At 45.0% G+C, this 1,153,433-nt stretch overlaps 1 protein-coding gene, 1 long non-coding RNA gene and 1 other non-coding gene across 4 annotated transcripts; all 3 read right to left on the reverse strand.

Annotated features, from left to right (window-relative positions):
- Window positions 1-208,636: 208,636 nt before the first annotated feature.
- ZFAT (zinc finger and AT-hook domain containing) lies at window positions 208,637-853,882 on the reverse strand. Of its 2 annotated transcripts, none has more exons than XM_069220790.1 (16): window positions 853,748-853,882; window positions 739,574-739,744; window positions 726,251-726,517; window positions 704,539-704,718; window positions 681,591-681,741; window positions 608,042-609,486; window positions 589,938-590,170; window positions 548,419-548,503; window positions 498,620-498,769; window positions 487,905-488,078; window positions 485,706-485,794; window positions 388,339-388,477; window positions 315,100-315,218; window positions 307,238-307,364; window positions 281,366-281,496; window positions 208,637-210,258 (listed from the first exon to the last, which is right to left on the reverse strand). In XM_069220790.1, the coding sequence occupies exons 1-16, from the start codon at window positions 853,767-853,769 to the stop codon at window positions 210,019-210,021; spliced, it is 3,723 nt and encodes a 1,240-aa protein (XP_069076891.1). In that variant the 5' UTR covers window positions 853,770-853,882; the 3' UTR covers window positions 208,637-210,018. The 2 variants fall into 2 exon arrangements, with proteins under 2 accessions (XP_069076891.1, XP_069076892.1); XM_069220791.1 differs by lacking the exon at window positions 853,748-853,882 and adding an exon at window positions 817,251-817,276 and having other exon boundaries at window positions 209,889-210,258.
- A 72,757-nt stretch (window positions 853,883-926,639) lies between these two features.
- Window positions 926,640-971,631, reverse strand: LOC138274527 (uncharacterized). The gene is made up of 3 exons (XR_011200385.1): window positions 971,536-971,631; window positions 944,298-944,401; window positions 926,640-927,298 (listed from the first exon to the last, which is right to left on the reverse strand). It is a non-coding gene; the product is annotated as an uncharacterized lncRNA (long non-coding RNA).
- On the reverse strand, window positions 931,482-931,683 carry LOC138283111 (small nucleolar RNA SNORA74). Its single transcript, XR_011201075.1, has one exon. It is a non-coding gene; the product is annotated as a small nucleolar RNA SNORA74 (small nucleolar RNA).
- Window positions 971,632-1,153,433: the final 181,802 nt, after the last annotated feature.

Below are 1,153,433 nucleotides of genomic sequence, written 5' to 3' on the forward strand. Positions count from 1 at the left end.
AAAATGTGCCTTATTAACAAGAAATGATTGCATGCCATCACTGGTATGGTGGCCGCCTTGGGTCAACAGACCACCATGTCTGTGACTGTACTTTAAACAAAGGTGCCATTTTTTAAAATGCAGTCCTGGTTTCCTTGAAGAAAACAGCTGGATGCAAAAAAAAAGAGGGTGAGGGGTTGTTTGTTTTCTGTTTGTTTTGGAGTTGGTAGTGAACTTCCGCTTTATTCCCAATAAACCTTTGAACATTCACAAAGGGCAATGGGTCTCAGGGGGACCCCTTCACATTTGCCAATGAGTGAACACCTCCTCAAGGAGCAGATAAAATTTCAATATTTTGCAACCAGATTTCTGTTACAAAACATTGATTCATACCTTAACAAATCATTATTGGGAAGGGATTCAGTAAACACACCTGTTTCAAATAGCGATTCATTATGGTTTTCTAAATCCATTTTGCGATTCTGTAATATGTTACCAGTTCAGAAAATGGGCTTAGAACATAGCAAAAAGTCATTTTGCTGTCGTAGACCCTGTTATTTTGTAAATTGCAGGCTTCACAACTGCCAAATGGCTTTGTAACTCAGGCCCTGGGTTCCTTTTAGAGCCGTTGAGCACCAGCTAAGCTTCCGTTTCACTCTTTTCAGTGTCATGATGTGCTTTTTGGACATCCTTGTTACCTTGGAGAGGTATGACCCTTCTTCATGTCATGTGTTTTCCTTCCTAAGTTTCTCAGTGGTCACTTATTGTTCCAAGGGCTTCAGCTTTTCCTTCTTGTTGCTCTCTTTGCTGCTCTTCATGTCTTTCCTATGCCATTTTGCATCTTCACCAGGAGCCTTGTCAAACAATATCATTTGAGGTGGAGCTTGGCCACTGATAAACATGACCACCTTACACAGAGACTCCAGAGTGATGTGGACCATTGGAGGGAATCTACTCTGTTAAGGCAGCATCTATCTTTTCCATGACCTGCATCATCACTGGGTCACCACTGGACGCTTTCTGCTGCAGGCCTTTGTTGAGGTCCAGAAGGGCCCTAGGATCTTGGTGGCCCTTTCTCACCCCCAGCCAATGGGTCTTTGCTGGCAGCAGTCACGAGTGCACCTCTATTTGACACACTTTCCAATTGTATACACTCTTTCACACACCTGTTGAATCTTTCTACTGTCCCATTCCCTTCAGGGTGATAAAGGGAACACCTCTTGTGCCTTATACCAAATTTTCCAAGGAATTCTCTCATTTCTCTCTAAATAAACTGTGGACCATTATCCGTAACAATCGTATTGGGAAACCCTTCACGCCCAAAAATGTCTTTGAAAAACTCAATTATTTTCTTAGTCTCCATGGTGCCACAAATACCAATTTCTGCCCATCTGGAAAACTGATCAATCAATACTATCAAATAGTTGGCACCACCCCTACCATGCACCGGTCCCACAATGTCAACTGCAACCACTTCCCATGGTTTATGTGGCATTTCTCTCATACACATTGGAGGAACTCTCGTCTTGTACACCTTATCGCTGTTGCAACAATCAACACATTCCCTCACTACTCTCTCCACCATCAAATCCATACCCGGCCACCAATAATCCAGACGAACTCTAGCCTTTGTCCTGCTCATACCTTGGTGACCATCATGTCCCAGACTAATAGTTTTATCTCTCAAAACTACAGGAACTACCAGTCTCAAACCCTTTAACAGAAAACCATCTTCAACCGATAATTCATCTTTCACTTTCCAATAGCCACACAAATCCTTGTCCTGCTTAGCATTATGACTCCATCCACACCTGATCTTCTCACACACCTGCTGTAAAACTTTGTCCTCTGCCACAGCCTTCTTCCATTCATCTTGTTCTACTATCCCACCAGTTACACTGCACACGGAAGCATCCTTCAAACCATTCATATTAGTAGTTTCCTCAACTTCTGAGCTTAATCTGGAAAGACAATCAGCAACTCTATTATAGGAACCTGGAACATAATGTACCGTATAGTCATAATCCTGTAAACTAATTACCCACTTACTCACTCTTCCAGAAATTGAGTCTAGTCCTTTTTTCATAAATACCTCCACCAATGGTTTGTGATCTGTAAAAACCTCAAATTTCCTACCCCACAAAAAGTTTCTGAGTTTATTTACTGCCCAATGTACACTTAAGGCTTCTTTTTCAATAGTGGAGTAATTGAATTCTGGCCCACGTAACGTTCTAGAACAAAACACTATTGGCTTACCATCTAAATTGTCAATTTCTTGCAATAATACAGCTCCCAAACCCTTCTCGCATCTGTCATAATCACGCATTTTTTCCTAGGATCAAATGACTCCAAACACCCAACGGAAGATAATTCAGATTTGATATTCTCAAACTCTTCCAGACAATCCTCATCCCATATGAATTCAACATTTTTTCTTAAAAGCTGACGCATGCATACTGTTTTAGAAGCTAGATCAGGTAAATATTTTGCATTAAAATTCAACCATTCCTAGAAAAGACAACAACTCATCTTTTTTTCCTGGAGCACGTAAATGCAAAATGTTTTCTACTAACTCCTTCTTTGGATGCAACCCTGCTGCAGTGATTTTATGACCTAGATATTCCACCTCGGTTTTCCTAAAATTACATTTTTTCAGTTTGAGAGTCAAACCATGGTCTCTGAGAATAGTTAGAACTCTTCTGACTCTCGAGTCATGCTCCACCATAGTGCTTCCATGTATTAAAATATCATCCTGGAAACACTTGACACCAGACATAGAACCAAACAATTTGTACATAAGCCTTTGAAACACTGCAGCTGCAGAAACTAACCCAAAAGGCATCCTAAGGAATCTGTAAGTGCCAAATGGAGTGATGAAGGTGGTATAATCACGTGAATCCGGATGTAGTTCAATCTGGTGATATGCTGAGATCAAATCAAATTTTGTGTAGTATTTGGAACCTGATAACATAGTAACCATTTCAGTGATGTTAGGTAGAGGAAACTGGTCACTGACAACACATTTATTGAGGTTCCTCAAGTCCACACACAACCTCAATTCTCCAGATTGTTTTCTTGCTACTACAATAGGTGAAATCCATTCCGATGACTCCACCGACTCGATGATGCCTTCATCACACAGACTTTTAATCTCTCTCTCCACATCTTCTTTCAGAGAGATAGGAATTGGACGCACTTTAGCTGTAATGGGTATAGATCCTTTCCTTAATCTTATCTGATGAGTGTATTTCTTCAAACAGCCTAATTTTGTACTGAAAACTTCTTTAAACTCATCAACAAATTCAGGTAAAGACTCCTGTCTCGTCATGTCTATCTCACATATCTGATTCAAAGTCTTTACATAGTCTTCTTTGATCATAACTGGAGAGGGAGAGTTAAGATCAAGAATGACCCTCAAACCTTCCTGATGAGGCCAACGTAAAACACTATCTCCTTTAACAGGAACGTAAACTTTTCCATAAATAGTGTTGGACTTGTACGTAATCTCTTCTTCAAAATATCCCCTAAGATCAATGACTTGACCTCCATATCCACCAGGAATAAGATCAGGATCTTTCAGCTTTACTTTATGACTTAAGTTTTGATCGAAGAGCTCGTTTGAAATTAATGTCAACCACGCTCCAGAGTCAAACAACATCTCACTCGATACCCCAAGGATAGTTACAGTATCTTTAGGATGTTTCTTTTTCCCTGTAGTCAATGAAACTGACAAAATGCAATCTTCAATTGTTTTTACTGGTGTTTGATTTTTCTGAGACTTGCAACATTTAGCGAAATGTCCTTTCTTATTGCACCACCTACAAGTAGAGTTCACAGCAGGACATTTTTTGTATGTTGCAAAATGTCCTAAGTTCCCACAACAGAAACACCTAGCATTTTTACAACGGTTCTCTGCACTTTGGTCAAATTTGTCTTCTTCACGCTCAGGGTTATTGTACTTGGTAGCATGAGATTCTCCTTTCGTGACAATTTTGTTCAATTCTATTTTCTTTTGTTTCTCTAGCTCCTCCACACAAGCCATGGTATGTTCCACACTTTTGGCTAGAATGATTACTTCTTGCAACATAGGATCATCTTTACTCCACAATTCTTGCCTGATCTTGTCACTCGCACAGCTCAACATGAACTGATGTCAAATTCTTTCCTCAATTGTAATACCAAATGTTCATGTGGAGGCAAGTTTCCTAAGAGCAGTGATGTACTCTTCAATGCTTTCTCCTGCTCTCTGCTCCCTCATCCCAAAATTATAACGTTCTAAGATTGTACTGACTTTGGGTAAGTAGTGTAGATCGAGTTTCTTCAGACAGAGTTCAAATTCATTGAGATCCGTAGCTTCTTCACCTGGATCAGGAAGACTTTCAAATATTTCCTGACCCTCACAACCAAGACAGTGCATAAGCAGTGCTGTTTTCCTTTCATTTGTTAAATTTGTTCCACAAACTCTGGCATAATGTAGAAATGTTTTCTTCCACTTGGACCATTTTATCAACGGTTCACCAGGCATTGTTAAAAAAAAAGGAGGTGGAGTAACACTCTGCATAATGTAGGTTACAGATGTTTTTACAAGTAAAAATAGATTAATAGTTCTGTTACAACATATGTAAAAAAAAACAAATAGTAGGTTAACTAAACCAACAAAACTTGTAGACCAATCAGTGTTGTTTTATACATTGTCCAATAGATATAATTCCGTAGGAAACAGACCTTGTTTTGTTAACTACCATTCCTTTGAACTTGAAAACCACAGGAGAGTAGCATTATCAAATGGAGGAGAAAATGTCCTGGTAAGTATTGTTTATTCACTTAGATGTAGAGTAAATACGATGTGGCTGTGAGACGTATAAAATGCTCAGCTGTGAATCACACTTATGCTGAGTGCGCATTGGAAACACTTAACAAAACGCTTAGACAACAGCTGTAGCGCTGCACTGCCTCGCGCTAGAAAACACGGGCACAAAAAAAACGCTCTGGTTTAAATCAATCCTCGCGCTCTCCTGAGCGCGAGTGCAAGTTATCCATGTGCCTGGAAAGCTCTCAGTTTGATAAACACTCACGCCCTCCTGAGCGAGTGCAGAATGTTGACGCGCTCGGAAAGAGCATTCAATTCTGAGCCGTCCGCGCTCTCCTGCTCGCGCTGGGAAGAATGTACACGCGCTCTCCTGAGCGCAATGGAAGAGTAGCCATCGCGGGGCAGGGAATCGAAGAGACGGTTGGCCAGGGAGCTGGGCCTTTGAGTTTATAGGTAATAAAGAAAATAAAAACTTTTTTTTTACCTTAGCAAGTATAGTGTCCAATGTCCAAGAGCAGCAGATAGGTCCAACCAAAAAGAGTTGAAATAATATCCAACCAGTACAACACAACACCTTGAGTATAAAGAATGATCGGACGAAGTAGCCTCAAAATAGTGTTAAGATGCTCCAAAGCTCCCTCGTCGCCAGTGTTAAACAGATGGAAGCAGATCCAAGTGAGTGTGTAGGTCCTTTATTGGAGCATCTCATCCACAGCACGACAAACAGCTGCCCTTCTCTCAGCTCTGCTCAAATCTCTCTCAACATTCCACATTCTATATGATGTAATACATGACATCAGGCAAGTGCAGAGCAAAGAGAACATTCCACTCTTGTCCTGAACAACCACAGGTCATATACCACAGTGTTCAATGGCATAAAGTGGGGATCCATCAAACGGCTTTCAAGGGCTTCATCTGGGGCACCAGAAGACCACACCTGGCGATGTCCAAACTGATCGCCCATAGGAAGTATGGTGACTTAGGGCTTCTCTCAATTGAACTCTATTCCTTAGCTCTCACCTCACACAAGTCGTCTTTATGCAACAAGAGAGAAGTGACCCCCTCGCGTGTAACAGACATCTCCACAGCCCCTGCAGTGCAGGGGAGCCCCAGCCTTCCATACATACGGAGGGGGCCTCAGCTTTGCCAGCTCAGGGGTAAGGGTTTTGTGAGGGGTCCTCTCACCATTCCCTACAGGGGGCCCACTATGGTTTCCTTACACCACTGCCCCCCCCCCCCTTTGGGTCCTGATGGAAAGAAACATATCACAGAGCCCACCTGGCCTTCACCTGCTTTACGTGCATGGTGCGCTTCTGGTTGGCTCCACAAGCCCCATGATCCAGGCTATGGCTTAGGCCTGGAAACATGCCCACACCCTCCTCTTGATTGTTCCCTTTCTGCACAAGGGGGCCCTCTCTGGTGGAATGTTAGCATCCACATTGGGGGAGTTTTGGCTGACTGGCCTTTTTGGCAGTAGGTGGGAATTTACACTCTCTCCCAGAGCCTTGGTCATTGATCCTTCAAATCCTTTGCACCACTGGGTGAGGAATTACAGTACTCACTTCTCCAATCACTGCAATTGTAAACTGTGTAGCAGGTGACACTACGCCTTGATTATTATGATGAGGACTGGCCTGAAGTTCTTGAAAATTTGGATTGTGGTGTGTGAGATTCTAGGATAAAAGTCTGCTTTTTAAGATAGTGCTGGAACCCCTCCAGATTAGACCCGGCAAGCCTCCTACACCACTCAAAATACCGATACCTCTCGCGCTGCGACCCGATGCATATCTTGTATAAGTGCCCGAAACTTCAAGGTCTTTGGACTGCAGTGAAAATACGCTTCCCAGAACCTGGCCTCTCCCCTTCCCATTATCACATCAAGTGGTACTACTACATGACACGACAGCCATCGCACCAAAAACATACCATGACCACTGTTTTCTTGCCACAGCATTGACCTTCACCAAGTTCCATATCCTGCGGCATTGGCCCTCTTCTCACGCATGCAGAATGGTTAACTTAAATGTTCAAAACTGCCTCCTATGAGAAGTTCATGTACATGCTGGCTGATAAACTGAATACCTATCAGCAGGTGTGAGCCCCGTTCCTGACAACCAACAATATTGTCCTCGATAGATGGGCCTCCTTTGACCCCTGACTCACACTAGGGACTGCCTCTTGCTCAAACTGGACATCTTGGGTCTTGAGATCTCCATCCCTTACTCCACCAAAGGGGTACATATATACAGCCTGTTGCATGCCTCTCGCTTCATCTCTCTTCACATATCTGATACCCAGAAGGGACTACCCACCCTTCACCACCACCCCTCCTAGCTTGTCATTAGCCTCTCCTTCCTGTCTCCTCCCTTTCTTTCTATGGTTGTATTCAGGACTGAATGCTAGTCCCCTCAGTCACTTCTTTGATGTTATTGCTGTTGTATTTTGTATTGTTCTACTGTACTTGTGCTTTGTACCTTGTATCTTGCACTTTGATAATCAAAATAAAGAATTTTAAAAAAATAAGACAATATCAGGCAGTAGTCTAATGAGGCTGGCATCGACAAACGCAGAAATGAAGGTGATGACAGCAGTTAGAGTTGATATTAAGATGGGTGCCCAAATGGACGTTGGGGGCACCAAGGTCAGTATCTGAGTTGTACATAATAGCCGAGAGGTCCATGACAGTGCGCGACGTTAAAGGGTGTGGCCATCAGCTGAAGCAGAAAAAAGCTCCCAGGAGTTACTGGAGTACAATGGGGAGCAGCCATCTGATTTCTGTAGCAGCCCTCGACCCCAGGAGTACTTCTACCCGAATGTCACATAATTCCCTTCCAGTAGTGCTTTCCATGTCAAGCTGTAGAAGAGGGGACAGTGTTTAAAACCGCTTATAGTTTCTTTGTCCTTTTTTTCAAAAGTGCATCTTCCTCATGGGTCTTTCCTTTCTTTACCTTGCATAAAATCCTTGCATATGTCACAGTTGGCAATATCATAGCCAGGTTACAGACAGTGCACACACTCCAGGAGTTGGCCACCTTCAGCGATGTTTCTCTGGCCATAAGCCTTGTTTATGGCCTTTGATTTCAACCCGGCAAACAGAGGTTTTTAACCCAAGTATTGTGCTGGATGGAGAGCTGACATTTAATCATCAAATGACCACAGCCACCAAAATATTTTTTTTTCTAAAGACCCTTTGCTTTTATCAATTGTATCAGAAGATTTTAACTATTAATACCTTTACCATGGATGTGCATTCACAAAAATGTTTGGGGACGCGGAAGTGACATCAACCACCCTTTGACTTCACTGGAAGTGGCATTACTTGCCCTTCTGCCATCTAATGACATTGAGCAATGTAGAAACATCTGAGGTTATATTCAGGCACTCATTATGAGTGGCCGCATAAATGGGCTGGATTTCCTCCACCTATGGAGTTATCAACACAAGGAGTGGAGTTATCATAGGAATCTGGTTTGATTCCCCTAGTGAATTTTCATTTTCCATATTACTTTCAATCTCTGTGGGAAAGTAAAGAGATCTGTGGTATTCCTGTAGAACTCATAAATTTGGATGGAGCCCGTAACTTCTGTTACTGGCCCCACTGGAATTAAGAGTACGTGAGGGGCATGATAGGAATTTGCATTGATATTACATGTCCTACTAGAGAGAACAAGCTTGGAGTCTTACATAACTGCACACTCTTGATTAATATAATTAATAATGTTTGTGTGGCAGTTTGGGTATGCACACTGAATAGGAGTCCTTCAGCCTGTATCCACCTCATGTCTTCTGGTACACACTAACATGCCCACCATTGTGTTTTAGTCCAGTAACTGTTATGTTAGGCATCCTGTTACAATAAAGTACAGTCCTTGATTCATGAGCCAATCACTCTTCTTAATTGTTTTCCAGTCAGTGCGATTTCACGACAAAACGTTTGAAAATGTGTCACTGTGCCCAGTATCCTACAACATGGTCATCATTAAAGAGGGAGTGCGCAATTTGGAAAAGGACGCAGGGCTCGCTATGGTAGGTACATCTCTTTTAGATGCTTCCAATATGTGAACTTCCAACATGCATCAGTACAGCCGTCTTAAAACCAGGGATGCCACCTCGGTATGTTGCTACTGTTGAAACCATCAATCTTCGCAGAAAGAGCTAACAAGTACAAGCCATATATTATATGTCTTCAGTATTAAATGCCCAAGCACCTCCGCATATGCATAAGGACATCCCCACAAGGCAGTGCTTCAAACGCCTAAGCACAGTCCCAAGTGCAACTGCAGCTCTGAGGGCAAGGGGCAAACACAACACTACGTCCCAGTTAAAGCCTTCAGCGCCTCCAAACAGACTCAAATGCAGACGCTACGAATACTGAAAGTTGCAATGACACATCAAATAGGTGCAGTCTAGGGAACTGCAGTGGAACTTTCCCTCACATGTGCGGACATCAATCAATCAATCAGAAATTTGTAAAGCGCACAACTCGCCCGTGAGGGTCTGAAGGCGCTGAGGTGGGGGGGAGGTGCTGCTACTGCTCAGCCAGGTCTTCAGAAGTTTCCTGAAGGTAAGGAAGTCTTTAGTCTGATGCAGGTGGGTGGGAAGAGTGTTCCACGTCTTGGTGGCGAGGTGCGAGAATGATTTGCCGCCGGTTTTAGTTCTACGGACGTGTGGGATAATTGCAAGGCCGAGGTCAGCAGATCGGACATGCCAGGTCAGGGTGTAGAAGTAGAGCCGTCTGTTGAGGTATTCTGGTCCGGTGTTGTACAGTGCTTTGTTAGCGTGGGTGAGGAGTTTGAAGGTGATTCTCTTGTTGACTGGAAGCCAGTGCAGGTCTCTCAGATGGCCTGTGATGTGGCAGTGGCGGGGGATGTCCAGGATGGCCTCTTCTGGATTTCGCCCCTGGTGCCTGCGTAGGGGCGGGACTTGACACAGCAAGGGCAGCATTAGTTGAAGCACTCACTCTGTGCCTAGGAATAAGCTAACCCACTGTGCATGGCTGGCCAGGTCTCCACTCCCATAGAAAACATTCTGTATCGCAAGTACAAGTTGCCTTACTCCTGGGCCAGAAGATGTGTCAGCGTACACTTTACATCTGATCGTTTGTGTCCAGCTCCCATTTTTGCCTTGCTCTAAAACTAAAATTTCACACTATTCTTGATGTTATGCTATGTGATTGGTGGTAAAAACATAGGCCCTCATTATGACCCTTGCGGTAAATCCCACTTACCGCCGCACTGATGGCTGCCAACTTACCACCGCGGCGGCGGATATCTGTTCACCATATTATGACACACACCCCCTACACGAGAAACTAGACATACAAACACATGGGATTGCAACCCTGGGAAAGTGTCCTAGAGCAGGCAACAAAACTCTGCTTTTGAGACAACTTGAGAGCAGATGGATTGTTAAATTACGTGCAGTAGAAGCAGGTCTCAACTCTGATAAAGACCTTCATGTTTTTCTTTAAATGAATCAATTTGTTAAAGTGGATGTACTATGTCTCTCAATGTTGCCTGTATCTGATAGTACCCTATTGTAATCTTTACATGTCTCAATAATTACCTTATTTGTTTATGAATAAGATTTAGTGTATTAGATGTCTTTATGCATTCAGATGTACTTTCTTTTATTTTTTCCGTGTTGATATATGTTCAGGTTATCCTGTGTTCTTTCCTATGTCTCTTGAATATACATTTGTATTATTGCTGACTTTTCACTTGGTTTTATTTACTTTGTTCACTTTTATGGTGTGGGTCTTTTTTCTTCATCACTTTGTTCAAATTTCCTTTCCAAGATGGTGGTTCTTGTGTCCTCTGGTTGTTTAGTCCGTTCTCTATTTCTAATCTTGTAACTTCCGGTTTCCGATTTGGATTTAAGTGCTAACCTCGGTCGGACGCACGCCTTTGATGCGACGCCGTTCGTTTACATATCAGCCGGGAGGACAATAAGAGGTAATTGTGCTTCCTGCCTATTCTCGATATAACATGTGATTTAGGGAAACACGCTGTTTTCCTACACAACGGGTGGCGGTAGATCGAATTTGCTTTTTCCCGCCATGGCAAGAGCCCTGGTATTGGCGTATGACCTGTTCCTCCTCGGGTTAGTGTTCATGTTTTTTGTATCTAGGGTCAACGCGATAGTCGCGATGATATTTCCCCGTGCATTTAGACGTACATTATGCCAAAACTTATTATCATTTTGTCATTTCAATAACAAAATACCTCATTAAAGTCTGTTTGCATTAGGGCAGGTTTATAAAAGATAGAAGTGCCTTGCCCTGAATCAAGTAGCATGAGTTTATATTACACTAGGAACAATACATCACCTTATGACCCAACTGTTTTGCTATTAGGTTTTTGATAACTTAGTAAGGAGCTGCCCTGTTTGTACGTTACCGCGTGTGTGTGTTTTTTGGCCTTTTTTACAATGGGCTTTGTTTTTTCCAATTTTTGCAGACTTACTATGGTCTCTGGTTCTCCACATGACCTATGCCTTAACCTCGTTGTTTATTGATCGTACATCTTTGAAACTATTTGAAGTTTTTCAATATAAACTTCACTCCCACATTGTTTAAGGTATGTTTTACCTTTGTCTTCCCCCCAATGTTGCTTTCTTTATCTTTCCTGCATGTTGTTCAGATATACACAATGAGCTTTTTTCACACAATGTACTCTCATTCACTTTCTGATTTTCACACGGTTTTCTACTTCTTGGATCTCCTTGGTCGTAACTCACATGGACTTTTTCTGTTCCTTTTGGTGACATTTAAGACTGGTTGTATATTTACCTCTTATACACATATGGTGTATGAAAGGAGGTTTTCCTCCTTTTATGTTATATACTTTTTCCATCACACCATGTACTGATAGCACGTGGCCTCTCTTTTTATTCGTTTTTATTCTCAATTTTAATTCTGATTTTCACCAATACGTTTCGGCATGTCTTATCAGCCTTTTATCAGCAACTTGTGAGCTTTACACATTTCGTTTTCATATGTTTACAGCCTTGAAAAAGTCAAGGGTGACGAAACACGTGTCGGCTGTTTCTCTCAACTATGGAAATTGTTATTGGCTTCCAATTCAGTTGTCGAATGTATTCATAAAATTAAGGAATAAAGGACTTTCATCACAAAAATCAGAGAAGTGCCGTGGTTTTCTTCTTTCTGTACATGGACTGTGACCTTTCGTAGGAAACTATCCTCACACCCTGTGGCTGGGTGTTTTACCACTGGAGCACTCTTCTTTTCCAAAAAAAGACTTGCTATGTTATGAACTTTGATCATCCAGGACAGCTCATGGTCGGAAGTGCGCACCTCGTATACACAGCCACACTTGTTGATGTTCTTATAGTTTAGACACACACACACCAATCGAACAGAATTCAGCCACGGACACAAATCTGCCAGGCCAGAGGTCAGTGATAAACTGGCGGTATCAAAACCCACACCGATATGCCAACAGAACAACGCCACCACATTATGACCCGCGAATCACCACGGCAGACATACAAAGACGGTAAACCATTGGTGTACATACCGCCGCACTCACAATGGACACCCACATACAAAAAAACACTTAATTGGACAATTCAAACAACACACCTGACATCCATACACACACACACCACACCCACAACACTATAAAACAAACACCCACTTTACCCACAACCCTTTATGAATACAATTCATTGGCACAAGACTGACACCAAGACCACTGACACAACTACATACACGCACTACATAGACCCATACACCGCAACACATTACCCAACACACCCTCACCAACACACATCACAGAACACACATGGCACCAAATAGGCACCCCGTTTCACTGAGGAGGATTTAAGGGTTATGGTGGAGGAAATCGTCAGGGTAGAGCCACAGCTGTTTGGAGCACAGGTGCAGCAAAAATCCATTGCTAGGAAGATGGAGCTATGGTGGAGAATCATGGACAGGGTCAATGCCGTGGGACAGTACCCAGGAACAAGGGACGACATCAGGAAGAGGTTGAACGACCTACGGGGGAAGGTACGTTCCATAGCAGCAAGACACCAGCTCACTATCCAGAGGACTGGCGGTGGACCCCCACCCCCTCCCCCACAACTCACAGCATGGGAGGAGCAAGTCTTGTCAATACTGAATCCTGAGGGCCTGGCCAGAGTCGGAGGAGGACTGGACTCTAGTAAGTCAACTTTCAACAATTAACACCCCCAATACCTGCACGCCATCACACCCCCTCAACCTCACTCCCATCACTCCACTACATCCCACACACCCCACCATCACATCTCACTAATCCCAATGCCAAGCCCTGCATGCTGTACCAATGAATGGACACCCCTCACAGCCCTGCATGGCCACTCATCACTAAAGCATGCACAGCATAGAGAACTAACAATCCCAACTTACACCAACATACACAAGTAAAAGCTGGCAGAGCAACACCAACCATGGAGGGGAAGCCAGGGCGTACAATATGTCATACACATTAACCATAACACATCATTTAGATCCCCACAGGTACCCCAGCCAATGCCACCGGAGAGGAGGTGCCGGCACTATCCAGTCCTCCAACAGAAGAGGCCTACAGTGATGACAGTAAGTCAATGGCTCATCAGGGACCACTGGACAGCTGGCTACCCAAACCCAGTCACACACTACCACAGAGCCTCCCCCATCAGGAAACAACACCGCTGCACCCACCCAGTGTCCCCAAACCTCTGTCCCCGGGACACTTCAGTCAGCGGTGTGCCCACTTGTACAGGGACCCCAGGCTACACCTCACACCCAAGACAATCAGGGACCTAGGGTCGGTGGCAGTGGGCACACGGTTAAGGGGACGGGGCACAGACCACCAGGGACACTAGGAGGACTGCTGTGCGCCAGGGGGAGGGCATGTCCAGGGAACAAACTCTCCAGGAGGCACTCTCTGAGATCCTGGGAGCCTATCAACATTCCCAGGACACGATGGGCCAGATCCTAGACAACGTGCAGGAGAACAGGCAGCTGCAAGAGGGACAGTATCAGGGCAACAGGGAGGACTTGCAGGCCATCAACAACACCCTGATCTTCATAGCAGGGGTGCTGGCAGACATGTCCAACGTTATGAGGGAGGCAGTCTGACACCAGCAGGCCCCTGCCACTAGCAGTCATCTGAACTGCCTTCCACTTCCGCTGCTGCAAGTGGCCAGGAGAACCTGCCACAAGACTCACAGGCCACCAGCTCCCCCCCCCCCCTGTAGAAAGTGAACCACCCAGCAAACATTCCCTACGAGCCAGCCAGAAGCCAGAGACACTTGCCAAGACCCCCGCCAGGAAATAAGACTCTCTTGATTGTCCCCCTTGTGTCCCACTCAGTCACCCTGTCCACCTTGAACTGCCATTGCTCCCCTTCCCATGTCCCCTTGGACAATGCACCTGTGCTACATACAGACTGGAACAATACCCTGGAATTTCCTCCATCATCACCCCATCCCATTGCACTTTCCCCAATATATATTAACACTTCAATAAATACCCTTTGAAAAAAAACGTTTTAGAGTATGTCATGTATTTCAAATATGTTGTGATCACACCAAGAGTATTTGTCATATCACCAACATCTGCAAAATGAATAGCCAGAGGTAACAGTAAGTGGGCATAGAAGTGGGAAATAACAGCATGCCAATGCCACACAGAATACAACCAAAGTCAAAGAAATGTAAAGTTACTGTGTCTCATCTGTGTGTCATTGGAAGTACTGACGGATTACAGATGTTCTGTTGTCCTCATCCTCATCCTCTGCCTCCTCATCCTCACTGTCCACAGGGTCCACTGCTGCCACAGGGGCATCTCCAGTCTTCTCTTCCTGCAGAAAAGGGACATGCTGTCTGACGGCCAGGTTGTACAACATGCAGCATGCCTCTACTAACTGGCAGACCTTTTTGAGTGAGTAGCACAGGGATCCACATGTTAGATGGAGGCACCGGAACCTGGCCTTCAGGAGGCCAAAGGTTCTCTCAATTATCCTTCTGGTTCCCCCATGTGCCTCATTATAATGTTTTTCTGCCTTTATCCTGGAATTCTTCACAGGGGTTAACAGCCATGATAGGTTTGGGTAACCAGTCACCTGCAAATATTGAGGGACAACATTTAGCCACACCCTATCCTATTTGGCCAACACCATAGCCATACACCAATATATACTGGGTGGGAAGCAGGGCTCGCCTATTAGCCACACCCTCTGCCTCTGTAGTTGGGACATCAAATTTGGGATGCTGCTATTCCTCAGGACAAAGGCATCATGCACTCACCCAGTATACTTAGGATTGGTGTGGGCGAGAAATACTGATTCGCCAAGTACACCATCTGCACAATCATAGATTTGAAACTCTTACGATGTCTGAACACCTGTTCATTCTGGCAGGGCGGGGGACAAATACAATATGTGTTCCGTCAATCGCCCCAATTTTATCCGGCATATGTCCCACTGCATAAAACTCTGCCTTCACAGTGGCCAAATCCTTAACCTGGGAAATGCAGTGTAGCTGCACATGTGTTTTATCAGGGCAGACAAGACTTGTGTCAGCACTATTGAGAACATTGGGTGGGACATTCCTGCTGCCAAGCCCACTGTCACTTGGAAAGCACCAGTTGCCAGGAACTGATAGCACTTGCACAAGATGGGGGATCCCAGTGGGATGACAGATAGCAGATATCAGGTCAGGCTCCAATTGGGCACACAGCTCTGTGATTGTGGCCCTGTCCAGTCTATAGGTGAGTATTATGTGCCTGTCCTCCAGTGTAGCTAAGTCCACCAATGGTCTTTACACGGGGTATGTCTCCATCGCCTATTCATCTTTAGCGGTAAGACTCTAAGGGACAAAAGAGTGAGAAGGCTGTCACAAACTGAACAATGGAGCCACAACAGTAGTCTGCAATCTGTAAACATGTACTGGGTCAGTGTGATTTGTCCAATATGTGCCTACTTCTCCTGTGATGCAGCATTATTCCATAGGCCTGCACCTCCCTGAAATGGTCGCCTGTCCTTTGTGGAGGGACAGATGAAAGTGAGGTAATGCCGCTGACGTTTTGCGCCGTGGCAGGAGGCGGTCGGGAACTGCCGTGCAATTCATCGTTGGTTAAAATTGGGCTCTATAGGGTACAGTGGCCAATGGTGATCTATGCCGGCAGTGTTGGTATGCACCGCCATTTTCTGTTTGATTCCTCACTTGTTTCATGACCTTTTATAGAAGAGGACCTACACTGCATGTGCTGCTGTGACCTGTGTCTGCAACCTACCATGGCCCGTGTGACTGGGGAAAGGGCCCCAGCCTTCACTTTTGAGGAGTTGGAGAGACTGGTGGATGGAGTCCTACCACAATACGGACTGCTGTATGGGCCTCCAGAGCAACAGGTCAGTACATTGTGGGCACGATGCATGTGGCATGAATGTATGGAGGTGGGTGTGAAGGCATCATGTAAGGGGGGCGGGATGTCCTCCTGGCTGGGTATACATTGAGTGCTGGGCCATGTGGGTACCAATAGTGATGGAAACGGATATGGTGGGCCATTTGTGTTACTGGCTGGACTGTTTGTCTAATGGTGTTCTCCTGTCTGTAGTTCCCCTGCAGGTCAGTGCCCATCAAAAGAAGGGTATATGGTGTGCCATCACCAAGGAGGTGCGACCCTGGGGGTCTTTGGCAGGCGGAGCACCCACTGTCACATAGGGTGGGAGGACCTGAGATGCTGGGCACAGAAGACCACGGAGGCCCAGCTGGGGATGGCCTCCCAATGAGGAAGGGGTGCCCATCGAACCCTGACCCCCCTGATGGCCCTCATACTGACGGTGGCCTATCAAGAGCTGGATGGGTGCTTGAGGGCATCACAGCAGCCACAAGGGGGTGTGTACAGTACCCATCACTCGAGTAAGTGGCTGGAGGGGTGGTATCCGGATGGTGAGTGTGTGTCACTGGGTGCCTCTAGGCCAGCCAGACATAGCAGCATAGGTCCTCTGGTGGCTAAGGGTCTGAAGGGAAAATATCTGAAGGGAAAATACTGCCTACCTAGTATGTAAGCATCCACTACTGGTCAAGGCTGCATGGGTCCCAGGTGTGCTGCAGTTGGCGGTGTGTGCTCCTACGCATGCCTTGGTGGCTAACAATATCACTGGTAGTGCAATGTATTGTGCGTAGGCCTGTACCCCCTGTGTGAGGGAGCTGTGTGGTGTTGGTGCAGTCATTGATCCAGTGTATCCTTTATCTCTCTTCCCTCCCTTTCTTGTTTTGTCATCCTGTCCTTATGTGCATTAGCATCATCTGGCAGAGGAGCAGAGGCACCGGCGACGGAGGGAGCTACATCCCCCAGGACCCAGGAGACAGAGTCCACTGACGCTGAGGGCACCAGTGGGACTGAGGACGAGGGGAGCTCCACGGCGGAGACAAGAGGGGACAATCCAGACTCAGATACGTCCTCCGATGGGAGCTCCCTGGTGGTGGCGGACACCTCTGTGACCACCTCAGCTACAGCCGCCACCCCTGTACCAGCATTGCCCTCCCAGCAGCCCCTCAGCGAGTTGCCCGTGCCCGCTCACCAAGGAGGGTGGGCATCTCCTTCTCCCCAGGCACGTCAGGCCCTGCCCCAGTGAGCCCTGCTGCCCTGAGTGAGGAGGCTATAGACCTCCTGAGAGCCATCTGTATAGGGCAATCAACCATTGTGAATGTCATCCAGGGGCTGGCAGCCCAGATGCAACAATCTAATTCATTCCTGGAAGGCATTCACACTGGATTGACGGCCCAACAGAGATTGATCCAGGCTCTGGCCTCCTCTTTGATGGCAGCCATTGCCCCTGTTTCAACTGTGCCCCCTCCAACTTCCACTTCCCAGTCCCATTCTCCCCAACCCCAACCCATCCCAAGCACACAGCTAGATGAGCATGCACACAAGACAACACCAAAGAGTGTCAAACGCAAACACAAGCACCACACTTCATCCCACAGGCACTCACACAAACACCATTAAGTTGCAGACACAACAACATCCACTATTTCCTCTGTCTCCCCCTCTTTCTCCTCCTCCACCACCCACCCACTTACGTCCACACTCACACCTGCATACACTACATCATCATCCACTACTTGCATCATCACCACACCAAGCAGAACACACACCTCACTGGCAGACAACTCCACAACATCCATGCACACGTCCCCTGTTTCCTCTCCCACATGTCTGATTCCCCCCCTAAGGTACACAAACGCAAGTACTCAGACACCCAACAGCCATCCACCTCACAACAGCATACAGCCCATGCACCTGTACCCAAATCCAGCAGACAAACACCTCCAACAACCACTCCCTCATCCTCCACTCCCATTTCTTCTCCCTCTTCCTGTCCCAATGTCCCTAAAAAGCTTTTCCTTTCCACCATTGACCTCTTCCCTACCTCTCCCCCCGTCTTGAACGTATGGCCAGGGTATCAAGAACCCAGCCAAGTACCTCAGCCAACCAGTCCACAGGCCCAGTTCCATCAGCATATACTCGTGGTGGAAAGTATTCCAGGCCACAAATACTGAGGGGAAGGAGCCTGCACCAGCCAGCAGAAAGTAGAAGGATCCTGTGCCAGCCATCAAAAAGGGGAAGGAGCCTGTACCAGCCAGCAGAAAGGGACAGGAGCCTGCACCAGCCAGGAAAAAGGGGAAGGAGCCTGCATCAGCAGCTGTCACAGAGCCCCACCACCAGCCGTGGTTGTGCAGCCATCTGAGAGTGCAGGGGCTGAGCAGGAGCCTCCCACTACCACCACCCCCACAATGCAGCCATAGGAGGGTGCAGGGGCTGAGCAGGAGCCTCCCACTACCACCACCACCACCACCGTGCAGCCATCGAAGGGTGCAGGGGCTGACCAGCAGCCTCCCACTACCACCACCACCACAGTGCAGACATCAGAGGGTGCAGGGGCTAAGCAGGAGCCTCCCACTACCACCACCGCAGTGTAGCCATCACTGCTGGCGGACACCATATGATCAAGCCTCCATGGGCTGCTGTGCGGCCTGCCCCCACCAGAGCCAGTGGGCAAGTCACCCACCTAAGAGACTGTGGCCTTGCACTCCCCAGGACTGAGCACAGGGCATGTTGCCCCCTCCAGAACGAGTGGGCAAGTCACCCACCAGAGAGACTATGGCCTTGCACTCCCCAGGACCAGGAACAGGGCATGTTGCCCCCTCCAGAACCAGTGGGCAAGTCACCTACCCGAGAGACTGTGGCCTTGCACTCCCCAGGACCAAGCACAGGACATGTTGCCCCTTCCAGAACCAGTGTGCAAGTCACCCACCTGAGAGACTGTCCCCTTGCACTCCCCAGGACCAAGCACAGGGCATGTTGCCCCGTCCAGAGTCAGTGGTCTTGTTTACGCATCTGGCTGAGGTGCCCCCTGTCTCCCTGAGGTGCCTGTCTACTTGCCAACTGATGCCCCTGCAGTGTTCTCTCCGTATTGGTGCATGTGGCCCTGGTGAACTGAGGACTGGGCAGTGTCCCTTTTTTGTACATTTGTACATATCGGTTGCATTGCAAAATCAAATTATTACTTTTGATGTTGATCTTATAACAATCACTTTAGTCAATTCCTGCTGTCCTTGCACTATTCAGCCGATTTACAGATTTTTTTTTTTTTGTGCAGCTGGTTGTATGTATGGTGTGTGTGTATGAGATGTGTGTTGTGCGTGTGTGCGTCACTGTCATTTTCCTCCCCCTCCCTTGTGTGCTAGGCAGCTGTACTCACCGTTGTCGTCTTCGCCGGCGTTGGTGTTCGTGGTGGAGCGTAATGTAGAAGATCATCGGGAAGACTTGCAGTTCTGGTTCTATGGCAGTACGGTTCTTCCCTGTGTCTTCAATGGTGAGTCCTTTCACTTCTGTGCTCCGTTTCCATAAGGCTTTTCATGGCGTTGGTACCGCCCTAGAAAAGGTGGTGGTTTGGCATGTCATAATATGGTGGGCGGTACTTCCTCCTGGCTGTAGGCAGCTACCGCTGTGGTGACTGTTGTTTCCGCCCTGGCGGTCGGTGTGGTACATTGGCTGTCCTTCAGAGATATCACCGCCATGGTCATAATTTGACTGTACTTACCGTCAGCCTGTTGGTGGTATTACCGCCACTTTATCACCGACCGCCAGGGCTGTAATGTTAGGCCAAATGCAACTTCGCAGAACTTGGAAAATGTTCTCCCTGCTTTACTAAAATTACAACAATATTATCAAATAGTCCTACAGAGATAAGCAATTTTTGCAGCTGATCCTGCAAGGGGATTGAAAGGTTGTAGGCTCATCATAAAAAGCAAAATACCTAAAGGAAAAGTCATGCCTGGACCAACCTGTACAATTTGTTATATCTATTAGTTTACATTTACAGTTCTATTAGGTTGGTACCGCTCGGATTTCCTTCCTTGGCAGACATTTGCAATGGGCAAGTGCTATGAAATTCCAGCGTTCTTTGAAAGTGGAGTAAAGAAAGTAAAGACCAAAGTACTCCCAAAGGGATAGATTGAAAATTACTTAGGTTAACTTCCAAGGGGAAAGAAAGACGGATCAGCCCTTCAATTGCCAATCCCCTTATAACAGTTTGTCATTCCCCTTATTAGGTATCAGTTATTTTCTTTATGTACCCATTCCTCACACCCGTATGAATTAGATTTTTTTTTGCATGGAGCTTAATTTTTTACATCAGATATATGTTTTTATATATATATATATATCAACAACATTCATGAAATACTTCACAAACAACCGCACTCCGGGATCTCTTGTTTCACAAATTTCATTTATTCAGGCTCAGTTAACTTCGTCTACAGCTCAACAATCACCTGCCCTAGCAGTTATTATACTTAACAAGCAGAGAGAAGTATTTTCTAAGTGCATTTAGAAATATGTTGAGTCTTAATGAATTGGTATCTGTAGATATAAATGTGGAAACAGAAACCCCCTACCGGAAATGCCTGTGATCAAGGTCTCTCAGACCGAAACGCGTAGGGCAGGTGATTGTTGAGCTGTAGACGAAGTTAACTGAGCCTGAATAAATGAAATTTGTGAAACAAGAGATCCCGGAGTGCGGTTGTTCGTGAAGTATTTCATGAATGTTGTTGATAAATTACGGAGTGTCCTGCCGTCACCAGCACCACCGCTGAATTAAGCGCGCTAGTACATGCCAAAACAGGGACAATCATATATATATATATATATATATATATATATATATATATAAAATGTATGTATGATGTAAAATATCATATATTTGATGTAAAATATATATATATAGTTACATAGTGGCGGTCGCCACTAGGTATAGTGAGGAGCAAATAATGTTTTGTTTTTTTGCTAATTACTTTGGCGCCGGTTGACGAACGTTGATGAAACTTTTCATGAAAAAATGATGTTCACTTGAGATGCTGTCTGGAAAGGTTCGGAATGATCCATCCGGGGGGGCCAAGAAAAAAGGTGGGAGTCCCAAAACACTTTTTCTCCATTCATTTTTCCATAGGAATTTAGAACAGTGATAGCGCCAAAACTACTGGACGGAATCACACCAAATTTTGCAGAAAGGTAGGCCCTGATCCAGAAAGCAAACGTTTGTGTTTTGGTGTAAATCTGTTCAGTAGTTTTAGAGAAATTAAAGAAAATCCATATTTGTATATCTAGGGACGCGAAGGACCACCACTTTCCTGGGGCTTTTACCAATGAATATTCAGAGGGGCTCCTGGCCCCCTCCCGCAGCCCCAGGATCACCACCTGCCCTGGGTTTATAACAGTACGCGGGGCACCCGGCCCCCACCACCCCGGGGACCACTACCTCCCTGGGTCTATGTTTAAATAATGTGCTGGGGCCACGCGCCCCCCACATCCCTCGGGACCACCACCTCCCCTGTGGTTTCTTCGATGATGGAGGGGGGCCCTGTGCTACCCCCCCTCGTGGAGCCACTGATGGCCCTGGGGACCGCCACCCCCCAAGTCAAGTCTAGTTGCTGCTATTTCCCAGGGTGCCTACCACGGGGACGTAGCTGTTTGCTGTGGCTTGGCTGCGGCTTTGACAGCTGCAGCCAGGTCACAGCAAATACTTTGCTTTTTGACAGCAGGACCTGCGAAACAGGTCCCACTGCCAAAAAGCAGAGTTTTAATCTGTTTCCTGCCCACAGATAAGCATGCAGGGAACATAGATTAAAGCATTGCTCCAGCAACCAGGCAGCTGATGTTAAAAGCAGCTTCGTATTTGCTGGAGCAGTGGGACCACGGAGAAAGCCTTGAGGTTTCCCCAACTGTCCCAGACAGCGCGTAAAGGGCACAGCATAAAATAAATATAAAAATAGTCAGGGACCATGGGGAAGCTCTTGAGGCTCTCCCCACAGTCCCAGATAACCCATAAAGGGTTTAAAAAAAAACAAAGCTCAAGTGTGAAGCTCACAGACCTTCAGACTGACCATTGAGGGTTTGAATACAGGTGTGTCCATGGTCGTTTGCTTTCTTTCTTTTTTTTAATTCAAATGTTTAAGGCTCATAGTGAAAGGTGAATTTGGACAAATGTTTCTTTTCACATTGTGAAGAAATATCTCATTCTAACTATATCATACTTCAAAGCCTAAAAAAACTATATCGCTCTCCCTCTCACTCTTTCTCTTTCTCTCTCTCTCTCTCTCTCTCTCTCTCTTTCAATCTCTTCCTCCCACTCACACAGCCACTCATACATTCACACACTCACTCATAGACCCACTCAGACCCTTGTGCACCCACTCACAGACCCTGTCAGACCTTCACTCACCCACTCACAGACCCACTCAGACTCTCACACACCCACTCACAGACCCACTGGCACCATTATACACCCACCTACGGACCAGCACAAACAGGGACACACCCACTAAAACACTGATGTACGCACTCTCACACCCAGACAAACCCTCTCACAGCCTCTCTCACCCCAGATAACTCTCTCTCTCCTATTCTCACACCCAGGGAGGCTGCAGCCAACTCCCGACGTGCACGGCTAAACGGCTGTGTGCAGCATGGGGTTGAGTGCTTATGTCGACCTCAGGGCCTGGCTGTGGTAGTTGGGTTAAGGTATAGTAATGTAAATTACTATACGTTAAAAAAAAACATAGAAATTCACTGAAAAATCAAAGGTTACAGGGACGTTATAGTTAGGCTTACATTTTAAACATACAAACTATAGAAATTCAACAGTTACAGTTAGAGGTACCTCAAGTAACTATCACCCATGTCCTTGTCATGCACCGCTAATTACCCCACAAATTACAGCACTCATTACATCTTTGATAACACCACTGATAATATCAATGTAATATTTGCAGTAAAACCTTTGATGAAAAACCTGAGCAGTGAATGTATATGTTTTTTTACCATATAATAATGTTCTTCATATATATATATATATATATATATACATATAGTTATAGTTAGGACCACATTTCCATAGAAAAAGCATTTTTGACTTGCCTACATATTTGTCGCCGTTTGACCAATCTTCACGAAATGTTTCAAAAAAGTGTTCCGGTGAACCTTGTTGTACATGGGAAGTTTTGGGATGATCTGTCAAGCGGCTGTCCAATTAAAAGGGGAGGGTCAAAAAACATGCGTTTCCCATGTTAATTCCCATGGGTGTTTTGAACATGACTATAGCCCAAACTGCTGAACGGAATTACACCAAATTTGACAGAAAGTTAGCTTTTGGTCCAGAAAGAAGCCTTTTTCTTGTTTGGTGTAAATCGGTTCAGTAGTTTTTGAGATATTAAAAGAAAAATAAATATTGATTTCTAGAGGCACAATGGATTTGTGCATAATAACTGAACTTGTGCAGAGAATGCACAGCTCTTATTGGCTGCCAGAGCTTCAATCAGAAAGTATTAGCAGCCTTCTTGGGACTCGGCTTCATTCGATTCCCCCAAAATAAGTTAAAACATGAGCCAAGGGGCCAAGGTAGTGACACCTGACCCCTTACCTCTAGTGTGGGGTCCCACAGGGGCCACCCGGGGCAAAAAAAATCACTTTTTTTTTCATATTTGCAGCACATTAAAAAAAATTAAAAAAACAAGTGCAGTCTACTGCGATTGTTAAATCTGAAGCCCCCGGGTGAGGCAAGTCCCGGGGCATTGTCATCTTCAATGGAGGGGGCCACCTGCCCCCCTCCACAGCCCATGGGACTGTGACGTCCCTGGGACTAAAATGATTGTGTGTGGGGGAGCTGTGCAGACCCCCGCCTGCAGCCCTGGTGACCACCACCTCTCTGGGGCTAAATTCCCATTAAATTCAAGGGGGCCATGCTGCCCCCCTGCAGCTCTCAGGACTACCACCTCCCCCGGGCACATCTCTCAATGTAATGGGGGGTGCCCACCCACCCCCGTAGCCCTGGGACTGCCACCTTCCTAGAGCAGAAATTACAATTTAATGTGGGGGCTGTGTGGCCCCAGGAACCACCATTTCCCCAGGACATATCTCTCAATCCAATGCAGAGGGCCACCCGGGACCCCGGCAGCCCTGGGGACCGCCTCCTCCCCAGGGCTAAAAACTAAAATAGAATGCCAGGGGCCATGTGGTCCCACTGCAGCCCCGGGGGCCACCACCTCTCCGGGCCTAAAATGATTGTGTGCTGGGCACCAGTCTCCCACCCAGCCCTAGGGACCACCACCTCTCTGGGGCTTTACACAAAATAGATGCAGGGTGCCACTCAGCCCCCTGCAGCCCTGGGCACTATCACCTCCTCGGGGTACATCTCTTAAACTGATGTGGAGGGACCACCACCTCCCTGGGGCAGAAATTGAAAATGAATGTGGGTGGGGACATGGCCTCCTTGGAGCCCCGGAGACCACCACCTCCCCGGGGCACAAATATTAAAGTAGGTGGGCGGGTCCATTGATATTGATGTAGGGGGCGGCCATGCAGCCTCCAGAAGGAGCCATTAATGCCTTGGGGACTGCCACCCCCCAAGGCCGGCTCCTTCTATGTCCTAGGGTGCCCACCCCCAGGATATAGCTGTTTGCTGTGACTTGCTGAGAGCTTTGACATCCCTGAGGCTGAGATTGGTCGTGAGGAGGGGGTTCAGTGGCCCCTCCCCCCCAAAAAAGTTACATAATTGGGCCAGGCCCTGAGGGATGGAGGCCCAAGGGCCAAGATCGGCCAGGGGAGGGAGGGCGCATGGCACCCATCCCCAAAAACAAAAAAATATTTAGATCTAATCTCTGGTGATGTTGACCCCTGGGCCAAGACTGGCCTGGGGATGGGGGGCTATGTGACCCTCCTTCCCAAAAAAACAAATATTTAGGCTTGGCCCTAGGAGATGGGTTCCCCAGGGATAAGCTCGGCCTAGCAAAGGGGGATGGCCCCCCTCCCCAAGTGAAAATTGGGGGGATAGGGTCCCTGGAGCCAAGATCAGCCTGGGGAAGGGGGATGTGCGGCCTCCTCCCCCCAAAAAATAATATTTAGGCCTTACCCAGGTATATGGGGTCAGAGATCAGCCTGGGGAGGGAGGCTGGGTGGCCCCCTCCCCTCCGAAAAAAAATAATATTTAGGCCGGGCTCTGGGGGATGGAATCCCTGGGGCCAATATTGACCTAGGGAGGGGGGCCACAGGGCCCCCTTCCACCCAAAAAAATAAATTTAGAGGGCTGGGCCCTGTGGGATGTGGTATCCGGAACAGAAATCGGCCAGGGGAGGGGGACATGCAGACCAGTGGCCAGTTACCACTTTGCATGGCCAAAGTCTGTGTGCAGCATAAGGTTGGGTGGCTAGGGTTGTTGGCTGTCGGGTCATAGGGGTTGGCTGCAGGGCCTGGCCTCAGGTCAGGCCCTGCGGCCAACCTCTGCTGTGCACAGCCAAAGACTGCCAAAGGCCGCATATAGCATAGGGCTGGATCGTCATAGGGGTTGGCTACAGGGCCTGGCCCCAGGCCAGGCACTGTGACCAAACTGCGGCCATGCCCAACATGGGTTTGAGTGGTTATAGGGCGGGTTGCAGGGCCTGGCCGCAGGCCCTGAATCCAACCACTGCAGTGCATGGCTGTGGTGCTTGGATTAATGTATAGCAATGAAAATTGCTTTATGTTAAAAAAGCATAGACATGCACTGAAAAAAACAAAGGTTACAGGAACATTATAGTTAGGAAATAGAAATTAAAAAAACATAGAAATTCAATTAAAAAAACAAAGGTTACAGGGACGTTATAGTTAGGCACACTTTTTAAACGTACAAAACCATTGAAATTCACCTGTTATAGTTAGAGGTATTTCAAGTAACTACAAATTGTACCCTAAAGTAACTATAACTCACACCCTCACCATGCACTGGTAATTACATCACATATTACAGCACTCATGACATCTTTGCTAATATCAGTAATAATGTTACTGTAACATTTGCACTAAAAGTATTGAGGAGAAAACTGCATGGCAGGTGTAGGAAAGTGCCTCTTTTGACATGGTTTGCCGCCACATTTTGCCTGGTGTTTGATGTGGTTTCAAAGTTGTGAGTGCCCAGGGCCCCTGCTAACCAGATTCCATGGGCCAGATCTCATTCCCCAAACTGTTGTAATGCATTGGCACAATTGGAAACACCTTTAAGTGCCATTATAAGTCTATATTAAATGGTACAAAGGTACCCAGGGCATGTGGTACTAAGGGTAGCCCTCTGAGGGCAGCACCTCAATGATCATGCATCCAAGTGCACCGAGTACTGCCATTGCAGGGCGAGTGCCCTGGTGCAATCCTAAGTTGCAAAACTGACATGGCACACAGCCTGTGTGCCCTGTTCACTGTACACTGCATGCAATACAGGTAAGTCACCCCTCTGGCAGGCCTTCCAGTCCTAATGCCTGGTGTACTATACTGCATGTGTTGGCATAGATGCATGAGAAATATGCCCTTGCTGTGTCCCTGCCAAACCTGGGGCATAATAAGTGAACAGAGCAGTCATTTTACATGCATGTTCCGGATATTGGTCAGTATGAGTTTTTACAGCTACATGATGGCCACTCTGCACCCTGAGTTGTTTGGTGTTAAACAACTCAGAATGAGAAGTCCAAACTGGTACCACAATTGGATTTATTACAAAATGTTCCCAGGAGACACCCTAGAGCTAACTAACATGGCATGGTTGCTGGCCAGTCAGAACCATCCTGCCACCACCAGACAGCATTCCGGAACCTTGGGGTGAAAGCCTGTGCTCTCTGGGTCCAGAGAACAAAGCCCTTCCTCTGCAGAGGTGTTACACCTCCTTCCCAGGACTGTGCACTGCCCTGCAGGTGAGCTTCAAAGGGCTTACTGCCCTTGAAACTCAACCCCTCCAGCTCTGCTACCAGCAGCAGATGGCTGTTCCTTTGCAAATCCCCACTTTTGGCAGGAGCAACAGCTGGAAAACACACAAAGAACAGAAGGAGTGGCCTCCACCAACTTGTACCACCCGTAAGGTCTTGCATGGGAGGTGACCCCTCCATTTAATTTTCCTCCACCTCACATGGTAGGAAAATAGCCTATCAGGAAGTGGTCATATAGTGAGTGTTACCATTGGTCACTACTAGGTACTCTCCTAAACACCCACTAAATGCAGTATTTAGTGGGCACCCCCAGAAAACCCAAGGCTTGAGAACTGCCCAAAGAGAAATGCACCAAACCCCGCCCTGCTGCACCCATGACTCCACAATCACCACTGATGTCTGTTCAGACATCAGACATCAGACAGACTCTAAAAGTCCACAGAGGAATGCCACTCTTCTAAAAATCACCAAAGATCTCCCTCCATAGAGAAGGCATCACTCTGCTCCAATAAAGACCAAAAGACCAGTGAAGTCAGTTCACCAACCAGCTGCTGACCAAGGAACCAAATGCCACAGCTGGACCAAATTTCACCTGATGTACCATGAGGACAAAGTTTGCAAGTGTGTCAAGTTTAGTGGCACTGTGATTGCCAGTGGATAAACCATGAAATAGTCCCAGCTACCAGTCACTCAGTGTCAGACACAAGAAAGGAAAGTCTACTCTGGACTCCAAAAGGACCAGGAGGAAGCCCTAGTCTAGGGACTTCAGAAACCACCAGAATCGCCCACCAGAGTGGCCCTGCTGACCTGCAAGCGGCCCTCAAAGTGACCTATCTCCTGCATCCAAGGGCACTTCGGTGCAGCCCTTGGTTCATCTATCTGCTCTACACCTGCCCTCCCTGGACCCTACATCAATGAACCAACCGTATTCTAAGGGTCCACCACCCCTTGGGACCTCTACAGTGCAAGGTGACCCACCGGACTCACCTTGAAGTCCACCTGTGCAATGCTTTTCCAAGTGGTCCTGCACCTGCTCCAAGGACTTTTCAGCAGCTCTTCCTGCCAAAACTGGGAACTACTCAAACTCAGCGGTATTGGTAAACACATTGCCGGATTGTATATGTATTTATAAAATTTTCTCCCATTGATTCCTATGGTGCCTAATAACACACAAAAATACTATTTTTGATAAACGTTGGAAAATCATAACTTAAAAGTAAAACTTGAAGTATTATTGTAAATTGGTCTCAAGTTATTCGTTTGAGTGTGTGTCTTTATTTATTGATAGTGTTAGTACAACAAATGCTTTGCACTTCTCCATGATTGGCCTAACTGCTTGACCAAGCTACCATAAAAATTATATGATTAGATAGTCTAGTTTTGACCTCTGTAAACCAACAGGTGGTTTCCCGGACTCTCTGCACAGTGTGACCAGCTTTTTACACTACATAGAGAGCAAGCCTCTTACAGTGGGGTGCGAGTTACATAGAAACACCATTAAAACCAAAGGTTACAGGGATGTAAAAGGGATGTAAATCCGGGCAGGGAAATAGGTGAAACTATTCTTCTTACACACAAGGAGCTGCATGTTGAGCAACTCCCTGTGTGCAATAGCAATGCAGTCTCCCACAGGAGACGGGGAGCCGACTGGGACCATGGGGGCCTTTTGCTTTCCCCGCAGTTCCAGGAGCCATGGCTGGGCCTTGGGGGATAGGAGACACGCAGCCCCACTCCTCTATTACTCCTGGCAAAAACTAGGTGGTATTCTGAAAGAAGGAGTACACATCCTAAATTTGATTAAACAACAACAGGAGATGACATGAAATTGGAAATGGAAAGATTCAATGTCCAAATTTGATCTACAATGTGGCTTTTGACATTAGTGGCTGTGGAAATCTGCTGGACAAAAATCAAACTAGTCAATTGCGCAGTCAGATTGGAAGAAATTAGGCCACCGTTTGGGTAATTAAACCATAAGGTAAAATCACCAAGAAGTAAGATATTTTCATATTCAATGGCCAACGCCGACACTGAATTGGTCAGTGATAACGGAAACTGTGGCATGTGGCCAGGGGATCTATATAAGATAATACATATCAGGTGGGAAGGTTGGCGAATCTAATTTATTCACCATGTTTTCTGCCGATGAAACGCGCAAAGATGTGAGTTTGGTGAATTTTAACTGGTGTTTAATGATTGCTGCAATTCCTCCACCTTTTTTTCATGTTGTCTATTCAGTTGTAAAATCTAAAACTTTTCTGTGAGAGATGCTAAAACTTTAGGCATTGAATGGTCAGTTAGCCAAGTTTCTGTTGGGAACAGTATATCAGGGGATGTCTGACTCAAGATAATCATATATCTCGGGTTGTGTCTAACCAGAGAACATCTGTTAAGGTAAACAATGTTTAAGTCTCTGTTAATAGCTTTTAGTGCCTGGCAGAGGGCAGTGTCCACCAGGATATTTTGACTCACCCGTCTTTCCATAGGTAAGGGGAGTGGCATATTGCAATTTAAATTGCCTAAGTCATCCAATTTTGTATCACAGATTCCTTCAAATAGAGATTGTTTGCTCCTAGAGCTCTTAGATCGCTGGATGAAATTTGGGGATGGTGGCTGACCGCAGGCCCCAACCAGCCACAGATAGGTGCAGACCGGCCTGCCTTTTGCCGATTTTGGCACGCAGGTGGGGTTCCCGTGCTTTCAGCATCAAGATAAGGGCCCTGAGCTCCAACTGTCTCTGCCTGCACCGGCCCTGATTGGCTAAGCCCCCCCACCCAATAAAAAAAGTGTCTTCGCACGTCTAACAGTGCATGAAAGCCAAGTAATTTAAAACCAACATAAAAACAATGGAAAAGCTGTGCAAAAATGCAAAGGCATGCAAAGCAGGCAAAGCGCACTACTGCTTCTAAGTGCTGTGATGCAACATGGCCAGTATCAAGATAAGGGCCCGGACCTCTAACTAACTCCGCCTACACCTGCCCGGATTGGCTAAGCCCCCCAGTCAATTAAAATATGTCTCAGACTGCTAAGTGCTTAGTACCAGCAGGTAGTTATAGTTAGGACCTGGTTTTCATTGAAAAAGCGTTTTTTTGACTTGGCTATACCTTTGGCACTGTTTGAAATTTCCCCCCAAAAAAGTGTGCCTAAGGGTCTTGTTGTGCATGGAATGTTTTGGGGTGATCCGTCAAGTGTGGGCCGAGAAAAAGAGGAGTGAAAAAAAAAAGTGTGTTTCCCATGTTAATTCCCATAGACTCGCATAGGCCTGCAGCCCAAATCGTTGGACAGAATTACACCAAATTTGGCAAAAAGGTAGTTTTTGTTCTGCAGATCACCCTTTTTTATGGGCGAGCGCAAAGCGCTCCGTCCCATGTTGTAATATCTCTTTGGGCTTCTAACCACGCCCAAGTCATGTCAGTCACTTTCATTGGTTCATGGGCTTACCTTTTGAAATCCGCTTGCTTTCATTTGTGAAAGGCATGCATACGTCATGCCTTTTCCAGTGTTTAGCCCACCTACACAGCACCGGTAAACTACTGAAACCATTCGAGGCTCGATGTTTTCAGCATGGTTTCCCAACTACTTTATCTTTTTCTTTTCCCCGCAGTACGATCGTGCTGGGGTTTACATAGCGCAATAGCACTTGTTTTTTTGGTTTTCAATTTCCATAGCGCAATCGCGCTGTGTTTTTTTTCTTGTAATTTGTGTGGCAAGAAAAGTCCAGTTAGGAGTTTACAACGCTAATAGTTCTAACTCGAGCAAATGCAAGACCCGTTGCATTGCAAATTCTTGGTTAACCTTGTATTGCTTACCATACCAAGTGGGGTTAGAGCACGCCGACGGAGTAGTATGCTTGCTGGACTTCCCTTCTATACAGGAACATTCCAAGTAGCAGTGGGCAAAAAGCTATTTCTTCTCAAACCTGTGGTGACCCACTGAGAAATCGATTTGATGGATTGCACTATATCGTGGCATACATTGGATGAAGAACCACTTGATGTGGTTTAACCATCCGTCACGCATTTGCTGGGGGTGATATGTACCCGTTTTCTGACATGCACGATGAAAGACCGTCTTGTGTCAGCCGGCACCCATGGTGACTCAACGCCAATGAACAGAGGCAGCAGTCCATTGTATCCAGAACTGATTGTTCTAATATTGCAGATGTTGACTAGGTAGGTGCACACTGAACGTTTTTCATGTGGCTTCACATACATGTTGTATAGGGGTGCTGGAAATAACAGACCCCTTCTTACCCTTTCTCGCCTTTGCTTTGCCTGGCAACAGATCTCGAAAGAACCTGAGATTGTAATCTTCCCTGGTACTGACAAGGCTCCTCCAGAAGTAGAGGCCCAACATCGTAAACTGTTGAGTTGAAAACAAGCTTCGGCAAAGCTGGTAGGTCTCTTCTTTAATATGCAGGCACACACTTACTGGCTTTGCTAGTGCTTGTTTTCTTTTGACTTACTGTATGGCCAAAGCATTAAAAAAATGGACATCCTCTCACATGCGTTTTTGCAGACCTTCAAGTGATCATCTTGAAGTAATTTTCGTAAAACCACACTTTCAAGATGGCATATGCGCAGAAGCGACCACTTTCCAGTGGTTTTTGTTATAGTATGACATAGACTGTTCTAAGATGCCCCCCTGTGCCTCTGAGGTAATGAGCATAGTGTTATGCAGCAGTACAGCGGCTTAGGGTATTGTGCTACGTTTTAGCTTTGGGTAGGGCAGTGCTCCTTATCTGTATATGAGACCGTGCACAGCATTTGTAAATAGGAGCTAGTTGTTCGCAGGTGTATATAAAATATGATAGTGTGCTTTTATGTGTGATGGAGAGGGACTATTCGCTTCATATGCAATTGAAAAATAGTGTACTGCATTTGTGATTATAACAGAAACGTGTGCTACTGGTGCATACGAAAAGGAGACCCGAGCTCCATATGTTACAGTACAGGGTACATGCTACTTTACGCGTGTATAGATGGAAGGAAACTGATCGATGAATGTGTGTGTAGAAGGAGTGGTTTACTGACAGGGAACTATGTGCTTGTGCGTGTTGGAAAAAATACTGTTCTATGTGTGCATGGAGGTGGAGCATGCTTCTTGTGTGCGTGAAAGCAGATTGTTTATTGTGTGTGTGCATAAAACTATTTGCTGCACGTCTATATAGGAGGTGGTAGTGTTGTGTAAGGGTTTATTGCACTGCACCATGTGTTTGCCTATGTGCCATGGTAATGTGCTGCATAAGGGAGTAGTGTGGCATGTGTTTGACTGAGACAGTGCAATATATGTGTAGAATGGTACCCCACCGCATTTGAGTAAGAATTAAACAGTGTAACGTATATGTACACTACATGAGGTCCTGCACTGCATGTAAACATTTTGGAGATTGAAGGACGCTCTTTATACGGAAACCTGAAGAGAATGTCTATGTATTCTGTGTAATTTCTCTCCTAATGCCTCCATGTCTTCTTGTGTCTTTTTCTTGGGGAATTGTGTTAGCCAGCCAGCAACTCTGATGGTGGCGTGGTGAAAGTGGTAGTCTGTTGAAATTAGAATGGGCGATTTAAATTAGGATGTTAACTTTCAACATTTTAATTTTTTGCTGCACCTAGAGAAAGAAGGTAAATGGAAGTGCTTTAGTTATATGCAGGGCCACTGGAATTATATGGCAGGAAAGGACAAAATTATGATGCAGGGCTGACCAACCTTTTTAGCAAGAAAAGTTCAGTTACAAATTTACAATCCCAATAGTTCCAACTCAAGCAAATGTGAGACCTATTGCATTACAAATGATTGTTTTATTTGGTGTAAATCTGTACTGTAGTTGAAGAGAAATTAAAGGAAATCCAAGTTTGTATATGTATATAGGGTTGCAGCAACTTCGCAAATTCAGCCGAGTCTCAAAAACAAATGAAAAAAAAAAAGAAAAGGGGCCAGGGTATGTTAACCCTAACCCCCTAGCCTTGGTGCAGGGGTACCTATGATATCCCCCCATACAAAAAAGCATTTTTGTTAAATTCACGGTGAAATTTGTGAATTTCGCTGTGAATAAAAAAAAAAAAAAAAGTAAGCCTGGTCTCTGGTGCTTGCTTTTAATTTTGCCCCCAGGTGTGCCAGGTCCCAAGGGCATACCTATTATAAACATTAACCCACCCAGTGCCAGACCTGGGTGGTTTATCTCATGCTGGAACTGAAAGCGCTCAGGCCGATGTGATTGGCCCTAAACTCCTCCTTCCAGTAGTATGAGATCTGTCTCTTCTGTACTCATTCTGAACTACTGTCATGCCTCTACCAAGCTGCAAAACCCCTTCCTAGGTACATTTTATAAGACTAATCTCAAATATCAGTTTTAGGGGAAAAAAGAAAGGTGTTTTAAATGACATGTTCTGTGTGGCGCGCTGCTCACGTTCAACAGGCTGATAATGTATGTGTGTACGGTAACAGCCTGGAGGAGTTAGAGACTGACCGTCCGATGTGTATACAATACAAAGCATAATGACAGGCGGCAAAATAGAGGCACAGACAGGCAAGGATACAGCATAACAAATGAAAAATATGTCCTCACTGTACCTCCCTACAACTCTGCAAGCTGTTCCCACACATGGGTTGCAGAGGCTGAGTCGCCCACTGCTAGGTTACAATAATTTGCCCAAAACCATGTATTTGAGCTGTGGCTGTGATAACTGGCTGTGTAGGAGGCGCCCAAACAACAGGGGTGGGAGTTCACAGTCAGCTCTGTTTTTCAACAACCATTGAAAGTGCAGCATTGGCTTTGAACAGAGATGTTTGTTTATACTTTTCCAAAGTCCGTTACTGCTACGCCTTCATAAAAGTACAACAGCATGACTTTTTGCAGTGAATTCAGTTTACAAAAGGCCATGTGAGATCAAGAAGGGGTTTAGGTACAGAGGATGTAAGCTGAGGAAGAAGCTGGATTCGGAGACTGGTTGAACATGGCAGAGAAGTTATGCGGGGGCTGCAGCATGGAAAGGTGGGAGGTTCAGAGCTGTCAGAATACTGTGAGAAAAAGTGTGGAGAGAGTTCTCATCCTCGGACAACTTTTGAAAAACAATGAAAGTCTGTTCTGCACTGCTGTGAGCCCCAGAGACCCTGCAGCATGTGCCCTGACCTGATCATGAACTTGTCTCGGGTTCTCCGCACACTCTTACCACTCTGCTCAGCAGCTCCAGGTTTTGTAATGAGTTGGTGTATAATGGTACATGGTGACAATAAGATCAGTCTGTAGTGCATGGTGAAAGACAATTGCCTGTGTCCTATGACGTACGTTACCGGGCAAAGATAATACAAACCTCCAAAGGAGAGACAAGCGAGGTGCCCAACTTTTATAATAGAAAGCAGGCTGGGAGGCAAAGCCCGACAGTAGAAGGCCCGTGACGAATGCCTCCCGGTGACGGAAATTGGGAGGTGGGGCTAAGGAGCCCGCGAGAAAGCCCACAAAGGGCTTAGCAGGGATTGGTGGCAGGTTTCAAACCTACCAATGGAAGGCTGGCACGGGCTGGAATCTTAAAGGTTAAGAGGGATCCAGCCCAGATCAGAGCAGTAGAGGATCAGGTGACTCCCCACCCACCCGCACTTAAGAGCGGGTGTCACAGTCGCTTTAAAAGAAAGGCAGAAGGGTGCAGTCAGCAGGGAAATAAAGGGGGTTATTCTAACTTTGGAGGAGTGTTAATCCGTCCCAAAAGTGACGGTAAAGTGACGGATATACCACCAGCCGTATTACGAGTTCCATAGGATATAATGGACTCGTAATACGGCTGGTGGTAAATCCGTCACTTTTCCGTCACTTTTGGGACGGATTAACACCTCTTCCAAAGTTAGAATAACCCCCAAAGTGTTCAAAAGTAAAGAAAATACCCCATTGCGCCTCTGGGATGCCTGACGGCAGGGGTGGCGAGGGGCAAACAAGACCTGGTAGAAAAGAGGTAGAAAAGAGGGGCAGCAGCAAGCGAGCATGGCACTTGCGACCTGGGCACAGATCAGGACTGCCGACAAGGACTTTGCAGCAAGCAAAGCCTAGCCACCGGCACATGCTGGGACCCCGTTTAGCAGAACATATAATAGTTGGAAAAGGAGAGATTGCATGGGTCTTATGATAGACTACCATTTCATGTGTTGTTGATTTTTTAACTTTACGATTTATGAATAAAGTACTGCAGCAGTGTGCAGCCAACAATGCCTTCATAGTTTGTTTGGAGGGAGGGAAGTTGGAGGGGGGGAAGTTGGTAAAGAGGTTTGGCCATAGCCAGAAGATTTTTTGCTTGTCTGGAAGGAACTACATTTTCTTGCGCCTTATTCCAACTCTGCAGGAAGGCCGACTAACATAACCATAACTGCTGAATTTCTATGGTTTTGTGTGGGTAAATTCAGAACCTAACTATAATGTCCCTGTGACCTTTGTTTAGTGAATGAATATATACATATATATATATATATATATATATATATATATATATATATATATATATATATATATATATATATATATATATATATATATATATATATATACAAAAAACAAAGGAGAACTCTGGGAAGTTCCCAATTTTAGGTGGAGAGCTGCTCTAGTAAGGAGCACCCTGCAACACCAGCAACACTAAATCTGCTCACCTCAAATGTCTGCTTATCTAGCAAAGTTTTTAAGCATAGGATCAGCACAGTGCTATCCTCGCCGAGCTAGATAGTGACATATCATGTGTCACTCTAACCCTGTAAGGGCCTTGGTTTGACTTATACTGGGTGCTCCCTTGTGTCTGGCCAAAGCTATACCCCTCTGAAGAGCTCTAATGAGAGTGAAACACGTGTCAGGGGTTGCTTTACTCATTCCAGGTTGGCTTGGACGGTATTTGACCAGTCCAAAGCTGTAATACTGTGCCTGGAGTGGTAAATGGCTTTTGTCATTTTACAGCTCGGCGAGGATGACACTATGTCAATCCTATGCTTAAAGATTTTGCTGTACAAATGGCAAAAGACTTTGTCACTATCTAGCTCGGCGAGGATAGCACTGTGCTGATCCTATGCTTAAAGTCTTTGCTAGATAAGCAGACATTTGAGGTGAGCAAATTTAGAGTGTCGCTGGTGTTGCAGGGTGCTCCTTACTAGAGCAGCTCTCCACCTAAAATTGGGAACTTCCAAGAGTTCTCCTTTGTTTTTTGCATAATTTATGCGTCACTCTAACCCTGTAAGGGCCTTGGTTTGATATATATATATATATATATATATATATATATATGTAATTTTATATATTTATATATTTTTTCTTCAAATGTTAACTCATCAAAGTTGTACATTAATGTGAATAATTCTATTTATGTAAACAATTTCTTGCACCTTTAATCTAATAGCATCTTTATATCAGTGATTAATCAAAATCATCCCCATATTTAAAACTTAATTCAGATCAGTGTTTCTATTTGATCCGAGTTCAAAATATGGAAGCTGATGAGTTACTATGTTGGACCCATGTTTATTTAGTCCTTCATATGATACAAACTGTAGCCAAAGTCTTTTGTTCTTAGCTATACAATGGATGGGGCTTCCTTGGGCAAATGTTGACGCATTTCATCGTCATATATTTCTTAAATCAGGCCTCTTCATTACTAGTACAAGGACAACACGTTCTTATACTATTGTACTGATGTAGAGCGGCACCTGTCATGGAACCCATCCTGGCAAATGCAAATGTGAAGGTTATCAGTGGCTTCACTCACCAGTGAATATCCATTTGTTAACCAGAATGCAGTGAGCACTTTCCCATGCTTCTGACACCTGAATGGAATCATCGTCTACCTAGTGTCTGTCTGCTGAAAGTCATGGGAAAGAAACGAGTCAATGGCAGTGAGTTCCTCTCTGAAGTGAAAAAACGCTTTCAAAGTTGGTCATTTCTTTTTGCTTCATATTGTTTTGTGTTTAGGCTGTTGACTTTGGATAAAAGGTCCGTTGATTTGCAAAATGCTTAAATAAAAGAAATATGATTTTTTTTTCAAATTCTGAATGCCAACCCCCTAACACACCAGTCGACCTTCCTTTACTTATTTTAATTAATTTCAGATGACCCACAATAGGTGGGAGACACCTCAGCAAACTGGCACATTTTTCTGTCTAAAAGAGATCGCCTTCAAATGCCCCTCTGCATGAAGGGTCATACAAAAATAATTTAAGGATTGAGAGTTCCTAATTGAGATTCTTTGTGAATCACAATTAGGACATTGCAATTCCTAATGTACAAAAATGTACAAGTTAGTCATAGCAATTTCTACTGGGGTCATAACAGACCTACCTCATGAATATTAATGATATAGGCTGCAATTTGGAATCCATTGAATGCCGTATTGACAAAATTGTGGCAGCCCTTAATGAGGCCCGATGGTTTTCTAAAATTGATCTCAGTTCCGGATACCACCAGTTGATCCTGGAAGAGTCCAGTCGGTATATAGCAACATTTTCCACTCATGTAGTGGTGCTAATTTTCTCCAGTACCCTCGAGGAACATCATGTATGACTGTAAGCAGAGGTTAGTAGAGAGAGGGTTAACCTTTCATCGACAAAAGTGGACATTTTGTACCAATGTGGTGTAATTTTTGGGATACAGGTTCTCTAAGGAGGGGCTCCAAGTGAATACACAAAAGGTTAAAGCCATCAGGTCAGCAGCTGGTCTTTGCCATGGCAAACTAGTGTGGCCGGTTTATACTCATGCTATCTACACTGCCAGAACTTCTGATGGCACTAACCCGCAAGGATGCAATGTGGGAATGAAACAGACACGCAGTGCAGGTGTTCAGAGATCTAAAAAATGCACTTCTCCAGGATGCCATGATGGCATATTTCAGCCCACGGTGGCCAACAGAACTCTAGATGCTAGCTCCATTGGGCTAGGAGTTGTCCTGCTACATATGAAAGAAAAAGGGGGGTGGATTCCCATAGCATACATGAGTAGAGCCCTAACTGCAGTGGAGAGGCTTTGGCAAATTCTGTGGGCTTGTGAATACTTTCATCTCTATCTGTGTGGTCAAAAATTTCAAGTAATTATTGATCACAAACCACTGGTACCACTTTTTGCGGGCACTGCCAGGAATGGTCCTCCGAGGATTGAAAGATGGGCAGTCCAGCTCCAGCAATACTTCTTTGAAGTGATGTACAGGCTGATAGTAAATAATCCAGCTGACTACGTATTGCATCACCCGCTGGCATTGGATCCCAATGCACAGCAAGAAAATTACCTGGGGGTTTAAGGATTTGTTAGGACAGTTGCAGAGTTGGCATGCCCCCGTGCGGTGTCTTTGGAGGAAATTGCAGAGGCGACCAAGGCTGATGTGTGCCTCCACAGAGTTAAGAAAGTGATACAAGGACACCAATGGTGAAACTTTCTGGATGGCATTTATGGTCTGACAGAGGAGGAGAAAGAGGCCAAGACACAGCTGTGGCGGTACTGTGGTGAATTGAGTGAGAATGCAGAAGATTTATACTGTACTGAGAGGACACCAAATAGTTGTACCTCGTGCCCAATGAATCCAAACAGTAGATCTTGCCCACCAAGGACATCAGGGCATTTCCAAGATGAAGGGCATCATCAGGAGAAAAGTGTGTTTCCCGGGGATGGGTCGGCTCATGGAGGAGAAAAGAAAGAAGTGGCATCCTGCATTCTCATGAATCGTGAACCGCTGGTGGCTGCTGTGGTCACTGAAGATGCCAGTACCGTGCCGTGGTAGTCTTTAAGCATGGATTTTAGAAGTTTTCCAGATCAACGATTCACATTAGTAATTATGGACAGTCACACCAAGTTTCCTGTGGTGGAACTTGTTAGACTGTTGTAATTTGAATGGGTAAAGCCTGCTCTCGGCCAGATCCCTGCATTGCTGGGGCTAGCAGAGGACATCAAAAAGGACAATGATCCCCTGTTTCAAGTCCAAGAACTCAAGGATTACCTACATGGCCTCAGCATCCGACACAGGAGGATAACTCCCCAGTGGCACCAGGCAAATGGTGAATTGGAGAGGTTTACGAGAACGCTCAACCGGGCACTCAGAATTGGAGTGGAAAAAGGTCATGATCTGGAATGTTGTTTGCAGTAGTTCTTACGAGTGTATTGCCAAACTCCGCATAGCACAACTGGGTGTTCGCCAAGTGACCTCTTGATGAAGCAGCTGGTGAGAGATGTTCTGCCTGTGAGTCTCAAATGGGAACCTAGAGTGATGGACGTATCTGGCACACAAGAGAAGAGAGAGCCAATAATGGAAGGGAGAGTCAAAGCAGGAGGGCTTTGGAACCATGCATTTAATTCAGAGACTGAGTTATCATTAGAGTTTGCCACCCCAGGTGGAAATGCCATGCACCTTTGGAGAAACAAACCTGGGTGGTTGTAAAGAGTAAAAGCCACAACAATAAAGGCGGAGACAGGGACCATGCAAGTTTCAAGAAATGTGTTGTGGTTTCAAGAAATTATGAAGGTGGAGTCTGGTTTTGCAGAAGAGGATGATGTGGATGACCTTGATCTTGAGAGATCACCTATGAATGAGGAGGAAGAAACCCCCACTGAATCTGCCAGGAATGAGTCCAGGGCAACACAACTGCAACCATTTCAGAAGGGCTGTCAGATGACCATGCCTCGAGAAGACAACTGTGCCCATCAGTATCACTTGAGAGCTAACCTCTGGCCTAGTCATAGATCAAGAGGCTTTGGCCCTCATTATGACCTTGGTGGTAAATCCCACTTACCGCTATGCTGACTGCCACCAACATACTGCCGCCACAGCGGATTACTGCCACCCACATTATGACCCACACATAGCAATCCGTCACTATACAGCCACACACACAAGTCCGCCAGCCCAAACGTCAGTGATAAACTGACAGAAGCAAAACCCACACCGTTACGCCAACAGAACTACGCCCACAGCATTATGACCCACGAATCACTACGGCTGACATTCAATCACGGTAAACCATTGGTGGTACACACACACACACATACAAAACAACACCACATTGGACAGTTTAAATAACACACACCTGACACAAATACACACACCACACCCACACCACTATAAAACACACACCCACATTACAAACAACCCTTTACCATTACAAACAACTGCCACAAGAGAGATAACAAGACCACAGACACACACCACCATCACCTATACACCATCCACGCACCCCACATCACACACCCCAACACAGCAACACACACACCCTCACCCACACTACTCACAATACACCCATCGCACTGCAACAACACCCCAGGTTCTCTGAGGATGAGCTAAGGGTCATGGTGGAGGAAATCATCCGGGTAGAGCCATAGCTATTTGGATCACAGTTGCAGCAGACATCCATTGTAAGGAAGATGGAGCTATGGCGGGGAATTGTGGACAGGGTCAAAACCATGGGCCAGCACCCCAGAACAAGGGATGACATCAGGAAGAGGTGGAATGACCTATAGGGGAAGGTACGTTCCACAGCAGCAAGACACCAAATAGCTGTACAGAGGACTGGCGGTGGACCCCTACCTCCTCCCCCACAACTAACAACATCGGAGGAGCAAGTCTTGGTGATCATGCATCCTGAGGGCCTGGCAGGAATAGGAGGAGGACGGGACTCTGGTAAGTCAAATCTCTATTACTATCAACCCCCTACCTGCATGCTATCACAAACCCTCACCCCTACCCTCACTCCCATCACTTCAACACCTTCCACATACCCCACCATCACAACCCACTCATCCCAATACCAAGCCCTGCATGTAACACCAATGCATGGACACCTATCACCACTGCATGCACACTGGCGAGAATCACCTAGCCCACCAAATAGCTACTCACTTAAAGGCAAATCTGCCAGGGCAATAACAACCATACAGAGCAACACAGCCATGCTCAAGATGACATACACAGAAACAATAACACTACATTTACATCCCCACAGGTCCCCCACCCAACGTTACCGGAGAGGAGGTGCCAGCAACTTCCAGTTTATCCCCAGAAGAGGCCCAAAGTGATGACAGCAGCTCTGGATGCCTGGATCTGGATGACCAACCTGGCCCATGTGAGATCTCCGGACAGTCGGTTACCCAGGCACAGTCCCATACCCCCACTGAGCCTCCCCCTTCAGTAAACACCACCACAGTACCCACCTAGCAGGCCCATACCTCCATCCCCAGGACACGTCAATCAGCAGTGTGTCCACCACTATAGGGACCCAGGCCACACCACAAGCACAGGACGATCAGGGACCTGGGGTCAGTGGCAGTGGAAACACCGTTCAGGGGGCAGAGGCACAGGACAACAGGGAAGCTGGGAGGACTGCTGTGCGACAGGGGGAGGACAGGCCCAGGGAACCGACTCTTCAGGGGGCACTTACCAACATTCTGGGAGCATACCACCATTCCCAGGAGACAATGAGCCAGATACTGAACAAGCTGCAGGAGACCCAGCGGCTGCAGGAGTGACAGTACCTGGGGATCAGGGAGGACTTGAAGGACATAAACACCACCCTGGTCACCATCGCAGGGGTGCTGGTTGACATGGCCAATACCATGAGGGAGGCAGTGGCACACCACCGGGCCCCTGACACTAGCCAAACCGATGAATAGCCTTCCACCTCCACTGCCGCTAGTGAACAGGAGGCCCCGCCACAAGACAAACAAGCCACCAGCACCCCACCCCCTGCAGAAGGAGAACCACCCCGCAAACGGTCCCTGTGATCCAGGCAGAAGCCAAAGAACATTGCCAAGACCCCTGCCAGGAAATAAGACTCTCCTGAATGTCACCCTTGTGTCCAACTCTGTCACCCTGTCCACCTTGAACTGCCATTGCTCCCCTTCCTATGCCCCCTTAGACAATGCAACTGTGATACAAATAGACTGGACTACAACCTGTACTTTCCTCCATCATCACCCCAGCCCATTGCACATCCCCTCTAATCATTAGCACTTAAATACACACCATTTGAAAAAATACATGTATGGAGTCTGTCAAATCATTTAACCATGTATTCGTTTAACAAGCTTTAAACACTGCAATATAACTGTACAGTATTGTATACATAGGAATGATCTGTAGTTTGCTGCAGTCAACACACCAAGAGCAATAGTGGGACACAAATATCTGAAAATAGAGATGCTAAAGAGTACATTAAGTGGGCATAGAATTTTGAAAGTTAGCCTGCCAGTGACAATGTCAAATACAAAACTGTCAATGTAAAGTGTGATTATAGTGTCTTACCTGTGTATCATGGAAGTACTGTCTTATGATAGCACTTCTGTTGTCCTCATCCTCATCCTCTGCCTCCTCATCTTCACTGTTCACAGGGTCCACTGCTGCCACACGCCAATCTCCAGCCTCTTCCTCCTACAGAAAAGGCACCTGGCGACATAAGGCAAGGTTGTGCAACATACAGCATGCCACGATGATCTGGCACACCTTCTTGGGTGAGTAGTACAGGGATCCACATGTTAAATGGAGGCAATGAAACCTGGCCTTCAGGAGGCCGAATGTCCTTTCTATTATTCTTCAGGTTTGCCTATGTTCCGCATTGTAGCATTCCTCTGCCCTTGTCCTGGGATTCTTCACAGGGGTCAGTAGCCATGAGAGGTTGGGGTAACCAAAGTCACCTTCAAATATCGAGGGACATCTGTTAGACACACACTAACCCTTAGGGCCCACACTATACCCATACACCAACATCCACTGGGTGGGAACCAGGGCTCACCTATTAGCAACACCTGGTGCCTCTGGAGTTGAGCCATCACATATGGGATGCTGCTATTCCTCAGGTTAAAGGCATCATGTACAGACCCAGGATACTTTGCATTGACATGGGAGATGTACCGGTCCGCCAGGCATACTATCTGCACATTCTTGGAGTGAAAGCTCTTTCCATTTCTGAAAACCTGTTCATTTCCCTGGGGGGGACAAATGCAATATGTGTACCATCAATAGCCTCAATAATGTTGGGGATATGTCCCATTGTATAGAAATCAGCTTTCAATGTGGCCAAATCCTCCACCTGGGGGAATACGATGTAGCTGCGCATGTGTTTAATCAGGACAGACAACACTCTGGTCATCACTATTGAGAACATTGGCTGAGACATTCCTGCTGTCAAGCCCACTGTCACTTGGAAGGAGCCACTTGCCAGGAAATGGAGCACAGATAGGACTTGCACAAGAGGGGGGATCCTGGTGGGCTGACGGATAGCAGATATCAGGTCAGGTTCCAGTTGGGCAAACAGCACTGTGATTGTGGCCCTGTCCAGTCTATAGTGAGGATAATGTGCCTTTCCTCCAATGTTGTCAAGTCCACCAGGGGCCTGCCTGTACACAGGAGGATGTCTCCATCTCCGATTCATCAGCAACGGCTGCAATCTAGGGGGCAAACGGTGAGAAGCTGGTCAGTATCCCATATTTCAAAACACTACACTGCATTGCATATTGTGACTGTAACACAAGATTGTTGTATAGGCCCAAATGGTGCATATGTATACTGTGACGCAGTTAGGTGCCATGGCCTGCCCCCCCCCCCCGAAATGACATCCGCCTGTGCTGTATGGAGTGACATGTGGAAATGAGGTAATTCCGCTGACGTTCTGCACCGTTGCGGGAGGCAGTCAAAAACCGCTGTGCAACTCCCAATTGGATCCCATTGGGCCCTATGGGTTACGGTGGCCAATGGTGATGTACGCCGGCGGTGACGGTACGCACCGCCGCAGATGTGACTGCCATTTTCTATCTGTTCACCCACATGCTACCTGATCTTCAAAAGGAGAGGACCTACACTGCAAGCGCTGCTGTGACCTGTGTCTGGCACGGACCATGGCTCATGTGACTGGGGAAAGGGCCCCTGCCTTCACCGCTGCAGAGTTGGAGAGACTAGTGGATGGGGTTCTACCTCAGTAACGAATGCTATAAGGGCCTCCAGACCAACAGGTGAGTACACTGTGAGCACAATGCATGGGTCATGAATGCATGGAGTGCTGTGTGTGAGGGCCTTGTGTAAGGGAGGTTGATGGAAGGGTACTGAGCAGCATGCTGCATGTATGGTGGGCAATGTGCGTAAGGAGATGGGAGGGCTATGGTGGGACATGAGTGTAACAGGCTGGACGGTCTGACTGATACCTTTTTTCTATGTGTATTTGTCTGCTGGTCAGCACCCATCAGAAAATGGGTATCTGGCGTACCATCGCCAAGGACGTGCGGAACCTGGGTGTTTATGGCATGCGGAGCACCCACTGTTGGAAACGGTGGGAGGAATTGAGACGCTGGGCAAGTAAGATGGTGGAGGCCCAGCTGGGGATGGCCTCCCAAAGAGGAAGGGGTGCCTGTCGAACCCTGACCCCCCTGATGGCCTGCATACTAGTGGTGGCCTATCCGGAGCTGGATGGGCGCTTGAGGACATCACAGTAGCCACAAGGGGGTGAGTACAGTTTCCAAATATACTACTTGCGCGTGGTGGGGTGGTCTCTGGATGGGGGATGGGGGATGTGGGCCTGTGGGCACCCCTAGGCCAGGCCGGAAATTGCAGGGTAGGGCCCATGTTGGGCAGAGTATGATGTGAACCACCTCCAACCAAGCTAGTAGGCATCCACTACTGGGCAGGGGTCTGTGGGTCTCTGGTATGCTGTTAGTGGCGTTAGGTATTACTGTCCATGGGCTGGTGACTAGCATTGTGACTGGTAGTGCATTGCCTAATGCGTAGGGCTGTTCCCTGTGTGTGTGTTGTGTACGCCAACGGTGGTGTTGGAGTGGCCATTGACACAGTGTATCCTTTGTTACCCCCCCTTTTTGTTTTGTCACCCTGTCCTTCTGTGCATTAGCATCATCTGATGGAGGAGCTGAGGCACCGGCGACGGAGGGTGCTGCATCCCACAGGGCCCAGGAGGCCGAATCCACTGACGGGGAGGGCAACAGTGGGACGGAGGGTGAGGGGAGCACCACGGCGGAGACAGGAGGGGACAGTTTGGACAGTGATAGCTCCTCTGATGGAAGCTCCCTGGTGGTGGCAGACACCTCTGTGGCCACCCCAAGTACAGGTACAACCGCCACCTCTATACCAGCACCGCCCTTCCAGCAGCCCCTCATTGATTTTCCCGTTCCTGCTCACCCAGGAGGGAGGGCATCTCCTTTGCCCCAGGCACCTCAGGCCCTGCCCCAGTTAGCCCTGCTGCCCTGAGTGTGGAGGCTATTGACCGCCTGCGATCCATCTCTGTTGGGCAGTCAACCATTGTGAATGCCATCCAGGGGCTGGGAGCCCATTTGCAACAAACAAATGCATTCCTGGAGGGCATTCACTCTGGCATGGCAGCCCAACAGAGATCAGTCCAGGCTCTGGCCTCCTCTCTGATGGCAGCCATTGTCACTGTTTCTAGGCTCCCCCCTCAAACTTCCTCTACTCAGACCCATTCCCCTCGGCCCCAACCTATCGCACAGGCAGGCCAGCATGCTCCCAGGACAACACACAGGGGTGGCTCAGGCAAACACAAGCACCACACATCATCCCACAGGCACTCACACAAACACCATCCAGATGCAGACATATCAACATCCACTGCCTCCATTGTCCCCCTCCTCCTCCTCATCCACTTCCCTCCCAGTAGCGTCTAAACACACACCTGCATGCACTACATCCTCATCCACTACCTCCATCACCATCACAGCTATCACTACATACCCCTCACTGGCAGTCACCACCTACACATCCATGCACACGTCCCCTGTGTCCTCTCCCACTGTGCCTGTGCCCCCTCCTCCCAAAGTACACAAACACAAGCACTCAGACACCCAACAGCCATCCACCTCACAATAGCATCCAGCCCATGCACCTGCACCCAAACACAGCAGACAGACACCTCCTACAACCACTTACTCTTCCTCCACTCCCAAACCTTCACCCTCTTCCTGCCCCAATGTCCCTAAGAAGCTTTTCCTCTCCACCGTTGACCACTTCCCTACCCCTCCTCCCCGGTCCTTCACGTCAGGCTAGCGTGGTCAGAACCCAGGGAAGCACCTCAGCCACCCAATCCGCAGCCACAGTAGTGTCAACAGCTACTGCGGGTGGGAGAGGATCCCGGGAAACAGCCAGCAGTACTGAAAGTGTGCATGCACTAGGTGCATCAAGGAAGGGCAAGAAGGCACCACACGCTGCAAACGGAAAAGGCAAGGAGGCACCACCAGCTGCAAAAGTGAAGGGCAAGGAGGTACCACCAACTGCGAAAGGGAGGGGCAGGGAGGCACCACCAGCTGCAAAAGTGATTGGCAAGGGTCTAGCACCAGCAGGCAGGAAGGACAGGAGACCTGGTGCTGGGACTCATTCGGAGCCCCCACCACCAACCATAGTGGTTCATCCATCCGAGGTTGCAGGGGAAGGGCTGCATCCTCCCCCCCACCACTGCCAGCACTGCCACCAGCACCACTGCCAGCAGCAGCAGCCCCAGGAGGCAGCCGTCTGATGATGCAGGGGATGGGCTGGATCCTCCCCCCACCACTGCCAGCCCAGACACCAGGCACGCCACAACTGAGCAGCTGTCACCGCTGGCGGGTATTGTGTAGTCCTGCTTCCATGGGCTGCAGTGCGTCCTGGACACTGCAAATCCTGTAGGTGTGACACCCAGGTGAGAGACTGTGACCTTGTACTCCCCAAGATCTGCATCACAGGGCACAAAGCCCCCTCCAGAACTAGTGGAGGAAGCCATCCACTCACCCCATCCTTCCCACGATGAAGCACACTGGGCACAAGGCCCCCTCCAGAACCTGTGGAAGAAGCTATCCACTCACCCCATCCTTCCCAGGATGAAGTACACTGGGGGCAAGGCCCCCTCCAGCACCAGTGGAAGAAGCCATCCACTCACCCCATCCTTCCCAGGATGAAGCACACTTGGCACAAGGCCCCCTCCAGATCCAGTGGAAGAAGCCATCCACTTACCGCATCCTTCCCAGGATGAAGCACACTAGGCATGAGGCCCCCTCCAGAACCAGTGGAAGAAGCCATAAACTCAAAGCATCCTTCCCAGGATAGAGCACACTGGGCACAAGGCCCTCTCCAGCACAAGTGGAGAAGCCATCCACTAGAGAGACTGTGGCCTTGCACTCCCCAGGACCAAGCAGTGGGCAATCCACTCACTTGTGAGACTGTGGCCTTGCACTCCCCAGGACCAAGCACAGGGCATGTTGCCCCCTCCAGAGCTTGTTGGCAAACCACCCACTTGAGAGACTGTGGCCTTGCACTCCCCAGGACCAAGCAGTGGGCAGACCACCCACTTGAGAGACTGTGGCCTTGCACTCCCCAGGACCAAGCAGTGGGGAAACCACCCACTTGAGAGACTGTGGCCTTGCACTCGCCAGGACCAAGCAGTGGCCAATCCACCCACTTGTGAGACTGTGGCTTTAGACTCCCCAGGACCAAGCAGTGGGCAAACTACCCACTTGAGAGACTGTGGCTTTGCACTCACCAGGACCAAGCAGTGGGCAAACCACCCACTTGAGAGACTGTGGCCTTGCACTCCCCAAGACCAAGCAGTGGGCAAACCACCCACTTGAGAGACTGTGGCCTTGCACTCTCCAGGACATCGCACAGGGCATGTAGCCCCCTCCAGGACCAGTGGTGTTGTACCATCTTCCGGCTGAGATGCCCCCCCATTCCCTGTCCCCCTGTGGTGCCTGTGTGTTTTCAACCTGATGCCCCTGCAGTGTTCTCTCTGTGTTGTTGCAGGAGTCAGGTGGGTCCTTGGCCTATGTGTTGTGGCCCTGTGGCCCACCGACATTGAGGACTGGGCAGTGTTGCGACATTTGTAAATATGTATATATGTTTGTATTTTGATGCACTTATTCATGTTATTTTATCGTAGTACGCTCACTTTCTTCCAATCTTTTTGTCCTTGCATTATTCCTGAGGGGTAGGGTGTGAATATGTAATGTTACTGCTTCTGGTTGTGTGTATGGTGTTAGGAGTGCGGGTGGGGTTTTGCGTTTGTGTGTCACTCTCTTTTTCCTCCCCCCTCCCTTGTGTGCTAGGCGGCAGTACTCACTGTGGTCGTCTTCGCTGGCTTTGCTGCTCATAATGCAGGAAGAGGTAGACGAGCATTGCGAAAATGTGCAACTCGGGCTCCATGGCATCGTGGTTGTTCGTTGAGTGTCCAGAGGTGAGTCCTTTGACTTCTGTGTTCTGTGTTCCTCCCCCAGTACACGCTACTCTACGGTCCTCCAGACAAACAGGTAAATACACTGGGAGCATGCTGTATGGGCTATGCCTGTGTGGAGTGGGGTGGATGAAACATGGGGGGGGGAGATTGAGGCGTGCATGAAACGACGGTGAGTGCATGTGCATCATGGCAAGGTTAGAGATGGGGGCCAATGACTGTGACGGTGCATTTGGTAATAACTTTTCTTTTTCCCCGGTACAATTCATGTAGGTCAGCGCCCACCAGAAAAAAGATATTTGGCGTACCATCGCCAAGGACGTCCGAACCCTGGGGGTCTACCACAGACAGAGCACCCACTGCCGTAAGAGATGGGAGGACATTCGCCGCTGGAGCAAGAAGACGGTGGAGGCCCAGCTGGGGATGGTCTCACAACGTGGGAGAGGTGCCCGTCGCACCATGACCCCCCTGATGTTCAGGATCCTGGCAGTGGCGTACCCGGAGTTGGATGGGCACTTGGGGGCATCACAGCAGCCACAAGGGGGTGAGTACACTCTCATTCTGCTGATTTTGCGTGCAGTGGAGGTTTCTGGGTGGGTGAGGTGGGTTGTGGGTTTCCCTAGGTCAGGGCGAGTTTAGGAGGCAAGGTCCCCTTGTTCTGGCAGACCCTGTGGCACCTCACCCCACCTGTGTACAGTGCCAAGTACACCTAGTCAGGCTCCTGTGTCATCCATTCGTACAGATGTCATCCATAGCCTTTTAGGCCATTTCCCAATGATTGAACAGTGGAGGCCAAGTGTGCGGCGTAGTGCAGTGGGCTTCTGTGTCTGTCGTGTCCGCCAGCGGTAGCGGTAATGCATGCACTCAACATGTCTTTCTTCTGTCGTCCCCCCCTTTTTGTGGTCTCCCTGTTCTTGTGTGCATTAGCATCATCAGGCGGAGGAGCAGTGGCACCGGAGCAGGAGGGAGCTGCATCCCACATGGCCCTGGAGAGCAAGACAACGGACTCAGAGTTCACCAGTGGGACGGAGGGTGAGGGGAGCTCCATGGCGGGGACAGGAGCTGACACTAGTGACACAGACTCGTCCTCTGATGGGAGCTCCCTTGTGGTGGCCGCAACATCTGTGCCCCCGCATCTACAGGTACAGCCGCCACCCCCCCTACCAGCACCGCCCTCCCAGCAGCCCCTCAGCCTCTGCCCCGTGCCCCTTCACCCAGGAGGGTGGGCATCACCTTCGCCCCAGGCACCTCAGGCCCTGCCCCAGTCAGCCCTGCTGCCCTCAGTGAGGAGGCCATTGACCTCCTCAGTTCCCTCACTGTTGCGCAGTCTACCATTTTGAATGCCATCCAGGGTGTAGAAAGGCAGTTGCAACAAACAAATGCATTCCTGGAGGGCATTCATTCTGGTCAGGCAGCCCTTCAGCGAGCTTTTCAGACTCTGGCCTCAGCACTGATGGCAGCCATTGTCCCTGTCTCTAGCCTCCTCCCTCCAACTTCCTCCACCCAGACCCAATCCCCTCTACCTCAGCCTATCCCAAGCTCACCTTCAGACCAGCATGCACACACGTCAACACACAAGGGAAGCTCTGGCAAACATAAGCACCACACATCCCACAGGCACTCACGCAAGCATCACACACATGCAGACACACCAACATCCACTGCCTCCACTGTGTCCCCTCCTCCCCGTCTCCCTCCTCCCTCCCAGTCTCGTCTACACTCACACCTGCATGCACTACATCTACAGCCACTACTGCCATCACCAGCACACACACCACCACACCCCGCTCACGTGCAGTCACCACCCCCACTGCCATTCACACGTCCCCGTGTCCTCTCCCAGTGTGTCTGTGACGCCACCTCAAAAGATACACAAACGCAGGCACACACCCACCCAACAGCCATCCACCTCACGACAGCCTCCAGCGCATGCACCTTCACCCAAAGTCACCAAACGAACACCTCCTACAACCACAACCTCTTCCTCCACTCCCAAACCCCCTCCAGCTACCCGTCCCAGTGTTTCCCAAAAACGTTTCCTGTCCAACCTTGACCTCTTTCCCACACCTCCCCCACCCCGTCCGTCTCCTAGGGCCCGACTCTCCAGGTCCCAACCTAGCACCTCAGCTACAACATCTCCGGGACCAGTGGTGCCTGTAGCCACTGGAATCTGGAGTGCACCGGCCACCAGGGCAGCCACTGTGGCACGGAGCCACAGCATGGACAGTCCCCCACCTGTGAAGCATCAAACGTTGGCCAGTGCCCGGCGGGAGAGGGGGAAGACTCCAGCCACCAAAGCCGCTCCCAGTGGTACAGATGGGAGTGTGGAGTCAGCTGCAACACCTTCCAAGGTGGGGAAGGGCCACAAGAAAGTCAGCAGGTCTGGGAAGAGCAGCACGGCAGAGAAGACCCCCATCATCCCCACTGCCCAGGAGGCCACCGCCATCATCCCCGCTGCCCAGGAGGCCACCGCCATCATCCCCGCTGCCCAGGAGGCCACCGCCAGCACCTGCCCTGCTGCCCAAGAGGCCACCGCCACCAGCCCCGCTGGGCCAGACAGGACCACCAGCACCAACCCCGCTGAGCAGAGAGGACCGCCAGCACCAGCACCACTGTGCCAGACAGGACTGCCAGCACCAGCCCCGCTGGGCCAGACAGGACTGCCAGCACCAGCCCCGCTGGGCCAGACACGACAACCAGCACCAGCCCCGCTGGGCCATGAAGGACCGCCAGCAGCTGAGTCACTGCAAAGGACCCCGCCGCCACAAGCACCGCTGAACAGGGCACCGCCGCCACAAGCACCGCTGAACAGGGAACTGCCGCCACAAGCATCGCTGAACAGGGCAGCGCCGCCACATGCACCGCTGGCCCATGCATAGGGCACTGACGCTACTGAGTCCGTCACGAGCAGGATGAAGCACCCTGAGCACCAAGCCCCCTCCAGAACCAGTGGAGAGATCCATCCACTACCTCAGTCCTTGGCAGGATGAAGCACTCTGGGCACCAAGCCTCCTCCAGAACCAGTGGAAAGATGCATCCACTACCTAGGTCCTTGGCAGGATGAAGCACTCTGGGCACCAAGCTCCCTCCAGAACCAGTGGAGACAGTCATCCACTACCTCAGTCCTTGGCAGGATGAAGCACTCTGGGCACCAAGCCCCCTCCAGAACCAGTAGAGAGATACATCCACTACCTCTGTCCTTGGCAGGATGAAGCACTCTGGGCACCAAGCCCCCTCCAGAACCAGTGGAGACTGTCATCCACTTGTGAGACTGTGGCTTTGCACTCCCCAGGAGTGAACAGTGGGCAAACTACCCACTGTAGAGACTTGAGAGACTGTGGCTTTGCACTCCCCAGGATTGAACAGTGGGCAACCCACCCACTGTAGAGACTTGAGAGACTGTGCCTTTGCACTCCCCAGGATTGAACAGTGGGCAAACCACCCACTGTAGAGACTTGAGAGACTGTGGCTTTGCACTCCCCAGGATAAAGCAGTGGGCAACCCACCCACTGTAGAGACTTGAGAGACTGTGGCTTTGCACTCCCCAGGATTGAACAGTGGGCATGTGGCCCCCTCGTGCATTTGGCGTTGCGCACTCAACCGGCTGAGGTGCCCCCCCTTTCCCTCCTCCTAAGGTGCCTGTTTTATAGCTATCTGATGCCCCTGCAGTGTTCTCTCTGTCATGGTCGGGGATCTTGTGTGGCCCTCGCACATACCATGTGGGCACAGTGTTCCACAGACTTCAATGGAGCACTACCTGGACTACTATTCTTGGTGTATATTTTGTTTATAGTGTATATATGTATATTTTTGTGTACTGCATTTTAATATATTACAATGGTTACACTCATTTTCTTTGGTCTTTGCATTCTTCCAGCGGGTTGGGGGGTGTAACTATAATGTATCATGATGTATTAGTGTGTGTGTTGTCCTGGGTGGGGGTGGGGGTGTTGCGTGTTGTGTGTGTGTGTCCCTGTTTTTTCCCTCCCCCCTCCCCTGTGTTGTAGGTGCAGTACTCACCGTGGTCTTCGCCGCCGGCGTTTGTGCTCCTGGTAGACGAGCAAGAAGATAAGGGCTGGCAGGATCTGCAGCTCTGGTTCCTGGTTCCTTGTGGGGTGTGTAGAGGTGAGTGTTTTCCCTTCAAAGTCCTGTTTCCACCGTGTTTTTGTCCGCGGTGAATCTGCCCCGGAAATGGTGGCAGAGTGGTAGGTTGTGATACTGTGGGTGGTACTTTGTCCTCCGCCTGTCTGTTGGCGGTGACCGCCAAGCTGTTTGTTTGTACTGCTGTGGCGGTCGGAGTGTTAAAGTGGCTGTCTTTGTTGGCGGTTTACGCCACGGTCGTAATTCAAATTTGTTTACCGCCGGCCTGTTGGCGGTCTTACTGCCGCTTTAGCACCGTCCGCCAGGGGTGTAATGACCACCATAGTTTACACTTCTTGTAAAGGGCTGAATGTTTTTTAAGCCACATTTGAAAGTCTATTTGCTCACTTGATTTCCAATAGTTAGTAATCAGTGACTTGGCTATCAAAATTGCTATACTCCACCACACTCGTAAATTCCTCATCTTTAAACATAAATGCCTAGAACTGCCCAAGAACACAGATTTTGGGCCCGATTCACAAAGGTAAATGTAGACGTTTCATCTAAGTTTAGACCAAGTCTAAGTTTACCATTTTTTGGTATTCACAAAGGTAAGTTACGAGTAGTATCTTTACGTCCACACTCAGGCGTAATCTCCGCACTAGGGGCGGAATCTCCACCCCAAATGCAGAGATTCCAATCTGTTCCCTGAGTGTAATCTCTGCACCCGGTGTGCACTCTACTCACCAGACTACTGACCACCAGACTTGTGGTGGCAGCCCCACCGCCAATGGGCCGGCAGTCAAGACCGCCAGATTATGAGTGTGGCAGTTTGGCCTGTGCCAAACCGTCACTTACCCGTTCCTACCGCCAGGGCGGTTGAACCCGCCAGGCCGGTGATTAGCATCTCTGACCCGGCGGTCCAATGAAGACTGCCGGCGGTATTAGGAGTCGGCTTTCCACCAGGGTTTCTGTGGTGGTAGCGCCACCACTAAAACCCTGACAGAAAGGCTACCGATGTCAGGAAATTTCTTTCCTATCACCAGCAGACGACTCCCCCATCCCCTGTAAGCCCAATACCCCTCCAGCCCCCACTTCAGTGCCGGAAGCACTGGTGGTCTTCCGGCGCCTGCGGCTTCAGCGGTCTGTGCAAAAGACCGCTGAAGTTGAAATAAGGACCTCAGACTTTTGGTCTAAACGTAGACCAAACATTTAAGTTTACCTTTGTGAATCAGGCCCTTTGTGTCCGAGAATATTGAGGATCCTGAAGTGTCCTGAATAAACATGAGGACTTTCTTCCAAAATTGCCTTAGCTTCTGGCATCCCCAGACCATATGCTTACTACTTACTACACCTGAGACAGTTATTGGAGATCTTCACTTTCAATTGTGCAATCTTTTAGGTGTATACTAGTCTCCTGGCATACATCTGCATCTGTTGAAAGTTAGCCCCACTCAGCATCCTAGAGTTAAAAGAAGATATTTCTAATCACTCCTCTAGGATAATGTTTATACCAACTTCTTTGATCCACCAATTTTGAGAGAGATTAAATAGTTCATGGGGATTGTTGCACCCACTTAGCCATCTAACCCAGTGACTGATTTTTCTTGTGGCATGCAATGAGGAGGAGAGTAAACATCTGGGGGCATATTTATACTCTGTTTGCGCCGGATTTGCGTCGTTTTTTTTACGCTAATCCGACACAAAACGAACTCCATATTTATACTTTGGCGTCTAGCGCCAAAGATCTAGGAGTTTGCGTCATTTTTTAGCGTGGACACCTTCCTTGCGTTAATGATATGCAAGGTAGGCGTTCCCATCTAAAAAATGACTCCGAGGCATGTGCGCCGTATTTACACTCCCGGGCAAAAATGACGCCCGGGAGTGGGCGGGTCAAAAAAAATGACATCCAGCCGCTTTAGCGTCATTTTTTAACGCCTGGTCAGGGCAGGCGTTAAGGGACCTGTGGGCTCGGAAGGAGCCCAGAGGTGCCCTCCTATGCCCCCAGGGACACCCCCTGCCACCCTTGCCCACCCCAGGAGGACGCCCAAGGATGGAGGGACCCATCCCAGGGAACTTAAGGTAAGTTCAGGTAAGTATTTTTTTTTAAAAAAAATTTGTGGCATAGGGGGGCCTGATTTGTGCCCCCCTACATGCCACTATGCCCAATGGCCATGCCCAGGGGACATAAGTCCCCTGGGCATGGCCATTGGGCAAGGGGGCATGACTCCTGTCTTTGCTAAGACAGGAGTCATTTCAATGGGGGTTGGAGTAAAAACAAATGGCGCAAATCGGGTTGAGGCCAATATTTTGCCTCAGCCTGACTTGCCCCATTTTTGACGCCCAAGCTCCATTTTCCCCTACGCCGGCGCTGCCTGGTGTAAGTCATTTTTTTTGACGCACACCAGTCAGCTCCGCCGGCTAACGTCATTCCATAAATAAGGCGCCCGCATGGTGCTTTGGAATGGCGTTAGCCGGCGGTAAATTTTTTGACGCCAGGGCCACCGACCACGGGAGCACCGTCAACAGGCTGGCGGTGCTCCCACGAGCATTCTGACCGCGGCGGTTCAGCCGCGGTCAGAAGCGGAAAGTCGGCGGTCTCCCGCCGACTTTCCGCTGCTCGGGGGAATCCTCCATGGCGGCGGAGCGCGCTCCGCCGCCATGAGGATTCAGACACCCCCTACCGCCATCCTGTTCATGGCGGGAAACCCGCCATGAACAGGATGGCGGTAGGGGGTGCCGTGGGGCCCCTGGGGGCCCCTGCAGTGCCCATGCCAATGGCATGGGCACTGCAGGGGCCCCCGTAAGAGGGCCCCAAAAAGTATTTCAGTGTCTACTTTGCAGACACTGAAATACGCGACGGGTGCAACTGCACCCGTCGCACCCCTGCAACTACGCCGGCTCAATTCTGAGCCGGCGTCCTCGTTGCAGGGGCATTTCCTCTGGGCCGGCGGGCGCTCTTTTGGAGAGCGCCCGCCGGCCCAGAGGAAATGTGTGAATGGACGCCGCGGTCTTTTGACCGCGGTGCGGTCATTTGGTGGCGGGACTGTGGCGGACGGCCTCCGCCGTCCGCCATAGTCAGAATCAGGCCCTTAGACTCGACCTTAGGGTCGAAACTGAATGCAAGACTGGCTGCGAGATGGTCAATATAGGCGATGGAGACCTGCCAACTGCAGTTTGGTTTCAGCTGCTTTGGAGGCCTTTTAGAACTAGAAGGAGCAGGCCGAGCCATGTGTGCACAGGCTCTCGGCAGCAGAATTCAGTGGCTTTTGGTTGAAGAAGCTACAGAAGGAATGCAAACCACTCGAGGAGCTGATTGAATGGGAGGCTGACATAGCTGTGGTTTTGGTAGCAGAGGGGCTGGCTCGTGGTTTGGATATAAGCAATCCAGGGAGTCGAGTGCTGCTAAACAGTATCCAAGGAGCTGATTGTACACATTCTACACACCCAAGCCTTTTCTAAACAGCGGGTAATTGGTCACTCTCCTGCATGCCGATTTACCAGCTACGGCTCAATTGTCCTCCTCCTGTGGGACCAGTGCAGTGGAGACTGGGCCAGAAAATTGAAAACTGGAGATTAGACTGGGAAAGACCCACATCCGAGGAGGTGAGGGGGACAAGCACTAGGCCCGTGGGGTGTTGTTTGGCTTGTAATCGGACTGTGAGTTGTGATAAGTCCTAAAGGATGTAAGGAAAGTGGCTACATTTGTCACCAGTTTGTAGTGGGCAGTGGTCATATTTTTCCGGTAACAGCCTTCAACTGACACAGACTGCATCAGGCCTTGATAGACATTAACTGATGCTGAAGGCTAAGGCCAAATCTAGGCCAGCTGCAGTTAAGAAAGTACCTGGCTATCCAATAATAAAAGTCAAAATGGCTAATTCACTACTCTCCTTTAAGAAGGTAGTGTCTACTGAGGCTCGGGCTGATCCAGGTACAAATGTTATGGAGAAAGAAATGCTCCCTCCAGATGCTACAGAATCCCTTATATATTCTTGGGTGCAAAATTAAGTGAGTGGGCAACAGCACCAATACTTTGAGCTCTCAATTACAATCAACACGAAAGTACCAGACAATATGGAGTAGTTGTCTCCGGTGTCTAAATGGGGTCTAAGAAACTTAGCAACAATAAGCTTGATAAGCTCATCCAACAAATAGTATGAGCTAGAAAGCAATTTGTGGCTGAACGAATAACCCAAGCACGAGAGCAAGGCGTGGGCCCTGGGGAAATTGTACAGCAACTGAGGACAAAGCAGGGTCAAAAAATGTGCAGTCTGATGAGGAGCTGATTGGAGAAGCTCTAGCAGGGGGAATACAATCAAGTTTTTGGGATGACAATTTAGAAAGCTCAGTTACCAGGAGCTATTCTTCGTTGCCAAAGTGGGGCTCTATTTCTGATACAAGACTGAAGTGCAACAATGACCAGGCTTACAGAGTTAAAATGTGGGGCAATACCAAAAGTTTGGTAAGCCTGAAAGGACAACAGTAGCAACCTGGCAGGTAGGTGCTTTTTCAGTCAAACGTGGATGGGGCTAATTCATTCAGATTAGTGTCGAACAGACAAGCGTTGCAAAATAACCGAGTACTATATTAATTCAAGAAGCTAATTAAGGTAAGGGAGATTTAAGGTAATGGGAGGTATTGTATACTGCAATGCAGGAAGCTATAACTGGAACTACCAACATGTGTAGGGCAATTATGATGGAACTCAAAGATCTTAAAGCTAGCCAAGCAGTATTTGCAACAGCCCTAGGTTTACAGACGTCTGGATCAGAACAAGGATAGCCTGGCAAACCAAGTGCTTGATCTTCAAAGGAGGATTTCTGACCGTGAACGCACACCAAGCCCACTTTCAAAGCAAACCTCTTGCTTCAGAGAAGAAATTATATTGCTTAAAACTGGAGGGGCAGGAAAAATAGATAATGGCGGTATAATCTGACGTTTGTTTGTGTTCCTGAGCTGGAAGGTGATAATTCCTCAGACAAATATGCCATTAAACCCGTGATCCATTCCTTGGTGCTTCCAGAGCTGCAGGGAGACTTAACTCTATTGAAAACCCACAAAGTTCCAATCACAGCCGCGCCAGACAATACACGTCCCGGAGTATCAGGCACCAAATGGGCATAACCGTCAGATCTTCTCAGTCATGTTGTACAAGGCAGCGAGGAAAAGAAGAACATTTAAACAGATGATTTCCGCTTCTCAGTCTGTGGGTGTCCAGGCGAACCTGCTTCGGACGGCTAAATTAAAAATACTCACAAAAAGAACATTTAGGGGGTTATTACAATTTTGGAGGAGGTGTTAATCCGTCCCAAAAAGTGACGGTAAAGTGACGGATATACCACCAGCCGTATTACGAGTTCCATAGGATATAATGGACTCGTAATACGGCTGGTGGTATATCCGCCACTTTACCGTCACTTTTGGGACGGATTAACACCTCCTCCAAAGTTGTAATAACCCCCTTAAAGTCTACACAAACATTGATACAGCTTGTCTTTTTCTAAATGAATTTCAGAAAGGGTTCAGCTGGAAGAGAGGAGCAAAATGTTTTTTAGATAATTAATAGGCTGTTTTGATTTTTTAGGAATGCCAATGACGTTAATTTTGCAGTTGCCTGTCCAATTGAGCTCGAACAGAGCTGAGTCTGAATGGGAATTCGTTTTAAATTTAGTAATAATCAAATAACTCTGTGAGGAGTACCAGAAATGAACCTAATTGAGTGAGAATGGAGCTTATTTGCACAGCAACCACAGGTGTGTTATGTAAGGGTGTTTTGACGGCTAGAATGGGGTACGCCAAAGAGAGAAGGTAAAGGGACAAAGCTGGGACTCTCCACACTTTGCTAACCACAAGGTACACACCAGTGCACAGTATAGAGGAAAGGGTGGTGGGGGTCCCCGAAGAGGGCAGTTCGGGGCCTCACTAAGGGGATGTGGGCAGAGAAGGGGGTGATAAAGCGGAAGATGCTGAGAGATTTGGCAGGGCACTTGGGGTGTGACTTGGGGAGAAGGTAGGGAGGAAAAGTGGTGGGGTGTTGGGAGCATGAGGGAGCACCTGGCTGCCAGGTGGGAAGGTAGTCTGGGGCAGAAAAATCAGTTTTCCGTAAAGATATAACACACTTTTTTAAAGGAAAGGTTAATGTATAGGAAGGCTGAGAAAGATATGGCACAGGAAAGGGAAGGAATGTCCCTGTTAGAAAATAATTTTCATGGGCGTGTTTAAATTAAATGTTACATCTACAAATGTCGATGGTTTAAATAATTAAAGGAAGCCGAAGACCATGTTGTGCTCGTAGGAAGAAAATTAAGTATAGTGATTTTTCTAGGAGGCTCATATTAGCAAAAGCAAGGGAACCCTGAACAAATGGATCTCCTTTCAATGGTTGCAACTCTACTGTGCTTCAGCGTCCCTTGGGGGCATTGCAGTATTGCCCAGCGCATCATTTATGGTTTGGACCGGTAAACCATTGTTGAGTGAAGCTAGGTTGTGGGTCATCAAGGAAATTGAAATATACCAGTTATTGATTGTGCTTATTTAATTTTATGGTTCAATCCTGGGTGAGACAAGCTTCATAGATTAAGGCCCTCATTCTGACCCTGGCGGTCGGTGATAAAGCGGCGGCCAAGCCGCCAACAGGCCGGCGGTCTAAAATATGCAATTCTGACCCTGGCGGGAACCGCCAACACAGCCCGCCAACTTAACACTCCGCCCGCCACAGCGGTACAAACAAACAGCGCGGCGGTTCCCGCCAACAGCCCGGCGGCAGACAAAGTACCGCCCACCCTATTACGACCCACCAATCTGCCACCTTTTCCGGGGCGGGAGCACCGCCGATAAGAACACGGCGGAAACAGACTACGAACGGGAAAACGCTCACCTCTACGCACTCCACGCGAGATTCCGGCAGTATGGAGCCAGAGTTACAGGTCATCCCCGCACTCCTATTCCTCCTCATATACCAGGAGCACGCCCGGCGGCGCGGAAGACATCGGTGAGTACTGCACCTACGACACAGGGGAGGGAAAAGATTACCGGCACACACCCACCCACCCACACCCACTACAACACACACATCAATGCATTCCCACAGATCACTGTCACAACCCACAAACCACCCCCCTCCGAAATAATGCAAAGACCAAAAGAAGAGATCATAAACGGGCAGATATATTGAAATATGTACGCCATTAATCCCAAAAAATAAATAAACTATGTACAAAATATATACAGCTACTAAATGTAGTCCAACCACTGTCCGTGGATCACAGGGGTCCTGTGCAAAGGGGCAAGGCCCAGTCCCACGACAAGAACTCCACGGAGAGAACACTGCAGGGGCATCAGAAAGAAAATAGGACAGGCACCTCAGGGGGAAGGGAAGGGGGGGCACCTCAGCCACTTGAGTACACGACGCCAGATCCACGAGGGGACTCCATGACCACTGGGCCATCCTGGGGAGAGCAAAGCCACAGTCCATACAGTCCATACAGTGGGTGGCCTGCCCACTGGGCCATCCTGGGGAGAGCAAAGCCACAGTCCATACAGTCCATACAGTGGGTGGCCTGCCCACTGGGCCATCCTGGGGAGAGCAAAGCCACAGTCCATACAGTCCATACAGTGGGTGGCCTGCCCACTGGGCCATCCTGGGGAGAGCAAAGCCACAGTCCAAACAGTCCATACAGTGGGTGGCCTGCCCACTGGGCCATCCTGGGGAGAGCAAAGCCACAGTCCATACAGTCCATACAGTGGGTGGCCTGCCCACTGGGCCATCCTGGGGAGAGCAAAGCCACAGTCCATACAGTGGGTGGCCTGCCCACTGGGCCATCCTGGGGAGAGCAAAGCCACAGTCCAAACAGTCCATACAGTGGGTGGCCTGCCCACTGGGCCATCCTGGGGAGAGCAAAGCCACAGTCCATACAGTCCATAACAGACCCCACTGCCACTGGAGGAGGCAAGTTGGCCAGAGGACATCCTGCAGCCATGCCCGAGATAGATCCTGCCCTGCCACGTCTGCCAAAGGGCCAGCGGTTCTTGCCCTGAAGGGCCCAGTTCAGCGGTTCTTGAGACGGCGGGGCCCAGTTCAGCGGTTCTTGAGACGGCGGGGCCCAGTTCAGCGGTTCTTGCCTTGAAGGGCCCAGTTCAGCGGTTCTTGAGACGGCGGGGCCCAGTTCAGCGGTTCTTGCCTTGAAGGGCCCAGTTCAGCGGTTCTTGCCCTGAAGGGCCCAGTTCACCGGTTCTTGAGACGGCGGGGCCCAGTTCAGCGGTTCTTGAGACGGCGGGGCCCAGTTCAGCGGTTCTTGAGACGGCGGGGCCCAGTTCAGCGGTTCTTGCCTTGAAGGGCCCAGTTCAGCGGTTCTTGCCCTGAAGGGCCCAGTTCAGCGGTTCTTGAGACGGCGGGGCCCAGTTCAGCGGTTCTTGAGACGGCGGGGCCCAGTTCAGCGGTTCTTGCCTTGAAGGGCCCAGTTCAGCGGTTCTTGCCCTGAAGGGCCCAGTTCAGCGGTTCTTGAGACGGCGGGGCCCAGTTCAGCGGTTCTTGCCTTGAAGGGCCCAGTTCAGCGGTTCTTGAGACGGCGGGGCCCAGTTCAGCGGTTCTTGAGACGGCGGGGCCCAGTTCAGCGGTTCTTGCCTTGAAGGGCCAAGTTCAGCGGTTCTTGAGACGGCGGGGCCCAGTTCAGCGGTTCTTGAGACGGCGGGGCCCAGTTCAGCGGTTCTTGCCTTGAAGGGCCCAGTTCAGCGGTTCTTGCCTTGAAGGGCCCAGTTCAGCGGTTCTTGAGACGGCGGACGGTCTATGGCCAACTGCTAAATGCCTGGTGGTGCCCTCCTGGGCAGCGGGGATGGTGCTCCTTCACTGCCCACCTGGGCTGTGGGTGGTGGGGCCCTCCTGGCCAGCTGGGCTGGGTCCTCCCTGGGCAGCGGCTATGGGGCTGGTGGGCTCTCCCGGGGCAGCTGTGCCGGTTCCTCCCGGGGCAGCGGCTATGGGGGTTGTGGGCTCCTCCTGGGCAGCAGGCCTGCTGCCTGACCTCTCCAACTTGCTGCCCTTGCCCTCCTTAGTCGTCGGCCTGTGGCCCTTTCCTCCCTTTGGAGCTGTGGCTGGTGACTGTCTCTGGGTGGTGTCCGGGGGGGATGTAGAAGGCGGGCTCCTGCGGCGCCCCTTCCGCCTTCTGCTCCTCTTCCCAGGGGGTGGGCTGGCTGTCCCCTTGCTGCTGGGCGAAGATCCAGACATGCGGGCTGGCGGGCTCCAATACCCCTGCACCCTTGTCAAGGGGGCTGCAGGGCTGGTGGTGGCTGAGGTGCTCTTCTTACCCCGACGAGAAGGAGGGGGGGGCTCAGGGTCAGGAAAGAAGTTAGTAGTGGCGAGGAAGAGCTTCTTGGGACAATGGAGAGTGGTAGGTACAGTGGGAATGGGAGTGGAGGGAGAGGATGTGGTTGTAGGTGAGTCACGTTTGCTGTCTTTGGGTGCAGGTGCAGGAGGGATAGGCTGTCGTGAGGTGGATGGCTGTTGGGTGGGTGGGTGGCTGCGTTTGTGTGGTGTGGAAGAGGGGGTGACAGACACAGTGGGAGAGGACACAGGGGACGTGTAAATGGCAGTGGGGGTGGTGACTGCACGTGTGCGGACTGGAGTGGAGGGTGTGCTGGTGATGGAAACACTGGCTGATGGTGAGGTGAATGGAGGTGTGAGTGTAGACGTCACAGGGAGGGAGGAGGGAGACGAGGAGGTGGGGGTCACAGAGGTGGTAGTGACTGTTGGCATGTCTGCATCGGAATGTTGCGTGTGTGAATGTCTGCGTGATCTGTGGTGCTTATGTTTGGATGAGCTTCTCTTGGGTGTTGAGGTGTGTGCAGGCTGGTCTGATGGTGTGGGTGGGACAGGCAGAGGAACAGGAGACTGGGAGGAGGGAGTTAGTAGAGGCAGGCAGGAGACAGGGACAATGGCTGCCGTCAGTGCTGAGGCCAGAGCCTGGAACGATCGCTGATGGGCAGCCTGACCCGAATGAATGCCCTCCAGGTACGCATTGCTGCGATGAACCTCCCTCTCCACCCCCTGGATGGCATTCAAAAGGGTAGTCTGCCCAACAATGAGTGTTCGGAGGAGGTCAATGACCTCCTCACTGAGGGCAGCGGGGGTAACAGGGGCAGGGCCTGAGGTGCCTGGGGCGAAGGAGATGCCCGGCTTCCTGGCAGAGCGGGCACGGGGCGAACGCGGAGGGGCTGCTGGGAGGGCGGAGATGGTGCGCTGGGTGGCGGCTGTACCTGTAATGGCGGGGGGCACGGATGGTGCCACCCCCGCAAGGGAGCCCCCTTCCGAGGACGTGTCCGTGTCGCTGCAGGCTCCAGTCGTCCCCGTCGTGGAGCTCCCCTCGCCCTCCGTCTCACTGGTCCAGTCTGACTCTGTGGCATGGCCCTCCTGGGCCATGTGAGATGCAGCTCCCTCCTGCCCCGATGCCACTTCTCCTCCGCCTGATGATGCTGATGCACACAAGCACAGAAAGACAAACAAAAAGGGGGGGGGAGAGAGAAATAAAGGCATATTGAGTACATGGATCTCCGGTACAGTTAGCGGACATGACAGACACAGATGCCCCCTGCACTAAGTTGCGCACTTGGGGTACGCTACGCATTCCGTGGAACATGGCCTACACGCCTAGAGTTGACAACTGCACCCATGGATGACACGGCCCAGGGATGGCTGTACTGACAAACTACTGAGGGTGGTGGCTGGGGACACAGGGGCTTACGGGGGTGCCCAGCCTACAGATATCGCCCTGGCCTAGGGGGACCCCCAGCCCTCCTCCCCCACCCAGACACCTCCACTGCGCGACAACAGAGTAGATAATGCTTGTACTCACCCCCTTGTGTCTGCTGTGCTGCCCTCACGCGCCCATCCAAATCAGGGTAGGCCACCGCCAGGATCCGGAACATCAGGGGGCTCAGTTGACGGCAGGCACCCCGCCTACGTTGGGAGGCCATCCCCAGCAGAGACTCGGCGGTCTTCTTGGTCCCGCGGCGGATGTCCTCCCACCTCTTGCGGCAGTGGGTGCCCCGTCGATGGTGGACCCCCAGGGCCCGGACTTCCTTGGCGATGGCACGCCAAATCCCGATCTTCTCATGGGCGCGGACCTATGTGACACGTACAGGGAGGGAGAAATACCACGTTCAAGTTACTCAGCATTTTCCTTTCCAGTGGCCCAACGCCCCCCATCCCCGCCAGGCCCCCCGCCATGCCCCCCGCCAGGCCCAACATGCCCCCCATCCCCGCCAGGCCCCCCGCCAGGCCCAACATGCCCCCCATCCCCGCCAGGCCCCCCGCCATGCCCCCCGCCAGGCCCAACATGCCCCCCATCCCCGCCAGGCCCCCCGCCAGGCCCAACATGCCCCCCATCCCCGCCAGGCCCCCCGCCAGACCCAACATGCCTCCCATCCCCGCCAGGCCCCCCGCCATGCCCAACATGCCCCCCATCCCCGCCAGGCCCCCCGCCAGGCCCAACATGCCCCCCATCCCCGCCAGGCCCCCCGCCAGGCCCCCCGCCATGCCCAACATGCCCCCCATCCCCGCCAGGCCCCCCGCCATGCCAAACATGCCCCCCATCCCCGCCAGGCCCCCCGCCATGCCCAACATGCCCCCATCCCCGCCAGGCCCCCCGCCAGGCCCCCCGCCATGCCCAACATGCCCCCCATCCCCGCCAGGCCCCCCGCCATGCCCCCCATCCCCGCCAGGCCCCCAAGCCAGCCAGTGGGCCCAAATCCAGATTGAATTAAACTCACTTGTTGGTCTGGAGGACCGTAGAGTAGCGCATACTGGGGGAGGACCCCATCCACAAGTTTCTCCAACTCCTCTCCAGTGAAGGCAGGGGCCCTTTCCCCAGTCGCAGCAGCCATTGTCCCTTCCAGACCGAGGTCACAGCAACACTTGCAGTATAGGTCCTCTCCTGTGAAAGTTCAAGTCGCAAGTGGATAAGTAGATAGAAAATGGCGGTCACGTCCGCGGCGGTGCGTACCGCGGCGGTGCGTCCCGCCACCGCCGGCGCCCTTCGCCATTGGCTCCTGAAACCCATAGGCTTCAATGTTAACCAATGCGGCTTCGCGCCGCGGTCTTCGCCCGCCGCCCGCCGCGGTGTGCCACGCCAGCGCATTGACCTCACATCCCATTGTCACACTTCACAGGTCAGGCAGCCGCCATTTCCAGGGCCCACATGGCTCAATTTCAACTGCGTCACACAGGCCTAGGCCTTGCATAGCCACTCAGACACGCCATTCACTGCATAGAGAATCGTATACTGTGCTAGCTGTGAGTACGTACCTGTGGGTTGCCTGACTGTGTGCTCCATGTTGTCCTTCCTAGGCACCGTCCGCTGGGTTGGGCGAGGAGACGGATGAATCCTCCCGTGTACCGACCGCTGGTGGACCTGTCGACAATGGAAGAACGCCACATTATCCTGACCTACCGTCTTAACCGTGCCACTATCCATGAACTGTGTGCCCAGCTGGAGCCCGACCTGATGTCCCCCATCCGCCAACCCACAGGGATTCCCCCTCTGGTGCAGGTCATGTCAGTACTACATTTCTTGGCAAGTGGGTCATTTCAGACAACCGTGGGAATTGCTTCCGGGATGTCTCAGCCCATGTTTTCAAAGGTGTTATCCAGAGTGTTGTCTGCCCTGATGAAATCCGTGAGGAACTACATCATTTTCCCTGAGGTGGGCGAATTGGCTACAGTGAAGGGTGATTTCTACGCCCTTGGACATATTCCCAACGTAATTGGTGCCATTGATGGGACCCATGTGGCTTTGGTTCCCCCAAGAGACAGGGAGCAGGTGTACAGGAACAGAAAAAGTTACCATTCAATGAACATCCAGGTGGTGTGTTTGGCTGACCAGTTCATCTCGCATGTAAATGCCAAATTCCCAGGGTCAGTGCATGACGCCTACATCCTCAGGAATAGCAGCATCCCTTACGTGATGGAACAGCTACAGAGACACCGTGTATGGCTAGTGGGGGACTCTGGGTACCCCAACCTGTCGTGGCTACTGACCCCAGTAAGGAATCCCCGGACCAGGGCAGAGGAACGGTACAATGAGACCCATGGGCGTACTAGGAGGGTGATCGAACGCACCTTTGGCCTCCTAAAGGCCAGGTTTCGCTGCCTGCATATGACCGGTGGATCCCTAATGTACTCACCTAAGAAGGTGTGTCACATCATCGTGGCCTGCTGCATGCTTCACAACCTGGCTTTGCGCCGCCAGGTGCCTTTCCTGCAGGAGGATGGTCGAGACGGTGGTGTTGTGGCAGCGGTGGAACCTGAGGAGAGTGACGAGGAGGAAGACGACGGGGCTGAAACAGACAACAGGGACAGAATCATTGAACAGTACTTCCAATAGGACACAGGTAACATTTCAAAGATAATTTAGTAAATGTTAACTACTCTGCAGCATCTCTGCTGCCTGTCTATTTGCCCCAGTGTATGATGACTGAGTTTTGGCTTTTCCCTCCATATTTCAGATCTGGGGTCCCCACTACGAGTCCTGTGCTTCGTTTCCCCATGGACTACAGCTTTGTGGCAGCTGTTTGTTGACTTCACCATGTACAAGGACATATTTGCACTGTCATGTCAATTACAATCTATTGAAATCACAGCCAGACTCCTGATATTTTGGTGCAAAATAGGTGTTTATTGAAGTGCTCAAAATGGGATGGGTGGTTTCAAGTGGGTGGGGGCTATGGTGAAGGAATGTCCATGGCAGAGTCCAGAGTAACAGTCACACAGGTGCATTGTCCAGAGGCCTGTGGAGAGATGGAGCATGGGCAGTTCGAGGATGGACAGGGTGACAATGTGGGACAGTGGGATGACATCAGGTGGTATCCATTGCTGGCGGGGTCTTGACATCCTACTCTGTCTTGCGAGATCTCAGGGCCCTCTTGCGGGGTGGTTCTTCTCCTGCAGGAGGTGGGGGTCTGGTGGGCTGCTGCTGTGCGGGGGCCTCCTGTCCACTAGCGCCGGCGGAGGTGGATGGCTGTTCTTGGTCCAGGCTAGTGGCAGGGGCCCTTGGGTGTTGTTCAGTGTCCGCCCTGCTGTTTACGAGGTCCTGCAGCAGCCCTACCATGGTAACCAGGGTGGTGTTGATGGCTCTGATGTCCTCCCTGTACCCCCGATAGTGTTCCTCCTGCAGCACCTGGATCTCCTGGAACCGGGCCAGTACCGTCGCCATCGTCTCCTGGGAGCGGTTGTATGCTCCCATGATGGTGGTGAGGACCTCGTGGAGAGTGGGTTCCCTGGGCCTCTCCTCCCCCCCCTGTCGCACAGCTGCCCGCCGAGTTGCCCTGTTTCCCTGGGCCTCTGCCCCCTGGCCGGTGTGCCCACTACCACTGCCCCCAGGTCCCTGTTGTTGTTGGGGTGGTGGGTTATCCTGGGTGCCCTGTAGTGGTAGACACACCGCAGATTGACGCGCCCTGGAGACAGAGGCATGGGCCCGCTGGGTGGGAGCTGTGCTGGTGTTCCCAGAGGGGTTAGGGTCTATAGTGGCCTGTGCCTGTGTGAGGGGAACCGACTGTCCAGAGGTCCCCGATGGTCCGGGCTGGTCATCGGTGTCCAGATCGACAGAGCTGCTGTCATCGCTGACGGCCTCTTGGGTGGGGGGTGTGGATAATTCTGGCCCCTCCGCCGCGGTGTGTTGACGGTCGGGTCCTGCAGGGGTATAGAGGTATGGTTATAGTTTCAATGTGTGGCATATGGGTGTATCTGTGGGTTCCCGTGTCCCCAAGTGCTGGCATTCGTGTGTGGGGGCTTTGGTGAGGGTGGCTTGTGGGGGGGATGTGTATATGCATTGGGCATGCTTTGGTGATGGGTGTCCATGCTTAGTGGACGCATGCAGGCCTAGGTTTTGGGATGTGTGGGTTGTGATGGTGAGACATTGGCGGGGAATAGGTGTGCTGGGGGTGGGGGTGAGGATGGTGGTGGGGGTGAGGATGGTGGTGGGGGTGAGGATGGTGGTGGGGGTGAGGGTGGGGGTGAGGATGGGGGTGGGGGTGAGGGTGGGGTTCGAGGATGGGGGTGAGGGTTGGGGTATGATTTGGCATGCAGGTGGGGGGGAAGCAGTATTGAAGCTTCAACTTACCAGTATCCATTCCTCCGCCGACTCCTGCGAGGCCGTCAGGATGCAGGATGTTCAAGACTTCCTCCTCCCATGATGTGAATTGTGGGGGTTGAGGTGGGGGTCCTCCGCCAGTCTTCTGCACGGCGATGTTGTGCCTGGATACCATGGAACGCACCTTCCCCCGTAGGTCGTTCCATCGCTTCCTGATGTCTTCCCGATTTCTGGGGTGCTGTCCCACTGCGTTCACCCTGTCGACAATCCTCTGCCATAGCTCCGTCCTCCGGGCAATGCTGGTGTATTGTATCTGTGTGCCGAACAGCTGGGGCTCTACACGAACGATTTCCTCCACCATAACCCTGAGTTCTTCGTCTGTGAAGCGGGGTTGTCTTTGGGGTGCCATGGGGTGGTGTGTATGATGTGTGGGGTGGAGTATGTGTATTTAAGTGAGTTGAGTGTGGTGGTGTGTGTTGTTTTGTGTGTGGATAGTGTGTGGGTGATGGTGTTGAGTGGCTGTGGCTGTTATGTTTTGGATGCTGGTGTCTCGCTCTTGTCTTCTTTACGAATTTTTAAGCGTAGGGGTTTGTGGGTGATGTGGGTGGGTGTTTTATATTGTATTGTGTGTGTGGGAGTGGTGTGTGTATGTGTATCAGGTGTGTGGGATTCAAATCGTCCAATGTGGGTGAGTTTTGTTCGTTTGTGTGTATTCTGACCGCGCCGGTGTGTCCCGCCAATGGAATACCGCGTTTGAATGACCGCCGCGTGGATTCGTGGGTCGTAATGGCATGGGCGTATTTCTGTTGGCGTGGCGGTGGAGGTTTGGTCACCTCCACCTTTCCGCCGACCGCTGGTCTGGCGGTCTGTTGTGGCGGTCGGATTTTCGGAGGTTTGCCTTCTGCGGGTCAGAATGACCATGGCGGGTTTCCGCGACCGCGGCGGGATTATGGAGGATTTCTGACCGGCGGTAGGCGCCTTTTACCGCCGAGGTCAGAATGACCACCTAAATGTCCTTTCAGCTAGTCAATTTCCAATAGCATTTATAATTGGACGTGATTTCAACTTTATCCAGTCTTTGGAGCTGGCATTAAGTCACCCAAGGAGCACTAAATGAAAACCTAGGGCCTCATTTACAAGAACTGATGCATTGCTGCATTGCTGCAGTGAAGTGTCAAAATAACTTGTGCGTTGGTACAACTAATCCTATGCCATGGATGTGTCATATTTACAAAATGGTGCACCGTGGCACAAGGATTCGGGCTGCATCAATAACAATGATGCATCCCTGTGCGCCATATCAGAAAGAAATCTGACGCTCCTGCTGCAAAAGTAGCAATGGGTTGACTTGCTGCACATAAAGTAACGCTATCAGCTCTGCATCACTTTTGAGTTCGGAATGGGTCAAAAAATGTTTAAAAAATGACAAATCGGTGGAAAAACAATAGCACACTTCACAGAAGGCAGCCATGGAGCAGGGAGACAATAGCAGAAGCAAGGACAATAACCCCAGCACAATCCAGGATATCCAGATAGGCTCCTAGGGGAAAAGGAAGAGGAAGTGCAATTTCAGTGAGGAGGAGAATGACATCTTGATCACTGAGGTGATACAGCCTCAACATCAGCTATTTGTCACCTCTAAATTGCCACTAGGAAGGAAAGAGGCCATTTGGCAGTCCATCGTGGAGAAGATCAACACTGCGGGATAAGCAAAGAGGACTGTCACTGACTGTAAGAAACACTAGCATGATTATCAGCGCTAGACAAAGGCGAAACCGGCGAACAACCCAAGGGCAGTGTTGCAGACCAGAGGAGGGAGCCCAGCGCCCCAGGGGGAGCTAGATCCCTTAGAGGAGTGGGTGGCAGCTGGTGTCCCAGACAAGTTGGTAGCTGGAGTACAAGGTCACGACAGTGCAGCACATGAGTAACAGCCACAGAGTAATTATCAACAAGGGGCAATGTGGGCAAAATGGTCACATTGTGCAGTGCAGTTAGCTATATCCCAGTGCTCTGCTGCACTATGTGCATGGCAAAGGGCATGAATCTGGATCATGTCCAGTTAAATGGCACAGAAATGTCAGAGACACTGCCCAGTCACATGTAGCACAGCTCAGTCATGCTCCGTCACCAATCCATGTGTGGGGTGCTGCACCAGTCCAGGTCCATCTTTGCATACTGGCATGTGTAGTGGAATGCACAACATGAGTCACCAGAATGACAAGTCCCACAATTCAAAGTACAAAACATGGGAGCCTAATCGCAAGGTAAGTGGCGCAGGGCAACACTGCAAGTCACCTTGCTGTGCTGCCCTGTACCACATAGAAAGGGGAGGAATGGGCTGTAACTACACGATACCGTGCTTTCCTGTTCTTTCACCCTACTCTGGAGCACACTGAGCTGTGTAGTGCTGATGCAAGCAACCTTGCACTATGTTGCAAGGATGCCTGCGTCACAGACAGGACTGTCTCTGTGCAGGAAGGGATACCTTCCTGCACAAAAGCAATCCTGTCAGGCTTTTTCCTCTTTCTATGTGTGCTGAACTAATATTTCTCCTTGCTACTCCTCCCCTCGGGAAGCGTAAGATTTTGACGCGTTCCCAGCTTTACAGATCCTTGTAAATCTTGGACTGCATCAAAACCCATAGATTTTGCATTGGAAAATTCACTGCAACACCCACTGTATGCCCTGTTGATGCAGAGTAAAGCCACACAGCGACTTGCACTGCTTTACCTTACTCTAGCCATGCAAAGTGGCTTTGCATGGCCTTGTAGAAATGGGCCTTCAGCCTGCTCTGTTGGGGTGTCACAAAAAGTGATGCTCCGGTGTTGGAAGATGCATGTATATATGCCCCATGGACTGGAACAAAACACATCATGCATGGACACCTGAACCCTATTCAACCTGACAGTAACAATGCTGGCCACCTTGCACCATGAGCCCACTGTGTCTTACTTGGGTCCATGCACACAAATCTGAACTGCAAAGCAAACAAATGGCATGGACTTGTAGGAGTAGCTCACCTGGGGAGTGGGGGCAGGTGTGGGGCATTTGAAGTGTCAACACATAGGAACATGCCAAAAGCCACATGTATATTAACTGGCATGACAACACAGCACACAGCTGTCCTGACGTGCGGGTGAGACCACACAGATATCAGTTGCTATGGTAGGGACCACCAGAACTCAAGCCATGTGTGTTTAAACCAAAGATGATGTGTGACCCTGGTGGGCCCCTGGTTGTGCAGTGCATTGTAAGTGCTGGCTGAGTGTTCTGCATGGTATCCTAACTAATACGCAAGCACTGCTGTGTCTGACAGTGTCCCACTTATGTTGCAGCTGGGAAGGAATGACAGAGAAGAGCCCATTGGGGTACAACATCCTACATGTGATTTGGTCCTGGGTGAAGAAGTAGCATGTGGCGTGTGGAGTCTGAAGGGAAATTGTCTTACCATGCCACATGTCTCAGTAGAGGACTGAAATAGAGATGTATCAAGGGACATGAAAAACTAGTCTGCCACCACAAAGGCAGCAGTCAGCAATGGTTGGTGACTGAGGTGGATGTTCCCATTCATGTTGCAAACCTGGGTAAATACATGTCACCTATTCCAGCACTACTACCATGTGGGGTACAGCTTGACCCATAGCCCTCAGTAACCGCAGCCATGTCAGTCCACTGTACATTGCCACACACATTTTTTAGTGTTGGAGGCACATGAGAGTCAATGTATGATTTGGGTTACATCACTGTGTACAGTGTGAAAGCCAGATGGCAGGATCATAACAAATTCATGATCAGACCCACATCACCTGCACAGGAGCAGTGGGCTGGATACTGGTCACAGGGGATGCAGGCACCCTGGGGACTAGGGGCAACAAGAACATTAGTGGTGTCAATTTGTTAAACATAATCAGTATAGGCATAATGAAAAAGACTGCAAATCACCTTGGTAAAGTGGCCCTGACCTCTTATCATATGTCCAGGAACGGCAGGCCCAGTGACCTGTGTAACTGTTTTGCAATATGTGTCATGAGACAAAAAGTGAGCCTTGTCACACAGTGGTTGTATGAAGAATGCAGAGATTATGCTATCTGAAAGAAAACTACAGTGCAACTTGGACTATGTACCTCCGTGTAACAGACATCCTATGCATCAATGTTGCATTGAAAGTCAAATATCAGATTACTCATATTAACATCTAACATAGGACGTCATTATCATTACTTTCTCTCATTGCAGAGGATGTACCCACACCTCCTGAGCAGCTGCCTGTCTAAGATGATGATCTGGCTGAGGATGACAGTGTGACAGCCGTTAACCAAGACACCCTCTGGCAAATCCTGGCGTCCTTTTACATACCATCTTCGGTTGCAGGAAGTCTAACAGCATTGTGGGGTCTCCAGAGGATCCACACATCACTCGACAAACACCACTGCCAGCCCACCCCAGCTATGGAGTTTGAGGACCCCCAAGTAAAATTCCAGCTTTCTAAGGTAGTAGTCCAGCGGGAGATCATAAAAGTGGTGCGGGTGTGGATACATACAGTGGTGGGAACCATTGAGGCAGTGCGTATGTGCCTCAGTCTCAATAAAGTATCAAACAACAATGTCTTGATAGGTTCCATGAACAAAAGATAAGATCAACAAATAAATCAATTATACTAGAAACATAGAAAGCACATAGTCCCAATTTCGTAATTAAATGCACATATATTATCAGAAAATCCATGCTTCCAAGGTTTAAAATACACCAACAATCATACCTATTAGGTGTGTCCTAAGTGCAAGGTGTATACGTTGTGAAAAATATATTAAAATGGCGCAAGTGAAGCACGTGAACAGGTAGTGACCTAGTATATTGGAAAGAAATTTCCAAAGATATTATGCATGAGTCATTTGGGTACAATAACAATAATAGCATCAATTCCAGATCCAAAAATAGCTGGTACATGTTGATGTTGTTACCAACTTCATGACTAGATGTCATCATCAGGACAAGGGAGACACACAAGAAAAAACATATTGGCATGCATCTGCTGATAATAAATGTGCATTTAATTTCAACATTGGGGCTATATGTTTTGTTAATGTTACCTATTGAGATATTGTTTTTTCATACTATATTACCCAGGTCTCAACATGGTCTGCGGGTCTATCCTGTCGTTTGTAATATAATTCCCAATAAAGACGCATCAGCTGCTTTACGAGACACCTACCCTCCGCTCTGTGAACTCGAACATTCCCTGGTTGACATCGCTGGTGTTATGAGGCAGAGGCATGAACAAATGCCCTGCCAAAGTGGCACCAACCAAACAGTTGGGGCAATCCACAACGTCCTGGAGTCCATTGAGTGGAAGCAGGACACGTACATCGCCACAATGGGTGCCTACCACTGCAACGTTGGTGCTGTGCTGGAAAACCAGCAGGCCCTTCTCAGTGCAGTGCTGCCTCACTTGTTAGCACATAGAAATGCCAACATATACTTGATTACTCACAATTGCATCACTAATTTATCCAAACAGAACATGTAGCATCACTTACACAGGTAGCACAACACTAGGTGAATACCTGTTTCGAGCTATGTCTCTATTCACATCAAGATTGCCACTTTCAGGGCACAATGATGTTGGAAGATCCCTTAAGTGACTCAATTGTAAACTTGCAGTATTTACTCCTTAGGTGCTTCACCAAGTTACACATGTATGCAAACACTGCCAGGGAAACATACATCATGTGCTTAATCCAGCAAAAGGATAAATTACACCTGCCACACAGTTAATAAGGGAGCAGTTGTGAAAGTGCATATATAATTTTTATTATAAACACTATTTAATACTTAAATCCTAACCTAAAACTAACCCACAGCAACTATGTAATCCTAAACAAACTGTGCCTAAAACTAAACCAATGCTAACTAACCTACACTACCTTAACTTATAATTAGCCTAACCTATGCTACCTTAACTTATCCAACTCTACACATATACCACAACAGACATATTAAACATCAAGCCCCACCACCCTTAATACACATTAGAACACAAGACAAACATAGACTACACCTATACATAAACTAACAAAACATTAAAACCTACACAAATATATATTTTTTGGGGTCTTTTGAATTTTTGGGTTTTTATTTTTTATACATAAACTAAACATTGATCCCCCACCCACTAAATGACCTACTCATCCGTATCCCCAACAACTATCAAACATTAAAATGTAACAAAGCATAAAGGTAGCCTAACCTACCCCTGTTCTAAAACCTATCCTAAACTATGCTAAAATAGTATACATAAATCAAATCAAACAGGAACTGGCGAGGGGCAGCAAATCGGAGGCAGTCCTAAATTTGGACATCAATTCTGTCCACAGTGTGCTGCAAATTCCTGACCCTGTCCATCAATGTGGCCGTCTGCTGTTCCAGAGCAGCCAGGCTCAACTTCACCTCTGCATTGTCCTTCAGGGGCTGCTGTTCAAAATCAGTCCTGGTGTTGTGCGGACAGCCTGTGGTGGAACTGCTGGCTGTGTTGTATAGGTTCCAGCAACTGCCTCCAGAGCGGCTGCTTGGGATCCCTCAACCTCAGCACTGGTGCTTGGCCTGTCCTGCAGTGTCTAGCCTGAGGTGGAGATATCCAGGTCCCTGCTGCCTTCCACTCATCATGCTTCCTTCTTATGCACCTGTAGCCCATGGCAACCGTTTGAAAATGCTGGTACCCTTCAAGTATGCTTTCTCCTGTTCTTGGGTCATGTCTGTTGGAGAGGAAGGACATATGTTTCAGGCCAGGAAGGTGTTAAATTTGTAATCAGTTAGATGCATGAACAAGTGTTAGAAGCACAAGTGGCATATCAAGCCAATAAATTGGACAGCCATGGAACTAAGCATGACCAACTGTCATAAGAGCCTTCTTTCTTTCCCACAGTTAGAATGCTAAAGTGCTAATGTATTTTCATTGTAGGTACATGAAATGGCTGTGTATGGCATCATAAATGTAAACACATGTGAACATTAAGACAAATTTGATACAATGATGTAGTGTACACATGGAATGGTACACATTGTCCTTCTAGGTACTCCCTGGGGATTGTCAGGCAGCACGCAATTAGGGTATGAAATATGGCCAATACCTTTTGTGAAATGAGGTATGTGTAGCAGGTACAAGTATAGTGCCTCAGCAACGCTTCACTGATATGGCAAAAACACAAGGCCACACACATTGCATCATAGAATGACTCAGTGCCAGGTAGCTATAACATAGATGGAATATGGCTAGCTAGATCCAAATCAACAGAACTGTTTGACACCTCTCCAATATTGGCTTATGGACGTACCTGGAACACTTTTACTCAGATCACGTAATGAAATTGAAAATATTGCATGGGATTCTTTACATGGCCAAGTGTCTGTCAATTCATTTCTCTACAGATTAAAACCCAGATGCACATCAACTCATACTTAATCCATGTAGTGGGTGTGTGCATGAATGCTCTGGATCTCACATCTATGAATATGTTGTATTGTACATTGCAGGTGATTGCCTGAACAGGTTCAATGCTGACAAGTCATGGGGGAGACAGTATGGGCAATGACAGATGTAGCTTGAATGTGAAATGGCCTGTATGCAGACAACAAGGCACATTCATGTCTCTGACGCTTAACACATTGCCCTTATTCCTCACAAAACACTAGAAAGGTATGAACATGTGTCTGTCATAGGGAATTGGGTATATGAGGACAGGAGTCTGTCATGTGTGGAATGGTAACATCACAAAATAATATGATGGATGGAGTGTTAAAACCTTTCACACATTCACCCCGTCACAGTTCTGGGTTTAATCCATTGTTATTTTCCTTGCTACGTCACCCTAGTTTGGACCCAACCATGTACAAATCAATCTTGACCCTGCTCCACTTGGAAACAGTCCAGCCTGAACTGCCAAGCCAGGTCCTCCCTGGACAGGAAACAAGCATCCTGAGACCTGTTTCAGAATGTCACCCCTCATCAGACAGGCTAGCTTGAATCCAGTGTTGCAGTGAGCAAGGGACCCACATCTGGAAATACCCAAGCCACTTAGGGCGCACAGCAACATCACCAAATAAAATGATAGATGGCATGTTGAACCCTTTCAAACACTTCTGGGTTTAATCCATTGTTATTTTGTTGCCACGTCACCCCAGTTTGGACCCAGTCATATGCAAATCAGTCTTGACCCTGCTTCCCACAGGGAACAGTTCAGGTCGAATCACTAAGCCAGGTCCTCCCTGGACTGGAAACAAACATCCTGGGACTGGTTTCAGGGTATAACACTTCATCAGCTAGGCTAGCTTGAATCCAGTGTCACAGAGAGCAAGGGAGCCACCTCCGGCATACCCTTGCCACTTAGGTTGCACAGCAACATCACAAAATAAAATGATGGACAGAGTGTTCAAACCTTTAAAACACTCACTCCCATTCACAGATCTGGGTTTAAACCATTGGTATTTTGCTCACCACGTTACCCCAGTGTGGACCCAGCCATTTGCAAATCATCTTGAACCCGCTCCCAATGGAAACTGTGAAGCTGGAACTGCCAGGTCACATCTGGGGTCCCTTTCTGTACAAAACAAAAAAATAACACAATGCAGACACCCTTGCACCATGGTGCAAGGAGGCCTGTTATGGCACATGGCAGCCCACTGTGCACCAGCACAGAGGAAAATGACAGGAATGAACCATATCTTTTGGATATGGCACATTCCAGACCTTTTCTTTTGAGACAGAGCTTGCGGCTCTGCCCTATGCCAAAAACCTGTAAATATGCCCCTATATACGCTTACACACACTCTCCTTACAGAGCACAGAAACCATCAGGTGACAATCACTAGAAGCATTTGGATCACTGAAGCTGTCCACCTCGCCACAGGTGTAAAGATTGGATCAACCTACAAGACAAGAACATGGCACATTTCTCTGTTAAAGCTGAACATGTACACTGTGTACATATGAAGCAAAGTAAATTGACTTCACAGATGTCTGGTATTTTCTTCACATTGGACATGTAGCATGAGGCATAGTTAGAATGTCTTAATTCCATGTTGCAGTGTAGTCAGATGATACCAGGCACATCATGTATCAGTTACACACAGTGCAGACAAAGTACAAGACCAAAATATGTTTCTACAGGATACAAGGGTGCCTTGATGGCTATGTGAACAGTCCTTGATTTGATGGCTACACACATCTGACAGGATCCATACTTACTTACCTTCTTCACTTAGCGCCTTACGTGTAACCAGTGCACTGTAAATGAACAATGAGTATTAAATACCTGTACAGGATCATAAAGGAATCATGACCATTTCTCCCAGTAGACACGAATGTGTGATACTATGGGTAGTAAAGCAAACACCTTGTCTAACCTGTGGCCTGATGATGTGACTGCGTTCCCCTGCAATATACATGCCAGCTGGCCCACACAGTTTGATATCAGTAATGACCTAACATGCTGGGTGACATTACTCCCCACACAATGGTGGATGGGTGACAAAGCACCTATGGGCATCGCCAGCACAACATGGTCTGTATTTGCAATGGCCATGCCACTGTGAACAGGCCCCTGTGGCCTTTACTGTTCATTTTAGAGAGTTGGCCCATCTTAGGCCATACTGTCACAAATGCACATATGAGCCTATATTAAAAAAGAAAACATTAAACGTGTGCAAATGACACAGCAAAAAGCTCATGGTGTATAGGGACTTACCGGTCAAGTCACCAACTTCAAACCCCAGGTAATCAAGGAGATCAGCCTCCTGGCTGACAACATCAGCCCAATGGTGCTTCTGTTGGCCAACCACATCAGCCCAATGATGCTTCTGTTGGTGGATGCTCTGCTGGACATTGAATACATGCTCCATTTGGTACCACACCTTCTCCCAATGCTTTTGCATCACTTATATATGGTAGCCGTACTTCACCCTACCTAAACTCCCAATCATGTTGGGCAGGTAGCAGGCAACCAAAATCATCATCCGACATGTTTATTGCCCTGCCCCTGCCTGACATCCCAACATCCAAACTAGCCACTCTAAACACAAAAAAAAAAAAAAAACTAACCCTAAACTACAGAGCCCGACAATACAGTGGACATAACTGTACAATGTACAACACACAAAGGGCAGTTTACAAACACAACAGGGACAGCAGAGACATCAACAAGACCACAAAACTGGTCACTTGTCCACAGCACACACCAAACACCTACAACACCCAACACTGACATCAAGACTGTAAGTGAAAGTGAAAGAACTTCACACTTCCTGGTTTGCAGCATTGTTAAGCCATAGCTTCATTTCCTGTGTGGATGTGTCATGTTTCTGACTAAAGCATCACTTTTTCTACAAAAGCATCACTTTGTTGTTGCATCGCTAGTGATTTAGCCATGGCATGAGTTACACATTACAATGGACAAGTCATTGTTTTTGACGCTTTGTAGTTGATGCATTGATTCCATGCAACGTTCTTCCTACTAAAACATCACATTTCTGACTAAAGCTTCACTTCACTTTTTTTGGTTATTTTTTACAAAAGTGTCATTTTTTTACGGCACATCGGTCATGGCATAGGCAAGACGTGGGTTACATACAACTCATGTCAATGTACAATCAGTGCATTGTAAATTCTCTCTGCTAATGTGCATGTAGAATTGGGATGTGTTGCATTTGTATGTTAACAGTGCACATGTGTGACTCCTTACATTCATGTTGCAGACACCATGACAGGCAACATATTGCTGTGAGTAACACATACTGATTCTGAATTGTGCACATCTTGACATTATCAATATGAATAACAGTTTGTAGTATGCTTGCATTGATGTAGTTATCAGCATAGAGGTAATTATTTGTCCCTGATGCTGCACCAGTATGCAAATGATATTCACGTTGTCAGACATGATTGTGGACATACTTGTAGTTCAAACTATCTTTTTGAATTATTTACCATGGTTGTGCTTGTGGGCGTAAAACACTCAGGAATTTACATGCACTGGCTACCTCAGCCTGTCAACGCTGTATGTGGAATCCAGCTCACAGATTGACTGTTTAGATGTGTACAGTAGTTTGCTATGGCGATAGGTCAGCTGTGCATGACATCATTTAGCAGACTATATTGTCAAATGATCACCATATGATATACTGGTCCACACTTATCTACTGCCTCTGCTTCGTATCTGGTACCAAATGTGTGGTAATTGCAAATTACACTGGCAGAAATGGGTCATCACTAGACTATTACCCATTATTTTGTTCTTCATGAGGCTTTCTTGACAAGTGTTATGTCTTCCAAGAAGGGATATGTTTAGCATTTCCATGCATCACAGTTTATGCAACAGAGATAGCTAATGTGATCTTAAAATATGGGTAGGCTTTCACACCAGATGGTAACTTGTGCAGTGATTGCCATGTTATGCCACTACGACCTGAGATGCGTCAGTGTATGCTACTTTGCCAGGAGTCACATCACATGTACTATGTCTATAAGATTTGCTTTGTGTTGTGGACAAGTTGGACCACATGTATGAAGCTGTAGGAGTCACAGCATTGTTAATTTCAAGGTAAGACAGAGCTTCACACTCACATCCATTCCTGCATGTGACAGTTGCATCCTTGCATATTGGGTCAACTGTGGCTGCATTGTGGCTGCATTGTGGCTAGGTGACCAATCCAGCTCTGGCACAGCATGGGAATAAACATTTGTATGTGTTATGTGAGATGTGACACTGATGTAGCTATGTGCTGGCAAATATTTGGGTAGCATATGTGGACTTACTGTGTGGTACTGTGTGCACATGGCCATCCTATGGGCCTATGTTCCCAGTCATGGGACAATCAGGTCACTAAGCTGCCTTATTTGAGTGTGGCGCAGTAAAGATATGTAAACACGGACAACATACACAGTCATTGCACACTTTTGACATTTACACTCCCTTTGTATTGTGATGTCAGACAGTCAGTAACCAGTTGCACCTCACATACTCAGAACATGTGCACAATATTCCACATTGCTACCCTTGTTTGTTGTAATTCTTCCACACACATGCATTTGGCACACGCTGCTATGTGCATGTTTTTAACAACATAACGGTGTTCTGTGGTGTGAATGACACCTAGCTACAGCACTTTGTGATGACCCAAATTCAAAGAGGTGAGATGTCAATGTACAGATGTTTACAATGAATGTAAAATTGAAGTCCATACACATAGGAAGTCTACATTAATTTTTTACATTTGTACATGGGCCTGACTTAGATCTTGGCGGTAATGTTCCCACTGTTGATTTTCCATCTGAACATCTGTCTGTCGCCATGACAGTCTGCCCCCCCACTATTTAAATGTTAATGGGAACATAGGCAAAATTCCGCTAATGGACCTCCGCCACCACCAAGAATCACAACCCAAATCAACGTAGTCTAAAGCGGCTGGTGACAGGACTCCAGCCCCTTTTTCAGGCGAGCCAGTAACAATGTATGTTCATGCCGACGCAACTTTGGCTGCTAAACCTCCACACCTGAGTTGGCAGATTGGAATGGATAAAAGGACCAACCTCATCTTTATTCCACTTTTCCCATTTCCTGTAGCCCTGAACCCAGTCATACATGTTCAGCCATTGCTGCTGCTCATGAACGAAGAAGAAAATCAACCTTGTCCTCGCTGGAACAGAAGGGAAGTCACTGTTATACATGACATCCTCTGAATTGTTTCTGTACAGTAGCACTGGACACGTGCATGTGTAAAAAAAAACAACACCCTAATGCTGTGCAATGCATATGTGTGTAATGTTGTACTTAGAAAACTGTATCATAACACTCCTCGAGATATTAGTAGCACCCAGCAATCTAGTACTAACTGCCTTCATGCAATGAACACCTACACAAAAAGCAATCACAAATAGAAATGTGTCCATACAGGTTTGTGCAAAATTTTCCCAATGAATTCTACAATCACAATAATAGAAGCACATATAATTTTGGTGTATTTGTCCAGTAACATGATGAATGCTCACACCAAAATTAATATGCCCATCACAAATGTACAATATTAACGTATGCACTTAAAAAAACAACTAAAATATGCAACCTGTGCTTGTCACTGTCACAAATGAGAGTAAGTGCATTGCACACACATGAGCAGAAATACCATCATCAGCAGACATATAGTGACAATAAAAGATAAGGCCAGGACAAAGGTATGCCAAAATAAAAATATTTTATATAAATGAGATAACGCTCATCAGGATAATAAATATTATTGCAAATAAAAAAACAAAGGCACTAGGCCATTCGCCAATGGCATGGGTGTCATGCCCATAACTTTCCTTCTAATGTCACTGCCAAAATAAACCTCCTCTGGAAGGGGCATCTATGGGGTAGAGAGCAGGCATCTCAATGATGTTAGGGGCCTTGGGTTTGGGAGGGATTAATACGATGGACTAAACCCAGATCTTTGTGACTGGGGGTGAATGTTTGATTTGCTCTGCATTCCGTCCATGATCTGTTCTTTTTGCATTTGTCACCCCAAGTGGGAAGGGTATGCCCAGACGTGGGTCCCGTGCTCCCCATGACACTGGAATCAAGCTAGCCTGGCTGATGAAGGGTGATACCCTGAAACCGGTCCTAGGATGCTTGTTTCCAGTCCATGGAGGACCTGGCTTGGCAGTTTGGGCTAAACTGTTCCCATGGGGAACAGGGTCAAGACTGATTTGCATATAGCTGGGTCCAAACCGGAACGGCATGGGTGGCAAAACAACAATGGATTTAGGCACAGATCTCTGTACTGGGGGTGAATGTTTGACATTGTTCAGCATTCCGTCCATCACTTGTTCTTTTTCCAATCCTCAAACGGGGCATGTTTGGTACAAATGTCCATCATGACATTGAGAAAATGAAGGTCCCCCTCTTTTTGCATGCTACTCTATGTCTGCTGAAGATAATACTTGACTTATGATGAGGAATCCTGTGACAAACGCTGGCACAAAAATACATTCCAAGCACAGCATCAGACAACGTCTGATAAACTTACACTACCAGAAATCCTAGTCTGCATTGGATGTGTGTCAATTGTCATGTTGATGCCAAACTGCAATGCTGTAAATTAAAAAGGTTAAGAACAAGGATAGCTACATACAATAACTCACCTTCTTAATGCAGCTGTTGGGCTCTCAACTGCCCATTAAGCTCCGGGTATCCCACCGCAAGGATGCAGACCATTAGCAGGGTTAGGCTGCAGCACGTGCACTTGCTGAGCTGGGAGGCCTGGCCGAGTTGGACTTGCACTGACTTCCTGGTCCAGCATTGAGGTCGTCCTGCCTCTTCCTGCATTGCAGGCTGCACCACTTAAAGACCCAGGGATCTGCACCTTCTTTGCGATGGCCTTCCAAATGTCCCACTTCTGATGGGCATTGACCTATATGGATGAGAACAAATGACAACAAAGGAGGTTTTGAGTGATTTTGATTGTCTGTCGTGCAGTCACACAATTTAGTAGCAGCTCTCACAAGCATTCACAGAACAGAAAGTACAGATTATCTACAAACATTTCAAAGTGCCTTGGAAACACTAATTTGCAGCGATCTGTAGAGTAACCTCAACATTGTTGACCTTATCTTATGACACAAATACCATCCATAGCAGTAATAGGGAACTTGTCATGTAGTGAGACCCAGTCCAGATTAGTCCAACTCATTGTGAGCTACCAAAGGCTAAACAACCTGTACATTATGTGCACATAACCACACACACATCTACATTGGCTTCATGCCTAACCTTCTAAGAGTCAGATACTGTCTTTTGCATCTCATACAGTGACTAAGGGCAGTATGAGAGGACTGCCATGTGTCAGTGAGAGCATGGATTTGGGTGATGTATGAACAAGTGTGTGTATTAATGGGATATACATTTATGGTTGACTGTGAACCTATGTCATTTAGACTAGCAGCACATAAGATACCTTTCCCCATATATAGCACCATGGCATGTTTAAAACAAAAAGTTATTCCACTTCCCAATTATGGTCTGTACATTCACTTGACAGAACAGCATCAGACAACTCCAGAACTCTACAAAATCTACTTGGATTTCAGATTCTACCATTGTGAACTGGGCTATATGTTTCCATTCAAATTAGTGGTACAGTTCCTACTAGCCACTGGAAGTAAGGGCCCTGCATTTTGTCTCAGTAAACCTGGAATGGTGAGCAACATGCACTGAAAATAGCTAATTCTCACAGGTGACTTTTCATTTCAATGTACAGACATGTCTAATATCCTCAAACATCACACTGTACCTAGCTAAATCATTCAGTTTACTGCCCTCGAATTACAGAACATCAGTCATGAACAAAAAGGGACCAAAAAGGCAGCGGACAAAAAGGAAACAAGTTACTTTGGCAAACATTTCTCACTCAAACATGTACCTGTTTCACTGGGGTCCCATGCAACTGGCTGTACAGGAATAGGACCACTCAGGGGAGAAGGCAGGGGTTCTGTCACCTCCTTTTCCTGGCATCCTGGCTCACAGAGGTTGGTAACGGCAGCAAAAAAAACTGAAGCTCCTGTTGGCTGCAGCTTTAGGGGGCAAGTGAGTTGTTTTCAATACGCCTTCACGAACGGAGACTGACACAGCAATAACACCAATAGTGAAACTTATGGCAGTACTTCATTTTGTGGCCACTTGCTCTTTTCAGTACACTGTGGCAATATCTGGGGGTATGTCCCAACCAACTTTTAGTGGTGTGCTACAAGAAGTCCTTTCTTCAATGCTGAGACAAATCAACAGCTACATCCAGTTCTCAAAACAATAGGATTTGGCCACTATGAAGGGATAATTTTATGCTTTGGGTGGCCTACCACATTTGGTTGGAGCAATAGATGGCAGGCATATTGCCTTGGTGCCACCACACACAAGGGAATAGTTCTACTGCAATCAGAAGAAGTTCCATTCCATCAGTGTGCAAGTTGTCTGCTTACTGGATATGTACATCTCCAGTGTGTGTGCTCACTTTCTTTTGTGTCAACAAATTATTTATTTGTACTTCAGAACAGCACAATACCCCTGCAAATGCCACAACTTGGACCTGAAAGGCCCCTGGCTTGCTGGTAAGTAAAATATGACCTGAGGATCATTTGTTTGTATCCTAGTTTAGGAAGATACAGTGGCTTCTTATGACATTAATCTATTGATATGTTGCTTCCATGTACAAGACTCATCTTATCCTAACAGACCATGGTTGTTAGCATGGTTAGCCTATTTAATTTCATCCCATGCAATATTCCCTTTCTTCCATGGTATCAAGGTTGTGAAGTGTTCACCTCTAAATGGCACAGACTATTGGGGTTATGCATGGTTTGTGAAACTGCTCTGAGTTCATTTAAGGCTTGTTACCTACATATGTACCTACCAATACATTGGGATTCGCATTTGTTTTGTTTGAATGAAATAGGGAACACATTACCTCTTTGTCATTACTAAATTGCCTTTTCAAATAAACGATTTGCCAAAATGATAGTGGAAGACAGACATGAAAAATGAATTGCCTCAATAAATGCAACAATAGTCTTGTAGTTTGTGTCCATATCATTTATTTGCATGACACAAAGGAACAGAAAGGTGTTTCAAACAATAAGAAAAAGAACAAAAAAAAGTCTACCATGGTGGATGAAAGTATAGTACTAGAGACAAAAACAGTTTGGTGTACAACGTGCAAAATGCAACTGTCCTCAAAAAAGGTAAATATGTCCCCGAAATAGTCCACGAAGTGAATGGTAGACACACACTGGAGGAAATTAGGATCTGCCTTTCTTGCAGATGATGGTGGAGGTCGTGCCATCCTCCTCTCCTCTCCGGTCCGGTTGACCGTCCTCCAGGGTGGAGGAGGGGCACAACTGCTGGGATTGGGTAAGTTTGATTAAACACTTCACATGATAGTGATTACTTGTAAAATACAAAAACCAACAAAGATAGCTGAAAGCAGCTCTAATTATCACCACTAGCCATAATGTCTGAGTAGAAATGTTTGAGAACAAATACGCGAGCTAGGATTTAATGTAAATTACTTTAGGTTATACAATCTTTCTTTCTTAAGTGTTAAATAGTTTGCTCCAGAATATTTTCTTTAAATATTTTTATAGAGTCTGAATTTATAAATTTAATATATTTAAAATAGATTTGGTTTGATGTGACATAGAAATGTAAAATATAGTTATATCATCATTTGTCTTAAAAAAAAACTTTTATTATAACCTGTTTTTTGTTTAGACCGAGAAATATGAAATTACAATTATGAAATTATATGATGTAACATAGATTTATAGAATAGAATATTGAGTCTTGATCAACAACTTGAATAACCCAATAAGATGTACTAGTTTGGCACTGTTAGTGACCAATACAAATTAATATGTTTCAGAGGGTCCCAACTATTAGGCCGTGTGTAAATATTGGATCTTTAATAAGGTTATTGCCGGAAGATAAGATTCCATGTGAACATAACAAATAGAATGGCCAATTTTATATTTGTAAAAATAATTTTTATGTATATTTTTACGTGTATGTATATATTTATGGTTTGTGTTTTGTATGATTGTAGCCCTAAAGAAGTCCTTGCTGACATTAGCTACTATGGTCACTATGAATTGGGATTTATATTCTTTATGGACATTATGAACCATAAAAGAAAAGGATCATCATGAATAAATTTCCTTGAATAAAGATTTGTTTAATCAAAATAAGAAATGTTGGAAATTTGTGCCATCTATTACTGTGGAAATAAACTTTGTTGAAGCATTTACATTAACAAGGGAAATATATATGAGTGCTGACTTAAGAAAAACATGTTTGAGATGTGTGCACATATGGAAGTAAAGGAAGGTAGAGCAACTTTATATTGCACTGTTGCTTTGCAGATACAGAAACAGGGCATCATGGTAGTTGTAGTCATCTGTTGGCACCATAGACAATAGTTGTTAAAAAGTGAGTTACACATATTTATTTAAAAAATTTGTGGAGATGAACACACATTTACAAAATGTACACACACAAATGGGTATGGTGTGATTAGGTGAAAATATCACTTACAAGCAGCATACTTTCATGTGCAAATGAATGGCAAAAAAAGAAAGCAAGGGACTAAGCAAATGCAAGGGATGATCAATGGGGAACAACACACAATCTTACTAAACATATTGCACGTTGTTGAGAGCTACAACCATGATGTAGGTAATTGGTAAGAAACAAGATATTTAGTGAAGTCAAGGTTAGGTATATCTATTTAGATAAGTGTGTAAGACCATTCTAAACATCTAACTTAAGGGCAGAACTCCATTTGTAATTGTTGAGTCATTGCTAAATGCAATTTGACACTCTCCACCCCAGGAGGGATTCCAGTCAAGCCTTTAGGATGTAGGATCTGCAAGACCTTCTCCTCACAGGGAAAGAATTGTAAAGGGCGGCTGGGAGAGCCACCACCAGTCCTCGGGGCCTCTAGGTGATGCTTGGAGACCAGGGAATGCACTCTCCCCTACAGGTCATTCCACCTCTTCCTAATCTCTTCCTGTGTGCACAAGTTTTTTGATACAGCATTCGCTCTGTCAACTATTCTGGACCACATTTGCCTTTTCTGAGATATTGTTATATTTGTATTTGTGCTCCTAACAATTGTGGCTATACTCTAATGATTTCATCCACATGACAGACAACTCTCCCTCTGTGAAACGTGGATTTTCCTCTCTGCCCTTGTGATTATTTGTTAAAACAAATAGTGGCCAAACACATATGTGATACTCCAAAAAAATATTATAATAAAAAAACACAGAGGGAGAGAAACACAAAAAACTGTCTCCTGTGTGGCAATTTCTGCTGGGAAAATGGTCTGCTGCAGAGTGATGGCAAAGCATCATGCTCTGAAATGGAGTGTGTTTAATAGAGTGGCTTGCAGGTATTCTTAGTTGTCCAATATACAACGGGTGTGGGCTGTTAGCATCCAACGGACTCCTGCCGTCATTGGACCGGCACTGATACACTGCCAGCTAGGATGTATTATCTAAATAGGCTCTGCAGGATCCCGCTGTCAAGACAGCGATTGTGGGCTACTCATCAGTATTGGAGTCCTCTATGTGGGCTGCGGGATACAGCTGGCACAACAGAGTATACTCAGTTGTGGCAGTCTTCGGCTCAGCTGCAATATATTTAAATACAGTGGGTGGAACACCATCGACTTAACAGTCTTTTTGGGTCCACCCCGATGCAGCTTGGTAGTAACATCATCAAGATTGAAATCAGGCCCTATATTAACAAAATATTTGCGACTGGCCTTTTTGGCTATCCTACGTAATCAGTCTACTATAAAGAAATTCTGCACTATAGTGTCCCTTTGATGAGTCCCAGCAGCTGTGCCAATGTTTCCCATCTGTCCAAATCTTCATCACCAACATCCTCCACTGGTTCCTGTTCCTTATGCCACTGGTCTCATGGAACATTTGTCCCTACACAGATATTGGGCACAATAAAGCACATAAGCATGATTTTGCAGACTGTTGGTGGGGAGTATAGCAACCAGGTACCCAATATATCCAGGGAGTGGAAACATGACTTTAGTTGGCCAAAAGTCTGTTCAACAATGCCCCTGGTCTTGGACCATGCTTTGTTGAAATTGCACTGGGACTCGGTCTGGGGATGTGCATACGGGGTCATTACCCAGGCCTGAAGACCATATCCTTGTTCAGCTGAAAAGACAAAGGGAGAAAAGTCAGTCAATGCACTATTGACAAATAAACACCGTTGCTTAGCATGTCTCACAACGTGTGACTTTGAGGTTTGCATTGCAGATGTGCTCAAATGAATGATGCAAGTTTGAGGTATACCGCTCCTACATATGCACTGTCTGAGGTACCACACACGGATATGTCATTGGGTCATTCTTCATTTGCTGTTATTGGGTCTGTCCTGTACATTAAGATGTACTTACCAACCAGTAGGCCATCCCATATAGACCATTCTGGAATCTCTCATTTACAATGGAGTGGCAGAAGATGTATAGGTTATGCACATTCCCAGGATATTTGGCTTGGACGTTGGTGAACATGCTATGATTACCCAAGATGGCCTGGACATTTATGGAGTGCGTGTGTTTCCAGTTCCTGTATATACGTGATGTAATTGCTGGGGGGACCAGTGTGCAGTCCATGACACCCAGCACACGTGGAAATCCAGCAATGGCATAGAAACTTTGCTGGATTGCCAGCTGCAGTTGTTGTGTGTTGGAGAAGAGGAGGTACTGTGATGTTGGGCATCTGATGGCATCCAGAACAGTGTTGAAGAGCCGAGCCACTCTGGCTGTTGTGAACTGGAATGACCCTGACACCAACATGTGGAGTACAGCCATGAGCTTCACCTGTGGGGAGATGTTGGTTGACCTCCCAGTTGGTGGTTGTGCCCCGGTGCTATCTGGTGTAGCAATTGGACAATTGATTGCTTCTGGAGTTGGTAGTGGGTGATGACCTCATCCTCCCTTAGGTCAAAGAGGCTAAACCACTGCTGATAAAAGTGGTCCCTTCTCCTGCGCTACCTTTGTGGTGGTGAGTGGGGGGAGGTGTGTATGGTTGGGGAGGTGATGGTTATGGTCTTGTCCTTGCCACTCCCAACAGCAAAATGAGGAGCTTCCTGTTGTAGTTGAGCTTCCCAGACTGTTCTGTCTGACCTCTTTTTATATGCTAAAGCCAATGCATCATTTCCTACGTGTGGATTTGGACACTTGCCGCACACTTCCATCCAATGCATAACTTTTCCAGGAAACATGCAAATATCCATGCATTGATTTTGCAGGGGAAATTACACAAGAACGCCTACCATGCATATATATTTTACTTACGTGATGCAGCAGGTTCAAGTTAAAGTACATTTCGAAGTAGGGCTCCTATAAGTGACACATCGCCCTAGAAGTGTCACCTTGTAAATGTGGCATTCTGACTGCACCACCAGTGCATCAAATTTCTTGATGCATTGGTGATGCAAGCTCCTTGTAAATAGGCCCCCTAAAGTGGTAAAACCATTAATAGGCTAAGAAGGAAGAGCTAGGTCTAATTGACCCTTGATGAGCACTAAATCGAAATAATGTCTATATACTTTCTTCTCTGCTCATTTTCAAACCTCTTCAAGGATTGTTTTTATTTATTTATTGATATTTCAAAAACAGATGCAAAAAGCAAATGTATCCTAGGTTTTTTATCCAAATTTCCAATTGCCATCATTAACACCGGAGGTGGACAACAATTTTATTCATGCAACAGAACAGGAGGAAATAGCAGAAGTCATGAAAGTGTTTCCCAGATCTGAGGTTCCAGTGGAAGAATCTTATCCATCTGAGTGGTATTATTCCATTCTTAAACCCATAAAGGGTCCACTCATGGAGCTTTTTAATTATGTTCTTAAAGGTGGGAATCCTCACCCTCATTAAAGAGAAGGGTAGTGCCATGTTTTCCCAAGGCCGATAAAAATCCAGAGGGCATAAATTCATTCAGACTTATTACTCTGTTAAATGTGGATTATAACATCTTTATAAAAATCAACTACTTTGTTGTAATTAGGATATCCGCACTAGTGCTGTTCATAGATGCTGAGAAAGCATTTGACTTGGAAATTCTTGTTTAAGGTTCTGGAGTCAATTAAATTTCCTGACAAACTCACTGAGTCAATCATACAAATACATCCTGGATCTGTGGCACACATTTTGTTAAATGGGAGAATTTCTGCTCTGATTAAGATCTTCTGAGGCACTAAGCAAGGGTGACCTCTCGCCTTTATTAACTGCAGTCTTTATCGAGCCCCATCCCTGTGCCTTCAGGAGATCAGAGGCAGTAAAAGGAGCTATTCCAGAGTCTCCCAGGCTCAAATTATTTGCCAACTATTTATATCTCCATCGAGATTCAAAGGTTATCAATAAAGTCTTTGAGCTTTTGGATTTTTTTAGCTCTTTCTGGATACAGAGCCAAAGTTGCTAAAATGGAAATGTTACGTTTAAACACAGAAGTGGAGTCATTGCATCCATCTTTGTAATAGAATTATCATAAAGACCCAATTAGATATCTGGGGATTAGAGTTACAGGGAACTTGGAGGATTCATATAATCTAAACAATACCCCTTTCATCTACAGGATTGAGTCTATGCTGGATAGATGGCACAATCTAACAATCTTGGTTATAGGCAGGGTGGCAATTGTAAAGAATCATTGGCGTAGAGAGTGGGTCTCACCTGTGGGACCTTATACGTGTTTAGCCATGCAGCACATTATCCAACTGTCCATATATCAGACTATTCAATGCATCACAAAACCTAAAATAATTAAATGAAAATGGTCTGATAATCATTTACTAAGTTCTGAAGAAAGCCTGGAGCACGTAATGAGCTTGTGGCACACTCGAAAATGCAGTGGTAGTTTTAGTCTCCTGTAAAATCAAAGAATATCCACCAAGCACGGAAAGGATGCAGTACCACAGGCTGTTACACCGATGTCCTTTTGGAGTTCTAAAGGGACCTCTGTTAGCCACATAAGGTACTGCACCCTTAATGCAGCCTTCTAAAGGATGCTTTTGTCCACTGTTGAACACAGTATCAAAGGCGTAGCAAGAAATAAACTCACCTGTTATTTGCAGCTCTTACTCACATTGACAGGCACACACATGCAAATTTGGCTGAACTCTTCAATGTAATCAGAAGCACATACATCTTTATTGCATAGTGGAAGGGGAGAGGAACCAATGTGCTGAGGCTGCACTGCAGAGGCAGCGCCGCATTTAAAAAAACACTAGAAAAGTTCATTACACTCAGGGAAGTGCATAATCATGTTCTTCAGCAAATCATGAAATATCACTTGTTCTCGGGGAAGTGCATTATTGTCACTGTGCTTGGGAAGTGCCTAATCACGTTCTTCACAGGAGACAAAGAACACACAGCTTAAAGGCACAAATCATGAAAAGTCAATTGTACTCCAGGAAGTGCGTTGTTCTCGTGGCATGAACAGACACCCAAAGAAAAAACATAGTGCAAACAAAGCATCATAAATAACATGAAGAGTAAGAGCACATGTAACAGGGGCAATCCTCATAGGAGGTTACAAAAACTGAAAAGGAGTGACTACTAAGCATATTAACCAAAGAAGAGCAAGCATTAATGGACGACAAAAAAACAAAACAAAAACGCCCAATGAAAAAGATGGGCGGTTCTTGAAGCACATATATAGATTACAGCATGTCTTGCAGAGACAGTGCGCAGGCGCTACCTAGGCAAGTCCTAAAAAGCATATTTTACCCTTATTGATTTTTTTTTATTACTGCATTTCAGTGCACTTAACAAATCAATGTGATCCCAGCCTTAATACAAAGATTATTAGTTTTATTTAGAATGAATAAACACCACAGACAAGCTTGAAGAAGTTAAATAACTGTTGAGAAAAGGGAGGGATAACTCTCCCAGACTGGAAAGCTTATTATTTAGTGGCATTTTTGATTACATATGCTAGAATTTACACCACATCAAAGCTAAAACCTCCAATAATTTCTTCTTAGCTAAAAAGCTTAAGGGGAGGTTTCCTTATCTGAACTGTCCAAAACCCCACTACTGAAACCCTGAATTGGTCACATATAGGGCTATGGTGTTTTTAAAGAAAACGAACTGCAGCTTTTGCGCTATTATGATGTTCTTTTAATATTTGATTAAACCCCTTTTAAACTCATATGCCCAAAAAACCCTCAACCTACAGCTAGGAGATGACTAAAATGGGGAAATAGGAAATTGCGAATAACAAAGCAGTATCTGTAGGACAAAGGTAGAACCAGTTGGCATGAGTGAGCTAGCTGCACAGATGGAGGATCTTTCATTCTTACAAATCATGTCGCTGGAAGCAATTGTGCACCACAATTCCAATTATTTTGATAGCAGATAGCAGATGCAGATAGCAGATGAAGGTATTAAATGATTTTTTCAAATATGAAACATCCAGTGATATTTATAAAGAGCCCGTGAACTTAAATGGATGGTCAACAGGGAAAGTTGTTTAACAGGACATTCAGTGGATTTGGTACCCATATTTCTAATGGCACTAGGCTCAAAAGTGTTTCTATAGTAGGTCTGTAGATTTGGACCTTTTGTGCATACAGATAATTCCAGCCTGGGAGACACTGCAGCGGAATTGGAAATATGGGACATGAGGGTCCACTAAAGGTGTTTCTGAAAACATGCATTTTGGAATCACAATGGTGTGTGCCACTGGCCTGTACTTCTGGGAATTTGCATGCATCCAAAAACACCAATGTGGTCCCCACGGAGCCTGTGGCTGCATCATAAAGTTACTTGCAGCTGTCAAATACTCTCACTAGAACATTTTTATTCCTTTCTGTTTTTAAATCTTTCTTGACAGAGTATCTCCTAAAATACTTATTATTTACAACATACTTAGTAGGTTTGGATCAATTCCTTTCGAATAATGGCTTGCTTTGAGACAGTGTCGGTCATATCTTGCATTATGCCTGAAAAGTCTATAGTTCTCACCTCATGCTGTTGACTGGAGTATCATTCTTCATGCTGTTGACTGGAGTATCATTCTGCCTTGCAGGAAGTGGTTCCACTACAGAGCATGATCGGCTATTCTACATGATTATCTCATATGTGAAGTATATACAAAAAAAACAATCCTTTTTAGGTCCTGGCTACAAACAGCTTCAGCTGGTTGTAGGTGGACCTATCATTTAGAGCATACTTAGAGTGGGCTTTGGAAATAATCAACTTGCTAATGACAGAAAATTTTTGTTGTCTATCTCAGCTGTGTGCTTTTCATTTGATTGCTTTCTCCCTATCTTTCCCCCTATCTTGTGTTTGTCCCACATAGGAGCATTTGTGTCTCAGAGTTGTAAGACCAGGTGAGTTCTTTAGTTCTACTACACTTATTTTTCTTTTTTTACATTTTAATTTATTGTTTTAGCAGTGCATGTCCTCCATGTTAGAATGGTAAATTAAAAATGATCACATCACGATCCATGCACACAAAACGCATAACAACACATGTTCATATGTGTGATGATGCATGCTTCTGCACAGGTGGGCAACTTGGAAGGATTTGGTTTAATACAAAATGCATTTCAAGATTGGAAGGTATAAATTTATGAATGTTCCTGTGAGCAAAGCTGAGCTGAGACCAGTTGACTTTGCCAATGCTGATTTATTATAGTATTCACTTCACAGCAGAATGATTCACTTTACAGAAAAACAAATTTAAAGAGACACCAATGTGTCACTGGCTACCGTACTGAGTCCCTAGTCTGCTCTTCTGCTCCTACTCCTGCTCCTACAGCCAGGCCGCTGATGAAATAAAAACTCAGCATGCTTGGTGGATTTAGCAAAGCCATGAGGTTTGACTTCTAACTGAAAATCCATGCATGACCTACTGACTTTGTATGTTTGTTATAAAAGTTACTGTTTAGCCAGGAATGTAGGATATGCTCCTGACTCAAACACTGTATTTACAGACAGTTTCCATGTCACACAATTACCTCTCATTATTAAGAGCAACTGTAGGAATACTGCTTACCTATTTGGTGCATTTATACTCAGGTAACTGAAGGGGCGTCAGTTTTATCCTATCAGATTATCATTGGTATTTCAGATTTTCAAATTTGACACCAAGGTTCTTCTTCAACCACGGTACTTGTTTTGATCTCAAAAATGACTTCTGCAATGGAGGCTGAGGCACACATATAAGTTGGACAAAGGGTAGAGACACTGACCCATCCATAAAAAACTAAGAAGCAGATTGAGGTTGGCACAAGGCTAACAGTCCTGGGAAATAGGGAAGGAATGGACCTTGCAGGTAAACAGAAAGGCCCTTTCCAACAAAGGAAGCTGTGACCTAGAACATAGGGTCAGGTAGGTCTTACTGGGACTTTGTCAGAAGAGTGACACACCCATGATGTACAAATTGAATCCAAATATGGAAAATATGGGTTGTTGCCATCTGGTGTAAACTGCTACCTTATTCTTTATGCATCGATGATAATCAGTGTAATGCTTGATCAGGTGGTGAACGGTGTCTCTTACATTAGAGTTATAGTAATGCTTGCATTGTAAAGTAGCATTGATGTCACTCATTGGCTGTGTAAAGGTCAGATTTTTTCTATTGAGAGTGTGTAAAAATGTAATCACTTATGCAATGAAGTAGAACTGTTGGAATATTGTTACCGAAAAGTTCTCCAATGATCACTGCTGCCTTTGATTAAACTTTTCATGCTGATGCCAGCAGTCTCCTGAAATAAGCTCGGAAGAACAAACTGGGATTTCTTTCACACAAGAGAGTTATTCCCCATGTGAGAGAAACACTCTTTGGTCCAACAGTGAGCAGCCGAGATCTCTCTTGAGAAGAAAACAACCAAGCAGAACAATGAGCCTGGCAGGGAAAGTGAGTGCCCCTAGTGTCTTCATAAGCAAGCATCAATTTGTAGATATCAAGGACCCACTGAAGTCAATTACACAACTGCATGTAGAAGTTAGGTCTGGCAGCTGCTTCTGATTTAATTTGAGGAAATCCAGTTTGTTCCTCTGTGTGAGGATTGAGGAAGCTCAAAAATTAAACTGAAGAGGAAGGTAAGGGTTATTTGTTACCTGCATTAGCTGAGGAACCAGATTGGCCACAGTGAAGATAAATATATCAATTTAATGTGGAAAACACAGAATAATATCTCAAACATCGAATGTACTTCAGATGTTTCTCCCCGTGTTGGTGATGTGTAAAGTAGCACTCAACATGAGGGAATGGCCCCAGACATTTAATAAATTAAATGTATTTGAAGACTCAGGCTCATATTTACAAGTGCCCTGCACCAACAGTGTGTCACTTTTTTTGACGCAGGCTGAAGATCCATATCTACAAGGCAACTCAAAGCCACTTTGTAGATATTGAGTAAAACAACACAGCACATGTCACTGCGTTGCCTTACTCTGCATCAAAGAGTCATTCCTTGGGTTTGCAGTTGGTGTTCCCACACAACATCCATGGATTTTTATGCATTCCCAGATTTACAAGGATTTGAAAACCTGTGAATGTTTCAAACGCCTATGCCTCAGGAGTGGCAACAAGGAGAAATACATTTATTTCTCCCTTGTTTTTCCTTTTTCTTTGTGTGCTGCATTCTGCAGCACATGTAGAAAGCAGAAAATGTCTCTCATGATTGTTTTTGTGCAGGAAGGTGTCCCATCCTGCACAAAAACAATCATCCACATGGTGCAAGGGTCTCTACATTAGCTCATGAGAACCCATTGTGCAGCAGCGCAGGGGAAAAGGACAAGAATACTTATGTAGAAAGTGGAGTGAGTTTGTCAGAGAGTCCCATCATCATGCTTTTGAGACTTTTGTTGTATCTCTCAACTAACCCATTGGTTTGGGGGGTGATAAGGATGGTAAACTTGTAACACACCCTACACTCATCCCACATGGCCTTCAGATAAGCAGACATAAAGTTATTCTCCCTGTCTCAGAACACCTCTTTAGAGAACCCCACTCTGGTGACGATACGCATGAGGGCCTTTGCTACTGCAGGGGCAGTTGCAGTCCTAAGATGGAATGTCTCTGGATATCTAGTGGCATGGTTTGGTTCAATACTGCTAAAATAAAACAATTTCCAAATGCAGTTTGAGGGACCATGGGGGCATCAAATTTAAATCCCCAATCTATCAAAAGGAGTCCCAACCACAGGTAGTAGAAATAAGGGAGCCTTAGGATGTGTGCCTGTCTTGCCTCTGGCTTGACAGGTCACATAGGAGTGGTAAAACTTCTTTCCCTTTTCAGACATTGGGGCCTATAAAAATGGGCAACCAACCTATCCCAGGTTTTGGTTCGTCCCAGATGTCCAGCTGAGGGGATGTCATGGGCCAATATGAGGATAAGCTTTCTGTACGTTTGGGGGACCTCCATTCTCCTGGATGCCCCTGGTTTGGGTAGAGAAGCCCATCCTCCCAGTAGACCCTGTGGGTACCACAGACATCACCCTCCTCTTGTCTGGCTGCCTGCTGCCTCAGGTCCTCAAGAGTAGGGCACTCTCACTGCCCTTGGCATAGGTCTTATCTGGAGGGCCCCCTGCACTGGGAAACTCTGGCAAGTCAGGCCAGGCTCCCTCAGCTGTAGTTCCCTCCTTGGGCACCAGGGCATCTCCCTCTGGAGAAGTCTCCCTCTGGTCCTCTGACCTCTTTGAAGCTGCCTCAGCAGACTTCTTGCCCTTTCGCTTGTTGTGGGGGGTGTAGTTCACTGTTTCAGGATCCAAGCTCCCCCTCTTTCCCTGACATGCTATCTGTGCTCATGTGGAGACACAACATTCACTCAGGTAGGTTGGCATTTCTGCATGGGCCCTCCTTTCATCCTCTGCCCAAGCAGAAGTCTCCAGATCATTTCCCAACAGACACTCTAATGGGATGGCAGGTGACACAACCACTTCTTTGGGCCATTCTAAACTCACCATAGCCATGGGATGAAGTTTAGTTTCATTGTCAGCAGTGGTACGCTGGTGACTGACACCAGGCAACCTTTGGACTGGGGATCCCAGTTTGGCAGCCGCCATAGTGACACTCTCACCTGTATCCCTCAAAGCCTCTACCTCAGTCCTATTGATCTTCAGGCATTGTCTGTAATTCTCCAAGCTTAGAGGTGAGACAGTCTGGGTCTCAACAGTCACCCCACCCGAGGGGACACTAAGACAGCTTCAGTTTAGACTCTGGCCTCTCCAGAGTACACTTCCATCCCCACTCCTATGCTAACCCACCCTTGGGATTGTCCTCCACTGGGGGACTAATTGGAGCATGCTGCATCTCCCTTTGTATGACTTGCCTGATGGCAGTCATGACACAACCCAGAAGCCTTCTTTGGGGCCCTGTTCTTGCCCTGAAACCTCTTTCCTTTGGATTGTGAGAAGTCTCAGGCCCACCCTTCTGAGAAGTCCTTTGGGGCCCTTTAAAGATCAAACTCCTTGTTTTTATCTGTGTATTTGCTTACCTGTTTCTCTTGCTGGGAAGCATGTAAACCCTTTTTCTGGTCACCTCCACCCTGGGTCTTCTTAAACACCCTGGACCTGACCCATTTGTCAGTTATCTTTTCCAGCTCTCTGGGAGAAGACAAATCAGAATCCACCAGATGCTGATGCAATTTCTCTGTGGTGCAGTTACGATGTGCTCTTTCATAATCAAATTGTACAACCCGTTATAAGTGTCCATCTTATTGCCTTTAACCCAGCCCTCTAGTGCTTTGACTGAACAGTTCAACTAAGTCCAGTGAGGTCTGGTTCTGACCTTTTGGGGTGTCCCTACACTTCAGTCTGTAGTCTTCAGTGGTGATTCCAAACCTTTCTATAAGAGTATCCTTTATATGTGTGTGTAGGACTCAGGAAGGGTCAGGATTCTATCCATGCCCTTAACTGGGAATAGCTCCCAAAGTAAAGAGTCCCAGTGATGAGAGGGTACCCTCCTCATTCTGCAGGTCCTCTCAAAGGCTGCAACCCATTTGTCAGTATCATCACCAGCACTAAGGTGGTCATTATGAACATGGCAGGAAACACTGCCGACTGCTGTGGCAACGGTGAACAGAAGACCACCAGTGGAGGTGAACAGCACACCACCATATAATGATGGCAAAAACAGAAACCGCCCAAAACACCTGCTACCTCCAGCCACCGCCAGGACCCTTGATGGCGGAAAGGCTGCACACCCCACCCTGCCACCGCCAAGCAGACAAATCCCCCGCCCTCCAAATAATGATGCACAAATCACTGTGGCAGTTAGTGGCTGGCGAACGGCCATTGCCGGTACGGACCGCCATGGCCAGCAAGTGGACCCAACAGCAATAAATGCACACATTGGCAAGTTTGAAACCCACACACCTGACACACATCCACAACACTATAAAACAGATACATACACACCCCACAATCCTTTGCATCACCAATAGGACAACTGAGATTGACAACACAACACGCATACACTGAATGCAACATCACACAAGTCACACATCCAACCACACAACAGCACCCTCACCAGTAATCCTACAACACACCACCCACAACACACACCATGGCACCCCCTAAGCACCCCTGCTTCACAGATAGGGAGCTAAGAACAATGGTGGATGAAATACTGAAGGTCGAGCCACAAATCTTCGGGGCACAGGTCCAGCACACACCCATCGCCAGGAAGATGGAGTTATGGCAGACTATAGTAAATAAGGTCAACGCAGTGAGAAACCATCCACGCACAAGGGACGACATCCGCAAGAGAGGGAACGATCTGCATGGGAAGGTGAGGTCTATGTCATCCAGGCACAACATTGCGATCCAGAAGACTGGTGGAGGACCCCCACCTACACCCCCCAAATACACCGACTGAGAGGAGAAGGTACTGGCTATCCTGCACCCTGAGAGCCTCACTGGACTCACTGGAGGACTGGACTCAGGTAAGCCATCTATAATTACTTCATATCCACCATACCTGTAATACATGTACCACCCCACCCCTCCAACTACCACCAGGACCACTACCCCACCCAGGCCACAATCACTACATCCAGTCACCCTGCATGCCCACAAATCCACTAACAGACCCACATCCCTCCCCCTGTGCACAGCCACCTACCCCTGCAAGGAATCACAATGGCACTACTGCACCCACAATGCACCCCCACATCCCATGCAAAATGTTAGGACAACCCCACAATAGGTCCCTGCATGGCCCGATAGGGGAATAAAAAGTACAAAATAGGGCAGAGCTGTGCATCCTAATTCAAATTAGTACATGTAACATACATGTCCATCTCCCCCCACAGGCACCACCAGCCATGCCACCCTGACGGAAAGGCCAAGGAGTGCCAGCGTCCCACATGGAGACAGAGGCCCCACTCCGGAGACTGGAGAGGGAAGTATGGACAGTGAGGATTACCCTGTCCTGTCACACAGTCCTGGACTGTCACCCTCCTGCAGCCTCCCCCAGGATACCACTGACATCCCCACCACCCAGCCACCAACATCAGCTCTGGCCAAACGACCCCATACCAGTGTCTCCAGGTGTCAGAGTCACCAGATCCTCGGGGTCCGTGCACGTTCCCAACACTTCCACCACAAGACAGCTCCAATACTCTGATTAGATTTATCACAGAGTCTAAGAGAGTCCAAGTGGGGAAAAGGGGATTAGGACGGGAATAGCTGGGAAGGAGACCTGTAGAAAGCAAAAGGTTAAAACACAACATCAAAATTACATCTCATGAAATCAGTACCATGCTACAACTCTAAGATTCGTCTTTTCCGAAAAACATGAACAACCCTAGAATAATCCTAAAACTGACTAGGCTTTAGATGACCGAATACCTGAAGAGGAAACAGGAAAAGTTAAATAGGACTTTCAGATTCAAGTACTTTCTTTAGCATGAGAATCAGGAAACACTCTGAGCAATTTCTAAACAACCATATGAATCTCCTTTTAGGAATACATATCAGGAACACACAGAATTACATCTAGAACTCTGGTATTGTGTTGTGTTCATCTCAGAAAAAACATTGGGAATTAAATTGCGCACACTGCAGATTTTTATATGAGTATTAAACACCATAAAGGTTTGTGCACCATGAAATCACACAACGTAGATTCAAGGAATAAATCATGCAACGTGTCAACTTGAAATGCTACCAAGAAAATGTCTTAGAATGGTAGCGCACAGTAACTTACATTATTTATACACGAGGAAAGAATTGCGCGTCTTGCCGATTCAAATGCCACCATACAAAAGCCAAGAAATGGTAGCGCACAATGAATAACATGAAAAAACACTCAAGGAAAGAATCGCGCGTGTTGCCGATTCGAATGCCACCATGTAAATGCCAGAAAATGGTAGCGCACAATGAACAGCATGAATTACACACGAGAAGTGAATCGCGCGTTTCGCCGATTCGAATGCCACCATGGAAATGTCAAGAAAAGGTAGTGCGCAATGAACAACAAAGTGAAATGCTCATGAAACGAGTTGCACGTCTTGCCAACCTATAAAACATCATGTAAATGTCAAGAAATATCAGCACGCAATGAACAATAATGTAATAACGAAGTCAAATCTTTATGGAATAAATTGCGCGTCCTCCCTATTTGCAAACCGCCATACAAATGTAAAAAAATGGCAGCGCACAAGTAATCTGTTATTCATTTAAGAATTAAAATCGAGAATATGAAGATTCTCAATTACGGTGTTGGGAAATGTCCAAACACCGTCTTACCGCCTGGAAACAGTGATCACCAATGAGAGATGAGTGCAGAAGACTGGAAAATCCAAATAGGCCGCCTTGACAGGAGCTCAGGAAGAAGCTGCTGCTCTGCACCGGGACCTCTGAATAGTGAGCACTGGAAGTTGGGCTGACTCTCTTTTATAGAGTCTTGGCCCAGCCTAGAACCACGCCCAGGCATGTTGCAGGGAAAGTCTCCAGAAGGCCCTGGAAAGGGACCACACCCTAACACACTCTGAATGTCTGCAGCAACACATTGTAAATGTACAGTATTTATAAGCACCTTAAAAATGAATCTTTTGGATGGAATTCTGCAATGCAAAAGGTTAAACAATAACATATCATCACAATGCATAAATTACTTTATCTTGCAAGTGTTGGGTTTTTGCATTCTAGATGCCCGTAGAGAGCGCACTGTCCTGGTGTTGACACCAGACCACAGACTGGCGGACCACAAGTACAGAGACCAGAGTCACCACCTACTAACAGGCAGGGTGATGATGGCCCCAGTGCAAGTGGGACTGCTAGATCTGTGCAGGGGGCTTAGCACAGGGGGATAGGCCCAGTGGGAGGGCATCAGTGGCCCATGGGGGAGGCCAAAGGATGGATGCTGCAGCCCAGGAAGTGATCTCTGAGGTCCTGGGAGCATACTACCATACACAAGACAGGATGGACCAGATCCTGGCCACTATGGAACAGAGTCAAAGGCTGCAGATAACCCAACATCAAGAGACCATGGATCAGTGGAAACAACTCAATGCCACCATGGCCACTATTGCAGGGGTGCTGCAGCACCACTCCCCAACCCAGCCTGAGACCCCCACAAACCTGGAAGCCCCAACCACTGCTCAGGACACAGACCTGCCCTCTACATCAGCAACTGTACTGGTGGCACTGGCAGAGGATACAGAGGAGACCAGCACCCCTACCCGTGCAGCCCAGCACCAGACACTCAAACGGTCCCTCAGACCCAGATATAGCACTGGAACACCTGCCAAGACCAAGGCCCCCAGACAAAAAGTGACTTTGACCTGAACTGTCTCCCAAGTGTGCCACTGTGCCACCATCCTCACCCACCAATAGCAACTTAACAACTTGCAAGGGACATATGGACCAATACCCACTGCCACCAATCGCTGAGCCCATGTACCCAGTATGGACATCCACTGTGAGCCCCCTCCCTATCACTGTACAGCGCACCAATGCATTTGTGACACCAAATAAAACACATTTACCCCAATTCGTATGTCCCCTGCCATTATGAAGATTCAATTGTAATTGTGAATGTATTTGCAGTCAATTCCATATTCATAGCTTTATTGCAGGACAACATCGTCTGGAGTAAACCAAAATGCACACCATGTTTGTTTCCATGGCACATGCCACCTTATTCTTCAGGTAACAGTGTCAATGACTACAGACACCACATCCCCACACAAATGAGTCAGACAAACATTATGCAGTGCAGACAACATCATCAGTGAACAGTACCTCATACTCACTGGAAGTAAAGTTGGATCAGCTGGTTCCTGGAGTGGACATCTTCCCCCTCTTCATCCTCACCATCACTCTCATCCCCTCTCAGAGGTAGCAGGTCCGGATGTACAGTACCCTCCTCCTCTAGTAGGGGGATAGCTCTCCTTATAGCCACGTTGTGCAGCATGCAGCAGGCCACCACTATTCTACACACCTTCTCAGGGCCATAACACAGGGATCCCCCAGAGAGATGGAGGCAACGAAATCTAGCCTTTAGGATACCTATGGTGTGCTCAATCACCCTCCTAGTAAGTCCATGGGCCTCATTTTAATTCCTCTCTGCATCTGTCCTGGGATTTCTCACAGGTGTCAGGAGCCATTGCAAGTTGGGGTAGCCAGAATCACCTGCAAAAGTGGGCGAAACAGGACTGTAGCAAACTGCCATAACTTGCATACAGCCTGACTGTCAGCTATGTACTGATCCAGTGTCATACACACTCACATATGAGCCATCCTCTGTCCCCTTGTAGTTGTTCCATCATGTGTGGCACACTGCTGTTCCTCAGGGCAAAGGAATCATGAACTGATCCTGGAAACATGGCATTTACATGTGAAATGTACTGGTCAGCAGTACACACGAATTGTATATTCATCGATTGGAAGTTCTTTCTGTTCCTGTACACCTGTTCATTCACTTTTAGGGGGATGAGAGCTATGTGGGTGCCATCGATGGCACCTATCACATTGGGAATGTTAGCAAGGGCATAGAATTCAGGCTTAATGGCAGGGAGTTCAGCCCTTTGGGGCAACAACTTGACATATGTCTGCAGGTGTACATATGCATCCAGGAATTTGGACAGGACGAGGCTAAACATTGGCTGTGAGAACACTGCACCCATGCAAACTGTCACCTGAAATGAGCCCGTAGCCAAGAAATGAAGTACAGAGAGCACTTGCACTTCAGTAGGGATGGCATGCTGATTCGGATTACCCGGTCTCAGTACAGGATCCAGTAAAACACATAGGTCATGGATTGTTGCATGATTGAGTCTGTAGGTGACGATGATGTGACGTTCCACCATGTTTTCCAAATCAACAAGAGGTCTGTACACAGATGGGGCCCTCCCTCGCCACATGGTTCTGTACCTATGGGGAGGAAGAACACATATGAGGGACACACATACACATGCAAAACATGTTGTGTATGAATAACTGCTGTACAATACGTTGGTTACACACACAAGCGATGTATGATGTACAACTTTTGGGACATGTATGCAGTGATACCTCTGGACTGATGTGAGGAACAGACACTCATGTGTGCAGGCAACAAAGGGCTGTGACCTGAAGGCCCTGAATGGGGCCCCTGACCAGGAAATATGTATGTGGTGCTAGCAAAATGACAGCCTCCTGCCATCCAGATATGAGGGAGTGGAAGTGACCTCATTCTGCTAGCGGTAGTTGTCATGGCGGAAGGAGGTGTTCACCGCCGTGCACCCACTCATTGGTTTACATGGTTGTCAATGGGGAACTTGGGCCTATCATGATCGCCGCCGGCGGTGACGGTGAACACTGTCGTGGAGCGTACACCATGTCGTCACCCAAATTTCACTTGACTCCCGGATCCAGTCCATGAAAGTACTCCACTGAGTGTGCTGTGTCCTGACTCTGGTTACTCCAATGGCACGAGTCACAGGGGACTGGCCCCCGGCCTTCACCATGGAGGAGCTGGAAAAGCTGGTGGATGGGGTCCTACCCCTGTATGCCAAGTTATATGGGCTACCAGAGGAGCAGGTGAGTTGGCGGTTGCCTTGCATGGATGTGTGTGATGGTGGCGGATGCCTGTATGCATGTGTGGTCGATATGTAACTGCACAGGTATAGATTGTGTAGCAAGTACTGTGAGTGAGGTGGTAAAATGATCCTGTGAAGTGTCCGTCCCATAGGGGACGATATGTCAGCTGTATCAAATGGGCATATCCTGACGTCTGTTATTCTTCTCTGTGTGTCCCATATAGGTCATTGCCCATCAGAAGAGGGGATTCTGGCAGGCCATCGCCAGGGAGGTGCGGACCCTGGGGGTCTACAACCGGCAGAGCACCCACTGCAGGAAGCAGTGGGAGGACCTGCAGCGCTGGGCTAGGAAGACCAGCGAGGCCCAGCTGGGGAAGGCCTCCCAACAAGGAAGGGGTGCCCGTCGAACCCTGACCCCACTAATGTGCTGCATTCTGGTGGTGGCATATTTGGATTTGGATGGGCGCTTGAAGGCAGCACAGCAGCCACAAGGGGGTGAGTACCCACACCGTTTCATACCACTTTGATGGATGTGTTTGGGTGCTGTAGTATGTATACTGTCTAGTGCCAGGCACTCTGACAGGTGACTTCCAGCAATCCTCCCCCCCATGAGCACGGAAATGATTGGGGGCAGTTCTAACAGTTCATCAGGTCCTTGTGTCATGTGTGAAATGTGTTATATTCTGGGGTAGTGGCCACTAGTCGGGGCATAGTCATGACTATTGTTGTAGGTGCTGCATGTAGGTGTGTAGGCTGGATGGGAGTGTGTGTGCACCAAGTATGTACATCCATTCAGGTATTTACAGATTTCTCTCATGTTTTGTCTCCCCACCCATGTGCTCTTGTGTTCTTTGTGTACATCAGCATCATCAGGCGAGGGAGCAGTGGCACCGGCGAGTGGGGATGCAGCGGCCCTCGGTTCCAAGGAGTCGACCAACGCCAAGGGGATCAGTGGGTTGGAGGGCGAGGGATGTACCACAGGGGAGGCAACTAGGCTGGGCTACAACTCCATAGGACAGTGGATTACTTGGTTTTTGAAAATCCTACGGTGGGCCAGATGGCCATGCGACTTCGGATTCTGCGGTTGGTCTTGCCTGCAATAAGCTGGGGGCTAGTGCCAATAGTCCAAGGGAAACTTACAGGGCATCTGGCTTCCACAGGTGTCCCTCTGGTTGGGACTGACAAATTTCAGCCAAGGATGAAGGTTGATCATGGAGAGCCCAGGCTGCCTGGCAGGAGGTCAGAACTGTCTTGGTGGCAGCAAGTGTTAGAAAAAGCACAGGCTGCTCGGCCAGGTCAGAAATAAGGGTGGCAAATAGGTGACCAAGCACCAGCGTGCCACCTGGGTGCATGCAAGCCATCCCTCGACACAAGAATCATGTTAGGGGAGAGAAGCCACGTTGTTTGACACCAAACTCAACATATCTAGGGGGCACCACAATGGAGCTAGCAGCCCTGTTCAACTGGGGCTTAAGTCCCATGTTATCCTATGGATCGGCCTGCACTTACAGTGTACCTTAATAGAAAGGACAATGTAGAGACATAGAAGCTCCTGCTTATATGTCTGCAACTTGAATATAATGCACCCTGCCTCCTGGGCTGCAGGGATCTACCTTAGGGGTGTCTGACATGTATGTAAAGCAGTGCATGGGACTGTGACACTCTTGGTGAGGGGACAGTTGAACCCTAGTAGTTTGCACCGCTCTGGCAGTCTGCAATAGCAAGTCTGCCAACAGTACATTGTGAGGGTCACTCAGGGTGGCCCAAGCTCGTGCTGCAGCCCTGGGGACCCCTTTACGACCTCTGACCTGGGTACTATTTACTAGGGCCTTATAACAGAGTAAAGTCTTGCCAATTAGGTAATCACCAAGTCAACAAAACAATTTAGGGAGACAGCACAGGCACTGGGACCTGGATTGCAGGCTTCCAGTGCACTAACAGAGTCATACACATCAGCACTCGGGGCAAAAAGTGGGGGGAGACCGTACAGAAAGAGACAATTTCCTAAAAATGTGCCAGATTATGTAGAGATGGCACATTCCTGCCCTTTTCTTTTGATGCAGGGCTGTGCTGCAAGGCTTGTGGCACTACCCTGCGTCAAAAGATTGTAAATATTCCCTTCAATGTCTTCTGAGAGCTGGATAAATTGCTCGGATATATTAGTATAGGGACATGCCAAGCACAGAGTAGCTTTACTAGTATTCAAGCTACAATAAGAAAAGTAAGGTATCTCTTCCTCAGATTTTGAGAGGCATTATTTTGCAATGCAGTCAGCGTTTTCTGTACTGTGACTAATACAAGCATAGTTTGTTTTAAGCAGTGATTGTACCACTCAGCTTGATTCATCTGCTGATAGCAGAAAAGTGAGCGACTGTCATTTTACACCAGAATTTAAGCAAATAGGAAGGTGTGGGGTTTTCTTTGACCACAAAACACCACTGTGAGGACTAAAGCTCTTCACTATGTTTGCAAAATCAATAAACTATGAAATCCTGGGAAAGAAAAAGGAACACCCTCCCTCTTGCTCACTGTGCTGAATTATCCTAAATTTCAGTAAATTCATATAGTCCCAGGGGCATATTTCTGAGAGGATTGCATCATATTTGCACCACGCAACGTGGTAAATGCATGACACAAACTTCTAAGGCAATTTTTTGAAGTCACGCAAAGCCTCTTTGCGTGGCTTTAAAAATCTGGAGTAATGTAACACGTCGCAAATCCTTGCATTGCCTTACTCTGCCCTGGGACGATGTTCCATTGGCATTGCGTGGATATTCCCATGCAGCTTCCATGGTTTTTGACGCTTTCCCAGATTTAGGAGACCCTGTAAACCTGAGAATGCGCAAAATGATACGCCTCCCCAGGAGAGACACAACGACGAGAAATATCTGTATTTCTCCTCTTTGCTTCTTCTTTCTATGTGTGTTGCATTTTGAAGCACACATAGAAAGAGGAATATCCCTCTCAGGATTCTTTTTTTGTGCTTGAGGGTGTCCCTTCTTACCCAAAAACAATTCTGGTGCAAGGGTGTCCGCTTTGGTGCTAGGCAGACCATTGTGCGCCAGTGCAGGGGGAAAAGTCAGTAATTCATTGTAGGCCTTAAATGTGGCGCATTCCTGCCCTTTCCCTGTCACGCAGTGCAGCTCAGCAAGGAGACTTGCTGAGCTGCTCTGCATGACCTGGCCATAAATATGGCCCCCAGTCTTTAAGTAGTACTTGTACCATTATTAGGTGTGGCTAGTTGGAACGCTTTGTTGTATTCTGCATTACTGTTATGTGTTAGCTGAGCTCTAAGACGTTACTGCATACACTTGCTTCATAACAGAGAATAAACGCTGTGAGATCATTAGGGACTCGTTAAACAATGGAAAGGGCAGCCACACTGCAAGGACTGAAGTCTAGCTGTATTAAATATCTAGTGGGCTATTATTATTCAAAATACAGCTTTGTCGAAAGCAATTTGAAAGTTGCTAGCCCAGCTAGTTTGGGCAGTGGTGCTGGAACAATTTTTCAGAGTGAGGGTGATGCCATCAACCTTAAGTCACCAAAGTCAGAGGGACTGTGAAAAATTCAAGAAATTCACTAATAACAAGCCTAGCAGATGAGCCATTCGCATTCAGTAGAAGAGTGGTAAATGAGTGGATGGCCCACAAGAGCATAAGGCGTTAAAATGCTGTTTGATTTAGCTAACGTGAAATGACCAGGGAGTACCTTTTACTTTCAAGCACTATGAAATTCTGCTGACATGCTTTGCTACATAATGTTTTTATTTACTGCGCTTGTCACGTAAGGCACCATCATCTGCATAATATACAGCTTTTTAAAAAAAAATGTTATAGTTAGTTGAATTAAAGGCTACAAAAAAGTACCAAACATGGTGCCTCACAGCGTGACACCCTTTAGAATAGTGAATTGATCACCTTTCCAGTTGCGGATTGCTGAATTCAGGTGTTAAACTGCTATGAATGTGGTCAAACATTAACTCAAACTGTATTAAGGTGTTTTGAAATTTCAAAATAGAGAAATAATACTGCCACAGTTAGTCAGTTCCATGCTGCATAATTTGTCAATCCTTGCCGCATAATTCAGTCAACAATGACTAATTATTTATTCCTCACTGTAACTTAATTCTAGCTGCCCTTCTTATATTTAGCAAGAGTGGATTTAAAATCAGATGCGTATAGAGAAATGGAACAATGTTCTGACAAAATGCATGATAATCTCTAAATGATCAAAGCTTGCGTGCAATTAAAACCGTCAGTGCGAGATTATCTCAATTTTGCCACAGAAATATCAAGGGGCAAGAGTAAAGATTTTGACAGTTATCCCTGTGCCAAGTCCTAAAACACAAAAGTTTTCACCCGAAATACGTTGAATTGTGTGTGTTTTTCTCCTATTCCCGTGAGAAAACCGGAGGCATGTTCTGCCTGCTCTGTGCAATTGGAAAACGTCTGGAATAGAGGTAGGGGTTTTGGGATGGTGGGCTTGTGGGCAGTGGTGCTGGAACAATTTTCAGAGTGGGGTTGCTGCCATCGTTACGTCACTAAAGTCAAAGTGAAGCCTGGCTGGCTTTGTTTTAATGCTGCACCGATTGGACATTCATAGGTAATTATTTGAATAGTTGGATGGTGCATCCCTATTTGAATTTCTGGATTTACTATATGACATCCTTGGGCAGCGGGTGTACATAGTGGATGCATATCGGAAGTTGGCCATGTAGGAGGCTGGCTCTCGATATAGTGTATGAAAATGACGTGCACTGTGCAGATAGTCCAAGCAACCCCACTTTGGTTTCCTGAGGTAAAAAGCAGACAACCTAATTGTTAGAAATGGGTTCTTTGGTTGGCAGTCAGGTTACCCCCTGTCCAAGCAAGGACCCTCACTCTAGTCAGGGTAAGTCACACACAATCCAAATTATCCTGTGCCCACCCTCTGGTAGCTTGGCACTGAGCAGTCAGGCTTAACTTAGAAGGCAATGTGTAACGTATTTGTGCAATAAATCATACAATACCACAATATAGCACCACAAAAATACATCACACAGTGTTTAGAAAAATATATTATATTTATCTGGGTATTTGCAGGTCAAAACGATAAAAGATGCAATAAGAAATTGTGGAGATATCACTGAAAAGCGATATGAAGTGTCTTAAGTCTTTAAAAAGCAAACAAAGTCTCTTTGAAGCACAAAGTACCTGGTTTGGAGTGAAAAATCTCCGCAAAGGGCCGCAGAGGAGGAGATGCATGGAAAAATGGTGTGTGTGTTGGTTTCGCCCCTGCACACACGGACTTGCGTTGTTATTTTTCACGCGGGGAAGACGTGTGTCGATTTCCGGTGCGCGGACAGGTCTCCTCTGTGGGTCACGGGGTTTACAGACACCCCGGGGTCTGTGCGTGGAGTCCTGGGCTTGTTGTCTGGCTGCGCGTCGTTCCGATGGGCTGTGCGTGGAATTTTCTTCCTCACGGCAGGCGCTGCGTCGTTTTCCTCTCTGGAAGTCGGGCGGCGTTGTCCAGGCGGGCCGTGCGTCGAAGTTCCGGTCGCACCGCAAGCGTCGTGTCGATCTTTCCCTTGCGGGGTCGAGCGGCGTCTTTCCGGATCGGCGTGCAGTGAATTTTTCACCGCGGAGCAAGCTGTGCGTAAAATTTTTCGCCGCACAAGGAGTCCAGTTAAAAGATAGAAGTCTTTTTGGTCCTGAGACTTCAGGGAACAGGAGGAAAGCTCTATCCAGGCCCTTGGAGAGCACTTCTGCAGCAAGGCAAGAGTTCAGCAAGGCAGCAGTGCAACAGCAAGGCAGCAGTCCTCTGTAGAAAGCAGTCAGGTGAGTCCTTTGAGCAGCCAGGCAGTTCTTCTTGGCAGGATGCAGGTTCTGGTTCAGGTTTCTTCTCCAGCAGGTGTCTGAGGTGGTAGGACAGAGGCCCTGATTTATACCCAAATGTGCCTTTGAAATGGGGACGACTTCAAAGAGTGGCTTAGAAGTGCACCAGGTCCCCTTTCAGTTCAATCCTGTCTGCCAGGGTCCCAGTAGGGGGTGTGGCAGTCCTTTGTGTCAGAGCAGGCCCTCCACCCTCCCAGCCCAGGAAGACCCATTCAAAATGCAGATGTATGCAAGTGAGGCTGAGTACCCTGTGTTTGGGGTGTGTCTGAGTAAATGCACAAGGAGCTGTCAACTAAATCTAGTCAGACGTGGATTGTAAGGCACAGAAAGATTTAAGTGCAGAGAAATGCTCACATTCTAAAAGTGGCATTTCTAAAATAGTAATATTAAATCCAACTTCACCAGTCAGCAGGATTTTGTATTACCATTCTGGCCATACTAAATATGACCTTCCTACTCCCTTCAGATCAGCAGCTACCACTTCAACAATGTATGAGGGCAGCCCAGTGTTAGCCTATGAAGGGAGCAGGCCTCACAGTAGTGTAAAAACGTATTTAGGGGTTTTACACTACCAGGACATGTAAACTACACAGGTACATGTCCTGCCTTTTACCCACACAGCACCCTGCCCTAGGGGTTACCTAGGGCACACATTAGGGGTGACTTATATGTAGAGAAAGGGGAGGTTTAGGCTTGGCAAGTACTTTTAAATGCCAAGTCACAGTGACAGTGAAACTGCACACACAGGCCTTGCAATGGCAGGCCTGAGACAAGGTAAAAGGGGCTACTTGAGTTGGTGGCACAACCAGTGCTGTAGGCCCACTAGTAGCATTTAATCTACAGGCCCTAGGCACATACAGTGCACATTACTAGGGACTTATAAGTAAATTAAATAGTCCAATTGGGTATGATCCAAGGTTACCATGTTTAAGGGGAGAGAGCATATGCACTTTAGCACTGGTTAGCAGTGGTAAAGTGCGCAGAGTCTAAAAGCCAGCAAAAACAGAGTCCAAAAAGTGGAGGGAGGCAGGCAAAAAGTTAGGGGTGACCACCCTAAGGCTGTCAGGTCTAACATTAATGCTCTGTTTTTGTGGTAGTGTGGACAGGCAGATAGGCTTATCTTGGAGATGTGCTAAGCTGTTTTTGTACTCACAGTATTAATACATATGGACACACACTCAGAAGAATAAGTCAAGACTAATTTACAAAAATACTTCAGATTTTTATACAATTTTTAAGACCAAGATTATTAATTTATGGTAAATACTTTTATAGTTACAAAAATGTTTATTTTCTGTGCATTATTAGGCACCATAATAATCAGTGGAATCAACTTTAAAAAAAGCATATAGAAATCAGGCGGTGCTTTCACAAATGTCACCATCTATTTTTAGGTTAAGATCGTCTAACTGTCCAGTGGGCCAACTGGAGAACGTCAGACAGTTCCCAGTTCAAGCAACAGCTGGAGGTCTTGAAGCTGTTGCCCAAAGGAGAAGGGGACCACTTGGAAACATACTGCAAAGTTGGACTTAAAGGTAGGTCCACTGGGTCACCTTGAGGGGTGGAGTTCGCATGGGGTTAGGGACCCCTAGAGCACAGCTGGTTTGTCGATACAGGGGCCAGGGAGGCCAGCTGCAGTGCAGATAGGTCAGCCAGGAGTCGTGCATCTTGGAGTCCTTGGAGTCGGATGGATTGCAGGGTGACTCTGGGGGGTGGTTCTTGGGTTCCTGAAGTCTCTTGACTTGTGCCTGCTTCTGGGTTTTTGAGAGTCTGGAGTGGACTTTCCTTCTGAGTGTCTGACTTTGGGGGTCCTGTACCCCAGGAAGTAGTATGCCACAGCCCTGGAGAGTCGCAGTGCCACCAAACTTGACACTGGCAGATCTTGTCCTTAAGGGCTGTTGTAGGAAATTTGGTTGGGCTGCTCGGTCCATGTCATTGGTCAGTAGCTGGTCAGTTTGCTGGACTTGTGGGTTCCTTGCCTGCTGGGTGCAGATAGTGATGTCTTCACTCAAAAGGAGGTTCTTGTTGATTTTTAGAAGGCTAGAGGTGCTCTGGGGTTTTGAAGAGTCCTTCAGGTTTCCAAGTGACACCTCAGTGGCAATTGTCGAGTCCTTGGAGCAGCAGGTAGGGTTTGGCACCTTTTTCGTTCTACATCAGGGCTTCAGGTCTTGTGCATTGGGTCTTCTTTGTTCGAGTCTTCTTTGTGTCTGTCAAATCTAGGCCTGTATTTATACTTTTTTTGCGCCACATTTGCGTCGTTTTTTGATGCAAAAACGGCGCAAACTTGCAAAATGCCATTGTATTTTGTAGGTTTGCGCCGTTTTGCGTCAAAAAGCGGCGCAAATGCGGCGCTAAAAAAAGTATAAATACGGGCCCTAATCTCTTGGTCTAGGGATGCCCTCTAAATACTGCATTTCGGGGGCATTAGAGGGAGTACCTGGTAGTGGCCAATGGGCCACCTAACTAAGGGTGGCTATACCCATTAAGTGACCACTTGCTTTGGGAAGGGGTCACATCCCTAACCCTGATTGGCTATTTTCCTACCATCCAAGATGGAGGAAAATGAAATGGAGTGGTCACCTCGCCTTCCACACCTGAGGGGTGGTGCAGGCTGGGGCTGGCCACTCATCCGATCCTATCCTTGTTAGGTTTCCCACTGGTTTTCCCACCTAAAGTGGGGGCAAAACTATTGAGCAGCCATCTGCTACTAGCAGCAGAGGCAGAGGTGGTGGGGCCTTTGAAGCTGACCACAGGTGTAAGGTGTCTGCCTGGGGGAGTAGGTATAACACCTCCACCCAAGAAAGGCTTTGTTTTCTGGTTCCTGAGAGCAAAAGACTCTCACCCTAGGAGTCCAGTATCATTGCTGGTGATGGCAGACTGGTCAGGACCAGTCAGCTACCATGCAAGGGCTGTTAGGTGATACAGGGGCACCTCTAAGGTGCCCTCTGAGTACATTTTATAATAAATCCAACACTGGCATCAGTGTGGGTTTATTATTCAGAGTTGTTTGTTACCACACAACCCAGGGTTCAGAGAGGCCATCATGTAGCTGGGGAACTCGTAATGACCAGTGTCCAGCACATGAATATGCTATGGCTTCCCTGTACACCTACTATGTCTAAGAACTAGCAAAGACACAGTAGGGGCATATTTGCTCATGCACACATATGCTCTCACATGCATAATAGTGCACCCTGCCTTAGGGCTGTAAGGCTGCCAGAGGGGTGACTTACCTAAATTGCAGTAGTGTTAGTGGACATGGCACTCTTGGTTGAGTTCCATGTTGAGTTTGCAACTTTGGATACACCTTGTCATGCACTTGAAATGGCAGTCTCCAGGAGGCTGGTGTGGGCCTCTCAGAGTGGCACAATTGGTTCTGGAGCTCTGAGGTCCCCTCTTCAGTACCCATGCCCCAGGTACCAGGGGTACCATTTACTAGGGACTTACAAAAGTGGCTGAAGTGCCAAACATAGTACAGGTTTGGGGAATGAGCTCTGGCCCTGGGAATCTGTTTAGCAGGGGCCCAGGGCACTTACAGTTTGAAACCACATCATTTTCCAGGCATAAAGTGGGGGACACCATATCAAAATGGGCCCTTTCTCACAGGCCTTTGAAAAACTGCTGGGATAAAGTGGGGCTGCTATTATAGGCTTGCTGCTTTTTTCTCTTTTTTGATTGCCTAGTCTGAATTGATGTCCTCTCCCCTTATATGTTCATAAGAAAACATCTGGGATGAACACGTGGATGCACATAATTTATGTCAGACATTACTAAAGCTATGTCAGAAATTCCAGTTTGATAAGATTCAGGGGCATATTTTTGAGAAACACACACATTGCAGCGCAGCAAGTCACCTTGCTGCGCTGAACTGGGTGACAGAGATAGGGCAGCAAGGCGCTGTATTTAAGTGAATATGGTGCATTCCTGTCCATTCCCAGCGCTTGTGCACTTTTGACTGCCCAGCGTGAGCAAGGGTGCCTCTGTTGCATGCAGGATTGTTTTGAGCAGAATAGGCACCTTCCTGCTCAAAAACAATCCCCTGAGGCATATTCCTCTCTATACGTGTGCTGCAGCAAGGAAGTATCAAGGAAAAACAAAGATATTTCTCCTTGTTATGACTCCCCTAGAAAGGCTTAGCATTTTGGCGTATTCCCAGGTTTACTAGTTCGGGTAAATCTGGAAATGCGTCAATATCCACTGCAATTGTGTTGGAACACCCACGCAGTACCCATAGAACGCCTTCCTACTGCAGAGTAAGGCAATGCAGTGATTTGACCTTGTGTGGTTTCATAAATTGCATGTGGCATTTGCGGCGCACATGTACCACGTTGGGTGGTGCAAACACGATACAAACCCCCCCCCTCATAAAAATGGCCCTCTGTACATAAGGGTTGCCATTTGACTACACATCAACAGAAGTCCTCCGTACAGATTATAGCACAAGATTCTGCCAGAAGATGGTCTCACCTATTCCCAGTCCACCTTGAAGATGCTTCATCTCACCCAGGGCTGAAAAAGCCAAGTCCTGAAAAAAGCCCACTTCCGCAGTGTGTTTTCCCTTCTCAGTGCCTTCATGCTTTCACTGATAATAATAGCTCTCACTGTAAACAAGGTATGCAATGCTTCACTTCTCTATAAGAAACTCTAGACTGTAAATTGCTCTGCTTTCCATGCTCTTTCAGTGTAGTGCATAGAAGTAGGTTTTAGGTTAAATTTTAATCATGTTAGAAATGTTTATTTAATTCTTGTTCACAACGTCGCTTCTTGCTGGTTTTATGACATGCTGTGTAGTTGTTTTAAGTGTACTGACAAGCAGGTTATTCCTGTCATTATAAATGCTTTTATTTAAAAGTATATATTCTTCATAGTGCAGTGTGTGTGTGTGTGTGTGTGTGTGTGTGTTTGTTTGTGCGTGTGATATTGTGCATAACAGTGCCCCTGATCCCTTTATTGGGATTTTTTGCAACACAAAAGCAATAACTCTTCATCAGTTATATATGTGGTAGGGGCCTGTGGGGCTACAATAAACTCTTTCACATTCAGTGCTGGTGCATTGATCCAGGTTTACTTTTGTCTCCCATGGATGACAAAGCAAACCTTGTAGAACTACGCCAAAGTCGAATTTCACACCACATCATTCGTCGATATCCCTTCACTCATACTGAAAGACTAAGGGGCATATTTATACTCTGTTTGCGCCGAATGTGCATCAAAACATTTGACGCACAATCGGCACAAACTGGGCACCATATGTAAACTTTGACGCCCGAGCCCACGAATGCCAAAATTCCACTGTGTGCGTCATTTTCTGGATGTGGGAAACAGCCTTGCGTTAATGACATGCAAGGTAGGCGTTCCCGTCCCAAAAATGTCTTAAACATCCCTGCGCCTTATTTATGCTACCGCGCAAAATTCCCGCACGGCCGGGAGGCGGAGTCGGAAAATGACACATAGCCCGATTTGCATCAAAAAATAACACCTGGGTCAGGGCAGGTGTTAAAATGGGGCAAACACACCTGTACTTAATGAAAACACACAGAAGCAACAGCAGAGCTCCAAAAGGAAGACATGGAGGTGCTTTTCATCCAGTATGCACGCAGGCGCAGAGCACAGACCAACAACAGCAGCTTCCACAACACCAGCAGGGACCCCAAAGGCAATGCAGAAGGCAGGAGAGGATATTCTACACCAGGACAACCCTTCTGGGACTCCGCCAACAAGACATCATTCAGAGGTACAGGCTAAACTGGCAAGCCATTCAGCACACAGTTGGCACCCAGCTTGCAGACACCCCGCACCATTCCACCAGAAACCAAGCTGCTAGCTGTACTCCACATGTTGGCAAGTGGCTCCTTTCAAACCACTGGTGCCCTGGTTGCTGGGATCTCACAGCCATCATTATCTGCCTTCCTACCCAAGGTACTGGGTGCTATCATCTCCCTCACATCAGCTTCCCCAACACACAGCAGAAGCAGCAGGAGACAAAACAGGGGTTTTACCAAATTAATGGCTTCCCACACGTTCTTGGTGCCATTGACTGCACATATGTACGCCTTGTGCCACCTGCTGCAACCGAACATCTATACCGCAACAGGAAGCACACACACTCTATCAATGTGCAGGCCATTGTCGATCACCGGGGTTTGATCACCAACATTGTGGCAAAGTATCCTGGGAGTGCACATGATTCATCCATCTTCCGTCACTGCACCATCAATCAACACTTCCAGGATGGACGATATGGAAATGGCCTACTTGTTGGTAAGTACAGAAACCCGGTTATATACACACAGCACAGCAACCCTGTAGGACACACAACACATACACCACGACATTGACATGTGGACAGGAAGACAATGAGGTTGTGACACCGCTAGGCATGTTTGATATCTTCACTCAATGGGATACACACCTATGGACAAATGACAGTACGAAATAACAACAGATGCCACTCCACAGACACAAGGGGACAATTTAAAACAACACAATGACAATGACATGGCCCCAACTGGCAGTACAATTTGGAAGATTAATCTTTCAATATCAACACCACTCAATCAAACACCCTTCCAACCAATACGTACTGTGTGAGGGGTGTGTAATGTGTTTCGCTGCAAGTCAAACACCATGACACACATAGCATGATGATGACTACAATGAAGGTCACATGCAATCATTGAGGCTGTACCAATATCTCACATCACTCCTGCTTTCACATTGCCCACTCCCAATAAGCAAGTGGACTGTGAAAAGAACACATATTGATGGGACAATATTGAAAGTGCACTTTCCTACACATACGCATTGCGACAAACGAACACACACACAACAGATGTACAGGCATACGGACGTTCTGAAACTCAAAATGACAACCTCACAACCAAGTTAGCCATCTGAACTAGAACATGTTCAGTAGTATAGGTACACGTTACAACCTATGTCGACTTGGCAAGGGCAGAGAAATAGGTCTGCAGTGAACTTGTCACACATGTGAAATTAGTGCATAGTGAAATGTCAACACATCAGTGCTGACAACGTACGGAGATGTGTTGTACATTGCCAAATCTAAGGGTCTCCCTGATGTTTAAATAATTGTATTGCATATGTGAAATTGGATGGGATGTCCAGGGTATATAGATGCAACCATGTTACCACCACTGTGGAATTGAATCTGTGTATGGAAGTATCATCTCACTCCCAGTTAAGACACAGGGACACCTCTTTCACATGATACAATGCAAGGGAGTACACACTGTACTGCAACTCTACAAAAATACTGCTGACATCCGGTCAACAGCCAAACGCCCTTTCAGATAAGGAACCAACCCAATGCTGATGGTACATCCTAGAAGCCTAGGATTCCAAACAATAACACAAACACAGATGAGTCACAGACAACACAAGAGAACAACTGCCATGCAAAGTGATAATTATGGTGCAAGCTACATCAACATGTTCTCACTCATTTTCTCTTTCAGATGATCAGGGGTATGGGATCCAGCCATGGATCATGACCCCATTTGCAAACCCAAGCACTGCAGCAGAGCGTGCCTATGATGAGGCACATAGGAGGAAACGCACCATAGTCAAGAGGACCTTTGGCATCCTGAAGTCAAGATTCAGGTGCCTCAACATCACCGGAGGCAGCCTCCTATACTCACCAGAAATGGTGTGCAAAATAATTTTGACCTGTGCCATCCTGCACAACATATGTGTAAGAAGGAACATTCCCCTATATGAACCTGACCCACAAATGCCTGAAGAGGAGGAAGAGGAGGATGCTGTCCATCAACATGAGGGGGACCATCCAAACACAGTTGCCGAATTGCGTTGGAGACAACATATTGTCCAAAATTTCTTTTAACTCTACTCATCCATCATTACTGTCTTACCATATGTCAATAAACACCTATACTAATCACTATCTCATGGCCTGGATAATCATTTTTGTATAACATTTTCTCTAACTATCAGAATCAGAGTGTAGCCTCATGGAGCATTGCAGAAATACAGATTAGGACACAGAAAAATCCACATCAAATTTGATGCGTATGAATGTACAGCCAAATTCACACACACTGTATGTGACGTATATGCTGTACATTTCACATTTGAAGGGCAATAGCAGAGGACCACAGCTATTTCACACATACATGTTAGCAGCATGGTTCATCGCAGCATATGGCAAACAACTAAGACACCATCAGTCAATAAGGGAAAAAAATGCCTCATACATAAGGCAGTGGAAGTGGTATTGCATTGGTGACAAGAAGGTATGGCCAGACCCTTGACAGCAGTAAGTGTTACATCACCTAATCTTCCAAGGACTATGTGTGACAAGATTTCCTTATAAACAGCAAATGGATAGCAGAAGTGCCCCAGGTATGACTAGCATTGCTCACAATACATCTCCTGCACATGGCAGCCCATGTCCTAAATCCAGCCACACCCATGTTCCCTGTCTCACCCCACCCTTCTTCAGAGGTCCCTGGAATGGGAATATGTGTACCCAGATAATACCTCCTCTACACACACCCAGACTCACAATGTGAATCCAGTGTGCTTCCCTCTTTAGTATGGTATGCCATAGTCATTGTACTTCTGTCTGCATGGACGTCAGGTTAAATAATACACTACCTTGTAGTCTGTAGGACCTGTAATCACCTGTACATTGCTTCCCATGTGAAAGGTACTGTTGGCCCTTGAAACTTGAATCTCACCTACAGGACTTGAGAGACTGAAGGTGCACACACCTGTGAGCACCTCCATGGAGACCAGTCATTTGAACATGCACTGCCCTTGCAGCTGCCTGTAACAGCATAGAAGCTGCCATTTTATCTATAACACTGTTATGCATTGCCGTAAAAATCAGTTGTGTAACACAGCCCTTGGGTTATTGTGTTATGTTCCAACACACAGGAAAATCACAGTTTTTATTTTCACACAGTGTTGTTCCACCTTTGAACAGTCTCAGTCTGACCACTGTGTATTTGCCTTGTTAAATTTTTGGATCCTGATTGACCCTGCATCCTGTTAGCCTGACTGGTTCCTGTCTTTGCGTTACCATAAAGGTTTCCTGTGGCTACATTTGTATCATAGTTGCTTTCCCAGCCCTCACTTTCCTCCTGGGGTATTGTGTCAGGTGGGTCTACAATGCATACTCAAATACATTGTATAGCAAAATCAGTTTACTTATCGTACCATGGGGGGGGGGGACTTGTCTCCAAATAGCCGAATCATGGCCTATCCCTTGTCTGGGTTTCATGTATGCATGAGTGACAAATAGTGACAGTGTACCATGGCTGTATGCATGGATTGGGTATGGTGCCTCCAGCACAACAAAGAACATAAGATAATGTGCATGAAATGTCAATACATGTTAGGACCCTAATAGTCCACACGCTGATTCACATTGCCCCCACCAGATTGATGGGGCTTGCGTGGTGAATAGCTGTGAGATTAATCAGCACAGAGGCACTGAGGTTCCCGGATGCAGTAGGAATTTTAGAGGCCAACCTGTGTACAAATGTTGTGAGGACACCTGCCGGTATAAGAATCCTGAGACATTAACTTTGTCAGCACGCATGTTTGCCCTGTTGTCAGTCTCATGACACATCTGCAGTGACAGAGCTGGACTATCCCCATATGTGTTCTCAATTCCTCATTGGCTTTCCTTCAATTGATCTGCAAAGGATACTTTGGAAATGCAGGAAATGGCTCCACAGACTCATGACTAGACCTGCACGTAACTGTGACAACATAGACCCCAATAATGATAACTGCTAAACATTGGCCCACACACATGAACCGGACACTTCTGTGTATTTTACCACTGGAAATATGTGAACACGTGCTGCTTGGTCTGCTGGTCCTCCACTGCCACAGGAGAGACATGGCTCATTTATATGACTCCAACTGTGGCATGACATTACATTTGTGTATTATATTTGGGACTCAGTGTCACAAACACCGTACCCACATAGCATTATCCAATGCCTGACTCATGGTGAGTAAACAAACAAGTTCCTAGGAAGTAGTATCCAACATTCCAGGACATGTGATGGCTACGTTTAGGAACATTGCAATGAACAACCGTCTGCTATCTATCCTGTGCATGCTTTGTCATTGGTGGTGCTTATGTTCCAAAAAAAGTGCACAAAGCAGTTGTTGCTACGTGTATGACTAACACATGTCCTCTCCCATTTTCACACTGAATAGCATCTGAGGGTTGGACACATTGACTCCACATGCATACAAGCAGATTTTCAAAAATGCATCTTGTTGTTGTGGGACAACAACAATAGTAGTAGCAAAATCACACATATTGACCCATAGGCATTGAGTTACTGTATTGAGTTGCGTCGCCGTGCTTTCCTCTCTTGATGCAAAACATGCCCAAACTGGGTAATACCTAATTGTATTCACACGTTTGGCCATCTATTGCGTCAGTGAAGAGTGCAAATCCGGTACAACAAGTAGAGGCTCATGGTCCGCAGTAGTATGATCTGTCACATGTGATACACCTGAATGCCCAATGTTCTGTATTGTCACAATTGGCATGTACTATTACAAATGAGAAATTACCCAAACCCAGTTAAAGACAGAAATGTTGGTGCATACGCGTAAAAAAAGATGCACATGCGTCAAATAATGACACATATGCGTCGAAATATGACGCACATTGCCATGAAACATCCATTGGCCCTGAGCGGTAATTCCCACACTGTACCCCCTGAAATTGGTTAAGTATGAAACATATTTCAAAATATGGATGCAGGGTTATTTCCAAGCATGTGCGTAAAAAAGAATGACGCACAGGCTGTAAGCGTCATAACATTTTGATGCATAACAATAAAAATGCACCACATTTGAGGCAGGAAGTGATGTAATAGGATACCCTGTTTACAGAATTGGTACAGTGGGTGTACTTTCACTTTCACTTTGCAGTCTGTGATATTTCCTGACTGTGTGGCTGTGTTTTAACTTGTCTCTCTGTGCATTTTGTGAATTTTTCTCCAGTGTGGTCTTTAAATTATCTTTTTGTGTTTCATAACTGTCTGTGGTATCCTGTGTTAGTGTTTTTTTGGTCATTTCTGTTGTCAACATTTGTCTTTGTCGTGTTGACAATCTGTTGGGTGTAGTGTTAGTTTGGGGATAGTTGGGCTGTGTTCTGTTAGTTATTTTGCATTTCCCTGTCCTACTTTCCCTCTATTCTCCTCTGTACCCCTTTATTCCCTTTTTTTGGTGCAAGCATGTTGGGTAGGCCTCGTCTTGGCAGGATACAAGAGAAGGAGCTGGGTGGCTTTATTTGGCTGGTGTGCCACTTCCTGCCGTTAATGATTGAAGCAGGTGGTCGTGTGATACAGGGCTATCACACAGAGGCAAGGAGGCTCCGGTGGGCAAAGGTGTTGTACCATCTACAGCAAATCTGCAACACACCGCGCAATGACCACCAGCTGAAACACCGTTGGGCTGACCTGGTTGCCCGGGAGCAAGACCTGCTGGACCACCTGGGGATTGTGATTGGTGGCCCTGTTGGTGAGTACAAATCAGAGTATTGTGCACATTTAAATGCTCTGTAGTGACAGTAGCTGATTTGTTCATAGGCTGCAGGCAATGTTTTTGAACATGTGGAATGCTAGTTAAACATACAGGGCCATATTTCTACTTTATTAGCACCGCATTTGCGTCATTTTTTGCAGCAAGGGCGGCGCAAACGTACAAAATAAAACAGTATTTTGTACGTTTGCACCACTTTTGTGTCAAAAAGCAGCACAAATGCGGTGCAAAAAATGTATAAATATGGACCACAGTTGCCTGTGAGATATACAATAATTCCCACACATTACCGTCATTTGTTGATGCAACAGCTAGACTAACTTTCAAAACACAACAGGAGCCTGTAAATTAGTGCTGCCTTCACGTCAATTGATGGTGCTTATGTGGCTCTAACATATGTTTCATGCATGGTCTGTGAGTGTATCAGGAAACACATGTTTTAAATCCAGATTTTTACAGGAAATATAGTGTTCCTCAATGTTTTGTGATATGTGTCTGTACTGGATTCTGACATACACGTAACAAGTTATAGCTGACCTCAGGTAACATCTTAGACTGATATTTGGAGTTTGTAGTGCCACATTTAAATTAGGGATTGATGGCAAAAGGTATGCACACAGGTTCATATCTCTATGGTTGGTGCAACTTACCATAGCTGTGGCATATCAAATGAAGAAAATGATACAAATTGAGGGCTGACAACTGTCCCTGGCCCTCTGTACATTGTACCTGTGTGTCTTAAATTGGTCTTAGTCACAATGTCTGGGTGACTGGTATTGCAGTCCTCCCGGAAAGTGGCTTGGCATGTCTCTCATGGATACACATGATTAGAGGAATGCACTCCATGAATTAGCCTGCTAACTAATGAAGGAGCATGTTTGCCACCACATGATAGTTAGGGCCACTGCTCGTGTGCAGATATGTATGTCTCACTCACTGGAGTCCCAGGGTCTGTACATGTTTGCAGTGGTATGTAGGATGCAGTATCATCATGTCTGAGAGGCTTGACTTTCTGAGTTAATATTAAATATATTATTTGTATTTGGAAGTGTTGTACAGTGCACAGACATTGAGCACATTTCTCCCTTCCATGCCTTACAGGTGGACCTGCACCCTACACTATCGGAGAGGTGGCTCGATTTGCAGACCCTGACATCTCCAGTAAGTGTTGATATTTCTGTTCTGTGTTGTGTTTGCTGATGATGTGTGATTGACTCCTGTGTGTTGGACACATAGCAGGTCTGATGCGCTGGTCTTTGATCGGATATGTTCCTTCAGTGAAGTATCATTTTTTTCCCCATCTTTGAGTTGGCCAATCATTAGCGTATTGTCATAATTTGGGATTTTAGGTCAGTCCTGTAGGCACGGCAATGTGAATAGGGATGAGTTATGTGGATAAAACTTAAAAACAGAAAATGTAGAAGTGGACCACATTAGTGATTCAGTCAGCAAGTCAGACCCTGATTCTTACAGAGTAGGGATGCTAAAGTCTTACCCAGCGTCAGCTTCCCTATTCACTAATTAACATGTTTGACTGTATGTTTAACTTGCTAGCAGCATGTAGCTCCACATGTTGTGCTACGAGTATGAGGCACTTGAGTACAATGGCCTAGGTGTGCATGCAGCTCATGGCCAGATGTGTGCTTGCATCTATCTGCTTGTTGTAAGTCATGGGTTACTGGTAGGAAATGATGTTGACAATGGTCTGCATTTCCAAAGATAAGTGTTGATGGGATTCTCCAAGGTTTGGGTGTATCCTAGTTGGATTTCCTCCTTACCTGTGGTGTGCTGGCCAAACCCATGTACAGCTGTCCAAAGCTTCCTGGGTGTCCTTGTTGTTTGAAATTATTTGTTGCTTGTCTACTCCCCCCCCCCCACTCAGGCACAGGCGTAGGGTTGTGAATAGTGTACCTAGGACTGATGATCCAAGTTTAGTACACAGACATGTAAATCTGTAAATCACTTGTCCAAACCTAGGATACCCACTCATGAATAGCAACTGCATTCTATCCTGGCAATTCCATTTACAACTTGCAGACCTTGTGGCCCTAGATTGTCATCAAGAACATAGTAATTTGTTGGCCTGTCAATGGTGGAGGATTTGCAGCATTATTTTTACCTGACAAATGGCTGAACAATGATGCCAAACTCAATCCAGTTGTTACCCATCTTTTAGAGTTTTGCTGTGCTGTTTGATGATAGGACGTGTGTAGGCTGGCTTGGCATGTTCTGCCTCAGGGACAATCAGTGATCTGTATGATGATATGGTCTGTTTCTGGTACATAAGATGTATTGTCTGATTTACTTCTGGAGCCATTTCACACAATGAAATACCTAGGGGCATATTTATACTCCGTTTGCGCCGAATTTGCGTCGTTTTTTTCTACGCAAATTCGAAGCAAAACGAACTCCATATTTATACTTTGGCGTTAGACGCGTCTAGCGCCAAAGTTCATGGAGTTAGTGTCATTTTTTGGCGTGAACACCTTCTTTGCGTTAATGAGATGCAAGGTAGGCGTTCCCGTCTTAAAAAATGACTCCCAGGCATGTGCGTGGTATTTATACTCCCGGGCAAAAATGACGCCCGGGAGTGGGCGGGGCAAAAAACCCTGCATTTGCGCCTCTTTTTAACGCCTGGGTCAGGGCAGGCGTTAAGGGACCTGTGGGCTCAGAATGAGCCCAGAGGTGCCCTCCCCTGCCCCCAGGGACACCCCCTGCCACCCTTGCTCACCCCAGGAGGACACCCAAGGATGGAGGGACCCATCCCAGGGAAGAAAAGGTAAGTTGTGGTAAGTATTTTTTGTATTTTTTTTTTGTGGCATAGGGGGGGCTGATTTGTGCCCCCCTACATGCCACTATGCCAAATGACCATGCCCAGGGGACAGAAGTCCCCTGGGCATGGCCATTGGGCAAGGGGGCATGACTCCTGTCTTTGCTAAGACAGGAGTCATGTTAATGGCGTCTGGGCGCCAAAAAAAAATGGCGCAAATCGGGTTAAGACAATTTTTTTGCCTCAGCCTGACTTGCCCCATTTTTGGACGCCCAAACGCCATTTTTCCCTACGCCGGCGCTGCCTGGTGTACGTGGTTTTTTTTCACACACACCAGGCAGCGCCGGTCGGCTAACGCCGGCTAACGCCATTCAATAAATACGGCGCCCGCATGGCGCTTCAGAATGGCGTTAGCCGGCGCTAATTTTTTTGGCGCAAAACTGCGTTAGCGCAGTTTTGCGTCAAAAAGTATAAATATGGCCCCTAATGTTTGGTTTTCTATTTGTCTTAACAACTGCCAATATGACTCCCATCCAGATTCGAGAGTTTCAGCGCAGGGCAATGCGTTACCGCCACATTCTGGATGTAGAGTAGGGGTTCCGCAACATGGCTAGGCGTTATCGCCATGAAAGAGCCTCCGGAGTGTGGAGGGCATTTGCCCAAGGGGGACCTTCTGTTTACACCACAGCCACCACCACCAGCACCACCACTACCACCCAGGTGGCACCAACATTAGCAGGCACCTTTGCTGGACCGTCAACATCCACAGCTCCAGGACCTGTCACAGCACCACCTGCACCTCCTCCTACAGACATGGCACCGACAAGGGCCCATTCTTCCTCCACTGGCACCCAGACCACCCCTACTGCAGTCATAGACCCTGCAGCTTTTCTACAGATGAAGCGGAACTTGGACCGTGTGTTGCGGAAAATGACCAGGCTGCAGCAGGAGGTGGCACAAGACAATCGGAGGGTGTGTGCCATAAAAAAGACCCTGCGGAGGGCCAACTTGTAGACATTATACTCAGCCATGATTCCTTCCCCTCCCTCCTCTTTCCTGGTTCTTTAAATTAGTGGGTTTAGGGGGCTTAGTGTTAGGTTAGTATAGGCTGTTAGTTTAGTTAGTAGTAGTGGGTGGGGGGTGGCGGTATCATACTTTTTATAACTGTTTTTTATTATGTGTGTGTTGACGATGGGGTTTTGGTGTTTTAAACAATATATATATATATAATATAAAATATATATATATATATATATTTGTTTATTATAAGATAATATGTGTTTAGGTTAGTATATGTTGTCCTCCATGTGTCCCGTCTTATAAAGGTGGTGGGGGGTTGACGTTTAGATCGTTTTGTTAAATGTGATAAGTAAGTTTAGCTTAGGTTAGTTAGGGCCATTTGTGGGTAATGTGTAGTTAGATTAGTTTAGGTTAGGTAAGGTGTTTCCCCTGGTTTTAGCTTCTGTTTTTACTGTTTAATAAATATATAGGTAACCCTTTACAGTATGTGTTGAATGGTTGTAGGTCAGGGCCTTGGCATGAGTGAACAGTGTCTCTTTTGTATTAGCTTTTGTGTCCCATGCTGCTAAACTGAGCTGTTACATTGGCAGCTACACCAAAGCTACTTAGTTAAGGTTCGGCCATCCATTGCATCCACCGCTCACAGTTACTATGGATCTCAAAGTGTGGTTAATTTGTGATGTATGTTTTCAATGTCACATACCTTGCTACCAGATGTGGTATTGAGGACACTGTGGTAAGTCTGCCTGCAGCCTGATATCCAAGCGAATCCTTATAAGGTGAGTGGTAGTATGCTCTCATGTAGTATGGTATACATAACTCACACCTATCATTTGTTACAATGTTCAGCCCGGTGACTTATCTGTATGGAAACTCATACATATCCATTCATGCTGTATGGTGTGTGTTAGGTAAAAATTGGGTTAAATGTCATATACGCAAGTTTTGGCTTGAAGAAAACACTGAAGGCACTATTTTCTGTCTTAGACATCCATTGAGGAAGCGCTATTCTGTCCAACACAACATTATGGTGTATAGTTTCTATTTTCCTCAGAACTAACCCTCAGGAAGGGCAGATGATGGTACAATCCAGACCACGGTACATAGTTATCAGCCAAGATTTGTTCAGGTCAGGTGTATTGACAATCAATAATCATTGACCTGAGGTAAACATCACTGATGGCCATCACAGTTGATGTGTCACATTACACAGAGACAAAGTTGTTTAGTCAGTGCTATTTATTTGAAAGTGCCGTAGTGCTATATGTATATTGTCCATGATTGTGAGTCCATTAGTGTGACATCTTCCATTGTGATCCTACACAAGTGCAAAAGGACATGTCATTGGAAATGCTGGGGTGAAGTGTCAAACAGTGCAGAGGGACAGGATTTGCCAATGAGTTAGTGAGAGACAATAACAGGGCAGGGTGACAAGATAAACAGTGGGCTGGAGAAAAGTGCTTGTGAGCAGCTGTTGCAAGACTGGCATATTACAAAGCACAGGACCTTGGTTATAAGTGGCCAGGTGGCAGGGACTAGTGCTACCAGGTACTCTTATGGGTGAAGGTGATTTTTTCCACATTTTCCACATCTTCATCTTCTGATGTGTGTGTTGTCTCCTCTGCCTTTGGTGGTGGTGGTTGTGAAGGGGCAACACACACCTCAGTGCTTGAAGAAGAGGAGTCAGACATCCCGGTAGCTGCCAACTGTGGGTCTATTAAGGGCAGTACTGCAGCAAGGAGGAGCTGCTGGTTCTTAAGAATAGCAGCCACATCACTGTGGTAGGCAGCCAGGTCGGCCCAGAGGGGTTCAATATTGCATTCGTGCACGCGTTGCCAGGATTGTTGTTGTAGGTGTTGGGTCAACTCTATTACAGCTGTGCTGATTTCCTTCAACCTTTTTTCAAGTTACTGCAAAATTGTTGTTTGACCTTGCATAGCTGCTGCCTGTTCTTCAGTTGATATCATGCACGAACGCACCCCCTCGAGGCTGGCTACCAGAGTTTGCATCCCCACTCGCACCTCCTTGGCCAGCTCCCACTGTACTCCAACTACAGTTCTCTCAAAGCTGGTGCCAGGGTTTTCAGAGTCCTCAGCTGTACTGGAGCTGGCAGGTCGTACAATTGGGGTGGTGGGTGGGTACTCTGTGATGGCTGCTAGTTCTGTGCTCCTCCTTGTGACTGAAGGTGGGGTGCGAAGGGTTCCAAGGACATCTCGGAGGGTCTCCTGGCTGATGTTTGTCAGCCCGTCATCCATGTAATCAGGGTAGTCCTGGGCAGGCCTATCGGCAGGAGAGCCATCATCCTCTGCAATGAGATATGGTACAATTAGTGTGTCTGTGTTGTGGCATTTGTAATGTGACATGCCTGCCTTCCGATTATTTTAACATTGTGATCTTGGTTCCTGTTCATTGTTCCTGTCTTTCATATTAGCATTCTCCCAGGCCTATGCCCCACCTGCATGCCACATGTATTGTGGTCAGTTTGTGGACTTGTCAGCATCACATCCTCTAGTTGTTGGTTCAGGCCAAATTGTGAATTGTCACCTTCTTGTCCTACTCAACCCTCCGTCTACTTCCATTCTCATGGTGAGGCCTTTCACTGGCTGTGGGTGTTCTGATGGCACTAGCAACGCACTTAACAATCTGGAATTGGCCCAGTCTCTGATCTTTCAGATCCACCTATATGTTGCTGAGATCTAGCATATACTATGTATAGCATTGGTATGGCACAATACGGATGTCAGCATTGGTAATGTGTACTGCTGATGTTGGGGAATGTGTGCTACATTGGATTGCACTGATTGTCCTAGCAGTGTTCCATTTCCTCCTTTGACTGTGCGGGTGTATCTCTGTAACCAGTTGCAGGTGTTCTCCCCTATATGCTGTTGTCTGAGCTGTATGACATTTGGAATGTTGCATTGTGACCCAGGCACAGGGTGGACCATGACATATGCAGCATGGGTATGACATTAGTGCTGTGTACTGATGTTTGTAGCAACTATGGACAATCACATTTGACACGATTGGGACATTTGTATTGTTTCAGGGGATTGATAAAGTTGTCATCATGAACCCTCTAATTTGGGTGTGTTTGATCCATGGGGACGTCACTGCCATTAGCTACTTGACCTGCACACACAGCCGAGGTGGTAGTGGTAACTGTTGTCAATGTTAAATTACACTTGCAGATATGGCCAGAGGTTGTTAATTGGGCCCTAGTTAATGTAGGGAGAATACTGGCTGATGTGTGACGGGCTGCAGGTTTTACGCTGTGCCCTACCCTCCTGGCCTGGTTTTACCTTTCCAACATCCTTGGCATGGCAGCATACCCCCGTGCAAAGGTTGTTGGTGTAGTGTAGTATTGTGCCCCAGGTTTCCTCTGTACAACCCATGGCCCGTGCCGTCCCCCTTTAGCCATGCCACTCCCTGAATATCATGACTTCCATGCATTGTGTAGTAGGTATGTTCCCCACCCGGTTGCATTTAACAATTCGGCATTTAATTTCCCCATGCGACTTACCCTGCATCTGTGTTGTCTCCTTGTTGTCTGCGCTGTCCTGTCCTTGGATCCACCATCTCCTCCATGTGGTCCAGGTGGTCCAGGGCCTCCTGCGGTGCTGGACTCCCACCTCCAGTCTGCAGTGCTGCCTTCCTGTTCCTGGCCATCTTTTCCTTGGTCCTGCACTTGCAGTCATGCCAGCGTTTCTTGCACTCGATGACAGTTCTCCGTACTTCTGCCACACTGTTGATCTTGTCAACAATTTGTTGCCATATTGCCTCTCTCCTACTAATTGGCAACTTTGAGGTGACAAACAGTTGGTGCTGGTGTTCCGTCACCTCTTTGACCAGAATTTCCTGCTCCTCTGCACTGAAGCGACACTTTCTTTTCTTCTTCTCCCTGTCCTGGGCCTTGTGTGGGTCCTCCGCTTGGTTCCTGGTCTGTTGTCATCTTCGTGGGGTCTGTGCAGGCATCTGGGATCCATTTTGGCTCTCCTTAGCACATTTTGCTGTGTTTGCGCTACTTTTTGATGCAATTGCGTAAAAAAATGGCGCGTATCCGGTTTGTGATGTCGTAAACCGGCTCACAGTCATTTTCGCCGCGTTAACGTCGTTTTCCTTTACGACGTGACGCATTGGTTTGAGTAAAAAAATGACTCACATCTGTGGTTTGCGCCGCCGTGCGTCAAAGTATAAATTTGACGCCTGCACGGCGCAAAGAAATGGCGTTAGCCAGCAGTAACATTTTTGACGTAAAACTTCGTTGGTGCAGTTTTGCGTCAAAAAGTATAAATATAGCCCGAAGAATTTGAGACCAAATGTTGGTGTTACATCACAAGATAGCCTCACCTATTTCAGTAGAATGCTCTGTATGTCAGGGGCACTAGTCTAACTTCTAGCCTTTGGTACAGGAAAACCATACAATAAAGAGATTTTATGAAAGTTATAGAATGTGTGAAAAGGTAGCAGGGACATATGTGCTGGTATGTTGCAACAATGCCTTGACTTGGATTCGCAAATAATGAGTTAGTTCAGATTGTAAAGAGACAAATCTTCGGGTGTATTAAAATGGAGAGCATTTTTTTAATGCAGTCCTACGTCTACCTGAAAATAGACTGCCGCTAAAAGGTGTCTGTTGCGTTAATGATGAACTGTCTCAGAAATAAAGGAATTTACATTTTGAAGTAAAATCATGTATGATGCTCCTTCATTTCATCTTTACACAGCTGCCGCCATTTTAAAACTTGAGTGCCATTTGAAAGAAAGACACTAGAGAAAATACATTCATTGATAAGCTAACCCAAAAGATGGAACACTTCAAAATTCACATGCATACCACCCTTTGTAGTGGATCAAAGTGCACCTTGGCAAACAAAAAAATTCGAGCATACAGGATCAAGAGAAAATGTTGAATACATGACATTTAATTTGACAGCAGCAAAAACATGCTTCCTAGGGGGGTTTCTCTTTATGAGTAGAAACCTAAAAGTACTCAATGTTGGCGCCACAGGCACAATTCAAAACAAAGGTATTGTACTTTAGGTTGTAGGACACTTTTTACTTTTTGTTCAGTGACAGTTTGACATATAGTTGGACATTTGTGACAGAAACTCTTGCTGTTTAGGCACAAACTGAAATAAAATGTTTTGATACATTAAATGCAAAAGGAACTGATGCACAGAGAAGTATGGAAACGGAATCTCCTTCCTGATCTAACTGCTGTATTGTTTTGCAAAATGTTACTATGTTGCAGTTGTAGGCACGTCGTGGAAGAAGGCCACTACACCGACATGATAATGTAACATAGAAGTATGTCAGTGGGCAACAGATCATCAAAGCAAATGGAGCAGCAAAAGTAGAGGTGCTACTCATGACAACCAGCAAAAAGTTGATGTAAAAAAGGGAAACATGCATCACCTGTGAGAATGACAAGATCAGTAGACTGATGGACAATAGCTAGAATTGGACAGACAAGGGAGGCATGCTGCTGTTGGCATTTACCACATATAAAGGGAAGACATTGGTATATTCTGATGTGGTATGTAACTCTTACAATGGAGCATTGCCACAGAAGATGTTTATAATGTGGCCAATACCACACAGGTAAGTACTGCACATGATTTTTGCCAATTTACAATGCAGGACTTTACTACACATGTAAGTGTTTTTGAATTATATCAAATAAGGGAATTAAAGTAAGTGACAGATTTAAGGGATGGGTTTGTTGAGGTTTGATCGGGTCCTTGCGCAGATACCAGCATGGGGAGGGTTGCAGGAGGCCATGGACAGTCTTATAATCAATGATGTAATTTCAGATGTTTCAGTGATGTTATAAATGATTTCATAGAACATGGAATGAGTAAAGCAATATGTGAGGTTATTAGCTGTGCATGGCGAGGGTGCCAGTTAAAGTTACTTTAAGCCAAAAATCAAAGTTACTAGAGATAACTACAACTGGTTAATTTCAGTGTTTTTTGTTTGTATAAAACGTTACATTGTTACTGAAATTTTCACCTATTACGTATTTTTTAAACTTTGCTTTTTCAGTGAATTTCAAGGGATTTCAAGGCAAAGTAATATCTTATTACCAAATGTAAAGCCAAATCCCTGCTGAGCACAGCCTGTGGTCAGACCCAGCAGTCAAAACCCTCACAGCAAGCAACCCCCAACCACAGGATGTGCTACATGGGACACTGTAAAGTATCTTTCCCCGGGGATTGGGTCCCCGGGCAGATACCAGAATTTGTGGGGTGCATGAGTCCTTCTTTCCTTCCTTTTCGATATTTGGCCCCAAGGGAATGAAATCCCTGAGTTCCAACAGTGAGGGGAGCATATGCCCCTCCCCTATTTTTGACAAATCAGCCCTGGGTGATGGGTCCCTAGGGACCGTTATTGACTCAGGGCAGAGGACCACATGGCCCGACCCTCTGAAGTTTTGAGCCTTGAGTCAAGACTTTCTTGAAGAGGTGGGCCCCACTCACACCCCACTCCTGGAATATTTCAAATAAAGACCCCCTGGCTCTGTCCCACCCTTGCTGCCCAATTACTTAAATATAAAACTCCAATGGGTGTTATTTTTTTTTTTTTTAAAGCTACAATCCCTCATGAGTTCCGTGTGGCTCCTGTAGGATAGCAGCTTGCTTAATATAACATTTATTTATTTTGGCCCTGGGGTGTCAGGGGTGAAGAGTATCCCTACCCTGCCACCTGACACAATTTCAGGACCAGGGACTATGTTCCAAAGAATTGTAATCACTGTCTGCAATGTTTTTCCTCCTGTTGCAGGCAGCCAACCAGAGCAATCGCCCCCTGGGTAGCATGTCTCCCAAGGGAGTGAATTAGCCATAGTAGAAAAAAGACCCTATGGGCCAATCAGAATGCTTTTTTTTCAAACTGGGATTGGGGGACTCTTGGGAAGTCTCTCAAACCCAACCAGGTATACAAATATTTTTGATCCTAATAGCCCAAAGGCTACTAAACATACGTACGCCAAATCACAAAACACACTCTTTTGGGCCAAGATCTAGCTCCCTGTGTAAATCTGTAGTTTTTGGATATTGCTTTCCAAAACAGTCTATGGACAAAGCACAGTATTTGCACTTTGGGTTCCCTTGTTTTTTCAGGCCCCCACTTGACAGATCACCCCTTGTCCAAACTAGGCAAAAAAGAGCACTTTTTGTGAAAATTTTGTGGAGATTCATCAAACGGCACTAAAGTTATTAGGAAACCAAAGACGGCATTTCCTATGGAAACTGTGACCTAACTATAACTACGAGGAGGCTGGGTGTATATATATATATATATATATAGATATATATATATACACACACACACAAACAAAGGGAAGTTTGAAGTTTAGGGAGTTAATATGTTTAGATGGAGAGATGCTCCTTTATATGGAGCACCCTACAACACCACTGACACTACCCAGAGTTCCTGGCTTTCATTTTTGCATAATGTTTGTCACACTCTAAGCCTGGAAGGGTATTTGAGTCTTTAGCATTCTTTTAAACATTTTTCAGTCCACGAAATACAGCACTACAAACAACTACATAGGGCCCTGCACACCAGCAGAAGAGCAGAGAGCTCCAGCTAGAAGTGCTTTAAAAATATGGTAAACTGTACTGGGGTGATGGATTTAGTGACTGAGGAGACTCAGGGCCTTATTAAGACCTTGACAGAGAGGTTTGCTCTATCACAAATGTGGCGGATATCTCGTCCGCCATATTATGATCTCATTCTATTCAATGGAGATCGTAATATGGCAGACGGGATATCCGTCACATTTGTGATGGAGGACACTCCTCTGTCAAGGTGTTAATAAGGCCCTCACAGTTTAGTTTTGAATGTTGCTGGGGTCTGCTGCACTCCCTGCAGCTCCCTTCAACATTACAAAAATGCTTGGTGGTTCCCCTGCCCCTTTTAGGGGCACCACCAGGCTCTAAAGAATCAATAAAAAGCCTTGCAGAGCATTTGGGGGTGTTCTCTGCTTGGAGCAGTGAAAAATAAATGAATGGCTCCTGTCATCATTTATTATTCTTGAATTCTTTTTGTTTTCCATTTTTGTCTGTCTTAATGCCCACCGAAGGGGAACCTTTGAGCCCCTGCAGGCCTGTCGGCTCCATGCAAGGGCCCAATGGCCAACAACCCATTTTAATACAATTTATATGTTTAATACTGGGGTGCCCCGCAGCACACCACAACATATTATTACTTGTTTTTTTTCCCATACCCTAGAGCCCCCGCAACCCTGCTGGCTCCCTGCAAGCGCAGGAGCCGGCATCTTTTGTCATTTTTTTTTTTTTTTTTAACTGCACACTGTTTGTCAAATGTCACCAGAGTTGTAAGCAAACCAAAAAATGCTTCTTTTATGGAAATGTGGTACTACTTATAATTATTCAGTCATCATATATATATATATATATATATTTATATATATATATATATATATATAAATTATTTATTACACAGTGGCAGTCACCACTGTTAAGTTATATGTGAGTCAGAGATTCCATAAAAACAACATTTATTTGTTTTGCTAATGCATCGTTTGATAACTTTTCAAAAAAAGTTTCAAAATAATTGTTCATCCACCTAAGCTCCTTTCTAGAAAGTTTCTGGGTGATCTGTGAAGCTGGAGTACCAAAACACTTTTCTCCTCTTGCATTTTCCATAGGAAAAATTAGACAACGATACAGAAAAAAAGACTGAACAGAATTACGCCAAATGTGGCAGAAAGATAGATATTTATCCAGAAAGCGTGTTTTATGTTTTTGGTGTAATTCTTCTCAGCCATTTCAGAGGAAGTAATTTTTAAATTTTAGGGATATCTATTGCTGCAGGACTTCGTGGGAAAAATGTCAAAACACACAATCTGATTGGTTGGTCCAATGAGATACCCACACATTCTGAATGAAGTCCTTGACTCCTCAAAACCAACAAAAAAATAGATAAAGGGCCAGTGTAGGAATATCCTGACCCCTGGGTCAAAAGTCATCCCAAAAGAGATTTTGGCTTTGAGTGGCTCAGTGGGACCAAAAAAAAACCAAATTTTTAGTAAAATGAGGGTCTGTGGCCGAAGGCTGCGTGTGATGAGGCACCAACTCCTCTTTAGGCATGTGCAGTGGAGAGTTGGGTGCAAATTATGTTACGTTAAAAAAATTGAAATTCACTGAAAAAAAAAGGTCATAGTGGAGTTATTTGTGAGAAAGGTAGTAGGATTTTAACGTATGGTAAAAAAAAGCTTGAGAGATTCACTGAAAACACTCTACTGTTTAAAACCCCTAAAACCAGGGAAAATTGACAGTTGTATTATGTTGACAGTTGTATTATGCCATGGGTCGCACAACCTGTGGCTCACTCTACTGTCTTTCTGGCTTCCTGTGTTATACAGCAGGATGCTCTAAGCACTTACAGGCAGCCTGGGGAGTCCTGCAAGGGGCCGCAGATGGCCATAGTTCGCCTTGCTTGTCAGGTGGGCTGGAGACATTCCTCTCCTTTGGGGCCATAGTCTTGCTTTCTGTAGTTTTTTAATTACCCATTCCATCATAGAGGCTCCATCATGTAGTCCCGCCAACATTTCCCAATCTAACATGGCGGCCTTACTTCTTTCTCAGTGTCACTTTCTGTTTTGGGGTATATAAGGAGCAGAACTGTCTTTCTCCTTTGCATTTCAACACTCCTCGCTCCTGCTGGTGTGTCTTCACTCCTTCTGCTGTACCTGAGCTTCTGCTAGTGTTTATTCACTTCTGCTGGTGTTTCATTGCTCCTGCTGATGTCTCCTTCCTCCTGCTGGTGATTCCTGCTCCTGTTGCTTCCTTTCTGAACCTTTCTATTCTCCTGTTTTTGGCATTTACACTAGTCTTATCTGTGCCTTCCGAGCCTTGCTGCAGTCCTGGTCTTCTTCCATCAATACCAGTCCTCATCAGCCTCCCAAGGGCCTCCGGTCACCATCATAGGTTTTTACCATTTGGGGTTTTTCCTCTTGGGGGCTCCTTCAGGAATGACAGTATCTGCTTAGATGTTCCACTGTCTGCAGCATTGTGGTTATCAAAAGGTTTGCCCCTACCTTTGGCAGACAAGGGCAGTCAAAACTTGGACTCACAGATTTTTTCAGCGCTCCAAGACTGCGAATAGAAGTCTGTCAACTGAGGAGCCTGACAGATTGCAATGCCCAATTTCCAGCTCGGACCACGGAAGCATGGAAGCTTCACAAGGATTACCTCAGGCTGGGCCGGTGGATGCTGCACAAGCCTTAGTTCAGACAGTTCAACAACAAGCTCAGGAAATGCAACAACTGGAAAATGAAAACAGGCCCTACGTCAAGCGCTTACTGCCAGAGCATCCAACATGCCATCCATTTCTCCAATAACCCTTCATTTTTCTGGAGAGCCAAACAAGTTAAAATAATTTCTAGACTTCCTGACAGTATTCCTTGCATTCCTCCTGGGCCAGTTCACTCTGGATAGAGCCAAAGTGAGATATCTGATCAGTGCCCCACCAGACCCGGCATTAGTATAGACAATGGTTTTCATAGCAGCGGAAGACCCGAGCCCTTTCTGACTATGCAACCTTTTTTGCAGCCTTTAAATGGATGTTTGAAAGACCTGGTTTAGAGACTTCCGCTGAAGAAGCTCTGTGCAACATTTTAGCAGTGTAATCAACATGTTTTGCAATACATCACTCGTTTCCGGCAGTTATCAGCTCAGACCACATGGTCGGAATGGACTCTGGTTACTTACTTTTGCTGGGGCCTTCATCAGGAAATGAAAGATTACCTGGTACATACACTCCACTCACAAACCATGGCAGTGTTAATGGATCAGCCCTGTTCTTGAATGGCCTTATCCTTCCTCTATCAAGGAGACTCCATGCCTCCTTGGTTTGGTGAATTTCTATCACCTATCAGTTTATTGAGAATTTTGCCTCTCATACTAAGCTGATGTCTCAAATGCACAAGAAAGAGAACCTGAAACACAGATTTGAGAGGACAGAACAAGCTGAACCAGCCTTTCAAAACTTGAAAAAACCCTTTACCTAGGCTCCAATTCTGTGTCATCCCAATACCTCCAAAAAGTTTATAGTCGAAACGGAAGCCTTTGATGGAGAAGTTGGGGCAGTCTTGCTTCAACAGCAAGAGGGTGCTAGAACACCGAATGTTTTACCTGTCACATATCTGATTCTGAGAAGAACTACTCAGTTCTTCAACTGAAACTTTTGGCCATTAAATTAGCCTGTTGTGAGAGAAGACATTTCCTTTTGGGAAACAAAGAAAGTTTTTACATGAGGACTGATCATCAGAATCCACAGTGCCTTTGCAACATGCAATGTCAATCAATCAATCAATCTGGATTTGTATTACACAGCTATTCTTCATTGAGTGCATACAGGCATTGGTATCCTGCTGCGATCAGTCAAAGAGCCAAGTCTTGAGTCCCTTTCTGAATTCTGTGAGAGAGGATGATGTTCAGAGGTGGTGGAAAGGTTGTTTCAAGAGTTGGGGGCACAGTAGGAGAAGAGCGTCCTCCACTGTGGCTTGAACAGATGCAGAGAGTGTGGGTGAGGGAGGTGAAGCACAAGTGTCTGGAGGGTTGGTAATAGTTCAGGTGGTGATTGATGCATGCTTGTTTGTAGAGTGTCTGGTAGGTGTGTATCAGCATCTTGAATTGGTATATTTTCTAGACAGATAGCCAATGTACGAGCAATTGCAAAGCAAGATTGGTCCATTTTTCAATCAATATGACTTGATTATAACCTATAATCTAGGATCCCAGAACATGATTGCTGATGTTCTATCCCGACGATGTCCTGAAAGTCCAGCTAATTTTCAGCAGAATATCCTGGACCCACAGCACAAAATCGGAATAACTCAGTCTTTTTTAGATGGAGTCCAGGCAGGATATACATCTCTAACAAGGGAAGACTGGAATTCCTTACCAAGCCAGATCTATAAACAAGGTAAACTTTAAGATAGGGATAAGGCCCTACTTCTTCCAACCCAAGAATTATAGCTCAAAGCCTTTCAGATGTGCCATGATTCACCTATCACTGTTCATCAAGGTGTCATGTCCACCATAGAGTTAATCCTTCGATCTTTCTGATGGCCATCTGTACATGAACATACCGAGGTATTTGTCACTTCTTGACCAATCTGTGCCCAAGCTAAGCCGTCTCAGTCCCAGACTTTAGGACTGTTGCATCTTCTACCGTTTCCTCCTGCACCTTGGCATACAGTGTCCACTTATTTCATTTCAGCCTTACCCCCTTCTGCAGGTAATCAAGTCATAATGGTGAGTGTAGACTCTTTTTCTAAGATGGCACATTTTAGCCCTCTAAGAAAATTGCCTTACACTAAAGAATTGGGGAAGAATTTATGCATGAAATATTCCTTCTCCACGGTCTTCCTCAAACTATTATCTCAGACGAGGTCCTTGGTGTATATCCCACTTCTGTAAATTCTTACACATCAAGGTAGCTCTCTGATCTGACTTCCACCTGTAAACCAATGGTCAGACTGAACACCTAAACCAAAGTTTAGAACAAATTTTAACCATAAATTTATGGGCCCTTCAAGATAGTGCATAGCATAAACCCAGTGGCCTTCCTACATTCCGGATCCCTACCATCATGTTTTCTGTAAACCTCCACCAGTTTTCCTCGGGATCTGCACGTTGCTGAACAAAAGGCCCACCTCCCGGCGTCACCAACTCAGAAAGCTATTATAGCACAGAGTTATGATGAAGCCAGTCGGGGGAAGGGAATTAGGGTAGGGAACAGCAGGGAGAGAGATCTGAAAAGAAAAAGATTAGAACAAATATGCACTTATTCATAGCAGTATAACTCATCAATAGACTCGACTAAAGGCGTCTCTGTGATATCAGATTGAGACCTCTTTTGAAGTAAGGGCAAAGCCCCTTTTTGAATTATGGAACAAGAACAAACTACAACCTTATAACCAAGAGATGGCAAGAACTTTGGACTATGATCATACTCTGAATATCAATCCTGTAACATCTATGCACTCATAACATAAACCTGTGCTCATGGCCTAGAAAATCTCAAAGAATTAAATGTGCTTTTCACGTATTATGTTTTCCAAAAAACCAAAAAACAATGAAAACTATAATTTGCTTATCTCCAAAAATGCTTTCACATTCACAACTATAAGGCCGGAAAGTTTGTACTCATTGAACTTGAAGCGCTTTGTTCATTATGCCAGATAGCGCTTTCATTTGTTTCATCTGAAGCACTACGCTCGTTATGCTAAGGGGCGCCTTACTCATGTGGCCTGAATCACTTTGATTGTTGTGCCAAGGGCCTTTTATGCATGTGGACTGAAGCGCTTTGATTGCCGCGCCAAGGGCACTTTACTCATGTGGACTAAAGCGCTATGATTGCCGTACCAAGGGCGTTTTACTCATGTGGACTGATCGCTTTGATTGGTGTGCCAAGGGCACTTTACTCATGTGAACTTAAGCGCTTTGATTGCTGTGCCAAGGGCGCTTTACTCGTGGACTGAAGCGCTTTGATTGCTGTGCCAAGGGCACTTTACTCATGTGGACTGAAGTGCTTTGATTGCTGTGCCAAGGGCGCTTTACTCATGTGGACTGAAGCGATTTAATTGCTGTGCCAAGAGCACTTTACTCATGTGGACTCAAGCGATTTAATTGCTGTGCAAAGGGCGCTTTCCTCATGTGGACTGAAGTGCTTTGATTGCTGTGCCAAGGGCGCTTTACTCAGGTGGACTGAAGTGCTTTAATTACTGTGCCAAGGACGCTTTCCTCATGTGTCCTGAATCGCTTTGCTCGTTGTACTAAGGGGCGCTTTACTTCTGTGCTCTGAAGCGCTTTAATCGTCGTGCCAAGGCTGCTTTCCTCTGAAAACTGAAAACGCTTTGCTCGTTGTGCTAAGGGGCACTTATCTTTTGAAAGTAACAACTCCCTTCAAGATTTGGCTCATCAAGACCTTACCAATACGAGTACGACCTACTCGTATCTGAATTCACCATGGAAACAAGGATACTCTGATTTCCGTCCATCTCCCATGCAGGAAATCTGCTCTTCTTCAGAGGAACCCCCACGAGGTCTGACTGCATCGAAGTCTTCAAAATAGTGAGCAACATGCTTGGGTGTGGCTGGGCTTTATAGGCCTGCCACACCTCAAGATGGCTGCTGCCTCTAAAAACATGGGAATTGTAGTCCCTTCATGGAATAGCACTGACAAGTGCATCTTGTCCACCAATGTCCTGAACCTGCAGCTCTATGAGCTTTGCCACAGGGCAGACAACACTGATGGCCACCTTTGGAACAAGAGGGGATGACAAGTGGTGCGCATAAAGCGCTGCAAAGCCGCGCAGTGGAGTTTCAGGCGGGACCTGGACCGCGCATGGCCTTATTCCTGACATGAATATGAGGTTCAGGACATTTGTGATTCTCAGTTCTTTTGAAACTGTTTACAATTTTTGATTCATTGGAAAGGGTATCCTCCTAGTGAGAGATTTTGGGAAGATGCTGCCTCTTTTCATGCTCCTATCCTGTTATGCTAATTTTTTCAGCAACTCCCTGATAAGCCTGGGGTCTCAGGAGGTGGACATACTTTCACGCCTGAGTCACAGCACAACTCACAGCTCACTCCACGGCCTTTCTGGCAGCTAGCATTATACAGTGGGATGCACTAAACACTTACCGGCAGCATGGGGAGTCCTGCAAGGGGCATCAGAGGACCATTCTTAGCCTTGCTTGTCGGGTGGGCTGTAGGCATTCCTCTCCTTCTGAGCCAAATTCATGCTATCTTTAGTTTCGTAAAAGACATTCTTAGATTTTCTGATTCCTGGTGCAATAGTAATCTTTCCCAAATCCAACGACGCCAGATCTCTAGGATGTTCTAAACATGGCAGGGGACGTGGCTGCCCAATCCTCTATCCTGCTCTTAAGGACTTGAGACTCACCACCTTAAAACATTTCATTGACTAACATCCCCTGTGGATGGCAGTTTAATTCTTACCCTTCATACATTCCAAAGGCAACCTTTTATCTCCGTTTTCAACAACAGAAAGATTATGTTTCAATCAAACAATGCAAATGTGGCATTGTTTGACCGACTTTTCAGTCGCTGAAGCCTAACTTTTCTAACCTTCAACAGTCACCCTCCTTCCTCCAAATCTACTCAATCTTGGTGATTCCTCAATTGTTTCCCTCTTACACTTCTCCAATGTACTCCCAGTCTCACAAGTACTACCGCCATGCCATCCTCTGGCTTATTCCGTATTCTCATCATTGTCACACCCCAGCAATTCGCTCAACCATGATTCACCCCACTTCTGCTACCACTTGCCTCAATAGCTCTGTTGCAACTGTCCTCTTGTTTCACCACATTGTATATGACACCCATTTAGTCCCATTCCTTCTACGACCAAAATAATTACTCACCATACTTGATATCCTCTCCAGCAGGACATAACACACCTTCCCAAGTCCTACCTGCGAATTTCTCTGTCCTCCCCAGGAGCATGGGCGCAACCCCTACTTCAACCAGCGCCCCCTGTTCTCCACTCCTCTTGGCACACATCCTAATCTCTCCCTGTCTTACACTCATCCAGGTGTTGTACTGGATCTCCTCTCAACACCTACCTATCTCCTCAAATATTAAACTCCTTGAGACCAAATATGGAAGCCAGATCGCTAGACCTCTTCTCCAATATGACTCTTCTAAGAAAATTGTCATCCTGTCACATGCAGTTTCACAACTAGCAGGCTTGAAGTCCAGTCGCTGCCTGCATCGTAATCCTTACAACAGTTGGCACTCACAGAAGTATAAACCCGCAGGTGAAAATCTAGTTGAGGAGCAAGAGAACAAAACACACACTCATTGATCTTGCTGAATTTTTCAAAAGTAATGCATTCTCTGTCTCTTGAAATCTCAGCTCTAAAGGCCCAGAATCTCAAACTGAATGTTATACACCACATGTCAGGTGAAAAATAGCACATTTGTTGAGGAGTGCATGGAAAATATCTTATCATAACTAATAAGTCTGAGTCCCTTGTCTTGGTTGGTGTCTTGCACCTAAGTTGCATGAAGAAAATAACAAATGTATTCATCTGTTCCGCACCTTTCTCAAAGGCAACGACCTACAACACTGCCAGAAAGCCACACACTGCAAATGTTCCATTCTGCACCTGATCATCTCCAAGAACTCACTTCTGACAGCTGAGAACCCCACTCTGGTGCGCTGGTCCATCCACGAGAACATTTTAGGATGATTTAAAAGAGAAAGACATTCCATTATGTTAAGTACATTGACATCCGAACCCATGCCACAAACGCTCATTATTACCTTTTCAGCCCTAGCGCCCAGTGAGACATTAAAATCACAAGATTAGGATACATTTAGTGCATGGAAAACATGATTAATGACTATTTTGCAGTGAAAAACAAGAGGAAAAGACCTAGATCTACTCTGTCACTTGGTTCTCGAAGTATCTGTATGCATATGAAAATGACCAAGACATCTTGAGAAATACTGGAGACCAGCACCCTCTCTGTCTAATCTGGCAAAACTCAGGTCTTCCAGAAGAAACTATAAAGCAAACATCTTTAGAGCTAAATCTAGTCACATTAAAACTTTGCTAGACAACTCTAAAAATCATCCAAAACCTTTATTTAACATCATTAAACGTTCTAACAGCCAGTTGTCCACTAGCACGCCGTACAGACCAGCACAAAGATATTCAAAATGAACTCTAATAAACCCTCACTTCAATCAAGGTCTAACAATCCTGATGACTGTATACTGAACTGCAAGTCCCAATGGTCCTGGTCTCACTTTGACTTAGCCTCAGTTAGTTACTTAACCTATGGTCAAGGTTTAAATGTTCTAATCATCTCTTCAAAGCATTGCCTGTGTCCAGGAGCATAAAATGGCAAAGCTGTGTCTATCATACTGGACCTCCCCGGTGAACTCTTCACTGAAGCTAGGTATTTTTTCTGATAGCTTGAAAAGTGGTAAGGTCTCCCCCATCCTGCAAAAAATCCACTGCTGACAACGAGGATTTGAAAAACCTCCACCAAGTCTCAACACTTCCCTTCATAGGGAAGTTGTTACAAAGATGTATATTCACAATTATCCTTTCATATGCAAGTAAATAACCTTCTTGATGTTTCCCAATCTGGATCTAGACAAGGCTGCAGCTCAGGAACAGTCCTTCTGCAAATTGTGGATGACTCTCAACTTCCTGGATATGGGTAACTCCAGTTTATTTGTGCTTTTGGACCTCTTTCCTGACCGATACTTGCAACTACCACGCTGGTCCATCAATGGTCTTTGATGGTGCAGTCCTAAAGTTTAGCAATGCCTATTTATTCAAGTGACTGCAAATAGTTAAAGTAGAGCGCTCGGCCTCTAGCAAAACCAACGTACAACATTGGGTTCTATAAAGCCCAGTCTTTTCCCCTAACATTGTGTAATTTATACCTTGAAGCACTTGGAGAGATTCTGAGTATACTAGAATTCTTTACCTTCAATATACATATGACATCCAGATGTATCTGAACTTTCTTTCCCCTAACAAAATCCTCCTACTCTCCAGCACCATGGACATGATTAAAAAATGGATGGCTAACCACCATTTCAAACTCAAACCAAATAAAACTGAATTTCTACTAATTTCCCTGAAAAGTCCAGCCTCCTTGTACATCTTCACCACAAAAGACAGCATCAAATACAACTCCATCACACCACTCACATGGACCGACCACTCCATTATCCCTCTCCAATCAACACACCTCAAGTCAGATCCAGATTGAGCATTCCAAGGTGCAGTTGGGGCAAAATCACAAAAGCAGACTGGCTCAGCGCCCTCAGAATGGATCATCCGGAACATTAACAGATCTGTGTCCAAAGAAGGTAAGAGCTGCACAGCAAGACACACCTCCAGTGCACATTCAAAGAAGCACCACAAGCAGCGGAAAATTGGCTGCAAACAGGTGAGAACTGGTTTGAATGACAGCGACCAATTCAAGTTCCTCCAGCAGTTATGCTCAGAAATACTGCATCATGAGTTCACAACACAGTTAGGCTGGTGGAAGCTCCATAACTCCACTTTGTTGAGATGGGGCAGTCATTGAGAATCAAAAATAGCAACAGCAGGATACCGGCAATTAGTGCCAAAGTTATTGGGAATCCACCAAAAACACTCAAGAAGAGGGAGTGGATGTCTAAAGGTATAACTCCAAACACAGTCTAGAATGTGCTCACAAACCCAGAACTGACAGTCTTAAAAAATTGTACAATCCCAGCAGTGTTAGATGCATTACAAATCATGTTCACCAATTCAACAAAATGTTTGGTGAAGTTGGTATTTATTAGGGACTGTATCTCTGCAGACAACCTTGCTACTTGGAGGTTACAGGGTCTCTTGGGCTTATGTAAGAGCCATCGGTTTTTTGAAACAAAAGAGCCTTCAGTCTGCTCAGCTTGTCAACATTTACATTTGAAGTATCAATGTGGGCCCACAATTCTGCTACTTTTATCTCATACCTGGGAGTTACAATTTGAGAAACTGAAATCACATTGTCGATTCCAGGTTTCATATCACAACAGCCTTCATCATTCAGCATTAAATAACTTCCATTCCAAAAACTTGAAAAACTGGGTGAATCAAAGGATCAGGAATGTCATTCAGATAACAAGCCAAGTTTGCCACAGCCTCACTACATATGCCGTGCAAGGACACCAGTTTAAAAATCATAGAATGACTGACAGAGTCTTGCTTTTGCTTCCCCTGAGAAAGACTTCTGTCGCCATTCAGACATTTGTAATTGAAAGGTAACTCCGACACCACATGGATGTAACTGTCTCCTAACTTTTCAAATCTGCTTACAGGAAAATGTTTTAAACACAAGGTGAATTGGAATGTTGAAAAGGGCAGATTAATCACTCCATGTATTATTCACACTGACGATGGATTATCTGCCACAACAATAGGCAATTTATTTAACTTTTTGATGCTAAGCATGATGTAACTAGCCTCATTCTTAGTCATTATCTATTGTTGTTGTGTCAACTTAAATGCAGCAAATAACTCTTGCGAGTTAGCGTGCTGCCAGTGCACTTGGCCACTTTTGAGAACTTGTAACGTCCAACCCAACTGCAAATGGACCTAAACTGACTCTGTCCAGGGTGTAAAAATGACATGTCATTTTGAATGATGTCAATTGCAAATAACACAATGTTATTTAGTGTGTTGATGATGTTGGACAATGTGTTCATACGATTATCGACAGCTGCTACAGCCTTCTCCATGTTTTCCTTGTCAATTTGCCGTAACCGGGGTGCAGCTCCCATTTGTGAAAGATTACTTATTTCATTATATATTGCATATAAGTAATGTTTTGAGCGTGGCTTTCTATGACCTCGCAAGAATTCTTGTAAGTCTATGTGTTCTAAAAGGAGACTAAGATGTTCTTTTTTCAGCTGTTAATGTGAAAGACAGTAACCATTGTTGGAAGTTTGCCCATGCTGTATGTTGTGACAGTATCTGAGTGTTGTGTGGTGACGCAACGAGGATCCGATCGGCTTGCTCTATAACCCTGTGTGGAGTTTACAAATCGTGCATAACAACCCTTTGTGTCTACTGGCCACAATAACTACCCATTGGGACTTGAAAATGACAAATTAAAGGCATTGTTCTAAACCCAACTATTGAGCTGTTCTTCAGTGACATTTACAAACCTTTGCCAATTGTCACATTTTGCAAAGGTGGGCGTGTTCAGTTCTTTTATTTTTGCTAACCTAAGGTAAGTTGTTTGCTGGATTGTGTAATTTAAAATATAATTTGAAAAGGAACAAAGCATGCTCTAAATAAAGCTTCCCTACCATGTAGTTGCAAATCTCCTGTTCCCCAGAGGCTGTTTAAATCAATAGATTCCTTCCAAAACTTTACGGCCAGCTGGGAAACAAAGGAATCCGAATAAATCAATTTGGAGTCAGTTAGCAATATTTTTCTCACTTTAGAGGAAGGTAATTTGAAATAATATGATAGAATCGTGCCTAGAAAAGTATTCAAACTTATATACATATGTTTTAGAACTCCTCACTGGGGAGTCGGACAATGTTCCAACTGTGTGTAATTATAAACTACTCTTGGGGTAGCAGCTCGGTGCAGAAAATGATGTCTGTAATGGTGAAAACTAAATATTTCCCTATAATTCGCAGTTGTCATATAAAAGTCTTTACTTTCAAATACAGTATAATATTGAAGCTCAGAAAGCATATCATCAACCGTTTTAACATCCCAGTCATTAGAAACAACCCCCGGTGCAATAATATCATTCATAGATACTTTAAAGGCATATGAAATTTGAATCATTTCAGTAGGACCAAAGATATCATATGGTACTTTATTTCAAACAATCCCATTAGGAACTGGATCAGTTAAAATGTTCACAGGGGGCAACTCTCTTTGGGCCTTATGTGAGGATAGGTAAGGCTTCAAAACCTCATCCACCAGCTCAACAGCAAGCCATTCAGGAAGACAGTAACCATGTATCAGTAAAAAGAAAACAATGACAAAACCAATCCAAAGCAGAAAGGCAAGTAAAGTCAGTATTATCCACAGATAATACCATGGACGAACCAAGTAGTTATTTTTAAGCCAGTTGAAAAGCTGATACAGGTGAGGTAGCTGATGCTGAAGAGTTTGAAGAAAAGTCCTAAATTTTAGCAAAGTAACCAAAAGCAGTTTGTGCAAAACTGGAGCAGAACTGGCAGATGTACCCAATGGTGATTCATAATAAATTATTTAATCCATTTGTGTTGTATTGGAATAGTAGAGATCTACATCCTGGACATTTCTTGTCAATGATGTGGTGATAGGAATCAACAATGATGTGTTGACAGGAATCAACAAAAGTTAATTTTCGCCCTCCCGAGGTTGGGGAGCCAATTGTAACATTGTTAAAAGGTATATCCCATGGGGTAGTGAGATAGGCAAGGGAAGTACCCAGGAATCCTATTGGTCTACTATGCAGGATCGACCACATAGAGCAATTTGACATTGTCAATTGAAACAAACTGTTTTTCTTTAGGATCAGTAGTGGAGGTAGAATAACAGTTCTGGTGAAGTGTATTCCCAAAACTGGAACTGGTGCTCCATATGATGGGCCAAATTCCTTATTCACAGGTATCTTTTCACAAACTAGATCCCCAAGTCTAATAATCCAGCCTGTGGATGGTGGAAAATCCATCATTCCCAAGGTGGTGGCATGTGCGGATGAATTTTCATCACAGAAGTTTGGTGTTTCCTGTAAAATAGTGAAACGTTCATTCATGGCAAAGGGTGTTTCCGCCCTCTCATGCCAGGGCCATCAAGATCTGGGACATACATAGGTATCCCAAACAAGACCTCATAAGGGGTACGTCCGCCCAAAGACCTTCTGGGAAGATCATTAAGTGCTCTCTTGACACCCATATAGGTGATCAAGCCAACTACTTCCAGAACTTAAATCTTGCTGCTAAGGAGTGCTTTAAGTCTCATTTTTTCCGCTCCACAATCAAATTTGCCTCGGGATGATATGGAAAACTGTAATGCACAAAACATCCATTGTTGCTATGGTGTCCCCAAATGCCATAGAGGCAAAGGCAACACCCTGGTCCGAGTGGAGTGCTATTACTTCATATGTCTAATAAAGACTTGCAAATCTTCTATAACAGTTCAAGCATCAGCCCCTCATTGTGGCCACTTCCAATCTACAGCATCTACAATACATTTGTATGCACCATCTGGTTGTAATGGAGCGCAGTGGTCCAGGTACACACACTGTAGTGGTTTGTTGGAAATTAAGAGGGGTGTCTGTGGTGGGTGTTTGATGGTGGATCCTTTTATTTGTTGGCAAATGTCACAGCTAAGTACATATTGCTTTGTATGTTTGTAAATATCGGGCCACCAGTTGCATTTCTGTAATAGTGAGATGGTAGCTGCCACACCGCATGGGCAGAAGCAACACCCTCATGCGCTGCTTTCATGAGATCTAATCTCTGGTCCTGCTTGGGGTTCACACAATCACCCCCCCCAGGAATTGTTGCAAAAGCAATGCTCTGGACACCTAAGTGGTAGGATTATTTTTCAGGGTATGCTTTTGGTAAGGGCTTGCTATCAGCATAAACTTTCACAGCAGCCAATGTTTATCATCCATTCTCATCTGAGAATGGGTAATCACAGCAACAGAAGCTGTAGCTACTGCAGATTTGGCAGCTTCATCAGCCAATGCATGGACTGCCTGTAGCAGCTTCTCTTTTAGATAAGCTACCTTCCCCTTCAAGAGTTTGTGTTTAATGGTGTTACCCTTGGTATCGCTGAACCAATTAAGGCACCAGTAGTGCAAGTATTCATTGAAGGACTGGACACAATAATACGTATTACACACAATCAAAGTTGAAAGCTCAGGATCTGTGTTCCAGGGTCCTGATTAGAGCCTTAAGCTTTGCAAGCTGTGCTGTGCAGTCCCCTAGGGTCTACATGTAGGTATGTAGAGGGTAGAATTCACCATCCCTCATTACTCCACTGACAGCTGTGCAAGCCGCAGAGTATGGTGTTTGGTACTTGCAGCTGGTTGTGCTGAAACATCAGTGTAAATGATGATTCTGTACTAGTCTAGAGGCAAGATGTTAGTGGGCATGGGGTACTCTAGTTCATATTGCAGGAATTATTGGCTCTGTAGTTTTGAATCAAAGACATCATTGACATCAGTTGTAGTCAGGGAGGTTGCCCATTGAATCCAACGCAGACGTTGCACTTTTACGTTCAGAATGCTTACTTTTGCAACAGCTTCAAGGGCCTCTCATTGATGACCACCATCTGAACTGCAGTCTGTATTTTTTCTGTTGGTTCAAAACGTTGTTCTGCATTGGGAGTACAAATATGATTTGTATGCTATGGGTACCATGTCACCCTCATTGAATGTGACATAGGTGAACCAGATGGCACCAGGAATTACCTGGATTACCAAGTTAGTTTTGTTGTCACGTGTGTAAATAAGTGTTTTGCTTCAAGCATGTCTAGTTGAAATGCTCTGAGAATTTGAGTGTGTGTTGTGTCCAATTCTTGCTTGAGAAGCCTGGACATTTTAAGGCATATAGAGGTTTTATGCATTGTACATATCCTGGAATGTAGGTTCTGCCAAAATTGAAGAAACCCACAAATGACTGGAGTTTCTTGTTGGCGTTGGGAGATAGTAGTTGTGTGCATTTCTCTAGAAATTGTGGGACTAAGCTCTTACCCTCATCAGATACTTTTTATCCTAGAAAGTGGACACTAATAAAGACAATTTTGATTTTCTTAAAATTTGATTTGTAGCCCTGGGTGGCAAATCTCAGTACAATGTGATGCCCCCCCTGGCTAAGTGTACTTTGAAGTCGGCATCTGTGAGATAGATGTCATCCACATAAGACAACGCCTCAGAATCAATAACATCTAATATTGATATCACACGGGCAGAGAACAATCCTGGACTGCTCTCATACCACCCAGGGCAAATAGCAAACTTTTCTTTGAGAGCTGCGCGCTGTAAAGGCACTTAAGTCCCATCTTTCAGGTGCTAGAATTTGGCAGAAAAACATTATCCAAAGCTGTTTTGTATTTTGTGCACGCAATATTGTTTATAAGTGCTGTGCTATGTTAATTTTGTATTGCAAATGTGTGTGTGTGACTTCTTAAGAGTCTGTAATCTAACACTAATCTATATGAATGGTAAGGTTTTGCTACCGGAAATAAAGGGGTTATTCACTGCAGAGATGCAGGGGGTCAATTAATCCTTTGCACTTTAGTTGTGAGAGAAATTCTCTCACCCGGCTTTAGCTACATGTTTAATAGGGTACTGAGGTTGGATCTGTGGTGTGGATCTAATTGAAATAACGTGGTAGGGGGAATTTCTATCCCACCCCACATGGTTGTGGTACCATGCTAGCTCTATTGCCAATGCCCAATCTGCAGCGTAAGCTTCTTTTACTGTGTCTGGAACTAGGCCTGAGAAAGAAGGTAAAATGACATCTTCCCTCTGTGGGACTGTGCAGACAAATTCAGGTGGCCAATCTTTTTCTGCCAATACGATATCATTGTTTAGTGTTCATCTCCTCCACATGACTACCTTAATAATGCAATCTATGTCTCTCTCAATTTGTATATGTAATTTGTAAACCCTGTCGGGCAGGGAGATGCACCTTTCTGCTGTTTCAATTTCAAGGAAATCGTAAGTTGGTGTCACATCCAGAAGTTTTTGGCTACATAGCGATACTTCTGCTGAGCTGTCTAGCAGAGCCACTGTCCCCATCCTGTTCTTCAGAAAGGTTCTCAAAATTTTTGGCAAAATTAGCCGAAAATGCTGCAACCTTTTTTTTTTGTAAATTGGGGCTTTTGTTGTGGAAGTTTCTCTTCTTTTTTCATGAAAGTTTCTGAAAAATGTTGTGAGTCATTGTTTCGCTTCACGTAGTCACTTCAGTGTTTTGACTGCACTCCTCTCTCACTCAGTTTGTCTGGTGAGTCCTGGAAGGAATAGGAGGGGTGAGTGTCAGTATTTTGGTATCTGTCTGGAGTTTTTACAGTTTCCCTATTTCTAAGGTTGTATCTTTTTTCTGAGGTCTCCAAATGCGGAGATTCTCCTCTTTGGCTTCTTCTATCTTTAGTAGGGTTTTGTTTATCCCAGTGCTTTTTAGAGCTCTATTCTCCTTACTTAGTACCTTCCTTACTAGAAGTACTTTGTAAGTGTGGTTTAGTTGGCCTGGCGCCCATACTACTCTGACCTCTACTTGTATTCGTTTCGGAAATAATCTTTGGCAGCTCATATTCCTGATCCCATTGAGGAAAATCCCAGAGCCACTGGTGTACTGCCAAGGCTGCCTCTTTCCCTTTAATGTTACTTAAAATAATTGAGGAGACTGTGTCAACATTGTGCATCAGTTTCATCCTCAAGTCCAGGGCAGGGGTTCCCCATATTCAATTTTGAATGTGTTTAAACACTTCTAGAAGATTCGCAAATGTCGGTGTACCATGCGTTGCGGTATATATTGCAGCAAAGACTGTGCCCCAAGTGGTACCATTCCAAAAGGTAAGCACATTGTGAGAACTCTATTTTCATCTTGGGGTCCCACATGGGGAAACACTGCTTGCAGCTGGTTTGTTTTTTGTGCAACTCAGAATGGAATCTTCTTCCACTCAGTGGGTGCTTTTCCCATTATTGAATAGACAGTTTGGGGATTTATTCCTGTAACAGCCAATTTATTTATAGCTGGAGCAACCCTCGCTGGGACGGTGTTTAAGGTCTGCAGTACAAATTGTATTAAGCGTCTATATATATTAACCAGATTGTTGTATAAAGTACACACTTCAGCTACTGACACAGCTGGTGCATTAAGATGTGGTTTACATGTAGCCAGTGTTGGCAGGTAGGTTCTATCATTGTTTAAGGGACCTAATCTAACTGGTTGTATTACATGTGGGAGGGTGCCATTAAACCAATTTTGTTTTCCTTGATAAGTTAGAGGTATCTCTAAGTATTGGAATGCTCTGTAATGTTGAAGTAGATTCACTATTCTGTATGTGTGAAATATGTTTGAGTCTTTGTTGACTTCAGGAAAGGGGACCCATGAGTAGAACATTTCTGTTCTGTATGCGTTGTGTGCCTCCACCATGAATGTAACATCCCCACCCTCATTTGTTAGTCATTTAGCTAATAGAAACTGTGCAACTGGTTGTCTACATTTTTCTAGGATATTTACTGGTAGTGCATTAGCCATATATAATAGATATCAGAGTTGGGAACACCAATGAGAGAATCCTTTTAAGGTTCAAACTTCAACAACCTACAGCCTACAATAAGTACTACCTTCATGGGTCATTTAGCTGAGGAAGCTTTTTCCCTAATACCACAGACGTCTCTGTATAAGGTAGGTAGCATGTGAGAGAGAAATATTCAGGAGACGTGTAAAATTAGTGCCTTGCCAACGTTGGTGGCACCATGTCATAGGACTCTTACCATGGGGGTAAGTCTGCTGGTTTCTGCCGCCAGCACCACCAGGTGTAGGTGACTGAGTCATTCCCTAACTAGTTGGAAACTGTTGGCCTGACCATTTCGGCCAGCTAGCACTACCTCACCCAAACCTAGAAAGTAATTGTGATCTGTGGCAACTTAGACAGCATGACACTCTGACTCCTCAGTGAAGTCGCGGTTGGAAGAGATCCTTTCTCTCATTTGCACCAGTCTCACACAGGCAAAAATAGATGAAGAGATGCAGGGCAGTTTTCATTGTATTTATTGAAAGGACTGCATTCTATGATAAAAACACATGAGCTGCGATGATTAGGAAGACAAATCATATCAGAATGCTGATTCTGACCATTACTGAGAAACAAATAAATAGTCCCAGCATTCTGCCAAAAACATGTACATAAGAATTCCTACCTACACTTCTTAGCATCTACATGAGACCATAGCAGTGATAGCCCTTTCTGCCTATACTAGTCCATGTAAGGAACTCCTGCCCTCATACCTGAAAACAGGGGTCTCCCCAGCATTTCTTGCATGGCTGTAGAGACAGGGCTGGTGTCAGCAAGGCTGTGATGAAATGGCACACAGCATGTGATGGTTCCTCTGGCTGAAATTACTTCTCTAGCATCATTTGGCCTGTGTGATGTTTGTATAACAAAAATGCATTGTTTTCTGAGAACAGGCCTGACGTGATAATGCAGCTAAGTATTGAAGGCTTGCTCCGCACTCTTGTGACAGCAATACTAGATAAAAGATCAGATACGGCCTTGAGCAGTGGCACAGCATTAAGGGCCAGATGTAGGAACCGTTTTTAATGTCGCAAACTGCGAAAACCGCAGTTTGCGACATGCAAAACGGCCATCGCGATGCTGATTCACATTTTGCGAGTCAGTTCCGACTCGCAAATAGGAAGGGGTGTTCCCTTCCTATTTGCAACTCGCACCGCAATGCAGAATTGCTTTGTGACCGCGAAAGCGGTCGCAAAGCAATTTGCAGTTAACACCCACTTGAAGTGGGTGGTAACTCATTCGCAAACGGGAAGGGGTCCCCAGGGAACCCCTTCCCCTTTGTGAATGTCGCTGAAAATATTTTTTCCAATGGACCACTGCCTACTGCAATTAAAAAAAAAAAACTGCTTTATTAAAAAAAGCAGTCACAGACATGGAGGTCTGCTGTCTCCAGCAGCAGGCCACCATCCCTGTGAGTGCAAGGACTCGCTATGGGGTCGCAATTTGCGACCCACCTCATTAATATTCATGAGGTGGGTCTTTGCGACCCCATAGCGAGTCGCAGAAGGTGTCTGAGACACCTTTCTGCTTACAATTTTGCGAGTTGCAAATTGCGAGTCGGTATGACTCGCAATTTGCAACTCGCAAAATTTTCTTTTGCTACATCTGGCCCTAAATGTTGTGCAATGGAACTAACAACAATGCTTTCACAGAATAGCAGTTGATTAGAAAAATAAAACATCCCAGCTAAAAGCAAGTCATGCTAAAATGAATTAAAAAGAATAAATGAAATAAAAACTTAAAACTAGGTAAAAGGGCACCGACCACAGGCCTAAGCTAAAATAAGTCTCCCCAAGCAAGGTGCGAAAATGAACTAGCAATAAACACCTCTGCAAGACCCTTACTTGACCTTCAATGCTGCACCCACATCACAAGGCACTTCAAGAAGCTTTCCTGGCTCCCCATTCACAAGCACAGCCAATTCAAACTTTCCATAAGCACATACAAAGCCCTACACAATACAGGAACAAAATACCTGAACAGTGGTATTCACTTTCATCAACCCACCTGTCATGGGTTCGCTTTGGCACCTAGGTTGGTCATCCACATTTTAGTATTTAGGCCCATAGCCTGGCCTGTGCCTTCAAAAGGTACGCACATGTATTATTCACTTTTATTCATTTTACAATATTTTACCACAGCTAGGTTTTCAGCTTGTTGCTTTTATGTTTTATCAGCTGCCATTCTTAGAAAATACATTCTGTTTGTGTTCCACAGTTATCTGCACTTTGAAAGCATTTTGTGTTGTGCTCTGCTCAAGGCTGTTATATTTATCCACAATAGTTTATTAAGTATTGCCTCTATAAGAGTACGGGGTCACAGACACACAATCATGCCAGGCCTATTCTCAGAGCACAACATGTTTTGCTATAAAAAAAACACCACACAGGCCAAAGGAGAGGACATTCCAGGCAGAGATGCTATCTTATGCTGTGTGTCACTTGGTCGCAGCTTTGTGATCTTGACCTTGTCTTCCAGCCAACCGGGAGGACTGCCAAGCAGACCAACAGGCAATACTCTGGCCTATTTCTCAGGTATATGGTCCGGGCTCACACTGCTATGCTCTCATGTTAGGGAATAGGGTGTAGGTAGGAGTTCTTATACACATGTTTATTCCAGGATGATTTTCTCCATTGGTCACAATCATCTATGTGATATGTTTCATTCTCCTAATAATCGCAACTCATATTATTTATCGTAGAATGTAGTCTGTAGGAAGCTTGCTCTGTATATACTATATCAAAATGAGATATAGTGTGCACAGAGACCAGGGGTTCCCCAAGAGGCTTGACAGAGGCAATAATAGATAATACTAATGCTCTATATGTGGTAGTGTGGTCGAGCAGTTAGGCTTATCAGAGGGAAGTGTTAAGCATTTGTTGTACACACACAAGCAATAAGTGAGAACACACACTCAATGACTTAACTCCAGGCCAATAGGTTTTTATATAGAAAAATGTTATTTTGTTAAATTATTTTTAGAATCATAAGATTCAGATTGCAGGTAAGTACATTAAATGTATGGTACTTGCATAGTTTTAGTTAGAACTTTGAATCAATACAGTAATGTATACAGTTTTTCATGAAATGGCAATAAGCTATTTTAAAAGTGGACACTGCAATTTTCAACAGTTCCTGGGGGAGGTAAGTACAGTTTAGTTAATACGGGAAGTAAGCACTTACAAGTTCAGTCTCTGGGGCATAGGTAGCCCACCGTTGGGGGTTCAAGTCAACCCCAGACACCCAGCACCAGCAACACAGGGCCAGTCAGGTGCAGAGGTCAAAGAGGAGCCAAAATAACATGGGGGCCTATGGAGACAGAGGGTGCTTCGGTTCCGGTCTGCTTGCAGGTAAGTACCCGTGTCCTCGGAGAGCAGACCAGGGGGTTTAGTAGAGCATGGGGGTCCCAAATAGGCAAACAAAACACAACCTTAACGGCCAGGTGCAGTGGGCAAACAGGGCACTGGGTTTGCAAAAGGATTAAATGGAGGGACCCGGGGGTCACTCAGACGCTTCAGGCAGGGCACAGGGGGGGCTTCTCGGGCAAGGGTCCGGGCCGCCTGCTGGTCACTGCTGCACCAGTGTTCGGTTTCTCATGGGCCTGGGGGCTGCGGGTGCAGTGCTTCTCCAGGCATCGGATATCTTTGTCCCGGGCAGTCACGGACGGGGGGTCCTCTGGATTCCCTCTGCAGGTGTCGTCGTGGGGGTGCAGAGAGGTCAGCCCAGGGTGGACACGTCGTTGGAGTCTCCTGGGGATCCTCTCTGGGTCATTGGTTTCTCTGGGCACGGGCCAGGGGCGTCGGGTGCAAAGTGGTGGGGACTCACACTTCTGGAGTGAGGTGAGAGTCCCTTTGAAGATAGTTTCTTCTTTCTTTGGCTGGACAGGTCGGCTGTCCACTGGAGTTCTTGATCCTTTGTAGTTGCAGGGCAGTCCTCTGAGTCGGCAGAGGTCGCTGGGCCCTCTGGATGCGTCGCTGGTGCAGGTCCTTTGAAGTTGGAGACAGGCCGGTAGGGCTGGGGTCGAAGTAGTTGTCATCTCCCTTCTTCTCTGCAGGGATTTTCAGCTAGGCAGTCCTTCTTCTTTGTAGATCGTCAGGAATCTGAAGTCCTGGGTTCAGGGTCACCCCTAAATATGTAATTTAGGAGTGTGTTAGGATCACAGGGCAGTAGCCAATGACTACTGTCCTTGAGGGTGGCTACACCCTCCTTGTGCTCCCTCCCTTTGGGGAGAGGTGCACATCCCTATCCCTATTGGGCCAAATCCTCCCAAAAAAGATGGAGAATTTTCCAAGGAGGGGGTCACTTCATCTCTGGTCACCTTAGGGGTGGATCTGGCTGAGGGGGTGACTCCTCCTTGTTTTTCTCATTATCCCTCTGGACTTGCCGCCCAAAGTGGGGGCTCGTATAGGAGGCGGGCATCTCCATTGGCTGGAGTGCCCTGGGGCATTGTAACACCAGGCCTGAGCCTTTGAGGCTCACCGCCAGGTGTTACAGTTCCTGCAGGGGGGAGGTGTGAAGCGCCTCCACCCAGTGCAGGCTTTGTTTCTGGTCCCGGACAGCACAAAGGCTCTCACCCCAGGGGATCAGAAACTCGCCTCTCAGTGGCAGGCTGGCACAGACCAGTCAGTCCTGCACTGAAGGATTGGGTAAAATACAGGGCGCATCTCTAAGATGCCCTCTGTGTGCTTTTTTTAGTAAATTCAACACTGGCATCAGTGTGGGTTTATTATTCTAAGAAGTTTGGTTCCAAACTTCCCAGTATTCAGTGTAGCCATCATGGAACTGTGGAGTTTGTTTTGACAAACATCCATACCATATACTTAATATGGCCACACTGTACTTATAATGTCTAAGAATGGACTTAGACACTGTAGGGGCATATTGCTCATGCAGCTATGCCCTCACCTGTGGTATAGTGCACCCTGCCTTAGGGCTTTAAGGCCTGCTAGAGGGGTGACTTACCTATGCCACAGGCAGTGTTTTGTGGGCATGGCACCCTGAGGGGGATGCAATGTCGACTTTGCTTTTTTCTCCCCACCAACACACACAATCTGTAATGGCAGAGTGCACATGTTAGGTGAGGGGTTCCCTAGGGTGGCACAACACATGCTGCAGCTCTTAGGGACCTTCCCTGGTCACAGGGTCCTCGGTACCACTGATACCTTTTACAAGGGACCTATCTGTCTGCAGAGGGTGTGCCAATTGTGGAAAAAATGGTACATTTTTAGTGAAAGAACACTAGTGCTGGGGCCTGGTTAGCAGTGTCCCAGCACACTTCTCAGTTAAATCAGCATCAATATCAGTCAAAATGTAGGAGGGGTAACTGCAAAAAGGAGCCATTTTCCTACACAGTCATTTCAATAAATACATTAAAACTTGTCCTTCGTGTATCTATCTACACGTGTGTGAGAACATTGTGTGACACTGTCAACCGCGACTTCCCTGGGGAGTCAGAGTGTCATGCGTTTAGGCTGCCACAAATCACCTTTACTTTCCAGGTTTTGGTGAGGTGCTGCTCTGTAGCCAAGATGGTTAGGCCAACAGCTTCCAGCCAGTGTGAGACCAACTAAGTCTTGCCCTCAAGGTAAAAGTCCTACAACACACCAGACACCTACGCTCCACCTCACTCTCACTCACACACATTCCCCACGTCTGCAAAACTGGAGGTCACTCATTTTCCTACATCGCACCCAAGGCATGGAACAACCTCCCACAACAGATCAGAGCCTCCTTCACACTTCTCAAGTTCTGCAAGAAGCTGAAGACCTGGCTCTTCCAGTAGGCACCTTGGGCACCTCACACCTATACACTTCCCCAAGCACCTGAATACCCTCTTGGGTGATTAGTGCATTATACAAGTCAATATAACATAACGTAACAAGAGTAGCTTGAATCCTTCTCATTCCTGAACTGCAAACTAGCCTTTGATGAGAATGTTAAAACACTAGGGCCCAGATTTACTAAGGGCTTGCAACACATTTGCATCATGCAAGGTAATGCAAGTCCTTAAATCAGATTTACTATGCCACAAAGAGCCACTTTGTGTGGCTCTGCATGACATGGGAAACCTGGAGTAACAAAAGGTAGGGCAGAGTGTGTTTTTGTGTTACTCTGCACTAGGAAGGCATTCCATTGGTGGAGTGTGGGCCTTCCCATGTATCCACTCCTGGTTTATGGTGCATTCTCAGATTTACTAACACTAGTAAACCTGGAAATGCATCAAAATGCTATGCCTTCGCAGGTGAGGCATAATGAGGCAAAATATGTTTATTCCTCCTCATTTGTTCATCTTCCTACATGTGTTGCAGAATGCAGAAGACATAGAAAGACGAAATGCCTCAGAGTATTTTGTTTGTGCACATAGGTTACCAGTCATGAAGAAAGAAAATCCTACCTGTAACGCAGAGGGTGCCTGCATTGGCACTTCGCAGCTACAAGTGCACCAGCGCACAGACAAAGCAAGAATGTGCCATATGTAAGATAATATGGCACACTCCTGCCCTATCGATTTGACACAGCGCAGCAAGTTGTCTTGATGCATTGCACCGAATATTTGTAAATCTGGCCCTAGGTGTCATCCTTATGACCATTTTAATCCTCTAGAAGCAAATCTGGGACAACACCAGAAGCACCTGCCTCCAGTTTAAACTTAAAAACTGTAGTCCAGGCACTCCAGACTGGACTAAGAGAGCATACTCCTCTCTGGTCTCCCCTAAACCACATCAAGCACCCATGAGCACAGTGCTTGTCATAGATGCCAGCCTATTGACATGTCTCAATAAGTTCAACCACATCCCTCTGTATCCTACAGTGTCTCTCCATCAAAGCAAGAGCCCAGTTTAAGAATACATACATTACCCACAAGCCCTTCACAACACCATGTCATTCTGTTTGGTTGGAAAAGTCAAAGTCTCTGGTGTCCAACAGCAATGGAAAAATGCAGAAGCCCTCCTGCTGGATCCTTCGATATTCAGGCAAGAACGCTAAATGAAATAAGCATTATCTGGCAGTAAAATAAGGATCTGGAACGTTCCACCAGCTCTTCGTACAACCTCTAGCCTGGCTATGTTTTAAAACGTACTCAAAATCCTATTATTTGGGAGACTCTTTGGATGAAGCTACGGCCACATCTCAGGGTCCCCTTAGCGGATATATCCAGTCCATTCTGACACAAACTGACCTGTCTCCCTGCTATGAGCCACTTATTCTGTTCTCTTTCTTTTCTACTGATTTATAATGCTTTTTATCAATGCATTTTTTTCTTGTTCTCTTGTGACGCTCTCAGATCTCATTAGGCCACGTTCACTCTTAAGAAATCCACAAAAATAAATAAAGCAATTAATAGGAAAACAATGCCACACCCAGAATGTACATGTGTTAAGTGAAAGCCCAGGACTAGAATTTCGGCCTCTAGTGACTTGGAAGTCTTTAGTTGGCTAAGAAGGGTAAATATGTCTATGAAATCACTACATTTGTCTTAGATATCTCGATAACGGACAGCAGCGTTCTCTAATGTGTGCATCTAAACATTAGTGTTGCCTCTTTAGCCAAACATGCTTTAATTGTTGCTTCAGAGCAGTGCTGGTGGTTTACTCTTATATTTTTAAATATCATTATAAAATATGACAGATTGAAAATGTGACCACCTGCACTGGTTACCTGCAACAAAGCCTTTCAGTTAGATTTTAATACTTGATTTCTTTTTAGAAAATGTATTAATTGTTTTTAGGGTAAAAATTTAACAAATAAATACATATTGCGCTATACAGTGTAAATAATGTAGCTTACATTTATTAACTCAATTTTGTGATTTTATCTTAGGTAGTACCAGAAGAGAAATAATGATTTATTTTTCCATCTGCCTACTCAGTCTATTCAAGAGTTTCTGTCCCAACTTTAGTCTTAACTTGTGAAGTGAAGCGCTCAAAATGTCCTATACTGCTTCCTCCGTAATGCTGTTTTCGGGTCAAGCGCGCAAGTGCTCTGACATGTTATAATCTATCTGTGGGCTTTTAACCACGCCAACCACTCGCCCATCACTTTCATTGAAACGCAAGCCCACTCGTTCATGGGCTTGCCTTTCAATAAACCTTTATCATCATTAGTAACTGCTTTACGTTTTTCCCTCCTTGGGGCGATTTAGTTAACACCTTGGCCATCGACCCGGTTACATGGATAATTGCACGTTAGCCGATATGTTTGACTGCGAGCAAACTTCTTTTTCCTTTTGTGTCTTTCCTTCCCAACCACCCTCATGGCAGCCGTGGTGCTTTGAATTGGCTTGCTTATGTCAACTGTTTTACTTTTCATTTTCATTTTATGTGGCAAGAAAAGTCCAGTTAGGATTTAACAACGCTAATAGCTCTAATAGCTCTAACTCGAGCAAAGGAAAGACCCATTGCATTGCAAATGCTTGTTCTTCATTTTTTTTTAGCACCCCTACTCTATGTTACCATATTTGAAGAAGTGCACCAATCCATATCTTTGCACCATGTGCTACACTCTTGACCTATGAACCTGTGTGCAATGATTATGTCCAGAGCAAATTTAATTATGCGATTTGATGCAGGGAAAAGGCAAATGCGGATGTTGGGGCTATGCAAGTACATTTTGAAGAAAATGTTTCACTAACCGTTACAGCTTTTTAATTATTTTGCAAACATTTAGTTTTGTAAAGAACAAAATGATAAATAAAAATAAATATAAAATGGAAACCAAACATATAATCCATGTTAAATCATGGAAAGTACTTCTGTTGAAGTGACATTTCTTGGCTATAATATTTCTGCTCAATGCAGCATTTTAATTATTAATTTTGTTTACTTTTGTAATTGTAATTTTGCAATAAGTGCAGACATTTTCTCCTCTAATGATTATCATTTGAGATTCTGATTCTTTCTTCAGTTACCTTCTTCTCCCAGATCGAATCAGTATGTACGCTGGCTGCACTCCGCAACTTCACATTTTAATCTATAACACAATTCTAATAGTAATTGCTTCTTTTATGGGTATTGATCATGCAGAAAATATCCAGGCAGTAGAGACCAAATTCATTTTTACGGAATGAAGAGGGGGGTGTAGAGGTGATTGTGGAGAATTAAGTGAGGGAGGCCCTTTTACTGATCTCTAGCCTCGGCTCCAAAAAAGCAAATTCGGCAGAAGCTTAATTTGTCTGACTGATTTACAGCCTCAAGGAAGAAACATATTTACAGTAGCGTCATCCTAACACCATTATTACTGTCATGATATTTCGGGGGGCCATTTGCTAAAATGAGCATACTTTGTGCTTTCTAATGTTCCTATTTAGACAGTTTCACATGATTGCACAATGGTGAAAAAGAGTGGCCGGTTTAGAAGATCACAGTGGAAGTGCAAGATCAAACGACTTTATGGGACATTGAACCAGGTCCCCATATATTTTTTACTGATTGTACTACATGTCCTTAGTAGTAAATTAAGGCAGTGCTTGGTGCAAAGACCTTTCACCACTGTATTATGAAAGCAGAAATGTGGAGATACTAATGTGTGAACAGGATGTTTTTTCATGTGTGTGGTGTTGCACTTTATTGTTTTGATGATGCGTTTGTGCTGTATTTTTGTCCTGCATTATTGCAGTGTATTCTTATTGTGCTGTAATGTGATGTTTGTGTTGCATTTTGTTTTACTGCTGCCGTTCTGTTATGTTTCTGTTGTATTATTTTGCTTTTTATGTTGTGAGCGCAGAATTTTTGCTAATAAATATTAATGTATTTTGAGTTAAGAGTTTGCATAGAATTAACCAAACATAGAAAATAATGTGCGATTTGGAAAATGTGCCCACTTAAGTGGCAGTCATTAATCATGAAGTGCCATTGTTAAATGCATATTAATGTTAATTGAAGTGCTCGTATTAAGAAAAACTAGGTAATGTGTTATACTAATGTTTATATGTTATGTACTTGCTTTATTAATTGTAGGCCTTAAGTTATCAAGGTTTGGGACTACTTGCACAGCCTCTTGTTTAGCTGCACTGTTTAATAAAATCATGGGAATGTACGTCTGAAGAAATTAATACATGTATTGTTCACACTGAGTTGACCAAATGTTAGCAGATGTCTTTAACTTTCTCATGAGAACTGAATGCAAGAAAATCTTGTACTAGTAGTTGATACAATGTACAGTTTCAAGCGTGAGACAACGATGTTCGCAGGAGCTGACAATGGATGCATGGACTAGAGTACTTATGGATACAAATTTTTTTACCTGATGATCCTGACAAAGGGAACAGGAGAAGAGGAGCCAATCACCGACATGTGAATGACAGTTTAGTTATATCTTAGATTGGAAGTTCTATGTTTATTGGACTATTGGTAAGATTCTTTGACCAATGGAAACGTGAGAAATCTTTTAGACGATTCTAACTTAGCCCATCTGCACCAAGAGAAGAGAGGCTATTCCTACTTTGATTTCATCCTGAGAGGTGTTCCTATTCTATTCTGTCTGAGGAGCTGAACAAGTTCCTGATGATATTCTGTCTTTAACTTTGTTGCTTAACTTTAATGTTAAATGGTTCGGATAGTTTAGAGTACCTGATTCTGAACCATTCCCCTTTTCACTGCCTGTTGTTGATGCTGACCGAGCTGATGTCCAACTGGCGAAGATAATTAAAGCTTGCTGATCCATATTGAGGAGAGGTATTACAAAATGCTACTGTATTTGTTGTAGGTTATGTTCTTTGTTTCTAGGTACCAACCGCTCTTTTGATAGAGCTCTAGTTAGATGATTTTCAAATTAACGTGACTAAATTGCTTTTGCATGAAGCCCAAACATGCTATTCTAATCAGAAGGTTAGTTAGGGAGACACTGAGAATGTTCGCTGATTATTAATAACAATTGATGTTGCTCATTTGCAGAACCTATATGTATGTAATTTCTGTTGCGCAGTTGCTCTTGCTTTTAATTTGTACTATGACTATTCAATGTTTAATAGGAAACACACTAGCTAAATTGAGATTCTTTAGAAGATTTGGTCAACCAGTGGTGTTCTTATATGTTTATCAGTTGGTTTTGAGATTAATTTATGTGACATTAGCATTGTTAATATAGGGAAATAATAATTCTAACTTTTACATAAAGGTGTGGTTATTCGTGGCCAAATGGGTCATGGTGCGTAAAGATTACTGATTCTCAAGATATTTGATGTTGTTCATTGAGGTTATTAATGAAATTGTGCTGAATTTGGGGTTCATGGTGGAAACCACTCTAATCACAGTCAAAAGGTCCATCAAACTTCTAACGTGTCCCCTTATAAGTTAACAATAAGAGACCAAGTAAGGACTGACGCACTAACAATGTCATTGTGCTGCGTTCTCTTGTTTGTGTTAGAGATATCAACAAATGCTGCTACAGTTTCAGTAAAATGCACTACATTCTTTAAAAGTTCAAGGGACAAAAAAAACATTGACCACTGTTTAAGATGGTAAAATCCCGCTTCTCCAGATCTCAACTACGTAAAGCACTAATCAGTCCAAACGATATTAATTTAGCACTTTCACTGCTCACGTTGGGGCATATTTATACTCAGTTTGCATGGAATTTGAGTATTTTTTTTTAAGCAGATTCAGCACAAATTTAACTCCATATTTATATTTTGACGCTAGACATGTCTAGCTTCAAAATATTGGAGTCTGCACCATTGTTTGGATGCGTGAACCTACCTTGCGTCAATGAGATGCAAGGTACGAGTTCCCATCCAAAAATGGTCCTATCCCCAAAGCACCATATTTATCCCCCATGCAAAAATGACGCATGGGTGGGATGCGACCCCAAATAATGGTGCTAAGCTTGCTTAGCGCCATTATTTAATGCCTGAGTTAGACCAGGTGTTAGGGGACCTGTGGACCTATTCAATGGTCAACCACCATGGAATGGGCCCACAGGTGCCCACCCCAAGCCACAGGAACACCCACACCCACACCAGAGGATGGTGGACCCCATCCCAGATAAGTAGGGTAAGTATTAGTTTTTTTTTTTTGTGCCATTGGGGGCCCTAACAAGGGCCCCCCTGCATGGCACTGGGGGCAATGGCCATCACCAGGTGACAGTGGTCCCCTGTGCTGGCCATTTGGGTGGTGGGCATGACTCCTGTCTTTGCTAAGATAGCAGTCATGTTTTTGGATGGTTGTGCATCTGGAAATGACGCAAGGCTGGTTAGCAGCATGTTTTTTTGCCTCTAACCAGCCTTGCGTCATTTTTAGGTGCAAAACTCCCTTCACCCCTACCGCCACCCCGACCCGGCTAGCGTAATTTCTTTAGCCGTTAGTCCAAGCTTAGCACCGGCTTGCGCCATTCTATAATTACGGCGCCCAGCGGGCATTGTAAAATGACGCAAGCCGGCGCTAAACGTTTTGCGGCAAAAAGTATAAATCTGGGCCTTTATGTTATACTTCCAACATGTGTCCACTCCTCCTTTGAAGGCAGTGCAACTGCTGCTCCTTAACTCTTCTAATAAAGTGGGTGGAAGGGCCTGCATTGCTGCTTCTTTTGTCTCAGGTTCCAATTGGTGTTCAACGTGCATAAGATTTCACATTTTATTTGCACAGTTGCATGAAATCACTAGTATTTAAGGGACTAAGGGCCAGATGTATCAAAGGGTTTTACCCATTCTGTGTCTATGGGAAAATGCGTTGGTACATATGGCCCCAAGAAACAGCAACTCCTTTACTTGGTCCTCCCAGAATTCTGCTTCAAGAAGTGCCTGGTAGAAATTCAGGAGTCAATGGGCAGGCAAAGGCTGAAACTAAACAACAAAATGTAGTTGACGATAATTTGTTGCTGTCACAAGCTTTGGGACTCATCTTTCTCACCAGAAGTAATACGTTTCTGCTCCTGTCCTACTGATACTGTCAAATACCTGGACAGTGTTACCGCCTTACAATACTACTAAAAACAGCTTTTTTTCTCAATTGGTACGTTTCCATAATGAGGAGCGTAATTTCTTCTAAGGAGTCCCAGTTATTTATTTAGCAGCTATAACATTTTGAATGCAAACAGCATGAATAAGCAGGTGCTTAGTCCTACCCACCCCCTAGGACTTACCTGTGCCAGAACCTCCGACCAGGCAAGGCCCTTTTGGATCCGGATTCTGCACCTGAGGCTTCCACTTCAACTCATCGCTGTCCGCTATCTCTCTCTCTCTTGTCTCTTGCTATATTTCTGCCCATTGCTTTCTGTCTCATTTTGCTCTCTTTAGCGCCCCTTATTTGTGACTTTTTTCTCACACTTTTTGCCCACTGCTTTCTGTGTTGTCTTGCTTTCTTTTGTGCAACTTATTTGTGATGTTCTCCAGTTTTGCCCATTGTGTTCTTTCTCTTTTGCTCTCTTTTATGCCCTTATTTGTGACTTTTGTCTGGTTTGGCCAGGTTTTGCTTCCTTTGTTATATTTCTTTGTGCCGTTGTTTCCCACTCTCTTCTCTCCCCAATGCTTCTTTTTTCCCGCCCCTCCACACATTCTGCCTCCCACTTTACCACCTCCAGTGCCCATCTATTCCCTGCCCCCTACACTTCTCCTTCCTCCCAGGACCTACTTAATGGCGGCTGAAAGCAGACCAGCCATTAAGCAGGCAATTCCAGATTACCAAATAAGGAAAGTAGGCACTGGCCTATGTGCCCCAAACCTTTTAGGGGCCCTGTGACAACGGAGCAAAATAATATTGATTTGATCTTGAAAGAAAATTAGGGCCATATGTACGAAAGCTTTTTCCCATAGACACAGAATGGGTAAAATCCTTTCGTACATCTGGCCCTTACAATCAAGCTTTCTTAAATTGTTTCCAAAAGATAGAAAAAAATTAATCAACTCAAAGAAACGAAAACTTTACATTAAAGACTCCATAGAGAAAATACTATATTAATGCAATGTATCCATTAACAATTTAAGGTACATAAACTATCAACATCAGATTCACAAAACCGTTTGTCTCTTTAAAAGCTCATGTTCTGTCAGCTGTCAGTTTGTAAAAATATTTGGTGCAAGCTATGTACATGTAATGGACAGCAGTGATGGTCATTTCCATTTAGCGGCTGACGTGCACTCTACTTAGTTCAATGTTATACCACTAGAGTGCGCACACGAGAAACCTCCAGTAGAGTCAGTACATTTTACAGAGTACCGCAAACGACCACCATTTTGTGTCAGTTTTAAAATGGGAAATTTGCATGTGTAGGTTGTAATGCAACCACTGTTGATTTTGACATATTGAATAATAGTGCCTCAAGTGTTAAAGTACATTATCAACAAGTGTCAAAATAGTAAAAATAACCTAATAATATTAATAATAAAGAATTTGTAAATACATTAATTTGTAGTTTACCATTTTACATAAATGTAATGACAAAAATTAGTAAACTTGAATTAACATTTATTGTTAAACCATACATTTTTAATTGGTATCATAATTAGATATTTTCAAAACTGACATTTTGGGTCAGAAATCATTCCCTTTCTGTCTTACAGATTAGGACATTGTTTGCGGTACTCTGTAAATTGTAGTGACCCTTACCTTCAGAAACAGAGCTTTCTGTGAGTTAATGTGTCCCAAATTCCTGCCAGCTCCAGACCCTAGTAAAATATTTGTGAGTAGAAGCTTCAGGAACACCGACGGTTATATATACCCTACGTCTGGTCTGCATTAGTAAATTAGCTTTTCTTAATGATAATGGAGTTTGATTAACTTTACCATCTAATTTCTACCATAACAGAACAAATCTATCTTGTTCAGGTACTTTTACTCATTTTTGGCTGTCTTACGAATTCTTTACTTTTCTTGAACAGAGCATACATATTGTTAGTCGTTGCTCTTTTGTAGACCCAGAATGTCAGCACCCGAAATTGTTGGTTGGTAAAATTGAAAATGCATTAGGAGATAATTTGGGAGCGGGGGCCAAGACCCAAAACTTTGACTGCCTAGGAGTCTCCACTGGGTTTAATCCGTCACTGTAAGCAGGTGCTTAGCGTTAGCCACTCTGCCTCCCCATCCAAACATATCAGTGCCTGGTCCTGTGAGCAGGCAAGGCCCTTTTGAACATGTTCCTGCACCTGAGCCTGCCGCCTCGAAAAGCTCCTGAATCAACTCAAAGAAACGAAAACTTTACATTAAAGACTCCATAGAGAAAATACTATATTAATGCAGTGTATCCATTAACAACTTAAGGTACATAAACTATCAACATCAGATTCACATAACCATTTGTCTCTTAAAAGCTTAAAAGCCTGAAGATGCTGAGGAAGGTCTTCAAATGGTTCCCATGTAACACAAGAAAAACTGTCAATCATGTCCCTGTCACCCTATGTCAGCAGTATGTTGGTATACGAGGACACCCTAAATGCTGGTATCATCAAGCAACCCAGCAAAAGACTTCCAGAATTCAGTAGCCAGGCTGACCTTCAACCTCCCACACAAACCTCACATCACACCACTCCCCAGGGAGCTGGACTGGCTCTCCATACACAAGTGTGGGCAGTTCAAACTCCACACTCATACATTAAAAGCACTACACAATTAAGGGCCCACTTACCTGAACAACCACATATCCTTCCAACAACCACCTACACATCTCCGCTCTGCAGGATTCCTACTCACACATATTCCAAAGACCCGGAGGGCGGGCCTTCTTTTATATCACTCCTAAAGCATGGAATGACTTTTCACATTACATAAGTGCCTCCTCCTCTCTTCTCTTCTTGAATTCCAGAAAAAGTTAAAGACATGGCTATTCAATTAATCACTTTGTCACAGGAAAGGCTAGGCAAACACTCTTGCTCAGCACCCTTGCGGGTGATAGCGCACTTTGGAAATACACATAACATAACATAAGAATACATGGTGGAACAGAGAGCAATGGGATGGGAAGCTGACTTTAAATCAATGTTATCTAGCATTGTGCATATTATTTGTAGCAACTGTGTGGTATTTGCAGCACATATGTATCTCATGAGACATATAAATATATGTATTCACAGTGGTTTAGTGCAGGCGGGAGGAATAGTGAAGGGAACTGATTGTGCACAAGAGGGATTAGCTGATGCGAGTGAGTTAATTTCACCAGGTTGTTCTAAAGTGCAAATGTATGGCTGACTGGAGCCCTACAAGGTAAGTGAATGTCAACTAACCTGACAGAGAATAATAAAAAAATAATAATCTAGCTGCATTGGAAAGGAATGCATCTTGAAACATGAATGATGAGTGCACTGAAAAAAAAGTGAATGTGTAAGACGAATTTCAAAGAGGTAAACCACATAAAAATACACAGTTATATAAGGTGCCATCATAGCTTGTGTTGTATGACTTCTTGTGTTAGTTTAAGTGAAAAGGTGTCATTTTAAGTTTGGAGATTAGCCAAGATCTTTTGATGTTACTAAGATTATATAATTAAGATGTTTACTTATAGGGGATTTCAACCAGTCCTCTTAATCTATTGGTCTGTTGTTGTGTCATTCTCTTTTTTTATTACACTAACTACAACAGAGGGAATGGGGCAGTGCATAAACCCACTTCAGCCATTGGCTATCCTTACTGTTAGTTTGGCTACACATCTCCACACAAAGTTGTTCCCTGTAGTACAGTGTACTACTGTGGCAATGGTTGATTTTTGAAACCAGAAAAATTCTCTACTTTTAGCTAATGTTTGAAATTTATGTTGGCTCCCTCAAAAATACACTTTACAATAAAATAACAAGTAAAACAAGGATTAACAAATCCAAAAGGCTGTCAGCCAACACCAGACATATCCACATTGCCAATGCTTGCTAGTTCTTCAATCCAGTTAGTATTAATTTTGGCTTGAAATTCATGTATTAAAGAACAGGTCGCTTACTTTCTGTAACAAATTATCTGGTGGAGACATATTCTAGTTGCAGATTCCTTACCTTAGAATTTCCCCCCGGTGTCAGTCTGGGATCCGGAGATTTTTCCTTCTAGCAGTACCCCTGCACACTTTCTGGTGGCATCAGTCAACTCGCCGGATATGACGTTGTGGATTGTATATAGGCGCCAATCTAGCGCACTGACTTCAGTTTCTTTCCACGACTTTCCACCCCATAAGTACAGAGCCGTAAAGAACACTGACCTTGGTACACCAGAACTAGGGCCCGGAAAGAGAGGTCTTTGTCCCTAGAAATCAGGTCGCAGAGGGGGAGGATGAGTGGGTCAGTGAGGAATCTGCAAGTAGAATAGGTCTCTATCAGATAATTAGTTACCAAAGGTAACTTGTTCATCTGATAGAGACTTGTAGTTGCAGATTCTTTACCTTAGAATAGATACCCAAGCAATAACACCCCTGGAGGAGAGACTGCCAACCAAGGTCATAGTAGGAAGTCCTGCAGGACCGAACAGGCAAAGTACCCGTGCCTTCGGACCTGACTGTCCAGGAAGTGTTTGGTAAATGTGTGCAAGGATGCCCACATTGCTGCCTGGCAGATGTCCTGGACTGGAACTCCACATGCTAATGCAGTGGTTGCAGCTGTTGCTCTAGTAGAGTGAGCGGACAAACCCTTGGGGGTTGCTTTTTGGCCAATGCATAGCACATTTTAATGCAGGAAATAACCCATCTGGCGATGGTTCTCTTCTACACTGCCAAACATTTCTTCACACCCACATAGCCCACAAAGAGTTGATCATCCACCCAGAACTCTTTGGTACTATCTAGATAGAAAGTCAACACTCTTTTGGGGCCCAGACGGTAGAGTCTCTCCTCTTCCTCAGAAGGATGTGGGGGTGCATAAAAAGTGGGCAAAGTGATGAATTGGCCTACATGAAAGTGTCGCGTGGGCTCTCATTATCCTAAATGAGACTACTGGATTTCTAGGCAACAGGATCGATAACGGTGTGGGGGACTGAGTCTGACCAACTTGTAAAGAACTCTGTCACCCTAAATCCGGTTTTTGCTCCAGCTAACTAGCAGCGCCTCATTTCTCCCACGGGGAAGAAATGATTAGGCAGCCGAGCGCATGACATCTTTGGAACTTCTCAGGGAAGTCGTGGTCACTCAGATCCAAACCAACTCTCTCATTTACAATATGATCTCATATACAAATGACAAAGACAGTATAAGTTTTATATAATGTTTTAATAAAACGACTGTATTTTAGATAATAAGGCGTGAGCCGCAATAACCAGAACAATACAACATAGTAGGATTGAAATAGTCACCAGGAGAGTAAAACATAAGAACAAAGCAATCACAGTGCCTAACAGTTTCTACTCTCCCTCTGCTTGTTCTATTTAGAGCACAGCATGTTAAGCTTCTAGCTTGCCTTTCTGAATCACTGGGGAGACATCAGCCCTCATACCTGAGCAAAGGCCTGTGATCTGGTTCAGCATCTGCAACGAGGCAGTCAGCGTCTAGTTGTGGTTCCCTGGTCGGAATCTCCCTCTTGCGTGTATTGGGACAAGGAAGTGATTTTATAACTAACATGTCATCGTGATCACAAAATGTCCCTACACAGGAATGCCAAATCTAAACTCCTACCACGTCTATCGGCAATGTACCAGACTGTATCCTTGACTGAAGCACAGAGTGAATATGTTATGGAGAACTCCAGTGCTGAAGTAGGCAAAACAGTGTGATATGAATAAAAAACAACACCGTAGAACAGGCTATTTGAAAAATAACAGTACAAAGCCTAATAAAAAGCATTTAGAGCAAAGTGCACAGAGGCTCTAAGCTGTCAGCAAATTAATAAAATACATTGAGGGCAAAGTGCACAAAGGCCTAAAGCCTGAAGCTAATGCGCAAAGGATACGTAAAACTAACCACACTACACCTTCCCCTTGTCGGTAGCAAGTGGTTCCAATAATATAAAAGCATGCCCCAAATATTAACAATATATTTCGACAAGGTAAGAAGACAACAAAGTCATAAATTTAGGAAACATGTGACGATAAAGCCAAATTCAATATAGTGTCAATTTTGCCGGAGGAAAAAAAAAATCCAATTGTCAGACAGAAGCAATAGAACGTAGGAGCTCCTCCACTTCGATATATGTTAATATCGGAAGATCCACGCCACAAAGTACCATGGAGCAGGTGTGTTCCAAAGCCCCAAAACCATTCAGGGCGGCACCCCGTGCAGGGCCTATGAAAGAGAAAATACCATCTTCCTCCAGGAAGGGAATCTCATAAACCACCTCACGAAGCAAACGCAACCGTAGTGCACAAGTCTGGGAATGAGCTCTAATCGGGAACATCAACAGATCAGGATCGACCACTGGAGGGCGCTGCAGTGAGAGACAGAAAGCCAGTGCATGTTCAAATGAGCACCAAAGGCACCGAAACACGGGTTGCACACAATCCAAAACCGGTCTGAATGACAGAGACCAGTCACACTCCAAATGGCCCAGGAGTGTAGCTCCAAAATGCTGCATCATGCGTTCACGACACAGCTGTGCTGACGGGAGCAGCAATATAGGATCTCGTCGTGGCGGGACAGCCATTGCGAAAAAATAGCAACAATAGCAAGACTCCAGCCAACAAAGCCAAAGTAATCGGGAAACCCCCAAAAATGCTTCCGAAAATAAAGTGTATAGCCGAAGGTATCAAACCGAATATGGAAGAGAAGGTGTGAGTGAAACCAACACCAACGGCTTTGAAAAAATTAGCAATACCAGCAGTGCTGGATGCATTAAATATACGTCCCACAAGTTCACCGAAGTGACTTGGAAAGTTAGTATTCAAAAGGGACTGTATCTCCGCCGATGACCTTGCCACCTGAAGTGCGTAGGTCTCGCTAGCAGATGTAAGGGCCACATGCTTTTGAAACAATAAAGCTTTCAGCCGACTCAACTTGTCGAAATCAACCTTGGAAGTAGCAATATGAGGCCAGATGCCCGCTACCTCCCTAATTTGAGTGGGGGGAAACAACACATTCCCGCAGCACGTAACGGCCTTGTTGACAACGACAACGTAAACTATTCCGGCACGCATGCCACAGCAGCGTTCGCTGTTAAGAACAATGTAACTGCCGTTAGAAAGCACCTGGAAAGTGTTTTTAATAACCGGGACTGGAACACCCTTCAAATAACAAGCTAAGTTAGCAATCGAAGCGTTACATGCTCCGTGCAAGGACAGCTGTTTACAAACCATGGAATGGCTGACAGAAGCTTCGCATTCGCTACCGCTAAGAAAAACCTCCCTCAAACCATTAACACATCTGTATCGAAAGGGAAGCTCCCACACCTCGTGTATGTAACTGTCTCCCAATAGTTCATATCTACCCACCGGAATGTGCTTCAAACAAGAAGTAAATTGCAGAGTGGAGATAGGCAAATTAATAACCCCATGAATCAACCACTCAGCTGACGGACTCTCAGCCACCGTGAAAGGCAGTTTCTCCAATTTCTCAATATTCAACATAACATATGTCGCTTCCTTTTTAGCCATCAACTGTTGTTGACGAGTCAAATTAAAGGAGATAAAGATCTCTCTGGCACGAATGTGCTGCCATGGAACGCGACCCGCCTTCAAGGTTTGAAGAGTCCAACCCAGCTGCATGATGGACCGCGTCTGACTCTGCCCATGATATAAAGAAGACATGTCCGATTTAATAATGTCAATAGCAGAGGAAACAATGCTGTCAATCGTGTAAACACGGTCAGAAAGGGTATGCATGCCATTATCAACAACAGACAAAGTCTGCAGCAGATTTTCCTGATCAATCTGCCTCAACCGGGCTGCAGCCTCCTGTTGTGAAAGTTTCCAAATCTCATTATAAACTTTGTATAAAAACCTTTTCTTCCGTGGTACCTTGGGACCTGACAAAAAATCTTGTAAATCAGTACCATTAGACAGTAACTTGAGATGTGACTTAACTGCATCCAGCGTGGATGAATTCAACCATTGTTGACAAAGCTTCCCCACGCTGTACGTAGTTATAATATCAGCATGTTCTGGTGAAATGTAACGAGGGTCTGCCCTACTAGTCCTGAACCCCCCTGAAGAGGTGACAAAACGTTGATGAGACTTATTAGCGTCTACAGGCCATAATAACCACCCGCCCGGATGTAACGATGAAGTGTTAAGCGTACCATTCTGGACCCAATGTGTAAATTCACTAAAAGTAGCATTCACATAGTGCTGCCAGTTGTTTAATTTGGAAGGGACAGGTATACTAGGCAAATTCAACTCTCTAATTGTCGCCAAGCCCAAACAGCTAGTCTGTTGTACTGTGTCATTGAGGAAAATCATCTGCACAGGGATAATACATGCTCTAAATAATGTATCCCTGCCTTGCATCTGCCAATTTTTCGTACCCCAAACACTTTTCAAGTCAACAGTCTTTAACCAGTATTCATATCCCTCGACCGAAAGTTTAGATACTAACAAATTTGAATACAGTAATTTAGAATCGGTCAATAAAATTTGCTTATTAGAATACGGTGCAACTTTAAAATAGTAAGACTTAGCATTCCGCTGATCATGCCCAGAAAAATATGCAAATTTATCATAATACATTTTCGAACTCCCTTGTGGAGGAGTCGAGCAATGTTCCCATTGCACATAATTAAATATGGACTTAGGGCTACTAGCTTTATGAATAAAGTGGTGTCCATAATAGTTGTAGCAAAACATGTCACCATGATTATCTCTAAATTGGTAAGCATCTTCATCGTCATTGACAGTATAATATTGCAAATCTGTTAGCATAGAATCTACTGTCTTCACATCCCAATCATCAGAAACAATGCCTGGTATAACAATATCATTCATTGATAACTTGAGGACATACGGTATTTGAATCAATTCAGTGGGACCATATATATCAAACATTACTTTATCCCACACAATCCCATCCGGAATCGGTATTGCAGAAATGTTCACATTGGACAAGTCTCTTCGAACCATATGAGACGAAAAATGTGGTCTCAACAAAGTCTCCACGTGCTCAATGTCAGATCGATCAGGAAGAAAATGACCATGTATTACTAGAAAAAAAGTAACCACAAATCCCAACCATAAAAAAAGAGTCATTACAGCCATAAAAAGCCACAAATAGTTCCAAGGAAAAACAAAATATATGCGTTTAAGCCAACCCAGCAGCTTACGTGGACCTCGGACAGAAGACATCGAGGACGAGGAGCTGGACACTGCTTCATCAGCGTCGTTGAAGCAGCCAGAGGCAGTTCTTGCAAAAGGTGCAATTGTGAACAAAGAAGCAGATGGAGGCTCTCTCCTAGGCACGCTATAAACCACATGTTCAGAAACATCAGTAGAACGTACAGCAACTTGATCAAAAGATTCCATATTAATCGTTGTCTGTGGAACAATCGCAAGATCATCTTCCACCCTCCCCAAGCTCGGAGAGGAAACAGCGTCGGTGTAAATCACCTGCAGCGGGACTTCTTCCCCAGTAGTGAGAGGGATGCCGGAACTACTGGGTGTCCCTCTTGGTCTGCTGTGCAGAATCGGCCACATGTTGTAACTTGACATTATCAATGGAAACAAAGCGATTTCCTTTGGCCCCTTGAAGCGGCGGTAAAATCACAGTTCTCGTGCCGCTCACCCCTAACACAAGGACAGGTGCTCGATAAGAAGGACCAAATTCTTTCTTTACTGCAACCTTTTCACGCACTAGATCCCCAATCCTGGGTATCCAACCAGTAGGTGTTACTGGCTCATCCTTAATTCCTGAGGAGGCAGCACTTGCAGAAGAGTTATCTTCACGGAATTGTTGTAAATCCTGCAAAACAGTGACACGATCATTTATGTCAAAGGGCGTAACTGCCGCCTCCACACCAGGACCATCTAGATCAGGAACATACATTTGTGTTCCAAACAGGCACTCATATGAAGTACGACCCCCCAGTGACCGTCTAGGCAAGTTATTAAGTGCTCTCTGTACTCCATATAGGTGGGCTAGCCAACTACGACCCGTACCTATAACCCTGGCCGTTAAGGATTGCTTTAAATCACGATTTAAACGCTCCACGACAGAATTTCCCTCGGGATGAAATGGAGACGAGAATTGGAGTTGGACCCCCAACGAAGCCATGGTGTCCCTGAATGCCTTAGAGGCGAAAGCAGGGCCCTGGTCCGAATGAAAAGCCGCAACTGCAAATGTATCGACAAAGATGCACAAATCTTTAATAACAGTCCGAGCGTCAGCCGAGCGTTGTGGCCATACCCACACAAATCTGGAGCACGAATCTACAGCAACCAATATATATTTGTATGCACTATCTGGTGTCAGCGGACCACAATGATCCAAGTACACACACTGTAAAGGTTTGTTTGAAATCAGAAGGGGCGTCTGCTGCGGGCGTCTAGCCGACAAAGCTTTAATCTGTTGACAAACATCACAACAAAGGACATATTGCTTTGTCTCTTTATAGAGACCAGGCCACCAGTAACGAGCCTGTAAAAGTGAAATTGTGCAGCCACACCAGCATGTGCAGACGCCACCCCCTCATGTGCTGCAGAAATTAATCGAGGTCTCTCAATTTTATTGGGTAGTTCGCGTACACCAATGCCTGGAACAGCATTTAGCGCACTACTCAAGCAGTAACCATATTTAGAAGGAAATCCTTTAGGAAACGGCGTGCCATCAGCCATAGCTTTTATGGCAGCCGAAATCTCTGTGTCTGGTTTGGAACTCGAACGAGTCACTGCGGCCACAGTGGCGACAGCCACTGCCGACTTTGCGGCTTCATCAGCCAAAGTATTCCCAGCAACATGTATTCCAACGCGCTGGTGTCCAAGTGTATGCACAACATGGACCTTAGGAAGCTTTTCTTTCAGATCCGCAACCTTACCCCACAACAATTTATGTTTAATGGTGTTGCCTTTAGAATCTCTGAACCCATTCAACTTCCAATAGTGCAGATATTCATTGAAAGACTGAACACAGTAGTAGGAGTCACAGACCAGCAAGGTCAAAATCGCCGGATCCGCGTGCTCCAACGCTAACAATAGAGCTTTGAGCTCAGCCAGCTGTGCCGTGCAATCTCCCAAGGTTTTAGTATAAGTATGTCGGGGGCAGAACACTTCCCCCTCCATAGTGCCGCTCACCACCGCACATGCAGCAGAATACTGTTGTTTAGTCCCAACCGCTGGTTGCGCAGAGCCATCGGTATACATGACCACCTGATATTGGTCAATAGGCAATGTGCCAGCAGGAACTGGGTACTCTATTTCATATTGAAGAAATTCTTGAGTCTGCAGTTTAGGGTCAAATATGTAATCTACATCAGTGGCTGTCAAAGACGTAGCTCATTGTATCCATCGCGGGTGTAAAGCTTTCGAATTAGGAACACTCGCTTTTGTAACAGCCTCTAAGGCCGGAATCGGGGAAACGACAATGATGCGTTGGCCCTGGGCAAGCGGTCTTTCTTTAATCACAGCCATCTGTACTGCAGTGAGTATTTTCTCAGTCTGTGCAAATCGTTGTTCTGCAGCAGAATACAAGTGGGACTTGTATGCAATCTGGACTGTCTCACCCTCATTAAAGGTGACATACGTAAACTCAACAGCCCCAGGTATCACCCTGATGACTAAATGTGTCTTATTGTCCCGTGTGTGTAAGTGTTTAACTGCTAAGAGATCAGTCTGTAACTCTCACAGTATGTGTGTATGCTCAATCGACCAAAATCTACTCGAAAAATTCGGGCGAATCAGTTCGTATAAGGGTTTTATACGCGTAGCATAATCAGGAATGTAAGTTCTGCCAAAATTCAGAAACCCCAACAATGACTGGAGCTTCCGAACCGTATTAGGAGGCTGCAATAAAGCACATTTCTCCAAAAAATGTGGCGCTAGGCTCTTGCCCTCACTCGACAACTCATATCCCAGGAAAATGACGCTGAGGAAGGGAATCTTTGATTTCTTAAAATTAAACTTATAGCCAATATCAGCAAACCCCACAACAATGCGCGATACGCGCCTTAGATGTTGCAGAATCTCATCGTCTGTCAAATATATGTCATCAACATATGATAACGCTTCAGGGTCCAACTCGTGCAGCATTTCAGTCACACAAGCCGAAAAAAGTCCTGGGCTATTCTTATACCCCTGAGGCAAACGACAAAAAAATTTCTGAGAGCCAAACGCATAGAAACTGGTATAGTCCCGACTTTCGGGCGCTATATTTTGGCAGAAAAATCCTTTCGAGATATCCATCGTTGTTTTGTATTTCTTACGCACTATATTGTTCATAAGCGCTGCGCTATGTGAATTCTGTATTGCATATGTGCGTGTGTGACTATTCAAATGTCTGTAATCCACCACTATCCTATATGAATGGTCCGGTTTAGCAACCGGAAATAAGGGATTATTCATCGGCGAGACACAGGGCTCAATTACACCCTGGTACTCCAATTGTGTAAGAATTTTCCTAACCAATGCCCTTACCTCAAATTTAATAGGATACTGCGGCTGTGGCTGAGGTGTGCCCTTTATTGGAATTACATGATAAGGTGATTGTCTATCCCACCCCACGATATTTCTATATAGGGCGGGAGCCTGTGCTAGAGCCCATGAGTTACCATAGGACTCCGCTAGCTCTCTCGGAACAAGTGGTGAGAAGGAAGGTACTATAACATCCTCCCCAACCGGACAGTCGCGAACAAAGTCAGGTGGCCAATCCTGTTCGGCCAACAGAACATCATATGATTTTACCACATGGTCCCAAAAGATGGCGTGTACAATGCGGTCAATGTCCCCTTCTAATCGTAGAGTCACTTGATATACTCTATCAGGATCAGAGACTCGCATGTCCGCCGTTTCGACTTGTATGAAGTCATCAGTTGCTTTCACCTCCAGATGCTCTAGAAGACTCCGGCGAACTATTGTGACCTCTGCCGCGCTGTCTAACAGTGCTAACGCCCATGTCTTGTTCGTCAAGAGAACTCTCTTCTTGAGCGGCATGTCTAACTGAGACTGCTGCCACTTTCTTCTTTTTAAATTGCTGTTTTTGTTGCAGCGGTTTCTCTTCTTGTTTAACAGAAACCACCGCTGAGCGTTGTGAATCCTGTCTCGGTTTCACGTACTCCGTCCTCCGCTCTGACCGCCCACCTCTCTCACTTCTCTTCTCTGAGGAGTCCTGAAAGGAACGAGATTGGCGTGTATCAGCATATTGATATCTATCAGGCATCTTCAAATTATCCCTATTCCTGAGATTATACCTATTCTGCGGGGTCTCCGGTTGCGGAGACTGTCCCCCATCTTTTTTAGGTGTTTGCTGTTTCCTTTCCCAGCGCTTTTTTGTACCCTCAGGTTGCTGTTGCTTAGCATTATCTTTATTATTTTTACCCTGCAATTGGGGTTTCTGCGGTCTAGCCCCTAGGCTATCGCGACCAATACTGGAATATGTCTCTGCTATTATTCTCGGAAGTTCCCGCTCTTGATCAATCTGCGGAACATCCCGAAAACGCATTCGCACTGCTAGTGCTACTGCCTCTCCCTTGAGATTACTCAAAATAATAGAAGAAACCGTGGCAAAATTGCCCATTAACTGCATGTCCAAATCTAAGGCAGGGGCAGCCCCATAGTCATCTTGAATTTGTTTAAGCACTTCCGGTAAATTAGCGAAAGTCGGTGTACTGTGTGCTGTAGTGTAGAGCGCGGCAAACACCGTGCCCCAGGTATTACAAAGGTCCACCGGAGGAACCATCCCATACGGCAAACACATCGTCAAAATTCTATGTTTATCCTGAGGTCCCGTATGGGAAAATACTGCTTCCAGCGTATTAATTTTTTGCGCCAGCCAAAATGGAGTCTCCTCACGTTTAGCCGGTACCTTACCCATAACTGAGTGTACAGTGGCCGGATTGATTCCCGGAACCACTGCTTGTGGGTGCGCCGGAGCAGCACGCGCTGCATTAGGATTTAATGTCTGCATTACAAACTGAACCAGTCTTCTGTATGTTGTTGCTAAGTCTATATATAAACGACGCACATCAGCCACCGCCAAATTTGAAACCGCAGGATATGGTGTGTAAGCAGCCAATAAAGGCCAGGTCGGACCATCATTACTCAAAGGACCTAACCTCACTTGTGCTACTGTATGTGGGAGGGCGCCATCAAGCCAATTATGGTGTTCTTGATAAGATAGAGGTATCTCTAAGTAAGTGTAAGCCCTGTATTGTCCAGGGACATTCGCAACAGTGTATTCGTGAAAAGTATTTGTACCCCCATCAACTGCTGGAAATACGACCCAAGAATAAAAAAGTTCTGTCCTATAGGCTGCATGGGCGTCCACCACAAAAGTGACTGGACCCTCCTGGACTATCAGTCCATGTGCTATCAGATGTCCTGTGAGCGGGTGACGCATATTGATTGCTATATTCACTACATTAGGATTCGCCATTTGTTAGAAAAAAAAAATAGCTCTAGGTCAGAGAAGGCACACCAATATTGGGGTTTTTCCTTTCAAAGTTCAAGCTTGAACAACCAACCACTAAGCAATAGGACGTACCTATCCCGTGGTGGCGGAAACCCTCAGCCCCACGGACGTCTCCGCGTACGGAACCGAGGAGTCAAAATATATATGAGACCGAGAGAGTCAGTCGGACCTAAACATTAGAGCCAGACCAATCGTTGGCGGCGCCATGTCGCGTGGGCTCTCATTATCCTAAATGAGACTACTGGATTTCTAGGCAGCAGGATCGATAACTGTGTGGGGGACTGAGTCTGACCCACTTGTAAAGTTTTTGCTCCGGCTAACTAGCAGTGCCTCATTTCTCCCACGGGGAAGAAATGATTAGGCAGCCGAGCGCATGACATCTTTCGAACTTCTCAGGGAAGTCGTGGTCACTCAGATCCAAACCAACTCTCTCATTTACAATATGATCTCATATACAAATGACAAAGACAGTATAAGTTTTATATAATGTTTTCATAAAATGACTGTATTTTAGATAATAAGGCGTGAGCCGCAATAACCAGAACAATACAACATAGTAGGATTGAAATAGTCATCAGGAGAGTAAAACATAAGAACAAAGCTATAATAGTGCCTAACAGTTTCTACTCTCCCTCTGCTTGTTCTATTTAGAGCACAGCATGTTAAGCTTCTAGCTTGCCTTTCCGAATCACTGGGGAGACATCAGCCCTCATACCTGAGCAAAGGCCTGTGATCTGGTTCAGCATCTGCAACGAGGCAGTCAGCGTCTAGTTGTGGTTCCCTGGTCGGAATCTCCCTCTTGCGTGTATTGGGACAAGGAAGTGATTTTATAACTAACATGTCATCGTGATCACAAAATGTCCCTACGCAGGAATGCCAAATCTAAACTCCTACCACGTCTATCGGCAATGTACCAGACTGTATCCTTGACTGAAGCACAGAGTGAATATGTTATGGAGAACTCCAGTGCTGAAGTAGGCAAAACAGTGTGATATGAATAAAAAACAACACCGTAGAACTGGCTATTTGAAAAATAACAGTACGAAGCCTAATAAAAAGCATTTAGAGCAAAGTGCACAGAGGCTCTAAGCTGTCAGCAAATGAATAAAATACATTCAGGGCAAAGTGCACAAAGGCCTAAAGCCTGAAGCTAATGCGCAAAGGATACGTAAAACTAACCACACTACAAAAGGGAGTAACCACCTTAAGTAGAAAGGAAGCTCTGGTTTCAAGCACCACCTTGATGAAAGTTGGCTTCAAGAAAAGAGTCTGCAGCTCACTCACTGCGGACAGAGGTGACAGCTACAAGGAAGGCTGTCTTCAGAATAAGAAGTCACCACCATCACTTTGGTGAACACCCAATGGGTGCTGGGGAGGCCAAAGGGAAGCACAGTAATTTGAAAATGCTCGTGACCTACCATGAACCACAAGTAGCTTCTGTGGGCAGGTAGGGCGGGAATAGAGAAATATGCATCCTGCAAGTCCAAAGCTACCATCTAGTCCACTGGATCCAAGGTAGAGAGGACCTGAGCAAGAGTGAGTATTGTGAACTTCTCCTTTTTGAGGAAGAGTTTGAGAGACCAGAGGTCTATGATAGAACAAAGACCCTTGTCCTTCTTGGGAACCAGAAAGTAGTGGGAATAACAACCACAACCTAATTTTGGCACAGGGACCCTCTCTATGGCGTTCTTGGCAAAGAAAGCCATAACCTCTTCGCAGATAAATGCCAGATGAACCTCTGTCATCTGATCATAGAATGGTGGCATTGGTGGAGGGGTAGTCTTGAAGGGGAGGAAGTAACCCCTTCGGACTATTTGCAAAACCCACCTGTCTGACGTGATGGTATGCTAGCAGGGCAGGTGATGGCGAATCCTGCCTCTGACTGGACCCCTGTGGGGAAGCATCAGACTAGTAAGGCTTGGAGGCTGCGGCTGGCGGGATGGTGGTCTGCCTTGACTGCTGGCTCCCTGATCCATGCGGTTACTGGATCCCATGTCCTTGGCCACGCAGAGGCTGGGCAGCATGCATGGCATGGTGGCTGGTGGGGAATACATTTGGCTGGTGCCCCTTCCATAGCCATGAAAGGGGTGAAAAGCAGATTGAGCGAGGTGAGGGGGCAGCTGCAAGGCCAAGGGACCGGGCTGTAGCCCGGGACTTCGTAAAGCACTCAAGTGCCGAGTCTGCTTTGTCTCCAAAGAGGTGAGTGCCGTCAAAGGGCAGGTCCAGCTGAGAGGATTGGACATCCCCTGAAAAAACAGATGTCCTCTGGCCACAGTCGAAGCAGCCGATCTGCCCTGAGAGTCAGTTATATCCAGTCCATATCGGAGTGTGAACTTAGCTGTGTCTCTCCCATCAGCAACAGCTTGGGAGAGAATGGGCAGGGTCTCCACGAGGATCTGTGGCAGTACTGTGCAACCATGTCCCATAAAGTATGGGTATAACGGCCCAAAAGGCATTCGGTGCTCACAGACTGCAATGCCGGTTGGAGAACTAAAACAGCTTCTTCCCAAGGTGATCCAGGCTCTTGGATACCCTATTCAGGGGTGCGGAAGGGAACGCGCCATAAAATGTTGAGGCTTGGATAACCAAGCTCTCAGGGTAGGGTGTTGGGTCAGGAATGCTGGGTTGTTAGATGCAGGCCTATGGATGCGATCTATTGTCCTGTTCACAGTGGTGGGTTTGGACCAGGTTCCCTTCAGGACATCATTGAAGGCTTCATTGAAGGACAAGAGTGGTTTTGACGTGGAAGCCCCCGGCTGAAGCACCTCAGTCAGGAGGTTGGTCCTGACAGCCACTGAAGGCAGATCGAGGCCCAAGACCTCAGCCGCTCTTCGCACCACCATGGAATAAGATGCCCCCTCCATTTCCACAGTAGGGGGAGAAAGCATACCAGCATCAGGGGAGGTGTCCAGACCACTGGCTCACCCAGTTCCTGAACCCAGTACATATGGTCTTCGTGGTGGTATTCTAAAGGGTCCAGCGCCCTCCATACTCTCACTAAACTCATACTCATAAGAATAGGGATCAGGCTCTGAATTTGGAAGGGATGTCCCCGCTACAGTCGGAATCCGCGTCAAGCGACGCCACTTAGGCTCGGTGTCAGAGTCTGCAATAAGTATGGGGTCAACGCCGTCCACAGGCCTGGGCAGCATCAGGAGCGTCAACCCTAGAACTGTCATTGGGGAAGGTCGGTTTGGATCTGGAAGTGGATCCCTGAGTGCCCCCCCCCCCCCCCCCAGAGCCAAAGCTGCTGTCGTGGAACCTGAGGGGGCCCCTGCCAACCTTGTGGGGCCTTAGGGCACTCCAACAGTGGCAGACTCCCCAAAGATGAGACGCTTGGCCTCATAAAGTTCCTTCAATTGGGCAGGGGTAGCTCCGGCCCCTGGAAACTCAGGGGGTGCAGAGGACCCAGAAGTAGGCTCCAAGGGAGTAGGCCCAGAGAGATGATGCTCCTTCTCCCATGTCGCATTGACTGCCGGACAGGGTGAAGTCAAAGAACGCTTGTGCTTCTTCTACTTCTTTTTATACTAACCTGAATGTCCCAAAGAGTTTTAATGGGACGATGGCGAATGGTGAGGGCTCCGTGAGTGGTTTCAGGACCTTCCTCTCGCCCGAGACCGGGAGCGATACAGTGCCAGGCCGTGAGAAGCTTTAGGGACCGCTCCCTCAAAGCCTTTGGGTTCATGGCCTGGCACACAGAGCACGACTTCAGGTCATGGTTGCGTTCCAAACACCATAGACACATGAGATGCAGAACATCACATGACAGGAGTTGAAGGGCTTGAAGCCGATCTTCCTTGACAACATCCTCGATGCACAAAGAAGTCAAAAGGTTTGACAAAAAGTCGAAAGGCCAGTCAAAAAGTGAAAGAATTGACATCAGTGCACCGGGGTGGTACCTATATATGACCCACAATGTTATATCCGATGACCACGACCTCAACGATGGGTGCAGAGTCGACTGGTGCTACCTGACAGCACATGAGGTACTGCTCAAAGAAAAATCTCCCAATCCAGACTGACGCCCGGGGGAAATTCAAAGGCAAGGAATCTGCAACTAGAAGTTTCTATCAGATAGATAAATATAGTCTTTTCAGGATTCAATTTTAGGAAATGTTCAGACATGTACCTGTGATATGTGACAGTAGACAGCAATGACACTGTGTACTATGTGGCAATGGGTAGCAAGAGTGACTGTAGGGGCCTCATGACTTGGGGAGTAAAATTCTTCCTTGGAGAATGGGCCAACACCGATGTCTGAGCAGCCTAACAGGAAAACATTCACTGTGCTGTACATCACACCACATTGTGCTGCAAATGTATTATACTTGCAAAACCCCAAGCCAGTACATCCTGTAAAGTCTGGAGAACATGGGGAAGGTTGCTACAGTGTTTTGCCAGATCTTTGTTTCTTTAGGTTTGAATGCAGTGTGTTTTGTCTGGGTAAGGGGCACATGCTCACCTCTCGCAACTGGCTCTAAAGAAGGAGTACTGCATTGCATTGCACTGAACTGTACTCCTCTTTGTTTATGCATCAGGCCAGGAAACCCATTGGTGAGACTTTCTGCAGCACAGAGCCTCTATGGATAGGCTTCCTCATGTGGTAAAGGTAGCTGAGGTATTTGGCCTGACCTCTGTATTGTAGGGGATGTGTGCGGTAAATGCTCAAGTCTTTGAATCCACAGTGGTAAAACAGAGACTATTTCTATGCAGCACAATGCTCTTTATTTATTCTCTGGGTGGGATATGCCTGTGCTACAGTTTCCAAAGTTCAAAGATAGCCGGGTTGGCTTTCTGTTCTGGTGATGTCTGCTGTAGTGTTTAGTGCCTGATCTTTGTAATTTAAGTGTGGGGAAATGGCGAGTTTTGTTTTTGGGGAGACACATTCTCCACCCCTAATTGATGCCCTTCCTGTGCTTGGTTGTAAAAAAGAGGCTGCTGCTTTACTTGGGGGGAGCAGGAGTAGGCTCCTACACATGGACATGGTTTAGGAGCCATGTATGCTCCAGAAGCTCTCAGGATCTCATTCTGTTCAAAAACTCATGTCAACATTGCAGTCATTGCTTTGATTTAAATGTACACATTAAGTTAGTTTGTGTGGGTACAAATTAGTTGTTAACTCAAAGTTACTAGTCTTTCATTAATGTAGGTCTGACCTGGTACCTGTTGGTTGGGACATCAATGACATGTTCAAAATATTGGGACTGTAAGTTACTTGCAGCATGACCGCAATATCAGAAGTGAAAGTTACTTCCAAGAATCCTATACCAGGAGTGATGGAAGAGGTACAACGCATCATCGTAAGTAGTTAGTACAGGATTATAAAATTCATCTTTGAAGACAGACAAGTGCTGGAAAAGTTGGAGCAGAAGCAAAGACATGGTGCAGTGGGGGGGGATTGTAAAATAGAGTGAAGGACCAGAGGAACAAATAATGGGGAGGAGAAAGGCAAAACGTCTGAATGGATCCGAATGGAGAACAATAGAGGATACGCAAGGCACAGCAGAGCAGAAGACAACCCTGTCACGTTTCCCTGATCCATGCATAATGTGTTGCTCTATTCCAGGTTTTTCTTCGAATTCTGGGACTTGTAGTCTTGTTTTTTCCATTATAAAACAGGACTACAACTCCCAGAATTCAAAGGAAAAAAAACTGGAGTGGAGCAGCACATCATGCATGGAATTAGGAAGCTTGGCAGCTATGAGACGAGTGTGGGAAACCAGCAAGGAAGAATGAAACAGAGACACTCCACAGTGGAGCAGAGCTGAGCCACAAGAAGGGATGTGACAGAAGAAAAGAATAGCATTGTGTCGCTCTAGATCCCAACAGTAACGCCGAGACCCTGCATCTCTTCAGAACCAGGCTTTGAGTCCCGGTTGCTGCACATTCATTTAGGCGATTTAGCTGAAGGAGATAGGGAACTGGAATGGGAAAGTGGGAGGACCACCGAAGCAGCCAACAAAATAAAAGAACCACAACATTGAAACCCTTATATAGCATTGGTAGCACTAAAGGACACGGGGGAACACTTGGTTAAGAAAGCACTAGGGACAGCAGGCAGTGATGGGTTACTTTCTGACATGTTGCAAGACTGTATATCCAAAAGGTGTGGAACAGAATAAAAGTGCTAAACCGTGAAATAAATTACCAATACTAGACTATTCTGTTTTTTTGTTTTTAGCAATGAAGGTCCCAAAATGAGGGTTTATACAGAGGTCCAGACTCATTCCATTATCCTCACATACATATGGGCCTATTTATGAGCCAGTGTATGTCACTCTTGCACCATACAATGTGGTACAGGAGCAACTCAAAACTGAAATTTGATTTATGAAACCACCCAAAGTCCACTTTGAGTGCTCCTTAGTGGCTCCATAGATCTGAAGAGAGGCAAAGCAGCACAAATCACTGCATTGTCTTACTCTGCCTTGGGAAGGCGTTCCATGGGCATTACATGGGTGCTCCCACGCAACTCCAATGGTTTTTGACGCATTCCCAGATTTACCAGAACTGGTAAACGTGGGAAACACGCCAAAAAGATATGTCTCCTAGGGTGTTCTCAGGCATTCTGCAGCACACATAGAAAGAGGAATATGCCTCTCAGGATTGTTTTGTGCAGGAAGGTGTCCCTGCCTGCACAAAAACAATCTTGCATGCAACACAGGCATGCATTGGTGCTAGGCTGTCAAAAGGGTGCTAGCACAGGGGAAAAGGCAGGCCTATTGCATTAAATAGGGCACATTCCTGCCCTTTCCCTGCCACGCAGTGCAGCGCAGCACAGTGGCTTGTTGCGCTGCACTCCGTAACATCCCATAAATATGCCCCTTAGTACCTCACTGAAACTGCATTCAAGTTACCAGGAATACACTTTATATTTACATTTCTTCCACCACTTTGGACGCATCCCTTCACACTCGATCACCATGTGCTTGTGCAGAGTGTTGACCTATTTTACTTGTTTGTATTGAGAACCAAATAAGTGCAGTTTGCACCTGGAATGCACTTTACTTCCTTTTACTTACTACGAACAGTTGAAAAGGATTGTGCTGACGCAGATATGTGAATTAAAATTATTAATGAGTATTTATGGATTTTGAATAATAATAATAATATTGTAGAGAAAAATAATGTAGAAAAATAATGTGCACGTTTGAAAATGTACCCACGGAGAGTGACTACCAGAATTCACGAATTATACTAAAATGACCAAAAATATGTGAAAATGTGGAAAAGGCGTAATAATAATATAGTAGTATGTCATATTGAGTTATATAACGTATGTTTTGCACTATATTGTAGAGCTAACTTAGCCGAAGTTGTGGCCTAGTTTTGCCAGACCTCACGCAGAGGCTGAATAATCATGCAATGTAGAAGAGCTGATGCGTTGAACTGACCCTGAACCACTTGTGTTAATAAAATTTGCTTAGCTAGAATATTCTGCAATAAACCGACTGACAGATGAGGGACTAAAGCATGTAACCAATTCAGTGTAAAGCAGACAAGATGTACTGTCCCAGGAATCGAACAATAGAGACACTGACTGGAGAAGAAGATGCAACATTTTCGATACCTGATGAGCCGGATGATGAGGAAATCGTACAGTGAACCAATGGACACCCTGAGAACGGCAAAATATTAGAATTCATATATTTGTAAAATAAAAGTCATTGGCTAGCATCATATAGGGTGATTAATTTACCAATTAGGAATTAGGGGATGGACTGGGTAACTTTAATATAATGTCGTGACAAAAGGAGAAAACTTCAAATGCTAGAGAGAGAACTGATCGGGGAGAGAACCTATTCCAAAATTGATGCAATATTGGGGGAGAAGAGATTCTGTCATTAGGTTCAAGCTCTCGAAACCCTGATGCATTGCTGATCGATTGATGACCTGAAGACGAAGACTGACTTTGTTGCTGATCCATACCGTGGATAGGCAGCAATGAAAATGTGACTGATTGACTTTTTGTGCCTTTCCTTTCTAGGTACCAACTGCATTGTTTTTATAGTTTTCCTCTTAGATAGATGTTTTTCAAATTTCATGTTCCAAATTGTTTTCGCATGAAGCCCCACATGCCAAAGTTAATCTGTATTAGGTAGGGTTCTGATTCTGAGACGTCGACATATACTGTGACAAATGATTGATGGACTGATTTGCTGAACTCTATTAATCATGTTAACACATTCTTCCTTATTGGCTTATATTGAGGCATTAGAACGCATGTTTTCTGAAATTCTGATTAGATTATGTTGTGGTCACTAATGAATTAATATTGAGTAAATTGAATAAAGTTTGAATTAACCTTATGACTTAGCATTGTAACAAATAGGGAAATAAAACTGATAAAACGTATAATTTAGTTGTTGTTCTTCATGAGATTTTGACACTATTCACTGATGTTTAATGTTTCGCTTATTGGTTATTGATTTATGTATTGATTTTTGATGGTCATAGATTACTACATAGCTAGGATACTCCATGCGAATGAAAAGGTTTATAGACCTATAAGCATTCCCTTGTAAGTTTACTTACTAAGGACCAGGTGCGCTAGCAAATGCAACAGCCAAAAGATGTTACAAAGTAGAGGCCAAAACCACACCAGTGGTTTCATAAAAAGGAAGGAAAACAACTTTATTTTTGAGTGGGGTTGATTCTTCGACTGTATAAGTAATGTTGTGTAATAGGCTTGGATGTGTTATCACTCGAGAGGACTAGCAACAGTAACTTGGGAAATTTCAGTGGGTTTTAGAGTACAAGGAGATAAAGTAGTGTAAGTAGAGTTAACACGTATGGCTTGTCGGTGCCTTTCTGGTGCTTTTTAATTATATTTGATTTTTCAAAACTTTTTCCCTGCTCATGTATAGCACTTATGATCACTATATTGTTGAAAATAACATGAAGTCTACGGTACTTGTTCACTGGCCTCAAATGAATCGCGTAGACCATGTCTGATCGTGATGATCACCCGCATCCGAGATGACAATCTCCCCAGTACTCTTATGTGTCTGCCTTTGATTCATGGAGTCGCAAGCAGAAATCTCCTCCTCCTCTTACAAGGCCAACCCCCTATAAACATCCAAGCTTGCACCATGCACGGCCTTCACTCATGCGCAACAGGAATTGCCTGCAAGGTCTGGCCTGCAGCCAGTCCCTGCTGCCAACACCCATAACCACCCAACCCTACTCTGCACACAGCCATTTGGCCGTGTGTGGCAGGAGTTGGCTGTAGCCTATCTCTCAGGGTGTGAGAATAGGTGTACCAGGGCATATCTGGGGGTGAGAGTGGCTGTTAGAGTCTATCTTGGGGTGTGGGAGTGTGTGCATCAGTATCTTAGAGGGTGCATCAGTGTCCTCGCAGGTCTGTGAGTTGGTGCATGAGGGTGTCAGTGGGTCTGTGAGTGGGTGTGAGAGTCTGAGTGGGTCTGTGAGTGGGTGAGTGAATGTCGAGTGAGTCTGTGAGTAGGTGCATAAGGGTCTGAGTGGGACTGTGAGTGGGTGCGTAAGGGTCTAAGTAGGTGTGTGAGTGCGAGAAAGAGATTAAAAGAGAAAGAGAGACAGAAAGAGTAAGAGGGAGACAGGGTTTTTTTAGGCTTTGATGGATGATATACTTAGAATGAGATATTTGTGCACAAATTGAAACTAAAAACGTATTGGTCAATTAAAAACAGTAAGATCACCTTTCAGTATGAGCCTTAAAGATTTCCAGTTGAAAAGAAAAAAAAAAAGGAAGGAAATGACCAGGGATACAACTGGACTCGAACACTCGGTGTGAAGGTTTGTGACCTTCACACTTAAGCTATTCTTTTTTTTAAATATTTTTTTTAGCCCTTTATGGGCTATCTGGGACTGAGGAGGGGGGGAACATCAAGGGCTACCCAGCAATGCCTGACCATTTTTTTCATTTATTTTATTATATGCTGTTTACGGGTTATGTGGGACCGCAGGGGAGTCTCAAGGCCTCCCCTGCAGTCCCATCGCTCCAGCAAGCTGCTATTAACAGCAGCTCCCTGGTTGTTGGAGCAATGCTTTCCTACCTGTCTGACAGGTCCCGCTGTCAGAAAGCAGAGTGATTGCTGTGTTTTGGCTGCATTTGTGAAAGCTGCAGCCAAGCCACAGCAAAGAGATCTGTCCCGGGGTGGGCACTGCAGGACATAGAAGGAGCTGGCCCTGGCAGTTGGTGGTCCCCAGGGCCAACAGGGGCTCCTCTGGGGGGGCCACGTGGCCTCCATCCAACATGCATAGTCTTGGGGATGTGGTGGTCCGTGGGGGAGGCCAACGGGCCTCCTCCAGACAATTAAACCATTTTGTCCCGGGAAGGTGGTGGTCCCCAGGGCACGAGGTGGGCAGGAGGCCCTCACATTCACAATTATGAATGCCCCCAATACCTGGCCTACCTGGGGGCTTATTAATAAACAAGGCCAGGCCATGTGGGCAACCCCGTTGCACATGGCTATAGGCCATGTGCAGAGTGGGGTTAGGTGGTTACAGGGGTTGGGTGCAGGCCTTGCGGCCAAAGACTGTGTATGATGATGGTTGGATTAACATATAGTATTGAAAATTACTTTTCAATTCATTGAAAATCCAAAGGCCACAGGGACGTTAGGAAACAGGATTTCTAGTTAGGCTCACATTTTAATGTCCAATGTCCACATTTTAACAGTCCAGTGTACACCTGTCCATAGAAGCCTGTCTGGGCTCCAGCATGTAAACTAGACTCACCTGGGGGAACTACATCTCTGTATAGAGGGTGTAGTAGAGGGATTGACAGCACTAAAAATCCCAGCAGGCACTGTTCCAACATTACTAAAACCAGAACAGTGTACCAACTCACATACAAAACAAGAGAAATTCACCTGTTATAGTTAGTTTTTTCAAATAATTTGTGGCCTATGGTAACGATAACACGCGCCCTCACCATACACTGCTAATTACCCCACAAATTTCAGAACTCATGACATCTTTGATAAAATCATTGATAATGTCATTGTAACATCTGCAGTAAAACTATTGATCAGATAACTGTGCATGGTGGGGCGCGAGTTATAGTTACCTTAGGGAGGGAGTTATAGCTACTTGAAATAACTATAACAGGTGAATTTCTCTGGTTTTGTATGATTAAAATGTGAGCTTAACTATAATGCCCCTCTACCCTTTGTTTTTTTAGGTGAATATATATATATAATACCTAGTGGTGGTTGCCACTAGATAGTTATAGTTAGGACCTAGTTTCAATAGAAAAAGCATTTTTTTACTTGTCTGTATCTTTGATGCCGGTTGACGAATCTTCACAAAAGTTTCCCAAAAAATAAAATGCTCATGTCAGCTGCTGTCTGGAAAGATTTTGTGTGATCTGTCGAGTGGGGGCCGAGAAAAAGGGCGGAAAGGGGGTCCAAAACATGTTTTCTCCATGTTAATTTCCATAAGGATTTTCAACAGGATTAGAGGCTGAACCGCTGGATGGAATTACACTAAGTTTGGCAGAAAGGTAGCTCTTGGTCCAGAAAGTGCCTTTTTGTGATTTGGTGTAAATCTGTTCAGTAGTTTTAGAGTAATTAAAGGAAAATGTGTATATTTAGGAACGTGGAGGCTCCGCAGATCCCAGAGTTCTCATGCTCCAATCTGATTGTCTGCCAACACTTAAATCAGGAAGTGATGAAAGCCATTTCGGGACTCAGACTCCACCGAGTCCCAAACAAAATGACAGGGGCAGGGTAGGAATACCCTCCCCCAAGGCTTCCGATAAAAATGGTACCTCACTTGTGTGGGTAGGCCTAGCACCCGCAACAGGAAATGCCCCAAAACACAATGTGGACACATCACATTTTCCCAAAGAAAACAGAGCAGTTTTTTTGGAAAGTGCCTAGCTGTGGATTTTGGCTTCTAGCTCAGCCAGCACCTAAGGAAACCTACCAAACCTGTGCATTTTTTGTTAAAACTAGACACTTAGGGGAATCCAAGATGGGGTGACTTGTGGGGCTCTCACCAGGTTCTGTTACCCAGAATCCTTTGCAAACCTCAAAATCTGGCCAAAAAAACACTTTCCTCACATTTTGGTGACAGAAAGTTCTGGAATCTGAGAGGAGCCACAAATTTCCTTCCACCCAGTGTTTCCCCAAGTCTCCCGATAAAAATGGTACCTCACTTGTGTGGTTAGGCCTAGCGCCCGCGACAGGAAATGCCCCAAAAACACAAGGTGGACACATCACATTTTCCCAAAGAAAACAGAGCTGTTTTTTGGAAAGTGCCTAGCTGTGGATTTTGGCCTCTAGCTCAGCCGGCATCTGAGGAAACCTACCAAACCTGTGCATTTTTTAAAACTAGACACCTAGGGTAATCCAAGATGGGGTGACTTGTGGGGCTCTCACGAAGTTCCGTTACCCAGAATCCTTTGCAAACATCAAAATTTGGCCAAAAAAACACTTTTTCCTCACATTTTGGTGACAGAAAGTTCTAGAATCTGAGGGGGGGCACAAATCTCCTTCCACCCAGTGTTCCCCCAAGTCACCTGTTAAAAATGGTACCTCACTTGTGTGGGTAGGCCTAGTGCCCGCGAAAGGAAATGCCCCAAAACACTATGGGGATACATCACAATTATCAAATACAAAACTACCTGTTTTTGCAGAGAGGGGACACCTGCGTTTTTGGACCTGGGCTCAGCAGCTATACAGGGAAATCTACCAAACCCAGACATTTCTGAAAACTAGACATCCCCGGGAGTCCAGGCAGGTGTGACTTGCGTGGATCCCACACTATTTTCTTACCCAGAATCCTCAGCAAACCTCAAATTTAGCTGACAAATCACATTTTGCCCACATTTCTGTGTGGGATCACCTCACCGGACAAATTTCCTACCACCAAACGTTACCCTCAGTCTCCTGGTAAAAATGATACCTCACTTGTGTAGGTGTGCCAAGTGCCTGTGACAGGGAAGAGACAAAAACATGTCGAAATTGAGGGGGAACCAAAGCGGGTCCAAAAGGACAGTTTGAAAAAAAAACTGTTTTAGGCTGACAAGTGGGGCAGAATTTGTATCGGTATAGATGAGACAATGCTGGGTGGTAGGAATTGTGTGGATTCCGGAATGTTTCATCACAAAAATGTGGAAAAAATGTGTGATTTCCAGCAAAGTTGGAGGTTTGTAGGGCATTGTGGGTAAGAAAATGGTGCGGGGTGTATGTGAAGCACACCACCCTGGGCACACACAGATGTTTAGTTTTCAGATGTATCTATGTCTTGTGGATTTTTCTACATGGCAGCGTCTCAAAGTACAAAAAGTGCTGCCTTCACCATTCCAAGTGGGATGATATTGAGAGTTACCAAGCTCTCATGGTCCAAATGTAAAACCAAAACCCAAAATAATCAAATGTCCTCTTGCTTGCTATGGGATAAGATGTTTTAGTGTGCGGGGGAGAGCTGAAAAACTGTTAAGAGGGGAACCTCTGCAAGACCCAGCCTGCTAGTCTTCCTACTGGGTGAGGAGACATCACCCAGGGAAGCCAAGATCACCTGCCGGAACCTAGAGCACCAGTGCCTGCCTGCTCATCAAGACCGGTATCCCCGCGAGGAAGAGGAGAGCTTTGGAAGGAGTGAGGCCCAGAAGGGAGTCCTGGCGTGAGGACTTACTGTGTGAGGTGTGAACTCCAGCTTGCACAAATCAGGCCGTAGTCCGTGTGCTGGACTTCATCAGCGACCCCATATGTCAGGCGAACCACCGTGAACAGTTTTGCAGGAGCAAGGTGGCAGAAATCCTCTTTCCACACTGATCAGGCCGCTGCCCATGTTCTTATTGAACCCCGTATGCCAGGAGGGGCCACCACTAAGTGTCGAATGTCTGTGGCAGAAAAAATCCATCTTTGCACAGGTTGCGTCTTTGCCCTTGTACCTACTTTGACTTGGCAGCTCTGTATGCCAGGAGGGGCTGCTGTTGCGTGGAGTGGAAGCCTGATGCAGGAGAAAACCGTTCCTTCATCGATCGGGCTGTTGTCCATGTGCTGAAGTAGCTTTGCGGCCCTGTATGCCAGGAAGGGCTGCTGGGACCATCCGTGTAAGGCTAGTGTGACCGGAGTGGCGACCCCGTATGCCATGAGAGGCCACCAGAATCTAAATTGGACTGGAAGACACTTGTAGGTACAGTAAAATCCAGGGCTTTACCTAGTATAGCAGGGTTCCGAAAGTTCAGCAGGGGTTATGCAGGGATCTCTCTATTACCAGTGCTTGAAGCATTCAAAGCAATTGTGCAACCAAATTATTTATACAGTATGGAGTGGTTTTCAAACTTGGAATACACTGGAGGGCTTGTATCAGAATCCCGTTCAGAGGACCATGGGGTAAACAGGAGTTATTGGGCTAAATAGTGGTGGGGCTGAGGCATTTTACCCCAGAAGTCTGACCTACTATGGATACTGAGCAACTGGGCCAAGTACCCCTTCAGCACTTGACTCTCAGTGGAAACGCGGGTCAAGCAGTCCAAAGCATCTCACAGGGGGGTGAACAGAGGCTCACAAATCAAAATACATTTAGCAGCAGTAAAAAATAACTGTTCAGTTGAATACCTGCAATATGAAAAAGGGACAAACAGAAAGTAAAATATGGCATTCATAAACAATACACACAGGCCCCTGAGGTCAGGGCTCTAATGTTTTATAGGCAGGTTCCTGAATCCCATTCCCCTCTCGCTAGTGGTAGTGGTTATTCCCCATTCACTACAGGCAACATTCAGGCAAAGCCTCATTAGTAGTATGACTCTCATGAGTACCAGACTCCTAATTAAAGTAATAAGTGTTCCAGTGCAGAATCGCTATATGGCAAGCAAGTTCCCCTGGGGTCGTCTGACTTATAAATTAGTCTTATCCGCACCAGAAGCATCTGAACAACAGGAGTCTCTGAGTGCACTCCTTTAACAGACACTGAGCTGCAGCAGCTGTCTCCAGTAAGTTCTTCACATGTGGCCCAGAAGGGACATCATACAGTGTTCTTGAGTTCTTCAAATGCTGCCCTGCAGAGGCAGTGGCTGGATTGTCATTGATGCTCATCCAATGTTGGTAGGTTTCCTCTCAAGACAACAGTCTCAGCCAGACCATTCTCATTGCCTGTTGGCCCCCTGGCATACAGGGTCACTGTCCTCACTCTGTACATGGGCTATGGCTCGATCCGCATAGCAGCCATATCTGCGGTGGCCCCACCTGGCAGACGGTGCTGTTGAAAATTATTAAAGATGGTATGAAGGAAACAGATCAATTTTCAATTACATTTTATATTTTTTTTAAAGTAAGACTAACTATTGATAGGTAGAAATGTTTTGTTTTAGGTTTTAAAAATGTCATGTTTTGGATGAATTGTATAAGATTTAGTGATTATTTTATTGAAATGTAACTAATAATGGTAAATTGTTTATGTTTGCTATAGTTTAATGGACTATGGTCCCAATAAACTAGAGTTTTGACTGACTGACATTCAGAACATGTCAATTACATTTGGCAATGGAATATTGTGACACTTATGCAGAGAGAACATTACTTATGCATTTGATTTTTGATCTGCTTGAACACTTAGCAGTCTTTGGTATCCGTCTGCTGTGTGTGGTCAATCCTCATATTGTGCGTTAGTTAGAGCAGATTATGTGATGGTAGCTGGCGCATGGGCAGACAACATAGCTCCTTCAATGTAAAAGATGAGATGATATGTATGAGCAAGTTAGAGTGTGGTAATGACATTTATGAGCGTGGAATATCTATGTAGGTGACAGGGATATATAAGTGAGCCTGTCTTTGGATAGGGGAGGGTGTAATAAGTGTGGAGTATGGGGTTACGCCATCACAAAAGTGACAGATATCCTGTCCATTGTATTCTGATTCCCATAGGACATACTGGGATCGTATTAAGGCGGACGAGATATCCGTCATGTTTGTTGCAGAGTAACCCCATCCGCTAAACTCAAAATCAGGCCTTAAGTCTATGAAATGGAAGTCAAAAATCCTCAGCAGGCTGCAGCAAGCTGAAGCCATAGAGGGTTCCAAGTTGTCAGATAGCCACTGGGTGAGATCTCTGTGAAGTCATTGACTTTTAGACGAAAAGCTCAGAGTGGGAGAAATCTAAACTTCACACACAGAGATGGTCCCTCACCAGACAGATAATTGTGGTGCCTTGCCTGGTGAAGATTTCTACCTTTGAACTCAGTCACATTTTTGGAGCTCGGACTCTTCCATTGGGACGGTAGCCAAAGAGGGCTACACAAGAACGGACACATTCTCTAGAAAGTTCTACTAAATTGATTTGCTGCTGTGGAAAAACTCCAAACGGGTGGAACCTGCATCATTGGCCCAGAGGCAACACATGTACGCTGGATCGGCTTGGTAGGTTGATCCCGTTCCTCTGAGGGTCTTTAGTGTGAAAACATGTTTAAGGTTGAGGTTTCAGAAAAAGTTAGGAGTACACTTTGCGCTCAGGACCATGGGGACTCACTTAGGGGAACAAAACTCTCTCCAGCAGAGACTAGCAACAGGATCCAGGGCAGGTACAGTTGGAACTAGTCAGCTGAAAGATTACAAAAAAGGCCTCTTGTAGCTTGCTGTGTCCCTGTAGATTTAACGCAAGGTCAGCCTATCATCCTACTGTGCACAACAGGGAGAGTGGATCACAGATAGCAGACCCAGTTCTTTTCTGTTCTTCTACAGGTCCAGCAAGTGTTCTGAGAAGTGTACTGTGGGTGCCACATTTATCCTGGCCTGTGGGTGGGGGAAACTCCTGACCACTTCCTAACCAATGGGGTAAAGGTTTCCAAGGGTGACCGTACACACACTTACAGCACTTCCTGTGTCTTCTACTATAAAATCCCACAGTGCCTTTAGACCCTGTCTTAAAACCAAGATGGGAGAAACTTTCTTCCCCTGTGCAGACTTTCTATGCCCATCTTAGTGGTGTAGGAACATTAGCAACCCCCCTCTTTTGTGGTCACTCAACCGATTCTAGGGTAGCTCCTCTCACACTGGGATCAATGCCTTGCTCACTATAGGAACAAAGGAAGTAGTAGACCCAGGTGTTAGTCTGTCTGTGATAGGGTACCTTTTTGAAGCTAATTAAGTTCCTGAGCACAGCCTGGATGGTGATCCTGCCAGAGGAACAGGACACTTCACGACACTCTAAAAAGTTAGGCCTATCATTCTTAGGGTTGTATTTCCCCAAAGCTTTTGCCTCCACCACTCCAATATTTGTTGATCTCATTTTTGTTGGCCTTATGACTTTGTGCCTGAGTGTTTTCAAGGTGGTAATGCACGTGCATGGGGGCAACAGACTTGTCTTGCTAATTATGACTTTTGCTCATGTTAATAACTACTCAGGGAAGTTTGTTTTTTTGTGAGCCTCCTGGAGCATTATGATTTGCAATAGGCACACCCGTGGAACTATGAACATAAGTATGTAACAGTTTGCCTATGTCACTGTTCAGTCTGTATATTGAGAAGGCATGCTGTTGTTAATGTCATATTTGTATTATTATTGCATTGAGTAGAATTGTGGTTAGGTTTTTCTCACTACATTTATAATTACCGTTGTGACTAAATAAAAGTTTATTCTGAATTTGGAGTCATGCTCTTAAACTGCTCACAGTCATAGAATCTCTTGCTCATAGGTTTATATCATTATTCCATATCATTGTGGTATTTATTCTATTCCTAGTTCAAATAAGTAGTGTAAATATTAGCATACCTGTGTTAATGTTCAATACCCACTTGTGTTTATGGTCATCAAGGATTGACACTTCAAGAGTTTCTGTCGCTACTTATGCCTGCTCCCCAACAGAACAATTACTGAAATATCAAGTGCAAGTGGAGAAGAGGGATTACAAAGGTGCCATACATTACTAGGGGTTTAGTAGAGGCGAACATCATTTATATGTACAAGACAAACCCGAGTATCTCTGTCGCGAAGGGCATAGCAGCAGGATGCAAATTCCTAAACACAATGTTAAACGGAATACAGAGACCTAGAGGCAGAGACAGTTATGTTTCTATTCCCATTTCCATCTTCCGCCATGAGGCAAGAGTTGCTTTGACTGTTTCTAGGTCAGACGGCTTGTGCCCGGTGGTGGAGTGGGGACTTAGCCTCACACTCCAGGTCACTCCTACAGGAATATCAAGGGAGCGCCTGACACGCCTTTTTTTGTATCCTGCCCAAATGAGATGGAGGCACGTGATATTACATTGGTGGATTTAGCCAATATGATTGGAAACATTCAGAAAGAAACACTGGCTTTAGCTCAGAGAGTAGATGCATTACAAGAACAAGGCGCTACAGAGCCCCTTTCAAGGGGTAAAGGTCAAGGCTTTATACCAACCAGTTTCACCTTTTTACAAACCTCTACCTCATGAGGTATTACTGCTTCTGGGCCTTCTGTTATATATGTTACTGCTTCCCCAGCTATACATTTAGCACCTTCCGAAAGATATACTGGAGAGCCTGCTAAAATTGCAGCATTCTTGAATCAATGTCAATTACACTTTATGTGTAAACCTAAGTTCTTTCAAAATAAGCAATCTTAAGTGGCATTTGTATTACTCTCTGACTAGAACCACAGCCTCTTGGTCCATTCCCCTAGTTTAACTCAATGGCCCTATATTGTGCAACTATTCTTACAAAACTGAAATTAAAAAACTATTTGATAGATATGCATTTATGCAATCTGTGGACACAGAACTCAAACTTAAAGCAAGGCAGCAGGTCAGCGCCCATCAAAGGAAGGGTATATGGTGTGCCATCGCCAAGGAGGTGTGGACCCAGGGGGTCTACGGCAGATGGAGCACCCACTGTCGGAAACGGTGGGAGGACCTGAGACGCTGGGCACGGAAGATGGCAGATGCCCAGCTGGGGATGGCCTCCCAACAAGGAAGGGGTGCCCGTCTAACCCTGACCCCCGTGATGGCCCGCATACTTGCAGTGGCCTATCCGGAGCTGGATGGACGCATGAGGGCATCACAGCAGCCACAAGGGGGTGAGTACAGTTCCCATCATTACAACTTACGCATGGTAGGGTGGTACCCTGGTGGGGGATGTATGTCAGTGGGTGCCCCTAGGCCAGGCATGTCATTGCAGCATAGGTCCCCTGGTGGCTAGGGTTCTGAAGGGATAATCCTGCTACCTAGCTTGTAGGTATCCACTACTGGTCAGAGCTGTGTGGGTCCCAGGTGTGCTGCAGTTGGCAGTATGTGCCCCTCCCCATGCCCTGTGGCTAGCATTATCACTGGCAGTGCATTGGCTGTTCCCTGTGTGTGACTGTGGTGTGTACGCCAATGGTGGTGTTTGAGCAGCCACTGACCAAGTGTATCCTTTGTCTCTCTCCCCCCCCTTTTTTGTTTTGTCACCCTGTCCTTATGTGCATTAACATCATCTGGCGGAGGAGCAGAGGCATTGGCGATGGAGGAAGCTGCATCACACAGGTCCCAGGAGGCAGAGTCCACCGACGGTGAGGGCACCAGTGGGACAGAGGGCGAGGGGAGCACCACGGCGGAGACAGAAGGGGACAGTTCAGACACAGATACCTCCTCCGATGGAAGCTCCCTGGCTGTGGCGGACTCTTCTGTGCCCACCCTAGCTACAGGTACAGCCGCCACCCCCGTACCAGCACTGCCCTCCCAGCAGCCCCTCATCGAGTTGCCTGTGCCCGCTCACCGAGGAGGGTGGGCATCTCTTTTGTCCCAGACACCTCAGGTCCTGCCCCAGTTAGCCCTACTGCCCTGAGTGAGCAGGCTATTGACCTCCTGAGATCCATCTCTGTAGGGCAGTCCACCATTGGGACTGCCATCCTGGGGCTGGGAGCCCAAATGCAACAGACTAGTGCATTTCTGGAGGGCATTCACACTGGCTTGGCAGCCCAAGAGAGATCAATCCAGGTTCTCCTGGCCTCCTCTCTGATGGCAGCCATTGTCCCTGTTTCTACCGTCCCCCTCCAACTTCCTCTTCCCAAACCCATTCCCCTCAACCCCAACTGATCCCATGCACACAGGCAGACGAGCATGCACACAAGACAACACACAAGAGTAGCACAGGCAATCACAAGCACCACACTTCATCCCACAGGCACTCACACAAACACCATCCAGATGCAGACATACCAACATCCACTGCCTCCACTGTGTCACCCTCCTCCTCCTCTTCCACCTCCCTCCCAGTTCGGTCTACACTCACACCTGCATGCACTGCACCATCATCCACTACTAGCATCACCACCACGCCTAGCAGAACACACACCTCACTTGCAGACACCACTACAACAGACATGCACACTTCCTCTGTGTCCTCTCCCACTGTGTCTGTCACCCCCCCTCCATAGGTACACAAACCCAAGCACTCAGACACCCAACAGCCATCCACCTCACAACAGCATCCAGCCCATGCACCTGCACCCAAATACAGCAGACAACCACTCCTCCTTCCTCCACTCCCAAACCTTCACCCTCTTCCCCCACCCCTCGTCCTTCACATCTGGCCAGGGTGCCAAAAACCCAGGAAAGCACCTCAGCCATCCAGTCCACAGGACCACTAGTCTCAACACCCACTTGTGGTAGGAAAGGATCCAGGGCACCAGCCAGCCTCAAAGTAAGTGTGCCTGCCCCAGCTGTTGCCCAGAAGGGCAAGGATCCATCCCCAGCTGCTGCCTGGAAGGACAAGGAGCCATCCCCAGCTGCTGGCCGTAAGGGCAAGGAGCCTGCCCCAAGTGCTTCCCGGAAGGGCAAAGAGCCATCCCCAGCTGCTGCCCGGAACTGCAAGGAGCCATCCCCAGCTGCTGCCCACAAGGGCAAGGAGCCTGCCCCAAGTGCTGCCAGGAAGGGCAAGGAGCCATCCCCAGCTGCTGCCAGGAAGGGCAAGGGGCCTGGTCCAGGGACTCAGTCAGAGCCCCCACCAGCAACTATGGTTGTGCAGCGGTCCAAGGCTGCAGGGGATGGGCTGGAGCCTCCCCCCACCACCATCAGCAGCAGCACTGCCACCACCAGCAGTGGGCAGCCGTCTGAGGCTGCAGGGGATGGGCTGGAGCCTCCCCCCACCACCATCAGCAGCAGCAGCACCACCACCACTGAGCAGCCGTCACCACTAGCGGACGTTCTGTAATGCTGCCTCCATGGGCTGCTGTGTGGCCTGCCCCCTGCAAATCCTGTGGGAATGACATCCAGCTGAGAGACTGTGACTTTGCACTCCCCAGGATCAGAAGCGCAGGGCACAATGCCACCTCCAGAACCAGTGGGTAAGCCACCCACTCACCCAATCCTCCCCAGGATCAGAAGCACAGGGCACAATGCCCCCCTCCAGAACCAGTGGGTAAGCCACCCACTCACCCAGTCATCTCCAGGATCAGAAGCACAGGGCACAATGCCCCCTCCAGAACCAGTTGGGAAGACACCCACTTGAGACACTGTGGCCTTGCACTTTCCAGGACTAAGAGCAATGGGCATGTTGGCCCCTCCAGAGCATGTGGGCAAGTCACCCACTTGAGAGACTGTGGCCGTGCACTCCCCAGGACCAAGCAAAGGCCATGTTGCCCCCTCCAGAGCATGTGGGCAAGTCACCCACTTGAGAGACTGTGGCTGTGAATTCCCCAGGACAAACAGCAATGGGCATGTTGCACCCTCCAGAACCAGTGGGGAAGACACCCACTTGAGAGACTGTGACCTTGCACTCCCCAGGACCAAGCCCAGGGCATGTTGCCCCCTCCAGAGCATGTGGGCAAGTCACCCATTTGAGAGACTGTGGCCTTGCACTCCCCAGCACCAAGCACAGGGCATGTTGCCCCCCTCCAGAGCCAGTGGGCAAGTCACCCACTTGAGAGACTGTGGCTGTGCACTCCCCAGGACCAAGCACAGGGCATGTTGCTCCCTCCAGAGCCAGTGGGCAAGTCACCCACTGGAGAGACTGTGTCCTTGCACTCCCCAGGACCAAGCACAGGGCATGTTGCCCCCTCCAGGACTAGTGGTGTTGTTCTATCTCCCACCTGAGGTGCCCCCGTCCCCCTGAGGTGCCTGCCTATTTTCCAACTGATGCCCCTCCAGTGTTCTCTCTGTGTTGTTGCAGGTGACAAGTGAGGCCTTGGACTTTGGCCTGTGGCCCACAGACAATATGGACTGGGCAGTGTCCCTTGAATTGTACATATGTATATACCATTAGATTGTTTTTTTTTGTATTTCTACTGTATTTATATTATTACACTCACTTTTCATCAATTCCTGTAGCCCTTGCATTATTCCTGAGGGGTACGGGGTAATTATGTTTTATTATTGCATCTGATTGTGTGTATGGTGTTGGGGGTGGGGGGGTGTATTGCGTGTGTGTGTCACTCTTTTTCCTCCCCCCCACCCTGTGTGCTAGGTAGATGTACTCACTGTGGTCGTGTTCGCCGTTGTTGGTGTTCGTGGTGGAGCAGGACGTAGAAGAGCATGGGGAAGATCTGCAGTTCAGGCTCCATGGCGGCATGGTTGTTCCCTGTGTCTCCAATGGTGAGTCCTTTCACTTCTGTGCAGTGTTTCCGCCAGGCTTTTAATGTCGTTGGTACCGCCCCGGAAAAGGTGGCGGATTGGGTTGTCATAATGTGGTGGGTGGAACATTGACTTCTGCCTGGCTGAAGGCGGCTACCGCCATGGTGGCTGATGTTTACGCCCTGACGGTCGGTGTGGTAAAGTGTCTGTCTATGAGAGTTCTCATTGACATGGTCATAATTTGGCGGTAGTTACCACCAGCATTTTGGCGGTATTACCGCCACTTTAGCACCGATCGCCAGGGTTGTAATAAGGGCCCAAAAGTATTGATGAACAAGTTTCTAACCTCCTGTAATACTCTTTCTGGTGGATACTCAATCTAACTACAGATTCCACGCCATTACACTATAGGAGCAAGACAGGATCTGAAAGTTTGAAACATCATTGCTCCTTTGTGCCTGTACATGGTGGTGTACAGCTCCATGTTGTCTTCATTCTGCCCAGGAAGTGATGATGGAGCCAAATATAAGCAGCACCCCTGCATGTCAACACCAGTTTCTTTCTTGACTCTGTCTATACCCATGAGCGCGAACCCCAGCAGTAATCAGAAGGACCATTATGTGGAGTTCTAACTTGGGACCTTTTTAGATGGAAAAAGGGACAAAGGAGGCCAGTGCATAATCTGTGTAACAACGGAGGATCCACGAGAAAAGTCATTACTGAAGGTAAGTAACTTTTTTTATTTTATGGATACTTCTAACCACAGACTACTCACCTTTAGAACAGATGTACAAGATGTACCTTCCAAGGTGGTGGGTTTGTGGAATGGTTCCAATCAAAAAGTCCTTTGGGACCAAACGGGCAAAGTGCTTTTCCCATCAGACCTATTTGGCAAAGTAGTAACGCTGTGTGAAATAAACATTGATGCCCATGCCACAGCCTGAAAGATACCAATAACAGGCACACCATGCGTCAAAAGAGTGGTAGCAACCATAGTCCAAATGAAATGGCTCCTCAGTCCTTCTGGAGGCTGCTTCTAGGCCAATCCGTAGCTGATTTTAAAGCAGCAACCTACCCACCTTGACAGAGTCCTTACCTACTTTCCCCTGCCTTTCTTTGCCCCAGAGAACCCCACGAAAAGCTGATCACCCACCCAATGATCTTTAGTGTGATCAATGTAAAAGATAAATGCTCTCTTGGGATCCAGATGACTGAGCACCTTTTGAGGGGCGAGGTGGAGCAAATAACTTTTGTAAAGTGAAAAACTGCACAATGTGAAAAAAAATCACAACGTTGGGCAAAATGGCCACCGTGGTCCTCAACAGATTTTTTGCTGGAAGGCAGGTGGTGTAATGTAGCTGAACAGAGAGAGCTTAGTGTTTACCTGTGTGATGAGCTCGAGTTATCACCACCAGGAATACAGTCTTCAGATTCAGGAGTCTTAGCAAGCAGCTATGCATTGATTCTAATGGAATGTACATAAGAAAATGAGGACCCAAGTGGCATCTACTTTGGCATTATAAATGATTTTGGAGGAAACATATGTGTCAAACCTTTAATGAAGCAAAGCAAAACACAAACTCTGTGCTGTGGGATAGCGTAACTAGCCTGGCTGATGATGGGTGAAACCCCGAAACTGGTCCCACGATGCTTGTTTTTAGTCTGGGGAAGACCTGGCCTGGCAGTTCGGGCTGGACTGTTCCCATGGGGAACAGGGTCAAGACTGATTTGCATATGGCTGGGTCCAACCTGGAATGGCATGGGCAGCAAAAAAACAATGGATTTAGGCCCAGATCTCTGTACTGGGGGTGAATGTTTGACATTGTTTAGCATTCCGTCCATCACTTGTTCTTTTTGCATTTGTTGCCCTAACTGGGAAGGGTATGCCCAGACGTGGGTCCCGTGCTTCCCATGCCACTGGATTCAAGCTAGCCTGGCTGATGAGGGGTGAAACCCCGAAACCGGTCCCAGGATGCTTGTTTTCAGTCCGGGGAAGACCTGGCCTGGCAGTTCGGGCTGGACTGTTCCCATGGGGAACAGGGTCAAGACTGATTTGCATATGGCTGGGTCCAACCTGGAATGGCATGGGCAGCAAAAAAACGATGGATTTAGGCCCAGATCTCTGTACTGGGGGTGAATGTTTGACATTGTTCAGCATTCCGTCCATCACTTGTTCTTTTTGCATTTGTCAAACCTTTAATGAACCATATCATAACAAGTAATATAAACAAGGACAGTTGGTCTGGCAATCTCAAAAAGCTGAAAGAGCACACAAACCTTTAATGGATCCCACTGCAGATCCTTGCTTGGCCAGACATAAAACAAACAAGCCATTCAACAATTTAACCTGTAAAAGGTCTGTATTGTAGGTACTGCACCAGGCCACAAATGTTTCCCAGTGCCTGGCATAGACAGACTTTGCAAAGGGATGTATGGGGGCATGAATTACATCCATAATTTTAGGGGGAAGACTGAACGCAGTCTACTGCTGCAGCATAATCTCCATACATAGAGGTGCAGATTGCACAGGCTCAGGTGCATGGCCATGCACTGCTGCTGCGACAGGAGATCCCCCTGAAACATTAGCCTGATTGGAGGACAGATGCTTATCTCCAGAAGCGTCAGATACCACACTCCCCTAACCTCTACTCATAATGTATTTCCGAGATACAGCATTCATGGAAACTCCAGAATACAAAGGTTTTGACACTGTGCATTCCCGCCAGGTGTCTCTAAGATAGAGTCTTAATGGAAACTCCAAAATTCAAACGTTTTGACACTGCCTGTTCCATACATATACCAAACACAACAATGTAGTTGGGTCTAGCAAACACAATTTACATATAATGTGGGAAAGCCTGCTAAAAATCAATGTTACTAGCAGAGGGAGAAGAGAACTTTCTTTAGGACAAAAACCCTCACCCACCCTAAGGTGGATGCTTCATCATCGGGTTTCTACTTACATCACAACAACTTGTTGTGGTGTGGGCTACCACTCCTAAAACAGGAGGAGCTCTTGGATGTTCAAATGCACCCTATGAGAGACGAAGGTGTAGGTGAGCAGAGCAGCATGTAAAGGATACTGTGTGAGAAAATCTAAAACTATTGCTTGGTCAGACCTACCAACTTTTATTAGGTCTGCCAGGAACAGGATTATAAAAAATAAAATGAAGCAGGGAGCAGGAACTCAATGCTAACTATTTCAAATAGATCAATATGTTCCTGCCTCAAAATTACCCTGAGAGAGGTGTAAGGGACATTCGTCAGGACATAGCAAACACACTCTGCTGTAAAGAGTAATATCAAAATATTAACACAAATGCACAAATGGTGGTCACCAAAGGGCAAGGGGGATTCTATACCTATAAAAGATCAAAAAAGGAATAATGCAAAGTCAGCACATTGTACATTTAGCAATAACCATATAGATACACCCATAGTGCGCATAAAAAGTATACTCATATCATGTACTCACAACACAGTGAGAGACATACTTCCCAACTGTGTCTTCAAAATTCAGTGAATGGTGCCATCAATACATGTGAAGTCTCTGTTTGTTTGTGAAATCTTGAGTATTGAGATGACATCCTTCCATGCATTTAGGTTTTCAAAATTAATTCAGAATTTTATAAAATTCTTTAGCTGCAGATTTAGGTTTTTGAATTCTGTCTGAGTAGTACCTTTTTTTTTTTTAGATTTTTTGATTGATGATTTGTACATTCTGTTAACTTTGTGTAGCTGATGTTTGTCTTGAATGTTGTTTGTTTTGTACCAGGTCCATTCTGATTTGTTGCTTTATCTTTTGTAGTTCTGTGTTTCTCCAAGGTGTTGGTTTTAATTTTTCCTGTTTAGTTTTTCTGAGTGGTATTAGGATATTGAAAGCTTCCTGTAGCCACTCAAAGTTTTGGAACAGAATTTATTGTGTTGAGATTTGTTTTGGCTGTTAGTTGTGTTTCTAAGTCTTCGAAGCTGAGTTTGTTCCATGGCTGATATTTATATGTATGTAAGGTGCTATGTGGTGTGCTGATTTGTGGTGTTTTATGTCGGAAAGTTACCAAACGGTGGTCTGATCATGTGATTGGTGTGATGTTTTGAACGGTAACTAGTTCAGGGTTTGCAAAAATGACATCTAGAATGTGTCCAGCTATGTGTGTGGGATTGTGTACAATCTGACATAGGTTCAATGTGACTAGGCCAGCCAGCTTTTGAATGGGCATATTGGGTTTGTCAAACCAACTGTTTACGTCCCCAAGAATGCATAGGTTGGAGAATAATGTTATAAGGTTTGAGACTGTGTATAGAAAAGTGTTTGGAAATGTTTAATTGTTAGGAGTTCTGTAAAGGAGGAGAAAGTGACAGGAGGAAGTTGGTATAGGGCTGCATCTGGTGAGGAGGGCCTCACAACCTTGTATGGAAATGTCTGTTTTACTGTGATGTATTGCTTGTTTGAATATAATAGCTAGTCCACCTCCTCTTTTGCCTGTACGGTTTTGTGTGACGGTTTGATAGCCTGGAGGAACGGCTTCATGCAACACTGGGGCCATGTCATCTCCCAACCATGATGATTCCGTTATGAATAGTAAGTCAGGCGGTGTGTCAGTGAGCAGGTCGTAGGTGTGGTGCTTGTATGTTTTAGAGTAATCGAGCATTTCTGAGCAGGCAGTTTAGAAAATGTGTTTGTGGCGGTGTCATTTTGTTTTGGAGAAGTGTGAGCAGTATATTTTGAGCTTGTAGCAGGTGTGCTGTTAGTTGTGATAACTGTATGAGTATCACAATTGTTTTGGTTTTCTATATAGTATTCCTTGTCAAGAAGACTTAGGAAGCATTTTGTTGGGTCTGTGTGTGTTGGTGGTAGACTTGGTGGCTGAGAGTGACATGATGAGTTAAGTTATTTTTGTAGAGTAGCTTTACTGTGTAATAGACAAAGGGATGCAAGGTTGTTCAGAGTGGCCTGTTTATTTTGTTTGCATCTGTTTAGTGTCAAAGGAGTATGGGTTAGGGGTGGTGGAGGAGCATGTGGATCATACTGTAAGGATCTAAATTGTGCAATGGATGACAGACAGATGAATGGATGTTGCTGTGTTGGGGTGCTTGTGGTAATTGTTTGTGAAGAGTGAGAATTTAGGAGTGAAGATTAGTCAGGATTTGATGTATTTGTGTAGTCGTGAGGGTGGGAGTGGGTGTGACAGAAAGTATTATGAAAGTTTGTGTTATTTTGATGTGCTAATGTGTGTGGTTTGTTTTGTTTTTGTAGAGTAGTGAGAGGAGTTATTGATGTAGTGGTTTTCTGTGAAAGGTTTGTATGTGAGTTAGTGCTGGTGAGTGGTATTAGAATATTACAGGGAGTGTTGATGTGTTTTGGAGAAGAGTGTATGATGTGTGTAAAAGGGGATGGGGAAGAGTTAGGGGTGTGTGTGTTAGATTTGATCACTGGAAGAGGTAATATGTGTAGTGGAGTGTAAGGATTGTATGGTTGTGTGTAATTGGTGAAAAGAGGGGGAGGGTGTTTGTGGATGGTTTGATGGAAGGCTGAGTTTAGGTTTTGTCATGATAAAAACAGATCTGGCATGAGCAAATTGAGGATAGTGCTGTTGGTTTGTATGGACAGGGGAGTGTGTGTCTGGATGGCTGAAAGTAATGTACAATGTGGTTTTATGTTGTGTGGGTGATGGCTGGATGTGTTAGTGGTAATGGACAGAGTTGTGTTTGGTGTGAGAATGAAGGTGTCTTAATGTTGTAGTTGTGGTGGATATGTGTATAGGTGTGGTATGTGGGGTTTTGCGCTGGTTGATGAGACATTGCAATCTGTATGCGGTCTGTTTGTGGTGCATGAGTTGGATGCCTTTGCCGATATTGTGTTGGAGGATGTGTAGGGAATAATGTCCTTTCTGGTAAATTGAAAAATGGGCAGCATTTCTGGCCCTAGGCCCGACCAGGCCCAAACAGAAAACTGCCCTTGTCCTTTCTGCCCTTAGCCCCGACGCCCGGGCTGAGACGCTCTGAGCCCTAGGCTTAAATAGCCCTATTGGCCAATGGAGCCCTAGCCCTAACCAATCAGAATCCTAACCCTAAACCCAAGAGCCAATAGGAGACCTGGCCATATTAACCAATCACACCCCTAGTCCTGACTACCAATCACAATAGAAACCCTAAAACCACAAATTATTAGGAACTCTAGCCTTAGCCCCAATCACAATAGAAACCCTAAAAGCACAGACTAATAGGAACCCTAGCCCTAGTACCAATCACAATGGAAATCGTAAAACCACGGTCCAATAGGAATCCTATCCCTAGTACTAATCACAATGGAAACCCTAAAACCATGGTCCAATAGGAACCCTACCCCCAGTACCAATCAGAACACAAACCCTAATCCTTAAGCCAATAGAAATACTAGTCCCAGCAACCAATCACAACAACATACACAACAACCAATAGAAACTTATATAAGGGCCAAGTTAACTTAAGCCCAAGCCCCTCTGGAAGGGAGGAGGGAGGAGCTCCTCTATTCAGAATCTACTTGGATACAGATAGGCAGAATCCACACTTCCAAGCTAACAGAGTCTACTTTCCAGGTAAGGGACAGATCGAAAACCACTGAAATAGTGCTTGTCGCGCACTCAGATATTTGGCTTTTTCAAAGCAAAAAGAAGTTGAGCAGGCACTTTCTAAACACAGTTTAAATCACAGGGCAGACTAAGCAGTCTTCTAAACACACTGGTGTATGTAGCTTTTTTTTTAATTGGGGGTGGTTTTATGTAGTCTTTTGTCACAAGCTAGTAGGGAGATTTCAAATAGTCATGAGTAAAACATATCAGTTTAAAAACACCAAGCTGGTTGAAACACAGGGAGCCTACTGTAAACAGGCATGGGTAGCAGTGCAGACAATTTTTAACAAATAGCAAGAATTACCAGAAAGTCTGGGGCTCTTACCAGTCTCCTAGGCTTTCTTGATCACTGGGCTGTATTAGGGTGCATGGAAAGCTGGGCTCACAAAATGGAGGTGGCTGTCTTGGGGTTCCCTCCACAAACTTAAAGGTGTGAGAGGAGGGCTTACGTTGCATGGGAGCTAGAGAGCCAAACACTAAGCCCAGGTCTCTGAGGAAGGAAGGAGGGAGGTGCTCCTCTATTCAGATGCAACTGCCATTAATGATCATCCAGGCATCGTTGGCTGACTTTGTCCACCCTAGTGTTTAAAGATTCCGCCAAATGGACACGACCAGGGAAATACCATAAAGATCCACCCTGTGCCAGAGATGCAGGGCCTTTTGGAGCAGGACCCAGGACCACACCCCACTTTGCTTGGAGCAGTGCCACTTTGCGGGGGTGTTCTCCATGAGAATCTGTACCAGCCTCCCTTTGATAGATGGTAGAAAGGCTCTCAGTGCCCGGTGAATGGTGCACAACTTCAACACATTAATGTGGAGAAGTGTCTCTGCCAGAGACTACAGTCCTCAGATCTCCACTCCTCCTAGATGATCACTTAATTTCAGCAAAGATGCATCCATACCCACCATCAGATGTAGGTGGCACAGGGGTGTGCCACTGGTCTAACTGTGGTTGAGAAGCTGCTACTGCAGGCCTTTTGCAGTCTTCCCTGAAACCTGGACACAATGCAACTAGTTTCACTGAAGTTGGGCCCACTGAGACTTCAGGTTTTCTGCAAAGCTCATATGTGCAACCTGGCATGGCCAACAAGCAGGATGCATGAGTCCAATACGAATGACAAGAAGCCTTAGTCACTCCCACTGAGACCAAGCACCAACCCTAAAAAACCCGGATCATAGCTCAAATGTCCTTGGTTTGGTGTGGCACAGGGAAGGCCCAAACCAGCACTATATCTAGAATGGCCCCAAAGAAATTAAGCATTTGTGAAGGAGTCCGGTGTAACTTTGGCACATTGAAGGTGAACAATAATTAAGTCTGGAGGTGCGATGTCATCTGGAGGTGGTTCACGGCTGACTCTGGTGATCCTGCCTTCAACATACCCAACTTCCAAAGGTGTGCTGTTATGCCAAACCTTTGAGTAGACATAAACTGGGCACAATTGCTGACAGTACTGTTTAGCTAGAGCAAAAAGGCCTGAGGAATATGGCTCTGCTCCCTTTAAAGAGTTCCAGCGCAGGAGCAGCATTTTTTCCTAACAGGTGAGATCCACTGAATGGCTTCAACGAAGACTGCACGTCCCCACAGCAGTATCTGTGTTCCAAGCTAGATGTCAAAGCATCACGCTAGTGCAAACTGCTCTCCTGAAGCAGTCATTGGTATCCAGTCCAGAACAGGTAATGTATTTGCAAAAAATACATTGTTTCAGAAAAACGTGTCAACTGACAAGGAAAAGGAAGGAGTGAGCTCCGGATTTGTGTACAAAGGCACGGAAAGAAAGGAACTGATGTTAGGACAAGGGGTGATTCTTATATGCAGCTCCATTGTCACTTCTGGGGCAGAAAGACATCAACGCGGAGTCACATGTCGCCACCTACCGGTGCAAGGGAGCAATGCTGTTTAAACCTTCTGGATCCAGTCTGGCACCTGGCGATATGGTAAAGGTGAGGAATCTGTGGTTGGAAGTATCCAGCAGAAAAATGCATACTTGCGCCAATGTACTCAAAATGTGTCATTTTCTCACAATATAAAACAGTGGAAAACTAATGTAAAATAAAAGATAGCCAATTTGTGGTTAAAAGTGTCCATCAGAAAAATGCATACTTGCGTCGATGTACTCAAAATGCGACATATTCTCACAATATAAAGCACTGGAATACTGATGTAAAATAAAAGATAGCCAAACGTTTGTGATTAGTGCACTTTAATACTGCAAATGTTTCTGTACAGGTAGGTAAAACATGTAATTGCGTAAATAATTGTGAGGTTAAGGCTTTCCTATTTAGGCACTATATAAAAAATGGAAAAACATGATTTGTGCAATATTACAAAGCACCTCTGTGCCAAGGTGTAATCTGAATGATGCTTCATAAATAGGACAGTTGCGTGTTTCTCAGCCAGCAAGGGTAACTGCCACCAGCTCAGTTGTGCAGCGAGGATGCAATAGGCCTTAATGCATACAAGGGAAACGTCCCTAACTGTGACTGGATATGGAATACTGACATTATTGGAGGCGCAGTGCCTCCTGTCTCTGCACCGATGGAACGAAAAGGAAACTAGGTAATTTAAGAAAACGTAAACATGGAAATAATGGTAATGCAAGAAACATTCAGATGGTTTAGTAGATTCAGCACTGTGTATTCCATGCATTGTCCTCACGATTCGAAATGTTTCTTGAGGATTCATCTGACTGTGTAGGAAATGGAGAAACAAACGCAACTACATACTTAACGAAGCGAGCGCGCTGCAAACATACCAGTAATAACGGAAGAAATATGAACTCGCAATGTGCGTACAGAGAACAGAGTTTTATCACTCACAAGCGTTCTATATCAAAATACAAAGGTCGAAACGCATCTTAATTCTGCTCATTCGAGTTTGTTTTTTGTTACGTCTCAGAAGCAATAAAACATACAACGGGGGCATAAGATGGATCCATGTGGGTCCCAACATGCAATGAACCAACCAAGAAGCATTTTCTCTTCCCAACCCAAGGGGTTTGTGTATATGTGAGCTTCATTGTTAATAGATAAAAGATATGCAACTCCAGGGCTGGTGGCGGGTATCTCACGGCCCCACCTCACCCAGAGCCATAACAAAGGCGGAGCAGTCCGGGCTCTTTCTCCAGGCTCAGGGATCTTTTCCAAGGACACAGGGCAGGAATTTCTAGAATAAACAGCAGGCCTGGCCAGTTCCATCGTGACGGGGCAGCGTGGCGTGCGCGCCAACAGGTAGCAACAACGACTAAAGCTGCTTTGTAAAGTTACATTGTTTCCCCAGAAAACATTTTTTTCATGAAATAGGGGGTCCTTTAAGGAAAAACAGAGTGGGTGCCACATAATATTTCTTCCTGGGCCCCACAAAGCTTCAGGACTGTTGTCGTCATATCGTGCAGGAAATGGACGTCATTTTGAGTAACATCACAGCTTTTCAGTAAGGATTACTTCTACTAATTACAAAGCTATGTACCCGCCGTCTGTTGAGCACCATAGGCCATGAATAGGTTTCGCGCATTTCCTGGCAGCATTTGTAAACCATTGTTTTGATGTGCATTTAAAAGGATCTCTGTACTTCAGGTCTCCTCAACAGCTTGTTCTACAGTCTGTACATCCAGGGATGGCATGGCTTCCTGTACGTAGACTATGAACTCAGAGGTCTCTTCCCCCTGTGTGAAGACAGTCACTGTTTCAATGCCCTCCACCTCCTCTGATGACACCACCAAGTGATGCGGATCGCCAAACCCCATGGATGCTTGCTGCAAAGCTTCCTGGATCATCATTCTATGGCTGTCAGCCTGGTCGTCTTCTGTTGCCTAGGATGGAGTTCAAAACAGAGGTTAAAGGAGGTCCCAGAAATATCTGCAGCACAAGCACCTAATATTGGACATAAGCTGTCGAAAGCAATAAACTTTAATAAGATAACCCATTGGATACCCAGCACGACAGTACTGGAGATTTATCTAAAAACTTTTCTTTATTAACCCAAAATGTCTAAGTGTCAACACAATCAACAAAGATAATCAACGAGAAAACATGGGTCGGCATCTGAATAATTAGCCTCTTGCGTCATCTGCAGTTCCAGTCTAATTTCACACACTCAAAGCTCTGCATTTTGCTGAAGTTACTCAGAAGTCCAGCTTACATAGGGCCCCTTACTTTTGAGGTCACTGGCTGTTTCAGCATTACAGACGTTGCAACAATTGCTTGTGCAGCCCCTTGTGTAATTCAAAGGTCACATGCACATGTGCAAGTACAAAGTGCAAGGGTCATGCCCTCCTTTGCAGTGGAACTAGCCTCCAGTGCAAATAGAACAACACCTTTGTCAGCTGACACCACAGGTATGAAGGTCAACCAGAATGTGCTGTGCTATGATGAGCTCTGGTGGACAGTTAGTCTAACACCTAAGGATATCATTCAGCAGGAAGAGAGGAAGTGGGCATCACAAGTGGATGATATGTATTGTCTACGTTGAGACTCTTTATGTCATCTTTGATATCAAGTATGATGAGGTTATGAGCACTACCACATTTAAGTGGTTTCCAGGTCTGGCTACAGACAACCTAAGCTCCTATAAAGACATCATGTCATAATTTCTTCAACAAATTACAATAAGAAGTACACATAGAGTGTACTCCGAGCTACCCCTCCCCCTTCAGCCATTGGCTTTCATATGTTTTTCAGTTTGGCACTGCTGGGATACACCGTCCCCCACGGTCAGAGCATTGCATGGTAGTAACAAACACTCATGAATCAAATGATTTGGGCTGTTGTATAGTAAAGCGATGTCTACAGTTTCATAAAAGCACAGCATAGGGAAAGCGTAAGCAAGAGCTGTGCAAATATCTGTAAACAAAGAACGTTTTAGTGGCAATGAAGGTCCTTATATGAATACAAACACACACAGACACACACAATTGCGAACAACTGAGGCAGTAGGGGTGCACACTTTACATACAAAAAATCCTTACAAGTGCAACAACAGTGCAATCTTTCATCAAGGTGTATGTGTGAATAGAATGGTATGCATGTGGGTTGAAGTTCTGACGGCATGTCATGGAAGTGCATAATGGCAAGTGTGTGATGATGGGAAATCAAATTACATGAGAGTACTGGAAAGTCAAGTACAATTACAGCAGTTATTCTCAAAGTAAAATAATTTCATAGACATTTTATGAGACAAAAAAAACAGCATAGGAAAGCCAAAGGATTTGATGTTTGTACAGAGTACTACTGTATTTGTCGTTGCTTATTTGTGCATTAGGGAGCAAATACAGAAAAAATTGTTCAAATGGTTTTAGCCATACTTGCCCCTTAGTGGTGTTGTGCCAGCCACAGAATAGTTATACACACAGCAGCCATCTTAAAATGGTAAAACAATAACTGACTACACAGAATACTGTTTCAAGATGGCTAGTCGCCATGATAATAAGTGGTTGGCAGTACTGAGGACTGAGCATTGACAAACGCATCTGAAAAATAGATGCTACCGAAAATAAACAACTCTTTTTTTTCTGTAGCATCCATATTACAGAAATGTCAGAGCTTTATGCAGTTCTACTGGGCCACTCACAGACTGTAAAACATTCCCCTATACATTGCAATGGAGAGTAAAGGATACGCCCACACAGCAAATAGAAATATGGTGAGAGTGAAATATTCCTGTGTTTTGATGTGATTGAAAGTGTTTCCACCTAATGGCTCAAAGTTCCAGAGAGAAAGATGCCAGTGGCAGTAGCATACTTACCCAAAGCCCCCTTAAATAAGAACAAAATATGTTTGCTGTGCAGCGCCATTCGTGGTAAACCAGAAAAGACTTCCTCAAATTCAAAATAAACCATTTTACCATTTTTACTTGTTTTCAGCCTATCTGGCCATAACAATTACACACTATAAATACCAATCCATCGTAACGCTATCAAAATTACATTAGATAAAACATCTCAATAAAATAAAAAAAAAAAAAAAACTACATTTGGCATCTTTGGTTTGGCGGGTGCCAAAGTGCACCCAATTTACCCTACATTATCATAGACATGATTTATAACAATAATTTACATAGCACACTTAGTATATTCTTAAAAGACATTATATATCTAGAATTTAGATAACGTATACTGGCACTAATCATTTGGGGCCTTACGGTGCCAACCACCAGTTTGATTGCGGCCCAGGACCTATCCCCATTTTACAGCAGCCTGCACCCGCTTCCCAAGCTGATAGCAGCTGTGGGACAATGCAAGCAATTATACTTGTGCCAACTGCAGGTGCATTGATAAACGTAACTTCCAAGCCTCCAGTATATAAGTTGAGACCTTCGTCACAATATATTTTTCATCTGAATGCATGCATAACACTTCCGCTTCTTTGCACTTCCTGACTCTGTATGATCTAAAGAGTTGACGTAAGTACAATTTGCGGAGTTTAAGCGTGAAGTGACATAATAAAAGGAAGTGGGATAATGTTTCTTGGCCACCGTGAAGACATGGACAGCAATCTAATCTACCTGGGGGGACAGGTTGCCATCTATTGGTCACCGCTATCAGCGGTAGTGTACCCATGTGAAATTTAAAATAGAGAGCCCTTTTTTCTTCCGGATAAATACTATCTATAAAAACAGCTGTTTTAAGCTCTTGATTAAACAAAATATAACGCTTAAATAAAGGACTAAGGGGCTCATTCTAAGTCTGGCGGGCAGCGGAGGCCGCCCGCCAGACTTCCCCCACCAAAATACCGCTCCGCGGTCGAAAGACCGCTGAGGGTATTTTGGGATTTGCCCTGGGCTGGCGGGCGACCGCCAAAAGGCCGCCCGCCAGCCCAGGGCAAATCATCCTTCCCACGAGGACGCCGGCTCAGAATTGAGCCGGCGGAGTGGGAAGGTGCGACGGGTGCAGTGGCACCCGTCGCGTATTTCAGTGTCTGCATAGCAGACACTGAAATACAAAGTGGGGCCCTCTTACGGGGGCCCCTGCAGTGCCCATGCCATTGGCATGGGCACTGCAGGGGCCCCCAGGGGCCCCGCGGCACCCCCTACCGCCATCCTGTTCCTGGCGGGAGACCCGCCAGGAACAGGATGGCGGTAGGGGGTGTCAGAATCCCCATGGCGGCGGAGCGCGCTCCGCCGCCATGGAGGATTCACATGGGCAGCGGAAAACCGGTGGGAGACCGCCGGTTTTCCGCATCTGACCGCGGCCGAACCGCCGCGGTCAGAATGCCCTGCGGGGCACCGCCGGCCTGTCGGCGGTGCTCCCGCCGACCCTGGTCCCGGCGGTCTCTGACCGCCGGGGTCAGAATCACCCCCTAAGTGTCTCACACATGCTCTGTGTCTTTTGGTCCCAGTATGCCTTTTTTTATATTGAATGCGGCGCACCCCTGGTTTGTCCCCTACCTGGGCGCTAAATTAAGCTGCCTGCGCCAATGCAGGCATCCTTGCATCATCGTGCAAGGATGTCTGCGTTGAGGGGTTTGATTGTTTATGTGCGGGAAGGTGTCCCTTCCTGCACATAAACAATCACTAATGCCGATTTGACACTTTGTGCCAAAGCCTCATTTTGAAATGATGGTTTATGTGCAGGAAGAGACACCTTCCTGCACATAAACAATCATGTCTGGCATTTTGCTCTTTATATGCGTGCTGCAGAATGCAGCACACATAGAAAAAGCAAAAAATGAGGACAAATAAAACTATTCCTCCTGTGGGTTTTTAACCTGCTACCTGTAATTTACAAGCAGATATCTGGCACAGGCTACTTAATTCACCACCGTCTACAAGAAAACCCTATATGCTGCCAAAGAACAAAGCTAATACGTGGGGGCTTGTTTAAGAGCGGTCAGACACAATAGTATAAGGCATATTTTCAACTCACTGGGGAAAGAAAACGGCTTAAAGTGGTCATTAGGAAAAACAAACAGAACCCGATAGATCAACAAGCTTTATTGGCAAGGAACTGGGGATTAAACATAACACCATACAGTTGCAGAAATATGCAATGTAGCTGGCCAGGCCCAAGATATGGAGCCTTTCATGTGCACACACAATGAGACTGGTCCTGCTTAAAGCTCCAGAGCAGCCTGTTTTTCCTGCAACATAGTCTGCCTCTGTTTAGTGTAGAGGAGCGAAACCGTGTAGCCAAAATTGTTAGAGATCAACGTGGTGACGCTAGGGAGGCAAACTGAGGACCCCTGCCTGTTGCACAACTGTGCAAGCAGACCTACAGAAGCAAAAATACAGGAAAGGTCTGGCCACCTGGCGGTAGAGAGCCAACAATCAGTCTCCGGTTCATATGTGCGCTGGTTATTTTTAACTCTATCACCCTTGTAAATTCTGCACCCCTCATTTTCTGATCCCTATGTTGCCCCACTTTGATACATTTCTTCCTTATCCAGTCTGTGTGGCTCAACTGTTCTCAATGAATAATCACATTGGTGTTGTTAGCACTTTACCTTACACCTTAACCCAAAGAAGCTACATAAGCCAGTGAGGCATCCCCCTCTTCCAACACTTGCTGTGATGCATGGATCCAGTATCCAGTGTGCTATGGTTGATGCTGAAAAGGCTACAAGGGGCACTATAGTAACTAAAGCCCTGCCTGCCTTCTTTCCTTTGAGGATCTGGAGTAGGGAGGGGTCTGTGTTTGATAGCTAGAGTTCCTTGGTGATATGTGTTGGCAACCAAGATAAACATAGCAAGGATTGGGAGCCTAAGGAACTGCCAGATGTTTTCAGCTCTGTGATAGGATTAGGATGGCATATTGGTGATACTGAAGCCCAAAAGGAAAACAATTACCATTTCCGTCTCTGCAACTTCTGCAGTAGGCTTTTGTACCACTTAGTATTCCATGACAATTTGGGTACAGATTTATATTCCAGAGTGGCTTCTGGGGCTTGGCACATTACTCCCGTTAACAAACAATAAGGTAAATCTGTGGCAACCCTACTTAAGTCCATCCAAAATTCCTCATCCCCATTTAAAGTTATGGGGATAAGAAAGGAGCAGTGCATGTGAAATCAAAGTCTAAAAGTCACATGACATTCTCCTCATCTGTGCATTTAGAGAGTTCTCATCCATCATATAGGAGTGCACAGTAACAATTTATCACAGCAGCCTTAAGAGTGCGCCTGCAAGCTATTTCTTCATCTGTTGATCGATGGTTCCACATTCAGGAAATATTAGAAAAAAGAGGCACAAGAAATAGGGGGCTAGAGAGTGGCAGGGACGAGATAAGGAAGATCTCCTGGAAGCAGAGTCCAGGTCAACAAGGTAATCCTCAGTTTATTATGATACCACAAGTCCTTCCAATTTGTCTAATGATGGAATGGAAAAGGAATACCAGAGAATGGTGGGGGGCGGGAACCATGGAAATCACCAACGTCCAACATTGTATATCGCAGTAAGGGACTATTGTGGTGTTAAAGCAGTGTACGGCAGCCAAGAATGTCAGCAGAAAGCTCCAGAAGCAGATGGGCATCTGGACAAACATCAACTGTAAATACAACAGATTAACTATCCAAATGACAAGGGTACAATCACAGAGCCCGTCTGGTGCCCCAGATGGCCCAGTGTCTCACTGTAACCTATCATTAGTCGAGTCTCAAAAAGCCAAGATTGTTGTCTTTGTGAAGGATATCATGTAGCATCAGCAAGCAGCTGTTCCCCCTTTGCACTCACAGCCTCCCACAGTGCAGGGTGTGGAGTTGGCCATAGGATCTGGCTGTATCCAACCTCCTATGGGCGGCTAACCCTCCGACGTACTTGGGCTTTGGCTGTGCACATTGTGGGGCTGTCTGTAAGGCCTTGTGTGTGGCCAGGCCCTGCATCCAAACCCGTGGGCGCTCAACCCTCCTCCATGCATGGCATTTGGCATGAAGTTGGCCATAGGGCCTACCATGTCCCAAGGGAAACCACCCAACTTCTTTTTTTTTATTTTTTATTGTTTCTCAATCCTGTGGGACACTTGTGGAAGTAAGGGGAAGTTGCACTGGCTCCAGTGAAATCCCCCATGGGATCATAGCAAACAATTTATTTATTTTTGGCCCGGGGTGGTCCCTCTGCCCCCACCCTCCAAGGTCCAGGACATCATGATATCCCTACCCTCCCTCTTTACCCTTTCCTTGTGTCCTGTAATGTGGAGGCAACATTTCTCTTTATGTTACAGCCAGCCAATCAGAGAGTGTACTCCAGCAGGACTCGTGGGAACAAAGCGGCTGACAGGAAAAAAGTGCCTTAGGGCAATCAGATAGCTCTATTATTTGAAGTGGCATGTTGCAAGGCTAACGCGGGACTACTGCGGACCCAGAAATTCACATTACTAAACATTTTGAACCCTGGTTTCTCAAAAATCACTGAATGGATTACAAAAAACCACCAAAAGCACGCTGTCTGGTTAATGATCTGTTTTCCTGCCAAATCTAGTTTAATTCCGTTCAGCTTTTTGGCTGTACAGCTGTGGAAAACTCCCTATGGGAATTGCACAGGGAAGCTGAGATTTGGGATGCCCCTTTTTCTTGGACCCTGCATGACGGACAACACTGAAACTTTCCAGGAAGTAGCAGAGGTGGATGAATTTTATTTTGGGGAAGTTCAGTGAATATTAATCAAACATCACCAAAGGTTATTAGCAAAACAAAAAAACAATTTCCTATGGTAATTAGTTCCTAATTATAACTACACAGTGGCGACCATCAGTTTGTAATATATACATATACACATATATATATATATATATATATATATATATATATAGGAAAACTAAAAGAGAAATAAAAGCTGCCTAAAACTGAAATCCCGTTCTTATTGTATGTATGCTAGTTATATTTAGTATTTCCCTTAGAAAATATATTTTTCGCTTATTTAGAAATAATTTCCTTGGACATGTATGTTTGCTACTAACACTCACAACGACTCCTCTTGTTAACGAAATGAGACACTTACAAATAAAATACTGGTTCTGTGCCGAATAGTATTGGGATATTTTGAGAAATAAAATTCACGTTCTTAAAAATGTAGTCGAGAATACAAGCAGAAAAACAGTGGAGACGATACTTTTGGAAAGAAAGTCGACACCAAACTAAATTATTTTGTTGGCGAAGTGTTTGTTGCTGGCAAGGTGCAACTCATCAAACACCAACACATTTAATAAAGGAAAATAGGTAAAGAAAGTAACTTCTAAGAAACACCACATTACTCTACTCAATGAAAACACCTTTTACTCTCGCATAACCACTGTACTTCCTTAGGTCTTGCCAATCAATACAAAGTAATTTCTTAATTTCCTGCTCTGTCTGCCCTCTTAAAGAGGCAGACTGTAAAACCTTAAAATAATTATGTAAGTACCCTTCCACAAAATAGGCGTGGAATTGCTTGCTAACTTAACTTCCTACACTTTTCACAGGATTTCATATTTCTTAGCTTCTCAGAATTATATGGAGGTGGATACCTTTGGCACCATATTTTCCACAGTTTTTCACTTCATGAAGATTCTCCCACTCATGAAAAAGACATGGAGTTAGGTTTACAGCAACACTGCTAAAGGTCTCTAAATGATAAATGCAACCACCGGCTGACTCTTAAAAGCACCAGGAGCTGTATCATGATGGACTGCACTGTCTCAGGATACTGAGCCCCTTTTTTGGGTGTGAGGTGTCAGATAACTTGAATTTGTCAAACTGCACCAAAATAAACATGCAATATAAAAAATACATACTAGGAACAATGTACAATGACATTCTTTCTGAGTTGGCACGCCCTAGTCAGGGCAGCTGTCACTCTCTAAAACGTTTAATTCATTCATGTATAATATGGCCCTATATTGCTATTTCAGAGTTCTGGTGACATTTATAAACCACTTGGTCTTCAGCCCCTTGAGAACCTCTCAATGGCAATACTGAACAAGTTACTCAACCCTCGGTAATGCCTTATCTGGAAGAGACCATCTAACCACAAATTCCTTACCTTTGAATAACCCCTGGCGTCAGACTTGATCTGGAAGATCTTCGAGTAGGACCCCTGTGTGCCAGTATGTGGTATCATTAGGCTCCGCACTGTCTGCGCTGGAATTTAAATGTGTGATACTTATATAGGCGTCACCTCAGTGTGCTGACAACAGTTACTTTAGCGACTTTCCATGCCAGGGGCGCGGAGCCACGATTAGTACTGAACACTGGAATGGAAAAGACTCAGCCCTGAAAAGGCTGTCCTTTACACCTGAATCAGTTTGCAGAGCAGGGAGGATCAGTTAGGAATCTGCAGCTAGATAGGTAAGTAATTTGTTCATTTGATAGAGACTTCTAGCCGCAGATTCCTTACCTAAGAATACATACTCAAGCAATTCCTCCCTGGAGGTTGGTCTGCAAACTCAATTACACCAAAAAGTCCTGCAGGACCAAACGATGAACTTGGCTGTCCAGACAGTAATGTTTTGTAAATGTGTGAAGTGATGCCCACGTTGCTGCTTGTCAGATGTCCAGGAAAGGAATACCACAGGCTAACGGAGTGGTCGCAGACTTGGCTATGGTAGAGTGAGCCCGCAAGTCCTCAGAGGGCTGTTTCTTGGCTAATGCATAGCAGATCTTAATGCACAGGACAATCCATCGTGAGATGGTTCTCTTCAGTACAATTTTTAATTTCTTTGCTCTAACACAACCCATGAAACGTTGATCATCCACCCAGAAATCTTGTGTGGTCAAGGTGGAACAACAACACTTTTTAGGTCCAGGCGGTGAAGTCTCTCCTCTTCTTCAGTGGGATGAGGTGAAGCAAAGAAAGTAGGCAGAGTGATGTTCTGGCTTACCTGGACTGAGGTCACAACCTTTGGAAGAAAGGAGGTGTTTCCTGAGAAGCAGCTTATCGGATAAAATGTGGTGTAAGGAGGGTGTGCAGAGAGAGCTTGTGGCTCATGGACCATCCAGGCCAATGTCATGGCCACTAAAGAGGCAGTTTCGATGGTTAAGAGCCTAAGAGGGCAATTGTACAGAGGGTCAAATTGTGCACACATTAAAAAGGTGAGGACCAGGTTGAGGTCCCTCTGAGGCATGATTAAAGGCATAGGTGGAAACATATGTGGCAGGCCTTAAATGAACCCAGCCACAACAAATGATTTAAAAAGAGAAGGTTGGTCTGGCAGCCACAAGAATGCCGAGATCACAGAAAGGTAACCCTCAACTGTGCCCAAAGCAGAGCCATAGTGGGCTCAAGACAACACAAACAAGAGAACTTATGAGAGCGTTACAGACATGGGTTCAATGCTGTGGGAAGCACCCCAAGACACAAATTTCTTCCAACAGCAGGTATATACTGATTGTGTGGATGGGTGCCTGGTTGCCAGAATAACATCACATACTTCAGGAGGAAAGTCAAAAGCTGTCAACTGTAGCTGTTCAAACTCCACGCATGCAGGTGAAGAGTATGCAGTTTTGGGTGCAGAACCCTGCTGTGACAGAAGATCCTCCTGAAGAGGCAGCCTAACTGGAGGACCTATGGTCATGCTCAACAGCTCAGGATACCAGACACTCAGACCACCCCAATGCAGAGCCACAAGAATGTCTTGGGCCCGGTCATTCCTGATCTTCTTGAGAACTCTAGGCAGAAATGGTATTGGAGGAAAGGAACACAGGAGGCCAGAGCTCTACTTGAGATGAAAAGTATCGCTGAGCGAGAGCCACCTTCAAAACTCCAACGCACAAAAGTGCTGACATTCAGCGTTCTGGGTGGTGGTGAACAGATCTAACCAAGGCTCTCCTCACTGCTGCTGAGACCTTTCACCTCTTCGGATGGAGATATCACTCGTGATCCACTAGGCATCTTCGGTGGAGTTTGTCTGCTCTGGCATTCAGAAAGCCCATCAAATGCTGCATCACCAGGTAAATGCCCTGATGCTCCAGCCATATCCAAAGCACATAGCCTCTTGACAAAAGGTCCACAACACCACCCTGCCCTGTTTGTTGCAGTACTGCATGGCGGTGGTGTTGTCTGTGAACACCTGCACCAGACTTCCCTTGATTGGAGAAAGAAAGGGTTTTAATGCCACAGGAATAGGTCGAAGTGCCAATAGATTTATGTGAAGCTTGGACTCCTCTGGAGACCAGAATCCTCTGATCTCCACCTGTCCCAGATGGCCGCCCCAGCCTAGGAGTGATGCATCTGTACCTAAAGTTAACTCTTGGTGGGAAAGTGAGAGGTGTCTGCCACTGCCAAATCGAGGTTCATTTGCAACCACTGTGGGTCTTTTACAGGTTCCTCTGAAATCTGGACAATGTCGGAGAGGTTTCCCTGATGCTGCTGGGCCTTTAGGTTTCACTGCAGAGCCCGCATATGCCAGTGGGCACGTATCACCATGAGACCCAACAGCCTCAGAGTAAGTCTCACTGAAATCGAGGAAAGAGGCTGAAACATTGGTATTATAGCCCGAATATCCTGGGCTTGCTGCTTGGGATGATAGACCTGTAACTCACTGTGTCCAGAACAGCTCTGATGAAAGGGAGTGTCGGAGAGGGAGTCAGGTGTGACTTCGGCCTGTGCAGGAGGTTTGTTGTACTCTGAATATGGGTAACAACTGCCTGGGCTGAGCCCGCATTGAACAACACTCATTGAGTTAGGGGAATACTGAGATCCCTGACCTCCGCAGATGAGCTGTGACCACCGCCATCACCTTGGTGAATACCCGAGGGGCACTGCTAAGGCCAAAATTTAGCACAACATACTGACAGCCTTTGTGGCCCACAGTAAACCGTAGATAGTGTCTGTGGGCTGGTAGTAAAGGGATGTGGAAATTGGCATCCTTCAAGTACAATGCTACCATCCAGTCTCCCGGATCTATGCCAGACAAAACTTAAGCGAGCGTAAGCATTTTGAATTTCTCCTTCCTCAAGAAGATGTTGAGAAGGTGCAGCTCTAGCATAGGACACGGACCTCTGTCCTTTTTTTGCACCAGAAAGTAGTGAGAATAGCAAGCGTGACCTACTCCTGATGCAGGCCCCCTTTCTGTAGCCCTTTTGGCCAAGAGAGCTTGCACATCTTGATAGAGCAAGGAAAGAGGGTCCTTCATCAGCCGATTCTGAGTGGGTGGCATAGGTGGAGGGGGTGTTACAAAAGGGAGGGAGAGGCCTGTTTGAACCATCTGTAGTACCCAGCATTCTGATGGTAATGACTACCAGTGCGGGAGATGATGGCATATCCTGCCTCCCACTGGGTGCCCATGATGGTCTGAGGGCAGAGTAAAGAGGTTGGGGGTGGACTGACATAACCAATGGCTGCCTTTCACGTGTAGTTGCTGAGACCCGTGGCCTTGGCCACAAAAAGGCTGGGAAACTTGTTGGTCGTAGTGGCTGAGAAAGTATGGCTGTAGTAGGAGGGGAAACATCCTGAACAACTAGGTCTAAACCACTACTTGCCTGAACCACTACTGCTAAACAACTAAAAAGTCTCTACAACTAAGTACTGAACAACTACTGTCTGAACAACTACTGTGTCTGAATAACAATTGCCTGAACAACTAATTTTAAGGTAAGGTTTTCCTTTTGGTTTTTATGGTTTATTAGTTGTTTAGAGTATATATATATATTAGTTGTTCAGGCAATTGTTATTCAGACACAGTAGTTGTTCAGACAGTAGTTGTTCAGTACTTAGTTGTAGAGACTTTTTAGTTGTTTAGCAGTAGTGGTTTAGGCTATAGTTGTTTAGTTTGTTCTGTCACATATTCTAGTAGGAGACCACTTTCGTAGCTACAAAAGGGGCGGAAGATGGCATGGGGTTGGCAAGGGGCCATAGACTAGCCCAAGGACCCGGCTGAAGCCCTGCTGTCCTTGAAACATTTCAGGGCTGAATCAATAAGTCTCCAAAGAGGAGAAAGCCATCCATGGGCATGTCCACAGGGGAAACCTGAAAATCCCCTGAAAAGCCAAGTGTTCTCAGCCAGGGGTTGTGCCACAAGGCCACCATCGATGAAATTGCTCTACCTATAGAGTCAGTCATGTCAAGTCCACATGTGATGGAGAACTTTGCAGCATATTTTCCATTTGCAACAGTCTGAGATAGCATGGCCCTGGCCTCCTACGGGGCCATTGGCAGCACGTGCGCAGCTGACTCCCATAGTATCTGAGAATAACAGCCCAACAGGTACGCAGAGTCTACTGACTGTAGTGCAAGGCTGATAGAAGAGAAAATTCTCTTACCAAAGGTGTCCACCCTTTTGGATTTCATAACCAGTGGGGTGTTAGGGAACGCACCAGAGAGAATGCGGGATGAGGAGGCTTGGACCACCAAGCTCTCTGGGTTGAGGTGCTGGGTAAGGAAACTGGGATCCCCAGGTGCAGGGTGATGACAACGGGCTATCGTTCTATTCAAAGGAGACCTTGTGCAGGGCTTAGACAGGCCCCAAATAGGAAGTCCGTAAGAGGTTTGTTGAGTGAGAGTAAAGGTTCAGAGGGTGTGACTACTGCCTGAACCCCTACTAAAGGGTGAGATTATTAAACCACTCGCATTTGCACAGACTCACTTAGCGGCCCACTAGGGGCAGAAGATGTCACTATTGTAATGCAACAATTCCAACTTGCAAATATATAAAACAAATAGCTAATATAACTAACAGAAATAAAGTTGTCACAGTTGTCTCCGTTTTTGGAGTACAACTTGATGTCTCCACCAGTCTAGTATAAGAACAGGTAGATGCTGGATCACTCTGTTTCCCAAAGCAGCATGGCAGCCAAATAGATAGTACCTCATTTCTATTTCAGAAACTTGAAATGTTAGTCCCCTTTCTGTCTTCTCTGTCCTCAACTTCCTCCTAGCTCCATGGCATGAACTTTACACTTTACCAGGGATCGGACAATCAGATAAGTGATCCCCGTAATATTTTCTTGATTCCCCTTCCATTTTTCAGCACGAGTCCATGCAACAGTGCTTAACACCACTGCACTCTCTTCCTTCACTGCAGTAGCTATGCAATGAGGAAGCGCTGCCTCACGCTGTCTCCTGAGCAGCTCGCTCCCAGTCTCACGGCTAAGGGCAGTCAGCCTCATAATTAGTTTGAGGTTGTGCTGCCTCGTGCTGTTACCTTTCAGAGTCTCTCAAACTCACCTGGCTTGAGGTCGAGCTCACTCGCGCTGTCCTCCTTTTAATGCCCAAGCTCAACTATTGGATAATTAAATAATTATCACCCTTACTGTAGTTACCTGCCTCATAGGGTAGTGTGCACATACCCTTTTCCATAAGACTTCTCACTACACGTCCAGTGCAGATTTTCTTGCTTGAACAACGTGGGCATACAAATAGGTCTCTCACTGATAACAATCTTTTGAATTACTGAATCGAGCTGCTGGTCCTGTCCTTAAACACATCCCATCCTCGTTGCCAATAAAATGGTGTTCTCTTCCATAATAAATCCACTGTAGTTGGGGGATTATTCAAGTATTTATTTAGGTATTAAGAAATTGACAAGTCTGTTGTGATCTAGGCATGCATACTTCAGAGCCTGAGCTTAAGCTGCGTTCCACATTCCATTCTCTTCTATATTACATCATTATCATGACAACATACATCTATAGCTATCTATCTCTAAGGCTATATATATATATATATATATATATATATATATATATATATATATATACACATATACATATTATATACATATATATATATATAAATTCCTGCAAGCTAGCAGCGGCACACTCCACAGAAAACAGGCAGCTCTCCATCCAATCCCAATTTTTTTGTGTGCAATACAGTGGTGCATACAAAAACAACCCAACGCGCTTTGGTGTAACAACGCCTTGATCATGGGTTGAGAAACTCCATTTTTGTGCAGATCAAAATCATGCGCAAAATAGAATTGACTTGTTTCAGCTTACTGGGATACTCAAGTTGCACAAGTGAATCTCCTTAAAGGGGAACAGACCTCACGAAATACCAACGGAGAAGTCAAGACCATGTGACTTGAACATTAGTGACATGGATACGTTGTATGTTTTGTCAGAGTTGGAATCAGTCAATTATGAGAATGTTGATGAAATGGATAAGTATGATGCTTTCGGGGTTGATCTGGGATGGAATGAACCTAGTTTGTCTAAACCAGAATCAGTTTTTAATCCCAGTTTACCACATTGTGCTATTGACATTTTTGAGGAGCTGGTGACCCCTGATTTTAAAGCTCTGGACAAACGTTGGACCTGGAGACAGGATAACCTGACTAAGGGAGAAAGGTTAGCAATTAGGGATTTGAGTGAGGATGACAACATTGTCATACACCAGTCTGACAAAGGTGGCAATGTTGTGGTACAATGCACACGTTCTTCCCTTAATGAAGGGTTGAGACAGTTGAAGAACAAAGAATCGTATGTAAAAGTACTACGTGATGAGGGGACTTAATCTAACCTCAGATATTTTGGTATGTTGAGTGATTGGAGAGACAGGGGCCTGATCGAGTGGGAGGAATATCTTTTTCCGGTTGGACAAATTTCCCAAGATACTGGTCAGGTACCTATTTCCTAAGATCCATAAGGACCCAGTGTATCCACTGGAGACCTACTGTGTCGCCTAAAGTCTCTTTATTAGAGAATTCATCATGGTATATTGTCAATTTTTATGCCATTTTGTGAGTACTCCTACATCATAAGTGCAAGACAGTAAAGATTTTCACAGGAGAATTTATGATATTCCCTGGGAGGAGGATTATATTTTGATCACAGTGGATGTCAATAGCTTGTACACCAGCATTAAGAATGAAGATGGCCTTAGGCCCTATAAACATTTATTAAGAGCCAGGTCTATGTCATTTTTTTACCATATGGAAAATATTTTGACTATGATTTTGTTTTGTTTGGAGTATAATTACTTTTGGCTTAACAACAAGCTATACAGGCAGGTGCAGGGGACAGCAATGGGCATCTGTTTTGCCCTTAGTTATACCAATTTCTTCTTGAGGTGGTGGGAGCAACAGGTGTCATCCATTTTGGAAGAATTCAATACACAGGTTGTCTTCTGGACACGATATATTGATGACCTGTTCTTGATTTGGAAGGGCAGTGTTGAACAAGCAGCAGTTTTAATTTCTAAATTGAATGACAGTGAAGTGAATCTGAAGCTGGAGGGTCTCCTAAGTAGGACAACAGTTGATTTCCCTGATCTGAGAACTGAGGTAGAGGGTGGTGAACTGGTATCCAGTCTCTTTAGGAAATCTACAGCAGGCAATACTGCCCGGAGAAATCATCCGAGGAATTTGATTAACAGCATACCCTACTGGGAATTCCTCAGGGCACATAGAAATTGTACAACAGATGAGATCTTCATGTCCGAGTGTACCTCCATGTCTATCAGGTTCAGAGAGAGTGAAGCTATTCTTGGAAAACAATAAAATCTGCCCTTAACAAGGCTCAAGGAGTCTTCAGAGACAGCCTACTGATGGACAGTAAAAGTGTAAGGGGTTACCCTTCTAATTTGGAGGCAAATCAGCTAAGATTTATAACCACGTATAGCAGCAAGGCTGGGGCTGTCAAGAATATTAAAAGAAAACATTGGGATGTTTTGTCCATTGAAGGTACTCTGTTAAATATTTTTAGTGATCACCCCAAAATAACATTCAGGAGAGTGGTCACGAGTAGGAATGAGGTAGTTAATGTGAGCAACAATAGGAAAGAGATGTGCAAGGGGTTTTGCACCTGCTCTAACTGTAACACATGTAAATACAGTCAGAATCTTAAAAAAATAGTTTTCCCCATTCTAGGGACAGAAATATCTGTCAAAACGTTTTTGACTTGTCATTCTGATTATTGTATATATGCCTTTATTTGTCCGTGTGAGAAAGCGTATGTTGGCTGAACGATTCACCCGGTGAAGAAACGGGTACTGGAACATTTGCGGGCTATCAAAAATGTAGATAAACAGTGTCCAGTGGCATGTCATTTTGCCAGTTTTCACAAAAGTAATGCAGCTTTGTTGAGGTTTTTTGCCCTTGATAGAGTTACGTTATTTGGAATCCAGGTACATTGTGGAGCTGGATACCAAAAGCCTGAATGGGTTTAACATGGAGGAAGGTCTCTCCATATTTTTGGGAGACTAAGCTCCCGATTTTTGTTGGTAAAAGCTAAGAGGTGGACCCCTGAGGGGAGGGTACCCTGGCATGAAGATGGGATACATTATGATATATAAGACTGCTTGATGTTTATATTGGTTTCTCCACCTTTAGGATTGTTTTTAATTTAAATTTTTTAATGATGTGTTATTTTCACTTTCACATTTTCAGGTTCAGGACTGGGGCAAGGATATTAAGCAGCAGGCGTGGATCCCTGGCTGTGGAGCTGAGGAGATAAGATTTCATTTCATTGTGTTTGAATTGGTCACATATGTTTTTTTTTGTTTAATGTGAAGGGGTTTACCATAAGTGGGGTGTGATTTTTAAGTCACAGGATTTTGCCCACTTGGGCTAGATTGTTGGAGGTTTTGTGGGTTACTGGAGATGCAGGATTTGTATTTCCCTAATTTACATAGTATGCACAACTCTTTTGCATATAACAATAAATCCTTTGCATTTTATAATCTGGTTGCAGACAGAGTAGCATATGTGGCACGCTGAGTTGGGAGATTAAATAAATTAGGTTATATGATATAACACATTACACAAGTCATGTAATTTGAAAATTCTAAATATGTAATTGTTTGTCTGTGGATATAATGTGAATTATTATGTTTTGGTTTATGTATTACATGTATCGTAATGAACTTTTGGAAGTTCAAAATGGTTGACATGATTCTTGTGATTGTACTCTTTTGCTTCCATTAGTCTGTTGTTTATATCGATGTTCCTCTGTGAGAGCCTTTTTAATCGGCAAAGTAATGGAGATTCTCAACCCGTGATCAAGAAGTTGTAATGCCGAAATGCGCTGGTTTTTTTTTGTATGCACCACTGTATTGCACAAATAAAATTAGGATTGGATGGAGAGCTGCCCGTTTTCTTCATAGTGCGCGGTGCTGGCTGGCAGGAATTCTGGTGTAATTACTGCATCCGCGCTTGGGTCTCATCTGCGAGGACTGGTGAATTTGTGTATATATATATGTCCTACTGGCTGTCACCGGTAGGTAGTTCTAGTTAGGACCAATTTTCCATAGGAAAAGCTTTTTTTGCTTTGCCAATAACTTTTTTTGCTTTACCAATATGAATCTTCTCGAAATTTTCTAAACTAATATGACTAATGTCTTGAAAGTTTCGGGGTGATCCGTCAAGCGGGGGTGATGAAAAGAGGGTCCCAAAATGCATTTTTCCCGTGTGTTTACCCGTTGGGATTTTGAACATGACTACAACCGAAACCCCTGGATGGAATTACAAGACAATTGGCAGAAAGCTAGCCTTTGGACCAGAAAGTGTCCTTTTTGTGGTTTGGTAATAATCTGATCAGTAGTTTTAGAGAAAAAGAAATATAAATATCTAGGAACACCAAGGCTCCATGGGTCCCAGAGATCTTGTTCTGAGATCTGATTGGCTACCAACACTTCAACTAGGAAGTGTCGGCAGCCATTTTGGGACTCAGCTTCAGTCTCCCTTCCAGGACTACAAAGCATTTTCTTTAAAATTTTCAACAAAATTTACAGAGGATCTGCAAATCTGCTGAAAATTAGAATTTAGAAAAAATCAAGCATAGTCTCCAGCACTTGTTCTTAATTTAGCTCCTAGGTGAGCCAGGTCCCAGGAGCATGTGCGAGTGAAAAATAAAGGTGAGGGCCCCCCTCCTGTAGGCTCTTTGAGCTCCAGGGACAATTACTTCCTGTTGGCTTTTTTTTATGGGGGGGGCGCGTGTCGCCCCTTCCTGGGGCTTTGACATTACCCAGGGACCACCACCTCCCCAGGGCTAAATAACAAAATTTACAGGGGCAAAGTGGACCCCACGATCCCAGGAACCACCACCTCCCCGGGGACAAATACCATTTTTAAATGAGGGAGGGGTCCGCGTGGCTCCCTCCCTTCTAAGTCCAGTGCCCATTATGTACATTTTGTTTTGTCACTTTTCCCTGGTTACTTACAAACCACTATTTCCCTCATCTACTTTTATTTGTGACTATTTCCTGCACCTGTAGGTCATTGGCACTCACTGTAAGGCTTGTAGCTATTATTTTCAGACCACTACCTTTCAAACTGCTATTTACAAACACTTATTTTTAATGTATTCATACAGTGGTCGAAGTGCATAAAGAAAAGTATGGGAACTGTGATCCTGAGCATTTTTGTGGTAGCACAATGGGTTGTTTAATGTGATCACTTCAGTATACTCCACAGTCACCTATTTGAATCCTGGTTGGTGCCTGAGGACAGAGCTAAGCAGTCCCAGCTTGTGACAGAGAAGACAGTAAGTAAGCAAGTCATTGGTTATGTTTCCTGTAATACACTGACTGTACCTAGAGCAAAACGTTTTTAGGACTGATGTTAGCCAAGTCCATTTGATTTTACTGAAATTTATAATATACTTACATATGTTTTTTTGCAATCTTTCTTCATCCATTGGTCTGTTATTGTCTCATTCACATTTTGCTTCCGCCCACTACAGCATATAGCATGGGGCTGTGGGTCAGCCTTATTCAGCCACTGGTCAACTTCACTTTGAGTGACTGCATTTTTCCCTCTCACAAGGAGCACATACACACACAAATCAGTGCTAATGTTTTTGTGTTTACCGAATAATTAATTTAGTGCTACCTTTGTGTTTAGAGCTTCATGTAATACCAGGACACTTCTGATGCGCACTCCATCTTTATTAGATCCCATCTCAGGCAAATGCTGTTGGAAATTCCTTTTGGAGTGTTTTGCTTTTCTGACTGCTATTTCACAGTGTACCAGCTTGTGTCGATTTGAAACTGTTCTGTATTAAGTTATCCTCTTTTAAAAACATTTTTTAATCTCTCTCCTTTCTTTATTCCTTCTTTCTTGCCTTCTTTATTTTTTACCTACTTTCAATCTTGTCTTCTTTCTTGCATACTTTCATTGTTGCCTTCTTTCATGCTTTGTTTCTTTCCTTCTTTTGTGCTACTTTCTTTCCTTCTTTAGGTCTTTCTTTCTTGTTGTCTTTTAAACTTCTTTCTTTGTTTCTTTCCTTCCTTCTTCCTTCCTCTTTCCTTCTCTTTGTCTTTTCGTGCCTTCTTTGTTGCCTCCTGTCTTTCTTTTCTTTCTTACTTTATTTCTCAAAGGCAAGAGGCTTGCAACCAATGCCAGACTGACTGACTTTTGATTTTACTAAAATTATGTGTACAACATAGTTCATTATTGGGGTTTCCGCTAGACTTCATCCATCAGTCTGTAATTGGAGTCATTCACATTTTTCTTCTACTCACTCTAGCATGCACTGAGGCAAGAGGTTAGCCCACTTCAGCCAATAAATGACTTCACTACGAGCTACAGCCTGCAGCCCTTTCATAAGGAACATATTGACACACACAGTAGTTCCCTTCAGTGCCAGGGAGAACTATGGTATTGTGTGCTTTTTGGGACCGAATGGGTGCAAAGAAAGGTTGGGCGGTGCAGAAGCGAACCATCTCTGGTTGGGTCATGCTCTGCATCAAGATCTGCTACGCATTGACCAAAAAGCAACCCCATTAGGGGTTGCAAGCTCATTCTACCAGAGCTAAAGCTGGGGCCACGCAGAGTTCTGTGTCCTGGACATGTGCAGGACTTTCTTGTTTGAAACTGGTTTGCAGACCTTCCTCCTGGGATGTATCGCTTGGGTATCTATTCAAAGGTAAGAAATCTGCAGCTAGAAATCTCTATCAGATGACAAGTTACTTACCTTTGGTAACGTCTTATCTGGTAGAGATTATATCTAGCTGCAGATTCCTTACCAATCCACCCATCCTCCCCACTCTGTGAATGGATTTCAAGAGTTAGGGACTTCCTTTTCAGGGCCCTAGTTTTGACACATCAGTGGTCAGTGTTCTTCATAGCTCTGCGCTTCTGGAGTGGAAAGTCGTAAAAAGAAACTGACCTAGGCGCGCCTGGTTTGCGCCCATATAAGAACCGTGATGTCATTTTTGGCATGGACGATGACAGATGCGAAGCTGATCAATGCTACCTAGTGGCGTGCAGGGGTACTGCTCACACTCAATCTTCCAAATCCAGTCTGAAGCCTGGGGAGAATTCCTAGGTAAGGAATCTGCAGCTAGAAGTCTATCAGTTTTTTTTGCTTTGCCAATGCTTCTTTTATAGTCTTCTTTTATAAGGAAAAATTCCAGATTCTATCAGTTAAAGCCTGTACTTGCTCCCAAGCAGCCTTTAGATTTTCCAATTAACCAAGTGAACACACAGGTGCTCAGGCTCCCGCTCCCACTTACCTGGACTGGTCTTCCAACCAGTCTACGGCTCTTTTGGACCCGACGTCGTGCCTTCAAGGCCTTGCCTCATTCTTGCGCTCCTTCTTCTTGCTTCTCTCTTGCTCTCCTCTCAATCCTTTTCTCTCTCTTTGTACCCATTTCACTCTCCTCTTTCTCTCTTGAGCCTCTCTATGCCTGTTTTTCTACTTTTCTCTCACTCTCGTAGGCCACTGTGACTGTTTTTCACTCCCCACTCTCTCTCTCTCTTTGGCCTCCTTGGGCCCATTTTCCACTCTCTCTCATGGGCCTCTTTGTGCCAACTTTCCTTCTTTGTGTCTATTTGTGCTCTGCTTGTTCCTTCTTTGTGTCTCTTTTGTGCACCGCTTTTCGCTTCTTTGTGCCTTTTTTTGTGCCCACCTCTTCCTTCTTTGTGCCTCTTTTGTGCCCTGATTTTTCTTTCTTCAAGCCTTTTTTGTTACCCTTTTTTTCTTCTTTGCGCCTTTTCTGAGCCCAGCTTTTCATTTGTGTCTGCCTCACCCCAGTACTTTACCACCTCTCCCCATTTCTTATCTGTGTGCGTACTCCTGCCCTCATCCATCCCGGCCTCTGCCCCCGGCCTCCCTACCCACCAGGTTCTACTTACTGGCATTCCTCTGCACAGATGCACTCCACTAGGTGCCAAAGGCAATCCCGTCTACACCCATCTGGAACCCAGTGCCCTGGACCCTGGTCTGACCGAACGCCGCCACTACACAGCCTCAAGCCTACTTGCACTCAACACCAGACGCTCTCACACCAGCTGTTTCCGTACCTCTCCTCGCTCCACAGTAGGATCTTTCTCATGCACTCATTGCCATTTTACCAGCACCAATATGCATTCCCCACAACACCACATCCCATCTCACATGCATGCTCCTCAACACCAGATCTCTCAACAAACATGCTACCAAGATTTGGGACATCATTGAGATGCACTCCTTGGACATCTTTTTCCTCAAAGAGATCTGGCTAAACCCCACATTGGCACTCACCATTGCCACAGCCATTCCACCGGGCTACAAGACCTCCCGCCAGGACAGACCAAACAAACCAAGAGGAGGACTTGCCATTATCCATAAGGACTCCCTCACCTGCACCACCTCCACTGATGAGAACACAACCTTCATGCAACACATGCACTTCTGACTTCAGACAGGCAACCACATCTCCAACAAAGGCACCCTAGCCTACCAACCAGTTGAACAGCGCGTCACCTTCAGGATGCTCCTCAAAGACTTAATTGCTCCCACCGCCAAAAGTTTTAATAATTTCATCCTACTTGGTGACCTCAACTTTCAACTTGACGATCAAAAGGATTCCCACTCCACAGATCTACTCAAGTACCCACAACACTGGACATACCCTCAACCCCATCTTCATGGCCAGCAACAAAGTCAAATCCAGTCATCTCACTCCGCTCACCTGGGCAAACCACTCCACTCCTTCATCGAAGCACCCTTACCCTCCTCCAACAAGGCAACCTACAACCTCAAACGTAGTTGGAAAAGATAAAGGACGCTGACTGGACCAACTCCTTCACTACATACCAACCTTACCTCATTGGCAACTTGCATGCTAACATCAAAGCCTTCAACATCCGGGTCAATACTGGCGCAGACACCCTAACCTCCGAAGAACGTCAGTCGCTCAAGAACCAACGCATGAGTCAGTTGGTACACCAAAGATCTTAGAAACTCCGAGCAACTCTGTAAACAGATTAAGAGAAATACCACATCCAACTCAACGAGGCAAGGAAAACAGCCCTAGTTATCAGACTGGAAAACAGCTCCAACTACAAACTGTTGTTCAACATCGTAAAGGAATTCTTCAACCCCTCAGCCATCACATACTCCATTACCCCCATTTAAAAGAACTCTGCAACAACCTCTCCAATTTCTTCAACCACAAAATTCTCAACATCTACATCAATTTTGATCCCCAATGCAAGACACAAGAGCTCATCAACAAGCTGCCCACTACCACTATATCTTCAACAGTGGAGAAATCCTGATCAGCTCCCACTTCACCACCATCAACAATACAAAGTATGGATTCCCCAACAACCACAGCACGGAAACATTTCTCATCAACGCAACTCATGACATCTGGACCATCATGGACAAGGTGAAGACACTGCACTCATGTAACTCGACCTCTCTGCTGTCTCCAACACCATCTCACACAACATCCTTATCACAGGAACCCACAACCGAGGAATTAATTGTCCCACCCTGAGTTGGCTAGCCTCCTTCCACTCTGTCCAGACCCTGGCAAATCAAGCTCCCACCCTACAGCTCGGAAGCCAAGAACCTCATCTGCAGATTACCTAAAAGGTCATTACTAAGCCCTACCCTCTTCAAAATCTACATGACACCACTTGCTCACGTCATAAGATCACAAGAAATCAACAATGTATTCTAAGCAAACGACCCCCAGGTCATCCTCTCCTTCACAGACAAACACTCCACCAAGACCATCCTCAACAAGGCATGTCAAACGTAGCTAACTGAATGAGACAGAAATGCCTAAACTACAATGCTGGTAAAACTGAAGTCCTGAACATCGGCAACAAGAGCTTTCCATGGTACTCCTTCTGGTGGCCAACAAACTCTGAGACCCATATTCAAGCCCCAACGACCACACCAAAAACCTTGGTATCATCAAGGATGAATGTTAGAAATTGGGTCTCTTGTTGGCAGAGGTTTGAATCCTGTCCAAATAGGGGCCACAATCCCTAAATTAACCTGTGATCACCATCTGGCAGCTAGGCACAGAGCAGTTATGCTTAACTTAAGAGGCAATGTGTAAAGTATTTGTGCAACACTTTAAATACAGTAAGACAGTAACATCACCACAGAAAGACACAAGTTTAGAATAATAGAGGACATTTATCTAAGTAAAACAAGACCAAAATGACAAATATCCAATCAGTAGAAGCAGAGATATGAATTTTTAAAGATTAAATTTGAAAACAGTGCTTAGAAGTCTATAGCAGTAGAAAGGTTACTTGAGGTTGCGAGGGACTAGTGCAAAGTAAAAATCCAGGCCAAACACGATGGAGGGGAGGTCAGCTACAGAACCCACGTAGGTACTGCTGAACAGTATCTTTGTTTGGAGCAATGTGTCAACAGCAGGAAGATAATGCGCCAATATGTGAGTAACACTCGGGTGATGTGTCAACGCCAGGCTCCTATGGAAGTGGATGTGATGCATCGTTGGAAAGCTGCACAGAACATTGTTGTCTGATTCCACAGTGGTGAAGCCCCTGTCGCAGCTTCATCGATGGAGATGCAATGCCTCGATTTTCCTGTCATGCTTGGGGCGATGCATCAATTCTTGTATTTGTAGATGCTATGCGTCGATTCTGTGAAGCGGCGTGTCGATTTTTCTGCTGCTCTCAGGGCGATGCATCACTTTTTGGCATTTTCAGCTGCAAAAACCACTTCTGAGGCCCAGGACTGGAAGGGGTACCTCGAGCAAGAGTAGGATCACAGATGGCAGATTCCAGCACTACTGGTAGAGTTGCAAGCAGTCTTTGATGTCCCTGAGATTGCAGAAGAAAAGGGGGCAAGCCAGCTAGCCCTTGGAGATCCTCTGGTCAGAAAGATGGGTCCAGTCCTTGTCCTCAGCAGGGCAGAGATCCGCAGGCAGCAGGGCAGCTAAGCAATGCAGAGAAGCAGTTCCTTCGAATAGGTAGTAGAGGCAGAGTGGCAATTCTTACAGCACAGCAGTCTTTACTCCAGCAGAGTTCTTCCCAAGTCCAGTAGTGATCTGATTTCAGGAAGTCAAATACCCAGTTATTATACCACAAAACGCCTTTGATGTGGGTAATGACTTCTAAGAATCTTTCTGAAGCGAACAGGTCCCCCTTTCAGCCCAGTCCTGGATTCAGACTATCAGTGGAGGGGGTAATCAGCCCCTTTGTGTGGGCTCAGGCCACTACTCTTTGAAGTGTAAGTGTGAGCCCTTCCCAGCCTCCTCCACAGTATGCAGATGAATGCACAAATGTATCTGTCACACAGCCCAGGCCAGATGTGTATTGGAGACAGGCTGTCAGGCACACAGGACAGTGAGGTCAGAGAAATGCCCACTTTCTAAAAGGGGTATTTCTAAAATAGTAATAATAAATCCAACTTTACCACTAAAAAGGATTTCTCTGATTTATTATTACCATTCCAATGATACCAAACAGGATGCAGCTACTCCTCTTTGATCAGGAATTACAGCTTAAACGTATTTTAAGGAATTCCCAATGCTGGCCTTTAAGAGAAGCAGGCCTCTCAGTAATGAAAAACGACTTTGGGAGTTTTTCATTATCAGGACATGTAAAACTTATAAGTCCATATCCTGCCTTTTATTTACATGGCTCCCTGTCCTATGGGCCACCTAGGGCCTAATTTGGGTGTGAAATATGCAAGAAAAGGGGAGTTTAAGGCTTGGCAAGAGGTTTTAAAGGCAAAGTCGAAGTGGCAGTGAAACTGCAAACACAGACTCTGCCGTAGCAGCCCTGATACATGTTTACAGGGCTACCTAAGTGGGTGGCACAATTAGTGCTGAAGGGCCACTATTAGCATTTAATTCACAGGCCATGGGTATATGGTATACCAGTTTACAAGGGACGTACAGGTAAATTAAATATGGGAACTGTAGATACACCAATATTACCATGTTTAGGCAAAAAGCACTTGAACTTCAGCACTGGTTAGCAGTGGTAAAGTGCTCCGAGTCCTACAACCAATATAAAGATACAGCAGCAAAACAGGAGGTAAAAGGCAAAAACTCTGTGGTAAGACCACCCTAAGGATGCCAGGTCTAACAATGATAAACTCACAATGGCCAAACAAGTGAATGCTGTCACCTCATCCTGTCTCTTCATCCTACGCATGCACTAAAATATTCCACTGGCTCCCCAGACCTATTTCTTGCATTCTGCTGCCGCATTCAGGCCCCGGAAGCAAGCTACATTAACAGTTCGGTCCTGCAGCCTGCCTCTCCGCGCCAAGTTCAACTTGAAATTTTTTGCAGTTCAAGGCAAGAGTCCCAAGGCTGCGCCATACAGTCTGCTACAACCATCACTGAAGTCGTTTTTCCTCAAACAAGCGCTAATCCACACACTATAAATTTATAAGATGAGCTTTTTCGACGACATTTGAAACTCTTAATAAAAATGGTACATGTTACATCCTATGCATTTCTGGTTCACATCGTAAGGAAAATACCCACCACGTTTGCTCACTTTCATCGCGTCAATGTAACTAAGAAATGGCAGCTCGTAAATCCCTACAAGGACCGAACTGTTCAGGGTGAAGAATCTGGCACCCGCATATTTACTTCTCCTTAGAAATATGGGTGTTTACGCTGGACTTCTTCACTGTACTGACACTCAAAGGAGCTGGCAAATTAAAGCTGTGCTTGTTCACTGCGTATTTATTGCCCACAGTAAATCCAGGGGTCTCGGTCTGAAATGCGTGAATACATACTGACCTTTTCTAATATACGACTTTGAGCACCCGTCTGTCATGCTGAACGGCTCCATCGACGTTAAACAACTTTAAGTGGTCTGCTTCCCGCTCTCATTTATATAGGTGAGGTTCGGTCAATGCTAAACGCGCGCGTTCTATTGCAGCCGTGAGTAACAGCTCAATCAGGGTCGGACTGGCCTACAGGGCAATCAGGCAGTGCCCGACGGGCTGGTCTGTCAGATCTGTGAGGGGGGCGGCTTTTTAGGGGCAAGTGGGCCTGTTTTATGGCCAGGTGGGCCAACTTTTACTGTTGATTTTTCTCATTTCACCACAAATAGTGCCTGCAGTAAACAAAAATCGATGCAGTCCCCCATACAGTGCAAAATACACAGCCAGCGTGTCTTTACCATTTCAAGACTGGCCTGATTTCCAAATGTGGAACACTTTTGTTTAGCTATCTGGTTTGCTAATGGGGCAACTTATTTTAGTGCCTTGGCCGATTTTTTTTTTTTATCCCAGTCACTTAAAAGGGTCTAGTGGTGATGTGTGATTGTACACCATTGCATTGTGTTTGTGCTGAGGGACAGGGTAAAGTAAGGGTGATTGGGCATGGGAGTAGACATACTAGTGCCCAGAGTCAATCAATCAATCAGGGATTTGTAAAGTGCACTACTCACCCATGAAGGTCTCAAGGCGCTGAGGAGGGGAAGGGGGCAAAGGTGAAGGGGGGGATAGACGCTGCTACTGTTCGAACAGCCAGGTCTGAGAAGTTTCCTGAAGGTAAGTAGGTCTTTGGTCTGGCACAGGTGGGTGGGAAGAGTGTTCCACGTTTTGGCGGCGAGGTGCGTAATGATCTACTGCCAGTTGTAGTTCTGCGGATGGTGGGACGGTTGCGAGGTTGAGGTTGGCGGTGCGGGGATGCCGGGTCGGGGTGTAGAAGGAGAGCCGTCTGTTGAGGTGTTCTGGTCTGGTGTTGTGCAGTGCTTTGTGAGCGTGGGTGAAGAGTTTCAAGGTGATTCTCTTGTTGACTGGGAGCCAGTGCAGGTTTCTCAGGTGGTCTGTGATGTGGCAGTGGCGGGGGATGTCCAGGATGAGGCATGTGGAGGTGTTCTGGATGAGTTGCAGCCTCTTCTGGAGTTTGGCTGTGGTTCCTACGTAGAGGGTATTGCCGTAGTCCAGCTTGCTGCTTAGGAGGGTTTGGGCGACTGTTCTTCTGGTTTCGGTGGGTACCCATTTGTAGATCTTTCGGAGCATGCGGAGGGTGTTGAAGTAGGAGCAGGAGATGGCGCTGACTTGCTGGGTCATGGATAGAGAGGGGTCCAAGATGAATCCTAGGTTGCGTGCGTGGCCGGTGGGAGTCAGAGCGGTTCCGAGAGTGGAAGGCCACCAGAAGTCATCCCATGCGGAAGGGGTGGAGCCGAAGATGAGGACTTCCGTCTTGTTGGAATTGAGTTTGAGACAGCTGCTCTTCATCCATTCAGTGATGGCCTTGATTCCTTGTGGAGGCAGGTCTTGGCGGAGTCCTTGGTGAGGGAGAGGATCAGCTGGGTGTCTTCGGCATATAAGATGATGTTGAGGTTGTGGGATCGGGCGATGTTAGCAAGCAGGGCCTTGTAGATGTTGAAGAGGGTCGGGCTGAGGGACAAACCCTGGGGTATGCCGCAGATGATTTTGGTGTCCTCCCAGCGGAATGGGGGGAGGCGGACTCGCTGGGTTCTGCCGGTGAGAAAGGAGGTGACCCAGTTCAGGGCTCTGTCGCGGATTCCGGCATTGCTGAGACGTGAGCGTAAGGTGTGGTGGTAGACGATGTCAAAAGCGGCCGAGAGGTCCAGGAGGATGAGGGCCGCGGTTTCGCCACTGTCCAGTATGGTTCCGATGTCGTCGGTGGTGGCGGTGAGGGCGGTTTCAGTGCTGTGGTTGCTGCAGAATCCGGACTGCTTTATGTGTAAAAGAATAAAGTCCTGGAGCCCCAAAGTTTCTCTCAGAAGCATGCTACTGGTCCTGCTGCATGCGGGGTTGCCGAATACCATGGCAGCTTAGTCTGGATTTCAACTTTTGCCTGGTTCATTCACAGTCCTACTCTTTTGCCCCTTTATCTCACTGTTGCAGGTTCTTTTTCACCCCTGCTTTCGCCCTTTCTTTCACATCTTTCTCTTCCCTCTTATTACCCCTCTTTTCTGCCTTTGTCTCTCTTATTCTGGGTCAATGACTGATGATAAAAAAAGAGTACAGTGCCTGAAAATGAGTGCTGGGGCCCCACCTACAAACACTAGCTCAAATTAAGCACTGCTCTACGTGATGGTTTAGTAAGACAAATACAATCTGTGTGAGGATTCAATGCTTTAACTGGACCGGTCCTCCTCATTTTTCAATTTATAAAATTAAGTCACAGGTACAGCAAACATCTACTTCCTCAGTAGGCATAGTGAAGATGAACATGTTTGTACCTACAGCCCTGTCAACATCTTACAGTGACCTTACTTTTTTAGGTGTCACCTCAGAGACCACATGTGCTGTCTGTTGCAAGTCATTTTGTTGCAATACAGTGGGCGTAGAGCCTGCCTATAATTTACCACTGGCTGGCTTCATTGTGACTCTCATTTGCTTGCTTCTAATCCATTAGTCAGTGAGCGCTTCTCTTACTTCTTTGGGGTTTGTCACGCCCATGAACTGTGGAGTCATTACTTATGTCCTCCCACTGCTCCATTTTCATGTGCTACTCTTTCAATTTGTTTAAGCACACTACAAGAATATATGTGTTTTCCTGCTGTCTCCCTCGTGCACGTCTCTCCCTCTGCAGCGCTTGCTGCCTGTGTGCTCCCCCTGCCCTTGTGTGTCTATCCCACGGCATGCATGCTTTGCCCCTGTGTGCTTCTTCCACCACCTCAGATCTGGTGTCTCATTAGTTTTGACCCCTGAAGTTTCGCTCTCTTTCTATTTGGTCCTCCTTTCTTTGTTTCCTCCCAGCTGTGTTCTTCTTCTGTTGCTTCCCCCCTCCCCCCGGGTGTTGCGCCTCTTCGTTTCTTCCCTCTTTCTCTATGCTGCTTTTCCCACCCACTTCTGCTACTTCCCTCCCCCCTGTGTTGCTTTCCCTCATCCTTGATGTTGCCTCTACCCTCTTGTTCCTTCCCCCTTCATTGCGCTGAGCTTCTCCATTGGTAACTTTTTTTCCAATTGTTTTTGTTCACCAATTCAGCTCTGATCGCCAAATAAAAACAAGCATTTGCAATGCAATGGTTCTCACATTTTCTCCAGTTAGAGCTATTGGTGTTGCAAATTCCTAACTGGACTTTTTTTTACACATAAATTGAAAATGAAAAGTAAAACAGTTGACATAAGCGAGCAGATTCAAAGCGCGATGGCCGCCATGGGCATGAACGCGAAGGATAGGCACAAAAGGAAAAAGAAGATTTCTCACAGTCAAAGATATCGGCAATCATGCAATTATTCATGTAACAGGGTCCGTCTGCAAGGCGGTAACAAAACCTCCCCAAGGAGGGACAAACGTAAAGCATATACCAATGATAAAGGATTTTTGAAAGGCAAGCCCACAAATGAGTGAAAGTGATGGACATGAGGTGGGCTTGGTTAAAAGCCCACAATATTTACAACAGGTCAAAGCGCTTGCGCGCTTAACCTAAAAAGGAACACTGTACACAATTTAGCAGAGGGCAGTTAATCTGGCACTTAAAGAAGCAGTACCCTTGGTATGCTATGTGACGGCCTTCTCTGAAGCAGCAAATTGCCCCTTGGTCCTGAGTGTATCTGGATGGTGAGTGTGCCACAGTGCCTTTAAGGGGGATTGTATGGTGTTCAGGTTGTACTCAATCACAGAGAAATCTTTCAGTGTGCCCCCACTGAGTACTCTCTTCTGAGAACTATGGTCACAGTACTTTTCTTTGTTACAAAGATGAACTTAATTAAGCCCTTTCAAATGTGCAACTTGTGTAGGCTGCTATCAGCAAAGATTGCTCCGCTCTGATGTTGTGCACTCAGCACAGCCCACCAAGCCAAGAAACTTCAGTCTTGGCTTTGCTGCCAACTGGCAGAGTACACGCTTTATGTTGCACACCGCTTGTAAAGACAGATCGCGGCAGCACTAGCACGTCTGGTGGAGGTGTGTGTGTGAACTGCAGCAGAGCTTGCAACCATGAACATCATGCTACTTGGTTCTTTTTCAGACCAAATTTCAAACGCTGCGCCCAAACAACCACACCCCCAGGTCAATGCAGTGACACTCATCCTGAAGTTGTTGGGTTGCTCTGACTGACCTAAAATTCAACTGCTTTGACGGTCACAGTTGCCTCCGAAAGTCTGTCTTTCTAAATGTTGTTTCAGAGTCGAATCCTGTTTAGGATGAATTGCAAGACACCCTTAGTGAAAGGTGTCACTGCCCTTGTCAAAAGGTAAACATGCCATGGCGCCTGATGTAGGTTGTGTTCTTTGCCACTGTATCTCCTCACAGCCTCTGCTTCATCTGAAAAGTGTCTTCAAGCAAGGACACCTAATGTCCCTTCGGAGCAGTCAGCCAGCCAGATTTCCCTCTTTAAGAACAAAGCAAGTAGTCCTTCTGGCATGTTATTCGTCCAGTACTCAGAAAGAAGAGATGGAGGTCAGCAATCCAGAGCATAAACAAATCTCCTGGTCGCCATTGATTTGGGACTCCAGATTTCGGGTGAGGAAATCTTGGCACAGTGACTGGAAATGTGTGTCTCATTTTTGTATTCAAGTTACAGATAGTCCTTGTGTGTTGTAGTAGTTCAGTGACCGGTTCTGGGTAGTACTGGACTTTTGTGACTTCTACGGCTCCAGCCATGGAAATTGTGACAGGTGTGATCAGAAAAGCAGGGAGAGATTGCACTTTCCTCTCAAGTTCAACCCCAAACAAGACCACAAAGGCAAGGGAGGCTGCCCCCACTTAACTAACCACCTGTTACTCTGCGATGATTTCCAGGAAACAATGGTCCATGAATGGAAAAGGGAATTCCCCAACTTCAAAGAGACCCTCTGTTTCCCTTCTTAATTTCACCCAACATTCCTGTCTTACTAACTGAAAGAGATCCCTGGAATGTGCTGGAGGGAAGTCCTGCAGTATTCAGATTGTATGTGGGGATCCACCTCCAAGAATCCATATTAAGTCCCATAGAGTACACAAATCAGAACCCACTTTCACCCTCTCAGCATGTAGTCTTCACATGTGAGCAACATCTACAAATCCATAGAGCACACAGCATTCATTCATCTTATGGATAAGCGAAGGACCAATGTCAACAACAGGAGAGGCCAGAAGGGTGCTGTCACAAAGGAGGCAATAGAGTTAAAATGCCAGCCCTGCATAATAATGAATTCACTGTTACCACAGTCAGTTTCCTACAGCCTGGTAAAGGTAACCGTATTCTCCATGGGAGGCGCATTTGGTGTCCTAACCACAAACCCCAGTTCTCATCCTCACTCTTTATCATGGAAAGGCCTCAGGGGACATACAAGATCATTGGATGTGCTTAAGTGCAGGTCCAATGCAATACAGCGTGCTATGGGGACTTCAAAACATGAACGGCATGCTCTCCATAGACATGTAGGAGACATTCTCTGTCAAAATAGCTCCCCAGTTAAGGAGGTGGCACGTCCAGAGCCTCTGCATGGTCTGTGACCCAGTAGCTCACGTTAGTAGCTGAGCAGTCAGACAGCATTGTCTGAGTTTGACACTCAATCACATCTGGTGCTCTGAACAACCCTGGGATTCATCTCCAAAATTAGTATTGACGTTAGCAGCCAGCATATCGGCTTTGCAAATGCTTTTTCTTGATTTTTGCAAAACATTGTTGGTGACGTTGCTGCGCACCTGACAATGTGGAAAATGGCTAAAAATAAAAATATGTTTGGTCTCAGCACACATTTCCATAGTAGAATCTGGCACTTAAGAGAGCGACTGAATGTGTAGATTTATTTCTTAATAAAGAGTAGAATGTTGTCACTCACAGTAAACTTAACTAGTGGCTGAAAGGAACCCAGCATTTGCCCCATGCTGTATACTGTAGTGGGATGGAGAAAAATGTGATTGACATTGGATGAAGAGGGATAGGTGAAAGCCACTAGAAGTATATTATATATGGAATTTTATGCCATTTACAGTGTAAGCAAAGCCATTCTGCAGCAATCCGAACCCCACATCTTTTGGAAAGTATCCTCTGAAGTCCCATACAATTTGTTTCACAGAACAATGCCATTTCCTCTACAAATAAGGGGACAGCATACATGTACAGCAATCACCTGTGCCATGCACTCAAGAAGCCAATACTCTTGTTGTAGCTAGTGCCACATGAGAGGGCTAGCCGTGGATGAAGTCCTGGTGTCAGTTGTGGGCACTCTCTCAAGCCATATACTGTCATTCTCACAGGGCTGCTTTAAGACTGCTTGCTTCACTTGACAGGCTGAAACATCCTCCCATGGGAAAACCTTTCACTTTGTATCTGTGTATCCGCATTTGCACTAGGTCAGTGGTTCCCAACCTTTTGACTTCTGTGGACCCCTACTTTATCATTACTGGAACCTGGGGACCCCCACTGAATCATTATTGCAATCCAGGGACCCCACACTAGGTCATTACTGAAAGCTGGGGACCTAATCTTTTAATAATATTTAATTTTCTAAGCAGTCGCGGACCCCCTGAGGAGGCTTCACGGACCCCCAGGGGTCCCTGGACCTCAGGCTGGGAACCACTGCGCTAGGTGATATAGGAAACTGCCCTCTTGTCTAACACCAGACCCTGAGACACATGTAACATAAAACATCACACATGTGTTTGTAGGTCATCTCCAACCAGAACAGGTGTTTATTGTTACCCAACTCAATGGTACTCCTTATGTTGACCCTCAAAGGAAGAAACGCTGTCTAGACTCACCGGGATTTGAACTTGAGACCATGAAGACAAACACACTTTCCTTAAATGGATGCATTAGTTTACTGAGTCACCAGGCCCAACGTGTGCAATAAATTGAAAACACGCTCAGCTAAGGCATCATTTGGCAACAACCTAAAACGAAAACTGCACTAGGAACAGGGTGGCCCCTTTCTCTCATGCATGTGTGTTCCAAGAACAATGCCGCATTTCATGATTTGATGGCATTTAGGAGTGCTGAAGTAACACCCCATGGATAAGGTATATGCCAGAAGTGAATGATTATGTGATGGCAACTTCCAGAGCTCTCCGTCATCGTCTTCATACCCCTCCATCTCCGTCATGGTGCTTCAGGAAATGAAACACATCTTCAATGGGTGCACCAAGGCCTGAGCGCACTCAATGCGAACACTCAAGTATGGCTGTCAGCGCAAGTACACGGAAGGAGGCGTCACGCAGCTTCTGGTGAGATCCGACACCATCACAGTTGTGATAAACACTCTCCACTCTTGTTGCAACACGTCTGGTGATATAGAAAGAGCCCAGCTGCGCTTGCAGACTCCAAATAGAGTACAAAGCTGTCAATACTACTATTCGTGCGGCACAACGTCCGGATAAAATTAAATGATTTAATAAAGTGTTACGTATAACTGAATGGAGCGGATATTGCGTAACAGCCAGAGCTGCAGACTTTGAAACTGGACCACCACGTTCAAGTCTCCGGCGACGGCTCAACATCCTGTGATTATGGGCAAATTACTTAATCTCTCCATTCCTAAAAAGTGAATGTGTCCTTCTGCAATGTAACTGGCATGTAAAGTGCCCCAATACCCCCGGTTCGAATTAAAGCAATATAAAAATGCAAAAAAACGAGAAACGGAACCACGTTTACACAACATAAACAGACAGTGAGGGGAGATCAAGCTGGCCCTGGAAAAGCCCCCTCTGTTTTATTATGTTTGCAAAGGGAGCTGGTGAGGAGGAGGGACTGAACAAACACCCACTGTGTTGAAGTGAAACAGGCAAATGCTAAAAAAAAGTCCCTTACAGAAGAGATAAACAGAACATAGCGTAATTACACAGTACCTTGTGCTGCTCCCAAAGTGAACAAAGTCAGGACAAAGAGGCAGAACTGACCACTAGCAAGCAAGGATTTTTGAAGGACACTGCAACTAACAAATGAAAACGCTGGAACTCACTCTATAGTATACTTAAAAGTATACAACAGGCCGAACGCTAACGCTCGACCTAAAAAAGAAAACGTTTGTGTCCTTTTGTAGCTGGACGTGGTGTGCGGGCCAACAATATGAGTGTCTGCTGCATATGGATTTTTTTTTCCTTTCTTAAAAGCAATGCTGCTCATCACTGGGGATGCTGTTCAGCGTGGCTAGAACCACCAGCAAAGCCAACTGGCCAAAAAGACGAGATCTATTGGCTTAGCACTGATAACGATAACATATTCATAGGTAGGCACCCATACACACATAAAGAGGGACAAATACAAAAAAAACTACACTTGCAGGCAGACCCATAGTCACAGTCTACATGCATGCAAGCAATGATTTGGCAAGTGATTCATGCATGTTCATGAACAAAGGATGCATGAGAATGAGTGGAAGTATGGACGGCTAGATGGATGCTTGCGTTTAAATTGAAGATTGGATGGTATGGCAGCATACATGGGTGGAGGGGGAGAGGGACAAGTTTGACTGTTACCAGCTGCTGCTCTGTTCGAACATTTCAAATGATTTCTTCTTCTAATTTTCAGGAAATGTTTCAAGCTTAAAGTTTCTCAGATTGATTGTCAATCTGACAAAACCTGTTACATCAGGAGAAGTTTTGCAACACCAGGAAGATCTTTCAAACCCTCATAAAACCAGGAAATGTCTTAGAAAATCAGGATAAATAAAACAAATATCATACTGCAGTAGCACTTTTTCATTAAAAGGTAGCCTTCCTATATCAGTTTCAGTCCAGCACCATCAATCTCTTGCCAAAAATATTTCTGTTTTAGTATGCCATTTTATAATGTACATATCACTGAAAACAGCCACCCATAATGGGAACAGAGCAAACAAGCTGGTGTAATGCTAGTTCTGATGTGAAACATCTCAAGGTGCTTAGATCGGTGCAATATATGGGCATCCCCAGAGCAGTGCCTAACAGCAGCCTGTGCCACTGAGTCAGCACTGATCTCAGGATGCAGCTACTAGCACCGCGGGATGCTAGGAGCACCCGAAGCTCTATCATGTTACAGCTGAGAAAGGATGTGTGTGGCAGCTCAGTGCAGTCATTTATTTGAGTTAGTAATTTAATGTAATTTATTTTTTCAGTTTTATATAGCACAAACTTGGCCTGAGGGCTTTGGAGTGATGACAGAAATCTAGAAAAATAAGACCAAATTGTGGCACAACAAAATCAGCTAAGTGGCTTACGTTAATATTCCCCTTTCACCAAAACTTTCTTGTCATGAGCTAAAGCCTATACCTCATGAGCACAATGACTTAGCCTTGCTGACCCACCTCCTGATTCACACCCGTCCTGGGTCTTACTTCTCATGCTAGAGCAACTCGAGTTTGCATAAAGCACTTTATATGCATGGCCACTGCAATTATGCATTTGTTGGCCGCTGTGTTTTTAGCATAATTATACATTTGCCACATAATCTGTCATCTGGTACGTAATGTGCAGATCTTAACAACAAAAAGGTTTCTAATTCAAAAGATATTAAAAACGCATCGACGTGTTGCCGTGCAGTGGAAGGCCATTCACAAAGGTTGACTGTTCACCTTTCGGTTGCTTACTGCAATATTGCGGGTAATAAGCTGGTGCTGATGAGATGCAACCAATGCTCAGACAGTGTTAATAGGTTTATATATGACAAAATAACTAAGTAGTTATCACAAAATGTGCAGCATTACCCCGCATAATTTGCCTTTTCTTGAAGCAGATTTTACTCAACTCCACCGCATAATTTGGCCCTAAATGACGCATAATTCCAGTGGTACTGTTTATATGCAACCAAAAGCACAGACGGTAACGATGTGTTGAAATATTCTTTGTGTCCATAACAACATATAACGTAGACACAAAAATATCCCAGCTCCAAAGTATCAGTTACCAAGGAGATCACAGCAGGGAACTAAGAACCATATAATAGGTGCAAAGGTTGTGAAAATTCTGGCCCGAACAACAACCACCCACCACGACTGAATTATCGTACTGACTGACAAAGTTTATCTTAAAAACTGAAGCACCAGTACGCCTGAGAGCAGAGTACACTTGTTTTAAACACTATAGAGCCACTCTGGCTCTTGGCTGGCCCATGCACAACCTCGCAGTCCCTTAAACTGAAACCTAATAGTAATGTTATGTTGTTTGGAAAGGACACACACGTGGAGAGTTTATCGGGTTTACCAATTAGTTCTCTCGAGCTAACCAAGATGCCTGATGGAACCACAGGTTACAATAGTGCAGTCAGAGTGTCATGGGCCTTGGTGTAAGGAAGGAAATGTACTCTTAGCTTCTGATTGATTCGAACAAGATAACATATGGAGGGTTGAATGAGCCCTTCAGGCCAATGGGCCCTGGTGCCACTGCACCTGCTGCACCACTTGAAGCTATGCACGTTGGAGGTGATGCCTACTGTGTGACCGGCCCACAGTGTGACTGTGACGTCCAAGAAATTCCAAGAATTGCGAGATCTTTACCACAAGACTGTATGTTGTCAGGTGACAAATTGTTACAAAAATACATAGTTACAAAATTTTGACCAAATTTTCTTTTTAAATTATTTCTATTAATGACATATGCATTCTTTTACATTTAATTATATATTTTTTTACAAGACGTGTTATGATGTCTTTTTTTTTTACAACAGGCTGCAATCTCAAGCACGGGAAGTGGCAGGGGCATAGCACAGAACAGTCAGTCTGCAGATATGATTCTCAGAGCAAATTAGGATTGTGCTAAATGAATGGCAGAGCCCCATAACACACACTCTTGTCTGTGGGACCACCTTCGATAAACTCCGATACCCTGAGGTTGAGAGATATCTCAGAGTTCCCCAATACTGTAGTTGATGGTATTTGATTACAAAAACTGTAAATGGGTAACTTGGCCTCAGTATGTTTGTAAACCTCCATCCCACTAGCAGCACCCCTTTTATACCTGACAATGGCCCAGGGGCGGGTTATGTTTCAATCTCTTATCTTGGAAACAGACATGGTTAACCCTTCCATTGCTTAACAGACTGCAACTGTGACGCACATTTGTGCTTTGAAGCTGGATAAATAACACCGACGACAAATAAAACGTATTAACAGCAAGTTTATTATTTAAAAAATACACCCAGCGCGTTTTACCTACTTAATAAAAGTCGTTTAAAATGTATTTACCAAATGTTTGTTTAAAACATTGTCACTATTAGCCATTCTGGAACTTGGGGCCAGATGTAGGTAAGTCACAAATTGCGACTTGCAAGTTGCGAGTCATAGCGACTCGCAAATTGCAACTCGCGATGCAGAAAGGTGTCTCAGACACCTTCTGCGACTCGCTATGGGGTCGCAAAGACCCACCTCATAAGTATTTATGAGGTGGGTCGCAGTTTGTGACCCCATAGCGAGCCCAGGCACTCACGGGGATGGTGGCCTGCTGGAGACAGCAGACCACCATGTCCGTGACTGCTTTCAAATAAAGCAGTTTTTTTTTCTCTTTGCAGCCCATTTTCCTTAAAGGAAAAAGAGCTGCAAATAGAAAAAATACCGAAACCTTTTTGTTTTGGTTTTTTTCAGAGCAGGCAGTGGTCCATAGGACCACTGCCTGCTCTGAAAAAATAATTTTGTGAGCATTCACAAAGGGGAAGGGGTCCCATGGGGACCCCTTCATGGTTGCGAATGAGTTACCATCCACTTCAAGTGGATGGTAACTGCGAGTTGATTTGCGACCGCTTTCGCGGTCACAAATCAACTCTACATCGGGTGCGAATCGCAAATAGGAAGGGAACACCCCTTCCTATTTGTGAGTCGGAAACACATTTTGCGAGTCGGTACCGACTCGCAAAATGTGTTTCTGCATCGCGTGAGGCCTTTTGCGCCTCGCAAACGGCGTTTTTTCGCTGTTTGCGAGGCAAAAAAGGCTACCTACATCTGGCCCTTAGTTACACATTCATATGTGGAAAAATACATCCGATTTACTAAAAAGTAAAATAAAAAATGGCCTTCGTGATTATGTTAATTTGTTGTTTTTACAAAAGAGACGATTGACCTTTGAAGTGCGGATGAACATTACACCCTGTGGTATCACTGCTTATAATAATTAGTCCCCTCTATTTTTCGTAGGACTTTTCCCTGGATAGCAGGAAGTTCTAACCTCCTAGCATATGAACGGCTGCCTCAGCTCCTGTGAGCCATGTCGGGTGAGGACGGGACACCGAAACACAAGGAAAGGAGTGCACCCCCGAGCATGTCAAACCAGCCCCTCTGTTCCTTCCACACGCAAGAACTGTCTACCAGCTTTGCTATCCACCACGGTCGATTCAGTTGGAATAGTAGATTTGCCATTGCTTAATTTGAGTGGTTGGTTGCTGGTGGGGGTCACTGGCACTCATTTTTTTGCAGACTGCCACTTATGTTTTTTCTCATCAGACATTTCCTGAGAGCACGAAATGAAAAAACACATAAATGGAACAGTGGGACGGGACAAGAGAAAGACGGAAAAACCATCACCAAGAGAGTAAGCAGGGATCCACAAGAGTAAAATAAACAGGTTAGTATGTGGTAGTGGATTAAATAGGCACTGACATTTAAAAGCGCTGCCCAGGCTTCAGAGCAGCACTCATTTTTAACAAGTTAAGCACTGGATTGGACTGAAGAGCAGAAAGCCACTGAACCGCAGGTGATAGCTTTACGTAAACGTAATAACGTTTGTTATTTTGATCCTTTGTTTTAGTCAAGCCTGTCTGTGACAAAGCATTTTGCTTGTCTCAATAAGAACTGTTTACCTGCCTTGTCTTACTTTCTTGCCTTTCTCATTCTTTCATTCCTTTTTCTCTTTCCTTCCTCTCTCGACCTTTTCTTTTTCCTGATTTCGTCCCTTCCTCCTATATTTCTTAATTTCTCCTCCTTTCCTTTCCTTCCTTCATTTCTTTATTTCTTTTCTTTCTTGCACTCCTTTTCCTTTCTTCTCGCCTTTCTTTCCTTTGCTCTTTTATGTTGCTCTCCTCTTTCTTTTCTACTTTCTTCTTTCTTGCTTCCCTTCTTTCCCTTTTCTTTCTTACCTTCCTCCCTCTATTTTCCTTTCTCATTTCTTTACTTCCTCCTATGTTTCTCCTTTCTATTTTCCTTCATTCTTGTTGCTCCCCTTCCTTCCTTTCTTCACTCTCTTTCTTTGTCTTCTTTCCTTCCTTCCTGTCTCCCTTCTTACCTCTATTTCATCCTCTCTTCATTTCTGTGTTGTTTTCGTCTTTCTTTCTTTACTTGTTTTCCCTTTTTTTCCTTGTTTCTTTATTTCCCCTTTCTTTTCTTCCTTTTCTTTTTTCGTGTTTCCTTCTTTCCTTACTTGCTTTCCTTTTTCTTTTTTACCTGCCTCTTTCGTTTCTGTCCTTCCTTCTATCAGCCTTCCTCCTATTATCCTTCCTTTGTCCTTCCTTTCTCCCTTGTCTCCCTCCCTTCCCCTTCTTTAATTTCTGTCTTTCTTGCTGTTCTCTTTCTTTCTTTCCTCTTTTTCTCTTTCACACCTTATTCCCAAAGGCAAGTAGCTGGCAGCCAATGCCAGACTCAGTAGCCTTTTAAAGTTAGTTTTAGACTTTTTTTTTTATTTCACTAATATTATGAGTATAACACAGTTACTTTTTGGAGTTTTCATGTAGACTTTGTCCATTATTATGTGGTTCTGTCATTCATCCTCTTCGCTATGCATCAAGGGGCAGTTTGCCAGCCCACTTCAGCCACTGGCTGACATCACTAGGAATTACAGCTTGCTGCCTTTTAATACGGAGCACATCACCAAACAAAGTAGTTATCTTAAGTGCCAGGGAGTGCTACGGCATGTGTGCTTTTTTATTTTTAGACCAAAACAATATTTGTGCCTTTAACTAATGCTTTTGAGATTGAAGGATTAGCAGCTTCCTTAACTATAACGTTTTGTAAAAACAATAATTGAACAAATCAAGAATTACCATACGCTCAGGCAGAAAAAAGAATGATCATGTTTAATTTGCAGCACTTGTAACACTTTGTTATTTCCTTCTTTCTTTTTTCTTTCCTTCTTCCATCTTTCTTCCTTCTTTCTTTGTTTAGAGTTGAATTAGAAACCAATCTTAATCTAAATATCTAGATCCCTACCTTTAAACAGGTCTGCTTTCTTCACATCAAAGCTCTTTGCCACAATTATGCTTTTCGTAACATATAGGCACAAAATCACTATCGCCAACTGTAGTAGCAGAGTCTATTAATATGCTATTGGCGAGTGTTGGAAATTGCCCTTTCTGTCTGGTCATTCCCAGACCTTTCGCCTTCATCATTCCAATATTCAAACCTTGTTTTTGTTGACTTTAGGACTCTGGGCACTTTACCACTGCTGACCAGTGCTAAAGTGCATGTGCTCTCCGCTTAAAACATGTTAATATTGTTTTGTCCACAACTGGCATATTTAATTTACTTGTAAGTCTCTTGTAAAGTGCACAATATGTGGCAAGGGCCTGTAAATTGAATGCTACTAATAGGCCTGCAGCACTGAATGTGCCACCAGTTTCAATAGCCTTTCAAGCATGTCCTAGGGCTGCCACTGCAGAGGCAGTGGGTGCAGTTTTAAACTGCCATTTCCACCACACCTTCCTTTTTTAGTACATATAAATCACCCCAAAGGGAGACCCTAGGTGGCCCCAAGGGCAGACAATTGGCATTGTTGTTTAGATTTTTAGGAGAAGCCGCTCTGTAAATAGTTGATAATCTTTAACCTATTCTGGCACTGAAGGCGGATGATATTCCATGGGATATTTTCAAGGAAGCATTGAGCAGATTAGAAAGACAGTTTAAAGAATAATCAAATGTTATAATTCAACAAAATCGATTTTGTAAACAAAAACAGTACGGTGACGAGTCTGTAGCAGTATGGAGGGTTCTAGTAGCTAACTGTGGGATGGTGAAAACGTAGACATGTACACTAGAGACCAGTTTGTTTTTACTTATGAAACTAGGAAAATACGGAAACGATTATCAGCCTGTTGCAAACTGAAATGTCCTGAAATGTTAGGTTTTGCAAAAAGCATTAAAAGAGCCATGTAATCAGTGAAGGTTTTAACGAAAGATGACCTTAATTCTAGTGCATCAGTGTATGAAATTGAGGGAAAAGAGAAACCAGCTAAAGGTGTAATGAAGAGATATTTTTTTTAATTTAGGAATGGATGAAAACCACAAATGAGTAACAACCGAAATTATCCTGCTATTAGTAGGAAATGTAAGAAATGCATCATAATTGGACACTTTCAGAGCAAAATCTGTAAGCAAACTAGCACTATTACAGTTAATGGTGGAGAAAATGTGGAGGAATGTTTTCATAATATGGTGCTCACCCTAGTGGATTCTGTTATAGATTTCAAGGTGTATGGAATTCAAACTGGTTTTAAAACACCCTTAGGATTAGGTGATATTAGTAACGTTTCTATTGACATCTAGGCAGATTCTGGTTCACTATCACTATTTTGTCAGAAACAAGTTTCAGAGATAATAGAAAGGAAATGTGTTGAAGACAACTGATGAAAATCCCAAAGCTTTTGGTAATTTTTTATATTAAAGTGGTGAGGATCTTTGATAACAGCGTTGCATGTAAGGGGCATGTAAAATATATACTAAGACATATGTTGCTATAAATGGTAGAAATATCGCTGGTCAAAAGGTTTGAATGATGGTGCCAAAACAATCAAAGTCTTAATCTTTTCAAACGAATCATTCTGCTTCTTTTGGAAATTAAAATGTTCACCATTCCTTAAAAGCTTGTGTAATGGTTCTGCAAAAATTGCATAACCCTGCACAAACCTTGCATACCAATCTCCCAGCCCTAAAAAAGATCTGACACAATTCTTATCACAAGGTCTAGCAGCCTTTGAAATGGCATCTGAGAAATGTGTCTTGGGTTCAATGTCATTTGGTGAGATTTTGTGTTCCTAATAGTCAAATTACATTTTGAAGAAATTTGCATTTTTTAATACTTACAGGCATGCTCTTGTTTTCCAAGATACGTAACACTATATCTAACAATTTATTATGTTCCTCCAGATTTTTTGCGAACATTAACATATTATTTTGGAACGTCTGCACTATGGTCAGACCTTTAAAAGGCTCATTTATAAGCTCCCCAGGACTGCTCAGTTGTGATATCACCTAATATTTTTGCTTCCAGCACCTCATACTTTTTGTCTCTATCTCAGTTTTTATGATTCTTTTTCTTCCTTGCTTTCTTCAATTGTTATGGTTTCCTTATCTTTCTCATCCTCCTTTCTCTCTTGCTCTGGGTCTAAGTCTGGTGAGGGAAAATAAGTCCAGAACCTACAAATGAGTAACAGTGTCCAACATCTCCAATTAAAGGCAAAATGTACAAACTGGAAGAAGGAAAAGTAACACTGTGATGCCTTTTTCCCAAAGACCAATAAAGCACATTTGTAGATGTTACAAAATGTTTCTCTTACATAACTGTTCTGTCATCTTAAGACATTCTGATCTTTCTGTATCCAGTCACAAACCACAGAAATAGTATTTGTAACAGATGCAGAACAGGTATCAGGGTGTGAGAACAAGACCAAGAACACAATCTTAATAATGGTATACAAGAAACAAAAAGCCCTGCATGATTACATCACTAAACAAAGCTGCTTTGTTTAGGTGTGATACATTTTAATCTTTGTATAAACAATGACTATATGAAATCTGATTCTCAGACAATAGAGAGCCCGAATAGCTAGCAATGTCCATATCTACAGTTGAATGTTTTATGGTACATAAGGGAAACTGCGGTAAGTTAAAGGTATGCAAATCCAAAAAAGAATTAAAGCAATCCTGAGCAATTTACTTTGGCTATTAGGAGCCCTTCACTGCCAAATCCTGGAATAACTGAGGATTGTTTTGGTGGCATTGAGCTGTCTACTGATCTAAAGATTTATAATCAGTGTCTATCATCAATCACACACATTGGTACAGTCTGCCCTTGAATTATGGACAATGAGCCATTCAATTTTCCAACAAAATAAAGTTAAATTGTTTAGGAACACAGTAAAACTCAATTCTATGTTCAAAGCAGCAGCTAAGGTCCGTCGTCAGGCTTTTTATAAAGTGTTTTAGGAACCCAAAAACTGGCATCGGAACACCAAGGACCAAAAGGAAATGAAGATATTCAAAGAACAATGTTGGGACATGAATGTCCCCTCCATGGTGAACTGGCAAGTGCCCTTGCCCAAATTGTCCGGCTACATACAAAACTGCTAGTCTAACTTTTAGTTTGGCTTGGTATCCTACTAATCTAGTGTGTACACAAAGGTCCAGGCCTGTCCCTGGCATTGCAAGATCTAGGACCTGCCATGTGACTGAAGGGATGCTCCAAGTGTGCTCTCATAGTGGACACATGATTACTTTCCCTGTCCTGGTATTAGCACATAAAGTAGAGGTGGCAGCATATCGTGATTTGCAAGCTTATTGTTTACCAGACCTTTATAGCTGTGTCAGTGAAAGTATATTTCCCTACTGACCGCTATTGTGTGAAGGTCTGCTCTTAAGTGAAAACCAGAACTTTATTCTGATATCCTGTGTTAATGTTGAGTGTGTGTGTGTACATGTGTGGTATAATACTCTGTGGGTGTATAACTCTGGTTGATTGATGATTTTGGATGCCACTGATTTGACATGGCACATGATGGAGGATGAGGACAGCTTCTCCAGACAGCGGAAGTGTATTGACTACATTGCTGGGGCTGGAGGGTGGATATCCAGAGACTGAAGTGAGGAGGATGAAGATGTGGCTACTTTTAGAAACCCCAAGAAGACTTTGTTAGCAATACGCTGCTGAAGAGTTCTTCCTAGGCAGTACAATTTAGTTGACAGCATGGGTTGGGGTCGGACTATAGCTTCCGTTGTTTAATGATAGGATGTTTTCATTACTACTTCAGAAAAGCTGATGACAGCCAGGTGCAGAAAACTCAGGGTTCTCCTGCTTGGAGAAAGTCCCAGAGCTACCTGCTGTGAAAGGCATTACTTTACAGAAAGGCTGTCTGGAAAGCAGCCTAAGACACTTTGAAAGAGAACCAACCCAAAGCAGTTCTTAAGGTTGAGACAGTGGATCCACATCCAATGTACAGAAAATGTGTATAAAAGTGGGATGCAAATAACCCCACATTGTTCCAGTCCCATGTTCTTCATGACCAAGGAAGGGACAGCTCCGCAGAGTGCTCAAAGAAATGGGCTGGTGTCTGCCTGGCCACTGGTCCCAAGAGATATGAGGACATCACCTGAAGTCTGCACTTTCTGCTGGATGAACTGAAGGTCTACCTCCTGCCTACAAGCCTGCCTGCAGAGAGAAGGAAGGGGTCTGCCTTGCCTTCAGGAGGAAAGACTGCCAAGGAGTGGAAGATCAGGGTGTTCCTGGCACGAGGACCGCCAAGAGAAGCTGGATTGCCTTAGAGAGGGAAGCCAGAAGCAACCTGTGCTGTAGGTTAAACTCACAGTTTCTCTTCACAGTTCCCATTGAGAAATGCACCCAAAAACTGCTTAAAGCCTACTATCCATGTGCTCCCCTGGCATCTGCCATGGGAAGTGATTTGGTGCTGCCACAGCCAATGTTATGATAAGCTGTGATGCTGCTGAGAGACAGTTGATTGGCCTAGGGAAGACAGGACTGCCAGAAACACAAAACTACTGACACATCGCCTCGGTGGGGGCCATAACTACACTGCTGTAGGAGCTCTTCTGCAATCAGCCATTGGAGAGGTGTATCGGCACAAAATGCCATGATAGCTACAACAAAGTTGGTTGAGCTACACATGCCCTCTAACCCCTGTTCACAAAGGAAGTCGTACATGCTGCTGATACAACCACCTGACCGCTACAGAACCAATAAGCAAGAGCTGGGATCCTCTGCCTGCGTTTGGAACTGAGAAACTGCAACACACTGACTGGAGCACAAAAACTTGACTCTGTTTCTGCCCACAAAACCAGCAAGGGTGAAAAAAAGTAATCCTGATTATGTATCACAATCTGTGGAAAACGCAACTTGCGTCTGTGCCTGATTCATGTCTATGCCAAAGACTACTGGGGAGTTTAACTAATAGGGTCCGACAACAGAGAGAACAATGAAAGGGGGAGGGGTGTAGTGCCCACTGGGGGAATCATACGCCGGGATATCACCCTGCATTCTCAAAATGAATTGTATAGCATTTAGTTCTGCTGTGTATTTTATTTTTAAAAAGACAGAAACTGAGTTGGAGATTAAGTTATTATGTCTTCTGGTTCACTGTTGAGTTCTGAGCTCTTGCTCCCCACGCTAACTTCCTGGAAAGCCTGTGACTGTTCGCCTTCGCTATACTGAGAGGCAACTGTGATGAGAGTTGTACTTGGCAATACGATGAACCAAGGACGCGAGTGGCAAATTACCTCAACTACTACGGTTGGGGCTCAGTAGACATTGTTTGGCCTGTGGCCTTCCTGAACAAACAACATCCTGATCTGATTCTTGATCGGGAAGATGGCATTAGTTCTGGACATTGTACTGCTGAGTAAACCAAAAGTTTTGGTTTGATTCCACCTGTCACAAAGCTAAGGAGAAACATCTGGTAACATTTATGTCATTCAAGGGCAGAGTTTAACTATGTGGTCACAGGTGTGACTCTCGGCCTGTTCGCTCAGCCATCAAGTCTCTCTGGGTGGATTAAAATCATCTTAATTAAATTTAGCGACAGTAGCTCAGCTGTTTTCAATAAGGTATTAAAACGACCTTAACAAAGAATAAGTATGGATCACAATCAAGATACAATGGGACAGCCACACCTCCAACAGGGACTGAGTTACCTCTTCACACATAAGATTCTGCTGGTTTTTCCACCAGATGGTATCCATCGAAAAGACAACGAGAACACTAAACTCATGTGGTGCTATTGAGTGGATTATGCATAAAAGCCAGTGTTATATAAGTAGCATAAACTAAATAAATAAACAACTGGTATTAGCAGCAAAATGCTGCTTTAGTGGTAAAAGAGCACTTAGCAAATTGTCTTGTGTATTATGTTTATGGCTTTTATTTCTAGTTGGCCGCTATCGGATGCAATAATTATTGTACTTGATACTAATACACTGTGGTGTTCGTGTATCTGGTGCTATAATTATGAAATCCCCTTTTTTTCGGGAATACCGTGATACCATGCAGATGTTGGTGTTTACAGTACCAAAATCCGCATGCTCCAATATTTACTGAGAATTTCCCCTGGTTACAATCAGCTGATCTGACCTGCAGATATTTATCACAAAACATAAATAAAACAATTTATCGTGTTCTCATTTTTCAGCAATGTGTCAAAATACTAATCAATGACTCTAGCCACTTCACATAAAATGCCACATGAAGCTAGCCAAAAGCTTAATAGTTATTGAATGTAGCGCAAGATTTAAGCTCACTGTGGTATTCTATTGGAATCTTGGAGAGATTCCATGAAGGAATGTGAGGTGTGAAAGACTGGGAGTTGAGAGGCGAGAGCGACGTTGCTGTGAGCGCCGGTGGCTGGGGTCTTGGGTCGATTTTATCTTGAATAAACACATCGCCTGTCAACTGGATTACAGTCTTCTTGAAGTTTTATTAACCTTCAATTACTACATTTTGGTGACGAGTGATGGTGTGGTGTGAGAAGAGCAAGCACGAAGATGGAATGAAAGGATTTTGGCAAGTCAGAGATTAATTATCAGTGATAGACGGAGTACTCATGAGAGGCACGAAATTGGTTCCTCCTGTTGGTGTAAGGGACACTATGATGAAGCATGCTCATGCTAGTCAAATGGGCATAGCTAAAACTAAGGAGAGAGTGAGAGATGGTTATTGGTGGCCTGCTATGGACATAGAAATTGAAAGGTTGGTCAGGAACTGTTTCAAATGCTCACAGAGTGATAAGTCTTTGAAGTGTAGAACTCAACCGATGGTCTTAAGAGAGCAAGCTATTGGTCCGTGGTCTGATGTAGCAGTTGACATCTTGGGACCCATAAAAATTAATTCCCTTGACAAATATGTGTTAGTTTGTGTAGACATGTACTCAAGGTGGCCAGAAGTAAAAATAGTTAATTCAGTGGAATCAAGAGTAGTCATTAAATTTTTGGAAGGTCTGTTTGAGAAGGAAGGCTTTCCCACCTCAATTTTATCAGACAATGGAGTGCAATTCGTTTCAAGGGAAATGGAAACATTTCTTCAAGACAGGGGGATTAGACATAAAAGAGCTGCTTTATACCATCCTGAGAGTAATGGTGTTGTGGAGAGATTCATTAAGGTCCTGAAGGAAAGTATACAGTTGGCAGTGTCTTCAGGTGCTGATTGGGAAATTAGCATAACTAGAAAGGTGAGAGAATATCGCTTCACTCCACATTCGTCTACTGGAGTTTCTCCATTTCAATTGTTTAGGGGTAGGAGACCCAATACCCATGTTATGCCCTCATGGGTTATTGAGAAAAGATTGGTAGTCGACAAACGGGCTGATGATACTGGGGAATGGAAAGAGAGAGAAAAAGAGAGGATGACACACAGGAAGATGTTGTTTGATAAGAGAAATGCTGTCAAAGAGACAATAGTGAGGGTGGGAGACTGGGTGAAGATAAAATCACCTGAGAAGCTTGGTCCGTCCAAATTTAGTCAACCATTTAAGGTAGTCAAGGTTTTTAAGAATGCTGTGAAATTGTACAATCACAAGGTGTGGAACCTGAATAGAGTGGCAAAACTTATTTCAATGGATGAGAGTAATTTGGAAAGAAGAATGCCAAGCAGTAAGCGTTCGGAAGACAACTCTATTCTGGTGTGCAGACCTCAACGTGTTCGCAAAAGACCTTCTTACATGAAGGATTATGTTTTGTCAGGTTTAAGGTTTAATGTATAATGTGAAACTGTCTCCCTTTCTGTGTTTCCTTCCTTTTCCGAGTTTTGTTATTTTACAAGTTTTACAGGTTTGATTGGAAGTGTAAAAACCTTTGGAAAAAAAAAAGTAAATTCAAGTTATGTTATTGTGAAGGTAGGGAAGTGGTGTGGTATTCTATTGGAATCTTGGAGAGATTCCATGAAGGAATGTGAGGTGTGAAAGACTGGGAGTTAAGAGGCGAGAGTGACGTTGCTGTGAGCGCTGGTGGCTGGGGTCTTGTATCGATTTTATCTTGAATAAACACATCACCTGTCAACTGGATCACAGTCTTCTTGAAGTTTTATTAACCTTCAATTACTACACTCACCTAAGTATAAATACAAATAACAATATATTATTGCTCCCAAATGATCATACGGTGCGCAAGAAAAATGGTGGACAGATGTGTACACACAATTAAAGAGTCGACCTGGGACTATAAAAAAACAGTAGGATTTATCGTTGCAGGATAATTCCCTTTCGTAGGTACATGCACTGATGGACATTATGAAGTCAAAGGTGTTTTGATACTTGTAACACATGTAGGAGGTCATCATCAGGGCTGTGGGGATGGCTCCACATTGAGGTGTTGTCCAATGGGCCCAGTTGAACTCACTGAAATGAGAGGCGGAAGTGTAATTTACGTAACACAATAAAATGGAGTGCAACATCTGTAAATCAGCCGGGAGTGCATCTGGCAGCACCACAGGCAATGACTGCATGAGTAGAGGTTTTCAATAAAATCAAGTTATAATGTGCACATATCACATCTTTGTTGCTGTATCCCAACTAACGTACAACGGAACGGGAGCCACTGAGCACTAAACGCAAATAATATATGTATCATATAGAAATATGTGCTTTCAGAATGCTTTGAAATACCATAAAAACAAACTTTAGCATGCAGGAGCGGTGAATTGCTTACATCAGAGAGTAAACAGAATACATTGAAGTTGTCATTTACGACAAATTAAAATGGTACCCGTATGCTTTTTGGAAAGATATCGGAGTGGAAACATGAGTGATATGACACGTTGAGGGCACTGGTTGAGAGAGGGAAGCAGGGTGTTCATTAAGTCTTATATCTCCATTGGATGAGTGTGCGAAGGTTCACTGCTCTCAGGTAGCTGGTAAAGAGCAACTACTTGGGCTGTGTTCTAAGGGGTGTGTGGTAGAGTCCAGAGACCGAGGATATGCTGCCTCTAGGGCTGACTTCTGAGGAAAAGAATAGCCATCCACCTTTGGCACAACTGAAAGAAGGCAGCAATACTGTTTTACTCAGAAGACGTAACCACTATCTGTGGCGACCATCTTCAAGTTTGTTACTTTTGTCCCCAGGAGGAAATTAATTCATAAATCTGCTTGCTCCAGTACCATTTGCTTTAACTCGCCCTCGGAACCTGCGGTCAAACGCAAAAGGATTGGCAATAGCATCACTCGCACTGAGGCTCAAACCAATCAAGCAGGTGCCAGGAAGGGACGAGATACCCCACTTTTAGGCGACATTCAAGTTGAGTGCGTGTTCCCTTTTCTTACATGTAAGACACCCCTAAAGTAGGCCATAGGTAGCCCCAAGGGCAGGTTGCAGTATATGGTTAAGGTAGGACATATAGTAATGAGTTTTATAAGTCTTGACAGTAAAATACTGCTAAATTAGTTTTTCACTGTTGCAAAGGCCTGTCCCTCTCATAGGTTAACATGGGGGCTACCTTTAAATATGATTAAAGTGTAGATTCCCTTTGGGAGCGGATAGATATGTGGAGTTTGGGGTCTCTGAGCTCACAATTTAAAAATACATCTTTTAGTAAAGTTGATTTTAAGATTGTGTGTTTGAAAATGCCACTTTTAGAAAGTGAGCATTTTCTTGCCTATACCATTTCTGTGACTCTGCCTGTTTGTCGATTCCCTGTCTGGGTCAGTTTGACAGTTGGGCTGGTTACACCTCTCACTAGACAGTGACACAAAGGGAGCTGGTGTGTAGTCTGCATTTCCTGATGGGCCATCTGTGCTAGGAGGGAGGGGAGGAGTGGTCACTCACACCTGAAAGGGCTGTTCCTGCCGTCACACAATGCAGTGTCCAACCCCCTGGTGTGTGTCTGAGGCCTGGCCTAGGCGAGGCAGGATTTCACAATCAAGAGAGACTTTCCTTTGAAGTAAGCCTACTTCAAAGGGCAAAATGGGTATAAGAAGGGCACCCAAAACCACAGACTTTAGAACACTTCTGGAAACCAAGAGGAACCTCTGCCTGGAGAAGAGCTGAGGAAGAAGAGCTGCCCTGCCTGTGACTGTGCTTTGTGGAGCTATCCTGCAGTTGCTGCTTCTGCCTGTGCTAGAGGACAAAGACTGGACTTTGTGTTACCTTCCTTCTTGTGAAGAACTCTCCAAGGGCTTGATTTGGAGCTTGCCTCCTGTTGTTTGAAGTCTCAGGGATAGCAAAGACTTATCTCTGCCAGCACCTGGAGTGACTCCTATTCTGCAAGTGGTGCCCATCCAGTTCCTGGGACCCTGAAAGGAGAAGCTGGCAGTCCAAGTGTGAGAAATCAACGCACAGACCGCCGTGAGGGGGAAAAGATCGATGCAACTCTGATCTGCGACTGAAAATCGACACTTGCCTGCAACGTGACCGGAAGATCGATGCTCGCGGCTGGAGAAACGACACGCAGCATCGCTGACGGAGGCTGGTGAGATCGCAACCCGCACTGCGTGGTTTTCAGACCATTGTGCGACTGGATTTCTGACGCAAGCACCTCTGGTTGTGTAAAAACAACCCAAGGCCTGCCTGGACCTGAGAGTGCTGACCTGATCGATGCATCGCTCTCCTGCAGAGAGAAGGGACGACGCACGCCGACCCGACTAAAGGAGAAACGACGCAAGGTCTCACTCGTGAGTGAAATCGACGTATCGCAAGCTCTTTTTTTTTCACGCTAACAGTGTTAGTGTGTGTTTAAAATTACATGAAGACTCTTTTTGGTTTTTAATTGATAACTTGACTTGTGTATTGTGGATTTTTGTCGTTTTGGTCTTGCTTTGTTTAGATAAATATTTTCTATTTTTCTAAACCTGTGTTGTGTCATTTTGTAGTGTTTTCATTGAGTTACTGTGTGTGTTGGTACAAATACTTTTCACCTAGGACTCTGAAGTTAGGCCTGCCTGCTAGTGCCAAGCTACCAAGGGGGAGAGCGGGGTTAGCGGAGGGTGATTCTCTTTTAGCCTGACTAGAGTGAGGGTCCTTGCTTGGAACAGGGGGTAACCTGACTGCCAACCAAAGACCCCATTTCTAGCCTTGGTGATCAGTGGATGGGAATGGTCTTGTATTTGTACTTGACATACAGTGATTAAGTGTACACTACTCTTTTGAGTGCAGACCACTACGTGACCACATACTAATTGTCTTGTGACTTTTGCTTTTTATCTTTTGCTTGGATTTTTCCGTACATCCATTTTTGTGGTATACTTTGATTGACTTCTGAACTTCATTTGGTAACTTGTTTTCTGCCCTTTAGAACTTTGCAATTTTATTGACTTTTCATTATGTCCCAATCTGGAGATGCATCAGTTGGAGCTGCTTTTGATCTAGAGAAATTAGAGAGCTATACAAAGGCTCAGTTGCAGCAGTTCTGTAAAGGTTTTGACTGTCCCATTAAGAGCTCATCCAAGAAGGAGGAGCTGCAAAGGGCGCTGAGGGCGTGGGTGCCAGCCAAGAGCATTGAAGGGCACACAGAGGAGAAGGAGGATGAGGAGGAGGAAGAGCATTCAATGAACAATGTTATTATGGGTGGGCCTGTTATACCCAGGGAGCGGGTTTCCAGGGCAGGTAGCAGTGTCTCATCTAAGGGTCTGACCCCTGAAGAATTGCAGGACAGGCAGAGAGGGAGCACCAGAGGGAGATGGAGACAATGAGGATGGCCATAGAGGATAAAAGGTTGTTGTTGGCTCATGAGCTCAGCTTGAGGGAGCTGGATCAGGGGGGCCAGTCTAGTAGGGATGGTGGCAGCCACATCACAGTGCAGCCTGAGAGGAGGGTGCACATTCCTAGAGATCTTGTGAAGGATTACAAAAGGGAGGGCGACATATACTTGTGGTTTAAGGGGTATGAGTCTGCTCTCCTTATGAATCTGGTCCCTGAAGCTCATTGGGGGGGCAGGTTTGTGGAAGCACTTTAAGGTAGAGGGGAGGGAAACACTGACAGCCTTAGGGAATGCTCAGACTCTCACCTACACTATCATGAAGGATGCCCTACTCACAAGGTATGGTCTCATCCCTGAGTAGTATAAGGATACGTTTAGGTCCTATAAGAAGAGGGAATCCAAAACATGGTTGGAATGTGTTGATTCTTATTGCAGGTCACTGGATGGTTGGGTGAAGGGCAGTAAGGTAACTACATATGAGGGGCTTTACAATCTGATTGCTTGGGAGAACTTGTACAGTTTATGTTTTCCAGAGCTGCGCCTGCACCTGATTGACAGCAAGCTGACTGATCCCAGGAAGCTTGCGCAGGAAGCAGACCACTGGGAGAGCACCAGAGTCCAAAAGAGGTATGGGGGAGACCACGCCACGGGTGGGCAGGGTCCCTCTCAGAAGAAAGGGGGGGTAAGAGTAAACAGGGGGAGTTCTCTAAAGGGCCCCAAACTGATTCCCAGGGTAAGGATTCCCAACCCCCCAGTGAGAAGAAGCCATGGTTCTCCAAAGGGAAGCCAGTGGCAGGTGGTCCCCCACGTAAGTGCTATGCATGTGACCCGGTGGGTCATGTGAGGGGGGACCACCAAATGTCCCAAAAGTACACCAGCACCCACTGGTGCGCCGTCCCAGGGTTTGGCCAGTGTAGCGCTTGGGGAGGAGTTGGTTCCAGGTGGGTGGGAGCCAGCTGAGATGACCCTTGTCTCACTAGGGGACAGTGAGATGGTCCAGAGAACCCTCGTGCCTGAGAACACTAAGAAGTACAGGCAATTGATGACCATCATTGGTCAGAGGGTGGAGGCTTTGAGAGACATATGAGCCAGTGTGACTACAGCGAGGAGTCAGCTGGTATCTGAAGAGCAGATTGATCCCCGGGTTCTTCACCAAGTAGCTGCAGTGGACAACTCAGAGCGCCTGTGCAGAGTGGCGCTGGTTCCCTTTGTATTGGGGGGGGGCTCAGGTTCCTTGAAGGTAGCTGCGAGTCCAACCATGCCTGCTGATTGTTTGCTAGGCAATGACCTGGAGGATTCCCCTTGGAAGGGGGTGGAACACAGGTCTCACTTGAAGATGTTGGGTCTGCCTGGGTGGGTATGCGTATCCACCCGGTCAATGGCAGCCCATCAGGGTGGTCAAGAGACCCTGGAGCCTGAAACAGTGGCCCAGTGGACCGCCAAATAGAGGAAGGGCAATGGGCGTGGGAAACCGGCCCCAGAAGTTCCCACGGTTTGGGAGGGGGCGGAGCCTGAGGGTGACGCCCCAGAGCCTACAGGGGAACAGGTGGCTGACCTGGATGAGATCCCTGAGCTGTTGCAGTGGCAGCAGGAAGGGGGGCCCACCAGGGAAGCGTTCTTTGCAGCTCAGAGGACATGCCCTACTCTGGAGGGTTTGCGGCAGCATGCTGTAGACCAGGCGACTGGCAAGAAGCCAGGATCGCACCTGATCTATTGGGAGGATGACCTCCTGTATAGTGAACGTAAGGTTCCTGAGCCTGGGTCAGCCATGTGCTGGTGGTACCCCAGTGCTTCAGGGCCTTCCTACTGGGGTTGGCTCATGATGTGCCTTTAGCTAGACATTTGGGGCAGGACAAGACCTCTGAGAGGCTTGTCACCAACTTTTACTGGCCCCTAATGCACAGGCACTCAGATGCACATTGCAGGTCTTGCCAGACTTGTCAGGCAAGTGGCAAGAGTGGGGGAAATGTAAGGCTCCCTTCTAACCTCTACCTGTTGTTAGTACTCCCTTTGAGAGGGTAGGTATTGACATTGTGGGGCCTCTGGATCCCAAGACAGCCATGGGCAACAGGTTTATCCTGGCCTTGGTGGACCATGCCACCCGGTACCCAGAAGCTACTCCTTTGAGATCAATCACTTCCCCTGTGGCGGGTCCTGCTCTGCTGGGGGTTTTTACCCCCATGGGTTTCCCCAAGGAAGTGGTATCTGATAGGGGTATCAACTTCATATCCACATATATGAAGTCTCTGTGGAAGGAGTGTGGGGTAACCTACAAGTTCACCACCCCTTATTAACCCTAAAGTAATGGTCTGGTTGAGAGATTCAACCGCACCTTGAAAGGCATGATAATGGGCCTGTCAGAGCCTTTGAGGCGGAAGTAGGACGTCCTCTTGCCATGCCTTCTGTTCGCTTACAGGAAGGTGCCTCAAAAGGGACTTGGGTTTAGTCCCTTTGAGCTCATCTATGGCCACCCTGTGAGGGGACCTTTAAGACTGGTCAAGGAGGTTTTGGAAAAAGCTCCTAGGAAACCCCCCCAGGATATATTAAGTTACATGCTGGCTCTGAGAAACTAGACTGCCCGCTTCAGGAGTCTCGCACAGGAGAAACTGGAAGTGAGCCAGGAGGACATGAAACGCTGGTATGACCAGAATGCCACTCTGGTCGAGTTTCGAATTGGACAAAAAGTGTGGGTGATGGTACCAGTGGAGCCTAGGGTGCTCCAGGACAAGTGGACTGGGCCACTTGAGGAGGTGGAGCACAAGAGTGAAGTCACCTACCTGGTGGACTTACAGTCTCCAGGTAACCCTTTATAGGTCCTGCATGTCAACCTCCTCAAGCCACACTTTGAGCGGACTGAACTGTCCATGCTCCTTGTGACAGTTGATGGGGTGGAGGAGGATAGTGAGCCTCTTCCTGACCTCCTGTCTGCAGGAGAGAAAGATGGGTCTTGGAGGGAGTGATCCTCTCCGCCTTCCTGACTCAAGAGCAGCAGGGTGACTGTTGCCATGTGTTGGGACAGTTCGCCTCACTGTTTTCCCTGATCCCAAGGGTCACACACTTGTGCACACATGATGTGGACACTGGGGACAGTCTACCCATTAAACAGAAGGTTTACAGGGTGACTGACAGGGTAAGGGCTTGCATTAAGGATGAAGTGTCCAAAATGTTGAAGTATCCAAAATGTTAACCCTAGGGGTTATTGAGCACTCCAGCAGTCCTTGGGCAAGCCCAGTGGTATTGGTCCCAAAGGCTGCTGCAACTGGTGCCACTCCAGAACTAAGGTTCTGTGTGGACTACCGGGGACTCAATGCGGTCAGCAAGACTGGTGCACACCCCATCCCCTGAGCTGATAAGCTCATTGACCGGTTGGCAGCTGCCAAATACCTCAGTACGTTTGACTTAACATCTGGGTACTGGCAGATTGCCTTAAGTGAGGGGGCCAAGGAGAAGTCAGCATTCTCTACCCCAGATGGAAACTTTAAATTTAAAGTTATGCCATTTGGGATGAAGAATGCCCCTGCCAACTTTCAGAGGTTGGTCAACCAGGTGCTGGCTGCGCTGGATGAGTTCAGTGCCACCTACCTGGATGACATTGCTGTGTTTAGTTGCACATGGGAGGAACACATGCAACACCTCTGGAGAGTGCTATAGGCCCTGCAGAAGGCGGGCCTCACTATTAAGGAGAGCAAGTGCCAAATATGGCAGGGCTCTGTGGTGTACTTGGGACAACAGGTGGGGAGTGGCCAGGTGGCACCCCTACAGCCAAAGATTGATACCATTCTGGCTTGGGAGCCTCCCAAGACCCAGACTGAAGTGAGAGCCTTCTTAGGTCTCACAGGATACTACAGGAGGTTTGTCAAGGGGTATGGTACCATTGTTACCCCCTTGACTGAGTTGACTTCTAGGAAGCAACCCAGACGAGTGATCTGGACAGAGGCTTGCCAGAACGCTTTTTATGCCCTGAAGGCTGCCATGTGCACAGCACCTGTGCTGAAGGCACCTGACTTCTCCAAGACGTTTGTTGTGGAAACAAGATGCCCCAGAGCATGGTATTGGAGCAGTACTCTCACAGCTTAATGATGAGGGCCTAAATCAACCCGTAGCCTTCATTAGCAGGAGGTTACTTCCCAGGGACCGTAGGTGAAGTGCCATAGAATGTGAAGCGTTTGCTGTGGCTTGGGCGCTGAAGACACTGAGGGCCTCATTCCGACCCGGACGGGCGGCGGACGCCGCCCGCCGGGCGGAAACCGCCCAAACACCGCCCCGCGGTCAGAAGACCGCGGGGGCATTTCAACTTTCCCGCTGGGCCGGCGGGCGATCTGCAAAAGATCGCCCGCCGGCCCAGCGGGAAAGCGCCTTCCCAGAGGATGCCGGCTCCGAATGGAGCCGGCGGAGTGGAAGGTGTGCGACGGGTGCTGTGGCACCCGTCGCGCTTGAAAAGCAATGTGGGGCCCTGTTAGGGGGCCCCTGCAGTGCCCATGCCATTGGCATGGGCACTGCAGGGGCCCTGTTAGGGGGCCCCTGCAGTGCCCATGCCATTGGCATGGGCACTGCAGGGGCCCCCAGGGGCCCCACGACACCCGTTCCCGCCAGCCAGGTTCTGGCGGTGTAAACCGCCAGAACCAGGCTGGCGGGAAGGGGGTCGGAATCCCCATGGCGGCGCAGCTTGCTGCGCCGCCATGGAGGATTCCCATGGGCAGCGGGAAACCGGCGGGAGACCGCTGGTTTCCCGTTTCTGACCGCGGCGTTACCGCCGCGGTCAGAATGCCCATGAATGCACCGCCAGCCTGTTGGCGGTGCATTCGCTGCCCTCGGCCCTGGCGGATTCAATCCGCCAGGGTCAGAATGAGGGCCTAAGACCCTACTTGTTTAGGACTCACTCCAGATTCCGACCAACCACAGGCCCCTCAGATGGTTAATGCAGATGAGGGGTGAGAATCCAAAACTGTTGAGGTGGTCCATTTCCGTACAGGGGATGGACTTTACGGTGGAATACCGGCCTGGTACAGAACACGCCAATGCTGATGGTCTGTCCAGGTTCTTCCGCCTTAGTGATGAGAACTCACATGAGGTTGGGTAGTTGCTCCTCACTTTCAGCTGGAGGGGACACGTTTTAGACTTTTCATCCTTGGTGTGGTCTCCCTCAACTTTTTGCCTCTGTTTCCCAGGTTGTTGATGTGTGCTGGACTCTGTTTTTGCTGTTTTTGTTACTCTGGGCACTTTACCACTGCTAACCAGTGCTAAAGTACAAGTGCTCTTTTACAAAATGTGTATGTAATTTGCTTGTCCATGAATGGCATATTTGATTTACTAGTAAGTCCCTAGTAAATTGCACTAGAGGTGCCCAGGGCCTGTAAATCAAATGCTACTAGTGGGCCTTCAGCACTGGTTTTGCCACCCACCTAAATAGCTCTGTAATCACGTCTCAGACCTGCCACTGCAGTGTCTGTGTGTGCAGTTTTAACTGTAAATTCTACTTGGCGAGTGTACCCACTTGCTAGGCCTAAATCTTCCCCTTTCTTAAATGTAAGACACCCCTAAAGTAGGCCCTAGGTAGCCCCAAGGGCAGGGTGCAGTATATGGTTAAGGTAGGACATATAGTAATGTGTTGTATATGTCCTGACAGTGAAATACTGCTAAATTTGTTTTTCACTATTGTAAGGCCTGTCCCTCTCATAGGTTAACAACATGGGGGCTACTTTTAAATATGATTAAAGTGTAGATTCCCTTTGGGAGCGGATAGACATTTGGAGTTTGGGGTCTCTGAGCTCAATTTAAAAATACATATTTTAGTAAAGTTGATTTAAAGATTATGGTGGTCATTATGACCCTGGCGGTATTACAACCACAGGGCCAAAACGACGGGAGCACCGCCAACAGGCTGGCAGTGCCTCCCGGTGTATTTTGACCGCGGCGGTATCGCCGCGGTCGCACCGCCGGGTCCGGCGGTTTCCCGCTGTTTTAGCCCCGGCGGTGATAATCCGCCAGGGCAGCGCTGCAAGCAGTGCTGCCCTGGGAATTATTACTCCCCTACCGCCAGCCTGTTTCTGGCGGTTTGCACCGCCAGGAAGAGGCTGGCGGTAAGGGGAGTCCTGGGGGCCCCTAACAGGGCCCCGTGCAGCTTTTCACTGTCTGCATAACAGACAGTGAAAACCGCGACGGGTGCTACTGCACCCGTCGCACGGCCGCAACACCGCCGGCTCCATTAGGAGCCGGCTCCTATGTTGCGGCCGCATCCCCGCTTGGCCGGCGGGCGTAAACTAGGTTTGCGCCCGCCGGCCCAGCGGGGATGTTGTAATGGGGACCGCGGGAGTGCGGCCACACGGCGGATACAGCTTGGCGGGCAGCGGTAGCCGCCCGCCAATGTTGTAATGACCCCCTATGTGTTTGAAAATGCCACTTTTAGAAAGTGAGCATTTTCTTGCTTATACCATTTCAGTGACTCTGCCTGTTTGTGGATTCCATGTCTGGGACAGTTCGGCTGATTGCACCTCTCACTAGACAGTGACACAAAGGGATCTGGGGTGTAGTCTGCATTTCCTGATGAGCAATCTGTGCTAGTTGGGAGGGGAAGAGTGGTCACCACATCTGAAAGAGCTGTGCCTGCCCTCACACAATGCAGTCTCCAACCCCCTGGTGTGTGTCTGGGGTCTGGCCTGGGAAGGCAGGATTTCACAATCAAGACAGACTTTCCTTTGAAGTAAGCCCACTTCAAAGGGCAAAATGGGTATAAGAATGGCACCCAAAATCACAGACTTTAGAACACTTCTGGAAATCAAGAGGAAACTCTGCCTGGAGAAGAGCTGAAGAGCTGAGGAAGAAGAGATGTCCTGCCTGTGACTGTGCTTTCTGGAGCTATCCTGCAGTTGCTGCTTCTGCCTGTGCTAGAGGACAAAGTCTTTGTGTTGCCTGCCTTCTTGTGAAGAACTCTCCAAGAGCTTGATTTAGAACTTGCTTACTGTTGTTTGAAGTCTCAAGGACAGCAAAGACTTCTCCCTGCCAGCACCTGGAGTTTCGGGAGAGACCAAGTGGTGCCCATCCAGTTCCTGGGACACTGAAAGCAGAAGCTGGCAGCCCAAGAGTGAGACATCCACGCTCAGACCGCCTTGCGGGGAAAAGATCGGCACGACTCTGATCTGTGGCTGGAAAATAAACACGCCACCAGCTTCGCAGCTGAAAATCGACACTCGCCTGCAACGCAACCGGAAGATCGACGCCCACGGCTGGAGAAACAACGTGCAGCATCGCTGACAGAGGCTGGTGAGATCGCAACCCGCGCTGCGTTGTTTTTCGGACCATCGTGAGGCTGAATTTCTGACGCAAACACCGCTGGGCGTGCAAAAATGACACAGGGCCTGCCCGGACCCGAGAGTGCTGACCGGGTCGACGCATCGCTCTCCTGTGGAGAGAAGAAACAACGCACGCCGACTAAAGGAGAAACAACGCATGGTCTCGCTCGTGAGTGAAATCGACGCATCGCAAGCCCTTTTTGATGCACACTTGCCCGTGCGGTATTATTTTTGATGCGCCCAAGGTACTTTGTCACGCTAACAGCATTAGTGTGTGTTTAAATTACATGAAGACTCTTCTTGGTTTTTAATTAATAACTTGACTTGTGTATTGTGGATTTTTGTCGTTTTGGTCTTGTTTTGTTTAGATAAATATTTTCTATTTTTCTAAACCTGTGTTGTATCATTTTGTAGGGTTTTCATTAAGTTACTATGGCCCTCATCCTGACCTTGGCGGGTGGCGGAGGCCGCCCGCCAAAGTCCCGCCGTCAGGTTACCGTTCCGCGGTCGAAAGACCGCGGCGGTAATTCTGACATTCCCGCTGGGCTGGCGGGCGGCCGCCTTCAGGCCGCCCGCCAGCCCAGCGGGAAAGAGGCTTCCACGATGAAGCCGGCTCGGAATCGAGCCGGCGGAGTGGAAGCTGTGCGACGGGTGCAGTTGCACCCGTCGCGTATTTCACTGTCTGCGCAGCAGACAGTGAAATACATTTAGGGGCCCTCTTACGGGGGCCCCTGCAGTGCCCATGCCAGTGGCATGGGCACTGCAGGGGCCCCCAGGGGCCCCGCAACCCCCCCTACCGCCATCCGGTTCCCGGCGGGCGGACCGCCGGGAACTGGATGGCGGTAGGGGGGGTCGGAATCCCCTCGGCGGCGCAGCAAGCTGCGCCGCCTTGGAGGATTCCAAGGGGCAGCGGAAAACCGGCGGGAGACCGCCGGTTTTCCTGCACTGACCGCGGCCGAAGCGCCGCGGTCAGAATGCCCTGCGGGGCACCGCCGGTCTGTCGGCGGTGCTCCCGCCGACCCTGGCCCCGGCGGTCTAAGACCGCCGGGGTTAGAATCACCCCCTATGTGTGTTGGTACAAATACTTTACACCTAGCACTCTGAAGTTAAGCCTGCCTGCTCATGCCAAGCTACCAAGGGGGTGAGTGGGGGCTAGCTGAGGGTGATTCTCTTTTACCCTGACTAGAGTGAGGGTCCTTGCTTGGACAGGGGGTAACCTGACTGCCAACCAAAGACCCCATTTCTAACAGCCCCCCGCACCTTTAAGGAATTCAATCAATAGTACCCTCTCCCATAAGCCTACAACCGGGGGACTGGGTCCTCCACATCCGGACAACTCCTTATCCCGGAATGCGTTATCCCAGATGCGTTACAGCTTGAACTTGGAGGTAGTGCTGTGGCTGCCGTAACAAAGACCAGAGGCAAAGGGGGGGGGGAGGGAATTGATACTGTTCACCTCTTAATCATCCGTACTTTGTATCAGTTGAGTAGGATGAATTGCCCACTTGTCAGGGGAAGGTCCGGTCTAAAATTTGGGAGCCCAGTACTACTGTCCTAAATTTACCACTAGAATCTTGTCCATATGTCTTAGTAATGGCAGGTGTGCCCCCTATGAACTGCAACCAAACTGAGTCATGGTAACAGGCTCAAAATAAGGTTGTGGATTGGTTGGGGGCAAACAGAAACTTTAACATCGCAGCAAGGAAAGAGATCATTATGTTTAGGTGGGTAGGCTGGCTTCATTCCACTCCTAAGGATATTCCGGGTGACTGTGCTGTTGGGAATTCTAGGCGTCCCAGCATCATGAGGAGTTACTGAGCCCAAAGCAGCAAGGCCATTCACAAGTTTTAATATTGTTACACTTCCTCCAGGCGATTTTTGTAAGCCCCCGAACTAATCCAAACGACCTGTGTTACCAGTTTACCAGCCTCATTCCTTTCAAGGCCTGATCTGCACCAACAAGTACGCTTCCTTATTAGACTGTAATGAGATCGATTGACATGATGTGCTATGTTAGAGGATGATCTTTTAACCAGTCCATGGTTTAAGCAAATATTTCTCTCCTAAGGTCTATCAGCTCAGAACCAGACTTTCTCCGGCTTGCCAAATATAGCTGTTTTGGAAGATCCGGAGAACACTCCCATTTTTGATAAATGTGAACTTTCTAAACTTCCAGTCTTAATGAATCCCTCAGCAGCTTATGAGCATCCCTTACAAATAATGAGCTGGAACATTGCAGGGCTTGCTAATAAGTTGGCATCACCTGACTGGCAATTGCTCATCGGATCTTACGATATATTGTTAATGCAAGAGACATGGGAAGTGATTCCTGTAGCATTTCAAGGCTTTCTCTGTTTTAGCTCACCAGCCATTCCTTCCCGTGCAGGGTGAGCATCAGGAAGTCTAAATAAATTGATCAATTTGCAGCTCAATGGTCATGCAGAAGCTTTAAACGTACCAGGCAAGGACTTGCAGGTGGTTCTATTTAAGAGGACTCTGTCTCTTCATCTTAAAAACTTTTATAACAATGACTTTTTCTAACACACCTAATCAAATATTTTTAGGCCTCTTTGAATATATTTCCACTCTTGTGGACCAAGCAACCAATAAGGGACAGCAAATTTATGTATGTCTGGGTGAAGATTTTAATGCTAAATTGACAAAGGCTCATCACCATAATGTCTATAATGGGGGACGGATGGGGACTCGAAAGGCAAGGAACTAGCAGGGTTTATTGCTTCTTCAGATTTGTATAACAAGATGGAATTGGCAGGGGACAATGATCTGGATATACCAACTCAATAACATCTAGATACGAGGTTTGGTCCACAATTGCTATGGTCTCTTTACAGGAAGTTACCCTGGCCATCCAGCAAAGTCCAGGAGAAAAGCCTCAGGCCCCAGTGATGTTCCAATAGACTTATTCAAATGTAATATGGATCTATGGGTCCCCTTTTAACTAATGTTTTCAATAGTGTAATTTACACTACTGTCCTCGTTCAAAACCCCATTACTATCACCCTATCTTGCTGATTGACATCCCTGCAAAGACCTTAAGGAGGGTCTTTTATAATAGGATTCAAGAGTCGGCCATTGACATTAATATTCCACATGCCTGCCAGTACGGTTTTCGCACTTCTATCAGTAGAACAATATTTGAACCTAAATTTAATAATTGGAAAATACACCATGGCAAAACAGCATCACTATTTGGCGTTCATGGTTTTGTTCATGGCGTTCGACTGTGTTAACAGGTCAAAACTGTGGCAAACCCTAATAGAATTGGTTTTAGAAAAGACCCTTGTACATATGCTGTTTTCACTGCACACAAACAGGAAAGCCATGGTCAGGTGGGGTCAGAGTGATCAAGTGACGGATGAGTTTACCATTGGGAGCAGAGTTTGCCAAGCTTGAGTACTCACCCCATTGCTTTTTATTTTATATATTACAACCTCAACTCACATTTAGTTATGACCTTGCCAGATACCCCTAACATCAAGGACATCCCCTGTTCCTGCATTACTTTATGTGGATGATGCTGTGTTAATGGCCTGCACGCCAAATGCTCCATGCGATCTAGTACGTTCGTTTTGTTCATTTTATGGCCAATTTAGATTTGCAGACAAATTTTGCCAAATCATTTGTTTTGACATGTGGACCCAAGTGCTTTAAAATCTACAGCATTATAGTCAGCTTTAACTCTTTAGTAAGCGCCAATACCTTTTCCTACCTGGGCATTATTTTCAGCTCAGGAGGTTCTTGGATGTCTCACATCTCCCAATGTAGGGCAAAGCTAGCAACTTGTTGCCTGTTAAGTGTTCCATGTCCTAAAGGTGAGAGGGCACTGGCCCCTACGCTACAAATATACACTGACAAATGTGCTCCGAAAGCCTAATATGGGGCGGGCACATTTGGGGCATTTCTGACTGTCTGATCCTGCAAAGGGACGAAAATCGATTTTGTAGGAAAATTCTGGCTGCTCCAATATCGACTCCACACTATATCTGCCATAAAGAGTTGGGCCTCACCCACTTGAGCAGTTATATTTGTACCACCCTGCCCCCCCTGTTGTGGCTATCTATTTGGCGGGCAGAGGAAGCATCATTAATAAGGGATAATATTACTGATTGCTTAGCCTGCGACAAGGGCTCATTAATCCAGTGGATAGCACATGTGATAAAATCATTGTCAGGGATTGGGATTGGCCATGCCTTTTCTGGAATGATGTGCTGCCTTAGATAACAATTATGTGCTAAAAATATTATTAGTCCAGTTACTAGAAGAGAGGCTAAAGATTGAATCCTCGAAGCCGACAGTAGCAACCTATTTGAGCCTTAGCATTGGGGCCGCTTCCACTAGCAGGAGCTGGGAGCGTTCTTTGCTATTTCGTTTTAGAACAGTCACAAAGAAATTTTTATTGTGTGTTCCCTTTGGGTTCCAGCATAATCTTGAAGAGAGAGTCTGCCCCTGAAATGGCACCCCCAATCAATCCATGTTGCACTTGTTATTGTTTTGCAACTTTTATAAATTATACACGAACATTGTTTTAGTTCATCTCTTGAAAACAAGAAATTGAAGGCGCTTCACTTTAGCCTATCTCTTTCATCAACAGCTGCCGGAGGAGGAGATGCGTATATGAGTAGATATATTTCTTCATGCAGCTCAACGCTCACGGGGCAAAATGCCTTTTTAACAAACTGATTTCATGACTTTGTTGGGGATGCGTGCCATGCGGGCTGTTCAGTTTCTGTAATTGGAGTAGTAGCTGATTTTGTATTTGGAAGGGTAACTGATGTTGTATTGTTATCTCTTTCTTGATCTTAACTTATTTTATGCACTTTGCTGTGTCTGGAATCTTAGTATGTTAAACGAGCCTTTGTGCAGATTTTATTGTATTTACTTTATGTATGCTTTTATGGTTCTTCAGCAACCGAATAAAGTTATTGATTGAATACAAAGGTTTGTAAAGGTCTTTAGAATCACTTTCATATCACGGCGGGTGAGGAAAAATAAGGAACGAAACGGAATCAAGCATTGTAAAGGGTGTTGTGGGGTGAAGAGGGAAGGGTAAGCATTGTAAAGGGTGTGGTGGGATGAAGAGGGAAGGGTAAGCATTGTAAAGGGTGTGGTGGGGTGAAGAGGGAAGGGTAAGCATTGTAAAGGGTGTGGTGGGGTGAAGCGGGAAGAGTGAAACTGCACTTCACTCCAGATATGGGCAGGCTGAGGGCGTCACGCCAAAGGCTGTTTTTGTCGGGACTTTTGGAGAGCCATTTATCTTCTAGAAGTGAATCTCTCTCTTCAATACTTCCTGGCCTTCAGCTCCCACTTTCTTTGGTTTGTACTGAACGCCTCTTTCAAGGGGCCACTCTAGGGCTTAAATATCAGTCTGGCTGACCATAATATGGAATCAATCTACACTATTAAAAGCATTTTACTCCAATTTAATCTTCCATTATTTCATGATATCCCCGCTCTCCAAGAGAAGATCTAAATAACCACTGGCAGTGGCTAATTCTAGGGATCTAGAATGACGTATTTTTGTCATTTAACGATATTCTTTGTTTGTAGTTTCTGTTCTTTTTATTAGTAAAAGACCATTTGGGCTCCTTCCGAATGAGTGTGATAGAGTTTGCACTTGTCATCTGGTTCCAGGTGTGATCTTAAATAGACAGTGGCTTGCTTCAGCATAGCCTTGAATCATGAAGAAGATCTTAATATGCTCTGTGTTTTTGTAATTGTTTTTCACTGTAGAGACACAACACCAGCTCAGAGGCAACTGTGGCTGCTTGGGAAGATTTATAAAGCTCAACCTGATTTGTGCACTATTTAGAATTTTCCATAAACGTGGCCTTAATATCACTGGATTTGGTACTGAATAGAGAAGAATAAGAAAATGAGGTGCGCAGACACAATTAGTACCAGGAAGTGGAGTCTATACACACATCGATCCTGGTGCTAGAAGTTAGTCTATAGAATTAGCCACTGCCAGTGGTTATTTAGATATTCTCTTGGAGAGCGGGAATATCATGAAATAATGAAAGATTAAATTAGAGTAAAATGATTTTAATAGTGTAGATTGATTCCGTATTATGGACAGCCAGACTGATATTTAAGCCCTAGAGTGGTCCCTTGAAAGAGGCATTCAGTACAAACCAAAGAAAGTGGGAGCTGAAGACCAGGAAGTATTGAAGAGAGAGATTCACTTCTAGAAGATAAATGGCTCTCCAAAAGTCCCGACAAAAACAGCCTTTGGCGTGACGCCCTCAGGCCGCCCATATCTGGAGCGAGGTGCGGTTTCACTCTTCCCGCTTCACCCCACTACACCCTTTACAATGCTTACCCTTCCCTCTTCACCCCACCACACCCTTTACAATGCTTACCCTTCCCTCTTCATCCCACCACACCCTTTACAATGCTTACCCTTCCCTCTTCACCCCACCACACCCTTTACAATGCTTACCCTTCCCTCTTCACCCCACCACACCCTTTACAATGCTTACCCTTCCCTCTTCACCCCACCACAGCCTTTACAATGCTTGATTCCGTTTCGTTCCTTATTTCTCCTCACCCGCCGTAATAGGAAAGTGATTCTAAAGACCTTTACAAACCTTTGTATTCAATCAATAACTTTATTCGGTTGCAGAAAAACCATAAAAGCATACATAAAGTAAAAACAATAAAATCTGCACAAAGGCTCGTTTAACATACTAAGATTCGAGACACAGCAAAGTGCATAAAATAAGTTAAGATCAAGAAAGAGATAACAATACAACATCAGTTACCCTTCCAAATACAAAATCAGCTACCACTCCAATTACAGAAACTGAACAGCCCGCATGGCACGCATCCCCAACAAAGTCATGAAATCAGTTTGTTAAAAAGGCATTTTGCCCCGTGAGCGTTCGAGAGAAAACTTTTATTCCACTTTAAAATAGAATGGCGTCAATAGTCTATAGTCAAAGCGTACTCTAATGAATGAATGAAACAATCCATTGGATGTAAAACAGCCTTAAAGAGAGGTGGGTCTTGTCTCACGGGAATTAGAATGTGTTGTTTTGGGAAACAATTTTTCAGACTGGCCTGATGAGACAGCATGTTTAGGAAAATATGAGCAACATATGGACACTTATTATTTTAGTAATGAGAGGAAAGTGACCCGAGAACAGTACATTTCGGATTGCACGTCTTACATAGGTAAATTAAAAGTACATCAGTAATAGAGAAGAATGTGATTTTCATTCCTTAACTTATTAAAATACTGTTAATAACAGATTTGCCTACATTTTAGCTGAACAATTGCCTGTGGCAATAGAGATGCTGGGACATAGGGAATACGCAGACTTATCTGAAGGGTCAGCATCAAGGCGCACTGGAGGACTGAGGAGGACAGGATTCAGGGGGGTAAGTTGTTATGTTGTTATGTTGAAATGTTGATATGAAAACGTTAGTGCCCTTAGCAGATGGTGGTCCAGGTAACGGACCACCCTCTGCTAAAGGTGCTAACATTTTTCGTCGTTTGTAATGGTACACATGGTGGCCAGCTTGACGTGATAAAGCCCCAATGTAAAGTAAGAAAAACATAACCTTCTGAATCAGAAGATAGTGTGATTGCGGCCAGCCCAAAACAAACAGCACTGCATTTGCTTCAAGTGTGAACATTTAGCTGTGAGATTGTAAAACTGCACTTACTAAACATGATAAATGTGTTTAAAATGGATTGTGTGCCCTCGCCTTTTTACAATAAATTATATGCAGTGTATAACTGTAGCAAAAGGCGTGTTTCTTTTCTGTGAATTTATTTTAACGGTTCTGCATATATATATATATATATATATATACATATATATATATATATATATATATAAATATATATATATATGTGAATTTATTTTAACGGTTCTGCATACATTTACTTTGTAACAGTGCACACAGCAATCACCCAAACTATTAGAGATATGTTAGCCTAGCATTTTATTGTACTATAAGATGGACTTCCTAAAGATATAGACGTCTATAGAAATATTATGGGACCCTCTTCAATTATTTAAGAAAATATACAGAGCTGGCTGTTTATCAGTTTTATCTCCCCCTAGTATCCACTACAATTACTTTAACTCTCAGGCTACAGTGAACACTGCTGAGAGGATTAGTTGTCAATGGAGACACATTTCCTATGACTTCTCCAGCTCACAGTGTGACTTCCAATTTGTTGCCTGATGCATGGTATGGGTAATATTTAAGCACTTGCCCTCTGCTGTAAGACAATACATAACTGGAACCGCACATATCTGCTCCCAAGAAGCCCATGTAGTGCGTATAATCAGCGCGTACATGAATTAGGAGTTGCAGGGCATGGCGGCTGCTACCATATCCTGCCCTTTGGTACCCCGGGCACTAATGCCCCTGAAAGTGCCCTTGCTAGCATTGAAAACGGGGTCCTAAGGGCAGTAGAATAAGCAAAGAATAAGCCAGTCTACTTTCTATAGCGGATTCTAATGGGCTTTTCACTAGTGAATTGGCTTTCCCATAGCACTTCCTTGGTAGGTAAGAGGCTGTTGAGGGGCTATGAATGAGTAAGATATCAACCGCGTTATGTCATCGGGGGGGGCTGCATGTTTGCCATGTTCGCTTCAGATGTTGGTAAATCAAATCCAGTTGACTACGCTTTCTTCAACCAAGTTCCTCTGAAGTGTGCAGTAATCTGTCTGCATAGCGGTGTTTGTCCCAAAGAAAATGAATGGCGACCTTCGTTAGGCTAGCAGCTACAATATAAGCAAAGGGAGATTTCAGGGTCTCTTAAAATCTCCATCGCTTTCAAGCAAAGGTCTGTCATCAACATGCGTGAGTGATTGAAAATGTACATCTGGCCAACATGTAAATAACCATCTTTGTAAGATTGCAGGAAATTTAAAAATATGTGTTTTTGACATTTTTTTAAAAACACAAATATAATTATCTCTCTGAATAAGCACAGGACACTTGTTTGGACACTAGGATGAAGATGACAAAAAAAATATTCAACAATGCTGAAAGAATACAAACTGTAGACTATCAATAGGAAGTGTACAATTGTGCAGATATTAAAGGCGGTCATTGGATATGAGCAAACAAGTGGATGAGCTGCTCCAATTGAAGAACAAACAGTTTTAATGACAGTCGACAACTGGGAAACTATGGATTTTTCAGAATCATGTAAAACTCCAGTTTTCATAATATTGGCAGAACATATTCAGCCGCGTGGTGGCGAAGACTGCACTACCGCCTAAGCCATATCCACAATTGGCCTTCCTGGGTTATGTTAAAGAACTCTCTAGACCCACACAACGCTACAAAGCCATCACCCTGCTGTTAGCCAAATGCGAAATAGCTAGGCGCTGGGTTGGTAGGGTCCACATGTGGTGGAGGCCTGGCTCCAGTGTCTCATTTACTGTGACAGCACAAGTGAAATATATGTGATGCTTCAGCCCCCCCACGTCGAGGGCCAGGGACATATGGCAGCCCCTGAGGACTTATACGTTAACGACAGATACCCCCACGCAGGGGTAGTGATATGTGGGACTCGATAATTCTGCGATACTCTGCCCGAAACCTGTATGTGCTGCTGTACTGCACTTGCTGGCCTCTGAGAGCCCTCTGTTCTTTCTATCAACAGGGTGGTTCCCTTTCATGTTTTTCCTTTTTTAGGGTCGAGCCTGCGTTGCATGCGCTCGCGCATGCGTATCGCAGCGAGACTTTTTCGTATTTAAAAAAGGGCTCAGAGCCCTGTCAACTTCACGTCAGTGTTTTTTATTGGTTTGTGGGCTTCCCTAATAAAATCTGCTTGCTTTCATTAGTCGAAGGCACGCATATGTCATGCCTTTTCCGGTGGCTAGCCCTCCTCGAGCGCAGCGACCAAGTACAGAAAACATGCGAGGCTCGCTGTTTTCCATCGGGCTCGTGGACTTTTTTTTCTCTAATTTACGAGCGCGATCTCGCTTGGCAGAAGTCAAGCGCTTTACATACTTGATTTCACTTTTTCGGGTTATGTACATAAATGCACTTTTGCCCAATAGGTGAAAAGTCGTGTTAAGAGTTTACAACGCGATCAGCTCTAACATGAGCAAACGCGAGACCCGTTACATTGTAAATGATTGTTATTAACTGTTGTCATATTGTATGTTCCATTTGACGACACCGCAACACTTATTCGCCAGTGCCTTGATGTATCTTCCAAGATCGGGAGACTGTTTGGCATCCTTTGTATGGTACAGCAATAAAATAATAAATACAGTGTTAAAAAAAAAGAAATAAAACTGGCAGCATCCCTAGGAGAAAAGAAAAGGCTTCAAAATCCCCCATTAAATCAAGGTGTCTTAATAGTCTATTCTTACATTGAAAATAGTATTTGCACAATCACTGTGGTGTGAGTAAAAATGTAGCATTTTCTGTTAGCAAATCAAAAGAGAGAGAAAATAAACGTCAATGCCTTAAAAAAAAGAAAATTAAACTACAGTTTTCGTAAGAAGGAAGAGTGACAATCTGAGGCAGCCCAATAAGATTATTTTAGTCTGGGAATCAACTCTCATTTCATGGCCAATGCCTACTGCGGAAGTGAGGTTTGCTCTGGTACATGGTGTTATGTTTTTATTGGAGAGATAAGCACAGGGGGGTTCTGCGAAGTGGTGTGACTCGGGTGCACCAACTCCAGGGGCATCTCCCTGATTTTGGAAGGGACAATTTGACCTGCAAGAATACTTTGTCTCATGAACACCAACTGTATACTAACTTAGGAGTTCATTTAGAGCTCAGTGGCCTTGCTGGCAAGCCAATGAGCAGCTAAGGTACAACCTTGTCTGCTTCTCTAGTTGCAGCCTGCCAATTTAGAGGTCCCAGCTGTGCGGTGACAAAGTTTGTCTGAAAAAGCTCCTGCCAATATAGAAACAAAAAAGACATGTCCCTGTGGGCTCTGGATATTTTCTCTGTGTGCTGAAGACATTTTTGCTCCATTATTGCTGTTTTTCCCTGCACAGAATGCCAAGGCGTGATCAGGAAAGCATAGGAAGGTATGCTATAAATAGGGTGGGTCTTCCGACGCTCTTTAGGCATAGACCTGTGGTGCGGGCGTGATGGCATAATGTTGACATCGTGGAAATGGCGGATGTTCTGCCATTGAAAACAGGGATTACCCCACACATAAATCAGTTGTGGGAACCAAAAGCCTAGTCAACAAGACATCCACTAGATTTTAGCAGCTGTCCTGTTACCAGTGAATTTCTACGTGACCCCTTCAGTATGGCAACTGAGGCCATTTTGTTGTCAGTTGAACCCCTATGCCTTCCATGCTGTGTCAAGGTTAAATGTCATCAACCAAATGTGTCCACACCTGTAGAGATGCCTGAAGCCAGGCGTCGTTTTGTTTATGTAGAGAGACAATTTGGTAGAGCACTGCTCATCACATCATTGTTGATTTTAATTCTAAGTGAATATTTTGTGTATCTACAAGCTGCTAGCTAAAGATAAAGCTCCACCGCCTCTCTGATTTTGCAGAAACCACTGTTGTGAGAATCGCCTACCATCATACAACCTATAAATCTAAAAAACGAATGTATACACTGTCAAAGAACTATTTCAGTACTTCTGACACACCTGGCACAGAAAAAAAAGAAATTGAAGCAGAAGATATGTCACATATGACAAGTATTCTGCCGTTGTAACGCAGGAACAGAGAATATCTGAAACGATAATAACCTGGAAAGCTAACATTTTACAACAAAACTAGATAATATGTGTCAAGGGTTTAGATAGGGAGATGGAAACTGTATGTCTATGGACAACCACTTAAGGGGAAAACTAACGTCATTGGCTTCAGCACCTTCGCAACAGGATGCCAAGAAGAACACAAACTGACAGGGAAGGAAGAAAACAAAAAATGCTGCTCACCTGCCCCACCAATGTGACTGTTCCAGGTGCCATGGACACCACTGAGGCAACAGCTGCCGCGTCCTGTGGCTCGGTGCCCAAGTCGATGATCTGCTGGAGGATGTTTACAGTAGTAGGGTCAGGTCTATCACCTTGCAAAGAAAAAGGCAAATGGTTACACAAGTGATACAGCAGAAGTAGAGCAATCTTGTGCCGCTTGGCGCATTAAATAGCGCCACCAATAGAGGGACTCTTGCCTGTAATCCTTATGCTCTTCAATGCCTTAATCAAAAGGTATTACTTCTCAGCTACTTTTATTCTTACCCCAAAACTGTTCTGAAGGCTTTGCTAGCATATCTTAGTTGTCCATTTTCCTAGGCATTTTTTTGATAAAACAGTGGACAAGTATGTATTAAATGATGGATAGTTATTTAACCCTTCATGGTGGTTGGGCATCACACGCACAAGTACTTACGGCTTGCAAACAATGTATTAGGAGGACTGCAGCAAGGGTTAGTTTTATTGGAGATTTTCAGTAATAGACTCTGGACTTGTTATTGAGAACCTCTGTTTGGTACACTGCTTATTTGCAAATGCCATCTGTTTCACCATCTGCAACTCTGTTATGGCATTAAGCAACTACTCTATCCCGTACTCTCCAGATGGACAAAGGGAATTTGTTAATATAATAGGGTGATAAATGACTCCTATTTTTGCTTTTTGGCAACTAAAGACTACCAAGGTATTTTTTTTGTTTCTTCATGAACTATGCCGTTTTGCCTGAAACATAGTGAGTTTATCCTGATGAGCAAATGATTGTTTGGCTCGGAATGCCACTAAAATGTATAGATATTTGCATATCTTTCATCGGACTAGCACATACAATCAATATATGCGGCTTTAACAAACAATAACAGCTAGGAGATTTCGTTAGCGGAATATTCGCTGTCAAAGAAAGCACCGAGATCTGTATGTACTTTTGCACAAGTGCCCACAGCATGTAAAATAATTTGCAACTCTTTTGCACGGTGTTCAAATGCCATTTGATACTGTCCATTCGGTTTCACAGTCGCAGTTCGGCAAAGAACTCACAATTTTATCTCAAAATGTCAGTACTACAAAGAGGCTCACTTGGACATTCAATGTACAGTTTGCATGCAGAAATGTAACTTTTTTTACGATATTGCTCACTGAACCGGTTTAATTTCAATTGTAAGTAGGAAGAGCTACACGGTGTACAAAAGATTCCTGCGCTTCTTAGCACAGTAAAAGTGCAAATTAAATTTTATACTCTGCCCAACATTTGCACAAAGCATGTACTCCGCCCGCGAAAATGAAGCTCATAATGGAACTGCTTAGCAGGGTAATTTGTGCTTAGGATATTTGTCCTTGAAATTCAGCCATGTACCTTGAAAAAGCAATGGATGCATAGTACCTGGTATGAAAATATGTTTTGACATTTTAATTTTTGACTGGGCCTGAATTGTCTATGCTCACCTTTTTTAGTGCATGCACTAGACGACACACACATAGACACACACGCACACAAGCACACACATACATACACACAGACCCTTATTAAACATTTTAGTCCGCGCCTCACAAGGGGGAGAGTTGGGCAGGGTGAAGAATCTGTGATTAAACGGAGTATCCACCACAAAGAGAGATACTAAAGTTAGGTAACTTGTTCTTCTGATGGACATTTCTAACTGCAGGTTCCTCACCTTTTGAATACATATCAAAGCACTACCTTTAAAAAGGTAGAAGGTCTGAGTGGATTTCACAACAGGAAATCCTGCAGGACTAAGCGGGCAAAATGTCTCTCTCTACAAACCTGCGATTCAAGGCAGCAATGCCTGGGGAAGATGTGGATGGACACCCTTGTACCTGCCTGGCAGATGTCCAATACTGAAACACTCCTGGCAAAGGCCGTTGTTGTCGACTTAGCTCATGTAAAATTAGCCCAAGGCATGCAGGAGGCTCCCTCTTGGCCAAGGCATTGCACATTTTTATGCAGAGGGCAATCCATCTGGATAGGGTCCGTTTCTGGACCACATTTCGCTTCTTCATACCAGACAAACACACCAAATGTTGGTCCACTCAGTGCTACTTGGTTCGGTCAGTGTAAAAGTTAACAACTCTCTTGATGTCCAACCAAAACACTCTTTCCTCTTTACAGGGATGTGTTGGAGAGAAAAAAAGCAGTGAGTGTGATGGAGGGCCCCACATAGACAGGTGACACCACCTTACTTAAAAAGGATGCCTAGGTGTTAAGCACAAGCTCGAACCAAAAAATGGTGGCGTATCGTAGTTGTACTGGCAGCGCCTGCAGCTCAATAATGCAGCAATGAGGACATAGTCTTAGGGGTAATAAGTCTCAATGAACAGCTGTGCCTGGGTTCAAAAGGAGTGCACATCAAGATGTTTAGGAACAAGATAAGATCCCAAGCCAGAAAAATGAAAGCCTCAGAATGTAACATGTATATAATCCCATCTACAATACACATCACAACTGGTGACTTAAACGGGGGGCTGATGAGGCAGACTTAGGAAAGCAGCGAGGGCTGACAAATAACCTTTAACAATGCCCATGGCAAAGCCTTGCTGGGCCAAAGACAAGACACTTGCCTGCAAAAGAAGGAAATAAACTGACAGTCCTCGCACCAGGCCACACACTTCAACAAATGTCCAGAGTAAACAGATTTCATGGATGGATGGTGTTCTGCTGGGATGATGTTCACAACCTCCATGGAAAGCTCAAAGTGACTCAACAATTCTGCTCAATCTCGATGTATTAAGGTGCAGATTGTGAAGGATAAATAATTTTGCACTGTTTCTGGGACAGCAGACCCTCCTGCATAGGACAGAAGTGAGCCCAAACGGAAGAGCAGCAAACTGAAAGTGTGTCCCCCTACACATAACAAATTGGAGGAGACACCTGTCAGACTCAAGGATGGGCACATGAAGTACGGGTCTTGAAAGTCCAAGGTCACCAACCAGCCACCCAGCATTAGAGCGAATAGAACCTGAGCCAAGGTATGCATTTTGTTATCCAAAAGTAAAGTGTTCAGGAATTGAAGGTCCAAAATTGGCCTGAGGCTGCCATTCTTTTTAGGCATCAGGAAATAGCAGAAGTAGGCCACACTGTTTTTCTACTCCTTGGCCGCATTCTCTATTACCCTTTTGTCCAGTAACAACTGAAATTCTTTGGTAAGTAGCAAGGCATGTTTTTCCAAGGTTTGTGAGAAAACAAGAGGAACTGGGAGGGGGGTGGCAAGGCAGGGTTGACAGAAAGGGAAGAGCGTCACTTCGGCTGACAACCTGCATGAACCACTGGTTCAAAGTGACTGCACATTAGTTGGCAAATAAAACATATTTTACACCCTACAGGCAACAAGGAACTCTCTGAAGAAGAATCAGTGAGATTTGCCTGGGGTGGACTGTCTTGGTAATACCAAGGGACCGGGAGCAACACTGAACTTCAGGAGTAGCCAAGGGAAATGGCATGATTAGCTAGCATGACCAAGGAACCAGCCATAGCAAGGTTATCACTGAACCACTCCAGAATTGACTCAACCATGTGTCCAAACAGTCTGAACATACCTGCATTTCCCAGAAGAAACTGTAGCCATATCCCAGAGGTTGTATCTGCTAAGTTTATTCAAGGAGAGTAAGGCCAGGCTAGAGGAAGAGAATACCCTCTTACCAAGTGCATTGATGTGCTTTCAGGTTTGCCTTGAAGGTCAAAGCTTGCACCACAAGACTTACAGGTGAAAGAAGATGAGTCACCCGGAACAAGTCTATGGTGCAATTTACCTACAGTGCCAAGAGGGCTTTTCCCATGGCCCAGCCAGATATTCATTGAAAGGAAATACAAGCTCCAAAGATGAAGGACCAACTTGCAAAAATAGGAAATACATGCTTCAAAGATGAAGGACCAGCTTGCAAAATTTCAGTCAGTGTGTAAGCCTTAGTTTCTACAGTAGACAACTGAAGCTTTAGGATCTCTGTTGCTGTCTGTAAAAACATAGCAAAAAAAGGATTTCTTTGGGCTATGTCCTCAATGAACAGTCAACTTCCATTTAAGACTGCATCTTAGATATTTAGGTTAAGTCCACTGTTAAGTTGTCAGCCTCTTCCTCACCATCCCCATGTGCCTAAGAAATTTCTTGCATATCTTAGTCAAGGATGAAAAATGCCTTGATGCACTGAATATACTGGCAACGAAAGTGAGGCACAGCACTGGTAGAAGAACCTCAAGCACCACTGTCTAAGTGTTTGTAAACTCACAGAGAGACATTGGTTTGGTTTAGCTGAACATGGCTCTGGATCCAAGATCGGTGCCAATCTTAGATTCATTCAGGACGTCTCTAAAACATGTAATGAAGCTGTTGGGACACAAGTAGTCTTCAGCAAAGACATGGAAACATGACCTAGTGCAAGTGTGAGACTGAGCAGGGGAGCAAACTGGTTCGGTCAGTTCCGGGGAAAGTGTCTTCCGGCAGAAGTTTGACAGGGGGCCCAGTGGGTATGTGGACCTGAAGACAATACAGGGGGCCCCAGCATTGCCCAGATGTGTAGCAACAGCTCTTTGAAGGCATCTTCTTGCTATTGGTTTGCAGATGATCTAGGAAGCTGGACACACAACTGCTCTAACTGTAGAGCAGGGCTGGAATCAGATGATCTACATGGAGCCTGGACCTTAGAATGCTGACCGCATAATCCCCTACATGGAGTGGGAGCAACAGGAAAGTTCTCTCATCTGGACTTCTTGTGCTTCTATTGGAATTTGTTCCTGGACTTTTCCCTTCACTAAATCAAGGACAGGGACCTAGATTAGAACTTTGAGGGGGAAAACAGCTGTGACTTTAAGTGGGAAATGGGTCTGCAACATGGAGCGTGAACGGTATAGCTTCTTCTGCTCAGCAATATAATTCTTTGCCATTCACTGCCTTGTGGCCTTCAGATGCATCAGGGAGCAATTATGGCACAACTTCAAGTTGTGCTTGGATCCAAGATACCAAAGACAGACACCATGTGGATCCTTGACTGACATCTGCTTCCTGCAGGTCCAGTAAGCCTGCTGCTTTCAGGGGAAACACCCCATCACACTGTCTTTCTGAGAAAAGTTTTTTTTTTTTAGGTTGGTAAGGTGGTACAAACTAACAGACATCAGCGCACTGGTGTGGTGCCTAAATATGGCTCCACGACATCAACTACAGCAAGGAAAACAGATGCCACAAAGAAGGACCAGCAGCAGTGACAACACCTGGCACCATAGCAGCAACAACAGCCTCAATCAGAGTTGGGACTTCAGCAATATGATAGGCAGCAATATTAGCCATAACTGTTGCAATCAAAGATGCTACCACAGAAGTGAAAGTAGCTACAATAATAATTAAAAGCAGAACAGAGACAAAAACAGTGACAACAACTTCCACCCCAGAAACAATAACAGCTAAGATCACAGCTTCTACTATGGTAGAGATAACAACAGCTGTCATCATAACAAAGACTAAACAAGCAAGCAAAGGACCACAGCAGTAACCACTGTTGTAAGCACAGCATGGATCACAAGAGTGACAGGAGATTACTAAGTAGTGTACATGGAATATTTTGAATTTATTGCCTTTAAAATAAAGAGTGCCAACGAGAAATATTTCCAAACTTTGTTTTCCAGCAATATACACAGTTCTTAATTTGGATTGCCTACTGGTACTTATGAAAATGGAGCTTTCACGTGGTAATGACCAGAGGAAAGAAAAAGGAAACATAAAACTGCAGAAGAATTTCCAATTATTTACAGTGATTTCAAATGAGACAGGACAATATACAGAATAAGCACAGTGGGGTTTTTCATTCCCCATAAGGCTCTTTTACTTTTTTGTGCAGTGCAAGGTATGGGCATTAGACAAATTATTTAAAAAGCTAGCGCTATGTTTATGGTGACTCTGTTACTCATATTCCATGTCTCTGTCTCATTTTTAAAAATTGGGGACACTCTTCCATCTTGTGGCAAGTCCACGACCAGCTCTGACAGCAGCCATATTAACCAGGACCATTAAGGCATTGATGATGATTGTATCCAGTGGTGACAGTAGAAGTACAGGGCAACAAGAAGGTAATTCAAGCTTCATAGCCTTTACTGAGGCCTAGGGGATAGACGTGGCTTTTACCCTGCAAATGTTGAAATGTTGGGTGGTGACGGAGTGACTCAAAGGAGGCCCTGGCCTTGAAATCCTGACAGGCCCTCACCACTGGAAAGATGGCGTTGGTCTGACCATGGTCTCTTGAGAGACAAAGTCCCAGGGGACAGATCAACTGCAGCTTCTGCCAGCCCTGGTCCTACTGCACAGGTTTGTGTGAGGCATCTACACAGGCAAAAGCAAAGTGTCAGAGGGCAAGTCCCAGATGGCTCTGTATCCACCAAGAATAATTTGCCCTTCGTTGTTGAGATTTGAAAGCAAGAGGGGAGATAGAAGAGCCAGAGTAGTCTCCATAGTTTTCACATTATTACTTTAGTCCCAAAGGCATCATTCTCAACTGAGAAAGAAGCCTGGATATTAGCAGGCCTTGACCTGAGCCCTGAAGTGGAGCAGGCTGAGCCAACTCTAGATCAAGTTGTTCATGGCTGGAAGGGACGGATGCATCAGACCTTTTTGACATATAGTCTACTTTCAAGAGAGGAACAGTCATACAGCTACCCTGAACTTATGGAATCCTGAGGAGAGGGACTGACTATTCTACTTGAGCTTTTAAGGGACTCAAAGTCTGGGACAGTATAACAGGTTTTGGTTCAAACCCTTATGCCTGTAGGAGGAAAAGGTTATGTTTCGTAGGGTACTGTAGACAACCTGAATCAATACTTCTCAAAGTACAAAGTCCAGGAAGGCCTTAATGTACATTTAAAAGAACCTTAGAAACGCAATTGTTAAACTGCAGTTATGGTTATAAAACAAAACCTAAAAACCACTGAAATTATTCAGTTATTTCAGTAAACTAACCATAACCCATTCCTCCACCATGCACTACTTATGATCTTACAAATGACTTTCTTACCATTTCCCATATGGATGTGCACCCTTGCCAGTTTAATTTCTCTCCCCATAGGTGTTGATGAGAACCTGTGTCTCTAATGCTTTGTAGCTTTCTACATAGCTCTTCAGACCTTTTTTTTTTAGGTCTGGCGAGACAGTACAGCTGTTTGAATATATATTTTTACCAATTCTACAACATATACATAGTGTGTACTTTTGCTCCACCCAAAGGGATATCGCTCCCACCTCATATTATTGACTGTTTGCTGTATCATTCTGCCTTCTATAAAGTGTTCCCATCGGCATGCATATGGTATTATTTGACATTTGTAAAGTACACTCAATCATCGTGCTGTTTGTCACATTCAGATCTTTATCTCCTATATGCATTCTGTAAAGAAAGCAACCTTTCCCAGCCCCGGCAAAGCCAATAAACGTATTGTAATAATCAGCATTTGTGCATGCAGCACATGTGAACAGCCTTTGTGAACGCCTGGGCTTGTTTACATGTATTGGGACATTAAAAGGCAGAAGCTATTAGCTTTGGCAATGCTTGTTTCTCCTAGAATCATTACTTACCCTTGGATCACTTATATATCCTTCGGAAGATTATACCACAAAGCTGAAGTAATGTCACTGGCTGTTTGCAACAGGTTTCTGCATTACCTATGACTGCGGAACAGTATTTAGTACACATCTTTGCTCTGTGTACTTCCATCAAAGTGGCTCATAACATCTAAAAGCTGAATTGATCTGGGATCAAGCCTTTAACTGTTCTAGAAACTGCTGTTGGGCCTAGTTCCATTCCATACCTGAGTGCTGAGAACTCATCCTTCCTTTGCTCTATGGAATCAATCCACTCTCTTTTTCTGAGTATGTAGCTTGCCTTGTGTTGAGCGATGAGTTTGAGCAAGCATCCCTTTTAGGTCACATGTTGGATGACAGTGTCAGTCTGCTCTGGCAATTACAGGTTGTTTTAGCACGGATTAGATCCTAATGCGTGTTCTCTTATGAAGGCCATTTCTAGCCTAATTTCTATTTAGTGTGCATTTTATTGTAGTCATAGCAAAGTAAAACCGGTCTGGGTCCTGACCCCTCCACTAGAGCAAAGCCAGACTCATTTTAATGAGCAGATTGCTCTATTGGAGAAAGGTGCCAAGTCAGCATGAACTCTTTGTGTATAGGAGACTTACTTCAAGCAGTAGTTGAATTAAATTTCAGTTTCCCAAGATACACAAGTTTCATGAACTGAGAGACCCTAGCCCTTTTCCTATTGGCAGATAGTAGAAGTATTGATTGAAAGTGTTGAATAATGACAGATGCAACATAAATTCTTCTGTAATGGAAAGCCAATAAGTGCACAGTGAATCAGCAAATCCGCTGCAGGCTCACAAATCCGCCATGCAAGATGGGAGAAAAACTGTACCCACCCAACGATGCACTTTTATTTTTTGCACTGGATTCGTGAATCCTGCATTAATTCATAAATCAGCTTAGGATCCTCAAATTAACAGCTAAGATATCCCTCTGACCAAAGCATAAGAGAGTGTCCTCACGAGAAAGAGGATGATTTATGCCATGCCAGTGAAAATAAATCTGGACTAATAAAACATGTTATTTGGAGCAAGTGAAGAAATAAACCTAGAGTGACGTTTATTACTACAGACTAAGGGTCAAATCCTGTGGTATTACCACAGCAGAGCTTCACATTCAGCACCTTCCAGATCACCATACTAGAGGCTCTTCATAGCTCAAACAATGGTCGTATCCAAGGGAAGTGTGCTCTGAGCCTGCTACATATCTCTGCCTGGAGCTAGTCCACATGAAAGGACAGCATGGCAAAAACCATGAACGAAGACTCAAAAAGTAATAGCCAATTTATTCATTTATTATTTATTTAACAGCTTTATATGGGGCAGAACACTGAGTAGTATGATACATTCTACATGGAACCGCAGTAACGTCATTGTCTTACAGAGAATTACTCCGACAAATCAAAAGTTGGACGAGATACATCATAGGGAGATAAAGGTGGAGGATCAGGGAAGACAGCAAGATAACTAGGGGAACAACAGAATGGGAGAGGACGAGTAAGGCAGAGAAGGAGTGAAACAGACAAGGATGAGAGGGAGTGAGAAATGAGGACCAGAGAGGAGAAGCAAGGGACATAATTAATTTGGAGCAGGAGCTACAGGGTGTGAAAGTGAGCATCAGATAGAGGACAGAACAAGCGTGAGAGGGGAAGAGGGCGTAAGGTTGGAAAGAGAGGGGAGAACGTGAGTTGAGAAACAAAACAGAGATGGAGTGATCAGCTGGGGATGGAGAAGAGGGCGTTGAGGTCAAAGTGAGAAAGAGAGGGCAGCCCAGGGAAGGAAGAATTGGAATGGAGTATATATGAGGAAAGCGGATGAGCAAGGTATAGTGGATTGGAAAAAAAGGGTGAAGGATTGTGAGGGTGATTGTGAACATGTGAAGTGCTGAAAGAACAACAGAAGAAGAGAGCAGAGGGAGAGAAAAGAGATGAGTGAGCAGGCAGTTGATAACATTTGTTACCTACTGTTGCTACTTCATACAGCCCTTCCAGGCTAGTCGGACAGGATTACCTGAGGCCTTGTCAGTGCTGCTCAGCGTACTTGTCTGCTATTGAAAGCAGAAGATCGGTTGCAGGAAGGGGAGAGAAGGCAAGGAAGGTGGTGAGGGTTGGCTAAGGATGGTAGGTAAGGTATTATTTTCCACTTTTGGGCCAAGGCGTGGCCATATTATGTTTGGTTTTCCCATTACTCCTCTCCCCTGCGTAGCACTTTGAAAGCAGGGGCAGGTGATTTTGGGGTCGATATATAACCCAAAAATTATAGATGAGTAAAAAGCGAATAGATGTTTTTGACATCGGGGTTCAGAGTGACATCATCAATGACTCAAGCTTTGTTCTCTTTGTCTATTTAATGTCTTTCAGAACCCCTCAGTGAAAAACATCCCAGTAATTCACTGTTATAGCTATATGTTATGTACAGCATCCACTGGAAACATCTGTCATGAATATCATATTCTAAATGTGGTTATTGACTGCATGGCAACAGTGTCAATCCAAGTTTATTTCCCACTGTAGCTATGCCATAAGGGAATTCCAGGCTGCTCTAACAGGGCTGTCTCAGAGCCTGTCAGAGCACACTGGCCATAGCATAGCTTCGGCAGAAGGTTGGGACGGCAGACAGGGAAGTGGGAGGCAGCAAAGTTCTTTTTAACATTTGGAAGAGAAGCCGTTTTATGTATGGCTCCCACATTACTTCTTTGTCCCTGCTTAGTACTTTAAAGCAGGCGCAAATGATTTTGGGGGCCATACATACCATACATTTATAGATGGGTACAAATTAAATGTCGGGGATCTTTTTCTTTTTAAGATGCTTCGCTCTTGTGTCCTACTTGATGTCACTCCGAATCCCGAGGTGAAAACCATCCCTGTTATTCACTGTTGCTCATCTATAATTCTATATCAAAAGTCTTCAGTGGGCTAATCACTCATGGCTGGCCATTATACAGATATTTTACTCTAGGGACGAGATTTTGTTCCAGCCCTGCCCCTTGAAGTATCCCAAAATATAGCTACACTCTTCCTGCACTGAGAAAAAGTACAAAGGCTACCTCTGGTGAATTGCTATACTGCCAAAGTAAGTGCTACAGAGTTCTGTGCTGGTCTCTTGAAGGTTTTCTAAAACAAAATGTAAAAAAAATAAAACAAAATGAACCCCTTCATCCTTCATGGATAGATGATGGGACCACCATGTACAGTCTATATGTCAGTATCTTTGCCAGGAAACTGACATCCACATTGACCAGTGAGATGGGGTGATAACTTGATCAGTGTGGTGAATCTATCCACAGATTGGGGATCAGGGAAATCAAGGGTTTATTGTCCACGTAGTGCAGAAAGCACTTCTAAAAAATCCATGCCTATTAGCTTTGCAACTGAGAGTTAATAAAGGTGAGATCTATTTGAAAATGCAATTAAAAAAAACTTTGTACTGTATTGCTTTAATTGTGGGACAACACAAAAAGAAATAAAAAGACCATACATATGTCAAACAAAAGTACACCCCCCCAGATGTGGTGCAGTTTCTGTGGTACCAGAATTCTCCCCATCCCCTCAACTGAAACAAGAAAAATAAAGGAAGAACAACATGGTGATGACAACTGCACACCAAAGAGATCAATACTATACTTTAAATCACTAAATAAAGTATTTCATATTACACGAGGTAACCCTGACTTAATTTAAGGTCATCAAGCCTCCTTTGTAGGGGTTCCAATAAGTTATCAATGTCTGAAACATTCTGGCATGTCAGGCATTGTGATCCACATTGTATCTAGTCAGTAAAGGGGTTTCTATAGTTCACAAAACTTTTCGCTCTTGCTATCATTTTTCAGGACACTACCTCCCTGACCAATCAACCTCCATTAAGGGAGCAGTTATTTTCCAACTGGCGGCAATGACCTGCTTAGCTGGTATAAATATATCTTTCTAATAAATTTGCAACTTAGGACAAAGCCATCATATATGTATTTTACACCTTCTCATTCCTAATCGTCTTCAAAACGTACCCTCTGTGTTAGCATACATCCATTTTAGTTTAATTGAGTTTGTATACAATTGTACATTAACTTACGTTGTGTTAAACGGTTTTGTACACTGCCGGTATCTATCTATGTCAATGATACTACGACATCAGCCTCAGCAGCAGTTTTCCAACTTACTTAAAAAAAAAAAAGGCAAAAAAATGTTGGACTGTAGAAAATAAATGTTAGTACATTTTAGTAATAATGCTTTAAAAGATTAGGTTGTGGATATTTCCAAAGTTGGTATGGCTTATATATCTAATAATGCCATGAATAATCTTTCACTTGGTGTGATGTCTTTTATACCTGTTTCCTTTATAATTAGAGATAACACCCATTATCAGAGTGGCAGGTAATTGGGTCTCTGATTTATCCAGCTTGTTTTTTTTACAGGTATTGAAGTTTTAAATGTTACCATGATGAAAGCTGTCCCTGAAGGTTTGACAGCCTTCCCCTGAAAATGTCAGGCCAAAGTCCAGGTTATGCTGTACCAGGGTGAAGAGGGATGGAAAAGTAGTCAGTCTGACTTTTATTTGGACCATTTGCCACACACATCCATGAGCGGGTGCACAATCTCAGATTCCTCACCTCCATCCTGTGCTGCTTAGGGTTTCCCACACTGACCTGTCCAGTAAGGCCGTTTTCATGTTGGACCAGTAGTTCTCGATTTCTTTCAATGAGCATTTGAAAGCTAGTCTCATTTGTGTAACAATATACGAATCACCTATGGTAGGTGCTCTATATTAACTAATGCCAGCATCCTTCCATTTTAGTGGCACTCGTTAGCGTTGTAGATATTGTAAGTCTTCCCACTGCTCAATATAATTGATGTGTGTTTAAATGTTATATGTTTCGATTTGGGTTCTAACTGGGAGTGCCAGGAAAAATAATAATAATGTGGGTAAGATATTCATTTTTAATGCGTCCACCCTACCCATCCAAGATATAAATAACGGTTGCCATCTGGTTAGATTTGTTTCTAATATTACTCAGTCATGGTGGACAGTTTGCTCTATGCAGTTCTTCAATTGTTGGGGTGATTAAGACTCGTAGATGTTACATTGTCCCATCACAACAGGTAAGTTTGTTTCTAAGTATTCCTAAGAGTCAGAGTTTAACAAGATATCTATGATTTTTGCTTTTTCTAAATTTACTTTGAAAGCTGAGCTAACACCATGTTCTTCAATGCCTATAGGATTTCTGAAATAGACTTCTATGGTTTGTAAGAGTTAACATGATAACTGGCAAACAAGTGTATGTTTTGGGAAGTACCCTCAGAAGACATCCCCCAATTCACTGTATGTGCCTAATTGTTTGAGCCATGAACAGTGAAGGGGTCAGACATGTTTTATGTCCCTAGGAAAAGAAAAACAACTCTGTTTCCTCTTTTATCAACACTCTTGCTACCAAACTAGCACAACTAGCCACATATATGTTTTCATTATGTCACTCAGTCCCGCTTTTTCCAGATCATATCATAATAAGAAGTCAAGCTGGCTGAATGCCTTCGCGACATGTACTGCTGAAAGAATCATGGTAGCACCCTTTAAATACTGTCAAAGATCTGTCTCTCGCGTATAAATACTGACAGACAAGTTATATTGCTACGTTTTCTGTAGCTATAATATACAATACAGCCTGGGAATAGGTTTTCAAGACCTCAGGTGAAAGTGCAAGCTCAATGCCAATTTACCAACTTGAAAAACTAAATCTGGTCTACTGTAACCCATTAAACACCTGTGCATTACATGAGAATGGTGCATTACCTCCTCAACCCCATTTTTACTCCTATGAGGTGTTCCACCTCTGCCCAGGCCCACGTGCCTTAGCCAGAACCAATCAAAAAGGCTCTGCGCAACCCCCCCCCAATCTCCTATCACCTTGCACCAATCTGGTGATAAAAAGTATGGAGCCCAGAAAATGTCCTGTTTTCTTTGTCTGCTCCTAGTCAATGTATGGCATTAGAGCCGTTCCATGCGGTAAGCTCTTGGGGATGGATTGCTGGCACCCCATTTTTCGTGTCTCCCTGGTAAGACTGGTGCTGTGCACTGTGCCTGGACTTGGGGTTTTGATTCTGTGGCGGTTTCCTTGGGGGTTGGAAGGTTTGGCCTTCCTTTATTTATTGTCTACCCTCTGTATATCGGGACTGCACTGGTGTGCTTACCGCCTGCTCTTTGAAGACCTCTGGGTAACCCACATCTCCCAAATCTCCTTCCGTTTTCTTGCTGCCGTGCCTCCCTCCGTGGTTGCTGGGCAGCCTGTGGATACGGCACTGTTGGTAACACTTGTTCACGGTGTTTTGCACCATGTGCTACAGAGTGACTGGCGCGCGGTGCCTGGAGGCTCTGGTCGGTGCCTCTTCTAATTCTGGTGCCCAGTGTGATCTGCTGCGGTAGCCGATAGTTACAGTTGATGGCTCCTCACCGTGAGGTTCCCTATAATGTGCCGTGCCTGGGGGTCTGTTTTCTTCTGCTGGCCTCACTTCTGGGCCTGGCGTGCTTTCTGTTGTGAGCACAGGGCCTAGGGCACAGGACAAAGCTTTTCCCTGTAGTGCAGCACTTCCTCTTAGCCTGCTTGCTCTTTTTCCAAGCCTCAGCCTCCACCTGCGCCCAAGGCAGGGAAACGTTACTGACTATTCCACCCTCCCGGTGGGAGGTCACCTTGCCTTTTCTCTTCCGACTTGGCAAAAACATGCAGGGGAAAGGTTTTAAATTTAAGTTCTTCCTGGTTCCGTAACCTGCAGGGAAGGTCAGACTAATTTTCAGTCTCAATCATCTGAACCGTTTCCTGAAGAAGCCTCGTTACAAAATAGACACTATGCAACACATTATCTCTCTTATTCGCCCAGGCAAATGGCTGGCCTCCTTGAACTTGAGGGATGAATATCCACCGATTCCCACTGCCCAGTCCCATCAATGGTTTCTTCATTTCTGTGTGGGCGACGCACAATGGCAGTTCAGGGTCATTCCCTTCAGCCTTGCAACCTCCCCCAGAGTGCTCACCAAGGTGTGGCCGATCTGGTGGCTTATCTTCATGGACTTGGGGTGATGGTTCATCCCTACCTGGACGATGGGCTACACCATCATCATGTGCTATCCGTGCTTTAATCTCAGATTGTACTGGTGTGCAAGACTCTGGAGGACTTTGGCCTGCTTGTGAATTACCCCTACACAGGATCTGCAGTTCATCGGGCCAGTTTCCAGGTGGCTGTGGGCTTGGTCTGGACCCGGCGCAGGTAACAGGGATGTTGTGACTGCTCGAGACTAGCTGCATCTTGAGGGTCACAAGTTATATAAGTTTTGATGCCACACATGTTCGACTCTTGCTGCTTTCTAGATTGATTTGTAAATTGTCTTTACTTTTTCTTCCAGGTATCCAGAATCTTTGTCGTCCCTTGTACTCGGCTGCACTTGGGTCCTCTGATACGCCATCTGCTCTCTCATTGGAATCTGGGCCTTCATCCTTTGGATTTTCTGGTACCCATCTCCCCATGTATTTGGCACTTGCTACAGTGGTGGCTCGACCCTGTGAATTTGGCCAGAGGACTCCCTCCTGCCCTTCCAGTTATTACTACCGATGCCAGCAGACTGGGGTGGGGAGATACTTTAGGCAGCCTCACGGTTCAGGGGCAGTTGTCTCCTCAGGAGAGCATCTTCAAATTGGAGAGAGTTGAAGGCGATTTTTCTGGCTCTACTGCATTTTTCCCCTTGATCCACAATCAGGTGGTTTTGGTGAGGACGGACAACACTGTTGCCAAGTCTTATGTCAACAGACGGAGTCTTTGTCTCTGGCCTCTCTTGCATTTCAGGTGGGGAGTTGGGCAGAATCTCACCTCCTGTCCATCTCTGGAGGTATATTCGAGGGAAGGACAATGTGCAGACAGATAGGCTCTGCAATTTTTTTCCCTTCTGCCCTCGACTTCTGTCTGGCACCTTGTATTTTCACTCAACTGTGTCAACAGTTCGGCACTCCTCAAGCCAACCTGCTTGCCTCTGCAAAGAATTCCCTCCTTCCCAGGTTTTTTTCTAGATCCCCAGAGCCGGGGTGTTAGGAGTGGATGCTGTGTCCCAGCCCTGGCCACAGATACCTCTGTATGGTTTTCCTCTGTTCCCTCTTCTTCCCACGCTTTTGGCCAGACTTTGGAAAGAATCAGTGTGTCTCATTCTGTTCATCCCCTTTTGGCCATGGATGGGTTGGTTTCCTCTGTTGCGGCTGATAGTAGTAGCATCAGAAGAGATCCTCTGGTTCCACCCATATACCCCTTTGCATGCCCCTTCTTTCCCCAGCCACTTGTCGATGGTTGTTTCTGATTGTATGGCTCTTGAAGGGTGGGATTTAATGTTACATGGTCTTTCCTCACTGGCGGCAGCCTCCATTCAGCAGTCTTGGAAAGAGTAAACTAGGAAGGCTTAGCTCATTATTGGTCTTCGTTTCAGTGGTGCAAGGAAAAGATCTTTAGATCCTGCTACTTGTTCTGCCTCCTGGGTCTTTCAGATTCTACAGGAGGGCTTCCAGAACGGTTTGGCAGTTTCTACTTTGAGGGTAAAATGGGCTGCTATTAGGGCGATTTGCTCGTCTTTTGGTGTACATGAACTGCTTCCTTTGGGTTCCTGCCTTCTTAATGGGTTTTCTTTATTAAAACCTCATGTTCATACTGAGGCCTCTGCTTGGGATTTGCCGTTAGTCCTTCGGGCCCTTCAGTCTACTCCTTCTGAGCCCCTGGACAGTGTGTGTTTAAAGTTTCTTTCTTTGAAACTTTTCTTCTTGGTCGCCATCACTTCTGCTTGGAGGTTGGGAGAGCTGGAGTCTCTGTCTCTCAGACCTCTCTACTTGCGGATTCTGTCTTACAGGCTGGTCCTGTGCTTCGGTTCTGGCTTTCTCCCTAAAGGTTGTTTCCTCTTTTCACGGGCACCAGGAGATAACTTTACTGTCTTTTTTCTTCACAGAGCCTGCTAATACTGGAGACAAAGCCTTACAGATATTGGATGTGTTATGGGCTGTGATGATTTGTCTGCCTTGCACCAAGGATTTTCATCAGTGTGAGAGTCTCTTTGTGAACATATGTGTTTTAGTCATGGCCTGAAAGCCTCTACCCCCACTCTGAGTTCCTGGATTTGCTCTTTGATTTCTCCGCGTTTTGGTTCTCAAGGTTCTCAACATGCTGAGTGATGTCCAGGGACAGTCCATGAGGGGCATGGCAGCTTCAAGTGAGGATGCTCAAGGTGTTTACATTTTGGACATTTGTCAGATGGCCACTTGGGTTTCTCCCTCTCACCTTGTCACGCATTACAGATTGGATGTGAATGATTTCTTGACCATCGGGTCTCAAGTTTTGTTTCAGTAGTACCCAGGGCAGTGGCGGCCGGCAGCTTTAGAAGGGAGGGGGCAGACGGGAAGCACACACACTCTCATTCTTACACACACGTACGCACATACATTAACAACACTTATAACATTCAAACATGCAAACATTTGTTTTAAAAGATCACACACACACACACACACACACTTACCTTCAGCCTCGGAGGTCCCAGGAGGGTTGGGACAGCTGCCTTCAACAGAAGGCAGCAGTTCCAGCCTCATCACGGAGTGGGATGGGGTCAGTGAGACTGCTGACCCCACCCCACTCTGTGACGAAGTGTCTCTGATTGACACTCGCCCTGGGCGCTTCAGGGCTTGAACCTGAAGCGCCCAGGTCGAAGTCAATGGGTGACGCTTTCCTCGTCACCCGGGGGAGGGCCTCGAGGCACCTTTGCTGAGCCAAGGAGGTCACACCCATAGGAGCTGTGACCTTCTCAGCCCAGCAAAGTTCAGCTCGCACATGTCTGCTCCTGGCTGCATGACATGAACATGAAGAGTGCCTGTCAGGCTGACCTATGTCCAACCTGCCAGACACTCTTCAGGAGGGGGAAAAGGTGGGGGGGGCGTGGCATCTCTGCCCTAAAGGACGGGCAGCGCTTGACCCAGGGTCTTGTGGCATTATTCTTCAAGGGATTCGGGTTGTTCTGGATATGCTTTGGTATATCCTCACATGAGTAAGTATTGGAACAAGAAATGGATTCTTTACTTACCTGTAATTCTTATTACTCCAAACACCCTATTTCTTGTACCAATACTTACGTCACACCCTCCCTGTTCCTTCATGGATCACAACCTTCCCCCTTGGTTTTGAGCATGGGAATGTACAGGACTTTTTCTGGGCTCCATACCTTTTTATCACCAGATGGGTGGAAGATGATGGGAGATTAGGAAGTAGGGAGAGGGTTGGCCAGAGCCTTTTTTATTGGTTCTGGCTAAGGTACATGGGCCTCGATAGAGGTGAAACTTCTTGTGCGAGTAAGTATTGGTATGAGAAATAGTGTATTCGGAGTCATAAGAATTACGGGTAAGTACTTAATTCATTCTGGACAACGATCGGGCCTGCAAGACTCACTAGAATATTTGTTAACAGGGTCTAAACATTTTTTGCATCATTAATATTTAAAAAAAACACTATGAATATATTTTATAACTGTATTAAATCCAACATCCTGGTATTGTACAAATAATATATATTGTTTGTAACTATAAACAAAATAGTGGCAATAAAAGGGATTAATAAACAAAATATTAAAAGCATCTGCCACATTATAACAGTGTTTCAGAATTTCCTTGCATGAAAAGGTGGAACCAGCCTGTGTTCTCCAATTCTCCACTTACTGTGTTTAGCTAAGCTGTCTTAGTACCAAGAGAGTAGTTTCTCGTGTGGCCTCTCATTAGAATAACTCAGCAGAACAAAGTGCTTGTCCTGGTTTAAGAAGATCATTCTCTACCTCCGCACACAGAAAGTTATGGCATCTCTGGCAAGCCGATAAAGACAAGCTAACTCCAAGATGCCCTTGCGGACATTCACAAAGGATGTATACATCTATGCTTTCTTGAACCAAGTCTTCCAGTAAGTCGAAGATTTTCTCTCTGCTTTACGCTGTCTTTGCCCAGCTTAAGTACAGTTTTCTGCTTATTCTGAAAAGGGCAGGCCTCACATTGATGGATATCAAATGGAAAAATTAACATATCAACTTTTTGCACCTTCAAAATTTGGGTTATATTTGCTTCTTTCATAGATGGCATGATTGAGCCCAAGCCGTAAAGGGATTTAAAGGCCTCTGAAAATAGAGGGCCACAAGGGAATAGAAGCATACATAAAATGTATCATTAATGCCACAAGTGCCTGGAGACATATTAGATGGTACATTTGTTATTATTTTCTCCACTTAGGTTGGAAATCTGAGCTTTCTGCAGGATCACCCCGATTTCTTTTTGCCTTTTTGCTGATCGCCATTTTTGCTGGCTATAGAACTCTGTGCGCTTTACCCCTGCTAACCAGTGGCAAAGTACATGTGCTCTTTCTTTCAACAGGGTAAAATTAGTATACACCTGATTGGCACATTTAATCTACTCATAGGTTTCTACTATACTGTACAAAGTGTACTTAGGACCTGTGAATTAAAGGCTATTAGTGGGCAGCCACACTCATTGTGCCACCCACAGTAGTAGCACTGTAATTCCTGCCCCTAGGGCTACCGTTATTGCCTTGCTGTGCAGTTTTGAAACTGCAAATTTGACCTGTCAAAATAAGCCCCTTTGACACACCTAAATCTTCACTACTAAGTAGGCCTTACTGCTCATAAGGAAGGGTGCCTGGTATTTTAAAGTAGGATATGTGAAAGTTCAAAGCTAAAAATGCCCTTATAGTGAAAAAAAACTCTAAAAGCTATTTTCACTGTAGATGAGTTGGCTTTTCTCATAGGAAAGCAGTGGGATACAATGTTAAGTGCAATGAATGCATCTCCTGCTAGGAAACAGATACAAATTTAACTTGTGGACTTTTTGAAATATTTGATAGAAGCCCTGGTGAAGTCAGATTTATAATAAATATTTTGGAAAGGGGACTATTAGAAAGGTACCTTTACCCATCCCTGAATCCTGGAAGCTAATTCTGCATTTTGCTCTCCCACTTCTTGCAGTCAGTAATTAGCATTTGAATAGGCATGAATGAGGTTTGACCTTGCTCTAGGCTGACCTAAATTGGCAGAGGTGACCTATCTGACCTGGACAGACTATGCAGTGTAGGGCTGTGAGGATCCTTTTTGACATTAAACTGTCAAATCCTGCCTGAATACCAAATCTTCCTTGACAGATCTGCTGGGGTTTTTCATATGACACTTTGGGCACACATCAAAGAGGCCTCTCCTGTTGCAAGCAAATGTTAGGTGGCACTCGGCGGGACCTTTCTTTTGTCTCGCCAGCCAGAGAGGTCCCAATAATAGTGTAATAACATTACAGCATCAAAGCATGTTTGACAAGTCTGCTGTGTGTACATACAACGTTTAGAGCACAATTCAAGGGAGGAAGACAGGATGCCAAATCAAGTCATGTGTATCCCCTGTCTGGTTGCTGTAAACTCAACTTTGTTCTACCAGACTCCTCTCTCTCTCTCAAGTTGTTGTAGTTACAGGGACTGTCTCAAACTGGATTTTAGTGTTAGATGTGGAGGAACACTAGGATTATCATAGTACACTCCCCACACACACTCTCTCTAGTCCTCAGAGTCCAGGTTTAGTATTGCCAAAGACTTCAGACCGCCTGAAAATGTTCAAAGTGGGTAGGGGTAGCCTTAGGAACATTTGCCCCATTGGTTAAGGCATGCCCAGAGGTCATTCCCACCAACAAGTTTGTAACAGGCATGAATGTAGCATCTCAAGGCACCCACAAGAGCACTCCTAGACCTCTGGAAGATCAGAGAAGGACTGAACCTGCTGTTTTATACCTGAAAAGAACCTAGAAGACTGGACCCGTTCTCCCTCTTTTACCCAGGACAAAGAATTGCACTTTAAGACTCATAAGGTTGATCTCCTGCTCAAGCTACAGGGATACAACAAGCTCCGAGAGACCTTTCTTGCAATTGGTCAGCTAATAGGTAGATGGACTTGAATCTACCTGACACCCTGTGAGTCTCTAAGTCCCTCCCCTGAGGGGCTCTAGAACTGTACTCCTGTGGTGGGTTGGGACTTGACGGTCTAAAGTCAGAACGTAATTTTTTTGACCAGGACAAACCTACTTTGTGTATTAGACACAAGCTCCATTGCGGTCAGCATCAAATTGAGCCTATGTCCTGTTCTGCCGCACCATGGCCTATCATTGGAACTTTGTGCTTCTTGGTGCTATCCCCTCTTAAAACTTAAAAAATTCACATCTCTGGTTCCACTTATAGAATTTCTGTTATTTTGGTGTCATTTTATGTACTACATTTTACTGTCGTTTTCAAATTCATTTTCAGATTTTTATTGTTTTGCATTTCGACTTTAGTATTGAATAAATAATTTACACATTGCCTGTATGATCTGTGCTATAGTTTACCTGGAAGTTGAGGTCGGGTTCATTTACCACCTTTAAGGGTTTACCCTGAGAACAACTGTGTTTATTACCTGAAGTGGGTATTGTAGTGTTGGGTGAGTGTGAAAGATGGAACCCTTTTGGCTCCTGAAAGACTCCGTAGAGTGATGACGTGGGTGATAGAATGTGGTGAAGTGAATGCAGGTTTAGAATGTTGAGTTTATGGTTACACACAGATGAAAAAAGGTGTGTAGTACATAGGTCTGTGCATGACATATTTATTGGCGGGTACCCAAATTGGGGAAGACACTACAACTGGTGACATGATAGGGAGTTAGTAACCTGAAGAGTAGCAACAGTCTCCCAGAGAGTTTGCGATTGACCTCGCAAACTGCTCGTGCATGCCACATGTGCCTTCACTGAAGTGCAGAATCAACATTTGGCGTGTGTGGAGACATACTGTAGGGTATGCAAGCAAAAGTTTGTCCCAGACTGAACGTGATTATTCCCAACCTGAAAAAGAATGTTTAGCAGTGGTGTGGGCTTGTGAACATTTCCACGTGTTCCTATATGGAAAATCTCTCAAGTTTGTGACCAATCATCAAGCATTGCTGACCATCTTTGGCAATCCAAAGACAAAGATACCTCCATGCATTGAACGTGGGGGTCAACGATTACAAGAGTACAATTACACAATTGTGTATCGTCCAAGGAAAGATCAAAACCCTGTCGACTGTCTCTCCAAGCGTGCCTATACATTGTCAAGGTACTCCATGTAAGACAACTGAGGCCTACATCAACTTCATCTTGAAATCAAACACATCACTTGCCATTTCGTTGGAGCAAATTGTCACTGGCATGAGTCAAGATAGAGACACGTTAAAACTGAAAAACATCAGTCATGGAACAAGCATACTCAACCTCTTACTAGTGACAGCGAATACCAGAAATTGAAAAATGTCAAAGATGAGCTGTACATAACCCAATAATGTATTACCATTAGATGTTTGAGAACTGTCATTCTGGAGAGTCTGCCACAACAGATAATTGAAGTAGCCCTTGGAGGATTTCATGGAATCATGGCAACAAAACAAGCTCTCCGAGATTGAGTCTGGATTCCTCATCTTGATGAGAGAGTTGAAAGAGAGTTGAAGGCCTGTCATTTATGCAACTGCCTGTCACTGAAAACTTCTCAACGCCCCTTAAATATGGCTGTTGACATTTTCAATCCACTTGACAATGGACATCATTTGATGGTGACTGTGGATGAATATTCACGTTTTCCATTAACAGAAGATCTCTCTTCTACCACTCAGGAAAGAGTCATGGAGAGATTAGGTGACATCTTTGTGGCATTCCTGCAATTTTAAAATCTGACAATGGCCTACTTTTAATAGTCGAGAATTCAGAAAATTTCACAATCTGCTTAATGTGAAGCATCAGAAGAGCACCCTTCTTTGGCTACAGACTAATGGCATTGTTGAAGATTTCATGAGTACATTAAAGAAATCTGTTAAGCGTGCTGCATTTGAAAAGCTCGGCCTCAAGACTATTTTGAATGCTACCCTACGAGCTTACCATTCAACTCCTCACTCAACCACAGGTAAAAGCCCTGCAATGTTGATGTTCAGGAGAGCAATGACGACCATGTTACCTCAATGGACCAACATAAGATCAAGAACTGATGAAGAGACATGTACAAAAGACTTCGGTCAGAAAAAGAAAATGAAGGCCTATGCTGACAAAAGGCGACATGCAAAAGACATTGTTTTTTTAAGAGGAGCTCGAGTGCTCATCCATCAGCCAAGCAAATGTAAAGCTGATGCTCCATTTGATACTGAGCCATTCAATGTTGTAACCAGCAAAGGACACATGGTGACTACCCAACATCCTGGAAAACCCATGTGAGATTCCTCGCATTTCAGACAAATGGCTCATCACTCGTCAGATAATGATATCAACGCAGAGACTGTTTCAGAAAAGACTATTGGAAAATCTTAGGCCGCTGTTGCTCCTGCATTGCCAAGGCAGACATTCTTGTTGCTGATTTCCCGTTTCCGCAATGGGGGCGAGTAATCAAAGCACCAAGCCGGCTTATTAAAGAGTTATGATTGTGCATATAATTGTAATTATTTATTTAACAGACGGGGAGATGTGGTGTTGTGCGAGTGTGATTGACAGAACATTTTTGGCTCTTGAAAGACTCCATAAAGTGATGACGTGGGAGTTAGAACGTGCTGAAGTGAATGCAGGTTTAGAATGTTGAGTCTGTGGTTACACGCAGAGGAATCAAGACGTGTAATACATAGCTTCGTGTTTGGCATATTTATTAGGCCCCTTAAGTAATAACCCGATTTCTTACAACATCTGTCACAGATATTGCTTGTTCTAGCATGGTTTGAGTATGCTGAATTAGCGTACATACCTACAAAAGATTTAAATGCTTTAGACGTTAGAAATTTTCTCTGTACAAGTTGATAAAAAAGTTATAAAATCAAGTTGTTTTGTTTAGGTCACTTGCCATCTCCCAATGTGAAAGTGGATACTTTCTCGGTTTTATTGGATTTCTCAGTGAAACATTCTTTGTGTCTGAGAACGCTCCCTTGGACTGTGATTTGAGCCACTTATCTATCTAACCCTCAAACACCACAGTTTCTCCTAATGCCTTAAGTAAACCCCTATCCTTGTGGCATTCCTCTGTCACCTTGGGATCATTTTCCAGTGTAAGTCTTCTCAACGGCCAGTTTCACCTCTGATCAGCTGAAGCTGCTATACATTTTTCACTCAGGACGGTTTTGCAGGCATCCCTGAGTATACCCATGTCGACCCCCTGCGTCTTTCAATCTAAAATGTTCCTCAATTTGTTTATTCAGTTCCAATACACAGATACTGTGGTTTAGATGTCAAAATGCCCAGGGACACCTTTTTAAAATCCATCAGATAAACAACAACCTTACACTACTGGGGCATGATCGGAGACTGAAAAGAATCCTAGATCTTCTAGATGCATGGGTCTGATCCTACTGTGGGCACCCAATACCAATCTTTGAATATATTCTGTGCACATGTAAAAAAAAAAAAAAAGTACATTCTTTCTCAGCTGGGTGAACAGGGTGTAAGGATTATCTCAGAGGCAATGTGTTAAGAATTTGTACCCACACACAGTAACATAGTAAAAACACTACAAATGGACACCACACCAGTTTAGGAAAATAGCCAATATTTATCTATTTACAACAAGACCAAAACAACAAAAATCCAACATGCACAAGTGAAGATACAAATTTTAAAAGATTAAATCCCAATAAAAGCACTTAGAAACACAGTGTCTCCAACTGGTGCTATCACGTTGGAGTCATTCCCAACAGTCTGACACCACTCGCGAGGGAGTGCGGCGCCGGAGTCACATGGACCCCAGGTACAGTACCTTAGAAACGAGGCAGAGTCAAAGATGTAGCATGGAGTCAGGGAGGTGAGGTGTCGCTGGAGCCGGTGCGGTGTCTGCTTTGTACTACTAAGCAAGAGGTGAAGTATCAGTTCCTTACTGCTACGCAGGGGAGGTGAGGCGCTGGTTCCTTACGGAGGCATTGGTGACCTGGCATCGGTTCATTGCGATCCGGCAATGATCCGGCAGGGTTGATGAGTCCAGCCAGTCATGATGTGATGAGGTGACTTTGCAGCATCGGGGTCACACCAGAGGGCCACAGGCACATCAGCAGAGTCGGGTGTCACGGATGTTGGTGACACAGCACTCAGTACTCATGATGTTGCAGGACTTCAGAGGCACAGCAGCAGGGTCGGGCCTGTGGTGTCGGTCGCACTTCAGCAGGGACCACGGCTTCAGGTGCAGGCAGTGGTGTAGAGTCCGACAGCAGTGCCAGTTCTGGAGTGTCCAGCGCTGGTGTGCCTAGTTCTTCTTGCATTATGCCAGACTTCATTCCCAAGGGCCCGGGAACTGGAGTGGGCACCTTTTTGAAAGTCAGGGTCCTCAGCAAGAAAACCCAGGGGCTGGCAGGTAAAGTCTTTGATGTCCCTGACACTTCTTCACAGGCGGCAAGATCAGTCCAAGCTCTTGGAGAAACTTCACAAGCAGGATACACTGCAAAGTCCAGTCTTTGTCCCTCCAAAGCACCAGCAACAAATGCAGGCCAAGACAGCAAAGCACACATAGCAAAGGGGCAGAACTCCTCCTCAAAGATCTTCAGGTGTTCTCCTTGGCAGAGTCTCCTCTTCATCCAAACGGTTCTAAAAGTGTGGGGTTTTGTGTCCAATACTTAACTCATTTCTGCCTTTGAAGTAGGGAAACTTTAAAGGAAAGTCTTTGTAGTGCACTAGACCCTGCCTTTCCTGCCCGGTCCCAGACACACTCTTGGGGGTTTGAGACTGTATTTTGTAAGGACAGGCGCAGCCCTATTCAGGTGCAAGTCTCAGCTCCTCCCACCACTGTAGCCCCGGAAGACCTATCAGGATATGCATGGCACACACCTCCGATCCCTTGCTGTGACTGCCTAGAGTGAATTCACAACCAGCCCAACTGTCATCCTGACCCAGACATGTATTCGACAGCCAGGCAGAGCCACTGAATGGTTAAGCAAGAAAAGGCCCACTTTCAAAAAGTGGCATTTTCAAACACACAAGATAAAAACCACCCCAAACGTCATATCCCTATCTGCTCCAAATGAGAAATTACACTTGAGAGATATTTCAAGGTAATTCCCATGCTACCCTATGGGAGGGATATGCCTTTAAATAGTGGAAACCGAATTTGGCAGCATTTCACTATTAGGACATGTAAGAGTGCCACAATTGTAACAACAGCTATTATGCACTTTCCAATTATAAATTGAAAAAATCAGTAAACAATTCTTACCATTATCTGAGGTATATCTTAGGTCCTGTAAGGCGGCTACTGCGGCTCGTGTTCCACGAACATCTTCCTCAGTGTCTGTGATATGTAGGTACTGGGTAGATGATCCTTCTGTTGTTTCAAGTGACTGCTGAATAGTAAGACAATAAATAATTATAAACATGAAATTTAGATAAAGTGCAGTCATTTTCACAATAAAATAAAGACAACTGTACTATATTTGGGGAGTGATCATGCACCTTCTACCCTTGTTCCAAAGCAAATGACTCCCCTCTGGGACTAAGGAAGTACCTAATGAAAGCTTTGGTTCTCAGTGTGGAACTACACATTACATGTTACCCTCATTCATTTCCAAGGATCGCTCAGCCAACCAGACTAAATGTTTCCTCGTTTCAAATTATTCTGCAGCCCCACTGCTTCATTTGAGCTGTGGTTTTAGGTGCTGGGCACTTAACTGTCAAAACAGGCACTTATAACATTCTGCCACATGGTGACACTATTTGTCTAATTTAGAGATGAGCATAACAACAGTTGTTTAATAATTCAATATACATTTAAAATGACTAATACCTGCCATTCAAGCAATTGTTATTGCTTTGGGGCCTAAAATAGTTAATATTGTCACACTTGTAGGAGTATGATGGATAACAGTTGTGTTGGTGCTGTCCCTGACAGCGTTAGCAGGGGGCATTGGTGGAGCAAGCTGCAGTGACCTCCTGACATAGGCTCTAGCAGTTATGTGTTTTTTTTTTTTTTTTTTTACAGATTAAAAAAATTAAGCATTGTGCAGCCTCATATTTTCTGATAGGGCTCTTGGACAAAGCCAATAATGGTCTGTAGGAAAGATGTCTGCCAGGCTATGGAAGACAGAGAACTTAGCCTTAACCTGAACGCATTTCGGCTCCCACAAGGCTCAAGCAGGAAAATGTTCAGGGACAAACAGCCTTCAGTGAGTTCAGGCTTGGTTCACCTTTTAGTTGTTTGAGCTGAGCAGCAGTAGATCCCTCAAGAAAAGAGTCTTTAAAAGACGTGTTCTGCAACCAATCACACAATAATGTGAGAAAAAAACAATGTTCAATGTACTTGCCAAGTAAAAAAGGAGTATGTAATAAGAAAGGTGACATAAAAATTGAAAACAAACAGATAAAAGGATCAACAAAGACGGTAAAATGAAAACTAATCAAATAGAAAAACCTGGGCCAAAAATCTTCTGAAGGGTCCTCCACAGGTCTTCCTAGGTCTATGCATCCATTATGGCTGAATCCTGACTGCACATTGTTGGCTATAAGCTGACGGGTTTCTCTGAAGATGAATTTTATTGTCAGACATAATAATATGTTACTCGAAAAATCCAGTGGCAGCTCGTTTATTGTGGGAGCTCTCTGTCGGATGTAAATATCTGGTTCTATAAGGTCCAAAATGTATAAGGTGCCCAATAAAGGCAACCAACCTGTGCATATGGTCAGCTAAATGATTCAAGTTTCCCTAGATTGCTTCTTCCATGAGTCTTCAAGCACTATATGGCCAGGTTTACTTTGCAGGAGACTGCACTTAAAAAATTTTGCAGGCTTTCTAAAACTTACAGTTGGCAATGCATTTCCAGTCATCGCTCAAGGAAAATTCAAAAGCATTGAGGATAAATGTTACCCACCTGGAGCAAAGCCTTAGTAGTAGGATAATTATAGTGGAAGACTCAGGCAACATCCCAGTAATTTCCAGCCCAAGTGCAATGGGGAAATCTTGTGCTTCTGTTTAAGTGTCAATTCAAGGATGAGTAGGATTTCTAAAGGAAACAATAGACTGCTACCTTCCACCTCATCTACAAGCCTCCCAGTCAGAACAAGAACTACTCAGATGAATTCTTGGATCTCCTCCACACCTCATCTATCCAACACACACCACACTACCATACATTAACATCCCAGACAACTCAAACTAAAAAAAAAACACACACAACAATCTACAGTATGGTACCCAGCCAACATACTCTAAAGGCCACATTCTCAATATAATCTTTTCAACACTGCCACCAATCCAATCCAAACCACCAATATTTTTGGAATCGACTGATCACTTCACCATCCCTATCTCCCTGCTTGGTATCTTACAACCAAATAATGGTCAACCTAAGAGAAGACGAAACCTTCAAACCCTTTAAAGGCTTCTCCATTGACAACCTAATGCATGAACTTACATCTCTCCCTGCCATCTCCACATCTGATGACAACACTCTTCTGTTTGACTTCAAGCCTTTTTTGGAAAACTATGCAAACTTCCACACTCCAAGAAAACATGCAAATGCCAGTCAAAATCTTCAGCATCCTGATACTCTAAGGACCACACTGACAATAAATGCTTCATCCAATGACAGAAAAGAAAACAGAAGAAAATCAGAAATCCCAGTGATTTCATGATACTGAAGTCCTTCAGCACAACAAACTGACAGCTCATCGCATTAGCCAAAGCAAAGTAAAAATGAAGGATGAATACTAAGCCTAAGCAATGAATACTAACCCTGTTTATATTAGGTTTATAGGTGATGCCATTGAACAGATCTACCCAGCCATGGCTGTTCTAGTTAATTACATAGGGCCAGACATATGGGAGACTGTATAGGGGCTGCATCCTGCCGAGGCACTGCAGACTCTTGACTTAAGATTTTTTTAAGAGCCTGGTTAAGCATATAAGCAAGATTACAATGGTATATTGGTGACTGACGCAATAAAATAATTAACAGTCAGGAATTCAAAGGACGGGTTATATATTTTTTCTGAGTGATCATTTTTTAAACATATTTTAGTAGCATTTAAAACATAAAATTAAATCATATAAAAACATAGTTTACCTGCCTGTAACTTGAAATTAAATGAAAATCACTTATAATGTATGAATATCCCCTAAAGAGTCTTGGTGCTATCGGCCACAAAACCAGAAGAAGAGTCAAGAGTGAAGAAGAGCATCCTGACCATAATCTTGAAGGGTGCTAAAATGTAAAGAACCAGGTTTGTAGGATATTTCTGAATGGATTGTGGTACTCTATAGATTTGCTATGAAGGGACATTGAAATCCCTAGTTTGGCTTTGGCATGGTACAGAGATCTACCTCCCCATCCCGCCCATGCCCTTCTGAATAACACAACATTCTTATTTACTGCTTAGCAAAGAAGGCATTTTGGCTTATACCAATAAAATTTAAATCTTAAAAATTTAGAGGCGCTGTTGTATAGTGCTATGTGAGCTAGACATAGCTCCTTGAACATAATCCGTTTTTCATAGGGAGCCAGCAAATCTTAGTGAGTTCCTGCTAAATCAGCTGATATTTGGAAAATTCTGCACTGCCTGTAGCTTATCAAGAGACAACTGATGTTCAAGTATAAAGAAATAGAGTAATCAAGCCGAAAGGAGACAAGAACTAAACCAACCAATTTACAAGATGAAAGGGGGATGAAAGGAAAACTTTTCTTTAGACTCCTATCTGCCTGTCAAATAGCAGCATATACTCAAACAGCATTCCTGGCAAACTTGACTGGGTTAGGTAGTGTGCCATACGACTGCTCACCAGGTATTAGAATAAACAGAGAGTTCCTGCAAACGATGAGATCCCCAATCTTTTCAGCATTTAATTTAAGAGAGATCTTTTCATGCTGGTATCCACTTGATGCACACAATTGTGAAGTACGCAGCTGCTGTCTGAACGTTAGCAGTAATTGTAACAATTATCTGGGTGTCATCTACATATGAAAAAACTGAGAGGCCACATGATTTGCTTAAGCTAGCAGAGGCTGAGACATAAAAATTAACAACAAGCCATGCACAACCGAAAAAGGCAAAGATAAAGGACTGAATGCAAACTTTCCACAAGCCACAGTGTGTGTCCTGTCCGTCAAGAAGGAACGCAGTTGTTCCAGAGCCTTATCCTTAATGCAAAGCTGGTCTAGGTGGGTCATCAGCACAAAGGAGGAGACGGTATCAAATGCAACAGACAGATCAACATGATGAGAGTGGTGGCACATGTCAAAAAAAGAGCCCAAATGGTAAACAGTTTTGTGGATCTTTCCATCGGATATCTTGTAACCATATGATGATATAGCAATAGTTCCATTCTCCACCACCTATCAAGACTGAACTTGAATGAATGTTTTCATTTGTATATGTACCCTGAACAATAAAGGTAATTTCACTGCTGCATCCTCATCTGGTTTTACATAATTGAATCACTAATACATTTAAAGTATTGACATTCTTATTAGCTAATTTCAGAAGAAACTCGTCCCATTCCGTTAATTTTACGCCATGGTGTATCCAATTTTGCTTCTGCATTTTAGTAAATGCTTCCAGTCCAGGTTCTGCCCTTCTAGAAAACTCTCTAATCAATTGCTTTACTTGCAATGCATTTTTAATTCTCCAAGACATTGTCAATTGACACTCAGACAGCAAAAGGAAAAGGTCATCAATTTTACATTCCGTTTTATTACATTTCGATATTTTAGCAGTCTCAGTATATTTGTGTTGGGATTACATCATTCACGGTATCTGCAAACCATTGGATATCATATCAGTCCAATATTTATAAACATAGTGGGAAATAACCAAAACATTGATGGGAATATTTAATTTAGACAGTTAGGTGTCTTGTATGCTTCATAAACTTAAATCAAGTGTTTCCGTCGATCAGCATTGGGTATTTCAACACCCTCCACCATTCTATACCCTTCTGTTTGCCTCCTGTGTTCTCCATCCACCTTACCCTCAAATCTGTCAGATTTACTGTGGCCATGTCCAACAATGCTAAGAACACTTGAGTCACAGCCTTTCTGCCATTCCCCAATATCACCATCATTCACCGTGCTGTATGCAGCTAAGGCACACCTTGCTCAGTGTCCCATGTCTGTTAAAACACATCTATCAGCAGATTAAACATCAACAACTGTCTAGTTGAAAATTATAAGTCTGGCTGAGAATCTGTAATTAATGCAACCTGTCTCCATCTACCAGGCCCTCCATGGTCCACACAATCCCTTGTGTCCATTCCTCTACATCAGCTCACCAAGCTAACTTCACAGAGGTTGGAAAGGTCTACAGTTGTAAATGTGGGGAGTATGCTTACCTGTTTTCATACACAGGAGAGTTCTGTGTCATTATCATGCAACTTACGTCAGTGGGGGTAATATGTCATGCTTGCTAGGTAGAGCAAACAACCATTTCAGCAATGATGTGGCATGGCATATATAGCTCATGTGGGGAGCTTCTATGGTGTCTGCCCCCACCAGCCATCTATCTATTTACTAGAGGTGGACAGCCAAGTAATAAAGTTCCAAGTCGGGATCCCTATGCGCCCCTTTAGGGAGATGGCAGTTGTATCTTGTGCGTAGTAATCCATTGTCTATGTCCCTCCGTGGTAAGATCTGAAATCCAACTATTTATTTACACAAAAAGGTTTACTAGGCAAATGTAGCATAAGAACAGTAAAAATATAATGCAGTTTTGGAAAGAAAATCGTTTTAGTCAAGGCAATTGTTCAAAGTGCTGCCAGAAGTGAAAGCTTGAACGTTGACGACTTGTGGATGTTCACTATGATTTTTGTTATATTACCTGATGTGAGATCAGATTCTGATTGATGCACTTGAACACCAAAGTATAAGAATGTATCTGTATTCCAGGAAAAGAGTGACTCTGGTAGAGCTATGTCTGCCTGTTCTGTGATGGGTTTCATGGGAAACAGAGAAGACCTGGCTCTATTTACACTCAACCCCAAGAAAGCCCCAGATTTACACCTGTAAAGTCTTTCTTAGGTCACCCCCTGCATCCCTGAGGTACAGCAAGACATCATCATCATAAAATGAAATTATGGGTGTATGATTCCCAACTTGGATTCCCCCATTGCCTATTCATCATCCTTAACTTTGCTGCTAATGGTTCCTCCCACATGCTGAACAGAAGGGGAGAGAGGGGACAGATCTGGCACATGCCTCATATATAGGCCACAAATATAAACATTCCTTCCATCTTCCATCTTGACTCTTTCCGTGTGATTTGTGAACAACAACCTTGCCTATTATAGATTATCACTAGAGAAAGTCATAACTTAAAATAGGATAAAAAGATACTCCCAGCCCAGTGTGTCAAATGCTTTCTTCATGTTGATGGAGCTCACCGTCAGCTGCCTTGTGACTGGTAGGCATTCTGTGAGAGCATACAAAAGGCATCTGATATTTGTTGCCATGTTTCCAGACAGAAAAAAGCACAACTGATCTGCTTGGACTAACTTTGGCAGTGGGGAGATTCTGTTAGTCAGTACATTGCCCACAACTTTAGAGCCTGGAGTCACCATGGACAGGGGAGATATAACAACAGATCTAGATGGTCCAGTTATGGTTTTTGTAATGTCCCTCTTGGAAGTCAGTAAAATGCCTAAATCGTGGTCTCATAGGTAGTTTGCTAAAAGTTGGAGAAACTCAGTGACAAGTCCATCACTCCCAGGAGTCTTGCCTGTCACCAAATCACTCATCACTTGCAGAATTTCATCAAGTTTGATAGGAGGCTGTAACTCCTCTGACTGGTGTGGAAGGAATTTACTCAAACTTAATGAATGCACATATGTAGTGTGCAGCTCTTGAGGGAAGCAGAGGAGCAGTGTAAAATGTATCATAATAGGATGATATCTCAGCATTAGTTGATATCTTTGTTGACAAGTGACCTTGCTTTTTTTGGAAAGGGGCATCATTACTGTGTCCTAATCAGGCCAAACTATATCACGACTTCCCCCCTTCATAGTGCTGTCTAGTAAGTGCTCTCTGTAGCTGGATAGCCTATGGTGGATGAGGCACTCCCTTTATTCAGCCCTAATGCAACTCATATTCCTGAACAACTGGGTTTTCTCAGCTATTTTATTTCCAGGTCTCATGATCTATGTTCCAGTGAAATATTTGCTTCTAAGTGCTGATTATAGATGATTTATCAGAGTTATATGACCAGATTTGGTAATATGATCAAGAGGGTATAGTTGGGAGACAGAGATAAACAAAATAAACAGACAGTGACGGGAATCATCCTCCCACATCAAACATTCATGACAGTTTCAAAACTCGTCATGCTAGTATTAAAATGCCCAAGGGGTCTAACGTGGTGACCAGTGGCCAAAAACCACAGACTACAGTTATTTCTATTATGACAGCAGTAATCAAACAGCACACTATGGAGCAAATGTCTCTATTGCTTTGTTAATCCGAAACTCCCTGGAGTGTACTAGCATCAAGTCTCAGTATGTAACACTAGTTTTTGATGCCATTTTTAAGCTCATACACTATCTGAACAATAAATGGTCTATAAACTTTACATCCCATTTCAAGATGTGTTGTGTCAATTAAATGCACTAGTATATTGTTCAATATAAAGGCTTGCTTCCAAAACTAATTTTTTTATATTTACGCCTTATTTATAGGTTTAAAAGGTAGACATGGTTTTGAAACAAAGATGAAAGTACATTTTTCGATTCTCTAATAGCTTTGGCATTCAACCAATTACTTCTAAACGAAAGTCATCAACTTGTTTATCTTATCATGCTCAGTGGGAGTGGGCTGATTTAAAAAAGAGAGGAATGGATCTGGACTTGTATATTTTCTTAGATTTGAGGAATCTGTATTTGTGACTTAGAAATACTTATGAACAATGCACCGTAATAATGTATGAGTTCTGTTATTGTACACCCTTTGTTTTACTCCCCACTCTTTCTTTCCCCTATCATTAATGACATTAGCTCTAGTTTTATTGTGAATTACTCAGATTTTTACTTCAATTTCTTTGGATGTGATGTTTTTACTTGAAATTATCAGCACAATATTTTGAACTGATAAAAGAAGTTCTTACCTCCCAGTTTTTGAAGGTTTCATTTTCTAGTAACTTTAACCCGTGCTTGTTCTTCAGGTGTCTGCTGAATTCCCATTTTGTGCCATAAACGAAACTGCAAATTAGACACTTTAACCCACCTTAAAAGAAAAAAGAAAACAAAATAAGAAGTGAGTACTCTATCTGCCTGAAAAGGAAGCTAGAAAGGTCCTTCCAGGTAGCCTACGTTTTTTCCAGAAATGCAGCTCTCCAATTGTTATTCACTCACAAAGAAAACAGTCAACAATGGGCCCATATATGAATTTGTAACAGCCTATTGACGGTCGCAGTTAATGGCTGATGCCTGGATACTTGTTAACCACGTAGAATGAGTTGTAATTCCAAGGTTAGTTTGCTTTCATTAATTCATTTGAGTTATGTTAGAGTACGAAAAAATATAGGAGCAGGCATTCTTCAATACACCAAGTATTCAAAGCCCACTCCAGTGTGATAAAAAAGCTCACAAATAAGTAATTCTTACTACGCATTAGAGCGACATTCATACCTGGGCTTCTGTTAGTCCAAGTCTATGAAAATGAAAATTCATGAAACAACATTCTGGAGGGCTTCCAACTTTAGACGTCTGGCCAAAATGGTTAGTCGCAGGTGATGACAAAACCTGCAGAATAGTATGAACAGGAAACTATTGTGCTCGCCATCTGCATATGCCCGGCACTCCTTCCTGAACGTCGATTCTTACTACGCCAACACTCTTTGGCTCGTCAAACCGTCATTTAATACTCCAATGGGGACAATATAAGACTTATGGCCATATTTATATGTTGGCACTATGTATACTGTGCCGCAAGAGTGACAGAGTCTACGTACCACCAATGTGAAGGTCCGCCTGTCTGATTTAAATGTGGGTGGACCTTTGGTCTAGATATAGCGGTGAATAATCCATCACTGCCACAGCCAAACATCTCCGACAGTCTGACAGAGAATAGCTACATGTCCACCCACCCAATCAGAATAGGTGGACATATAGGTATTTTTTTCTTTCCATCACCGCCAGGCAAACCCTGGCAGTGAGGGAGATAAAATGTAAATAATGCTCCCCACTCCATGGGAGATGACTCCAATGAAGAGGAGCATTTTCTTTTTTTTTATTTTGAAAAAAGAAAATCCTGTTTGTGGATTTTATTTTTCAAAATAAAAACAAAATACTGCTTGCTACACGGTTGCATCATGCTGACGCAGCCCTCAACCAAACAGCATACTGCACCGACAGAACTGCTGTGATGACTGTTCATGCCAGTGCTTTATAAATGACCACCAACTTGGCAGTCTTTAATAAATGTGGCGATCGGGACCTCCACCAGGTTGACAGAGGTGCCTACTTTGTCGTCCGGATGGAACAACCGCCAATATATAAGTGAGGACCTTAATGCATAAATTAACAGATTTTTTTTAACTGTGTGGGAAGCAAGAACATTCTTAAAGCACACAAGAAACGTTATACTTTTAATTCCCTACGACTTGTGATGAAATAAAACGAAATCTAGCATTGCATTTATAATCTTTAAAGCTTCATCAATTTAATACGTATGACCGATTTTTTAAATTGGTATCTACAATATGCTTTTAACAAACTGTGCATTAATACATTTGATTTGATTTGTGAGCGTATACACTTTGGAAGATATACAAAACAATAGATAAACAGAGAGCTGGAGAGACAGATATATAGGGAGAAAAAGAGAGAGAGTAAGCGAGCATTGTCTTCTTATTAAGTCTTCAGTAAATAACACAATAAAGGGGGATCATTTACTAGAGCTCTGAAGATACAATTAGGCATATACCACTTACAGCGATCACACTGCTTTTTTGTGTCACCTTACAGACACCTCATTCCCCCTTTTATTTCCTCATTTATTTGCCACGGTGCATGAGGGGTGCCTGGACCTTGCTGGACCCCTTTATGATTTTATCTCTTCTTTCATTGGATTAGATCTTCTTTCGTTGTATCCTTATTGTGAAAGTACTTGGCCTCACTTTTACTTATTGTTTTTTGTTTGTTTTAGGTTACGTCTCTTGTCTGTATGGCCATTTTTTTACCTGACCTTCCATCAATTTCATGTAGGTTGATACCAATTCCATGCCAGAGGCCTTTTAATAGCAGCCGTGGTGCAAGCACACAGTAGGCACACCACTGGGCCATTCTACGTTGTCCAGGGAAAGTCCATCAGTGAACGTGTGTACCTGGACACAGTCCATGGCCAGACACTTTGCCCGGCTGCCTCTAACCATTAGTGATATCACACATTCTGGTGAGTTTTTATTATCAGAGCTTTCGCCTTTTTATGAATGAGAATGTAAGGTTGAAGACATACTCTGTGCTGAGTATTTATTCCATCCTGTCCTTCCAACAAGTACATTCCGGTCCTCTAAACAAGTCAATTCCAGTTTCTATTGTAAGGATATAACTAGATCTCTTATTGAAAATCATAGATTCTGTTTTTAAGGAAACATGACTGTCAAAAGAGTGCAGGTCTATAATTAAAGACCTACTTCCTAAATATTATCTTTTGCTGTGACCATCTACTGAAAAGAGAATCAGCCTGCGTTAACCCATGACAAAACCCTTATTGTTAGCAGTTAGCTATCTACTCAGCCTGCTCTTTCAGAAACTCTTATTAGAAATAGGAAAGAATATAAGCAATCAGAGAGGAAATCTACTATTCTATTAGTTTCCATAACTGGGCCCTATACACTTTGCATGAACGAGCTAACCATAAATTCCAAGTCTTTGATTAACAAACTTATATCATGGTTGATTTTGGAACAAACAAAGCCATAACACTCAAACCCAAAATGCACTAATGTGATGAGTTTGCTAAATCTTGATCAACAATTAGCCAGCCCCAACAATTAGGCTAGTCATCCCCGGGACCGAAACTTAAAAACACTGAACAGTGTACAATTTAAATAAAATCTGTAAATACCTTGGTCAGGCCGCTTTTCTATTATTTTTAAATTCTAACTGGCCTTATAACAGGCCAGAGAAATCTCAAAATTAGAGCACCTGCTGTATACATAGTTGGAAAAATGTCTTCTCCAAAAGACTAAGTGGAAAACTAGAAGAGATGAACTCTAATAGAGGAGATGTGGGTGAAAAAGACCAATTAAACATTAAAGTAAGAAACTTAAAATGGTCTCTGCTTTGGGTGAAAGTGTTCCCTTGAACATGACTTCACTAATGAACATTCAGTTATGCTCTTTTTGGCGGATACTCTATCTAAAAGCAGATTCCTCACGTTTAGAATATTTCCCAAACACTAGACTGGGTCTGGAAAATTTCATAGCAGTGCTCCTGTACGACTCTAAGTGGCTCCGTGGGTCTGCACTGACGTTGTTTGATGCTAGAAGTGATGGTGAGGAGCTGTGTATAAGCGCCACACCTATGCAGCTAAATCAGAGCAGAAAGTCGTGCACAAGCGAACAGTCAAAATACCCTTCCTTTCAGACATGGCTGTCAAGGCAGTAGTGCTTGGTGAACGTGTACACTGATGCCCAAAACATGGCTTGACTGCTGTGTGTGATTTCAAAGAAAACAATTTAGTGAAAAGTCATTACTGAGAAACCATTTCATCTAAACAGTTTAATGGAAATTTCCAGGATGAATGGTTTTAGAAATGGGGTTTCTGTTTGTCTAGGGTATACACCTCAGCCAGGCAGAACCTACCCACTCTAGTCAGGGCAAGGGAGTTGCACGTCCAAGATAACCCCTGCTCACCCCCTTGGTAGCTTGGCACGAGCAGTCAGGCTTAACCCAGAGGCAATGTGTAAAGCGTTTGCACAACACACACAACACATGTGACGCAATATCCCCACCACAAAGGAAACACAACACCAGATTAATGAAAATATACTGTATTGTACACAACGCAATTATCAGACCAAACATCACATATCAGTACTATCCTGCTACCTTAGCAGTTGTCAGAACGTTACACATAACACATAGGTTACTCAGTATTCTGCAACATAAGCAGTAGTCAGGAAACACGTTATCACATTAGAACACTTGTCATAAGAATATCATAAAACACCCATAGTAGGAACATTAGAAAACATATGGCAAGTTAGGGAAACATATTAGCAAGTCATGCCCATAAAAGGAACATTTGCATACATATGTATAAAAAACACCATCAAAAGCAGGTAGGCAATATATAAATCAGGAGAAGCCACTAATAAGAACTTATGTTCTATATATTGTTCCTTTAACAGTACCTGGTTTGATGAAGGCACCTCCAGTGCCTAGAAGACGAACAATGGGACCCCGGCACTCCTATGCGCAAAACGGGGGCCTCTGAGGTCTCTTGGGAGAGAGGGGTGGTCTGCACCCCCTCTACAACGAAAAGAACGGGCCCCTCTGGGGACCCGTGATCCTTGTGGGCCCCCCCCCTGGCCTCTAATGGCTCTCTCTGAAGGGGGTGCCCAAAGCGCCACAAAGATTTAAGGGGGGGGGGGGGGCGATTGCGCCCCTAGGGCAGTGACAGGGGAAAGGGAACTCCCGTTTCTCCCCGTGTCCTGCAGAGAGAGGGGGCAACCGCCCTTGTCCGCGGTACAGCTGCCCAAAGGAGGTAAAGGGAGCAGGGGCCTCCGTTGAGGCTCCTCACCTGCTTCCTTCTGCGGCCGCACCCGGTCCGGGGCGCGAGCCGCTCTGCTGCCGTCCCTCGTCCACGAGTGAGGCAGCTCAGGGAGTTGGTGCCGTCGAGTGCCCCGGGGGCGCTCCGTAAAGCACGCGTCACCTGGGGGCACAATAGAAGCGGCCCAGCTCCTTTCCTGGCTTCAGTAAGTGCCCCGGGGGCACTACGGACAGAGCGATCCTCGCGCCAGACATAGATGCGGAGCCCGGGTCGCGGCAGTGATTTCCACAGCAACGAAGCGCTTATGTAGGCGCGAAGGCTCGCTTCCAAGCCCGGGTTGCGGTGGTGATCCTGGGAACAGAAATAAAGCGCTTTTCAAAGCGCTGAGGCAAATCTGCAGCCCGGGCTGCGGCGGTGATCTTCTGCAGCAATTCCAGAGAGAGCGCTTTCCCCAAGCGCTAAGGAAAAGATGTAGAGATCGGTGCAGGGGTCAGGGGCCACAGCACCCTGCCCCTGGGAACAGTAAAACAAGAAGAAGCACAGGGCTGGTGGGCCCAGCTACAGGCCAGCACAAGGGGTGCAGATGGTGGCAGTTCATCCTAGTGACCAGGCAGGTCACAGGTCAGCACAGCAGCAGCAGTCCATGGTGGTTTCCTGGTGAGTCCATTCATCAGCGTTCTGTGTCCAGTTTCAAGTTCCAAGAATGTTCAAATTGTGGGGAAAATTCCCCTGTACTTATAGTCAGTTCTTACAGTGTTTTACCATGGTAGGGAGAGGAGGTTCCAGCCAGTTACAACTGGTTCTGGGAGTGCCCCCTCTCTCCTTTCAGCACAGGCTCCAAACATCAGTGGGGGGTTAATGACCCTATTGTGTGAGGCCAGGGCACAGCCTTTACAAATGTAGGTGTGCCCGCCTCTCCCTTCTCTCAGCCCAGGAAGACTGTTCAGAATGTAGATGCACCTCTGTGACACCTCCACCCTCCCTGTGTACAGGCTGTCTGAAAAGTATGCACAAAGCCCCAACTGTCACTCTGCCCAGACGTGGATTGGAGTCAAGCTGCAAAACACCAGAGTCATAAGTACAGGTAATTGCGCACTTTCTAGAAGTGGCATTTCTGTGATAGTAAAAAAAAATACACCCACACCAGTAAGCAGTATTTATTATCACCATCACAACCATACCAAACACACCTACGCTACCCCTCATAAATCAGAAAATACCCTTTACACATAAGGCAGGGAATTTCTAATGCAATCCTATGAGAAGGCAGCACTCACAGCAGTGAGACACCAAGTAAGGCTGTTTGTCACTACCAGGACAGGCCATGCAATATGGCACATGTCCTGCCTTTCTACATACATGGCACCCTGCCCATAGGGCTAGCTAGGGCGTACCTTAGGGGTGACTTACATGTAGTAAAAGGGGAGTTCTGGGCCTGGCAAGTAAGTTTAGATGCCAGGTCCCTGTGGCAGAAAACTGTGCACACAGGCCCTGCGCTAGCAGGCCTGAGACAGGTTTTGAAAGTCTACTTCAGTGGGTGGCGCAAGCAGCGCTGCAGGCCCACTAGTAGTATTTCATTTACAGGTCCTGGGTATAGAGATACCACTGTACAAGGGACTTATAGGTAAATTAGATATGCCAATTAGGTATAAGCCAATTATACCAACTTCAGATGGAAGAGCACCTGCACTTTAGCACTGGTCAGCAGTGATAAAGTGCTCAGAGTCCTAGAGCCAACAGCGAGAGGTCAGAAAAACCATGATGGAGGCAAAAAGACTGGGGATGACCCTGCGTAAGGCCAAAAGTCCAACAAATGGCATTTACCATTTCATAGAATCCAATTCATAGAAAGTCTTTTTTTCCCAAAATTGGCTTCCGCATTCTTATTTTTCAATGTGTAAAAGAAATGCTTGCAGATTTTCCTTTCAGATATATTTTTGTTGAACGTATTTATTTCCATCCTTTACATAAGTTGACATTATTTTGGATTAATATATTTTACATTGACTCACCACCCCTAAACACAATCTGTCTCTGCCCTCTAAAAACACCTCCCCATGCACAAACTACATCCATCTTTCTGACCCTTAAACTTGAAACATCCCTGCACACTTAAATCCCTTTCTATTCCTAAACTCACCCATCTCATAACCTAAAACTCCCTCAGTACCACTAAACTCCAGCCATTCCTGTACCCTAAATAAACCCTTTTTATGCCTACGCCACTTCTATTCCAGATCCCATAAAGTCCAAAAACACCCCCTAAACTCCACTCATTTGTGAATCCTTAAAAAACCTCACCTTCCTGAAAACCCATTCAGGACACCTGATACACCTCACCTCCCTAAACTCCACCATTCCTGAACCCTAAAAACACTTTCTCCATATAAACGCCACCTATCCCTGAGCCATCAAAATCCCACACCACCCTAAACTCCAACCATTCCCGAAGACTAAAAAACGTTCACCAACCTCAAACTCTACCCATCATTGAACCTTTAAAACAATCCTCTGCCCTAAGCTCCACCCAGTCGTAAAATCTAAAAATATCTCAATACTCTCTGAACCCTGAAAAACATTCATCTCCTCTAAACTCCACTCACCTGTGAACCCTAAACATGCCTCACAACCCTAAACTCCCATTCCCACAGTGACAGCCTGATGCGGGGACAAATGCTCATGTCCAGAAGTTCCCTAGTATCAGACTCTCTTGGCCCAATCAGGGAGATGCCCTGACGCTCAAGGTAACTAAAGGCATAGCACCTCCTAGCCCAGGGATCAGGACCTCACTTGCTGCATTATCATAACACCTGGTAGTGGTTTCGTCTGTGAGAACCTGCACTAGCCTTCCCTTGATGGAAGGCTGCAAGGCCAAGTGGATGGCTTGTAGCTCCAACAGAGTGATGTGAAGCCAGGGTTCCACTTGAGACCAGAGATCAGAGACCACTGATCTCCTCCTCTCCCAGGCAAGTACTCCAACTCAGTAAGGGGGCACCGATCACTACCATGAACAGTGGTAGAGGAGGGGGTCTGTCGCTGGTCAAACTAGGGTCAAGCAGCCACTTTTACAGATCTTATGCAGTCTCCTCTAAAACATGGATGACGTCTAACAGCTTTCCTTGGTGGTAGGCCAACTGAGACTTCAGTTCCCAGTGCAAAGCCCACAAATGCCAGCGGGTGAATCGGCAGCCAGGACAATTAAGGCCAATAGATCCGGAAGTCTAAGAGATGCTCTCCACGATAAAAGACCGAGGCTTTATTTCAGGAGCTTAGCCCAAAGGTCCCGGACTCATTGCAGGGGATGAAATGACTGTATGCAGAATGTCCCGAATATAGGGAAGCCTCTGTGAAGGAGTCAGGTGTGATTTCGGCTCATTGTAAGTACCCCCAGTGATGTTAGGAGGTTCACCGTTGTCTGGAGGTGGCCCATGAGTGATTGTGGTGAGCCCGCCTTCAACAGCCAATGTAGGGTACAACTGATACCCACAACCTCCAAAGCTGTGCAGCAACCACTGCCATTTCATTTGTGAACACAGAGGAATGCTGGTGAGGCCGAAGGGGAGTACAGGAAACTAAAATTGATCCTGTCCTACCTTGAACAGTATGTATCATCTGTGGGACTGTAGGAATGCCCCAAAAATATGCATCTGCAGGTCTAAGGCAACCATCCAGTCACCTAGATCCAGAGTAGACAGAACTTGGAATAAAGTGAGCAATTTGTTAAAGATCGAAAGTAGGATGAGGAAGTTGCAGAAGGAGCGGCCTTTCCCTATTGCTGAAGCCGGAACCCTCTTGATAGCACGTTTGGCCAAGAGAGCCTGCACCTCTTGCAGAAAGATGGAAGGGTGCTCCTCCAAAATCTGCTCTGATGTAGTAGGAACTAGAGGTGGTTCATAAAGGAATGCAGAGCATATCCCTGTAGGAGGATCTGGAGGACCCATCTGTCACTTGTAATTATCCACCACTGGTAGAAAATAGCTGATCCTACCTCCCAAAGGGTGGGTTTGTACAGCTAAGGGCCAGCTAACGAGGCTTGGAGGCTGATGCAGCAGTGGCGAAGGACTGAATCAACAGCTGTATCTGCTAGCCAGTGGGAAGTCTGCTGGATCCCCAGAAACAGTCACAAAGGGGTTATGATGACTGCTGAGGAAGTAGTGGAGCCTGGATCCATGGTTCAATGGGACCAGTTGAGAATTAGCTCTGTGTCCAAGGATGATGAGCAAAGTCAGTTGGACCCTGACCTCTCCTGACTTCCCTTTGGATACAGAGTGGTGGGGTGGAACTGGGGCCTGCTTAGGCGTCTTGCATTTCTTCTTAAATGTTGACTTAACGGACAACCTCGACCATGGAGAGGACCTGTTGGGGAAAAGGCCCAGAAAGCAAGAGCGAGTCTGCATCCTAAACGTGGAGCAAGAGGAGGGCATATGCAAGGCTCAAGACTTTGTTCAGTATTTGGAAACATACAGCTACAATGCATGGCCCCAGAACGCCTTTGGGAGTCTAAGAGCATATTTTGGAGCCATGCTCTGAGCCATCTGTTTTTCAAAATCATTACACTGTTTGAACCCTGGAGTGGTCGGTGGGGACACTGTTTCCTTGCACACTGGATAGAAAATGTATAAAGAATAGGTCAACTGACAAAGGGGATCAGAGCTCTTGATCCAGATACAAAGGCACGGAAAGAAAGGAACTGATGTCGCTGTGGAAGGGTGGAGCTTATATGCGCCTCCACTCAGTCACTTACAGGGTAGAATGTAGTCAAAAAGGAGCTACATGGCACCAAGTGTAGTGCGCGGAAGCACTGCTATGAACATTTTCAGATTGCGACAAGGGAATTTTCAATAGGTGAGGAATCTATCCAGCACAAGGAAATAGGTGTTGACTTATAAATGGTATATTCCAGAACTAAAGTCTGAAAAGTGATAAAAAAATATTTTTAAAAACTTGAATTAGGAGGGTGTAGGTCATTTAATAAATAGTTAAAATCAAAGGAGAATAACTAGTGTGATTAACTAAAGGTCAAGTTATTTACCTCTGGTAAAGCCTTTGGTAACACCTTATCTGGTAGACTGCTCTAACCACAGATTCCTTATCTTAGAATATTCCCCTGAATCTGGAAAATCTTGAGCAGTAACTCTGTGGGCAGTAGGTGGTGTGAATCAGCTCTGCGACAGTGTCATCATCCATGCCGGCGGTAACGTGTGTGGTGCCTATTTAGGGACCACCCAAGCACACTGATATCAGATTTTTATTACACCATTATCACACCAGAAGCAAAGAGCTACGTCAAAAGGCTGATCGACCAGTCTGCAGATACTAAGTACCTTCAGAGACCTTCGAGACAGAAAAAATGGCAGAAGAAAACGGTTAGAAGCAGTGGGGAGGTTAGGCAGGTTGGTAAAAAATCTGTGACTACATACAGTCTCTACCAGATAATACACTTTTCAACTGGTAGAGACTTCTAGCTGCAGAATTCTTACCTTAGATAAGATGCCAAAGCAATACCTTCCCTGAGGTGGGTATGCAAACTTGTTCATACCAAAAAGTGCCTGTCACGATGGACTTATCTGTCAAGGCAATAGTGTTTGGTAAAAGCATGCAGAGAAGCCCACAAAAGAGTCTGACAGATTTCCAGGACAAGGATTCAGTTTGCTAACCCAGTGGTCGCAGTCTTGGCTCCGATGGAATGAGCCCACAAGCCATTGAGGCGTTGCTTCTTGGCCATTGTGTAGCAGATCTTAATACAGAGCACAATCCATCTGGAGATGGTCTGTATCTGCACTGCACTGTAGGGACCCTGCCCTGATGTTATGACAGGATTTCCTCCTGAAGGGGCAGCCTGTTCGGTAGACTGATGCACATGCTCAGGAGTTTGGAATACCATACTCTTCATGCCCAATCCAGAGCCACAAGGATGATTTGGGCACAGTCCATTCTGATCTTCTTCATAGCTTGAGACAGGAGTGGCAACGGTGGGAAAGCAACAGCAGTCCCAAGCTCCACTTGAGACGGAATGCTTCTCTGAGTGAGAGCCAACTTGGAAACACCAACGCACAGAAATGCTAAAATTCAATGGTGTTGGTAGTGGTGAATAGATCTGACCATGTTTCTCCCCAGTCGTGGAAGAGACCTTGCACCACATCCGGATGAAGATGCCATTCGTGATCGGCTAGACATCAACAGCAGGATTCTTCTACCCTGGCTTTTAGAGAGCCCGCCAGGTGTTGTAAGAGCAGGAAAATGTCCTGACCTTCCAGCAATGTTTAGATATGCAGACCTTCTAGATACAGTGTCCACAACCCAACCCAACCCAGCCCTGCTTGTTGCAGTACCACATTGCAGTGGTGTTATCCATGAACACCTGAAACATGGATGGAATAAGAAAGGCTTTCAATGCCAGGCAGATCACTCTCAACAAAGTGATATGGAGCTGATATTCTGCCAGAGGCCAGAGTTCACTAATCTCCACATCTCCCAGATGGCTACCCGAACCACAACAGATACGCATCTGTCACCACTGTGAGGTCTGGGTGAGGAAGGGAGGGATCTGCCACTGACCCAACTGTGGTTTATCAGTCACCACTGCAGGCCTTTTGCAGGTCTCTCCAGTATCTGGACCAGGTTGGAGAGATTCTTATGATGCTGCACCCACTGTGATTTCAGGTCCCACTGCAGGTCCCACATATGCCAACAGGCCTGCTTTACTATCAGGATGCAGGAAGCTATGAGACTCAGCAGCCTCAGAGTCACGTCTCACCAAAATCCAGCACAGAGGCTGAAACACTGTAATTATAGCCTTTTTATCCTGGAGCCACGGCTCTAGATGGTAGGTACAGAAATACACTGTGTCCAAAATGGGTCTGATGAAAGGGAGCATTTCAGAGGGAGTTAGGTGTGACTTAGGCGCATTTGTAGTGAACCACAGCGAAAGGAAGAGGTCCTCTGTAGTCTAGAGGTGAGCAACAACTGCCTGGGGCCAGCCTGCTTTAAACAGCCTATCATTGTGACAGGGGAAGACTAGAACCCCTGACATCCGGAGATGGGTTGCAACCACCATCATCCCTTTTGAGAACAAAAACCTAAAGGGGAGCGCAGTGAACTGAAAGTGCTGTCGTCCAATCATTCATAGCAGGTAACTAATATGGGTTGGCAGTACAGCTATACAGAAAGATTCAGAGGGCTCAACTGACGTTGACGGCAAACAAGGGGGGAACCTCAGGGCTCATTCCCAGGCCTCCTTGGGGTTCATAACCTTTCTGGTCAACATTTGTCGATCCCTCCTGCGTGGCCACCCCTGCTGCTGAAGCTGCTTCTGAGACTCTGAAGAGCCTGACTGCTCTGAGATCGAGGCCAGCCTCCACCTGCAGGCACCCGCCTGCGCCTCATCTCCCCGTGTGTCTGTCAGTGTGTTTTCTGCTTTCTGCCTTTCTTCTTTTTAATATTTCCTGTTTTTCTTTCTGGCTTTTTGTATTCTTTTTGTATTTTGCTTTCTTGTATTCTTTGTATCTTTGGCGTTTTGTGCCTTTTCCACTTCCCACGCTTTCACTCCCACCGCTGCTGACCTCCCACCGCTGCTGACCTCCATCCCTGCTCCCCTCCCTGCGAAGCGCTCTCCCACCCTCTCACCTAACCAATCCCTCCCATCTCTCTCCCCTTCTTAAGGGTGAACACTGCATGGCACCGCTGCACCAAAGGGGCGCCCGTCCGCACCTGGATCGAGCCCAGCACCAGGGACCCTGGTTCCCGCACCACTCTTCACCATAGCGCAGAGACCCTCCATGCACTGAACACAGAACGCTCCACTGCATGCCATCTCACGACCCCCAGAGATACCCATGGACCTTTTTCCTACCTCAACTGCCACCAAACCCTCACATCACACCATACCTTCATGCCACAGGACCTTCGGACACCCACCCTGAGCACCTCAACTGCATCTTCCTCAACATATGCTCCCTCTACAAACACGCCATAGAAATCTGGGACCTGCTAGACTCTGCCCGGACATCGCCTTTCTCACCAAAAACCTGGACAAAACCAGCATCATAACCGGATATCGCCATCTCCAATGACTACAAACTGCTCCGCAAAGATCGTCCCTACCTACCTGGTGCTGGACTGGCCATCCATCGCACACAAGCCCACCCTCCCCCTGGCAACAATCACAGAGGAACACTCCTTCCTCATGGAGTGCCTCCACTTTCAGGTATACACCTCCCCGAAGTCCACCTTCCGCAGCACCCTGATCTACAGGCCACCTGGACCCCGCCCAGCCTTCAGCGACTCAATTGTCGACATCATAGCTCCGCACGCACTCGCATCCACAAACTACCTTCTCCTCGGCAACCTTAACTACCACATCAACAACCACAACTCTGCTTCTTTGCTTGAGAACATCACCATAATCGGACACAAGCAACTGGTCACCTCACCAATGCACATCACTGGACCCATACCCGATCCCATACTTTCCACCAGCAGCAACATCACCGTTGACTCCAACCACCACTGCATTCACTTCGTCATCATCACACCCACAGCCTACTTCAGCACTGCCCGCTCCAATCACAGGAAATGGAACCAGACCACAGAGGAACAGCTCACCAACATCCCCAGCAAGTCCCCAACACCACAGACGCAAACATCTCAGCACGGAACTTCCACCAATGGATCTCCGAATGCGCCAACACACTAGCTCCACTCCGAACAACCTCAGGTAAACACAACACCAAGAATGCCAGCTGGTTTTGCCCTGTACTCCAGGACTGCAAGCACACTTGCAGATGGCTAGAAAAAAGATGGAGAAATAGCAAATCCCCCAAATCAACCACAAAATCATACCATCACCTCATCCGATCCTCCTGAAAAGCGGCCATGCAAAACTGTATCAACTGCACTGCACACGACACCAAAGAACACTTTGCCGTGGACCAAGAATTCACATAACCCAAGGTAGAAGCAGCGAACATCCCTTCATCTCGGGACCTCTTTGACAGAATAGCCTCCTTCTTTCACCACAAAATCAAGAACATCTATGATAGCTTTGGACCCCAAGACTCTCCAAACCCACTAACAATCCTCCAGCTCAGATCCACCAAACCCTCACAGATCCTGCATCGCTGGATCCCACTCAACACGGATGAGAACCACTCGATCATGAGCAGCATCCACTCCAGAGCCACAACTGATCTCTGCCCCCACTACATCTTCAACAAAGTCAGCGCCTCAATCGGACCCGAGTTTTGCAAAACCCTCAACTGCTCCTTGAAGAGGGCCACCTTCGCTGAGGACTGAAAGCATGCTGCGATACTCCCGCTCCTGAAGAAACCTATGGCTGACCCCATGGAGCTCAAAAACTGCTGTCCCATCTCACTGCTGCCTTTCCCAGCCAAGATCGTCACGAAAGCCATCAACGCTCAGCTCCGCAAACACATCGAGGAGAACAACATACTGGACATCTCACAGTCACGATTCAGAACCAACCACAGCACAGAGACATCCAGCCTCCCTGCCACAGTTGACATCCGCTTGCTCCTTAACCACAGCCAAACAGCAGCCCTCATCCTACTGGACCTATCGGCTGTCTTCAACACAGTCTCCTATCACACCCTCTGCTCCAGACTCCAAACAGCAGGCATCTGCAACAAGGCCCTACATTGGATACGATCCTTCCTGACCGGCAGAACACAGAAAGTCAGACTCCCATACTACCTGTCAGAGCCTAAGGAGATCAGCTGCTGAGTGCCTCAAGGCTCCTCCTTGAGCTCCATACTCTTCAACATCTACATGGCCCATCTCGCATCCATACTCAGAAGCCAAGGACTGAACATCATCTCCTATGCCAATGACACTCAGCTGATCATCTCACTAACCAAAAACTCTACAATAGCCAAGAAGAACTTCCACAATTGGGTGGAGGCCGTCGCCACCTGGATGAAGGAAAGCTGACTCAAGCTCAACTCTGACAAGTCAAAGATCCTCAACCTCGGACCCTCCACATCAGCATGGGACAATTACTGGTGGCCCACCACACTAGGCAGCCCCCCCACCCCTACACAGCATGCACGCAACCTCTGCTTCATCCTGGACTCATCGCTCACTATGACTTGGCAAGTCAACTCCGTCGCCTCTGCCTGCTTCCACAACCTCCGACTCCTCTGGAAGATCTTCAGGTGAATCCCAAACGACTGCCGAAAGATGGTAACTCATGCCCTGGGCACCAGCAGTCTCAACTAGGGCAAATCCCTCTATGCCGGAACCACCAAGAAGAACTTGAAAAAACTACAATACATCCAGAACGCCTCTGACAGACTCATCCTGAACGTCCCCACCGCAAACACATCACTGGACACCTGAGACATCTCCAATGTGAGAAGATGATCAATTTCAAACTCCTCCATGCCTACAAGGCCATCCATGATCTGGGACCCATCTACCTAAACCACCACGTCACTTTCTACTCTCCCGCCAGACCTCTCCACTCCTCTCAACAGGCACTTGCCACCGTACCCTGCATACGGAAGACCTCGGCTTGAGGAAGATCCTTCACCTACCTCGTGGCAAAGAGAGAGAACACCCTGCCTATCCACCTCAGGCAGTCACCATCCCTACCTCAATTCAGGAAGGACATTAAGTCCTGGTTCTTCGTCTGAAGCTCAGAGGACTGATCCCACAGCACCTTGAGACCCTCACAGGTGAGTAGTGCGCTTCCAAACACTGATTGATTGACTGAGTCTTGGCCTGGCTCCAGGCACCACAAGCAAACCAGATGGTGTGTGTTGGGGACCTATATATGCATGGCACACACCACTTCTGGTGCATAGAACACAGATAATGCCAACGCGGAGCCGACCAATGCTACCTATGGGCGCAGAAGCACTGCTCAAGATTTTCCGCATTCAGTCTGATACCTGGGGTATATACTAGAGTAAAGAATCTGAGGCTAGATGTCTCTATCAGACATAAGCTTATTACTCCTGGGCGAAATTGTCAGCAGATAACATACCATGCAAACATTTTAGGACCCTTGACACTCTGGCTACACCAGAGGCATTAACCAGTAGCAGGATTCCATGATATTGGTGGGCAGCTTTCCCAACTTTTCTCATGAGAAAGCTGGACAGACCAGGGAGAATTTCCAACACACCTAAAAACATTCCATCTACAGCTTGTGGTAACTGGCAACATCTGGTAGTTACCTGGGTGGATTTCTCCAACTTTAAGCTCCTCTCAATGAATGAATGCATCCAACGTATGCCAAAGATATGTATCTTTATGTACTCTGATTGACATCTACCATGTAAGATCAATATATCTTTATAGAATAACATGGTGCCAGCTTTGGCACCAATAATTAATGCCTCTTTAAGAACTGGATGAGTCTCTAAAGAATTTAGGACAGCTCGTATCCACCCACCAAAAAATACAACACTTTATGCTGGTGATCGGACTCGTTTTACACCTCATTCATTGTACGTCTAAACTACTAGAGACTATTATACTGTAAGACCTCTCTGCTGCTTTCCACAGCTACTCTTAAAATTGCTTTGTGAATTGCAAAAAATCGTAATCTTACACAAAAGTGTAACTTTACATATGTGAGTCAGGCCCCGAGTTCTCATCCATGGCTTGGCACTAGCAGCAAGTCCAAGGCTGCCTGCGTCATTCAGGTCATTCAGAGGATCGTTTGTGGACATAGGATGCTTGTTAAGATTCAGTTCCCATCGACTGCTTGAGTTTCCAAGAGCCAAATATTAAACAAATGGGGTAGCTTTGCCTTTTGAGTTTAGAATGCCGCCCTTGGAACACCGACATGATGATTCTGAAAGCATACAGTAACCCACATAGGGCTCTCCTACTGCGTGAAATATGTGCTTGTATTGTCTCATTTTATTGGGCAACTGCACAGCACCTATTCTATCTCCTCAAATGATCTCTACCCCTAAAATCACAGTTTTTTACATTGAGAGAAAGTGGTGGTAGAGCTAAAAACACTAAACAGACTCATGTACCTAGAATCAATTAACTCTGACACACCTAAAAACCAAGCCTACTATTAGTTGAAGACGTCATCCCTTGTTCTGAGCCTCGGATGCAAGTGGGCAGATCTTCCCTTCTCTCCATGTCCAGTCCCCCCGTGCTGCACACTACAAATTAAACCAAAGACGTGCCTAATTGATCTGCTTCCCTACGTGCTACAGCCCCTCTTATTTCCTTTACAATGCACTCCCCAGTTAAGTTAGACGATTTAGTCACAATGAAACCAGTCCAGGTCAAATTAAGCCTATATGGCCAGTAGTCAGCCAAGGCTTACACTGAAGCTTAGCCATCAGGCAGCAAACGAGGATGGATGACCAGAACTGCCCTCACACTGCATGAGCAGAAGAGACTACAATGGCTGGTTGGTATTATGATTTCTCTCAGTCTCAGGAAGACTCAGTCATGCTGAGCTGAAGCTTGTACTGTTTTTACTTGTGTTATATAGGAATGGCTTTCGCTTGCCCTAAGCAGTAGGATAACAGAATAACCAATGTGTGCCAATGCCATAGGAAACGCTGTAGTGTATTGGTAGGATCTGGTATGCTTGGCAGGGAGGTGGTCTGAAAAACAATGCATTTATTAACTAACATAAGCCTTATGTGCATAACTCCACTTCTAAATCAATCTGCATACTAAAAAGCACAGGCTCGCCCTTCGAATAAGTATAGCATTATTCAGCAAGGTGCGAATAGTTTGGCGCATCAGCTTCATCTAGAAATGACAGCTTTGAAAAACACAGCATAGCAGCACAGGGAATAGCAACACTATTCCAATACAACCACCAAGAAAGCACAGTAAGCACGTTGCTGTTCAACTATCTACTTTTTGGAAATATTCCCTGCTTGTACAAAGTCACTCTAGTGTTATTGTGAAACTTTTATTGGATAGAATATAAGATGTTTAATAAAAATCAATTTGTAGGATATAAAGTAAACGAGAGGGCCTATAACAGGATAACAGAGGGGAGGAGAGATGTATTAGCAAGTTTAGAAAGCCTCATATTGTAATCAAAATTCTTTCAGCATGCTTTTGAATTGTTGTTTGGTTACATCACTCATCATGCAGTGATCTTGAATTAAAGGTGTTCCTTGTGAACTGATACTAGCATAATCTTCTCATTTTACTGCTTATGTGCATCCATTTGCATTTCATACATTCATGTTCTTAACTGCACATTTCTCATTTATAAGCACATGTTGCATTCAATAATATTTGCACATGTATTCCATACAACAATTGCCTTATTACAGATTAAGAGTTCAGCAATAATGCATATATACGTTCCACATTATTTATAATGTTTTTCAGGTTTAAGCGAGGGTGCAACACGGTTAATATTATTTATTGCATTTTACATCATTTGATGTGAGGCATTCCCTTTTCAAAATAATCTGAAAAGTATATTTAAGCTATTTTAAAACAAAATTTGTTAGATAGGAAGAGCTTTGTTTCCTGGGAGATCCGATGCATACACAGTAGAGCAGCAAACATCTTTTATGAAGGCCACAGACAGGCTCCACTGAGTCATCCTTGCCCTATGTACTGGCTGGGGACTCAACAACTTGCAGAGCGCAGAGAAACTCAGAGAATGACTTTCTCAATTTGAAATAATAGTCCATTGTTCAAGGTAAATGGGTGAAAGGTCACCTTAGAAACTCATGCATGCTCCTCTAGGTGCTAGGACAGCTTAGCTATGGGCAACAAGGGAGGAGTTAAAGAACAAAGACTTGGGGGGCTGATTTAGAAACAAAAGTGAGGTATATCCATTCATTGTATTACAATTGCTATAGTCTATAATGGAATTGTAGAACAGCGGACGGGATATCCGCACGCTTGTGACAGAGTAATCTGCTCTGCCAAGCTCTAAAGCAGGCTCTTGATTCTGAAACATCAATACCTTTTCAGAGTTGCAATCCTTTTTCATTTTCTGTCTATTGGTTTTATTACCACTATTTTGTCTATTTTTATAATTACAACTATACACATCATATTAACTAGAATTGGTAAATAGAAACTTTTAGACATATTTCTAGTGTTAGACCTGACAGCCATAGGGTGGTCACCCCTACATTTTTGCTGCCTCCCTCCACTTTTTGGGTACTGTTTTTGGTGGTTTTAAGACTCTGTGCACTTTATCACTGCTAACCAGTGCTAAAGTGCATATGCTCACTCCCTTTAAACATGATAACATTGGATCATACCCAATTGGATTATTTAATTTACCTATAAGTACCTAGTAAAGTGCACTATATTCTATGCACTCTGCACTTCTGTGCACTATTAATCTACAGTGCCTGTAGATTAAATGCTAATAGTGGGCCTGCAGCACTGATTGTGCCACCCACTTAAGTAGCTCCTTAACCATGTCTCAGGCCTGCCATTGTAAGGCCTGTGTGTGCAGTTTCACTGCTAATTTGACTTGGTATTTAAAAGTACTTACCAAGCCTTAAACTCCCCTTTTTCTACATATAAGTCACCCCTAAGGTAGGCCCTAGGTAACCCATAGGGAAGGGTGCTGTGTAGGCAAAAGGCAGGACATGTACCTGTTTAGTTTACATGTACTGGTAGTGTAAGACTCCTAAATTCGTTTTACACTGATGTGAGGCCTGCTCCTTTCGTAGGCTAACATTAGGGCTACCCTCATATAGTGTTTGAGTGGTAGCTGCTGATCTGAAAGGAGTAGGGAGGTCATATTTAGTATAGCCAGAATGGTAATACAAAATCCTGCTGACTGGCGGAGTTGGATTTAATATTACTATTTTTGAAATGCCACTTTTAGAAAGTGGGCATTTCTCTGCACTTAAATCCTTCTGTGCCTTACAATCCATGTCTGGCTAGGTTCAGTTGATAGCTCCCTTGTGCATTCACTCAGATAAACCCCAAACACAGGATGCTGAGCCTCACTTGCACATTTCTGCATTTTGAATGGGTCTTCCTGGGCTGGGAGGGTGGAGGGCCTGACACTTACTTGTCAAAGGACAGTAGCCTGCTCTCACACAAAGGACTGCCACTCCCCCTACTGGGAACCTGGCAGACAGGATTGAACTGAAATGGGACCTTGTGCACTTCTAAGCCACTCTTTGAAGTCTCCCCCACTTCAAAGGCACATTTTGGTATTTAAACAGGGCCTCTGCCCCTACCAACTCAGACACTTCCTGGAGAAGAGAACCTGAACCAGAACCTCCAACCTGCCAAGAAGAACTGCCTAGCTGCCCAAAGGACTCACATGACTTCTTTCTGTGAAGGACTGCTGCCTTTCTGTTGCCCTGCTGCCTTGCTGCTCTCTGGCTGTGCTGAGAAGTGCTCTCCAAGGGCTTGGATAGAGCTTGCCTCCTGTTCCCTGAAGTCTCAGGACCAAAAAGACTTAATTCCTGCAACAATAACTCCCGGTGTGGCAAAAAGCGATGCACCGCCTACCAGAAACGACGCACAGCCTGCCTCGCTGTGAAAAATTAACTGCACGTCGAGCCGGATCAACGCAGCCCAACTTTGCAAGAAGATCGATGCAGCGCCAGCGTAGCAACCGGGAATTTGACGTACGGCCCACTGGATCGACGCACGGTCGAGCCGGAACAACGCAGCCCGACTTCCTGAGAGGAATCGACGCAGTGCTTGCAGCACAGTAGAAATTTCCACGCAACGCCCACCAGATCAAGGCAGCCCCTGTGACTTTGTCCTGTGAGTGACAGATTTCAACGCCTCGTCCCCGGGGCGTCCGAAAACCCCACGACCCAAAGAGGATCCAAGACCGAGAGACGGAAATCGACGCAAAGCCTTCCCTGTGTGGAAAATAAACAATGCATCTCCATGTGTGGCCTGAGAAATCGACGCATACTTCCCTGTTTTCCACGCATCTCCTCCTCTGAGGTTCCTTGCAGAGATTTTGAAAGCAAACCAGATACATTGTGCTTGCAAGAGACATTTGTTTTTAAGAGACTAAAGACACTTTATATAATTTCTACAGTGATATTCCAAAATATACTTATTGCATTTTAATCTTTTTGACCTGCATCTTATCAGATAAACATTATATATTTTAATAAACACTGTGTGGTGTATTTTTTAGGTGTTCTACTGTGGTATTGCATGAGTTATTGCACAAATACTTTACAAATTGCCTTCTAAGTTAAGCCTGATTGATCAGTTCCAAGCTACCAGGGGGTGGGCACAGGATAATTTGGATTGTGTATGACTTGCCCTGACTAGAGTGAGGGTCCTTGCTTGGACAGGGGATGACCTGACTGCCAACCAAAGACCCCATTTCTAACATCTAGCATGAGTTCTGTTCATGATAAAAAGAGGTTGGGAACTCAATAACAAATGTTCTTATGAGTCTCATAAGAATGATGGCCCAACGCACAATTCTCATGTAATTCGTAGGTGGTCCATAGGCTTGCAGTCTAACAGGTTTCCTTTTTTATGTTGGCAAGTTGGCACTTAAAGCCTGTGATTGTTTCAGAGTTTAGAAAACACCAATTCTGGGTCGCATTTTGCTTAGCACAAAAACTTATCAGTATACATTTTTTTGTAAACGGTTCATTACTTCATAAAAAGTGAGGAATTCAGGTCTGTTTAGCGTAATATTCATTTATCCTTCACTTTTAGTTTATGCAAAAAATCTGTGGATTTCCCATTTGTCCTATTTTGGAGTGCATAGGCTGTCTATGCACTGTAAAGAGGGTGACAGGATATCCCTGGCTTTTTGATGGATGTCCTGCATCCACTAAGCTCTAAATAAGGCAGTTCTCCTTCTGTTCAAGACAATGGCGATATAAACTACAATAGCATCACTGACTGCAAAAATTGATGGCTTCACAAGCTACAACTTATTTAAAAAAAAAATTAAACCCTACATTCCAACTGCTTCCTTACTGCCACATTTGATGTTGACATTGATGTCTACAGCTTCACTTAGGGCACAATCATACCTGGTGAATATCAATCTGCGAATAGCAACTGGGTCAATGGGCATTTACCAGGTGCATAATTTACTCCCAGGGTAACATCCTAGACCACTTTAAAATATAACAACACTAAACAATTGCTGGAAAGAAACGCCACTAGCAGGAGAATGTCATAATTAGTGAAGCAGCAGCCTAGACGGGGAGGCTTGTTGGACATAAAGAAGAAGATCTGTTTTAAAACAGCAGAAAAAGACACTAACCTCTGGTCCCTCAGAAGCCATTACATATTTCCCAAATCTTCCAGGATCTCATCTCCATTTCACAGAGCGCTACATGGGAACAGTTCTTTGACGTAAAGTACATCCCTTCAAGTGGAACATGTGCCTAACAAAACATGCCTTTCCTATGGAAAGTCAGACCTAACTAAGACTACATTGGTGCTAGCGCAGCCAATGTAATATCGAGGTACCTCACTCTCATTTGAGCACCAATGCACGCCGTTTATATTTTTAGATTTCATTTATTTAATATCCTAATATGACCATCCATCATGTTAGAACAGTAAACAAAAATGGGTGCCGGGCATTAAGTCGCAGGTGCACAAATGTCCTGATGCCTATGTGTGCATGCGTCATGACGCATGCCTGATTCACTAGTAGCCATCTCGGAATGGGTTTTGATTAACAGAAAACTCATTGCAAGATTGCCAGCCATGCATGATCAAGCATCTTGATGCCTGCCTTTGCATGTGAATGGCCTAAAGCATTGGCAGAGCCAATAGCTTGGCCTTTTGGAACAGAGACCAATAGGTTTTGCAAAAAAGTGTTGGATATTTAGCTGTATTTTCAGGAGTCTGGAGCTGTTCCTCCTGTGCAATTTATGGGTAGACTCCAACTAACTAGAATTTAACTCTTTAATCAATCTATTATATCTGCCACTGCTTTTCTCAGCTGCTGCGGCCACTATTGTGCTTGCTAGGCCAGGGTGGGTTGTGCTGTGGAGACCCACATGCTGGAATTGATCATGCTTTCTCTGGGCTCTGATCATGGAAAAGGTACTAATTTGGACAATCCTGCCTTAATGTCACTGTCATAGCAGATCTGGGTTGGATGGTCTGCTGGGTTTCACGGCTATCTGGGTTTCTTGGCGGACCACCACTGACGTTTCTGTCGTAGAGAGACTGTCAGTTCTAGAAAGCCGACATTTCTGTTGTTGAGCGCTTCATAGTACTTTCATAGTCCTTGCCTTAGAAGGACTGGGATAGGGCGGGAACTGTAGCATGTTTCTAGCCAACAGCAGGGCTGCTTTCAGAGGCTTGCCCCTTTATCTAAACCTCCACTTAGTGGCCTTGTCTGCGCAGTGGAGTATATAGGAGACACAGTTAACAATCATACTTATTTACTGAAGTATGATTGATAGCTAAAGCCCTAATTCTGGACAGCAAATGGATGCAGGTGTCTAGGCTCTTCTTCAGGTTTGACTGCACTGTGTGTGTGTTCAAGGGACCTTCACTTCTTTTTCATGTACCTATTTTTATCATGGCATGTCTATGTTGCCTGCGTACAGTAGGCCTGTGTAACAGACATGAATAAAGTTGGTTGGATTCTGGTGGTATTCTGCTTCATTTACAAGATCTCATTGCACCCTTCTCTGATGAACAATTGTCTGTCTTGAAAGGAAGTGGGTCTATATTACCTAGTAGACTGAGAATGGCATTCTGGTAGAGCTATCTTGGTCTGCTTTGGATCTGATTCACAAAAGTAAAAGTACACTTTTGTGTAAGCTTACTGTTCTTTTACTATTCACAAACGGAGTCAATAGTAAGTTTCTAGCTGCGGAGTTCTCAGTCGGGGTAGAGAACTCCACACACAAAAAGATAGGCCTGTCCATTCCTATGATAAATATAGTAAAGAAAAGGCTCTGTGATGACACCTTAACAGGCCCCTTTCCTTTTTCCTTCCAGTCAAACAAGCACCGAACCCAGTGGGCGGAAAAGCTGACCTTAGAACTGGTTTAGAGTGACCCCACAGGAGGGGGCTACTCATTACCCATATCACACCTCTGGGCCGGCACACATGCTTTGCACAAGGTCAGAAGAGTTTCTCCATCTTGGATTAAGTGAGTGAGGGCCACTGTAGCATTGTTTGCAGTAGGGCACACAGGAACTGTTGTGGAGGTGGGTAGGGCTACCCCTGGGAACGTTTACTCAATTGGTTTGGGAAAGACCAGGAGTCACACCTAGCCATAAGGTAGAGCTAGGCATAAATGTGGCACTAAAGCCACCTTCTTTAGTACTCTCTGGGCCTGTTGAAGAACAGAAGAGGGGCAGCAACTGCTGCTGTTTGAGATGTATGAGGGGCAGTGAAGGACTGAATCTGCTCCCATTCATACCTATGACAAAGAAGCAGACTCCAAGGGGTAGCTGGCTGACCTACTACATGGCTACAGGAACACAAGAGGCTGCAAGATGCCTTTTCCTAATGTGTCCAAGGTGACCAGCACTAATTAGACCGGACATTGACCAGCTGGTGGCCTCTATTGGAGTGAGTCTTGACCCTCCAAGTTCTATTTCTGGGGTCCTTGGACCTGTGGCTGTGTCTAAATAGACTTTTCCTAACAGCCCTGAAAACATGGTGCTTAGAAAGTTTTTGAACTACAAGCCATTCGGAGGACTTAGACAAACCTGCCAAGTCGGTCTGCCCAAGGAGCAACCATGCTTGGCTGAAGAAACAGTCAGGTTTTCCCCACATGAAGCTTCTTTGCGGCAGCAAATCCATTTAATCTGGTCCTCGGTGACAAGGTATTCAATATCGTGGCACCACTGTCAAACATAGCCTGCAGCCTTGCCTGCTGGAGGATTTCAAGCTCTAAAAAAAGAGAATATGTCTAAAGGTAAAAATTCTTGACTGGGCGAACATGTGAGAGGACTTTCATTGGGCACAAAATTAGAATTTTCCCTCTCAGAGCTTTTCCTGCCAAATCAACTGCTTCACTGGGACCTCACCCAATGCTTATCCAACAAAGTGGAGCCCTTCTCGGATACAGTTTTCTGCCTTGCTCCACTGAAGAGTTTTGACTTCCAGAAAAAAGACTAAATCCCAAGGTAAAACATCCAAGAAGGTTGAACCTGGTTGGTGTACTGAACCATGCTCCATTGAAATCAGTCTAAAATCCAGCTTAGGCCCTGGTCTACTGCGACCACTGACTACCATCAGTGTTTTGTTCTTTCTGGTGCTGTTTTTATTTAAAACTTAAGAAATTCATATCTCAGGATTCCTTTATTGGGCTTTTGTCATTTTAGTGTAATTTTGTTCACCAAACTAATCTCTACTCGTATACATTGGTGTGGAAGTTTTATTGTGTGGCATTTTTTTTTTTTTTTTTTACTGTTTTGGTACTACTAAGTGCTTTACTTATAACTTTTTAAGTTAAGCCTTTCTGCTCTGTGCCAGAACTGCCAATGGTTGAGTTTAGGTTTAAATTAATGAAACCTTTTACTGGACCTAACAGCATGTCTTTATTACTTGTGGTTGTCCTTAATCCACCCCAACTAACAAAACACTTTTTCACCAATTATTTACCTTATCCACTACTGGTCTTTTCTGAATCTCACACCGCGGGCATCTGGATCGGTTCTTCAGATCACGGGTCAGGGTGGCCATAGAGATGTGAGTATGGATGGGCCTGATTTTCTTTCTCCAGAAGATGTGTTTGGCCCTGAGTCTGCATGAGGGTTTTATTGACTATGAGGTCTTCAGAAGTGTGCCTTTTTTTGCGTACTTGGACTTATGTCTGTCACAGGTGGCTGTTAAATTTGTTGATGCCATGCCACCTCTAATCAGGACCATTTTCTACATGGGCAAACTTCTGTTGTCATTTCCCTCACTTGTTCTGTCTGCTCTCTTGTTAGTGGTGGTCACTTCAATTTTTCTTGTTTGCCTGTTTTTGCCATTGTGTGCGTGGCTGCTTTTCTATAGCAGAGTTCTTCTCCAGCTCCCTTTTTTGGATATCCTGCCTGTGCTTTTGCTACACGAGTTCTAAATGTGACTTCCATTCTCTTTTGGATAGCTCTGCTCTTCCTCTGGTGTGACATGTGACACGTGACATCAGTTTCCTGAGGATCAGCAGTCACCTGGTGATCAGAAAGTGCCTCATTTGTAATGCGTTGGACTTAGCGCCCTCAGCATGGTCCTCTCCAAACATTTTGCCCTAACCCCTCGTATTTTTGCTGAATTTGTTATTGTTGTCCTTTACCACTGCTAACCAGTGCAAAAGTGCTTGTGCTCAATACCTACAACGTGATAAAATTGTCTCGCACCTAATTGGCATATTTATTTACTAACAGGTCCCTAGTAAAGTAGTATACCATGTACCCAGGGATGGTAAATTAAATGCTGCTACTGGGCCTGCAGCACTAAAATAGACCCTTAAAACAGTGCCATTGCAGACTGTTAGCGGTTTTAATCTTCCAATTTGAACTGGCCAAATAATCTCCTTTCTAAATCTTAAACTCCCCTTTTATTACATATGTCACCCTTAGGGTAGGCCCTAGGAAGCCCATAGGACAGCGTTCATTGTATTTAAAAGGTTGGACATGTACTTTTAAGTTTACATGTCCTGGTAGTGAAAAACTCACAAATCCATTTTTCACTACTGTGAGGCCTACGGCTCCCATAGGACAACACTGGGTAGCCTTATTACATTTAATAAGTGCTAACCTTTGACTGGGAACAGGTGGGAAAGCTGTGTTCGGTGTCTGGGAAATTGTAATTAAAAATCCTATTGCATGGTAAAGTCAGATTTTAAGTTAGGAAGTAAGTTTTAGTCACAATTTTGAAAATGCCACTTTTAGAAATTTGGCATTTTACGTCTTAACTATTTGGTACCTGGTGCCTGCTCCTGGCTCACATGACTACGTGTGAGTGGAAGTTGGCCTTTGTATATTCCTTCCAGAGAGCCACACAATAGAGGGACTAGGTGTGCATGAATGGGCCATCACTAGCAAGATGTGGGGGGCAGCCCCACTTATACATCAATAGGCAGGGTCCTGCTCACAAACAAAGAACTTCATACTAGCCTATTGTGCCTGTAGCCAGGCTGAAGCTACGGCAGGGGGGTGGGAAATTTCAAGCACTTTTCAAAGGGGAATCTATAGAAACTTCTCCTACTTCAAAGGAGGCACCAGGAAAAACAGAAAGACCATCATACCCCCTCTTCAGATCACTTCTAGCCTTGTAGAAGACTTTGAAGAAGGACTACTCTGTTGCTTTGCTGCCCTGCTGCCTGAGTAAGAGGACTGGGCTTGCACCTTGAACCCAGGACCACCAGCGTGACTCCAAGGGCTATTTGGCTTGTCTCATAGCCTCAGGGACAGAAAGGGCTCCAACCATCTTGAACCCTGCACCTGGACTCTGCCAGCTGTGAATGCTAACCCCCAAAATGGTGCCCCTCCATGCCTGGACCCTTGGAAGTAGGGGTAAAGATGCTATGCCAGCCCGGCTGTGGTCCCCATATGAACTGACTTAATGCAAGCCAACGCAGCTCCTCTTCAGAACCGACTCGGAAGCGATGCAGCATGACAACTCAGCACGAATCTCACCTCCCAGCCATCCCTGTTCCTCACCAGAAATGGCACAGCGTGATGTAACTCAACCCAGGACCCTGCATCGCTCCACAGAACTGCTCCTGTGTGGCAACAGCCCGCATCTAGGACATAAGGTATAAATTCTCACAAAGATATTCATTTTTTCATTTGTTCTTTCCCCTGCTTATTGGATAGTTTGTGGTGTCTTGTACATCCCTGTTGCTTCCCCTGGCTGAATTGTTTTGCTGCCTTGCCAGAGTGGTGCTCAGAGTTCATAAGGGAAGGCAACTTGGTGGTTACTTCCCTCACTGTTTGGTTTTGATATGCAGCATTCACATCACTGGACATTTCCTGCAACTAGAACATACTCAGTTCTGGCCTGTTTTGGCTTTCATTTGATGCTCATTTTAGCTTTGTAATCGCTGAGCTGTTTTGCAGACTGTAACCTAACACAAGGTCTGCATTGCTGGCTCCCTCTTTTGACCTCGTAAAATATCTCTACACCCTCTTGGTTTGTGGTGTCTGGAGGTTGTATCAGATTTTGTATATCCTGACATAAATATGTGTGTGTATGTGTGTGTGTGTGTGTGTGTGTGTGTGTGTATATATATATATATATATATACATATACATATATATACTCATACACACTGGCACAAGACAGACGGGCCAAGGTGTAATGTCCCGATAATTCATTGGTATCTGGTTATCTGTAATACTACGATAATTGGTCTTCCTCGTCCCGGTCCTCACTGCCACCCTCCCTCTCTTCCCTTCCCTCCCTCTCTACCATAGAAGAAAAGCTACATCTGCTAGGAAACTGGTTCTAAGTAGTAGATTTACAGAAACTGGAAAATGTTCCCAAAAACAAGTATATCTACGAAACTCATAGGCGTGAGATCATCTTTTGTTCAATACTACCTAGTTAAATACTCTCTAGATTACTGTATCATTAAGTCCTTGTTTCACACAGTTGGTAAATGTGTTAACAAGACGTTCCAAATTAGATTTCCTTGCAGAAAGAAGAGCTAATAAAAAGGTGTTCACAGGGTAAGGTAAAAAAAAAAAAAGAGACCATATTTTAACCACATTCTGTTTTTATTTATTTTTGTTGATCCTGCAGGAAACAAAAACTAGTTTTGCGTGTGTCTTGTCACTTAATCCTCAGTGATTAATTTGCCTGTACAGCACTAACTTGAGTTCTCCTCCCTCAAAAGAGTCGAGCTAACACTTAAACAAAAAACAAATCCTGCAAAGGAGGAAATGTTTCTGTTCATAATGACATAGCTTGCAAGAGCGCGGCCGACACCAATCCAGTGTCTCAGGTTTGAGTAAAGATATAATCCATTTCAAGCTTTTTTTAATTAAATGTTCGCTTGCAGTCACCCTTCAATAAAACCTAATTTAGCTAAAGCTCTTTTATATCACATTTAAATTAAAATTACTATAACAATCCACTACATTAATTAAAGACTGAACCTTTGTCACCATGACTTTAATTAAGAACAACAAATGGTGATACGCATTTTGACATTAATATATGACTATGTACCAGTTAATTGACATCATTGCGGCGGACAATTAATTTCTTTACAACTAAGTAAATACTTGGGTAACACAAAAAAGCTCAATGAGTGATATTTCCTGTCTGTTTCTGACACATATTAGCAGTCACAGAATTGTTAATAAAACTCAGATCCAACATATGCCTTGTTTCTTGGTTAAAAACGTAAAGAATAAGTGTAAGGAACAGACAAAGGGGATACAGTCTCAGGAACAGGGCTAGCACATCAGTGAAGGTTCTGATTATTAGCCACTTAGAAAATTAGCACTTCATCGGGTACTGAAGGAACATATATGCACAAGAGTACAATGTCCTTTGTTAAAATTAAAAGTTATGGGATCCATTCAGTAGAAGGTATAGAGCTATGAAAAAGGTTTTCAGAAGCAACAAAACAAAACAAACAAACAAGCATTGGTAAAACATGTATGTGTTACAAAAATTGCAAGCATATTTTAAAAAAATGGAGTGGCCCAGCAGCCCAGGAACACCAGCCCTGCCACTGAAGTTTCACTTGTCAGGCAGCTGGGCATTTATGATCAGGCAAAGTCCTATCACTTACAGTGCAAGACAGCCAATGGATGAAGTGGGCTGATCCACTACCTCCTGCTGTATGCTGTGGTGGGGGAAGCAAACTGTGAATATCACTTAAAGAGACCACAAAGGAAGAGGATAAAGCCGTCTCAAAGCCAGACATACAATGTAATGCAAATACATCACAAGTTAATCCTCACACTTCGCTGTATTCCTTGCTTCATGACCTTCAGCTAATCGATGTGAAAGATGCAATCCCTGCTTGCCCCACATTTTAGTCCATTTCTTTGTTCTCATTACATTTGTCCCTGCCTCTCTGGGCATGGATGGAGACACAGATGCAGCAAGCCACAATGTGGTTTGTGCTCCTCTAGGTCTTCTGCTACTGCAGGGAACTTGAAACAAGAGTTAGAAAGGGCAGCCTGCTATAGTCAGTTTTGCAGCAGCTCTCAGTTGCTGTACTGAACTCACTGCAGTTACAGAAGGCCACACAAGGAAAAGAGCCTTATGGAGGGGTAGGAGAGGTTCTGGTAGAGATGCCAATATGAAATTTCTGAGACAGTGTCCTCCCACTGTTATGCAATGCTCTCCATTGAGTGGAAATACTAATTGGCTCGGCATTTTCAAAGTGCCTTTTGAGTGCTTTTGATAATGGCTGCATCTTTCCAGTGATACTCTGACTCACAGATTAGCAAACACAACTCATGCCATTTATTCCATGTTTAAGAATATCTCCCTTTTCAAGAGAATACATAGTTAATGATCTCTGGCAGTTTGTGACCTTCTTACCTATCAGTACAAGTTACTTACTTTCAGTAACAAAATAAATATCTGGTAGAGACATATTCTAGTTGCAGATTCCTTACCTTAGAATTTTCCCCCAGGCGTCAGACTGGATCTGAAGATTTTTTTCTTCTAGCAATACCCTTGCGCGTCAGTAGGTGGTGTTGGTCGACTCCGTGGGCGGCGTCGGAGTCATAGTCACCGTGATGACGTCGGGAATAGCACATAGACGCCACCTCAGAGCAGTGATGTTTGTTTCTTTTAACGACTTTCCACGCCAAAGCACAGAGCAGCTAAGAACATTGAGATTGGTCAGCCAGAGCTAAGGACCTGAATGGGGAATCCTTGTCCATAGAAATCCGTTCACAAGTGGGGAGGATGGGTGGGCCGGTAAGGAATCTGCAACTAGAATATGTCTCTACCAGATATTTTGTTACCAAAGGTAAGTAACTTGTACATCTGAAAGAGACTTCTAGTTGCAGATTCATGACCTTAGAATAAATACCCAAGCAATGCCATCCTTAGAGGTGGGCTGCGAACCAAGATCATACTAAAAAGTCCTGCAGGACCAAATGACCAAAGTAGCCATCCCGACGGACCTGTCTGTCCAGGTAGTAATGTGTAGAAAACATGTGCAAGGATGCCCACGTAGCTGCCTGGCAGATATCCAGGACAAGAACTCCACGTGCTAACACTGTGGAAGCAGTAGTTGCTCTTGTGGAATGAGCACGCAAGCCCTCAGGGGATTGCTTCTTGGCCAAAGCATAGCATATCTTGATGCAAAGAAGTACCCATCGAGAGATGGTACGTTTTTGCACCAACGTCCCTTTTTTTGCACCCACAAAACCCAACAATGAGTTGATCGTCCACCCAGAAATCTTTAGTACAATTGAGATAGAATGCCAATGCTCTTTGTGGGTCCAGACGGTGGAGTATCTCTTCCTCATCAGATGGATGGAGGGGTGCGTAAAAAGTAGGCAAGGTGATGGACTGGCTTACATGAAAAGGCGTAACAACCTTGGGCAGGAAGGAAACACCACTTTGTCAAGGTGCACAGACAAGTATGGGGGCTTTGAAGAAAGAGCTTGAAGCTCACTTACTCTGCAAGCAGAAATGATGGCAAGAAGAAAGACAGTCTTGAAAGTGAGGAGCCATAGAGGGCAACTGTGCATTGGCTCAAAGGGAGTACACATTAAGTAAGTGAGGACAAGATTGAGGTCCACTGAGGCATGACAAATGGAGTGGGAGAAAATAAATGGGTGAGGCTTTTAAGGAATAGATTGACAATAGGAGACTTAAAGAGTGAGGGCTGATCAGGTAACCTAACAAAGGACAAAATAGCAGAAAAATACCCTTTAAGGGTGCCCAAAGCAAAGCCCTGCTGGGCTAAAAAAAGAATGAACAAAAGAACCTCAGAAAGAGGAGCAGAGAGGGGATCAACAGATTTGTTGGTACACCATGCCGCAAATTTATGCCAATGACAGGCGTATACTGTTTTGGTGGAGGGACGTTTGGCTACCAAGATAACGGCACAGACTTCAGGCAGAAGGTCAAAAGCCGTCAACTGCCACCGATCAATCTCCACACATGAAGGCAGAGATTGGACAGATTTGAGTGGAGAACCGTCCGCTCCTGCTGTGCAAGAAGATCTTCCCGAAGAGGCAGTCTGAGTGGAGGATCAGTGGCCATGCTCAAAAGCTCTGGATACCATACTATCCGTGCTCAGTCTGGAGCCACAAAGATAACTTGGGCCCAGTCATTCCTGATCTTCTTGAGAACCCTGGGCAGAAGTGGTATAGGCGGAAAGGCAGAAAGGAGGCCGGAGTTCCACTCGAGACGAAAAGCGTCTCAGAGTGAGTGCTGCCTTGGAAATTCCAACGCGTAAAACAGCTGACAGTGTGCGTTCTCTGCGGAAGCAAAGAGATCTAACCAAGGCTCTCCCCATTGCTGAAAGAGACCTTGCAGCACCTCTGGATGGAGACGCCATTCGTGCTCGGCTATGCATTGACGGCTGACTTCGTCTGCTCTGGCATTCAGATAGCCCACCAGATGTTGAACTACCAGGGTAATGTCCTGATGTTCCAGCCATGTCCAGAGGCGCAGTGCCCCATGACAGAGTCCATGACCCTACTCCGCCCTGTTTGTTGCAGTACGACATGGCGGTAGTGTTGTCCGTGAACACTGCACTACTTTCCCTTTGAGGGAGGGGAGAAGTGCTTTCAATGCAAGCCTGATCATCTGGAGCTCCAGAAGATTGATATGGAGCCCAGACTCCGCTGGAGACCAGAGGCCTCTGATCTCCACCTCTCCCATGTGGCCGCGCCAACCCAGAAGTGACACATCTGTCAAAATGGATAAATCTGGCTGGGGAAGGGAGAGGGATCTGCCATGGACCCAATGCGGATTCGAAAGCCACCACTGCAGGTCATTCACAGTCCCCTCTGAGATCTGGATCATGTTGTAGAGATTTCCCTGATGCTACGCCCAACTGGAACTTCCAGTCTCACTGCAGAGCCCACATATGCCATCTGGCATGTGTTACTAGCAGGATGCAGGAGGCTATGATGCCCAGCAGCCTCAGAGTCAGTCTCACTGAAACCCAAGACAGAGGCTGAAAGATCAGAATCATAGCTGAATATCTTGGACTGGCTCTTTGGGAGGATAAGCCCAAAACTGCACTGTGTCAGAACAGCTTCGATGAAAGAGAGCATCTGAGAGGGAGTCAGGTGTGACTTCGGCACATTTATAGTGAACCCCAACGTGTGCAGGAGGCTCGCTGTAGTCTGAAAGTGGGAGACGACTTTCTGGGGCGAGTTCCCCAACAACAGCCAGTCATCAAAGCAGGAGAAGACTGAAACCCCTAAAGTGCACAGATTAGCTGCAACCACCGCCATCACTTTCTTGAACACCTGAGGGGCGCTGCTAAGGCCGAAGGGGAGCAATGTAAACTGATAGTGCTCTTGACCTATCAAGAATCGCAGGTAACGTCTGTGGCAGGCAGGATGGGAATGTGGAAATAAGCATCCTGCAAGTCCAACACTACCATCCAGTCTCCTGGGTCTAAGGCAGGCAGGACCTGAGCCAGGGTGAGCCTTTTGAATTTCTCCTTCTTGAGGAAGTAATTGACATCCAGGACGTCTAGGATAGGAAGTAAGCCCTTGTCCTTTTTCAGCACCAGAAAGTAGTGGGAATAACAACCATGACCTACTTCTGGCACAGAGACCTTCTCTATAGCTCCCTTGGTTAACAGAGCATCGACTTCTGCGGAGAAGTGCCAAATGATCCTCCGGAAGATGGCTGACTGATGGATGCATGGCTGGCGGGGCAGATTTGAAGGGGAGGGAATAGCCCTTTCAACTATCTGCAAAACCCACCTGTCCATAGTGATTGATTCCTGTGTAGGCCAGGTGATGGCGAATCCTGCCTCTAACTGGATCGATCTGAGGGGACGGACTAGGAGGGTTTGGAGGCTGCAGTGGGGGCAGGGGTGGACTGGGCAGACCTCTGGTTCTCTGACCCACGCCCATGTGGGATTCCACATCCCCGGCCACACAGCAGCTGAACAGCATGGGTGGCACGGTGGCTGGGTTGGGGACACGACAGGGAGCCCCTTCCGTGGCCATGAAAGGGGCAAAAGGCAGACTGTTAGGGACGAGGGGCAGTGGAAAGGCCAAGGAACCAAGCCGTAGCCCGGTAGTCCTTGAACCTCTCCAAGGCTGAGTCCGCCTTGTCTCCAATGAGACAGGAGCCATCAAAGGGCATATCCATAAGAGGCTGTTGGACATCCCCCAAAAAACCAGAAGTATGCAACCAGGCGTGGCTCCACAAGGCCACTGTTGTCGCAACTGAGCTGCCCAGAGAGTCAGTCGTGTCCAGCCCGCATTGGATCATGAACTTTGCTGCATCTCTTCCATCGATGACAGCTTGGGAGATAACAGCATGGGCCTCCTCCGGTGTCTGTGGCAGAACTTGAGCAACCATGTCCCACAGAGAGTGGGTATAGCGGCCCAAAAGGCATGCAGTGTTCACAGACCGCAGCGCGAGACTGGAAGAAGACAACATCTTCTTCCCAAATTGTTCTAACCTTTTGATTCCCTATCCTGGGGTGTGGAAGGGAATGCGCCCGAGGAAGAGGAAGCCTGGATGACAAAACTCTCAGGCATGGGGTATTGGCACAGGAATTTAGGGTCGTTCAGGGTGGGCCAATGGCGGTGTGCAATAGTCCTGTTCAGAGGAGCTCCTGTGTTGGGTTTGGACCAAGTACCCAAGAGGACATCGGTGAGGGCTTCATTGAATGGCAGAAGGGGCTCAGATGTGGAAGCCCCTGGTTGAAGCATCTCCGTCAGGCGATTTGACCTGACCTGTACATAGGAAGCTCAAGGCCAAGGGCCTTAGCCACCCTACTGGCCATCACAGAATAAGTCACTCCCTCCGCCGTAGTCACGGTAGGAGGAGATGTAGTGAATCCTAGTTTGTTTTAATGGGATAACAGGAGTTAGCTTAGCCTCTGGCTTGCAGACTCATGCCCCCGTCACCTAGTGACTTTTAACCTACTTAGCTTGCTCTGTCTTAGCCCATTTAATTATTTAATTCATCTAAGATGGCTGCCCTGTTTATAGTTAGGCCACTTGTTATGCTTTGCATTATCAGTGCCACTGCACTAAGGCGTCAAGATCAAGCAATAAAGACAAACAAACAGTAGGTGTTCACACTTAGGGATTTTCCCTCTCTATACTTTCGAGGGATTGTTTTTAATAATTGCCGTCCCAAGCATGTCTGTTATCTATTGTTTGGGAACACACCTACGTCAGGGGTCCTGGTAGATCTGTATAAATACATTGCACTTTAGACAGATAATAGGAGGGATTCCGACCAGAGGGCATTGCCACCATCGCAGATATCGATGCTGCACGTCTTCTTGACGCTGACCCAGTCTTCGTTTCCCAGCGGAGTCTGAGATAGAGACCTCATTCCAAGGTAACAAGGGTTGGGGTCTCCACTCATGGACATGGCATTGGCAGATTAGGTTTAACAAACCCAGCTCTAGGAGGTTAGTCCTATCACATTAGGGTATAAGGGCATATTACATCTCATATGTCTTTTACATGCATTGCAAGATGGTGGGGGTGTTTGTAATAATGACTCTCGTCTTCACAATTCTGTTTCTTGCACTATTCATTATCCTAATCATTGCAGCCCATGCAACTAATCGCAAATTGCAGTTGTGTTAAATAAAAACTATTGAAACTTTAGTGCATATTTGTCATTGCCGTGTTTGTATGATACATGATATATCTGTGAGAAAGGGGTAATCTTCATTTAACCACAACACTCCCTGAGATGTCTTATTCTCGAGTCCATGCGTAAAGGCTGCCACAAATCACTTTTACTATTGTGTTTCTGGTGAGGTGCTGCTAGTGAGCCGGTAAGGTTGGGACAACAGTTGCGACTCGGTGTAGGATAGGCATAGTCGCCTACAAACAAAAGTACTGTCATCCTTAAACCAGCAGTCTTGCCCAGAGCAGAGTCCAAACTACGACAGAGACAGCATTCCAGCATCTGGAGAAGTGTCCAGGCCACTGGCCTCGCCCAACTCCTGTGCCCAGTCCAAATTAGGGTCATCCTGGTATTCATAAGGGTCCAGGGACCCCTCCAATCCTTCCCCGAATATGTACCCACAAGAAAAAGAGTCCAAATCCGGCCTGGGGTGAGTAGGCCCCATTGAAAACCGAGGCAGCGGCAGCCGACGCAGTACCGACTCTGAGTTGTCAGGGATGAGGATCGGGTCGAAGTCGGTCGTGGTTACCACTGATGTCGGGAGCGTCGACAATCAAACCTGTGCCGGTGCAGATCCGAGAGCGGGTCCGGAGGGGACCTCGGTGGCTGGCCCCGAAGCCACCGGCGTAGAACCCGAAGGCCCCCTGACCAAACCCCTTGGGCCAGCAAGCGCCGTATCAGGGTCAGTCTACCCAAAAATGACATGCATGGCGTCATAAAACTCTTTCAATTGGGCAGGGGTTGGCCCGACTCCTGGAAATTCGGGGAAGTGCGGAGCTGACCCAGAAGCAGGTTCCAAAGATGGAGGCCTTGAACGTCGACGCTTCTCCCTCGTCGCATCAGCCTAACGACGGGGTGAAGTCGAAGGGTGACGGGACCGCTTCAACAACTTCTTCTTCTTACCTGGGCCCAAAGACTTGGAGGAAGAAGAATGGTGGTGGCTCCATGACCAGTCTTGAGACCTTCCCCTCAAGCGAGACTGCGGCCTCTGCTGAGTTGAGCACTGGGCCGCATGAGGTTGAGGGACTGCTCCCTCAAGGCCTTTGGGTGCATGGCCCGGCACTCGGAGCACGACTTCGGGTCATGGTCGCGCTCCTAGCACCACAAACAGACCAAATGCGAATCCGTCACTGACATCATGCGGTGACAGTCCTCACATGGCTTGAAACTGGTCTTCGGGACATCTCGATGCACCAAAAACTCACCCAAAAACTCGACAAAAGGGTTGAAATCAGTCAAAAAGAGACCAGGGTAGCTCTCTCCGGATCAGCGTGTGGCGCGGAATGAAAAGAACTGACGTCACTGTGCTGTACTACTCCCAACGTCATCAAGGCGACTACGACGCCAGCGGAGTCGAACAGCGCCACCTACACACGTGCAAGAGTATTGCTCAAAGAAAAAATCTCCGGATTCAGTCTGACGCCTGGGGAAATATTTTAAGGTAAGGAATCTGCAACTAGAAGTCTCTATCAGATAGCAATAACAGCCAAAGAGCATGGCTACAGCATTCCTGCACCAGAACTAGCCTTAAGAAGAAAAATGTGTTGGTGGCACAAAGGAGCATGTGAGTACCTATGCAGCCAATTTGACTGGGAGGGTTGGGAGTGCTCTCTATCTTTTCATTCTTTTTGTCTCAGTCTCTCTCTCTCTCTCTCTCTCTCTCTCTCTCTCTACCCCTCTACATATATATATATATATATAAAATCCTTCTCACTATCTAGTTCTGCCCTCTTTTGGTCACTTGGTTATAGAGTTCAGTGGGCACAAAAGTATTATTCGATATAGTAAATGAAGCACACAGTAGCCTGGTTGAATATTAAGCAAGCACATGCAAGCAATCTCCAAAGTCTTGCTTATCTGAAATTCACCACATGATAACACAAGATACCTGATGAAATCCAAGGAAAAATGAGAGAGAAACAAAGAAAAAAGAGCAAAGAAACTTTCCTAAGCCCTTTCGATTGAGTCTCCATTGCGTTAAAGCTTATCCCTTGCAAGGTTTCTGTTGTGGTCCACTAGTTAGTATGTTTTTTGTTCCTACCTCCCCTGAAGCCTAATGAGAGTGCTGCTAATGACAATGCACACGGACATTATAGCTCCATTCACAGTTTTACTGTTTTAATTTAAGCTGCAATTTCACTCACAAATAGATCCAACACTTCCCAATACTGTGCATATGTTACCACCTTTTTCTAAGTGGAACTTACTCCTCAACATTCACTCCAGTCCAGTCTTCTCTTTAACTCTGTGCTAGAAACTTCAGTTACTGCGTCAAGCCCCTTCCAAAAACTGTGACAGCAGGATCAAGCTGGACCATGTCGTCAAGTATTTGGGAAAACAGCCTAGAGACCTGATATTTTCTAAAAGAAGAAGAGTATAGCAGGAAAATGACAGCAAAAATAGTTTCTGTTAAAGGACTATTGCTGAGTACAGAGGAAATAGGTTTCGCCCAACAACACTGAGTGAAAACAGGGAACAGGCTGGCGAGAACACATGTGGGTATGAGAAAGTGCTGGGTATGTGACTCCCAGGAGTATGAGCTTAAGCATACAGAGTTCTATATTAAGAGAGCTACAGGAGCGTCAAATAGTTCTGCCATTAGATAATGTGGTACCCAGAGGTTGAGTATAGAAAGAGTCAGGATATTAAAGGAAGGAATACTTCAGTGTAATACAAAATTCCTTTGAAAAGAACTAGCAAAATGAGCAGTGATGTACCCAGGAATTATGAAATATTCAAAGAGTGTGCTTTGACTGCTCCCAGAGGAGTATTTTTCTCACCTAATTCTAATACCTGTTTGGCGTACCTTTTCATCTTGGAAACAGTGCTTGCATTGCAATGTACAAGGGACTATTTTAGATCTGAAAAATACCCAGAATCAACACGTCAAATTCATTCTCTTAAAGATGCACTGTATACAGAAACCAACAGTTCTGGTTTAGTTTTTTTCCACAGCAGCAGGCTTTTGAATGTTTTATGCAAGATTCAAAATGCAAGGGGGTTGTGCATACCACTATCATAGAACCATGTGGTGTAACTATAGTGCATGTGCATCTTCTGCCATGGGTGGGATAAGAGCAGATCAATGTCTATTCTCTAGTACAACCACCTTGTGTATGCTGAGAAGGTGGTACATCGTCTGAAGAGGGAAAGTCCATAGGAGATCTTACAGCACATGTTGGGCAGCGAGTGTGAAAGCCATGCTGACAGAAAATGATATTAAATGTACACAGTGAATTAAAAAGTACGATAAAATGATAGCCAGATATGAATAAGATACACAGAAGAATATGCGTAAAAGAAAAACAGGACTTCATTTGCAATCCTGGACAGCTTCTGCCTGACTTAAAAAATAAAGACCCTGAGAAAGCATCGGAATACATAGCTGAGAATGCAGTAACGTAAAAACATCACATGGAAATAATGAGATGTAATCTCTGCTTTTTCCTTTCGTTGGAGTGAAGCAGCGTAGGAGAGAAATAAACAGTGGAATCATTGTGCCTGCTGTCTAAATATATCTTGGACCTCTCAGGCTGCTCGCGGAACTGTTGTTAAAAAACGAAAAGCTTGGCACTGCTTGATTCAAAAATCAAATGATAACAATTCTGGTTCACATCGGGATATAAATCCGGCAAACATATTATGATTAAACTAAAAAGAAAATACAAATTCACAAAACTTTTTGTGCTTAAGCACTTTCAAGTGCAAATAAAAGATTTTTCAGATAGAAATTTAAAGATCCAAGCAAAAATGCGGCGGTAGCAAATCGCACGCATCTTTATACGTAATATGTAGGTATGTAGATGTGCTTCACTTGAAAGTTTGGCTACCAGTAGGATAATATCCGTTTCGGGGACGAGGGCACTTATAAACCTCGGACTTTCATCAGTTTCGCGCGTGCGTTCCAGGTGGTTTCCACAGACGTGCACCTGTAAAGTGTCATTACCCCTTTCTTTAATTACTGTGGAAAAGAAACAAAATTTCACTCCGCATTAGCACAATTTTGCATGATTAAACGTGTAAGTAGTGTGCATTGGAGAATTGCTGGAAATCTGCCACTGCTGTGGATGTCAGGAATACTCCTGGGATTCCTTCTTCCTCCCACGTAAATTTAAACTATACTCCCAAAGTAAGAGCGATGCAGGATGACTAGATGCCTGACCTCTCAAAGCTGCCCTTAAGGTATAAAAGGCTTAGCTGCCCGTTGTATATAAGGCAAGCACATTGTATTTTAATACATCCAGTGATTCATAGAGACGAGAAATAAAACCAACACTTTTGATGGTCGCACTCCCAGTGCAAAACCCCAGTCAGGCTCAAACTAAAAAGCAACTTAAAGATGCAGGAAGAGAAAATTACCACAGGCTGCCCACACCGTAGCAATGTCTTAATTAAATTGTCACTTAGGGCCATATGTATGACCCAATTTGTGTCGCGTTTCCACCATGCAACGTGGTACATGCATGCCGCAAACCTCAAGTCAGATTTATGAAGCCACGTAAGGACACTGAGTGGCTCCATAAGTTTCACGTAATGCAATGCAGAGCAAATCAATGTGTTACATTACTCTGCGCCAGGGAGGCATTTACATGGGCGATGCGTGGATGTCCCCACGCAATGCCCATGTATTTTGACGCATTCCCAGATTTACTCAAACTAGTAACCTGGGAATGCACCAAAATGCTACGTCTTCCCAGGGACGGGGTAATGAGGAGCAATATCTTTATTTCTTCTAGTTACTTTCTCTTTATATGAGAGGAATATGTCTCAGGGGATTGCTTTTGTGCAGGAGGGTGCCCCTTCCTGCACAAAAACAATCCTGCATGCAACAGAGAGACCCGTGCACCATTGGGTAAGAGTGGCTGCATTGGCGCTAGGCAGCCAAAAGGGTATTAGCAGAGGGTAAAAGGCAGGAATGTGCCATATTGCCTTAAATGCTGCACATTCCTGCCCTTTCCCTGTCACGCAGTAGAGCACAGCTAGGTGGCTTGCTGCACTGAACTGTGCGACTGGCCATAAATATGGCCCTTAGTTTACTGCTTTTCGTTTACATGTTCAGTTAAGTAACCAGTGCTTATTTTTTGGTGGATAGTTGCAGGTGGTGAGCACCACCGCTTATTGTTTTGGAAACTGCATCTTACTTGCTCAAGAGAGAGAAAAACAGGAAGAGGGGATAGAAAGAGGAAATCATATATAAGAATCCAGTGACAAATGGCGAAAGTAAGGACGAAAAAGAAACTGAAAGTAAAATATGGAGACAGGAAGAATATGACTGAGGAAGAAAGAGGGCATGATGTGGAATTAAGTTGTAGCAGTTTAGTACTCCTCAGCTGATGCATTTGGCAGTAAGAGGCGAGGGGCTCTTAAGAAAAACCTTCCTTGGGCCTCAACACCTTTAACAAATGAAGAATTGGGACTACTGTAATGCAGAAGAGCACATGCTACATTACATGTGTGTCCTGTGGTTCAGACGGTCGCACTAGCCCGCACTGGAGTTAGCCCACTGATGCTTTAAACCTGAGACCAAAACACCAAGAAAATAGTAAGGCTTAAGCGTCCAATCATTAAGCCTAGAATTAAGTGGTTGTCAAACTGAAGATTCAAGATACACAGAGAAACCAAAATTGTAATAAAAAGAAGACGACCTTCAAGATTGCTACGGTGTTTAAGAATTTCACACCTCTTTATTGTCAAATTCAATAAAATCTGATAACAGATTAAAGACACTAGCTCAACAAATAGTCTGAAATCAAGAAAGCTACTTCATCTGTCAAAAGTGGCTTAGAAGACAAACACCTTGAAAAATAAGTCCTCCGAAACCAGAGTGGTCACTCGCTCTCTAAAGGGACTTGGATCAGCGCTATACGGAACAAGCTGCCTTATACAAGTGCTCAAGCTTTACCTCTGATAAATGTCCTTACAACAGAACTTGTATCCAAGCTTTACTAATGTTAAAAGTCCTTACAAGAGAAACAACACTCTATATCAGTTAGGATGCTTTTTGGAAAACTTTCAATTCTCATTATCTCCGCTTTAGTGTCTGATCAACACGTGGAAAAAAAATTGCCAGAGTGATAAATGCAGGCAATCTGACATTGTTCATGAACCAGTAAATATTTGTTTTGTAGCAAAGCATGGGCTATTAACGGCACTTAACACCCTAGTCATGAATTCCTTCTTTAAAGTCTCACTTAGATTTCCCAGCAAACAGCGGATTCTTTGAGAAGGTTCGCTTGATTCCTCGTTTCTAACTTTTTCAAGGATCACTAAGGATGTTTTTTCTCAAACTTTCTTTATTTCGTTTTCAAGTCAGAACTTTGGCAGTGTTATCAATTTTCATGGACCCACATCAGCATTATGTTTTCGAGTGCTAATAAATTACAGTTTCAATACGACGTTGCTTCTAACAAACAAGTAGATAATTCAAGCAAGGCAATAACATCACATGTGAGTCCCCCCCCTCTAATAAATCCCAGTAAACAAAGTGACCAAAAAACCATGAGTGATGCATATACAGTTAGGTACTATTTAGAGTGTGAGGGTAATCTGGGCAGACCCGCTCCCCTCCCTCTCTGAGGATGGTTTTATCACCCAGTGTGATACTTAAAATCACAAATCTGATTTGATTTCTGAAAGCTTTTGCTGAGCTATGGATGTAAAGCCATTAAACACCAGCACATAAAGAATAATACAAGAGCATGTCGATGTGACTTAATATGATACGCCAAGAATCCGAAAGATCTGTCAGAATCATGAACAACGCGATGTCATAGTGCATATATTAAAGCGTGGAAAACGTATTTCAAAGGTTTAATGGTGGGGAGGAATGAGAAGAGTCGGCAGGTGTAAGCAGATGGAAAGTTTCACAAGGTAGAATGTGTCAATCTTAATTCATAGTTCGTCCCTGCAGCATGTATACACAGTAGTACTGTGTGGCCACTGAGCAAGCTTTGGCACATAAAGATAGAAAGTAATTATTTGTGAGGTTTTCTCAAAAATGTAAGTTTCTTTCTGAACAAAAAACTACCTGGCTTCTGTACCCAGTACGTTTATGAGGCCGGTACTTTGACGAGTATTCAATCTAAAACATTATTATTCAATGTAATGAGAAAGCACATCAGGCGCAGTTAGCGCTCGACGAAATGGCCCCTTGATTCAGGCGCTTTGCCGAAAGCAAGCTTCACCATTGAACTTACGCTGTACAATAAGTGCTTTTGACTTGGAAAAGTCACCAATGAGGTCCGGACTTTTGACTGCTTAACATTTTATGTCTGAGATCTGAGAAAAGCGGCATACCCATCAATACCGAGCCAACGGCAAGGTGCTAACCCCACGATGCTGCCCTCTGTCTCCTAGGCGGATTCACTCGCCCGGTGGAGTCCTCCCGAGTGCCCCAGGTGAAAGGGCATTGCATCGCTGAGACTGGCTGCTCTGAACAGGATTCGGATGGGCACCGCCGCCTCGGGGTCAGAACACACCCGCGGGGGCCTCCTTCCATGCACAACCCTGGCCGTGTTGGATACAAAATGGCAGAGATATGTTTTGAGCATGGCACAGCAGAGTGGTTCTGAGTAGCCCGAATCAACACCCTGGGGCGTACATGTCCTGGGTCATGATATCCTCCCAACACCTTTGAGGATACAGCAGACTCAAAGTCCACCCCAGTGGGTTACTCTGGTGAATTCTCGTGTCGGGGGATTTGCACCTTTCAGCTCTAGACTGGGTTCTCTCTATTACCCTCAAACGCACTCCAGATTTACTCAGTTTAGGTTGAAAGCTACAATTCTTAACAGGATACTTAGCAAACATACATTTATGGCTCTCATTAAACCCCAACAGAGGGTCTGATCGCTCCGGTTTTACTTGAGACTTAAGCATTTGAAACAGGTACCATCTCATAAGCTCAGCACCTGTTGCTGTTGTGTAGCCATTTTAGCTATATGTCCATGCACGTTATTTTAACACACTAGGCCAAGCCGCTGTGCACTCTAACCAAGATATATTTTATTCAGCTTTATTTTATTGTTGTTACAATAGCCACTTTTACAGTCTTGTTTTATTTTCTGTTTATCTAACTGTTTTTGCCTAGGCCAGCTCTCTGTTCTCAAACAAGACATTCTTGCTCACTCTGTGCTTCTTCCAAGGCTACAGCATGGTACATTGCCGGTGAACGTGGTATAAATTTAATCTCTGACATTCGTAGAAAACACACATCCTTACGTAGGGACATTTTCTCAGAACATCAGCTGTGTTTTTATAGAAACACTTCCCTGTCCCTTACACGTTAGAGGGAGATTCCAGCCAGAGAACCACGACTGTATGCTGATTGCCGAATGCTTCGCTACAGATGCTAATGCAGACTACAGGCCTTTGCTCAGGTATGGAGGATGATGTCTTCCTAGGGGAACCTGAAGAGCAGAATTAGAGCTTAACACGCTGTGCTCTATCATAGCCTAGGTAGGGGTTAGTCTATTGACCGTAGTGACAATATGATAGCGTTATTTTTATGCTTCACTCTCCTCGTCACAATTTTAATACTGTCATGCTGTATCATCCTGATTATTGCAGCTCATGCTTTGCTATCTAAGATGCAGTCGTTTTACTAAAATCATTATTGAAACATACTGCCTATGTTTGTCATTTTATATATGAGACTAAGGTAACTGAGAGAAACGGATGAGACCTGAGTGACCACGGCTTCCCTGAGAAAACAATTATGTCATGCGCTCGGCTGCCCAGTTATGGGTAGAGATGAGGCACGACTAGTTAGCTGGAGCAAAACCCGGATTGGAGGGACAGGTGTCACCTGCAGTGGGTCAGACTCAGTCTCCCACGCCGCAGGCGATCCTGCCGCTCAATATCCAGTAGTCTCATTAGAATAACTGGCTTTCATTATAAACTGCATGCTACACATATCACTGCCAGTCCACTGGCCTATAAAACTGCATTACCCGCTACTTATCTGGCTCCGTAATCATATATACCTCTGCTGTCATTGCACCACCATTATTACTATAGTCGAAAAGCAAATAAATGTCAGGTCCGAGCACTAACGTCTGCATCTAAAGGGGATAGTGTGGAATGTCAAAGCAGGAAAACTGGAAACCTAACTCAATCACCTTAGCGAATACAATCATTGCACTGGTCTGTTCTTTATCCCCTAACGGCATACTGCTTGTACACAACAAATATCAGGCATCCCATATTAATATCATGGACAAGCAAACTGGCTCAATTTAGGTACTGCACTAAATATTTATGCTGAATTAAAGACGACAGTCCCTCAAAACAAGGAGCCCAAGGTAGGTTGACCAGATTTTTAAAAGAAAAATCCGGGACAGGTTAGACATAAAAGTAGGACTAAAACCTTTAGGGCTGATTTAAGAAAAGTAGTGCTGCACCCAGTGCAGCAACACTTTCCTTGAGCCTCTTAGCGCCCCCCTACCGCAACCATGTGTGCGCCGTATTTGAAATATGGCAGACCATGGCGCAGAGTAGGGGGCAACAGCGTCAGAATTCCTGACGCTATTGATGTCATTGATGCTATTGAAAATTGTGGCGCTACTCCTGCAGAGTATATAGGGGCCCATTGTATTCAATGGCATACCCCCTTTTAACGCCTGCTCTAAGCAGGCATTACAAGTTCCGAAAAAATGGCGCAAGGAAATCTCTTTGATTTTGTGAAATTTTTTTGGCCCCCTAATGGTGAAACGCCCCCCTTGCAAACATTATGCCGGGCACAGGCATAACGTGGCGCAAGGGTTCACAAAGTGGAGCAATGAATGCATTGCACCACTTTGTAAATGTGGCGTGTGGAAAAAGCCACTTTAGCGCCGACCTTAGTGTAAAACAAATGACACTATGGCATCGCAGAAATCAATAAATTACTTCTTCAATTATTTAAGACTTTAGAGGTGCATGTGAAAAGTGAGCATACCTCGGTCTTCTGATTCGCAGGTTGATCCTACCTTTGTCCCAAAATCTGGACATTAATTTAAAATTAACAAAGGCGTTCACAGGCTGACCTGACCATTGCCCCAAAAACCAGGAGATTTATTTAAAATGAACAAAAGCATAGGGTTTAGGAATGGGTAGCGGTAAAGGGTGCTAAGGTGAGGTTAGGCTTTAAGGGTGAGTAGTGGTAAAGCAAGATAAAAGTAACTTAAAAAGGGGGGTGCTTGAGTTGTTTTGCCTCGAAAAAGAAAAATAATGCGTTAAATATTACGTTTAGGGGTGGACAGTGGTAAAGGTAGGTATGGCAATTTTAGGTTTATGGAGTGGGTTGGTAAAGGTAGGTTTTAGGAGTAACCTAAAAAAAAAACAAGCATTGGCAAAGCCAATAGGTTTCGCCTTTAGTTTTTCTTTTGCACTCTATCTTGCTAGCTGGAATATAAGTATGAGAAAAAGGTTAGAATAATATTTGTTTTAAATTTGATAAACCGTTAATAGTTGTTTATGTTGTGATGTATGGTGAGTTAATATCCCAGGGTTCCAAACTCATAATTTGTATTTTATTTAATTCGGTATTTTATTAGAGTATAGTAATGTGTAATTAGTAAAGTGCCACTGCACCTGCTGCACCATTCATATAATACCCCTTTTAACAAACAGTAAGGTAACCACATTTGTGACTGCCCGTTTAGCAGTACAATATAGCAATAGCTGGTGTTTAGAGGAGCTATGACAACTTTTGGCCCTGGTGCCACTGCACCTGCTGCAGCATTCACATCATGACCTTAATGCCTGCAAGATAACTGCACTTGTGACTGCCGGTTTAGTTGTAAAATATAGCAATAATAAATGTTTAGTGGGGTGCCTAGAGCTCCTGTTCCAGGTGACACTGCACCTACTGCAGCATTCAAACCATGACCCTAGTGCCTGCAAGATAACTGCACTTGTGACTGCCTGTTTAGAAGTAACATTTAGTAATAATGTCTGATTAGTGGGGTTCCTAGAGCTTTTGGGCATGTTGCCACTGTTTCTGCTGCAACATCCAAAACACAACCCTAATGCCTGCAAGGTAACTACACTCGTGACTGCCTGTTTAGCAGGAAAATATAGCAGTATTTTGTGTTTAGAGGAGTTCTGGCAACTTTTGGGCCCAGTGCCACTGCACCTGCTGAACCATTCAAATCATGACCCTATCACCTGCAAGATAAATGCCTTTGTGACGGTCTGCTTAGTAGTAAAATAAAGCAATATTTGGTGGTTAGAGGGAATCCTAAAGCTTTTGGCCCCGGCTTCACAGCACGTGCTACACAACTAAAATCATGACCTTAGTGCTTGAAAGGTAACTGCACTTGTGACTGCCTGTTTTGTTGTAAAATAAAGCAACATTTGGTGTTTAGAGGAGTTCTGACAACTTTTGGGCCTAATGCCACTGCACCTTCAGCACCATTATAATCAAGACCCTAGTGCCTGCAAGATAACTGCACTTGTGACTGCCTGTTTAGTAGTAAAATATAGCAATATTTGGTGTATAGAGGAGTTTTGACAACTTTTGGGCCAGGTGCCACTGCACCTGCTGCACAATTCAAATCATGACCCTAATGCCTGCAAGATAACTGCACTTCATGACTGCTTGTTTAGGAGTAACATATTTCAATATTTGGTGTTTACAGAAGTTATGTCAAATTTGAGCCCTGGTGCCACTGTAGCTGCTGTACCATTCAAATCATCACCCTAGTGGCTGCAAGTTAACTGCACTTGTGACTGCTGGTTTAGTTGTAAAATATAGCAATAATACATGTTTAGTGGGGTGCCTAGAGCTCCTGTTCCAGGTGACACTGAACCTGCTGCACCATTGAAATCATGACCCTAGTGCCTGCTAGATAGCTGCACTTGTGACAGCTTGTTTAGTAGTAAAAGTTAGCAATAATTTGGGTTTTGAGGGGTTCTGACAGCCTGTGGCCCTGGTGCCACTGCACTCGCTCCACCATTCAAATCATGACCTTAATGCATGCAAGATAACTGCATTTGTGACTGCCTGTTTAGTAGTAAAATATAGTAATATCTGGTATTTAGAGGAGTCCATAACAAATCCAAAAACTACTGCAACTCCTGACTGTTTGAATTATATATGGGTGTATCTCTAGTGGATGTAGATTCAAAAGTGGAATGGAGCCAACATTCAAACAAATTATTAATCAAGATTTTCAAAGATTTATTACATCATTCATAATTCTTCATTCTCATTAGTATGATAATGATATACAATAAAAAAGTCCCTAGTATTACAAATCAAATATGCATCATCACAACCTCAATAAACCAAAGTAATACATGTACATTATTTACATATCAACTTACCTTCCCGGGTGTATCTCACAAACTCAATCATCCAAATGTCCCATTCACTCAATTCATACTTTACATGGCATCCTCCTACTCAAACTTCACTCAACAAAAGTAAAATCACCTTTTCATAATCTTAACATGGTTCAGCCACTATTAATTCAAATTGATATATGTTTACATTTCTGAATTGTTGCTTGCGGCATTGATTATTTCTGACCATATGCAATATTTAATCATCAATGTATTACACAATTTTCCAAAAAGTCATAGGATCCATCTAGATAAGAATACAATTATCATAGTTCCATGTTTGATGAATTGCAGTCCTATGTTCAGCGCCAACGTGCATTTCAGTGCGAGCCACACAGGTGCGGGAACCACCTTCTTCAGGGCATAACAAACAGAAATGACCTGTGCAAAACCCCAGAATGGTTCACAAGGCAAATAGATTAAATAAGGCCAAACAAGGTCTCCAATGTAATTCCCAAATAATATGTGAATGAACGCACTTTACCCCCAAAGAAAGGTGAGGGAAATAAGGAGGAAAAAAATGATCCTCGTTCCCGTGTATCCAACCGTCCAGATTTGACATAAGGATGAGAGACAGATAGCAATACAGATCAGGATAAGCGCGGAAACATTGGGCAGCTATCCCCCTAGTCCATTATGCAGAAACCTGTGCACCCAAATGCATGCTAGCAGCGACATCCATCCACTGGAAAAGGATAAAGTGTTCTGACAAATTTTGGCCCTGGTGCCACTGCAATTGCCACACAATTCAAATTATGACCCTAGTGCCTGCAAGATAACTACACTTGTGACTGCCTGTTAATAAGACACTGAGAGAAAAATAATTTCCCCTAGCGCCTTGAGACCCGCACGGGTGAGTAGCGCGCTTTATAAATGTTAATGATTTGATTTGATTTGATTAGATATTCACTGAAAAAAACAAAGGTTACAGGGATGTTATAGCTAGAAAATAGAATAAAGAAAATCTTAGAAACTCATTAAAAAAATGAAGGTAACAGGGACTTTATAGTTAGGTTCAGATTTTACACACACAAAAGGCTCTTAGCGCCTTGAGATCCGTACGGGTGAGTAGCTGCGCTTTATAAACCCTGATTTGATAACCATAGCTGTTAGAACCGGGGTCTTTGGTTGGCAGTCAGGTTACCTCCTATCCAAGCAAGGATCCTCACTCTAGTCAGGGTAATTCACACACAATCCAAAATATCCTGTGCCCACCCTCTGGTAGCTTGGCACTGAGCAGTCAGGCTTAACTTAGAAGGCAATGTGTAAAGTATTTGTGCAATAAATCATGCAATAACACAATGTAGCACCACAAAAATACACCACACAGTATTAGAAAAATATATAAGGCCTTAAGCCTTTTGACTGTCCCACTAGCCTGGAAGGTGGGGCAGGCCCTACAGAAATTATCTGAGGCTACCCGCATTCTAGGTCAATGGAAGTGGGCGACAAGTCTGGCAAAGGTCTTGTCTTTGCCCAAATGTCCTGCCAGGGGGATGTCCTGAGCCAGACCCAGTAGGAAGTCCTGGTAACACTGGGGACCACCAGCACACGTGCTGCCCCAATGGCCGGAGCCTTAGGCTCAATGTAAAGGAGATCATTCTCCCAGTAGATATGGTGATCGCCAGAGGCTTCACCAGCTGCTTGGGCTGCGGCCTGTTGCCTCAGACCCTGAAGGGTGGGGCATTTCTTCTGCACCTTTCAGAATTCTGCCCTGGTTGGCCCACCCTCTACTTGCCAGCCAGCAAGTTCAGGCAGGTTGCCCAAGTCAGCAATGTCTTCTCCGGTTGGCTCAGGGGCCTCCTCCTCAGGGATCCCGTCCACCACCATAGGAATATCTGAGGCAGGTTTCCCGCATCTTTTGCCGTTCCTCTGTGCAGCTGTCTGGGCCATTGTTCCAGGTTTAAGATGCCCTTGACTCCCTTCTCGGGCAGCCTTGGACCTTGTGGTCATGCAGACCCACTCAGGCAAACTCAACATCTCCAAGTGGGATCTGAGCTCTACCTCCTTCCAGGAAGTAGGCTCAAGATCATTGCCTAACAGACAATCTACAGGCATGGCAGGACTCACAGCTACTTTCGGAATACCAGAGAACCCCCCACTCAAAGGGAACCAGAGCCACCGGTAGGTGACTCTCACGATTGTCAGACTTGGTGGAATGTATTAGGGACTATCTACTCTGCTGACACCAGCTGACTCTTGACAGTAGTCATACTGGCTCCTGTGTCACACAGAGCCTCCACACTTTGCCCATCAATGGTGACCCACTGTATTGGCAGGTATGTGGGCTTTAGGCACAATCTCCTTATCTCCCAAGGTTATTAGGGACACCTCTGTCTGCCCCCCTAAACTAACTGGGATTATCTCCCCCGGGCGCTACACTAGCCAACCAAGGTGTCTGCCCTCCAGTGGTGGGCTGTGCTTTCTTGGAACACTGGGAGTCACCCTTAGAGTGTCCATGCTGGTAGCACTCTAAGCATTTGGGGATGAACTTCCCTAACTTCTTGTCGAAGTACCCTGGTTTCTTCCCAAACCCGGAAGAGGAATGGTTACCCCCCTTGGGAATTGTTTTGGGGGGGCCTTTTGAGAGTTCCTTATCTTTAAGTTTTTCTCCCCCCTCTTTCTTCTGTTGGGAACCCTAACCACCTTTGTGGGTGTCCTCCCCAGATGCCTTTTTGGACACTCTGGTGCTAACCCAGAGGTCTGCCTCCTCAGTGTCAGGAATCCCCAAGGTGACTCCTGCGTTATCTGTCAGCATCCCCAGGGATTAGGGTTAAATCATATCTCTGTTCTTGGTTAAACCTTCATGTTTTTCTAAGTAAACATAATGTGCTGTGTTACACAATTGGTTTTATCAATACTTGTTTTAGCAATGCTTGTTTGCTAATGGGAGCATGTGTAGACATGTGCCTCTAATTGGGTGTGGTGTAGACATGTGCTTCTAATTGGGTGTGGTGAATCATCCACATGTGGAAACTCAACTGCTTTCCTGATTGGCTACAAATAGCAGAGTGAATCATGCCTCCCTGCTTGGCTTTGTTTTGCTTCCTGATCTCAGCATCTGTCTTGGCAGTCCAGCCCCTGGTGTCATCCTCGTATTCAGGACTTTTAAGGCAATTCTTTTCTTCGTTCCTGTATCAGCTGACACCAGGCATTCCTCCAGAACTCCGGAAAAGACTGCAGCTAGGTGACTAGTAATCTCCAGGGAGTTTGTTCTTTGAGCACTGCGCTTTCCTAGAACATCTGGTGTATTTCAGACCTCGTATTTTGGCAGAGTGCTAATCTTGAAGAGACAAATGCATTTCTGAACATTCTACATTATTATTGTAGTTACTTGCCTAAATGTGCTTCAGGAAATCTGCTTGAGCTCAAGTACTACAAAAAGTGACAGTGCAATTTTAAAAGAGCATTTACGTGACTTTTCTTTCTCTAGTAGCATAACTCTTGGATTTAAGTTGTGTCATTCATGCCTGTGTTTCAGGTTTGAGGAATTTGCTTTTTGAAGGGTTTTTCACACACACAGTGAAATCAAACCAAACTGTGCCACCCTAACTGTTTAAACCCAGAGTGGATATTTGTATTTCTTGGATTGTTTTTGTTCCTTTTAGTTTAACCCTACGCATGCAGGAAAGTTCTATGTCATATAATGAATGCCCTTGTTTGTCTTTCTTGTGCAAGATAAGTGCAACCACAGTTCTAAATGTAGTGTGCAACAGTGAATCTCTGTGAAGCCAGCCCTAGTGTTGCAGTACTTATTGTTATGGTACTCAGTTTGAGTTTTTGGTAATGCAGTGTTAGTAATTGTGCCAACAGTTATTATTTTCCAAGAAAAGTGGTGGAGCATCCCGGTGTTCTTCCACTGCTCCCGTGCCCATATCAGAAAGAGAGATTCAGTTTCAAGGAAGTTGAGTGCACTAACTCTACTATCACTCTGTTTACAATGACCTGCCCCCCCCCGAAGACACAGTGTGCCTGGCTGGACCGGCAAGACGTGGCAGTGTTTCGTCTCTTTCTCTTCCACTCCCCCTTTCCTTTTGGGACACATGCTGGGGTTTCTGTGTCCACCAGGAAGTGCTGAGAGGTGTTCCAGGAGGTTGGGGGGCATACCATCGCCCCTGCAGACATCCTGCTTTTTCAGGTGAGTGGCACAGTCTCGACACTCAGCAAGCTTCCTGGGATCAGTCAGCTTACTATCTACCAAGTGCTGGCGCAACTCTGTAAAAGAAATACTGAGCATATGCTCTCTCAGAATCAGATCATATAACCCTTTGTAATCATTTACTTTGCTGCCCCGCACCCATCCATTCAGTGCCTTATTGGAGAAATCAAAACAATCTACCCAAGTCTGTGTCGAACGTTCGGTGCTGCCCCTAAACCTTTGACGGAATTTTTCAGGGCTCAGCCCAAACTTGGCCAGTAAAGCGGCTTTCATGGGTGCATAGACATTCAGATCATGTGGATCTAGTGTAAGGAGTGTGTCCCTCCCCACTTCTGGGACATAAAACCACAAGGCCGCCCCCCCATTGCTCCTCAGACGTTCCATGAGCCCTTAGTGCAACTTCATAGACAGCCAACCACCTGTCAATGTCATCTCCCACCACATAACTTGGCACCACATTCCTGCGTATACAAACCTTTTTCTCCCCAACAGGTCCTGCATGTATGCTGCCACCATCACTGCTGGACTCAGACTGTCTCGCCTTGATCTCCAACTCCTTGAGACTAAGTTCGTGAGCCAAATAAAGTTTCTTTTCAGCCAAGGCTCTTTGAGCTGCAGCCTCAGCTCTCTCAGCTTCAATTTGCTTGGCTGCTCTCTCAGCTCCAGCCTGTTTGGTTTCTCTTTCTGCCCTGCTTTCCTCTTGTTGAGCTTCAATTTTCAACCTTGTCATTTGCAATTGAAATTCCCTCTCCTCTCTCCTTTCCTCTGTGGTCAGGCGCTGGTCAGGGACACTGCTCCCTGGTTTGCCAGGGGGCACAATTGCAGTGGTAACATCATCCACTGATGGCAAAAAATCCTCTGAGGAGCCATCCTCTGGACCCTCCTACTCAGCATCCCCCTCTGAATAGGCTTTTGCCCAGGCCCTCAGCACCATTTGAAATTCCTCCTTTCTGGAGGCACCTTGGGTGGGTACTCCCATATCCCTGCAGAACCCTTTCAGCTGTTTGACAGTATATGCCTCAAACAGGGCTAGGTCAAAATCTTCCTTTACAGCTTGAGAACCAGTCAGAGACATGTTGAGCGACGATTTTAGTTAGAAAATTGTCAGGAAAAACAAAATTGCAGAAAAAAAGATAAAATATCAAGTTGACCTTCAACTGTGGGTAGCTAGTGAACACTTAGCTATTGCATGTCACTGCACAAATACAAGTCCTATCCTCACCACTGATCACCAATGTTAGAAATGGGGTCACTGGTTGGCAGTCAGGTTACCCCCTGTCCAAGCAAGGACCCTCACTCTAGTCAGGGTAAGTCACACACAATCTAAATTATTCTGTGCCCACCCTTTGGTAGCTTGGCACTGAGCAGTCAGGCTTAGTTTAGAAGGCAATGTGTAAAGTATTTGTGCAATAAATCAAGCAGTAACACAGAATAGCACCACAAAAATACACCACACAGTATTAGAAAAATATATAATATTTATCTGATAAGATGCAGGTCAAAACGATTAAAATGCAATAAGTATATGTTGAGATATCACTGTGATATAAAGTGTCTTTAGTCTTTAAAAAGCAATAAATGTCTCTTTCAAGCACAAAGTACCTGGTTTGCGGGCAAAATCTCCGCAAAGAACCGTAGAGGAGGAGATGCGTGGAAACAAAGGGGGTGGGTGTTGATTTCTCGGGCTGCACACGGCGATGCGTCATTTAGTTTTCATGCAGGGACGGCTGTGCGTCGATTTCTGGTGCTCGGTCGTGGATCCTCTTCGGGTTTTTGGATGCCCTGGGGACGCTGCGTGGATTTCCGGCACTGACAGGATGAAGTCACAGGGGCTGCGTCGATCCAGTGGGCGTTGCGTGGAAATTTCTACCACACGGCAGGTGCTGCGTCGATTCCTCTCTGGAAGTCAGGCTATGTCGTTCCGGCTTGGCCGTGCATCGATTCAGTGGGCCGTGCGTCGAATTTCCAGTCGCTACGCTGGTGCTGCATAGATCTTCTCATTACGAAGTCCGGCTGCGTCATTCCGTTCGGCGTCCAGTGAATTTTTCACCCCTGTGCAGGCTGTGCGTCTTTTCTTTCAGGCTGTGCATCACTTTTCAGCGCACAAGGAGTGCTTCTTGTAGAGATTAAGTATTTTTGGTCCCGAGACTTCAGGGAACAGGAGGCAAGCTCTATCCAAGCCCTTGGAGAGCACTTCATCACCACAGCCAGAGAGCAGCAAGGCAGCAGGGCAACAGCAAGGCAGCAGTCCTTCACAGAAAGCAGTCAAGTGAGACCTTTGGGCAGCCAGGCAGTTCCTCTTGGCAGGAAACAGGGAAATTGGGTATTTAAACAAGGCCTCTGCCCCTACCAACTGAGACTCTTCCTGCCTTTTGCCTACACAGCACCCTGCCCTATGGGTTACCTACAGCATACCTTAGGGGTGACTTATATGTAGAAAAAGGGGAGTTTTAGGCTTTGCAGGTACTTTTAAATGCCAAGTCGAATTTGCAGTGAAACTGCACACACAGGCCTTGCAATGGCAGGCGTGAGACAAGGTTAAGGAGCTACTTACGTGGGTGGCACGATCAGTGCTGCAGGCCCACTAGTAGAATTTAATCTACAGGCCCTGGGCACATATAGTGCACTTTACTAGGGACTTATAAGTAAATTAAATAATCCAGTTGGGTATGATCCACTGTTATCACGTTTAAAGGGAGAGAGCATATGCACTTTAGCAATGGTTAGCAGTGATGAAGTGCACAGAGTCTTAAAACCAGCAAAAACAGTACCTAAAAAATGGAGGGTGGCAGGCAAAAAGTTAGGGATGACCACCCTAAGGTTGTCAGGTCTAACAAGAGGAATTCAGCAGTTATAGTTAGCTAACTATAAATTACGCCCCCGCAATACATTGCTTATGATCTCACATATTACATCACTTATGACATGGTCAGTGACATCTCTGTATATATACTTGTATTTATATATATATATATATATATATATATATATATATACATATATGTTATAATTAAGGCTCCCGTTTTCCGTTTAAATGGATTTTTACACTTAAATTCAAACGGAAATCTATTTTTCCTTTGTCTGCATTTATAAATATAAACGGTAAAATACTGCTTGTTCCAATTCAAAGACTTCATGCTGCAACCAACTGAGGATTGCCTCGCAATACCTCCTCTTCCTGATAAAATATTTTTCTACGCTGGCTACTGCTTTTATTCTGTCACTGTAAGCGGAGAGGTGAGCAATCCTTCGCTCCTGATTCACACTATGTGAATCAGGAGCGGAGGATCAGTCACCTCTCCGCTTACAGTGACAATACAAAAGACCATTTGACCACCATTGCCCTACACTATTAAGACAATACATTTTCTTGCCTCAAGCACTTACTACGAGCAAAAGGCGCATATGGGAAAGTCGGAGGAAGAGAAAAATGAAAAAGTGTCACAAAGGGAGAAAGCAGAAAGCTGTAAGAGTGAGCTGAATGGGCAGAGAGTGGCTTTAAATGGATCAAAGAGGCCCAAGATGGCTTCAGGATTACACTACCTCAGTATTATGTGTTCGCACATTTAATTGCGGCAGCCGCATGTTTAAGAGGAGGGCTTTGTGCAGCAGCATGTTTTTATTTACAAATTATGCATTGTTTTTGTACTGTCACTGTAAGCAGAGTGATGAGTGATCCTTGGCTCCTGATTCACACTGTGTGAATCAGGAGCCAAAGATCGCTCACCTCTCCGCTTACAGTGACAATACAAAAGACCATTTTCCCACCGTTGCCCCCACACTATTGAGCATATATTTAAATATATCTAAACCTAAAACAACTGAGTGCAAGTGTGCATTGTCTATTTAAATAAATGTGAAAAAATAATAGCTGCAGCATCTTCTTTTGCTTGCGACAAAAATAATTTTGGATGAATACAGATAAAATGAGTAAAATAGAAATATGGATAAATACAGACGGAAATGTTAAAAAAAATAAATACCATGAAACTGGAGGCCCTAGTTATAATTCAACAGAAAAATCACACCACACTCCGTGAACTCATGTAAATCCTTTATTTCCAAACAAGATAGCAACTGCACAGACCCATGAAGACCTTAAGATCTTTTTCACGGTTGGCAAGTCCTACAACTATGTTTGTCTTTCATACTGTTATTCCAGTTACTTATTATGAGGCATCATGAAACATGTAGTTGTAAACTAATCATGCAAAAATAAAACCATATGATTAAAAGTAAAAAACATAACAGTTTTGTCAGATTATTCTCAGCCCTGACAATGTTGCATCAGGGTTGAATTATTGGCGGTTTTGACAGACGGGACGCCCGGGGAGAGAGGTTTGTTTCCCATCCTCTGCGTTTTTTCTAATACAGATGCAGGCTTGATGCAATGCAATACAGATGGCAGTTTACATGGCCGTATTTTTGTCAATGATGACCTCAAGTGAGCCTTTCTTTTTGGGCCCCGTTCTTGTGTCCATTGTGCTGCTGTACAGTGCAGTCTTGACGCACTTTATCTTATTAAGGGGGTCATTCTAAGTCTGGCGGGCGGCGGAGGCCGCCCGCCAGACTTCCCCCCTCCAAAATACCGCTCCGCGGTCGCAAGACCGCTGAGGGTATTTTGGCTTTTGCACTGGGCTGGCGGGCGACCGCCAAAAGGCCGCCCGCCAGCCCAGTGCAAAAACCCTTCCCACTAGGACGGCGGCTCAGAATTGAGCCGGCGGAGTGGGAAGGTGCGACAGGTGCAGTGGCACCCGTCGCGTATTTCAGTGTCTGCAATGCAGACACTGAAATACAAAGTGGGGCCTCTTACGGGGGCCCCTGCAGTGCCCATGCCATTGGCATGGGCACTGCAGGGGCCCCCAGGGGCCCCACGACAACCCATACCGCCATCCTGTTCCCGGCGGGAGAACCGCCAGGAACAGGATGGCGGTATGGGCTGTCAGAATCCCCCATGGCGGCGCAGCAAGCTGCGCCGCCATGGGGGATTCCCAGGGCAGCGGAAAACGGCGGGAGACCGCCGGTTTTCCTCTTCTGACCGCGGCTGAACCGCCGCGGTCAGAATGCCCTGCGGGGCACCGCCAGCCTGTTGGCGGTGCTCCCGCCGACCCTGGCCCCGGCGGTAAGGAACCGCCGGGGTCAGAATCACCCCCTAAGTGTATTGAGGTATTTGTAAGTGATATCAAGAAAGAAATGTGGATGGAAGTCCTTTCAGGAGTTGTACTCCATGGCTTGATCTGTATTTGGTCTCCACCTTTGTTTGTCTTAATGATGACCCCGGTGGATTCACTCTGAACAAAGGGTCGAAACATCGACTTGATCTTTTGCCCATCTGGGACTGAAATCTCTGGACTATCACATTTAAAAAAAAAAAAATTGGTTTCAATCTATTGGTCCAGTAATCAGTTGTGGATTAGACATCTGATACATTGCATAATATTGTACATTTTGCAAATAAGCTTTTTCTGTGATTGTTCACTTTATATCACTGTTTCACTGCACCGTCAACTGGAGCACCTTTTTGTTTTGTTTTGCTTTGATTGCTCTCTGTATATACCATCCTTTACAATATAGTTGCTCTGAAAGGTCATTATTGATTTATGTGATTTGTCAATATATTATCCATGTCTTGCTCTTATTTTTTATTAATTGTTTCTTTCCCAGTTGAACATTTTGTTGAATGCTTTGATTACCCTTGTTCTAGGGATTATAGGGTGCCCCTTCTTGGGTTTAAACTTTCAATAAGAGACATTTTTAGAAATGTGATTTAAAATCTGACTTTACCATTAAAAAGGGGTTTATATTACAATTCCATAGACACCGAACTCGAGATTTATACCAGCTCCCAGTTAAAAGTTAGAATTGATTAAATGTGTCAAAACAACAACATTCAAGGGGCCACTGGGCATGCAGGGGTTACTGAGCCCAACCAAAGTGGTTGAGACTTTTTTCCCTTTATGTCCCTGGGCCCTCCCTCCTATGGATGCCACTGGAGTGGGTCAAGCATCCTCTTTAGCACCAAACTCAGTTAGTAGCATAGCATGAGCAGTCAAGGCTCTCTCGGTGGAAAGTGTAGATACAGTTAGTGAACATGACTCATAACTCAACGTGCAGGCAGCACCCACAACAAAACAATGTCCAGTCAAATATTTATTTTGTATGAAGGAAGTATTTTAATTCTAAATCTACACATGCAGTATTAAAAAAGCAATAACACAGTCCCCCCTTGAGGCAGGCACACTAATAGTTTTCAGGCCACTCCTAGACCACCTAGTCCCCATCTAAATGGTTGGCTGTTATTCCTAATTCACATCTGGCAACATCCATTGAATGTAAACTGTTATGCCCTGTGCACAGGATATCCCCTCTCAAGCTCAGTAAGGTGTAGTCACTTAGAGTCAAGTAGGGTTTCAAAAACCAAAGGCAGTATATCCCCCTGGGGCCCAGAAGGCCCTGTTCTCAGTTTACCCGCTTTGGCAGTACAAAACTTGGCAGCTGCACAGTGCGGTCCTGGCCCGGATCTGCAAAGTTGGGCTGCATATGTGCAGTTCCTGGCACATGCTGGCTGTCTCCTTAGCCACATTTAGCAGTGTCCTGATGACCGGAGTTGCTCCAGCTACACGTCGTAAATACTTTTCTTTCCTTGCTCGATGATGGGGGCAGTGTCCTTACTCCTGAGGGGTCCCAACAATGTCGCTATGTCTTCTTTTCTCCTCAGACAGATTTGGGTCATGGCCAATGACCCGACCTCCGGCTTCAGTGCTCTTGGCATAGGGGGGTCACCATGACGAACCTCATTGTCTGGTCACGCAGGCCTCAGGTTGCCTCTCCCACAGCCCCTCCTGGCACACAAGGTTGCAGCAACTTCTCGCACATGTGTGACGGCCTGATCGATGAAGCTCAGGTCCTTGCCACTGGCGGGCCTTCCTGATATACAGGGTCACCAAACTTTCACCACGCTGTACGCAGGCAATGGCTCGATCAATACACCACTTCCCCTTGGTGCACGGCGGCCACTCCTGGATTACAAGGCAGCGTAAACTTACAACACTGCACATGGACGACAGCCAAATAGATGCAGCACTGGTCCTAATACCTAGCTCAGGAGCACCACATGTCTGGACTCCCCTTGGATCTCATTCCCTCTAACACACTCCTGTCCCTCACAGGCACAGCGGTCTTGGTGTGCAGACAGGCACTGGTGCTCCAGACTCCAGGGCAGGTGGTCCTGTTTTGCCTGGGTGATGTCCCTACACCTAGCAGGGAGACTAGGAGGCTGTGCCCCTAGTTCTGGTCACAGGCAGAAGTCTTTCACAGCTTCCCCTCCTCATGCAGCCCAGCTGGCTGCTTGGCAGATGACCAAGTTGGGGGGCTCAAGCTCCCCTACTTATAGTTCTTTTCCAGACACCAAATGTGATTTAGGGTGAGAACCTTTGAAGTTTTATGCCGGGGTTCTGCTTCTTTGAAAAGGACATCTTTTCTCTTCGTCCTTGCTCCTGAAAGATGTCTGTTACAGCAAGCAGGACTCCGAGCCTGATTAACCCACAACAAGATTCATAGGAGAGACCAGAGTTCACAACTCGGTCAGCCACAGTGATATGTGCATCAAAGTTAATTCTGGGGCCTCAGCTTTAATATTTATGATTCTCTTATCAGCCACATCTCCCTCTTCCTGAGATATGTCCAGGCCCCTTGCTTGTTCTCTGTCACTGAATCAAAGAGGTCTGTGAGGCTCCCCCTCATCCTGTGCTTGCCCCACCCAGCTTACAGGAATGCAGCAATATACAATTCGGTCTGGGGGAGATTCCTCTACATGCTTTCACCAGGCAGGCCTGTGCTTCCTAAAATACAACCCAAGGTCTTCCATGTAATATACTAGTGCAGGCACTTCTGCACTGAGTGTACAATCACAGCACACTTCACTGTCCGGTACTGTTGTGCCCATGTACCACGTTACTACCAGCATTCCCACATGCAGCACGTGCACTCAGTCTGCGCACACTGTTCGGTGCTACAGTCTCTCTGAACTGCATCTGAATGTGTCACTTTAAACATTTACTGCCAGCGTACACACATTTTCCCTGTGCCCACTGTTCCACGCTGCATCCTCTGAATAGTTTATGTCTTGCATTCTCACATGCATTCAGCGCATTTTCATGATGCACGCACTTCCACATCAACCTGATGTAGGCCAAGGGTGAGTTAAACACACAGCAGCAGAACTTTTAAAAAGGGGAGTGAGCTTGTGAGCCTCACTCTAGTGTCACAGGGTACAAAGGACCCATTAACTAATACTGATGCTGTATGATGCCACCACTGCACTTTGGCTGTTTAACTACTGGTGAAGGCAGTAGCCTTCCACCACTATGAGGGTAGCACCTTGGGCACCCCACCTAGTCCAACACGACTGCAATCCATGAGTCAGGCCTATGCCACGGTACACACGCATGATCTGTGTTCGCTTCTTACAAAAAATCAGATTGGGGATCCAGACAACAATACAGTTGGGCAGGGGTACACATCTCTCACCATGCAGAGGACTTTTCAGTCCCAACAAATTGTAATAAGTTAACACAATGTTATCCAATGGAAGAGGTAGGCCTCATAGCACTGAAAAACTACTTTAAGAGTTTTTCATTACCAGGACATGTAAAAAGTAAAGGTACATGTTTTTCAATACATTGCATTGTCCTTCTGATCTATGTAGGGCCTACGCTAGTTGTGACATTTGTATTCAAAATGGAGGTTTGGGCCTGGCAAGAGATTCATTTTGCCAGGTCGAAATGGCGGGTTAAAACTGCACACAGAGACTGCCATTGAAAGTGTGAGACGTGTTTAATGGGCTACTTAAATGGGTAGTACAATTGGTGCTACAGGCCCACTAGTAGCATTGAATTTACAGTCCCTGGGTACAAGTAGTACCACTTTCCAATAGACTTACAAGTACATTAAATGTGCCAATTGGGTGTAAACCAGTTTTACCATGTTTAAAGGGGACAACACAAGCAACACAATACACGCAGGCATAAAAGTCAACAATAACAGGTTTAGAAAACAGGAGGGAGAGGGCAAAACATCGGGGGTGCCCCTGCAGAAAGGGTCAAGTCCAACACTCACCTAGCAATAAAATCTGGAGAATAACACAGGAACTATTTAAAAATGATGATGTGAAAGAGCTAACCATTTCCTCAATCGTTCATTTCTATGAATAAAACAAATCTGACCAAAATGTTCCCTGAAAGTCTGTGGGATGCCATAAAAGCTACATTATGAGGGGTTACGATTGGCATTATGTCCAAACTCTTTGGGATGCCATGAAAGCTACATTCTGAGGGGTTATGATTGGCACCAGCCCAAGAAACATAAAGCAACAAATTCCAAACTTGATTCTTTAGAATTAGTGATCAAAAAGCTAGAACAGGGTTTAACAAACACTCCCAACCCAAGAGATGGACATTTTGCTGCAACCCTGGCCCTCCATGAATGAACATGGATATAGCATGGATCGACTGGATGAATGGGTCCAGTTGGTCTCCCTAATCAACTCATAAACCTTGATTATCGATTAACTTTAATTTTGTGATGCTATCTCCAGCCTCTCGCCAAATTGTATGCAAACTCTGATTTCAGAATATTTCTTTCAAAAAACATACTTTGTGTTAGCAATCTCGAATCATCGAACAAGTTACTTACCTTCAGTAACAAATCATCTGGTAGAGACATTTTCTAGTTGTACATTCCTTACCTTAGAATTTCCCCCAGACTGGATCCGGAGATTTTTCTTCAAGCAGTACCCTTGCATGCCATCAGGTGGCATTGGTCGACTCCGCGTCTGCCGTGGTCGCCGTGATGGCCTTGCAGTTGTATATAGGCGCCACCCCGGCGCGCTGACGTCAGTTTCACTTTACAACTTTCCACGCCAGAAGTGCGGAGCCATGAAGACTAGTGCACCAGAACTAGGGCCCTGTCCCTAGAAATCAAGTTGCAGAGCGGGAGGTTGGGTGGGTCAGTACGGAATCTGCAGCTAGAAAATGTCTGTGCAGGGACGCCCACGTTGCTGCCTGGCAGATGTCCAGAACTGGAACTCCGCATGCTAATGTAGTGGTTGCGGCAGTTGCTCTGTTAGAATGAGCCTGAAAACCCTCAGGGGATTGCTATTTAGCCAAAGCGCAACACATTTTGATGCAGAGAACAATCCATCTAGAGATGGTCCTTTTCTGCACTGCCTAACCTTTCTTCGCACCCACATAACCAACAAAGAGTTCATCATCCACCCGGAAGTCTTTGGTACAATTGTGGTAGAACGCCAACGCTCTTTTTGGATCCAAACGGTGGAGTCTCTCCTCTTCAGAATAAGGATGTGGGGTGCGTAAAAAGTAGGCAAGGTGATGGATTGGCCTACATAAAAGGGCGCAGCCCCTTTTGGGAGGAAAGAGGCCTTGGTACAAAGCATCACTTCGTCATGATGGACAGAGATAAAGAGTAACTTTGAAGAAAGAGTTTGCAGCTCACTCACTCTATGAGCAGAGGTGATGGCTACAAGAAAGGCTGTCTTGAAAGTGAGAAGCCAAAGAGGATAATTATAGAAGGGGATCAAAGGGAGCACACATGAGGAAAGTGAGTACCAAGTTCAATTTCCACTGGGGCATTATGAATGGGATAGGAGGAAACGTGTAGGTAAGACCCTTGAGGAATCTCCCAACAATGGGAGATTTAAACAAGGAGGGTTGATCTCGTAGTCTGAGGAAAGCCGAGATGGAAGACAGATAACCTTTAAGGGTGCCCCAAGCAGAAACTTGCTGGGCAAGAGAGAGTGCAAAAAAAAAACCTCACAGAGGTGCAGAAAGCAGAGTCAACAGACTTGTTGGTATACCATTCCACAAATTTGTTCCAATGACAGGTGTATACTCTTTTGGTAGAGGGGCGCCTGGCTGGCAAGATAACATTACAGACTTTGGGTGGAAGGTTGAAAGCCGTCAACTGCTGCCGCTCAATCTACATGCAAGAAGGTGGAGACTGGACAGGTTCCAGTGGAGAACCGTCCCCTTCTGCTGGAACAGAAGATCCTCTTAAAGAGACAGTCTGTGTGGAAGATCAATGGACATGTTTAGAAGCTCGGGATAGCATACTCTCCATGCCCAGGAGCCACAAGGAATACTTGAGTCTTGTCTTTCTTGATCTTCTTGAGAACTCTGGGCAGAAGTGGTATTGGTGTAAAGGCGTTTAGGAGGCCTGAGTTCCAATCGAGACAAAAAGCGTCGCCGAGCGAGTGCCACAATGGAAATTCCAGCTCACAAAATAGCTGACATTGCGCGTTCTCTGCAGAGGTGAACAGATCTAACAAAGGCTCTCCACATTGCTGAAAGAGACCTTGCACCACCTCCGGATGGAGACACCATTCGTGATCAACAATGCACTGATAGCTGAGTTTGTCTGCTCTGACGTTCAGAGATCCCGCCAGATGATGAACAACCAGGGATATGCCCTGACGTTCCAGCCATGTCCAGAGGCGTAAAGCCTCCTGACAAAGGGTGCACAACCCCACTCCGCATTGCTTGTTGCAGTACCACATGGGGGAGGTGTTGTCCGTGAACACCTACACTACTTTCCCTTTGAGAGAGGGAAAGAATGCTTTCAATGCAGACCCAATTGCCCTGAGCTCCAGAAGATTGATGTGGAGCCCGGACTCTACCAGAGACCACACACCTCTGATCTCCACCCCCCCACCCTCATGTGGCCGCCCATTTCAGGAGTGACACATCTTTCACTACTGCCAGATCTAGCTGGGGAAGGGAGAGGGATCTGCCTTTGACCCAATCACAGTTCAAAAGCCACCACTGCAGATCTTGCATAGTTCCCTCCGAGATCTGGACCATGTCGGAGAGATTCCCCTGATGCTGCGCCTGCTGGAACTTCAGGTCCCACTGCAGAGCCCACATATACCATATGGCATGTGCGACCAGCAGAATAAAGGAGGCCATGAGGCCCAGCAGCCTCAGAGACATTCTCACCAAAATCCACGAAAGAGGCTGAACATCATTATCATACCCTGAATATCCTGGACTCGTCACGTGGGAGGATAGGCGCGAAACTGCACTGCATCCAGAACAGCTCTGATTCAAGGGAGCATCTGAGAGGGAGTCAGGTGTGACTTTTGCACATTTATAGTGAACCCCAGCGAATTCACAATCTGGAGGTGGTTAGACAACAGCCTGGGGCAAGCCAGTCGTCAAGGTAGGAGAAGACTGAAACCCCTAGTTTGCGCAGATGAGCTGCAACCACCACCATCACGTCTGTGAGTGGCGCTGGCAAGGCCAAAGGGGAGCACAATAAACTGAACGTGCTTGTGACCTACCACAAACCGCAAGTAACGTCTGTGGCCAGGAATGTGAAAGTAGGCGTCCTGCACGTCCAATGCAACCATCCAGTCTCCAGGGTTCACGGCAGATAGGACCTGAGCCAGAGTGAGCATTTTGAACTTCTTTCTGAGGAAGAGACTGAGGGACAGGAGGTCTGAGATAGGGCGAAGGCCCCTGTCCTTCCTTGGGTACCAGAAAGTAGCGGGAATAACAACCACAACCTACTTCTGGCACAGAGACTCTCTCTACGACTCCCTTGGCCAAGACTGCTGTAACTTCCTCACAGAGAAATGTCAAGTGATCCTCCATCATCCAGTCGTAGGCATGGTCAGAGAGGCAGTATCGGAGGGGAGGCAGTAGCCCCTTTGGACAATTTGCTAAACCCACCTGTCCATCGTGATGGATTCCCAATGGGGTAGGTGAAGGCGAATCATGCCTCCAACAGGTCTGTGATGGAGCAACAGATTAGGAAGGTTTGGAGGCTGCAGCGGGGTGGGGTTGGACTGGGCCGACCCCTGGCTCCCTGATCCATGGCCACATTGTATCCAGTGTTTGCAGCTACCCAGAGGCTGGGCAGCAGTTACGGTACGGATGCTTGAGTGAACTGAACATGGTTGGGTGCCCATTCCGTAGCCAATAAGGGGCGAAAAGTGGACTGAGGGGGGCTGGAAGCAGCTGCGGGCCAAGGGACCAAGCTGTAGTTGCAGCTCAGGACTCCTTAAAGCCCTCGAGCACTGAGCCTGCTTTGTGTTAGACCTGACATGCCTTAGGGTGGTCACCCCTAACTTTTTGCCTGCCTCCCTACACTCTTTGGACACTGTTTTTGCTGGTTTTTAGACTCTGCGCACTTTACCACTGCTAACCAGTGCTAAAGTGCATATGCTCTCTCCCTTTAAACATGGTAACATTGGATCATACCCAATTGGACTATTTGATTTACCTATAAGTCCCTAGTAGAATGCACTATATGTGCCCAGGGCCTGTAAATTAAATGCTACTAGTGGGCCTGCAGCACTGGTTGTGCCACCCACTTTAGTAGCCCCTTTACCTTGTCTCAGGCCTGCCATTGCAAGGCATGTGTGTGCAGTTTCACTGTCACTTCGACTTGGCATTTAAAAGTACTTGCCAAGCCTAAAACTCCCCTTTTTCTACATATAAGTCACCCCTAATGTGTGCCCTAGGCAACCCCTCGAGCAGGGTGCTGTGTGGGTAAAAGGCAGGACATGTACCTGTGTAGTTTACATGTCCTGGTAGTGTAAAACTCCTAAATTCGTTTTTACACTACTGTGAGGCCTGCTCCCTTCATAGGCTAACATTGGGGCTGCCCTCATACATTGTTGAAGTGGTAGCTGCTGATCTGAAAGGAGTAGGAAGGTCATATTTAGTATGGCCAGAATGGTAATACAAAATCCTGCTGACTGGTGAAGTTGGATTTAATATTACTATTTTAGAAATGCCACTTTTAGAAAGTGAGCATTTCTCTGCACTTAAATCTTTCTGTGCCTTACAATCCACGTCTGGCTGGGTTTAGTTGACAGCTCCTTGTGCATTCACTCAGACACACCCCAAACAGAGGGTACTCAGCCTCACTTGCATACATCTGCATTTTGAATGGGTCTTCCTGGGCTGGGAGGGTGGAGGGCCTGCTCTCACACAAAGGACTGCCACACCCCCTACCAGGACCCTGGCAGACAGGTTTTAACTGAAAGGGGACCTGGTGCACTTCTAAGCCACTCTTTGAAGTCTCCCCCTCTTCAAAGGCACATTTGGGTATAAAACAGGGCCTCTGCCCTACCACCTCAGACACTTGCTGGAGAAGAAACCTGAACCAGAAACTGCATCCTGCCAAGAAGAACTGCCTGGCTGCCCAAAGGTCTCACCTGACTGCTTTCTACAGAACACTGCTGCCTTGCTGTTGCCCTGCTGAACTCTTGCCTTGCTGCAGAAATGCTCTCCAAGGGCTTGGCTAGAGCTTGCCTCCTGTTCCCTGAAGTCTCAGGACCAAAAAGACTTCTTTCTTTCAACTGGATTCCTTGTGCGGTGAAAAATTGGATGCACAGCTTGCTCCGCGGTGAAAAATTCACCACACGCCGACCCGGGACGCCGCCGCTCAACTTCACAAAGAAAAGATCGACGCAGTGCCTGCGGTGTGACCGGAACTTCGACGCTCGGCCCGCCTGGACAAAGCCGCCCGACTTCCAACGCGGCGCCTGCTGCGAGGGAGAAAATTCCACGCACTGGCCACCGGAACGACGCGCAGCCGGAAAACAAGCCCAGGATTCCACGCACCGACCCCGGGGCATCTGAAAACCCTGCGACCCACAGAGGAGACTGTCCGCGCACCAGAAATCGACGCAACGTCTTCCCCGTGTGAAAAATAACAACGCAAGTCCGTGTGTGAAGGGGCGAAACCGACGCACCCACCATTTTCCACGCATCTCCTCCTCTGCAGCCCTCTGCAGAAATTTTTCACTCCAAACCAGGTACTTTTTGCTTGAAAGAGACTTTGTTTGCTTTTTAAAGACTTAAGACACTTCATATCACTTTTCAGTGATATCTCTACAATTTCTTATTGCATCTTTTATTGTTTTGACCTGCAAATATCCAGATAAATATTATATATTTTTCTAAACACTGTGTGGTGTATTTATGTGGTGCTATACAGTGTTATTGTATGATTTATTGCACAAATACTTTACACATCGCCTTCTAAGTTAAGCGTGACTGCTCAGTGCCAAGTTACCAGAGGGTGGGCACAGGATAATTTGGATTGTGTGTAACTTACCCTGACTAGAGTGAGGGTCCTTGCTTGGACAGGGGGTAACCTGACTGCCAACCAAAGACCCCATTTCTAACACTTTGTATCTGAAGAGATGGGTGCCATCAAAGGGCATGTCCATCAGCGATTGCTGGACATCCCCCGAAAAGTCAGACCTCCTCAACCAAGCGTGGTGCCTCAAGGCCACCGCCGGCATAATCGATCTGCCTAGTGAGTCAGTCATGTCCAGCCCACAACAAATTGTGAATATGGCTACATCTCTCCCGTCAGCATCAGCTTGGGAGAGAAGGGCCTGGGACTCCTCCGGGACCTGTGGCAGCACCAGAACCCATAAAGTATGGGGATAGCAGCCCAAAAGGCATGCAGTGTTCACAGACTGCAATGCCAGACTGGAGGAACAGAACAACTTCTTCCCAAGTTGGTCCAGTCGTTTCGATTCCCTCGCCGGGGGTGCAGATAGGAATACCCCTGAAGAGGAAGAAGCCTGGATCTGGATGACCAAACTCTCAGGCGTGGGGGGTTGGCTCAGCAATTTAGGGTAGTTAGGTGCAGGTCTATGGCGGTGGACGATTGCTCTGTTGACAGGAGTCCCTGTGCTAGGTTTAGACCACGTCCCTAGCAGGACATCATTGATGGCTTCATTAAAGGGCAAAAGGAGTTAAGATGTGGAAGGCCCTGGCTGGAGCACCTCAGTCAGGAGGTTAGTCCTAACGCCCACCGTAGCCAGCCCGTGGCCCAGGACCTTGGCCGCTCTTCTCACCACCATGGAATATGAGACTCCCTCCTCCATAGCCACGGTAGGGGGAGAGAGCATGCCAGCATCAGGGGTGGTGTCAAGACCACTGGCTTTGCCTCGTCCTGAGCCCAGTCCATTTCAGGATCTTCTAGCTGGAATTCTAAAGGATCCAGCGACCCCTCCATACCCTCACTGTACCCATACCCATAGGCATAAGGGTCAGGATCCAATCTGGGGAACATAGTGCCCGTTGATGATGGAATCGGCTTTGAACAAAATTGTTCTGGCTCCATATCAATCTCACTTTGAAGTCAGTGAAAGTAAAGTAAACACTAAGCTCCCTGGGAAAACACAGCTTGATATTTGACCTCTGTCTTTGAATGCACAGCAAATGTGACAAGAAGCGAGCTTGCAGAATAATACAGTAATAAACAGCAAGTTTGTGGAATAATACAGTTAGTCATTGGGAGGGACAAACTCAAGCTAACCACCCTAAAGCAAGTAAAGCCAGCAAATAGAAAGCCATAAAATGTGAGTTGCAAATCCAAACGCCAATGGTAAGCAACAGGTGGAATGCATTCCTAGATCAACTTTCTGAATGTCTTTAGCAAACCAGACGGCTGTGTGACCTAAAAAGGGAGCAGTCTGCTTTTGATGGTAATAAATGATATGTGATGTGCTCAGCCATGATACGCCACATGCAGCAGAACCATACTTTTAATACTAGTTACAGACAAGTATGTTAGAAGCTGTTTACAACTAGATATAAGACATCAGCTCTGAAGCAGCAATACATTTAAATGAACTGCAGCACTACAACAGGGTCATTCATTCAGTGTCTGACACAGGTATAATGTAGCAGCTTATGAACGCTGTGAAACTCTGTGCATAATAAATACATATTATGTGCAACACCCTAACCATGGTCCATAAATTAGACACACAAATATGCACAGTTTGATGAATTTTTATAATTGGAAATTTATACATGCATTCTAGCACACAAAGCTAACAAAACAAATCCTTATGGTTGAATGGTAAGTTTGGAGATCTAACATGGAGGCGGGCCCGTTCCTTGGCCCAGTTCATGGCTTTAGAGAGCTAGGTCTCTGGAGTAAAGACTATTGTAGGTTACAGACCCATTTCCTCCCAGTTGATGCTACACACATAGGAGTGGAACACAATGAACTTCTGTACTCCTTACCCGCGGTGAGGCCGCTGCCAGCATCTACCTATTAGGGTTTACCTGAGCAATGGACTATTAAAATTGCCTGACCAAACCCATTAACAATGCTACAAAAACCAAGTGATTACACCCAAGTCAGAGTGGCCCCTAACTGTGTGACCTCCTGGTTGCAAACACCACATCAGATAAATATTTAATGCTCCATGATCATTATTTACTGGACAATAATATTTTTGCCTGTTTTTTCTTTGAGCATGTCAGAATAGCAAAAAGAATACTATTATCACATATTCACTCTTTGCTGACTGATCTCTGCCAGATCTGATGATGTGAAAATTAGCTATACAAAACTGGCTGCTGTGCCCAATTTGCATTAGTCTTGGAATCCTGAGTCGGATGCAGAAAGGAGTGTCTGTGATATGCCTTTGAGAAGAAACTTAGGCTACCTACCAGCATGCAAGTGGAGACCAACAAGTGAGGAACACTTAGCTCTGAACAATTCATTGGGCCACTGATGTACTGGAGCAATGATTGTTAACCTTTTGACTTCTGTGGACCCCCCACTTAATCATTGCTGGAACCCTTGAACACTCACTGAATAATTTTTGAAATCCACCCTAGCACCCCAATCTGAGTCCATTCTGGAGTATTTTCAATGATATGAACCACAAAACAATTCACAAAACAAAAAATACAGAAACAAGCATTCATCAAACAAATACACAAATGATGACTTTTTTCACTCACCAACAAATATTAAAAAAACTCAACATTTTAATTTTATTTGGAAGGTTTGGGCTTTTCTGAATTCAGTTCCATACTATATTCTGTTTGATGCACCTGCACTACTCCCACGAATCAATCTGAGGGATCAAATTCAATTTTTAGCCTCCCATCCCATTTCAAATTTCTTCACATTTAAAGAACATTTAAAAAACTTCAATTCTACACTTTGGTTCTTTATTGATATACACTTTATTAATCTATTAATATTTAATTTTCTAGACAGTCGCTGGCCCCCCTGAGTAGGATTCACGGACGCTCAAGGGTCCCTGAATCACTGATTAAGCACCACTGTGGTAGAGGCTTGCATTCCACGCTTATAGTAATTCTCATATCAAAGAGAAGGATTAAACAAGGCATTCTACTAGAGCACAGATGGTCTCTACAAATGCAGAATACAGAGAACCCTCTCAAGATGCCGCGAAGTGATCAGTAAATGAGCCAGAACAAATATTTCCTCACTTACGTGGCCCCGTGACATGGCTACGATTAAGGCCACTTTCAGGTCACCATCACTGGAGGCACTGGGTTTAAAGATCCAACGCTGACAGAGATCCAGTATAAGAGAGATGCAGCCAGATGTAGATGTAATGAACAGATTAGTACGCATTGCTTAACTGCTTATTTGCTGACTGCTGAACAACGTAGCGAAGATTTGTCAACAAGCAGGAGCCATTTTTACAAGCCGCTGTTGTGGAAGCTGCTACACCTGCCTACTCCACCACGGAAAAAGGAGCAAAGGATTCTCAATCATTTCCCAAAGGCCAGATAAACACACACCTCTTTGGACTTTTCAAAATCCACAAAAATATGCCTGAACTTCAATGGCTAGGGAGGCTTATGAACCACCCAATGAGTGTGATGTGGGGCACAGCACATATTAAAATGCCCAAAAACTGAAAGGGTAAAATCACTAATTTAATTACTCTGTGGGTCCACTTTTGTTCATTTCTGGCAAGTAGCGTGTTAATTTACAAGATAATTTGATGATTGAGCACATGTGAGCAGGAAGACAAGAAGGGGAAGGACGGGGGCAATGGAGATTCAACCCCGTTCCGAAAACTGAAGGGCCCCTGTATTATTGATCCTGGCCCTTTACTCCTTCAAGCCATAAGATGACAAGCACCAAAGGAGTATGGCAGGTTTGAAAGGGAATTGAGCCTCCATGGTTACAGAAAATCATTCTGTTTGCTTTATATCCTCCTTTACTAGGGCTGAGGAGAAGAAAGCTCTAAATGTGGATCTAGGACAGCCATTGTACCAGTCTGCTTATTCTTTGTATTGTGCATAATCATTATTTTCATGGAAGGATGTCTCAGATTTCTCTTTCAGTCTCAGTTAAAGAAGTAAATCACAAAGAAGGCTTCCAAAGATGACCAAATGAAATGTGCAACCACTGATAATTTTGTGCAAGAGCTGAGGGCTTCCTCTCTGGTTGCAGCAAAGAGAATAATGCCATCAAAACATATGTCAATGATTTGTCCTTTAGTGTTAAGGGTTGTAAACAATATGTCAAGCCTCGTCTCTCCGTGAAAAACTCAGGAGCATGTTCCAAAGGGCTGTTTTAGAATGGTCACAAACAGCTTTTTTGTGACATGCAGCAATACTATCTTAGCCAGACTTTCACAATTTCCTCTCAGGAAAATCTGAACACCAGCTCTGGAAAGTCAGTTCTTTTTAAATTTTAAGCAGTACATCTGAAATCTCCAACTGATATTAGTATGACAAAAGAGAGACGTGGGTTCTGGTACATCATTTGCCAATCTTATTGCCTTTGGATCAATGGAATAGCCATCTAGTGCTTGCCATCCATCTAGTGCTTGGGATTCTTATGTTTTTAGATAAGGCTGAGAAAAAAGACACCTTTAACACCAATTGTCCTCTGTCAAAGAAATGAGAAATAGCCCATAGCCATATTAAGAACACACCTTTGATTAGATCATCGCAGGAGTGGAAGTAATCACATAAAACCTTCTAGATCTTTTTTACTACACTACAACAAGTGGTTGATATGGCAAGTGTCCCCCACTTTGAGCATGGATACTGAATCCTGACCGCCAGTTGTGTTTGAAGAGGTAAATTTCTCAGGGAGGTAAGCTTCTTGTGGATGGTATACCAAATAGACTGTCTGGTCTGATGGCAAACATGCTTTCTCCTAAACATCAGCTTTGTGAAAGATAGAACTCCAACCCTGGTCCACTCATACAACAAGAGCAGTCTGTGCAACTTCTTGGCACTTGTCAACTCTAGGAGATGTGACCACAGCACTGGGCGTGTTATTGGATGTGGGCCTTTTGTTGCTCTCAGCTGTTAAGCTAAGAAAAACAGGAGCTAGCATGCATATGTGGTGCTCAAGACTATAGCCCAAAAAAATTCAGAGAATAGGCCCAGGGCGAACACTCAGGTACAAACCCAGTTAGTCTATGCTCAACTGCTAAATACTATAACGGGCATTGGGTGCAAGATAAGCCTGTTGAGCAAGATATCCCATTTGTTTACTCATATTATGAAGCCTTAGTGGTACTAAGACCAAATCTGGTGTTTGACCATTTAAATACCTGTGGGTGAGGTTCATTGTTTGACTGCACAGGAACCTCAGGAATTAGCATGATACCACAACAACCCTTTTAAAGACCAGCACAAGAAAAAGTAAGTTCACAAATATGTGGAGGGAGCATAATGAAATTGGGGATTATTGATCTGCGGCTGTTTAATTATTAAATCACAGAATTTCAAAGTAGTGTGTGCCTATGAGATAAAATTCTATAGAAGCTCTGATTTGTTAGCCCAGCCTGGGAACGCAGGTTCTTGCATGGGTTACTTTAAAGAATGCATTACAGGGAAGCATTGCTTTCTATACAGAAAGGTGTATGGGTGATAGGAGACTGAAGGAAGCCAGACGACAGCAGCAGCAGAACCAGGGAAATATCTTCGTTAACTCATGTCTGTGCTGGCCTTTAGCATGGACCAGTGGGAGGAACCAGTAGGATTTTACCAAAAGCTCCTTAAAGAGCCAGCAGACGAAATCAGGAAGACCAGAAATAATTAAGTTTAAGTGTCAACTGAGAATGCAATGGACAGTCTGCAAAAAAAAAAAAAGAAAAGGAAAGAGAGAATGAAATTATGTTAAATGGAAGAACGTACGCTCTGAAGAGCTGGTACCTAGATAAGCTATATTCACTAGGCTGACAGGTTGACTTCCAATCAAAGCTGCAGCATGCACACCTACCGCAGGGATATTATCAGAAGCAGGTTACTCCAGGCCGTTTGTAATGGATGTAGGGCTTAGGAGGTAGGTTTAGACATTGTGTGGGGAAATAGGCTGAAAGACTACAGGAGTGCTTGTCTTAAATGAATCAGAGGCGGTACAGCTTCAATACCGACCATTTACAGAAAGTTCTTAAGTGACTAATTGGGTAGACCAGGCACAACTAAACACAATCTGGAATAATATTATCTTATTATTAAATCGCACCACAAAGTTAATAGTGTTGTTTCTCCAGCATTGCAAAACAGCATGCACATATACAGTTCACCAACATTCCGCCTGTGAGTATGGATGGAGAAAATAAAACAGAATAGTTTCTGACATTTGCTTTATGAATATGACCTTACCTTGCTGAATTATGTTCTCCACGGAAAGCACTTCTGCTTCTGCATTGACACATTCTTCATTTGGGTGCTTTTTATTGTAATGTCTTTTCAAGGAGCCGGCTATATTGCAGGAATAATGGCACTGGGCACAACGGAAAGGCTAAGGAAACAAAATGTACAGAGATATTTTATGCATATCAATAGCACAGCACTAATATTTACCACGAAAACAATATATTTAGTTATGGGAGCAATGCCAAGAAGGTTGTTAAATGCTCCATACAATTGCCTTTTGTGCTTAGCCATATTCATCAGCTAAAGCGCACTTATGTATTTCAATGAAAAAACTGTAGATTCACTATTCCAATAGCATTTGTCTTTGTGAATGCCATATTTACAGAACCCGCTGTTCACGAATAGAAGTGCGAAATGCCTCCACGTCAGAGATGTAAAAAGATTAGCAAATATTTTAGGCCTGCTTTCCATTTGCTATATGTTGCCAAATAGCTGCTGTTAAAAGGGAAGCCTTTACTTAGGCACATAATACAATGCGTAGATCGTTGTAACACATCAACTCAATAAATATCAAACGTCCGGCAATGCGTAGTCCAAAGAAAAACGGGCAACTAACAATACAGTCCTAATTTTTTCCATGAAATTCAATGGTGCATAAACAGACAAACCTAACAGGTTTTGGCATAATGATGCCTTGATCACGAACCCGTGAAAACATTTGAAAGAAAAACCACAGACTCATTCATACACTAATTCATTCTATTACATGCACTCAGACTCATGCACCCACTCACACACTCACTCAGACACTCATGCACAAACTCAGACCCACTCAGACTCGTACACCCACTTTCAGACCCATTCAGACACTCACACACCCACTCATAGATCCACTGAAATACAACCTGTAATGCGCAAAGCCAAAGGACGTGTGTGACACTGAGTTGGGTGATTATAAGGGCTTGGCTGCAAGGCCTAGCTGCAGGCCAGGCCTTGCGATCAACCCCACCCCGTACAGCCAAAGGCAGTGCACAACGGGGGTTGGAAAACATATACTAATTAAAACACACAGAATTTCAGCGAAAAAAAACAAAAGGCTACAGGGATGTTATAGTTAGGTTCTGAATTTACTCCTACAAAACCGCAGAAATTCAGCACTTATAGTTAGAGTTATTTCACGTAACTATAACTTGCGCCCTAAAGTAACTATAACTCGCACCCTTGCCATGCACAGTTTTCTTATCGGTAATTTTATTGCAAATGTTGCAGTGATAATATCAAAGTTGCCATACAAGATCTCATCAATGATATAATATGTGGAATAATTAGCTGTGCACGGCGAAGGCGCGAGTTATAGTTAACTTAGGGAGCAAGTTATAGTTACTTCAAGCCTACTGAATGAATTTCCATCAAATAACACAAAGCATGATCTGCAGACCGAGATCTAGCTTCCTACCAAAGTTATTGTAATTCCGTTCAACAGTCCGTGCTGTAGTCGTGCTTAAAAACCCGATGGGTAAATGCATGGGGAAAACACATCTTGGGACATCACCTTTTTCTTGGCCCTCACATGGCAAATCACCCCAAAACTTTCAGGACAGTAGCTGAAGTGAGTGGTGTACTGATTTTCATAATTTCATGAAGATTCGGGAAACAGTGGCAACTTTATCTCAAAAACCTTTTTGATGGAAACTAGGTCCTAACCTTTATTACCTACTGGTGACTGTTAGTAGGTAATCTATATGTGTATGCCCTTGTGGAGGTGGACTCACAGGGATTCCACCTGGGGCAAAATAAAAAAAGAAATTAGCAATTTTTGCTACAATCGCATGGTGTAGTGGGACCGCGGAAAACAATATGGTGGTCGTCATTTTTTTTATACATATATATGGGGAGAGGGGTGAGTAGGTCTCCCCCCTCCCTGAGCCCCTAGGACCACATCACCTCGGTATATTTTTGAAGGCTCCCTCACCCCCAGTCCCCTGAATCCATTTTCAGGCCCGGGACCCTATTCCTCAGGACTCAATGTATTAATAAAGGGAAGGAGTACGCGCAGCCCCACTCCCTGAGTGCAAGGATCCCACCCCCAGAGCCTTATTCAAAAGTGACGGAGAGGGGAGATGCGCTGACGTTCTTCCTGAGCCATAAAAAGGTCCTAGGGACCACATCTCCCTGGAAGGCACTTTAATCAAATGTGAGGCGGGGCACCACAGACCCTCTCCCTGAGCCTTTAATGGTCCCCTAGGTCCCCTAGGTCCCCAAGGTCCCCATTCCCCGGGGCTGCTCACTTACTGTGGTCCAGTGAACCCACGCCTGGGACAGAGTAGTTTCCCTGCCTGTACTATCACAGGTAGGGAAACATGTGTTTGCTTCTGTCTGATGAGAGCATTTTTAAATCTTCCGCCAAACGGGAGTCAACACAAAGCGCCTGATTAAGAGGTGGGTGGAGGGGGTTACTCTGTCACAAACATGATGGATATCCTGCCCTTTTACACTTCCATTATAGTCTACGGAACTTGTAATACGGCAGACTGGATATCCAACACGTTTGTGACAGGATTAACCCCTCCACTAAACTATAAATCAAGCCCTAAGTCTGCTTCTAGCCGGTGGGAGATTTCAAAATGCTTCTGTCTGCTGAGAGCATATGTGTGTTCTGTTTCCTTGTCCGCAATGATGCTGGAAGGGAAACACAACACATAATACATATTTCTCCCACCCGGAGGGAGCAGCAGAAATAGCTGCTCCTTTTGGGCAGGAGGAATGCTGGCTCCAGCAGCATGTATGTGCTTAGTGGGTGCCCTGGTTGGGCACCGCCCTATTTATAATGCAGGTCCCAGGGGATGAGGTCCCCGTAGCCAAAATAGGCTCTGGAAGGGGGCTGCCTCTTTTAAAAAATGGCTGGCCCCCGGGGATGGGGCCCCCAGGGACTGAGAAGACTTTGGAAGGGAGGCTGCACAGCCCTCATTCCGTCTTTATTGTATTTGGCTCAGGGCTTGGGGTGCCTGGGGCCTGAGAAGGCTCGGGGAGGGGGGCTGCATGCCCACCACCCCTTAATATATATGTTTTGGCCCCGGGGATGGGTTCTCCGGTGCCCGAAGGCCGACCCTACACTGTGCACACCAAAGGCTGTGGTGTGTGCTGCATGGTGTTGACAACTTGCTGGGGGTTTGGCCAAAGGGTCTGCATGCAGGCCAAGTCCTATGGCCAAACCACCCCATGCACAGCCAACGGCTATGAACAGCGTGGGTTGGCTGCTTGAGGTGAGTTGGATGCAGAGTCTGGCTGTATGCCAAGACGTGTTGCCAACCATCTGCTGTGCATGGCCGAAGACGGTACGCACAGTGGGGTTGGCTGCCTGCTGTGGGGGGAGGGTGGTCAACCCCCCTCTTGGCAGTGAGTGGGGGAGGTTGGCTTTATGTATAGTAATAAAAATATTACTGTATTAAAAAAAAATAGAAATTCACAAAAACAAAGGTTAAAGTAACATTCTAGTTAGGTTACTATCTTAGTGACAATATTACAATTTTGAACAAAAAAAAACACAGAAATTCAGCAGTTATAGTTAGCAAAGCTAACTACAATTTGCATCCTGCCATGCACTGCTGGTAACCTCACATATTACAGCACTCATGGCATGTTCTATGACATCATTTATGACATCACTGATGACATCTCAAATGACATCAATGCTAACATCACTGATGACCCAACCTCGCCTTGTCCTCTCACCTCCGCTCAAGAGTGGAGAAAGTGTAAGATGGAAAATCTCCAAAAGAAAATTGGAATAAATCCTTAACAGGCAAGCGTTGGCAAAGCAATAGGTCTGCCGATTTTCTTTAGTCATGTTGAACTAGAGTAGAGTGGCAAAGAGGAGAGTGGAGTACAGTTGAGTGGCAAAGTGGAGTGGCATAGAGTAGCACAGAGTGAAGTTGAGGGGCGTAGAGTGAAGTGGCATAGGGTAGAGAGGTGAAGGAAGTGACGTAGGGTAGAGAGTCGTATGTCAGATGGGCCTAGGGCAGAGTGTCACAGAGTGGAGTGGCATAGTGTGCAGTGGCCTACAGTAGAGCAGTATAAAGTATATTGGCATAGAGTAGTAGAGTAGAGTGACTTAGAGTAGTGTAACAGACTGGAGTGGCTTAGAGTGACGCTGAGTGGAGTAGAGTAGAGTGGCATGGAGTAGTACAGAGTAGAGTAGCATAAAGTAGAGTGATGTACAGTGGAAAGGCAAACAGTGGAGTAGTGTAGAGTGACGTATCATGCCTTTGTGCGGGGTGGTGTAGATTGTAGTGGAGTGGCATAGTGTGGGGTAGAGTAGTGTGGCATACAGTAGATTGGTTTAGTGGCATTGAGCACAATAGAGTAGAGTGGCATAGAGTGGGGTGTAGTGGTGTAGAGTAGCATGGGATAGGGTGTAGTGGCATAGAGTGGAGTCGTACAGAGTACAGTGGCATAAAGTAAAGTGGCATGGAACAGAATGGTGAAGAGTAGGGTGGTGTAGATAGAGTGATGCAGAGCAGAGTAGCGCTGCGTGGAGTAGAGTGGCATTGAATACAGTGGAGTGGAGTAGAGTTACATAGAGTGGAGTGCTGGAGTTGAGTGGAGTGGCATAGAGTAGAGTGGCATAGAGTGGGGTGGCACAGAATGGAGTGGTGTAGAGTGAAGTGGAGAGGTGTAGAGTAGAGTTTTATGGCACAGAGTGGCTTGGAGTGGCGTATAGTTGAGTGGCATGAGTAAAGGGTACTAGAGGAGAGAAGACTGGCATAGAGTTGAGTGGCGTAAGGTGGAGTGGCGTCATTTAGACAAGCAGCGCGGAGTGGTGTGGAGGTGCGTAGAGTTGAGTAGAGCGGAGTATTGTAGAGTGGCGTAGAGTAAAGAGGAGGAGTACAGTGTTTGGTGTAAGTAACTAAACCATTGATAGTGATAGCAGACTGGGTGAAAGCAACATAAAAAAGTAGTCACATGTCAGTGTTGTAGCCGCATGCCAGTGTTAAAAGAAGGAAGGCACAGTGTACATCCAGGAATAATCCATAAACTCTTATAAGGTAAAAAAAAAAAAGTATTTGCAAAAAGACAAGGTAGAACAAAGATGAGGAAGCACACTTGTACTTGGTCCATGCTCTAGGAAGGAGCTAACACAAGAAAGGAAGAGAGGTCTGCAGGAGCTAAGCAACAGAAAGACTGCAAATGAGAATGATAAAGAAAACAACTAATGGTAGGTGGATTGTAAGCCCACTGAATTGGAAGCCCACTGAATTGTAAACAATACGCTTTGCAGTTCAACGCAGTACAGTGAATCTTCTGTGCAGGAAAGACCTAAAAATCATTGGCAATTCATGCAAGCCCAGCACACAGGGTTTAGAGAGTTTAGAGGCGTTTGACAAGAAAGAGTGGAATTAAGTGTTACAAAGTTGACTGGTGTGTAATTTGGGTGTTAACATTTAATCCCACTGCCTTGTTATCCATACAGCTAAATGTTTGCAAGGTTTAGAGTGCACAGACAGGATTAAGAAGACTTTACATCAGAAATGAGGTGGGAATCTGAAAACTATGTGAGCAGGCACAACTCAGGCAGTAAAATCATCTTCCATTTGGCCGAACACTCAATTAATCTTTGCCTCGTCACAACCTGATATTACTGTTCTATGCCCTTTCTCCAAATCTGACTATTTTAAACGGTAACACAAAATACCAATAATTCTGGAAGTCTAACACAGGCAGAAATGTTTCTCTAATCTGTGTTAGTCAAAATGTTTTAAAGCATCACGGCCCTCCCCCACCAAAGCATGGCATAGTTCATCATATGGCCTTTCCTCACACCAACACAATGTGGGGTGCCGGGGTAGGCTACAAACCACATGAGAGGGGAGCTCTTGAGGTTTTAGCAAGTCAAGAGAGGATCCATTGTAAGGGTTGGGAGGCATTTCTAACAAAATTAAATCTGCTAGGGGGAAATACAGAACTTCTAAAATACCTCCTGGTGGACACTTACTTTTATTTTTGTCTCCAGTCGGTAGAGAACAAAAGGAAAGTGAGGGTTATTTTCACTCAATGTAGACAGTCAACTTATTTTGGCCTAAATAGTAAACTCAAACATGGGGTGTAGAGATATTCTTCAGGGCCAGTCCTCACTCTCCTAGAGGGTCTCGGAGTGAAAATTTTAAAACAAAAGTAAATAAATATACACAGTCAGTGGTACGCGAGTCTTCACCAAAATTCAAGGGCTATGAATCCAATGCTAGGTTGGAATATCACCTCAATTCTACCCCCAGACAGGAAGTGTGTAACTTTGATGGCCAACAAAATTGCTAATGAAAAGATGGCAGCGGACATCAATCTGGCACTCTAAAGGTCCATACCATCCTTCCCTGGTGTCAACTCCTCCTCTATGCTGATATCAGCTCACTTTCCTCCCTTTCCATGTCACCATATCAACTGCACAGCCTCACAATGAATCACCTGCGCATCGCTCATGGTTGCTGTGTCTGTGATACTCAATCTAATTCTGGTAGTTATTGTGAACTAGCATCCTGAGTCTCCTACCAATTCAATCCCTTCCACTCACCCTGTTAGTCACAAAAATGGAACTAAAGGCAGGAAAAGTGGAAGTGTGTTTGAATATATTTTTCATGACTTAACCCAGACACCGGGTTGTGAAGAAGAGCATCTTTATTTGATAAATTAGACAGTGAAATATAAGGCAAACTCAGTTAATTAAAAAAATCTGAGACACGGTTAGGCAAAGAGCAAGAGTATGAGAGTAGAGCTAGTTCCTGTGGGAAAAAGCAGAGGAAAGGTTTCTTGAGAAGAATGTGAGTCTGCCCAACATGTGAGCTAAAGCAATGGCCACCAGCAAACAATGCCATAGCTTACAAAATATTTACTGGGAACTCTTCAGAGCACTCAGATGGACATTTCTGAACACTATGGAGAAAAGGGCCAACTAGTGTCTGTGCCCTTACCCAATATCTAGGCAATTCTCAAAAGCTGCATTCTTGACAGAAGAGCTATTAAGCACCCCTCCAGCATCCTAATTTGCATGAGGAATATGGGGGTCACAGGAAATGATGTAAGAGAAAAAAGAAGCCAGAGAGAAAGGGGAGAGGCACAGCATCTTCCTCCAAAGCCTGTGTAGTATGATCTCACTCTATCAACGTCCTCTCCCACGCTGATGACACACAGCTCATTATCTGCCTCATGGTCAAGACACCCAGAGTCGGGATCAAGTTCAATGCCTGCATGACTGAAATTACCCACTGGATGAAGACCAACTGTCTAAAGCTGAACACCGACAAAACCAAAATTGTCATCTTCTGAAAGAGCACATCACTGTGGGACTCCACATGGTGGCCATCAGATCTAGGATAGACACCCACCCCCACTTCCCACGCCAAGAACAATGGGATCAGCATAAACAGCAAACTCAACACGACTGCTCAAGTCAATGTCATACATTGCAGATGGTGAGGAAGATTTACAAATAGCTACCAATCAGCTGAAGGAAAACCATCACACACACCCTGGTTACAAGCAAGCCGAAGTACGGGAATCAACAAACAAAATCACCAGAAAGCTGTAGACCGTTCAGAACTTAGTGGCCAGAATCACTCATTACCTCCCACTCTGGACTAACATCACACCACACTTGAAGAAGCTCCAATGGCTCCCCATTCACAAATGAGCACAATTCAAGCACCTCGCCCACACTTAAAGACCAGCATACCTCAACAATCGCATCTGCTTTCGCAAACCTTCCAAAGACCTCTGCTCATGCGGACTCCTACTTGTACAAATCCGACCTTTAAGGAAGACCAGATCTGGCAGTCGAGCCTTCTCCTACATAGATACTAAAGCATGGAATGATCTACACATACACATATCAGCCTCTCCTTACCTTTTTGAATTTCGCAAGAAGCTGATGACATGGCTTTTTGAAAACTCCCACTAGGCCCTAGGTGTGCACAGACTCATATCTGGTCAGCACAAGGATATCATCCCGGGTGATAGTGTGCTCTACAAATCTCAATAACAACATTAGCTGTAGGTGGAGAAATCCTAGGGTTGCACCCCGAACATTCAGATCGCACAAAACCTTCAGAAGATCAACATCTATTTCCCAAGTCTGTGACAGCTACTGAACACTGGACAGAACCTCGGAAGGGTACTCCAGTTATTCACTAGAATGCAATGTAGTACTAGTCTGATGCACTGAGAATGAAGGTCTGCAAAATGTCAGCCAAGACTCTATTTGCATCTTTTACTTTTTCCTGGTGGGCTGGTCAAGTAGTGAAGCTCACTCTAAAAAAAAGAAACATAGAAACAGGTAGATGGTAAATGTCCAAAGAATGATACTTAAGAAACCAATTACTTTAGAAACAACTGAGGCAAAACTAGAATCCCCTAGAACCTTTGGAAGCTAAGATATGGGTCTACAAGCTGCTGATGACAAATAACAGCTAAATAGTTTGAAGGAGCTCAATTCGAGCCTATAATAGGCCAAGGTGAATTATTAGATCAATTAGGGTCACAGTAGATAAGCCTACAATGTTTTAATGTGTGGTGGGCCAAATCATTTACTCATACCATGATAGTGGCTGCATTAAAGTATCTCACTCTATCTGCCCTCCCATAAAGACTTCTTCCTTGCAAGCAAGAGAGGTTCTTCCACAATCTCTCAAGTAGATCAGGCTGCTTCTATCACCCAAAAACTTATCCTAGTGAAACTCAAACACTAAGAGAAAATGTGGGCTTCACTTTGGCAAACGAATGCTCATGGAGGAGTTCAATTAAGAGTTTTCCTGTGTTTTGTACCCTCCTGAATTTGGATTATGGGGTATATACACTGGATCATAATTGTAGGGACCGATAATTACCAACCTGGTCAATATTAATTTCAGGATGGTTTAAGAGGTGAAGGGTGGGAAGAGGCAACTTGTGGTTGGCAGTCAAGGGTCCTTGAGGACGTCAAGATCCTGTATCTAAGTTTATATGTGCACAATCAAGATTTTCATATTCCAGTTCAGAGATACCTACTAGACATGAAATTACTCTAGTTTAGGGCCAAGTGGCAAAACTCTGGAATTGTGTTATCACTGAATGGTAGGTTATACAGGGATGCCACAGAGTCAACATGGCATAACACGATTTTAATCAAAAGGTTCTCTACAGCAACAAAAATAGTGCAGTGTTATAGTGTGACTGTGTACATAAAGCACAATAGGACCTGTGTGGTATTTACACTCTGGATGGCTGTTCATTCTCATGGTGGTCTCAGTCTTTATCACTTAGAAAACCAGCAACTACATTGCCTGGAAACAGTTGTTGGGAAATAGGAGGTATCATAATTTTTGTGTGAGTTTGATTAATTTTATTACAGCAAGCGTCCTTGTACGGGGCCAACCTTGTTCACTCCATCCAAAAAATTAATGATGCAAGATGATGATCATTTTTTGCTTGGTTTCTTTTAATTTTGAACAACCCTAGAAGTTATACATTATCTTAAAGGAAGCCTAGGCTACAGCAGTCTGTCAAGTGATGCTATTTCTAGCAGTGATGTTAGGTAAAAGTAGGAAAGCTACAAAGATCTGTTCTGGGCTAGCATGGGTTGGATGTCAGGCCTGGGGAAACTAGTCAAGGAAACAAGTACAGGCAGGTTGGGTGTAATTTCTTTGTCTCTCCAAGATCTCCACCTTTTCACCCTAACTGAATAGCTGACCTTGCTGGACAGTAATAGTCAATAAGTGGAGGCAGGAGGCTCTATTCACCTCACTAAATGGCTGGTTTTGTCTGTCAGGATTCAGACAATCATTGAGGTAAGACAGTGGCAGCCTAGGTGGATTTGTGTTATATCCTAATGTTTATGTGTTGAGAGCTAGCTCATGACACTTCAGGTCTTGACACCTACGCTTTGTGTCACTCGTGGCTGACAGTTGGGTTGGAGTGTGATAAAGTTAGTAAGATACGGCTGGAGGTGTGAAGAAGCTGCTGGTGTTGGCAAGCAGCTGCTGGTGATATTTATGACCTGGTCATGAATAAACTTAATTTAATCAACACTGACATGTGCCAGCGTATAACTTCCATGTAACATTGGCGATGACTAGAAGGAAGAACCATTGCAGTGCTTACATACACTATGAGGGGTGGATTTTGGATTCAGGTCATATTTGTAATTCTTAAGGGGGCTGCATGAGTGTTTTGTTGGTAGCGCTACTGTTGGGACGTTCTGTGCATGTTTGCCAATGGCTGTCATCGCTGTATGCGCGTGAACGCGCATGCTCAGTGGACATGTTATTTTGCCTGCCTTGTCTAGAGCACAGTCAGGCAGTACAAAACAAGCCCCACCCAACTGAGGAATTTGCATGTTGTGCTACGCACTGCGCCCATCTCAAGCAATTGGGAAACATTTTTCCAAGCCTCCAAATTTAGTTGTAAGGAGACACAAGTTTTTTTCAAGGGAACAATCTGCTACTGAATCAATAGCTATTGTGGAGGTTTTTTCAAGGAAACATAAAAGAAGCATGTTAGTGCGAATGCACAGCATTAGCCGGTAATACATCACAGTGTATTTAGCACAGGGGAAGAGGTAATGTAGGGATCTTGTTTTAAACTTCTTTTTCAAAGGGAATTCATCTGAATGTTGAGAAGGAATTGGTAACCTCCTCCTTATATATGTATATATTCATCCCATTTGTTTTTGGAATGCGACATGGAGTCTCTAATGGAATGCCTCTGGGCAGTTGCTACTGAGCTCTCAAGAGGCATTTGAGAAAAAGAGCAGTTGGGAAGAGAGACAAGTGTGGTGGCTGAAATGTATTGACTTCTACTTGAAATAAAGAGCAGTCAAACATCATCTTGCAGTCCTCTACTTCATTTCATTGGTGACGACTTGGAGGGAGAACTATCCTATAGCAAGCATTCTACAGCAAATAAACCTCAGCTCACACTCCACCACTAAATAACAGTTAACTGAACTGATTGAACTTTAAGAGATCTGGTGTAATCACGCTATCTGGTTGCAGCAGTGCACGATACACTTTGGAATTTATGTAACTGACAGAGCAGCACGTTAAGAAGACAGAGACATGTTCTCTGTTATACTATTTTACATTGGAAACATTTTAAGAGAGAGTTGGACTTGCGTCTTTCATACAGTCAATTAGGAAGCCAAATGGTGAGTTTGTACCTTTTTAACAGATTTTCTGCAGCTATCGGCCTTCATGTTTCAACAGATTTGCATGTCTCGTGCATCCTTCACAAGCCTTGTTCCAATTTTCTCACAGAGGTTCCAACTAATCTGCAGTCATCATGAGCAGCTGACGTAGGAAACAGGGCAGCAGCGTCACAACGTCAAGACGTATCCAAGGGGTGAAATCACGCCAAGGTTCAGCAAAAGATTACGGCAAGTGTGTGCAATGATGGGGTTGCGTGTAACAATGAGGTTGTCTAGTTACAGTTCTTGGTTGTCATCGCATGCATACAGGAGCCTGCGATATCATTAGGGAACAGCATTATTCCGGCGTGTCAAACAATGATACGCACACTAGTGTGTTAAGCGGTGATACATACACCAGGAAGTGTCAGTTTCATTGGTTAATGACATCTGCGTGCCTGGTGATGATGCACACACCAGTTTGAATAAAACTTAACTAATAGCGCACACCTCTTCTGGGTTTCTTCAATGTCCCACGCAGTGATGCGTACACCATTATTTTAGAAACAAATATATACGCACACTATTACTTTAGAAACAAGTTTGATCAAAAATCATTTGTTGTTCCTCTGAAGTCAAACCCTAATGCAAAGCAATATTTTGTGACATATTTACTTACAATATTTTTTTTACATACTTACTTACACCTAAGCAATTAGGACTATTAACTATCTTCTTCTGTGAATTTGTTTATCTAAGAGTTTTTTAATTCTCAGCATGCAGAATGTAACAGCCCCTCCATTTTCCTTAATGAATCCTGGTGACCCACCCAGACCGTGGAAAAAATGGAAATCAGTGTTTGCACATTATGAGAGGGTGTGTGGCACTTCTTTGAGTGCAGAATGAAAAATGTCTTTACTGATGCACTGTTTAGGTTCTGAAGGGCATGAAGTATTTGAAAATGTACTTGAGCTTACAACTAAGGAATCGCGTGATTCAAACCACTATAAGACATGCCTTAAAAAAAGAGATCTACACTACTTACATAAAATATCTACAGTTTTAGAGAGATATCAGTTAAGCAATTACAAAGGCCTGGTGAGTCGATAGAAGACTGCATCACTGTTTTACACAAGTTAGCGTATACTTGCAATTTTCGTGGAAGCAAGGAAGAACAATTGAGGGATCATCTCATGCTAGGTTGTAATACAGAAAAAGACCTTCTGTCAGAAAGATAATCCTTCACTCTTGGAAGTTATCACCATAGCAAAAACTAGTGAACATAATAAAACATGTGTTGAAGAAATAGGAAAAGGTAACAAAGATAATACTCTACAAACTGTTGCATAACACAACACATATGATCGACGTACAAATTTGAAAAAAATGATCCTGTGAAGGATGTGAAAAGGTACAAAGAAAAATCAAGGGCAATGCTTCAGATGTCGTTAGTTTGGACATTTTGCCAGTTACAAGGATTGAGTAGGCTGGAAAGCCATTTCCAAAAGTTGTGGTAGGAAGGGTCATGTAACCAAATGTTGCAGATGTTCGAAGTAAAAAAAAAAAAAAAAAAGAAGAGGGTTCGGGAAGTAACAATTGATCAAGATGACTCATCAGGTGAAGAGATTGTTCTTCAAATCAAATATAGCATGAGTGGACCCATGGAGGTTGTAATATAGAAAGGGAATCAGTATCCAAGTTGTTTGTTTCCGAAACAAAATTAACTCTGATTCCTAGAGAGATGTATGAGAATAAGTTAGCAAGTAAGGTTGAAGTATTCAAGCCTTACTTAAGTCCAAGGGGCTACAGTGGAGAACATAGCAAATTGCTCAGATACTTTAATGGCTTCATGTAGTTCACGAACTGGTCAACCGTAGGGAAAATGTAAATTTCTATGAAAGGTGATTCGCTTATTAGTTGGTTTCACCAAAGGGATTTAATGGTATATTTTGACCCAAATGAGAGTCCTTCTGTCAGACTTAAAGAGATACAGCTAGTTGAAACCGCTAATGAGGGTAGAACACACAATGGAAGGCCACAGTATGAACATGCATTTCCTGAGGTATTCCAAGATAAAATAGGTTGCTTTAAAAATTATGTACACAAAATAAAGATGAAGAAAGAGTCTACATCGGTGGTTAGCAAAGTGAGGACTGTACCCTTGATGGTCAAGGATAAAATGAAAACTTAGTTAGAAAAGTTGAAAAAAAATGGTATAATTGTAGAAGTTAAAGCCACTGAGTGACTTGCCTCAGTGGTCATGGCAAAGGAACCTAATTAGGATGTGCAACTTTGCGTAGACTAGCAAGAGCTTAATAAGTGTGTTGTGTCAACCATTATCCTTTACCGAACATAAGTGAGATGCTATCCTCATTAGGGGGGAGTAAAGTACTTTTCATCTCTTGATTTAACGTCTACATATCACCAGGTATAATTGCATGAAGACTCAACATTTAACACTGTTTGTCACCCCTTTTGGTACATACAAGTATATTCGCATGCCATTTGGGCTGGTTTCAGCAGCAGTAGTATTTCAGCAAGGCATCAAATATATATTAATAAGGGTGAAGGGCATTAAGATCTATCAGGATGACACTTTAATATACGCAGTGAGTGAAGAGGAACTCCAGAATCTCAGAAGTGTTGATTCAACCTAGATGAAATAAATTACGTAGGACATAAAATTACACCTGAGGGTATTGAACCCAAAAAATAATTGGTTGAAACCATTGACAATTTATGTAGTCCAACTTCTAAAGGAAGGGTAATTAAATTTCTTGGAATGACTGAGTACTATAATATATTCATCAGTAATTTTGCTAAGAAAACTAAAGATATGTGACGTCTAGTGAGAAAGGGTGCTATTTTCAAGTGGTTTGAGGTATGTGAAACTGGATTCAGGGACATAAAATGCGATCTGCGAAAAGCACCATGTTTACAAAGCTTTGAGCCTGGACGTGAAACAATCATAATGTCTGATGCCAGTGCGAAAGGTCTCGGAGCAGCCTTATTACAGAAGCAGAATGGTTTAGAAAGAACCATTATTTTTATTTCAAGAGGACTGAAAGAGACAGAGCTGAATTGTTCAGTCATTGAGAAAGAAGCATTGGTGGTGTTTTAGGCAATACAAGCACTTAGGAAATTTGTGTGGGGCACTAAGGTTCAAGTGAAAGCTGATCATAAGGACCTTAGGTAGATTTTTTAGAAAAAGGAGATAGATGCTGTATCAGGGAGGACTAGACGGTGGGTGGTTGCCTTGCAAGAGTTTCGATTTGATATTTCATATGTGCCTAGAGCAATGAATAGAATAGCTGACTGCTATTCACATCTGGTAGACAAAGACAGTATTTCTGAATAAGAGGAGATGGAATGTGAGAGCGAGGATTTTGAAATATGTTTGATCAAAGAAGGGATTGTGAAGGAAGAAGAGTGAGCGGATGAACTAATTAAAGATTTAATGATACAAGAAGTGATTGAGAAGATTAAAACGTTTTGGAATGGACATGAAAAGCAGACTGACAAATTGTGTGGATTTTGAAGAGTTATGGGTGAATTGTCATTACAGGGTGATATCATTTTGAGAAGGTCTAGATTTATTTCTCCTGTGTCTCTAAAAGAAGGCCTTATATCATTGGCTCTTGAGTCATCCTAGAATTTCTAAAACAAACGAGATACTCATGTAAATGTACTGCTGGCCAGGCACGGATGTTCAAGTGGAAAGATGTGTTAGAAATTGGGTAGAATGTATTAATGCTGACATAACGCTCATGTGCAGGGTTCCGCCGATGAAGATGAGAGATATACCAAGAGAGTGGTGGCTTGAAGTTGTTTTGGGCATTCTAGGTAAACTTAAATACTCTAATACGGACAAATATGTAATTGTCCTAATAGACATGTACTAAAGGTGCCCTGAGGTGGGAATTACCAACTCGGTAGAAACACAGGATGTGAAGAATTTTCTTGATAGTGTTTAAGTTTAAAAGGGAGGGGTTTCTCACCTCCATTCTAACTGACAATGAGGTCCAACTGGTGTCATATGACATGGAGAAATACCTTAGTGACAAAGGCATTAAACAAAAGAAGTCTGCATTATACCATCCAGAGATTAATGACATGGTGGAAATGCTGAACAGAGTGTTGAAAGAAACTATACAGAGCGCCAAAGCTAACAATGATTGTTGGAGAAGAGAATTACTGTGTAAGATAAAAGAAACTATAGACTGACGTTTCACTCCACCACAGGCATTTCCCCTTTTGAACTCTTTAAAAGGAGGAAACCTAACACAATATTTTGCCCATCTTGGATAAATGAAAAATCTGGACAAAAAGTAAATCTAGAGTAAAACAAAAAATAAAGCAAAATAGAGAACAAATGAGGATGGCAGAAAGGAAAAACAGATTTGATGATCGAAAAAGCAGTTAAGAAAACTATAATTCAGGTTGGTGACCCAATTAGATTAGGAATCCCAGGGTGAGGCTTTCAGAGACACATTCAAAATTGTATGCTCCCTAGAGAGTGATTACAGTCTTTGAAAATGCTATAAAGATCATAAGATATGGAATTTGGGAAGAGTGGTGAAAGTATCTCCTAGGTTAAGTGCTTCTATGGATACATCAATGGAATGGGAAACAATTGTAAGAAAAGATGAGAAGAACATTAGAAATACAAAGGGCATGAGGAATGGTCAAGAACTAAGAAGAAACTCAAGGTTGAGTAGGAAACCCAAGTTACTCAAGAACTTTATTTTTTTTAAAAGAAGAAAAAAAAAATGTAATAAGCTTAGGCCTTATACATATGGTATGTAATGTTCTTACTTATAATCTTGGTTTCTTGTAATGGAAATCCTCAGTTTTGTTTTGCTGGGTTGAGAAGAGGGAGATGTGTGGTAACCTCTTCCTTATATTTGTATATAAAAATCCCCTTTGTCTTTGGAATGTGACATGGAGGTTCTAATGCAATGTCTCTGAGCAGTTGCCATTGAGCTCTGAAGAGGCATTTGAGAAAGAAAGCAGTTTGGAAGAGAGACAAGTTTGTTTTTTTAGAAATTTAAATTATAATACTGTGGCCGACACCTTTTTTAAAACATTTTTTAAAACCAATACCGCTTGACAGCTGCTTTTGCTGTTACAGGCGTGATTGGTCTAGCTGTTGTGGAGGGTTTTTCAAGGAGTGATAAAAGAAGCATGTTAGCACGACTGCATAGAGGGTGTGTGCAATGGACACGCCAAAGGCAAGCCCGTCCGCGCACCAACCACATACAGCGCCAAACATGCTGCTGGTTTTTATAGTGATGGAAGGGGGACACATGAGATAATCTCGTATACTAGCAAGAAGCTACTTAGTCTCAGGTATGATCCAAATCAGACACTCATCAAGCATAAAGATTGAGGGGAAGAAGCTGAAATGGGGCCTAATCAATGCTCGTTCCTTGGTAAACACTCATTACATCCTTCTAGAATCCAATAGCTGGGACAGTCTCTTCATTACAGAGAGCTGGATTCCCTAAGTTTCAGAAGTGGACCTGTGGTCTACCTGTCCTCCGGGTTTTAAAGCACTTCACCAACCTAAATTAGAGAAGAGAGATGGGGGACTGGCAATTATTTTCAAAGAAAAATGGGAGCTGGTGATGTTACAGAGAAAATACAGGGGTCAGAGTCAGTTGGCTTCACTAAGACAAGAAAAGGAACAGCCGATACTGTTGTTTATGCTACAGACGATATGGGCCTTTAAATAACTTTTTGTTGTCTTTCATGAAGTTGATCACAAATCTTGCTGTCTTACATGCAAATTTCTTTGTACTGGATGATTTTAATATTTGGGCAAAGGACTCCTCCCGTATACAGGATAGAGAACCTTTAACCAAATGCAAGGTTCTAGGACTGAAACAACTGGTGACTGGCCCCACTCACTCAGGAGGACACACTTTAGATTTGATATGTGACCCCACAAACTTAACTAGCATAATACATTTAACCCCTCTAAGTTGGTCTGATCGTGTACTATCCCTTATGAGATGGCACGGACTACAGCAGGGGAGGAGGAGTTAAATGCAAAGAAGCTGCTCCCAGGTAGATTGTGGTACAAATTAAATACATTGAAGGAGAGGAAGATATTTCATAACTTAAACTGCTTTTAAGAAGAGGTAACAGTAGATGAGAACTACGCACACCTACAAAAGTCTATAAAAAATATCGTAGATAAGATTATACCAGAATTTTTTTTTGACTCAGACAGGAAGATCACCTGGGCCATGGTTTACAGAATCCTTGAAAGAGGGAAAAAGTTACTGTAGGAAATTAGAAAGACAATGGCAGAGAGCATATCTAGAACATGATAAAGTACAGTTAAATACAGCTCTGAAGAATTGCAAAAGCGAAATCAGGAAAGCTAAAGAAGACTACTACACTAAAATGATAACAAGAGCAACTAACACATTGAAAAAAAGATATTTAGTTTGATAAATAATTTAGCAAAGCCAGATTGCTTTGCTATGAACAATCTGCAAAGCCGTCACAGGAACTCTGTGGTAAGCTCTCAGAACATTTTAACAACAAAACACAATTAATTTCAGCAGATATTAACAATGCTCTTGTGAGTAAGGACCAACCTACGACAGGGGGGACGGCAGAATCATCTCCACCAGAAGTAACCAGAATAAAATTAAAAATAATATAACCTATAAAGGAGGAGGAATTTAAAACATTAGCGTTGAGTATCTCCTCTGGCTCCCTGTTGGACCCTTCAACCTCCTTATGTATAGAAAGCTAGAGAAGAGGAATTACTCCCAAGTCTATTACAAATTTGTAATCAATCTTTGAGGACCAGTACAGTATCAGCGGTACGGAAAAAATCTCTGGTTACTCTGTTACTGAAAAAGCCATTGGCGAATCTAAATGATCTGAGTAATTAGTGTCCAATGTCTCAACTTCTTTACCCGACTAAAATAGTGGAGGAATACATGAGCAAAGTGCTAGCAAATGTTTGGGAAAAGCATAACATCTTGGAGGCTGAACAAAATGGTTTTGGGCCAGCACATGGAACAGAGTCAGCACTAATTCTGACAATGGACGAGCTGAGGATGGCAGTTGACGGAGGTCAAATGACAGTATTGATAATATTAGATCTATCACCTGCATATGAAACCATCAATCTCCAGATACTGCTACAGAGACTTTAAGCGAGAGGAGTGAAAGGAACGTGTCTACAATGGATTGAACCATTCCTGTCAAACAGACATCAAATGATTTCTATCCCCTCTTTCTGATCAAAGTTCAGGAAAATGGAACATGGGATGATACTTCAGGGCCCAGCCCTGAGCCCCATTTTATTCAACATATATATGTGCTAAACCTGATTAAATCCTTTGGGATCTCTTTTGTGAATTATGCTGAGGACACAGCTAATTGTATCCTATGAGAAGAATATTTCTAACTTTACAGATAATTTTTACATTTGTATACAAGAAATGGCTAGTTGGCTAAAAAAAGAACTGTTTAAAGCTTACTGAATGAAAAGCAGAGTTTTTATGCTGCTCTCCTTCTAATGCTCCCAAATCACTCCCAATGATCTCCTGGCCCTGGGCTAGCACAGATAATCTGCAATCATCTCAGGTGGTGTGAAATCAGGGAGTGTATGTAGATTAAAAAAAACTCTCCCTAGAAACGCACATTATTAAAACAGCAGTTACCTGTTTTGTCCTGCTGAAAAAGTTGAGGAAAATTGTCTCACCACTGCCTCAGCCATCAAGAAGATTGGTAGTACAAAGCAAAATTTTGAGCAGATTAGACTACTGCAATGTGTTTCTTTTCGGAGTCCCGGATTATCTAAACAACAGATTGTACACAGTACAAACATTTGCAGCAAAACTGTCCTCAAATAAAACACGAAATGACTCCTCATCAGTGGCTCTGACAGCCCTACACTGGCTGCCAGTGAATGAAAGAATCACTTTTATGGCTTTCTGTATAGTACACAGGGAAGTCAATGGAACTGGACCAGTACAGTTACAAAAGAAATGTTGTTACTACAAACTGAAAAGGACACTACATTCCACTACAGCAAATATGATCTACATACAAAAATTCAGGAAAGTTGGGGGGCGGGGGGAGACATTCACCATTAAAGTTGCCCGGGTGTGGAACAAGCTATCTATCGAACTTAGAGTCAATAGAAACCTGTATAGCTAAAACTAAAACTAAAAAAAGTAGCTCTTTTCAGTAAGGGACTAGGATGAGAGGGGTTAGGGGTGGGTTCAAGCTGATAGAGGCCCACTGTATGGTGTAGATTGAACCTGACAAAGATGCTACAGCGCCAAGATACCTGTAATGGTGAATGTTGCTCTCTACAAATGTTTGTTTGTATAGCCATGTAGGTAGCCTCACTGTGTGTACTGACAGCAAACCGCAAATTCAGGAATTTCACTGATCAATTGATATGGGCAATTAATTGTATTGTGTTAGTGTTCATGAAAATGACGTATCTAAATCCACTGATCCAGTGAAAATATTCAAAGTGGGTTAGGTAATGATACCTTTGTTAACAAATTCTTATTGACTTATATGACTATTATTTCCAAAGACACTGTTGTGAATAATAATATTAGTGAGGTATTGTTACCACCAGATGTCACCCCTCAGGGATATAATGGCACCAAGATTGACCTGGTGGGTTTCCTTGAAACTGTAATTTGTTTCAGAGGTTGAGAGGTGCAAGCAAAAGCATATGTCTCACACTGTGGGCCAGGCATTCTTGGTTGGCATCATCAGGTCTGTCTAGGTATTATTCTTAAACCTGGTTGTGTGCATCAGATCTTAATTACTATGGAAAGCCAACCTGATATACATGTTGATAAATTACAAGTCTTACTTGAGAAACATGAAGATATTTTCAAAGAGCAATTGGGAATGTTGAATGGGTTTGAACATGTCATCAAATTAAAAGAGGGAGTGTTCCGGTGAAACACAAGTTAAGTGGTGCCACTGACTATAAGAGGAAGTTTAAATGAGTTGGTGGATAACATATGCAAAGACAGTGTAATTGAATAAATAGAGTTGTCTCTTTGGCTATCATCTATTTTGGTGGCTCAAATATATATATTTTTTTTAACTCTGGATGTTTATTGATCTCAGGAGCTTGAATCATGTCATCTGGGTGGACGAGTATCCACTGGCTAAAATTCAGGAAATGATGTGTACCTTAGCTGGTGCAAATGTATTTTCCAAACTTGATCTACAGTCTCCACACCATCAAGTTGTATTGGCAAAAGAATCTAGACAGCTTACTGCTTTTGTTACACCTAATAGTATGTATCAATTCTGTAGGATGCCTTTTGGGCTTGATTCAGCAGCTGCTGTTCTTCAAAGAGTTATGTGCGAAGTAATGAGAGGGTCAAAGGGTGTGCTTGTTTTCCAAGATGACATTTTAGTTTTGTTAAAGGATCATACTGAACACCTATTTAGATTGGATAGTGCTTTAACTGTGTTGATTGGTAGGGATTTGAAACTAAGGAGAGGTAAATGTGATTTTGCGGTACACGGAGTGGAATATCTAGGCCATGTGGTCTCCGGCAAGGGCACTTGCCCACGCCCAAGCCTATTGAAAGCTACTGGAGAAGTACCAATTCCTTTAGGAGCAACTAAAGGCTTTAAGGGTTTTCTGTGATGTGCAAATATTACGGCAAGTTTGTGCAAACATTTTCCACTATAGCCAATCCCCTACTTGATTACTGAAAAGGAATGCCAGGTTTGTGTGGGGTGAATCACAAATGGTTTGCCTTCAAAGTGATCAAGAATGGTTAGGCGAATTCACCTTTACTTAGTCCATTCACACCTGGTGAGATGCTGACAGTAACAGTGGATGCAAGTGAATTTCGGTGGTGCTGTCCCAGGTGCTTCTGGTATTCTCAAACTGCTTGACAAACAGTACTCAGTCACTGAGCGAGAGATGCTCGCATGTTTCTGGGCAGTGGAGAGCTTTTGTGTGTGGTACAAGGTCTAGACTAAGATCAGATCATAAGTCGCAAATACCTATGTTGAGAGCGAGTAATGTACATTCCACCAAAGCTACTGCTAAATTGGTGAGACTGAGTATGAAGTTACTTGAATATATTTTTTTGTTGAATTTATACAGGGTACGAGGAATAAGAAAGTCGAATGCATATGAAGATTATCTATTCCGGGAGAAGATGAGGAAATTGATAATCAGCAGGATTTGGAGTGTTTCGTCGCCGATGTAGTTTGGTTAAATACCAAATATGTCAGTGAAAAGGAGCGGATACGTGCTCTTAGCCAGGATCTTGTTTTGAACAAAGTTGTGGAGTACACAAGAAAGGGTTGGCTGAGGGAAGTTAATATTTCTGTGGAATTCCAGACAAATAGCAAGCTACAGTCAGAACTCTCAATGGAAAATGGGTTGCTATTCAGAATGGGCAAATGAAGTCCTCCAAAAGATATCAGGAAAACGCTATTGAGTATAAGTCATGAGGGTCATCTAGGCATGACGATGACGACGAAGAGATTGACAGAAGCATTCTGGTGGATGCGGATGAACAGGGATGTGGAGGATTTGATTGGATTGTTAAGTGTGTGAACTATTTGTCAAATGATAGGAGTCGGAAATGTGTGACTGCACCTATGGCTATCCCCGAGACCCCTCAAAAGGTTTGGGAGAGGGTGAACATAGATTTTCTCAGGCCTTTCCATATCTTGCCTCATGCTCAGCGCTTTGCCATTGTTCTAAATGTCGAAGTGACTTTAAGTGAAATTCATATTTTTGCCAGACAAGGTTTTCCTTCAGAACTCCTTTCAGACAACAGTGTGCAGTTTGTTTCATATGAGATGGAGGAATTTTTGAAGGGCACAGGGATCTAACACAAGAGGTGCAATCTTTATCAACTCCAATGAGAATGGTCAAATTGAGAGGGCCAAAAGGATGGTCTCTTATTGTGTGAGGGGGTCTGTAATTGAGGGAGTTGATGTGGTGCATGCAGTGCATGCTATGCTCTGATAACATTGCAATACCCCTCATAGTGCAACCGGTGTTACTCCATTTCTAGCTCTGAGGTGCAAGGACACTCAGGATTCATTGAGGCCCACATGGTTGAACAATCTATCGAAGGTCAAATCCAGGAGTGATCCACTCATAAGATTGTATGACTGGGAATAAAATCTGGAAAAGGCAGCAAAAAACGTAGAAAGAGGTATGATGTGATTAAAGGAACTAAACCTGTATTGATTGAGAAGGGTGATTATGTGCGTGTGAAATTACCAGACACAAAATATATCAAAGGAAGTGTAAGTTTTGGTCCTGCCTGTCGTGTGGAAGAAGTGAGCAAAGATGGGTGTGCGGTGAGAACGCAAAATGGATAGTAGTGGAATTGTGCAGAGTTAGTCAGAGTGATGGGCCCTGTTGAGACTTGTGTTGAGGCTGCTGGGGAAAAAATGATGAATGGTGCAACTCTTCCTGGAAGATTCAATGATTTGACACATCTTAAAATCATATTGCATTTCCTTTTATCTTAATGTTGTATTACTTTTTGGTTGTTTTATTAGAGCAGCTGCTCTTTGTGTTGTTTGCTATTATCTCTAGAGTTATAACTTGCTCGTTTCTATAGTTATGCTGTTATCATTACATTTGTGATATATTATTGGAATGGGAAAAGGGGGAGGAATGTTAAATCTTAATAAATCTTAATGTGTATGTTTATGTGTTGAGAGGTAGCTCGTGACACTTTCAGTCTGTGATACCTCAAAATGTAGGAGTCCTAATTGATAACAAACTGTCCTACACTGAACTTGTCAATGCAGTGACCTTATCCGCCTTTCTTATCTTTAGGTCAATAAAAAAAGATCCTCACCTACATAACTGAGCACCTGCAAAACTACTGGTGACCTCTTTAGTCATGACCAAACTGGATTACTGTAACGGATTATTCATAATGACACATATTAAATAAACTACAAATTCTGTAGAATGCTGCAGCACGGCTATTGCTAAATCTGCCCAAGTATGTTTCAGTCTCTAGCCACATTAAGAAATTGCATTGGCTCCCTATTAGACAGAAAGCTGTCTTTAAAGCACTCTGCTTTGTTTACAAAGGGCTTAATAATCTAGGCCATCTTTTTTAAACAAAGCCTTCAATAGTATATTCCAGCTAAAACCCTTCGCTCTACCTCGGCGAGGTTCCAAAGTTTAAACGCGAGGCATGGAGTGGCAGAAGCTTATTCCGGAGAGTGACGCTTGCCTGGAATAAATAGCCAATTGCCATCAAATCCTCCCCCATCCTTCTGGCCTTTAGGGAAGCAGTGGAAATGTGGCTGTTTAACAACAAGGAAGAGAAAGCCCATCTGGACTCTAGACTGCTGTTTTCAGATGACGGGAACCATCATGCTATTTAAACTAGCGCCAAGACACTTTCGGGTATAAGCTGCGCTTTACAAGCTGATTTAACATAACATACCATAACAAAACATAACTTTTCAAATTAAACATTACTGTCAAAATGAGCCTAATATCTGACACGAATCCCTCTATTGGCTTCGATATTTTTTCAATTATTAGCAATTGTTAATCAATCGATAAACATAAGGGATTAACATGCAGTCTTACACGATCACCCGATCGTCAAAAAACACTTTGAAAGAGGACTCTATTTATGGCAACTATTTACATGCTAAAATGAAACCATTTTTTTTGTGGTTGTACAATAATATCAAGTTATTATTTTTTTGGCTCCAAAGGGAACCTGGTCTGGAATACTATTTTGTCTCCTCAAGTACAGAGTCTATATTACGCTTATGATTTTGCTTTTCAGTTTGGGTTCATCTGTGCTGTGTTTTAACCTCTGGTTGACAAACATTTGTGTAGCTCTTCTTGAGGATCGTGTGGATCGTTGATTGAGTTAATCAGTTTGTTTCTAACTCAATTGTAGCTTCTTACTGGCCGAACTTCAATGGTAGCAGGGATGCTATTCCAGTGCTGCTATCCTACTTTTAGTGACTAATGATGGGCTGGCAGAGGGATATCCCGGTTCTGTAATATTCCTTAACAGTGTGCAGAGGAAGTTTGCTGGGTAAGTCTGAGGGTTTGCTCACTTTATAATCAGTGTCTCTTCCCTTTCTTCTGTAAAATTGTGCAGATGCATATAACTAAGCTGCCCAAGACACCACCATTTCCAAGGCAGCAAATGTACACCCATCCTTCAATCAGAAAGTATTAAGCCAGGGTAGTACAGCAAATACAGCTATAGTTCATCAAATAAAGTACTATGTTCAATTTTGCTGTGTGGCCTTAGATTCAAGGTCCTGGTTTATCTCCCCTATCCTTTGCAGCACATGCAATCGTAAACATACAAATGCCATAATACACAACATGTAGTTTAGTCAAAGTACTGCTCTATCCGTGAATAGTTACAAAATGTAAATGTACTTCCTTCTATGCCCTCTTGCTAACTCACTTTCTCTATCCTATAAAGCCATCAATCAGTCTCTCTTTTACTTTCTCTTTCACTCCTCTGTTGTAATGACCGTGATCACTGCTTGGTTGAGGTCAAAACATGGCATCTAGCAATCTAGAGAGGATCAACCAGAAGTATCATTTCCGTTTTTGACCAAATTTCTCTCTTTCGGGTATGTAGTAACATTTGAAAATCTGCAGCCTTGCAAACTAATTCTTCCAAAAGTCATATCCTAGTCTTTTTCTGCCTTTTATATTGCTCTTATCATTTATTGAGACTTCCCTCTTGTGCTCTCTAAGTCTTCAAACTCTTTTTTTCAGCTCACCTCTTTCCTCAGACTGCTTCCCCTAAGTATTATCGCACTTACATTGTATTCAGCTTTTTTATTTCACGGTTGTTTGATGTATCATTCATCATGCCGCTAAATTTGTTTTCTCTAGTTGTACTGAGTTTTGACAAAATGTATTAAAACTTTGGTAAAGCTAATTAAAACAAATCAATGTGCATCATGCACATAAGGAAATAGCGTTCTGTGCACCGAAAGTATGGTTGAATCTGCCACATTCTTCTCATAGAGATTGTGTAATAGGTTTTCCCCAAAAAATGATGAAGCTTCTACAAATGGAGGGCAGGTGTCTTCCTAAACAATTAAGTGGTTGCTGGCAGTGCCACCTACTGCAGAGTGAGACGGATACAAGAGAGTATCCAGAAAGAATAAGGTGTTGCGGGTGACCAGGATCAATCTTAAGGCTGCTGTACATTATGAAAGCTGCTGTACACCAACAACCAGGCAACGCTTCCAACCAGTTCTTTCACAAATGAATTAGAATGACTAGAAGACCCTGATAAATCAACTCCTTCCCTCTAATGCAAGCTACTCCCCCAGTCATGCAATGTCTCAAAAGCTTTACCTGATAGGCCAGTGTTGATTTTCTAGGCTATCCTCATAATGTGTGCTGATGGTAGTGATTTTGGGTCTGCAGAGCCAAGGATAGAATCAGGGACAACAAACAGCCAGAAGTAGGGTACTAATCAATGGGGGCGCAAGCAGGGAGCACATCAATCTAGGGTCACAGAGAGCTGGGTGCATAGCCTGGCTGTGCAGAGCAGCTCTGGGGGTGCTCAAGGAGAGAGGTCACTGTCATGAAGTTTGGTGTAACTGAGCACTTAACCTTTGTTTAACACAGATAGATGTAATTCCTCTGAGAGAAAAAGGCATATTGCGTGTGCGCAACAATAAATCACAGAAGAGTGCAGTTGGACCCAATTTTGGTTTGACACTTTCTTTGGACATTATATGACCCAGATATTCAACCTCTTGTTTAAGAAATTCAGTTTCCCTTCTTAATTAAAAAAAAAACAAAAAACTTCAAGGACTCTGCACATAATAGTGTCATGCTCCTCACAGCTTGAGGCAGAAATCAAAACTTCACCCTTAAATATCGATACACCCTCACCCCCCCCTTTATATCGTTAAGAAAATGGAACATTACACATTGAAAAATCAAGCATGCCAAAGCCAAGCCAAAATGCATACTAGTACTAGGGGAGCCCCGTAGGGAAGATACATGCAGTGAAATGCTTGAATCTGAGTCTATTTCTACTGGGGTAATCTGCCACCAGATCTATTATGTGAACCATGTTACACTGCCCATCATACATAGTAGTTCACTTATGTTTGGAAAGGGATATGCATCTACCCAAATTTGCTTAGTCAAACTTTACAGCTTGATGCACACTCTCCGCTCATCACTGTGCTTACTAGCTACAACCAATGGTGAAAGCCAAAGGGCAGATACCACTGGTTCAATGACCTCCCTAGGGCAAAGGTTATTCAATTATTTTTCAAGATCCACCCTGATACTGAAAGATACATGTGCTTGATTGGGATTGCCCCAGATTTGACCTTAATGTTGTGGTTAAAATCTTTGATTTTCCCAGTTCTTTCCAACAATTCATGTAAAAATGTTTCACATCTTATTTCAAGCACCACATCAAAAATAGCTTGGTGAACCAAACTAAAATGTTCAACCCTTTTGTGGCCATATAACTATTTTCTTATACTCTCCTAACCTTGAATTCAAGCGAGTCTCCTAATCAGTACAGTTTCCAACCCATGTATAAGCTAAGAGCCCTATCAGGATGACGTAAGTCTCTGTGTACCCAAGTGTTTTCAAACAACTCCCCAGTGCTCATATTAATCCTGATTTATGAATCTACTAAAAAGAGAAGGATCTGATCCCCCATTCCACTATTTTAATATGGATCAATGCAATCTACAGGGTAATCTTTTTGTACATTCTCATCTGAAACTAATGGAAACATATCATGCATTACTTCTTGTAAATATGTCATGTGATCACCATCTCCTTGTTCTTGTGCAACAGCAGTCACATTGTTAAGATGATGTTTGTCATTCTGGAATGCTTTGGCAAAAGGATCCAGCTTCCCTTCTCCCACATTACTTTATTACCCACGAGCATACATTTCTTTGCTTGAAAACATTTTCCGCAGACATTCTATTTTTTTTTCTCTTGGTCTACTGTCTCTTTGAAATCTATCCTTTTTTCCCCGAACTACACAGACTGTTTCAGACCAGGAGTTGCACAGTTTTCTAAATAAAACCTGAGAAGCTTCTATACTGTAGGCCATCTATACTATTTCTTACATAGATGGATTGCACATATAAAGCAATATTTGCTTAAGTCCTTTGTCAAAGCACTGACTAATGAACTGGTCACAAACCAGTTAATCACTGAATCCTTCAAATTCACAATTTCCGTTAGACGTCAAAGTGTCTTTCTAGATTTTTTTTATTACTTCTTAGAATTCATTTTCTCTTCACCTTCAGCTTATAGTGTCTAGCAGGTGTTTTACCCCACATCCCAAGGAATGTGATAGAAATATTTTTTCTTTCGGTTCTCTAATATGAGGTGCCTATTGCTTCCAACTACATTTCAAAAGCGCCATACCACAGTTTCCAAGGAACTGACAAATCTCCAGGTATTTCCAAAAAACAGAGGAGGTGGATTGAGTAATTGCATAACAGAATGAATGAGTGCATAAGGAATATATCTGAGATCCAATAATAAAGTTGCAAATGCATAATTATATTTTTAAATGCCTGAGGAACAAAATAAAAAACTGTGCCAAGTAAGAATGGACATTACACCAACAGTAGGTGAAAATGTTACAGTATAGTTAAATTAAATTTGTAGTGAAGAAATCAGGAAATGGAGCTCCAGCCAACAGAAACAGTTTGCTGTTGTAAAAGAAATGTAAACTGTTGCAGGCTTTTAGACATGGCCCTCTACCTCCAGGGTCAATTTGTGAATATGTGGGTGTCACTTAGGGAGAAATTACTAAAAGTGGAAGCATGATGACTGTAAGTTTCCAATTAAAAAGTTTGAAATCACCAGGCAGGAAAAAGGTTGTCCTTGGTGGGGCTTTAGGAGGTCAGTGTCAAAGCAAGGGGTCGAAACATAGCCTTCTGTTGGTCGAAGAATGGTTTGAAGCTGAATGTCTATGACTTAAAGGTTCTGGAACTGAAACATTACTCTGTTGTAGTCCCTGGTCAGATGCGTGTGCCTATAGAGGATTCTCTTGGGGCTAAGTTACCTGTAGGCTGTGAATTATGTATGGATTATAAATAACACACAATCTATTCAAAGAAAGATAATTATTGCTATGATATGATTTACACCATATACGCAACACACATTTGCATTACTTACCTACATCTATCACAAACACCAGTCACAGACACGTATATGGCCAGAATTACTAATAAATCACAAATAATATTTACACACACTGCAATCAGACACCCTTTAAATACGTGTACAATTCATACTCACACATAATAATGCACACCCACACAGCTTAACTGACTGAATATGACTGAAAAATGGCTAGCATGTTTATTTAAAAAAAGCTTTCTCAGAGAGGACCTCAATCCCATTTTACTGTTTACTATTGTTTCTCTTATATAATCACAGATAGACAAGGTGTATTTTAAATATGCCCATCTCTGCTCATTAACCCCTTTGCTGCCAGGCATTTTCTCCCTCCTGTGCCAAGCCTTTTTTTGGCTATTTGGGGAAGTTCACGCTTAGGCCCTCATAACACTTTGTCCACATAAGCTACCCATGCCAAATATGCGTCCTTTTTTTCCAACATCCTAGGGATTGTAGAGGTACTCAGAGTGTGTGGGTACCCTGGAGAAGACCAAGAAATTAGCCAAAATACAGCTAAAATGTATTTTTTTTTTAAATAAACGGGAAAAAGGGCTGCCGAAGAACGCATGTGTTTTTCCCCAGAAAATGACATCAACAAAGGGTTTGTGGTGCTAAAATCACCATCTTCCCAGCTTTCAGGAAAAGGCAGACTTGAATCAGAAAACCACATTTTCAACACAAGTTGGGCATTTTACTGGAACATACCCCATTTTTCCTATTTTTTTGTGCTTTCAGCCTCCTTCCAGTTAGTGACAGAAGTGAGTGTGAAACCAATGCTGGATCCCGGACAGCTAAACATTTCTGTAAAGTATTCAAAATTCTGAATTCAGCAAGGGGTCATTTGTTTAGATCCTTCAAGGTTTTCCTACGGAAAGTAACAGCTAAAATAAGTAATTATTGAAATTGAGGTGAAAAAAAGCCATTTCGGCCCACGTTTTTGTCTATACGTTTTTCCATCTATGGCAGATCTTTTAAAGCAATATACTGTTACTTCTGCTTGTCCCTTCTGGTTGCGGGGATATATAGGGCTTGTAGGTTCATCAAGAACCCTAGGTGCCCAGAGCCAATAAATGAGCGGCACCTTGCAATGGGTTTTCATTGTATCCCGAGTATATAGCAATTCATTTGGTGAAATATAAAGAGTGAAAAATAGGTATCAAGGAAACATTCATATTTCCAAAATGGGCACAAGATAAGGTGTTGAGAAGCAGTGGTTATTTGCGCATCTCTGAATTCCGGGGTCCCCATACTAGCATCTAAATTGCGGGGCATTTCTCAAATAGACATCTTTTTTACACACTGTCTTACATTTTGAAGGAAATAATGTAGAGAAAGACAAAGGGCAATAACACTTGTTCTTCTATCCAGTGCTCCCCTAAGTCTCCAGATAAAAATGGTACCTCACTTGTGTGGGTAGGCCTAGTGCCTGCGACAGGAAACGTAACGTGGACACATCACATTTTTACATTGAAATCTGACATGTTTTGTGGATTTTGGCCTCTAGCTCAGCTGGCACCTAGGGAAACCCATCAAACCTGTGCATTTTTTAAAACTAGACACCTAGGGGAATCCAGGATGGTGTGACTTGTGGGGCTCTCACCAGGTTCTGTTACCCAAAATCCTTTGCAAACCTCAAAACTTGGCAAAAAACACTTTTCCCTTATATTTCGGTGATGCAAAGTTCTGGAATCTGAGAGGAGCCACAAACTGCCTTCCACCCAGCATTCCCCAAAGTCTCCCGATATAAATGGTACCTCACTTGTGTGGGTAGGCCTAGTGCCCGCAACAGAAAATGCCCCAAAACACAACATGGACACATCACATTTTCTCAAAGAAAACTGACCTGTTTTTTTTAAAAGGGCTTAGCTGTGGATTTTGACCTCTAGCTCAGCCAGCACCTAGGGAGAGCTAGCAAACCTATACATTTTTTAAAACTAGACACCTAGGGGAATTCAGAATGGGGTGACTTGTGGGGCTCTCGCCAGGTTATGTTACCCAGAATCCTTTGCAAACCTTCAAATTGGCAAAAAAAAACAACACTTTTTCCTCACATTTCGGTGATAGAAAGTTCTGGAATCTGAGATAAGCCACAAATTTCCTTCCACCCTGCATTCCCCCCAAGTCTCCCGATGTAGGCCTAATGCCAGCGACAGGAAACGCCCCAATACGCAACATGGATACATCACATTTTTATATTGAAAACTGACATGTTTTTTGGAAAGTGGCTAGCTGTGGATTTTGGTCTCTAGCTCAGCTGGTACATAGGAAAACCGACCAAACCTGTGCTTTTTTAAAAACTAGACACCTAGGGGAACCCAGGATGGGGTAACTTGTGGTGCTCTCACTCGGTTCTGTTACCCAGAATCCTTTGCAAACCTCAAAATGTGGCAAAAAAACACTTTTCCCTCATATTTCGGTGATGGAAAGTTCTAGAATATGAGAGAAAACACACATGTTCTTCCACCCAGCATTCCCCCAAGTCTCCCAATAAAAATTGTATCTCACTTGTGTTGGTAGGCCTAGTGCCTGTGACAGGAAATGCCCCAAAACACAACATGGACACATCACATTTTCCCAAAGCAAACTGACCTGTTTTCTTCAAAGTGACTAGCTGTGGATTTTGGACTCTAGCTCCTCCAGCACCTAGGAAAAGCTAGCAAACCTGGATATTTCTGAAAACTAGACCCCTATGGGAACCTAGGATGGGGTAACTTGTGGCACTCTCACCAGGTTCTGTAACCCAGAAACCTTAGCAAACCTCAAAATTTGGCAAACAAATCAAACTTTTTCCTTAAATTTCAGTGCTGCAAAGTTCTGGAATCTGAAGGGAGCCACAAACTTCCTTCTACCCCGCATTCCCCCACATCTCCTGATAAAAATGGTACTTCACTTGTGTGGGTAGGCCTACTACCCGCAAAAGGAAATGCCCCAAAAAAATATGTGGACACATCAAATTTATCAATTCCAAAACTACCTGTTTTTGCAGGCGAGGGGGGCACCTGCGTTTTTGATCCTGGGCTCAGCAGCCATCTAGGGAATCCTACCAAACCCAGACATTTCTGAAAACTAGACACCCTGGGAAGTCCAGGGAGGTGTGGCTTGCGTGGATCCCCCAGTGTTTTCTTACCCGGAATCCTCACCAAACCTCAAATTTAGTTTAAAAAAAAAAAATCACTGCACTGGCACAAATTCCCTACCACACAACGTTCCCCTCAGTCTTCCGATTAAAATGATACCTCACTTGTGTAGGTGGCCCAAGTGCCTGTGACAGGAAAGGGCCAAAAACATGTAGAAATTGAAGAGGAACCAAAGTGGGTCCAAAAGGGCAGTTGGAAAAAATAATAATTTTTAGGCTGACAAGTGGGCAGAAATTTTATTGTTATAGATGTGGCAATGCTGGGTGGTAGGAATTTTGTGGATTCCTGCAGATTCCGGAAGGTTCCTTCACAAAAATGAGTGGAAAATGTGCGATTTCAAGCAAAGGTGGGGGTTTGCAGGGCATTGTGGGTAAGAAAATGGTGCAGGGTGCATGTGAAGCACACCACCCTGGACTCACCCAGATGTTTAGTTTTCAGATGTGTCTAGGTCTCGTAGATTTTTCTACTTGGCAGCGTCCCAAAGTCTAAAAAGTGCAGCCATCAACATTCCAAGTGGGATGATTTTGAGAGTTAGCCAAGCTCTCATGGCCCAAATGTAAAGCCAAAACCCAAAATAATCAAATATCCTCTTGCTTGCCATTGGGATCAGATCTTTTAGTGTGCGGGGGGGCGATCTGAAAGTCTGTTACCCCCTTCAGTTGGGGTGGGGGCATAACCATGCCCATGCTGGTTGGCAGCCACCACGCCACTATTTTTTTTTTATTCCCTGGCATCTAGTATGCTTTCTGTCTCCCAGGGAGTGGATCAGGGGTAATTGCCCCATCTGCCCACCGCCAGGCAGAACAACTTTGTCCCCATTTATTTGGGGTGGGGGTATGGCCTCTTTTTTTTTAAAAAAATCTTCCCTGGTTTCTAGTGGGCTTTCTGCCCCCCTTGGGGACAGATGGGCCTTACAAAAATAGGTTGATCTCCCCCCAAGGGGGGGGGCAGAAATGGCCACCAGTGATATGCCCCCATGGGGAACGACCCTTGCCAAGGGGCCGCACACCCAAACAAAACACACACACAATTCCTGGTGCTGTAGTGGTTTCTGTCCCCCTTGGGGGGAGATAGGCCTAATAGAAATAGGACGATCTGCCCCCAAGGGAGGCAGAAATGGCCAAAAATAAATTTGCCCCGCAGGGGAGTGACTCTTGCCTAATGGGTCGCTCCTCATCTGTTAATTTTTTTTTAAAAACTGGTGTTTAGTGGGTTCTACAAATTAAAATAGGCCGATCTGCCCCCAAGGGAGGCAGAAATGGCATAAAATAAATTTGCCCCTAGGGGAGGGACCCTTGCCTAAGGGGTCACTCCTTTGCATGAAATTGGCACAAACAAATCTCTGGTGTCTAGTGGTTTCTACTGCCCTTGGCGGTAGATTGGCCTAAGAAAAATAGGAAGATCTGTCCCCAAGGTGGGCAGAAAGGGACTAAGATAAAATGGCCCCCCAGGGGAGCGACCCCTGCCTAAGGGGTCGCTCCACATCTGTAAAAAAAAAATGTTAAAAAATCCCTGGTGCCTAGAGGTTTCTGCCCCCAAGTGGGGCAGAAATGGCCTAAAATAAATTTGCCCCACAGGGGAGCGACCCTGCCTAAGGGGTCGCTCACCTTGCGTGAAATTGTTGCGGAAAAAAAAATCCCTGGTGTCTAGTGGTTTATGGCAGACTGGTTCTAAGGGTTTGCTCTTGTCCAATAAAAATAATAAAGTAGACAATCCCGGGTGTCTAGAGGTTTCTGCCCCCCTATAGGGCACATGGGCCTAATTAATATAGGCTCATCTGCTCCCAAGGGAGGCAGAAATGACCTAAAACATAACTGCCCTCCTAGGGAGCGACCTTGCCCAAGGGGCCACTCCCCTCATGTCATTGTGTCTAGTGGCCATTCCTGCAGTCCGATCGCTATGCGATTGGGCTGCAGGAATGCTCAGAGAGACATGAATAGGAAAGGAAAAGGTTTTCCTTTCCTTTTCATGCCTCCCTGACCTCCCCTGCCCCCGTACCAATGAGAAACTAATCAGTGTCTCCTCCGATGAGAAACTACTCAGTTTCTCCTCAGATCGTGCCGAAACGATGCAATCATGCGCTGATGTCATCAGACATCACTGGGGGGGGGTCAGGGTGGAAGGGGAAGCGAATCCCCTTCCATCCCTGCCCAGGGGAGGGGAGTGGGAGGTCCACGGGGGAAGCGCTAGCGCTCCTCGTGGGCCAGGTGTTGGACGTAATGGTTACGTCCTCGCACCCGAGCGGTGCAGCCAAGGATGTAACTGTTACGTCCAAGGCACCCAAGGGGCTAATGTGCTCTTTAAGTTGAAAACTGAATCTGCATCTCCGATTTACAATGTCTTTTCTTAAGTGCACTATATTTTGTAAAAATAAGCAAAAAGGTTTTTACAAAAGTATAGCTACTCATTTTTTATAGAAATGTTTGCACGTTTTAAGGGGAGAGCCACTCACGCCTTGTTGTACACGGTTTTTAGTTGTGATAAGGTACAAAGCAATATCCAAAAGTATCACCCCATGCAAGGGGTTCCTGTAGCTTCAACTGCACTTTTCACCCCACTCCCTCCCATCCCATCCCCTTAGATGCGTATGATCGCAGTGTCCAGTCTGTACGACGTCCACCTTTTTACTCATATTTTCGGGTGTTTCTTGGGGCATCCTCAGCCACATAAATAGGTTCTTCCAGTTTTGTAGAGAGTTCCATTCCTGAGCTCCATCCCGTCAGTGGTGGACCTTCTCGTGACTTCCAGTATTTGGCTACATCTCTCTTAGCTAGTAATATACCCAAGCACATCAGAGTATGGTCTCCCCTTGGCCTTCCCAGCTCATCTACGAGGCCAAACATATAGTTAAAATCACCAACCGCCCCTGGGCATTTTGTGCATGCGGGGTCCGATAATCTATTACACAGGCACTTAGGGATGTAGTATGTACACTCCAGATAGTTCAGCTGAACCGCAAGTAATCAGGCTGAGATGACCAGGGTGAGTGGTGCCATACATGCCTCTCTTCCCTCTTCCTCGTCCAAACAGCCTAGCCACTCCTCCCATCTCTTCCTCAAAGACGTTAGTGTACATGGTGAATGGTTGAACAGGGCTTTGTAATTTTTGGAGATACCATCTCTGATCAGTCACCCATAAGTGTCTGCGCCCCACAGGGATTGCTCTCTGGGAGGTTTGCTATCACCTCTGATGTCCGGAAAGTGCATACTGAACAATTGTGAGCTGTGGAGAGAGAATTCCATTTGGAAGATCTGGAAACTTCAGATGGTTCCCCTACCAAATCTCACGCAGCCGGGAGATGCCAATATTGCCCCATCCTCTGAAGCCTTCATGGAGCGTACTCAACCCAACCATCTGCCCACCCAGTCCATCCGAGCACCGCACTCCAGGCCAGGAAAACAGAACTGGTGATCTCTGGAATTGAACAAGGAATTGGGGCACAGTATAGCATACCAATGAGGTTATCAAGGCCAATCACTGATAAGTCCATTGTGAACGCTGGGTCCCTCCATCCCCCCTCACCCCCACGTTCACTAAATGTATGTGCCCTGCCCAGGAGTACAGGCAGGTGTTGGCCATTGCCAGACCCCACTTGTAGGTGGTTCGGAAGCATCTATCATAGGAAACGCATGGTGGTATTTTGGCATAGAGGAATTTCCACACCCACTAGGCTAAAGTGGAAAACCAGTGCCTGGGGAGGGGAAAAGGAAAATTCTGTAGAATGCAAAGCTGCTGTGGAAAGACCATCATTTTCTAGAGGGCCACCCTGCCCAGTATGTTGAGAGACAGTTTAGCCCACTTGTCGAGATCAGCCTGAATTGTGCAGGTGAAGGGGCAGAGTTTGAGCCTCCAGGTGAGATCTGACTCTAAGATCATATGGATTCCCAGGTACCAGAAGCTTGTCGGTGGATCAGCAGGGCAGGATGACAGGCCTTATCTCCATCCCCTCTTAGAGGGATCAAGAATTAATTGGATCAGTTGACCCTGAATCCTGACATCTCCCCATAAATAGTAAGCATGGAAAGGAGGTGGGGTTCTGTCTCTGTCGTGCGGGCCATGAAGAGGAAGACGTTGTGAGCATCAAAGGCTATTCTGTCCTCCAGTACCATCCTCAGATAAATCACAACACTTGTAATTCACAGCATATCCATGATGCTCGTGGCTCCCGAGCTACGGCAAAAAAGGAGAGGGGGGCACCCTAGTCTGGTGCCCCAACAAATAAGAAATCTGGGGGATACTGCAGCATTCACCTGTAATGGTACCTGAGGCTCTGCATATGATTACTGAGCACATGTGCCGAAACCAAAGCCCAGTCTGGCAAGCACCTCACATACTGGGAAGTCCCACTACAGGGAATCAAAAGCCTTCTCAAAGTCAAGAAGCATCAATGCTGCAGCGCATTGTAACTTTTTATATCAGGCCAGGGCCACGTGGACTCTGCGGATACAATGTGTGGTGCTACAACAGGGATAAAACTGCACTGGTCCAGTTGGACCAAGAGGTCGAGGATGTGAAGCAGATGCCTGGCCAGCAGCTTAGCATAAAGTTTGACCTGAATATTGAGGGAACTGGGCCAATACAAAGTACATTGGTCCAGAGGCTTGCCGGGTTTCACTAAGGCCACCATGGTAGCCAAATCAATCTCTGATGGGAAATGGCCTCGGTCAACAGTGTCGAGAAGTATATTCAGGATAGGAGGCAGGCTCAGATGTTGCACTCTGAAGAAGTATTCTGTGAGAAAGCCATCGAAGCTGGGAGGTCTCCTAGGTGGAGCTCTGTTAGAAATGGGGTTTCTGGTTGGCTAGGGTATGCACCTCAGCCAGGAAGAGCTTACCCACTCTAGTCAGGGCAATTCCTCCTGCGTGTAAAATGGCAGATCCTCTAAATCAAAGGTAAGCCCCATCTTGAAAAGGTACAAATAACTCAAATGTGACAACCACAATACCCAAGCGTGAGAACTGAAAACAGGAAAAATGACCAAAGAGAGAAAGTTAAGAGAAGCCAAACATGTGATGGTCTAAACGCAATCCTTGTAGTGAAATAATGAGTCACAATGGTATTGTGCAAGCGCAAGTCCTATCCTCACCGCTGACGACCAATGTTAGAAATGGGGTTTCTGGTTGGCTAGGGTATGCACCTCAGCCAGGCAGAACTTACCCACTCTAGTCAGGGCAAGGGAGTCACACGTCCAAGATAACCCCTGCTCACCCCCTTGGTAGCTTGGCACGAGCAGTCAGGCTTAACCCGGAGGCAATGTGTAAAGCGCCTGCACAACACACACAACACATGTGACGCAATATCCCCACCACAAAGGAAACACAACACCAGATTATATGAAAATATACTGTATTGTACACAACGCAATTATCAGACCAAACATCACTTATCAGTACTATCCTGCTACCTTAGCAGTTGTCAGAACGTTACACATTAGTTACTCTGCAACCTAGCAGTAGTCACACATAACACACAGGTTACTCAGTATTCTGCAACATAAGCAGTAGTCAGGAAAACACGTTATTACATCCCAGCACTTGTCATAAGAATATCATAAAATGCCCATAGTAGGAACATTAGAAAACATATGGCAAGTTAGAAAAACATATTAGCAAGCATGTCCATAAAAGGAACATTTGCGTACACATATGTAAAAACATCAAACGCAGGTAGGTAATATATGAATCAAACAAAAGTCTGTAAGAACTTTGGATTGCAACTATATTGGTCCTTTAAACAGTACCTGGTTGGATGAAGGTACCTCCAGTGCCTAGAAGGCGAACAATGGGGCCCCCGGCGCTCCTATGCGCAAAATGGGGGCCTCCCTTATACTCTGGGGTCAGAGGAGGGCGACATGCACCTCCTCTCTTTTATAGACAGTCCCCTCCGGGGACCGTGATTACTGGGGGCCCCCCAGGGCCTCAACCGGCCCTCACGAGGGGGGCCAAAGCCAGCAAAAACAACTTAGGGCAGGAGGGGGGGCACCACACCCCCCCTCCGGTTTAATGACAGGCCCCTCCCGGGACCCGCGGTCTCTGGGGCCCCCCCCCAGGCCTCCACTGGCCTTTCCACCAAGGGGGGGCCCACAATAATGCCCGTTTTACCTAACAGCAGAAAAGGAGCGTCCTGCTCCTAACGCAGAGGCCAGGGGGAAGGGGGCACTCCCCGCGCCTTCCCCTGGTCCTGCCGTGAAGCCACAAGAAGATCAGACCCCTCCTGGGGCCCGAGCAGACACTCACCTGCACCCGATGCGGTGCGCGAGTGTTCTTCCAGCTTCCCGGGCCGCTGCAGTGATCTTATTTAAAGGGGCACAATGCAGCCAGGAGCCTACGAGCTCCCAAGGCTCCATAAGCGCGCTGCAAACCACGGAGAAGCACCCCTCATGAAGAAATGGATGCAGGGGTCAGGGGCGACAGCACCCTGCCCCTGGGGAGCAGAATCTTAAGACAAGGTCCTCAGGTGGAGGGCCCAGCTACAGGCCAGCACAAGGGAAAGGCAGCAAGTGGCAAGTCCTTCACAGTGACCAGGCAGGTCACAGGTCAGCACAGCAGCAGCAGTCCATGGCGGTTCCTGGTGAGTCCTTTCAGCCTTTGGTGTCCAGTTCCAAGATGATTCCAAGAGTCTCCAAATTGTGGGGAAAATTCCCCTGTACTTATAGTCAGTTCTTACAGTGTTTTACAATGGTAGGGAGAGGAGGTTCCAGCCAGTTACAACTGGTTCTGGGAGTGCCCCCTTCTCTCCTTTCAGCACAGGCTCCAAACATCAGTGGGGGGTTAACGACCCTATTGTGTGAGGCCAGGGCACAGTCTTTACAAATGCAGGTGTGCCCCGCCTCTCCCTTCTCTCAGCCCAGGAAGACTATTCAGTATGCAGATGCACCTCTGTGACACCTCCACCCTCCCTGTGTACAGGCTGTCTGAAAAGTATGCACAAAGCCCCAACTGTCACTCTGCCCAGACGTGGATTGGAGTCAAGCTGCAAAACACCAGAGTCATAAGCACAGATAAATGCGCACTTTCTAGAAGTGGCATTTCTGTGATAGTAATAAAAAAAACACCCACACCAGTAAACAGCATTTATTATCACTATCACAACCATAACAAACACGCCTACGCTACCCCTCATAAATCAGACAATACCCCTTACACATAAGGCAGGGCATTTCTAATGCAATCCTATGAGAAGGCAGCACTCACAGCAGTGAGACACCAGTTAGGCTGTTTGTCACTACCAGGACAGGCCACGCAACTTGGCACATGTCCTGCCTTTCTACATACATGGCACCCTGCCCATAGGGCTAGCTAGGGAGTACCTTAGGGGTGACTTACATGTAGTAAAAGGGGAGTTCTGGGCCTGGCAAGTAAGTTTAGATGCCAGGTCCCTGTGGCAGAAAACTGTGCACACAGGCCCTGCGCTAGCAGGCCTGAGACAGATTTGAAAGTCTACTTCAGTGGGTGGCGCAAGCAGCGCTGCAGGCCCACTAGTAGTATTTAATTTACAGGCCCTGGGTATAGAGATACCACTTCTACAAGGGACTTATAGGTAAATTAAATATACCAATTAGGTATAACCCAATCATACCAACTTTAGATGGGAGAGCACCTGCACTTTAGCACTGGTCAGCAGTGATAAAGTGCTCAGAGTCCTAGAGCCAACAGCGAGAGGTCAGAAAAACCAGGAGGAAGGAGGCAAAAAGACTGGGGATGACCCTGCGTAAGGCAAAAAGTCCAACACAACCCCCTACCAGCCAAAAGCCAGGGGAGAACAATCAATACCTTGATGTACTTCCCTGATTGCGGCGATAGAACAAGGACCCAGACCCACAACAGCAGGGGCATGTTCCAGTTCTACACTTTCCTGACTCCACTTGGATCTCTCTGTTAATGCTTCCCAGGCAGCCTAGACCAACCCACGGGGGTTCTCTAGCTGCCAATGGCCAGAACCAGGCCCAAGGCCATCTAGGGGCCTCTGGTCTCTGAAACCATAACGAGTGGGGGGCGGTAGCCCCTGATGCAAAGCAACCTGTCTCCACTCCATTTCTAATCAGTTCAGGGGCTCTACCCTGCCACTGATCCACGAACCTAGGGTCCGCACCCATAGGTTCTACAGGGGCTAGAGGCGAGGCTCTCCTCCCTCTACCCCTCTGTCTAGGATCCCGCCCTCCTATCCTAGGAGGGGTATCACCAGAATCCACACTTGCCAGGGTGCTGGGTACAGCAGCCCTGCTCAACTCTCTCGCCAGCCCAGGATCACTACCTGGCGACTGACCACCCAACCTAGGGACGACACCCTTGGGTTGCACCGAGGTCCAGGGCGGGCTTCCCCCTCCCTGAACCCCACTTCCAGAGTCCTGCGTCCCCCCACCTCGGGAGAAGCCACCAGAAGGTTCACACAGGGAGGTGAGCACACTAACCGCCCCCCCAACCAGGTCAGAGTTTACCCCCTGAACCTGTCTATCTAGTCCAGGGACGACACCCTTAGACTGGACCATTGCCCAGCGAACCAGGACTTCCTTGGGAGCACACCTACCCCCTACCAGATCAGAGCTTACCCCCTGAATCTGGCAATCCAACCCAGAGTCACTACCCTGAGGTTGAACCACTGCCTGGCGCACCAGGACTTCCTGGGGGGCACACCTACCCCCCACCAGGGAAACACCTTCCCCAAGGGCCACACAAGAGTCTGGCTGGCGCAGGTCTCCTGACCTCTGTCCATCTGACAGAGTCTGGATCCCTCCCAGCCCAGAAATGGTCTCACCAAAGTCATTCCTGGGGGGCTCTGCTCTCAGAGCGGACCCCTGACCCTCCAGGTTCTCCACTGGGGCCCGCAGCCCCCTCTCAACCCTATGCCTGGATTTCTGCCTCCTCCGCTGTAGAGCGAGACTACCAGACACCAGGACCAGCGGAACGCTATCACCAGCCACCCGCCCAAGTCCTAATGACAAAATGGGATCGTTCTGAACAGCTGGCCCTACGGCACAGGCTAGGCTCACCTCCTGGCGTTCACTCATGGAACCCTCCAGGACCAGGACCTGGGACTGGAGCTCGGGTACCCTGGGCCTCAGCCCAACGCCATTCCCTCTCCTCTGAGACTGGACATGGGGTGCCTTACCCGCCCCAATACTCTGGGACCTACTTGGGACACAAGCCTTTCCCACCACACCTGGTTGGCAAACACCTAGGCCACTCTCATTAGGAACACCCCCTAATGCCACACCAGACCCTCTGGTACGCAACCAGAAGTCTGCCTCCTTTGCAAGCTCCCTGGGGTCAGAGAGCTCACACACTGACAAGTGTTGGCGTAACTGAAAAACAACAACGAAGCAGGTGCTCTATGACAATCAGATTAAACAGCCCTTCAAAATTGTTTACTGTGCTACCCTTCACCCATCCATCTAGTGCAATGCAGCAATCCTCCACAAACTCCTCCCAAGACTGGTGGGACAGTTTCTTACCACCCCTAAACCTTTTTCTGTATTCCTCAGGGGAAAAACCATACTTCTCAATCAGTGCATTCTTCATAGTGGAGTACCCCTCCCTGTCACTTTCTTCTAGAGTCAGTAGGGCATCCCTCCCCCTCCTCAGGAATAAAGCTCCCTAGGCCAGTTCCCCAATCCTTTTCAGGGATCCCGCGCTCTACCAGAGCCCTCTCATATTCCTTTAACCACTGACGTATGTCACCCCCCTCTTGGAACCTAGGTACCAGATCTATGGGTATGTGAGGAACATCTTTGCTACAGCACTCTACATTGCTGCCACCACTGGACTCCACCTGCAGCGCTGGTGAGTCCAGAACCTTCAGACTGCGCTCTAGAGCGAGTCTTTCTCTGGCAAAGGCCGTCTCTGCCTCTGCCATCCTCTCCTGTACTAAGGCCTTCTCTACCTCAGCCCTTCTCTCCTCAACAGCTAGGTGTGCTAACTGCAACTTCAGGTCCCTCTCTTCCCGCCTATCTCATAGCTCATCAGGCGTCAAGGAATGAGAGGTAGCCCTGCTTCTTACACTGGACCCAGCAAGGGACTCCCTATCACTGGGGCCTTCCCTGTCAACTGGCATCCCTAACCGGTCATTCTCACCCTCCTGATCAGTCTCTCTACCACTCTCTGGGGATGAGGTCTGGGAGCCCTCCCATTGGGAACCCTCGCTACACTCAGGATCCTCTGGGTACTCCCTAAGCACACTCCCTCCCTGGGTATATGTCACAAACCTTTCAAAGTAATTCAGAGATCTCCTGAGGTCCCCTTCTACAGGCAGCCCTCTCTCTCTACAGAACCCCTCTAATTCCTCCTGCGTGTAAAATGGCAGGTCCTCTAAATCAAAGGTAAGCCCCATCTTGAAAAGGTACAAATAACTCAAATGTGACAACCACAATACCCAAGCGTGATAACTGAAAACAGGAAAAATGACCAAAGAGAGAAAGTTAAGAGAAGCCAAACATGTGATGGTCTAAACGCAATCCTTGTAGTGAAATAATGAGTCACAATGGTATTGTGCAAGCGCAAGTCCTATCCTCACCGCTGACGACCAATGTTAGAAATGGGGTTTCTGGTTGGCTAGGGTATGCACCTCAGCCAGGCAGAACTTACCCACTCTAGTCAGGGCAAGGGAGTTACACGTCCAAGATAACCCCTGCTCACCCCCTTGGTAGCTTGGCACGAGCAGTCAGGCTTTACCCGGAGGCAATGTGTAAAGCGCCTGCACAACACACACAACACATGTGACGCAATATCCCCACCACAAAGGAAACACAACACCAGATTATATGAAAATATACTGTATTGTAAACAATGCAATTATCAGACCAAACATCACTTATCAGTACTATCCAGCTACCTTAGCAGTTGTCAGAACGTTACACATTAGTTACTCTGCAACCTAGCAGTAGTCACACATAACACACAGGTTACTCAGTATTCTGCAACATAAGCAGTAGTCAGGAAAACACGTTATTACATTCCAGCACTTGTCATAAGAATATCATAAAATGCCCATAGTAGGAACATTAGAAAACATATGGCAAGTTAGAAAAACATATTAGCAAGCATGTCCATAAAAGGAACATTTGCATACACATATGTAAAAACATCAAACGCAGGTAGGTAATATATAAATCAAACAAAAGTCTGTAGAAAGAACTTTGGATTGCAACTATATTGGTCCTTTAAAAAGTACCTGGTTGGATGAAAGCACCTCCAGTGCCTAGAAGGCGAACAATGGGGCCCCCGGCGCTCCTGTGCGCAAAACGGGGGCCTCCCTTATACTCTGGGGTCAGAGGAGGGCGACATGCACCTCCTCTCTTTTATAGACAGTCCCCTCTGGGGACTGCGATTACTGGGGGCCCCCCAGGGCCTCAACCGGCCCTCATGAGGGGGCCAAAGTCAGCAAAAACAACTAAGGGCAGGAGGGGGGCACCACACACCCCCTCCGGTTTAATGACAGGCCCCTCCCGGGACCCGTGATCTCTGGGGGCCCCCTGCGGGCCTCCACTGGCCCTTCCACCAAGGGGGGGGCCCACAATAATGCCCGTTTTACCTAACAGCAGAAAAGGAGCGTCCTGCTCCTAACGCAGAGGCCAGGGGGAAGGGGGCACTCCCTGCGCCTTCCCCTGGTCCTGCCGTGAAGCCACAAGAAGATCAGACCCCTCCTGGGGCCCGAGCAGACACTCGCCTGCACCCGATGCGGTGCGCAAGTGTTCTTCCAGCTTCCCGGGCCGCTGCAGTGATCTTATTTAAATGGGCACAATGCAGCCAGGAGCCTACGAGCTCCCAAGGCTCCATAAGCGTGCTGCAAACCACGGAGAAGCACCCCTCGTGAAGAAATGGATGCAGGGGTCAGGGGCCACAGCACCCTGCCCCTAGGGAGCAGAATCTTAAGACGAGGTCCTCAGGTGGAGGGCCCAGCTACAGGCCAGCACAAGGGAAAGGCAGCAAGTGGCAAGTCCTTCACAGTGACCAGGCAGGTCACAGGTCAGCACAGCAGCAGCAGTCCATGGCGGTTCCTGGTGAGTCCTTTCAGCCTTTGGTGTCCAGTTCCAAGATGATTCCAAGAGTCTCCAAATTGTGGGGAAAATTCCCCTGTACTTATAGTCAGTTCTTACAGTGTTTTACAATGGTAGGGAGAGGAGGTTCCAGCCAGTTACAACTGGTTCTGGGAGTGCCCCCTCTCTCCTTTCAGCACAGGCTCCAAACATCAGTGGGGGGTTAACGACCCTATTGTGTGAGGCCAGGGCACAGTCTTTACAAATGCAGGTGTGCCCCACCTCTCCCTTCTCTCAGCCCAGGAAGACTATTCAGTATGCAGATGCACCTCTGTGACACCTCCACCCTCCCTGTGTACAGGCTGTCTGAAAAGTATGCACAAAGCCCCAACTGTCACTCTGCCCAGACGTGGATTGGAGTCAAGCTGCAAAACACCAGAGTCATAAGCACAGATAAATGCGCACTTTCTAGAAATGGCATTTCTGTGATAGTAATAAAAAATACACCCACACCAGTAAGCAGCATTTATTATCACCATCACAACCATACCAAACACGCCTACGCTACCCCTCATAAATCAGACAATACAGTACCTTAGGGGTGACTTACATATAGTAAAAGGGGAGTTCTGGGCCTGGCAAGTAAGTTTAGATGCCAGGTCCCTGTGGCAGAAAACTGCGCACAAAGGCCCTGCGCTAGCAGGCCTGAGACAGGTTTGAAAGTCTACTTCAGTGGGTGGCGCAAGCAGCGCTGCAGGCCGACTAGTAGTATTTAATTTACAGGCCCTGGGTATAGAGATACCACTTGTACAAGGGACTTATAGGTAAATTAAATATACCAATTAGGTATAACCCAGTCATACCAACTTTAGATGGGAGAGCACCTGCACTTTAGCACTGGTCAGCAGTGATAAAGTGCTCAGAGTCCTAGAGCCAACAGCGAGAGGTCAGAAAAACCAGGAGGAAGGAGGCAAAAACACTGGGGATGACCCTGCTTAAGGCAAAAAGTCCAACAAGCTCCAAGAGAGCATCGCAAAGCTCCTCCACGGTGTGGGATTGTTTAAGAGCCTCCCATTTGGTGGTGGACAGGGCGGGCTTTGGGATATCCGTGATCAGTGAGTGATTTGTGTCCATGGGGATTGAGGTCTCAAAGTATAGGGAGATGTGTAGCAGGCTCTGAATATGTTGGCCGGGTCCGGTCTCAGCTTGCTTGCCAACTGGGCCAAAGATGATCCTCAATGCGAGTTGAGTTCTGGCTAGCCAGTGGAGTTATCAGCCTGACTTGCCCCCCATCTTTTGCATGATCTGCTGCCTAAGGCCTCACAGCGCTCACAGACCTCCCCCAAACATAGCTGTAGCATGTCCACCTTCTCCCCTGCCAGACGGTTCCACAGGAGTTCTGGTACATTGCCTCACTCCCAGATTTGAGCTGGAGGATCGAAGTCTCCACTTGTGCAATGCAGGTCGGTATCTCAGGGGCCTAACTCCAAATGCAGGAACGGGTGCTCCCGCACATGACAGCCTTCCCAGATCACCTGGGTGAATGAACAGTCCCCTGGTTAATATGGAAGAAGATCTCCAGGTCTACTTCCAGGGCCTAGACGGTTTGCTCATCTGTGCACTGAGGCACCAGGCCTGTCTTACCCCCTCCCCCATGGCTCACCATCTGAGGAACAACTTGGTGCATGGGCAGAGGGGCCCGAACTGGGATGCGAGCCCCTAGCGTGTGAAGGAGGTCTGTGGCAGGTAGCAAGAAGAGGACCGTGCAGGAGAGGGAGACAGGCACCACCAAAGCATGTGTATATTCACGCATAGACGGATTCCAGACCCACCAGGCATCGCAGAGTCTAAGACCTGAGGCCCAGCCAGCCAGGCCCCTCCCCTCCCTGGGGTCCACAATGGGAGACATAACCGAGTCCAGAGGACCCATGATATTGTTAAAGTCAGCCCCCTTCTTCCAAAAATGAGCCTGCCAGTTGGGAGGGACAGGATCAGGTCATTAAGCGATGTCAGCGTGGGGGTAGTGAGCTGCGGGGGAACACACACATTCAAGATGTTATAGAAGGAGCCTTCTAGTGAGCCATTCACCAACACAAATCTTCCTGAGGCATCACTGGTCACACAAGATACTGCCAGTGGCAAGGAACTGTGGATGAGAATTGCCACCCCACTAGATCCTCGATGAAATCCTGAGTGGTAAACCCTGGCGTACCTGTGTTTGGCCAGGAAAGAGCAGTTGGCTCCCAGCAGTTGTGCCTCCTGAAGCAATACCATTTGGGGCTGTGTGTGTGGAGGAACTGTAGGACTGCTGCCCACATAATGCGATCGGACAGCTCATTGTTGTTCCATGTCAGAGTCGTGAACGCAGCTATGGTGGGTCACAAGGGGTTAGAGTACGGTGCAATGGGACTGTATCGGGGATGAAGTAAGCTCTCTCTGCCCCCGACACTTGGGCATGGGCCTTGGAGGATCTGTAGGACACGTGGTGTCTGGGACCACAGCTGCTGAGTGTAGTGCCATTGGAAGGAATAGTGAACAAAACAACATTACGAGGAAATCAAAACCTGATCCCCCTCAACTCCCACCTGCCCTGTACTTCCCCACAAAAGAAACAAATGTTATCCAAACATTTCCCATTGCAGTGGTAGGCAAAGAAGGAAACTGGACTCAGAGTTCCCATTCTGACGAACCTGGCCTCTAAGAACGTGAACATTTTTTTGTGGTGCATGCATGCCTATTGAGGCTAAGCCTAGTTGAGTTGTTCACTGTACAGCCCGGATGAACTGTCGCAGTGTAGCATTGCCTCCTCATGGCCTCCTAGGACCCACCTGCTCCGGGGGCAGGGCCGTGGGTGAGCCAGAGTGAAATGGGTGCCCCGATGGGAGCCGACAGATGCTGTGGCACAGAGCCATCTACCCACGGCCTCTGCGATCATGCAGCTGTATGTCTTTCCTCAGGGTGGCCGCTCCAGCCCTGGCATGGTGTCTTCCTGTTGAGTCCTGGCGAGTAGCAGCACGCCTCCTCTGCTCCTCCACTCCCAAGATGACCGCTGGTGCCTGACTGTCGCAAGAACGGCACACCAGCACCGGCAATGCCAAGTATCATCCAGGGCCCAGCTCCCGTCTACTCCTGCATTACATACTTTTTATTTAACATAGAAACAAAAAAACATGTATGCATGAGTGTATTAAAAACAAACAACTTTTTCTTAAAATTCTATGTGACATCACACATCTCCCTGCAAATGAGTATTTGAATATGTCGCTTTTGCAGTGCTCACAAGCACAAACTGGCTCACAACAGATCTTAACTTTTTGGGAGGGCATGAAACACAATGTACTGTGCCTAAGTCAATAAGCCCGAGGTGCATGAGGTTTGGAAATCATAAATAAACAATTGTTTACTTGAGTTTGTAGTTCACAAGTAATTCACTTAGGGAGAACAGCCCAAGGTCTTTAAATTCTCCTTATAACTATTTTTCTACCACTAGCAAGCAATGTGTTAGGGCAAACCTATTTGATACAGAGCACTACATGCACATTATAATATAGGTTCCATAATGTCACATTATAAGTTAATATTTAAGAAAGTCCTGTATTCTGCATGTTAGAAATGGGGTCTTTGGTCGGCAGTCAGGTTACCCCCAGTCCAAGCAAGGACCCTCATTCTAGTCATGGTAAAGGAGAATCACTCTCAGTTAACCCCCACTTACCCCGTTGGTGGCTTGGCACAAGCAGGCAGGCTTAACTTCAGAGTCTAGGTGTAAAGTATTTGTATCAACATACAAAGTAACCCAGCAAAAACACTACAAAATGACATAACATACGTTTAGAAAAGTAGGTAATATTTAGCTAAACAAAACAAGACCAAAACTACAAAGATCCACCATACACAAGTCAAGTTATGACTTAAAAAGCAAAAAGAGTCTTAAATCTTTAGAAAAAGTGCTAACGCTGTTAGTGTGAAAAGGGTTGCGTCAAAATAACACCGCACGGGTGAATGTGCTTTGGAAAAGGCAAGCAAAGTCGATTTCTTGCTCGCAAGCAAGACCGTGCGTTATTCCTCCCCGGTCGGCATGCTTCTTTTTCTTCTCCGCAGGAGAGCGATGCGTCGATCCGGACAGGCACCTCGGGTTCGGGCAGGCTTTGTGTTGTTTTTCCGTGCCCAGCGAGGTTTGCATCAAGAATCCTGCCGCACGGTATCAGAAAAAACACGCTATGTGGGTTGCAACGTTATCAGCCTCTTTCAATGGGTGTTGCACATCGTTTCTCCAGCCGCGTGCGTCGATCTTCCAGCCATGATGCAGGTGGAGTGTAGATTTCAGCCGCGAGGCTTGCGGCGAGTTGTTTCTCTGCCGCGTCTCGAAAGCTGGGTCGAAAATGTCCCTGCACAACAGTCTGTGTGTGGATTTTCAGTCTTGGTCTGCCAGCTTCACCTTTCAAGACCCCAGGAACTGGATAGGGCACCCCTTGGCAGGGCAGGAGTCTCAGCCGAGAGTCCAGGTGGTGGCACGGGAAGTCTTTGATGGCCCGGAGACTTCAACAACAGGAGGGAAGCTCAGGACAAGCCCTTGGAGATTTCTTCACAAGCAGGAATGCACAACAAAGTCCAGTCTTTGTCCCCTTACACAGGCAGAAGCAGCAACTGCAGGCTAGCTCCACAAAGCTCAGTCACAGGCAGGGCAGCACTTCTCTTCAGCTCTTCAATTCTTCTCCAGGCAGAGGTTCCTCTTGATTTCCAGAAGTGATCTAATTTTCAGGGGTTTGGGTGCCCTTCTTATACCCAGTTCTGCCTTAGAAGTAGTCCTACTTCAAAGGAAAGTCTCTCATGTTTGTGAAATCCTGCTTTGCCCAGACCAGGCCCCAGACACACACCAGGGGGTTGGAGACTGCATTGTGTGAGGACAGGCCTTTCAGGTGTAAGTGACCACTCTTCCCCTCCCTCTTAGCACAGAAGGCTCATCAGGATATGCAGGATAAACCCCAGCTCCCTTTGTGTTACTGTCTAGAGAGAGGTGCAAACAGCCTAACTGTCAAACTGACCCAGACGGGGAATCCACAAACAAGTAGAGTCACAGAATATTTTAAGCAATAAAATGCCTACTTTCTCAAAGTGGCATTTTCAAACACACAATCTCAAAACCAACTTCACTAAAAGATGTATTTTTAAAATGTGAGTTCAGAGACCTCAAACTCCACATGTCTATCTGCTCCCAAAGGGAATCTACACTTTAATCATATTTAAAGGCCCTCGACTGGATCATCTCATTCCTCTCCGGCAGAACCCAGAGAGTCCGCCTCCTCCCTTCCGCTCCGAAGCCACCAACATCATCTGCGGCGTCTCCAAAGGCTCATCCCTCAGCCCGACGCTGTTCAACATCTACATGGCCCCCCTCGCACAAGTGGTCCGATAACACAACCTCAACATTCTCACTTACGCTGACGACACCCAGCTCATCCTTTCACTCACCAAAGACCCGCGCACCGCCAAAACCAACCTCCACGAGGGAATGAAATCCATCACCAAATGGATGAGAAGCAGCCGTCTGAAACTAAACTCGGACAAGACGGAGGTCCTCATCCTCGGACCCACCCCCTCCGCCTGGGACGACTCCTGGTGGCCTACCGCACTAGGAACCCCACCGACAAACCACGCTCGCAACCTGGGCTTCATCCTCGACTCCTCCCTCACCTTGTCTAAACAGATCAACGCAGTTTCCTCCTCCTGCTACAACACACTCCGCATGCTCCGTAGAATCTACAAGTGGATCCCGACAGATACCAGAAGAACTGTGACACAGGCCCTCGTCAGCAGCAGACTGGACTACAGCAACGCACTCTACACAGGCATCCCAGCAAAAGACCTACTATGCCTCCAATGCATCTAAAACGCCTCCGCCCGGCTGATCCTCGACGTACCCTGCCACAGCCACATCTCCCACCACCTGAGAAACCTTCACTGGCTCCCCGTGGACAAGAGGATCACTTTCAAGCTCCTTACCCACGCTCACAAAGCGCTCCACGACGCCAGACCAGCCTACCTGAACAACAGACTCAGCTTCTACACCCCCACCCGTCAGCTCCGCTCCACTAACTTCGCCCTCGCCGTCATTCCCCGCTTCCGAAGAAAGACCTCCGGTGGCAGATACTTCTCATACCTCGCCGCCAAAACTTGGAACACCCTCCCCACCAACCTACGACAGACCCAAGACCTACTCACCTTCAGAAGACTCCTCAAGACCTGGCTCTTCGATCAGTAACAGTACCCCCCCCCCCCCCAGCGCCTTGAAACCCTCACGGGTACATAGAGCGCTTTATAAATCCAATGATTGATTGATTGAAAGGCAGCCCCTTTGTTAACCTATGAAAAAGATAGGCCTTGCAACAGTGAAAACCGAATTTGGCAGTATTTCACTATCAGGACATATAAAACACATTAGTATATGTCCTACCTTAAACATACACTGCACCCTGCCCATGGGGCTACCTAGGGCCTACATTGAGGGCGTCTTACATGGAAGAAAAGAGAAGGTTTAGGCCTGACAAGAGGGTACACTTGCCAAGTCGAATTGGTAGTTTAAAACTGCACACACAGACACTGCAGTGACAGGTCTGAGTGATGTTTACAGGGCTACTGTGGGTGGCACAACCAGTGCTGCAGGCCCCCTAGTAGCATTTGATTTACAGACCCTGGGCACCTCTAGTGCACTGTACTAGGGATGTGCCAGTAAATCAAATATGCCAATCATGGAAATCCAATTACACATACATTTTACATAGGAGCACTTGCACTTTAGCACTGGATAGCAGTGGTAAAGTGCCTGAAGTACCAAAAACAGGACAAACAGAGTCCAGCACACATCAACAACCTGGGAAACAGTGGCAAAAAGTTAGGGGAGACCACACCAAGGATGCCAAGTCTAACACTGCAGCAAAGACAGCAGTTCATAAATGGTGCGAATGAAAATGAGTTTTTACATCATACAGTAAGTCTTCTGGGACTCCTTCTGGCAGAGTTTATACATTATTTGCCAGTATGGATTCAGAACAGTGCACACAACAGCTTTCGAACAGCAAAAAAACTGCAATGTCGCCATCTGTTTAGAGCCAGTTTCTATAACAGAAGGACATTATTCAATCATGAGAGGGAACTTGAATACAAACATGTAAGAAAAGTCAGCAGACCAAATTAAAATAAACGTACTGATCTAAAATATACCAAATACTCTATATGAGAAAGTGACCGAAAATATCGCTGTTTTGATGCAACTTATTGTGAATCGCTTTCCTAGAAATTTAGTTCGAGAGAAAGGAAATCCTTACTGTTCTGAATTGCCTACTGTTTATTTCCGAGGTTCATGTACTAGGTTGCAAGACCATAAAGTATGCAATTATCATCTGTTTCCCATATCCAAGTTTCCCATGTGGTCTCTTATCGAGGACTTCATTTAAATGCAGCACATACATTTCTAATAGCTCTTATAGCCCACGCTTCCCTTAGGCTTTGAAAACAATGTCACAACTTCTAAGCTATTGCACCAAGCAAAATGTGAGGTCTTTTGCTCCTTGTTCAGTGTTAGGATGAAGAACATATGCAAAGACTTAATAGAGGCCTACAAACGCCTTGTGAAGGAAGTAAGTTAGCATGAGGGAAGAATGAATGCCCCATTATCTGTAGAGGGAAATAATAGGGCCCCTTGTTCTCTTGAAGAGAGAAGGGTCAGAGTACCTAGCAATCGACGGTGAATATACCAAGTATACAACAAAAAGTGGATCTGATGTAAGCTTATACAAACAGCCTACAGATTAACTCAAAGGTTTGTAGGATGAGCCTATCACTAAAGTATGAATGAGTACAAGTTCAATGATCACAAAAAGTATATATTTTTTCACCTAAAAATACAGTTAAAGTGCAGTAATTTTATGAATTAAAACAAAAAACACAGTAATTAGCAAGTTTGGATCAGGGACACAACCTATATCTCACACACCAGCCATTCAAATAATAATTTGCACATAAAATGCAATGCTCATGACCCCATCTTTAATGAAACTGTTGCAATTACAAATGTAAATCATCTTACACTTGAGATTTGAATATGAATTTAGTGCCATTATCTGATTTGATTATGTGATGCTGTTTAACTACAATTTGCTTTAAGGTGTAGTTATTTATTGCTATAAATATTGTGAAGAAATAAGCATTACATTTGGTTTATAATTAATGGTTTGCATGGCTGTTGTGCAAGTTATATGTAGTACTCCGAAACATAACCTATAAACTAAAGTGGTTCTTCGTTTTTTTGTATGTTTAACCATAATCACACTTTAACTGTATTTTTCAGGCAAATTTCTGCGCTTTTTTAAAGGTATGTTGAGTTTTTATAAATAGAGCTCACCATAACTTCACTTTAACCTTTTGTTTTTCAGTGAAGTTTTGGGGATTTTTAATCATATACCACATTCAAGAGTTCCCTAAACTCAACCCTCTTTAGCAGGCAAACCCCCACTTCGAATGGCCTTTGGGCCATTCTGGTGGCACCATGAACCAGAGGGCCAAATGGTATGTAAATGACACCAGAACTCTGAGATGGCAGTATAAGACCATGTTACACCTGTTGTCCGTTATGGTTTTACATGTTTACTTTGGGGGAAGGTAGATTGAAAATGCTACTTCCTTCAAAGTGCAGCTAACAAGGTTCTAATTGGTATTGGAATAGTTAGGTTTGGCTTACCTTTCATAAATAAATTATTGTAAAGTAATGGGCAATGGTGAGATTGGTGGATGTATGTGATTCTGTGGGTGCAGTATTTACCGCATAATTATGATTTTTTTGCGTTTTCCACATGTTTGACTCTGCAGGGTCACCCCCAAACATTTTGGCTTCACCCCTTCTGTTTTCTGAACACGTTTTTGTTCGCATTTAGGACTCTGTGCACTTTACCACTGCTAACAAGTGCTAATGTGCTTGTGCTCTCTCCCTAAACATGGGAAAATAGTTTACACCCAATTAGCACATTTTGGGCCCGATTCTAACTTTGGAGGACGGTGTTAAACCGTCCCAAAAGTGGCGGATATACCACCTACCGTATTACGAGTTCCATAGGATATAATGGACTCGTAATACGGTAGGTGGTATATCCGCCACTTTTGGGACGGTTTAACACCGTCCTCCAAAGTTAGAATCAGGCCCTTAATTTACTTATAAGCCCCTAATAAAGTAGTACTACATGTACCCACGGCTTGTAAATACACCTTTGGCCTGGCCTAGAGCCCTCCTTTTAGTACATATGCCCTAGGGTAGGCCCTAAAGAACCCATGGAGCAAGTTGCAGTATATTTAAAAAGTTGGACATGTACTTTTAAGTTTTATGTATCCTGTTATATTAAAAACTCACAAATGTGTTTTTCAATATTGTGAGGCCTACCTCTCCCATAGGACAACATTGGGTTACTTCATTACATTCATTAAGTGATAATTTTTGTTTGGGGGTAGTCAGAAATGTCATGTTTGTTGTGTAGGGAATTGTACTTTAAACTCCTCTTTAATGGTAAAGTCAGATTTCAAGTCACAAGTTGACATTTTTAGAAAGTTGACAATTTCTGGTCCTAACCATTTGGTGCATGCAGCCTGTTTCCTGAGTCACTTGAATTGACTTGACTAGGTGCAGTTGGCTTTTGTATATTCCTCCCAGACAGCAACACAACAGCAGTATTGGGTGTTGGCAGGATGAGCCATCCTGACCTGATGGGAGGGGCAGAGCTGTCACATACCACACTTGCACTTCAAAGGAGCTGCCTCCGCACGCACGCTCACACACACACACAAGCACACACACACACACACAAAACTTCACACTAGTCTTTTGTGGCCACAGACATCCTGGGACCTGGGCAAGGGAGGCAGAAAATTCAGACACCTCTGTGCAGGGCAAACTATAGAAGTTTCTTTCATTTCAAAGCTGATACCAGGTATAAAATTGGGACCCTCAGAGCTATCTCCTGAGTACCGTAACAAATTGGGTTACTGGTTGAGGGGGGGTGAAACCCTACTCAAGCAGCAACCTCAATCTTTGTCCACCTGAAGTCACAAGCAAACCCCAAATTAACCTGTGCACAACCCTCTGGTAGCTTGGCACAGAGCAGTCAGGCTTAACTTAAAGGCAATGCATAAAGTATTTATGCAGCACTTCAAACAGCAATAAAGTGAAAATACAACACAAGAAAAATCACACCAATGTAAACAACAGAGTAAGATTTAATATATCATTTAACACCTAAACAACAAAAATCCAATTGGTCAAACCAGATATATGCACTGTTAAGGATTTGAGGGAAAATAGTGCCAAAAAGAATAAAGCGCCAATTGTGACTATCTAGTCATGCAAGACTGGTGAAAGACACAAGTTCAGGCTGACCACAACAGAGCGCAGGCTGGATACAGGTACCGGGTGTAGGAAAGTAGCCTCTTTCTAGCATGGTTATCCCCAATTTTGCCCTGTTTGTGAGTGTGTGTCAGTGTGTTATTACTGTGTCACTGGGATCCTGCTAGCCAGGACCCCAGTGTTCATAGATAAAAACCTATATGTCAGTGTGTTTTGCCTGTCTCACTGGGATCCTGCTAGCCAGCACCCCAGTGCTCATAGTTTGTGGCCTAATGTGTATGCCTGTGTAGTGCCTAACTGTGTCACTGAGGCTCTTCTAATCAGAACCTCAGTGCTTATGCTCTCTCTGCTTTTAAATTTGTCACTGTAGGCCAGTGACTACATTTACCAATTTCAATTGGCATACTAGACCCCCCTTATAAGGCTCTAGTATATGGTACCTAGGTACCCAGGGCATTGGGGTTCCAGGAGATCCATATGGGCTGCAGCATTTCTTTTGCCACTCATGGGGAGCTCAGACAAACCCTTGCACAGGCCTGCCATTGCAGCCTGCGTGAAATAACCCACACATTATTTCACAGCCATTTTCACTGCACATAAGTAACTTATTGGTCACCTATATGTCTATCCTTCACTTGCTGAAGGTTAGGTGCAAAGTTACTAAGTGTGAGGGCACACTTGCACTAGCAAAGATGCCCCCACATGGTTCAGGGCCATTTCTCCGGACTTTGTGAGTGCGGGGGCGCCATTACACGCATGCACTACATATAGGTCAATATCTATATGTAGCTTCACAATGGTAACTCCGAATATGGCCATGTAACATGTCTAAGATCATGGAATTGCACCCCCCATTCCAAATCTGGTATTGGGGAGCCAATTTCATGTATCCTGGGGGCTCCAACATGGACCCCCAGTACTGCCAAACCAGCTCTCTGAGGCTTGCACTGCAGCTACAGCTGCTGCCACCTTACAGACAGGGTTCTACCCTTCTGGGGTAGGGGCAGCCCAGTCCCAGGAAGGCAGAACAAAGCATTTCCTCTGAGAGCAGGGTGTTACCCTTTGGAAATAGGTGTTACAGGCTGGGGAGGGGTAGCCTCTCCCAGCCTCTGGAAATGCTTTGAAGGGCACAGAAGGTGCCCTTCTTGCATAAACCAGTCTACACCAGTTCAGGGACCCCTTCTCTCCTGCTCTGGTGGGAAACTGGACAAAGGAAAGGGAAGTGACCACTCCCCTGTCCATCACCACCCCAGGGGTGGTGCCCAGAGCTCCTCCAGTGTGTCCCAGACTTCGGTCATCTTGCTTTGCAAGATGTGGGGGCACTCTGGGTGGCCAGTGCCAGCAGGTGATGTCAGAGACCCCTCCTGATAGGTCCATACCTGATAAGGTAGCTAATCCTCCTCTCAGGGCTATTTAGTGTCTCACCTGTGGGTTCTCTTCAGATTCTGCTTGCAAGTTTCCTTCAGGAATCCTCTGCAACAACTTCAGACTCTTCTGACCTCGGATCAACCGCGGCCTGCTCCAAGAAACGCTGTAACTGCAACAAAATGTATACAAGAGATACTTTTCTTCAGCAACCTCAGTTCCAAGTCAGCAAATGCAACAGTTTCCATGGTGTGCACGCTCTGGGGAGTTCCTGTCTTCATCCTGCACCAGAAGGACCGAAGAAATTTCCTGTGGAGTGACAGAGTCACTCCCCTGCTCGAAGCAGGCACCTTCCAAGATGACAACCGGTACCCTAGGACTCCTCTCACAGTGACAAGCATGCGCCTAAGGACACAGAGGGTAGACGTCATCGACATTGACTGTCCTGAGGTCCTGCTGACGCAATTTGGAGGAGGTAAGACCTTGCCTTCCCCGAGAACGACGGTACCCCTGTGTACTGCATCTTTTTTGCCTCCTGAGGCCTCTGTGCACTCTTTGCAAAATTCCTTCATGCACAGCCTGGCCCAGGTCCCCAGCACTCCATCCTGCGACGCACAACTCGCTGAGTTGTTCTCCGGCGGCGTGGGCCCTTCTTTTGTTGTGCTGCATCAACCGCATTTTGCACCTCATTTGAACCAGGATCCTGTGACTCCTGGGGGTGCTGGCTGGTATCCTGAGGGCTCTCTAAAGTGCTGAGAGCCCCCTCTTCCTCCTTACACAGAGTTAAAGCCCCGAGGTCTCTCCTGGGTCCATCCAGTGCAATTTTGACGCAAAATGCACTTTTGGCATCTGCAACAATCTTTTGACATCTGGGACATCTTTTGCATCATGCAGGAACCGGCTGGCATCTTCCTAGGGTACAATTCTGCAGTCTTCGACTAACCGTGGACTCCTCTTTTGCACCCTCTTCTGGGTTGGCAGAGGCTCCTGTCCTTCCTGGAACGCCTTTCGACTTCTGGACTTGGTCCCCTTCCTTTGCAGGTCTTCAGGTCCAATAATCCAGCAGTTGTTCTTTGCAGACTTGGTTGGCTGATGCATAATCCCAAAAACGAGGTGTAGTGTGTCCTAAGGAAACATGCACTACTTTATTCCTGCTTTTCTGGGCTCTGGGGTGGGGTAATTTACTTACCTTTACTGTATTCTTACTCTCCCAGCGATTCTGCACACACTACACATGTCTAGAGGGGAATTTGTGATTCACATTCCACTTTCTTAGTATATGGTTTGTGTTGCCCCTAGACCCATTTTCTCCCATTGCATTCTATAGAATTTCCTATTGTTTGCATTGTTCTATGACTATTTACTTGTCTAATTTTGGTGTCTAGTGTATATATTGTGTATAATACTTACCTCCAGAAGGAGTATTGCACCTAAGATATTTTGGTACTGTGTCACCCAAATAAATACCTTTATTTTTGGTAACACTGAGTATTGTCTTTACTTGTATGTACTATATAACTATAAGTGGTATTGCATGAGCTTTGCATGTCTCCTAGTTCAGCCTAAGCTGCTCTGCTGTAGCTACCTCTATCAGCCTAAGCTGCTTGAACACTACTACTTCGCTAATAAGGGATAACTGGACCTGGTATAAGGTGTAAGTACCCAAGGTACCCACTACAAACTAGGCCAACCTCCTACACCAGGTTAGTCCTCCTGAAAGAGTTACCTTCAATTCCAGTGCAACAAGTTCCATTTGCGTTGGAAGGGGACATGAGGAGAAGCAGGGAGGCTGTCGTGATGATTTTTGAAGTAGCATGAACAGGAGGCTGGGTGTCGCAGACAGTCGTCGCTGTAGAGCGAAGCTCCTGTCAGCATCATGGCTGATCCTTGCTAGTGCTTTGTGTTGTGGTCCTCGTGAGGGGTCGATGATGTAGCAAGAAGAGTTGGTTCACCAGAACTTTGTTCTGGTGGTTTATGCGGAAGGTAAGATTTTGGCGCCAACGGGCCAGTTCACATTTGTGAAGAGCCCAAAAACCTCATGGGAGATCAGCTGAGGCCACGCAAAGAGTCCAGGACCTGTGGGGCACCACTTGGGGGGTCAGGAACCTACTCCACCAGAGGCCAGCAGGACTCAGGCAGGTCCAGTTGCCAGTCTAGCAAGCACGTCAGCTGGGCAGTTGCAGGGAGACTCGTTAGGTTGCTATATCCTTGTAGCTCAGAACAGGAGATCACTTCAGCCTGGAATGAGGGGTGCAGGGCAGGTCCAATCAGCAACCAGGGCAGCAGGCTGCAGAGCAGCAGAGTGGCAGCCCTTCTGCCAGAAAAGCGGCACAGCAGTCCTTCTTCTGTAGTATCCACAGGTCCAGGAATGTACTGAAGAGTTGGTGTCTGAGGTCCAATATTTATACCTGGTGCCCCCTTTGAAGTGGGATAAGCTTCTGGAGCAGGGGCCTCCAACCTTTTATGTAGCAAGAGCTACTTCTGATCAATTAAAGTCATTGTGAGCAGCTGAAGGAAAAACAAGTTGTGTAGTATTACCAGACATCCTCACACCCCGCTTCCTTGACTATAAGCCATATGTCCATAGAGCCAGATATTATGGTTTGAACAAAATACTTTGACTAGGGGCTGCCATGTGTGTCAGTGAGAGCGTGGTCTTTGGGGATGTATTAACGTGTGCGTATGAATGGGATATAGGTGTATGGCTAGCTGAGAGACTGTGGCCTTGATTTCAACCTAGGCAGATGGGCTATACTGTCACAAAAGTGACGGATATCCTGCCCGCCATTTTACAAGTTCCATAGGATATAATATAACTTGTAATACGGCTGACGGGATATCCGTCACTTTTGTGGCAGTGTCCCAACCGCCAAGGTCGTAATCAGACCCTGTTTTATATGTACTTGTGGCACAGGACATACCTTTCACCATATGTTTACATGTATAACACAAACATACAACCATTCTTTTTTAAATTGGAGAATTTTCATATCGTGGAACATTTTTCTGCACTTTAATCTTCTCCCATTTAAAAAATGACTGCATTTTCAGTTAGAAATATTGCACAGTGCTCCACTGGCCACAAGAGACCTGCTGTTTGTAAATGCAACACTTTCAAAACAAATTGAGAAAATTAAGATGAAAAGTTAACTTAATCATAAGGTAACTTTTCATTTTAATTTTCACAGATTTAAAAGCATTGAGACACATCATTTTGTTTCCACCTCCAAAATTGAGCTGACAATTACTTTTATTTAAGAGCTAAATAGTTTAGTGCTTCAGTTCTTCACCTCTGTGACCTGGGTCATAAACCTGATTCTAGCACTGCTTCTTATCAGGCCCTGCTATCTGCGGCCTGATGACAATTATGTTAAATAGACACAGCTTTCCCTTAACATCAAAAGAAAAAATGTGACCTTGTGCTTATTTAAAAATGAACTCCAGGCTGTGAGCTACACTGAAGGTGTCTCGGAGCTACTGGTAGCTCGCGATCGACTGGTTGGAGACACCTGTTTTAAAGGATTCCCTTTGAAGTGCACTGGCATCCCGCCTCCCCTCTCCTGGCTCCAGACTAACTATAGAGGGTATGCAATTTTTGCGTGAAGGTACGATACAGCCTATTCAGGTCTAAGTGGGGCTGTGCCTAGCATCCTGCCAGTGATGGCCCATCTAGGCACGCCTAAGATTTCTATTGTGTATGGCTGTCTAGGAGGACTACATAAAGGCCATCTGCCAACTACACTCAGTCATGTGATCCAAGGACAGGCACCAGGCACTAAATGCAATGGCAGGAAAATGCCAACTTTCTAAAAAGGACTGTACAATTAGAACACTTATTCAGTACTATTTGGTTTTAATGAACTGGACTGGATTGGAGTAATGTTCATAATATTTTGATTTCATTTGTAAATTGTTGGTGTAGATGTTGCACAAATTAATGTTTTGTGGGTTTAATGAAAGTTGTAAATTGTCAATGATGTATTTCCTTGGTGTGTATGATATGCAAAACAATTCTTTAAAAAGTGATGAATAAAATGAAAACCAATGTTGATTAATCAGAGTGAGGATGTTAATTAAATTATTCATCATATGAGTAACTAGTGTTTTTCAGACCAGGCAAGGTATTTTTCATCATGAAATAACTTTCTAAAAGTGGCATTTTCCAAACTGTATCCAAAAATCAGACATAGGACAAGTACATATGCTGCATACATACTTTACACATTGCCTCTAAGTTAAGCTTTTGTGCCAAACTATCGGAGGATTAAGCACAGGTTAATTTAGTGCATTTCTGTTTTTTCACTGTGACAAGAATTATGGTTGTTGCTTGATTACAGTTTCATCCCCTCAACCAATTACCAAATTTCTCACAACACACAATTTGCTATCACTTTGTACAGTTTTATCCTTCAGCTCATATCTTTGACTTGACGTTTGCATTAGATAGTCCTCACATCTAAACTGCCTATGTCTAGCTGCTTGTTAATCTGAAAAAAGACTCCATCTTCACACGATATCGTCTTGTCAACTTTTTCTTTATTTAGTCATTTATTCTTTCATTGGGTGGTAGGACTTACTCAAAAAATCTCTCTTTAATCGGATCTACATAGTATGCTTGGCTATCCTGCTCTTATTTCATTAATGTTGCACCTGTCTCATAGCTCCCACATGTATCCTCTTTACATTGACCTCTCTATCCTTCCAGATTGATGACATTACACATCCTTGTGCATCAACTCTGCAGCTCTTCCTATTTTTTGGGGAGTTTTTGTCTCCCCAACAAGTAAATCACGATGTTAACTTGGTTTTGCCATCATAATCTCTATCTCAGTTTATCTTCAGATCTAGATTTTAGCTTCTTTTTCTCTCCCTTATTTTTTGCTTTTTAAGAATTAAGGCCCGTATTTATACTTTTTGACGCTAAACTGCGCTAACGCAGTTTAGCGTCAAAAATGTTTGCGCCGGCTAACGCCATTCTGAAGCGCCATGCGGGCGCCGTATTTATTGAATGGCGTTAGCCGGCGCAAGCAGACCGGCGCTGCCTGGTGTGCGTGGAAAAAAACCACGTACACCAGGCAGCGCCGGCGTAGGGAAAAATGGCGTTAGGGCGTCTTAAAAATGGTGCAAGTCAGGTTGACGCTAAAAAATCGCCTCCACCCGATTTGCGCCATTTTTAACGACGCCCAGACGCCATTTACATGACTCCTGTCTTAGTAAAGACAGGAGTCATGCCCCCTTGCCCAATGGCCATGCCCAGGGGACTTATGTCCCCTGGGCATGGTCATTGGGCATCGTGGCATGTAGGGGGGCACAAATCAGGCCCCCCTATGCCAAAAAAAATATATAAAAAAAAAAAAAAAATTATACTTACCTGAACTTACCTGAATGTCCCTGGGGTGGGTCCCTCCACCCTTGGGTGTCCTCCTGGGGTGGGCAAGGGTGGCAGGGGGGGTCCCTGGGGGCATGGGAGGGCAGCTGTGGGCTCATTTTGAGCCCACAGGTCCCTTAACGCTGGCCCTGACCCAGGCGTTAAAAAGAGGCGCAAATGCAGGGTTTTTTGCCCCGACCACTCCCGGGCGTGATTTTTGCCCCGGAGTATAAATACGACGCATTTGCGTCGCAGTCATTTTTTTGGGACGGGAACGCCTACCTTGCATCTCATTAACGCAAGGAAGGCGTTCACGCAAAAAAATTACGCTCTTTCCTCATACTTTGGCGCTAGACGCGCCTAACGCCAAAGTATAAATATGGCGTTAGTTTTGCGCCGAATTTGCGTCGAAAAAAACGACGCAAATTTGGCGCAAACGGAGTATAAATATGCCCCTAAGTGTCGAACCATTATAGTAAAAACATACTAAATTAATTTAGAGTTTATGGTTAGTCTGTTGTCAAAATACAAAGATAGTGAGTTGTTATGCGTAAATGCAACCTCGCTTTGATTTAAAGCAACACAAGTGGTAATGCAAAGTGAGTTCACTTTTAGCAAGAGATGTAGCATGATTTTTTCTTTCCATTTTTTAAATAGCAAGCCTTTGAACCAAAGACACCAAGAGTACATTACACCAGGCCTTCTTTTAGGCACAGGAAGAATAAGTGATTTGCTCAGAACCACAGAATGTTTTGAGCAGGGACTCGAATCCGGTTCCCCAGTTCTAAAGTTGGAAGCTCTGCCTTTACGCCACTTATCCTTTCATATTGTTTTCAAAATTGAAACTAGCTTCCGCACTAGTGCTACATAAAATAGTAATAGGGAAATACTTCTTCTTTAACTATGTGACATCTTACATGAGGTGTATATGACTCTCTAAATAGGCTGGGCACGTACCTTTTAAGACTGAATTGGTTGTATTAATTAATGCATATATTTAGTATATTGTGTTAGCCAAAGTCAATATAAATATTCATCAGAAGAATATAACAAGATGATACCTTAGGCCAACAAAATAATGAATTTGTAAGCTTTTGAAATAAGATTTCACAAGTTTAGGTGGTGTCTTAATTTGGACCGAAAAAACACAGGCACAGCCTTTTGCTCCAGAAGTCCTATGTCAGTTTTACCACCTCCTACAAATTGAGTTAGGAATTAAAGCCAGCTAAGCCTAGTTAAACTTTACACACTGTAGTTAGAATGTCATATATCAATTGCAACAAAAAATGCTCTACCCTTATTAGAACTCACTTTTATTTTATTTTTTATTCTGTAGCATTTACAAAATACCTATGAAAATATTCCTTCTAAATCGCAATCATTTATTGGAAAGTGATCTAAGAACTATGGCTCATTTGTTTCTTTTCATGGTGCTATGCTATGTGTATTTGTAAAGTGTAGTATCACTCATGAGTATATCTTAGCGCTGAGCAGGTGTGTGTCCCTAGCCCTGCATATGGTAGGATTGTTAACTGAAAGGTCAGGTCTTCAGCTTCCTGTGAAATTCAAGACAAGGGGAGGGGGCTTTGATGTGGAGTGGGAGGCCATTCCATGCTTTAGGAGTGATGTAAGAAAATGCCTGTCTTCCTAGGATGTGTACGAGTAGGAATTCTGTGAAGCAGGGGTGTCAGGGTGGTTGGAGGAAGGAGGAGCACATTTTTCAGATAGGTGGGGCCGGAGTTGTGTACTACCTTGAATTGTGTGTGAGGAGTTTGAATTGAGGTGTTTGTGTATCAGGAACCAGTGGAGCTCTATGAGGTTTGATGTGATGTGAGTTCAGTGTAGAAGGTTGAGGATGTATCTGGCTGCAGAGTTCTGGAGGGTATGTAGTCTTCCAGTGAGTTGCTTGGTGATCCTAGCAAACAGGATGTTTCATAGTCCAAATTGCTGGTGATTAGAACGTGAGTGTCAGTTTTTCTAGAGTTGCTTGGGAGCCTTCTAAAGATATTCCTTAGCATCTTCAGGGTGTGGAAGCAAGATGGAGGTTCAACGCGGACTGCTCCAGGGTCATGTCCACTTTGCTACTGATGAATATCCTGAAGTTCTTGGCATGGGTTCTGGGCTTGGTTCCGAGTTCGACTGGCCACCAGTTGGAGTTCCATGGTGAGGTGTTTTTGCCAAAAACCAAATACTTCTGACTTGTCAGTGTTGGCCTTTAGACAACTAGCTTTCATCCAGGTGGCAACTTCGGTCATGCAGGCAATTAACTCCTTCCTTGTGTTTGCAGGTCTTGTCCAAGAGGTAGAATCGGCAAAGGAGAGGATGTTGATATAGTGTGCACAAATTATGTTGTCCAGTGGGGTCATGCATGCGTTGAAGATGGTGGGGCTAGAAGATGACCTAGAGGCACTCCGTAGATGAGTTTGAGGGCTTCAGAGGAGTATGGTGCCAGGCTGACAGCTTGTGTTCTATCCATTAAGAACAAGCAGATCCAGCGAAGAGTGGGTCCTTGGATGCCAATCTCATGCAGGGGCCTGATGATAATGAGGTGTGAGAGCACGTAAAATGCTGCAAAAGGATCTAGAATAATGAGGGCTGCAGTGTCTCTCCTGTCAAGATCATGCGGATGCCGTCTGTGGTGGGGATGAGTGCTGTTTCTTTACTGTGGTTGGACCTAAATCCAGACTCCGTGATGTAGGGGAGCTGGTGGATGCTCAGGTGGTCAACTAGGCATTGGTTGATTAGTTTCTCGAAGACCTTTGCTGGGTATCGTGGGATGGAGATGTCTGTAGTTGGAAAGCGTGGCTGGGACAACGGATGGTTTCTTGAGCAAGGGCATGACAGTGGCATGTTTCCACTTGTCTGGAAAAGTGACTATATCGATGGAACAATTGAGAATGGGTGTTTGTGCTTCACTGATAAGTAGGAGTCCTTTGGCGTACTTGTGGTCAGGGCAAGAATCAGATGGAGACCCCAGGTGGATAGTCTTCATGGTAGCAGCAATCTTGATGATGGTGATGGCAGGCCAGGAGGTCAGGAATCATTCACCGGTCGTGATGGGAAGTCGCATTGGAAAGGTGACAGGTAGAGGTATTGAGAATGGGTGTTTGTGCTTCACTCATCAGTAGGAGTCCTTTGGCGTAGTTGTGGTGAGGGCAAGAATCAGATGGAGACCCCAGGTGGATAGTCTTCATGGTAGCAGCAATCTCGATGATGGTGATGGCAGGCCAGGAGGTCAGGAATCATTCACCGGTTGTGATGGGAAGTCGCATTGGAAAGGTGACAGGTAGAGGTATTGAGAATGGGTGTTTGTGCTTCACTGATCAGTAGGAGTCCTTTAACGAAGGTGTGGTGAGGGCAAGAATCAGATGGAGACCCCAGGTGGATAGTCTTCATGGTAGCAGCAATCTCGATGATGGTGATGACAGGCCAGGAGGTCAGGAATCATTCAACGGCCATGATGTTAAGTCGCATTGTGAAGGTGACAGGTTCCCGTTGAGGGTCGAAGTTGCTGTATATGGAAGTGATTTTGGTATGCAAGGATTCAGAGAGCTTATTGCAAAGGACTTGTGAGGGGCTGATGTTGCTGGAGGCAGCAGGAGGTGCCTTTCGTGATGGAGATGATTTCCTTGTTGCTTAGTGCTGGTGTTGATGCATTATGCAAGAGCTGTGTGCTTAGTGTTCCGCATTTGCTGGTGTTAGCATCCTAGGGCTAATTTGAAGATGCAGTTATCTGTGGTGCCTTGCCTTGTTCTCCATTTGCATTCCAGTTGCTTGCAGTGGCTTTTTGTCAGCTTGCGTTCCTCTGTGTACCAGCTGACCAGTGGTTGGGCTCTTGATGCACAAAAAATTTCTGGCTATAGCTCACTTTATTCTACATTTAACACACTGCATTTTAACTCTAACTTTAGAGCTCTTTATAACTGTACTCAAGCCCAAGAAGCGTTGGCGAATCCAATAGCTAAGTCTCTAGCCAGCAGGTGTAATGGCTGTTTTTATTCTTTAGGACAAGCAAATGGTAGAAAATTTAAAAAAGGCAAATAAGCTGTCACATTTGGCCTCTGTTTACTTACAATAAAATGCTAAATTGAAAAAAACAATGTGGCTGTTTTTCTAATGTTTTTTTAAACAACAGTTGCACAAAGCACTTTATTATTTCTGAAGGAGATAAGAATAAAATACCACTAACGAAGCACTCAATTCGCAGCTACAATGTCACTTTAATACAATACTTTTTTTAATTTAAACTTTAAAATGGAGTGTGAGAAACATAAATAGCTGTTATTTAAAAATAATATGAAAACTAAAAGAGCACAATTAAACCAGCTGTGCAACTGTAAAGAAAATAACTATTTTAGGCATATGTAACCTTGTACAAAAGCTTTGAGCAGTCATTCACAGTGAAGAAAACCAATAGGTAAAATTGGCTGACCCACTGGCCCACAGTGTAGGAAATGGTAGGTGGTAGCAAACTATTAGTGACCATTTAAAAGACTGATGAATGCCCACTGGCTAAACAGATCTTTGCTTGTGTATAATTTATGCTTGTTTGGGAAACAATAGTTTAGCATGACAGCTAAAGCAATTTCAAATGCCAGACCTAAAAACAACAGTTACGTTTTTTGCACATCACTTATCAAGAAGTCCAGATCTTGACCCACACACCTTACACCACAAACTACCCACACAGTCTTTTCGGGACAAGAGGAACGTTTTTGGAAGCCAGACAAAGATACCTGGTGAAACAAGCAGGGGTGGCTTCTTCACAATGGAGAAGAAACGTTGCCCCACTGGCTGAGCCAGCAACTGAAAGATAAAATTATATTTTACTATTGTTTTATTTTTCAGCTGCTGGCTCAGCCAGCATGTGCAGGGAGGGGGCAGGCTTTGCCCATGGGAGGGGGGAGAAGTAGGAGTGGAGCAAGTGCATTAAGTGTGCATGTCAGTTTGGCTGGCAGTCTTAGGCCAGCCAAACTGACATGCGCACTTAGGTTTCTCCAACCTGGATGTGTTGCACAGCCGGGTTGGAGAAACCACACAGACCCCAGTGCACTGTGAGCGGCAAGCCAACACGCTCAGACCAACCCTGATGCTGGTCTCATGCGAGGCATAGCATGAGAGCAGAGCCAGAATTGCATGGGGGGCCTGTGCTGGTATCCCAAGGACTGCTGGGACGCCAACACTTTCGAGAGGGAAGAGAAGTGAGACGGCCGGCGGCAGAAACAGGTACTTTAAAAAAAATATATATTATTTTGTTTCCCTCCGTTCCCAATAGAAAGATCCCCCTGTCTCCGCTCACCCCTTCCCTTGAGATTTACGGCGGCCGCCGCTGAAAACAAACTGATTGCATAAGAAAAACACGTCAAATTTGGCCTGGTGTCATGTGTCCTTTTTTGCAGTGCTTAATTTGAGGCTGGATAATTTTCTGATTTGTACAAAAATATGGTAATTGGATTCATTTAAATCTGAGTGAAGAAATATTAGTATTTAGTCATTTTAGCCATCCTATGATGCCACAAGTCCTTGTGCAATCTGGACCTGAATAGTGTGATCCTTCACTATTTGTTTCACCGTGACATGCTCCTAGTTCCATGGATCCTGTGTGCGCAGAATCTGCATGCTTCTGCACCTTATAGTTCTCGACAGGTTCTTTTTATACCGAAGTTTGTTGACATCTGAAAAAGCATTGCACATAGCCCTGCCGGGCAGTCTCAAGAATCCCACTGGAGCCATTTCTGTTCCTCTGCTCCGATTTTCTGAATTGTAGCGCATGTGAACACTCTGGTAAAGAAATGACTTTTAGGCCCTCTGTATGAGTGGCCGAAAAATTCCCATGCCTGTGAAAACCCTTGTTAGCTCAGGAAACACACATTTTAATGTTGCATCCCGTGTTAAATATCGGCAGGCTACACCTGCTGGAACTTAACACGGCAAAATGTCTGGTAATTCCCAGGACATGTTGAGTTCAGCGCTGAATGCTCTAAAATCTGAATGAGATTCGCGACTGCAAGGGAAATCTCATAACAGGTGATGTTTACTGCACCCGATGAATTCCAACCTTTGTGATGTAAGATTTCTGTATAAACTTGGACAAAATATTGCCCCATTGTTTCACCTGCCTTAACCCATCTCCCTTCAGCTTGTAGAACACGTTACCTGTTATATGGCAATGTTTCTTTTTTGCCACTTTTCCTACATATTCCGAGCCATTATTTAATATTCTTTACATTACTAACAGTCACAAATTTTGTTCCTGGAGGACTTGAAGCCTATTTATTTGAAGTGGGATCCAGGGATGAGCAACATAAATAAATGCAAGCCATGGAGCACAATAAAAGAGAATCTCCCTGAAGCCCCAGGCTATGCCCACACCTGATTTAAACTCACAAACACAGTGGGTTTATATTCTCTTTCACAACAGGTGGTCAAAGAACTTCAGTGAAGATATTATCCTAAACTAAAAATATGTCCTGAGGCAAAGGCAACGATGACATTCACACATGAGCTACACTCACTGGATCGAAATGTGATTAGTAGATCCTGAAAAAACATAGAAAATACTTTAGCATCAGACTCACTGAAATAGAATGTCTGCCCATTATTCCTGTGAAGATGGAGGAAGAGAGTGGCAAATGTGATCATCACTATTATTCTCTTCTGAGCATGTGCGGTTTGCCAGGATGAGCCAGGGGTCAGGCTGATTTGCCTTTGAAGGCATTGGGAATGGTTGTGAATGTTTAAGAAAAATGGATTTTGACATTCTGCTCTGGGGAATAATTAGTCTGACCCACAATTCACCCCTAAAATTACACGCCATCCTTCTTTTATGAATGACAAGCAGGAATTCAAATCTGGCCTTTGTTAGTAATAGGAGAGGGCAGGCTCATTTATAGTACGGTTATGACTCAGCCTTCAGCGCTTCCTCTTAAACAACAAAGCAGTGGAAACCTCGGCTGCCAAAGAGGCCTTGTGGCTTCGAACCCTAATAGATTATTAACAGGCATGGTGTTAAGTAGTAAAAGAAATCAACATTCTGAAACTTGTACACGTCTGAGTTTGTTCTAAAGATTTTATCTCAGCAGGGAACAAGCCTGATCTTGTAGGGGAAAGTATGTGACAGCTGGCGATCAATACCCAAGGTCAAGGCCCAAGCCGGGGAACAATGGTCCCATGTTGTCAGGCTGGGGCTTTGAACTCCACGGCCGTCATTGTGCCCTACGGGTTCACATGGTACTGTCGTAAAATTCTAACTAACAATCAGAACAAGTAGGCCAACAGCTAGGTGTGGAATTCCCCCTCTCAATAACTGGTGATGAGGGCAGAGTGACAGGATGGGGCTAAGGTACTAGGTTCACTGCACAAGGTAGCAGGTTTAGGCAAGAAAATACACCTCTCAGGGGCTGGCAGGGACCCCTGTTGCCACTCAGCTTCAGAGGCATAGACCGGTGGTCAAAGGAAACTCGTTTAAAGGAAAACCCTTTAAGTAGAACGATGTATGGAAATTGGCGACAGAAACAGTCCTTAACGTGGCGTAGATGGGATGCATGGGCAGCACTGTTAGGTGAACCCGTCTGGAACTAACCACTAACACACACTGTGATGACTGAAACATGACGCGACGTTTATGGTTTAGAGGCTAATTAGTAGAAAGTTTCAAAGAATCAATTTATACATATTGAATCTAATGAGGAGTGTGGGCTCCCACAATGCACTGCATAAAAAACTGTCAAGGGAGTGTAAGCTTCTTATGGAAGGGATGGCAGCTTCTTGGGGGGTTGTCAGGCGCAGGAGGGGAAACATGTGACTACAAATATCAACAATTAAGTTTTTGTAAGTCCTGTGGGGTAAGAAAACACCTCTTTATGGGATGGCTGGCTTCATTAATGGTAACGTGTATGCTAGAACAAAAGGCTCCGGAAGGTAAGGGAAACAATCTGCAACAGAGAGTAGTTTACAATGTACTTAGCACCCCGTGGGCACCCATGTGCAAAGCACCAACGTAAGCTAATGTGCACGTACACTGAAGGTGTCACAAGAACACTGGCACAGTGCTATGAACAGTATTAATTGTATAGGTTTGTGATCATACACAAAAGACAACAAATGATTTACAACAGATGGTTGAGGTAAAGCATGAAGGAACCGCACCTACCACTTTATTTAAGCACCAAAATTGAAACTGAAACAGGTGCACGACTGAGGAAGCAGCCACCACCATTGCGTAATAAACCCAAATTCAAATCCATTGCTACTTGGCAAACTGCCCGGCTTCAGTATTCGAGTATTTCAATATCAGTGTATTATTGGTAGATGGGAAACATCCGGAACAACGAGTTGTGAACCACGAAGTCGTGGAAAATGAAAGTGAAACAACACTTTCGTTTTCCACGACTTCCTTGTTTTAGGGCCGTAACCACGCATGTGTAAACCACGTACATGCGTGGTTAAGGCACAGAAAGGAGTCGATGCGATCAAGGAGGAGGAAAGTTGGGCTGGGACTGGGGCTGTTTTTTTGGGGGAGGGGTGAGGGGCTCGGGGTGATTAGGGTTTAGGGGCAGGGGAGGGGGGGGTCAGGGTTTAGGATTTAGGGGTGGGAACTCAGGGTATTTTTAGTTTTTGAAGGTGGGGGGCTCGGGGTGATTAGGGTTTAGAGGTGGGGAGGGGGATCAGGGTTTAGGTTTTAGAGGGGGGTTGGGGTGCTTTAGGTTTTAGGGGAGTGGGGTGGTTGTGGGGGTGTTGCAGTAAGTTTTAGGGGTGGGGGGCCAGGTGGGACGCATGCTGGAACCATGCATGTTGATCACTAATGCCTTTACCAGGAATACCTTTACAACGAAAAATCATTGTTAAGTTATTCGTGGTAAAGGCATTAGTGATAACAACGAGGTCGTTGTTCCGACCTCGTTGTTCAGGCATGGGTGGTTGAAGCACTCGTTGTTTCAACATATAACCTTGGTAGATATTAGACAGTTATTGAAAAAAAAATGGGGATGGTCCAATATGTATTTAAATCTTCAAACCTTTACTGACAACTTCTTCAATCAAAAAAAAATTCCGCGTAGACTATTTCCACTGGAGAAGGACAGAGCCACGGCAGAAGGCTGGCTGACCAATGTGCAGATTTTAAGAGTCTACAAGGACCTTTTTAGGTGGCAAAGTTCAGTTCATCAAACTGGAAGGATATGAGCGCCAGTAAGGAATCTGCCACTAGAAAGAGTCTCTATTAGATAAGGTGTTACCTAAGGTAAGTAACTTGTTCATCTGATAAAGGCGTCTAGTCACACATTCTTTACCTTCGATAAGATAACAAAGCAATACCTCCCTGGAGGTGGACCTGCAAACTGGTCAGACCAGAAAGTCCTGTCGGACCAAATGGGCAAAGTTCCTGTCACAACAGACCTCACTGTCAAAGTAGCAATGTTTGGTAAACGAGTGCAAGGATGCCCACATAGCTCCCTGACAGATATCAGGGACAAGAACGCCACAAGTGTAGGAGGCTGGCCTGGTTTGTAGTGAGTACCAAGGGGTACTTACACTCTGCACCAGGTCCAGGTATCCCTTATTAGTGTAGAAGAGGTGTCTAGCAGCTTTGGCTGATAGAAACGGGTAGCTTAGCAGAGCAGCTTAGGCTGAACTAGGAGACATGCAAAGCTCCCACTATACCACTAGTGTCATATGCACAATATCATAAGAAAACACAATACACAGATATACTAAAAATAAAGGTACTTTATTTTTATGACAATATGCCAAAAGTATCTCAGTGAGTACCCTCAGTATGAGAATAGCAAATATACACAAGATATATGTACACAATACCAAAAATATGCAGTAATAGCAATAGAAAGCAATGCAAGCAATGTACAGTCACAATAGATTGCAATGAGAGCACATAGGTATAGGGGCAACACAAACCATATACTCTAGAAGTGGAATGCGAACCACGAATGGACCCCAAACCTATGTGAGCTTGTAGAGGGTCGCTGGGACTGTAAGAAAACAGTGAGGGTTAGAAAAATAGCCCACCCCAAAACCCTGAAAAGTAGGTGTAAAGTGCACCTAAGTTCCCCAGAGAGCACAGAAGTCGTGATAGGGGAATTCTGCAAGGAAGACCAACACCAGCAATGCAACAACAATGGATTTCCAGACGAGAGTACCTGTGGAACAAGGGGACCAAGTTCAAGAGTCACACTCAAGTCGGCAGTGGGCAGATGCCCAGGAAATGCCAGCCGTGGGTGCAAAGAAGCTGCCACCGGATGGTAGAAGCTGTGGATTTTGCAAGAACGAAGAGGACTAGGAACTTCCCCTTTGGAGGATGGATGTCCCAGGTCGTGAAGAAGCTTGCAGAGGTGTTCCCGTGCAGAAAGACCACAAACAAGCCTTGCTAGCGGCAAGGGTCGCAGTTAGGGTTTTTGGATGCTGCTGTGGCCCAGGAGGGACCAGGATGTTGCCAATTGCGTGAGGAGACAGAGGGGGCGCCCAGCAAGACAAGGAGCCCTCTCAGGAGCAGGCAGCACCCGCAGAAGTGCCAGAACAAGCACTACGAAGAAGAGTGAACCAGAGCTCACCCGAAGTCACAAAAGAAGGTCCCACGACGCCGGAGGACAACTCAGGAGGTCGTACACTGCAGGTTAGAGTGTCAGGGACCCAGGCTTGGCTGTGCACAAAGGACTTCCTGGAAGAGTGCACAGGAGCCGGAGCAGCTGCAAATCACGCGGTACCCAGCAATGCAGTCTAGCATGGTGAGGCAAGGACTTACCTCCACCAAACTTGGACTGAAGAGTCACTGGACTGTGGGAGTCACTTGGACAGAGTTTCCTGAGTTCCAGGGACCACGCTCGTCGTGCTGAGAGGGGACCCAGAGGACCGGTGATGCAGTCTTTTGGTGCCTGCGGTTGCAGGGGGAAGATTCTGTCGACCCACAGGAGATTTCTTCAGAGCTTTTAGTGCAGAGAGGAGGAAGACTACCCCCACAGCATGCACCACCAGGAAAACAGTAGAGAAGGCGGCAGGATCAGCGATACAAGGTTACAGTAGTCATCTTTGCTACTTTGTTGCGGTTTTGCAGGCGTCCAGAGCAGTCAGCGGTCGATTACTTGGCAGAAGGTGAAGAGAGAGATGCAGAGGAACTCTGATGAGCTCATGCATTCGTTATCTAAAGAATTCCCCAAAGGAGAGACCCTAAACAGCCAGAAAAGGAGGTTTGGCTACTTAGGAAGGAGGATAGGCTAGCAACACAGGTAAGAGCCTATCAGAAGGAGTCTCTGACGTCACCTGCTGGCACTGGCCACTCAGAGCAGTCCAGTGTGCCAGCAGCACCTCTGTTTCCAAGATGGCAGAGGTCTGGAGCACACTGGAGGAGCTCTGGGCACCTCCCACGGGAGGTGCAGGTCAGGGGAGTGGTCACTCCCCTTTCCTTTGTCCAGTTTTGCGCCAGAGCAGGGCTGGGGGATCCCTGAACCGGTGTAGACTGGCTTAGGCAGAGATGGGCACCATCTGTGCCCATCAAAGCATTTCCAGAGGCTGGGGGAGGCTACTCCTCCCCAGCCCTGACACCTTTTTCCAAAGGGAGAGGGTGTAACACCCTCTCTCTGAGGGAGTCCTTTGTTCTGCCTTCCTGGGCCAAGCCTGGCTGGACCCCAGGAGGGCAGAAACCTGTCTGAGGGGTTGGCAGCAGCAGCAGCTGCAGTGAAACCCCGGGAAAGGTAGTTTGGCAGTACCCAGGTCTGTGCTAGAGACTCCTGGGATCATGGAATTGTCTCTGGCATTGGGGTGACAATTCCATGATCTTAGACATGTTAAATGGCCATGTTCGGAGTTACCATTGTGACGCTATACATAGGTAGTGACCGATGTATAGTGCACACGTGTAATGGTGTCCCCGCACTCACAAAGTCCGGGGAATTTGCCCTGAACAATGTGGGGGCACCTTGGCTAGTGCCAGGGTGCCCACACACTAAGTAACTTAGCACCCAACCTTTACCAGGTAAAGGTTAGACATATAGGTGACTTTTAAGTTACTTAAGTGCAGTGGTAAATGGCTGTGAAATAACGTAGACGTTATTTCACTCAGGCTGCAGTGGCAGGCCTGTGTAAGAATTGTCAGAGCTCCCTATGGGTGGCAAAAGAAATGCTGCAGCCCATAGGGATCTCCTGGAATCCCAATACCCTGGGTACCTAAGTACTATATACTAGGGAATTATAAGGGTGTTCCACTATGCCAATGTGAATTGGTGAAATTGGTCACTAGCCTGTTAGTGACAATTTGGAAAGCAAAGAGAGAGCATAAACACTGAGGTTCTGATTAGCAGAGCCTCAGTGAGACAGTTAGTCATCACACAGGGAACACATACAGGGCACACTTATGAGCACTGGGGCCCTGGCTGGCAGGGTCCCAGTGACACATACAACTAAAACAACATATATACAGTGCAATATGGGGGTAACATGCCAGGCAAGATGGTACTTTCCTCCACCCCCCCCCCCCCCCCCCGAAACGAAGGACAATAAGACTAGCCATGACCTGATGAGTCTTCATTGTCTACGTGGAAATATCTGGAGAGTCCATCTGCATTGGAGTGGGTACTCCCAGGTCTATGTTCCACTGTATAGTCCATTCCCTGTAGAGATATGGACCACCTCAACAATTTAGGGTTTTCACCTTTCATTTGTTTTAGCCAAAGTAGAGGTTTGTGGTCTGTCTGAACAATGAAGTGAGTGCCAAACAGGTATGGCCTCAACTTCTTCAGTGCCCAGACCACAGCAAAGGCCTCCCTCTCTATGGCAGACCAACGCTTTTCTCTAGGGGTCAACCTCCTGCTGATAAAAGCAAGAGGTTGATCCTGGCCCTCAGAATTAAGTTGTGATAAGACTGCCCCTACCCCTAATTCAGATGCATCAGTTTGGACAATGAATTTTTTGGAGTAACAGGGGCTTTTTAGGACAGGTGCAGAGCACATGGCCTGTTTCAGCTCCTCAAAAGCTTTTTGACAGTTAGCTGTCCACAATACCTTTTTAGGCATTTTCTTTGAAGTGAGGTCATTACGAGGGGCTCCTATGGAGCCATAGTTCTTTATGAACCTCCTGTAGTACCCAGTGAGGCCTAAGAAGGCTCTCACCTGAGTCTGAGTTGTAGGGGGAACCCAATCTATGATAGTTTGGATTTTCCCCTGAAGTGGTGCAATCTGTTCTCCACCTACCAGGTGCCCCAGATAAACCACTTTCCCCTGCCCTATCTGGCACTTTGAAGCCTTGATAGTGAGGCCTGCCTTTTGCAGAGCCTCCAAAACTTTCCACAGGTGGACCAGGTGATCATCCCAGCTGTAGCTAAAGACAGCTATATCATCTAGATATGCTGCACTAAAAGCCTCCAACCTTTGCAGGACTGTATTCACCAACCTTTGAAAAGTGACAGGTGCACTTTTCAACCCAAAAGGCATTACTGTGAATTGGTAGTGCCCTCCAATAGTTGAAAATGCAGTTTTTGCTTTAGCATCCTCTGATAACTTGATCTGCCAATACCCTGCAGTCAAATCAAAGGTGCTTAGATACTTGGCAGATGCCAGTGTATCTATTAGCTCATCTGCCCTGGGTATAGGGTGAGCATCAGTTTTAGTTACCTGGTTGAGACCTCTGTAGTCTACACAAAATCTCATTTCCCTTTTCCCATCTTTGGAATGAGGTTTTGGTACAAGTACCACAGGAGAGGCCCATGGACTTTCAGAGTGCTCAACCACTCCCAGTTCAAGCATTTTCTGAACTTCTTGTTTTATGCAGTCTCTGACATGGTCAGGCTGCCTATAGATCTTACTTTTGACAGGCAAGCTGTCTCCAGTATCTATAGTGTGCTCACACCAAGAAGTGGTGCCTGGCACAGTAGAAAAGAGTTCAGAAAACTGACCCAGGAGATTTATGCAGTGGTCTTTCTGCTCAGCAGTAAGACAATCTGCCAAAACTACACCTTCCACTAGAGCATCTTGTTCTGTGGAAGAGAAGAGATCAGGGAGAGGGTCACTCTCTTCTTCCTGTCCTTCATCTGTTGCCATGAGCAGGGTGAGATCAGCCCTGTCATAGTAGGGTTTCAGGCGATTGACATGGAGCACCCTAAGGGGACTCCTGGCAGTGCCCAAGTCAACCAAGTAGGTGACTTCTCCCTTTTTCTCAACAATAATGTGGGGTCCACTCCATTTGTCTTGGAGTGCTCTTGGGGCCACAGGCTCCAAGACCCACACTTTCTGCCCTGGTTGGTACTGAATCAGAACAGCCTTCTGGTCATGCCATTGCTTTTGGAGCTCTTGGCTGGCCTGAAGGTTTTTACTGGCCTTTTTCATATACTCAGCCATTCTGGATCTTAGGCCAAGTACATAGTCCACCATGTCTTGCTTAGGAGCTTTTAAAGGTTGTTCCCAACTCTCCTTTACAAGTGTTAGAGGACCTCTTACAGGGTGTCTAAATAGGAGTTCAAAGGGGCTGAAGCCCACTCCTTTTTGGGGTACCTCCCTGTAAGCAAAAAGGAGGCAAGGTAACAGGACATCCCATCTCCTCCTGAGTTTTTCAGGGAGTCCCATTATCATTCCTTTGAGAGTTTTGTTAAATCTCTCAACCAGTCCATTTGTTTGTGGATGATAGGGTGTGGTGAATTTGTATGTTACACCACATTCCTTCCACATGGCCTTTAAGTAAGCAGACATGAAGTTGCTACCCCTGTCTGATACCACCTCTTTTGGGAAGCCCACTCTGGAAAAGATTCCCAGGAGGACCTTTGCCACTGCAGGAGCTGTAGTGGTCCTTAGAGGAATTGCTTCAGGATATCTGGTGGCATGGTCCACTACCACCAAAATAAACCTATTGCCTGAAGCAGTAGGAGGGTCAAGGGGGCCAACTATGTCAACCCCTACCCTTTCAAAGGGAACCCCAACCACAGGCAGTGGAATAAGGGGTGCCTTTGGGGTGCCACCTGTTTTGCCACTGGCTTGACAGGTGACACAGGACTTACAAAATTCCTTTGTGTCCTCTGACATTCTAGGCCAATGAAACAAGGTAACAAGCCTGTCCCAGGTTTTCATCTGCCCCAAATGTCCAGCTAAGGGAATGTCGTGGGCTAGAGTTAGGAGGAACTCTCTGTATTGCAGGGGAATCACCAATCTCCTGGCTGCTCCAGGTTTTGGATCCCTTGCTTCAGTATACAAGAGGTTGTCCTCCCAGTAAACGCTGTGAGAGTCACTGACATCCCCATTTTGCTGTTTGACAGCTTGCTGTCTTAGGCCCTCTAGTGTGGAACAGGTCTGCTGTGCTACACTCAGCTCCTCCCAAAAGCTCAGCAGTGTCTGCTTCCAGCTCCTCTGGTGAAGGTTCTGCACAGGGTGGAAATTCTTCTTCCTCAGAAGTTGAATCCACTGTAGAGGGAGGGATAGTAGGTAGCGATTTACCTTTACTAATCCTAGCTTAAGGGAGCACTTGGTCCATTGTTCCAGGATCCAAGTCACCCTGTCCTTTTTGCTTTTTGGCCTGAGCCCTTGTCAAAGCAAAAATATGCCCAGGAATGCCCAGCATTGCTGCATGAGCCTCCAACTCCACTTCTGCCCAAGCGATGTCTCTAAATCGTTCCCTAGTAGACAGTCTACAGGTAAATCTGAGGCAACCACAACTTTCTTTGGACCAGTAACCCCCCCCAGTTGAGATTCACAACAGCCATGGGGTGGCTAAGAGTGTTGTTATGAGCATCAGTCACTTGGTATTGGTGACCAAGTAGGTGTTGTTCAGGGTGGACCAGTTTCTCTATTACCATGGTAACACTGGCACCTGTGTCCCTGTAGGCCTGAACCTCAACACCATTTATTAGGGGAAGTTGCTTGTACTTATCCATATTAAGGGGACAAGCAACCAAGGTGGCCAAATCAATGGCACCTTCGGAGACTAATACAGCCTCTGTGGTCTCCCTAACAAGACCAACCCCAACTAAATTACCAAAAGTGAGCCCAGCTACTCCCTTGGATTGGCTATTAGTAGGTTTGCTCCCACCACCACTGCTATTACTAGGGGCACTAGGTGTAGCAGTAGGGGTTGTGGTAGTGGGAGGCTTGGTGCTTTTCTTTGGACAACTGGCATCAGTTGTCCAATGGCCTTTTACTTTACATAAATAGCACCATGGTTTCTTTACTTGATTAGAAGAGGATTTGGACCCCCCCCCCCCACCAGAGTGTTTTTGTGGGCCTGATGAAGACTCATTTTTAGATTTGTCCCCACCCTTGTCTGAAGACTTACCATCCTTCTTCTTGCCATCCTTGTCACCCCCTGTATGAACTTTTCTGTTCACTCTTGTTCTGACCCATTTGTCTGCCTTCTTTCCCAATTCTTGGGGAGAGGTCAGATCTGTGTCCACTAGATATTGATGTAACAAATCAGACACACTGTTATTAAGAATATGCTCTCTCAGGATTAAGTTATACAGGTTTTCATAGTCAGAAACTTTACTGCCATGTAACCACCCCTCCAAGACCTTCACTGAATGGTCAACAAAGTCTACCCAGTCTTGTGAAGACTCCTTTTTGGTTTCTCTGAACTTGATCCTGTACTGTTCAGTGGTTAAGCCATAACCATCTAGGAGTGCATTCTTTAAAACTGTAACATTATTGGCATCACTTTCCTTAACAGTAAGGAGCCTATCCCTACCCTTTCCACTGAAAGATAGCTATAGGATAGCAGCCCACTGCCTTTGAGGGACCCCCTGTACAACACAGGCCCTCTCAAGTGCAGCAAACCACTTGTTAATGTCATCCCCCTCCTTGTAAGGGGGAACTATCTTGGGCAGATTCCTAGAATCATGCTCTTTTACAGGATTACTATCTGTAATACTGCTGCTGCCACCATGGGGTCCAAACCCCAACCTCTGCCTTTCTTTTTCTAAGTCAAATGCTTCCCTGTCTAGATCCAGCTGTTGCTTTTTAAGCTTCAGCCTGGACTCTTCCACTCTCAATCTATTGAGTTCCCTTTCTAACACTCTGTCATCAGGGTGGGTGGGTTGGGCATGCCTAGACACAGAAGAATGGTGTGAATGAACAGAGGGAGACCTGTCCCTAACAGATGGCACCCTAACAACTTGGCCTAAAGGAGTGACATCCCTACTGTGATGAGAGCTCACATTAGTACCAGCCATGCTAGGTGGCCTGCTAAGGGGCAGGTTGGGAAGGTTCCCATCTAATACTTTTGCTGGGGCTACCCCAGAATCAGAGTGTGAACCATCAGCTAATCTGTCACCTGATGTGCCAGCTAAGGCCTTATCATTTTCTATGAACATATTAACTAACAATTCTCTAGAGGGATTCTTCCCTACCCCTAAACCTCTATCAATGCAGAGACTCCTTACACCTTTCCAGTTAAGGTGGTCATAAGCTGTGCTGGCCAGATCCAGAGTATGACCTATACCAGACATGATAGAAAAGAGTTTAAGGGACAGAAAAAGAAAGAAAAAGTTTCAGAACTTTTTAAGGAACAGAGAAAAAACTTTTTTAACTTTTAAGAAACTTTTTGAAAGTTTTAGAGGTACTTTTCAGCACTTAGCAATAGAGTAAGAGAAGAAAAGCTAAACTTTTTGGTTAGGTGTACATACACTGAACTTGTTTTGTATATTATTCTCTTATGAAAAGTACAAAATGACAAAGTGGTAAGTAGTTGCAAGTACTTATCCCACCGCTGCACAACCAATGTAGGAGGCTGGCCTGGTTTGTAGTGAGTACCAAGGGGTACTTACACTCTGCACCAGGTCCAGGTATCCCTTATTAGTGTAGAAGAGGTGTCTAGCAGCTTTGGCTGATAGAAAAGGGTAGCTTAGCAGAGCAGATTAGGCTGAACTAGGAGACATGCAAAGCTCCCACTATACCACTAGTGTCATATGCACAATATCATAAGGAAACACAATACACAGATATACTAAAAATAAAGGTACTTTATTTTTATGACAATATGCCAAAAGTATCTCAGAGAGTACCCTCAGTATGAGGATAGCAAATATACACAAGATATATGTACACAATACCAAAAATATGCAGTAATAGCAATAGAAAGCAATGCAAGCAATGTACAGTCACAATAGATTGTAATGAGAGCACATAGGTATAGGGGCAACACAAACCATATACTCTAGAAGTGGAATGCGAACCACGAATGGACACCAAACCTATGTGAGCTTGTAGAGGGTCGCTGGGACTGTAAGAAAACAGTGAGGGTTAGAAAAATAGCCCACCCCAAGACCCTGAAAAGTAGGTGTAAAGTGCACCTAAGTTCCCCAGAGAGCACAGAAGTCGTGATAGGGGAATTCTGCAAGGAAGACCAACACCAGCAATGCAACAACGATGGATTTCCAGACGAGAGTACCTGTGGAACAAGGGGACCAAGTCCAAGAGTCACACTCAAGTCGGCAGTGGGCATATGCCCAGGAAATGCCAGCCGTGGGTGCAAAGAAGCTGCCACCGGATGGTAGAAGCTGTGGATTCTGCAAGAACGAAGAGGACTAGGAACTTCCCCTTTGGAGGATGGATGTCCCACGTTGTGAAGAAGCTTGCAGAGGTGCTCCTGTGCAGAAAGACCGCAAACAAGCCATGCTAGCGGCAAGGGTCGCGGTTAGGGTTTTTGGATGCTGCTGTGGCCCAGGAGGGACCAGGATGTCGCCAATTGCGTGAGGAGACAGAGGGGGCGCCCAGCAAGACAAGGAGCCCTCTCAGGAGCAGGCAGCACCCGCAGAAGTGCCGGAACAGGCACTACGAAGAAGAGTGAACCGGAGCTCACCCGAAGTCACAAAAGAAGGTCCCACGACGCCGGAGGACAACTCAGGAGGTCGTGCAATGCAGGTTAGAGTGCCGTGGACCCAGGCTTGGCTGTGCACAAAGGAAATCCTGGAAGAGTGCACAGGAGCCGGAGCAGCTGCAAATCACACGGTACCCAGCAATGCAGTCTAGCGTGGTGAGGCAAGGACTTACCTCCACCAAACTTGGACTGAAGAGTCACTGGACTGTGGGAGTCACTTGGACAGAGTTTTCTGAGTTCCAAGGACCACGCTCGTCGTGCTGAGAGGGGACCCAGAGGACCGGTGATGCAGTCTTTTGGTGCCTGCAGTTGCAGGGGGAAGATTCCGTCGACCCACGGGAGATTTCTTCGGAGCTTCTAGTGCAGAGAGGAGGCAGACTACCCCCACAGCATGCACCACCAGGAAAACAGTAGAGAAGGCGGCAGGATCAGCGATACAAGGTTGCAGTAGTCGTCTTTGCTACTTTGTTGCGGTTTTGCAGGCGTCCAGAGCAGTCAGCGGTCGATTCCTTGGCAGAAGGTGAAGAGAGAGATGCAGAGGAACTCTGATGAGCTCTTGCATTCGTTATCTAAAGAATTCCCAAAAGCAGAGACCCTAAATAGCCAGAAAAGGAGGTTTGGCTACTTAGGAAGGAGGATAGGCTAGCAACACAGGTAAGAGCCTATCAGAAGGAGTCTCTGACGTCACCTGCTGGCACTGGCCACTCAGAGCAGTCCAGTGTGCCAGCAGCACCTCTGTTTCCAAGATGGCAGAGGTCTGGAGCACACTGGAGGAGCTCTGGGCACCTCCCAGGGGAGGTGCAGGTAAGGGGAGTGGTCACTCCCCTTTCTTTTGTCCAGTTTCGTGCCAGAGCAGGGCTGAGGGATCCCTGAACCGGTGTAGACTGGCTTATGCAGAGATGGGCACCATCTGTGCCCATCAAAGCATTTCCAGAGGCTGGGGGAGGCTACTCCTCCCCAGCCCTGACACCTTTTTCCAAAGGGAGAGGGTGTAACACCCTCTTTCTGATGAAGTCCTTTGTTCTGCCTTCCTGGGCCAAGCCTGGCTGGACCCCAGGAGGGCAGAAACCTGTCTGAGGGGTTGGCAGCAGCTGCAGTGAAACCCCGGGAAAGGTAGTTTGGCAGTACCCGGGTCTGTGCTAGAGACTCGGGGGATCATGGAATTGTCTCCCCAATGCCAGAATGGCATTGGGGTGACAATTCCATGATCTTAGACATGTTACATGGCCATGTTCGGAGTTACCATTGTGACGCTATACATAGGTAGTGACCTATGTATAGTGCACGCGTGTAATGGTGTCCCCGCACTCACAAAGTCCGGGGAATTTGCCCTGAACAATGTGGGGGCACCTTGGCTAGTGCCAGGGTGCCCACACACTAAGGTGGTCATTCCGACCTCGGCGGTCTTTTCTCCAGACCGCCGAGGCCGGGGGAGACAGAATACCGCCATTGCCGGCGGTATTCATGCCTCCCTATTCCAACATTTCCGCTGGGCCAGCGGAAATGGCTCATCCACATTGCCGCCGGGTCGTAATAGAGCCGGCAGCAATGTTGATGTGCAGCGGGTGCAGTAGCACAAAATTCTGAGTTGGGGGTGGGGGTTGCTCTGGCTCCAGGAAGCTCAGGGAACTGCAGAGTGGACCTGGGCTCAAGCTCCACAGGTGGCGTGTGGGAGTGAGACCATGACTTGTGGCATCATTCCCGCACATCGTCCAATGACTTGAACTGGTGCGCGAAGTCAAAGAGCACTTTCACTTTTTAGATTTTATGTGTTTATAGGAGTTATGTGGCAATGACATTGACTGCGGACACAACCGACAGGAACAGCTCAAAGAGCGGGCCAGGCACCTTCCACGAGATTGATCCTGGAGCACTGCAGAGCCCTCCAAGGTCAGGCTGCCAGGGCCTTCGTCTCCTGCTTGCAAATCACCTTTGGATTCCTATTGTTGTTTTTGGAACAGTTATTGGAGTCATGGTCCGGCTCCAGGCAGTACAGACGAACTAAATGGGGGTCCGTCACAGACACTTGCCTATGATAGGTGCTGAACTGGCTTCTTAGGAGACATCCCTGGCACACTGGGTGCACAATGCTCAAAAAAGTCAGCACAAATGTAAAAATGTGGTAAAGATTTAACTGGGTTAGCTTTTCCGGATCTGTACTATTGGCATGGAAAGAAGGGAACTGATACTAGTGCTCTGGGATGGCGCCCATATAGGCATTTGCATGTCACATCTGGTGCGGCCGATGTCTACGACACCGATGCAGAGACCTCCAAAGCCAACTGCCAGTGTGCAGGGGTACTGCTCAAGATTGTCTGACAACTGGGGGATATTCTAAGGTAAGGAATTTGAGGCTAGAAGTCTCTTTCAGATAGGTCTGTACAGGAAATCAAGAGTACACACACTTAAGTCCCAACCCTCATATTCATAAGAACACTCTGCCTCATTGGATGCAATGTAATTAGCTGCCATACTGCTGTTTTTGAGCTAGGTAATCTCCCAATCAGGCTTCTCTTATTCATAAGACTTCTAAATTGCTACTGTAGTCAGCAGTCATCTAGTTTACCCTGGGTGAAGTATCAATTACAATGGAAGTCATCTGGTTCAGTCAGGTTTGGTGAGTGGTTTGATCAAAATATGCTTTTTCTGCTATGGAAAACCTGAAGGAAGAGAATGTAATGGAAATCACTTTTTATACTTTGCTAGGATAAAGCAAAAGATGAGTGATTAAGCATTTTTTCTGTTTACGAATCCTCCATAACATGTGACGGAGGTTCTTTAATCATACTGGGCCAGATGTATGAAAGCATTTTGCATTCGCAAACGGTGCAAATGCCCGTTTGCGAATACAAAATGCCATTTCAGAATGTATGAAGGACATTCTGAATGCAATTTTAAGGAATCGCTAAAGTAGGGATTCCCTAAAATTGCAACCCTGTTTAGAGAGTCTCAAATTGCGACTCTCTAAATTAGAAATCGCAAATAAGGATTCCTTATTTGCGATTCCTTAGCACATGTATGAAGCAATTCCTAAATGTGATTTTCGCATTTAGGAATCACTAATTACCACCAAGTTGAACTTGGTGGTAACCATGAGCAAAATTTTAAAAATCCATTTTTAAATTGTACATGTAAAGCACACATGCCCTTTTGGCATGTGTGCACCTTACATATCCCCCAAAAATGTTTTGGGGTGCAGCAGAGGGGGCCTTAGGCCCCCAGCAGCCTGGAGTTTTGCATTTCCAAAATTGCGATTTCTGGTTCACTTAGTCCATATGAAAGATTTAGGAGTTCATATTAAAATGAAATAATGTTATCCCCATCCAGGAACCAGATATAAAGTTCTTTTTTTTTACTTTTTAAAATATTTATTACAAATCCAATTAATTGGTAAGTCAGATTTGCAACAAACAGTTCACAAAAGGTATTTATATAACGTTACCATTTGTCTGCCTTTAGCTTCTAGAGGCCCTTTTGCCTGAGCTTCCAACTGTCATTCAGGAGCTGAACACCTCCTTCATTAGGGGTGAATTGGCTCCCAAGGCTGAGGCAAAGGCCTTGTGTGTGAGGAGAAGTTGACATTCCCTAGACAAGATGGCCCCTTTCATATATTCAAAAGATGCCTACCCTGGGACTGACTGATGTAGCTCATATCTGGGGCTGCTTCCCTTTTGTCTAACTAACCAGCCAGGCATCAATCCCAGTGGGGAGAAGAGCCTGCCTCAGAAATAGTTTTGAAAGACCACAGAAGATTGGTTGTTCATTTCCCTGGCCACACCTCTAGGGTGGGCACATGAACTCTCTACAAGGGAAGACAAGGGAGGAAAGGTTCTGCCATGTTGGAGTTATGTAGAAAGGGGCACTGTAGGATTGTTTGCAGTAGGACACATGGGAGCTGCTTCAAAAGTGATAGAATTACCCCTAGAAACTGGTCAGGGAGGAGTAATCCACAGGCTAGTGCTACCCCAAGCTACCCTGTTCAGAAAATATATGGACCTGCGGAAGAAAGAAGAATGAGTGCACCTATTGCTGTGCTCTGTGGAGAGAACCTTAAGAATTGGATCTGCTCCCACTTGCACCCAAGAGAAGAGAAGTGGCCTCCAAGAGTCATTTGGCTAACCTCCTTTTAAGATATAGGAATAAAGAAAATCTACAAGAAGGCTACATCCATAAAGGAGCAGAGCTGACCAGTTTCAACTGTGTTGGACCTGCTCTAGACCCTGCTTACTGCTTCTTTATAGTAAGTCCTGGCCCCCAAGTCGTGTTCCTCAATATCCTGGAACTTTAGTCTGGTGTCAGTGCATACTCCTCCTGCCTAACCTTACACCCCGGGGCTTATTCAAGGAATTTTGCTGAACTGATAAATCAGGCTGCATTGCTGGTGGACCTGACTTAGCCGCAGATCCTACTACGCTCTTCTCAGCAGCAGAAAGTCTAATTAAGCAGGCCTGATGCCAATAGCATCCGATGACATTGCATCCTTTCCAGCTACCACCTGCAGCCTTGACTCGCAGAAGGAATCAAGCTTCCATTAGAGACTAAGGCCTTCATTATGACATTGATGGTAAATCCTGCTTACCGCCACACTGACGGCCGCCAACTTACCGCAGCGGCGGCGGATATCCGTTCACCATATTATGACACACACACACACCAATCTGACAGAATTAAGCCACGTACACAAATCCGCCAGTCCAAAGGTCAGTGATAAAGTGACGGTATCAAAACCCACACCGTTACGCCAACAGAACAATGCCCACCACATTATAACCCACAAATCACCACGGCGGACATTCAACGGTGGTAAGCCATTGGTGGTACATACCGCCGCGCTCACAATGGACACCCACAAACAAAACACCACCACACTGGACAATTCAAACAACACACACCTCACACCCATACACACACCACACCCACACCACTATAAAACATACACCCACATCCCTTTATGAATACAAATCATTGCCACCAGAGAGACACCAAGACCACTGAGACAACTACATACTCACACCCATACACCCCTCACACACTCCACATCACACACCCCAACACATTACCCAAAACACCCTCACCAACACACCTCACAACACCCATGGCACCACAAAGACACCCCTGTTTCACTGAGGAGGGGCTATGGGTCATGGTGGAGGAAATTGTTGGGGTAGAGCCACAGCTATTTGGAGCACAGGTGCAGCAAAAGTATATAGCTAGGAAGATGGAGCTGTGGCAGAGAATCGTGGACAGGGTCAACGCCGTGGGACAGCACCCCAGAATAAGGGACGACATCAGGAAGAAGTGGAACGACCTATGGGGAAGGTACGTTCCATATCAGCAAGACACCAGCTCACTATACAGAGGACTGGTGGTGGACCCCCACCTCCTCCCTCACAACTCACAGCATTGGAGGAGCAAGTCTTGGCAATACTGTATCCTGAGGGCCTGGCCAGAGTTGGAGGAGGACTGGACTCTGGTAAGTCAACTTTCAACAATTATCATCCCCCTACCTGCATGCCATGATATACCCTCACCCTCACTCCCATCACTCCACTCCATCCACACACTCCACCATCAGATCTCACTAATTCCAATGCCAAACTCTGCATGCTGTACTAATGCATGGAGACCCCTCACAGCCCTGCATGGACACCCATCACTAAAGTATGCACAGCATACAGAACTAACAATCCCACCATACACTAACATACACAAGTGAAAGCTGGCAGGGCAAAACCAACCATAAAAGGGAAGCCAGAGATGTACAATATGTCATACACATCAACCATAACATATCATTTACATCCCCACAGGTACCCTAGAAAATGTCACTGGAGAGGAGGTGCCAGCACTATTCAGTCCCCCAACTGGATCTGGACAACCTACCTGGCCCATCAGGGACCACCTGACAGCTGGTTACCCAAGCTCAGTCATAGACCACCACAGATTCTCCCCCCTCAGGAAACACCACCACAGCTCCCATCCACTGTACCCACACCTCTGTCCCCAGGACACGTCAATCAGCAGTGTGTCCACCTGTACAGGGACCCCAGGCCACACCTCGCACACAAGACAATCAGGGACCTGGGGTCAGGGGCAGTGGGCACACCTTTCAGGGGACAGAGGCACAGGCCACCAGGGAAACTGGGAGGAGTGCTGTGCGCAGGGGGAGGACAGGCCCAGGAGAACCGAGACTCCAGGAGGGACTCTCCGAGATCCTGGGAGCCTACCAACATTCTCAGGACACGATGGGCAAGATCCTGGACAACATGCAGGAGAAGAGGCGGCTGCAGGAGGGACAGTACCAGGGGATCAGGGAGGACTTGCAGGCCATCATTAACACCCTGATCTCCATAGCAGGGGTGCTGGCAGACATGCCCAACATTATGAGGGAGGCAATCTCACACCTGCAGGCCCCTGTAACTAGCCAGTCATCTGAACAGCCATCCACTTTCGCTACCGCTAGTGGTCAGGAGGCCCGCCACAGGACTCCCAGGCCACCAGCACCCCTCCCCCTGCAGAAGGTGAACCACCCCGCAAACGTTCCCTATGATCCAGACAGAAGCCAGAGACACTTGCCAAGACCACCGCCAGGAAATTAGACTCTCCTGATTGTCCCCCTTGTGACCCACTCAGTAACCCTGTCCACCTTGAACTGCCATTGCTCCCCTTTCTATCTATCCTTGGATAATGCACCTGTGCTACAAACAGACTGGAACAATACCCTGGACTTTCCTCCATCATCACCCCATCCCATTGCACTTTCCCCCTATGTGTTAGCACTTCAATAAACACCCTTTGACAAAAAATGATTTCAAATATGTCATGTATATCAAATATGTATTGTTTGAAACAGGTACAACCATTGCAAATGAGCTGTGCATAGAATGAGCATAGGATGAATGACCTGTAGCTGGCTGTAGTGATCACACCAGGAGTATTTGTCATATCACCAACATCTGCAAAATGAATATCCAGAGGGAACAGTAAGTGGGCATTGAATTGGGAATTACCATGCAAATGCCAAACAGAATACAACCAAAGTCATTGAAATGTAAAGTTACACTGTCTTACCTATGTGTCACTGGAAGTACTGACGGATCACAGATGTTCTGTTGTCCTCATCTTCATCCTCTGCCTCCTCATCCTCACTGTCCACAGGGTCCACTGCTGCCACAGGGGCATCTCCAGTCTCCCCCTCCTGCAGAAAAGGTACATGGAATCTGTTGGCCAGATTGTGCAGCATGCAGGATGCCACCAATATCTGGCAGACCTTCTTGGGTGAGTAGCACAGGGATCCACCTTTTATATGGAGGCCCCAAAACCTAGACTTCAGGAGGACAAAGGTTCTCTCAATTATCCTTCTGGCTCGCCCATGTGCTTCATTATAACGTTCTTCTGCCTTTGTCCTGGCATTCCTCACAGGGGTCAGCAGCCATGATAGGTTTGAGTAGACAGAATCATCTGCAAATATTGAGGGACAACATTTAGCCACACACTATCCTATATGGCCCACACCATACCCATACACCAACATATACTGGGCGGGAACCGGGGCTCACCTATTAGCCACACCCAGTGCCTCTGTAGTTGGGCCATCACATCTGGGATGCTGCTATTCCTTAGGACAAAGGCATCATGCACCGACCTAGGATACTTACCATTGACGTGGGAGATGCACTGGTCCGCCAAGCACACCATCTGCACATTCATGGAGTGGAAACTCTTACGATTCCTAAACACCTTTTCATTCTAGCGGGGAGGGGACAAATGCAATATGTGTTTCATCAATCGCACCAATAATATTAGGGATTGGTCCCATTGCATAAAACTCGGCTTTCACAGTGGCCAAATCCTCAACCTAGGGGAATGCAATGTAGCTGCACATGTGTTTTATCAAGGCAGACATTATTGAGAACATTGACTGTGACATTCCTGCTGCCAAGCCCACTGTCACTTTGAAAGAACCAGTTGCCAGGAAATGGAGCACTGATAGAGGGGGGATCCCAGTGGGGTGACAGATAGCAGATATCAGGTTAGGCTCCAATAGGGCACACAGCTCTGTGATTGTGGCCCCTATAAATTTTATAACATAACATAACATAACATAACATGTGCCTGTCCTCCAGTGTAGCCAAGTCCACCAGGGGTCTGTACACGGAGGTATGTCTCCATCTCCTATTCATCCACAGTGGTAGGAATCTATGGGACAAAAGAGTGAGAAGCCTGTCACAAACTGAACAATGGAGCCACAACAGTAGTTTGCAGTCTGTGAAAATGTAATGGGTCAGTGTGATTTGTCCACTATGTGCCTAATTCTCCTGTGACGCAGCATTATTCCATAGGGCTTCCGCCTGTCCTGTGTGGAGGGACAGGTGGAAGTGATATAATTCCGCTAATGTTGTGCGCCGTCATGGGAGGCGGTCGGGAACCGCTGGGCAACTTCTCATTGGTTAATATTTGGCCCTATGGGTTACAGTGGCCAATGGTGATCTACACCGGCGGTGACGGTATGCTCCGCTGCAGACATGACCACCATTTTCTATCATAACCCTCACTTGTTACCTGACCTTCCACAGGAGAGGACCTACACTGCATGTGCTGCTGTGACCTGTGTCTGGAACCTACCATGGCCCATGTGACCGGGGAAAGGGCCCCAGCCTTCACTTCGGAGGAGTTGGAGTGACTGGTGGATGGGGTCCTACCTTAGTACGGACTGCTGTATGGGCCTCCAGACCAACAGGTGTGTACACCGTGGGCACGATGCATGTGGCATGGATGCATGGAGATGTGTGTGAAGGCATTGTGTAAGGTGGGGGATTATCTTTTGGCAGTGTACATGTTGTGAGCTGGCCTATGTATGTGCCAATGGTGATGGAAAGGGGTATGGTGGGCCATGTGTGTGACTGGCTGGACTGTTTGTATAATGGTGTTCTCCTGTCTGTATTGCCTCTGCAGGTCAGCGCCCATCAAAAGAAGGGTATATGGCGTGCCATCGCCAAGGAGGTGCGGACCCTGGGGGTCTATGGCTGGCAGAGTACTCACTGTCGCAAACGGTGGGAGGACCTGAGACGCTGGGCACGGAAGACTGCGGAGGCCCAGCTGGGGATGGCCTCCCAATGAGGAAGGGGTACCCGTTGAACCCTGACCCCCCTGATGGCCCACATACTGGCGGTGGCCTATCCAGAGCTGGATGAGCACTTGAGGGCAACACAGCAGCCACCAGGGGGTGAGTATAGTGGCTGTCATTACAGCTTATGCCTGGTGGGGTGGTATCTGGGTGGTGGGTGTGTGTCGGTGGGTGCCTCTAAGCCAGGCCAGACATAGCAGCATAGGTCCTCTGGTGGCTAGGGGTCTGAATGGAAAATGATGGCTACATAGCTTGTTAGCATCCACTACTGGCCAGGGCTGCGTGGGTCCCAGGTGTGCTGCAGTTGGCGGTGTGTGCCCCTCCTCATGCCTTGGTGGCTAGCAATATCACTGGTAGTGCAATGCATAGTGCGTAGGCCTTTTTCCTGTGTGTGAGGGTGCTGTGTACGCCAACGGTGGTGTTGGTGCAGCCATTGACCAAGTGTATCCTTTGTCTCTCTCCCCCCTTTCTTGTTTTGTCATCCTGAACTTATCTGCATTAGCATCATCTGGCGGAGGAGCAAAGGCACCGGCAACGGAGGGAGCTGCATCCCACAGGACCCAGGAGGCAGAGTTCACCGACACTGAGGGCACCAGTGGGACGGAGGGTGAGGGGAGCACCTCAGCGGAGATCGTAGGGGACAATACAGACTGATACCTCCTCCGATGGGAGCTCCCTGGTGGTGGCCTACACCTCTATGACCACCCCAGCTACAGGTACAGCCGCCACCCCCGTACCAGCACCACCCTCCAAGCAGCCCCTCAGTGAGTTGCCCGTGCCTGCTCACCCAGGAGGGTGGGCATCTCCTTCTCCCCAGGCACCTCAGGCCCTGCCCCAGTGAGCCCTGCTGCCCTGAGTGAGGAGGCTATTGACCTCTTGAGATCCATCTCTTTAGGGCAGTCAACCATTGTGAATACCATCCAAGGGCTGGCAGCCCAGAGCCAACAATCTAATGCATTCCTGGAGGGCATTCACACTGGATTGGCGGCCCAACAGAGATCCATTCAGGCTCTGGCCTCCTCTCTGATGGCAGCCATTGTCCCTGTTTCTACCGTCCCCTCTCCAACGTCCACTTCCCAGTCCCATTCTCCTCAACCCCAACCCATCCCAAGCACACAGCCTGACCGACTTGCACACAGGACAACACCCAAGAGTGTCACAGGCAAACACAAGCACCACACTTCATCACACAGCCACTCACACAAACACCATCCAGTTGCAGACACAACAACATCCCCTATTTCCACTGTCTCCCCATCGTCCTCCTCCTTCACCTCCCACCCAGTTACGTCCACAGTCACACTTGCATGCACTACATCATCATCCACTACCTGCATCATCACCACACCAAGCAGAACACACACCTCACTGGCAGACACCTCCACAACATCCATGGACATGTCCCCTGTGTCCTCTCCCACCGTGTATGTCCCCCCCCCCTCCTAAGGTACACAAACTCAAGCACTCAGAAACCCAACAGCCATCCACCTCACAACAGCATGCAGCCCATGCACCTGCACCCAAATCAAACAGACAAACACCTCCAACAACCACTCCCTCATCCTCCACTCCCATTTCTTCTCCCTCTGCCCGCCCCAATGTCCCTAAAAAGCTTTTACCTTTCCACCATTGACTTCTTCCCTACTACCCCCACAGTCCAGCACGTACGGCCAGGGTATCAAGAACCCAGCCAAGCACCTCAGCCACACAGTCCACGGGCCCACTTCCATCCGCACCTACTCGTGGTGGAAAGGATTCCAGGCCACAAATACGGAAGGGGAAAGAGCCTGCACCAGCCAGCAGAAAGGGGAAGGAGCATGCACCAGCCAGAGGGATGGGGAAGGAGACTGCAGCAACCAGCGGTATGGGGAAGGAGCCTGCACCAGCCAGCGGAATGGGGAAGGAGCCTGCACCAGCCAGCGGAATGGGGCAAGAGCCACCCACTACCTCCACCACAGTGCATCCATCGCAGTGTGCAGGGGCTGAGCAGGAGCCTCCCACTACCACCACAGTGCAGCCATCGCAGGGTGCAGGGACTGAGCAGGAGCCACCAACCACCTCCACCACCACCACAGTGCGGCCATCGGAGGGCGCAGAGGCTGAGCAGGAGCCTCCCACCACCACCACAGTGCAGCAGTCACCACTGGCAGACGCAATGTGATCCAGCCTCCATGGGCTACTGTGCGGCCTGTCCCCCCCAGAACAAGTGGAAAAGACACCCACTTGAGAGACTGTGGCCTTGCACTCCCCAGGACCAAGCACAGCGCATGTTGCCCCCTCCAGAACCAGTGGGCAAGTCACCCACTTGAGAGACTGTGGCCTTGCACTCACCAGGACCAAGCACAGAGCATGTGGCCTCCTCCAGAACCAGTGGGCAAGTCACCCACTCCAGAGACTGCGGTCTATCACTCCCCTGGACAAAGCACAGGGCATGTTGCCCCCTCCAGAACCAGTGGGCAAGTCACTCATTTGAGAGACTGTGGCCTTGCACTCCCCAGTACCAAGTACAGGGCAGGTTGCCCCCTCCAGAATCAGTGGGCAAGACACCCACTTGAAAGACTGTGGCCTTGCACTCCCCAGGACCAAGCGCAGGGCATGTTGCCCCCTCCAGAACCATTGGTCTTCTTTCCGCATCCGGCTGAGGTGCCCCCGCAAGTGCCTGCTCATTTGCCAACTGATGCCCCTGCCGTGTTCTCTCTGTATTGATGCAGTTAACAAGTGGGGCATTTTACTTTGCCCTGTGGCCATATGGCCCATGCAAACTGAGGACTGGACAGTGTCCCTTTTTTGTACATTTGTACATATCTGTTGCATTGGCAAAATTATTATTTATACTGTGTTGATCTTATTACAATCAATTTAGTCAATTCCTGTTGTTCTTGCATTATTCAGCCGATTTACGGGGATTAACTTGTTTTCTTGGGCAACTGGTTGTGTGTATGGTGTGTGTGTCGGGTGTGTGTATGGTGCGTGTGTGTGTCACTCTCATTCCCCCCCCCCCTCCCTTGTGTGCTAGCCGGCTGTACTCACCGTCGTCGCCTTCGCCAGCGTTGGTGTTCGTGGTGGGGCATGACGTAGAATATCATCTGGAAAACTTTCAGTTCCGGTTCCATGGGGGCGTGGTTCTTCCCTATGTCTCCACTGTCTTTGGGAGATCTTTCCGCCATGGTCATAATTTGGTGGTAGTTACTGCCAGCCTGTTGACGGTAGTACCACCACTTTATCACCGACCACCAGGGTCGTAATGAGGGCCTAAGTCTGAAGGTAAAAAATTCACCAGATCCGACACTGAGCAGCATCCGATTGACGTCTATGGCTCCCCAAGAGTCATCTCTGTACTTTTCCTACTCAAAGCTTCTCCCACCTTTTTCAACGGCTTCACCAGGACCTCAGTCGTCGATAACCCCATCTTCAGATTCAGCCTGTTGCTTTGCCCAGCTGAGGGCTACCTTTTTAGAAATGTTCTACGTCAGAGGGTAACTCTTTGAAAGGGAACAATCTGGTCTCTATATGCAACCCGTGTTCCATCATGGTCAACCTTAAAACTTACCTTTGTTCCAGTCTAATGCAACCATTTGCCCGCGGCTGGCACTTTGCGCTTGTTGGTACTTTTATTTTAAACTTTAAAAAATATTTTCTCTGGTTCCCCTATTGAATTCCTGTTGTTTCAATATCATTTTTCTTATTAAAATATTCTCTGTTTTGATAAATTGCAGTGGCATTTTTATTGTTTTGTGTTTTTGATTTTTTAACTGTTTTGGTACTTCTAAATGCTCTACACCACTGTTTACCAAATTGTGGGCAGCAAGCCGCAAGTGTCTAAGCATTAAATTAATATGCCTTTAAATTCTGTATTTGTCACAGTTGCTGCATTTCATTTGAAAAGGTGAAATGCCAGGCTATATCTTCTGACCAATTGCTGCTTATTTTGTTAACATGGGGATTGGTAGTTAGAGACATCTCTCACTTTGAAGTCAGAGAAAGAAAAGTAAAGTGATTTATGGGACAATCTTGGTAGAGTATAGAGAGTGTAAAAGCTGTAGGATGTCACTTTTGTAAAGCACAATAAAATGTAAATTTCTATAAATATCCTGCACACAATCAACAGTTTGGAAGGTAAAAAATGAAGTAAATTTTTTTGTAATTCTGAAGTGTGATAGAAATCAAGATTTTAATAGGATCAAAACTAATCAAAACAGTTTTTCCTGGTGAAGCACAAATGTTAAATTATAACTGAAACCCGATTTCCCCACATTATCATTTAGACGCAACATAGTTTTATCAGTAAAACTATGTTTGTTCATATTTAGTGCAATTTCCATGGAAATATGCTGTTTGAAAATGACTGTCCGCTACCACACAATGTTTTAGTCACCTGCCTCATGTCCATTAAAGCAAGGTAGGTCAAAAACCTTTGTCATGCAAAAAGTGGGTTATGGTTATAAACATTTTTGGAAAGCATTGCTTTACATATTTCCTTAAGTTAAGCCTGTCTGAGTTGTGCCACATCTACAAGGATTGGGTTCAAGTTTAAAATACTGAAGCACTTACTAGACCTCACAAGATTAGTGACAGTATTATTTGTGGTAAACTATCACCCACCACAACTAATAATCCACTTTCTCATACTCCTCATTAGAAAGGAATTCCTGGGTCCAGTCTATGTAGTAGCTGATCCTCCTTTGAGGGTTCAAATGGTACAGCCTCAGTTCCTCCTTTGTGAGGTGAGGCAGAGAGTAAACAGGGGGCAAGTTACAGATTGGCCTGCGTACAACGGAGTCACCACGTTGAGGAGAAATGATGATTTTATTCTCAGGACCAGCTTGCTTGGGATTAATGAATGGAAGATGGACACAAAGAGCTTGCAACTCACAGTCACACGTCAAACTAATGTGATGGTCGCCACAAATAGTTTTTTATTCTCAGTAGCTTCAAATGGCAAAAAAGGTTGACAAAGCCAACATGTACCCTTTGCCCAGTAGACAAGCCTGCAGAACTGACTAACAAAATCACAAATTGCAGCAACCCTGACAGAGATCAATAATCTTCCCTGTGCACTAGGAAACACAAAAAAGATCCACTGCCCAGAATAGACTGATTTTGTAGAGGAGTATTTTCCCAACAGAATGAGTCCACCACTACCACTTGCAGAGGGCAAGACTTCAAATGGCCCAGTTCAATTTGTAGGTAAAATGCTGGAGGCTCTGCACATTGGGATGGAGTACCTGCCCTTCCAACTGCGATAGGAGATCTGCCCTAACTAAGGAGAAGAAGAGAAAAACACTGACACAGATGTAACAGATCTCCACACCAAACCCTCCATGCCCTGTCCAGGGTGATCAGCATCACCTGTCCCGGGCTCTAGAACAGTGTCCTTAGCACCTAATAAATAAAGGGTATGGAAGAGAAAGTATGATGTAGGGGCACGTCCCAGGTCAAGAAGAATGAATCCCTCAGGGCTCTTGCAACTGAAACTTTACTGGGTGCAGAACAGTGGGCAATGCACATTTTCCCAAGAGATAAAGAGGTCCCCTGGAGGGGTGCCTTACAGAGCAAATATGTGCTTTACCACCATTGGATGCCGGTGCTGGTCAGCAAGATGACACCAACTGAGGTTGTTGGCCTTCGTATTGAAGGCACTAGCCAAATGAGTTGTAACCAACCAAATGCTGTTGGCCTTAGCTCAAGCCCACAATTCAATGTGTCCTGGCACCTACGAGTAGAGCCCACCCCGTCCTGCTTGTGTACATACAAAATCTGAGATGTGTTCTCCAACAGAATCTGGAAAGACTCCCTGTAAATGGGCCTGGGGCAGGGAGGACTTCAGTGCCAAGTGAATCTCATGCAGCTTTATGTGACACCTCTGCACTTCTTCCGATGTCCAGATGGGCACCCCACCGCAAAGTGAGACTTCCATCACCACCCTGTCAACTGCTGTTGGCAAGCAGAAGGTTTTACTCATACCCGAGTTTCTCCTCTATGGACCACCATTGAAAATCTGTCACTGTGTTCATGGTGAACTTGATATTGTCCATGGGACTGCCCCATCTTGGAAACTTTGCAGGTGAAGGCACAACTAGAGGGCAGCACGTGACCAGGACACTACAATAAGCAAAAATGATAGCAGACAAAGGAACTCCAGGGCTCATTCACAAAATATTGGAATCATATTCCTAATGTCCTGAATCCTCTGAGGAGGAGAGAAGGCTCAGAGATTGTGTGTTGAGCATCGTCCCTTCAAAGTGCTGCAAGGGTTTCAGATGAAGCATTGGTAGGTTGACAGAAAATCTCATGTCATACATCATGACTGCTGTGGAATTCAAGTGATCCCACATCTGCTGTGGCAAGTCCGCCTTGAGCAGCCATTCATCAGGAGTAATGAGATACCCATTCTGCAAAGATGTGTGACAACCACTGCCATCACCTTGGGGAAGACCCGGGATGCTGACGTCAATTCAAATGAAAGAACTGAAAATTGGTAGTTGGTGGAGCATTCAACAAAACGTAGTTACTTCCTGTGCATCTGCAGGATCAGGGCATGAAAGTATGCATCCTGCAAGTGCAAGGACACCACATAGTCTCATAGTTCAGAAACAGATGAATTTGCACGAGAAACATTTTGAATTTCTCCATGCTCAGGAACGTATTTACTGGCAATCTTGAGCACAAAGACGTAATCGGAGTAACACCCGTGCCCAATTTCCTGTTCTCTGGGGTTAGTTACACAGCCCCTTTTTGAGGCAGGACAAGTACGTATTTCTGGAGAATGTGAATGTGCTTGTCTTATTAGGAAGAGATGATGGGAGGCAAGAGAGAGTGAAATTGTTGAAACGGAAGGGCATAACCCATTTTTTCTGATCAGTAACATCCACTGGTCCATTGGGATAGTATGCCAGGCGTCTAAATGGAGTGACACCCTTCTTTTCAGAGGCTGCCAGTAAACTCCTGAGGGGAAACTAAAGTGGTTAGCAGGAAGTGAGGTAGAGATGGAAGAGGAGAAAAGGACTGATAAACCAATTTTCTGTTGTACTCACCTTGGCACCTCTATTGCTGCAGGAAGTACTTCGACTGCTGGATTGGCTGGAAGAGATGGCGCTGGAGTAACCCTTCAGTAGCTGTGAAATCTGTGGTTTGTTTGTTAAATTGGAGAGTTGGGAAAACCAACCCTAGGCAATGAGTCGTGGCTATAACCCCGCTTATACCACTCTATGACCAAGTTTGCTTTTTTGCTGGAGAGAAAAGATCCATAAACTGGCATGTCCATATAGTTCATCTGGACATCCCCTGAGAAACCCACTGAGCTGAGACAGGCATGCCATAAAGAGTTTCACCTCAAGCTCTTGTATGGCTTTTGAGTGCATGAGGCCACATTGGTCGCACAACTTTGACTTGTGCATATTCCCCAAGGAAAAAAGCAGATTTCATGAGGGACAAAATGGATATTTATCCATGGCATGAATGAAAGCGTTTAAAGCTTAATTTTTTCGTGGCGACAATGGCCTACTACTGCAAAAACTAGGTTTTTGTAGAAATATGTGACAGAAAGAGCCATTCTCAACCAGTGTCAAAGGATGTGGAAAAAAGGAACTGATGTCAAGACATTGGGGTGACGCTATATAGCTCCAGTAATGTCATATCCAGGGTGGAACCAAAGCAGAGACATAGCCAGACACCACCTACTGGTGCAGGGCAGCTATTGCAATTCACTAGATCCAGGGGATATCCTGGGGATATTCAAAAGGTGGGCAAGTTAAATAGAAGTAACCATCGGAAGAATATAGTAATGCATCAATAAAAATCAATGTTCCTAGCTACACACTCTGTATAAGGCATATGAAGTTCTTCTGAGCACAAATCCTAGTCAAGGTATGTAGATGTCGACTTTATAATAGTACATTTTGAGGTACAACCTAGGAGAGTAACCCCCAGAGCTTTTCATACAGCCTAGCCATCCAGCGATCGCCTGATTGAGTCAATGCTCCTTCTGCCCCTTCTGCATGCCTCCCCAGGCACCTCACCCAAACCATGAACCTCCCTCATCATACACAAGGGAATCAGTCTGTAGTGGGAGGCATTAAGATGCGATGAAATATAGAGAGAGCATCAAAAGATGCAGAAGTAGTATCATTTATCTGTGTGCAAGAAGGAATCTATCAATGTTGCACAAGTGCAGGGGCACCTGCCCATTGTGGCTGCACTTTACCACCCACTGAGGGAAAAGTGGGTATATTTTCCTTGTCTGCAATATGCCAATGGCAGGATTACTATCCCACTGGCGCTAGAGTCTCTGGATATAAAACCAATCCAATAAAAGATTTAAAAGAATATTAATTGTAAAAGCAGGTGTTCTAGGTAAGAAAAAGACAGTTATGTAAAAATCAGGTGCTATAGATGTTAAAGGCAAAATGTTCAGCATTTCCTAGATACAGTAATTCACAGGTCAAAATAAAAGCAGAAGAGAAGAAAAATGGCAGTGCACTGTCAGCAATGCACAGATGGGATCTTCCATCGCAAACACCATCACTTGTTGGCACAGCCACCGCTAGAGCCAATATTTCTGCATTCACACATATTCATCTGTTTCGTTCGCAGACTCGTTACACTTCTTCCAGATTCCCAATCACAACGTCTTAGGTCCTCGATGGTTGTCCATCCGCAACGGTGAAACACAATCCTAACTATAGGTGCGATGTGGGCAACCAATAAGGCTCAGTAAGCCAACCAGGATAGTAAAGTGCTTCTCTATACGTGCTACCAGTTAATGCCTTGTTGTCTTTTTGATGTCTGAAATAAAGATCTTTTTTTTACATTTTCCAGCCACAGTGGGAGCATTTTTTAGCTAGCATTCATGCGCTCTATCATTTCAGGTCAATAGAAACTCACCTTAAAAGGAGCATGTTGTTCCATATGACGTACGAGCTGCGGCTTATGTGCTGCGGTGAAGTCACACACTGTGCACTTAAACTGTTTACCTGCAATGAAATAGAACAGTTTAACTGGTTATCATGGACATATTTCCTATTGAATCAGTATTTAAGTGACAATGAGGTAAGCAGGGGCGGCTCCTCTGCTATGGCGGAGGGTCACCCCCAGCCAGCAGCTATTGCGCAGCAGCTGCAAAACTATTACAAGAAAATGATAATAAACTGTGTTTATTATTGTTTTCTTGAAAACTGGGCGGGGCCACAGGCTGTGAGGGGCAAGGAGGCCGTCTTGGGCTGGCCAAACACACATGCGCACTGGGCTCTCAGCAACACAGGCACTGTGTTGCTGAGATGGAGACAGCAGGCAGACACTTTCACTCTGCCTCGGAGCGCCCTGGCTGGGCGCTACGTCCAATCCTAACGATGCTTTCATGCTGCCAGCAGCATGAAAGCAGCATTAGGATTGGAAGTAGGGCAGGTTGGGAGCCTGTACCTGCACTGCAGTCAAGGACAGAGGATCGGCGCGGCTAGAAATTTAAGTTTATAAAAAATTATATTTTGTGCCTCTCCCCGACCACGCACCACACTGCCCCGCACCTTTTCTCTCCCGCAAGCCGCCAATAATGTTGAGCAGCAGTTATAGCAGGAAGGAAGAGCTTTTTGCGTGGGCGTTGATTCACTAAAATAGCGGCGGCAGTGGAAGGGTCAGCTTCTACAATTCGACCCCAATGACCTCAAACGCTTGGCTTGACTTAATTCACCCAGCAGCCAACTATGATCAGACGAAGACTACGAGAAAGGGCCAAGGGTGGAAAGTACACAGAACCCACTTTACTTTCTGTTCTACTGCTCGATGACCCCCAGACACCATAGTTAGCAGTGGTCAGACAACTGCTCTTAAAAGAGGCTCCACCTACATTAGCAAATGCCCAACTTTTGAAACCAGGGAATTGTGAATCAGGTGCTTTGTTATTTGTATTCTTTTTACATTTGTTTAGGGGTAAGACAATATCCAAGGATAGATCTTGTGCACATAGGCATACACATTACAAGATTGGTACTATCACTGAGACTTGGCACGCATTCCTTATTTCACAAGCAACAAAATGCGGTGAAAACGAATCCCCCTTTTATGTACCAGTGCAAAGCTTCCTTGGCCTGGCACCGAGTGCCAGCTCCGCGTTCATCCCTGAGTGAACACATGCAGTTACCGATGCATGCTTGCCCCACCCAAGAGACTCCGTTTAAAGCAGGGCTAATAACGCTAGAGCCATGGACAATGCCTGGAGTATGAAAATATCTAACAAATGAAGGCCAGGTAGACCTCAAAACTACCGACTTTTAGGAAGCTGTGAAGGACAAATGAGTTTCTATTGCCCTTCGATCTATTATTAGGCGTCAGTGGTGCTTTCATATCGTAACTGCATTAATATCTGTTTTTCATAGACTTTGCTGCACTTGGAAACAAAGCTTGACTGCTTCTGCAGCTTGTCAAATAAATATGGATCGGCTGCAGCTGTACATAATCCACCATCTGCTGTATTGGTCGAAGCTTTCAACAAAAAAGGTGTTTCGAGGATATAGAAAGTTGCTGAAGTCTCTTCACAAGTGCAAACACATCCCAGATGATTTGAGAAGTCAACGTCATTTTTAGCTGATTATTGCTGAATGCGGGACAGACATTTAACCACGTGCAAAAATGGGGTAAACATCGTCCAACAGAGGTATTTGGAAGAAGACAATTATTTACATCATGAAATAAGAACCAAAATAACAAATGTATTTATGAAGGAATGCTTTCTTCTTTACCATTAAAATGTTTTGTTTCACAAAATTGTAACAATGCCAAAAACAGTAGCCCCATAATTTACATATAATTTGCCTTTCCTTGATTCATAATTTGTCTTTCCGTAATTAAGTCAACCCTGATGCATAATTTGGCATTTATGTCGCATAATTCCAGGGGACTGCTACATTTTGAAATGTACGATATTCCCACTGCACACCTATAACTGGAGGTATCATATGCAAGTCGCCACAAGGCTCTCTGGGTTAGCCCCACAGTACAGGTTCGCGGGGGGCGGGGGGGACATTTACATGAACGATTTCTATTGAAACATTCCTAAATCGACGGGCACAGTAGAAAGCAGGGACTTACCATCCACAACGTGCAAGAGCTTGTGACTTTTGAGAGACCCCTTGGACTTGAACTTTTTACCGCACATGTCGCACAGGTGCGTCTTCTCGCTGCAGTGGCGATTCATGTGAGCTTTCAGGTTGCTCTTGCTGCGTGTTGCGTAGTCACACACGGAACACTTGAAAGGCTTCAAGCCTACAAAAAAGTATATTCTATCAATCAGATGAAACGTTATGCAAGAAGGTTGAGAACAGGGACGCAGTGATCTGAACAGTGGGGGATTCACGAGGCAGAAGTCTTATTTAGGCGCAAAATTACCTCAGAAACGTCACTATTTGGAACACATGAAAAGTACATTGCGTTTCTCCTCTCCCCCAACAAAATTCTTTCTGCAAATTGAAAAACATTGCTGCCCTATTATTATGCATCGAACACATTGGAAAATCTGCCGTCTCTCTGCAATCTAATCTCAATCACCACAGGCTCAGCCGTCTCTATTCCCAGTTTTTGAAGGTTATATGATATTGACTGGGCATAAATAGGACACTAGCTCGATTGAATTATGCAGTGTGGGTATAATGAGTGTCGACCCTGGGCTAAGAACACAATTTTCATCAGCTATCATGTGGCCTGCCACTCCTCCAGCCCCTTTTCTAGAGTTGCACCACTTGAGCTGTTCAAATAGGGAGCAGGCGCAATGGGTACCACAAAATATCAGTGTGCTGTATTTAACATACTACATCGAGTCCAACTTTATTTCTCAAAATTACAGTTTTAAAGAAAAAAAAGTCTTTGCTTCAGAACTACAAGGCTCTTTTGTGCAGAAACGTTTTGTGGAATTCATCAGGCCTCTTTTTTCACACTTTTCTTTAATTTATGCTGCTTTGATACACAAAGTCAGAAAAATCTACACAAATCTACAATTTAAGACAATTCTTATAAATGTTTAACATATACAAAACCAAAAAGCGGGTTAGGCGGTCAAGCCCATAAGACATTCTCCAAAGCAAGAGATAAATAGTTAATTTTAACCACCTTGGATACATGATTTTATCAAAACAGGATACATTTCAGAGAAACAACTGCAAAGAGTTGTGCAACCAAACCTATTATATAGCCAAATAATCATACAGGTCACCCTCATCTTGCCGTAGTTGACTGTTGTGCTTCCAATCATTCAGTACTCGCTCTTTAGCCAGTAAGGTATTCATTAACCAATGAGCTCTCATCACTCATCTGTCCTACCAATGATAAATTCATCTCACCATAAGCTAGTAGTCCTTCCGTCAGTCAAAGGTGTATCCACTGCTTGCGAGCCTGTAGCTCAACAACTAATATAGCGCCCCACATTAGCAACGAAACCCTAACTCGCCAGTAGACCTCTCATCCTGTAGCTAGAAGTCATACTTTTGCCAGTATCCGCAGTTGGTAAGTCACCTCCCTATTAGCTGGAAGCCGTTTCCCAATGCCCACTGCATTAGCCAGAAGCCCACACTAGTTAGTACTCCACAAACCAGCAGTCACCACCAAATAGAGATCAAACAGTGCTGATCATAGCCCCTGGTAGTAACAATTATTCATTGTCTTAACCTTCCAGCAGCATTTCTTTACAGAGGCTGGTTCCTCTGACTGAGGCAACAGGTCTACCATTCACTGAGTAAGCTTTAATATTGAAATAAGTTAAGTGGCTAACATGTTTAGATCTCTGCACGAAGGGAAGGTACTGGAGATGCTCTCTTCACTAGAAAAAAAGGCTATTTCAATGATTCATGAGCCTTGAAAACCTAAATGAGCAAATTATTGCTGCCACAGATGAAGATACTGCGGCTAACTCCGGAGTAGAATGAGAGGTTTGGTACTATAAAAAAAAAACTAAAGAAGCCTTTATTGAAACTTAAGCAGCAACCTGCTGAAGAACACAATTCCCTGTTGCTGCAGGGGACAAGCGCTGCAGAGCTTGAAGAATGCTAATGATACAGTTAGTAATTGTACAATGTGTTTGAAGTGTACTAGATATTTTAAGGTGGTAAAGCGAGAACTCTCCACATTTATCATTGCGCAGTACAACGCTCCATCCAAAATCAGATAGATGTGCACCTTACAATAGCTTTTCCCATCTCTGCACCCAAGAATGGTTAAGGTATTACTGGATGCTATGGTGCATGAAGGTAGAGCAACATCTGTGAACAGCCTCTAAAGGCCTCTGTATCCACGTCAGAAAGAAAAGGTGAATAGACTTGTTTTGACATAGGCCTCATAACACAGCAATCTGTTGTCCCTGTCAGACCTCAGTGTTCAGGAAACAGCCCTAACGAAAAAGTCACTTACCTTTGGTAACAATATTTCTGGTGGATGCATATTCTTCCTGCATATTTTTCACATTATGAATTATCATCTTCCAGGCTTCTGGCTGGTCCAGAAACATTTCCCTAGCAAGAGGTCTCCAGTGCCACCAGGTGGCTATATGAGGATGCTGCAGGAACTCCTCCCACAGACATGACAACAAATGTGCTTGCTTCAGTTCCCGGCTTTTTCTGAGTCCAATTAATAAGTGTGAAGAAGAATCAAGAGAGCAACAACAATATTAATGGATAATGCAAAAACACGTTTGCATATCTTGGGATCTAATTAATAATAACTTCACTAACACCTCAAGTGAGTAGGGAGGGACATGGGGAATCTACTGGAAGTTTATTTATCAACTGGAAATAATGTTACTGAAGGGAAGTAAATTTTTCTTCTGATGGGCTAATCTTCCCGCAGAGTCTTCACCTTATGAATAAGTCCCAAAGCAATACCTCCTTGGAAGGTGAGATGGTGTAGTGACTTTTAAATAGTCTGGCTAGCTATGGGGTAAAGGGGCGGGGTGGGGCGTTGGGAACAAAATAAACATTCAATTTACAAAAAATAAAATAAAAACGTACCTGCCTCGCCACTGCTCCTCTTTCCTGGTCACTGGCGGCACAGGCTCCCAGCCTGCCCTGCGACCAATACTAACGCTGCATGAAAGCAGCGTTAGGATTGGCTGGAGCACCCTAGCTGGGCGCTGCCAGGCAAACTGGCAGCCTGTGCCTACTCTCTCCAGCCCGGCAACACAGTACCGCGTTGGAGAGAGCACACTGCGCATGTGTGTTTGGTCGGCCCAGACGGTCGGCCAAACATACATGCGCACTGAAGGGGGTGATTGTGCACTCCCCGTTTATCCCTGTCACCTCCAAGGCCTCCCCCTTTAACAACAGTTTATTATCATTTCATTGTTAAAAGCTTGCAGCAGTTGCTGCTGGTGGAGGGGGGGTGGCGCTCCTCCACCATAGGGGAGGAGCTGCTGCTGCTTTTAAACCCAGAATGATGGAACATAGCTTGAACAAAGTATCTGTCACAGACAAGGCACAGACATGAGGCAGAAGTGCTTGACAAAAATATGCAAAGGTGACTATGTTGCTGTTCAGAAGATATCAGCAATCAGAATAGCTCTGGATAGAACATTGGAAGCAGTCATTCCTCTTGTACAATAGGAAAGAATGTCCTCCAGAAAGTCTTTCTTAGCAAAGACATTAAAGATCTTGAGACACAGGATCAACCATGCGCTTAGTCAATTTCTTGCCCTTAGCTCCAGAGAAGCCCACGAAAAGCTGATCATCCACTCTGCCCTGATGCGTTCAGTCAGTGTAATAAGACACTACACATCTGGGGTCCCACATATGCAGTTGCTCCTTCTCCTTGAGTGGATGTTGAGGAGGGAAGAATTATGGAAGTGTAATAGACTGAACCATACTAAACAGAAACAACTTCAGTTAAGAAGTAAGGACAGATGCAAAGAAACAACTTATTCTGGTAGAAAACATTGAAACGTGCAAACTGATAGGACCAGAACTTCTCCAGCCTTACGAGGTGAAGTTATTGACACAAAAACAACTGTCTTGAGGTAGAGAAGTGAAACTGGGCAACAGTGTATCGGTTCAAACTGGGAGGTCATCAATAAAGTAAAAATAGATTCAAATCCCAGTGGGGAACAAAAAATGGAGGGGAAGGAAATGAGTAAAGCAAACCTTTTAGAAAAAGTGCCATTAGTGATTGATCAGGAAGGCAAATAAAGACAGACATGGCCACCAGTTTGATGTTAACTTTAACCACTCGTAGGCCATGCTGTGAAAGGAAAAATACAAATTGAATGTTTAAAAGGCTAGATCTAGATTTAGGTTGTGGCCTTCTGACTTGCACCACTGAAATAACTTGTTCCCGCATAGAAGGACTATGTGACATCTATGACTTGATTAGGAATGCAAAATGACTCCAATTGGCATGACTCAATATCTACACAAGTACCCACAGTACTAGGGCCTTGAGTTGAAGGACCAGATCATCCCTACAAGAGCAGATGTGCTATGCATGGGAGGGGAAAGGATATTCATACAAGGTCCTCCTCCCACAGTCTAAGACCTGTGCGGATCTTCCTACACCTTCTGCAGTACTTTGGACAGAAGCAGGATTGACAAAAACAAGTACAGCAGACCCTGAGACCAATAGAACTTAATAGCATCAACAAGGGAACCATTCAGAGGGAAGTGTATGAAAAAAACCTGAAGATATTTCCTGGTTTCGGCCTTCGTGAAAAGAATAATGAATCGAACTTTATCTGGAGAAGATCACTGCCATCATTTTGAGCTGTAGCGCCCACTTGTGACCCTCCAAAAAGAGGCCTCAGCCAGAATCCATGCTCACACTGAGGCAGCCTGCCAACTGAGCCATTATCTGGAAGATTCTCAGATGTTGCACTCACTTTCACAAGCAAATCACCTCATGAGATAGAGTCCACAATGCTCTATTGATAAAATGGACAGTATTGGTGTTGTCTGACAGAATCTGAATGTTGCTCCCAGAGATTGAGGAGAGAAATGCCTTAATTGCAAGGTAGACTGCCTGCAGCTGTAGCACATTTATGTAAAACCGCTGCTCCAATGTGGACCAAAAGTCCTGCATTGTCACACTACTCAGATGGGTACTCCAGCTCATCAAGTAGGTGTCTGTGGACACAGCAGCCTGAGCCTGTAAAGGGTTGAATGGTCAACACACCAAAAGGTTGGAGTACTCCATCCACCAGTGCAGATCAGAATGAAAAGAATTGGTAATTGTGCATGAATGGTAAGGCTCCCCAATGATGGAGTTATTGCAACCTCAGACACCACTGTAGGGACCTCATTCACCATCTAGCATGCAGCACAAACTGGATGCATGAGGCTTTAAGGCTGAGCAGATGCAAGAATTGCAGAATGAGGATGAGAACCTACGTCAAAAATATCAGTCAACTCCTGCAAAATGTGACCCTCTAAGGAGGAGGAAAGGCTTTCAAGTGTTCTGTGTAAAGTACCAATATCATGAAGGTGAGCCTCTGTGCAGTTGAGAGGTGAGATTTTTGGCCATTGATAACTAAGCCAAAATCATGTAAAAGTCATTTAAGACTGAAGGGGTTCTTTGACCAGCAACGGGGACTCCGCTTTCACTAGCCAGTGGTCAAACCACAGAAATACCCAGACTCCTGATCGATGTAGTGAAGCTGCCAAAAGTGCCAGCTTCTGTAATAATTGTGGAGGGGAGGCCAATACAAACAGTAGAACTGTGAACTAATAGTGCTGTCATTTTACCGCAAATTTCACCTGTGGACAGGAATAATTAGAATATGGAAAAGAGGTGTCCTTAATATTCAGGTATGTCACCAGTCTCTTTTGCTCAGGGTGAGTATGACTTGGTTCTGGGATAGCCTCTTGCACTTGTCCTGTTGAATGACTGAATGAACAAGTTCAGAAGGTGAGTATCCAGGATGATTCTAAGACCTCTGTCCATCATGAGAACCAAAAAGTAAAGCCAACAGAATCTTGTGCCCTATTCTTCGAGAGACACCACTGCTATGGCCCATTTATTTAACCAGGCAAGGACTTCCATCCCCAGTATTAAGGTGCGTGCCAAACAGTATATTCAGGTGGCGGAAGGGTTGTAAAGAGGTAGGGACAGGGAGGGACAAGAGGGTAGGCCATAGCCCTTGCAGATCAGCTGGAGACTACTACCTGCTGCAGGAAGATGATGATGTGGTTGGAAGAGGAAGTCAGAGTGGCTTCCCAGCAGCATGGCGGGCATAGGATGGGGGAGACGTTAACTGCTGCTGCTGTCGTGCCCTACGTTCACCCCTGTCCAGACAGGTTAAAAAGTTGTCTCTGCTGTACTGCACTTGTAGCAACCAATTTTCCTATATTGTTGGTGAAACTGTCAAGCTAGGAAGTCTAGATCCAGTGCGCAAGCTGCGGCCCTCCTGAATTGAATCAAATGAAATGTATTGTGCCAGTTAATTAAAATAGGTACAAAATAGATATAATACTAAAATAATGAGACAGCATTCAATCACAGTGCATTTACTACTATGTGCTATATATGATGCAAGACCTTGTGCATCCAAATAAGAGATGAAAGGCAGTTTATGAGGTGTTGCAAGTGAGATATCTCCATACAAAAGTTAAAATGTAACAGGCAAGACCGTCACTAAAAACAGATAAAACATTTAAACAAGTAGTTTATGTACAGAGTGGAATGATGCTTCCATGCTTGAGGAATGCTTGCTGCTTTCACTTGCTGTAAAATAGTGGAAAAAATAAAATCAATATACTTCCCAAAATGAGCCGAGTTCATAGGTAATCTGACTGTCAAGCAAAAGTCCAAGGCATCCTTGCAGGTTGAAATGCCCTGCTTTAGAAATAACGGCATCGATAAAGTGAGCCATGGAGCTAAGAATTCAGGGCTACAACAGAGCAGAGGAACCATGGACTCTCTCTCTTATAATTGCAAAACCTGCAAGGACAGGTGCCGCAGTCCAAGCGGAATGGAATTCATTGATAGGAATGCCCATAAGTCTTCCTCATAACATTTTAAAGCTTGGTCTCCTTGCTAAGTGCAGCACCCAAATAGGGTTGCATCTTGGGTCCTTCAAAGGACTTTGTGATTGAAGCTGCATAGATGCAAGATTTGATAGTGTCCAAGTCAGACTTTCTTGAAAGTGCTAAGGACTGTTTCTTCAGGACAGTTTTGATACAAAAGCACAACCGTGAGTTGCAGGCTAGTGTGGAAATACTTGCATTTAAATCTTTCATTGCTCCTCCTAAGTACTGAGACCCTGGGTTGCTCGGTTTTCAGTAGATCCTTGAAGTGCTTTCTTTAAAGCATTCTGTTTTGCTTGCTGAGAAGAATAAAATGTTTGAAAAAGGACGCCTTGAGTTTAAAGTCCTTCCCAGTCTGACCAAATTCCAGATGTAGGAGCTAGGGTCAAGTGTATTTTGGTCGGTGGAAAAGTCTTCTGTAAGTGATGCATTGTATTTTATTGAATAGAGAAGAAAAGTTCCCAGGGTAGGCTTGATGCCCATACAAAAAGGTTGGTAATAACTTTGCCCATGTGACTCAAATGATAACCTCAGCAGATAGGGATACAGCTTGGAATTTAGTTTGGAAAAGGCGAATACAACTCCTGCTGAGTTACCTGTAATATGCTTGAAATGTAACTATGACTTGCCAGTGTTGGAAAACCAAACACCTAGAGAGTTGTAGGATGTTGTCTGTGCAACAGTTAAGTCTCCTAGCCTCCAGCTAAGTTTAGATGTACTCTTGTTTCTCAAAAAGATCATTGCCTTTGTTTTGTCTACGTTGATGACCAGTTTGTTGTCTTAACAGTAGCTATTTAATGTAGTAAGAGAGCGTGGCATGCACTTTTCAGTGTGGTAAAAAATAGGCAGGTCATCAGCATATTTAATCATGGGGAGTATATATGTGTCAGTTCTCAGCAGGATGGAGTTTGCCTTTACCAGTGTGCTGCCCATATCAGCAGTGTAGAGGTTAAATAACATAGGGACTATCACACACCCATGATTTGAGCCGCGATTTATTGTGATTTGGTTTGCCTGAATTAATGCGGACCCAGGTGTCTGAATAAAGGGGGATGATTGCTCTAAGTAGACTGGATTCCTTGTGGCCCCACTGTTTTTGAAAAACACCAAGGAGGAATTGGCTTTTTTTCTGAACAGCCACTCGTCATCAAAGGACATGTCCATGAATATGTTAGACACTGACAGACAATCCAGTTGAATACATGCAAATGTGCCCATATAGCATGAAAATTGAACCCGCAGATCAAGAAATGTGTTTGCAGAGTCCAGGCCACCCTTCAAGATCAGCATGGATAAATCCAAGCTGTCATTAAGAAAGAATGCAAAAGGCTTTTTCATATGATCTGGTAGGCTGGTCACTGTATGTTTTCCCAATGTCTACAAGGCAGGAAGATACCAACCCGTGAGGAAGATGGCATTAGCAGTGCAGACAGCTACATTGCCAGAAGCAATCACTTTTCGGCCCATACAGTCAGGTTTCTTTGACTCTCTGGTGCAAGGAGCTCTGGGAAAGCCATTCTTATTCTACTTCAAGAAGGACTTTTGAACCACAAGAGGTTCCGGTGGCAGGTGAGAGATCAAGAAGTGGGGATCACCTGGGTAAGTCCTAAAAACCTTGTTATCTGTCTATCGAAATGCAGTGCATGATAACAGTTTGTTCCATGCAACCATGACAGGATCCAACAGGACTTCATTGAAAGGAAACAAAGGTTCAGCAATTAAGGAGGAGAGTTTCAAATCTGCCAGAATGTTAGATTTTGATCCTGGAGAGGTATCAGTCTCTTTACTTACTACTATTGTGAATTATGAAACTTCCTCTGATGCAAGGCCAGATGGGTGAGGAATATTTAACTCTAGTGAAGTGTTCAGGTCACTAATATTTTGAAAGTCCAGACATAAGCTAGCATCAGTATTATACGTGGAAAAAGGTTAGCAGCCTCTGAATTATCCTTCTCTGTGTAGCCTCTATACTGCAACATTCTTTATCAGGCACAGAGAGGGCTTCGAAGTCAGAGTTGAAAATCTCGTCCATCCAGGTAAATTTCTCAGCCCTTGAGAGGTGCTGTGCCAAGCGTAGATCATTGGCATTTGGTTTATCACCACACATAATTTCTGATGATGCCAATTGCTTCAAGCATGGCAACACAGTCAGCTCCATGGGTGGCATATGTGGCAGCACTAAAAGAGAATCAAAAGGAGGATGGCCATGTAGCAGGCGCCAGGGCTAAAGCCCGTGGAGGCGCGGTGTTGGGTGGCATCAGGAGTGGAGCGAATGAAGTTACAAGGCCCTCAGGAATGAGCTCCCTTTTGTAGAAAAGAGCCTGTAGGGGGGTGGGGTTTTTCTGAAACACCTGAGCTATAAGAAGACTCTTTATTATTGTTCAGATATTGGTGGTCATACTGAGATCTCTGCCCAGAGGGATTCCCTTGTTTTTTTGCATGAGATGGCACTGAGATGGGAACATGAGAGTAGGTGGGTGTGGGGCAACTAGGATGGGGAGTGTAGAAGTAGGTTGGGGCCAAGTTGGATCACTTGCTAATCATGTTATTTAAGTTTTGAAGAATATTTGTACTACAGGAAGGTCATCTGTCAATGCTGGAGTCGTCTCAGTGTGATACTGGACACTATGAGGGAGATCTGCTTATTGTTGTGAGAGGAGCGACCCAGAGGTTTGACAAGACATGAGGGAGTAATGAGGGTGATTAAATCAATGGGGCAAAGGAGACAACCTTGGGGAATGCCAGACTGTGTCTATCTGAACTGACGAGACCAGAAACCAGGCACCACGTTAATTAAATTTGTTGTATGTTAAACCCATTTAACTACTTCAGTGTTGGAAAAATAACTTTTATTTGTGAATCACTTATTATTCACTTCAGTTAACTGAGGAATAATACGCCTTTATGATTTATTAGTGCATTAAATCCATGTTCTATGATGTGCAGTTGGTCGCTGCAGGGACTCAAGGTAGAATTTGTATTCAGATTGAATTGGTATCAATGAGGAACATGAGAAATCTATATAGCATGTCAGCAGTGCATGTTCTAATAGTGAAGATAAGCATGTGTGTGGGGACTGAACAAATATAAACTTACAAGTGAGGAACAGAAGTTGTATTTACTCCTTGACAAGAAGTCAAATACATATCATGGTGAAAGGGGAGGCAGATATAGGCTCCTCCAAGGAGTACGCCCCACTGATGACATCAAGACATGTTTTAAATCACATATAACAGCCTAGAAAATAATACACAAAAATAATGAATAAAATAACTTAAATAAGCACAATCACTGGAGATTACTCCAGGGAGCATTACAGTATAATGTGTTTTGCTCGTAGTACCATAACAGACAGGCAGGGGACAAAAGGAGCAGTGTGACCTAAACTGCCAAGCACCCCCAGGCCAGTTCTGTTTATGCAGATAGGTGTATGTGCAAAAAAAATGACAAGCAAGTAATTTAATTATTTTATCTTCTAAGTACTTACTATGCAGGGCGACATCCCTTCGGAACCTATGGTGATGAAGGAACCGCAAATGAAGAAAAAAAACTGTACATTTTTAGTACACCTCACAAATCTAACTACCTCTCAGTGCTCAAGTGAGAGGCATGAGGATGGTCAAGGACTCTCACCTGTTCACTGCTGAAGTTTGGATACAAAAATGTCTCCCTGAAATGGTGTGCTTCTAGAATCTCTGTCAGCACTTGCTGACATGAGTAGGATGGAAAACGTAAACATTTTGTTCACATATTTGTTCAATAGGACAGTACAAACACTTCATGATAAAAATGATTTAGAGCATAAGATGTTACCTTCATGGGCCCATATGTGACGCTGGAGGTCTGATCCATTCTTCACAAAATAAAAGTCACAATAGGGGCACTTTGCTGCACGCTTTCCTATAAGGCCCTTTAGCTGAACTCTCTTCCCGATGATCTCGGATATTGTACTGGAAGCGACCTCTGCAGCAAATGGAAGGAAATTCGTATGACTAGGGCAGTTACTGATAGTGCTCATGTAAAATGTACAGTCAAAAGAGAAAGCTGTACTGTGCATGGACTGCAAATATCATGAAAAACTCCTTCTTTCACAAATAATGGTATCAAAAATGTAATATCCCTATTGGTTTTTAGGGCACATGTCAAGTGGTAAAAACTACCAACTAGGTGCACAATAGGGGGACCGTACTGAAACCAGTCAAACCCCACCCCCACCAAGACAACAGACATTACCCTTGTTAACAACAATGCTAGTCACATAAAAATGACCCACGTCTCACTGCCATTTTTGCGTTGGGGAATTTAACCATGGTCATGCCGCATTTATTAGACATCATAAGTACAACATATGAAGTAAAACCACTTTTTAAGTAAAACCATTTTCATGTACAATTTGTATAGTAGGGAGGTTGATGATTTGATACATCTAATACACCAAAACCTCTTAGCAACATTCTCATATTTCTTAAAAACTGTCAGAGGCAATTTTTGACCACCCTGTAGGTCCCCTGTGGCATCACCTAATTCAAATGACTTGGGCCCGGGGAAAAGCCCCCTTGCAGATCCCACGATTAACTGTACTTTCAAGATAGAGGGAGCATGAGTCAGAAAGAAAGCTGGTCCCCTAAAAATAACCATGCATGCCAGAGCCACTGAATATTGGCAATCACCATGGCACCCAAACGGGAAATGGGCCTGGGCAACCGGGGTATACTTTGGTCTCTGGGGGTAGCCACCAGCCCTCCTCAGCATTTCCAGGGACCCGTAGTGGGGTACTCTGTCAGGCTATGGACAATGGCTGTAGAGGTGTAAACAGGCCTTCACTAGAGACAGCGGTACCCTTTTCCCGGGTTGAGCCACTAGCTTAAAAACAACTCCATGAAATTCACCTGCACTAATATTCCTGATGTCAAGGTTGTCCACCTGTTTTGTGGACAAACATGACTCTTCCTCCAGCCCCCACAGACAAGAGTAAAAACACACTCCAAATCTTTCAAGTGACAAAGAATGAGAGGGTGGGTAAAAGGTATTATTGTGCCTCAGGAAGGGAAATACAGCATGGTGTCGGTCGCCAGGGACAGCCAGACAGGATGGAGGCGATCTAATGAGAAAGCCCCTTACTTGACACGTCCTGCCACCCTTGCCTACCACTCAGGGTAACTGGTTAGCGCCCCGCCCCTATCCCTAGTAACCAATGGGTGAGCTGTGCAGGAGAGTGTGCAGGAATTTTAAAAAAATTGGCCACAGTTGGCCCATTGCCATAAATTGGCCCAATCCGGTCTGCACCTATGTCAGGTGCCTGTGAGCCTGCGGTTAGGCCCCAGGTCCAATCTTTGCCAACTCTTTTCTACTTAAAATGAAGGTGTTTAAACATTAGCTTTAAATGTTTTTGTAGGCGCCCAATTGTTTTTTAGGACCACAAAGAAGTACTGCATTAGCAACTAGTAACTACTTCTTCTTATTAAACTTAATTTATTAATGTGTTCAACCAACAGAAAACGATATCCATAGAGTTATGCAACAGACCACAACATTGTAATACAAGTGTAACATTTCTGGCACGGAATCCTAACAGTAAAAGCTTACAATTTAGTCAGGTTCATCTCAGCAGGCTCCAATGACAACTTGTTTCGACACCTGTGTATTAAGAATTGTCGAACCCAGGAAAGTAATTCTGCCCCCACTGTCCACTTCTCCACCATTTCTGCTAACAGTTTCTCTCTGCCGCACTTGAGAACTCCCCACACGCTTGAAAAGCAACACAGAAAAGACTAGATATGGACCCGACACCAGCACAAGACATTAACACCATATAAGACTAAGACGAAACACATCTCCTTTATAGATAATAGACAAAATATTTTTCCAACCTAACAAAGCCATTGCTAGACAAACTCACTAACTTTCCCCTCCAATATGTGTATGTATGTATAATATATATATATATATATATATATATATATATATATATATATATATATATTATATATATTGCTTCCAACTTTCACCCAGAGTTTGGGAGGTTCTTGTTATAGCGGTCCAAGAAGGGCTCCAGTAACCCGAACATGTCTCAAATAAACTCTCCTCACTTGTGAATGTGTTTGCCAATTGCAGATTTAATATTGCAATTGTTTACACTCAACGCATTTCGGCCCTAGCCTTGATCACAGTATGGGGCACCAAACACTTCCTTACATTTAAACTCACCAAACAGTAAAAACCAAAGAGTAAAAACAAAAAACGGGCACAAGAAATTTACAGCCGCTTGCAATAGCCTCAAAGAGATCACCATCTTGGAACGTTTTTTGAGTACTTATGAAATGCCTACCAGACATATACCAACAGAGTTAGAAAACCGCTGTAACAACTGTTAACTCCAATAATTTGTTTAGCAATTATACTTGTTACAAATCACTGTTAATGGGGGCGTGGCCTGATCAGCAAGCATGGCGGATGCGAAAATCTCGCTCCGTCCGGGCCCAGCTTTTATCCTCCATAAGTGGCCCCCGGTGGGGGGCGGTGAAAGGCCATAGTCCTGCGGGAGCTCAGGGTGTACCTGCGGGGGCGATTTGGCCGTCCGGAGCAGTGCCCGTGAGTCGCGGAGGCGCCCAGAGGGCGAGGTGCGGCCCGGCCCGGTGCTGTGCATGTGGCCGGCCTGCGGAGTGGTGTGCCAGGACCGCGCAGATGGGAGCGGCCTCGGGACTGGAGGAGGCCGCCCCCAGAGCGCCTGGGAGCTCAGGAGCTGCGACGGAGCAACGATCGCTGGGCTGCCCGAGGTGACGACGCGGCGGCACGGTGTCCCTGAGTGGCGGATACAACTGAGTAGGGTCGACGGCGAGGGCTGGACTGGCCTTGAGGCACGCCTGGACTTGCGCTTGTCAGTGGCCCCAGAGGAATCGGAGGAGCCGTCCATTGCTGGAGTACCTGTGCGGTGAGTGGCACAGGGCCCCCATGGTGCAGTTGGAGAGCCCCCACCGGGCGGAGATGAGGAGGCGGGACACAGTGCGCTGTTGAGGATACAGGGCGGCCTGGAGTGGGAGGAGGCTGCTGCGTGAGGAACGAATTGAGGCGCACGCCTGTCGTGCCTGTCCCGACTGGGATTGGTGAGGAGCCAGGGCTGGTCGTGACTGGTGAGGCACTTTATGGGACTTATACCCTGGACGGGGAACCGCCTGGGGGGCGCTGTCTGAGGCCTCAGGCTGCTGAATTCTTGGCGGCTGTGCCGTGGTGGAGTAAACCCTCATGAGGGCCCACCGGGAGCCTTCAAAACCAGATGCGGCGGGACGACCACCGCGAACTGTAGTGGCTAAGCTACTCCACTATAGAGACAGAGATATCCTGCTCCAGCGAGCCAGGGAGGCTGGGCCCTTCCGCGTGGACAATGGTACAGTGACCCTTTTCCCGGACTTTACTGCGGAGGTGCAGTCCAGGCTCACTTCTTATGCGGCAGTGAAAAGGGCTGTGAGGAAAGCGGGCATCCAATACTCGCTCCTATTCCCGGCCAGGCGAAGAGTGATTCTGGAGTGGCTGGAGGCGCACATGGTGAAAGGCAACCCCGATGCTCAGTTGGGGCAGTTACACCGGCAAGAGCACAGAAGAGTGCGGTGGAAACGGAACAGATCCCGCCCAAGAACGAGGCCAACGCCAGCACAGAAGGAACTGGACAGATAGGCTACATTGGAGACGGCGACTTCACTGCAACGGGAGACCTCAGCTGATGAGGATAGCAGAGGTGAGTCGGATCACCGATCCCATTAGATGGATTCAGACTCCCATCACTCCGATGCGGCACCACACATCTGTGCTGAGGCTTTCTAAAGGGCACCGGCACCTCACCCGGGGCTTATGCTTGACTATGGGCCCACTGCGGCCACGGTCCCCAGCTTCGATTCTCGACTGCTACTCATTGAATGGCAAGAGCTCTATATGACTCATTGTTATTGGCATGTTTGCTTTGTTTTTACTGGACAACCGGCTGTTGCGGTATTGCCCTGGGAAACGGGAGTTGGGGGTTACGGTTTCCTTATCTTAGAATGCACTGGAGCTTAGTGATCTCAGATCTAACCTTTGCAGTGGTTCGTGAGAGACATGGGGGGGGTGGTGAGAATGGTTGGTCATAGGGGGGTGTGGCCACCCTCTCCCGAACTCATTTATACCAATCGATGGCCATTAAGCTGATAACATGGAGCATTATGGGGATGGGATCTCCTATTAAGCGACACAGGATACTGGCATACCTCAAAAGAAGAGGGGTACATATTGCACTGCTCCAAGAGACGCATCTCACCACTGGGGAAGTAGACAAGTAAAGGCGCAGATGGAGGGGGCAGCTGTTCGCCACCACGTACTCAGCGTTTCCAAGGGGCACTCTGATCTGGGTGAGGGCTGGGGTTCCATTTGAGCCCCTATCTGTGGGCTTAGACCCCGACGGTTGATACGTCCTGGTAGTGGGCAGGCTACAGGGTAGGCTTATGGTGCTGTGCTGTGTGTATGCACCCAATCAGGAGCAGACCCCCTTTTGGCAGACCCTTTCAGGGCACTTGGCCAGCACCACGAGTGGGCGCTTTATGATTGGGTGCTACTTTAACTGCGTACTAGACACTGAAATGGACGTTCCCTTCCGCCCTTGCCTGGGGCGACGACGCAAAAGATGGTGAAATATCTTACTGACTGGTTGACACACTGGGGGTTGGAGGACGTTTGGCTGGTGCAACATCCACGGGATAGGGATTACTCCTTCTACTCTGGACTACATCAGCTCCATACAAGAATAGATCGAGTGCTGTGCACTGGTCCTATCACCCATGAGATAGTAGGCTCCGAATACTTGGGCCATACTCTATCTGACCACAGCCCGTTGCTCATCACTTGGCGGAGTGTCGGGGGGAGAGCGCCTACTCTGTCATGAAGGCTGCAGCCGAGGGCTCTGGAGGACCCGATGTATAGGGAGGGACTCAGATCATACCTCTTGGAGCATATTAGTATTAACAGAGGCTCCACCGCATCACGTGGTAATGAAGGTGGTCTTGAAGGTGGTAATGTATGGCCACTGCCTGGGACAATCAGTAGGGGTTAGACGTACTCTGGTGTGCAAAGTAAATCAACTGGAAAAGGAACTTCATGATAGGGAGGTGGAACAGGGACCAGATTTGACCACGAAGCGTAGACTCCACCAAAGGTGGAACTGTTTCATCAAATGTTGGAACGGTTACGTTGCCATGATTTCCAGCAGCATATGATGTCCATATAAGAAGAAGAGAGCAAATCGAGTAGCCTGGTTGGTGCATACGGAAGGAGGTAGTACCCCGATCACGAGTGTATGGGGGGTGGAGGGGAAGCACGTTTATGGTCCGTCTGAGATAACTGACACCTTTAAAACCTTCTATACATCTCTTTACAGCCAACCTGAGGAGGCACTGCCGCAATCTTTAGACCATCACTTATGGTCCCTCCCAATGGTTTAAGTGCAACCGGAGGATCGGGATCCTCTGGGGGAGCAGCTCACCCTGGAGGAGGTGAAAATGGCTATAGCACAGTTAGCTGCCGGCAGGGCACCAGGTTCCGATGGACTCCCTCTGGAGTTCTTCAAGACTTATGTAGATCTGCTGGCTCCTGTTTTAGTTGATCTCTACGCCGAAGCTTATGATGCAGGTGCCTTGTCTGAGACTCTGCTGGAAGCACTAGTGGTTCCCCTACCTAAGACCAGGTCACGAGAAGCGTCAGTGACCGACTTCAGGCCCTTATCTATGTTGAACTGCGACTTCAAAATCCTTAGTAAAGCCCTAGCTAATAGACTCCTGTCCCATGTTCCTCACCTCATTCATGTGGACCAGAATGGTTTTATACCCAAGCATAAAACCTCTCTCAACCTGAAAAGGCTCTTTACACTTCTACACCTACCACATGGGGAGCATTTCCCCGGGGCCGTGCTGTTATCAGTGGAACTCGAGAAAGCATTTGATTCAGTACAGTGGAATTTCCTGAGGGCAGTGATGGCCTGAATGGGGTTGGGCGAGAACTGGATACGATGGGTTGAGCTCTTGTCCTGTCTCCCAGTGGCGGGTGGGCGGGGTGATATCAACTTCTTATCCAATATTTCGGGGTAACAGACGCAGTTCCGGAGGGAGGGGCGTGGTCGGGGTTGCCATGGGGCCGCGAAGAACACATTATATCACTCTACGTGGATGACCTGCTGATCCATCTACGGGATGGCGTGTTGGGGATTCCTTGGGCTCTCACTCTACTTAAGCAATTTGGTAACTCGTCTGGTCTCCGGTTGAATAGGAGGAAAACATATGTTTTCCCACTCCCACTGACTGAGGGTGCGGATCGTCCCTCCTCCTGTCCAGTGGATATTCCTTGGGCTCCTCGTACCTTTAAATATTTGGGCATACAGGTCTTCCACGACCTGCGTGACCTCGTTGATAGGAATCTTGGCGCAGCGCTCAGATCCCTACGATCATGTGTTGCGTTTTGGCGCTCCTTAAAGCTTTCAATGATGGCCTGCGTGGCGTTGTCCAAAATGATTATGTTACCCCGCCTACTATATTACTTCGCCAACCTCCCAGTGACTATACTGGCGGCCTGGTTTAGGGACCTGAACATGCTCCTTTGGAGGCTTATGCGGGATAGGGGTCGCCAGCGGACGTCCCTCTCCACTCTCCGCTGGCCCACATTAGATGGCGGACTGGCGGTACCAGACTTTGAGCTGTATTATTTGTCGTGTCAACTCCAGTGGGTGGCTAGATGGCTGGCGGGGAGGCAACGGCTTGACCTGACCGCATCCGGTGGAGTGATTCACCCGGATCTCCTCCTGGCCGGCTTGCTCAGCACCAGGGGTGTCTTGCCTAAGCAGATTATTTTGCTGCAGGTGGCTTTCTCCTGCTGGAGATGATGTCTGAAGCGCATGGGAACGACGGTGGCCTATTCCCCTGGGATACCACTGTCTGGAATTCCGTTGGGGATTCGGGGATGCACCTTGATGCAGGGGTGGCTGGAGGTCTGGAACCAGGTGGGAGTGCAGACCTTGGGAGATTTCTTCAGTGAGGGAATCCTGCGCTCCTTCCCAGAGCTTGCAGAGGTCCCAAAGGGGTAATTTTTGACCTATAAGACACTGGTTTTAGCTGTGCGGAGACTAAGGCCTACTGTGAATGTGGAACCAGAAACACATACTATACTGCACCTGTTATTGACGGCGGGGGAGGATTCACACTTGATCACCAGACTGTATGGAGCTCTCACTGCGGCTACTTTACCTTCTTTGCAGATTCTGCGGAAGAAGTGGGAGGAGACAGTGGGCAAAGCTCTGACGGACGTGGAATGGCAAAAAGTGTTAGCGTACCCCCAGAGCGTTTCCAGAAATACACACTTTCGATACATCCAGTATAATTTTGTACATCGAACGTACCTCACTCTGCATAGGCTCGGAGTAATATATAGTGGAGAGCCCAGAGGTTGTCCTAGGTGCGATGCAGTAGACCGGGGTTTCCATCATATGGTTTGGGAGTGTCCTAACATACAAAGAGGTTGGAAGGGAATGCTGGAGGACTTGGGGGCAACCCTTGATACACAATTGAATTTAGGCCCCTGCCTGTGTCTGCTGGGTTTGCATGGGAGGCCAACCTCCAAGAGGGTGGGCAGCAGGTTCCTGGACCTCGTTCTGGTTTTGTTCAGGCGGCGGATCGCCATGGCCTGGAAGTCTCCATTGGGCCCACAGTTGTCAGACTGGAGGCAAGATGTGTTGGTGTGGGCCCAGGCCAAATTACAGGTGCTGCCTAGGGAAGAGGATCAGGGAATTAGGACGCAACCTTTGGCACCACTTTGGAATAAGATATTGGAAGATTGGGAGGCTTGGAGGCAGGAACCAGTGGGGACGCGTGAGAATAGAGAAGGCGAGGTGCCCCTGGAGGGTGGGCGAGGTGCTGCTTAGGACGAGGATGGCAAAGCTGGAGAATACGGCTGGCCGAGTGCAACTGGGATTAGATTACACCACTTTATTGATTGGTGGGCGGGCATCAAACTTGACTCTTCCAGATAACTACCTTAGTTATGCATATATAAAACTTACCCCACTGAGCCACTGCCTATTAAGACAGCGCACAAATTTGTTGTTTGTTTTACTGTTTTTTATTCTTTTTCTTTTGATTATTGACCTAGTTAAAGGTTTATACGGTACTGTTTGAGAAGATGTGGAAACTGACAGACCTCACTATAGAACGACCACTGGAATCGTAAAGGGTTTGGCCAATGTACGGTACATATTGCTGGACTGCATAATGTTTGTGAGGGGGCAGAATGGCTAAGTAATTGTTTATCATCCACTCATATTATAATATATAAATCCGGATGGTCACCCTGCGACGAGGAGCCCACTCATGTACCAACTGTTCTTCACTCACAGAAATGCTAATAAACAAAGTTTAAAAAAGAAAAAGAAAAAAAATACAAATCACTGTTAATAATCACTACCAAATCTCATATTCTTATTCAAATGTCGACATTCATATCACAACGGCATATTTCTCTAACTCAATACAGAGAGATCCATCAATTGTGTCTTTAACCATACACACCCAGTAAGCATCTATGCACTTTAGTCTCACCTTACAGTGCATCACACATGTGAACAGAGAGACATACATTTATATAATTGAGCCGTATATGTACATTCCTGTATTGGAGGTCTATTAGTTTAAAGAAATCAATCTGATGGCATTGGGAGTTTATGTTGATTGTTCTTGTCCTGGCCCTTTCAACCCTAAATCTACCTTCATGCCAGCAATAGAGTGATGCTCTAGATGTGTTTGGAAAAGAGTGTTATCAAAGAGCTAAAGAAATTACGTTACAAACAAGCTGGATGGGGGAGAAGAAATGTGACAGATGAACAAGTCAAAAGTTTAAATAATTTGAGGAGAGATCAATCTATTTGTCATTCGGCAACCGGACAAAGGTGGTAACATGGTGGTTCTGACTAAATAAGATTACATCATGGCGGGTGTATGGCAAATGGGAGACCAGACTTGCTATAGGAAGACTAATGTACAAGAGGTAACAACTGCCAATCTTAATTATGAGACACTACTGGGTGATTGGAGGGATAAAGGACTCCTTGAGTGAGAGGAATATCAATTCATGAGATGTCAGCACTCACGTATTCCAGTATTATATTTACTACCAAAACTACACAAAAATGCTGTGAGACCACCAGGCAGACCTATTGTGTCAGCTATTGGTTCTTTATTAGAGAACACATTTAAATATGTTTATTATTACCTCAGGCCATTTGTTACAGCATTACCGGCCTATGTGAGCGATACAACACACTTTCTCACTCTAATAGAGGAGGTTCACAGGGAGGAAGATTATCTATTAATAACTTTGGATGTGTGCAGTCTATATGCCAATATAAAACATGATTTAGGTATTTCAGCAGTTACGTATTTTTTAAGGGCACATTCCATCTCATTAGTATTACATACTGAAATGACTGGATATGATCACTGTGGAGTTGTCTTATGAAGCAGGCGGTGGGGTGGAATGTCCAAGGTCTATGATGTAATAGATGGAATGTAGGGGGGTGAGCAGATGACGGGGAGAAGTGGAAGGTTGCTTGAGGAAGGAGCTGTGCTGGAGGTGTTGTGTACAAGGCTCATAAAAATAAAGACGAACCAGAAACCATCTTGGCTGAAGTACCATCTTTACACTGGCACCTTCACCCTGGAAATAGTGTCTTTCAGACACCTGATCAAGAGGATCCAAGGCAAGTTTTTTTTTCTTCACTAATAGAACCCCTTGCGTGCTATGGACAAACTAATCTAGTGGCGGTATAAAACTTAAACTGTAATAGCTACAAGAATTTATGTGTTGAACGTAGAGCTCCTCCAGCTTCATTTTAACTGTAAACGCTGAACTTTGATACCTAATATATTAAGCGTTTACTATATGCTTGTACATATGTTTACAAAGCGCCTTAATTAAACTCAACATCTTCGTTCAAGAAACATTGAAGTAACCTCCAACTGCAGCCTTCCGCGCGAGAATGCGTTGTTTGAATTTAGAAGCTCACGTCTTTCCACGCGCCTACACGTTACTGCACATAAAGAGAAACACTGACAGTACTCGGCACAGCAGCGCATTGTTTACATTGCAATAGCACGCGTCTTTCTGCGCGCCAACATGACTGCACATAAGGAGAAACGCTGCAGTACTGCTCGTGGCAGCGCACTGTTTCCTTTTTAAAAGCATGCGTCTTTACGCGCGACGACGCGGTAATTCATGTGGACAATAGCCTTGATGGCTATGTTAATCATTATAAGTTCAGAAAAGCAACATTAAAAGAAGACAATAAAGGAATTTATCATCACCTGAACTGAGAAGCACGATCGATCTGCATCTGCCAGGAACTGAGATAAGGAAGTTAAAATAGAGGAAGGACTAACTAGAGAATAGACATGAACATAAAGAAAAGACTAATGGTAGTTTTCAAATAACAAGAAATAGAGACACTAAGGAGTCTAAAAGGAGTTTATTTTGTTAGTTAATTATTTTAGTTTATTATAGTAGTTTATTATATTAATTCATTATTTTAGTTAATTGTATTAGTTTGTTACTTTTGAACTTTTACTACAGACAACACATTTAGAGTACATACAACACAATGGGAGATCAAAGCATGGCATCACCACCACCTTTCCTGTCAACACCAGGGAAACCAACAATACCATGGTAGCAACTGAAGAAGATGTTTTTGACTTACATTTTGGCAATTGGGGGCGATCGTTATAGCCCTGTGAGATAACAAGCTATTCTCTTACACCATTTGGGAGTTGAAGGGAGAAGGATTTTTGAAGACTTGCCTGAGGTTTCTTTGGGGATGGGTGAGGGGCAACCAATGAATGTATTTGACATGTCAATACAAATGTTAGATGTTCAATTTATCCCCAAAACAAATTTAGTTCTAGAGTGCCACAAATTCTTCACAAGGATACAGAAAGCGGATGGAGACATGGCATCGTTTGTGGCGGTATTAAGAGGACTAGCATTGTCATGCTGTTTTGAACAACTTACTGACTCCTTAATAAGAGACCAAATTGTGAGATGCTCTTATGATAGAAAAATAAGAGAAAAGTTGCTGATAAATGATCCAACCCTGGAAGAAGCCATACAAATTGCGAAAAGAATGTTGCATACAGCCTTATGGTTACAAGAATTTGACAAGCCATTCCGTGAAACATATTGTACTGTAGATGAGATAAAATATACGTCTGGGTTGAATAGTGGTACGAAGGGCAAGAGAAGTGGACTATGTGTAGAGGGTGGAAAAATGAAAAGTGAAGGATTTGAAAGTCAGAGGAAAACAGATTAGAGGGAGTGTAAATGTTACCGGTGCGGAGCTCCACGGCATATCGCCTCTAGTAAAATGTGTGCAGCAAAAAATGCTTTGTGCAGAAGCTGTGGAAAAAGGGGGCATTTTGCCAAGGTGTGTAGATTCAAATCGGAAGTGAGTAGCAGTATGAAAATTCATGTAGTTGATCAGGAAATTAAAGACAAAGGTGAGAAAGTTTACGAGATAATTTTGACTGTTGAGGAAGAATGTCAAGACAATTTGTCGAATGTGCAATACGTGGATAGTTCAATAAGAGAAATAGAGAGAGAGTGTTGATAACTTGAAAAATCCCATGCCCAAGTAAACTTTAATGATGTATCGATCCGTGTGTTAGTAGACTCAGGGAGCTTACTCACACTTATCTCTAAAGTAACATATCAATTAAAATGGAAAAGTACTCAGGAACCTCAACTTGATGAACCGGATATAAAGGCAGTGGGATATGCTGGAAAACGTATAGCCATACTAGGGATGAAATGGATGACGATATCTTTCAGAGGCAGGGATGTCTATGGAAGGGTGTATATTACTGACTATGGGACGGACTTGTTGGGGTGGCGGGGCACCAAAAGGACTTAGGGATAATTTTAAACCTGAATGCTCAGGAACCTGTGATGTTAACTGAAACTAACGAAGAGGTTTGTGTGATACTTCAAAGAGAGTTGTTCGAAAGATACCCGAGAGTATTTTCAGATAAATTAGGCTTATTGAAAGGGTTTTCACACAAAATTATATTGAAGGACAAAGCTAAACCGGTAGTTCATAAAGTCCGCAATTTCCCCTACATGATGAGGGACCCATTGAAACAGGAGTTAGATAAATTGTTAGATGAGGGCATCATTGAACCAATTGAAGCATCAGAGTGGTTGGCGCCAATTTTGCTAGCGCCAAAGGATGTAGGAAAAGTTTGCTTATGCATTGACCTTCGAGATCTGAATAAAAACATATGGGTTGACAGACAGACACTACCCAATATTTCAAAAATGTTAACAATGGAAGGTAAGGGTAAAGTATTTAGTGTCCTAGGTATGTCATCTGCTTATCATCAGGTGGAACTCCACTAACAGTCCAGACACCTGACATCTTTTGTGACACCACTGGGGGCATTCCGATATAGAAGAATGCCTTTCGGGTTAGCTTCAGCATCCTCTGTTTTTCAGAGAGTAATGACGAACATTTTTGGTGACATGAAACGCGTGTTGTGTTTTCAGGACGACATAATGATCATGGGAGAGATGAACAGGATCATGACTCATTATTTGAAGAGGTGATGAAGAGACTCGAAAAATATGGTTTAACCATAAAAAAAGAAAAGTGTCAAATTAAACAATGGAAAGTGACGTATTTAGGACATGTGGTAAGAGGGGAAGGAATCAAACCAAAAAAAAGTATTGTAGACGCAGTCAGAAACACTCCAGTACCTAGTAATAAGGATGAACTAAAATCATTTCTTGGTTTAGCAGAATACTGTTCAAAATTTGTAAAAAAAACTGCTCGGAGGTAGTGGAGCCTTTGAGAAAACTGATGAAAAGAAATGTAGAATATGTATGGACGAGCAATGTGAATGTGCATTTGATGAAGTCAAAAGTTGCATTGCGCATGCTCCAACATTGGGACACTTTGATATCACGGCAAAAACTTATATTACCACTGATGCAAGCAAGGTGGGCATAGGTGCAGTTCTAACCCAAGTCAAGGATAATGTGAAAAATATAGTAGGCTTCGCTTCTAGGAGGTTGCAAGCTTCTGAGTTGCCTTACTCGGTTATTGAAAGAGAAGCATTAGCATGTTGCCGGGGGATTAATCATTTCAAGTTCTACGTGTGGGGTATACCCTTTAAGCTAAGAACGGATCATAAGCCATTGACTTACATCTTCAAAGGTGGAAAAGGGTTAGAAGGAAATGTCACTCCACGAATCTCAAGATGGCTATTAACGATTATGGGGGGATTGGGACGTTGTGAAGAAAGGGAAGATGGTCAAGAAAGGGGAGAGTAAGTATTCGACTCCATACAGAGTAACAGGAGTCAGACATAATGTTGTAATTCTTGACAATGGATCGGTGTGGAGTTTAGGGAACGTATGTAAAGTTCAGAACAAGTAAATTTCCATTGTGTGGTTTATGTAATATGTACAAATATAATTAATTGCGTAGTTAGTTTTGTATTTCCGGTTATTGACACGTATTATTTATTAATTTACTTTTGTTCAACGTTGTAAAGGGGAAGATGTGTGGAGTTTTCTTATGAAGCAGGTGGTGGGGTGGAATGTCCAAGGTCTATGATGTAATAGATGGAATGCAGGGGGGTGAGCAGATGATGGGGAGAAGAAGTGGAAGGTAGCTTGAGGAAGGAGCTGAGCTGGAGGTGTCATGTACAAGGCTCATAAAAATAAAGACGAACCAGAAACCATCTTGGCTGAAGTACCATCTTTACAATCACATACTGTCTGATGAATAATTGTTTCCTGTTTGATAAGCAAGTGTACTGCCAGGTGCAGGATACTGTGATGGGCACCTGCTTTGCCCCCAGCCGTGCAACTTTGTTCATGGGCTGGTGGGAGAAGCAGGTGGCACACAGTTTCCTGCGTTTGAGGATCATGTTATGATGTAGCTGCACTTTATTGATAATATATTTGTGATCTGGAGTCAAGCATCTACTGTAAAATTTGTAGCAGAACTCAACAGGAATGCCTGTAATATCCAATTGACAGAACAAATCAGTGGAACCAGCATAGTGTTTCTGTATGTGGAAGTGGAGGTAGATAAGGATACATTGAAAACTAAGCTCTACAGAAAACCAACTGCCGGCAACAGTTTACTGAGTGCCTCTGGCTTACATCCATCTAAACTCATATGTAGTATTCCTTATGGTGAGCTGTTGCGTGCAAGAAGTAACTGTAGTATGGAAATGGCATTTCAGGAGGAAATCAAAGCTATGACTAAAAGATTTAAGGGCAGGGGTTATGGACAAAAGCTAATTGACCAGGCCATCAAGAAAGTACAGATGTGTAAAAAAAACTAATCTGCTTTATGCAGGACAGAAGAAGATTGATCCTGATAAGAATGTGTCAGATTTTTTACCAGATTCTCTAGCCAAGCTTTTAATGTAAGAAAAATCCTTAGTACTAATTGGCCTATCTTGAAAACACACAACATCTTGGATAAATATATTTCGGAAACCCTACAGTTTACCTTTCGAAGTAGTTGGTCACTGAAGGATAATATATGTCACAATATGGTAACTATTGAAACAAAGAAGAGAGATCAATGCGCTCATTTTTACACTTGTATTCATTGTAAGGCCTGTACAGATAGTCATAATTGTACAGACTTTAGATTTCCTGGCAGTAAAATGAGCTTTAGAATCAATGGGCTGTATAACTGTAATACCCCTTATTGTGTGTACGCTTTGACTTGTCCCTGAGAGAAAATGTATATTGGTAGTATGATTCATAAAGCAAAGAAACATATTTTGGAACTTAAGAGAGCTATACATAATAATAATAATTTACAATATCCAGTAGCAAGGCAATTTTTTGAAGTACATTTTCAGATTCAGATTCCTACACTTCCTGGTTCTTGAAGCAATTGCTGCAGATATTCAGGGAGGGAGGTAATAGAGAACAGAGACTGAGAATCCTGGTTTATTTTGGATATTAACACTTTGCACCCTGATGGCCTGAATTTGAGTGAAGAATTAAGTGTTCATATTGTAAGTAGAGTATACTAGGCAATTGTTTTCTCTAGCTTTTGTATGGAGGATTTAATATTCATGATTTTAACATGTTTATTAATTATTTTGTTTTGTAGGTTGTCACTTGGTGAATGGCACTCGTTACATAAATGGGCACGATAGATTTTGTTGCAAAGGCATGAGACTACATAATGCCATTCGTTTACAACACCTTTTGTTGTAATTGCATGAGACTACATAATACTACCGTTATGCGGTACCTAATGCATGAAAATTATACAGTATCATCCTTAAGCGCACCTCAACCCATCTGAATTAGTTTCAGAGGATGAATCATTGACTTTATGTTCTATGGGTGGATTAGTGGTCACTGAGGATTGGGTATGCATGTATAATAACTTTGGTGGATCACTCTTGGAGTTAATCTTTCTTAAACTCACTTGAGGTTTACCAATAGTCATGGAATTATCAGGCACATAATGTAATTTTAGCCCACTTTGGCATAATTGAGAAGTATTTATGAAGGTATTCATTATTATATGTGTGATTTTTTTAAAGATAATGGAGAGTGGCGATCACGTATCCTAGCTTACATTGGTAAAACAACTCAGGTATTGGGACTTCAATTTATTTAAACTCCAATACAGGAATGTACATATATGGCTCGGTTATATAATGTATGTATCTCTGTTCACATATGTGATGCACTATAAGATGTGCCAAAAGGCATAGATGTTTACTGAGTGTGTATGGTTAAAGACGCAATTGATGTATCTATCTGTATTGGGTTTGAGAAATATGCCATTGTGATATGAATGTCGACATTTGAATAAGAATATGAGATTTGGTAGTGATTTGTAACAAGTATAATTGCTAAACAAATTACTGGAGTTCAAAGTTGTTACAGTGGTTTTCTAACTCTGATGGTATACGGCTGGTATGCATTTCATAAGCACTCGAAAAACATTCCAAGACGGTGATCGCTTTGAGACTATCGCAGGCGGCTGTAAACTTCTTGTACCCATTTTTGTTTTCACTGTTTGGAGAGCTTAAATGTAAGAAAGTGTTTTGTGCCCCATACCGTGATCAAGGCTATTGCCGAGACGCTTTGGGTGTAAACCATCTGCAATATTAAATCTTCAATTGGAAAACGCATCCATGAGTGCCTGAGAATTCTTTCAGGTGGGGAGAGTTTATTTGGGACATACATATATATATTAAATAGCTCTCTCTCCGTCACTCTCTTTCTCCCGCTCTCTCTATATATATATATATATATCCAAAAACAAACAGTTGCAAGCAACTTCACCACCGCTCTCCAGGAGGAAATCATTTATTTTTATTGCAGTCAGGATTAAATCACCATCATTCACCACTGACGCGTTTCGACCTACTGGTCTTGATCACAGTAACTTTGTCCTATCTCCTTGTCCCCTATTTATAGTGTCTCTCCTATGACCCCTATTAGTGCATTGTGGGACATGTAGTCTATTAAAAATAAATTAAATGTTGTGCATTAAAAACCAAGCTCCCCACCACCACAGAACGTGCCACAAATTGTCTAAATTAATATGTGCAAAGAATATCACTATTCACAACAATCATTATGTCCATTTCTATTCTGTTGGTACTATTAACCTTACTTAATGCAATTACCTCTGTGATTGCTATATATACCTGATAATAGATTGGTGCACTTATCTATTATTGTTTTCATACTTTCTGATATACATCCTAAATTTACCTCATTTTCTCCTTGATATTTATCTATAAATGTCCTCTATCCACACATCCACAGGTAATCTTATCTAATAACTGTTAGCAAAAGCGTTATATATCCTCAACCTACAGATGATAATGCAATTCTTCATCCCCATTCAGACCCCTCGGGCTTTGGTTTTGAGCTGTATTATGAATCGTGACTCCAAACATCTCAGTTGTAACTCTCTATCTCCTCCCCTTTCATTGCTATCTACACTCGCAATACCAAAAAATCTCATGTCTGTCTATTTAGCTCCATCATGAGTCATAAGGTGTTTTGAAAAAGCATAGGTTGTATCCTTATTTTGCACGGCTCTAATGTGTTCCAAAATGCGTTTTTTTAAAGGACAAATTGTACTGCCCACATAACGCAGACCACATGTGCATTGAATCACATTTACCACATAATTGGAATTACATTTGATCTTTTTGTTGATAGTCATCTTGTTACCACCAGAGTCCTCAAATTCCTTCACGTTCATCCCAATGTGGCATGCTTTGCACTTCTTACACCAAACAAAACCATTTGTTTGGCTTGAGAGCCAGTTTGACTGTTCTTTGATCTGAAAGTGACTATTAACCAAAAGGTCCTGTAGAGATGGTACTTTTTTATAGGTAACCATAGGTTTTTCCCCAACCAACTTTCCCACCTCTGGGTCCTTCCTTATAATGTACCAATATTTCCTCAGAATTTTCGAGATTAAATGGCTCTCCTTGGTGTATGTCATTACAAATCTGACAGTTGTGTCTTCCTGAGGTTTTTTCATCATTGTTTTGTTCAGTATATTATCTCTGGTACGAGCTCTTGCTTTTAGTTCCCCAGCTTTAATATCTTTGTATTTGTATTTTCTTTGAAGAAATCTCTGTCTCGTTTCAGTGAATTTTTGTTCCATTTCACTTTCCGTGGAACAGTTAAGTTTTATTCTGACAAATTCTCCATAAGGTATACTCTTTTTCAATGACATTGGATGGAAACTCTCGCCATGCAAGATGCTGTTAGTTGACGTTTCCTTTCGAAATAGAGTTGTCTGAATCCGATTGTTCTCTACAAACACCATCACATCCAAAAACTGGACCCGTTCTTCACTTATATTATATGTGAATTGGAGGCCCATATCATTTTGATTTAGTTTTACAAAGTATTGCAGGAATTCATTTTCTGTCCCATTCCAAATGATGAAAAGTTCATCTATAAATCTTAACCAGATCACAGCTTTCTCCGCTAGTTTCTCTTTCTCACCTCCCCAGGCTATCTGTTTCTCCCACCAGCCCATGGTCAAGATGGCGTAATTCAGTGAGAAGGAATATATATATATATATATATATATATATATATATATATATATATATATATATATATATATAAATATATATATATATATACACACACACACACACACACACACACACACCTCACTTTCTGATAAGGATCTCTAGCTGAATGAACCAAATGATGTGACCCGCGCACATCAGAAAAGCGTGCTTTAGTCTCTAAGAGGGCGCTTGTTGAACTTAGTTCACCTTCTGAAATTCCTTGAGTTGTTGGTGTGTCATATTCTTTACATGATTTCTTCTTTTGCACATTTTCACTGATACCCATATGAACTTCCTTTCTACAGTCCTTAAAGTCCTTAACTCAGACAATTTTATTTCCTTTTCGCCAACCCTAATTTAACTGCAGATATAAATATTTTCCAGATTTTTTCTAAAGCACTAGTTTCAAAGATTCTGACAAATTAATAATTATTCCATAGTCTATGTATATTTATACACAACAAACATGTAAATGCCTGACCATGTAAATATTACTAAATGTATGTATAAATAGGGGCTTCCCTTTTACATAAAAGTTGATATGTATACTGAGTTTATGTGTGTCCCTATGTATACATACAAATCGCTATATACTTAGATGTATGGATATGTCTCGACACACACACACACACACACACACACACACACACACATATATATATATATATACACATTTTTACTTTTTGAGGTAAAGAAAAACTATGGTGGTCATTACAACCCTGGCGGTCGGTGTTAAAGCGGCGGTAAGACAGCCAACAGGCCGGCGGTAAAAATTTTGCAATTACGACCGTGGGGGAAACCACCAACAAAGACAGCCACGTTAATACTCCGACCGCCACGGCGGTACAAACAAACAGCGCAGCGGTCACCGCCAACAGACAGGCAGAGGACAAAGTACCGCCCACAGTATCACAACCTACCAATCCGACACCTTTTCCAGGGCGGATTCACCGTGGATAAAAACACGGTGGAAACAGGATTCCGAAGGGAAAACGCTCACCTCTACACACCCCACGAGGAACTAGGACACCATGGAGCTGGAACTCCAAATTCTCCCTGCGATAGTCTTCCTGCTCCTCTACCAGGAGCACGAACGCCGGCGGCGGAGACCACGTTGAGTACTGCACCTACGACACAGGGGAGGGGGCAGGGAAAAAACAGGGAGACACACACGCAACACCCCCACCCCCACCCACTACAACACACACACTAATACATATTAATACATGATAGACACAGCCTCCAACCCCCCCGGAAGAATGCAAAGACAAAAAGAAATGAGTGTAACCATTGGAATATATTAAAAGCAAGTATGCAAAAATATATATATATACACCATTAACAAAATATACACCAAGCATAGTAGTCCAGGTAGTGCGGAAGGGCTCCAATTAAGTCCGTGGAACACTGGGCCCACACGGTATGGACGAGGCCCACACAAGATCCCCGACCATGACGGAGAGAACACTGCAGGGGCATCAGAGAGCAAGAAAACAGGCACCCCAGGGCGAGGGAAAGGGGGGGCACCTCAGCCGGTTGAGTACACGACGCCAAATCCACGAGAGGGACACATGCCCACTGTTCAATCCTGGGGAGTGCAAAGCCAGAGTCTCTCAAGTCTCTACAGTGGGTGGGTTGCCCACTGTTAAATCCTGGGGAGTGCAGAGCCACAGTCTCTCAAGTCTCTACATGGGTGGGTTGTCCACTGTTCAATCCTGGGGAGTGCACAGCCACAGTCTCTCAAGTCTGTACAGTGGGTGGTTTGCCCACTGTTCAATCCTGGGGAGTGCAAAGCCACAGTCTCTCAAGTCTCTACAGTGGGTGGGTTGCCCACTGTTCCATCCTGGGGAGTGCAAAGCCACAGTCTCTCAAGTCTCTACAGTGGGTGGGTTGCCCACTGTTCAATCCTGAGGAGTGCAAAGCCACAGTCTCTCAAGTGGATAACAGTCTCCACTGGTTCTGGAGGGGGCCTTGTGCCCAGAGTGCTTCATCCTGCTAAGGACAGAGGTAGTGGGTGTATCTCTCCACTGGTTCTGGAGGGGGCCTTGTGCCCAGAGTGCTTCATCCTGCTAAGGACAGAGGTAGTGGATGGATCTCTCCACTGGTTCTGGAGGGGGCTTGGTGCCCAGAGTGCTTTATCCTGCTAAGGACAGAGGTAGTGGATGGATCTCTCCACTGGTTCTGGAGGGGGCATGGTGCCCAGAGTGCTTCTTTCTGCCCGTGACGGACTCAGTAGTGTCAGTGCCCTTGGCGCTCATGGGCCAGCGTTGCCGTGCCCTGTTCAGCAGTGCTTGAGACGGCGGTGCCCTGTTCAGTGGTGCTTGAGACGGCGGTGCCCTGTTCAGCGGTGCTTGGAGCGGTGGTGCCCTGTTCAGCGGTCCTTAAGACGGCGGTGCTCTGTTCAGCAGGGCTTGGAGCGGCGGGCTCCTTTGCAGTGACTCAGCTGCTGGTGATCCTTCATGGCGCAGCGGGGCTTGTGCTGGAGATCCTTCATGGCCCAGCGGGGCTTGTGCTGGCGGTCCTCTCTGTCCCAGCGGGGCTTGTGCTGGCGGTCCTCTCTGTCCCAGCGGGGCTTGTGCTGGCGGTCATCTCTGTCCCAGCGGGGCTTGTGCTGGCGGTCCTCTCTAGCCCAGCGGGGCTTGTGCTGGCGGTCCTCTCTGTCCCAGCGGGGATGATGGCTGTGGCCTCCTGGTCAGCGGGGATGACGGCTGTGGCCTCCTGGGAAGTGGGGATGAGGGCTGTGGCCTCCTGGGAAGTGGGGATGAGGGCTGTGGCCTCCTGGTCAGCGGGGATGACGGCTGTGGCCTCCTGGTCAGCGGGGATGACGGCTGTGGCCTCTTGGGCAGCGGGGATGACGGCTGTGGCCTCCTGCGTTTGTTTATCTTGGGAGGTGGCGTCACAGACACACTGAGAGGACACAGGGGACGTGTGAATGGTAGTGGGGGTGGTGACTGCACGTGAGCAGGGTGTGGTGGATGGTGTGCTGGTGATGGCTGTAGTGGCTGTAGAGGTAGTGCATGCAGGTGTGAGTGTAGACGAGACTGGGAGGGAGGAGGAAGATGAGGAGGAGGAGGACACAGTGGAGGCAGTGGATGTTGGTGTGTCTGCATGTGTCTGATGTTTGCGTGAGTGCCTGTGGGATGTGTGGTGCTTATGTTTGCCTGAGCTTCCCTTGTGTGTTGATGTGTGTGCATGCTGGTCTAGAGGTGTGCTTGGGATAGGCTGGGGTACAGGGGATTGGGTCTGGATGGAGGAAGTTGGAGGGGGGAGGCTAGACACAGGGAAAATGGCTGCCATCAGTGCTGAGGCCAGAGTCTGAAAAGCTCGCTGAAGGGCCGCCTGACCAGAGTGAATGCCCTCCAGGAATGCATTGGTTTGTTGCAACTGCCTTTCTACACCCTGGATGGCATTCAAAATGGTAGACTGCCCAACAGTGAGGGACCTGAGGAGGTCAATGGCCTCTTCACTGAGGGCAGCAGGGGTGGCTGGGGCAGGGGCTGAGGTGCCTGGGGCGAAGGTGATGCCCCCCCTCCTGAGTGAGCGGGGATGGGGCAAAGGCTGAGGGGCTGCTGGGAGGGCGGTGCTGGAAGGGGGGGGTGGTGGCTGTACCTGTAGATGGGGGGGCACAGATGTTGCCACCACCACAAGGGAGCTCCCATCAGAGGACAAGTCCGTGTCGCTGGTCTCAGCTCCTGTCCCTGCCGTGGAGCTCCCCTCGCCCTCCGTCTCACTGGTGAAGTCCGATTCCGTAGTGTGGCCCTCCATAGCCATGTGGGATGCTGCCCCCTCGTGCTCCGGTGCCACTGCTCCTCCGCCTGATGATGCTAATGCACACAAGAACAGGGAGACCACAAAAAGGGGGGGCTACAGAAGAAAGACATGTTGAGTGCATGGATTACCGCTACCGTTGGCGGACACGACAGACACACAAGCCCCCTGCACTATGCTGCGCTCTTGGGCTCCACTGTTCAATTCCTGGGAAATGGCCTACTAGGCTAGGACGACATCTGCACACATGGATGACACAGGGGCATGACTAGGTGTACTTGGCACTCTACAGAGGTGCGGTGGGGTGCCACATGGCCTGCCTTACGGAGGGACCTTGCCTACGGAACTCGCCCTGGCCTAGGGAAACCCACAGCCCACCTCCGCCACCCAGACCCCTCCACTGCGCGCAAAATCAGCAGGATGAGAGTGTACTCACCCCCCTTGTGGCTGCTGTGATGCCCTCAAGCGCCCATCCAACTGCGGGTACGCCACCGCCAGGATCCTGAACATCAGGGGGGTCATGGTGTGACGGGCACCCCTCCCATGTTGGGAGGCCATCCCCAGCTGAGCCTCCGCCGTCTTCTTGCTCCAGCAGCAAATGTCCTCCCATCTTTTCCGGCAGTGGGTGCTCCGTCTGTGGTAGACCCCCAGGGTCCGGACGTCCTTGGCGATGGCACGCCAAATATATTTTTTCTGGTGGGCGCTGACCTACATGATTTGTACATGGGGAAAAGAAACGTATTACCAACTGCACCGTCACAGTCATTGGCCCCCATCCCTACCCTTGGCATGTGGCACATGCACTCACCGTCATTTCATGCACGCTGCACTCTCCCCCCTTCCTTCTTACATCCACCCCTCTACACACAGGCATAGCCCATACAGCATGCTCCCAGTGTACTTACCTGTTTGTCTGGAGGACCGTAGAGTAGCATGTACTGGGGGAGGACCCCATCGACAAGTTTCTCCAACTCCTCCGATGTGAAGGCAGGGTCCCTTTCCCCAGACACTCGAGCCATTGTCTCTTCCAGACCGAGGTCACAGCAGCACTTGCAGTGTAGGACCTCTCCTGTCGAAGATCAGGTATCGAGTGATTGAACAGTTAGAAAATGGCGGTCACGTCCGCGGCGGTGCATACTGTCACCGCCGGCGTACATCGACATTGGCTCCTGGGACCCATAGGGTGCAATGTTAACAAATGCAGCATTGCGCCGCGGTCTTCGACCGCCTACCGCAACGGTGTACAACGCCAGCGCAGTTACCTCACATCCAATTGTCCTACTTTAGAGGTCAGGCAGCCGCCATTTCAGGGGCCCACATGGCTTCATTTTTAACTGAGTCACACATACCTAGACCTAGACTCAACACACATACAGGCCACTTTTTAGATTATGATTGGTGTTCTGTGTAAGCTGTGGGTACGTATCTCTGAGTTGTTTGACTGTGTGCTCGCTGTTGTCCTTCATAGGCACCGTCTGCTGGGACATGTAAGGAGATGGCGGCATCCTCCGGTGTACGGACCATTGGTGGACCTGTCGACAATGGAGGAAAGACATGTGAGCATCACATACAGGCTTGACCGTGCCACAATCAAGGAACTGTGTACCCAGTTGGAGCCAGACCAGATGTCAGCTATCCACCATCTCACAGGAATCCCCCCTCAAGTACAGGTGCTGTCAGTGCTCCATTTCCTTGCAAGTGGGTCATTTCAAACAACAGTGGCCATAGCATCAGGGATGTCCCAGCCTTTGTTTTCCAACGTGTTGTCCAGAGTGTTGTCTGCCCTGCTGAAACACATGCGGAGTTACATCATTTTCCCTCAGGTGGAGGATTTGCCTACAGTGAAAGGTGATTTCTATGCCCTGGGACATATCCCCAACATCATAGGTGCCACTGATGGGACACATGTGGCTTTGGTCCCCCCCCACAGGAGTGAAAAGGTGTACAGAAACCGGAAGAGTTATCATTCGATTAATGTACAGATGGTATGTTTGGCAGACCAGTACATCTCCCATGTGAATGCCAAGTTCCCTGGCTCAGTGCATGACGCCTACATCCTGCGGAATAGCAGCATCCCTTATGTGATGGGTCAACTCCAGAGGCACTGTGTGTGGCTATTAGGTGAGCACCTGGAAGCAAGACAGTGGGAATGGTTGTCTAGGTATAACCCTACAGGTTAGTGTGTGTCTAACAGTTGTCCCTCCCCATTTGCAGGTGACTCTGGTTACCCCAACCTGTCATGGCTACTGACCCCAGTGAGGAATCCCAGGACAAGGGCAGAGGAACGCTACAATGAGGCCAATGGGTGAACTAGGAGGGTGATCGAGCGAACCTTCGGCCTCCTGAAGGCCAGGTTCAGGTGCCTCCATATGACAGGTGGCTCCCTATTCTACTCACCAAAGAAGGTGAGCCAGATCATCGTGGCCTGCTGTATGCTTCACAACTTGGCTTTGCGACGACAGGTGCCTTTTCTGCAGGAGGATGGTCCAGATGGCTGTGTTGTTGCAGCTGTGGAGCCTGTGGACAGTGAAGACGAGGAAGCAGAAGAAGAAGACATGGACAACAGGGACTCAGTGATCCAGCAATATTTCTAGTGAAACAGAGGTAAGAATACAAACCTCCTACTACATGTACTTAAATACTACTACCTCTCTACTGTCTGTCGTTTTCACCCAGTGTATGGTCATTGAGTTGTCACTTTCCCTTACGATTTCACAGATGTGGGTCCCAATGTGTGACATCTGCTTTGATTCCTCATGGACTACAGCTGTGTGACATACGTATGTTGACATTACAAATGAAAGAGCTTTTTGCCACAGTAATTGCTAATACACCATTACGAAATCACAGACTGACTCCAGATTGTTTTGTGCTTTAAGGGTGTTTATTTAAGTGCTCAATATTGGAGGGGGTAGCAAAATAGTGAGGGGTGGTGGTGGAGGAATGTCCATGGCAGAGTCCAGTCTATTAGTCTCACAGGTGCATTGCCCTAATGGGCATAGGAAGTGGAGCTGGGGCAAGGATGGAGAGGGTGACAAAGTGGGACAGTAGGATGACATTCAGGGTGGTCTCAATTCTTGGCAGGGGTCTTGGCATCGTTCTCTGTCTTTGTCCTGGATCTCAGGGACTGTTTGCGAGGTGGTTCTCCCTCTGCAGGGGGTGGGGTGCTGGTGTGGTGGTCCTGTGGCGGTGCCTCCTGTCCACTAGCGCGGGCAGAGGTGGTGGGCAGTTCATCGTCCATGCTAGTGTCAGGGGCCCCTTGTAGTGCCACAGTGTTCCTCCTGGTGTTGAGTACTTCCTTCAGCACCCCTACGATGGTGCCCAGGGTGGAATTGATGGCTCTGAGTTCCTCCCTGAAGCCCGAATACTGTTCCTCCTGCAGGCGCTGGGTCTCCTGAAACTTGGCCAGTACTGTTGCCGTCGTATCCTGGGAGTGGTGGTAGGCTCCCATGATGTTGGAGAGGGCCTCGTGGAGAGTAGGTTCCCTGGGCCTGTCCGCCCCCTGTCGCACAGCAGCCCTCCCAGTTCCCCTGTGTTCCTGGGCCTCCGTCCACTGGACCGTGTGCCCACTGCCCCCAGGTCCCTGTTGTTGTTGGGGTGGTGGGTTAGCCTGTGTTCCCTTTAGTGGTAGACACACTGCTGATTGACGTGTCCTGAGGACGGAGGTTTAGTCCCGCTCGTGGGTGCTGTGCTGGTGTTTTCAGAGGGGGGAAGGTGGTGTGGACATGTCTGGACCCTCCTGTCCGGTAACGTTGGGTAGGGGTCCTGCAGGGGTATAAAAGGATGTTTATTACATCTGTGTGTGCCATGGTGTGCAACCGGTGGGTGACCGTGTACCCCAGTGCTTGCATTCCTGTGTGGGACCTTGTGTGATGATGGTTTAGGGGGGTGTATGGGTATGTGCAGTGGGCATGCTTTAGTGATGGGTGTCCATGCTTTGTTGTTGCATGCAGGGCTTGGTGTTAGGATGTGTGGTTTGTGATGTTGGGACATTTGTGAGGAGTTAGAGTGATGGGGGTGAGGGTGAGGGTGAGGGTGGGGGTATGTGCTGGCAAGCAGGTAGGGTGGGGGATGTAATAGTTAAGATTTGACTTACCAGAGTCCATTCCTCCACCTACTCCTGCAAGGCCCTCAGGATGCAGAATCGCCAAGACCTGCTCCTCCCATGTTGTTAGTTGTGGGGGAGGAGGTGGGGGTTCGCCGCCAGTCCGCTGAACCGCAAGGTGGTGTCTTGAGACCACGGAACGCACCTTCCCCCGTAGGTCGTTCCACCTCTTCCTGATGTCCTCCCGATTTCTTGGGTGCTGTCCCACTGCGTTAACCCTGTCCACTATTCTTCGCCATAGCTCCATCTTCCTAGATATGGAGTTGTGCTGCACCTGTGCTCCGAATAACTGTAGCTCTACCCTGACGATTTCCTCCACCATGACCCTGAGCTCCTCCTCCGAGAACCTGGGGTGTCTTTGCCGTGCCATGGGGTGGTGTAGGTGATGTGTGGGGTGGCGTGTGGGGTGCTAAGTGTGCTGATATGTAGTGGTGTGAGTGTGAGGTGCGTAGAAGTTATGTGGGTGATGGTGTTGTGTGCCTGAGGATGCTAGTATTGTTGATGGTGGTGTCTCTCTCTGGCCGTCTCACAGTAATTGTGGTTGTAGGGGTTTGTGGGTGATGTGGGTGGGTGTTTTATATTGTATTGGGTGTGTGGGAGTGGTGTGTTTATGTGTATCAGGTGTGTGTATTTCGAATTGTCCAATGTGGTAGTGTTTTGTAAGTGTGTGTGTATTTTTAGTGCGGCGGTGTGTACCGCCAATGGAATTCCGCGGTTGAAAGTCCGCCGCGTGGATTCGTGGGTCGTGATAGTGTTGGCGTATTTCTGTTGGTGTGACGGTTTTCGCCAGTTTATCACTGATCTTTGGTGTGGCGGACTTGTGTGGGTGTCTGAATTTTGGCGGATTCCGTGCTGTGGGTCATAATAGCTGTGGTGGATTTCCGCTGCCGCGGCGGTGTGTTGGCGGTCTTCTGCACAGCGGTAAGCGGCTTTTACCGCCAATGTTGTAATGACCGCCTATATGTACATTTTTCCCTTTCATACTCTACCTCAACTCTCTGACTTATCCCAAACCTTTCGGACTAATATGGACTCCAAAACATCCTCTACAAACTGTTCCATTCTTAATCCAATTTATACAACTAACAGACATGAATGCCTACCACTCCCAATAACACCTCATATCGTCCCTTAACTAATCCACTTCAGTCTGTCCCTTTCAAATCAATACAGTAAACATGTGAGATCTGAAAAGCACAACTAATCCACTATTACTTTTAGTAATCTACTACATTTTACCTCTAACTTTAGGTTCCAGAGTAGTGTGCTACTTGCCAGAAAGCACTTCAACGTCACATCAGGGGTCGTACGCGCAGTATAAATACAATTTACAATTACACCCTTTATAATTCAATCTGTCTGGCAATGTTCTAATCACGTTGTCTACTTTCACTTCCAAAGAATTCATACACATCTCATAACACAACTTGCTCCTACCTAGCACCTTAGTCACTTTACTTTTGATACTGCTTGACATACATTTCCCACCATCTTTTAAATTATCATTGAACTGCAACCACAATGAAACAAATTTTGAAAAACCTTTCTGGCCTTTTAGACCTTGGAAGGGTGAAAACTTAGGGATGGAATGAGGAGTACTGTTACATATATCAGCATTTCTCTCATGCACTCCTCCGCATTCAACCTATTTTGTAAAGCTAACCTAACAGGGCCACCCATTAGCCTGGTTGTTCTTTCCACTAAAGCATTCTTTATGGGTGGTTGTAGGAAAATGGGTGATTAACTGGGGGGAGGGGAAAGGGCGTAAACTCTGTGTGGGAGAGATAGGGGAGTGAGTCCTAACCAAGTAGTAAGTCCTAAAATACTGTCAGGTCACACATATATTCAACTCCTAAAGCAGACAGGCTTGACTTAGGATCAAGTGCAAAGTATTTAGCAAGACAAAAAAATGTAAAAAGTTAAAACACAACACAAGAGAAATCCCATAGCCAATTTCGAAATACGCAATAAAAAATGACACAAACCAACTATAAGTCAATAAGGGGGAGACTGGCAATATTAATTTTAAGCTTTACAGCAAAAAGCACCAAGAAAAGACAAAGTACCAACCAGTAACCATTGTTGGTGATTGATCAGTGTCTAAGCACAATTTAAGGCTGACTGAGCTGGAGCGGAGGACGCATAAACCAAGTTTTATTATCCTTGTCAAAGTTTTTATATTCTGACTTAGGCGCTGATTTATATCTTGGCAGTATGAATACTCCATCACACTGGAGTATACATACCACCAAGATAAAGTCTGCCCATCAGATTTTAATATGGGTGGACCTTAGGTTCGCCACGGCGGTGAATACTCCATCACCGCTATAGCCAAATCTCTCTGATAGCCCAACGGAGTAAGGGCCATCTGAGAAATGGCTATATGTCCACCAGCCCAATCAGGGTGGGCGGACATATAGCCATTTATTTACTATCACAGCCAGGCAAACCCTGGCAGTGATGAACAAGTAAACTGGTAATAATGCCCCCCTAGCCATGGGAGATGCCGCCCAAGGAGATGGGAACATTACATTTTTAATTTTTTTAAAGAAAATCCAGTTTGGGGATTTTCTGTTTGAAAATAAAAAAAAAGAAAACTGTTTGATGCAAGGCTACATCACCCTGCTATTGTATTCCCACTTGTCCTTTACGAAAATGACAGTATCACCCTGAAAAACGAAGAAACCTTGATTACCTTTAAATAAAATCAACATAATCTCTTGAAATACTAAGGCAGCTGATGCCATCCCAAAAGACAGTCTAAAAAACATTATACATCGTCAGGAGATATGAATACTATGAGGTAGTATGACTTTTGCTTATGGAATTTAATGATATGTCAACCTCAAATCTAGTTGGAAAAAAGTGCTCTGTATACTGATTTTTTTTTTCTCCAGAAATCTTTATTAGTGTTTCAAACATTATAAACATTTTCACAAGGCATTTAGTTTTTGCAGTAACACTAGCACAGCAAATGCTTATACCAACATCATCTGACATGATACTTCAGGCAGATCCTGCATGTACTTCTTCATTTACTACATCAATAGTCTGTTGATCAAGCAGTTTGCCTAGGTTGGTCACCGTAGTAAAAGCAGTCTAATTTGCCCTAATTTGGGCAGTAGACATCTACAGAATACAGAAACAACTCTGCATATGCCCAATTAGTCTGTTGGCTAGTCAACCTTTCTGTCAGCAAATTCTCCTTGTCTTGCCTTCGTGTGTACACGCAATGTATAATTAGAGATTCCGGAATAACAACAAATGTGAATAAAGAACATTTATTAACAATGGAGTGTACTGTTTTTCCCTATTGCATGATGATGATAGTGCGGTGTCCCCTTATATGGGGAAAGATTCTCTGCATTGCTTGCCTGCGTCCATATAGCGCCTAGTCGCGGTGAGTTCTCTACTGCATAGCGAACGCCACACCTCATGCTAAGTTGTTTAAAACCAAAATGGAGTGCGCGAAGGGCATTTCAGGGAGCTGCATCCACCACTTCCTACGTCCAATACACTCCGAGCTGACCTGTGATTCTAATCCACCCCCACCGCCAGAAGATCCCCCCCAGGAGATTGTAAGTGTGCCAACATGGCATCCCAGCTGTCTGACAATGGGTGCCTACGTAGACCAAGCATGTCTTCTCTCTTCAATGCCACCCCCTCCGCGCCCGCCCACGTCGCAAATGATCGTTTCCAGGCCAGGAGACTCGGTACCTCCGTCGACCTCCAGTTACGTGTTATGAGTCTTTTTGCTGTTATAAATCCCAGATCTACGAATCTTGTAGTCCCTCTGTGGTGGGGATCCCTAGGGAATAAGCCCAGCACGCAACTCTCCCATTTAAGCTGTATGGTTCGTTCTGTACATACTGCCAAGACATGGACCACAGCTGGCCAGTAATTTTGCAGGGAGGGGCAGGAATAAAGCATATGTAAGAGCTCTGCAATCACACATTTACATCTAGGGCAGGCTGCATCAGAGCGGTGGAAGTATTTATTTATACAGGCTGGCGTGAGATATGCCCTCTGTATTATGTAAAATTGTATAAGTCTAAATCTGGAATTGCGGGGTATATGCGTGTGCCCAGCAAGGGCAGATGCCCACTGCCTGTCCGTGAAGGTTGTGACCGAGTCGCTTTCCCAAGCCATGCGCAGCGCATCGTTCTCTCGTGCCAAGTGGGTTCTGAGCGTTTACGTGAACCACTTGTTTAGGTATCTGCCTTGGCCCATCACCTGCATATATTGAATGAGCAAGTGTGTCGGGGGAGCCGACGTTCAATCTCCCCATTCTTTTGATAAGGACGAATGTAGGAAAGTACCATCTTGCCTGGCATGTTACCCCCATATTTCACTGTATATATGTTGTTTTAGTTGTATGTGTCACTGGGACCCTGCCAGCCAGGGCCCCAGTGCTCATAAGTGTGCCCTGTATGTGTTCTCTGTGTGATGACTAACTAACCAGAACCTCAGTGGTTATGCTCTCTCATTACTTTCTAAATTGTCACTAACAGGCTAGTGACCAATTTCACCAATTCACATTGGCATACTGGAACACCCTTATAATTCCCTAGTATATGGTACTGAGGTACCCAGGGTATTGGGGTTCCAGGAGATCCCTATGGGCTGCAGCATTTCTTTTGCCACCCATAGGGAGCTCTGACAATTCTTACACAGGCCTGCCACTGCAGCCTGAGTGAAATAACGTCCACGTTATTTCACAGCCATTTATCACTGCACTTTAGTAACTTATAAGTCACCTATATGTCTAACCTTTACCTGGTAAAGGTTGGGTGCTAAGTTACTTAGTGTGTGGGCAACCTGGCACTAGCCAAGTTGCCCCCACATTGTTCAGGGCAAATTACCCGGACTTTGTGAGTGCGGGGACACCATTACACGTGTGCACTGTACATAGGTCACTACCTATGTACAGCGTCACAATGGTAACTCCGAACATGGCCATGTAACATGTCTAAGATCATGGAATTGTCATCCCCAATGCCACAATTCAATGATCCCCTGAGTCTCTAGAACAGACCCGGGTACTGCCAAACTACCTTTCCCGGGGTTTCACTGCAGCTGCTGCTGCTGCCAACCCCTCAGACAGGTTTCTGCCCTCCTGGGGTCCAGCCAGGCTTGGCCCAGGAAGGCAGAACAAAGGACTTCCTCAGAGAGAGGGTGTTACACCCTCTCCCTTTGGAAAAAGGTGTCAGGGCTGGGGAGGAGTAGCCTCACCCAGCCTCTGGAAATGCTTTGATGGGCACAGATGGTGCCCATCTCTGCATAAGCCAGTCTACACCGGTTCAGGGATCCCCCAGCCCTGCTATGGTGCGAAACTGGACAAAGGAAAGGGGAGTGACCACTCCCCTGACCTGCACCTCCCCTGGGAGGTGCCCAGAGCTCCTCCAGTGTGCTCCAGACCTCTGCCATCTTGGAAACAGAGGTGCTGCTGGCACACTGGACTGCTCTGAGTGGCCAGGGCCAGCAGGTGACGTCAGAGACTCCTTCTGATAGGCTCTTACCTGTGTTGCTAGCCTATCCTCCTTCCTAAGTAGCCAAACCTCCTTTTCTGGCTACTTAGGGTCTCTGCTTTGGGGAATTATTTAGATAATGAATGCAAGAGCTCATCAGAGTTCCTCTGCATCTCTCTATTCACCTTCTGCCAAGGAATTGACCGCTGACTGCTCTGGATGCCTGCAAAACCGCAACAAAGTAGCAAAGACGACTACTGCAACCTTGTATCGCTGATCCAGCCGCCTTCTCGTCTGCTTTCCTGGTGGTGCATGCTGTGGGGTTAGTCTGCCTCCTCTCTGCACTAGAAGCTCCGAAGAAATCTCCTGTGGGTCGACGGAATCTTCCCCCTGCAACCGCAGGCACCAAAAGACTGCATCACCGGTCCTCTGGGTCCCCTCTAAGCATGACGAGCGTGGTCCCTGGAACTCAGCAACTCTGTCCAAGTGACTCCCACAGTCCAGTGACTCTTCAGTCCAAGTTTGGTGGAGGTAAGTCCTTGCCTCCCCACGCTAGACTGCATTGCTGGGTACCGCGTGATTTGCAGCTGCTCCGGCTCCTGTGCACTCTTCCAGGATTTCCTTTGTGCACAGCCAAGCCTGGGTCCCCGACACTCTAACCTGCAGTGCACGACCTCCTGAGTTGTCCTCCGGCGTCGTGGGACCTTCTTTTGTGACTTCGGGTGAGCTCCGGTTCACTCCTCTTCGTAGTGCCTGTTCCGGCACTTCTGCAGGTGCTGCCTGCTTCTGTGAGGGCTCCTTGTCTTGCTGGGCGCCCCCTCTGTCTCCTCACGCAATTGGCGACATCCTGGTCCCTCCTGGGCCACAGCAGCATCCAAAAACCCTAACTGCGACCCTTGCAGCTAGCAAGGTTTGTTTGCAGTCTTTCTGCGTGGGAACACCTCTGCAAGCTTCTTCACTACGTGGGACATCCATCCTCCAAAGGGGAAGTTCCTAGTCCTCTTCGTTCTTGCAGAATCCACAGCTTCTACCATCCGGTGGCAGCTTCTTTGCACCCTCAGCTGGCATTTCTTGGGCATCTGCCCACTCACGACTTGAGTGTGACTCTTGGACTTGGTCCCCTTGTTCCACAGGTACTCTCGTCTGGAAATCCACCGTTGTTGCATTGCTGGTGTTGGTCTTCCTTGCAGAATTCCCCTATCACAACTTCTGTGCTCTCTGGGGAACTTAGGTGCACTTTACACCTACTTTTCAGGGTCTTGGGGTGGGCTATTTTTCTAACCCTCACTGTTTTCTTACAGTCCCAGCGACCCTCTACAAGCTCACATAGGTTTGGGGTCCATTTGTGATTCGTATTCCACTTTTGGAGTATATGGTTTGTGTTGCCCCTATACCCATGTGCTCTCATTGCAATGTATTGTGACTGTACATTGCTTGCATTGCTTTCTATTGCTATTATTGCATATTTTTGGTATTGTGTACATATATCTTGTGTATATTTGCTATCCTCATACTGAGGGTACTCACTGAGATACTTTTGGCATATTGTCATAAAAATAAAGTACCTTTATTTTTAGTATATCTGTGTATTGGGTTTTCTTATGATATTATGCATATGACACCAGTGGTATAATGGGAGCTTTGCATCCTAGTTCAGCCTAAGCTGCTCTGCTAAGCTACCTTTTCTATCATTCAAAGCTGCTAGACACCTCTTCTACGCTAATAAGGGATACCTGGACCTGGTACAGAGTGTAAGTACCACTTGGTACCCACTACAAACCAGGCCAGCCTCCTACAACAAAGCAGTGTAGAGTATAATAGAAACTGTCCGGCAGGGAGGCCCAGCTCAGCGACCAGAGAGTCGAATGGAATCAATTCTCCCTCCCTATATAGGTCTCCTAGGGTATGCAGATCTACATTGTGCCAAGCACTCAACTCCGTCCCGGTTATAGCTCCCGAGGCATGAGGAGTGCCCAAGAGCGCCAAGGCTGGGGCAAATGGGATGGTCCCACTTGTGAGTCGCAAGGACCTACGGAAGCAGCTGTTGGCCACCCTGAGGAGAAGCTCCTCCGGCGGCGCCGAGCGCACAAGCGGATGGAATAAGCTTGTAACTCTCAACAAAGACCAGGGACCCACATTGGTTGCCGTGTCCGAGAGATGGAGTCCTGACAACCATCTGGACACCCACTGAAGCTGCGACACCAAGTAGTAGTGCTCCAAGTTGGGAGCCGAAAGCCCACCCTGTTCCAGCGGCAGATACAGTTTCCTAAGTGCCACTCTACAGCACCCTTTGTTCCAAATAAATTCTCTTAGCTTAGGTTCGAGCTCCCTAAAGAAACTAACCGGCACATAATGTGGAAGGTTGGTAGAGTAATATAGCAGTCGTGGCAGCACAATCATTTTCAAAAGGGCAATTCTGCCCGCCACTGACATTGGCAGTGTTTGCCAGAAGGCTATCTGGGCTCCAATGGAGGACACCGCCCTTTTAAGGTTTCCATCAAACAGGTCCTCTCTGCGATGATAGACTTGGATGCCTAGGTATCTAAATGTGTGTGGCTGCCAGGTGACCACCACTCCAGAAAGACGCAGCCGCGGGTCTGGGAGTGTAGGATCAAAGGGAAACAGACAGGATTTCACCCAGTTGACTCGCAGCCCTGATAAAGAGGCAAATTGCTGCAGTATTGTCCCAACTCCCGGAGGGACTCCAGTGATATCCCTAAAATACAGTAAAAGATCGTCAGTGTATAGCGACACAGTGTGGACACCATCTCCCAGTGGGATGCCCTAATGAGGGACATGGCTGCGGAACACCTCATCTAAAGGCTCCATGGCAAGAGAGAACAACAGCGGCGAAAGGGGGCAGCCCTGCCTGGTACCCCTCTGCACCTCCACTGACTCCGAGATACATCCACTCGTTTTGACTCTGATTCGGGGACTCGGATATAACAATTTGATCATGCGGAGAAAGAAGGAGCCAACACCAAAGTGCCTCAGCACTCCGAAGAGGTATGGCCATTCCAGCGAATCGAAGGCCTTCTCCAGGTCCAGAACCAAACAGCCCGCTCCTGGCCACTCCTGCATCGAGTAATGCATAATACGAAACAGCCACCGGATATTGTGCAACGTGTCCCACGCAGGCATGAAGCCGTTCTGATCGACATGTACAAGGTCAGGCACCATCGGCGCCACCCGTATCGCCAGTATCTTGGCTAGTATTTTATAGTCTGTATTAAGCATTGCTAACGGACGATACGAGTCAAGCTCCAGTGGGTCCTTCCCCGGTTTAGGAAGAGACACCAACAGCGCCTCATTCTGTGATGTCGACAACGAGCCCCTCTGCACAGACTCCTCAGACACTCGGAGAAGGTGGGGCGCCAGAACAGCTGCAAAGGTCTTGTAAAAGTCAGCAGGGAGGCCATCCGGGCCAGGAGTTCTGCCCGCTGAGAGGCTGTGAATGCTCACCCGTATTTCGGAGAGCTCAAGCGGCTCCTCTAGTGCAGCTGATTGCTGCGCTGTCAGCTGGGGCAGCGTAATGGTCGAGAGGTATTCCGCACAGGTTTGACTGCCAGGTTGCACAGACGATTGGTAGAGGGACCTATAATGGTGCGTGAACTCTGGCTGTGTCTCCGAAGGAACGTAAAGTACTGTGCCCGACACTGAACGTATCTCCACTATTGGGCCACTCTCTCGCTCACCCCTGGTTAGCCACGCTAGCAATCTACCCGTCTTGTCCGCTGACGCATTAGTTCAAGCTGAGTGAGCAGCATAGTTTATGCAGCGTAGCCTCTCCAATAGTGCATAATGCTCCTTCCTCGCCGCCGACAAAAGTGTCCCCTCCCCAGATCCCCGCGCAGCCTCACGCTCAGGGCGCAGCAGAGTCCGCTCAACTTGAGTAAGCTCCTCTTTGACAAAGCGTCGCTGACTCCACTGTGTACCCATACCATGACCTCTAATGAAGACCTTAAAGGCATCCCATTCCACCAGGCCGGAGGACGCAGTGCCACTATTGTGCTCAAAGTATTCAGTGATTACCGCCTCTAGTGACGCTCTGAACACCTCATCCTCCAGAAGCTCGGGTCTGAGCCTCCAAGTGGGTATCGCGGGGAGCACGGAGTCCCATCCCAGTCGCACTGTTTGCGGGTTGTGATCTGAGTGTGTGCGACCCAAGTAGGCAGCATCATGGATCGCAGTGCATAGGTTGTGAGTGCACATTATTCTATCTAGGTGCACATGCAACAAATGTGGGGTGGAATAGTAGGAATAAATTCTGTTGGTGGGATTGCATTGACGCCATATATCCAGCAGGCGCCAGTTCGTAGGCCCGGTACTCAACGCTTGCGCTGCCGCCAGAGTAGGCGCCGTGGGTAACGGTGGAAACGAGCGGTCAAGAACCGGATCTAGCACACAGTTAAAGTCCCCCCCCCCAAGAGCCAAGGGTAGTCACTCCATCCCGACAACTGATGTGATAGTGTGTGGAAAAAGGAAGCCTGCTCCAAATTCGGTGCATAGATGGAGCCTAGCACTAGCGCCCTGTCCGCCAGGCATCCCTGCACCAGCACATACCACCCCTGGTCATCTCTACTTGGCCCTCTTCCACAAAAGGTATACCTGACCCAAATCAAAGCGCCCTTTGCAAAGGTGGAGTATCCTGTCGCATATAACTGACCCCTCCATCTGCACCGCAGGCGGGACACCTCAGGGAGAGCCAGGTGGGTCTCCTGCAGGAAAGTGATGTGCACCGAATGCCTTTTAAGATAGGAATATATTGAGTACCTTCTCTTAGGTGTATGTATGCGCGGGGCCAGCCGGCGCCACTAATCCCAAGGGAGGGGAGCAAGCAAAAGGGCAGGAGGAGAGAGGTGGCGAGAAACAGAGGCACCCCACCAGAGAGCCCCCCACTCATTACATTGATGCGTCTCCGGCCCACCTGATCAACAACATAATACCATCTTAGTTCTCAGGACGTGTGAGGGACATTGAGGAGGCCAGGGAGCAACATGCGCACAGACACAGGAGCGCAGGGGGGCCACACCACTCTCCGGGACAGACTAGAACAACTAATTCGCTGTGTGCAGAGTTACCCCCAGGCAAGCTGGGGAGTCCACCTCAGAGAGCCAGTCCAGCGTGGCAAGGTCCTCACTATTGGGTTGTGAGGCTTCAGTTCCCAACTCAGAGTTCGTCAAAGGAGAGTTAATGGCCGCGCCGACTGCAGGGCCTCTCGCCGTTCCTAAATGATCTGCTCCAGATCGGGAACATGTTTCACCCTCTCCGGGGTGGCGTTGTTAGCCCTGCGGGCGCGTTTTGCACAAGTGCGCCTGCTCCTCAGTGCCTCCTGAGTCTTTTCCGACTCCCTTCCATTGATTCTGCCGGTAGACTCCAGCCGATACCATGCCGACTCTGGCGTGGCGAAAAAGTGCGATTTGCTGTCTGCTATTATACGAAGCTTGGCCGGGAATAATAGGGAGTATTCAAGATTGAGGGGGTCATTCCAACCCTGGCGGTCATCGACCGCCAGGGTGGATGGCGACAGAAGCACCGCCAACAGGCTGGCGGTGCTTCCCTGCCCATTCTGACCGCGGCGGTAAAGCCGCGGTCAGAAAAGGGGATCCAGCGGTTTCCTGCCGGATTTCCCCTGTCTGGGCTGAATCTCCATCCTGCCACCCTGTTTCTGGCGGTTTTTACCGCCAGGAACAGGATGGCGGGAACGGGTGTCATGGGGCCCCTGGGGGCCCCTGCACTGCCCATGCCACGGGCAGTTCAGGGGCCCCTAACAGGGCCCCAGCATGATTTTCACTGTCTGCTTAGCAGACAGTGAAAATCGCGACGGGTGCAACTGCACCCGTCGCACCCCTGCAACACCGCCGGCTCCATTCGGAGCCGGCTTCTATGTTGCAGGGCCTTTCCCGCTGGGCCGGCTGAGTATGAAGGGACGAGGACCGCTTCCCGGTGGGCGCGTTCTGGTGGGGATCCTGTGCGTGCGTTCCACCGAGAAGAAGGGAGACAAAGTTCCCTCCGGTACCAGCCCCCGGAGCCAAAGGAGCGACAGCATCATGGCCCTCCACACCCTCCGGCAGCCCAACCACGCAAATGTTATTCCTGCGAGTGCGGCCCTCAGCATCCTCTGCCTGCCTTTCAAGCTCCTTTATGCAGGCCAGCACATCCCCCATTGTATTCTCCAGTCGACTGGTTGTGGGCTTCAGCTCGTCCAGCCGCACCTCAAGAGCTCCTGTCTTGTCAGCCAGTTTGAGGTGATCCGCATGTAGCAGGGCAAGGTCGCTGGCCACATTGTCTATCTTGCCTTCCAGGGATGTCCTGGCCCGTTCCAAAGAGGCGCCTATTTGCTCCACCACCACCAATACAGCATCCAGCTTCTGGTTGTCCTGGGACGCAGTCTCCTGCATAGATTTTGCACCAGCTCCGGCACCAGAGCAGAGGCGGCCTACCCCACCATGGCCACCACCCTCGTACACACGTTCAAGAAGGCAGTTCTGCACACTCTACACGGGTCAGCTCCAAGGAGACCCCTGCTGCTCTCTGCTCACCAGTCCGTCACCTGGGGGCGAATAGGATATGTCGTGCAGAGAACGCGACTCAGCCAGCTTCCGCACGGCTGAACCCCTACAGGCCAAATAGCAGGGTCCGCCCCCACACCTCACCATGCGCCAAGTGCCCGATACTGGCTCCACGAATAACTGGGCCTCCCCAGATGCGAGGCGTCCAATCCTGGGGACACTCGGGCCCCTCTAGCGGCGATCCTCCGCGCCCGTCTCGCACTAGGAGGCCAGGCCCGCTTGTGTGCCCCTCTAGGCCTCAATGGGGCAGCAGCACGAGCAGCCCGGGCCCCGGTCACTCCTCTGTTCCCCGGTGGTCCAATCTCTCATATTGCCCAGGAGGCCCCACCAGCAAGGCTTAGACTCCCCTCAGGGCTCCAGTAGCGCCTCAAACTAGGCCCTCCACACCGCTGCGCCCCCAGTCACCATAGTCCGAGGCCCAGTGCCTCAATGTCGTCTCCTCGTGTGGCCGCAGGGATCTTCAATGCGATGCGCCTGCTGCAATCTCTGTCGCGCATCCTGGCGCCTCTCTAGGCCCCCTCCGCTCCGCGGGCCGCGCGCCGCCTCAGCCCCTCAACGCGGCACCGCCGCGCCACCTCCAACTCACTGGCACGGGCCTCCGCACCCAGCCACGCGACTCCCGCCGGAGCGCCAGCCGCACCCACGGGGCCAAGATCCGAGGCTCCAGAGCACCCGGGGTGGTCAGCGCCACAAGCTTGACATCGCGCCGTCTTCTCCAGCACCGCGCGCCGCGCTTAACACCGGATAATCCAGGACTTGGGCGCGAAGCGCTAGTGACTTGCGTCCGCCATCTTAGATGGCTGGCCACGCCCCGTGCTCTGTATACTGATGATAGCAGGTTTTTAATTCTTGTTAAAGTGATGTCCATCCACCGATACTACCTTATTGAGACCTCTGAAATACACACACACAATGACCCCCTCTTTTTCATGACTGCATTAGGTAATAACCAAAAGGATTTTTCAATTGGCTCTATTACTTTCTCTTTGCACATTTTCTCAAGATATTTGCTCAACTAAAGTGTTCTTAATTTGTGCTTAACTTGTACCTTTCCCCACTTTTAACTTTACGGCATGTTCCAAGCCTTTCAATTTCTCAAAACCTGCATCAATCAGTCTTGTAGTATGTTTTCTAAATGTCCCTGCTTCTCATCAACAGAGCTTATCACACCTGCTTCTTTCAATGATCCATCAACATATATCTACCAACTCATCTTCTCTCTCCACTATGACCTGTACCTCTCTCCTTACTTGCAATACCATGTTGAACGTCCATTGCTGGTCTGTGACATGGGTTTTTGCTTTTAAAGTCCTACCTATGTACTGGCCCCAAAACATCTGTCCAAATCAAACTTGTTCTGTAGATGCAGTCGGTGTAAACATTGGGCAGTTCCAGAACACGACTATATCACAAAATCAAATGTTGTTTGAAGAGAATTTACATATTGGTTTCTGAGTCGATGAATAAATCCTGAACCACACCATCTATTTCAATATTAGTTGTGAAGTCTCCTACCAGCTCCAGGCTACCACTCTTCCAATCAATCTTGTGCTCAGTTACTAACAAAACAAGTATCTTACAACCACAGTTTTCTCATCATCCTCAAACAGTTGTAGGCCCATTTTACCTGGATTTTACAAATGTTTGGCAAGTGACATAAAAAGTCCCCACTTGTTACAGGTTTTACATATTGGCAGACAAAACTTCGACCTAGCTGCAGACGTTAGAATGGAGAAACCAGCAAACAATGCAGATTACGCGCTAAATCGGATGAATCACTGATGCATCTGATATGAATTTGCAAAAGGCTAAAAACCCTGAGACAGCTCTGGTTCCAATCAATGTTCTAATCTTTGAATATCAGATCTTGCAGGGATGAAATTCTTGGCTATCTAAAAAGAGAAATGTACCACCTTCTAGGGTGTTTCCTAAGGTTCATGAAAGTGGTTGCAGATGACTAGCAACAGGGAGTTAATACATTCATGTAATATAAGTTATTTTTCGTGTCTAACTGGATTAAGAGAAAGCTGGCACTGGAACATTCCTAAGGGCATTACATTACTTGTTTAAGCATTTACAGTCTGGGGAACGTTTTGCACAACTATGGGCAATCTGAAGTCTTTGCTTCGGACCGATCATGTTATTATGGTTGCTAGGGTGGGTCATGTGCAATAAGGGAACTGTGCAGTATTAATCTTGCACTTTGGCTGACCATTTTATCATGGTCTTTAAGCAGAATTATGTTCAACAAGGGAATTGCTTCAACAGATTCTGATTAATCCTCTTAACATAACGTCATTATGGTTGCTAGGGAGGGTTAAGTGCAAAAAGGGAAATGTGTAATTTTACCATGAACTTTAAGAAGAAATATATGTGCAACAAGGAAAAAGCTCAAACCGATTCTAAATAGGATTGAGCCTCTTAACATGCGTATTGTGCACTAAACACGTTGAGGATACTTGCTGGATGGATGTGGTGTCACAGAAGCCTCCAAGGAGCACTTATGGAATGTCATTAGGAAATTAGAGGGGGGTAGGAGGGACAAATGTATTTATTTTTATATCATGTAATGATTTTAATTAATCAAACATTAATAAATTTGAACTTGATTTTTGTTTTGGGCTAGCGAAGTGTCTTATTGATCCATCCATCTTATAAAAGCCTCAACTGTTTGGTTCTGGAGTCACCCTTTTGAGAAGGCATGACAGAATCTAAACTGCTGCCATTGTTGAGATTAACTTTCCTGCAAATACTGAATACTATTGCCGATGTCTTCTATGTGCTGTACAGAGGTGCCTTTACTGGAGAGTAGTTGCATCTGAAATGTTTGTCATAGCATTTGACTATCAATTAATCTCTAATGAAAAATCCACCAGATGGTGTAATTCTCAAAGTGACACAAAACCTCTGGGTACAGCTATTTAAGTATCTAACGTTCTTGTGGTGACTATTCTCCTGAAAAGAATGTAAACCTCCAATACACCAGCATGCTTTGTGCTGAAAGTTGCTCAAGTCTCATTGCTTCTTCGTCCTCATCTAGTAATTTACTGTGCCGGTACAATCTGGAAGATGCGCAAAAACTCTGACCTTTCATATGTACCCAGTGTTCCATGACAAATCTTTTCTCACTGGATCTGAAACGTTGCCTGCCCACAGCCTCTACAGTTTAAGTGCATAAAACCACTACATCAAATGCCTTGCTGTTTCTCTTGGTTCTTACAGGAATGGAGAGGCTGGAGCCATGGTATCCATTATGAAGTAATATTATTAAGAAATGAAGAAGAAGAAGAGAACTGTGTCAGAACACGGAGTAGAGGATCCGGCAAACATCGTTCTTCTTTGATTACACGAGCATCCTTATAACTAATGCAGAAGTACATTTCCCAAAAATGCTATGGAAAACTAGAACTCTGGAATCGACCAATTACTATCCTCAAATCGCTAGAAAGAGCCCATTCCCTTACCCTTTCTTACCAGCTGCATTAAAGCTAAGTAACTCGTATTCCTCTCACTTTTTTCCGGCATTCAATTGTTCATCATGTATAGAGCATTGTTACTATCCTGTGTCAATAACCACTTTGTTTTCCTTCACAGGTTGCTAGATTGACTGCTGCTGATCCCTGTGCAGTCCTGTCTTAATGGCAGGGATGTGGGTAGGCATGGTGAGGCCCTCCAGCCACTGGAGGGCACAAGGAAAGTGACTCCTCCTCTGTCAGCTCATTCCATGGAGCCCCAGGGCATTCAAATCGATTTCTGCTCCATGACTGCTTACCTTAACTCACTACAAGGCAACCCAGTAGCTCCGAACACTGCACGGCACAACGTCCTTATGTGGTATAAATCGTGAAAATGATGAAATTCCGGAGGCAAGGAAGTGAAAACGGGGCAAAGGCTTTGTTGGACTTTTGGCCATACGCATGGTCATCCCTAGTCTTTTTGCCTCCTTCCTCCTGGTTTTTCTGACCTCTCGCTGTTGGCTCTAGGACTCTGAGCATTTTATCACTGCTGACCAGTGCTAAAGTGCAGGTGCTCTCCCATCTAAAGTTGGTATGATTGGCTTATACCTAATTGGCATATTTAATTTACCTATAAGTCCCTTGTACAGTGGTATCTCTATACCCAGGGCCTGTAAATTAAATACTACTAGTGGGCCTGCAGCGCTGCTTGCGCCACCCACTGAAGTAGACTTTCAAACCTGTCTCAGGCCTGCTAGCGCAGGGCCTGTGTGCGCAGTTTTCTGCCACAGGGACCTGGCATCTAAATTTACTTGCCAGGCCCAGAACTCCCCTTTTACTACATGTAAGTCACCCCTAAAGTACGCCCTAGCTAGCCCTATGGGCAGGGTGCCATGTATGTAGAAAGGCAGGACATGTGCCATATTGCATGGCCTGTCCTAGTAGTGACAAACAGCCTAACTTGGTGTCTCACTGCTGTGAGTGCTGCCTTCTCATAGGATTGCATTAGAAATGCCCTGCCTTATGTGTAAGGGGTATTGTCTGATTTATGAGGGGTAGCGTAGGCGTGTTTGGTATGGTTGTGATGGTGATAATAAATATTGCTTACTGGTGTGGGTGTATTTTTTTATTACTATCACAGAAATGCCACTTCTAGAAAGTGCGCATTTATCTGTGCTTATAATTCTGGTGTTTTGCAGCTTGACTCCAATCCACGTCTGGGCAGAGTGACAGTTGGGGCTTTGTGCATACTTGTCAGACAGCCTGTACACAGGGAGGGTGGAGGTGTCACAGAGGTGCATCTGCATGCTGAATACTCTTCCTGGGCTGAGAGAAGGGAGAGGCGGGGCACACCTACATTTGTAAAGGCTGTGCCCTGGCCTCACACAATAGGGTCGGTAACCCCCCACTGATGTTTGGAGCCTGTGCTGAAAGGAGAGAGGGGGCACTCCCAGAACCAGTTGTAACTGGCTGGAACCTCCTCTCCCTGTCATTGTAAAACACTGTAAAAATGGACTATAAGTACAGGGGAATTTTCCCCACAATTTGAACATTCTTGGAACTTGAAACTGGACACAGGACGCTGATGAATGGACTCACCAGGAAACCGCCATGGACTGCTGCTGCTGTGCTGACCTGTGACCTGCCTGGTCACTAGGAGGAACTGCCACCATCTGCACCCCTTGTGCTGGCCTGTAGCTGGGCCCACCAGCCCTATGCTCCTTCTTGTGTAGTTGTTCCCAGGGGCAGGGTGCTGTGGCCCCTGACCCCTGCAACGATCTTTGACATCTGTGCCCAGGATGCTTGAAGAGAAGAAAAAGGCATTCTTTTAATAGTGGAAGCTGCTGAGGTCCTAGCGCTTTGAAAGCGCTTTTCTTTTGCTTGAGGAAATCACCGCCGCAGCCCGGGTTTTAAATCATGCCCTTGCGCTTCCTGGAGCGCGTCTCTACTAAAAAGAAATCACCGCCACAGCCCGGATTTTAAATATGTCCTCGCGCTTCCTGGAGCGCGCCTGGACTAAAAAGGAAATCACCGCCGCAACCCGGGCAGAGCACTCAGCTGAGCGCGAGGTTTGCGTTCAGCCCTGTGCCCCCAGGGCACAAAGGAAAACTCCTTGTTGGATCCTAAGGAGCAAGCGTGCTCCTGTGGGTGCCCCCGGGGTGAGGACTGCTCTGGTGAGTCCCCCCGGGGCACCGGAAGGCCCTGCCGTGGGCCGGAAAGAATCCCGAGACGGCCGGGAGAGGAGGAAGCCTCTCCCTGCCCTGCTGAGCCTGGAGAGGCTCTCTCGGGGAGTTCCCGGGCGGACCGAGGCCTCGCCGGAGGCTCGCCCGCACCGCCGGTCCCCAGCTTGGCCCTTGTGTGGGCCGGCACTAATTTTTCTGGGCTCCCCCCTAGTGAGGAGAGCCAGACAAGGCTCGGGGGCCCGACAAAGTTTGTGGGTCCCAGGAGGGGCCCGCACTTGAATCGGAGGGGGTGCGTGGCGCCCCCCTCCGTCCCAAAGGTATTGGGCGACCTGGGCCCCCCTCAAGAGGGCCGGTGGAGGTCCAGGGGGGCCCCCAGTGATCACGGGCCCCTGGAGGGGCCCGTTAGGAGTACGGAGGGGGTGTGTGCTACCCTCTTCACTCCTGGATTTGTGAGGAGGCCCCCGTTTTGCGCAGAGGAGCGCCGGGGGCCCCATTTATTCGTTTTAGGCACTAGAAGTGCCTCTGCATCAGAACAGGTACTTTTAAATGGACAAATATAATCATGATTTAAAGTTCTTTCTACAGACTTTCTTAATTGTGTTATGTTACCTGCCTGTACTATGATGCTTTGACATATGTGTGCACATGTTCCTTTTATGGGCATGACTTGCTAATATGTTTCCCTAACTTGCCATATGTTTTCTAATGTTCCTACTATGGGCGTTTTATGATATTCTTATGACAAGTGTGCTAATGTGATAACGTGTTTCCTGACTACTGCTTATGTTGCAGAATACTGAGTAACCTGTGTGTTATGTGTGACTACTGCTAGTTTGCAGAGTAACTAATGTGTAACGTTCTGACAACTGCTAAGGTAGCAGGATAGTACTGTTATGTGATGTTGGTCTGATAATTACGTTGTGTGCAATACAGTATATTTTTCATATAATCTGGTGTTGTGTTTCCTTTGTGGTGGGGATATTGCGTCACATGTATGTGTGTGTTGTGCAAACGCTTTACACATTGCCTCCGGGTTAAGCCTGACTGCTCGTGCCAAGCTATCAAGGGGGTGAGCAGGGGTTATCTTGGACGTGTAACTCCCTTGCCCTGACTAGAGTGGGTAAGTTCTGCCTGGCTGAGGTGCATACCCTAGCCAACCAGAAATCCCATTTCTAACAGACTTTATTAATACAAGGACCCACGACCGTTACTTGTTACAACATTCTGATAAATCACTACTACTAAGCTCAGAAGGGAAGCAAGTCCCTCTCTTGGCCCCAAGTAGGGCTCTATGTGTCCCTCAAAAATACTGTAACCACAGGTGCATGCTTATCTGCTCTGGAGGAATTATTGCAGTGCATACACTTCCTCCCCAGTTCTCACCTTGTTGGCTACCAATCTTGCCTATGGTAAAGGGGCGACCCCTCTTTTCTTCAGAAGTAGAAGAAAGAGATAGCATTCATCCTGTGGGATAATAGAACAGCGGGGAGGCGGTGTCCGCATCAGTCAAGAGAACAGTGACTCATCCATTACCGCATCTGGAAAAGAAAATAATGCAACAGGCCTTCACCCACCCTGAACCCTTCAAATGGAGGACTATGGAGGTCCTTCGCAACCTATAGAACCTTTGAGGCTTTCCAGACCTGTACCAAAAAAGGCACAAATTAAATGCAACAAAGACTATACCTCCCCTGATGATGCCTTTGACAAGCTAGAAAAGGCTTTTCTGATTAAAGATGTTTCTCCTCCGATAGACCAGCCAGAAGGGGACACAAGGGCCCTTGCAGCTCATGACTACTTGGGAGAATGCTTCCCGCCCCCAGACCAGGAGGGATTTGACATAGCATACGATTTCCCAGGGGACTCCAATTCGGAGTGTTTGACCTCCCTCCCCCCAGTCAATGGCACTCCAGCTCAAATTCCAAAGGGGCTCCATCTCCCACCGATGAGACAGGCAAGTCTTCCATTCACCTCTCTCAGGTGCTGGACCCAGAGGACATCTACCATTTGCAGTCCACAGACTGGGGCCAGCAGACAAGGTGGCTTACTATTTGGCATCATGTCTCTGTATACCATAAGACAAGTAGAGCAGGAACCAGCTCAGAGTCAACTACTATCACTCCACACTAGAAAGGAATGTCTCTCTAGCCCCTCCCAATATTGATCCCAAGATGGCTACATTTATCACCAAATATGTAAAGGACTCTAGGAAGGGTCATGATTAACCATGCCAAAATAAGCTACTAGATATGGCATGTCCCCTAACCAAGACATTAAGGGGGTCATTCTGACCCTGGCGGCCGGTGACCGCCAGGGTCACCGACCACGGGAGCACCGCCAACAGGCTGGCGGTGCTCCCTCGAGCATTCTGACCGCGGCGGTTCAGCCGCCCGCCAGTCTCGGAATCACCCCCTAAATATGGCAGAAGAAGCCAAACACTCAAGGTCCCTCATTTATCCCAATACCCTTTCAGGCTGGGCTGAGCAAAAGAATGCTAACTGTGCTATCTCCAAGGAAAGCAATGGTTCACTTCTTATTAAAGTAGAGCCAAAATTGGGGTATTTGGCCTCCTATGAGGCTGGAGTGGTCACCCTGGGTGCCCTCTTTGGCAATCCCTTTATAAAAGAGCTAAGGAAGTTCATGTCTACTTTTACCGGTTTGGACAAGGCCCAGGCATCAATAAAAAAGGGATTTTCCCAAAGGGCGGGCCTTTAATCAAGTTCCACAGCAAGAAAATGTTTCCAATAGGGGTGACAGGACCACAGTAGATTTGGTGGCTACACCCCCTCCAGAGCTACCACTAGTTCCAGAGGTGCAAGAGGAACGTCAAGAGGTTTCTCCAACACCAGACGAGTTTCCAGTAAGTCCTCCATTTACAACACTAGTAAAGGTTGGGAGCAGGTTGGCGAAGTTTGCACACAGCTGGTGGAAAATCACCTCAGATGCAAGGGTACGACATTCCATCACGGGGTTCCACGTGGAGTTTTATGAGTCTTCATGACAATGCGCTCGCCGTTGTGATTTGACCTTCTTAAATGCAGACAGTTCTTATGGATCAATAGGTAACAGAACTGCAAGGAAATAATGCTGTTTAAAAATCACACCGGAGGTTTGTATGCAACTTTTTTCTGGTAGAGAAGGACAAAGATCCTCGTCCCTTATAAACCTCAAGTAATTCAACACGGGGCTTTTGTACTGCCACTTCAAAATGGAGGGCATTCTTCTCCTCAGAGACATCCTACACCTGGATAGGTCATCTAAACCTAAAGGATGCCTGCCTTATGATCCTCATATTCAAATCCCATTGCAGATTCATACAGTTCATTTGGAATCAGCAAGTTTTTAAGTTCAAGACAGTGCCATTCGGGCTTTCATCATCACCATGGTGCTTCGTGAAGGTCCTGAAACCAGCAATGAAATTTCACAGAGGGAAAATGTCTTGTTGCATAACTGGATGACATTCTGATCATGGCCCAATCCCAGCTCAGACTAAATGCCCACTTAAGGATGATGATCTCACTTCTAGAATGGTTATGATTCATTATCAACAGAGAAAGTTCACTCTTGATCCCCTTGCAGAAGGTGACAATATTCGGCTTCATCATAAACTGAGTGAAATCTACCCTTAGCGTCCCCTAGAAAAAAAGTAGTCAGTATACGCCAGAAACTAAGAAAGCTGACCAAACCCGGAACATCAATCTGCCAGATTGCTTAATTAGTGAGACTTTTGTCCTCATTTATTCAAGCAATTTTCCCACAGACTCTTCATTACAGAGCCCTTCAGAGACTCAAAGCCTGTCACCTGAGATGAAATGGTTCTCATCTCGTGAAAGATAAAGAAGAGCTACAATGGCGGCTACCCATATGGTGGACTAGGATGGAAGGTGCCACCTTTGGATCTGACCCTTCTCTAATCGTAGAATCCAATTCCAGCAGAACAGGCTGGAGTGCAGGATTCGGAGAGTTAGCTACAGGAGGAAGATGGTCAGAACAGCAACTAAGTCTTTACATTAACTGCGTCAAACTCCTGGTGGGTTCATTTGTTGTCAGCTGCTGGACCACACAGAAAGTGGAGAGTTGTATCACCCTCTCGATGGACAGCATATCGGCTGTGAGATATATAAACCACCATGAGAGAACAAGTCAAAGATTCTGACAGAGATAGCCAAAGTCTTCAGGCACTTTAGTCTGAAGCATCAAGTATCAGTGAAAGTGTAATACTTACTTGGGAACAGCAAAGTTGTGGCCGACTGGCACTCAAGTCATCTAGAAGAATCAAGTCTCTGGAAACCTTATCTGGAGAACTTCCAATGACTCAACTAGAGATGAAGTCCTTTCCAGTGGATCTATTTGCATCACGGTTGGATCACGAGTAGCGGCAAAAACTGTGAATGTCTTCCTTCAGGACTGGAGCCATAAGAAGAGATATGTAGGGATATGAGTGCCTGAAAAATCTCTAAAGAGCTAGAATTATCAGGCTATGTGGAAGGCCTATGAGTGATGGGAAGTATGACCAAATATCAGCATTCTAAGCTTGTTTTACTCAAGAGGTGATCCCTAAATTTAAAGTGAAGCATACCAAACAAATTAAAGTATTTCAACTTCTGAACTGGAGATCTGAAAACAATGAGGAAACTAGAAAAGTGATTTTCACAGATTTTCAAAGAGGAACCACACTATAATAACCTAAGGGCAGTTGCTGTAAAATCCTCATCCTGCCACATTTTTGCCACTTGACAGCAGCAAGAAAGCACACATGAAAAAGTCACAGAAAAAAAGCAGTGAATTATGGCCACAAAGTCTCTATTCTGTGCACCTCCTTATTCTTTAAGAACTTACCTTTACCCAAGTGAAGGCAGCTGCAGTGTTTGTGCAGAGTCTCAGAAAAAAGAAGATGCGGAAGGAGGACTAGAGACTCATAAATAGATTAACTGCTTTGAAACATAGTGAGATTAAAAGTGAGTTACATGATCTGTATTCTCCTTGTTTGGAGAATTGTCTTTCTAGATGTTCTTAACTCTGTGATCAATTACTGTGGCAGTTCAGATCTTTATGACATGAAATCCATAGTGTAACACAGGTGTTTGCCTTTGAAAGAAGATCTTTACTCCATGCCCCACATTGCCCGTCCGCCTGCCCAACCATATCACTTAGAAAAGTATACGATAGGTCGACCATTTTATTGAGGCAGCCATAACTTTCTCACTTCTGGGGGTCTACATGCACCTCTCATCATGACTATGGACGCTACCCAGAAACCAATCTATGGTCAACCCCCCACGTCCTTACCCTCACTTTGGTGTCGTCTTAAGTCCCCATCCACCCCTTCAACTAACCTATCCCTTTATGTTGTTAATCCCAAACAGCAGTCTGGGATACTTCAGTGATCCCATCGGGGCATCATAGATGTGTTCCTTTGTGGGTGGTGAGGGGGTCACTTAAAGGCTTCAATTAGCAGTCCCATCAATGATCAGTCAATGTTCTCTAACCTGGAAGATCATTTATTGACAATTAAACTATAATATGCATGTTTCATTGCAGCTGGCAACGCTGGGCTGAAATCATGACAGTGGCATGGTATGTGGTATAATGCATTACTGAATAAAGATTTAGGGCCTGATTACTATCTTGGTGGATAGGGTTACTTCCTCACAAACATGACGGATGTCCCATCTGCCATATCATGATCCCATTATACCCTATGTAAAACATAATACGGCGGACAGAATATTTGTCATGTTTGTGAAGGAGTATTCCATCCGCCAAGATCGTAATCAGGCCCTAATATAACATAAAAAAACGAAAGTGATAAGATATACTGAATAATGTTGTGCAACAGTGAACCAAAGAGACCAAATCTAAAATATAATATAATAAATATCTTGAACAATAATTTATAAGCCTCACCAGGATGGTTTGCCTTGATGTGGGATCTTATCAGGCGATCGTCTGAGAATGATTTCTCACAAATGGGGCAGGAATAACTCTTGTCCTAGCAAATGATAGCAATGATAATATCTGTTAGCATCAATAGTTATTGAAGGCATGGCATGCAACAAAGACAGAAAATGCAAATATGCTCATTGAGGACGACTCTAGGTTGCTGCTGTTTCTGCAACTGAACTCTAGTTTCATATCTGAATAAGAAATGGACTTGTAGAATTAAACATTTAAAAGGCCCAAGGATTCTCATACCACTGTGGCTACTAAAAATACCACCAAGCAGAGACAAAGCCAGTAAACCAAAATAAAATACAATCTTCATAAAAAAGGATGCAGAATATCAAGTTCTGTGTTTTGTATAGTTTTGGAATACACAGATGCACTTGTTGGTGGCCTCAGCAGAGGCAGAACTGAACAACCTCACTGCCTCCTTTAACTTTTCTGAGCAGGTACACACTTGGTGCAGCATTCCCTGCCATACCCTTGACAGTTATGACGTGCAGGAACTTGGTGTGACCTATCCTTTATTTGCCAATGTGCGATATACTGTCATACAGAGCCCAAGGCCTGTGCCTAAGCTGATCTTTCCCTTCTTACTTCAGAAAATGGAGGAACTGCTCCTCACACCCCCTCCAACCCTTGAAGTACTTAGCAAAATGAGCTTACTTGTTGCCCAACAGTTTTGTCTTGCTTAAATGAGCATAACAAACGGTGGTACATGTAAGAAGCTACCAGAACTTTTCAGCATTGGTGCCAGAAGTGGCAGCATTTCAACTAACACAGTGCATACTTAACTCAGACACATAGCAAGTGCATTACATGAAGGAGAAGCGCAATTCCCTTCACATCTGTAACACAACTCACCTGTACCAGTGCCCACTTCACTCAAACACAGAACATCTACACCACAAAGAGTAGCAGAGAAGCAATCTGTCACCATGCAAGAGCAGGATGATTTAATCCTCTAATGCAAAAGGAGAACTAGAAGATGTGCACTGACTTTTGCTGGACTAAAAACCTGCTACTGAGGTTTGATCAGGGACCTTCCATACTAATCCTCAATCCCAGTTCATATTTTAAATCTGTTGTGAGGTCCATAACCTTTGCTTGAAGCCTTTTGACCAAGCCTGAAGTAGGCTACAGTTGAAAGCCTTCAGGAAAACAATCCCGGTGACAGAGTTGGTGGAGGACTGGCAGTTTGTGATAGGCCCACAGAAATTGTGTCCGAGGTGATTGGTTTGTCAGTCTCACTCCTTGAGACGCCCAAATCTAATGAATGCACATTATATATACTAGGAAGCCTGTAATATGCCAACTGAGAGCATATATCTTCTAAGGTAAATTACTTCACCCCAAGCCTAGTGGCCTCTGCAAACACCCTAGGTATTGTGACATCCTTTAGTGTGTTTATTGTTGAGTGGACACATTTATTAAAAGACTATTTACAGTCCCTACCCTTTCCATTGAACTACTAAGTAAATGTTCAAATTTATTTAAACAACATAGACTTGATATATTGTGCTGTAAAATTAAGTGGCACGCTCATGGCATATGCATCCATGTGGGGTATGTGAACAATAGGACACAAATTATTTCATTGCAATTTGATTTCGATATGTGATTCTGAAATGTTTACCTCTCTGTTCCATAGGCTGCCAATTGGATTCCCCGCAGTACTTGTACACAGCCACAAAATAAGTTCAAGATGTCTAGGACTAATGATCTTTTATTAAAAGCTGTTGGCCAGGATTTTTGTAAAACCCATGCTACAGACAATTAAGCAGAACAAAAATGGTCTGGGAGATTAACATTCAATCAATCAATCAATCAATCAATAAATGTGTATAGCGCGCTACTCACCCGGAAGGTCTCAAGGCGCTGGGGGAGGGGGGACCTCTACTGCTCGAACAGCCAGGTCTTGAGTTGCTTCCTGAAGGAGAGGTGGTCTTGGGTCAGGCGGAGGTGGATGGGGAGGGAGTTCCAAGTCTTGGCTGCCAGGTAGGAAAAGGATCTTCCTCCCATGGTGGCTTTTCTAATGCGTGGCACGGCGGCGAGGGCGTGGCTGGTCGATCGTAGCTGGCGGGTGGGAGTGTAGAAGGTCAGGCGGTTGTTGAGGTACCTGGGGCCCAGGTCGTGGAGGGCCTTGTGTGCGTGGGTGAGGAGACGGAACGTGATTCTCTTGCTGATGGGGAGCCAGTGCAAGTCTCTCAGGTGTCCGGAGATGTGGCTGTGACGGGGATGTCAAGGATGAGGCGTGCGGAGGTGTTCTGGATGCGTTGGAGTCTTTTCTGTAGTTTGGCCGTGGTTCCGGTGTAGAGGGTGTTACCGTAGTCCAGTCGGCTGGTGACGAGTGCCTGGGTGACCGTCTTCCTGGTTTCGGTGGGGATCCATCGGAAGATCTTTCGGAGCATGCGTAGGATGTTGAAGCATGATGATGAGACGGCGTTGACTTGTCTGGTCATTGAGAGGGAGGAGTCCAGGATGAAGCCCAGGTTGCATGCGTGGTCCGTTGGTTTGGGTGCGCTGCCCAGGGCAGGGGGCCACCAGGATTCGTCCCAGGCAAAGGGTGATGATCCAAGGATGAGGACTTCCGTCTTGTCTGAGTTCAGTTTCAGGCGGCTGTTCATCATCCACTCGGCTACGTCTTTCATCCCTTCGTGCAGGTTGGTTCTGGCGGTGGCTGAGTCGTTGGTGAGGGAGAGGATCAGCTGGGTGTCGTCGGCGTAGGAGATGATGTTGAGGTTGTGTTGGCGTGCGATGGCTGCGAGGGGGCTCATGTAGACGTTGAAGAGGGTGGGGCTGAGTGATGATCCTTGTGGTACGCCGCAGCTGACTTCGGTGGCCTCGGATCTGAACGGGGGGAGGTGGACTCTCTGGGTTCTTCCGGCGAGGAACGAGATGATCCACTCTAGTGCCTTCTCTTGGATTCCGATGTTGCTGAGGCGCTGCACTAGGGTGCGGTGGCAGACAGTGTCGAACGCTGCAGAGAGGTCCAGGAGGATGAGGGCAGCTGTCTCCCCGTTGTCGAGCAGGGCTCGGATGTCGTCGGTGGCTGCGATGAGGGCGGTCTCGGTGCTGTGGTTGGCTCGGAAGCCGGACTGCGAGTGGTCGAGGGATCCATTAGTCTCGAGGAAGGCGGCTAGCTGTCTGTTGACGGTCTTCTCGATGACTTTGGCAGGAAACGGGAGGAGCGAGATGGGGCGGTAGTTCTTGAGGTCGGTGGGGTCTGCTGATGGTTTCTTCAGGAGGGCGCTGAGTTCGGCATGTTTCCAGCTCTCCGGGAAGGTGGCGGTGTTGAAGGAGCAGTTGATGATGTCCCGGAGATGGGGTGCGATGACTGAGTCGGCTTTGTTGAAGACGTGGTGGGGGCATGGGTCGGTTGGAGAACCGGAATGGATGGTGTTCATCATCTGGATGGTGTCTTCGGTGCTGACCGGGGTCCAGGCGCGGAGGGTGGTGTTGGGGGGCGTCGGTTTGGTGGTTGGGTGCGTGGTCTGTGCGCCGAAGCTGTTGTGTATGTCGGCGATCTTGCGGTGAAAGAACGAGGCGAGTGAGTCGCAGAGGTCTTGTGAGGGAGTGATGTTGTTGTTTCCGGTGCTGGGGTTGGAGAGCTCTTTGACGATGCTGAAGAGTTCCTTGCTGTTGTGTGCGTTGTTGTCTAGTCGTTCTTTGAATGCTGTCTTCTTGGTGGTGTGGATCAGCTGGTGGTGTTTGCGGGAGGCGTGCTTGAGGGCGGTCATGTTGTCCGTGGTCGGGTTTTTTCACCAGGCTTTCTCGAGGGTGCGGCAGTTCTTCTTGGAGTTCTTGAGGTCGTTGTTGAACCAGGAGGCTTTCTTGCTGTTGGGCCTGGTGGGATGGGTTTTCAGAGGTGCGAGGTTGTCAGAGCAGTTGGTGATCCACTGTGTGAGGTTGTTGGCTGCTTGGTTGGGGTCCGCTGAGCTGGCGGGAGGGTTCTGGCTCAGTGATGTGGAGAGCTGGTCGGTGGTGATCTTGTTACAGCTCCTGCGGGGAGCCTGTTGTGGGTGGTGGTGAGTCGTGGTTCTTCTGAAGCTGAAGTGGACGCAACTGTGGTCTGTCCAGTGGAGTCCGGTGGAGTGGCTGAAGGAGATGTACTTGCTGGAGGAGAAGACTGGGTCAAGCGTGTGTCCGGCGTAGTGGGTGGGGGTGTTCACCAGTTGCTTGAGTCCGAGGTTGGCGAGGTTGTCTAGCAGGGTGGTGGTGTTGTTGTCGTTGTTGTTCTCACGGTGGAAGTTGAGGTCCCCTAGGAGGATGTAGTCAGCGGAGGGGAGGGCGTGTGGGCTGATGAAGTCTGCGATGTCTTCGCTGAATTGTGTGCGGGGTCCTGGGGGTCTGTAGATGAGGGTGCCTCTGAGTGTGGTCTTGGGGTCGGTGTGTATCTGGAAGTGGAGATGTTCGGCGGCTGTGAGGGTGTCGTCAGAGTTGGTCGTGATGCGGATGGTGTTCTTGTGGACGATGGCAATGCCTCCTCCTGTCTGGTTGACGCGGTCCCTCCGGGTGATCTTGTATCCGTCCGGGATGGCGATGTCGGGCGCTGAGGAGGCGTTCATCCAGGTTTCTGTGAGGAAGGCGACGTCTGGAGATGTGGTGTCGAGCAGATTCCAGAGTTCCACGGCGTGTCTGTGGATAGAGCGGGTGTTGAGCAGGATGCACTTCAGGTGGTTGCTGCTGGTGCTTGGCTTGGCGGGTGCGGTCCGTGTCTGAATGCAGGAGAACTTGCAGGATTGGCAGGTGAAGGGCCATTCAAAAGTATCCTTATATCCCTTTAAAATGTGAAGACAGTAGCCTCTTCAATGTTGTGTGTATATCCACTGAGAATACTGCCCTTTCCTGCATTTAAGAGAAGTACTACTCAAATATGTGTCTGACATGAGGACATTATTAATGTAAGTTGCTTTGAATAACATATGGATGAATAAACTACATAAAATCACATTATGTTCAAGTTGTTTCTGTGTCCCAGTAATGGATATCCAAAAGTCAGTTATGAAAATCTGAGGATGCACATTCACCATTTTCACTGTAAAATTACAGAATACCCACAAAATTACTGGTGTACCTTTAGCATCCATACTTCCCTTTCTACTGTTAGAATACTCTCCTGCCCAGATATCTAGGTGATGGGAAAAAATTAAAATGTTCTGCTGGATAAGTGCCTACATGCTAATTATTTGATGAATTACTTTTAAATCTAACTTGGGTGCCATATCAACTACAACTCTGTGTCTGATTTCAAAATAATTTTAGAATCAGATGTAATTTTTCATTTCCAAATAGCAACTTCATAGAAATCACTATATAAGAAATGCTATGTACCAAGATACCGGTTTCCTAATAGCGATTCCTAGGAAATCGCAAATAAGAAATCCCATGCCATTTGTGACAATGGGCCGGTTTTGCATTTCCCAAAATTTGGGAAATGCAAAACCAAGGATGGCTATGGGCAAAAGGCCCCCGAAATGCACACCGAAAATAGTGGTGCACATGTAGAGCACACATATGCCAAAGGGGCATGTGTGTGCTCTATTGCACTTTAATAAAAGTATTTTGGGGTGGTTTTCTGTTTTTGTTTTTTTGAACCGCCCATGACTACCATTGACTTGAAGTCGATGGTAATTGCATTTCCTAAATGCCCAGTTCACATTTAGGAAATAATTTGTACATCTGAATAGGAATAGAAAATAGATAATCCCTCGTTGCGATTCCCTAAAAAGATTTTTACATCTGAAAAGCCCATGATGCACTTCTTAACGGCCCGAAATAGCGATTCAGACCATTAAGAAATGCAAAATGGCTTTGTACATCTGGTCCATAATGTAAAAAATGCTCAGGGTATATTTACATCTATCACGTTGCTTTATGATAATGAAGTTCACTATTGTGTCCTGAATACAACCCTCAAGAGCATCCCATACAGCCTAAGATTTAGCGGTGCCTATACAATTTTTTTTTATCAGCAAGCCTAGCAGGCTGGTAAACGATTTATTAGTAAGGCTGTAAGAAATGTCCTATCAAACATTCATCTTGTTTGTGCAGTACAACTTTCTGATGGATCAACAACAATATATGAGTTTAACAGCAGACAAACAATAATTCAAGTCAAGTCAATGAAGTCTTTATTCGATATTTCATCATAAAAGACATGCTACACGTCATAATACTTATAAAATTAACAGTGCTAACGATTAAAACAATAAATACAATATTTCATAAAAGCTACTAATGCTTCAATTGTTAAATATTTTAACATATTAAAGAAGGAAGTACATTACTTTAAAAACTCAGTTCTAATGTTCAAGATATTTTACTTATCTAAAACATGTAACTGTTTTAGTAGTTCAGAACGAATTATCCATGCCCACCCCAGGAATTTGGCCACCCCTATTGCTATAGTAGGTGAAAGATCAGTTTTAAGGATCCTACAAGCAGTCTCGGCCGATTGTGTGCCCAGACTTTTGCATAGGGGTACCAACCACTTCTTCCTTGGGGCAGCATATAATGGACAGACAAAGAACAAATGGCTCACATTTTCCCGCATTTCAGTACACAATGGGCATTTATCTGGGCCTCCAGTGCCCCAGGTTGAGGTTAAACACCTTAATGGTATTGAGCCCACTCTAACTTGGTGATATAATTTGCGGTCCATAGGTTTTGTAATAACATCCCAATACATTTCAATTGCAGAGACATCTTTCACGTGTACAAATGTTGTTGTAAGGGAACTACCTATAAGGGATGAGTGTCTTATGCCTACCACCCATTCCCAATATAGTTGTTTCAGCTCTTTTTTTGAAGGAAAAGTAGCTGAGTCTGGGTTGTGCCAAAGGGCACCTAGACCCATGGCACAAAGGGTGGTTCTAACACCCTTAAACCAACCAATCTTATCGGATCCTAGGGTGTCCCTTACCTCGAGACATGCTTTCGCATATAATAACAGCTCTGGGGTAGACCACAACCTCCGCCAGAAGGCCAAGGGCCGAAATCTGGCTTGGTCTTCCACCGGTTGGAGCCCAAGGTCATAAAGGAGCGGGATGCGTGGGGATGACCTCGGAAGACCAACCGCCCCTCTTGTAAATCTGTTTTGGGCCAGCATCAGTCGGTCCAGATTGCTATAACCCCAAAGCTCTGCCCCATACAAAACTGAGGGAAGAATTTTTGACCCATAGATTTCCATAAGTGGGGACATCGGGCGGGTAAATGATCTTTTATATTCCTTAAGAAGAGCACCGCCCAATTGAACATGTTTAAGTGCTTGAATATCAATCTGGGGTTTCCAACTAAAATTATCACTAAAATGCACACCCAGATATGTAAATACATTAGTTTGCTCAAGAATAGCACCACCCATTTTAACCCTTGCCACAGTTTGTGTTCGACCTCTTAGTACCATGAATTTTGTTTTAGAAACATTTACTTCTAGCTCATGCTCGTCACAAAATAACTCAAATCTGAGTAGGGCCTGCTGAAGCCCTTGCCTTGTCTTAGATAATAACAAGGTATCATCCGCGAACATGAGCAATGGTACTTTCATTCCCGCTATCTGGGGAACATCCGTGGGATGTGTTGCAAAATATTTGGTAACCCCGTTAATAAACAGGGAAAACAAAGTGGGAGCCAGGACACATCCTTGTCTAACACCTTTCAAAACATGGAACCTGTCCGTAACCTCGCCAGGCTTACCCCAGCGGACTTGGGCATAAGTGTATGCATGAAGATTCATTAAGAGTCGCACTAGAGCCCTGGGCATTCCCTGTTCCAGTATGCAAACCCATAATTTAGTCCTAGGAACCAAGTCGAATGCAGATCTTAGATCCACAAAAGCTGCATACAACTTGCCCTTACCCAAAAAAACTGTTTTCCAATATAAAAGGGCAAAACGAAAGGCTTGATCAAGGGTGCTTACATGAGGTCTAAAACCCGCCTGCAACGGAGTCAAAATATCTGAGTCTGTTATCCATTCCTGTATCCTCCCTAAAATGAGGCGCGCTATGATTTTTTGGATCGCATCAATAAGGCTGATAGGCCGGTAATTTGAGGGTACTGAGCGATCGCCTTTCTTGTATATAGGAAGGATTTCTGCCCCATACCATGAGTCAGGAATTTTAGCGCCTGCTGCAACTGCATTCACCAGGTGGAGTATATAAGGTACCCACAGGTCCTGGTCTTCCAAAAAAATGTCAGCTGGAATACCATCTGGGCCAGGGGCCCTCCCTTTGGGAATGTTTTGCAGGCAATTAATGACTTCAGTAACTGAGAAAATTAACGACTCGACGGGCTCAAGACAGTAGGGTATAGTCACTTCTACTGTATGACACTTAAACTGATCCTCAAAAAATGTTACCCACTGATGATTAGAGACAGATGCTGGACTATAGTGGGCGTCCTGCGAAATACCCCATTTTATGAGGTACCAAAACTGTTGCATATTGCGTTTACCACAGGCTTCTGACAGCATAAGCCAGCGTTCCTCGTCCCACTTTTGTTTTGCTTTGCGTTTTGCCTCATTATAGAGTTTTCTACAAGATCTAATCTGGCTATGATTTTTGTTTTTAATAGCCTCAAAGAGAACTCTTTTTGTCTTGCTACACTCTTTATCAAACCAGGTAGTGGATGAGTATTTCTTGGTCCTAGGTTGTTTAGGAATAAATTTGATGAACAACTTTTTAAGTTCCTGAAACAAGTCAGAATGGGTACGTATAAGTTCGCTGTTAATCTCGTCCTGTGAGCCACAATTGTTTAAAAGCTCCACAGAACTAGACACTAAGGTTCTTATCACCCTGCGGGCCCCAGCGTCCACAGCTATTTTGGGCCAGCGTACCCTGCGCGTATCATTGCTCACAATGACCTCTTTATCTATTATATTAGGACCACTGCCCTCAGACCTCTGAAAGCTGGAATCCCTTAAGGTCAAAACCAGCGGGTCATGATCGCTCTCTGGGCGTTCCGTAACTAACATATCAACAACTGCAAACCACTGCCTCACATCGACCAAAATATAGTCGATACGACTACTGTGTCTGCCGTTGTTGAACGTATGCCTGCCCTTCCTATCTGACTTGACCCTTCCGTTAACAGCTCTTAGACCCATATCCAGGCATAGCCCCTTGATATAGGTGGCTGAGCTCGACCACTTAGCAATCGGAGGTATCTCGAGTTGGGGAATACCCCAGGATAGATCCTCATCCTCGGTGAGCGGGCCGTCCTCAATACCCAAAGGCTCAAAACAAGTATTAAAATCCCCCATCACAATCTTGTGGCCATCGATCGTTGTTCCTGATAGAATGTCATCCAACAGGAGGAGGGTCGGAGAAACCCTTCCTCCCTGGAGGCCCCTGACATAAATATTAACCAACAGGATGTTTGTACCTTGGTTGGATTTTATCTTTAAGGCAATTATGTCTGGACTATCAATTGTCACTTCTTCAACTCTTACACCCGCGCTTTGGCGGACCCAAATTGTAAGACCTCCAACAGGACGCCCTTTCTGGCCTCTAATTGCTGGCTTGCTAAAGTTCAGATACCCCACCTGAAATATCGGTGTGATAGCCCAAGTTTCCTGGAATGCAATTATATTGCCCTGATCTATGAAGTCCCTCCAATCAGGAATACACTGGCTGGACTCCAGACCGGCTATATTCCAGGATATATACCTTGAAAACATATCAACAGGCTCAGCTAAAGCAGAGGGTGAGTCCGTACTAAAATTGGGTAATGCAGACAATGTACCAACAGGGGTAGTGTCAGGATTATTACTTTGATCTGTGGCAATAGTCTTCCAACTTATATCTTCTATGTGGGGAGATTTCAATAAAGTTAAATTAACTAATTCTTCTCTACCGATGAGTCAATCATTCTCATCTAGGCAGGATAACGGCCCATATCTCCCGGCAGTAATCAAGGGTTCAATGCTTTCTGGTGCGAACCAACCCCTGGGAGGGTTAATGACATTTTTGTTAATCTGGGAAGGCACCTTCACCTCGGGATACACCGTAGGATAAAAATCTAGTAGTTCCCACGTGACTATTGGTCCATCTGCAAGTTGCGGGCACCAGCCTCTCAAAAATGGGACCACATTAATACTCCTGAAATTAACTATTACCAGATCACCTGGGATATCTTTAATCATGTGGCCAAGCCAACCCACCCTTCTCACATTTAAGATTTTACCATCAATGGTAGGGGGGAGAGGTCTATTCTTAGTAAGCCAGAAGGCTACTTTGTTTTTTAAATCATTGTAACCTTCTTTTTTACCTGAACTAAGTTCTGGGACTCCTGACAATATACATACAAATGGAGCGGCCTCCGGTGGGAGATCAATCCTAACATTATAATTATTATTGTGCTCTCTTGCTTCCTTATGGACTCGAGTTGGTTGAGGCCTACCCTCTAGGGACCCTCGAATCACTTCGGGTTCCCTAGGTATAGTGGGCTCCGCCTCCAAACTTGTTTCGTTACATGGGGCTTTATGTCTTAAACTATAATTACTGAAAAACATGTCTGCTAAAATGTTGTTCCTAGAATACATAATTCTGTGAAACCAAACGCGCAAAATAAATATATTCAATGTGAGTACAGACTAAGGTGGTCATTCCGACCTAGGCGGGCGGCGGTTGCCGCCCGCCCGTCGGAATCCGCCTGAATACCGCCCCGCGGTCAATTGACCGCGAGGGGTATTCTGACTTTCCCGCTGGGCCGGCGGGCGATCTGATTCAGATCGCCCGCCGGCCCAGCGTGAAAGCGCCTTCCACAAGGAAACCGGCTCGGAATCGAGCCGGCGGAGTGGAAGGCGTGCGACGGGTGCAGCAGCACCCGTCGCGCTTTTCAGTGTCTGCATCGCAGACACTGAAAAGCCTAGTTGGGCCCTGTTAGGGGGCCCCTGCCGTGCCCATGCCATGGGCATGGGCACGGCAGGGGCCCCCAGGGGCCCCGCGACCCCCCCTACCGCCATCCTGTTCATGGCGGCTTTCCCGCCATGAACAGGATGGCGGTAGGGGGGGTCAGAATCCCCTCGGCGGCGCAGCGAGCTGCGCCGCCTTGGAGGATTCTAAGGGTCAGTGGAAAACCGGCGGGAGACCGCCGGTTTTCCCGGGCCGCGGTCAGAATGACCAAGGGAGCACCGCCGGCCTGTCGGCGGTGCTCCCGCCCCCGTTGGCCCTGGCGGTAGGGAACCGCCAGGGTCAGAATGAGGGCCTAAATATCCAAACACAGCAGGATTTGATTTGTTTTATCATTGTAACTTAAAAGAAAAAGCATTGATTGTCAAAAATATAAGCCTTTGAAGGCTTACAGACCTGAGACATGAAGTATTTACATACAGCGGCTTCTGCCCCTCAATCCTGCACTCAAACCCCGCCCCCATTTAACACTGGTGAAATAATAAAGGATATGCTGCTTTAAATCCCATACCTATCCCAAAAGTGTAGGTTCTTAGATCATTTCAGTATTTGTTTACTTCAAGTTCATCTCTAGTGCAATATCACATCCCCCCCAAAAAAGTTGCTCTTCCAGGCAGGATTTTTTTTTTTTTTTAAGGGAAAAAAGGACATCCCAACTGCAAGAAAAACATTTTTAATGTGATTTAGTTTAGGACTCTTCCAAATTTCAGGCCTTACTTGATCACATGTAGGGCAGTGGGGCAACATGTATTTAGCACATTCATCCTTAGAAGCGTTCGCTGGAAAATGGTATATCACTTACTTATCCCTAATAGACCAATCCAATTTCAGTTAATACATTTAAACTTAATTCAAAGCTAACCATTATTACTTAAATGCAACAGGTGAACACTGTGTAAGGCGACGGACATCTCTTCAAGTCATGAGAACATCATTAGCTCCTATGTTTATTTTTTTGCTGTACCCAGTCACGTTACTGTTGTTTTTCTACTAATAAATGATAATTGTATGTTTCCTTCTCCATCAGGCCAACCATGATCTTTTTCCTCTTCATCTACTGGCTCACTCCGCTGTCTGGTACTGAACTCCGTCTTGTACTGCTCTTTCAATGTCTTGAATGCCAGCTGATTTTGAGCCTAACCGTCACGAATTTTCTTCTGGGTATCTTTTTTTAGTTGATTTTTAAGACATTCTGATATGTTACGGTTAATTATTCATACTTTTTGACACTTAAAAGAGTGTGCTACACTCAGACTTCTGGCGAGTTGCTGCAAAGGCAATGAACCAACTGTGCATCTCCTTGCAGAAAAATCTAGGAGTTCGGTGCCTGACATACAGTCGAATTAGCACTTCCTCCTCTTCCTGTGTGCCACCCTTGCCAAGTGTTCCCTTGTTCTTGCTGAGGTCCTGAAAGGGCGCTTGTTGAGTGTACTTCTCCTGACACAGTGCATTAAGTCGGTGTTGCTTCTCGTGTATCTGTTGGTGTGTGAGTGTTTGTACATCCCTTTCCTATGCTTTTCTTCCATCAAGCTGCAGAACTCCCGGTATTTTCCCAGACTGATGTTACATTGTATTGTTCAGCCTGTAACATTTACCGGTAATGGTAGTTTCTGAAAAGCCAATCCTTTCCAGTCTTTTGAGTTGTTCGGGTTGGATACACATTTCTTCTGGTGTGTGGGTGGTGGTGGTGAGCTTTGGCCCACATCTGGTGCTCACAATGTGTGTTTTTCTGAGAGAACGTATTGACTAGACCGTGATGTGTCATAGCACAGAAAGAGTGACCTCAGCAGCTATCTCTTATTCCAACTCCACTTTTCAGTCAATAACAGCGCTACTAAGATGATCTGCATGGTTCGAACAATGCCAGCATTCATGTCATCAGGAACCTTGTCAGTGTGAAAGTCGTTCCACTCCTTCAAATTTCAAAAGTTATGAATGCGATGCACCCAGATGGGTAACTCTGTGTTCACAAAAAAGTGATTCAACCTGAGAATCATCACTGTCATTGAACCTGCTAATGCACTAACATCTGTAAGTGGCAAAAAATAAAGTGATACGTCATTAGCGATGAGACCCACCCACCATCCAAGCACTCAGCCCTGCACAATATCGGACCGGCCTACTTCAACCACCGTCTGTCGTTCTACACCCCGCCAGACAACTCTGATCTTCTCAACTTGCCCTCGCCTCCACCGCTAGAATCAGGAAGAGCTCAGTAGGAGGAAGATCCTTCTCCCACCTCGCAGTGCAGACCTGGAACATGCTTCCAATCCACCTCAGGCAGGCCCCCTCACTGAATCAGTTCAAGAAGGACCTCAAGACCTGGCTCTTCGACTGATCAGCATTCCTACAACAGCGCTTGAGACCCCATGGGTGATAAGCAGAGCTTACATATTGCTAATTGATTGATTGTATTGAGTCTTGCACTAACTTGTGTAGGCTAGCTATTCACTCACGCAAAAATCCATGCACCCACTGACACTCTCCTGTTTGTGTCCTCAATCACGCAGTCATCTGTTCTATAGATTCGCAATTCTACCACGCACTCACCTCTTCACTCATCTGTCCACGAGCTCATTCTACCAGTCACCCATTTACACAATGATGTAGTTGCCTGTTTTATACAATCCTCTATGCCATTTATACTGCTCTAATAAGTGCTAAAGCCAAGCAGTGTAACTTTGCAGGTTAACGGTTGTCCATTTACAGACCAGGGAAGGATGAACAATTCCATACCGTTCTAGGGTAATTTGCGGAAAGAAAGCACTACTGTTAGGCCTTGTTGCTCAAATATTAATGAATCGGCATAAGCTTTAATATAACGAACGGCTCCCTAAACAGACATCATAAATCAAACAGCTATCAAGGAATATAAATTAAACAAGCTTTTAAACTAAGTCCCAGATTGGCATTTGCTAATCAGACACATCTCCTTCCCTGAATGTTGTCTGCACACAGTGCCCTTCCCTGCGTGCTTCGCTTTCAGAGCGCACATGGCTGCCAACTCCGACCTCTTGCAGGGCTCGTCCCGCTGCGGGCTCTGTCAAATCGCCACGTTCAATCCGCCTGCTGCGTGCTACAGCCGTGCGACCTTAGCGATTGCTCGGAGCGTTCCTGTGGCCGTCTGCCCGGGTGCCCTCCAGCGTGCCAGTCCTTGACGGTAACCTCATGACACATCAAGTCTGGTAGAGCAGCCCCTCTCTAAAAGGAGGCTTCGCACACAGCCGCCGTGAATGCCAAGTTGGCCAGTGGATCAGTCAGCGCGCGTCAGAGGGCCCGGCGCGGCGGGAGCCTCCGGTGGGCTGAAGCAAGCAGGCATTAGTTGATGCTATCAAGATGCCATTTGTAGCACAGAAGAGCTGAAGATGCCATGGGAATGGATTGATAAGAAATGTTAAAATGTAAGTCTCACATCGCGTTGCCAAGTGCTTAAAGTATAAAATAACATGGGTTATGCTGCCTACTAGTGACTGGTGATACGACAACGCAGGGTTCATGGCATTTTTTTCTACGTGTATTATTTCTGTTTCGATGGTATAACGGATCAATGGGTTCATATTCCTACAACTATCAGAATGTACAAACAGCCAAGTATTTCAGCTCCTGGGTAAATGATGTGGACAGGAAATAATCCCGCAAAGTTAAATGCCTGATGACACAATTTAACACACAATTAAAAACACAACACGAAGGGCGAATTTAGAAGCGCTTCCATCATAATGCGTTGTAAATAGAAGTAAGGCCGACATTTTATATTATATTTTTAGGTCTTCCTAATAACTAAAAAGATCAGCATTTAAAAACCCTGAGTGTATACTTTCAAAGGATCTTCGACCCAGCCATAAAAAATATGATCTTCAAGTACAAATTACCTGCTTCTGCAAATAAAGTGCTTTATCCTGGGCTTCCTCTGGGTGTATTCCCTTCCAGTTTCTCGCTTCATGGTATCTAATCCCTTGTTATTCAAGAGTAAACCTAGGTATAGGCTTACTGTCGTTGTATATTTGCATTATAATGTATTAAATCTATGACATCCGATGAAGCTTTTCCCAATCAACCCTATAGCCTTCCTAATTAGTTTATCACCATAAACTCCACATACCTTCTGAATTCAGCATAAGCTTCCCCCAAAGCAACTATCAATCATACAATTGCAAATAGGTACACAATTAGTGTTGGCAATATTTTAACAGGGCTTAACAAACATTACCTCTATTGCTGCACAAAGAGGGTCCTAACTGCAATTCGGCTGCCTACTATTGTAATCTGCGAGATTCCATGTAAGAAAATACCTGTCTACACACTTTAATACATTAAGATAACAATACACCTATAACAAAGATTGTCAGAGAACATATATTTTATCCCCAAAGTTTGCCAGAGTAGCTTTCTAACACTAAACTCCTTGCTCCCTAGAGTAATCTGCGAGATTCCATGTACCACAATAACTTTAGAAAGGCTTTAACACAGTATATTAAAAATCAACCCTTAAATGCCTACTGACTTTAAAATATATGATGCATCATGAATACGCCGGACCTACCGTCTTTGTCAAAACTTTTCATAATAAACATTTCAGGCATATAGCCTGAACTTGGCTCATTACCATCACTAACTCAGTCTGCAGAAGTTGTCAATGGAATTACTGTTAGTAGCAGCATGTGTTAGTTTTGGTTTGAACAAAGAAGGTGAAGAAACTCACCAAGTCTTTGTGATAAGCATGGATATAAACGACAGAAACATCCATTTGATCCGAAGTTACTCACTAGCACTAACACAGACAATTACAAACAAGCTGCTGGGCTCTGAAAATCAAAAATCTAAATCAAAGATTGCCAAGGCTGAAAATTCTTCATAAATAGATACTGGCACACCAGCCCTGATAATTGAGTGGAATAAGTATATGGCAGAAGTGTAGACAAGGTCAAATAAAATGCTTTCACTGAAAGCGAGAAAGCCAATGTCTGAAGTGGGGTGGGCCATTGCCTTGTGTTTTATGCTATGGTGGGAGGAAGTACAATTCAACTGACACTTCAAGAGACCACCAGATGAAGAGGGCCCATATATCTACAGGTATATATGTTTGTGCCACAGCAGTGGAAATAAATGTGGTGTAATAAAACAGTGTATTAAATGGAACGGTACTAATAAAACACCATGGATACATTTATTACCATCAAGCAAAGGTTAAATTCAAGTTTATTACCACACTGCAGTAAAATTGACATTATAAAAACACCTTTACTGCCTTACCGATTGATTGTAACAATTACATTATAGATGGACACAACTGTCCTAATAGAGGATCTCCAAAGAGATTTCACATTGCTACATTGAGTTGAATTGAATTGAATACTTATAAAGCACACTACCACTCCCAAAGGAGCAGCTTGACACTAAACGGAAGGCTAAACAACTCACACATGTACAAGATCAGAAACCTAAGAAGCACCTTCTTCAGAGGATGAGAGAGTAACAATTTATTGGGGATTGCAAAGATCCTTTTCTTTAACTGCTTTCTGAAGGTTGCTTCAGAATCAATACATTTTAATGAACTGGCAAGATGATTCCAGGCCTTGGTGCCTAGTACTGCAAAGGATTTACCTCCTCTAGTTATTAATCTAAAGGGGTCTGACTTGAGCAGATTTGCGTGTGCAGATCACAGAGATCTATTTGTAGTGTAGTGAGTGAACCTAGCTGATAAATATCTCAGACCTGTAGCTTTATCAGCTTTAAAAGTCAGCAGGAGAGTCTTAAGCAGCACCCTCCTATGTACTGGCAGCCAATGTAAGACCTTGAGGGCCTCCGAAGCAGAAGATCATCTGGGAAGTTTTAGGACCAATCTGGTGGCTGCAAGCTGAATAATATGGAGTTTTTGAACCGTCTGTTTAGAGGATCCAGCATACAGAATGTTACAGTAGTCCAGTCCGGAAGTTATAATTTTGCAGGCCACAGTCTTTCTGGCTGCCAGTGGAAGAAGATCAAATAATTTTCTCAGTGATTTATTAAGTTAAAACACGTGCTAGCCACTGTAAGGGCCTGAAGACAGAAAGACAGGAAGGAGTCAGATTGTACTCCCAAATTTCTGGCACCTCCATGGTGGAAGGAGAAGGGGGGAGCTGATTCCAGCCACCATTTGGAAGGGGCAAAAAAGTTGGACTTGACGAACGACATGATCGCCATGTTTTTTGTATTACATTTCAGATAGTTGGCTTGCATCCACTCGATGACTGCAGTGAGTCAATTTTTAAAATTCAGCTATGACCAAACCGATGGTTTGTCCAGCGATAGGATCAGCCGAGTATCATGCGATTAAGAAATAGTGTTTATACCAAAGGAGGGAATCAAAGAAGTCAGTGGGGACATGTTGATGTTAAATGACACCGGGCTCAACGATGAGCATTGTGGGACACCTGAGATTACTATTTCACCAGAAGAAAAGAGCCCCAGTGTGACTACTTGTCTCTGATCTGCAAGAGACGATTTTATTGAGGAGAGTGCAGATCCAGAAATTCCGCACTCTTTGATCCTGTGGAGAAGGATGTCACAGGAGATGGTATCAAATGCTGAGGATAAGTCTACCAAAATCAACACTGCATTGTTCCCTGCATCGAGTGTCAATTTCTATGTATCGGCTACTTGTAACACAGCAGATTCAGTGGAGTGATTTGGGTAGAAACCTGACTGTCATGGATTGAACAGATTTGTTTTGGACAACTTAATAGGCCCCACTAACAGCTTTTCTTTGAGGAGTTTTACAACTGCCAGCTTCCACTCCGCTGTGGCTAATAAGTTGTTCAAGATCTCTTTCATCACAGGGTTGACTATATCCACAACCCTATGAAAAATCCCACGGGGGCAGGGGTCATTTGGAGATCCCGATTTACAGGAAAAGATGGCCTGATGGGATTGGACTAGCGTAATTTCTTGAAAGGCTGACAAAGTATCGGACCCTGCGTTCACAGAATTGTTTATGATCCTATATATATCGTGGATGTCTGAGTTATAAAGCCTCGTTGGATAGCTCAAAGGTTTTCCACAAATGAAGAGGAAATCTGATTGCATAACATTTGGGAGGGTGGGATCACCCTTGACAGTGCATTAGGTTCAAGAAAAGACTTGGAGATCTTGAAAATTACCTTTTGATCAGATTGAGCTTCCGCAATTTGAGGGGAAAGCAGTCTCAGCTGGTGACTGGGAAAAGTGGTGTGGCGGGGAAAATAAAAAATACATTTAAAAAAAAAACTTGCCTTAACCTCACCTCTGCTCTGCTGCTCTCCGCCGCACTCCAGGCACCCAGCCTGCCCTGCGGCCAATCATGACGCTGCTCAAAGCAGCTTTATAGTTGATTGGATGGAGCACCCTGGCTCGACGCTCCAACGCAGACTGGGAGCCTGGGCTTGCTCTATCCAACCCGGCAACACAGTGCCAGGTTGGAGCGAGCCCTTGTGCACGTGTGTTTGGCTGGCCCGGGACAGCCGCCAAACATACATGCGCACTGAGGGGAGTGCACAGAGCACTCTCCTCAGTGCTCGTCACCCGCATGGCCCCACCCCTTTAAAAAGCATGTTTATTTTTAAAGGTTTGCAGCTCCTGCGGCTGACAGGGAGGGGGGTGACGCTCTTTCGCCATAGCAGAGGAGCTGTCCCTGGTGGAAAGGTAAGCTTTTTTTGCAGCCTTAATCAGCTTATAATAGATTTTTACTGGCATTTTAAAGAGGAGCAGGTCCTCCAGGTTACAGGCCTTTGCCACTTTCATTCCCGTTGCTTGCAACGCAAGTGTTGTGCAACTAAGGCGTGATTAAACCAAGGAGCTGATTAAATAACCCAACACTGTCAGTGATTTTTCCCTGCACGACAGGGATAGAATTAGATAAGGAGATCGGTAGTCTAGAATTAGCTAACAGCTTACCCCAACTATGTGTTTTAGGACGGTCCGAGACTGAATGGGGCGTTGGAAAAATTGCCTTGCTCCAGCCTGATTTTGAAGGGGATAAGCATATGGCAGACCAGGACTACCGAATAGGAGCTTCAACTATCAAGTTGATGTTGTCAGAGCATACACTGTGAAGGGAATGACCTGCCATGTGTGTAGGTGCTACAACAAGTTAATGCAACCCAATGGTGCTTAAAGTGTCAATAAAATTGACTACTTCAGGGTCATTAATATGCTCTAGGAGGAGTCTAAAACCTCCCAAGATTATAAAGTGGCATAACAAGCAAGAAAGGAGCTAAGGCTTAGCTCAAGGAATCCATGAAAGCAGAACGTTTGCCTGGAGGTCGATAAATTAAGCCCCCTGCAAAGGTCTGGGGGTGCTGCAATCTTGAAGCAAAACCCCAAACTTTCAGCCCCCTTTAAAGAGACTAAGTCAAACGTTTCACCAATCCACCTCCAAGTAATCCAGGTCTATCCTGCCTGATAATAGTGTAACCAGGAGGTAGGGCAAGGGCTATGACAGGGTAACACCACTCTTTAAGCAATGATACAGTGATAAACAAAAAGTCCAGCTGCAAGTCTGTAATCAGGTCTTGAACTTCATGAGCATGTTTACTGACAGAGCAAGCATTAATGAGGCCACCCAACAGAGAGGTCAGATGAGCACATAAAGTAAAAACAAAGTGACCAGCAAGCGAGGAAGAGGAATTGGTATACTGAAAGTGTAGTTATTTCATTAAGCCAGTCTGAATGAATGTATTTGTAATTAGAAGTATGCAATTTAAGAGTATGTCGTTTGTACCCACTCATGCAGTCAGGCAAGCACTTACACACCCAGTTACACTCCCACAAAAACACTTGTATATGGTATTTATAAAGCGCATTCCGGTCGTGGCATCGAAGCGCTAAAGTGAAAACAATAAGGGGGTCATTACAACATCGGCGGTCTTTTAAAAAAACCGCTGAGGCCGCGGGAGACAGAATACCGCCATTGCCGGCGGTATTTCTGTCTCCCTATTATGACATTTCCACTGGGCCAGCGGACGGTAACAGTGTTACCGTCCCCTGGCCCAGCGGAAATGTCACATCAACATTGCAGCCGGCTCGTAATAGAGCCGGCGGCAATGCTGATGTGCAGCGGGTGCAGTAGCACCCGTCGCGCATTTCACTGCCCGAAATTCGGGCAGTGAAATGCGCAACAGGGCTATGTCTGAGGGCCCCTGCACTACCCATGCCAAGTGCATGGGCAGTGCAGGGGCCCCCAGGGGCACCCAAAGTCCCCTTACCGCCGGCCTTTCCATGGCGGTGTGCACCGCCATGGACAGGCCGGCGGTCGGGGACTCATAATCCCCAGGGCAGCGGTGCATGCACCACTGCCCTGGGGATTATGACCGCCAGGCGGAATCCTGGCGGCAAAGTGGAGGGGCCGGCGGTATGGCCGTGGCTTTTCTGCCACGGTCATAATTGCTGGCGGAACACCGCCAGCCTGTTGGCGGTGTTACCGCCAACATACCGCCGGCCGCCAGGGTCGTAATGACCCCCTAAGTGTCAAGAAGCAAGAGGAGGGCAAGAAAAAAGAAAATTACAGAGGAAAAAGCCAGGTTTTTACCAACATCCTGAAGATCAGAAAATGATGCTCCTTCCTAATGTCCAGAGGAAGCGAGTTCCAGTGCTTAGCCGCAGCAACAGTGAAAGCCTTATCTCCCCATCTAGCTCTACGAGTACGACAAACTTGAATCAGATAAGCTTCTTGTGATCTAAATTGCCGACTCGGCCTGTACCAGTGTAATCTCGAAGCTAAATAGTCAGCTGTGCCTCCATGTACAGACTTTAAAGTTAGACATAGGGGGTCATTCTGACCCCCGCCGGCGGCAGATGCCGCCGGCCTGGCGGGAACCGCCAAAAGACCGTACCGCGGTCAAAAGACCGCGGCGGTCATTCTGAGTTTCCCGCTGGGCTGGCGGGCGACCGCCAGAAGGCCGCCCGCCCGCCCAGCGGGAAACCCCCTTCCACGAGGATGCCGGCTCCGAATGGAGCCGGCGGAGTGGAAGGGGTGCGACGGGTGCAGTTGCACCCGTCGCGATTTTCAGTGTCTGCCACGCAGACACTGAAAATCTATGTGGGGCTCTGTTAGGGGGCCCCACGACACCCGTTCCCGCCAGCCAGGTTCTGGCGGTGGAAACCGCCAGAACCAGGCTGGCGGGAAGGGGGTCGAAATCCCAAGCAGCGCCGCCGTGGAGGATTCCCAGGGGCAGCGGGAAACCGGCGGGACACCGCCGGTTTCCCGTTTCTGACCGCGGCTGTACCGCCACGGTCAGAATGCCCATGGAAGCACCGCCAGCCTGTTGGCGGTGCTTCCGCGGTCGTTGGCCCTGGCGGTGTCAGAATGACCCCCATAGAGTTTTAAATATAAGCCGCTTAGCGACCGGAAGCCAATGCATTAATTTCAAGCTTTGGCTGACAGAGGCCGAGCAAGGGAGATCTAAAATCAAGTGGGCCGCATTATTTTGAATCAGCTGAAGCTTTCTAAGTGAAGATTTATCCAGATCAAGCAGCAAAGAGTTGCAGTAATCAAGTCTAGACATTACTAAAGCCAGGATGACCGCAACTCTCTCCTCCATCTGCAAATAGGGGACGATTTTGTTTCAATGTTTTTAAAATTAGAAAACTTGGTTTGACAATGGAGTTCACTTGGGGCTTAAAGCAAAGCCAATTGTCAAAGATGACTCCAGATTTCTGGTGGCAGTAATAGAAGTAGGAAGCTCACCACACTCCGGAGGCCACCATCGAGAGATCCACAGCTCTTTACTAGAGCCGAACAGCAACATTTCTGTTTTGTCACCATTTAACTTTAGCCAGTTCTGACCCATCCAGAGATTAATCTCTCGCATACAATTGCAGAACCGGTCTGCCACTTCCTCCCAATTTTTTCTAGAAACAGGGATGATCAGTTGGGTATCATCAGCATATGAAGTGGGCATAAAACCATACGAACTGATCAGTTTGGCTAAAGGGGCAACATAGAGATTGAACAAGGTGGGGCTAAGAGCAGAGCCTTATGGAACACCACATGTCAAACGAAACATCGGGGCCCTTACATTGGCCCAGTTCACCGTAATTGGTCTATCACCTAAAAAAGATTCCAAAATCCTAAATGCTGAATCTCTAATCCCTGATTAATAGAGCCGAGATACCATAATCTGAGGCGAGATGGTATCAAATGCAACACATAAATCCAGTAGGACTAGAACTGCTCCCTGCCCCTCATCCACCAGCCTATGTATAGTGTCTGAAGTGGTACTGAGTGCCGGTTCGGTACTGTGGGCCTTTCTGAACCCATGTTGAGTTATGTAGAAAACTGGCTAACTCTTTATTATTATGTTTCTCGAAGATCTTAGCCTGAATAGGGAGTAAAGAAATAGCCTGTATGTTGCTCAAATCATGTGATGCTCGGTCCGGTTTGTACCCACCACTCATATTGCTGTACAGTCACTGACTCACTCAGAAACACACCAATAAAAGCATTCACACATGCATTTATTCGCCTGTACATCCACTTACATAGTAAGTGGACCCAGACAGGCACTATCACACCCCCTCACACACCTATAGAGCCATTCATATACCTAGGACTCAGACAGTAAGGTACACACACTTGCACACTCATACACCCAGTTATACTCTTAGTCACCCAACCATATAGCCACTCAAATATCTATTTATAAAACCAAACAACAACTTACACACCCAGTCAGACAGCGACCGAGGCAATTCCATAATCACTCATACACCCACACAGCAATTATATATGCACCACTAACAGAGGAAATTACACACACAGTTAAACATCCAAACACTCACTAATATAGCCAGTTACCAATCCATATAGCCACTTACATACCCATTTACATACCCATTTAGACACCCATGCAGTTACTAACACAGCCACTCACATACCTGCACAGCTACTTATACACTCGTTGACACACCCACACAGGCATTGACACACTGACTCACTCATATATGCACCCAACCACTCACACACCCAGTCACCCACCTGTACAGCCACTCATATACCCATTTATACACCCATACTCAGACACTCACACAGCCCGTTACACACTGACATAACCACTTATGTAGCTACTTACTTGCTTATGGCATACAATCTAAAAGTAAGTAATGTAAAGTTAAATGTATTAAATATTTGCTTTTCAGATATCTACTTGTGTTGAAAGAGGAGGATTTACAATGCCGAGAAAGGCAGAGAAGAGAAAAAAAAACAGAAGAAAGGCAGAGAAGAGAAATAAACAGAAAAGAGTACTATCAGCTTAAAAGTGGGCATCAAAAAGGACATGATGGAGAGAAAGTGTTGGAGAGAAAGTGTTGGAAAAAAGCTGCTTGTAAGACAACTAAGGAGTTTCTTAAAACAGTATGTGGAAAAATGCGTAATGATGAAAAACCTTCAAATAAAAAGCGTGGTTTGAAATCAACTCATAAAGGAGAAGGAGTAAGTCACATTGAGAGAAATTTTATAAGAAAACACCTACTTTGATAATGAGGAAGAAACTATTTAAAGAAATATGAATGAGCATGTTCAAAAGTATAGTAATACCGAATTTGATAAGAAACATGAAGCAGTATAAGAGGAGAAGGTCAGCACTGAAGCAAAAACAACACATTGAGAGTGCAGTTGATAATAAAGCATTTGTCCTAAGGTGCAAACTATTTGTCCATAAAGAAAAGAATAAAAAAAGCCTTTTATTAAAAGTAATTTTTGCAAAAATTTCCAAGGAGAATGGAAGCATAAGTCTAGTACAAAGGCTTTGTTTAATGAAGAAAGCTACTTACAAGAGAACGCATAAGTGCATGCAGTTAAAACTACTGGACAATGGTATGAGGTAAAAGATGGTCCTCCCATTGCAAACGAGGAGATGGTTCCTAGAAATGTAGAGGAAGAGATAGGTGAAGAGATACAAAGAAGGTGTAGGCCTGCCTCTGCGTATAAATGGGACTGCAGTAGTATTTGGAGTGTTTGCCAGATTCATTTGATATATTAAGGCTTTTTCTACCTCAATTTCTGGATAGAAGTATGAAGCGGAAAACTGCAATGTTGCAAGCGTTAGGTCCATGAAGAGTAAGGAAATATTCAAATTTACAAGGATGCTCACTGGCATGCCTATCGCACCCAGTACAAAGGCCAAATTTGAAAAGTTGATGTATCCTTGAAAACTGAAGAGGAAAACAGAGAAAAGTGGCTAGAATTTGTAGTGTATTTATTTGTGGAGGATCATTTTGATCTGTTGGCACACCAGATTATGTGCTAGTACTGCTATGACAAATTAGAGGACAAAAAAGATTGCCAGAGCATGTTGGAGGTCGCTGAAATTCCAGAGGAACTTCAACATCTGAATGTTTATGAAGGAATACTCATATCATCTATACACCCTTTTCAAGCAATAGTTTGTATGGAACCAAAGACTTGCAACTGCCACCCACTCAGCTTCAGAAAGTGCTTAAAGGTAGTGTTGTGCATTTACCTTTAGATTTTAAATGCAATACTGAAACTGTGGTTGTAGAGAGGGATGTGGATGAACCACTTGTTACTCTAGAGAATGGTGTGCCCACGAAAAACAAAAAGATCTGGCAGCAACTAGTAGATGTAAATAAGTTGAAGAAAGCTGCAGCGTAGAAAAGTGCCACTGTTGGCATGGTTACCCCCCACTTTTTGCCTGATGTTGATGCCAACTTTGGTTGAAAGTGTGCTGGGATCCCGCTAATCAGGCCAGTGGTCTGACCGCCCTGGCGGTACGGGCAGCATTGTGGTGGCTTGGCTTCATGTAACCACACATGGTAAATTACAGTCTGTAGTCTGGACCGGATTGGCTGCACACAATATCAAAGGTTATTACTTTCCATCACCTTTTGATGCTGCCTGTGGAACATGACAGCAAACTGGATGATCAAAAGTTATCTAGTGAAGCTTGCCATGAAGTGTCAAGAGTTTTAAAAAAGTTGAAACACTTAATCATCAATGAGATGAGCATGGTCTCAAATTTAATGTTTGCCTTTGTACATTTGAGAATGCAAGAGGTTCTGAGAAAAGATTATGATATCCTATTGGGAAGAAAATATTTGATTGTTTTTGAGGATCTACTGTAGCTTACACCTGTGAAGGGTCAGCTTTTGTTCAAAACACTGCTCCATAATAAAGCCAGGAATTCTTTGGGAAGCACTGGAAATTTGAATATTTGGTTACATTTCGAATACAAAAACTGAATTAGGAATATGCGACGGGATATGGAAATAATTTGAATGATATTAGAGTAGGTGTTCATTCAAAAGAGGGAAGGCGAGTTCCAGAAAGTCTTCTTCTTAAAAACCTTAATCCAACAACAAAGACAGCGGCAGAACTAATGTGCAGTTTCATACAAGAACGTAAACATATTGTGTAACTAATGCCTACATTGGAGGAGTGTGCATCATTCAACAATGAGTTATTGGAGTTGGAGAAAGGAGACATGTTGCAAGCAAAGGCAATAGATAAAATGGAACATCACGTTGTCACTGAATTGCTAAATGAAAAGTTCTAAAAAAAAAGTTGATTAATTCGAAAAAATTGGTTTCATGAACTGCAGGATTGGAGTAATGTTCAAGTCAATGCAAAAACTCAAGGGTGATTTTGTGCAGAAACGTAAATGTTGATGTTATTAATTTTCCTAATTAGGAATGAGGTGGAATACCTTGTGATTAAATTTGATAAGATTGACAATGCAAAGGAGACCGGAAATTCTACTTTTTTTTTTTTTTTGCGAAAGATTTATATGTTCGACGGAAACAGCTGCCAGTTTCTCTAGCATATTCTATTACTATTCATAAATCACAAGGTTTAAGTTTAGATGTAGCATTTATTAATATTGCTAGTACAGTGTTTAAGTAAGGTATTTCATATATAGCTTTGTCTCAAGTTAGGACATTGCCTGGCTTGTATTTAGTTGCATTTGATGAGAGCAGAGTAAACACAGACTCAAGTTATGTTAAAGAATACAACCAATTAAGAAGTCTGTATGCCCCTCATTTAGGACAGTATCTAGTTTATGAGAAACCTTCCATCTATCCAAAGCAGAAAGTTGCACAGCAGTGTAGTGACGGTGTTGCAAAGAATGAAATGAAAGAAAAAAAAGGAAATTGTTAAGAAACAGAAAGTTGAAAATGAGGGAAATATTGTTGGTTGTCAATGGTCAAACCCCTCTGGTGTGAACAGCTATGCTAATGTTGTGGTAAATATATTGTTTGTATTGCCTCATGTTGTATATGCAATTCAACAGAAACAAAAGAAAGTATATACAGTTACTCACATACCCACACAAAGACACTCACACACAAACTCACACAGCCACACACCCTCTCAGGCACCCACTCACTAATTCACAAAGTGACTTTAATACCCACTCACAAACTCACACATGCACTCACAAACCCACTTATACATGCATACAGACATTTAGATCCCCACCATAGAGTCACTCACATTCCCATACAGTCACTCACACATATGCAAACACCTACTGACATAGACTCATACACCCATACAGATACTCACACACCAACTCACACAACACAAGCACACAGATACCCACTCACACACCCATGCAGCCACTCTCACACCCACACATAGACCTACAAGACATTCACACACCCACTCAGACAATCACATACCCCTTTTCACACCCAGACATTTTCATCCCCACTAACACAACCATACAGTTACTCCAGCAGCTACTCACACACCCACGCAGACAACACACACATTCATTCAGCTACACACCCATCCACTCACAGACCCACACTGCCACTCACAAAAACAGCCACACACCCACTTACACATCAACACGGACATTTACATCCCCACTAACAAACGCACACAGTGACTCACACAGGTATTGACAGAACCACACAGACACTTACATACCCATTCATACTGCCATACAGTCACTCACACACCCATTTACAAATGCGCACACCTACCCACAGACTCATGCATCCATAGACACTCACACACTCATTCACACATCCAAAGACCCACTTACACACCCATTAACAGGACCATACAGCTACTCACACATGCAGAGAGCCACTTACACAAACACCAATACACCAATTAATAGGCCCTTACAGCTACTCACACATGCAGAGAGCCACTTATAGAAACACCGATACACCCATACTGCCAGTAACACATCCACTGAGACACCCATACAGCCATTTACACATCAATTTCCATTTTGTTTATTCTAGATGATATTGCAAAACATTTGCTAGAATCTTCTTTAATACTTTATAGGTGTATTCCCCTTGGTGAATATTAGAGTAGTCAGATGTACTACTTTGATTTCACTTATGTGGAGTGTGATACATTTAAACACAGAAAATCTAACAATTAAACACACAATTGCACAAAAACATAAAACATGTAGTTAGCTCTTTCTTTAACCAGATGAAGTGGTTCTAAAAAGAACCATTTTTTAGGATGGATTTTTAATACAAATTTATATTTTTGGGGATTTTTTTCTTTGTTAAGAAAAATAACCAGTGTAGTTAAAGGGGTAAGAGAAGGAACGTTGGTGGAAGCAACTGGCTTCAGTCTTTATAAACAAATGAACATGGGACCAAAAAAAAAAAATGAACAGGTGTGTTTGTTGACAGCATCCGTGTAACCAGCAACAGAAGCCATATGACACTTCCCACAAGGAGTGACCATCTCCAACTGCTGAACTTCTATGGTTTTGTGTCTGTAAATTCTGAACCTAATTATAAAGTCCCTGTAACATTTGTTTTTTTGGTGAATTTCTAAAGTAAAAAAAAAAAAAAATCTATTCAATTTTTTTAATTTGGAATTCTACTTTGCTCTATGCAGCCAAACCCTGCTGCGCACAATGCAGTTCGGTTAGCTGCTGAATTGTTATGGTTTTCTGTGTGTACATTGTGAACCTAACTATACGAGAGGAGTTCTTTGATATGGAACACTCTATAACACAAACAACACTCTAAAACTGCTCACTGCTCACCTCAATATTCTGTTTTTTTCCAGCAGAGTATTTAAGCATAGTGCCATCCACACCAAGGTAGAAAAGAGACACATTTCTTTGACATTTTTACAGCAAAGTCTTTAAGCATAGGATCAGCTAGTGCCATCTATGCTGAGCTGAAAAATGACAAAAGCATTTTCCCACTCCAGGCACAGTATTACAGCTTTGGATTGGTAAATACACTCCAAGCACAATAATACAGCTTTGGATTGGTAAAATACCATGCAGGCCAACCAAGAGTGAATATAAGCAGTCTCTGACACATATGTTTCACTCTTAATAGAGCTTGTTTGGAAGACATAGCTTTGTTCAGACACAATGGAGCACGTAGTATAAGTCAAGGCAATACCCTTTCAGGCTTAGAAGGCCACATAAATTATGCAAAAAAAGGAGGCAACTCAGGGTAGTTCACAGGTTTAAGGGGAGAGCAGTTTCTTTATATGGAACACTCTACAACACCAACAACCAGGGAAAATTGGTTTCCTTAAAACGTTGGTGCCGTTTTAACACTTCTTCACAAACATTTCCAAAAAAGCCTGTTCTACCTCAGCTCCTTAACAGAAAGTTTCAGGGTGATTCATCAGGTGGGGACCAAGAAAAAGGGGGTCCCAAAACTTGTTTTTCCCACATGCAATTTTCCATACGACATTTTGATACAGCTACAGCCAAAACGGCTGGATGGAATTAAACCATATTTGACAGAAGACTAGATCTTTACCCATAAAGAGTGTCTTATGTTGCATGGTGTATATCAGCTTAGCTTAGTGGATTTTTAGAAACGAAGCTTTAAAAATGTATGTATAGAGACGCTGACCATCTGTAGACCACAGAAAACAAAGGATAACGCTTGATTGGCTGCCACATCAACAAAGATATGAAATGATGTAATACTTAGGTGAAAATTTCAGTGCCAATATCAATGATATCATAGAACATGTAATGAATGATGTACTATGGGAGGTAATTAGCAGCGCATGGCAAGGGTGTGAGTTATAGTTACCTTCGGGCAAAATGACATCACTTTAACCTTTGTTCTTTTCAGTGAATTATTAGTTTGTTTTTTTAAAGTAAGCCAATATTTTATTACCATACGTATGGGGTATTGGCTGCAGGGCCAGGCCCTGTGTTCAATTTCCCCCAAGCAGTCAATCCCCATTCAGAGGAGGGAGTCATGTAGCCCACTCATAAAGCCCATATGGGCCCAGGGAATCTGGGGCCATTTGTTCTGAAAAACGGGAGGGGTGCATTCAGGTCCTCTTCCCAAGCCACTATTGGCCCCAGGGACCCCATTCCGTGAGGCCAAGAAATATATTATTGGGGTGGGGGGAATGCATGGCCCTCCTCCCCAACTTTTCAGAGGCCCCAGGGACCCCATCCCCAGGGGTCAAATATATCAATATTAGGGGAAGGAGTGCGTGGTAGCACTTCCTGAGCTTCAAAAGGTTGTGGGCATCCCGTTTGTAGGAAGTTGGCTCTGTATGTGCTATTTCAAAGTAAGGAATAGCATGCACAGAGTCCAAGGGTTCCCCTTAGAGGTAAAATAGTGGTAAAAATAGATAATACTAATGCTCTATTTTGTGGTAGTGTGGTCGAGCAGTAGGCTTATCCAAGGAGTAGTGTTAAGCATTTGTTGTACATACACATAGACAATAAATGAGGTACACACACTCAGAGACAAATCCAGCCAATAGGTTTTGTTATAGAAAAATATCTTTTCTTAGTTTATTTTAAGAACCACAGGTTCAAATTTAACATGTAATATCTTGTTTGAAAGGTATTGCAGGTAAGTACATTAGGAACTTTGAATCATTTCAATTGCAGGTATACTTTTCAAGTTATTCACAAATAGCTATTTCAAAAGTGGACACTTAGTGCAATTTTCACAGTTCCTGGGGGAGGTAAGTTTTTGTTAGTTTTACCAGGTAAGTAGGACACTTACAGGGTTCAGTTCTTGGTCCAAGGTAGCCCACCGTTGGGGGTTCAGAGCAACCCCAAAGTCACCACACCAGCAGCTCAGGGCCGGTCAGGTGCAGAGTTCAAAGTGGTGCCCAAAACACATAGGCTAGAATGGAGAGAAGGGGGTGCCCCGGTTCCGGTCTGCTTGCAGGTAAGTACCCGCGTCTTCGGAGGGCAGACCAGGGGGGTTTTGTAGGGCACCGGGGGGGACACAGGTCCACACAGAAATTTCACCCTCAGCGGCGCGGGGGCGGCCGGGTGCAGTGTAGAAACAAGCGTCGGGTTCGCAATGTTAGTCTATGAGAGATCTCGGGATCTCTTCAGCGCTGCAGGCAGGCAAGGGGGGGATTCCTCGGGGAAACCTCCACTTGGGCAAGGGAGAGGGACTCCTGGGGGTCACTTCTCCAGTGAAAGTCCGGTCCTTCAGGTCCTGGGGGCTGCGGGTGCAGGGTCTCTCCCAGGCGTCGGGACTTTAGGTTCAAGGAGTCGCGGTCAGGGGAAGCCTCGGGATTCCCTCTGCAGGCAGCGCTGTGGGGGCTCAGGGGGGACAGGTTTTGGTACTCACAGTATCAGAGTAGTCCTGGGGTCCCTCCTGAGGTGTCGGATCTCCACCAGCCGAGTCGGGGTCGCCGGGTGCAGTGTTGCAAGTCTCACGCTTCTTGCGGGGAGCTTGCAGGGTTCTTTAAAGCTGCTGGAAACAAAGTTGCAGCTTTTCTTGGAGCAGGTCCGCTGTCCTCGGGAGTTTCTTGTCTTTTCGAAGCAGGGGCAGTCCTCAGAGGATGTCGAGGTCGCTGGTCCCTTTGGAAGGCGTCGCTGGAGCAGGATCTTTGGAAGGCAGGAGACAGGCCGGTGAGTTTCTGGAGCCAAGGCAGTTGTCGTCTTCTGGTCTTCCGCTGCAGGGGTTTTCAGCTGGGCAGTCCTTCTTCTTGTAGTTGCAGGAATCTAATTTTCTAGGGTTCAGGGTAGCCCTTAAATACTAAATTTAAGGGCGTGTTTAGGTCTGGGGGGTTAGTAGCCAATGGCTACTAGCCCTGAGGGTGGGTACACCCTCTTTGTGCCTCCTCCCACGGGGAGGGGGTCACAATCCTAACCCTATTGGGGGAATCCTCCATCTGCAAGATGGAGGATTTCTAAAAGTTAGAGTCACCTCAGCTCAGGACACCTTAGGGGCTGTCCTGACTGGCCAGTGACTCCTCCTTGTTATTCTCATTATTTTCTCCGGCCTTGCCGCCAAAAGTGGGGCCTGGCCGGAGGGGGCGGGCAACTCCACTAGCTGGAGTGTCCTGCTGGGTTGGCACAAAGGAGGTGAGCCTTTGAGGCTCACCGCCAGGTGTGACAATTCCTGCCTGGGAGAGGTGTTAGCATCTCCACCCAGTGCAGGCTTTGTTACTGGCCTCAGAGTGACAAAGGCACTCTCCCCATGGGGCCAGCAACATGTCTCGGTTTGTGGCAGGCTGCTAAAACTAGTCAGCCTACACAGATAGTCGGTTAAGTTTCAGGGGGCACCTCTAAGGTGCCCTCTGTGGTGTATTTTACAATAAAATGTACACTGGCATCAGTGTGCATTTATTGTGCTGAGAAGTTTGATACCAAACTTCCCAGTTTTCAGTGTAGCCATTATGGTGCTGTGGAGTTCGTGTTTGACAGACTCCCAGACCATATACTCTTATGGCTACCCTGCACTTACAATGTCTAAGGTTTTGTTTAGACACTGTAGGGGTACCATGCTCATGCACTGGTACCCTCACCTATGGTATAGTGCACCCTGCCTTAGGGCTGTAAGGCCTGCTAGAGGGGTGTCTTACCTATACTGCATAGGCAGTGAGAGGCTGGCATGGCACCCTGAGGGGAGTGCCATGTCGACTTACTCGTTTTGTCCTCACTAGCACACACAAGCTGGCAAGCAGTGTGTCTGTGCTGAGTGAGGGGTCTCCAGGGTGGCATAAGACATGCTGCAGCCCTTAGAGACCTTCCTTGGCATCAGGGCCCTTGGTACTAGAAGTACCAGTTACAAGGGACTTATCTGGATGCCAGGGTCTGCCAATTGTGGATACAAAAGTACAGGTTAGGGAAAGAACACTGGTGCTGGGGCCTGGTTAGCAGGCCTCAGCACACTTTCAATTGTAAACATAGCATCAGCAAAGGCAAAAAGTCAGGGGGCAACCATGCCAAGGAGGCATTTCCTTACACAACCCCCCCCCAAACGAAAGAGGATGAGACTAACCTTTCCCAAGAGAGTCTTCATTTTCTAAGTGGAAGAACCTGGAAAGGCCATCTGCATTGGCATGGGCAGTCCCAGGTCTGTGTTCCACTATAAAGTCCATTCCCTGTAGGGAGATGGACCACCTCAACAGTTTAGGATTTTCACCTTTCATTTGCATCAGCCATTTGAGAGGTCTGTGGTCAGTTTGAACTAGGAAGTGAGTCCCAAAGAGGTATGGTCTCAGCTTCTTCAGGGACCAAACCACAGCAAAGGCCTCCCTCTCAATGGCACTCCAACGCTGCTCCCTGGGGAGTAACCTCCTGCTAATGAAAGCAACAGGCTGGTCAAGGCCATCATCATTTGTTTGGGACAAAACTGCCCCTATCCCATGTTCAGAGGCATCAGTCTGCACAATGAACTGCTTAGAATAATCTGGAGCTTTGAGAACTGGTGCTGAGCACATTGCCTGTTTCAGGGTGTCAAAGGCCTGTTGGCATTCCACAGTCCAGTTTACTTTCTTGGGCATTTTCTTGGAGGTGAGTTCAGTGAGGGCTGTCACAATGGATCCATATCCCTTCACAAACCTCCTGTAATACCCAGTCAAGCCAAGGAATGCCCTGACTCGAGTCTGGGTTTTTGGAGCTACCCAGTCCAGAATAGTCTGGATCTTGGGTTGGAGTGGCTGAACTTGGCCTCCACCTACAAGGTGTCCCAAGTAAACCACAGTTCCCTGCCCTATCTGGCACTTGGATGCCTTGATAGAGAGGCCTGCAGATTGCAGAGCCTTCAAAACCTTCCCCAGGTGGACCAGGTGATCCTGCCAGGTGGAGCTAAAGACAGCAATATCATCAAGATAAGCTGTGCTAAAGGACTCCAAGCCAGCAAGGACTTGATTCACCAACCTTTGGAAGGTGGCAGGGGCATTCTTTAAACCAAAGGGCATAACAGTAAACTGATAATGCCCATCCGGTGTGGAGAATGCTGTCTTTTCTTTTGCTCCAGGTGCCATTTTTATTTGCCAGTACCCTGCTGTCAAGTCAAAGGTACTTAGAAATTTGGCAGCACCTAATTTGTCTATGAGCTCATCAGCTCTTGGAATTGGATGAGCATCTGTCTTGGTGACAGAATTGAGCCCTCTGTAGTCCACACAAAACCTCATCTCTTTCTTTCCATCTTTGGTGTGAGGTTTGGGGACTAAGACCACTGGGCTAGCCCAGGGGCTGTCAGAGCGCTCAATCACTCCCAATTCCAGCATCTTGTGGACTTCCACCTTGATGCTTTCCTTAACATGGTCAGACTGTCTAAAGATTTTGTTCTTGACAGGCATGCTGTCTCCTGTGTCCACATCATGGGTACACAGGTGTGTCTGACCAGGGGTTAAGGAGAAGAGTTCAGGAAACTGTTGTAGGACTCTCCTACAATCAGCTTGCTGTTGGCCAGAGAGGGTGTCTGAGTAGATCACTCCATCTACTGTGCCATCTTTTGGGTCTGATGACAAAAGATCAGGGAGAGGTTCACTCTCTGCCTCCTGATCCTCATCTGTTACCATCAACAGATTCACATCAGCCCTGTCATGGAAGAGCTTAAGGCGGTTCACATGGATCACCCTCTTGGGGCTCCTGCTTGTGCCCAGGTCCACCAGGTAGGTGACCTGACTCTTCCTTTCTAGTACTGGGTAAGGGCCACTCCATTTGTCCTGGAGTGCCCTGGGAGCCACAGGCTCCAGAACCCAGACTTTCTGCCCTGGTTGGAACTCAACCAGTGCAGCCTTTTGGTCATACCAAAACTTCTGGAGCTGTTGGCTGGCCTCAAGGTTTTTGGTTGCCTTTTCCATGTACTCTGCCATTCTAGAGCGAAGGCCAAGTACATAGTCCACTATGTCCTGTTTAGGCTCGTGGAGAGGTCTCTCCCAGCCTTCTTTAACAAGGGCAAGTGGTCCCCTTACAGGATGACCAAACAGAAGTTCAAAGGGTGAGAATCCTACTCCCTTCTGTGGCACCTCTCTGTAAGCGAAAAGCAGACATGGCAAGAGGACATCCCATCTCCTTTTGAGCTTTTCTGGGAGCCCCATGATCATGCCTTTTAATGTCTTGTTGAATCTCTCAACCAAGCCATTAGTTTGTGGATGGTATGGTGTAGTGAATTTATAAGTCACTCCACACTCATTCCACATGTGCTTTAGGTATGCTGACATGAAGTTGGTACCTCTGTCAGACACCACCTCCTTAGGGAAACCCACTCTGGTAAAGATACCAATGAGGGCCTTGGCTACTGCAGGGGCAGTAGTCGACCTAAGGGGAATAGCTTCAGGATACCTGGTAGCATGATCCACTACTACCAGGATATACATATTTCCTGAGGCTGTGGGAGGTTCCAGTGGACCAACTATGTCCACACCCACTCTTTCAAAGGGGACCCCCACCACTGGAAGTGGAATGAGGGGGGCCTTTGGATGCCCACCTGTCTTACCACTGGCTTGACAGGTGGGGCAGGAGAGGCAAAACTCCTTAACCATGTTGGACATATTGGGCCAGTAGAAGTGGTTGACTAACCTCTCCCACGTCTTGGTTTGTCCCAAATGTCCAGCAAGGGGAATGTCATGGGCCAATGTTAGGATGAACTCTCTGAACAGCTGAGGCACTACCACTCTCCTAGTGGCACCAGGTTTGGGGTCTCTGGCCTCAGTGTACAGGAGTCCATCCTCCCAATAGACCCTATGGGTTCCATTTTTCTTGCCTTTGGACTCTTCAGCAGCTTGCTGCCTAAGGCCTTCAAGAGAGGGACAGGTTTCTTGTCCCTTACACAGCTCCTCCCTGGAGGGTCCCCCTGGGCCTAAGAGCTCAACCTGGTAAGGTTCAAGCTCCAAAGGCTCAGTTCCCTCAGAGGGCAGAACTTCTTCCTGAGAAGAGAGGTTCCCTTTCTTTTGCTGTGTTGCAGTTGGTCTCCCAACTGACTTTCCTGTTCTCTTGGTAGGCTGGGCCATTTTTCCAGACTCCAGCTCTACTTTTTCACCCTGTGCCTTGCATTGTGCTCTTGTTTTCACACACACCAGTTCAGGGATACCCAGCATTGCTGCATGGGTTTTTAGCTCTACCTCAGCCCATGCTGAGGACTCCAGGTCATTTCCAAGCAGACAGTCCACTGGGATATTTGAGGAGACCACCACCTGTTTCAGGCCATTGACCCCTCCCCATTCTAAAGTAACCATTGCCATGGGATGTACTTTTCTCTGATTGTCAGCGTTGGTGACTGTGTAAGTTTTTCCAGTCAGGTATTGGCCAGGGGAAACCAGTTTCTCTGTCACCATGGTGACACTGGCACCTGTATCCCTCAGGCCCTCTATTCTAGTCCCATTAATTAAGAGTTGCTGTCTGTATTTTTGCATGTTAGGCGGCCAGACAGCTAGTGTGGCTAAATCCACCCCACCCTCAGAAACTAGAGTAGCTTCAGTGTGAACCCTGATTTGCTCTGGGCACACTGTTGATCCCACTTGGAGACTAGCCATACCAGTGTTACCTGGATGGGAGTTTGGAGTGGAACCCTTCTTGGGACAGGCCTTGTCTCCAGTTTGGTGTCCATGCTGTTTACAGCTATGACACCAGGCCTTTTTGGGATCAAAGTTTTTACCCTTGTACCCATTGTTTTGTGAAGAGGCTCTGGGCCCACCCTCCTGTGCAGGTTTTTGGGGGCCTGTAGAAGACTCTTTACTATTTTTAGTTTTGGTTGTCTCATCACCCTTCTGCTGGGGAGTCTTTGTGACCCCTTTCTTTTGGTCACCCCCTGTTGAAGTCTTGGACACCCTTGTCTTGACCCAATGGTCCGCCTTCTTTCCCAATTCTTGGGGAGAAATTGGTCCTAGGTCTACCAGATGCTGATGCAGTTTATCATTGAAACAATTACTTAACAGGTGTTCTTTCACAAATAAATTGTACAGCCCATCATAATTACTTACACCACTGCCTTGAATCCAACCATCTAGTGTTTTCACTGAGTAGTCAACAAAGTCAACCCAGGTCTGGCTCGAGGATTTTTGAGCCCCCCTGAACCTAATCCTGTACTCCTCAGTGGAGAATCCAAAGCCCTCAATCAGGGTACCCTTCATGAGGTCATAAGATTCTGCATCTTGTCCAGAGAGTGTGAGGAGTCTATCCCTACACTTTCCTGTGAACATTTCCCAAAGGAGAGCACCCCAGTGAGATCTGTTCACTTTTCTGGTTACACAAGCCCTCTCAAAAGCTGTGAACCATTTGGTGATGTCATCACCATCTTCATATTTAGTTACAATCCCTTTGGGGATTTTCAACATGTCAGGAGAATCTCTGACCCTATTTATGTTGCTGCCACCATTGATGGGTCCTAGGCCCATCTCTTGTCTTTCCCTCTCTATGGCTAGGATCTGTCTTTCCAAAGCCAATCTTTTGGCCATCCTGGCTAACTGGATGTCCTCTTCACTGGAGTTATCCTCAGTGATTTCAGAGTTGTTGGTCCCTCCTGTGAGGGAACCAGCATCTCTGACTATTATTTGTGGAGTCAGGGCTTGAGAAGCCCTGCTCTCCCTAAGTAGGACTGGAGGGGGGGAATTTCCCTCCAAGTCACTATCTTCATCCTCTGAGTTGCCATCCTCAGAGGGGTTGGCCTTTTCAAACTCTGCCAAAAGCTCCTGGAGCTGTACTTTGGTAGGTTTGGGGCCCATTGCTATTTTCTTTAGTTTACAGAGTGACCTTAGCTCTCTCATCTGTAGATGGAGGTAAGGTGTGGTGTCGAGTTCCACCACATTCACATCTGTGCTAGACATTATGCTTCTAAAAGTCGGAATACTTTTTAAGAAACTAAAACTGGTTCTAGAATCTAATTCAAACTTTTAACAAACTTTTAAACTCTAAAAGAAATGCTAAACAGGATCTAACACAAGGCCCTAGCAGGTCTTTTAAGAATTTAGAAAACTTTTCAAATTGCAAAAATCAGTTTCTAATGACAATTTTGGAATTTGTCGTGTGATCAGGTATTGGCTGAGTAGTCCAGCAAATGCAAAGTCTTGTACCCCACCGCTGATCCACCAATGTAGGAAGTTGGCTCTGTATGTGCTATTTCAAAGTAAGGAATAGCATGCACAGAGTCCAAGGGTTCCCCTTAGAGGTAAAATAGTGGTAAAAATAGATAATACTAATGCTCTATTTTGTGGTAGTGTGGTCGAGCAGTAGGCTTATCCAAGGAGTAGTGTTAAGCATTTGTTGTACATACACATAGACAATAAATGAGGTACACACACTCAGAGACAAATCCAGCCAATAGGTTTTGTTATAGAAAAATATCTTTTCTTAGTTTATTTTAAGAACCACAGGTTCAAATTTAACATGTAATATCTTGTTTGAAAGGTATTGCAGGTAAGTACATTAGGAACTTTGAATCATTTCAATTGCAGGTATACTTTTCAAGTTATTCACAAATAGCTATTTCAAAAGTGGACACTTAGTGCAATTTTCACAGTTCCTGGGGGAGGTAAGTTTTTGTTAGTTTTACCAGGTAAGTAGGACACTTACAGGGTTCAGTTCTTGGTCCAAGGTAGCCCACCGTTGGGGGTTCAGAGCAACCCCAAAGTCACCACACCAGCAGCTCAGGGCCGGTCAGGTGCAGAGTTCAAAGTGGTGCCCAAAACACATAGGCTAGAATGGAGAGAAGGGGGTGCCCCGGTTCCGGTCTGCTTGCAGGTAAGTACCCGCGTCTTCGGAGGGCAGACCAGGGGGGTTTTGTAGGGCACCGGGGGGGACACAGGTCCACACAGAAATTTCACCCTCAGCGGCGCGGGGGCGGCCGGGTGCAGTGTAGAAACAAGCGTCGGGTTTGCAATGTTAGTCTATGAGAGATCTCGGGATCTCTTCAGCGCTGCAGGCAGGCAAGGGGGGGATTCCTCGGGGAAACCTCCACTTGGGCAAGGGAGAGGGACTCCTGGGGGTCACTTCTCCAGTGAAAGTCCGGTCCTTCAGGTCCTGGGGGCTGCGGGTGCAGGGTCTCTCCCAGGCGTCGGGACTTTAGGTTCAAGGAGTCGCGGTCAGGGGAAGCCTCGGGATTCCCTCTGCAGGCGGCGCTGTGGGGGCTCAGGGGGGACAGGTTTTGGTACTCACAGTATCAGAGTAGTCCTGGGGTCCCTCCTGAGGTGTCGGATCTCCACCAGCCGAGTCGGGGTCGCCGGGTGCAGTGTTGCAAGTCTCACGCTTCTTGCGGGGAGCTTGCAGGGTTCTTTAAAGCTGCTGGAAACAAAGTTGCAGCTTTTCTTGGAGCAGGTCCGCTGTCCTCGGGAGTTTCTTGTCTTTTCGAAGCAGGGGCAGTCCTCAGAGGATGTCGAGGTCGCTGGTCCCTTTGGAAGGCGTCGCTGGAGCAGGATCTTTGGAAGGCAGGAGACAGGCCGGTGAGTTTCTGGAGCCAAGGCAGTTGTCGTCTTCTGGTCTTCCGCTGCAGGGGTTTTCAGCTGGGCAGTCCTTCTTCTTGTAGTTGCAGGAATCTAATTTTCTAGGGTTCAGGGTAGCCCTTAAATACTAAATTTAAGGGCGTGTTTAGGTCTGGGGGGTTAGTAGCCAATGGCTACTAGCCCTGAGGGTGGGTACACCCTCTTTGTGCCTCCTCCCACGGGGAGGGGGTCACAATCCTAACCCTATTGGGGGAATCCTCCATCTGCAAGATGGAGGATTTCTAAAAGTTAGAGTCACCTCAGCTCAGGACACCTTAGGGGCTGTCCTGACTGGCCAGTGACTCCTCCTTGTTATTCTCATTATTTTCTCCGGCCTTGCCGCCAAAAGTGGGGCCTGGCCGGAGGGGGCGGGCAACTCCACTAGCTGGAGTGTCCTGCTGGGTTGGCACAAAGGAGGTGAGCCTTTGAGGCTCACCGCCAGGTGTGACAATTCCTGCCTGGGAGAGGTGTTAGCATCTCCACCCAGTGCAGGCTTTGTTACTGGCCTCAGAGTGACAAAGGCACTCTCCCCATGGGGCCAGCAACATGTCTCGGTTTGTGGCAGGCTGCTAAAACTAGTCAGCCTACACAGATAGTCGGTTAAGTTTCAGGGGGCACCTCTAAGGTGCCCTCTGTGGTGTATTTTACAATAAAATGTACACTGGCATCAGTGTGCATTTATTGTGCTGAGAAGTTTGATACCAAACTTCCCAGTTTTCAGTGTAGCCATTATGGTGCTGTGGAGTTCGTGTTTGACAGACTCCCAGACCATATACTCTTATGGCTACCCTGCACTTACAATGTCTAAGGTTTTGTTTAGACACTGTAGGGGTACCATGCTCATGCACTGGTACCCTCACCTATGGTATAGTGCACCCTGCCTTAGGGCTGTAAGGCCTGCTAGAGGGGTGTCTTACCTATACTGCATAGGCAGTGAGAGGCTGGCATGGCACCCTGAGGGGAGTGCCATGTCGACTTACTCGTTTTGTCCTCACTAGCACACACAAGCTGGCAAGCAGTGTGTCTGTGCTGAGTGAGGGGTCTCCAGGGTGGCATAAGACATGCTGCAGCCCTTAGAGACCTTCCTTGGCATCAGGGCCCTTGGTACTAGAAGTACCAGTTACAAGGGACTTATCTGGATGCCAGGGTCTGCCAATTGTGGATACAAAAGTACAGGTTAGGGAAAGAACACTGGTGCTGGGGCCTGGTTAGCAGGCCTCAGCACACTTTCAATTGTAAACATAGCATCAGCAAAGGCAAAAAGTCAGGGGGCAACCATGCCAAGGAGGCATTTCCTTACACCGTTCCTCTGGGCCAAATTGATTAATAAAAGGAGAGGGACGAACGCTCCCTCTCTGAGCATTAAGATGCCCCAGGGACCCATCCCTGGGGACAAATATTAATATTGGGGGGGGGGGGATGTGGCTCCCCCCAAGATTTAATAGGCCCCAGAACCCCAGCCCCAGCCCCAGGGCCATACTTTAATTATAAGGGGGGGCATGATGCCCCTCCCCAAGCCTTAAGAGGCCACATGGACCCCAGGGCTAAGTACATTGATATTAGGGAAGGGGGCATATAGCCCCATCACAGTGCTTTCATAGGCTATGGGAATCCCATCCCCTGGGCCAAATTTCAATACTAAGGGGAGGTGGGCCATGGGCTCCCCTGCCGAGCCTCAAAAGGACCCAGGGACCTTATACCTCAGGGATGAACACCAAGAAAAGGGGAGGGGTGCACAGCCCCCCTTTCGGAGCCTTTTGTAGCCTATAAGTGGGTGCCCCAGTGTCCACAACAAGCAGCAAGTTCGGTGATGTGGTTGGCGCAACAGGGCCCCTGAGGCCTCAGCCAGCTCCCCGCATACTGCAAGAGCCTGCATTGCTCCTACCCGGTGGAAGCAGCTGTGTTTTTGCTTGCTCCCGTCTGGCAGGAGCAATCTGTGTTTCCCTACCTGGAGAAGCATAGGTAGGGAAACAAAAATCTGCTCCCATCCAGCAGGACAATTTTTAAAGCTCCCTCTGAGTGACAGCAGGCATGACTTCCCTGGCCATGTTTCTGCAGGCAGATTAGGCAGGTCTGCTCCCATCCAGTGGGACATTCAAAAATGCTCCTGCTGTTGGTAGCAAACATATGTTTCCCTGCCCACGCTGATGCAGGCAAGCAAACTACTGTGCTCCGGGGTGGGGGGGGCTTCCGGGGACACAGTCTGTGAACTAGGGGTTGGGGGTCCCAGGGCATTAAGAGGACCCCCCATCCTTTTTTGCAGAAATCATCCCTGGGGAATGGTATCCCGGGATCATTTTAAGGCTAACGAAGGGGGACTGCATGGCCCTCCACCCTGCCAAAAACATATGAAGACTCAGACAGTGAAGCACCCGTCATACAAATACACTGAGACCCTAACACACCCAAAACACATGTCATCCATTTACATACAAATCAATAAAACTACAAAAAGGCAAAATCCTCTGCCTGCAAATAGACTCTAAGAATGCTTTCATGTTCATAACACTTTCAGCAAAATCGGATTTGAATCATTACAGGTGTATAATGTGAGTTTGTAACTTTTTAAATGTAATTTTACACTAAGGATATCAGCCGTAACTAACACAAAGGAATGGAGCCCGGCCTAAACATATGGGTTTCCTTCAGACATACACCAATGAGCAAGTGTCTTGAATATCAAACAGTGTGCATAATTCTGTTCTACGATTTCAAATATGAAATTAAGCAAGACTGTGCATGTGGCCTTTTCTGAATTCTGCAAGATATTTGATATAGTGGTCTGTGAACTTACCAGAAGTAAGTAATCCTAACACTTGGTTATCAGCCCCAAACCTTGTACAGGAATCACATTAACACTATCTCTCAAACCTTTCTCCATTGGACACAATACAAATCAACCATTTGAACAAAAACACAAAATCCACTGTATTTGGTCTTACCAGGTCAGAATGTCCTTTAATGTGTGTCTGGAGTTTGTACTTGTCTGGAGTGGTGTAGTCACAGCCCTCAGTTGGGCATTTTAGCAAGACGTTGCTATGTTTCTGAATGACATGACGGTTCAAGCAGTTCTTAGTGATTGACGAATAGGTACATTGGGAACAGTAGTACAAGTGTTCTCTGGTATGGGTCCGGACATGCATGTCATAATGGACTTGGTACCAAAACAGCTTTCCTGTAAGTAAAAAGAGAAGCGTTTTTGCATACAAAAAAATCGTCTGCAGGGCTATTTTCCTACCATGAGCATGTGACTGATTCTCCAAGAACTGTTGGATAACATTAACCAAGGCACTGCACTGAACTAGAACCCAGACAGTACACAAACCCCAAACTCTACCAAATAGTTCACCAGGATGTTGCTGATGAGAATAATACTACTGACTCTCGGAAGGTGGGAACAGTTGACAGCCTTTTCTATAACTCATAAAAGAATTTACTAGGTCTTTATTCACCTTTTTACCATTCTTATACATCAATTATATGTTTAGATTAAAAAACACAGAAAGTCACTTAAAACACCTAGATAGACACTGTTCCATTAACTTTCTTTTCAAGAGAACCACCACATGGGCAAGTCTCACACAAGTCATTTCAAAAAGTTTCTAAGCCTACATATGGTTAGTGCTGAATGAATTAAGTTGGTTCAGTCATTAAATCAGTAAAAAAAAATCTACTTGTTACATGCAAAAAGTCATAAAAAAGAGAGACAACTACTGTCACGTCCTTAACCAGTTCTGTGCTGGGGACGTAATGGTTACGTCCCGTGGCACAGTGCTCTTGTGCTGAGGACGTAACCATTACGTCCCGGCACTGGAGCTCGGAGGGAGTGCTAGCGCTCCCTCCGTGGGCTTCCCCCCCCTAGCCCTCAAGGCAAGGCTTGGAAGGGGAATCGCTTTTCCTCCCACCCCAGACCCCCCAACCCCTCCCCCCAGTGACGTCTGATGACATCAGCACTCGATTGTGCGCTGATCTCATCAGAGGCCGCCTCTTTTGAGCGTGATCGGAAGAGAAATGAAAAGCATTTCTCTTCCGATCATATGATGGGGGCCTGAGAGGCTTCAAAGGGAAGGAAAGGAATTTCCTTCCCTTTGAAGTCTCTCTAAGCATTTCAGCAGCCAGATCGTGAAGCTGCTGAAATGCCCACTAGACACCAGGGATCATTTTCAAAAAGGAAATTGGCTTAAGGGGAGCGACTCCTTGTGCAAGGGTCGCTCCCTAGAGGGGCAATTATTTGCAGGGCCTTTTCTGCCCCCCCCCCACCCCCACAGGGGCAGATCGGCTTATTGTTATTAGGCCAATCTGCCCCCATACGGGGCAGAAACCTCTAGGCGCCAGGGATCTTTTTTTTTATTTTTTTTATTGTTTTATTTCCGTTCTTTAGAGGTGGGAGTGACCCCTTAGGCAAGGGTTGCTCCCCTAGGAGGCAAATTATATTTAGACCATTTCTAACCCCCTTGGTGGCAGCTCAGCCTATTTTTATTAGGCCAATCTGTCCCCAAGGGGGGCAGAAACCACTAGACACCAGGTCGATTTTTTTCAAGGTCAATTTTAAGTAAGGGTTGCTCCCGGGAGGGGGGGGGACCACTTGGCACAAGGGATATATATATATATATATATATATATATATATATTTTTTTTTTTTTAACAGATGGGGAGCGGCCCCTTAGGCAATTGTATTAAGGCCATTCCTGCCCCACTTAGGGGCAGATCAGCCTATTTTTGTAAGGCCAATCTGCCCCAAAGGGGGGGCAGAAACCAGTAGACACCAGGGATTTTAATTTTTTTGCCACAATTTCATGCAAGGGGAGCGACCCCTTAGGCAAGGGTTGTTCCCCTGGTGGGCACATTTATTTTCAGAGATTCCTGCTCCCCTTGGTGGCAGATTGGCCTATTTATTTTAGGCCAATCTGCCACTGGGGGGGGGGCAGAAACACTTAGGCACCAGGGATTGGTGTATGTGTATGTGTGCATTTTGTTTGGGGGGCAGCCCCTTGGCCAAGGGTCACTCCCTATGGGGGCACATTACTGTTGGCCATATCTGTCCCACTTGGGGGCAGACTGGCCTATTTATGAAAGGCCCTTCTGCCCCCGAGGGGGGCAGAAAGCCCACCAGAGACCAGGAAAGATTTTTTTTCAAAATAAGAGGGTTGGGTTTATGGCCATACCCCATCCCAAACAAATGGGGCCAAAGTTGTTCTGCCCACCAGTGGGGTAATTACACCCTATCCATACACATTACTGAATGCCAGGGAATTAAAAAAAAAAAAAATAGTGGGGTGGTGGCTACCAACCAGTATGGGCCTGGTTATGCCCCCACCCCACTGAAGGGGGTAACTGTCTTTCAGCTATCCCCCGCAAGCAAGAGGACATTTGATTATTTTGGGTTTTGGTTTTACATTTCAGCCATGAGAGCTTGGCTAACTCTCAAAATCATCCCACTTGGAATGGTGAGGGCTGCATTTTATGGACTTTGGGACGCTGTCATGTAGAAAAATCCACAAGACCTGGACACATGTGAAAACTAAACATCTGGGTGATTCCAGGGTGGTGAGCTTCGCATTCACCCCGCACCATTTTCTTACCCACAATGCCCTGCAAACCTCCAACTTTGCTGGAAATCACACAATTTTCCCAACATTTTTGTGATGGAACCTTCCGGAATCTTCAGGAATCCCCAAAACTCCTATCACCCAGCATTGTCTCATCTATACATATCAAAAATCTGCTGCACTTGTCAGCCTAAAAATGTTTTTTTTCAAACTGCCCTTTTGGACCCGCTTTGGTTCCCCCTCAATTTCAACATGTTTTGGCTCTTCCCTGTCACAGGCACTTGGCCCACCTACAGAAGTGAGGTATCATTTTTTACAGGGAGGCTAAGGGAAACGTTGGGTGGTCGGAAATGTGTCTCAGTGTGGTGGTCCCACACAGAAATATGGGAAAAATTAGATTTTTTTTAGCTAAATTTCAGGTTTGCTGAGAACTCTGGGTAAGAAAACACTGGGGGATCCACGCAAATCACACCTCCCGGGACTCCCTCGGGTGTCTAGTTTTCAGAAATGTCTGGGTTTGGTAAGTTTTCCTCGATAGCTGCTGAGTCCAGGACCAAAAACGCAGGAGCCCCCCGCAAAAACAGGTAGTTTTGTATTTGATCATTTTGATGTGTGCAGATAGTGTTTTGGGGCATTTCCTTTCCCGGGCAGTAGGCCTACCCCACACAAGTGAGGTACCATTTTTATCTGGAGACTTGGGAGAATGCTGGGTAGAAGGAAGTTTGTGGCTTCTCTCAGATTCCAGAACTTTCTGTCACCGAAATGTGAGAAAAAAGTGTTTTTGGGCCACATTTTGAGGTTTGCAAATGATTCTGGGTAACAGAACCTGGTGGGAGCCCCACAAGCCACCACATCTTGGACTCCCCTAGTTTTCACAAATGCGCAGGTTTGGTAGGGTTCCATAGGTGCCGGCTGAGCTAGAGGCCATAATCCACAGCTAGGCATTTTGCAAAAAACAACTCTGTTTTCTTTGGGAAAATGTGATGTGTCCACCTTGTGTTTTGGGGCATTTCCTGTTGCAGGCGCTGGGCCTACCTACACAAGTGAGGTACTATTGTTTATCGGGAGACTTGGGGTAACGCTGGGTGGAAGGAAACTTGTGGCTCCTCTCAGATTCCAGAATTTTCGGTCACTGAAATGTGAGGTAAAAAGAGTTTTTTTGCCCAAATTTGAGGTTTGCAAAGGATTATGGGTAACCCCATCTTGGACTCCCCTAGGTGTCTAGTTTTAAAAAATGTGCAGGTTTAGTAGGTTTACCTAGGTGCAGGGCGAGCTAGAGACCAAAATCCACAGCTAGGCACTTTGCAAAAAAACACACCAGATTTCAATGTAAAAATGTGATGTCTCCATGTTGCGTTTCCTGTCGCAAGCATTAGGCCTACCCACGCAAGTGAGGAAGCATTTTATCGGGAGTCTTCGGGGAACACCGAATAGCAAAACAAGTGTTATTGCCCCTTGGCTTTCTCTACATTTTGTCCTTCTAAATGTAAGACAGTGTGTAAAAAAGACGTCTATTTGAGAAATGCCCTGTAATTCACATGCTAGTATGGGCACCCCAGAATTCAGAGATGTGAAAATAACCACTGCTTCTCAACACCTTATCTTGTGCCCATTTTGGAAATACAAATGTTTTCTTGATACCTATTTTTCACTCTTTATATTGCAGCAAATGAATTGCTGTATGCCCGGTACAGAATGAAAACCCATTGCAAGGTGCAGCTCATTTATTGGCCCTGGGTACCTAGGGTTCTTGATGAACCTACAAGCCCTATATATCCCTGCAACTAGAAGAGTCCAGCAGACGTAACGGTATATTGCTTTAAAAAATCTGACATTGAAGGAAAAAGTTACAGAGTAAAACGTGGAGAACAATGGCTGTTTTTTTCACCTCAATTTAAATTTTGTTTTTATTTCAGCTGTTAGTTTCTGTAGCAAACCCTTGTAGGATCTACACAAATCACCCCTTGCTGAATTCAGAATTTTGCCTACTTTTCAGAAATGTTTAGCTTTCTGGGATCCAGCATTGGTTTCCCACCCATTTCTGTCACTAACTGGAAGGAGGCTGAAAGCACACCAAAAAATATATAAAAATGGGGTATGTCCCAGTAAAATGCCAAAATTGTGTTTAAAAATGTTTCTGATTCAAGTCTGCCTGTTCCTGAAAGCTGGGAAGAAGGTGATTTTAGCACCGCAAACCCTTTGTTGGTGCCATTTTCAGGGGAAAAACCACAAGCCTTCTTCTGCAGCCCTTTTTCCCAGTTTTACTTGCTGTATTTTGGCTAATTTCTTGGTCTCCTTCAGGGGAACCCAAAAGCTCTGGGTACACCTAAAATCCCTAGGATGTTGGGAAAAAAGGACACAAATTTGGTGTGGATAGCTTATGTGGGCAAAAGGTTATGAGGGCCTAAGCGCCAACTGCCCCAAATAGTAAAAAAAAAAGGCCTGGCACAGGAGGGAAAAAGGCCTGGCAGCTAAGGGGTTAAGGAGAAGGGCGCTCTTGGTGTATTCTAGGCTTAAAATGAATCACCGGACAATAAGTTTCCAATTCTGCTTGGCATGCCTACACAAAAACAGTTTTTGCTGTTTCCGGAAAATAAAACAGTTAAATCTGTTAGTTTATCAGTACAGGCTCTTTGAGGTAAAGTGTGTACATCAGTGTTGTCTAACATAACTACCACGGATGCCTTTCATCTAGCCCTCGTTTCATTCACTGGCATGAAGCAGATAGACAGGTCTTCTGATTGGCTGACTGCAGCGTGGGCTGAGGCCGAAAAGCCTGAGCTGCAACTAGCCAATAAGAGGACAGATCACAAACTGATTTACAATAAGTCATAGTATCCCTGGAGTCATGGGCATGTACCCTGCGCTGGCCAACAGCACCAATAAAAACCTGTGTTTCATTGGCTTACTCAGCCGAGGCGTGACATGCAACCCAGTCTGCAATATTTGCTACACTTGCAGTCGTACCCTAGCTTACTGCACCTGATTGGCACAGTTGGCTCTGGTGATTGCGTGGAACTGCAGCTTGAATGTAGCCTGTACTTCATTAAAGCAGGTGAATGACTCAGGGTTCCCTGCAGCAACCTTAGGACAGCAGTCTTAGTTAGTCCCACTTGTCAGTGGTGACTACCTCCCAATATGAGAGCTGCCACCTGTGGGACTATCGAACACTCAAACCTCCTTTCTCTGGATGGGGTGGCTGTGGGCAGCCAGCCTGTGTGCCACTATATGGTATGCTCACTAAAGTCACCTTTACAGTCCAGAGTGCCTGTAAACAAACATTGTATCTTGCTTGCTTATATAGATGTAGAATTATTTACTAAAAATATGGTTGAAAACTTTGGATGTTTGCGGTTTAAGCATGCGTAGCAGTAGTGTCTTCAGTATATCAATGATGTATACAAGATTAGCAGCCTATTTTATACTACAAAGAAATGGAGCTTTGGATCACTAAACATCACTGTGGGGTGTTGGAGGAGAGTTAGAAGGGACGGATAGGGGCCTGTGCTCCAGCTGCAATCATTCTGGCCCTTCCTTGTGTCCCACCATTCCTTCCTTGGCTGTTAATAACACACACAGACAGACACCACAGTCACTGGGTGTTTATTTTTATTTTCATGATTAAACTTAAGTCACTCAGCACTACTGTCCGGCCCATAACTGGTGAGGTTGTGAGCGCTGGGCAACGCCGGCATCAGATGACAAGGCAGAAACAGCAAGTTTCACAGCATGGGTTACTGATTTTCACTGTGACCCACGCCGTAATCTGTACTGTTAAATACATAGAGGGAGCAGCTGATAGGGTGTGGGTGCACACAGCGCGCATGGTGATTCTGAGACTTCTTTCTATAATTCTTGTTGGAAGTCCTGTACCCGTATGAATATAGGAGAGTATTGTACAACAAATTGAAACTTTTTCAACTCTTGATGAGAACATTAATCACAGCAGAGATATATTCGCTTGCTTTATTCATCTATTATGTCTGTTTCACTTCCTAGGCATTGATAGCATGTTCATTTGTGTTTTCTAACAATATAGGGTCCCATCACATAGCTTTTTTCCATTAATTGATCCTTCAATATATGGCCTGTAATCTGTTTGAGAAGAACCAATGGTCTTCATGCAGTGAACATATAATTTATAATAATTCATTGTTTCATTGAATCTTTAGGAAGGAATAGTTTCTTAACTTCAGTCCTAGTTCTCTCTCAGGTGAATTAATGATGCACCCTATAGAGCTGCATTGCCAAATATTTCCTTTTCTTTTATTTAAAAAAAAAGAGTAAAAAGAGTTTGCGAAGGCATCTTTGAAAGGTCATTTTTTATTTTTTTTACCACTGACTTTTAAAAGCTTAAGCATTTTTCTTTTAAATTTTAGAGTAATTCAATATAATTGGCAATATAGCCTGTTTTAAGCAGAAATAAAGAGAAGAAAACGTGACTTTGAAAGAACCGCACGTGGGTGGGACTATTCAGTACTTATTATTTCAATGTCGATTTGAGAGAGAGACATTGTTAAAGTCTTTCATGTATTAAACAAGTTCCATGGAAATAAGGTTTTTCCCTGGATTATTACTACAAGGGTTCCAGGACAGAGCAGGGAGCTGGGGGGCTGAGAAGAGAGTCTGGTTTTAGCCTAATTGATGTTGCTTTATCAGCTTTAGCAGCATGGAGCAGGCGAGGCATGCAGCTCAGCTCCTGTGGCTGCCAGTGTGTTTCACTTCAGTCAGGTAAACACTTTACAAATAATCAGTATGCTTAATAAGGATGTATTTAAATAGTGTGCATGTACTTGCGTTTTTCTAGGTTGTATGGCTGGCAGCTCTGAATTGAATAAGACAAAGTGTGCACAGCCATAATTTGTAACTCCATAACTTTAAATTAAGTTTCTGGCACCTCTGGATTGCATGGAACTAGCTTGTATATCACTCCATATTAATTCACTCTAGCCAATGAGTGCATGCTTAAAAACTTTAAAAAGGACTATTTGTTGCTCTTAGTAGTAGTAGCAGGATTATTAATACTGCTAGTAGTAGCATTACTTGGGAATGTTTGTTAATTTTACGTTTGGACTTTGTGACACATTTCATTGTCATTTCCTCTGAAGTGACAACTTTTCCTGTGATGCTTGGTCTGGTCCAGAAGATGAAGCAACATTTGTTACCTGGCACACCACTTAAAAGGGTTGAAAACCCCTCTTGTGTGGCAAATAGTAGCCAGACGTCTCAGTTCATAAAGACTGTGCTGGAGAAAACTTGTGAATTAATCCTTGCCCCATGAGGAGATGGCAAACAGATGAGGTGTGAAAGCTTAGTCACTCACTCTAGGGTAAATTGGACAGTGGTTGTGAAGGACAGGTTACTTACCTTCAGTAACACCTTATCTGGTAGAAACAATATCTAGTTGCGGATTCCTTACCTTAGAATTCCCCAGGTGCCAGTCTGGATCTGGACATTTTTCTCGAGCAGTACTCTAGCGCACCGCAAGGTAGTGTCGATCGGTTCCGCGTCCGTAGCCAACATCTTCCGTGCCGGATATGATGTCACAGGTCCTACATAGGTACCACCTTGGCGCAATGACGTCAGGCTCTTTTCACGAATTTCCACTCCAGAAGGGCAAAGCCATGACAACACTGACCACTGGTATGTCAAAACAGGGCCCTGAAATGGAATTCCTGTCTCTAGAAATCAGTTCGCAGAGCAGGGAGAATGGATGGGTCGGTAAGAAATCTGCAACTAGATATTGTCTTTACCAGATAAGGCGTTACCAAACGTAAGTCAATTGTCCATCTTACAGAGACATCTAGTTGCAGACTCTTTACCGTAGACTAGATACCCAAGCATTACTATCCCCAGAGGGGAGGGTCTGCGAACTAAGATCATAGGATCCTGCCTCTGACTGGTCCCTGGTGGGGAAGAGTCAAACTAGGAAGGTTTAGAGGCAGCTGCAGAAGGGGAGGGGGCATGACTGGCCAGACCACTGACTTCCTGATCCACGAAGGAGGTGGATCCACGTCCCCGGCCATGCAGAGGCTGGCACTATGTGCAGCATGGTGGCTGGATGGGAACACCTTCTGTAGCCACGAAAGGGGAGAAAATCAGACTGAGGGGGACGAGGGGCTGCTGCGAGGTCTAAGGACCTGGACATAGCACAAGAATCCTTGAAGTGCCAGAGTGCCGATTCTGCTTACTATCTGAGGAGACGGTGCCATCAAAGGGCATGCCCATAAGGTTGGCTTGGACATCCCCCGAAAAGCCAGATATCCTCAACCAGGCATGGTGCCTTAGGGTCACTGTCAATGCAACCGCTCTGCCCAGTGAGTTAGTTGCATTCAGTCCACATTGGATTGTGAACCTTGCTGCATCTCTCCCATCATCAACTGCTTGGGAAACTACAACCCGGACGCACTTGCATAACTGTATCCCACAGAGTATGGGAATAATGGTTCAAAAGGCATGCAGTGTTTACGGACCGCAATGCCAGGCATGCAGAAGAAAACATCTTCTTTCCAAGTGTGTCCACCCTCATGGATTCCCTATCCAGGGGGTGCGAAAGGGAATGCACCATGTGAGTTAGAGGCTTGGAATACCAAGCTCTCAGGGGTAGGGCGTTGCGTAAGGAAAATTGGGTCACCCGGAGCAGGGCATTGGCGGCGGGCAATTGCCCTATTCTCAGGAGCCCTTATGCTGGGTATGGATCAGGTAACCAGTAGGACATAAGTAAGGGCTTCATTGAAGAGGAGCAGAGTTTGGGAAGATGAAGCTCCAGGTTTAAGCACCTCTGTCAGGATGAAAGTCCTGAATGCCAACCGAAGGCAACTCAAGGTCCAGGACCTCAGATGCTCTTCACACCACCACAGAATATAAAGCACTCTCCTCCATAGCCATGATAGGAGGAGTAAGCATGTCAGTATCTGAGGAGGTATCCAGACTACTGGCTTCACTAAGTCTGTATTCAATTCCTTGCCGTAAAGTAGCCCGTAGGAATAAGGCTAAGGATCCGACATAGGGGGAAAGGCCCCTGTCAGACTTGGAGTCGACATCGTATGATGCCTACTCAACTCTGTGTCGGGGTCAGCAATTCAGAAGGGGACAGCCGCGCCCGGGGGTGTGGGAAGCACCAGGAGCCTTGCCCTTGGGACCGCATCAGGGAAGGTCGAAGTGGTATGACAGACACTGGTCCAGATCCAAGCATGAATCCCTGGGTGCCCCTTGGAGCTGAGGCTGAAACCGCTGCGAAGCTCGAAGGGGCTCCTTCATGTTCTCTAGCAGTCTCAGAGTGCCCAAAAAATGAGACACAGGTCCTCATAGAATTCTTTAAGTTGGCCAGGGGGTCACTCCGGCTCCCAGAAACTCAGGGAGGCGCAGACTCCATCCAGATGCAGGCTCTGCAAATGGAGGCCTAGAGCGACAACATTCCTGCTCCTTAGTTTCGTGGACCAACAGACGAGGTGAAGTCGAAGATCCTTTTGTCTTCTTCGACGTCTTCTTATGGCTCGACTTACCCAAATATCCCTATGACTTGAAATGGGACGAACACGATGGAGGACTCCGTGACCGCTCCCAGGACCTCCCTCTTTACCAGGACCTCAACTTGCACGGAGTCAAGCATCAGGACCCTCCCTCAAAGCCTTCGGCTGCATAGCCTGACACTCGGAGCATGACTTTGGGTTGTGGTTTTGCTCCAGGCATTAAAGGCACACAAGGTGTGGATCTGTCACGGACATCGCCTAATGATTTGAAGGCGGTCTTCCTCAAAGACATCCCTTAACGCACCAGGAGTTAATCAACTTAAAAACCTTCAACAAAAAGTCAAAAAGACCAGTCAAAACTGACAGAGGGGTATCTTTTTCTTCAGATCAGTACTGGCTGGTGCAGAAAGAAAAGAACTGACGTCAGCACGCCGGGGTGGCGCCTCGTTAGGGCCCGCAATTTCATATCTGGTGCAGACAACACTAATGACAGATTCTGAGCTGATCAATGCCACCTAATAGTGCGTAGGTGTACTGCTCGAGAAAAATCTCTGGATCCAGACTGACGCCTGGGGCAATTCTAAGGTAAGGAATCGGCAACTAGATGTCTCTATCACATACAGTTCATTATTTCGAATTTCCTTTTGCCAGTTACTGCTTAGGGCTAGAAACTGCAGTGTGGTTCACAGCTGTCTGGTATCCAATATAAACTGTGGTGGTAGGGCAATGTGATGTTGACTGGGATTGATGAGTTGCAGTGGTATCCAGGAATCACACTTTAGACTGACGTTGGACCATGTGGGTGAGGAAGAGCCCAAGATAAATGGCACCTAGCCGTGGAGAAAGAGACTAGAGAAGTACCACCAAAGGAGCATTCAGGTTACATCCACCGTTTATACAGTTAGGAAAATGTACAACTATGATGATGCCTACAGCATAACATAATGGTACTTGAGAATAAGTGTCCAGGACCTTTAAGATGGGTTCCTAACTGTATCAGAGGGTGAGGAGGTGGCCTCTCCAAATACCAATGTGATCCTAGAAAATCCAGGACCTTGCTGGAGATCTCAAAGGAAATGTGTATCTGTGATAAGCTTAAAGCTGTTAATATTCAGTAGAGTGAACATTCTATGTGTAAGATTGAATGCAGAATTTTGGGGGGGTGGGTGTTTGTGTAAGGATTAATGATTGAGCCAGGTGGGCTGTTGGGTAGTTGTTAAGTTGCCTCTCAGTCTTGAAATAAATTCTGTTACCATAATTGTCTCCTGCTTCATCCCTCTGAGGCCACTACATATTTGGCGACAAGCAGAGCAGGTCTGGAGGCAGCGTTCGCCCACCACAGCATGTTTGCCTTGAGGCAGTGTTCATTCAGCACAGCTTTCTGCGTGTGTAAGCGGTGAGGAGTACATGTGTAAGTGGTGAGTCTGTGCAGTGGAAATTATAAATGGTGGTATTTAGTGTTATTGTGCACAAGCATCAGAGGCCCATTTTCCCAAGAAGCACTGCCCTGGTATCTCACTCATGGTGGCCATCTTAGTTTAGGCCACACCCTAACAGCTGGTCTTCACACCCACACACATCCCAGGACACACTCTGGACCCTATCTTCACCTCAAGCGACCGGATCACCATCAAGACCACCTCCAGCCCCGACTGGATCGACCAGCGTTGAATGCACTTCACAATCACTGCACCCAGCAGCCACACCCATCCCCCACGGAAAATGGAATGAAATAACCAACGAGCAACTCACCTCATTGCTCCCCAAATCCCTCCCTCCCCCTTCTGATGGCCCCAACACAGCAGTGCGCAATCTTCGATTGGATCACTGAATGCGCCAACACTCTAGCCCCTCTTCAGCTGACATCCGCCAAACGCATACCTAAGAAGGCCAGCTGGTTCACCCCCGAACTTCAAGAATCAAAGCATACCTACAGACTTTTAGAGAAATAATGGAGGAACAGCCAATCCAGCAAAGACCTCGCCTCATTTAGAGCTGCAACCGCTGCCCAGCGACGAATAATCCAGAATGCAAGGAAGGACGCACTCCGGGAGCGCATCAACTCCTCCACACACAACTCGAAGGAACTCTTCTCACTCATGAACGAGTTCACAGATCCCCCCTACGAAGACACCAGCATACCCCCGTCTCAGGACCTCTGCGACAAATATGCCTCCTTTTCCCACCACCAGATCCAGGATATCTAAGACAGCTTCCTGTCACCTGGCACCGGATAAACTTGTTATTCTCATGATAAAAGAGAAGAAGAATCTATGGAGACTATGGGCCTGATTCTGACCCTGGCGGCCGGTGACGGCCAGGGTCACCGGCCACGGGAGCACCGCCGACAGGCTGGCGGTGCTCCGAAGGGCATTCTGACCGCGGCGGTTCAGCCGCGGTCAGAAAGGGTAAACCGGCAGTCACCCGCCGGTTTACCGCTGCCCTTCTGAATCCTCCATGGCGGCGGAGCGCGCTCCGCCGCCATGGGGATTCAGACACCCCCCTACCGCCATCCTGTTCATGGCGGGAAACCCGCCATGAACAGGATGGCGGTAGGGGGTGCCGCGGGGCCCCTGCAGTGCCCATGCCAATGGCATGGGCACTGCAGGGGCCCCCGTAAGAGGGCCCCGCAAAGTATTTCAGTGTCTGCTATGCAGACACTGAAATACGCGACGGGTGCCACTGCACCCGTCGCACCTTCCCACTACGCCGGCTCAATTCTGAGCCGGAGTCCTCGTGGGAAGGTTGATTTGCCCTGGGCTGGCGGGCGGCCTTTTGGCGGCCGCTCGCCAGCCCAGGGCAAATCTCAGAATCACCGCAGCGGTCTTTCGACCGGGGTGCGGTGTTCTTACGGGGTTACTTTGGCGGGCGGCCTCCGCCGCCCGCCAAAGTAAGAATGACCACCCATGTCTCAGCATTAAGAACTTTAGCTGTTTTTTGCGAATTAGAAACAATTACATACAACCAAGTCCTACGGGATCAAATAATGGTGAAAATGAAAAGAAAAAAAATCCAAGACAGATTATGGACTGGCACAGAGATTTCATTGAGTGCTATTATAAATATTGCTAAGTGAATGAAGAAAATCAGAGAAGTTTGTAAGCGAGATTAGAGGTCAACATCAAAAAATTATTGAAATAAGTAGTGAGGTTGATGCCATAAAAACTACCTCTAATGTTAAGTTAAAGAAAGATTCTAAATGTAAATGAATGGATAGGAGAGGCAATGGAATGTTGTGCTATAGATGTGGTAGCCCTAAATTGTGTTGTCAGTGGTAAACGGTGTCCGGCTTTAGACACAATTTGCTTAAAATGAAAAAAGAAAGGACACTTTGGGAGAGTGTGCAGATCTGTGCAGGTCAACTGTATTACATGTGATGAGTTACAAAGCACAGAACCTGCACCCAGGGAACCACTGGGTGCAGGTTCTGTGCTTTGTGTTTCTGATAACCAACGCAAAGGGTTTCCTAAATGAGAAGCCTATTTCATTGATGGCGGATTACTTTATAGGTGTGTATTTTGTGTATGCTCCGGGGTCCCCGCACGAGGGCGGGAATATTCAATGTTTATGACTATTGATGAGGATCCCCTGGAAGAGAATCTGGACATAAAATCGATTTGGAGGGCTATTTTGGTCTGACATAGAATTTATTGGTATAAGAAAAGGAGGGGAGATTTATATGGCTGAGAAGGGTGGCGCTATTTTTGGATGGCCACACCAACAAGAATTGGGAATGAAGTTAGATTACAACGCATTTCCATGTGTTGTCACACCTGATATGCACAAGTCTGACTTTGTCTATGGTATTCGACAAAGCTCTCTTTCTGGGGATTGATGTCATAGACTGTGGATGAGAAGAACCAAGGTGTGTACTTGTCTCTGTCAGAACTTGAGAGATAGCCAAAAGTATTTGTAGATAAATGACCACAAGATGTTGCTAATGCAGAAGTGGATAGAGAAGATGTCAGACACGATCATTAAGACAAAGAACAGGGTCCATGAGTTTGAGAAAAGGGTGACAAAAGCCTGAAACCCTGGCATACTTGTGCCGTGCAGAGATGGCACATCACCCAGCCATTAAAAAATGTGCCATAACTGCAATAGTGCAAATGAAGAATGAGATAAAGGTGCTAGGCAATATGGCTAGAGTGCCCAGAATGCAGGATTTCTCAACTGGTAACCATTAAGAGGCCTTCCTTTTGCAATTTATAATTAGTGAAGTGGTCATGGATAATATGTCATTTTCAAAAGAGATCCTAAAAAAGATCTGTGCCTTCATGGGGCCCCAAGAGGAAGATACTAGGTGACCGCGTATTTGGGCTGCTCATTTAAGAGGGAGCTGGTAACACGTGTTGCGTCCCAAAGAGGGACTTAGCATCATGTGTAATAAAATATTGATTTTTCAAACTGGAACCAAGTGACTTATAGGAAAAGGCAATACTTGCAATCTAATTAAAAAAAAATACTTATTTGTTTGAAAGTGGCTGACTGCAAGTAGCACCTGGCGATAAATACATTTTATGTTTTCACTTTAGTTCAGTCTTCTCATGAATATCTGGAGCCTATGAACAGTGACTTACTCGATCTTGATTGTGTATATTCCACCTCTTAAGCATGTCTTTAAAAACCTAAATGAGAAAGATGTTGGATCTTGTCTGTTTTGGGATGTTCAAGAGTGCAGCTGTATTCCTATGAATGTTCATTTGTCTTGAGTATCTTACCCTCCCATTTCAATGCCTATGCCACACACCTTTTTCTTTAATGATCTCATCAGGCCCAGACCAGTTCTCACTGACTGATGCCAGTGACCACAGGCCTGCCAGACCTGGCTGTCAACCATCAGCAGTCAGCACCTGGCTCTCTGCCCAGGGTTTGCCTCATACCCAGTTCCAGCGCCAAGGTCTCCTGCCACCAGAAGCCTTGACTGCTGCCTTGCCCCCTCTCCCGCTCCCCGTTTTCCCACTCTCTCTCCTCCCCAGCACTGCTCCACCCCTCCCAGGACCTATTTATTGGAGGCCGCAGCACGGTTCCATTGAGCAGGTCCAGACCAGCTCTCACTGACTGCTGCCAGTGACCACATGCCTGCCTCACCTGACTGTTGCCCAGCAGCAGTCAGCACATGGTTCTCTACCCACGCTGTGCCTCTTGACCAGGTCCAGCGCCAAGATATCCAGCCCCCAGGAGCCTTGACTGCTGACTTGCCCCCTCTCCGCTTTTCCCGCTCTCCCATCTCCCAGCATCCATCTCCTCCCCTCCCAGGACCTATTTAATGGAGGCCACAGTGCAGCTCTATTGAGCAGGTCCAGACCAGCTCTCACTAACTGCTGCCAGCGACCATAGGCCTGTCCGACCTTACTGTCGCCAGCAGCAGGCAGCACCTGGCTCTCTGCCCAGGCTCTGCCTCTTGCCCATGTCCAGTGCCAAGGTATCCCAATCCCAAGAGCCTTGAATGCTGGCTTGCCCCCTCTCCAGTGCTCCTGGTTTTCCTGTTGTCCTGCCTCTCCGGTGCCCCTCCCAGGATGAATTTAATTAAGGCCGCAGCACGGCTCCATTGAGCAGGTCCAGACCAGGTATCACTGACTGCTGGAGTGACCACAGGCCTGCCTGACCTAACTGTCATCTTGCAGCAGTCAGCACCTGGCTCTCTGGCCAGACTCTGCCTCTTGCCCAGGTGGAGCACCAAGATCTCCTGCTACCAGTTTTCCCTCCTCACCCTCCTCCCATCCCAGGACCTATTTAATGGAGGCTGCAGCGTGGTGTGCAGCAGGCATGCCGCCGTCACACAAAAGGCAAGCCTGTCTGCACCCACCCATTCCTGAACTGCACCAAGCGCATGGAACCCTGGACCTCCGGTCTCCCACAGGTACTCAGCCACTGATCTTCGCACCCTATATCCCATTTGCAACAACAACTGTTGCCTTGCTTCTCCCCGCTCCACAGCAGGACCATTCTCCTGTCTCTACTGCCACTTCTCCTCCATTCCAGGACTGATCACCCCCATAGTATCCCACATATGGCCGTCAGAACCGGTCAAGATCACACCAGATCAACTCAGATGCATCCTACTCAATGCCGGATCCCTCTGCAAGCATTCTGCTAAATTTGGGACACCATCTCCACTCTCACCCTGACGTAGCTTTCATCACTGAAACCTGGATCAATCCAGCATCCACATTGAACATCACCACAACGACGCCTATCGGGTACAGGATGAAAACCATGACCACACCTACAAATATGGAGGTGCCATTGCCGTCATACACAAGGAGTCAATCACTTGCATCATCACCGACGATCATACCACGCCTAGCATGGAACACAAGAACTTCCAGCTCCACACTGACAATAACACCACAATTTTGTGTCCGGCAAAACTTTCTTCCAGTGTCTTAGATCCACAGCTAAAATCTTTGTTTGGAAAGAGAGTCCTCTATGGAGAGTGACTCCTACTTCTTTTGGAGCGGTGTGTGTTCCTGTGAAACTAGGAGGTTGCTAGCAAGCATTAGGAGATGAGCCGTTGAGAGACTAAGAAGAAATTGGATACAATTTATTTTCACTGGAACACACAGAGCTCCAAAAGCAGTTGGAGTCACTCTCCATGGAGGACTCTCTTCCCAAAAACAAGCATTCTAGCCGTGGATCTATAACTTTGGAAGAAAGTATTTGCATGCACCACATAAGATGTCCAATTTGATTTGATAAATATGTGTTTCAGGGCACCATGAGATTCCAGATTGCTTCACACCCAGTCCTGGTGATGGCTCATACTGATGTTTCGTAATAACCATGATTTTCGAGGGTCACAACATCAACAATTAATTTAATTTGCCCGTAGTGAAACAACAGTCGTGAGGGCAGCAGAGAAGAGAACCTCCTGCCTTGTACACATAACGCTTACAAACCAGATTACTCCAGACAGGCCAACAATACTGTTGTATATACTATGTAAAGTTAAATTTGTTTTGTTTGTTTACATACTTAGTCACATTTGTTCACTTGATGCACTGCATGAGGACCTTCACTTTGCACCTATGAAGCAGCCTCCACCAGTATGTTATGTGAATTATTCTAATCCAAAAATGTTTGAATATACCAAAAAATTGTAAACAGACCTACGTGTGTTTTATTAATTTCATATTCCTTTCCAAAGAGTTTCATACCTTATGTATGCAGTTACTAAGCAATTGTACACACTTCATTGTCTTTCTCCAACGGAACCAATTGTCTCTACCTACTCATTGGGTTGTGGGCAAAGGTGGGCTTCTCCTTTCAGCATTCATACATTGTTAAAATTGATGTGATATATTTCAGTCTTAGTTCTTTGATTTATAGACATTATTGTTGGCTCTTTGCCAATGGTTTTCTTGAAGCCAATGTAATTATAGTATGTGCTGTACTGCTCAATAAAACGGAGTTTACACAAAAAACATTCTACTTTCAGTTGCCTTATACACATGGGAAATCTATTAACCTGCGTAGCAAATCATTTCCTAGTCACACGTTGTAGTTTAAACAATCACAGTACTAAGCTGGAAGCGTACAATTTGTAAAAGAAAAAAAAAAAAACTAATTTAATCTCCAAATACCTTGGCACTTTGAGGATTGGTTCTGAAGAAGGCAACCTCAGGGCTACCTCCAATATATGAAATTAGACTGGTAGACATATGGAAGTTGAGTAAAATTGCATTTCTGAAAACCACACGAGTGCTAGCCACACGTCCTAGTTTAAACAATCACAGTACTAAGCTGGAAGCGTACAAATTGTAAAATACAACTAACTTAATCACCAAATACCTTGGCTCTTTGAACTTTGAGGACTGGTTCTGAAGGAGGCAACCTCAGGGCTACCTCTAATATGTGAAATTAGAATGGTTGAAAGTGGGGATCCCATATGGAAGTTGATTAACATTGTATTTCTGAAAACCACACAAGAGTGTTGGCCAGATGACAAAGAGAAGTAGTTTATGTTAATATCCACCTTTTTATATACCCATAAATTACAAACAATAATGTGTCAAACCTTACCACAATATGCACACTCGTGGTCCCCATAAACCTTCCTGAGTCTTTCAAAGAGGTCCATATTCATTTCCCTCTTAAGCAAGCCATCCACAATTTGCATAAATGCAGCACTTTCTTGCTGATTTTCTCTTCCAATGTTATGAGAAGGCATTTGTACATTGGGATACATATCACCACCAGCTGTCCTTGCAGTGTCTCCCAGTTCTAAAATCTTTTGGTGGGAAGCTGCATTTGCTTCTGATTCTTTCAAAGGAGAAGTTCCTTTAAATACACCAGTGATGGAAAGGTCATCACTGAGTTTTAAGTCTTGCGTCGCATCCATTGTTTGAGCTACAGATGGCTGAAATATTCCTTGAAATTTGACAGTCAGTGAAACATTAGAAGAGTACGTTTGTTCTGCTGAGTATTTTTGGTTCTCACAATCATCGGAAATAGAAGCAACCAAATTCATTGAAGACACTTGCGAGGAACTGTTTAGTTTATCAGACTCTGTGGGTAGTAGTTTTGTTACACTTTCATTTTCTGTCTCATTAGTTGGAGACTTTACTGAACAAATGACTTCTATTTCTGAAAGACTGTTGTGGTAATTATGCATTCCGCTGACAATGTCTTCTTCTGGGGGCAATTCTTCTAAAATAAGAGGGACATTAGAATTCAATATTGCCAACTCAGCTGTTGTCTGTGACCCCACCTCCCTAAGTGCTTCCTGCTGGACATCTCCACCAGGTTCCAGAAGGCAGAAACTGTGATTTATAGAGTCAGTAAACACAGTTGTTTCTCCATGAGTGCTATGGCTTTCTCTTATGTGAGTCCTCAGTCTTACTGAACTGACAAACTTCTTTAAGCACACAGAGCAAACATATACAAATGGGTGTTTTCGAACATGCAAATCAAGAGCTTGGAATTTTGTAGCTCCATATCCACAGAGTTCACATGCAAACGGTCTGACATCCCCATGAACAAGCATGTGACGGTCACGGTCAAGCTCATTTTTGAACTTACGTTCGCAAATATTGCAGTCATATAGGAGTTGCCTTTTTCCTTCCCTTGTCATCAAGCAGAGAGCATCATAGGCATCCTTCACCTTTTGGTCCTGCAAGTCATGTGATTCTTTGATATGTCTGATCAGATTTTTCACATCAGAATACTTCTTATTACAGAAGCGACAGTGCTGTTTAATTTTTTTGTGGACACGCTCCACATGCACCTTGAGGTGCCCTTTGCTGAGACATGTGAATGAACAGTAGTCGCAGCCAAACTTTTCCCCTGTGTGTTTCCGCATGTGAACATTGAGATTGGCTTTGATGGCACTGGCATAGGTGCAATGTGGACACTTGAAAGGCTTCTCATTTGTGTGAATTCTCAAATGGGCCTCGAGGGAGTGCTTAAATTTGAAAACCTTATTGCATGATTCACATGTGAAGATCTTTAACTGAGTAGAAGCAGACCTAAGAAACAAGAACAAATGCAATGGATTTAATAGGGCATATCACAAAAAGCATGGTGCATGCATGGTTCTGTTTTAAAAAAATGACAGTTATTTAAGATATGCCTCTGGGTGTGCTTGGAATCATATTAAATTATTCAACTTTTAAACTCAAAGAACACAAACATTTTGGTGTAAATGAGAATTTGTAGATATTGAAAGAGCTGTACAAAGAGGTTCTTATTTATAGAACACACACCAATGCAAAGCCATTTACTAACTGGTGTATGCAGGGGGGCACCAGTTAACTCCAAAAACAATGCAACATATGTTTGTGAAGTATCATTCAACACTCCATACATTCAATGAACACCTTATAACTTTTCTGTTTTTACTTACTAAAATCAAAGTAAAAGTCGAAAAGGACAAGCATCTCACACTTTGATACATACTTACTCTCCTCATCACGGTTGCAGGCCAGGTCTTGTCTTTACACCACATGCTTCCCTCAAACCACAGACAGAATGCAGGCAATACAAATGAAATAGAATAGTATAGGCAACACTTGTACAACCAAGAAGCCCTAAATACAGTGGCCAACATGAAAGAGAATAAAAGGGATACCACAATGTTGCTCAACGACGTAAGTACATACACATTTAACAGGGCTGCAAATCAAAACAACACTTCAAGAAAAAGAACAAAGGTAGTGAAAGGGGAATGTAACAGTTTAAGAAGTAAGAGGGGTGAAATCAAATATAAGTGATTGCCGGCTGAGAAGCAGCTAGGTTGTAGCAAATTACTTTACTATGACCACGGGAAAGAGGTGAAAGCAGTGACTTTTTTTACTTTGTGAAATGAGGGCAAAGAGTTACCCTAAAGAGACACCCCTTTGTCTCTTAGAAGCACAGGCATACTGGTAAAAATGTTATCACTCAACATGCTTGGCTTTGAATGTACCGAAACGCAGTCCTAAAAGACTGATCCACAATTAGACTGACACTGCCTACATAGCCAATGACTGAAAGTGGCTAACCAACTAACCACTGCATACATGCTATACTGTGAGCTAAGCCCACTGACAAATAGCTAAAAAAGGCTGGCCCAGAGCTACTTTCTTTATGTATGTTTTTAGTGGGTTTTTGCTAAGAGAAAAGAGTATGAAGCAGTACAAAGCATTGTCAGTTTCGAAGAACTCAAATTACACATGAGAATTTAGGATTAGTTTCCACTATACATCTCCAAAAGAGTTATACAGTAGGCAGTGTACATGAGATACATAAAGCTTGTTTTGCAAGCATAATAGTGCTGCACATGCATGTGAAAAACTTCAACTGTACAGAGTAAAGTCAGCTGACTAGATCAAATACACAGTGTTATGTAGCAAAATGGGTAATACCGGGGACACAGTGCATCACAGCTAACACAGCATTACAGGGGGTCAAACATAAGGCATATTCTCCAGTATATCGCAATTTTGTGTTATTCACAAAATTCCCGTAATATTTATGAAGTCATGTAATTAAGCTAACTTGCCATGAAAAAACAGAAACAGCAAGCATTTACTCCTGTCATTTTGGTCTTGTTGTTCCCATCTTTTGAATTATACAACAAACATTGGCAAAGCCAATAGGGCTCGCCTATGCAAGATCTATTGCAATGTGCTTTAGCCATGTTGTACACCAGCGTGGCTGAGGTTTAGCATGGCTGAAAGCGAGTGGTGTAGAAAAAAGGAATGTGGAGTGTCAGAGTGGAATGGTGAAGAGTGGAGTAGAGTGTTGTAGAGTGGAGTGTCAGAGAGTGTCATGTATTGAAGTGGCATAGAGTGGCTTACATTTGCATAGAGTAGAGTGGACTGGTGTTGGAGAGTATAGTGGCACTGAATTCAGCAGAGCACAATATAGCATCGTAGAATGTAGTGGCATAGATTAGAGTGATGCATAGTAGAGTGCAGTGGTGCAGAGTGGAGTGGCGCAGAGTGCAGTGGTGCACAGTAGAGTGCCACAGAGTAGAGTGGCACAGAGTAGAGTGGTGCAGAGTGCAGTGGCACAGAGTAGCGCAGAGTGGCACAGAGTGCAGTGGCACAGAGTGCAGTGGCGTAGAGTGCTGAGTGGCATAGAGTGCAGAGATGCAGAGCAGAGTATAGTGCCATAGAGTGCAGTGGCATAGAGTGGAGCAGTGCAGAGTAGAATAGCATAGAGTTTAGTGGTGGAGAGTGCAGTGTTGCAGAGTAGAGTATCAGAGTGCAATGGAGAAGAGTAGAGTGGCATACAGAGCAGTGAAAAAGAGTAAAGTGATGCAGAGTAGCATGCAGTGGCATATAGTGCAGTGACAGAGTGCAGTTCCGGAGAGAGCACTGTCATAGAGTGCAGTGGTTAAGAGGAGAGTGGCGTACAGTGCAGTGGTATAGAGTGGAGTGATGCAGAGTGAAGAGTGCAGTGATGCAGAGTAGATTGCTTCAGAGTAGAGTGAAGTGGCATAGTGTGGAATGATGCTGGGTAGACTGCAGGTACGTAGAGTGGCATACAGTATAATAGTGCAGAGCAGGGCCAGCTTTAGGGCGGTGCCGCCGCATCAGGTGCTGACCTCAGGGGGGCGCTGTGTTTAGCAAGTACTTATGAAATTTGCGATTTAAAAGCACCTGCTGAAAAGTTCATTGTGCTTCCAGCCTTTAGAAAACAATTCAAATGTCAAGATACCTCTTGCAGTTAATATTCCTGCTAGGGAGACAGAGAGATGAGAGTTTTGTCTAGCGGCAGCTTTGACTGGCCGTTAAGTAGCGTAGAGGGTTAATATGCCTGTTGCAAAGAACAGGTCTGTATGCTATGTGGACAGCTGAGTTGATTATTAAAGTAAGCCTTTACATGCGCTTTAAAACAAATGAATGTATGTGAAAGGGGGGCTATTGAGAAATGAGGGGTACATTTGCAGGGTGGTAGTGAGTGAATCCAAGGAGGTGGTCATGGGGAGATTGGAAGGGTGGCAAAAAAAATTATGCACAGGGTGCCACCAGCGCTAAAGCTGGCCCTGCCACAGAGTGCAGTGGTGCAGAGTAGATTAGAGTGGCGTACAGTGGATTGACGTAGAGCACAGGGAACAGAAGATGGGTGCAGGTTGGATACAACTGATTTATTAAATTATTTGGCTGAAAATGGACATAAGGTGTCCCTGCTATACTGTAAAACTGGCAAAGGGGAAGTCACTTATATAGGATATAAATTGAGACGGGAGTGAGGAAAGTGTCCAAATAACTAATTTCTTGGATTTTGATAATTAACCCACCTATACAGAGAGAATATAGGAAATTGCCAACATAGAAGCCAAATTTGTGGACTCTATAGTAATAAACTGACATAATTTGTGTTTCCATTGAGGAAGCCATGTCCAGGATATTTCTGTCTTTGTGACTTTCAAGATCCTTTGCTCAAGCCTTTCCTTGGGATCCTTCATTAGTTGAACTATGCATTGCAATGCTTTATTACATCATTGTCACATTGTTTCCTTTGTTTACTATGCACACCTCATTTATTAATATGCAGTAGAGGTAGGCATTTCTAGATGTACATTATTTACTGTATCTTATGTATTAGAAAATGCATTGGCTTTCTTGAATGATGCATTGCTAGTTTAAACCTATCATGTCACATTTCACCACTGAATGTGTGTGGCTTTTCTGTCTAAAGCCCTACAAAAATTTGACATGACTTTCCTTGACTTTCTTAGACTTTGTTTGACTCCATGACTTTGTTTGCCTTTATAACTGTGCAGACTCTATGCTAGTCTATCACTTGATTTATACTTACTTTTTTCTGTCTTTGCCTTGGAGGCAGAATCTATGTCGAGTAGAATTAGTTCTGGCTGCTTGTTTTCTTTAGAGATATACTTTATGTTGATCCTCTCACGTTATTTAACTTTAATTTACGATTGAGACATTGATTGCTACTGATTATCTAACCACTTTTCGCCATCTAAAATTAACTTAATGCTGAGTAAACCTGTGCAGTTTAACTTGTATCTCTGTCTTGCGTACATTTATTTGATTGATTGGACTCAGCCTTATGAAGATTTAGATTCACTTCAATCCTCTTAATTGTTTTAATTAGAGCATTGCCTATTGCATTGATGCAAATTCTCTCAACAGGGGAACATTTGTTGAGAAAATTTCCACCCAAATGAGGACATACTTGAGATAAATGCTGCCCAAAAAGAGGTAGGCTGTTACAAATTTGACCCACCATCCCATAAAATAATTTCTTCTGAATTACAGCACTAGAGCAAGCCTCGGATCAGGCCTGCTCCCCATGATCTTTTAAACACTGGAATAGAAGAGACATAACTGCGTTTATTTTTATGGATCCTTCGTGACTGATTGACATGAATTGTTTATTCCTCAAGTTCTGTGCCTTTTTATCAGTCTTCGATGCATTAACAATTGAGCTAGAATCACCAACAATTCAAATGTATTCTTTTGCATGCTTTATGCAGCTGTTTCAATGAGGCCACAACCCACTACGCAATTTTACCAGGATCAAGACCGACATCAATTACATAATACAGAGCAGACAATAGCAAGTCTGTAGTCTTGCCTCTTTATTTCCACACATAGTGGAGAAAAAGAGACAGAAGTCGGCATGATGCATTATGTGGTCTAGTGGCTACCTAGCTGAATTTTGCCCCTAGAAACAGCAATCCAAAGCAAACTTCATCACTTTACCTAGGCACTGTGTGATATACATGACATACTACTCACTGTCTCAAACTGAAAATATCAAAAATCTTTTAATATGGTGGCTACTGTGGTAAAGACCCAAGGGGAAGACTCGATTTTGTGCCCAATCATTCATTTAGTCTGTCTACTTTTGACCTAGATATCACAAATTATCCAGACAATGACCATGACAAACACGTAAGGTGACATGAGTCTCAGGAAAGTTCCCTTTTATCTATGTTTCAAGGTCAGACAATGAACGTATAATTTAAACAATATAAAGGCCTCGAAAAATCTACTCGCCCACTTGCTATAGCGAGTCATATTTCATTAGGTTGAACTATTTTTAGGACCTACTCACCCCTTCTGGCAGGTTGACAAAGACAGTTGTTCTGCTCAGTCAGAAAGTGAAGGAGCAATAAAGACGTCTTTAAATCTTGTTCTTAATTTGTCACATTTGCTCCATTTTGAGACAGAGGTCAAACCTCAGTTTGTCTACTTACAATTACTTTTCCGTCTGACTACACAGTTCTAGAATTTTGTAAGGTGAACTGTCTGACCTACTGTACAAAGAGTCTGAAATGAAAGGCTGTAGGGCGTCAGGTTTTTCTTTACACACAAAATTTAAATAACTAAGCCAACTATACAAACATTTCAAGGTATATTTCAGTAGTTGTGAAAGCCCATTTTTGCACATAAATGATGAAAAAAATATTTAAAAAGACGAAAACAAATCAGAACACTTTACTTGGTTATGTGCAAATGATAAATATGCTTTCTGAAACCCAATTTTCACAGATTACTGTTGATACATTATATAGTTTTAACAGTAAAGCTGCAAGTTAGTGGGAAGGTTTTTGAACATTTCTTGGAATTTTACTGTCTGTAAATGACAGTGCACTACCACATCATGCTTTAGTAATATATTTATTAAAGGTGAGTGTTTTAACATAAACTGAGAAACACTCCTGCTCTGATGGCAATTCTATTAATAAACTAGGAGGCAAATCATGGATTGTGTATACCCTTAAATGTGGGCTAGATTATTATACATGGAGCAAATGTTTAGTCTATTTATTCAAACAAAAGGGCATTTATTTGTAGAGCAGAAATGCTGAGCTCTCATATTTGAAGGTGAACTCATGCGTGAGGATGAAAAAAGGGGACTCTGTAAACTAAAATATTTGCCTAGTAGTGCATAATTTGAGACCCATTTACTGGTCAAGTACATTAGAGTTAGGTCGAGTAGATTATTCAAATTACTCAACCTGCAGGTTTAGTAAAATTTTAATGATTTTTCGAGGCCTGATGGAGTCTGAATAAATGTACTTTTGCCATATTGTTTCGATACCTGTTTGTCTTGAATTATTATACTGGTTCATACCCGTTATGTCCGGAATTAAGTGAGAATCCCTCAATGTAGGTTAAAGGTCAATGGCTAATACTATAAAAACCCAATGAAGTGGCCACTGATTCATACCGGTCTTTGCTCAAATTATCACACAAGGACCTGCCAGAGGTCCTGCTAGACTGCCATACTCCCACAGCATCCATTCCTGTGTTGAAAGCTGATACTGAGACAATTGTGAGAGGGAAGGAGCAGAACCCAGATGATGTGTGTTTCCCACGCAAGGCAACATTCCCTCCTGGTTGAAGTCCAAGTCTAACAACCACAGCTTTTTTGCTCTGGACAGGTATGCTGTGTCCAAAACCCGAAAAACCCTAGATGCAAGGTAGCTACTCCATGCTCTAATAGAGTAGCGCATAGAAGGAATCACTTAGGGTATTAGGTTGCCACGACATTCCACCCATGTTAGAAATGTTCATACTATTCTCATTGTTAGTGATATGCATTGGTGCTGTTTTAATTATACTGTGTGTGGTTAATATTTATACAATAATGAGCCTGTTGAAATAAACACTTTAAAATATTTAGGCCCTCATTATAATATTGGCGGTATAAACTACCTACCGCCGCTGTGATGGGCGCCAACATACCGTCACCGCGGCTACCATCCGTCCGCCATATTATGAGCACTGCCTGACTTCCGCCACACTAAGGGTGGAAATCTGGCAGTGTTCATGCAGGCGGACGGTGGTAAGCTGACGCTGCTACCACCTGCACCGCCATACCAGTAGAATGCCGCCAGCCGTATTTTGACCAGAAATACAGCCTGGTGGTGTTCTGCTGGCGGGGCGCTGCTTGCAGTAGCAGCGCCCCTTTCCGTTCCCTGTCGGACTAGATCCTCGCCGGACAAGGTAAGTCGGGCATCAGACAGGGGAGGGGGCAAGAGGGTGGGGGGTGTTGTGTGTGTGTGTCTGGGTGTGTGAGTGCATGTGTGAATGTGTCTGTGTGTGTTGTTTGCATGGTTGTATGTGTCTGTGTGAATGCATGTATGCATGGTGAAGTGAGGGGGTGTCTGCATGTCAGTGTGAGTGTGTGAAAGAATGCGTGTGAGTATGTCTGGAAGTATGCATGTATGAATGTGTGTATGCCAGTATGTGTATGAATACGTGTATGCCAGTGATAGTGAATGGGTGTATGCGTGGTGCGTGAGGGTGTCTGTGTGCGTGTATGAGGGTGGGCGCTTGAAGCTGTGAATCAGAGGTGGTGGGGTGTGTGTGTGTGTTTGGATCAGGCTGGGTGTATTTGAATGTCGGGTGGGGGATTAGTGTGCGTATTCCGGGGAGAGGTGGTGAGTTTGGATGGAGGACGGGGTGGGGGGAGTCAGGTGTGTGTTGGGGGGGTGAGTGAGCTGCCTACAGGTGATAGGGAAAGAATTCCCTGTGACCAGTAGGGCCTAGCGCCATGGTTTTAATGCCACAAAAACTATGGTGGTAGGCCAGCTCATAATGCCGCCGCCGGTACTTTGCTGTCTGCCAGGATGGAGACTAACATCTCCGGCCCGGCGGCGGATACCGCCATGGCAGTATGAGTGGAGAAGTGCTGTGTTAGCTGCAGCCCACCCGCCATTCCCATAATGTGGCGGTATGTACTGCCAGCCTGTTGGCGGTATTGCCGCCATATTATCACTCACCGCCAGGGCCATAATGACCCCCATAGTGTATTTTCTTAGTGCAGCACTTCTGCGCGATATTCTAACGAACCCAGAAAGCACGGACATCATATCAATATTTATATTGAGCTGGATTGTGTGGGGTACAACATCTTGAACTTTAACACACAAGCATTGCTGCACTGAACCAAGTTCAGGCATCTGTGGGTGGGAAAGGCAAACCTTGGTGAATAAGACAGAGCCTTGGACAATAATAGAATCTTTCCAATGATATCTTCTCTTGCTGCCCTCACCACTGTATGAAGCTAGCTAGTTAATGTAATCAAGTCTAATGTAGAATTGCACACTTACATAGGTTGTCTGTAGACTTAAGACAAGTCATGTGGCGCTACACGAAATACTCAAAACCAGCAAGCTGCTACTTTCCTATGGCGTGGATGGGTGAAGGGGAATTCATCCAGAATTACTGAACAAACTGTAAGCAACTTAGTGGTTGCAGGGGGTGGGATTCGTTTATTTTTTTCACCTTCTGCAACCTTACACTAGGTGCAATGATCAGACCTTGAAGAGTATGGTGAGTGATTAACCACACATCATTCAGTGCAAGTCGGCAAAGATATACTAAAAGTCTTAGACATAAAATGGGCTCTAATCATCTCATCAACAGTAGGTTCAGTTCACCTCAACATTGTTAATTACATATCAAGAGAACATTCCCTAATAATTCAGTAACACATGTAATAAACATTTAAAACATAGAGAAAACAGAAGTACATGTCTTCATGTTACAGCAATTATTAATGAGTGTGTTTGATGTCTAATCAAGATAAAGCTAATTTGTTCTAATAGCTTTCACAAAGGACTTTTTGGGGAAAATGTAGAGATTCAACACCCCATTATGTAAGTGTAATGGATTTAACTGGGTTCTCATGACAACTACACGTTGTTGATTGAGGCAGCAGTATACTATCCTGCAACTAGATTTTTTCCCTTCATTATTAAAAGTATAATTGCTCCTTCATAAGAAAGAAGGAAAATTGTCTGAATACTGGTTGCCACAAACCTTCTTGAGTGAGACCAAATGCAGGGCTGCGAGAGAGCAGTAGGGGTAACACACAATTAGTGTGCTCTGCTGTGCCAAGATTGTGGGTGGTCTGGAGGCTCTTTGTTCTCCCAATAAAAGTGCCTGCTTGAGTTCAAATGGCTCATCTGAAGCATGTTTTTGTATGTGTTGTGTCCTGATCGGATGCCAAATGGAGCCCATCTTGGGTACAGACAAAACGTGTCTCCACACTTAGCAGCTCATCAGAAGGATCTCATATTCTCTTTCCTATCACTTTAATAGCTGGTATAGAAGAGACATAACTGTGCGTTATTTTATAGATCCTTCCTGATTGACCTGAACTGTTGATCTAGAATCACTAACAATTCAAATGTATTCTTCTGCATGCTCTATGCAGCTGTCTCAATGAGGCCACAATCCACTAGGCAATTTTTCAAGGACCAAGACCGACATAAATTACATAATACAGAGCAGACAATAGCAAGTCTGTAGTCTCTCCTTTTTATTTCCACACATAAATGAGAAAAAGAAACAGGAGCCTAAACAACATCACATTACAAACATATTTGTATAGTGTTACCCTACTTAATGATACTCATTTTAGGGACTTCGAAAGGATGACAGGGTGAGTCGATGTGCTGGGATTCAAATCTGTGACCATAGAGTAAAGCACAGATCCCCATTAAGGATGCAATTGTATAACGAGGATCCGACAGGGACTGTACATGGAACAGGCAGGTTGTCGAGGCTTTCCAGTATATCATTAATGATCGAGGACCTTATAACTATAAGTAACTATAAATAGCCTTCTCTTCATGTTATTAAATAGAAAATAATAAAGCACGGAATAAATTGACAATGTGTTATAAGAAGGGAGAATAATAAGAAATGGGTAAAAATGGTGACAAAAAGTAAAGAGACATTTAAGACATTGTTCAATGACGAATCTGATTTCACAAGCAAAAAAAAAGTAGGAGACTGAAAAGCCCACTAAACAAATGTCAAAGATTTACTACATTCCTGCATTCATTTATTGGAAGGTTGACATCCATTCAGAGCCCGCGATAATTCATATGATCAAGTCCAAACAACTGATCTGTAGTAATATGCAAGAATACTTGTCAAGGGAGCGATAACGTTTTTGCAATATGTGGTTATACAAGAAAGATCCAAGAAGTCCTGTCAGGAGCAGGTTCTTGCAACCAAAGCCTTCTTTATACTTATAAAACATGAAAAGGAGCCTGTAAATATAATTCAGGTAGTGTACAGTAAACATTATAAACATTAGTTATGGTTTGAACATGTTTATTGCATGTATTGTTAGGTTTATTGTTCTGGTAAGTTTCTAACATTAATTACAAAGTAATGCCAGCTGATCTATAGACCTCTTTAAAGAGAGTAATTAGTTGGACATGGTACTTTCATTTACAAGATAAAATTATCTGATTGTTTCTGGTGTCAACTCCAGAAGTAGACCAGATGGGATGTGTTCTATCAGACACATCTAACTTGTAGACAAAACACACTGGCTTCCATGGAATCTTGTCATAAAACCACTAAAATGAAGCTAAGATTACATTTCATGAGTTGTACAATACAGGTAACATGGCTGGCAAATGGGGGCTTAAAACTGACCTGAGGGAAGTCATATTCCCATCATCTAAAAACCAAGATGCGCTACAGTGTCTAAAAAACGTTTTCCTAGGCCTTTAAAGGAATAATAATTGCTGTACTTAGGAACATTATGTTTGGGGGGTTTAAGTCATTTATGAATGTGGAGGATAATAGGCTCGTAAGATCATAATTCACTGTCTGGCAAATGTTTCATTGCATGTGGCACTGGCCTCGCTCTCGTTTAGGATCTCAAGATAGCACTGACAAATAATAAAATATCGTTATTAGGCCACTATAAAAGTGCAACTCGTATTGCCTGCTGGGCTTTACATTAGGAATACGTTTATTTGGCTCACAATTTTAAAGTATGCTGAAGCTGCTTACTATTGCACTGACTATGGTAGGACCCATGTCTCAAAAAGGTAAACATAAATTACTCTTTTGGGTCATGGTGGTTGATTTGACCTTAAAATATCAAATCTAAGATCAAACTAGGTTAGCTACTTTACTTCTGTTATTTGTGGCATATGAAATACAGGCGCTTAAAGTAAATTAATGAGGTAATTGCAACTATGATAGGACACCCTAAAATGTTTCACATTTTGAAATGGCTGGCGCTATGCGATCTGCTAATCCAGTCATTCAGACGGGGCACAAATAATAGAGGTTGGCTTGTCCCATTCAACATGTGGCAGTGAATAGCACTTCCATTACCTAAAGTGTTCACTCCAGACCCTCTGCATCCACGCCACCCCTCCTGATCCGCACGACCCCTGCACCACCAAACGCCGCTACTCGGCCAACCAGCTCATCGCCCTCAACCCCGGCCGCTCCACAACATGCTTCCAGTCATCTCCAAAGAACACCAAGGGACCATTCTCCTGCCACGCCTGCAACTCCATCTGCGACAGAACAAGGAAACCCGCAACAAACCACCTCCACTGCATACTCCTCAACACACGCTCCACACGCAAGCACGCCATCGAGCTCTGGGACCTGCTCGACACCACCGCCCCTGACGTAGCCTTCCTGACCGAAACTTGGTGGAACGACTCCTCAGCACCTGACATCACCATAGCCATCCCGGACGGCTACAAGATCACCAGGAGGGATCGCCCCAACGGAATCGGAGGAGAAATAGCCATCGCCCACAAATCCACCCTCAAAATCCACACCCACACGGACAACACCATCAAGACCGCCGAACACCTTCACTTCCGGATCCACACTGACCCCAACAACACTCTCAGGGGAACGCTCATCTACCGACCCCCTGGACCACGAGCACCCTTCAGCGACTCCATCGCCGACCTCACGAGCACCCACGCGCTCACCTCTACGGACTACATCCTCCTTGGAGACCTCAATTTCCACCTGGAGAACAACAACGACGCCAACACCACATCTCTGATCAACAACCTCTCCAACCTCTGCCTCAGACAAACGGTCAACACCCCCACACACATCGCCGGCCACATGCTTGATCCGATCTTCTCCGCAAGCAACCACGTCACCTTTAACCACACCACCGAACTCCACTGGACCGACCACCACTGCATCCACTTCACATTCAAGAAGCACATCGAACACCACTGGACCCAACCACCACCACACCGCTGCTGGAGCAAAGTCACTGAAGACCAGCTGACCAGCACCCTCGCCCAGAACCCGCCCACCGACTCCACCAACCCAGACGCCGCCGCCCTCAACCTACATCAGTGGATCAACGACTGCGCCAACACCCTCGCACCACTCAAGAGATCCACCGACAACCAAGAAAGAAAAAAAGCCGCCTGGTTCACTGACGAACTCCTCACCTCCAAACGCACCTGCCAGAAACTAAAGAAGAAATGGCTCCTCGAACACACACCCGACAGCCTTGCAACCCACAAGGAGGCCACCCGAAAGCTCCACCAGCTAATCAGACTCGCCAAACGTTCCCAATTCACAGAACGCCTGAACAAAAACGCACACAACAGCAAAGAACTCTTCTGCATCATGAAAGAGCTCTCCAACCCCAGCGCCAACGACATCCCACCATCCCAAGAACTCTGCGACGCCCTGTCCACCTTCTTCTATCAAAAGATCGCCGACATCCATGACAGCCTCAACACCACGCCTCCGCCAGACCCCACCCCCGACAGCTCCACCTGCACCAACCGCTTGGACCCACATAGACGACTCTGAAACTCGCAAGATCATGAACTCCATCCACTCAGGATCCCCTTCTGACCCATGCCCCCACCACATTTACAACAAAGCCGACTCTACCATTGCCCCCCAACTTCGAAAGGTCATCAACTTATCCTTCGAAACCGCAACTTTCCCGGAAAGCTGGAAGCACGCCGAAATTCACGCCCTCCTCAAGAAACCCAAGGCAGACCCCAACGACCTCAAAAACTTCCGTCCGATCTCCCTCCTCCCCTTCCTGGCGAAGGTCACCAAGAAGATCGTCAACGCTCAGCTCACCCACCACCTCGAGGACAACTCCATCCTGGACCCCTCCCAGTCCGGTTTCAGACGCAACCACAGCACCGAGACTGCTCTCCTCGCCGCCACAGATGACATCAGACAGCAAATGGACAACAGCGAAACATCAGCCCTCATCCTCCTGAACCTATCGGCAGCCTTCGACACAGTCTGCCACCGCACCCTATTACCACGCCTCCACGAAGCCAGAGTACAAGAAAAAGCCCTCAACTGGATCTCCTCATTCCTCTCCAGCAGAACCCAGAGAGTCCGACTCCCACCCTTCCGCTCCGAAGCCACCAACATCATCTGCAGCGTACCCCAAGGCTCCTCACTAAGCCCGACGCTGTTAAACATCTACATGGCCCCCCTCGCACAACTGGCCCGTCAGCACAACCTCAACATTCTCTCATACGCCAACGACACACAGCTCATCCTCTCCCTCACCAAAGACCCACACACCGCCAAAGCCAACCTTCACGAGGGAATGAAGTCCATCGCCGAGTGGATGAGAAAGAGCTGCCTGAAGTTAAACTCTGACAAGACGGAGGTCCTCATCCTCGGACGCACCCCCTCAGCCTGGGACGACTCCTGGTGGCCCACCGCGCTGGGACCCCCGCCAATGCCAGCCAACCATGCACGCAACCTGGGTTTCGTCCTCGACTCCGCCCTCACCATGTCCAAGCAGGTCAACGCAGTTTCCTCCTCCTGCTACAACACCCTCCGCATGCTCCGTAGAATCTACAAATGGATCCCGACGGAAACCAGAAAAACGGTGACCCAGGCCCTCGTCAGCAGTAGACTAGACTACGGCAACGCACTCTACACAGGCATCCCAGCAAAAGACATCCGACGCCTCCAACGCATCCAAAACGCCTCCGCCCGACTGATCCTCCACGTACCCCACCGCTGCCACATCTCCCACCACCTGAAAGACCTCCACTGGCTCCCCGTAGACAAGAGGATCACCTTCAAGCTCCTCACCCACGCTCACAAGGCACTCCACAACGCCGGACCTGCCTACCTGAACAACAGACTCAACTTCCACGCCCCCTACCGCCAACTCCGCTCCGCCAACCTCGCCCTCGCCATTGTTACCCTCATCCAGCGCAAGACCTCCGGGGGCAGATCCTTCTCCTACCTTGCCGCCAAGACCTGGAACACCCTCCCGACCTCCCTGCGGCAGGCCCAGGACCTGCTCGCCTTCAGGAGATTTTAAGACCTGGCTCTTCGACCAATAGCACCACCCCCCCCTCCCTTCAGCGCCTTAAAACCCTAACGGGTACGTAGTGCGCTTTACAAATATTGTGATTGATTGATTGAATCCAAACACAACTGCCCTCACTGACTCTTGACAAGGTAAAAAGCAGGAGCAATTGTAGGGCTATCACTTACCATAGGTCACATATTAAAACCTGTTATTAGGGATATGTGTTAAGCACTTGTACACTGTTGTAGAGTCTCTTGGTGGTGTAGGAACTAATTCATTATTCTACTAGAAAGGACTGATGTAGCAGCTTAGGTTATACAGATTAAAAAGCCAGGTTAAAGCTCAGCAAAATTGGGCTTGGGCGAATTTCAGTAGGGATGATATTTCAAAGCTGAGTAGCTGCTACTTTAAAAGGTTTGCCTCCCCATTTTTCCAATTTAAATTTGAGGAGGGGATATAGGGTGCAGATATCTTGAAGGTTCATTATAAACAATTTTGATGCCGGAGAAATTTGGGACCCTTGCATTAGAATCCAGGACATACATTACAGTCTACCTGTTAGATCTGACAGCCTTAGGGTGGTCATTCTCAACTTTCTGGCTCCCTCCTTCCACTTTTTGACACTGTTTGTGCTGCTTTTAGGACACTGCTAACCAGTGCTAAAGTGCATATGCTCTCTCCCTTAAAACATGGTGACGTTGGCTCATACCAAAATGGCTTATTTTATTTACTTATTAGTCCCTAGTAAAGTGCATTACATGTGCCCAGGGCCTGTAGATCAAATCCTACTTGTGGGCCTGCAGCACTGGTTGTGCCACCCACATAAGTAGCCTCTTAGCAATGTCTCAGGCCTGCCACTGAAAGGCCTGTGTGTGCAGTTTCACTGCCAAATCAACATGGCATTTAAAAGTAGTTACCAAGCCTTAAACACCCCTTTTTCTACATGTACGTCACCCCTAAGGTAGGCCCTAGGTAGCCCACAGGGCAGGGTGCTATGTAGGGAAAAGTCAGGTCATGAACATGTGTGTTTCATATGTTCTGGTAGTGTAAAACTCCTAAATTAGTTTTACACTGCTCTGAGGCCTGCTCCTATTATAGGACAACATTAGGGCTATCTTCGTATACTGTTTGAGTGGTAGATTCGATTCTGAAAGGAGTAACCAGAGCATATTTAGTATGGTCTGAATGGTAATAGAAAAATTCTGCTTAATGTTGAAGTTGGATTTAATATTACTATTCGAGAAATGCCACTTTTAGAAAGTGAGCATTTCTCTACAATTAAATCCTTCTGTGGCTTACAATCCACATCTGGCTAGGTTAGTTGACAGCTCTCTTGTGCATTTCACTTGCACAACCTCAAACACAGGATGCTCAGTCACACCTGCACACATCTGCACACTGAATGGGTCTTCCTGGGCTGGGAGGGTGGAGGGCCTGACACATTTGAAAGGACAGAGGCCTGCCCTCACACAATGGAAAGTCCTACTGGGACCCTGGCAGACAGTATGGAACTGGAATGGGACCTTGTGCACTTCTAGGCCTCTCTTTGAAGCCTCCCCCACTTCAAAGGCACATTTGGGTATATAAACCGGTTCCCTTACCCTACCAGCTCAGACACTTCTTGACAATATACCTACTGGGAAAGGAACTCTGAACCAGAACCTGCAACCTGCTAAGAGGAGCTGCGTGGCTGCCCAAAGGACTCATCCTGACTGCTTTTCCGCAAAGGACTGCTGCCCTGCTGCCATTCTGCCCTCTGGCTCTGCTGAGATGTGCTCTCCAAGGGCTTGGATTGAGCTTGCCTGCTGTTTTCTGAAGTCTTGGAGCCAAAAAGACTTCATCTCTGCAAAGAACTCCTTGTGTGGTGAAAAACGATGCACAGCCTGCAGTTATCAGCGCACAGCCTGCATCGCAGTGAGAAAATCACCGCACACCAAACAGGAATGACGCAGCCCGGCTCTCCGAGTGGAGATTCGACGCAGTGCTAGCGTTGCGACGGGAACTTCGACGCACGGCACACCGGATCGACGCATCTCCGACCCCGAATGACTGAGCCCAATTTCCTACGAGAAGAATTGGTCACCAGGTCGACGCAGCTCCTGTGACTCCGTCTTACACGCCCAAGATTTCTCCGCATCATCCCCAGGGCATCCAAATACCCGCAACCCGAAGAGGATCCAAGCACAAAGCCCTTGTTGAGTGGAAAAGCATTGACCCATTGTCTGTGTGCGCCCGGAGAAACCGACGCACAGCTCCCCATTTTCCACACATCTCCTCCTCTATGGTCCCGTGTGGATAATTTCAATTTCAAACCAGGTACTTTGTGCTTGCAAGAGACACTTATTGATTGCTTTTTAAGACATAAAGACACTATTTATCATTACCAAAGTGACAAAGTGATATTTCAACGTGTACTTATCAAATCCTGATCATTTTGACCTTATTTCAAATATTCTATATTTGTCAAACCTGTGTGGTGTATTTCTATGGTGTTTATACTGTGTTATTTCATGATTTATTGCACAAATACTTTACACAGTGCCCTCTAGGTTAAGCCTGACTGCTCAGTGCCAAGCTACCAGAGGGTGGGCACAGGATGATTTGGATTGTGTGCGACTTACCCTGACTAGAGTGAGGGTCCTTGCTTGGACAGGTGGTACCCTGACTGCCAACCAAAGACCACATTTCTAACACTACCTTAGATTATTTCCCCTAACCAATAACCAATGGCATATATGCAATTGATCAGATATATGCTCAAATTTGACTGATCTGAGCAAGAGTCAGGCAGCAGCATTTTGGATATTGTAATTTAGTTAAATTCAAGCAAGACTTCCCTAGAAAAACAGAATTTCCAAAATCTAGTCTGTACTGGATAAAGCATTCTTAGAGACACTGAGAAATGGAAGGACCCGGAGCGGGAATTTCAGATAAAATACATTTTTGGTAATGTGTGCACCATGGACTTCCGTTATTAATGGAGAGTCTAGTATTAGAACAAGACAACAAATTTATTTAGCTGCAGTTGTGAGGAGACCCATGGATTATGTCCATATCTAAGAAATTGGCAAAAATCCAAGTCTGAGTTTGAACCATATTATTGTTTTCTGGTTCGTAGGTTTAAAGGCTGAAGACTTTTTATGTATCTTCTACATGTTGAATTGCTGAAGGAGTCGGGTCCTTGTACAGCTGTAAAGTTGAAATAAAAGAGGGGACAGTGGAAAGCTTGACTGTACTCCTCACTGAATGGAGCAGAATTGCTTCTCTAGATGGCTGTTGTAGTGCGTCATCTCGTGCTACCACCTAAGTGCCAAAAGATCTATAAAAAGCTGAACAATGTGCGGGCATGACACCAGTGCCAAGGCTGTCTGTGCCCATTCGTGCCTAGCGGGTGCAAGGGGCCAGGGATTCTGGCCCTTTTATTAGACAGACCATTCAGTATTCTGCCACTGAGCTGCTAACCTTCTGTCCCATGTTGCACAGTAAGTGCGCTCCTCTCTTGGACCCAGGAGATGGTGTTTCTGTTGGTAAGCACTGTGGCTTTATGATCAGGTTTTTCTGAAAGGAACAGGTGTGCACTGAGAGCAAGCAGCCCAATGATCTATAGTATGTATAGCATTAACTGCCGCTGGCTGGTCTGACAACATGTGGAAATTTCAGACTTTCTCTCTGAATACTCCCCTGATGTCATGTTTTTCATGGAAACATGGCTGACTCACTTCACACATGCAAAGGCGACGCTAGCTCTCCCAATATGGTACTGTATTGAAAGGTGTGATAGAACCTTGAGTGGGGAGTGGCATTGCAATTATCTATAAAGATCATTTTACCTACCAACTGGATGTATTTAATACTCCTGAATGTGAAAAGGCACTCTTTCAAATTCAATTAAACAAGAATTATATTTTCATTGGCCGCCTGGTTTACAGACCTCCTGGGCCAGTGACAAGCTTCAGGGAATCTCTGGTGGACTACATTTCCCCTGTAGCACCGAAATGTCCCAATGACAATACTACTTGTTATCTTAACTTGCAACTTGAGCACTGATCTGGAAGCTATTCAACTGACACACCGAGTGACAACATGCGGCAGGGAATCTTTTCTAATCTACCCACCCTTCAGGTGGCCAACCATTTCCCTGTGGTGTCTGACAATGTTATGGTTCCCCATTAAACTGGAAGTTCTACGGTCTCCGGACCAGGAAAAGTTCAAATTTTTTATTATTAAGTTATGTAATCATATCAAGGATATTATCTCAGAGCTTGATGAGAATATCGAGTCAGCAGTTCAGAAAACAAACTCCTGGCTAGCCTCTGCCTCAGATGACCTTATCCCTGTGCAGTTGGATAAGCAGAGACACAAGCCTGCTGCCCCTTGGTACAATGCAAAAGTGATCAAGGAAAACAAACATTGCAAACTGCTTGAACACACTTGGAGAAAGTATTACAACAGTTCAGCCAAAATAATGTATATGAGGGCTTTGAAAACATATCATAAAATGATTTTAAAAAAAGTCTTGGCCCGATTTTTATGCTGAAAGAATTGAGAAGAGCAGCAATCCATCAACAGACATTTTTGCCATAGTTCAAAGCTTACAGCTGCATGTGGTAACTTTGGATGCAAAATGTAACAGGTTGGAAGGTTGCATCATTAAGAAAGACAACAACACCTATGCACTCTTCTCTGCTGATAATCTGAGATTTGATGTGGGCTGGGTCTCTTTTGCAACTGGGAGGTCACTGTAGTGGGATCGTTAGGTGGAGATTGAATTGCTGGATGAAATCTCTTCTAATTCTTTGATGGGCAAAGTAAAATTAGGCTTGCCAACGACTCCCTTAAAGCAGCTTTGGTGCATGAAGCTCAGGAGATTCTCACTGTGACTTTTGTGAGCTTAACCAATATCTCCTTCTCCACGGCTGTGGTACCCATTTAAAAAAAAAAAAAAAACACAGTTGACTAGGCCTTGCTGGAAAATTATTGACCCATCTCCCTCCTTTCTCTACTGGCCAAGGTGGTGGAGAAACATGTGAACAATAGTCCAACTGACTTCCTAGAGAAGAATCAGTCGCTAGATCATTCATTGAATAGGTTTAGACCAACTTATAGTACTGAATCTGCTCTTCTTAAAGTTACAGAGGACCTGAGACAAACCATTGATGAGCATGGTTCTGCAGAGCTTATCCTATTAGACCTAAGCACTGCCTTTGATACATTGTCCCACAGGGTGCTTCTACTATGGTTACAGGAGAGTAAGTACACTCTTAGTAGTAGACTAACGCTGGGAAGCCCTTTTGGGCAGCCATGCGCTTTTCAAATTACTATAACATAACAATACATTGGGTGTGCTGAAAAAAAAAAAAAGTTCCAGCGTATGGCCTTCATTGTGGGTGTGTCTTTCACATTGCTGATCAATTATATAGCTGATGCATCCGAAGGAGAGTCCACCTATATGTTAATATCTTTTAGGACCAGGCATGTGAACACTTTATTGAGGTATGTCACAACTTCAAGTAGCCAGCTAAATAATGATTGGGTAAGGAAGGAAGGAGGCTAATATGCCAACGAAGAGCAGATCTCATCTTTGGGTCCGTTGACTATTGTTAAAAATAGGATTGCAGAACCAAAGAATTGGGAACATGGCTTATTTTCCACAATTATGGAATTCTGAAAAATTAAAGTGACACCATTGCATTTCTCATTCCATCTATCTTGGCAAAATATTATATCCTGGGGCTGTATTACCTCCTCTATTAAACAGGAACAGTCCAGTCTTCAGTTCTTTGGTCAACAAAGTCTCAGTTGAAAAGAATAAATGTAGCGTCCTAGATAATATTAAAGTGTTGATAAGTGTTCAGATTTTAATAGCTGTTCTAATGCCTAAAATTTCGACTTTTAGTTTGATTTCAGGTGTAGAAGATGTAAAGAGTGGTAGAGGTTTTCATCTTGGAGCTGACACCTAACATGCAAAATTCGGCAGTAGTGGGGAAAAGATATAGAAATTCACCAATGTGTGTTGTTTTACATTTGTGATCCGAAAAGATCAGAACAGATTAAGAATACTAGCTCTAGTGTAGACCAATCTCAGCCACCAATGTACATGAGTTGTAATGAGAAAAAGAGTGAGGATCTTTTTACTACTGAGCAGGTGTTTGGGAACTGTGGAAAGCATCATCATGGCCCAGCATTTGCAACTACTGAATGTGAATAATGGCCAGTAGGCCAAACTATTGCATACTGAATAGCAGATATTCAGGGGGATGGGAGACTGGGCTTGGCAAGGTCAGGCGAGGTACTATTCTTTTTGGCTGTTCCATGATGTACCCACAGTATGCTCTGGTACTCAATTATTGAACCCACAAATGCAGAACTTTCTTAAATATATAAGAATACATGCAGATGCAGACTGGCATGTGGATAAACAAGTATCATACAGGGGAGCTGGATTGATCGCGGTGTGATAATCGCAAATTACAGGTTAACACATAATGCAGGTGTCAGTCTCATAAACTATCCAGGAACAATTCTGAAATGCACATCAATAGTGGATATGAACACTCACTCCAATGGCATCTCCAAACCTTGTAACTAAAAAGTGCATGAACTTACTACTCTATACTACTTGGTAATATGTAGACCTAACCTATGAATATGCTCCACAAATTCATTTTGCAATTTTACAAGTCGATTCACATTGCCTTCTTCTTGTAGTGGTTCCTTCCACAGCACGCAACGCTATTTCTAGGACTACTGCCCAGCTCCCAAAAACAAAAGGCCAAATGATTCTAGAGGGATTCAAACCTGGAGTTTGTACATTGCAAACTCATTTCAGCCACTGGAGTTCAACTCATTGAGCTATCACCAACCATTTAAAATAACCTGCACTAAAAAACATTCTGTGAGAATGGAGAGTATTTTTTCAAATGTAAACACTGAACTGGCTATGCGAAATTATTATTGCAATAGTGCCTGATGATTCATTATTATGGGAAACACGGCCATCCATTTTAGTTCCTGCAGTTCCAAAGGCATTGCGCCTTTGGTTCAAAGGAATGCTTTTAGAATTAGCACTTCAAATCCCTTGATCAACATTTAACTTTTCGAGTAAGCACTCATATGGCAGGGCCCTTACACCTATCCTATTAGATTTGTGCTCTGAAATCACATTACATATGTCTGGTGCCCTACATACGCAAATCAGAAAGCTTCATTCTTAGTGTCAATGTGCTGTAAGAAAAAAACATTCATTACTTTCTCGTGGACAGAATGTAGCCGCGCACAAACGTTGAAAAGAAATGGAAGTGACAGGGTAACCCAATTCTTGCTCAGAAGAGGAGGCATACAAGTAATAATGCAGAATATATTATAGTCATGTCACACTAAGAGAAATTTCTCAGATATGAAATAATAGCCAATCTCTTTTGACAAGCCAAATACAGGAATTCAAATATCCACTCTTTAGGTGTCTGTGCAATTTACCAAGCAACAGAATGTCAGCAGATTGAATAGTTCGAGCACAGAAACAGCACTTATTTATTTGCACTTGAATCTTTCATTTAACGTTTAAAGGACAGTTGTCAGGTTGTTCTCTGACTGATGCATTAAAAATAAGAAAGGCACGTCAATAAGATGCAGCACTTGGGATTGTATTTTCTAAAAACACAATTTTAGATGCAACATCTTCTCGACTATTGAAGGGTGCGCTGTAGAAAATACATCTGAGGATGGACTAAGGTTGCTACTCGAAGGACATAGTTTTAAGGAGGGTGTTAACAGGACAAAAAGTGGCAGACAGCCTATGACCGTCTTTCAGGTCCTCAAATCACACATTATTTGAATTTTGGAAATGGTTTTCCCAGTGGTAGACTACGGACAGGTCTGCCATCCGGTAAAACCCTTTGCACAGGACCTATGCCAACAGAAATGGCACAAGTCTATTTGGGGTGGTTATTCTGATGCCATTACCATCAGTGACCGTTCTATTTATATTCATCATGTCAACCACGGCTGTCTCAGATAGAAAAAGTAGCGAAATGCTTCCATGTAGTGGGAGAAAACATCCCGTGTGTGAGGTGCATACGTTATATTATTTTCTAGTAAGACCTGCTAGAGATTTTAATAGAAATAAAATGCATTAAAAAATAACACATATGAGTGAATTGTAGGCCAAAATAAATGCATGTTAAACGTGATTGTTTTTCTAAAGCTTGCACGATATGCACTTGACAAAAAATGCTAATGCTGTCATGTTCCAAACTGCTATAGCTCAGCTGAAATGTTTCTTTGGTGATTATTCACATAACTTTCCATGACGCAAACATTCTATGCTAACATCCTATGCTAACAAAGAAATAATATTTTCTTTTCTTTTGAACCGCTTGACCTTCACTGGAATTTCGAACATGCTTAACTAATCTTAACACTCATTTCTTTGTGAATAGTTTTCTAGTGTAAAGACGTATGAGAATGGAGATGACATAATGTGCTCATTCCTAAGGCTAAAACTGACATGACTGTTCTTTCTCTCAGATACTCAGACCAATGGGAACATTATGGAATGTGGTAATGTAGTTAAAAGTTTAGTTAAATGTATCTTGTATTTAGAACACTCTTTGTTAGAACTTTCCATCTGACAGAAACTTTCCTTGTCCCATGAAACCCTCATCTTCCCTTTGGTCAAAAGAAGATTTTATCTGATATTAAAAATGGGGTCTTTGGTTGGCAGTCAGGTTACCCCCTGTCCAGCAAGGACCCTCACTCTAGTCAGGGTAAGTCACACCAAATCCAAATTATCCTGTGCCCACCCTCTGGTAGCTAATGACTGAGTAGTCAGGCTTAACTTAGAAGGCAATGTGTAAAGTATTTGTGCAATAAACAATACAACACAGTATAGCACCACAAAAATACACCACACAGTGTTTAGAAAAATGTATAATATTTATCTGGATAAATGCAAGTCAAAACTATTAAAATGCAATAAGTCTATGTTGAGATAGCACTGTAAAAGTGATATAAAGGGCCTGATTCTAACTTTGGAGGACGGTGTTAAACCGTCCCAAAAGTGGCGGATATACCACCTACCGTATTACGAGTTCCATAGGATATAATGGACTCGTAATACGGTAAGTGGTATATCCGCCACTTTTGGGACGGTTTAACACCGTCCTCCAAAGTTAGAATCAGGCCCAAAGTGTCTTAAGTCATTTAAAAGCAATCAAAGTCTCTTTCAAGCACAAAGTACCTGGTTCGCATGTAAAATATCCGCAAAGAATTGCAGAGGAGGAGATGGGTGCTTCTGCAGGCAGGTCGCTCCCCGCTCTGCCATCCGCGCCACCTCCACTTCCTTTTTCCTACTTCATTTTCCCGCCGCTGCGTCCCCTCCCACCTCCCCCCTACTCCTCACCGTCTCTTTTTTCCTCATTGTCCTTTTTTTCCTCATTTTCCCCGCCGCTGCGTCCCCTGCGGCCCCTCCCACCTCCCCCTCCTCCTCACCGTCTCTTTTTTCCTTGTTTTCCCCGCTGCTGCGTCCCCTGCGGACCCTCCCGCCTCCCCCCTCCTCCTCACCGTCTCTTTTTTCCTCATTGTCCTTTTTTCCTTGTTTTCCCCGCCGCTGCATTCCCTGTTGCCCCACCCCCAGCCCTCTCATTCGTCAAGCCCTCCCTCCTCCCAGCTGCCACTCCCACCCTTCCCTACTCTTATGGCAGCCGCGGCGCGTTAGCAGGGAGCAACCTTTGACCCTGCTTCTGCAGGCAGGTCGCTCCCCGCTCCACCATCCACGCCACTTCCACTTCCTTTTTCTTTCTCCATTTTCCCACCGCTGCGTCCCCTGCGGCCCCTCCCGTCTCTCCCCTCTCCCCACCGTCTCTTTTTTCCTCGTTGTCCTTTTTTCCTCGTTTTCCCCACTGCTGCGTCCCCTGCGGCCCCACCCCCAGCCCTCTCATTTGTTCAGCCCTCACCCTCCACTCTCTCAACCCAGGCCCCCGCCCCACATGCACCCCATCTAGCCCCACACACACTCATGGCCCCTTCACCTGCCACACCTGTCACTTCTCCTGCTCCTCATCCCTCACACCACACACCAACCATAGCGACCCCACCTTCAACAAACACAACACCCCCAACGCAAGACTCACCCGCCCTGCCCCCACCAACCAACCCCGCCGCACACCAGCCCACAATCAGAACACACCCCGCAACAACACCCTCACGCACCACACCAACGCCACCCACCACAACCACCTCAACTGCCTGCTCCTCAACACCCGTTCCCTTTACAAACATGCCATAGAACTCTGGGACCTCATCACATCACACTCACCTGACATCGCCTTCCTCACGGAAACCTGGACCAACCCCTCCTCAGAACCCGACATAGCCATCGCCACCCCCAAGGGATACAAACTCCAACGCAAAGACCGCCTGAACAGGCCAGGTGGTGGCATCGCCATCCTACACAGAGACATCATCAAAGTCACCACCAGCTCCCAAGACACTTTCGACAGCACTGAACACATGCACTTCCTAATCCACATTAACAACAACTCCACCCTTAGAGGTACACTTATCTACAGACCACCAGGACCACGCCCTGCCTTCTGCGACACCGTCACCGACAGCATCAGTTCGCACGCCCTCACTTCCACCGACTACATCCTCCTCGATGATTTCAACTTTCACTTAGAAAACCTACAAGACCACAACACTACCTCCCTCATAGACAACCTCACCAACCTCGGCCTCAAACAACTGGTCACCACACCCACCCACTCAGCAGGACACACGCTCGATGCAATTTTCACCACAAGCCAACACATAGCCTACACCCACACCACCGAACTCCTCTGGACTGACCACCACTGCGGCCACTTCTCCTTCACCAAACCCCCCACACACTACCATCAACACACCACACCCTACTGCATGTGGGACAAGATACCCACAGAACGACTAAACTCCCAACTGGCCCATAATCCCCCCCCCCACGCCAACGACTCCAACACAGGAGCACACAACCTCTCCAAATGGATCACTACCTGCGCAGACACACTAGCCCCCCTCAGAAAACACATCACCACCTGCAACATCAAGAAAGCCCCATGGTTCACCCCTGAACTCCAAGCGCAAATGCCGCCAAGCTGAGAAAATATGGCGACTAGAACCTTCCACAACCAACTTCTCCACCCTCAAAACCACCATCCACACCCATCACCAACTCATACCACCGCCAAAAGAGATCACTACAAGACACGCCTCGACAACAACTCTCGAAACAGCAAAGAACTTTTCACCATCATCAATGAACTTGACAAACCCAAAGCCAGAAACATAGACCCTGCACACACACAGCCCCTATGTGACGCCCTTTCCAACCACTTCCTCCACAAAATCCTGGACATCCACAACAGCTTCATACCACACACGCCCACCACACACACCCCTCACTCACCCAACCCAACCCCCACTCATGACCCCCCCACCACACTCTCCACCTGGACCCCCACCACACACGAAGAAACCGAAAAAACCATGAACTCCATCCACTCCAGTTCCCCCTCCGACCCATGCCCACATCGCATGTACAGCAAAGCCAGCCCAACCATCGCCCCCATACTCTACAACATAATCAACTCCTCTTTCGACTCCGCCACCTACCCAGACCCCTGGAAGCATGCGGAAATCCCCACTCTCCTAAAAAAATAACAAGCCGACCCGGAGATCCTCTCCAACTACCGCCCCATCCCCCTCCTCCCTTTCCCTGCCAAGGTTGCAGAGAAATTAGTCAATGCCTGCCTATCCCACTTCCTCGAAGCAAACAACACTCTGGATCCCTCACAATCCGGGTTCCGCACGAACCACAGCACGGAAACCGCCCTCATCGCATGCACTGATGGCATCAGGACCAAAGTCGACAAAGGCGAGACCGTTGCACTCATCCTCCTAGACCTCTCCGCAGCCTTTGACACCGTCAGCCACCACAAACTCCACACACGCCTCCACAACATAGGAATTCGCCACAAAGTCTTAGACTGGCTCACCTCCTTCCTCACCGACAGGACCCAGAGAGTCCGCCTTCCACCCTTCCACTCCAACACTACCAAGATCACCTGCGGAGTCCCCCAAGGGTCCTCCCTCAGCCCCACACTCTTCAACATCTACATGACCCCCCTAGCCAACATCCTCCGAGCACACGGAATCACTATCCTCTCCTATGCAGATGACACCCAACTCATCCTCTCCCTCACCCGCAACCCCACCACCGCCAAAATCAACCTTCACGCTGCTCTCTTCGACACCGCCACCTGGATGACCACTAACCACCTCAAGCTAAACTCAAACAAAACCGAGATCATCATCTTCGGCCCCAACAAAAGCACATGGGACAACTCCTGGTGGCCTACCGCCGTAGGCCCCGCACCCACCCCTGCAAACCATGCACGCAACCTTGGCATCGTCCTAGACCCCTCCCTCTCCATGACACAGCAAATCAATGCTCTAATCTCCTCCTGCTTCCACACACTCCGCACTCTAGAAAAATCCTTCAAATGGATTCCCCCAGAAACCAGGAAGACAGTCACCCACTCACTCATCAACAGCAGACTGGACCACGGTAACGCCCTCTACGCCGGCACCACACTCAAACTGAAACGCAAACTCCAGAGAATCCAGAACACAGCCGCACGCCTCGTCCTTGTCTTTCTCCGCCACGAACGTATCTCACCACAACTCAAATCCCTTCACTGGCTCCCCATAGACAAGAGAATCACATTCAAGATCCTCATCTACGCACACAAATCCCTCCACAACACCGGCCCAACCTACCTCAACGAAAGAGTGAACTTCCACACTCCCACACGCAACCTCCGATCATCCGACTTCGCCCTAGCCACAGTCCCCCGCATCCAATGCACCACCACAGGAGGCAGGTCCTTCTCCTACCTCGCCCCCAAAACCTGGAACTCCCTCCCAACCAACCTTTGCAAAACCAAAGACCTCCTGGTCTTCAGAAAGAACCTCAAGACATGGTTGTTCGATCAATGACCCTCCCTGCCCCCCCTTGATTTCCCACCCCCAGCGCCTTGAGACCCTCACGGGTGAGTAGCGTGCTCTACAAAATTTTTTGATTGATTGATTGAAACAAAGGGGGGGGCGTCAATTTCTGGGGCTGCACACAGCGATGCGTCCTTTAGTTTTCACACAGGGACGGCTGTGCATTGATTTCCGGCGCTCAGTCGCGGATCCTATTCGGGTTGCAGGGTTTTCGGACGCCCCATGGACGATGCGTGGATTTCCTGCGCTGGCAGGACGAAGTCACAGGACCTGCGTTGATTCGGTTCCTCTCTGGAAGTCGGGCTGCATTGTTTCGGCTCGGCTGTGCATCGTTCCGGTTCGGCGGCCCGTGAATTTTTCACCGCGGTGCAGGCTGTGCGTCATTTCTGGCAGGATATGTGTAGGAAGTTGGCTCTGTATGCACTATTTCAAAGTAAGGAATAGTATGCACAGAGTTCAAGGGTTCCCCTTAGAGGTAAGATAGTGGCAAAAAGAGATAATACTAATGCTCTATTTTGTGGTAGTGTGGTCAAGCAGTAGGCTTATCAAAGGAGTAGTGTTAAGCATTTGTTGTACATACACACAGGCAATAAATGAGGAATACACACTCAGAGACAAATCCAGCCAATAGGTTTTGTTACGGAAAAATATATTTTCTTAGTTTATTTTAAGAACCACAGGTTCAAATTCTACATGTAATATCTCATTTGAAAGGTATTGCAGGTAAGTACTTTAGGAACTTTGAATCATTACATTAGCATGTATACTTTTCACATAAAACACAATAAGCTGTTTTAAAAGTGGACACAGTGCAATTTTCACAGTTCCTGGGGGAGGTAAAGTAATGTTAGTTTTAACAGGTAAGTAAGTCACTTACAGGTTTCAGTTTTGGGTCCAAGGTAGCCCACCGTTGGGGGTTCAGGGCAACCCCAAAGTTATCACACCAGCAGCTCAAGGCCGGTCAGGTGCAAAGGTCAAAGAGGTGCCCAAAACACATAGGCTTCAATGGAGAGAAGGGGGTGCCCCGGTTCCAGTCTGCCAGCAGGTAAGTACCCGCGTCTTCGGAGGGCAGACAAGGGGGGTTTTGTAGGGCACCGGGGGGGGGACACAAGTTCACACAAAAAGTACACCCTCAGCGGCACTGGGGCGGCCGGGTGCAGTGTAGAAACAAGCGTCGGGTTTTCAATGTAAATCAATGAGAGACCAAGGGATCTCTTCAGCGTTGCAGGCAGGCAAGGGGGGGGCTCCTCGGGGTAGCCACCACCTGGACAAGGGAGAGGGCTTCCTGGGGGTCACTCCTGCACAGGAGTTCCGTTCCTTTCGGTGCTGGGGGCTGCGGGTGCAGAGTCTTTTCCAGCCGTCGGGAAATGGAGTTCAGGCAGTCGCGGTCAGGGGGAGCCTCGGGATTCCCTCTGCAGGCGTCGCTGTGGGGGCTCAGGGGGGACAACTTTGGTTACTCACGGTCTCGGAGTCGCCGGAGGGTCCTCCCTGAGGTGTTGGTTCTCCACCAGTCGAGTCGGGGTCGCCGGGTGCAGTGTTGCAAGTCTCACGCTTCTTGCGGGGAGTTGCAGGGGTCTTTAAGTCTGCTCCTTGAAACAAAGTTGCAGTTCTTTTGGAGCAGTGCCGCTCTCCTCGGGAGTTTCTTGTCTTTCTTGAAGCAGGGCAGTCCTCAGAGGATTCAGAGGTCGCTGGTCCCTTGGAAAGCGTCGCTGGAGCAGGGTTCTTTGGAAGGCAGGAGACAGGCCAGTAGGACTGGGGCCAAAGCAGTTGGTGTCTTCTGTTCTTCCTCTGCAGGGGTTTTTCAGCTCAGCAGTCTTCTTCTTCTTGTAGTTTCAGGAATCTAAATTCTTAGGTTCAGGGAAGCCCTTAAATACTAAATTTAAGGGCGTGTTTAGGTCTGGGGGGTTAGTAGCCAATGGCTACTAGCCCTGAGGGTGGGTACACCCTCTTTGGGCCTCCTCCCAAGGGGAGGGGGTCACATCCCTAATCCTATTGGGGGAATCCTCCATCTGCAAGATGGAGGATTTCTAAAAGTTAGAGTCACTTCAGCTCAGGACACCTTAGGGGCTGTCCTGACTGGCCAGTGACTCCTCCTTGTTATTCTCATTATTTTCTCCGGCCTTGCCGCCAAAAGTGGGGGCCGTGGCCGGAGGGGGCGGGCAACTCCACTAGCTGGAGTGTCCTGCGGTGCTGGCACAAAGGGGTGAGCCTTTGAGGCTCACCGCCAGGTGTGACAGCTCCTGCCTGGGGGAGGTGTTAGCATCTCCACCCAGTGCAGGCTTTGTTACTGGCCTCAGAGTGACAAAGGCACTCTCCCCATGGGGCCAGCAACATGTCTCGGTTGTGGCAGGCTGCTGGAACCAGTCAGCCTACACAGATAGTCGGTTAAGGTTTCAGGGGGCACCTCTAAGGTGCCCTCTGGGGTGTATTTTACAATAAAATGTACACTGGCATCAGTGTGCATTTATTGTGCTGAGAAGTTTGATACCAAACTTCCCAGTTTTCAGTGTAGCCATTATGGTGCTGTGGAGTTCGTGTAAAACAGACTCCCAGACCATATACTCTTATGGCTACCCTGCACTTACAATGTCTAAGGTATTGCTTAGGCACTGTAGGGGCACAGTGCTCATGCACTGGTGCCCTCACCTATGGTATAGTGCACCCTGCCTTAGGGCTGTAAGGCCTACTAGAGGGGTGACTTATCTATACCTGCATAGGCAGTGAGAGGCTGGCATGGCACCCTAAGGGGAGTGCCATGTCGACTTACTCGTTTTGTTCTCACCAGCACACACAAGCTGGCAAGCAGTGTGTGCTGAGTGAGGGGTCTCCAGGGTGGCATAAGAAATGCTGCAGCCCTTAGAGACCTTCCTTGGCATCAGGGCCCTTGGTACCAGGGGTACCACTTACAAGGGACTTATCTGGATGCCAGGGTGTGCCAATTGTGGAATCAAAAGTACAGGTTAGGGAAAGAACACTGGTGCTGGGGCCTGGTTAGCAGACCTCAGCACACTTTCAATTCAAAACATAGCATCAGCAAAGGCAAAAAGTCAGGGGGTAACCATGCCAAGGAGGCATTTCCTTACAATATGCGTCAAATTTCACCGCACAAGGAGCCCTTCTTGTAGAGATGAAGTCTTTTTGGTCCTGAGGTTTCATGGAACAGGAAACAAGCTCTATCCAAGCCCTTGGAGAGCACTTCTTCACCTCAGCCAGAGAGAAGCAAGGCAGCAGGGCAACAACAAGGCAGCAGTCCTTCACAGAAAGCAGACAGATGAGTCCTTTGGGCAGCCAGGCAGTTCTTCTTGGCAGGATGCAGGTTCTAGTTCAAGTTTCTTCTCCAGGAAGTGTCTGCGTTGGTAGGGGCAGAGGCCCTGTTTAAATACCCAAATGTACCTTTCAAGTGGGGGAGACTTCAAAGAGCAGCTTAGAAGTGCACAAGGTCCCCTTTCAGTTCAATCCTGTCTGCCAGGGTCCCAGTAGGGGGTGTGGCAGTCCTTTGTGTGAGGCCAGGCCACAGTCCTTTGATATGAAAGTGTCAGACCTTTCTCCCTCCCAGCCCAGGAAGACCCATTCAAAATGCATATGTATGCAAGCGAGGCTGAGTATCCTGTGTTTGGGGTGTGTCTGAGTGAATGCACAAGGGAGCTGTCAACCAAACCCAGCCAGACGTGGATTGTAATGCACAGAAGGATTTAAGTGCAGAGAAATGCTCACTTTCTAAAACTGGCATTTCTAAAATAGTAATATTAAATGCAACTTCACCAGTCAGCAGGATTTTGTATCACCATTTTGGCCATACTAAATATGACCTTCCTACTCCATTCAGATCAGCAGCTACCACTCAAACAATGTATGAGGGCAGCCCAAATGTTAGCCTATGAAGGGAGCAGGCCTCACAGCAGTGTAAAAACGAACTTAGGAGTTTTACACTACCAGGACATGTAAACTACACAGGTACATGTCCTGCCTTTTGCCTACACAACACCTTGCCCTATAGGTTACTTAGGGCATTCCTTAGGAGTGACTTATATATAGAAAAAGGGGAGTTTTAGGCTTTAAATGCCAAGTCGAATTGGCAGTGAAACTGCACACGCAGGCCTTGCAATGGCAGACCTGACACAAGGTTAAGGAGTTACTTAAGTGGGTGGCACAATCAGTGCTACAGGCCCACTAGTAGCATTTAATCTACAGGCCCTGGGCACAAATAGTGCACTTTACTAGGGACTTATAAGTAAATTAAGTAATCCAATTTGGAATGATCCAATGTTACCATGTTTAAAGGGAGAGAGCATGTGCACTTTAGCGCTGGTTAGCAGTGGTAAAGTGCGCATGCGCAGAGTCTTAAATCCAGAAAAAACAGTATCTAAAAAGTGGAGGGAGGCAGGCAAAAAGTTAGGAGTGACCACCCTAAGGCTGTCAGGTCTAAGATATGAGAAATCGTAAATTTTTTTGTATTACTGTACTCTGTGTAAAAGTTTCCTAGGGAACATTTAGAAAATTCTCTCTCTCTTTTATCTTCACTTTAGAGAGATACTTTCCTCATTTTGTCGTGGCTGATGCGCTCTTCTCATTTGCAAGTGAACAGCTTTTTGTGGCTAGACAGACTCTCAAACGCTTGTTCTTATTTGCTATTTCATATTCTATTTTTTGATAGCTCTCTGATGCAGACTACTCTCTGTTGCTGAGTTTTTAATAACTGCCATACTGAAAGAACTCTTTATGAGTTGTTCAACTTAATATACTTTTTTCAGAGAATTAGTTTAGGGATCAGATTATTATGGGACATGCTTTATGCTATATTCTGTTATTTGTACTTGATTTAATAAAGAAAAAGATTTGAGAACTAATGATTAATAAAACTTTTAACATTTCCCTCAAATGCTTGTTATTCACTCCAGAATCTAAATGTAATTGAGATTAAAATAATTGGATGTTTTAGAGTTAATGGTTCTTATTTCCTTACTTGTCTCTAAAGTTCATTGATTTATGGGCCAAAAGTAGCAGAGATTATCAGTAAATACATTTTAAGTCACTTCGCGCTCCGAAAAAGTTGATAGCAGAGATAAGGTTAAGATAATGAGGAAAAGAAGCTGCAATAATTAAAAAGTACACAGAGTAGATAAAAGCCCAATTGCCGAGAACCTTATTTTCAGTTTCTGAAGCAGCTGCTGATAGCAGTTGAAGACTGGCGATTCTACAGGTGTGAGTATCAATATGGTGATGGATTGCAAACTGTGATGATTAATGTGGTACATAAAATATGAATGGTACCGAAAATTGTTTATTGTTGTTTTGAAGCACACTGTTAGTATTTATATGTTATATGTATTTTTGTTGAAGAAGAGATAAAAGGTTATTGGACTAAGAAGTACTCTAAGATTCCAAGATAAGAGATAGAGATATAAGAAATATAATTTGGTAGTCTTGTCTGCTAAGTGAAGTGTAGGTTGTGACGCATTGTGGGCTACACAAAAAGATGGGACATAATAAATTGTTGTGGTTATACTAATATTAATCAGTGTTTGTGAAACCTGATGCACAAAGGTGACAACACTGATTAGGATATTTTCCTTCAGGTCAAGAACTCATCAGTGTGAGTGAAAAATTATGGTTGACTGAAAGGTCAAAAGGTGTAAAAACCTTGAAAATACAAATATTGATTTGTACTACTGTTTCCTTTAGAAGAAGCACACAAAGACTGGATGTTATAATATGTTGCTTAGCTATTACAATTCCAGTTTTGTATATTGCAAATAAATTCTAAAGGAGGGTGAACTGCTGCAAGGAGCGAGTTGTTGCATCATACTGTGCAGCACTGATATTGGCCAGTTTGCGTAATGCTGCACTGTGACTGATTGATTTACGTCAAGAGTCGCGCATTCATTGGTTAAATGGATGGCTGAACTGAATTGTGATTTTAAGAAAGGGTTCTGAGATTGGACGCATACGGAACAGTTTCAACTGAGATGCTGCACTTTTGATTATCGATTTTGTTGATATAAAATTGAAATCATGAAATTTTTCAAAGCTCTTAGAAGTCTAATAAGAGGTGATGTAATAATTACAGTAAGGTAGGGTGAGGAAGCACCTCCTGAGGGTGCGCCTGCATACCATCTGATGATTGAGGAAGGGTTACATACATGTGTTTGGTTTCAACAGTGGTGCAAGATCACTGAAAAAGAAGGTGTATTGAACTTTCCTAGATGGGGTACATTTAAATTAAGGATTATTGACAAATAACAAGAAAAACTTTGTGAAATGAAGCCACTCCTAGATCTACACAGTTTGAAGCACTTATGGCACGAGAAAAAATGAATCGAAATAAAGAGAGAGAGAAGCACCAAAAACAAACTAAAAGAGCAATGAGAAAATATAAAGATGCAATTTGGGACGATCAAAGTCAAAGATTGAGACGAAGCATAGTAGAGGGTGCTAGCTTACATCTTGTACCAACAAATAAGGCTTCGATACAAGCATACCTTCGCATAGTTTTGAAGTGAAATAGCAAGAAAGGATGACATGTTGTCACAGACAGTAATTTTGCTTTATTGTTAATTACATTCTGGAAAGTAATTAGAAAATGTGTGAAAAACAAGAACCATGCATTTTCTTGCACCAAGCAAACAAGGATGGGAGAGAAAGTGTTAGCCAGTGGTAAAGTGCTTATACTCTCTCCTTTAAGTATGGTAAAATTGGCTTACATTGAACTGGCACATTTAATTTATGTATATATCCCTAGAAAAGTGGTACTACATGTCACCAGGGCCTGTAAATGAAATGCTACTATTGGGCATGCAGCACTTATTGTGTCATTAACTTAAGCAGCCTTTTAAAACAGGTCTCACTTTTATCGTGCAAACCTGTGGTGCAGTTTTAAACTGCTATTTCAACCTGGCAAAAATTAAACCTTTAGCCAGGCCTAATCCTTGATTTTTAATGCACCTAAGTCACCCCTATGGTAGGCGATAAATGGCCAATAGGTCAGGGTTTAAAAAGTCGGCCATTTGCTTTCAGGTTTTACATGTCCTGGTAGTGAAAAACTCTTAGATGTATTTCTCACTACTACAATGCCTGCCTCTCACATAGGATAACATTAGGTTACCTTATTACATATAATAAGTGATATCTTTCAATTGAGACCAGATAGGAAGCTAAAGTTCGGTGACTAAAGAATTGTACTTTAAACCTCTCTTTAATTGTAAAGTTGGATTTTAAATTACAATTCTGAAAATTGCCATTTTAGGAAAGTTGGCATATTCTTGTCCTAACCATTTGGTGCCTACAGCCTGTGTCCTGGGTCACAGCACTGGATGTAGTTGGCCTTTGTGTATTCCCCTCAGACAGTGAGACAAAGGTGGTTTAGGTGTTAGCAGGATTGAAGGAGCAGAGCTGTTCCCCTGACCAGTTACATTTCAAAAGGGCTGTCTCGACACATTCACAAAGAAATTGACACCAGACTATTTCTGCCCACAGAACGCTTGGAGGCTGGGTAGGGGATGGAAGGAAATTCCAGAACCAGAAGTGGGGAAATTCTAGGCACTTCAAGAGATGGTACTAGGTGTAAATATTAGACCCTCAGACCAGCTCTTCAGTACACCCGTGGACCTGTGGAAGACTACAGAAGGACTGCCTTGTACTCCAGTGGACTTCTCTGCTGCTTGAGGCTCTCCTTGTTTCTCAGAGGACTATCCGGCTACTCCAGACTTGTCTTGTTTCTCAGAGGACTGCCCTGCTACTACCAGAGGACTGCCCTGCTGCTTCAGGCCTGTCTTCTTCTGTAGAGGAGGGCCATTTTGCTTGAGGCCTGCTTTGTTCTTTGGAGGACTGCCCTGCTTCTTGAGGCCAACCTTTTTGCTTAAAAGAGAGAAGAGAGGACTATCTCCTTGAACGGAGGACTACCAGAGTAACTCTAATGGTCAGGTAGTTGACCTCCTGTTCTAAGCTACAGGGACACAGTAAGCTACAGGGACCTCCCTGCAACTGTCCGGCTGACCTGCTGCAATTGGCATTGCCTGGACCTGCAAATGGACCTGCCTGAGCCCTGCTGGCCTTTGCTGCAGTGAGTTCCTGATCCCCAAGTGATGCCTCCCCAGGTCCCTTGGTTGCTATTAGTTGAGCTCCCCCAGTGAAATCCTAAGCTTTAAACTCTGTGCGCAGGACTTTGAGAAGGTAACCTTTCCAGCGGGACTAGCCTAGTCAGTGTGTCTGGCCCACATGCCATTGTGATCGGCCTGAACTTATGATTTTGTCCTGGTCTAATGACCAGATGCCCATAGTTAGAGCTTTCAGTGCCTTGTGTTATTTTTACTTAAACCTTTAAAATAGCATTTCTCTTATTCTACAGGACTGAAGTTTTGTCATTTTGGTCTCATTTTATTTATTCAAGATTACTCTATTTTCCTTTTTTTTTTTTATGTATTGAGATTTCACTTCAATACTGTTTGAGTGCTGCATAAATACGTAACACAGTGCCTCTAAGTTACTCCTGCCAGGCCATCAGAAGGTAAAGCACGAATTTAATAACATTTGTGGTTCACCCTGACCAGGACTGTGGTTGTTGCTTAAGAATGGTTTTCACCGCACTCAATCAAAAACTCAATTTATTACTATGTTCATCATTTAGTAACCACTTGCTACCCCAGGCTTCTAGAAGAGGTTTAACAATCTTCTTATCAAGAATGAGAGAGCTTAGAAACAATGCTATTAAAAACCCGTTACCAGATTCCCAGTTAGCAGTTCACTGGAGTAGCAGACAGCACCACTCCCCTAAATGTGGTCCTGTGAGTACGTTTTAGTGAAAGAACTATTAGATTTCTAATCCCCACCCTAAAACCTACCCTGTCCTAAAAACTACCCCTCACTGTCCTAAAAAGTACCCCAACCCCCAACCTGAAACCTAAAACTTGCCCTGTCCTGTCCTAAAAACTACCCCGACATCTTGCCCAACACCCTAAAAGCTATCCTGCCCTGTCCTAAAACCTATCCCACCTTGTCCTAAAAAACTACCCTGTGACACTGCCCTAAACCTTAAAACCTACCCTGTCCCAAAAGCTACCCCACCCACTACCCCTACCCCCTGCCCTAAGTCCTAAAATCCACCCTGTCCTACAACCTACTCTAAACTGTCCTAAAAACTACCCCAACCCCACAGTAAACCCTAAGACCTACTATGCCCTGTCCTAAACACTAGCCCAACCACCTGCCCCAACCCTAAAAGCTACCCTGTCCTAAAACCTACCCCACCCTGTCTTAAAAACTACCCCAATCCCCCACCCTACCCTAAACCATAGAACCTGCGCTGCCCTGTCCTAAAATGACCCGCCCCACCAAAAAACCTAAAGGCTACCCTGCCCTGTCTTACAACCTACCCTGCCCTAGAAACTATCCCGGCCCCCCATCCTGCCCTGAACCATAAAACCTACCCCACCCTGTCCTAAAACTACCCCGACTTCCAGACCCTGTCCTAAAAACTACCCCAACCATCCCAAACCAAAACCTGGCCCACCTTACCTCTCTCTTCCCTGGTGGCTGCTCCTTCCCATTCTGCCCGGACTGCTCTCTCTGCTGTTACCAGGCATATGCGTGGTAAGGGCATGCTTGCTAAACGCATGTGTGGTAAACACATATGCATGGTAATGGCAGCATGGTCAATGCATAGCGTTGCATTGGCCGCGTAGTTAGTGATGTTTCCCGCTGGAAGGTGGATGCTGAGGCACTATATGCCCTCAACACATCACAAAATATACAACACATTAAATAAAAGCTTTAAACTTTTGCTGTCTAACCTGAGGGAAGAATTAGTGCAGAAGGATGCCGTGAGTGTAGAGTGCTCACAAAACGAATAGCTGGATGCACAGAAAAATATACCATGAAACATGCCTTCTGTATGAGATACTCACAAAATGGGATGCACAGTGTGAAGAGTCTGATGTGAAAGAAACAGATACATAAAGCATAGTATATGAGATGTCTTCAAACAAGATCTAATGTGCGTGTGTGGGTGTTTGTGTAACGTTCACAAACACAAGATGCAGTGTCTGTTTGACAAGTCATACAAATGCATAAAGCCTGTTGTGTGAGACAAAGAGTAGCCTACATCATGAGATGCTTAAAACAATGAGAAATGTGGTACCAGCTTCTGAGATTCTCACAGAAATTCACAGAAATTCAGCCTAGTGAAATACGCAGAATGAAATGAGTGTGAGTGATACTTGGTTAATAAGCAAAACTAAGGTCGTCTATGGAGTAAGGCTTTAATTCATACATAATATGAAGTTTTTTCGTGCCAGGTATTTTTTTTTAAAGGCACTCTAAGGTTGTTAACAGTCCTGGAAAGGTTTGCACTAGGTACAGTACAAATGTGGCATACTAAAAAATATTTTTAAAAAGCACTGTAAGCATTTAAACATTGAGGGGCAAAGTTGTAACTTTAGATACAACGTAGCACAGTAAGCAAAGTTGCTTTCCTGCATCAATAGGACGGATAGACCAGCACCATATCTAATAAGGTATGTGTTAGAAATGGGGTTTTTGGTTGGCAGTCAGGTTGCCCTCTGTCCAAGCAAGAACCCTCACTCTAGTCAGGGTAAGTCACACACAATCCAAAATCAGCATGTGCTCACCCTCCGGTAGCTTGGCACGAGCAGTCAGGCTTAACTTAGAAGGCAATGTGTAAAGCATTTGTGCAATAAATCATACAACACCATAGCATAACACCACAAAAATACACCACACAGTGTTTAGAAAAATATATAATATTTATCTAGGTATCTAGTCGGTCGTGCGGCGTTTTTCTTGCCGCGGAACAAGCTGTGCGTCGAAAAGTTCGGCGCACGGAGCGTCCAAGAGGAAGAGAGAAGTCTTTTTGGTCCTGAGACTTCAGGGAACAGGAGGCAAGCTCTATCCAAGCCCTTGGAGAGCACTTTTACAGCCAGGCAAGAGTTCAGCAAGGCAGCAGGCCAACAGCAAGGCAGCAGTCCTTTGTAGAAAAGCAACACAAAAGAATGATGGACGGAGTGCTGACAATGCAAACACTCTCCCCCAGTCACAGATCTGGGTTTAATCCATCGTTTTTTTGCTGCCCATGCCATTCCAGTTTGGACCCAGCCATATGCAAATCAGTCTTGACCCTGTTCCCCATGGGAACAGTCCAGCCCGAACTGCCAGGCCAGGTCTTCCCTGGACTGGAAACAAGCATCCTGGGACCGGTTTCGGGGTTTCACCCCTCATCAGCCAGGCTAGCTTGAATCCAGTGGCATGGGAAGCAGACAGGTGAGTCCTTTGAGCAGCCAGGCAGTTCTTCTTGGCAGGATGTAGTTTCTGGTTCAGGTTTCTTCTCCAGCAAGTGTCTGATGAGGTAGGGCAGAGGCCCTGTTTTATACTAAGTTGTGCCTTTGAAGTGGGGGTGACTTCAAAGAGTGTCTAAGAAATGCACCAAGCCCCCTTTCAGTTCAATCCTGTCTGCCAGAGTCCCAGTAGGGGGTGTGGCAGTCCTTTGTGTGAGGGCAGGCCCTCCACCCTCCCAGCCCAGGAAGACCCATTCAAAATGCAGATGTATGCAAGTGAGGCTGAGTAGCCTGTGTTTGGGGTGTGTCTGAGTGAATGCACAAGGAGCTGTCAACTAAACCTAGCCAGACGTGGATTGAAGGGCACAACAAGGTTTTAGTGCAAAGAAATGCTCACTTTCTAAAAGTGGCATTTCTAGAATAGTAATATTAAATCCGACTTCACCAGTCAGCAGGATTTTATATTACCATTCTGGCCATACTAAATATGACCTTCCTGCTCCTTTCAGATCAGCAGCTGCCACTTCAACAATGTATGAGAGCAGCCCCAATGTTAGCCTATGAAGGGAGCAGGCCTCACAGTAGTGTAAAAACGAATTTAGGAGTTTTACACTACCAGGACATATAACCACACAAGTACATGTCCTACCTTTTACCCACACAGTACCCTGCTCTAGGGGTTACCTAGGGCACACATTAGGGGTGACTTATGTATAGAAAAAGGGGAGTTCTAGGCTTGGCAAGTACCTTTAAATGCCAAGTCGAAGTGGCAGTGAAACTGCACACACAGGCCTTGCAATGGCAGGCCTGAGACAAGGTTAAGGGGCTACTGAGGTGGGTGGCACAACCAGTGCTGCAGGCCCACTAGTAGCATTTAATCTACCTGCCCTAGGCACATGTAGTGCACTCTACCAGGGACTTACAAGTAAATTAAATAGTCAATCATGGATAAACCAATCAGTAGTACAACTTACACAGAGAGCATATGCACTTTAGCACTGGTTAGCAGTGGTAAAGTGCCCAGAGGTCAAAAGCCAACAACAACAGGTCAGAAAAAATAGGAGGAAGGAGGAAAAAAGTTTGGGGATGTCCCTGTCAAAAAGCCAGGTCCAACAGTATGACACTGGTCATGTCTTTCTCTGCACATACCGCACTTGACAGACTTGTGCCAATGCACACAATCATGCACCATAGTGCATGGGAGTGTGTGTGATGTAAAGCATATGTTTTTGGAGTGTAAGGGTACTGTTCTGTACAAAAATATGTTTTAACATGGTTTAATATTTTACCACTGTATATATGCTGTTAAGTTTCAATCGTTTAGAGAGAAGAAAATTCTACAGATTCTTTATGCCTGTTTCAAGGAAGTGTAACTTTTTGGCACAAGTTCTGATCTACTAAATAGTAAATAAGGCTTTGCCCCAAAAACTGTGGATGGTTGCATTGGAATGCCTGTGTACAACAACATGGAATGTACCCTTGCCGCACAGTTGTGCTTGGCACTACTTTGCATTATGCTAGGCATCCAGAGAACCTAGCCTGCCACTTGCCTGAGGCTTCCAGCCTGCTGGTTCCAGACTGATCCAGTGACACTGCAGCTGCCTCGGTTTTCCTGTCCAGGTTTCACCACTCGCCATTCTTCCCAACAACAGAAGCCCTGTCTACTCCAATACCTACTTAATACAGGCCGCAGGGTGACCACATCAGCAGGCACCTGGACACCTAGCCAGCCACTTGCCTGTGATTTCCAGTTCCTGCTTGTTCCAGACTAATCCAGTGACACCGCAGGTGTCTGGGTGTTCTCGTAGGGGTTTTTTCACCTGGGTTTTCCCACTCACTGTTCTTCCTACCAACAGAAGTCCTACCCACCCCAGGACCTACTTAATGCAGGCCTCAGCGCAACAGCGCAGTGGATGCGCGCAGCAGGCATGCCACTGGTGTGCTAAAGGCAAGCCCGCCTGCACCCGTCTGCACCAGGACTGCGTCTAGCACCACGTCCCTTGGCCCTCACTCACCCTGAAGATACACCATTGCTGAGCTCTACACCCTCGATCCCAGACGCCGCAAAAAACACTGCCACCACGCCAGCCCATGCTCCACAATCAGACCTTTCAGCTGCATCCATTGCCACTTCACCTGCTACAGCACACACACCAGCCCACCGACCACCCCCCTCATGAACACACCACAGACATCACCTGAACAAAAACACCAACGTGCATGCACCTTTCTCAACACACACTCATTATGCAAGCATTCCACCGAATTATGGGACCTCATCGCCACCATCACACCCGTCATCATCTTCACCGAGACCTGGATCAACCAAATATCCCCCAGACATTGTCACAGTGATCCCCGACAAATATAAAATCACTCACCAGGACTGCACCATCAAGCCGGGACGAGGAACAGCCATCATCCACAGAGTCCAGAGTGCACCACCACCACTGACAACACCACCACCCCTATGGAACATCTCAACTTCAACCTCCACAAGGATGACAAAATACCCATCAGAGGCACCATGCATACAGACCCCTTTAGCCCCCACTCCAGCTTCTGCAACACCATGGCAGACTTTATTGCACCCCTAGCCTTAGACTCCGAGGACTTCCTCTGTGACCTAAATTTCCACATCGACAACCCCAATGACAACAACACTGCTCACCTCCTCGACAGTATGAGCAGCCTTGGATTGCTCATATTATCCACTACCCTAGACACAGCATAGAAAATAAACTGGACCCGATTTTCACCTACAGCAACCGCATCAAATAAAGTAATGTCACAGAACTCACATGGACCAATCACTCCATCGTCCGTTTCAGCATCTCCAGCCTCTGCATTTCCACCCCCAAGATGACCTAGGCCACCTCCAGAGGTTGAACAAAATCTCCGTGACCAGTTGGGCGGATGCCCTCAACACCTCGAACAGGGAGTGAAAATCTTCAAAACCTGAATCACCAATTGCACAGCATGGTCCCCATCAAGAGCAACATCCAGAGGGTGTCCTCCAAAAAATCAGCTGGTGCACCCAGAAAATCAGAGCAGTGAAAAAAGACAGCAAACCGCCGAGGAGGAGATGGCGCGCCAGCAAAGACACCTCCGACAGAGCAGCATTCAAGACCTCCCCGAACCTCTACAACAGGATGCTGAGGGAAACAAAGAAGATAGCCCTTACAGCACGCATCAAATCAGCACCAACAGCATCAAGGAACTTTTCAACATCGCTAAGGAATTCTCCAACCCAGCTGCCAGTGAAAACAACATGACACCCTCACAGGAGCTGTGAGACAACCTCACCCACTTTTTCCATGACAAGATTGCAAGCATATACAGAAACTTCAAATCCCAACTCACACTTACGAACTTCCTGAACAGATATGTCACCACCGAACCACACAGTGACCACCAGGAACATCGTCTCCACCACATCATACTACCATGAAATTCATTCACTCTGGAGCTCCCACAAACCCATGCCTGCAACACATCTTCAACCTTGGAAACCAAAGGATCGACCAGGAACTCTCCACCCTCCTCAATACCTCTATCACCTCCTCAACATTTCCCAATGCCTGGAAACAGGACAAAGTCAGACCACTAATCAAAGAACCCTACTCCAACCAAAGAGAACCCAAAAACTACATGCCAATCTCCCTACTCCCATACCCAGCGAAGGTACTGGAAAAGATTATCAACAAGCAACACATGACATACCTATCTGAACCCTCCTCAACTGAGGAGAAACAGCAGCTTTGATCCTCTTCGTCCTCTCTGTAATCTTCAACACCCACATGCTTATAGAAAGACTCCACCATATCGGCATGCAAGGAGGCAGTCTCAGATGGATTACTTTACCAGAAGAACCCAGTGGATCCACCTTCTACCTTACACCTCCGAACCCAAAGAGTTCACCTGCGATGTCCCCCAGGGCTCATTCCTCAGCCCAACATTCTTCAACGCGTATATGACCCTGCTGCCTAAAATCCTCAGATCCCATGGTCTCAATATAATTTCCTACATAGGCAACACCCAGCTCATCCTCTCACTCACCAACGACCCCTCCACCACCAGACCAACTTCCAAAGAAGAATGACAAGTGTCACTCACTCAATGAAGAACAACTACCTGCAGCTGAACAAAGACAAGATGATACTACTGATCTTTGGCGACAGCATCAACACATGGAGTGACTCCTGGTGGCTATCAGACCTAGGACCTCCAGTCACTCCCTCTGACCACACCAGAAACCTCTGAATTATCATTGACAACAAGCTCACCATTAAATCACAGATCAATGCCATTTTCTCCACCTGCTCCTCCACTTTGCGCAAGCTACATAAGACTCTCAAATGGCTACCCCTACACACAAGACGCACCGTGACACAGGCCCTCATCACTAGCTGACTGGACTACGGCAACGCTCTCTATGTAGGAATCGCTGCACACCTCCTACAGAACACCACAGCCAGACTCATCCGAGGCCTTCCCCAACAAACCCACATCACACCCCACCTTAGGCAACTTCACTGGCTCCCATACAGAAGAGATGCCATTCAAGCTGTGATCCCACACACACAAGGCTCTTCACAGCCAAGGACCTGCGTACATTAACCACCACCTGAACTTCCATCAACTGTCAAGAAGACTACACTCTACCTCCCTTTCACTTGCCCATACTCCCTGCATCTACCGAAAAAGAAGTGGAGGACATGTCTTCTCTCACATTGCAGTAAAAACCTGGAACATCCTCCCCATGCAGCTCCAAACCATCACCTCACTTCAGGAATTCCGAATGGCCCTCAAACCTGGCTGTTCGAATTAGCCTCCGGGACCTGCAAGTGCCTGGATACCCTATACGGTGAATACTCACACTTTATAAATTCTGATTGCTTGATTGATTAGGTAACTTTTCAATGCAAATCAGGATGTATGTTGGAAAGTCAACTCCAGCATCACACTTGGTTTCTGTCACTTTTTTGTGGTATAAACCTAGTGAAAAAGTTTAGTAAATTTCGCTTTTAGTTTTTCTTTATACTTTCAGTCTATCTTATACTGCGTGCAGTCAGTAATACATTTTGAGATTGTCCCACATATAGTGCTTTCACTCCCAGATTGGGACCTCATAGGTCTATAAACACACGTCACTAGTCACCAGTGCACCAACTTATACAGATATCTGAAGTCTGGCTCAGTTTGGGTTCCAGTTGGAACCTCAAGCCCATAATGAGACAAGATTTAATTTGGCTTCTGCCTGCCACTCTCACTCTACCCTCATGCACAGAAGGTAATAACAAAACATTAACAATTGAGGTAAAAAAAGAGACAAATAATTACCAATTTAGTATCTAATTTGTACAAAGTGAAACCAGAAAACCTGGATTAAGCATGGCTTCCCTGCCTAACCAAACTGTGTGATCTCAGGCGCAAGTTTTATTTTACCCATCTTCTTTTTCTTCAGTATTGCATATGAAAGCACCTTCAAATACATGATTTCAGAGTACCAGCTGTACAAAAGCTATTGTGTTTCATTTGATAGACAATAATGTTGCGCTATTTATAGTGACATGGATTGCATAAAGGATTCACATCACATGACACCTGTCAGGACAGGAATGGGATCTAAATTCATGTTTAAAAACAATCACTTTTAATAAATACTTCTCAGTGCAGTGGTATAACATGACATATTGATGTCAAAACTTCCACATGTTAACAAAAAACACTTTTCTGAATTGTGAGGCACATTTATCATATTTAAAGTAGGTTTGGTGTGATTTTCATGGCAAACATTTTTAGAGCTCAGCTTGTTCAAAGGCTCTAAGAGCCAATCCAGTCTGACTCCACTTGCCATGTTAATTTGTTGGCTCATCCATATCCTTATTAACCAACTGAGCTTTACTCTCAGAACAATGCATTTCTCACAGATTAGTTTATCTTCCATTTATTTTTCATTTTAAAGTGTCTGCAATTTTATTTTACATGCAGTTATAGCTATAGTCAGGGCCATTGGGATTATGTGGCAGGAAGGACCTAATTATGTGACAGTACTGACTAAATTATGCAGCAGTAAAAAGCAAACTGTGCTGAATAATATGACACTTTTTGTGATGGTAATACTTCATTATATTGCCATTTATACACATCCTAACACTGTATGGGCAAACGTCTCACCTCTTTAGTACCACTTTAATGTTCAATATGATACGCTATGAAGGCTACCAACCTTCAGAAGTGCAAACCTAGTGCTCACAAGGCCTTTACATGCACCCAACCACTCCCACACATCTTCAGTAGAAGGCAAATGCAACATGCAAGCTATGAACATTGGTATTCTGTCATCAATATTTATGTAGCAGTTCCTTGGCACTCTCAAAAGTTAGCAAAACTTTTGAAATACCAATATAATACAATGTAACAGTTTTGCTCATTTATAGTTAGAAGAAACTTGCACAACCTTTCCTTTGGAGTATTTTAATGTGTGACAAGGTGCTAAGGCAGTGCATTTGTCAATGGGTGAAAGATATGCTAATAGAGCAATTCACCCCAGTATATCTGTCTCTACCAAGTCTTTAGTTGATACCTTGGAAGGGGGCTGAAGAGAGTGCGAGACCTGCAGGGGGCACAAGAAGCAATTAAATAAAAAGACAAAGCCGCCTCTACTTTTAAAGGTCCTTGAGTGACTTGTGAAGTAGTAGAGTTCAGCACAAAGATCAGATAAGAATCCTCTGTGTCATTGAAGCTGCAGCATCCCAGGCTACAGCACAAGAGGCGGGTGGGGCAAGAGATCTGAAGCACTCTGGTAGAGCAATAGGAATTGCATGCTTGGATTTGGGAAAAGAGACATGCCGTATTTAAGTCAGCAGCCCACTTAAGCGTCATTCAGTCCCTAGGATTTTAATGCACTGAAAAACTAAATGAATTTAAACAGGGACTGCTGCACTGCATCTTTTTAAACTTTAGGGATGTTTGCCCAGTTTACCCCCCCCCCACCTTTGTCCCCTGTGTCCCACCACCTCCAAAATCTGGGAGGGGGTAAACCACCACTCCCCCACACTTCCTACACCCATGCAAATGAAAAAAGCAATCAGTTTGAAAAGTGTGAAAAGCCTAAAAAAAGAAACATTAAAGAGGACAAAGAAACAAAAAATTAAACAAAATCTGATACTGACTTGAGTGATGCTATCTTAGATTTAAATTTTTAGCCACACGCCCGCCACATTAAGTGGGTCCTGTTTCCAATGATGGAGCTCCGTTAACTAATAATATGACAATATCTACAGATCTTGTAGGTTCTTATGTTTCACAGGTTAGTAGTCCAATGCACACAATACAGCCAGTAGTTGTACAACCAGTATTGACACAGCCGATTGTAGCACAGCCTGTAACTCAGCAAGAAATACAAGTGTTCCAGAAAAAATGGGAAGTGCTCATACTGTAATAATCACAGATGCTACAGCTTCTGTAATAAGGACTCCAGCACACATAACTGAATTGATTTCAACCCAAGCAGTGCCTGCACAGGTTGTTTGTACACCAGCTACAGTAGTTCGGGAAGCTACTGGAGGTACTCTTGTAAACGGGATGTACTCCAACAACTCAAAATTCACAGACTCTAGAGAGTAGAACCCTTATCAGAAGGCTTGTTTTTACAACACAGACATTACAAGGAGAAACCGGTTTCGTAGGCAAACTGAATTTTCCTCCATAGTTTGAAGAAGCCACATCATAGGTACCAACATAGACAACCCTGAAAAACCAAGTACTGGAACAGGTGCAGAAACATAAGGAGCATTAAATATTCATAAATTAAAAATTGAATTAGAAGAAATAGAGGACATTTAGATCTTGATCATATAAATCAGTATCAGGAGAAACAATTAATTTAGTTATGTAAAGAAATAGGAAAAGCTGCAACTGTTCATGAAAGATTAACTGAAATGGCAAACAAATATGAAGTTGATTTTCCTAAAAGTGTTCCGTTGCAAAGATGTTTTAGAGTACAATTGGATGACAAATCAATTCAAAACATATGTTCTTCAGGAAAGTGAATTCATCTCACTGAATTACTAAAGTGCATAGGTAGATGGAGTGCATTTGACAAATGAGAAAACAAATGGTCACAGAAACATGAGAAGATAAAGAAAAAAACAGCTGAGGGGAAAAAAACACTTCAAATTCTGAAAGGGATAAGGAGACTACTGCTTATCCCATGAGAGAGATACCAGGTGTAGGTTACCTTCATGTGCCTTCAAGTAGAGGAGACATTGCATCATTTACAAACCATTTTCCAAATCCGAGGGAAAGTCCTAATGCAATGGTACACACAAGTCAAGAAATTTGTTAAAGTTTCAAAGGTGTTGTGGATTAATTTAAATATGTTTTTTGATATTGTGATTCTGAGGGATTTGTGGGCAGAATGCAAGATTGCTGTTCAGATGCAGAACCAGCAAGAGATCCTCACACAAGTGCGTCTTCGTGTCTTGTAATGACTAAGTATAATGACGTAATTTAGTTTTTGAAGGGTAGAGTTCCTCCTAAGGATTTGGATTATTTGAGATTGAATTGAATTGAGCGGAGCTGGAGAGTCTGTGCATGAGTATTATGAGACTGGTAAAGGCATTTCAGCAACATACGGTTCAAACGCATCTTGAACCAACAGATATGGAATTTTTCATTTCACAGATTGTACTTGGTCTGAGACCTGAGATTAGATAGCATATACTGCAGAATTTGATTTGTTGGCAGACAAATTCTCTAGAAGAAATACTGAAATATGCAAAGTATTGCAGTGATGAGATGAAACAACAGAACTCTTAAAGAGAAGTCCATGTTAATGAGATTGGCAAAAAGAGGAATTCAGAATAAATGCAATTTTTCTGAGAACACCACCTTATCACCTGAAGATAGCAGGAATAAAACCAATAACTAAGGACATGATACAGAAAGGGATTCTAAAAGAGATAATCGCAAGTCCATGCAACTCACCGATTATGGGATTGCGAAAGCCTAATGGCACATTTAGAACTGTCCAAGATTTAAGAAACTGTATGATAGTGTAAACCCATGTTGTCCAATGGTACCAAATGCAGCCACCATACTTTATTAAATTCCATATACAGCTAAATGATTCACAGTGATTGATCTTTGCCAGGCTTTCTTCTCAATTCCATTACACAAAGATAGTCAGTATGTTTTTTCCTTCATGTTCCGAGAGAAAGTCTTAGCATGTTGTCGCATCCAGCAAGGCTGTACCAAGACTCCTTACATTTTTAACCAGATCTTGAAAAAGAATCTGGGGTCATTGATAATGACCTGTAACTCAGTCCTGGTGCAGTACATTGATGACTTACTTGTAGCATCAGAAAATAATCTTGTAAAAATGACACTTCTGCACTAGTGAATCATCTGACAGAATATGGACATGACGTGTCTACAAATAAATTACGGTACTGGCAAAAAGATGTCCAATATTTGGGACATGTCATTGAAAAGGGAACGAGAAAAGTGTCACAAGAGAGACTTGAAACCATTTTGTGAACAAATCCCCTTAAAACACAGAGGGAAATCAGAATGTTTTAGGGAATGGTTGCCTACTGAAGACAGTAGATACCCAACTTTTCCTTGGTGACAAATCCTTTACTGAGGTTGACATATAAAGATGTACCAGATCCGATCCCATGGGATAACAAATAAATTAAAGCATTCCTAGAGCTGAGAGAAAGTCTCTTCTATGCCCCAGCACTGGGAATGCCAGATCATTCAAAAGACTGTATCTTGTCTTTCAGTGTGAGGGAGGGATGCGCTTTCTCAGTGCTAACACAAACTCATGGGGATGCAAAGAATCCAGTCGCTTATTTTTCTGTGACCCTTGATCCTGTAGCCGCTGCTTTGCCTGGATGTCTTAAAGCAGTAGCTGCAGAGTGTGAGTCTTGAAAGATGGGAAACCATAGTGATGGGACATCCTTTTTCTGTAATAATACCCCATTCTGTTGAGGTTTTGCTTACCAGAACTAAGACTCAGCACATGACAAGTTTAAGGTTTACTAAGTACAAGCAGCAGATTCTTGTGGAAAGTAACACTGTGCTGAAAAGATGTAAATTCTTGAATCCCAAAACACTGTTACCCATTCCTGAAAGAGATGGATCAGAAGGATTTGAGCATGATTTCCTTGATGTCACAGATTTATGCACCAAGCCTAAAATGACAAAGGTTGAGCCATTAATAAGTACAGATTATATCATTTTTGTGGATGGCGCATGCTTGAGAACAAATAAAGGATCTTTGGGAGCTGCTTATGCTGTTTGTACAATCCAATAAATAATAGAAGCTTGATGGCCTTACATAATTTCTTCAGCACAAGTTGCAGAATTGATTGCTCTTACTAGAGCGTGCAGCTTGACAGCCCAAATGAGAGTGAAAATATATACAGATAGTTCATACAGCTTTGGTATTATCCACAACTTGGACAATTATTGTCACAGCGAGAATTCATGACCTCATCTGATTCATTAATAAGAAACGGTGAACATGTCAGTAAGCTAATGGAAGCTCTGCAACACTCAACTGAAATGGCTCTTGTTAAATGTGCAGTGTATAGGAGCAACAATAGTTATGTCACAGTTGGAAACAGATATGCTGATGACGTGGCACGCCATTGTGCAATTGTGACTTGCACATTTAATGGTACATTCACAAATCAATCTCAAGAGGAAAATATTTTTGAATGTTGATGAGGACTGCAAATACTTGGGATGACCTGAAACAAATGCAACAAAGTGTGCCTGAAACAGAACAACAGGGTTGCATCAATGAAAGTTGTGGGATAGATGAAAATTACATCTGGGTTTCAGTAGATGGAAGACCAGTGCTACCAGACAGTCTAATATCTCTAATGACAAGGCATTTCCGTGGACTGTCTCTTTTAGGAAGAGATGGTGAGAACATTTAAACAACACTGGTTTAACCACAGATTTATAGCCAAAGTGGAAGAATTGTGTCATTGATGTGTGAGATGTTTACAGATGAACATATCAAACAAACACAAGTTACACTGAGTCACATAGGGCAATCAGGTGGTCCTTTTAACCGGATGTAGATGGATTTAATCGAACTGCGTATTTGTAACAGGCTGAGATATATCCTGGTGATGGTATGCATTTTTTCAAGATGGGTGGAAGCCTACCCAACCATGAGACATTATAGTCTCACTATAGCAAAGTTACTGTTGAGGGAGCAAGTACCTAAGTATGGTATACCAGCTTTTCTAGACTCAGATGGAGGTACTCACTTCAACAGTGAGATTAAAAGAATATTGTGTGCAGCATTACAATTTGAACAGAAGTTCCATTGCAGTAATCGACCACAGGCTTCAGGAATAGTGGAGCAGCTAAATGGAACTCTTAAATCAAGACCGGCAAAAGTTTGTGCATCCACTTCACTAAAATGGCCTTATGCTTCACCTTTGGTAATAATGAGTCTGCGAAGTACACCTGACAGAAAAACTGGGTTGTCGCCCAATGAAATATTGATGGGCAGAGTAATGTGGCTACCTGCAGTTCCAGCAAATACACTTGTAAATATAAGAGGTGATATGGTATTCAATTACTGTAAGGGATAGGATGATGTGGTGGACTCTGTGTCTTGACAGGTTGAAGCTGTCACTGCAAATCCACACCAAGAGCAGTGTCATGACCTTAGTCCTGGAGACTGGGTGTTAGTCAAGAAACCCGTAAGAAAGTCCTGCCTTGACCTATGTTGGAAAGACCCCTACTAAGTTATTCTGATCACAATAGAGCAGTCAAGTGTGCTGGAATTCCAAACTGGGTGCATCCTTCACATACCAAGAGAATAAGGGATCCTTATGAAGAAGTAGTGTTCTATGAGCCAGAATCAAGCACACTGGTGAATGTACCCCCACATTTTGTACACACTCAGACTCAAAGAAGAAAGGTCTGTGATCGGAGACAGCAAGAAGTAAATAATACAGTTCAGCTTTCAACAAGAAAAGTTAACAACTTGCTGTTACAAACAATTTATGTTGGTAGCAGAACTTAGACAAACATGTGTACTGTCAATTGAAATAGATGCTCATTTTTCCTATGGAATTTATGTACACTTATAGTTTTTGTAGGAGGATTAATAGCATTAGTTATATACTTAAGCCCAGAGACAAAGAAATATGTAATAGAATTTATAGATGTAACATCTAAACCAAATATAAATGAAGATAAGTTAAAACATAATTTGTAGACTATACAAATGAAGACTACTCAACAAATGTTTATTCTAAAATAATACTGCTGAACTGGTTTCAAACTACCATATTCCACTTTCATGTGCTATGTCATGTAGTATATTTCTTAGTTTAGTATATAGACAAAGACATTTAAATACTATATCTGAAACGTAGACATGGTTCTTTCAAAAGGTGCACTGATGAAGAGTATGAATTTACGTCCTCAAGCTAGAGAGATGGAGACGGCATGGTATTATTTTAGACCATTTCTTCCTGTTAACACTGTTAAGGCTCATGAGAAAAAATCTAACGTTCAATAAATCCAAAAAAAAGCTCTTGTCTTGACGTTAGATGAAAGAAACAAACTTTGCAAAAAGTGCATAGAAAAGGGAAGAAGTTCAAAAAGAATGTCTGGAAAAAAGAGAAAGATGAGTTCAGAAAGAAGATATTAGTTCCAAACGGGACGATAGAAGAGAGACATAAGGGGAAAGGGTGTATGCTCAAGAGAAGAATCTGGGGACGGAAGACACCAGTATCAAATAGTAATTGTGATCATGTGTTTGAACTGTCTGGATGATCACATCAAATATTACAAGAAGATGATCCAATGATACCCCACATATATTTTATTTGTGGAGATAATGCTTATTTTAGATTGCCTCAGGATTGGGAGAGCATTTGCTATTTAGGAACACAATTAGTCAGAGATATATTTGGAGCAATTATACCTGCTGTACTAGTAGTACTGAATGATGAGAAAATTAGAAAGCTTTCAACAGTAGTAGGTAAACTAGCAAATAATACCTCTGGAGGTTTACTAGTAGAAAACACTAAACTTGTAGCTATTAGACCTATGATAAGGAGGAATCACTATGCTTTTGACACTTTGCTCACAGAGAAAGGCGGAGTCTGAAAGATGCTGAAAATTGAAAATTGTTGTACTATATATTCCTGAAGAGAGTAAGATTGTAGATTATGCTAAAACAATTTCTGATTTGAAGCTTGAGCTAGAACTTTTGTAAGCCACTAGCATAATGCAAAGTTTAACAAAAGGGATTTCTTCAATAGGAAATTGGTTTAAGGCATTAGAAGGTGGAATCCTTAAAGCTATTTTAGTTTCTGTACAAATAGTAATAGTTTGTTTTCCTTCAACATTACCAATAAATAAAACAGTAGAAATGCTATTGATAAAGAAAAGAAATAGGGACTTCAATACGACAATGAGGAAAGATTTAGAAAAGTAAAAGAAAACTATAAGAGATTTAAAAAAAGGAAAATTTGAGAAAAAAAACAAGATATAGAAGAAGATGAAAGTGAATTTTGACATACATTTGTGAATGGTTCCAAACCTTCAGATGGGGGAAGTTGGTAGAGATTTTAATAGAAATAACTTGCATTAAAAACAATAACCAGTGTGAGTGAATTGTAAGCCAAATTAAAATGCTGCATATTAAAAGGGAATTTTCTTACTAAAGCTTGCATGATAGGCACGTGACGAAAAATGCTAATGGTGGCAATTTACAAACTGCTATAGCTCAGCTGAAATGTTTCTTTTGTGATTAGTCACATAACTTTTCATGACGCAAACTTTGTATGCCACAAAAAAACAATATTTTATTTTCTTTTTAACCACTTTACCTGCACTGGAATTTCTAACTCTGCGTAACTAATCTTAACACTTTCTTTATGAATAGGCTTCTAGTGTAAAGACATGTTAGGATTGAGATGACACAGCGTGCTCATACCTAAAACTTACATAATGGTTCTCTCTTTCAGAGATTCAGACGAATGGGAACCTTATTGATTGTTGCAGTGTAGTTAAACATTTAGTTAAATGTATCTTGTATTTAGAACACTCTTTGTTAGAACTTACCATCCCAATGGAAACTGTCCTTGTTCCACAGAATCCTGTTAAACAATGTTTTTGTATCATTGTATTCTGTGTAAAAGTATCCCAGTGAAAGTTTAGAAAATTCTATCTCTTTTTTCTCTGAACTTAAGAGAGAGACTCTCCCCTTTTTGCCTTGGATGGTGCGCTCTTCTCATTCACAGTTGAATAGCCATAGCAGCAAGACAGACTCTCAGATGCTTGTTCCTATTTGCTATTTTATATTTTGATAACTCTCCAACTCAGATTACTCCCTGTTCCTGTGAGATAACTCTGAGTTATTCAACTGAATGTACTTCTTTGATTTAGAGAATTAAATTAAGGATCTAATTTTTATGGGACACACTTTATGCTATGTTCTGTAACTTGAATTTGATTTAATAAAGAAACTGATTTGAGAACTAATGATTAATACAACTTTTAAAATTTAACTCAAACTCTCATTATTGACTCCAGAATCTAAATGTAATTGAGAATAAAAATAATTGGATGCTTTAGAGTTGCAATTTTTTATTTCCTTACTTGTTTCCATGGTCTGTTGCCTTATGGCCCAAGATTTGGGGAGGTTATTAGTGAATAAATGTTAAGTCACTCCACACTCCTAAACCCACCTTTGGATTCCATCTTTAGAAATGTTCTTATAGGATGGTAGACCTGCCACTGTGGTTTTGCCCCCCCAACCCCCATGCAGATCCTTGTATGGTACAGAGAGCAATTTTGGTGGTAAAATGCCTGCATAGAAGAACGACTAGTCTAGATTTAGCAAGTTGACTCTCGGTGGAGTAGCAGGTGTGGCACATTCACTGGTAAAGCCAAATAGTCTTTCTCCTAAACTATCAAGGAGGCCCTAAGACTTGAAGGACTCGTGGTCAGTATCACTGATCCTAGACAACTGATCAGATCCTCCAACTAAGTGTCATAACAGAAAAAGCAAAATGTGTTAAGGACCTCTGATATTCTGGACATCCACTGCGTAGCTGGTCAGCCAAAAGTGTGCTACTCATTCTCTCAATTTTAATGGCAGAATAGCACTAGCTTGTTTCAAGTATCTAGGACATCACTTTAACTGACTTGGATTCCAACCTGCTGCCAGTGAACTAGAGAACGTCTACTCATTATGTCCCAGGGGTTGCATGTGGATTACTTGCTTGACTATAACTATTTTGCTCATTTACAAAAAGATTGGCAATTTTAAACACACCGCAAAATTTCAGAAAGACCAATCAATGTTAATTTTGTATAGCTGTCCATTACAACAACACTGTTTAAAAGGCACAGTCTTGTTTTTAGATAGGGCAATTACTGCAAAAAGAACACATTTAGTCAGGAGAACACAATGAGGCACCAGCCCTAAACAGGTTTAGTTTAATTAAGCATAGCTGCCTAGAAATGCATGAACTACTCATCTGTAATGTCTCTACACCATACACATCTTCCTCTTCCTAGTCTTTACACAGAATGTCATCTATTCCCCTGCCAGACAGACCACTTATTATCCCCCACATTGCAGACTGTGTTGAGTCTTCACATCATTCAGCTCCTTCTCAGGCTCAGGGTCCCTTTAGTGTAAAGCCTATTCTGCCCAATCGCCTATGTTGACTAGTTAAGGCAAAGCAGCTGGATTTATTTGTATGGGCTAGGACATGAGTAATTACCATAGAACAGCTGCAATACATGAGATTCATTCATTTAATGAGAGAAATTAGGCACTAAATTCTGCTGTAGACCCTCCCTCTTCTACTAATGTTCATGAGAAATGAACATTAATGGAGAAGCTATGCAGCTACGCTACAGATATTTAGTTGGGTAACCAAGATCTCAGTACAAAATGCTGTCAACCTTCCTGTGAATTTTTCTAAATTACCTCATGTCTTTCACTATTCTACCATGGTATAAGCCATACAGATGAGGGATTGAAGCTTCTTACTCAAGGCAAATACTGGAGGTTTGAAATCCCGAAGAGGTAACGTAAAGGGCATAAAACAAAATGCAGCTAATGACTAACGTCATCAGTGCGAGCTTGGGTAAAAGGCTACAGTCCTGTAACCCTCTACTCTACAGAAGATCCTGGCTTCACAAAACATAATGCAAGAACAATATACTGGTTTGATGAGAAAGTGAAGGCTACCTTTGGGCTGAATCCTGCACCATGTCATAGTAGCAAGTGTCACAGACAAATGCTTACGAAAGGTGCCTGGAAACCAGTTAACTGAGTCCCCTGCACGTAGAATATGAAATTACTACCACCAAAATCCAAACCTTGAAAGAAAGCAGATGATGATGGTCCATGACAAAGTATACATGTGCAAGCAAGGGCAGATCCCACACTAGGGCTGAGTATATAAAACTGTAAGGTGTGACCATGGGAACAATTAAACAAGAAAGAAAGAGCTTCTCTTTCAATGCTTCCTAAATAAATCCAACAGCCATAATGGACTCTGTGTAAAAGCAGTTGATGTGCGGCCTCACTCAAAGCCCTTCTTTAGCGAAATCCAAGACATAGGAATGCTTAAATCCCATCTGTGTAGACTCCTGCTATGACATCAGTCTTTATAGGACACCAAGCGTTGATTTGCATGAAGCATTTGACTGAAGAAATGGAAACCTGAGGGGATAAGGAAAGGTCAGGTACACTCATTCCGGGATAACATAAGCAGAACAGAACAATGAAGATCACTTCCAAATTATTTCATTTGTTTACTAAAGTATTAGGCAAAAGCGAGGAGGCAATATATACAGTAATGCTAGTGGCCATGGACAAAGATGCGATCATCCCCAAGTCCCTTTTCCTTGAAGTGAAAGCAGAACAGCGGAAGGAAGGCATTATCCATTCCCACAAACAAAACCAGTGCGGAGTCCCCAAAGCATGTACATAATGTAGCAATTGCTCATGCGAGTAACACAATGACTGAGATGAAGGAAACTCCCTGCTCAGGTTGTCACACCTGTTGATGGAGACTGCCCTTTGGGATAGAAGGATTTCTCCACCCAGATACGAATATGTACTGCCAGAGCAGGAGGGCAACTGGACCAAACTCCCATTATCTATTAACCTAAGTTTTCGAGACCATGTTGTCAGTCTGAATCACAACTGATCATCCATGAATGATCATGCAAATGTCTTGAGAGCAAGAAGAATGCCTGACAGTTCCTTCCAATGTAGCAACACGATGTAGGTCTCCACCAGATATGTCCGAAACAACTGTAATCAGAATTACTGGAGCTGAAAGGACCAGGAGGACAGCATAGTCAGAAACAATGGCATCACTCACCACTGGAAGTCCTGGCACATCTGGACCCACATCAGAATTGGAAAATCAAAGCAGAAATAATTCAGATTCCAATGATGCTGCATACACTGAGTAATCTTTCTCGTTTTTTGCCTCATCCATGGGGTTACAAAAATACAGCTGCCTCTAAGTACAAACAAGAACTAACATCAAATCCTGAGAGCGAGTCCCTCCTAGCACATACAGGTTGTTTGCAGAGATAATCTTGAGCACATATAACTTGAGCTGGGCCAGAATCTTGCAGTAAGGTTTGCAGCAAAGGCAACACCAACTTGGCTGCCCAAGCCTCTCCAAAATCTCCTCTAAACACGGCACAAATAAACCGAAGATCCTCACATGGCTCCAAGTGAGATTTTTTCAAACTGATGAGAAAGCTGTCACGTTTCTTCACAGACCAAAGTAGTGTCAGTCTTTGCCTGGGCAAACTAGTAGCTGCGCCTCATTTAATTGTTGGCCATGGTATCATAAACCAACCTGAAAGGCAAGGAATATCCAAGAATTCAAATCTGTGCGCTCCTTGATCTTACATTGTTGTTCACACTTTTTAATAAGCGTGGAGTCTTTCTCCCATGAGGAACCCTCCATGAAGGCACAGCCAAGACCACAGTAGGGATTTGTGGGGTTACAACGTAAGCATTCTGTAGGTCTGGCAATTGAAGTGTTCACAAGAATTGAAAAACATTCTATATTGAATTGAATATTACTCATGTCAAGGAGAAGAGGAATTGCCTTTAGCAGATGACAGAGGAGCTTTAATCTTCCTAGGAAAGGGAAAAAGTGCTTCTCCACATTGAAGGTGTGTTGCATCATATTATCCAAGGGTTCACTGAGCTGCTTTGTCCCTAGAAATAGGAGTTTACAGAGACTGCCCTCTGAAATCCTTCCACTTTCTAATCTGAGAGTGCAAAAACGGTGAGATGATTGAAAGGAATATCTCAGATGTGTGACTGATTATTTATCTTACCAGAGCATCAATGCGGCCTTTCCTTCCCCTCCCAGAATTCTCAGAGGTGCCCCAGTAAGTCCATAGCTACTAGGATTTATATAATGCCTCACTTCTAGCCTTCAGTAAAGGATTAATGCCATCATGTAGGCACTGCAAGGCTATTCCCACCCAGCAACCCACAGGATCTGCAGCAAAGGATTCCTCACAGGGTCATGGCAGATTGCCGCATAAAACTGAGCTGCACTGCATCCACTAAGCTGGGTTGTGGGAACTTGATCTCATTACCTTCTAAGGAGTACAGTTGCAGCATTCATTTGTGATATAGCCATTTTCTCTAAGTTTGCTAACTCATGAATTCTAAGCTTTCCGACCTCATGATGCACAGGAAGCTCAGTCAGGAGGGGTCATCGCCTTAAAGACAAGCCCCTGCCTTTGCTTAAATGGGGTTATGCCGAAGAAAGACTTCCACTATCAGTCAACGGACGTTGTCGACTTCTTAATGTATGTCTTAGGGTTCCATGTAGTTCTTTCCTATTCTTCCAATTATCCCACTATGGCAAGGTCTACAACAATAATGACAAATAAGAACCATTGGATGAATAGGAGAAGGGAGCAGACAGATGCATGTTTCTGCTTCTTCCTCAATTTGACAGGCATTTTCTCTTTTAAATGTTCCAACAAGTATTCATGACAGTCTTCGGTAGCTTCCTGGAAAGAGAACCCCCCCCCATCCTCTGTTTTAGAAACAGGTCTAGGGGCTGGGATCTCCCGCCCTTGCTCTGCTTGGGATGTTCCAATGTGAAATTAAGAATGCCTCCATTTCCTTACTCCTACAAGTGCTCCCTGACACGTAAAACCCTCTCCTCTACTCAAACAGGCATATCCCAAACAGCCCAGTTTGAAAAGAGGGGAAATGCATAATATCAACATGATAATGTTTTGAAGCCCCTCAATTCAAGTTGGCTGCCCGGTCATCACAGTATAGTGTCGGGCTGGCCTTCAGAAACTCCAGAGCCATTCTTACTCACATTAAAATTACATGCATTTACCTTTGTTACATTTGAGCACACAGTGTAACCCTCCCTGTAGGGTAGAACTGGACCTTACTTTTATAACCATGCATAGAACATTCCAAGTTGTGTGATTTATTCATGAGTGGGGCATCAGGATGCAGTTAACTATATCCCCCTCCCCTCAGGTACAATGAAGAGTAGGCATCCTACCTTTGTTGTTTATTTCTTGAACACCCTGTTAAGGTAGTCTGGCCACTCACTTATTCCTGGAGACCCATTCCCAAGATTATGCATAGAAAGAAAAGGTAGCTAGCATTGGCAAAGCCAGTAGGTCTGGTGGTGGTCGACAGCCTTTTGGCAATTTCTGTTTTACTGTACCATGGGTTTTGCTAAACTTTATTATTCAGGAACCTGCTGGCCCCTCATTAAATATATATTTTAAAAATTGGCCAAAGGCATATGTGAGTTTCTTGTCTCAAAAAAGTGCACAATACCATGGTACACCCAGCACTAAAGGGGGGTACCTTTTGTGCGGATGTGCTCCTTGTGAAAGAGCAGCATGCTGTAACTCATAGTGAAGTTACTCAATGCCTGAAGAGGGGAACACTGATGACACCTGGAGTGGGTGTAAATAAAACTTGAGTGACACAGTCTCAAACTATGGGATGAAGTCTGGCTGAAAACAGTTATAATTAACGATGCAATACATTAAGTAACATAAAAAGGTTTTGCTAACACAGATAAAAAAAAAAACAGGCTGTTGCTGCCAGCCTTACTTTTTAGAAAAAAGACCCAAAAGAAGGGAAGAAAGGAAGGAAGTAAAGAATGAAGACAGGCTGAAAAGAAAGGAAGAAGAGCAAAAACTGAAGGAATGCAAAAAGGAGGAAAAGGAGGGAGGCAAAAAATGAAGTAAAGAAGCCAAAAACGAAGAAATAAGGGAAGAAACTAAGGAGCAAAGGCAAAAGAAAGAAGACAGCAAGAAAGAACAAGCATTTGCAATGCAACGGGTCTCGCATTTCTCCTAGTTAAAGCTATTAGCAGTTGTAAACTCCCAACTGGATTTTTATTGCCACATTAAATGGAGAAAAAAAGCGCAGAAAGAAAGAAACAAACAAACAAAGAAAGAAACAAAGAAACAAAGGAAAGACAAAGGCAAAAAATGAAGAAAGGAAAGACAAAGGCAAAAAAGAAAAAAGTAAAGGTGAAAAACGAAGAAGTAATGAAAGAAAAAAGGCAAATAAAGAGAGGGAAAAATGAAAGAAGAGAGGGAAAAAAAAGCAGGAAAGAAAAGCAAGAAACATGGAAAGAAAAACAATGGAAAAAAGGAGAGAAAGGAGACTCACAGTATAAAATGATGGATATAAAAACCCAAATGACACCCCACCTATGTTTAATTAAACTATTAAAAGTGTGCTGTAAATTAAACACAAATATGGTTTTCTTCCTTGGTAAAGTTAACAAAAAGAACCATTTGTAAAACAGAGTCCAGAAACACAATGTGGTATACTGTGAAACAGCAGCAGTCCACTTCAAGATGAATTTACAACACCTTTGGAAAAATACAGGAACTGATAAAGATGGAATGTGCCCTGCGCTAACTTCAATTGCATCCACTATAAAATCAGCAACACTGGCACTGCCTTCTGTGCAGATGTCCACATTGTGAAACAGCCAAATACAGTCACTCAAAGTGAAGTTAACCAGAGGCTTAAGTAAGATGATCATCTGCTCCATGCTGTATGCTGGAATGGGTGGAAGCAAAAGGGGAACAGTATAACAACAGACCATAGGTGAAGAGAGGTGGCTGAAACCCCCTTTAAGCAAGTATATTATACATATCATTTTACTATCATCAAAAGGTCAGACTAATGGGAACCCTCGCAACAAGGGCTAAGCGCGCTCAGGGGTGGGGTAGAATCAGACATATTGGCTATATGAAACGTACATCCTTCACCACAATGCACTGCTCAGTTGGCAGGCATTGCCTTCTTGAACACCACTCTCAGGTGACAACTACTTGCCACAAAACAAATGGACTTCAGCCACCCCCTGTGGAGCCCAGACAGCATCAGCCATCCTCACTCAAGAATTAGTCTTCTCTTTACAGTGTCACCTGCTCCCACCTTATCCTCTTTATCAAACACAGTTTATTTTGTCAGTGCCCAAATAACTGCAAGATTTTACTGTGCACCTAACAAGAGATCTTCAGGGCAGGGTCATAGTATTGCAAGTTTAGGCACATTACAAGAAGTTAGGCTTGAGAAGAGAAGTTGTGGCATAATGATTGCCACAAATCAGATGCTGGTTCTGGAAAGGTGTGGGACAGAGGATACAGCTAAAATTTACTCATAGATTGCAAACAGTGTAAATTAAAATACATGTTATTACGAATATAAATGCGTTTAGGGAACAGAGGACTGGGGTGCTTGCTTTGTCAGGGTTTACAGTTGCAAACAGTAATGTGAAGAGGACAAGCAAGCAGGGAGCAAACCATGATTAAAAGCACTACCCAATGCAGAGACTGTAAATTAACACCAAATAAACACATGTAACAAATCTGCGTTTTGAATTATATTGAGCCATATAAGAAACAACATAAAAGCATTCCATTAGGATATTGTGCAATGGCATGTGAATGACAAAATCTACCTTTTTTGAGGAGCTAGTAGGAGCAGTAACAACTAGATGTGGAATTAAAATAGTGTTGAGATTGAGTGAGAAAGAATCCAAAGAATACTATGATGAGAATTGACAGGGGAAAATGTGTTGAGACGTGAAATAACGTGCTATGAAGATGGTAAATAAAATGGGGCCAAGTCACAAAACCATTTATTATTACAGGAAGTAGTACTAGGTAAGTTGACATGCACCTTATTATGGACGATCTCATTAACTCCATACTGCCTCTGTGAGCTACACACACTGAAACGGACCTTACATAGTTTTGCTCTACCTAAAAAAAATACATATTTCAGTGCACTTCGTTCTGCTAGGATGGACTATTGTAATGCTATTTACCTTAATCTTCCTGCAAAGGCACTATTTAAACTCCAGTTTGTTTAGATTTCTGCCGTTAATTTCATTCTCAATCTTAAAAAGTCTGACTCAGTTTTATGATTCGATATCATATCTCATAGCATCTTGATTGAGAGGCTCTAGAGCTGCACAATGGGTGGTATAGCTCCGCTCTGGCTTGCCTCATTTCTGCAACAGCATACTTTTCATGTCTCCCCAAAACCATTCCACTCAACAAAGCATTCTTTGCAGCAGGGAGTGACACAGGGCTCTCCAATAAACCCAACCTTTTTTAATATCTACGTCTCAATGAGGTCATGGGTTTACCACTGTATCATACATGGATGACATGCAGCTTGTCTTCACTCACATATGGCCTCATCTCTCTGTTCATGTCTGCCAGAGGAGGCTGCTTGGAAAAATTTAAACTGCTTAAAGCTGAATGCAGGCAAGACTGAGGTGTTGGTTTTGTGCAAGCATCTTAACATCTGGTCTAATGTCTGGTGGCCTGATAGTCTTGGTCCTTTACCCACTCCCAAGCCTAAGGTCAAAAATCTGGGCATCTGGTTTGATGACAAACTCTCTTTCCATAACCAGATCGCTGCCCTCGCAGGGAAATGGTTTGGGATAAAATGTCCACCTTTTACCAGAGTCTGCCCACCAAACTGTAGTCATGGCTCTGGTTATATCCAGACCGGAATACTGAAATGTTCTCTAGTTAGGGGTGTCTCAATCCCGCTTTAGCAGGCTTCAACAGGTCCAGACCACTGCAGCTCAGGTATTGCTCTATCTACCTAAGCGTGCCTCGGTCAGGACCACACTTAGGAAAATGCACTGGCTTCCAATGAGGCAGAGTCACCTTTAAAGCTCTCTGCTACAGCTACAAGGCTCTTTCCTCTCAAGACCCATCTTAACTTCATTCTATGGTCAAACCCTGTGTTCCATCTAGAAATCTAAGATCGGCCAAAACAAAACTGGCCATTACTCCAAAATTTAAAAGAGCTAGAATAGACGGCAGCTCCTTTAGCCATCTTGCACCAAAAATCTAGAACTCTCTTTCTGTTGCAATTCAGCAGGCGCCATCTGAAAAATCTTTCATGGAAAAAAATGAAAACCTGGGTCTTTGGGTCTAGATTACTTCTGGTTCGCTTGGTGGGCAACTGTATCACCAGGAGTAAGTATCCAAGTGCTAGGACATTTCATAAGAATTAGCTATGCGCTTTATAGAACATAATTATTATTATTATTTGTATTCAGTATCACCAGCTCTAACCTAAACCCACTGGCTTCCTGTAAGCAGGGAGTTATGTTCACAGTTATTTAGAAAAATACTTACAATAGCAAAAACATCAATGCTGCTCAAGCAGGAAAAATATCCCAAATGAACTGGTGATGGATATATACCCTAATATTATGCTGTAAAATACCGAGGAAAGACCATTTCAACCACTACTGGCTGATTTGTTAAAAAATATAGACAGGAAAGACAGAAATATTTGAAGCCCTTAAATAACACGGAAAAGGAGCTAACAAGAATGCAATAGTTCTGTTAACAAAGAATAAAGACTAGGGGTGGGAGGAATGTTTAATTCCACCCTGGGAATTGGCAGACTTTGGCAGCTCCTTGTTACTTTTGCTGTTGTTGAGTTCCGGCCAAATTCAGCCAATCACGCATGGCAAAACATTTTCCTGTGAAGCTCCAGCAATACAAGCAAGATTTGGTGCCACCTAGTGCCATTTTCTAACACAGGCAGTCACAGGCCTGCTTCTCGAGTAGACTTGTGGCCACTCGAGTGGATTTTCTACTCAGTGGCAGCAAAATCAACTTGAATGGTCATAGTCACTTGTGCACCGAATGGTGCCGTACATGCTGATTTTTCAATGCTGCTCGCACTAGTGACGCTAAATTGCAGCGCATGATGTGCAACATGCATATTGTATGCCCGTTAGCAGAACTCCGTGGAATATAGCCAAACACTGGTCTTGGGCATTCATCAGGACATAATAAAGTAAACCCCTATTGTTAGACCTGACAGCCTCTGGATGGTCACCCCTAACTTTTTGCCTGCCTCCCTCCACTTTTTGGACTCTGTTTTTGCTGGCTTTTAGACTCTGCACACTTTACCACTGCTAACCAGTGCTAAAGTGCACATGCTCTCTCCCTTTAAACATGGTAACTTTGATTCATACCCAATTGGACTATTTAGTTTACTTATAAGTCCCTAGTAATGTGCACTGTATGTGCCTAGGGCCTGTAGATTAAATGCTACTAGTGGGCCTGCAGCACTGGTTGTGCCACCCACTCCAGTAGCCCCTTTACTTTGTCTCAGGACTGCCATTGCAAGGCCTGTGTGTGCAGTTTCACTGCCACTTCGACTTGGCAATTAAAAGTACTTGCCAAGCCTAAACCTCCCCTTTCTCTACATATAAGTCACCTCTAATGTGTGCCCTAGGTAACCCCTAGAGCAGGGTGCTGTGTGGGTAAAAGGAAGGAAATGTACCTGTGTAGTGTACATGTCCTGGTAGTGTAAAACTCCTAAAATCGTTTTTACACTACTGTGAGGCCTGCTCCCTTCATAGGCTAACATTGGGGCTGCCCTCATACATTATTGCAGAGGTAGCTGCTGATCTGAAAAGAGTAGGAAGGTCATATCTAGGATGGTCAGAATGGTAATACAAACTCCTGCTGACTGGTGAAGTTGGATTTAATATTACTATTCTAGAAATGCCACTTTTAGAAAGTGAGCATTTCTTTGCACTTAAATCTTTCTGTGCCTTGCAATCCACGTCTGGCTGGGTTTAGTTGACAGCTCCTTGTGCATTCACTCAGACACACCCCACACTCAGACACACCCCAAACACAGGCTACTCAGCCTCACTTGCATACATCTGCATTTTGAATGGGTCTTCCTGGGCTGGGAGGGTGGATGGCCTGCCCTCACACAAAGGACTGCCACACCCCCTACTGAGACCCTGGCAAACAGGATTGAACTGAAAGGGGACCTGGTGCACTTCTAAGCCACTCTTTGAAGTCTCCCCTACTTCAAAGGCACATTTGGGTATAAAACAGGGCCTCTGCCCTACCACCTCAGACTGTTGCTGGAGAAGAAACCTGAACCAGAACCTGCATCCTGCCAAGAAGAACTGCCTGGCTGCTCAAAGGACTCACCCGACTGCTTTCTACATAGGACTGCTGCCTTGCTGTTGGCCTGCTGCCTTGCTGAACTCTTGCCTTGCTGCAGAAGTGCTCTCCAAGGGCTTGGATAGAGCTTGCCTCCTGTTCCTTGAAATCTCAGGACCAAAAAGACTTCCATCTTTCAACTGGACTCCTTGTGCGCCGAACAATTCGACGCACAGCTTGTTCTGCGGTGAAAAATTCACCGCATGCCGATCCGGAAAGACGCCGCTTGGCCCCGCAAGGAAAAGATCGACGCGACGCCTGCGGTGCGACCGGAACTTCGACGCACGGCCCGCCTGGACAACGCCGCCCGACTTCCAGAGAGAAAATCGACACGAGGCCTGCCGTGAGGGAGAAAATTCCACGCACAGCCCTCCGGAACAACGCGCAGCTGGACAACAAGCCCAGGAATCCACGCACAGACCCCGGGGCATCTGAAAACCCCGCGACCCACAGAGGAGACTGTCCGCGCGCCGGAAATCGATGCAACATCTTCCCCGCGTGAAAAATAATGACGCAAGTCCGTATGTGAAGAGGCGAAACCGACGCACACACCATTTTTCCACGCATCTCCTCCTCTGCGGCCCTTTGCTGAGATTTTCCACTCCAAAACAGGTACTTTGTGCTTGAAAGAGACTTTGTTTGCTTTTTAAAGACTTAAGACACTTTAAATCACTTTTCAGTGATATCTCTACAATTTCATATTGCATCTTTTATCGTTTTGACCTGCAAATATACAGATAAATATTATATATTTCTCTAAACACTGTGTGGTGTATTTTTGTGGTGCTATATTGTGTTATTGTATGCTTTATTGCACAAATACTTTACACATTGCCTTCTAAGTTAAGCCTGACTGCCCAGTGCCAAGCTACCAGAGGGTGGGCACAGGATAATTTGGATTGTGTGTGACTTACCCTGACTAGAGTGAGGGTCCTTGCTTGGACAGGGGGTAACCTGACTGCCAACCAAAGACCCCATTTCTAACACCTATGTTAACAATGTGACTGTCCTAATCAATGTCTACAGTAACTTGTTCATTGCGACTGTAAATTCTGGTCGATTTACTCCAAGTTTATATGCTACCTGTATCATGGGAGAGAGGGAAGAGGATTCTTAAAAGCCACCCTGTGCTAGATGGTGATTTCTCAATAGTATTGCACCTAGGCTGTTCACATACACAACGTCTTAGTCTATTACATGGAATCAACAGATCAAAAGGTTCCGCTTTTGAATAAATCTAAAATTAGAGATAATCTCAATACAGATTAGTTGGACCAGAGTGCCTTTTTTATACTATATTTTAGAGTATGCTAAAAGCTTCAGACTTTCAAAGAAGTATCTTAAACCCCAAATTAAACAAAAAAGTGAAGACATCAGAAATAATATTAACTAAAGACCCGAGTTAGAAAGCATAACTTTCACAAAAATCAAAACCCTATTCCCATAGGTTTGCTCCTGAACTTAATTAGGTTTCTGACTTTTTGAAGATTCACAAAGAATCATGAACTATTCCTTGAAATCTAAGGCAGTCACATATTTGCAGAAGCAATCCAATTGGGCCACATTTACTCACTTATGATTTGCAAGATGAGGAAATTCTGCTTCTTTGTGACCTGAGCCGCTTTGGTACGGCAACGACATTTCCAGACACGAGCTTCGAATCAATCTGCATCGACATGAGTTGCTTCTCCAGCGTTGCCTGGGTTACAGGAACAACGCTTTCAGTCAAAACAAACCTGTACCGACACAAGTTATCTCTCCAGCGTTGACAGGGGTACAGGAACAATGCTTTCAGAGTTTTGCTTGCATAATGGCTACAATGTGTGTCTCGTACTGGAGACGAGACGCTTTTCTTAAAGCGTTACTCTGTATTACACGCAACTATTCACACTGTTCAGAATACATTTCTTCCAGGAAACCTAGCTTTGAGTACTCATTACACCGCTTATTAGTGACTGTTTTCTCTATTCTTTCACCAATTTTGTGTCCTTATTGAATTTATTTCATTTTGTTTATCATGGCAGCTACTCAAGGCATAGTCCAGCCACCAGCATTTTTGCAGAGAGCAGGAAAGCCGGAGATCAAATGGCTTGAATGGCTTCGCATTTTTGAAAATTATCTTTCAGCTATAGACGCTGTCGATTTTTCCCCTAGTAGGAAGATGGCTTTGCTTTTCAATCATCTAGGTATTGCGGGCCAAAGGATTTTTGATAACTTAACAGGCATTCAGGCTCCTGTAGGCGATGTGCCGTGGAATTGCTATATTGAGGTGAAGGAACGTATGAAGAAACAGTACTCTGATGACTCTTATGATTTACTTGAGAGATTCAATTTTGCTATGTGTAAACAGTTGAGCGATTAATCTGTTGAGGAGTATGTAGCAAATTTAAGGGTCTTAGCTGCTAAGTGTGAGTTTGGTGCTAATGTTGATGTCTACATACGTGACCAATTTGTCTTTTATTGTTTTCAAAAGAAAGTACAAGAAAGACTTTTAGCTTGCCGTAACCCAAGCTTGGAGGTGTTAACCAGTTGACCTTCTAGGTTCCTCTTCTGAGAAATCTGAGAAAGTCATCAAAGGGGCCATATGTGATGCCATTATTGGTTCGGAATCTATATCTGTCTTAGCAGATTCAGGGGCACCAATTACCATTTTAGGTGACCACACTTTCTTTGATTTGTGGCAGAATCCCATTGTTTTACAGCCTTCAGATGTTAGCCCTAAAGCTTTTGGGGACCAGGACATTGACTTATTGGGTTATTTTTCATCTGATTTGCAATGTCTTTGCAGACTTATTTTCACAAAAATTTACGTTGCGGTTAAGGGCCGCAATATTTTAGGTTGGAAGGATTTGGCACACCTGGGGATAATACTTTGCCCAGGACATGATATTCCTGTAGTATTGGGGGAATTACCTAAATTAATTTCTTCTAGTTCTAATGCCAATGTACAAGTGTCTAATGGCATTACAGAGCGCATGGTTAACTTATTCCCGGAGGTATTTAAGGATCAGGTAGGGTCTGTTCATGGTTTTGAACATTGTGTTAAATTGAAGAAGAGTGCAGTTCCTGTTGTGCACAAATTCAGACCAGTTCACCTAAGTGTCAGATTGGATTTAAAGTCTTTACTGCATAGATTGCAAAAAGAGGGCATTATTGCCCCAACAGATTCTTCAGAGTGGGTTTCACCGGTTGTGATTACGAAACAAAAAAAGGTGAATTGAGGCTATGTGTGGATTTCAGGTTGGTTAATCAGAAGATAATTGTAGATAGCCATCCCCTTCCACACATTCAGGAAATGATCACAAATCTAGGTACCTCAAAAGTGTTTTCTATCATACCATCAAGTTCCATTGAGAGAATGTTCTCGAGACATTACCACTTTTGTAACTCTGTTTGGGGTATATAAGTACTTACTCTTGTCGTTTGGCCTAGCCTCGGCAGCAAGTGTGTTTCAAAAAGTTGATGGACAATTTATTTTGTGACATACCCCAGGTACAGGCCTCCCAGGATGATATTTTAATTCATACTGAGACTGAGGTTGAACATGAGCAAATTAAAAAAAAAGTTTTGCTTAGTCTCAAAAACAAAGGTATGACAGTAAAACCTAGTAAGTGCAAATTGATGGTAACTGAAGTGGAGAATTCTAGGTCATGTTTTTTCTGGGGATGGAATTAGACCCAAGTTCAATAATGTGGATGCTGTGAGGAAGGCGTGCCCACCTTTCGATAAGGATGCTTTAAGATCTTTCTTAGGACTCTGCGAGTATTATGCTAGGTTTGTTCCAGGCTATGCTAAGGAAGTGCAGCCTTTGAGATCTCTGCTTAAATAAGGGACCAAGTCTGAGTTGACAGATAAGTTGAATTCTGTTTTGGGAAAAATTAAGGATTTGGTTATATCAGCTCTAGCTTTGCAAGTTTATAATCCGGTTGGTAAGCGCTTTATTATGGTAGATGCCAGTTTAATTGGGATTGGAGCTCTGTTTAGTCAGTGGGCTGATAGTCGTGAGAACACTGTTGCTTTTGCTTCCAGGATGTTGACTGAGGCTGAGAAGCATTATAGTACTATTGAGAGGGAAGCTTTGGCATGTGTCTGGGCTGTTCAGAAGTTCAAAATGTATATTTGGGGTTTCGAGTGTGAATTGTACAAGGACCATAAACCACTTGTTTATCTCTTGAATGGGAATGGCTTGGGGAAGGCACCAGCACGTTTGGTTTGTTTATTGTCCAAGTTGCAGGAATATAACTTGGTAACAAAGTTCATTCAGGGTGGCAGGAATTTTCGTGCAGATTGTTTGTCTTGCCTTCCTTTACCTTATGATTTTTCATGTGAGTTGGAGCTGGAGAAGAGTGTGTGGTAGCTGTTGTAGATATTTTAGCTATTTCGGACAACCATATCTCTGAGAGTGAGTGGCTGTCTTCAATGACTAATGATCCAACTTTGTCTAAAGTTCTAGACTTCTTGAAAACCAGATGGCCTCCCATAAAGAGCCTGTCTGGTGAACTTAGAGCCTTTTGTCAAGTTTCTAGTGATCTTACTTGTGAAAATTGTATTTGTTTAAGGGGCAGCCTTATTGTTCCGCCTACCAATCTTAGGAACAAGATAATCAGTTTAGCCCATGAAGGCCATTTAGGCATTTTGGCTACTTCTAGGAAACTGAAAATGTCGTATTGGTGGCCAGGATTGGACAAACAGGTTGCTTATTTTGTGAATAGGTGTCCAGGGTGCATTGTCTCAGACAAACACTGGAAAATGGTCCCTAAACCCTTGTTTCCAGTTCCTTTGCCAGAAAAACCTTGGGAGAAAATAGCCTTGGATTTTTCGGGGTCTTTCCATTTTCTGCCGAGGCATATGAAGTATCTTCTGGTGGGGGTTGATTACTTTTCTAAATGGGTATATTATTCTTTTGCTGCTGACGTGGATTCTGATCTAGTCATCAGGTTCTTAAATAGGTTATTTAGACTAGAAGGTCCAGTGAACTCTGTGGTGACTGATAATGGCACGCATTTTGTATCTAAGAAAGTGTCTGACTTTATGATGTTGCATGATATCAAACATCTCAAAGTAGCTTTACACAGTCCGTTTCTAACGGTTTGGTAGAAAGAGTTAATCGCTTTCTTAAGGAAGGTATCCAAACCACTTTGGCATCTAATGTTGATGTAGCCGAGTTTTTGCAAGAAAATATTTGGTCATATTTGTCTACTCCTCATTCCACTACAGGACTCTCTCCTTTTAAATTACTTAGGGGAAGAGATCCCAAAACCAAGCTTGTACCTAGGTGGATGTTTGATGTCTTGCGTGATAACGGTGAGTCTCATGATTTGTCTGGGGACAGTACCTTGAAAGGTAGAGTGCTTGACAAACAGTTGAAACAGAAGAGTAATTTTGATCAAAGGACCTCTGCCAAACAAATTGATTTATGTGTGAACGACTGGGTTCCAATTAAGAAACCTTATAGGGTATGTAAAGGCAAGTCTAAATTTTCCTTACCTGCTAAGGTTCTTAAATCTACAAAGGCTTCTGTGTTACTTGATGGACAGGGGTGGTGGAGCAGAAGTAGTGTTGTTCCAATCAATAAGGAGCTATTTGAAATATTCAAAGATATGTATCGTTTGAGAGATAGTGATGATTCAATGTTATCAACGGATGTAGGAAGGTCTTTGCATGCTGGAACTGATGCGGTTGATCTACCTTCTGCTGAGGAGTCAGGCGACTCCTTGGGAGTATCAGATCCTTGTTCTGATGTACTGCCTGATACAAATAACTCAGGCCTTAATTCTAATCCTAATCTCACTGAATCTACTTCCAAAATGGTTGTAGCCCGCAGTTCCAGACATGTTAAGTTACCTTCTAAATTTCAGGATTTTGTTTTAGTTTAAAGTTTTTTTTTTGGGTTGTTTAAAGGAGGGAGGTGTTGTAGTATGTATCATTGTTTAGCCACTTTCAATGCACATTCCGTGTTTGGTGCCCATGCTCTTTAGTAGCTGCGTCTGTGTTCTGGAGTCCGGCAGTCTGCATTCGGTCAGCTGTTGCTCCAGGAGGCGGACGCTGCATTGGAGTGGGCCCTCTTTGCTCTTGGATAATAAACCTCAATCTTACCTTATTATTTTGGAGTCCGTCTTCAATCCTTGTCTCAGGCTACTCTACAGAATGGGGTGTAACAAGAGGAATCTGTGCTAATCCCACTCAATTCCACATGTCCCAGTCATTACAGGGAATTCTTCAGATAACAAATATCAACAGGCAGGGGCGTAGTTCCCAGGGTGCAGGGGGGTGTTTCACTCCTCTAAAAAATGTATTCTGTAAAAATAGTTGGGTACAGAGGCCCTCATTCTGACCTTGGCGGGCGGCGGAGGCCGCCCGCCAAAGTCCCGCCGTCAGGTTACCGTTCCGCGGTCGAAAGACCGCGGCGGTAATTCTGACTTTCCCGCTGGGCTGGCGGGCGGTCGCCTTCAGACCGCCCGCCAGCCCAGCGGGAAAGAGGCTTCCACGATGAAGCCGGCTCGGAATCGAGCCAGCGGAGTGGAAGCTGTGCGACGGGTGCAGTTGCACCCGTCGCGTATTTCACTGTCTGCGCAGCAGACAGTGAAATACATGTAGGGGCCCTCTTACGGGGGCCCCTGCAATGCCCATGCCAGTGGCATGGGCACTGCAGGGGCCCCCAGGGGCCCCGCGACCCCCCCTACCGCCATCCGGACCCGGCGGTCGGACCGCCGGGATCTGGATGGCGGTAGGGGGGGTCAGAATCCCCGCGGCGGTGCAGCAAGCTGCGCCGCCGTGGAGGATTCAATGGGGCGGCGGTACACTGGCGGGAGCCCGCCAGTGGTGCCGGTCCGACCGCGGCTTTACCGCCGCGGTCAGAATCCCCATTGGAGCACCGCCGGCCTGTCGGCGGTGCTCCCGCGGTCCTCCGCCCTGGCGGTCTTTGACCGCCAGGGTCAGAATGACCACCAGAGTGTCTGTTGGATTTCACCTGGGATTTTTACATGTCCACACTGATAAAAACACAAACAATATCTCTCCTCTATGTTTTGAAGGCCTTACAAAATGTTGATTGGTTTGAAAAATATTTCTTTTAAGTTAACACCTATTAGTCCACACTTCTCTTTCCTTTACCCGTTAGGCCCAGTTCATGTCCTGCTTCTCATGCTATGTGTTTAGCTTGATTGTTGTGAAATCTGAAGCTCACACACCCATGCCCACAGGTTCCACCTCATTAAACTTACCTCAGGAAAATTGTACAGGTGCAGGGTTTATCTGACCTGATAATAACGAGGAAAAGTGTGCACAAGTTTTAATTTCGGTCCCTGTTTCACACCGATTGGGATTTTACATCCCCCATGTGATCAGGGCCAAAATATTTGTGTGTAAATACCCACAAACATAAAATATTATGGTTGTGGACTAAATTCTGCAGCTCCAAACCTTCTCTAGTGCTATCCTTCCTGCCACTAACTCTAAATTTAAGATGCTGATGATAGATTTCTACCATGGTAAATTTGGTTTGAACTTCGAAAACTCTATTACTGTCTGCACTGTACAATGTGTATGTGTATGAATACAATGTGTATTAGGGTAAGGAGCAAATGTGTGTTCTTGTTCAACGAAGTTACACCTAACAAAAACATGTGCAAATGTGCCCTATAGCCTCATTCTCTCCATTGTTAAATACTAAAAAAACGAGGAATGATAGGGCATCGATAGCCCTATAGGAAAAATCCTAAGGGAATTCGTAATGAGAACATTGGGGCTGTTGCCTATAAGATCTGTGGTGGGTGGGTTGCAGAAGTGGATTATGAGAGTGAATAGTTCACCTGAACCACGCCGTGTTTTTTTGGTTCTCCAAGCGAGAAATTGGCCCTACTGATGGAGGTAAATTATACATAAATAAATCATCAGCAAGGTATGTTGGCAATGTGAAGATTGACTTTAAAAGTGATAAAATATCAAATGAAATGGGGACTGTAGGGACTTCGGGGGTGGCTGAACATAGATTTACTTAAGGCTAGTTAAGGAGTTATTTCTAATGCTAATTAACCAAAGAAAAGTAAGTGGTAACTCTTATTTGCGTTAAATTTTTTAAGGCCATTGCACTGAACTAAACATGTATTTTATCTTAAAAATCAGCTAAAATAAAATACCTGTGTGGGTTCATCGGCTGCTCATACGGTGTTTGCTGGATGGCATATTCCTGATACCCTCTGCGTTGGACATTATCTTGCTCCGTTGGTTCCATATCTGTGGGTTCTGCATCAGGAGGAGGAGCTTCAACGGGAACTATTTTTGTTGCCCCTGTGTTGTGTATTTAACAACAGTTAGCATTCCCAAAGCCACACTCTGCTAGATTCCTTAAGCAAACAACGTGTATATAAGTGCACATAGGTTTGATTAAGTCAGCGCCCACAGAAGTTAAACAAGCAGACCTGCAATGTAAACGAATACATTATTTTTTTATTCAACTAACTAACTAAACTTGTTGGTTAGAAAAATTAGGTAAATGCTGCTGAAAGTTGTATTACAACATCATAACACCACAATATATATATATTTATTTCCCCAACACTGTGAGAAAAAATAGATTTGCAGTTAAATGTCTTTGTTAACGTTCTGAAACAAAAAGACAAGTCTTTGCCATTAATTTTCCAAATGTGTTTTATCTGTAAACACACAATCTCACTAAAGGGAAAGAAAATGCATTACAATACATTAAAAATCAAGTACATTCGATGTGACCTCACTATTGCTTCTATAGGATTTTTCCTTGGTTTCGCTCCTGTCACTACCCATTCGCTGCTGTGATATTCACCAAATCGCGGGGGATTCCGCCATAAGTATACCTGTATGTTTTTTTTTTTTCCCGAATTAAATACATTTTTAAAAAATACATCAAAAATTAACTTTTAGAACATAAGACGGACTTAAGTAACATACCGCCCCCATGTTACTAACCAGTATGTATATGCCCGCTTCCAGTTCATACTAAACCACCTCTATTACCTGACTGTATGAAGGTTATGTCAGTCCCCAGCGTCTTTTTCTCCCATACTACTTACCGTGCGCCCCAAATACACATATTCTGCCCCTCGGACCTCACAGCCCAAATGAATAACAACAAAAAGCCACATCCAACACCCTCTCTTGGTGCAGCTCAGAGATAAACAGAATACATCAGTCAGGGACCAACACAACGGTACCTGACTCCATGTAATACATAACTCTAGAAGACATTGAAATATGATAATCAGCACATATCCCCCCCTAAACTAACCCATACAAATAAGGGGTTGGAGCAAGAAAACAAAACTCGTAAATAAAAAGACATCAGTAGTTCAAATAAATCCACAAATGTATGAAGCAAAAACGCACAAGCATTGATTTGGGTGGCTGATTTAGAACAACGTACTTTGGGCCTGATTGCAAGTTGAGACGTTATTTATCGTCCCTGGTAAATAACCATACTATGAGGTATGTTATTTTTGGGCTGCAAAAATAACACCTATTATGTGTTTTTGAGAAATAACATGCAGATTTTGGTTTTTTATCTACCAAAATCCGCATGAAGTGGTAATTATTTTATGTTTTCACCTGTTAAATTTCGGCCAGCTTGAGCTACAGAAATTTAACGAATATTGGGTTATCCGATAACCGGACGTGTTAAATAAAATCAAACTCATAATTCCATCATGTGCTTAAACAGAGGTTTAACAACCCAACTTGTAATCAAACCCTTAGTTGCCCAAAAATCTCACCATTAACATTACCCCGCGCACACCACTGATTTCCTAACAGTTAAATGAACCAGTTAGTCAAGATATAAAATCACCCACATAACTCAAAATTATATATAAATTAATGAAACAATTTTTCTACCACATTTTCCAAACTCTACCCATCAAGATACTCACAAAGTAAACTCATTAAAAAAAAAATAGTTAATTTGAAAGAATATAAAATAAAGGCAAAATACTCTTCCAAAACATAGGTTCAAGCATCTAGGAACACACTCGCCAGATATTCAGGTTAGAGGAAGGCAATCTAGAAACAGTGGTTAGATCACTGCCCCTGCGGCCCTGCCCCCCTCCCTGCGAAGCGCTTCCCGCCCCCCAGTTAACTTTCCCTCCCTCCTCTTCATAATGGTGGTTGCTGTGCGGCTACATGCAGCAGACGCTGCTTGCGCACCGAAGGTGCACCAATGGCAAGCCCGTCTGCGCCCGGACCGTGCCCAGCGCCATGGACCCTGCTTCCCGCGCCACCTTTCGGTACACCGCTGATACGCTGAACACCCTCAACCCCAGGAGAGCCTCAGCCGTCCACAGAGCCAACCCAAAGAACACACATGGACCATTTTCCTGCCGCTTCTGCTCCCGCACCTGCCTCCACCTGCCACACATCCCTACACAAGCCCAGACAGACACCTCGGGTACATATTCCGCATCACCCACTCCCTCATCAAACAAGCAGTAGAAGTTTGGGAACTCCTCAACTTGATCGCCCCGGATGTCGCCTTCATCACAAAGACCTGGATCACACCCACTTAAGGCCCGGACATCGCCACCGCCATTCCCGAAGGCTACAAAATCTTCCACAAAGACCGAGCCAATCGACGAGGAGGAATTATCGCCATAGTATACAGGAACACCCTACGCCCGTCAACCACCATCAAGACACAGAACCTACCAGCCACCCTAGAACACCTACACTTCCATATCCAGACAAACCTGAGCACCTCCCTCCGTGGCACGCTCACAAACAGACTGCCTGGGGCTTGTCCCCAGTTCAGCAAAACCATCAGCAATCTTGTCGCCTCCCCAATGCACTCGCTTCCACCGACTACATCCTGCTCTGCAACCTCAACTTCCACCTTGACAACCACGACGACTCAAACACCACAACCCCCTTAGACAACCTTGCAACCCTTGGTCTTAAGCAACTAGTCAACCTCCCCACTCACAGAGCAGGTCACACCCTCAATCCCATTTTCTGGGCAGAAAATAACATCACCATCTCTCACAGCTCCGAACACCAGTGGACTGACCACCAATGCTTCCATTTTGCCTTCCCAAAGACCACCGTATGCCACAACGTCCCTTGTCACCCTGGCAGAAGTTGGGACAAAGTCACCGAAGCGAAGCCCACCGGTGCTCTGAGTCACTCTCCCCCACTGGACGCTGCGAACACGAACGACTCCGCACAAAAGCTCCAGCGCTGGATCACAGAATGCACTAACTGTGTTGCCCCCCTCAGAAAACCCACCACAAACCAGCACCGCAGGAACCAAGCTGGTTCACGACAGAACTCCAAGAGTCTAAACGCACTGCAAAAGTTTGGAGCTAAAGTGTAGAAACAGCAAAACAACTGAAGACCACACTGCCTACAAAATAAAAGTCACCACGCACCACCAGTTCATCAGAGCCTCCAAAAAAGCTGTCATTCAAGAACACATAAGTACCAATGCACACAACATCGGGGAGCTCTTCACCATAGTCAAGGAATTCATGAACCCCGGAACTGACACCTCAGACATCCCCTCCCTCAAGACTTCTGCGACAACCTCGCCACCTTTTTTCACTAGAAAATCCAGGACATATTTGAAGGATTCAAGAACCAAAACCCACCCACCAGCACCACCACGGACCCCAGGCCGCACCAGACCCTGAACCATTGGGCACCTATCTCCACAGATAACACCCGGAAACTCATTTAGTCCATCCACTCAGGGGCACCCTCAGACCCGTGCCCACATCACATTTTCAACCTGGCCAGAGCCAGAACGCACCAGGGCTCTGCAGAAGTATCAACCGCTCCATCAAAACTGCCACCAACCCATCTGACTGGAAGCATACAGAGATCAACCCACTCCTAAAGAAACTCTCCACCATCCTAAGGGATTTGACGAACTACAGACCCATCTCTCTGCTCTCCTTCCCAGCCAAGGTAACTGAAAAGCCCATTGACATGAACTCACGGAGTTCCTCGAAGCAAACCAGGTCCTAGATCCCTACCAGTCTGGATTAAGAAGAAACCACAGCACCGAAACAGGCCTCCTCACAGCCAGATATGACATCCGCACCATCCTGGACCACACAGACACGGATGGTCTCATCCTCCTCCACCTCTCCGCAGTGTTCGACACAGTCTCCCACTCCACCCTCCACACCAGAATCCATGACGCCGGCATCCACGGTAAAGCTCTGGAATGGATTAGATCCTTCCTCACCGGAAGAACCCAGAGTGTCAGACTCCCACCATTCACCTTGGCATCCAAAGAAACATGCTGCAGAGTACCCCAGGGATCCTCACTAAGTCCGACCATCTTTAACATCTACATGGCCCCGCTCACTGAAATCATCAGACAGCATAGCCTAAACATTGTATCCTATGGCGACGATGCCCAACTGATCCTCTCCTTGACTGACGACCCATCAACAGCCAACAGAAATTTCCATGACGGAATGACAGAATGAGAGCAGTCACTGCCTGGATGGAAGCCAGCTGCCTCAAACTCAACTCAGACAAGACAGAGATCCTCGTAATCGGCTCCACCCCTTCTACCTCGTACGGCTCCTGGTGGCCAACCGCCTTAGGGAATGCCCCCACTCCCACCGACTACACACGCAACCTAGGCATGATCCTGGACTCCATGCTCTCCATGACCCTGCTTTCACACCCTGCACTTACTTCGGAAGATTTTAAAGTGAATCCCCATCGAGACAAGAAGGACAGTCACCCACGCGCTTGTCAGCAGCAAACTAGACTACGGAAACGCACTCTACACCAGCATCGCAAAGAAGCACCATACACGAGTATAGAGAATCCAGAATGCAGCAGCCAGACTCATCCTGGACATCTCCCGCCACAGCCACATCCCTGTCCACCTCAGAGACCTGCACTGGCTCTCGGTCGACAAATGCATCACCTACAAGCTACTGACCCACACTTACAAGGCACTGAACAACATAATACCGGCCTACCTCAACCACCGCCTGACCTTCAACACCCCCACCAAGCAGCTCCGATACTCCCAAATCGCCCTCCCCGCCATCCCCAGAATCAGGAAGAACACAGCTGGAGGCAGATCCTTCTCTTATCTCTCAGCCCGGACATGGAACACTCTCCCACTCAACCTCAGACAGGCCACCTCGCTGCAGCAACTCAGGAAGGATCTCAAGACCTGGCCTTTCAAGTAAACAGCATGCCCGCAACAGCGCTTTTAGACCCCACGGGTAATAAGTTGCGCTTTACAACTGATTGATTGATTGGCTGTTTCAATTGAAGCTGGCCAACAGAATGCATGCAAAGAACCATATAAAAACACAATTACCCACGGTCATCTTATTCTGTAAATGGTTGTATCACCATTCACCCAATACACTACAGCAATCAAAGACAATCTCAGAGACTTCCTCGAAAACATTACATAACTGATATAGAACTTCCCCAGTGAATTAAAATCTGTCAAGTACACAGCTGACATCCGGAAACAATGCCATAAATTTGATAAAACCATAACAAATTACAAACCACATACCTCACTACCTTTACGTAACCTAGAATATCATTAGAAAAAAGCAACAAAATACAAAGACAAATAGTTCTTATACCCACAGTAGATGTCATGCAAATGCAGCAAAATTGCAAAGGTTGTTACTCCAGATCCAACCTTGCTAAATCATTCCAGCTGTCAGTATCCTCAGACTTAACAGAAATTTAACAAAATGACCTAAGAATAGGCACATGAAAAATATGGGTGAGACGAGCTATCACTCTCTCATAGCTCTGACAAACATATCCGCATCCAGACTCATGTAAATTGTTACATCAATAGCCAATGTAAATAAAACATATTGTACACTAAAAGCCTAAAAGTTGTTTTTCTGCTACTGGTCACTCAGGCCAACTTAGTTGAACCTGCATTATCATTGTTCTGCAATTCTGTGGTATGAGGTGACCTGGTGCTCCAGTTCCTGCTGATATGTGGCAGATTACCAGAAGCCCATGGAATAGCCCATACGCCAGCAGGTAAGCCTTGTGGCTCTCATGGTTACTAGGACAGTAGGCAGAGGCCTGCATTGAACTTAGTGTTTCATGAACTGAACAACATCCCAGTTGTTGTCATGTTTCTAGGTGTGGCAGGCTCTGGACCTTCTAAAAACGCATACAAGATACAGGAGAGAAGAAGGCTGGTCTGTACAGGTGGTTCTTTACTTAAAGCCATGGAGCATGGCGATTCTGGTGGGGAATAGCTCTCAAGTTGCTTTGGGAAATGATTGGCCATATTCTTGTGTGTCACTGAGCATAGTGTACTGCAAACCCATTATCCTTGTACAGGGCCATCCCTGTCAGGTCAAATGTGTACACAAGTTATGAGGCTAGGGCAGTGTGTAACATTTTCCCTCATACCTTAACCTTGGCCAAAGCTGCTGGTCTACCAGACAAGACTCTCTTAATATACCAGTGCCATTATTTGCTAACTTTTATAAACTGAAAGCAATATACACTCGAGAATTAACCCCCAAAATGTAAAAACATAACTTGAATGTCATTTTTGAAAATATTATTTCAAGAGGTTATACGCTTAATATTTTAGCCAATTGATTAGGGTTAGACAAAATATCACACACTAAGGTGACTGGGAAAAGTGAAACAAGCGGCGCGGTGGCAGCACCATTTCGGAAGGGGACTCGGAGTCCCAGAACCACTGCACACGCCCAGGGGGCAGGGCCTGAAACTCTCCAGCTCTCTTAGCGCTACCGGACTCCTGCGCCGTGGGAAAAGTGAAACAAGCGTCGCGGCGGCAGCACCATTTCGGAAGGGGACTCGGAGTCCCAGAACCACTGCACACACCCAGGGGGCGGGCCTAAAACTCTCCAGTGCTCTTAGCGCTACCGGACTCCCGCACGCAGGCTGCACCCGGGCAAAGCCCTGGCCAAGGGCGGGCCCGTCCCACACCCGTCAGCGACCGGTTGAGGCCGGGCTGGGCCACCCTCCTGAAAAGTGCTACCCGAGGAGGTGAGCATTTAGTAACGTGACAGGAGGAAGTCTTTATTTGCTAAGAGCTGCCCTAGACTGTGTAGCGACGGTCCCTGTACCCTCGGCCAGGCTCTGGGCCATCACCTTTTCCTCTTTATTTAGGGATAGGAGATTCTGCACCATCGCACAGTGATATTACGCCGGTCATCTTAGGGGTGTAAATTATTGACTGCAATGGGCAAGAGGAAGATAAGTACACAAAAGGGCGAGGGTGCCCATGGTCCGTCGATACAGCCATCAATTTCCAGTTACCTGTCATCTTTTATTGGGGCTATTGAAACTGAATTGGTGCAGGTTGAAAAACAAATTGGGGCTGTTCACTTACCCCTTGAGCCTATTATTTCAATTAAGTCTACTCATGAGGTACCTTTGACAGCTCCTTCAACTAATGCACTACAGCCTGGCATAGGGGTTTCTCTCATGCAACCCCAAGTGTCCCCAATGAGCTGATCACTGTCCGCTCCCCGCGGTCTCTCCACCACTGAAAAAGAGGAAAGCGGGTGGCCGCTCTAAAACCATCAAACGTGATGCAGGGGCTAAGAGGAAATCTTCAACACTCTCGGAACATTGTGCCTGTCACTTGTCTGTTCCCGATACGAACTTGGCTAATCTCACATCTGATAAAAGTGACAAGGGAACTTGGCGAGACGAACTCATACATACAGTTGATTCTATACTTAAATCATTTTGTGCTGTTTGGGAGGAGAAACTGCTCAGCCTGTTAGAAAATTGGACCAATTTTATATAACCTTGTCTAAGCTAAATCCCCAATTAGCATTAGGATTTATTAATTTGGGCAATCGTGCTATGGAGGAGGCCGTGGCCGATAAAGGAGAAGCACTGTACAATACACCACCGATCACTCAAGTCTTACCTCCGGCACGGCATTTAGATGGGCATGGTTTATCATCTATGGAGACTAACGCCCCTGCAGAGATTAGAATTGGAACTTACCCAGGCCGCCCACTCCTTCCTTATGCCAATTCTATTTCTAAAAGCAAACAGGCACTGCAACTCCGTCCAGCTTGTATGCCATATGTCTTGGTTCTTGCAAAAGTACCGCCCTTAGATTCTTGTCATAAAGAAGATACTAAGGCATTAATGAGAAAATGTGCCCATTGGTTAAGATCTAAATCTAGATATAAGGGTGATCTAAGGTATAGGATTCTAATGGCCCGTAGAGTAAATTGGGTTGGTCTAACAAATAAGGTATATGAAGGTGATTGTATTGTGATTAATTTTGATAATCGTTGCTTAGTAAAATGCTTGTTGGCAGATTTGGCTCACTGTGCTGGGAAGGAAGAGGGAATCATAGTCTTCCCACTTAGTCATTTTTATGACCCCCCCTTGGCATATGTTCCTTCGAAAGAAGCACAATGTGTTTATAATTTAGGGCTGCCCACAACTCAAGTACAACCTTTAAGTTCTTTTGGCCACCCACAGGCCCTAACTCCCCTTGATGAGAACGATTGACACCTAACCAAGGCCAGGGAATTGGAAGGTGTTTGGGAGGGCTCTGTTGACAATATTGGGTTGGATAAGTGCTTAGTACAAGGGGGGCCCTATGACACAGACACCCCTCCACTCAAGTTGCTAGAAGTAGCGAGTGATGAGAATATGGTGGCATGCCCAGGATCAAAATCTCTAACGCTACTTTGGGGGAACATTGCAGGGCTTTGGTCAAAAGTAAAAAATCCAGAGTGTTTAGGATTTATATCTTCTTACGATGTGATTTGTTTACAGGAGACCTGGTCAACAGATCCCCTTTTTCTGGATGGTTATTATTCTGTACACCAACCGGCAATCCCCTCCTCAGCGGGAAGGACAAGCGGGGGCCTTATGGTTCTGGTCTCTTTGCATCTCCCAAAATTGGAGGTTTCCTTAATTTGATCCTCACCCAATTTTATGGTTGTTTTATTGCTGATTGAGGGGAGCAAAGGTCTCCTGATAATACATTTTTCTAATAACATTCCAAATGACCTTCTGAAGGGAAGTTGTGAAGAGGTTACAGATTTCCTGGATTTTTCTGATAAGCTCCAGGATAAGTAGTACATTATTATAAGGGCTTGGTACTTTAATACTCCACTATGAAACTCAGAAGCTTTAGATGCTCATTGCACCCCTATGGAGGATAGAGAGACTTCAACTCATTTTATCCATACTAATCAAGGGGAAGTTTTGAACACTTTTATTTACAAATTTGATCTTGTTTACACCAGAGATAGGGCAAATGCAATTATCCAAAAATTACCAACTTTTAAGGGGAACTCTAAAGGGAGCATCATTGATTTTATTCTTATTAGTGCCGCCGATTTCCTTCTAATCCTTGATTTTAAGGTAATACCACACTGTGCCAGTGATCACAACTCATTATTTATTGAACTTGCATATAATAGTAAACCGGCTATAAGTAATAGGGAATTAAATAGGGCAACCATTTTTAATAAAAACTTTGGTTTACGCATGAAGTAGGACCCCAAAACATTAAATCGGGAAATTATTGAACAAAATTTGGACTCTATTAACTTATGTCTGTCACAGCAAAGCACCCCTGATAAGTTAGCATTAGAATATGTGAAATTATGTTCTGCTGTTTCAGAATCTTTGGTAATTGATAGGCCTATTCGCAGCCCAAGGGTGTGCCGTTGGTTCAACTCTGCCTTTACAAAGGCTCACAAAGATTTGAAAAGGGCTCTTAGATCAATCCCTTTTTTCCGTGACTTAGTACGAATAGTGAGGGCCCAAAATAAGGCAGCTCTGGCAGCGAGGAAAAATGAAATCAGGTCTAGTGCATGGGATGAACTAATGGCAGCTACTGAACTGAAGGATACCACACAATTTTGGAGGGTGGTTAATCACTCTTATTTTACGGACTAGAAAAATAAGGAGGACGAATGCTTGATACCAGAAACAGTGTGGGTAACCCATTTTACTAAGGTTTTTTAGCCAGACAATAACACATTGTTTGTAGGGTATGAAGGAGATAATCAGAGCTCTGTGGACTCCAATTTGACTACTATTGATTTGTCTTTTGACTTGCATGAGGTTAATAATGCCCTCTCCCGCTCGAGATTGGGGAAAGCTGCTGGCCCGGACGGGGTTCCTACTGACCTCTTTAAGTCTATGCCGGACCTCTGGGGTCCTTTAGTTAATAATGTACTAAGGTGTGTAGTTATGAGTAAAATCCCCTCTTCGTGGAAATTGGCTATTATTATCCCTATTTTTAAAAAGGGCTGCAGGAAAGATCCATCTTGTTATAGACCAATTCCCTTATAGATTCTACAGCTAAGGTATTGGGAAGTGTAATCTTGACCCGACTGGAGGATTGGGCTGCTGAGGCAAAGATTATTTCTCCAATCCAATATGGTTTTAGACCAGGTCTTGGTACTATTGAACAATCGTTGAACTTGCACCTCATTCTGAGCAAATATGTGACTGCAAGGAAGGAATCGATCCACCTGGCTTTTATAGATTTATCTAGTGCTTTCGACCTGGTGAATAGAGAGAAACTTTGGTCAATTATGGAATCCTTGGGGGTGGATCTGAACATTTTGGAGTTAATCAAACGTTTATATACAGAATTGAGGGTTTCAGTGCAATATGGATCACATGGTGAGAGGTCTGCCCCTTTCTCTTCTTTGAGAGGAGTCAGACAGGGCTGTATTTAAGCACCGTTTTTATTCTTGTTATATATTAATGGTCTGTATAGTTTTTTTAATAACAAATGGTAAAGATTTCCCTAGAATGGGTACGAAACAGCTCCCTGTATTACTGTACGCAGATGATGCGGTTTTGATTTCCCGCACTGCTAACGGCCTACAAAGCCTGATGGACTATTTTTCAATCTTCATGCAAGATTTGGACCTGAAAGTAAATTACACGAAGACGTATGTGATAACATGTGGCCCTAGAAATACAAGATCTAAACGGTTTACTATGGGAAGGAATCACTATAAATAAAGTAAAGGAGTTTTGTTATCTGGGTTTACATCTTCATTCTTCCTTGTAATGGAAGTCTCATCTTACTTTTAAGACCCAACAGATGGTGAGAAACCTGGAAGCAATTTTTCGTTTTGCTCGCAAACTAGGTCACAGGCCAGTTCATCATAGGCTTTAAAAAGCAAAATGTGTATCTGCAGCTATTTATGGGGCAGGTTTGTGGGGCCTGAATAAAGCCGATTCTCTCCAATGTGTTGAGAATAAATTTGCACACAGAGTATTGATGGTGCTTAAGAACGTAGCAAATTTGATCTGTCACGAGGAACTGGGATTGTTACATTGGGGATTTGATTGGCGTTGCCCCACTTTTATTATGGCTGAAAGCCTGGTTGAATCCTGCGGCCGTTCTGGTAGAAGACTGCTTATCTGATTGTATCCATCTGGCCAATTCTAGCAGGATCCCGTGGCTTTCTTACTTACAATCTAATTTCCTGAACTTAGGTCTGGAGAATATGTTTACTCACCCTGAGTCGTTGCCTCTGAATGCTAAGGACCTGGTTAAAATTCGATATTCTGAATGTATCTCGAATAAGAGATTATATGGGGCTCTGTAATTGAAAACCTTTGACCCCTATGCCCAGATTTCAACAACGACTCGGATGGAACCTTATTCAACCTGGTTCCCGAATTTCTCAGAATATTCCCTCCTTGTTTTATTCAGGTTAAATTTGATACATTTTAGAGTGGCTTTTCCTAAGCAATGTTGTTGGCAAAAAGCGCTTCCGAATTGACACTATTTCCAAAAAAAAGCACATGTCACTTTCTTTTATTCTGTTCACTCTATTCTGCTCCCAGACGTACATTTTTACTACCACTTTTACGGAAATTACAATTTACATCTTATAATGATGCTTTGATGTATGTACAACAACTGAATTCTATTGATATCCGTTATGTTATCTTAAACTTTTTAAGAGTAGCTATTGCTACTAGAAAACGCTATGAATCAGTGGAGGCAGCTGTACCTTAATTCAGAGTGATAGTGTATAGGATTTGATTATGATGAAAATTATGTTGCGGCTTTTGGAATTTTATGAGAATATGGAATTTATGAATTTGAAGTAAGTTTGTAACCAATATAGATGTTTTTTTTTATTATTGTTGTTTTCATATTTTTAAGAATTATGTCGTAAATTAATATTATGTATAATTAATTCTGTGCTTTTATGGTAATTTGCTGAATAAAGAATTCTGACTGACTGACTGACACACACTAATGCAGATGTCTTCATACAGGAAATATATATCAACTTCATCAAGAAAGCATTCCCATATAGGTGGGAGTAAGGGCGGGAAGCCATCAGCTAGTTAGTTGCAAATGGTAAGTGTTTGAAATTGGTTGATTAGTTTTGGAAAAGGTAACCCCCTACCAGCTTGATAAACACCATCTGGCTGGGTCAAAAAGCAGTTCTTCGACCATCTCTGCTAAACTGCTGGTAGCTATGGCAAAAGCAGCAGACATTTGCCAGAGAATTGTGTGTTTTAAGTTCAAGCAGCACTAACAAATTTAAAGTCAAGAAAACCACAGAATAAAAGTCCCAAACCCATTTAGAAAATTAGAGAAGAAAAAGTGATGAACAGGAAGACACTAAGATCTTTAAAATATGGTGCAGTTCACAAGAGATGTGAATACGATTAACCAGTATCTATGTGCAACTTCATGCAGCCATGATGAAGTGAATGTTGGACAAACAGTGGGTTGTTTTGGTCAAAGTTTTTGCCTCTGAAATAGAGTCAAAACTTCCAACGAGGCAAAGTTCAAGGTTGTGACCAGTGAGGGTTGCTAGAAGACATATGTGATTGTTAAGATCTGGCTGAAGTCATTGTTTTTTACCAGCATCCAACAAGGGGGTATCGACCACACTGGACCATATACAATATTGAAAACATAGACTTACAACCTCCTTAGTTTAATTTGTGTTTCTCTCTTTGTAAGAAGAACTCAACGAACAAATCAGTTGGTCCACATAGCAATATTTTATCTAATATTTCAACATTGTATGAAATGACAAATTTCACAAAAACATTGTCAACATCTGTGGTTTTGGAACCAAAAGCTCTGAGTGGGACAAACTGGATTTAATGGCCACCAAGGGTGCTTGATGACTTAGAAAGATTTGTCACCTATGCCCCATCCAATATTTTTCCTTTGGACCTAGTCACATTATTTTGAAATCAAAATCCTCCAGTTGGGCAAGGCTCAAAGCTCTAGCTGGACAGGGCTCAACAAAGCTAGATGCCTTTACTGCAAGGTCCTGCTAAACTTTTTTTCAGTGTGAGAAAAAAAAGCTCAGACCATGACAAACTAGGTTTTCTTATCCACCTTATCTGCAAAGTTCCTGGACAACCTCAGCACCTTCTCCTGTTCATCTAAAGGCAGAGAAAAATTACCATGTCTCTCTCGTAGCTTTCTCCAATTGCTGTGAAATATCTTTCTGGTCCATCCTGCAGTCCCTACCTCCTCAAAGAAGGCTTCTAGGCTACAGCTCTATCTCCACCCATGTCTCCTGCAGTGCCTTGTGCTCTGTGGTCAGCTACACCCTCCTACAGTCAAGAGTTCCTCTGCTTTGTGTTCTCCTGAAGTCTCTAGCAGGAGGCCAACAATTTGACAACTGAATTAAGTTCCAGTCCCTGATTGTCAACATAGGTTAGGCTGAATGAGTACTCTTCCTCCAGAAGAAGTCAGGAGTCTTCTAGCAGCTCCTTCTTCAGGTTCAGTCTTCCCAGAACAATGAATGTTCTGAGCCAGTAGTAATTGAGATACCAGATTTACCCTGTGCAATTAACAATGAGTAGAACATTCTGCCACACAAACCTATCTACCCACAGTCCCTCACCTCCTTTGGCAGCTTTGCCTTGCTGTACATTTACCCAGGAGCTCCTGCTTCAATATGATAGAACCCTTCTTTCCCCATGAACGGCTGTCCTTACTTCCTCAGCCACTACCTTATTTAGATTAGCTCTACTCCCACCTGCCCAGAGTCCAATCTACTTCTGTCCTGCATAATGACTGGAGCCCAGTTCTCTATGTTTGTCCTAGGAATGAATAGGAGAAGCCCTCCATGCCATCTCCAAGTCAATCCAGTAGTGTTAAGGCTGTCTTAGTTCTACCAACTGATCCTTTCCTCTCCCAGATTGCTAAAAAGTGCTAAGCGGTCAGCAGTTAACACCACCCAATCTTTCCTGGGCACAGAGGCAGGCCTTTGTCTTCTAACCAAAAGTTGCTAACTCTGCAAACCAGGTATGTGTATTCTCTAGCCCTGGATGCATGATACGTGCAGAAATGTTTTTAAGCCAGCTCTGGCATTCTAAAGTACATTCTCCTAAATTTACTTTTCGAGAAATCAGATTTCACCCTTAAAACAGATTTGAAAATGGTTTAAAAAGAATTTAAAGGTTTTTGCTAGCATTTTCCCAGGTAAAGATTTTAAATTATTTTTGTTTTAATATAAATTATTTAGCTTTACAAAACAGACAACCCAACAATCCCTTGATTGAGTTTGTGTCCACCCTACACAAAAAAGACAGGCATAACCAATTTGTGATTAATGTAGTAGATAGACAAACACACTCTCCAGTGTCTTTTACATTCATCTCATACCTTTTCTTGGTCCCCAACATAATAGGATTCACAGACATTACTAATAACAACAGTTCCCCTGTGCTCCTGTCAGTCAGACTAAATTTTTATGGGCAGCCCGGGATTTGGAAAACAGCAATTTCAATATCATACAACGGTAGAGTCCCGTAGCCCACCACTCTAGAGATGGGCAGGATGCATCTCCCCATTCCCTAGCAATGTCTCTCTTTGCCGTCAGGATTCCCATATTACAGAAGGCCAATCGGTATCAAATGAAGTCCAGCGATCGGTGATGTGTAGCAGTGTAAGGTTGGGCTTTGGGTGTAATGGACCATCTAAAAAATATATATGTTCATCAGATCTATGCCTGTCTTTTGGCAAATGTAGCTGGACCTACACACTGAAGTAGCTTTTAAACCTTCAGTCACTGTCAGGGTACACTTCTTAGATACACAATGTGGCACTTGGGTTTACACTATACATGTTGAAGGTGGCTTAGTAATATACACAATAGATTTTCCTATTTTACAAAGGCACTTTACTGTAGTGCATTTAAACTGCAGGCAAGTCAGAATACAGTGGTGCTCCTGGAAGGGATCTATGTTTATCATTTCCACGGTTGATGTAATACACACCGCAGCCCAAATATGACTCTTAACTTGAATGCCATGGGTGCATTTTCCGAGACATCTACTGGGACCTTGCAGGAAAGTTACTAATTTGGTGACAACAATTTTACAAATTAGATTTTAGAGCCAGGGCACACGGTCTGTGGCACTGAACAGCAGCATCAGAGGGCATACAGTCCTAAAACGAGCACAAACAAGTTCCAGAACAAGGCAAAACATCTAGGAGACCATGGAAAAGGCAAACGTGCTACTGCTATGAAATGTGAATAATTATATAACACCTTCCTTTGGCATTGCTGAACTCCCTGTCTCCACTACCCGTACACACTCGGTGCTTGTTAATTTGGGAGATGGAGAAGCCTTTTACTTTAACACAGGTGGTAATAATTTAACCTCAAAGGGAATTTTGATCTCCAGGAAAGATATCCACCATCTTTGCTAAAGGAAAAAGCAGCCAGTGAGGGATAGCTCATCAACAGAGTCCAGATGTAGTCCTTTAAATGCCTTGCGCGGCCCACTAATTTTGGACAAACCCTTGAAAAATAGAAGAGATCTCTTACCCTATTGATGAAAATCAAGGACATTAGTAGGGCTTTTAAAGCTAGCCAACATATCTGACTTCCAGGCATAGTGGGATCAATGATATACTGTAGTGTAAGAAACCTGCTGTTTTGGGCACTTGCAAATCAGAGTCAAAGTGCATGCTCATGGTTTCTTGACCCTTAGAAAATAGAACAGTCCTCCACCTTAGGAAGGATACTGTTTGCAACCCCGGATTTGTGGAGTCTCGGATGGACCTGGAAGATGTGCACAAGCGGACTTCAATCATTATTCTCAGTTGTGAGGTGTTCTCGAAATTCTCCCAAGTAATACTGTTGCTACCACCCAAGCAAACTGAACAGTAATTTCACAAATAACGTTTGCCTCAAGCCATCAGTGGACCACCAGGATTCAGCGGCATGTATCATTTATTAGGTATTTATGTATTATTTATTTATAACAGTGACATAGGCTACAGTAAAAAAAATGCTGTATACAACAACAGGTTTCAAAGTAAATAGAAAAAAGTAGTGGATTATCGACAGGATGATGCTACTAGTGTTGGTAAGTAATGATGCAAGCCGCTGCATACACTACCAGCCATTATGTCTATTAAATGTTTACACTGGAAAGGTGCCTTGAAGGAACTCAATGCCACATCACTTGCATATTCTGACCACCTGTAAGCGTGATATACAGTCAAAGGGTCCAATCTAGCTGCACATCCTCGGCAGCAGCTTTTTTACCTACCTGAGCTCCTGAAAGCTGACAAAGAAAGAAATGACCAAGCGGTGACCGGAATAGCAATAGACAACTTTCATTCTGCATTGGGAGTCGTAGGCCCCTTCTCCCAGACGCAGCTTTAGTCTTCAATTTTCTTCCCTTTCCTGAGGACTCTAGGTCAGAGTAGAGGATATGTGGAAAGTGGACCGAGTTTTGATCCACCTTGAAGAAGTGCAAGTGCAAATGTAAAATCTCTGACTTTGCCAAACCTTGCTGTTTCCATTGTTTCTTCGACCTTTTTTGTCTGTTCTGGTTTTTGTTGCTTCTGGTTACTAGATTCTTACTCATTCACTGGTTCTATCCATTTCTTATCTCTTAACCGTTGTGTTATTTGAAGTGTCACTAACCCATTTACCCATCATACATCTCTAAAGAGTAGCCTTTGTTCTTAGTAAGCCAGAGAATGTCTTTAACGGAAAGACTGGTTTAATTTTTGGAGATGCCACTAAGCAGATTGTGTGGGAGCACAGTCAAAGATCGCTCCAGACTGAGGCCTATCTATCGCTTCGAGCATCAATTACATCAATTTAATTTATTGAATTCTTGCCATGTTTATATCACGTGCCAGGAAGCCTTTATTTAATCTTTTAAATGCTTCAGTTATGTTAGTCGTGTAAACTACCCATCTCTTCTACAGCGAAGTCACGTGCTTGGCTAAGTACTCAAAACAGATCTTTGATTGCTCTGAAACTTCATTGTCTCTTTATAAAAGACCATCTATCCCGTCTATTTCCGTACCAGATCTCTCTCCGATCGAAAATCAAGAAAAATCATCTTACTAGTTTTTACAGAAAAGCACACGTTTTAAAGTTTGAATACAAACACAAACTGTTCATAAAGGGCGTAGCCTCCAGTCTAAAAGGACTGCCCAAAAACACATTCCAGTCGGCCTATTATGCATAATTATGCTCAAGCCCTACAGTAAACTTTTTCAACGATAATTATAAACAGATATAGGTTTCAGTTCTTAAGCCTACTAACATGAACGGCATTTAAGGTATTAAAACCCAGATCAAGAGCTCATTAGATTAATTACCAGTTCAAAAACAATTAGTGTTTAAAATTACAAAACGCGAAATAACCCTTACAACTGAAGTGTATATAAATATATGGAGGCAACTACAGCTCACCTTGACTCAGGAGACATGAAAGAAAAATAATGTATGCTCAAACCAATATGTTATGGCAGAGTTCTCCTCGCATCTGGATCAAAGGCATAAAAATAGAGTTTAATAAAAGAGCGTTTGATCTCAAATGCCATTAATAATAGATCTGAAGTGAGAGGAAGGGAGATAACTTGACTCTCTAGCCTAAAAGCAGTATATAAAAACACTCTAGGAAGACACAAATCTATTTAATAGAGCGACAAAATATAGATCTCGACATTTAGCATTAAATATTATTTTTGATTTTCAATCGAATGCCACATCAAATAATTGCACCTGTTATAAATCTAAAGTTGAAGATCCAGAGAAATAATAGTTAAGTCCAATGACCGGCTTAGGCCAGTGCAACTATATTAATGTTACAGAAAGGCCATTCGACATCAGGATTATTTATTCCCCTCTATATAAATGTTCTGTGGCATTAATAAAGAGGTGCGATGCAGCTATACCAAACCACAACAACACATTAAAAAGATGCTGTATTATAAGACCGGAGTTCTTGCAAATACCATATCTTGTAAACAAAAATTAAAAAACTAAGTAACAAAACACCAAATTCTATCCAATTCAGTCAAATTCCACAGAAATTGCTTCTTATGATTAAAATAGCTACCAATAAAAATATGGAACAATGTTTTACACAAAAGAAAGCTGCAGCTTGCCTAGACTATGAGACTGTTACCCAGAAGGACCTGTCAAGGGTGGAAGGATAAACTATGGGTGCAACAAAGGAATACTAAACTGCCTCATGATGGCACATTATCTCCAAATCGCTTATCCAGGAGCCTGAGGTGGGGTGAAGCTAGAGCTTGTCTTCTGGAGTATGTGATGTCACAGAAACCTATAAAGTGAATCATTAATAACTGAACCTTCTTGTTACTCTTAGCAGAGATTTTGGGCCAGATGTAGGTATGTCCTGAATTGCGACTCGCAATTTGCGAGTCGCAATTCAGGATGGTGTCCCTGACACCATCTGCGACTCTCAAGGGGGTCGCAATTTGCGACCCCCTTGAGACTCGCAGCACTCACAGGGATGGTGGCCTGCTGGAGACAGCAGACCACCATGTCTGTGACTGCTTTTAAATAAAGCAGGTTTTTTTTTTGTAATGCAGCCCGTTTTCCTTAAAGGAAAACGAGACGGATTACAAAATGAAAAAATGAAACGTTTCACTTTAATTTTTTCGGAGCAGGCAGTGGTCCAGGACCACTGCCTGCTCTGAAAAAAAAAATCCAGGCCATTCACAAAGGGGAAGGGGTCCCATGGGGACCCCTTCCCTTTTGCGAATGGGTTACCACCAGTGTGACACTGGTGGTAACTGCGATTGCTTTGCGACCGCGTTCGCGGTCACAAAGCAGTGCAGCATCGCGCTGCGACTCGCAAATAGGAAGGGGAACACCCCTTCCTATTTGCGACTTGCAGTCCCGTTTTGCGAGTCGGTAACCAGGTTACCGACTCGCAAAACGGGAATTGGGCATCGCGATGTGGGTTTTGCACGTCGCAAACAGCGAATTTCGCTGTTTGCAACGTTCAAAACCTTTGCTACATCTGGCCCTTTATCTCTCAACAGTAAAGCAGAGAGGACCAAACCCCCTAGTGACCCCTGCTACCTAGGCACAACCTTCAAGTTCTGAGCGTATTGCAGAAGAAGTAAAAGGCATTCGAGACAGATTCACGATATAGATCCACTCCGTAATGGCTGGTCTCCTTTGGCTTTCCATAGTGCTCCCAGTCGTTTAGGTTCACTTTGACAAATCATTCAGGGAATTGTACAAGAGTTCACTGCACTGACGACCACAGGTGCCATTCTATAGGAAGTTAGTTCCTCTGTATGCCAAATTCGCCTCCAATAAAACAGTGGTGTGATTTTACTTTTCTGCAAAATGCTCTTGTCCCCAAATCCATCTGGACGGGTGTAGATGAAGTACTATGGATCAAGGAAGTAAGGAATCACTTTGGTTAAAGGAGCTAAGGAATCACTCTTCTACTATGGCCAAATGTGGCACTGTGGACGGCCCCCCTAGCTATGCATCATATGTAGTCACTACCAATGCGTATAATCATATATCTGCAGTGTGAGAGAAGACAATTTTGGCATAGTGACTATGGACTATATTGCTTTAATCTTGTTGCAATCTGGAAATCGGGCACAAGAGGAACCAATGTGCATAGTACATCTAGATTCCTCATATCTACCTGGTACCTCAGAAAAACATTTAGCAACAGCTTCAGTAATCCAGTTTCATCCCTACCTTCTTCACATTACATAATGTGGATTTCAATATATTATAACATGCTGCAATGTTATAAGTATGTTTATCTAAATTGAATTTTGAGATCTGATACTTGAGGGATTACTGTCTGTTTATGAATGTCTTGTACAAGTTGCACTTTAACAGGGATGTCGGCAATAGCATTAGTGCTTGAATTTTGCGGAAATTATTTGTCTAATATGTTTTATTGATTTTATAACTTATGTTTTACATTGTGATGCTTTAATGTTTTCCTTGTGATTGTTTAAGTGGGTTCAATACCCAATAAACGTTTTTGACTGACTGAAATCACTACGTTTTCATTATAAGATCCCTTGTTCATTGGCCTTTTTCAGACCTAATTTATAACTTAGACACTTCTCTGGAATATCTGGACTACAAGACAAACTAGATAAGGGTCGAAATCTGATATGGTCAACAGTCCTGTGTCATTGGCCTATGGACTCTCAAACTCCAAAATTATCCCAACTGTGTGCAGTTAAGGGCTCTAAAACAACTGTTTTTAAGACCTATTGTGACTGGCACTGAAAGATGTTGGTGCAGTTGAGTATGTAGATCTTTGGATTTTGGAATCTTCTGAATGGACAGTGCTATTCCATTCCAGAGAACAGGGAGGAGAAGGTGTTGGTGAGGAATCTGCAGTTGGATATAGTCTCTACCAGAAAAACAGTTACGAAAGATAAGCAACTTTTTTTTCGGAGACACTTCTAACCACAGATTCCTCACCTTATGAATAGATACCAAAGCAGTACACTTCCTATAGGGGTGGGCCTGTGGAATGGCTCAGTCCAGGAAATCCTGTAGGAAAGAAAGGGTGAAGTGCCCGTACCGCCAGACCTGGCAATCCAGACAGGAATATTTAGGAACCTATGGAGAAATACCCATGCCGCAGACAGGCAAATGACCAGAACTGGCATCCAGCGCACCTGCACAGTGGTAGTAGCCTTCGCTCAGGTGGAGAGAGGACTCAAAACAACTGGTGGCTGTGTTTTTGGTCAGCCTACAGTAGATCTTGATGCATAACACAATCCTTTCAAAGATAATTCTCTATTGCACCAGAGAAACAGATGACCAGTCAGTCAACCTGTTGGCAGTCTCTGGTTCAGTCTATTTAGAAACTAAGCACCCCTTATGGATCACAATGATGAAGCCGTTTCTCCTCCTTCTTAGAAGAATGCTGCGGTGCATAGAAAGTCGGCAAGGCTTGCCCTCGTGGAAGGACGTGGCTACCTTGCGCAAAAATGATAGTTTTGTCCTTATTACTAATTTGTCTGAGAAAAAAAGATGCATATGGTGGAATGACTGAAAGCCTGGCCAATGTTATGGCGTCCAAATAGTTAGGAGGTGTAGAGAACAACGGTGCAGGTTGGGGAAAAAGCCATTTGACTGTAAGGGATTTAATGAGTGGCTGAAACATGTAGACCATTGTTGATGTAGGAGCCCATAATTACTCCATACAAATCAAGCCACATGTTTGTAATCTTGCCATAACGGAATAAAGGAGTAGGACAGACTGGACTCCTATTGGCATTTTTAATCCCCGATGCCACCTCAAGAAAATACAACAAAGACCTCCATTATTCACTTACGTTGAGCCCACCCAGGTACATAAAGTGCCTTAGGTAAGGACCTGATGATGAAGAACGTCATAACTAACCATAGTGGATGAGGGTTTTTTAAGAAATAGGAATATCCCTACTAGATTAGTAAGGGAGGCTTCTGAAAAGAATATAAGTGGGTTCTCTCTCTTGGAATTTGTGGTTTATTGAGGAAACTGATATTTGAGACCCAACTAGCCTGTAATAGGACGATTCTGGGGTTACCATTACTGGACCAGAAAACAGGCAAATAAAAGGGAGGGTTTTTTCTCAGAGGGGGTTTCCAGTAAGGAAGGTAGGAGGGAACTAGACAGGAGAAGCAATTAGATAATTATACATTATGAATGGAGATTTTCCCTTCTGTCTCAGCTTCTGTGTGCCTTATTTTCTGTGCAGAACATGATGCATAAAGAGGAAGAGGCGTTCCTATTTGTGCAATGGCACGGACCACAGGGGGTCTGAGGGCCCACAGAGCCTGATTTTTAGCTGAAATAGTTGAACAATTGTGTCTAAAATGGAAAGTTTAAAGCGGTGCTGGAACTAGTGGCACCAGTGGTGCTGCAGTACACCCAGATAACCTTGAAGGTCACTTTTAAAGTTAGCAATGGAGGCCTTTGTAGGGTTGTCTTGCATCAGGTGATGTTCTTTGAAGACAGACTGGCAGATAATCCCTTTTGCCGTGCCCTTGAGAAAATTATTATACATCGCTTTTACCCTGACTCAAAAGTGAAGGCATTTTCTAACCTGACTATACGACACCCTTGATGGTGCGCAGAAGAGTGTGAAAGCAGAAGGCTAAAGTATGTCAATGTGTTCTAATACATATGTAAATAAAACACATCTACATGATTTACGAACCAAACTTTTTCAGGTAATTACAAAGAATCTTAGCAGCATTTAAACATAGTGATGCTATTATGAAGCTCACGATATTTAAAAAAAGTAATATTGCCCGGTAAAATTTGGTGTGCTATTTACCATGGGTGGGATTAACAAGCAAGTTTGAGTCCTGCACCTCAAAATGAGGAATAACATGCTAATAACACGACCCTCATTAGCTGCAAAATTCCGTATATTGTAGTATTTCCCCAAACATTACCAAGTTTTACCAGACACAATTTGTGCTGGGCAAACATGTGGTCGTTTCTTACAAGTTGGAATCATGATAAAAGTGCAAATTTCAGGACAATAACCTACACTCCACATTTTATTTAAAATTTTAGATATATTTTTGTTAGCATGAATTTCAAAGTCAACTTTTGCACCTCATACTATTCCACCCGTGCACTAAAACACTTGCTCTTTCAACAGCATTTGGATTTTTCACAACCCTGAATCTTTAGTGAGTTGATGTCACTGGCCAGCATCTCCAGCCTTAAAACTGTTCCAGCGCCAATGAAAGGGTATTGCGACAAACTGAATTTGAACAGATGTACTACTGTGAGAAAATATAAAAAAAAAAATGTTTTTTTATACAGAGATACAGTTATTACCTGGAATAGCTTCATGAGCTGTCAAAACAACCGAGATGATAGGCTTCTTAGCTCCTGGAATTTGATCGGATTCCCTCGTGGATGAAACTTTCTCTGTTCTCTGCATTCGCAGCTTCTTTGATGTCCTTTCTTTCTCATCTTCCTTTGAACTATTTTCAAATTCAGCATCAGATTCATTACCTGAACACAAATCCACAGGAGAAGCACAAGACTGTGTTATTCAGATGTCAGACTTTCATAGAAGAGGCAAGTGATAAAAATACCAGCACACTTTCAGTAACTTGGAAAACAACCGCCTGCCGTTAACCAAACATGGCCCCACCCTCGGATGTTGCTACTGAGTCCAGTGAGAGATGGTGGAGGAGTGACGGCTGTCTGGCCTGAAATATACTGTGCGCACCTATGGAGTTACTTTCATATTCACAGAATAATCGCTTATAATAATCAGCTGCATGTAAGTATATGAGAACTCACAATCTAAAAGTGCTAGTTCAACGAATCTGGCTCAGAGAGACTGCTGTTGTAATGTTTTAGGCAATAAAGGACCTAATGGGCGAGCTTCTATGTTTGGTAAAATACACACATTTAATGGCAAATCAGTACCAAGCAAATAAAAAACACACAGTATAGCAAGTTACGCATCCGTACGCAGAAAACAAATTCCACATACGGCACATAAAAATACAGTAAACACACCCCCTTCCTCTGAAGCTCTGCGTTGCGGGGGGAGGGGTGGCGCATCCCTCACATGGCACGCATGTAGCCAAACGCCATCGTATATTTGTTAGGCAGCTAGCCAGGTGACATTTCAGGAAGCCTCCCCAACTTTTGCAGCAGGACCAATCACTTTGCATTACGTTATGGCCACGCTCCCGCGCACAATAAAATAAAAACGCATGACGAACGTGAGCAACAAATCTAGAGAAGCAAGGAACGTAAAAAGGACAATTGCAGGAGGATACAGACGTTATGGATCGCACTTATGGGACGAGCACGTTTTGTCTAGTTTTTGAAAACAACATCTTTTAAACCAGGATATTTGCAAACCAATGAAACAAAGCGACGGCAAAAAAAGACAGGTTTTGCTAACCAGGGACCAAACCCAGTGATGTTTCAAGCACTCCATCTAAATTGCCTTTTAGCTTGTTAATCCTTCAATTCCTTATCTAGAGCCTTCCCTCTTGAGTTGATGTTTTCTTCGAACCCAAGTGCCCGTTCATGAGTAGTGACCCAGGAGAAGCTTCTCCACCTATCCATCCAACCAGTTTGCGAATGCTGTTAAATTAAGATCCACGTCCTTAAGGAACTGGAACATTCGCTAGACAAGAATAGAGTTATATCTCTCCTGCTACCTCTGAGCCATCTTGGGAAGTCCAGAAGCCAAAACTTGCTTATATTTTAAAAGCATTACAACTCACCTGTGAAGTCTGGAAGCTGAAGTAGTTTCTCTAACTGAAGAGGTTTACCATGGGCATTGTTTTTTCAAATGTTGTTCTGACGTGAACCATTACATTGCTTAGGCCTACTTTTATTTCCTCCTCAGAGCAGACAATCAGACATGTTTGTGGCTTGGACTTGCTGAAGCAGATATGCTAATTAGAAAATTATTAATTATGTTTACGTGTTTTGAATAATGAAAAGCTTGTAGAGAAATTAATCCTAGAAAAAATAATGTGCACGTTTAAAAATGTGCCCTCGGGGATTGTCAGCCATTTCTATGATATTGTATTAAATAACTAAAACTGTGTGAAATAATGAGAATGTATAAGAATAATGTAGTAATATGTCATGTCGCAATGTATAACCTATGTTTGTATTAACTTGTAGTGCTAACTTAACTGAATTTAAGGCCTAGTCTTCCCAGGCCTCGCACACAGAGCTAAAATATTAACCGCTTTGCAAGAAGCTGGATGTATGACCCGTCCTTGATCCACCCGTAGTTAAAGTTGCTTAGCTAGAAATTTTCTGCAATGTACCGGCGGACAGGAGATGATGAAGACAATTTGATACAATTATGTGTAGAGTAGGCTAAATGTACTTTCCCAGGACTTGAACAATGGAGGCACTGACTGAAGAGGAACATGCAACAATTTCGATACCTGAAGAGCCGGATGATGAGGACATTGTATAGTGGACCATTCCACATCTTGTGAAAGAACTGATATTAAAATTTGTAGATTTGGTAAACAAGTATTATAGGTTAAAGTCACATCTGTTGACTGACTGACCAATTGGGAATGAGGGGGATGGACTGGGAGACCCTAATAAAAAGTCATGACAAGGAGCTAAAACTTCAGACGCGAGGGAAGAATTGATGACATCAGGAGAGGCTGTTTGAGATTCTGTCGTTGGGCTTAAACTCTTGAGAGCCTGATGCGTAGTTGATCAATTAATGACCTGAAGATAAAGACTGACTTTGTTGCTGATCCATTCTGTGGATAGGAAGCTATACAAATGTGACTGATTAACTTGTGCCTTTTCTTCTAGGTACCAACTGAGCTGCTTTTTATAGATTTTCACTTAGATGTTTTTCCAAATTTATTTTTTCCAAAATTGTTTTGCATGAAGTCCCACATGCTAATGCTAATCTGGGTTAGGTAGGCTCTTAGGGGTGACATTGGCGGTGACAAATGACTGAGGAGCTAACTGCTGAACCCTGCTAGTTGATGCTGGAAATCTTTTATTAGCTTATGTAGGAGTATTCAAGCATATGATTCTTCAAGTTTCTGATTTAATTATGTTATTGATGTTCATTAATGAACTAATACTGAGATGATTGAATAAAGTTTGGCCTAACTCATTGATTTAGTATTGTAATCAATAGGGAAATAAAATAGTTTTAACTTTCCACTGTGTTGTGGTTACTCATGAATAGATGCTATAGTTATTTTTAATATTATGTTGAAGATTGGTTATGTTGATTTCTGATTTTAGTAGTCACTACATGACTAGGATACTCCATACGATCCAAAAGGTTCATCGACCTATACATGTCCCCTTGTAAGTTTACTTACTAAGGACCAGGTGCGCTAGCAGACTGTAGACAGTATTATCAAAGTAATACCCTGCATTTTTGGTTATTTGTGGTACCTACATTGGCAACACATTTTCATCAATCAGAAATCCTGAGGCCTTGGCCACATTGCTGTGTCAGTGTGGTGAATCCAGAGCTCTGAATATTCCTAGGAGGGACACATCAAAAGATCACTACCAGAATTAAAATCCTCATGTGTAAAAAAAAAACCTTCAACTCTTTCAGGTTCACTACTAATATATCCTCTACCTCCGCTCTCTGACCTATCCCAAACCACACTGTTCTACTACCATCTCCCAAATAAACCTTTCTAGACTTTTCCCTCCTCTAACCCTCCTTTGACTCATCCCAGACCACAGTTTCTACTACTGTTATCTCCCAAATAACACTTTTCAGACTCTACCTCCTCTATCCCTCCTTTATCCTATTCCATCAAACTAACAGACTCACCTGCCCACCGCTCAAATTAACATCCTATAGTTCCTTATATTAATCCATCAATAATATACTTTGGGTTCTGAAGTAGCAGGCTACTCACCAAAAAGAGCTTTAATACCTCATCAGGGGTAGTAAGAGCTATATAAATAAATATGATTATAATTTATGTAACATTTCATACTCCTTTAAGTAATCTAATGCTTCAAAATGCATGGAGAGCCTAGACGCAGGCTTCAAAGCACATGCTTGAAAGGGTGTTGTTTGTAGAATAACCTATATAAAATATATTGGCTGATATGCATGAGACTTGAAAGATATAGTGGAAGTACAATGCACCTAATGTTGCTGCATGTAAGAATGGTGAATATCAGAGGGAGAGGAAGTACATGCAATCATGATTAAGTTGTAGTTTTCTATCCTCACCGGTAACCTTATAACAAAGAAATTTAAAACCAATATGTTCTCTGTTCACCTAATGACTCTGTTCTCAAACTCATTTCAATCTAACATACGGGATATCAACACTGACCTCCTGTTTTACACTTCAGACATCAAGGCATGGGAAAGATGGTCACACAAACTTACTGATTGCAAGGTAGCTCATAGCCTAATCACGTGCTCATATTTCTTGGTTACAACAAACCTATATAAAGATGTAAACAAAATGATATATCTTCAGGCCTTTAATTATAACTTTAACAAACTGAAGACTAACTCTCAGAAGACCGAACGTGTGCTTTGGACAAAAGTATGCTCTCCCAACATTATGTCGAAAGTGGATCTCTCAGTGCCTGTAGGAAATTTGAATAGTAATTGGGGTGGGTGATTGCTCACACCTGGGAATAATCACAACTCTTTCCACTAAAGTTATAGCTGGTAGCTATGCTACGGAGCAGACAGGCTTAACTAGGGCAATGTACTGATGCAGTACCAAAACAGTAATAAAGTCAAAACACACCCAACAATAAGAATTCTAAAGTGAACGGCAAATATATATTAACATTTAATAAAAGCACACCAAAATAACAAGAATCCAATAAGGGGAATCAGAGATACAAATTTCTAAAGTTTTAAGTAGAAATAGCAAGGCCCAAATGATACTCTCCGGAAGGTGTAGAATGGGATTCAAGGGATGATTTGAGGCTGACCATGACGAAACCCTGGTTGCAAAGTTTCAATACTTATTCTAGGAGCCAAATAGCCATAGCAGTGCACTTCTAAGGCTTCAGGACCTCAGGGGAGGGCACTTAGAGACTCTCAGTGTATCAAGCAGAGGCCAACAGTAAGCTCCAGTCCATGCCCAGATCCACTGGTCAGCTGGGCACTTTAAGAAAAAGGCCCCTTGAGTCTTGTGGTAGCTTACCATTTTATGTGGTTCCTTGACAAGATAATTTTACTCGTGTAAATGAGAGTAGTGTCTATTGGCCTCTCTTGTGTAAAGTTGTGCTGTTATAGCTCAGCCGCGGTGTAGCTTTAGCCATCCTGGCTGGCTATTCTATGTTGTACTGTGACAAAAGAGGGGGTGGTATTGCAATTGCCTACAAACACTCCCTTAACTGTGCTACCTTAAACATGAAGGAGCTCCACGAGGTGGAATCAATGGGTTTTTGCATTACACTCTCTGCAAACAAATCACTGACTAGGGTTCTTGTTTATCCCTCCTCTCTCCTATCATGCTGGTGAATTCCTATCCTCTCATGATGAGTTCATGCCCAACCACATGCTAAAATAGCTTAAGACCCATATGGTTGCCTTGTATTGGAAAACATGTCTTCCTGGGATATGTAACAATTCCTGGCTCAGTTCGCCCAGATAGCAGGCCATATCCTGTGCCCCATTTTCTCTAAAGGCCAAGTTGCAGTTTTGGACTCCAAGGACAATGGATGGTCTGACCCTGCCTTTATACACTTTAAATGGAGGGTGGAACGGGGTCCTTGTGGACCTTGGACTTGACTCTCTCTATCTCGTAGTAACTGAGTTGCAGTCTCTCCATCAGAGTGTAGCCTTTCCCTAAGTGAGTATGCGCCACACAAGAGGATATATTGACGCTGATGCTCTGTCAGTCAATGCCTGGCTTATACATACAGCCAACATCATTGCCCTCATTAAACCCAGAGAGGCTCCCGCCAGGGATAAACAGCAGCATGCTCCCTGGTTTAACGATAAGCTCAATTAGCAATAAAAACAATGCAAAAAAAAGAGGGTGGAGAAAATTCTTTCTCCTTAGGACAAAATAAGCTGTAAAACAACTATCATTGCACAATCAAGAAAGCCCAAGCAGACTTCTTTACAGTCCAGATTGCAGACTCTCACAAAAAACCTAGTGAGGTATTTCAAATTGTTAACTATTGTAGACTCAGTGCATTCTGGCAACTCTGACCCGGTGGTTAGTTTTGGACCTAATGTTCTGTGGGAGATTCCTCCAACAACTGTGTCTCACTCCCTGCAGGAGTTTGCATCCATCTCCCTGGAGGAGTCTGTTCAGGCCCATAAGAGCTTGCAAGTCAGGTTTCCACGATGATACATGCCCTCCCCATATTCTTGTTTACAACAGCACAGCAATCAACTTCTCCTTAAATCATCTTCTAAACATGACCATTCAGATGCGGACAGTCCCCAGCTTCTGGAAACAGGCCAACTTGCTTCCTCTTTAAAAAAAAATCCTTCTGCAGACAAATCTAACCTTCCCAATTTTAGACTGATCTCCTTGCTGCCGTCCTTTGCTAAGCTCTTAGAAAAGCTTATCAACTGCCAACTTTTGGGCTTTTTTAAGCAGAACAAGCTGCTTTAACCTTCACATGTTTTAGCACCGAAACTACTCTGTTAGAGGTTGCAGACACCATTAAGCTTGCGGGGGATATGGGGAAGTAGGAAGCCTTGATTCTCCTTGATTTATCCACAGCTTTTGACACCGTCTCGCATCCCATACATCTAGAGTGTCTGTGACACAGCCAAATCAATGTGTTGGTTCTGAGGTGGGCAAAGGCTGCAGTAAGAAGTTCTACATTATCATTGAGGATCCCGTTGGCGCGAGTTTGTGGTGCAAAGTCCAGCATTAAGGAGGAGTTCAGCAGTCAGGGTGTTGCACCAGTTCGGAGGAGCTTGCAGGCTATGATGGAGTCCAGCGTTATCATAGAGGCTGCAGTTCATAAGGGATGAGTGGGCCTGCGCCAAGGATGTGTCACAAAGAGGCAGTTCAAATAGGGCAATGGACTGCAATGGGGGACTGTGCAGTGGTACCAATCCACATAGCAACAGCAGTGAGTTGGTCCTGATCGGGGTTGCACTGCACAGCAGCGAAGATGCGTTGGCTCTGCTAGATCCACAGGGGCTGGCAGCGCACCTTATCCCCATTTCCAAAGATCCATCGCTGGGGTGGCACCACTTGGCAGGGTAGACTCACAGATGGCTGAGTCCAGCAGCTGGGGTTGAGATTTTGGAGCATTCTGTCTCTGAAGCTCAAGTCAACAGGCCAGCCAACTAGCCCTTGGAGTCACTCTGGTAGTGCTGGGCTCAACGGATGCACACCCAGCCCTTCTCACTCAGGCAAGAGGGAAGCAGGTCAGCACAGCAGGGCAGCAGTCCTTCAGAGCAGCAGAGTGGCAGTCCTTTCAGCAGCACAGGAGTCCTTCTTCCTGGCAGAGTTTCCATAGATCCAGAAGTGTACTGAAATGTTGGTGTTTATACACAGTTGTGTCTTTGAAGTAGGGAGAAGCTTCTTGAGATATGTCCTTGAAGTGCTCAGGTGCTCTGCCTTCCTTGTCCTGGCTCCAGACCAACTACAAGGCGTATGCAGCCCTTTGTACAGAGGCAGGGCACAGCCTATTTGAGTGAAAGTGGGGCTATGCCCATCGCTTCCCTCCCATCTGCCAGTGATAGCCCATCCAGGCGCAGCCAAGCTCTCTAGTGCGTCTAGGAGGAATAAATAAAGCCCAACTGTCAACTATATTCAGTCATGTGGCCCAGAGACAGGCTACAGGCACCAAATGGCTAAGGAAGGAAAATGTCAACTTTTAAAAAGGACATTTTCAAAATTGCAATTAAAATCTGAATTCATCATGTTAGGATTTTTCATTACAATTCCAAAGGCACCAAATGTGAACTGCTTACCTGCTCCCATTTAAAAATTAAAGATTATTAAATGTAACATGGTAACTCCAATACTCTCCAATGGGGGAGGTAGGCCTTGCAGTAGTGAAAAATTAATGTAAGCATTTTCTCAAAACCATGACATGTAAAACCTAAAATTATATGTCCAACTTTTTAAACAAATATGCTGTTTTGGTATAAGGCAATTCTACCATGTTTTAATGAGAGTGCACAAGCACTTTAGCACTGGTTAGCAGTGGTAAAGGGCACAGAGTCCTAAGGCCAACAAAATAAATTCCGCAAAAACCAGGGGAGGAAGGAAAAAACTCTGGGTAAGACCCTGCCGAGATTGCCAAGTCCACCAGTGCATTCTAGGGGCTTTTGAGAAAGTCTCCCCTATAACACAGATGCGTGTGGGCCAGTCAGAGTAGTTCATCATCTGCAGTGATGCTGGCTGGTTCATTAGTTGACAAGCTTAGTTGACTCCATAAGCTGATTCTCACTACTGGCAATTGATGTGATCTACATGTCACAAATTAGAATGCCAGCATGGACAACTAAGCCTTCCATCATTGGGAGATCATTGTAATTGATCAGCATTAAGCTTGATAACCATTTTAACAGCACTTAGAAACTTGTGAATTGCAGAGCACACCATTCACAAACACATAACTCACTGTTCATTTTTGCATTAAGAAGAGCATACAATTTTGTCTACTTTCCTTCTTGTCTGATGATTAGATGACACAAAGGGGGTCATTCCAGCCATGGCGGGCGGCGGGAGCCGCCCGCCAAGCGGGAACCGCCATAAGACCGTACCGCGGTCAAAAGACCGCGGTGATCATTCTGGGTTTCCCACTGGGCTGGCGGGCGACTGCCAAAAGGCCGCCCGCCAGCCCAGTGGGAAACACCCTTCCACGATGAAGCCGGCTCCGAATGGAGCTGGCGTAGTGGAAGGTGTGCGACCGGTGCAGTAGCACCCGTTGCGAATTTCAGTGTCTGCTAAGCAGACACTGAAATTCAAAGTGGGGCCCTCTTACGGGGGCCCCTGCAGTGCCCATGCCATTGGCCCATGCCAGGGGCCCCACGACACCCCATACCGCCATCCTGTTCCTGGCGGTAACAGGATGGCGGTATGGGGGTCGGAATCCCCATGGCGGCGCCATGGAGGATTCCCATGGGCAGCGGAAAGTCGGCGGTACACCGCCGACTTTCCGTTTCTGGCCACGGCTGTACCGCCGCGGTCAGAATGCCCAAAGGAGCACCGCCAGCCTGTTGGCGGTGCTCCCGCGGACCCCGACCCTGGCGGTTTTTACCGCCAGGGTCGGAATGACCCCCAAAATCTTCAAAAAATACTTCTACAGATTAATCCTGGAAAGCGAAGTCTCTCTGTGCTTAACTGGTATCTGGCCAGCAGAGTTAGGAATTTCCATTTTCATAGGCATAAAGTTAATGAGTCGGGTGGTAGTCATGGTTACTAAACTTTGAAGACGCCAACGTAAATAATGTAGTCTTGATGCTAGCTTCTGCTACCTGAAAACCGTTCAACTATGGAGAAGTTGCGGATACATTTATATTTCCCCTTGTTGCTGTTACAAAAGCTGCAGTGCTTTCAGGGTGCATATTGGGATGTAATGTCCTCGCACATGTACTGTTCTTTATCTTATCCTTACTGCTAGAGCTAGTAGACTTCGTCCACACACAATCGAGATTCCACAAATTTCCATCATCATTACAAAGAGAATTCATGCCAAATATGTTGATATGTTTACATGTCTTGTAATATTTCGATTCCCCTTAGAATTCTTTGATAGGTCTTTTATGCCCAGTTTAACTTTGGTTTTTAAATGTACATGCGTTTTCTCCCATTAGAACTTATATTTGTCACATTTGTTATTTTTTTTAAATATATTCTTCAGCAATGTCACTTATTCTACTAATCACGGCATTTGCTTTCCTGCTACATTCATATCTTAACTACATCCACAAGGAGCACAAAAGCCTGTGCTCCTCGAAGCGCGTGAAAAGATGTTTCATTAATGACTGGCTGTGGCGTTGTTCTTTTCACCCAAGACACAGACTCTAGAGGAGGGTCGGATTTAGGGCAGTGCGACTGGTGCGGCAGCACAGCCACAGCACGCTGACCTGGGGAGGGGAAGGGGTCGCTGTGTTTAGAAAAAACTCAGATTTAAAAACACCTGCTGCTGAGTTCCTTGTGCTTCCCAGATTCATGGAGCAATAAAAATACCGAGATAGCTCTTGTGATTAATGTAAAACCTAAAAGCACCTGTCTCTAGAGAGAGATCGGGGTTGTTCCTAGAGACAGTTTAGACTGGCCATAAAGTAGTGAAAAGAGTTAACAGGTACCATGCAGCTCACAGATCTGTATATTTTGTGGATAGGTAAGTGGATTACTGCTTTTGTAACAGAGATTGTTTTGTTACGTGCATTGCTAACATAGACAAGCATTTGCAATGCACTAGGGTCTCGCATTTGTCGGAGTTACAACTGTTCACAGTTGTAAACTCCCAACCGGATTTTCCCTGCATTAAAAGAAAAAAACAGCCTGATCGCGCTGTACAGTTCACACAAAGTGCAATTATGATCGTAACCGGCAAAAGTGCAATTAACGAATCGCTCAACTTCTGCCCAGCGAGACCGCGCTCCGAAAACAGAGAAAAAGTAGTCCACAACCCCAGCGAGCCTCGCATGTTTTCCATACTTGGTCGGAAGCGCTCGAGGACGGCTAACCAAGGAAAAGGCGTGACGTATGCGTGCCTTCCACTAATCAAAAGAAGCGGATTCTAACAGGCAAGCCAACTTGCCAATGAAAGACACTGATGCGACGTCGACGGGGCGCTGAGCCCTTTTCTAATACCTAAAGCGTCTCGCTAGCGATACGCATGCGCATGCGACACAGGCTCGACCCTAAAAAATGACTGTTACCTAATGTCATCAAAAGCTGCACGCACAGTGTATAAAATAGGTTAGGACGTTATGTTTTTTTACCCAGTCTTTCATGTACTTAATGTTGCTAAAAAGGTTTGTTTGGATAGATATACATTCTTATTAGTAAAGCCAGCCTTCACTAGTGCTTTAAAATAAATTGAATATATTGAGAGAGGGGTTATTGAGAGATATGGGACACTTTTGCCTGGTGGTAGTTAGGGAATTCGAGGAAGAGGTCATGGGGGTGGATGTATAAAATGACTGTTTTACTGGGCCTCACCAGAACTAAAGCTGGCCCTGTTCTAGAGCATCACAAACAATAAAATTAGAAGCTAGTGTTCATTGTATAAAATTATTTTACAATTAATTTGACTCTCTCTAAAACACATCCCTGCAAGTGATTTAGGGCTGTACATCTGTGTTAGACTCCAGAAGCTGTAAAGATTATTTAATCTCAAGAGATGTGAACTGAACACCATTTTCACTAATTCTTACAGGAAATTCTTCCCTAATGAATGTTACATTAATAATTTGATGATGGTTTGTCTATTAACGTCCTATAAGTCCTCATCTTTGGCTCCACCCCCTCCGCATGGGATGACTCCTAGTGGCCTGCCACTATCGGAACCACTCCAACTCCCACCGACCACACACACAACCTAGGATTCATCTTGGACCCCTCACTGTCCATGACCAGCAGGTTAAAGCCATCTTCACCATCCGCATGCTCCGAAAGATCTACAAATGGATACCCACCAAAACCAGAAGAACAGTCACACAAGCCCTCGTAAGCAGCAAGCCGGACTATGGCAATGCCCTCTACGCAGGAACCACAGCCAAACTAAGGAAGAGGCTGCAACTCATACAGAACGCATCCGCACACCTCATCCTGGACATTCCCTGCCACTGCCACATCACAGACCACCTGAAAAACCTGCACTGGCTCCTAATCAACAAGAGAATCACCTTCAAACTCCTCACCCACGCTCACAAAGCACTGCACAACACCAGACCAGAATACCTCAACAGACGACTCTCCTTCTACACTCCGACCCAGCATCTCCGCTCCGCCGACCTCGCCCTCGCAACCGTCCCATGCGTCTGCAGAACTACAACCGGCGGTAGATCATTCTCGCTCCTCGCCACCAAAATGTGGAACACTCTTGCCACCCACCTGTGCCAGACCAAAGACCTCCTTAGTTTCAGGAAAATTATCAAGACCTGGCTGTTCGAGCAGTAGCAGCACCTCCCCACCTCCCCTTTTCCTCCTTCCCCTCCTCAGCGCCTTGAGACTCTCACAGGTGATTAGTGCGCTTTACAAATTCCTGATTGATTGATTGATATGAATTTCCAATTAAACCATTTTGAGCCATTAACATGTATTATTATCATAAGATACATGTTATCAATCATATAAAAGGACTCATAAAATCCATCTCTAAAGTATTTGGAGTTACTATAGGCTTAAGTGGACGCTTGTGTATTCATGGACATATTCACTTTGTAACAAACCTCACAGGACTAAACAAGGCTCCTACTCCTATGTCTGTGCCAAGCCATCTAAAGGTTTATCGCAACCTCTTTTTTGTAAGAGTTCTCACCAAGTGTCCGTGTGTGTTGGGCCAGTTAACTTATTCCTTATCGTGGATAGATGCACTAACTTTAAACTTTAAAGGCCTCTTTGGTATTTATGTTATTTTCAACCATTTCTATTTACATATATCTTACAGTTATCTAGTCGTCCTTATACTTCATTAGTCCCCACAAATAAACATCTTAAAAGCTGTGGCTTTATGTTTCCCCCTCTGTAATGACTGTACTGGTAACTTATATCGGAAAGAGTTACATTCAAATTCTTTACATGGAGTATATATAGAGCAGTGCATAACCGAGGCCTCCACTTCTTGATTAAGAAATTCTCACTCTCTCTTGCTGTGACAGTGCAGCAATCAGTGCCTTTATGTCTTCTGACTATCCAAGAATTTAGGAAAACCATTGGAGGCTGCTGAGCTTTCTTGATTCAGTGAAGTGTGCTTTTAGATAACTCCAAGTACCTGGCAGGGAACTCTAAGTCTTCAGAGGAACTGCTGATGCAAAGGTTGCTCTGAAGGCCTAACAGCTTGCTGAGTGGGCACTATGTTACTTTGGCCCCAATTAGCTAACATTAATGTTTTTTTAAGAATAAGAAGGAGATTTAAAAAAAAAAAAAAAAAAAAAATGGTCCCAATGTGCAGGTCAACTTCTCTAGGTACAAAGGATCTATTGCTGGATTTCCATGTAGTGGTCCTAGGCAAAGAAATCTACTGACAATATCCCTGCCCTATAATTTTGCAACTAAGTGGCAGATGGGCATCCAAATCAGGAGTTTCCACAGGAGGTGGTAGGTGAGGATTTTTTGGTGGACACCTTGTGCTTCATTCACCTCTAAATGGGGAGGGCGATCCGAGATTTACAGAAAGGCTCCCACTCCCCATATAACTCCTAAAGCTCCAATTTGTGGTAACTGAAGTTGATAAGGAGCCCAGTGTACAGGTCAGGTCAGGATTCTAATGTTGACTTACCAGTAGCCTCTACAATTAGCTCACAGTCTTTGATGGGCAGGTTAGTGGTGTAACAAAGGCCCTCGCAGCCCAGCAGTGCAAGGGGGCGCACAAGCTTGAGGGGAACCCTCAGCACAGTACCCTGGCCTGCTAGCCCCTGATTGAGTCCAGAGGGGGGCCCTCCATGAAGCGTGCAGGGGGGCCACCTCATGTTTCGTTACGCCACTGGAGCAGAAGCGTGGGTTGCATTTTCTTGTTTAAATGGGCATACAATTAGAGACATGCCATTCAGGGTTAGAACAAGGTGCCAACTCTAAACAGCTGCATGATGTTTTGGAAAACAGCTGTTGTTAATTTAACCTAAAGGTTAGAAACTCTTGCTTTCCTATACAATAAGAGCTCTATGATCAGCATCTTCATGGCTTTTCATGATCTCAGAAACAAGTCAAGCATTTGTAATGTAATGGGTCCCACGTTTACTCAAGGTAAAGCTATTAGCTTTGTAAACTCCTAACCAGACTTTTCTTGCCACATAAACTGAAAAGTAAAACAGTTTCACATAAGCGAGACGGTCACCATGAGCGCAAAGCAAATACACAAAAGGAAACAGAACTTCGCTTGCAGTGAAATGTATCGGCAAAAATAGCCATTATCCATGTAACCAGCAAAAGTGCAATTATCCATGTAAAAGGGTCGATGTCATGCAAAGTGCTTGACTACTGCCCAGCGAGATCGCACTGCCTGTGAAACAAAGAGAAAAAATAGTGCAGAAACCACACTGAAAATACAGAGCCTCGTATATTTTCAGTAGTTTACCTGTGGGCACGAGGTAAGCTAAACACCGGAAAAGGCATGACGTAGGCATGCCTTTCACTAATTAAATCAAGCTAATTTTAAAAGGCAAGCCCACAAACCAACCAACCTGATGGGCTTGACTAGGGCGTGGTTACCAACCCACAGAGAGATTACACCAGGGACGGAGAGCTTTGCGCTCAACCCTAAAAAAGTAAGTTAGGTGGATGCGCTTTCCAGGTCCTAGCAGCAGTGCTCTCTAACACTGGCACCACACCTATCAATTGAGTGAATTTCATAGTAGTCTAACTTTGAACTTGAAGTACTGACAACAAACATCCTATAAAAGAGATGTGTGGATAACTATTTTAATCATATAAAGAAAGTTTTACGGTGCACGTTTTAATTCCCAATGATAGGTCCTTTTCACAAACAATGCAACCACTGTGGGCTTTGAGTTAAGAGACGATGCGAATGAGGACATGGAAGGATTTCACTGTAAATTTGACACATCAAACGCCGCCTGACAGTACTGCGAGTATGCTAGCTTTGCTAGCTGAAAAGACATTCTTTTGAAAATATATGAGGGGTTTTACATTCAAATTGAAAATGTTTGAATTATTATTTTATTTTTTTAAACGTAAAGATCTTTTTGTAGCCATCTACAAACGATGTTTCCCAAAACTGCTTAAAAAAGCCGATCCTTTGATTGCCACTTGAAACTTGTTAACATGACAGGAGCATCCGCTGTGTCATTTCTTTGCTGAGACCGGTGAACGAAACTCGGAATCAATCACACATTTCCCAATTTATTTTTTGCACAGAATAAGCCTTTATAAGATTATGCCCTTAAGATCTCGGCATTACAGAGCTACGATTTGCAATGAAGCTGTGAAGTGGACTGTGGTGAAATCAAATTATACTTGAAAGGAAAATGCAGTACTGGGATTGACATATTGCATGCCTGTTAGCTGTGCATTTCGGTTTGCCAGCCCATGAAAATTACTTGCTCTAGGGGAAATTGTTTTAATCAGAACTCTTTGCAGTTCCGCCAGACCATTTGATGTATTGTCTGGGATTACGGATAATGGGGATCAGGAAAGTTACAGATCTGAATTTTACCACCATTGCTCATACCACACCCAACCAAACTCTACCACCGCACACCAGTTCGCCTCCCAGACAAGAGCTTCGTGTAACTTAATTTTGTTAAATATGTGCTATGTATTTCTCTTTGATCACAGCCAAGTGTGCCAATATGTCAAGTTCACAAAGAAACCAATCAACAACATAGGAAAGGGAGGGATCACCTTACCAACAGACATCCATCGCTAGTCAGTACTAAATGTCTCATGTACCCATTGTCAAGTTGGTTCTACATGCACTTTCAAGAATGTGAGTTCTTCGTCTTATATAGTTTCTGGCACTCAAAGAGGCCACATACCATTCCCTTGTTTATATACCCATTGCTTGCCAACAAATACAGACATCGGGCTGCCCGCAATAATAATCCAACTCCTCTAGCAGTAATTAATTGCATCCAGTCTTTGCACCACTTTGGGACCTCAAAAAGCAGATTTAAATTAGGTAGTATAAGGTTATTGGGGGAACCTTCTAAACACTTCTTTATTTGAATACTTATTTGCATCTTTTTAAGACAACTCTTTCTCTAGATTAGTACTTACAGTTGTGAAAGCTGTACTAATCAATAATAAATTTGCATTATTAAATGACTAAGAATTTTACATCTTTTAGGTTAACATAGAGAAAATGAGTGTTTTTGGAAAATGTGCCCACCAAACTGACCACCATCACACGTGCAACATTAGAAAATAAATGTCACTAACTGTTAAAGTAGTGTACAGAAGTGAATAAAATGTACGAGTAGACCATATTGATGTATAATTAATAGATATTTGTTTAAACTTATTTCGCATAGACTGTTTGAGAATTTTAGACCTATTCGAATAGGACTCATGCTAAGTTTCATGGCTTTAATAAATGCTCAAAATTGTTTTTCTGATGCATGGAGAAATGTTTGTTGTTTATTTGTCCTTTGTACACACAGTGTTGACCAAATAGTTTGTAATGTTGCAACATTCATTAGATGATATCTTAACTTTCTCATGAGACTTGTCACTGTAGTCTAGTGTAACTTTTTATGTTACTTATATGGCATTGACGCATGAGAAGCAAATGTTCTTAGGATCCAACAATGGACTCACTGACAAAAGTGTAAATTGCAACTAAAAAGTTAACCTAACGGAGCTGGTGATAGGAACAGGAGATGAGGAGCCAATCAACATCATGTGAAAGACTGTCTAACTATATCACCGATTTGAGAATCAATAATTATTGGTTCAACTGTGAACAGCCGATATTCTGACCAAAGACAACATGAGAAAAAACTTTGTGCAATTCTAATATACCCGACTACCTTTGGCAAGGAGTGCAGTGCATACATTACTTGATGTCCTTTTGATTTGGTTCGGCTAACTTAGAGCCCACTGTGGCTGAGCCAATCCCCTTCACTTTCCCTTACTGTGAATGTAGACTAGACGGATGCCCAGCTGACGAAGAAGTCTCTGCTTGCTGACCCATTAAGGAGAGATATAATAAGATGTAATTCTATTTTCTGTTGCAGATTTTGTCTTTCTGTTCTAGGTACCAACTGCTATATTTTGCTAGAGCCTTAGCTAGATGCTTTTTCAAATGAGCTTTTGGCAGATTTTTGCTTTTTGCATGAATCCCAACATGCACTTCGAAATAGAAGGTTAGTTAGCATGTTTGTGTGCTACAATCAAATTAAACAAGGATTCTGTTCAACTGTCAATAGCTAAATGTGTGCTACATCACTAGTCCAGATATTGTTGATAATAATTTGTGTAGTAGCCATTGAATGTCTGATGCTAAATGCATTCATGAAATTAAGATTCTTTCACCATTTTGGTCAACCTGTGTTGTTCATGTATGTCTATCAGCTAATACTGAAATTGCTTTACGTGACTTTAGCTTTGTTAATATAGGGAAATACATTTTCTAACTTTACTAAAAAGGTGTGGTTATTCATGGCCACATAGGTCATCATGTGTGAACTTACTGACTAAATTTTTTTACTAAATGTGATGACAATTTGATGTGTTATTTGGTAATTTTGTGATGCATAAGGTTTGTGACCATAGTAAGTCACTCTTAACTGAGTCAAACGGTCCTTCGAACCTCTAACGCGTCCCTTTATCAATTAAACTATAAAAGACCAAATAAGGCCAGACGCGCTCACACAGTGACAAGCTTATTTTTAATAGATCATGTACCTAATTTCTGACCTTTTTTAACCAGATATCTCTTTCTTTTTTCAATCAGTCAATCAATCAATCAAATAGTTTCTTAAGCGCACTACTCACCTGGTAGGGTCTCAAGGCGCTGGGGGGGGTGGAGGAGGGGAGATGCCGGTTACTGCTCAAAAAAGCCATGTTTTAAGGTGCTTTCTGAAGGTTAGGAGGTCCTGGGTCTTGCGTAGGTTGGTGGGGAGGGAGTTCTAGGTCTTGGCGGCGAGGTGGGAGAAGGATCTGCTGCCGGAGTTGGTGCGTTGGATGCGGGGGATTGTAGCGAGGGCGAGGTCGGCAGAGCAGAGCTGTTGAGTTGGTATGTGGAAGTTTACTCGTTCGTTGAGGTAGGCTGGTCCAGTGTCATGGAGGGCTTTGTGAGGGTGGACGAGGACTTTGAAAATGATCCTTTTGTTGATGGGCAACCAGTGTAGGGATCTGAGGTGGGTGGATATGTGTTCGTGGATAGGGAGGTTGAGGGTGGGATATGCGGCTGCGTTCTGGATTCTCTGGAGTTTTCTTTGAAGCTTGGCTGTGATCCGTAGTCCAGTCTGCTACTAATGAGGGTGTAGGTGACTGTTCTTCTTGTTTCTAAAGGAATCCATTTGAAAGTCTTGCATAGCATGCAAAGTGTGTTGAAGCAGGAGAAGGATATTGCGTTGATTTGCTGGGTCATGGAGAGAGATGAGCCCAGAACGATGCCAAGGTTGCGTAGGTGGGTGTTGGGGGTGGTCCGAGGTTGGTGGGCCACCAGGAGTCGTTCCATGCTGTCTTATTGGGGCCGAAGATGATGATCTCTGTTTTGTTTGAGTTTAATTTGAGGTGGCTTGCTGTCATCCATTTGGCGATGTCAAGGAGTCCGGAATCTTGGCGGTGGCTGGGTTCCTGGTGAGGGAGAAGATGAGCTGGGTGTCCTCGGCGTATAAAATGATGGTGATGCCGTGGGGGTGGAGGATGTTGGCGAGAGGAGCCAAGTAGATGTTGAAGAGGGTGGGGCTGAGGGAGGATCCTTGGGGGACCCCACAGATGATCTTGTTGGCTGTAGACCAGAAAGGAGGAAGGCAAACTCTTTGGGTTCTTTCGGAGAGGAAGGAGGGGAGCCAGTCCAGGGCCTTGTGGTGAATTCCGGCGTCAAAAAGGCGTGCGCGGAGGGTTTGGTGACATACAGTGTCAAAAGCTGCAGCGAGGTCTAGGAGGATGAGGGCGACAGTCTTGCCCTTGTCCACTCTGGTCCTGATGTCGTCTGTGCAGGCGATGAGGGCGGTCTCAGTGTTGTGGTTCTTGCTGAATCCAGACTGGGAGGCGTCGAGTATGTTGTTTTTTTCTAAGAAGCGAGACAGTTGTGCGTGCTTTGCAGGAAAGGGGAGAAGAGAGATGGGTCTGTAGTTTGTGAGGTCTTCCGGGTCTTCTTTGGGTTTTTTGAGAAGAGCGTTGACTTTGGCGTGCTTCCAAACGTCTGCGAAGGATGGGGTGTCGAAGGGACTGTTGATGACAGCACGGAGCTAGGGAACAATGATTTGGCTGGCCTTGTTGAAAATGTGGTGGGGGCAGGGGTCTGTTGGGGAGCGTGAGTGGATGGAGTTCATGGTTTTGCTGATTTAATTGTCGTTGGTGGGGGTCCAGGTGTTCAGTAGGATGGTGCAGCAGGGTGTAGTGGTGTTGGTTGTGTTGGTGGTGGTGATGGTGGGTGATGACGATGTGAAGCTGTCGTGTATGTCTGCGATGTTGTGGTGAAAATAGTTGGAGAGGGAGTTGCAGAGGTCTTGGGAGTGTGGAGGGTCGATGGTGCTGGATTTGGGCTTGGTGAGTTCTTTGACGATGGCAAAGAGTTCCTTGCTGTTGTGCTGGATTTTTATAGTATCCTCTCAGAGACTATCCTGTCAATTATTTGAGCGCATAAGTATGAAATTGCCGTTCTGGTGAATCCTGTTTTGGGCTGAGTTTTGAAGCAGAAATAGATGCTGTTGTGACACTGCTTAGCATCTCAGTGTGCAGTCATTATCGATGCACGCACAGAATTGAGTTTTTTTCAATAGTATCTTGCCCTTTTGTAGCTGGATTCCTAACCAATGTCTTTAACTGCATATCAAAATGATGATTAGTTCATTGTTGCATGCATAGTACTGTTGTTGGACGCAGTAGAAAACATTTATACATTCTCTCCTTTTATATACTTGGTGCCATATGCAGCCAGGCTTTTATGAACTGGAAGAAGACTTTGTCTCTGATGTATGGAATTTGGTGGTGTACGCTTGGCCGAAATTCTACGTGAAGCAGGCAATTTGATATTTTTAAAGGTGAAGAAGAAAGTGAAAGATATGAGAAAATCTAGAAGTGCACATAGTTTGGTTTTATGATCGTTCATATGTTAGTGATTGAAATGTGCATTGCCGGTACTTTGTACCATAATCCCCATTATGTAATAATAACCCGGGTTTCCATTTGTAGTGTTTTAATTGTATTTAGTAAAATTAATACAAATGATTATAACAAAATGATGATGTCAGGAGAAACTTCTGTTGGCAGTAGCAATTATACTGGTGCCCAAGGAAAAGACAACAAAAACAATAAAAGTGACGGTGAGAATACTTAAAGTGATCTCAGCCACTGATACTTACTCACATCCGCATCTCAGCCCATCTTTTTTTGCCCATCATGCCACCTCTGACAGGAACCAATCAGAAGCAAATCAGCCATGTTGCTGCTCCAATAGCAGCAGGCCAGTGTGCCTGGTCTTCTTTGAGTAGGAACACAAGCGAACTGAGGCCAGTTATGGACTATTTAATCCCAGTTAATGAGGTACACCTTGAGTCCCGTGGCACAGTCAGCACGCACCCACATCTGTGCATACCACTTGCAAGATGATGACTGAATAATTTGGGAATACATTTTTGCAACAGGTATTTCCAGCAAACAGATGTATTCTGCCTTTTCTTTCGACCCTTCAGTTTTAAGCTGGATCAAAAGCCACTGCCTAGCAATGACTTGGCAAACAACCTAGCCTACCACTCCCAGTATCTAGATTGCATGTGAAGGTGTAAGAAACATGCCTCATATTTCTAACTAAGCCTCATGCTCAACAAGCACTAATTTGTGTGGGTTCACTCACATGGCCACAATCCGCAATAAGAAGAGCAGAAAAAAATATCAGAATATCATGGCTAGTTTGGATTCTAATGCCTGTGCTGTGATGAAAAAATTAACTGACATCATTAGTGACAGGTAGTGTTTGATTCACCTAAGCTGTCGAAACAAATGATGGTGAGACAGATCTGCCACCAGAGTCACAGGCTATCATCTCGTCACAGTGCTGTGGAAAGTTTAACCCCGTTCAGTGTGACAAGAATAGGTAGGAAGATAAATCCCTCAGGAAACGGGAGATAATAGTGTCTCAACCACAAACTATATAGCTCACTTCCTGCTGGTGTTTGAGTTTGAGCCTATATCAACCCATACTCTCTGCCTCATCCATTTCATACCAGTGGTCTTGACTACCTGCCAGTTTGTTTAACATTGCATTGTCACTCATTCAATGTGACTAGACTACAACATCAAAACCACCATGACGAACAACAACAGACCTTGGTAAAAAAGATATGTAAAAAGGAGGATATTTATTAAAAAGCCAGGTCTTCAACAACTTACTATAATTCATCATATTGGGCTCCAATGTAGGTTACAGTATTGTGAATTCAAAAATCAGATGCGCAGATGGAGGAGGAAATTTCACCACAGGTCACGGATTTCACTTTGTGGACCACAAGAAGAAATTTACTGGAAGACAGCAATGATCGAGTTGGAGTGTTCAACTCAAATGTTTAACAGACGCAGGTGTCTTTCTGTGCATAACATTATGCACATGTCATAGTTCTGAAACAGAACCAGCTATGACTGGGGAGTCTATGAAGGCATCTAAGCGCAGGGTAAATGTACTCATGTCCAGTGAGGAGATGGGCACAGCGTCCTGCAGCTGAAGACAAGGGACAATCTTGACTACCAAGCTAGGTAAATTGAATTTGCATAGTCTAACTTGCACTAGATCAGGGAGCTTATCACAGGAATATAAATATGTATTCCAATGAAGGGGGTATCCTACTAAAATTTCTCAGCTGTGCCAAGCAGGTGTTAACAGCTCCTGAAGTGAGAACTTACATAGATGCCAAGTTTACAAACTGACTTGGCACGAAGAGATGGTGGAACTTGACCTTCAGGCCAGATAATGTTGCTTCAATCAGAAACATCTGAGGTGCTAAGCAGGAGTTTCATTGTGGTCAGGGATTGAAGTTGGGGCAGTTGGTGGACTTCCCTCATCAAGCAAAGGCTAGTAGCTGCCATACAAAAAACATTCATCTACCAAACACACTGGGGAGAGATGTTAACAATAAACGAGACCTTAAGCATTCCTGCAGTTCAGCATATGAACATAGACTCTCTGAGCTGCCAAAGATTCTTCCATAAGTGCTTTCAGTTGGCCAACGCACATCGCAAAGGGATTAACCAGTAACCTGCAGGTACTTACTGCCCTTTATGGAACTTTGACTTACAGTGATCTTCATGCTCCACGCTTTCTTCGTTAGGAAAATGCATGCAGATATGTTTTCTTAGCTGACGAGAGTTTGAGAATTTACGAGTACATTTTCGGCACTCCAAGCTGACTGGCAAGGTGTCAAGCAGCCTTTCTTCCTTCTCCGTTTCAAGCGGGTTCCCCTCCGCAGCATCAATCACAATGTTTTCTGCTGCATCCTCATCTGGGTAGAGTTTTTTGGTTGAGCCCTTGGGTCTACCACGTTTTCGCTTTACTCCCACAAAATCTGAAGAAAAAACATAATCAATGGAAAGGTTTTCAAAGCAAGATGAGAAAGCTACGTACATCTCGGAACTCATGCCTTTTGCACCTATATAAAAAAGAAGCTGAAGCAATACGGGACAGTCCAATACAAACATTTCTAGAATAAAAGTTAAATAAACGTTGTATAATTAGTGTTAGGTACAGTGAATCTTTAACAGTGAAAAAAAACATTTTCCTCCCCCTCAATTTTAAAAAATAGCATACTTTACGGAAATATAAACTCCACCTTATTCACATATTTCTCTTGCTCAACTCGTTTCCCTAAAAGTCAGCGAGTGCCCTAAGTATAAATAATGATTAGCGCTGCAAATTCTGCTCAAGCCTGATTTCATCTGCGGTCACATCGATAAAGCTTAACTATATTTCCATATTTGCTTGATTCTCCCCCTCTTCCTATTATATGGCATCGAACTGTTCATTAATCAGAGTCTTAAAAGGTTTATCATAATAAAACGCAGCAGTCGATGTCCATCAGTCCGCTCTCCAGTCTGACAAAAGTAGGCAAATGCAAGCATTGGTGAATGTACTCTAACACATAAATCTCACATTCCCCTAGAAAAGCACACCTGTGACCTGGTATATCTTAGATCAGTGATTCCCAACCTGTGGTCCGGGGACCCCTGGGGGTCCGCAAAGCCTCCTCAGGGGGTCCGCGACTGCTTAGGAAATTAAATAATATTAATAATATTAACCTGTCAGTATTGTCTCAGTGGGGGTCCCCGGATTCCAATAGTGATTCAGTGGGGGTCCCTAGGTTCCAGTATTGATACAATGGGAGTCCACAGAAGGCAGAAGGCTGGGAACCACTGTCTTAGATCTAACCCCATTCTAGTAGCACGCTGAACATCTCCTACTTGTGTGCATCAATTTCCTAGAGAGACATACTAGTAATAATTAGGCTCGCCTCTAAAATATATTTCTATTAAATTCTGAAGCTCCCTCCATGGTAGGTAGCACATTACAACTCCTTCTGCACGACACAGTACAATACCCGTTTTGTAAAATGACTCATGGTTTAATGTTCTACTACTAAAGGTGTATGTCAACTAACCAGATGTAAAAAGAATGAAGACACACAGGTCTTAAAACCATACCAGGAATCATGAACGAAAGGGGTATTTTAAGATTCTTACTGTTACAGACTATTGGTAATCCAGTATGGATGTTTTATTCCTTTTTACCCAATAAGCCATTTGAAAGGTAATTTCAATATTGCAGCACATACCGATACATTATTGAGTCAAATGACAAATAGTGTAATGAATCATGAGTGAGAACTGGAGTTCTGCAGTAAACTAGTTTTTATGCTTTGGGGAAAGAGGCTGCTGTCTGGATGGCAGATGAGGCCCTGCACCAATAAAGTAAAAACAATCTCACTCGTATTAACTAAACTGGTGCCTGTGAGGGATAGCAAGCTCACCCTTACTAGCTTGTCACTAGCACCAACATCTTCCTCAGGCAAAAGGGCATGAACAGTAAAATGACACAAGAAAATAGGGTGTAGCTATCACAAGCTATAATAAATTGGAATAGGTTTCCATAGGAAAAAATGGTATCTGATTTTGGAGTGTGGGTTGTAGGAGACCAAGGTCTAGACACGCTCTATGGCTGACCGAGGGAGCATTCAAAAGCTATGGAAGACCGGGACTTTTGCAGCCAACCACAATGAAGCGCAATGGACGAAGAGTTGGTGGTTCATCCTAGCAAAAACTTCATCTAGAAGTCAAAATTCTTCAACTGGGCAAGATTAGAAGGAATTGTCTATCAAGGATTTACAAGGCTCAATGCTCCATTGTTGCAGACCTGCAGTAGCCTCAAGCTTCTTGGCCAAACCTAGCAGCAGACAGACGCCTAAAGCAGAGATGGCGAAGTAGATATTTTTGTGTAGGGCGGCATCAATCTTAGCCTTCCAGAGATCATTTATTTCAGGGACTAATTTTTGGACACCAGATGATCAATTTAAGATATAGACATTCTCCCCACAGCTCAAGTAGAGGTCCATGACAAAATATTCAAGTAAAACTCATTCCTGCTTAACTTCTGTAGCAGGTACAATTCCTTGAGCAGTTAGGCCTTCTTAAACAGCAGACAAAGTGGAATGCTTTTCAAATGTGAAGGCTGAAGGAATGTCCAATTTCAAATGGTTTACTGTTTCTTTACAGGTGGATGTAGCTTCAGCCATCTCTAACTTCAGCGCTATCCACCTTTAGCAGTTTCTGGAGTGTAGGCAGGCTCCACTGGATAGGACCGATGCCTCTGTGCCCTTGGGTTTCTTTCTCCTAGCTCTTGAAGGAGCTTTCAAGTGCCAAAGATTCAAAACCGAGCCGGAGGCACAATTTTCTTAATTGTACTTTCTCAGACAGTTTGGAATTCTTCAGGCAGTAACAGACAAGACTCCATTTCATCTACTAAAGTCAGCTCTCTTTAAGTAGCCATGCAAGTGTTTCCAAAAAGCTACACCAGTCTGTAATTGGCAACAACCTAAAGTTCTCAGTTTCTCAACTTAATATTTTCATCAGCCTGGCCAGGCTCCCGGTTTTTGGGTCAATTTTCTGGCTAAGGATATCCCAAAGCTCTCTGCATAATGAATGTCTGAGATGTCAGATGGCTTATTTATTTCTGTCACTGTCCAATTTTTCCCAATGCTAGTCGAGTCCAATCTATCAATCATCAAAGAAAGTATCCAACCCACCAAGTCCTATGTGCAATTTCATACTGTTAGGGGATATGATTGTCTCAAGATGGCCAACTACACATACAGATCATGCATTGGATCCTTGACTTTCACTTGGAAATTTAATCATGGTGTGTGTGTGTGTGTGTGAAGCAAGTTCCCCTTCCTTCTTCTATTTCATTGTTTCAGCAGGTCTTCGAAGCCAGAAACCAGGATACTACCAAGGAGAAAAGGTGTGAAACTAAACAATGAGGTGTGAGGCATAGGGGTTACAAACACCGGAAGCTAACACTATTGTTAAACAGACAATATGACAAAATATCAAACATTGGCAAAGATAGCAGATAAACTTAATGCAATGTTTGCATTAATTTTGTCAAACTTATTTACATACAAGTTGAGAATATCCAGCAGTTTTCCAAGGAAAAACAATAACGGTTTTGTTAATATTACACTTTTTACATAGACTTCTATGGCTATCTAAACAAAAAAGCTACCATTAGGATCAGGTTATTTATTTTAGAGGCAAGTTGGGAAAATACCTCCTTTATGCTGTATCCCATAGGCGATCTTTGAGCAGCTGAGGCATGGTTTGCTACTGATATCACTGCTCTATTTGGCTCCCTGGAGGATGAATTGCTAACATCATACCCTGAATACCCAGACCTGCAAATAGCCATCTCACAAGGTAGGAACCAGTCCACCTGTTTCACGTGATAATGAGCTTACCTCTATAATGTGAAGGAAACCAACCAGTGTTGTTAAAGGGGTTCCTGTGACTGGCTATAGAGCTGAATATTAACAGGACTTGGCTGCAGAAGTGGTATTTGTTTTAGCAGAATGTAGTAGTTTATAACATCTTTCTACGCTGTCTCTCACTGTCTCATGTGAGACAGCATGGGGTTATGACATTCCAGGCATAATGTATGTGGTGAGGACTTGGGAGGCAGCGGGAGGCGGGCGGCAGTTGGTTCGCAGCAACGGTGTTGGAGCTGCGATATGGCATCTGTCAAAATAAACACTTTTCATCCACACCCACGAGTAATGCAATTGCTACAATTATGATGGCGACAAGCAGATAGATGCCGAAGAACCCACGCATTTGATGTAAGAAATATCTTTATATTTCGTAGTTACATCAAGCAAAAAGTAAATGTCGTGAGCAGAGAACTCTTCAGGTTCTACGTTTTCAAACCGAGGTACAAGGTCGTCCATTTTCCGTGGAGAGATTTCCTCAGGTTAGTAAGCGTAAAAACACATGCGTGGAGCCAATGCTTGCCCTGACCAACTAGACCAAAGTTAATCATTTAGATGTTGAATGCTGAAGCTGTATGTTGGTGTCCATGTTTTGGAGGCAAAACGGGTTCTGCTGAGCAACTATTGATTTAACGGGTGCTTAAACAAAAGCGTATCCTGCTCTGAAAACGTCTTTTCGTTTTCTACAGTGATACTCACACCATATTCGTCTACTCATACATTCAGTATCAAGTTGTCTGGCTCACATATATACAATAGCATATAGAAAAAAATGAAAAACTATAGTTGAAGCTAAACTTTTATCACTTCAAGTACTCTTGGCAGATCTATGTCTAATATACAATACTGTGACATTTTAGCTAATTGCTTTAATTTTTAAAACATTCAACTATACATCAGGCAATCTGTAACACCACCTCCACCACTTTTGGAAGTACCAGGGTCTCCACCTGTGCTTTGGAAAAATGTGTTTGATGCATTTGAAACATATCAAGTGGCCACTGGTGCATCACAGTTTAGAGCTGAAAGAAAAACATTTATGTTACTTCACTCTCTAAGTTTTGAAGGAAGATCTGTTTTCAAGCATCTACCACCTTTAGTGAGAAACCAGGAAGGAGAAGAAGAAATAGATGAGTACATAACAGCAGTGAAAAAACTGGAGATATGTTTTGATACACAGCCAAGCATTGTATTTATTAGACATACATTTTTCAAAAGGGAACAAATAGCTGGAGAAGATGTATATTCTTTCATATCACCTTTGAGGAGGCAGAGTGCTGACTGTCAATTTGAAGCATTCGCTGACCAACTGGTCAAGAATCAATACATATGCAAAGGCTCTGACAAAACTATACAACAAACGTTACTGTCAATCGGAAATCCTACTCTTGAGGAGAAGATTCAGACAGCAAAAAGCATTGAATTATCAAAAGCATCTGTGAAGGCATTAGAGAAGATAGCTACCTAAGTTGTGGCAGCAGTCAAATACAGAGAATCTGAAAAATCTAAAAATATTCTTCAACCACGAAATGAAACTAAGTTTTTTTAAAACAACAAAACGTATGTTTTCTATGTGGAAATTTTACTCATGACAAAGGCAATAAGATGTGTCCTGCAAGAGCAGTAAACTGCAGATTGTGTGGCAAAATTGGCCATTTTACAAAGGTTTGTCAAAGTGGGAGACGTTTTGGAGGGAATGCGCCAATGTATAAAGCACTTAGTAAAAGTACAGATGTGGCCAATGTATCTGAACCAATGGATGAAGATATGGAAAGTATCCACAAAATCCAAGTTGATTTGAGAGAAATGGTACTGGTAGTGGATGATCAATCAATTTTGATACTGGTGACACGTCCTGTTGTGTTGATCCATATATTTAAGTAGGCATTGGCAAAAAGAAGCTGTCTACTAGTGGTTTCTGGTGCGAGGATAATCATGATAACTCAGGAAATGTTTAAGGATATGTGGGAAAACAGACCATTAAAACTTCCAGATAAGGAGCCAGTTTCGTATGAAGGACATAAGATATAACTGGCAGGGTTTTTAAAGACGTTTTGGAATTCAAAGGACGGAACATTTTTGGGAACGTCTATGACACAGTTAAAGGTCTGTCCATCCTCAGATGGTTTCACCAGGGACTTTTCCAAATGGTCCTCAGACCTGGAACAAAGGAACAAGTGTCTGTAGTGGAATCTTCTGACTTCACTGAAAATATTTTGTTTGCCAGTTTCCTGCCCTGTTTGGGGAACAGTTGGGAACTATCAAAGATTTTGCCCCCCAATCAGGATTAAGGATAATGCTTCACCAGCTAAGCACAAATTGAGAAGTGTACCTTCTAGTGTAAGGGAACAACTAAAGAAAGAAATGGATGAGCTATGTGTCAGAGGTATAATTTAACCTATTGAATTGTCCTTGTGGCTTTCTCCGTTGGTTGTAGCAAAGAGAAAAATGGGGATTTAAGAGTCTGTGTGGATCTCTGCAGCCTCAATTAACAAATTTGGGTAGATTCTCACCCTTTGCCAAACATTTCGGAATTGTTGAATAAGATTGATGGTTCAAAATGGCTCACAAAATTAGATTTGGCATCTGCTTATCACCAAGTAGTACTTTACCCATCTTCCAGACAGTTCACAGCCTTTGTTTCTCCAATTGGCACCTTCCAGTATATAAGAATGCCATTTGGACTGGCATCAGCCGCAGCGGTTTTTTAAAGAATCATGTTCAACATGTTGAAAAATGTAAATGGAGTTGTGGTATTCCAAGATGACACAAGAGAAAAACATGACAAAACATTATTCCAGGTCTTTAGTATTTTGCAAGAAAAGGGTGTGGTGTTGAGAAATGAGAATTGACAGTTTCCGAAATCTAAAGTGGAATATTTGGGACATGTGGTATCTGAACAAGGTGTTGAACCCAGGCCTGTGTTAGTCAATGCCATACTATAGAGAAAGCAGGGCTGGAATCCTTTCTAGGATTATGTGAATATTATTGGATTACCCATCCAAGATCCACACACTTATCAATATGTTTAAAAAAAAATCTATTTTCTTGGGATAGTAATTGTCAAACTGTTTTTGAAAGGATCAAATCCCAACTGGTTTGGTACAAAGTACTGAAACATTTTGATCCCAGTGTCAAGTGCATCATCACAGTTGATGCAAGTGGGTTTGGTGTTCGAGCTATTCTTACCCAAAACAAAGGCAATGTGGAAAATACTCTGAGTAATGCCTCAAGAGTTCTCAGGGGTTCAGAGTTTAACTTTTCTGTGATTGAGAAATAACTTTTGTCCTGTTGGTGGACAATCAGGAAGTTTCATCCTTATGTTTGGGGAAGTCATTTTGAACTTAGTAACAATCATAGTCCTTTAGTTTCAATCCTGTCAGGAGACAGGATTGACGATCAAACACCTTGTATGAGCAGATTATCCACTCTAAACTTTCTACAGTATGATGTTACAATTTCATATCTTCCTGGTAGTAGGAATATAAGGGCAGTTGACATTCTAGATTTCCCATCAATGAGACAGAGAAGAAAATATTTGAGGATGAGGAACAAGAGAGATGTTTCATTGCATCAATGGATTTAGAACAAATGTGTGTGATCAGTGAGAAGGTGTGGAGAGCAGAGTTGTCTAAAAAATAAGGTACTTCTCCAAGTAAAGGGTTTGGCCGAGAGAAATAAATGTTTCCACCAGTTTCAAACTAATGTGAAAGTTTCTAGTGAATTGTCTTTGGAAGATGATATTTTTATGAGTAGTGGTAAATTAATGCCCCCACAGAGCTTAAGAACTAGATTGATACATGGTGTGCATGAAGGACATCTAAGAAAAACCTTATCCAAACAAAGGTTGCGTTAAGTGTTCTGGTGGCCTTATTTGGACAATGCCGTTGATGACTTAGTGAATGAATGTGAGATATGTTGCAAGTCTGAGAAGGGGTTCAAAGTAAGAACTCCACCCATGCAGCCAACAGAATATCCGAAAGGACCTTGGGAAAAAATTGGGATTGATTTAGTAGGCCATTCAACCTTTTACGGTTTGCATCTAGGTATATGGTTGTAGTAATTGATTATTACGCCAAGTGGCCTGAGGTAAGTTTCATAAGTGAACACACTTCCAAAAATATTATAGATTTCTTAAAAGATGTTTTCTTAAGGGAAGGTTTTCCATCCTCGATTGTCTCTGACAATAGTGTTCAATTTGTCAGTCTGGAGTTCCATTTCTTATAAGCAGGGTGGCATTACTAACTGTAGAAGCACATTATATCACCCCAAACCATCGGTCTAGTTGAACATATGGACTGAGTTCTAAACAATTGTATACAATGGGCAGTGGCTAATGACTGTGTAGTACAAAATGGTGTGTGCTCCATGTTGTGGTTTTACTGTAGCACCCCACGCTCTTTAACTAAAGTGTCTCCCTTTGAGCCATTAGGAGGTAGGAAACCATCAACCAAAATGTGTCCTGGATAGATGTCCAAATAGGTGAAGATAGATGTCATGTAAGAAGTAGATGAGATGGTGAGGCAGAATGTGGAAAAGTCATAAAGATATCAAAAGCAATATTTTGATGTTAGGAAAAGGGTCTTTCAACAGCTTGTAAAGGTGGCAGTCATTGTATGCATAAAAGCACCAGTCCATGTAAAAAAGGGAGTAACTAAATCCTATGAACCTAAAGTGCTTGATAAGATTTGTGGGAATGCCATCCCTGTTGACAACAGGAATTGGTGAAATGAAGCAAAAGTTTTCAAGGTAAAAAATGAAGAAAAAATGAAAATTGATGATGATGATATGTGTACATTTCACAAATACTCAGAAAATTATTTGATTGAAGCATTGCCAAATTACCGCAGAAGTAAACATCAGATCTCTTTACCAGTGAGATATCGACAATAAGTTTTAGTGATTTGATACGAAAAATCTTCTTTATTATCTGAGGGTTTAACCTTTCCCTTTTTGTTTAGTTGATTCTTATAACTCTTCCTGTAAATATTGTTTATATTTTTATTACTAAGTTTTCATTTTCCAGATGTTATTTCTCATCTTTTGGTCTAATATTTGCACCGTAGGTATTTATATCTTATTCATGTGATGTATAAATTACAGTATAATACATTTTAGTATTCATAGTGTCTAGTTGTTCCATGAATATATGAGGCGATACTTTAGCTATTTTGTATTGGTTAATATGGTTTTCAGAATCTACTTAAGTTCTATTTTTGCTTGTATGAGAGAAAGAGGATAATGTAGTAGTTTATAACATCTTTCTACAAGGCGGTTGGTTCACAGCGATGGTGTTGGAGCTGGGACAGGGATCTGTCCGAATAAACACTTTTCATCCACAACCATGAGTAATGTAATTAGTACACAGTTGCTGTCTGGAAAGTCATTTTACCTGATAGCTGCATACACTGCATCGGTTGCTAATGATACTAATCCATTTGACATTCTGAAGGAAGCTTTACTGACATCATCTCCCTGCACTCGAAAATTAGATGAAGTGCGAATGAGGCAAAATACAGTGCCACATTCAAAGGGACTCATAAGTGGCCTGAGGACTGAATAATAAGAGAACTTTTTTGACAGAGTGATGCAAAGATGGCAGGTCATTGCAAAGTGAATCTGCTACTGGCGAGACAAGGGCATATGACATGGTGGAGTTAAAAACACCACAAGCCAGGCCTCGAGATTATTGGGACCACTTCTTCAATATTTATCTCAGCAATAATGTAAGAATTAATACCTGACATAACTGAGAGAATGTTAAGAAGGCTCAGTCTTCTTAGGATGATTTACGATTTTATTATTCAAGCTATGCATTTCTCCAATTCTATGTCTGCTCGTGAGTACAGCCCCCAATTGACAAGGCCAGAACCCTGCCAACCAGCAGACTGTTAACGTTCCTGTTCTATTTAAAGACACACACTATATATATGTATATATATACATATACAACAGAGAACCAGTATTATTGAAATCTGCCTGCTCTATGTAATACCAGTATTATTGCTGTTAATATGTTATAATGATGATATGACCAATCTATACAAAGAGCGTGAAATTGTTGGAGCCCTGAAGTTGGCAAAAGGTTAAATACACTATATATATTCTCTGGAGTAGACATGTGGCTTTTGTGTATGAAAATGTGCGTAGACCAGGCCGAATTGGTGGTAAGCCTGATACAAAATATTTAACATTGATTGTGCCCTTCAAGTTGGCCTGTACAGATACTCTTGTTTTCTTTACTTAGCAAAATTAAGATAAAGTATAAAAATAAAAAATAAATTAGGGAGGGTTGCTAGTTTTCAATATTAGGACATGACAGTCCACAAATTGCTAAACAGTACCTCAGTGATAATTTAAACAGTTACTGGTTTTGGGGATATAGAGTATATGACTTACACACAGATAATACTGTGAGTCCACTTTAGTAGGGGTTCCAAACTGTAAATTCCACTGAAATCCTTTCTAAAGTAAAATGACTGGCAGGTCATTGATTCATTGACCATTATTCTTCTGTATTGTGGAGCTTCCAGCAGTCAGCCTCACAATGTTGAGCTTTATTGCCTTGAGAGTCAAATGCCCAAAAGGGTCATCTGTCACCAATTTGAGGGTCCGAGATAAGTAGGCCCCAGGACATCAGTGATAAAAGGCCCTTGTTAACACAATTGTGGACCAGTTACTTTGGATTGCCCTTGGACCATCCAAAATGGGCTTCACACACCCCTGTTCGCCATATATCGATTGGAACGTGCCCAAATGTTCAACTCCACAGCTGAAGTTACACATTTCCAGCTCATCAGGACTTTCTCTAATCTATCGTTAGCTGGTTGAAATGTGATTGTCAGAACTAGGCAAAATACTATTGGACAGTCCTTATCCCGGATTCATAGAATCATAACACATTTTCCCCTTACCTCCCAAATATTTTTCAAACAAGTTTGGCAGGTAGCTAAAAAATCCATTTCATATGATGCCTGTTTTTGACATTTTCATCTTGAAATATTTTGCACTCTGGACTCTAGAGATCTGATAATTGGTCTTCTGGGCCACTTGGCCAAATAGTTTGCCCCTGTCTACATCTGCTATGGTTTAAAGTAAAAAAACAAGTTTGTGTTCCTATTGGATTATTTCCTAATTTGGCAAGACAACTAAAATGTACAGAAATATTGGCCAGCTGTATACAGAATATCTAGAGAAAAAGGCAACATATGCTTAGCAACAGTCTATAGGCTTGAGTCCAAAAGAAAAGGAAAAACATTTTCATAATTATGTACCTGGATCTGGCTCCATCCTAAATCGGTTGTAAAATGTGCACAATCATTCCAGATGAGCGATACAAAGTTCAGATGTGAAATGTAAACTTGATGGAGACAGATTTTCAACAAACGCTTTTGATATGCATCATTTTGGTAGAAATATATTTTTCTAAAATGTGTTATGAAAGTACCTGATATTTCAGAACCACAGAGGTAAATAAATATGATAAATCAGAGAAAACATTAGATTTTAATTTATGTACGCCACGTTTTGTCGGTTGTCATACTGTCTGCCTGAAATTGATTTAGTATTAGTAAGAGGCCTAATCTCTTTTTCAAGTAAAACCGCCATTCAGGTAATTGCCGCCTTTCACACCTCATTATCTCTGAAGCACTATGACCAACTGCTGATCCTGAAAGGCTTGCTGTAGGAGAAGTCTAACAAAGCACTGCTCCTAACATAGGTATTATCTCACTAGAAGCAATCTAATGTGTGCCCTTTAAGTATCAGAAGAAACATTAATCATATATGGTTAATTAAAGGTATGGTGAATTGCTTTAATCCTTTGGAGAAAGGATTGGATTGGATTTTGGCAGCATTTGGAAAGAGACTAAGAGGAGTTTAGGGGATGCTTGAGTCTGACACTTTGCGTTTTACAATGTTACAATTGAATCTGGTTTAGATTCTGAAGTAAAACACCTGTCGAAAAAGAAACTGGGGCACACACTGTTGAAAATGCAAGATTTTTTGTTTTAAATACTTAGGGATTGCTGACAGCCACAACCCTGAGTCTGCCTTTTAAAATCTGCTGTAAGAGTAGGGCTAAGTAGACAGAGGGCGGGAAGAAAACATGTCTGTTGAAAGAATTATTAGCATGTCTCAGGAGGGCTATATAATAGCCTCTGCCTTTTATCTTGAATCTTCCAGGCTAACAAACAAGGACTAACAAAGCTAGCTTCTCTTTGACCCAGAACAACAACATTATCGGGGAAGTCTACCAGAATCTTGTAACGTCTCTCCTAAGGGAGGAGGCTGGAGATGTTCCTACAGACACAAAGCTGTTCCTCTCTTGAAACCTACGAGCAGACCAATGGCAACTGGACATTCTTCTGCCAGCCCATGTGAAACTTCTGCCCTGTGTCTGGGGAGTAGAGAAGTCACCACAGCCACAAGGATTTGGAACTGCTATAAAAGTAACTCGGGGACCAGTTGCAACCAGACCTTTAGCTGCAGATATAACTGAGGGTTTCAAGGGTCCTTCTTACAATTTGTACAGGAGGCCTTCAGAATAAGAGGAGTATTCTGAAAGTCTGCAGACTTTTGGAGCACCAAGAATGAAGCTACAGAACCTTTTCTGAAAGTTCCAGTGTAATAATCTTTCATCTCTGGAGACTTGGAACACAATGATAAGACTGTTGAAGGAAGACAAGACCGGCTATGTTTTTCAGATGATCCCACTCTAAGATTTGGAGCTGGTAGTGGAAAGCTACTGTGTGACTATGAAAAAATGCATAAAAAGCCAGAGGAAACAGATTGCAGCCCTCTGGGGTTGGAAGAAGTCTAAAACTGGGGTGAGTGAACAGGGGTCCAAAAAAAGAGGTTGCAGGAGGAAGAGTAGAGGACATTCGTGCCAATCATAGTGTTTTTAAATAACAGGGTCGCAGATGAAATGGCTGCTTTTCCCAATAGACAGTGGCAGTTGTAGGGTAGTTGCGAAGGCTAGAAAAATCAAATAAAGATATTCCCAAACATTTAAATACTATTTTCCTTACTAAGACTAGAATTTAATGAAAACTGAATGTATAGATAATAAACCGAGCTTCTACAAACGGAATTCTACTTGAGGGGCGAAAAAGAATGACGTGATGAGGACGTGGGTTGCCCTGAATTTCCAATAAGTGCTCAAATGAGCAGCTGATGAAGGTGATACTGCTTTTTGCTATGAGCTATTTTACTTGATTTGGGTTGTATTTCCAGGCATGCGGACTCTTCTAAGCCAGGCTGTCTATTCAAAAATAATACATAACAATCCACTACTGGGGTGGTTCCTCTGGCAAATTAGACTTTTTAAAGATTTATAAAGATTCTTTAATCCAACATTATCTTATATCACATGAGCGGCAACTTGTAATGGAAAAGTATTTTTCCTAATGATCAACTTGGCATTGCAACCATATTTATAACAAAATCTTAAAACAAGGAGAAGCACATACGTGTCCTTCATGGTATGTGTTTGAGATCATTTACAAATCAATCATATTAAGTACAATATTTTCACCATAGTCTGGTCCATTTGGAAGTGAATGAAAATGTGCAACATTGCAACCATACCTTCTGTGCTTTTGTTGGTACTGGTGGAGGTCAAGAGGGGTCTTAATGGAATCACAATTTCATCAGCCCTAAGCTCTTCTTCAGCATGTTTCTCTAACACATGTGACAGGAGTTCCGACTGATTTGGCGAAAACAAGTTGCAAAGTTTACACATGAAGATGGAGTAATTCACTAAAAAACAAAGAATGATGAAGGAAGTTAGAATTCAAAATAATGTACATGCTACTGAGACCACAAATATCTAAACATCAATAGAAAATACCTGCAACGTCATAAAAAAGCCAAAGCTATTACAAGATGATTTTAAAAATCTTCATTCCTAACTGATAAATGGAGATTATTACAATAATTTAAATAATCTTTCCAAAACCAAGAATTATCAACATTTTATCCTAGCACTTACACCATATAATCTTAATGGTGACTTGACAGGTATTTAGTAAGGGGAACTCATGCTAGCCTTTGAGGACCTATTCCAGTAGGCAATGTATTTTATATGGAAAATATATGTAGCTCTTGGTGTGCATTATAAGCATATTGCAAGTAACAAACATGACAGAAAGCGGACTTCCTTTATAAGGTCATGGAACTTCATGATGACTTGCAATATCCTTTTAATGTAGGCCAAGGGTATTTTATTCCTTGTGATACATGGTCACACCATCACCCTCCCCACAAACCACTGAAATCCTTGGTCTCTTGCTCATTTATGCTTATTGTAAACTTGAAGAATGAAAGCAAAATGTGTACTGCAAAAAATTAAACACACCAAAAAGCAGTATTTTGCAAAAAGATGCCATAATCATTTTATTGTAAGACATAAAAAAATGTCACGCAGATTGTGCAGATACAGCACCAAGGAGTACCATGACCATAATGAGACAGAAGGCTGAAAGCTGATTGACTTTATAATTTCCCAGAACGACAAGGTAACTTGCGATACCGTACTAAATGTACAGATGGTGGTATTCATGTTATGCTCTTGAGCAGAGAAATGTACTTGTTTTAAAATCTTCATATTTTCTGCACCCGCATTAATTCCGTTCATCGAGAGGATACACAAAATGGCTAGAATACTGTGTTCAATTATTGAATTATAAATTCATGTTTCCCACTTGAAATTTCCAGAAGCTATATGTAACTTTTGCTAAAACTGATGAATTACACGTTCAAATATCGGCTCACTTTTTTACATCTTTGTTTAATACCTGGTCATAAAATATTACTTAAAATCAACTTAGCCTCTAAGTCACTATAAAACTGGTGCCTATGTTGCCCAAATATTGATGAAGATGCTCAACAGAAGCACCCATAACTGGAGTACCCTAGTCTAGTTATCAATCAGTAGTGGATATGGTGTCAACAGCATTCATTTGCAAGTTCAACTAATATTGTTCTAGAAGCTGTGCCAGGTAGAGCAGGAAGAAGTTCAACAATATGCAAGAGATGGACTATGCTTGGAGCCCACCACATGAAGGTGCCACTAACCCAACCCTTCGTTCTTTGTCTGGGGTTGATGAAAAATGGTTAAATCCATGGTAGAGTAGATTTTGATACATTCATACATGTTCTCAATCTTTCCAGCTGTGTGATTACCTGAAATGTTTTCTTGTCTTCGGCCATGGAATGGATGAGCACATCTCCAATGCTGGCTAAGGAGGATTCAGTGCTACTGACAAGCCTTAAACCTGAATGATGGTATTGGTGAAGGCGATTTAGCTCTATATGCTATTGATGTTCTCTCATAAACTCCACTAACCAAAATAAGTCTTCCATAAAGATGTTTTAAAAGTGCCTAACTGCGATTGAAAAGATGCAATTTCAGTATGCTAATAGGCTGGAATGTCAAGTATGATAGCTTGCTGGATGAAAGAAAAATCGAGTCAAATCAGTATTTGCAACAACGTGTTTGAGGTTCCAAGATTTTGTGTGAACACTAGATCAAAAGTGATTTATCTGGGGAAGAGAGAGAAGTTGAAGGAAGACCTTCATGTATCTGCGATAGCACTGACAATCCGAGACCTCCAGTCGGGAAAAGCAGTGGGGCCCAGAGGATTGCTAATAGTACTGTTCAAGGGTATGACAGACAAGGTAGCTGCGCACATGCTTGACATGTTTACAGAAGCACGGGAGAGGGGATCCCTTTCGGAAGATCAGTGACAAGCAACGATAGTTGCTATTCCTAAAGATGGTAAACCATCCAGTGTAGACCGAATTCCGTACTCAATTTGGAAACTAAAATCCTGGGAAAGGCCCTTGCACGTAGATTGTGCACAGTAATAGCCTCTGTGATATATCCAGACCAAACAGTTTTCATGCCACACAGAAGCACAGGTCTTAAACTTCGCCGTCTATACGGGGTGCTACACACGATTTAGACCTCATATTTTGAACCCGCTGTACTGAGGGCTTTAGAAGCAAAAATGGCCTTTGATAGTATAGAATTGTACTATATTTTAGCCACATTGACAAGGCTTTGGCCCTAAATTCAGTAGCTGGATGCGCCTCCTGTACCAAAGTCCGCTGGCGGGAGTGAAGGTAAATGGCGCAGTCTCTTGCATCTTTGTAGGGGGATGAGGCAAGGCTGGCCCCTCTTCCCCATGATATGCGCTCTAGAGCTGGAACCATTGGTCGCATGGGTCAGCCAAGGCCCACTGGTGTGGTGTATACCTATTGGAGGGGACTGGGACGAGGGAATCTCATTATACGCTGATGACGTTTTGCTGCATTTAACTCAGCCTACCTTTCTCTGTTGACAGGATCCTACAAATATTTAAGATTTTTGGGGATCACTCTGGGTACTGTATCAAGTGGTCCAAATCTCTGATCTTCCAACTAGCGGACGACCACCTATGAATTCCAGACAGATGTGAGGCACCTCTGGTAACTAAGCGGTTTAAATACCTAGGGATACATATCACCCGAGACGCAAACACTTTTTGGAATCAGATTTACATATTACACCGAGATGTTGAGCATTGGAAAATGCTACCTGTGACATTGATGGCCAGGGCGGCACTATATAAAATGATGTTTCTCCCGCAACTAAATTGTGTACTGCAGAATACTCCTTGCAGGGTTCTCCCGGCACTGTTCTAACAAATAGACCACGCAGTCTCATACTATGCAAGGGGAAGAGTCCCTGCATTGCTCTATGTAAACTACAGAGGGGGATATATGACAGGGGAATAGTAGTCCCAGATATCATCAAATATCATTGGGTCTCACAGCTGGTGGTCATTAACGACTGGGTCTTTGGAAACCGGAAGGAAGCAGCCTACAAAGTAGACAGCTGTTATGGGGAGGAGGGGCCACGCCACAGTATTATATTGCTTGAGGCAGGAGCAGAGTCTCCCAGCTCACACGCAGACTGTGGTTCGGGTGCGAAGGGAAGCTTCAGCCTACCTAGGATGGCGCAACAAACTCACAAGATGACCCTTCTCTGGGACAGCGATCTGTTGAAAGGACGTGGGCACCTTGAAGGGCTTCTCGTAGTCAGAGCATATTGAAAGGTTGGGAGATATCTGGAGCGACCAATCCTTCATACAGATCTAAGTCCTCCAACAAGACTTTGTAGAAACCGAGAGATACAGATATCTCCAACTTGGGCATGCCCTCTGATGCCATGTCCAAGAGGGTGAGCAACTGCAGGAGGCCACGCCTCTCGAGGACAGACTCTTCACAGAGCCTATGCAGGAAAAGGCCAATACATTGATATATAGGTAGTTAGTAAATAACTCCCCAGATCCACTAGGGCCCTTGAGGGTGGCTTGGTCCTGAAACTTGGATGACATTGATGACGATGACTGGGCAGAAGTGTTACAGGGTCCAAAGATACTAGCCATCTGAACACACTTTTGCCTAATTCAACTGAAAGTCCTGTATAGGGAATATGTCTCCAGGACCATCCTCCATATAGCAGGACAGGGCGCTACTGGACTGTGCCTGAGAAGCTGCGGCCAAGAGGGATTAGTCTTCCACATAATAAGGGAACGCTCGAGGATCCAGATGTAATGGCAAGCCATAACTAATAGAATCTCCCAGGCTATGGGCCGCACCACTCCTCACCATTCCCTTATATTCCTAATGGATGCTTCTGCTGATATCAGGGGAGGAGACATGGCTGAAATACCAGAAAAAGTATAAGGTAATGCTAGCAATGGGAGTGGCAAAACGTATTGTGGGAAGATGCTGGGAAAAACTGATCCCTCCTGAAGTAAGGGAATGGGAAGCTGACATGGACTGGTGTCAAAAAGCAGAACAAGTGGTTTATGAGAGTGAGGGGCTGCCCCAAAAAATGGGAAAAGTTTTGGGGGCAGTTGAATGTGTACAGCGAAGGATGGTGAAGGGGGATAAAGGCCAATGGGTAGTGCTGGAGACTGTGTGATGTTTTATGACATACACATTAGCAAGATATTTCACACGTTGTAATGGTGCCGGTTCAAATAGCAACATCTCTGTGATGGTTGGCCACCTCGATCAGCATTTGAAGGTCTCTGAAAGGGTAATTCACTGTCATTTTTTTAACCAAGTGTATGACGAGTACTGATTTAATGATTTTTTTTTTTTTTTTTTTACAGTGATTCATCTGTATTAAGCTGGGCTGCTCACAGCCTGATTGCAGCCTATGTACTACATGCTGGCAGGAGGTTAATCGCAGATTTTCAGTACAGTCTATCGGGCAACAAATTGAAGTCTCCTATGATCAAACTTTGCTGGCTTTCTTTTTTAGTTGGAAAGTCCATCAAAGTTTGGTTGTGTCCAGGGGTGATAGAACATCAGGTGACAATGGATTGGAATCATTAGGTTAGTATTTGGGTATCTCCATGCAAGACAGTTCAGTAGTCTAAGCAATAGCTATCCTTTCCCCTTTCTTACTGTGGTCCAGAGGATGATATTTGGCCCAGAGAATGAGAGTCATCCAGAACAATGAATGAACTGTATTAAAACCATGTCTCTGATGCTAGTTATAGTAGGGAGGTTGTGGGTCACAAGAGTGTTGTTCTGGGCTTAGCAAGAATGCATTAGATCACGACCATTCTTGTTCCTCTGCAGACAGTAGAGTCTTGTTGTACATGGCTGTAGGCCGCCTTTTTCATTTTTTTTATTTACTACATTCATAATCTATTGTCAAGATCAGTTTGTACTATAGCATAATGCATTTCTAATAAGTCAGATGGGATATCTGTCAAGTTAACCAAGAATAGCCCATCTGTCAAACTCTAAATCAGGCCTTTTATTTTGTAACCATAACTGCATTTTAAACATGGATTTTTTTTATTTTATATTTCTATGTTTTTTAACTGTATGTTAAGGTCATAGTACCAATATTACCAACACAAATGATAACTTTACTCTGTTTATAGGGATTTTCTAGTTTATTTGATCATATACCATCTGCTCCTTTCACCTAACTTACTATTTACAGCCAACCACCAATGCACAAGACCTTCAGCCATAGCAGGAAACAAGGCCCTGCGCCCCACTCTAGGCCCAACCTGGTGTAGGGTTGGTGGCTGGCCACCCTGTGCCAACCTACTGTCGGTGGCCAACACCTGCTGTGCACAGCAGCAGTTGACCAAAGAGCTGGGCCTGCGGTCAGGCCCTTCACCCAACCCCTGCAAGGTACAGCCTTTGGCTGTGTGCTTCAAGACTTGGCCTCATGTCATGGCCTGCATCCAGGACATGGTCCCAGCCCACTGCGTGTAGCCATTCCTTACGTGTGGCAATTGGCTAAATGCAGGAGTAGTGTGCTGAAATCTTTTTTTTTTTCCCTTTTTTTAGGTTTTCGGGTCTAGGGTTACACAGCAAAGGCTGCACCAACAAGGGTGAAAGATTAAAGACTACTAATTAAGTAAGTGTTATCATGGACTGCATTTACCATGATGCCTTGGGGCAAATTGAGTGCTGGAATGTGAGGCAGTGTGCTCCCACCCTCTTTCTAAGCTACTGAGTTGACGAGCTTGTGTTGATGCACCTACACCCATGCAAGTGGTACAAAGACCTAAGAATACTTTGGCCAGCATTTCCAGTACCCACATCCGAAAAGACGAGTCTAGAGTTACACAGCACAGGCTGAAAAATTAAATGCCACAATGATGCATTGGGGAAAACGGAGTGCTGGGATTAGAGGCAGTGTGCTCCCACCCTCTTTTCGATTTAAACCAGTAGTAATCCAAAGAATGGGTCATCACCTAAGATTATACTACTAAACCTGTTGTTAAGCTTTCTTAGGTCTCTCTCTCGAAGGTCTAATATTAAAGTCCCTTTCTGATGCTTAATTGCTTAACTTGTTTTCTAGGCCATGACTCTTGGGTCTGGAAGGACACACCAGAGAGCTGTTTTCTGGAATGTTATTATTCTCATCCTGGGGACATGGCATTACATGAGGTTACACAGCAACCCAACACACAAAGCTTGAATAAGCCATATAAAGAGTTTTCAGCAGTTGTGATACTCTACCTTACTGAGAGTAACCTGCAAATAATTAAACCGCTTATTTGCTTTGGCTACAATCGTGTTACCAAAAGCCTTCATTTTGTAGAGGAAGCCTGACTAGCTTCTAAGACTCAAGATGGCCTCTATGTGATGACCCCTTAAAAGTCAAATACTTTTCCTACTGTTGCCTGCACTAGGGTGGGAATAGTCAGAATAGTAAATTTGACTCCTCCAAAGTCCAACACATTTGCTACTTTTACATAGATCAGAAAGAGAATAGTAAATCTATCTACCCTCTCCAAAGACTAACATTTTCCCTATTTTTGTTAAGATTGGAGTGGGAATCGTAAATCTGACCCCGCCAAAGTGAATGCCCAATTAAGAAAGGCAATATTTATTTTAATTTTGAAAATTAAAAAAACATTAATTTTTACTTCGTTTTTTCCATTTTTTGGTATATATATTAAAAAAACATTAATTTTTACTTAGTTTTTTCAATTTTGTGGTATATAATATATATATATATATATATATATATATATATATATACACACACGCACATATATATATAAAATTAAGTACATGCTTTTGTTTCATATATATATTAACTCCAGCAGGTCCAAAGAGGCGCGCTCATCTCATGTCGGTGCCTGCAGCAGGGAGGGACCTACTCCCACCAATAATCTTCACACCAAGTTGACAATTAAGTCAAGGATGCGGCACTCACAGGATTGAATCAGACTTCTTTTATTACATCACAGGACCCCAAACAAACTGACACCAAGACGTTTCGACCTTCCCGGTCTTGATCACGGAGAGAGTTTTTTGTTTTGCTAATAACTTTGGACCAGTTTGCTGAATCTTCACGAAAGTTTCCAATAAAATATGACGCTCACTTCAGCTGATGTCTGGAAAGTTTCGGGTGATTCATCAAGCAGGGGCAGAGAAACCAGGGGGGTCCCAAAACAAATTTTCCCCATTCATTTTTCTATAGGGATTTTGAACAGCGATAGTGCCAAAACTGCTGGACAGAATAACACCAAATTTGGTAGAAAGGTAGCTCTTGGCCCAGAAAGAGCCCTTTTTGTTATCTGGTGTAATCCATTAAGTAGTTTTTGAGAAATTAAAGGAAATCTAAATTTGTATATATAGGGATGCATAGGATTTGCGATCCCTCCCAATCTTGTGCTGAGATCTGATTGGCTGACAACACTTCAAGGAAGTGTTGTCATCCATGTTGGGACTCGGCTTCAGCCCAGTCCCTGACAAAAAAGAAGAAAAAAAAGAAGAGGGGCCAGGGTATAGACACCATGGGCCATATGCAAGTAGAAATGGTTTTGCGACTCGCTATTTGCGCGTCTCAAAACCATATGCAGAATGGTGTCCCTGACACCATCTGCGAATCGCAAGGGGGTTGCCCACCCCCGGAACAAAGCTGTTTGATGTGGCCTGGCTGCAGCTTTGACAGTTGTACCAAGTCACAGCAAACACGCCGCTTTTTGACAGGGAGATCCTGTCAAAGATGTCCAGCTGTCAGAAAGCGGAGTTTTCATCTGCCTTCCGCACACGCAGATATGCTACTTAAAGCAGCTCCTTGGTTGCTGGTGAAATGGGACCATGGGGGAGATCTTAAGGCTCCCCTCCCTGCCAGGCCCAGATAAAATAAATAAAAAAATAATCAGGGAACGCAGGGGAGGTCTTGAGGTCCCCTTGCAGTCCCAGATAGCCCATGAAGGGCTAAAAATGTAAAAACAATAGCTGAAGTGTGAAGGTCGCAGTTATACTTACTTGAGATAACGTTAACTGTTGAATTTCTATAGTTTTGTACGTTTAAAATGTGAGCCTAACTATACCGTCCCTGTAACCTTTGTTTTTTCAGTGAATATATACATAATTAAGTACCTGTTTTTGTTACATATATATTTATTTTTATTGTTATTATTAATCATTTAAATGTGATTTATTTCTACATTTAATGCAATTTATTTTTGGTTACTGTTTAAAAATGTTTTTAGTTTTTATAGTCAATATTTTTCAATGTTATTTTATTATAAGGATTTTAAAATGCTATATTTCGTTTTCATTATATTATGATTTTAAACGTTCATTTCTAAATTAATTTAAATAAAAACTAGATTTTTTTTCACGAAGAAAAACAAAGGTTAAAATAATGTTATAGTTAGGTGAATTTGTCAGTGACAACATTAACATTTGGAATTTTAAAAAACTGAAATTCACCAATTATAGTTATTAGAGCTAACTATAATGTGCGCCCCCTCCATACACTGCTTATGACCTCACATATTACATCACTCATGGCATGTTCTTATCACATCATTTATGACATCACTGATGACATCATTGATGACACCATTGATGACATCTTCCAAGCCTCTTTTGCACACATTGTCCTATAAACTAGTATGGCCTGAAAATAATTACAAAATAGATCAGAATAATATGAAACATCATTAATGCTATCAAAGATACAACATCCTTGGGTGTAGCAAGAATGTGTTATGTACAACATTAACCCTATACCATACACCAGTGGTTTTCAAACTGTGGGGCACACCCCCAAGGGGGACTGTGACAGTGTTCCCAGGGGGGTGCAAATACTTATACACTTGAACGGAAAGTAGCCTAGAATCACAAATTGTTTATTTACCAAGTTTCTACAAGCAGCAGCTGAAGATCATGTCAAGGTCAAAGGCAATACTTAAAACATTCTGTAACTAATTGTTATGTTTTATAACCCGCAGGTAACTGCACCTAAAATAACTCACACTTTAAATGAAAAATAATTTCATCTTAATACTTATGAAACCTGAGTTGATTAATCCAATCCCTGCAGATGTCTGTGTGTTAGACCTAAGAGTTACAGCATTGAATCCTGGTGGGAGCATTGGGAAAAAAGAACTTCTGTGTGTAAATATAGTGCTACAAGGTCCCAGCCTGTAACAGAAAGTACTGTGAAGGTGAATATGTGAATAATTATTTTAAAACGGTATTAAACACAGTACAAGATAGGATGCTGCAGAATAGTTTAGTCAGAGTCTCTTGAATTATGTAGCACCGGAGTGCCAAATTATACAAAAACTTTGACAAAATTATGCAAGAAAAAAAAGGCCCAGATAGCCCAAAGGCAAATTATGCGGCATAACGTTTGATACTAACACTCATTTATTTTATACTTTTTACACATGTTAATGCTATTTGTCCAAATATTTGGACTTCTTAGTACCTGTCAATCAAAATACAGACATAAGCAAATGAAGTGACCAGCTAACCTTTGTGAAAGGCCTTTCACTGCCTCGGAAGATGCTGCAACATTTTAGTTACTTTTGATACATTTGAGCTTGAAACAATTTTTTCTCCTAAAATGCAGTTTATGCACCAGACGATGCATTGCGTGGCAAATAATAATTATGCAAAAAAAGCCACAGAATTGCATAATTCCAGTGGCTCTGGGTTTAGTATTTAGGATAAAATAAGTGCTTTCAAAGCATATATTTAGCAATAGGTAAGCAGACTGTACCTTGTATCTATTAAAAGGACAATTTCGGGAACTCAACACCCTTATGTCACTTGTCATCATGCAACTTCAAGTGACTCCCTCGAAAAAGGCTCATACTGGGTCCCAAGCAGTCCTTATATTTGGTGGTTAATCTATTGCAAACATTTACATTTCTTTCAGGTAGCAGGCACCTTGGCCTCTGTTTTACCGTCAGCTTCACAACACAATAGCCCCACCCCATCCCCTTTCACTTTCACCCTGAGGCATCGCAAGGTCCACATTAACCATTCAGAGATGGTTGTTTCTTTTTTGTTTAACAAAAAGTACGGGATCTGATTTTGTGAAATACAAAAAAACATAGGTACATCAGTCCCCACAGGTCCTGCCCACTTCGATATGCAAAAGTCTTTTCAGGTAGGGCGAATGGTGGCCAGCAGGGTCGCATTCAGAAGCAGAGTCCTGATCATCTGGACCCCTAGGGCTTCAGAGTAATGGCCAAGGAAAAAGAGGAAAGGAGTGAGATCCATGGATTTCAAAGTAATGGCCCACAGCAAGGGCGCTATCTGGGGGCTAATTTGTCTCATCTGCAAATCTACAAATGGACAGACACAGCTCTTTCTTAGAGCGATAACCTGAGGAAGGTTGGAACATATGGGGGCTGCTTTTTATGTGAAGACCAGCACTACCAATAATGTAGCAGGTGCAGTGACACTGGGACCAAAAGTGTGAGGGGGGCATTGCACCCTGATTAGGACTGTCTTAATAGCAAAAAGTGGAGTGGAGGCCCATTTTTCCTACTAGAATTAGGCCCCAGGTCACCCTTGTAGCACAGGGAGCAGTACTCCAGCACCAGGAGAGGTGTGGGGGTGAGATGTAGGGCTTTGTTCCCTTTTCTTAACACTAAAAGGGGCAGACAGTTTACATTGAGACTCAGGCCTAGGAGTAATAGCTCTGTGTAGTGGGCAGAGCACGAAGCCTGTTTCGTAGGGCTATAGGTATCAGTGGTTCTGCAGGTGCAGTGGCACTGAGGCCCAGTGGTGATAGATATGAGAAACGTTTATTGCACACAGCCTTTAATCTGTATAAAGGTTTTCAGAGAAAGCAAAGTCCGTCAAGATACTTGTCTCTTCCAATATTAATAATCTACTGTGGTCAGCCTTTATCTGCATCATGCATCTCATAGTCGTGAAGCCTAAATTGAGAAATAAGGTTGATATGAGTAGAAAAGTGGGTACTTTAAACAGTGTTTAGTCTATGGAGAGAGTTTATTTTGTACCACACTGTTTGCAGACAGTGAAACTCTCATGAGAAATACACTGATGAGTATTAAAAAGCATCTACTAGGAACAGTGTACAACTTGTCCAAATAGACACTATTCACTTAAAATAAAGGTCTGAAGGTGCTCAAGGTGCTCAAGGTCATACTGCCTACAGTGTTCATATTGTGCTGAAAATTCACAGATAGACCATCTTCTTAACTTGTGAACCCTGCTGATAAAATATATATATATTCACACACTCACTCATACCCTAATACACACACTGTCAGACCCACTGAGAGACACACACACCCACTCACAGGCCCACTGACACACTCATGTACCCACTCAAAGACCCAGGGACACTCATACACCCACTCAAATATCCACTCGTACACCCATTCACAGACTCATTCAGACATGCAGACACTCACTCACAGACCCACTCACACACTCTTACATCCACTGACAGATGCACACAGACACTCATGCATCCACACACAGACACAGTGAAACTCATACACCCACTGAAAGAGCCAGTCAGACACTCAGGCCATCATTAAGAGTTTGGCGGTCCTTGGACCACTGCAGTGGAGGTGGTGGTCGAACCGCCACGGGCCTGGCAGAGAAGACCGCCATAATATGACCATTGCTGTTTTCCAACCGGAACACAGCCAAGTCACCGCCCGTGCGGACAGGCCGCCGACGGCAGTAGGATTTCCAGGCAGACCGGGAGCATGTTTCCACCGACCATATTACGAGGTCACACCGACAGGATTTTGCTGCAGTTGCGCCGCAACAAAAAGCTTGGTGGAAATGAACAATATAAAAGTGGACACTCACCTTCAGGTACACAGGCACGTCCGCAGCCGCCATGGACTGGAAGTCTTACCAATGCGCCTGCTGGCCATACAACTGGAGGGACGGCCATTAATACACACCCACAGATAACACACATACCCGACACGGCTAGCGAAGGCCACACACACATGCAAACAAACACCGGTAGCAACACACACACACAACCCACATACAACAAATGGCACATATGCAACACATACATGTGGAAGGAAAGCCAGGACAAGTTTGTTAACCTCAACACCAACAGGTCTCTGGTGCAGTTATATTATATTGAAATTTGAATTTAATTAAAAAAACTATATACAATATGGGCCTACTGGCCAGTCCAACTGTATAGATGCCCCAGGCACACAGCAATGTCCATGGCCCCAACTTGACTCCTGACTGCAAAGTGGCCTTCACATGGCAGGGGCATCAATGGGGCATACAGGTACCTCAGGGGTGAGGGGGAAGGGTCTGGGTTTTGAGGGGGGGTCCTTAGGTGTTGGTTTTGAGAGGGATCCCTTGGTCTGGGCTGGGGGTGAGTTTCAGTTTGGACTTTTGTGGGAGGCTGGCTTGACACTGGGAGTGGTAACCTTGTCCTTTGTGGGGGTAGAAGTCTTAGGTGTGGGAGGGACGTGCCTTGTACCAGGGGGACCATGGGAGGACTAGGAGGACTGGGAGGTGGAAGGAAGAGGCTTGGGGAGGATAACAGGGTGCTTAGGGGGGAACAGGGACTGGGAAAGTGGGAGGGAAGGGGGAAATTCCTGTAGAAAACATTTCTTAGGAGAACAAGGTTGGTCGTGGGATAAACGTTTGGGAGTGGAGGGAGAGTTAGTGGTTGTGAGATGTGTACGGTGAGGTGCCTTGGGTGCAGGTGCGAGTGTGGATGCCATGTGTGTGCTGTGTGGCGGGTGGGTGAGTGCGGGCGTTTAGGTGTACTGGGAGGGGGGGAGGAGATGCAGGGAGATGGCAGGGTGGATGAATGAATGTATGTTGTGGTGGTGTCTGCAGGTAGGGTGGATGTGCTGCATGTGGGGGTGTTGACAGTTGTGCTGAGTGCGCATGTGGTGTAAGGGGTGCATGTATGGGGGTCTGCTATTGTGGTGACGGTGGGAATGAGAGCACTTGTGGCAGGATCTGGGAGTGATGTGGTGACTGCAGGTATGAGTGGTGTGGTGTCTGTGAAGAGGGAGGTGGTGGGGGAGTGTGTGTAGGGAGTAGATGTTGCTGTGTCTGCATGTGTCTGGTGTGAATGTGTGTACAATGGAGGTGTCTTTTGTGGTGCTTGTGTTTGTCCTTGCTAATCATGTCTGTTGATGTGGATGCAAGTTGGTATGAAAGTGTACCTTGGATGGGTGAGGGCAGAGGGTTGTGGGATTGGGAACGGATAGTTGGAGGGGGGGACGGAAGAAGAAGGGACAACGGTTTCCATCAATGAGGAAGCTAGAGCCTGGAAGGATCTCTGCAGGGCAGCCAGAGCACTGTGAATGCCTTCCAGATAAACACTAGATTGCTGCATCTGTGATGCCAGTCCCTGGATGGCATCCACGATAGCGGACTGCTCACAGAGATGGACCTCAGGAGGTCAATAGCCTCCTCATTGAGGGCAGCAAGGTTGACTGGAATAGGGGCAGAGGTGCCTCCGACAAAGGAGATCCCCACCCTCCTGGTTGAGCGGGCACGGGCAACTAGGTAGGGAGCTACAGGGAAGGCGGTGCTGATAAGAGAGGTGGCAGAAAAGGATGGTGCTGGGATGGTCCCAGATGGGTCCACCACCACCAGGGAGCATCCATCAGAGGAGGAATCCGAATATGTTGTCGTCAATCCTGTCTCCTGTGTGGCTCTCTCCTCACCCTCTGCTGGTGTCAGCCACCTGGGTCCTGTGAGCTGCAGCTTCCCCACTCACCGGAGCCCCTTCTCCTTCGCCTGATGATGCTGATGCACAGAAAGACAGAGGAGGAGAGGGAAGGAGGGTGGCAGAGAAAGAAAGGGTGCAATGGGTCAATACCAACTCAACATTCACATAGAGTAACACCATCATTATCTACTGCTATGAAGTGGCAGGCCATGCCCTCACCTACACATGCTAGAACACTAGGACACCATGGGGTAAAACTACAGCAATGCTGATATAAACTGCTGATGGAGTAACAATAGCAGTCATGCACTTCATGAGGGTCATAATAGTCACACTTGCCCAGTGCTTGGCACATTCTCATGGTTGTTAATGGAGACATATCCTGTACTCCTTACTCAACAGAATCTTGCATGGGTAGGTCCATGCCCACTTATCCATTGACAAATAGCACAGTGACATCTGGGTCCACTGCGCCTATCTACACATACAGTACATGGCAGCTGATTGAGGACTCATTACTTACCTCTGTCACAGTGGTGGGTTGATACTGATGGCAATGTCCTGACACCTCAGGTGTACCTATGCTGATGATAGGAGCTGGGCTCTTAAACTTTGTTGAGGGTGACCACACAAATCCCAGATTGGAAGTTAATGCCCTCATACATAAATCACTGGCTGCATTGTATGGGCACACATCTTTGAAACCAATCCTGCCAGGGTGGCTGATACCCATAGTCGATGTACATCTATCAATGACTTATGCTACATCTTCACACTAGTAGGCAATCCAAAGCCATACGAGCATTACATTATTGAGGTGTGAGTGTGTACTTACCCCCTTGTGGCTGCTGTGCTGCCCTCAAACGCCCATTCACCTCAGGGTAGGCCACTGCCAAAATGCGGCCATTAGGGGGGGTCAGAGTCCGATGAGCACCCCTCTCTCGTTGGGAGGAAATCCCCAGCTGGGCCTCTGCAGTCTTACTTGCCCAGCGTCTCAGGTCCAGCTACCGCTTTCTGCAGTGGGTGCTCCACCGGCTATGGAACCCCAAATTCTGCACTTGCTTGGTGACAGCACGACAAATCCCCTTTTTCTATTGGGCTGACCTGCATGGGTGACACAGACAGAAGGACAAAGTCATGTAGAGTGGCATCACAGGGACAGCGGTGGACATCACACATCAGACACATCTCATGACCACACTCACATGTCATCACGCCACTAACACTCAGACTCCTCACCCATCTCCATTCATCCACTCTGTGTGCCTCATCCCAATGCCTTTCACTCTCACACATATCACTATCAAACAGGACAGTGACACATGACTCACCTGCTGCTCTGGTGTCCTATACAACTGTCCATACAGGGGAGGACCCCGTAAACAAGCTTCTCCTTCTCCTGCTGGGTAAAGGTTGGGGCCCTATCCCCTGCAGGATGTGGCATATTGGTTTCCAGAGTCAGAACACAGCAGCACAGGCAGTGGAGGTCTTTCTTGCACGATTGTCAGGTAGTCATGTGAGCTATGTCACCGTAAATGGCAGTCAAGCCTGCAGCGTACATAACAATCACCGCCAGCGGTGATCAACATTGGCCCCAGTCTCCCATAGGCAACACTGTTATCCAATGAGGAGTTTCACGGCGCTTGAGACCACCTACTGGCGGAACAAGGTCATTTCTATCTGTCCTGTGCATGCAGGACAGGCGGCTGCCATTTTACATGTAATTAGTGTTTAAGTGCGTCATGGATGAGATATAGTGATTACTGCATAGATTGACTGTGTCCACGCATGGAATACATCAACTTTTTACTTCTCCTCTCTCCTATTCCCAGATACAGTGCAATTTTGATAATGAGACATCCCACTGTGGACTGGCCCCTAGTCTACCTTGCTACCCTGGAAGGGAGATACGTCATACAGACGTATTGTCTGAACCGTCAGAACATCATGGAGCTATGTACCCAGTTGGAGCCGCATATGTTTGAGCTAGAGTTAATTCAATAATACTTCCCATAAGAAACAGGTATGTGTCAACTGTTTTGTGTGTGACCTCTATTCCTGTCTGCCTTGTGACATAGCTCCTCCTGGTGTTGAGTGCAGCTCTCCCTCTAGGTGGGGTGGGGGGGGGGGGAGAACATCTTGCTTATCAGAGAAGGTGTTAATATTCAGATGTCAGTGCAATTTTCACTCTGCTGTTGTGTTGCATCACTTATGCAATTTGTTGTCATAGTTCTATGTTCCTTGTACTGCTATATCAACTGCAATTGTAGTGACAAACATAGTGGTGTCATCAGTATTGCTACTTATCCTCACAGTCCACAATGGGAGAATGTATAACCTGTTACTGACTGCGGAATATGCCTTTAGTTGAGTTTTGTCAGCTGTGAGGGAAGGACTATTGGGTATGGATGTGTAGGAAATGTGGATCTGACATGGACATATGGTTTGAGATTCCACCTGTCAAATCATACTAGGAATTTCTACATTGTACTGCATGTGTGTTGAGTGGCAAACATGGATTCTTATTGTGATAGTTGTCCCTATCTTGGTCTATTTGCAGGGCATTTGTGTGGTGCAACTCTGGTTAATGCCTTTCCTGTTGGCTCCCTTGACACATGTATCCAGAATATGTCTACTCATCCTTGCTGCATATTGCTCCCCCTTGTGTGTATCTCACAGACCTTTGCAGAACAATGGGTTGTCTGTGAACTCAGGGGGAGGAGGTGGGGACCTACCGCCAGTCTTGTTGATGGTAATCTGGTGACTTGATGCCATGGACCGTACCTTCCCCGTATGTCATTCCACCTCTTCCTGATGTCCTCCCTTGTGCGTGGATGGGTGCCCACTGAGTTGACCCTGTCAACGATCCTCTTCCATAACTCCATTTTCCTGGCTATCAAGGTTTGCCTGACCTGAGCTCCAAACAGTTGTGGTTCTACCTGACAATTTAATCTGCCATGACCCTTAACTTATCATCTGTGAAACGTGGGTGGTTCTGAAGGGACATGGTGGTTGTGTTGCTTGTGGGGGGTGTATTGTGTGTGTAGGGTGCAGTGTAAGGTGCTTGGTGGTATGGGGTATTTGGTTGTGTGTGCATTGGTGATGTGTGTATTGTGTTGCTGGTGCAGTTGTGTGGTGTGTGTGATGTGTGGGAAGTGTGTTGGTGCTTATGGTATCGACGTGAAGTGTTCTCCGTTGGTGTGCTCCTCGATGTCTCTGTCAGTTGGTGTGGTTGCAAAGAATTGCAGGGGTGTGTGAGGGTGTGTTATATAGTGCAGTGAGCAGGTGTGTTTATGTGTCACGTGTGGGGTATTCAGACTGTCCAATGTGGTGTCCGGTTCTGGTGGAGGTGATTTTTAGGCTGCGGTGATTTGCACCGCCAATGGCTTTCCACTGTGCTGATTTGTGGTTCGTAATATGGGTGGCAGGATGATGTTAGCATGGCGGTGCTGATGGTGGGACTGTCTCTCTCTCTCTCTCTCACCCTCAGTTGGCCTGACAGTTTTGGATTTGTGGATTATTTGGGTGGGCTTCAGTTTGTGACTTGTAATACGGTAGTCACTGTACTGCAATCACTGGCGGTCTTTTGGCGGCCGGCAGTCTTGCCAAAAGACCGCCAGACTCATAATGAGGCCCTCAGATGCTCATTTGCAGACCCACTCACACTCTCTCAGAAACACTCACAGACCCAGATAGACACTTGTAGACCAACTCAATGACACACATGCACCCACTCATGGACCTTGTGACATTCATACACCTACTCAAATCCCCACTCAGACACCCATACACCCATTCACAGACCCATTGAGTTATTCAGATACCCACTTACAGACCCACTCACACTCTCTTACATCCACTAACAGATGCACACAGACACTCAAGCACCCAGTCAGATTCAGAGATCTATTCACGCTCTCTCTCACCCACTCACAGAACCACACAGACACTCATGCTTCCAGTGACAGATGCACTGAGACTCATACCCCCAGTCAAAGATACATTGAGATACTCAGTCACCCACTCACAAACCCACTCTGACAAATACACCCACCGAGAGACCCTGCATCCACTCAGAGACCCACTGAAACATTCATACACCCACTCAGAGATAGTGACACTGATACAACTACTCAGATACCCACTGATATACTCATACACCCACTTTAAGACCCATTCAGACACTCAGATACCCACTCACACACCCACTCACAGACACTCATGCACCCACTGATAGATGCACTGACACACATGCACCCACTCAAGGACACCATCAAGTACTCACACACCCACTTACAAACTTATGCATCTACTCAGAGACCCACTCCAACTGTCACACACCCACTGGAAGACCCACTCAGACATTTGCACACCTATTCAGACACCCACAGACAACTTATGCACCCACTCACCTACTTATTCAGACGTGCATTCACATTCACTCACACTCATGTGCCTAATTACACACCCACACAGAGATCAACTTTCCCACTCTTGCACCCATTCACATACCCAATTATCCTTCCACTGAGGTATTCAGAAATGTATTGCTACATGGAGAGTGCAAAACAAAGACATATAAACAATATGTTGGGTGTTGAGTATTGAATTTGTGCTTTGGTTTGCAAATTTGCAACATTAAAAAAAAATCAGAATTGTTTTTAAATTTAAATAGTGTTTGGGATATATAGAGTGGCTCTAAGAAGAGCCTTTGTGTTTGGTGTGTGGATATGATTAGTACATTTATGATTGGTGCAAAGTTTCATGTTGCTCAGAAAGATCCTATTGCCTTCATCTGTGAAGTGAACACCATCTTCTCTATACATCCCGTCCATATCAAAGTGCAGGTTATTATTGTGGATCAAGCCCTAGTTATGGTCTCAGAGGAATCCTGAAACAGTTTTATTAACATGTTTCCTGGCTTTGTCCATCTCTGGACAGAATTTAGATGACCACTTCCATTTCTGCCTATGGCATATGTTAGGGAACACAAAGGGAGTGAGAGGGGAAAAGGTGCATTAATTGATTAAAGGTATCCTTCATTAGGATTTCCAGTCCTACAGCAGTCAGTGCGCCCAGGTCATTGCCGCCACAGTGAACAATTATGAGGTGAGGTGGCTGGCAGTCTCTAATGCTTTTAACCAGTAGAAGCAATTGCTGCCACTTTAACCCTCTCTGGCCAGTAATATCCACATTAGGCAAACCTAGGTCTGTGCCACTTTTTCTAGCATTCTCACTAGGCCAACAAACATAGCTGTGACCTACAAACTACACTAACCATTTTGAAGCGAAAGAGCAGTGGCACACAGTAGAAGGCTGCAGCTTAATGAGGTAGTTCTAAAAATGTGAGGTGGTTAAAATGGAGGGAACAGTGAATTTATTGGATATTATAGATAGATTGGTAGATAAAAATAGGTTTTAATTAAAATAAATTATGAAGCCAGTCAATCTGTGATTGGTTCTTATTTTTTATAATCAAGTAAACCCATGTTTGACACGCTAACATTGTGTAATAGTCATCCATACCTGCTACAGCACAGATTGAAGCTAGCCTGCTACTAAAAAAATGCTATGAACCTTTGAACTACTGATACAGTAGAGTGTTCTAGAGGAGATTGCTATGGTAGGTGAGGAGAAAGAGTGTAGGGGGAAGGGGAGCTTTTAAAGCACACATACAATTTTAAAATAAGACACATACAATATTAAAATAAGAGAGGTCTTAGTATACAAGGAACTTTAAAAAATGTTTTTTCTGAATCAGTACTGTAGGAAGTTGGCTCTGTATATACTATCTCAAAGTGAGAGATAGTGTGCACAGAGTTCAAGGGTTCCCCTTAGAGGTTGATAGTGGCAAAATTAGATAATACTAATGCTCTATTTTGTGGTTGTGTGGTCGAGCAGTAGGCTTATCAGAGGGTAGGGTTAAGCATTTGTTGTACACACACAGGCAATAAATAAGAACACAAACACTCAAAGACTTAATTCCAGGCCAATAGGTTTTTATACAGAAAAATATATTTTCTTAAGTTATTTTTAGAACCACAAGATTCAAATTTTAGGAAAGTACATAAGTACAGTATAGAGCTTTGATTTAAAACAGTAGCACACACCGTTTTGGTTAAAATGGCAATAAGCTGTTTTAAAAGTAGACACAGTGCAAATATCAACAGTTTCTGGGGGAGGTAAGTTTTGGATAGTTTCTCAGGTAAGTAAAGCACTTACAAGTTCCGTCTCCTGGGCATAGGCAGCCCACCGTTGGAGGTTCAAGGTAACCCCAAAGCCACTGCACCAGCAACACAGGGCCGGTCAGGTGCAGAGGTCAAAGGAGGGCCCAAAACACATAGGCGCCTATGGAGAACAGGGGTGCTCCAGTTCCAGACTGCTAGCAGGTAAGTACCTGCGTCCTCAGGGAGCAGACCGGGGGGTTTTGTAGAACACTGGGGGGGGACACATACAAGCACACAAAACACACCCTCAGTGGCACAGGGGCGGCCAGGTGCAGTGTGCAAAGTAGGTGTCGGGTTTGTCGTAGAAAACAATGGAGGAACCCAGGGGTCACTCTGGCATTACAGGCAGGGCTCAGGGGGTCTTCTCGGGCTAGCCACTGACTGGGCTAGGATGAGGGCCGCATGCTCGTCACTCCTGCACTGATAGGTGGTTCCTCTTGGTCCTGAGGGTTGCGGGTGCAGTGCTTGGTCCAAGTGTCGGGTTCCTTTGTTACCACGCAGTCGCGGTCGGGGGGAGCCTCTGGATTCTCTCTGCGGGGTTGCAGGGAGGTCGACTCAGGGTGTCTACGTCGTTGGAGTCACCTGGGAGTCCTCTCTGCGGTGCTGGTCGTCCTGAAATCGAGCCGGGGGTGTTGGGTGCAGAGTGTGAAGACTCACGCTGCTGGCAGGAAGTTGGAGTCTCTTTAAAGTTGCTTGTTTTGTTGTTGTTTCTGGACAGAGCCACTGTCCTCAGGAGGTTCATGGACCTTTAGGTGCAGGTCAGTCCTCTATGTCCTCAGAGGTCGCTGGTCCCGCTAGATGCGTCGCTGTACAGGTTCTTTGAGTCTGGAGACAGGCCGGTAGGGCTGGGGCCAAGTGAGTTGTTGTCTCCATCATTTCTGCTGGGCTTTCAGGTCAGCAGTCCTTCTTCTTTCTTCAGGTTGTAGGAACCTGATTTCCTGGGTTCAGTGTTGCCCCTAAATACTAAATTTAGGGGTGTGTTTAGGTCTGGAGGGCAGTAGCCTGTGGCTACTGTCCTGGAGGGTGGCTACACCCTATTTGTGCCTTCTCCCTGAGGGGAAGGGGGCACATTCCAATTCCTATTGAGGGAATCCTCCAAAACCAAGATGGAGGATTTCTTAAGGCAGGGGTCACCTCAGCTCAGGACACCCCAGGGGCTGTCCTGTCTGGTGGGTGACTCCTCCTTGTTTTTCTCATTACCTCCTCCTGACTTGCCGCCAAAAGTGGGGGCTGTGTCCGGAGGGGCGGGCTACTCTACTAGCTGGAATGCCCTGGGGCGCTGTAACAACAGGCATGAGCCGTTGAGGATCCTTCAGGTGTTACAATTCCGGCAGGGGGAGGTAAGAAACACCTCCAGCCAGTGCAGGCTTTGTTCCTGGCCACAGAATGACAAAGGCACTCACCCTATGTGGCCAGAAACTCATCTGGTTGTGGCAAGCTGGCAGGTACTGGTCAGCCTAACACTAGGAGTCAGACTGGTATATAGGGGCATCTCTAAGATGCCCTCTGTGAGCATTTTTCAATAAATCCCACACTGTGCCGTAACTACAAGATAGAATGCATGTCTGTCCTCTCCCCCTGCGCTGGTGAAGAAACTGCTGCCTTACGCCAACACAGGCAGCCTTGCACCATGGTGCAAGGCTAGCTGCGTTGTGGGGATGAATGTTTTTTGTGCAAGAAGGGACACTTTCCTGCACAAAAACAAGCACAGGAGGCATTTTCCTATTTCTCTGTGTGCCACGGAATGTAGAACAGATAGAAAGAGGAAAACAATGCTCTACATTAAAGATAAACAACAAAATAAATTTAAAAAAGGTACTGAAGGAATCTGACACATTCCTAGACTTGTAAATCTGGGAATGCATAATTTTCCCATGGCTTCCACATAATAAGACAATGATGGATAAAGTGACACACTAGGCAGATTTATGTGTATGCACTAGCACATATAATGACACACTTATAGATAGACTGATACGCCCAGTCATAATGTAATCCATACAGTAACACAGGGAGGCATGTATTTATTCATACAATAACACACCCAAGCATAGATGGCCACATATGCGGACACACCCATGGTCACAGTTACGTATTGACTCATGTACCTACAGAAACAATAATGTAGCTGATAAGATACCCAAGCAAACACTGATACAAACCGTACTGCAGCGAAGCACACATTCATGGATAAACTGAAACACTGAGTCAGACAGTCATGCCTTTGATAACAGAGAGAAGTGTACTCTTATTTAGACATAAACTAACACATGTAGGAGTGTGAGAACATAGTGATGCGATTGTTTCTATTGCAGTGATATGCTTATAGTATATAACTGAACAGTATATACGAAAAGGTATACATTTCTCTATGTGTTAATTTCCAAGCTCTATTCCTGCATTACAAGAGATATAAAAAATGTTTAAAAAACACAAGCAAAAAATAAATTGAGGTTAATATACTATCTACTTGCAACACAGAAACAAAGAGAACAACATGTGGACAATGTCACTAAAGAGGAAGGAGCTGCAGTTAGGAAAATCACAACATTTTAAAAATCTGTAGGTGGGAAACTCAAATGTTTGCAAAATGAAAAACATAAAAAGGAGACTTTTAAAATTAGCCAAACAATGGGATAAAGTCAGATTGCAAGCAAGAAATCAAATAAAAAAGCTGATAACTTAACCAGAAGACAGCAACAGTTCAACAAAATTACAGTGAGAATGTTTTGTGCTAGGGTAATTCAGAATATTAATAAAAATATGAAAGCAAGACAAAAGGAGAAAAGTAGTATTGAAACAAAAATAATGTGTAGAGGCTGTAGTTGATAAGACATTTGCCTTGAAAAGGAAGCTATTTATTTAGAATAAAAACATTAGATGAAACAGTGCTGGGTATAAAGAGATGCAGCCAAAGAAAAAAACTTGTTAATAAAAGTAATTTTTGTAAAATCTTTAGTGGTGAATAGAAGCATACCTCCAGTACAGAATCTTTCTTTAATGAAGAAGGTTATTTGCAAGAGAACACATTAGTATATGCAGTTGATTCAACTGGTCAATGGTATGAGATTATCCCTAGAAATAAGGAAGAGGTGATAGCTGAAGAGGTTCAGGGAAGAGGTAAACAGGGTCTGTTTACAAATGGAACTGTAGGAGAATTTGTAGCATTCTGCAGCAATCTATTGATTTATTATGAATCTTTGTACGTAACTTTCCATGTCTCAAGCAAAAGATTTCAATTTTGCAAGGATTAGATCTATAGTAAAAAAGTATAGTTAAGTTACAAGGACATTTATTAGCATGTGTATTCAAGAAAGTGTGCCAAAGCACCTTTCATCACTTTAGAATGTTGGCAGTTCACCATTAAAAAATACGAAGTTTAGTTAGTAGACTTTACTATGTGAATACCACAGTGTTATGTTTAGGAGAGATTAATAGAGTAAGTACTTTTGCGTACCGTAAATGTTTGTGAGGATGTACAGTTTCAGTTCTTTGGCCCTAAAGATGATTCTAGGGAGGATGGGGAATTCATAGGTACAGGTATCGAAGAAAAGAGTACAGGTATTGCCACTGAACATTTTGAACAAGAAATTATAAAGTTTAATACAGCTTGTTCTGAAAAACTAAACTATGGGGCAGATTGAGAGCTTGGGGGATAGAAACACACATCTGCCAAACTCCAGACAGGGTGGTCACTGCCATAAGGTTGACCTCCCTGCCAGCCCCATTATGACTTTCCCATTTGGCTTCCCAAGGTGTCCGCCGGTCAGCCCAGTGGGAAAGGGGCAGCAGCACTGTTGCCGGTTCATAACAGAGCCTGCGGCAATGCTGCCGCACACTGAGGGCACAAGCACCATCGAAATGTGCACTGTCTGCATAGCATAGCAGACAGTGTGCATTTTGAGGGAGCTAGGCAGGGGGACCCCTGCACTGCTCATGCCATGGTAGCCCCCCTGTAGCCCACTGCACCTGTCCTCCACCAACCTTTTTATGGCGGTGGTACCACCATAAAAAGGCTGGCGGAGAACAAGGTTATAACCAACAGGGCAGCGCTGACTTCAGCACCGTCCCAGCTGATTGCAAACTGCACCACCGTCAGCCCGTCGGGATTTGAGATCCTAGCAAGGATGGCAGGAGGGTGGCAGGTCTGCTCGCCAACCTTGTAATGTGGCGGTCAGACCGCCACAACCACGGAGGTCCGACAGCCACCGCAAAGCTGGCGGTCTTTGGCCTGCCAGCCTTGTAATCTGGCCCTATGTTTGCATTTGTTGTAGAGGCACTCACTACAAAAGTCAAACTTAAAATGTAGATGTATTTTTCAAAAGTGAAGGGGAAACAGAGAAAAGTGGCAAGAATTTGATGCTTATTTATACGTAGAGGAGCTTTTTGACTTGTCCATTCAGTAAGTTATATGTAAGTACGGCTATGATATATGTTAGAAAATCAGAAAACCCCAGCTAGAGCAATATGTAACAGGTTAGAACTTGTGACTATTCCAGAACAACTACAAGACTTAAATGTATATGAATTTATCCTCTTACAGTCTGTACATCCATCTTAAGTGTTTATACAATTAGAACCAAAAACAGGTAAATTGCATTCAACAGAGTTATTGAAAGGCCTTAAAAGAAGAGTCGTATTTGCCATTAGACTTTAAAAACAATGTTGAAACTGTAGGGATGGACAAAGACAATTTTTCTGGTAAATGGTGTACAGACTAAGAATGAAACAATTCAATTTGACAAGAGTAAGTTGATGTTAATAAAGTTAAACAAGCAATGTTATACCTGGTACACAATAATTGTTATTATAAAAAGGTTGATGTGGAACCTAATGTAAAAATTTTAATAATGACAGTTTGCCAGCAAGTGGACAAACAGAAAAAATAGATCCATCCCGAGCAGAATAAATTTATGAGCACTACCACATCCATCCATTACATTCCAAAGAAGTCACTGGTGATGCTATTGACCTTTTCCAAATAAAGCAATCTAAAGGAGCTCCTATGAGTATGTGGGGAAAAATATTTTGTGGCTCGCTGTTTTCCCCACTTGTTTCCCACTAGAATAGGAGGTTGGTATGATGGCCAGCCCATGCAAATACCAGCAGCTGAATACTGATCAACACAATCATATTCAGAGGATCCAAGATTCAGACAGTGTATCCCATACATATTTCACCTTCTACTTGAGAGTGCTTGTCCGGACTTTTGTATGCAGTAAATCACACTCTAAAAACAGGAGTTAATCTTCAGAATATGTCTGCAAGAGACTATGTTCACAACGTTCATGAAAAGGATGACATTTTAGAATACAACTTGAATAATTTAATGGTGTATGTGGTACCAGCAAATATTGTTCCATCGTCATGGAGAACTGAAGTGTTGCTGAGAAACCTTGAAATGCCAATGTGGTTACTGGCACTGAGTTGCACCGAGTATGCGTGGGATGACCTGATTCAGTTCTTGAAAGATGCAAACTAACATAAAAGACATCAATGTTAAGACAGCTGAAGATCTTTGCTCATTAGATCCTGCTCATGTTTGTAGATATTTCAACCACAGGTTCCAAGCTATGCTTGCTTTTATCTTTAATAAAAGCAATCCTCTTCTTGGAAAAGTAAGTGATTTTATTTGGTGGAAAGAGTACCAGGCAAGAGGTGCTCCTCATATTCACATACTACTATGGATAAACGATGCACCTAAATTTGGAGCAGACAGTTTTGAGTCTCTGTTGTCTTTTGTAGAACAGTTTTTCACATGTACTATACCAAAACACACTGGTAAAAAAAGGTCTCAGAGAAAAAGTTTTGTGTTTCCAAACACATAGATGTGGGAAGTACTGTTGTCAAAGATTCAGGTCCAAAGAAAATCTTTACACAAGATGTCGATTTGGATTTCCAAGACCTGTCATTTCAAAAGGAAGAGTAAATAGCTTCCTGTCTTCATTCAGACAAACACTAACAAGTAAATCACCAAAGAACACATATAACTTAAAAAGAACTGAAGAATCCAAATATATTAGTCACTACAATTCTGTGATTTTAAAAATGTGGAATGCTAATATGGACATAATGTTGCAGACAACTACATTGCTGTGGCTCGGTATGTCACGACGTATATTACAAACTTAGAAAAAACAGAGATGAAAGAGATGTGGGAGGAGATTTCTACAGAGAAGACACTTAGCAAGAAATTGTATTCCTTCAGCTTGAAAATGCTTTCCCATAAGGAAATGGGGTCTTATGAAGCCTGTGACAGGTTGAGTTTGGGAAGATTGTTCTCAAAATCAAAAGGAATTGTCTGGGTAAGTCTTCGTCTATTTAGTACAAGAAACAGAGTATTGAAGTCTTTCTCTGAAATTCAATACCTGGCAGAGTTTGAACCAGAAAGTACAGACATTGTAAAGTCAAATATGTTAGATATAGCCTATCCAAGAACAAGTGAACATCTACAAGACAAGTGCCTTTATGAAATTCTTCAAAACTACAGATATTAAAGTAATGCAAGTGAAAACATAGAAGGGAAATATGCCGTACGTGGATGTGACGGATGTTTTGTGAAACATAGAAAACACAATTTAATTAACCATCAAAAACTTAGTTGCAAAATTCTGAGAAAAGAGAATTTTTCTATTTAACTCTTCTTCAACTATTCAAACCTTGGAGTACTGAATTGGAATTACTTGGACATTATGACTGCTACGAAGATTCTTTTAATGCTGTCAAAGATAGTATTCAGTGTCTCATCTTTAAAAAATATTTACAAATGTTAAATAATGAGATCCAAAAGGAAGAAATGATAGCTGCTGAGGTAGCTCAGGATAGTTCTCAAAGCAGCTAAAGTTCAGCAGCTTTAAGTAAGGATCCCCTTGAACAACCTATTATTGAAAATGAAGCTGCAATAGCTATGAATAAAGTGAAAACTGCAACGAAACAAGCTAGACAGAAATCTGTAGATCTGGAACAGTTAGTTGGACAGTTCACCAATGAACAGAATGATATTTATATTAAAATAAAAGACAAAATAGAAAAAAGATTTTTTCATCAGAAGAAGGAATGTAATTGTTCATCATTCAAGCCAATACTATCATATATTAGTGGTCAATCTGGTTCCAGAAAAAGCTTTTTATAGTTATCTCTACTTACCTACAAAAGACTACGGATTAAAATGTATCATGTGTAGTAACAGCACCTACTGGATTAGCTCCACGCAATTCAAAGGGATTACTTTACATAGGCTACTAATGCTATCAGTGGAACATGACAATAAACTGGAATACCAGAAGGTGGCAAGAGATTTGAAAAAAATGAAGCTTTTGATTATTGATGAGGTAAGCGTGGTTTCGCATCTAATGCTTGCTTTTGTTCACCTAGGAATGCAACAGATATTAAAAACTGAATACGACATCTTGTTCGGAGAAAAGCATTGGATTATTTTTGGAGACCTATTAAAACTTACTCCTGTAAAAGAACAGCCCGTTTTCAAAACTCTTTCACATGAAGGAACTTGGAACTCATTAGGCAGTACTGGCTATGTAAATATTTGCCAATATTTTCAATGCAAAGAACTTGTGAAAAATATGTGTCAAGCCTCTGACATGCAGTATGGAAACATTCTATAGGACATTAGAGTAGGAGTTCTGACAAAGGAGGGAAAACTGATGTTGGAAAGACAACCTATTAGAAATTGTTTTCCTGTAACAAGACCACAGCATAGCTAATGTATAACTTTTCTAAAGAGGGGAAGCGTGTAGTTACTTTGATGCCTACGCTTCAAGAGCGTGCTGCATTTAATAAACAATTACTAAAACTGGAGGATGAAGACATTTTGGAGATTACAGCTATTGACAAAATGGAATACCAAGGAGTAACAGTACAATTCAATGAAAAATAGAAGAAGATAACTCAAACTGTTGCTTATGCCATAGCTATCCACAAGTCCCAATGTTTGAGTGTTGATGCTGCAGGTCTTAGTATTGGAAGTACAGTTTTTAGAGAAGGAATGTCATATGTAGCGTTGTCACGAGTTCAAACATTATCTGGTTTGTTTCTGGTTGATTCTGATGAGAAGCTTAGTGCAGATGCACATTGTGTGAGACAGTACAACAGAGAAAGAAGTAAATATACTCCTCATTGAGGACAGTATACTGTTTATGAAAAACGGGTATTATGTCCTAAGCAAAAACTAACAATACAATCAAAGAAAATTAGAGAAAGACAGAGAGCAAAGCTTAAGAAGGTGACAAGAAAAGAAAACTGGAAAAGAATAGAGATATTGTAGGTTACCAGTTGGATGACATGAACGATGTAAACTGCTGTGGTAATGTTGTTCTCACTGTTCTCTTCCATTTAAGCAATCCAAGAAAAACCACAGAACACATTCTGCACAGCACTATTTCATTGCCTTCAACACTTATCTTGTGGCAGACGTTTAATACATTCTGCTTCAGGCACTTTGGAACTAGTAGACAAATAGAGTGAATCTGTAGTATTTACTCTAAACAACAAGATGCACAGGAATTTATTATGGTGATCCTTGGAGTTCTAGAAAAAAAGGATATAAATATTGATTATATATTTGGACTCAGTTATACATGGAACCACAAGTGTGAAGATAGCTCTTTCTTTCTTACCACTGAAATCCAATCTAAGCATTTTCTCTATATACCTCTGCTAGATTGCAAAAGTGTGTCTTTTGATAAACTAATTAAAACGAGGGATCAAAACATGACCTGTCCAACTTGTAAATCAAATTAATTGTCTACATTGCTTATACAGAGAAATGGTAAATACATTATAGCAATTTTTCAACGAGCAGATGGATCTAAATGGGACCCTAGGATTACAAACTTTAAAGCAGGACAAATATTTATTTCTGGGAGAACATAGTGTTCTTTGGCTATCATCTTCTATTTATATTACATCTAGACATTATACTGTATATTTAAAGACTCAAACTGGATGGACAGATTGCAATGGCAGCAGTCTAATTTAAACAAAAACTACCTTTCAGACTTCCTAATTCTTACCTATTATTTCTCCAGCCAAAGTTCTAAGAAGGATTTGTAGAAAAAGATATAACATCCAGTCTTTTGTGTATGGTAATCATTATTGACTAATATATTGTTCGGCCTATCAGGGGTCACATCTTCAAAAACACATTAAAAAATGAACTGTGAATGAAAAGTGTTCAAAGGTTTTCTGGTAAAAAAAACAAAGATACAGTTTTCTCTCTACATAGATCATCACTCTTTAAGACATCATTTGGCCTATCAGGAGTGATATCAATTAAATAATATCCAGAAATAAAGTCTGGATAAAATATGTTGATAGCATTTATGGTACACAATGACTATTTGATCTTCTCTCTATGTGGCTCATCACTATTTAAGACATCACTTGGCCTATCGGGGTGGTGTCAATAAAATTATATCCAAAAATAAAGTGTGGATAAAATATCTTCATAGGATTTATGGAGGAAACTGAGAGTATGATTTTCTCTCTATGTGGATCATCACTGTTTAAGACATGATTTGGCCTATCAGGAGTGACTGGCAACAAAAGCACATCCAAAAATGAATTGTTGATGAAATATTTGTATAGGATTTCTGGAAGAAAATGAACATATGGTCTTCTGACTATGTGGATTATCATTGTTTAAGACATAATTCAGCCTATCAGGGGTGATATCTAGAAAACAATGTGTAAAATTTAAGTGTGGATTATATTTGTTCGTAGTTTTGTACCAGGTATAATAATAACCAAAAGATATGGTCTTTTGGTGAGTGTACTAAGTGTGGCTTAATTAAATAATGTAGAAATTGTAGTGAGTGCAATTCACAGTATCACTTACTTGTACTGAAATACTGTGGAGATATGTTTTTTTCTACAATCTAAATGATTGTTTTCCCCCACTGTTCAATGATGATTATATACTACTCTGTTTATAGGTACTAGTATAAAGACTGGGAACAGGAAAAATGTAAAATAAAATGTTTTATTAAATTGGCATTTAATGCTATGGCATAATTAACGTATACTAGTTTCTTTCACATCTATTCTAAGCACGATACTAACATATTTATATTCTTTCTTTTCAACAGTGTTTGAAGACATATGTCATCAAGACTTTGAAAATATTAGTAGTGGCAGAAATATATTTCTTTTATACACTTATGGAACAGTCTTCATCCTTAGACAGGGTTCTTTATCTGCTGCCTCCAGTGTATTTTCTAGTTACTGATCTATACAGTCTCTGACATGCACACTCAGTCAGTGTGTTTCAAGTAAGTACTTATACAACTGTGCATACATCACTTATACATTACAATACAATACATTCAATAATTCACTGATTCAGACAGATATACTACCACTCACACATCACTCAAATAGTCATTAAGTCATCAATACATCACTGCTACACCGACTCATGCATATACCACTCATACACTCACTCAGTCAAACACAGACCCTGGATACATTTACCTATCCATACAGCAACTACTATACCCTCTCATTCACCTATAAAATCACTGATACATCCACACTCACTCACCTAAGTAGCCACTCCTGCACCCAGTTATTTACGCATACAGCCACTGACCCACCCTATCACTCACCTATACAGCCACTCATACACCCACTCATCCATACACCCACTCATGCACCTATTCACTTACCTATACACCTATTCATGCACTGTCACTCACCCATTCAGCCACTCATGCACCCAGTCACTCACCCGTACAGCCACTCACACACCCAGTCACTTACCCATACAGCCACTCACGCACCCAGTCAATGAATCAAACAGCCGCCCATGCACCCTGTCACTCATCCATACAGCCAATCACACACCCATTCACTTACCCATACACCCATTCACTTACCCATACACCCACTCTTAATCCCAGTCACTCACCGATAGTCACTGACACACCCAGTCACTCACCCATGAAGCCACCCATGCACCTATTTTCTCAACCATACAGCCACTCTTCACCTTATCACTCTCCCATACAGCCACTCATGCACCCACTCACTCACCCATACACCATTCACGCACCCAGTCACTCACCCATACACCCACTCACACACCTATTTCCTTCCCCATATAGCCACTCATTTACCTTATCACTCACCCATACAGCCACTCAGGTACCCACTCACTCACCCATACACCCCTCACACACCCAGACACTCACTCACCCATACAGCCACTCACACACCTATTTACTCACCCATACAGCCACTCATGCACCCACCCACTGACCCATACACCACTCACGCACCGAGTCACTCACCCACCAATACAGCCACTCACACACCCAGCTACTCATCCATACAGCCACTCATGCACCCAGATACTCATCCATACAGCCACTCATGCACCCAGATACTCATCCATACAGCCACTCATGCACCCAGTCACTAACTCATACAGCCACTCGCACCCAGTCACTCACCCATACAGCAACACACAAATGCATTCACTCACCCATACAGCTAATCGTGCACCCATTCACCCACCCATTCAGGCACTCATGCACCCTATCACTCACCCATACACACACTCTTGCATGCACTACCTCACCCATACACCCACCCACTCATGCATGCACTGCCTCACCCATACAGCCACTCTCGCACCCAGTCACTCGCCCATACAGAAACCCGCACACTTTCACTCACTCATACAGCCACTCACACACCCAGTCACTCACCTACACAGCCACTCACGCATGCAGTCACTCACCCATACAGCCACTCACGCACCCACTCAGCAATACAGCACTGTTGTACTCTCTCACTCACTAATATACATGTGTGATGCATACAGTAACTTGCACATGCCAACACTAATGCATTTATTTTATAAAATAAAAGAGATGGTTCTAAAACTGTTTTTTTTTTTTGTGTTTTCAACTTTTTTATCCTTTTTTTGTAATTTTTTTTACAATTTTGATTTTTTTTTGTGTTTTCTTTGTTATTTCAGGAAAATAGGGAACATGACTTGCAACGGCAAGCAAATCACAAACTGTGAAACAGCTCAGAAACAGAAAAAAAAAAACATTTATGTGCATTAATAGTTTGCACTAGTGCAGAGACTGTTCACCTACACCTAAAACGTTCTCGCATTTCAGGCAAAAATACCAACTTTGACAAAGTTAGGTATGGTGACAGGGCCTTCTAAAAGCTGCCCTCCTGCAGATGATGTTCCAGGTTGGTTGTTGCTTCCACTAGAAGCCCCTTGTTCTCGCAAGATGGAGTGAGTGGGTAGTAATCAAGTGCTTATGCATACCAGATGCTCCGTATGAGTATTTTGTTTTCACCCCGCATGACAGAATTTTCTTGCACAGTGTGTATGTCACTTTACATACATTAACTTTTTTTCCCCGATCAGGGATGAAAAAAACTCCCATATTATACTCTTCTTGCATTTCTTTGGGACAGGTTCCTCTTCCTGCACAAGATTTTCTTCATCCTCTTCTGTATGTTCTCCAGAAGATGCCATGGCGTTAAAGATGCTATCAAAGAAAACACAAAATAAAATTCCAAAGGATGAGGTTGAAGAGATAAGTGTGAAATCTCATATGCACTCCCAAATGAAGGAAGAATGACTAGAACCTTTCCATATAGAAGATAGAAAGTGTTTAACCGGTGAAATCCTTTTTTTCGAGGTCACATGGGATGTGTGACGGCATCGCTGCGCAGTCGTGATCGAGCCACGATTCTGCAAAAACTACTGAAATCATGTTTAAAACGTATTTCTTTTCTACATATATTATTTTTTTGTGTGCTAATAAATCTCTTTCTTTAACATTAACATTACAAATGTCTATTTATGTTTTTAACTTCTTTTAAAAAACGTTGGAGTCGCGTACCTGGCGTGACTCCGGCGCGATTCTTTAGTATATGCCTATTACTCTGGCATTTACTAAACAATATTACTGAACCTTTTAAATTAAATTATATTTGAATAGGTTATATATATGTTTTCTATAAATAGCAAAATCACAGTGAAATATCGTACTATTCGTGTGGGTTGTCAAACAATGTGTGACACCCAAAATGTTTTTCAACAAATCAAACCATTACATCACTACAGGTACCTAAGAAGCATGTGCAGTTTTTGCAAAGTTGATCAGTTATAGCAGGTTGGCAGCAGAGCCCGGCCGCAACCCAGGTCCTGCTGACAACCACCCTGCACACAGCCAAAGGCTGTGCAGGGCAGGGGTACATTATTATACTGTAAATACATACTTTACATTGAAAAAACTAAAGACATTTACATAAAAAAACAGAGGTTACAGGGACGTTATAGTTAAGAAATAGAATTTTAAAAAGTAAAAAAAAAAAAAAAAGGTTACAGGTACTTTATAGTTAGGATTGTATTTGACACATACCAAACCATAGAAATTCAGCAGTTATAGTTACCTGACCTAACTATAACTTGTGCCCCATCACTTTACTTACCGTTAGCTGGCTGCCATGTGGCTCCAATGCCACTCGCCTTTACTTACTTACTATTAGTCAGCACCTCCTCCTCACCTCAATCTTCCTCCTGGGCTTTGTGTCCAAGTCTTCGTACTCCCTTCCTGCTGTGGAGCCTGGACAAGTACTGCTTCCAGTGGCCAGTGTCCTTCCACTGTGTCCCTGCACTTCCACCCTTTTGTCTTACTTTGTCTATTGATCAGGAACAGCACCAACATTTTCTGTATTTTTTTGCTTTTAAAAATAAATACAGACAGGAAACACATAGTTTTCTGTCTTTATTCATCTGTAAACATTTTTAAAAACTGGCACATACCCAGGACTGCTGCCAACATACCCAGACGCTGCCTCACATGCCTCTTTAATATGCACTGCCTGTTTTGTGCAAAGGTTGTCAAGCCGTCATTTGCGGTGCACTTACCCAATTGCCGCAGGTGTTTTTACTCCCGATTTGCTCATGTTACCATTTCTGCCACTCAGGGTCCTTCAAAGAGTGGAGGCTTAACTTAAGCATTAACTTTACAAGTTATGACTGCAGCAGCATGTTCTTCAGCTGCATTCATGGTACTCGTGGCTGAAACTGCATCTCTGCGCTCTCCTTGACAAGCACCATCTGGCCCGGACTGCAGAGGCAGGTTTTAAAGCACCCTCAGCACCTTCCTTCTGGATATTACAATGAAGCAAAACTTTCATGTTTCTAGTCTTGAGTAAAGTCTAACGGTTCTCTGTCAAAATTCATCTCACAAGAGCATGGAGACTAAAAAATAGGGAGACAGTAGGATGAAAGAAACTTCATGGGTAGATGTGTCTCCACCATAGTATAGTGGCACAGCAAGGGGCAGACTTGGCTGCTCTTATTCCAAACAAACCAGTGGTCGAAGTGGGCAGGATCAGAGGGGCATGACGTGCCCATACTTTTTAATTTATGAAAAACCGTTCCCCTACTTTTTTTTTTTTTAAAGATAATCATGTCGGGAAAGTTAATTCTGATATTAAAAGCTTCTGCTAAAGTGTCATTCAGGGAGTCTCTAGTCCTGTGAAACCAGGAGGCCAGACAGCTAAACAATAAAGAAGCCTTCTTGTCAGGCTGCCTGCATGCCTGAAATGAATGCAAATGTGCGCATCTGAATAATCTGCAAATGTGTTTGGGAGCTGGTACTGGTTTAATTGATTAAAACACTTGAAGCTTCAGGATGACAAATTGTGCTCTTTTTAAGAGGTAGTGCAAGGGAGATACCAGCTGAGCTGTGAAGTGCTTGCTTTTAAGGGATAGCTACATAAAAAAAATGCATTATGTGCAGTTTGAGTATTACTAAAAACTATATTTTGGAAGCAGCATTTTATCTTTTGGCACACAGTGTGGCAGCGTATTTTACACTGTGTATAATGCAAGTTTAAAATAATGACTGACATAGTCAAAGTGTTTTCTGTCACAGGCTGTGACCTCCTAGCACTAATAATACACAAGTCACTTTTCTCCACTGCGCCAACCAAGGTTTAAGTCTACTCTGCAGTGCATTAACTAATATGGTTTCATAATGTACTATAGAGCACTTGCCACCGATCAACTTAATTTTTTTCTTTTCATGTAAGCTGTGCCCTATTACATATGTAGCTACCTGAAGGTGAAACAACAAAAAAAAAAAAACGTACAGAATACTTTCTTTTTTACCACACCTTTGACCTCACCCCCATGCTCACTGCCCCTTGCTCGACTGCGTGCAGCATCACAGTTCCCATACTTTTTTTAATACACTTTGACCGCTGAAACAAACATACTTCTAGGCTTCACCATTCTTTCAAAGATAAGCAGATCCGCAAAGCTTCAGTGGTTTCCAGCAGCTTCTGCTTGGACAGTTTAATTTCCTCACAGAATATAACTTGTCGAGAGGAGCACTGGCAGTTTTTTTTATTTTTATTCTTAACCAAGACCAGCCACGCAGTGGAAGGCAGCTCTTCTGTGACACAAATAATACTGGGGCCGGGCCACCATGTCGCATAGCCGCTCAACTGCTGTGCGACATGCAAAAAATACTATTTATACAGCCACCAGATTTTGCTTAGATGCAAGATATTGGCTTTGCAATGCTTCTTTAACTCCCCATGCTGCTCAGTTGCTGGCCTGGAATTCATGAAGGATGGCATGGAGAGTCAGGCAGAAGAAGCAACATTTTCAGTATTTTTCTGCTTTTAAAAATGATTGCAGACAGGAAACACGTCGTTTTCAGTCTTTGTTCATCAGTAAAAATTACTAAAAACTGAAAACTGGAAGACTTAGTTATAAGTCAAGCCTATTAGCAGTGTTTGCTGATGCATCCTTCAAAACATATTGATTTTGTTTGCAATCTGTTTATAATTAACTTTCCTGCAACGTGAGCGACATACCATGAAGGCAATTTAACTGCCTATAACTATAAAAAACAGGTTGTGCAGCAAAAAATAAAAAATAAAACACTCGAAAGACTCCAAAGTTAGCCTCAACAGAGGGGAACAGGTACATTTATTCAAGTGTCTAGGTAGCATCCCTATCCACCTGATGAAATTCCTGGATGCCCGGTCATCTAAAACACATGCCTGATACTAAGGGCCTGGTTACGACCTGTGCGATGGGATACTCTGTCATTATATCCTAAGGAACTTGTAAAACGGCAGGCCGGATATCAGTCACGTTTGTGACAAGTATCCCATCCACCAAGATTGTAACAAGGCCCTAAATATGCTTTAGACAGCACTGCTTGAACAATAATGTGCACATGAACTACTTGTTCATAAAGCATATGAAAGCAGAAAGTTCAGCCGGTTCCGTAAGGTAAATTACTCTGTTGTGCAGCAGCTATTGTAGGTGTTGTGCAATATAAGATTCAGCTAATACAACTTATGTAGCCAAACTGAGCTAAGTGTATTGAAATGTGCCAGCGTACATCAATATCTGCAACCCAAAAAATCGGGATGACTTCTTCCCGCCTTCCTGCCCACTTTCTCAGGGTCAGGCCCAACAAGCTCCAAACCACTGTTACCCAGCTCAGGACTTCTGGTTACTAGGGTTCTTATTTCCAACCACTGCCATCACAGTTTTGCCAAATGAATGCCTACTTCAACATCATAACGTTTCACATGCTACTACTAAGGTTCCAAAACACCCTCTAATTGTCAAAGCCCTCCACCTGCGGCCAATACACTACAATGATCAATCTACCCAACCTTATCCACACATCAAGATTTATATCCAATTTAAATTTAATTTATTTTGAGTGTCACTACCTTTGTTTCGCTCCATGCGGAGAGAAAGTGCCTGGACTCTCATTATTTGTTGTATTATTTGTGTTCTACTCATTTACAACATCTGTGGAATTATTTTTGCATATTGAGGATGTTTCGACATTTGATTTATGTTTGTTAGGTTGTTGCATCAGCTATGCTTTGGTTTCATTTCCTGCTCTCTCACTGAAAACTGTCAGAGCTCATGAGATGGAAAGAAGACCAGAAGGTCGGGTGGAACCTATAGTGGATGTGTCAGCAGAACTTGGAAGTCGATGCTGCATAGCAGCAGTGAAGAGTGGCTCATAACAAGGATCCATCCAAAGGCCATTCAAGTGGATGTATGTGCAATAGATGCAACTTTACCACAACAGGGACTCGGGTAACTTGGTGAGGTGAACACACCCTACAGCTATATGAAATTAGTAAGGGTCTGTCTTCAGCTACATCAGGAGATAACTGGTGCACACCAGAAGCTGCCAACATTGGCTCTTGTCTTCCCTGGACAACAGAAGGGCATGAGGTACTCATTAACCACAACTTCTTGTACTGGTTGATATTTGATGTCTCAAGATGAGCCTGCTATGGCTACAAGCATATCCCATTAAGGAGGGGAAGAGGAAGAAAAAAGGATCTGGACCAGTGGGCAGAGGACTGTTAGTCACTCTTCCTGCTTCGGTTTATCAGACAGCAGAGGAAGAAGCATCCATTATGGGTTGTGCTGAGAGATGAGTCAAGCTGATGGAGCCTCGAGGGATAGATAGGCTGCAACGAGGCATCCTGGTGAAGAGGTACCCACGGGCAGCAGATCTCGGCCCACCTTCACGATGCCAACAGACAGCATAACTATCGGGATAGCTCAGATATACTTGCAGACATTAGTCAACTTCAAAAGTGAATGATTTATAGGAGCCAAAGATGAACCTCAGCTGTTACTGAGCTTGGTGATCTTCAAATCTCAGAAACAGTCAAAGAATCCCTGTGTCACAAGCAGGCTCTGTTGGAAGACATTTTAAACCTGCAAATCGACTTTTTTTTTATTTTTTACTTTGGGGTCAAAAAACATCCGACAAAAGAATGCAAAAATGCCCTGTCATTGCCAAAATAAGAATAAATCAGAAACAAATTCTTTACCACATGGGCTGCACGTTTCATTATGCCCTGCGTAATAAAGGGTTTTACGTGTCGGTTATGCACACTCAATGTAATCCTCAATTTAATTTAATTTAATTGTAGCCCACGACATGACTTTCTGTGCAAGGAAGTTACCAATAGGCTTAATAAATGGCTACCTAAAGTTGTGGCACATAAATTAATTCCTGTAGTGGTACAGATCACGCACTCATGTAACCTATGTCTCTTCCAAATACCTTCTGTTGTTCATAATGACAATCCTGCTGAACACAGGGAGACTATAAGCTGGGATCTCAGGCACGTACCTCACAGAATCAAACATTAGTCCTCTCAAGGCAATGATTAAGGATAGTCATGTTTTTTTCCAGGGAGGTTTTTCACATTGGAACAGGTCACGTCTGAATTTCTCACTTAAGAACCTTCTTTGGTCCTACATCTTCCAACCACTGAGTAATCCACTGGAATTAGGCAGCCAAGTAATACATATTAGGTGCCTCAAACTTAACCTGCATCCGGAGTATGGAAAGCTTGTCCTTTGCTATTCTCTTCATTGTCCTCCACCATTCAGAATCAGACCAATTAAAAAGGCTAACAAGTCCTAGAAGAATTAATGAGACTACTGGGATATTCACAAAATAGCACAAAAAGCGGGGAGCATCATCACTTTGGACAGGGTAATCCCCTCAAATATAAAGAAGGGGGAAGTGAAATGTCTCGTGCAAGGCCATAAAAGCCATTTGAATATTCTCGGGTCCATTGCATCAGAGGTGCCCTCCTTCCAAAGCATTAAGGGGGATAAATACAATTTACTGATTTACTGCAGTTACCTCTGAGGCCCAACAGAAGGCTGATTGCATCCCTCTACAATTGGGGTCTGCCTGCAATTCAAATATGTAGAGAAGTACATCGCAAGCAAAGAAGGATGTTACAAGGTACTCGCACACCACAGTTAGCATCCTGTTAAACACTGCTCTTCAAATCAGAAAGGCTAGTGGTTCCATCACCAAAGAGGAGAGGAGAGGAAGCACCCTTGTCTACTGACCCTCTCGGACCACCATTAAACAGAAACCACTTGTCTTCTTTTTATCCAAAGACAGCAAGCTATCCTTGGTAATGTTGACAATCAACTGAAACAAACAGGCAGGTTCTGATATTTGCTATGATTCGGGACAAAGCCTCTCTGGTGAGGATGCAACAATGTTGTCAGATTCATCACCAGTAGGCAATGGCTATGTCCACCACTTTATGATCCAGATTTAGCACAGACAATGGGAAGTAGGATGCCCTATCCAAGGGCACAGATTCTGGTTTATGAATAACCTATAGCTTCTCCTCACCCCCCCACCCCCACCCCAGTTTGTGTTGATTTAAACAAAGCTAAGCGATGCAATGTAAGGAGATTCTCAGAAATATTATAAAACTCGGAGTCTAACCGCAACACATCTGTTTAATAGCAAGCTTAATTTCAGATGAGGAAATTGCTGTCAAGGCTGGAAAGCCAGCTTCAACAGACTAAATGTGGCACAGAAAGCTGGGAGTGCAGGAAGGAGTTATAGTAAAAAATAATATGGAGTTAGACCACATTTGAGTGTAACATATGTTGTTATGTAGTCTCTTCTGTACTGTCAGATCCAGTCTCAAAGATTCAGCACGTGTAAAGCAGGCCAGCACCTGCCCTGCCCAATTACACTGGATGTGCAGGTTATCCATACCAGCATGATAATGATTTTGCCAGCACAAGGAGGTCGCATTGTGTTGTTACCAGTAGCACAATGCAACCTCAGTCAGAAAAGCACTCAATTTCAAAAGCAAGTATCTTACTTTCCAACAGCTCAGGTCTCTAGGTAATGCTATTTGGGCACAGCAAGTCAGGTTTTTGCACATCCATTGGGTCAAAACCTTAAAAGCTTACCCACCTCCCCACACACACACACACACACTCCCAGTTGTGCACTTGTTGCTATTGAGATAATTCACATTATACTTGCATAAAACACTAAAGCCCGTATCAAGTAAATAGGTGGGACACAAATCATAAGATGAACCCAAGCTTCGGGTTGTAGTCTGAAATAGTTCTAACCAATGTAGGAAATTAGGTTATTAGTTTTTAGGACGTGAGGCCTGTGCAAGTGATATATCCACAATTTTCTCTTGCTGGGAACAAAGCACCCCTTGGTAATGCTTGACTCTCTGAGGGTAGCAGAACAGAGTAGTCCAAGGCTTACTCATGGGAGGTGGTGTGGGCTAGTAACCACCATTCAATTAAATACAGTAATACAACTCAGTAAATGATTGCTCAGTCTTTTCCCCCAACAAGTCCTTAAGGGGTGTAAGGGGACCAGCTTCCCTGGTCCTGGGGAGATCCCACTGGTCCTGGGGTCAACTGCAGTTGGTGTCCTTAGTCCAGATGGGCATCAGGAGGTTCCTCCTTCCAGCAGCCCATGACTGCTGCCTCCAGTCCTGAAAAAGCACACCCAAGAGAGAGCTCTCCCCCTTGTGCAAGACCTTTCAAGTGGGGGCAGAACGTTTTAGAAGCCAGTCACCTCTGCCCAATCCAGGAGTGCCACATCACCTCTCCATCCCTGTGTCAATCTTCCTACACAGAATGCTGGGATAATTAAAAAATGGAATTACCCAAGTGAGATTGGTCACATCTCCTGTGGGAGCCTCATCTCCGTCCCTTGCAGACATCATTGCCAGGGCCTTTACCACCACCAAAACATCAAAGAAGAGCCCCCTCCTGTCTTGACTCTAGAGGTCTGGGCTCCCTCCTTTGTTTTGTGTGCATGGGCCATCCCATCCATGCTACAGTGTGACAGCTAATTGATTGATGAAGATCCTTCATCTCCACCTCTTTCCTCCTAATGAGCAGAGTGTAGCACTGTTAATTGCTCACTTTGTGTAGGGCGGCCTTTGTTCCTACTTCTGGAGAGAAGACTAGTTAACTTAGCACCGCAGGGTGACAAAAAAGGCATAGTCTCTGATCATGAGCTGAGTTAGGGAAATATGACAATCCAGGATGACCCATAAGCTGCATAGATATCTTCTTTAAATCCACAGATTAGGGTTTGGCATAAAAGTCCCACCCCATTTTGATATGTCACTGGACTTTGAAGGCCAAATGGAAGCAGAACTGCTCTCTAAGGAAGTTTCCACCATATGGGTATAATAAAGTGTCACTACAAATAAAACAGTAAATCACACTGACTTTCCCTATGAGTGTTCACTAACATTATAAAGGTCTACCCCAGGTCAACATCTTATCCTGTAGAGTCCCTGCTGCACCAGGCTACCTGTGCACATGCTCTGGGCTGCACATAGTCTCAAACATGCAGCCAACACATGTATGCACACACTTGTGCATGTGTTCACGTAAAACAGCCAACTGCCCCTTACCCTACCAGCGTTGCAGCAGCCTTACAGTGGTGTGGTCACATAAAGTTAGAGAACATCAGAAACCTAGTGTTTTTTAAATGTATTGGACCCTTTTGTGTGACTTTTTGTAGGATATGATTACTGTACTGTTAGATCTGGCAGCTCTTGGCGTGGTTTCCCTGTGCTTTTTTTTTTGTTTTGCTTCTGACCTCCTGTTTTTGAACCCTGTACTGCAATTCAATTTTGCTAGTTTTGATACTCTGGGCACTTTACCACTGCTAACCAGTGCTAAAGTGCAAGTGCTCTCTGTCCAAAGGATTTTGGTAATTGGTTTTCCATGATTGGCACATTTGATTCACTGGTAAGTCCCTAAAATAGCACACCATTTGTGTCCATGGCCTGTAAATTAAATGTTACTAGTGGGACTGCAGCATTGATTGTGCCACCCACATGAGTAGCCCTGTAAACATGTCTTAGTCCTGCTACTGCAGTGTTTGTGTGTACAGTTTTCACTGCCAATTCAACCTGGCAAGTGTACCCACTTGCCAGGCTCAAACCTTCCATTTTACTACATGTAAGTCATCCCTAAGGTAGGCCCAAGGCAGCGCCATGGGCAGGGTGCAGTGTATTTAAAAGGTAAGACATGTACTGTTGTGGTTTACATGTCCCAATAGTGAAATACTGCCAAATTAGATTTTTACTATTGCAAGGCCTGTCTCTCCCATAGGTTAACATGGGGGTTGCTTTTAAATATCTTTCAGGTGCAGTTTCCCATTGGGAGCAGACAGAGATATGGAGTGTCGGGGTCTCTGAACTCACAATTCAAAAATACAGATTTTGGAGAAGTTGGTTTTTAGATTGTCTGTTTGAAAACACCACTTTTAGAAAGTTGGCATTTTCTTGCGTAACCGTTCTGTGCCTCTGCCTGGCTGCTGAAAACACGTCTGGGTCAGAGTGACAGTGGTGCTGTTTGTGAATTCCCTCTACACAGTGACACAAAGGGAGCGGAGGTGTGTCCTGCATATCCTGATGAGTCTTACTGAGCAAGAGTGGGAGGGAGATGACATCTGCATTTGAAAGAGCTGTGCCTACCCTCACACAATACAATTTCCAACCACCTAGTGTGTGCCTGGGACAGGGCAAGGAATAGGCAGGGACTTGTGCACTGCAAAGACTTTCCTTTCAAGTTTGCCTACTTCTAAGGTAGAAATGAGTATACGTTTTGAACTGCTGACCCTACAACTTTAGATCATTGCTGGAACAAGAGAAAGCTCAGCCAAGGAGAAGAGCTTGATATTTGAAGAGGACCTGCCACTCTGCCTGTACTTTGCTGTGCTGGCTTGCTGCTGCTTCTGCCTTAAGAGGGACAGGACTGGACTTTGCTTTCGGAAATCCTGCTTGTGAAGTTTCTCCAAGGGCTTTGACTTAGCTTACCCCCTGCTCGGAAGTCTCAGGGCCATCAAAGACTTCATCTGCCAGCAGCTGGGCTCTCTTGCTGAGATCCCTATGGATGAAGACTCTTTTTACTTTAAAAATTCATATCTTTGCTTGTGTATGTTGGATTTTTGTCAGCTTGGTCTTGTTTGATTAAGATAAATATTGGATATTTTTCTAAACTGCTGTAAAGTCCTTCTGTGGTGTTTTCACTGCTGTGTGTGTTTGTATAAATACTTTACACATTGGCTCTGAGATAAGCCTGACAGCTTGTGCCAAGCTACCAAGTGGGTGAACAGTGGCTATCTGAGCTGTGTATCTCCCTAAACATGACTAGAGTGAGGGTCCAGCAGTGAGGATAGAAATTGTATTTGGACCTGACCTACTGTGACTGGTGTACACTACTGTTTTATTGTAGACCATTACACAACCACATACTGTTTTTTCTCCTGGATTTTTGTTTTTTCCTTTTTGGATGTCCCTTGCCTTCTGAAACTCTGCACCTTTGTTGAGCCTTACTCACAATCATGTCTCAGTCTGGTGAGCCATCAGTTGGAGCTGCAGAAGTGGTGTTTGAGCAGGAGAGGTTGGAGACCTATACAGTGCCTCAGCTCAAAAAGTTATGCAGAGTTCAAATGTCATATTAAAAACCTCACTAAAAGGTAGGAGCTTCCAAATGCGCTGAGGACCTGGCTGGCAACAAAGGAGGCTGATGGGCCCACAGAGGAGGAGAATGTTGCTGGGATGTGGAGGTGAAGAGCATTCATGATGTTTTGTTGCATAATCAAGGCCTGCCTGTAGGGAGGGCCTCCAGGGCAGGCAGCAGTGCTTCTTCCAAATGTGTGACCCAGGAGGCACTGGGGAACAGGCGGAAAACCAGGAGGCATTAACTGGAAATGGATAAGTTCCAGCCGCAGCATGAAAGGGAGCTTCAGTGTAATCTGAGAGGAGAGCGCACCTTCCCAAAAGTGTAGGGAAAGAGTATACTAAGGAGGATGACATCCACAGGCAGTTTCAGGCCTATGAGGCAGCTCTACACATGCATGGGATTCCTGAGAGAGATTGGGGGGCGGGCCTGTGGAATTATTTCAAAGTAGATGGGAGGGACACCTTGTTAGCACTAGGGACAGCTAGTGAGCTCGCCTACTCTAACATGAAGGATGCCCTTATCACTGGGTGTGGTCTGACACCAGAAATGTATAGGAAGATGCTCAGGGAGAGTAGGAAACTTGATTCCCAGACCTGGTTTCAATGTGTGGATTCATTTTGCAGGGCATTGGATGGTTGGGTGAAGGGCAGTGAGGTAACAGATTACCAGGGGCTGTAGAATTTGTTTGAATGGGAGCACTTGTCTAGTCTGTGTTTTCCAGAGCCGTGCCAGCATTTGATTAACAGTAGGTTTACTTAACCCAGAAAGCTTGCTCAGGAGGCGGACCGTTGGGTGAGTACCAGGGTCCACAAGAAGTTGTATGTGGGAGACTCTGACAAGGGAGGGCAGGGTCCCCAACAAAAGAAGGAAGGAAAGGACAAGATTCAAGGTGAGGAGTTCTCTAAAGGGCCCCAAATTAGTTCCCAGGATAACGATTCACAGCCCCCTGTTGAGAAGAAGAGTTGGTTCCCTTCACAAAAGCCTGCAGGGAAGAGAACCATCAAGTGCTTTTCCTGTGGTCAAAAGGACACATCAGAGGGTATCACAATTGTCTTAAGTAGCCACAGCCCCCCCACCGGTGGGCAGTCACTTGGGGAGGAGTTGGCCCCAGTTAGTGGTGGGGAGCCAGCTGAGTTAACCCTAATCCCCCTGGTCGAGAGAACTCCCATGCCTGATAATACAAAGAAGTACAGGCAGTGGTTGGCCATCAATGGGAGGCAGGTGGAGGCTCTTAGAGACACAGGAGCCAGTATAACCACAGTCCGCTGTCATCTGGTGTCTCAAGAGCAGGTAATCCCTACTGTGGTCCACCAAGTTGTATCAGCAGACAACAGTGAGCCCAGTGCTTGGTGGCTAAGGTTCTCTTTGAATGAGGGGGGGGCTCGGGTACCTTGAGGGTAGCTGTGAGTCCATCCATGCCTGTTGACTGTCTGCTAGGGAATGACCTAGAGCATACTGCGTGGACGGAGGTGGCGCTCAGGTCCCATTTGGAAATGATGGGATTGCCAGAGTGAGTGGGCATGACCACATGGTCCATGGCTGCCAGAGAAGGTGGTCAGGAGGACCTGGAGCCTGAAACAGTGGCCCAGATGCCTTCCAGAATAGAAAGGGGCAAGGGGCGTGGGAAGCTCGCGCCTGAGATCCCATAGTCTGGGGGGAGACTGAACCTGAGGAGGATGCCCCAGAACCTACAAGAGAAGCTGTAGCTGAACTGAGGAACCTGCCTGAGCTGCCCTACTGGCAGCAGGAAGGAGGCCTCACCAAGGAGGAGTTCTGAGTAGTGCAGAAAACATGCCCCACCCTTAAGGGACTTTGGAAACAGGCCGAGGACCAGGCAGCTGGTGATACCTCTCGATCTCACTGGATTTACTGGGAGAATGATCTCCTGTATAGTGAGCCTAAAGTTTCTGAGTCTGGGGCAGCCCGTATGCTGGTGTCACCCCAGTGTTTCAGAGCCTTCCTACTGGGTCTGGGTCATGATGTGTCACCGGCAGGTCATTTGGGGCAGGGCAAAACCTTTGGCCTGTTTGTCACCCACTTTTATTGGCCTCAAATGAGGAAGAACTCAGTTGCATTCTGCAGGACTTATCAGACCTGCCAGGCGAGTGGCAAATCAAGGAAGAGGTGGTAAGCTCCTCTTCAGTCCTTTCCTGTTGTGAGCACCTCTTTTCAGCAGGTGGCCATTGACACTGAGGGGCCTCTGGATCCCAAGTCTGCTATGGGCAACAGGTTTATCCTGGTCTTGGTGGACCATGCCACTAGGTATATGGAAGCTGTCCCCCTGAGGACAGTGACTGTGCCCACAGTAGCCAGGGCACTTATGGGGATCTTTACCCATGTGAGTTTCCCCAAGGAGGTGGTATCTGACCGGGGTACCAATGTCATGTCACTGGACATGAAGGCCATGTGAAAGGCGTTTGGTGTAACATACAAGTTCACAACACCTAATCACCCCCAAAGTAATGGGTTGGCTGAGAGATTCAACCGCACCCTAAAAGGGCATGATTATGGGTCTCTCTGAACCCATGAGGAGTAAGTGGGATGTCTTGTTACCATGCCTGCTGTTTGCTTACAGGGAGGTACCACAAAAGGGGGTCGGCTTCCATCCCTTTGAGCTTCTGTATGGGCAGCCTGAGAGAGGGCCTCTCAATTTGGTGAAGGAGAGCTGGGAGAAAGCTCCCAAGAAGCACCCCCACCCAGAATGTATTCAGTTATATGCTGGTCTTCAGGAAACAGACAGCCCGCATCCAGAAACTTGCCCAAGAGAATCTGGAATCTAGCTAGGAAGACATGAAAAGCTGGTATGACCAGAATACATATCTGGTTGAGTTTCAGCCTGGCCAGAGAGTGTGGGTGATGGCCCCAGTAGAGCACTGTGATCTCTAAGACTGACAGTCTAGGGCCTTTTGAGGTAACGAAGCGTCAAAGTAATGTCATCTACTTGGGGGACATGCAAACTCCTAGGAACCCTTTGAAGGTCCTGCACGTGAACTGCCTCAAACCACACTTTGAGAGGTCTGGGTTTACCATGCTCTTGGTTACCCATCATCTGTAAGTGGAGGGTGTAAACCTCTCCGCTACTCTGACCTAGCCACCACCCACACTCTTAAATCCAAGGACTACATCCTACTGGGGGACCTCAACTTTCACCTGGAAAACCCAAATGACAACTCCACCACACTGATCAAAAACCTTGCAAACCTCAGACTCAAGCAACTCATCACTGCACCCACTCACTCGGCTGGTCACACACTGGACCCCATTTTCTCCGCCAGCAACCATTTCTCTGTCAGCCACACCACCGAACTCCAATGGAACGACCACCGCTGCATTTAGTTCACCTTCAACAAACCTATCAGTCGCCACCACGCTCCCTAAAGTCCCCGCAGAAATTGGAACAAGGTCACTGAAGCACAGCTCATCATCAAAATCAAACGCAACACCCCCCCCAAGCCGAGGACGATGTCGACACTGCTGCACACAACCTCCACGAATGGATCACCGAACAACATGACCAACAATGAGACCCGCAACATCATGGCAACCATCCACTCAGGAGCACCCACCGACCCCTGCCCTCACCACATCTTCAACAAAGCCAGCGACATCATCGCACCCAAATCCCCGCATACCATTAACCACTCCTTTGAAACTGCCACCTTCCAAGAGATCAAACCTCTACTGAAGAAACCCACCGCTGACCTGACAGACCTCAAGAACTACCGGCCCATCTCCCGGCTCCCCTTTCCGGCCAAAAACATTGAGAAAGCAGTCAAAAAACAACTCACCGCCTTCCTGGAAGCCAACAACATCCTGGACCCCTCTCAGTCAGGATTCAGAAGCAAAAATAGCACCGAGACCGGCCTCCTCGCCGCCACAGATGACATCCGCACCCTCCTCGACTGAGGCGAGACCGTCGCCCTCATCCTCCTGGACCTTTCTGCCGCTTTCGACACAGTCTCACTCGACACGCTACGCACCCGTCTCCACGACGCCAGCATCCGAGACTCACTGCACTGCAATGGCTCTCCTTGTTCCTCACCGGCAGAACACAGAAGGTCCGACTCCATCCCCCTTTCTCTCAGAAGCCACCAAGATCAGCTGCGGCATCCCCCAAAGATCCTCGCTGAGTCCCATCCTCTTCAACCTCTACATGACCCCACTGGCGGCCATCGTCAGAAGCCAAACACTCAACATCGTCTCCTATGCCGACAACACCCAACTGATAGTTTCCCTCAGCAACATCCCGACCACCATCAAGAACAATTTCCACGAAGGAATGAAAGCAGTCACCGCCTGGATGAAAGATAGTTACCTCAAACTGAACTCAGACAAAACAGAAGTCCTCATCCTTGGCTCCACACCCTCTGCTTGGGGCGAGTCCCGTTGGACCACCGCCTTTGGAAACATCACCACCCCCACCGACCACGCAACCTCGGTGTCATCTTAGACTCATCGCTCTCAATGGACCGAGAGTCTCTTTGGGTTGCTTCCATACCCTGCGCATGCTTCGAAAAATCTACAAGTGGATCCCCACCGAAGCCAGAAGGACAGTCACCCAGGCCCTTGTCAGCAGCCACCTCGACTACAGCAATGCACTTCACGCCGGAACCACCTCCAAGACCTGGATAAGACTAAAAACGCATTAAGAACGCCTCCGCCCATCTTCTCAAGAACGCCCTACGATACAGCCACACCTCTGCCCTTCTAAGAGACCTACACTGGCTGCCTATCGACGAGAGAATCACCTTCAAGCTCCTGACCCACGCTTACAAGGCCTTACACAAGGCCGGACCAGCCTACCTCAACCACAGACTTTCCTTCTACACTCCCGCCAGACAACTCTGCTCTGCCGACCAGGCCCTCACCACCGTCCCCGCACCTGGAAAACCACAGCCAGAGGAAGATCCTTCTCTCACATCGCCGCCAAGACCTGGAACACCCTCCCCATCCACCTCAGGCAACCTCCCACCCTGTCACAGTTCAGGAAGGACCTCAAGACCTGGTTCTTTGATCCTCAGCATTACCCCCCAACCCCCCCCCCAGCGCCTTGAGACCCTCACGGGTGAGTAGCCGCACTTTACAAATCCCCGATTGATTGATTGACCCTTGATCAGCAGAATGACTGCCTCCAGTTGCTGGGAAAGTTTGCCTCCCTCTTCTCACTCACCCCTGGGGTCACCCATGACAGTGACACTGGCTGTTAAGCACAAGTCTTACAGGTTAACCGACAGAGTGAAAAACAGCATTAAGGAGGAAGCCTCTAAGATGCTGAGTTAGAGGTGAATGAGCACTCCAACAACCCTTGGTCCTGTCCTGTCTTTCTGGTCCCCAAGGCTGCTCCACCTGGTGTCACATCTAAACTTACGTTCTGTATTGACTACCAGGGGCTCAATGTCATCACCAGGACTGACGACCACCCCATCCCCAGAGCTGATGAGCTTACTGACCTGTTGGGAGCTGCCCAATTTCTCAGCACGTTTGATCTGACGCCTGGGTACTGGCAGATTGCCTTAACAGAAGGGGAAAAACACCCCCAGAGGGGCACTACCAGTTTTGTGTCATGCCCTTTGGGTTGAAGAACGTCCCTGTCACATTCCAGAGGCTGGTCAATCAGGTCCCAGTTGGGTTGGAAAACTTCAGTGCTGCCCACCCAGAATAAATTGCGGTCTTCAGCTCCAGCTGGGAGGACCACTTGCAGCACCTCCAGGAAGTGTTGAAGGACATGCAGAGTGCAGGACTCACTATTAAGGCCAGTAAGTGCCAAACAGGGCAGGGGTCTGTGGTGTACTAAAGACGTGTTGAAGGACATGCCGAGTGCAGGCCTCACTATTAATACCAGTAAGTGCCAAACTCTGTGGTGTACTTCGGACGTGTTGAAGGACATGCCGAGTGCAGGCCTCACTGTTAAGGCCAGTAAGTGCCAAACAAGGCAGAGGTCTGTAGTGTACTTAGGACACAAGGTAGGCAGCGCCAGCTGGCAACCCTGTAGGCAAAAATAAACACCATTCTAGCTTGGACCTTGCCCCCCCCCCCCCAAGACCCCGACTGAGATGAGGGCCTTCTTAGGACTCATCGGCTATTACAGGAAATTGTTCCAAGCTACCGAGGGGGTGAGGAGGGGTTAACTAGCTGTGTATCTCCCTTACCCTGACTAGAATGAGGGTCCCTACTTGGACATGGTTTAAACTGACTTCCAACTACAGACCCCATTTATAACATGTACCTATAGTTAAGGAGCCTCAAAATGACAGCCCTAGTAGTGACCCCTGATGACAGAGGTAGCGAACACAACACTGGAAAGCCATTCTCACTCCATGCTGATACTTTCATTCTTCTATTTGAGTCTCACAGAGTGAATATTATTCCACAATGAGTGGTCTTCTTCAACTTCATTATGGTATTCAGGAAACACCACCATCTTTGTTAGCTCATTCATCTAGCAATGAACGTCTAACACAGTACGTTCCATGGTAGACAAGGAGGCCTGTGCTACAGTGATCCTATCCACCAACTTCCACTAGTTAGCTCTCAGGAGGCTCACATCCAAGGGCACAGTCCTTATCTTGTTTTGCAGTGCTGACCTCATCCTTTAGGTCAATCTGCACCTTGTTTCAACAGGTCCCCCATAGCAAGGGGGTTATGCCAACAGCACTTAAGGTGTAATCAATCACAAACACCATTTGGAGATATCAATCAGTATATGAGGCAGAGCACTTAGCATTTCTGTGCCATGCCCAAACTCCAAATTATGACATGCAGTTGAAATCAGGACAACACAGTATATGGCATGCATCTCCCATATGAAAGAAGTTGGTGCATTTTCTGTCAGGTCATATTCTGGGAGTCAAAGCCTCAACCACTCCACACGAGACATACATAAATATTGAAATGTGGTATCAGGATTCAACAGGGAACTCCAGAGGCACAGTCCACTGCCCACTCCACAAACAGTAGGTCACATGAAAGTGTGCATATACAAAGACAACAGAAAATTGTACACTCATCATAAACAGCTCCATGGGAAGAGGTCCCTAGTTGTCGCTTCCTCATCTCCAGATTTATATGTTCGCCAGAGAAGTCAAACTCTGGTCCCATGTTCTGCCATGGAATCACACTGTTGTCTAGGGCAATGGCTGTGCCACCCCCCAAGACAGGGAGGGGAAGACAAAAGCTTCCAGCTTATGCGGAGTTAAAGGTCCATCAGTGTACGGCTAGCAGCATACCAGGCTCAGCAATCACCATAACTACTGTGCCTTCTACCCCGCAGTAGAAATAACAGGACTTCTTAAAGATTAGCCCACTGTGCTGTTCTCCTTTTTCTTGCTGCCAAATGTCACCAAGCCGGAGTCTAACAGTCCTCATGTCCAGCTTGAAAGACGAGATGGATTTCTGGGGGCGCTAAGCAGTAAAACCCTTTCTAGCTGTAGCAAGAGATCATGAGCACCATGCGAGACCGGTCTTAGTGCCCCCTGAGCCACAATATTAGCCCATGCAGGGAGAGCAGATGTGGACTATCAATGCTAAGGTCCTGATCCTCACCACTGCCCCAGCACCAGGTTGTACTCTACTCCTAAGGACCAGTGGGATAGCAGTCTTAGGGGGTTATTACAACTTTGGAGGAGGTGTTAATCTGTCCCAAAAGTGACGGATATACCACTAGCCGTATTACGAGTTCCATAGGATATAATGGACTCGTAATACGGCTGGTGGTATATCCGTCACTTTACCGACACTTTTGGGACGGATTAACACCTCCTCCAAAGTTGTAATAACCCCCTTAGATTCAAGGCTGCAGTCACAGACTTAAGTCTGCAAAATGGCGGCCATGTCACGACTTCTAGCAAAGGTTGGAGCAAAAAGATCTCACCCATTAGAACTAGTTGCACAACTACCAGCTCCACCAAATCAACCCTTAGACCAGCAGGCAGATGAAACACCTGTGGACATTAGCTGTACTTTTACCGTCAATTGTGGTAGTCCTGGAATATATATTTACACACAATGGCAGACACTGGAGGACAGCTATATACCCACTTCTTAAGCAGCAGCCTAGTATTTGAAACAGAACAAGACGTACTATGATCAGAGGGTCAGGGATAAAGATCATCTGTCAGTTGGCGGTCTGTCACAGAATCTTTTTCAATAGGCATTTATATTTTTAATACATTTAATTGTGCAATAAAAAGATCATGCAGTATGTTTGTGGTTCAGTAAAGTATAGGTGCAATTTGGGTAAGTCTCTATTTTAGCTGTACATTTTTTAAAACATTAATGAAGACGCAATTTGCCATTTATTTATTTTATGTATTTGAAGTAACAGAGACCTAGCTTGCAACCATTTGCTGTGAATAATGTTATTGCCGCAGAAGCAACTCTAACATGAGGCGCTGCATATGGATTAGTATGGGAAGACTAGAGTCTAGGTGGTCTATTCATAAACTACATTTTGTAGTATGCAAAATAGTACAACTCGTACTAAAAATGCTATTTACAAACCTACATTCAGAAACCTCTGTCTCTCCTATCTTTTCTATGCGGACATCTCAACCAAAGTGTTGGAAATCTCTGCATAAGTAAGCCTACAATTTAGGTGTAAATGGAGGAGGGACAAGAGAGAGTGGCAGGGAAATGGCGATCACTTACTCCTAAATGTGAATGATTTAGGATAGAGTAAAGAAGGGATTAGAGAGAGGTAAGAAGGGGTTTATGGTTGGGAAATGTTACTACAAGCACCCACCCACAAGACGATTACTATTTACAAACGACACATCTACAGTCATTACAGTCCGAAAGGTCACAAAGAAATAGCAAAATAATTCCAGCCCATAAAAATAATAGAATTGGGAACTTAATCTAACATCCCATAGTAAACAGTATTAAATGAACTAAATTATTTTGATTTTTTTAAAATATATATATATATATATATATATATATATGTACAAACACACATTTGTTTTAGTTCAGTTTTAAGTAGATCACATTAAAAAATGAAATATTTTATAATTTTAAAAATAATTATTCAAAGAGTGAATAATTTTTTTTAATTTAAATAATTACATTAAAACTGAATTACAATTATTGCAAATGGGTACAACAAGCACAACATTCAATTACATTTACTATATATGACTTACATATTAAAATGTTAGCGAGTGGGTTTTTAAAATTTCAGCAAAACTATTTTATTAATCAAATATTTTCATTATTTAATAGACATGTTGATGGTTTAATGTGAAGTAACATTATTTTACTAGATGCTAGGCTAATAAGGTTTTTACATTAATTTACTTACATTTTTATTTTACATTTAAATATGTTTAAAGAATGTACAAACTTTCTTATTTTTCCCTGTAAGTTACCATAGGAAGATCTATGCCTGGGTGAGAGAGATCTCCAGCTACTTGTGAAAAGTTACTAGTAGTAACTTCAAACTTGCAAATTCTATCTCAGATGTCTCCACCCCCTGACTGCAAACCTAAACCCGTAAATAGTGAGTAGAGAAAAAGTGCAGACTTGCACCTAGTTGCAGGAGTAGATTTCCACATGCATAGTTCTACATGTGTAAATACATCTTTGTTAATAGGGCCCTCTGTGTTTGTATCTGCTTGTTTGTTTAGAATGGGTTTGGTTCAGATTGGACTATAAAAACAAGCATTTGCAATGCAATAGGTCTCATATTTGCTTGAGTTAGAGCTATTGGCATTGTAAATGCATAACTGGCCTTTTCTTGCCACATAAATTGGTCAACCCAGCCACATAATTTGGTCCTCTCTGCCACATAATTCCAGCTGATAGGTGCAAAAGTGGGAAAGGGAAACGTTATCTGGAAGCTTGCATATCTCAAAAATGCAGTAAACAATTGCATCCATAAATGCACCAGGCAAAGAAATTTAATAAGTACAGGGTAGGAAATTCAAGAAAACATAAATTGCTTGCCTCCTCCCCCTCAGAAATCATATTTTTACAAGGTTAGTTTTGATTAAACTCAATCCTCCAGAAATGTCAACGTTTATAGTTTATTAAATAAATCCCTTTCACAGATTTTGTAAGTTAGCCTGGTCTTAAAAAAATATGAAGAGCAACTTAAATGTAAAAGAAATTATACTTTCTGTAAAGCTTTATCAAAAATGCATGGATTATACCATGTGGTGGTTGCAATGTTGAACTATTTCATGCCATTGTGAATATAATCAGAGTTCTACGCGGGTAGTGTATGCATTATTTTAGTAATGGTGGATGTAATTCAAAGGAAACATTGGATGATTAGGGCAGATTGGGGAAGGACATGTTGGGGTATGCAAGTAAAATAAAACAAGTTAGAGCTATTAGCGTTGTAAATTCCTAACTGGACTTTTCTTGCCATGTGGCGGGGGGAGAAGGGGCAGGAAAGAAAATTTAACTGGGTGAGAGGCTGGAAAGAAAAGGAGAACAAGTTTTGAACAGTGGGCAGTCCCACTGTATAAAATTTTAAAGCACCATGAGTGCAACTGAAAAACAAAACAAACAATGACAAGTAACTAATCGATCAGCAGTCCTGCTGTATAAAACTTGAAAGCGCCATGAGCACAACTGAAAAACAAAACAATGAAAAGTTACTGGCAGTTACTTGTCATTGTTTGTTTTGTTTTTCAATTGTGCTCAAGGCGCTTTCAGTTTTTTTTTTACAACTGTAACTCGATCAGCAGTCCCGCTGTATAAAACTTGAAAGCGCCATGAGGGCAACTGAAAAACAAAACAAACAACGACAAGTAACTACTGGTTACTTGTCGTTGTTTGTTTTGTATTTTTTATTCACGCTCAAGGTGCTTTGAAGTTTTATACAGTGGCAATTCGATCGGCAGTCCCGCTGTATAAAACTTGAAAGCGCCATAGAGGCAGAAAACAAAAAAATAGTCCATCCAAACAACAGAAACACAATCAAGGCGTAATTAAACTGTACTTGGCCTGTGGTCCTCTGCCAAGAACAGGAAGTGACGTATCGACTGCCAAACCAGTTAGGAGGCAGCAAAACAAGAGCGACTCTGCCTTCAACCCATGGCAAGCAGCAGACAGCGACAGACTGGAGCAAAGTCCTTTCCACAGCGCATGCGCGCTGTCTAGGCTCAACCTAACGGGGATCTGACAGGGAGGGTAGAATAGTAACATGTAAATGAGGCAGTGCAAGACAGTACGGATGTCAATTTGGGGTAGTCAGGCGTAGCAGTTCCTACCCTGACTAACCCTTTACACTTGGCCCTACTGTTTCTACCATTGGACTCAGTTGATCAAGAAGGTACTGGAAGAAACAGAAAGTAGGCAAGGTTCAAAGAGCTATATTTATGTGATTTCCGCTCCTTTCCCCTCACAACAAAATTGTAGGCGGATAAAAGGATGACTGGGAAAGTGGGAAAATGGATCAAGTCTGTGGTATTGTAAGAGGCAAAAGTGTCTAATGTTGAATCAACTTCCATGTGAGGGAGCACACTGTACTTTCGGATTTCGACATTACCCAAACATTTCCAATTTCAGGTCAGGTTGATGAAGCGTTTTGCTCGGATTCACAACGTTTTAAGCAGGAGATGAAGCTGTGACTAAAGCCTATGCTAATTCCCATGTCAGCAATGTAGCCAATGGACCACTTCACAACGCAGTTCACGGACCACCCCTCATATTAAAAGATGCAGCAAACAAGGACTTTCATACACAAGTCCATTGTTTTGAACAAGTCAAACTACATAAATTACTCTTATAAGAAAAGTCTACCGTATAAATCGATATTCTGGCTTCACACAAAATGAAGAAGAATGTGAACCTGGATGGAATTAAGAAGATACATTGCGTCAGACATGTAAATGTCCACCTCAGAACAGACATATTCCTCATGCTAAACTGTAGCCTCAATTAGAGAATGGAAGACGGAATTTACAAGGAAAATATGTTACTTTGCCCGCCCATTACCTAGTTCGCCCCTCTTTTCTGCATACTGAGAACCAGTCCATTATTATTAATTTAAAAGATGCAGAATTTAATACAGAGCCCCGCTGACACTGGCAAATATTTCATGAGCTCTGGCATGGCAGCTGATTTCAAAACAGGACTGCACTGAAGGAAGTAAAGAACGTAGAGCTACATAATTCATTTCAGCAGAGCCTGCAAGGCCGAAGAAGTGCTTCTGTGAAATATATTTTTCAGTTTGGACGCAATGATTGAAGATCATTTGGAAAGCGTTTAAAGGCTGACCACAAAATTAACTAGAGACAAAGACAACTGTGTTCTAAACCAAGTGAGGTTGCTTTGTGTAAAGACACTGATTGGAAAAGTCTGACCGTAGTGTTATAATAGTTACACACAAAGACATCCACAAATGCTATGTACCTGTGAAACTTGCGAGCCACTGCAAGCTTCCAGCACAGTCTGTTTTTATGCAGATCTGTGTTTACATAGGTTTGAGGATTTATTCCAGTCCTTATGGTTTTGCCAGTACTTCTTTGTTTTTCTCAGTACCATGCCGTACTAGCAAACGATATACACAGGCGTGAACCCTGTACTCATTGTATCACAGGTCACAAGTTATACCTTAAAGCCCATAAGTTATACGACAAAGCCCAAAACCCGTCCAAAGGGGATATGACATAGCAGTTTCTGCGGACTGTTCCTACTAGACTAGGCTGATTTGCATATGATTAGTCTGTCTCTGTAGAGGCACAAAAAGCTAACAAAGAAAATGAGTGAGAACACAGTGCAGAGCATTTACCTTGCCCCCAGTAAATATGTGGTTGCTCCTGTGGTCCTTGCTGTGGTAGCAGATGCGGTCACTGCTGTGGTCTCTGCTATGCTGGCAGACGTTTCTGCTGCTGTCCTGACTGTGCAGAAAGCAGTTGTTACTACTTTTACTGGTCCTAACTCTGCTAACAGCTGCAAACACTGTTGTCGCAGTCATGGTGGCAGGTGTGGTCCCTAATGTTGCACGGCTCTGGTGAAGCTATTAAAAATGTTCATGCTGTCCTTACAACTATTGTTGAAGGTGTGGCTGGGGTCACAACTGGTGAAGCTCCTATTATTGCTGCTGTGTTAGAACTTTTCAATTATGTTTTGCCACCATAGTAGACCCTGTGGAGATTACAGCTGTGGTCACTTCTGTGCGTGAACTTGTGGTCAGTGGTATGGCCTTTGCAATCGGTACAGCTATGGCAACTGCTGTGGTCCCTTCTGTTATAACAGCCATGGCTGCTGATGTGGCAATCATTATTAATGCAGCGGTGGTGGCTGCTGAAGTGGCAGTTGCTGTACTGTAATTGCATTCAGATAGCACCGACTACCCATGACTAGGCATTGAAGCGCTATATGGCGGGTAACACGCTACTCTGGATCTAAGGTTAGTGATGAATCCAGTGGATTTAGTTTTTTGTTGGGATTAATCTTATGTTGCCAAGAAAAGTAATTGATGGATTTACTCCAGTTTATTTGTGGTGAATTGGGCTAATAGAAGTTAGGTGTGATCACTAGTGTGAGTACATTTAAATGGTTGGTGGGATGAGTGAAGAAGCTAGAGGAGTTTAGTTTTTGTTAGACTGCAGGGATATGGGTTCAAAGGAGATGTGGTCTGTGGTTTGAGGTGTGGGCAGTTTACAGGAATAACAAAATAGAGATGCAGACAGGCAACTGGCATGCAACAGAGTAGGCCACATTCAAAGAGTAAGGCAGGCAGAGGTTGCGTAAGTAGATGGCTATTCAATAGAAAGTATGAAAGGGAACAATCAATAGTTTGAAGTCAAGGTACATTTTTCATGTAGGGGTTTAGGATTAAAGTGGAAGGAAGTTTTTAGGATAGCGTAGAATCTGACTATGTAATATTGTGCAAAAAAGTATTGATAGTTGTTCCATGTTGAATGCTCGATTTGCCTCTCAATAGTGTTGAAACTTTGTTCTTTGATAGGTAACATTAATAGCAAAGATTATTTCCACTTTTTTGAATTCCATATTCATCTTTTCAATTTCATTTTCAACTCTTTCCAATGTGATCCCTAATTTTGAGGCAACTGTTGCCAATGCTGTGATTTCAGTTGTTTTTCATTCTGTACCTGCATTTGGTAACAGCTGTGGTCACTACTGTGTCCCTGCTGTGAAGCCCATTGAGCAAAAGAACATAGAAGGAGCTGCAGGAGAGACAGACGCATGAAATGGGAGGAGGAAGGAGCGATGAGGAACCAAGCATGCAGGATGGCTGCTCCATGGTCCCAGGACTCACGCCATGGCCAATGGCCTGGATGTAGAGCCTGGACTAACGGCACCGGTAGCTGCACCAGGAGGAAGGAAGAGGCAATAACGGCGAGTACCCTGACCGGCGACCGAGGTATCTGAGCACGTCATCTGAGCCCTTGCCGCGTGCAAGACTGAACCACAGAGGTAAACTGAAGGGGGAGGCTGCATCACCCACTTGCATTCCTTCGCATATTTTGTGCATCGCCGGTACCTCCAGCATTGCTTTGCCTCAGTCACCCTTCCCAACGTCAGTTTCTGGGAAGGGAGAAGTGGCGGTACGATGGGGGTTGGCCCTGCACTCTTATCTTATTCATTTTATTCTTTAGACAGAGTCTTAACATAGACTCACAGATATTAACCTTAGAACGACATCTCCCACAAAAGGAGAGTCATCCTCCAATGGTGGCAACAGAGAAAAATCGGATGCATACAGTATGCCGATGATATTGTCCTCCTGAGCCAAACTCCAGTAGGCCTGCAGCGTAGCATGAATGCTCAAAATATTTACATGGATCAACAAGGCTTAGAGTTGCACCTAAATAAAACTAAGGTGGTCAGACTAGTCAAAACCAAATACAAGACTTTTGCCTAGCAAATTGAGGACAAAAAGATCGAGGGTGTAGCTACTTGTAAATATTTGGGCATCATTATGTAACAGATGGCTTTCAAACACCATTTAGCGGCTATGCAGGCAAAGGCACATGCACTAAGATTTGGTTTTAAATTCTTGAAAAAAAAAACTCCGCTGTCCATCCCATGGACATCTCCTAAAAATAATGGCAGCCCAACTCATTCCAACTTTGGCCTATGGCACGGAAATTATGCATGCAAAGGAACAAGAAATGTTAAATAAGCTCCAGACAAAAGCTTACAAATCAGTATTCTCCATCCCAAAGACAGCTTTGCCAGCCCATGTTCGGTTACAATTTGGTTTAAAAACATACATTCTAATACATGACTACATTTGTCAAATTACGCTGGAGATTGCGCAGCTCAGAGAAAGGTTCCTTAAACAACCTATGTTGGAGGAAAATTGATGACGAGCAGAGGAACAACCAATGTCACTCTTTAGGACATTTAGGACAGGTAATACTGGTAATAGGCATCCAAAACGCCTGGTCTTTAAATTTGGACCAAGCTGCCTTTAGTCGAATAACTAACTTATCCACAAAATACTTTTCTTACCTAAATGATAAAACCTTCTTAGACCACAGGAGTATATGTCAGCTCACTTATCCCCAGCCTTAAAATATCAGTTCATGCTATATCAATTTGGGCAAATAGACACTAAAGATTGAATTCCAACTTGGAAATTGAAAGTAAGGTGGGTGAGGTTTAGAGGTTGGAGAAGGTCAGCGTGCACTGTAAAAGCAGGGAAGGAACAAGATTTGTTAGCACTGGTAAAGTTTCTTACGTACGGCATGCGCACTTTATTACAAAGTAAGATGGCAGAAGGAGCAAACGCTTCACGGTGCGGTGATGAGCATGGACAGGGTGGGCAAGTATTTTAAATCTAAAAAGGGTCAGAATGCACTGTATATAGTTTGAGCTCACGAAATATGCCTTTCTCAACACAAAATTAAGGAAATAAAGAATTGTTTGGGCTCAATGTGGCATTCTCAGTTTATAAAATTATTAGTACTGCTTTGGTCACTTAATGCATAAACGTATTCTCTTTTTTATTCAAGGTGTTTTTCCTAATAGTATTTAATTTGAAAATATCTGGCTAAAGCAGCAAGAAATGTTAATGTTTTTAAATTGTTGCAACGGTTTTTATTAACCATGCAAATAAAACTTTGACTTGACTACTTGTCCCTGCCTTTCTAGTGCCTTATTTTTCTCATGTACCTACCATAGTAGCAGGTGTAATGGCGGCTGTTTCTTCTGTGATCAAAGCAGTGGTTGGGACTCTGGTCCCTGGTTCTGCAGGCAGCTGTTGTCGTTGCCATGGTAAAAACGGTGGTCACTAATGTGGTCTCTACAGTAGGCCCTTTTATTATGCTGGGAAAAATGGTCTGGTACATGCTGTGGTTACAGCTATGTTCGTTGCTATGGTCCTTGCGTTGTTGCCGCTGCTGTCCTGTCACAGCGCCAATACGGTCTTTACTGCAGTTACAGCTGTTGTTCTTTCTGTTGTTTTTGTCATGATGGCAGTTAGGGTGGCTATTGTAGCTCCTGTTGTGTTTATAGATGTGGTTGAATCTTTTCTCACCATTGTGCTTGCAACGATTTTTGGAGTTGGTACAGCTCCTATAGTCATGGTTGCGGGTGCCTACTAATATTACTCTTTTTGATACTTTGTCTCTGCAGTTGTTGATGCCACGGTGGCAGCAAAGGTTGATGCTGTTCTTTCTATTGCAGCAGCTGTGAATTCTGATGTCATGGTTTCTGCTACTCTAATGCCTTCCATTGTGGCATTCGATTGCTTCTGTTGTGCCTTTTCTAATGTCTGCTTTTGTCACTGCCAATAGGGCATCTCCTTTGGCTACTGTGTTCTCAGCTGTGCTGGCAGCTGCTGTTGTTGTTGTTTTTATCATCTCTGCTGTGGTGAAAAAATTGTTGTTGCTTTTGCTTTACCTGTTGTGGTGGCAGCTGTTATTTGTTATGGTTACACCTTCAGTTACTGCTGTTGTGGCTCCTGCTGCTCTGGCAATACTGTGGTTGTAATTGTAGCTGATGGTGCTACTGTAGTGGGTTCTGATCCTGCTGCTATAGAAAGTATTGTTACTGCTCTTCTTGGTGCCATCTGTGGTTGATACTTTACTCCTAATGAGGTTGCTGATGAAGTCAGAGTTGTTGTCTCTGCTGTGGTGACAACTGCTTTTGCTGTCATTGTCAAAGTGGCAGCTGAACTTGCTAATACAGCTATGGTTTCTCAGGGGCTTGCAGCAAATTGTCCTTCTGTGGGGGCAAAAGCGACTGACAGAGCATGTGCATATTTGTACTTCAACCCATGATCTCTGGCATAGAGACTAAGCTGAATCTAGCTACAACTAAAATGAGTGCCTCTCTCCCTATGACATCATACAAACACACGGTCAGCCGCCGGAAGAGGCTAAGCGATGTTTCAAAGGATCTATCTATAGACTCATTTTCTCTTTCTTTCTTTTGTTATAACGTGAGTTTAGACACCCAGCTAAAGTGGTATTCTAACTAGCCAGACCTATTAACAGCGGTATTTGGATTACCTTGAACGAAAATATAAGTGACAAATATAAAACACAGTATGGAGCTGTGCCGTAACATTAACCTGTGTACCTTAGGAGGCGATCTAAAACACTTCAATAATGGAACATACAGAGGAGGACAAAGAGCATGCTGACCGCTATGAACTAAAGAGACTATTCCAATGTGATCCTAGATATAACCCTTGCAGTCAGGAAATATTTTATGTCAAGATTTTACACAAGGAATCGTTATGCAGTACCCTAGAATATCAAGGAAGGGAGTATTATGTTTAGCTGTCATTTTATTTCTGTGCCATTGCTAGTTCATGTCATGTCAATTATTAAACATGTATTCAAAAATAATACGGACCAAAAAAATAAGATCTGAGTTATTAAAAAGATTCATAGCACTGTTTGCTGGCAGTGGAAGACGGCAGTTTTAGGAGGGAGGGGGCAGGTGGGCAGCACACTCACACTCTTTCTTTTACACACATAGGCATGCACATCCTTTAATAACACTCATCAACATTCAAACATACACGCATGCACCAAACATTCATTTAAAAAGATCACACACTTACCTTCAGCCTCGGAGGTCCCAGGAGGGTTGGGACTGCTGCCTTCCCTCGCTGGCTGACCTTAGGTTGTAGGAAAGACTGTGTGCAGGAGGGGAGGAAACAGCCAGGGAAGAGTACAGTTGCTCGTAGTAGAGGGCAAAGTTATCATTGATCATTTCCTGGGAATTCGCCACCTGGTCCCTGTTACCCAGAATCAGCTCCATGACAGTTTTTGGGGTTTCTGAGTGTAGTAACCATGCTAACGTGCGTCCCAGTATGTCTCCGTCCATGTGTTGTCGAACAAGATATGTCTTATATTCGACATTGCAGAGTTGCTGTAGCTCATCCCAGTACTGGTGCTGTTGGCCAGTTAGAAGGGGACGCGCCATAGGGGTAGTGACCGCCACCCTCTCAAATGTACGGATATTGTTTTCAAGTTTTAACACACTGCATGTGAGAGAGGATTTCACCCCCCAGGATGTGGCTATGCATTGGCCTCTTAAAACCACTTTCATTGCATCCCATTCCACCCCAAGGTCACCCACAGAACCCGAATTATCATTAAAGTATGTAGAAATATGGGAGCCTATTGTTTCCCTGTATGCCGTCTCACGTAGGGCCTCTGCTCTCAATCTTCACGAGGGGATGGACTGTTTAACATTACCCCATTGGAATGTAATTTTAAGGGGACTGTGATCGGATAAGGTACTGCTCAGGCATTTGTAACCTCATATGAGGGGCCAACAATCCAAGTTACAAAAGAAGTAGCCAAGTCGCGCATGTATTTGGTGTCCTGGTGCATAGTAGGAATAGTCCATATCCCCAGGGTGATTTAGGCGATGTACATGCAGGCGGAGGGAAGAAGACCAATGTTGGAAGTGCTTGGTGTCCTGTAGGCCAGGGTTGTTCTGAAGGGGAGGAACCAAAGGGTCCAGTGTTGTTGTATGTGAGGGTCTTGTTGCGAGGCCGGGGGAAAGCGTATTTAGAAAGGCACATTGAGCTGTGCTAGGGGCATAGATTGTTGCGATCATGACACAATGCCCATTTAGAGTGCCTTCTAGGAGAACTTATCGTCCTTCTCTGTCCACGTGAACCTTTTGTTTAACAAAAGGCACCTCCAGGGCAACCACTTGCGAGGTCTAGGAGGACACTGTAGTCTCTGTATTCAAGCCTGGGTCAGTGTGTGAAGGTTCTCTGAAGGTGGAGAAGGGATTAAAAGTCAACTATGTGGCCCACTCCTTTGCCGCCTGAGCTCAAGATAGCCTTGCCCTAGGCAGTTTACGCGTGCGTCGTCACCTGTGGGGGGTTAACCACATCATTTCATCTCGAACCTCCTGTGGGGAGTGCATTAAGCCTTTGGCGTGCATCCAAGTCTACTCGTCCACTGGGGTGGTAAATATTTGAGTTGCCGGATCATCAACCACTCTGAGTTTTTCCAGGAACAGAAGCGCATATTGAAAGTTCAGTTCTCTGAGAAGTTGCTTAACCTTGCCATATCAGCTGCGCTGCTTCTGCACCTCGGCAGTAAAATCAGGGTAAGCTGTAACCTCCACGTCTTCATAGTGCCATGGGCCTTTCACAAGGGACAACTGAAGAATTAAGTCGTGATTTCGGAAATTGCGTAGGACAGCCACAATGGGCCGAGGCGGAGCACTGGCTTGGGTGGCATGCCCCAGGTACCCTGTGGGCCCTTTCCACAGAAACGAACTTTGGAGTTGTCAGGAATCCCCAAGGTCCCCAAGGTGCCTCCAGCGTTATCTGTCAGAAACCCCATGGATTAGGGTTAAATCATATCTCTGTTCTTGGTTAAACCTTCATGTTTTTAAGTAAACATAATGTGCTGTGTTACACAATTGGTTTTATCAATGCTTGTTTTAATTGTTGTGAGCAGGTGTAGACATGTGCTCCTAATTGGGTGTGGTGACTCATCTCAACTGCTTTCTTGATTGTCTGTAAATAGCAGAGTGAAGCATGCCTCCCTGCTTGGCTTTGTTTTGCTTCCTGATCTCAGCATCTGACTTGGCAGTCCAGCCCCTGCTGTCATCCTCGTATTCAGGAATTTTGAGGCAATTCTTTTCTTCGTTCCTGTACCAGCTGACACCAGGCATTCCTCCAGCACTCTGGAAAAGACTGCAGCTAAGTGACTAGTATTCCTCAGGGAGTTTGTTCTTTGAGCGCTGTGTTTTCCTAGAACAGCTGGTGTATTTCAGACCTCGTATTTTTGGCAGACTGCTTATCTTGAAGAGACAAATGCATTTCTGAACATTTTACATTATTATTGTAGTTACTCGCCTAAATGAGTTTCAGGAAATATGCTTGAGCTCAAGTACTACAAAAAGTGACAGTGCAATTTTAAAAGAGTATTTACGTGACTTTGCTTTCAATAATAGCATAACTCTTGGATTTAAATTGTGTCATTCATGCCTGTGTTTCAGGTTTGAGGAATATTCTTTTTGAAGGGTTTTTCACACACTCAGTGAAACCAAACCAAACCAAACTGTGCCACCCTAACTGTTTGAACCCAGAGTGGACATTTGTATTTCCTGGATTGCTTTTTGTTCCTTTTAGTTTAACCTATGCATGCAGGAAAGTTATATGTGATACCATTAATGCCCTTGTTTGTTTTTCTTGTGCATGATAAGTGCAACCACAGTTCTAACTGTAGTGTGCAACAGTGAATCTCTGTGACGCCAGACCTAGTGTTGCAGTACTTATTGTTATGGTACTCAGTTTGGGTTTTAGGTAATGCAGTGTTAGTAATTATGCCAACAGTTATTTTTATTCAATAAAAGTGCTGGAGCATCCCGGTGTTCTTCTACCGCTCCTGTGCCGATATCAGAAAGAGAGATTCAGTTTCAAGGAAGTTGAGTGCACTAATTCTACTATCGCTCTGTCAACAATGACCTGCCCACCATAAGATACAGGGTGCCTGGCTGGAACGGCAAGACATGGCAGTGTTTTGTCTCTTTCTCTTCCACTCCCCCTTTCCTTTTGGGACACCTGCTGGGGTTTCTGTGTCCACCAGGAAGTGCAGAGAGGTGTTCCAGGAGGTAGGGGCATACCATCGCCACTGCAGACATCCTACTTTTCAGGTGAGTGGCCCGTCTCGACAGGAGTGTTGCCTGCCACTACATTGTCAATCAACCATTTTTCAACAAACAGCTCCATACTAGGGCACTCTGCTCACTCAGGAAAGCCCAGCAGTCTAATATTATTGCGGTGAGATCTCCCTTCGGCATCCTCCACTTGTCTGTGAAGGGAAGCCATTTCCATTTTGAGTGGCACCATCTGGTCTGCAGTTCCTGAACCGTAGGACGAAGGGAGGTGAGTGAGGACTCCGCCTCATCAATGTGCTCCATCAGGTTGCGGTGGTATACCCGGAGCATTTACAACTACGGATATTGCGTCAATCCTGGATTCCAGGGAGGTCTTCAGAACCAGGATAGCTTGAAGGACTTTATCAAACTGGGCGGGTGCGCCCGAAAAGTGGTTTCAAGTTGAGTGAAGGCCTCAGCCATGAGGCCCAGGGGGCCAAGCGGTACCGGGCCCTGCAATGGGGTTTTAGTCACTCTGGGCTTCTCCATCATGGTAATACAGTGGAGGGCAGTAGGCACATTGTGTTAGACAAATTTCTGCACCTGGCAGCGCCCACCACTATTGGACACAAGAAAAGTGATGGCTACCTCAGGAGGTTAAAGGTCAAATATTGCGAGGGGGGTGCCAGCAGGTATGTGCAGCCCTCTGTGGAGATAGGGAACGGTCTGGGAGCCCCAGACGCCCCCAGAGGGGAAATCAGGTCATCTTGTCTTGCAAGAGATCCCCCCCGGGTAACACTTCCACAGCCAGACCCTGCCGCTTTTCAGGGAGGCACACCCCGAGAGGAATCAGCCACCCGGTAGGCCGCGGCCAGTCCCATTTGTTTTTCATGAGCTTTACATGTCTCCTAGGTAAGCCTCGGGTAACCCTCAGCTGCTCATCCACAGCTACCTCAAGAGAGCCTGGTTTCCAGACACTAACTACACTTCACTAATAGGGGATACCTGGTACCTGGTATACAGCATAAGTACCTTAGGTACCCACCACACACCAGGCCAGCTACCTACAATAGGGCATTGAGGATTACTGTGCATAACTAACAGCAATCTATGTGGATAATTGTTTTATTATACAATTATATATTGATATTTTAAATACATGTAGGGTCAGTTATATCAGAAACAATGATGGCAGAAGTCAACAAAGTGAGGTGAAGCTGAAAACAATGCAGAGAGCTATAATGCACAACAATATGTACAATAAAACAAATGCACATGCTCTGTGCACCTTGAGGTGGGAAAAAATATTGAAGGCAAAATAACAACAAAAAGAAATATAGACATAGATTTTCTTTACCTAACCATAAATATATGTACCTACATGGTACAAATATCTTCAAGATACATAGATACAGAATAGTAAATCTATACTTCCCTATATGCAATTACCTTTCAATAATCTGTCCCTTGATATTCTGTCCTCAATATTCTTTTATCTCAATATTGTTGGTGTTGATATTTCGTAGTACAACTGGCACATGCATTTAGATAAGGAAGCCTGCAAGGTATATAGCTATATGTCCATTTGAAACACATTTGCAAGCTTTTGTAAGATGCTGAAATTTCAAATCCATACTTAGGACAGGAAACAGGCGGAGCCACTTCCAAAGGGCAACCATTAGGAAAGGTCACAAAACTTTTCCATGGAACAATTCCCTACCGGGATACTTAATTCGGTCAATGGCTAACTGTATAGACATGGGGAAGTCAGTCTATCCTCATGGGCATCAAGAGCAGAATTTGACAAATGCTCTTCACTCAATTAATCGAGTAGCCATAGAAACGTGAACAGCTGCAAGTTGATCTTGCAGAGAACACACACAATCAACATCACCCTGGTTTTCCCTGGGCCTCTATACTTCAGACGTGCCCATGGTAGAGAGGGTTTCCGATGCGCCAGCTGATCCTGGGCTAAAATGCTACATCGATCCCCGAGGAATATGAAAATAAATTGGGAGTTTTAGGCATATTTTTTGTGTTTACAGGAAATTTTGGGTAGGAAGAAGTCCGAGGATACATGTAAGTCACGCAACTCTGGATTCTATTGGTCTCTAGATTTCAGAAACTCCAGGGTTAGTAGGGTTTCCTGCATGCCAGCAGACACAAAGCTTGAATACTGCAACCATTCCCTAGTGCAAATAAGGGAAAACTGGAATTCTAGACACATGGGCTGAAAGAGAGGGGGTAAGCCGCCCTTCCCATTCTGCCTTCCTTTTGGGCAGAAATACTGCTTGGTGCCTGTGGGTGGGGCCCAATGCCAAGATGATAAAGTGCCCCATCCTCTTCCTTTCTTCACTCTGTCCCATGGGTAGGCAGATTGGTTTACCCCTCTCTGTTCCTCCCAAGGAGGGTCAGAAAGCACGTCAGACAATGAGGGGGAAAAAGTGAGAAACAAAATGGGTCTGCCCACCTTGGCTCTAGAATGCATCTCCCGTCTTTCTGCCAAATTAGGCTGATGACTGGAGTGTTTACGTCCTATCATCCTGCCACACTGGGCAGAAAGCCCACTAAACACCAGACATTGGTGTCCAAAAAAGGAATTGTGTGGGGCATTAGCATGTCTTGGCACCAAATAGTTCTTCTGCCAACCAAGGAGAAACAGGGAGACTAATTTACTTCCTCTTTGATGGACCACATTTCAACACTGCATCTAAATGAATCGAATATTCCTTTCACTGAAGGATGACTGTAGTATTCAAGCTCTAGGCACCCAGTGTTAAAAAGTCAGTTTAGGTTCCAGGGGTGATAGGTGTGGTCCCCAACTCATTGTTTAAAAAAAAAAAAAAACTCCTGGATCCTAAATACCCAGGACACACTGTCCCCATTTGTGCTGTGGGACACACTTAATCAGGTGCGCCCAGCACAAACTGGAACAGTGTACTACAGTGCAGGCATAAACTCTGACAGTTCTAGCTGTGAAAGGAGGGAGCATTAGTGAGACATAGGATCAAGCTCTGAAACTGCAGCTCGTCTTTCACTGGAGGTCCACTGGTCTCTGGCCAGCACACCTCCCAAAAGGTTTTTTTGTGTCTGTGCAACGAGCGGCTTGCGGGACGGAAAAGGGGCGGCGTGGCGGTGGAGAGGGGATGGGATGTGACATGATGAAAATAAATAAATAATATAATTAAAACAAACTTACCTTTTTGTGCTGTGCCTCGCTGCTCCCATCCGCTTGTCGTCTGGACTGCAGGCATAGGCTCCCAGCCTGCCCTGTATCCAATCCTAACGCTGCTGTTATGCTGCTGGCAGCATGAAAACAGCACTAGGAGTGGACGGAGCACCCAGCAAGGGTGCTCCAGGGGAGAATGGAAGTCTCTGCCTGCTGTCTCCAACCCAGCAACGAAGTGCCTGCATTGCTGGGTTGGAGAGAGCCCAGTGCGACTGAGTGTTTGGCCGGCCCCATACAGCCGGCCAAACATACATACATACTGAGGGGGAATTCTGTGTATTCCCCATTGTCCCCGTCACAGGCCAAGGCCCCGCCCCTTTAACTATAAATCAATAATAAATATTGTTTATTATCATTTTATAATAAAAGTTGCACAGCTGTTGCTGCTGGTGGGGGGTGATGCTCCTACGCCCTAATGGAGGAGCCGCAAGAGTAATTTCCCACAGTCATAAAGGTAAAGTGTTCTCTCAGTTCCTTGAAAACACAACCCCATACAAATAAGGAATGCATCTTCATGATGTGCTGATGCATGAATTGCACCAGGGTGTGACCCTGTTGACTGCCCAAGCATCTACATCTCCTTCTATAATACCAACGTGCACAAGGAGCAGGCATAAGAGGCCATTGTGCCTTGGGGCACTTTCTGTAATATTTCCCCGGTGCCTAGTGAGCTTTCTGCTTCCCACTATCTCCAGAAAGGCAGGCTGGGGGAAATCCCCATCCTGCCCTCTCAGGGAGGTGGAAAGACTGTACGGGCTTTAGATGTGGTTGGTGCAGACCCCATCCCATTTTGTTTCAAAAATATATCCCTGGTGCCTATCTAGTGTGTTTTCTGCCCACCAACCCCAGGATGGCAGATTGAAGGTAAACCCCCAAATTGCCTGCTCCATGAAGGGCAGTAAGACTATATGAGATTAAGGGGTGGGATTCATGATCAGGCAGCCCCCACTCATTTTTTTTATTTTTAATCTATCCCAGGTGCCTAGTGTGATTTCTGCACTACACAGAGAGGGCAGATTAGACATAAATCCCTGAATCTGCATCCCTTGGGGGTAGAAAGCCTGTTTTCTTCTAAGGGTTGGGGGGTGTCCCAATGTCAGGCATGGCTAGCACTTCTCTGTTTTTCATTTTTTTTTTTAATGCTTATCCTCAGCCCCAAGTGGCTTTAATTGGAAAATCTCAGCACTCAACCTGCCCAGTGGGATAGAAAATCTGGAATGTCGTTCAGTGGATGGGCTTGGAGGGAGAACTGGCCATGGCTTGAGGGGGCATGAATGTCACGTCCACCACACTTAAGCGGGCAATGTAGTGTCATCTTATGACTACTTCCAAACAACAATAAAATGATAAGGGAGTCAAAAAGCCTTGCTAAATGTTTTTAAGCTTAAGGTCACAGATTATCGTTTGAAGTTGAGAGGATATCTTGCAATCTATCAAGTTTTTTTTTTTAGCAAACTTTCTGCTAAGTCTTTGTTATAGGGACTGGAGTACTGTCATACACATACTCAGGTACAGGAAAATGCAATCCAGTTGCATTAGCTACTTTTTATTTGCTCAGGACCTCCCCACAGACAGAGCTAAGAATGGAATATGGATCAAAACTATTTGTAGGTGGAGACTTCCTGTAATACGGTCGGGTCTTTTCAGTGACTACTGAAGCCTCTTCTTGAGATACAGAAAGGACCAACCACTTCCTGAAACAACCTCAGACTCAATATCTGTTATAAATAGTCAAGAGAGAGATATGACTAGAGATGTGACTAGAAGTGAAGCATGATGATGCACCTGAGTGGTCGTTTTTTTAGGCTTTCATTTAGCTCTTATAATACATTGTTGATCTCTGCCTTGCAGCACTTCTGATCGTAGCGTTATTGCATATTCTGCCTTTGCTAACTGCGGAACTTTCAAAACGTGGTAGTATCCGCGTTCAGCAGTAGCACTCCATTTACTGTATAGCTCTACAGGGAGTGCAGAATTATTAGGCAAATGAGTATTTTGACCACATCATCCTCTTTATGCATGTTGTCTTACTCCAAGCTGTATAGGCTCGAAAGCCTACTACCAATTAAGCATATTAGGTGATGTGCATCTCTGTAATGAGAAGGGGTGTGGTCTAATGACATCAACACCCTATATCAGGTGTGCATAATTATTAGGCAACTTCCTTTCCTTTGGCAAAATGGGTCAAAAGAAGGACTTGACAGGCTCAGAAAAGTCAAAAATAGTGAGATATCTTGCAGAGGGATGCAGCACTCTTAAAATTGCAAAGCTTCTGAAGCGTGATCATCGAACAATCAAGCGTTTCATTCAAAATAGTCAACAGGGTCGCAAGAAGCGTGTGGAAAAACCAAGGCGCAAAATAACTGCCCATGAACTGAGAAAAGTCAAGCGTGCAGCTGCCACGATGCCACTTGCCACCAGTTTGGCCATATTTCAGAGCTGCAACATCACTGGAGTGCCCAAAAGCACAAGGTGTGCAATACTCAGAGACATGGCCAAGGTAAGAAAGGCTGAAAGACGACCACCACTGAACAAGACACACAAGCTGAAACGTCAAGACTGGGCCAAGAAATATCTCAAGACTGATTTTTCTAAGGTTTTATGGACTGATGAAATGAGAGTGAGTCTTGATGGGCCAGATGGATGGGCCCGTGGCTGGATTGGTAAAGGGCAGAGAGCTCCAGTCCGACTCAGATGCCAGCAAGGTGGAGGTGGAGTACTGGTTTGGGCTGGTATCATCAAAGATGAGCTTGTGGGGCCTTTTCAGGTTGAGGATGGAGTCAAGCTCAACTCCCAGTCCTACTGCCAGTTCCTGGAAGACACCTTCTTCAAGCAGTGGTACAGGAAGAAGCCTGCATCCTTCAAGAAAAACATGATTTTCATGCAGGGCAATGCTCCATCACACGCGTCCAAGTACTCCACAGCGTGGCTGGCAAGAAAGAGTATAAAAGAAGGAAATCTAATGACATGGCCTCCTTGTTCACCTGATCTGAACCCCATTGAGAACCTGTGGTCCATCATCAAATGTGAGATTTACAAGGAGGGAAAACAGTACACCTCTCTGAACAGTGTCTGGGAGGCTGTGGTTGCTGCTGCACGCAATGTTGATGGTGAACAGATCAAAACACTGACAGAATCCATGGATGGCAGGCTTTTGAGTGTCCTTGCAAAGAAAGGTGGCTATATTGGTCACTGATTTGTTTTTGCTTTGTTTTTGAATGTCAGAAATGTATATTTGTGAATGTTGAGATGTTATATTGGTTTCACTGGTAATAATAAATAATTGAAATGGGTATATATTTGTTTTTTGTTAAGTTGCCTAATAATTATGCACAGTAATAGTCACCTGCACACACAGATATCCCCCTAACATAGCTAAAACTAAAAACAAACTATAAACTACTTCCAAAAATATTCAGCTTTGATATTAATGAGTTTTTTGGGGTCATTGAGAACATGGTTGTTGTTCAATAATTAAATTAATCCTCAAAAATACAACTTGCCTAATAATTCTGCACTCCCTGTATATTGCGTAGTAGAGTGGTACCTTCCTGTATCCCTTGTTTGTAGTTTCCTGACCAAAAACAGACTTCTCAATAAAGCTTTCTTGATCTTCAAATGTTTGCATCGGCTGGAGTTTCGCTGTGACTCCACATACACCAACCGTTTATTTGACACTTTGACGAAGGTACACGTGCAAGCATGTGCAGTTTGCTTGGACCACTGCAAACTCTCCGGGACAGCACTGTTAAACTTCGGGTTACTATCTCTTCGCCAGTTGCAGTGTCCTCCCCAGCCTGGATACCCACCAATAAATACGTCAAACATGGAGCTATGCATTACACATCTTTATTCTTCACTGTGTAACTTCATACTAAACATTCAAACCCTGCTATTTCGCCACAGGCCTCCGTGGCCCGGGCGGGAGAGTTGGCTCGGGTCACAATCTGCACATCTCTTACCACCGTTGGCTGAAGAACTTGAAGGAACACCCGATCTTCTACTGGTTCTGGTCTGGCCAAGATAGGGGAGACCCTTTCTAGTAGCCATGGTGCTGCTGACTAGAAAAGACGCTAAGACAGACCATACCCTCCAGAAGGAGTCCCAGAGGAAAGACCCAAAAAGGTGGGAAAAAACCTCTATTAAAGGAACTCAAAGAAACAATGGCAAAGGAAAAATAAAATAACTCTTGCAGGAAAAAAAGGGATGCGGAAAACACAGAAAAACAGGAATGAGGATCACCACCAAGCGGAAGTGTTTACAACGCAAGGAAGAGAAGAACTGAAGTGCTTATATACCAGAAAACAGGAAGTGACACAACAGGAAGAAAGTGCAACACCATCTTGAATTGGGAAAGACCATATAGAAAAAAATAGGAAAAAAGACCAAGTAGAAAAGGAAAACGAAAAAGACATTCTGGGAAGAAGAATACCAAGGAGGAAGACAACATGGACACCAAGAAAAAAAGTGAAGATGGAGAAAAAAAGAAGAAAAATGAGGAAAGAAAAAAAGGATAAAACCCAAGGAGGTAGGTATATGTGAATTCAGGGAGGGTGGCAGGGGCTGTGGCGCAACCCAGAGCACGAAATGTGCCTCCTGGGTTGCACTGCGAAAACAAGTAGGCAAAACAAAGGGCCGCGGCAGTGCTGGCATCCCGAAACTCGGCTCGCTGTAGTGCGCGGCAACACGGTTGGGGCTGCTGTCCGTTTTTCCTGCCACAAGGCTCACCACAGCCCCTTTTTTTTGGTCCTTATATCACCCGAGGCCCTGGATTAGGCATGAGGCCTTGGCGAATTCGGGGCGCGGCGCACCCTCAGGGTTAGGAGTGGGCACCCCCTCACTTACCTGGCGACTGGCCTTTCTTTCGGGCTTCTTTTCCTCTTTCTTCTTTCCTCTTTCTTCTTTCTTCTTCTCTTCTTTCCTTTTTTCCAAGTAGGGGCCATATTCTTCTTTCTCCCAGCATGCTTTTCTTCCCATCTTCTTCCCTGCATGCATCTGGTGCCCTTTCTAAAATGACATCCTCATCTATTTCATTCTATAATCTTTTCCCAATCCAACATGGCTTCCTTGCTTTTCCTGTATGTCACTTCCTGTTTAGGGGTATTTAAGGAGTTGGATTCTTGCTCTCTTTGCGCTGCAGCACTTCCTTTGGTGGTGATCATGCTCCGGTTGTTTTCTTCTGATTTCAGCCTTTTTTTCCCTGCTTGTTCCAGTTTCCTTCCAGTTACTTTTCTTGATTGGAAGTCTGGCATTTTTTCTTGTGTGTTTTCTTCTGTTCCAGGGAGTGCCTGTCATAGAGGTTTTTTCCCTTTGGGGGTTTTTCGTCTGGGACTCCTTCTGGAGGGCATGGACTGCCTTTTGACGTACCATTGTCAGTAGCACCGTGGCTACTAGAAATAGCCGTCCTTACCTTGGCCAGAGCAGGAACTACAAGAATCAAGGTCATCCTTCAGTTTCAGCTGACCAAAACCCTAAGCGACAGGTGGACTGTGACACCTGCATTCATTTCACCACGTTCTAACACCTTCGTCATCATGCTATGGAGTCCTTAGTGACTCAAAAAGGTTCCGTCATACTTAGTCCAAGACATGACATCGAGCACGGATGTTTGCTGTGTATAATTGTTCTGCAAAATTGTGTGTGATTGTAACATTGTGTGTAAGAGATATGGCATCGCTCTATCAATTTATCATGGCAGGTACCATGTCCAAGCTACACAGTGCAAGTCAACCATTCTTCCTTCTTTTTAAATATGTTACATTAAATGCATATTACTGGGCTAAAGTGTCCCTCATAGTGTCATACATTACCTATTGAAATGTCACACATGCGCATACGGATATTAGGGAAATGTCACACATAAGCAACTTGAAAACTTGGCAGCTATGCCCATCAGTTCCTGTGTTGCTTCACCCAACCCTCCATGTCATGTTCTTTTTTACTGTTTCTGCTTTAGAGCCAACCTGCTGCAATCTGCTGCCCAGCCGCCACTTTCTTAACAGGCACTTTCACACTGCAATTGCCATCTGGGAACTGTACATAAGAAAGTGGCGCCTGTGTCATGTGGTACATGAGCGCATGCGTGAGGGATGCATGTGCGCATATATGTCCTCATGCTAGGCTGCCATAGCATCAAGACGTTTGTACGCATACATATCATATTTATTCTTTATTTATTGCCAGTGTTGTACATCTTTGACACACAATCATTTTTACGGGCGAGCACAAAGTGCTCCGTCCTGTGTTGTAATCTCTCTTTGGGCTTCAAACCACACCTGTGTCACGTCAGTGTCTTTCTTTGGTTCGTGAGCTTGCCTTTTAAAATCCGCTGGCTTTCATTGGTTAAAGGCATGCATAAGTCATGCCTTTTCCAGTGTTTAGCCCTCCTCGAGCACAGGGACCAAGTACTGAAAACACACGAGGCTCCACGTTTTCTGTCCAGTTTCTGGTCTACTTTTTCACTTTTTTCGCAGCACTATCTTGCTGGGCAGAAGTAAAGCGATTTGCATGACATCGACCCTGTTACATAGTTAATTGCACTTTTGACAGTTACGTAGATAATTCCAAAAGTTGAGCGCTTTGCATGACATCGACCCTGTTACATAGTTAATTGCACTTTTTCCGGTTACGTAGATAATTGCACTTTTGCCAGTTACATGGATAATTGCACTTTTGCCGATAGGTTTCACTACGAGTGAACTTTTATTTCCCTTTGTGTGTCTGCTTTGCATTGATGACAGCCATCAGCTCGCTTATGTGAAACTTTTACTTTTCACTTTACATGGCAAGAAAAGTACAGTTAGTTATGTGAAACTGTTTATTTTCATTTTCAATTTATGTGGCAAGAAAAGTCCGGTTATGAGTTTACAATGCTAATTGCTCTAGCCCAAGCAAACTCGGGACTGGTTGCATTGCAGATGCTTGTTTTTCTTTTTGCCAATGTAGAAAATCATTACCAAAAAGCATTGCCAAAGCAAATAGGTCTGCATTGCTTTCAAAAGGTGACACCAATTAGCTTTGCCTAGGCTTGTTTTTGCCGGTGGGTGAAGAGGATGGGGGACCCTAAGGGATCACTTATGACTTGCGGAGGGGGCTTCATCATCCAGCACTGGTGGATGAGGGCAACAGTCTCAACTATGAAGTACAGCTCCAAGTTTAATAGCTGTAGTATTCCGTTCGGTCTCCATCTGAGAGTATAAATCTTTTATTGCAGATTAAAAACAACGCAATTAAAAAACCCTTGGGCGCATCAGAAGCTTGTTGATGTGGTAAATGCACATGTTGTGAACATGTGATAAATTAGTTTAAGAAAGGAATACAAACAAAGAGCTGCTGCAACGTCCATAATAAAAAAAAAACAAGCATTTTCAATGCAATGGGGCTCGCATTTGCTCGAGTTGGAGCTATTTGCGTTGTAAACTCCTAGCCTAACTTTTGTTGCCAAACAAATTAAAAAAAAAAAACAAGGCGCAATCGCGCTATGTAAAATGCAGCGCGATCGTGCTGAAATTGAAAACGGAGTGCGATTGCGCTATGTAAACCCCAGCGTGATCGCGCTGCGGGGAAAATTAACAGAAAAAGTAGTCCAGAAACCAGGCTCAAAACATCGAGCCTCGTATGTTTCTAATAGTTTACCGGTGCTGTGTAGGCGGGCTAAACACCGGAAAAGGCATGACGTATGCATGCCTTTCACAAATGAAAGCAAGCAGATTTGAAAGTGCAATCCCAGGAACCAATTAAAGAGACTGACGTGACCTGGGCGTGGTTTGAAGCCCAAAGAGAGATTACTTTATGGACGGAGCGCTTTGCGCTCGCCAATAAAAATCACAATTGATTACATCGTCTGGTCCAGTGCACTCAAGAGCTAAAATTCATTATGAATAGTAGGTAGCTGGTGCCCCCTACGATGCTGGGCCAATATAAAGATTGTTGTTAACTTTTGGGCCCGCAGTCTGACAGATCAGTGAACCTATGTTGAGCCGTGGTATCTTGGAAATAAAACTTTACAAAAATAAAACACATGTTAAACTAAAAACAGCAAAATAAAATGGTGCCATGAACTGGCCTGCTAAAAAGTTTGTAATATATGTTAAAGGCTGCTTTCTGGCTGGTCACTGAACCTATAATGTCATCATAGGACCAAAAAAATAAGGAAACTGTAAACTGAGAACACATATTTAAACAAAAAAAAAAACTGAAATAAAATAAAACCGCAATGACCGAACTCTAAAGTTTAGAATAAGGGTGTGTCAAAAAAGCGTTAAAAGGTCAATGAGCTGACGTTAGACCTATATTGCCCTCCATTGGCCTTCATTCTCTCAGGTGCCCAAAAGAGCTTAGGGAGTTATGTGACACAATTAATGTGTTCCAAAGCCTGCCTTTAAACTATGTCCATGCAGGTTCGCTTAACATAAAAATAGCAGCTTTTTCACTCTTTCCAAAAATGTTGTAGCCCTGGAGGCAAGCTGAATGTTATGACCATTTAAAAGGGCCAGGACTGCAAACCGACATGTATTGATCTGAAGCGACCTCAAGGCTGAACATCTCAGCTGATGTCACATGTGAGAGACCTTCGGACAGATACACACGAAGTGAATTACACTTTCCTCCAGAAGACCACACAGACAGCAATTAGCATCTGGCCAGGTTTGCTTCCACCTCAGGACTTGGTCATTTTGGAGAAAGGCACCCATACGAAGTAAAAGAAGAGAGTGTTGAACAGGCGCAGCTTTGTGGGAAACAAGGTATGGTTGCGGGCTCCAAGATGTGTAAGACTGAAGAAGGGTCCAGCTGTGCCTCTTTCGAGCCAGGAGAGCTTTGTCTGATGACTAAGAGCACAGTTTAGAGGCCTTGTTTGTAATTATTTTTAATAAAGTAAACTCTATTTGAGAGCCTCAAGCACTAGTCAACTTTAGAGTGGCTAATGCTCCTTGAATAACAAGTGGCCATGATTTTTTTTTTGTTTGGGCATGGACTCCATCTCCAACCAACACTGGGCAGCTAATGAATCTTGTGATGCCGAGCTAAGCTTCCTGCACAGTTTTAATATTGCTCCCAACCGGACGGCAGCTTGATCAAAAAGGCCAAACTCCAGTCTCTCCTGTGCTTGTGAAGTAAGAGTGGGGAGAAAGAAAATGCATTTACACAAAGATGACTGAAGCGGATTTAAAGAGGATGCAACTTGCCTTTCAATAACTCTGATTCGCTGGTGAGGGACGCATGACCTGAAACAGATAATCCTGAGAGATGCTTCTAAACTTCTCCTAAAGTAGACCACATGCGAAACAAAGTTTCTGGGCCGTCGCTCAGCCTTACCCGGTATAATCTTCGTCAAAACCCAGTGCCGCCCACTCAGCTGAGAGACTATGAACTGTGAACCAGGCAAGATCTCTTTTGGAAAATTCTTGGACCCTCTTCTAACGTCCTGGCACTTTGTGATGTGACAATGTTTTATTTCCGTTCATGACCTTTGGAAATTTTAGGAGGAATGTAGCGTCCCGACCTCAGTGACATAACTGAGGCACGGACCCTACCATTTGGAACCTGTTCGTTTGGGCAGTGGTGGGACACTCCCCATCTTCCAGACCACAAATGAAACCCCCCTGTGTTACGTACCAAGGTTAATAAAAGGGGGCCTGCTGTGCGCTGCCCCGGAGTGGTGGTAATGGACGCATTGTAGCCGCGCCCGTACAGTGCAACCAATATGTGTTGCCTGTAATTATTTACGTGCCAGGCCACCGCGAGCGCATACCTGCAGGGCCTAACAGAGGAACCCTACATTACCTAAGAGCAGGTGAAGTGTTGTGTCGGTCTCCCTCAAACAACAAGGTAGGAAAAAAAGTTAGAGGTATACGTACCTGTCCATACTCAAGGCCCAGCCTTCTGTGCTGAACTAACTCTAAAATTGACCGTTATATTTACCCATTTGTCACACGATGGTTCGGAACCCATACCTTCTCAGCCTACTGTATTGCCTTGAACCGGTTCTCTGGTTAAAAAATAAACTTTAGTTTAATGAACTATCAATCTTGTATCCATCACAAGATGTGAAGTAAATTAATCCTAGAGAACACAAAAAGGGCCGAGCAATACAGTGTCACTCTTAAAATATGATAGTTATATCTAGCTGAACCGCACAGGTACTATTTCTAAATCCAATTAACATCACACACCATAAAAAAACAGGAAGCGACGTCTCTGGGAATCTAATGAAAGAGTACAGTACCATTCGGTTTTAATCTCCGAACAAATAAAAAAAAACGAAATACCGTGTTCTTTGTGCGCCATCTGGTGGCCAAAGTAAGCACTATCGCTAGTTAAAATATTTGTCGCACTACTATGGCTTCTTATTCTAATTCTGCTACATCTTTGATAGTAAGCTTTATTTTTTCTTGGTTTATGCTGTTTGTTACACTTTAAGACCAAATCACAGTATTTGCTACTCTGGGACATGAAGTCAAGTTGGAGCCATTTCCAATTCACACTGGTTCGGCCAATGGTTTTTCTTCACAGAATATGTTCTTTTTTGGACACAACCTGCGCAAAACAAGTCAACTGTTGCCCCCACCACTAGATGTGCAGCGATCTGAACAGGTATTGTCGGGATCAAGTTAAGAGTAAGTTGAGGATCTGTACGCTGCATCATATTGGCTAAATATGATTTTTTTTTTTGGTTTAAGAGCATGGCGCCATTCTGCTTCGAGACACTTGGAAGCCGCGGGAAGCAGGTTTTGTTTTTATTCCCAAGTCCATGCATACCGTTGGTTGAAGTGCCACTAGAGCCATTACTTCTTAGGGCTCGTCACGCAACCTCTGTTCAAGAGTACTACACTTCCTCCTCTCGGTGAGGCTGTCTCAACTAAGAAATCCTTTCATATTAAGAGCAGGCGGCCTCTTCTTATGATTTGAAATTTAAAACCAGCTTTTAGGCAAATAGTCCTTGAAATGACCCCACTTACTGCGAAGTTTTTGGAAGTAGTTATCAATTACATAGTTGAATGTAATTAATTTCTTGAATGCTGCAATAGACAACTAACCACGATTTAGCATCTGTAATTATGAGGACGTTTGCTTATTTTTCATTATAGTTATTCGATATTATTGGGAAGATTTTAATTCATCTGCAATAAACATGACTGAAATGTAACTGCTGAAATGTGCTAGATACATAATCGAATCCAGATTACCTACCTTACCTCAAGTTTAGTGTTGAAATCCTGATTATGGGGGTCATTCTGACCGCGGCGGACGGCGGTTGCCGCCCGCCACGCGGTTCCCGCCGAAAGACCGCTCCGCGGTCAAAAGACTGCGGCGGTCATTCTGGCTTTCCCACTGGGCTGGCGGGCGACCGCCGAAAGTCCGCCCGCCAGCCCAGCGGGAAACACCCTTCCCACGAGGACGCCGGCTCAGAATTGAGCCGGCGGTGTGGGAAGGTGCGACGGGTGCAGTTGCACCCGTCGCGAATTTCAGTGTCTGCTAGGCAGACACTGAAATTCTTTTTGGGGCCCTCTTACGGGGGCCCCTGCAGTGCCCATGCCATTGGCATGGGCACTGCAGGGGCCCCCAGGGGCCCCGCGGCACCCCCTACCGCCATCCTGTTCCCGGCGGGAGAACCGCCAGGAACTGGATGGCGGTAGGGGGTGTCAGAATCCCCATGGCGGAGGAGCGCGCTCCGCCGCCATGGAGGATTCTCAAGGGCAGCGGAAAGTCGGCGGGACACCGCCGACTTTCCGTTTCTGGCCGCGGCTGAACCGCCGCGGTCAGAATGACCCCCTATGTGTCTTTCAAATATTCCTTCAAAATATCAATTAAAAGTAGGCCCTGCCAAAATGTAAACTGACAGCAAAATTAATGTAATTTCCTGAAATTTCTGAAATGACGTCACATTGCCAGAGATGGCTCCTACGCTATGGCAGAAGAGGGTTGCCCCCTGCCAGCAGCAGCTGCAAAATTTTTACTATAAAACGATATTAAACTGTGTTTATTATCGTTTTATAGTAAAAGGGGCAAGCCATGTGGCTGTGATGAGACAGAGGGGGATTGCACAGCACTCAGGCCGGCGAAACACACATGCGCACTGGGCTCTCTCCAAACCAGCAACAAAGGCACTGTGTTGCTGGGTTGAAGACAAAAGGCAGAGACTTTCACTCTGCCTCCGTCCAATCCTAACACTGCTTTCATGCTGACAGCAGCATGAAAGCAGTTTTAGGATTGGAAGCAGGGCAGGCTGGGATCCTGTGCCTGCAGAAGAGGAGTAGAGCAACACAGGTAGTTTTTTTTTTTTTTTTATGAATATTTGTTTTTATCGTTGTTGTTTCCCCCCCCCCACTCGCCATGCCGCCCTGCTGCCCTGCCCCTTTTCCCTCCAGCGAGCCACCACTGCACATTGCACAAATACGCAGCTCTTCACAGCAACATTGTAGACTTCAGCGCAGGAACAAAGCAAATAAACAGAATGAGAGCCGCTAATGTTCGAGGTAGTTATGTTTTTAGTACTACTTTTTAATCATGAAATGCACCCTTGCATCAAAAATTGATGTAAAGATGCATTTTGCTTTAAATGACAAATTTTTATTTTGTGTAATTGTGCATAATTTTCCAGAAAATTACACAAATGTTGCAAGCTCCTATTTGAAAGTCACTGTATCATTATCATGCCCAAGTACATCTGCCTTGTCCCAAATACAAAACTAGAAAAGCAGCCCTAGTTAGACTGTACCTCTGGAAAGGCTGTGATACGACAAAAACAATGCAATATGATTTGAGTAAGGAACACTTGCACCTTGGCAATGTCTCCAAACCATTGGAATAACTGGCACCTGTTGACAATGTAGTGTTGTTGCATTTTGCACTCTGCTACCCAAAGAACGCCCTCCTGAATGCTCTTACGATATGAAGACACAAGTATGGAAAAAAAAACAAAAGCGAACAGCAAAGGGGGTTTAACCCGTTCTGTGCCACAGACGTAATGGTAACGTCCAGCGGCACAGTGCTCCTGTGCCGAGGACGTAACCATTACGTCCTGGCACCTGAGCTCAGCAGGAGCGCTAGCGCTCCCTCCTTGGGCTTTACCCCCCCACCCCTGGCAGGGATGGGTGGGGAAGCCCTTCCCCTTCCGCCCCACCCCCGTGACATCTGATGACATCAGCGCGCGATTGCGCGCTGACCTCATCAGAGGCCGCCTACCATGGCGCTGGAAGCTGAGCTTCCAGCGCGATAGGAAGAGAAATGCTTTGCATTTCGCTTCTGATAATGTGATGGGGGCCTGAGAGGCTTCAAAGGGAAGGAAAAGAATTTCCTTCCCTTTGAAGTCTCTCAGAGCATTTCAGCAGCCAGATTGTGAAGCAATCTGGCTGCTGAAATGCCCACTAGACACCAGGGATTATTTTGAAAAAGGAAATTAGTATAAGGGGAGCGACAAGGGGGCAATTATTTTCAAGGCCTTTTCTGCCCCCGGGGGTAGATCGTCCTATTGTTATTAGGCCGATCTGCCCCAAGGGGGGGGGGGTTAGAAATCTCTAAGCACCAGGGATCCTTTTTTTATTTTTTAGAGGTGGGGAGCAACCCCTAAGGCAAGGGTCGCTCTCCTAGGGGGGATATTATATTTAGGCCACTTCTGCCCAACTATTTTTATTAGGCCAATCTGCCCCCAAGGAGGGCAGAAACCACTAGACACCAGGGAATTTTTTTTGTTTTACAGATGGGGAGCGACCCCTTAGGCAAGGGTCGCTCCCCTGGGGTCATATTGTATTTAGGCCATTTCTGCCCCACTTGGGGGCAGATCAGCCTATTTTTATTAGGCCAATCTGCCCCCAAGGGAGGCAGAAACCACTAGACACCAAGGATTTTTTTTATATACTTGCACACAAGGGGAGCGGTCCTTTGGGCAAGGGCTGCTCCCCAGGGGGGTCAAAATATTTTTATGCCTTTTCTGCCCCCCCGGGGGCAGATTGGCCTATTATAATTAGGCCGATCTGCCCCCGGGGTGGCAGAAACCCCTAGATACCAGGGATATATTTTTGTTTATGTTTACTTTTGTTTTGTATATATGGGGAGCGACCCCTTAGGCAAGGGTCACTCCCCTGGGGGGGGGGGTGGGGGGGGGAAATTGCATTTAGACCATTCTGCCCCCCTTGGGGGCAGATCGGCCTATTTCTGTTAGACCAATCTGCCCCAAAGGTGGGCAGAAATCACTAGACACCAGGGATTTTTTATTTTTTTGCGTCAATTTCACGCAAGAGGAGCGACCCCTTAGAAAAGGGTCGTTCCCCTGGGGAACAAATTTATTTTAGGCCATTTCTGCACCCCTTGGGGTATATTGGCCTATTTGTATTAGGCCGATGGGGCAGAAACCACTTAGGCACCAGGGATTGGTGTGTGTGTGTATGTGTGTGTTTTGTTTGGGGGGTAGCCCCTTGGGCAAGGGTCGCTCCCCATTGGGGCACATTACTGTTGGCCATATCTGCCCCCCGATAGGCCTATTTTTGGAAGGCCCATCTGCCCCCAAAGGGGGCAGAAAGCCCACCAGAGACCAGGGAAGATTTTGTTTTCAAAATAAGAGGGTGGGTGTATGACCATATCCCCACCCCAAATAAATGGGGCCAAAGTTGTTCTGCCCACCATTGGGCAGATGGGGCAATTACCCACCGATCAACACCCAGGGGGGCTGAAAGTCTACTAGATGCCAGGGAATAAAAAATAAAAAAAATAGTGGGGTGGTGGCTACCAACCAGTATGGGCCTGGTTAAACCCCCACCCCAACCGAAGGGGCTAACAGACTTTCAGCTCTCCCCCCGCACACTAAAACATCTTATCCCACGGCAAGCAAGAGGACATTTGAGTTTTTGGGGTTTTGGTTTTACATTTGGGCCATGAGAGCTTGGCTAACTCTCAAAATCACCCCACTTGGAATGGTAAGGGCAGCACTTTATGGACTTTGGGAAGCTACCATGTAGGAAAATCCACAAGATCTAGACACATCTGAAAACTATACATCTGGGTAATTCCAGGGTGGTGTGCTTCACATACACCAGCACCATTTTCTTACCCACAATGCCCTACAAACCTTCAACTTTGCAGGAAATCATACATTTTTCCAAAATTTTTTTATGGAACCTTCCGGAATCTGCAGGAATCTACAAAATTCCTACCACTCAGCATTGTCTCATCTATACCAATAAAAATTCTGCTGCACTTGTCAGCCTATCAAGTTTTTTTTCTAACTGCCCTTTTGGACCTGCTTTGGTCCCCCCTCAATTTTGACATGTTTTTGGCTCATCCCTCTCACAAGCACTTGGCCCAACTACACAAGTGAGGTATCATTTTTACTGGGAGACTGAAGGAACGTTGGGTGGTAGGAAATGTTTCCTGGTGCGGTGATCCCACACAGAAATGTGGGGAAAATGTGATTTTTAAGCTAAATTTTAGGTTTGCTGAGGATTCTGGATAAGAAAACAATGGGGGATCTGCACAAGTCACACCTCCCTGGACTCCCGCAGGTGTCTAGTTTTCAGAAATGTCTGGGTTTGGTAGGTTTCCCTAGATTTTTATCGGGAGACTTGGTGAAAGACAGAATATCAAAACAAGTGTTATTGCCGCTTGTCTTTCTCTACATTTTTTCCTTCCAAATGTAAGACAGTGTGTAAAAAAGACGTGTATTTGAGAAATGCCCTGTAATTCACATGCTAGTATGGGCACCCCGGAATTCAGAGATGTGCAAATAACCACTGCTTCTCAACACCTGATCTTGTGCCCGTTTTGGAAATACAAAGGTTTTTTTGATACCTATTTCTCACTTTTTATATTTCACCAAATGAATTGCTTTATGCCCGGTATACAATGAAAACCTGTTGCAAAGTGCAGCTCCTTTATTGGCTCTGGGTACCTTGAGTTCTTGATGAACCTACAAGCCCTATATATCCCCGCAACCAGAAGAGTCTAGCAGACGTAACGGTATATTACTTTTGGAATTATTTAATTGCAGGGAAAAGTTACAGAGTAAAACGTTGAGAAAAATAGCTGGTTTTTTCACCTCAATTTCAATAATTTATTTATTTCAGGTGTTATTTTCTGTATGAAACCCTTGTAGGATCTACACAAATTACCTCTTGCTGAATTCAGACTTATGTCTACTTTTCAGAAATGTTTAGCTTTCTGGGATCCAGCATTGTTTTCACACCCATTTCTGTCACTAACTGGAAGGAGGCTCAAAGCACAAACAAATAGTAAAAATGGGGTATGTCCCAGTACAATGCCAAAATTGTGTTGAAAAATGTAGTTTTCTGATTCAAGTCTGCCTGTTCCTGAAAGCTGGGAAGATGGTGATTTTAGCACCACAAACCCTTTGTTGGTGCAATTTTCAGGGGAAAAAAACACAAGCCTTCTTCTGCAGCCCTTTTTCCCATTTTGTTGAAAGAAAAAAAACTGAATTTTTGCTGTATTTTGGCTACTTTCTTGGTCTCCTCCAGGGGAAACCACAAACTCTGGGTACCTCTAGAATCCCTAGGATGTTGGGAAAAAAGGACTAAAATTTGGGGTGGATAGCTTATGTGGACAAAAGGTTATGAGGGCCCAAGCGCAAACTGTTCCAAATAGCCAAAAAAAGGCTCGGCACAGGAGGGGAAAAGGTCTGACAGCGAAGGGGTTAAAGAGCCCTGTGATGGGACAGAAGTAATACAGTAACTGTTGTTAGTCAGTGGGCTACATTATATCATAGAACTATGGAAACAGCTAATACTGCCCATCATTTAAACAGGTAATTTGGGGCCATTTTCTACAATTAAAAAGTGCGTGTACAAGCCTGACAACCTATGATATTTGAACAGGAAGTTCTAATGTTAAAGGCGATAGATACATCTTTAGTGATGCCTGGTGCTTTCTCTACATCAGACCTAGAGGCAGGCATTTTGTAATATGGCAACTTGCCTGTTATGGTAACAGACAGGCAGGGCTTTTGGTGTTAATTACATGTGCTGTGCAAAGGGAAAATGGAGTTGTAACTGTTATATCTAAATGTACGACCACTTAAGTATTTTCATAGGAAACTCTAGTCACGTTCCCTGGCTGGAGTTCACGTTCTGGGAAAACACTAAATTTTTTTGACAAAACAGGAATTACACGTACTAATTCCGGCCAGAAAACTGAATTCAGGAAAACATGAGCCAGTAATCACAATTTCCTCATGTGGTTTCGCGTTTCATTTGGGGTTAAAGGAGTTAACTGAAAATCTGCTGATAATCTTTAGCCCTGGTATTACCAATTGCACTGGTACCACTAAATCTGGCTCTGGTATTCCAACACGGCCCAACTCATAATGGGGATCAATGGCCTGTTATCTGCCTCCACAATTAAGAAGACTCCTTTCTAACCTAACCACTATAACTTAAATATATAGCTTCTTAAAGTCGACTCCCCTGACTTTTGGAATATTATTAAACAGAAATTCATGGTATGGCCTCCAAATATAAAACTTATTGAAGAGAGACTTCAAAATGAATTTACATCCAATTCTTGGTGGCTAATGCTCCCACAACTATTGACCACCATAAGTACCACAACACTCTGTTCCCCTGTTATACACCACCAAGTGATGGAGTACCTATGGAGAAAAATCATTTTGAAATCAAGAATTCACTTTTGTCTTCCTCCCACATCAGAGTGACTTTACAATAGATCTCATAAGAAACTCCTCAATTCAAAAATATAAATGGGGCCCTTGTAATGAAGCCAATCTACATATTTGATCATTCTTGCGTAGGATGCTTGCAACAGACAAACAAGATCTCATGTCCTCAAAAGTTAAAGCTGCCAAACTCCTAACAAAGTATTTAGTTTATTCAAAAAGGTTACACATGACCTCAAATCAAAGATATTGCACAAACCTTTAAATATATCTAATCAGAAATGTATGATATTAAAAGAATACTACTTCACGGACAAAATATCCTTAAGAAACTGATAATAAAAAAGGTGCAATATTAGGTCAACTACTACTACAAAAAAAAAAAGCTGGGCTGCTCAAAGACATTAAATCACTACCATCACAACAGACCGCAGATTCAGGTAGAAGTCCAGCCATAGTTGAGCTTAAAAAACAAATCAAGCGCAATACTTGGGAAGATGCTTGGGCAGGTCAAAAAGTGTAGTACAATACAGGCAGTTACCCACAGGGCTACTAAGGTAGTCATATGTTTAGTACCAAAGTCACACAATGATCAAACGATATCTGACATCTAGAAAACGATCTGAATCCTTTAACACTGGTTGCAACATCCTGCAAAACATTCTCCCCTACTTAATATACAGAACCACCACAAGACAGTTTCATGAAGAGTAAATGTAGTAAGTGAGAGATCCGATAGTAAGTTGTTTGAAAACTTATTTTATTTTTATATTCAAGGCACAAAGCAAATGGAGCCCACAGCAAGCACGTCCGTTGCCTCTGCCATTCAGTCAGTAAGCCCAACCACAGTCCGTAGCACACACACGAGCATGGAACACCCAACTCAAATAACAACATGTACATCAGGAAATCAGAATACAAATAGATTCCACATTCAGAAGTGGAACTTATCTTAAAAGGTACACTATCTACAACACCTTCCCCTTTTTTGGAAAACACAAAAAAACAAAAACAAAAAAATGCTGACATATATTAATACTACATTTGATATACTTTAAACTCTATCTTAGTGCAGATAGAAATCTTTAAGTTTTGTAGGCATTCCCACATTTAACTAAAGAATGCCTACCAACATTTGTCACATTTTTAGATACTGGAATGCACACAGAAGATTCATTGTCCTCACCATATTCATGTTCAACATTGATGTCCGCAGTAGTGGTACTGTTGAGATTTACAGTAACCTCATCTCTAACATCATGTAGCTCATTTTCATCATTACGTACAATAGTATCAGATGTATTTGTAGATTTAGCAACACATCAAAAGCTTGAGTTTAACTCATCCAACTCTTTTCTATCTATCTTTTAATCATTGCATTTAAGCAGCTTGCACTGGAGTGACTTTCATGACATCCCTCTTGCTTCCTCCATCCTCTGCCAGCTAAAATCACTGGACCTTTAGATATTTTTTCAATGCACACAGATCTTGACATTTGTATTTTCCTTTTTTGACCTTCAAATGAATTTTTAACAACCAATCTCTAACATTAAGATTGATTTGTCTTATGTGATGTTTGCTGTCAAATTAGTTTTTGATAGTATTTTGTTTCAATATTACCTTATCCACCAAATTGGAATGACTGTTGCACTTATTTCTTCCATTATCAGTTAACTTTCTGATCCAATCTGGGCAAACACTTGTTCTTGCATTTCTTTTTCTCAATAGTGCAAATGGGCATACTTCTGTGGTACTCTGTAGAGTTGAATGGTAAACCCACATTTCTCCCATAAAAATCTTTCAACATCACAACCTATAGACATAGCTGTCTGCACACCTTCTTTTAAAAATGTGTTAATTCTCTCAACTAATCCATTTGATGGAGGTGAGCATAGTTCTACCTTGATGTGTTTTATGTGTTGTTCCTCAATAAAATTCTTCACGTGTAAAGATGTCAAATTTGTTCCATTGTCTGTGACAATGTCAGAGGGTGGAACCTCAATACTGAAAACATTCTTCAAAAATGTAATAACTGAATCAGTATTGGGTACACTTGTAAAATCAAAATGCACCCATTTAGAGAAATAGTTAATTAAGACTATCCTGTATCTCTTGCTGAAAGGTAGTAGCTCAAATGGGCCTGCAAAATAAAGAGCCACCTTCTGCCAGACTCCACCAGGTAACGGTACCAATGGAATGGGCGATTCAGTAAACTTCCAATGTTTGTCTGATACCAGAGAAACCGTAAAATCATCAATACATTTGGCAACTTCTACCTCCATTGCAGGCCACCAATAAAACTGTTTAAGATTTTTGGAAGTGCAACTGATTTCCAAATTACCTTTATGGGCTTCTTCAATTAAGGCTTTTCTTAATGCAATTGGGGACACACATACATCATTCCTTAATAAAGCACCTTGAACCACTGCAAGCTCCTCACATACTTGTATGTATGGTCTCAATGATGCTTCAACATGTTTCTCTTTTGGCCAACCATTTTCATATAATTTATCACTGCTTGATAAATGGAATCTTGTTTGCACTCTTCCAACCACTGTTGATGTGTTATGACTCCCTTATTCTCCACAATATCTTCCACAAATGCAATTACACATTCGTCCTCATCTAACATATTATCACCATCATTCTCCACTGGGAGTCTGGACAGACAGTATGCTCTAACATTTCTTTCTCCTAGAATATACTTCATTGTAAAATTGTAGCTGTGGAGTTTAGTTAATAACCTGACCAGTCTGGAAGAAGCCATTCCCAAACCATTTCCATTTAAGAGATTAATAAGTGGCTTATGGTCAGTGAACAGGTCAAAAGGAGAACCCCATAGGTACGTTTTGAACTGTTCCACAGCCCAACATGCCAAACCCTCCCGCTCAATGGTATTATATTGAGATTCAGCCTCAGAAAGTGAGCGAGAGGCAAATGCAATAGTGTGCTCTTTTTCATATTACATTTGAGAAAACAGCATCTAAACCAATCTGGCAAACATCAACATTTAGAACATATTTGCGTCCAAAAACAAATGGAGACAATGCTGGAGAAGACACAATACATTTTTTGACTTTCTCAAATGCTTCTTGTACATCGTCTAACCAGATGAATTCCATAACCTTCTTTAACAAATTATGCAAAGGTTGTACAATGTATGCATAACCCTGTGCAAAGCATAAATAATACCCACTCAGGCCCAAAAATGAGCACAAAGTGTCTTCATACCAAGGTGGCTTGGCCTCTATTGCTCTAATTATGGACAATTTTGGTGAAATACCATCAGAATAGAATGAACTAAATAGTCAACCTTTTTTCCCAAAATGTACATTTTCTTCACGGAGTAATTCCATATTCCTTAAATTTCTCTGAAATCTTTCTCAGGACTAAATTGTGTTCTTCCAATGTTTTGTATGAATTAAAACATTATCCTGAAAAGCCTGGGTGCCACACATTCCTTCCAGAATAGTGTCACTTAGACACTGAAAGACACTAGCCGCAGAGGCTAAACCGAAAGGTAATCTGCAAAATTTGTATGCCCCAAATGGGGTAACAAATGTTGTTACATCTTGTGATTTTTCCTCCAAAGGTATCTGGTAAAATGCTGATTTTAAATCAAGTAGGGTGAAAAACTTGGACTCACCAATATTAACTGGTAGATCTTGTACCTTAGGTAGAGGCTGGAAATGAACAATAATGTTTTTATTAAGGCTCCTCCAGTCTGCACATAAGCTAATGTCCCTATCTCTTTTTTTCACAATAACTATGGGGCTCACCCATTCTCACAAGTCAGTTATTTTATTAATGCCTTCAGCTACCATTTTGCCCAACAGGGACTTCAATTCTTGCCTAAACCTTGAGGGAATTGGTCATAGTTTGTGACATACTGGGACTCCATATTTCCTCAAATTAATAGCATAAATGTATTTTTTAAATGCCCGATTTTCCCATTAAAAACTTCTTGAAAAGCTTTTAAAATGTCTTTTGAGTTGTAAACATCCTGCATCTCAATACTGGAAAAAGGACCATTAGCAAGTCTGATAGGCAGGTCACCACCAGGCACTAACATCAAACTCAGGTTCGCTAAGTCTTGCCAACCAACTATGTGTCTTCCTTTGATAGCTACACAAATATCTGTTATAGTTTGCCTTCCTAGACACATTATTTGATCCATAAAGAAAGTTCCCATATCAATATCTTGCTCTCCATAAGCTTTCAAATGTATGTCTAGATTTTCTTTTTTTTTTTTTAGCTGTCCCCCATTGTTGGTAGAACATGTGTCTGAAATAATAGTTATAGGAGCCCCAGAATCACACATCATGTCCAATTTTATACCTGAATTTATTTGCAACTTACAACTTGGATACTTAACTTCGTTGACCAAAGGTACATCACACTCTATGGATAAAATAATGTTAGATGAGTCTAGTGTTGATATTTCATCTTCCAGTTCAACACTATGTACTTTGACTTCAGATTTGCTTTTCTTACAAACAGCTGAAAGTGGCCTGTTTTTTTACATTTCATGCAACGTTTACCAATAGATGGACACTGAACACAATCACTTAAATGTAATTTTGGCCCACATCTAAAACAATATACATTATTATTGCGGTAACCCTTTTTTACATTTCTGTATTTTACATGAATAGCATCAACATGGTCACTTTCAGACACAACATTAACTCCTGAATCTGGCATAGACTTTAGTTCTTGACTCATCATTTTTGTTGGAAGCATTACTCTCACTATACTTTCAGCCAGATCGATAACTTTAATCAGCAACGGGTCTCTGAAACTTAACAGCCTTTCCTGAATTTTCTTTGAGAAACAGTTGAAGACAAATTGGTCTCTAATGTAAATGTTGCATGACGCTCCAAAATTGCAAGAAGCAGCAAGACTTCTTAAAGCCGAAATACATTCTTCCACTTCTGATGTTTGCTTTCTCTTAGAAAAAATTATATTGTTCCAACAAGACACTTGGTTTCTCTGAAAATGTAACATTCAATCTGCAAATAGCTTCAGAATATTCATTCCAATCACCTGAATCTGCAGATGGTGGAATTGCTTGTGGTAAACTGTCAAATACCTGTCTGCCTTCATAACCTAGATAACTGCTTTATGTTTAGGTTGAAATCCATCTTCCCAAATGTCAACTAAGTAACTTTCAAAACATCTTAACCACACACTCCACTTGAGAGGTGGGTTTCCTGGAGTCTGTAAGACTGTGGATATTTGTGCACAGTTATTTGTAGCCATGTCACAGTTTGTCTATTAATACTGCAAAGTATAATAAATATGTGTTCCCTTTATCTTTTGTTGTCTAAAATTTGGTTTAACTTCCACAATTGTTTTTAAGATGTTGTAAATAGTATGAGAAATAGTAGTAAGTATTCCTGTGAATGTTCAAGTTATTTAAAGCTGTGACAAAATTTTAGCGCTCAATCAGCAGTCTCCCAATCAGCATGTAGTTTCTGTGGTTACCATGCAGCAGTATATGGGTAACAGTTTAGAACCGTGACTTCACACAGTTGACCCTCACGTTGCGCACTGCTTTTATAAAATAACAGCGTGATTCTCTTCCATATAAGGTTTGCATATCGCTGTAATAGTAAACTTGATGTTTTCAATAATATTTTAAGTCCCCGATAATCACTGCACGTATGGCCGTCAAAGGTTAGCAGACTAGTCAATTTAATTATATCAATTCAATGCGCACCTTCCTAGATGTGCATGCGTGAACTTCGGAACATCATACAGCTTATTGAGTAAACATGCAAAGGAGCTCGAGCATCCAACAAATCAGCGACAGGAGTAGCTCGAGGGTGGCTTAACAAAGCTTAAGCAAATATTAAATAATTCCAGCAACTCCTGTGTCCCTAGTCAAAGAGGCTCAACTGGAACAGCATGAAGAGCAAGCGCTGTGTCCTCCAGGACACAAATGTCAAGTGACAGCCTGGTGCAGAGCCTGAACAGGGGTAAAATGAAGAAAATGCCTATGTGAGCTCCGGGGCTCTTCAAGTCGTCACCAAATGTAGTAAGTGACAGATTCAATAATAAGTAGTAGGAAAACGTATTTTAATTTTATGTTCAAGTCACAAAGCAAATGGAGCCCACAGCAAGCATTTCCGCTCCCTGTGCCGTTGAGCCAGTAAGCCGAACCGCAGTCCGCACCACACAAGCGAGCATGGAACACCCAACTCATTTAACAAAATATATATCATGAAATCAGAATACAAATAAGTTCCACTTCTGAATGTGGAATCTATCTTAAAGGTACACTACATACACTACCCAAAACAGTAAATAATCTAGCAACAGCACTAGGTTTTTGTTAAATAATCTCCTGCCAAAATCACTGAATTCACTCACTGTTGCTTTAGCTTAAAATGCTGAAAACGGTTGATAAGGTGTCCTGGACCTTTCTGGAAGCAGTTAGGCCAGATTTGAATTCTGATTCCCCCTCACCAAAAGTTTTGTGCCCATACTCTATTTTTCATATAGTACACTAAGTGCAAATGGTACTTCATCTATTTCTTTCCCTTTAATACACAGTAACAGAAAAGGTTAAACAAGTTCTGGTATTTTTCACAACATGTGAGCCACTACACACAATGTTAACACACAGGTCACGTAAAAGCATAGAAACTGGATCAAACACTTGTAAGCTGACAGCCTACAATGAGGATATAATGGTCTTGAAGACAAAAATATCTACATCAATAATATCTGGCAACATCTTAAAACCTTACCACAATCACCTTAGTCCTGAAATAAATACAAACCACTCCTCATATGGTACAACACATTAATGATCAATAAATGGGTTTAAAATTAAAAAAAAAACACTTAAATATCTTTGTATCCTATCCGAGTTTGACATACAACAGGCACTACATTTTAAAGCTAAATATATATCGCCTAAAGCACATGACATGGCACAAAAATGGTCTGTGGGGTTTTCACCCTGGGGCAGGGGGTGAGGGAAGGGGGTTGGAGGTTAATCAAAGCCATCAGAATGATTTCAGCTCCACTCAACTAATCTAAAGCAATGTTACCTAGGAAAATGTTCCTTAGTTAGTTTTAAAAATTTTATAAGAAATATTATTTAAAAAAGAACATTTCTTGGAGGAGGTATAAAAACAAAGCCCTTTCTAAGTTGCAGCCTACCAGACAGCATAGCTGTCTGGTTTGCTAAACAAATGTTTGGGACATTCAGAAAGCTGACCTATGAATGCATTCTGCCCATTGCTTGCCATTGGCTTTGTGGTATGCAACTCAAATTTTCTTGCTTTCCATTTGTTGGCTTTATTTGTTTTAGGCTGCCCATCTTGACTTTGGTCCTCCCCTTGCAAATCAGTATTTACAGTATCCTTCCCACTGCTCCCTTTCTGTAAAGAGGCCTGTAAATCTTGTTCTTACATGGTCACATTTGCTGTGCATTTAACGTCAGTGGTCAAATGTCAGGCGCTGTCTTTCGAGGGTGCTTGTTTACTTTTCTTTCTCCAACTTCAAAGTGAGAGGATTTATGAGACAATCTTGCTGGACACTGGGGGTAGGAAAGTTTTTGTCTTGCACATGACAATATTTAATGAACTGTGTAAGTATTTCAGAATTTATCAGAATTAGGAAATCTCAAATGAAGCACATTTTAGTTATTTTTGAAGGGTGTTGGAAACAAATACTTTAATATGATAAAAAAAAATTGTTTTCCTTTGAATTTCAATCTTTCTGGAGATATGAGTAACTAAGGTATTTTGGCCCAGTGTCAGCTGTCACCCAGGGAAACTTACCCTCCAACATTTTGGAAAACTAAACACATGAGGCATTCCAGGGTGATGTGGCTTGCATTGATCCCACTACATTTACTTACTGAGAATTACACAATGTTCTAACGTTTCTGTGAGTGAACCTAGAATCCACACTTCTTCGGAGAATAGTGATAGCACACTGGCATGGGTGGAACTTTTGCCCACAATAGAAACTGTCATATAAAACAGGGCAGCCCACAATCACCTGAAACTAGGTGCAAATAGACAAAAGCTCTGGATGGGACAATTAATTTAGAGATGCAATTTCACACAAACTGGCTTGAGAATACAAGTTTATAGAATACTGGATATCATGGTATATTTGCATATTTGTTTGGTGCGCAAAAAAACAATGCTATGTGCTCGAGTCAAAACAAAACAGGAACTGGTCAAAACGTGGACCGTGTAATGCTGTTGTAGTCTTCACATGGGTATATTTTGGGCCCATTCCTATGATGTGCGTTAGGTCCACCCACATAAGGCATGTTAGCATTTTTATTTCAGGAAGTGTGGTAATTCAGGGAGGTGAGACTCTGGCAATTGCCGGAAAGTGCCTGTGATTTCTGTTACAGAAATATGGGAAAGATAATGTAATTGTACCCACACTTTGATTTTGCAGGGCAATGTGGGTAAACGATTGTGCTGGGATCCAGGCAAGCCACTCCACTCTTGATTCCCCTATGTCTCTACGTTTCAGAAGTGCCCTGAATTTGTAGGATGGATTAGATACTTCTAACCTACAGCTCAAGCATGGAAGTCATTCCCCATTTAAGTGAGATGAAATTGTAATTACTTTGGGCATATTTCTGACAACTGGCCTGGCATAGAGGATGTGAACCACCCATTCTGCCTCCCACTGACGACAGAAATACTGTCTGGTGCCCGGTCTTGACGGCAAGACAGTCCACTGCCTCACTCTATTTCTTTTCATACCTTTAAATTTTTCCCCAGGTAGTCTGCCCTTACATGAGCAGATTTGGGCATTACCAACCATATTCTCACCCCCGGGAAGGCTCAAATAGCCCACCAGAGCATCCAGGGGAAAAACGTGAACAGCAGAATGGGTTGTGGCACATGCATATCCTGGCAGTTGACTGGAGTTCCCCTACTCACAGATACCAGGCTTTCTGTCCCCTTGGAGGAAGACTGAAATATTCATCACCTATTATCCTAAGTAAAAAGGAATGATATGGGGTTTACCCCCTCTGTTGGCCAGTATGTCAAAACTACACCCAAAGAAATCCTAATTTAATTTCACTTGCCAGGGGAATGTCTGCATTAGCTGGACTTTAGGAATAGAGGGAGAGGACAGAAATCCTTTGTCCTTATTGTAGTGTTTGTTTTCAGAGGGAGAAGCTAGAATGTACTGGCACGATCCAGTTTTTTTGTTTTTAATACAAAAAAAATCCAGGGCCAAAATAAAATATTGGAGGGAATTCTATGCTTGCAAGGCAGCTTACCCTTACAAAAGGTGCCCAGTGCAGACACGGACAGTGTGCCAAATTGAAAAAAAATGCTATCCTGAGCACAAGTGTGACCTCTGATAGTTTGCTCCTGAACTAAGGAAAGTGCGTTAGCGGAAGGCACGGTCGCAGGATGAAACTACAGCATGGTTGCAGGATGAAACTACAGCTCCTTCTTTTGCTGGAGGCTTACCAGCTGCTCTTTGAATTAGGGAAAGGCCCCCTCCTGCAGGTGGAGTTAGTGCATTATTGCACCTGCTCAGAAGGGGACATCTACGGGTGTCCCTTAGCTCCTGTACTTGTGTCCTAAGAAGAGCCTTTGGGGGAGGGAGGGTGCACTGACTATGTGTCACCCTGGCTTTGAGCCACCTCAATGTGAGTGACTGTTTTTTTGCCTCTGCAACTGTGTCTAATACAGCACAAGTACAAAGGTAACATGTTCCCTTATTTTCATAGGACCAAGTCCTCATGTTAATGAGGGTGCATTCCCGCGAGATTAGGCTAGCACAAGATGTGCGCGTGAGCGATTCATATTGTAAAAGGGCATCTGCACCCTCTTTTATGATACCAAAGTGCCCCTGTGGGTGCCAGGAGAGGGGACAAATGCTTGGTGCATAGCAGTGCACTTTTGTTTATATGGCCCCTGGTGTCTAGTGTGCTGTCTGACCCACCCCCAATGTGCCATGTATGGGGCTCTATGGGTGAGTGGTGTGGCATGATGCTAGGACAGGCTGGCCCAAACCACTAAAAAACTCTCTTGTCTAGTGTGCTTTCTGTCCCCACCCCAGAGGATGGCAGATTGACAGAAAATCCACCAATAAAACCTCTGGGGACAGAAAGACTCTTTAGGCTGCAGTGGCGGGGTATTGGGATCAATATGCACCCCCTGCATGGGGGCAGAAAGACGGCTTGGTTCTCAGAGGTAGGAAAAGACCAGGCCCCACCCTATATTTACAAAAAATAAAAGAATCTTCCTGGTATTTACTATGCTTTGTGCACCCTGGGGAGGGCATATTGTGGGTAAATCCCCTAATCTACACTCTAGGGTTCAGAAAGACTGCATAGACTTCAGGGTTGGGGGTGCAGCCCAATGCCAGAACAGCCGGCCTCACCCTATTTTTTATGTAAACAAACCTTGGTGTCTTTTCAGATTTCTACCACTCCCGGTTGGCGGATCAGAAGTAAACTTTCCACCCATCAACCCCGGGAGGGCGGGGGAGGGACCGCGGGAGGGGGTTGGGAGGAGGGGTTAGGGGCATGACTGTTGGGGTATTTTTTGGATCCTAGTGTAACAATTGCCAATGCCTGGGCACCCACTTTTACTTTTAATTCACAGGCATATACTAGGTTGATCTCTGCTTGGTGATGACCCAGAAGTGATCCACTAGAGCGAGGTATCAGTGGAATAGCAAGAATTTCCACTTTCAAATGGTATTTCTTCCATTGTGATTGATGCATGGAGTCTGATCTGTGGCCCACAAGAGCCGAAAAGAGAAGGAGCTGAGTGGTTTTATCTAATATGTCTTTCTCCGGTGGTGACATCAGCTCACTATGTGCGCTACTCGTCATTCACCAAAAAATGGAAAAAAATATGGTGGGGACTCCAAAAGGGTGTCCCTATGGTGCAAGTACAAGAGAAATTTCCTACCTTTACTGGGAGGGTGTGATGTTTACATCCGTGCATTCTAAATGTAGTGCAGAGGATGTGGACAAAACGTCCTCCGCAATAAAGGGGTTACCAACTGCAATTTCCTTTTGCAGTTATGAGTGGCTAAGCCCTTGCACTGTCTAGCTACAGATCATCAGCTTTGGAAGTTTTACACCCATGCCACAGAAGTGTACAACAAACTACACCATGGAATATAAAACATAATCACACCGTGATATGATGCTAAATCCAATTATTTAATGAGATTCATGAAACAAAAATAAGTGAAGAGGGGGTGGAGTTTGGCCGAGTCCAAGTTGGCTTGCTCTCGCTGGAGCTCCGCGGCCGGCGCCTTACCACTGAAACTCAACCCGGACACACTTTGGCCAGCTCTTGATCGAGCAGGGACAGGAATGCACAGGGCATCTTCCGATGCTCCATGGGCCCATGAAAGGGGCTTCCGGAGACCCCCGGAGCCTCTTGATCCTTTGCAGCCTGGTCTTTGACCTTTCTGCTACGCTGGGGCAGGGATGACGCTCTGACGCAGTCCACAGCTGTCTCTTGAGCCACCGGGACCTCCCCACACCCATTGGCTGTCCCTTGGCAGGCACTGATGGTCTGACACCCAGTGGAGCTGTGGGCGGTGATGTCGCTCAGCTAATGTTCCCTGTGCTGCCTGGTCCTTTCAGCTCACTTCAGCCAAACCACCACCTGGCAGGGGAGTAGCATACTTACCTCTGTCACCACTGTGGGGCCGTCTTGGAAGATGCCATTACTTCTTCAAAGTGCCCTGCTCCATAGGCACATCACCTTATTGTTTTTAGTCTGGGATCCTCTTCTGCTTCTTCTGTTTGTTTCTGCACCAGAGACCAGGGTCCCACCTGGATTTTCTCCTTGGACTTTGGTGACAATGTGTGTTGGAGGGCCCGGTGATGATTCACTACACCACAGCCTGCTGAACCTTTTTGGGGCCCACTGCGGTTTACAGCTGTTGGACTGCTATGGAGGTAACTACATAAGAGGTCTTGTGTCGGCTCAGTTGGATGCATGCCGGGGGCTGTCCATGTCTCACCACAGTCAATGCCCAGGGACTTCCATTTTGGACTTCTCTCTTGTCGTGCCCTCTGGCACTTCTCTCTTGATCATAGTGACTGTTTGATGGGGACCCCTATTATGCTCCACACCTCTCCTTTTTAACCAGCTGTGCGATTTCTCTGGCATGTGCTTTGCAGCAGCTGTTTCTCTACGGATCCTTCCCCTACATGTACTTGCCTGCAACTGTAGAGATGCTTTTTCCCCACCACTCTTACCCGGGCCCTCCCATTCTCACTGGCTGCAGGCCGGAATGTCCAAGGGTAAGGCTATGCAGCAGCTCAGGTTCACAGACGTTGTGTCTCCTAGGTCGAAATAGCCTCCAACTGCCATGGCAGAAGTCACTCTAGAGGCCCTCATAAAGGAACTGACGAGTATCAAATCAGCCATGGACTTCATGTGTGAAGATACCAAGTCCACGGCAGCGGACTTGGAATCATTACAGAGCCAATCTGGCACTTTTAGTGCACTGCTTGACACCACAGACCACATGGTGGAGGCTGTGAAGGACCACCTGACTATCCTGGAAATGGGGCTCAACATTGGCAATGAGGTTTGGCACCTCTGTAGGAATCTGACAGAGCTGGAGTACCACAGTCAGAGGAACAATGTCTGTTTTTGAGGGGTCCCAGAGGGGGCTGAAGGGAAAGACCCAGACAGTTTTCTATCCACCTTTCTTCTAGCGCTTATAGGTTTCCAATTCTCTCTGCAGTTGAAATTCCAGCGGGGCAACAGGGTGCACCCAAGAGGGGGCACTTATAATACTCGTAGGCCAATTCCTATCCGCTTTTTGCACTATGCCCAGGCTTGATGTCTATTGGTGCCCGGACCGCACAATGGACCCTTTCTGTACCAGTGGGCTATGATTTACATTGTGGCCGATTTCTCTCATGAAACCGCCCGCCGGCGGAGGACATTTCTGTCACTGCGGCCTGCCCTCTGAAAACTCAGTATGGCATACTGGAACCAACCACAATGCTGATCACTATCAATGGTAAGAACAGGGACTATGATGGAGGAGCGGAGGGAGAGGTCCCCAGAACTCTGAAGCTCTCAGAGAGGACACTTCCTTATAATGTCAGAGGTTGAACTTGGTCCCTGAATAGATGAGGGGGACAGGGCCTCCCGCAATGGGTTTACTCCAGCAGACAGGGGCTGAGACTAGTCCCGCTCCCCCATCAAGCCCTGATGGCCGTGTCACCTAGATTATGTTGCTCCAGTGGGACCCTCCCAATCCTCAGATGTCTCTATGGTGGTGAGATTCAACCACTACTGACTACTGTTTGTGGGGGATGGGTTTGTGCATTCCTCGGTTATACCCCAGTTGGGACTTTGCCCCAGGAGCTAACATAGGTCCTCGGTCATGTTTCTGAGGTCACTGTCATGCTCTATTTGTTTGCCATAGTGCACCTCATGCTATCATTGTATGCCTAGTGCTGTGTACGATGTGCAGCATGCCCAAGTGGTTCATATTCGATGCTGGTGTGGGTTGTGGCGGGGGTGCTGGGCGAGCTGCAGGGTATGCGAGACTGTTTCACCCACTTACAGTAAATTAGTTGGATAGTGTGTTGTTGTTGGCTACCTGAAGACACGCTAGGTGTCCTCTTTTGGGTCACCCGCAGTTTTCTCTCTCTTCAGCTCAGTTTCAGTTCCCAAAAATGAACTCAATTGTACTGTAGTCAGCCAGCACCACACCACGCTCTCATTTGCTTGGTCAACAGTGGTCCTTAGTTTCCACAACTCCTTAAATACTATCTGTTCTTTTCTTTGGGAGTTTGCCATTCCCCTTGTTCTTTCTGATTCCTCGTTGGGTGCTCCGACACACCAATTTTCTACCCTCTATTGTCTGCACTTATATTGTCTTCCATGGGTTCACCATTGCATCCCAGGCATATTTGCCTCATTTCCCTTAATGTCATTGGTCTTACTCATTACATAAAACAGAAAAAGATACTCACTTATTTCGCCACCAAGTCTCCTGACAATGCTCTTCTCCAAGAAACACATCTCTCGGAATCCGAGAAGTTGCACAGAGACTGGATGGAAAGGGTTGCAGTAGCAGCTGAGGGACTTCCACTCGCTAACTGAATCGACAGAACCCTCCTGGTCCATGAAGATGGGAGTGATAGCCACTCTCATATGTAAATCCATTTCCAACACTAATCAGAGACCGTGGACCGATCCACAAGGTTGCTACATTTTCGCTGGAAGCGCTGGACAGAACGTTACTGGTCGGATTCGTCAATGCCCCCAATCGGGACAGGAAAGCCTTTTTTTTCCTCCCTTCCTAGAGTTGTGGCAGAGGTTGGTAATGTTAAAGTAGTCACTGAAAGGGACTGGAATCCAGTACTTGACCTCTTCTTGACCACTTGGGTCCCCCGGACAAGTCTAATGCTCAGGACCAATTTTTTTGGGGGGATGCCCTGCAGGATCATCGTCTGACTGACCCCTGGGGCCTGACGCACCAAAGGGTTAGTGAGTACACTTTTTTGTGCACATGGCACCTGCTCTAGGATAGATTTCTTCCTCACAAATCATGCTTCTTTAGTTTATCTGTGGGACTGCAGCATAGCAGCAGAAGGTCAGGGGTGAGAATGAAGGGAGGGATCAAGGACCATGCCTTTGTGCACTAGAACTGGACTTGGGACATGTCTCTCCCACCTCCAAACGGTAGAGGCTAAATGTGGCTCATTAGAGGTTACCTGACAACAAACAGAAACTTATGGCACATCTTCATCACTACTGATTAGCGAACCGGACTCTTCAATCCCCCCGATACCTTCTCAGTCTTCTCTGGCTATAGAATTAATCGGTCAAAATCTGAGTCCTTGTTGATGACTGATGACGGTCCCATAACACCCTGCAACTGCTTTGATTTCACGTGGAAAAAGGCTGGGCTGAAACGTTTGGGTGTTCTTATTAACAAGGGCCTTGCTAACAATGTGACCAAAAACTTGCATCCTTTGATGACGAAGATGGAGGATGATTTCCCGCAATGGTCCACCTTGCAGATCTCCCTTTGGGGTCGGGTGCGGATGGTAACTGCACAAAGATTTAATTATCTCTTTGGTATGTTGCCACTTCTGGTCCCAAAGCCAACTTTGCATTCATTGAACAGGCGCATTAAAGAGTTTATCTGGGCTGGAAGGGAACCCTGTCTTAAACTGCTCCATGCCGATACCGGAGTCATGGGTCTCCATGTGCCGGATATATACTTATACTAGTTGCCACACCATCTCTCACAGCTGGTTTATCTCTCTGTGTCCGCTGATGATCAGCCAGCTTGGGTGTCCTTAGAACATGTCCCGAAAAGGGCACTGCTGGCCCTTATATTGTATGACTGTGGTGCTTCTGTGTCAGACTAATGTCCACAATGTGGTCCGTTTGGAAAGACTCTCAAACTCTTGCATACCAACGACTCCGTTCAAAGGGACACCCCACTCTGGTCCAATAGTAGGATTGCTATAACACTTTAGCTTTCTGTGCCACATCCATGTTACATTCCTTCAAGAGTAATTTACGATGAGCCGCAACTGAAGCTCCACAGGCCATAGCGGCAGCCCTAATAGTGTTGAAAGAAATATGTGACGAATATTAAATCTGCCTCTCAGCTTTTTCCAATAAAATAGACACATTCTGGTTTTCATGACTTGCTTTGAAAATTGCCTTGAAGTCAGTCAATACTGATTGGGAGGTATAGGTACTATATACACCAGCTCTTAAAGCCAAATGAGCTCCCGAACCCACTTCCTTGAGGGCCCCATCAACTTTCTTTTCAGTTGGACCCTTTAGGGTAATTTCTCCTCCGCCAGAGGATCTCTACACTAAAACCTGCCACCACCTACGCTACATGAAAAGAATCAAGAAGAATCTCCTACATATTCTAAAAAGGGTAACGTTTTGCTATAAAACGTGGCAAATTATTATTGTTGTGATCTTTCCACTCATACAAAATTACGTCCATCACATAATAATGAATTGGCCTTTCTACACACTGTGTTTTTTTAAATGCCTTAAACAGTATCTTTAGATGAACTAGGAGGTTCTCCCACTGTAAATCCCATAGTTTCTTTAATACGATTCAAACTTTCAGGAAGTGCTCCTCTATAAATGTACTTGCCTTTCAATTCAGGCACTGGAGCAGAAGAGTCATGGGAGTCCCCGGAGTTAGCAATATATGCCAGTCTCCAAAGAGGCCTTTACTTCACCCTTCTACCCTTTCAAAGAAAAAAAGTTCCCAAAATGATCCTTTTAATTCTATCCTCCTCCAAATCACTCTTCCTAGATCTCTTAGGGGATGGAGAACGAGATGAGGAGGAAGGAGAGGAAACAAGGCTTTTCTCCAAATGCTTCCCCATTTTACAATACTAATCAGGAGACAACATCGGCAGGATCATAATCTACCTGCAGATGCCAAAAAAAGCTTTAAATACTGCTGCAGTGAAAAGAGTAACTGTGCACATGCACAATACCCCTGCCATGCATGGTGAAAATAATCCCCAGCCGCTAGAGCACTACCGCATCTCGCGGTCTTCCAATGCACATGTGCACTTAATAGACACAATGTACCTGCCTTTCAGTTCAGGAAACGGAGCAGAAGAGCCATCGGAGTCCCCGGAGGTAGAAATAGGAGAATATATGCCAGTCTCCAGAGAGGCCTTTACTTCGCCCTGCTACCCTTTCAAAGGCAACAAAGTTTCTAAAATAAGCCTTTTAACGCTCCCCTCTTCCTAGATCTCTTAGGGCAGTGGTTCCCAATCTGTGCGCCGCGGCTCGCTGGTGCGCCATCAAAACTAGCCAGGGGCGCCGCACACAGTTTGGGAACCATTGAGCTATTTATAGCCCTTGGGCCAGTTCGTACAAAATAAAACTACTCAGTTGTAGCAGCTCTTTTTTAATTTTGTCCTTGAGCGCCCTCTGGTGGTTAAACACAAATAAAGGGATTCTACATTTCACAATATTTAAACAGTTATGTTATAACTACATAAAAATGAGACCTGCCCATTTTACTAGGGTTACCGTCAACCAATATTTTCCCCTTACTAAAAAACCCTATGCATGCTGTAATTAAACAACTGTTACATTTTTATTTTTTACAGTTATATATAGAATTACAATACCTTCATTGGCGTCATCCCAATTCTTTTCAGGGAGAAAAATGGATGTACTCCCTAGGCCAGGCTTACATCCCCCACCCGCCAACAAAAAGTAACATAATGGGGAGCCGCAGCCAGTGGCCAATAGATCAAGGGAGCCGTGGGTCGAAAATGTTTGGGAACCACTGTCTTAGGGGATGGAGATCGGGAAAAATGAGCATGTGCACTTGAAAGACGCAACTCGTAAGCCCCCCAGCCAGCTCTGAGTCGCAGGATTAATATGTCTGGGCCCTGCTTCCCAGTGCACCACCCCGAAATGTCGGCACCATCACAATCTCTGCTCTTCAAACAGAACACGGACCCACCAGCGCGTCTCTACAAATGCAAACAGTCAAGCTCTTCCCAGAGATGGGGAATGCTTTCCCGCTCACTTCATACGAAGCCAGGCATCTCATGAGCCCTGCAGGGGAAACCCCGGCCTTAACGATGGAGGAGCAAGCCTTTGGTTTTCAAGAAGTTCTTGTTGGTAGTGAAAGTGCCTTTGCTATCACGATGGATCAGCCTTCCTCGTCCTTGTCTCAGTCCTGGCCAGGAAAAAACACAGGAAGTGCTCATGGCATCCTAGCCCTTACATGGCTCCCAGCTGGAGCGGGTGTGGTTATTGGCTAGCATTTCCTGTTTTTGTTTCCTGTCCTGAGGTAGGGACAACAAGTAGGGTCAAGTGATGACTGGAACAAGGATGAGGGACAAAAAGGTAATGGCTTTTTGACTGACTTGATTACCTCTAAAGCATAACAAATACTAAATGGTTTCTGGTGCTGGAGAACACATGATGCATTGCTGAAGAACTACGAAAGCTTTATTGTGGGTAGTTATTTCCATAGCAAGATTTGTAAGTGCAAAGAACTCAGGTGATAGTAAGATCAAACCAGATTGTTAAGCAAGACTAAGGTACTACTAAGCTTTATTAAATAAACAGAGGCACTTATATTGAACCCAATGCTCTATCGCCAGACAATATAGCTTACTGTGAACCTCAGAGACATGAGCAGATTTTTTTTATAACAAATGAGCTGAACAACATCATTCTGTACTCTTTGAAGCTTTCACATAGTAGAAGCTGGCGGTCCCAAATGTAATAGATAGCAGTGATCTAATTTCTACATCACACTTAAGATAACGTCAGTTACATGTAAATCTCCAGGCAGAGAAGGGGTAGCATTTTCAGCATTTTTAGTGTATAGAAACACTGCAAACGCCACACATTTTCGAAGGTTCAGAAAGCTAGTGGTCCAAACAGAAACCCAAGTATCTTGTATTGGTTACTGTTCATTATTACCAGGTCAAAGTAATCCGTCAAACCGAATTTATTTCTGACAATAATTAAAGTTTCCATTTTACTGGCACTTAGTTTGAGAAAAGAAAGGCCACCCATTGCTGGGCTGTGTGCAGGCAGTATGAATGAATGAATCGTTTATTGTTCACTCAATTAAAACCTTAACAAAAGCGAAGCCAGTCTATGGCATGCAAGATAAAATAGCAAAACATAATATTTGTAGAAACGTGACAAACAAGTCACAAACTTAAGAGAAAAAGTTAAAAACATCAAGCTCTGCTGAATAGGAATGCTGATTAAAATACTGGTGGGGAAGTGCAGCGCAACACAAAGGCTTAATTAGTCAGAAGCAAGTGATTATCTCGGGTCCATTATCATCATAATGTCTTCCTGCACTTTAAAATTGCGCTCCCCCCAGCAGTAAATGAAGTGTTTGATGAGAGGTGCAAAATGCAGATGAGCAGTAGAATAGCGACAAGACACTTTGCCTTCGTTTCTAAAGAACAAGTGAGGTTACATCAAATTAGACTCAGTGCCGCAGTTACCATCATAATAGGTTCATGCACTTTGCGATTGTCCACCCGTGATCAGTAAATACGCTGCTTAAAAAAAGGTGCAAAGTGCAGGGAAGCAGCAGAATAAAAGCACGCCGAGATGGTAAAGTGCAGTGGAGAAAGGGCAAAAATAATAACAAGTATATAATAACACGTTCATGCACTTTGAGATCGTCCTTAATAAAAGGTGCAAAATGCAATGCAGATCTAAACAGCCACTGAGCTGGGGCCAAAAGTGACAGCATGAAACTTTACAGCTTTGACTAAAGGAGATAGGCGTCACTTCTCTAAAAATTGCGGGAAGGCTCCATCCTCCCCTGACAGTGGCCCCCCTCTGTGAAGAAGCTGTTTGTACATACCCTGCCTTTTAGTGCATATGCATCTGCTTTTGTGCACTCAATTTTTGTACCTTGCCTTCTTGCTTTCCCTGCACCACATTCGGTTTCCTGCAGTTAGTGTGCTTTAATTTTGTGCAGGTAATTTTGTTCTCTGTGCATCTCGTGCCGTGTTCTTCCGACATCAACTCTATGCACTCTGCACGCCTCTTATCACAGAAGCATCCAATTTCCCATTCTATTTCGTTCTTTTTTGTGTTTTTTCCACTAGCCATTTACTCTTTGCTTTCCATTTTGTGAACACATGCTGCTATATTTTAATTATGAGACGATGTGGTGTTATGTCCAGAGTTGCTGCTTTGGAACTTGGTAACCAGGATCGAGTCTCGGCCTCGGCTTAACATTCTGTGATTCTGAGCAAATCACTTCACTCTCCTGTGCTGAACAAAAAATGAATACGCCCTTGTGTAATGTAACGGGTGCTTGTGTAAAGCGCTACAATATCTTCCAGTCGAGTTTGTGCTATGTAAGATGGGAAAAAATATATAAAATTGTTCAGTTTCATGAGAACAACTACAGAAAGAGTGGGTAGTTACCATTCACTTGCATGTGACCGTTTCCTTTAGATGTTTGCTGGGCCACATTATGCAGGCTGGGAGTAGAACTGGAGTGGCCACTGTGCTTGATCCCACGTGTGCATGATGTGACCAGCATCTCTGGAAACACGCACTCCTCTTATGAAGGTCATAAAATTACTCATCCATACAAGAGGACTTTTGGGCCGAGTTTAGATGTGTAGAGATTTGTGCAAGGGTAATGAAAAGTAATTGTTTAAAATGTAAAACAAGGTAATTTTTCATCACACTGGTTTAGAAACATTGTTAAAGCTAAACAGAATGAGATGTTCAGCACAGAGCCAAGATCAATTTTAACCGCACCATTATCACTGACACGCTAAAACACTGTGGGCCTCATTTACGAGGCCCGTGGCACAGAACGGTGCAGCAAGTGCGTTGCAGTGCCGCCTTGCCCCACCAGGAAAGGGCAGAAATGCACTGTTATCTACAAGATACACGCATGTCTGTCCTTTCCCCCTGTGATGGTGAACAAATTGCTACCATGTGCCAATGCAGGCACCTTTGCACCATGATGCAAGGGTGCCTGCGTTGTGGGGATGATTGTTTTTGTGCAGAAAGGGACACCTTCCTGCACAAAAACAATCGCAAGAGGTGTTTTCCTCTTTCTATGTGTGCTGCAGAAAGAGGAAAAACAGGGAGAAATAAAGATATTTCTTCTGTTGCGTCACTCTTACACCACCCCTGAGGTGGTGTAGGAATCAGAAGCTTTCTCAGACTTGTTTAAATCTGGGACTGCGTCAGATTCCTACAGGTTACATGGGTGTTGTGTGGGAACACCACAAGCAACATCCATGGAACGCCCTTTTCACAGTGTAATGCGTGAAAGGGGTCCATATTTACAAGGTCATGAAAAGCCACAGAAGGCGGCTTTGCGTGGCCTTGAAAATTTGGGCCGGCACACTGGGCCACCGGAGCGTCAGAAAAAGAAAATGAGGCTCCAGTGGCCCAGTGTGTCGGTAGGTGACATCACATTCTTCCCACATCACTTTCAGGTAGCTGGACATGAAAACTATCCGACCCTATCTGACACAACCTCTTTGGGAAACCCACTCTGGTGAACACATGAAATTGGGCCTTAGCCACTAAAGGAGCCATGACTGTTTGGAGGGGAATTGCCTCCAGGTACCTCGTGGCATGGTCCACTACCACCAAGATATATCTGTACCATGATGCAGTTGGTGGGTCTAGGGAACTAACAACGTCTACCTACATCCTCTCAAAGGGAGTCCCAAACACTGGCAGTGGTATCAAGGGAGCCTTTGGTTTGCACTCTGTCTTGCTACTGACACAACAGGTTTCACAGGAGCCACAGAACTCCTTCACTTTGGGAGACATGTTGGGCCAATAGAAATGCTTAACCAGCCGGTTCCAAGTCTTATTCTGACCCAAATGATCTGCCTAGGTGATGTCATTACTTAGGGTGAGGAGAAATTCCCTGTATTTTTGGGGGACCACCAGCCTCCTGGTGGCTCCTCTTTGAGGTCTCTGGACTCACTATAGAGATCCATCCTCCCAGTAGACCCTCTAGAACCCACTGACATCACCCTTCTCTTGCCTAGAGGCACTCTGTCTCAGGTCCTAAAGAGTGGGACACATTTTATCCCTGACAAAACTACTCTCTGGTGGGTCCACCAGCTCCTGTCAATTCTGCCAAGTCGGACAGATCTTGCAGAGGTGGAATTCCATCCTCAGAGATCAGATCCTCCCCCTGAGGGTTACATTCCTCCAGCACCTCTTGAGTTCTCTGGGTTGGCTCACCAGACCCAGTGCCCTTTCTCTTGTCATTAGATGCTTGGCCCTTTGATCCAGGGTCCAAGTGTCCAGCCTTTCCATGCTGAGCAGCCTGTGACCTGGTCACAGCACATACCCACTCGGGATATGCAGCATCCTTGCATGGACCATTCTCTCCACCCCTGATCGGTCAGATGCTTCAATATCATTTCCCAGTAGGCTGTTCACTTGGAGAACAGGAGACACAGCTATCTGTTTAGGGCCTGTCCCACCTACCTGTTCCAAACTCATCATTGCCATGGGCTGGAGTTTGGTTCCGCTGTCTACATAGGTTACCTGGTGGTACACATCAGGTATGATCTGCTCTGAAGAAACCAGCTTCTCCGTGCCCATAGTCACACTGGCTTGTGTATCCCTCAAAGCCTCAACCTCAGTTCTATTGATTTTAGGCCTCTGCCTGTACCTCTCCATGCTGGGAGGCAAGAGGGCCAGGTTTGCATTTTCTACCCCACCCAGGGACACTAAGGTTGCCTCTAATAACCGCTTCCCCATCTCTGGGACAATCGCCACCCAAACATCTACACTAGCAATCCCTACAGACTGCCCAACAGAGGGGGTCTTTGTGCAGACAGCATCTCCTCTCGTGTCACGACTGATGACAGCCATTACACTTCCCTGCCTTCAAATGTTCAAGTAACTTCCCAGCCTTGGTAGGGTCAAAGTTCTTCCCCTGATACCCTCTCCTCTTGAAGGCGGATTGGCTCAGGGTGCAGGTTTTTGTGGATCTAGTGAAAAAAACTCTTTGTTTTTGACCTTGGCTTTTCCCTGGGGTGGGACCTGTCCTCCTTTCTTTTAATCACCTCCCTATTGTTAATGGGAAACCCAGGTTCTCACCCACTCATCAGCTGTCTCCTCAAGTTTCCTGGGACCAGACAACTTGGAGTCCAGTACAGACTGATTTAACTTCTCCTGCACACAATGTGCCCTTAAGAATTACATTTTGCCTCATCCCCTTGTAGGATCAGGAGCCTATCCCTCACAGCTATTGGGATCAGTTCCCAAAGCAGTGAACCCAATACTTAGAATGGACCTCTCTCATCTCTAAGGCCAATTCAAATGCAGCCAGCTATTTGTTAATATCATCCCCCTCAGTGTACAAGGGAACTATTCCTCTGGGAAACCTGGGATTAAACCCACCACCCCATTCCATCTCAGCACTTTCTTCATTGTCGCTGCCACCATTTCCTTCTACTTTTGCCGCCTCCCACTTCTGACTAGTGCTAGCTTCTTCTCTTCCAGGGCGATGGAAGCCAACTGCCCTTCCTTCCATGGAGCTGTCTGTGCCCAAGCCTTAAGTGACCTAATTAACTCTGCCATCTTGATCTTGTTGCTATTTGGTAGCCCCCTGGACCTACACTGAACCCTAAACTCAGCCACTTTGAGTTTGGTCAGTTTAGGCAGATCCAGCTTCGGGGTATCTCTAGTTTTGGGTCACACACACTTTACAGCCAGAAATATAACACATTTAGAAAAACCAAAAAGATGGATTACAAATCAGTTGTAGTTCAAATTTCAAACATTCTTAATCAAAAGTTGTGTTCTAAGTCAACTTAGCAGATTTTTACAGATCTTAACTTACTTTACTGTATGGTGTAATTCAAACACAAATACGTATCCACACATACGAACACAAAATAATGTTGGAGACTAGATTGTTGGTAGGGATAACTATGCACCTACCACTAGTAGCCACCACCCCAACATAAGATCCAGTCAAGGTTTCAATACATTAGCCCCTGGCTCAACCCCGGGTAGCTGGCTGCAAGCAGGAAGGCTTAAGTTAGAAGACAGGTATGTAAAGCATTTAAATACACCAATACAGTAAATAAATAAGACACAATACACAATTAAAATCCCACACAAATTTATAAACAAAGGAAATAATTTTATCTTTAAAATGACGCCATAACGACAAAAATCCAATATAGGGAACCAGAGACATGATTTTTTTAAAGATTTAATTTTAAAAATGCGCTTTCTAGTGTTTAAAAACCAATAGGGCAAACCCGAGACATCTGGTCGCGCAAGACAGGAACCGAGTCACAATTTGAGGCTAACCGTGATGGAGCCCTGCTCGAATACACTGAGCGGGAAACCTCAGACAAAATTTTACCTTTGGACTTAGTCGTTTTTCTGGAGATTTTTCTCTCGTCATTGGGTGATGCTCCTCGTCAGGCCAGGATCTGATGTGATGTCATCAGCTTGATTTACAGCAGTGCCCTGGTCAAATCCTTAAAGTGTTGTCGATGGGGAAGAGCTCCAGAACTTCAGTGGGGGAAACCTGAAATTCATGCCGGGTCACTGTTCCTCTGCAGAGGCTTAGTTCTCGTTCACGGGTCAGTCATATTATGGAGCTTTTTCCAAAATTGGCTCCAAACTTATGGAACTTCTTCCTGAAGTTCCCCTTGAGGGTTCCAAGTGTTCAAAACACAAATCCAAGGGTCCAGAAGCTCTGAGATAGTCCTTGAAAGTTTGGACCACAATTCCCACAATGCCTTGGCCAAATCCTTAAAAGTCCACTGGACACACTACAGGCTGAGGACTTCTTGTTTGCAATGGTGCAGGGGAGCTCTGTTAACCTGTTGCTTTCAGGAAGTCCACTCCTTAATCCTTTAGAAGCAAGGCAAAGTCCTCAGGGCTATAATTCCCAGTATGCAGCAGGAGCAATCCTGTAGAGAGCAGTCTTTTGGTTGCAGACCAGGATTCAAGCAGGGCAGTCCTTCTTCTCCTTGTAGTGTCAGGCAGCAGATGTGAGTTGCTATGCAGCTCTCACATATTTGTTCAATGGTCTGGGAGGACAAACAGAAGGGAACCCCTGTCCAATGAAATGCAGGATGCCACCCCAAAACATGACAGCTTCCTCTGAACTGTGGCATATTCTTGTCCCACAAAGCACTACACTTTAAAAATCCAAGATGGAGGATTTCTGTCCAGCAGAGTAAGACATGGTTAAATCAACCTTCTGGGGTGGCTCACTTCCATTAACATTCCATTAACACTTCCCCTCCAGATCCTCTGCAAATTCCTTTCCTGGGCCTGCCATCTGGCTGAGGGATACATGAAGAGGGAGTAGGCCTGGCTGGCATTGCTTTCTGTCCTGTTCTCTTTGAAGACCAGTTTGATTTACCCACCCCCCATTCTGGCCTGTGCTCTGCAGCTGCAGAGCTCCCCCCACTAGATAACCTCTTCTCTATGCAGGCCACTTATCTTATCAAAGCAGCTTGGCTAATCCCGCTATGGCAGACCAATCAGAAGAGGCCATTAGCAGGCTGGATTTTGGTTCACAGAAAGTCTTATAACTTCTATATTAGTTATGATAAATTCAACAGGGGCAAGCTGTTGGATTTATTGTTACCAATCTTTTGAGTCCTTGAAAGACACATTAAGCTCCTTCCCAGCAATATTTATACTTATGTGAAATATTCCATGTTAGCCTACGAGCTAAATATTTACAATTGAGGGAAAATTAAATGGGCAATTTTTCCCTCACCAGGGCTTATAAAATATACTTTGGAATATCTCTGCTTATTGTTACATGGCACCCCACCCCTTAGGCACTTAAGAGAGATCTTAGGGGTGACATGTGTATAAATACAGTAGATTACCACTTTGTAAGTACTTTTAATTCCAAAGTCGAATTTACACACTTTTTTCTTTTTAAAGACAGTGTGCAAGGCAGGGGTGCCTTTAAAAATGACAGCAGGCTACATAACAGTACACATTCCAGTGCATGAAATCTGCTGGGCCTCTAAACCTCCCTGCCCTAGTACATACTAAGAACAGTTTGTAACCCTCTTGCCCAATTAAATACTAGGAACTTACAGGGGTCTGTCACTGCCAAATGCAATTATGCACAGTACCATATACCTTTTTAATCAGGGCACTGGGCCTGGTTAGAAGAGCGCAGGGCACAGAGTCAGTTACCGCCAGTATGAGTCAGGAAGAAATGGGGTGACCAAACTAAAAGGATGGCTTTCCCACACTTACCAAAAATACAGTGCTCAGGTAAGACTTGGACAGAAAATAGACCACGTACTAAAATCAAAAGTTGCCACCATTTGCAAATTTGATAGCTAACAAGCATTGGCAAATCCAATAGGTCTTACCTATGCAAGAGCTACTGGCTTTCCCAAGGTGTTTTAGCCATGTTGTACATATGCTTAGCTGCTGTTCAGCATGGCTAAAAGTTATTGGCGTAGAGGACAGTGGTGTGGAGTGTCGCAGAGTGGAATGGTGCAGAGTGGAGTATAGTGTTGTAGAGAGGAGTGACAGAGTGTGATGTGTATTTAGTGGCATAGTCTTGAGTCGTGTAACATACCCTGGAGTGGCAGAGAGTGGACTGGTGTAGAGTGCATTGGCGTAGAGTGTTGCAGAGTATAGTGGTGTAGAGTGCAGTGGCATTGAATTCAGAAGTGTACAATGCAGCATCATATAATGCAGTGGTCTAGATTAGAGTGGTGCATAGTAGAGTGCACTGGTGCAGAGTAGAGTGGCAAAGAGTGGCGTAGAATAGAGTGGTGCAGAGTGACATAGAGCTGAATGATGCAGAGGACAGTGGCACAGAGTCGAGTTGCATAGAGTCGAGTTGCATAGAGTCCAGTGGCGTAGAGTGCAGAGTAAAGTCGAGTAGCATACAGTGCAGTGGTGTAGGGTAGCAAAGATTGGCCAATAGTATAGTGCCATAGAGTGCAGTGACAAAGTCAGGTGGCATAAAGTGGATTAGAGTGGTGCAGATTTCAGTAGCAGGAAGTGCAGTGTTGCAGAGTGGAGTAGAGTGGTGTAGAGAGCAGTGGCATAGAATACAGTAATGCAGAGAAAAGTGCAGTGGCACAAAGCGCAATGACAGAATGCATGTGTGTGTAGAGTGCATTGGCATACAGTGTGGTTAAGAGTAGAGTGGTGTACAGTGCAGTCAGAGTAGAGTGACAAAGTGCAGTGGCGTAGAGAAGATTGTTTCAGAGAGGTGTGAAGTGGCATAGAGTGGAATGTTGCAGGGTAGAGTGCAGTTGCGTAGAGTGGCATAGAGTGTAACGGCGTGAAGTGTAGAGTGCAGTGATGCAGAGTAGATTAGAGTGGCCTACACTGGATTGGCGTACAATGCAGGAGCCTAGAGTTGGGTGTTACAGAGTAAAGTACATTGGCACAGAGTGTATTGACATATTGTGCAATGTCGTAGAGTGCAGTGTTGCAAAGTGGTGTACTGTGGGGTTCTGCAGAGTAGATTGGTGTGGTTCTAACTACAGTGATTTAGACTGCAGTAGCACAGAGTGCCGTGGTGTAGAGTGGTGAAGAGTGCATTGGAATAGATTAGAGTGGTACAGGGTAAAGTAGAGAGGTAGCATGAAGTGGCGAAGAGTGGAGTGGTGCAGAGTAGAGTGCAATGGTGTGAAGTGGTGCAGAGTAGAGTGGAGTATTCATTGTGTGGTACCACACTGCCATTATAATCCGCACATTTTCAACTGAAACGACTATTACATTTGCACACACAGTTTTAATAATAAAACTATACAGTGCACAGACGAAAACGTGTGGCAATTGCATCACCTTGTGTAATGATTCATTTTGCTCGTATTAAAATATTTGCTTTCAAAACATGCCAGAAATAAAAAATGTGCTTCATTTTTGTACCTAATTCTAATATATTCTGAACTACTTACCGTTCATTTTAATGTTTTTGTGTGCTAGAAAAAAACTCTTTCCTACCCAAGTATCCAGCAAGATGGTCACATAAAACCACTCACTTTGAAGTCAGGGATAGAAAAGTAAACAAGCGGCCCCGGAAGACAGTGTCTAACATTTGACATTGGTCTTTGAATGCACAGCAAATGTGACAAGATAAAAACTAGTTTTACAGGTCTGTTTATAGGAAGGGAGCACTCTGACTGATACTATAAATAAGGTTTGAGCAACGGAAGGCACAAACTCAAGCTGGACAGCCTAAAACAAATAAATCCAACAAATGGAAAGCAAGAAAATATGAGTTGCAAATGGCAAGCAATGGGCAGAACGCATTCCTAGGTCAGCTTTCTGAATGTCCCCAAGATATCTTTAGCAAACCAGATAGACTGCAGCCTGAAAAGTGCCCCACATTTACAAATAGGGATAGTTTTCAGCTTGTATGTGTTCTGCAGAGTATATGGGAGACTGCATGCATCTGAGCAGGCAATGTTTGAGGTAATATCAGGGAACTCAACAATAAAACCTGTCCCACCAAAGCATAAAACGGCCCCTACACTCACTGTCAAACCATTCCTTTGGGAACTGCCTGACTGCCCGGTAGGTCAGTCCGGCCCTGATGGGACATTGAGGGTTATTTATTAATGGCATAACAGTGAAGTTTTTTAAATTATTAGGATTTGCATTTAGAGTTAATATTCTAACCTTCCCCAGGCAGCGTGCTATTTGCTGTGAAAGCTAAACACGACTTCCTAATACGTGAGACGAGGACTTGGTTATGGGGTTCTGCTTTAAAGCACATCACTGCACGTAATTTACCAAAAACATTTGCAAAACTCCACTTATCTACTATCGCATCTCGCAAAGTGGGCCATCTTTATATTGCTATCGAGTACAATTTAAATAAACCGGTGTTTAAAAAACTGCTATTTTCACTTACGGGTCTCTTCAAACCATATTCTGTTTATTTTGCTTGGGACCTCAATTTGCTCGGCATTAATATGTTCTCATGCAACAACCCCAAACACAGTTAGAATAAACGTGCCCTTGCAAACGATTCCTAAAACGAGCGGAGGCAGACAACTATCAACATAGCATTCAAAGGAGTGCCGAAGGCTCAACGCTACCATGTCTAAAATAAAACATGAGAAACTAAATTATGACGTGGAACTGCACGTCTATCCTTCTTTAGCTCTCATCGCCCAGCCTTCTTTAGATACGGCGAATCTGCCGCCCTCGGTACCAATCTCATTCTTTGCACGCCGTGCTGATTGGCCACTGCCACTGATGTATCTGCCGCGGAAGCGGGGTCTTGGCGCTACATTTACTTCCTCGCAGGCGCGCACCTCCCATCTGCGAAAGTACTAACGTCGAAAAAAAAGCTTACCTGATGCGGACGGCACCTCCATTCTCTGACCGCGAGTATCATTTATTGGGGACCGACTTAAGTCGTGCAGGCTATTTCACAGATAGGAGGTCTATTATAATTCTTACAGGAGAGATTTGGAGACGACATTGTCGAATCTGCGTCGCCGGACATCGTAGGTGCCTTTTTTTTTTTTTTTTGCACGGGGTAATGGGCAGAACACAATCAAGAGAGGCGCGTATGGGTGACATCACCAGAAGCGCGAGATATGCGCCATAGGCTTGACCTTTTTTTATTTCTATAGAGGCGATCTCTTATAAAGCCGGCAGTGCGCGCGGGGTGTCTGCCTTGTCCTCAACTGAAAAAGTGAATGCGGCGTCCATCTTGAAGTGTCGTTTTATCCCCTCGTTTATAATGGGTCATTTTTTGAAGGTGTCAAAAAAGTGACACTGCAGTTTATTCCTGATCAACAGCTGCCGTAAAGGATGAGCTGTAGCCTAACGGTTAGAGCTGCTGACTGAGACACATAGGAACTAGGTCCAGTTCCGGCGTTGTCTCACCATCTTGAGATGGTAGGCAAGTCATTTCTCCAGTATCTTGAGGAAAAATAAAATGAATTTGACCGTGTGTAATGTAAGCTCGTACTGCTGTAATGCACTTGGACCAAGTTCATGCTATATGAAACAAAAAAATAACCTGGGCCTGACTGTGAGCAGCGTTAACTTTGGGGAGAAATACTTACTAATAGTAGGAATACCCCAAAACAATGAATGGAGTTGGTCAATTAGCCACTATTTCATATAGCAATTAAAGCTGCTGCCTTCCCCTGAGATGTGCTTTAAAGATTCTCCAAAGGCTATGACATTATAGTTAAGTAAAACTTCAAATTAAAACCTCTTCATTTTGAACATGGCATTCCTGTCTTTGCTTTAATTATCAGGCAGAAATCACATTTTAAAGCAATTTCTTCTTATAATTCCTGATTTTTGTATCAGCCAGAACATTAAAATAACATTATGCCGGGGAAAAAAACAGCCAGGAGCCAACACTTTGGAAAATGCATTTTTTTTTTCCTACTAAAAGCATTATTTTTTTCCCTGCATTCGAAAGAAAAACAAGAAGTGGAAGCCAATATGTATATGCATGCAAGTGCAACTCTGTGTGGATTAATTCTATGTCAGGACCGGAGGCGAGGATTATGCACAATCTTCCTTCACTTTTATTTAACAGCAGGTTCAAAGTTCAACAAAAGAAAACTACAATGCCCATGGGACCCATCCCCATGGTAACCAATGTCCAATCACACTGCCATCCGACTGTCGTATAAATATCCCATGACGATGACGTTCTTCCTCTTTCTTCACTGCTCTCTGATTCAGATAAGTCCCCTTCCCCTTCTCTGTCTCTGAGTTCTAGAGTTGAAAAAGGCTTTGTCATTTTGATCGCTTGTTTAATGTTAGATTCTGTAATATCCTTGTGTTGATCGCGCGCGTGTTGTTGTGTTGGTTGCATAGCAACTTGACGCGCGGTAGGCTTTTCCTCAGCCCGAGCGCGCTTGACATTTAATCTCAGTCGGGTCCACCAGAGGGCGCTCTTTTGCGCGCTCTGGTATTCCTGAGCGTTTGGCGCTTCGAGTCACATTTGCGCTCGAACGCCTGTGAAAGCGCGTTTGGGCTCTAAAGTGAGTTCCCTGCTCACTTTTGGCCCTTCCAACCCCCGCAGACACCGCGTTGCGGTGGAATTTGCTTGGTGCCGTTTTTGTGACTCATGGTTAGTGCGTCGAGGCCTTTGCCTCAAGGGCATTTTCTTCCTGATAGGAGCGGGGGGGCTGCCCTGTGAACTTAAAGGGCGTTTTATCCTGTCGTTTCAGCCCCTCTGTGTCCTCATGCAGACTCCTCATGAGCATGATAATTTCCCCGCCCTGTCCCCGGGGAGGGCTCATATCAGCAGGGCCTTGGGTCCCTTAAAAGAGAGCGTGGCCAGGTTATCAGAACATGTGTTCAAGGGGACAGGCATGTCTGGGGTGACGGAGACTGACCTAAAGGGAGGGGCAGTCCCCAAGAAATGTCGCAAGAGTGTCGCGGGGCGGGAAACATCCTTTATGCCGACTTTTTTATAACGAAGTCCTGGTTAACAAAAGCGGAACAACGCTTTCTTTAACCACGACTTTGTTATTTTGTGCCTTAACCACGCATGTCCTGAACAACGAACATGCATGGTTAAGGTACAAACAAGGGAGTCGGCTGAGGAGGACGATGCAGATGACGAGGCGACGACTCAGGTAAGTGGGGGGTATTAGGTTTTGGGGAGGGGGTGGGGGGCCGGTGGTTTTAGGTTTTGGGGTGGGGCGTTTTTGGTTTTGGGGAGGGGGTGGGGGTCGGGGGTTTTAGGTTTTGGGGTGGGGTTGGGGGGGTGGGGCGTTTTAGGTTTTGGGGGGGTCGGGGTTTTAGGTTTTGGGGTGGGGTTGCGGGGGTGGGGCGTTTTTGGTTTTGGGGAGGGGGTCGGGGGTTTTAGGTTTTGGGGTGGGGTTGGGGCGTTTTTGGTTTTGGGGAGGGGGTGGGGGGTCGGGGGTTTTAGATTTTGGGGTGGGGTTGGGGGGTGGGGCGTTTTTGGTTTTGGGGAGGGGGTGGGGGGTCGGGGGTTTTAGGTTTTGGGGTGGGGTTGGGGGGGTGGGGTGAGGCATGCAGGATCAATGGGTGCCTGTTACTAATGACTTTACCAGGAATGCCTTTACAACAAAATATCGTTGTTAAGGCATTCGTGGTAAAGGCATTAGTAGTAACAACGAGGTCCGTGTTCCGACCTCGTTGTTTAGGCACCCGTTGTTTTGTCAGTCGGCATTCCGTCGTACAACCTCGCGGGGCACCTGGAGAGCTTTGGTATTCTGGCTGAAGCCTTCCGTAAGAGTGCGCGCACGCTAAAGTGCCCGCCCTTCCGGGAGGGATTTGAACCCAGAGAGACCTGTGAAGTGGTTCACACCAGATCGGACCCTGATCAGGGTTCCCCCAAGCGTGTCGCGAGGGACACAGACGGGGATTCTTCCTCTGAGGAGGATCAAGAGGCGGGGCGTCATTGTCGCCCGTCTTCTAATCTGTCAGACCCGCCCGGAGCTGAAGACTCCGATTCAGAAATGTTCCAACCAGAGGATTTATATCACCCTCGTTCTTCTGAGTGGCACCCGGACAAAAAGGTGGCAGAATATGTGGCCAGCAAAATCCACTAACCACTCGAGAAAGAGGTTCGGGCCAGATTACGGGCGGAATGCCCGCGCCCTACACTACCTGATAGAGTAGCGGCAACCCCAGAGTTGGATCCAAAAATGTGTACTTTCTTTGGGAAGTACGTCAAAGATCCGAAGAAAGGTATTGACCGTTCCTGGAGGGGGTGCCAGGATAAATTATTGGATGTCCTGGGTCCCCTCACGCAGATCATCCAACTTGCCGAAAAGGCTAAGTGGACCAACACTCCCATGCCCACAGATATTGTGGCTGGGTGGGCCCAGCGGGCGGTCTGCTTGTTAGGGAACGCTAACTGCGCTCTCTCGGCAGAGAGGAGAAGATCCCTACTTATAAAAATCGACCCTAAGTTAGGAGAACTCTCCAACTCAGAGGCTGGGGCAGTGGCCCAGGGGAACTTGTTTGGTGATCCTTTTATAAAGGAATTGAGCAAGTTTGTTGCTACCTTTTCTGCGCTCGACAAGGCGCAAAGTTCCATCAAGAAAAACTTCCCGGGGAAGGTTTTCAACGGGGCCGCTCCTCCGGCTGTGCGTTCCAGCAAGGCCCCAGTCCCTACCCACCGCGAAACAACGGATGGAGAGACGGCCGGCAGGGCGCCTTCTTCCCCAATCGGGGTAGAGGGAAGGCCAGAAGGACCGCCCGCGGTGGAGCTAATGCCCCTGCAGGCCCTCACGGTGAGTGTTACCCTTTCTTCCCCTTGCATTCTAGGAGAGAGGCTGCGGTTCTTTGCGCACAAGTGGGCCACCCTAACGTCAGACACTTGGGTGCTGCAGACAGTGTCGGGTTTCTGCATAGAATTTTGGGGGACTCCGGTTCAGGACTCCCCTCCACGGCCCTTAGTCTTCTCAGACTCGGCATTGATAGACGCAGAGGTCCAGGGGCTTCTTCAGAAGGAAGCGATTTACCCGGCGACTATTCATTCCAGGGGTTTCCTGAGCAATCTTTTCCTTGTAGAAAAGAAAGACAAAGGCATCCGACCTGTCATCAATCTCAAGTCCTTCAACGAGTGGGTGGTCTATCACCACTTAAAAATGGAGGGCATCCACATGTTCAGAGACCTCCTGTTACACGGGGATTGGATGGTTCGTCTGGACCTCAAGGACGCCTATCTTATGGTCCCCATCTTTCGCCCTCATCGCGGTTTCTACAATTCATTTGGAGGGAGCAGGCGTTAACATTTTCGTCCCTGCCGTTCGGCCTGTCGTCAGCTACATGGTGCTTCACGAAGTTACTCAAACCAGTAGCGGAGTTCCTGCGGTCTCTGGGGATTCGTTTGATTATTTATCTCAACGACATCCTCCTGATGGACCAGTCACGCTCTCGGCTGATATCCACTGTGAACATAACTATTCAGCTTCTGCAGGACCTGGGGTTCGTGATCAACTCACAGAAGTCGGAACTGCTTCCCTCTCAGTCCATGACCTTTCTGGGGTTCCTCATCGACTCCCAGGCAGCCTCCCTCAGTCTCCCCGGCCTGAAGATTACAAAAATCAAAAAGGAGCTGTCCAAGGTCTTGAGACGGGACAGGATCTCCCTGAGGCAGTTGGCCAGAGTAGTGGGACTCCTCTCATCCTCGATTCAGGCCATTTTCCCGGGACCACTCCATTACAGGGCCCTTCAACGCCTCAAGGCTCACCACCTGCCACGGGGCCTCTCTTACTCGGAGCTGGTAGCTCTTCCCCAGGAGGCGCGGACGGAGATCCAGTGGTGGCTGGATCATATGGATGCGTGGAACGGCAGGGCGATCTTCGGGGCCGTGCCGGATCTGGTCATAGAGTCGGAAAGCCAGTCGGTTCGGCTGGGTAGCTCGTTGTGGGGTCGTCTCTTTCGGGGGCGCTGGACCCAACGGGAATTCAACCTTCACATCAACTGCCTGGAACTCCTAGCGGGTTTGTTCGCGATCAGATCTCTGACTCGGGACAAGGTATCTTGCTGCGTCCTTCTGAGAATGGACAACGTTTCGGCGGTACAATATATCAACCGCTTGGGGGGGACCCGCTCGAAGGCTCTAGCGGAGTTGGCAAAGTACTTCTGGCACTTTTGCCTTCAACGTCAAATTTCGGTAACAGCGTAATATCTTCCGGGATCCCAGAACGCTCTGGCAGACTGGAACTCCAGATATCTGGAGGATCCCAGCGATTGGTGCCTGGACGGAGCAGTGGTCCTAGCTCTTCTGGATCGGTGGGGTCCTTGTGCGGTGGACCTCTTTGCGTCCAGGTGGAACGCTCAATTACCCCGTTACTTCAGCTGGCACCCGGAGCCCGGGGCGACGGCAGTGGATGCTTTTCTTCAGGACTGGCGTCGGGATCAGAATTATGCGTTTCCCCCTTTCCTCCTGATCCCGAGAGTAACAGCTCAGATTCGTCGCCAGGGGGCGACAGTGATTCTAATCACCCCGCTCTAGCGGTCTCAGGTATGGTTCCCATCTCTTCTGGAGCTCTCCTGCGATCTTCCAATCCACCTTCCGGTCCGCCCGAACATACTGTTAAATCCAGAGGGACAGTCTCATCCGCTGGTCCTCCAAGGTCATCTCTCCCTGGTGGCCTGGAGGATTTCCGGGATCGCTGGACGGACCACAGACTTTCACAGGAGGCTGAGAGATTCATCAGACAGGCATGGGTTCCTAGTACCTGCAAGAGATACAGATCGGCCTGGAACTGCTGGGCTCGTTGGTGTATGGGAAGGCACATCGATCCCATGGGGGCCCAGATTACCGATGTCTTAAACTTCTTAGCCGATCTAGGGGCTTCCGGCCAGTCCTATTGCTCGGTTAACTCGTTCCGGTCTGCAATTTCTGCGGGTCATCCCCCAATTAACAACTGCCCCGTAGGGGAACACCCGTGGGTGTGCAAACTCCTGAAAGGCATTAGAATGACCAGACCTCCTGAACCCAGATATGCCTCCCTGTGGGATGTTAACCAGGTTTTGCGTTTTTTGACCTCTTGGCCGGATAATCAATACCTTTCACGTATACAGTTAACGGCTAAATTGGCGACCTTGCTGTGCCTCATTTTGTGTAAAAGAGTTTCCGATGTCCGGGCTCTGGATATTTCCGCTAGGGTTTTTTCTCCGGAAGGAGTGACCTTCACGATTTCACGACGTACAAAGTGTAGTACCAGGTCGGTAACCTACCCCGCTTTTGAGCATACTCCCAAACTGTGCGTGGTCAGGTGTCTAAAGACATATGAAGATATGACGGCGGAACTCCGACCACCGGGGGAGAGGCAGCTGCTCATTTCGATCAAGAAACCTTTCAGAGCGGTTTCCTCCCCTTCCATTGCCCGGTGGGTCAAATGGATTTTATTGGAGGCGGGCATTAACGTCCAGGTCTTTGGAGCTCACTCCACTCGGGGTGCTATGGCATCTAAAGCAGTCCAGTTAGGTGGAAGACTGGAGGACATTATCAATGCGGCTGACTGGTCATCAGAGTCGACTTTTAAAAAGTTGTATTTTAAACCGATCCATGAAACCGCTTCACTAGTGGTAAGTAAGCTTTGAACATGCATAATCCTCGCCTCTGGTCCTGACTTAGAATGAGAAATTTCCTAGCTATCGTGAAGGAAATTTTCAATTCTATTAAGGACACGGAGGCGAGGATTATGCACAATCTTTCTTCACTTTTATTTAACAGCAGGTTCAAAGTTCAACAAAAGAAAACTACAATGCCCATGGGACCCATCCCCATGATAACCAATGTCCAATCACACTGCCATCCGACTGTCCGTATAAATATCCCATGACGATGACGTTGACTTTGTTCTACGTTTTTTGGAATCATGGCCGTCCAATAGATTTCTGTCCAGAAAGCAACTTTCAGCCAAACTCACAATGTTGTTATGTTTAATTTCTTGTAAGAGAGTTTTGGATGTTAGAGCCCTAGACTTGGCGGGTAGAGTTTTTTCTCCAGAGGGAGTGACTTTTTCCATTTTGTGAAGAACTAAATGTAATCTGAAATCGGTATTTAATCAGCTTTGAACAAGCATAATCTGAGCCTCAGGTCCTGACATAGAATAACAAATGTTCTAGCATTCACGTTTTTCAATTCTATTAAGGACACGGAGGCGATGATTATCCCGCCGCACTGTTAATATGTTATGTATTATTTTATTATTATACATCATGATATTGTTAAAACTTTTATGTACGTAGTCATTGTATTTCAGTGCTTTCCCACCCTTTTTGGTAGGATGTTTAAGGATAATTTTCTGATGTTCAGTTTTAATGGTCTGGAATTTTCTTGTTTTTTGTAGGAAACGAAGACAAGTAATTTCTTTCGTCGTTCCTTCAGGATCAGTTTCCCAGAATGGATGGGATTCTTCTGTTGATTCTACAGGTTCTCCTTAACAGGGAATTTTCAAGATTCAAGTTAAAAATGGATCGGTTATCTTTTGTGATCGTTGGGCAAAGAAAGAGGAGTTGTTCCTGGTGAGACTGCACTTTATAGGAGTCCTCCTCTATGGTCATCACGTGATACAGATACTATTGGGAAATTTAGTTTTTTGGTTGCTGTTAAATAAAAAGCATGGGAAGAGAAGCATAATCATAGCCTCCGTGTCTTTAATAGAATTGAAAAATTCTTTACGCGAATGCTAGAAATGTTTTTATTGCACAAAACAGTATCAAATGTGTACAGCGGTCAAAGTGCATTAAAAAAAAAAGTATAGGAACTGTGATGCGTGCAATGGGGGTCAATGAGTGTAGGGTCGCAGTGAAAGGTGTAGCTAAAAAAAAACAAAATACTTGCTTTCAGGTAGCTACATATAAAATAACTCACGGCTTAGAGGAAAAATACATTTTAAAAAGTTACGTTTTTCATAAATTCTGAAAGTAGGGGCATATCATGCCCTCCAATCCTGCCCACTCCAACTCTCAATGTGTAGTTTCTGAGCAGTGGTAAATATTAAAATGGCTATGGCTGGAAAATGTGTGGTGCTCAAGTTGCTTAACCTGACATAGACACCACTGACTGTGTGATGTGTGTTGCTAGAAGGCTGATAAGTACAACACTGAGGTAACAGGAGGTGTTTTCTTAAAAGAGCCTTTCATTCACTGCCACTGTTGATAGGGTGGTCAGCTTTACATTATCACTTCACAGGACATTTGTCTTGTAGCATTTACGTATGCTTCATAACCCTATAAAGGGCCATTTTTGGACAGGGTGCATGTTACACCAAGTGGGAGTGCATGGCTGGCAGAGTTAGATTTGTTGTGATATTACATGGGAAGCGTTTTGCTGTTGAGAGTGACCAAAGGTAACTTATTTTCTCTTGACGTGCAACACTGTGAAGTGTTACAAAGGAGGAGGCGGTGTAAGAGATAAGCACACAAATTATAATTATAGTTGGAACTAAAACATATAGATAACTACACAGACCCAACCTAGCCAGAAGGGCAGCAAGGTATTTTGTGCATGTACACCCTGCCAAAAAAAGTGGCTGAGAATAATTAGAGAAGGCCCAGTAACTTAAATGGCAATATGCACAATCTAAAGATGCTGTGAAGTAAAATAATGCCAACTGGACAAGAATGGGAATTGGTCATATGAGCAGTAGCCATGCACCTTTTTAGAAGGCAGAGATACTGCCTACTCCTCCTGTACAGCTATACCCCGCGACAGAGTAAATATGTGGAAGCAGGAAGCAGGTAACCTGAGTCAAAATTACTTAATCTTTAACCCCTTCTGTGCCCAGGACGTAATGGTTACGTCCTGAGGCACTGTGCTGCTGTGCCCAGGACGTAACCATTACGTCCTGTGCACAGAGCCCAGAGGGAGCGCTCTCGCTCCCTCTGTGGGGTTCCCCCCACCCCCCCAAGTCAGGGATGGAAGGGGAAGCCCTTCCCCTCCCACCCCCGACCCCCCAAACCCCCCCTGTGACGTCAGCGCGCGCTGATTAGTCACAGGGTCTCCCCCATCGCGCTGGAAGCAGAGCTTCCAGCGCGATTGAAAAAGTAATGCTTTTGCATTTCTTTTTCAATCCCATGGGGGAGGCCCCGAGAGGCTTCAAAGGGAAGGAAATGTATTTCCTTCCCTTTGAAGTCTCTCACAGGTTTCAAAAGCTGGATTGCTTGCAATCCGGCTTTTGAAACCCCACTAGACACCAGGGATTATTTTTTTTTCAGTGAAATTGGCAAAAGGGAGCGACCCCTTGGGCAAGGGTCGCTCCCGGGGGGGCATTTTTTTAGGAAGGCCTTTTCTGCCCCCCCTGGGGGCAGATTGGCCTATTATTAGGCCGATCTGCCCCCGGGGGGGCAGAAACCTCTAGGCACCAGGGACCTTTTTTTTTTTTTTTTTCTTTTTTTGTGATTATTTCTTTTTTTTTTAGGTGGGGAGCGATCCCTTAGGCAAGGGTCGCTCCCCTACGGGGCAATATATATTTAGGCCATTTCTGCCCCCCTTGGGGGCAGATTGGCCTATTTTGATGAGGCCAATCTGCCCCCAAGGGGGGCAGAAACCATTAGACACCAGGGAGTTTGTTTTCACGCGCGAATTTCACGCAACGGGAGCGACCCCTTTGGCAAGGGTCGCTCCCAGGGGGGGCATTTTTTTGGGAAGGCCTTTTCTGCCCCCCCTGGGGACAGATCGGCCTATTATTAGGCCGATCTGCCCCCAGGGGGGGCAGAAACCTCTAGGCACCAGGGATCTTCTTTTTTTTTTTTTTTTTTTTGTGATGATTTCTTTTTTTTTTTAGGTGGGGAGCGATCCCTTAGGCAAGGGTCGCTCCCCTAGGGGGCAAATTATATTTAGGCCATTTCTGCCTATTTTGATGAGGCCAATCTGCCCCCAAGGGGGGCAGAAACCATTAGACACCAGGGAGTTTTTTTTTTTGCGTGAATTTCACGCAAGGGGAGCGACCCCTTAGGCAAGGGTCGCTCCCTGGGGGGGGGGGATTATTTTAGGCCATTTCTGCCCCCCTGGGGGGGGTAGATCAGCCTATTTTGATTCGGCTGATCTGCCCTCAAGGGGGGCAGAAACCACTAGGCACCAGGGATTTTTTTGTTTTTCTGTTTTACAGATGGGGAGCGACCCCCTTGGACAAGGGTCGCTCCCCTGGAGGGGCAAAATGTATTTAGGCCATTTCTGCCCGCTTTGGGGGCAGATCGGCCGATTTTAGGTCAATCTGCCCCCAAGGGGGGCAGAAACCACTAGGCACCAGGGATCTTTTTTTTGCGCCGTCACACAAGAGGAGCGACCTTGTAGTCAAGGGTCGCTCCCCGGTGGGGTGGGGGGTGTCAAATTATTTTAGGCCATCTCTGCCCCCCCTGGGGGCAGATCGCCCTATTGGTATTAGGCCGATCTACCCCCAGGGGGGGCAGAAACCTCTAGGCGCCAGGGCAAATTATTTTTTTGTGTTTTTTTTTAGAGATGGGCAGCGACCCATCAGGCAAGGGTCGCTCCCCTGGGGGGCAAATTGTATTTAGACCATTTCTGCCCCCTTGGGGGCAGATTGGTCGATTTTAGGTCAATCTGCCCCAAGGGGGCAGAAACCACTAGGCACCGGGGATTTGTTTTTTGGCGCCAATGTCACGCAAGGGGAGCGACCCCGTAGGCAAGGGTCGCTCCGGGGGGTGGGGGGGGTGGGTGTTCGGGGGCAAATTTATTTTAGGCCATTTCTGCCCCCCCTGGGGGCAGATCGGCCTATTATTAGGCCGATCTGCCCCCAGGGGGGGGCAGAAACCTGTAGGCGCCAGGGCAATTTTTTTTTTTTTGTTTTTGTTTTTTTTTTTTTAGAGATGGGGAGCGACCCATCAGACAAGGGTCGCTCCCCTGGGGGGCAAACTGTGTTTAGACCATTTCTGCCCCCCTTGGGGGCAGATTGGTCGATTTTAGGTCAATCTGCCCCAAGGGGGCAGAAACCACTAGGCACCGGGGATATGTTTTTTGGCGCCAATGTCACGCAGGGGGAGCGACCCCGTAGGCAAGGGTTGCTCTGGGGGGGGGGGGGGGGGGGGTGTTCGGGGGGGCAAATTTATTTTAGGCCATTTCTGCCCCCCCTGGGGGCAGATCGGCCTATTATTAGGCTGATCTGCCCCCCCTGGGGGCAGATCGGCCTATTATTAGGCTGATCTGCCCCCAGGGGGGCAGAAACCTCTTGTTGCCAGGGCAAATATTTTTTTAGTGTTTTTTTTTTAGTTTGTTTGTTTTTTTAGAGATGGGGAGCGACCCATCAGACAAGGGTCGCTCCCCTGGGGGGCAAACTGTGTTTAGACCATTTCTGCCCCCCTTGGGGGCAGATTGGTCGATTTTAGGTCAATCTGCAACCACTAGGCACCGGGGATTCGTTTTTTTGGCGCCAATGTCACGCAGGGGGAGCGACCCAGTAGGCAAGGGTCGCTCGTGGGTGGGGGGGGTTTGGGGGGGTGGGGGGTCAAATTTATTTTAGGGCATTTCCCCCCCCCCTGGGGCCGGCTGAGCTAGAGGCCAAAATCCACATGTAGGCACTTTGCAAAAAACACCTCTGTTTTCTGTGAAAAAATATGTTGTGTCCACGTTGTGTTTTGGGCCATTTCCTTTCGTGGGTGCTAGGCCTACCCACACAAGTGAGGTACCATTTTTATGGAGAGACTTAGGGGAACGCTGGGTGGAAGGAAATTTGTGGCTCCTCTCAGATTCCAGAACTTTCTGTCACCGAAATGAGAGGAAAAAGTGTTTTTTGGTCAGATTTTGATGTTTGCAAAGGATTCTGGGTAACAGAACCTGGTCAGAGCCCCACAAATCACCCCATCTTGGATTCCCCTAGGTCTCTAGTTTTCAAAAATGCGCTGGTTTGCTAGGTTTCCCCAGGTGCCGGCTGAGCTAGAGGCCAAAATCCACACGTAGGCACTGTTTTCTATGAAAAAATGTGATGTGTCCACGTTGTGTTTTGGGCCATTTCCTGTCGCGAGCGCTAGGCCTACCCACACAAGTGAGGTATCATTTTTATCGGGAGACGTGGGGGAACGCTGGGTGGAAGGAAATTTGTGGCTCCTCTCAGATTCCAGAACTTTCTGCCACAGAAATGTGAGGAACATGTGTTTTTTTAGCCAAATTTTGAGGTTTGCAAAGGATTCTGGGTAACAGAACCTGGTCCGAGCCACACAAATCACCCCATCTTGGATTCCCCTAGGTCTCTAGTTTTCAGAAATGCACAGGTTTGGTAGGTTTCCCTAGGTGGCGGCTGAGCTAGAGGCCAAAATCTACAGGTAGGCACTTTGCTAAAAACAGGTCTATTTTCTGTGATGTGTCCACGTTCCGCTTTGGGGCGTTTCCTGTCGCGGGCGCTAGGCCTACCCACACAAGTGAGGTATCATTTTTATCGGGAGACATGGGGGAACGCTGGGTGGAAGGAAATTTGTGGCTCCTCTCAGATTGTAGGACTTTCTGCCACAGAAATGTGAGGAACATGTATTTTTTTTAGCCAAATTTTGAGGTTTGCAAAGGATTCTGGGTAACAGAACCTGGTCCGAGCCACACAAGTCACCCCATCTTGGATTCCCCTAGGTCTCTAGTTTTCAGAAATGCACAGGTTTGGTAGGTTTCCCTAGGTGGCGGCTGAGCTACAGGCCAAAATCTACAGGTAGGCACTTTGCAAAAAACACCTCTGTTTTCCTTCAAAAATTTGGTTGTGTCCACGTTGCGCTTTGGGGCGTTTCCTGTCGTGGGCGCTAGGCCTACCCACACAAGTGAGGTATCATTTTTATCGGGAGACGTGGGGGAACGCTGGGTGGAAGGACATTTGTGGCTCCTCTCAGATTCCAGAACTTTCTGCCACAGAAATGTGAGGAACATGTGTTTTTTTAGCCACATTTTGAGGTTTGCAAAGGATTCTGGGTAACAGAACCTGGTCCCAGCCACACAAGTCACCCCATCTTGGATTCCCCTAGGTCTCTAGTTTTCAGAAATGCACAGGTTTGGTAGGTTTCCCTAGGTGGCGGCTGAGCTACAGGCCAAAATCCACAGGTAGGCACTTTGCTAAAAACAGGTCTGTTTTCTGTGATGTGTCCACGTTGCGCTTTGGGGCGTTTCCTGTCGCGGGCGCTAGACCTACCCACACAAGTGAGGTATCATTTTTATCGGGAGACGTGGGGGAACGCTGGGTGGAAGGAAATTTGTGGCTCCTCTCAGATTCCAGAACTTTCTGCCACAGAAATGTGAGGAACATGTGTTTTTTTAGCCACATTTTGAGGTTTGCAAAGGATTCTGGGTAACAGAACCTGGTCCCAGCCACACAAGTCACCCCATCTTGGATTCCCCTAGGTCTCTAGTTTTCAGAAATGCACAGGTTTGGTAGGTTTCCCTAGGTGGCGGCTGAGCTACAGGCCAAAATCTACAGGTAGGCACTTTGCAAAAAACACCTCTGTTTTCCTTCAAAAATGTGGTTGTGTCCACGTTGCGCTTTGGGGCGTTTCCTGTCGTGGGCGCTAGGCCTACCCACACAAGTGAGGTATCATTTTTATCGGGAGACGTGGGGGAACGCTGGGTGGAAGGAAATTTGTGGCTCCTCTCAGATTCCAGAACTTTCTGCCACAGAAATGTGAGGAACATGTGTTTTTTTAGCCAAATTTTGAGGTTTGCAAAGGATTCTGGGTAACAGAACCTGGTCCCAGCCACACAAGTCACCCCATCTTAGATTCCCCTAGGTCTCTAGTTTTCAGAAATGCACAGGTTTGGTAGGTTACCCTAGGTGGCGGCTGAGCTACAGGCCAAAATCCACAGGTAGGCACTTTGCTAAAAAACAGGTCTATTTTCTGTGATATGTCCACGTTGCGCTTTGGTGCGTTTCCTGTCGCGGGCGCTAGGCCTACCCACACAAGTGAGGTATAATTTTTATCGGGAGACGTGGGGGAACGCTGGGTGGAAGGAAATTTGTGGCTCCTCTCAGATTCCAGAACTTTCTGCCACAGAAATGTGAGGAACATGTGTTTTTTTAGCCACATTTTGAGGTTTGCAAAGGATTCTGGGTAACAGAACCTGGTCCCAGCCACACAAGTCACCCCATCTTGGATTCCCCTAGGTCTCTAGTTTTCAGAAATGCACAGGTTTGGTAGGTTTCCCTAGGTGGCGGCTGAGCTACAGGCCAAAATCCACAGGTAGGCACTTTGCTAAAAACAGGTCTGTTTTCTGTGATGTGTCCACGTTGCGCTTTGGGGCGTTTCCTGTCGCGGGCGCTAGGCCTACCCACACAAGTGAGGTATCATTTTTATCGGGAGACGTGGGGGAACGCTGGGTGGAAGGAAATTTGTGGCTCCTCTCAGATTCCAGAACTTTCTGCCACAGAAATGTGAGGAACATGTGTTTTTTTAGCCACATTTTGAGGTTTGCAAAGGATTCTGGGTAACAGAACCTGGTCCCAGCCACACAAGTCACCCCATCTTGGATTCCCCTAGGTCTCTAGTTTTCAGAAATGCACAGGTTTGGTAGGTTTCCCTAGGTGGCGGCTGAGCTACAGGCCAAAATCTACAGGTAGGCACTTTGCAAAAAACACCTCTGTTTTCCTTCAAAAATGTGGTTGTGTCCACGTTGCGCTTTGGGGCGTTTCCTGTCGTGGGCGCTAGGCCTACCCACACAAGTGAGGTATCATTTTTATCGGGAGACGTGGGGGAACGCTGAGTGGAAGGAAATTTGTGGCTCCTCTCAGATTCCAGAACTTTCTGCCACAGAAATGTGAGGAACATGTGTTTTTTTAGCCAAATTTTGAGGTTTGCAAAGGATTCTGGGTAACAGAACCTGGTCCCAGCCACACAAGTCACCCCATCTTAGATTCCCCTAGGTCTCTAGTTTTCAGAAATGCACAGGTTTGGTAGGTTTCCCTAGGTGGCGGCTGAGCTACAGGCCAAAATCCACAGGTAGGCACTTTGCTAAAAAACAGGTCTATTTTCTGTGATATGTCCACGTTGCGCTTTGGTGCGTTTCCTGTCGCGGGCGCTAGGCCTACCCACACAAGTGAGGTATCATTTTTATCGGGAGACGTGGGGGAACGCAGGGTGGAAGGAAATTTGTGGCTCCTCTCAGATTCCAGAACTTTCTGCCACAGAAATGTGAGGAACATGTGTTTTTTTAGCCACATTTTGAGGTTTGCAAAGGATTCTGGGTAACAGAACCTGGTCCCAGACACACAAGTCACCCCATCTTGGATTCCCTCAGGTCTCTAGTTTTCAGAAATGCACAGGTTTGGTAGGTTTCCCTAGGTGGCGGCTGAGCTACAGGCCAAAATCTACAGGTAGGCACTTTGCAAAAAACAGCTCTGTTTTCCTTCAAAAATTTGGTTGTGTCCACGTTGCGCTTTGGGGCGTTTCCTGTCGTGGGCGCTAGGCCTACCCACACAAGTGAGGTATCATTTTTATCGGGAGACGTGGGGGAACGCTGGGTGGAAGGAAATTTGTGGCTCCTCTCAGATTCCAGAACTTTCTGCCACAGAAATGTGAGGAACATGTGTTTTTTTAGCCACATTTTGAGGTTTGCAAAGGATTCTGGGTAACAGAACCTGGTCCCAGCCACACAAGTCACCCCATCTTGGATTCCCCTAGGTCTCTAGTTTTCAGAAATGCACAGGTTTGGTAGGTTTCCCTAGGTGGCGGCTGAGCTACAGGCCAAAATCTACAGGTAGGCACTTTGCTAAAAACAGGTCTGTTTTCTGTGATGTGTCCACGTTGCGCTTTGGGGCGTTTCCTGTCGCGGGCGCTAGGCCTACCCACACAAGTGAGGTATCATTTTTATCGGGAGACGTGGGGGAACGCTGGGTGGAAGGAAATGTGTGGCTCCTCTCAGATTCCAGAACTTTCTGCCACAGAAATGTGAGGAACATGTGTTTTTTTAGCCACATTTTGAGGTTTGCAAAGGATTCTGGGTAACAGAACCTGGTCCCAGCCACACAAGTCACCCCATCTTGGATTCCCCTAGGTCTCTAGTTTTCAGAAATGCACAGGTTTGGTAGGTTTCCCTACGTGGCGGCTGAGCTACAGGCCAAAATCTACAGGTAGGCACTTTGCAAAAAACACCTCTGTTTTCCTTCAAAAATGTGGTTGTGTCCACGTTGCGCTTTGGGGCGTTTCCTGTCGTGGGCGCTAGGCCTACCCACACAAGTGAGGTATTATTTTTATCGGGAGACGTGGGGGAACGCTGGGTGGAAGGAAATTTGTGGCTCCTCTCAGATTCCAGAACTTTCTGCCACAGAAATGTGAGGAACATGTGTTTTTTTAGCCAAATTTTGAGGTTTGCAAAGGATTCTGGGTAACAGAACCTGGTCCCAGCCACACAAGTCACCCCATCTTAGATTCCCCTAGGTCTCTAGTTTTCAGAAATGCACAGGTTTGGTAGGTTTCCCTAGGTGGCGGCTGAGCTACAGGCCAAAATCCACAGGTAGGCACTTTGCTAAAAAACAGGTCTATTTTCTGTGATATGTCCACGTTGCGCTTTGGTGCGTTTCCTGTTGCGGGCGCTAGGCCTACCCACACAAGTGAGGTATCATTTTTATCGGGAGACGTGGGGGAACGCTGGGTGGAAGGAAATTTGTGGCTCCTCTCAGATTCCAGAACTTTCTGCCACAGAAATGTGAGGAACATGTTTTTAGCCACATTTTGAGGTTTGCAAAGGATTCTGGGTAACAGAACCTGGTCCCAGACACACAAGTCACCCCTTCTTGGATTCCCCCAGGTCTCTAGTTTTCAGAAATGCACAGGTTTGGTAGGTTTCCCTAGGTGGCGGCTGAGCTACAGGCCAAAATCTACAGGTAGGCACTTTGCAAAAAACACCTCTTTTCCACCTTATCTTGTGCCCATTTTGGAAATACAAAGGTTTTCTTGATAGCTATTTTTTACTCTTTATATTTCAGCAAATGAATTGCTGTATACCCGGCATAGAATGAAAACCCACTGCAGGGTGCAGGTCATTTATTGGCTCTGGGTACCTAGAGTTCTTGATGAACCTACAAGCCCTATATATCCCCGCAACCAGAAGAGTCCAGCAGACGTAACGGTATATTGCTTTCGAAAATCTGACATTGCAGGAAAAAATTACAGAGTAAAACTTAGAGAAAAATGGATGTTTTTTTCACCTCAATTTCCATATTTTTCTTTTTCAGTTGTTATTTTCTGTAGGAAACCCTTGTAGGATCTACACAAATTACCCCTTGCTGAATTCAGAATTTTGTCTACTTTTCAGAAATGTTGCGGTTTCTGGGATCCAGCATTGGTTTCATGCCCATTTCTGTCACTGACTGGAAGGAGGCTGAAAGCACAAAAAATCGTAAAAATGGGGTATGTCCCAGTAAAATGCCAAAATTGTGTTGAAAAATTGGGTTTTCTGATTCAAGTCGGCCTGTTCCTGAAAGCTGGGAAGCTGGTGATTTTATCACCGCAAACCCTTTGTTGATGCCCTTTTCAGGGAAAAAACCACAAGCCTTCTTCTGCAGCCGATTTTTCCATTTTTTTTTAAAAAAACGAAATTTTCACTGTTTTTTGGCTAATTTCTTGGCCTCCTTCTGGGGAACCCACAAAGTCTGGGTACCTCTAGAATCCCTAGGATGTTGGAAAAAAAGGACGCAAATTTGGTGTGGGTAGCTTATGTGAACAAAAAGTTATGAGGGCCTAAGCGCGAACTGCTCCAAATAGCCAAAAAAAGGCTCGGCACAGGAGGGGGAAAAGGCCTGGCAGCGAAGGGGTTAAGGGCCCAGAATTTACCTATTCCTTCTAGGAAAAAACTTTGGCTGCAGGTTTATGCTCCAATCCCCTCTCATGATCCCAAAGTCTTCCAGAGTGGCACAAGCCCTAGTCGAGTCATGGTTCAGACCTTAACAAGGCTGGCACCATATTTCACCATCAATTGTACCAGCCTAGAAAGACAGGGATATTCTAAGGCCTTCGAATTCACAACACAATGCACTAGCCAATAACATACCTGTGTGAAATCTGAAACATGAACCCTTTGCATAGAAAAACATAGCACCACATCAAACCTTTAACATTTTAAGGTTTAAGGAGAATTAGTAATGAAACAAAGTATGAACATTTAATCCGCCACCATAAAATGTGCTATAAACATAAAATAATATAAACTCAAACTCTCTCCTTTGTATAAATGAAAACAGCCCTCTTTAAACAAATAGATCTGCAGACCTAACCCAGATGTTCCATTCCTAAAGGTAGCCATACATCTTCGATATGTGGAGTCTGCATATAACGTAGTGTCAGCATGAAAAACAATTAACAAAGGTCAGAAAGAATTGTGAAATATCATATGCCATAGTTGTTGTAATGCAGAAAAGATCATGCAGAATGAACATCAACAGTGATGAGGCAGTAGTAAATACCGCTACAGTATCAGTCTGTGCAAGTCTTGTGTTATATACATGGGGAGAGGTATCATCCAGGAGGGAGCAGTGTGTGTGGATGACACAGCCCTTGGAAAAGTATAAAAATGTTACCAGACCTGCAGTTCATAGGTAAATATTTTATTTCGCAATGTTGCCCTTTTTTCCTTACCACATATGAAAACACCTTCAAATATTCGAGTTCAATATGTCTTCTGCCCAAAAATCTCTTTTCTTTGATGTGATAGACTAAGGCCCATATTTATGGGTTTTGTGGCACAGGGCAGCACAGCAAGGCCTCTTGCTGCACTGTCCTGCATCAAAGGGAAAGGGCAGGAATGTGTGGTTTTTAAAGGAATACCACACATTTCTGTCCTTTTCCCTGGGCTGGTGCGATTTAGGCAGCCTGGTACCAATGCAGGATTGTTTTTATGCTGGAAGGGGAATCTTCCTGCACAAAACAGTGAGGCCTTTTCCTCTCTCTGTGTATGCTGCAGAATGCAGCACACATAGAAAGAGGAAAAAACTAAGAGAAATAAACATATTTGTCCTCGTTACACCTCTCATGGGGAGGCATACCTTTTTGGATTATTCCCAGGTTTACAAGTACTTTTAAATCTGTGAATGTGTCAAATTCATGGATGTTGCATGGGAACACCCACACAAAACCCATAGAAACACCTCCCTGGCACAGAGTAATTTAACGCAGCAATTTGCGCTGCATTTAATTACTCAAGATTTATGAAGCTATGCAGGGCCATGCAAAGTGGCCTTGTGTGGCTACATAAAACTCTCGTAAGGTTTGTGTTGCACCTGTGTTGTGTGGTGCAAGAGTGATGCAAACAGGTCATAAAGAACAAGTTACTTACCTTCGGTAACGCTTTTTCTGGTGGATACACTAACTACCTGTGGATTTCTCACCTTATGAATTCGATCCTTGCGCCAGCATCCAACGGAAAGTCTTCTTCCTAGCTGTCTACGTCGATGAGGACGTCATAATGGCACGGCTCCACGTGACTCCGTCTGACGTCAACGTGCCAATAAGAGGTCCTCGTCAGCGTACTGACGTCAGTTTCACCTCATTTTTTTTTTTTCATGCCTTTGAGGCGAACAGGTGAAAACCAACCATGATAATAGATATATATATAAATATATACATTCACAAAAATCTTGTCCATTGAAACCATATATTTACATTATTACCTTATATACCTGAATATACAAAAATATATAGATATATATATACATATATATAAACATAAGAAGAAACATTAATCTAAATACTGCAAGATAAGAGTGTAACCAGGCAGGCAACGGGGAGGCGGGAGGGACCGTGAGGAATCCACAGGTAGTTAGTGTATCCACCAGAAAAAGCGTTACCGAAGGTAAGTAACTTGTTCTTCTGATGGATACAACTACCTGTGGATTCCTCACCTTATGAATAGAGTCCCAAGCAGTACCGCACTCGGTGGCGGGTGCCCGCCTGATTACACCAAGAAATCTTGCAATACCGAGCGAGCAAAATGACCGTCCCTCCTCACCTCAGAGTCTAAACAATAATGTTTTACGAAGGTATGGAGGGACGCCCAAGTTGCCGTTTTACATATATCTATTAACGAAACTCCTCTCGCTAGGGCCGAGGATGCAGACTTAGCCCTAGTAGAGTGGGCCCTGATACCTTCAGGAGGGACTTTTTTTGCCAGAGAGTAACAAACCTTAATACACAAGATGACCCACCTGGAGAGTGTTCGTTTCTGGACCGCTCTGCCCTTTCGCTGTCCGGCATACCCAACAAACAGTTGATCATCTAGGCAAAAGTCCTTAGTTCTCTCTAGGTAGAAACTCAGGGCCCTCCTAGGGTCCAACCTATGGAGCCTCTCTTCATCTTAGGAGGGTGGGGAGGAGGGTGAAACGCAGGTAGAGTGATAGACTGCCCTATATGAAAAGGGGTGACAACTTTCGGCAGAAAAGCAGCCCTGGTTTTCAGCATCACTTTATCAGGGAAAAACATGGTAAAGGGAGGCTTAATGGAAAGTGCTTAAAGCTCTCCAATCCTCCTGGCAGAAGTGCTTGTGATTAAGAAAACGGTGTTCAAGACTAAATATCTCAACAGACATGAATGCCTGGGCTCGAAAGGCGAACCCATTAAGAACGTCAAAACAAGATTTAAGTCCCACTGTGGCATGTGAAAGGGAGTAGGAGGAAACCTATTCACCAAACCCTTAAGGAACCTATTTACAATTGGAGACTTAAATAAAGATGGCTGGTCCGGAAGGCAAAGAAACGCCGACAGAGCCGCCAAATAACCCTTAACTGTAGCTATCGCACAGCCTTTCTTTGCCAAACTAAGAGCAAACAAAAGTACATCTGAAAGGTGGGCTTTTAAGGGATCTTTTTGGTTCTCTCCACACCAAAGCACAAATTTTGCCCACCTACCGGCATACATACATAGATTTAGTGGAGTGTCGCCTTGATGAGAGAATAACATCCACTACATCCGGAGGGAGAGAAAACGAACTCAGGTTGCCCCGTTCAATCTCCAGGCATGAAGGTGCATGCTCTGGAGGTGAGGGTGTAAAACCTGCCCCTGCGATTGTGAGAGGAGGTCTGCCCTGAGAGGGAGACGGAGCGGAGGGCACTGAGAGAGTTGAAGCAGGTCTGTATACCATACCCTTCTCGGCCAGTCCGGAGCCACCAAGATGACTTGGGCCCGGTCTTGACGAACCTTTCTCAGAACCCGAGGAATCAAGGGTATGGGAGGAAACGCGTAAAGCAACTGGCTGCTCCAGGACATCTGAAACGCGTCCCCCCAACGCCCCTTGCATTGGATACTGGAGGCTGCAGAATAACGGGCAATGCGCGTTCTCCAGAGTGGCGAATAAATCTACCTGAGGATTAACCCACATCCCGAAGATGTGGAGGACTAGATCCGGATGGAGACGCCACTCGTGATCTATTGAGAAGAGACGACTGAGACCGTCCGCTCGTACATTCGGCACTCCGGCCAAATGATTTGCTATCAAGCAAATCTGATGGTCCTGAGCCCAGGACCAGAGTCGCGGGGCTTCTCTGCAGAGAAGGTCTGACCCTACTCCTCCCTGCTTGTTTATATACCACATCACAGTAGTGTTCTCCGTCAGGACCTGAACTGACTGACCGCGAAGGGAAGGGAGGAAGGCCTTGAGCGCCAAACGTACTGCCCGTAATTCCAACAGATTGATATGGAACATCTGTTCCACTGGAGACCAATGACCCTTGATCTCCAGGTCCCCCAGATGAGCTCCCCACCCTAGAGTGGAAGCATCCGAAATCACTGTGGCCACTGGAGGAGGCAGTGAAAACGGTTTTCCTTGGGAAAGGTTGCCGTCCTCTGCCCACCAAAGAAGATCCGCTACAACATCCTTGGAGATCTTTATTGAATCCCTGAGATCCCCCTTGTGCTGGAACCACTGTCTGCGGAGGCACCACTGAAGAGCCCTCATATGCCAGCGAGCATGAGTGACCAACAGAATGCAAGAAGCAAACAGACCTAGCAGGCGTAAGACCTTGAGGACTGGAACTGCCGCTCCAATTTGAAACAACGGAATCAGCGCCTGAATGTCCCGAACCCGCTGAGGCAGGGGGTAGGCCCGAAACATTGTTGTGTCCAGTACTGCCCCTATCAACAGGAGGCGTTGAGAGGGCTCTAGGTGAGATTTGAGCACAATTACAGAAAAACCCAGATCGAACAACAACTGGGTTGTCATTCGCAGATGAGACAACACAAGCTCTGGAGACTTGGCTTTGATCAACCAATCGTCCAGGTAGGGAAAAACTGCTACCTCCCTCCTTCTGAGATGTGCTGCAACAACTGACATCACCTTCGTGAAAACCCGAGGTGCTGAAGTAAGTCCAAAAAGAAGGACAGCAAACTGGTAGTGTTGCGATCCGACCACAAAATGGAGATACTTCCTGTGCGACTTGACTATGGGAACATGAAAGTACGCGTCCTGCAAGTCGACAGACACCATCCAGTCTCCTTCGTTCAACGTAGAGGCCTGTAATCCCAGGGATTTAGCTGTAGCCCGACAGTCCTTAAACCGTTCAAGGGCAGTCTGCCTTGTCCCCAAACAGCTTTTCCCCATCAAATGGAAGGTCTATTAAGGTGGATTGTACGTCTCAAGAAAATCCAGAGGACCATGCCTCCTTGTACCCACCGATGTTCCCATGGCCCTGGCAATGGAATCCGAGGTATCCAGGCCAGATTGTATAATCTGCTGTGCAGCAGCTTGCGCATCCAAGAAAAGGGACCCAAACGATTTCTGCATCTCCTGTGGCAGATCTCTCGCCATTTCCTTAGCAGAGTCCATAAGGGCATGGACGTATCTGCCCAGCACACAGGTGGAATTAGTAGCTTTAAGGGCCATGCTGCAAGATGAAAAAATCTTCTTTGAAGACTGTTCCATCTTCTTGGATTCCCTATCAGTCGGACCTCCAGGGAATGTTCCAGGGGCAGTCTTCGCAGAACATGAAGCCTGAACTAACAAGCTTTCAGGAGTCGGTGCCGAGACAAAAAAACGGATCTCCTGGGGCACTTCTATGTCTCCTCGCCACTGCCCTGTTCACAGCAGGAGTTGTCACTGGCTTTTTCCACAAGTCCAAAATAGGCTCAGTTAAAGCCTCATTGAAAGGCAGCAAAGGGTCAGCACTGGATGAAGAGGGATGAAGTACCTCTGAGAGCAGGTTTGTTTTTACTTCTGCCACGGACAAAGGGAAATCCAGGTACTCAGCTGCCTTTCTCACCACTGCATGGAAGGAAGCGGCCTCTTCAGTAAACTCCCCCGGAGACGCAATGTCCCACTCCGGGGAAGTATCCAAACCACTTGCAGTGGCAAGACCCTGGAAGTCATCAGAAGGCTCGATCTCGCCTTCCTCAAGCTGTCTATACTCCTCCTCCTCCAGAAGTCTCAATGCCTTCCTCCGAGATCTAAGATGTGTTTCCAGGGCCGGCGTCGACAAAGAATCCATCGACGCCAACGATCTCGAACCCCGAACAGGGCCAGGAAGGCTCATCCGGCACCGGTGCCAGCGCCGACACAAAGTCGGCTGATGACCTTCTCGAAGTCGATTGGCCGGAAGGTGATGGAGCCGGTCTGGATGGAGACAACGACGACGCCGGATGGCGCGGAGAAGGAGTCGGTTGACGTGCAGGCGGATCCACAGACACAGGTGGAGGACTCCTGCCAGGGGAGACCCTAGGCGCCGAACCGCCAGTCTCTGTAGGGCAGAAGGGCATGAATGGACCAGACCTGTAAGACGCCGGTGAGCCCAAATTGAACGCCAATGGCCCCGTAGGACCCGCCGGTGCACCAGCAGGGGCCATGGAATGAAAGACGGCATACATTGCATTAAAAAATGCGGCTGGATCCGTCCCTGGAGTCGGGAAAGCCGGGTACTGCTGTGCAGATGTCTGCTGAACATCAGGATCCCTCGGCGCCGGCGAAAAGTGAGGGCTACGTTGAGCGACCTCACAACTCCGGACTCTCCTGCTGAGGCGTGACAGTAGGACTCATCTCCCATGTCTTCTGGCGTCGTGAAGATCGAGACCTCGACCTCGATCGGCTCCGCTCCGAACGGCGCCGAGAGTCATGACGGCGCCGAGAATCATGATGACGCCGCTTCTTACGCTTTTTATGCTTTTTGGGAGAAGCATGGGAGGAATCCTTTTTATGGCCCTTCTTCTTTGCTTTGGCTAAGAAGAGCTTCGCCTCACGCTCCTTCAGAGCTTTTGGATTCATGCTCTGACACGAAGAGCAACCTTCCACATCATGCTCTGAACTAAGGCACCAAATACAGTCCGAGTGGGGGTCGGTCACTGACATCCGATCCCCGCATTCTCTACACGGCTTGAAACCGGACTTCTTCGGAGGCGACATTGTAACCACCAAAAATTGTAACAGTTAACAACGAGCCAGGAAGAAAAACCGTTGGCGTCGAAGGCACGGAAAAAAGGAAAACTGACGTCAGTACGCCGTCGAGGACCTCTTATTGGCACGTTGACGTCAGACGGAGTCCTGTGGAGCCGTGCCATTATGACATCGACGTAGACAGCCAGGAAGAAGACTTTCCATCGGATGCTGGCGCAAGGATCGAATTCATAAGGTGAGGAATCCACAGGTAGTTGTATCCATCAGAATATGGCTGTAACTATTTACTGCATTTGTAATTAGAATGTAGCCCACTTACAGGGTACTCATGACCCCTAACTTGTCCCTTACTTCAATCATACTCTTATCAGGGCAGGGGCAGGAGTGTTTCTTGGTTCCTGTTCAAAAACTGTCATTTTTAGGGTCCAGCCTTCAACAGCATGCCATAGCGCATGCATATTGCTTGAAAGACACTGTTCTAGTAGCTCACCTGGCACTTGCCAATTCATTGTCTTTTGTGGCCCTCTTTAGAGCCTCGTAATTCATCCACTTCAGGTCTGGCATAATTTCCGGTCCTGTCTATGGAGCAGGGGCCAAGCACTGACTGATTTAACTTAATTAGTGCCCGTCCGCTGCTCCCGCTGTGATTGAGGTACTATTTTCCCCCACCTCCCCCATTAGCATTTTTTCCTTGTTTTTTTTTCCCTTGGCACGAAAAACCAAGTGACCATTACAGTAAATGAGCAAACTGTCTGTGCTTGAGGCACTGCGGTCGTTAGTGAAAGAAAATAGGCCTGTGGAATCTTTACATGCCAATTTTTCTTTCTGTTTTTCTCATAATAATGAACACATTATATTCGTTTTCCCTGACAAGGTACCGCAGCATTCTATCCTGACCTAAGAATTTTGTTTCACAGATAATGGGGGTCATTCTGACCCTGGCGGTAATTACCGCCATGGCGGAGGTCGGCGGTAGCACCGCCAACAGGCTAGCGGTGCACCGCTGGGTATTCTGACTGCGGCGGTTCAGCCGCGGCCAGAAACGGAAAGTCGGCGGTGTCCGCCGACTTTCCGCTGCCCTTGAGAATCCTCCATGGCGGCGGAGCGCGCTCCGCCGCCATGGGGATTCTGACACCCCCTACCGCCATCCAGTTCCTGGCGGTTCTCCCGCCGGGAACAGGATGGCGGTAGGGGGTGCCGCGGGGCCCCTGGGGGCCCCTGCAGTGCCCATGCCAATGGCATGGCACTGCAGGGGCCCCCGTAAGAGGGCCCCAAAAAGAATTTCAGTGTCTGCGTAGCAGACACTGAAATTCGCGACGGGTGCAACTGCACCCGTCGCACCTTCCCACACCGCCAGCTCAATTCTGAGCCGGCGTCCTCGTGGGAAGGGTGTTTCCCGCTGGGCTGGCGGGCGGACTTTCGTCGGTCGCCCGCCAGCCCAGTGGGAAAGCCAGAATGACCGCCGCGGTCTTTCGGCGGGAACCGCGTGGCGGCGGCGACCGCCGTCCGCCGCGGTCAGAATGACCCCCAATGTCTTTTTAACAGATGCGCACATTCATTCAAAGTGCCCGCACACAAATGAATGAAACAAAACATTTCATCTACGCACACCTGCCAAGAGTGTGTTTGCACTCACTAACTTAATGTAGCTTCCAAGCAGATACATATTGCATATGATGCCTCAAATCTGGGACTTGTAGGTTATTTTTTAATATTGTGAAAGTAGTTTAAAACAACAAGTATGAAAAGTGCTTTTGAGTCAGCACTGGTTAATGGCGTAATACATGGAGCATATGGTAGTCATTATTCTACCCTTTTAAATGCCTGTATATGAGAGCTCTGCATTATTCCCTGTCGATGTACGGGTAGCTAATCAATTCCAAGTGTTTGCATTCCAGGACACACAGTACTGGATTTACAATGTGACAAACAGGACTACAGGTTCCAGAATGCAAAGCAGAAGTCTTGCCTGGATGAGTTCTCACACTTAGGCCTTTGACACTTGAGAGCTCTAATTTATCTCTCCATTATGTTTTTGTTTGCAGCTTGTTGGACGTCATATGCTCTGGTCATCTTAGAGTGCCAGAAAAGGAAAAGATTGCACAAGCACCAGAGTCCTGTCAAAGGGCGTTCAGTGTGCATGATTTTACCAGCTAAGCCTAAACAATTCTTGAGTCTCCATTTTACTAGTTTTTAGCAGTCTTTAAGGATACATCTCTCTGACTTCTCATAACCAAATCCCACTATGGAAACGTTCAGAATAATAAGGAAGCAATATATAAAGGAATGACATTTTATCAATGGCCTGGCATTGAATAAAGGAGATAGTGACATTATGCATCACATTATGAGATTAAAGGCACATTATACATCTCATTGTATGACATTACTCTGATGTATGTTTGGTGTTTTAATGCATTGATACCCCTGCATTGAACAGATATAAAATTCATAGGTTTCTTTCTTTTTTATTTGTTATTTTTAAGGGCAGACAATACACAAAATACACAACACAGAATAGATAAACCCAATAGGTATGACAGATACAACACATTAGTTTTACCCTGGAAGCATCTCTTTCTGCTTACAAAGTACCTGGCAGAACAGTATAGTGCACTTATTTTTAGGTCTCACCTGCAACAGCCTATGTGCAGTATGGCTAGAATATTAATAAAAAAAAAAATGATGCACTCAGAGCTAATGCACTTTTGAAAAATAAGTGCATATGCCCTGGCTGCGACCTTACATTTTCTGAAATTAGTTTCAGCCACACGGCATAGCACCTGCGCTGCTGTACAGCATGGCTACCAAACATTGCCAATACCCCTCATAGGCGAGACCAATTTGCTTTGCCAATGTTTGTTAATAAGTATCTTCCTTAAACATGATGTGGTGCTACGCTGTTATTTATAGACAGCACATTTTCTATTGAAATGGCCACAAACTTTCCCATTTACTTGCAGTCTTACTGATAATCGTATATTGTACAAAGGATGTGTGGAAAATGGGTTATAAAATGTATTGATCAGCGGCACATCACCAAATAAAGTGTTTTAATTTGTTTGATCCTATTACAACCTTTGTTTCTACCAGACATCAGAATTACAAAAAATATACTTTGCTTATTATTGAAATATATTTTGAAATGGGTATACAGTTAATTTCAAACTATTTAAATGTGTGTTATGAAATGACACCCTACAGCCTTTCATTTCACACTCTTTTTACCCCAGAACAATTCTAAGACTGTTTACTTTACAAAAGCCTCATGCCCAACCAATGTACACCCACATCAGCCCTGCTGAAGCAGACATCAGCAGCAGCCTCACTAGCCCCTTCCGAGATAGGCTGATTCTATTAGTTCATAGAATGCCTTTCCTTAGGTCAGTTTCTACCCAAGGACCAGACTGGCCCAAATTGGGCTGGACCCTCTATCTAATGGAAGACAGCTCTAGCAGAGCCATTGGCAGACTCCACAGCCAATTAACATTCTGGAATTCTGTGCGGCACTCTAGGATTGGCTGAGGTGCAGCCAAAGAGCTATTCCTTCGGAGAACATTTCTGGTCCGTTTCACCTAGATGGTGCTCAGAATATCTTCAGTTGTAGGACTGGCTGGTATTCGCCCTGGAAGGACTGAAATACAGACAAATTGACATCTGTTATAACAATAGCAATGGACAGCTCTGCTATTGGCTGAAGTCACTTATTGGTTGGGTAAGTAGCAGACAGCTTATATGGAAATAATATATTGAAATTTCATTTTGAAATGTGGAACTCGATGCAGACTGTTGGACCAGACATCTTTATCATGGTTTTCCCCCAACTTTTTTCCTTCCTGTTTTTGCTGACTTCAGGTTTGCCGGCTTTAGGACTCTGCACTCTTTACCGCTGCTAACCAGTGCTAAATTGCTGTGCTTTCTCCTTTAAACATGGTAACATTCGCTTATACCCAACTGACATGTTTAATTTACTTGAAAAATCCCTAAGAAAGTGTCACTACATGTACGCAATGCCTGTAAATTAAATGTTAGAAGTGGGCCTACAGCACTCGTTGTGCCACCCACTTAAGTAGTTCTTTAAACATTTTAAAGGACTGCAATTGCAGCCTGTGTGTACAGTAAAAAGAATTCTGGCTTACGCGTCAAGAATTTTCAATTCTATTAAGGGCACAGAGGCGAGGATCATGCTTCTCTGTCCATGCTTTAATAATCCAGCAGCCAATCAGAGAAGATTTGGAAATAAATATATCCCATAAACCCTTTTAGTATCACATGACCACCACAGAGAAGGAACATATATATATATATAAGGATGCAACAAGTAATACACTTCCTCTTTCTTTCAGTAAAGTCCATAAAGTCTAAAAAAGTAGTTCTGAATAATAATACAAAAGTTTGAAAGTCAACAATTAATGTTCAATCAAAATCAAACTAACTCCCCAACTGGAGAAGATCATCACCAGGAGTTAACAAGCCCATTCTGAACACAATGAAACCAGGCTATGAAGAAACGTGCATCTTCTGTCGAGCACCAAACTGAAGAATTCCAAATTATTTTCGTTATACCAGAAATAACAAAGCAAACCATAATATCGACAAAGAATAATATCGAACAGTATACAGTAAAGCAGTAATACAATAATTTATTATAACAGGGGGGTAATTCAATGTGTCATCCCCCAAAAAGTAGTACTTAACTGATAAGATGAATCCACATATGTCGCAGGGTGGGATAATCCTCGCCTCCGTGTCCTTAATAGAATTGAAAATTCTTGAAGCGCAAGCTAGAATTTCTTTTATTCTATGTCAGGACCGGAGGCTCCAATTATGCTTGTTTAAAGATGATCCACCACTACACATGTGATATTGAGAAGGTCGAGCAAGGTATCGCAAGAACTATTACAGATGACAACAGAATACCTTTCAAGACTCCACAAATTCAGGTGAGAATTATCCCTTATTCAGAGGTGATTCTTTGGGGGCAGGGTTCAATTGTTTCTATCGGAGTGGCAGAAGTTGACCAAAGACCCTTGGATTTTACAATCAGTTCAGGGTTTCAAACTCAATTTCAGCCAGTCCCCCGTCCAGGTTTTTCCTCATCCCTTCTCCATCTTTCCCTTTGAAATCAAGAGATAATATCACTGGAGATTCAGTCTCTTTTGCAAAAAGGGGCCATTTGTCGATCGTTCCACACCCCAGAGGTTTTATCAGCCCCAACTTCCTAGTAGAGAAGAAAGGAGGAGGTTCACATCTTGTTTTCAACCTAAAAGAATTCAATGCCTGGATAGTCTACAAGCATTTCAAGATGGAGGGCATTAATCTCTTGAGAGATATTCTTTAAGAAGGAGATTGGATGGTCCGGTTGCATCTGAAAGATGCGCATTTGACCATCCCAGTGTTTCCCCCGCACCAGCGGTTCCTCTAATTTCTCTGGATCAGTCAATGTTTTGAGTTCCAGGTCCTTCAGTTCGGACTCTCCTCTCCTCCTTGGTGCTTCACCAAGATGATGAGACCTGTAGGAGAAGCTCTTTGCTCTCGAGGAGTGAGGTTAATTGTATACCTAGACGACCTGATCCTCATGGCACAAGATCCGTCAATCCTTTATTGTGGACTGCCCAACCTTTTCAGAACCTAGGGTTTTTATCAATCAGACCAAATCCTGCCTCATTCCATCCCAACAGTTGGATTTTCTGGGTTTCAGGATAGATTCTGTGAGATCTCAGTTGATACTGCCCCAACAGAAAGTGCGCAAAATAAAGACTGAGCAGACAATTTGTGTCACTGAGGAACATGGCTCGGATAATGGGACTTCTCTCGTCTTCTATCCAGGCTGTTTTCCTAGGTCCCCTTCACTACAGAGCGCTTCAGAGGCTCAAGATTTATCATCTCCACAAAGGTTTAACTTTCGGAACAGGAACTAAGAAACAGTCCTTCCCCTGCCCAGATAAAGGTATGACAGAAGTAAGGGACAAGTTAAGGGTCATGAGTACCCTGTAAGTGGGCTACATTCTAATTACAAATGCAGTAAATATTTACGGCCATATTTAAGTCACAGATCCTAGCACAGATTGCCAAATAATTTTGGCAATATTGTCTTCAACACCGGATCTCGGTGATTGCGGAGTACCAACCGAGGATAAACAACTCGGTTGCAGATTGGAATTCCAGGTTTCTCCGAGACCGCAGCAACTGGAAACTGCACCCAAGAGTGTTTCATTGGTTCAATCGACGATGGGGCCCATGTTCAATAGACTTGTTTGCATCTCGCCTGAACTTTCAACTTCCCACGTTCTTCAGTTGGAGGCCAGACCCGGAAGTGACCGCCACAGACGCATTTCTTCAGAACTGGTCCTCTCTCCTTAGTTATGCCTTTCCCCCTTCAGCATGATCCCGCGGGTTCTGGTGCAAGTTCGCCGTCAGTGAGCGGAGGTCATCCTAGTGACCCCTTTATGGAGCGCACAAGCTTGGTTCTCTTTCGCTCTGGAACTCTTGTGCGACATCCCATTTCTGATTCCAGTTCAGGACGACTTGTTACTGGATCCATTAGGGAACCCTCATCCTTTGATTCAGTCGGGCAACCTTCATCTGGTAACATAGAGAATTTCAGGAGATGTTGGCGCTTGCCAGGCATTTCGCCACAAGCTTCTTTCTACATTCACCAAGCTTGGTCCTCTAGCACTCACAAACGATATGCCTGCTCTTGGAGACGTTGGGTGCATTGGTGTACAGAACGGGATTCAGATCCCTTTAAAGCTGATGTCATTTTAGTTATCAATTGTTTTGCCTCCTTGGCTTCCTCTGGTCTGGCTTATCGGTCTGTTAATTTTTATTGATATGTGATTTCAGCAGGTCATTTGCCTGTCTCAGGCAGACCGGTCGAGGAACACCTGGTGGTATGTAAACTCATGAAGGGCTTCCGTTTTTCTCCCCCTCAACCTCGTTATTTGTCCCTTTGGGATGTTAATGTAGTGCTATCATTTCTCATTACATGGCCAGAGAATAAGTATCTCACAAACAGTTATCAGCCAAACTGACTTTGCTTTTGTGTCTCATATCTTGCAAAAGATTGGTAGATGTCAAAGCTCTTGACTTATCAGGATGTTCTTTTACCCCAGATGGGGTCTCCTTTGCTATTTCTAGGCATACTAAAATGGGTACGAAGTCTGTGTCTTATCCTGCGTTTCCCTATAATTCCAAGTTATGCGTGGTACAATGTCTAAAAGCTTATGAGGTAGCTACCGGGGGAGGAGACCAACTAGAGGAGCGATGATGGACAATTTCCTTTGGGCTAAAATTAAGAACTTTCGATATCTTTGGCGCTTGGTGGGTAAGGTGCCCCAAAGCATCCGCCAAGGCTTTATTAACAGAGAGTTGCATACTCATATGATCAGAGACAAGCGCGCGCATGCGCACAGTTTCAATGGGACTAGAAATAGGACTGCGAGCGCAAAGCACATTTTTGGACTGATGCTGCTGGTTTTGTGACCCTATACAAAGTGCATGTCGAATTAGAAACACTCATTTGGCAAAGCTTGACTTATAAGTCTTTAGTATATGGTACCCAGGGCATGTCCAGCAGTGTCCACTCAGAGCTGCAGCACTATTTGTGCCACCCTTGTGTGTGAGAAAGTACAAAATGGATCCCAGGTTTCCAATGCAGACTGGAAGGACAGCGTGTACACTGCCAGTTTGACATTCACACCAGTGGCAAGGCCACCATATCCCTTAACAACATATGTTTCCCCCTAAGGAAGGCCTTTGGCAGGGAGCTGTATTTTGTTGAGTGGGACATGCATTTTTATTATGTCTTAACAGTAACACTTTCAAATTGTAATTTGGCTGTAGATAAATTAGTAGCCTCATTGGCTAACACAGGGTTAGCAGTTGACACCCCAGCCCAGCTGTCTCCTAAATGGGACTGTGGCACTAAAACCAACAGGAGGCCCAGGTCAGGTTTAATTCCATGTTGGAAATAGCCCTTTTTTCAGGGTCATCCCCAGTCTTTTTGCCTCCTTCCTCCTATTTTTTCTGACCTGTTTTTGTTGGCTTTGGGACTCGGGCACTTTACCACTGCTAACCGGTGCTAAAGTGCATATACTCTCTGTGTAAAGTATACTGTTGATTGGTTTATCCCTGATTGGCATATTTGATTTACTGGTAAGTCCCTAGTAAAGTGTACTAGAGGTGCCCAGGGCCTGTAAATCAAATGCCACTAATGGGCCTGCAGCACTGGTTGTGCCACCCACATTAGTAGCCCTGTAAACATGGCTCAAACCTACCACTGCAGTGTCTGGGTTTGCAGTTTTAAACTGCCATTTCGACTTGGCAAGTGTACCCACTTGCCGGGCCTTAACCTTCCCTTTTACTACCCCTAAGGTAGGCCCTAGGTAGCCCCATGGGCAGGATGCAATGTATGTTTAAGGTAGGACATATACTAGTGTGTTTTATATGTAATAACAGTGAAATACTGCCAAATTCAGTTTTCACTGTGTAAGGCCTATCTCTCATAGATTAACATGGGGGCTGCCTCTAAATATCCTTAAAGCGCAGATTCCATTTGAGAGCAGATACAAATTTGGAGTTTAGGGTCCCTGAACTCACAATTTAAAAATACATCTTATAGTGAAGTTGGTTTTTAATTTGTCTGTTTGAAAATGCTACTTTTAGAAAGTAGGCATTGTCTTGCTTATACTGTTCTGTGACTCTGCCTGTTTGTGGATTGTCTGTCTGGGTCAGTTTCACAGTTGGGCTGTTTTACACCTCTCTAGACAGTGACACAAAAGGGGTTTGGGGTGTAGCCTGCATATCCTGATGAGCCGTCTGAGCTAGAGAGGAGGGAGCAGTAATCGTTCACACCTGAAAGGACTGTGCCTGCTCTCACACAATGCAGTCTCCGACTCCCTGGTGTGCGTCTGGGGCTTGGCCTGGACAAGGAACGATCTTGCAAACACTTGAGACTTTGCTTTGAAGTTTGCCTCCTGCTGAGGAAAGGGAACCAGAGAGAGAGGAATGGCTCCTAGCTCAGGAGCAGTGGATGAGAGAACTGGACTAACAGCTCTAGAGAGCTGAGGCTAAGAGAGCCTTAGCCAAGGAAAAAGAAATATTGGCAGCTCAAGAGCGGAGCTGTGAAGAGCTGAAGCTGGAAGCCATGAGGGCTGAGTCCATTTCAGATGATGGCAGCAAAAATCTTGTATCCACTGCTGATGAAGTGCACATGCCCAGAGACTTGGTGCCCTACCTGAAGGAGGGGGGTTAACACACACCAGGAGGTTCAGTGGTATGAGGCAGCTCCAGTAATGCACAGGGTCCCTGAGGTGAATTCGGGAACTGGCATGGGGAGTCATATTCCTAGTGATGGGAGGGACACTCTACTGGCTAGAGGTGAGAATGACAGGGAGAGGGGTTCCCCCCCAGGTAGAAGTCCTGTTTATGGAGTGTGGAGACATCCCAGAAGAGTGTGGGTTGAGTGTTAGGGACAATTAGGTATTGTCTCACCAGTCTCGGGATGGTGATGTGGGGTACTTTTTCAAGGCTGGATGGTTGGGTGAAGGGTAGTTTGGTTAATTCATGTGAGGGGCTGAGTGATGCAATTGCTGGAGAGCATATGTCTAGTCCTTATTTTCCAGAGCTACGCCAACACAAAATGGAGTGTGAGGTCTCTGACCCCAGGGAACTTACAATGGAGGCAGACCTTTGGGTGAGTACCAGAGAGTCTGAAGAAGCATTTGGGGGTGCTCCTGAGGGAAGTGGTCTAGGTATTTCCCAACCAGGTGAGGTGGGAAAGGATTGTAGTATCCCAGGTAGGTCCCAGTGTAGTGGGATGGGTGAGGGATCCCATCTCCAGTCTCTGAAGAGAGGGAATGGAGTTGGGCTGAGGCTCAGGGTGCCCGAGATCCAGTCCCAGGTCCTGGAGGGTTCCACGAGGGAACGCTCTGAGGAGAGCCTAGCCTGTGCCATAGGGCCATCTGCTGAGGGGGACCCCCCAGTGTCAGGAGAATTTGGGGGGGTGGCTGTAGTCAGTGTCCCACCAGTTCTGGTGTCTGGCAGTACCACTCCTAGTGAGGGGGTGCAGAAGTCCCGACAGAGGGTTGAGAGGGGGTTGCCGACCCCAGTGGAGAACCTGGAGGGTCAGGGGTTAGCTCCAAGGTCAGAGCCCCTCAGGAATGACCTTGGTGAGACCGTTTCTGGGTTGGGGGGAATCCAGACTCTGCCAGATGGGCAGAGGTCAGGAGACCTGCGGCAGCCCGACTCTTGTGTGGCCCTTGGGGAAAGTGCTTCCCTTGTGGGGGATGCGTGTGCCCCCCAGGAAGTCCTGGTGCGCCAGGCAATGTTTCAACCGCAGGGTGGAGACTCTGGGTTGGATGATCAGGTTCAGAGGGTAAACTCTGACCTGATGGGGAGAAGGTGTGCTCCCCAGGAAGTCCTGGGTTGCCAGGTAGTGGTCCAGTCTGAGGGTACAGACCCTAGACAGGAGAATCAGGTGCAGGGGGTAAACCCTGACCTGAAGGGAGGGGCGGTTTGCCCAATCACCCTCCTCCCCCGGTGTGACTTCTAGGGGTACTCTCCATGGTGGGGGGGTGCAGAACCCTGGGAGCAGGGGCAGGGGAGGGAAAGACTCACCCCTGACCCCAGTTCGATCTAAGGGTACAGACCCTGGATTGAAAGGCCAGGTTCAGGGTGTCCCCCCTGACCTCGACGGAGGGGCTACTGCTAACAGTGCCCCTACCGTGTTGTCTTCTGGGGAGGCCACTCCTAGTTGAGGGTGCAGGACCCCAGAAGGGGGGAGCAGGGGGAGGGAAGCCTCTCCCCTGGCCCAACCTGAAGGTACAGACCCCAGGTTGGAAGACCAGTTGCAGGTTAACATCCCTGCACTGGTGGGAGAATTGTGCAGGACTACTTCTACAAGCACCCTGACAATTCTGGACTCTGCGGGGGCCACTCCTAGGGGGAGGGTACAGGGCCCCAGAGGGGATGACCGGGGTGAGGCTGTCATCCCTGTCCTGGTGGAAGGGAGAGTGGTCACAGGGTGCCAGGTACCTGGGGCTACTGCCAACCCCACTCTCCACAGTCACATTGGTTGGAGAGCCTGGGGCCTGGCTCTCATCCCTGAAAGCTGTCAGTGGCCACTGTGGCTTGCTCTCCTGGTGGACATAGTTGCCTCTGGTTGGGGGGGGTGGGGACAAGAGTCACACCCCGGGGTGGAGTGGGCAACACCACTGTGTTGGCCCTGGTGGTACTATCTGGCCCCTGGGATACATCTGTGAGCAAAGTAAGGTTAGGTGCTGCACAGATGGTATCTGCAGGTGAGGAGAAAGGTTCCTCATGGGTTAGCTTAGTGGGCCCTGAGAGTATGGACAGAGGGATCAAACTGGAGTCGGGAAGACGTAGAACTGGCACATGCCCCTGCGGTCCGGGCCTGGGTCCCTGTTCTATCATCCCAATCAGGGAAGTACATCAAGGTATTGATTGTTTTCCCCTGGCTTTAAGCTGGTGGGGGTGTTGTGTTGGAAATGCCCCTTTTTGCAGGGTCATCCCCAGTCTTTTTGCCTCCTTCTCCCTATTGTTTATGACCTGTTTTTGTTGGCTTTAGGACTCTGCTAACCAGTGCTAAAGTGCATATGCTCTCTGTGTAAAGTATACTGTCGATTGGTTTATCCATGATTGGCATATTTGATTTACTGGTAAGTCCCTAGTAAAGTGCACCAGAGGTGCCCAGTTCCTGTAAATCAAATGCTACTAGTGGGCCTGCAGCACTGGTTGTGCCACCCACATTAGTAGCCCTGTAAACATGTCTCAAACCTGCCACTGCAGTGTCTGGTTGTGCAGTTTTAAACTGCCAATTCGACTTGGCAAGTGTACCCACTTGCCAGCCCTAAACCTTCCCTTTTTCTACATGTAAGGCACCCCTGAGGTAGGCCCTAGGTAGCCACATGGGCAGGGTGCATTGTATGTTTAAGGTAGGACAGGTACTAGTTTGTTTTATATGTCCTAACGTTGAAATGCCGCCAAATTCGGTTTTCTCTGTGTAAGGCCTATCTCTCTCATAGGTTAACATGGGGCTACCTTTAAATATCCTTAAAGCACAGATTCCCTTTGAGAGCAGATACAAATGAGGAGTTTAAAGTCTCTGAAATCACAATTTAAAAATACATATTTTAGTTAAGTTGGTTTTTAAATTGTCTGTTTGAAAATGGCACTTTTGGAAAGTAAGCGTTTTCTTGCTTATACCGTTCTGTGACTCTGCCTGTTTGTGGATTGTCTGTCTAGGTCAGTTTGACAGTTGAGCTGGTGTACACCTCTCTAGACAGTGACACAAAAGGGGGTGGGGTGTAGCCTGCATATCCTGATGAGCCATCTGAGCTATAGAAGAGGGATGAGTGGTCGTTCACACCTTAAAGGATTGTGCCTGCCCTCACACAATGCAGTCTCTGATCCCCTGGTGTGCGTCTGGGGCTTGGCCTGGACAAGGAAGGATCTTGCAAACACTTGAGACTTTGCTTTGAAGTTTGCCAATTGGGTACTGGGTATAAGAAGACCCAAAACCCCAGACTTTAAGAATCTTTCTGGAATCAAGAGGAACCTCTGTCCAGGAGAAGAGCTGAAGGACTGAAGGAGGAGTACTGCCCTTTGCTGTGCTGCTTTGCTGGACTGGCCTGCAGTTGCTGCTTCTGCCTGAAAAGAGTGCAAAGGGTGAACTTTGCTGTGTGTCCTGCTTGAGAAAATTCTCCAAGGGCTTGGAGTAGAGCTTGCCTCCTCTTGGAAGTCTCAGGGACACCAACGACTTCAGTTTGTTCGACCTGCAGCACTGGGAACTGTGTGTGTTGTGCTGTTCAAGAGGAGAAACAACTATGATGCCGCCAACGACGCCGCTGGCCTGCACCGTGACCTGCCGATGCCACATGGAGTCACACTGCACTGCTTCGCACCGCGACCCAGGTCTCCACGATGCCGCCATCGGACGACTTCACCGAGCCCCTGCTCGCACCGCAACCTGTGGGCCCTGCACCCTGGCATTGCCTGCTCACAGTAAAACAGAAAGGATTACACACGGTTCCACCTAATATAGTAGGTTTCTTTCAAAAAAGTGGTTCAGTCATTAACTGGGAACCGAAATTTTCGAAGCAAGGGCCCTCACTCACCGTCCGGTGACATGCTTCATCATAGGGCCAGCTCCTCCACCAATTAATGGATTAGGTATGTTATAAGGTCCTGATGAATCGCACAAGTTAATTTTTCTGTAACAAAGCGAGAAACATGTTGACCACTTATAGAGAGTGACACAGGGGATCCTGTGTGCTCCGTCCCTTGGATACTATTTCCTTCCAAGAGACTCAGCAACTATTACTATACCTACCTACACTTATATGGGGGGTGTGGACATCATCCCACGAACTCCCCGTGTCTGGTTTTTAATCTTGCCAGAGGTTGTAGCATGAAAATTAAAACTATTAGTGAACACCGCTAGGCTTTTTTAATCTTCCCTTTACCAATCCATCCCTTCTTTTTGACTGGCTTTCTCAATTCTTAAAAGATCTCCGGCAAAGAGCCCCCCTGTGGGGCCCGTCAGGCATTGCAGCGCCGGCCTGACGAGGAGCTGGCCCTATGATGAAGCATGTCACCGGATGGTGAGTGAGGGCCCTTGCTTCGAAAAATTTCGGTTCCCAGTTAATGACTGAACCACTTTTTTGAAAGAAACCTACTATATTAGGTGGAACCGTGTGTAATCCTTTCTGTTTTACTGTCTATTGGGAACCTTACACACGGGACCAGGAGTTACTCTCCGAATATCCCATTATTCTTTTGCCCCTCCTGTGTTGTTGTTTCGATGATTGCCTGCTCACACCTGCACCCTGGGCATCGCCGACAACACCACTCCTGCTGACACCAGTGCCGCTACCTGCACTGTGGCCTGTGGACACCACTCGTGAGGTACACGAAGCACCGTACCGTCCCACACCGTAGCCCGGTCCCCGACGCCAGCACCATCAACCCCTGTGTCCTCACCAGGAATCCTGCCTGCACCGTGGCCTGTGAACACCGCTCATGAGGGTCATGAAGCACCGTCCCGTCCCGCACCGCTGGCGTGGGCCTTCCGATGGCAGCGCTTCAGCAACGACGACTACGCTGCTTGCACCGTGACCTGTGGACACCGCACGTCGCACCACCCCGCTTCACACCGCAGCCGTGGTCTCACCAACGGCACTGGGTGCCGTCACCGAGCCACTGCCTGCACCGTGACCTGTGGGCACTGCGCGTCGCGCTTCGCACCGCAGCCCCGACGCCATCCATGCCGGCGCACCTGACTTCATCAGCCTGGAGTTGGAGCCGAAACACGTGTGACCTCAAGGGCCCGACGACTCCTGCACCGTCTCCGGAACAGACACCGCGACGTCAGCGACGCTGCTCTCTGGAGCTCACCGCAAGGAGCACGACGCCCTGCAAACCCAAGGTACTATTTGTGGGTCTTCCCGACACCGCAGCTGGCCCGCCACGCCTCGGCCAGCCTGAACTGTTGGTTTTGTTGATCATGACGTCGTGATAGCTCCACCTGGGGCTATCAACTTCAAGGAACTGTATTTTTGAGTAAATCTTGCATAATTCATATTTTTATTACTGTACGTTTCATTTTATCATATTTGGTCTTGTTTTATATAGATAAATATTGTCTATGTTTCTAAAACTGGTGTGGTGTCCGTTTGTAGTGTTTTCACTTATTACTGTGTGTTATGTGCAAATGCTTTACACATTGCTTCTGAGATAAGCCAGACTGCTTGTGCCAAGCTACCAAGGGGGTGAGCAGGGGTTATCTGAGTGGGTATCTCCCTTATACTGACTAGAGTGAGGGTCCCTTCTTGGATAGGGTGCAAACCGACTGCCAACTAGAGACCCCATTTCTAACATTCCACAATTAAAGTTTAGAAACTTTTAGAAACTTGCCACTCACTGCTCCAGCTAGCACATCGGCCTCACAAAGGCCCTGCCACACAGATAGCTTTCTGCCATGGGAGACATGTGAATGACTCCCATGCTGAGGAACAAAGGTAGTTGGCACTCCTGTACCTCCTCTCCTGAGTTGGCCACTGAGGGTGTAAGCCCAAAAGGTGAGCTTCAAAGGAGAAGCTGCCTTTTAAAGGAAGTGGCGCAGGATGTCTTTTGTCCCTGAGTGGAGGTGTCCAGGGGGGGAAAACTTGCCCCAACCCAGTTTTACTGTGGGCATATAGCGCTCTGGTAGCCACACCTCTAGGGTGGGCTACGTAGCTCCTGATGACCAAGGAAGAGTCAATTTAAATGTAGAATGTAGCACTCAGGGACAGTCAGATGGCACACATCACAGAAACTTTGTCACAAGGTACAAGGGGACCCAGTAGCCCATTGGCCGGTGACTGCTTAGTCAGGGCACTTTCCTGAGATAAATATGGCACTGTGATCCTCCAGATTGCTTGGGATTTGGTGAAAGGACCGAAGAAGGTATACCAAGGTGACTTTGGATTCGCACAAAGAGATTGGGCTGTGTCTGAAGCTCCTGCCTCAGGAAAAAAGTTGATTACCAGCCTCAGATCAAACCAGTGACTCCAAGGATCAGTTGGATGATGTACTGGAGCCAACTCCAGGGACACAAGAGCTGACTAAGCCGAAACTGGCAAATTGTTAGCGACCGTAGACGTTTTGCAGCTACCAGTTGCCAGGCCCCCAAGTGGACAAATCGGAGATAGCCAAAAGTTGGACACAAGTCTGTCTGACCCGGGAGTTCTATTCACATCTGCATTTGTTGCACCCAAGGGATATTAGCCCCCACCTAAGGGATTTCGCCTTAACCATTGTGCAGATTGACCACTTGCACAGCCATGGCAGGGAAGCTACTACATTGCAGAAGACTTTGAGGGATCTGAACTCTATGGCCAAGTTTGTCCCACTTCACCTGTGGACCGAGGAATCACCACAAAGACACCCTTGTTGTCTGCACCACAACCAAGATATCCTTTGAGCATCTTTTCATCCCTCAGCATCAGGGCCACTCGATTGATGTTTATGGTGGTCTTCCTGTTAAGTTTGGATCTTGCTTTACAAATGCTCTGGTGACCAGGTAACTGTCCCAAGACTTCTGTCATGCCGAAATTTGGTTGCCCCACACTGGCTGGTGATGTTAAACTCACTTTTACAAACTTTTCAAAAGTTTCCAAATTTTTTGATGGCCAGTGCTTGTTCGCAGTTGATACAAAAGTTATTTATCACTTCTAAAATCTGTATCTCGGGAACGCTCTGGTGGATTTTGAAGCTTACGGTCTCTAAAAATGTATAAAAATAGAATCTATATTTATTTATTGGTGTCTTGTTTCTTTCTTTTAATGTGGCTTTATTCTGTTGTTTGGTGCCGTTAATTGCTTTTCACAGTGTTCCTTTGCTAAGCCTTGCCTTACTTCTCACAGCCATAGCTACTCAGGATTGAGCTTAAGTTTAAGTAGACGTATCTGACTGGACCCAAGACGGTATTTGCACGTGTGGTGCATGGTAAGGCCTCCCAGACATACCTTATGGTACACCCATATCCTCACATTGGTGCCTGGAGGTGGGATCCAGAACTTGCGTTGAGCTATACCAGACAAATAAGTTAGTAACTGACCGAAAGAGTTTTTGCCAAGTCAAGAAGTAAAAGTTCTGACATTCTAAGGCAACTGCTTCTGTGAAGAAAAGTCGGAGAAGTTGCAAACAGTTTTTTTCTTGCTACTATGGAAAGTCTTAAATGATGGAGGGCAAAGGCATTGACTTGGCCACCTTGCCTACATTGAAAATCAATAAGCTGAGGGCTTTGTGTAAAGAAAGAAAAATACTTGCAGGAGTCTCAGCCGAAAAGGATAACTTGGAAAAAGCTCTCAAGGCCTGAGAAGAGGCAAGGAGGGGTGAAGATGATAATAATAATGATCCCTTCACAGCAGGTGATCAGGCGAGTGTGGTCCCCAGAATTCGTACAAGGCATGACTTCCCGTCTAAGACTGAAAGAAGCTTCCCATCTGTGAGGAGGCCTAAGGACCTAGAAGCCCAGCTTAGCCTCTTGGAGCTACGGAAAAGGACGCTGGCCCTAGAATAAGAAAGTGGCACGGGAGGAGGGAATGGTCAACCTGGGGATGAGACTCACGGAGATTGATGGAAGCAACAAAGTGGCAGAGGTAACTGCAGAGGGTGCTATGATCCCAGGTTGCCCAAAGGGATTGTGCCAAAATACACCAGAGCTGAGGAGGATGACATAGACAAATGGTTGGCATCATGTGAGAAGGCTATTAGGATGAGAAAGGGTTCGGGGATCCACAACATTTGGGGACCTTACTATGGGAGTTCATTCCAATTGTAGGGAGAGGTAGATTGCTGGCACTAGAGGATGAGGTGGCATAATCGTACACTCACATGAAAGGTGCACTTATTGAGCTCTTTGGACTAACCCCTGAAGAGTAGAGACATATGTTTAGAAGCACACAGAAGGGAGAAACACAATTCTGGATTGATTTTGTAGATGCCTCTGTGAAGTCACTGGATGGGTGGATTAAAGGTATCAAGCTTGATACTTATGAGGACTTATACAATTTAGTGGTTAAAGAATACATTTTGACAAATTGTTCCTCAGAGACTTTAATCCAGAATCTGGTAGACTCCAAGTTATCTAGCTCTAGAGAGCTAGGAGAAATAGCTGATGAGTGGGTACTCACCAGGGTATCCAAGAAGTTTTCCGGTGGTAAACACAAAAAGGGAGAACAGCCCCTCCCCTTCAAAGGGATAGGTATGGGCATGGGGTTTTAAAGTCTGACAAGCCCAGAGCCCCCAAAATAAGCCCGGCAGAGCCACATCCCAAACTAAGGGAAGAGGGTATCAGGGAAAGAATTTTGACCCTTCAAAGGCTGGGGTATGGTTTGACTGTAGACAGCCAAGGCATAAGAGGGGTGATGCAGCACGCACCACAAAGCCACACACTGGTGACACTCCCAAGGGTATTGCCAGTGTAGGGATTGGGGTTGAAGTTCAGCCTCAAGAATGCAAAGGGTACACTGAAGCCACATTAGTTTCCCACTGGCCTGCCACTATGGTAAAGTGCAGGCAGAGGCCAAGAATTAATGGAGTAGAAGTTCAGGCCTTAAGGTTCAATCTTGAACAACCTACAGCGTTAGATAGGTACTACCTATTTAGCTGAGGAGGTGATCCTCAATTCCACAGACGTCTCCGTATATTATATTGAGGAGTCTTTAGCCTTTAGTGAGACAGAGATACTTAGGAGGACCTGAAAATTTGTGCCTGATGAAATGTTGGTGACACCATGTCACATCGGTTTGCATTATGCAAATGAGGCTACTGGATTTGGGTGGCAGAATCGCATAGATTGTGGGGTACTAAGTACGATTCCACACCTAGTGATGCCAGTCGGTCTAATCTGGGGTTTTCCGACTAACTAGCAGCACCACATCTCTACCCAAGAGCAGGGATGATTCTGGCAACCGGGTGCATGACAAGGAAGACTCATCAGGGGAATTGTTGTCAATCAGATCTCATCCCTTTCTCTCAGTTATATTGGTCTCACACAGGCAAAGACAACAGAGGCAGAATATAGTTCAATAAGGGTTTACAGAAGTAACTGCATCTTAGATAAAATGGCATGTATTGCAATAACTAGGATGGGGAAAACAATGAAGACAATAAAAGCAAGGAGAGTGATACACAAAAACAATCCCACCGTACTGTCACTAGGAGTGAGATATATTTCTCCTACCTATGCTGTGTTCGAGCACAGCATAAGCCTTCTCTGCCCTTCAGGTTTCCCCATGGGAAAACATCATCCCTCATACGCCTGTAGTCTAGAAAGACACTGTCTCCATATAGGTCGGAGGTTCAGCCATCTAAGCAAGCAGCTGTAGCGAGGCAATCGGCACGCAGTCGTGGTCATCCGGGTGGAATCTCCCTCTAACCTGTAAGGGGGAAAGGATTGTTTTATGATAAAACAGTTGACATTTTAAGAAACTGTCCCCACGTATGAGTGTGTACATTTCTGAGAATGCTGGCGACATAGCGTACCACTTTTGCAGGCAACCCTATTTGACTGTGGCCTTGAAGAAAGCACCAAGTGAAAGGAATGTCCTAGTGAGAATGTATTGCTTTATTAGGCAAAAGAAAAATTATATAGAGAGAAATAAAACAACACCGCAAATGTGGCTATTGCTAGAAAAATAAAGCTAAAGATAAAGCAGTGCTGAATAAAAGGTAACTAGGCTAAAGTACAACGGCATGCCTTGTTTCCTAAAATAACGTGTCTAAAATATGGCTAAAATAGCTATCCATACCCTCCCCTTGCCGGTTCAAAGGTGGTTTAAAAGCTCAAAATAAAACAAAGCCTAATAAAATCCTATCAATAAAAGCATATGAACATAAATGTCAATAGTGACAGGTTAAAACACACTTGAGCAGGAATAAAAAGACAATTTAAAAAACCAATAGTGGCCCCAAAAAAGCCAAATTCAAATTCAGAGTCATTTTGAAAATCGCCAATTATATCTGGGACAATTGAAGCCAGGAAATGTTCTAGTTCAGCAGGTGGTAAAATATCCTAATCTTTTTAAAGAAAAGCCACAGAGCACTTGTGTTCCAAAGCCTGAGCTCCAGCTGAAGCAGCAGCATTCTGTGCTGTGCCCAATATTGAGTTAGGAGTCACAGCATCCACAAAGGGTAACTCATAGATGGCTTCCCGTAACAAACACGCATGTCCGATAATGAGCCCTCATCGAGAACATCAACAGATCAGCGTCTAATGAAAGTAAGCATTGCGCAGAAAGACAGACTTTCAGTGCACATTCAAAAAGGCACCAAAGGCACCGGAACACGGGCTGCACACAATCCAAAACCGGTCGAAATGACTGGGACCAGTCACACTCCAGTTGTTCCAGGAGTGGTACTCCAAAATACTGCATTATGCATTCATGACACAGTTGCGCTGACGGAAGCACTTTCAGTCCTTCTTGCTGTGAAGGCACAGCCATTGCAGAGTAAAAGTAGCAACAGCAAAATGCAACCTATTATGTTCAAAGTAATCGGAAATCCACCCCAAAATAATTGAAAATATTGAGTGTATGGCTGAAGGTATTAAGCCAAATATAGAGGAGAATGTGTGAACAAAACCAGATCCAACAGCCTTAAAGAAATGGGCAATTCCAGTAGTACTGGACGCGTTGAATATTCATCCAACAAGTTCACCAAAGTGTCTAGGAAAATTTGGGTTTAAAAGGGACTGAATGTCAGCTGATGACCTCGCAACCTGAAGCACATAGGTCTCACATGCAGATGTAGGCACCACATGTTTTTGAAACAATAAAACCTGGAGTCTGCTGAGCTCGTCAAAATTCACATCAGAAGTAGCAATATGAGGCCAAATGTCTGCCACTCCTTTTAGTTGCGTGGGAGGAAGAAGAACATTCACGCAACACATAACAATTTGAGAGACCGAAACAACATAAGATATTCTGGCTCACATTCCATAACAGCTCTCCCTTTTAAGGAATACAATGCTACCATTTGAGAGCACCTGGAACACAGGTCTAATCAAGGGGACTGGAACTCCCTTCAGATAAAAAGCCAAATTTGCAGCTGAGGCACTACATGCCCTGTGAAAGGACAGCTGTTTACAAACCATCAAATGGCTCACAGAAGTCTCACATTCACTACCACTAAGAAATACCACTTTCATGCCATTGAAACATTTGTACAAAAAGGATAGCTCTCACACCTCGTGTATATAACTATGTCCTAGCCTTTCATATCTGCCTAATGGAATGTGTTTCAAACAGGATGTGAATTGTAGTGTTGAAATAGGCAAATTTATAACCCTGTGTATTAGCCATTTAGTAGTTGGTATTTCAGCCACAGAATAAATCAACTTTACTAATTTCTCGATGTTTAGCATGATGTATGTTGCTTCCTTCTTATCCATTATTTGTTGTTGTCCCATTAAACCGAATGTTGAAAAAATATCTCTTGCGCTAACATGTTGCCAGGGAACGCGACCTGCCTTCAGAGTTTGTAGTGTCCAACCCAACTGCATAATAGACCTTAGCTGACTTTGTCCATGGTGTAAAGGTGGCATGTCACTCTGAACAATATCTATTGTTATTTAAAGTGTACATCTGATCGGACAAGGTGTTAATCCCATTATCTACAAAGGTTAATGCTTTCTGTAAGTTGTCCTGTTCAATTTGCCTTAACCGGGCAGCCGCTTCTTGTTGGGGAAGCTTCCAAATCTCATTACATACTGCATATAAGAAGCGTTTTCTGTGCTGTTTTCTGGGGCCTAACAGCAAATCCTATAAATCTGTTTAATTGGACAGGAGACTGAGGTATTCTTTAACAGCATCTAGTGAGGAACATTTCAACCATTGCTGGCATAATTTCCCTACGCTATATGTTGTCACTATACCAGATGTTCTGAGGACACAGAGCAAGGATCCGGCCTATTTGTTCAAAGAAATGCCCCATGGAGTTTACAAAACATGTATGGCACCCATTGGTGTCTACTGGCCACAATAACCACCCACATGGACGTGAAAGTGATGTGTTAAATGTTCCATTCCTGACCCAGTCGTTGAGCTGCTGTTCAGAAGCATTTATATATTTTTGCCATTTGTAAAATGTTGCAGGTGTAGGAATGCCGGGTGCATTAAATTCCTTAATTTTTGCTAAGCCTAGACAACTGGTTTGTTGTACAGTTTCATTTAAAAATATCATCTGAACAGGTATCAGGCATGCTCTAAATAAAACTACCTTTCCCCTTATCTGCCAGTTTTTAGTTCCCCACACACTTTTCAAGTCTATCGACTTCAACCAGTACTCATAGCCTTCTATAGCCAATCGGGAGACAAAGGGCTCAGAGTAAATCAATTTTGTCTGTAAATAAAATATGTTGACTTTCCATCACTGGCAATTTGAAATAATACAACTCTGCATTTTTGACATTGTGCTCAGAAAAATATGCAAACTTTTCAGTGTACATTTTGGAACTGCCCACTGGTGGAGTCAGACAGTGTTCCTACCGTGTATGATTAAAAATAGTCTTTGGGATGCTTGCTCTGTGAATAAAATGATGTCCATAATAATTATAACAGAACATATCACCATAATTTTCTTTGGATTGATACATATCTTCGTTTTCAAATACTGTATAATACTGTAAATCCGACATCATCAAATCAACTGTTTTTACATCCCAATCATCAGAAACTACTCCACGTGTAATTACACGTCATTCATAGAAAGTTTGAATACATATGGAATTTGATATATTATATATATTATTTTTATATATCAAATAATACTTTATCTCAAACAATCCTACCAGGAATTGGTATAGCAGAAATATTCACTAGGGACAAGTGTCTGCAGACTTTGTGCGATGAAAAATTTGGTTTTTAGGACTTCATCCACCAGTTCAACTGTAGAGCGTTCAGGAAGGTAATGACCACGTGTGAGTAAGAAGAAAACAATGACAAACCCTATCCAAAGGACAAAGGCAAGTGCAGTTAGTAAGAACCATAGGTACTTTCATGGAAGAGTAAAGTAATTAATTTTGAGCCAAATTATCAGCTTACGTGCACTTGACAGTTCTCTTGCAGAAGAGACATATGAGTCAGTGAAAGTGTCATTAATGTCGGCAAAATATCCAGAAGCAGTTCTTGCAAAACCTTGAGCGGTGTTTGGAAGTGGAGAACTTGCAAAAGACTTCCTTGGTGGTTCATAGTAGGCTATGCCATCCGTTTGTGTAGAATTTGAATAAAATTGATCAATATTATTAGCATTATTCGTAGTAGTGGAAGTTAGTGGAACCAATGAAAGCACATTTTTCACCCTCCCCAAGCTCGGAGAGGTGGCAGCGTTGCTGCTGACAACCTGTACAGGAACATCCTGGTCCATAGTGAGAGGGATTCGGGTACTACCCAGGAGTCCCCTAGGTCTGCTGTGTAGTATCGGCCACATGGTGCAGCTTGACATTGTCGATGGAGACAAAGAGATGTTCTTTAGAACCAGGCAGCAGTGGTAGAATGACAGTTCTGGTACAGTGTATTCCCAGGACTGGTACCAGTGCACGGTAAGAAGGACCAAACTCCTTTTTCACAGCAATCTTTTCACGCACTAGATCCCCAATTTTTTAAATCCAGTCGGTAGATGTTACTAATACATCCCTTATTCCCAGGGAGGCAGCACTGACAGAGGCGCTGTCATCACAGAAATGTTGTAAGTCCTGCAAGACAGTCACCTGTTCATGTATGTCAAAAGGTGTTTGACGCCTCCATGCCAAGACCATCAAGATCTGGAACAAATATTTGTGTTCCAAAGAGGCATTCATATGAAGTACACCCCCGCCCCACACACCTCCCCAAGGACCTTCTAGGCAGATAGTTAAGTGATCTCTGGACTTCATTCAGGTGTGTAAGCTAACTATGACCCGTGCCTAATACTCTGGCTAAGGATTGCTTTAACTCTCAGTTTCATTACTCCACAACACTATTTCCCTCGTGATGAAATGTAGATGAGCAATGCAGTTGGACCCCTAACAAAACCATGGCGTCCCTGAAAGCCCTTGAGGCAAAAGCAGGGCAGTAGTCCGAGTGGAACGCCGCAACAGCATATGTGCAGATAAAGACTTGCGAATCTTTCATAACAGTTCGAGCATCAGCCAAACACATAGAAATCTGGAGTATGAATCAACAGCCACTAAGATGTATTTGTATGCACTATCAGATGTCAGGGGGACCCCAATGGTCCAAGTACACACATTGTAATGGTTTGTTGGATATAAGGAGGGATGTCTGCTGTGGGCGTTTCACAGTGGAACCTTTTATTTGCTGGCATATGTCACAACAAAGAACATACTGCTTGTTCTGTTTATAGAGAACTGGCCCCCAGTAACGTGCTTTTAACAATGAAATTGTAGCTGCCACACCAGCATGGGCAGAAGCAACTCCCTCATGCGCTGCTTTAATCGATTCTTGTCTTTATTGGAAATCACATGATTTCCCACCCCTGGTATCACTACTAGGGCTGTATTGAGGCGAAGTAGGAGTCTTTAGCAGCATATGCTTTTGGTAAGGGCGTGCCATCAGCCGAAGCTTTCACAGCCGCCCGTGTCTCATCATCCAATTTCGTTCTAGAACAAGTTACTGCAGCAACAGAAGCCGTAGCTACAGCTGATTTGGCTGCTTCATCAGTTAAGGTGTTGCCTGCAACATGTATTCTAACACGCTGATGTCCTAGTGTATGCACAACATGGATGTTGGGTAGCGTTTCTTTCAGATCTGCTACTTTCCCCCACAGAAGTCTGCGTTTAATGGTGTGTCCTTTTGAATCTGTGAACCCATTTTGGCGCCACTAATGCAAATATTCCGTAAAGGACTGGACGCAATAATACAAATCACAATCAGCATCATCTGCTCAGGATCCATATGCTCCAGTGCCATCACCATAGCCTTGAGCTTTGCAAGTTGTCCAGTGCAGTTACCTAGGGTCTGCGTTTATGTATGTTGTGTCTGGAACTTGCCATCCTTCATGTATTCACTCATGACTGCGCAAGCAGCGGAATATTGATGTTCGGTGCCTATTGCTGGCTGGGATGAACCATCAGTGTACAAAATTGTCTGATATTGTTCAATAGGCAATGTGTTTGTTGGAACAAGATATTCAAGTTCATATTACAAACACTCTTGGGTTTGTAATGGAGTAAAAAAAAATATGATCAACATCAGTGGGCATCAGAGACTTTGCCCATTGGATCCAGAATGGATGCAATGCTTTAGCATTAGGAACGCTAGTTTTGGTAACAGCCTCAAGGGCTGGGATACAACAATGATACTTTTTCCCCTGGCCCAGAGGTCTCTCTTTAATGGCAGCCATCTGAATAATAGTGAGAATTTTCTCAGTGGGAGCAAAGTGTTGTTCAGCTGTAGAATACGAATGTGATTTGTATGCAATTGGGACAGTCTCACCCTCATTGAATGTCACGTAGGTAAAACCAATGGCACCAGCGATTACTCTGATGACCAGATATTTTTGTTTTGCCTTGTATGTCGGTGATTTGCTTCACGCATGTCTTTCTGTAATGTTCTGAAAATGCGTGTGTGTTCAACTGTCAAGTATGGGCTGGTAAAGTCAGGACGTATTAAGTCATACAATGGTTTAACGTGGTGTGCATAGTCTGAAAAGTATGCTCTTCCAAAATGTTAATAAACCCAATAAAGACTGGAGCTTTTTTTTTTATTGTGTTTGGTGGTTATATTTTTGTGCATTTTTCTACAAATTGGGGCGCATGGCTCTTGCCTTCATCTGACAGTTCGTATCCCAAAAACAGGACACTAAGAAATGCTTTTTTTTTTATTGAATTTGTAGTGATGTTGAGGTTGATATTTAATTCATATTACATGATCAGAGGAATCTATCTCACCCTACGTGACCACAATATAACAAAGGTGCCTGTGCCATTGGCCAATCAATGGCGTGTATTTCAACAAGCTTTCTGAGAACAAGGGGCGAGAAGTTTTCGATAACCTCGTCTCCTTAAGGGAGATCACTGAAAAAATCTGGTGGCCAATTTTTTTTCGGCCAATAAAATATCATAAATGGTAATGACGCGGTCCCACAAAATAGCGTTGATAATGCATTTGTTGTCTCCCTCGAACTGAATAGTTACTTTACACACCCTGATGGGCGTGAAGACACGTATGTCCGCAGTCTCAAGTTGTAAGAAGTCATTAGTTGCTTTCACCGCCACACGCTTGTGAAGGTTATGACCTCTGCTGCATTGTCTAGCAGTGCCAGTGCCCACTTCCTGTTCTTCAGTAAAGCCCTCTTCCTGAGTGGCATGTCATATTGACTGCTATCACCTTTTTCTTTTTAAACTGGGGTTTTTGTGAGGAACTTTCTCTTCTTTCTTAACAGGAACTTCAGACAAGGGTTGAGTCCTTCCTCGGTTTCACGTCAAATGTACAGCTGCCGGGTTGATACCTGGCATAACTGCCTGTGGTTACACTAGGGGAGCTCGCCATGTTAATGGTAAAAATGTGATCAGAGATCAGGATATCAACTGGGGAGTGATCCTTTTAAGGTTCAAGCTTGAACAACCTACAGCTTTAGATAGGTACTACCTATTTAGCTGAGAAGGTGATCCTCAATGCCACGGATGTCTCCATATATAGTATTGAGTAGTTTTTAGCCTTTAGAGAGACAGAGATACTTAGGAGATCTGAAAATTGGTGCCGGACCAAAAGTTGGTGGCCCCATGTCACATAGGTTCTCATGCGAATGAGGCTACTGGATTTGGGCGGTAGAATAGCATAGATTGTGGGGTACTAAGTACGATTCCACACCATGTGACACCTGTCAGCCGGATCCGGGTTTTTCCGACTAACTAGCAGCACCTCATCTCTAAACAAGAGCAGGGAAGATGGTGGTAACCGGACACATGACAAGGAAGACTCATCAGGGGAATCGTTGTCAATCAGATCTCATCCCTTTCTCTCAGTTACATTGGTCTCACACAAGCAAAAACAACAGAGGCAGAACATAGTTTAATAAGGGTTTACAGAAGTAACTGCATCTTAGATAAAATGGCATGTGTAGTAATAAATAGGATGGGGGAAAATAAAAGCAATAAGGTGACAAGGAGAGTGAAACACCAAAACAGTCCCACCATTCTGTCACTAGGAGTGAGATATATTTCTCCTACCTAAGCTATGTTCAAGCACAGCAAAATAAGCCTAATTGGCCCTTCAGGTTTCCCTCTAGAAAAAACATCATCCTTCATACGCCTGTAGTCGAGAAAGACACTGTTCCCATATAGGTCGGGGTTCAGTTGTCTAAGAAAGCAGCTGTAGCGAGGCAATCAGCATGCAGTTGTGGTCATCCGGGTGGAATCTCCCTCTAACATGTATGGGACAAAGAGGTGTTTTATTATAAAACAGTCGGCATTCTAAGAAATAGTCCCCACATATGAGTGTGTACATTTCTGAGAAAGTTGGGAACATAGTGAACCACTTTTGTCTGCAACTCTGACTGTCGCCTTGAAGAAAGCACAAAGTGAAATGAATGGCCTACTGAGAACGTATTGCTTTCCTTTCGAAAGAAAAATTAGAGAGCAATAAAAAAATGCAAATGTGGCTAAAGCAATGCTGAATAAAATGTAACTAGGCTAAAGCGCGCAGCGACAGGCCTAGTTTGCTAAAATAATGTGTATTAAATATGGCTAAAATAGCTATACAACCCCTTGAAAGTCATGATTATGGGTTTACCAGTGGAAGTCTGGAGAAGATGGGTTGTTCTTCTCCCACACCTATTGTGTCCCTAAAGGAAATTCTCAGAAGGGAGTAGGTTTTAGCCCTTTTGAACTGTTCTTTGCACACCCAGTCAGTTTGGTAAAAAAAAAAAAAAAGTTGGAAGAGACCTCTCAAGGAGCCCAAACAGAACATCTTAGATTACGTACTGGGCCTTCGCTGCAGAATGGCTGAGAACATGAAAAAGGCAAACAAGAACTTGCAGGCCAGCTAGTAGCTTGTAAAGCACTGGTATGACCAAACAGCTTCTATGGTTGAGTATCGACCTGGCCAATTGGTTTGGGTGTTGGAGCCTGTAGCACCCAGAGCAATAAATGGACTGGGCCTTACCCTATCTAGGAAAAGAAAGGAGATATCATACACTTGGTGGATTTAAGTACCCCAAGGAAACCTCATAGTATGATACATGTTAACAGGCTCATTACAGCATGACAGAGCAGATATCACCATGCTCATGGTGACAGATGTTGGAGAAGAGGAACAAAGTGACCATCTCCCAGACCTGTCAAAGATGGTTCACTGAAAGAACCCACTTTGATAGAACAGCAGCAAAAGGACTGTCAACTTATTTGGGCAGTTCACTGATTTCTTTGTTTTTTACTCGAGGTCCGACAACATGGTGTACCCACGATGTGGACACAGGTGAGTTTATCTGTCAATAGTAAGATTTATAGACTGTCAGATCAAGTCAAGGCTAGAATAAAAGCAGAAGTTGCCAAAATGCTAAGGTTAGCGGGTAATTAAGCCCTCTAATAGTCCGTGGACCAGCCCAGTGGTTCTGGTGCCTAAAGCTAACCCTAAAGGGGGAAACCTGAGCTAAGATTTTGTTTGGACTATTAAGGACTGAATGCAGTCACTAAGACTTATGCTCACCCCATTCCTAGAGCTGATGAGCGCACAGACATGATGGGGGCTGCAGAATATCCAAGTACTTCTGACCCAAATTCCGGTTATTGGCAGATAGCCCTCACATTAGAAGCCTAGGAGATGTCTGCATTTTCAACCCCAGAAGTCTACTTTCAGTTCGGAATAATGCCTTTTAGGTTGAAACATGCACCTGCCAATTCCAGAGGTTCATGAATAGAGCACTTTCAGGTCTGGAAATTTTCAGTGCAGCATATCTTGATGATACTGCAGTATTTAGTTCCACCTGGGAGGATCAGCTGGCCCACCTCAACGAAGTGCTTTAAGCCCTTCTGCAGGCATGGCTGACTATCATGGGACGTAAGTGCCAGCTAGGGAAAAAGGTCTGTAGTGTAGACCTGGGCCACAAAGTTGGTGAGGGCCATGTACAACCTTTCCAACCCAAGATCCAGCCGTACAATTCTGGCCTGGGAAGCTCCAAAGACTCAGAGGTCAGAGCATTTGTAGCCCTGACTGGGTACTATTGGAGGCTTGTGAAGGGTTATGGTACCACAGTGGCACCTTTAACAGATTTAACCTCTAAACAAAAGCCAAGGAAAGTAATCTGGACTGACTCCTGTCAAAAGGCTGTTGGCACCATAAAGGAAGCTTATGTGTTCAGCACCTGACAAAAAAAACGCACCTGACTTCACTAAAGAGTTTGTTGTCCAGGATGATGCTTCAGGACATGGGATTGGGGCAGTTGCCTTTGTTAGCAGGCGACTCTTCACCAGGGATCAGCGTTGGAATGCCATTGAGAGGGAAACCTTTGTTGTGGTCTGTTCCCTGAAGAAGCTAACACCCTACTTGTTTGGGACACACATCAAAGTTCAAACTGACAACAGACCTCGCCGACGGCTTATGCAGATGAAAGGAGAGAATTCCAAACTGTTGAGGTGATCCATCTTCCTACAGGGTTTGGACTTAACAGTGGGACGTAGACCTGAGACTGACCATGCCAATGCAGATGGCTTTTCCACTTCGATGATGAGAACCCGCAGGATAAGGGTTAAATTGCTCATCACCTTTCATTTGAAGGGGGGCCATGTAAAGAAATGTTTTGTTCTGCACGTTCAACAACGCGTGTTTGGAATGGTGCTGCTGTATTTTTTTGTTTCTGAGAGTGCACAGAGGCTCTGCTTGTCCAGTAGCCTCCCAAAGGCGCACACACACAGGCAGATATGCAACCACATGGGGAGATGTGTTAACAACTCTTAGGCTGATGAACTAAGGTAGTGCTGCAGGAGTGAGGTATAAGCTCATCTGCCAGGATGGTCACTCAGGTGGGTTAGCCCGGAAGCGAGCTTCAAACATCAAAGGGGGAGCCACCTTTGATTTGCCACCCGGCCTAACACCCCGGAGTAGGATGCCTTTTGTTCCTCTAGACAGCATGAAGACAGGGTCAGAGAGGGGAAACTCGCTGCCCAAAATCGGTTTTATTGTGAGTGTGTAGCCCTCAGGGAGCCACACCTCTAACGTGAGCTACCAAGCTCCTGACAACCGAGCAACGGTTGTGCCATCTTGAAAAGGGCAAGAATGTGGCATTCTGGGATAGCCAGAAGCCACAAACCACAGGAACTTCATCACTAGGCAGGCGGGGACCCAGTAGGCCATTGGCTAGTGAATGCATGATGCCTTCAGGGCACTTCCTAGGATAAATATAGCACCCCTGGCACTCTGACCCTCAGATCAAGCTGGAATTAGGGAGGACCAAAGGAGGACTAACCAGCTGTCTTTGAACCCGCACAAAGAGAGGCTGTACACTCGGAAGGACTGCACCTGCTGCACTTTGGGCTCGCAAGGATTGGACTGTACCTACGGCTCCTGGCTCAGGGAAACGTACATCCAAAAACAGCAGTGACTCCACGGATCAGCCAGCTCCAGGGACACAAGCACTAAGGGTTCCCAAGTCACAAATTTGGTAGCCACCGCAGACGTTTTGCTGCTATGAGCGGGGGCACCTAAGAGGACAAATATTAGATAGCCAAAACCAGCACCCGTGTCTGCTGACTCCGAGAGTGGTATGTAGGACCAGATGTGTCATACCTAAGGGGCACTAGTGCTCCATCAATGGATCTTGCTCCAACCACAGTGCAGACCGACTAGTAGCCCAGCATCAGCTTGCTGGCACATGCGGTGTAGAGAACTTCAAGGCAGATCATTAAAAAAATAAAATAAAAAAAAAATAGGGAAAAATTATGTTCCCCATTGACTTCCAATTGAAATCAAGGATTTGTGAGGCATGATAAAGCTTAACTAGCAGTATTTCAGGCTTGCAAAAATCAGGAGTCTACAAGATGAGTAGGATGGACAACTTTCCATCATTGCTCTGCAGGAAATTGTGTCCATGGATACACCTGGCCATCAGAAGGTTTATATGTGGGGTAGTGGTTTAATATCTTTGTTATTAAAAATAAATAAAAAGTACTTGGCCAAGGGATAAAGTGCTACAGAAATCTACTTGCTCTGTTAAGACATTCACTTGTCCCACCTAATCTCTGTATACATGAGATGGGCGATCATAAATACATTACAACATATGTGCACTCTATACATCAGCTTTCATATAATCCAAACTTTTTTTTTTTTTTTTTTAAATAAAGATGCAGCACAGTGCCGTACGAACTGTGCTGGAATAGAATCCTTAAGTTCTACAGGGTCAGCAGAAAGCGAGCCAGCAAATTAATAGAGCCAGCCCAGTCAATGGCCTGGCATTGCTCTAGGAGCCACAGCACAAACCAGGAGATATCAATACTTGGCATGTTAATCATGTAATAAATATCCTGTAAAATACAATAAAGTATTCAAAATAAAAAAGTGGTATTTGTCATATGGAGGCATTTCACTCTAGTATATTGGATTATATCACTGCACTGAGTGCCATCTAATAAAAGTGACAGTTTCTAAACCTGAACTCAAAAACAGTCACAAACTGCCTCTCCTGCAACATTCACAAAGATGAAATCAGTCAACTCAGGTCCAAGTCCGTTTTTGTTTGCCCTCTATATATGATATTTATAGATAAAGCCACATTATACTCTTATAGAGAATACAGAAACAAGACTTTTGTTAAGTATGCAGGGCACTTTCAAACGTGATCATCAATGAAAAGGAGAGACAATGACGTAAAGTAAATTGTCAAGAATCACACAATCTGGTCAAACGCAGAAGCTGCATTTCAACTCATGTTTCCTGATTACACCTTGTAGACTTCAGCCACTGAATTAACTCATTTCCAATTGCAACACCAAAGGACAGGGATTTGTGTTTAACATTTTGAAACACAGAAATAGTATTCTGTTAGACAAATCCACACTTTGCTTATTTTTATTTGGTGGCCGATGATGAAGAACCTGTTGAGTCTGAATGTGCTTGCCCCATTCCAATCACGTTCACACCCCTCTCTGTCACTTATATGATCAGACTAAATCCCCTACAACCACCCCTATCAGGGAAGAGCACCAAGCAGAAGCCACATTAAGGCTCTGCTGATTTTTAGCATTAGTGGCTCATCTCTAATCATTAGTGACATCGCAAGGTATATGGGATAGGTCTTGTGATAAGGGGGGGGGGGGGGGCGGCACAGCATCTCTGGATGAAATTAAACACTTATTGGCCCTATCCATAGACGTTTTTAAGACATATGACAATTGTAAAGTCTCTCTGGGTCCCATCAACTGACATCGTACCTTTTCCCAATCTATGCCATCACAGCGGTCTCGTCGAGCTCTGCAGATAAAAGAATGTGGTTGGAGTTTTCGAACTAGATGTGACTCAATTTTATGAGGAGCATAAGGTCCATTCACTGTTAGAACAAACAACATGATGAGCCACATCGTAAGGAAAAAAAAAAAGAAAAAAAAAATGGCTGTACCAATCCAGAAGTAGGACAATAGTATTTGCAAAGGCATCATTTTAATTGATGTTGGAACTGTCACATCGTCAAAGTTAACTACAGCATCAGTTGGAATTGTGCAGTGTAAATATGACAGTATCAGGTCCGTCCATATAATGTGTTACTCATTGTAAAGCTGGAGACACAGCAGACTTGGCAATCCCTGGATTGGGTCTCAAACTCTCATCACTACTGTACTCTACTAGGGGTAGCTCCTCCAGAGTAGGAGGAGGTAGTGAGGTTCGACTCTGTGGTGATAGAGAAGGTCTACTGTACAGAATTGGTTACATAGTGCTTTTTAACATGATTGATGGAACAACTTCCTGTAATTCTTTGAACCAGACAATGGAGGAAGGTTTAGTTTGTTTCCCCTCCATCTCAAGAACTGGAATGTTTGGCCGGAAAGAAGGCCCAAATACTTACCAGGAATCTTTTCTTTGATTAGATCACCCACCTCAGATTTCCACCTGTAAACAGTTTGCAAAACCTTTTCTTCACTGGTGGCGGATTCTACATGCTTCAAATTAGACACTTTGTTTTGACCTCTTTGATGCTCCATAAAATATTTAAACATTGGTCCGGGTCAAACCTTTCCTCTTCTCAGGATTACCTAGGTTCGGTAAATAAACAGATATTCCAACGAGCATCTCATATTGAATGTAACTACGTAACACTCCTGTAGGTAAGTTATTTAATACTCTGGACTCCATACAAATGATGGAACCCACTCTGTTCTGAATCAGTCAGGGCTTGTTTCAGTATACAGTTGACTCACTCAGCAATTCCATTGCTCTCCATGCAAAACAGGTGCTAGTAGTAGAGACACACCGCCCCTGCAAGCTTTTTGCAACGAATGCAGGACCACAGTCTGAATGAGAGATATGAATTGCTCCCACTGATTTTAAGCACTACATGTCCTTTATGACCACTCAAGCATCAGCATTTCTTTGTGGCCAAATCTATAAAAATCAGGAGAATTATCTATGGCAATCAATATATATTTACATTAACAGATACAGTTGGCCCAACATGGTCAAGATAAATTTGCCCAAAGGGAAACAGAGAATAGTGAAGGGAGTGTGCACTGAGTTTTAATAGTAGCATTTTTAATTTATTGGCAAATGCAACACTGCCATACATAGTCTCTGGCTTATTTATGTAACCTTGTCCTCCAGTATAGTTGCCAGAGCATTTACACAAAAGCACTTATGCCAGCATGTACAGACGCTATGCCTTCAAGAGATGGGTTTAATTAAAGCTAATCTAAGCTAATCTAAGCTGCTTATTAGGTATTAGTCTATCACCCACTAGAGGCAGAGAAGCCAACAGAGTGTTATCTGGATTGATAGAAAAACAATCTGGAGTCTTTTTACCTTTATTTGTTGCTCATATTGCTGCCACAATATCTTTGTAATAACTAATGGGAAAAAGCAAGTGTTCCTCAGAACCTGGGTAATGAACAGTATGAGCACGTGGTTCTGTCAGACTAATTTCAAAGAACATTTACATCATTTTGAGTGCATTAATTTCTTTTCCTCAACATGTTTCATATCAGATACATTCATTGAAGACCATTAGGCTCAATGGTATATTGTCCAATTTATTTAAACAATATACAAAGTTCAAGAATACTTTTCAAATCAGGATGTGCAGATGTGAGTGATAAAGTGCTTGGACAGTGTGAAAATAATGGCAACATAAGAACAACAGTTCTCAAATAAGAATGTTCTAATACATTCCTCTAATAACTTGCCTACTGTCCATTTGCCAACATTCTTATAACTGTGGGGCAATCACAAATTACATCCCAACCAGATGTTAGTAGTCTAAGTGTAGGTTGTTAAAGTGTCAATGTTTCAACCATTTTGCTCTACATGTGCTATTTACATCAATAAGTGGGGTCTTCCACGGGACCAAACCAAAGATGCAAGACATTCTGTGTAACAGCTACCATAAAATCCTGAGCAAAATCAAGTGGTCATCCAAAAGACCGTTTCTTCAAAAGAAGCAAAGAGAAAAGATCACTTACCAAGGCTTATGCGAGTACAGAGCCCCAAAGGGTGCTCTCGTAATAATCCTTGTTTAATCTACTGAAAAAGATTAAACATAAAAGCTTATAAAGTTTAAAGTCCAGACCACAGTTACAAAGTGTTCATGAAAGCTCAAAACAGGGCTACAAATCTTAAATCATACAAGACTCAAAACTGGGGCCAAATTGACAGCATGTGCTCCAGTTAGTATTAACCATTACAAGCTAGAGAACACACAGGCAGTCATGAATGTGCCCTTTTCCCAAGTGTGTAAAAAAAACACGTACGAAAACACCACACACAATACTCCACAGAATAGAGTGACCAAAAGTTAAGTGGGGCCCAGTGATAGTATTTTGTACATTGACAGTACCTGTTTTAACATGAATGATCTACAGTTGGTTAGATTATCCACCACCAAGAGCATTGCTAAGGGTAAGTAGCTGGTCCTTCTGATGGAAACTTCTAATCACAGATTTATCACCTCAGAATAGATACTAAAGCAGGAACTGACAAAGATGGATGTCTGTGAAGTGGACTCTGACCAAAATGTCCTGTAGGACTAAATAGGTAAAATGCCCTTTCCATCAAACCTGGCTGTTGAGGCAATAATAGTTTGAACTTCTGCATGGATTCAGATGTAATAGCCTGGCAGATGTCATAAACAGACACTCTGTGTGCAAATGCAGTGGGACCATCATTGGCCCTCATGAATGAGCCCCCAGTCATTCCAGTGACTGCTACTTGGCCAATGTGTAATAGCAGTGTTAATACAGAGGACTATCCGCCTTGACAAAGTGTGTTTCTACACGGTCTTACTTTTCTTTACCCCTGGAAATTCTACCTGTATCGTCCAACCAATGGTTCAAAGTCCAGATGATGGTGCTTTAGCACTTTTTGGGTTCGGCTGATCAAGTTTACGTCACTCCTGGGGCCCAGTTAATGGAGTTTAAGGCTTTGTGTCTAGCTGGAGTTTCTCTAATGGGATGGTGATGATTTCCCAAAGTAACAGTGAGTCATGACTTTCAGCAAAAAAAAAAAAGAATAAAACACCCTCCCTTATCCTCAACACTCAGTTGTCTTGGGGAAAAAAAAGTAGTATAGGGTGGCTGTCTAAGAGAGCCTGGTGCTTACTGCTGCAATGAGCTGAAATGATAAAGGCAGTTGTGAATCAGATGTAATGTGCGACTGTACATTGGCTCCAACAGGATGCACATGAGAAACATCAGACCAAATTATGATCCCACTGTGACATCCAAATGGTTTGGGAGGGAACGTGGGTCAAATCTTCAATAAACTGCATAACAGGCGATTTAAACAAGGACAGCTGGTCTGGCAAATACATAAGTGCTGAAAGAGCCAACAAATAACCCTCACTAGAACCGAACTCTAAGGAACTGCTGGGGCACAGAAAACAATAAACAACCAATAATTTGGCTTGCAAACAGTCTGTTTTGAGGCTTCCACAGCAGGTCACAAATTTGTTCAGAGGGTAGATGAACATAGTCAAATGCTGCCGCTCAATTTCCATGCACTGAAGTGTAGAGTGCTTAAGTTAGGTGCAGAGCCATGCCCTGCTGCAGCAACAGAAGATCCCCTCTCCTCCCCCACACCCAAGCGATTGCCTGATCAGAGGTCAGATGCTCAGGGTACCACATGCTCCATGAATCCACTTTGGCTTCCAGAGTAGCGTGCTACTTGCCAAAAAAGCACTTCACCATCTTGTCAGGGGTACTAGGCACTATATAAATACAATGACAATTAAAACTTTCCTGGTCTAATCCAGAGCCACTAGGAAGACATGGCCCCAATCGTTTCTGATCTTCATAACTGGGCTCAAGAGGCAAAGGTGGAAAGGTGTAGAGGGTGCTGGGCCCACCTAGACGTCAGATCCTACTACACAGCCCACATATACCATCTGCTAGAGTAGACAAGCAGGATGCATGATGCCAACAGTTCAAAGGCCACAAAGCTGATTTCATCGAAAACCAGGACCAAGGCTGTACCATCTGAATCATAGCCCAAATGTCCTGGATGTGCTGCAGTGGGCAAAAGGCCCTGAACTGCACTGTGTCCAAGACATTTCTTATCAAAGCAAGTCTTTTTTGAAGAAGTGTGAGTATGCCTTGTTGACCAAGAACACCAACAACGTCAGGTTTGCCATCATCTGGAGGTCTATAATTTTGGCAAGACCATCTTCAACAGCAAGCTTTCAAGGTAGGGGAATAAGGGAATCCACAACCTCCAAAGATGTGCAGGGACCACCACAATCACTTTTGTGAACACCTAAGCAGTGCTGGCAAAGCAGAAGAGCACGGCAAGCTGAAAATGCCTCAGGCCAAAAATTGAACTGCAGGTAACTGTTCTATTATTGGACTGCAGGATGAGCACATGAAAGTATACATCTTCTAGCCCCAAGGCTAGTATCCCGTGTCTCGGTTTCATGACAGAGAGAGGCCAGTGTGGGCTTTTTGTAAATTTGTCCTTCCGCAGGAAGGCATTCAGAGGGCAAAGATCTAAAATAGAAGAAAGGCCTCCATCCTTGTTCAGCACAAAGAAATAGCAGGAGTAACAATCCCTCAACGTCAACATTTCTGAGGCTGCCACCCTTCTGATGGCCCCTTTGGACAGTAGAGCTTATACTTTTTGCATTAAGATTGATAGGCACTCCTCTCAGAACAGCTCTGTGGGTGGAAGCTGTTGTGGGGCAGAAAAAAAAAAAAAAACAGTAGGGCACAGCCCAACTGGATGATCTAGGTGACCAATCTCTGTCAGATGTGAAGGACTGCCACTGTTGCCTCCCACAGTGGTTGCGCACAGCTACGGGCAAACTAAAGTAACTTGGAGGCTGATGTCTCAGGACAGATGGACTAGGAAGATCACTGCCCAATCCATTTGTCTGCCTCATCCCTGACCACGAAAGGGCTGAGATGACCACCCGGAGTTTGGCGTTTTGGTGTCTGGCACCGATACTATGTGTAGAGTGTAGAAATTAGCCTTTTATAGGGGCAGTCTTCAGACCATTTTTTCAAACCATGTCAGTAGATGTCTTGTTTCATGGTGGGTGTGAATAGCCCAATCTCTAACCTGTATAAGCAAATCTCTTTGTTGCAGGAAATTTATATTGCCTTTTAAGATCTTTCAGAGGTTTAATTTACCCATCTGAGAAAAACGAGCTGACCATTATGCACCGCCTATTGCTCCATGCATGAACGGTGCCCTTACCTGTAGCCATAATTACTATCCACCACCCCCATGCAACATTTTCTAGATTATGATGTTGACTATTCCATGGACTTTGCCTTGCAAAATATAAGAACTAAGTCATGTAGCTGTTTGAGAATCAAAAATGGCATAGGCAAAACAGCTGTCTGAAATACATAAAGGATCTGGGAAGAATCTTTGTCTTAATTATTTCTACTGTGCTTGGCTATAAGACTAGCTTCAGATGTCATCGCTGAAAATCCTTTCTAATGCTCTGGATAAGCATTGTGTAGTTTTAAGTGACCACCTATGCAGTTGCTTGTCTAATATGGACCCTGCCCCAAGTACTTTATTCATTTTGAGATCCACTAGATCTGTATGAGCTAAAGGAGATCCTCAGCTTGGTGTGAAAGTGAATGACTTAAGAGGGTGTCTGATTTTGTGATGTCAATTTGAAAGTTAGAGATCACCCCGAGTCTCCAGCTCTTCTAGTACTGGTGGCACAAATAAGAGTGGTTCTGTGAGCGAAAGCATGACATCACCCGCAAACACATTTACCAATCTGCACACCCTTAAAGTCATTTCTATGCCATAAAGTATTAGCAAAGGTCTCCAACAGCCATGGAAATATTAGTGGTACATCGGGACACCCTTATCTGATGGCCCGTTCTATCATCATGTGATGTAAGAATGTACTGTTCACCCTAACACTAAGATTGAGAGGTTGCCATTACACCCAGCTAAGAAAGCAGCACCCATTCACATCCCAAAAACTGATTTCGACTCCGTGATTGCAAATTGTAAGGAAGAAACATTCCATTGAGACATTTGTTCCAATTGCTTTTCTTTCATTGTCACATATGGAAATATCCCATCTTCCTATACTGTTACATATTTGTTCCACCTTAAATAGGCAGGGGTGTGGAATTCTTATAGCCCGACACATAGGACATATTTGATGGGATTTTTTTTTGGGGGGGGGAACCTCAAGGACACATTTTCATTATTATTTTGTCCTTGGGACAAGTAGATCCAACCCCCTGCAGCATAAACCCTTTGGCTGCCAGTTTGTAGTGCCACTAATTGTTCAGGGAAGGGCATTGCCTGCAGCTAAGGTAATATATATATGTTAATGCTGATTAAACTTGTATTTACAGTTCATTAATGCAAAGCCTTTATTATTAGGGTGAGCACTCAAAGAAAAAGTTGTAGGCTCAGAGTGCACTACTGACAGTGGTTCCAGTATAAACATGTGTACACACATTTGCAAAGTTTGGCAATATGAGGCTACGTATAGTGCTTCCAGAATGCTCTCTAGTTAGATGCAAATATTTGCAGAAGCTTGAAATCAAGATTGATGATTCTTTGCTATCAAAATTAAACGCCCGTTGGATTGTGAGATGATTCGGCTGCGGAGTAGGTCAAAGCAGAGTTATGGCAGCCAACTTCGATGAGATCTTCAGGTCCTTCATTATCAGTAAATTCAAGGAGATACAGGAGGAGACGATGACCAGCGAGACGTGCGAACTTCAAATGAACAGTGGAGAGCCAAATGATGGTTACAGAGAGCTCTAAAGATGACAATTTTATGTGTCCAAAGTGTACAGAATGAGCACAATTTACAGACAATAGACAGCACGTTCCTGAAATTGTGGATACAGAATCATAGCGTAGTTCAGATTTCAAACTGAGGGATATTACAGAAGCTACCACAGTTAATGAATAAGTCACAAATTAATCTCCAAGAAAGAAAAGTAAAAAGCATGAAAAAAAAAAAATACATAAAAGCAAGAAAAAGAGGATGGAAAAAGGAAAAAAGGAACGACAAAAGTCTTATGTTTGAAGGTCGGGGGAGTCTGGATATTGAACCTAAGACCCATACAAAGCCTTCTTCTAAGCGGTCTCCAGAAATACAGCAAGAAACACGTGGAATTTTGTTGGACCCACTAACAGTTGTTAGAGAGACTAGTAAATTGGTTCAGGGGAAATTGTTTCAGAATCTACAATAAAAACATAATCTTGACAAACCACCTGAGACTGCATTAGAATTTGGTCCTGCTAATGTTACCTCAAAAGAATTCGATTTACCGTGTGAGACTAATTTAGGAGTAGGTGAACTTTTACCTGCCATGGAGCCTGACCAGGAGATGGTACCTACTGTGACAAGCTTTGCACTTCAGAATGCTGCCTCTGAACTGATGATAGTTAAAAACCTAGACTCTGCCCTAACCACAGTTATAAATATAGACTCTGAACAAACTATAACTAAAAGTGCAGAGCCTAATTTAACTGCAATTACAGATCAAGAATGTGATGGAACTACATCACAAAGCTAACAAAATTCGAACAATCATTGAAAAAAAGCTGGAAAATTGTTAAAGACCTCGGGATCCCCAAACCACTGTTGGCTCTTAAAAAAGCACGCAGTCTAAAAGACCAATGGGTGAGAGCAGCCATGCCTCCAACAGAAGAAAAAGGCTTACGAACAATGCTAGAACTACCAAATATCCAAGGGCATTTTAGATGCAGCAAATGCTTAGCGTGTAAATATACAAAAAACACCAAAGAAATCACAATAAATGATAAAGTCCACCTACAAAAAGACTTCTCAAATTGTAATACAAAAAAATGTTGTTTATTGTATATTTTGCTCTTGTAATAAAGCATACATCGGACAAACCTCCCAACAGGTCAAGACACGCTTTCTACAGCACCGATCCAGAATTAAATGTGCTGTGAAAGGAGCGCCGTTGGTTGAACACTTCATGGACAAAAGTCATACGGCAGAAGATATCCATTGGACAGTGCTGGCTGCAGTAAAACCTAAATCGAATGGACAAGCTACAACTAATACACTGCTGAAACTTGAAGCAAGACTAATAGAAAAATTTCACACAGCCCACGAAGGACTGAATGACATGGATGAAATATGGACATTAATTTAATAGCACAAACTGCCTCGTTCGCCACTGAGATACCACCTCAGCCTTTAGTACAGTAAACACACGTTTGTATAGATATTTATAATCTTTGTCAACTTTGGTGGTCTTTAGCCCATTCATACAAAATGTTTACAGATATGTAGTTTTACATGAGTTCATATTGCATTTTGTGACAAGGAACATAGCAATGACCCTTATACAAACACAGTGGTATTTCCAATTGGGTCACTATGGCTATTCTACTTAACCACATTGGTTCAAAAGACCTCTGCACAGTTTTGGTTGTTTCACTAAAACGTGACCAGTAAAGCACTATAGTGGATTATCATGAGACAAACCAACAAGGCCATTTCATGTGGCCAATATAGACTTACACTTAGCCAGCACTCATTTTAACCTTGATGATTTTTACACTTTCACTTGATATATACCACTATAGTACCTTCACCTGTAATATCACAATGGACAACAGGTCCGTTTTTTAATCGTTTTAATCACTAACAAGACGGGCAACACACCCTAATATGGCGCACAGCATATGACACCCCCCCGCCCCACCAAACGGCACTCCCCGTTCTAGTGCCCTGCTTTTTTAACAGCAACGGTTACCGGCAGTCACAGCAATACACGCCGATATGTCCTGAGTGGAGACTCCGCGGTACGTCTAGAACAGTACTAAGTACAGAGGAACTTTTTAACTCCACGAGCCTCTCTGGCAATCCTCATGTGCCAGGGCTCACGCATCTCCCCTTAAATTTTAGGGCACCGACCAGCAAGCGCCCGGGGACAGATGCTGTAAACACGCAGACATCCTCAGTAAGCGCAGCTCCCGGTATTCTTTATATTAATATTTCCATGTAATTGGCATTTTCACTGCATTTCAATGCCGCCGGCACTGTTGTTTATGTTTCAGCCATTTAATTGAACAGAGGCTGAAGAAACACATCGTGGCTCATACAGAGTATTACCAATACAATTAAGGTATTGGAGACTTCCCTATATATACAATTTAGCAGGCAAAGCGCTGCAGATGCATGCTTATGCGCGTCATGTTCACATCTTTAGGACAGGAACCTTCGCACAGATGGTCCACCCCCAACAGTATTATAGACACAACCATAACGCGGTAACTTTTATCATAGGCAAACTCAGTACGCCTTGATCCATTTTTTTAGACTCACATAACGCTTGAATTTTAGACAAACCGATGGAGACATGCATAGGCACATGGTTACAATGATTTTCTCATGCACGGTGGCACCATATCACAGTCTGCACTCTTGTCGCTTATAGACTGTTTTAATTGAGGTTTGCGTCAGTTTAATTGTTTTTTCTTTAATTGTTGTAGTTGTCCCTTGATAAGTCCTGATGAGGACTAAACTTGGAGGCCGAAACACGTCGACACATGTTTTTGCGAGACGGAGTCCTTGAAAAGGTTCAAATTTTGTAAATATTCGGGCCTCACCACACTAGATACCTTTGGGAAGAACTTTAGAAGGAATTTAAGAGAGGTCGCAACATGGACCTCTAATCATCGCTACATAGTGGATTACAATTCTAAAAAATATCAGTAACCACCATTCCAAAAAACTCGACATTAGGGGACAACCCCTACTGAAAGTTTGCTTTCCACAGAGGCTGCAACAATAATACAACAGTTACCTATGGGACTAAATGTTGTACAGTTAAATCCTGTACAGTTATCTTGCGTTTATGTATATTTTTTGTTTAGTTGGTATACTAACGCCATATATGCTTAATGGCTAATGAGACATTCTCGGCTTTACTTTAATTGATAAATAAAATTTGGGAAGTAATCTAACCACGAAAAATGTATTGATCACATTTTTTTTATAACAAGTGATATAATCTAGCCCGGCTTCATTGAACCCCCATTGGCTTTGTCAGTTTTGTGCCCAGACCAAGCACAGGTTATTGGGTCACCCTCTATTTTTTGGTAACTACACTAGAAGACAATGTTTCTCAAAGATCAGCTGGGACCACAATACAGCAGCTCCTGGATAAATGTAAACAGATTGCTCAAAGCAAGGAAGATGATTAGGTTGTGAACAAGCCTCACGTTTTCGATGAAGAAGCCCGATTTTTCTTTAATCATCCTTTCAAAGTCAATGAACATAAAGCCATTTCTTTCAGTTTAAATCAATAGTGATATACCCCAAGTGGATTTTCAACATTTACCACGGGATTCTTGGAGTGCATTGTGCATCAAAAAAAAGTTTCAACTATGGAAGACTTAAACCATCATAATGCTAGCCTGTTCATCTTGATCAGAAATAATAAATTTGACCATCTTGTAACAGACTGTGTGACTGATCTTTCAAAGTCATCTATCTTCCAAAGTGGAATAAACAGCAGTAGACCAGACGGCATTTCCTGCAAATAATCAGTCTGTGGAGTAGTATACCGCCACCAGATACACAACGGCTTATCTTTGACTAATATGGTGCCCCAGCATGATCACTAATGTTCACTGTATGAATTTTCAGTCCTGACTTTCTGGATTACTTAGGTTAACAAAGGAAAATAAATAAGGTCCATTTTTGGCTCTGCCACATTTTGTTGAATAATTTCCCTCAGGAAACCCATGAAACCTAATGACGCCCTATCCCACTTTAAAAACTGTAACCTGATTATTACATGGCATGTCAATTGGCATTATCCTGTTTTTTCTTAAAGCTAGGGCTTATGGATGCTCAGCCACTGTTGCTTTAAGCTCTTCTAGTTTATATCTGCTCTGTTCTAGGTTTACCTTCCGAAAGTAATGTATTAATGCCCTAGTATGTGACATTTTGCTCGCAACATTTTTTTATAAAAAATAAATCTTCACAAAAAATGCACCTAGTCAAAAAAATGTTTGCTAAACTACTGTGAAATTTTAGGTACCATTTCTTTGAAGCATCACTTAGTAGTGTGTTGATGCATGCTAGTACTTCCCAAAAAAATATTAATTGCAGAATCAGTGTAACCAGTTTCAACAAGATTGTGGGAAACATGAAAATAAACAAGCACTGCCAGAGCCAATAGGTCTGATATTGGTGGTCAGACTTTTGGTTTTGTAAATGTGTGTCTTGTTTTGACATAGTTTTTGCAAAACTTTACTGCTGTGGGGGTTTCCGGGCCCTCACCATCATAACAAACAATGGCAAAAAGCTAAAATATTTTTTCGTCTCAAAAAGCACACATTGCCACAGTAGTTTCTGGCACTGTACAAAACTACTTTAAGTGCCAGTAGGCCCCTTGTGAAAAAGCAGAATGCTGTCACAGTGAAGCCAGCCATACAGAAATATAATTTAAATAAAAACAAAAAGGTCTTGGATAACCAACCAGGGGCAAAATTCTTAAAGAATATCACAAAAGTGCACCCATGGTATATGTCCTTACATTAGTGAATATTTGTGGCTTTCATGAATTTAAAGAAGTTGGCGAGGAAATTGTACTCCGAAAAATATTTGTAAACTGCATTTTAGCACGTGCAAATATGCATGTGTAGATTTGCCCACACAAACATCTGTTGAAAATTTACAAGTTCAATTTCCCTCCAACCACTTTTTCCACAACCCTGGAAGAAGTTTTACTTCTTCCCTTGTCAGGAAGAACGTTTCAACCTTCCTCAGTATGGGTAAAGGTTAGAGAAAAGCTGATGAAAACCCCTAAAACATGCAAGTTAGTAGTTTTGAACAGACTCAAAAGCGCTTTCCAACCCTGGAACTATTGCCTACCCTAACACCAGCCCCAGTACGTAGATCTGCTGAAAAGAGGCAAAATAAGGGCATTGATAGTATGTATTCACACCCTAAAATAGTAAGAGCCCTGACATAATAAGGCTAATATTTAAGCTCTTGTATAACAAGATTGTCATAATTTGGTGCTGCACTGCGCAGCACAAAGGACAAGTGGATTTTTGACACAGCCTGTCACAAGGACAAGTAGATATTTTAAAAAAATCCACACCCCTGATAGGTCTCAGTTAAAATAAACAGACGATAAATCAGAAATGTCAGATTTAAAAACATTTTTGCTTAAATATTACTACAATTCACAAGTACAGCTTAACACTTTAAACAAAAAGTAAAGAAACTAGAAAATCCATTTACTAGACACAAACAAAAGTGATTTATAAGTTTAATATGTAGATGAAAGAACGGGATTTACTACTCTCAGAATAAGCCAAACTTAACAGTGTTTCTCCATTACACTGTAAAATTAAGAAGTAGAACTTCAACCAAATCAAAAAAATGACAGACTACAAATTAAAATATTTTAACAATTTCACGATGGATGTCTTGTCAAACCAGTTTCAGTAAACATCCGCCTCCCAGCCATTGTATGCGTTAGAGCTGAGTGTAGGATGTTTACATAAACTAAGTATTGCGATTATATTTCCATAACTGAATTGCATCAATCTTCTTTAGCTGCTTGCAACTCTATTTAATCACATTTTCATTATACAAACTATGGAGGGATTTTAAATTAACAATATACTACAACTTCTGACAGCAGTCAAATGTTCATACAGCACAGACTACACAACATTTTACTATCTTCTGAACATAATGAGGAAACAGCATAGTAAGTTTTAAACTGCTAGACAACTTTTGTAGTTCTCGATCTGTATTTTCAATTTAAGGGAGGGCTTCAGATCAGAGCAGAGGCTTATAATCATTAAACAAGCACTGGCCAAGCCAATAGGTTTTGCCTATGGGAAGTCTCATGCCTTTGTTGATGTTTACAGGTTGCACAGAAGTGCAAGCTGTTGTGCAAGCTCAATGACGTGGCCAGCCCTGACTGCACCAGAGTTTTGTTTTTTTGTTTCCTTTAAGCCATGTTGCATAGCAGCCTGTGCTGCTGTTCAATATGAATAAAAACAGCACATGATGAGTGGGTCAAGCAACACGAGGAAAGAGGGTGTGAAACGTTAGAGTGGGAGGAGCATGGAAGCACTGGGTAACATAACAGAATGGGAGGAGTGCGGGGGCTGGGTGACATAAAAAGCGCTGTGCGGGCAAAATCTAAATACGTGTGGATGGTACTTGAGAGAGAAAGATTAAAAACTGCAGCTTTCACTGTGTGACTAAGAGATGCTTAAGTGATTAGTGTGAAGTCAATTTTCCTGCTATTGTCACTCAGCATCAAACCAGAAACGCTCCACATCCCATCAAAGTTAATAAACCTCTACCCTGAACAACTTTGCAGTTGCTTGAGATCCCATACATGGTTTGTACGTGGGAAGATTAATGCAAGGAAAAAGGGAAAAGACTTGGAATGCATCCTGGAAATTGCACCTATGGCCCACCTTTCAACCAAAGGCTATAATTACCTGTAAGATAAGGGAGTTTTCTGGGGCAGGGGGGGATCAAGCTTTGTTATGTCACTGTTTCAAAAGGCCCTTCTAGCTCTATAACACAATTCCTTGTCTACCCTCCATGATGGGGAGACGGGGGGTGGTCGAAACCATTTTTAAAAAGCCATAGTTTGGTTTAAAGAGTTAAGGAAGCATTCTCCACACCCATCCCCAGCAGAATTAGTGTCATGCAAGGGAAGCTCCACAAAAAATAAAAAATTAAATGCAATACAGCATGCTTGAGCAGACCAACTGCAGACACATGCATTCCTAGAGACTACATTTGTAAAAGTATTTTTTTTTAAATGTAACTTGGGAAGCATGTGGTCAGTGGAAGGACAATGGCCATCAGCTAGTGACCCGAAGGTGTACTTAGTACGGACACCAGACGATGGCATGGATTTCAAAGCAGAGCAGGAAGTAAAAGCAGATGTTGCAGCAAATCAGGTATGTAAATTAGAGCGATGTTGGAACAAAGAAATGGTGAGTTCAGGTAAGTAACGGTGTGGGTTCTGAACCCCTCTAAAGAATTTTTTTCAGAATTCAGGAGACTTCGCAAGCGCCTTGCAGGTGAAACCTAAAAAGGATATGTTGCTGACCGTGGGAGAGAGAAAGAAAAAGGAATAGAGGAAGAAGCAAAGCGACACTATTACTGAGAAAGCAACTCAGCAAGGTAAACAATCATATTAACGGTTAATTTAAATTAAAGCATTACATTAGAAAAATATGTACGTTTTGTACAATACAAATGCTAAACATTATTATATATAAAAAAAAAAAAACCAAAAAAAAAAAACTCCCCACTGAAGCTGATGGAACCACGTATGTTTAAGAGTAGTTTCGGAACAACCACCACATGCCTTTGTAACAAATTTTAGTTGTACGAGCATGCCTAGTAAGGCATGTGTGAAAACTGCATGCATGGTTCTATATCGTATCACCCCCCCCCCCACCTGCCCTGAGGTCCAAAACTACCCACACCACTAATAGATAAACTACCCCCACCCCCCCCCCCCAAAAAACACTATCCTGGTCCCCGCCCGCATATAAAAGTCAACTACACCAACACCCCCCCCCCCCCCCCGAGCCCTAAAAAAAAAAGAAACCAAAAATAAATAAATTTTAAAAAAACTACCGCCCACCCTAAGCCGCCCCCAACCTTTCAAAAAATATATATCCTGCACCCAGCCCCCCCACCCGCCCCAATATCTTAATCTACCCCCCACCCCTCACCATGTCACTCGGATCTCTAGCCCAACCCTACCATACTGATTCCTTAAATACCCAAATCCACCACCCCACCTTTAAAAAATAAATTAAAAAAATGCCCCAGCCCCTGACCCACCACAATCCCTTAATCTCCCCCCACTCCCGCCCCTACCCCAACCCCCCTGATTCCTTACAACAACAAAAAAAACTCAAAACCCCCCACCCTTGCCCTTTAAAAACTATAGGATGCCCCCCGCCCAGTCCCGCACCCACCACCTAAACCCTAATCTACCCCCCCCCCCCCCCAGCATCACTCACCTCACTATGTCACTCCCACCACTGGCCCCAACCCCTCCACCCTGATTCCTTAAAAAATACCCAACCCCCCCTCCCCCCCACCCACCATAATCCCTTAATCCACTCTCTCCCATCCCTGCCCCATTCACCTCAACGCATCACTCCCGCACTAGCCCAACGACCCCCCCCCCCCCCACCCCACCACCACAATTCATTTAAAAAACTAAAAAAACGCCCCTTAAATAAAAAAAATAAAAAAAGCCCTACCTCAGACCCCCACCCACCCCAATCCCTTAATCCACCTCCACCCCTGCCCCCACTTACCTCACTGCATCCTGTCCCAGACAAAGCATGGCTGTTTCTGTGCCTTAACCACACATATGCGTAGTTCAGCACATGCCTGTTCAAGGCACAGAAACAGCCATGCGTTGTTTAGGCAAGAGTGGTTACGCTTGCGTGGAAAACGTCTGTGCTCTTTACAACACGCGGTTGAGGACGGTCACCCCCCCCCCCTCCCAAAAAAAACTATTTTCTTGCAAGTGAAACAATCACGCTAAATGTTAATTTAAATTAGGCATTAGACAAATTAGTTAATTTTGTACAGTAAAAATGCTTAACAATATATTCGAAAATAACATTTTACTGTAGATAGCCTACCTTCACTGAAACATCAGTACACTGAGAATCCAATTTTAACTTTCTGCTTGCCCGTTGTCTGATGTAATGATTAAAGACAGCATGTGACGAAGCCTGAGTGACACTCCAGGGCAGACCCCTTCCTCCCCAACCACCCCATTAAAAAAAAGATACTTAGGTCTGTCCAACAGTGCTCACAGATGCTTTCAAAGCATAAGCTAACAAGTGTCGTGCACACACTACAGTACTGTCTACGGGCAGTGTACTGCTAAGCACTAAAAATAACATAAGCAGTGGAATGGCAATGAATGTTAAAACAAGAAGGGGGAAGCTAGTAGCTGAAGTTGCAATACAGGAACCAGCAAATGGCAATAAATGGTGTTGCCCATATTGGGAACAGAGGTGGCATAGAAGGGGGAAGATAGGAGAGTGCTGATTTTGCATGTTCATTTCACTTCCTTACCAGATGCGATTGTTGCAGTTCCCTTCACTAAATGATTTCTGTAGACTGTCGATCCTGTGGGCCATTATACAAAAGAACATCACTAATTTGGATCTTAAGTAATACAATTTAACAACAAATAAAAATATCTTTCTGGTGACTTATTTGGGGGGGGGGGGGGGGGGGGGTGTTTGAGGGTCTACCCAAATGATCACGTATTGGATACAATTCTGGATATATAGTTTGACAAGCTCCGTTAAGAAACAAAATCAAAGTAAAATTTCAAAGGCCCATTATTAGCATCTTTAACATGAAGAGTATATAAACATTCTGTATTCTTAGGCATGAATGTATCATCCATAGCGTCCCGTCAAACTACCCGGAGCAAACAGGAAAATACCTCCTCCACTACAGGACTCAACATTTGCTATTGAGCCACAACAGCTGTTAGACAAAGCCATCTGCCATACATTTAGCAATTGTTCCTTTCCATCAGTATTCATTATTTCAGTCTACAGTTGAGGTATCTTTAAACAGGATTTCTCAAACTTTAATTAGGAGTTTAAAATTCATCAGACAGTATTTTTTTCCCAATCCTTTACATTCAAAAACATTTTGAAGATGTACAGCTCCTCAGGCAAACTATGCTTTTACTGATTCCATATTATGAACGCTTGTTTAAGTTTCATCATCAGAGAAAGACTTCCCAGAAGCTGATCATGTTAAGCCGGTGGCAGCAAACATCGGACTGAAAGCTACATAATTTACAGCTTCCAGTCGGGGATGTTTACAACGACAAGCAACCAAAAAGTGTTCTATGGATAGCAATTCTGTAGTGTTGCTATAGGTGCTGCAAGCAGGCAGAAGGTAAGCACTGGCACCCACCTATGAAATGAGAAGACAAAAACAGTACGTTAAAAGTCATTTTATTTGTCCTTCACTGATTTAAGAGACTATTCTGAAACAGATACACAACACTCAACGAACAAGGGATGAGCTAACATCATGAACAAGCTATAGCATTAACAATAAGAATATGAACTACAAGGTGTGAATGGCAACAGGAAACGGAGAGAAAACTTGAGCCAGCAGTCAGAACAAGTAGCCAGTGGGGTAGGCAGAAAGATGGCGGTAGACTCAGAATCACAAACAGTGAACAATAGTATGCTGCAAGTATAGAAAGGAGGTGTAACAAATTACTTACCTGTAACTCGAGCCCAGAGCACTGTGCTGTACAAAAGAGCTCAAGTGTCCAACCTATTATGGTGGACTCCATGGCAAAAGGAAGGTAAAATTTGAGTACCCCTTTAGTAGTTTAAAAAAAAAAAAAAAAGAGGCGAGCTGAATTCCTAATGTGCATCATCATACTGGAAAAAAATATTCTACCAACAACCAGTGGTCTTCGCATCCCACAGTGACTTGCAGCTGCGATTAACAGCAGCCATAGATTGGTATTTATCAAGCTGAAAGGATTGCAAGGACTGTACCGATTGCGACTTGGCACCTGTAATCACAGAGTGGAATCTATGGTTGTTAATAAATAACTTATAACCTCATTCACCTCACCTGCAAAAGAGAACCTCACTGGAGGCGAGCACTTGCCCGCGATACTTACACACAGGTATGCTGCTAGAGAGAGATAAAGAGAGAGAGAGATAAAGAGAGAGAGAGAGATAAAGAGAGAGAGAGAGATAAAGAGAGAGAGAGAGATAAAGAGAGAGAGAGAGATAAAGAGAGAGAGAGAGATAAAGAGAGAGAGCGAGAGAGCGTGCGCGCAAACGCTGTAACTGGCAAAAGTACATTTTACTGCTAGACCTATAAACTTTCACAATAACCTTGATAACCCTACAGACTATGGAAGTAATGTGGTAACTGCTATTCATATGTACTTCTGCCTAATCTACGGCAAGTACTGTATCTTTGCCAAAGTTGCCCTAACATGGAGCATTTCTCTGAAAGAAAAGGTGGGAACTGAAATCTATTTCAGAAGACTTTGGAGTGTGTATTACTGCGTTTCACTGCATGAATAAATATTTTTTTTTAACCTATAAGATAACCACGTGGGGTCACACTGGGTCTGTTGGTTCTCTTTTGCGTTCTGAGCCATTACCCTCCACACTACTCCATGAGAATTTTGACTGCTTGACTTAACTACTGCAGAAATAGTACTTGACCCCTTGCAAAATCACAGGAGGACAGATTCCAGGACACCAGTGGCAGATTACCTCAAACACAAAGGTTGGGGCCCAGTAGTCTCTGTATGCCTGCCACCATGCTCACACAAGAGCTAGTGTAAAGAACTCCAACTCTCCAATAGTAAAGTAATGCCATACAAGTAATTTAATCAGGATACAAATGAAAACCACCTTCTTCCTTCGGTCGTCCCAGCCAGCATGCCCCACATCACCAGAACCCACCCTACATTCTTAGCCACTCACACTCCATTACAACGTTCGGTATTACCTAGTTATAACAGCTAGCTTTGAGAACTGGAGAAAAACTTAAAGTTACAGTTCCAAATGCCTCAAACAAAACAACGTCAGCCTGAGTGCCACTGAAATGTGCAGGTGAAAATGTAGATTCAAGGTTGGTTGGAGCAGACCTTTGCACCACTCCTTAGCTGGGCAGTAGAGAAGACTATGCTGGACCAAGGGAAGTAGTATTGTGGTATCAGATTCTTTCAGCCCCTTGGTACAAGTTTTCCCGAGACACAGCCTAAGTGTGCCCACACATTTACAGTCTATGTTATCCCCTGAGAAAACCTACCCATTCACCAATTTCAAGTCCGGAATGTATTTTATTTGTTGTTCAATCATTCCGGGATGACATCTTGGTTTATGCATCAACCAAGGGAGAAGAGTTTTGTTTAAAGTATTACTTGAAGATATTCATTGGTATAAAGGAGTATCCTGATTTGGCAATGAGCATGCTTTGTTGACGAAGCAACTGATGAACCTAGTAAGAAAAAAAATAAAGAAACATCTGTTTGGGCAAACTGGGAAAGATTTTGAAAAAGTCAAGCATTTCTGGTTAAGGTTCCGGCTTTGCAGTGTGTGAAGTTGAGTAAAAACGTGAGTGCTGGTGGGGATATGTTGTTTGTGAGTGGGTGACTGGGCAGAAAGATAAAGTAACATTTCTAGCATTTTCGTCATCCATGTTGTAAGAACAGGAGAAACCGCGCTAGAGAAGGGTATTAGAGTGTTCATGAGGAGTTGATAAATTAAAGACCTACTTCTGGTGTTCTTAATTTATTCTTCAAAAATAATAAGCCATTGATTAATTAACTGCAGTAGAATGCCACACGAAAGGCTGCTTCAAAAATTATTAGAGTAGTATTGAAAGAAAAGGATAACAAGTTTGAAGTTCGATGCAGGTCAGGTGGTAACAATGTGAGACAGTTTCAGCTTATTTCAGAAAACCGTGGATTCAAGGAAGAGATGAAAGTAGAGTAAGGATGACAGTCTATAGTTTGGAGTCTAAGGAATGGTAGGAGATCTGCCAGGATGAGGATATTTTAAGGGCTGTTTGGCTGCATATTTAAACATATCAAAGAGGAGATGTTTTGGCCAGGCGCTTTAATAATGGATTGTGGAGGGTGGTGTGTTATTGAGGATAGATAAGTTTCTGCCGCCATGAGGTTTGAGAGGTCAGTTAATTTATTTAGCTTATCAAGGGCAGCAAGGTAGTATGTCTACAAAGCAAATGCTAAGGGCACATTTGTGATGGACAGGAATGAACAGTAAAGGTAAAACCAAGTTAATGATTGCTTTCCATCCAACACTGGAAAGTTCGTAACGCTGTCACTCCAAATGCATTCCATGCTTGATGGATCACTGGAGAATGCAGCTATTGACGCTGCTTGGCCTATAGTGGTTTACCAGAGCATTTGAGATATTTAATTATTGTGGTTAACTATTTCTCTAATTGGGTCCATTATGCTTTTCTGACAACAGCCAAAGCAGAGGTGCAATTTTGGCAGATTTTAAAATGTTGGCAGTTGTGCCAAACATTGTGGTGTCGAATAATGGAACATAATTTGTATCCAAGCACAAATATTTTTTTTTTTCTACCTGTGGTATTTCTAATTTTACCATGTATTTGTAAAGCTTCGTCCAGTAGGATGGTTGAGACCGAACTGAGTACCACTGAGTGATGGGCATTCAGACAGCGGTTACTAATGGTATAATGGTAAGGATGTGGTGTTCTTTGTTATAGACAAAAAGTGGAGTCATTAGCCTACTACTGAAGGAATATCGTTTAGCCTGTTGAGTAGCGCAGAAGTCAACCTTAAGTTGGCATGAAAATGGATTTTTGAAGTCAATAGCGCTCGGCATAAATGAGGCAAAGGCGTGGAATCCTGGGCAGGAGAAAGAAGTATTTGCATCAGATAAGTTGAATTCATGTTGGTAATTCACAAATGGTCACAGTAGGAACAAAAAAAACAAAAAAAAACACCACACAATACTGAGAGGTAAAAGTACATTTTTGTGTTGAAGCACCAGAGGTGGTGGTAATGTGGACTTGGAGTACTCTGTTGCTGAAGGATGATAGGGCAACCGTATACTGGGAAAGTTAATGAAAGTCAGTTTAAGCTGCTGTTTGATGCAGGCAGGAATTACAGAAATCTTAAATCAGTCATTGGTGAATTCACAGAGGTTTCTGGTAGGTATGCCTCGGACAGAGTACCCAAGGTGGTTAATATTGCATGCGTGGAGTCCATCCAGCCTGTCTGGAAGAGCAAAACAGCAGTGGGCAAAGCATTCCAATAAGACAGCCTCTAGGAGAGGCCACGTGACAGGATCAACCCTCTTCCTCCACAAAGATACTCTAGAAGAGCGAGGTCTCAGACAAAGCATAGGTGCGGGGGGGGGAGTGAGCGAGAGGGGGCAGTTAATGTGGTACAATTTGGAGTAGGTGGAGGGCAATGGATTATAAGACTCCAACCAGGAACCTCCCAATCCCTTGGAAAAGGATATTGCTTTGATACAGTGCAATGATAACTTCATTATAACTGGCATCTAAGCCAAAAAAACAAACAAAAAAAAAAAAACATTTAAAACACAATATGAATGTGTGATTCTAGACTAGCAATGGGCCACCATAGCACGACCCAGCACACTCTCGAGAAGCATGGCAGTTCCAAACACTGCAGTCAGCTGACACTAGGATAGTAACAGCGACAATCAGAGTATCATGGCTATACCTTACTCTACCAGCAGTGTAACACTGTCACAAGCATAGCAAGGCAAGGACGGCTGACTATCACTGGGATTCAAGACTGTACAACAGTAATCAACCTAAGGCTTTCTTTGTTGGCCTCAGATGGTCATGAACATCAAGATGGTGACAGTCAGAACACACTTCCAACACGGAGTTCTTACTCCAACAGTCTAACCCATTACATGATTATGTAGTATTGAATTGTTAGCAATGTTTCAAACAACCAAACGGGTGGCGTCCTGTGACAGCTGAAAATGAATTACAATTTTTTTTCAAAATGATCTTGGTCTGTATATACTATGTTAACAACATCCGGTCAGGATGGGCAGAATGGTTAATTCATTAACATTTTACAGATGTAAAAGTGTTTACTTGCCAAGAGTGGCTATAGATCTCCATAGAATCACTACATAGAACATAATTCCCATAGTCCAATATTCGCTTTATTCAATTCTAATATTTTTAAAAGGAACCGAAACAGCAGCTAACAGGCTAACAAAACGAGTGAGAACAATAACGGAAACAATGCTAAATAACAATTTCTTGCTTGGAGCTGTATAAGCGAAGAGTCTGTAATAGATCACTGTGAGGCGGGCTTGTGCTGGTATGCCAGGCAGTGCCTACCCCTCAACCCCACCCCCTGTGACTGGCTCCACCAAGAAATTCCAGGATGATGATCACCTGTGAAAGCACCTGTGCCCCAGGAGTGGTACATAACCTGAAAATACATTGAGCAGAATTTCCAAGCAACCCCAACTGGCGTGTTACTCTCTGCTGCCGAAGTACAACAATCCAGAAACATGTTTCCAAAGATGCACGGCACTAGCTACGCCACCAACTACAAACACTTCAACATTTTTGAGTAAACTAGAGTGACTTATGCACACTAACGACAAACAGAGAATTGCTATTCCCTGTGCACCATGAACTGAAGTGAAAGCAGTATATATTTTGAACGACTACCTACTCTGCTTCGTTACTCGTCCTATAGAGGGTCAGGGATGCAAAGAATATTACATTTGAGTTTACAGCTTTTTTATAAGACATTAACCTTCAAATTAACATTTGTAATTGTGACTTCAATTTTTAAAAATGTGTATTATTCAACAAACACAATCTTCATAGTTATGCTGAAGCTGTGAGGGGCGGAGCTGCAGTAACGAGACCAACTACAGCTCGAAGTCGGTGATGCAAGTAGAGCTGCAGTAGCTCTGGGCACAGGCGAACACCCGAGATGCTGCTTCTCTGGCACCACAAGCTTCAGCTGCTCCTGCAGACACCAAAACTCTCCAGCCGCATTGCTTATGGGATAGACAACAGATCCTCAGAGGGCTGGTGAGTGATGGGAAACAGTGGCGGTTGGGGAGAACTCTACTCCCAGTCCTTGCTTCTTCCAGTAGATTTACATGTAAACAGCAAAATCCTGTCACTCACTGACTAGCAAACTATTTACCCAACAGTGTCTACTTAGCTGAGGTAAAAAAAATAAAAAAAATAATCGACACTGAAAAAGCAAGGGCTATGGATAAACTATTGCATACCATTCTAGGTATGCAATCCTGGGGGGGGGGGGGGGGGGGGGAATATAATATGTGAAACACCCTTTCAGTCATCAATACTTGACCTTGGCTTGCCTAAAACCCCTCACTAAGTACGCTGAAATTGGAGTACAAAAATGCAGTATGCTGTGACCTCACAAGCAAAATGGAGGAAAAGAAAATATTTAAAATGGAGTTCTCAAAATACTTCATGAATCCCAGACCAGCTAAAGCACTTCCTAAAGCAGGTGGGAGGAAGAATTAAGAGCACAAGAACGTGTATGTATGTATGTAAGCGCGAGACAAAATTACATATAGAAAGTGGTGATGATAGACTTCAAAGCAGTATAGGAAAATCTTTACTTAGCAAGTATTTTGACTACATTTTAGCTCTCGCCTGTGACACTGCATGCACTGGTACCGCATGCAGTTTCACTTGCAAGAGATATTGTATACAAGGGGCTTATGGACTGCCCACTGCTTACCATTTGAAGGCTTCACTTTCAGTCTTATATTCTCTTTTCTAAATGGCCAGGGCATCCTGGCTTCACTCACTATTCTTCAGGATGGAGCACGGACCAACTACTGATTGATTCAGCTTTATTGCTGTTCTTCTGCTGACTGAACTGTGATTGAGGTACTACTTTTATTTTTTGATTTTTCCCGGTTATCCTTGTTGCAGCCACATCTCCTTTGAAAAAGAGGTTTATTCCAACAACACATGTTATCTGATTTTATTATGACAACAGATGTTATCTGCTTCCAAAATGTATTTTCGCTAAGACATGGACGCAACTACTTTCTATATGACATTGCACTTTTTGCCAAATGTTTTTTCTTTTTTTTTCTTTTCCAAGGTTGGGGAAAATAACTGATTTGCTCACAATCACAGGGGAGTTATGCCGAGGCCCAGCAAGCGTTGGCAGAGGCAATAGTTTGTACCTTTAAGTCTATTGGCTTCGTCATTGCCTTTTGTTAATGCTGCACAGCGTAGGCATTGCCAACTTTGGCAATGGTTCGTAGCCATGCTGCATAGCAGTGTGCCAGTGTGCACAATGGCTAAAATTAGTGTTAAAAAAAAAAAAACAAAAAAAAAAAGAGACTAGGATTCATCCTGCGCTACGGCACTTTAACCAAAAAAAAAAAAAAAAAAAATGCCTGTTAGCCAAGGCTACGTCACAACAATTTTTAAAATTAGCTTTAGCCACACTAAAAATCATCTGCACGGCTACAAAACATTCTAAAGCCAACAGCTCTCATAGGCGGAACCTATTTGCTTTGCCAATGCTTGTTGACATATTTGAAACCATGCAGGAACAGGCACTGGCAAAGCTTGTAGCCTGGTGTTTGCCATCATCCTTCTGGTTTGGTTACTTCTTGTTTTCTCATAGTTTTTGTAAAACTTAATTGTTGAGGGACCTACCAGGTCCAATACATACAAATTGCATGGTCATCGTCGTCTCCAACACTGAAGTGAACAATATTGTATGTGGGTGTGCTCCTTGTGAAAGGGTAGAATGTCGTCACTTATGAAGTTAGCCGATGGCTGTAGTTGGCGACATACTGCCCCATGCTGTACGGTGTAGTGACCAGAGGAAAAATGTGGATGATACAATAAATCAATCAATGAAAAGGGCTGACTGAAAGCTACTAAAAGTAAGCAGTTATATTACCTATTTCATCATACATAAGGCTTACTGATTCGAAGCACCTAAGCGTTTGGCTAAAGCGAACTTCTACGCCCAGTGCCTCTCATACACCTCACTACAAACAAGCCATGAACCTTTGATCAAGGCCTATTCTGATCCACAAGTATTCAAGTTCCAAAGAGAACATATCCTCAACACATGCACGAACTAAGCATTCCACCCATGTGAAGTGCCTGGAGACAGATCCTTTCACTTGACCGTTTTACTGCAAGGCTGAAACTTCAAAGACAGAAGATGGGGAACACTACCAAGATGGGGAACACTACACATGAATCACACATCATACATTCTTGAATAGGCTGCTGAAATACAGTGCTCCAAATTTGCCATAAGGATACATTTGCCACTTCAAAAAGCTTCATAAGTAAAATGATTTACTAAATAATTTCCTCTGCTGCACAAATTGTAGTAAACATCTAATAGTTGGCCAGGCAGCATGAAAAACCAGCAATTAGAACACATTTTATGTTTTAATGGATAACTAGAAGGAATAACAAGTTCATAAAAGCAAGAACACCCACTAGAAATCACAAACTGGGACCACTTAAATAGAACTACAAACGTACGACAATACCCAACAACCCAGATGGGCCACAGGACAAGCCTAGAAAGAAGACTGTCTGTTCACATATGTAGCCAATCAACGAACAATGTGTGTAATGAAAAAAATAAGTTATAATAAAAAAAAAAAAAAAAAAAAAAAAAAAAAAAAAAATCTTCTCAATGGCTCCTCACCACATTTCCATCCTTAATTATAAATTATGGGCAATAAAGTTTACAGGCCAGTCACAACTACTTGCCCAACCTTTCTCCTCATCTTATCTTCGTTCTACATTTCTCCAAACACCCCCATTTTCACTGTGTACTCACATCTACACCACTTCATTCACCTCCGTGCCAGATACCTGGTACTGCTTTCTCCTTAAATAGTTCAAGTTACACCTTATACTTATCTCACCTCCCAAACTTTCTCATCATCCTTTGTTCATCTTCTGCCACCTCCAGGTGCTCAACTCAATCTGTGCCCTGCCTCCTATACAAAAAATAAAAACAACAACACAAGCCCATTTTCCACCTACTCCTAAGCTATTCCTGCACATCACAGTATCACTCTCTCTGCCTCCAACACCGGCACACACACACACACACACACACTCTCTGCCTCCAACACCGGCACACACACACACACACACACACACACTCTCTGCCTCCAACACCGGCACACACACACACACACACACACACACACACACACACACACACACACACACACACACACACACACACACACACACTCTCTGCCTCCAACACCGGCACACACACACACACACACACACACACACACACACACACTCTCTGCCTCCAACACCGGCACACACACACACACACACACACACACACACACACTCTCTGCCTCCAACACCGGCACACACACACACACACACACACACACACACACACTCTCTGCCTCCAACACCGGCACACACACACACACACACACTCTCTGCCTCCAACACCGCCACACACTCTCTGCCTCCAACACCGCCACACACTCTCTGCCTCCAACACCGCCACACACTCTCTGCCTCCAACACCGCCACACACTCTCTGCCTCCAACACCGCCACACACTCTCTGCCTCCAACACCGCCACACACTCTCTGCCTCCAACACCGCCACACACTCTCTGCCTCCAACACCGCCACACACTCTCTGCCTCCAACACCGCCACACACTCTCTGCCTCCAACACCGCCACACACTCTCTGCCTCCAACACCGCCACACACTCTCTGCCTCCAACACCGCCACACACTCTCTGCCTCCAACACCGCCACACACTCTCTGCCTCCAACACCGGCACTGTAGGAAATGTGCTCTTTCTGTATGGTTATTGGTATATTTGCCTTTTCTTGCTGAACCCTACATTTGAGGGCTGTATAAGCTGGTGCACTTTATCTCACCTAACCAGTACTAAAGTTCCCTTTCTCCTCCTTTCCCATTGATGAAATTGGCATACCCCTAATTGCCGTACTTAACTTACCTAAAAGTACCTAGTATACAGTATAAAGTGTTCCCAGAGCCTGTAAGTTACATGCCACTAGCTGACTTCAGTACCCACTGTTCCATCCACTACATTGATAGTGCAATCGCGACTGTAGCCTTACCATTGGCAGCTTGTCTGTGTAATGTCTGCAAATATAAAAACTGTCAAATTAATCCTTTTTGATAGGCCTTACCCTTCCTTTAATATTAATATGTCACTTCTACACAGGCCTTACTGTCCATAAGTCAGGGTGCACATTATTTAAAAGCAGAACATGTGAACTTTTAAATGCTCAACATGCTCTTGTAGTGGAAAAGCTGCAAAATCTATTTTCACTGTTGCAAGGCTGGCTGTTCCATAGGAAAAACACAGGGTTACAATATTTTTTAATAATGCTCATTTCATTTAGGAAACAGCTAGAAATCTGATCCAAAGACTAATAGTTATTCAAAATCGAAATGTAATGGCAAAAATGTAATGTTTGATAATTATTAAGGAAAAAAACACTTGGAACGTTACCATGTACCTGCCTAAAGCCTTTAGAAACACATTTATATGAGTTCCAACTGTCACCTGGCAGTTGACCATCCCCATTGATGAGGCAAGAAAACTTCTCCCAAAGCAGGACAAAGGTTTGGATGTGGGGAGGTGTTTCTGTTCCTCTGGCATAATAACCGTTTGGGGGTTACCCTGTCACATGCACATGTTAGCTCACACCTAGACAGAGTACTTCTTTACTCCACCGGCCATGCAGGCTCCAATCAAGGGGTGGGGGTGCAGCTGCCCCAGAAAGAGTTCAGAGTGGCCACAGAACATGTGTTGATCATTTCCCCAGCAACACCTCTGGTGTCGGCACAAAGGCTCTGCCTTAGGTGAGAAGAAGAAATCTATCTTGGATTTAGGCACTGTGGGATTGTCTGCCATAGGGCAGACAGAAAATGCTGCAAAATGGGTAGTGAAACCCCTAGGAATTTTACCTCATTGGGTAGGGAGGAACCAGAAGTCAACCCCCATCCAGAGGCTTTTGCGAGGCATATTTGTGGAACCCATAGAACCGCCCTACTGAGTCTGTGGAAGATCAGAAAAGGACTAAATCAGCTACCTGAGAAGAGATAAGAAGACTGGACTTGCTCTCCCTCTTGCACCCAGGACAAAGAAGAGGTCTTCAAGGGTCATAAGGGTGACCTCCTGTTCAAGCTACAGGGACACAATAAGCTACAAGAGGTCTTTCCTGCGAATGCCCAAAGGACCAGTTCCAGCTGGACCTTACCTACACCCCCCCCCCCATGCTAGCCTCTGCTATAGCGAGTCTTGATCCACAATTGAAGTCCCCAAAGCCCTGGGACACATGGCTTTGTAAAGGGGTACCCTTCTTAACATTCCTGGAAACCCTGGGACTCAAATAGTTTGGCTCCAAAGTCCTCTGGAAGATTGGGACCAACCTGCCAAGCGGATCCCACAAAGAAGTGTTGCATCCTTAGGCTGCTCCAACTCTGACCTCTTCTGCAGCAGCAAATCCAATTACGCCAGAGCTTGTGGAGAAGGTATCCTTCCTCACAGTGCCCTGTTTGGCTATTTCCTGCAGCTTCCTCCACTGGAAGAATCTAAGCTCCAAAAAAGTGACTAAGTCCGAACGTAGAAATCTTCACCGGGTGAGGCGCCAAAAGTATCCAGCCAGCAAGAGACCTCTGGGTGTGAAGTAAAAATTTCACGAGCTCTGAGCTTTCCCAGCAAAAGTCATGCGCTTAATCGAGACACCATCCAGAGGCTAACACCATTGAGACAGTCTCAGCCATAGCCTGCTACCTTGCCCGACTAAGGATATTTGACTTTCATTCCAGAAACTAAATCAGAGGGTAAAACATCCGATTGGGTCGAACCTGGTGTCTGTATCAGACTTTGGATTCCCCTCTTGGATTTCTGTCATTTTATCTATCAAAATATTCATTAATTTTTCTAAATTGGTTTGAGATTTTTCTTTTGTTGTGTTTATTAGTTGTGGTACTATATAAGTACTTTACACTTTGCATCTAAGTTAAGCCTGTCTGTTCTGTGCCATAGCTACTAGGGGTTTGAGCACCCCGACAAGGACTGTACTTACTGCTTAAGGTGGTTCACTGCCCTCCCCAATTTCTTCCAATCACCTTCTTTATCCTGTGCACCTGTGGCTCAATATTCACCTCCTCACCAAGGTCAGACTGACACATAGGGCAATTAGGCAATGCCCAAAGGGCTAGTCAGATAGATCAGTGGGTGGATAATTTTTTTTTTTAGTTTCTTAACCCATTTACTGGTGAATTTTCTGATATTCCAACAAAAATTGCCTATAGCAAGCTCAGATCGAAGCAGTCTTCCATACCTTGCAAAACACTTACAAAGCAGGTCTTTTTGCTGCCTCAATTCATAAACATGGCGGCTTTTTTAGCTATGTAATTCAATACAGGGTTGGGAAGGCACTTCTATTTTGGTGCCAAGGCCTAATTTCTGTCAAGTATGGCCTTGGCACTAACCAACTCCCTCCACTATACAACACTTCACTTGATCCCCCCCCACCTCCCATGCAACAAACTCCCATCTACCCAGGGAGTACCGTTAGCCCCTTTTTCCAGGTTCACCCTACCACAACAAAACCACTTGACCATTCTATAAGAACCACCAAGTACCCATCCTTTTTAGGTCTCCTAATTTTCTCAGGTGGTCTCCCCACCCACCCACACCACTACTACTACTAGTACTACAATTTCCCGTAACAACTGAGCCCCTCAACAACTGCTTTATATTTAGCCCAAAATGCTCTCCTCTTCCCAACTATGCTCCCCAAACGATCACCTTCTCCCTTACCAACTCAAATTCAGCTTTCTTCTGTAGTTATTTCCCCCACTATCAATCCCTTTCACTTTCTGCCATACCATAGTTACTGCCCTCTCTTAATTCAGCCATCACTCCTCTTTGCAACCTGTTCCACAGTCCCCATAAATCATGGGCCTATCCTCCTGTGGACCCCAGTCACCTGTTAATTACACAAAACACGACTCATCCCTGTGTCCCTCCCAACCAGTTTTTATTGGCTCTTTTCTAATTCCTCTCCCATGTGCATAAACCTTAGCCAAGTACCACTCCCATCACTACTGCTAATAAACTCCTACTTGTCCATTTCTATTAAAACTTCACCACCCACCTCCTCACCCCTAACTTTATTCTGGCTGAGATAATACTGGTGCAAACCTCTACCTCGTACTGTCCAACATCACAAACTCCCCAATACCAACATCTCTCCTACCTCTTCTTGTAATGTTCACTTCCCTATATCACTCTACCTGCTGCTTCACTGAATCACCTCTGGCCTATTCGCCAGTCTTCCCTAAAAACAAACCCTTCCAAAAAAGAAAGCAATTAATAAGGGTCTAAGGACTAGTAACCTCATATTATTAGTAACCGTCAAATATTATTACTAACTGTCAAACTTGGCTGAATTAGTTCTGCACCCACACAAGGCCAGACACCAACTGGATCCTATTTTTTCGAACATTAAGAACCTTATTACTGACCCTACTCACCCCTGCTACCCTGGTCCGACCACTTTGCAGTGCCTTTCTCTATTCAGACTTGCTCACTGCCCTCCGTGGCTGCGCTATATCCAGAAATTGGTCCAAACTAGATCTCTCCTCTCTTAAATCTTGACTTTGGAACAACTCAAACATAGTGAATTCTGTCAAATTAGACCAACCAATGGTTAGTGACTGGACCTGGGACTACCTGAATGCAAATGTACAAAGCTGCGCTAAAAGACTATTGCACACTGTAGAGCTGCCCCAGCAACATTATACTCTGGAAAAAATCACCACCGCTCAGAAATGTTCCAAAACACTTTTTAAAGCAGTCAAAGAACTATCAGACCCCACTAAAGTAACTCCCTCCCCTTTGCTATCACAGTCACAATGTGAGGCTCTAGCACACTTTTTGTTTAAAAAAAGGTGACAGATATTCAACACTCAACTGCTCTGACGAGCGAACCCCCGATGGATGGTAACCTCCCTAGTACCAACTCATGGATGGATTATCCAACCTGCCAACCAAATAATGTCTGCACTACGCAAGCTACTCAAATAATGAATTAATTTGCCCCTATGGACACCCCTCCTTTTCAGACCCCCATTACATTCTATAAAGTATGGCTCTCCTCGAGACCGTCTCCCTCGGGCCAAACTAAGCTCACTGGGGCTAGACTTAATACCACTACTGACAGGTCTCCTTAACTGGTCCTTACAAGAGAGATGCATTCCTCAGGCATGGAAGCACACCATGGTTCTGCCCCTCTTAAAAATGCCCAATCTGGATTCCTCTCAATTGATCCAACTTTAGTTTGATCTCGATAAGTCCCGTTTTTGCCAATATCTTGAAGTAACATGTTAACAGGGCTCAAAATAATCCACTTGACCACTGGTAATATGCTTGACACTGAACAGGTGTTCTGTTCAGTTGAAAAGTGGAGGAACAATAAAAGATGCCTATAAATCTTTTTCTTATGTCACATTTGCTCTGTGTTCACAGACAGAGGTCAAAAGTCAGTTTTTCTTACAATTGTGCCAGGACTTCATAAGGTAAACTGTGTGACCTGCTGCTTAGAATGTAAAGCAAAAGGATATTGGGGTCAGGTTTTTCCTAACACACATCATTTAAATGACTAAGTTAACAGTGCAAACATTTCAAAATATATTTCAGTAGTTGTGAAAGCCCTTTTTTTAATATCTGTGTGATGACAAAAATATTTTAATAGGATGAAAACAAATCAGAATACTTTACATGTTGATGTGCAAAGGGTGTGTTTTCTGAAACCCAATTTTCAGACTGTTAATACACTATTTTTTTATCAGTAAAACTGCAAGTTAGTGGAGAGGTTTTAGGACATTTCTTGGTAAGTTACTGTGTGCAGATGACAATATGTTACCACATAATGGTTTAGTAATATTTTTATTAAAATTGAGTGTTTAAACAAACTGAGAAATACTCCCGCCCTGATGGCAATCATGTTAGTAAATTAAAAGAACTCCTAGGTTATGTGGGCTAGACCTCATGGGTATTTGAGCTAGATTCTTGCGATGCATTCAGCAAACTTAAGTCTACTTAATCAAACAAAAGAGGGTTTTTTTGTACGCAGAAATGCGGAGCTCACATATTTGAAGGTGCAATCATATGTGAGAATTAAGAAAAAGGAGACTGTAGACTATTTGCCAAGGATCACACAATTTGAGACCCGTTTACAGGTCAAGTACATTCCAGTTAGGTCGAGTAGATTATTTAAGTTATTCGACCTGCAGGTCTAGTAACATTTTAAAGAGTTTTCTAGCCCTGGTTAATGCACAATTTGCTGCCTTTGTGGATTCCCAAAACTTTCTGCATTCCTCAGTCATAGTGGGGCGCAGTACCGAATCCGAGTCAATGAACATCTGAGATGGCTTCTGGACAATGGTGGAGTGGCTGTGCTGATCCTACTTGACCTCAGCACAGGCTTCGATACTGTGTCACATGCCACTCTATTGGAAAGACTGGAGAACCTGGGTCTCCAAGGGGCAGCTTCATTTTGGATGACCTCTTTATTTTTTAGATCACACCTTCCAGGCCTTTTCTGCCAGCTCTAAGTCAACGACATATGCTCTTACTTTTGAAGTCCCCCCGGGATCAGCCTTAAGCCCAATGTTATTAAAGATCTATGTTCTAAAACTGTTACCTTAACCTATTTTCTTATGTAGAAGATAATCAAATCATCTTGTGCCGTCAGCTCAGGGACACAATTCTAATGCCCTAAACTCCTTCCTGAGTAAAATCACCACCTGAATGAACATCAACTCATTAAAATGTAATGGCGAGAAGACTGAGGCGATGGTGAGAACCCCCTGCTTTGGGGCCCCCCAGTATTGGCCTGAGACCTTGGGCACTCTCGGAGAACCAGTCTCCAAAGTAAAGAACTTAGGTTCTTGGCTGGATGTCAATCTGTCAATGAAACCCTAAGTCGCTAACGTAGTTTCGACCTGCTTCACAGTCCTGAAATGGCTGAAAAACAATTATCTGGATGCTCCCTTTTTCAGCCCAGAGGACGGTCATTCAGGCCTGGATTTTATCAAGTCTGGATTACAGAAACATCCTCTATTTTGGGCCAGGCAAGGCCTCCATTATATGTCTGCAAGTAAATCAGAACACGGCTGACAGGCTTCTATATCATCTTTCTAAACATGCCTCCGTGTAGTGTCTTCTTCGCAAACTTCAATAGCTTACGGTGGACAAATGGATGCAGTTTAAAGCGTTGTGCTACATGTTTAAAGCTAGATCGAGTATGGGCCAATGTACCTACAAGAACTCAAAACTAGTGGTACCATACCAGCCTGCTCGCTCCATTGGATCGAGCAACCTGTATCGTTCCCAGAGTCAAACTGGCTCGCATAGGCGGTTGCTCCTTCTCAAACTTGGGCCTAAGCTGTAGAACACCTAACCCAAGTTCCTGACTATCTGCTCCTCATCAACCACCTTCTGCAATAATCTGAAAACCTGGATCTCCTCTAAATCTGCTAGCCACTATCTATTTGCCAAAGAGCTGGAAATTCATGTTTTTGGTAGATATGCAGTATACAAGATCCAATAATATTAATGTCTCCATTTTAGAAAATGTTAGGATTAAAATCCCTGCGCAGCGTCAGCCGTTGAGCTCAAAATTGACTGCAATTCAACAATGAAGTGACATTTAGATGTACAAAATCACCAAACTACAGATCAAAACCATTAAAATATGCTAGTGATCCTTGTCAAAGATTATTATTTTTTTTTTAACTAGGAAGTAATTTGCAATAATACAAGATGCTGCAGCAATCACTGCAATTTAGTCTGTCGGATTTTCACACTGATTTAGTGGATGATGTGCGAAAGACCACAGAGGAAATTTGAAATACCATCTGAACATTATTCAACTTTTGTAAGTTTTTAATATTTATGCACCATCAATGTGGAAGGAATAGCTTACTTTTTCTGTAAATATAGAACTACTCCGGCATTTCACCGATTCGAATTTTTAAAAAGTGTAAAAAAAAAAAAAATATATATGCAACCTTGCACCACCGTGGAGTGACTGCAAGTGGTATGTAACCTCGAAAGACAACTTACAAAACGTAAAAGGTCGAAAATTGTCAGGCTGACGGAGCAACGTTCTTTAGCAAAGAGCACAAGAGGCAAAACAAAACCATAAGTGAAGCAGAGGAGGAGCTAGAGAGTGCTTCATACAAATACACTCGATTCATAGTTTAAGCAGCAAACAAAATGAACGCTTCAAATAATGGTAGCATTTTGCAGTAACGTGACCTGTTAAAAGCGGAATATTTCTTTACCTTTTCTGTAGTTCACTTGGCAAAACGAAATGGAAAAATCCATATCCACTGTCGATCAGCTTAAGAGCGGAAAATCATTTTCAGAGCCAACAGTCTTTCCCCTGCTGCAGAGAAAAAGAACATGCACTTGAGAGCGCGAATGAACGGGGCACAACGAACCACAAAAACAAGGTGAACACTGTCAGCGAGGTGGACTTGGACCAAATGAGTAAATTATTATTATGCTCCTGGGTAATGTACGACTTTGTGTTTAATAGGTTAACTCAACCTTGCAACGAGTCATCTCAGCTACTCATCATTGCGGCTACATAGCAAGTTCAGACTTGAAGTCACACATACAGTTTGCTTTGTTACATTGGACATGAAATCAAATACAGAAATGCGGAACATCCTTGGGGTTCCAGTCAGAGATCCAGAAGCAAGATTCAAAAACGTACTGTTGACGTGCAAGAAAGATGGGTAAACTGGTGTCCCAAAAACAGATTTAGAAAGAAATGCACACATCAAGTTTTTTTATATGAGAGTCTACGGATTTATGTTTTGCCAAGGCATTGACAGGGTACCATCAAGTGAACAAACGGTAATGAGGGTAATTACAAGTCAATATGTTAGCAACCGAGCCATGGCCATATTTTAATAATAAAGTAAAACCAGCTACTGCACTTTGTAGTGTTAAACATCACTGTAGCAGGTTCGAGGCCACTGCCATGCATTATATACATATCCAGCTGTAAGCATGTACACTAAACAGAAAAGCAGGATTATTGCTCGGCAGATTTGCTGGTTATCTGCCAGTACAGTTTTAACTGTTTCAGTACATCAGTCCATTAATCATCCTGCGAGAGGTGGAAACACCACAACTGTGACATTCATTTTAATAATAAGCCCCTTTTCCGTGAATTTCCATAAATCTTGATTTTCATAACTTATTAAAAACAATTTTTGTCAAAACAAACCGACCAAAGACTTGTTTTGCGACCGCAGTCACTTCTTCATGGCTGAAGTAATACATGTTGTTAACAGAAATAACTAGATATTGTTTCGAATTCAAGAGTATTCCTCCACAAGATAAGGTTACCCAAAATAATAAAATGTATTATTGTAGGTATAAATTAAAAAAATTGAAAATTTCTCTAACAGAATTTCAGTTGATTACACAGTCTCACTGCCACTAATATATATATATATATATATATATACACATATACATATATATATACACACACACACACACACACACACACACACACACACACATTCCCCCCTCAACAGTCACAGCAGACGCTCACTCAAGATTGCAGTGCAGGAACAGATTTACTGCATCCCAAACATGACGCATGTCACCCGACATGCTGGCTTGATCACATAATTTCCACCATATTGCAATCTCTTTTTTTAAACCATTAAAAAAACAAGATAATAGACAGACAAAACACTCTTCCTACCCACCTCTTAGTGGCGGCCATCTTTAAATGTACAAATACTCCTGTCCTCGAGTGGACATTGTTGGGTATGAAGGAATAGCAAGATGGTAAATAAAGTGAGACAACCTGGTTGAGAATGGATTATCAATTCCTCACCTGCAGTACTGCATATGTCATATGTACTTCAGTGCCCATGCCAACTGAGATACATAGGGAACACAACAATGATGGCCAAAAAGAGGGTAATGGAATACATGAGGGCCATCACCAATGTAGACTTCCATTATTCAGTAGCTAGACATTTCAATGAGATACATGGTGGAAACAGTGCGCTTAAAATCCAAGAGGAGGTAATAGGACTCTACGATTAAGGCAACAGGAATCTAGATACATCTTGGAATTCAAGAATAAGATCACAATGGGTGTCAATTCTGATGAAGAATTGGGAATACACCTGTATGAGGAATAACAGAGCGGTTACTTTCTCTGTTCATTAGCCCTTAGTACGGTGTCTAGGCTATCCTGATAACAATAGGACGATGTCTGTTTTTATACATACAAAAGTACGGAAAGTATGTTTTTTTCTTTTTTAATGCACTGGGGTCTGGGATGGATTCACGGACACATGTTTTATTGTTTCTAGGTATAAGGAAAGGCCCACAAGTATATATGGGATTCACATGGAGGATGGACCCTATCTTTCCCACACTTCACTTCTATTAGTACTTTACTTTGCAGTGTCAGATAAGTTTTTACTTTTCTGTTTCTCCCTACGTGGTTTCATTCCCCCTCCCCTCTGCAGTCTTTTTGCACTATGCGGGTATTCTTTTGCTCATGGTGTTGAGGAGAAGATATACATATGTACAGGCTTGTGATACGATTTTCTCATCTTAATATGTTACAGATATACCTTTTTGGAGGATATTCCCCCCCCACCCCCCAACAGCATTTATACCCCTCACTTGCTTGTGATGCACCACGCTATTCCTGGAGAGGTACATAGATGCAATGTTATTATAGTTGTATTCAACATGATGTATTCAAGAGTGGACAGGTAACAGTTATGCACACATTCGGTTTCTAATTGTTGTCGCCAGTACACATACGTGGTAGTAACTTTGGATTGGGGCATTTATGACTAATTGTACACATTTTGGACTTATTACTCGAGGACAGGAGTATTAGTACATTTAAAGATGGCCGCCACTATGAGGTGGGTAGGGAGAGTCCTATGTCTTTTTTTTCACGGTTTAAAAAGGGATTGCAATATTGTGGAAATTATGTGATCAAGCCCGCGTGTTGGGCGAAATGTGTCATGTTTGAGATGCAGTAAATCTTTTCCTGCACTGCAATCTTAAGTGAGCGTCTTCTTGGACTGTTAGTGGATTTGTATATTTCAGCCCAGCTTGCTGCTCTGGCATGGATGCTCCACCCTCTGTTGGGTTAACTCCGCAATGGGCGTTTTGGATAAATATATATATATTTAATGAGAGCTGAGTGACGATGTGATTGTGCTTAGTTAATACGGATACCGTTATCTTGAGGATGGAGATCAAAAAGAATTCAAGTTTAGAAATTATTTCAAATATCACTGCAATTCAAATGGCGCAAAAGGCAGAGGGAAATTTATAAACCAAGTTATTGGCTAAGTAACGTGCTGATGATACAGCACTACTACAGAGACACTAGATCATTTTAAAAAGATGTAGGCTTTTCCAAAAGCTATATAGTGTGGGCTCCTCTCTGAGATGCACATGCATGCAGTTTCGGAGCCATGGTCCCGAACCAGAGCAACTTTGGTCACCAATCAATCCCATTGCTAAATGGCTTGCCAGGACCTGGCAGACAATTTTTTACCAAAGAGTAAACAAGACCTGTTCCAGACAGACATTTGAAGGATATTCTAGAGAAAAAAAAAAGAGCTTCCATACTGTCAGCCAGTGCAGTGTTTGTGTGAAAAGATAAAGTTGGTTGGGCTTTTTGAGTTTCAGGCTCATGAAGTGCAACATTTTATACTGCTGATAGCCGATTAACCTGGAATCTGGCCAGTAAATTGCTGAAACCATTCACACTGTCTCAAGCTAAACACGGACAGTATACCTTCTCCAATGTGCACCCCATAGCTAAGCTTAGTACCCACAATTCTTACTTTTTCATCAAACGAGGGGGTAAAATGGATTAAGTCGGTAAACTGCTGACCATATAAAAGTTTAAGGCTGCTAATGTTCATCCAAGCCAGCTACGCCACCCAGTTGGCCACTGACATGCATAGTGATCTGAGCGTCATACAATGAAAGATCAGTCCGGGTCTTTTAGGAGATCAAAGACTGGTTTTATAAAAACATTTACAAGGGAAGACAAAGTTGGCCTCAGGGAGACACCACAGTTGACAGTGGCCTCATAAGACTTTAATAGGCCAAGCTGAAAGCACTCAGTCCCATCAGAGAAAAGACAACCTGGTAAAGTGAGGCCTTGAAAGTAATACAGCAAAAGGAAAAGGTTGTACTAATAATAAGTATTTGTCAGAAGCCCAGTGCTATATATTTGTGAAAGAAAATGTCGGTGCCCAAAACTCTGCTCAGAAGCCCGCAGCCAGCACTATTAAATGTCAGCCTGACCAGCACCAAGGAGGCATAGTCTTAAATCCACTCCAGGCCTCTACAGGGAGTGCAGAATTATTAGGCAAGTTGTATTTTTGAGGATTAATTTTATTATTGAACAACAACCATGTTCTCAATGAACCCAAAAAACTCATTAATATCAAAGCTGAATATTTTTGGAAGTAGTTTTTAGTTTGTTTTTAGTTTTAGCTATGTTAGGGGGATATCTGTGTGTGCAGGTGACTATCACTGTGCATAATTATTTGGCAACTTAACAAAAAAAAAAATATACCCATTTCAATTATTTATTATTACCAGTGAAACCAATATAACATCTCAACATTCACAAATATACATTTCTGACATTCAAAAACAAAACAAAAACAAATCAGTGACCAATATAGCCACCTTTCTTTGCAAGGACACTCAAAAGCCTGCCATCCATGGATTCTGTCAGTGTTTTGATCTGTTCACCATCAACATTGCGTGCAGCAGCAACCACAGCCTCCCAGACACTGTTCAGAGAGGTGTACTGTTTTCCCTCCTTGTGAATCTCACATTTGATGATGGACCACAGGTTCTCAATGGGGTTCAGATCAGGTGAACAAGAAGGCCATGTCATTAGATTTCCTTCTTTTATACCCTTTCTTGCCAGCCACGCTGTGGAGTACTTGGACGCGTGTGATGGAGCATTGTCCTGCATGAAAATCATGTTTTTCTTGAAGGATGCAGACTTCTTCTGTACCACTGCTTGAAGAAGGTGTCTTCCAGGAACTGGCAGTAGGACTGGGAGTTGAGCTTGACTCCATCCTCAACCCGAAAAGGCCCCACAAGCTCATCTTTGATGATACCAGCCCAAACCAGTACTCCACCTCCACCTTGCTGGCGTCTGAGTCGGACTGGAGCTCTCTGCCCTTTACCAATCCAGCCACGGGCCCATCCATCTGGCCCATCAAGACTCACTCTCATTTCATCAGTCCATAAAACCTTAGAAAAATCAGTCTTGAGATATTTCTTGGCCCAGTCTTGACGTTTCAGCTTGTGTGTCTTGTTCAGTGGTGGTCGTCTTTCAGCCTTTCTTACCTTGGCCATGTCTCTGAGTATTGCACACCTTGTGCTTTTGGGCACTCCAGTGATGTTGCAGCTCTGAAATATGGCCAAACTGGTGGCAAGTGGCATCGTGGCAGCTGCACGCTTGACTTTTCTCAGTTCATGGGCAGTTATTTTGCGCCTTGGTTTTTCCACACGCTTCTTGTGACCCTGTTGACTATTTTGAATGAAACGCTTGATTGTTCGATGATCACGCTTCAGAAGCTTTGCAAATTTAAGAGTGCTGCATCCCTCTGCAAGATATCTCACTATTTTTGACTTTTCTGAGCCTGTCAAGTCCTTCTTTTGACCCATTTTGCCAAAGGAAAGGAAGTTGCCTAATAATTATGCACACCTGATATAGGGTGTTGATGTCATTAGACCACACCCCTTCTCATTACAGAGATGCACATCACCTAATATGCTTAATTGGTAGTAGGCTTTCGAGCCTATACAGCTTGGAGTAAGACAACATGCATAAAGAGGATGATGTGGTCAAAATACTCATTTGCCTAATAATTCTGCACTCCCTGTATAATCCACTGCAAGGTATCCTCTCTCTCTTAATCCAGCTCTTGCCAGTCCCTGCTTTTCTCCCTTTGTTATGTTTTTTCCATCTTCCTCCTCCTTTTTGGGTTGTGTATATTCCTTATCTTGCTCTCTGGAAATGTCTCAAGAGCTCAAATAACTGCAGGTGGCTCCCACTGGCAAACACCAGCTCAAAATGAGCAATATTGATGACCAGCACTAGTTCGGGTGTATAGATGAAATATATTAAGAAGTGTGCAAACTTTAAGGCATGCAGCTGATTGTTCTTCGGCTCTGACTTTTGTTAAGGCTGTTGGTACCAACAGAATGATGTGGCCACAGCAGCGGTTGGTACGCACCAATTCCACAAATAAATGTGTACATCCTTGCACTTTGTTTTGGTGGTAAACAGCCAATCAGCAGCACTAACAACTGTGCATAATTTGTAATGCACGTGCATCCGATAGCCTTCTGACAGAATGCTCCTACATCGTTGTCTTGTTAATGTCAGATCTGCCATGTACCACGCATCAGGGGTTACATGGATGCATTTTGGTGCTTGTGTCTGCATCACTGTACTAAAATGCATTAGTCACACACTTGTATCACCCCCTGGATGACACGGGGCACAATAAGAGCTGCTGAGTGCGCTATGGCAGTAAGCTGCGCCGTCAGCGGACGTGCAGCTAACCATATACTTCATTGATAATAAACTCTGGTGCCACAGGTGTGGGAAAACGTTATAATCACCCCCACAGTGCTAAACACATGATCAAGCCAAGCCAGACGCTTCCACCATATGAAGTTTTAGACAGTAGCACATAACGAGTGCATTCCATGGTCATAAAAAGAATAAAAACCGTCTTTCAATTGTAAGGAACTCTTACTCGCCTCGTTGGCCAGGGTGCCACACAGACAAATCTTATCAATCAAGGTGTTTAGATCTTGGGGTCACTGTAGCATGCCATTCACTTTTCAGCAAGGCACCTGTTAAATGTGACTACACAGTGGACAGCACCCCCCCCTCTCCTCCCTAGTAGATACTCAGGTGGCAGGCGGCAGCTGAAAGTTTGTTTTGGTCTCTGGTTGGTGGAGGTTTGTGCTCTATACAAGTAAGGACCACAATCCTAGTCAGGTTAAGTAAGTTACACACTAAAGGTCTGCGTGTGCTCACCCTCTGGTAGCTTGGCACAGAGTGGTCAGGCTAAGTTATAGAGACAATGTGTAAATTATTGGCGCGCACACACAGTAACAGTGAAAACACAACAAAAGATCTCCACACCAGTTTAGAAAAACAGACAATATTTATCCGAGTCAAACAAAACACAAATTCAACATACAACAATCAAGTTATGAATTTTCAAAGATTGATAAAAATGCACTGCTTACAAGACAACAGCTACAACTGGAGCTACCTGGTCCTGGAGAACCAGAGCAAATCCAAAAGTGCAGCTCCACTGTGATGTAGTGCAGACCGGGTACAGGAGCCACGCAGACCCGCTGACAGTACCTTTGTTGCCTCTATGCTTGGTGACAATGTACTGATCCAGAGGAGGGGGATGAGTTGCACATGCAGGCGATGCAGCGTTTCCTGATCGGGCAAAGTCTTGATGTGACGTCCAGAAGTGACGAGTACCAGATTCAATACATGGTGCTACACTGACCCAGCAGTGGTTGCGATATAAGTTGGGGTTAATGGGTTGCATAGTCGGCGAGAGGTGTCCGCGGCTTCTATTCAGGCAGAGACAAAAAGGCAGTTCTTCACCGGGATGCATAGATACCAAGAGATGGGCCAGTGTTGAGTCAGTTCTTGTATTGAAGCACCACACTCACCTACAAAGGGCCCAAGACTGGATTTTGAACCGCTTGGAATGCATGACTCACAGCAGAAGAGCCTATGTGCAGGTAGCAAGATGCAGGTGAAGTCTGTGATAACCCTGAGACTTTTCAGAAACAAGAGGCAAGCTCAGTCAGGCCCTTGGAGAAACTTTAGATTGCAGGATTTAAAGTAGTTGTTTCCAACCTTTTGACTTCTGTGGACCCCCACTTTATCATTATTAGAACCCAGGGACTCCACGGAGTCATTACTGGAATCCATGAATCCCCCCACTGAGTCATTACTAGAAGCCAGAGACCCAGGCCTAAATATTGTCTATGATATGAACCAGAAACAATACACAAAAATAGAGAAACAAGCATTACATTAAACACATCCACTAATTATGACACATTTTATTTAATTTGCAAAAAAAAAAAAAAAATTTAATAGGAAGGTTGAAGCTTTTATAAATTCAATTGAAACCACACATTGTCCATACTATATATATTCTGTTTGATGCACCTGCACTGCTCTCACGAATCAATCTGAGGATACGAATTTCATTTTTAGCCTCCAATTTCAAGTTCTTTGACATTTACAGTAAGTTTTAAAATTTCCAGTTGTACATTTAGCCACTTTATTCATCTGTTAATATTTTTTAATTTTCTAAGCAGTCACAGACCCCCTGAGGAGGCTTTGTGTACCACGATGGGTCCCCGGACCACAGGTTGGGAAACACTGATGTAGGGAGTTAGATCCAGTCCTCTCACTTCCAGGCAAGAAGTAGCAGGCCAACACAGCAAAAACAAACAGCAAAAGAGGCAGTCCCTCCTGACAGCACTGCAGTCCTTAGTGCCGAAAAACATCCTCAATCCAAAAGGGTTAGGAGTATATGATGTCAGAGGAGCAGTATTTATACACAAAAAGGCTGCTGATGTAGGGGTAACTTCAAAAGAATTCTCTGACGTGCACACGGATCCCTTTCAATCCAGCCCTGGCTTCAGGCTATGAGTAGCGGGTAATCAGCCCTTTGTGCGAGGGCAGGACACAGCTTATTCAAATGTATGTGTAAATTGACTCTTCCTCTTCCTGCCCAGGGCAACTATCAGTATGCAAATGTTCTGTCACCTAAACCCAGGCGTGTATTCAGAGACAGGCTAAGGCACAGAATGGTTATATTAAGAAAATGCCAACTTTCTAAAATTGGCATTTTCAGACCCGCAATTTAAAAACCACCTTCACCAAAAGATGTATTTTTGAACTGCAAGTCCCGAGCCACCACACGCTATATTTATTTCTTTTCCCAACTGGAAATTACACTTAGAAGATGTTTGAAGGCAACCACAATGCTGGCCTATGGGAGTGATAGTCCCTGCAATAGTGAGGAACGAATTTAAGAGCATTTCACTATCTGGGCATGTTAAACTTAAAAGAACACGTCCAACTTTTTAATTGCACTGTAGCCTGCCCTTGGGGCTAACTACGGCCTACCTTAAGGGTGACTTACATGTAATTACAAGCATTTGCAATGCAACAGATCTCGCACCGGCTTGAATTAGAGCTACTGGCATTGTAACTGCATAACTGGACCTTTTTTTCCACATAAATTGGTCAACCCTGCCACCTAATTGGTCCGCTCTGCCAAATAATTCCAGTGGCCCTGCATTCTCGTCCTAAAAAGGCTTTTCCACTATTAAGGACACACCCCCACGAAACCAACTGGAGTGACAAGGCTCAATGAACAAGGTGTACTGGTTGCCCTCTATAACAGACACACCTGGGTGCCGTACTTTGTAGCCAACACAGTATCTATAGTAAGCATACATTTGTAATTATGTGCATCTTTTCATACTGCACAGTGCAGTCATATTGCTATTTAATAAAATTGTTTTAGTGAAATAAATTAGTCGGCTACAGTCATATGTAGAACAGAGTGATAAAGGGTTGTGGCAATACACAAACTACTCATTAGTCGTGCAGCCTCTTATTAAAAGCAGTGAAAAATAAAACCAATATAAAGTGAACAGCTGTGGGAAACAAAAGCAGTGTGTGTTATTTGCCACCCCCCCCAAAAAAAAAAAGAAAAAAAAAAAAAAGTTCTTACCCACTTATCTTTCCCTGCCAAATTGTGTTTTGACATGACGTCCTTTGTTATTGCAGCTCCACCTTACTTACATTTGCTCTCCGTATCCTGCACCTCACCCAGGCTCTAACATGTTCATCTGAAGGTTCTGGTGCAGCACAGGGACCTTGGCACAAGAGCAAGCCGCAATTACACTTGAATCCCATTCCTGTCAGCTTTCCTGTGATCAGCACTTTTTGTTTTGATGGGAGGCCTTCCCAAAAGCACGTTAACTTTGTGAGTTGTTGAAGTTCTTCTCGGTTGTTGCATTGAACTCTCGTTACAACCATGCAATTATTATGCAGCCGCAGTTATTACAGCGGCGCTGCACAGTAGTTACTTGGTGACATTTGCAGAGATGAACCGCAAGGTGCTCGATTCCAAAATCCACTCAGTTTCATTTACAACTGGACACGCCTGCAAATACACAAACTGTAGTTTTCTCCCAAAAAAGCCTCCAGGAGCGCTACATTGTTTTTTTTTACGTGATCTGGTAATGCCTGTGCTACAAAGTAGATACAGTAAACAGCATTCATGGCACAAAACCTAAATGAACGCAAAGATCACTCGACCGGCCTCCCTTTATTTGTGGTTCGGTAGTCAAGAGATCATGAGTTCTGACCTGTTCAACCAACTGCTGCTGTGAGCCAATCAAAGGAAGGGTACCCTGCAAAGGACCCACCTCTGTCAATGCAGCTGCCATATATCTTCCACTGCCAAAACTGCACAACAGCTGAGGTCTATGCAGGGTCAATGCCAGCGCCAGGATACCCTCATGGGTGACTGTGCACTACAGCTACTATACCACGCACAGGGCCAGGGTAGACATGGAAAGACTGCTGCAGTGCAATTGGGATGACCACTGCTGTTGTGCCATTATAACTGCTGTTATGGTACTGCCACGGCAGTAAAAGCTTGGCAGCTGCTGAAATAACATTGAGACCGCTGTAGTGGACTTGCTACTGTTGCAATGGCATTACCTCTGCGATAATGGAATACTTTTTGGAGTAGAGCCATCAACAAGGCTTAACTGTGTAAAAAAAAAAAAAAAAATCCACCTCTCTGCTCTCCGCTACAATGTGCTTGAAAGTGTAACCAAGTAATTTATCACACCGATTATTAGCTTTCATAGGATTTCAACTTAACACAAACATTCAATTATCGCTGAGCAGCATTCAGTAGCAGCTAACTAAACATACATTCAAACACGAAGCATTCCCCGAGCCGCGTGGAGAAAAAGATCCCAGCGGGGATTAAAGGCAAAATCAGACGGGAGGAGGGGGTCATCACAAGCTGTAACAGGAGGAAGCGTGAACATATTGTGACGGCCAACAAAAAAATTCTCTTAGTGAAATTGCCCGGGAGGGAACTAAGCACACAAAGGGACGGACATTTAGAAAAATTCACCAATAAAAAAAAGAAGCATTGAAGACAAGCACAACAAAGAACAAATGGCAAGAGTGGGCATGGGTAAAAGCCCAAGGATTTAATACAATATGTCTTGCAGACAGTGATGTGTACTGTCTGGGTTCAACCTATAAATGAAGGTTTGGGCCTGGCAAGTGGGTACACTTGCCAGGCCACAACAGCAGTTTAAACTGTGCACACAGGCTCTGCAGTGGCAGGGTTGAGGCATGTTTGAAAGGATGCGGTAATGGGTGGCCCAATCAGGCCCACTAGTATCATTTGATTTACAGGCACCGGGCACACCTACTGAACATTACTGTGGATTTACCAATAAATCAAATAGGCCAATCACAGAGAAGCCAATGTTACCATGTTTTTAGACACAGAGCACACACACTTTGGCACTGGCGAGCAGTGAAAACGTGCACAGTCCTAAAGCCAGCAAAAACAAAGTTCCGTACACAGTCAAAATAGGAAGTCAGAAAACAAAATGTCAGGGGAAACCATGCCAAGAGATGCCAGTTTTAACATTTTGTGTTTCCAGTTCTCCGCAGTCACTGCTGCCACAGTCAAGTAGCTCCTTTCTGCATGTGCAACAGAGAGGTTGCACTCTTTAGCCCTCTTCACAGAAGTTGTATACTCCTGGGGCACCTGCCAACCCCATCCACTGTCTGACAGATAACGTAACGATTGCCACCAGATGAAAACACTGAAGGACCACTTTTGAGCCATGAATTGACTCCTCTGAACGGCGCAATGTGGTGGCCAGGACAACACAGTGACAGCGGAATCCGAGATGCTGTCCAGTGGGAGGAAACAGCCTGCTGCAGTGAAGGACAGACTCGCAGACTACTCAGTGAATATGCAATCAGTCAGGCACAAGTCAGTCGGCATCCCAGGGTTCCCAACACAGCAGGCCCCGTTTGAAGATGGTGTCTCCCGGCACGGACAGGGTAAGTAGTCACCTTTGGCTGGTGTAGGTGAGTCAGTCCGACAGCAGACCACTAAACTTGAGTGCAACTATTTTTACTGGTCTTTCAAATTTAGGTAACTGCTTATAAAATGATGATGCACACCCCTTGAAATGAATGATAAAAGCAAGTAATGTTACGAGTGGTGCTAAATGCACTTTTTTACATTATAAAGCACCATTAGTTAATACGATCACTACAGGTGTCTTATAAGGTAATGTAATTACTGCAGGTGTGTATAATCAGAGAGAAATAGAACTGAAAACCGTTTAGTGCAGTGGTTAATAGGCGAATGTTGCATTTATACCGCTACGAAGTTCCAGTATGCAACCAAAAGCATGGTAATATGCAAGTCATTATTGTAAAATAAGGACAATAGCTTAGTGGCCTTCCGTTCCAGAGAATTCCCACAACATTCAAAATCTCTTTAGAGCTTCGCATTTCTCAAAAGGATGTCGTTTCTGATTCTTCTCTCTTTCCATGGACTTCGTTGCGTGGTTTTGCTCGCAAGAAAGTGTCTCTAAGTGTCACACATTTGTAGTTGAATGTCACTAACAAGTTCTTTGAAACTACATAAATGTCACACATAAGCAAGCTGAAAACTTTGCAGCTTTGTAAAGTGCACTCAAGATGGTATATTTTATACCAAGCGGAAGCGGGTGGACGGCGCACTAAACAGATTTGGACCACATGGACGATCTCATTTCGTTCTCCAGGGCCCAAGGGTTTTAATACATATTTAAAAAATGAAAGCAAATACATTCCGCTAACTCAAAAAAATCAATTTTAGGTAGTCAAAATAACTTTGTTACCTCACCTTCAGTTCTTCTGAAATTCAAATACGAACTGGGAGCTGTACAGTATGTTAGATCCCTTAAAGAGGAACGGTGATTCACATTTTCAGAACAGGCTACTGGGGAAAGGGCGGGGCACGACTTTTCTCCCATCTACGGCTGAGTTTGCATACCAAACAACAGTCAGGAAATGAGCGGTCATGCCAGGACTGGCAGTAAAAAACTATTAAATGATATGCACAGAAACAGCCATGATCCGTTGCCAAGTTAAACTAATAATTATGAGACAGTCTTAATATGCAATTTTGTTATTTGCAGTACAAATCTGAAATACTGTTACATAAACATAGAGCATACGTAGTGGGTGAGCAAAGCGAGGGGTCTATAGCCCACCTATTACAGGTTTAAGGAAGTAGTTTTGTTTCTAAATAGACACTATTAGTTTAAGGATAACCATTTGCATATAAATAAAGATTTCATCAGTTACCTTAGTTTTGAAATGCAGTTTATTTACTTTTAACCTGAGAGAATATCACGGTAAACGTTTTCTCAGTATGCACTGATGATTTCATAACAAGGGATAAACTACTATTAAGTTTCTCTGTTGTTTGTGTATTTGTTTCAATGAATGTAGGACACTGGCAGCCCCAGTAAAGCAATGACACCCCTGTTGATATGAAGCTTTTGGTGTCTAAAGTGTGCATTATAGATTCAGCTAACTTTGAAACACTTATTTACTATTTTGTATACCACAGCAAAGAAAACATTTTTAAACAATTCACAATGCGCAAAAAGATAATTTTCCCAGTGGGCAACGCTTCTCCGCTGCATTATCCAACAAGAACTGGCAAAGTCAACAGGTCTTGCCTTCGGGACCTACTGCCTGAGCCAGTGATTTTTAGAGATGGTGTGCAGCATGCTTAAAAAAAAAAAAAAAAAAACTATTATATATATATATAAATATAATGACATTCACCCACTTCATTTACTAAGTGCAATGAATGAGCATGCCTACAAAATGATGGCACTTTTTTAAATGTAATCTTTCCATCCGAGTCGGATGCGTATATTAAAAGAAAAAGAAAAAAAAGAAAAACAAACAGGTGAAAGCTTTTTTTTTTCCCTTCCCAAAACAGATTGGGCAAGCAATAGAGTAGGAGGATGGGACAAGTAAAATGGAATTGGGAGGGCACACAGAGTGGCAGATGAGAATGAAGCAAAATAGAGTGGTCAGGTGTGGCGGAAGCAAAACAGAATGGAGGGTGTAACACAAATTGGGAGGTGGGGAATTCACACTGAGGGTGGTGGTGGTGGTGGTTTTGGAAAGGGGGGGGCAAGCAAACAGGTGAGAAAGCAATATGGAGCCAGGGATGAAGCGCACGACCAAGAAAAGAAAAACAGACTGCGAACCAAACAAGGGTGAGGGAGAAGCACACAGGAAAGTTACAGCAATATTGAGTGCCAACAGGGGTAGGAAGGTGCACACCAAGCAGACAGCTAGAAAACGCATTCACTCGCATGGAGTGTTTAGGACAAAACTAAAAAGTTTTTAAGGATATGAGAATGATACTGAAGCTAACGTTGTATGTTATGGGCAAGCTGAAAGCCCACTGACTGTAAACAATATGTCTCAAAGAGACAGAGCATGAGCTGTCTACTCGAGACCTAACAAAGCTGCCGTATTTTGGCGATAACTCTGTTCTTTATAGGCTTTTTAAGTGAGCAAACTATGTCAGTCTGGCTTTGGTTTTCTTCAGAACATGCCCTTATGTTATTCACGCTCATTTACGCTTAACTGATTACTTTGCTCAGATGGGCCACTGACTGGTAAAGAAGCTCCTTGAGCGATATAAGGGCAAATGTATTCTACAGGGCTGGTATTGGGGGTACTGAAAAGAACAGAAAATAACTTCCTGTGTAGACTCCTCTCTATCCCAAAAGATAGCAACACATATTTGCCATAGAGAACTGGGGATAAATTATGTGCAGGATTCTGTTAGAATAGGTCCCCTACTATTATGACTCAAACTCTGGCATACACCTGAGGTGCCGGTCTCAAGATTCATTCTGATAGATGTCTGCAGCTGAATAACATGATGAAGATCCTCTGGCTTTATTACATAAAATACTTTTTTTTGTAGCAGATTATTTTACTAAGCCAGATTCAGCCCAGTAAAACTGCAAATCAAAAACCCGTTTTTAGGTTGAGCATAAGTGCATGCAAGCACTGCTTTTCCGACGTGTTGGTATGTATCTGGGCTTTTAACCACACCAACCGCATGTCCATCACTATCACTCTCATTTGCTTGCCTTTCAAAAATCCTTTGTTTTTCATTGGTAACTGCTATACGTTTGTCCCTCCTTCGGGTGGTTTTGTTACTGCCTTGGCAATCGACCCCGTTACATGGATAATTGCACCTTTGTTGATAACCGACTGCGAGCAAACTTCTTTTTCCTTCCGTCTCCCTCTTCATGCTCATACTGCGCTTTGACTAGGCTCGCTTATGTCAACTGTTATTTTCAGTTTGTGTGGAAAGAAAAGTCTAGTTAGGAATTTACAACGCTAATAGTTCTAATGCGAGACCCATTGCAAATGCTTGTTTAATTACTGCAGCAATGAAAGGTAGCATTATGCTCAAAATATGCAGTAGTAAATGTATTCCCCTTTAATTACTACTCCGACTAGAATCTTATTTGGTCCTTTTTTGCAACTCACAACATTGATTTTATCTCACTTGAGTCCGTTAAAGCACGCTGAACATTTTGCTTTCCTAATGCAGGGTGGCTGCTCTGTGATTGTGTTTCGGCAGAGCACCATGCACTTTATATTGTTTTGTACTTTATATAGTACACATCACAATCTGTTCTTAAACCCAGTTTTAGATTATAAATTAGTTTTACAATATCTACCGCACTTTAAATCCCTGGAAATTTGCTTTGCTGTGATCAATTTTATTTGTAGGGCGCTAGTGGTTAGGAAATGATATCAAAGTTTAATGCGATTTTATCTTACTGGCGTATTTTATTAATTCATTATCTCAGCATTCGTTATGTGCAGCAGAGATTAATAAAGTGAGCATTTTTAAGCTATGTTTTTGAGATTCAACACTATATTATTTAAATGCTTTAGACATAAGAAATTTAATGTGTATTTCTTTGTGTGCTTTTTGTCTTGTCTCAAAATTTTTATCTCTACTGTACTTTTATTGAAGTATTGTCGAAGTTTAGGGTGATTATTTTTTATCCGTTTGTAATAATTATATTTTAGGTTTAACCTGTCTCGTGCAGGTTTATTGATTAGCCTTCTGAAAACTTGCAAGCTTTTACAAAGGCTTAGATAGTCAGGATCTTGTGCATTGATCCTCTTAATTTAGTTCATTGTTTTTAAAATAGAAAAACTTAATTTTCAGTTTAATGGAGAACAGTACATCAAGGTGCTCATCTAGCACACAACACATAGACCTCTTACACCTGAGTCTCTCCCTCCCCACCAGTTAATTAGGTTTATTACAGCATACTCAGAATCAACATAAGATTCTTTTAAACCTCTTCATCCCATTACCCAAGTGCTACCAAAGGTTTGCTACGACAAAACAGGAGCATCACTCCCATGTAGGCAGCCACGTACAACTGAGTGGCAAAGTAATGATCCACCAAGAGTGCTTAGAGCATCAGAGATATGAGGTACTGTGCAAATTCCATGACAATACAAAACTAATGTTGGTCAGCCTTTAAAGCACACATCTAACAATCTATTGTAGTGCCCGAGCGGCACTCTACCATACTAAATTAAGAATACAGAGTCAACCAATACACAGCAAGGGCGAGTCTGGGTTGGCAAAGGCTGAACACGCCTCAACTCCAAGGCCTGACAGAACTTCACTCTACAAGAACACCTCATTACAGAAACTACTGGCCACCGACGTCCTCTGATCTCCAAATGTTTACCTGAGCGATGATTGTGTATATATGCAGTATATATTTACCCAACTGGTTTAATTTTTCTTTTACTAGAGCTTTTCCTCTTTCCTACCCCTTTTAAGGTGAACAGTGAAAGCCTGCAAAGAGCTGTCTATTAGGAACTTTGAGTCTGTACGCTAAAAAGTCCATCACAAGTGCCTTTTCTTTCAGGTAACTGCACCTAATTTGAGATTTTTTTAAAGTTTTTTTTTTACAATTTCTTTCATAGCTGCAGCAAACTGACGTCCCTCCTGTAAACCAAAATCTCATGGTGATGCCATCTCATGCATAGATTTCTATCAGGTTTTAACAAGCACTCTTACATAAAAAATTAAATAATGCAAAATCAAATGATCCAGGGAGGCATAGGTAGTGTCAAAAAACTGCTTGTTAGATAGCACTCCAATGACCAGAGTAGACAAAGCAATGACTATGCAGTGTGAGCAAGCTGCAAAATCAGGGCAAGACACCAGCCTCTTGACCTGGAATTCTCTAGGTATAACTTGCAAGTTAGAAATGAAGACCTGTTGGGTCTTCTGATGGCCTTGACTGCCACAACAGGTATATAAAAGAACATTTACTAGCTTATATGGCCACAATACTGCCATTAAATATCTAGATGTAACAAGGATGTAAATGAATTTACCCAAAGAGCTAATCTCACAATAATAAAATACTTCAGTCACCACCACCCGGAATCAAGCCGACCACCTTTCACAACAACTTCTTATGAAACCAATTACCTTAGCATGCTGCAGTAAGGTTATCTGGTACAATATTCACACTCCAACCATGTTATGCTCTTTCATATAATTGCAAAGTTAAGTCACAAAAAGAGTAACAGGCTTGAAAGCAGATATTAGCGGCACTCTCCACATCCAAAGATCACGTTAGCAACCCCTGGGGAAGAAGATGGTGCACCTCTATGAAAAATATAGTAAAGACGATTTATTAAGTACAGCTTCAGCAAAATGTAGTGAAGCAACACAGAACGAGTATGGAACATATTGTTACAAGGTTAAATGCTGGGTTTGGTTGTGCCCTGTTTTCATCCCAAAGGGTTTAGAACTATTCACCTTAAGGATTCTTTTTTCTGAGTCCCTTGGACAGCTGCTTACCACAAATTCAAAACAATTCATTCGGGTAGGCGAATCTTTCCACATTAACACATCCAAACAATCAATGCCTTCAAGAATGCTGTAATAACCTACCCAATTCATTCAGGAAGGCAATTTTCAAATCAAATATCTAGGCACTCATGTCTTCAATATCACATACCCGTCTCGAAACTAAGTCTGCAATCTGTTCCGTCCAGTTACATGGTTGGATTACTAGTTACAGCCAAGAAAGTTGTTGTTATATAAAAAAATATAAAAGATATGATTATCAGAATAGGTCAGTGATGTGTCAAACACTGAACATCCCACACCCCTAATATGAGGTTTCACTGACGCAATTGAGCACTGCAAACAACCTTCTGCAGCTTCTATAATCGAGTGAGGGTTGTAACACCAAAAGCTCTCGTTTTCAATGCTTGTATTAATACAACATAATATAAAAAGGCCCTCGTAAGTTCCAGTGGGATGAGGGTAGTTTTATGGTGTAAAAGAAATATTTCCTGAGATGGCACGCGTGGAGGAGTTCTCAGATCCTAATTGGCTTTTCTCATTTTATCATGCAAGCTGGGGAGAGTATAACTTCTCCGTTTTCTCCTCTCTCCACTTGGGACATCCTTCTTCTGAGCCTCTGACCTCGTCTCATCTACTCTGGTACACCTTGTAATAGCCGAATTCTTCAAATCACCGTTAACATAGCAACATTATGTTCATAGCTTTAGCGCCACTAAACCATTAAGTGTACGTGAGCCAAACATGTATCCCATTACATAACATAAGCCCATTCTGCTTCCACTGAAGGTGCCATTGCGGGAGACAAAATAAATATTGTCAGCAGGCGCTTTGACAACATCAATTTGTTTCTTACAGAAACTGTCTAAGAGAATACTAAAACACACTAGACACAAACAGCAAGATTCATCTTACCCCCGTCAACAGGTGTGAAAGGTGGCAAACAAACATCTCATCTAGATTCGAGGTCCTGATGAACTAAGACAAAGCTATCTTTTAACCAAGAAATCCTGGGAGACAGACTGGTCAACACATCAAACTGTGCAAAACATGTGAAATATTGAGAGCTCCCTCACATCTATACATGTCAAACAGTCTACCTCACAAGTCAAAGCCTCAACATTTTCTAGCACTAATATTGAGTAAATCGGTTCTGGCTTGAGCGTCAAGATGGCGGCCGCACCTTAAAGGTGATCCGGACCCCTCCGTCATCCGCTCAAGAAACACGCATTAACGGCCCTCCCCGGAGGAGAGGGGAGGCGGCGGAAGGTCGGGGCAGCCCCTGGGACGTCCGATCTGCGTCCCGGGGTCCGCGGGCCTAAAGGGAGCCGAAAAACGAACGGAGCGCCCGTACTCAAAATGGCGGATGCTCCGAGCGCATGAAAGGCGGCCGGCAGATCACCGATGATTGGGGCCACGGGCGGCCTGCCTGAAAGGAAGGAAGGAGAATCGCAGAGACAGCGCATGGGACCGATGACACCCGGTCCGCGTTGCGAACCCGGCAAAGCTGAGCGCGGGCGGCACTGAGGCTGGGGCGAGTCCGACGGCCTGGCGAACACCAGGGAGCGCCCCGAAGGACGATGACTGGTCGCGTGGCCTCCCTACTTCTTCCTCCCCTCGTGCTGGTGAGTGACTGCTGCCCCTGAACCCAGTGATACGGGCCTCCTCTGAAGGACGCAGCAGAGACGACTCCGGGGCCCTGAGAGAAGGAGGGAGCGGTTATTCTCCCCCGTGACTAATACCCTTCAGCCGCCGGAAGCCCCAGGACCTGGGGGTGTGAGGTGGATGAGGAGGGGAACAGGCCTTAATGGGGATGCCGGTGTGAAGAGAGACGGAGGCAGATCGCCGATGATTGGGGCCACGGGCGGCCTGCCTGAAAAGAAGGAGAATCGCAGAGACAGCACATGGGACCGATGACACCCGGTCCGCGCTGCGAACCCGGCAAAGCTGAGCGCGGGCGGCACTGAGGCTAGTCCGACGGCCTGGCGAACACCAGGGAGCGCCCCGAAGGACGATGACTGGTCGCGTGGCCTCCCTACTTCTTCCTCCCCTCGTGCTGGTGAGTGACTGCTGCCTCTGACCCCATTGATCCGGGCCCCCTCTGGAGGACACAGCGGAGACGACTCCGGGGCCCTGAGAGAAGGAGGGAGCGGTTATTCTACCCCCGTGACTAATATCCCTCGGCCCCAGGAGCCCCAGGACCTGGGGGTGTGAGGTGGATGAGGAGGGGAACAGGCCTTAATGGGGATGCCGGTGTGAAGAGAGACGGAGGTCCCTGTGGCCAAAAGGTGAAGAGTGTTTGCCCCCCTCCGCCAATCTGTACCACGAGAAAGGAATCACAGCCAAGGCACATCGGCGGAGGTGGGCACACTGGCAGAAGTGGGCATTCCGTCAGAAATTGATGGCCCCAAAAGGCAATTAAAATGAGCAAAGATAGACAAACCCGCCCCGCCGCAGACGCGCATCGACCAATTTGCCACGGGCCCCAGTGGAGCCCCAAAAGATGACCGAAGGGCAGAGAGTGGCGAAGGGAGGCAGGCCGGGAACAGCGACCTGGCGGCTATCCTTCAAGCAATACAATCATCCCAAGAAGCGGTGGAAGGCAAAATTGGAGAAGTGAGGGTGGATGTGGCCCTGGTACGCCAAGACCTTCGTAATGCAACAGCGAGGATTACGGATACGGAGTCCAGAATCTCCACGGTGGAAGACGATCTGGCAGCCCTCAAAATACAGGTATCAACACTAACAACTCGGACAACAGAACTATACAGAAGGGCTGAAGATTCCGAAAACAGATCCCGCCGCAACAACCTCAGAATTGTGGGACTGCCCGAAAACACCGCCGCCTCCTCCCTGGCCACATTCCTGGAGGACTGGTTGCCCCGGGATCTTCTGACACCCTGGTTTGCGATTGAGCACGCACATCGGGCCCTGCAGGCTAGACCCCCCCCTCCCCCGGGGCTCTCCACCGAGGCCAGTGATCCTTAGACTTTTCAACTTCAGAGACAGATGCGATACTCTAAGCGGCAAGATCAAAAGGAGACCTGCACTGTGATGGAACCAAAGTCATGGTTTTCCCAGACTACACCAAAAGACGTTCAAATGCAACGCCGCTCGTTTACAGAAGTTAAACGAAAGCTGAGGGCGATGGAGGTGCCGTACTGCCTTCTCTTCTCGGCCAAACTAAGGGTGGTTCATAACAATAAGACCTACTTCTTTGAATCCCCCGACCAGGCTTGGAAATGGCTAACCGAGGAGGTCCCGATGGGCCTTGGTGGGTAGGAGCGGCGACTGGCACTCACTGGCCAACAGAGGAACAACCAGCCGCGACAACCGGGAGGGTCCCGCCGGAGAACTCACTCCAGAAGGCGCAAGGAGAGAGGAGAATCGATCTCAGGCTCCCCAAGAGGATCCGCGGAGGAGACAACCCAGGGGCCTGGGGTAGAAGGGAGACCGAGAGACACGGGAGGGGACCGGCGACCCGGAGACTCTGGGGAACTGCTCCCCAGAACAGCAGAAGACACTGACTTCTCACGAAGCCCAGTGTTGTGAGTCCTCCTCTAGAGAGGGGAAAGTTGGGCCAGAGACCAAAACGAGGTCACGGCGCTTATGTTCAAGCGTAACAAAACTCAACACTTCTTAATCAGCAAGTATGGAGGGGTCCACCATAGCTCAGACACTAAAAGTTATCAGCTCATTATGTTTGGGAATGAGCTGCTGGTATTGGACGACAGATGCTTCGGGGGGGGGGGGGATGGGAAGTATGGGGTGGGAAGGGAGTTGGGGGGACAGGTTTGGTTCTACCCAGCCAACAGGCTGTTATTGTTCTTTACAGTTAATGTAGGTCTAGGGTCTCCACTACCGGCTGGAAATAATAGTAGTAAGTCACTCCGACAAAGAAAGCACACAGACAGGGGTGAATTCTGTCAGCCCGGATGCGCACAGAAAGAACCGAGGGAGAGATCAATGAGGTCAGTTTATGGATGGGTAAAGGGGACGACACACACATAATATCATGGAACGTCAACGGGCTCCTTGATAAGATAAAAAGGTCAGCGGTGCTCACTTACATTCACAGACATAAACCCAACATACTCCTGATACAGGAGACATCTCATGGGGAATAAATGCCCCTTCTTAGCCCGTAAGGGATTTGACAGGGTATTCCACGCAGGGTTTACGAGAGGCTCAAGAGGGGTTGCAGTATTGCTGCATCACTCACTACCTCTGGTAGTGAGACAAGAATGGAGAGACCCGCAAGGGAGATATATGGCGATTTCAGGTACGGTAGAGGGCCAAACAATTAACATTGTAAGCGCTTATGCTCCCCCGAACATGGTGCGTAAGACTCTAGGAGATCTGACAAGACTATTAGCGGAGCTGCCCCCTGGGAACACGGTGATAGAGGGCGACTTCAACGCAGTCCAAAACCCAGGGCTGGACACGAGTGGGGGACCCTCAGCCCATAGACAAGCCTTGGCCACTAGTTTGGAAGGATGGATGACATCAACGGGGCTTTGTGATGCCTGGAGGGCGTGGCACCCTAGACGCAAACAATTCACACAGTTCAGCAGCCCACAGCACACAATCCAGGATTGACCTGGTGTTTGTGTCAGCCAGGGAATGTGGACACCTCTCCCACATCGAGATTCTACTGCGTGGGATCTCTGACCACGCGCCGGTTTGGCTCAAGATGGGCCTCGCAGACCCGATGATCCGTCCCATATGGAGGCTAAACGCTTGGCATTTACAAGACGAAGAAGTTGTCGATAGCTTAAGGGAATCATTACGTGATTACTTTAATATTAATGAGGGCTCGGTGAGATCACCCGGAACCCTATGGGCTGCAAGTAAGGTGGTACTGAGAGGGACAGCTAAGGGCCTAATCCGTGCTCTGGAACGCGCCCGGGACTCCCAAATTGCCCAGCTGGAGGCCCGTGCCACTCTTCTTGAAGCAGAGCAAGAATCACACTCGAACGAACGGATAACCAGACACCTCTTGCTGATTCAGGAGGAGATACGTAGTTTATCCCTAGAAGCGGCAAAACACATGTGGCGTGCCTCCACGGCACGAGTGTACGGTTGGGGCAACAAAACAGGGAAACTACTATATTGGTTGATTTCCCAACAACAGACTCCCCGAATCGTCCCCGAGATATGCAATGAACAAGGGGAACGGTTGGTTGAACTCCAAAAAGGTGGCCGAAACGTTCGCTGAATTCTATAAGGCCTTATATCGAGCGACACATCCAGAGAATACGGGCTCCCCAGACAGGTTTCTGACAAACTCTTCACTCCCGGTTCTGCCGACCGCGGACGTACGGGTCTTGGAGGAGCCGTTCACGGAGGCGAAGATTGGCGATGCCATAGCGGCAATGGGAGTTAGGAAAACTCCCAGACCTGATGGGTTTCCTCCAGAATATTATAAAAGATTCAAGGAGGAACTGGTCCCACACCTAATGAATCTCTACGCCTTTTTCCAGACCAGCTAGACGTTGCCACCATTGTCGTACTGCCTAAGACCCAACCCCCCTCCCTCTCCTGTGCTGATTACAGACCCATATCTCTCATTAACAGTGAAGTAAAGATCTACGCCACAATGCTGGCCTCCCGCCTCAAGAGGGTGTTGCCCCTACTAGTGCACCCGGATCAGTGTGGATTAATGACCGGACATAGCACGCGCCACTGTATACGAAGGCTCCAGGTGGCCCTCGCAAGGCGACATCGACACCTCAGCACTTGGCTATCCTATTTGTCGACTTCAAAAAAGGCATGCGACTCAGTTAATTGGGAATTCCTTTTTGCTGTGCTCCGACACGCCGGTTTTGGGCCAAGATTCCGTAGATTGGTCCAGGCCTTATATACCAAGCCCACGGCGCGGGTCAATGGAGTTTTGACCTCGGCCTTTCCGATTCATAGGGGACCCCGACAGGGTTGCCCCCTCCTCTCTCCTCGCCACTGAGCCATTAGCGGGAATGCTGAGAGAAGACCCGGTTTACCAGGGTTGGAGATGGGGCCCCTCCTGCGAAGACGGAGTGGCCTTATATGCGGATGATGTCCTGTTATACATGGCAAACCAGGGAGTGATCGGACCCCGAAGCTTCCATCTACTGCGGCACTTCGAGGAGGCCTCGGGGCTCAAAATGAACCCGTCCAAGTCGGTACTAGTCCCGCTGACGTGGTCGTGAAACTGCTTCGACTGCCAGACGGTGGTTCCACTGCGCCGGCTAAGTTTTAAATACTTAGGGATATGGATCGCACTGCTCCCTGAGCTATCCTGGTCCCTGAACCTCAATCAATTGGTGTCTCGCATACAGGAAGACCTTAAGCAATGGCATTCATTGCCACTGAATATTTTGGGCCGTATTGCTCTATACAAGATGATGGTCCTACCGTGCCTTTTATATGTAGTCCAGAACTTGCCATTCACGATCCCGCGCTCGTGGTTTAAAAAACTGGATGGAATTACCACCTCCTTTATGTGGGGAGGAGCGAGACAGAGTAGCGTCCTGGAGCTGCCGAAGAGAGGTATATGATGGGGGACTGGGCATGGCCGATCCTTACCTGTACTACCTGGCGACACAAGTCCTGGTGGTGCAGGATTGGTTCAACAGGGGTTGGTCAAACCCAGCATATCAGGTAGAATTAGACGCTTTGGGGTACCCCCAAATCATGGATGTGTTATACGCGGCTCCGATCCCCAAAGATTTGGAGTCCATCACCAAGGCAGTCTTCTTAGCGTGGAGAGAGGCTCTAAGGAATACTTGCTGGAACAAAATGGTTACCCGGCAAACACCGCTGTGGCACGGCAGTTGGCTGAGAGAGACAGACAAACTGGAGGGATTCGGGAAATGGGACACACTGGGAATATCCTTGGTGGGGGATGTATGGAAAGGAAGTTTGATGAAGTCCTTTCAAGAGATGCAACAAGAGTTCCAACTATCCCCGAAGCAATTCTTTAGATATCTCCAGCTCCGGCATGCACTTGCTAGGCACTTGAAAGAAAAGTCCCAAATACCGGAGTTCAATCCAGTTGAGGCCAAAACACTCATGGGCAGCCTGGGGAGGAAGGGGGTCTCTCAGATATACAAAATGCTGGTCACAAATGCACCCGGGGACCTAGACCACCTTAGGAAGGGATGGGAGAAATGGGTGGGACCACTTGAGGAAGAAGACTTGACAGAGACACTGATGGCTCCCCGGACGCTAGTGGTGTCGACGAGGCTGAGGGCGACGCAATTCTTTTTTTTTTTTTAACATAAAGCATATTTGTCCCCGGATAGACTGTACAAGATGGGAGCCCTCGGTGCTGCTCAATGCCCACGATGCAGGGAGGACCAGGCTGATTTTTTCATATGATATGGTCCTGCCCCGTGATTTGAAAGTTCTGGGAGGGAGGGAGTAAACCACGAGCTGAACTTTGCCTTAGGATCATCACAGGTACTGACCCCCAAAATGGTACTACTGGGTGTGATGAGTGACATGGAGGGATCTAGAGCAGATAAGACGTTGGTTGGAACAGCGCATATGGTGGCCAAGAGAGACATAGCGGCCGCTTGGAAAACCGCCAAGGGTCCCTCTCTTCAGAAATGAAGACGGGGGTGGACTGGTGTGCAGCCCAAGAAAAAGTGGTGTATGAATCAAGGGTATGTCCCCATAAATATGAGAAAATATGGGGGAAATGGGCGGGATTACTAATCTAAAGGGGCTCAGACAAAATGTATACTCATGCTCCATTTTCCTCTCTCCTTGTACTGCCAAATTATGGTACTTCGGATCTTTTTAGATATCTCGAACACACAAATGTTAGACCAGAATTAACTGTCCAGCCGGTGTCAAAAAGACCAAAGTTTGTAAGTTACTTGTATATTTACCTGTACCTTTAAAAAAAAAAAAAATTACATTTGGTTATAAAAAAAAAAAAACATATTGAGTAAATCCAGGACAGGATTGACGCCAAATTCATAGCTGTTCGGCCACCAAATACAGCCTTGCTGTAAATATCCAACGTCGACTCACCATAATGAACCAGACAATGTATTTTCAAGCACATACATAGCTGCCCTCAATACCCCCGTGACCCTTTGGCCTACTCCTCATACAAGTGCATCTCTACCAAACCAATTACTCACATAAAACTCTTCACTCTCAAGTGTCAGCAATTGCGTTTGAAGAATAAAGAGACACCTGCATACCACTCTTTAATAAACACTTCCAAGACAACTATAGAACCCATTAGACGTATGCCCTGGAAAAAATTGAAATAAATCAACAATTCTTGAATGACCGCATCATCCTAATCAATGTTCAGGGTAACGCAACATGCATTTCAGAGACCACATTCCTCGCCATATGCACTGAGAGTTTCAATTTGGAACTCTTGTTTTCAACAACTTTCTTATGGACTAGTCTGGTGAGAAATGGCTTGACCTTTCTCACTTCAAAACTTCAGCAATAGGATTCAACATAACAAAACATGCAACAATTAATGAATTATCTGATGTACCTACCAGTTAATGTTACAAAAACATGTAAATCAAAAACACAGTCGATTGAAAAACCTTCACTTAGCGAGCTAAAGATAGAATACTGCTGGTTTTAAACATGGCATCCATAATACAATGCCTAACGTCCACTACTCCAGCCTGGTGAAAACGTTTGTCTCCAGAGCACCCTCAAAAACAAAAGCGATCGTCCAACAGTCTATGATTCCACTGACAAGACCGAAAAACGTTGTTACAGATAAGTCGGCGTTTAAAAGACATTTAAAAAGGGCTTACTGCCTATTTTCTTAATAACAGATCTTATGGGACAACTCGTCGATGAGTACAGGAAAGTAACCTTGCAGGACTACTCATAAGAATCAAAAAGTAAAACATTCAAATTCGATGATGTCCACTTGACAGTTTTAACAAATTATTGTAATCGAATTGCATGTTCATAGATTGTACATAACTAATGCCAGCACCTAACCAGGTCCAACGCGCTCACAGTTTTAGTAGCAACGTGAACTTCCGCAGAAGATTTTATCTCATCGAGATCAAACGGGTCAAAGGGGAGAAGTCATGACTGAAACCATGGCTTATTATTCCCTCGTATAAAACAAGGGCTTTAAAGTCAATGTAGAGAACAGGAGGATAAAGATATCTTATGGTGACATGTCAAATTCCGACGGGCGACGGGGCCGTATGAAGGCTGAGCGTTATGAACATGTTTTGGACCCCAGAAGCGGCGAGAGACCTGTTTGTTCCCGCCAGAGCCTTGTTAGTACCGATGGGACGTGCGAGACCACTTACCCCCGCACCAAGCAGGACAGCCAAAGGGCGACCTCACTTTTCCCTCTCTCACCCGCCCCCTCTCACCCACTACCGGCTCCCTGGCCTCTGAGCGAGCTCACCTCGTTACCGGGGGAAGAGAAGCGAGTGACCCGAGCCGGGGCGACAGGAAACCGTCCCAAGGAGAAGAATGAGACGTGGGAAGCCGCACATTCCCGACATGCCCCGCGAGCAGCAGGCACTAAAGAAGACAGGCAAGGAGAAAGTTAGCGAAACAAGATGACCGCTGTTTAATGGTCTGCAAGCCCGGCAACCATCTTTGAATTGTCAAGTTTCTTCAAAATTGGTTAGCATTCGTCAGAAAAAAACAAAAAAAGTCTAAGAAAAAAATACAAACTGCAGCAGATTGTCTATTTAGGCATATTCATCTGTAAAACTAATTATTTATAATATAACAGTGTTTATTGGATTAAAACAAAAATCGTAAAGCGCAACACCGGAAATTATCTCGAGTGAAATTGTTTTCATTTCTGTCCACGAGTTAAGTTTGTCAATCTCCAACACTGTCGCGGCATCCTGAAGATACCCTACAAAATGGTCGCCTCCTTGGAATAACACAACACAGCCATACCCCTCTTCCATTTCTATCAAGGTGGGCGGTCTCGCCAGTCGAACAGTTTAATAGCATGAAAACAGAAAACGGACTGGAGCGGCAAGGTCACCGAAAGGCTTTTCAGGCTCTTGCTTGGATTTGGCAGTCACACTAAAACCGGCGACATTGCGTTAAGGGCGCAGGAAATCCCGAAGGGAAGCCAAGGTCATTCGGTCTCCACTTGTACAAGCATCACATGCGAGGCCAATACTTTTGATGTTTTGAAACGTCTATGTTAAATAATGAATAGTGATTTTATTTTATGTAGAATAGTTCTCTGCGATTATCATTGCGCGATATGTCTGTGCCTCTCCATTTTCCCATACTGTCCCCCATCAACTGATGCAGTTACTTTATGGTTTACGCAACGCGTGAATATATTTCGAGGGGTGTTTTATCTTTATTCTTGCAACTGCACTTATTTAGAAGCGCCGAGGGTGTTGATGCAGTTGAAACTAGTTTGCGTAACATTATACTTTTTTTTAGTTTCCTTCAGGTGTATGGCTATGTTTTTTTAAAAGTGAAAGTTTATTGAAAATTAATACAGTATTTAAAATACACAAATCCATTTTTTTTTCAGTTTCGTTCGTCAGCTTTATTTCGGTAAAAGTAAATACCATAAAAGCACACCACAATTCACAGTTTTACAAAGCAGCAAGTTATAAACAAAAGATTTCGAACATAAGAAGTTGAACTACATAAGAAGATGTTAAACATGGGAGTTTTCCTTCTGGAAGTTCGAGCCATATTATAAAATCATATGATGGTGCAAAGATTTGCATGTTGGGCATCAAGATTCAAATACAAGCCTAACCGAACATGTCACAAAAGGAAACATTTCTATTTAAGAATATAAGAATATCCATACATTAAAAATGTTTTTAAATATTAAAAGTGTATATATTAACCATAAAAATTCTTCCTTTAAAAATTTCAAACCATATTAAAAGATCATGTAGGAATAAAAAAAATTTGCATGATAAATATCGAAAATCACATACAGGCTTGGCCGGTCATATTAAATATAATAAGACATTTCTGCTTAAAAGAAAAAAAATATATAAAAAAAAGTCTAGGCATAAAAATACTTTAAGCAGTAAAAGGTAATAGGTGCCTGCATTAAAATTCACTGATGAGTTCATCAACAACCGCTCCCCACATCTATGGTCGAGTTTACCTCTATTTTTTTAAGCATGTTCAATCTACAGTGCCAGATGGAATCTAAGTATTTTGCCAGGCAACAAACCACTAGAACGGATGGATCAGATTTAAAAATTCTCAAGGCCAGTGGACAGTTCTTAAAACCCATTTTCCTACACAAGGGGATAATCCAACGAGCTCTCTGGTTTTGGTATGCAGGACATTGAAAGAGAATGTGGGTAAAAGATTCTTCCCTGGCACAACCCATTGGGCACATCTTCGAAGTGCAGCTAGTGTTGGCCCATTTATGTATTAAGATGCGCAAAGGGAGAGAACCTACCCTAAATCTAATGTACAATGCACGTGCACGTGGAGAGAGAACTATGTCCATATATTGCGCAGATTCATAATGGCATTTTATTTGTAAGAAACTGCCCGTCATGATGATGGTGAGACAGCAGACAGTTGTGAAAGATGCACATGGAGACAAAACGCATCCTTCAGTGTCTGTGTTGCGTTTTTTGGAATGGATAGCAGATCCTTCCAGTAAGACCCCAAGCCAAGTAGTGTGAAAATCCCTTCTACATACACACACCACTTGATTTTTGGACTAGTATTATTGGCCATCAGGTTGACTAGCCCACATCTATAGGGAATAAGAGAGTCTAATGACCATAGACGGATCCAATACAACAAGGGCCTAAGCGCAGCAATCTGGCAAATGGGAGGCAAGTTTAGGTCCATTCGAATGGGGAGCATTGGGGTGCTAGAAGGAACTCTTAGCAGGGACCTTAAAAAAGAGTTTTCCACTTTTATCAGATCATCTAGATTACAGTGGCCCCACAGCTCGGCTCCATAAAGGGCTCCCCCCCCTTGCTTGTGATTTGTACATTTCAATTGCGGGTGTCACGGCAAAGCTAGGAGATCTAGCTGCAAATCTTATGATACCGCTCGTCCGTTGTTTCAAGCGGACATTTGCTTTCTGAAGATGAGAATGCCATTTGTGCGAATCTTCTAGTTTCAGGCCTAGATATTCAAAATCGCCAACTCTTTCCAATGCGGCGCCCTCTAAATAAATGGGGCACCGCATCCTACCTTTTTTATCCCCAAACACCATACACTTAGTTTTTGATCGGTTGATTTCCAAGCCGTTTTCATTACAAAAGGTCATAAATCTTGAAAGCAGGATTGTGAGACCTGTGGCTGTTTGGGATATCAACAAGGTGTCATCAGCAAATAGGAGGCAGGTGATCTTCTGCCCTCCTATTTTGGGGGCGTCATTGGAGCACTCCATAAGATAAGGAATGCATGCGTTTATGAAAAGGAGGAATAAGGTAGGGGCGAGTACGCAACCTTGCCTCACACCACGAACAGTGGGAAATGTTTCAGTTAGTTCGCCATGCTGGCCCCATCTGATTCTACCATAATTTCCAGTATAGAGATCTCTAATGATATTTAAAATAGGGCAAGGGACTCCCATTTTAGACAAGACCTCCCATAGTTTATTGCGAGGTACCAAATCGAAAGCTGATTTTAAGTCAACAAAAGCTACAAATAGGTGGCCTGAATTCACATCGACAACTTTCCATTTAATAGAGATAAAGCGAAATATCTGGTACCAAATCGAAAGCTGATTTTAAGTCAACAAAAGCTACAAATAGGTGGCCTGAATTCACATCGACAACTTTCCATTTAATAGAGATAAAGCGAAATATCTGGTCTATTGTGCTGATTTTTTCTCTGAAGCCCGCTTGGAGGTGATTTAAAATTTGGTTATCCACTATCCATTTACTCAGCCTGCTCAACAATTGGTGGCAAAATATTTTTTGGAGATTGTCAAGGAGGCTGATGGGTCTGTAGTTTCCAGGGGAATTCCTCTCTCCTTTCTTATAGATAGGCACGATAATAGCCTCTTTCCATGAGTCAGGGTAGGATCTGGTAATCAAAATGGCATTAGAAAGCCTATTAATATACGGGCTCCAGGTATTCAGGTCCGCTTTAAACATATCAGAAGGAATCCCATCCGACCCAGGGGCCTTCGCTGCTTTTTGGGCTGTGATGGCCAGGGCGGTTTTGTTCAGTGTAAAGAGGGGCAAAGAGGATGCAGGTGAATAAGATGTTGTCAGCTGTCCCAGATTTGGGGCATCGAGGGCCAATGGAGAGCCGTACAGTTCTTTAAAATGGGAAAGCCAGGCATCAGGAGTAATATGAGACTCCAAATAAGGGGCTCGGTTCTGATCACTACGCGATACCAAAATCCAAAATCGTTTGGAGTCATGAGCTCTAGCTGCCTCAAGTAGGTCACTCCAGAGCTCCTCTTCATGCTCATGTTTGCTCTTATTGCATATAAAAGCATAATTACGTCTAGAATTAATGATACCTAGTCTGTCCTTTGTCCTTAAGACGCTAACCAGGGTATTTTTAGCCTCTCTACACCTCTTGTTGAACCATTTGGAGCAGGGTTGGGGGCAGGAGTTAGTCAGCGGCCTTGGGCATCTAGAAAACAGCTCTATCAGGGTAGTGAAGAGGTCCAAATGAAGGGACGTAACTTCAATTGGAGAAAAAGTAAGACTATGGTCAAATAACTGGTGGGAAGAAATTAGATCACACAGTTTTTCTCGGAGCTTGTTCGATTTCTCAAAGGAGTCCCATCTTACTGTGCGCCTATTGCTAGACAACTCCATAACAGCAGGTAAAACAGAAGGAAATACAGCTCCTGCTAGAAGAGGTCTCTTATACGTAATCTGTAGAGGGGCATGATCGCTAGTGTATGGATTGCCCACTTCCACATCTAGTATGTAGTGCCAAACTCTTAAATCAAACAAAATATAATCTAGTTTACTACTATAGGAACCCCTGAAAAAGGTTGGTCTTGCGGGGGTGTCAGCTGGGAAACGGCCATTGCCAAGACGGAGACCATGTGATATCATAAGATCTATTACCTGCATTGCCCTAGCGCAAGGTTTGTATGAGTTTTGCTGAGTGGAATAGGGAGGAATGTTCCAAACACTATCTTCAGGTTGCATGACCTCTATAAGATCTAAATTGATTTCAAGCTGGACATTAAAATCCCCTGCTATTATAATATGATATTTAAGACGAAAATCTGAAATAAGAGTATTTAAAAGCTCAATGATAGTAGAGCAATTATTGGAGGGTCCCGGCCTGCTATAAATATTTATACAGAGAACGGGGGAGCCTGAGATTGGTTGGATAGCAATAGCCAAAATGTCACGGGAGTCCACGTATATCTCCTTTATTCCTCCCACCTCTGTCGATTTTACCCAAGTACATAAGCCCCCTACTGCCCTACCTGCTAAAGACGGCATAGCCGGTTTAAAAAAGGAACTAAAACCCTGTCTATATGTGCAGTTTTTGGCCCATGTTTCCTGGAACATACATACATTAAAATTTTCAACAAATACCCCCCACTCAATGTCTGCAAGTTTGCCATTGATGCCAGCCACATTTCAGGACAAAAGTTTTGCTGGTGTCTGGGCAATAGAGCAGCTTGGTTTCACGAGAGTGTCATCTGGAAGGTTGCTGTCAATAAGCTTCTTCATACGCGGACTTGTAAATTGATTGATATTAACGAGTCGTGAACCCAGAGGGGAAGCAACACCTGGGCTAAGTGGATAGGGTGAAGAACCTGTAGCCCGTCGGTCTAAGCTAGGAATGGGGACGCAGGAATTAGTAGAGTATAGTCAATCGATGTCGGAGATGGCCCCCTGGAGATCGAAATCAGGTGCTAATTGGCAACTAGAAGTAGGGCCGGAGCTGGTGTTTGGGACAGGGTCAGATGGTACACCTTTTGGGGCCTGATGGCCTAATGGCCTGAAATCTCGATGGTCTATAGAACGGCTCGAGACCCAGCTGGCTGTTCTAGGGAGGAGGTTCGGCTTCATATAACCATCGGTGGGTCGATTGGCGCTGAGAGAAATAGCAGATGGATTCCTATTTATATTGCGTGCTTCCATATCTAGAAGACCTTTTACCAGATGGGAGTTTTTGAAATTGAGTTTTATGAAGTCTCGACAACCTGGAAGGCCATTCGCTCGTTCGGCAGATAAAATGTCGTCGTGGATGAGTGAGCCACAGCCTCTAACGTGTCTCAGCCAGTGCGTGGCCTTATTGGCTAGTGAGGCTTTGTCTTCTTGTGTATTTGGGGGCAGAGGTGGAACATTACACATATATATATAATTATTCTTCGTTGGGTCAAAGTTTTGACGGGAAGCTTTAGTAGTTTCCCATTTGAGAGGGACATTAAAGGAAAGAGGAGTGTTACGTTCAAAAGAGGACATATTCTGGCTGTAAGAGTGCTGCCCTTCCATAAAGGCTGCTGTGCTTGATGGGCGGTGGCAGGGACTCAGTTGAAGAAACAATTTTTACGTGTGAGTGGTTGGATGTTGTAGAGTTTGGTTTGGGCTCACCAATAGGGAGAAGAATTTTACCTTTGAGAAGAGTAGTAATTTCAAACAGTAAGGATTTCAGCTCGCCTATTTCGCTCTTAAGACTAACCACCAATGCTGGCAAGTCATTTAGTGAAGGAACACTCTCCGTATATGGCAAGGTCGTAGAGATTGATATAGGATTTTCCAGAACTTGGGGGGCCAGAGAGGAAAAACGGTTAGAACAAGGAATTGAGAAATGTGTAATATTGTCGTTTGGTACTTCAGGATCGAGATGAAATGCAGATAGGGAAGAAGAACTACCAATATTAGTAGGGCCTTGGGGGGCTGATGCCTGATGAAGTGACGTAACAGTTTGTGGTTTGGGGGCAATATGCGAACTTGGAGTCAAGAACGGGATGAGAGTACCAGATTTCGACTCCTTTCGCCTGATCCTCTCCTTATTGTTTAAAATCTGTTCAACTTCTTCAATCAAGTCATCTATTTCCTTGGCAACACAGTTAGTATGTGGTAACGTGACTTTATTGGTTTTAAGTATCTTAGATTTTGCAGAGCCCAGTGCAGGGCTACCTTTCGCCTTACGCTTCCCCATTGAGGATTAAAGTTACAGAAGCAGGGCAAAACGGAGTTTTAAAGTTGCTTCCCAGCACTATATGAACTAGTAGCGTACCTTAGGGCCCAGAGGGGGGGCCCAGCCCGGCCTCCTTCGGTCTCTGACGCGCGCGGACGGGCCTGCCCTTGGCCCGGACTTTGCTCGGGCACGTCCCGCGCAGCGGTGTTGCGCGGTGCGCTTTATAGCGCCCGCGATCAGCAGCAAGTGGCCCCAGGTGGAGAGGAGCAGGCAGAGGCAGAAAGGAGCCTGGGACTTGGAGTCCCACCAGGCTCTATGTGGCAGCAACCAAATCCATTTGATAAGAAAGAAATTAATACAATAACACTTCAGTTTCCTAAGAAGCACATTAGTGAGGAGAACAATAAATATATTAATACTTTAAATCATAAGTATATTTGCATATATTAAATATATTAGGAGAAAGAGTAATAAACAGTAGAGTTAAGTACAATAAAAAGGTAAAGAGAAACAATTCATAGCGGTTTAGAAACCTAATTTCTTGGAAAATGATTGCGCGAAGAATAAGCCAAAGAGTTTAGGTAATTTGGAATAGGTAACCATAACATGTCTCTTAATACCCAGGGATACAGGGTAAACATAAGCTCTATCCAACTGATGGTTATAACATATACCATACCACCAAACCGGAAAGGATAATTGAGAAGAGTCCTTCTAAGTTTTCGTAATTTGTTGAAAAGCAACAGCCAACAATAAATCTAAGATTACAATAGAATTTTTTGGAAGTGGAAACCAGTCAGTGGCAAGGCTACCTACAAATATATTTGCTAAGGTGAAAGTAATTTGAGTTTTAAAAATAGTATTAATTTGATTCCATACTTTAAACCAAAATTGAAATGTACATGGACACTCAAAAAGCATGTGTGTAAGATCTGAAACCGGCTCATTACAGGACCAACAAGAGGACGCAAGATCAGAATTCATTTTACGTAGAGATGAAGTTATAATTAGTAAGCTATTATATATAAAAAATATAGTTTGAAATGCTTTAGCTGCTCTTGAGGACTTTAGTATTTTAATCCACACTTTATTCCATAAAGAAGATGAAAGTGAAATATCCAAATCTTTCTCCCATTGTATTTCTATTACTGATTTAGGTCTATCTTCATGAAGAGCTGTAATTGTTTGATAAATACAAGAAGCTGATGCTGAGTGTAAATACAGATTCTTAATTGGAGAAGGGCAGACCAAAGGTGTTTGCTGAACTGAAAAAGATTGATAAGAATTATTTACAACACGTACTAGAGCATCATATTTCTTATTAAAAGAGGAGGGAAACGAAAAAAAAAAAATTGTGCTTGTTCAAAAGAAAGAGGGAAATCATTTTCAAATAGTTGATGTACCCATCTAAACCCCTTCAAATGCCACGATATCCAGTAGATGGTTCTATTATTCAACTTGATGAGTTTGTTGTACCAAACTGACAAATTTAGAAATTGCATTCTGTCCTCATTGTGTGAAACAAAAATAGGTTGCAGAATTCTGCATGAATTTTTCAAAATCGGGAGGGAGATAGATGATGGTTTATTTGACAGAGTTAATACCTCCGGAAACGTAAAAGGAACAACGAAAGACCTTTCAACTTCAACCCATAAAGGTAAAAAAGCAGAAACCTCTTCAGTCAATAAACATGAAGCTTGCTTAAGATAAAAAGCCATATGATAGAGCGAAGATTCAGAAAATTAACCCCTCCGCAGGTTTTAGGTCTCACCAATTTTTGGAGGGACATTTTGGGTCTCTTATTATTCCATAAGAATTTAGTTAAAATAGAGTTCAGCCTCTTAAAGTAACTATTTGGAATATTAATTGGAATATTTGATAAATAAAAGAGAATGTCAGGAAGTAACATAATCTTTAGAGAATCTAATCTACCCCACCAAGATAAAAACGAAGGGTTCCATTTAGATATAAGAGAATCAAGGATAGAAAATAATTGAAAAAAAAATACAAGAAATTGTATCTTTAAAAGAAGGTTTAAACCAAAGACCCTGATATTTAATTTCATTAATGTTCCAGTGAAAATTTGAAGATTTAAAATCATCAGGAAGGCAAAATTAATTTAAAGAGAGAATTTCACACGTTTCTTTATTTAACTTATACCCTGAAATAGAAGCAACATTTTGTACTTCTGAAAGAAAAGAGGGAAGTGAAGATTTCGGATTTGACATAAAAAGTAAGATATCATCAGCATAAGCTGAAAATTGTATCTGTCCCTCCACAAACATGAAACCATGTAAATTTGGATTAGCCCTAAGTTTCAATAAAAAGAGTTCTAAGGCAAGAACAAACAAAAGCTGTGACAACAGGCATCCCTGACGAACACCTCTATGGAGTGAGAACGAGGGAGAGATTATACCATTTAGTAAAATAGCAGCCTTAGGAGAAGAATATAATAATAAAATAAGATTTATTAATTTAGTTCCAAAGCCAAACCATGAAAGCATTGAAAAAATAAAGAATCATTTAACACGATTGTTGGACCTGGCCCTTTTTTCAGGGCCATCCCCAAACTTTTGGCCTCCTTCCTCCTATTTTTCCTGACCTGTTTTTGTTGGCTTTAGGACTCTGGGCGCTTCTCACTGCTAATCAAACGCGCATATGCTCTTTGTGTAAATTGTACTGTTGATTGGTTTATCAATGATTGGCATATTTGATTTACTAGTAAGTCCCTAGTGAAGTGCATTAGAGGTACCCAGGGCCTGTAAATCAAATGCTACTAGTGGGCCTGCAGCACTGGTTGTGCCACCCACATAACTGTAGCCCTGTAATCATGTCTCAGACCTGCCACTGCAGCGCCTGTGTGTGCAGTTTTAAACTGTAAATTCAACTTGGCAAGTGTACTCACTTTCCATGCCTAACCCTTCACTTTTCCTACATATAAGACACCCCTAAGATAGGCCCTAGTTAGCCCCATAGGCAGGGGTGTATGGTTAAGGTAGGACATATACTAATTTGTTTTATATGTCCTGACAGTGAAATACTGCCAAATTCGTTTTTCACTGTTACAAGGCCTATCTCTCTCAGAGGTTAACCCGGGGGCTACCTTTAAACATGATTAAAGCTTAGATTCCCTTTGGGAGCAGATAGACGTGGAGTTTGGGATCTCTGAACTCACAATTTAAAATACATCTTTTAGTAAAGCTGGTTTTAAGATTGTGTGTTTGAAAATGCCACTTTTAGAAAGTGAACATTTTCTTGCTTAAACCATTCTGTGACTCTGCCTGTTTGTGGATTCCCTGTCTGGGTTAGTTTGACAGTTGGGCTGTTTGCACCTCTCTCTAGACAGTGCCACATAGGGTCTGAGGTGTAGCCTGCATATCCTGATGAGCCATCTGTGCTAGGAGGGAGAGGAAGAGTGGTCACTCACACCTGAAAGGGCTGTTCCTGACCTCACACAATGCAGTCTCCATCCCCTGGTGTGTGTCTGAGGCCTTGCCTGGGCAAAGCAGGATTTCACAAACAAGTGAGACTTTCCTTTGAAGTGTGCCTACTTAAAAGGCCAACATGGGTATGAAAGGAGCACCCGAAACCACAGACTTTAGACAGTTCTTGGGGTAGATACTCTACCTCACAGACACTTCCTGGAGAAGAAACTTGCACCAGAACCTGCATACTGCCAAGAAGAACTGCCTGGCTGCCCAAAGTACTCACTTGTCTGCTTTCTGTGAAGGACTGCTGCCTTGCTGTTGCCCTGCTGCCTTGCTGCTCTCTGGTTGTGGTGAAGAAGTGCTCCCCAAGGGCTTGGATCGAGCTCACCTCCTGTTCCCTGAAGTTTCAGGACCAAAAAGACCTCATCTCTACAAGAAGGACTCCTTGTGTGATCAAAATTAGAGGCACAGCCTGCCCCACGGTGAAAAATTCACTGCACGCCGAACCGGAATGACGCAGCCCGACTTTGCAACGAGACAATCGACGCAGCACCAGTGTAGTGACCGAAAATTAGATGCATGGAGCACTGGATCGACGCACAGCCTAGCCGGAACGACGCAGCCTGACTTCCAGAGAGGAATCAGGGCAGGGCAGGAGGTACCTGGTTTACGGGCAGGGCAGGAGAAATTTCCACACAACGCCCACCGAATCGACGCAGCACCCGTGACTTCGCTCCGCAAGCCCAGGATTCCACACATCGACCCCGGGGTGTCCGAAAACCCCGCAACCCGAAGAGGATCGAAGTCTGTGCACTGGAAATCGATGCAGTTTTCCTGTGCGTGAAAAATAACAATGCAAGTCTGTGTGCGAAGGGGTGAAACCGATGTACGCCTCCCTGTTTTCCACACATCGCCTCCTCTGTGGTCCCTTGCGGAGATTTTGAACGTAAACTAGGTACCTTGTGCTTGAAAGAGACATTTATTCCTTTTTAAAGACTAAAGACACTTTATATCACTTTTACAGTTATATCTCAACATATACTTATGCATTTTAATAGTTTTGACCTGCATCTTATCAGATAAATATTATATATTTTTCTAAACACGGTGTGCTGTACGCTTGTGGTGCTGTACTGTGTTATTGCATGATTTATTGCACAAATAATTTACACATTGCCTTCTAAGTTAAGCCTGACTGCTCAGTGCCAAGCTACCAGAGGGTGGGCACAGGATAATTTGGATTGTGTGTGACTTACCCTGACTAGAGTGAGGGTCCTTGCTTGGACAGGGGGTAACCTGATTGCCAACCAAAGACCCAATTTCTAACAACGATCAAAAGCTTTTTCAGCATCTAGGGCAATTGTAGCGAGAGAACCCCCATACGTCACAGACGTACTTAAAATATTAAAAAATAAGCGCGCATTGTCCGATAATAAGCGTCCTTTAATAAAGCCAGACTGCTCTTTACCAAGTAACTTAGGGAGAATCAGTTCCAAATGCATAGCAATAATTTTAGCAACAATTTTATAATCCAAATTCACTAGAGATACAGGTCCATAGTTCTTACAAAACTTTGGATCTTTGTTATCTTTTGGTAAAAGAAGTATTAAAGCCTCTTGAAAAGACCCTCCAGATGATTGTGCGTTAACAAAATAAGTAAAAAGTTAAAATAATCTTGGAACTAATAATTTAGAAAAATGTAAATAGAATTCAGTAGTTAAACCATTTGGACCTGGAGCTTTATATTTTTTTAAAATAAGTTTTAGTGCATTGAGAATATCTTTAATAGAGATATCATTATCAAGAGCAGTAAATTCAGAAGAGGGGAGTACAGGTGGGTTAATGGTAGACAAGTATTGATCAATAAGGTCCTGCATGGTAGTAGAATCAGGAGTATATAACTGTGTGAAGAAATGAACAAATGTATCCAAAATGTATTCATTCTTGTGTACTAAAAAGTGGGAAGAGTTATAAATAGATTCTATCTTTGTTCTATCTTTTTTAATTTTAAGATAATTTGCTAGAAGTTTTCTTGATTTATTTTGGTCCCCACAATACTTAGCACTGGACTTAAGAAGATAAGAATTAGCAATATCAGTCGAGTTTTTATTGAAAGTAAATTTAGCTTGAAGTAATTTATTAAGACAACTTTTAGACTTGAAAGAGTAATACAGGTTTTCTAACTGTTCAATACAATCCATTAAATTAAGTAATTTTTTATTAGCCGTTTTCCTTTTATTGGCAACATAAGAAATAATAAAATCCCTAGAGGCCGCTTTGAATGCATCCCAAATAATCCGAACAGATAGCTGAGGGGTATTGTTTACTGCAAATAATTGTATAGAAAACTTCTAAAAAAGCTGAGTAAAATTAGTGTCAAGAAATAATGAATTATTAAATCTCCATTTATCACTTTGCTGATTATGTACCATACGATCAAGATCCAAACTCACTGGAGCATGATCCGAGATTAATATGGAACCAATTTCCGAACTCAAAACGTGTTGTACGAGATGCTGTGAGACAAATAAATAATCAATCCTCGATTAGTAAGAATGTACTGGAGAAAAAAAGGAAAATTCCTGTAATGTGGGGTTACACAATCTCCAAACATCCGTTAATGCTCTTTGTTTAATCATGGAGGTAAACTGTGAAAATATGGTGGATGGTACAAATTTAGAATTGGATTTACGATCAAGAAAATAATCCATAAACATATTGCAGTCTTCTCCAAAAATCAAATATTCATCCAAAAGAGTCATTAACTTAGCTAATATTTCATTCCAAAAGGATTTATCAGTTTGGGTTGGAGCATAAACTTTAAATATAGTTAAAGATATGTTATTAATATTCATTGAAACAATAACCCATCTACCCTGCTCATCAGAATCTTGAGAAAAATCAGAAATGTTCAAAGCTTTATGACACAGTATACTAACCCCATTTCTTTTCCCCATATCCGGAGATGCAAAAACATGACTTACCCATTGTCTTTTAAGTTTGGCCACCTCATCACCTGTTATATGAGTCTCTTGCAACAGAGCAACATCAGCTTTCAATTTTAAAATATGTGTTAAAACTCTTTGACACTTTATTGGGGATCCCAAACCTTTAACATTCCATAAAAGAAATCTAATTGTCATTTAATAGAAAGAATAAGTAATATGACCAATAAATTAATGCATATAAACCACATATTAGTATGGAGAAATTGAACCAAAAGAAAATATTTAGAATACAGAAAGAGAAAAATCGAACTATGAACATGAGAAAATAGAAATAAGAAAATAAAAGGAGGAAAAAATAGTAAAAGCAGAAGAGAGGAAATTAAAGAAAACAAACAAAATATAATAGAGAAGGAAACATTAAAACTACCGAAAAAACACAGAACGAATAATAAAAACATACCTTTAAGACAAAAACAACGTGATGGTGGTAAAACCACAAAGGGAACATGACGCAACCTTCACTCCATGACTGCAGAAACGGAAGGGAAGATACACCCGTCCACACAGGTTGCTACCACAAAAGACGGGTACATTAATGCATGAAAATCTAAAAAGAGAGGAACATAGGACACATTCAAATCCCTTTTATAATCTAACACACTTAAGATTACATGAACCAATAATGGGCATATCCATTAAATACGAGCAAAATAGAAAAACAAAAAATCAATACAATAGTCAAGTCTCTGATATTTTGGACATGTCCATTGTTTCACCTCTACAAGAATCAATAAATCGCTGAAGTAATACTGGATCTTCATATGTTGTGGTCTTATTATTGTAAGTCACCTTGAACAAACATGGATGGAAGAGACCATACCGAGCATTAAGTGACTTTAATGCCGGACGCATATCCAGAAATTTATTTTGTTTGCCCGCTGTTGACTTAGCATAATCCTGAGCAAAAAAGAGATTGGAACCTGACCACGTGATCCAACCTTTAGCTCGTGCTGCTCTAATAACCTTTAGAAAGTCTACACACTCCAAAAAAGAAAGTATTGTTCCTCTTGGTTTCTTTGACGTCGAACCCAAATGTGAAGGATGACCTAGTCTGTGCGCTCTATGTATATTCCAAGCAGGAGAAGTAGGCAGGTCCAGAATCTTGGGTAGAAATGCTTGAAAGAAAGAGAAAGAGTCTGAACTTTCAATTCCTTCAGGTAGTCCGTAAATATGTAGATTATTCCTGCGGTTGCGATTTTCTATATCTTCTGCATGGTTTTTCAACATAGTAACTTCAGATTGTAGAGATTGAATAGATGCAACTGAATCCTCAAGCACTTCCACTCTTCCTCCTACACACAAGGCTATGTTCTCCACAAGAGTCTATTTGTCTTCCGTTATTTGTAATTGTTTATTTGCATCTTCCATATATAGTTTAAGCACCCTTATTTCCTCATGGAGTAACCCCATAGACATGGTTTCTACACCTTTAATATGAGATGGAGGATCCTTTTTAGCTCTCTTATTCGTGGATGTCTAAACCGTTACCGGAAGCTTGGACGAAACTTTATTAACAAGAGTAGGAGGAGAAACAGGTGTTGAAGGTGTAGCATCAAGAGAAGTAGCTCCTGTACTCTCCATATTTGATAAAGGATCAAAAAGAGTTTGATAAAGGAATATTATCGAAACTTTTATTGCTCTGTACTTTGTTAGTAGTCAATTGAAGGTTCCTAAATCTACCAATAAGCAAAAATATATAATTCTGCTCAAAATGTAGTAAAACATATACTTTATGAAGCAAGAGTCCACCTCAGAAAAGAGAGTAGAGCAAAAAACAAAATAAAGCTGGGCAAAATCTTCCGAAAGGCAAGGTTTGGTGAGCAGAGAGCATACATATACACTTTTAGGTCAATAAGTGCAAAAATAATTCTTCAGGCAGCAAAGCATAAATAAAAAAGAAAATTGTGAGGTAAAAACAAAAACAAAATGTCGGTCGCAATTAATTTCTCACATGACCGCCATGAAAATCACGAAATAGGTCATTAAAAAATACCTTTTAAGTCCTTTTAATGGGAACAATGCATTCCATGCATTGTTCCCCTAACTTTCCATCAATGCAGGAGTAAGAAAAAGTGCCCAAGAGTAACAGCCGGCTCCTCCTACTCCCGTCATGGCCACGGAGCTCTGCGGAAGGCAGCCCTCTTCAAACAGCGTCAAGCCACGCCAGGTGTATGGCTGATGAACCTTTTGACTGCGCTTTGAGTAGTTCCCACCATATAACCCTGTACCAATACAAATCAATAGCAATAACAATCAATTAAATCAATAATCAATAGGAGTCACTAATTTCCACACACCATGACCTCACAGCCATGAAAAACCACACCTTTATGTAAAAGTTAGAATGTTTATTTCCCTATATTAACCCCTTCTGTGCCGAGGACGTAATGGTTACGTCCTGCGGCACAGTGCTGCTGTGCCCAGGACGTAACCATTACGTCCTGGGCACCCAGCCCAGAGGGAGCGCTCTTGCTCTCTCTGTGGGGTTCCCCCACACCCCCCAAGTCAGAGATGGAAGGGGAAGCCCTTCCCCTTCCACCCCAACCCCCCCAGCCCCCCTGTGACGTCAGCGCGCGAGTACGCGCTGACAATCACAATGCCTCCTCCTTCGTGCTGGAAGCTCAGCTTCCAGCGCGATGATCGGAAGAGAAATGCAAAGCATTTCTCTTCCAATCACGGGGAGGAGGCAGAGATGCATCAAAGGGAAGGAAATGTATTTCCTTCCCTTTGAAGTCTCTCTCTGCGTTTTGGCAGACAGATTGTAAAGCAATCCGGCTGTCAACACGCCCACTAGACACCAGGGATGTCTTTTTCATAAATGAAACTGGCAGGAGGGAGCGACCCCTCCGGCAAGTTCGCTCCCAGGGGGGGCATTTTTTTAAAGGCCTTTTCTGTGCCCAGGGGGGGGCAGAAACCTCTAGGCACCAGGGATAATTTTTGTTTTTTTGTTTAGTTTTAGTTTTTTGAGGTAGGGAGCGACCCCTTAGGCAAGGGTCGCTCCCCTAGGGGGCAAATTATATTTAGGCCATTACTGCCCCCCTTGGGGGCAGATTGGCCTATTTGTATGAGGCCAATCTGCCCCCAAGGGGGGCAGAAACCACTAGACACCAGGGAGTTTTTTTTGTTTGTTTGTTTTTCACGTAAGGGGAGCGATCCCTTAGGCAAGGGTCGTTCCCCTGGGGGGAAAATTTATTTTAGGCCATTTAGCCTATTTTTATTAGGCCGATCTGCCCCCACGGTGGGCAGAAACCACTAGGCACCAGGGATTTTTGTTGTTGTTGTGTTTTACAGATGGGGAGCGTCCCCTTAGGCAAGGGTCGCTCCCCTGGAGGGGCAAATTGTATTTTGGCCATTTCTGCCCGCTTTGGGGGCAGATCGGCCGATTTTAGGTCAATCTGCCTCCAAGGGGGGCAGAAACCACTAGGCACCAGGGATTTTTTTTTGCGCTGTCACGCAAGGGTAGCGACCTTGTAGGCAAGGGTCGCTCCCCGGGGGGGCAAATTTATTTTAGGCCATTTCTGCCCCCCCTGTGGGCAGATCGGCTTATTGGTATTAGGCCGATCTGCCCCCAAGGGGGTGCAGAAACCTCTAGGCGCCAGGGCAAATTGTTTTTTTGTGTTTTTTGTTTGTTTGTTTTTTTAGAGATTGGGAGCGACCCATTAGGCAAGGGTCGCTCCCCTGGGGGGCAAATTGTATTTAGAACATTTCTGCCCACCTTGGGGGCAGATCGGCCGATTGTAGGTCAATCTTCCCCCAAGGGGGTCAGAAACCACTAGGCACCTGGTATCTTTTTTTTGCGCCGTCACGCAAGGGGAGCGACCTTGTAGGCAAGGGTCGCTCCCCGAGGGGGTTAGGGGGGCAAATTTATTTTAGGCCATTTCTGCCCCCCCTGGGGGCAGATCGGCCTATTGGTATTAGGCTGATCTGCCCCCAAGGGGGGCAGAAACATCTAGGCGCCAGGGCAAATTGTTTTTTTGTTGTTTTTTTTTAGATGGGGAGCGACCCATTAGGCAAGGGTCGCTCCCCTGGGGGACAAATTGTATTTAGACCATTTCTGCCCCCCTTGGGGGCAGATTGGCCGATTGTAGGTCAATCTGCCCCCAAGGGGGGCAGAAACCACTAGGCACCAGGGATCTTTTTTTGCGCCGTCACGCAAGGGGAGCGACCTTGTAGGCAAGGGTCGCTCCCCAGGGGGGGGGGGGGCACATTTATTTTAGGCCACTTCTGCCCCCCCTGGGGGCAGATCGGCCTATTGGTATTAGGCCGATCTGCCCCCAGGGGGGGCAGAAACCTCTAGGCGCCAGGGCAAATTGTTTTTTTTTTTTTTAGATGGGGAGCGACCCATTAGGCAAGGGTCGCTCCCCTAGGGGCCAAATTGTATTTAGACCATTTCTGCCCCCCTTGGGGGCAGATTGGCCGATTGTAGGTCAATCTGCCCCCAAGGGGGGCAGAAACCACTAGGCACCAGGGATCTTTTTTTGCGCCGTCACGCAAGGGGAGCGACCTTGTAGGCAAGAGTCGCTTCCTGGGGGGGAGGGGGGGGAAATTTATTTTAGGCCATTTCTGCCCCCCCTGGGGGCAGATCGGCCTATTGGTATTAGACCGATCTGCCCCCAGGGGGGGCAGAAACCTCTAGGCGCCAGGGCGAATTTTTTTTTTTTTTTTTGATGGGGAGCGACCCATTAGGCAAGGGTCTCTCCCCTAGGGGCCAAATTGTATTTAGACCATTTCTGCCCCCCTTGGGGGCAGATTGGCCGATTGTAGGTCCACTAGGCACCGGGGATTTTTTTTTGGGCGCCAATGTCACACAGGGGGAGCGACCCCGTAGGCAAGGGTCGCTCCTATAGGGGGGGGTTGGCAGGGTGGGGGGTCAAATTTATTTTAGGCTATTCGGCCTAAATTTTTTTTTGTGTTTTTTTTTTTTTTTTTTAGAGATGGGGAGCGAACCATTAGGCAAGCATTGCTCCCCTGGGAGGCAAATTGTATTTAGACCATTTCTGATTGGCCGATTTTAGGTCAATCTGCCCCCAAGGGGCAGAAACCACTAGGCACCGGGGATTTGTTTTTTGGCGCCAATGTCACGCAGGGGGAGCGACCCCACAGGCAAGGGTCGCTCCCGGGGGGGTTGGAGGGGGTTTGGGGTCGGTGGGTGGACAAATTTATTGTAGGCTGTTTCTGCCCCCCCTGGGACCGGCTGAGCTAGAGGCCAAAATCCACAGGTAGGCACTGTTTTCTATGAAAAAATGTGATGTGTCCACGTTGTGTTTTGGGGCATTTCCTGTCACGGGCGCTAGGCCTACCCACACAAGTAAGGTATCATTTTTATCGGGAGACTTGGGGGAACGCTGGGTGGAAGGAAATTTGTGGCTCCTCTCAGATTCCAGAACTTTCTGTCACCGAAATGTGAGGAAAATGTGTGTTTTTTTAGCCAAATTTTGAGGTCTGCAAAGGATTCTGGGTAACAGAACCTGGTCAGAGCCCCACAAGTCACCCCATCTTGGATTCCCCTAGGTCTCTAGTTTTCAAAAATGCACAGGTTTGGTAGGTTTCCCTAGGTGCCGGCTGAGCTAGAGGCCAAAATCTACAGGTAGGCACTTTGCAAAAAACACCTCTGTTTTCTCTAAAAAAATGTGATGTGTCCACGTTGTGTTTTGGGGCGTTTCCTGTCACGGGCGCTAGGCCTATCCACACAAGTGAGGTATCATTTTTATCGGGAGACTTGGGGGAACGCTGGGAGGAAGGAAATTTGTGGCTCCTCTCAGATTCCAGAACTTTCTGTCACCGAAATGAGAGGAAAATGTGTTTTTTTAGCCAAATTATGAGGTTTGCAAAGGATTCTGGGTGACAGAACCTGGTCAGAGCCCCACTAGTCACCCCATCTTGGATTCCCCTAGGTCTCTAGTTTTAAAAAATGCACAGGTTTGGTAGGTTTCCCTAGGAGCCTGCTGAGCTAGAGGCAAAAATCTACAGGTAGGCACTTTGCAAAAAACACCTCTATTTTCTTTAAAAAAATGTGATGTGTCCACGTTGTGTTTTGGGGCGTTTCCTGTCACGGGCGCTAGGCCTACCCACACAAGTGAGGTAACATGTTTATCAGGAGACTTGGGGGAACGCTGGGTGGAAGGAAATCTGTGGCTCCTCTCTGATTCTAGAACTTTCTGTCACCAAAACGTGAGGAAAATTAGTTTTTTTAGCCAAATTTTGAGGTTTGCAAAGGATTCTGGGTAACAGAACCTGGTCAGAGCCCCACAAGTCACCCCATCTTGGATTCCCCTAGGTCTCTAGTTTTCATAAATGCACAGGTTTGGTAGGTTTCCCTAGGTGCCGGCTGAGCTAGAGGCCAAAATCTACAGGTAGGCACTTTGCAAAAAACACCTCTGTTTTCTTTCAAAAAATGTGATGTGTCCACGTTGCGTTTTGGGGCATTTCCTGTCGCGGGCGCTAGGCCTACCCACACAAGTGAGGTATCATTTTTATCAGGAGACTTGGGGGAACGCTGGGTGGAAGGAAATTCGTGGCTCCTCTCTGATTCCAGAACTATCTGTGACCAAAAGGTGAGGAAAACATGTTTTTTTAGCCAAATGTTGAGGTTTGCAAAGGATTCTGGGTAACAGAACCTGGTCAGAGCCCCACAAGTCACCCCATCTTGGATTCCCCTAGGTCTCTAGTTTTCATAAATGCAAAGTTCTGGTAGGTTTCCCTAGGTGCGGGCTGAGCTAGAGGGCAAAATCTACAGGTAGGCACTTTGCAAAAAACACCTCTGTTTTCTTTAAAAAAATGTGATGTGTCCACGTTGTGTTTTGGGGCGTTTCCTGTCACGGGCGCTAGGCCTATCCACAGAAGTGAGGTATCATTTTTATCGGGAAACTTGGGGGAACGCTGGGAGGAAGGAAATTTGTGGCTCCTCTCAGATTCCAGAACTTTCTGTCACCGAAATGTGAGGAAAATGTGTTTTTTTAGCCAAATTATGAGGTTTGCAAAGGATTCTGGGTAACAGAACCTGGTCAGAGCCCCACTAGTCACCCAATCTTGGATTCCCCTAGGTCTCTAGTTTTCAAAAATGCACAGGTTTGGTAGGTTTCCCTAGGTGCGGGCTGAGCTAGAGGCCAAAATCTACAGGTAGGCACTTTGCAAAAAACACCTCTATTTTCTTTAAAAAAATGTGATGTGTCCACGTTGTGTTTTGGGGCGTTTCCTGTCACGGGCGCTAGGCCTACCCACACAAGTGAGGTAACATTTTTATCAGGAGACTTGGGGGAACGCTGGGTGGAAGGAAATCTGTGGCTCCTCTCTGATTCTAGCACTTTCTGTCACCAAAACGTGAGGAAAATTAGTTTTTTTAGCCAAATTTTGAGGTTTGCAAAGGATTCTGGGTAACAGAACCTGGTCAGAGCCCCATAAGTCACCCCATCTTGGATTCCCCTAGGTCTCTAGTTTTCATAAATGCACAGGTTTGGTAGGTTTCCCTAGGTGCCGGCTGAGCTAGAGGCCAAAATCTACAGGTAGGCACTTTGCAAAAAACACCTCTGTTTTCTTTCAAAAAATGTGATGTGTCCACGTTGCGTTTTGGGGCATTTCCTGTCGCGGGCGCTAGGCCTACCCACACAAGTGAGGTATCATTTTTATCAGGAGACTTGGGGGAACGCTGGGTGGAAGGAAATTCGTGGCTCCTCTCTGATTCCAGAACTATCTGTGACCAAAAGGTGAGGAAAACATGTTTTTTTAGCCAAATGTTGAGGTTTGCAAAGGATTCTGGGTAACAGAACCTGGTCAGAGCCCCACAAGTCACCCCATCTTGGATTCCCCTAGGTCTCTAGTTTTCATAAATGCAAAGTTCTGGTAGGTTTCCCTAGGTGCGGGCTGAGCTAGAGGCCAAAATCTACAGGTAGGCACTTTGCAAAAAACACCTCTGTTTTCTTTAAAAAAATGTGATGTGTCCACGTTGTGTTTTGGGGCGTTTCCTGTCACGGGCGCTAGGCCTATCCACACAAGTGAGGTATCATTTTTATCGGGAAACTTGGGGGAACGCTGGGAGGAAGGAAATTTGTGGCTCCTCTCAGATTCCAGAACTTTCTGTCACCGAAATGTGAGGAAAATGTGTTTTTTTAGCCAAATTATGAGGTTTGCAAAGGATTCTGGGTAACAGAACCTGGTCAGAGCCCCACTAGTCACCCAATCTTGGATTCCCCTAGGTCTCTAGTTTTCATAAATGCAAAGTTTTGGTAGGTTTCCCTAGGTGCGGGCTGAGCTAGAGGCTAAAATCTACAGGTAGGCACTTTGCAAAAAACACCTCTATTTTCTTTAAAAAAATGTGATGTGTCCACGTTGTGTTTTGGGGCATTTCCTGTCACGGGCGCTAGGCCTACCCACACAAGTGAGGTATCATTTTTATCGGGAGACTTGGGGGGACGCTGGGTGGAAGGAAATCTGTGGCTCCTCTCTGATTCCAGAACTTTCTGTCACCAAAATGTGAGGAAAATTAGTTTTTTTAGTCAAATCTTGAGGTTTGCAAAGGATTCTGGGTAACAGAACCTGATCAGAGCCCCACAAGTCACCCCATCTTGGATTCCCCTAGGTCTCTAGTTTTCAAAAATGCACAGGTTTGGTAGGTTTCCCTAGGTGCCGGCTGAGCTAGAGGCCAAAATCTACAGGTAGGCACTTTGCAAAAAACACCTCTGTTTTCTTTAAAAAAATGTGATGTGTCCACGTTGCGTTTTGGGGCATTTCCTGTCGCGGGCGCTAGGCCTACCCACACAAGTGAGGTATCATTTTTATCGGGAGACTTGGGGGGACGCTGGGTGGAAGGAAATCTGTGGCTCCTCTCTGATTCCAGAACTTTCTGTCACCAAAACGTGAGGAAAATTAGTTTTTTTAGCCAAATTTTGAGGTTTGCAAAGGATTCTGGGTAACAGAACCTGGTCAGAGCCCCACAAGTCACCCCATCTTGGATTCCCCTAGGTCTCTAGTTTTCATAAATGCAAAGTTTTGGTAGGTTTCCCTAGGTGCGGGCTGAGCTAGAGGCCAAAATCTACAGGTAGGCACTTTGCAAAAAACACCTCTGTTTTCTTTCAAAAAATGTGATGTGTCCACGTTGCGTTTTGGGGCATTTCCTGTCGCGGGCGCTAGGCCTACCCACACAAGTGAGGTATCATTTTTATCAGGAGACTTGGGGGAACGCTGGGTGGAAGGAAATTTGTGGCTCCTCTCTGATTCCAGAACTATCTGTCACCAAAATGTGAGGAAAATGTGTTTTTGTAGCCAAATTTTGAGGTTTGCAAAGAATTCTGGGTAACAGAACCTGGTCAGAGCCCCACAAGTCACCCCATCTTGGATTCCCCTAGGTCTCTAGTTTTCAAAAATGCACAGGTTTGGTAGGTTTCCCTCGGTGCCTGCTGAGCTAGAGGCAAAAATCTACAGGTAGGCACTTTTCAAAAAACACCTCTATTTTCTTTAAAAAAATGTGATGTGTCCACGTTGTGTTTTGGGGCGTTTCCTGTCACGGGCGCTAGGCCTACCCACACAAGTGAGGTATCATTTTTATCGGGAGACTTGGGGGAACGCTGGGTGGAAGGAAATTTGTGGCTCCTCTCAGATTCCAGAACTTTCTGTCACCGAAATGTGAGGAAAATGTGTTTTTTTAGCCAAATTTTGAGGTTTGCAAAGGATTCTGGGTAACAGAACCTGGTCAGAGCCCCACAAGTCACCCCATCTCGGATTCCCCTAGATCTCTAGTTTTCAACAATGCACAGGTTTGGTAGGTTTCCCTAGGTGCCGGCTGAGCTAGAGGCCAAAATCTACAGGTAGGCACTTTGCAAAAAACACCTCTGTTTTCTTTAAAAAAATGTGATGTGTCCACGTTGCGTTTTGGGGCATTTCCTGTCGCGGTCGCTAGGCCTACCCACACAAGTGAGGTAACATTTTTATCAGGAGACTTGGGGGAACGCTGGGTGGAAGGAAATTCGTGGCTCCTCTCTGATTCCAGAACTATCTGTGACCAAAAGGTGAGGAAAACGTGTTTTTTTAGCCAAATGTTGAGGTTTGCAAAGGATTCTGGGTAACAGAACCTGGTCAGAGCCCCACAAGTCACCCCATCTTGGATTCCCCTAGGTCTCTAGTTTTCAGAAATGCACAGGTTTGGTAGGTTTCCCTAGGTGGCGGCTGAGCTAGAGGCCAAAATCTACAGGTAGGCACTTTGCAAAAAACACCACAGTTTTCTTTCAAAAAATGTGATGTGTCCACGTTGCGTTTTGGGGCATTTCCTGTCGCAGGCGCTAAGCCTACCCACACAAGTGAGGTATCATTTTTATCGGGAGACTTGGGGGAACGCTGGGTGGAAGGAAGTTTGTGGCTCCTCTCAGATTCCAGAACTTTCTGTCACCGAAATGTGAGGAAAATGTGTTTTTTTAGCCAAATTTTGAGGTTTGCAAAGGATTCTGGGTAACAGAACCTGGTCAGAGCCCCACAAGTCACCCCATCTTGGATTCCCCTAGATCTCTAGTTTAAAAAAATGCACAGGTTTGGTAGGTTTCCTAGGTGCAGGCTGAGCTAGAGGCCAAAATCTACAGGTAGGCACTTTGCAGAAAACACCTATGTTTTCTTTTAAAAAATGTGATGTGTCCACGTTGCGTTTTGGGGCATTTCCTGTCACGGGCGCTAGGCCTACCCACACAAGTGAGGTATCATTTTTATCGGGAGACTTGGGGGAACGCTGGGTGGAAGGAAATGTGTGGCTCCTCTCTGATTCCAGAACTTTCTGTCACCAAAATGTGAGGAAAATTAGTTTTTTTAGTCAAATGTTGAGGTTTGCAAAGGATTCTGGGTAACAGAACCTGGTCAGAGCCCCACAAGTCACCCCATCTTGGATTCCCCTAGGTCTCTAGTTTTCAAAAATGCACAGGTTTGGTAGGTTTCCCTAGGTGCCGGCTGGGCTAGAGGCCAAAATCTACAGGTAGGCACTTTGCAAAAAACACCTCTGTTTTCTTTAAAAAAATGTGATGTGTCCACGTTGCGTCTTTGGGCGTTTCCCGTCGCGGGCGCTAGGCCTACCCACACAAGTGAGGTATCATTTTTATCGGGAGACTTGGGGGAACATAGATTAGCAAAACAAGTGTTATTGCCCCTTGTCTTTCTCTACATTTTTTCCTTCCAAATATAAGAGAGTGTGTAAGAAAGACATCTATTTGAGAAATGCCCTGTAATTCACATGCTAGTATGGTCACCCCGGAATTCAGAGATGTGCAAATAACCACTGCTCCTCAACACCTTATCTTGTTCCCTTTTTGGAAATACAAAGGTTTTCTTGATTGCTATTTTTCACTCTTTATATTTCAGCAAATGAATTGCTGTATACCCGGTATAGAATGAAAACGCACTGCAGGGTGCAGCTCATTTATTGGCTCTGGGTACCTAGGGTTCTTGATGAACCTACAAGCCCTATATATCCCCGCAACCAGAGGAGTCCAGCAGACGTAACGGTATATTGCTTCCGAAAATCTGACATTGCAGGAAAAAGTTACAGAGTAAAACGTGGAGAAAAATTGATGTTTTTTTCACCTCAATTTCAATATTTTTCTTTTTCAGTTGTTATTTTCTGTAGGAAACCCTTGTAGGATCTACACAAATTACCCCTTGCTGAATTCAGAATTTTGTCTACTTTTCAGAAAAGTTGCGGTTTCTGGGATCCAGCATTGGTTTCATGCCCTATTCTGTCACTGACTAGAAGGAGGCTGAAAGCACAAAAAATCTTTAAAATGGGGTATGTCCCAGTAAAATGCCAAAACTGTGTTGAAAAATTGGGTTTTCTGATTCAAGTCTGCCTGTTCCTGAAAGCTGGGAAGCTGGTGATTTTAGCACCGCAAACTCTTTGTTGATGCCATTTTCAGGGAAAAAACCACAAGCCTTCTTCAGCCCCTTTTTCCCATTTTTTAAAAAAAACGAAATTTTCACTGTATTTTGGCTAAATTTCTTGGCCTCCTTCTGGGGAACCCACAAAGTCTGGGTACCTCTAGAATCCCTAGGATGTTGGAAAAAAAGGACGCAAATTTGGCGTGGGTAGCTTATGTGAACAAAAAGTTATGAGGGCCTAAGCGCGAACTGCACCAAATAGCCAAAAAAGGCTCGGCACAGGAGGGGGAAAAGGCCTGGCAGCGAAGGGGTTAACAATGCTAATGTTACATAATTTAGGTGGTCATTACAACCCTGTCGGTCTGTGTTAAAGCGGCGATAAAACCCCCAACAGGCCGGCGGTAAAAAAAAATTAATTACGACCGTGGCGGAAACCGCCAACATAGACAACCACTTTAACACTCCGACTGCCACGGTGGTACAAACAAACACCGCGGCAGTAACCGCCAACAGACAGGTGGAGGACAATGTACCGCCCACACTATTACAACAGTCCAATCCGCCACCTTTTCCAGGGCGGATTCCCCGCGAACAAAAACACGGCGGAAACAGGACTTGGAAGGGAACACGCTCACCTCTACACACCCCACGAGGAACCAGGACGCCATAGAACCGGAACTTCAGATACTCCCAGCCTTTATATTCCTGCTCCTCTACCAGGAGCACGAACGCCGGCGGCGAAGACCACGGTGAGTACTGCACCTCCGACACAGGGGAGGGGGGAGGGAAATAACAGTGACACACACGCAATACGCAACACCCCCACCCTCACCCACTACAACATACACACAAAATCAGCATGATACATTACAGTTACACCCCCCCAAACCCCTCTTGAAGAATGCAAGGACAAAAGGAAATGAGTTGAATAATTGTTATATATTCAATTACATAAATCAAAAATATTAACATATATATACATTTACACTATAAACAATTATATACACCAAGAACACAAGTCCAAGGGATTCCACCATCATAGTGCGTGGACCACTGGGCCCAAAATGCATGGGCTAGGCCCACACTCAATACCCGAACAAGACGGAGAGAACACTGCTGGGGCATCAGAAAGAAATAAAACAAGCACCTCAGGGGGAAGGGAAGGGGGGGGCACCTCAGCCGGATGAGTGCATGAAGCCAGATCCACGAGGGGGCTCCATGCACACTGTTGAATCCTGGGGAGTGCAAAGCCACAGTCTCTCAAGTCTCTACAGTGGGTGGGTTGCCCACTGTTGAATCCTGGGGAGTGCAAAAGCCACAGTCTCTCAAGTCTCTACAGTGGGTGGGTTGCCCACTGTTCAATCCTGGGGAGTGCAAAGCCACAGTCTCTCAAGTGGATAACAGTCTCCACTGGTTCTGGAGGGGGCTTGATGCCCAGAGTGCTTCATCCTGCCAAGGACAGAGGTAGTGGATGCCTTTCTCCACTGGTTCTGGAGGGGGCTTGGTGCCCAGAGTGCTTCATCCTGCCTGTGGCGGCCTCAGTAGCGTTGTAATCGTTGGCGCTCACTGTCCTGCGGTGGTGCTGGCGGTCTTGTCCTGGGCAGCAAGGCTGCTGGCGGTCTTGTCCTGGGCAGCGGGGCTGCTGGTGGCGGTCTTGTCCTGGGCAGCAGGGCTGGTGGCGGTCTTGTCCTGGGCAGCGGGGCTGCTGGTGGCGGTCTTGTCCTGGGCAGCGGGGCTGCTGGTGGCGGTCTTGTCCTGGACAGCGGGGCTGCTGGCGCTCTTGTCCTGGGTAGCGGGGCTGCTGGTGGTGGTCTTGTCCTGGGCAGCGGGGCTGCTGGTGGCGGTCTTGTCCTGGGCAGCAGGGCTGCTGGTGGCGGTCCTGTCCTGGGCAGCGGGGCTGCTGGCGATCTAGTCCACCGAGGCTGATCTTCCCAGACTAGCCGGTTTTACTGTGCCCCTTCCCCACCTTGGATGGTGTTGCAGCTGTCTCCACACTCCCAACTGTACCCATGGGAGCAGCTTTGGTGGCTGATTTCTTTCCCCTCTCCCGCCGGGCACTGGCCAACTTTTTATGCATGACAGGTCGGGGACTGTCTGTGCTCTGGTTCCTTGCCTCACTGGCTGCCCTGCAGCCTGGTGCACTCAAGAATCCGGTGACTACTGGCACCACTGGTCCTGCCGTTGTTGTGGCTGAGGTGCTAGGTTGGGACCTGGAGAGTCGGGCCCTAGGAGACTGAAGGGGTGAGGGAGGTGAGGGAAAGAGGTCAAGGTTGGCCAGGAAAAGTTTCTTAGGAACACTGGGACAGGTAGCTGGAGGGGGTTTGGGAGTGGAGGAAGAGGTAGTGGTTGTAGGAGGTGTACGTTTGGTGACTTTGGGTGAAGGTGCATGGGCTGGAGGCTGTCGTGAGGTGGATGGCTGTTGGGTGGGTGTGTGGCTGCGTTTGTGTACCTTGGGAGGTGGCCTCACAGACACACTGGGAGAGGACACAGGGGACGTGTAAACGGTAGTGGGGGGTGGTGACTGCACGTGAGCGGGGTGTGGTGGTGGGTGTGCTGGTGATGGACGTAGTGGCTGAGGATTTAGTGCATGCAGGTGTGAGTGGAGACGAGACAGGGAGGGAGGAGGGACACGAGGAGGAGGGGGACACAGTGGAGGCAGTGGGTGTTGGTGAGTCTGCATGTGTGTGATGCTTGCATGAGTGCCTGTGGGATGTGTGGTGCTTATGTTTGCCCGAGCTTCCCTTGTGTGTTGAGGTGTGTGCATGCTGGTCTGATGGTGTGCTTTGGATAGGCTGAGGTACAGGGGTGTGGGTCTGGGTGGAGGAAGTTGGAGGGTGGAGGCTAGAGACAGGGACAATGGCTGCCATCAGTGTTGAGTCCAGAGTCTGAAAAGCTCGCTGAAGGGCTGCCTGACCAGAGTGAATGCCCTCCAGGTATGCATTGGTTTGTTGCAACTGCCTCTCTACACCCTGGATGGCATTCAAAATGGTAGACTGCCCAACAGTGAGGGACCTGAGGAGGTCAATGGCCTCCTCACTGAGGGCAGCAGGGGTGACTGGGGCAGGGGCTGAGGTGCCTAGGGTGAAGGTGATGCCCACCCTCCTGAGTGAGCGGGCACGGGGTAAACGCTGAGTGGCTGCTGGGAGGGTGGTGCTGGTAGGGGGGGTGGCAGCTGTACCTGTAGATGCGGGGGGCACAGATGGGCCCTCCACCGCAAGGGAGCTCCCATCAGAGGAGGAGTCCGTATTGCTGGTGTCAGCTCCTGTCCCTGCCGTGGAGCTCCCCTCGCCCTCTGTCCCACTGGTGAATTCAGACTCCGTAATGTCACCCTCCAGGGCCATGTGGGATGCAGCTCCCTCCTGCTCCAGTGCTACTGCTTCTCCGCCTGATGATGCTAATACACAAAAACAGGGAGACCACAAAAAAGGGGGGGGGGAGACAGAAGAAAGACATGTTGAGTGCATGCAATACCGCTACCGTTGGCAGACACGACAGACACAAAAGCCCCCTGCACTACGCCGCACACTTGGAGTCCACTATTCAATCCAAGGGACATGGGTTACAAGGCTATGCCTGATTTCTGCACACATGGATGTCACAGGAGCCTGACTAGGTGTAGTTGGCACTGTACACAGGTGGGGTGGGGTGCCACAGGGCCTGCCTCAAGAAGGGCCCTTGCCTACTAAACTCGCCCTGGCCTAGGAGAACCCACAGCCCACCTCCCCCACCCAGACACCTACAATGCACGCTGAATCAGCAGAATGAGAGTGTACTCACCCCCTTGTGTCTTCTGTGATGCCCTCAAGCGCCCATCCAACTCCGGGTATGCCACCGCCAGGATCCTGAACATCAGGGGGGTCATGGTGCGACAGGCACCCCTCCCACGTTGGGAGGCCATCCCCAGCTGGGTCTCCGCCGCCTTCTTGCTCCAGCGACGAATGTCCTCCCATCGTTTCCGGAAGTGGGTGCTCCGTCTGTGGTAGACCCCCAGGGTCCGGACTTCTTTGGCGATGACACGCCAAATGTCCTTCTTCTGGTGGGCCCTGACCTACAAGATTGTACAGGGGAAAAAGCGAAGTAATTACCATCTGCACCGTCACAGTCATTGGCCCGCATCTCTACCCTTGCCATGACGCACACGCACTCACCGTCGTTTCATGCACGCCTCATTCTCACCCCCCCCTATCTTTCATCCACCCCACCCCACACAGGCATTGGCCATACAGCATGCTCACAGTGTACTTACCTGTTTGTCTGGAGGACCGTAGAGTAGCGTCTACTGGGGGAGGACCCCATCCACAAGTTTCTTCAACTCCTCTGTGCTGAAGGCAGGGGCCATTTCCCCAGACACACGAGCCATTGTCTCTTCCAGACTGAGGTCACAGCAGCACTTGCAGTGTAGGTCCTCTCCTGTCAAAGATCAGGTATCAAGTGATAGAACAGATAGAAAATGTCGGTCACGTCCGCGGCAGTGCGTACCTTCACCGCCGGCGTATATCATCATTGGCTCCTGGGACCCATAGGGTCCAGTGTGAACCAATGCAGGATTGCGCCGCGGTCTTCGACCGCCTACCGCTACTGTGTACAACGCCAGCGCTGTTACCTCATATCCCCCTGTCCCACTTTACAGGTCAGGCAGCTGCCATTTCAGGGGCCACATGGCATTATTTTGGACTGCGTCACACATATCTAGGCCTTGCCTAAACACACATACAGGCATATTTCGATTTGCTAATACTTTCAGAGTAAGCTGTGTTTACGTACCTCAGAGTCGCTGTTCTCCTCCATAGGCACCGTCCGCTGGGGCTTGTGAGGAGATGGCGGCATCCTCCGGTGTACAGACCACTGGTGGACCTGTCGACAATGGAGGAGCGACATCTGATCATCACCTACAGGCTTGATCGTGCCACAATCCAGGAACTGTGTGCCCAGTTAGAGCCAGACCTGATGTCAGCTATCTGCCATCCCACAGGAATCCCCCCTCAAGTGCAGGTGCTGTCAGTACTCAATTTCCTAGCAAGTGGGTCTTTTCAAACAACAGTGGCCATAGCATCAGGGATGTCCCAGCCTATGTTTTCCAACGTGTTGGCCAGAGTGTTGTCTGCCCCGCTGAAACACATGCGGAGCTACATCGTTTTCCCTCAGGTGGAGGATTTGCCTATAGTGAAAGGTGATTTCTATGCCCTGGGACATTTCCCCAACATCATAGGTGCCATTGATGGGACACATGTGGCCTTGGTACCCCCCTGCAGGAGTGAACAGGTGTACAGAAACCGGAAGAGTTGCCATTCCATGAATGTGCAGATGGTGTGTTTGGCAGACCAGTACATCTCCCATGTTAATGCAAAACTCCCTGGCTCAGTGCATGACGCTTACATCCTGCGGAATAGCAGCATCCCTTATGTGATGAGGCAACTCCAGAGGAACCGGTTGTGGCTTTTAGGTGAGGACAAGGACCCAATACAGTGTGACTAGGTGTCTGGGTCTGGGGATGTCCCTAAGAGTTAGTCTGTGTCTAACAGTTGTCCCTCAACATTTGCAGGTGACTTTGGTTACCCCAACCTGTCATGTCTACTGACCCCAGTGAGGAATACCAGGACAAGGGCAGAGGAACGCAACAATGAGGCCCATGGGCGAACTAGGAGGATTATAGAGTGGACCTTCGGCTTCCTGAAGGCCAGGTTCCGGTGCCTCCATATGACAGGTGGTTCCCTATTCTACTCACCAAAGAAGGTATGCCAGATCATCGTGGCCTGCTGTATGCTTCACAACTTGGCTTTGCGACGACAGGTGCCTTTTCTGCAGGAGGATGGTCCAGATGGAGGTGTTGTTGCAGCTGTGGACCCTGTGGACAGTGAAGACGAGGAAGCAGAAGAAGAGGACATCGACAACAGGAACGCGGTGATCCTGCAATACTTCCAGTGAGACACAGGTAAGAGGACAACACTGCCTGCTACATCTGATTTACATCTACTACCTCTCTACTGTCTGTCATTTTCACCCAGTGTATGATCACTGAGTTGTCATTTTCCCTTATGATTTCACAGATGTGGGTCCCACTGTGTGACATCTGCTTTGTTTCCCCATGGACTAGAGCTGTGTGACATAGGTATGGTGACATTACATTTGAAAGAGCATTTTGCCACTGTAATTGCTAATACACTATTTCGAAATCACAGACAGACTCCTGATTGTTTTGTGCTTTAAGGGTGTTTATTTAAGTGCTCAATATTGGATGGGGTTGTAAAATGGTGAGGGGTGATGGTGGAGGAACGCCCATGGCAGAGTCCAGTCTATTAGTCTCACAGGTGCATTGTCCAAAGGAGCATAGGAAGTGGAGCTGGGGCAGTTTAAGGATGGACAGGGTGACAAGGTGGGACAAAAGGATGACAATCAGGGTGGTCTCATTTCTTGGCGGGGGTCTTGGCATCGTTCTCTGTCTTTGTCCCTGGATCTCAGGGACCGTTTGCGGGGTGGTTCTCCCTCTGCAGGGGATGGGGTGCTGGTGTGGTGGTCCTGTGGCGGTGCCTCCTGTCACTAGCGCCGGTGGAGGTGGTGGGCAGTTCATCGTCCAGGCTAGTGTCAGGGGCCCCTTGTTGTGCCACAGTGTCCCTTCTGGTGTTCACGAGTTCCTTAAGCACCCCTACAATGGTGCCCAGGGTGGAATTTATGGATTTGAGTTCCTCCCTGAAGCCCAAATACTGTTCCTCCTGCAGCCGCTGGGTCTCCTGAAACTTGGCCAGGACCATTGCCATCGTCTCCTGGGAATGGTGGTAGGCTCCCATGATGTAGGAGAGGGCCTCGTGGAGAGTGGGCTCCCTGGGCCTGTCCTCCCCCTGTCGCACAGTAGCCCCCCCAGTTCCCCTGTGTTCCTGGGCCTCTGTCCCCTGAACCGTGTGCCCACTGCCACTGCCCCCAGGTCCCTGGTGTTGTTGGGGTGGTGGGTTAGCCTGGGTTCCCTGTAGTGGTGGACACACTGCTGCTTGACGTGTCCTGGGGACAGAGGTATGGGCCCGCTGGGTGGGTGCTGTGCTGGTGTTTCCAGAGGGGGGAAGCTCTGTAGTGGCTTGTGCCAGTGTGAGGGGAACCGACTGTCCCGAGGTCCCAGATGGGCCGAGCTGGTCATCTAGATCCAGTTGGACAGAGCTGCTGTCATCACTGTGGGCCTCTTCTGTGGGTGGAGTGGACATATCTGGACCCTCCTGTCCAGTGACGTTGGGTAGGGGTCCTGCAGGGGTGTAAAAGCATGAATATTGCATCTGTGTGTGCCATGGTGTGCAATGGGTGGGTGAACGTGTACCCCAGTGCTTGCATTCCTGTGTAGGACCTTGTGTGATGATGGGTTAGGGGGGTGTATGGGTATGTGCAGTGGCCATGCTTTGGTGATGGGTGTCCATGCTTTGGTGTTGCATGCAGGGATTGGGTTTGGGATGTGTGGTTTGTGATATTGGGACATGTGTGAGGAGTTGGAGTAATGGGGGTGAGGGCGAGGGTGGGGGTATGTGATGGCATGCAGGTTGGGTTGGGGATGAAGTAGTAAAGATTTGACTTACCAGAGTCCATTCCTCCAGCTACTCCTGCGAGGCCCTCAGGATGCAGGATAGCCAAGACCTGCTCCTCCTCTCATGTTGTTAGTTGTGGGGGAGGAGGTGGGGGTCCGCCGCCAGTCCTCTGTACCGCGATGTGGTGTCTTGAGGCCATGGAACGCACCTTCCCCGTAGGTCGTTCCACCTCTTCCTGATGTCATCCCTAGTTCTTGGGTGCTGTCCCACTGCGTTGACCCTGTCCACGATTCTTCACCATAGCTCCATCTTCCTAGCTATGGAGGTGTGCTGCACCTGTGATCCGAATAGCTGTGGCTCTACCCGGATGATTTCCTCCACCATGACCCTGAGCTCCTCCTCAGAGAACCTGGGGTGTCTTTGTGGTGCCATGGGGTGGTGTGGGTGATGTGTGGGGTGGTGTGTGTTGTGATGTTTGGGGTGATATTTAGAGGTGTGTTGTGTGAGGTGCGTGGATGTTATGTGAGTGATGGTGTTGAGTGCCTGTGGATGCTCGTTTGTAGATGGTGGTGTCTCTCTGGCCTTCAGTCGCAATTGTGGTCGTAGGGGTTTGTGGGTGATGTGGGTGTGTGTTTTATATTGTATTGGATGTGTGGGAGTGGTGTGTGTATGTATATCATGTGTGTCTATTTTGATTTGTCCAATGCAGATGTGTTTTGTAAATGTGTGTATCTTTTGAGCGCAGCGGTGTGTACCGCCAATGGAATGCCGCGGTTGAAAGACCGCCGCGTGGATTCGTGGGTCGTGATAGTGTGGGCGTATTCCTGTTGGCGTGACGGTGGAGGTTTTGTTATCACCAGTTTATCACTGACCTTTGGTGTGGCGGACTTGTGTGGGTGTCTAGATTTTGGCGGATTCCGGGCTTTGGGTCATAATGACCGTGGCAAAATTCTGCGGCGGTGTGTTGGCGGTCTTCTGCACAGCGGTAAGCGGCTTTTACCGCCAATGTTGTAATGACCCCCTTAGTCTTAAAATCAAATGATAAACGTACAGAAACAATACTGGCTGACCGAAATACCTAAAGAAACGCAGTCTAATCAAAGCTTGAGCCACTACACATTCTAAGGTTACAATACAAATCAACAGCAAGAATAACTGAACAAACAAAATAACATACTTAGATTTAGCAAAGAAAAGACATCAACTGTTATTACATGTAGCGAGCATCATCAGTGAGTTCCCTAACTAACCTTCTGATTAGAATAACATGTTTGGACTTCATGCAAAACAATTTAGTAAACACAAATTTGGAAAAGCATCTAACTATGGTTCTATCAAAATCAGTAGTTGGTACCTAGGAACAAAAGCAAATAGACATAACAATCAGTAACATCGTCTTATACCTTGCCTCAGTATGGTTCAGCAAGCTGTGACAGTCTTCGTCAATTCGACATCAGTCTGGTCAGCAAGATATCAGGATTAAGCATTAAAGTTCAGGAAAAGCAAAGTCTCTTCATGGAGTTCGGAAAAAAAATAGAGTTAATAGTTAATGGTGTATCTTGTCTTGGTACAAAAGAATGGGGCTAATGACTTCTCTCTTCTTGGTGCAGTCTGGCTAAGTTAAATTTCCTAAAACTACTTCCCATGTCCTTATTGGTCAAATAATCTCATGTTTGAATTTAGTCCAATGAAAATAAAACCCCAAATCTAAAAGTTTACTACTACATGGTTTGCATGTCAATGATTGGCTCTTCTTCTCCTGTTCTGGTCATTTGGCTTGTCGGGTATCAATATTGTTGCAACTTATACTCCAGTCGGTGCATCCATTGTCTTCTCCTGGGAAGGTCATTCTTTCACATACTACATTATACTATGTATCCCTAGCTAGTACAACATATTCTAGCAAGCAGTTCTCATGGGAATGAATTTCAGCTACAAGCACTCGGTCAGTACAGTGGAAAATCACAATTTAATTCTCTAAACAGTCATTTTATAAGTCGCCTAAGAAATGCGACTTGACATGAGGCCGTGCAACAAGGCCCAAGACCTCGCTAAGTTAAGGCCCACGATTAATAAAGCTAATAGATAACCCTTTATATAATATACAACCACTTATTTTAATAAGCAATTATTAAGTACACTTTGTGAATACTGATGGCCGCTGAGGTGGGCACAACCTTAAATATGTGCATTATTCTTCTCTAAGTTAATTCATTTTCTATGCAAATTCAACACGAATATTTATTAGTAAAATTCAGCGTTAACAATTATCATTATTAATGTTTGCAGAGTAATTCAAGTTTGCTTGCTTATACGCATATGAGACGACATCACATGAAGTGACATTGCCTGACATTAATGTGTTCTATGACACAGGAATTGGAACCATATTAGAACATGCATGTACACATTAGATAACATTTGGAAGATTTGGAAAAAAATAACCAAGATAGTCAGGATGAAGCACTCTGGGCACAAAGCCCCCTCCAGAACCAGTGGAGTATCACATCCACTACCTCTGTCCTTGGCAGGATGAAGCACTCTGGGCACCAAGCCCCCCTCCAGAACCAGTGGAGACAGGCATCCGCTACCTCTGTCCTTGGCAGGATGAAGCACTCTGGGCACAAAGCCCCCTCCAGAACCAGTGGAGTATCACATCCACTACCTCTGTCCTTGGCAGGATGAAGCACTCTGGGCACAAAGCCCCCTCCAGAACCAGTGGAGACAGGCATCCACTACCTCTATCCTTGGCAGGATGAAGCACTCTGGGCACAAAGCCCCCTCCAGAACCAGTGGAGTATCACATCCATTACCTCTGTCCTTGGCAGGATGAGGCACTCTGGGCACAAAGCCCCCTCCAGAACCAGTGGAGACTGTTATCCACTGGAGAGACTGTGGCTTTGCACTCCCCAGGATTGAACAGTGGGCAAACCACTCACTGTAGAGACTTGAGAGACTGTGGCTTTGCACTCCCCAGGATTGAACAGTGGGCAAACCACCCACTGTAGAGACTTGAGAGACTGTAGCTTTGCATTCCCCAGGATTGAACAATGGGCAACCCACCCACTGTAGAGACTTGAGAGACTGTGGCTTTGCACTCCCCAGGATTGAACAGTGGGCAAACCACCCACTGTAGAGACTTGAGAGACTGTGGCTTTGCACTCCCCAGGATTGAACAGTGGGCATGTGGCCCCCTCATGGATTTGGTGTTGTGCACTCATCCGGCTGAGGTGCCCCCCTTTCCCTTCCCCCTGAGGTGCCTGTTTTATTTCTATCTGATGCGCTTGCAGTATTCTCTCCGTCATGTTCAGGTACCTTGTGTGGGCCTTGCCCATGCAGTGTGGGCCCAGTGTTCCTCGGACTTAAATGGAGCAATACCTGGACTTCTATTCTTGGTGTATATATTTGTTAATAGTGTATATATATTTTTGCGTACTGGATTTTAATAGATTACAATGGTTACATTAATTTCCTTTTCTCTTTGCATTCTTCCGGGGTGGTTGGGGGGTGTAACTGTGATGTATCAATATGTATTAGTGTGTGTGTTGTCGTGGGTGAGGGTGGGGGTGTTGCGTGTTGCGTGTGTGTGTCCCTGTTTTTTCCCTCTCCCTCCCCTGTGTCATAGGTGCAGTACTCACCGTGGTCTTCGCCGCCGGCGTTCGTGCTCCTGGTAGAGGAGCAAGAAGATGAAAGCTGGGAAAATGTGAAGCTCTGGTTCCATGGTGTCCTGGTTCCTCGTGGGGTGTGTAGAGGTGAGCGTTTTCCCTTCGAAGTCCTGTTTCCGCCGTGTTTTTGTTCGCGGTGAATCCGGAAAAGGTGGCGGATTGGTAGGTTGTGATACTGTGGGCGGTACATTGTCTTCGCCTATCTGTTGGCGGTGACTGGCGCGCTGTTTGTACCGCCGTGGCGGTCGGAGTGTTAAAGTGGCTGTCTATTTTGGTCGTGATTCCATTTCCTTTACCGCCGGCCTGTTCGCGGTCTTACCGTCGCTTTAACACCGACCGCCAGGGTTGTAATAACCACCAAAGTCTTGATTTAAATGAATTCCCTTCTTTGGGAAGTTTGACTCAGGTTTGCCAATAAAGATTAATTAATCCTTAGGAACAGTTTGCTAGTTTAATTTCTATTATCCTTCACTAAGTCCACAAGCACAGTCTAAAAACATTTGAAGATTCCAAAATGTAAAAACATTAATCCTCTTAAATGGCCAAAGGGATTATTGTTCAATGATTCAGTTCTTTGATACTGCAGGCGATGATGTTGGCAAGTATTCTAATTAGTCTAATGTTCTTTCCTTTTTGGTCACTGGCAGGAGAAGTAAGTAGCAGTGTGAGATCCGTTTTGTAGAAACTCTCAAAGCCAAGTAGGGTGTCGAGCACTGGGCACAGTATTTATCTGAAACCGGCGATAGCTGCCAAGTCTTGTGAGAGTTTGAAATCTCACAGGATTTTGGCTTTGGCAGGTACATAGGAGGCAGCTGGAGCTGGTACACAGGGAGGATGCCTTGACATGAGGGGGAGTTGAGGGACACTGTTTGTGACTGATGGCAATGGTAGTAAAGTCTTGATCTCAGCAACCAGAGGAGCAGAGGGAGAGGCCAGGGGGGTATCATTGCTGGGGCCGCAAATATCAACATCAGTGGCAAGGAATGTGAAGAGAGATCCAGAGAGTCACTATCACAATTTCCCACAGCCAAGGCCTCATAGAGAGCACAGAGGAAAGAGGTGCAGGGCACGACACTGATGTCCTTCTCACAGGTCACAGATGCCAAGTACAGCAGACTCGGTCTGCTTAGTATCAATGGGTGAAATGACTCCTAGGCATTCCCTAACCAATAGAGTAAACATTTCCAGGAAAAACCCTAGACTCTATTTCAAGAGTTCCTTTTTGCCTTACTGCAAACAGAAAAATGGCATGTGGCAAGAAATTTTCAATAGGGCATAGTTCTTTGGCCACATTAGACTTGGGCTCTGATGGCTGGGATGTGTATAGGAGTTTCACAGAGAAAATCCAGTTTGAAGCAAGCACGGTACCCACAACAAACCCAGAGACAGATGTCTGGTAGAACAAAAGCAAGGTCCTTTAGCAACCAGACGGTGATGGACCTGACCCTTGTGGCAGGTTCATCCCCTGACTTGTTGCCTCCTTCCCCCTATTTTTTCTGACCTCTCGCTGTTGGCTCTAGGACTCTGAGCACTTTATCACTGCTGATCAGTGCTAAAGTGCAGGTGCTCTCTCTTCTAAAGTTGGTATGATTGGCTTATACCTATTTGGCATATTTAATTTACCTGCAAGTTCCTCGTACATTGGTATCTCTATACCCAGGGCCTGTAAATTAAATGCTACTAGTGGGCCTGCAGCGCTGCAAGCGCCACCCACTGAAGTAGCGTTTCAAATCTGTCTCAGGCCTGCTAGCGCAGGGCCTGTATACACAGCTTTCTGCCCCAGGGACCTCGCATCTAAATTTACTTCCCAGACCCAGAACTCCCCTTTTACTACATGTAAGTAACCCCTAAGGTAGGCCCTAGCTAGCCCTGTGGGCAGGGTGCTATGTATGTAGAGGGCAGGACATGTGCCAAATTCTGTGGCCTGTCCTGGTAGTGACAAACAGCCTAACTTGGTGTCTCACTGCTGTGAGTGCTAACATCTCATAAGATTGCATTAGAAATGCCCTGCCTTATATGTAGGGGGTATTGTCTGATTTATGAGGGGTGGCGTAGGCATGTTTGGTATGGTTGTAATGGAGGTAAGAAATGCTGCTTACTGCTGTTAGGGGATTTTTTATTACTATTACAGAAATGCCATTTCTAGAAAGTGAGCATTTCTCTGTGGTTATGACTCTGGAGTTTTGCAGCTTGACTCCAATCCACGTCTGGGCAGAGTGACAGTTGGGCTTTGTGCATACTTTTCAGACAGCCTGTACACAGGAAGGGTGGAGGTGGTGCATCTGCATACTGAATAGTCTTCCTGGGCTGAGAGAAGGAAGAGGCGGGGCACACCTCCACTTGTAAAGGCTGTGCCCTGACCTCACACAATAGGGTCGTTTACCCCCAACTGATGTTTGGAGCCTGTGCTGGAAGCTGTAACTGGTTGGAACCTCCTCTCCCCTTCCTTTGTAACACACTGTAATAATGAGTATAAGTACAGGGGAATTTTCCCGATAATTTGGTGACAGTCGAGCTTACTTGGAACTGGACACAGACTGTTGGAGAGACTCACCAGTAACCACCATGGACTGCTGCTGCTGTGCTGACGTGTGACCTGCTGGGTCACTAGGAGAGACAGCCATCTGCCTGCATCCCCCTTGAGCTGGCCTGCCATCTGTGCTCCTCTGTCCTGGACTGTTGCCCCCCGGGGCAGGGTGCTGTGGCCCCTTACCCCCTGTGACTGCCTGCTGAAGCGCTTTCCTTTCAAGGGACTCAGCGCCCTGTGAGCACACTTTATTCATGCCTGCAACGCTGGGAACGCCCTTCTTCAGGGTCCTTTATTATGTATAGCGCCTGGAGAAGAGCGTGACGCTGTGCCCCTTTTCACCGCTCCGACCAGGGCTTTTGTGTGGGAAGCTAACAAAGCCTCAGAAGAAAAGGAATGGTTAAAGATACATAAAATACTGCAGGAAAGAAGCTCAGCTCGGTTCTGGAACTACATCAACAAATTAAAAGACCCAAACTTAACCAGGAACAAAGGGGTCTCTGAAGGAGACTGGGTGAGTTACATAACAACACTACATTCTGGCCATCCAGCCACACCAGTTCACATGGACAGACAGGGGTTTGTAAACTAGCCCACACGGAACCAGCAGGACTTCCCAACCCTGTTCCAGGTCAGCAAAACCATCAAGGCAATAAGAAATGACAGGGCGCCTGGACCTAATGTCTACATGCAGGAATCTTCATATGTCCCACGGAGGACTGGGCAACAATACTAAGCCCCCCTTCTTCAACCAAGCCTTCCTCTCCGCCCAATTTCCAGATGCATTGAGGGGCTCAACTATGTGCCCTTGTTTTTAAGAAAGGGGACCCAACAAAGCCATCCAACTACCACCTGATTGCTCTAACGGATCTTGAGGCTAAAATCCATGCTTGATGCCTACTGAAGCAGCAACAGGCCTGGGTCAGGACAACAACATTCTCCCATTTTTTCATACAGGCTTCCACACTGCAGCGTCAACCATAGACAACATTACTTTACTCACTGTTCTCAGCCACCAAGCAGCTTGAAGCAAGCAGTTACCACTTTTCTCCTGCTTTATTGACTATAGTGCAGCTTTTGACAAAGTAGATTGCCCAACGCTATTGAGAAAGTTAACTATGTGGAGGTACCCTCAAAACTCTTGGGGGCTATAATCTCTCTTACTCTAACACATGGATCTCCATAAAAACTGGGCCTCACACTGTCACCTCAAAAATTAATACCAAAGGCGGCCTGAAGCAAGGCTGTGTTTTTGCACACTTGCTCTTCAGCTTTTACCAAAACCGGTCCCAGGATGCTTGTTTCTAGTCCAGGAAGGACCTGGCCTGGCAGTTCGGGCTGGACTGTTCCCATGGGGAACAGGGTCAAGACTGATTTGCATAGGGCTGGGTCCAAACTGGAATGGCATGGTGGAAAAAAACTGATGGATTAAACCCAGATCTGTGACTAGGGGTGAATGTTTGATTTGGTCTACATTCCGTCCGTACATTCCGTCCATCAACTGTTCTTTTTTGCCTTCAACCTTTATACAGCAGATCTGGGTAAAGCATTGGCGAACTGGGAGCAGCTCAACCAGACCCCGCCCCTTGAATAGGCCATTCAACTCTGTATATTCTCCTGTCAGGAATAAGGCCAGGCGCGGTCCAGGTCCAGCCCGAAATTCCGCTGCGCAACTCTGCGGCGCTTTATGCGCACCACTTGTCATCCCCTCTTGTTCCAAAGGGGACCATCAGTGTCATCTGTCCTGTGGCAAAGCTCATAGAGCTGCAGGTTCAGGACATTGGTGGACAAGATGCACTTATCAGAGCTATTCTATGAAGGGACTACAATTCCCATGTTTTTAGAGGCAGCGGCAATCTTGGGGTGTGGCAGGCCTATAAAGCCCAGCCACACCCAAGCATGTTGCTCACTATTTTGAAGACTTTGATGCAGCCAGACCTCGTGGGGGTTTCTCTGGAGAAGAGCAGAGTTCCTGAATGGCAGAGTGTCTTCCAACCAAAGAATCCTTATTTCAATGGTGCATTCAAAAACGAGTAGGTTGTACTCGTAGCGGTAAGGCCTTGCTGAATCCAAGTTTGGAGGAAGTCATTAGTTCCAAAAGGTAAAGCGCCCCTTAGCATAACGAGCAAAGTGTTTCCAGTTTCTAGAGTACAGCGGCCTAGGCGCAACGATCAAAGGCATTTCAGTTCACAGATGTAAAGCGCTCTTTTGCACAGCAATTCAAAGCGTTTCAGTTCACAGATGTAAAGCGCTTTTGTGCACAGCAATTTAAAGCGTTTCCATTCACAGATGTAATGCGCTCTTTTGCACAACAATTTAAAGTGTTTCGTTCACAGATGTAAAGCGTTCTTGGCACGACAATTCAGGCGCTTCAGTTCATAGATGTAAAGCACTCTTGGCACGGCAACTCAAGCACTTCAGTTCACAGAGGTAAAGCGCTCTTGATACGACAATTCAGGCGCTTCAGTTCATAGATGTAAAGTGCTCTTGGCACGACAATTCAGGCGCTTCAGTTCACAGATGTAAAGCGCTCTTGGCACAACAATTCAGGCGCTGCAGTTCACAGATGTAAAGCGCTCTTGGCACGACAATTCAAGCGCTTCAGTTCACAGATGTAAAGCGCTCGTGGCACAACAATTCAAGCGCTTCAGTTCACAGATGTAAAGCACTCTTTGCAGAGCAATTCAAGCGCTTCAGTCCTCAGGTTTAAATCGCTCTTGGCACGACAATCAAAGCGCTTCAATTCACAGGAGTAAAAGGTTCTTGGCACAACAATCTAAGTGATTCAGGCTACTTGAGTAAAAGCGCTTCTTGGTATTATTGAGTAAAGCGCTTCAAGTTCAATGAGTATAACTTTTTGGCATTTATTGTTGTGAATGTGAAAGTATTTCTGGAGCTAAGCAAAATCATAGTTTTCATTGTTCTTTAAAAGGCTTAAGATGTGAAAAGCATATTTAGTTCTTTGAGATTTTCTAAGTCATGATCAAAGGTTTATGTTGTGAAGGCATAGATGTTATAGGGTTGATATTCTGAGTATAATCGTAGTCCAAAGTTCTTGCCATCTCTTGATTCTGAGGTCGTAGTTTACCCTTGTTCCATGTTTCAAGGTGGGGATTTGCCCTCATTTCAAAAGGGGTCTCCATCTTATCTCAGAGACGCATTTAGTCAAGAGTCTATTGATGAGTTACACTTCTATGAATGAGTAAATGCATATTTGTTCTAACCTTTACTTTTCAGATCTCGCTCCCTGCTGTTCCCTACCCTAATTACCTTCCCCCCGACTGGCTTCATCATAACTCTGTGGTATAACAGCTTTCTGAGTTGGTGACGCCGGAAGGTGGGCCTTTTGTTCAGCGACGTGCAGATCCCGAGGAAAGGACACTGTGACATCCCCAATACACAGATGATATTGTAATGATGGACCACACCAACATTGGCATGCAGCGAGCACTCAGTAGCCTTCATGCATATAACAAAAAGAAATATTGAAGGGTAAATCAGGACACGACCAAAGTTGTAATCTTTGTGCATCAAAAGAATAGAAGTCTCTCACCTGGGGCCTATGATTATCAAAACAGCATTGAAATACAATTATTTGGGGTTTGGCTCACAGACACCTCCAAACCCTTGACCGATATTGGCTCCCTAAAAGAGAAAGCTGCGGCCATCATACATGGCCTTGCCTGCCTTAACATGAAATTGAAAACCCCCACTGCCGCCTCAATAGTTAAAGTCATAAAGGCCACCCTTCTTCCAGCTTTACGCTCCGGACACTTGGCCTTTCCTGATGACTGCGCGCCCAGCCTAGAGCTTGCCTAGTCCTCAGGTTATAAGAGAATATTTCATCTACTCAGGTATCTTCATAGGCCTAGAATTTGGCCTGGCACATCAAGAGCTAGCATGCGAGTCAGACATCCTGAAATGTTATCTGCAGGTATTGGAAGCACCTGGGAACCCACTCAAGGCTTGCTTGAAGGGCACCTTCGAGAGCCCTGGGAACAAATGGTCTGGACAACTAAAGAGGCCATTGGCAACGTTTCAAACAGAAGTCTCTGTGCTCACAACAAACTTGATTCCTTTTTCGACCTCGAACAAGGTCATTAATAGGCAGCTGCGTCTAATCTCCCACTAGCAAGACACTACTTCCTTAAAGACCTCAGACATCCTTCTCCCCCTGAACACTTTGCACTTGGTGGGGAGATTTCAACCTTACCTCGCAGAGCGTATCAACAGTCGGGTGTGCAGAGGCATTCTGTTCATGAGACTGCTCGGCCTACCAGTAACAGATTTGAACCCAGCTTGGGTCATCTCTGGCAAAGATGGGGCATGTACACTGTGCATCTTTAAATGTGAATCATGGCTGCACCTTTTGTGTTGTTGTCCCTCCCTTGATGCTGCCAGGAAGTCTTTACTGAAACCAACTTTCCTAATGAAGGGGGCTCGCACTTGCTAGGAGGCCTCTTAGATATGTTTCCCCCAAACTTACACAACATTGTTATCAAGGTGCCCCAAATATGTCAAAGAACTCAGAGCCCTCCTTCAACCTCCTATTAAGAAACAAGGGCCCAATGTGCAATGGCCTAACATGGTCGCAAACAGCGAAAAGTGCCATTTGCGACTGCAAAATGGACTGGTACGATGTACCATCCCTATTTAACGAGTCGGTCGCAATTACCGACTCGCAAAATAGGGATTTGCTGCTCGCAATTAGGAAGGGGCATCCAACCCTAACTGCGAGTCGAAGGAGGATGTATGACTGCAATTACGGTCACAAAACAATCGCAGTTACCACCAATTTCAAATTGGTGGTAACCCATTAGCAAACGGGAAGGGTCCCTGCAGGACCCCTTCCTTTTTGTGAATGGGTGTGAAAATATTTTCACTGCCTGCTCTGAAAAAATGAAAAAAAAAACATTTTGTGGTTTGAAATGCATCCCGTTTTCCTTTAAAGAAAACGGCTGTATTTAAAAAAAAAAAAACGCTTTTTTTAAAAGCAGTCATAGACATTGTGGTCTGCTGTTCCCAGCAGGCCAGCATCCCTGTGAGTGCAGCCATTCCCAATGGGGTCGCAAATTGAGACCCACCTCATGGATATTAATGAGGTAGGTCATTTGCGACCCCATTGGGAATAGCAAACAGTGTGAGTTACACTGTTGTGCATTTTGTTTTGTGGCTCGTAATTTGCGACTTGCAAATGAGTTTCAAATTGCGAGTCGCCAAACTCAGGATCGTACATCTGATCCCAAGTCCTATCAACTACACCCAAAAGTTTATAACAGATTATGTTACCCAGAAACACAGAAGCATCTAACTCGTACGCCACAGGGGCAATCTACCACACGCAGCACTAAATCAGTGGCTGTATACTTGCACCCTAACCACCCAGTCTTGGGACTTAACCAGTTCTTTTAGCATTTTAAAGTCTGTTTTTAGGTAAATTAATTCTTAGGTGCCTGCGTGTGCCTTGTGGCTTCAGCAACAATTTTAGATAACTTTTGAAAAATCTTCATTTAGAATGATTTACAAAAATTATTTCTAATGGTTTTTATTAACTAAACAATAAAGTTGACAATGGGAATGCCTTGGAACAAATAAGATTCAACATAGTGATAATTAGTAGCAAATGAAAATGGAGACAAGTGGTTCCAGTGGTCCAAGGCATCAGCAGGATAATTGAGGGCACCCTGAGAGACCGGTTTGGGTACCTTAATAAGTGCACAGCTTTATAATATCAAAGGTTGAGCACTTAAATAGCGTGGTTGCATACACAGAAAAACTAGAAAACAGACTGCTCCACATATAGGAAAAAAATAAGAAATAAAAAAATGGGATGGATTATCAAAAAGTGAAATAGAAAGTGAAATTTAAAATGGTTAGAAAGAAAAACAGCTTATTAAGTGATGTCACAAAAAGCACTAATGAAGGCATTAGACACAAAGATGTACACTAGAAGACAGTATAAACTGAGGTCAGTTTTTGTTAAACATTGCATAGCATGTGTCCTACAAGAAAACATAGTCATAAATGCTGAAATCATACCCATGTAGTAGACTACAGAAATAAGCAATTGACAAAGTGCTGAATGAGGATCAATTTGCATAATAATATAAATGTGCTTGAGTGGGGGCTGCGGAGGAGTGGCTGGTGTGCCGACAAGTGGATTGAGGTGCAGCCCGGAGGGGGAAGGCTGACGCTCCTCACTTGGAGAGCTGGCGTCAGTGAGCTTGGGTCTAGAGGCGCATGGTCTGTGGTCCAGTTGCGGGGGCCATCGAGTGAAGAAGCATTGGGCATACTGTGCGGAGCTTTTTGGGCGTCCCGAATCGCCTGAGTCCGGGGCTGACTGAAAGGAGGCAGGGACATAATGGCGTCTAGTGGCTGAGGGTGTTACGGAGCCAAGCAACGGATTTGGATTGTTCGAAGGGTGGTGCAGCTTCCAGGTAATTTTATTCCCCTTCTGGGTCAGTCGAGGCGGTGACACCTCCTAATTTCTGGCTGACGGTGAGATGGGGCGCCACCGGCAAGCAGCCACGTCGCAGGGAAACACCATGGAGCAGTACACCACACCGGTGCCTCTGCCACAGCGCCAGACTCATTTAGGACCGGAGATGTTATGAGCACGCCAGTGATTGCGGAGGAGCCATCGCAAGCTGGACTTCTAGCAGCTATACAGGGTTCCCTCGAAGGGAAGATAGAAACAGTGGTGGGGAGGTGAACCTCCTTCGGGCGGACCTCAGAAAGGTCTCTGATAAGGTCAAAGTGGCGGAGGGCCCCATTGCGGAGTTGCAGACCGAGGTGGGTGCTCTGCGAAAACAGATGGTGCAGGTTGGTTCCACAGTCAGGAGGCTGGAGGCATGACTGGAGGACTCAGAGAGCAGGTCCCGTCGGAATAATGTCCACCTGCTTGGGTTCTGGGAATGCACGGAGGGTGCCACAGTGGAAGGCTTTGTGGAGTACTGGATTTAGGATGTTTTGCATCTGGTGGGGCTGTCCAGGGTGTTTGTGGTGGAGCGTGCTCACACGGCCCTGGTGGCACTTCCTCGGCCCGGAGTGCCTCCGAGGGCTATCATTGCCTGTCTTTTGAATTATAAAGACAGAGACTGTATCCTCTGGGGGGCCTGTGAATCTGGCAAGGCTGCCTTTGAGAATTGTAAAATTTCCATTTATCCTGACTATACGAACAAGGTTCAGACCTCTCGAAAGGGGTTTCTGGAGGTGAAGGCCAAGCTCTGTGCCATGAACATCAGATATATGTTGTTGTATCTGGCATGCCTCAAGGTGCTCTCTGGGGGCAAGTCCCACTTTTTTTAACGTTTAGAGGAGGTTTGAAGATGGCTGGAGATGTGGGACAAAGTTACTCCTGGTAGACCTGAGAGGACTGGCCTGGTGGTTCATCATACCTCTGGTGTGGACGGCCTAGACTGGAGGACCCGTGGGGATAGCCAGGTGGAGGGCACCGCAGAACAGGGTGTAGATACTGACAATAGAATTGAGATTCAACAGGATAGTACAATGGTGGTGGTGATTCCTGGACTGGCTGATGGACCGAGTGGGGCACTCGATAAGGGAGCTGAGAGGACCCCTACGGACACTTTACTTTTTTGCCCTTATTATTTTGGGGGGGGGCTGTGTCTATGCAGAAGGGGCCTGAACTGCATGGTGGGGGGTTTCGGGACGATGGTTAAGTTTCCGAAGGGGCACTATTTGAATGTGAATTTGTATTGTACAAGGGGGGACAACGTGCTCACTGGTTTATGGTGGGTAGATATTCAGGCACAAGTATATTGCATACGGGGTGGGGGTGGTTACTCCACGGTTGTAGTAGGACCTACTAACTGGGGAGTTGGGGATTAGGCTGTTGTCCTGGCAGCATTTACAAATATGGATCTACAGTATAGTTTGATGTGTTTGTTTTACTGTTCATCCGGGGCGGGTAATGGGGCATTGGTTTATCTGGTTGGTCAGGTTTGCATGTGTTTGAGGTTCACAACAGCAGTGCATGTATGTATGCGAGAGGTGAAATGGGTACTCATCTTGCCTTTTTATAGGTGAGGGGTGGAGGACTAGAGGGACAGAAGGTAAGAAGGCCTTGGTATGGGCCGACAGATTAACCTGCTGACATGGAATGTCAGGGGGCTGAAGAGTAACACTACAGGTTACAGGATACATTCCTTTCTGAGGCATCATAAGTTTCATATAGCCTAGCTCCAGGAAACTCATATGACGGAGGAGGAATCGCAACAACTAGCTAAGAAATGGTGTGGCCAGATGTTTTCCCCATCCTTTTCCTCTTACAAAAGAGGTGTGACAATATGGGTTGCGCCAGGGATCCCATTTACCCACGTTTACAGTGAAGTGGATGTAGAGGGGAGATATGTACTCATACAGGGCACCTTAGATGGGGCGCCCATCAGTATTCTTAATATTTATGCACCCAATATAGATGATCAGCCCATCTATGATAATATACCTGAGGTTCTGGGGGACAGGGTGGATGCGCCTATTATATGGGGCAGTGATTACAATTGCATTTTAGATGGTGAGAAAGATCATTACCTGTGTAAACACGCATAGTCGGCTAGATCGTTTTTTAATGAGTGGACTGAACTGCTCACAGGTGTTGTACATTAAGCATCTGGGGAGGTTTCTCTCTGATCATGCACCGGTGTTGATGCAGTTGCAATGGAGATCCAATAATACGTTAACACGCAGTTGGTGCATGCCTACGGATTTTCTGACAGAGGCTGGGTGTCGCGATAAGGTGGCAGTTGCCATTAAAGATTATATGGACTTGAATTGGAGCATGACGAACTCTAGGGGAGCAAAGTGGGAGGCCCTGAAGGCTTTACTGAGAGGGGTATGCACAGGCGCCGCTTGTGGGGTGCGTAAACAAATGGAACAAGAACTTACTTAATGGAGGTTAAGCTAGCGGTCCTGCAGCATCAGACACCAACAACAAGGGAGGCAGAAAGGGAGCAGCTCCAGTTGTACAAGACAGTCAACAGCTGCTGGGACACACTAGATAAGGCAACACTTAGATCATATAGACAGCACCTGCATAGGGAGGGGGATAAATCTGGCAAATTATTGGCATGGATCCTAAAGCGGGAAGTGGTGTTTTCTTCTATTTTACGTATCAGGAATGCCAAAGGTATGACGATTACTAATCGTAAGGATATCCTTCAGTTGTTGGTGGAACATTTGCAGGGAATATCGAGTGCTGTGCCTTAATCGCATATGGCGATTTAGGTGAGTTCCTGCAACGGATGCGGCTTCCACTGTTGGAACTGGAGTGTATGGAGACTCTGGAGGCTGCGATAACTGTAGAGGAAGTGAGTGAGGCGGTGGAAGCATTGACGGAATCTAGGTCATCGGGGGGGATGGGAGGGAGGGACGGGTTCTTTGTTGAGCTGTATCAAGCGTTTTCCCTCCTCCTACGAGAGAAGTTGTTGGTGTTTGAGGAGGCCCGAGAGCGGGGTATATTGCCGGAAACCATGCCCTAAGGCATTGTGTGTTTGATGCTTAAGCCTGGGGGGGATCCAGGTGACCCCTCCTCTTATTGCTTGCTTACTATGCTGATGTGAAGATCCTGCACAAGATATTGTCTACTCGGCTCCGTGGAGTGATCTGGGGTTTGGTGCATGACGATCAATGCGGTTTTATTCCTGCCCGTAGAACGACCTATAACTGACGTCGCCTGGCACATGTACTGCACAAAGCTGAGGGTGAGGAGAACGAACTGGTGCTAGCGTCATTGGACCTGGAGAAGGCCTTTGACATGATGGAGTAGGGCTACCTCCTGGTGTCGCTGCGGGGCATGGGGTTTGGCCCACAATTTTGTGCGTGGGTGAGACTGCTGTATACTGCATCCTCTGCATGTGTTCGGGTGGAAAGAGAGCTCTTCGAGCCCTGAGTGATTGGCAGGGGTACCAGGCAGGGATGTCCACTTTTGCCGCTTCTTTTCGTCCTAGCGGTGGAACCACTGGCGATCTGGCTCTGTGAGGAATTGGAACCTTGGGGTGGGACAGATTACCCACATCGTCTCCCTATACGTTGATGATGCGTTGCTATATCTTCGAGAGCCAAGTGTTTTGGTGCCTTTGTTGTTGCGACTGATGGAGGCTTTTAGGGCAGTGTCTGGTCTCCAGGTGAATAGGAAGAAGTCACTTCTGTTCCATTTAGGTTCTCTCTGTGGTGCGCCTCAGGAGGATTTACCGGGGGGGCTCAGGTGGGAGCTCGAAAGCTACAGATATTTGGGTATCTGGGTCACTCACGCCGTGGCGGCACATGAAAAACATAATGTAGAACGAGTGGTGACTGGCCTTGATTGCTCGGTTTCGTTTTGGAATAGACTGCCTCTTTCAGTGATAGGAAGGGCCTATGAGGCTAAAATGGTGTTCCTGCCACGGTGTCTTTACCTTGTTCAGAGCTCTCTGTTTCCCCTAGCTGCTCGGCTCTTTAATCGCCTTGACAGTTTGTTGATTTCACTGGTGAGGGCTTGGCGGCGTAGTGGGGTGGCATTGTCAATGCTGCCGAGTGACATGGAAGAGAGAGGATTGGCTTTTCCTAATATTAGACATTTTTATTACGCAGCCCACTTACAACATGCTGCAAAGTGGATGACTGAATCAGACAGTTGGGATTGTTTGCAGGAATGCTGGGTGGGAATGTGTTGGCGCATGTATTGATGTCGGGCTGTTGGTCAGAGTCTGCTGTCCCCTATCTGGTCAGAACTACTGCCTGGATCTGGGAGCAAGCCGTTAGGAATGTGCTTTGACTTGCCCCGTTTGATAGACAATTTAAAGATTTGGGACTTAGGGCCAGATGTAGCAAAGGGTTTTACCCATTCTGTGTCTATGGGAAAATGTGTTCGTGCATATGGCCCTTAGTCCCCTTTAGGGACATGGATAACCTAATGTCAATGGATGGCTGGAGGGTGGGAGGATGTGTAGTGGCGGGAGATTAATACCCCAATGGGGAGTTTATCTCCTTTCCAGATGCTCGGGACACGTTCGGGTTGGGCCCAGGTCAGTTCTTGCAATATGCAAAAATGGAAAGTGTGTTTCGGGAGATCTGGTGTGGTTTCCCGGTGGCCCCTCTGGCATCGATGGTGTTCAGTGGGCTGATAAATTGGGGTGAGGGGACTCATTTGATCACTCGGTTTTATAAAGCCCTTCTGGGGATCAACCAGGTGTGATAGGTGTTGTGCATAGGGCTTGGGAGCATGACCCCATGGAGGATATGGACTAAACTTTTGCACTTCAATTTTGTGCATCGGACATATATCACACCTGATCGTCTTAATAAGATTGATCCAACAAGAGGGGCTGGGTGTCCCAGATGTAGCGCATTCAATGCCTTCTTTCTACACTTGGCTTGGTCCTGTAGGTGTCACAGTGTCCTTTCCTCGGGATCTGCACGCCGCCAAACAACAGGCCCACCTTCCGGCATCACCAACGCAGAAAGCTATTATAGCACAGAGTTATGGTGAAGCCAGTCGGGGGGAAAGGAATTAGGGTAGGGAACAGCAGGGAGAGAGATCTGAAAAGGAAAAATGGTTAAGCATGTATGTATATACTTGTTCGCAACAGCATTAACATTCAATTATACATTTAGACAAAGGCGTCTCCGTGAATACAAGTGTTGAGACCCATATGGAATAAACAAAGGTGTCTTAGTGGATGCAAGAGTTGAGGCCCTTATGGAATAAACAAAGGCGTCTCCGTGAACGCAAGAGTTGAAAACCTTATGGAATAGACAAAGGCGTCTCTGTGAATGCAAGAGTTGAGACCCCTATGGAATAGATAAAGGCGTCTCCGTGTGTGCAAGAGTTGAGACCCTTATGGAATAGGCAAAGGAGTCCCCGTGTGTACAAGAGTTGACACCCTTATGGCATAGACAAAGGCGTCTCCGTGGATGCAAGTGTTGAGACCCTTATGGAATAAACGAAGGCGTCTCCGTGAATGCAAGAGTTGAGACCCTTATGGAATAGACAAAGGTGTCTCTGTGAATGCAAGTGTTGAGACCCTTATGGAATAGACTAAGGCGTCTCCGTGTGTGCAAGAGTTGAGACCCTTATGGAATAGACAAAGGCGTCTCCGTGTGTGCAAGAGTTGAGACCCTTATGGAATAGATAAAGGCATCTCCGTGAATGCAAGTGTTGAGACCCTTATGGAATAAACAAAGGCGTCTCCGTGAATGCAAGAGTTGAGACCCATATGGAATAGACAAAGGCGTCTCCGTGAATGCAAGTGTTGAGACCCTTATGGAATAGAATAAGGCGTCTCCGTGTGTGCAAGAGTTGAGACCCTTATGGAATAGACAAAGGTGTCTCAGTGTGTGCAAGAGTTGAGACCCTTATGGAATAAACAAAGGCGCCTCCGTGAATGCAAGAGTTGAGACCCTTATGGAATAGACAAAGGTGTCTCCGTGAATGCAAGTGTTGAGACCCTTATGGAATAAACAAAGGCGTCTCCATGAATGCAAGAGTTGAGACCCTTATGGAATAGACAAAGGCGTCTCTGTGTGTGCAAGTGTTGAGACCCTTATGGAATAGACAAAGGCATCTCCGTGGATGCAAGTGTTGAGACCCTTATGGAATAAACAAAGGCGTCTCCATGAATGCAAGAGTTGAGACCCTTATCGAATAGACAAAGGCGTCTCCGTGAATGCAAGTGTTGAGACCCTTATGGAATAGACAAAGGCGTCTCCGTGTGTGCAAGAGTTGAGACCCATATGGAATAGACAAAGGCGTCTCTGTGTTTGCAAGTGTTGAGACCCTTATGGAATAGACAAAGGCATCTCCTTGGATGCAAGTGTTGAGACCCTTATGGAATAAACAAAGGCGTCTCCGTGAATGCAAGAGTTGAGACCCCTATGGAATAGACAAAGGCGTCTCAGTGAATGCAAGTGTTGAGACCCTTATGGAATAGACTAAGGCATCTCCGTGTGTGCAAGAGTTGAGACCCTTATGGAATAGACAAAGGTGTCTCCATGAATGCAAGTTTTGAGACCCTTATGGAATAGACTAAGGCGTCTCCGTGTGTGCAAGAGTTGAGACCCTTATGGAATAGACAAAGGCGTCTCCGTGAATGCAAGTGTTGAGAACCTATGGAATAGATAAAGGTGTCTCCGCGTGTGCAAGAGATGAGACCATTATGGAATAAACTAAGGCTTCTCCGTGGATGCAAGTGTTGAGACCCTTATGGAATAGACAAAGGCGTCTCCGTGAATGCAAGTGTTGAGACCCTTATGGAATAAACAAAGGCGTCTCCGTGGGTGCAAGAGTTGGTAGAATCATGATACTTCAGGATGTCATGAGCATTAGACAAAACTGGGCGTGGCCCTTCTCTGAATCATGGAACAAGAACAATTGGTAGAATCATGATACTTCAGGATGTCATGAGCATTAAACAAAACTGGGCGTGGTCCTTCTCTGAATCATGGAACAAGATCAATTAGTAAAATCATGATACTTCAGGATGTCATGAGCATTAAACAAAACTGGGCGTGGTCCTTCTCTGAATCATGGAACAAGAACAATTAGTAAAATGATACTTCAGGATATCGTGAGCATTAAACAAAACTGGGCGTGACCCTTCTCTGAATCATGGAACAAGAACGAACTGAGACCTCTGAACCTTTAGAAGGCAAGAGCTTGGACCATGGACATACTCTGAACATCAATCATGCAACTACTATGCATTCATAAACATAAAACGTTTGGTCTCAGTCTAGAAATTCGCAAAGACTTAAATATGTATCTCACATATCATCAAAGGCTTAAATATGTCTCTCACATATTATGCTTCCAAAAACAATGAAACTATGATTTGCTTATCTTTGAGATGTTTTCACATTTGCCACCTATGCCTGAAAGTTTTACTCATGTAAACTGAAGCGTCTTGATTATTGGACCAAGGGCGCTTTACTCATATGAACTGAAGCACTTTGATTGCTGTGCGAAGGGCGCTTTACTTCCAATTAACTGAAGCGCTTTGAATGTCGTGCCAAGTGCGCTTTACTCGTGTCAACTGAAGTGCTTTGAATACCATGCCAAGTGTGCTTTACTCCTGTGAACTGAAGCACTTTAAATGTCGTGCCAAGGGTGCTTTACTCCTGTGAACTGAAGCGCTTTGAAGGCTGTGCCAAGGGCGCTTTACTCCTGTGAACTGAAGTGCTTTGAATACCATGCCAAGTGCGCTTTACTCCTGTGAACTGAAGCGCTTTGAATACCATGCCAAGTACGCTTTACTCCTGTGAACTGAAGCGCTTTAAATGTCGTGCCTGGGGCGCTTTACCAGTGTGGCCTGAAACGCTTTGCTTGTGATGCAAAGGGGCGCTTTACCTTTTGGAATGAACGACTTCCTTCAAACTTGAATTCAGCAAGGCCTTACCGCTACGACTATGACCTACTCGTTTTTGAATGCACCATGGAATCAAGGATACTTCGGTTGGATGACACTCTGCCATTCAGGAAATCTGCTCTTCTCCAGAGAAATCCCCACGAGGTCTGTCTGCATTGAAGTCTTCAAAATAGTGAGCAACGTGCTTGGGTGTGGCTGGGCTTTATAGGCCTGCCACACCCCAAGATGACTGCTGCCTCTAAAAACATGGGAATTGTAGTCCCTTCATGGAATAGCACTGATAAGTGCATCTTGTCCACCAATGACCTGAACCTGCAGCTCTATGAGCCTTGCCACAGGGCAGGCGACGTTGATGGCCACCTTTGGAGCAAGAGGGGATGACAAGTGGTGAGCAGAAAGCGCTGCAGAGCCGCGCAGTGGAGTTTTGGGCGGGACCTGGACGCTCATGGTTCTATTCCTGACAGTAGGATGGTGCACTGATTTCGGTGGGAGGTGGTTGGGAGAGTGGAAGAGGTAACGGGATTGGGGCTTGAAGTAACGCCTTTGGCATGTCTTTTAGGTGGAGTGCTGGGACTGCCGGGTAGGAGTATCCCATATAGGCTTACACAACTGGCCCTGATACTGGCCAAGTGCAAGGTGGCCATTGGCTGTATAAGTGCCCGGAATCCTTCTATGCCTTGCTGGATCCTAGATTTAATGGAATGAGGTGCTACTGAAGAACAAAATATGCAGATCACACGTAGAGAGGAGGGGGCACTAACGGATGTGATTGCATGGGGGACAGTACTGGAACGTTTCACTGGCATGGAAGAGTTAAGTTCAGAGTGGAGCACCGATGATGATGGCTGATTAAGTGAACCTTGATTCGATCAGAGAGATGACAACCAACTGTGGTGAGGATGTGTCTCTGATACTCATGATATATGAAAGGATTGGTTACATGAAGATCCTATCTGGGAGGGGAGGCTGAGGGAATCTACTGTTGCAGTGGGTGCTATAGATCTCTGTCTCTGATTGTATGTTTACTCTGTCCTCCAGAAATGTGACAAAAGATATTGTGATATCTCACATTGATATTCACTGCATTATATTTTTGTCGGTTATGTTTTCTAAACTCAATAAAAACAGAGTTATAAAAAAAATAATATAAATGGCCATGTTTAGAAATGTATTACAAGTAGACCTAAAATGATTCATATCTTCCAATATGTGTAGGTGGGTTATTCCAAAAGACTTCAAGTTCATGCTCCAGATGAAAAAGTGTCTGAATGATGTGCACAACAGAAGGAAAATATAATGATTAATTCAATTTAAAAGGGCTGCCATAAATAAGATGCAGTATTTCACGTTCGCCATTCACTCACTGTGATGCTGTGCCAATCATCTATTGAATCCAAGCCGTTCTGATTGGAATTGCACTGCTGGATAAAGTTACATCAACGTCTATACAGTAACTTTGATGTCACCTACTCCATGTGGCAATTCAAGTGCTTCAATCACCTGCCATTTAATATCTTTGTCAGTATGATTTTTATCCACAAAGAAATTCACTAATGAACCTTCTAGAAAACTTCCATCTAATTCAGCTCGATTTTTAATCTTTTGACGGGTTTTGCCAATACAGATGAGATCCCATGAACACTAAATTGGTCAAACTACATTAATAGTGTTATAATTGCACGAGTGACGTAATTCATGTTTGATATTTGCATAGAAATAGTGTTTGATAGTGAAATTACAAACTGTACAGTTGCCATGTCGGCACTGACCTTTAAGAGAATCCATGCCCTATGCCCTAGTGATGATGGTGTTGCAGGGATGCAGAAAGAAGCACTGACCACATGATCCTTTACATTAATAGATGTCACACTCCCAGACTGGTTAAAAGAGAAAACATCACTCAAAGAGCGAAAAAACACTGCTATATTCATTTGTGCAACCACGTTTTGTCCACTGAGCAATACAGTTGGGAAGTGCATTAAGAAATATTGAACATTGTTGAGCAGCATAGAACTTGCATGTACTGCTGCTAAGTTTTCATTTACATGTGGCACAAACAAACCTGTCCCCAGACAGGGTACCTGGCCCTACAGGGTCTCTTGCCATCCCTCCCCCTGCCATTCTTTCTTCCCATGAGAGGCAGAGACCCTGAGTGGAGGTAAAATGCTGCAGTTTATTAACATTAAGTCGAATCTTTAGTTGGTTTCTAAATCACCATTACAGTAATCAATTATTGATATACACCATAAACTATGCAAGAACATCATAAATCAAGCATAGTCATAAGTAAATTAACAATCCCCCTAACCTCAAGCCGATTTGGGGATCACCGTAAATCATCTCTGACAGTACCATCTGGCACAGGCTTCTGTCCATGCACTGGATGTAAAGGCACCTCTGGTTGGGCGCAGCATCTTCTAGGCTTCCCTTGCTACCGATGTGTAACATCCAAAGCCCTGTCCAGTCGTGCCCGGGCTGCAAGTGCTGTATCTGCTTTGCAACTATCCCCTGTGACTCTATATGTTGCCCCACATTGTCTCAGCCGTCAGGCATCAGAAAGATCACTGTTATGACAATTATTTCTTTTCAGACGGACTACTGACTGACCTTATGTGTTGTAGATGCAGTTTAACTTTGTTGTCTCTGTCACGCTGCCGGCGGTTTCACGACCATAGACAGGTCCCCCCTTTGTTGCTAGACTCTCTTCACTCCAGGGCATCCTGCTAGTTTGAGGCTGCCTGTAAGTTTGTAACTACCCCCTTGCTTCCTCTGTCTGCCGCTAGGCATCCCAAAGCCCACCACTTTGGCAACCTTATTAGTTAGGCCTTCGGGACGCCAGTGGGTGTTCTTAATACTGCAAAATGCTGCTGCCTCAGCAACACTTCTGAGGGCTTCTCAACCATAGTCCAACAGCTCTCAGCCCCTAAGCTGCTCAGTGGGAACCTGTTCGTTCCCCGCCCATTACAACTGGCCCCTTCCTTCGCACCCTTAGTTAGCAAACTAATGATGTTAACCTGTTGCCACTGCTTTGACTGTTGGAAGCAAGGGTCACTTTTGGATTTAACTGACCTCTCCTCCCTGGTCAGGGTACCAACCCATCTATTATCAGCAGAGCTCTACTCAGTCAGGTTTCGCTTTCTCTTAGCATCACCCTCGCGTGCATTGGCTGTGTCGGCCCCTTTATTATAATAGGCCCAATATTCTTAGTTGCCCCTCGCTTTCAAATCGTGTTACAGCCAGAACATCCTGCCATAAACCCACACCTAAACAAATGTGACTACTTTCATCCCCTTAACTGGTACAGACCGTTGGCATGCCGAAATAGGAAGCCTTGAAATACAAATTGCATCCCACCTAACACATGTTCAGTGAGCTTGGTTGTGTAGTAATGTGATGTAAAATGAAATACATGGAATGTATGTGTGGAATGTTTGTGTTGTGAGATAAAATGGAGGTTTGAGATTCTATCACAGGACCGGAGGCGAGGATTATGCAGATCTTTCTTCACTCTTTATTCAACAGCAAGTTCAAAGTTAAACAAAACATGAACAAAAAAACTACAAGTTCCATGAGCCCGCCGCCATGGTAACGAGTATCCAATGAGGTGCACTCCTTCACGTCGGTATAAATAGCCCGAGACACGTCACACTTCCTCTTTCTTCACTGCTACGTCTCAGATAAGTGCCTTTTCTGCCTCCGGTTGGGAGTTTGTTTCTTGACTTGGCGCTCTGCCGCTCAATTGTTTTGCGGGGCTTTCTGTTTATATAGCAACTTCGTCGCTATGAGCGGTCCGGAACGGACGGGCCGCTCGAGCGTTTCATTTCCTTTCGGCCCTCGGCGTGTTTAATACACGTCGGGCCCACCAGAGGGAGCGCGCGCTGTGTTCTTTGTTATCGGAGAGCGTGCCTCTCTCAGCGCGCGGCTCACGCTTCGCGTTTGCTTTTTTCTTTTTTCTTCCCAGAATTGAGGGTTTCTCCTCTATTACATGCTTGGCACCCTGGTGCATTTTTTCTCTTCCCTACCTTGACACCCGTTTGGGTAAGAATTACCCCATTAGGGAAGGCATTACTTCTTGACTTACTATCAGTGACAGAGAGGGTAGGGATTTTACCCTATATATTGTATATTTTTTTGTTGGGTGTACACTCTGTCATAGTCCTCATTATGCATTCCTCCCAAGAGAATGAACCTTTTACCAACATGTCCCCAGGTGAGGGTCCCTCTCACCGTACCCTTCCCCCCGGAGTGGACACTTTGTTTTCCCAGGCTATTTCTCACGCTTTAGCCCCTCTTAGGGATACTGTCGCTAAACTTACTGAACAGGTGTCCAGAGGTACGGGCATGTTTGGTGTGACGGGAGCGGAGGGTGATTCCTCTACCCTTTCGGCCCCCAGGAAAATGCGCAAGCGCGACGCGGGGCACCTGGGGGATGGTGTATTTTCACCCAATCCCAAGAGTGCGCGCGCGCATAAGCGCGTACCCTCCCGGGAGGACCGTTTGCCCGGAGTACTGGGTGACAAGCTTCACCACCTATGGAACCCTGATCTGGGATCCCCCAAAGGCTTCATGGGAGGTTCAGATGAGGACTCGGGTCGCCCTTGGCGTCCGGGTGCTACCCTACCAGATCCTTCGGATCACGCCGATTCTGACTCCGATATGTTTGAGCCGGAGGGTATCTACCATCCGCGTTCCTCGGAGTGGCGTCCAGACCACAAGGTGGCTGAATATGTCGCCAGTAAAATTAGGCAACCTCTGGACAAAGAGGTGCGCGCTCGTCTACGGGTGGAGTGCCCACGCCCGTCTTTATCGGATAAGGTCGCTTTCACGCCAGTTATTGACCCAAAAATGTGTACGTTTTTTTCCAAGTACACCAAGGATCCCAAAAAAGGGATTGATCGCTCCTGGAGGGCATGCCAGGATAAACTTCTTGATGTGTTAGGTCCTCTCACACAGATTATTCAATTGGCGGAGCGGGCCAAGCAAGCAAACACTCCCCTTCAGACGGACATCATAGCGGGATGGGCTCAGAGAGCTGTTTGTCTTCTGGGCAACGCAAACTGTGCCATCTCTGCAGAAAGACGCAGGTCTTTATTGATCAAAATCGACCCCAAGTTAGGGGAACTGTCTAACTCGGAGGCAGGGGCTGTTGCCCAAGGCAATTTATTTGGCGATCCCTTTGTGAAAGAGTTGGGAAAATTTGTGGCTACGTTTTCAGCTTTGGATAAAGCGCAATCTTCGATTAAGAAGGTTTTCCCCAACAAGGTTTTTGGCGGGGCCGGGCGAGGCAGGGGTCGCTCTTCCGGCCGTCCTTTCCAGCAAGGCCCCAGCTCCTTCCGCAACAACGGTTGGAGGGACGGCAGACAAGGAACCTTCTTCCCCAACAGAGGCAGGGGAAGAAGCAGAGGGTCCAGAAATGCGCGAGGAGCATATAATGCCCCAGGAGGTCCCTCGGGTGAGGCTTATCCCTTTTTCCCCAACAAATTTTGCCGGGAGATTGAGGTTTTTCAGGGACAATTGGAGGCGCATTACCTCCGACGCATGGGTTCTACAAACTGTCTCAGGTTTTCAAATAGAATTCTGGGGTACCCCATTTCAGGAGAAACTGCCTCAGCCCATCGGGTTCTCGGCAGAAGACTCAGAACTCATAGATTTAGAGGTTCAGGCCCTTCTTCACAAAGATGCCATTTCCTTCACTTCCCTTCACCCCACAGGCTTCGTAAGCAACATCTTCTTGGTGGAAAAGAAGGACAAAGGGTTTCGTCCCGTTATCAATCTTCGTGCTTTCAACGAATGGGTGGTTTACAGACATTTCAAGATGGAGGGTATTCACATGCTCCGCGACCTCCTCTTACAAGGGGACTGGATGGTTCGTCTAGATCTCAAGGACGCGTACCTCACGGTCCCTATTTTTCCACCCCATCGCAGATTCCTGCAGTTCTTATGGAACAACCAGGTGTTCGAATTCACCACACTCCCCTTCGGCCTGTCGTCGGCGCCGTGGTGCTTCACAAAACTTCTCAAACCAGTAGTGGAAACACTGAGGTTACAAGGCATTCGCCTCATAATTTATCTGGACGACATCCTTTTGATGGATCAGTCCAGGTCTCAGTTGATATACAATCTGAACACAACTATTGCGCTTTTCCAGGACCTTGGTTTTGTGATCAACCAACAGAAGTCGCAACTTACTCCGACTCAATCGTTAGCCTTCCTAGGGTTTCTAGTGGATTCCCGATCGGCGTCTCTCAGTCTCCCGGCGACGAAGATTTCCAAGATAAAGAAGGAACTGAGAAAGGTCCTGCAACGAGACCAGATCTCTTTACGCCAGTTAGCCAGAGTGGTAGGCCTGCTTTCGTCTTCGATTCAAGCCATTTTTCCGGGTCCCCTACACTACAGAGCCCTGCAACGCTTGAAAGCGTTTCACCTTCGCCGAGGGGTGACGTACTCCGAGTTGATCTCCCTGTCTCAAGAGGCAAGGACGGAGTTGTGTTGGTGGCTGGACCACATGGAGGCATGGAATGGCAGGGCCATCTTTGGAGCAGCCCCGGATCTGGTGATCGAGTCAGACGCCAGTCGCCAGGGATGGGGGGCTCGTTGCGGGGGCATCTCGTTGGGGGGACGCTGGACCCCGCAGGAACTAACCATGCATATCAACTGCCTGGAGCTCCTGGCGGGTTCTTTTGCGATCAAGTCTCTCACGAGAGACAAGGTCTCATGCGTAGTTCTACTACGGATGGACAACGTATCGGCAGTGCAATACATAAATCGTTTAGGGGGAACAAGATCAAGAGCCCTAGCGGGGCTAGCGATAGATTTTTGACATTTTTGCCTTCAACACCAAATCTCAGTCACAGCAGAGTATCTTCCGGGAACCCAGAATGTGTGGGCAGACTGGAATTCTCGGTTTCTCCGGGATCCCAGCGATTGGCGACTACATCGCTCGGTTTTTCAGGCGATCATGGATCATTGGGGTCCCTGTTCAGTGGATCTCTTTGCGTCTCGTTGGAATGCCCAGCTTCCCCTATACTTCAGCTGGCGTCCGGATCCGGGAGCGATGGCAGTAGATGCGTTTCTCCAACATTGGGGCACTCTTCAGGGTTATGCTTTTCCCCCGTTTCTTCTTATCCCGCGGGTTGCTGCTCAAGTTCGCCGCCAAGAGGCGACGGTGATTCTAATAACCCCCTGGTGGAGGTCACAGGCATGGTTCCCGACTCTGCTGGAACTCTCGTGCGAGTGTCCTCTTCGCCTCCCGGATTTTCCCTCGATACTCCTGGATCCGTCGGGGTTCTGCCACCCTCTAATCCTTCAAGGTCATCTTCCCCTCATAGCTTGGAAGATTTCCGGCATCGTTGGCAAAACAACCGGCTTTCGCAGGAAGCTAATAACTTCATCGCACAGGCCTGGGCCCCTGGTACATGCAAACGATATAGATCAGCATGGAATAGGTGGTCTAGTTGGTGTGTGGGCAAACACTGCGATCCCATGGGGGCCAGTATTGCCGACATCATCAATTTCCTGGTGGAATTAGCTGCATCCGGCTTAGCGTATCGCACTATCAATTCTTTTCGCTCGGCCATCTCTGCGGGCCATCCTCCCCTGAATAATCTCCCGATTGGGGGGCATCCCTGGGTTTGTAAACTTCTTAAGGGTATTAGACTCTCCAGACCTCCACAACCTAGATATTCGGAGCTCTGGGATGTGAACTTGGTTCTTAATCTCTTATCCTCTTGGCGGGACAACCAATTTTTGTCGATGAAGGAATTGTCGGCAAAATTAGCCATGCTTCTCTGCCTCATTTCCTGTAAGCGTGTGTCAGATATCAGAGCACTGGATGTTTCCGCTCGAGTCTTTACTCCAGAAGGAGTCACGTTTACTATTGCAAGGAGAACAAAGAATAATACCAGGTCGGTGTCCTATCCCGTTTTTCCTGATTCCCCGAGGCTATGTGTGGTTAGATGTCTCAAAGTCTATGAGGAAGTGACCAGTTCTTGTAGACCTCCAGGTGAGACTCAATTGTTGACTTCTATTAAGAAGCCGTTTAGGGCGGTTTCTTCTCCCTCCATTGCCAGATGGATTCGGTGGATTCTCTCTGAGGCAGGAATAGATATTCGAGTTTTTGGGGCTCATTCTACTCGGGGAGCTATGGCTTCCACAGCCATACAAGTGGGGGGCAGATTGGAGGACATCATGCATGCTGCTGATTGGTCTTCAGAGTCTACTTTTAAGAAGTTTTACTTTAAACCAATTCACGACGCAGCCGCACTGGTGGTAAGTAAGCTTTGAACTTGCATAATCCTCGCCTCCGGTCCTGTGATAGAATACGAAATTTCCTAGCTATCGTGAAGGAAAGTTTCAATTCTATTAAGGACACGGAGGCGAGGATTATCCCACCCACATACATTTCGCGGATATGTTCCCTCCCGATTACATCTATCTGCGTAGCAAGGTAGTATACTTGCGTTTATGCCTTTGTTTATTGGTTATCCTGCTCATATTTTAATTTTTCAGGTAACACTTGATTCAGATGTATTTTCACTTATATGTGTTTTAAAGTTCATAACTTTGTTGCCTTTGGTAGGTTTCCTGTGTTCTATCGGATTTGCATCTAATTATACCTATTTTTTAGGTTCCGAAACTACGACCAATTGACTCTACCAGGATTCCTTCCGCAGTGAAGTCGAGGAAGTGTGACGTGTCTCGGGCTATTTATACCGACGTGAAGGAGTGCACCTCATTGGATACTCGTTACCATGGCGGCGGGCTCATGGAACTTTTAGTTTTTTTGTTCATGTTTTGTTTAACTTTGAACTTGCTGTTGAATAAAGAGTGAAGAAAGATCTGCATAATCCTCGCCTCCGTGTCCTTAATAGAATTGAAACTTTCCTTCACGATAGCTAGGAAATTTCGTATTCTGGAATGGACTGGGAGATTGAAAGGGACACAAGTCAGTTGTAAGGAGAGGTTAAAGGAAGAGGCAACGTCGTCTACTGATATTGAATAAAGAAGTTCAAACTCACTGCGAAGTCCATTGTTAATAAGTGGGGGGTCATCACAGTGATGACAAGCAGACCCAGGACCCCATACTAAGCGTGAAAAGCACTCACCAGCAAGATCTAGCGTAGCTTATGAAGAGTTCCATGAGGCCACAGTCATTAGTGCTGAGCAGCAGTGAGAAGGGCAGGGTTCGGAAAGTTGCCACTTGTTGCACTCACAAAATCACACTTGCAAATCAGGCGGTGAGTGCAGGCGCTCAGAGAATGGGAGAGTGTGCATTTGTAACACTCGGAGAACCGCACTCGCAGATCAAGCGGTGAGTGCAATTCTATGTCAGGACCGGAGGCTCAGATTATGTTTCTCTTTCTATGCTTTATTTTACACAGCAGCCAATAGGAGAAGATGTTATTCAATGAAAACATATCCCAGCATTCATGGGAGACACAACATAACCATAGAGAACACAGAGTATATAAACCGTAGAGGCAAATGAACTTCCTCTTTCTTTGCTGCTTCCGCAGCCAGTTAAGTACATTGCCTCTTTACCTTGTCACTGTGATTACTTTACAGTGTTTATTCTTCGCGCTGGTGCTTCTTCGCGCGGCGTTATTTTGTGGAGTGGGAGCGGGAGTGTGTCGGGTTATTTCCCCGGCTCGGAGGTTCCCTCCGTAAGTAGAGGCTGGTCGGCTGTTTTTTGCCCTGCGGCTTGGCGCGTGCGGTCTCGGCTACGTTGCGCGCCCTCTCACGGTCGCGCGCCCGCACTCTCTCGTTTCTCCCGGCGCCCATTTTTAATTTTAACGCGCGGCCAGGGAACGAGACAGCGGGGGTGCATCGAATCTCCCGGCGGCGATTATTGAAGGCTATTTCAGCATCCTGAGCCCCTACCTCGCTCCCTGACGCCCTGGAATCACGCTGTGACCAGGGTTGGACAAATTTGATTAGGCGCTGCCTAGAGTGCTGCAGGCTGGCTCCCTCCACACTCTAAATCATTGTAAAGCAGTGTTTTTTTAATATCTTCTGCTTTCAGCCTGCTGGGGTTCACACACCCCCTGATTGTAGTCTTGCACTACCCAGAATCCACGTTTTAACGTGACAGAGGTACGATGGCCCAGTCATATGCTTATGAGGACGATTAATATTTTGGGAGTGAAGCTCCCTTCCTTGATGATAATTTGGTGGGCGCGCTATACAATACCGTGCAGCTTTCAGTAAATAAAGCACTGGCAAAGGCTCTGGGGCCCCTCACCCATCATTTTGGGAGCTTTGCGCGCCAAAAAGGTTGGCTGCCCCACATTACGCCATCTGATGAGGCTCTATCTGACCAGCCCTCTACTTCCAAGGGTAAGTCTAAAGCCAAGACCTGGGCCCACTCCGACCTTTTCAAGAAACTGTCTTCCTCCATTCAGAAGGAGCACGGGTATAGCTCCTCTCAAGCGCAAGACGTGGTTCAGATTCAGACCAGTCGTCCTCTAAACCTTCTTCCGAATCTGATTCTGAGGAAGACCTCGGGGACCGGCCAGGCCCGAGCAAACGCAAAAAGTCGGAGACTGCTAAAGCCCCGCCTCCCAAAGCACCACGTGTCTTGACCCTACTATGGTCACCTTCTTAAAGAAATGGGCAAAAGACCCCAAGAAGGGTCTAGACCGTGCTTGCCGCTCTTGCTAAGACAAACTTCTGGACCTCTCTGGCCCGCTGGCAAAAATCTTGGAGATGGCTTACGTAGCCAAGGAGTCTCAATCACCTATCGACCCTGACATCCTAGTAGGGTGGGCTCAGCGAGCCATTTGTCACCTGGGCAATGCCAACGTGGCCTTATCTACAGAAAGGAGACGCTCTATCCTAATGAGAATCGACCTTCAACTCACTGAACTCGCCACCTCTGAAGCGGGCCCTGTGGCCCAGGGCCTCCTTTTCGGGCCCCCTTCATTAAGGACCTAGCCACATTTGCTGCGACCTTCAATACGATGGATAAAGCCCAACTGTCCCTCAAAAAAGTCTTCAGAGAGACTCTTTTTCGGAGAGCCGGACGTCTGCGGGGTCGCTCGTCTGGCCGCTCCTATTATCAAGGCCCCAGACGAGATGCCCTGTCCAGGGGCCGTGGATATTACAAAGATCAGCAATCAGGCTCCACCTTCTATCGATCTCGACCCAGAGGAGGTAGGGGCCGGTACCGCAAGAACTCATATAGAGGTCAACAAGGAGTCACCCAGGATCACACCAATTCAGGTGAGAATAATCCACCCTTCAGAGGTGATTCTTGGGGGCAGGGTTCAGACTTGTTTGACAGAATGGAAAAAATTATCCAGAGACCCCTGGGTGTTACGCCGTTCAAGGGTTCAGATTGGAATTTTACCAGACTCCTTATCAGCAATCCCCTCCTCCTCTTCCCCATTTTTCCCGTCCCGATCTAGACATCATAGACCTGAAAGTTCAGGCGCTCCTCAAGAAGGGTGCTATTTGCCAGGCTGTTCCCCATCCCAGGGCTTCCTAAGCCCCATTTTTCTGGTAGACAAAAAAGGAGGAGGATCACGTTTGGTCCTAAATCTCAAGGAATTCAATGCATGGCTAGTCTACTGACATTTCAAGATGGAAGGAATCCATCTCCTCAGGGATATACTGCAAGAAGCAGATTGGTTGGTGCGGCTAGACCTAAAGGACGCTTATCTAAGCGTTCCTATTTTCCCACCTCATCGATGTTTCCTTCAGTTTCTCTGGCAAGACCAATGCTTCGAGTTTCAGGTACTTCCTTTCGGACTTTCCTCCGCTTCTTGGTGCATTACCAAGGTCATGAGGCCTGTGGTGGAATCCCTTCGCGCACGGGGTGTGCGCCTGATAGTTTACCTCGACGATCTGATCATTATGGCTCAAGACCCCCTTCTCCTTCAAGTTCATTTGTCTTGGACGATCCAATTTCTTCAGGATCTGGGCTTCATAATCAACCAGCCCAAGTCTTGTCTCCGCCCGTCTCAACAGATCAGGTTTCTGGGCTTCAAGATAGATTCTGTGAAAGCTCAAATGATCCTTCCTCGTCTGAAGGTGCGCAATATCAAGAAGGAATTGCGCCTCCTCTTGTCCAGACAGAAAGTGTCATTGAGGAGTTTAGCCAGGATGGTGGGTCTTTTATCATCCTCGATCCAGGCTGTTTTCCCGGGTCCACTACACTACAGAGCCCTCCAACGGCTCAAGATTTCTCACCTCCAGAAGGGCTTGTCTTATACGGATTTAGTCCCTCTGACTCCAGAGGTCCGCTCAGAGATAACTTGGTGGTTAGAGCACATGGAGGCCTGGAATGTACGGGCGATTTTCAGCACGTCCCCGGATGTGATTCTGGAGTCGGATGCCAGCAGATGGGGCTGGGGAGCCCGTTGCGGGGATGTGACCACGGGAGGTCGTTGGTCGGTGGAGGAACTTCACCTCCACCTCAACTGCCTGGAGCTTTTAGCCGGATCTTTTGCAATCCGGAGTGTCTCTCCTCTGAAGGCGGATTGTTGCATTCTCTTGAGAATGGACAACATCTCCGCGGTCAGATATGTAAACAAGGTGGGGGGCACGAGATCTCAGACTTTAGCTCGCATTGCCAGGGATTTCTGGCAATATTGCCTCCATCGCATTTCAGTGATTGCGGAGTACCTTCCGGGAGCTCGCAACACAGTGGCGGATTGGAATTCCAGATTCTGGATGCTCCTCCCAGTAGTGTTTGCCACTGTGAATCAGAAATGGGGCCCCTTCTCGATAGATCTATTTGCCTCGAGATTGAATCGCCAGCTCCCTCTCTTCTTCAGCTGGAGACCTGATCCGGAAGCGATTGCCACCGATGCCTTTCTCCAGGACTGGTCACCCCATCGAGCTTATGCATTTCCCCCGTTCAGCATGATTCCTCATGTCCTTTCCCAGGTCTGACGGCGGAGAACGGAGATTGTGTTGATAACCCCCCTTTGGAGGGCTCAAGCCTGGTTCCCTTTAGCATTAGACCTTCTGTGCGATTTCCCTCTCCTAATCCCCCCTCTTCACAACCTTCTCCTGGACCCTCTGGGGTCTCCGCATCCCTTGATTGTACAGGGCAAGTTACACCTGGTGGCCTGGAGAATTTCAGGCGTCATTGGTTCTTGCCAGGCCTTTCAGAGCAGGCTTCCAGTTTCATCCTTCAAGCCTGGTCCTCCAATACTCACAAATGATATACCTCTGCCTGGAAGCGATGGGTTAATTGGTGTGAGGAACGGGATTCCGATCCCTTTAATGCTGATGTCAGTTTAGTGGTCAATTTTCTGGCTTCACTGACTGCTGCGGGCTTAGCTTACAGATCGATCAATAATTATAGATCCTCCATTTCAGCAGGTCATTTACCAGTTTTGGGTAAACCTATTGGTGAACACCTTATTGTCTGCAAATTAATGAGAGGCATTCGTCTTTCCAACCCTCCGCGTCCTAGATATTCTTCCCTTTGGGATGTCAACATAGTTCTTACGTTCATTTCTTCTTGGCCAGACAATAGATTCCTGTGACGCAAACAGCTTTCAGCCAAATTATCCTGATTATTATGCCTCATTTCATGCAAAAGAGTATCTGCCATCCGTTCCCTTGACCTAGAGGGCAGGACCTTTTCTCCTATGGGAGTTTCCTTTTCGATTTCCAAACGCACTAAGACGGGCATCAATTCAGTGTCTTACCCTTCTTTCCCTCATAACCCCAAACTGTGTGTGGTGCAATGTTTGAAGGCCTGTGAAGCGGCCACAGAGGAATTTCGTACAGACCCTAGAGGTCAATTGTTGATTGCCCTGCAGAAGCCTTTCAAGCCAGTCTCATCGGCTACCTTAGCCAGATGGATCAGATGGCTTCTTTCTGAAGCAGGAATTAATGTCTCCATGTTTGGGGTGCACTCAGTCCATGGAGCTATGGCTTCAAAATCCTTTAATTTGGGCATGAGGTTGGAAGACATTATGAAGGCGGCAGACTGGTCTTCGGAATCTACTTTTAAGACTTTCTATTATAAACCCATTTTAGACATTGCATCAATCGTGGTTGATCAGCTTTGAACTTGCATAATCTGAGCTTCCGGTCCTGACATAGAATAAAAAAAATTAAAGCTTACGCGTTAAGAATTTTCAATTCTATTAAGGACACGGAGAAGAGGATTATCCCCCCCTAGTGGACAATAAGACCTCTGCTTAAGAGTTAAGTATTCTGTTTTAATATTATGTCTCATTGTCTTACCCACCCAGTGATGGTATCAGTGCATGTAAGTTGTGGACTTTAGTTCTATAGCATATACTATGATTAGTTCTCGTTTCTTCCTTTCTCAGGTGTCGATCATAGTTGAAGCTCTTCATTCCTGGGACGCAACCAGAGTTGATGATGCATCATTCCTTATCTCGGAGTTGCTGTGTCTCCTTGGATATTTGGATGGTGTCCTTGTTTGGGTTCGATTTTGATACACTTCATTTACTTTTACTGACTGAGATTTCGCAAAGAAAGAGGAAGTTCATTTGCCTCTACGGTTTATATACTCTGTGTTCTCTATGGTTATGTTGTGTCTCCCATGAATGCTGGGATATGTTTTCATTGAATAACATCTTCTCCTATTGGCTGCTGTGTAAAATAAAGCATAGAAAGAGAAGCATAATCCTCGCCTCCGTGTCCTTAATAGAATTGAAAATTCTTAACGCGCAAGCTTGAATTTTTTAAATTATTATTAGGAAAGCCATTGCAGAGTGCGTACATGCGCCTTAACTACATGTCTGCGTCAGTGTCGCCATTTTGGCATGAGGAGCAGACGCAGAGCATAGAAAACGCTCTAATTAAAAATAATATATATATATATATATATATATATATATATATATATATATATATAAATATTTAGGAGGGGAGGCTATTAGCAAATAAAGGACTGCATGACACAGCAAGTTTTACAACTGTAGATTTTCAACAGTAACTATTAAGGACTAAAAATTAAAACACAGAAATATTGCAAGACCTTGTTCAAATCTTGATGGCCATTTTAAAGCCAGGCATGATTTATGGGACTTCATAAGACGGGTAAAATACCATTTTAAACTCAGGCAAGATATTTTCTCTTTCAAAAGGGTTGCTTCTCAGTGATAAATCATAATATTAACATATAAGTGATGTCTAATGAGGAAACAAATATTGAGGCAACAATAAATAATGATGAAGGAAATGGGGGAAGTGTCTCAAGTACAATTTTTCAAGGGCCATGACCATTTGATATTTCAGATCAACAAAATATTGCGCAAAGATGTGAAAAATGGAGAGGGAGATTTGAACATTCTTAAAGGCCACATGTAAAATATATTCAGATGAACAGACAAAAAACGTACTACTTAATTTAGTAGGAGATGATATGGAAGACATAATGATAACATTCCCTGAACAAGAGCAGAACACATATAAAGGGCTCAGACAATGCCTGAATGAGAAATGTAATCCTCAGAGAAATGTGGATTTTGAAAGATACAATTTTAACACAGCTCTTTAGAAAGAAAATGAAAATACATAACAAGGTAAAGAAAACAAGTCACTTTCCGTGAATTTCAGAACTCTAACAATGAGGAAGTGATAAAATTGAGAATAAGACAAAGGTGCAACTCAATAAAATTTCGAAAACAAAGTTGAAAACATCATATGATCTGGAAGAAATTGTATGCATGGCTAGAACAGAAATCCAAGAAACAAAAACAGGATACAAACATGGAAGAAGGCATAATAAAAACTGTTAGGCAGATGTCTAAAAAAGGCATCAATGTAGACAAAATGGAAATGCACAAAAAAGATAAGAAATTATGTTACAGATATGGATTGGAATTTCCACAAGTAAAACCATGCCCAGCATTAGGACAACAATGTAGAGAGTCTGGAAAATCTAAAAACTTTGTAAGTGTGTGCCAATTCAAGAAGGATAAAAAGGAATTCTGGAACAAAAAGAAGATTGGAACAAACAAAGTGTTTCAGATACTAAAAGGAAAATAGGAAACACTAACTTCATTAAGCAAATGGAAGGTATTGAATACGATTCAAAGGGAGAAGTGCAACAATCTGAAAGATTATATGTGATGGGTGAAGAAGATGAAGTCAATCAAAATAACCTCTGCAGATATATTGGTTGGCTCTCAAAAAGTTCCATTTGCCGTTGATAGTGGAGCAACATGTAATATTATGTGTATCATTGATTACCAGAAAATGAAAAAAACAACCTCTTTTAAGTCCATCAAATGTCAGTGTTTTTCAATGGGGAGCAAAACATCCTGTTTCTTGTTTAGGGAAATTTGAAGACTTACTACAATATGGAGATACAATCTGTAAAGAAGAGATACGTGTATTAAAGGGTGAAGTCCCTGGACCATATTTATTAAGTAACATCACTGCTCAAATCATGGGTTTGTTAGCAATGACTTGTAATATGACACCAGATAATCCTATGTTAAAAAAAATCCAGATTTGTTTAATGGGTTAGGTCAACTAAAGGATAGAATGCTTATGTTACATATTAATGAAGCAGTGAAGCCAGTAGCTCAAATGCACAGTGTTCCAATATATTTACAAACAAAAGTAGAAAAAGAAATAAACTCATTGATTAAACAGGATTTAATTGAACCAGTTACCACCCCAACAGCATGGATATCAACTATTGTTGTGGTTCCAAAAAAAGATGTGGAGGATATCAGAATTTGTGTTGACATACGAATGCCTAATACAGTAATTGAAAGAGAAAGGTATCCATGCCCATATTTAAATGACATGATCAGTACTAATAATGATGCTACTGTCTTTTCGAAACTGGATTTATGTAAAGGATACCACTATCAACTAGAAATTTAGGGGGTCATTCTGACCTCGGCGGTAAAAGGCCTATACCGCCGGTCAGAACTCCGCCATACTACCGCCGCGGCCGCGGTAAACCGCCACGGTCATTCTGACCACCAAATGTGAAACCGCCAAAAATCCGACATCCAAGGAAGGCTGCCTCATCAGCGGGCCGTGGAAAACTGGAGATGACCAAACCTCCACCGCCACGCCAACACAAACACGCCCATGCCATTCTGACCCACGAATCCACGCGGCGGTCTTTCAACCGCGGTATTCCATTGGCGGTACACACCGCCGCGGTCAAAATTCACACACCATTACAAAACACAGCCACATTGGACAATTTGAAATACACACACCTGACACACATACAAACAACACTCCCACACATCCAATCAACTATAAAACACACACCCACATCACCCACAAACCCCTACGACCGAAGATCAGAGACGGAGAGAGAGACACATCACAGAATAGAGAGCTACATCACACAGAGGCACACTACACCATCACACACACCACATAGAAGCACAAAGCAACACACACCAACACACTCATCACCATATACACCACCCCACACCTCATCCACACCACCCCATGGCACCCCAAAGGCACCCACGGTTTTCGGACCAAGAACTCCGGGTCATGGTGGAGGAAATCATAAGAGTTGAACCCCAGCTCTTCGGCTCACAGGTGCAGCACACCACTATAGCCAGGAAGGCGGAGCTATGGCAGCGGATCGTGGACAGGGTCAACGCGGTGGGACAGCATCCCAGAAATCGAGACGACATCCGCAAACGCTGGAGCGACTTACGGGGAAAGGTGCGCTCGATGGTCTCGCGACACAACATCGCAGTGCAGAAGACTGGCGGGGGACTCCCACCCACTCCACCCGAATTCACAGCATGGGAGCAAGAGGTACTAAACATCCTGCATCCTGATGGCCTCGCTGGAGTACACGGAGGAATGGACTCTGGTAAGTACAATCTCAACTACTTCACCCCCCCCAGCATGCTAACCCCCACCCCCACCCTCACCCCCAACCCCCCATCACACATCCTCCCTGAGAATGTCTCTCCAGCACAACCCACCCAACACCAACCCCTGCATGCCACCACAAACTATGGACAACCATCACCTAAGCATGACCACTGCACATACCCCCCCCCCCCCAAACACCCCCACAACACCTCCCCCAAGGGAATGACAGCACTGGGGGACAAGGGCACCCATAAATCGCACGCAATAGCACACACAGAAACAATAACCATACTCTCTTACCCCATGCAGGACCCGAACGCCAACACACCGGCCAGGAGGGTCCAGAAATGTCCATCCCCCCCGGAAGAGGCCCCCAGTGATGACAGCAGCTCTGTCGACCTGGAACCTGATGACCAGCCCGGACCATCGGGGACCTCTGGACAGTCGGTTCCCCACACACAGACACAGGCCACACCAGACCCAACCCCCTCTGGGAACAACAGCACAGCTCCCACCCAGCGGGCCCATGCCTCTGTCTCTAGGACAGGTCAATCAGCGGTGTGTCTGCCACTACAGGGCACCCAGGCTAACCCACCACCCCAACAACAACAGGGACCTGGGGGCAGTGGTAGTGGGCACACCGTCCAGGGGACAGAGGCCGGGGGAAACCGGGCTACTCGGAGGGCTGCTGTGCGACAGGGGGGGGGAGGAGAGGCCCAGGGAACCCACTCTCCAAGAGGCCCTCACCACCATCATGGCAGCCTACCCACCACTCCCAAGAGACGATGGCGACGGTACTGGCCAGGTTCCAGGAGATCCAGGCACAGCAGGAGGAACGCTACATGGGGTTCACCAATCAACTCACCAACATCTCTACCGCTATGGGGAGCATAGTCCAGGCCCTCAACCGGATAGAAGACACGTTGCGGGACCATGTGGCACCACACAGGGCCCCTGTCACTAGCCCGGACCAGGAACAGCCTACCACCTCCGCCGGCGCTAGTGGACAGGAGGCCCCACCACAACGACAGGCCACCAGAACCCCACCTCCTGCTGAAGAACAACCACCCCGCAAGAGGAGCCTGAGATCAAAAAAATAGACAGAGTAGGATGTCAAGACCCCCGCCAGCATGAGATACCCCCTGAAGTCATCCCACTGTCCCACATTGCCACCCTGTCCAACCTTGAACTGCCCCTGCTCCATCCTTCCACAGGCATATGGACAATGCACCTGTGAGACTGAGAACTGGACTCTGCCATGGACATTACTCCACCCCCACCCATCACCGTGTTAATATCATGTACCATTATCTAGCACAAAAAATAAATCACTCAATGCACTGATATCAATCAGGAGTCAGGCTGTATTATTTACAAATGTATAACACATTACAGATCAATTATGTTATGTTAACTTTGTGCTGAACACGTACCGAGATCAATAAGCATTAGTCCATGGGCTAACCAAGCAGAAGTCACGCAGTGGGTCATACAGCACTGAAAAGGGAAGGGAAAATCAAACATCAGTTTAAAAGAACTGGGGGGTCATAGACAAAGTTGAGAAGCAGGAGGCTTTCAGGAAAAGTAAAATGGCGTGGGTGATTCTTACCTGTGTGCTACTGAAAATACTGTTGGATAACTCTGTCCCTGTTGTCTGTGTCGTCCTCTGAGTCTTCCTCCTCTTCACTCTCCGCAGGCTCCACAGCTGCTTCAACACCACCATCTGGACCATCCTCCTGCAGGAAAGGCACCTGACGTCGCAATGCCAGATTGTGAAGCATACAGCAGGCCACGATGATCTGGCACACCTTCTTTGGTGAGTACATCAGGGATCCCCCTGTCATATGCAGGCACCTAAACCTGGCCTTCAGGAGGCCAAAGGTCCTTTGTATGATCCTCCTAGTTCGCCCATGGGCCTCATTGTACCGTTCCTCTGCCCTGGTCCGGGGATTCCTCACTGGGGTCAATAGCCAAGGCAGGTTGGGGTAACCAGAGTCACCTATTAGCCACACACGTTGTCTCTGTAGCTGTTCCATCACATAAGGGATGCTGCTATTACGCATCACATACGCGTCATGCACTGAACCAGGGAACTTGGCATTCACATGGGAGATGTACTGGTCAGCCAAACAGACCACCTGGACGTTCATAGAATGGTAATTTTTCCTGTTTCTGTACACCTGCTCATCGTCTTTTGGGGGGACTAAGGCCACATGGGTCCCATCAATGGCACCAATTATGTTGGGAATATGTCCAAGGGCATAAAAATCACCCTTCACAGTGGCCAAATCAACCTCCTCAGGGAATATAATGTAACTCCGCATGTGTTTCGTCAGGGCAGACAACACTCTAGACAAAACTTTTGAAAACATGGGCTGAGACATTCCAGATGACATGGCCACTGTTGTCTGGAATGAGCCACTTGCAAGAAAATGGAGGACTGACAGCACCTGCACCAGAGGGGGAATTCCTGTGGGTTGGCGGATGGGGGACATCAGGGCTGGCTCCAGCTGGGCACACAGTTCATGGATAGTGGCACGGTCAAGTCGGTATCGTAGTATGATGTGGCATTCTTCCATTGTCGACAGGTCCACCAGCGGTCGGTACACGCGAGGATTCATCCTTCTCCTCGCAAGTCCCAGCGGACGGTGCCTAGGAATGACAACATGGAGCACAGAGTCAAGCTAATCACTGGTACGTTCAACACAGCTTGCATAGCACACGGTTATCTATGTATTGAAAGGCGTGTATGTGTGGCAATGCAAGGCCTAGGCCTGTGTGTCGCAGTAGAAATGATACCATGTGGGCCCTTGAAATGGCGGCTGCCTGACCTGTGAAGTGGGACAATGGGATGTGAGGTCAATGCGCTGGCGGAGCACACCGTGGCGGTAGGCGGTCGAAGACCGCTATACGAAGCCGCATTGGTTAACATTGAAGCCTATGGGTTTCAGGAGCCAATGACGATGTGCGCCGGCGGTCGCGGTACGCACCGTCGCGGTACGCACCGCCGCGGTACGCACCGCCGCGGGCGTGACCGCCATTTTCTATCTGCTTAATCACTCGAGACCTGATCATCCACAGGAGAGGACCTATACTGCAAGTGCTGCTGTGACCTCGGTCTGGAAGTGACAATGGCTGCTGCGACTGGGGAAAGGGCCCCTGCCTTCACGTCTGAAGAGTTGGAGAAGCTCGTGGATGGGGTCCTCCCCCAGTATGCGTTACTCTACGGTCCTCCAGACCAACAGGTAAGTACACCGGGTGCACATGGAATGGGCGATGCCTGTGTGGAGTGGGGTGGATGTAAGTTGGTGGGGTGGGGGGCGAATGAGGAGTGCAACGCACAACAGATGAGAGCATGTGCCATATGGCAAGGTTGGGGGGGGGGGGGCAATCACATCTAACATGCAGTAAATTGATGAATGTTTCCTTCCCACCCTGTACATGTCACATAGGTCAGCGCCCATCAGAAAGTCGAGATTTGGCGTGCCATCGCCAAGGAAGTCTGGGCCCTGGGGGTCCACGTCAGACGGGGCACCCACTGCCGCAAGAGGTGGGAGGACATCCGCCGCGGGACCAGGAAGACCGCCGAGTCACTGCTGGGGATGGCCTCCCAACCTAGGAGGGGTGCCAGTCGTACCCTGACACCCCTGATGTGCCGGATCCTGGCGGTGGCCTACCCTGATTTGGATGGGCGCTTGAGAGCATCACAGCAGACACAAGGGGGTGAGTATCAGCACATTCTGCTATCTTTCTGCGCAGTGGAGGCGTCTGGGTGGGGGAGGAGGGTTGTGGGTGACATTAGGCCAGGGCGCTTTCTGTAGTGTAGTCCTCTCCCTTAGGCATGGCCCTGTGCTCCCGGCCCCCACCTCTGTAGGGTGACAAGTACAGCTATTGATGGTCCAGCCTCACACATGTGCGCGTTTGTCGTCTATTGACCTGTTGTCCTAGTCAGAAGTACTGAGTAGTGTACCCCGAATGCGCGGCTAAGTGCATGAGGCTCCTGTGTCTGTCCTCTCCGCCAACGGTGTTGACATTGCATGCACTCAACCTGGTCTTCTTTTTTCTCCCCCCACCCTTCTTCTTCATCTTCTTGTGCATGTGTGCATTAGCATCATCAGGCGGAGGAGATTTGGCATCGGAGCACGAGGGAGCTGCAAGTCACAAGGCCCCGGTGGGCCCAGGAACAGACACCGAGGGCACCAGTGATCCGGAGGGCGAGGGGAGCACCACAACGGGGACCGGATGGGTGCTCCCTAGCGGTGGCGGCAACATCCGTGCCCCCCGCCTCTACAGGTACAGCCGCCACCCAGCGCACCAGCCCCGCCCTCCCTGCAGCCCCTCAGCCTACGCTCCGTGCCCGCTCGCCCAGGAAGGCGGGCGTCTCCTTCGCCCCAGGCACCTCAGCCCCTGCCCCTGTCACCCCTGCTGCCCTCAGTGCGGAGCTCATTGACCTTGTGAGGACGCTCATTGTTGGGCAGACTACCCTTTTGAATGCCATCCAGGGGGTAGAAAGGGAGGTGCATCGGAGCAATGCCTACCTGGAGGGCATTCATTCGGGTCAGGCTGCCCATCAACGATCGTTCACTGCTCTGGCCTCAGCACTGACGGCAGCCATTGTCCCTGTTTCCAGCCTCCCTCTTCTGACTGCCTCCACCCTGTCTCTGTCTCCTGTTCCTCAGCCTATCCCATCCACACCATCTGACCAGCCTGCACACACCTCAACACCCAAGGGCAGCTCATCCAGACACAAGCACCACAGATCCCACAAACACTCACCCAAGCAACACCCAGATGCAGACATTCCAACAGTCACTACCACCCCTGTGTCCCCCTCCTCCTCGTCTCCCTCCTCCCTCCCTGTGACGTCTCCATTCACACCTGCATGCACACCAACATCAGCCAGTGCTTCCATCACCACCACACCCTCCTGTACAGTCCGCACGCGTGCAGTCACCACCCCCACTGCCATTTACACGTCCCCTGTGTCCTCTCCCACTGTGTCTGTCACCCCCTCTTCCAAGACACACAAACGCAGGCAGCCACTTACCCAACAGACATCCACCTCACGACAGCCTACAGCACCAGCACCTTCACCCAATGACAGCACACCTGACTGTCCTACAACCACATCCTCTTCCTCCACTCCCATCACCACTTCTCCTACCCTTTACCTTGGCCCTAAAAAACTTTTCCTGGCTAATCTTAACCTCTTTCCCTCCGATGACCTACCCCCTCCATCTGCAAAGAGTCCCAAGAGCACCTCAGCCACCACCAGCCCAGCTTTGAGTGTCACTGTTGTGCATGGGTTCTGGAGTCCACCCTTTGCCAGCAGTGACACCTCAATCAGCAGCAAGGACACATCGAGGCCCCCCCCCCCCGGCAAGAGGACCAGAAAACAAAAGGGCCGCCGTGCGAGGACTGACACGGCTGCCCCCAAGGAGCAAAGTTCGCCCACTTCACCAGCCACAACATCTAGGGGAGGCAAGGGCCCGAGAGCCTCATCTAAGTAGCGAAAGGGCAGCAGGGCGGAGAAGTCAGCCAGCAGGAGCGCGGAGCAGGTGGGCCCCACATGCCACATCCCAGCTGTAAAGGAGGACACCAAAGGGCCCAGGACTCCGTCACCGAAGGGTCCAGAAACATCACGGTCGGAGGGCGACTGAGCAGGGAGTCCAGCCCAGGTCTGGCTCCCTTGACCTACTGGATGTGCACTGCTGAAGAGGGCCCGCCGTGCAGAAGAGCACCGCTGAACAGGGCCCCGCCGTGCAGAAGAGCACCGCTGAACAGGGCCCCGCCGTGAAGATAGGCACCGCTGAACAGGGCCCCGCCATGAAGATAGGCACCGCTGAACAGGGCCCACCGTGCAGAAGAGCACCGCTGAACAGGGCCCCGCCGTGAAGACAGGCACCACTGAACAGGGCCCCGCCGTGAAGATAGGCACCGCTGAACAGGGCCCGCCGGGCAGAAGAGCACCGCTGAACAGGGCCCCGCCGTGAGGATAGGCACCGCTGAACAGGGCCCGCCGTGCAGAAGAGCACCGCTGAACAGGGCCCCGCCGTGAAGATAGGCACTGCTGAACAGGGCCCGCCATGCAGAAGAGCACCGCTGAACAGGGCCCCGCCGTGAGGATAGGCACCGCTGAACAGGGCCCGCCGTGCAGAAGAGCACCGCTGAACAGGGCCCCGCCGTGAAGATAGGCACCGCTGAACAGGGCCCGCCGTGCAGAAGAGCACCGCTGAACAGGGTCCCGCTGTGAAGATAGGCACCGCTGAACAGGGCCCCGCCGTGAAGATAGGCACCGCTGAACAGGGCCCGCCGTGAAGATAGGCACCGCTGAACAGGGCCCGCCGTGCAGAAGAGCACCGCTGAACAGGGCCCCGCCGTGAAGATAGGCACCGCTGAACAGGGCCCCACCGTGAAGATAGGCACCGCTGAACAGGGCCCGCCGTGCAGAAGAGCACCTGTGAACAGGGCCCCGCCGTGAGGATAGGCACCGCTGAACAGGGCCCGCCGTGCAGAAGAGCACCGCTGAACAGGGCCCCGCCGTGAAGATAGGCACCGCTGAACAGGGCCCGCCGTGCAGAAGAGCACCGCTGAACAGGGCCCCGCCGTGAAGATAGGCACCGCTGAACAGGGCCCGCCGTGCAGAAGAGCACCGCTGAACAGGGCCCCGCCGTCTCAAGCACCGCTCCGCTGGGCCCTTCCTGTCAAGCTCCGCTGGGCACCGCCGTCTCAAGCACCGCTCCGCTGGGCCCTTCCTGTCAAGCACCGCTCCGCTGGGCACCACCGTCTCAAGCACCGCTCCGCTGGGCCTTTCCTGTCAAGCACCGCTCCGCTGGGCCCTTCCTGTCAAGCACCGCTCCGCTGGGCCCCGCCGTCTCAAGCACCGCTCCGCTGGGCCCTTCCTGTCAAGCACCGCTCCGCTGGGCACCACCGTCTCAAGCACCGCTCCGCTGGGCCTTTCCTGTCAAGCACCGCTCCGCTGGGCCCTTCCTGTCAAGCACCGCTCCGCTGGGCCCCGCCGTCTCAAGCACCGCTCCGCTGGGCCCTTCCTGTCAAGCACCGCTCTGCTGGGCACCGCCGTCTCAAGCACCGCTCCGCTGGGCACCGCCGTCTCAAGCACCGCTCCGCTGGGCCCTTCCTGTCAAGCACCGCTCCGCTGGGCACCGCCGTCTCAAGCACCGCTCCGCTGGGCCCTTCCTGTCAAGCACCGCTCCGCTGGGCCATTCCTGTCAAGCACCGCTCCGCTGGGCACCGCCGTCTCAAGCACCGCTCCGCTGGGCACCGCCGTCTCAAGCACCGCTCCGCTGGGCCCTTCCTGTCAAGCACCGCTCCGCTGGGCCCTTCCTGTCAAGCACCGCTCCGCTGGGCACCGCCGTCTCAAGCACCGCTCCGCTGGGCACTTCCTGTCAAGCACTGTTTATGGTTCACTGTGCCCACCATGCCTCCTCCTTGACCATTGGAGACTGTCATCCACCTGATGGACTGTGGCTTTGCACTCCCCAGGATGGCACAGTGGGCAGCCCACCCACTGTATAGACTTGAGAGACTGTGGCTTTGCACTCCCCAGGATGGCACAGTGGGCAACCCACCCACTGTAGAGACTTGAGAGACTGTGGCTTTGCACTCCCCAGGATGGCACAGTGGGCAACCCACCCACTGTAGAGACTTGTGAGACTGTGGCTTTGCACTCCCCAGGATGGCACAGTGGGCAACCCACCCACTGTAGAGACTTGAGAGACTGTGGCTTTGCACTCCCCAGGATACATCAATGGGCATGGTGGCCCCTTCGTGGATCTGGCGTCGTGGACTCATGTGGATGTGGTGCCCCCCCCTTCCCTTCCCCCTGAGGTGCCTGTAGTTTTTTCATCAGATGCCCCTGCAGTGTTCTCTCCAAAGGACTCAGGTCTCCTGTGTGGGCTTTGCCCTTGTGTCGCTACACTGTGGCCCACGGACTGTTCTATTTAATTTTGATGTAGAGGACTAATTGCCTCGGTTCTCCATGGCAGTGTATATAGTATTATTTTGGTATGGATATTTTGCATAGTTGACCTATATTTATCAGAGCCTATTTTTTATATACATTTTTCTTCCCAATTTAATTATGTCTTTGCATTTTTCAGGGGGGTTTGGGTGGTGTCACTGTGCATTGTTGCTCTGCATTGGTGTGTAGATAGTTTGGGGGGGGTGGGGGTCGCATATGTGTGTGCCGTAAGCTTCCCTCCTCCCCCCTCCCGTGTGTCGTAGGTGCAGTACTCACCGTTGTCGTCTGCGCCGGCGTTCGTACTCGTGGTAGATGAGCAGGTAGACGAGAGCAGGTAGGATGTTTAATTCGGGTTCCATGCTGTCCTCCGTACTCGTGGAGTGTGTTTTGGTGAGCGTTTTCCCGTTCGTAGTCTGTTTCCGCCGTGTTTTTATCGGCGGGGCTCCCGCCCCGGAAAAGGTGGCGGATTGGTGAGTTATGATAGTGTGGGCGGTACATTGTCTGCCGCCTGCCTGTTGGCGGTGACCGCCGCGCTGTTTGTCTGTACCGCCGTGGCGGTCGGAGTGTTAATGTGGCGGGCTGTGTTGGCGGTTCCCGCCGGGGTCAGAATTCCATTTTTTCGACCGCCGGCCTGTTGGCGGGTTGGCCGCCGCTTTATCACTGACCGCCAGGGTCAGAATGACCTCCTTAGAGTCAATCTCGATACATCACGACGTTTTCTACACGTAATGGATTATTCAGATACAAGCGATTTAATTTTGGTATATGTTCTGCTGCTGGAATCTTTCAAGCAACTATTTAAAAAATGCATATTAAGACCTGTGAAAAATGCTATGAATTACATTAATGATATTTAATTATTTGGGAAACCACATGATCAAGCACTAGATGGAGTATGTCAACAACTTATTAAGGCTAGTATGACAATTAATCTAACAAAATGTGAAATAAATAAGCCTGAACTAGCATTTTTTGGTTAAACTTTTTCACATGAGGGAATAAGACCAGATCCCATCAAAGTAGTATCTCTAATGCAGTACTTTAACCTAAAGGTGTGTCAGAATTACATCCATTGTTGAGAATGGCTAGTTATTGTTCTCAATATATTAAAATAAATTGCCACCATAAGCACTTCACTTGGAGAATGAACTAAGAAAGGTGAAAATGTCTCTGAAATAATGAATGTGAACAGGCTTTTAGGAAAATAAAAAAAGAAATATAATCAGAAGCAAATTTGAAATATTTTGATCCAGAATTATGCACGGAATTGGTGGTAGATGCTGGTCCTGTTGGACTTGGTGCAATACTGGTACAAAATAAGCCAGGTAGAGAAACTCCACATTATGTGGTTTCACATGCCAGCAAAAGCTTATGTGAGGTACTCCTAGCCAGAAAAAGAAAGTTAGGCAGTTGTCTGGGAATGCAAGCATTACCATGATTTCCTCTATGGAAAGCTATTTGTAATTATAACAGATCATCAGGCACTGACATCTATTTTGGTAACCCAAAAACAAAAATGCCCCCATAGATTGAGAGATGGAGAATGACATTAATGGATTATAATTAAAAAATTGTTCACAAGCTTGGAAAAAAACATAAACCTGTGGATTAATTGTCTAGACACCCTATCACAAATATTATGGAACAACAGTCAGAAGAATACATATGTTTCATAATTAGATCAACAGTGCCAGGATTTATTTCAGAAAAATTATTAATTGAAGCATCTCAAAATGATGAAACAATTCAAGGAGTAAAGGAAATCACACTTGAGAATAAATGGAGACTAATAAGTAATGCAACTTATTTTCAATCTAACATTCAAGAATAGAAATGCTGAGCTATCTGTGGCCTCATCTGGAATACTTTTAAAAGGTAATAAATTAGTCATTCCATCAATGCTGCAAAGGTGTGTAATTGATTTGGTGCATGAATGTCACAGAGGTATCTCTGCTGCGAAAAACTTTTTATGTGAAAAGCTGTGGTTTCCCAGATTAGACAATCAAGTACAAGAAATTGCCCAGCCTTGTCATTTATGTCAATGTACCTCTAAAAAAAAAGTAATGGAAGAATTACACATGACTGAATTACCAGATGCTATATGATCTAACATTGCAGCAGATTTGTATGGTCCATTGGACTCTGAACAGTATTTATTGGTATTAATTGATGAATATTCATGTTTTCCCATAGTAAAACCAATTCCGTTAACATCTACATCATTTGTACTTCCTGTTCTGAATGATATATTTTCCACTTGGGTATACCAAATGTATTAAAAACAGATAACAGACCACCCTTCAGCTCTAATGAATTTAAAGAATGTATTAATGATTTGGGACTAATACACAGAAGAGACACCCTGAGGTGACCTCAAGCTAATGGAATGGTATAAAGGCTAATGGCCACTATTAAAAAAGCCATACAAAGAGCAAACCATTCGCCAATTTCAATAAATCAGTCTTTGTGTCACATTTTATGCGACTACAGAAATACTCTGCATTGATCAACTGGGAAATGTCCCTCAGAGTTGATGTCTGGACAAGCAAGGTAAACATGTTTGCCACATCTTCCAGCAAAACCTCCAAAAGATCACAATGACATACTGAAAAAGGACAAAGAACAGAAATGCAAAATAAAAAGTTATGCAGATTGTAGAAGAAATATTAAAGTCAGAAAATTTCAAATAGATGATTTGTTATTGGTGAGGCAAAAAACATAAAGGTCACAAAGTAGATTTCATCCTACACCTATGGAACTGACAGAATTTCAAAGAACAGCAATTACAGCGAATTGGTAACAGAATAGAAACAATAATTTTTTTTAAATCAAAATATAACACAAGAACTGATGTAGAAAAAAATACAATTGGACAATCAACAAAAGTAACAGCTATTGAGAAAATCTGAAACAATCCCAAGGAAACCTTGATCGACTGAACATTGCTAAATTGTCAGAGATAACTTGATTAGAAATGATGTACACTGTTTCTTTTTTCCCCTCTTGTTTCTTCTTTTCTTTTCTTGGGGGAGGGAGAGAAATGTAGTAATATGATGTGAAATGGAATGTATGTGTAGAATGTATGTGTTGTGAGATGAAATGGAGGTTGGGGATTCTGGAATGGAAAGGGAGGTTGAATGAGACACTTCAGTTGTAAGGAGTAGTTTAAGGTGGAGGCAGCGTCTTCTATCGATATAGAATAAAGAAGTTCAAACTCATTATGGAGTACATTGTTACTAGATGGAGGGTCATCACGTGTTGGTCTTCTTTGGCAGATTTGTTGGATGTTGGAGCCTCCTGCCATAAGTGAGAGCATGTACCCCATAACCTCAAAATTACATTTGCCATGAGTGGGCCTAGAGCTCTGTAAGCCAGCTGTTAATATAGGCCTCTGCAAGCACCAACAAGATCGGGTCCCTGTTACATTCCCAATGTGTGCTCTTCCCTGGGCCCGTCTAGTGGGCCACTATTGAAGCATGTGGCTTTAACCTCGACTTGGCCCTTAATTTCTCATAGTTCTTAGCACAAATTTGTCTCACCACTATCCGAATGTACTCTGCCTGCAGTCTGCCAATTACTTACCAACTTCTGCTATCACAGCCCTACCTCAGACTGACGTGCAGGATTTGGCAGACTCTAGAGCAGGCTTCTCTATCGAGCAGCTCTTGGGCTACTGGGAAGTAGCTCTCCCATGCGTAACCCAGCCTACTAATTTAGAATCTATTGCCTGGTTAAACATACGTATACCAGAATTGAAAAGCATATAATTTGAGATCAGAATGTGTATAGGTCCAGAATTTATAAGCTGATGATTAGAGAAACTGGTTGACTTTATAAATATGTTTAAAGCCCTTACTAGAGTTGTACATCAAGCAGCATCAGGAAGACTTACTAATCCTATTATCACCTTAGTAACAGTGGCTTCACCACTGTGGCTGTCATGTATTACACGTAAAGTATTCCAAACTGAAAAATACATTTTACATTACTGATGGCAGCTCTGTCAGCTGCACTGATGATCACTGCTGTTAATCCCTCATGAGGTGGCCACTTGTGTCATCGTGTCTGACATGCTCACTGCTGGAAATTGGGTCTCTAATTGGCAGAGATATGCAGCACCCTGCCCAAGTATGGACCACAATCCTAGTCAGGGTAGGTCACAACACTACCTAAATTATAATGTGCTCACCCTCCGGTAGCTTGGTACAGAGCAGGCAGGCTTAACTTAGAAGGTAATGTGTAAAGAATTTGTGCAATAACTCATACAGTAACACAGTGAAAACACCACAAAATGTACTCCACACCAGTTTAGGAAAATAGATAATATTTTTCTGAATAAAACGAGACCAAAATGTCAAGAATTCAATGTACAAATGGAAAAATATGACATTAACTCTTAATATAGCACTTAGAAACACAAAAGCTTCAACTGGGGCTATTACGATGTCTTGACGGAGTCGTTCCCTACAGCCCAACGCCACTCGCAATGGAGTGCAGGCCTGTCACAGAATTGTATGGACCCCAGGAACAGTACCTTTGGTAAACCAGGAAACAAAGACTTAGCACGGAGTTGAGAAGTTGAGGCATCACTTGTGCCAGTGAAGCATCGGTCCCTGGATGTGTCCAGAGAGGTGAGGCATCGGTTCCTAAGCAGGAGATGCAAGGCGTTGGTTCTGTCCTGTTGCAGGGGAGGTGATGTGGAGTATGTGGGGAGGTGTCAGTTCCTTGTGACCCAGTGGGGTCGATGAGTCCAACAGGTCAAGCCTCGATGTGTTGACTTCGCAGTGTCGTGATCACACTGCAGGATTTCAGTGGTGTTGCGGCGTCAAACTTACGTTGTAGGCAACGGTCATTGCATTCAGCGAGGAGCAGGCAGCAGTGCGGCATTGGACAGCAGCGCCGGTTCTAGAGTCGCCGAAGTCGGTGACCAGCTAGGAGCTAGTAGATGAAGTTTTTGTTGGACCTGAGACTGCAAAACAGGAGGCAATTCCAATCCAAGCCCTTAGAGAGCACTTGTGGAGAAAGGCAGAGATCTTCCAGCAGAGTCAGGGAGCAGCAGGCATCATGGCAACAAGCAGGAAAAAGTCCTTCTAGAAAAGCAGTCCAGATGAGTCCATTGGGAAGCTCGGCAGTCCTTCTAACAGTTGTAGATCCAGAAGTGTCTGATTTGGTGAGGTCACAGACCCAGTATATATACTCAAAAGTACCTTTAAAGTGGAGGAATCTTCAAAGAGTACTTTTGAAGTGCACAAGTTCCCCTTTCAACCCAAACCTGTCTGTCAGGAGCCCTGTGGGGGGTTATCAGTCCTTTGTGTGAGGGCAGGCCACTAGCCTTTGAAGTGTAAGAGAGAGCCCCTCCGCCCTCCCTGCCCAGGGAAACCCATCTGTATGCAGATGAATACAGATGCAGATGAGTGTCCTGTTTATGGATGTCTGGGTGGAATGCACCAGGTGAGCTATCAACCAGCACAGGCCAGACATGGATTGGAGACAGGCGGTAGGGCACAGATTGCAGAAAGTGCAGAGAAATGCCTACTTTCTATAAGTGGCATTTCTAAAACAGTAATGTAGAATCCAACTTCACCAGTAAGTAGGATTTCTTACTACCATTCCAACCAAACCAAATATGAAAAGTCTATTCCTTTTAGATAAGAAATAACCACCTAAAACCATATAAGGGATTGTCTAATGCTGGCCTATGAGAGGAGCAGGCTTCACAGTAGTGAAAAAAACGACTTTGGGAGTTTTTCGCTACCAGGACATGTAACACATGTCCTGCCTTTCACTTGCATAGCATCCTGCCCTATGGGTTACCTAGGGCCTACCTTGAAGGTGACTTATGTGTACGAAAAGGGGAATTTAAGGCTTGGCAAGTACTTTTGAATGCCAAGTTGAAGTGGCAGTGAAAATGCACTCACAAGCCTAGCAATGGTAGACCTGAGACATGGTTAAGGGGCTACTTATGTAGGTGGCAAAATTAGTGCTGCAGGCCCACTAGTAACATTTAATTTACAGGCCCTGGGCACATCTAGTGCACTTTACAAGGGGCTTATAGGTAAATGAAATATGCCAATTGAGTATGTTGCCATGTTTTAGCGTGAGAGCAAATGCACTTTAGCACTGGTTAGCAGTGGTAAAGTGGCCAGAATCCTAAACAAAAATTAGGTCAGAAAAAGAGGAGGAGGAAGGCAAAAAGTTTGGGGTGACCCTTCAGAGGGGGCCATTTTCCAACACTCATTATCACCGCTGCAAAACAATATCTCAAATCATATTCATTGAACACAATTACTGTCACAGAAAATGTTGGGGACCCTTGCTCTAGAGAGCTCGTGCAGAGTGAAGGAAGGGTGTGATCAGTCTTCAGTTCACCTGCAGGTCAAGCTGCCACCTGTAGATCAAAAAAGGGGCATCTATAATTGGGTAGTGCTTAGCAGGTACCTTCTAGGCCCTGATCCTCGGTTTTGCCTTATGATTCCAATATTAATAGCAGTCACTGGTGCAGCCCCGCCCCCGCTCCATATCCATAGGACACCTGGGGAGAGATTCCCAAACATTTTGCGCTTGGTTAGTGTCAAACAAGTTACACTAACAAGTACAAAATGTTTTTTCCTGATTCGCTTTCCATTGCACAACTTGTTCTGCTCTGGAAAGTACCCGAAAGTAATGCAAAGGGTGTTAAATGGACATTCCCATGCAACCACCCATGCTCTTTGATGCTGAACCCTATCTAATAACATTAGTAGACAGGATTTAGTGCCAAAAATTAATGCAGCTGGAAAGCAGGCGTTAAAAGAAGAAATTTTTTCATTTCTGCTTTCTTTTCCGGCTTTGCATGTGTGCTGCACTCTACAGCACGCATACAAATTAGGAAAAGGTTTTTCACTTGTCTAGCCATAGTATTTTGTACAGGATGGGTAGCCTTCCGATACAAAACCTATGGTAGACTCAGTCCCGGAGCCTAGCACTATGCCACTAAGGTGTGTGCCTGGCGCATGGCAGCTGAAATCAGCACGGGCGCTAGGGAAAGGGTCGGAGAGAGACATATCTCTGAATATGGCACTCTCCTGCTCTCTCCCTGTCCCTCAATTCTTCTATAGTGTGGCATTACTCGGATCGTAAACCTCTGTGGCTTGACATTGGACATGATTCCCTATTATAGTTGCAAACTGCACTCCTCTTTGCCCCTTTGCCTATATTTTTGTGACGCTTGTATGTTGCCATATTCCACGTGGTTATCCCAACGTGTTAATGATTCTTTAAGGACTGGGAGCAGGTCCAATACAAATACCCTTGCAAAAATGTGCAGGTTTGCTCTGTAGTTGTACTTTGCCATTCCCTTATTTATTTCACAAATTCAGTTCCCTTGCTAATTTTTGTGGAGACGTTCACCCAAATATGGGCATCTTGAGGGGCTAGAATTACAACGTGTTTTAAATTCTATGTCAGGACCAGAGGCTATGAATTATGCTTTCTCTTTCTTTAAGGTCAACACCCAGCAGCCAATAAAAAAACAGCACTACATTTCCCAAGAGCTTTGCAGCCTCGTTATGACCCCAAATCAGGGCCCACCATGTAGTATATAGAGCATGAACACTAAAGTCTGTCCTCTTTCTTTGCTGCTTCACATAGAGCTAAGTACTTTCACTTTTTTGCCTTACCCCATTATGGTTGACAATATTGTTCTATAGGTGTTCGGCGTGGCTTATTACCTTCAGACACCTTAATTGTGTTTATCTGTGTCTCACGCTCGCTGCGCTAGTCATGTCAACATCAGCGTAAATTTTTGATGATTTTCACTGCCGCCTGGTGAGGAGTGCCAGGGGAGGCCGCGCGAGTGTTGGGAGCAGTCCTCTTTCTGTTGCTATTCTTGAGCATGCGCACGGACCCGTTTTTTTTAGTTCGGTGTGAGTGCGCTTCGGCAACAGAGGAAGATTTTAGATTTGTGCTCCGTGCGCCCCCCGCTCTACGCCCGGAGGGGCTGAAATAATTGATAGAGCTTGGCTTGAGGGGATTCTGGTGCTGCCTCCTCTACTTTTTGATCTACTTCGATCTAAAAATACCATCAGGGACGTTTTAGCTCCCTTTTAGCACCTGGGTGTCCCCCCCATATATATATTAACAGTGCACCTGGACAAATATGTAGCTACCTAATCGGCCTTGGATAAGGCCCAAACTTCAATCAAGAAGGTATTTAACAGTGGTTTTTTCATAGGGCCGGACGTTTCGGAGGTCGAGTGCCAGGCCAGTTCAATTCCCAGACCTCCCATCAATACTATAGAGGGGACCTCCGGCTATCAAAACAACTCCAACTTTTACCCTTCGAGAGGCAGAGGTTAAAGAGGTCACAATCCCAGGGGGCCTCACAGAGAAGGACAGTACAACCAGAGTTCCTCTCAATCAGGTAACAATTCTTTCTCCCAGGGAAGAGTGAGTATGTTTGTGCACAACTGGACTTTGATCACACACGATGTATGGGTCTTCTTCGGAAAAGGGCCATTGTTCATTCTTACCCTCATCTAAGAGGGTATCTTCCTGGTCCAAAAGAAAGGAGGGGCTTACCGTTTCGTACTCAGTCTTCATCAATTCAACACGTGGATTGTGTACTGGCATTTCAAAATGGAAGGCATTCATCTCCTCCACGATCTATTGTTAGAGGGCGACTGGATGGTCTGTTTAGATCTCATAGATGCTTATCTGACTATTCCTATTTTCGCTCCTCATCGCTGTTTCCTTCACTTCTTTTGGTGGAAAAGGTGTTACGAGTTCTGAGTTCTTCCTTTTGGACCGTCTTCCACCCCTTGATGTTTTACCAAAATCATGCACCCAGTTATGCAGTGGCTCAGAGAAAAGGGAGTGCGTCTCATAGTTTATCTCAACGACATTCTTATCATGGCGCAAGAGAAGCGTCTGGCTCCTCTACAACTTTCCTGGATGATTAAACTGCTTCAAGATTTAGGTTTTATTGTAAACACAGAGAAATCCCAGTTAGAGCCTTCCCAAAGGATAGATTTTTTGGGGTTCCGGATAGATTCCATCTCGACCCAACTGAAACTCCCTTTGACCAAGAGACTAGTTATCAAGGAGTTGAAGAGAGCGTTGTCTATTCCTTCGATTTCCTTGAGGGTTCTTGCCCGATTGATAGACCTCCTGGCTTCATCTATTCAAGACATTTTTCCGGGCCCTCTACATTATCGGGCCCTCCAGAGACTGAAGATTATGCATCTCCCAAAGGGCCTTTCATACTCGGACCTGATTGTTTTATCTCAGGAAGCCCGAACGGAGCCTCATTGGTGGTTTGCTCATATGAATGCTTGTAACGGCAAGCAATTTTTGTCTCAGTTCCGGAGATTGTCATAGAATCGGATGCCAGCAGATGGGGTTAGGGAGTCAGAAGTGGCAGAGAGAGACAGGGGGTCAGTGGTCCCCGGAGGAACTTCAACTGCACATCAACTGTCTCGAACTTCAAGCAGGCTCATTTGCAGTCAAGACACTCTCCCGATCAAGACAAAATGTTGTATTCTGCTGAAAATGGACAACATTTCGGCAGTGAGGTATATCAACAAACCCTGGGGGGCGTGGTGCAAGATGTTAGTGGAGATTGCAAAGGACTTTTGGCACTTCTGCCTAGCTCATCAAATTTCGATCACAGCGGAATACATCCTGGGCAAGGTGAATGAAATATTAAATTGGAATTCTCAATATCTCCGAGATGTCAGCGATTGGGGATTACACCCCAGGGTATTTCAATTTCTGAATCATCTTTGGGGTCCTTGCATGGTGGATCTGTTTGCGTCCTGCCTGAATACTCAACTTCCCTGTTTTTACAGTTGGAGGCCAGATCCGATGGCTCTCAGTTTGGACGCCTTCCTTCAGTCCTGAACGAGAGAACTGTATTACGCCTTTCTCCCCTTCTCCATGATTCACCGAGTTCTCTCGCAGGTCCTTCATCAAAAGGTGGAAATTATCTTGGTAACTCCATGCCGGAAGGCCCAGTCGTGGTTTCCAGTGGCAATTTTAGGTTGGCTATTTTGGCCAAACACCTTCGAGTGGATGGTAAGTCTGTTGGGGAACATCCTCTAATATGTAAACTTCTACGTGGCATACGCTTGGTGCGTCCTCCTCAACCAAAGTATTCCTCTTTGTGGGATGTTAATATAATTTTGAAATTCCTGGTTGCATGGCCAGCCAATGAGGGTTTATCAAGAAAACAATTATCAGCCAAATTAACTATGTTACTTTATCTTATTTCATGTCGGAGAGTGTCAGACGTCAAAGCCCTGCACATTGCATGTAGGGTTTTTTACTCCTACAGGAGTTTCTTTTCGGATCTCTAAAAGCGCAAAATCAAATTCTACATGTATTTCTTATCCAAGTTTTAGAGACAATTCTAAATTATGTGTGGTGAATTGTTTAAAAGTGTATGAAGATGTCACTCATGAATTCCGTAGAGCTCATTCTGGCCAATTATTGATTTAATGGCAAAAACCCTTTGGCTCTGTGTCTTCAGCAACTTTAGCTAGATGGGTCAGGTGGTTATTAAAAGAAGCAGGAATAGAAGTTTCAGTTTTTGGGGCTCATTCTGTTAGAGGTGCTAGGGCCTCAAAAGTCTTTAATTCAGGATCCAGATTGGAAAATATTACAACAGCAGCAGATTGGTCTTCAAACTCTACTTTTAAGTTGTTTTATCTTAAAGCAATTGTAGATGTAGCTTCTGCGGTTATAGCTCAGCTTTAAACTGGCATATTCTGAAGCCTCCGGTCCTGACATAGAATCAAAGAATTTCTAGCTTGCGCAACAAGAATTTTCAATTCTATTAAAGACACAGAGGGCAGGATTATACCACCCGTGATATGAGTAGCATTTGCATTTAATGTCTATGGCATATTGTATTATGATAAAAAAGTTGTCCCCCCAATGTAATATGTCGCATTTTCTCAGCTTTAGGATGTTACGTCAGTCTTTTCTTTTTACAGATGAGAAAACCACTTGAAAAATTTCGGCTGAGATCTTCATGAATTCCAACATAGAGAGCTGTTTGGTTATGAGTTGCACCGTTTTGCTGTTTCAATTCCTTTGTCAAGAAGAAACCATGGGATGGCGCCACAACTACATTGGTCGGTGTTGGTTTGTGTCTTTGATTCTGGAAATAACATGAGCAAAGAAAAAGGATGGACTTTAGTGTTCATGCTCTATATACTAGATGGTGGGCCCTGATTGGGGGTCATAACGAGGCTGCAAAGCTCCTGGGAAATGTACTGCTGTTTTTTTATTGGCTGCTGTGTGTTGATAGTAAAGAAAGAGAAAGCATAAACCTCGCCTCTGTGTCCTTAATAGAACTGAAAATTCTTGTTGTGCAAGCTAGAAAATGGTTCATTTGTGTCGTTCTCTGCTTCCATCTGGTAACAGATCAGCTAACAGCACCACATTTTAAAGTATTGCAGGTGCATATCCACATTACTTGGTCACACGATGGGCACACGGTCCAGGGGACAGAGGCACAGGACAACAGAGAAGCTGGGAGGACTGCTGTGCGACAGGGGGAGGGCAGGCCCAGGGAACCGACTCCACGAGGCTCTCACCAACATCCTGGGAGCATACCACCATTCCCAGGAGACCATGCAAAAGACCCAGTGGCTGCAAGAGGGACAGTACCTGGGGATCAGGGAGGACCTGAGGGACATCCACACCACCCTGGTCACCATTGCAGGGGTGCTGGCAGACATGGCCAACACCATGAGGGAGGCAGTGGCACACCAAAGGGCCCCTGACACTAGCCAAACCGAAGAACAGCCCTCCACCTTGGCCGGCGCTAGTGGACAGGAGACCCCACCACAGGAACAACAGGCCACCAGCACCCCACCCCCTGCAGAAGGAGAACCACCCAGCAAACGGTCCCTGCAATCCAGGCAGAAGCCAGAGAACATTGCTGAGACCCCCGCCAGGAAATAAGACTCTCCTGATTGTCACCCTCTGCCCCACTCTGTCACCCTGTCCCCCATGAACTGCCATTGCTCCACTTCCTATGCCCCCTTGGACAATGCACCTGGGATACAAATAGAATGGACTCTACCCTGGACTTTCCTCCATCAGCAACCCAGCCCATTTCAATACCCCCTACACTTATTAGCACATAAATAAACACCCTTGGAACAAATTGAAGTAATGAGTCTGTGAATTCTAAGACAAATGTATCACCTTCACAAACTGTAAACATTGCAAATCAAATGTACTGTAATATTTACATAGGTATGACCTGCAGTGAGCAGCAGTAAACACACCAGGAGCCACAGTGGGGCACAGAGATCTGAAAATAGAGATGCCAAAGGGTACAGTAAGTGGCCATAGAAATAGGGAAATCAGGCTGCCATGTTCAATGCCAAACACAAAACTGCAATGGAAGGTGAAGTTACAGTGTCTTACCTGTGTCACTGGAAGTACTGTTGAATGAGTGTACTTCTGTTGTCCACATCTTCTTCCTCTGCCTCCTCTTCGTCACTGTCCACAGGCTCCACCGCTGCCACACGACCATCCCCAGGCTCATCTTCCTGCATAAAAGGCACCTGGCGTCTCAAGGCCAGGTTGTGCAACATGCAATGATGATCTGGCACACCTTCTTGGGTGAGTAGTACAGGGATCCATCTGTCACATGAAGGCACTGGAATCTGGCCTTCAGCGGGCCAAGGGTTCTCTCAATGATCCTCCTTGTTCGCCCATGTGCCTCACTGTAAGGTTCCTCTGCCCTTGTCCTGGCATTCCTCACTGGGGTCAGTAGCCATGAGAGGTTGGGGTTACCAGAGTCAACTGCAAATATTCAAGGGATACCTGTTGTCCATACACTCACCCTTAGGGCCAAACCCACACCCATATACCTACATCAACTGGATGGGGACCATGGGCTCACCTATTAGCCACACCCTGTTCCTCTGGAGTTAAGACATCACACATGGAATGCTGCTATTCCTCACGATAAAGGCATCATGCACAGAGCCAGGATACTTGTCATTGACATGGGAGATGTACTGGCCAGCCAAACGCACCATCTGCACATTCAGAGAGTGAAAGCTTTTCCTATTTTTGAACACTTGTTCATTTCTCCGGGGGGGGGGGGGGAACAAATGCATTAGGTGTACCATCAATGGCACCAATGATGTTGTGGATATGTCCCAGTTCATAAAAGTCAGCTTTTACTGTGGCCAAATCCTCCACCTGGGGGAATACGATGTAGCTGCGCATGTGTTTCAGCAGGGCAGACAACACTCTGGTCAGCACGTTTGAGAACATTGGCTGAGACATCCCTGATGCCATTGCCTCTGTCGCTTGGAAGGAACCACTTGCCAGCAAATGGAGCACTGACAGGACCTGCACTAGAGGGGGGATACCTGTGGACCGGCGGATAGCTGAAACCAGGTCTGGGTCCAATTGGGCATACAGCTCTTGGATTGTGGCCCTATCAAGTCTGTAGGTCAGGATAATGTGCCTGTCCTCCATTGTCGCCAGGTCCACCAGGGGTCTGTGCATGGGGGGATGTCTCCATCTCCTATTCATCCTCAGCGGTTGAACACTAGGGTGAAAAACAGTGAGCAGATGGTCATATTCACACATATGTAAATATTAATAATATGCATTTCTTCATTTACAGAAACAGTATGTGAACTCGAGAGGTAGTTGATGTGCCAATGACTGCTGTGACGCAGTTAGGTGCCATGGCCTGTGCCCCCCTGAAATGGCGGCTGCCTGACCTGTGAGGAGGGACAAGTGGAAATTAGGTAATTCCACTGGTGTTGTGAGCCATTGCGGTCGGCGGTCGATGACCGGCGCTCAACATCGCATTGGTTATCATTGGGCCCTATGAGTTTCAGGAGCCAATGGCCATGTACGCCGACGGTGACGGTACGCACCACCACGGGTGTGACTGCCATTTTCTATCCGTTCACTCACTTGCTATCTGACCTGAAACAGGAGAGGACCTACACTGCAAGTGCTGCTGTGACCTGTGTCTGGAAGCAACAATGGCTCGAGTGCCTGGGGAAAGGGCCCCCGCTTTTACTTTGGAGGAGTTGGAGAGACTAGTGGATGGGGTCCTACCCCAGTACATTTTACTCTATGGTCCTCCAGACAAACAGGTGAGTACACTGTGAGCATGATGCGTGGCCCATGAATGTATGGATTGCTGTGTGTGTAAGACCCATGTGGGGGGGTCTGCGGGGTCCTGGGCAGAGAGCAGCATGTATAGTGGGGAATGTATGTGCATAAGTGGATGGGAGGGATATGGCAGGTCATCAGTAAGAAAGTCCAGACGGTATGACTAATCCCTTTTCAGCTGTATTTTTTCTGCAGGTCAGCGCCCATCAGAAAAAGGGTATTTGGCGTGCCATTGTCAAGGAGGTGCGGACCCTGGGGTTCTTTGACAGGCGGAGCACCCATTGCCACAAACAGTGGGAAGACCTGCACCGCTGGGGCTGGCCTCCCAACGAGGAAGGGGTGCCCGTCGTACCCTGACCCCCCTGGTGTTCTGCATCCTGGCGGTGGCCTATCCAGAGTTGGATGGGTGCTTGAAGGCATCACAGCAGCCACAAGGGGGTGAGTACAGAATCATGACTTTGCACGCTTTAAGGTTTTACCTGGGTTGGGGATGTGGGCTGTAGGTGTCCCTAGGCCAGGGCGAACATGGCAGGGTATGTTCAATGATGGGCAAGATCAGATGCACTCCAACCCCAATAGTGTTAGTGGGCAACTACTACTGGGTAGGGTCCTGTGGGTTTCATGTGTGCAGCCAATGGCTTTAAGCATTGTAGCCCATGGGCTGGTGACTAGCATTGTAACTGGTAGTGCATGGCCTAGTGCATAGTGCTGATCCCTACATGTTGTGTACGCCAACTGTAGTGTTGTTGCTGGCATTGACCAAGTGTATCCTCTGTCTCGCCCCCCCTTCTTGTTTTGTCACCCTGGCAGAGGAGCAGAGGCACCGGTGACGGAGGGAGCTGCATCCCACATGGGCCTGGAGGCCGAATCCACTGATGGTGAGGGCACCAGAGGGCGAGGGGAGCACCACGACGGAGACAGGGCGGGACACTACCGACAACGCCTCCTCCTCCGATGGAAGCTCCCTGGCGGTGGCGGACACCTATGTGCTCACCCCAACCACAGGTACAGCCACCACCCCTGTACAGGCACCGGCCTCCCAGCAGTCCCTGAGTGTGTTTCCTGCACCCGCTCACCCAGGAGGGTGGGCATCTCTTTCGCCCCAGGCACCTCAGGCCCTGCCACAGTCAGCCCTGCTGCCCTCAGTGAGGAGGCTATTGACCTCCTGAGATCCCTCTCTGTTGGGCAGTCAACCATACTGAATTTCACCCAGGGTGTAGCAGGGCATTTGCAACAAACAAATGCATACCTGGAGGGCATTCACTCTGGCGTGGCGGCCAAACAGAAAGCATTCCAGGCTTTGGCCTCTGCACTGATGGCAGCCATTGTCCCTGTCTCCAGCCTCCCCCCTCCAACTTCCTCTATCCAGTCCCAATCCCCTCAACCCCAGCCTATCTCAAGCACACCTTCAGACCAGCAATCACCCAAATCAACACACAGAAGTGGCTCAGGTAAACACAAGCACCACTCTTCATCTCACAGGCACTCACACAAGCACCATCCCCATGCAGACACACCAACATCCACTGCCTCCAGTGTGTCCCCCTCCTCCTCTTCATCCACCCCCTCCCAGTAGCGTCTCCACTCACACATGCATGCACTACATTCTCATCCACTACCTCCATTACTAGCACGCCTATCACTACACGCCCCTCACTGGCAGTCACCACCCCCACATCCATGCACACGTCCCCGTGTCCTCTCCCACTGTGTCTGTGACCTCTCCTCCCAAAGTACACAAGCACACACACACCCAACAGGCATCCACCTCACAACAGCATCCAGCCCATGCACCTGCACCCAAACACAGCAGACTGGCACCTCCTACAAACACCCCCTCTTCCTCCACTCCCAAACCTACACCCTCTTCCTGCCCCAGTGTCTCTAAGAAGCTTTTCCTTGCCACCACTGACCTATTCCCTACCCCACCCCACCGTCCTTCACCTCGGGCCAGGATGGCCAGAACCCAGCCCAGCACCTCAGCCACCCAGTCCACGGCCACTGTGGTTTCTGCGGCTGTGAGAGGCACCCGTCAGCCCAGCCAGTGTGCCACCAACACCTGCCATGGCCAAGAAGGGTCCGCCATCTGGCAAGGGCAAGAAGAGGACAGCAGCCAGCAAGGGGAAGGGGGCACAACCAGCCAGCAAGGCCAAGTCAAAGACTCCAGCAGGCAGAAGCAAGGAGGCACCACCATCTGCCAAGGGCAGGAAGGGGCACAGAACACCAGCCATGACACTTCAGCCATCCGAGGCTGCAGGTGAAGGCCTGGAGGCTACCACCACAACTGCCAGCACCACCACCTGCACCGCAGACAGCACTGCCACCTGCACCACCCCCAGCATCACCACTGCCAGCAGCAGCCCCAGTGGGCAGCCATCCGAGGCAGCAGGTGAAGGCCTGGAGGCTACCACCACAACTGCCAGCACCGCCACCTGCACCGCGGCCAGCACCTCCACCTGCACTGCCGCCAGCAGCACCACTGCCAGCAGCAGCAGCCCCAGTGGGCAGCCGTCCGAGGCTGCAGGTGAAGGCCTGGAAGCTACCACCACAACTGCCAGCACCGCCCCCTGCACCGCGGACAACACCGCCACCTGCACCACGGCCAGCAGCAACAGCCCCAGTGGGCAGCTGTCCGAGGCTGCAGGTGAAGGCCTGGAGGCCACCACCACCACTGCCTGCACCGCCACCTGTAGCGCAACTGGCATACACTGAGCAGCCGTCACCGCCAGAAAGCAGTGTGTAGTGGTGATTACATGGGCTGCAGTGCGTCCTGGCCCCTGCAAAAGCTGTTGTTGTGACACCCTGGTGAGAGACTGTGACCTTGCACTCCAGAACATCTGCATCACATGGCACAATGCCCCCTCCAGAACCAGTGGAAGAAGACATTCACTTAGCCCCTCCTTGCCAGGATGAAGCAAACTGGGCACAAGGCCCCCTCCAGAACCAGTGGAAGAAGACATCCACTCACCCCCTCCTTGCCAAGATGAAGCACACTGGGCACAAGGCCCCCTCCAGAACCAGTGGAGAAGCCATCCACTAGAGAGACTGTGGCTTTGCACTCCAGAACATCCGCATCACATGGCACAATGCCCCCTCCAGAACCAGTGGAAGAAGGCATCCACTCACCCCCTCCTTTCCAGGATGAAGCACACTGGGCACAAAGCCCACTCCAGAACCAGTGGCAAAGCCATCCACTAGAGAGACTGTGGCTTTGCACTCCCCAGGACCAAGCAGTGCGCAAACCACCCACTTGAGAGACTGTGGCTTTGCACTCCCCAGGACCAACCAGTGGGCAAATCACGCACTTGAGAGACTGTGGCTTTGCACTCCCCAAGACCAAGCAGTGGCATGGAGCCCCCTCCAGGAGCAGTGGTGTTGTACCATCTTCCGGCTGAGGTGCCCCCCATACCCTGTCCCCCTGAGGTGCTTGTGTGTTTTCGACCTGATGTCCCTGCAGTGTTCTCTCCGTATTGAGGTAGGAGTCAAGTGTGCCCTTGGCCTATGTGTTTTGGCCCAGTGGGCCACAGACAATTTTTGAGTGGGCATTGTCCCTCCTTTTGTATATATTGTATATATTGTACATACAGTTTTTTTCTTTATGAACGTATTTCTTAAAATTAATAATATTACACTCATTTTACTCCATTCCTTTTGTCCTTGCGCTATTCCAGAGGGTTACGGGGTGTATAGGTAATGTTGTTGCATGTGTTTGTGTGTATAGTGTTGGGGCTGAGGGTGGGGGTGGGGTTGTTGTGTGTTGCGTGTGTGTGTCACTCTCTTTTTCCTCCCTCCTGCCCCTGTGTGCTAGGTGCAGTACTCACTGTGCTCGTCGTCACCGGCGTTCATGTTCCTGGTGTATGTGCAGATACACCAGCAAGGGGAACACCTGCAGCTCGGGCTCCATGGCGTCCTGGTTCTTCCTTGAGTGTCGAGAGGTGAGTCATTTCCCTTATGTGTTCTGTTTCCAGCATGCTTTTGATGACATTGGTACCGCCCTGGAAAAGCTGGTGGATGGGCGGGTTGTAATGCAGTGGGCGGTACATTGTCTTCCGCCTGGCTGTTGGCACTTACCACTGCGGTGTTCGTTGCTACCTCCGTGGCGGTCAGAGTGTTAAAGTGGCTGTATCTGTTGGTGTTTTCCGCCGTAGTCATGATTCAATTTTTGTTTTACCACCGGCCTGTTGGCGGTGTTATCGCCACTTCATCACCAACCGCCAGGGTTCTAATGAGGGCCATAGTTTTTGGCTCTTTCCCAGCTTAAAAATATTATCGAAAGTTAGGTCAACATTTGATGGAAGGGTATACATGAGATATTGAGCCGGAAGTCAGAGTTCCAACCATACCTTAAATCTCCTGGAATCTACAGCCAGGAACGCATTCTGTGCTCTTTTAAGGTGTACAGTAACTCAGCTTGGCATGGAAGACCCATGCTAAAACCAGAGATGCTAATACACTTATTTTCCAACAGTGCAGCTCATGCGACCTTGAAATCATTAATTGTGAAATGCAGGAGGGTGGCCAACCGGTGAAATTAGGTTTCTGTACTTTTTTAATCCCTTGCCTTAATTCGAGGAATGTGTGGTGGTTCCCAGCCTATTTAACTAAAACTTTTCACAGACCACCTTCTTCTATGTACTGCGCTAAAACTGGGTTAGGTTTGGGACAAAAAAATAAAATTACATTGAAAAAAGCCCCTACATCGCTTTCGCAAATTGCCTCATTTTAACTAGTAGAGAGAGGCACGTGTTTTTCAAGATATGAGATACTTCATGCATTTGAGCTTGGTAAAGGCAATGCTCGTCATGATACATGAGAAGACAACAGTGAACGTCAGCCAGCCAACCAGATCTTAAGAACAGACCCACAAACTGCCATGACCCGCACGCTGAACTATAAGACCAGCCCGGTTTGCTTGACTTATACGCAAGACTGATCCTGTGGAATGCCTAGCCGTAATTACTATAAGCCAGTCTTGAACCTAATTTCTGAAAGTGACAAGCATTACCCAGTGGATCACAACTGAGTGGGAACTGCATGCGGGAAACAACGCACAGAAGACCATCCGTGTAATGTCAAGGTTACCAAGAGGGATGGTAGCTAACGCCAAACTGCTCTCACTGGAATGCCGCTGGATTCAGACAGTGGGATCCATGGAACACAGTCTTAACAGCCAAGAAGAATGGTGCCAGCTGGTAACTATCCCAAGGGGATAGTGCTGTCCTGGTACATGCGATTTCTTGGAGCGACTATGATATCCTATAGGAATGGACAGCTATGCCTCAACTGCATTAGATGGATGAATGAACAGGAAAGTCTCTGCTTAATCAAAAGAAGTTAAAAGAGGTTATTACACTGCTGAAATATATATGTGATGTATTCATGTGAGATGATTATTGTGTTTAGAATATGTGGAATGTTATTGTTTGATTAGGAGGAATTGATTAATGCACGTTGACTTTTAATAGATACAAATTCATATTTTTATTGAGATCTCTTTCTTTAACTTGTGTGTTCTGCCTTTTTTTCAGTTTTTTCTTTTCTTATTGCTCCTTTTCATTTGGGGCTTTTGAGGTTTGTTATAAGCACGTTGGTTTATCTGTGTGCAATGCAAGGTGTATTAGTTATTGAAGTGCATTTGTTAACACGTCTGATAAGTAAACTTACAAGGGGACATGAATATGTCGATGAACCTTTTGACTCGCAATTAAGATGTTCCCACCATAACTCCAGTACATCCAGATCAATAATCAGTAATTAATCAATATCATCAATGATCACTGAAAATCAACAGCATTAATTATCAGTTGGAGTCAGTAACTATCACACACCATGACTGAAAGGTTGTTGGAAAATGGGTTATTGGTAGGGCAGGTAGGTACCTACACCTAGCAACAAGCCACTAACCTCCACATAGGTACAGTTAGGTCTCAGTAAATTAATCCCAGCTCTACCCTTGGTAGCTTGGCATCGAGCGTCAAGGCTTAACTTAGGAGACAAAGTGTAAAGCATTCAAATATCACAAAACAGTAATTAAATAAAACACAGGAAACAGTTTAAAAATCCAAAACCAATTTATAAAAATAGCTTATATTTTTATCTTTAAAATGACACAAAAACGATTAAAATCGGTTCAGGGGAACCGGAGATATGAATTTTTAAAGTATTATTATTTTCTAGCGCTTAGAAACAAAAAGCGCCAATCGGGTCATCTGGTTGCACCAGGACCGGGGCAAAGTCAAACTTTCAGGCCGACCGCGATGGAGCCCTGCTCGGCTACAAGTCGCGGGAGGCCTCGGTTAAAAAGTTACCTTCTGACTTAGTCTCTTTTTTGATGTTTTTCTTCCCCGGGACGAACCTGCCAGTTGAATCCGACCTCCTGGAGCCCTTGTCCGGATACGCGAAGTCGGTTTCCTCGGTGGTGATTTTTACCTTCGGACTTAGTCGTTTTTTCGAGATGAAAATCCTTCGACCGGGGTAAACCTGGATCTTGATCCGACATCCGTGGAGCCCTTCTCGGATACGATGGCTGGGAGGTCCCGGTCAACTTTTTACGTTCGGACTTAGTCTCTTTTTTGGATGTTTTTCTTTACCGGGACGAACCACGAAGTCAGGCCGGGTCGCGGTTGAGGCAAGCCGGCTAGAATTTCCGCGGCGGGTCGGTCCCTCTCTGGAGCTTTTTTCCAAAAATTCTCAAATCTTTTCCAAACTTCTGGGGCTTCACCCAGATGTTCTTTTAAGGTTCTTTTGGGGTCCACAGCTCACCCCAAGGGTCCAGAAGTTCTGTGATGGTCCTTGGGGGGTGCGGACTTCAACTCCCAGAATGCACCTGGCGCAAACTCCTTTTTGGCCACTGGACAGTGGTCAGCTGGTCGCTTTCTTCAGGAGTTGGTGCAGGGGACTCTGGTTTAGCAATTTTTCACCTGTAGCAAACAGGGAGTCCCTCCTTGAACCAGTTGAAGCCAGGCAAAGTCCTTCTTGTGGTGAAGCCCAAGTGTGCAGCTGGTGCAGTCCTTCTGAGTGCAGGGTCCAGGTGCAGGCCAGGGGTCCAGCAGGGCAGTCCTTCTTCTTCTTTAGTTCCTTTCTTGTTGAATTCTGGAGGGGATCTGAGGCGTGGGTGCAGGTCTGCCAGTTTTATCCTTGCTCCTGGGTGAAAAGCAGGGGGGCCCTGGTTCTCCAATCAGGGACAGGGTCGTCCCCCTGTGATGACCACTTCCTGGGAAGTGTGGCAAAAATCCATCCCAGAAGGCAACAGTCTCTAAAAATCCAAAATGGATGAATCTGATTTTTGGAGGAGAGATCTGGCTGAGCCCACCCACTGGTGTGGCTAAAAATCATAAACACACCCCTCTCCTGCCCTCTCCTAATCTAATCAAGGGGGCACCTAGCTGTCTGGGGTTGCAGGATGTGGGGGTGTTGCTGGGTGCTCCAGATGTCCTTCTCTGCCTTTGAAGACCAGTTTGGCAGCCCTCCCCCTTCCTGCCTCACCATCTGCTGAGGGGAGATTCTCTCCCCCAAGCACATTCCTTTGTGTGAAGCCAGGCCACTTCACACCTCATTAAAGTAGCCTGGCAGAAGCTGCTGCAGGCTGGCCAATCAGAGCACAGCAGCAAAAACAATGCAGAGCTGAAATTGGCAACTTTTTAGGTAAAGTCTAAACTTTTTACCTGGACAAGTTATATTAAATCCAACAACTGGAAGTTGTGGGATTTATTACAACAATCAATTTGATACCAAATTCTTGGTATGTAACATTTAAGGAGACTTTAAAATTTAAAATAAAGTCTGCCCATTCTAGCCTATGAAGGCCATTTACTTCAATGAGGGAAAAACGAATTTGGCTGTTTTTACCTCACCAGGGCTTATAAATCTATTTTTATAAAGTCCCTGCTTATAGTTACATGGCACCCAGCCCTAGGGGCACATAGGGCACACCTTAGGGGTGACTTATATGTAAAAATAAGGTAGTTTAAGACTTTGGAAGTACCTTTAATTCCAAAGTCGAATTTGCATATAACTTTAATTTAAAAGCAGCCAGCAAGGCAGGCTTGCTTTTAAAATGACACTGGGCACCTCAGCAGTGCACCTAGGTGTGCACCACCTATGCTGTGGTCCCTAAACCTACATGCCCTACCATATACTAGGGACTTATAGGTAGGTTAACTTAGCCAATTATAATTAGCCTAATTTGCATATCCATTTTACACAGAGCACAGGCCCTGGGACTGGTTAGCAGTACCCAGGGCACCATCAAAGTCAGGAAAACACCAGCAAAAAGAGGAAAATGGGGGCAAAAAGTTATGGGGCCTCTGCAATCAGCCCTGTTTTCTCACACAACCCCCCCCCAGCCCACACGCCCAGGAGACTCAGCCCAACCCTGGGAGAGTCTTCCTGGCTTGTTAGGCGAGGAAGACAGTGAAGAAAACTGGCTGTCCCTTTGCAGGGCCTACTCTGCCTTATATCCTCCTGTCAGGGTCACTCCCTATGGGTAGTGAAGCCATCCCAACAGTAAAAGGACCCAACTCAAACTGAAACTTTCCTCTAGGGGGGTCTTCCTCCTTTCTCTCTGCCAACTTGGGTAGTGAGGTGCCCACCTCCCCTACTCCAAACTTTGCTAGGGCAACACCTAGCTTACCCAAAGAGGTCACCCAACACTTGAGCAACCCCACCATGACCAATAGGGTCAGGGGGCCTACTTTGCTATTGGCCCTGGGGTCTGCCTCCCAGGCCAAGTACAGTGCTGCCAGGAAGGCTAGCACCCAGCAGAGGCTACTGACAGCTGTCAGTACCCAGAACCACACCCTAAGCTCTCCACTGACAGGTGGCTGAGCTGCTTTAGGGGCAACTTTGGGGTCCTGGCACCCCTCTTGCTGTCTAGAGTGGGGGGCTACCACCTCCTGTGGCAGACACCCTCCTTCCACTCTCTCTTCTGTCAGTGCAGGGGCAACACCTTGCACCTGGACAGCTGCCTGACTACTCAGGACTTCCTTGGGGTCAGGTGAGGCCTCACCAGTGCCAACTCTGGGCTCCCCCCCTACTGGGGCAGAAGGCCCTTGGCTCCCTGGAACTCTCTTTAAGAGTGGCCTACCCTTCCTTTTCTTCTTTCCTTTTCTTGGGGACCCCTGTCTCCTAACTGTAGGGACTGACTCCCCAGGACTTTGGGTTGGGGGGGCGCCCTTGGCGACCACCCCATCTGGGACCAGACTCACCTCTGGGAGGTCATTGCCCAGGATACAATCTAGGGGGAGGTCAGCACTGACTACCACCCTAATCCAGTCAAGGATACCCTCCCTCTCTAGGGGCACTATGGCTACAGGTTTGGAGGTGACCTCCCCTGTGGCTATCCAGACTTTCTTTGTCTTTCCTGGGACATACATGTCTGGGGTCACTAACCGGTCACTCACTATAGTGTGACTGGCACCGGTGTCTCTCAGGCCAGTGGTAGGGATCCCATTCACTTGAATGTGGTGGAAGTGCCTACTCCCACCCTCAGGGATCACCAGCTTACCATCTGGTCCTGTCTCCCAGCACAATGCTAGGAGGACTTCATCATCTGAGGAATCCTCCTCTATGGCTACACTGGACAGCCCAGTGCTAACCACCTTCTTTGGACAGGCTGCATCTCCTCTGAAGTGACCTGTCTGCTGACAGTCAAAGCAAGCCCTACTGTCCAAGAGCTTTTTTAACCCTGGGTCTCCCTGTCTCTGCTTGTCAGAGTGGGAGTGGGATTTACTCTCCTCCTTCTTAGGGTTCTGGGGTACAGAGGGAGTCTCTGTGGTGGGCTTACCACCTCCCTCTTTAGGTTTTTGGGGACCTATCCCCCCCTTTTTGGAGTCTCCCCCCTGGGACTTGACAACCACCCTGGTTCTCAACCACTCATCAGCTGCCTCCCCTAGCTCTCTAGGGTGGGTCAGCTTAGAGTCCACTAGATGCTGGCGTAACCTTTCTTGGATACAATTGGTCAAGATGTGCTCTCTCATGATCAGATTGTATAACCCCTCATAAGTATTTACTTTGTTGCCAATAATCCAGCCCTCTAGTGCCTTTAGTGAGGTGTCTACAAAGTCAACCCAAGACTGGGTACTGACCTTCTGGGTGTCCCTGAACTTCATTCTATATTGCTCTGGGGTCAGACCAAACTTCTTGGCTAAGCACCTCTTCATACTAGGGTATGAATCTGCCTCCTCCCAACTTAAGGTCAGAAGCCTATCCCTCCCTGAGTTGGGGACCAACTCCCACAAAAGGGAACCCCAGTATTGGGGCCTAACCCTTCTCATTTGGAGTGCCCTCTCAAAGGCCCCTAGCCACTTATCTATGTCATCCCCCTCTACATAAGCAGGAACTACCCCCTTGGGTAATCTGGGGCAAACTCCCCCACCCATGGACACCTCAGCTTCTTTATCGCTGCTTCCATCTCTTTTTTCTTTGTATGCCCATTTTTTCTTTTCTAGGGCCAGCTTCTCTGCTTCCAAAGCTATGTATGCTAGCTGGGCCTCCAGCTCTCTTTCTCTGATGGATGGGTTCTCTCCTCCTGAAAGGACCCCCTTCCCACCACTAGCTTTGGATCTGCCCCTAGTGACTGTATTTACTGAGGACCGTTCCTCCTCTTCCTCACTTAGGCTCGGATGCCTTCCCTCCCCTGAGTGGTTAGAGTTAGCATCTTCCCCTTTTTCTTCCCCCTCTGGAGCTTCCTCTGTCTCTACCTCTTGGGCCTCAGCCCATGCTGTCAGGGATTTAATCAGGATTTGCTTCCTGAGATCAGTGGTTGCAGGCAACCCTCTCTCAATACACAACCCCCTAAGCTGGACTATTGTCAGTGTGGGTAGGCTAGCCAGATCAAGCTCCATGGTTCCCTAGTTTTGTGTCAACAAAAACTTTTTGCAAAAATTGGTAACAAGAATTTAGAAAAATTACAAAAATTCAATAATTGAAATTAATCCAAATTAATTTAAAAAAATTTTTTTAAAAAATTAAAAACAATTTTTGCACTAGGACAATTTAAAGGATTTTTAATTTGTTTTATCTAAAACTGTAACGTGATATTGAACACAAGTACAGGATCCCGTCGCTGCTTCCAATTATGTTGGAAAATGGGTTATTGGTAGGGCAGGTAGGTACCTACACCTAGCAACAAGCCACTAACCTCCACATAGGTACAGTTAGGTCTCAGTAAATTAATCCCAGCTCTACCCTTGGTAGCTTGGCATCGAGCGTCAAGGCTTAACTTAGGAGACAAAGTGTAAAGCATTCAAATATCACAAAACAGTAATTAAATAAAACACAGGAAACAGTTTAAAAATCCAAAACCAATTTATAGAAATAGCTTATATTTTTATCTTTAAAATGACACAAAAACGATTAAAATCGGTTCAGGGGAACCGGAGATATGAATTTTTAAAGTATTATTATTTTCTAGCGCTTAGAAACAAAAAGCGCCAATCGGGTCATCTGGTTGCACCAGGACCGGGGCAAAGTCAAACTTTCAGGCCGACCGCGATGGAGCCCTGCTCGGCTACAAGTCGCGGGAGGCCTCGGTTAAAAAGTTACCTTCTGACTTAGTCTCTTTTTTGATGTTTTTCTTCCCCGGGACGAACCTGCCAGTTGAATCCGACCTCCTGGAGCCCTTGTCCGGATACGCGAAGTCGGTTTCCTCGGTGGTGATTTTTACCTTCGGACTTAGTCGTTTTTTCGAGATGAAAATCCTTCGACCGGGGTAAACCTGGATCTTGATCCGACGTCCATGGAGCCCTTCTCGGATACGATGGCTGGGAGGTCCCGGTCAACTTTTTACGTTCGGACTTAGTCTCTTTTTTGGATGTTTTTCTTTACCGGGACGAACCACGAAGTCAGGCCGGGTCGCGGTTGAGGCAAGCCGGCTAGAATTTCTGCGGCGGGTCGGTCCCTCTCTGGAGCTTTTTTCCAAAAATTCTCAAATCTTTTCCAAACTTCTGGGGCTTCACCCAGATGTTCTTTTAAGGTTCTTTTGGGGTCCACAGCTCACCCCAAGGGTCCAGAAGTTCTGTGATGGTCCTTGGGGGGTGCGGACTTCAACTCCCAGAATGCACCTGGCGCAAACTCCTTTTTGGCCACTGGACAGTGGTCAGCTGGTCGCTTTCTTCAGGAGTTGGTGCAGGGGACTCTGGTTTAGCAATTTTTCACCTGTAGCAAACAGGGAGTCCCTCCTTGAACCAGTTGAAGCCAGGCAAAGTCCTTCTTGTGGTGAAGCCCAAGTGTGCAGCTGGTGCAGTCCTTCTGAGTGCAGGGTCCAGGTGCAGGCCAGGGGTCCAGCAGGGCAGTCCTTCTTCTTCTTTAGTTCCTTTCTTGTTGAATTCTGGAGGGGATCTGAGGCGTGGGTGCAGGTCTGCCAGTTTTATCCTTGCTCCTGGGTGAAAAGCAGGGGGGCCCTGGTTCTCCAATCAGGGACAGGGTCGTCCCCCAGTGATGACCACTTCCTGGGAAGTGTGGCAAAAATCCATCCCAGAAGGCAACAGTCTCTAAAAATCCAAAATGGATGAATCTGATTTTTGGAGGAGAGATCTGGCTGAGCCCACCCACTGGTGTGGCTAAAAATCATAAACACACCCCTCTCCTGCCCTCTCCTAATCTAATCAAGGGGGCACCTAGCTGTCTGGGGTTGCAGGATGTGGGGGTGTTGCTGGGTGCTCCAGATGTCCTTCTCTGCCTTTGAAGACCAGTTTGGCAGCCCTCCCCCTTCCTGCCTCACCATCTGCTGAGGGGAGATTCTCTCCCCCAAGCACATTCCTTTGTGTGAAGCCAGGCCACTTCACACCTCATTAAAGTAGCCTGGCAGAAGCTGCTGCAGGCTGGCCAATCAGAGCACAGCAGCAAAAACAATGCAGAGCTGAAATTGGCAACTTTTTAGGTAAAGTCTAAACTTTTTACCTGGACAAGTTATATTAAATCCAACAACTGGAAGTTGTGGGATTTATTACAACAATCAATTTGATACCAAATTCTTGGTATGTAACATTTAAGGAGACTTTAAAATTTAAAATAAAGTCTGCCCATTCTAGCCTATGAAGGCCATTTACTTCAATGAGGGAAAAACGAATTTGGCTGTTTTTACCTCACCAGGGCTTATAAATCTATTTTTATAAAGTCCCTGCTTATAGTTACATGGCACCCAGCCCTAGGGGCACATAGGGCACACCTTAGGGGTGACTTATATGTAAAAATAAGGTAGTTTAAGACTTTGGAAGTACCTTTAATTCCAAAGTCGAATTTGCATATAACTTTAATTTAAAAGCAGCCAGCAAGGCAGGCTTGCTTTTAAAATGACACTGGGCACCTCAGCAGTGCACCTAGGTGTGCACCACCTATGCTGTGGTCCCTAAACCTACATGCCCTACCATATACTAGGGACTTATAGGTAGGTTAACTTAGCCAATTATAATTAGCCTAATTTGCATATCCATTTTACACAGAGCACAGGCCCTGGGACTGGTTAGCAGTACCCAGGGCACCATCAAAGTCAGGAAAACACCAGCAAAAAGAGGAAAATGGGGGCAAAAAGTTATGGGGCCTCTGCAATCAGCCCTGTTTTCTCACAAAGGTCATGAATAACCACACCTTTTTAGTAAAAGTAAGACTATTTAGTGCCCTATATCAACAATGCTAATGTCACGTAAATAACAATAAAGCTAAGCACGTCCCTCATCAAGACGCACAAGAAAGTAATGACGGTGGCAAAAGGGAAAAGAGCAGTGCCCATTTCTTCTCAGTGCAGTCCTGTTGAGTTAAATTCCCTAAAACTACTTCCCAAGTCCCTATTGGTCAAGGGATCGCATGTTCACACTTTGTCCAATAAAACTAAAACGTCAAATCTATGAATTATACCACTACTCCGTTCACATATCGCTGATTGGCTTTTCCTGTAATGTCCTCATCATCCGGCTCATCAGGTAACAATATTGTTGCAGCTGATTCTCCAGCCAGTGTCTCCATTGTTCTCCTCCTGAGAAAAGTCAGTCTTACACATATTACACTCATAGTGTTACATTTAGCAAGAACAGCATCTTCTAGCAATCGGTTCTCATGAGAATGACTTTTAGCTACGAGCACATTTAAACAGTCCAGTGCCAAATCACAGTTTAACTCTCTGAACAGCCATTGTATCAAACGTTAAGAAATTCAGCTTGACATGAGGCTGGGCAACTAGGCCAAGACCTCCGCTAAGTTAAGGGCTACCATTAATAAAGCTAATACATAATGTATAACCCTTAATATGACATATTACTACATTAATTTAACATGTGCTCAAATTTTTTTATTAATAAGTATACTTCGTGAACATTGGCAGCCACTCATCCTGATCACATTTTCAAATGTGTGCATTATTTTTCTATGTTATTACATTTCCTACACAAATTCGTTCCTCATAGTACAAAAACACTCATTCATAATTTTTATTAAAACACCTGCGCTAGCACATTTTTCTGGTATTTTACCAGTCTGTTATAAAGAGGGCAAGTGTTTTTCCTCCTCGCCCCTCCCACTTCCTATTACTTGCTTTATTCCTGGGTGGTGTGCATTTATCTTAGAGGCTGCCGTCTATCTTTTCATTCTATTCATTATATTTTCTTGTCTTTGGAGGGTAGCCGTCTAGTTGTTCACTTCCTGTTTACTGGCATTGTTTCCACGGGCCACCGGCATTCCCGAGCTGGGGCAGGCAGCGCTCTTGTGTTAAGTGGGATAGAGATGCTTCCCTCCCTTCCTGTTTGCAGGATCCCTCAGCTCTGATTTGCCGACACTTTTTTAAGCCCGCCCACTCTCCCTCCCCTCAGCTTTCACACCTGCAGGTTCCCACATTTGGGCTTGCCGGCATTCACAGTTGTTGAGACGCCAGCTGAGATGTTTCTTTCCTCTTCGTTCTTTGTCTCATTGTGCCGCAAGAGTATAATGCGTAGTATGAGGGTTGCATTTGCACGTACAGTACTTTTTACTTGCATACCTTTGGTGAGCCTTTCCTTGGGGCCCTGTGCAGTTATGGCACACCGCATTTCGTATTAAGGTAAGATTGATGTTCTTGTCACAGCCTCGGGCGCATGCATTTTTTCCACCTGGGTTGTGCAATTTTTGCTTTTTTTCTATTAGGATTGAGCATGGAGGCACGGCATGTGGCACTATGGTCTGGACACTGGGTTCAAATGTCTGGAAAGTGGATACTATCCCTTGATGGTCTCTTGGTATGAGTAGTCCTAGCCTGGCTGGGACTTTTTGAGTGGCACTATTAGGTCACCTTCAATCTTTCCTTGACTCTATTCTAGTTCACTTAGGTGCTCTGTGGTTCTTTGGTTCTCCCATTTTTTGTATAGTGGGATTGGTTCCCTTAGTGAGACAGCAGGGTAATTTTTGCTTTTTGGTCCTTCAGGAGTATGTCTCAGTGACTGTGTCTGGATTGGTGCGATATGCCCTTTTGGATTCTTTAGGATGATTGGTATATTTCCTTTGTGGGTTTAATTTGCCCATATTTTTTTCTTCTCCTTCTTCCTTCTTTCTCTTTTTCTTTTTGTCTGTGTTCTATATAGGTGTCTACCTTTATTTGTCCTGATGATGACCCCAGTGAGTTTATCCTGAATAAAGGGTCGAAACGTCGACTTTACCTTTCACCCATCCGGAATTGTATTTTTGAGGAACCTGGACTTGTGTATACTACAATCATTCTTGAGCTTTACATGTGGAATCCAGTAATTCATAGAGGAATGGGCATTTGGTGTATTGTATTGTATACATATGTGTTTATATAATTATTCACTTTAGTTCAATTCTTCCCTGCACCGTCACTTGGAGCACCTATTTATTTGCTTGCTTTTGAAATATACCTTTATGTGTAATCCAATGAGGTTTACTGTCTTGCCTTAAAAGGACATGATTGACTTGTATGATTGGTCAATGTATTACCCATGTCTTGCTCAATATAGTTTGTTCATTTTTATTTCCCTGTTGAACACTTTGATTGAATGGTAATAAAACCCTTGTTCTAGGGATTGCAGGGTGCCCTAATTTTTGAAGGTAAAAATAATTGACAGTCTTCATGTGCAGATGAAGCCCCATGCAACAGCCTACAATGAGTCACCTCTCCCCTTTTAGCCTGCTTACGTTTCCCGCTGCTGGTCTCCTTGAGAACAGGGGATATCACTCACCCCATCCCAGTGCTTGTATACTATACAGCATGCTGCAAGGCAGTTGGTCAACCACAGGCGATAATGATGAATATAATTCTGCTTGAAGCGCTCTGCACACCAACCGCACCATCTGTGCACCTGCCAGCGCGTCGTAGTGTCGCAGGCATGCAGGTCAGCCTCATCTGCAGTGCAGTAGGAAGCAGTTAGTAGACATCTGCACATTATATAGACCACACATCAATGTACTAATTATGTCAAGACCAGAGAGTCGGGATATGCTTCTCAATCTCCACTGTATAAAATCCAGCAGCCAATAAAAACAGTTGAATGCAAAAAGCCAACAAAGAAAGCAGGGATGGGATGGAGCCAAAATGACACCTCCCCTGACCTAGAAACCCTTTTTATTTTTAAAATAACTCACACCCACTAGGATACTCCTGTGGCATGCTTCATCATCGAGATCTCACTCAGAGCACCTAGTTTGTCTGAGGGAGGGAGCTTTTCTAAGGGAATATCCAGTGGGATTTGTTTAGGAAGTTAAAAGCACCTCAAGTCTCCAGGTATAAATTGTATTATGTTTATGGCAACTTGGGTAAGGTAAAGCACAAGAGGAATGTCAAAAGGGGATAAATTACAGGTCCCCTACAACACCTGCCCAAATGGCATTCATGCATTTCACAAACTTACATACATTGTGGGTTCAATTTGCCTGACACCTGTAAATCCAAAAGAAGCACAAAACAACCACTACCCGCTACCCAGGAAGGTTGCTGACACCCTGAACATGGACCCCAACATGCTCACATTCTTAAAGAAATTTGCCAAAGACCCAGACAAGGGGACAGACAGATCCCGATAAGTGTGCCATGATAAAATATTAAATATGTCTGGCTTTTAAGAAGATCCTGGACTTTGCGTTACAAAACAATGAGTCACATACCATGATTGATCCTGACACTGTAATTGGATGGATGTATCGTGCCATCTGCTTTTCAGGGAACACCAACTGTGCTATATCGGTAGAACGCCAGTGCTCAAAAGGGATGAAAATTGACCCAAAACTCATGGAACTGGCCACAGCCGAGGCAGACATGATCACTGAGGGGTTCCTGTTTGGAAATCCTTTTGTTAAGGATCTAAGGCGGTCATTCTGACCGCAGCGGTCGGCGGTCGCCGCCCGCCAATCGGTTCCCGCCGAAAGACCGCTCCGCGGTCAAAAGACCGCGGCGGCCATTCCGGCTTTCCCGCTGGGCCGGCGGGCGACCGCCAGAAGACCGCCGGCTGGCCCAGCGGGACAGCCCCTTCGACAATGAAGTCGGCTCGGAATGGAGCCGGCGGAGTTGAAGGGGTGCAACGGGTGCAGTGGCACCCGTCGCGATTTTCACTGTCTCCACAGCAGACAGTGAAAATCTTTGTGGGGCCCTGTTAGGGGGCCCCTGCACTGCCCATGCCAGGGGCATGGGCAGTGCAGGGGCCCCCAGGGGCCCCACGGCACCCGTTCCCGCCATCCTGGTTCTGGCGGTGGACACCGCCAGAAACAGGCTGGCGGGAAGGCGCTCGGAATCCCCATGGCGGTGCTGCAAGCAGCGCCGCCATGGCGGATTCCCTGGGCCAGCGAGAAACCGGCGGGAAACCGCCGGCTCCCCTTTTCTGACCACGGCTTTACCGCCGCGGTCAGAATCGCCCAAGAAGCACCGCCAGCCTGTTGGCGGTGCTTCCGCCGCACTCCGCCATGGCGGTCATGGACCGCCAAGGTCAGAATGACCCCCTAAGTCTCTTTGTGACAATGTCTATATCTCTTGATAAAGTCCAGCTCTCCCTGAAGAAACTCTTTCACACCTTTTGGCAGGGCCTGGCAATATGAAGGGTGATTGCTAAGCTGTGGTTTCTTGCAGGCCTACCAATGGGGTTTCCCTTCTCGTAGATAAGGATACAGACATTGTGCTGTAAGTGCGGCAGAAACCGATTCAACAGAGGTGGTTACCACTGGACAACCTCAACATTTGGAGTTTAAGGATTTGCGGGTGAGTCTTATACCTAAATCTGATGTGGTGCTGAGATGTAGAATACAATTTACCTACACAACTGGTCACTGGTCACTCATAACACAAGACCGTTGGGTCTTACATACTAGTTTTAACAACTCCTCAGTACAACAGGCCTCTCCACGTCAACTGGAGATTTACCTACTCAACAAGAGTTTCATACATGCAGAAATTCAAGGCCTCCTAAAAAAAGATCATTTTGGCTCTTCTCTTTCCCATTCAGGAGGATTTGTCAGCAGCATATTCCTAGCCAGAAAGAAAGAGGGTGAGAGCAGGTTGGTCTTGAATCTGGGAGAATTCAATGCGTGGATGCTCTTCAAGCATTTCAAGATAGAAGAGATACATATTTTGAAACATCTTCTACAGTGTGGGGACTGGATGGTCAGATAGATCTCAAATAAACATTCCTCTCTGTAAATTGCTTAGTATGAATTTAAAGTCCTCCCATTCAGCCTTTTTTCAGCTTAGGGGTACTTTACCCAGCTGATGAGACCAGTGAGAGAACCTCTAAGGGCCAGAGGGGTGCATTTCATTGTTAACTTGGACAATCTCTTGGGGCGTGGTCAAGATGGCGCTGTGAAAGGACGCTCTAAAGTGAGCTCCGTCCACAGCCCCTAAAAAGATCCTGATAAAACACCAAGGGCCAGATGTAGCAAAGGTTTGCGACTCGCAAACGGGCCGAATCGCAATTTGTGACAGTGCAAAATCGGAAATGGGATGCAAAAAGCCCATTTCCGACTCGCAAAAAGCGATGGGACCCGTTTGCGAGTCGCATCCCTTGCGACCCCATTTTGCGACCCTCAAATAGCAAGTCGCAATTTGCGAGTCGCAAACCTTATGCAATTGCAACTCGCAAATTGCGACTAGTCGCAAAAAGCCCAGTTTGCATGTCCCATTTACCACTAACTCAGAGCAGGTAGTAACCATTACCAAAGTATAAAAGGGGACCCAGAAGCCATCTGGGTTACTCAAGATGGTGGAGATATACCTGATAGCAGTGAGGAGGAGAGTCTACGCAGCCCAGCAGAGGAGGAGGAGGGGCCACAGACAGGAGAAGATATATAGAACCAGGCAGACTCTTTTTCAGCAAACTGAAGAGGAGATCTATGACAAATACCGCCTTAGCAGCGCAGCCATTCTAGAATTAATAGATTCACTCAAACCACAGCTAGAACACCAGACTCTGCGTGGCTGCGCCATTCCTACGCATGTGCAAGTACTATGCTCACTGCACCTCTTGGCCTCAGGGAGCTATCAGGGGGTCATTGCTGTGGCAGGTGGGGTATCCCAAATTGCAGTGTCAAGGTTCCTCAGGGCCTTCCTAGATGCCTTAGTCATGCACATGTCTCACTTCATATACTTACCAAGGAATGAGGCAGAAATGAACAGCACCAAGCTGGACTTTTACCGCATTGCCCACTTTCCCCATGTCATAGGGTGTGTAGATGGGACACACATTCAAATATGCCCCCCTGCAAATCTGGAACACATTTTCCGCAACAGGAAGTGTACCCACTCACTCAACATACAGGTTGTGTGCGAAGCCCATTATGTCATCACGGACATCGTAGCTAAGTTTCCAGGCAGTACCCATGACTCATACATTTTTAGGCATAGTGGGATACATCAACGCCTGGAACGTGGGGAATTCGGAGACGGTTACCTCCTAGGTAGAGCCACAGACACTTGCAGACATACACACAGGTCACTGTGCATGACTATCTGGACTTCCTAACAGTGTACTTTTGTGCCCAACAGGTGACAGTGCCTATGCTCTCAGGCCTTGGATCATGACTCAGTTTTTAACACCCAGAACTGAATCTGAGAGGCAATACAACAGTGCGCATAAGAGGACCAGGAACCTGATAGAGCGCACCTTCGGACTCCTGAAGGCAAGATTCAGATGCCTCCACCGCAGTGGAGGCGCCCTCCAATACACCCCCATTACCGCATTCAAAATTGTGGTCGCATGCGCCATCCTCCACAACATAGCTGTTTGTTCTGTGTGAAGACTGGCAGTTATAAAAGGGTGTGGTCCTCCTCCCAGGTGTATTAGTAAACTTCCTGGCTGTGATGTCATCATCATGTGCCAGGAAGTGTTTCCAGAGTGTTCTGGTGTGCTTTCTGGAGTGTTCTGCTGCACCTGCAAGCAATTTTCGAGGTAATCGCAATTTGCGACATCTACTCGCTAATTGCGAGTTCGTTTTTTGCACACCCGCAAAAAGCGACCTCGCAATCTGCGGACTCGCACAATGCGTAGCGAGTCCGGCTGCGAGTCGCAAAATCAGATCGGTTTTTTTTCTGGCATTCCAAATTGCGACTCGCATCAACTCGCAAAATGCGAGTCGCAATTTCTATTTTTGCTACATCTGGCCCCAAATTCCCAGGCACTGCACATGAAAACTACCAAATATGTGTGTGATAAGGATAGCGCACTAAGAAAAACCGAACAACGGAATCCTGTGACGCAGCAAACGCAAACCGGATGACCCGTGCTGGAGTCGGGGCGGCGCCCGCGCGCGGGCCTACCTGGGCCGGGGAGTACCCTGACCGGCGGAGCCGTGAGAAGCAGAGATGAGGCGCGCGAGACCCCGGAACGCATGCCGGGGTTCTGACCCACGCTGCCGCCCACGCTGAGACTCCTTGTGGAGCTAAGGCGGGCGCTCGGACGGCACAGGTGGTAACACCTGGTGGCGTGGACGGAGGCGCACTCTGGCCTACCCGGACCCGGACAGGCCCGCCGGAGGAGCGAGGAGCAGAGGGCCTGGAGGAATGGTTGTCGTGGGACCGTGCCGCGATCCATCGGCGACAATGCCGCCGGTAGATGTGCTCAACAGGTACTGAAGCTTAATTAAGCCCGGCAGGGTGGACAAAGCCCGGGGTGCAGCGCCGCTCCACTACACCCAGCAGCTGAACATATCTAGTGAACTACGCTCAAAATCAGTTTGTCAACTCATTAAACCAACACCCTGTTAGCCATACAATACAGAAAACTAAACATTGACTCAATAACTGTAGCGCACTCGTAACGGACCAAATAGCATGATGCACCTACTGGCATGAACAGCGTCAAGTAAAGGGGGAGAGTACCACAGAGTGAAATGGACAAAAAGTAGGGAAAACAAAAGGAAAAAGAGAATAGAAAAAAAAACCTTAAAACTCGCACAGAGAAGCCTACCAATGTGAAAGGCGTCGGAGTGCGCGAATTGGATGACGCAGGAGGACACGGCCGTGAGGGGAATTAAGCGACTCATAAAGCGACTCCTGTAAACACTCGCAAAGGTAACGAGACAAGGATCGCAATACTATTCAACCCTATAAAGCGCCACATCCCTGATTACACGTGCGGATTTATCTGCAAAAGTAGGGCTCCTGGATGGAATAGCGGTTCCGAAGTGAGTTGGTACCGTGGTACACAAGACTTATAAATTTATAATCTGATGCGCATGAACTCAAGATTAATATAAAGATGGTGAAACCGAAACCACAAAGAGCACAAACTGAAGCTAGACCCTCATCAGCATCAGAAATGGACGCAGAACACCACTCAAACGCTCTACATAAAGTGACAGAGACTCTAACTTCCCACTCCGCGCAAATGGAAAAAGTACTCCAAGCAATACGCGACACCAGAACTTCGTTAGAAGGAAAAATAGACACTGTGGTGGCTGAAGTCAACACGCTTCGAATGGAACATCGGAAGCTAGCAGAAAGGGTTGCAACAGCTGACACAACCCTTAACACAGCGCAACCGGACATAGCAGACATGAAGCTCCGGCTCCAACACCAGGAAACCGAAATATTACACCTAAATAAGCGGGCCGACGAGGCGGAGGGACGCTCTCGCCGCAAAATTGTGAGATTCCTCGGTTTTCCGGAGAAGATTGAACTCCCAAACGCAGAGGCATTCCTGGAGCGCTGGCTCAAAGAAAACATATTCACAAACAACCACACCACCGCTATTAATAGTGGAACGTACACACCGAGTACCAGGGGGCCCTCTCCGTCCGGGAGCTCCAGCAAGACCACTAATTGCGAGACTTCTAAACTATAGGGACAGGGACCAGATACTAAAGAACTTCCGCACATCAGGCCCAATTGACACAGAAAACGCAAAAATCACGGCCTACCCAGATTACACAGCCGAAGTGCAACTCAAACGAGCCACTTTTAATACAGCAAAGCAAATACTGAGAGACAAAAACTATTCATCCTCCTTGATGTATCCGGCTAAACTGCAGGTGGTGGACGGTGAAAGATCCCACATATTCCCAACATCAGAAGACGCATGGACTTGGATACACGCGAAAGGCCTGATAGACCCTACAGCCGAGACCCGAACACAAAAAGAGTGGCTGACTCCACAACCACGCCGCAAAAAATTTTTAAAACACAAGACCGAATCGGGTCCAACGAAATCACAAGTAATGGCGGAGCAAGCTCAAGTCTTAAAGGTGGCGAAAAGGTTCTCATCCATACAGCCACGATCCAACCAAGACACAAACAACTCGGACTCCGATTCAGCGAACAGCCAACAAGGCCTAATCATGTCGCCACTTACCACAGGACCAACGTTTACTCCACGTTCAGCGGATGACCTTTAATGCTAAAACAAAAGGACTCTCTTTATGCGAATTCATGAACTCAAGAAACAATAGAAGAACAGCAAACATACCACGGACCTACCCCCTTAAAATACAAGCAAACCCGGAACAAAAAAAAAAAGAAAAACAAGCAAGGAACATGGAGAAAGTAAACCAGGTACGACATGCAAGCTACAACCACAGAAGGCACAAAACAGAACACAAGAAGGGACGCAAATACATCCATACGGGCTGAAAATCGGAGTCACTCTGGACAATACATCAACGCCCCCCCAACCCAACGGGTTACCGAATGGACCTTGAAGTAACTAATGTAAACAGTTGCACCAGTTGTGCCTCGCAGTCCCCAGTTAGATTAATCAATGCAAGTTTTATTTCCTTTTTTTATTTTCCTTTTCCTCTACAAGATGCTCAATATCCTAACACATGGGAGACTCTGGGGGGGCTGGTCGCGATGGCGTGGGACCCAGGACATGGGTGACACAATACACCAAGCAACCCATACAATATGACATCATATAATATAGTAACCTGGAATGTTAGGGGACTAGCCAACACGACCAAAAGACGTAAGATACATTCATACCTTAAACAACACAAAGTACATATTGCTATCTTGCAAGAGACGCATGCTACAGCACACGAATTGAGTGAAATAGACAGAAATTGGTCGGGAATAATACATGGTACTAAAACCTCGACATACGCAAAAGGTGTATTAATATGGATAGCCCCCGGCGTACCATACACAGTTAAAAATGTACACACAGATAATAATGGAAGATACACTAGCCTGGACAGAGAGCTAGACGGGAAACAACTAACAATAATTGGACTATACGCACCCAACACAGGACAAGGAGAATTCCTTCAAACCATTACCACACAAATTCCGTATGACCCGACCACACCCACTATATGGGGTGGAGACTTCAATAGCGTAATAGAGATGTCAATAGACAGATCACACCCTCCAACGAGAGACGTCCGGTGCAGGGCATTGTCCTGTGCACTCAATAAATGGTTACAAGAAAGAGAATCACAAGATATATGGAGACAATTACACCCCATAGATAGAGAATACTCTTTTTACTCACCAGTACATCAACTCCATACGAGAATAGACTTATTATTATGCACAAATAGGTTAGCACACATGATACATAATGCAACATACCTGGCCAAAACCCTATCAGATCACTGCCCATTACTGGTAACATTAAAATGGGGCAGACAGCCAACATGTATTCCAACATGGCGCCTGCAACCCACCCTACTGCGCGACCCCCCCTTTCCGTGCCAAAATAGCAGAAGAAATAGAAACCTACTTTGCAATCAACACAAAGACAACAACATCACGAGCTACAGAATGGGACGGACACAAAGTAGTTATAAGAGGCATTTGTATAGCAACGGCAGGCGAGGTCCCCCGAGAACTAAGTGCAGAGCTACATGATATTGAAGGGAAAATCTGCAACACGGAATGCGAATTAGCCCTGGGCAGAGGCAATAACAACAAATTAACTAACCTCAAAAACCAATGGAACGCAACCGAGACTCGTTTGTGCAAATTTGACTATCGGCACTATATAGCACGACTACACGCCGGAGGCAACCGTTCCAGCAGGCTACTAGCGTGGCTAGCAAAAGGGACACAGAAAGTCACACCCATAAACGCTATACGCCAAGATACAGGCACGATGATAAACACACAGCAAGAGATTAATGAGACATTCAAACAATACTATAGCACACTGTACACAACCGAACCCCCCCACACCCGTTACAACTGGCAAAGTTCTTTCAGCAAGCCCCATTGAAGAGATTACATGCAGAACAAATTAGTAACTTTGATAGACCAATCGAAAGAGAAGAGATACTACAGGCATTAAAACAGTTGACACATAATTAAACCCCAGGTACAGATGGACTCCCCATCGAATACTACCAAACTTTCACACCACAGATAATCGCATCATTCCAAACAATGCTACAAGAAGCATACGAAAAAGGACAACTCACAGAAATACAAAGGGAGGCGACAATTGTAGTCCTACATAAAAAAGGACGAGACCCTTTAAAAGTCCGCTCATATAGACCCTTATCCCTATTAAACTCAAATTATAAAATACTAGGGAAAATCCTAGCCAATCGCCTCCTGCCACTAGTGACTACCCTGATACACCCAGACCAATCTGGCTTTATACCAGGGCGCAATACCTCTATTAATATCAGAAACTTATTACGCATCATGTCCATGACTCCGAGACTAGTTCATTCTAGGGTGGCGGTGTCACTGGATGTAGAAAAAGCCTTTGACACTCTGGGCTGGCCTTTCTTGATGACAACACTACAAAAAATGGGATTTGGCACAGGCTTTATACGCTGGATATCCATAATATACACTAATCCCAAAGCACAGATTAAAACTGGCGCAATTATTTCTGAGAAATTCGACATAGGTAGAGGAACACGACAAGGTTGTCCATTATCACCACTATTGTTTGCACTTGCAATAGAGCCACTTGCTGCAAGACTACGCAAGGAAGCAGCAGAATGGGGTATCCCAGACGGCGAAGATTTCCGCATAATTTCATTATATGCAGGCGATGCACTAATATACCTACGCAACCACACCGTGTCCCTTCCACATATATTGCAATTACTTAATACTTTTGGAGACCTATCTGGCCTGCGTGTCAACTTGGCCAAATCATGCATATTCCCCATGTGTCCATCCCCAGAATCACATGTCGAAGCGTCAATCGACAATGACTTAAAGTGGGAACACACAACTTTTAAATACTTAGGAGTCCATATTTATCATAGCGCCACAGATTTATAGGAAGGTAACCTAGATAGAGCCATTAGATCAATTAAAAGCTCTATACCCTTTTGGTGCTCACTGCCCCTCTCGCCTATTGGAAAAGTGGCTCTGGCCAAAATGATAGTGCTTCCTCGATTACTTTATTACTTTACAGCACTACCACTAATACTACCAAAAACACTCTTCGTTCCCAGTAGAAAAGGGGGGCCTGGGGGTACCTCACCTCGAGCTTTATTATGCAGCAGCACAATTGCATTGGATTACGAATTGGCTACAAGACCCCCCAAATCCAGAGGGACACAAAGTGAGAACGCAACTAGGATGCACAAAGATACTAGACTGGCTTATGGGGGGCACACTCATTCCGCATCATAAAAACTCACTAATGACAGTTGCCGAATGTACCTGGAACCGATATGTATCACAGGGAACCCGTGTACCACTATACTCACCAAAAATTCCCCTACTAGCCATACAAGGGATAAATAAACTACATGACACATTGAGCCTAGCGACATGGACTGCAAAAGGCTTACAACAGATCGGCGACCTATATGAAGACGAGCAATATATAACATACAAGAAACTGGCAGAGACATACAATCTAGGACAAGTGAATTCATCACATATGGGGCACTCAAAGGACTGATACGAAAAACATGGGGCCAAGGTAAGTCAGAACCACCAATAGCACCCGCACTACATGAACTACTTGCAGATATTGGCACGCCATCAAGCATCTCCCGAATATACCACATACTACAAGCTTATCCCGTAAAAACACAAACACAAGCTAAATCACACTGGGACAAGGCCCTGCACACACCCCTCACAGAGCAACAATGGACCATGGCCCTCACAACCACACAGGACATTTCCCGCAATGCCCGCTTCAAATACACTCAACTTAATTATCTACACCAGACATATTTAACCCCACTTCGCATAAAACGTATGTTTCCACAAGCAACTTCTGAATGTCCACGATGCCGAACCACGGAGGCAGATTTTTACCACATGACCTGGAACTGCCCACCACTACTTCGCACATGGCACACCGTCACACAACAGACAACCAAGTGGTCGGGTCTCCTGCTAAATCCCACACCCGAATCCTGCATCTTGGGCATACGCCATAGGCGCAACAAGGACAAACAAAAACATAGATGCGCAGACCTAGCGTTCATCATCTTTAAACGACTCATTGCAACACAATGGAAGTCCCCTGGCACCCCAGATATACACAGATGGACTAAAGACCTAATTCCTAATGCCAACGCAGAAAAACATGTATTAAACACATTAAGGGACATAGGGATAGTGGTTAAAAATGCAGAGATATGGGATACCTTCCTAGAACAGCTACTCGAAAAAGACAACACCCGCCCGCCCTAGAACACCAGTACAAAGCAGACAACAAATAAAAGTAACAAGACATTCCTACTGAGAACCTCCCCCCAGCACCCACAGCCTTTCCCTAAATTAAATACATTTGACTTCTATATTGAACCCCCAACTCCCCCGCAGGCCCCGCCGCTCTAATAAATACCCAAAAAGATGTTGTCAAGTCTCCCAATAGATCATCTCCCCCCGTCAGCATCTTCCCCACCCCCTCAACTTATTATATATCGTTTTGCTTTCTCTTTCTCATAATCTGTTTTTTCTTTTTTCTTTCCTTTTGTTCTCCTCTTTTTAACTTTTTCATTGTTCTTACAGTGCTCCTTTAACCAAATGTAACAATGATACAAGCTGTAAATCATTTAACAATTTGCATCACAAGATGATAAGAAGCAAAAAGGTGGTAAAGGAACTCCACAACTGCATTATAATCAACACTGTTTATTAAATCACTGTAAGAATTGTCCAATAAAAAATTCAATAAAGAGATTTAAAAAAAAAAAAAAAAACTTGGACAATCTCTTTATTATGGGTCAAGACCAAACCACAGTCATCCTCCGTCTGACTTGGGCAATACAGTTATTACAAGATGTGGGCTTTGTGATCAATGACAAGAAGACTATCCTGACCCCAACGCAGAGTATAGAGTTTCTGGGTTTCGAGGTAGACTCAGTGACATGTCGATTTCTGTTACCAAAGCAGAAAATTACAGCAATCAAGAAGGAGCTGAGATCAGCCTTGAGCAGGCAGACTATATCGTTGAGGTTATTAGACATGACTGTGGACCTGTTAGCATAATCAATGAAAGTGATATTCTCAGCACTCCTTCATTACAGAGCAATACAGAGGCTGAAAATTCAGCATCTCTAGAAGGGTCTGGCTTACATGTATCAGATTCACTTGTCAGCTGAAGCCTTGTCTAAGTTATCTTGCTCAACCTCCTGGAGGGTTAGAATGGCAGAGCCATACTTGGCTGCCCTCCTGACATAGAGTCATATGCCAGAAAGCTAGTTTGAGAAGGGAAATGCGGATCAATCTCCACCGGCAGCAGAGGGTGAGGAGGAACTATCTGCATATAAATTGCCTGGAACTTCTTTGGGGGTCCTTTGCCATCAAGACCATGTCTCTACACAAAACAAACTGTTGCATCCTGCTTCGGATGGACAATATCTCAGCAGTTCACTATATAAACAAACTGGGGGGAACAAAGTCCCAGATGATAATGGAGATTGCTAAACACTTTTGCCACTTCTGCTGATAATATGAAATATCAGTGAAAGCAGAATACATCCCTGGTCAGTGGAACATTATTGCAGATTGGAACTCCAGACACTTGACAGACAGCAATGACTTGAAGCTTCTTTTGTTTACCTTGAAGTATTTGAAACAGTTTGGGGTTCATTTCTAATACAACTCTTCGTGTCATAGTTGGACAAGCAGCTAAACAATTCTTTCAGCTGGAGGACATATCTGTTGGCAAAAGCTACAGATGCATTTCTGCAGAATTAACAAGGGGATCTACATTACGCATTTTCCCTATTGGTAATGACTGTAAGGGTAGCGTTTCAGGTTCAGAGAAAACTAGCAAAACTGGTCCTGATAACATCAGTTTGAGGGGCCCAACCATGGTTCCGGTCCTCTTAGACATGAGCTGGGATCTGCCGATCTAGCTTCTGTTTTGGCTGTATCTTCTGATACATCCATTAGGCCTTTCACATCTACTGATCTTCTCAGGTCATCTTACCCTCATGGCCTGCAAGGTTTCTGGCAATGAAGGTTCATGCAGGAATTTCACAGAAAACTGAATTCTTTGGTCAACAGGCTTGGTCCAGTAGCATTCATTCCTCTGCATGGGTGAGATGGGTTTGTTGGTATGGAGCTGGAGTTTTAAACTCTTGGGGGCTAACTTGCATATGATATTATTTTTTTGTTACAATTGGCAACAGAAGGACAAGTTGGGGAACACCCATTAGTATCTAAACTGATGAGCGGTATTTGAATTTCCATTCCTCCTGCACTCAGATATTGCAAGTTATAGAGTGCTAAGATTCTTAGAAGACTGGGTGGGTAACTCCTACCTATCAAGGAAACAATTCTCTGCAAATTTCACTGTGCTTTAGTTCCTCATTTCCGGTCGGAGAGTATTGGATGCTCAGACACTGGATCTAGCAGTATATCTGCCCCATACTGGCGTTTTTTACCATTTTGTATTTCTTACACTAGTTTTCCAAATGATAGCCAATTGTGTGTGGTGCAATGTTTAAAAGTATATGGGGAAGTGAGCAGAGATTTCCGGAAAGATTTTAAAGGGCAATGTTAGAAATGGGGTCTTTGGTTGGCAGTCATGTTACCCCCTGTCCAAGCAAGGGCCCTCACTCTAGTCAGGGTAAGTCACACACAATCCAAATTATCCTGTGCCCACCCTCTGGTAGCTTGCCACTGAGCAGTCAGGCTTAACTTAGAAGGCAATGTGTAAAGTATTTGTGCAATAAATCATGCAATAACACAGTGTAAACACCACAAAAATACACCACACAGGTTTAGAAAAATATAGAATATTTATCTGAGTAGATTAGGTAAAAAACTATCAAGATTTGATAAATACAAGTTGAAGTATCACTTTTGTAATGATAAATAGAGTCTTTAGTTCTTAAAAACAACAATGGTCTCTTGCGAGGCAAAGTACCTGTTTTGCGCCTAAATTATCCACACGGGACCGCAGAGGAGATGCGTGGAAAACAGGGAGGTGCGCTTCGGTTTCTCCGAGCGCACACAGACGATGCAGCAATGCTTTTCCACGAAGCAAGGGTTTTGTGTTGATTTCCAGCACGCAGGCTTGGATTCTCTTCGTGTTGAGGGGTATCTGGACGCCGCGGGGATGATGAGGAGAAATCCTGGGCGTGCATGAGGAAGTCACAGGAGCTGTGTCGATCCGGTGGGCGATGCAGGAAAATTTCTGTTGCACGGCAGGCGCTGTATCGATTCAACACGCAGGAAGTCGGGCTGCGTCGTTTCGACTCAGCGATGCGTCGATCCGGTGGGCCGTGCGTCGAAGTTCTGGTCACAGCGTTGACACTGTGTCGATTTCCACTCGGGGAGCCAGGCTGCATTGTTCTGGTTCGGCTATGCAGTGATTTTCTCACTGCAGACCAGGCTGTGGGTCGATTTTCACTGCACAAGGAGTTTTTGTAGAGATGAAGTCTTTTTGGCCCTGAGACTTCAAAGAAAACAGGAGGTAAGCTCAATCGAAACCCTTGGAGGGCACTTCTCAGTCAGAGCAAGGCAGCAGGGCAACAGCAAGGCAGCAGTCCTTTACAGCAAAGCAGACAGGTGAGTCCTTTGGGCAGCCAGGCAGCTTCTCTTAGCAGGTTGCAGGTTCTGGTTCAGAGTTCCTTTCCCAGTAGGTATCTTCTGTCTGAGTTGGTAGGGTCAGAGATCTGGTTTAAATACCCAAATGTGCCTTTGAAGTGGGGGAGGCTTCAAAGAGTGGCTTAGAAGTGCACAAGGTCCCCTTTTTGTTCCATCCTGTCTGCCAGGGTCCCAGAAGAGGGTTTGGCAGTCCATTGTGTGATGTCAGGCCCTCCACCCTCCCAGCCCAGGAACACCCATTCAGTATGCAGATGTGTGCAAGTGTGACTGAGCATCCTGTGTTTGGGGTTGTCTGAGTCAAAATGCACAAGGGAGCTGTCAACTAACCCAGCCAGACGTGGATTGTAAGGTGCAGAAGGATTTAAGTGCAGAGAAATGCTCACTTTCAAAAAATGGCATTTCTAAAATAGTAATATTAAATCCAACTTCACCAGTCAGCAGGATTTTGTGTTACCCTTCTGACCATACTACATATGACCCTCTTACTCCTTTCAGATCAGAATCTACCACTCAAACAGTATATGAGGGGACCCCTAATGTTAGTCAGTGAAAGGAGCAGGCCTCACAGCAGTGAAAGACGAATTTAGGAGTTTTACACTACCAGGACATTAGAACTACATAGGTATATGTCCTGCCTTTTATCTACATAGCACCCTGCCCTATGGGGTACCTAGGGCACACCTTAGGGGTAACTTATATGTAGAAAAAGGGGAGTTTACGGCTTGGCAAGTACTTTTAAATGCCAAGTCGAATTGGCAGTGAAACTGCACACACAGGCCTTGCAATGGCAGGCCTGAGACATGGTTAAGGGGCTACATATGTGGGTGGTACAATCAGTGCTGCAGGCCCACTAGTAGCATTAATCTACAGGCCCTGGGCACATGCACTGCACTTCACCGTTCGATGCTGATGCTGGGTTTAAAGTCAATACAGCTAGCTTTTTGCTGATTTACTACATCCATCTCTTTTTGGATGATGACTTCCTTGACCAAACCTTGCAGCAAACAAACTCCAGGGCCTCATTCTAGGGTACACCAGTGGACTTTAACTTCACTTGAGAAGTTAAAGACATTTTTGGGCCTTTCCTAAAAAGGGGTTAATGCACAAAACACGTTTGTAGTCCTACTGGCATTGGTTAGGTAACACCCATTTTTACACTGTACAGGAGCAGAGATCTGTTTTTATACTTCTGGAAAGAACATAGCATTTAATGAGTTCTTGGTCCTTTACAAAGGGCGGCTGCTGTACCGGCAGTACATTGTGAGCAAAAGATATCGCCATGGCATCACGTTGTACATGCTGTGAGAGGACTCTACTAGCTATGCATACAACTCAAAAGTGAATACAGGGAACAACACCACTCTAAACATGTAGAGTGATGTTGGTACTGTCCCCAGTGCCCATCTCAGCCAGCCAGCCCAAGTGAAGTACTGGGAAATTGACTGAGGTGGAGCTACAGTAACATATACCTTTGAATGGCTGAGGATGGGTTCCTACCTTCCTACCTACCTTCCATGAGCCACTACTTCTCTAGGCAAGCAGCCACAGAAATGTCTTTCCTCCATTTGAGTTAAGAATAGACTTGCTTATGGTGTGCTCAACACCTTTATCTGCCAAATAAGAACGTGGTAGATGACAAACACATAGCGATCTGTCACTATACAGCCACACACACAAGTCCGCCAGCCCAAAGGTCGGTGATAAACTGACAGTAGCGAAACCCACACCTTTATGCCAACAGAACTACACCCACAACATTATGACTCATGAATCACTACGGAGGACATTCAATGGCGGTAAACCATTGGCGTTACATACCACCACGCTCAAAATACACACACACATACAAAACTACACCACATTGGACAATTCAAGCTACACATACCTGACACACATACACACACCACGCCCAAACACACAGACCACTATAAAACACACACCGACACTACCCACAACCCTTTACGACTACAAACAAGTGCCACAAGAGAGATAGCAAGACCACAGACAAGACTACAGCCACACACCACCATCACCTATACACCATCCACGCACCTTATATCACACACCCAACACATTACCCCACACACCCACACCCACACCACTCACACTACACCCATGGCACCACAACGACACCCCAGATTCTCTGAGGAGGAGCTGAGGGTCATGGTGGAGGAAATCGTCCAGGTAGAGCCACAGCTATTCGGATCACAGGTGCAGCAGACATCCATTGCTAGGAAGATGGAGCTATGGCGGAGAATCGTGAACAGGGTCAATGCTGTGGGACAGCAACCCAGAACAAGGGTTGACATCAGGAAGAGGTAGAACGACTTACGGGGGACGGTGAGTTCCACAGCAGCAAGACACCAAATAGTGGTACAGAGGACTGGCGGTGGACCTCCACCTCCCCCCCACAACTAACAACATGGGAGGAGCAAGTCTTGGCAATCATGCATCCTGAGGGCCTGGCAGGATTAGAAGGAGGACTGTACTCTGGCAAGTCAAATGTCTCTTATTATCACCCCCCATACCGGCATGCCATCACAAACCCCACCCTTACCCACACTCCCATCACTCCACCACCTCCTACACCCCACCATCACAACCCAAACCTCCCAATACCAAGCCCTGCATGCAACACCAATGCATGGACACCAATCACAGATCTGTCACTAAAGCATGCACACTAGAGGGAAACAGCAAGCCCACAAATAAATACTCACACAAGGCAAAACTAACAGGGCAATAACAACTTTAGAGGGCAACACACCCATGCACAAGATGTCACACAAAGAAACAATAACACTGCATTTACATCCCCACAGGTCCCCCAGCCAACGTCACCGGAGAGGAGGTGCCAGCGACATCCAGTTCTCCCCCCCCCAGAAGAGGCCCACAGTGATGACAGCAGCTCTGGACGCCTGGATCTGGATTGCCAAACTGGCCCATCAGGGATCTCCGGACAGTCAGTTACCCAGGCAAGGTGCCATCCCACCACAGACCCTCTCCCCTCAAGAAACACCACCACAGTACGCACCCAGCGGGCCCATACCTCTGTCCCCAGGACATGTCAATCAGCAGTGTGCCCACCACTACAGGGACCCCAGGTCACCCCACAAACACAGGACGATCAGGGACCTGGGGTCAGTGGCGGTGGGCACATGGTTCAGGGGACAGAAGCACAGGACAACAGGGAAGCTGGGAGGACTGCTGTGTGACAGGGGGAGGACAGTCCCAGGGAACCGACTCTCCAGGAGGCACTCACCAAGATCCTGGGAACATACCACCATTCCCAGAAGGTGATGGGCCAGATACTGGACAAGATGCAAGAGAACCAGCGGCTGCAGGGGGGACAGTACCTGGGGATCAGGGAGGACTTGAGGTCCATTAACACCACCCTGGTCTCCCTTGCAGGAGTGCTGGCAGACACGGCCAACACTATGAGGGAGGCAGTGGCACACCACCGGGCCCCTACCAATAGCCAAACTGATGAACAGCCCTCCACCTCTGCTCCCGCTAGTGGAAAGGAGGCCCCGCCACAGGACCAACAGGCCACCAGCACCCCTCCGCCTGCAGATGGAGAACCACCCCACAAATGGTCCCCGCGATCCAGGCAGAAGCCAGAGACTATTGCCAAGACCCCCGCCAGGAAATAAGACTCTCCTGACTGTCATCCTTGTGTCCCACCCTGTCACCCTGTCCACCTTGAACTGCAATTGCTCCACTTCCTATGCCCCCTTGGACAATGCACCTGTGATCCACATAGCCTCGACTCTATCCTGGACTTTCCTCCACCATCAAGCCAGCCCATTGCACATCCCCCTCTACTTATTAGCACTTAAATAAACACCATCTGGAAAAAAATACAAGTATGGAGTCTGTCAAATGATTGAACTATGTATTTGTTTAACAAGGTATAAACACTGCAGTGCAACTGTACAGTAATGTATACATAGGAATGACCTGTAGTTGGCTGCAGTCAAAACACCAGGAGCGATAGTGGGGCACAAATATCTGCAAATAGAGATGCCAAAGGGTACAGTGAGTGGCCACAGAAGTGGGAAAATCAGCCTGCCAGTGACAATGTCAAACACAAAACAGTCATTTAAATTTGAAGTTACACTGTCTTACCTGTGTGTCATTGGAAGTAGTGTTGAATTATTGCACTTCTGTTGTCCTCATCATCATCCTCTGCCTCCTCTTCTTCAGTGTCCATAGGGTACACTGCTGCCACATGGCCATCTCCTCCTCCTGCAGAAAAGGCACCTGGCGTCGCAAAGCAATGTTGTGCAACATACAGCATGCTGCGATGATCTGGCAGACCTGGGTGAGTAGCACAGGGAACCACCTGTGAGATGGAGGCAACAAAACCTAGCCTTCAGGAGGCCAAATGTCCTCTCTATGATTCTTCTTGTTCGCCCATGTGCCTCATTGTAACGTTCCTCTGCCCTTCTCCTGGCATTCCTCACAGGGATCAGTAGCCATGAGAGGTTGGGATAACCAGAGTCACCTGCAAATATTGAAGGACAATTGTTAGCCACACACTTACCTTTAGGGCCCACACCATACCCATACACCAACATCCACTGGGTGAGAACTAGGGCTCACCTATTAGCCACACCCTGTGCCTCTGGAGTTGAGCCATCACATATGGGATGCTGCTATTCCTCAGGATAAAGGCATCATGCACAGACCCAGGATACTTAGCATTGACATGGGAGATGTACTGGTCTGCCAGGCACACTATCTGCACACTCGTAGAGTGAAAGCTCTTTCAATTTCTAAACACCTGTTCATTTCCCCGGGGGCGAACAAATGCAATATGTGTACCATCAATAGCCCCAATAATGTTGGAGATATGTCCCATTGCATAGAAATCTGCTTTCACGGTGGCCAAATCCTCCACTTGGGGGTACACGATGTAGCTGCACATGTGTTTAATCAGGGCAGAGAACACTCTGGTCAGCACTATTGAGAACATTGGCTGTGACATTTCTGCTGCCAAGCCCACTGTCGCTTGGAAAGAACCAGTTGGCAAAAAATGGGGCACTAATAGCACTTGCACAAGAGGGGGGATCCCGGTGGGGTGACGGATTGCAGATATCAGGTCAGGCTCTAATTGGGCACACAGCTCTGTGATTGTGGCCCTGTCCAGTCTATAGGTGAGGATAATGTGCCTGTCCTCCATTGTTGCCAAGTCCACCAGTGGCCTGTACACGGGGATGTCTCCATCTCCTATTCATCCCCAGCGGCTGCAATCTAGGGGGCAACATGGTGAGCAGCTGGTCAGTATACCATATTTCCAAACACTACACTTCATTGAATGTTGTGACTGTAACAGTATATTGTTGGATAGGCCCAAATGGTGCTTATGTGTACTGTGACGTAGTTAGGTGCCATGGCCTTCTCACCCGCCTCCCCTGAAATGGTGTCCGCCTGTCCTGTTAGGAGGGACATGTGAAAATGAGGTAATTCCGCAGACGTTGTGCGCCCTATGGGTCACAGTGCCCAATGGTGATATACGCCGGCGGTGACGGTACGCACCGCCACGGACATGACCGCCATTTTCTATCTGTTTACTCACTTGCTACCTGACCTTCAACTGGAGAGGACCTACACTGAATGTGCTGCTGTGACCTGTGTCTGGAACCTACGATGGTTCATGTCACTGGGGAAAGGGCCCCTGCCTTCACAACGGCGAAGTTGGAGCAACTGGTGGATGGGGTCCTACCCCAGTACCGAATGCTGTGTGGCCCTCCAGACCAACAGGTGAGTGCACTGTGAGCACGATGCATGGGACATGAATGCATGGGGTGGTGTGTGTGAAGGCCTTGTGTAAGGTGGGTTGGTGGAGGGGCACTGGACCGCGTGCTGCATGTACAGTGGGCCATTTCTGTGCATAAGGGGATGTGAGGGCTAAGGTGTGCCACGAGTGTAACAGGCAGGACGGTCTGACTGATGCAGGTCAGCGCCCATCAGAAAAAGGGTAAATAGCGTGCCATTGCCAAGGACGTGCGGATCCTGGGGGTCTACGGCAGGAAGAGCACCCACTGTCGGAAACGGTGGGAGGACCTGAGACGGCAGAGGCCCAGCTGGGGATGCCCTCCCAATGAGGAAGGAGTGCCCGTCGAACCCTGACCCCCTGATGACCAACATACTGGTGGTGGCCTATCCAGAGCTGGATGGGTGCTTGGGGGCATCACAGCAGCCACAAGGAGGTGAGTACAGTGCCCCAATTACTACTTGTGCGTGGTGGGGAGGCATTCGGGTGAGGGATGTGGGCCTGTGGGTGCCCCTAGGCCAGCCTGGACATTGCAGGGTAGGTCCCATGTTGGTCAGGGTCCTGATGTAAAATACCTCCAACCAAGCTAGTAGGCATCCACTACTGGGCAGGGGGCTGTGGGTCTCAGGTATGCTGCAATTGGTGATAGGTGTCCCTGTCCCTGGGCTGGTGACTAGCATTGTGACTGTTAGTGCATTGCCTAGTGCATAGGGCTGTTCCCTGTGTGAGTGTGCTGTGTACGGTGGTGTTGTTGCCGTCAGTGACCAAGTGTATCCTTTGTGTCTCCCCCCCCTTTTTGTTTTGTCACCCTGTTCTTATGTGCCTTAGCATCATCTGGCGGAGGAGCAGAGGCACCGGCGATGGGAGAGAGCTGCATCCCACAGGTCCCAAGAGGCCGAGACCACCGACAGCGAGGGCACCAGTGGGATGGAGGGCGAGGGAAGCACCACGGCGGAGACTGGAGGGGACAGTTCTGACAGTGATACTTCCTCTGATGGAAGCTCTCTGGTGGTGGCGGACACCTCTGTGCCCACCCCAACTACAGGTACTGCCACCACCCCCAATACCAGCACTGCCCTCCCAGCAGCCCCTATGCGTGTTTCCCGTGCCTGCTCACCCAGGAGGGAGGACATCTCCTTTGCCCCAGGCACCTCAGGCCCTGCCCCAGTTAGCCCCGCTGCCCTGAGTGAGGAGGCTATTGACCTCCTGGATTCATCTCTGTTGGGCAGTCAACCATTGTGCTGCCATCCGGGGGCTGGCATCCCATTTGCAAAAGACTAATGCATTCTGGAGGGAATTCACTCTGGCATGGCGGCCAACAGAGATCAATCCAGGCTCTGGCCTCCTCCCTGATGGCAGCCATTGTCCCTGTTTCTAGCCTCCCCCCTCCAACTTCCCCTACCCAATCACATTCCCCTCAACCCCAACCTAAGCACATAGGCAGACCAGCATGCACAAAGGACAACACACAGGAGTAGTTCAGGCAAACACAAGCACCACACATCATCCCACAGGCACTCACACATACACCATCCAGAGTCAGACATACCAACGTCCACTGCCTCCACTGTGTCCCCCTCCTCCTCCTCGTCCACCTCCCTCCCAGTAGCATCTACACTCACACCTGCATGCACTAGATCCTCATCCACTACTACCATCACGCCTATCACTACACGCCCCTCACTAGCAGTCACCACCCCCATGACCATGCACACGTCCCCTGTGTCGTCTCCCACTGCGTCTGTGCCCCCTTCTCCCAAAGTACATAAACACAAACACTCAGACACCCAACAGCCAGACACCCAACAGCCATCCACCTCACACTGGGCACAATGCTCCCTCCAGAACCAGTGGAAGAAGCCATTCACTCACCCCATCCTTCCCAGGATGAAGCACACTGGGCACAATGCCCCCTCCAGAACCAGTGGAAGAAGCCATCCACACACCCCATCCTTCCCAGGATAAAGCACACAGGGCACAATGCCTCATCCAGAACCAGTGGAGAAGCCATCCACTTACCTCCTCCTTCCCAGGATGAAGCACACTGGGCACAATGACCCCTCCAGAACCAGTGGAAGAAGCCATCCACTAGAGAGACTGGCCTTGCACTTCCCAGGACTAAGCAGTGGGCAAACCACCCATGTGAGAGACTGTGGCCTTGCACTCCCCAGGACAGAGTGGTGGGCATGTTGCCCCCTCCAGGACCAGTGGTGTTAACCCATCTTCTGGCTCCCCCTGAGGTGCCTGTGTATTTTCGACCTGATGCCCCTGCAGTGTTCTCTTTGTGTTGTTGCAGGAGTAAGGTGGGGCCTTGGCCTATGTGATGTGGCCCTGTGGCCCACGGACATTGAGGACTAGGCAGTGTCCCTACATTTGTAAATATGTATATACATTTGGATTTTGATGCACTTATTCCTAGTATTTTTTCGTATTACACTCACTTTCTTCAACTCATTTTGTCCTTGGATTATTCCTGGGGGTACGGGGGAATATGTAATGTTACTGCATCTGGTTGTCTGTACGGTGTTGGGGGTGGGGTTGTTGTGTGTTGCGTGTGTGTGTCACTCTCTTTTTCCTCCCCCCTCCCTTGTGTGCTAGGCGGCAGTACTCACTGTAGTCGTCTTCACCAGCATTGATGTTCATAATGCAGCAGAAGGTAGATAAGCATGGGGAATATGTGCAACTCGGGCTCCATGGCGTTGTGGTTGTTCCCAGAGTCTCCACAGGTGAGTCCTTTGACTTCTGAGATCTGTTTCCGTCCGGCTTTTGATGTCGTTGGTACCGCCCCGGAAAAGGTGCTGGATAGGCCTGTCATAATAGAGTGGGCAGTACATTGTCTTCCGCCTAGCTGTTGCGGTTACCGCCCTGGTGCTTGTTGGTTCCACCGTGGCAGTAAGTGTGTTAAAGTGACTGTCTGAGCGGTTTCCGCTGTGGTCATAATTCCATTTTTGTTACTGCTGGCCTGTTGGCAGTATTATCGCCGCTTTATCACCCACTACCAGGATTGTAATGAGGGCCAAAGTCTTGACTAGAGTTTGAAGTGCTCTTTACGAAATTTAAGCAGTCTTCCCCAGGATGTTTGTCTTAGTTTTAAAAGCAGATATACTCGATTTGAAGACTGTGTGCTTCGCAGGGCAGTCCTGGATACCCCCATCTGGCATTCACAAACTGGAAGAAGTTGGATTTAGCACAGTGAGGTCACTGAAGGCCCATGAAAGACACATTTCCTTAAGCTTCAAGTAGCTAGCAATGGAAGGCAGTAGTAAAGGTTCATTAGGCCTGTGTTTAGTAAGCTCAGAAAGGAGGTGGATACTTAACAATAAAAATTTAGTCAAATTTTTATTTCATTTGTGATGGTTATTGACCAGCTAGTCGTTAACATGTCTGGTCATATATGTGTTTAGAGATTTGCTTGTGGTGTGTTTGTATTCATGTTGGTTCATGACTGGGTAAGAGTTAGTTTGATTGGAGATTTCTTCCTGTGGTGTAGGACTGTGATGGGCTCTTTAAAAGAGGCAGTATGTTGATGCAAGTGCACTGATGTGTTGGATTGGGCCAGTCTTGTGTGTGGTGCATGAATGGAATGGGAATGTCCTATAAATTGGTTGGTGCCTTGTAGCAGCTTTATAGCTCACCTTTCAGTATTTTGATACTATGATAATTATTTGTTTTTTGAAGCTAGCACTTCTGGTACCAAACCAACCTGTATGAGTAGTGGTTTTACTTAGAAAGTTAAGTAACAACCCCTCATTTTTTGGGACAACCTAATCTCACAGGTATCCTCTTCTTTGGGAGCACCTTGAGGGACCTACATGTGACCCCCTTGTTCAATTCAAACTTTTGTCTACTTTTCAGAAATCTATAGCTGTCTTGGACCACCTTTGGATTTTACTCTGATTTCCTCAACTGACTGGAAATAAGTTGAAAGCACACAAAAAAGGAACAATGGGCTAGCTCTTTGAAAAAATGCCAAAACTGTGGTGAAAAAATAAGGATTTTGATTTAGTTCTGTGAGTTCATGAAAGCTGGGAAGATGGTGACTTTAACTCAGCAACTCATTTGTTGATGCAATTTTTAAGAAAAAAAGCAGGCACTTTTATCTGGAGCACTACTTTCCTATTTTTCCCCAAAAACTCAAAATGTAGCTACATTTTGCCTATTTTCTCGATTCCCTCCAAGTAAACCCACAAACCGTGGGTACCTGTAGAATCTCCAGGACATTGGAAGAGAAGGCCTAGCACTTACAGAGTTAAGAATAAGGAGGCTAGAGTTACCCAACCCAGGTGTTTCAAACATTTTAAGGCTATTACGCACATGATATTTCTATTACACATGCTGATCATGTTATTTACATGCATGTTATTTGTATGGTACAATATTTGGTGCAGCACACTCTATTCTTTATTCAGTGTATTGAAGACCTTTATTACAGTACAGAAACAGGATTAAGGATCAAGACTGGCAGGCAAACTTCTAGGCTGGTGTCTTCTGATTTGCCGGGATGATGTAATTCCTGACATGGTTATGGAGTTCACTCACACATGTTGTTTAGAAGTTGGTTAGAAGTCTACACTTAAAAATACTATTATTTTTAGGGGTATATGAAACAAGATGTTAGCAAAGAAAGAGGGGCTAAGATTGCGTTGCTTAGGATTGGTTAATGGAACTGTGATGTATGTTAAGTTATGATGGGAATGTAGTTTTTTGCATTGGGCTGCTTTAATTTGACTGCTGGATTTTGCTCAGTAAAGACTGAGATGTATAAATTCTTGCCTCTGTGTCCTCAATAGAATATAACATTTCCTAGATAACGAGAAGGAAAGTTTCAATTCTGTTAAGGACACAAAGGTGAGGATTATGTATTTCGTTCTTCATTGTATCCATAGCAGTTGTTTAACGTCCATACCTGTAACAGTATAAACTACATTTCCCTGAGACTTATGGGAAAGACTCATTAACAGTCTGCCAATCACATAACAGATGCCTTCAATTACCCTCACAACATCCCTTCCTCTTTCTTTCCACAATAAAACGTGGTCAAATTGGCTAACACCCGATTGGCTTATTTACTTTACACGTAAGTTCCTTGTAGAGTGATATTGCATAAACGTAGGGCCTGTAAATGAAATGCTACCAGTTGGCCTGCAGCACTTAGTGTGTCACACACCTATGTAGCACTCTAAAACCTGGCCCAGGCCTGCCATTGCAGCCTGAATGCAGTGTCACACTGCCATGTCGACTTGACATTTAATCCCCTTTGCTAAGCCTTAAACTCCTCTTTTATTACATAGAAACCACCACTAAGGTAGGCCGTAGGTGGATCATATGGCACTGTGCTGTGTAATTAAAAGGGTGGACATGTACTTTTAAGTCTCACATGTCCTGGGAGAGAAAAACTCCCAAAATAGTTTTTCACTACTGTGAGGTGTTGCCCTCCCCTCCTTCCACCCCCTCTGATAACATTGGGATTTCTTGTTACATTTAATAAGCTGTAATTCCTAATTGAGAGGAGATAGTCATGCTTGGTACCTACAGAATTGTAATGGTAGACCCTCTTTAGTGGCAAAGTTGGATTTTTCAGTACATTTTTGAAAATGTGTCAACACCAGGACAGTGCGCGCTCTACGGGCCACATAATGCAAAATGACAAACCTTATGCAATGTAATAATTCATGCATTGTGTTGATATTGCATATTAACTTTTTGCATTGCAGGTATCTATCTTGAAATGCCATTAATGCTGTTTGTAATGTATTGTTCATTTGCAAGCCTTTCCAGCAGCCTGGTTGGGTGTGGCATGTGGGCAGGGCTTGGGTCTTTTTAAGGAACCCAGCCCAGCTCAACGTGCTCACTATTCAGAGGTCCCGGTGCAGAACAGTAGCATTTTCCTGGGCTCCTGTTCCGAGGCCTACTCGGACATTTCCTGGCCCTCTCCTCATTATCTTGCTGATCTTCAGGCAGGGCGGTAAGGCGGAGGTCGGGGTAAGCCCCCCGACTCCGTTTCTAGAAATATTTAATTTAAGTTTTTGGCTTTTTGATTTACACTGTGCGCGATTTATTCTTGGCACTTAGCCCTTGCAGTTCGGATCGGCAGAGTGAGCGATCATTTTGAGGCATTTGAATGTTGATGGTTGAATCGGCAACAGTGTGCGAGATTCATTCTTGGCAATTAACCCTTGCAGTTCGGATCGGCAGAGTGCGCAATCATTTCGAGGCATTTGAATCTTGATGGTTGAATCGGGAACAGTGTGCGCAATTCATTCTTGGCAATTAACCCCTGCAGTTCGGATTGGCAGAGTGTGCGATCATTTTGAGGCATTTGAATCTTGATGGTTCAATCGGTAACAGTGTGAGTGATTCATTCTTGGCAATTAACCCTTGCAGTTCCGATCGGCAGAGTGCGCGATCATTTCGAGGCATTTGAATCTTGATGGTTGAATCGGTAACAGTGTGTGCGATTCATTCCTGGCAATTAACTCTTGTAGTTCGGATCGGCAGAGTGCGAGATCATTTCAAGACATTTGAATCTTGATGGTTGAATCGGCAACAGTGTGCGAAATTCATTCTTTGCAATTAACCCTTGCAGTTCAGATCGGCAGAGCACGCAATCATTCTAGGTACTCATTGACTCTTGTTGTGACGTAAATGCTATTCTAAGGATTAACTTGAGAGAGTTCAATGTTCAGAGTATATGATTATAAAAAGGTCACGTTATTGAAAAGTTCTTGATATCTCATGTTAATAGAGCATAAAGAATTAAAACAAAGTTCATGAAGATTAATGTGAATGATCTTGCCATTGTGTTCTTAACTCTTGCTTCCACAGGTTTCCTTCCCCGCTGTTCCCAACCTAACCCCCATCCCCCGCTTGGCCATTCTTTAACTCTGTGCTATGATAGCTAGTAGAGTTTGGAGCTGCCAAGAGGTGGACATATTGGGAACATGCGCAAACCCCGAGGATCCGGCCTCGCTGACAAAATGCCACTTTTAGAAAGTTGCCATTTTCCTGCCTGCAGGCTTTTGTGCCTGCAATCTGTCTTAGGTCACACAAATGGGTGCAGCTGACAGACTTTGTGAATTCCTCCCAGCCAGTCATACAATAGTGAGATTAGGTGGGTGCCTCCATGACCCATTAACTGGTTTGATGGGGACAGAGCTGAGCACAACCCCACTTACACCTGATTTGGCTGTACCCTGTCTCCTCACAGTAGGCCTAACAACCCTTTATTGTCACTGAAGCCTGCTCTGAGCCAGGGCAATGGAGACAGGAAATTCCATGAACTTCAAAGACCCTTTCCAGAACCTTCTCCCACCTTCTAGGAAAAGGGCACCATGGTATGAAAATAGGACCTCCAGACCCACTCTTCAGTTCACTATTGGACCTGTGGAAGGACTCCCAGAGGAATGCCTGCTGCTGTGCATTCTGCCAGACTGCTGCTGTTCCTGGAAAGACTGCTTTGCTGCCTGGAGGCTGCCTTGAACCCTCAGATGCTAGCCTTGCTTCTACACCTGCACCAAGGACTACTAGACGTGACTCCAAGGGCTAGTTTGCTGGCCTCCTATTCAGAGCCACTGGGACATAAGAGATTCCCACCATCTTGAACTCATACCTGGACCCAGCCTGAGTGAGTCCTGGTTGGCACCTGCATCTTTTAGGCACTATTTTGAACCTTACATTTTACAAATTCATAACTCCAGTTATACTGAATGGAGTTTTGTTGTTTGGTGTCAGATAATTTATTTAAATGTACTCTATTTTTCTAAATTGGTTTGGGATTTTTCTACGGTTGTGTTTTCACTTAGTAACTATTTGTATTCTGCATAAATACATGGCCTCTAAGTTAAGCATTACTGCTTTTTGTGCCAAACTACCAGGGTAAAAGCACAGGTCAATTTAGTGACTTTTTGTAGTTCACCCTGCAAGGGATTGTGACCAGGACAACTTCACACACTCAATTCCTTCCGGGCTTGGTAATGAATCTTATCCCTTCAAGATCCCTGGAAGGGCTAATCCTTACCTCTATCTCCTTAACAAAACTGAAACTTTTCTTCTTGTTCGCTAGGAAATTTTATATTCTGTGTCCGGACCGGAGGTGAGGATTATGCAGGTTAAACCTTATACACCACCATTGCTGCTGCTTCGGAAATCAGATTAAAATAGAATTTTTGAAGGTTGATTTCGAAGACCAATCTGCAGTGTTCATAATATCTTCCAGTCTGTCTCCACTGCGATCAATTTAGAAGCTAGTGCGCTCCAAATTTTATTACATCTTTTTCAGCTTCTACAAGATTAAGGGCCTGATTCTAACTTTGGAGGACGGTGTTAAACCGTCCCAAAAGTGGCGGATATACCACCTACCGTATTACGAGTTCCATAGGATATAATGGACTCGTAATACGGTAGGTGGTATATCCGCCACTTTTGGGACGGTTTAACACCGTCCTCCAAAGTTAGAATCAGGCCCTAAGTTTGGCTACCTAGAAATAGAGGGTGAAGACACTGCTTAGAAGTGATTCCTCACTGAAATGAGTAACTGTTTTTCCTGCTAGTCGTACCTCTGCTGTCATGAATTTATAAACCTTAATGCAGCTGATAATTCATAACTTAGGTTCATCATTTAAAATGTTGGACATGATACTGACCTAATATTAGCTTTTTGTTCTCCTAGACACAGTAAATATCATTCCTTCTGGTGTGAACATAAGCCCTGAGGTATCCAACGCCCAGACGTCAGAAACTCTTTAATAATAATTAGCCACCTTGTAGTCTGGGATATACTCTGAGGACACAGGGTGACAGGAACTCCGGTTCAAAAATGTCACTAGGAGTCGTCCCTTCCTCTGCTGTATTGGTGGTGTTAGGGGCGGGTCACAATGGTATAATAGAAATCGGTTCTCCTCAGAGGAGCCCTCTTGTTTGAGACAACCTACCCTAATGCGGGATGCCTCAGGCCATCAGAGCATGTACTGGGGAATGTCTGCATTTGATGCAGCACTGTGACGCCTTGGTCTCCCCACACAAAGGAAAAAATGTATTCAAGCGCTTGAGTAGTCCTGTAGTCTACCATGCAGGGGTTGGACAAGGAAAAGGTATCCCAAGTTGCATCAAACCAATTTTTAGCAAGCATAAATGACAGTAATGAAAAAACGAAATGCCTGATATAGAACTTGGCGGACGGGTTACTCCGTCACAATGGTGCTGGATGTCGGGCCTGCCGAAATCTAAATCCCATTTAATATAAGGGATTTCAATTTCAGCGGATGGGACATCTGTCGCTGTTGTGATGGAGTGATCCATCCACCGAGTTGTAAATAAAGCCCTATGTGACTTAGCTGACCAGCAGTGAAGAAAGAGGAAGAGAAAAAAACATCATGAGGGGATGTTAAGTAATCCATTGTGAGATTGGCAGACTGTTTATTGATGGCTCTTTCCCATACATTTCTGGGAAATATTGTTTATATTGTTAAAGATATGGACTTTAAGACGACTTCTATGGCTAATAAAGTGAAGAAAGAAACACATGATTTTCGCCTCCGGTCTTGATACAGAACAGGTAATTCTTGATGCATGTTATACCTGTATCCTTTGGATGGTCTTCTCCCAAGCATTTTGCCTTCCTCTTCCATTTTTACTGATCTTCTTTTTGCTGGTCTTAGGACTCTGCACACTTTACCACTGCTAACCAGAGCTACAGTGCATGTGCTCAATCCCTAAAACTTGGTCACATTGGCTTATCTCCAAACAGCATATTTAATTTACTTGTATGTCCCTGGTAAAGTAGTACTACATGTACCTATGGTCTGTAAATTAAATGCAACTAGTAGGCCTGTAGCACTTATTGTGCCACCCAGTTAAGTATCCCTTTAAACATATCTCAGGCCTGCCATTACAGCCTGTGTGTGAAGTTTTAAACTGCATGTCGGCATGGCAAAGTAAACATTTTTGCCAGGCCCAAACCATCCTTTTCAATACATATGTCACCCCTAGGATAGGCCCTGGACAGCCCAAAGGGCAGGGTGCATACTAAAAAATTAGGACATGTAGTTTTAAGTTTTACATGTCCCGGTAGTGAATTCGTTTTTCACTACTGCAAGGCCTACCTCTCCCATAGGATAACATTGAAGTTACCTTATTACATTAAGTAAGCTGTAATTTTCAAATGGTGACCACAAATGATTTCCTGTTGTCTAATCATACTGAATTCATAGAGGCCTTTAAGCAAATGTTCAAGCGGCCTGGATTAGAGTCTTCAGCAGAAGAGGCCTTATGTGACATTCAGCAGGGTAATCAGGATGTTTTGCAATATATAACCAGGTTTCGTCATTTGGCAGCAGACACCACTTGTGTAGAACGCACCCTTGTTACCCTTTTTCATAGAGGGTTATGTGATGAAATAAAGGATGAATTGGTGCATTCTGCTCAAATATACAACATGAAAGAACTTATGAGCTATTAGCTATAGAATGCTGCCTTCAGGAACATCGTTTGGAAAAACTGAAAGGTCGTATTCAATTTTTTATAGGAACTTCACATACAGTGACACACCGTCAAGAGCATACCCAAGCTGCTCCATCCGTTGTCTCTGGAGAAGAACCGATGCGAATACAGGTGAACTGTCGTCTGCTATCTGAAGCAGAAGGGGAACATAGACGAATGAAAGGACTGTGTTTGTACTGTAGCAATTCGGGACATTTAATTCGGGCTTGTCCTACCCGTCCCTCAAAGGCTTTGGGAAACTCCAATTCCCGTCCTCTGTAAGAAGGGAGAGGATGGGACAGTTAAAGATCCCTTCTATATGTTCTTCTGAGATGGACGCATTATCTTTTTTTTCTATTGCCCATGTTGTTACAATTAAGGGATGGAAGAGAAGGAAGAGTCCTTGCCTTATTGGATTGTGGTGCCAGTGATACCTAAATGGATAAGGAAAGGGCCAAGAAAAAGAAGATACCTGGTGTACTCAAGGAAACACCTGAACAGGTTCATACTGTAGATGGTACACTTCTTTCATCAGGCTCTGTAACAGAAACTACTCCTTCTTTGTGTTTGAAGTTTGGGAAACACCAGGAATATCTTACTTTTGATCTGATTGATTTTCCTAATCATGCGATCGTATTAGGCATACCTTGGCTGACACAACACAATCCTTAAATTAATTGGGTAACCAGAACCATTTCTTTATCTTCTCTGTTTTGTGAACATAACTGTTATTCTACAGGTATGCATTGGTCTCCTAGAACCAAACCATTTGAAAACAAAGAGGCAGGCTGTTCCGTTAATTTCATTCAACGGGTACCCAAACAAAATACAGCATATCTAGATGTCTTCCAAAAGTCTGTAAGTCCTGTTTTACCACCACGTTGAGAATATGATTGTGCCATTCCATTGGAACCCGGAACGGTTGTTCCTTTTGGGCGAATGTATTCTTTTTCTGAACCTGAAAAAGAAACACTTAGAGAATATCAGGATGAGAATTTAAAGAGTGGTTTGATCACATGGTCTTCTTCACCTGCAGCGGCTCCTCTTTTCTTTGTACCAAAGAAGACAAAAGATTTACGTCCCTGCATAGACTTTAATGGTCTCAATAAAATAACTATAAAAAACAGATATCTTTTATCCCATATACAGGATATATTGGAAGCCATCAAAGGAACACAGAGATTCACTAAGTTGGATTTACGGGGTGCTTATCACCTCCTCCGACTAAAGGAGGAGATGAGTGGAAGACTGCTTTTAGGACCACCTTAGGCCATTTTGAATATTGAGGGATGCCTTTCGGCCTAACGAACGTTCCTTCTAAATTTCAAAGGTTCATGATTCTGTATTTTCAGATCTTTTAAATCAAATAGTTGTCATATATACATCTAGATGACATCTTACTGTATTCCATTCAACCAGAACAACATGCGTCACATGTCATTCAAGTCCTTGAAAGACTCCAGAGGCATCTGTTATTTTGTAAACCAGAAAAGTGTGAGTTTGATAAGACTGAAGTGGAGTATCTGGGTTATCGTATTAACAGGACTGGTATCACCATGGATCCTGGAAAGGTTCAAGCCATCCTGGATTGGCCATCTCCTTCCACAATAGGATTAGCCAATTTTTATTGACAGTTTATTAAAGACTTTGCTCAGCAAACAGGTTTTCTCAAAGACACTCTGCTGAGACAGCCTTTCAGGATCTGAAACAAACTTTTACACAGGCTCCAGTTTTACGGCATCCCAATACAATGAAAACATTTACATTTGAAACGGATGCATCTGATAGAGTGACTGGGGCTGTACATCTACAAAGGCATGAAAAAGATGGATTAGAACATCCAATTTTCTATCTATCTCATATTCTGACAGATTCTGAACATAACTACTCTGTATTGGAGCAAGAATTACTTGCTTTAGAGGTGGTCTGCAATGAATGGAGAAATTACTAATGGGAACCAAAGAACCTTTGGAGGTCAGAACTGATCATCGGAATCTACTATGCCTTCGAAACTTTCAATGTCGGAATAGTCGACAGGCAAGATGGGCTTTTTTCTTCAGTCAATATGATTTTTTCATTACTTATATTCCTGGATCACAGAATATCGTAGCAGATGTTTTATCCCGTCACTATTCAGAGGGTGTGACCATTCCTGCACAGCACATTATAGGACACCATGGGATCATGGGAGTGGTACAATCCTTTATGGATCGGGTGTTATCTGAATACGCTGTACTTACTAAAGAAGAATGAGAGACATTGAATCCCCCATTGAGGAAAATAAAGGGATATTATCATCATGAAAAAGTATTATTCCTTCCTTCCAAAAAAGTACAAATGGAAGCATTAAAGATGTGTCACGATTTACCTGTTGCGGGTCATCGCAGCTCAAGAATTAATTATTCGATCTTATTGGTGGCTTACAGTTTTAAAAGATGCTAAGACCCATGTTTCTTCTTGTCCAATGAGTGCACAAGATAAGATGCCTCATAAAAAACCTGCAGGATTATTACAACCTTTGCCTGTTCCACCATTCCCATGGCATACAATATCTACTGATTTTTTATGTTCCCTACCTTCCTCTTTAGGGAATACCGTGATCATGGTTACTGTAGATTCTTTTTCAAAGATAGCTCATTATACACCTTTAAAGAAATTACCTACTGCTCAAGAGTTGAGCCACATCTTTTTACAGGAGATTTTTCGTTTTCACAAATCCCCTCACGTCATTATTTCAGAAAAAGGCCCTCAGTATTTTTCATGTTTTTTTAAAAGAAATTGTAAATTATTGCACCTTGAGCGAGCCTTATCCTCTGCATTCCATCCTCAATCGAATGGTCAGACAGAGAGTTTAAATCAGGGACTTGAGCAGTATCTCTGTTGTTTTTGTAATGCAACTCAAAGTGACTGGTCCCTTCTTCTATCTTTGGCAACATTTTCAACATTACGGTGCATACTGCATCAAAGGCAACTCAATTTTTTGTACATAGGGATATCATCATTGTTTGTGATCATTACCAGAGAAAGCCATTCTGATGCCTCTACTGGCTCAATGATACCTTCAGTTTGCATTTCTTTAAACATTTTCTTCACTTCCCCTTGGACTGACATATGTTCTTTCCTCACACCATGCTTAACAGGTGTTACATCATTTTTCATTTATACTTTATGAACGTAACCCTTCAGCATCACGATTCTATTCTTAAATACATCAGAAAATTCTTCCAATATATTTTCTAAGTTCACAACACTTTTTCGGTTGATCTAGTATCCATGACTACATGTAGATCATAGTGCCAGACCCATCCCAATATGGCTGGGCCTTCCTCTGATACATATAGCGTGCCCTTTGCTTCTCTCCCTTTAAATTCAAACTTTGCTTCAATGCACCCCACTATGTATATGTCCTCTCCACCATAACCTCTAGGCTTTATGCGACTACATTGTAGTTCACATTTGGGCCATTTTTTCATAAATAAGTGTATTGGAATTGTAGTTTACATTCATCCTGGATCAACCATGAATTCTATTTGCACTCCATTGACTGCGAATACTGCTCTTGGTCTTTGCATTCTCACACTCTATTATTGATGCAGAGCATCAGTGTTATCCTAATCCACACATGCTACTCTAGTTTTAGATAAATCTTTACATACTCTTGCCAGGTGGCATTTTTTCCCACATTTCCTACATACGTTTTGTGTGCAAAACACCCTTTTTATTCTACAGCATGCCCCATACTCCACATATAAAACATCCCCTGAATCCAGTCTTGCTGCTACTATTTTTTTCTTTCAGTCTATCTATATTTTTTCTTCCTTCTGTGTTATGCATTTTTCTCATCTACTTTGCTATTGTTTTCTTTTTTATTGACTGTAGTAACACTCTCCTCTTTATCAGAATCCAACTTTTACATTTCTTTCATGCATATATCTGATTCCTCAACAACCTTCGCTATAGCTATGGCTTCTTGTAATGTTGGATTTCTAGCTGCCCACAATCTCTCTTGCATAATTTTATTTTTGCACTGGACTATTAATGGGTAACTGATGAATTGATCTGTCATATTTCCAAAATTGCATTTAATTGCCAATTCTCCCAATCTTGTCATTTTGATCAACCGATTCACTTTCCTTAGTAGGTTGTGTGTAAAGCTTATCTCTCTGCATTACTATGTTCAATTGCTTGCCATAGTATTTTTCTAGTCTTTTTTCTGGCTTCTATATATGTATTTGCTATAGGCTGTCCATCCGCACCCATTACTTCTGGCAAAAACTTGAAAACATGTTGTCCTTCCTTCCTCAGTGCATTGATAATATAGCTTTTTTTCTTGATGCAGTATATCTTAAGCCATCTATAGCTTCTATATATTTTTCAAATATGTCAAGCTATTCTTCCCATTCAATTGAGGGAGTTTCATTTGCATTCAAAAACATTGGGGGGGGGTGCAACCGACTGATTAAAAGCCATGTTATTATGTATGGTGTTGAGTTTGCTTAAATTAAGCCAGATTTGTTAGTAGTCCTATTTGTGTTTCACTGTCCCTTAGAGAAAAGTATTTTCTTTATGTTTGAATGAGACTCCTCCTACTTCCTGCAGACCCGTGAAATTCTATGGCAGGACCGGAGGCTCAGATTATGCTTCTCTTTCTATGCTTTATTTTACACAGCAGCCAATAGGAGAAGATATTATTAAAAGCCAACATATCCCAGCATTCCTGGTATACACAACATGACCATAGAGAACACAGAGTATATAAACCGAAGAGGCAAATGCACTTCCTCTTTCTTTGCTGCTTCCGCAGCCAGTTAAGTACATTACCCTTTTTTCCTGTTATTTCTTGAAGTGTGTATTGATTCGCGCTAGTGTTGATTCGCGCAACTTTTTTCCGTGGAGTGGGAGCGGGAGTGTGTCGGGTCATTTGCCCGACTCGGAGATTCTCTCCAGAGGATTGAGGCGGTTTGGCCGGGTTTCGACCTGCAGCTTGACACGCGCGCGCGCGCCATCTCCTTGTTGCACGCCCTCTATCGACGCGCGCCCGCACTCGCTCGTTTTCCCTGGCGCCCGTTTTGAAATTAAACGCGCGGTCAGGGAACGAGACAGTGCGAGTGGCTTGAGTCTCCCGGCAGCAGTTTGGACATCTTGGCAGACCTTTACCGCATCCTTATCGATCCGCTTTTTGGCCTGACCGCCCCTTCCTCGCTCCCTGACGCCCTGGTATCACGCTGTGACCAGGGTTGGATAATTTGAATTAGGCGCTGCCTAGAGTGCTGCAGGCTGGCTCCCTCCACACTCTAACCATTGTTAAGCAGTGTTTTTTATATCTACTGCTTTCAGCCTGCTGGGGTTGCATTCCCCCTGATTGTAGTCTTGTGCTATTCAGAATCCACGTTTCCACGTGAGAGAAATAATATGGCCCAGTCATATAATTATGAGGACGATGAGTATTTTGGGAGCGAAGCTCCTTTCCTTGATGATAATTTGGTGGGCGCGCTGGACAATACCGTGCAGCTCTCGGTAAATAAAGCACTGGCAAAAGCTCTGGGGCCTCTCACCCATCATTTTGAGAGTTTTGCGCGCCAAAAAGGTTGGCTGCTCCACATTGCGCCTTCGGATGAGGCGTTATCTGACCAGCCCTCTACTTCCAAGGGCAAGGCTAAAGCCAAAACCTGGGCCCACTCCGATCTTTTCAGGAAACTGGCGTCCTCCATTCAGAAGGAGCACGGTTACAGCTCCTCACAAGCCTTTCAAGCCAGTCTCGTCGGCTACCTTAGCCAGATGGATTAGATGGCTTCTCTCTGAAGCAGGGATTAATGTCGCCATGTTTGGTGCTCATTCAGTCCGTGGAGCTATGGCTTCAAAATCCTTTAACTTAGGCATGAGGTTGGAAGACATTATGAAGGCGGCAGACTGGTCTTCGGAATCTACTTTTAAGACCTTCTATCATAAACCCATTCTAGACATTGCATCAATCGTGGTTGATCAGCTTTGAACTAGCATAATCTGAGCCTCTGGTCCTGCCATAGAATAAAAAAATTTCAAGCTTACGCGTTAAGAATTTTCAATTCTATTAAGGACACGGAGGCGAGGATTATCCCCCCCCTAGTGGACAATAAGACTTCTGCTTACGAGTTAAGTATTCTGTTTTCATTTTATGTCTCTTTGTCTTACCCACCCAGTGATGTTATCAGTGCATGTACAATTGTGGAAATTAGTGCTATGGCATATGCTATGATTAGTTTTTCATTTCTTCCCTTCTCAGGTGTCGATCAGAATTGAAGCTCCTCATCCCTGGGACTCCAACAGATTTGAGGTTGCATCATTCCTTATCCCGGAGTTACTGTGTTTTTTCCCTGGATATTTGGATTGTGTCCTTTTTGGGTTCGATGTTGATTCACTTCATTGACTTTTACTGACTGAGATTTCGCAAAGAAAGAGGAAGTGCATTTGCCTCTTCGGTTTATATACTCTGTGTTCTCTATGGTTATGTTGTGTATACCAGGAATGCTGGGATATGTTTGCTTTTAATAATATCTTCTCCTATTGGCTGCTGTGTAAAATAAAGCATAGAAAGAGAAGCATAATTCTCGCCTCCGTGTCCTTAATAGAATTGAAAATTCTTAACGCGTAAGCTTGAAAAAAATTTATTGTGTCCTTACTATGAGCGGTAAATCTCTGAACTTCACGTTTAAATTGTGGATTTTATTGTGAGTTCACTTTTTGATGTAGCAAGATGAAATGCTCAGTGCTGTGTCAAAGCTAACACACACTGTCACGTTCAGCGTGTGCTGAGATAAAATATGCTGTATTGTTCCACTAATGTCTCTGTGCCACACTTTCTTATATATATATATATATATATATACATATAACCACTATCATGTTATCACCACAGTAATGCTGTCCTTCTCTTGAATAAACGTCAAATAGACTTTGTCGCTATCACCACGATACGGCCTCCAGCTATATCACTTGACGTTTCACTAGTTATGGCCAAAATAGAAGTGCGTGATTGACTGCATCACTATGAGCTGATAAGATGAATCGCTGTCACTGCATGCACCTAACCAATCACTGCAGGATATATTATTTTAGGAACACTGGTACTACGTGGTGATAAAATTAATGTGCAGTTCCTTCTCAATGCATTCCACCATCAGTGTGGATGTTTCCATTTAATTTTTAAAGTTGTTCCGGTATGCAGATCACCGTATACTCCTCAAAACAGTGTCTACACATTTCAGTGTTTGAGAATAAAAAAAAATCGAGCTTACGCGACAAGAATTTTCAATTCTATTAAGGACACGGAGGCGAGGATTATGCTTTCTCTTTCTTTACTAAACTTACACAGCAGCCAATCACAAAACGTTAAAGGAAAAAATTACATTTCCCAATGTTATGAACTATGTCACGTGCTCCAATCACCAATCGTGACCTCCAAGTATAAGAGCCCTGAACCCCAATGTCACTTCCTCTTTTTTGCGTCAGATAGCCATAAAACCACTTGAACATGAACTTTCTCCTGAAAAATTCTCTCTTGGCAACGAATTAGAGTCTTAAACCACTCCGGCAAAGCCCAAAAACGAATCCTTCGAAGAAGAAGATATTCAACGATATTCTCACCACCACCGATCTCCAAAGATCTCAAGAATTCTTCTGATCAGAACCTGGAAATTAAAAATACATAATAATACTCCTCCTAGCCATATTATATCAGAGATAACTATAAACATCTCATCAACAATTCAGGGGAGGGCATGATACTTTTATATACAATTATATAATTGAATAAAACTTTCTACACCCATAAAGGGCGGGATAATCCTCGCCTCCGTGTACTTAATAGAATTAAAAATTATTGTCGCGTAAGCTAGAATTTTTTTTATTCTATGTCAGGACCGGAGGCTCGGATTATGCTCTTTTAAAGCTGATCCATAACAATAGATGCAACATCAACTACAGGTTTAAAGTAAAACTTACGAAATGTGTTCTCAGAAGACCAGTCGGCTGTCTTCATAATATCTTGCAAACTAGAACCCAAACCAAAAGATTTGGAAGCCATAGCTCCTCTCACCGAATGAGCTCCAAACTGCTCAGTATTAATACCTGCTTCACCCATTAACCAATTGACCCATCTTGCCAATGTGGCAGAAGAAACTGGTCTAAATGGTTTTTGAATAGAAATTAACAATTGACCATTCATATTTTGTCTGAATTCTTCAGTGGCCGACTCATAGTCTTTCAAACATTGTACCACACATAATCTTGAATTATTCGGATACCAAGGATAAGATACCGACCTGCAATTAGTTTTAGTCCTCTTTGAGATAGAAAAGGAAACACCTTCAGGTGAATATACTCTACCAGATAAATCTAAGGCTTTGACATCAAAAACTCTTTTACAAGAAACCAAGCACAGCAACATAGTCAATTTAGCTGAAAGTTGTTTGCGCGATAAAAACTTATTACTAGGCCAGGAATCAATAAACTTTAAGACCACATCAACATCCCATAAGGAAGTATATTTGGATTCAGGAGGATTGGAAAACCTGATACCTCTCAATAACTTACAGACTAGAGGATGTTCCCCAACTGGTTTACCATCAACAGGCTTGTGCCCGGCCGAAATAGCTGACCTGAAATTGTTAATAGTTCTATAAGCTAGTCCAGTAGAGGCTAAACTTGCTAAAAAGTTAACTACTAGATCAATACTTGGCTCCACGGAATTGATATTTCTTCCATCACACCAACTATTCCATCTGCGCCAAGCAGAAGCTTATCTCTTGTGGGTGCTAGATGCCCAGGCTAGTTTGATAAAGTCCCTAGCTTGCTGCGAAATGCCTGGGGTTTCCCAATTTTTCCTGAAACCATCCACGCCATCAACGTCAGCGTCCCCGATGAGATCAGAGGATGTTGAAGGCCCTCCGGACTCAACAACAGGTCCTGACGAGGAGGAATGAGCAATGGTAGAGCACACGCTAACTGGAGCACAATAGGTAACCAGGGCTGAGACCTCCAAACGGGAGTCACTAATATCAAGTCTGCCTTTTGCCTCCGAATCTAAGGTAGCACCCTGGGTATCAGTAGAAACGGAGGGAACGCATAACACCGAAAAGAGGACCAATTCTGCAGGAACGCATCCGTCGCCGAGGCCAGCGGATCTGGTCTCCAGCTGAAGAACTTGTGAATTTGAGTGTTGAGGCGAGAGGCAAAAAGATCCACCTCGCAAGGGCCCCATATCTGAACTATCTGTTGAAAAATATTCTGATCCAATCTCCAATCGCTGGCATCTCTCAGATACCTGGAGTTCCAATCCGCTACAGTGTTCCGGGCCCCCGGTAAATACTCCGCTACAATCACCAACCTGTGATCCAGACAATAGTGCCAAAACTCCTTGGCTATCTCCGCTAGGATCCTGGACCTCGTACCCCCTAACTTGTTGAAGTTTCTTACTGCTGACACATTGTCCATCCTTAACAGAATGCAACAATCTGTCTTGAGGGGAGATAAACTCTTTATCACAAATGAACCAGCTAGGAGTTCTAGACAATTGATGTGAAGGGATTGTTCAGTCGGTGACCATCGACCCCCTGTCACTACAGATCCGCATCGGGCTCCCCAACCCCACTGACTGGCATCCGATTCTATCACCACTTCCGGATGGGACCCGAAGATGGCTCTGCCATTCCAGGCTTCCATGTGATGTAACCACCATTGAACCTCCTCTTTGACCTCCCTGGACAACGGGATTAAAGTTGAGTAACTCCAACCTTGGCTCAGATATTTGATCTTTAACCTCTGCAAGGCTCGGTAATGAAGAGGGGCTGGGAATATTGCTTGAATGGATGAGGCCAGTAGGCCCACCAATCGAGCAATGCTTCTTAAGGAAATATACAGACTTGATAGAGCCGCTCTCAATTCCCTCTTTATATTGCAAATCTTTTGAGAAGGAAGAACTAGTTGTGCATGAATCGAATCTATCTTGAAACCCAAGAATTCTATTACTTGAGTCAGATTCAACAATGACTTCTGCGCATTGATAAGAAATCCCAACTCCTGCAAAAGATTGACCGTCCAGTTCAAATGCATTTGAACTGTAGCTGGATCCTGGGCCATCAAAAGGATGTCGTCCAGGTAAATTATCAGCCGAACCCCCTTGGTTCTCAAGAACTCCACAACTGGTCTCAACAACTTCGTGACGCACCATGGTGCTGAGGATAGACCGAAGGGGAGGGCTGTGAATTCTAAGCATCGACCCTTCCAATGGAATTGAAGGAATTTCCTGTGCGGCGGAAAAATTGGAATCGACAGATAAGCGTCCTTCAGATCCAATCTTACCATCCAATCTCCTTCTATTAATATGTCTCTTAACATGTGGATTCCCTCCATTTTGAAGTGCCTGTATACTAGCCAGGAATTGAAGTCTTTCAAGTTCAAAACCAGGTGATGACCCCCTTCCTTTTTGTCTACGACAAATATAGGGTTGCAAAATCCCTCTGAGTGAAGGGTAGAAAAAATGACTGCCCCCTTGTCTAGAAGTGCTTGAACTTCTGCATCTATAAAATTCTGATTTTCTAGGGAAAAATTCATTTGAACCGGGGGGGATACCTGGTGAGGGGTACTGAGAAATTCTAGATGAAACCCTGAAACAGTCTGAAGTACCCAAGGATCTCCAGAAATCTTTCTCCAATTGTGAGCGCATAAACCCACTCTTCCCCCAAGAACAACCTGAGAAGGATGAATGAGCCTTACCGGTATAGGAGGCGTCCTGGATCGCTCCTTGCTGCCCTCTGCGATGTCCTCTACGGAATCTGGGTCTGCCACCCCTGCTCCGGGTGGGGTAGAAAGTGGTATCTGACTGATCATTGGACCAGTTACCACGTCCTCTCGGATAATAACCTTGGGGACTGTTAAAGGAGCTTCGGCCAGACATACGTCCACCATAACGTCCAGCCCTGACAAAAAGGCCTCTTCTGAAAACTTTTTTAAGGGACAATTGGGCCTTATCTAGAGTAGAAAAGGTGGAGCAAAACTTAGCAAGTTCCTTGATAAAGGAAGATCCGAACAAGAGCCCTTCGGCCGCTGGACCAGCTTCTGAGGTTGCGAGGTCCACTAATTTAGGGTCCATGCGCATAAGTATCGATTTCCTGCGCTCTGCTGAAATAGCGCAATTAGCGTTGCCCAGCTGGCAAACCGCTCACTGCGCCCAACCTAATAAGACATCTGTGTTGACCGGAATACCAGATTCTTTAGAGTCAGCAGCCAATTCAAGGATCTTAGTAAGAGGCCCAGACATGTCTAAAAGCTTGTCTTGGCAAGAACGCCATGATCTGTCCAAACCCTTCTTCGGGTCTTTAGAGAACTTTTTCAAAAAGGTAACCATGGTCGGGTCAACCTCTGGGGTCTCGGCAACATTGTTATCTAAATCAGGTCTGGGGCATTCCGTCTTGAGGCGAGTGCGAACCTCTTTATCATAACCTTTTCTCAAGTTATCGTGTACATACTGCGCTACCTCTGAAGACGGGAGCCAGTTAGAGGATCTAGGGTGTATTATCTCAGAGGGGTTGAAGCTTAATAGCTGTGAAGTAGAAGGTTTCTTTGCTTTCTTACTGGAGGATGGCGTGGATTGGTCGTCTGAGTCCTGATCTGACGAATCACCAGAAGAGGCAGAATTTTCCAAATTACTATAACTGTGCTCATCAACACGCCTCTTGCGCAGTTTAGCAAAAGCTTCTGCATGAACATCTTCAGGAACCCCCTCAATAATATTTTTTGTTTTAGCTTTAGATTTCGAAGCGAGTAAAGGGCTGACCCCTTCGGGGTTATCCGAGGATGGATCCGGGACCCAGCCTTGAGAGTGAGCATATTCAAGTAGTTGGCCCGAGAAGGGTCCTAATGCTCTCACTAAGGCGTCATTTACGGATTGCTGCACTCTAGAATCAAGTGCCTCCACTAAATTAACTTCCAACTGGTCCACAGTATCTTCAGGGTAGTACCCTGTCTCATCCTCATTCCATTGTGCCATTGTCAATAATGGAGTATAAACCAAATAAAAGGGGGAGTGAAAAAAACCCTTAACAGGCAGATGTAGATTATAAAATCCTATAATACTACAATCTGAACATATAATTAGGAGGGAGCTGCCTGTACTACACTCTAGGCAAAGCCTAATATGATTTTACGACCCAGCAGCACACTGACTGGGCGTCAGGGATGCACCTTTTCAGCCTGCTTCAGACAATAAAGCTGTTTGCCCAAAACGTGCTGCAATCTACGAGCCGATTCAAAGGAAAACACTTGAGGGAATGGATCGGCTCGTAAAACGCGCGCGCTAGGAAAAATCAATATCGGCAGTGAAGACAGACTGCGCGCAGCGCGCGCAGTGCTCCCGCTCCACTCCCTCGTTAAAACACAATCTTTAAACAAATTGATTTAAACACTGCACGAGCGTGCAAAATCACGACGCTGAAAATCGGGAAAATAAACAAGCAAATCCAACGAATTTACCAATAACATTACAGAATATATAAAGTGTCACTTATCTGCTGCGAAGCAGCAAAGAAAGAGGAAGTGACGTTGGGGTTCAGGGCTCTTATACTTGGAGGTCACGATTGGTGATTGGCGCACGTGACTTATAGTTCATAACATTGGGAAATGTAGTTTTTTCCTTTAACGTTTTGTGATTGGCTGCTGTGTAAATTTAGTAAAGAAAGAGAAAGCATAATCCGAGCCTCCGGTCCTGACATACAATAGATGTGCAGATCACCGTGTGGACAAGACAACACACAGGGCAAACCACAGTGTGACAGTTCACGGTGACAGTTAGAAATCTGCTCTGAAAAACTGCTCACTTCGATTGAAGAAAACGTTACTGAGCCAGTATTGACTGACCCTCACAAAGTGCTACGTTGACGAAAATATCTAAAGTAAATGAAGAAACTACGCTACATGAATAAAAAATAATGCATAGTTCGTGTAAAAGCAGTGTTCCAAGATGGCACTTACACCCTCCTATTAAGTTGTCACTCAGCAGCCTTCACTAAACACCCAGTGCCTCAACAGCTTACTGCCCACGCCTTTCCCACTGCAACTCGCATGCACACCACCCATGAAAGAAACTCCTCCAAAATGCTGATAAGAATTCAGTGTTTCGTCAGCAACCACTGAGCAGCTAGAGTTCAATGTACTTCAAGTGTGTGAAGTACATTGGCATTACATTCTGCAGTCTCTTCACATATGCTGGTTATTCGCTTTCCAACCCGGTTCAAATCTCTTGTAAGTTGAAGGAAGGCAGGATCAGGCACTCGTCGTCAATTTGTAACACTCTTTCACTTTGAATTTTTTCTAAAATTGTTTATTTATTTCCGCTCCAACCACATACAAGAGATTTCCTCGCCTGCTCCCCTCAAGTGTCCTTTCTCCTCCAGTGAAGTCTTAGGAACGCATGGCTCCACCGGAAGTCCTGACAGCGCTATGGCACAAGGGCAGGCTAATCTGAATTACAACAGAAAGGTTCAACTTCCTCAACCAGTAATCCAATTTCTTATAAAGCAATAGCTGGAAAATGTTATAATGAGCACATGCGGTCACATTCCCTTTTTCTATAAATGCATCAAAGTGAGCAGATGCATAACAGCAGTGAAAGATGGCATATTTCAACTTTCTTAATTCGAAAGAAAATGTAATTGGAAAATAAATGTATGGACAGAGGTAGTGGATGCCTGTCTCCACTAGTTCTGGAGGGGGCTTTGTGCCCAGAGTGCTTCATCCTGCCAAGGACAGAGGTAGTGGATGCCTGTCTCCACTGGTTCTGGAGGGGGCTTTGTGCCCAGAGTGCTTCATCCTGCCAAGGACAGAGGTAGTGGATGCCTGTCTCCACTGGTTCTGGAGGGGGCGTGGTGCCCAGAGTGCTTCATCCTGCTCGTGGCGGACTCAGTAGCGGCGTCAGTGCTCTTGGCGCTCATGGGCCCGCAGTGCTTGTGGCGGCGGTGCCCATTGCAGCGGTGCTTGTGGCGGCGGTGTCCTTGGCAGCGGTGCTTGGGGCGGCGGTGTCCTTGGCAGCGGTGCTTGTGGCGGCGGTGTCCATTGCAGCGGTGCTTGTGGCGGTGGTGTCCATTGCAGCGGTGCTTGTGGAGGCGGTGTCCTTGGCAGCGACTCAGCTGCTGGGGGTCCTGTCTGGGCCTGGTGCTGGCGGTCCTGTCTGGGCCAGCGGGGCTGGTGCTGCCGGTCCTGTCTGGGCCAGCGGGGCTGGTGCTGGCGGTCCTGTCTGGGCCTGCAGGGCTGGTGCTGACGGTCCTGTCTGTGCCTGCAGGGCTGGCGGTCCTGTCTGGGCCTGCGGGGCTGGTGTTGGTGGTCCTGTCTGGGCCTGCGGGGCTGGTGCTGGCGGTTGCATCCTGGCCAGCGGACCTGGTGCTGGCGGTCCTGTCTGAGCCAGCGGGGCTGCTGCTGGCGGTCACCTCCTGGGCAGCGGGGCTGATGGCGGTTGCCTCCCGGGCAGCAGGGCTGATGGCGGTCGCCTGCTGGGCAGCGGGCTGATGGCGGTCGCCTCCTGGGCAGCGGGCTGATGGCGGTCTTCTCCACCGTGCCGATCTTCCCAGACTTGCCGGGTTTCTTGTGCCCCTTCCCCACCTTGGAAGGTGTCGCAGCTGACTCCACACTCCCACCTGTACCCCTGGGAGCGGCTTTGGTGGCAGGTGTCTTCCCCCTCTCCCGCCGGGCACTGGCCAACTTTTAATGCTTGACAGGTGGGGGACTGTCCGTGCTGTGGCTCCTTTCCACACTGGCTGCCCTGCTGCCTGGTGCACTCCAGAATCCGGTGACTACTGGCACCACTGATCCCGCCGATGTTGTGGCTGAGGTGCTAGGTTGGGACTTTGAGAGTTGGGCCCTAGGGGACTGACGGGGTGGGGGAAAGAGGTCAAGGTTGGCCAGGAAAAGTTTCTTAGGAACACTGGGACGGGTAGCTGGAGGGGGTTTGGGAGTGGAGGAAGAGGATGTGGTTGTAGGAGGTGTACGTTTGGTGACTTTGGGTGAAGGTGCATGTGCTGGAGGCTGTCGTGAGGTGGATGGCTGTTGGGTGGGTGTGCCTGCGTTTGTGTACCTTGGGAGGTGGCGTCACAGACACACTGGGAGAGGACACAGGGGATGTGTTAATTGTAGTGGGGGTGGTGACTGCACGTGAGCGGGGTGTGGTGGTGATGGAAGTAGTGGCTGTAGATGTAGTGCATGCAGGTGTGAGTGGAGATGAGACTGGGAGGGATGAGGGAGACTAGGAGGAGGGGGACACAGTGGGGCAGTGGATGTTGCTATGTCTGCATGTGTGTGATGTTTGCGTGAGTGCCTGTGGTATGTGTGGTGCTTATGTTTGCCTCAGCTTCCTTTGTGTGTTGGGGTGTGTGCATGCTGGTCTGATGGTGTGCTTGGGGTAGGCTGAGGTACAGGGGTGTGGGTCTGGGTAGAGGAAGTTGGAGGGGGGAGGCTAGAGACAGGGACAATGGCTGCCATCAGTGCTGAGGCCAGAGTCTGAAAAGCTCACTGAAGGGCTGCCTGATCAGAATGAATGCCCTCCAGGAATGCATTCGTCTGTTGAAACTGGCTCTCTACACCCTGGATGGCATTCAAAATGGTAGACTGCCAAACAGTGAGGGACCTGAGGAGGTCAATGGCCTCCTCACTGAGGGCAGCAGGGGTGACTGGGGCAGGGCCTGAGGTGCCTGGGGCGAAGGTGATGCCCACCCTCCTGGGTGAGCGGGTACGGGGCAAAAGCTGAGGGGCTGCTGGGAGGGCGGTGCTGGAAGGGGGGTGGCGGCTGTACCTGTAGATGGGGGGGGGGCACAGATGGGCCCGCCACCACAAGGGAGCTCCCATCAGAGGAGGAGTCTGTATCACTGGAATCAGCTCCTGTCCCCGCCGTGGAGCTCCCCTCGCCCTCCGTCCCACTGGTGAAATCCGACTCCGTAGTGTTGCCCTCCAGGGCCATGTGGGATGCAGCTCCCTCCTGCTCCGGTGCCACTGCTCCTCCGCCTGATGATGCTAATGCACAAAAGAACAGGGAGAACACAAAAAGTGGGGGGACGACAGAAGAAAGACATGTTGAGTGCATGCATTACCGCTACCGTTGGCGGACACGACAGACACAGAAGCCCCCTACAGTACGCCGCACACGTGGGGTCCACTATTCCATCCCTGGGACATGGCCTACAAGGCTATGGTCGACATCTGCACACATGGATGTCACAGGAGCCTGACTAGGTGTAGTTGGCACTGTACCCAGTTGGGGTGGGGTGCCACAGGGCCTGCCTGAAAAAGGAGACCTAACTAGCACACTGACCCTGGCCTAGGGGAACCCACAGCCCACCTCCCCCACCCAGACACCTCCACTGCACCCTGAATCAGCAGAATGAGAGTGTACTCACCCCCTTGTTGCTGCTGTGATGCCCTCAAGCGCCCATCCAACTCCAGGTACGCCACCGTCAGGATCCTGAACATCAGGGGGGTCATGGTGCGACGGGCACCCCTCCCACGTTGGGAGGCCATCCCCAGCTGGGCCTCAGCCATCTTCTTGCTCCAGCGGCGAATGTCCTCCCATCTCTTTCGGCAGTGGGTGCTCTGTCTGTGATAGACCCCCAGGGTCCGGACGTCCTTGGCGATGGCACGCCAAATATCCTTCTTCTGGTGGGTGCTGACCTACAGGCATTGTACAGGGGAAAAAGAGAAGTTATTTCCAAATGCACAGTCACAGTCATTGGCCCGCATCCCTACCCTTGCCATGTGGCACATGCACTCACCGTCGTTTCATGCACGCCTCATTCTCACCCCCCCCATCTTTCATCCACCCCACTCCACACAGGCATAGCCCATGCAGCATGCTCTCAGTGTACTTACCTCTTTGTCTGGAGGACCGTAGAGTAACGTGTACTGGAGTAGGACCTCATCCACGAGTTTCTCCAACTCCTCCGATGTAAAGGCAGGGGCCCTTTCCCCAGACGCTCGAGCCATTGTCTCTTCCAGACAGAGGTCACAGCAGTACTTGCAGTGTAGGTCCTCTCCTGTCGAAGATCAGGTATCGAGTGATTGAACAGATAGAAAATGGCAGTCATGTCCGCGGCGGTGCGTACCGTCACCGCGGGCGTACATCGTCATTGGCTCCTGGGACCCATAGGGTCCAATGTTAACCAATGCAGAATTGCGCCGCGGTCTTCGACCGCCTACTGCGACGGTGTACAACGCCAGCGCAGTTACCTCATATCCCATTGTCCCACTTTACAGGTCAGGCAGCCGCCATTTCAGGGGCCCACATGGCTCTATTTTTAACTGTGTCACACATAACTAGGCCTTGCCTCAACACTCATACATGCTTATTTCGGATTATGAATCGTGTTCTGTGTAAGTTGTGTGTATGTACCTCTGAGTTGTTGACTCTGTGCTCGCTGTTGTCCTTCATAGGCACTGTCTGCTGGGACATGTGAGGAGATGGCAGCATCCTCTGGTGTACAGACCGCTGGTGGACCTGTCGACAATGGAGGAAAGACATGTAATCATCACATACAGGCTATATCGTGCCACAATCCTGGAACTGTGTGCTCAGTTGGAGCCAGACCTGATGTCAGCTATCCGCCATCCCACAGGAATCCCCCCTCAAGTGCAGGTGCTGTCAGTACTCCATTTCCTTGCAAGTGGGTCTTTTCAAACAACAGTGGCCATAGAATCAGGGATGTCCCAGCCTATGTTTTCCAACATGTTGTCCAGAGTGTTATCTGCCCTGCTGAAACACATGCGGAGCTACATCGTTTTCCCTCAGGTGGAGGATTTGCCTACAGTGAAAGGTGACTTCTATGCCCTGGGACATATCCCCAACATCATAGGTGCCATTGATGGGACACATGTGGCCTTGGTCCCCCCCGCAGGAGTGAACAGGTGTACAGAAACCGGAAGAGTTATCATTCGATGAATGTGCAGATGGTGTGTTTGGCCGACCCGTACATCTCCCATGTGAATGCCAAATTCCCTGGCTCAGTGCATGACGCTTACATCCTGCGGAATAGCAGCATCCCTTATGTGATGGGGCAACTCCAGAGGCACCGGGTGTGGCTATTAGGTGAGCACATGGAACCAAATCAGTGGGAATAGTTGTCTGGGTATATCCCTACAGGTTAGTGTGTGTCTAACAGTTGTCCCTCGCCTTTTTCAGGTGACCCCAACCTGTCATGGCTACTGACCCCAGTGAGGAATCCCAGGACAAGGGCAGAGGAACGCTACAATGAGGCCCATGGGCGAACTAGGAGGATTATAGAGTGGACCTTCGGCCTCCTGAAGGCCAGGTTCCGGTGCCTCCATATGACAGATGGTTCCCTATTCTACTCACCAAAGAAGGTGTGCCAGATAATCGTGGCCTGCTGTATGCTTCACAACTTAGCTTTGCAATGACAGGTGCCTTTTCTGCAGGAGGATGGTCCAGATGGAGGTGTTGTGGCAGCTGTGAAGCCTGTGGACAGTGAAGACGAGGAATCAGAAGAAGAGGACATCGACAACAGGAACTCGGTTATCAGGCAATACTTTCAATGAGACACAGGTAAGAAGACAAACCTGCCTACTACATGTAATGTAACACTACTACCCCTCTACTGTCTGTCCTTTTCACCCAGTTTATGGTCACTGAGATTTTACTTTCCCTTACGGTTTCACAGATGTGGGTCCCACTGTGTGACATCTGCTTTGTTTCCTCATGGACTAGAGCTGTGTGACATAGGTATGTTGACATTACAATTGTAAGATCATTTTGTCACTGTAATTGCTAATACACTATTTCGAAATCACTGACAGACTCCAGATTGTTTTGTGCCTTAAGGGTGTTTATTTAAGTGCTCATATTGGAGGGTGCTGTAAAATGGGGAGGGGTGATGGTGGAGGAATGTCCATGGCAGAGTCCAGTCTATCAGTCTCACAGGTGCATTGTCCAAAGGGGCATAGGAAGTGGAGCTGGGGCAGTTTGAGGATGGACAGGGTGACAAGGTGGGACAAAAGGATGACATTCAGGGTGGTCTCATTTTTTGGCGGGGGTCTTGGCATTGTTCTCTGTCTTTGTCCTGGATCTCAGGGACCGTTTGCGGGGTGGTTCTCCGTCTGCAGGGGGTGGGGTGCTGGTGTGGTGGTCCTGTGGCGGTGCCTCCTGTTCACTAGCGCCGGCAGAGGTGGTGGGCAGTTCATCGTCCAGGCTAGTGTCAGGGGCCCCTTGTTGTGCCACAGTGTCCCTCCTGGTGTTGAGGACTTCCTTCAGCACCCCTATGATGGTGCCCAGGGTGGAGTTGATGGATCTGAGTTCCTCCCTGAAGCCTAAATACTGTTCCTCCTGCAGGCGCTGGGTCTCCTGAAACTTGGCCAGTACCGTTGCCATCGTCTCCTGGGAACGATGGTACGCTCCCATGATGCTGGAATACCAGGTTATGGCCTATTTGAGTGCTGCGTTATGCCATTTGGACAATGCAACTTCCCTGCTGTTAATCAATTTTTTATCAATGCAGACCTTCGTCATTGTCTACATCAACAATATTTTTATCTTCTCCCAAACAGAACAAGAACATGTGACCCATGTTAGAGCAGTATTACAGAAATGTTGAGAACCCAATTTGTTTACAAAGTTAGACAATTGTGTCTTTCACACCAGTTGGTGGAAATCCTTAGGATTTATCATCACCCATTGCGGGAATCCAAATGGACTACAAAACAGTTAAAGCCTAGGCCCACCACTGTAAAATGTGTGCAATCTCTACTTGAGTTTGCCAACTTTTATAGGCAGTTTATCACCCAATTCTCTGATACTGTCAGTCTTATGACCAGATAATTAAGAAAGAACACACCCTTCATTTGGACATTGGAAGCAGATCAAGCATTCGAACTACTAAAGGCAAAATTTACCACAGCCCTCATACTACAACACCCTGATCCTAGCCAGCCATACTCTGTGGAAGCCGATGGGAAGGGTGCTGTCACAAAGAGATGAAAAATCAGGTCACATGCACCCCATTGCCTATTTTTCCAAAAGGTTGTTAAGGCAGAGCAAAATTACACCCTTGCCAAGAGAGAAGTTGTAGCTATAAAATTGGCTTTCCAAGAAATGAGGCATTACCCACTTCAACCTTGTCATACCATAACCATATCTTATGACCATTGAAAACTTCAGTTCTTAAGATTAATAAAGGCACTAACAGCACACCAGATGCAAGGGGTCTTATTTTTTTAGTATGAATTCATCATCCCCCCCTACTGCCCAGAAACCAAACAAGCCAAGGCTGATGCACATTCCCGATTGATCGAACCCTATAACCTAAACTCATTACAGAAAAAAGGTTTACTAATTCTACCACAAGAAAAGGTCACAGAGAGTTTTGTGCCTGAAGACTTTTTGAGAGAACTTAGGGAAGCCATTCTGAACTTAGATCCTCAGACCTGAGTTAAAGAGTCCACACACTCAGTTACAGGAGGATACGTCTATCATGGAACACAGTTATTTGGCCCAATAACTGATTTGATAAATAGAGATTTCCACTGGTGTTAGTCTATACCCTTAGTTGGCCACCCTGAAGAAAGTAAGACCAGACAGAATTGTTTATGAGGACTTTGGTGGGACATCATGTCCAAAGGCGTGCATACATTTGTGCAAATGTGTCCCACATGTGCCTATAGCAAGCTCAACATTCCCCCCATTCAGGTCTTCTTTATCCCATACCTGTACCTCCATCACCATAGCACTCCATTAGCATGGACTTTGTTACTGAATTACAGTCCACAAATGGCTATACCACCATTTTGGTGGTCATGGATCTTTTAACAAATATGGCCTATTTTATCCTATTCAAAAAACATACGACCTACAAAGCGCTTGTAGGCATCTTCATTCAACAAGTGATTCACCTACAAGGGTTATCTTCAATCATAATCTCTGACAAAGCTTTATCGACTGTTCCCTGCATAAAACAGCAAGAGCAGGAGGTATATACTTCTACTATCTGGCTCCTGTATACTGGAATAAATTGCCCCATGAGATTCAACTTGTACTGACCACTTGCAATTTAGGAAAAAGCTTAAAACAACCTTGTTCTTATCATATGTCGCTTGCTGGCCATATAGGGCGCGCCGAGATACCTCTTGTTAGGGTGATTCGCATGCAGTATCAAATAAATTTAACATGAAGTCCAGTTTGTGTCAAAATTCTGGCAGGGGGTTTGTACGTCTTTGCAAATGGACCACTGTTTGTCATCGGCCTACCACCTGCAGATCGATGGACAAATGGAACAGACTAATGAGTCTATGGAACAGTATCCGAGATGTCTGTTAACTACTTGTACCAACAACTGGGTTTAGGGGCTACCCTTGGCCAAGTTCACGTACTAAAATAGCACCCACTCAGCCATCGTGTGTTACCTTTCTACTGTAAGTTTGGGAACCCCCCCAAGAGTGCTCTCGCTCACCTTGTCTAATGATACAGCAAATGTGCTTGTGGTAAAGACTCATCAGGTACACTTATCTAAGATATGGGTCAATGCTAAAACTGAATTACAATGGACTAAAAATGTAATGGAACCTCAAACTGATCGCCACACTACTCTGTCGGAGGCCAAGTTTGGATAGCTACTAAAAACCTGTGCCTTGAAGGTCCCTGTAATATCCAACCCCATTTTTTAGGTCCTTGCAAGGTATCTAAAGTAATCAACCCTGTGGTGCACAAATTGGAGCTACCTGAGGATTTCCATGTCCACCCTGTATTCCACACCTCCTTTCTGAATCCCTCTTCCCATCCGGAATATGCCCCTCTGCTAGTAGTCATCAGGTGTCACTTTGGATTTGAAGTACCTTGCATCTTGGACTTTAGGTGAAGTCACCACCAGCTTTTCTATCTAGTGAATTAGGCAGGTTATTCCCCAGATGATAGGTCCTGGGAACCCGCCGGCAATGCCCATGCTTTCTTCCTAATATACCAGTTTCACACCAGTCATACTGACAATCCCTGTCCTGTCAGTTAGCCTTTGGGGGGGGGACTGTTATGTCCTCCACCTGTTCCTTATCTCTTTGTGCTCTTCATGGGACCTGGGCTGTGGGAAACTGGGATAGTGATTCACTGGCTTCTCCCTCTACATCCCTTGCCACAGAAGTTTACATTTTTGTCCCTGCCAATGTTGAACCCTCCTCTGGTTGCTGACATCAAGACTTTGCCACCATTTCCATCAGATACAAACCTTGGTGGCCCTATCAACTCCATTGTCTCTCCACCTCCTCCTCATCTCAAGGCCTACTTCCTGCCTCCCAGCTCCAACCACCACCTATATATCTGCAAAAGCTGAAATCCAGCAACATTTTGAACTCCTGGGAGATTTGGTGGCCATTTTGGGTGACTCATTATAAATACCATGCCAAGTGCTTAAGACCTGCTTGTGAGACTTGCCACAGAATGGATCTCTTGCTTACCTCTCTTGGCTATCCTCAACTCCCAGACTTCCTGCAAGACTCCTTCTTTTTCACTTCAACGATCTAAAAGGAAAGAACTTTAGTATAATTAGAATACTCACCAGCATCATCACCTTATAAGGTTAGTGTACTAAAACTTTGGACAATAATCCCTTTGGCTATTTAAGTGGATTCATATTTTTATGTTTTCGAATCTTCAAATTTTTGAGACTGTGCTTCTGGATTGTTCTTGTGGATTTACGCAAAGGATAAGACCAATTATCCAAACTATTCCTAATAACCTTTATTAGCAAACTTGAGTCAAGATACTCCAGGGAAAGAGCTAATTTTAAGCAAGACTTTATCCTCTGACCTAATATCAAGGAGAATACAGGGGTGAGTGTCTATCTCCTGCAAGCAGTGATTGTATGTATGCTCAAGGATTGTTCAGTGACACACCTATTTGTTAACTGTTGTTTATTGTTACCTGGGCTGCGTGCCATAAGGTTGCATTGATGAATCCTGCTCTCAAGTTCTGCCAAGGCTCCAAGCCAACCAGCCATTTGTTTCAAAACCCATATCACAGGCGGCAATGGATTATCTTTCTTGTTCCTTCTCCAAACCCCCATTCCCCTTTGGGTCACTTGTTTCAAGTCAAATGTTGAGGGGAAATCTCGGAGGGCTTAGGTTGGCTCTCTTCACTCCTGTAGAGGCCAGAGTTTCCAGGTGAGTGGAGTCTTGTCACTGGAGGTTGGACCCCCTTCCACCTGAAATCTAAGGACAGGAATATTTCCAAGGATTATTAGGCTGATCTCCTGGTGGCCTCAGGAACATACAAAAGCTGAAAAGGACATTCCTGTGAAGAATCTCAGCTGACCAATGGCAACTGGATATAGACTGGGCTTTGTTGATGTCCCCTGACTCAGAGCCCGAGGGCCCTTCTCCTGAGGTTCTGGGGGCCTAAGAAATGCACTCCCCTCATTGTTTGGAAACATATTTTCTCCAGAACTTTAAGGTGGAAAACCACGAAAATTGTCTGACTGGCAGTTCCAAGGGGCTGGATCTAATTTCAGGTTTGTCCCACGCAGAGAAGAGTTTTCCCTCTGAAAAACAAGAAAGTAATTTCATATTCAGACTTGGAAACTTTTTCGAACTTCCCTACTTCCAAGCACTAGCAGGGGTGCCTGAAACTGCACCTCAGGTCCTGTCTACAGCAACCATTGACCACAGTTGGTGCTTTACACATGTTGATGCTATTTTCTCCTAAATCTTAAATAAAAATCATATCTCTGGGTCCGCTAATTGGATTTTTGTCATTGAAGTGTCTTTTTGCCTATTTCTAAAAAAAACAGTATGATTATGAATTGTGTTGTTACTGACGTTTAAACTGTTTTGTTACTTCTAGGTGCTTAACACATTTTCTTTAGCCTGTCTTCTCTGTACTACAGCTTTCAGAGCTAGAGCTGAGATTTAAATTACTTAAACCTTTTACTGGACCTAACAAGATATTGACTTTATTATTTGTGGTGGACGTTAATCCACCCCAACTGATAAACTTTGTTTTTCACTATATATATATATATATATATATATATATATATATATATATATATATATATATATATATATATATCCCGATGATGACCTCATAAAGTTTTTGGGTGTTGAACATCATTGGCACTGAAGGGGTTACTGGTTGTCAAATTACCGATTTATTATTCAGTACGGGTCATTGATCAATGTTCTATTCAATTTTGTCTCTCTTTTTGTACTGCATTCCACCTCACTGCATGATAACCCTAAGCACTGAGCACCATTGCTTTAAATTTTTTTTGAACATTGGCTACTTATGTATTGATTAAAAGACTTGTAGGAATTCTAAGACAGTGAGTCTTTAATTGGTTCAGCTGTGTGATAACCAATTGATATCACTTAAGAGGTCAATGTCATCCCTGAATTGTACCACTTCTAACCTTTGTTGTATTGTTGTACATAAAACCCCGGGTTTCTGTGTGGTTTATTGGGCAGCTTCTGTTGCATTTTATATAGTTCACCCCATGAGACAGCAAACAACTTCTAGAAAATACTTCTGGAAGGGCAGAGGAGCAGGGCCACTGAGACCATGGAAACTCTCACTGCACTGTTGCACATGTGACACCTGCTAAGTATCATAGGAGGTGTTTTTGAACATGTGGTGGTTCATGCGGTAGTAGGTTAACAAGTATGTTTATTTAAATGAATTTCTGTATAGGATACATGTCAGAGATGTCATCAACTGGTAGGTCCCAGACTCAGTCCCAATCTACACCCTCCAGGAGAATGATGAGTGTTGTTCAGCCCAACCTTGAAAAAACTCAGTTCCCTGATAGATGTGGACAGACCAGCAATTTGTTCTATATGCATCACTGTTAGAAATTGGGTTTCTGGTTGGCTAGGGTATGCACCTCAGCCAGGCAGAACCTACCCACTCTAGTCTGGGCAAGGGAGTTACACGTCCAAGATAACCCCTGCTCACCCACTTGGTAGCTTGGCACGAGCATCCCAGAGGCAATGGGTAAAGCGTTTGCACAACACACACGACGCAAGATGTACACCACAAAGTAAACACAACACTGAGCTATGTAAAAATTATCTGTATTGCACAAAATATAATTAGACCAACATTACACGTAAGTAATACCCTGCTACCTTAGCAGTTGTCAAAATGTTACACAAGTTACTAATACTTTGCAAGAATACGCAGTTGTCACATTAGAACGCGTAAGTACTCAGGATCCTGCAACATAAGCAGTAGTCAGGAATTACAATAAGAGTTATATGCACTTGTCATGAATAATTCCTAAATACCCATAAAAGGAACATTAGAGAACATCTCACAAGTCATGCAAATACATATCAGCTAGACATGCCCATAACAGGAACATTAGCACATATGTAGTGACAGAAAGCAGGTAGGAAATCTATAAACATCCAAAGGTCTATATCAGGCTCCTGGAGCCCATATTCCCTAAAAAGTACCTGGTCTCTGTAGTTGAGGCACTCCCAGTGCCTAGGAGTTGAGCATGGGGCCCCCTGGCGCTCCTATGCGCAAAAACTGGGGCCACGCGGTGCTCCTTGGGGGAGGAGACGATCAGCACCCTCTCTGTAGTGTTTAGAATGGGCCCCTCCGGGGACCTGTGATCCTGGTGGGGCCCCCCTGGGCCTCTGATGGCCCTCTCCCGTGAGGGGGACCCAAAAGCCACAAAAACCGAGTAGTGGGGGCAATCGTGCCCCTAGCGCAGTGACCGGGGGAAAGGGAACTCCCTTCCCTCCCCGTGTCCTGCTTAGAGGGAGGCAGCCGCCCTTGTCCATGGCGCGGCTGCCAGAAAGGAGGGAGAGAGGAGCAAGGGCCTCCGATGAGGCTTCCCACCTGCTCTCTAATGCAGCTGCACCCGATCCGGTGCGTGCACCGTGTTCAAGCCCGACCTGGTCTGTTACGTGGGGCAGGCACCAAGGATGGTGCCTGCCTGTGCCCTGGGTGCGCGTCAGAAAGTGCACTTCACCCCGGGGGCACTGTTGGAGCGTACTCACTCTGGTCCTTTTCTTCTTGGGTGCCCCGGGGGCACGAGAAACAGCACGATCCTCACGCTGACTGCAAATGCGACTCCCAGGTCGCGGCAGTGATTTATTTGGCAGAGGAGCGCTTATTAAAGCGTGGGGGCACTTTAGAGGCAGCGCACTTTTAGGAAAGCGTGAGGGCTTGTTTATAAGCCCGGGCTGCGGTGTTGATTTTAGGGCTCCCCAATAAAGCACTTTTCACAGTGCTAAGGCCAAATCGGCAGCCTGGGCTGCGGCAGTGATTTTTCCTCAGCAATAAAAAAGAGTGCCTTTTGGAAAGCGCTTCGGGCAAAGTTTGTAGAGACTGTTTGCAGGGGCCAGGGGCCACAGCACCCTGCCCCTGGGAGCAGGCAAGACAAGAAGGAGCACAGGGCTGGTGGGCCCAGCTACAGGCCAGCACAAAGGGTGCAGATGGTGACAGTTCCTCCTAGTGACCAGGCAGGTCACAGGTCAGCACAGGTCAGTCCAAGGTTGTTTCCTGGTGAGTCCATTCATCAACGTTCTGTGTCCAGTTTCAAGTTCCAGGAATGTTCAAATTGTGTGTACTTATACTAGGGTTACAGTGTGTTTTACAATGGTAGGGAGAGGAGGTTCCAGACAGTTTCAACTGGTTCTGGGAGTGCCCCCTCTCTCCTTTCAGCACAGGCTCCAAACATCAGTGGGGGGTTAACGACTCTATTGTGTGAGGCCAGGGCACAGCCTTTACAAATGCAGGTGTGCCCCGCCTCTCCCTTCTCTCAGCCCAGGAAGGCTTTACAATGTGTAGATGCACCTCTGTGTCACCACCACCCTCTCTGTGTTCAGGCTGTCTGAGAAGTATGCACAAAGCCCCAACTGTCAGTCTGCCCAGACGTGGATTGGAGACAAGCTGCAGAACCCCAAAGTCATAAGCACAAATAAATGCGCACTTTCTAGAAGTGGCATTTCTGTGATAGTAATAAAAAATACACCTACACCAGTAAGCAGCATTTCTTACCACTATCACAACGATACCAAACATGCCTACGCTACCCCTCATAAATCAGACAATACCCCTTACACATAAGGCAGGGCATTTCCAATGCAATCCTATGAGGAAGCAGCACTCACAGCAGTGAGACACCAAGTTAGGCTGTTTGTCACTACCAGGACAGGCCACGCAGCATGGCACATGTCCTTCCTTCTACATACATGGCACTCTGCCCAAAGGGGTAGCTAGGGCGTACCTTAGGGGTGACTTACATGTAGTAAAAGGGGAGTTCTGGGCCTGGCAAGTAAACTTAGATGCCAGGTCCCTGTGGCATGAAACTGGGCACACAGGCTCTGCACTAGCAGGCCTTAGATAGGTTTGACAGGCTACTTCAGTGGGTGGTGCAAGCAGCGCTGCAGGCCCACTAGTAGCATTTAATTTACAGGCCCTGGGTATAGGGATACCACTTGAGAAAGGACTTATAGGTAAATTAAATATGCCAATTAGGTATAATTCAATCATACCAATTATGTAAAGGAGAGCACATGCACTTTAGCACTGGTTAGCAGTGAAACAGTGCTCAGAGTCAAAACGTCAGCCAACAAAGGTCAGAAAAATAAGGAGGCAAAAAGCAAAAAGTCTGGGGAATGACCCTGTAAAAGGGCCAGGTCCAACAATCACATACTATCAACACTCTGACATCACTCATGCAGACAGAGAACAAGGTCTAGAGAGACTTAACAGTTTGGTTGTGAGGAGAAAGAAAAGTGTGATTCTCAGCAGCCTAAGGTTGTCCAGCTGACACATAATAATGACAAATGCCAGACTCAGGGAAAATATATGGTTCCCGATAATGAATGAAGCAACAGAGGAGCTGATCCGTAAGTGTGACTTGTGCCAAGCCCCTGGGAAAAACAATCGCCCAACATCTGTTTGAAAAGAGGAGGAGTTCTGGACACCATGGGCTAAAGTCAGTGCAGACATCTGTCTGCTGCTGGATATCTGGCTTTGGAATGGGAATGTCCCCGGTAGTTGTACTTGCCGGCCCAGACACCCCGAGTTCGAGTATCTGGTATCCTGGTTTTTTAGTTTGGTCCTAGCCTCACAGTAACCTTGTGTATGCGAGAAGGCTTAGGCCTATCCCTGCTTCTGGTAATGCGTTTCAATAGTGCAAGTATTCCTGGCTTTTAAATCTAGGGTCAGATTAAAATTGTACATCTCTATTGACATTACGTTCAGCCCATTGCATCAAATGCAAGTGTAACACTGATGAAGCAGAAAAAGAGAGACTAACAAACATTCATATATCATGTAACAAAATCGTACAAGACAATGTGATTTTGTCAAAGAAAATAATGTATGTAGAAAAATGTGCCCACGGAGTAGTTCGCCATTATTATAAACAAGCTTAATTAATCATGAAAAATCGACAATGTAGTAATCCGTCATAATTGCAGCTATATTCTATGATTTTCTCATTAAACTGTTATATGCTTAGCTTAAATTTAGCAGAGGCTTTGGCCTAGTCACCTGGTCTCAATTTTAACTGCGTGGTTTTCACTTGTATTAACAAAGATGTGTTTTATACCTTTAAAACCGTATTTTTCCAGTAGAATGACTAATACATTTGTCTCAAGGTTGCGTGCTAGGCAAGTTTCATCCCCTTTGAAGCAAGGTCAGTTTCTGCAGGTGCAGACAATAAAGACACTGATACAGAATTAATTGGCAATTTTGTTGCTACTTGTGTTCCAAAACTCCAAGGACACCTTATGCGTAGGTGAACATTAAGAGAAGGATACTATTCATTGGTTAAAGAGAAACCACCCCATGGACTCTCCAATGGAAGACCCTGAAGAATTTGGAACGTTTTCTTACTTAAACCCACCGGACAAAGAGAAGCCAGCCATTTTCTTTGATGCCATTTTAAGCCAGATCTGAGAAGCCATTTTGATGACACTCTGATGCTTTTTCTCTATCCCAGAGAGAGAGACTTTAAAGAATTCTCACCCTAGAGACTTTAACTTTACCCCGTCTTGCCCATACGATAACTTTTGCCCCCTTTTCCTTGCTGCTGTAAGGAAAACTTGCCTTAAAACTTTGCCCTTTGAAGTCTGCCCCATGCTGATCGAACCGGTACCTGAAGGACGAAGACTTACCTTGAGTGCTGATTGTATTTGGTAATTATGAAAGGATAAATGTATTATTCATTGTATTTTCCTTCTTAGGTACCAACTGCTTATTTTGACAGAGACCAAGCTAGAAGTTTTCTAAATTTATGTTGATTAAATTCTTTTGCATGAAGCCCCACATGCCAATGCTAATTAGAAGTTAGTTGAGGTATTCATTTGATGCACCGTGCTGAATTGAAATCTTCTTATGCTGACCAATGTATGCAATTAATCAAATTCAGTTAGTTTTATTAGTGATTTGCATTGCTATAGCCGAGTGCATTATAATCTACGTTTTGCGCAGATTGCGTTTCTTCCGTCATTATGGACAGCTAGTAATGTTTGTATATGTATACCATTTGATTTTGAGACTTACTTATATTGTGCTAGCTTTGTTAATATAGGGAAATAAACTCATTAACTTTTAATAAACAGGTGTGGTTATTCATGACTGAAAGGTCAGGGTGTGTCTAATTACTGATTTTCTGTTTAACTAATTTGTTGATTGATTATTAATCGAGTATTGGTTATTGATTATAAATGATTATTGATTATTGATTTGAGGGATCCAGCAAGTCTTTGGATGAGGAGAACTCAACCCGGTCAAAAGGTTCACCGACCTCCAGCGTGTCCAATTATAAGTAATTTATAAGGACTGGACGCGCTATCAGTAGATGGTAGCAGAGTTTGTTGGTTAGGCCCTTTGGGACCCCATTCGAATAATAGATGGATTCAAGTTAGAATTTTCTTTGATAAAACAAGTTGGAGAGATGATGATGCCCAAAATCCCCAATGACTTTCCCGGAATCTCGGAGCTTGCGAATGGAGGAAATGGAGGTGTGAGAATATTTTCGGCGTTTCTAGTGACGGTATGAGTGAAGTTAGTGTTTTTGCACTTTCATATCTTATGCCGCAAATGAAATGTGACGTTTGTGAGGATTTTAGGGGGTTACGAACTCCAATCAAAATTTTAGAGGAGTGATACTCCAAAGTGTGAGAGTAAGGAAGTCGTCGAACTTCATATGAGTGTAGCGCTTTGTGCAGGAAAAATTGTCCACGTGGTTGTTGATGTTGAGACGGGCCCTGCGAGGTCAAGAGACTCCGGAGTATGTTGAAAAGTGTATGAGACACTTGATTGATGTTGTAATTTGTTCGGTTTAATAGATTGATTGGGCGTGGGCAACAAGTCAGTACGAATGTTGAGGAATAAAGATTTGACTAATTCTAAAGTGCACTAGAATAGTTCATTGATCAGTTGAGAGTAAAGTTTGCAGGTCAAATTTTGCTTGCGGAAGTGGGAAACCGAGAAAGATGGAATAACTGCAGAGGCTAGTGAAAAATCCCTATGGTTTCTGAAGCGATTGTATTACCTTTCCTGTAGCAAACCGACAGATTAGTTTTTTTCCTTTTTGGTTAGTGCTCGTAATATATTGCAGAAATTAGTTTTGAGTGAAGCTGAATGAAGGAGGACAAGCCGCGAGACTTTGTCAGCCTCAGTGTGTGAGTGTGACGTCACTAGGAGCTGCGCTGGGATAGGCTGGTTGGTGAGAAGGGTCGCGTACAGATTGGATGCAGTCCGTGAAGCGCAATTGATGGGGGAAGGCAAGCGAAGAGTATTCTGGGAATTAAAGTCACTTATTGATTACATATTGAGAAAATAAAAGACGGAAAGATGAAATCTTTCGAAGCATTAAAGAGTGCCTTGAGGGGAGATGTATATATTAAAGCAAATGTAGAAGAAGAAACACCGCCTGAGGGTACACCAGCTTACATCGTAATTGAGGAAAAGGGTGTTGCACCATGTCTTTGGTTAAAACAATGGTGTAAATTAACAGAAAAGCATGGAAGTGTAGCGTTTCCTATCCATGGGACATTTAACCTAAGAGTTTTGGAGAATTTAAGATTTGCACTATATATGATATGAAAATACCTCCAAGACCAGCACAGTTTGAAGCATTAGCAATTTGGGAACAAATGGCTAGAAGGCAACTACAAAAGACAAGAGGGAGAAAAGTAGAAAAGACACTAGCGGATGCTAGATGAGACAGTACTCAAAAGGTTTGGAGATCAGACATATTGCAGGGAATTAAATTGTTTCCAGCAATTACTGACGAAGCAGAGATGGAAGGAAAGAAAGCTACCCATAAAACAAACAGGAGTCAGTCCAGAGATAGAGAAAACAAGAGAAACTCGAAAAGGTCAGATGAATCAGACGATGAGGAGTTCATTCTGCAATTGCTAAATGACCGTCCACCACCATATGTGGAAAACGAAAATGGCCCAAGCACTAGTACTGCCCCTCCAGAGCCAATACAGGGTACTGTAGCCCCGAATTTGAGAATGTTGCAGAGGCAAAGTAGTCCCGATATGCCTTTTACACAAGAAATCCCACAAGTTCAGAGAATATATCCTGACATGACTAAACTGAAACCTGTTAATGATTATCCATAGACGCTATTATGATGAGCACAATTTGGAAATGACTTCTAATTTAATGGTGCAAGGAGGACAGAATTACCAAAGACCGACATTGATTCAAACTGAATCAACACAAATTTTGATGCCTCAAAAACAGACGCAAGAAGTGCCAAAGTACATTCAAACAGCAGAAACACAGTTAGACATGCCAGCAATGATGAACCATAATGTGGGAATTAACATGCCACAGAATTTGGGTAACAGACAGAATCCGGACGCAATATCTTTGCCTGTCACTGTAGGTCCGCCAGTACCATTATATATACAAGCCAAGCCAAATGTATGCAATCAAGGTGTAATGACGCAGAATGAGACAGGAAGAAGATATATAGAAAATACCCAAGAGACGACTCCCGTAGGAACACTGTCAAACAGATCTGGGTCTTTGTTGTAATTTAGTCCAATTCCAATTTGTGTTCCGTCAACTGTGGTAAGGTCAAGTCCACCACCAATAGTACCGTTAACTTCAAAAACAGAAACATTACAGAAACCATCAGTAGCAGTAGACGTAGATGCCACATTAATGGGACTAAACGCACAACAGTTAACACAATGGTTGAACAGTCTGAATTCCCCACAGAGTACACCCAAGGGGAAAGGAGAAGAATATTTGAATCAAATAAGACTGGGCATGGAAGCAGGTGAACTCGTAGATGGAACAATGGGTTTGAACAGGTTAGAATCATACACAGAAGAAGAGCTGAGATACATTTGCCCTAGAATTACAAGAGAAGTAAGCAGCATACATAGAAGGTTACAAGAAATTGCAGACAGACACAAAATAGACATAAATAAAACAAAATACTTGAGCAGAAGTTACAGGTTAGACTTTGAGACAAAAGATTTTGAACACATGAGGTCTGCAGGTATGAAAACACATCTTAAAGAAATGTTGCAAAGCGCGCAGGTTTGGAGATGTTTAGATAAGTGGGAGAGTAGGTGGGTTAAGAAAAAGGATAAGAAGAAAAAAAGTACCCCAGATCGGAATGATAAAGTACAACAGAATGATGATCTTATAACCATGTTACCAATGAGAGAAACAGCAGGGGGAAAACGTATCCATGTACCATGGCACAGGTGTGATATTCAATCCTTTACGGGATGATTACCCTAAGTTAAGAGAGAAACCGATCGAATGGTATCAACAAACAGATAGATTTGTGAAACTCGCAAAATGCCTTTGGGAAGACCTGAATACTTTATTTGAAATTGTAGTTCCGGCAGATTTGTGGGAAGATTGCAAAAGGGCTGTAGATTGGCCAACAAGTGAACCGGAAAGAGATAAGGACACAGGTGCACCATTGCCTAGGGTAATGAGCATGTACCATAAAGTGATTGAGTATCTGAAAACGAAGGCTGCGTCGAAAAATGTAGATTGGCAGAAAATTGACAGAACAGCACAGGAAATTAAAGAGTCGATACATGCATACTATGAGAGATTGTTGAAAGCATTTAAAAATTACAGTGGCACGGAAACGATTGAGGCAAAAGACATGCTCCATTTTCTATTCAGATTTGTGGAAGGATTAAGACTCGAAATTAGCCAGATGATTAAAATGCATTTGATTTGTTGGCAGTCAAAATCAATTGATGAAGTGTTGAACTATGCAAAATACTGCAGTGATGAGATTGAGACAAAGCAGAAAAGGTTGAAAGAAAAGGTGATGGTGATGCAGATTAGAGCAGCTCAGACAGGTCTGCAAGGTTTCCAACAACAGTTGCCGCAGCAGCAACAACAGGGAAATGCTGTTTCAGCCACAGATGAGAGGCAGAGGCCGAGAAGGTTTTGTGAATAATGGTCCTCATTTAAATACTGTTGTGATTCCTAATGGTATACAGGCAATGAAGAAGGTGATGCCATGTCACATGTGTGGAATCGTCGGACATTGGAAACGGGAGTGCCCAATGTTGGTGCAGGAAGGTGTAGGTCAGCAGAACAATGTTGTCAATACTTTTCAGAATGTGAGAGGACCAAAATTGAGAGGTCCAAACCCAAATTTCCAAAATATTGTAAAACAGATGCAGGGTCTACAACCTATACAACAACAGCAAGTGCAAATGCCCCGTGTACAAATGGCACAGTTACAGCCAATGCAGCAGCAGTTTCCTATGGTATCTAATCAGCAAATGCAAGTACCCTTAGCACCGATGAATCAGCAACAAGTAATGCTTCCTCAACAGGTCACAGGTCAAGGAATGAATCAAAGTGACACAGCACACCAGTTCCCGTTAGACAGTGAGAATGGAATAAACAATGTATGGGAGAGTGAAAGTTCAGATGAGGAGGAAAATTGTATGCTTGCAGCATCTTTGGAAGTTGATCAGAAGGGACCATATGTGGAAGGAAGAGTTATGGGTCACAGCGTTTCATTTTTGGTTGACACAGGAGCTACACGCTCTACAGTTAGAAGTATCGAAGTACCAAATTTGCCACTTTCAGGGAGAACAGTTCAAGTAGTTGGAGTAGCAAATCGGTATCTGACAAACCCAATTACAGATCCAGTGCAAGTCAAAACTGGTAACTTTCAAGGGTTACATAAATTTGTGGTGTGTGACTCAAGTCCAATATCCCTATTAGGAAGAGATTTATTATGCAAATTAGGATGCTCGATTCTGTGCTCACATAATGGAATTAAAATTCAGACAAACAGTGATGAGGAAGAAGAGGACAGTCTAGAAGAAGAAGAAATGGAAACTGTCGATGAAGAGTATCCCCTGATTACTCTTTATCCTATGCTCACTGAAGCAGATATTCCAGCTGATTTACAGGAAACAGTTGAAAAGGAAGTGTGGGATATGACAGGGAAAGAAGTAGGATTGGTCAAAGGAGCAGAACCAGTGAAAGTGACTGTAAAACCTAATGCAAATTTTCCTCAGACTCCTCAATACCATATGTCACAAGATACTCTCATGAAAGTCGCCCAACTCATTGACGAATTTGTGAAACAGGGAGTACTGAAAGAAGTACTAAGTAGTCCATGCAATTCACCAATCATGGGGCTAATAAAACCAAGTGGAAAGGTCTGAATTGTTCAAGATTTGAGAAAAATAAATGACATAATAGTCAAATGTTGTCCCGTAGTACCAAATCCAGCTGTAATAATGTTTCAAATTCCCTGTGATGCAGAATGGTTCTCAGTCATCGATTTGTCTCAAGCATTCTTTTCTGTGCCTCTTCATATGGATAGCCAATTTCTCTTTTGTTTTAAATTCCTGGACAGAGTCTACAGTTGGTGTTGAATTCCTCAAGGGTTTTCGGAGTCACCATCAATTTTCAATCAGATTTTAAAGAAAAATCTGGAATCCACGGAATTACCCTTTGAATCAACCTTAGTACAGTATATTGACGATTTACTGATTGCATCCAAAACAGAAAATGACTGTACAGTTGACACTATTGCCTTACTGAACCATTTGGGAAGGAATGGACACTAAGTGTCTCCTTCGAAATTGCAATACTGCCAAAAGAAAGTGAAATATTTGGGTCACCAAATAGAAAAAGGGTCGAGAAAAATCATGAAAGAAAGAATAACGAGTGTACTTCAAATGAGTCCACCCAAAACAAGAAAAGAGGTGAGAAAGTTTTTGGGAATGGTGGGCTATTGTCGCCAATAGATTCCCAATTTCTCAACTCTAGCCAAACCTTTACTGAAACTGACCCAGAAAGATGCGCAAGATGAAATAATGTTGAAAAGAGATGAAATGGATACCTTTATTGAATTAAAGGAATGCATATGCAGAGCTCCAGCTTTAGGTATGCCTGATTACACAAAGCCTTTCACATTGTTTTGTCAGGAACTTGATGCATGTTCCTTGTCTGTCTTGACTCAAGCCCATGGTGGCGTAAACAGACCAGTAGCATATTTTTTAGCTACTTTGGATCCAGTCGCAGCAGCCTTACCAGGATGCTTGTGTGCTGTAGCAGCAGTTGGTATGAGCCTGAATCAAAGTGAAGGAATAGTGATTGGATATCCTTTAACAGTTATGGTCCCTCACTCAGTCAAAATACTTTTGACACGTTCCCAAACACAGCACATGACTGGTGCTAGGCTTACAAGGTACAAGACAATAATTTTGGGATCACCTAATGTGCAGTTAAAAAGATGAACTACATTGAATCCAGCAACTTTGATTCCCAGTGAAAATGTTGAAATTGAACACGCTGATGATATTGAAGATGACTGTCTTCAAGTGACTGAATTTTGTACCAAACCAAGACCTGATATCAAAGATACTCGATTGGAAGAAAATTTTCAGATTATTTTTGTTGATGGTTCATGTTTGAGAGATATGCTAGGAATATTGAAGGCAGGATATGCTGTGTGTACAATAACTGGTGTTCTAGAAGCATCTTGGCTTCAAGGAATTTACTCTGCACAAGTAGCGGAACTAGTAGCCCTTACTAGAGCTTGCCAACTTTCCGCATTAATGAAAGTCACCATTTACACTGACAGTCAGTATGGATTTGGAATAGTGCATGACTTTGGACAATTGTGGTCACAAAGAGGCTTTATGACCTCTTCAGGATCACCAGTGAAAAATGGTGAAAGAATAAGAGAATTGTTACATGCTATTCAGTTACCAGGAGAAGTAGCAGAGGTAAAATGCAGTGCACACTAGAAATCACAAGACTTTGTTTCTTTTGGAAATTGATATGCAGATCAAGTCGCAAGGTTTTGCGCATTGAACTGTATATTGCTCAGAGACTAATGGAATTTGATAAATGAGCCAGAACTTGAACCAAGTGAAGCCTTTGCTCTAAAAGTTGTAGACACAATAGAAGAATTGAAATTCCTACAAAATAATGTTAGTAAGGATGAAAAAATCTCATGGAGTAAATTACAACATGTAAAAAAACCAGATGATTTGTGGGTTTCAAGTGAAGGGAGATTAGTTTTGCCAGACAGTTTTTTTACGCAATTAGCCAGGTTATATCATGGACAAGCCCACCTTGGGATGCCATGATTAGATTATTCAAAATTGATTGCTTTAATCCCAAATTTAGCCAAGTTGCTGAAGCAGTTTGCCATTGTTGCGTCATTTGCCAACAAATGAACGCAGGGAAGGGAACAGTAGTAAATTTGAGCCACATTGGAAGAGCAGGTGGGCCATTCAGCAGGATGCAAATGGATTTCATTGAGATGCCTATGCATGCAGGCTTGAAATATGTGTTGGTGATTGTGTGTATTTTTAGTCACTGGATTGAAGCATACCCTACACACAGAAATGACAGTCTCACAGTTGCAAAACCACTCTTGAGAGAACTAATACCACGTTTCGGATTTCTTATCTCTTTAGAATCAGATAGGGGAAGTCACTTCAATAACGAAGTAATCAAATTACTATGTGCAGCGTTGAACATTGAGCAAAAATTGCATTGTAGCTACCGCCCTGAAGCATCAGGACTAGTGGAGCAAATGAATGGCACGCTGAAATCAAGAATGGCGAAAATATGCGCATCCACAAACTTGAAATGGCCTGACGCGTTGCCTTTGGTGTTAATGTCAACGAGAAACACACCTGATAGGAAAACTGGACTATCACTACACAAAATTCTCTTGGGCAGAGCCATGAGACTTCCAGCAGTTCCTGCGAATGCTCTTGTAAATATTACAGATGATATGGTATTGGACTACTGCAAAGGTCTAGCTGATGTGGTCCGCTCTTTTTCTCACCAGGTGGAGGCAACCACTTTGCCACCGATCCAAGGTCCAGGACACACCCTGAAAGCAGGTGACTGGGTTGTGGTAAAGAAGCACGTGAGAAAGTCGTGTTAGGAACCCCGTTGGAAAGGACCTTTTCAAGTGATTCTGACAACTACCACCGCTGTGAAGTGTGTGGGAGTTCCCAGCTGGATTCACGCGAGTCACACGAAAAGGGTGACGTGTCCCACAGAAGAGGAAATTGAAGCACTGAAATTACCCACAACTGACAGGAAAGTATCAGGCACTGAGACAGAACGAAGAGAGCCTGAAAGCGAGCAAGAAAAAATTGAGACAGAAGAAATATTCTCTGAGGAAGACACAGTCGATCCTTTTGAGGATAATAGAGAAGAAGCCTCAGAAGGTGATAAAGATCCTATCTCAGGTGAAGAAGCAGGAGAGCCTGGTCAGAGGATGGCTTTCCCAGAAGCAGACGATACAGGAAAAGAAGATGAAGACCTGACTGATCTCCCAGGTGAAGGGGATAAGACAGAGCAAAGTGAAATTGTCAGATTCTTCCAGAACCAGTTGCAGGTCCATCGGGTGAAAGCAACGCGAAACGGAGACAAAGCATATCAAAGACTAAAGAGACATTGAACGAAAACAAATGGCCAAATTGAAGGAGAAAAGAAAGGAAGTGTCTATCATAACCACATCGAATGAAGAAAAAGACACAGCTAAAGATCAAGACATAATCGAAAGGGAATAGAAAGGGGTTGCGAAATTGAAAAGGAAAAGAATACCGAGCAGAAGGTACTCTGGTCCAGAATGGGCATACACAGCCACTAACGATTGGTCAGACAAATTTCTATCTCTTAGTCTTGAAAACGAAGAAGCAGAACGACACTTTGGTACTTGAAAAGTGAGTTTCATGAACTTTATCGAATAAGACATTGATAACCTGATTGACTTTTAAAACAGATTTTGAGACAAAGCTGCTAAACCGATAAGAGACTAAGCTGCTAAAGAAAACCGTGTGAACTTTGACCTCATTGATCCTACACATGTATATATCTGCACATTTGATTTGATGAGTTATCTTCAGCTTTCTGATTCTATATAGATCATGGCAGACAATACTACACAAGGACATAAAATGAAATATTGTAAATACATGTGTATAGGTCTAATAATTGCATATGTCCTAATAATTATGGCAACAATTCTTGGAATGCATGGAGGGAATGAAAGAGACGTGAATGATGCTTCTACTTTTAAAACTACTACTGAATTAACTCCTTTGAAGAAACTCGAACAATACGAAAAATATTTACATGACAAGAAAGAACTCTCCTCTAACGTTTTCTATCGCTTGCTGAATGAGTATGTTGAGACAATGGACGCGAAAGACTGTTATGTATGTACACAAATACCTTCCTCAGTAATAGAAGGAGTGACATATCATAGCATGCCTCTTACGTATGGAATAACATGTAGTTTGTTACTAACCAGATTTTATGGCCAGGAGTATATTCATTACTTCTATTCCAATCATGATGTCGTATTTTCATATGTCCCCATAATAGAGTACTTGAGTAAAGTAGCAAGAGATTATTATATAAAATTCGTTAGGGGTTTCTTTGAACCACTATCACCTTTTTCCACAGTTCACGCTCATAAGGAAAACCTTACATGCTTGCTTTCACCAGTAGAGAAAAGCTTTTTAGATCACACTGAAGATAGAAGGAAAATAGTAAAGTAAAAATTAGAAAAAGAATTACACAAAAGGACATCTGTAGATAACTATGCTTTTGCCGCAATAAAGACACAAGGGAAACTAGCTTTAGACGCTATACATATAGGGAAAGTTTGTATATATAGACCTAAATCATACTATGATACAATCTTTGTAGGAACGAGTGAATGTAAACACGTGTTTTTATTTCAGAGTAAATGGACGTTCATGTTAAATGGCCTGGATCCAGCTACTCCAGGGGTGTACTATATTTGTGGAGTTAATGCCTATTATCATCTTCCAAAAGGATGGTATGGGAGATGTTATTTGGGAATAGTATTTCCAAAGATCTATCAACTAGATGACTTAAAGAAATTTCCAAAGCTGTCTGAATTACATCGTATTCAGAAAAGGGAGACAGCTTCTAGTGTGGTAGGAGACATATTTGGTGCAATAATTCCTTCAGTAGGAGTTATATTGAATTCAATCAAAATACGAAAGTTGTCTACTATTGTGGATAACATGCTGACAAATTTCTCAGGAGCAATGATCCTGATGGATACTGAACTTGCAGCAGAAAGAGCTATGACTCTTCAAAACCGGCTTGCTTTAGACATTCTTTTAGCAAAGAATGGCGGCGTTTGCAAAATGCTTAGTGCACGTCACTGTTGTTCGTATATACCAGACAACAGTAGACAAATTAGAAACATGCTTGCAAATTTAACTAACAATAGTACAGATTTGAAAGAATTGAAAGAACCGGGAGTATGGGAAAAGGTTGGAAAAGGATTTGCTTCCGTGGGAAACTGGCTCAGGAACATTTGGAACAGAATATTACTGAAAATAGTAAAAGGGATATTAATAATATTAATTTGCTTAATAGGTATTTGGGGAATATGGAAAGCTATTAAAATATTGAAATTAAGAAACAAGAGAAGAATTGAAAAGAAAGAACAAAAGAAAATGGTAGAAATATACAGGGAAAAATCAAAGGGAGTGAAGAGAAAAAGGGAAATGACTGAAATGTCAAATTACTAAAACTGAATTTTAATGAAATAAAATTTGTGGTGGAAAATTTAATTTGACGACATAATTAGTCATCAGAGGAGGGATTGATGAAGCAGAAAAAGAGAGACTAAGAAACATTCATATATCATGTAACAAAATCGTATAAGACAATGTGATTTTAGCAAAGAAAATAATGTATGTAGAAAAATGCGCCCACGGAGTAGCTCGCCATTATTATAAACAAGCTTAATTAATCATGAAAAATCAACAGTGTAGTAATCCGTCATAATTGCAGGTATATTCTATGATTTTCTCGTTAAACTGTTATATGCTTAGCTTAAATTTAGCAGAGGCTTTGGCCTAGTCGCCTGGTCTCAATTTTAACTGCGTGGTTTTCACTTGTATTAACAAAGATGTGTTTTATACCTTTAAAACTGTATTTTTCCAGTAAAATGACTAATACACTTATCACAAGGTTGCGTGCTAGGCAAGTTTCATCCCCTTTGAAGCAAGGCCAGTTTCTGCAGGTGCAGACAATAAAGACACTGATACAAAATTAATTGGCAACTTTGTTGCTACTTGTGTTCCAAAACTCCAAGGACACCTTATGCGTAGGTGAACATTAAGAGAAGGATACTATTCATTGGTTAAAAAGAAACCACCCCATGGACCCTCCTATGGAAGACCCTGAAGAATTTGGAACGTTTTCTTACTTAAACCCACCGGGCAAAGAGAAGCCAGCCATTTTCTTTGATGCCATTTTAAGCCAGATCTGAGAAGCCATTTTGATGACACTCTGATGCTTTTTCTCTATCCCAGAGAGAGAGACTTTAGAGAATTCTCACCCTAGGGACTTTAACTTTAACTTTACCCCGTCTTGCCCATACGATAACTTTTGCCCCCTTTTCCTTGCTGCTGCAAGGAAAACTTGCCTTAAAACTTTGCCCTTTGAAGTCTGCCCCATGCTGATCGAACCGGTACCTGAAGGACAAAGACTTACCTTGAGTGCTGATTGTATTTGGTAATTATGAAAGGATAAATGTATTATTCATTGTATTTTCCTTCTTAAGTACCAACTGCTTATTTTGACAGAGACCAAGCTAGAAGTTTTCTAAATTTATGTTGATTAAATTCTTTTGCATGAAGCCCCACATGCCAATGCTAATTAGAAGTTAGTTGAGGTATTCATTTGATGCACCGTGCTGAATTGAAATCTTGTTATGCTGACCAATGTATGCAATTAGTCAAATTCAGTTACTTTTATTAGTGATTTGCATTGCTATAGCCGAGTGCATTATAATCCAAGTTTTGCACAGATTGCGTTTCTTCCGTCGTTATGGACAGCTGGTAATGTTCGTATATGTATACCATTTGATTTTGAGACTTACTTATATTGTGCTATCTTTGTTAATATAGGGAAATGAGCTCATTAACTTTTAATAAACAGGTGTGGTTATTCATGACTGAAAGGTCATGGTGTGTCTAATTACTGATTTTCTGTTCAACTAATTTGTTGATTGATTATTAATCAAGTATAGGTTATTGATTATAAATGATTATTGATTTGAGGGATCCGACAATTCTTTGGATGAGGAGAACTCAACCCGGTCAAAAGGTTCACCGACCTCCAGCGTGTCCAAGTATATGTAATTTATAAGGACTGGACAAGCTATCAACACTCATTAATTTTGAATGCTTACATTAGTTGTAGCTGCAAATCAAGGTATGGATGTTATCACAATTCATTTCTTTCCTTGGGCTGTTGGTTATTCTTTAATGATTGCAGTTTGCACATCAGTAACAATTTTTTCTTTCGGTGCAAAGTGCTCCTCTGCTACTGTATGTTAGTGTCACTTGTTGGCAAATGGGTATAGTGTGTCAGTCATTGTGTAAGATATATGTCTGTACTATCATGATTAATAAATCAAGCATACTGTCTCACATTTGCAAGGAGTCATTGTGAGCACGTCTTTGTAACTCTGTAAGGGTTTGTGTATATCATTCTTTTAGTCGTTTCTGGTAAATGTACAAGTGATCAGTTGATACAAGGGTTTTACTCTTTCTGTATGATGTAATAAATATGTTCTGCCAATATTCATGATTCTTATTAATGCCAGCTCTGAGCTGTTTTAAATCAACCAAGAAGGCTGATGCATTCTCTTACTTCCTGATAAACTATCAGCTGCATTTTGTCAATTGTCGTACTGCCTTGGACAGCACTGCTATGGCGACCTTTGACAATGGGAGAAGGCTATCATTGATTGATTATATAATTGTCAATATAGAGGTCTGGGAGTGTGTGTGTGATATGGCCATTATCAACAGAGTG

The sequence above is a fragment of the Pleurodeles waltl genome, chromosome 2_2 (assembly GCF_031143425.1).
Source record: "Pleurodeles waltl isolate 20211129_DDA chromosome 2_2, aPleWal1.hap1.20221129, whole genome shotgun sequence".
Lineage (NCBI taxonomy): Eukaryota > Metazoa > Chordata > Amphibia > Caudata > Salamandridae > Pleurodeles > Pleurodeles waltl.

Excerpts from the sequence above, each read along its gene's own strand:
- ZFAT (XM_069220790.1), bottom strand. The coding sequence starts at position 853,769 with ATGGAGGTGCCGTCCGCATCAG. Across the intron at positions 739,745-853,747 it reads GGAGGTGCCGTCCGCATCAG|TGAATTACTCCATCTTCATG; the intron begins GTAAGCTTTTTT and ends TTTGTTTTTTAG. Across the intron at positions 388,478-485,705 it reads AACAACATGCTCCTTTTAAG|CCTTTCCGTTGTGCCCAGTG; the intron begins GTGAGTTTCTAT and ends TTGTTTCCTTAG.